This window comes from Grampus griseus (assembly GCF_964374135.1).
Source record: "Grampus griseus genome assembly, chromosome: X".
Classification (NCBI taxonomy): Eukaryota; Metazoa; Chordata; class Mammalia; order Artiodactyla; family Delphinidae; genus Grampus; species Grampus griseus.
In genome coordinates this window covers 82387464-83540896 of record NC_138999.1, presented here as the reverse complement: position 1 = coordinate 83540896, position 1153433 = coordinate 82387464, and the positions used below count along the sequence as shown (strand labels likewise).

At 37.4% G+C, this 1153433-nt stretch overlaps 4 protein-coding genes and 2 pseudogenes across 6 annotated transcripts; all 6 read right to left on the bottom strand.

The window, feature by feature from the left end:
* Positions 1-8965: 8965 nt before the first annotated feature.
* LOC309839651 (large ribosomal subunit protein uL29-like) lies at positions 8966-9324 on the bottom strand (annotated as a pseudogene). The gene has a single exon. The product of its transcript is annotated as a large ribosomal subunit protein uL29-like (transcript).
* A 149096-nt stretch (positions 9325-158420) lies between these two features.
* On the bottom strand, positions 158421-158975 carry LOC309839658 (protein ripply3-like; annotated as a pseudogene). The gene has a single exon. The product of its transcript is annotated as a protein ripply3-like (transcript).
* A 65289-nt stretch (positions 158976-224264) lies between these two features.
* On the bottom strand, positions 224265-852867 carry DIAPH2 (diaphanous related formin 2). The gene is made up of 18 exons (XM_082646850.1): positions 852744-852867; positions 847291-847409; positions 845294-845410; positions 842423-842541; positions 826050-826114; positions 822681-822785; positions 818184-818495; positions 816495-816609; positions 717942-718043; positions 715993-716087; positions 676288-676389; positions 663317-663556; positions 637848-637977; positions 538314-538438; positions 460407-460571; positions 421194-421329; positions 385537-385632; positions 224265-225485 (listed from the first exon to the last, which is right to left on the bottom strand). Exons 1-18 carry the CDS (start codon positions 852843-852845, stop codon positions 225421-225423), a joined length of 2310 nt encoding a protein of 769 aa, XP_082502976.1. The 5' UTR covers positions 852846-852867; the 3' UTR covers positions 224265-225420.
* A 15767-nt stretch (positions 852868-868634) lies between these two features.
* LOC309817562 (protein diaphanous homolog 2-like) lies at positions 868635-904501 on the bottom strand (the record flags this gene model as incomplete). The annotated part of the gene is made up of 7 exons (XM_082646849.1): positions 868635-868700; positions 870758-870866; positions 873511-873647; positions 877887-877956; positions 878035-878109; positions 902578-902717; positions 904487-904501. The coding sequence occupies 7 exons, from the start codon at positions 904499-904501 to the stop codon at positions 868635-868637; spliced, it is 612 nt and encodes a 203-aa protein (XP_082502975.1).
* Positions 900230-901009, bottom strand: RPA4 (replication protein A4; the record flags this gene model as incomplete). Its single annotated transcript, XM_082681988.1, is given in 2 exon segments — positions 900230-900370; positions 900374-901009. Coding segments are annotated over 2 exon segments (777 nt in total).
* Positions 904502-1032930: 128429 nt separating the features above from the next.
* LOC309817561 (protein diaphanous homolog 2-like) lies at positions 1032931-1114721 on the bottom strand (the record flags this gene model as incomplete). The annotated part of the gene is made up of 4 exons (XM_082646848.1): positions 1114431-1114721; positions 1053798-1053830; positions 1051072-1051248; positions 1032931-1033068 (listed from the first exon to the last, which is right to left on the bottom strand). The coding sequence occupies exons 1-4, from the start codon at positions 1114563-1114565 to the stop codon at positions 1032931-1032933; spliced, it is 483 nt and encodes a 160-aa protein (XP_082502974.1). The 5' UTR covers positions 1114566-1114721.
* Positions 1114722-1153433: the final 38712 nt, after the last annotated feature.

Here is a 1153433-nt window from a genome sequence, read left to right as displayed (position 1 = left end):
GTGACTTCTCAATAGCAAGTAGGTAAAGCCTTGGTTCTTTCTAATAAGCTGTGTTATTATACGTGTTTGAAGGGCAACCTGCCTCCTCAAGATAAATTTCTATTTTTTTTCTAATATATAGTATTTCTAATATACTCTGTATATTCTTGATAGTTCTTGATAGTCTATGCTTTATAAACTCTTCACAAAAATATGTTCCTTTTTTCCATAAACTCCTATATGACAGAAATAGGGTATTCCTTTACTCTGTGATTTCCTCCACTATTTCTACTATTGTCTAAAATGTGATATAAGCTGGAAAAGACTGGAATACTTTTGAAGTCACAGATGACTTTTTGACCCTTTCAAAACGTATGAAAGTTCTCAATAACTGAAACAAACATGTGAATCAAAATATCAGAAATGTAACCTATAGCACATGTCCGAAATGTCACCTTCCCATACAGGATTCGTAGGTTGCAATCTCTTAGTAATAATTGAAAAAATATATATATATATATAATATATATTAAATATATATGTATATATACATATATATTTATGTATATATATACATATATATATACATATATATGTATATATACATATATATATGGCAAATAAACCAACATGCTCCTGATTCAAAACTCTCATCTTAAAAAATGAGGGGAGGCGGTGGCCAGAACAGTACACAATGAAAGATTATTTATTAGCTGTTTTCTCTTGTAAGAAAAAAAGAAAAATGACAGCAAAGTCTAAGAAAACTGTTCAACGCAAGTAAACAATACCTGAATGAAGTCAGAACGTTTGTGTTGGTAGTGCTGCTTCTGCAGCCAGTTAGAGAGGTGAACGCTTTTTCCAGAATATGAGTAGTGCTCAGTTTAACCATATATAGTCTTCTGATGTCATGTAATAAATAATAGAATATGTACTGTTAGACAAGATGAAAGAGCATGGATGGTACATCAGGGTTTATGCAAGAAAAACTGGTGTGAGAAAAGACAACTCGTTTAAAGCCAGAGAGGGAAAATGCTTCATGCTTAGAAACATAATTTGAAAGTCACAGAAACCAAAAGTGTTATCCCTGGGAATGGAGATACCATTGATAATCAATCGTATTGGTTTGACACTTCCCAGGACTCAGAAAAGGAACCATTAGTATATAAAAGAGAAAAAAATGTCTGACTGACTTGCCACAACTTCATCTTCAGTTCTGTCATTAATACTGAATGTAGATTTATGAGGACAGAGAAATTAGACTTAGCAAAGCTACAGTGAATGGATTTGTAGGGAAGCCCTGTACTGGATGATTAAGGTAGAATTAAGAGGGGGTTGGCTCTGTATTTCCTAAAGGAAACTAGAAGTTAGCCACGTGGAATTTTCTTTTCTAGAAGTTGCCTTCATTTTGTGACAAAGAATTGTTCTCTGTTTTAAATGCATTTAATATTTTTGAATGAGTGGCAGCCTTAGAAATTGAACAGACTATTCCCCAAAGGTTTTTTTTTTTTTTTTTTTTTTCGCGGTACACGGGCCTCTCACTGCTGCAGCCTCTCCCACTGCGGAGCACAGGCTCCGGACGCACAGGCCCAGCGGCCATGTCTCACGGGCCCAGCCGCTTCGCGGCATGCGGGATCCTCCCGGACCGGGACACGAACCCGTGTCCCCTGCATCGGCAGGCGGACTCTCAACCACTGCGCCACAAGGGAAGCCCTCCCCAAAGGTTTTTTAAAGGAGAATGATAGTTCTCTGCCATACTCCAACAACAAATACATTTTAGTCATTCAATAGAGACCTTGCAATGCTCATGAAATTGCAAGGGAAAACAACAATCCTGCCAAGAACGAACATAAAGGTAAAATGCCAAGCCTCTCTGCAATTCTTTTTTTTTTTTTTTTCCCAAGTGCTAGAAGTGTTGGCAGATGTGTATGTAGGGTCCCAATAATAAGCAAATGAACACGTTTAACCTCTGGGCCAGATGAGCTGTATGGACGAGTCGTGTCAGATTGTGTCATGTCTAGGGAAAGCCACATAAGATGTCAGTACAAGCTAGGCTGGTATCCACCAAATATTAGATTCATCAGCTTCTAGGAAATGCATTCCCGTCCAATTAAGTGACCTTCTAAAAGGAAAAAGAATAAGATAATTCTCCTTCAGTGAGCTATTGCTTTTGGAAAATGTATTTCATGGAAAGCAAAATTATCAAGTTAGAAAAGATTTATAGAGATAATTTAGACAAGGTTGTTTAGACCCAGGGAAGGGAAGTGATTTCCTCTAGGAAGTTGCATAGAAAAGTCAAGAACTACCTGACCAGTGTTGGATCTACATTTGCTGTTAACAAAATGTTCCAACCAGCTTCCCTGAATACCCTTCCAGATTTTCCTCCACTGGAGACTTCCTAATTCTTATTCAAAATACAAAATACTCCCTGACATTTTCACTCGGGGCATTTCATGAGGAAAGCAGAGTGGCTATTATAGGTAATAGTGATAAATACAAAGAGGCTAAGGTCAAATCAGAGGTGATTCAAATTTACCTATGACTTAAACCCAAATTGAAACCATGTGGACCAATATGTTCTTACAATTTGATCATAGGACTGTGATCATCCCCCTTCTGTCTTGAATAAAGCATATTTTGCTCAGTAGAAATATTCCCCTTTAATAGCCCACATGATGAATTAACAGAGTGCTAAATTAAAGGAATTTCATCTGTAACACTACTAGTTATTTCTTCATCATGGAATACGGGTATTCATCACCTGTAGCCTTATTTTAAGCTATGTATTCCATTCTGCTTTCATACTCAAATGCTACTGCACTAAAGTTTGGAAAAGAAACAGCCTTTCTATGGCAAGAAACACCCTTTCTTGCCATAGAAAGAGTACCTCATTCTGCTACTCACTAGCCATACAACTTTGGACCAGATAACTTCTCTGAGTTTTAGTTTTTTCGTGTATGAAACACAGTTCACAGAAAGAGTTAAGATCAGTATGCAAAAGTGCTTGACATGTAGTAGGTGTTGAATATATATACAATAGTTGAATATGAGTGTTTGGGCAAGCATTATCTTCTGTTACCAACCTGGAATTGGTTCATGGAGAATGAAATAGAATTAAAATAGAAAATGTTCTTTTTCAGGCTCATAAGCAACTTTTAAACAATGGAGGAGCATAGTAGTAAAAACATGAAGAAAATAATGTAAACTTCTCTTGTTCCATAGGCCTGGGTTTATCCCTAGATAATTCCTTCTTGCTGTATAAGATTATATGTGAATTAAGTCTCCTAAGCTGGAACAGCCCTGGGTGCTGTATAAATAGCATGAGTATTAGTGGATATTAAAGGCACACATACATACACATAAGTGCAGCACACATATACACACACACATAGGGGCTTGTCATGAGAACCTAGCCTAATGGTATATTTGGTTCAAACTATGAAAGTTTCTTGTTTGTGCCTTTTGATTCTCAACTTACACCCTCTATATCAGAGGCTATCCTGTTTCTCAGTCAGTAATTGTTGTCTTCAAAGAACAGGAATGTATTCAGGCAGCTTAAATAGAATGGAATTTAATAAAAGACTGCAACAAACAATCTCATGGAAATCCAAGGGCATCCAACAAAGCCCAGTCAGGAACCTAGGAACCGGAAATTTACCTGTTAAATCAGAAAACATTGTTCACACTATCTCAAAAATCCTCTCTCCGGTGCTTTGTGACAGCCTGGAGGAGTGGGATAGGGAGGGTGGGAGGGAGGGAGACGCAAGAGGGAAGACATATGGGAACATATGTATATGTATGACTGATTCACTTTGTTATAAAGCAGAAACTAACACACCATTGTAAAGCAATTATACCCCAATAAAGATGTTAAAAAAAAAAAAAAAAGGAACCAGATAGAAAATCTGGAGTTGAAAAGTACAATAAAAAAAAAAAAAAATCCTCTCTCATCTCTGCCCTTCTGCCTCCTCTCTGTCTCTCAGCTCGTTTCCTCTGCTTTCATATGGCACAATTTAGCTAAAGCAGCCATTCAGGTCTATTATCTGCTCATTTTCTAAGTGACTGAAACAATCATTAAAATATGTTGTATCTCAAATATTTTATATGAAAAATATTTTATTGAAGTATAATTTTTAAAAAAGTATAATTACAATAATATATTAGTTTCAGCTGTACAACATAGTGATTTGATATTTTTTATACATTACAAAATGACCACTGCAAAAGTCTAGTTACCATCTGTCACCATACAAAGTTACTGACGTATTATTGACCATATTCCCTATGCTGTGTATTACATCCCCATGAATTATTTATTTTATTATTGAAGTTTGTATCTCAAGCACCTTCACCTATTTCACTCATCCTCCTACCACCCTCCCTTCTAGCAAACACCTATTTCTTCTCCATATCTATGACTCTGTTTCTGTTTTGTTATGTTTGTTCATTTGTTTTGTTTTCTATTTATTTATTTTATTTTTTAATTGAAGTATAGTTGCTGTACAATATTATATGAGTTACAGGTGTACAATATAGTGATTCACAATTTTTAAAGGTTATACTCCATTTATAGTAAATATAGATATTGGCTATATTCCTTGTGTTGTACAGTATATCCTTGTAGCTTATTTATTTTTGCTGAAAAGACAGCTGAGAGTTCCCTTGTACATAACTAGTTGCTTTCCTCTTTCTGCTTTTAAGATTCTCTCTTAATTTTTGCCATTTTAATTATGTGTCTTGATGTGAACCTCTTTGGGTTTGTCTAGTTTGTGTTTCCTTGAACTGGATGTCTAGTTTGTGTTTCCTTGAACTGGATGTCTCTTTCCTTTCCCAGGTTAGGGAATTTTTTAGCTATTATTTCTTCAAATAAGTTCTCTGCCCCTACCTCTCTCTCTTGACTTCTGATATCACTATAACGTGAATGTTAGTACACTTGATGTTGTCCCAGAGGTCTCTTACACTGTCTTCACTTTTTTAAAATCCTTTTTTCTGTTCAGCTTCGATGATTTCCACTACTGTGTCTTTCAGTTTGCTGATCTGTTCCTCTGTATCATCTAACCCAGGGGTCCCCAACCCCGGGGCCGCAGACCGGTACTGGTCCACGGCCTGTTAGGAACCCAGCCACACAGCAGGAGCTGAGCGGCGGGTGAGCGAGTGAAGCTTCATCTGCCACTCCCCATGGCTCCCCATTGCTCACATTACCGCCTGAACCATCACCCCTATGTCCACGGAAAAACTGTCTTCCACAAAACTGGTCCCTGGTGCCAAAAATGTTGGGGACCGCTGATCTAACCTACTGTTGATCCCTTCTAGCATACTTCTTTACTTCAGTTATTGTATTGTTCAGCTTTACTTGGTTCTTCTTTATATTTCCAAACTCTTTGTTAAACTTCTCACTGTGTTCATCCATTCTTCTCCCAAATTCATTGAGCATCTTTATGATCATTACCTTGAACTCTTTATCAGGTAGATCGCCTATCTCCACTTCACTTTGTTCTTCTTCTGGGGTTTTTGTCTTATTCCTTCTTTTGGAACATATTCCTCTGTCTCCTCATTTTGCCTAATTCTCTGTGTTTATTTTAAAATATTAGGTAGGTCAGTTACTTTTCCTGATTTTGGAGAAATAGTCTTATGTAGGAGACATTCTATGGGACCCAACAGTGTATCACCCCCTGGTCACCTGAGTTATATGCTCTAGCGGTTCCCTTTTGTGGGCTGCATGGACCCTTCTGTTGCAGCATGGCTGACTACTGTGGATGCACTGGTAGGCATGGCTGGCCCCTGGCCCAGCCGGCTGCTAGGCCCTTCTTTATGTGATGGCTACCAACCTGCTGGTGGGGGGCTGGGTCCCAGCATGGCTGGCTGCAGGGGTTGGGGTGTCCTGGGGCTGGTGCTGGCCTGCTGGTGGATGAGTAGGCCTTGGACACTAATAGGCTAAAAAGAGACTCCAAAATGGTGTTTGCCAGCACTAGTGTCCTTGTAATAGAACGAGCTCCCCAAAAATGGCTTCCAGCAGCATCTATGTCCTCAAGGAGAGTCCTAATTTCCTCCTGCCTCTCCAGGAGGCTCTCCAAGATCAACAAGTGGGTCTGACCAGGCTTCTTTCAAGTTATTGCCTCTGTGCTGGATCTTGGAATGTGTGAGATTTTGTGTATGCACTTTAAGAGCAGAGTCTCTGTTTGCTATAGCCCTCCACCTCTTGCATACATAAGCCTCACTGGTCTTCAAAGCTACATGTTCTGCAGGCTTATCTTCCCAGTGCATGCCCCCTGGGCTTGGAAGCTTGATGTGTGGCTCAGATCCCTCACTCCTCCGGGAGAACCTCTGCAATTGTGATTATCCTCCCATTTGTGGGTTGCCTCCTCCTGGGATGTGAGTCTTGACTATTCCCCATCTCTGCCCCTCCTACCCATCTTGCTGTGGTTCCTTCTTTTCATCTTTCATTTTATCTTTTCTGCGAGTCTTCTCATAAATAGTTGCTCTGTAAATAGTTGTAATTTTGGTGTGCACTTGGGAGGATTTGTGCTCAGGGTCTTCCTACTCCACCACCTTGGCCATACCTTCCAATTTTTTTTTCTTTTTTTTTTTTGATAACAGGATGATAAGTGGATAGCTTCTCCCTTCTAGGGCCCAGTACATGGATTCCACAATTTTTTTCTACCCTCCAACCTTTTTCTTAAGTATGGTTTGACTTTTGTACTTTTGCACTATCTTACTTACACAAGCCACATCCATAATTTCCAGTTTGGATTCCTTTAAAGTGGAATGAGAACTAAAAAAGACCTATGAGAGGAAGTGATCTGATATCTGTGATTTGCTTCAAAATAATTGTAGCAAAGGATTGGGTGGGTATAGCTAAAACGAGATTGGACATGTATGGATAATTGTTGAAGCTGGGTGATGAGAATATCCTGTTTAATTATACTAGACTCTCTAATTTTAGATATGTTTGAAATTATCCATAAAATAAAGTAAAAAACAAAATATGTGAAGCAATATGAATGTAGAATCTTCTTAATTATTATAATTTCCCCCATCTTTTACTTTTTTCTTACTCACGCCTAATTTGACAGATTTTTTTAGCATCCTGCATTTACTGAGACTTACAAAGGCATTCAGCCTAGATTTCATTGAAGCAACAACTCGCTTTGCATTCATATTTCATCAGTTTACATAATATTTAATTAAATCACATAATTGCATTATTATGTGCAACTGGCATAGATTTGGAACAAACTCAACTAATTTTCAGTAAGCACACAACTCAAACTGTTGAAGCAGAAGTATCTGGGCAAACTAGACTCTTCTAGTCACACTACTTCTAACCACACTACTAACTATAAGCACTTAGCGTACCATGCTTATTGGTCCTGGGTTTCACTGTCAATTAATCCAGCAAAATGATTAAGCAGAAGTTCACTAAGAGAGAATCTACTGTATTTTGTTGTTGTTTATGTACGTGTTCTCCTACAGTTTTCAAACTTTAATTCTGACTTCAGTTAATCTTCTTTCTGATCTCAAACTCAAGACAGTTGAAGATTTTATATTTGCCTCAAATGATCTTCTGGTGTGTAATGGAGCCAGTGGGACTAAATTTTTCATTTACTTATATTTGGCAAGGATGGGGAGGAAGGGTGTTTCATTTCTATATTCTTATTATTGTATTTTTCTGCTTTCTCACAACTCTCTGATTTGCTTGCTTAAAAAGAAATAGAAGTTAGATTGTTTTGTGGACATTGGCTTTGGCGAGAAACCTGATTATACTTGCTAAGCCTCCTAGTAGCAATATTGAGGAATTAGTTAAAATGCTGAGACGAGAGTACAGACCCAGAGAGACAAAGAATGAGTGTGCTAGTAGTCCCCAGCTCTAAGTTTCTGCAATCATTTGTTGAAATACCTTGAGGAAGTAAGTCAGTTTTTATTTCTCTATGCAGGGTGGCAAAAGGTAATATGACGTACCAATCTTTTTATAATAATAAAACTGTAGGGACCAAAATTCCCTCTTTCTCCTCCTCCCTCCATGATACCTCAAAGCTGCTTCCAGAATGAACTAGTCATACTGCCCATTGAGTTTCTTTCATCAAACTCACAGCCGTGGATGTTGGAAGGGACTGCTTTCCCTTTGCTTAACCACTTTAGTATGACTAACTCATGAACACACAGAAGCAAGGCAATTTGCTCCGTCATTTTTCATCTCAGGTATGCAGCAACAGCGTGCATTCTGAGTCACGCAGAGTCCACTCTAAAGAATGTGTGCTGTGAGCTCAGAGGGGCTAATAATCAAATTAGGATACTAACAAAAGGCAATTTATAATGCTGAAACTAATGAGAGGTCAAAGAACAAAACTCTGCAAGGAGTTTTAATTATCCTGTCCTTTGTGACTCCACAAGAACATTTTTTTTTTTTTGCGATACGCGGGCCTCTCACTGCTGTGGCCTCTCCCGTTGCGGAGCACAGGCTCCGGACGTGCAGACTCAGCGGCCATGGCTCACGGGCCCAGTCGCTCTGCGGCATGTGGGATATTCCCGGACGGGGGCACGAACCCGTGTCCCCTGCATCGGCAGGCGGACTCTCAACCACTGTGCCACCAGGGAAGCCCCACAAGAACATTTTTAAAGGAACACTGTCACCAGTATTCAACTGGTACTTTAAGTTCCATTAAGATTTACATAAGCTATTACATAAATGGGAAATACAGACTTTCTTTCCAAGTAGAGTAGGGATCTAAATCCTTCTCTTCAGGGATGGAAAACAAGCACTGTCTTGCTTTGATGTTCAATTTATTGGATCCTTTCCTTCCCATAGCACTGATGGAGAAACATGAAGCCTCTCTTCAAGGGAATCTCTAGATTGGATAGCATATAGAAAGAAAAGAACTGTAACAACCAAAACAACTACAACAGTTTTTCTGTCCTTGTTTCCTGTGCCATTTCATTTTCACTTTTTTTTTTTTTCTAGTTTGTTTGTGTTTTATTGACTCTGTGATGCTCAGGCCTTGACTACGAACTCTGGCAGTGGATACAGCGGTTTCTTCTGCTGCTGCTTCTTGGTATTCAACTTCTCATGCTTGTTGAACCTGCAGCATGTGTTTTCTTGGGCTGCAGATCCAGAGGCTTGTACTTCTTGCCCTTGTAGAATTTCCTGAGGTTCTCTTTCTGAGTCTTATTAACAACAGTGAGAACTCGGGCAATGGATTTATAAACATCTAGGATCTTGGAGAGCTTGGATACCACACTGCTTGTCACTTTGGTGATTTCCAGCTACGATAGCTCCACCTTCAAGTCATCCAGCTGTTTCAGCAGCTCCATCTTTTTGCCAGGAAGATCTCAAGCTTTAATCTTGGCCATGACTGCACAAGCTGCGCCACTGCCTGCTCTTGAGGGAAAGAGTTTTTTTCACTTCTTATTTTCACTTTCCTCTGTCATATATATATCCACACGCACCACCACAACCACCACACCCAGCATTTCTGCAGGTCAAAGTGCCCTTCATCTCTCAGAGCCTAACTTCTTTCTAGGAGGTGTTTGAGATGGGCTTGTATATTTATCTGTTTGTTTGGAGAAGAGTGGCATAATTGATGAACTGAAGAAAGTGCCAATATCAACTGAATGTGGAACCTCTCAGGCAAAAATAAAACCAAAAAGCTGCTACTCTTAAAAGCTAGAGAAAAGTGGAGATGTTAGCAGCAACATACTGTGAACACGGCTGGTCTGGAAAGGCTTTTGCTACCAAGAGGGTTAATTGTCCAAAGGTAATGTCTACCCATCAAGCCAATTTAAGGCCAAAGAATGCATCTTGGCAAGGAGTTTTCTTTTATCAATAACTGTGTCAATAAAACAGCAAATGGAACACAAAAAAATCGAGCACATCCATATCATCAGGGCAGCAAGACAAGTAGCCCAGAGCACTGGAGGGTCTGGGTGTTGAACTAGTTGCCCTTATTACCGAAAAAAAAAACGTTAAAGTATAAAAGCAATTCCAACAAGGAAATTGGGAACAATGCAAATAACAAAACTTTCTTCCTGAAAAGGAAGAAAAGACCTGCAAATTCTTCTGCTAAACTTGTCATCACCACACCCTGCCATGTGACATTTACATTGTTCTTTTAAATAGGCAGTCCATCGTTTTATGAGACAGTGTAGCTTAAGGGCTAAGAGTGTGGGCTCTAGAGTCAAACTAAATCCAGTTCCATCACATCTTAGCCACATAGTCTTGGGCAGGTTACTTTTTTCTTTCTAAGCCTCGGTTTCCTCATGTGTAAAACTGGGATAATAGCAAGGCAGCAAAAGTCCAGGCTTTGGAGTCAAACTGCCTGGTTCCCAGTCCTCTACTCCACCACTTACTGGCAGTGTGACCTTGAGCAAATTGCATAACTTCTCTGTGGCTCAGTTTCCCCTTCAATAAAATGTGCCCAATTGATTGTCAGGATCTCACAGGATCATTTTGAAAATTATATGTATTATAGAACACATGTAAAGCACTTAGTAAGTGCTCCACAGATATAAGTCATTAGTACCTACCTCAGAAGGTTGTAGTAAGGACGAAATGAGACAAAGAATGAAAAGCTTTTAAGCTTGGTATACTCAGTGCTCAATAAATGCTAGCTTTTGTTACGTGTTTGTCTTTTGACTCTCCAACTGGCTTTTAAGCTTCTAGAGGATGTCTTAATTTTTTTTCTTCATACTATAATATCTAGCACTCTGTTATATGTAAATAAAAGTAACTCAACTATAGCCAAAGGAAAGAAAGGAACAAATCCTCATGCAGAAAAAGTAGAAACTCAAATATCAGAACCGTGGACTCACATGCCATGAAAAGATTGGGTTCAGTAAAAATTAATGGTACAGGTCAAACAACATGTCTGATTTTTGGCAAATCATAAATATTATCAAGAGCAAACAATTTGGCATTTGATTTCTTACTTGTGTAGGGGAGTATAAATATTTTTCGCTCTACCCTTCTAGGTTCTTGGCTGAGACCCCCTGTAATAAAAGACAGATTAGGGCTTCCCTGGTGGCGCAGTGGTTGAGAGTCCGCCTGCGATGCAGGGGACGCAGGTTCGTGCCCCGGCCCGGGAGGATCCCACATGCCGCGGAGCGGCTGGGCCTGTGAGCTATGGCCGCAGAGCCTGCGCGTCTGGAGCCTGTGCTCCGCAACGGGAGAGGCCACAACAGTGAGAGGCCCGCGTACCGCAAAAAAAAAAAAAAAAAAAGACAGATTAACAGGAGAAAAACAATTTTAATTATGTACATACTATGTAGTACCGGAGCCCCACAAAGATATGAGGCTCAAAAGGAAGCCAGACAATAGAGGCTTATATACCATCCCGAGGCAAGGAAAGGAATAGGGGTCTGGGGCTTTAAAGCAGGGGAGGCAAGTCATAGGACGATGAGAAGAGAAAATGTGTGGTAAACAAAAGTTGCACTGCCAGGTAGATAAATTTCTCAGGTAAAAAAATGATCTCTGATAAAATCTCTCTTCCTGCTACCAGCCCCCTTTCTAATGTAAATTTCATTTATAAATGTAGCTTTCCCTTACAAAAGGGCAACTTTGTTTTCAGAGCTTCTCCTATGTCTGTAGTTTCTCAAGATGATTCTTAGGCCAAAGAGACATATTTTGGGGTGGCATTTCATTTGAAAATATTGATGACTACAATAGATGACTCAGTTAAAAAAAAAAAATCGCCAAACGAATGATGTTACATAGACACAGCTTAGGAGGTAGTTCTCACGCTTGAGACTTCTGTGAATCACCTTTACAAATTTCATTACTTCAGTATACCACCAAAAACATTCCTTCACAATTTATGCTTTATACACATACCACATTTACTATTATTTTCTTAACAACTTTTTCTTTGAACTAACTTAAATTGTGTTAAAAACAAGACAACAGGCCCAAAATGGAGTCACTTATGCCAAGCCCCATGTCGCCAAGAATTAATTATGGTTTTGGCCTCGCCCAGAAATGGAATCGAAAACCAGTCAATCAGGACTCACCTCGTTAGCGCTAGCGAGGTCATCTGCCTGATAGACACCTGCCATCCCCTAAAGGAAAGTGACCTTGCCATAAACAATCCACTTTTTGCCCAATTAACTTTCTTATTCCCACTCCCTTCTACCTATAAAATTCTGTCATTTTGTACAGCTCCTCAGAGCTCCTTTCTATCTGCTAGAAGGGATGCTGTCCAATTCATGAACTATTGAATAAAGCCAATAAGATCTTTAAAATTTACTCAATTGTACTTAGTTTTTTTTTTTTTTTTTTTTTTTTTTTTTTTGTGGTACGCAGGGCTCTCACTGTTGTGGCCTCTCCCATTGCAGAGCACAGGCTCCAGACGCGCAGGCTCAGCGGCCATGGCTCACGGGCCCATCCGCTCCGCGGCATGTGGGATCTTCCCAGACCGGGACACGAACCCGTGTCCCCTGCATCGGCAGACGGACTCTCAACCACTGCGCCACCAGGGAAGCCCATGTACTTAGATTTTTAACAATTGTTTTTACTAATCGATTTGAAAAGCTGAGTTTATATCATTACATAAAATGGAAACCAGTATCATTTATCATAAATAGAAGGTGAGAGTAAAAGTAAATATAATGAAAACAAAACAGTGTTCTTAAAATCTAGATAAATATTGTTGCCTGGCAGAGGCTCCTGAGTCTGTGGCTTTGAGACCTGCTTTTTCTTTGTTAAAAAGTTTGTTTAGAACACATCAGAAATGTTTAAGACTAACTTTCACCAAAATGAGAACTGAAAAAGAATTTAAAAGGGAAAACTTCCCCACTCTATGACTCAGTATTATTTAATGTCTATATACTCTATGCACCACCTGAAATTATTTTGTGATTTCATGAAACACTGGCCTAGATGATCAATGAAGAATGGTTTCTGGTTCCCCAAATGCCTGTACAATATTGTTCTCAGGGTGTAGCCCCTGAATTACCTGCATCCGAATCACCTATGGGTGCTTGTTTAAAAAGGGGGATGGTAACTAATGAATCACTACTTAATCTGGAGACTGGGACCCGACATATTACATTATTAAGAAACACCCACAGGTGATTTTGATGCACAATAAAGTCTGAAAACCAGGGCTATATTATAGCAATTATTGAAGAAGGTGGAACCATCCCTATAACAGCTCTGTAGATACAGAAAAGCTGAAAGGAAAAGTGAACGGAGAATTTAGCTAAAGGAGGTAATCTGCCCCAGACCTGAACTGTGAGGCTACAGTCTGCGAGATAAGCACTGCATTTAACTGGAGTATTTTAATACCAGAATGAGGTAGAAAGGGAAAAAAAAGAAGAAAGGCATCCAGCAATGAGAGAACAAAAAGATTCAATGAAGAAAGGGATTGATTTACAAGAAAAGATGAAAGGAATTTAAAATGTGGCTTTGCTAAGTGATCACTAAGCAGGGGTGTGATAACAGTTTACATATACTAAAAAGAGGAAGAGGAATTTGTTAAGTAAGAACAAGAAGGGATAGACATTAAGAGAATGTAATTGACCAAATTCTCTTTCCATATAACTCAGCTTAAGCATTCCTGCTCTGCATGTTGTGTCCAACTTCTGCCCTAAGGGATGTGCTCTGATCTTCTCCCCAAAAGAGCCTTGAGCATCACTCTAGTATCTGTGCCTTTGTTCAAGCATACTCCTCTGAAGGGGAGCAGAATATGCCATCCCAAAATATGCCTCTTTGGTGTGAGGATTATTTTGAGCTGATTATTTTTGAGAGGCTGCAAATAGAAGATTCTCTGAAAATAGAATAGAACTTGCCCTTTCCTGAGGGCAAATTACATTTATGAGGGAAACCTCCATTTGTAAGGGTGTTTCCCTCTCTCTACCAGGAAGAGAAAGTTGGCTCTAAATCACAAGAGAATTCTGTCAATGGAGAAGGCACTGACTGAAATCTGCATAACAAGACTTACCCTTGTTTACTGTGCTTTTCCTGATCACCTCTCATAACTGGCTCCCCCACCTAACTTCCAGGTCACTGTGGCTGTCATGACCTTCACATCCCTTCCAAAATTACAGCCTAGACTCTCACTCCACTAGGGCAAAGCCTAAAGGTCTAGTGGCCCTAACAAACACCTTAAGAGCATTATAGGGGAGTCTGCACTAGAGCTTGGGAGACCTCCACTTTGAGGAGCTGAGAAATTGATTGGCAGTAGGGCCAGACTCTGGCAAAACCAACCAGTTGTAAAATTTGTCTTCAGCAGCTTTTTTGTGCCACCCCCAGTTCCAGATTCCCAGACATCTCGGAATATATAAGTAAATGTCCCTCTTGTAAGAGGAGAAAGGGATCAAATAAATACCACTCATACATGGAATGTCTTAATATGTATTGGGCTCCACCCCACAGGCCTGCAAGCCCTGTACTTGCCCTACATCAAGACCAAAGAAAGAGCCCAGCGTCAGCAATAGAGACATCAGTGGTTTAATGGATGGGGGATCTTACACGGCTGAAGCAACACCGTGCGCAGTGGAAGGCAGGCAGGACACAGCAGCAGTCTTGCAGTCTTCACTCCTGGGGTGGAGGTTGCTGGGAAACCAGGTGGAAATGTTCTGACCTAGGATTAGGACAATCACTAGCTGGGTCTGGGGACACGTATGTAGGAAGGTCGGTCATGTGAGTAGGGTGTAGGTGAAGCAGGCGCTGGTCGAGCAGGGGATGTACAGAGAGCAAGAGAACAGCCATCTTGAGTGGTGTGACCATATAATACGTTACCTCTGGGAGCAGGAATGGTAATTACTGTAAAAGAGCACTGTGGGGGGACTTCCCTGGTGGTGCTGTGGTTAAGACTCCGCACTCCCAATGCAGGGGGCTGGGGTTCAATCCTTAGTCAGGGAACTAGATCCCACATGCATGCCACAACTAAGAGTTCACATGCCACAACTAAGGAGCCCGTGAGCTGCAACTAAGGAGCCAGCAAGCCACAACTAAGACCCAGCACAACCAAATAAATAAATAAAATAAATAAATAAACATTAAAAAAAAAGAGCACTGTGGAGAAAGGAAGATGCTTAAATCAAATGCAAAAATTCTAAAATTAGAATTTTAGACACTGAGCATCTGAGTACTGAGCTTTTTGGGGGAAGAGGAATACCAAAAATAGACCTCATTTTACCACATTAGTGATTCTGTAGGGGAGGAAAAATAATTTTCCATTTACCCTTTTGGTTCTTGATTGAGACTCCCTGGTAATCAAAAACAGATTACAAGAGAAAAACAAACGGAAGTCTAATAACATGTATACCTCCTGTATACACGGGAGATACTCAGGAAAACTAACTCCCTGAGATGAGCTGGGCCAAGCCATCGCCTTAAATACTATTTCCATCTAAAAATAAAAGAAGTTGGGGGAGGGAGATGCCAGTTATGGGAGGTAACCAGGAGAAGCACAGTAAACAAGGGTAAGGTTGTTATACAGATGTAAGTCATTGCCTTGTCCATTGATATTGTTGCTGGTGAATTTAAGGTTCTTTCTTCATCGCAAAGGAATTTGGAAACGAAGTGATAGGTAAGAAGTGGATTTATAGAGACAAACACACTCCACAGATAGAGTGTGGGCCATCTTGGAAGGCAAGAGGCAAGAGGCCTCGAAATATGGCATGGTTAGTTTGTATGGGCTGGATAATTTCATAGGCTAATGAGTGGGAAGATTATTCCAACTATTTTGGGGAAGGCTTGGGAATTTCCAGGAATTGGGCCACCACCCACTTTTTGACCTTTCATGGTTGGAGGCAAAACTGTCATGGCGCTGGTGGGTGTGTCACTTAACTTATGCTAATGTATTACAATGAGCATATAATGAGGTTCAAGGTCTACTGGAAGTCGAATCTTCCACCATCTTGGACCTAGTTGGTTCTCACTCGTTTTCATCATGTACTATGGCTATGTCTTCCTTTTAAAGGTTGTGCCTTTCCCCCTTCCCTCCTGTTCCAATATGAGTTTCCAGAAATTTACAGTCATCCTTCTCTTCCTGGTAGAGAGAGGAAGACACCCTTACAAATGGAGATCTCCCTTATAAATATAAATTTGCCTCAGGCAAGGGCAACTTCTACTCTGTTTTCAGAGATTCTCCTGTGTCTGCAGCCTCTCAAAAATAATTAGCCCAAAATAATTCTCAGGCCAAAAAGATATATTTTGGGGTGGCATATTCTGCTCCCCTTCACCACATTAGTGACGCTAAACTGCTGTCCCCAAATTTCAAACTGATCAGTGACACCTGAAAAAACCTGGATATTGAAGCTATGCCCTGCGTTACCCTCTTCTGTCCCCTGACAGTTCAGAAACATTAACTTATTGAGTGACTTTCAGAGCCCACTTACTGAAGGTCTGACATAGCCACATAGCAGTTTGTAACTTTAGATACACTACCAAATGTAAAATAGATAGTTAGTGGGAAGCAGCTGCATAGCACGGGGAGATCAGCTCGGTGCTTTGTGACCACCTAGAGGGGTGGGATAGGAAGGGTGGGAGGGAGACTCAAGAGGGAGGAGATATGGGGATATATGTATACGTAGAGCTGATTCACTTTGTTATACAGCAGCAACCAACACAACACTGTAAAGCAATTATACTCCAATAAAGATGTTAAAAATATATATTTTTCAGATTTACATACGCCTTCACATATACCACCTGTATTTCCTCTCCCAGTCCTTTTATAGTTTCTCAATAGCTCACTTTACTGTGGACTCACATGAGCTTAGAATGCTGTTCAATCAACCAACAATTTCCTGACTGAATGATTAAGAAATGTGGCATAAGTGGCATAATTTGAGACTCAAGCTAGACTAGACTGAGAAGCAGAAATGCAGAGGAAGGGCTTTAAAATACATCACTTGATGGATAGCCTGAATCATCGCTGGGTCTCTTCCATCTATGTATTTTATATAATAAAGTAACACTGTACTTTACAAGGAATTTCACATTACCATAGAAGATTCTCTTTCATTGTATTTTAATTTGGGTTTAATATAGAAAATATTTGAATGTCCTATTCATCAGCTGAAGAGCGTTTCTATCAGAAGTAGATAAAGGCTGTGTTGCTTTTGTCTGTTCAGCACTTTTTTCTCCTTCACTTGGGAGTAGAGCTCTCCTTTCCTCTGGGGAAACACAGTTCATGTGGTTTTACTCCTGCCCTGGCCACTGGGGTGGTCTTATGACCCAGAAGTGTTCTCATGACCCAGATTTGGTTAATCAGAATACCCCATGTCTCTTGCCCCAGTGATTGGTCCAAGGATGATCACAAGATTCAGGTCAGACTAGCCAAGGTGCTTTGGCTGAAATCACTGCATGCAAGTTTGGGGTCATCCTGCCATGCCTGTGCCTCTGTGGAGGGGAGCTGTATGAGAATGAAGACAAGCAGAAGTGATGGATGGAGAGAGAGAGAGTTGGAACTCCTAGATGTAGCTGTGCCTGGAGCTCATTGAAACCCCCCTTCGACTTCACAAGTACATAAGCCATTACATTCTCCTTTTCTGCTTATTTGGGTTCATATTGGGTTTCTGACACTCACAACCAAAATATTTCCACATAACACATTTCCAGGTTTTACTTAGGAAAAATGAATTAAACATAGAAGAATACTTTGCTTTATGTAATTGGTATCTTTTTCAGAAGTTGAAGTTAAATAAATTTTTGTGAATCAAATCATACGAAGGGGGACAGAACATGCCATCCAAACTATGCCCCTTTGGCACAAGGATTATTCTGAGCTATTTTGAAAAGCTGAAGACACAGGAGAAGCTCTGTAAACAGTGGAAATGATTCTTTTGTAAGGTACATTTACATTAGAAAGGGGGCCTGTAGCAGGAAGCTCACTTTTTCACCTGAGAGATCTGCCTGGCAGGGCAAGCTTTGTTTACCAAACATTTTCTTTTCTCACTTTCCTGTGAATTGCCTTCCCTGCTTTGAAGTCCCAGACCCCTATCCCTTTCCTTAGCTCAGGATGATATATAAGACTCTATTGCCTGGCAGATTTTTGAGTTATATCTTTGTGGGGCTCCCATACATACTTATGTGCTATGTAAATTAATTTATTTTTCTTCTGTTCATCTGTCTTTTTGTTGCTGGGGGTGGGGGTGGGGAGGTTTCAGCCAAGAACATAGAAGAGTAGAGGGAAAATTGTATTTCCTCCCATATACATACTACATCAAAAACAGTACATTGTTAAAAGGAGACTTGTTGGGAATCTTTCATAGTACAGGTTTTTGGGGCGGCTTTCTGTTTGTTTGTTTGTTTTTAAGGAAAGGCATTACAAACGTAGAAATGTGCAAGTACATGTTGGCGATTCTGGGAGAGCTACTTGGCCGCTTTCATGATCCCAGAAAGAGAGCAATGACTTTATTGATTTCATTATTTCTCGGGTATTAATTCTCACGCTTGTAGGCTTAGAAATTTGATTTAGTTGGTATACTAAGATAGGATCTATCCCTCAGGGAAGGATTCCCAATGAACAAGCTCACAGAGACTAAAATAGAAAACCAAAATGCCAATTGATTAATGGACAATTACAAAGACAGTCCTCCAATGGACAAGAATCCTTGCATCAGCAGATCATTGCATTTTGTTTTTGAGGGCATAAGTTTCATCCTGATAATCTTGATTCAGTCACATATGCTTTTCATAGGCCTATAGTATAGTACAGGCATACTTCAGAGATACTGGGGGTTGGGTTCACTGCAATAAAGCAAATATCCCAATAAAGTGAGTCACATGATTTTTTTGGTTTCCCAGTGCATATAAGAGTAATGTTTACCCTATACTGAAGTCTATTAAGTGCGCAATAGCAAAAGCAATATATATACCTTAATTTAAAAATACTTGACTGCTAAAAATGCCCATTTATAATAGTTACATCAAAGATCACTGACACAAATCATCATAACAAATATAATAATGATGAAGAAGTTCTAAATATTTTGAGAATCACCGAAATGTGATACATAGACATGAAGCGAGCAAATGCTGTTGGAAAAATAGCACTGATAGACTTCCTCCTTGCAATGTTGTCACACATCTTCAATTTGTAAAAAATGCAGTAACTGTAAAGTGCAATAAAGTGCAATAAAATGAGTTATGCCTGTATATGAAAAAGTTTAGAATTAGATATCAATGTTAACAAATCATGGAACTTCACATAAAAATCTGGATTTACAACTTCTCTTGAAAAATCAAAATACCTACCAACACTAATTTCTCTGATCATGGCAACCATGGCATGGATCTGAGTAGGGCCTGAGCCCTTTATAAGAGACTTGGACTCTCCTATATACTAGAGTCCTCATCAGGCCCATTGTCTTCATTTATATTCCCTTCCTGGCCTATACAGGTATTTGAATTTCATACATTTAGAAATGAAAGTTACATGTGACGTCAATAAGCTCTTTCCTTCCCCCTAGCCACAGAGTTTGATTCAAGAGTGGGAATGTGAGTGAAGCCAATGTAATTAGAGTGAATCTCAGGGGTTTTGCTGGGAATGTTGGGGCAAAGATGCTCGCCGTTTTTTCTGCTGCAAATGAAAAAGGAGGCATGTACGTCTGGGTGTTACTGGCAGCCATCCTGGGACTATAAGGGAAGCAAGTCTTATTGTTAGACCTTCGCGGTCTCCTAGGAGTTTCGACTCGCCCAGGAAACAACAAGAGTCGGAAGGCGATGCAAAACGCAAGAGGTTTATTGAAGGCCGGTGCACCGGGGTTCCTTGGTCCTCACGCAGGAGGTCGAAGAAGGAACCCCTTTTGGGCGCGAATATGTCAGTTTTATAGGTTCCCACTTCCCCGTATGTAAATTATAGATTTGGTTGTGTTTTCCTGCTGATTGGTCCCGGCTTAGGCTCGGACCAGAGAGGGAACTTGTCCCCAGCTTCCTGATTGGTCTTTGACAGATACCTTTTTTACATTTTGTTTATCTCCCTCCTTCTCGGAAGGGGGCCGGACATCCTGGAAATTCACCCATTGTCTAAGAAGCCCCTATTGTCTGGAGAGTTCTTAATCATTAGCTGGAACAATGTCCCTCGAGTCCCACATTTCCTCCTTTTTCTTGTGACTATTGATTCCAATCATGGAATCTCAACCTTCTGTTCGTAAACTTTGGTACTGTTGTCTTAACATTAGAACTTGTACAGTACTGATATGTTTTTTAATAAATGCTATCAAGCGATTTAGAATACATGGTCCAAAAGTTAAAATCAACAATAAAACAATAAGAGGTCCCAGCAGAGTAGAGATTAAGGTGGTAAACCAGGGGGACTTATCAAACCATGATTGAAACCATCCTTTTTTGTTTTTTCTCTCCCTTTGCCTTTTATCTAAGCGTTCCCTTAGTTTATCCATGGTTTTGGTAATGGTTCCTGAATGATCAATATAAAAGCAACATTCTTCTTTTAGAGCGGCGTATAATCCCCCTTCCTTAAGAAACAGCAAATCTAGGCCTCTCCTATTCTGCAACACCATTTCTGAAAGTGAGGTGAGTGATTCCTTTAGTTGAGTTATGGAACTTTTTAATGCTCGAAGGTCGATGTCTACAGCCTGTCTTAAATTTGCATAATACTGGGGTTGTTGTATGAGGGCTGTGGTTCCTGTTCCTATCCCGGCAGATATTCCTAGTCCTAGAAGGACAGCCAATGTGAGGGTTACAGGTTCTCTTTTGTTTTTTGTTTTTCCTACATATTCATCTAAAAAGGATGAGTCTGAATGGTAGATAAGTCTAGGGACTAATTGCACTAACACACAAAAGTCAGCTGAAGTATTAAGAACCTCTAAAGAGACACGAGGGTTGAGCCCCGTGTTACATGTCCACCATCCATCTTGAGGAGGTACAAGATATCCTGAGCCTGAAGGGAGGCTAAAATCATGACAAAGGTGTCTATGGGACTGGGGAAGTGTTCCTATACAAGTACCATTTCCAAAAACCGAGGACAGGGTTAATTTACTGTTCCCTTCTTGCTTCCATCGACATTGGTCTGAGGAGGTAGAATTAGTATAGTTGGAGCTATATCCTATAGCATCATAATAAGGGGGAGGGGCAGCATAGCAAAGCCAACATGATTTTGTAGCCTCTGGGTTTGTAGCATTGAGAACCGTAAAGGCTGCCTGCACCAAAGAAAGCATCCTATCCTGAGGAGTCCCAGGCTTAACTGTGGGTTCTTTGGATCCAGAGGTTTCATTAGTCTCATTTTTTGTTGACGTAGTTGAAGGGGCCGGGGGAAGCAAAGGGGGGTCAAGTACGGGATTTGGGCCTATTGATATAGGAGCAGGAGTCTCAATCTTTAGCTTAAGGGTCATTAATATTCCTAAATCATATCCCCTCATGTAAAATCTAACACCCCAAGAATGACCATTTATCCATTTTTTATCTCTTTTTCCGGGATTACTAAAGGAAATTTTAAGGGGATGACACCATCCTGAACATTTACTCCGGTGTCCGGTATCCTCATTATGAGAATAATTAGCCGTTACAGTAATAAAATCCCAAGTTGAGGTGGGTTTCCAATTAGTATCCCCGGTAGTTTTACATCCCCAGCTTTTGTAATAAAAGTTTTCAGTTCCACCACATTTATAATTCAGAGATCGAGGGCGGTGGAACCCGGGGCATACGTAGAAAGTGAGGATACTAAGCATCATTCTTTTGCCTGCATTTTTGTAACCCGGCCCAAACCAATCAGTTGCCGAAACTTTGGAAGGGGCAGTGTTCATATCATGAGAATCTTCTGTATCCCAATAAGGTGCTCTTATAGCCAATTTACAAACATCAGGAAAAAGATCTGGCCACCAGGTCCAGGGGGGTGCAGTATGACTAATGGACCAGGTTACATCTCCAGTCTGAGAAATTACCTGCCAAGTTAAACGTTGGGGGAGGTAAGGGCTAAAATCACTTACAGTCAGTAAGGGTAGTAAAACCAAAATTATAAGTCTTAGGTTCGTAGAAGCTTGAGTTTGAGCGGGTTGTCGGTCCTTTGGGCCCGCCATCCTGATGATGCCGTCGCTGGTGCAGCCTTCACATGTGAAGCATGGATCTAGGCAGCGATGCCGTCCATTTTTATGGCCGTTGGGGTGGTGAGGAGGACGGTGTATGGTCATTTCCATCGAGGTTCCAACGTCTGGGTTCGATGCCGACGGACGTATACGGAGTCTCCGACTTGGAAAGGATGAGTTTCTCCCGGTGTTCCCGGTTGGTAGGCCTCGGCGAGTTGGGACCATATTTTTTTCTGGACCAATTGGAGTCCCAGTAGCCTAGCATATAAGTCAGTGTTATTTTGACAATCAGGTTTTATTTCTTTTCCTAAAGTGAGGAGGGGAGGCGGGGCACCATATAATATTTCAAAAGGAGTAAGATGGTATCGGGAAGGCGTATTTCTAACCCGGAATAGGGCCAAAGGAAGGAGCACCGTCCAATCGGTACCGCCAGTCTCCAAGGACAATTTAGTTAGGGTCTCTTTTAGAGTCCTATTCATTTTTTCTACCTGACCTGAACTTTGGGGTCTATAGGCACAATGTAATTTCCAATCAGTCCCCAAATATCTGGCCACATCCTGACTTACCTGGGCGACGAAGGCTGGACCATTATCAGATCCTATTACCTTTGGTGCTCCAAATCGAGGAAAAATTTCTTTTAAAATCTTCTTGGCTACTACAGCAGCTGTTTCTTTCTTTGTTGGGAAAGCCTCTATCCATCCTGAAAAAGTGTCTACAAAAACTAAAAGGTATTTATTACCGTACCCTCCAGGACGCACTTTGGTAAAGTCCACCTCCCAGTAAGTTCCTGGGCGGTCCCCCCTGAGTCTCTTTCCAGTTTCAAGTTTCCCTTTGTGAGCATTTACCTGTTGACATGGGACGCATTCCTGCACAATTTGTTCAGCTAATTTTGTCATTCCAGGGGTTTCGTACCCGGCTTTTTGTAACAAGGCTACCATCTTTTTAGTCCCCAAATTTGTCCATCTGTGCATCTGTTGTAACATGGATTCTGCTTGTTGAGGGGACAAAGTTCCTTTTGTTGTGGCCGGGATGATTTCTTCATCGCGGCCTGGTTTTTCAGGAACTTTATCTGACAGTCCTAAAATGACTTTTCCCGATGTTATTTCTCGGGCCACTTGGTCAGCCATATTATTTCCCCTAATTATTGGGGTATTTCTTTTTTGATGTCCAAGGCAGTGGATGATACTGACTTTAGTAGGAAGCATGAGTGCAGTCAACAAAGCCACGATTTCGTCTTTGTTTTTAATTTTTTTGCCACCTGAAGTTAGTAGCCCTCTCTGTTGGTAAATGGCACCGTGGATATGAGCGGTAGCAAACGCATATCTACTGTCTGTGTAGATGTTTACTTTTTTATTCTCTGCCATCTCTAATGCCCTCGTCAGGGCAATTAATTCAGCTCGTTGGGCTGAGGTCCCTTGTGGTAGCGCCGCTGCCCATATGACTTGTTTTCCGTCTACCACGGCTGCCCCAGTTCGACGTTTACCTTCCTCCAGGAAACTGCTCCCATCCGTGAACCAGGTGAAATCAGCATCAGGGAGGGGCAGGTCCATCAGATCTGGCCTACTGCCGTGTGCTGCGGCTAGTACTTCCTGACAATCATGTATGATGGTGGAGCCTTCCAAGTCAGGATCAGGTAGCAAGGTGGCTGGATTGAGTCCTGTGGCTGGAGCAAACTTGATGCGATCTGAGTTTAGCAACAGGGTTTGGTAATGGGTCATCCTGGCATTAGTTAGCCACCTATCCGGTGGTTGACGGACTACATTTTCCAGGGCATGAGGAGCTGTTATCGTTAGATTTTGTCCTAAAGTTAGTTTGTCAGCATCTTTGACTAGAACGGCTACTGCAGCGATTATCTTTAAACAGGTGGGCCATCCTGATGCCACAGGGTCCAATTTTTTTGACAAATAAGCAATTGGGCGATTCCAGGGCCCCAATTTCTGAGTCAATACTCCTTTTGCAATGCCCTTATTTTTGGCCACATATAAATGAAAAGGTTTGGTTACATCTGGCAGTCCTAGGGCTGGAGCTGAAAGTAAAGCTCGTTTGATTTGGTCAAAAGCCCGTTGCTCCTTATCGCCCCAAACGAAAGGAGTGCTGTTTTTGGTTAGGGGGTACAATGGGGCTGCCAGCTCAGCAAACCCTGGAATCCATAGTCTACAGAATCCGGCCATCCCCCAAAATTTTCTAACCTGCCTGGCGTTTTTGGGAGCCGGAATTTGGGCCACCGTATCCTTTCTGCTCTCCGTGAGCCATCTTTGCCCCCCTTTTAATAGATACCCCAGGTAACTGACCTGTTGTTGGCATATTTGTGCTTTCTTGGCTGAGGCTCTATATCCCAGGGTTCCAAGTTCCGTTAACAGTTTTTCAGTACCCTTGATACAATCTTCTTGGGTCTCAGCAGCTAATAAAATATCATCAACGTATTGGAGTAATGTTACCTGGGGATTTGATTCTCTATATAATGCCAAATCCTGATGGAGGGCTTCATCAAAGATGGTCGGGGAGTTCTTAAATCCCTGAGGTAGCCGTGCCCATGTCAGCTGACCAGACATTCCCGATGTTGGATCTTTCCATTCGAAGGCAAAGTAGGGTTGGCTCAGGGGAGAGAGTCTTAAACAGAAAAAAGCATCTTTAAGGTCCAAAACATTATACCACGTATGTTGAGGTGGAAGAGTGCTCAGGAGGTTGTAAGGGTTTGGCACTGTGGGGTGGAGGTCTGCCACCCGTTTGTTTACCTCTCGTAGATCCTGCACCGGCCGATAATCATTTGTTCCTGGTTTCTTTACCGGCAGGAGAGGGGTGTTCCATGCTGATTGACATCTTATTAAGATGCCCAAGTCTAGTAGTCTCTGTATATGGGGACGGATACCGTCTTTGGCTTCTCTACTCATGGGGTATTGACGGACCGTTATTGGGGTGGCAGTTGCCTTGAGTTCCACTAGCACCGGGGGCCGATTTTTGGCCATCCCCATACCGGCAGTTTCTGCCCAGAATTGAGGGAACCGAGTTACCCAATCTGTAACATTAACTCGTGAGGATGAAGGCTGTTCGTATAATTTATATTTATCTTCTAATTTCATAGTCAATATTTGAAGTAACCTTCCCTTATTATCAGTTATGGTGGGACCTTCTGGCTGAAAGTGGATTTGAGCCCCTACTTTGGAGAGTAAATCTTTTCCCAGCAAAGGATAGGGGTATTCCGGAATAATCAAAAATGAATGGGTTACTCGTCCAATCCCAAGATCTACTGTCCTTCGTGTGGTCCATGAATATTGTTTATTCCCAGTGGCTCCTTGTACCCATGACCTTTTAGCTGAGATAGGACCTTTTGAGTGGAGAAGGACGGAGTGCTGGGCTCCGGTATCTACCAAAAATTGAACAGGTTCCCCCTCCACTTTAAGAGTTACCCGGGGCTCGGGGAGAGGGTTCGAGCCCTGACTTTCCTAGTCTTCTTTTTCCAATGTTAAGATTTTGTTTCTGGTTGGCCTTCCTCCATTCTTTTTCTTAGGGCATTCTCTCGCCCAATGTCCTTTTTCTTTACAGAAGGCACATTGGTCCTTGTCTAATGGCCGCCTTCTGTCTGCCGTTCGCCCTTCCTGCCTATTTCTATCCCCTATATTTCTTCCTCCAACCACAGTGGCCAGTATCTTACTTAAATTCCTCTCCTGTCTCTTATTCCGTCTTATTTCACGGGCTTCCTGCTCTTTCTGCTTTCTTTTTTCTTTCTCTTCCTCTGTTTTTCTTTTGTTATATACTTTATCTGCCTCTTTTACTAACTCCTGAAGCGAAAATCCCTGCAAGCCATCTAGCCTCTGTAATTTCTTCTTAATATCAGGGGCCGCTTGATCTATGAAAGCCATTGCTATAGTAGCCCTATGTCCCTCCGAAGTTGGATCATAAGGGGTAAAGCGTCTAAAGGCTTCCATTAAACGTTCCAGGAACACAGTTGGCGATTCCTGGGGCCCCTGAGTTACTTCCCTTACCTTAGCCAAATTAGTGGGCCGTCTGGCCGCTCCATGGAGACCCGCCACCAGAGCCTGGCGATACATTTTCAGGCACTCCCTACCTTCCGGGGCATTGAAATCCCAGTTTGGCCTGACGAGTGGGAAACCAGCATCAATCTCGTTAGGCAGCTGGGTAGGTTGCCCATTGGCGCCTAATACATTTTTTCTGGCTTCTAAAAGAACCCATTGCCTCTCCTCAGTCGTTAGGAGAGTCTGGAGCAGCTGCTGACAATCATCCCATGTGGGCTGGTGGGAGAAAACAAGAGATTCTATTAAAGCGGTAAGGGCCTGTGGATTTTCGGAAAAAGTTGGGTTATGCATTTTTCAATTATAAAGATCTGCAGAGGAAAAGGGCCAATATTGGAGAGGTCTATTCCCTTGGCTGTCGGGGGGGCCATATTCTCTAAGAGGTAGGGCAGTGGAGTCCGGGGAGATAGCCCTCCGGCTCCTAGTGCCCGCTGAGGGACCCCTTTCTTCTTCCATCATGGATGGTTCCCTTGGTGCCGAGGGCAGTGGAGCTGGGGGTCCTCTAGGTGGTAGGGGATTCGGGGCCAGAGGATAAGGGGGTGGGGAATCCAAAAGAAGCAAATCGGACTGCGGGTCAGGATAAATCGCCTTCGGTGGATCCGGGGCATCGGGTAGCTTCTCCATGTTGGGGTTTTTCTTTAAGGCTAATATCTCCGACGCTGCTGATGTATGCGCGGACGTACCTGTTGAGGAAACAAAGGGCCGGACCCACGGAGGTGGGGAGAGAATTAAATCTTCCCAGACCAAGACATATGGTACTTGGTCTGGATGTCCGTGGGGATCTATATTAAATATCTTAGACTTCAGCAGCTTAATCTTGTCTAATAAAAAGGATCCTTCGGGGGGCCATCCTATCTGAAATGTTGGCCATTCAGAGGCACACAAAGTCTGCCACTTTCCTTTCTTTACCTCTACCGAAAAATTATGGGTTCTGGCCCGAACTTCGGTCCAATGGCTTAGGGTAAGGGAAAGAGGAGTCGTCATAGTTTGTCCCATTGTCGTCCGTCAGAGAAGAATAGACCACAATACAGAAACAGTTAAAACTCCACGAAACACATATACGCATGCGCCACCGCGAGCTCGCTTCAAAACCGAAACTTCTTCAGATGGCAGTTATCACCAAGGGAACTGCCGAAACCGAGTGAAGGGGAGACAGACTTTGCCTCTCCTTCCAGATGAGCCACCAGGGCGTCCCCTAGGGCTCATGGATGCCGGCTGTTAGCACGTCTGCCTAGCCAGAGGTCCGATACAGATTCCATAATAAGCCGATTCTTACGGCTTTCCTCCGATAATGGCCCACAAAGAACAAGGGACAAACAGACAATCAAGCTCGAGCTTACCTGGTACCTCCAACTCCCGATGTTCTTGTGGTCCGGGGCGAATGGAATCCCGGACGAGCCCCCAAATGTTAGACCTTCGCGGTCTCCTAGGAGTTTCGACTCGCCCAGGAAACAACAAGAGTCGGAAGGCGATGCAAAACGCAAGAGGTTTATTGAAGGCCGGTGCACCGGGGTTCCTTGGTCCTCACGCAGGAGGTCGAAGAAGGAACCCCTTTTGGGCGCGAATATGTCAGTTTTATAGGTTCCCACTTCCCCGTATGTAAATTATAGATTTGGTTGTGTTTTCCTGCTGATTGGTCCCGGCTTAGGCTCGGACCAGAGAGGGAACTTGTCCCCAGCTTCCTGATTGGTCTTTGACAGATACCTTTTTTACATTTTGTTTATCTCCCTCCTTCTCGGAAGGGGGCCGGACATCCTGGAAATTCACCCATTGTCTAAGAAGCCCCTATTGTCTGGAGAGTTCTTAATCATTAGCTGGAACAATGTCCCTCGAGTCCCACATTATGATGACAAATTACATCAAAGAAGACAGCAGAAACACCAAAAGAAATAGGATCCTTTGGGACTTGAGTGAGCTGCAGGATCAAGCCTTACCTAAAGCTACACTGGAATTTTCAGGTACGTAGGTGTCATTATTTAAACCAGTTTGAGTTGGGTGTGAGGGGAGCAGAATATGCCGCCCCAAAATTTGTTTTTTTAGCATAAAGATTATTTTGGGCTGATTACTTTTGAGAGCTTGCAGACACAAGAGAATATCTGGAAACAGTAAAAGTTACTCTTGTTAGGGAAATTTATGCTTATAAGGGAAATCTCCACTTGAAAGTGTGGCTCCCTCTCTGTACCAGACTATTTAGATGACTAAATCTGTAGGAATTTTTGAATGGAAAAGGCAACCACTCAAATCTGCATAACAACCATACCCTTGTCTACTGTGCTTTTCCTAATAGCTTTCCATAACTGGCCCCCACAACCCTCAACACCTTCTTTGTCTTTAGCTGGATATGGTGTTTAACGTGATGACTTGGGCCATTTCCAGAAGTTACTCAGTTTTTGTGGGTCTCTCCAATATATATAGGAGGTATACATGGTATTAAACTTGTTTGTTTTTCTCCTGTCAATCTGTCTTTTATTACAGGGTGTCTCAGCCAAGAACCTAGAAGGGTAAAGGGAAAATATTTTTTCTTCCTCTACAGGTGATTTGCCACAAAAAGTATTCTGATATGGGAAAGGTACTTTTTTTCTCCAATAGAATGTCTAGCAAAACTATTGTTACTCATGAGAGCATGGCAAATCCCTTAGAAATCCCGAAGCAAAAACAGATTAAGAATTACTACTCTCAACTACAAGATATAATAAAATTAGGGTTCACTTACTGAATTCCAGTTTTAGTCTCACTTTCATGAGGTTGTACTTAATTCACCTGGATTAGACTTTTGGATCTTCCCAGACCCTCTAGTCCTCACAGGCAACTTCTTGCTTTACCCACACACAGCTAGTCACATATCTTTTGATAAAGATTTAACGTTTGAGGTCAATTATATTAACCCAATCTCCAAGGTTTGTGTGAGATAATTTATAGACTTACTCATGTACTGTAAATAAGAGGAACATATATGATTGCACAGCATATAATCTACTTATACAGGATATTTTAAAATTCAGGAATATATCTCTTATCGAAAGAATCATTATATGGCAACTCTAACAATCTGAAATATTGATAAATATCAGGAAGAAACTAAAAGATTTTTCTATGAAGCCCAATTACATATAATGAAATTCTCACAAAAATGAACATTGCTTCAGTCAGAGGACTTCCCCCCCCCCCGCCACCACCACCACCCCACACACCCTCAGGACCTTAGAGCCATTTATTCTTATTTTGTATAGAATTCAAACTAAACTAATTTCTCAAGTCATAAAAGTTTAGAAGTAATGAATCAGAAGTATGTGTGGAGGTGGCATTGTTGAAGTAGGCACTGGAAGGAAGGGAGGGGGATGGAAGAGAGACAAAGAGAGGGACTCGAAAACCACAGCATTATTATTGAGCCAGAGAAGCTGAAGTACAAGAATTGGTTCTGAAAGCAACACAGTATCATGTACAGGGTAGTGTAATTGCTGGCATTTAATTTGATGAACCTGATTAACCTGAAAGTTAAATTATGTCCAATAACTTTTATTTAAGAAGAAATATAACTATGTTATATATTTTAGAAGTATTTCTTCCCAAAGAATTAAGCTGTAGCTTTTAAAGAAATATACTTCAGTTATAACAAATAACACAGTTCTTGGCATATAGTAGGGGATATATATATATATATCAGGTACTTGTAAATCCATTTTGCTTTCCTGTGGATTCCATGTCTACTAATTGACAATTTGAGTGTGTGTGTGTGTGTTTGTAACTGTTGGGGGAAAAAGAAATCATTTATGTGGAATATTACTTACTTATAAATAAAGCTGTGTTAAGCTGACCATATTTTTCAACTATAAATTAGGCCATATAGTTGGAAAATAAAATACTTTTTTCCAATTTGTGAATGTATATGCAAGTCTTACAAAAGCATAGAAACAAAATAATTCCACTTCATTTCAAAGAATAAAATGAGATGAAATTAGGGCTGTCCACCCACAAAAAAAATTTAAATTTGTATGGAAACACAAAAGACCCAAAATAGCCAAAATAATCTTGAGAAAGAAGAACAGAGCTGGAGGCACCGTGCTCCCTGACTTCAGACTATACTACAAAGCTACAGTAATCAGAAAAGTATGTTACTGGCACAAAAATGGATACAGAAATCAATGGACCAGGATAGAAAGCCCAGAAATAAACCCACACACCAATGGTCATTTAATCTATCACAAAGGAGGCAAGAATATACAGTGGAGAAAAGGCAGTCTCTTCAATAACTGGTGCTTGGAAAACTGGACATCTACTTGTAAAAGAATGAAATTAGAACATTCTCTAACACCATTACAAAAATAAACTCAAAATGAATTAAAGACCTAAATATAAGACTGGACACTATAAAACTCCTAGAGGAAAACATAGGCAGAACACTCTTTAACATAAATCGCAACAATATTTTTTGGATCCATCTCCCAGAGTAATGGAAATAAAAACAAAAATGAACAAATGGGACCTAATTAAACTGAAAAGCTTTTGCACAACAAAGGAAGCCATAAACAAGATGAAAAGACAACCTACAGATTGGGAGAAAATATTTGCAAACGATGCTACCAACAAGGGGTCAATTTCCAAAATATACAAACAGCTCATACAGCTTAATATTAAAAAAAAACCCAAACAAAAAAATGGGCAGAAAACCTAAGTAGACATTTCTCCAAAGGAGACATACAGACGACCAACAGGCACATGAAAAGATGCTCAATATCGCTAATTATTAGAGAAATGCAAATTAAAAGTACAATGACCTATCACCTCACACTAGTCAGAATGGCCATCGTCAAAAAGTCTACAAATAATAGGGCTTCCCTGGTGGCGCAGTGGTTGAGAGTCCGCCTGCCGATGCAGGGGACACGGGTTCATGCCCCGGTCCAGGAAGATCCCATATGCCGCGGAGTGGCTGGGCCCGTGAGCCATGGCTACTGAGCCTGCGCGTCTGGAGACTGTGCTCCGCAACGGGAGAGGCCACAACAGTGAGAGGCCCTCATACCGCAAAAAAAAAAAAAAAGTCTACAAATAATAAATGCTGGAGAGGGTGTGGATTAAAAGAACCCTCCTACACTCTTGGTGAGAATGTAAATTGGTGCAGCCACTATGGAGAACAGTATGGAGGTTCCTTAAAAAACTAAAAATAGAGCTACCATATGGTCTTGCAATCCCACTTCTGGGCATATATCTGGAGAAAACTCTAATTTGAAAAGATACATGCACCCCAATGTTCATAGCAGCACTGTTACAATAGCCAAGACATGGAAGCAACATAAATGTCCATAAATAGATGAATGGATAAAGATGTGGTATATATATATATACAATGAAATATTACTCAGCCATAAAAAATAATGAAATAATGCCATTTGGCAGCAACATGGATGGAACTAGAGATTATCATGTTAAGTGAAGTAAGTCAGACAGAGAAATACAAATATCATCTGATATCACTTATATGTGGAATCTAAAAAAAAAAAAAGATACAAATGAACTTATTTACAAAACAGAAATAGACTCACAGACATAGAAAACAAATTTATAGTTACCAAAGGGGAAAGGGGAGGGGGAGGGATAAACTAGGAGTATGGGATTAACAGGTACACACTACTATATATAAAATAGGTAATCAACAAAAAGACCTACTGTATAGCACAGGGAACTATATTCAATATCTTTTAATAACCTATAATGGAACAGAATCTGGAAAAGAATGTATATAAATAAATCACTTTGCTGTACACCTGAAACACAACATTGTAAATTAATTATACTTCAATAAAAAAAAAAGAAGCCTCATGTAGGTATAAAAACTCACCTTACTATTACATCAAAAAAATAATTTGAAGAAGATGCAATATTTATAAATCAGTTTCAAATTTTAAAAAAAACAGAAATTTAAAAAGTAAACACATTCTCTTTGACTACTGATCATTTTCAGTATTAAATGTCAGTTCAACCTTGGGTATTCTAACCTTGGAGAACTTACCTAGATGGTTTAATGAGAACAAAAATCCCTCTCATTTCTCTTATCAAATATATATAACATGATTTTCTAGTCAATTATTAATTTTTGAGGGGCATTTAAAAATAGACCTGGAAATATTAACTAAAGTCATGTGGTTAACTGTACAACTCATTATAAAGAAACTGAGAAAGTTGTTAAATATGCGTTAAGCATCTTCATCATGAGCATAAGCAAAAAATCTTGGTAACTTCATTTGAATATGGTTTATAAAAGCAAGCCAATGTTCAAAAGATTTGAAATAAAGTTGTGATTTTGAAAACAAAAAAAATTAGGGCTGTCCAAAAAAAATATCTGGGATGTGTTCTATATGGAGTATAATCCCTTACCCACCACAAAATTTCCTTAAGTGAAAGTGTATCCTTCAAGAATTTACTTTGGCATAACTTCTACAGCAACAAGGATTTGATTCTGTTGAGGATAATTTAAAAGAAGGGAATGACCACGTGAACGAACACATTGCTATGGCCCCTTCCAGGATTTGGAAGTTGCTCCTGCAAGTGAGGGTCTTGGAGAGTAAGCTTCATTAGCTTCATGGTAAATTTACCTCTGAGGGAGGTAATCCTTCACATGTCCAGAAAGTAAGTAATGATAGATTTAAATTAACTGTACAGAATCGTTTATTATTAAGTGTATATATCCAGAATTAGCCAAACTCTGAGGATTGAGCGCACAGTCCTTCAGACTGCCTAGTCTTCCCAAGACTTCTGACACCAACTGCAAGGAGTTAGTCTAACTACTGTTGAAAAGAAACAGACCCCAAATGGAGTCACTTGTAAGACCCACCTAAATACTTAACCTAATTGCAGTTTCAGCCTCTCCCAGGAGTGGAATTTTAAACCAATCAGTATGGAACCTCCTGATTAGCATAATAAAACTCCTGCCATTTCCTTCCCCACAAAAGAAGATGAAATGGCCTGAAACAATTCTTTTTTTGCTAATAGCCTTCTCATCCTGCCCAGTTTCTGCCTATAAATGCCTTACATTTTGTACTTCTCAGAGTGCCCTCCTGCTTGCTAGGTGAGCTGCTGCATAAAGCCAATTAAGAGTTTCAAATTTACTTGGTTGAATTTTGTTTTTTAACACTACAAATTTGGAGAACACCGTCCCCAAGATTGCCCTTAGTTTTGACACCAATTGCAAGTTCAGGGGAGTTCCCAAAACCTTCCTCAAGTTTGAAAATTCACTACAAAGAATCACAGTACTCCCTGAAGGCTATTATACTCACACTTATGGTTTATTATGGAAAAGAGGCACAGATCCAAAGGAAGAGACTCATAGGGCAGGGTATGGAGGATTCCAAATGCAAGGCCTCCATTGTCTCCAGGATGTATTACCTTCCCAGTGTACATGAGCTTTGTGTTTGAAGATTTTATTGGGGCTTCATTGCATAGGCATGATTGACTGATTGATTGCCCATGTGGTTGAATTCAATTTCCAGCAACCTCCTCCTGTCCCCAGAGATCAGGCTGATACCACATGGTCTGAGGGGCCCATTATAAGTCACCTCATTAGCATGAACTCTCAGATGTAGTTGAGGGGCCCACCATGAATAACAAAGACACTCCTATTACTCTGGAAGTTTCAAGGGCTTAGACATTACCTCCCAGGAACCAGAGACAAAGGTCAGTCCTCTCTTTGGAGGAGGACAAATTCTTTACTACACAGTGTAAAATACCACTGATGTACTCTTTAGTATACTTCTAATTTTATTTTTATGAATCTAAAACTATTCATGTTTTTATAGGTCACCATTGTTCCCCGCCTTTGCTTTATTCTTGCAGGCTTATAAATTCCTCATCTTCTTCATAGTTGCCATGTAGTTTGAGGGGAGATTATTTTGTCAATATGATTTAGGTCATCTCTGTAAAATGTGACAATTTACAACTGTGACAAATGTCAAAACTGGTTAAATTGATTTTATTTTTGTATTAACTATTGCAAATGACAGCAACACATTTAAAAATAAATTTAAGGTAAGAAACGAATTGATTGGCTAGAGTAACTAGAGTATCTTGCAAGGAGTATCTTGCTTTAAGAATAGCTGGAATCAGACTTTTAGAAAGTACTATGAGTTCTTGAATTTCCATTTTATGTATATATATATATATATACATATATATATATATATATTTGCTGTTGTTGTTGGGATTCTAACTCTGATCACTCATTAATGCAATTTCTCTTTTAATTCTTTGAATACATTTGTAATAACACCTTTGAAGCCTTGTCCATTACAGTCAGTGTGTAGACCCATTCTGAAGTATTTTCTATTGACTGCATTTTTTTCCTGAATGTGAGTTACACTCTCCTGTCTCTTCGCATATCTACAATTTTTTAAATTGGACATTGCAGATAATACATTATGATGATTCTGGATTATGTTTTATTCTGAGGATTTTATTGCTATAATAGGAAGTTAATTTGCAAGAATTGAAACTGTAAACTCTGTCTCCTCCACAGAATGTAGCCCTGATATATTTGCTCAGTTCTTAAGGTTTCCTGCTACTGCTATTTTTACCTCAGCTTTCCAGGAGTTTCACCTGCACCTGCATATCTTGGTGACAAGCCAAAGATTTGGGCACAGATAGTGGGGTTCTGTCCTCTGATACCTCAAGCCAGTAACACTTCAGATTTCTGCCCACCTGAGCAGATTGGGGAACACAGTCAGATTTTAACAAAAGAGAAGCAGCAAATTCACAAACCTCTTAGTGCACCTAGTGCAGCTTTTTCAAGAGTAGAAAAACCTCATTGTTTTCTCACCAGATGCCCTGGTATCTCTCTTGCACATGTGTAGTTTAGCAGTAAACCAGCATTAGCACAGAGTTTACGTTCAAGATTTTGTGTCTCACCCATTTTGCAATTCTCTTGCTTCCAGAATTTTCCCCTTAAATTTACAGTTGCTTTTCCAGTTTTGAACTCTTCTCTGCTGTCATAATGCTGATTTTTTTTTGGCTGTCATAGACATGGTAGTAGGGAGAAACCCCAGGAAAGAAAGCCACAAACTTGTAATTCTGCCTCCTTGAACTGCAGTTTTTCAAGAGTAAATTTTTCTCCGTCTTCTGTCTGCTTCTGGACACCTAATATTTTAAACTGTTGGGAATATATATATTCTAGATTTTGTAATTATGAACTGCACAAGGTTTCGCATAACCACTTCACTTTGTTGTCATTAATGGAAGTACTTCAATAAAACATTATTTTGAAAAGAATCTAAAAGGAATTTGTGGGCTCAATGTAGTCATTAAGAATTTTGATAGCAAATTGACAATTGGACTTTTTTCTTCATTTTTACTTGTTGGCATCACATGGACAGAATGTCAAGCCTATGTTTGTTTGTTTGTTTCCACATCCACAGAAATACCCAATTGCTAAACCATTGATTAGATTATGTGATAGACAATCTCATGGATATTAAGAAGGGAGAAATCCCCTATCTCATGAAAAAGAGTTGATCGTATAAAATCAATTAAAATATGATTTGGTAAAGTGTGTATACCAAAAAGCAATTATATGATTCAGCATCTTATTAGCATTTTTGAAAAATATTAACTTGACTAAATTCTTTGGTTAAGATTATAAAGAAATTCTACCAATTTTTGATCTATACATAGAGAAGATTACATACAAATATAATATCCTATTTTAGAAAATAAGGTTAAAAAGAATGATTCTCTCAGAAGTTGAGAGTTGTATTTTATATTTTCCTTTCTTGTAAAAATTTGAATTAATTTAGAATGCTAAAATCTTTTGAGAAAAGATTTTAATTTAGAAGAGCAAATTCCCTTAACTGATCCAGATGTATGTATCAAAGTGAAGTTACTCTTAGAACAGACATTAATTTTAATGTTCATATTTTCCAAAACACATACACATGCATGTGCACACACCACACACAGGGCATCTCTTGATGTTCAACAACTCTGGTTTTCGAAAGTCATTAATTCTGGGGCTTCCCTGGTGGCACAGTGGTTAAGAATCCACCTGTCAATGCAGGGGACAGGGGTTCGAGCCCCGGTCCGGGAAGATCCCACATGCCGTGGAGCAACAAAGCCCATGTACCACAACTACTGAAGCCCACATGCCTAGATCCCATGCTCCACAACAAAAGAAGCCACTGCAATGAGAACCCCATGCACCACAACAAAGAGTAGCCCCTGCTCACCTCAACTAGAGGAAGCCCACACACAGCAATGAAGACCTAACATAGCCAAAAATAAATAAATAAATAAATAAATAAATTTATATTAAAAAAAAAGTCATTGATTCCACTTGTGTCTAAGAGTACTATGAACTAAATAAATAAGCAAGTGCCATCTCTCCAGGTGGGTAGCAATTCAAAGATCATTCTTTAACATTTCAGAAACATAATACTGAGCACCTCTTTACAAAGAATGTCTCCCCACTATTGAAATTTAAGTGCAAATTACAAATAGAGCAACAGTGAAAAAGCATATAGTTCAATGCCTCAACTACTAATAAGAAAGGCAGCTAGTATTACAAAATCAACTTTGTGTAAGGACCAGAATTGTCATTTGTGACCAGACTCTGGGCAGTCAAAAGATCAGACCATATAACCTTCCCTGATCCTAGTGTTTCCTTGGGATTTCTACAAAAAGCACTTTCCCTTTGTGTTGCTTCCTTTTTCAGACTTTTTTCTCCACACAGCCAAAGAATTTTGATAAGAAAGTGACGTAAGGAAAAGTTAGAAGGGAAAACAGTAATAGCTAATATTTTTAAATAGAAAAATAATCTAGATTCTATTTTGCTTTATTTTTCAATAAAGCTTAATTCAATAAAGTAAAATACTTTCTCAAGATTTCCTGCAGTTTATATAGAAATAACAAGACCATGTCCATGTGGAATAATTTTTAAGTAAGCACAAATCATAAGTCACAGTTCCATGATATTTTACAAAGTGAACTTTTGTGCATACCACCCATATACATAAATAGAAAATGCCCAGCTTCACAGAAGCCTCCCATAGCCCCTCCTAATTCCTTCTTCCCTAAAGGTAACTACTGTTATGAGTTCTATCACTATAGGTAAGTTTTGCTTGTTTTTACTTTTATACAAATGAAGTAATAAAATATGTATTTTTGTCTGACATCTCTTTCTCAATATTTGGTTTTGTGACACATTCATGCTGTTGCATGTATAAGTAATATGTTCATTGTCATTGCTGTATAATATTCCATTTTATGACTATGTCAGAATTTATTGATTTTACTGTTGAATATTTTAGATGCACCCAGTTTTGTCTTTTATGAATGGGTGTTGCTGTCAACGTTCTTATACATGTCTCCTGGTGAACATATGTACTAATCTGTAGGATACATACCTGGGAATAAAAGTTCTGAGTCATAGTGTAGTCTCATGTTTGTCTTTAGTAGATATTGTCATTTGGGGCAATTTTGAATGGTTCTTGATAGGTTTTTAGGGAATTATTTGGATCTGATAAATACCATAAAAGTCCTTCAGCAAGACAGCCACAAACATTCTCTGAGATTCAGGGAGCGTGAACAAAGTAGTGAATGTGATTCACGTTCATTCACTCATTCAACAAGCTTTTGGTAAGCAATTTAATATGTCAAACATTGTGTTAGGCATTGGCATTACAGCATTAAACAAATCAGTCTCTGTTCTCACCAAGTAACTTTACAATTCCGTCTATTAAAATCATTTGTATTTAGCCGAAAACATAGAAGAAAATCTTTGTGACCTTGTGTTATGAAATAAATTATCCTTCCACCCATCTCCCCCATTCATATGTCAAAGCCCTAATCCCCAGCATCTCAGAATGTGACTATATTTGGAGATAGGGCCTTTAAAGATGTAATTAAGGTAAAATGAGGTCATACGAGTGGGTGCTAATCTAATATGACTAATGTCCTTATAAGAGTAAGAAGAGGAGATTAGGATATAGACATGTGTATGCACAGAGGAAAGACCATATGAGGACACACTGAGAAGTTACCATTTGTAAGTCAAGCAGAGAGGCCTCAGAAGAAACCCAGACTGCTGACACTTTGATCTTGGATCTCTAGCCTCCAGAGCTGTGAGAAAATAAATTTCTGTTCTTTAAACCACACAGTCTATGATATTTTGTTATGGTAGGCCTAGCAAACTGACACACCTTGGGTTAGGCAAATAATTTTTAGATATGACAGTAAAAGTGTGATGCATAAAAAAAATTCATAAACTAAACTTAATAAAACTTTAAAAAGTTTGCTCTGCAAAACATTGCCAGAAGAATGGAAAACAAGCCACATAATGGGAGAAAATATTTGCAAATTGTATCTCTGATGAAAGAATTATATTAAGTATATATAAAGAATTCTTAAAACTTAATAATGAGAAAACTGAATCCCAATAATGAAATAGGCAAATTCTTTGAAGGGACACTTCAGCAAAGAAGATATACAGATAACATAAAAGCATATGTAAAGATGCCTGACATAATTAGTCATTACGGAAATTCAAATTAAAACCACACCTGTTAGAATGGCTAACATTCAAATGCCTGAGCATACCAAATGTTGATGAGGATGTGGAGGAACTGAAACCCTCATATTGCTGCTGATGGGAATGCAAAACAGTAGAGCCATATTGGAAAACAGTTTGGCGGTTTTCTTATAAACATGCACTTACCGTACAACTGAGCAATTCCACTCCTGGACTTCTGTCCAAGTGAAATGAAAACCTGTGTCCACATAAAAAAATGTATTAGAATGCTCATAGCAGCTTTAGTCATAATTACCCATAACTGGGAACAACCCAAATGTCCTTCACCCGGGGAGAGGATAACAGACTGTGGTATATCCATAAATGGAATACTACTCAACAATAAAAAGGAATGAACTTCTGATACCTGCAACAACATAGGTGTGTCTCAAATTCATTATGCTGAATGATACATATATACTGTGTGATTCCATTTACATGTTATTCTAGAAAAGACAAAACTATAAGAATGTAGAATAGATCAGTGGTTGACAGGCAATAAGAGTTTGACTACAAAGATGACAAGAGATTTTTGAGGGAGCAGGGGAGAAGGCAGTGATGGAACTGTTCTGTATCTTGATTGTAATGGTAGTGGTTACATGACTCATAGAATAGTCAACAAACAGAGTGAATTTTACTGTATATAAATAAAATATAAATGACAAAAAATTGATGGACTCAAATATTCACATACAAACACCATCTTTCCTCCTGAAAAAAATCATTTGCCAAGTTTTCTAAAAGTAGAGATAAGTTCAAGGATGGATAAGAGTGAGGCAAAAGATACCATGGTGTGTATGGAGAAATAGAAACAATGTATTATTGTAAAGGAGTGATGCTGAAGAAGTTGACAGGAATGAATTTATGGAGGGTCTTGTATGTACTGCAAAAGGATTTTGACCTTGTACGGTAGGGATTGGGAGCCATTGAATGATTTTGAGAAAGAGCATGGTATGGTCAGCTTTTACATAAATCAGTCTGGCTGTGATAAACAGATAGGATTTGACTTGTAGAAAGACTGAAAGCACGGAGATCAGTTGGAAGGTGTTTGCTGTAGTCCAAGTGAGATATGAAAAAATCTTGCACTCAGGCAGCTGCAATAGGCACATAAAGTAGAGAGAGGTTTCTGAGCCCCATGGAGTGTGGATACATAAGTTCAAACGAGCTAGAAGGGAAGTAATGACCTAATAAAAGGATCTCTTAACTTTGGAAGGCTTCAGAGTACCTTCTTCTTACTATCTTATTTCAGTCATAAGGGAGAGAATCACTACTGCTTGACCCTATCTAATTTCTGTGATATGAACCCACATGAATCCCAGACAATTTTTTCAATTACATGGTCTCACATGTTTTTTAGATGTTTCAGTGAAATCCAGAAGGCAACCAAGTAACAGTGATTAAATGACCTACAGTTAGGATGACCATATATTCAATTTTGCTAAGAGATAGTCCCTGTTTATTCCTGATCTCCTAGAATAATTATTATAGTGTATTAATAATAGTACCTCCTTTCATTCTCAAAAGCACCCTGGTTTGGATGGTAAAATTTATGATCACCCTAGCCTATAGTAGCTTCCCCATTTGACTATTCTTCAAGGGGAAAAAGGAGGGAACACAAAAATGCCAATACATTCATCTTTTTTTTTTTTTTTTTTGGCCGCACTGCATGTTATGTGGGATCTTAGTTCCCCAACCAGGGATAGAACCCACGTCCTCTGCATCAGAAGAACAGAGTCTTAACCACTGGACAGCCAGGGAAGTGCCAATACATTCATCTTTTGAATATAAACCAAGAGAGATTTTTTTCGTCTTCAAAGGCCTATAGAGCAGTAAAACAGAATGGAAAGCTATGTAATCTGAACACAAAGGTAATCATTTAACTATATATGTATATATACACCCAATTAACAGACTTGATCCTCAAATAGTTATTGAGTTCTTCTCATTTACTTTTAAATTTTGTGTAAAGTTAAAAACCTTACTATCCCTTGGTACTTAAAAATTTCAACAGAGTGTCCCAAGGCCTTGAAGGGAATTAGGAGGTGAGGTCGTGACTGCTTGTGATACCTCTGACTGTTCTCCCTTCAAAGATTCATCCTTCATTCTATCTTCTATAATCCTGTGAGAAGCCAAAGCAAGCTTGCTCAGAAGGGTTCCTTTTGAAATATCAAGAATTCTACACTAAATCATCACCTCACTCGTGCTAGGTCCACATAGGGCAGACAGAAGAGAAAAGAAACATAACAACTTTGCTTCATGGCACACTGTTCTGTCACATCAAGACTGGTTTTTGATACACCCCAAACCCTGTTTTCACACTCTGACCATAATGATAAAATATAATTCTGGCCTGTGTAAGCCAATATGAAAGTGACAAACAAAAAGAGTACTGAGGCAGAGAAGATTGGATTTCTTCCAGAGAAGATTTCAGAGACTGGATTTCTTCCAGAGAAGATTTTAAAATACAAAAAATTGTATTTTATTATTTTATTTACTATTTTATTATTTCTACCCATCCTACTTCCATAAAGGACTTAAAGCAATAAAAACAAATAAGTTGTAATGAATTATAATCATGTTAGCAATAATCAAATGAGGAGTAGTCATTAAATTGCCTTTTTTTTTTTTTTTACTTCTTTTGTTTGATCTTTAGTTTTAAAATGAGAGTCCTGAAAAAACTCTTCACAGGTTCAACAGCTTGAATAAGATACTAACTCAAAAGATTAATACTTGGCTCTTTTATCTTTGTAACAGTCTGATGCCTTCAAGCTTTCTAAAATGAAATTGAATTTGAATAAGGATAGCACTCCTGAGGTCTGTAAATTGTCAGTTCTCAAAAGGTTCCTTGTCTGTATTCCATATTCTCTTTCTAAAGCCTATAGGACAGATAATACAGACTCAATTCTAAGTAGAAGATGTTACATGCATGTCAAAAGTTTTGTTTTTAAAGAAACTGATGTGCTCTTCAAGTCTATTAAATCTGAAAGATATCTGCATAAAATTTATCCACAGAAGATGTTTTGACATGGTCAGCATGGGCTTTTGAAAAGAGGTAAAGAAAAAGGCTCCCTTCATCTTCTCGTACCCCCAGTAGGGCCCAGAATAGGTACTAAATCAGTTACCACCACCATCTGTTCTATTATTTATTATGTTACACTGTAATGTATCTGTTTCTCTATCTATCTCTCCCACTAGACTCCATGAACTGCTTGAGGGTAAGGGTTGTTTCCCATGCATTTTTATTTCTCTGGCACCTAGCATGAAAGGAATTTGGTAACTTGCTGAATAAATGAATAGGATCTCATTTTAATTTTGTTTAATTTTGTTAGAGGCCATATACTTAACACTGTGCCTCTTGCATAATAAGTGTTCCATAAATGTTAACTGTTATTTGCTATAATGGGGTCAAATGGAACTGGGAGCTGCACTGGAGCAGATTCCTACTGGCTATTAAATTTTCAGGAATTCTGCAAGCTGGTTGTTAAATTATTGGTAGAAATAGCCCATGGAGGGAGAATTCATACCCTGGAAATTAGAAAATGCCACAGTTCCACACACAGACACACCCTCCCCCCAAGTCGGCAGTTAAACATTTACCAGCACACCACTGAAGTCAGATAACATACTACCCTGGAGCTTGAATCCCTCTAAATGTTATTAATGTTCATATGATAAAGTGTGCATGTGATATATGTTGAATGTAGGAGAGAGAGAAAAGTGGAGTGAAGTTCCAAATCCAACCTCCCATAACGCTTCACCTCTCTCAGACAATAGCGTTTGCAACAATTTATGATGCAGTGCCTCCTGGTGGACTTAATTTGGGCCAACAAGAAAGAACTGGCTGACGGTCCTAGTTCAATATCAATCATTATCGTGCTTCAGAAAAACTTCAAATGTTGCGACACCAACAGTATAAAGGTTTACTAACCATTGAAGTTCTCCACGATGAAGTAGTTTGCTTTAAAATGTGAGTTTTCTGTGTAAATTAGGAGTGTTCACAGGGAAGCTACATGAAAATCTGCAGAGATACTGCAGAATGAATTTTCACTAGGTGATTCTCTTGCACCATGCTTCTCAAAGTCTCATCTGCAGACTTCTTGGGACCCACCCAAGACCCACTGAATGAGGACCTGCATTTTAATAAGCACCTCAGGTTATTCATATGGAAATTAAAGTTTGAGAAGGCTTTGCCCTAGATCACCTCTAAGGTCACAGCTAACTCTGGGATTCTATGCCTCTACCGTGACTTAATGAAGACACACAAATCACGCTTATAATATTTGGAAGGAAATAAAATGACAGAATGAAACAATTCGACACTAAACTCCAGATACAAGTTCCAAAATAATCTCGACATACTTAATGATAGGCGAAAATCAGCAAGATGAAATTCAAAAGGCAAAGTATGAAATCTACATTTAGAGAAATTCCTAAAACAAGGGAATCAGGCGCATCCACAGGACTAAGTCCTGTCAAAGCATCCGGGTGAGTGACATATAGGCAAATCCTTCTGTCCTAGATTCTGAGCTCTATTCATGTGTTCTCATGGGTTTATATTACTTTGTGAATTTTCTGAAGTCACTGCAGGAATATGCAATGACTTTCTGAACTAGATCGTTTAGTAAGACCCTTAGTTACAACATCTGCTTCTTTTGGGCTCTCCCCATCCCCCACTGGACCTGGAACAGAGCTCTTTACCAAGTGAGTGCCCAAACAATGCTACTGACTGATAATAATTATTAGTAGCATTTTACATAGTACCCTTGTTTCTATTCCTTTCCAGTGACTACAAAATCTTCATAACAGAACAAAATATCTCCATGATAGAAATTATTTTATTGTAAGCAGTATATACGATATAAATTTTAACAAATCAATTAACAAGTGTTAGACTGCTACAATTTCTAAATAATATCCTGCAACTAATATTTTCAGTTTAAACTTTATACTATAAACTTTAAATGTTTCCCCAAAGTGATCAAATCCATTGACCGCTTCTCTGAACCACTGCATTTCTTCCTGATCTCTGTTGGGTAGAACAGAGTTGGCAAATGTGTTGAGAAGCCAGAACTGTTGTATTAAATGAACAATATGCAGATTGTGACCTGCTGAATGAGGAGACACAAGCCACCACACGGGGATGGCAGGGAGCTCCCTCAGCATCTTACCTCCCACTTTGGGAACCTGAAACCTGTGGGGTCGTTTTGACTGAAGGTGCAGTTTCCATCAATACACCCACACAAAGGAAGTCGAATCACAAGATTTATTATTGCTTACAGATCTGGGGTTGAGGGTTGCTGGCAGCACAGTGAGCCAGGGGAAGGGTAGTCCTTCATCCCAGGTCACAAGCCAGCAGGAGATAGAGAGCAGGGCAGTAAGTACTTATTACCTATAAGGTGGTTGGGGCAGAGGTCACTAACTTTACAGGCTTAGCTATAACTGTGGTTATTTTAAAAGGTGTCCCAGGGAAAAGCAAAGCAGGAACTTATGGCGAGCATCCTAAACTCAAGTCCTTATCTAAATGTCCAGACTCTGGATGTGAGTAGGGTTATCATACTATAAAATGCCTAGGCAGGTACTCAGAAAAACAAAGTTGTTTTCCTCAAAAGTTGTTTTTCCCATCACAGCAAACTTTTTGTAAAGGGCCAGACAGTAAATACTTTGACTTTGTGAGTCAGATAGTCTCTGTTGCAACTACTTAAAAGCAGCCATAAACAATAGGTAAACAAAAGAGAGAATGAGTGCTGCTGTGTTCTATTAAAACTTGACCACAGCAGGCAGGCCACAGTTGGCTGAGCCTGAGTTGGAAGATTCTGTATCACAAGAAGCCAAGGTCCCCTCTTGCACTTACTCCAGGGAAAGATTGCTCCAATTCACATGGATTTGCCCTTCTCAACCCAGGAACCCATATGGATCTTGTTTCTTCAGTAGAAACCAAGGAGTATGATCCAGATTCATGTCAACCAAATATTGCACAAATGTCTTTTTTCCCCATTTCTCTTTCTTTCTTCTGTCCTTGTGTCAATACAAGGCTCTATTTTATTCTGCTTGTCTTTTGCAAAGTCGTTCTGGAGAATTCACACACAGAAAATTTTTCTTTCGGTTCTAATAGTAGAGATAGCAGGCCCATGAGCCAAGGCTGAGCTAAGTTGCCTAGAGAAATCTAGGCTGAGAGGGCTGGAGACATTTTGCTCTTCATCCCCTCTACCAGTCATGCCAGAGGAGTGACCAGTCAGATAAAACAGCCCTGCCCTCTGGGGGGTGGGGGAGGGTGTCATAACTAATTCCCCCTAAATCTGTTTAGTTCCAAGTCCATGATACTCCTTCCCATGACACTACTTCCCACACTGATTTATTTCACCAATTTGAAGAGGATTAAGGGCTCAGTTGACACTTACAAACGAGTTTCATGTGGTTGAATGAAAAACATGTTCTGGCAGCTTTGAGCTGTATGTAGCACAATGAGTTGGAATGTCAGAAAAAGGAATCTGGAAATTGGATCCCATTTTGAATTCAAGTCGATATCAGAAAGGCCTTAAAGTTTCCGTTTTAATTTGCAAATTGAGATTTACCAGAGGACAAGAAAGATAAACAGTCTTCATCAAGGCAGCATTTTTGCAAGTTTAATCCACAAGTTCACAGTTTCTTTGACCCTTGTGGTACTCGAGATTACTTTGCTCCTCCCAGAACACGGTGCAATAAAAGGGAGCTGATCAATGGAGAGAGACCTACGTTGCCTGTGAGAAGATAGCCATGGGGGATGATAAAACTGTTTTATTTCATGCTTGAGTATATCTAATATTTTTTTCAATATTTTCAATTCAGAATTTTTACCCTGCTTAAAACAAAACAAGGAGAAAAAAGAAAAAACTATTTTAACTTTTGAAATGTGTTAGAAACAGTGACTTTGGCTTGGCTCCTGAAGAGATTTGGGGGTTAATGTATTTCTTTGAGAAGAGAGACAGTACAGAATCAGATAATCCAGCTGTTATAATTTTGAAGAAAGCATAAATGTGATTTAGAAGCATATTCACCTTGCTATGTGCCTGGTAGTAAAAGATCGTAGTGAAATCCTCAGTAGAGGCACCAATTGCAGTAATCTTAACGAACTGGAGCTTGAAAACCATCAAGAAATAGCCACAACATCTGCAATACAGAGAACAAGCAATAGAGAAGACAATGATAAACAAGGAAAATGTTAATATTCCATTTATTCTTTGCAAGACATGCATCAAATATCCCCCAGCATCTCTCTTTAAACATAGAAATTAATGTAGGCTACTTCCCCTTTCACCAAAATGAATGTTGAACAGAAGCTTCAATCTCATTGACTAATCCAGCTGTTCCTTTAAATTGAATTTTTAAACATATGGGCACACAAGCCAATCTATATGCAGAACAATTCTTTGAACAGCATGCAAACAGTTTGGGATTACATGCTATGTATCACACAAGTGAGTTTTCACAGGACAAAAGAATGAATTCCTTATTGTGACACTTGAGATAACAATGCTAAAGAATTTCAGCTCAACTTTAAATTGCTCCACAACTGCTGTAGTTTTCTTAGTAGGAGTCTAACAGCCTCCTCAGCTTCTGGTTTCTCCTACCAAATAATAACTGCTCAACTCTACTAAAGAATGGGTCATTGATCTTCTCATTTATTCAGTCATTCAACAAACATTTCTTGAGCAACTCACGTCTGGTACTCTCTCTTTTTAAAAAAATATTTTATTTATTTATTTATTTTCTGGTCATTCTTAATTAATTTAAATTAATTAATTAATTTAGTTAGTTAGTTTTGGCTGCGTTGGGTCTTCATTGCTGCGCGCAGGCTTTCTCTAGTTGCGCGAGCAGGGGCTACTCTTCGTTGCGGTGTGTGGGCTTCTCGTTGTGGTGGCTTCTCTTGTTGCGGAGCACGGGCTCTAGGCGTGTGGGCTTCAGTAGTTGTGGCATGTAGGCTCAGTAGTTGTGGCTCGCAGGCTCTAGAGCAGCACAGGCTCAGTAGTTGTGGCACATGGGCTTAGTTGCTCCACGGCATGTGGGATCTTCCTGGACCAGGGCTTGAACCCGTGTCCTCTGTATTGGTAGGCAGATTCTTAACCACTGTGCCACCAGGGAAGTCCCTAGTACTATCTTTTTTTTAATGTGTATTTTTTTTTATTGACGTGTAGTTGATTTACAATGTGTGAATTTCTGCTATACAGCAAAGTGATTCAGTTATACCTATATATACATTCTTTTTTTATATTCTTTTCCATTATAGTTTATCTCAGAATATTGAATATGGTTCCCTGTGCTATACAGTAGGACTTTGTTGTTTATCCTGGTACTATCTTAAACATTGAGAACAGAGAGATAAATATGGAATAAAACCTCTAAAAACTACATTCCTAATAGGTAGGACAGACATATAGAGATGAATTATATGAAAAGGAAGAGAAAGGGAAACACATCCCTACTTTGAGATTTTTATTCCAATTCAACAAATCTCCTTTTCATCACCGTATAACATATTGACCTTATGTTTTAATTTATGTGTGTCCCTAGGAAATTCCTCTTGTCAGTCATCTTTCCTGGAAAAAAATGATTACTTAAACCAGCACCTACTATTGTATGTAGGGCACTGACAACCAGGACAGAGCAGGCTGGAATGTGGAGGCCTGATGCAACCCGTTACCAACGATGTACGAGGATGGAAACAATTCAGCCCTGAGATTTCCACTGACATATTATTGGTACACAGGATTTCAGCTGCTGATTCTGCCCCAGATCAGTTGCCCATTGTTTTGCTGATAAGGGGAACCGATGAAGGGAAAAGGAGACAGGAAAGGAAACATTGTCTTTAAATATTAAGGTATTTTTGTGGTCTAAGCAGGGTTGGTATACAACCTGTATGCACTGGTTAGGCATCTGTTCTTATTGCTCACTATTTTAATATCACCCTGAGTGTAGGTACCAAATTTGCTGTATAAAGTGCACAGAGAATTGAAAGAAAATGTAGTGTATATATACAACGGAATACATTTAGCCTTTAAAAAGAAGGGAATCCTGCCATATGTGGCAACACGGATGAACCTGGAGGACATTATGCTAAGTGAAGTAAGCCAGTCACAGAAAGACAAGTACTATATCATTCCACTTCCACGAGGTATCTAAGATAGTCAAACTCATAGAAACAGAGTGTAGAATAGTGCTTTCCAGGAGTTGGGGAGAGGGGGAAATGGGGAGATACTGCTCAACAGGTGTAAAGTTTGTTACACAAGATGAATGAGTTCTAGAGCTCTATGGTACATCATGTCTATAGTTAACAATACTGTATTGTGCACTTAAAAGTTTGTCAGAAGGGTAGATCTCATGTTAAATGTTCATACCACAATAAAAAATGGAAATATAATCTTGAAGAACTGCCAAAAAAGAGAATTTGAGTCTTTGAAGCCATGTCACCTTTAAGACTAAATTTGGGAGGTGGTGCCACCTGGGATGAGTCTTTAAAGGATAAATAGGAGTTAGGCTTGCAAGGAGAGGACTGGGGACATCCGAGGCAGAGGGAACACACTCATAAATGGGAAACATCATGATGAGTGTAGGTGAAAGTACAAGAATTTTAGCATGAAGAGGAGAGATAACAGAGCAGATATGTACACAGGGTGCAAATTATAACTAGTCTTATATGGCAGGTTATGGAGTTTGGACTTTATCCTAAGAATCATGGGGAGCTATTTAAAGGCTTAAGTAAAGCAAGTGGGGAGGGGAGTCCACCATATGATCAAATTTGCATTTGAAAAGGTTACTCAGGCTGCAGTGTGGGGAATAAATGGGATTGGGCAAGGAAGGGAGTGAGAATAATTTTGAATACCTGAGGATTGCATTTTTGCTGGGCTGATACAGCAGAAGGGACAGGTTACGTGACTTTGGAGAGGCCAGTAAGGGGCAAATAGACTAGAGGAAATTGGAGTACAGTAGTCAAGGTAGTGAATGTCTCACTTATAGGAGAGAGCGGCTGTAATGGGTTTGGGGAACAAATGAGTTGGAAAACTTGGAGGTTATAACCAGATAATGGATTCTTGGAGTGTAAGATTTCTTAGGTGGTGTGGTTTAAAGTAATTGTGATATTGTGATGTATAATAAATATTTTGGTCTTTAGTCCACGATTCCTGGCTTACAGCTTCCCCAAACCCTTGGAATTTCCTGAGCTATAAGAGCGATAGGAGCATCTTTTGTCATAATATTTGGCCTCTTGTCCTCAGTTCCTGAAATCCCTTCAGAGCCATAAAGCCTAAATGGGTGTCTTTGAAGCCGAATATGGCCTCTGTACCTTGACACCGAATTAAATCTTGGAGACAGAGTTTTGAATGAAGTAGAAAAGAATAGCTTTATTGCTTTGCCAGGTAAAAGGGGTCACAGCGGGCTAATGCCCTCAAAACTGTGTGTCCCAACCTGGAGGTGGTAGGTAGTGAGAAGTTTTATAGTAATGGTTCAAAAAGGGCATGATCAACTTCCGGACATTCTTCTGATTAGTTGGTGGTGAGGTAAGCTGTCGTCAGCATCATCAACCTTCCGGTTCCAACCTGTCTGGGGTCTATGTGCTTGTGGGCAGCACACAGTTAACTTCTCCCACCTGGTGGGGGTTTCAGTGTCTGCAAAACAGCTCAAAGATATTGTTATGTGTATCCCTTGAGGGGAAATCAGGCCCCTGCCCCAAGGCTGTACTATTGTGTTTTTTTTTTTTTTTTGACTGTTCCTCCCTTGTCTCTGCATCCCCTCCCTTCCCTGATTAGCAACTGTTTGAACCCGCTTGTTGGAACTCAGGGAAGGTCATAGAGGCTGAATGAAGCCTGTTTCCTGTAATCAAGAAATGGGGACACAGGAAGGCTTTTGTGCCCAGGAACCCCGCAGGGTCCTGCTCGGTATCATCCTGTTATTCATAACAAACCCCTTTGTCAACTGAGTTGATATTAATGAGCTGACTTTGGAAATCCTCTAAAGATGAGGGGGCTGATTGCCAGGGGAACCAACCAGAATTTAAGGGTTGAAACTTTCAGTCCCATCCCCTGATTTCCAATGAGGGGAGAGGGGCTGCAGGTAGAATCAATCACCAATGGTCCATGATTTAATCAATCTTGCCTCTGTAATGAAGCCTCCATAAAAGCACAAAAGGATGAGGTTCAGAGAGCTTCCGGGTTGGTGAACCAGAATGCATCTACATGCTGACCCCAAACTCCACAGGAGCAGAAGCTCGTGTATTCAGGACCTTGCCCTATGTATCTCTTCATGTGGCTGTTGATTTGTATTCTTTAATATCTTTTGTAATAAACTAGTAATCTGGTGAGTCAACTGGTTTTGTGAGTCCTGTGAGCCACTCTAGCAAATTAATTGAACCCACAGAGGGGGTTGTGGGAACCTCAGATTTTTAGCCAGTCAGTCAGTAGCACAGGTAACAACTTGGACTTTAGATGGGCATCTGAAGTGAGGGGCAGTCTTGTGGGACTGACCCCTTAATTTGTGGAATCTGATGCTATCTTTGAGTAGATAGTGTCAGAATTGAGTTGAATTGTAGAACACCCAGCTGGTGTCAGAGAATTGCTTGCGTGGGGAAAAGCCACACATTGGAATTGGGTACAGAATTGTAGTGTAATGAAAGTGTCTACAGTGTAGCCATGATGTTGAACGCAGAGGTAGGAGTAGAAGAAGACAAAACCCAAGGCTGCAAGACAGCTGCAATTCTGATGGTATATCAGAATCGTCTGTGGTGGTTTTACAGGTTACAGAATGTAGGGCCCCCATCCTGACAGATTCTGATATGGTAGGTGGAACTCAGGCATATGCACTTTTTAAAAACTTTTACAGATATTTCTAATGTGCAAGCCAACTTGGGAACCCCTGAACTGAAGTTGGATGGATTGTCCATACAAATCCTAAATCTCCAAATGACAGCAAATTCGGTCAGGATAGAAAGTAAAGTCTTTACCGAGCGTGAGATAGTGAGCCAGTAGTCAGTATGTAAGGAAGAGGAAGAGCAACTGATTGTGGCATAGCCAGAGGCTAAAAACTTGAAAGGAGCAGGGATTTTTACTGGAGGGTGAAGGATTTAACTCAGCATCACAGAGCAAAGGATGAAGGTGTAAACCTCACCTCCCAACAGTGACTTCCTTTAAACTAGATCATACAGCATAAAACTGTTCATCCCCAGTTCACAACTGGCATTTCCAAATTTCTACTTCACTATTCTGAGAAAAGTGACTTTGGAGATGTTCTCATATTCTGAAGTTCTACTTTCCACTTTTCAAAGCTCATTGCCCTGTTTTAGATATTTCCTTCACTTTTAGATAACCACTATGCTTGGAAGGAAGAAATTTTCTTCTACCTTTCTAAGTTCCTCCGACTGCTTAAGAATTAAATTAGCATGAGACAGGTTAACAGGAGAAAATCAAACAAATTTGAAATACATGGGAGAGACCTGGGGAAAGCTGAATAACTCTCCAAAGTGGCCAAAATCCTCACCTTAAATACCATCTTCAGCTAAAGACAAAAGAAGATGTTGGGGGTAGTGGTTTGGGACTTCAAATGGGAGGAAGGCAATTCACATGGAGATGGAAAAGCAAATGTCTGGTAAACAAATATTTGCTGGGCCATGCAGAAAGGAAGGGACACAGAGTGGACTCTGATGTCTAGGTTTTGCTGAGTTTTTCTCTCCACACCTAGCCCATATTCTTTGCAGATATCTGGTGATAGCTCTATTCCAGGAACAGGCCCTTTATCTAAATTCCTGTAGGCAGTTAAGGGAGAGGTAACAAGAAAAAAATCTTGAGTCTTCTGTTTCTTAAAAACAATCAGCCTAAATTAATCTTCATGCCAAAGAGATACATCTTGGGGTGGAAAATTTTGCTCCCTGACAGTAGCCTCTTGGGGGAATGAAGTGAATCCTGTGGACTTGAATCCAGGTAATTTTAAATGAATTATTTTCTACAAGATTCAGAAGCCCACTTCACTTACTTGGTTTTCAAGATATTTGTGTGAAAGAGGATCAGGATAGAGTGTGATTAGGTAATGTAAATTAGATCATTTTTAGAAAAATGGAATTCTATAGAATACATTATGGAGTATTTAGATTGAAGGAAATTCCAAATGACTGTCTCTAGTAACAGTAGTAGTAGTAAGAGTAGTAGTAGTAAGAGTAGTAGTAGTAGTAATTCAGCATTACAAAGAAATGAAGAGCAGCAAGTTTTGTTCACCTAGTATATTTTATTTTTTATCTTTTAAAATGCTTTCATTATAAAAGTAATGCAAGCTCCATATAAAAGTACTGAATAATTCACAGGTATCTAGAGTAAAAGTAAATGTCTTCTTTCCACAACACCACTCCCAACTCCCCTATCCTAGTGTGCATCTTTTTCCAGAAACTTCTCTATGCATTTATAAAATATATACATATATATACATATATAAATGTATTATGCATTTTCGGCAACTTCTCTTTCTGTTAGCAATATATCACAAATATCCTTCTATACTGATATATGGCTGAACCTCATTCCTTTATCATCTGTATAGCATTTCATAGAATGGATGCACAATGTTTTTAAACATACTCTCCTTTTTTGGGTGTTTGTTTCAAATTTCTTTCTTTTATAAAAATAATTATCTCCAAAAAGTTCTTGTACACATATTTTTGTGTGCATGTGCTAATGTTTCTGTAGCATATATTCCTAAAAGGAGAACTTCTAGATCAAAAAATATGCATATTTAAATTGTTGTTAGGTTATTGTCCAAGTGTCCTTCAAAAAAAAACTTACATTTCCACATATATCAAGTGCCTATTTCCCCCACCCTCCTGCCAATTGTGTATACTATAAATCTTTTTCATTTTACAAGTTAGCTTATTGTTTTTATTTACATTTCTTTGATTACAAGTAAGGTTTCTTTGATTTCAAATAAAGCTGAGAGCATCTTTTCCTATTTTATTGGCAACATCTGTTTTCCTTGAATTTCTTCATGTACATTAGCCTTTTCAGCGGGGTGGGGGGTGCCTTCTTAATGATTTGTAGGAGTTCTTTATATATTGTGGATAAAAATGCTTTGTCTATTATGTACATTAAAAATATTTTTTGCCAAATCCAATGCCTGTCTTTTAATTTTGTTTAGGATGCTTTTCATAATACAGAAAGAAAATTTTAATTTTCACATACATCATATCTTTACATAAAGCCATCCTTTATGGCTTTTATGTTATGTTTAAGAAAGACTTTCCTGGGCTTCCCTGGTGGCGCAGTGGTTGAGAGTCCACCTGCCGATGCAGGGGATGCGGGTTCGTGCCCTGGTACAGGAAGATCCCACATGCTGCAGCGTGGCTGGGCCCGTGAGCCATGGCCGCTGAGCCTGCATGTCTGGAGCCTGTGCTCCGCAACCAGAGAGGCCACAGCAGTGAGAGGCCTGCATACCGAAAAAATAAAAAAAAGAAAGACTTTCCCACACAAAATTATTTTCAAGATAAATATTCTTTTACATTTTCTTAGAATGTATTGTTGCAAGTTAAGTTCCACAGTATGAAGAATCTGAAACAAAGTTTAGCCTTTTGGATGTTTCTTAGGGAATGATCTTGGTACCAACACTTGTGGAAAATGGAGGGTAAGGAAGCAGAAGTAGTCAGAGGAAGAAGCTGAACCAATGACCACCTCAACCCACCTCATGGGTACCTCTGGTGCTCAAATGGTGCTTCAAAATTTTTTGAGTTGGGCTGAGACAGCCAGGCCTATATATTCCTTCTTTTTCATCAGTCACTGGATGTGGGCTGCCCTGGGAAGGGGTGTGACCCTGCATGAGGCAGCTCTTTGCAACTGAAGCAATTACTGAAGAGGCCGGCATCTGAAGACTGTCTCCTGACAGCACTCTCAGCAAATGGAGCAGTAAGTCCTTCACTGAAGAGACGTCTGGGCAGTACTTCACAGTGTCTACCACGCATGTGTATGGTTTAGAGTCTTTAATCCATCTGGAATTTATTTCTGTGTATGATACAAGGTAGACAGAGGTTCTGATTTTCCTATTCCAGTGGACAGCCAATTCTTCCAACATTTGCTTGATAGTTCATAATTTCCCATTAATCTTTTTACTCACTTTTTAAAAAAATTCAGTCAAAACATTTATTAATTTGTAATCTACTTGATTGGTATTTATGATAACTCAGATACAATGTGGGTATTTTCTATTACGTTAGAGAAAAATAATTGTCTTAGTTTGGGCTGCTATAACAAAGTACCATAAGCGGTTTATAACAACGGAACTTTAGTTTTTACAGCTCTGGAGGCTAGAAGCCTGAGATCAGGGTGCCAGCATAGTCAGGTTCTGGTGAGAGCCCTCTTCCATGCTTCAGACTATCCCTGACTTCTTGCTGTGCCCTCACATGGCCAAAAGTAAAAGGGCTTGCTCTCTTCCTCCTCATATAAGGACACTAATCCCAGCCTGAGGCTTCCACCCTCATGACTTAATTACTTCCCAAAGGCCCCACCTCCTAATAACATCCTACTGGGGCTTAGGGTTTCAACATGAATTTTGGAGGGAGACACAAACATGCCATCCATAACACTAATCATAAAACAGAAGAATGTGTGAAATCATAGGGCTACAGAAAAGAATTTTCTATCATTGAAGGTTTTTTATCATTAGAGTCATAAATCATCAAAACCAGAAGGGAACATAGTACATATTTTCCAGTCTCATTTCCCAGATGAGAAAATAAGACCTGAAGAGTGGTGGGGGTAGATTAAAAACCAGATCATAAGACTTGATTTCCAGACCAGTGTTACTTCCTCTGTATTGGCAGCTTCTAATATATCATTTTACAATGTAAGCCTTTGAGGCTTTTTAATGCTTTCATTAAAATATTTATTTGTTTACAGTTATTTATACTTTCTAATATGTCCTCTAGTTAAAAATAAGAAAACAGCATTTCATTAAATAATTTTCTCTACTGTAGACTCTTCACAAAGCTCAACTGGCTTCTCCTCTCATCCTCTAATTATTTAGAATTAGTGTAAAATTTTTTGTGCTGGCCGCACTCTCCTAGAAACCATGGAGTAATTAGCAAGTAGAAGGCACATCAAAGGCAGATGATACTATATTGGCTTGTAAGGATAATTGTAAGTTTACTGATAAAAATCAATTTTTATCAGCTCACTTATACTTCATAATAAGGCCACCGTGACACTTCCTGCTCAAGGCACATAAGTGAGAGCTAGTGTGTATTTGATTTTAATAAATACTGTCTGTGGGAAGCCTGGACAGGAATGAACAGATGTTGGAACCATATGATAATAGTGTGACAGGGTAAAAAACCTGTGCATTTATATGGCACACCTGGTGTTTATAATACTTTTGCAACTTTTATAACTACAGCATCTGGCCCTTTGCTGCTGTTCTTTAATTTTCAAATACCCAGGATCTTATGTCTCTTGCAGTGTAGACATGTCCATCAGAAGTAAAAGAAAGGCCATACACATGTCACGATTCATGCAGAAAGAGACTACTGCCTCCCCACAAAGAACTTATATTAAAATTGTTAGTGAAATTTAAAAATATGAGAAAACATTTGGATCGGCTTTTCCCAGCTCTTAAGGGGCCAGAAAAATTCACTCAAGGATTGCCACATCATCCATCTGCACTGCAAACTTTCCAATATTTTTAATTTACAATATAGATAATTTAGGGGAAATATCTGAAATACGTATAGCACTATAGGCTCTAAGTTATGCCAATTGTATTCTATTTGATCCAAGTGGTGTAGGTTGAGTTGGACAAAGAGAGTATAATTTGATGTAACTCAAATTTGATTGAATTTCATGATTTTTCCTCTGAGCTTTAGGGGGTGTTCCATGTGTTAAAAGGATACCAAATGTATATACCTGAACATAACACGATATTGTAAATCAACTGTACTTCAATAAAACTTTTTAAAATAACTTAAAAAGGATATCATATGTAAAATAGTTCTTCTAAATTTTCAGTTATTCTAATGAGTAAATCAGATTAATAGTATAACTCACTCAAGAGATGGTTTTTAAAAACATCACTAGACACCCACACATAGCTTTATACTAAAGCTCATTTAGTAACTCTCTAACTCTTCTGGGGTTTTCTGGACTAGAACTTGGAGGAAACTTCAGAGTAGTGAATATGATCTGAGTTCTATAGCAAAACATGCTCCCTGAAGATGACTCCAATTTTGACAAGACAGATTTTTAAAAAAACACATCCTACTTGGGTTTTTTGTGATGATGAACCTGCTAGGGTTTGTCAGTTATCAAACTTATATTAATTTTTTCATGAATTGATAGATTTCAGTGAGAAAGAAGTCCCTCAGATGGCAACCTGCAACCCCTAAATCAGGGATGGAAAACACTCACTGGTGTAATGGATCATGGATTCTTTCTCATTAAGTACCAGAAACCTTCAACACATGGCCCCAGGAGCCCACTCTCAAGCATTCAGAGTTGGTTTATGGGATAAACCAGGAATGAAAGACAGAGGGCATGAAACAGGGAAAGAAAAGAGAACTATTTCAAGGATGCATTATCAGGTGGCCCACCACTGAGTGCTCAGTCATGTAGGACCATCTAAGTTGCCTCATGAAATGCAACCCAAGACCATCCATGTAAAAGAAAGGGAAAAATGTTTAACCATCAGCTCTGTTTCCCCTTGGCTAAAAGTTGCCCTACAGGATATTAACTTTCCCCACCTCACTTCCAGGTTGCTCCTGCTTGAATGCCAAATGCCTTCTTGGAGCATCCCTGGGCAAGGAATCAGAGAAGCCCTGTTCCCAGAAGTCATTCTAGGCTGACCAGAGACAAAGGACTGTCAATGGCATTGAAGCTGGTCAAGGCCTACTAGGTTGCCCAGGTATGACTGGGTGGGAAATGAAACCAGAGGATTTGAAGTGTTGCACAAGCAATGTTCAATATACCTTATACAGGGCCTGCCAGTGAGAAATTATTGGACTATTCCATACAGTAGTGACAAGCAGAAGATCAGTTTGTTTTTTACAGCTGTTATTTTTAAACTCTCCCCCATAATTTAAGTCTAAACTGTAAAGTTTGTTCCCCTTTCTATTAGTATTAATGAAATAATGCTACTGAGATTGGTTACTATGATTAGCACCATGGAACTGATGAAAAATGGATTTTTCATTGGTATTTTATCCTTATTAGTAAGGAAATTCTACAATCATGCCATTACACATAATTTTGAATAAGCAGCTTCTCATAATTATGAAATATAGAGTTATGGAACCTAATTTAAATAATTCCACTTATTCTCAGGTTTTTAATCACATATTGTGATTTTTTTTGTTTTTGAGACCAAAGATGACAGGTTTACCTTTTGTGAAAGAAGACAATTTACTTATCAACAAAATCTTATTGTATCATAATTACTAACATGTCTATTTCTCTTTCTGGCATTGATTTAAAATATTTTGAAATAATGAAATTGCTGTAACTTAACTTTGTGGATATGCTTCACAATATTCCTACTTAGCCCATTTACTAAAATTACCCAAGCGTATATCCACGAGTATGGAGAATGGGGTGGAGAGTTGAGGGGGGAGTGGAGGAAGTTCATTTTGGAAAGCAGTATTATTAATACCTGCCATTTATTGAACTCTTGAAATGTGCTGTTCACTGTGCTAAGCAAATGCTATTTCTATATCATGTCATTTAATACTCACCAATAGGTGTTTTTATCTGCATTTCATAGATAAGGAACATGAAGGTCAGACAGGCTGAGTAATACGTCCATGGTCACATAGTAGTAACCAATTTAGCCAGGATTCAAACGAGTGTCTTTTATTTCAGCATTCAGGCTGTTATTCAGCACAGTTAGCTGCCTATAATTTAGATGTCTGGAATGACCAGGAGAGGACATATAATTCTTTGTATACTGAGTCCATTAGAAATTGGGTCTCTTGCTAAATGTCTGTAGCCAAGTGTCTGGAAGTATCTGTCACTGCTCACTCCTTTTGCAGCTTAGAGCCACAGATGCCTTGTCCAGCTTGGCTGCCATGTACTGCCCTTTCCCTGTCAGCTGCAGTCAGACCATATTGCTTGGCTTTCTTTTGGTATATTCTCAAAGCATTCCAAGCAGCACATTATTCCCAAGAAAAGTAATGCATAAAAATACAATCACATCTCTATGCATCAATTTTTCATCAAACTTACAGATGTCCATTTGAGAGTTTTTAATGAAGTCTCTAAATATTACAGCTTCAATTGCACTAACAATTTGAAAGCTTTGATGTTGTTTGGGCCTCTCTCACAGGAAAAGTCCACATGGCCTCCCTATTCACTTTAAGTCCATATCACTCCCATATGTATTTTCAAATGTTGAATTAAACAGTATTCATTAAATTCATTAAACTCACCCATTTTTTTTGAACATGTCCAAATAGGGACATGGGTACTTAATGAAATTGTTATTCTTCATTTCTCATCCAGCAGAAATGACCCAGCCTAGGCAAAGTGGGTTAGAGGCAATATTTTGGGTTCTTTATTTCTAGAACATGTGTGACTCAACTTGGAGGAAACCACATTATCTCTGCCCCAGTCTCAGCAAATGTTTCTTTATAATTTGTAATGCTTGACCAAATTAACCTGTATGTCATGAACCAAGACTACTGAAAACCATGAGCTTAATTAATTGGCAGGTAGAATGTCTTTCTACACATCCTAGTTCCTGTTGGAGCAGTGTGTGCTCAAATGGGTCATCACACAAAGACAGAGGTTAAATCTTTCATCTTGTTTTGCTACAAGTTTCCAATTGACATATACCATTTAGTGGTTAGAAGAATGATTAAGGCACCACAAAAAGGGTCTATAGCAATAATTAGCTAACTGTACATCAGAAAGTCAAAAGACACTTAGAAAGTTTGCTTACCTAACTACTAAGCTTTGCTCTGGGGGAGGTCAGAGTTCTTTTGCTTTGGCAGATTAATGTCACTTCCTTGATAGAGCAATGGATATATGATAAGGAGAGTTAAATTACCTACAGAACAATTCCTGAATTGTGGGATCAAGATTCTTTGTGACAGCTCCCAAGAGGGAATAAATGCTTTTCTGAGATAGTCATCACTGTCTCAAATCCTTACATTGATACGGGCCCATAAGAGACTACAATCACCCTATAAGTCAAGGCAGTCTAACTGTTGTAACAAAGAATTCCAGTATCTCAGTGATTACAAAGAATGAAGGTTTAGTTCTCATTCTCCACATAGTCCAATGAGGTGATGAGTGGGAAGCATTCTATAAAGTCATTCAGGACCCCAGACTCCTTCCATGGTGTGGTCTGCCATCCCTAGTGCCTCAGAGTCCTCCACTGGATCCTCCGCTTCTGGCTGTGTGACAAGGAGAGGGAGAGAATATGGAAAAGGTTCACCTGTTTTTAACAGCCTTAGCCAAGCCATGACACCCATGGCCTCCCCTCACATTCCATTGGCAAGAACTAGTCACATGGCCCCACCTAGATGCAGCAAGACTGGGAGATATTCTCTGGTGATATGCCCAAGAAAAGGAAGGAAATGGGTTGCACCTGACACAACCACAGCAATAAATACATTCTAAAAGGATGCACTTTAGTAGCACCTTGTTTGTTTACTTTGTAACACATCACACAATGCCATTACTTTATTTGTTGATTAAGTTGAGGTTTACCCATTGTTTTATTTATCTGTCTCCACAACAAGAATGTACTGAGGACAGTGACTATGTCTGTATTTTCCACTATTGTATTCCCAGCATCTGGCATAGTGTCTGGTACTTTATAGGCACTTAAAGATTTGTTAAATGAATGAATGCCAGTGCTACGGTAACAAAGATGAGGGAATAACTGTAATAGTTCCTTAATTCTAAGATGTACTATCTAACAAGTAACAGATTTTCAGTGGAGTGGGTAAACACCACCATAATAAATATCCATGTTGATGATAAGACACATTCAGATTCCAGAAATATTAATCAGAAAAACATATAAAAATGAATCATAACTCTGCCTGATGGGCTCTGGAAAGATTCACTGAGGACATGTTATTTGAGCTAATGGAAAGATGGCATTGTCAGGTTTAAAAAAGTTGGAAAAAGACATTCTGGACATGGAGGAGAGCATGCACAAAAGCAGTGCAGCTTCCTCCCTTTGGGAAGTCAGTAATTCGGTATAGTTAACTGGAAGAGTGCTTAAAGGGAGAACTGGAGATGGGTCTGGAAAGGCAGGTTCCAGCAATGGGGTGTCATTGACAACTCTGAAGCAAAGAACTGTCATTGTCAGGCTTGTGTTTTACCAACTTCATTCTGGCAGCAGTAGGAAGGGTATAATTAAGGGGGTCTAGAATGGAGCCAAGGAAGCCAGTTATGAGGCTATTGGAAGTGTGGAAGGTACATGGAAGGGTTAGTGTTTGTTCTATACGTCAGTTCCACAAAATGCAGTATGAAAACACACAATATAATCCCTTCTTTACAAAATATAATTAATATAAATTTAAGGAGTAGAAACAGCATTTGTTGTATGGGATTATTTATTGCAGACAATTCTTTATTACCACAGCAAATTAGCTTGAACCACCCAAGAGAAATAGAAATGATTTTGTTAATACAGAACTCTTCTTTATAATGATATTCTTTGTAGTGTCCTGTATTGAAACCCAGTTTTCCTTTCTGTCTCTTTTAGCAATTAAGAACATTCCATCTCCATCATCTATTAAATTATTGTGTATGTGGGGATGGGATATTTTGCCTTCTTTATTCCCATTTCCAGGCCTATCCTTTCTCCTATGTAAATAAGAATTTATTAGTTACATTTCAATGTTTTATTTACAGATTTGAGGCTCTCCTAAAGCACCTCTTGTTCTTAATAGCATTGTGATTGTGGAGCTGAGAAATGTAAACCTTTTGCAGACTACACGTTCTACTAAATATATTGCAAGGATGATCTTGTGCTTTCTAGATATATCCCAGTTTAATGGAAAGAACACAGGCTTTATAGTCGGAACAACCTGGACTGAGTTCCATCTACTTACTAGCTGTGTGACCTTGGGCAGGTCACTTCACCACTGCCCCATGGGTTAGTTGTGAAAAGGAAGAGGAAGTACCTCCCTACTATATGTAAAGGGCCTAGGACATTGCCCCAGGGCTCGACTAACAATAGTCTGATCCAGCCTCCAGGGCCCTAGCCAGCCATCTCCCCACCGCCCAGATTCACCCTTTTTCTTTTCACATCAGCACTACATTTTGGCTGGCATTCAAACAGTATTTTTTTCCCTTTTGTTATATTATTTATAGAAAATGTTTTTGCATAGCATTCCTTGTCTCTTATGTTGCATGTAAAGTTGTTTTCTTCCCTAAGTGGCATGGCAGGCAATTCTGCCCATTTCTCCCCATCAGCTTTTATAGAATTTTCTCCTACAAGATTTTGTTTCTTTAAAGTTTGTTTCCTGGGACTTTCCTTGTGGTCCAGTGGTTAAAACTCTGAGCTTCCAATGCAGGGGGTGTGGGTTCAACCCCTGGTCAGGGAACAAAGATCCCACATGTCGCACAGCCATAAATAAATAAATAGATAAATAGATAAATAGATAAATAGATAGATAGATAAATAAATAAAGGAGCTTAAGCTATAAAAATATATACATAAATAAAGTTTGTTTCCCTATCAGCAGTAGGATTTGTTATAAAAATTAAATCAACAGCAATTATTCCTTAACTGTTCCCTTTAACATATGCTTTGCCTTGTATGTGTCTCCCAATTAAGTAGTAGCCTGGTGGAGTGTCCATATGATCCCCCTTTTATCTTAAAAAATTTTTGTTGTTGTTGTTTTCTGAAAGTTGGAAATACCACTTCTTTTCCAATCTGCAGACGGTTTCAATGAAATCTCCATTTTCTAATTTCCAGTTGAGTGCACACAACTTTATCTTTTTTAGTAGTTTATATTTTGGATCCAGTCTTCTTGCCCTGAACTTTTACTGAGGCGTCAGCATTGTAAAGTCTTTCTTCCACTCCCACACATCTAGTTATTCTTTGTCCTTAATCATTCCATCTGGGGTCTGTCTCTGTTAGTTTTTACTTAACCTGTGCAAACAACCTTGCTTATTCCTCCTACTCAATTGCTTTGTCTATGTAAACTTGATTACACTAAAACAGATTTTATGCAACTTATGACTTTCTTTCTTGGCGGTGGTGATTGTAGGGAATTCCTTTAACGGTTCTTATTTGTTTTAAGAGACTTTTATTTTGTTTATTATACAAGGTGGGCAGGAATCACTGCTTCTGTGCATGCTTCCCTCTATACATTAAAAACAACTTAAGACATGTCAGTCTTGAAATCACTTGGAAAGTGGAAAATGTCTCAGTATCCCTATCAGTGATCTGCAGAATCCGTATTTTCTGCTGACAGAGTTGAAAGGGACATTACAAATAACACCCCCTGCTTCTAGCCTTTAGCAAAGGACCACCTCCCAAACTACTGAATATACTCAGAGAATTGTTGGGGAGGAGGACATCTTCATTTACCCTTCTAAGTTCTTTTGTCTGGTCTAAGAATTAAATTGACATGAGACAGATTTACAGAAGAAAATCAAACAAAAGTTTAATAACATGTATACATGGGAGAGACAGAGGAGAACTGAGTAACTCTCCAAAATGGCCAAAATCCTCACTTTGAATATCATCTTCAGATAAAGACAAAAGAAGATGTTGGGGAGAGTGGTTTGGGACTTCAAAGGGGAGGAAGGCTATTCACGTGGAGATGAAAAAGCAAATGTTTGGTAAAAAAATGTTTGCTGGGCCATATGGAGACAATGGGACACAAAGAGGAATTTTAACAAGCAGACTTTGCTAGGTTCCTCCCACACCTACTATACTTATATAACTATACATACTATAGTTATCTATGGTGATAGCTTCCTTTCTAGAATAGGTCCTCTATCTACATTCTTTTAGAAGTGACCAGAGCAGAAAGCTTTTATACCTTTTAGAAAAAAAAATAATACATTTGTGAAGAATTGACAAGACAAATGGGTTTGGGCTTGGGATAGCAAATGGGGAAGAAGTAACTGTTTGTTTATATTGCCTTCTAGGCCCTAAATTCCCTGTCTCCAGTGGTAAGGATGTCTATCTTCCTGGTACAGGAAGGGTATCTTTCACATGGGAGATTTTTCTTTTTTTTAAATAACTCTTTCTTTTCTTTTTTTAAATTTATTTTTATTCTAATATTTATTTACTTATTCGGCTGCTTTGTTTCTTAGTTGTGGCATGCGGGATCTTCATTGCAGCATGTGGGATCTTTAGTTGCGGCATGCAAACTCTTAGTTGCGGCATGCATGCGGGATCTAGTTCCCTGACCAGGGATTGAACCCAGGCCCCCTGCATTGGGAATGCGGAGTCTTACCCACTGGACCACCAGGGAAGTCTCCTCACATGGGAGATTTATCTCTTGCTTTCAGGAGGACAAAAGAAGACCAGTGTCCTTCTTGTACCAGCTGTTCCCTAGGTATGTTTAATTCAAAATAATCTGTATGCTGAAGGGGCATATTTTGGGGTGGCATATTCTACTACCCTTCACCAAAATGCAGGGAATGGTTTCCAGTCACATATGCTGGAGCTTTTGTTTTGCAACTACATGAGGAAAGAAGAAGGTTTGCTTGGGAGAGGGTACTGAGGGAGACTAGAGTGAAGGCTCAAGGGGATGGAATGAGATCTATCTACATTGGGTCTTTGGCCTGGATTTGGCACCGTTACAAAGATAGTAGGTCAGAGGGAGAAGCTGAGGAACAAAACACAATCTTGCTACCCAGAGACAAGATCCTTGACGTAGACAATGGCCTTATCTTTGTAGAGAAGGAAAAATATTTTTTTATATTTTTTCATGTTTGGGGTGTTATATTTTGCTACCCTTCATCATTATGGTCTATAATAGCAGTGAGGTCCCGCCAGGATATTTTAAAGGCAGTGGATACAAACAAATGGGAGTTGGAGGGGAAGAATACAGAAGATCCTACTCATGAAAGTAGCTGACGAGCTGGTTTTTAGGCTCAGGTGAAGCATTCCTCTGGGAACTCTCGGAAATAACTGGGTAACATTTGCAGGTTGTAACGCTGAGACCCTGTGTCTACGTAGTTGGAAGTTAGCAAGTCAATGAACATCTGGGTTACAGATGGTAATGCTTTCCCATACTAGCATACAAAGCACAAGGTAGAGAGAGCTACAACTCAACATTGTCATGTTCTGGCCTCAAAAAGAATTTAGGGTACTCACTAACCACATCTCCAGAAATGGAAAACTCTCCAGCTTCTCTGTAAGAAACCCCGATCCACCCCGACACTCACCTCAACATATATGCACACACATCTAACCTTGTTTAATTTAAAATTAGCTTGCGTAGTCAGTTTGCCACCCCTTCATACACACCCACCCCCAATCTGCTCTCCCACCTGAGCACATAGCACAGTTGCTCTTCTTCTTCTTTTTTTTTTTTTTTTTTTTCGGTACGCAGGCCTCTCACTGCTGTGGCCTCTCCCGCTGCGGAGCATAGGCTCTGGATGAGCAGGCTCAGCGGCCATGGCTCACGGGCCTAGCCACTCCGCAGCATGTGGGATCTTCCCGGACCGGGGCACGAACCCGTGTCCCCTGAATCGGCAGGAAGACTCGCAACCACTGCGCCACTAGGGAAGCCCACAGTTGCTCTTTTGAAACATCCGGTTTCTGCTACAAAGTTCGACGTTTTCTTCATGGTCTCCTGCTGCCTGCAGGGAGAAAAATCTTTCACCATCCAATTTCTCAGTTTGTTTTTAGCATCCTCCAAAGCCCCGATTTCATCCCTTTCCATTACCACCCCCTCTTCGTTTGTTGTCCTTCCATCTTCTTTCTTTTTTTTTTAATTAAAGAAGATTTTTTTTTGAAATATAGTTGATTTACGTTTCAGGTGTACAGCAAAGTGATTCAGTTATACATATATGTGTGTATGTATGTATATATATATATATATATATATTCTTTTTCAGATTCTTTTCCCTTATAGGTTATTACAAGATATTGAATATAGTTCCTTGTTGCTTACCTATTTTATACATAGTAATGTATATCTGTAACCCCAAACTCCTAATTTATCCCTCCCTCTTCCTTTCCCCTTTGGTAACCATAAGTTTGTTTTCTATGTCTGTGAGTCTATTTCTGTTTTGTAAATAAGTTCATTTGTATCTTTTTTTAGGTTCCACATATAAGTGATATCATATGATATTTGTCTTTCTCTGTCTGACTTACCATCTTCTTTCTACACTCCACCCATCTCCCTGCAAGGAAGTGCCTAGTAACCTACTTTCCCTAGGAACAAAAAGGTTCTTTGCGCTCAATCCCCCAGGGGATTGACATTTGAATAAGGGACAATCCTCCAACCAAATGAAATTAATTACACCTGAGGAAATTGGAAACTTCAGCAAAAGGTCCTGAAAAGTTTGTATGGAAAGTGGGGACTTGCCACAAATCGTACCACTTAACAATTGCATGCTTTAGGGTAGAGTAGGGTCCTTTATTTTGGTATAGCCTTGGGACTTTACCACACACCACACTCTTTCCCTGCATCTTTTCTTTTTTTTTAAATTAATTGATTTACTTATTTATTTATTTTTGGCTGTATTGGGTTTTCATTGCGTGCGCGGGCTTCTCATTGCAGTGACTTCTCTTGTTGCAGAGCACGGGCTCCTGGCACGCGGGCTTCCGTAGTTGTGGTACACGGGCTTCAGTAGCTGTGGCTCGCGGGCTCTAGAGCACAGGCTCAGTAGTTGTGGTGCACGGACTTAGTTGTTCCACGGCATGTGGGACCTTCCTGCACCAGGGATCGAACCTGTGTCCCCTGCACTGGCAGGCAGATTCTTAACCACTGAGCCACCAGGGAAATCCCCCCTGCATCTTATCTTGAATTTCATTTCCTTACACCTTTCTCAAGTTTTTCAGGGAGGGAAGCATTTTGTGATGACAACAATAAAATCTAGATTCTGCTGATCCTAGTTGTTTTCTAGGCAAAGGGAGTAAAAACATAGGTCATGTAAGATAGACAACTGATCTTCTTAGCTAGGGAATTTTCCTTGTCACCTTTATGTAGTTACTAATTTATATCTTCGGTAGCTATATATTCTAGGTTTCCTTTCCTCTGAAGAGTTTGATACCCTTATTGGTCTAAAATTCAAAATAACAATAAAGGTTATTTTGGTAATTAGTGAAAAACTGTCTTAATATGGTCTTGAAACGAGACTAAAATGGCCGGGAAAAGGCCATCAGTGGGAAAGGGATTGTTCATGTTCTAGTTTGCAGTAATGAGGACAGGACCTTAGTGGGTGAGCCTAAATTATGCTGTTTTGTTATTCAGAAGCAGTGGGATGGAGACAGAGCCACAGGAATTGTACGTTTGTAAATAGAAGTAGGTTAAAGTAATTAATCCTATGTCTTGCAGCTCCAACATTCTTTCCCTTAAGAGAAATAACCCAGGGTCCAAGGCAGCTAACAGCAAGGTGCAATGATAAAGTGGTGAAGTTCTCTCTGATTTGGGACCTGTTATTTGTTTCAATGTATGTTGTGTGCAAAGCACATGTTTTAGGCGAAAGAGCAAGTATAAATTTGGTGTAACCTCAGATCCTTCCCAGTCACAGATATGGAAAATGCTTTTAGAAACATAAAGTCACATTTTTAAAAGCAACTCACCGGAACTCTTCAAGAAGCAATTAGATGCCATCCTGAGGGGAAGAAAGCTTCAATAAAATGAATGGGTGATTTCTCTTAGCATTTCTTATATTTCTAGTTTCATGCTTAATGAAATGGAAGCATGAGAAAGAAGCTCTGCCCATTACTGTTGTTTCTTTCTTTTTTTTTTTTTCCTTGGGTAACTTTGAAGTCATTTTTGAAAATTTCACCATTATTTAGGCTCCCAGAAAAATAACCGCATTTAGGAGTCTTACTCCTGTCATGTTAATCCTGGAACTAAGTGCTTCATCCATTGATACAATAGAAAACACCAAAACAACCTTCAGAAATTAATTTACAGAACCCCCCCCAAAAAAAGATGGATCTGCAATCTTAAAGCTTTGCCAGCACAGTAGTATGCATATTCCTTTAGAGCAAACATAGAGTGCTTATTATGTGCCAGGCATGGTTTAAGTGTCATACCTAAGTTAACTCACTAAATACACAAAATCCTCAGACAGAGGAACTGAAACATTCCCATTGTAAATATGGGGCAACTAAGGCTCAAAGAGGTTAAGTGGTTTGCCCCATTAAGTGGTGGAGCTGCTCCAAAATGGGTCCAAAGCCCATGAATATCCACATATTCATCCCAGTATACAGCTTCCCCTGTACACAGCATGCTTCTAAGGCACATAAGTAAAGACATATGCTAGTCTGCGGGCATTAGTGTTAAAACTCCTGGTCTGACACTGATTAGAAAGAGCCCCAGGCAGGTGTGGAAGAGCAGAGTTGAAATATACTGTGCCTGGAAAACAGAGTCTCTTGCTGGCTCAGCAACAGATCGGAAACCCAGGGGCTGTTAGTTCTCCTCAAAGCTTTGTCTGAGCACAGATGTGACCTTGATCTCACTAATGAGCCAGGCTGGCCTCAGTTTTCTCATCCGTGACTTAGAAATGGAGACTTTGAATACTTCAAAACATACCCAGGTGACAGGAAATTTCAAGAACCTAGGCTCTCATACTTGAGGTACAATACATAGTTCTGTATGGAGTTAAGTATATGCTAAATGCAGAAACGTGGACAAAAGACCTATTCCCATTTAGGAAAGAAATAAAAGCCATTTACCAAGTTTTCCCTCTGCTAATAAATGTCACTTTGATGGATATGGCTAAATAGAATATTGAAGGAATGGAAAGGCCTGCCATTTTCAGGAATAAACTTTTTGAATATTCTTTGTTTCTACACTTAGTCAAAGTAATACGGTTTTAATAAACATGGAGCTAATAAAATAGTATTATTTTGAGCTTATGAATTGTTAAGCCTATTTTTATAATGATTAATGATGAACCATTTTATAAAGCTTGGGTGATTCATCAACAGAGCAGCATGGCTTTAAAACAGGTGTTCTGAGAATTTAGAACCTCTGTAACATAAAGTTTTTTTTTTTTATTCTCTAATTTGGGAATTTCCAAATTACCTGCGAATAGGAATAGAAACCAGGAAAATAGGAGATATATACTCTTATCTTTTCATATTACTTCCATCTTCATGGAATCTTAATAAATTCAGCTATAACAAAATGTAGACTACAAGTAGAGTCCAATTTCAAAGGAGATCTAGCTGCATTATCTAAAAAAGACTGTGTAGCTTTTGTATGAGTATTTTTCTTTGAAGTATTTTGTCTCTGCTGTAATCTTAAAGGATTTAAAAAAAAAAAAAAAGGAAGAATAGCAAAGCTATGCCTGCTCCAGAGCTCAGATGTTTTGAAAAATGTGGACAGCTTCCCTGGAATTATTTTTCAGAAGGAAGGGTATAAACTTTATTTTAGATAGAAGATATAAGGTGATATGACAAAGATCATGGAGGAAAAAAAGAAGCTAATAACTTCTCACTGAATTCCACTCCTCTGAACTCATAAAATCATCATTTGGTGGAAAGATAATGATCATAACTATACTTTTGTCTCATGATATTTTTAGCTTATCTGAAAAGAAAGTCAATATAAGTGACCAACAATAAAGAAATGCTTAAATTATGATATACCTATCAGATAGAATATGCTGCAGCCATTATAACAAATGTTTTAAAAGAATATTTAATAACAAATTGTTTAGAACATAAATGAATAAAAATGCCAGAATACAAAACTATAAGAAGAGTATGAACTCAATTTAAAATATATAACTAGAAAAAAAGAAACAATAATGTTAACGAGTATTTCTGGTGGTGGTTTTATTTGATCCTTTATACTTTTCTGTATTTCTCAAGTATCCTACAATTAACATATATTTGTTTTGCTACTAAAAAACAAATAGGCATTTTTAGTCTTAAAGTTTAAAACTTGTACTTCTTTTCAGACGAGTAACATATGTTGACTTATTTTTATTTTTCTAGAAACAAAACAAAAGTTACTGACATAAGGTCAAGACTGACAGAATTTTACTTTTTAGACTCTATCTCTCTCTCTATGTCAAGGTATATGACCCTCATTCTTGAGAGTTCTGTAAACTCAAGCTTGAGAGCTCTCATTTTACATTATGTTTCACTTTCCTCTGTAAAGAAATCCATTGTCTTTATAATTGTCAAGTGTTAATGTTTGTATGATCATTTGTCCATTCATTTATTCACTCAACATTTTCTTTTTGAGGAATATAGGCATAATAATACCTCAGTGTGGGGGGATAGCTTAGAGAAGGAAAACTAAAGATGATGGTAGACCAGTTAGACAAGGAAAGATGCATGCCTAAAACAGGCTAGTTAGTATGAGAATGTGAAGGAAGAAAGTCAAAAGATATCCTGAGACAGAGAAAGACAAATATCATATGATATCACTTATATGTGGAATCTAAACAAAATGATACAAATGAACTTGTTTACAAAACAGAAATAGACTCACAGACATAGAAAACAAATTTATGGTTACCAAAGGGGAAAGGAAGGAGAGGGATAAATTAAGAGTTTGAGATTAACAGATACAAACTACTGTATATATAATAGATAAACAACAAGGACCTATGGCATAACACAGGGAACTATATTCAATATTTTGTAATAACTTATAATGGAAAAGAATCTGAAAAAGAATATACATATGTACACCTGAAACATTGTATACCTGCTGTACACCTGAAACATTGTAAATCAACTATACTTCAAAAAAAAAAAAAAGATATCTTGAGAGTATAAAGAGAATGTGATGACTTTTCATGTGTAGTTATGCCTAACATGTACCAGATAGTGTGGTAATGTAGACTCTATGACAGTAAACAAAACACCTTCTCCTCATTCTTCAAACCTCCAACCCAACATCACTCACTCCCTTTACTCTCAACTGATGTTCTGGGAAAACAGAGCAATCAGAAGAGAACTTAATTACAATTCCACCTCTAAATCTACAATTCTCTACACCCTATGCCATATAGTCTTCCTTTTCTCCTGCTAAAATGGAAGACTTGTTCACCCCTTGATGTATGTCCTGAGTTGCACCCCCTGTCACCTCCACAAGGACATCACTCTTATAATTGCCCAGCTATTCTACATCCTCAAAATTTCCCCCTCTAATGGATCATTTTAATCAACACACAAATATTCTGTTATTCTCTCATCTTAAACAAACAGTCCCTTGAGCTCAACACTCTGCAGCCATCACCCCATTTCTGCTAAAATTAAGACTCTAAAAGCTGGTATGTATTCACATAGTTATATGATTTTGTAAAATTTATTAAGTAAAATACAAATTATTCTGATGTTAAGAAGCAAATTTGAGAAGATGCTTTGGAAAATTTCCATAAAACAAGTGAAAATTTACAGACTCCTTATTTGGCTGAATATGACAAGTACTCTTTCTGTCATCTTTAAATTTATTTATTAAAGCACAGAGAGAAAATTCAGATAAAAAATTAATGAAATGTGAAGCAAAAGTAATAAAGATGAGTGATGAAATCAATAGAAATTATTCTGACATTGAGAAGTGAATTGAAACATTTTTTTCCAGATTATGCCAAAAGCAGTAATTCATTAAGAGGAAGAGATAAATTTTGAATAGAAGTAATGAACAGGCTCTTGGATTGTTTAAGAGTTCAAATAGTGAAGAGAAGTGAATCATATGAATATATCAGGAAAAGATTTAAATTTCTTGCTGATTTGATACAAAATACTGACATTGCTGAAGATAACAAAAACCCATAATAATGTTACTTACAATGAGCACATTGATGCAAAACTAGTTAATGAATGTCATCAATTCAAATAGTATTTAATATTAGTCACTGTACAAGAAAATTGAAGTACTCTGAAATCTTACAGCTCATAAATTAAATAAACTTGATAAAAGTTTCCCAAATTTGACAAAAAACCTTAATCTCTATATGATATTACAAATATATGTTGAAGAGGTGAAAGAAAGTGCAAAAGCTATCAATAAAATAAAATTGATCAACCATGATAGAGATGATTGACTTCTTCTCAAAGAGTTTACAGACAAAAACTGTAGGGAAAAAAAGATAGTATAGCCATGTACCAGACAGTTAATTACTATGAGTATTATGTTATTTTCCTGGATTTGTGTCATGTTTGTGGTCTTTGCCAGGTTTTTTTAAAAAAATAGATGATTTATTGTGATATTATTTCTTGTTATGTAACAACAGTTACTTTCAATTGCTGCAATAACAAATTAGCCCCAAACTTAAGCAATAACAGATATATCATTTCACATCTGTACATCAAGAATTCAAAGGGTCTTAACTTGGTAGTTGTCATTCAAGGTCTTTTATTAGGCTGCAGTTAAGATGTCAGCTGGCACTGTACTTATGTGAAGGCTTGACTGGTGACGGTGTTGCTAAACTTTCCATTCCTATATAACAAGGATCCCCTTTCCTCCAGTTTCTAACATTTCCCATTTTCCTTTAAGCCCACATCTGAGACCTCCTCAAAGCCCATCAGGATTCTATGAACATCTCATCAATGTTAGGCTTAATATAACACCTCATAAAAATCCTTCTACCCTTTGATTACTACCTAGTTTCAAAGTTTCTCCATATTTTATGTTTTTATTATGGTAGCACTCCACTCCTGGCACCAAAATCTGTATTAGGTGTCTTTTCTTGCATAACAAATTAGCCCCAAACTTAGTGTCTTAAAATAATAATCATTTATTACCTCACACAGTTTCTGTGGGTCAGGAATTCAGAAATGGCTTCACTGGGTGGTTCTGGCTCAGGATCTTTTATGACATTGCAGTTAAAATATTTCAGGATGGAGTGAAGATCATGGGGACCATCTTGGAAGCAGACCACAACACACTCAAAATAAATATTTGCCTTTATGTCTTATTTTTATTTGTAATTTTACATTCATTACATGTATAATTTTCCTTTTCCACAACACGTGGATGTCCAGTAAATCAGACTAAAAGTCTTGACTTCTCTCATTGTCTCAGACCACACAGATGGTCTATTAGTACATCCTGTTAGGTCTGCCTTCAAAATATATCCCTAATTCAGTTACATATCACAACCTCCATTGTTACCAAGCTTCCTGCAATGATAATCATCGCTCACTGAGATTTACTATGGTCTTTTCATTGATCTTCCTGCTTCTATCTTTGTCTTCTATCTTTGTCCTCCTCTCATCTATTGCCAACATGGAAAAGTGATTATTTAAAATAATAACCATGTCATGTTACCACTTTTCTCAAATCCTCCAATGACTTACTATCTTACCCCAAGCAAAAGCCAACCTCCTTATATGTTCTATAAGACCCTACACGCCCTGGTCCCTGTCTACCTCTCTGACAGCATAACCACCTCTCTCCTCCTGCTCACTGTGCTCCAACTGGCTTTCATGCTGCTTGTACCTCAAAAACTTTATATTTTCTGTTCTTCTGCCTGAATGCTCTTTCCCCAGATACACCTCTTTTTTATACTTTTTTGAATATAAACATATTACACACTCTACACTCTAAAAAATATTTTGTACTGCCTCTTACCCTCCACTAAAATATAAGCTCTCTGAGGACCAGAGCTTTGTTTTGTACATGGTAATATTCCTAGCACATAGAACAAGGCCTAACACATGATAGATATTCAATCAATATTTATTGAATGAATGAATAGATGAAGGAATGAATGAATAATTGAATTTTTGGAGAGATCACATTAGAGCTAGAACTGTGCAGTGTTAATATGGTCAAGAGGAAAAAGGATAGAGAAAAACAATGATATGATTGTTAAATGCTGTAGAAAGGTAAATGAGACTGGAAATAAGAGAAGGGGGAAAAAAAGATCAAATTTAGAAGATTAGAAGATTATTTGATAGACTAGTAATGCAGTTGTGGAAGCAGAAGTCATTGCCAGAAGTTAATGAGTGAGGTAGGTAGATGCTATGAATATCCTTTTGAGAAAAAGGATAATGAAAAATGGAAAGGAGGGAGAGAAGAAAGGAAGGAGGGTAAAGGGAGGGAGGAGAGAAGGAGGGAGGGAGGGATATAGAAAGAGGGAGAGATGGAGAGAGAAAGAGGGAATGAGAAAAAGAGTACCCAGTGCAGTGGTTAAGATCTTAGGCTTTGGAGTCAGGCAGTTACGCTCAAGTCCCAGCTCCACCACTAAATACTTGCATGATTTGGGGCAAGTTGCTTAAACTCAGGAGCCTCAGTTTTCCCTGTCAATTGAGCATAATATTACCTACCTCATAAGGCAGGTGTGAGGATTAAATGAAATAACTCATGTAAAAGTTGAGTTTGATCCACTTTCTCAAACACAGTAAGAGCTTAGTAAGTGCTAGCTTAAGAATATATACCTTTTAAAAAGTCACAGAGTTGAGAAAGGAAGTTTTGGTGTTTTTTTCAGGTATGGGAAGACTTGATTCTGCTTAAAAGCCAAGGGGAATAAGTTAGTGGAGGGAACAGATTGAAGATGTAAGAAATGATCCAGTGAAATGGAAGTGGACAAGTACTGATAGTCCTGAAAAGAGTGGGACTGAATGAGAAAATCTTCTTTCTGACATTGAAGTAGGGAAGGACAATTGAGTGGGTGACATGGAGAAATTTAAGAAAAGAGGGAGAGCTGACTTGTATTTAATAAAACAGAAGAAAGCAAGGCATCTGCTGGGAGGATGAAGATATTGGGTTTAAAGCTATAAAATGCACTGCCTCGTTCTTCCAAATTTGCCTTCGCTTTTTAAAGGCTCAAACATTATTTATACTCAAATATATTCACCTTTCCACTTTCTCCAGCACAATCAAATACTGTCTTATGCCTGCCTTTGTAAGAGAGAGAACATTGGAAGTTCCTTTTTAAAAGATGTTCACGACCTGGTAGATAACATATATATATCTATAATTTACACTCTGTATATATATATATATATATATATATATATATATATATATATATATGGTATAAATTGCACAGGATGCATCTCAAAAATCATTTTAAGAGGTTTTTGTCTCTCTCCTACTAGGGTGTTGATAAATATATCAAAAACAGGTAGGTAAACCACTGGGCATTGTACTGCATCAATCAATACGGTGATTATGTGACAAACATTTTCTGTTTGCTAAAGCTAGCCAATCTAGTATGTGTTGGTCGTGTTTGTCTGTTTGCTGTTAAAGAAAGGGGTTTCTTCTGGAATGAGATTGGAAGAGGATCAAGAGAAGAGGGGACCCGGTGGGCTGCTCAAATCTTCTACAGTAGGGTAGTCACACTAAAACAATCCCATTGAGTACAACTGGTACTCTACCACTGTGGCAGTGAAGGCTGTTATTGGAGAACAAAACAAAACTTAACAACACTTAGTCCTTCCTGGTGACATCTCGCCAGTGTTTACTAGCTCTGCTTGCATCTCTGAATAAACTGAGGGAGGTAGGAGAGGATGAAGGGGAGAAATGGTGGGTCAGCCTTTGGATTTGAAAATACATTTTGATCAAAAAATACCACCACCACCAAGAATGACAAACATTTGATGAGTATTTAGTACTTGAGAGCAGTTCTAAGGTCAGATGAAAGATTTCTTTTTTTTAAACATCTTTATTGGAGTATAACTGCTTTACAATGGTGTGTTAGTTTCTGTTTTATAACAAAGTGAATCAGCTATACATATACATATCCCCATACCTCTTCACTCTTGCGTTTTCCTCCCTCCCTGTCCCACCCCTCTAGGTGGTCACAAAGCACGGAGATGATCTCCTTGTGCTTTGCAGCTTCTTCCCACTAGCTACCGGTTTTACATTTGGTAGTGTATATATGTCCATGCCACTCTCTCACTTTGTCTTAGCTTACCATTCTCCTCCCCGTGTCCACAAGTCCATTCTACAGTAGGTCTGCATCTTTATTCCCGTCCTGCCCCTAGGTTCTTTATGACCTTTTTTTTTTTTAGATTCCATATATATGTGTTAGCATATGGTATTTGTTTTTTCTCTTTCTCACTTACTTCACTCCGTATGACAGACTCTAGGTCCACCCACCTCACTACAAATAACCCAATTTCATTTCTTTTTATGGCTGAGTAATATTCCATTGTATATATGTGCCACATCTTCTTTATCCATTCATCTGTTGATGGACACTTAGATTGCTTCCATGTCCTGGCTATTGTAAATACAACTGCACTGAAGAGTGTGGTACATGACTCTTTTTGAATTATGGTTTTCTCAGGGTATATGCCCAGTACTGGGATTGCTGGGTCTTATGGTAATTCTATTTTTAGTTTTTTAAGGAACCTCCATACTTTTCTCCATAGTGGCTGAATCAATTTACATTCCCACCAACAGTGCAAGAGGGTTCCATTTTCTCCACACCCTCTCCGGCATTTATTGTTTGTAGATTTTTTGATGATGGCCATTCTGACTGGTGTGAGATGATACCTCATTGTACTTTTGATTTGCATTTCTCTAATGATTAGTGATGTTGAGCATTCTTTCATGTATTTGTTGGCAATCTGTATATCTTCTTTGGAGAAATGTCTATTTAGGTCTTCTGCCCATTTTTGGATTGTTTTTTTTTTAATTTATTTATTTATTTTTGGCTGTGTTGGGTCTTCGTTTCTGTGTGAGGGCTTTCTCTAGTTATGGCAAGTGGGGGCCATTCTTCATCGCAGTGCGCAGGCCTCTCACTGTCGCAGCTTCTCCTGTTGTGGAGCACAGGCTCCAGACACGCAGAGTGCAGTAGTTGTGGCTCACAGGCTTAATCGCTCCGTGGCACGTGGGATCCTCCCAGACCAGGGCTCGAACGCGTGTCCCTTGCATTGGCAGGCAGATTCCCAACCACTGCGCAGCCAGGGAAACCCTATTTGTTTTTTTTGATATTGAGCTGCATTAGCTGCTTGTAAAATTTGAAGACTAATCCTTTGTCAGTTGCTTCATTTGCAAATATTTTCTCGCATTCTGAGGGTTGACTTTTCGTCTCGTTTATGGTTTCCTTTGCTGTAAAAAGCGTTTAAGTTTAATTAGGTCTGATTTGTTTACTTTTGTTTTTATTTCCATTTCTCTAGGAGGTGGGGCAAAAAGGATCTTGCTGTGTTTTATTTCATAGAGTGTTCTGCCTATGCTTTCCTCTAACAGTTTTATAGTGTCTGGCCTTACATTTAGGTCTTTAATCCATTTTGAGTTTATTTTGTGTATAGTGTCAGGGAGTGTTCTAATTTCATTCTTTTACATGTAGCTGTCCAGTTCTCCCAGAACCACAAAGTTCCCAGACTGTCTCTTCTCCATTGTATATTCCTGCTCCTTTATCAAAAATAAGGTGACCATATGTGCGTGGGTTTATCTCTGGGCTTTCTATCCTGTTCCATTGATCTACATTTCTGTTTTTCTGCCAGTACCATACTATCTTGATTACTGTAGCTTTGTAGTATAGTCTGACCTCTGGGAGCCTGGCTCTTCCAGCTCCGTTTTTCTTTCTCAAGATTGCTTGGCTATTCGGAGTCTTTTGTGTCTCCATACAAACTGTGAAATTTTTTGTTCTACTTCTGTGAAAAATGCCATTGATAGTTTGACAGGGATTGCATTGAATCTGTAGATTGCTTTCAGTAGTATACTCATTTTCACAATGTTGATTCTTCCAATCCAAGAACATGGTATATCTCTCCATCTGTTTGTATCATCTGCTAGTATTTTGTCAGTGCCTTATACTTTTCTGCATACAGGTCTTTTGGCCCCTTAGGTAGGTTTATTCCTAGATATTTTATTCTTTTTGTTGCAGTGGTAAATGGGAGTGTTTCCTTAATTTCTCTTTCATATTTTTCATCATTAGTGTATGGGAATGTAAGAGATTTATGTGCATTAATTTTGCATCCTGCTACTTTACCAAATTCATTGGTTAGCTCTAGTAGTTTTCTGGTGGCATCTTTCGGATTCTCTATGTATAGTATCATGTCATCTGTAAACAGTGACAGCTTTACTTCTTCATTTCTGATATGGATGCCTTTTATTTCTTTTTCTTCTCTGATTGCTGTGGCTAAAACTTCCAAAATTATGTTGAATAATAGTGGTGAGAATGGGCAACCTTGTCTCATTCCTGATCTTACAGGAAATGGTTTCAGTTTTTCACCATTGAGGATGATATTGGCAGTGGTTTTGTCATATATGGCCTTTATTATGTTAAGGTAAGTTCCCTCTATGCCTACTTTCTGGAAGATTTTTATCATAAATGGGTGTGGAATTTTTTTTTGAAAGCCTTTTCTGCATCTATTGAGACGATCATATGGTTTTCATCCTTCAGTGTGTTAATATGCTGTATCACATTGATTCATTTGCGTATATTGAAGAATCCTTCCATTACTGTGATAAATCCCACTTGATCATGGTGTATGATCTTTTTAATGTGCTGTTGGATTCTGTTTGCTAGTATTTTATTGAGGATTTTTGCATCTATGTTCTCAGTGATATTGGCCATTAGATTTTTTGTTGTGACATCTTTGTCTGGTTTTGGTATCAGGGTGATGGTGGCCTCATAGAATGAGTTTGGGAGTGTTCCTCGCTCTGCTATATTTTTGAAGAGTTTGAGAAGGATAGGTGTTAGCTCTTCTCTAAATGTTTGATAGAATTCGCCTGTGAAGCCATCTGGTCGTGGGCTTTTGTTTGTTGGAAGATTTTTAATCGCAGTTTCAATTTCAGTGCTTATGATTGGTCTGACTATATTTTCTATTTCTTGCTGGTTCAGTGTCAGACGGTTGTGCTTTTCTAAGAATTTGTCCATTTCTTCCAGGTTGTCCATTTTATTCGCATTTACTACTTGTAGTAATCTCTCATGATCCTTTGTATTTCTGCAGTGTCAGTTGTTACTTCTTTTTCATTTCTAATTCTATTGATTTGAATCTTCTCCTTTTATTTCTTGATGAGTCTGGCTAATGGTTTATAAATTTCTTTTATCTTCTCAAAGAACTAGCTTTTAGTTTTATTGATCTTTGTTATTGTTTCCTTCATTTCTTTTTCATTTATTTCTGATCTGATCTTTATGGTTTCTTTCCTCCTGTTAACTTTGTGGTTTTTTTGTTCTTCTTTCTCTAATTACTTTAGGTGCAAGGTTAGGTTGTTTATTCGAGATGTTTCCTGTTTCTTAAGGTAGGATTGTATTGCTATAAATTTCCCTCTTAGAACTTCTTTTGCTGTATCCCATAGGTTTGGGTTCGTCGTGTTTTCATTGTCATTTGTTTCTAGGTATTTTTTGATTTCCTTTTTGATTTCTTCAGTGATCTCTTGGTTATTTAGTAGTTTATTGTTTAGCCTCCATGTGTTTGTATTTTTTACAGATTTTTTCCTGTAATTGATATCTAGTCTCATAGCACTGTGGTCAGAAAAGATACTTGATACGATTTCAATTTTCTTAAATTTACCAAGGCTTGATTTGTGACCCAAGATATGATCTATCCTGGAGAATGTTCCATGAGCACTTGAGAAGAAAGTTTATTCTGTTGTCTTTGGATGGAATGTACTATAATCAATTAAGTCCATCTTGCTTAATGTGTCATTTAAAGCTTGTGTTTCCTTTTTTATTTTCATTTTGGATGATCTGTCCATTGGTGAACGTGGGGTGTTAAAGTTCCCTACTATGATTGTGTTACTGTTGATTCCCCTTTTATGGCTGTTACCATTTGCCTTATGTATTGAGGTGCTCCTATGTTGGGTGCATAAATATTTACAATTGTTATATTTTCTTCTTGGATTGATCCCTTAATCATTATGTAGTGGCCTTTTTTGTCTCGTGTAATAGTCTTTGTATTAAAGTCTATTTTGTGTGATATGAGAATTGCTACTCTTGCTTTTTTTTTTTTTTTTTTTTTTTGCTGTATTTGGGCCTCTCACCATTATGGCCTCTCCCATTGCGGACCACAGGCTCCGGACGCGCAGGCTCAGCGGCCATGGCTCATGGGCCCAGCCGCTCCGCAGCATGTGGGATCCTACAGACCGGGGCACGAACCCGTGTCTCCTGCATAGGCAGGTGGACTCTCAACCACTGCGCCACCAGGGAAGCCCTTGCTTTCTTTTGATTTCCATTTGCATGGAATATCTCTTTCCATCCCCTCACTTTCAGTCTGTATGTGTCCTTAGATCTGAAGTGGTTCTCTTGTAGAGAGCATATATATGGGCCTTGTTTTTGTAACCATTCAGCTAGTCTATGTCTTTTGGTTGGAGCATTTAATCTGTTTACATTTAAGGTAATTATCGATATCGATGTTCCTATTACCATTTTCTTAATTTTTTTTTTGTTATTGTAGTCTTTTCCTTCTCTTGTGTTTCCTGCCTAGAGAAGTTCCTTTAGCATTTGTTGTAAAGCTGGTTTGGTGTTGCTGAATTCTCTTAGCTTTTGTTTGTCTGTAAATGTTTTAATTTCTCTGTCAAATATAAATGAGATCCTTGCTGGGTAGAGTAATCTTGGTTGTAGGTTTTTCCATTTCATCACTTTAAATATGTCCTGCCACTCCCTTCTGGCTTGCAGAGTTTCTGCTGAAAGATCAGCTGTTAACCTTATGGGGATTCCCTTGTATGTTATTTGTTGTTTTTCGCTTGCTGCTTTGAATATTTTTTCTTTGTATTATAATTTTTGATAGTTTGATTAATATGTGTCTTGGCGTGTTTCTCCTTGGATTTATCCTGTATGGGACTCTCTGTTCTTCCTGGATTTGATTAACTATTTCCTTTCCCTTATTAGGGAAGTTTTCAACTACAATCACTTCAAATATTTTCTCCGTTCCTTTCTTTTCCTCTTCTTCTTCTGGGACCCCTATAATTCGAATGTTGATGCATTTAATGTTGTCCCAGAGGTCTCTGAGACTGACCAAAATACTTTTTATTCTTTTTTCTTTATTCTGCTCTGCAGTAGTTATTTCCACTATTTTATGTTCCAGGTCACTTATCTGTTCTTCTGCCTCAGTTATTCTGCTATTGATTCCTTCTAGAGAATTTTTAATTTTATTTATTGTGTTGTTTATCATTGTTTGTTTGCTCTTCAGTTCTTCTAGGTCCTTGTTACACATTTCTTCTATTTTTTCCATTCTATTTCCAAGATTTTGGATCATCTTTACTATCATTATTCTGAATTCTTTTCATGTAGACTGCCTATTTCCTCTTCATTTGTTAGGTCTGGTGGGTTTTTACATTGCTCCTTCATCTATTGTGTGTTTCTGTCTTCTCATTTTGCTTAACATACTGTGTTTGGGGTCTCCTTTTTGCAGGCTCCTGGTTCGTACTTCCCATTGTTTTTGGTGTCTGCCCCCAGTGGCTAAGATTGGTTCAGTGGGTTGTGTAGGCTTTGTGGTGGAGAGGACTAGTGCCTGTGTTCTGGGGGATGAGGCTGGATCTTGTCTTTCTGGTGGGCATATCCGCGTCTGTTGATGTGTTTTGTGGTGTCTGTGACTGTGTTTTGATTTTAGGCAGCATCTCTGCTAATGGCTGGGATTGTGTTCCTGTCTTGCTAGTCATTTGGCATAGGATATCTAGCACTGTAGCTTGCTCGTTGCTGAGTGGAGCTGGTCTTGGCATTGAGATGGAGATCTCTTGGCGATTTTCACCATTTGATATTACTTGGAGCTCTGAGGTCTCTGTTGTACCAATGTCCTGAACTCAGCTCTCCCACCTCAGAGGCACAAGCCTGATGCCTGGCTGGAGCACCAAGGCCCTGTAAGCCACATGGTTCAGAAGAAAATGGAGAAAAAAAGGAAGAAAGAAAGAAAAAAAAAAGTATAAAGTTATTAAAATAACAAATAATTATTAAAAATTTAAAGAATTTTTAAAAAGTAATAAAAAAAGAAAGAAGAAAGCAACCAAACCAATAACAAATCCACCAATTACAACAAGTGCTAAAAATTATACTAAAAAAAAAAAAATGACAGAACCCTAGGACAAATGGTAAAAGCAAAGCTATAGAGTCAAAATCACACAGAAGCACACACATACAATCTCACAAAAAGAGAAAAAGGGAAAAAATATATATATATCATGGTTCCCAAGGTCCACTGCCTCAGTTTGTGATGATTTTTTGTCTATTCATGTATTCCACAGATGCAGGGTATATCAAGTTGATTGTGGAGATTTAATCTGCTGCTCCTGAGGCTGCTGGGAGAGATTTCCCTTTCTCTTCTTTGTTCACACAGCTCCTGGGGTTCAGCTTTGGATTTGGCCATACATTTGCGTGTAGGTCGCCTGAGGGCATCTGTTCCCCGCTCAGACAGGATGGGGTTAAAGGAGCAGCTGATTAGGGGGCTCTGGCTCACTCAGGCCGGGGGGAGGGAGGGGTACGGAATGTGGGGCTAGTCTGCAGCGGCAGAGGCCAACATGACGTTGCAACAGCCTGAGGCACGCCGTGTGTTCTCCACGGGAAGTTGTCCCTGGATCACAGGACCCTGGCAGTGGCGGGCTGCACAGGCTCCCTGGAGGGGAGGTGTGGATTGTGACCTGTGGTTGCACACAGGCTTCTTGGTGGCTGCAGCAGCAGCCTTAGTGTCTCATGACTGTCTCTGGGGTCCGCGCTGATAGCCATGGCTCGTTCCCGTCTCTGGAGCTCCTTTAGGCAGTGCTCTTAATCCCCTCTCCTCACGCACCCCAAAACAATGGTCTCTTGCCTCTTAGGCAGGTACAGACTTTTTCCCGGACTCCCTCCCAGCTAGCTGTGGTGCACTAACCCTCTTCAGGCTGTGATCATGCCGCCAACCCCAGTCCTCTCCCTGCACTCCGACCAAAGCCAAGCCTCAGTTCCCAGCCCCGCCCGCCCTGGCGGGTGAGCAGACGAGCCTCTCGGGATGGTGAGTGCCCATCGGCGCCGATCCTCTGTGCGGGAATCTCTCCGCTTTGCTCTCCGCACCCCTGTTGCAGTGCTCTCCTCCGCGGCTCCGAAGCTGCCCCCCTCTACCACCTGCAGTCTCCGCCAGTGAAGGGGCTTCCTTGTTTGTGGAAACCTTTCCTTCTTCACCGCTCCCTCACACTGGTGCAGGTCCCATCCCTATTCTTTTGTCTCTTTTCTTTTTTCTTTTGCCGTACTCAGGTACGTGGGGAGTTTCTTGCCTTTTGGGAAGTCTGAGGTCTTCTGCCAGCGTTCAGTAGGTGTTCTGTAGGGGATGTCCACATGTAGATGTATTTCTGATATATTTGTGGGGAGCAAGGTGATCTCCACGTCTTACTCTTCCGCCGTCTTGAAGCTCCTCAGATGAATGATTTTTAAATGTCACAGCTTAGTGTTGGGAGATTTATCAAAAGAAAAAACACATCAGTTGTAAATTACTTGGATGGCTTTTTAAAAGACAGATGGGTTACCTAAACCATTCCCCTCATATGTCTTCTAAATTCTAAGAAGCCAAGAAAATATTATTAATTTAATGTGGCATATGTATTGTATTTTTTCACACCTTGTATTTAGATAGGATTGTGATAGCTGCATTTTTTTATATGATAGTACCTGCTTAATTCATTTTTTAATAGTTTTTAGAAGCGTACAGTGCAGCAAGTGATAAGGATCACATGCATTTTTTTCAATTTCAAAATTTGTCCCTTGAATCTATACCTTAAAGTTACTTACCAGTCTGAGTGCCTTTTTTTTAGATTCATTGAAATGTTATTTCTTTTAAAATTTTTTAAAAATTGAAGTATAGTTGATTTACAATGTTGTGTTAATTTCTGCTGTACAGCAAAGTGATTCATTTATACATAGATATACTTTTTTTATATTCTTTTCCATTATAGCCTGAGTGTCTTGATTGGAATCAGCTGAAAAATCATGCCATCCCCGCCCCCATAGGCAGAAAAGATTCAAGTCCTAGAGGAGTACCGGCTTAAAAGCTCAGGTACTTACTTAGAGATTTGCTTTTGAAACCTGTTGCAGAGAAAATCTCAGGGAGAGAAGCGTGATGCAGGAAAAAAAGAAAAAAGGCTAGAAGAGAGGTTATGTTCCAAATAAATTGCTTTTTAAAAGGAATGGCACTTCAAGATGTTCCAGGAAGAGACTGTTCTGAAACTTTGAAGAAGCTGCTGGCCCTTCTGAATTTCAACAGAGTGGTGAGAAACTAAGTACTAATATTAAACGGGAGTCGTAAGAGAACCTTGAGTGGCTTAGAAGCACCCCTGGGCATGCTCTGTATGGTGAAGTGGTCCCAAGGATTTATGTTACAAGATAACATGAAAATAGAGTATCTGCCTTGTATTTCAGTTTTGCTTCCTTTTTCTTAGCTCTGTATTTTACTGTTGTTTTATTTATTTACTTAGGATGCATGAAGTGAATGATAGAGAACTAGCATAACCAATTCACCAAAAGTTTTAGCAAAGAGAAATATTAGATAGGAGTAGAAATTGGTACAACCTTTTTAAAGGGGATTCACATTGAATTTCAAAGCCCTTAAAAATATTTGTAGCCTTTGACTCAGTAATACCACTTCAAGAAAGCTTAAGGAAATAATCAAATGTGCATAAGGGTTTTGTTTATTTGTTTGTTTTTTCAAATTTAAGTATTATTTATTTGAATCAAGTTAGTCTTTTTTTATAAGGTTTTACACAATAGATTAATCTAGAAGATTAACAATCTTCTCTCTCCTCTCCTCCCTTCCATTATAGATGATTTAGCAACTACAGAAAAACATCATAATAAAAATCACCTGTAATTCCAGTACCCAGAGATAATCACTCTAATTACACTTTTCTTGGTGTTATTTTCTTCCAAACTGTGTTGTTAGGTTTCTCTTTGAGGCCACCATAACAAATTATCAAAAACATAGTGGCTTGAAACAACACAAATTTATTATCTTACAATTCTGTTAAGTCACAAGTCAGATGCAGGTCTTACTGGGCTAAAAATCAAGGTGTCTGTGGGGCAGCATTCCTTTCTGGAAGCTCTAGGTGAAAATTCATTTTCTTTCCTTTTCAAGCTTCTGGAGGCCACCCACATTCCTTGGCTAATGGCCTCCTTTGTCCATCTTCAAAGCCAGCAATGTTATCTCTCTGTGCCTTTCTTCCATAGACATAGCTCTCTCTGACCACAGCAGGGAAAGATTCTCTGCTTTGAAAGACCCATGTTATTAGATTGAGCCCGTTCAAATAATCCAGGATTATCTCCCCATTTCAAGGCCCTTAAACAGAGTCACATGTGCAAAGTTCTTTCTGTAAGGGAACATACTCACAGGTTTTGGAAAGTAGGGCATGTATAGGCATCTTTGGTGAGGAGGGGGCGTTCTGTCTACTACACAAATGTTTTCATGTATATTCAAAAATATATATTTTCTAACATTGGAAACATTAATAATTTTGTATCATGCTTTCCTTCTACTTACACATGGGTAATCAGCTTCCAGATGAAGAAACAGACAATTACCAGCATTCCAGAAGCCCCCCTCATGACACTTTCGAGTCACTACCACCAAAGTAAGCACAATTTTGACTTATAATAGCACAGATTAGTTTTGAATGTTTTTGTAGTTATACAGAATGTATGCATTTGTATCTGGTTTCTTTCATGTGACATTATATTTATAAGATTCATCTGTATTGTTTTATATAGTTGTAGGTTGTTGTTTCTCCTACTCTATAATATTCAGTTGTGTGAGCATATCACATTTCATGTAATCATTCTACACTGGGAAGTTTCTGTTTGGGGGCTGGCAAGCGTATTAACACAGTTTTTTCGTTATTAACCTAGGAGAGGAATTGCTGTGTCATAGAGTATGCATATAAATTAGCATAAGTAGATACTGCCAAACCATTTTCTGAGGTGATTGTGTCCATTTCATTCCCATTAGCAATGAGTGAGAGTTCCACTTGCTGTATACTTTGTCAACACTTGTTATTTTCTATCTTTCTCATTGTAGACATTTTGGTGGGTGGACTCATACATCTTTATATTTATTATCCTCAGTGTAGTTCTACAGTTGCAGCTATGGGTTTTCTTAGTTGATTAAATACAGATCTTCCTCATCTTACCATGGGGTCACATCTCACTAAGCCCATCATAAGTTGAAAATATCATTAAGTCAAAAATGCATTTAAGACACCTAATTTACTGAACATCATAGCTTAACCTAGCCTATCTTCAATGTGCTCAGAACACTTATGTTAACCTACTGTTGTTCAAAATAATCTAGCACAAAGCCTATTTTATAATGAAGTGTTGAATATCTCTGGTAATTTATTCAATACTGTACTGAAAGTGAAAAACAGAACGGTTGTATCGGTTGTAAGTGTATCAGTTGTTTACCCTCATGATCACATGGCTGACTGGAAACTGGGGCTGGCTGCTGCTGCCCAACATCAGAAGAACATATCATACCATATATCGCTAGCCTGGGATAAGATCAAAATATAAAATTTGAAGTATGGTTTCTACTGAATGTGTATTGCTTTTGCACCACTGTAAAGTCAAAAAATCATAAGTCCAACCATTATAAATTAGGGATGGTCTGTAGTTATTTAGGAAAGTTTTTTGGTGTTTTTGTTTGTTTGAAATTATAGCTAGTTGTCTCCTTTAAATTGTTAAATTTTAGTTTTAGCACATTGTGATCAAATAATGTGGTCTTTACTACCTCGGCTATTTGGAATTTGTTTTCTTTTAGAATCTAATGTGTGATAAGTTTTGTAATTGTAAAAAGGATGGTTTAAAGTAATATGTATTCTCTGTAGTCTTTTAAGTTTGTTATGACAGCCTGATTAATGTTTAAACCATTTATTGTTCTTTCTACTTAATCTAAGACAGAAAGGGTGGATTAAAGATTTCCACTTCAGTTATGTTTCTCTCATTTTCTAGGAGGCAGCACATGTAGTGCAGTGGCTCTCAAATTTTAGCATGCATAAGAATCAATTGGAGTACGTGTTAAAATGCAAATTTCAGAGCTCTAGAATATATCTGAGGTGATGCCTGGAGTTTGTGTTTTTAGTAACTGTTCTAATGCAGGTAATGCAAGGACTAAACTTTCAGATACAGTAAGGTAGTGTCTTAGTGTTTCTCAAGTCATAAAGACCTGGGTCCAAATCTCAGTTATGCCCTTAACAGTGAAAACCTTGAACAAGTCATTGAACCTCTCTGTGCTCAGTTTTTTCATCTATAAATTGGGAATAATTACCATGTCTACCACATAGTGTTGTTCTGAACATTAAATTTTAGCTAATCCATGTGCAAATGGTAGTGCAGTATCTGGCCACATTGTTCATTACTGTATAAAGCCATTCATTGACCATATACTATTTTATGTAAAGTGACTCTGCCCCATTTATTAAATTCTACTTTGATTATTATTCATCACCACCTCTGCATTTTATTACATTTTTCTATTATATCTTTGCTCATTTAAAAAATATTTTTAACTTCTATGTCACTTTAGATATCTCTCATATGTTGCAAGTAGTTTTGTTTTGCTTTTGTCAGTTCAGTTTGAAACTCTTTTTATTACAGGAGTTAACTCATTTACATTTGCTTTATCTTCAACAAGCTGCCTTTGCTTTAATATTCTCATTTTTTATGCTGTTTGTTTTGTTTTATATACTATATTTTTCTTCGCTTTTTTGTTTAGATATTTGGAAGAAATTAGCCATCTTTTAAATTTACCTTTGTGTTTAAAATTGTACCTATATTTCTCTTGCCAATGTCAGGTATGAAATGGTATTACTTTTTTATTTCGAGGTGCGGGATTCTTTTTTTTTTATTCAAACAGAAAGTGACAAAAATTGTAATCATCCTCATCAGTTCACTCAGTCCCATGTAATTAACGTTTTTTTCATCTTGATCTTTTGTTAGCACTTTTATGAATTCATCAGTTTTGCACTAGAGTTCTGAAAATGCTTATTCATTTAGTTCAGCAGTATAGTCAGTTACTGGAAACCTGTACTTGTCAGAGTCTTTTCCATGAATTCCTTAAGATGAAACCCTTTTATAGGAACATATTTGCAAAAGCATCAGAGTACACCCAGAACTGTCTGTAAATGACAAAAGACTTAAAAATGACCATGGTTAAAGATGAAAGTTCATAATAATGCAATTGACAAGGAAAATAAGTTATTTCAGAGATATACATTTTAAAGTAATAACTAGAATTATGACTCATAACATTATACCAGAACATATAAGATTTTTTGAAATTTCATGTAATGTCTGAAACATTTATATTAACAGATTTCCATACAAATAACCCAAAGAAAGTTTAGTATTGGTTGTTATTTTTGTTTGTTTGTTTGTTCGTTTATACTGCACATTCTTATTACTCATCAATTTTATACACATCAGTGTATACATGTCAATCCCAATTGCCCAATTCAGCACAACACTATCCTCACCCCACCACGGTTTTCCCCCCGTGCTGTCCATATGTTTGTTCTCTACATCTGTGTCTCAAGTTCCGCCCTGCAAACCAATTCATCTGTACCATTTTGCTAAGTTCCACATACATGTGTTAATATACGATATTTGTTTTTCTCTTTCTGACTTACTTCACTCTGTATGACAGTCTGTAGATCCATCCACGTCTCAACATATGATTCAATTTTGTTCCGTTTTATGGCTGAGTAATATTCCACTGTATATATGTACCACTTCTTCTTTATCCATTCATCTGTCAATGGGCATTTAGGTTACTTCCATGACCTGGCTATTGTAAATAGTGCTGCAATGAACATTGGGGTGCATGTGTCATTTTGAATTATGGTTTTCTCTGGGTGTATGCCCAGTAGTGGGATTGCTGGATCATATGGTAATTCTATTTTTAGTTTTTTGAGGAACCTCCATAATGTTCTCCATAGTGGCTGTATCAATTTACATTCCCACCAACAGTGCAAGAGGGTTCCCTTTTCTCCACACCTTCTCCAGCATTGTTGTTTGTAGATTTTCTGGTGATGCGCATTCTAACTGGTGTGAGGTGATACCTCATTGTAGTTTTGACTTGCATTTCTCTAATGATTAGTGATGTTGAGCAGCTCTTCATGTGCTTCTTGGCCATCTGTATGTCTTCTTTGGAGAAATGTCTATTTAGGTCTTCTGCCCATTTTTGCATTGGGTTGTTTGTTTCTTTAATATTGAGCTGCAAAAGCTGTTTATATATTTTGGAGATTAATCCTTTATCAGTTGATTCGTTTGCAAATACTTTCTCCCATTCTGAGGGTTGGCTTTTCATCTTGTTTATGGTATCCTTTGATGTGCAAAAGCTTTGAAGTTTCATTAGGTCCCATTTGTTTATTTTTATTTCCATTACTCTAGGAGGTGGATCAGAACAGATCTTGCTGTGATTTATGTCAAAGAGTGTTCTTCCTAAGTTTTCCTCTAAGAGTTTTATAGTGTCTGGTCTTACGTTTAGGTCTTGAATCCATTTTGAGTTTATTTTTGTATATGGTGTTAGGGAGTGTTCTAATTTCATTCTTTTATATGTAGCTGTTCAGTTTTCCCATCACCACTTATTAAAGAGACTGTCTTTTCTCCATTGTATATCTTTGCCTCCTTTGTCATAGATTAGTTGACCATAGGTGTGTGGGTTTATCTCTGGGCTTTCTATCTTGTTCCATTGATTGATGTTTCTGTTTTTGTGCCAGTACCATATTGTCTTGATTACTGTAGCTTTGTACTATAGTCCAAAGTCAGGGAGTCTGATTCCTCCAACTCTGTTTTTGTCCCTCAAGACTGCTTTGGCTATTCGGGGTCTTTTGTGTCTCCATACAAATTTTAAGATGATTTGTTCTAGTTCTGTAAAAATTATCATTGGTAATTTGATAGTGATTGCCTTGAATCTGTAGATTGCTTTGGTAGTATAGTCATTTTCACAATATTGATTCTTCCAATCCAACAACATGGTATATCTCTCCATCTGTTTGTATCAACTTTAATTTCTTTCAGCAGTGGCTTATAGTTTTCTGCATACAGGTCTTTTGTCTCCCTATGTAGGTTTATTCCTAGGTATTTTATTTTCTTTCTTACAGTGGTAAATGGGAGTGTTTCCATAATTTCTCTTTCAGATATTTTATCATTAGTGTATAGGAATGCAAGAGACTTCTGTGCATTAATTTTGTATCCTGGAACTTTACCAAATTCATTGATTAGCTCTAGTAGTTTTCTGGTGGCATCTTTAGGATTCTCTATGTACAGTATCATGGCATCTGCAAACAGTGACAGGTATACATCTTCTTTTCCAATTTGTATTCCTTTTATTTCTTTTTCATCTCTGATTGCCGTGGCTACGACTTCCAAAACTATGTTGAATAATAGTGGTAAGAGTGGACATCCTTGTCTCTTTCCTGATCTTAGAAGAAATGCTTTCAGTTTTTCACCATTGAGAATGATGGTTGCTGTGGGTTTGTCGTATATGGCCTTTATTATGTTGAGATAGGTTCCCTCTATGCCCACTTTCTGGAGAGTTTTTATCATAAATGGGTGTTGAATTTTGTCAACAGTTTTTCTGCATCTATTGAGATGATCCTATGGTTTTTATTCTTCAATTTGTTAATATGGTGTATCACATTGATTGATTTGCATATATTGAAGAATCATTGCATCCCTGGGACAAATCCCACTTTATCATGGTGTATGATCCTTTTAATGTGGTGTTGCATTTTGTTTGCTAGTATTTTGTTGAGGATTTTTTCATCTATGTTCATCAGTGATATTGGTCTGTAATTTTCTTTTTAGTATCTTTGTCTGGTTTTGGTATAAGGGTGATGGTGGCCTCATAGAATGAGTTTGGGAGTGTTCCTTCCTCTGGAATTTTTTGGAAGAGTTTGGGAAGGATGGGTGTTAGCTCTTCTCTAAATGTTTGATAGAATTCACCTGTGAAGCCATCTGGTCCTGGACTTTTGTTTGTTGGAAGATTTTAAAACACAGTTTCAATTTCATTACTTGTGATTGGTCTGTTCATATTTTCTATTTCTTCCTCGTTCAGTCTTGGAAGGTTATACCTTTCTAAGAATTTGTCCATTTCTTCCAGGTTGTCCATTTTATTGGCATAGAGTTGCTTGTAGTAGTCTCTTAGGATGCTTTGTGTTTCTGTGGTGTCTGTTGTAACTTCTCCTTTTTCATTTCTAATTTTATTGATTTGAGTCCTCTCCCTCTTTTTCTTGATGAGTCTGGCTAATCGTTTATCAATTTTGTTTATCTTCTCAGAGAACCAGATTTTAGTTTTATTGATCTTTGCTATTGTTTTCTTTGCTTCTATTTCATTTATTTCTGCTCTGATCTTTATGATTTCTTTCCTTCTGCTAACTTTGGGTTTTATTTGTTCTTCTTTCTTTAGTTCCTTTAGGTGTACAGTTGGATTGTTTATTTGAGATTTTTCTCTTTTTTTTGAGTAGGCTTGTATAGCTATAAACTTCCCTCTTAGAACTGCTTTTGCTGCATCCCATTGGTTTTGGATCGTCATGTTTTCATTGTCATTTGTCTCTAAGTATTTTTTTTTTCCTCTTTGATTTCTTCAGTGATCTCTTGGTTATTTAATAACGTATTGTTTAGCCTCCATGTGTTTCTGTTTTTTATGCTTTTTTCCCTGTAATTCATTTCTAATCTCGTAGCGTTGTGGTCAGAAAAGATGCTTGATATGATTTCAATTTTCTTAAATTTACGGAGGCTTGATTTGTGACCCAAGATGTGATCTATCCTGGAGAAGGTTCTGTGCGCAATTGAGAAGAAAGTGTAATCTGCTGTTTTTGGATGGAGTGTCCTATAAATATCAATTAAATCTATCTGGTCTATTGTGTCATTTAAAGTTTCTGTTTCCTTATTAATTTTCTGTTTGGATTATCTGTCCATTGGTGTAAGTGAGGTGTTAAAGTCCCCCACTATTATTGTGTTACTGTCTATTTCCTCTTTTATAGCTGTTAGCAGTTGTCTTATGTATTGAGGTGCTCCTATGTTGGGTGCATATATATTTACAATTGTTATATCTTCTTCTTGGATTGAACCCTTGATCATTAGGTAGTGTCCTTCCTTGTCTCTTGTAACATTTTTTATTTTAAAGTCTATTTTTTCTGAGATGAGAATTGGTATTCTAGCTTTCTTTTGATTTCCATTTGCATGGAATATTGTTTTCGATCCCCTTACTTTCAGTCTGTATGTGTCCCTAGGTCTGAAGTGGGTCTCTTGTAGATAGCATATATATGGGTCTTGTTTTTGTATCCATTCAGCAAGCCTGTGTCTTTTGGTTGGAGCCTTTAATCCATTCAAATTTAAGCTAATTATTGATATGTATGTTCCTATGACCATTTTCTTAATTGTTTTTGGTTTGTTTTTCTAGGTCCTTTTCTTGTCTTTTGTTTCCCACTTAGAGAAGTTTTTTTAGCATTTGTTGTAGAGCTGGTTTGGTGGTGCTGAATTCTCTTAGCTTTTGCTTGTCTGTAAAGCTTTTCATTTCTCCATTGAATCTGCATGAGATCCTTGCCAGGTAGAGTAATCTTGGTTGTAGGTTCTTCCCTTTCATCACTTTAAGCATATCATGCCACTCCCTGCTGGCTTGTCGAGTTTCTGCTGAGAAATTAGCTGTTAACCTTATGGGAGTTCCCTTGTATGTTATTTGTTGTTTTTCCCTTGCTGCTTTCAATAATTTTTCTTGGTTTTTAAATTTTGCCAATTTGATTACTATGTGTCTTGGTGTGTTTCTCCTTGGGTTTATCCTGTATGGGACTCACTGCGCTTCCTGGACTTGGGTGGCTATTTCCTTTCCCATGTTGCGGAAGTTTTCGACTATAATCTCTTCAAATATTTTCTCTGGTACTTTCTCTCTCTCTTCTCCTTCAGGAACCCCTATAATGTGAATGTTGTTGCATTTAATGTTGTCCCAGAGGTCCCTTAAGCTGTCTTCATTTCTTTCCATTCTTTTTTCTTTATTCTGTTCCACAGCTGTGAATTCCACCATTCTGTCTTCCAGGTCACTTATCCATTCTTCTGCCTCAGATATTATGCTACTGATTCCTTCTAGTGTAGTTTTCATTTCAGTTATTGTGTTGTTCATCTCTGTTTTTTGTTCTTTAATTCTTTTAGGTCATTTTTTAACATTTCTTGCATCTTCTCGATCTTTACCTCCTTTCTTTTGTCTAGGTCCTGGATCATCTTCACTATCATTATTCTGAATTCTTTTTCTGGAAGCTTGCCTATCTCCACTTCATTTAGTTGTTTTTCTGGTTTTTTATCTTGTTGCTTCAGCTGGTATATAGCCCTCTGCCTTTTCATCTTGTCTTTCTTTCCATGAATGTGGTTTTTGTTCCACAAGCTGCAGGATTGTAGTTCTTGCTTCTGCTGCCTGCCCTCTGGTGGATAAGGCTATCTAAGAGGTTTGATGGGAGGGACTGGTGATGGGTAGAGTTGACTGTTGCTCTGGTGGGCAGAGATCAGTAAAACTTTAATCCACTTGACTGTTGATGGGTGGGGCTGGGTTCCCTCCCTGTTTGTTGTTTGGCCTGAGGCAACCCAACACTGGAGCCTACCTGGACTCTTTGGTGGGGCTAATGACAGACTCTGGGAAGGCTCACACCAAGGAGTACTTCCCAGAACTTCTGCTGCCAGTGTCCTCGTCCCCACAATGAAACAGAGCCACCCCCCACCTCTGCAGGGCACCCTCCAACACTAGCAGGAAGGTCTGATTCAGTCTCCCCTGGGGTCACTGCTCCTTCCCCTGGGCTCCAATGTGCACACTACTTTGTTTGTGCCCCCCGAGAGTGGAGTCTCCATTTCCCCCAGTCCTGTTGAAGTCCTGCAATCAATTTCCACTAGGCTTCAAAGTCTGATTCTCTAGGAATTCCTCCTCCCGTTGCCAGACCCCCAGCTTGGGAAGCCTGACGTGAGGCTCAGAACCTTCACTCCAGTGGGTGGACTTCTGTAGTATAAGTGTTCCCCAGTCTGTGTGTCACCCACCCACCAATTATGGGATTTGATTTTACTGTGATTGTGCCCCTCCTACTGTCTCATTGTGGCTTCTCCTTTGTCTTTGGATGTGGAGTATCTTTTTTTGATGAGTTCCAGTGTCTTCCTGTTGATGATTGTCCAGCAGCTAGTTGTGATTCTGGTGTTCTTGCAAGAGGGAGTGAAATAGTATTTCTTGATTCTTTCCCTTCTCCTGACACTATCAGTAGTGTAAATACAGTAATGTTTTACATAGTTATTCATAAGTCTTATTGTTAAACTGTGAATTTATCAATAAAAAAATTCAATCAGGAAATGTCTGATCTTGCTTGCCTCATTTAGTTTGTATTATATTGTCACTTTTCAGCTCAAAGTTTTCTTCTAATCTTTGGTTTTTCATTTTATTTAATTTGTTCTTCATGTAATTGGAAAGTTTGGATCTCCTAGATCAGTTCTCCCTATCTTATTTTTTTTTTCATTCTGGACTGTTTTATAAAGGTCTTTTTAGGGTTTGACTCTGACCACTAAACAGCATCAATCCCTCCAATATTATTTCCATATCCCCTACTGTACTCAAAAGGCATTTGCTCAACTCTCACAAACTATATAACTTATCTCTGATGTGGAATAAAAATAAAATAAAATGGAGTTAATTAAACCACAAAAAAGTGACTGAACTATGCTGTTTATAAGAATGAAGTTCTAAATGTCATAAGCCTGCTTTATCATTCTATCCCTCATTGACTGCCTATTTGGTAGAAGAATTCTTTCTACTTGGACTCCCTGAGCTTAGTGTGTGTTGCCAGCAGAGATAAGGCCCCCAAGACTTTGCCTCTGCCTACTTCTCCAGCTTTATCCTCTTCCATTCCATAGTCTTGTTATGCTGAATTTCTTTCACCCTGTCAAATACTCTCAGTCAGGATACTTTTGACTTTGGGTAGAAAACACTGATTCACACTAGCTCAAGTAATGAGAATATTAACTCAAAACTAGAGGTCCAAAGAATGGCATGCTCTAGATAGGATAAAAATCAATTGTTACTCAATTTTTATTATGAAATACTTGAATTTATTTCTGTTTTGTGCTAAGCTCTCCACAGTTTGGTTTCATGTTAAGGCTGGTGTAGCAAGAGGATTGTCAATGGAAATAAGGGTTACAAGCTTTTTTTGATCACATCCAGCAGGAAAGAGAGAAGAAAATCTCTCCTTGAAGCATGGATTAGGTCTCTTCCTTTAAGTTTTACTGGGCTGAACAAATAATAGTCACCAAGGAAATGCCACACACTAATTAGCTTAAACTAATCAAATTCTCCTGTGTATCCAGAGATGGATTCAGATATCTGAACAAAATTGAAATCATATTCTGAGTAAGAAAAGGCTAAATGGATGTTGATGAGGCAATAAATAGTGTCTACAATGGATGCTACGTTCTTTCTCAAATCCTGATCTTTGCACACAGTGTTTCCTCTGCCTATGATACTTATTGCCTCCCTCTTTACCTAGCTTACTTTTACTTAGTAAGTAAAAAGCTCTCATCTTTTTCCCCCATTTTTATTGAGATATAATTGAGATACAGCACTGTATAAGTTTAAGGTATACTACATCATGATTTGACTTACATATATTGTAAAATGATTACTACAATGTTTAGTTAACATCCATCATCTCATATAGATACAAAATTTTTAAAAAGTTTTTTTCTTCTTCTGATGAGAACTCTTAGGATTTACTATCTTAAAAACTTTCATAGGGTTTCCCTGGTGGCACAGTGGGTGAGAGTCCGCCTGCCGGTACAGGGGACATGGGTTCGTGCCCCGGTCTGGGAGGATCCCACATGGCACGGAGCAGCTGGGCCCGTGAGCCATGGCCACTGAGCCTGCACTTCTGGAGCCTGTGCTCTGCAATGGGATGGGCCACAGCAGTGAGAGGTCTGCATACCACACAAAAAAAACACAAAAACTTTCATATATACCATATAGCAGTGTTAACTATAGTCACCATGCTGTACATTACATTGCCAGGACTTATTTATCTTATAACTGGAAGTTTGTACCTTTTGACTGCCTTCATCCAATTCCCCTACCCTCCTACCACCCCCATTTCTGATAACCCACAAGTCTGATCTCTTTTTCTGGGTTTCCTTTTTTTCTCCTTCCTCTTTTTCTTTGTTTTTTAAAGATTCCACATATGAGATCATACAGTATTTGTCATTCTCTGACTTATTTCACTTAGCATAACACCCTCAAGTTCCATCCATGTTGTCACAAATGACAAGATTTCTTCATTTTTTTTTTTTTTTTTTTTTGCGGTACGCAGGCCTCTCACTGTTGTGGCCTCTCCCGTTGCAGAGCACAGACTCCGGACGCGCAGGCTCAGCGGCCATGGCTCACGGACCCAGCCGCTCCGCGGCATGTGGGATCTAACGGATGGGGGCACGAACCCGTGTCCCCCGCATCGGCAGGCGGACTCTCAACCACTGCGCCACCAGGGAAGCCCGAACTTTTCTACTTTTTGTGTCGAGCACTATGCTAGACATGTTACATGCTTTATTTCATTAAATCCTCACAGGAACCTTTGAAAGACTGGGTTCTGAGCCAGAAAAGGTCACGTGTTGTATTATTCCATTTATATGAAATATCCAGGACAAGTAAATCCATAAGAGATAGAAAGCAGATTTGTTGTTGTCTGGAGCTGGGGGATAGGATGGATGGAGAATAATGACTTAATTGGTACGGGATTCCTTTTGAGGTGATTAAAATGTTTTCAAACTAGATAGAGGTCATGGTTGCACAACACCAGAATGTACTAAATGCCGCTGAATTATTCACTTTAAAATGGTTAATTTTGTGTTACATGAATTTCCCCTCAATAAAAAAATGTATTTATGACAAGAACTAATGATTACCACACCTCTCTAAAAATCTGTCATGAGGGAGCTTGTAGGATATTTTGAAATATTTATTTAAGGTACAAAAATACATTTTAGAATATAATGTGATTCTTTGGGAATTGGTTTTTTTAACCATAATCCCCATCTTCCTTTATAGTTCTATGACAATATAAGATATTTTCCTACACACTTACATATTTTAACTTTCTCTCCATGAAGGTCATAATCAGCAAGAAACTTTGACAAAATATCCACTCCCTGAAGATCATTAGGTTTTCCCTTGTCCCTTTTTATAGAGATCAGGTGTGGTTGCCACCTGACTATTTAAGAGTCAAAATTAGCAGAGTATTTGTTATAGTTGTTCAAGAGGAGCCAGCTTTTAGTAGGGGTCAAAATGATCAGAATCCTCAGATCTGTCTCAAAGTGCTTGTTCTGTGTTTTTTAATGATATATTGGCCAGCCCTGAAAAGAATCCATCAAAGTGGCTAAGAAACAAAGAAAGTTAGGTATGCTTGCTAAGGAAAGGAGAACAGGCACGATTACCATTTCAAGCTGCAGAGTTCATGCTATTCAGACCTTAATATGCTTGCTGATTAAGAGCATACTGGTAAAACTCTGATCACTCAAGGTCACTTGGGATTGCACTTTCTGCCCAGAGATGGTTTTGTGGTGTGGTCAAGTCATGAAATTCAAATGTTTTTTACTTGCAAAATAAAATGAAAGGTATTTAAATTGTTAGAGCATGTCAAAATAATTTGTCTAATGGTTCCCCAAACAGTCACTGTCCTTTGTAATCTAAGTCGACACTACTGACAATGGTGTTTTCTATATCAGACTTCTCTACCTCAGCAAGCAATACACAGAGAATCACTCCAGTGGTATGGCCGGTGCAACACCTGCCCTTTCATCTCCGACCAGCCTCATGCACAGCATTATGTATGTTCAAGACCAAGTGGGTCCAAAAGGATATAGATAAAGCAATAGGTTGTGATTTCTTTTTGGTGCAGAACACTAAAGGCATGAGGATAGCTGGGAACAGGCTATGATATCAGAAAAGGGGAGGAAGTGAAAAGAGACAGAAAGGCTAGTCCCAAGAAATTTTTGAAATTTTGAAAATTTTAAAAATGGGGTTAAAATTCTTGTTTCCATTTCTTACTGGCTGTATGACTTGGTCATTTACTTACCTTTTAGTGCCTCAGATTCTTCATCTATAAAATAGAGATAATAATAGTATCTATCTCATTGCATTGTCATGAGGAATAAATGAAGTCAATTCACGTGAAATGCTTAGAACAATGATTCTCAGTCTTGTGGGCATCTCAATCACCTGGAAGGGCTTGCTAAAACAGAGTGCTGGCTCTCACCCCCTGACTTCCTGATTCAGTAGCTCTGGGATGGGTCTGGAGACGTGCCCTTCTAACAAGTTTCCAGATAATTCTGATGCCACTGGTCTGGGGGAACCACACTTTGCAAATCATTGTATTAGAATGATGCTTGGCATGTGGTAAGTTAGGAATTACTGTTTTATAAAATTACAACTACGATTTATTAAGCATTTACTGTTTGCCAGGCACTGTGGAGATTATTTTATGTGTATTGCCTCACTTAAGCATCACCGTAGCTCTCTGGGAAGGTGCGGTTACCAGTAAGTGAGTAAGTGGTAAGAGAGGAAGAATGAACACCCAAAGCGGTTGGGGAAATTGACCAAGGCCCCATAGCTTATAAAGGCAGAGAAGCAAATTAGACTGTCTGACTCCAGAGATTATGCAGGTGACTGCTCGAATCTGGTAGTGCCTTCCAACTCAGTAGTTGACCTTGACCTTGACCCTGCCCCAGGTACTTTTGTGTTGTTCTCTTTGGTGGCACCGAGGAACGACTCTCCTTGCCAGGCTGTACTAAACCTTTCGAAATGGGGTTTATTCTTCTCCATCACCTCCACCCTTATCTTCTGCACCTGTTAACCCCAATCAAGGAACACTTGCCCAGTGATCACAGCTTATATCTGGAATGCCCCCCAACGCAAATGTTTCCTATTTTCTATTTTTCACCAATACCTAGCTCAGATGTCATCTTTAGAAACCCTTCCCTGATCACCTCTCCCTCTTTCTTCCCTCCCCCTCTCTCCCCCCTCCCCCTCTCTCTTTCTCCTCCTCCCCCTTGCTCTTTCTCTCTCTCTCTCTCCACCCTTCTTTCTCAACCCAAAAGAGTTGATCGCACTCTTTTCTGAGAATGTAGTATAGTGGATAAGAGCACAGGACTGGATTTGAATTCTAAACCTACCTCTGCTCCTTACTATCTGTCTGACCTTGAGCAAGTTACTTAACCTCTCTGGGCTCAGTCTCTTCATCTCTAAAATGGTCATAATAATAGTGCCTACCTTAGGATTGTTGAGGACTGAATGAGCTTATCCGTATAAAATACTTAATGCAGTTTAGATGGTATATACTGCAATATACAAAAAAAAAAAAACTCAATAGTAGCTATGATTTTTTTCATGCTACCTTTATAATATAGTCCATACCTAAAGTCTATACCCAATGTTATCTCCTTATCACACTGTATTATAAACCATCTGTTTCCATACTCATGCCCTTTGCTAGGCTAGGAGCTCCCTGAGATTTTTGCCTCTACAGTCTCTATACCAGTTGTTCTCAAACTGTGGTCCCTGCTTGTAATCCACTTCTTGGGTTTGTGGTCTAGGTCATGAACCTGGGTTCACTGCTCACTGAGGCCACATTCCTTTGACTCTAGGCCCTATACTTTCATCAGCTCTCTCAGAACAGTGTGATTCTCTACAAATGCTGTAAAGGGGAAGTTTTGGGTTTGGGGTTTTTTTGGTTTTTTTAACTAGTGATTCTCAGTGTGGTCCTTGGACCAGCAGCATCACCATCACCTGGGAACTTGCTAGATCAGAAACTCTAGGAGAGGGACTTCCCTGGTGGCACAGTGGTTAAGAATCTGCCTGCCAATGTAGGGGACACAGGTTCTATCCCTGGTCCAGGAAAATCCCACATGCCGCAGAGCAGCTAAGCCTGTGTGCCATAACTACTGAGCCTGTGCTCTGGAGCCCATGAGCCACAACTACTGAAGCCCACGCACCTAGAGCCCGTGCTCTGCAACAAGAGAAGCCACTGCAATGAGAAGCCTGCAGTGAAGAGTAGCCCCCGCTTGCCGCAACTAGAGGAAGCCTGCATGCAACAACGAAGACCCAATGCAGCCAAAAATAAAAGAAACTCTAGGAGAGGGGCCCAGCAATCTGTGTTTTCACAAGCCCTGAGCTGAAGTTTGAGAACTGTTCTCCCATTCCCAGCTTAAGAAATGTGTGATTTCCTAAAGGACTACTCTCTATTTGTTTTCTTTTTTATTCACAAGGCATAGTGTCTTTGAGATTTTTCCAGGGACATACACTAGTAACATCCCAGCGAACGAGACTTTACTGGACTTGGAATTCGTATCAAGGTTATGAGGAGAAAAAAACATGGATCTCAATTTTGTATGTAATATTCTTAAACTCACTGAGCGTTGGGCAAGCTGAAATTTTCTAAATCCATGCCATTCCCAGGAGGAAAATATCATTTTTAACCATCCTTATCGCAATTAATAAAGCATCAAAAGACTTAAGGAAAACAAGCCTCTCTCGACAACAACAAAAAACACCCTTCTTTATGCTAAGCTAAGACAATTTCCCATTGATTTCAACATATCTCTTAATCACATATTTAACTCCTCTATTGAATTGTACTGCTTATTTATGCATACACACAATTACTGACAACTGTAGAGAATTTTAACTCCTTGAGAGGGTTCCAGAGGCAAATCCTTAGTGAAAAAACAAAAGTGGCAACTTATCAAAATACTGTAGACTTCATTTCCACACTGCAGTGTATTCAGGACTCTCAATAGTTTCTCAAAATCATTACAACATGCTTTGTTTGCATAGATCTAAGCAAGAGTCTGGGCTGGTGAGGCAACAAAATCTCACTTTCTGGGATACTTCAGAGAACACTGAATGGGGAGTTAGGACACCTGGATTGGAGCCCAGGCCCTTCTGTATACTAACTATGTGACCTTGAGCAAATCACTCCCCCTCTCCATTGTATTTCCCCGTCTATAAAATACAGAGGTTTGGACCGCGTGATGTTTAAAACATATTGCTTCTCTGAAGTTTCCAGATAGCCTGAAGGTCAAGATTTAAAGTGATAGTAAAAAACTGAGCTCATCTTCTTGTAAATGGAACTGTAGGAACACGACTCTAAAGGGGTCTTGCTAGGGGCTGTGTAGAAGTCACTGGAGATCAGCATAGACTGATGAAGATGGATGCTTCCCAAGCTTAACCTACTTCCTGAGTGCAGGTTGAATAAACAGCAGACCCAGGGCCTCCTAGATTCACCCTTTCTGTTAAGGACCATCCAGGCTCATGCTGTTTAATTTCTAAACCCTTTCCAATAAATTCTGATCCCCTCTAGGTGTCTAACACTCTTGGACATCTCTTTTTGGTGTTAGTGACTGTGTCACCAGAGGTTCTGAAAGTAGAATGACCCCCGGTGGGCCCATCTGGTTTTATGTAGGGCTTCCTAAGGAGGCTCTAGGTTTGGCATACAAACTCTCTCTTCACTCTTCAGGCCATTCTGCTTTAGAGCCTGCTGCCATCTCAAAGGCTTATGTGGTGTGGGGATTCAGCTGTGTGTGATACTGAAGCAGGTGCCAGGATGATGTGCTCTTTCTTTTCATATTTTTTGGTGAACTGCAGAACATTCTTTAGAACCTCTTAGGTGTCTAAGAGTGATCCAGGAAATATCTTTGTATGTGGAAAACTTTTAGATCATTGAGTATTTAAAGCGAAACCTTATATTTTTAAGGCATTAACCTATTTGTCTTCCTTGTAACATCCATTCTTAACAAGTTTTTCAGAAGCAGTGACCAAAGTAAGAAAGCTTCTGATTCACTCCCAAGAAAGGTAGTGATACATTAACGCATTCTCCACAAAACTCAGCATTTAAAATCTTTGTATTGATAGTACTGATAAAGCTATGCTAGAGACATGTCAAAAATTACCATGTGCTGCAACATTAATTGGCTCATTGTGTAGAATTTTCTATTTCTACCTTAACTTCTAAATGTTTGTTTGGGTCCACATTTATAAGTTTGATGCCTTCTGATTTTGCCTGCCTGATTTTGGATCATTACCCTTGTTTTACTGTTGGTTTTCATCTTTCGATTCCAAGGATTTTTTTTTTAAGTGAGTAAATACTAAAACAGCTTCAAGACGAACTTAAGCATCTGAGTGCCCAGGGATCTGGCAGTTAGACAAACAAATACAGTCTAAGCAGATGCTTGAACAGCCAGGCGAGGCCTTAGGCAGAACAGAGTACTCAGTACTCTGGGGTGATAGAGCCCAGAGACCATCATTTCCTAGCTTGTAAGCAGCCTAATCCCCCAACATTATGCCTCCAGCTTGGGGAGTTTTATTTCAGGCCTCAAAGTACATTCCAGTAGCTTTCCTTCACTTCTCCCAAACCTCTGCCTGAAATGCCCCATCCCCCAGAGACTTAGGCCAAGAAAACCAAATGGGGAAGCACAAATTCGAAGCAACAGAGATGAAATCCCCGAAGTTCTAAAAACACTTCCTTGAATTTTAAAATAGAGTTAACATTTGTAGAGCACTTCTGATTTACCAGCCACCAAGCCAAGCACTTTACAGGGATTATCTAATTTAATCTCCCACAACAGTCGAGGAAAGGAGACACTATTATTTCCCCCTATGATAGCAACAAGGAAAAACTTGGGCTGAGGAAAGTTAAGGGAGTTTCCCAAGGTCCCAGAGGTAATAAGGGATGGAACTAGAATTTGGAGTCTACAGATCGTTTGCCAAATGCACCTAGCAAAAGTCTCATTAAAAAATCCGGGGCTTCCCTGGTGGCGCAGCGGTTGAGAGTCCGCCTGCCGATGCAGGGGACACGGGTTCGTGCCCCGATCTGGGAAGATCCCACATGCCGCGGAGTGGCTGGGCCCATGAGCCATGGCCGCTGAGCCTGCGCGTCCGGAGTCTGTGCTCCGCAATGGGAGAGGCCACAACAGTGAGAGGCCCGCGTACGGCAAAAAAAAAAAAAAAAGATCCAGCCAACACACTGAGCAGGTGAATAAATGATTGCTAGCAGGTGCACAAAACCATAAAAAAAAAAAAAAATTCTGCTTTTCCTGCACGGTCCCATCCTTGATGGCTGTTCTTGCTGATTCTAGCCTGGCATGCCAAGATTGCTTCAGCGCCTGCTTTTTGAAACACAATTATCCTCCTCAGAGGAGTCTAGAGACTCTGGGTCAGGGAGAGTTCTGCAGGTCACCAAGCTATTCTTCTGGCCAAGGAAGTGATGCAAACAGGAGAGGCTTCCAGAGGCTTGAAGAAAATGCGCCAGGAGGGAGGAGTGGGTCAAATGGGAAAAGAATGCTGCAGAGAACCCAAGGTGATAGTGGCTCCCTAAGAAGGCCCCATGTCTTTTCCTCATGTTCCATATAACACGTTGAACTTTGTCCCACGAGCATTAAAATCTAGTTTACTTTAGTCATGAGCACATGCATTAGTAGTCAGTGGCAAGATGCATATGCATTTTCATCACCCAGGTTGATCCTGTTGTGGCCTCCTGGAGTATCGCCCCGCCATCACTGTGCCCCACACCCCTCAGTTTTTACGTCTGGAGAACTTAGGTACCAAAGCTCGAGTCTCTTTCCTGGATTATCCTGGCTCCCTGCCTTGGATGCTAGCTCTATTCTTGCACTCGTTGAGTGCCCACTCCAAACCAGGCTCTGTAGGAAAGCACCACTAAGGCTACAAAAGATCCTTAGACACAGCCCCGGCCTCAAAGAGGAGAGAGAGCTATAAAGAAACGTTTCCCAAATTTGAATTTTCCCCAGCCTCAGGAACTACAAGTACAGATGAGTCCACTTAATGGCAGTGACTTTGTTCTCCGCAGCTTACTCCCACGTGCTGATGTAGGAACTACAGGCTCTGTGCCAATAATGTTAGCATTTTCAGCAAAAAGGCACTTGTAAGTTTTTACTTATAGCCCAGACCCTGCTCTCCGTAGAGCTTAGACAGGCGCTAAATGGGGAGCTGAACCGGGCACTTACTCCAAGCGACACACCGTAGATGTGAGACACAAGCTCGGGTCTATTTGGTTTCAGGACCTGAAATCAGAATGACTATACTGTTACTGTCTCTATACATTTAGAGTTTTGCTTGCTTGGGAATGTGAACCCTCCAGTGGAAATTCTTCTGTCCTTCCATTTACACATTCCCAACCTGAGTTTGGAGTGTGGGCATAAGGGACACGGAGAAGGCAATAAAAAAAGATGAAAGCCCCATGTCCCTATAAAGCCAAGTTTACAATCTCTCTCAGCTGTGGAAACCAAGAATTGGGCTTTTTACAAAGCATTTCCCCATTTTGAGGGTAGAGAGTTCCCAGAATTTGCCAACAGAAACACTAGACTGACAAGCCAAGCTATAAGCTGCTGAGTACAAAGTAGTCTACAGCCTGTTCTCCACCTTTATTTTTAGATTCTTTTCTGTGTAATTGTGGTAGCTGAGGCTGTCTGCGATCCCTTCTTGGAATATGTTCTGCCCTATTTTTCTCCCCTACGACTATGGTTTCAAATTCACCTAATTACTTCCCTGTGCAGCATTAAATTATGGTGGCTTCAAAATGGAGATGACCCAGTGAGTTTAATTATTCTCTAATGTGCCTCACTGTGGCAAAGGTGTGTTTACTACATAAATAACAATTCTAGAGGACAGCAAGGGTTTTTGTGTTTTGTTTTATAAAGATAGAGTATAAGATTTATCTGGATTTTAAGCCTTGAGTGCAATCATTTTCAAGTAATGGTACACTACGACAAAACTGTTCATATTAACTCAGAATCTTTCTCCTTGTCTTTTTGAAAGAAAGAGACCAAGTCCGATTTTTAAGGAAATTGCATCAGCTATCACCCCAATGATTCTTTTTTTCCGTGGAAATCACTGATGTAGTAATAAACATTGGTGCTACTTTTCTGGGAGTTAAACGGGAACACAGCAATGCATGTGTTAAAATGACAGCAAGACAAATGAAAGTGTAGGAAAAGAAAATTTGTTGGCCTTTTATCCTTTAACTCATGTCTATTGGGAACTTGAAATTTTATTTCTCTTTGGGTCCTTCTCAGTTTCCCTTTAATTTTTTTCCTGCTAAAGCAGAATGCAGCATGGCTTTAAAGAGAACATTCTCAATTCTCTCTAAAATTGAGAACATTCTCAATTCTCTCAATTGAGAACATTCTGAATTCTCTCTATCAGTTAACACCTGATAACTAAAATGGCCATCTCTTGGTTATCAGGTGTTATTTCTACCCCACATTTGGAAATGAATCCACAGATAAAAAGATTTTTTGTTGTCGTTTTTTGTTTTTGTTAACAAATAGACTTTCTGGAAGGACTTTGTATACCTGTTTCATGAGGAAGTGGAACCAGTTGCTCTGAGATTTCTTTGAGTCATGATGTAGCACCAAGCTTTAGTACCCGTTTTAGTTAGACCCCACTTAACTTTACACTACAAAGAGCATGATGAAGAGACTCTAGGGGTCCCCAGAAGGAGGGAGTCAACATTCAAGAAGAATTTTGCTCATTTCATTTTTCATTTATCTAACTTTCAATCCTTGGGAAAACCTATAATCTACTCATACCAAAATTGAGCAGAGCAAAGGAGTTATGTTGACTTGAATCCATTTAAGATCATGGGCCTCCACTGGGACCAAAGAGAACTGGACTCAGGAGAAGGAAGGGCAGTATACAGTAGACCACGTCCATTTGTGCTATCCTCTCTGATCCACACATCACAGGGCCTGGCTACCTCTGCCATTTCATGCCTCTTTCACTAAGATGCCAGAATTTCCCATCTCTGACAAAGTCAACCCAGAGGACACTATGAGACTGGGGGTTCCTACATAGATTAAGAATTTTTACCAGATCAGTTAGAGCCATGGAACAGCATTGTCCTACGAATGGAGATCTGAGTTCTAGGTCAATATTTGTTCATCTCTAACCTGGGGATTTCTGAGCCTCAGCTTCCTCATCCTTAAAATGAGAAGGTTGGATAAAAGATTGTCTCTGTGGTAGCTTTCAGCTCTAGCATTCTGTGATATTTCCCTTCTCCTCCTCCTCTTCCTCTTTTGATTTAAAGCAAACCACTGAGCCCAGGGACTGTCTGGTTCAGTGCCCTTGCCAAAGGACATCTGGGATACATGAGGCACTGGGGTTCTGCACACATGACTAGAGCATACTCATGGCCAGATCCATCTTCATTTCCTAGGCAATAAACCACTCATCAAAACTCTATGTAAATGTATCTATCCTCTGGTATCCAGGGCTATAAGTCATGTTAGGTCATTCTACCATTTTCCTTTATAATCTCTTCTACTTTTTATTTTTTTTTCACTAGGTAATGGTGGTGGTTAAACTTCTTTTTTTCATACACCTTCAATTCTACAAATATTAATTAAATACCTGCCTAGTTCCCACTACTGGACTGGAGGTCATGCTGGATTAAGCATATATATATTATATATAATATATATATATGTGTGTTTTACATTTATATTATTATACACACACACATACACACATTTGGGAGAGATGAGATTACATAGGAACTAGTTGTATAGGGGCCACCATTTGTAAGTGGGATGTTTTGGACTACATCCAAGACAATTAAATGTCATATTATGTAATGGGGCCTGTATGAGCCATGGGCCATCAACAAGGAGAGGGGGCTATAATGATTTAAAGAAGACTTCATCAAGGAAATAGGGTTATAATTGACTCTTGAATGATGGATAGGTGGAAAAGTGGGAAGACCTTACAGGATGAGGTTGCAACCTGAGAAAAGATACTATATTTAAAAAGGTTCTTTTGGTTTCAAGCAACAGAAACCATGTGGAGCTTTGCTACTCAAATGTCACCCCTAAAGTAGTAGCATCGACATCATCTGGGAAATTATTGGAAACAAAGCATCTTGGACCCCACCATAGACCTACTGAATGAGAATGTGCAGTTTAACAGGATCTTCAGGCGAGTCATGTGCACGTTAAACCTTACCTAACATTGGAGTAAGGTAACTATTCTCAGCTTTGAATGCCTGCTGGTGACCAAAATCCAGAAATAGCTAAATTAAAACTACCAAATCAAAAAATAGTATTTAGTAAGAATTTATTATACATATAAGAATAGTTTATGAACTGGGAGCTTTCAAATTCAAAGACTGGTATGAAGCTCAGGGGCATGAAGTTACGGGATGGCTCATAAAGTAAAAATGAGGAAGTTGTTTATCCTTTACAATGATTGGTTATTACACTGGAGGTTTCTAGACAGCAGGGGATTGGTTAAAAGTGATTATCTCTTACAATTTTTAAGATGACTTAAGTTTCTTTTATGATTGTCAGAGGTATTTACAATAAATAACCTAAGTTTCACTTATGTTCATGAAATAAGATAGGTTTAGTTTTGCTTAAGTGGCTTAGATGGTTTGTCAGCTCAGGGAATTCTCAAGTCCGGTCTCCATTTTGTATTTAATTTTAATATTGGGATCACCTGAGGAACTTTAAAAACAAAAAATACTGGGTCTCGCTCCCATTGACCTGAAGCTAGCTTAAATAGTGGGCAGTGAAAGGGTGAGTTTATTGAAATGTCACTAGAATGTTTCTTGGAATTAGTGAAGAACGAACTCAAGGTGGCCAGGAGCTAAGGTAGCTACAGAGAAATATGAGGTGTATTTCGTGAATTTTCCTTCTAGAGCAGTGCTTCTCAATTTTAATATCTACCACTAAACCAGTCAGCTTTGGGCAGAAGAAGACAGAATGACTACTTTGTATCCAAGGTCATTTTCAGAGAAGGGAAAATTCTGAATGAGGCATCTGCCGTACAAAGTGTCTGCTATAACCACAAGGGCAAAAATGAGCATGGAACATGCACTCAAACAAAAACACAGAGAAGGAGTTTGTACCTCCTTTCAGTTGAAAGTTTCTTGGCTTAGATAACCATGATCATATTGATATGTAATTTTATTGCTTCTTTGTTTTGAAGGTGTGGAAAAAAATTTCCTTCACTTCTAGGTTATTTGGCTGGTCTAATAATTAAATTGATATAAGACCAATTAACAGAAAAACAAACACATTTTGTATGTATAGGAGCCCCATAAACATGAGACGCAAAGAGCAGCCAGGCAATTGAGGCTTATATAACATCCCAAGCTAAGGACAGGGGTTGGGGTCTGGGGATACAAAGGGGAGGGAAGCCATTCACAGGAAGACAGAGAAGATGTTCGGGAAACAAAGATTACCCTGTTGTGCAGATAAGTTTCTTAGGTAAAAAGGGAACTCTGGTATATGCTCTCTTCCTGGTACAGGCCCCTTTTCCAATGTTAATTTAGGCAGTTGAGGGGGAGGTAAAGAAGCTTTTCCTGAATCTGCTGCATTTTGCTTGCCTTTAGCTCCAAGTAATCCTCAAGCCAAAGAGACATATTTTGGGATAGCAAAATCTGCTCCCCTTCAGTTTCATTTGTTTCCTTTTAGATAGTTTGTAAATGGTTAACTTTTTTTAAATCTCTAACAGTACAAAACAGTGTACAATGAAAAGTAACTCTGCCTTCCACCCTAGATTATCTATCCCGCAGTCTTTTCAGGTTCCATACACAGAGGACCACCACAGTTAAACCTCTCACACTTGTACTTTGCAAAGACCACAGTTTCTAGCTCTGAGTTTGATGAAATAAGCCAATACCATTGGGAGAGTCTCCATAATCATATTATTACAGAAAGATTTTCCAGGAAATAAATTGTATGTTAACCATTTGAAATGGAAACAAGTAGATCAAATTAACATCCTAATACCACCTTACCCTTGTATCACAAGACTTTAAATTTTACAAAGCACTTTTGTATGCATTATCTCATTTGATCTTTATATTGATTCTGTGAACTTCTGCAGGGCAGGTATTTTCCCCTGGTCTAATTAAATGATTTCTGATGTTCATAAAGGTTATGATTTTTTTTATAATTACGTTTTTCACCAAAATAAATGGACTTCTGAGGGTGTTTTGCATATTTCATGGGTAAAATTGAAGTATAGTCAAATATTTATTTTCAACACGTCTCTTAGGAGGCCTCTTGCCCCTGCCTGAAAAATTCTACCCACTAGGGTAGGGTATCTGACCCCTTTCTCCAATTAAAACATTCTCTAGGTTTTTCCCGGGCCCAGCTATTATGATTAACTAACCAAACTCAGGTAATGAAGATAATACCTTGCCATTAACTAGAATTTTCCAGTTTACCACACAGCTTCCTATTCAGGCAAGCATCAATTCATTCAACAAATATTCTATCCTACTCTGTGTCAGGTACTGTTATAGACACTGGGGACACCAGACAGGCAAGCCCCCCTCCTGGAGATTCCACTGGGGGAAAAGAGACAAAGAAGAAAACAGATGAATACAAATTTTAGACAATCCTGGGTGCTATAAAGAGAAGAAAACAAAATGATGGTGATAATACAGAGAATGACTCATGGAGGGTGCTCACTACTTTAGATTAGAGGAGTCAAGAAGACTGAGGAGGTAACCTTTGAGCTGAGATTTGAATTCTAGTCCTGGAGCTGTGGCATTTGCTAGCTCTGTGAACCTCAGGCATGTTAGTTAACTTCTTTAAGTATTACAGTTGACCCTTGAACAACACAGAGGGTTAATCTGCCTATAACTTAGAGTTGGCCATCCATATCTACCTCTCCTTCACATCTGCAGATTCAACCAACCAACGATCTTGTAGTACTGTAGTGTTTACTGCTGAAAAATATCTGAGTATGAGTGGACCCACACAGTTCAAATCCACCTTGTACAAGGGTCAACTGTACTGTATTTCTTTGTAGAAAATGGGTTATATATAGTAGTATAATAATGATATCTACTTCACGGTATCATTTTGAGGATTTAATTGAAGTAATGTATGCAGCAAATTACTCACAAAGTTCACTACATAGGTAAGTGCCCAACAAAGTTTAGTGTGTGGTTATCCATGATTTCACTTTGTCCATGTAAAGAGCCCATTAAATTGTGTTAAGGAAATTGAGATTTAGAAAGGTGAAGTGATAATGGGTCACTCAATGTGATGATAACTCGCCCAGGTTGTCTATTTGCAGTTAAACAGAGAGTTCTACCAGCAATTCTATCTTTGAGATACTTTGACAGGTTGAAGACCAGGGAGATTTGGAGACAGCTAACCATTTTATGCTGTTCAAATCAGAACAGGGCTTGCTATCCCATTCTGAGACTTCTAGAGGGGTATGAAGCAATCACTTTAATGGTCTCTAGAAAGAAAGCATTATAGGGGATCAGTAATACTAAATACAGTAGGTATAAAGCATCTTCACTAGGTTGGTTGAATGTGTACACCATCACTTGCTCCTGAATAATAAGCAATACTCATTCATTAAAATGAATACTCTCCTGTAAAACTCTAACCTATTTTTTGCTTAGCCCAGTGCATTTTTAATCTAACAGAGTTAGAAAAAAATAATTTGCATGTGCTCAAATCATTACATTTCTATATTCAACAGTGTCTGATATACAGAATCTATAAAACTTGTGTTATTACAAACTGATAGGTTGTGGTGCTGCATGATAAAGTTAAACCAATGTTCACAGGAACGATTCACAACCCTAGGATAAAAAGAGCAAACTTCTTAGTGAAAAAATCTGTTCTAAAAGGGAATGCTAAACATGACTTCCTAGGTCCACCAGAGAGTCAATCACAACATTCCTATTAGGATCCCTAGAATCTTGAATCCCCTTCAGGGCAGAATCTGGGGTCTATTTTCATCCAGGTCTTTAGCAAAATGAACAGGAAGAGGCCTGACTCCTGTCCCAAGTAAGGTCAGAGGCCAATGGGCAGGTGGCTTTGAATTACACTCAACAACAATGATAATCCCCTTTTGTTGTTCCACTTAGTAGTTAACATACAGTTGTGTTGAGAAGCCAGAGCTGTTGTATTGAATGAAGAATATGCAGATTGTGACCTGCTGAATGAGGAGACACAAGCCACCACATGGGGATGGCAGGGAGCTCCCTCAGCATCTTACCTCTGACTTTGGGAACCTGAAACCCATGGGGTCGTTTTGATTGAAGGTGCAGTTTCAATCAATACACCCACACAAAGGAAATTGAATCACAAGATTTATTATTGCTTACAGATCCGGGGTTGGGGGTTGCTGGCAGTGCAGTGAGCCAGGGGAAGGGTAGTCCTTCATCCCAGGTCACAAGCCAGCAGGAGATAGAGAGCAGGGCAGCAAGTACTTATTACCTATAAGGTGGTTGGGGCAGAGGTTACTAGCATTTTGCAGGCTTAACTATATATGGTTATTTTAAAAGGTGTCCCAGGGAAAAGCAAAGCAGGAATTTATGGTGGGCATCCTAAACTCAAGTCCTTATCTAAATGTCCAAACTCTGGGTATGTACAGGGTTATCATACTGTAAAATGCCTGGGCAGCAAGTCAGAAAAACAAAAGTTGTTTTTTCTCAAAAGTTCTTTTTCTCATCACAACAGTGATAACTATGTGCCAACCTTCATTTGGGGCATTCTACATGGATTAACTAATTTAATTCTCACAGCACTCTTACAAGAATAAATACTACGTATTAGTTTGTTAGGGCTGCCATGACAAAATACCACAGAGTGGGTGGCTTAAACAACAGAAATTAATTTTCTTGAAGTTCTGGAGACTGGAAGTCCAAGTTCAAGGTACTGGCGATGTTGGTTTCCTCTGAGGCCTCTCTCCTAGGCTTATAGATGGCCCCCCTCTTGCTGCCTCTCCTCTGTGCATGTGCATCCCTGGTGATTGCTCTTCTTCTTACAAGGACAACAGTCATATTGGATTAGGGCCCTACACTAATGGCCTCATTTTAACTTAATCACCTCTTTAAATATCTTATCTCCAAATATGGTTACATTCTGAGGTACTGGGGGTTAGGACCTCAGCTTATGAATTTTGAGGGAAGGGAGAGACAATTCAGACCAAAACGTAATATTATTATCTTTGCTCTAAAAATGAGGAAACTGAGGCACTAGGAGATGCCATTATTTTGTCCCAGGCAGCACACTTATAAGTGGCAACGCTGAAAATTGAAACCAAGCAATTTGGCTCCTGAGCTAACAAGTTTTTACTCACTACCCGAGAGTACCTTGTGTGACAGGAGGGTGGAGTTCCCTGCCCGCTCCTTTAATACCCCTCAGTAGACTGGTTTCTTTGCACAATTTCTCACTATATGTAGGATGGAGGCAAACTTATGACTGTTAGTACTAACTGAATTATTGTTTTTAATTTGGGAGAAGGGGAGGGCAGGATAGCATTTGTTTACCCAAAGAACAGCCTATATTGAGTGAGCATTCCCTAGAAGAGTATCTCCCTGAAGGACAGTCCCATATTTCTTATATCATTATGCTTCCATCTGGGATGCAACACATTCTGTGAAGAATAGAACCAGGGAACCTTGGTTTCTCTCCCAGGTTCCCAATGTCAAGTTTCCCAAGACCTCTCGGTGACTGGGTATGCTCTGCGTTGGTCTCACTTCCTGTTCTCAATGAGGGAGACAAAGGAAAAAGGTGAGGACCAGCCTTAACAGAGCAGACAGTAAAGGTGGCCTGAACGGCCCAAAACCTCTGCTCTCGAGACGACATCATGGAGATCTGTCTGACTTCTGAACAGGTCACATCCCACCTTGTTTGTTTCAAGTTACTTGAGCTGATGTTGTCAACCATGTCTGCTTTCCTCCTTCCTGAAGAGCTGTTTTCAACGGAATCTTTTTCTTTTCGGAAGCAGGAGTGTGAAGAGCAATTTAGTTCCCAGGAAGAAATTTGCGTGTGCTGTAACTGTAGAAGCCTGCTTTATGCAGGTACTATTCCAGTGCTGTCGAGGTGGTTTTGAGGAATATTTGTCAGTGACTTCTGAGTCACATACTTCCAGGCTTGTGGGATAAATCCATGATCATTAAGTGCTTTGAAAAACAAAGTCCCTTTAGCTTTCTAAATGTCACACCTGAAAAGATTTTAAAATGGCCAAGTTTCTAAACATTGACCTTTTTTGGACAAAGTCAAGAAATTAAGAAATTACCATTAATAAGTTCTACCTGTTGGTTAGCTTCAAAACTGGCTCCTTCTGGATTATGCTTCTCCCTCTGCCATTGACAAGAAATGATCTTGTCAGTCTATTCTTGAATTTTCAAGCTGAAAGAATATCAGAGATTACTTAGCCCAGCTCCCTCACAAAACATGGTGGAATCATTTAATAAGCTTCAGGGGTATGGAGATGGGTTTTCTTTTTCATTGCTCTCTCCAGAGCCTAGCACAATGTTTGGCCTATGATATGTATGCAACAAGTAGTTTAAAATGGGGAAATGATTAGGGACTTCTATGCCTGAAAAAGACCTTAAGAAAGGCCATATGATTATTAATTTCCCTAACTTTCTAAAAGCCATGGTAAATCCTCTATAAAATGCACATTTATCCTGTTGCTGAAGGCTAACAAAGAAAGAAATTTCACAACCTCTGTGGTAAAATATTGCGTATGCCAATGACCTTCGCTGATCAGTAAATTTCTGTCTGATAGATTCTCTGTTCCTCATTTGCACTATTCCCAAGTTGATTGTTTCTTTGAAGACCAACTTTCAGTTGCCCCTCTGTCATCTCTTTCTGTAGCCTGAATAATCTTTACCATTTTGACTTCTTAGTTAACTCCTTAGTTCTCATTTAGGACCTCTAAGTTTTTCTTGTCCCTCTTAAGAACTAAAAGTACTCTGAATGTACAGAGGTCAAATATGTAAGTGATTACAAAAATGTAAATGAGATTTAGATAAAATCTATTTCAAATGCAAATACACACAAAAATGATAAGGATAAGCCTTTTCTCTTTATTTTAATGGTACTTTCCAATGGGAGCTAAGTTTGGCAAGTAGGGAAGAGTCAAGAAGAGATTTATTTTTATAATGTTTTCCTCCATTGTCCCACATGAATTTTTTTCAGTCCCCCTTTCAGTCTGTGCTTGATAATTCTCTAGAGGACTGCTATTTCAAATGTATTGTTGTGCCTGTTAGCTGAGTTGCAAATTGTCACCTATCTCTCTTGGGAGTTCTACCGCCTAGTAAGACTAAAGAAAAATCAAGAAAATCATTTCTAATTACTGCAGTACTGAAGCTGACCAGAAACAATGCAGATCCAACCTTATTTTTCACTGGAGCTGCAGAGTCTCAAAGTTCCTGGCTGCTTTCCTGTTTAGCAACAGTAGTTGATTTTTAAGAATATGCTATGGTTTCCCAGAACGGGATTGTAGATTGTGGGTATGTTAGAAGAGATGATAAAGGAAGTTTCAGACCTTAATGATAAATTATCATGGGGTTTTGTTTATTTATACAGCTTGAATGCTTCAGAAAATTGAATTTTTATTATGTTTTTATACCTTTAGTTCCTAAGCCTCATCTCATTCCTATGGGGGAAAAAATATTGCATAAAGCACAGCTTGCTAGCTGATGCACACACTGAGAAGGCAGAGTGGACACACAGCCTGTTAGTATCGGGTAGTTTCTTGGCATCCTGCTTCTTTTGAAAACATTATTTCCAATGTTTCCCTAGCTCCAGATAATAACATCAAGTGTAAATGAAAATAGGTGTAGTCCTGTGAAGCTGCAAAAATATTGAGAAATTGGTTTTCCACTCTTGTTTATTTCTTTGTCAACATTATACATGCATAAAGATTAGAGTCAAATAATGCAACAGAGTTCTGTAATAATAAAATAATTGTATAATATAATTCTATAATATATGAAAAACAGTGGTCCCTTGACCTACCCTATATCCTATATCTTGCTCCTTGGAGATAACTTTCATTTATTTTTGTGGGTTTTTGTTTGTTTGTTTGTTTTGCTGTTTAATGCCATTAATCTAAATCAGCATTGTCCAGTAGAAATATTAGAACCACATATGTCAATTGTAAATGTTCTAGTAGAAACATTTAAAAAGTAAAAAAAAAAAAAAGTTAAAAATATTTCATTTAACTTAATATGTCCAAAATATTATCTTTGAAGATATATTCTATATAAAAAGATTAATTAGATATTTTACATTTTTTTCCATACTAAGCTTCTGAAATCCAGTATATAGTTTACATTTACAGCACACCTCTATTTGGACGTTAAATTTTCATTAGAAATGTTTGATCTGTGTTTGGATTCCCTATACGTTGAAAAAGGAAATTCACATACCCAAGTTGTTCCAGACACACTTAAAAGCTTTCCAATAACTGAATTGTGTTTAAGATCTTTAAATTTTAATTGTTTAAAATTAAATCAGCTTAAAAATTCAGTTCCTCAATTAGTCTAGCCACACTTCAGGTGCTCCATATCCACATGTGGATGGTGCCTATTTTATTGGACATTGCAGGTCTAAATGATATGATTATATTGTTTCTTTGTTAGTTTTTGATGTAATCTACTAGTATCCCACTGTTGAAAATTAGACTTAACTCTTTTATCATCCCCAACCTCACACAGACATAGAAGCATATTCTCTTCCTATCTTCCCATCCTTTCCTAATTACATCATTTGATTAAATCAAAATTTATAGTTAGTAGTTGTGTTTGTTTTTTTCCCTTAGCTTTCTATATATGTATTCTTTCCCATGTAAAAATCTCCTTTAATACATTTGGATACATCAGGTATTCCATTAATTTCATCTTCTTGGCAAAAATATCTCCTATAGCCTTTAGAGTGGAGTGTGCTGAGTCTGGCTGTCACCATCATTCTGGGAATTGCCTTTGCCTCTCTTCTAAGTTGGAGTCCATGTGACTTTTATTACCAGCCTTCCTCTTTCTTGGTTTACTCCTCCATTTTGGTAGAAGATATGTCCTAGTTACTTTCCGGAAAAGTTTACATGGGAAAGACGGGTATTTTTTTGAGATTTTTCAAGTTTGAAAATGTATTTATTCTACCCTCATACTTGATTAATGGTTTTGTTGTGTATAGCATTCCAGGTTGAAAATATTTTCCTCATAACGTATTGAAAGTTTGTTCTATTGCCGTCTAGTTTCCAGTATTGCAACTGAGAAAATGTTTGCCATTCTGAATCCAGTACATCATCTCTGAAAGCATGTAGGATCTTCTCTTTGTCCCAAGTATCCTGAAATTTCATAGTGATATGCTTTGGTAATGGGCCCCTACAATCTGTGGATTGATGTCTTTTAGAAATGGGAATTTTTCTTGAATTATTGCTTTGATTTCCTTCACTACATTTTCTCTGTTATTTTTCTGGAACTCCTTAATATTCTAATGTTGGACTTCTTATAATGATCCTCTAATTCCATTAACCCTTTCTCTCCCTTTCCTATCATTGTCTTTTTACTCTACATTCTAAAGATTTCCAATGATGTTGTCTTTAAAACAGTCTACTCTTTTGAGTGTTTTTATTTCTGCTATATTTTTTAAATTTCTGAGATATCTTTCTTATTCCCTGAATGGGGTATGTGTGTGCAAAACATGTTATTGTTTCGTGGATCTTTTTTTATATCATATATCTCAATTGCATAGTCTGTTTTTCTCCAGTTTCTTTTGTTCAACTTTTGTATATGTGTTTGTTGTTTTGGTGTCTGTCATTCATATGAGACTTTCCTCATATCCTTAGTCATCCTTTGCTCTCTGTTCATGTTGAAGGATGAGAAATTGAAAAGCCAGTTATAAACTTTGAGCTTGCATGTTTCATTGTAGGGTATTCTGGTTGAGTCATTTCTTTAGAGAATCTCTCATTTCAGTATTTTTAGGTCGTTCTGTTGTGTTGGTTAGATTCACAAAAAAACACTTTAGATTTGCTGCCTCAATAATGATATCATGAGAGATGAGTGGCAAGAGAGCACTGGGGGTCTCAATATTCAACTAATGCTTCTGTTTTCAATACAGTACCCAAATCTCAACTATAACTGTTGGCCCCTGACCAGAGTCTCTATTTTACCCTCTACGGAGTATAAATTCCTAATCTTCTGTCAAGGTATGGGAAGGCTGGTTCTCTAGTGTGTGGAGAAGAAAAGGGAATTTATTAAATCTAATTGTTTCTTAATGTAAAGTTTGACAATGAGAATTGAATTGTTTCTCTTTCCCCATTGTCAGTTTAGGATTAGGCTTTCTTGGGGTTTCTAGATCAGGTACTACTTACCCATATGCTTTCCAGCTTCCAAAAATTTACTGCTCTGGACACCTTTCATGTTTACTTTTTTTTTTTTTTTGCAGTACATGGGCCTCTCACTGTTGTGGCCTCTCCTGTTGCGGAGCACAGGCTCCGTACATGCAGGCTCAGCGGCCACGGCTCACAGGCCCAGCCGCTCTGCAGCATGTGGGATCCTCCCAGACAGGGGCACGAACCCGTGTCCCCTGCATTGGCAGGCAGACTCTCAACTACTGTGCCATCAGGGAAGCCCACATGTTTACTTTTGATTGTAGGTTTATGCCTTTTAAAATATCCCTTTAGTTTTTGGGATAAATCAAAGGCTAGTATTTTTTTAAATCTGCCATCTTTAATTTGAAATCCTATTTGCCATTCTTTTGTGGTTTTTTGGAACATCATTGATTTTTCTGGTACAAATAGTGTATGAAACCCCTCCTTCCCTGAATTGCTAACCCATTGTTCTCTTTTGTGAAAAATTTCTGCAAATCCCAAGCTGCCATTGTAACATCTGCCATCCCATCCCTGTAGTGGTGGTGCACAGTGAGGCAATAATTCCTGGATAAGAAAAGGTGGCCAAACCCTCTGTGCAATAAATGATACTAGACAGAATTAAGTGATTCTCATATTGCATTGAGTTTTTCTCTCTATAAAAAAGAAAAAACACTTTAGTTTGGGAGAGGGAAAGCAATGACAAATGCTAATGTTGCTCTAATGGCATTCTTTTGAAGTCACTTCAAATTTAATTTATTTTTATCTTAAATAATTTTCAAAATGTCACCAACAAGCTATACCTTAACAACTCTCAAGTACTGAACCAGCACTTAGGTACTATGATGGTGGATCAGACCTTTTCTCTTTTGCTTGCCTACTTTAGACTGTAAAGGAATAAATCTGTTAAGAGCCCTATATGTCTTTGCATCTTCACCCATTTGTCTTCTATAATTCCAAATCTTTTTGTTTCTAAAGCAGTAGAATTTTTATTTTCTCATTCTACAGTGGTCTATTTGATGCCTTACCCATAAACTCTGCTTACTAGATCTCCAACCTAGACTATAAGACATAAAACTGAGTCCAGTGTATTATTTGCCACTATACCTTGATATTGTGGATGTTAGGCTGATTGCTTCAATATAGCGTGTAATTAAACACCACGCTGAGCCCCATCTTCTTACATACAACCTAAAATTCAAGGTGAAAAAGATGAACTAGTACTGTCTCTATTTGCCTAAAATTATTGGAGTTGTAAAATAGTATCTAGGAGAGAGTGTGGTTCTCATCAAGAGCTCCAGAAATCAACCATATAATGTCCAACAGGTCTTACAACGAGTAGGTGAAGCCTTAACCTCAGGTAGAAGTAAACTATTTTTCATGGAATGTCTAAAGATCATCTGCAGTATTGGTGGTCTATTTTGAAAGAAATCATGAATGCTATGCTAACCACAGGGGTATAATATTGTACTTGTTTCAAAAGAGTTGTTAGTCTATGTAAGACTTGGAGAATTCACAACAATATTTCCAACACAATTCATTGTGCACTTGGTACCCATCAGCTATTATATTTAGCTCTTTATGTCAGCGTCAACAATAGGTGTGACTTGGGTGTCATATTCATGGATCTATTAAAGGTGTTGGTTGCCATAAGTGAGCTGATATGTAGGAAATCTTTCAAAAGTTTAGTCTTATGTGCTATTTTATCCCCAGGTCTAGGTAGCCATATGAAGAGTTGGAGGTTGGGAGGTTGGTAGTGCTGGGGGTTGGTGAGGGGTACATTTGCTGGAAATAATTCCAACTAGATTCTTGAATTCTATTGCTTATCTTGTTTTCAGCAACAGCCTACGCTGACATTCAAAGATGGCAATTCATGAGATTGGGACAGGTAAGAACATGTTCTATCTATGATCATTTTTTAAAAATAGTTTTTAAAAATTGAATATAACACACCACACAATAATACTTTCTGGTAAAAAAAAAACAAAAGAACTAAGGTTTCCAAAGGTTGATGACTGGAAAACTGTGGTTTAGGCAGGGAGTTCTGCAGCAATTGCTCAGTTGGATTTCCCAAGGTTCACTTTGCTTTGGTCTGATCACCAGAACCCCAGAGACAGAGAACAGTGCCCAGATAACACCTGTCATCCTGCTAAGTGACTTCCTCTGAAACTTATGGATATATTTTCTTTATCACTATAGTATCATCTCTTGCAGAACTACCCATGAAGAACAGATAAATGTCTGGATGGCAGAAGCCATTGCTTTGGGGTAAACTCTCTGTGAAAGGTCCACAGTGTTCAGATCAGTACCAAAACAAATGCACATCACACTATCATGCTGGTCACTATGCCATGCCACAGTGAGAAATGGTCTTTATAACAAATGCCACATCAGGAAAGAGGGATATTTTACATCAATTGCCTGTACAAGATACACAAAAAATGGCCAAAAAAAGAGGGCCAAGAAGTCAAGGCTCCAGAAACATTCGATTCACCCCAGCAGAACTTCCTATGGCCAAATCTAGTGTCCTGAATATGCTACTATATTATACAGTAAAGACTCTGATTCTTCTGGCTCACCTTTGGGGAATCTTTATAACAACATCTGCTCTCTGTCATGGAAAGCTGTAGTGAAAGTACACTGCATGAGGGTTGAAACATGAAGAAGGTTGTGCCTGAGAGGGCATTGTGAACAACAGGAAACCTTTGGCTGAGTTCTGTTGTAACAAAGTAGGCAGCACCTAGCATGGAGACTGGTGGGTACTAATTGCTCAAGAAATAACGGAGAATTGTGGATGGTGATGATGATGATAATGACATTGATAATGGTGATGGTGATGATGATGATTTTAGTCTCACATAAGCCAACCATAAGACTTGGACATATCATGATATAATCAATATAATTTTTTCTACCAATCTATTTTTTTCATTCAGAATGCTCTGTTTTATGTATGAAATAGTGACCTTTTAAAAATTCAGTTTTAGGGCTTCCCTGGTGGTGCAGTGGTTGAGAGTCCGCCTGCCGATGCAGGGGACACGGGTTCGTGCCCCGGTCCGGGAAGATCCCACATGCTGCAGAGCGGCTGGGCCCGTGAGCCATGGCCGCTGAACCTGCGGGAGAGGCCACAACAGTGACAGGCCCACGTACCGCAAAAAAAAAAAAAAAAAATTCAGTTTTAGAAACATCATTCTGGCCACTCTCCTAACTAAACAGCTAAAAGCAAAATCAGAGAACTGTTGTGTAAATCAAGGGACCTGTAGTTTTAATCAAAGCAGTAAAATAGTCTATTAAAGAGATGAAAATACTATCTTATTTTATAAATTCTAACTAATGTGTGTGTGTGTGTGTGTGTGTGTGTGTGTGTATGTGTATATTTCTTCCTTCTTTCCCCATTGGGGGAGAGAGAGAGAGAGAGAATAAATGTTACTGAGGAAATATGGCAAATAGCATTATGGAGAACACAAGCTTTTGCTCCAAATAACAAGGTGCTTTTCTCTTCTTATTCTTTGGGTAGGTTTAGGGGAAAGAAGCAGGGTCTTTATAAGGTGGAGAGACAGAAGGAACTTATTTCAGACTAGCCAGGCAAGGTGGATTGGCTTCCCACTGAAAGACAAAGTACCTCAGAAAGAAGTACCCTGGTCATTTTGACTTCCATTTTGGCCTCCTGGAAGTTGGGGCCAAATGCATAGGATGGCTTTTTGACTGTAATTCAGAATGATATCATAAAATTCAAGGTTAGTAAAACTGACACCAAATTGTACATAGGCATATATTTCTTTGAAAAGAAAAAACTAAAACAAAAGAAAATCTTAAAAGCCAAATTATGTCTTTATGGGTTTAAGCAAAGCTTTTTTTTTTTTTTTAACTTTTTTTTTTCAATAGGTGATGGGAATAGTGTGCTAATCTTTTCCCTAAAACACATGTTTATAGTTTGTGCCTTATCACTTGGACTATATGGTTGTGCCATACTATCACCACCTGGTGGCAGCATACCTAAATTGAGACTTTGCAAGAGTTTTTTTCTTTTTCATTTTAACAATGTGAATATTCCCTTGAAGGACAACACCGTAAAACTAGAACTATGAAGGACAGAAAATATCACCCATACTCATCCAGGTACTTAGAGCCCATTTGTGGGCACTTATTAGTCCACGTCCCTATAGAAATAGACTATTGTGATCCGATTTCTGCCATTTACTTGTACATTTATTTTCTTGGTTGCTAATTTGAGATAATTTAGCCTTGGCACGGGTATTGAATCCTATTTTTTCAAGTACTATACAAATTGCCAAGTGTTGGAGATGAGCTTCTGGGCCTTGTGCGTGTGGCTCATGAACGCTTTGATTAACTTGTTAATGAGACAGGTGGAGTCTCATTATGTGAAAGTTTGTCCTGATGAAAAAATTTTAAGTGTATGATAAAGAGGTTGCACAAACAGGATTTGTCTGGGGCAAAATGATGAGATATGTGAAACTCTTCTTCAGTACCCTGCCTTCTTCCCCCTTTGTCAGTACCTCAGATCTTTTGCAGTAGCCTTCTCTCTCCAGGGACCTGTTGTAGTTCTCTCCTCCCTGTCCAAAATACAGTTGTTCACCCGCCCCTCACCTAGAGCCTGCCCAGGGCTTTCCTGGCCACATTTCCCTAAGCTCTGCAATCAAATGGAAATTGGTCTCTCCTGGATCTTCTCTCAAGCTTTTCAGGATTCTTAACGCAGGGGTTTCCAACCTTCTCTCCACTGCAATGCGTGTGTGTGATGACATTCCCATACATACACTACTCCCATCACATACCAGGATTTCTGCAATTCCTTGTGTCCAATCTGTAATTCTTGCCCACTCAAGAAAACATACCCAAATGGGAAGAAGTAGAAGTGGTGATGTTATAGGGCTATCCTTGAAAGTGTTCTATTTTTATTTTAGTTTTTAAATAAATCTTTTAGTAAACAACAAGGACCCACTGTACAGGACAGAGAGCTATACTCAATATCTTGTAATAACCTATAATGGAAAAGAATCTGAAAAAATATATGTATATATATATATGTATAACTGAATCACTTTGTTGTACACTTCCACACAAAACTGTAAATTAACTATACTTCGATTTTTAAAAATCTTTTAAACTTCAGAAAATTTTATTCCCCCATATTACTTAAGATATCTCACAACTGACTGTGAGACACCAATATGTCAAGACACTTCAATACACTATTCTGGTCATGGTCTGATACAATATGTCAATCATTTTTCCTGAGGATCAAATATTTACTTAAAAATGTCAAGCTGGCTTCCCTCTATACTTCAAAATAAATATGGTAACATGAGAAGGAAGAGAGTAACATTTTGATAGATTATTGGGAGAGAGATTTACACCTAACAAGGCCTTTTACTATCTTTTATTTATTTATTTATTTTGAATTTTATTTTATTTTATTTTTATACAGAAGATTCTTATTAGTTTTCTAATTTATACATAGTAGTGTATACATGTCAATCCCAATCTCCCAATTCATCCCACCACCACCCCACCACCCCCGCGTTCCTGCCTTGGTGTCCATACATTTGTTCTCTACATCTGTGTCTCTGTTTCTGCCTTGCAAACCGGTTCATCTGTACCATTTTTCTAGATTCCACATACATGCGTTAATATATGATATTTGTTTTTCTCTTTCTGACTTACTTCACTCTGTATGACAGTCTCTAGGTCCATCCACATCTCTACAAATGACCCAGTTTCATTCCTTTTTATGGCTAAGTAATATTCCATTGTATATATGTACCACATCTTCTTTATCCATTTGTCTGATGATGGGAATTTAGGTTGTTTCCATGACCTGGCTATTGTAAATAATGCTGCAACGAACATTGGGGTGCGTCTTTTTGAATTATGGTTTTCTCTGAATATATGCCCAGTAGTGGGATTGCTGGGTCATATGGTAATTCTATTTTTAGTTCTTTAGGGAACCTCCATACTGTTCTCCATAGTAACTGTATCAATTTACATTCCCACCAACAGTGAAAGAGGATTCCCTTTTCTCCACACCCTCTCCAGCATTTGTTGTTTATAAATTTTCTGATGATGCCCATTCTAACAGGTATGAGGTGATACCTCATTGTAGTTTTGATTTGCATTTCTCTAATAATTAGTGCTGTTGAGCAGCTTTTCATGTGTCTCTTGGCCATCTGTATGTCTTCTTTGGAGAAATGTCTATTTAGGTCTTCTGCCCATTTTTTGATTGGGTTGTTTGTTTTTTTTAATATTGAGCTGCATGAGCTATTTATATATTTTGGAGATTAATCCTCTGTCCGTTGATTTGTTTGCAAATATTTTCTCCCATTCTGAGGGTTGTCTTTTTGTCTTGTTTGCAGTTTCCTTTGCTGTGCAAAAGCTTTTAAGTTTCATTAGGTCTCAGTTTTTAATTTTTGTTTTTATTTGCATTACTCTAGGAGGTGGGTCAAAAAAGATCTTGCTGTGATTTATGTCAAAGAGTGTTCTTCCTATGTTTTCCTCTAAGAGTTTTAGAGTGTCCGATCTTACATTTAGATCTTTAATCCATTTTGAGTTTTATTTTTGTGTATGGTGTTAGGGAGTGTTCTACTTTCATTCTTTTACATGTACCTGTCCTGTTTTCCCAGCACCACTTATTGAAGAGACTGTCTTTTCTCCACTGTATATCCTTGCCTCCTTTGTCATAGATTAGTTGAACATAGGTGCGTGGGTTTATCTCTGGGCTTTCTATCCTGTTCCATTGATCTATATTTCTGTTTTTGTGCCAATACCATATTGTCTTGATTACTATAGCTTTGTGGTATAGTCTGAAGTAAGAGAGTCTGATTCCCCCAACTCTGTTTTTTTCCCTGAAGATTGATTTGGCTATTCAGGGTCTTTTCTGTCCCCATACAAATTTTAAGATTTTTTGTTCTAGCTCTGTAAAACTGCCATTGGAAATTTGATAGGGATTGCAATGAATCTGTGGATTGCTTTGGGTAGTATAGTCATTTTCACAATATTGATTCTTCCAATACAAGAACATGGTATATCTCTCCATCTGTTTGTGTCATCTTTGATTTCTTTCATCAGTGCCTTATAGTTTTCTGAGTACAGGTCTTTTGTCTCCTTAGGTAGGTTTATTCCTAGGTATTTTATTCTTTTTGTTGTAATGGTGAATGGGATTGTTTCCTTAATTTCTCTTTCAGATATTTGTTGTTAGTGTATAGGAATGCAAGAGATTTCTGTGCATTAATGTTGTATCCTGCAACCTTACCAAATCCATTGATTAGATCTAGTAGTTTTCTGGTGGCATCTTTAGGATTCTCTATATATAATAGCATGTCATCTGCAAACAGTGACAGTTTTATTTTTTCTTTTCCAATTTGTATTCATTTTATTTCTTTTTCTTCTCTGATTGCCATGGCTAGGACTTCCAAAACTATGTTGAGTTATAGTGGTGAGAGTGGACATCCTTGTCTTCTTCCTAATTTTAGAGGAAATGCTTTCAGTTTTTCACCATTGAGAATGATGTTTGCTGTAGGTTTGTCATATATGACCTTTATTATGTTGCAGTAGGTTCCCTCTATGCCCACTTTCTGGGGAGTTTTTATCATAAATAGGTATTGAATTTTGTCAAAAGCTTTTTCTGCATCTATTGAGGTGATCATATGGTTTTTATTCTTCAATTTGTTTATATGGTGTATCACATTGATTAATTTGCATACGTTGAAGAATCCTTGTGTCCCTGGGATAAATCCCACTTGATCATGGTGTATGATCCTGTTAATGTGGTGTTGGATTCTGTTTGCTAGTATTTTGTTGAGGATTTTTGCATCTATATTCATCAATGATACTGGTCTGTAATTTTATTTTTTTGTAGTATCTTTGTCTGCTTTTGGTATCAGGGTGATGCTGGCCTCATAGAATGAGTTTGGGAGTCTTCTTTCCTCTGCAGTTTTTTGGAAGAGTTTGAGAAGGATGGGTGTTAGCTCTTCTCTAAATGTTTGATAGAATTCACCTGTGAAGCTATCTGGTCCTGGACTTTTGTTTGTTGGAAGATTTTTAAACACAGTTTCAATTTCATTACTTGTAATTGGTCTGTTCATATTTTCTGTTTCTTCCTGGTTCATTCTTGGAAGGTTATACCTTTCTAAGAATTTGTCCATTTCTTCCAGGTTGTCCATTTTATTGGCATAGAGTTGCTTGTAGTAGTCTCTTAGGATGCTTTGTATTTCTGTGTTGTCTGTTATAACTTCTCCTTTTTCATTTCTAATTTTATTGATTTGAGTCCTCTCCCTCTTTTTCTTGATGAGCCTGGCTAAAGGTTTATCAATTTTGTTTGTCTTCTCAAGGAACCAGCCTTTAGTTTTATTGATCTTTGCTATTGTTTTCTTTGTTTCTATTTCATTTACTTCTGCTCTGATTTTTATGATTTCTTTCCTTCTGCTAACTTTGGATTTTGTTTGTTCTTCTTTCTCTAGTTTCTTTAGATGTAAGGTTAGATTGTTTATTTGAGATTTTTCTTGTATCTTGAGGTAAGATAATATTGCTGTAAACTTCCCTCTTAGAACTGCTTTTGCGCATCCCATAGGTTTTGGTTTGTCGTGTTTTTGTGGTCATCTCTCTCTAGGTAATTTTTTTTTTTTTTTTTTTTTTTTTGCAGTAAGCGGGCCCTCACTGTTGTGGCCTCTCCTGTTGCGGAGCACAGGCTCCAGACGTGCAGGCTCAGCGTCCATGGCTCACGGGCCCAGCTGCTCCATGGCATGTGGGATCTTCCCAGACCGGGGCACGAACCCGTGTCCCCTGCATTGGCAGGCAGACTCTCAACCACTGCACCACCAGGGAAGCCCTTTTTTATGTTTTTTTCCCTGTACTTGATATCTAGTCTCATAGCACTGTGGTTGGAAAAGGTGCTTGATATGATTTCAATTTTCTTAAATTTGACATGACTTGGTTTGTGACCCAAGATATGATCTGTCCTGGAGAATGTTCCATGAGCACTTGAGAAGAAAGCATAATCTGCTGTTTTTGGATGGACTGTCCTATAACTATCAGTTAAATCTATCTGGCCTACTGTGTCATTTAAAGCTTGTGTTTCCTTATTAATTTTCTGTTTGGATGATCTGTCCATTAGTGTAAGTGAGGTGTTAAAGTCGCCCACTATTATTGTGTTACTGTTCATTTCCCCCTTTATGGCTGTTAACAATTGCCTTTTGTATTGAGGTGCTCCTATGTTGGGTGCATATATATTTATAATTGTTATATCTTCTTCTTGGATTGATCTCTTGATCATTAGGTAGTGTCCTTCCTTGTCTCTTGTAACATTCTTTATTCTAAAGTCTATTTTATCTGATATGAGTATTGGGACTCCAGGTTTCTTTTGATTTCCATTTGAATGGAATATCTTTTTCCATCCCCTCACTTTCAGTCTGTATGTGTCCCTGGGTCTGAAGTGGGTCTCTTATAGACGGCATATATATGGGTCTTGTTTTTGTATCCATTCAGCAAGCCTGTGTCTTTTGGTTGGCGCCTTTAATCCATTCAAATTTAAGCTAATTATCGATATGTATGTTTCTATGACCATTTTCTTAATTGTTTTGTGTCTGTTTTTGTAGGTCCTTTTCTTCTCTTGTGTTTCCCACTTAGAGAAATTCCTTAGCATTTTGTTGTAGAGCTGGTTTGGTGGTGCTGAATTCTCTTAGCTTTAGCTTGTCTGTAAAGATTTTGATTTCTCCATGAAATCTGAATGAGATTCTTGCTGGATAGAGTAATCTTGGTTGTACGTTTTTCCCTTTTATCACTTTAAATATATCGTGCCACTCCCTTCTGGCTTGTAGAGTTTCTGCTGAGAAATCAGCTGTTACCCTTATGAGAATTCCCTTGTATGTTATTTATGGTTTTTTCCTTGTTGCTTTTAATAATTTTTGTTTGTCTTTAATTTTTGTCAATTTGTTTACTATGTGTCTTGGTGTGTTTCTGCTTGGGTTTTTTCTGCCTGGGACTCTATGCATTTCCTGGACTTGGGTGGCTATTTCCTTTCCCATGTTGGGGAAGTTTTTGACTATAATCTCTTCAAATATTTTCTCGGGTCCTTTCTCTCTCTCTTCTTCTGGTACCCCTATAATGCGAATGTTGTTGCATTTAATGTTGTCCCAGAAGTCTCTCATGCTGTCTTCATTTCTTTTCATTCTTTTTTCTTTATTCTGTTCTGCAGCAGTGAATTCCACCATTCTGTCTTCCAGGTCACTTATCCATTCTTCTGCCTCAGTTATTCTGCTCTTGATTCTTTCTAGTGTATTTTTCATTTCAGTTATTGTATTGTTCATCTCTGTTTGCTTGTTCTTTAATTCTTCTAGGTGTTTGTTCTTTAATTCTTCTTGGTCTTTGTTAAACATTTCTTGCGTCTTCTCTATCTTTGCCTCCATTCTTTTTATGAGGTCCTGGATCATCTTTGCTATCATTATTCTGAATTCTTTTTCTGGAAGGTGGCTTATCTCCACTTCATTTAGTTGTTTTTCTGGGGTTTATCTTGTTCCTCCATCTGGTACATACTCCTCTGCATTTTCATTTTTGTCTGTCTTTTTGTGAATGTGCTTCTTGTTCCCCAGGCTGCAGGACTGTAGATTTTCTTGCTTCTGCTGTCTGCCCTCTGATGGATGAGGCTATTTATGAGGCTTGTGGACGCTCCCTAATGTGAGGGACTGGTGGTGGGTAGAGCTGGCTGTTGCTCTGGTGGGCTGAACTCAGTAAAATTTTAATCTGCTTGTCTGCTGATGGGTAGGCCTGAATTCCCTCCCTGTTGGTTGTTTGGTCTGAGGAGACCCAGCACTGGAAGTCACAGGCTTTTTGCCGGGGCTAATGGCAGACTCTGGGAGGGCTCATGCCAAGGAGTACTTCCCAGAACTTCTGCTGCCAGTGTCCTTGTCCCTGTGGTGAGCCACAGCCAGCCCTCACCTCTGCAGGAGACACTCAAACACTAGCAGGTAGGTCTGATTCAGTCTCCTATGGGGTCACTGCTCCTTCCCCTGTGTCCCGATGCACACACTACTTTGTGTGTGCCCTGCAAGTGTGGAATCTCTGTTTCCCCCAGTCCTGTCAAAGTCCTGCAATCAAATCCTGCTAGCCTTCAAAGTCTGATTCTCTAGGAATTCCTCCTCCCGTTGTCAGACCTCGAGGTTGGGAAGTATGACATGGGGCTCAGAACCTTCAATCCAGTTGGTGGACTTCTGTGGTATAAGTGTTCTCCAGTTTGTGAGTCACCCACCCAGCCATTATGGGATTTGATTTTGTTGTGATTGCCCCCCTCCTACCATCTCATTGCGGCTTCTCCTTTGTCTTTGGATGTGGGGTATCTTTTTTGGTGAGTTCCAGTGTCCTCCTGTCAATGATTGCTCAGCAGTTAGTTGTGATTCTGGTGCTCTTGCAAGAGGGAGTGAGCACACATTCTTCTACTCCGTCATCTTGAACCAATCTCTTACTAGCTTTTTAATAGTATCAGGTAGTCAATTTCTTATGCTACCTATGCACAACATCAACCCTTTGTACTTTCCTCCATCTTGGCTTAGTAGGCATCTATTAGATTATTTCCCCAGCACACTTTTTGGAAGGATTGAAACTGTTTGATCTACAAGATTGTAGCTGAAGCTGTCAGAGTGAGACATTGCAACCTCAGCTCCTAGCCAGGCTTCTTATTTACCAAGGATGAGCTGAACCAATTTAGATATGGAGATGACAAGAAAACCAGTTTGTTTTTGGGTGGCTGGACAAGAACATGGAATCCTGAGCACTGAGGTTGCATTGTTTTCTATGATGTGGATAAAAGCAGCAGCAAAGCCTGGACTGCAGAGCAAAATAGAGAAATCTCACATGACATTTAATTTCTCATTTTAGCTTCTTCTTGAAACCCAGTTACATTTCTGTCCATGCGTTCTCTGAAACACTCCTTTATCCTCATTATAATCTCTCTTTTTTTTCTTAAGCTACATTGAGTTGGTATTCCATTACTTTCAAGCAAAGAATTCCTAAGCAAAATATCTAGTAACATAATATTTCATTAAATAAATTTATAGTCTCTTTCTTCAAAGGGAAGGGTCTTTGGGATGTGATTTTAAGAATGTGATAAGTTCTTTTACTGCTCTTTCTCATTTTTTTACTTGACAAAAGGGAAATTAAAAGTATATTACTTATCTGTTTATATTACATTTAAATATAATCTCTTAGAAGGGAAGGACCATGATTTTTTTTGGTATCAAGCCTAAAGTGTCTGGCATGGCATCATATACATGACAGACCCTAATAAATACTTCATCGTAATGTTGCATTTGATTACAAAAGGGAAAAACCTCAATTGACCATGGACTTAGAGAAGAACAAGATAGAGGAAAAGTTGTGATCAAAGGGCATTTAGGAGACTGTATTTTCCAAAGATGACTGCAATGCGAGCTCCCATCCCTCATGCTCTCTAGAAAGTTGCCACTCCTCCATCAAGATGTACAGTCTAGTTCCTCTCCCTCTTAAATCTGGCTAGGTTTGTGACTTGCTTGTAACCAGTAATGAGGCAGAAATAGTGCAGTGGGATTTCTGAAGCTAGGTCTTAGAAGGTTTCTTCCTTGTTTTCTGGAACAATCACTTTTAAAAAAATTTTATTTTATTTTGTTAATTGAATGAAAGAGTTTTTAAATTCTGTGGTGCTTTACAATTTTCAAAAGTTTCACACACAATTTCATATAATTTCATAATAATGCTTTTATTTTTCTCCTACCCCTATATTGCCCCTCCACACTTCCCTCTCCCCACTGGTAAGCACTAGTTCTTTTTATCTGTGAGTCTGCTTCTTTTTGTTATATTCACTAGTTTGTTGTATTTTTTAGATTTCATATATAAGTGACGTCATACAGTATTTGTCTTTCTCTGTCTGACTTACTTCACTTAGCATAATACCCTCCAAGTCCATCCATGTTGCTGCAAATGGCAAAATTTCCTTCTTTTTTATGGCTGAGTAGTATTCCATTGTATATATATACCACATCTTCTTTATCCCGTCATCTGTTGATGGACACTTGGGTTTCTTCCATATCTTGGCCATTGTGAATAATGCTGTTATGAACATTGGGGTGTGTGTATCTTTTTGAATTAACATTTCTGGGATTTTTTGGATATATACCCAGGAGTGGAATGCTGAGTCATTAGACACCCTGTAAGCAGTCTAACAGCCCTGAGACTGCCACACTGTGAAGAAGCCCCAGTTAGCCTAGGCTAGTTCTCCATATGGAGAAGCACTGAAAGTGCAGGAAGAGAGAGATGCCTGGCCAGCCTCCTCTGCTCCAGCCCACCACTATCTGGCTCCAGCCACTGTCTGGCTGCAATTACATGGGAGACTCCAAGCCAGAACCTCCCAGATGAACCCTTCCTGACTTCCTGACCCCTGGAAGCCATGAGAGGTGATAACATAATTGTTGACATTTTCAGCCTTGACATTTTGAAGTGATTTGTTACAAAACAATAGTAACTAGAACAGGAAGAGTAACTTCAAAATCTGCAGAATGGGAGTTCAAATATAAACTGCACAAGTAATCCTGATGAATAGCAGACGTCTAGAGGAATTCTATTTATCCATCTCTCCAATAAGATAGAGAGTTAAGAAAGCATAATTAATAGATTATAGGTGGGAAGCACAGTAGAAAATCCATTCTAACTAGTAGTGGTACTCACAGCCTTCTACAGTCATGTAAGGGTCATTAACAAACAAGCAGAGAAACCACAAAAACATTCGTGGGTCAGAACCTCAAAGCAGAGGGGATGAGAAAATGCATTATTCTTAGCTGTATTTTTTTCTCTTAAAAATAAATAAATCTGGCCTTTCTTTAGAGCAACACCATTTTATTTAGTGCTTTCTATATCTATTGCTCCCATATGTGAAATGTGGTGGTAATGTGACAGATGATGGATTTGGTGGTGAAATTGTTTTGGTTACTCAATGATTGTCAGTCTGTAGTGATGTATAGTCACAAAAAAATGCTTATAGACAATTTAAGGGAAGGAAAAAGAAGAAGAGGAAAATCAGTTTAGGTATAATGGCTTATCCTGCTAATTTACTAACTAAATTAATAGTTACTGTAAGTTCTGATACGCATACGCCCCTTACAAAATAATTGACTCAGATAGCAAATTGCCCATACAGGTCATTGCCATCCCTCTTTGTAGGATACCATGTAACATGCTCTATATAACCAGGGGAAGGTGATTGGCTGGAGAAACACTGACAATGGAATCTGTGGATGAAACTGTGGCTTTGCTGTAAGTGATGTTGAGCAATACTTAAAAGAATTCCCATGCAACCTTCCAACTTTAGGATGAAAAAAAGTTTCTTCCTGATACTTTAGCAATTAAAATGCAGTTACCTACCCTAACCTTAGCACTCAGAGAAAGCTATTTCATCTATGAATTTCCAGGACAGCAATCTAATTTTACCTGTTTGACTCAGCATATCCAAATAGTACATATAAGTTTTACTCAGTATTTTAATTGCTTTTCCCAACTACATATGAGAAGAACTTTGACAGTCTAGGAAAGTGTATTAATTTTCTCTAGGGTCCCAGAACATGGAAACTGTAATTTGCCAAATGGCACCCTTGTGGTCTATAAGTTGATGCAGCTTCTCCAAGTGTCTAACTTTCCCCTGGGGAGGAGTGGAAGCCCTTGGAGAATTTGGCTTTTGAACAATGAAAAGATGTGAGGTTCACTCAACGAATGTGGAGCTGAAGTAAAATATGGCTCTTTTGGGGCAGTTCGAGATTTTGTCTCTGACAATCCCTTTTCACAACTCTCTGATAGACTGTTGAATCCGGGGAGAAAACACCTTATGAGTGAAAGTATGTATGGCAAATATTAATGAATACTAAGTTAGTCCTGCACTACATGGAAATTTAAAATGCAATGGTTCTAGTTAAAATCAATTTCTTCCAGAAAATAAGGATTGGTTCCATCCAAAATAGTACGTGATGGAGAAATGCCCTGACTTAACAGCTATGTATTTAAGTGATAAATATACTCATCTGCAAAGCCTGATGTTTGTGACCATTTCATTATAACTGTCATTATTTTACTGAATTAGCATAGTTTTAAGAACAATCTGGCTAGAAAACAGATGCCCTGGCTCTGATAATATAGAGTTACCATATTCCTAAGCTAGCATGATTTCTTCTTGGGTTCATTTATTTCTTTAGAACATTTTTTGAAACAAGTAGCTTAGCCCTGAATGACAGAAATAGGGAAAAACACTGTGTTTGCCCTCCCTACCATCCTCTCACCTGCCAGAGAGCTCCAGGTAATTGTGTTTATTGAGGTGACATTCACATAGCATAAAACTGACCATTTTAAAGTGTAAAATTGAGTTGCATTTAGTACATTCACAATGTTGTATGACTATCACTTCTATTTAGTTCCAAAACATTTTCATCACTCTAAAAGGAGACTCCATACCTATTAAGCAGTAATTCTCCTCTCCCCTCTCCCTCTAGCCCATAGCAACCACTAACCTGTGTTATGACTCTGTGGATTTACCTATTCTGGATATTTCATATAAATGGAATCATACAACATTTGGTCTTGTATGTCTGGCTTCTTTCACTTAGGATAATGTTTTCAAGGTTCATACACATTGTAGCATGTGTCAATACTTCATTCTTTTTTATGGCTGTATAATCCTCCATTGTATCTTTCTTTCTCCATTCATCTGTTGATGGGCATTTGGAATGTTTCCACCTTTTGACTATTGACAACAGTCATGCTATGAATATTTGTGTACAAGTTTTTGTTTTCTGTTCCTTTGGGTATATAGGAGTGTAATTGCTGGGTGATATGGTATTTCCATGTTTAACATTTTGAGCAACCACTAAACTGTTTTCCAGCATGGCTGAACCATTTTACATTCCTACCAGCAATGTATGAGGGCTCCAATTTCTCCACATCCTCACCAACACTTTTTATTAGTTTTTTTATTCTAGCCATCCTGCTGAGTATGAAATGTTATCTCACTGTGGTTTGGGTTTGCAGTTCCCTAACCACTAATGATGTTGAGCGTCTTTTCATGTGTTTATTAGCCACATGCATATCTTCTTTGGAGAAATATCTATTCAAGTCCTTTGTCCATTTTTTAATGAGTTGTCTTTTTGTTGCTGAGTTGTAAGAGCTCTTTATATCTTCTGGATACTAGCCCTTTATTGGATATATGAGCTCTAGGTAATTTTGAAATGTACTGCCCTAGCTGTAATATTACACATTCCTAGTGACAGATAGTTGGTAGCAATCTTTCATGGAAATTCCTGGACCTTCCTCAAAAGAAGAATGGGATCTAGACCAATGGCTTGACCTTATGTACAGAAAGACCCAAGTGAAAAGATAATTTAGCACTTATGTCTCAGAACCTATAAATATCTGCAGTGGAAGGCAGATTGAATTCCTTGTTTGCCATTTCAGTTCAAAAGCAAATGTCTAACTCTCCTTTTGTCCTGGATACAATGGAATATGTTTGAGGCATGAATTGAATCCTTCTTACCTTGGAAAATTAGTGCAGTGTAACAAGCTAGAGGGAAGGCATTTTCTCATTCATAAGAGAAATGTTTGATGGAACTAGAATTGTCTAGCCTAGAGAGCAAAAAACTCAGGGGATATGATAGCTCTCTACAAATATTTTAAGGGCTGTCATGTGGAAGAGCAATTAGAATTGTTTTACACATGCCCAAAGGGTAAAACCCAGACCAATGGGTGGAAAAACTTCAGGGAGACAGATTTTCAATTCTATTAAAGGATAAAACATTCTAATAGTCAAGACAGTCCAAGGCTGGAATGGGCTGCCATGACAGGAAGTGGGCTTCACATCCCTGGATGCAGGAATGCATAGCTCTTGAGTCAGACAGACAGGTTAGAACCTCAGCTCTGCATACACAGTAGGTGTGTGACCTGGGGCATGACTCAGTCTCTTCAAGCCTCAATTTTCTCATGTATAAAATGGGGCTAATAGTGACTACCTTATAGTAATGCTATGATGACTAGCTGTTCAGCCCGAGGCATATTCCCACTGAGTGCAAAGGTAAGTAAAATCAACAGAACTGTTTTCATGGTGTTTTTCTCTCTTTCTCCCTCTCCTTCTCTTTTCTTCCTTTCCCTCACTCTCACTCTCCCTCCTCACCTCTTTTTTTCCTCTCCTCCATTCTGATCTATGTGCTTATAGTTACATTTGCCTGTGTTAAATATGCATATGGTATAGCTCTTTTCTAATATGATAGATATGAAGTGTTCAGGCAGTAGTTAAATAACTCCTTGTCAGAGATGCTACCTAAGGAACTCAATATTGGGTAGTAAATGAGACTAAATAGTCCCATCCCCACATTCAATGTAGGTTGTGTCGAGTCATATTTAAAAACCAGATCATCTTAACTGTTCAGTTTGTTTGCCTTGGGAAAACAAACAAACCATTCCCCTTCCACTTCCCTTCCCTCTCCTTCCTGAACTATTTAGTCCTAAAGTCATTTGAAGGGTCCAAGCAAGGTAGATGTCCGTACTGTGAGGGACAGGGACAGCTAATGGGCCTAGAGAAGGGTGTCAAAGGCAAAACAGAGTCAGGGAAGCATCCACACATATGGGTGACCAAGTAAGGGGTGCCAGAGCAAACAAAGAGTGAAGAGGGTACACTGTGGAGGGACAGCCCAGAAAGAGGTAGCCTAGGGAGGACTGTCAGAGCCTGAGCCCACATGGGGGATGGATTGGTAAGGTCTGTGGGAAAGCAGGATTAGGAGGAATCCACATTGTGGACAGTGACAGCTGTGTAGCATGGAGTTCAGAGCCTAAGTAGGACAAAAATATTTGCTCAGGGGAGGACATGGCACCAACAATGGGAAGTTAATACATGTAAGAGGATTTATCAAATAATCAATGCATTAAGAATAATGGGAGCAAGGTTTCTCACTATCTGAGAAAAGTTAAAATATGGAAAAGGAAAAAACTAGAATGAACCCTGTGGTGCTGGATTGGAATTTAAGTTATTGGTGTCAACTCATAGTTATCAGTATACATAATTAGATAAAATTAATAGATGTTAACTTGTGTGTATGTATGTATGGTATGTAATACACATGCCCTCTAGTTCTGTTCATGGAGAGGGCCTGGGAACAGTGACAACAATCACATCTACTATTCAGATCTTGATTCATCAATACCCTTCTCCACAAAAAGGAACAATGACTCTTTGCAGAAATGGATGATTTTGGAGCTAGGGCAGGGAAAATACAAAATGATCATAGAATAGCATGTGATAGAAAGTAAGAGGGTACTCAAAGAATAATGAGGACATATCTAAAGGACAGAGGAGCCAGTTTGAATGAGTCTCCCACTAGCCAAATCTGGGACAATGTTAAAAGTAAATACTAAATTTATGCATGACATGATCCTATATGTAAAAAATGCCAATGAACCCAATAAAAAAACCTTCTAGGGCTAATAAAAGAATTCAACAATATTGCCAAATACAAAATCAACACAGCAAAGACAATTGTTTTAATATATAATAGCGATCAATAATCCAAAAAGGAATTTCAGAAAACATTTATATTTACAATAATATCCAAAAGAATAAGCTACCTAGGAATAAATTTAACCAAATAGGAGCAAAAATTGTACATGGAAAACTATACAACATAGTTGAAAAAGATTAAAGAAGACATGAATAAATGGAAATACATTTTGTGTCCATGGATTGGAAAACTTAATATTGCTAAGAAGGCAATATTCCTCAAAGCAATCTATAGATTGAATGTGTTCCCTATCAAATTTCCAAAGGCCTTTCTTTTTCAGAACTGGAAAAGCCTATCTTAAATCTATATGGAATTGCAATAGCCAAAAACACACAAACAAAAATGTAAAAGGAGACCAAAATGAGAGGACTCATATTTCCCAATTTCAAAACTTACTGCAAGCATACAGTTATGAAAATACTGTGGTGCTGGCATTGTGATAGGCATATAGACCAATAGAATAGAATTGAGAGTCCAGCAATAAAACCATACCTTTATGACCAATTGATTTTCAACAACGGCACCAAGACCATTCAGTGGGGTTAAGTATAGTCTTTTCAAGAAATGATGCTGGGACAATTGGATATCCAAATGCAAAGGAATGAAGATGAACCCCTACCTCACACCACATACAAATATTAACCCAAAATGGATCAACACTCTAAATAAAGAACTAAAACTAGAAAACTCTTTGAAGTAAACATAGGTTTAAATCTTCATGACTTTGTGTTTGATAATGGATTCCTAGATATAAAGAATCCATTAGAATTGGATTGGAATTCATCAACATTAAAAATTCATCAAATTGAATTTTTAGGTTGGAATTCATCAAAATTAAAAATATTTTTGCTTCAAAGAACATTATCAAGAAAGTGAAAAGACAACCTACAGAAAAGGGAAAAGTATTTGCAAATCATAATAGCTGTTAAGGGTCTATTATCCAGAATATATGAAGAACTCTCACAGAGTTATCTTATAGAAAATATAAAGAACTCAACCTCAAAACAGACAATCCAATTTGAAAACAGGTAAAAGACTTTAATAGACATTTCTTTAAATAAGATATTCAAATAGTAAACAAGCATAGGCAAAGATGCTCAATATCATTAGTCACTAGGGAAACACACATCAAACTCTCAAAGAGATATCATTTTATACCCACTAGGGTAGCTAGAATCAAATAACAGAAAATAATCAGTGTTGGTGAGGATGTGGAGAAATCAGAACACTTATACATTGCTGGTGGGAGTGGAAAATGGTTCAGCTACTGTAGAAAACAGTACAGGGAGACCTCCAAGATGGCTGAGGATTAAGACGAGGACATCACCTTCCTCCCCACAAATACATCAGAAATACATCTACATGTGGAACAACTCCTACAGAACACCTACTGAATGCTGGCAGAAGACCTCAGACTTAGCAAAAGGCAAGAAACTCCCCATGTACCTGGGTAGGGCAAAGAAAAGAAGAAAAAACAGAGAAAAAAGAATAGTGACAGGACCTGCACCTCTGGGAGAGAGCTGTGAAGGAGGAAAAGTTTCCACACACTACGAAGCCCCTTCACTGGTGGAGAGGGGGGTGGCGGGGGGTAAACTTTGGAGCCATGGAGGAGAGTGCAGCAACAGGGGTGCAGAGGGCAAAGCAGAGAGATTCCCGCACAGAGGATCAGTGCCAACCAGCACTCACCAGCCCCAGAGGCTTGTCTGCTCACCTGGTGGAGTGGGTGGGGGCTGGGAGCTGAGTTTCGGGCTTTGGAGTTCAGATCTCAGGGAGAGGGCAGGGGTTGGCTGCCTGAACACAGCCTGAAGTGGGGTAGTGCGCCACAGCTAGCTGGGAGGGAGTCTGGGAAAAAGTTGGGACCTGCCTAAGAGGCAAGAGGCCATTGTTTCAGGGGGCGCGAGGAGAGGGGATTCAGAGCACTGCCTAAACAAGCTCCAGAGACGGGCATGAGCCGTGGCTATCAGTGCAGACACCAGAGACGGGCATGAAATGCTAAGGCTGCTGCTGCAGCCACCAAGAAGCCTGTGTGCAAGCACAGGTCACTATCCACACCTCCCCTCCCGGGAGCCTGTGCAGCCCGCCACTGCCAGGGTCCTGTGATCCAGGGACAACTACCCCAGGAGAACACACAGCGCACCTCAGGCTGTTGCAAAGTCACACCAGCCTCTGCTGCCGAAGGTTCACACCACATTCTGTACCCCTCCCTCCCCACTGCATAAGCAAGCCAGAGCCACCTAATCAGCTGCTACTTTAACCCCGTCCTGTCTGAGTGAAGAACAGACACCCTCAGGTGACCTACACGTGGAGGCAAGGTCAAATCCAAAGCTGAACCCCAGTAGCTGTGCAAATAAAGAAGGGAAAGGGAAATTTCTCCCAGCAGCCTCAGGAGCAGCGGATTAAATCTCCACAATCAACTTGATGTACCCTGCATCTGTGGAATACCTGAATAGACGACAAATCATCCCAAAATTGAGGCTCTGGACTTTGGGACCAACTATAGACTTGGGGTTTGCTTTCTGCATCCAATTTGTCTCTGGTTTTATGTTTATCTTAGTTTAGTATTTAGAGTTTATTTTCATTGGTAGATTTGTTTATTGATTTTGTTGCTCTCTTCCATTTTTTTAATATATAGATATATATCTTTTTTCTCTTTTTGTGAGTGTTTATGTGTATGCTTCTTTGTGTGATTTTGTCTGTACAGGCTTGCCTTTACCATTTGTCCTAGGATTCTGTCTGTCCGTTATTATTTTTTTTTTTTTAGTATATACTTTTTAACGCTTGTTATCATTGGTGGATTTGTTTTCTGGCTTGGTTGCTCTCTCTTTCATTTTTTAAATTACTTTTCATTTTATAAATTTTTAGTAATTTTTTTATCTTAATAACTTTCTTTTCTTTCCATTTTTTCTTTCTTTCTTTCTTTCTTGTTTTCCTCCCTTTCCTTCTGAGCCGTGTGGCTGACAGGGTCTTGGTGCTTCGGCTGGGTGTCAGGCCTGTGCCTCTGAGGTGGGAGAGCCGAGATCAGGACATTAGTCCACCAGAGACCTCCCGGCTCCAAGTAATATCAAACGGCAAAAGTTCTCCCAGAGATCTCCATCTCAACGCTAAGATCCAGCTCCACTAAATGACCAGCAAGATACAGGGCTGGACACCCTCTGCCAAACAACTAGTAAGAAAGGAACACAACCCCATCCATTAGTAGAGAGGCTGCCTAAAATCATAACAAGGTCACAGACACCGCAAAACACACCACTGGACACGGTCCTGCCCACCATTAAAAGAAAATCCAGCCTCATCCACCAGAACACAGGCATGAGTCCCCTCCACCAGGAAGCCTACACAACCCAGTGAACCAACCTTAGTCACTGGGGGCAGACACCGAAAACAATGGAAACTATGAACCTGAAGCCTGTGAAATGGAGACCACAAACACAGTAGGTTAGGCAAAAGGAGAAGACAGAGAAACAAACAGCAGATGAAGGAGCAAAGTAAAAACACACCAGACCAAACAAATGAAGAGGAAATAGGCAGTCTACCTGAAAAAGAATTCAGAGTAATGATAGTAAAGATGATCCAAAATCTTGGAAATCAAATGGAGAAAATCCAAGAAACGTTTAACAAGGACCTAGAAGAAATAAAGAGCAAATAAACAATAATGAACAACACAATAAATGGATTAAAAATTCTCTAGAAGGAATCAATAGTAGAATAACTGAGGCAGAAGAATGGAAAAGTGACCTGGAAGATAAATTAGTGGAAATAACTACTGCAGAGCAGAATAAAGAAAAAGGAATGAAAAGAATTGAGGACACTCTCAGAAGACCTCTGGGACAACATTAAACAAACCAACATTCAAATTATAGGGGTGCCAGAAGAAGAAGAGAAGGTAAAAAAAGGGACTGAGAAAATATTTGAAGAGATTATAGCTGAAAACCTCCCTAATATGGGAAAGGAAATAGTCAATCAAGTCCAGGAAGCACAGAGAGTCCCATACAGGATAAATCCAAGGAAAAACATGTCAGGACACATACTAAGCAAACTATCAAAAATTAAATACAAGGAAAAAATATTAAAAGCATCAAGGGGAAAACAACAAATAACATACAAGGGAAGCCCCATAGGGTTAACAGCTGATCTTTCAGCAGAAACTCTGCAAACCAGAAGGAAGTGGCAGGACATATTTAAAGTGATGAAAGGGAAATACATAGAACCAACATTACTCTACACAGCAAGGATCTCATTCAGATCTCATGGAGAAATTAAAAACTTTACAGACAAGCAAAAGCTGAGAGAATTCAGCACCACCAAACCAGCATTCCAACAAATGCTAAAGGAACCTCTCTGGGCAGGAAACACAAGAGAAGGAAAAGACCTACAATAACAAACCCAAAACAATTAAGAAAATGGTAATAGGAACATACATATCGATAACAACCTTGAATGTAAATGGATTAAATGCTCCAACCAAAAAATAAAGACTGGCTGAATGGATACAAAAATAAGACCCATATATATGCTGTCTACAAGAGACCCACTTCAGACCTAGGGACACATACAGACTGAAAGTAAGTGGATGGAAAAAGATAATCCATGCAAAAGGAAATCAAAAGAAAGCGGCAGTAGCAATTCTTATATCGGACAAAATAGACTTTAAAATAAGGACTATTACAAGAGACAAAGAAAGACACTACATAATGATCAAGGGATCAATCCAAGAAGAAGATATAACAACTGTAAATATTTATGGACCCAACATAGGAGCACCTCAATACATAAAGCAAATTCTAACAGCCATAAATTGGGAAACAGACAGTAACACAATCATAGTAGGGGACATTAACACCCCACTTTCACCAATGGACAGATCATCCAAAATGAAAATAAATAAGGAAACACAAACTTTAAATGATACATTAAACATGATGGACAAAATTGATATTTCTAGGACATTCCATCCAAAAACAACAGAATACATTTTCTTCTCAAGTGCTCATGGAACATTCTCCAGGATAGATTATGTCTTGGGTAAGAGATCAAGCCTTGGTAAATTTAAGCAAGTTGAAATCATATTAGGTACCTTTCCGACAACAACACTATGAGACTAGATATGAATTGCAGGAAAATGTCTGTAAAAAATACAAACACATGGAGGCTAAACAATACGCTACTAAATAACCAAGAGATCACTGAAGAAATGAAAAAGGAAATCCAAAAATACCTAGAAACAAATGACAATGAAAACACAACAACCCAAAACCTATGGGATGCAGCAAAAGCAGTTCTAAGAGGGAAGTTTATAGCAATAAAATCCTACTTCAAGAAACAAGAAACATCTCAAATAAACAATCTAACCTTACACCTAAAGCAATTACAGAAAGAAGAACAAAAACACTTCAAGTTAGCAGAAAGGAAGAAATCATAAAGATCACATCAGAAATACATGAAAAAGAAATGAAGGAAACAGTAGCAATGATCAATAAAACTAAAAGCTGGTTCTTTGAGAAGATAAAAAAAAAAATTGAAAAACCATTAGCCAGACTCATCAAGAAAAAAAGGGAGAGGACTCAAATCAATAGAATTAAAAGGCAAAAGGAAAAGTAACAACTGACACTGCAGAAATACAGAGGATCATGAGAGATTAGTAAAAGCAGCTATATGCCAATAAATTGGACAACCTGGAAGAAATGGACAAATTCTTAGAAAAGCACACCGTTCTGAGACTGAACCAGGAATAAATAGAAAATATAAACAGACCAATCCCAGGCGATAAAATTGAGACTGTGATTTAAAATCTTCCAACAAACAATAGCCCAGGACCAGATGGCTTAACAGGCAAATTCTATCAAACATTTAGAGATGAGTTAACAACTATCATTCTCAAACTCTTCCAAAATATACCAGAGGGATGAACACTCCCAAACTAATTCTACAAGGCTACTATCACCCTGATACCAAAATCAGAGAAGGATGTCACAAAGAAAGAAAACTACAGGCCAATATCACTGACGAACATAAATGCAAAAATCCTCAACAAAATATTAGCAAAGAGAATCCAACAGCACATTAAAAGGATCATACAACATGATCAAGTGGGGTTTATTCCAGGAATGCAAGGATTCTTCAATATATGCATATCAATCAATGTGATAAACAGTATTAACAAACTGAAGGATAAAAACCATCTGATCATCTCAATAGATGCAGGAAAAGCTTTTGACAAAATTCAACACCGATATGATAAAAACCCTCCAGAAAGTAGGCATAGAGGGAACTTACCTTAACATAATAAAGGCCTTATATGAAAAACCCCCAGCCAACCTTGTCCTCAATGATGAAAAGCTGAAACCATTTCCACTAAGATCAGGAACAAGACAAGGTTGTCCACTCTTACCACTAATATTCAACATAGATTTGGAAGTTTTAGCCACAGCAATCAGAGAAAAAAAAAGAAATAAAAGGAATCCAAATCGGAAAAGAAGAAGTAAAGTTGTCACTGTTTGAAGATGACATGATACTATGCATAGAGAATCCTAAAGATGCTACCAGATAACTACTAGAGCTAATCAATGAATTTGATAAAGTAGCAGGATGCAAAATTAATGCACAGAAATCTCTGGCATTCCCATACACTAATGATGAAAAATCTGAAAGGGAAATTAAGGAAACACTCCCATTTACCACTGCAACAAAAAGAATAAAATACCTAGGAATAAACCTACCTAAGGAGACAAAAGACCTGTATGCACAAAACTATAAGACACTGATGAAAGAAATTAAATATAATACAAACAGATGGAGAGATATACCATGTTCTTGCATTGGAAGAATCAACATTGTGAAAATGACTATACTACTCTAAGCAATCTACAAATTCAATGCAATCCCTATCAAACTACCAATGGCATTTTTCACAGAACTAGAACAAAAAATTTCACAATTTGTATGGAGACACAAAAGACCCTGAATAGCCAAGCAATCCTGAGAAAGAAAAACAGAGCTGGAGGAATCAGGCTAGCAGAGTTCAGACTGTACTACAAAACTACAGTAATCAAGACAGTATGGTACTGGCACAAAAACAGAAAGATAGATCAATGGAACAGGATAGAAAGCCCAGAGATAAACCCACACACATATGGTCACCTTATTTTCGATAAAGGAGGCAAGAATATATAATGGAGAAAAGACAACCTCTTCAATAAGTGGTGCTGGGAAAACTGGACAGCTACCTGTAAAAGAATGAAATCAGAACATTCCCTAACACCATACACAAAAATAAACTCAAAATGGTTTAAAGACCTAAATGTAAGGCCAGACACTATCAAACTCTTAGAGGAAAACAGGCAGAACAGCCTATGACATAAATCACAGCAAGATCCTTTTAGACTCACCTCTGAGAGAAATGGAAATTAAAAACAAAAATAGGGCTTCCCTGGTGGTGCAGTGGTTGAGAGTTCACCTGCCGATGCAGGGGACCACGGGTTCGTGCCCCGGTCCGGAAGGATCCCACATGCCGCGGAGCGGCTGGACCTGTGAGCCATGGCCGCTGAGCCTGCGCGTCCGGAGCCTGTGCTCTGCAGCGGGAGAGGCCACAACAGTGAGAGGCCAGCATACCGCAAAAGAAAAAAATAAATAAATAAACAAAAATAAACTAATGGGACCTAATGAAACTTAAAAGCTTTTGCACAGCAAAGGAAACCATAAACAAGACGAGAAGACAACCCTCAGAATGGGAGGATATATTTGCAAAGGAAGCAACAGACAAAGGACTAATCTCCAAAATTTACAAGCAGCTCATGCAGCTTAATATCAAAAAAACAAACAACCCAATCCAAAAATGGGCAGAGGACCTAAATAGACATTTCTCCAAAGAAGATATACGGACTGCCAACAAACACATGAAAGAATGCTCAACATCACTAATCATTAGAGAAATTCAAATCAAAACTACAATGAGTTATCACCTTACACTGGTCAGAATGGCCATCATCAAAAAATCTACAAATAATAAATGCTGGGAAGGGTGTGGAGGAAAGGGAACCCTCCTGCACTGTTGGTGGGAATGTCAATTGATACAGCCACTATGGAGGACAGTATGGAGGTTCCTTAAAAAACTAAAAATAGGACTACCATATGACCCAGCAATCCCACTACTGGGCATATACCCTGAGAAAACCATAATTCAAAGAGAGTCATGTACCACAATGTTCAGTTCTATTTACAATAGCCAGGAGATGGAAGTAACCTAAGTGTCCATCGACAGATGAATGGATAAAGAAGATGTGGTACATATATAGAATGGAATATTACTCAACCATAAAAAAATGAAATTAGTTATGTGTAGTGAGTTGGATGGACTTAGAGTCTGTCATACAGAGTGAAGTAAGTCAGAAAGGGAAAAACAAATACCGTATGCTAACACATATATATGGAACCTAAAAAAAACAAAAAAGAAAATGGTTCTGAAGAACTTAGGGGCAGGGCAGGAATAAAGATGCAGACGTAGAGAATGGACTTGAGGGCATGTGGAGGGGGAAGGGTAAGCTGGGATGAAGTGAGAGAGTGGCATGGACATATATACACTGCCAAATGTAAAATAGATAGCTAGTGGGAAGCAGCTGCATAGCACAGGGAGGTCAGCTTGGTGCTTTGTGACCACCTAGAGGGGTGGGATAGGGAAGGTGGGAGGGAGACACAAGAGGGAGGGGATATGAGGATATATGTGTATGTATAGCTGATTCGCTTTGTTATACAGCAGAAACTAACACAATATGGTAAAGCAATTATAGTCCAATAAAGATGTTAAGGAAAAAAAAAAGGAGGAGCTATGCCTGATCTATGAAAATGAAAGGAACACACTTCAAGGTATTCCTTAAGAAATTAATTGATATTCAGAAGAAATCAAGGATGATCCCAAATTTTCCCTTTACATCTTGTTTATGACGTTTCTTCCATTGGGAATTCCCTGCTTATCTCTAAATAGGTATTTGATAAGCACTGAATTATTACAGCAAACACAATTCTTTTTCTAGATTATTGTTTTCATTTTTGTAACCTTAGCATTATTATATTTTATTATAATTTTAATGTAGTCTAAAATTTCCTTTTAAGGATCTCCATTATCCTCTATATTTTACATCTATTTGGGGAGAAATGATATATTAAAATCTGTTGCTATATGAAAAAAAAAAACCAGTACAGTATTTTATCTGGGGATTATGGAAATGTTTTGGAAGTACATAAAGATAGTGATTACACAACACTGTGAATGTACTAATTGCCACTGAATTGTTGACTTTAAAATAGTCAAATTTATGTTATATGGATTTCATCTCAATAAAAATCAATAAATAGTTATTGATAGTAATAGATTATTCTCCATTCAATAAAATAGGAAGTCCTGAGCCTGTGATGATATAAATTTTAAAATTGAATAAATTGAAAGCTTAATGAGGAATGAATACCTACATGGCTTCAATGTACCCACTCATAAAATAGTAACATGGTCATTCAAGATGCTTATGTTAGGGGAAAGTAGGTGATGAATACATGAGATTTGCCATACTATATATTTGCTATAAACCTAAAATAATTTAAACTAAAAATAATTTCAAAATATGCTAAAGGAAAAAAGATAAAATTTATAGCAGAGACCTGGCAGACATTAAGTTAATCTAGTTATCAAAGTGAACACCAATAGAACAAATAGAAATTACATGGCACATGATAAAATGTAGTGAGAAGAATGCAGCATCACTTCTGTAATATTCCTGCCAAACGTCTAGAACCTGATTCTCATTAGAATATAACAGAAGACAACCCAGATTGAGGGAGAAATGACAAAGTAACTTCGTCTATAATCTTTGATAGTGTCAAGGTCTAGAAAGTCAAAAACAAACTAAGGTAACTTCCCAGGATCAAGATGGAGAAAGAGTCATGAAAACTAAATGCAACTCCTTATTTTGAACTGAATCCTCTTACTCTAGAAGACATTATTGGGACAACTGGCAAAACTTTAATGGGCTTTTAGGAAGCTGTCAGGAAGAAAGAAATTTTCCTCTACGCTTCTATGTTCTTCTTGCTTGTCTAAGAATTAAATGGACATGAGACAGATTAAACGAGAAAATCAAAGTGTAATAACATGCATACATGGGAAAGACCTAGAGAAACTGAGTAACTTCCATGTCTGCTGTTTCTTAGAAAATAACCAGCTTAAAACATTATGCCAAAAAGACATATTTTAGGGTGGGAAACTATGCTCCTCTACAAAGTGATGGTAGTAATGAATGTCCTGGTTTGGGTGGTAATATTGTGGTTATGTCGGAGAATGTACTTGCTTGTAGGAAATACGCACTAAACTAGTATTATGGGGTGATGGGGCATCAACTGACTTAAATGGTTCAAGGCAAAAACATTCTTTGTCCTGTAATTACAACTTTTCTGTAAGTTTGAGGTTACTAAAAACAAAGAGCAAGAAACCTTAAGCCAGTTTACTAAGGGTGCTATTCTTTGAGCATATAAAATGTCATTCTACACCATCTAACATGTGAGAATAAGATTGCAGTGACTGTTTTGGCTGTGTCTTGAAAAGACCAGTTCTACCATTTATCCTAATCTTTCTTTTCTTGGGATAAGTTACCGATGACATAGCTCATTACCAAGGTGGAGGGTGATTGAAAGGAGAAGCTGGGAAAGCATGACGCTGCCTAAGGAATTGTTACTGAACCAAACTCGGGTTTGCTCACCAACACTTTGTAAAGCCAATCTACTGACACAGGGCTGTGGTGAAGGAAAGTGCAGTGTTTACTGTAAGGTGCCAAGCAAGGAGTCTGGGGCAGCTAGTGTTCAAAAAGCCTGAATTCCCCCTGGGTTTCAGCAAAGTATCAATCTATCATCTATCTATCTATCTATCTATCTATCTATCTATTTATTTTTTGCAAATAGCCAAAGAGCCTCTTTTATATCATCTCCGTGTGGTAGCAGGAGAGAGACAAAGAAGACCTAAACCAGTGGGAGAGGAGGTGAAAGGGGTAAAAGATACACGTGTACTCTTGATCTCCAGTGGCCTTGGCCCACAGTGGCTTGAAGCAGGATTTCAGCTCCCCAGACAGAGATTGAAGTTAGGCCGCAGCAATGAGAGTGCTGAATCTTAGCCACTAGACCCCCAGGGACCAGTAGCCAGTGACAAGGCCCTGGCCTGTCGGCTTTGTAGAAATGAATTTCCACAAAGAGATGGAAAGTAGTGAAGCAAGTAAAGTGTTTATTAGGAGGAGAAGAGGACTTGTGAATAGACTCACCCAGGCAGACTCAGAGAAAGAGTTGCACTTTTGTGGTAGTTTGAATCACTTATATGGGGCATTTCTTCTGGGTCTTCTCTGCCAATCATCTCGTATGCCTGGCTCTGCGTCCATATTTGGTTTATCTCAGGGTCCTCCCCTGTGTGCACATGTATCTCTTAACCAAGATGGATTCTAGCACAGAGGCCTATGGGTAGGTTGACATCACCTACTATGGGGTGGCGCCCCCTCCCTTTTTGGCTCCTGAGGAGAGGGCCCTGTGTATGTGTAGTAGGGAAGGTCTCCTTGACCTCATGAATGAGAAATATGTGGTCTCTTTATCTCTAACCTGGACAGGGCTCAGCTCCTCCTCGCTCCTGCTATTATCTTCATCTTGGAGTATCTGTCCACAGGGGACAAACTCCAACTACTCAGCCCGAGGCCCATCTATCTCCTGCCTCACTCTGATGAGGTATATATCACATCAGCTGCATGTCCCCACTGCCAAGTTCCATTGAAACCCAGCTGATATGTTTTCCTGCCGTCTCAGGAAAAGAATGGATTTGCTGATATGCAACAATCTACTACCACTTCTGCTTAAAGGCACTGGGCACTGAGGTAGCAAAAAATACTCTGGACCCCTTGCAGCGCTGGTGGATGCTTCACTGGCCATCACACACCCAAGAGTAGAGGAGTAGTGAGTAGGTTCTTCCTCAGAGTGTTTATGGTTCATCTTTTAGTGTGAGCAGGATCTGCTGGTGTTGGAGGGTCTCCCAGGGAGGTATGGGGTGGTCGCCACGGTGGCTCACCCCAGGGTCCTAAAAGCTGATGGCGGACATATCGGGAGGTATGCCCATCCATGCGAACTCTGGCTGGAGGCAGACATCTTGCTTGGGTCCCTGGCACTGAGACCTGGCCCAGCAAAGCATTTTTAAAGGCCAGGTGAGGGAGGGGAGTCTCGGGGTATGTGATCAGCTCGTGCACAATTCTCTGATTTGTTGATGGTGAGCTAACATGGCCAGGTCACAGGGGTAAACGTTATCAATCCTCAGGCTCCAGGAGGTCTGGGAGCTATGTGCTCAGGATTATCAAGTAGTTAATGACTTCCTTTTGGTGGGGATTTTAGCATCTGTAAAACAACTCAGGAAATGTGCATCAGATTCTGTTAGCTAGGTACTTCAGAGAGGAGCTAAAGCAGGGGATATGGGGGATGGGTCTGTCTCGGGAAGGCCCCGTAGAGTCCTGCTTGGTTACTGAACTAGTTATGTGGAAGAGGGTACATTAACTCTCCAATCCTAGTTTTGAAGAGGGGCATGATTAGGAGCTGGTGCTTACCACAGCTACCCTCATTGCCTTCTCCCGCCCGCCCCCCGCCCCGGCCAGTGGCTGGATGATTGTCCCATACTTTGAAGACAGCTCTGTTTAACAGCCCTTAATTAATGTGTTGACTCGACTGGAACCCTGGCTATCTTATTAGCAAATCCATCCATTTTCAGGGCCCCAAAGCCTGTTCAGAGTAGACGCATTCCCTTTTTAGTTGAGAAAGAGGGAGCTTAGCTTTATAGTTAACACTGTCAGAATCTTTTATTAGGACATACGGTAAGAGCAGGGGACTTTAACTCAGAAATGTAAGTGAGCCTCATTTCTTAGCATAATGACCAGGGAGCATAAAACAGTCCGGGAGCCACAACATAAAAGTAATGTCTATCAAGTGTGCAGTTAAGCATTACCTAAATATAATAAACTGCAGGCAACAGCATCCACCCAGCCACACACGGTCAGATTACTCCCTTATCCTTTTATATTACAGTATGACAAAACCACTTTCAGAGAGAAATTGGGGCTTCTTCACAGCACTTGTGAAGTTATTACAAGCTTAACCCAAGCCACATGGACTGCATCGACAAACACAGACTCTTTAAAATAAAACTACATTTAAAACTCTCTGCCTTTCTGCTTGACAAACAATCCATGCAGTTGATGGTGGCACACATTGGTTCAAGTTCCCCTCATTTTTTGAACCCATATTTTCTTTCTCATACTATATTAAGAAGCTTTGGAAAAGGTATCTTGTAAAAAGAGAGAACACAGCACCCACTAAAATCTTTCCCAGTTAAGATGCTGGTCCAGGGTTGTTTCTATGAAAATGGCCCTTTAAGCTTAGGTAATTACACCATCCTAGCACAATCACTCACTGTCATTTAAGCCACTCATATGAGTATGACTTGGTACTTAAAGCACCCTTCTTGTAGTAGAGCAAAGCACTTGCTTCTTAACAGGAGGTTCTGCATCTTAACAACTAGGCCATTGCAAATCATTGATTGCTTAAAAAAAAAATCAGTTAAAAATAAGATGTCATTGGTCCAGAGAACCAGAAGCCAGGATTATGGGAATATGGACAATTGACATATTTCCTAATGAGGACTTTGTCCAAGAAGAAGGGTCTTCAAGCTACAGCCCTCAGGCCAAGGCTAGCTTGCTACTTATTTTTGTATTTTATATTATACTGGAACACCACCACACCCGTTCTTTTAGTTACTTTCTATGGCTTCTTTTTCACTATAATCATAGAGTTAAATAGTTACCAGAACAGGCTGTCTGGCCCTCAAAGACTAAAATATTTACCATCTGGCACTTTATAGAAAAAGTGGGCTGACCTCTGTCCTAGACACCTCTGGCATATAGCACAGCTCTTCTAATGCCACTCTGCATCTCTGGCTCCCCACCTAGTCTAGAGATGTCAGTCATATCCTCCTTGCTTATAAAACTTCTTTAGAGAATCTGATCCAGACAGTGGTCAGAAGGGGTAGCTCACGCAGCTCTATCTTTTGATCACAGCTAATATGGCCGAGGCTGGAAACCTGGCCCAACTGCCCATGAAAATTGGCAAGAGAAACTGTTTTACCTGGTATCTATGAAGTTGAATCCAGAGTTATTATTATGGCCAACCAAACTAATGTGCAAGCTTATGAGAAGAGGGAAAAGGGGCTGTAAACTTTGCAATGAAGCTTCCGTCTGCAGAAAGGAAATTGGGAGCAGACAGGCAGCACATATGAGAGACCCCCAAGGCTGCAAAGAGACAGACAGAAACAGACCATCTGTCTCAGCACTTTCTAAGACCCATGTGATCTGGCTGTATTTCCTGTCATTGGGAGCCTGTGGGACTTCCTATATTTCTTAACCTAAATTCCTTTTGCCTAACCTAGTCTAAGTGTATTTGTGGTTCTTGTTTTAAAATAAACAATTGACCTTAGACAAAAATACAGGTAGGTATAATATTTATTGAGTGACTGTTATATTACAAACATTGTTCTAGATGCTCCAAATTTAGTTGTGAAAGATACAAACTAAAATTTCTGCCCTCGTGGAGTTCATATTTTAGTGGGGTGTGTATTTGGCTCAATTTTCTTGCCTTTCTTTTGTCATTATTCCCATTTGGAAAAAGGATGTAAAATAGTACCCATCTCACTCAGGTTATCAAATGATAAAACGAAAACATTTTAGTTTGATGTCCTTTAATTCAAGGGTAAACAATCCATGGATTTGGGGAATATGGTGCCTCATAAGCAGAGGAGCACTCTTCCCAAGGAATGTGGAGCAAGAGTGAGTTTTCTAGAGCATTAGAAGACGCCTCCCAGAAACAGGGTATGATTGGCTAGGAGGTAGAAGATTTCCTTACAAGGCTGACGGGTCCTATTTTCTAGGGTAAGGTAATCCAGCTAAAGCTGAGTTGAAGGATTGTGATTGGTGTTAAGTTTCCTTGACAGTGAGGGGTTTCCTGTGAGTACAGGCTGACCTAGGTTTAGATTTGTGACATGGGCCGGGCAACTGGGGTGGCCTCCATTTTGTGGGTCCCAATACACAAATTAACTTTATCAGGGTTCATTTTATGATTAAGTGGAATATGTACATGTACAGTCCCTAGTTATATATGGTGGTGGTGGTCGTTGAAAAGAGAAGCTGAAAAGAAACAAAGGCCACAGCCAAAAGAAGGCTTGTGAAGGAGGGCAAATATAGACAGGTGTTGGTGCAGGGATTGCAGAAGGATAGAATCCTTTGTATCTTTGACTTTTGTATTCCATAAAGTAATTGTCATTCATCACTATCAGTGTCCCCAGCAACAATCTGCCTTTGGACCCTTCTGACTCATTTATAAGTTTTTGCTCTTTCTTACTCTCCCCAGAAGAAAGGCATGGGGAGAGGAAGAGGGAGCTAGGGTCAATAACTTTCCTCAGTTTCTTTCTGACTATGACAGGGGGTAGTTGTTGCGTTTTGGGCCCCAAATATCCCTGGATGATTTCTACCTGCCCAGCAGTACAAACATTATTATAGCCAACCTCATAACTATTTACAGCAAGAAATGCCAAACAGATGGACCAGAACTGGTTCTAAATAAAATAAGCTTATTTTGAAAAAACCTACAAAGAGTCTTCCTCTTAAGAATTTTCTTTAAAGTATTAATATTTTGCAGAACGGACCAAAGGTGTAGGCAACCACCTAGACCAAAGTGGTCTGTGGATCAGCTGCATTGGAATCACATGAGGGTCCATTTAGAAAGTAGATAGCTGTGGTCCCCCCAAGTAGGTCCATTGAATCAGATTCTCTGTTGACGGGACTTAGGAATCTGTAATGATAGCAAGCTTCCCTGGTGATTGTTAAGCTGGCTAAGCTTGAGAATCACCGACCTGAAATGTCACCATCAAAGATTCTTTGGTTTTATGCTTTGGCCTAAATTGTGACTGTTTCTAGAAAAGAGAATACATTAAGATGTGAATGTAATGAATGTGAGTTAATTTGTATCCAGCTATCTAACATCACAGTTCGCAGAAAGCATGACTGGAATGGGGAGAGAATGAGGGATCAGCAAGGTACTGGCTCCTGGTGGACGTACCACAAGGGGAAGAAGGGGTAGAGAGAGTTTTTCACAGGTCTGTTCTGCCTCCATGTGGTAGTTACGCCATATGTGAAAGCTCTTGGATATAAGGTGTCCTTCCATCAGAAGTTGCTCTTGAGCTTGGGTCACACCTACCTGACAGGCAGCCCTGCTACTGAGGATGATTGTAATCTTTGTGGTGTGTATTGTCGGGGAGGAAGAAAATTTTCCTCTCCCCTTCTAGGTTCTTCTGGGTAGTTAAGAATTCAATTGACATGAGACAGATTAACAGGAGAAAATCAAATTAATTTTCATATGTACAGGAACCCCACATACATGAGAGGGTCAAAGAAATAAAGGGAAAATGAGGTATACAGGCCATCCTGAGCTGAGGAATGGGATAGGGGTCTGGGGCTTCCAAGAACAGGAGGGATATTTACAGGACGATAAGCAGAAGAGTAGATGTTTGGTAATTAGATGTTTGCCCTGCTGTATAGATGGGACCACTTAAATAAACTTTATCTCTGGTAATAACTCTTTTTCTCCAATTTAAATTCTTCTAGAAGTTTCTCTTGAGCCCACAAGGTCTCTATTGTCTTTAGCACAAAAGAATCCATGTGCCAAAGTGGCACATCTTGGGGAGGCCCGTTGTGAACCCCTACAGCATGTAAAAGGGGACATTTCTCGGTAGGGCTGGTCCAACTTGCTCTTGGCTGTATGAATGGGGAGTGGGCTTGGGAACCTTCCTGCTCTCCTTTGCAGGCATTTCTTGGGAGATGGAAGCAGGGATTCACCATGCACAACTCAGAGTTATTCCTTCCCTAGACTGAATAGTGACCGTTACGGAAAAATCCCTAACCCTATTATTGTCCCTGTCTTTCCTATGGCTGAATTAAAAGAAAAAATCATTAGGTGTGTGGGGAGCAAGCTTCCTTTCCTGTTAAATGCTATAAAGCCAAGCCTTGTGGGCAGCTCTGGCTGATTATCAGGATTTTCAAATTGACTCTTCTACTGTGTAGAAGGAACTTAATTCCGTATCTAATTTTAATCTGCATTCCACGGTCAGAAGTGTTGTGTTAAAGCATTTGTTAACATTTAGAGAGGGGGAGCTGATGATATTGATCCTTCTTGTGTAAATTGGCCAAGGTGATCAATTTTGGGTTGTAAACTTTTGATGTTTAAATGCATTACCTTAATACCATTTAAGCACAGTCAATTGTCAACCCCATTAACCCATAGCGTACAGTCTGAACTTGGAATTCAACATTTCCAGAATGGTGACGTGAGGAGGGGAGTTTAGAAGTTTGCACACAGAGTAGATCGGCTGTTCCCTTACATGCCATTTCCTGTGTGTGCTGCTGAAATGCAATCATGGGGTCGTTGGCATAGTCAGAGTATGTTGCCGAGAATCCACTCTTCCTCCCTTATCCCATCCTGACTGCAATCATGAGAGAATGAGCAGATTTGTATTAAGTTAGCATGCAGGCAGTTAGCATATAGGTAGGAAAGGATTAATAGTGGCATCTGTTGTTGCAAACCAACAGATAAACACAAAGACAAAATATTGTCAGTGTGAAGCTGCTGACTGACACCCAGAAGCTAAGGGCACAATGATTTCCACGGCCCAGATGGTTCTTGGACACAGGGCTGCTTTGACCTGGTGACCAGAAAATTGCCAACAAATAATCCCCTTCCAAAGGGCTTTCTCTGCCCTTTGCCCATGCAATACATTTCCTTCTATAAGGAAAGAACTTGATTAAATGCTGTATCAGTTAGGATTAGGTACAGCTGTGAGTGACAGAAACCCCAAATTAACAGTAGTTTAAACACACAAGATTTAACCCTCTTATTTGAGAAATCTAATGTTTGACAATCCAGGGCACGGTTGGCAATTCCATGAAGTTACCAGGACACGGTCTTCTCCCAGCTTTTAGCTCCATCATCTCTAGGCTGTGTCTCTCATGCTTGTAACCCAAGGTGATTGCTTAAACTCTGGCTATTGTATAACTTTTGCAGACAGCAGAAGGGAAGAAGAGGGCAAAGTATAGTGCACCATTTTCCCTTAAGGACACTCTTCAGAAGCCACACGTGATATTTTCATTTACACACCAATGGTCAGAACTTAGCCACGTGACCATACTGAGGTACAAGGGAGGCTGGGGAATATAGTATTAAGCATGTGTCCTGCTAAAACTCAAAATTCTCTTACAAATGGAGAGAATAGATATTGAAGGTCAACCAGCTGTCTCTGTCCCAAGTGCTGTGTATGTTGCAGATGGGGACAGAAAAACTAAATCAAGCTTTTTGATTTTCCCCCAGCCATCATGGATCAACAACTCTCCATTTCCCCTTATCTTGACCAATCTAAAATGTTTACAGCCTCCTAAACAAAATGGAAAAGCATCCAGAAAGATCCAAGAGAAGGGGAAGGGGCATCTCCCTTCCCCCAAGGGAAGGATTTGTATTTCTCCCCCAAGTGATTTCACAGCATTTTGTTTCACTTGATCATTGTATATGGCACAGTCTGGCCATCAGCTCTGTCTCATTTTTACTCTGATAAACTAGGAATGTGATGGGGGCGTGGGGGCAGTGTGTTTGCCACTCTCATTAAAGCACACCAGTGGAACTATTAATCTTTTTAAATAAAGGTAACTCACATGTGATTTTGGATACTCCAGAAGGCACCTACCTACCTACCTACCTACTTATCACACCTACCACACCAGATGTCCCGGTTACCTGTGAGAAGTTTCATGAAAACTTAAAGTCTCAAGGTGTCCCTAAACCATATGCCCAGTGTCCAAGACCCAGTTCTGGGGTCACTAGGTTCTCCTGGGGTGAAACATAGTCCTTTTCTTAGAAATCCTTTCTTAGGAACTAAGAATTCTTATTTGTTTGGGGAGGTTTGTTGCACACATTTTCAAAAATGAAGAAATCTCTAATAAGGATGATTCTCAACTTGTGGATTAACCATGCTTAATGATTCATCCCAGACAGGCTTTGCACAACTATTACATGCTTCTCGACCATCTCTGTGACTGCCCATTTACGTTGGCTGATGGAATGCAAATTTAAGTTTAACAGAAGCCTAAGCAAAATATAATTGAGAAGGTAACTTTCCCTGAAATGATATACAAGGTAAAATAGAAATGATTTCAAAATTATCAGTGTCACATTCATTGATGTGGATAATCAAGAAATGACTATACAGAAAAGTATTATTATTTTGGGCCCCAGTAATTCAGAATTTGTAATTAAATTTCTACCCACTTCCTGTTCAAACTACTATTGCACTATCTCTGAACGAATAGTTAGTTCAGCAACTGTAACAGTGTAAAGAAGATTGCAAAAGGGCGTGTTTCACCTAGGAGGGATTGATCTCTTTTTAAGGGCTTTGACACATTAATTATTTGCATGCAAATGAGTGCTACTTATTTCAAATGAGTCTTATCTTGTCATTAAAACTCTTATAACATGACCTCATTTGGAAACATTTGTTTACCAGTTAGTTTGTTATTAGGTGTTATTGCAAATAATAAAACTACATCTAATCTTTTAAATATGTAACTTAGACCCTTCACAAATTGAGATTAACCCTCCCTGTATTTGGCCTGTATCACTGAGTTTTCCCTGTATGCATGAAGATATATTTAGCTATCCATAGGCTGAACCTAACCCATTTATAGATCAGCAACTATTTCGGCAAATGGGCCAACTAGCCCTTCTGTGTGCAGAAAACATTCAGGATAATTGAAAACTACCTGAAATATTTATAAGCTTTGAACGAGTTCAGTGAAGGCACTGGTCAGACATTCAGACTTTGATTCTAGTCCAATTACATCAAGTCACAGCCAATGATCTCAAATGATTAGAATGGCACTGAAAGTTTTTGTTTTTGTAGATCTAACCAGCTCAGTCACAAATCTGAGTAATTAGATATGTTTAATATGACTAAAACCAACAAAATATCATTTATCATACATTTAATATCTATGGTTTTTGGTAAAGTAGATCATGTAATCCAGCTAGTTGCTTTATTATTAATTAAGTCCCAAGACTTAGTCCCTTGGCTTAGCAAATATGCTCACTAGGGAAGCAGTGTTTCATTTAATTAAGAGCATAAGACAACAGAGTTCAGACTCCAGATTTTCTCCTTCTACCTTAAGCATTCTATTAGTTAGTCTCCTCACTTATAAAATGGGGACTCCAGTCCCTACCTCAAGAGTAAGGGCTTAGCATAGTGCCTGGAAAATATCATTATTATAGCTGTCATTAGGATTAGTGATAATATTTACTGAATTGACATGGAAAGGTAGCAGAACTGAAGAACTTTAAAGGGGACAGACAGTCCTATTGGTGGCTAGTTGCAACAAGCTTAACCAATGAAGCTCCCAGTCATCAGCCATTGATCATTGCACAGTGTTTAGACCTCAGTTAACCTTTTTGTACATTGATACTACTTGAAAACCCATCATGAACCGTGTGTGAGTGTAACTGAAAAGGTCACTGTGGGATCAATAGTACCTTCCAAACTAAGCACATGTGAAGTCTGTCCTCTGATTAGTGAGCATGGCCACTATCCAAATTGCCTGCCACCTAGATTCTTCATATGCCACAACATATTGTATACATGTAAGAAATTCCCAGACTCACGGCATTTCAATAATTTTGAAGACATGTTCATAGATCACGATTGCCCAACAGAAAACCTCCATATAGCATCCGTTGAATAGAACAAAATAACAAGATGAATGAAAGTCTGTCTAGAGTCAGTCACCTAAGCATGTTGTTTGTGGTCTTTTACTGAATGGCACACCTTTCAAAAAGCAGTGTTTATTCCTCCTCAACATCTTAATCTAAGAACACTGTATAAACTATTTGCCAATCTCTAACCCTTGAAAAGTATTTATCGGTACATTACCCACAGGAGCACCCCTAGGTGCATGTGAGGAATTCAAGGAAAGAGATCAGTCCTTGATCAGACTCTAGCCATACAAATTAAGAGGTACAATTTGTCAGAGGAGAAAGAGGGGAACTGGAAGCTTCACTAGCTGGTGTGTATGTCTGTGAGTTGTTTGGTGTATCACAAGGGATTTGATAAAAATCGTATTTAAACTACTGATGTTTGGGTATGATTTAATTATTTCAAAGAGAGTGAAATCAAAGTGATCCTTCTAATGACATCACTTTCATTTACTTACATTCCATTCATGCTGTCTTGAGTAGCAGCTAAATGAGCAGGGTTACACACAGAAAACGGTATTGCATATAACTCTGGGCATATTCAAAGGGAGGTGACTAGACAGCAACAGTCTCTATCCTGTATGTTGCAACTGGGAAATGAAAGGTGGTTAAACCTCAGCTCAGAGTACTGTCTAAGGCACCTGCTGCCACCAGGCTTTGTCTTGCTCAGAGCTCCTCATTCTATGGTGTTTTTCACCCTCCCTCCTATCACCATCCCAACTCTTTCCTGTCTAGAAACCTGACATCTGGACATTACTCTTAGGTTTTATTTATTACTAATCAGAGCATAAAAAATATCATTTAAAAGAAGTCTTCTTTTCTGTCTAGGGCCATGTGTTTTTGGAATGCTCGTGGACCCACAATGAGATGTGGACATGAATTCACATTTGCCTGACAGCTTATATCATGTTGAGGTGAGGAAAGTTTGGGACAAAAAATATATAAGTTTATCTTAGGTAAATCACAGACATATAGGGTGACATCGCCACCTCCCCCAAGGTCACATTATCACCGTGTAATAATGGGGAAGTCTGGCTATAGGAGTCTAATTTTCTCCACTTTTGAGATGGGTTAGGTAACAGTGACCTCCTTTTTTATTGATGGATTCTGAGGGCTATTAAATTAGCACTTCTTAAAGGGGATTAAATAAATACTAACCAGTAGTGTAAACAAATTTCACTTAAAACTATGAATAATGGAATCTGTGCTTCATTTATCGTTTCTGGCAATGCAAATATATCAGAGGAAGCCAGTCATTTCTTCAGCTTTCATGGAAAATTTGCAATTCAGAAATCATTCTTTGGGTTCTTTATGCCTTCCTGCTCAATCTGTCACTGACTGTTGAGATTAGTGCCTGCTTGGTGGTTCTGTTTCTGTTCCCCAGCAATCTGTTAGGAACTAATGGTAAATAAAAGGGTACTCTGATGAACAGTGTGGGCCTGAGGTTGAGAATGCAAGTTAGGCTGGAAAAGGTGAAGGACTGTATGCTGTGAGTTCAGTCTGGAAATGCAATCAGCAGACAGACCCACAATGGGAACTTCTAGGTCTAAGTAAATCCCAATTTAATATTATTCCATTTTTCAGAATATACACTTAATCTTCCATCTGTGTATGCATGTCTAAGGCTCTGATACCCACGCACTAATCACAAACCCAACTTACAGCTTTTCCCGTTGGGGGATGCTCTATTCCTCATGCTTGAATATTATGGCTGGATGGCTGCATTGCAGAATGAGAAAGCACTCTTAAATGAAGGAGTAGATCAGCATCACAAATTCCTTTTCAAAATACTTTGGCCCACACAGTTTGGGTTGGATCATCCCACATTATGGATGTTATATCCATGTGCCCTCTCTAGATGGCTGGCTTGGGCTTCTTCACAGAATGACAGTCTCAGAGTAGTCAAACTTCTTACGTGTAGGCTAGCTTCCCCCAGGGCAAGTGTTCCAAGAGACAGAAAGTGGAGACTGCCATTTTTTAAAGGCCAAGCCTAGGAAGTGGCACATCTTCTTTTGTTCTATTATATTCTATTATTCAGAAAAGTCATACAGGCCACTCAATTTCAACGGAAGGAGAAATAGACCCCACCTCTTGATGAAAGGAGTTTCAAAGAATTTGAGACTGTTTATGATTGGCCACAGGATCCAAACTTATTTCTTTCCATATGGATAACCAATTGACCCACTAAAACCTGCATGGGGTCACTACCAACAAAAGACCACTTTAAACTTAATTTTCAGGGGAGATTTCCAACACCAAGTTTTGAGACAGACGATTTTCTTTAGAATCCCTTGGTGTATGAGGAGGAGTATGTTTATTTCCAGTTTACCTTTGTACTGGGCACATAGCTTTTTGGAATCCTAATTTTATAAGAGAGTGGGTGTCTTATAGTAGATATCCCACCTCGTTGACTCTGGTCTTATTTTTTATTTTTTTGTCTTTCAAAATATTTATGTCAAGTAGAAACTGGGAAGACAACCACATGTAAGACAGTTAAGTAGAAAAAAACTTTGACAAATACACTCATTTGGTCATCAAAATATAAAAAGCTGAAAATGATATTGCATTAGATACTTTGATTGAAAACTGTTATTCTATGTGTATATGTATAACTGATTCACTTCGCTGTACAGCAAAAACCAACACATTTTAAATCAACTATACTCCAATAATTTTTTTTAAGTGTTATTGTATTCAAGTAATAAGCCCAAAGCAGTCCCAAACTAAGAGTTAAAGCTCTTCTATTCACACAGACAGACCTTAGACAAGAATCATATATATTTTTATCCTGAACGTTCCCCCCCAAATCCTTATCTTTTTATTTTTGTTACTCCTATGAAAATTATTCAGTGTTTTGTGTTTTTCATAAATAAATTTTTTTCAGAATGCCACTAAACAACCACATCAACCTTGGACAATATCTAAAATCACTTTTACGAAAGTGGAAATAGCTAAAGAAGAATTCTCAGGTTAAGTGAGAGGCGTGGGTGTGGGTGGGTTATTAATCGACATGGAATAATTTGTTGTTTGATCGGCACAGTGACATTGCTGAACGAGCTTTGAAAGTTGGCCTACCCGATAACAACCCATGTGGACTCAAACCTTTTCTTGGTCCTAGAATCCTTTCTCAAAGGTATAAATGAGGCTCAAAAAATCACCAAGAGAAGGACGAGTAAAAGTTGAGTCCTTGCCAAGAGTGTGGTGCTGGCCAGACAGTCAAGTTCTTGTACACCCAGTGGAAACACAAAGTGTCCTGGCACGGCTGTCCCCAAGGGATGTCCCCCAGGGCACATGTGAGGTGGGTCTGGTGAAGGAGAGACAGGCTTATTTGGATGAGGGGCATGCAGCACCTCTGGAGAGTCAGGGCCGGGTAGCGGACCCTTACCACCGAGGCCACCATGGCCTCCAGGTTGCCGTCCTGGGTTTGTCAGCCTGTCTCTGCCCTTTCCTCCTGGGCCGCCTCCAGCCTTCTGGCACTGAAGGGTTTCTTCCTCTTGCTCCTCAACTGAATCTGACTCATTGCTGCAGAAGTGAATGGTGGCTTGCACAGGGAAACTAGCCAGCACCTTCTCGCATGAACTCTGCAGACACTCTTGACGCTTAGAAATGGGTAAAAAGTCTTAACAGGATGCTGAAACCCAAAGGCCCCCTTCCATCCAAACGTTTGTTGGTCACTCCCAAGCTCAAGCTCGCCTCGAGTTCTGGTGGGCTCAGCATCCTGGGGGTTGGGGGGGGGGGTAGAGGGGTCAGGATCCAAGGTCTCCATGGTGTTTGGCTCTTGGGCCGGAGCAGTGGCGGTGGTACCCGGGGACCATCCTGGTGGCAGTGACTGACGCATCCTTGCGCCTCCTGGGCTCCGGCCGCCGGCTCAGGTCTCATAGTACCGTTGGCGCTCGCGCCCCTCCAGCGGCGCCAGCTATCCGCCACACCTTTAACTGCTCTGGCGAGGGCGCTCTGACTCTGGTCTTTATCTCTAATCCCCTACACCCCACAAGGTCATAAAAAGCTGAAAGCTCAAATTCACGGTTTTGTTAATGTTCTCCGAGCAAAAGCAAGCTTACTTCTCTGGGTTCCTGTTTTTGTTTTTGTTTTTGTTTTGCTTCCCCTGCATATTCCTTACTTTCTTGACAACTCATTTACGCATTTAATACACACGCACACACAAATAACACTGTTTAAAAAAATCAGAAATTAATGAATGCTAGCTTTATGGAAATAAAAAGGGGTGGAGGAGATGAGAGAACAGCCTTGGAAAATCTGTGCTCCAGGAGTGTAGAATTCAGTGGCAGCTGTCATTGCTTCCTTAATCAGTGCAAGACATTGATTTGTTTTGTTTTGTTTTGCATTGATAGTGAGATTTCAATAGCTCACCCCAGGGAGACAGGAGATAGAACGTACTCATCCCATTTGAGTAACATTTCTTAAACTACATTTGTTTTCCAATCATCATTACCAGATAGATGTGAAGATTTGAACCTTGAGAAAGAAAGAAATTGATGAGAATTCATGGCAATTTGAAATGGTGGTATGCCTTTTATTTTTTTATTTTTTTGCGGTACGCAGGCCTCTCACTGTTGTGGCCTCTCCTGTTGCAGAGCACAGGCTCCGGACGCGCAGGCTCAGCGGCCATGGCTCACGGGCACTCCGCGGCATGTGGGATCTTCCCGGACTGGGGCACGAACCCGTGTCCCCTGCATCGGCAGGTGGACTCTCAACTACTGCGCCACCAGGGAAGCCCGGGGGTATTCCATATTTTTCATTGTTGTTGTTGTTCTGTGTTTTACTTGGGGACATTGTTATGTGTCCTAAAAAGAAAATCATTAAATTATGTGCTTTAAAGAAAATTTTATTAGCAAGTAAGCTTTTAAAACAAAACTCTGGGGACTTCCCTGGTGGCGCAGTGGTTATGCATCTGCCTGCCAATGCAGGGGACACAGGTTTGATCTCTGGTCCGGGAAGATCCCACAGGCTGCGGAACAACTAAGCCCGTGCGCCACAGCTACTGAGCCTGCGCTCTAGAGCCTGCGAGCCACAGCTACGTAGCCTACACACTGGAACTACTGAAGCCCATGCACCTAGAGCCCATGCTCCGCAACTAGAGAAGCCACTGCATTGAGAAGCCTGTGCACCGTAACGAAGAGTAGCCCCTGCTCTCCATGACTAGAGAAAGCCTGAATACAGCAACGAAGACCCAATGCAGTCAAAAAATAAATTAAAAAAAAAAAACTTAAAAAAAACCAAACAACTCTGGATCTTCTCCCATGCCTAAATCTAGGATGAGGTGATACAGTATAGCAGTTACTATGATCTGAATGTGTCACCTCAAAATTCATACATTGAAACCCTAACCCCCGAGGGGGCATAGTATTAGGATATGAGGCCTTTGGGAGATGGTTGAGTCATGAGGGTCTCATGACCTTTTATAAGGGCATGAGATTAATGCCCCAGAGGCACCAGAGAGCTCACTTGCCCCTTCCGCCATGTGAGGACACAGATAGAAGGTACTATCTGTGAAAAGGCAGGCCCTCACCAAGCACAAATCTGCTAGCGCCTTGATCTTGGACTTCCCAGCCTCTAGAGCTGTGAGAAATACATTTCTGATGTTTGTAAGCTACCCAGTCTCTGTTATTTTGTTATAGAAGCCCAAACAAAGTAAGTAAGTAGTCAAGAACAAGCTCTCCAATGTTACTTTCTAGCTCCGCCATTTCCTAGATAGATCATTTTTGTCAAGTCATTTCATCCCTCAACCTTAGTTACCGCATTTGCAAATGTGGACAAATGAATGTTAAATGAGATAACATGTGCCAAGTATAAGATCAGTCATGACACTTATTTGCCTGGCACTTAAGCACATAAATGTTAGCTGTAGTTGTTGTTGCTCTTATAATAATTATTAATATGAAATGAGCGAGCCCTAGGAATGATGGTATATGATCAGGGTATTTGTTATAGGTACTACTTGATGGTTAATAGGAAGACAATTAAATTTTTTTACGTATTGGGATGACTATTTGACCTCAGTTAATTTGTTTTTGTTTTTTTTTAAATTGGAGTATAGTTGCTTTACAATGTTGGGTTAGTTTCTGCTGTACAGCAAAGTGAATCAGTTATACATGTACATATATCCTCTCTGTTTTAGATTCCCTTCCCATTTAGGTCACCACAGAGCATTGAGTAGAGTTCCCTGTACTATACAGTAGGTTCTCATTAGTTATCTAATATTTTATACATAGTATATATGTCAATCCCAATCTCCCAATTCATCCGACCCTCCCTCTTCCCCCCTTGGTAACCATAAGTTTGTTTTCTACACCTATGACTCTGACCTAAGTTAGTTTAAAACAATTACACCATCAACTATACTCCAATAAAAAATTAAAAAAATAAAACAATTGCACCAAAATGGCTGTGGCAGATTTCCTGCATCTTTCAATAAGGACCGTAATAAGTCCTTTACCTCTCAAGAGGAAATAGTCTAGTCTTCTATGAATAGTGTGTGTCAACAGGAAAAGTTTCAGTTAACCACGCTCTTCTTACAACCATTACTGTGTTTCACCTAAGATTGAACAGCAGTGTTCACTATTGCAGGGCAAGGCAATAGGAATTAAAGAGAATCTAACATGTTTAAGATTGTTGTATTTTTACTTGATCAAGAAAGTGTTGACTGAGCTGGCTTCTTCAGTGTCCAGTTGTACTTACAGTTTTATTTATTAATGATCACCAATGGTCTTCATAATTTAGATGTAATGATTAAACAATTACCTTTTGCATTTGAACTGAAAAAAGAAGAAAGTCATTTAATTGCTAGTAATTTTTCCTCATTATACAAAAACCTTGCCTTACTTTTTGCTAACATAATAATAATAGCCAGATAAAACAGTGATTTGGCAAACAATAACTCGTTTTCCTCCTTAAAAGCCAAACTATAAATCCCAAATGGCCGCATATAGCATATAAGCCATAGGGCTGAAAAGAGTATATTTTCAAAAAGGGATCTCGGTATGAGTTGAGGATAAGGGAGCTCTTTCTCCTATCCCATTGTGTCTTTGTAATAATGTGGTCAACCACAGCAACACAACTCTATGCACTGATTTAGTCCTCCTTTTCTTTTATCATCACCCCCCTTTCCAGACTTGTACGTTCACCACCCCCCCCCCCCACTTCATACAGGATCTCCTTACTGTACTCTTGGAAGTGACTTGTTGTGATGACAGATTTGGGTGAATAATTCTGTTTTTCTGCATGAAGGAGAAAAAAATATATACGATATGCATTAATCTTGTTCTGTGGTTTGACTCCCAGCTGCTCCCAAGCAGCTCACAGAGGACTAACACGGGTTTGATTAGAGAAATCTGGGGTATCAGGAAGGTCACACAATTTCTGGCAGCTTCCTTGTAAATTAAATCCAAGTAATTTATTCATGATGGTATCTATTTCAATTGTGGAGAGAGAGAGCGAAAGAAAACCTAGTCTGAACAGTGACTTGGAAAACAGAAACTCTTGGGCTTTGCTCCCAGCCTTAATGTCAACTACCTCTGTAGCCTGGGTGTGCACCCAAGAAGGGTACTCCAAGGATTAATTAGCTTCTTAAATACTTTGAATGTGGAAATGTACTGAATAAACATATGACAGATTGAATTCACCAGAGGAAAAGAGAGACCTGAATTGGAGGGTGTGGGGGTGGGAGGAGTGGAGAACAGTTATAGAGTGAGAGATTATTGAATGTTTGTTCATTCTTACTTTGGAACAATAGAAGAAAATATCCTTAAGGAGTATTTTTCTTTATGTAAGCTGAAGGAGGGGGAGAAGAAGGCTAAAAAATCATCAGAAACTAATAGAATACTTTGATCCATAACCAGTGACTAGAAATGGGAGGCTGAGTGAGGACGAGAGTGAACCATATAATAATGTGGAGCAAGGCTCTGTGGCTAGAAAAAAAAAAAAAGCTAATCTTTCAAGAAAGGAAATAGGACACTGATCTTAGGAGGCAGGGAGCATTGTGGTACAGAAAGCAAGAGACAAGACTGGATAATTAGATGGACTTGTCCCAGAGGAAATAAGTCAGGAGGAAGAGGAGGTGAGTAATATTAATGTTGTAGGTAGATGGACACTATAATATACCAAATCAAGCCTGCTGATCTAAAACAAAGGAGTGGAGACATGATGTAGTCAAAACGGCAGGGAAGGATCGAAAATGAGATCGAAAATTTCAGCTGTAAGATAATAAGCTCATCATAAAATGCTGCTTATTGGGTCAAAAAAGAAAACCACTGTGAAATGCTGAGGAGGTGGACAGTGAGACAACATAATGTGATCCAAGATGCAGTTTCGGTCAAGTATTAGAACATGAAAGGAGAGAAATGGAACAATAACACAAAGAAAGAGAGAGGTACTGAAAATTAGATGATACTGAGGGCGAGGGGCAGAACATTATAGGAAAAGATTTGTAGTGTAATAAGACTGAGTGTGGGTCTTAGACATGTGTGCTCTCTAGGATTTCAATAAAGGAAGAGTTCAGAAGCAGGAATAGAACTATTCATATATGTGATTGGCTCATTGAACCCAGTATCTCTTCCCCATAATTACTTAGATGTCCAGTTTGCATTTGCTTCTGCAGAATAAGTGTGTACACCTGGCCAAATCACTCTGCTATCATATTAGCCTGTCATCCAAGAAAATAATCATACCTTGCATTCCAATTAAGAGGTTCAAATGCCATCATTCCCCATTATTTCCTTTCAGGGCAATAATTCCATCCAGCAAGGTTTGCTAGTACTATTACCTGTCCAGACATTTGGGAAATCCACTTCATTGACACCCATCATTTAACTCAAGCTTTAAATTTTTGACTGGAATTTTAAAGTTAAAACCTTGTTATGAGCTTTTCTTTGCTTATCTTTATTTTATACAAAGTTGGCCCCTAAAATGCTTACAGAGCATTTCTTAAAACCCAGATTACAAAATTACTGGTGATTTAGCTAGTTACCCCTTCTGAATTGGCTAGATAAAAGCCATAAACCTTAATTACATAATAAAGTTCCCTTCTAAATATCAAAATCCCTAAGAGAACAATCATTTGCAGTATCCAGATCAAGATTTTGTATGCAAGATCACCAAGCATCCCACATGGGTTTTGGGCACAGGCTGTTACTGCTTCATGGCCTCATTGCCAGCTCAGCTTGACTTGCTTAACCCTCCGCCTGCCCAGCTTTATGTTACCCGAGCTAATTGATCCACAAAAGATAGAGGGGCCTTGGTTTGGAATAAAGTTGCCTCTTTAAGTGTTCTTCAAGCGTTTAATCCTAAACGAGGGCAGTTGCCCCACCCATAGGTTACCTCAATTAGCCGGTCAAGAGTGGCCCATCTACTTATTGCAACAACTTGCTTGATACATTTTTTAAAATTATTACTATTATTCCCAATAACACCTTCAATATGAAAGTTAATAAGTGCTCACTGCAAAAAAAATTAAATATATGGAAAACCACAATGACAAAAACAGAAGTAAAGACCTTGACTAGATAGTGCTCCAAAGAAGGTAGACAAATAGCCAACAAATACATGAAAATATGCTCAACATCACCGATCATCAGGAAAACATGAATCAAAACTGTAATGAGATATCACCTCATGTCTATTAGGATAACCACTATAAAAAAAAAACAGGAAATAATAAGTGTTAGTGAGGATATGGAGAAATTGGAACCCTTGTGCAGTATTGGTGGGAATGTGAAATGGTGTGGTATTATGGAAAATAGTATGAAGTTTCCTCAAAAATTAAAAATGGAATTAACATATGATCTAGCAGTACCATTTCTTGGTATTTATCCAAAAGAATTGAAAGCAGGATCTCAAAGAGATTTTTACACACACATGTTCATTGCAGTGTTATTCACAATAGCCAAGAGGCAGAAGCAACCCAAATGTCCATCAGTGTATGAACAAATAAAGGAAATGTGGTATATACATACAACAAACTACTATTCGGACTTAAAAAAGGAAATCCTGTCCCGTGCTACAACACGGATGAACCTTGAGCGCATTATACTAAGTAAAATAATTCAGTGACAAAAAGACAAATACTGTATGATTTCACTTATATGAAATACCTAAAGTAGTCAAACTCATGGAAACAGAAAAGGGTGGTTACCAGGGGCTGGAAGGAGGGGAAAATGAGGAGTTGTTCAATGGATATAGCAGTTTAGTTTTGCAAAATGAAAAAGTTCTAGAGATCTCTTGCACAAAAAGTTCCAGAGATCTGTGAATGTAGTTGACACTACTGAGCTGTACACATAAAAATGGTTAAGATCATAAATTTTATGTTTTTTTTTTAATCACAATTTATTTAAAGAAAAAAAGAAGCAGCAGCAGCAATAGCTTGAAAAGCACCTGTGCATTAGTACTTATGGACTTGTCAAGCCTGGAACTTTACCAGGATGTGAATGAGCCTGGGCTAGACTACTGGAGGTTACAAGACCACATCTCAGCAGACAGTCAATCAGCCACCAGACAGCTAACCAGTCACCAGCCAACCCAGCAGCCAATCACAGACACATGCATGGGCCACAGCAAAGATCTGCTGAGCCTGACTCAGATCTGCAGAAGCCCCCAGATGAAAACAGCCCTGTATATTTTTGAGCTAAGTAAATCATTGTTATTTGGGGGAAATTTTTAAATAAAACAGAATAAAACAGAAATCACTCAAAATTCTTCCACTTAGAGGGAACCCTTGTGAACTAATATAAGTTTTGTGTATGTGTTTATGCATGTAACAGTATTCTACCAGGTGTTTACACCTTTATTTCTTTAATCCCAATGCATTTAGCTTGTTTTAAAATCTTGTGATATTGAAAATAACACTGAGATGAGCACTTTGTGGATATATTTTGTGTACAACCATGATTATTTTCTTAGGATGAATTCTTAGACATTGGATATCTGGGTGAAAGTTATATAAATTACTCAGGTATCTTAAAAGTATTCACTAAATCCTTTTTAAATGGGGGAGGCAGAGTTTCTTTTCACATCTGGTCACTAAGTTACACTTCAAAAAAATAATCTAGCATTGTTTAACTGTAAAAATAATTTGATTAACTACTTTGGGTGAGCAGACCAAGAAAGAAATCTATAGGCAATGAAAACAGATATTAGTGGGTAAATTCTTAGGACAGTTGAGAGACACACAAATGCAACCCAACTAGAAAAAAAAAAAACAACTTATTGCTGCTGTTCTGATGTCTGCCTGGTCTGTAAGACGTAGCAGATTTTTCAGTGCCTGTGGTGAAATGCAGCACATACTTGAGTGAGAAACCAGGCACTAAGAGCTTTATTTGTTAATAATGCTGTGAGATCCACTAAATTGTTTGTGTATAAATGTGCCCAAAACACTTAGTTTTATTCACACCCCGGAAGAAATAATATAAAGGTCTATCTATTGTTCATCTTCATCTATTTTAAATGCCAGCCAGTGTGTGAATGGTTCATATCAGAAGGCTATTCAGCTAAAGACTATCATTAAAATGGCATAAATCAACATTCTTTTTATTAAGTAAGCCTTCAATCCTAGCTAAATATTTTGGATCTCAAGCAAGGGAAACTCTTGTCCTTTTCAACTAGGAAGTAAATGGATGTCTAGTCCCTCTTATTCCCTGTAATGCAAGTATGACCTGGTTCTTATATATGCATGTTGTTGGGGAAAAAGAGCAGTATTTCCTTAGGCAGACAAGAGTGTTTAGCTTATACCCAACATGGTAAGTATAGACTAGGACATTCAGATAATGTTCAACAACTGGTGATTTTCTGGGTGATGTGGATGAGGAATGTCAAAAATGCCTCCTAAACATTGATCAAATCTATGAGGCACTGCGGACAAAGAATGTCACCTGCCATATCAGTAAACAAAGGATGTTGCAGCCATCAAGCCCTCAGACACTGCAGTCACCCCTAACTGTGCACCCAGAGGGGATTCAGGATGGAGAAAAGCAGGATACTGGCCTTAGATAGCTAAAGTGCATATGAAAAGATTGATTTCAATGAGCACAGGCTCTTGCATCTTCCCATACATAGAAAAGCGCTAAATTCATTAACTTGAGATGTCTGGTTTTCTTTAATTAATAGTAATCATTTGACGTTCTGACTACCTGGTTTTTGTTGCAAAAACTCCTATATATCCCTTCTTCTCCCTTAGCTCTTTGGAGCAGTCCCTCAGAGCTACCTGAGAGGCTGTCTCCCAGGCTTAAATCCTTATAAAGCCCGCCAGAAAAAACATAATTCTCAACTTTTAGGTTGTGCATTTTTCTCCAGTCAACACTGACTAATATTTGGGGTGCATTCTTATAAGCATAGAAGGTTTAGTTGCCATTAATAATGCATTTAATGGAGTTTTGACGTTTCTTGTCAATTCTCTGCACATATTCCTTTGAGAATTGGCAGAACTTTGAATCAGTATGTAGGCAACTAATAATTAGCCCACTTGGTCAATCTCTGGGCCTGAAATCTTACAGGAACTGCTTAGGAAGTAACTATTTCTCTAAAGTTAGGGAAGCTTGGTAGTAAATGACACTATTCTCACACATAATCCTTCTCTTCCTAATTCCCAGAGTGTGTATGTGTGTCGGAGGAGGGTCAGTGTGTGTGACTGGAGAGAATCTCCAATATTCTAACAGTTGGGGTCAACAGTCCCACTGAACCCCAAGAAAATTGTCTTCACTGCTGCTCCATGAACTTCATTCACAAAGCAAATGGTGAGAATGAATCTTACAAAGTTCTAGCAGTGGAGCCAAGTCAGTGTGAAACTGAGCGTTGAGAACAAATTTAAGAAGATGCAGTATTTTGGTAATTGTTAAAATAATTTTATTTCTTTTGGTGGTGGCCATTGGGATCGGGAACCTACTCCCTTCCCCCACCTCCCATCTTGAAATGCAAACAAAGGCTTGTTAAAGTAGTGCTATGAGGAGTGGTTTGATTCTTGAAGAGCAGGAGTGTTAATTTGTTCTCTTTCATTTGCAAAGCATCGTATGGGTTTTGCAGATGGCACTTATAAAAGGAATGGTTCAAATACCTATTTGATCTGGCCCTGACACACACACTTACATGCACATACAACTTCAAGTCAACCTGATTTCCTCCCACTTTAGAAAAATAATTTATAAGAGACATTTATGGTTTTAGCATTTATACGTAAAATATGGTATTTAGCAAGACACAAAAACCTCTCTTGCTAGCACTCTGTTTCTCTCTCTCTCTCTCTCTCTCTCTCTCTCACACACACACACACACACACACACACACACACACACACACACACACCTTTTGGAAAGAAGAGAAACTTAAGAAGCATAAAAGTTTACCTGGTATATAACCTAGAAACGGTACATTTAGGGTATTTTAAATCTAAGATCTATGATTGAATTCTATCTCCCCCACCTCAAAAATATGAGTTAGGTGTTTTCTTTTTAACCAAAGACTAGACTCTCTTATCTTTGAATTTCTCACTTGAAGGATATAGGGCCTGAATATCCCTGAGATATCTGTAGATACAGAAAATAGAGTGAGACTGTGGACAAGCAAAGCAAATCTTTGAAGTACATAAGTGGAAAGTGGAAATAAGATAGCATGGTAATTAACACAGATAAAAATAGTTCATATGCTTCCCTATATTTCTTATGGGTGATAAACTGCCTTAGCTGGAAACTATTTTCAAGCTATAAATCTTCATATGACTAATGACTTCCCTATATCTTGCAATGAAATTAGAGAACAAATATTAAGATGTAGTGTTTATTTATCTGTAAAATTATAATACCAGAGCAACAGCATGAACCTGTACATGAAATTATGGCCACAAATTATTACTTGATGGCCATTTTGCCCCATTAAATTATATGGGTAGCAGTACGTAGATAGAAATGCAGGATAAATAAAGTTCATGGCCTGCATCTTGTCAAGTGGTTAAAAGGTTTCCACTGAAAGGACCAATTCATGTTGGAAATATTTATTTTAATTTGAGTCTCTTTCGTGTATTACAAACTCAGTTGGCTGAAAAGGAAGATCAGAGCTATCTTGCAAACGTCTTTGAAGAGTGCATTTGCCACACCTTAATTGGTATGTCTATTGTAGAATGTCTTTATAAGTGGATATCTCTGGCTTCCCACATGTCACAAGTGCTTCAGCCGATTGTTAAACCGGAGAAAGGTACATCAGAAAAATAATGCTTCTGTTGCCTTCCCTGGGCATCCAGTGTGAGTTGCTTCCTCAGTCTAAAGATTACATGGAAGGTGGTTAAGAATCCACCTTCCAATGCAGGGGATGTGGGTCCGACCCCTGGTCAGGGAACTAACACCCCATGTGGGACAACTAAGGCCACGTGCTGCAACTACTGAGCCCACGTGACACAACTAGAGAGCCCACATGCCACAGCTACAGAGCCCACATGCTCTGGAGCCCCCACGTCACAACCAGAGAGCCCGTGTGCTGCAACTACTGTGCCTGTGCACTCTGGAGCACACGCACCACAACTAGAGAGAAGCCCATGTGCCACAATGAAAGATCCTGGTGCTGCAACTAAGACCCGATGCAGCCAAAAATATAAATAAATAAATATATTTTTTTAATTTAAAAAAGTAAAGATTACCTGGAGGGATTTAGCTAGGAACTTAGAACAGCCCTCAAACATGTACATGAATTTCTGGGCACCATTCACTTTTTTTTTAAGCTGTTTCCATAGTCCATGGGTGAGAACTAACCTAATTCCAACAGAGGTGGGAAAAGACTGGCTTTGATTCACAAGTCAGCAGTTGTTAAAACTTGAGTCTAATTACGTAAGCCACCTCGTAATGTGGAAGAAGTATTTGGAATCAAAGGACATTGATATATTATAGAAAATATAAAAAGTGTAATGCTTTTAATTCTTGGAGTTTAATCAGAGTCTGAATGCCCACCTATCTGGGATGTTGTGAGGTAGATTTCTATATTGGGTGTATCTTCTGAGGTCCATTCCAACTTTCTGATTCCATGACTTGAAGGTAGAATTACTAAATATGAATATTTGGGGCATAGCCTCATCCTGATGATTTTTATAGTTTTACTACATAGACACTTGTGCAAATTCAAAGATGCTCCCTTTGGTAAGGTGAGAAGGTGTAGCCCAGAATCTATAATAAAACACGTGGGTAAACAAACTGAGTGTTAAGTGTTAATGTCCATCAATTTTCCCATTTGATCATTGCTTTATTATAATTCATATGCTATTAAACATCAGTCTGGCAAGTTCTGGTGATGGAAGACTGGCTTATATCAACTAAAACTCCCATACATAACAATTATAAACTCTGGAAAAGAAAACATAAACATAACTGCTATTTGAAGGAACTGGAGAGTAAATAAAGCCTTCAGAATTTGTGGGGTTTTTTGACCCTTGAAGAAAGGAAGTCATACTGTTTGAGGACCACCTTCATACATCTTTTCCCCTGAGACCAATTCCCAGCCTGAGCATCATGGAGGTAGAGGAGAGTTGATAAGCAGATTTGCAAGCTCCACCCATGTATGGTTTCCTCTTTTCAAGATTGCCCCCCTCGCTAGTGTGACACGGCTAGCCGGGAGGGAGTCTGAGAAAAAGTCTGGACCTGCGGAAGAGGCAAGACAATTTTTCTTCCCTCTTTGTTTCCTGGTGCGCGAGGAGAGGGAATTAAGAGCGCTGCTTAAAGGAGCTCCAGAGATGGGCGCGAGCCACGGCTATCAGCGCGGACTCCAGAGACGGGCATGAGACGCTAAGGCTGCTGCTGCTGCCACCAAAAAGCCTGTATGCAAGCACAGGTCACTATCCACACCTCCACTCCCAAGAGCCTGTACAGCCCGCCACTGCCAGGGTCCCGTGATCCAGGGACAACTTCCCTGGGAGAACACACGGCACACATCAGGCTGTTGCAATGTCACGCTGGCCTCTGCCGCCGCAGGCTTGCCCTGCATCCGTACCCCTCCCTCCCCCGGCCTAAGTGAGCCAGAGCCCCTGAATCAGCGGCTCCTTTAACCCCGTCCTGTCTGAGCGAAGAACAGACGCCCTCAGGCAAGCTACACGGAGAGGCGGGGCCAAATCCAAAGCTGAACCCCAGGAGCTGTGTGAACAAAGAAGAGAAAGGGAAATTTCTCCTAGCAGCCTCAGAAGCAGCGGATTAAATCTCCACAATCAACTTGATGTACCCTGCATCTGTGGAATACCTGAATAGACAACGAATCATCCCAAATTGAGGAGGTGGACTTTCGGAGCAAGATATATTATTTTTTCCCCTTTTCCTCTTTTTGTGAGTGTGTATGTGTATGCTTCTCTGTGACATTTTGTCTGTATAGCGTTGCTTTCACCATTTGTCCTAGGGTTCTCTCCATCCTTCTTTTTTCTTTTACTTAAAAAATTTTTTTTTCATAAAATTATATTTTATTTTAATAACTTTATTTTATCTTACTTTATTTTATTTGATCTTTCTTTCTTTCTTTCTTTCTTTCTTTCATTTTTTCTCCCTTTTATTCTGAGCTGTGTGGATGAAAGGCTCTTGGTGCTCCAGCCAGGAGTCAGTGCTGTGCCTCTGAGGTAGGAGAGCCAACTTCAGGACACTGGTCCACAAGAGACCTCCCAGCTCCACGCAATATCAAACGATGAAAATCTCCCAGAGATCTCCATCTCAACACCAAGACCCAGCTTCACTCAACGACCAGCAAGCTACAGTGCTGGACACCCTATGCCAAACAACTAGCAAGACAAGAACACAGGCCCATCCATTAGCAGAGAGGCTGCCTAAAATCATAATAAGGCCACAGACACCCAAAAACAAACCACCAGACGATGACCTGCCCACGAGAAAGACAAGATCCACCCTCATCCACCAGAACACAGGCACTAGTCCTCTCCACCAGGAAGGCTACAGAACCCACTGAACCAACCTTAGCCACTGGGGACAGACACCAAAAACAACGGGAACTACGAACCTGCAGCCTGCAAAAAGGAGACACCAAACACAGTAAGATAAGCAAAATGAAAAGACAGAAAAACACACAGCAGATGAAGGAGCAAGGTAAAAACCCACTAGACCTAACAAATGAAGAGGAAATAGGCAGTTTACCTGAAAAAGAATTCAGAATAATGACAGTAAAGATGATCCCAAACCTTGGAAATAGAATAGAGAAAATGCAAGAAACATTTAACAAGGACCTAGAAGAACTAAAGAGGAAACAAGCAATGGTAAACAACACAATAAATGAAATTAGAAATACTCTAGAAGGGATCAATAGCAGAATAACTGAGGCAGAAGAACAGATAAGTGACTTGGGAGATAAAATAGTGGAAATAACTACTGCAGGGCAGAATAAAGAAAAAAGAATGAAAAGAATTGAGGACAGTATCAGAGACCTCTGGGACAACATTAAACACACCAACATTCGAATTATAGGAGTCCCAGAAGAAGAGAAAAAGAAAGGGACTGAGAAAATATTTGAAGAGATTATAGTTGAAAACTTCCCTAATATGGGAAAGGAAATAGTTAATCAAGTCCAGGAAGCACAAGGAGTCCCATACAGGATAAATCCAAGGAGAAACATGCCAAGACAAATATTAATCAAACTATCAAAAATTGAATACAAAGAAAACATATTAAAAGCAGCAAGGGAAAAAAACCCAAATAACACACAAGGGAATCCCCATATGGTTAACAGCTGATATTTCAGCAGAAACTCTGCAAGCAAGAAGTGAGTGGCAGGATGTATTTAAAATGATGAAGGGGAAAAATCTACAACCAAGATTACTCTAACCAGCAAGGATCTCATTCAGATTTGATGGAGAAATTAAAACCTTTACAGACAAGAAAAAGCTGAGAGAGCTCAGCACCACCACACCAGCTTTACAACAAATGCTAAAGGAATTTCTCTAGGCAAGAAACACAAGAGAAGGAAAAGACCTACAATAACAAACTCAAAACAATTAAAAAAATGGTAATAGGAATATACATATTGATAATTACCTTAAATGTAAATGGATTAAATGCTCCTACCAAAAGACACAGACTGGCTGAATGGATACAAAAAAACAAAACAAAAAAACACCAGTATATATGCTTTCTACAAGAGACCCACTTCAGACCAAGAGACACATACAGACTGAAAATGTGGGGATGGAAAAAGATATTCCATGCAAATGGAAATCAAAAGAAAGCTGGAGTAGCAATTCTCATATCAGACAAAATAGACCTTAAAATAAAGACTATTACAAGAGACAAAAAAGGACACTACATAATGATCAAGGGATCAATCTAAGAAGAAGAAATAACAATTGTAAATATTTATGCACCCAACATAGGAGCACCTCAATACATAAGGCAAATGTTAACAGCCATAAAATGGGAAATCAACAATAACACAATCATACTAGGGGAATTTAACACCCCACTTTCACCAATGGACAGATCATCCAAAATGAAAATAAATAAGGAAACACAAGCTTTAAATGATACATTAAACAAGATGGACTTAATTGATATTTATAGGACACTCCATCCACAAACAACAGAATACACATTTTTCTCAAGTGCTCATGGAACATTCTCCCACATAGATCATATCTTGGGTCACAAATCAAGGCTTGGTAAATTTAAGAAAATTCAAATCATATCAAGTATCTTTTCTGACCAAAACTCTATGAGACTAGATATCAATTACAGGAAAAGATCTGTAAAAAATACAAACACATGGAGGCTAAAGAATACACTACTTAGTAACCAAGAGATCACTGAAGAAATGAAAAAGGAAATTAAAAAATACCTAGAAACAAGTAACAAGGGAGGCACGACGACCCAAATCCTATGGGATGCAGCAAAAGCAGTTCTAAGAGGGAAGTTTATAGCAATACAATCCTACCTTAAGAAACAGGAAACATCTCAAATAAACAACCTAACCTTGAACCTAAAGCAATTAGAGGCAGAAGAACAAAAAACCCCAAAGTTAGGAGAAGTAAAGAAATCATAAAGATCAGATCAGAAATAAATGAAAAAGAAATGAAGGAAACGATAGCAAAGATCAATAAAACTAAAAGCTGGTTCTTTGAGAAGGTAAAGAAAATTGAGAAACCATTAGCCAGACTCATCAAGAAAAAAAGGGAGAAGACTCAAATCAATAGAATTAGAAATGGAAAAGGAGAAGTAACAACTGACACTGCAGAAATACAAAGGATCATGAGAGATTACTACAAGCAACTCTATGCCAATAAAATGGACAACCTGGAAGAAATGGACAAATTCTTAGAAATGCACAACGTTCTGAGACTGAACCAGGAAGAAATAGAAAATATGAACAGACCAATCATAAGCACTGAAGTTGAAACTGTGATTAAAAATCTTCCAACAAACAAAAGCCCAGGACCAGATGGCTTCACAGGCAAATTCTATCAAACATTTAGAGAAGAGCTAACACCTATCCTTCCCAAACTCTTCCAAAATATAGCAGAGGGAGGAACACTCCCAAACTCATTCTACGTGGCCACAATCACCCTGATACCAAAACCAGACAAAGATGTCACAAAGAAAGAAACCCATAGGCCAATATCACTGATGAAAATAGATGCAAAAATCCTCAACAAAATACTAGCAAACAGAATCCAACAGCACATTAAAAGGATCATACAACATGATCAAGTGGGGTTTATCCCAGGAATGCAAGGATTCTTCAATACACACAAATCAATCAACATGATACACCATATTAACAACTTGAAGGAGAAAAACCATATGATCATCTCAATAGATGCAGAGAAAGCTTTCAACAAAATTCAAGACCCATTTATGATAAAAACCCGGCAGAAAGTAGACATAGAGGGAACTTTCCTCAGCATAATAAAGGCCATATATGACAACCCCACAGCCAACCTCGTCCTCAATGATGAAAAGCTGAAACCATTTCCACTCTAAGATCAGGAACAAGACAAGGTTGCCCACTCTCACCACTATTATTCAACATAGTTTTTCAAGTTTTAGGCACAGCAATCAGAGAAGAAAAAGAAATAAAAGTAAACCAAATTGGAAAAGAAGTAAAGCTGTCACTGTTTGCAGATGACATGCTACTATCCATAGAGAATCCTAAAGATGATACCAGAAAACTACAAGAGTTAATCAATGAATTTGGTAAAGTAGCAGAATACAAAATTAACGCACAGAAATCTCTGGCATTCCTATACACTAATGATGAAAAATCTGAAAGTGAAATGAAGAAAACACTCCCATTTACCATTGCAACAAAAAGAATGAAATATCTAGGAATAAACCTACCTAAGGAGACAGAAGACCTGTATGCAGAAAATTATAAGACATTGATGAAAGAAATTAAAGATGATACAAATAGATGGAGAGATATACCATGTTCTTGGCTTGGAAGAATTAACATTGTGAAAATAACTGTATTACACAAAGCAATCTACAGATTCAATGCAATCCCTGTCAAACTACCACTGGCATTTTTTACAGAACTAGAACAAAAAATTTCACAATGTGTATGGAAACACAAAAGGCCCCGAATAGCCAAAGCAATCTTGAGAACGTAAAATGGAGCTGGAGGAATCAGGCTCCCTGACTTCAGACTATACTACAAAGCTACAATAATCAAAACAGTATGGTACTGGCACAAAAACAGTAAGATAAATCAATGGAACAGGATAGAAAACCCAGAGATAAACCCACGCACATATCGTCACCTTATCTTTGATAAAGGAGGCAAGAATATACAGTGGAGAAAAGCCAGCCTCTTCAATAAATGGTGCTGGGAAAACTGGACAGGTACATGTAAAAGTGTGAAATCAGAACACTCCCTAAGACCATAGACAAAAATAAACTCAAAATCGATTAAAGACCTAAATATAGGGCCAGAAACTATCAAGCTCTTAGAGGAAAACATAGGCAGAACACTCTATGACATAAATCACAGCAAGATCCTTTTTGACCCACCTCCTAGAGAAATGAAAATAAAAACAAAAATAAACAAATGGGATATAATGAAACTTCAAAGCTTTTGCACAGCAAAGGAAACCAGAAGCAAGAGCAAAAGACAACCCTCAGAATGGGAGAAAATATTTGCAAATGAAGCAACTGACAAAGGATTCATCTCCAAAATTTACAAGCAGCTCATGCAGCTCAATAACAAAAAAACAAACAACCCAATACAAAAATGGGCAGAAGACCTAAATAGACATTTCTCCAAAGAAGATATACAGATTGCCAACATACACATGAAAGAATGCTCAACATCATTAATCATTAGAGAAATGCAAATCAAAACTACAATGAGATATCATCTCACACTGGACAGAATGTCCATCATCAAAATATCTAGAAACAATAAATGTTGGAGAGGGTGTGGAGAAAAGGGAACCCTCTTGCACTGTTGGTGGGAATGTAAATTGATACAGCCACTATGGAGAACAGTTTGGAAGTTCCTTAAAATCTAAAAATAGAATTACCATACGACCCAGCAATCCCACTACTGGGCATATACCCTGAGAAAACCATAATTCAAAAAGAGTCATGTACCAAAATGCTCATTGAAGCTCTATTTACAATAGCCAGGAGATGGAAGCAACCAAAGTGTCCATCGACAGATGAATGGATAAAGAAGATGTGGCACATATATACAATGGAATATTACTCGGCCATAGAAAGAAACGAAACTGAGTTATTTGTAGTGAGGTGGATAGACCTAGAGTCTGTCATACAGAGTGAAGTAAGTCAGAAAGAGAAAAACAAGTACCATATGCTGACACATATATATGGAATCTAAGAAAAAAAACAGAAAAGTCATGAAGAACCTAGGGGTAAGATGGGAATAAAGACACAGACCTACTAGACAATGGACTTGAAGATAGGGGGAGGGGGAAGGGTAAGCTGTGAGAAAATGAGAGAGTGGCATGGACATATACCCACTACCAAACATAAAATAGATAGCTAGTGGGAAGCAGCTGCATAGCACAGGGAGATCAGCTCAGTGCTTTGTGACCACCTAGAGGGGTGGGATAGGGAGGGTGGGAGGGAGGGAGACGCAAGGGGGAAGAGATATGGGAACATATGTATATGTATAACTTATTCACTTTGTCATAAAGCAGAAACTAACACACCATTGTAAAGCAATTTTACTCCAATAAAGATGTTAAAAAAAAAAAAAAGATTGCCCCCCTCAAATTCCAATCACTATAGCAATCACAAACTCCATCCTTAACACAGGAGACAGGAATGTTTTTGTGTAAAGGACCAGATAGTGCAGTAAATAATTATGTCTTTATAATACAGTCTCTGTTGCACAGTCCTCTTTGTTTTCCTTTTTGCTTTATATAAACTTTTACAAATATAAAAAACATTCTCAGTTCCCATTTTTAGCTAGAGGGCCCTATAAAAACAGGCCAGATTTGTCCAGGAAGCAATAGTTTGCCTATTCCTGATCTAATACCTCAAGCAAATAAAACTGTGCCATCTAACATATATGTATTTGGATTCCCAGAAGGAGAGGACAGATAGAATGGAGCAAAAAAAGCATTTGAAGTCAAAATCCTGAAAATTTACCAAATGTGATGAAAAGCATCAATATACTAATTTAAGAAGATTAAGAAGCTTAGTGAACCCCCAAGAAGTATAAATACATAAAACAAAAACCCAAGGCTCTAGATAATCAAATTTCCCAAAAACAAAGTACATAGAACATCTTGAAAATTACTCTTTTTATATTATTAACTCTAAGTAGACTTTGAAATATTAAGGATACATGTTGTAATTCCTAAAGCACACACTAAAAGTAATACAAAAAGTCAAAGTTAAAAGCTATGAGGAACTTAAATGGAAAACTTAAAAAAATTAATTAACCCAAAAGAAGACAGGAAAGGAGAAATAGAGAAACAAAATCTCAAATGGGAATGATAGAAAACAAATTGAAAAGCAAAATAAACCCAACCATATCAATAAACTATTTTACATATAAGTAGGCTAATCTCTCCAACTGAAAGGCCAAGATTTACCGACTGCTTTTTTTTTTTTTTTTTTTTTTGCGGTACGCGGGCCTCTCACCGTTGTGGCCTCTCCCGTTGCGGAGCACAGGCTCCGGATGCGCAGGCTCAGCAGCCATAACTCACGGGCCCAGCCGCTCCGTGGCATGTGGGATCTTCGCGGACCGGGGCACGAACCGGTATCCCCTGCATCGGCAGGCGGACTCTCAACCCCTGTGCCACCAGGGAAGCCCAGACTGTTTTTTTAAGTGACTTTATCTATGCTATTACAGGCATTGTGTTTTGATATTATGACACAGAGAGGTTGAAAATAAAAGTATAGAAAAAGTTATATGGTACAAACAATAAACATAAGAAAGCTTGTATGTCTTTGTTATTATTAGACTAACAAGTATAATTTGAGATAAAGAGGGAAATTTCATACTGTAAAAGTGTTACTATATAGGAAAGACATGACAACTAAATTTGTTTTTGTAGCTAAAAATATTGCTTCAGCTAAAGCTGACATAACTAAAGGGAGAAATAAACAAATCCACAAAGGGCTGTGTATATGCTCATAAAAGGCCTGAGAAAGCCCTCAGCTCTCCCCTCTGTCTGACTTTCAGGCTCTGTACAAACAGGAAGTGAAAGATAAGGCAGAGTTGTAAATTGCCTGGCTGAGAGTTGAGGGCATATTCCGAAACATACACACACACAGTGCCCATCTGCAAAGACTAGGAGATTTTTTTTACTTCCAGCCCTTAAAGAAATTTTTGTACAATCACTGGTTGACCACTAACCTGAAGGAACAGAGACTTCAGTGGCCATGTACAACAAAGAATACACACTTTACAGAATTAGTTCAGAAAAGTCTCTAACAAACAAACAAACAATTACTACTACAACAAGCAGCACCAACAATCCCTGGGGAGGGAGGAATCTAATTTCTGGAGTTGCCACATTATAATTTTCAAAATGTCCAGTTTTCAACAACAAAAATTATGAGGCATGCAAAGAAACAAGAAAGTATAGCCAATACATAGGGGAAAGGGCAATCAATAGAAACTGTCCTTGAGGAAGCCTAGATATAGGACTTACTACACAAAGACTTTAACTATTTTAAATATGTTTATAGAGCTAAAGGAAATCACATACAAAAAATCTGAAGGAAACTCTGAGAACAACATCTCATGAAATAGAGAATCTCAGTCAAGAGATAGAAATTATAAAGAGAAACATATAGAAATTCTGGGGTTAAATTGTACAATAACTGAAATGAAAAATTCACTAGAGGCACTCACGAGAAAATGTAACCTGACATATGAGTTCAATTGAGGTTATCTAGTCTGAGGAACCAAAAGAAAAAAAAATGAAGAAAAATGAAATAAAAAGAGCCTAAGACAACTGTAGGAAAACACCAACCATACCAACATATGCATAGTGGGAGGCCCAGAAGGAGAGAAAGAAAGGGGCAGAAAGAATATTTGAAGAAATAATGGCTGAAAACTTCCCCAATTTGATGAAAAACATCAATCTACACATCCAAAAAGGTCAATGAACTCCAAGTAGGATAAACCTAACAATATCCACAGTAAGCACATTATAATAAAACTGTCAAAAGCCAAAACCTTAGAGAGATTTTGAAAGCAGCAAGAAAAAAACAACTCATCATGTACAAGTGTTCCTGAATGAGATTAACAGGTAAATTCTCATCAGAAACTATTAAGGCCAGAAACAGTGGGATGACATATTCAAAGTGCTGAAAGAAAAAATCACAATTGTTAACTAAGCATTCTCATCCAGTACAACTATCTTCGTAAAGATAAACCAGAAAACCTAAGCGAGTTTGTCACTAGTAGACATACCTCAAAGACATGCTAAAGGGACTCATTCAGTCTACAATAAGAGGAGACTAGAGAGTAACTTGAATCTACATGAAGAAATAAAGAACACTGGTAAAGCTAACTACACAGGTTAATATAAAAGTCAGTATTAATAATTTTTAAATTTTTTTATTCCTCCTTTTTCTTATTTAAAAGACAACCATGTAAAACAGTCATTATAAATCTACACTGATGGACACAGAAGTTAAAAAATGTAATTTGTAATAACAATAAAGGGGAAGAGAGAGCTATATAGGAGCAAAGTTTTTATATCCTATTGAAATCAAGTTGGTAGTAATCCTAACTAGATTATTATAAATCGTTCACTGTAATTCTCAGAGAAATCACTAAGAAAATAATATTCATAATAGTCAAATGTGGAATCAACCCAAATGGCCATCAGTTGATGAATGAATGAATTGTGGAGTAATCATACAGTGGAATACTGCTCAGCAATAAAAAAGAATAATTAATGCATGGAACGACTTAGTGAATCTCACAAACACTGCGTTGACCAAAAGAAGCCAGACACAAAAGAATAAATACTATATGACTCACTTTATGAAGTTCTAGAACTGACAAAACTAATCTATGCTGATAGAAATCAAAACAGCTGTTTTTAAAGTGGGGTAGAAATATAACTAGAAGGAGGCACAAGAGCACTTTCTGAGATGATGGAAATGCTCTCTCTCTTGATTAGGGTGGTGGTTACCTGAGTGCATAAATTTATCAAGCATCATTGACTTGTCCACTTAAGATTTGTTCATTTTGCTGAATACAAATTTTGTGCCAATTAAAAGTATGGTATATCTTGTGGTTCATGAAATCAGTCTTTTTAGTACAACACCCAAATCTGTAATGTAGTACTGGGGAGAATATTCTTCATCATTTTGTCAGTGAAGAAACAAAATTTTAAAATACTTTAATCTTGAATTTTAAAAAATGGTTCGGGTCATTGATTCTAGGAGCAAATACTGTTTCTCCTTGCAAACACCACTTCCTCCAATGTGCTAAAAAGCAAAATTTGCCATGTGTATAAATTTCTTTGTAAAGATATATTGTCTTCTTGCAAAGTCCACTCTTCCCTCCCCCCCACCAAACAAAACCATGTATTTTGTGTTTTGTAAAATTTTAGGTAATTTTTATGTGGGCACATTCAACCAGGTCTCTGCTAGGTTCACAAAGGGTTCACCTTCTTCATGGAAGTACTGCTACTTAGTAGATGTTCTTTTTTTTAAGATAGAAATACCAGTCAAGATACCTTTGCTTCAGTAGCTGCTAAAAGTTTATTTCAGAAGCCTCTGACAGTGTGAACTTCTATTCAAGGGACAGGGGAGGAATTTTGGCTGCAGTTTGTGCTTCCTTGTCTCTAGTTTATACAGAGTTGGATTATTTGTGTGGTAAAGCATGCAATTTTCTCAGCAGGGAACACCTCTTTGCTTTCTCCAGCAGGATCTTCATTATATTACCTAAAAGTGGTAAGTGCATATTTTGTTGACATTTTTTATAAAATCTTTCAAAAAATCTTTCCAATGAAGGGGTTCCCAAAAGGGTCAAGGGTTGTCAAACACCCTTACTCAAATTCCATTCACCAACATTTCCTTAAGTGAAAGGTCTTATTTTAATTTGAGACATCTTAATAAGTAGACATCATTCATTCTATAAATACTCACTGAGCACCAACTGTATGCAGGATCTGAGGTGGGGAGGAGAACAGCCATGCCTGACCTCAAAATCTCACACTCCAGTAAAGAGATTTCTTAAAAAAATGAGAATGAGTTTGGACCATACAATATTACCATTTTTGTAGGTCAAAAATAGTAGATTAACAGTGATTTCATAGGATCAATTTAGTGTAATCTGGAGGAAAAAGTGTTCAGTCCAATGCAGTCCAGAAGAAAGGAGTGATCACTTTCAGATAGGGTTTTAAGGGGGTGGGAAAGAAGAGAAACAAGAGAAGTTGCTGCCTTTTTGTGACTCATTTCTTTGTTCCTTTTGTGGTCATCACGAAAATTCATTGGCTGCCAATCCAGATTAGATAAATACTTCATTTGTGCTTCAAGGGGGAAGAAATGTAAAAGTAAGAGGGTTGATATATAAAGAGAATGTTGGTATGGAGCCACTCACAATCTGAGCCTGTGAGTAAGGCATTGTGTGACCCTGAAATATCTCTAATTAGAGTGCTTATTACCTGGGGCGGGGTGTGGGGTGCTCTGCATCTGAAAACTGGGGAATCTTTGTGGGGGGGGGGCGGGGATGCATAGAGCTCTTAGAATTGTAAACAAAAGTATATGTGTGTTTGGATTGGGATATTACATGCATTTTTCTGGGGGAGTGGCAGGTGACATGGGAAGAGAGTTTGTAATGTTCATCAGATTCTCAAAAGGTCTGTAACTCAAAATAGGTTAAGAACCGTAAAGGTATGTACACACAGACTTTGAACATGAATTGATATACTTGGAGGAAGACTGAGATCAGCTTCATGATGTCCAGAGGAGGAAAAAGGTCACTTCCAGTGAGAGGGATCAGTGAAAGGTTTGGGAGGGAAGTTTGGCATCCAAGGTTAGTAGATTTTTCTACAGTGGATTTGGTGAGACATAATGAAATGTAGAACAATCGCAGTGTCAGGGAGGATGGAGAGGTGAGAGGCAGTGCAAGAGCTACCGGGATAGAATTAGCGAGATTTGGCAGCTGATTAACTGAGGGGCCCAGAGAGATGGAGGATTTGAAGTTGATGCTAAACTTTTAAGCCTGGGTGAATGGGAAGATCAATTTCCCACTCAAAGAAGTCTTGAGGGGGCTTCCCTGGTGGCACAGTGGTTGAGAGTCTGCCTGCCGATGCAGGGCACACGGGTTCGTGCCCCGGTCCGGGAAGATCCCACATGCCGCGGAGCGGCTGGGCCCGTGAGCCATGGCCGCTGAGCCTGCGCGTCCGGAGCCTGTGCTCCGCAACGGGAGAGGCCACAACAGTGAAGGGCCCGCGTACCGCAAAAAGAAAAAAAAAAAAAAAGAAGTCTTGAGGTGTCAAATATTTCTTTACAAAAATCATGCTTCTGTTTTCTTCTCTTTTTAAAAAAAGCTGGACTGACACTTTAGCTTTTTGACTCTTTATAATGGAAAATTTCAAACATATACAAAGTAGAGATAATAGTATATTGAACTCCCTTGTCTCCATCACCCAACTTCAATAATTATGAATATCCAAAGCCAGGTTTCTGGTTTAGCAACAACATAGCCTAAAATTAAATTCTCCAATAGTCCAGTTCTCCATGGGTAGAGATGCCCTATGATCCCCTAAAAGTGTATATAAAATTGTGTGTGTCTGTGTGTGTTTGAAGATCCACACAGAGAAAGGATCCATAGCTTCTGATAGGTTCTATGACACAGCCCCATCCCATGCCTTCCCACCACCCTCCATTTCATAGGAAGTCCAGCTCACATAAAAAGAGAATTTATTTAAGACATGATCTCTGGAAGCTTGGATACAGGTTAAGCATTACTCTTGAAGAGTTACTCTGATTCTTCAAGACTAGAATATTAAGGAGATAGAGCATCAAATGAGTACATTCTCATTTGAGGCCAGGGAGGTCTGGAAGATGGAATTATGCCCACAGAGGATCTGTCCAGATGGGTGTGGACTATGGACCTCCCTGCAAGCACTGGTTGCTTAGGTATGTGCTGAAGTTGTAGCAAGTTGGAGGAGAAAGATTAACAAGGAAATGGGTGTTGATTATATACAGAGTCTTCATTTGTTCACTTAGCAAGTATTTATGGACTGTATATTAGGTACCAGGCACTGTGCTAGGTCCCAGAGGTACAGAAACAGTCTTGACATGTGTGAAACTTACACTCTAGTTGGGAATACAGATGTCATCCAAATTATCATAAAAATAAGCACATAACAGTACAATATGGTAACTACTAAAAATGAAAGACACAAGGAATAACACGTGCAAATGCCCAGTGTTAGGAATGAGCATGAAACTGTATCTACACCCTAAATCATGGCCGCAATTAGCAGGAACTAAAATCTTAAAAGTAGCTGATGCTCAGATTGTTAGGAAAATCAAGATGCAGGAGGAAATTTGAGGGAGAGGTAGGCACAGGAAACCTGCGGGGTATTGAAGGCCATAGTAAGGAGTTTTGTCTTTGAAAACTATGGGAAGCTTTTAAAGCACAGGCTCTAGAAGGAGGGAAAGTAAGTTGACATGATCAGCTCTGCATTTAGAAAAGATGACTCTGCCTGGTATATGACGATCAGATTTTGAGAGGGGACACAAGTGCATAGTGAGTGACCAGTTTAATGGCTATTGTAGTTTAGATGAGAGATGGTGAGAGATGATGGCTTATGTTAGGGTGGTGGTGATGGAGATGAAGTCAATTGGATGGTGTGGGATATGTTAGTCCACCAAACAATTTTGACACAACCCATTGCCGCGGAAAGTATGAGCCCTCACTCTGGATATAAGTAAAATAGAGTTTCATGGTAGTTCAGGTGTTCAACTAGAGTTAAAGCTCTGGGACATACCAGAAACCACATAGTAAGTGGTCAAGTCAGGCTTTGAGCACAGATACAGGCTCAGGTTGTGTATAGCACAAGATAATAACCACTGATTGATTAATTCTTAAAACACAGTTGATCAAGTGGCCCTGTGTAGTCTTAGCTTCAATCAACACAAGATATCGACTATGCGCTATGTAGAAAACAGAACTATCCCACAAAAGTAGCCTTTAGTGTACAAAGAAATAAGCACCACCTCAATACGTACGATCCACTCAATGAATACATTCTAAACATTGAATAGATACTATTGAACCTAGCACTTGGCTCTGCAAAATTGCCAAGGGCAATTCACAGTGTGGATATGCAGAGAAGTCTGTTTGATAGGGTGATTTCTAACTATCAGGATGCGGATAGGGGGAAAGTCAGTTGTCTTAGGTGTAAGTAAAAGAAGCTTAATGATTCCTTCTCCTAAACCAAAAAAGTAGCAAGTCTGTTGATTTCTCTCTTGTCTCATCTTCTGCAATGGTGTGGTTTTTTTCCCCCTCTCTTTTGGGACCTATATTTGACTGTCATTAATAAAGGGATAGAGGCCCTTTAAGACTAAGCTAGCTGAGTAAGAGAATCCAAAAATGCCATCCTCTAAAGGCCTTTAGTTTCTGGAGGAAGTTTGTGCACAATTGATCTCATGAGCCTCAGTTTACAATAACCCTCTGATTGGTCTGGCTGATCCTGCTCTGCCAACTCTCCAGAATCTCTGGCACCTTGAACGGGCTAGCTGACAGATGGTGCTTACTTCTCAGATCACCACCCAGCTACCTGTCTTCCATCTCCATCCTCTCCTGAATCTTGCCAGCCTCCCATTCACTGTCTGCCATCTTTACCACTGTCCATTTCTGGGTTTACATCATTTCTTAACATGGCCTATTGTCCTTCATGTGGCATCATTGGCAATCCTTGGAAGAACATTCTCAACCGGTGGTTTTCAGTCCTTAGTCGTGTGTCAGAATCACTTAGCAGATCTTTGAAATGGAGATTCCTTGGTCTGCTTTTGTGTTGGACTCTCTGGACAGTGATTCCCAGTTGTATGCATTTTTAGAAAGCTATTTTGGAAGCAACAGACCAGTTTTTGAAATCCCTGCAAACTCTTTGACTTCTGTTCTACTTAGAGGTTTCAGATTCCCAGAGGAGGAAAGATGGGTCAGCGTGTTGCCTCTTAAGAAAGAATTTATAATTTCCTCAAGCATGATACTGAATTAGAATAATAGTACTAACCCCAGTTGATACAGAAAATATATTATTTTCATTCATGATAACAAATCCCATTTATTGAGTTCCTGGTGTGTGTGTGCCACCATGCTAAGTGTTTTTCACAGTTTCTAAAACTTAATCTTTTCTTTAAAATCCCATGAGAATTTACATTAATCAGATGAGAAGAATGGCACTCGGAGGTAAGCAACTTGCCCAGGAGGAAGTGGCCAAGTTAGGATTTGAACCCAGGACTCTCTGACGGCAACATTCATGCTCTTAGTCACATGGCCATCAACTCATAATAAGCAGGTGGCAGAACTGAGAACCAAATGAAGGTCTCCGTCCTCTTCTGGGTTATCTGGTGTTCACTATAATGTGTTCCACAACGTGGACCAGATATCCCCTCTGTGGTTGCTGGGGGAGTTAGGGCAGCTAAGACCCGTAAAGAAGGATTTGATCTTATTGGTGAGTCTCATGAAATGGTTGTGATAACAAACGTGAGGCAAAATCATAAGTGTTTTGTACATCCTGGCTGGTTTTAGATTATTTCAGCCGTACAATTCCAGTTAAAGTCTCAGCCACTTCCTCTATTTTGCCGCGATGCTGTTTACTCACTGTGAAACCCCCAGCCGACTAGAGATTGCCAATACTGCAGGTGAATCTCCGGGCAGCAGCAGTGGTCCCTTGATGCCACTGTCTTCCTGACCACTATAACTCCCGCGGTCTCTTCCCCCTTGGTAGGCAGGACTCTGTGTTCACTAGCACAGCCGGCTGCTTTTGTTCAGACCTAGAAAGAGTGGAAAAAACACAAAAAGGTACCCTCTCCTTCATCGCTGTTAAACTACTGTAATCAAAGCAGAGTGCTCTGCTAGTCACAAGAAGTTGATGGATCTGTGGCAGAGTTCTAAGAAGTGGACAAGAAAGCAAAAGGATTTTGTAACAGATGGGATTCCTGTTGAGTTATTAACATTTGTATCACAGGTTCTATTTCTGCTACATTCACCAGGGACAAATAACACAGTAGCTCTGATCCTGCTATTCAAAAGGAAGTTATAAGGTGATGTAGTACAAAGGCTGCCCGTTATAAAAGTCCCATTGAAATGCAGTATACTCTTAATTGTTCTAAAATTCCTCATAATGAAAATAAACTTATTTTTAAATGCAAAACTGTATTTTAAAAATAACTTGTATATAAGGTTGGCACCAAATACTTATAGTAAAATTTGTTTTTTTGCACTTCCTTTCCCATTGTGCATATACTATTGATACATTTCATCTTAAATTGTGTTACACAGTATTATCATCCCAATAAAGCATATAACAAACACTTACCAGTCAATAGAAAGGACTTACCCATTTCTGATTATCTATGGAGATCAGATTATAATATGGTGCTTCCTGAACAATCATATCTTAAAGTAAGGGGTAAAAGGTACAACACATGCAGACAATGGAGACAGTGCAGTCGGATGGACCATTCAGCCATAGAATGGCCCCATGCAAGGATTAGAGACCTCTCCTTTGCCACCCTCTAAGATGCCTCCTTGATCCAGTTTGTACAAGTAGAGAGATACTGAAATAATCTGACACTGACAAAGTGTCTGTCAACTGTCTGTGGTGACAAATGAGGCGTAAGTGAGTTTTCTTTGTCACATCTTAAGACACAAAAGTGGGAAGGGCAATTTCGGGTTAATCTTTCAGGAGAGTCCAGAGACAGAGGTTGATACATTCCAAGCTGCTTCTGTTCACAGGGTGGCAACTGGGAAAGATGGGACTTTATATCTAGTTGCCCCTCTCAAGAAACACAAGTTTCTGATCCCCCGCTTCCTGCCATCTGAGTACATAGATGGACGTTACTTTGTAAACCGAGTCCGGCTTTAAAAAAAAAAAGTCCTAGAAAGGCAACACCCTGCAAACTTGCCTTTTATTTTCTCCAACATCTGAAAAACAGTTGTCTCAAAAATTTTTCTCGTTGTCTTGGGAGTTAACCATGATTCTTCTCATGACCATATCAGGAAAGCTTCTGGAAATGCTGCCTAACCTACCAGAAGTTTCTTCCCTGAGCTCAATTGTATACCCACAAGAAAATAGGCATTTGGGATTTAGGTGGAGGGATCCACTCACTAAACTTGACTGCAGGCTAAATCCAGACTTCTGACAACTTTCGTTAAGGAAGACATGAGTTCTCAGCACATTATTCAGTTTGAAAAATCTGTATTTTGACTCCTTAGGTTTTTTGGTTTTGCTTTTGTTTTTGTTTTTTTTGGACTCAGAATCATCGCAGGATACCAGGGCTTCAGAGGTAGAAATGATCTCAGTGTAATGACCACAGAGTAACTTTTCAAGGCCACTTTTTATCCTAAGTAGAAGCTATCAACAGGCATGCCAGCCTCCTGGAGAAGGGTAGACTGTCTACATGCACCTTGGTGTGTATTTAAAACAGAGTCCTCCTGAAGCGAGTTAGTGTTTTCTAGAAGCATTTGCCTAATTAGCTCTTTTAACTTATTCTTCACTGAAGAGAACACCGGATACTTGACAAAACTTATGTTTTGTCGAGTGTTAGCATAGGTACCATTTGCAGAATTCTATGACAATTAGTTTCTATTGTTGGTTGTCCAGCTGTCTGGTCTAACGCCAATTCTTCCACCATCTGTTTGGAAATTTCTGACAGGAGAAATTGAACCTGGCAAGGCAAACATTTCCAGCCTGTCTTTGGACAAAAGTATATCTCTTGTGGGGTGGTTTCCTCCTCCTTTTCTCCCCAAGTTTGCACATAACACAGTGCTGGTTTGGAGGGTGGAATCCACCAAAAAATCAGTGACTGGGCTAAAGAAGCAGTATTTAGGACACTGCACACATTCCACAAGACAGAGCTTTAATCGAAGTTAAATGTTACATTATCAGTGGCAATGAAATTTGCTCACAAAGCTGGCCTCATCAGTGTTTCCACTCCCAACTATCTTTTTCCTGTCCCCTCCCTTATATTTTTCCCTTCTCTTGGCTCCTTAGAGCTGCGGTAAATCATGTTGTGAAATAAGATGAGTTTGAATAGCGAAAGCATTGAGATTTCACATTCTGCAGCATAACAATGAACTGCCTTATGTTAGAATTCAAGCTTGTTAGTAAGACTCACAAATATTAACATCTCCTGTGGTGGCAATTTCCTATCTATCCAGGGAAGTGGTTTTGCTACCAGAGCCAACATCAGCCATGCCTTGTGAGCTGCAGATGGGCTCTCTTTGCCACAGTTCCACATTCTGCACTGCACGATGCCCCATTCATACTGGTACGCATGGGTGTCATCATCTGTGATGGATTGTACGGTGGTGTCATATTGATCATATGATGGGAAAGGTAGTTCAAAAGTGCCTTTCTTTTTTTTGGAGAGGCAAAGGCTGTTCCAAAGAAGAGGGCCAGTGCCCAGGCACAAGCCTACCAGGGCTGTGGGCTGTGTGGAAAGCACCAATGCTATGTCCAGGTCTGAAAGCGAGGTGGGCAGACAGGCGAGAGGCCTTTCCAGCTAATCGTGACTCTTTTCAACAGCCTGCCTATTCAGTAGCCTTGGAGATGCCACTTATCTCTAGTAGCTGTGCTCCAGCTCAGCCCTGGGAGTTTGGGGAGAGTGGAGTTGGAGTGTGCATGGTTAATTTCATGGGTAGGAAACACTTGAAAGATGACAGAAAATTCATTCTGAGACTACCAAACAAAGGGATTGCTGTCTTGGAGTGCCATCAATCTCTCCCTCCCTCATCTCCCCTCCTCTCTACCTAGAGGGGCTTAGAGTCTTTGAAAAAGCCAGAGAAGAAATATATTATCCCACTTCCTAACAAATAGGGAGGAGCAGGCCAGATGAGGAATTTTTTATAGGGTAAACTGTCCGTGCTTGGAGTGAAATGCAAAACCATTTTTGTTCCTTTTTTTTTTGCGGTACGCGGGCCTCTCACTGCTGTGGCCTCTCCCGTTGCGGAGCGGCATGTGGGATCTTCCCAGACCGGGGCACGAACCGTGTCCCCTGCATCGGCAGGCGGACTCTCAACCACTGCGCCACGAGGGAAGCCCCTTGTTCCTTTTGTTAATATTAAAGTTCCTAAGACAAAAATGGGTCAGCAATTCAAATATATAGAGAAGGTTAACCCTAAGCAAGGAGATTTTTTTCAGTTGATTATCAGAATTAAACTCTAAATCTCAGAAAGCCTGGAATTTGGCACTTTTCAAATCTTTATTGAGGGCTAATTGCTATGCCTAGTTAGGATATAGATGAAGAAAGGTGTCAAAATTGACAGAGAGATCGGAGAAGAGATTAATATGCTGATGAGAAACATGTTTGCATTCTCCTAACTCAAAAATAGTTTTCTAATTGGGGTTATGAAAGGGACACTTAACCTCTGCGGGGCTCTGGAATGGAAGTAGATATTTTGCTTTCTAATCATCAAGTCTGGCCTTGAATGTAGGCTGACCATGAATTCCTGCTCTTGGAGGAATGAAACCTAAGGTAATACAGGAATGTAAGGAAAAATGTGTTTTCATTTTTCCAAAAAACTTGAATACTAACAACAAGAACAATGCTTTTGAATAGTTTATCCTCTCAGAAGGAGAAAGGAGATTGCTAGGAATAGCTCAGTAGCAGCAAGAATCCTGTCGGGGGGCTCATCTATTCACTCACCACAGGAACTCTGAGAAGGCAAGGAGTATCACCAAAATTGCATCCCTTGGTCCCATGGGAGAGATGACAAAGGCATTTCAGGACTGAGTGGCTTCTGGGAAATTAAGGACAAAGACTCGTGAATTTGAAAATGGTTCCAGTCTGTTTTCTTCCTGTGTTGCCCTAGGATTCATTTCCCCAAGAGAAAGAGTTTGCAGTCAATATAAATTCCATGTCATAGTCAATGAGTAAAAAATCCAAATATTGACTTCGACTCCAGGGGCACTCAGCAGCAGCAACAGCAAAACCTTTCTCTGACGTCTGTTTACTCCCTTCTCAGCCAAATTCCTCACAAGAGTGGTCTAGTCGAGATTTACTGTTTCCATTGGCCTGTCTCCCAGTTCCTTCTCAACCCACTGCATTCTGGTTTTCCTCCCAGCCCCTAAAATCCCACCCCCCAACATAGCCACCCAACTACCATGACTCCCTTGAGTATGTCCTGAGCATGGTAGCCAGTGACCTGCATGTAATAAAATCCTAAGTGCTCTTTTTAGCCTTGTTCTATCTTGTTTGACCTCCCATGTGCAGTTGACGTTTGACCTTCCTCCTTCAAATTCTCCCTTCTATTGGTTTCTGTTACACTGCCTTCTACTTGTTTTACTTCTACTTATCTGACCACTCCTTCTCAGACTTTTTCTAAGCTTCTCTTCTTCTGCCAAGTCCTTAAGACAGGTGTTCCTAAAAGCTATCTTCTAGTTCTTATGCTTTTTTACTCTACATGCTCCTCGTGGCCTAGCTCATATATTCACAAATATAACTTCATTCCTGACTTCTCTTTTGTGCTTCAGTTCCCTATATCTATCTAATTGGCATCTCCACTTGCATGTCTTAAAGATACCTCAGGCTCCAAACTCTTAACACCGAAATCATCTTCTTCCCCAAACCAGCTACTTGTCTTGTATTTTCTACCCTGATAAGTGACACTACTACTGACCCCAGTAAGCTACCCAATCCAGAAATCAGGTGCCATCCTTGATTCTTTCTTTTCCCTGTTTTCCCGTATCTAATTTGAATATATTCTATCTCTCAAATCTGCCCAGTCAGCTCTATCCCCATGCCAGGACCTCAGCTCAGGTCACCAACACCTGTAGCCTGTCCACTACAACAGTAGCCTCTTAACTCTTTTCCCCTCACCCCTCCTTGCCCTGTTCCAATTAGTTCTGCCACACTATAGCCAGAGTGGTCTTTCCAAAGTACAACCCTGTTTCTATCCCATACATGGCTTCCTGTTACTGCATGATAAAGTCTAAAGTTTTTATTTTATTTTTAAAATATTTTATATGATACATTTTTATATGTATATAAAGACTTAAGATACACACATATGATTCTTTTTATTTTTTGTAAATTTATTTATTTATTTATTGTATTTTTTGCTGCATTGGGTCTTTGTTGCTGCGCACGGGCTTTCTCTATTTGCAGCAAGTGGGGGCTACTCTTCGTTGCGGTGCATGGGCTTCTCATTGTGGTGGCTTCTCTTTGTTGCGGAGCACGGGCTCTAGGCACGTGGGCTTCAGTAGTTGTGGCTCATGGGCTCTAGAGAGCAGGCTCAGTAGTTGTGGCGCACGGGCTTAGTTGCTCCACAGCATGTGGGATCTTCCCGGACCAGGGCTCGAACCCTGGTCCCCTGCATTGGCAGGTGGATTCTTAACTGCTGCACCACCAGGGAAGTCCCTAAAGTTTTCAGAATGTGTTCCAAGGTTCCCCATCATATAGACTTTTCCTGTTTACCCAGTCCTATCTCTTACCTCACTTCCCTTTGTGTTCTACATTCCAGTTATGCTTAAGTTTTTTTCAGTCTTTTGTTTTGTTTTGTTTTGTTTTTCAAAACTGCCAGGTTCTCTTTTTCCTCTGGTCTTTCATACTTGCCATTTTCTGAGAACAGTCCCCACCCCTACCTCACCTCTTTTCCTCCTAGCAAATACCTTCCTGATTCATCTGAAGTGCCATTTCCCCAGAGAGGTTTGTTAGGTTCTAGTGCAAAATCTGCTTTCCCCTGCATAACACTTACTGTACTTTTATGCAATTACTTGCTTGTTCTCCTGCTAAACTGTAATCTCTGTGAGGGTAAGAACCTTATATGTCTCATTCATCACTTTATCCCTAGTACTTCGCACAAGTGCTCAACACACATTTGTTGAATGATTGATTGGTATTGTGTGAGGGAGTTTTGGGAAAGGAGGTGGGGGAGGACTACTTACCTGTGCATTATCTTGGGAGAGTGGTTAATGGTCAATGAGAAATGCCAAGAGTTACTCAAATACTTCGTGATACTTTCTGGAGGAAATTGCTCTTAATACTTCAAGAATTATAAACCTGAAGGAGTAAGTCTACTTTGGATTGGGGATACAAAATCATTGTAATGATCATTCAGGACATTTGAAAATGCTATGTCCACGTAGTAGAAAGACTCTCCTCCAGAATCAAGGGTAGCAGAACAAGGGGGCAGGCGGTAGAAGTAGGTCCTGAGTCGGGGAATAAGGGCCCTGGTGAGCGCCTCTGTAACAGGGGGAGGACACCAGCTGTAACAGTAGCAGAGAAATCAATGATGAGCTCAGTTATCATCTAAAGAGGAATTGCAGATGCTAATGTCATTGCAGTAAGCCACTAGGAGCCTTTGGAAAAGGGCTGCTAATTTGGGGCGACTCTTTGCATTTCCCTGGAATGAAAATTTTGTTTTTTGTGTCAGGGACGTAGTGGGAGACTCTTTGCAGTTAGGATTCTTAATTCCATTTGCCAAACAGAAATAGTGACCACTTCCTCTGAGGAACATGGGCAAGCCCTCCTTGCTTGCCTATTCTCTTTTTCTCATTGAGCTATCATGTATATGCCAGATATCACCCACTCCTTTCCCATCCTGTGTTTCCATCTAGAGCTAATACAAGCTTTTCAAAGAGAAATCGCCCAGTCCCTTTCCCCAGACACAGTGATTCCTCAACTGCTGCTTACTTTCTAAACTCCAAATGGAAAAGAAAACAGGAAAAGAACAAAAAACAAACAAACAAAAAAACCAAAAAACCTCCAGGTTGCAAAATAGATCCTGAAAACGGTAAAGATACAGAAGAGAAATCAAACTTGGGACCTACCCATTTCTGACTGAGCAACATACTTTCCCTTTATCTGAAGATATTTGATTTTGGAGCAACAAAGTTCTAGAGAATTCAAAACAGCATATTGAGCATGTGTCATGCCACATTGTCTTCTGTACCTTTACAAAGACATGCTGAGATGTGTTCCTTTGAATGTTCACACATGTGGTTATTTGAATGTATGATTCAAAAGGAAGAGGAAAAAGAAACAGAAGGCAAAAGACCTTGAGGTGATATTAAGCACCATGAAGCAAAATTGATCTCCCCTGACCTAGTTTCTTCCAGGAAGCCGGTGCGCTCAACAACATCACCCAGAGCAGAAGCCAAATCACCTACACTTAATGGTTGGGCTCATCAGCGGCAAAGGGTTTTCCAAAAGTTTCATAAAAAGAGGAAAATGAATTCAAATAATAAAAAAATTTGGGAGGGGGACACATTGTAGTCCTGGAGAATTGTGGTAGCAGCCATTTGAGATTCTACTTTTAGATCCAGTTCAGGAAAAAAGGCTGCCTTACTTTTCAATACTGTATTATGATTCCACCCTTAATTATTAAATATATTAATGATGTATCTGCCTACTTTTAGAATGATAATCAATATCTTCCCTGAAAAGAGCCATTAGTGCATAGCAAAGGTCATAAAGAATGAGCAAATGAGGTGGGTGATGTTCATTTCCTACACATTCAGATCTACCATGGCCATGAACTAGGCTTCTGAGAAAGTATATATGTATATATATATGTATATACATATATACTTTCTCAGAAATATATATATACGTATATATACTTATATATACGTATATATATATTTCTCAGAAGTATATATATGTGTGTATATATATATATATATGGTATATATACCATATATAAAAGCATATATATGGTGTTTTCTTTCACCATGATGCCATGTCAAAACAGCACTGAAAATCCTACAGTATGGGTGATTGTAACTATTTTTGTAATATGGATTTGCATCTCCTTCTCTGTGCCTTTTCTGCTTTCTCTGTCTTCTCAGGATCTCTCTCTGTTAGTATAAATGTGTGTGTGTGTGTGTGTGTGTGTGTGTGTGCATGCGTGTATGTGTGTGTTTCTTTCTCCTCCTTACAGCTGTCTATTTCTGTCTTATTCTAAAAGTTTCTCTTGGACTATGTAACTGTTTGTCTTAGCCTTTCTCTGCCTCTGTTAGTCTCTCATTTGCTAGCCTTGCTAGCCTCTGTGCATTTCTACTCACCCTTTGAAGACTGAAGGATAACTCACCTTCTCTGTAAAGCTTTCCATGACCCATCCTCCCTACTCCTTTCTGACCCCCTCCTTCCTTTAGTTACCTCTCTTGTAGCCCTTTCACATTGGACTATAACCTGCAGTGAGAAGGGACAGTATGGTTGACCAAGTCTGCCCTCAGAGCCAGTCATACATAATATCTAATGTGGTTGAAGAGTTCTGGAAGGGAAATGACTTCTATTTCAGTTCTTCAATACTCATCATTTTCCTGTTGGAGCCTAGGCCTGTTGTTACTAAAATGAGAAGGAAGGTGTGCTTCTCTCTGTCCATGGTCTTGAACAGTGGTTCTAAACCAGTGGTCCATGCAGTGGCATAATATTTTCTCAGGTCACTTGTTGGGTAGAGGCATATACCTTTCCCTGAGTACACCCATCCCCTGCTCCCTGACACTGTACTTATATGCTAGAATGATGTGCCTTAAACTTTGCTGTGCATCAAAATTCCCTGGGGAAGCTTGTTAAAAATACAAATGCCTAGATCCTACCCCAGAATCAAAGTTGAGGCGGGGGATGCTGGGTATTTGTATTTTTAACAAACTCCCCAGGGCATTCTGATGCTCAGTCAAGGTTGAAAATCAATCATTGAGAAGAATTTCTGTAGGTTAAACATTAACCTCTCCCTGGCCCTCATTTAAAGTAAAAATACTTCTCGAAGAGCAACACAGTAAGAAACCAATGCCTTGGTATGAATGAGTTTACTGTGAGGGTTTTCGAGGCATGAAGGAAAGCAATAACATGCATTTAGTGCACACTGTGCTCCATACCATATGGCGTTCAGGAGAGCCCTCCATTCCTATGGCCTTATGGGTACTGCTTCTTCTACTAGAGCAACACACTCCTAAATTTTCTTCCCACGCTTACTTACTTTCATCCCATGGGTAGGGTTGCCAGATAAAATACAGGATGCCCCATTAAATTTGAATTTCAGATAAACAAATTTGAATTTCAGACAATGTTGGGGGAGTAACTATGCCCTGAACACTGTATGGGTCATACTTATACTAAAAGTTATTCATTGTGTATCCGAAATTCAAATTTAACTCTGTGTTCTGTTTTCACATGCTAAATCTGACAATTCTACCCATGTTTGGAGGATTGAATTATCTGAGCAGATCCATTGGCCCCTGTTTTGCAATTGGGTAGAACTAGGAGGACATTCTGTGTAAGTTTGTCTGTTCTGCAGACCCAAATTCTCCTTTAGGTGAACCATCTCAAAGATTAGAGGTGGAGAGGAGAGAACTACTAAGACCATGTGGCTGCATGTCAAAGTTATATCCTTGAGTTCAGTATTATCAATAATAAAGCTGATATTTTTATCTTCATTTGCCCTAAGCCTGTGTCTTATTTCTCATTTGGTTTTGAAATCAGATATTATTTGCTCCCATGACAACCACAATGGTTATATTATTTACTTTAATCTTAACAGTCTCTCTGTGAGGTAGGTGCTGTAATCTCCATTTTACAGTTACAAAATGATGGGACACTGAACTAGGCAATGGAAGAAGCAAAATTCAGATTTCCCAACACATGATTTAGCCTCAGGCATTTGACTGAGGTAGATATTTTCATCCCATTAAAGTGAAACTGACATCTGAATCTGTGTTTGATTTGGCTATTTATAATATACTAGCCTTAAATCATGAGGAAAGAAAAAACCCTTCAGTGCTAATAGTGCCTTTATCCAGTTTGACAAAAGGAAAAGTGAAGTTTTGTCTTTAACTCCCATCCTATGCTTTATGAATGCACAAATAATTTTTTTTTAAATAAACAACAAGGCCACTGACCCAGATAAAAAGCAGCATGCCTAAGGGAAAAAATTCCGCTCCTCAAACATCAATTAGAAACGTTTATTAGTGGTATTCGATTGACAGTTCACATTTATTTCCAAGAAAAGAGAATGAATCCTCTTTAGGCTAGAATGCTTAAAAGACTGCAGGTAGGATGCAGTGCTTCAGAGTAATTGCTAAAGACAAGTGACCTTTGGAATCTAGCATCAGTCAATTTCGGGAAGAGAAAGAGAATGTAGACAAAAGACCTGCTCAAAACTCATCTTTAGATTTATTCAATGGCCCTTTATTTTAAGCCATGAATATATGCATAAGCATTTGCTTTCTACATAAATTAAGGGTAGGTAGGAATAAGTAGTCACTTGAAAAATGATTGCATGTTGACTCTTGAATGTGGATCTGAATATGAGTCTGTAGATCTACATCTGGATCTTTGAGTGAGAATACTGTTGGGTGGGTTTGGATGTTTCTACATGTACCTGCTATGCTTGACCTTGTAGCTTGTGAGCTCGCTCTCTCCCCTCAACAATTATGGTACAAATAAAACAAAGACATCTGATGTCAGGCCTCCCCAGCTGGAGTCACTAATGCAAGGGGTCTGCAGGTTCAGCCTGGCCAAGTTATTAAGGTAGCCCTGACCAGGGCAGAACATATAGAACATTAGAAAATATTAGAAAGTGTTAGCCATACTCTTTGGTGTGAGCTAAAGTTAGTGTTGTTGCCCTAGTACCATTATCTCTTATACCAGCTACAACTCTTAGACATCTGGGTGCTGCTTCCCTACCCCACCCTTCAGATCAGACCACTGTGCTATCAATTCCTGCAGAACGAAGCCCAAGGTCATTACTCCTCCCTGGATATTCTACATTGGAATTTCAGTTATTGTCTTCAGATGTAAGCTCTATGCCCTCCTCTTCCATATCATTTATTTCTTTATCATCTTGTAGCTATTCTTCATTTTCTGTGTATTGAATTATATTCTAGTTCTTACCAGATGATCAATTCTCAATACTAGGCCTGTTGATGCTCATAGCAGAAAGTTCTCACCCTCTCTGCCCACAATTGTACAAACATTAGTCTGTGAAGTATATGAGATTTTTGCCTCAAATACAGAAAGCTCACTCATCACACTTCTATTGCTCTAGCTATTACACAAATCCATGTGATGTAGACATTCTGGCTTGCATGGACACTGACATAGTCTTTGCTGCTGTAACAGGGCTTCCTTTGGTCTGCTGTGGTTTTAAGTAGAAATAAGAATATCTTCTTGGCTAGGGAAATTTTTTCTCCATTCTTCAAATAGCCTTTTGTGTGTTCCTTCTAGCCTTTCCATAGGCTTGGGGGACCCAAGCCATCGTTTTTCTTTACCACTACGTATACAATGTATACAACATGAGTCTTGGGCAAATTGTGAAATATCTTTCTGTGGTGCCATCCACCACTTATGCTCAAAAAAACCTGAATTCCTAGAAGGGTTTCAGCAAAGCATTTTTATTTTTTTAAATGTTTTTAAAAATATTTACTTATTTATTTGGCTGCATTGGGTCTTAGTTGCGGCACGCGAGATCTTCGTTGCAGCATGTGGGATCTTTCATTGTGGCATGCGCACTCTGTGCTGCGGCACGTGGGCTTCTCTAGTAGCAGTGTGCAGGTTTCTCTCTAGTTGCGGCGCACAGGCTCTCTAGTTGTGGTGCACGGGCTCAGTAGTTGAGGTGCGTGGGCTCAGTAGTTGTGGCGTGCAGGCTCTTTAGTTGTGGTGCGCAGGCACTAGAGTGCACCATCTCAGTAGTTGCAGTGCACAGGTTTAGTTGCCCCGCAGCCTGTGGGATCTTAGTTCCCCGACCAGGGATTGAACCTGTGTCCCCTACATTGGAAGACAGATTCTTAGCCACTGGACCACCAGGGAAGTCCCCAGCAAAGCATTTTTAAAGGCCAGGCAAAGGAAGAGCATCACGTGGTACACGGTCAGCTTGTGCACGATTCTCTCATTGGTTGATTTTGAGGTAATAGGGTGGTTAACATGATCGATCCATAGGTGCTCATGATAATCAAGTAGTTAATTTCTTCCATTTGGTGGTGGTTTTTAGCATCTGAAAAACTCAGGAAATATGCATGAAATACAGCTATCTAGGTACTTCAGAGAGGAGCTAAAGCAGATGATATGGGGGAGGGGTCTATCCCAGGAAGGATAGGATCCTGCTCGGCTACATCCCCAGGGCCAGCACAGAGCCTAGCATATAGAAGGTCCCGTAAATTTGTTGAATGAACAAATAAAGTAGGTTCTATTATAAGCCTCCTGTTTTACAAATGAAGGAAATGAGGCGCAGGGAAGTTAAGTGGCTATTCCAATGTCACACAACCGGTAAATGGTAGAGCCAGGACTGTGATAGACCTATCTCATTCCAAAACCTGCATTCTTAGCAACTATTTTATACTGTGTCCCTTTTCAGTAAACCTGTTCCCACCCATTGGGCCCTCAACAGCCCCATGACCTCCACTAGAGAATCCCAGTTGGGCTATCCACCCGAAGCAATGCCCATGCTCCCTTTATGACACCAAAAGGATCTGCATCATGAATGCCATCATCCCTGTCACCTCACTTATACTAAGGAGCTCGTGGATTAACATTCCCGTTTGAACTTTAGGGTTTCGATCTAGTCATTTAAAGAGGTAAATAGGAGTGGCGATTCCAGTCAATATGGCAAGCCACTGAAGAAATATTTCTAGCCCAGGACATTTCAATAGGACATTGAATCACAACTCATGGGTGTCCTGGTATTTAGGGACATTGTGAGGCACAATCACTCTTTCACTACATTTAGCACGTTAGTATAAAAATGTGGTGAATGAATCCCTTAGTGGTGTGAGTAATGTAAGAGGTGATGCACTATAGTAAATTATCACATGTGACAGGACACCATGCAGGGTTCTGTCAGGGGGTGCGGAGGATCATGGTACAAAGCTGGATCAGGCAAGGTCCCTACCCTTCATAAGCTTACAGTTTAGTTTTAGAGCTAAGGCAATTTAAGAGTGAAATCAATTCCATGATACATGAGCTGTCACAAGGCTGTCTGTGATTAACTTCCAAATGAGTAGTCCAGTCAATGAAGGCTGAGCTCAAAGGCATAAGACTTCAGTGTGGACTGGGAAGGCTTAGTTGCCTCCTGGTATTTGGCCCATTATTTTCAAAGCACTTACCATTCAAATGTTATCTTTTCCAAATGGGCTTCAGAATATTTCTTTATTAAAAAAAAAAAGACTATTTCTTTATTCAAAACATTGCTGTGTCTCTGTGACAGAGCAATGGAGTACCCTTCTGCTAATGACTTCCCCGTCTACATTCTATGTCTCTCTATATTAAAATGAGAGTCAAATGCAGCTGTTGCCATACTTGTGGATCAGTTTCACCTACTACAAATACAGATTCCTGGGCCCAGTTCCAAACCCACTGAATCAGAATCCCAGTAATTAGTATTTGAAAGAAAGATCTGTTTTCATTTTGAAATATTTATGGATGAAATGTGCTTCAAAATAATCCAGGGGTTGGTTGGATGAGATATAAATGAAATAAGATTGACTATGGGTGGTTAATTGTGGAAGCTTACTGATGATCATCTGGGAGGTTTTTTTTTTAATATTCTCTCTTTTCTATGTGGTTGAAGTTTTTGTAATAAAAAGTTGAATAAAACTAAAAGCAAAAGAGTCTATATTTATCACAGACCTCCTTCCATTTAGATGGAACCATCAAAGGTAGAGGCAGACACACGAAAAAAACATACTGGCTATTATTCTGCATAGAGCTAAAGTCCAGGATAGAAAGGTTTTTTGTTTTGTTTTGTTTTGTTTTGTTTTGAGGTGGGGGGTAAGTCTTCCAATGAAGGTAACTAATAAGTAAACAGTCAAGAGGCTCCTTTGGAACAGTTAGTAATGGCATCATTCAAATAAGAAACGAAGAGTGATGATGCTAATAGCTTGGAGCATCTTTCTAAATACATCTACATTGGCCATTTGAAGCTAGACTTCACTCATGAGGTAAAAGGGGAGGCTGGATGAGTTGATTTGGGGGAGGCATTTCCAACATTCATATTCTAGGATTCAGGGGGTATGTTGGCATGGCAGGTTTTATCATTCTCATTTTATAAGTGTGGCTACAGAGGTTCAAAGAAGTTGAGTCAAAGTTTCTTTTAAGCTGCTTTGTTTCTTTAGATTAGTTGAACCCACCAGTGTTTTCAAAGCCTTAGAACAGGTTTCACCAGTCTGGACACTTCATAGTATACAAAAACTTTGCTGGGATAGAGGGTTTAGAGTTTGAAAAGTCAGCATCAGACTTTAGATTTCTTTGATTAATATAGGTACAGCTTCTTTGTCCTGGAGTAATAACTGCTAGAAGGTTGAGTATTGGGTTCTATCCCAAGAAGTAAGGGAAATGTTGGCAGTGTCCCCAAGCTTTGGACAGATCTAGCAGAGAGGCAGATTCATCTAGAAAAGGTACATTTGATAAGGTATGAACATACAATTGATGGTTAAAGGCTTCTTTTGAAACATTTGAGCAGAAGTGTTTCCTGTTTAGAAAGATTATGATTTAAGTGTTATCTTGGGTGTGGGTTTTCCTCACCAGGGCTTTAGATGACAACATGGAGCTATTCTTCAACTAATTCCTAGGAGTGTCATTTTGTCTATCAAATACTTTATACATATCAATCTGGAAATTTACCCATCATCTCACAGAATCATTATCAGCCTTTTCTACACACAAGCCAACATCATAGTGTTGATGCAGTTGATAGCAGCAAGTCTGAAGAAGTACATTATCTCAACTGTGACTTATCTTTTCAATTAATTGAGGGCTAAAGCTCTTCTGATAAGGAAGTAAAGTTGATTACCATTACACAGGGAATGAGGAGACCTGTGTTCTTATTTCAGCCTCTGTTTGATCCGCATTGACAGCTGGACTTCAAAAAATTTTAAAAGTTGATCCATGTGTTAGACACAGTCAAGTTACAAAGAATAGTGACATCCTCAACATATCTCAGTTAATGAATGTTTACTGTAAATAAATGAGCCACACATACCTTCTAAAGAACTTGACCATCGTTCCTCATACAACAGTAAGCTCTCCTCTCACAAGGAGTATTCTATTACTCCAACTTCTACTGCTCTGCTGTGAGGTTAGCTCAGCTATTGTGTCTCTGCTGCTACTTATCCCACTACTGACCAATGGACTGAGTCTGAGTCTCAAATTGAGACTCCCCATGAGTAAGGATCTGGTTAGGATTCTTAGGCCAGTCCACCTTGGAGGCTCCCATAAATACTGCCTTTGGGTCTAGCATTGCTCCACAGTCCAGTTATCTACAGTAAAGTAGCTAGGTCATGTAGTAACTCATCATCTGATCTCAGTTATCACCTCATTTTTGGAAATTTTTCATGCATGCTTTCGGTGGAGACTGGGAAAAAAGAGTAGGCAGGGAATAATTATATCTAGTGGACACTTTCCAAACTTTTCACAAATGAATTTTTAGCAAACAGGAGATTATTTTGTACAGAAGATGGTTTTATTGAGAAACTTAAAATTACATATGGAACAAAAACTTTGAGTATCACGAAAGAAGGAAATTTTCCAACAGGCTTCCTAATCATAGAGACTAATGGAAATATGTATAGAGGATGGGCTAAGATTACCTGAAAACCAAAGCACTTTGACAGAATATTTCCTTTTTAAATCTTCAAATTAACTTTACTTTTGGTTGGCTTTTATTTCATTTACCCATTTTCCGGTTGGACTAAAAAGGAAAAGTCATAATACACACACACACACACACTCATTTGAAAAATCATTATATTAAAAATGGCTTTGCAAACACTGCAGAAAGCTACCCAAATTACTCAGAATCTACAGGTCCTGCCAACAGCATCTCAGATGTTGAAGAATGTCCCTTATTGCATCAGTTGACAGAACAGTTAAAATAGCCACAATTACAAACAAACAAACAAACAATAAAACAAATAGCAGAATATTTGAGCAGATAGAGGAATTGTGAGGCCAATCGGTTTTATGCTCTTTCTGCGGCATGCCACTTTTCAGATGGACTACAGGGACAGCATGTGATATTAGAATGCTTGGAGAATTATGACCAATTAGAAAATCACTCAAATTGTCCAGTTGCTCTGTAGTTAAGGTTCTCGCAGACAGAAGCATTAGCACGTCATGCCTCCAGCCAGAGTCATAGGATTCCATGTAGGGTTTCCCTATGCTGGGTGCTAAGGCAATCTACTAACTCAACCTGAGTTTTAAAAAATCTATGTCTTCAATTATCCTCTAGCCTAAAGGTTCTGAATCTTTACTGGTTGATCCATAAGCTTACAGACAAGGAGTTAATATATTTCAACTCTTGGACCTATTTGAGCTGAAGCTTTCCAAGTTGTTAAGGTAGCTCTTCTGTCCAATGTTGGCTCCACTCTTGTGTGAAATTTCGAATGGCATCTGGTGCTAAGAAATGACACATAACACACTACACTAGCCATCCATTCTCCATCACCATCATCAGCAATTTCATGTTACTGCTCCCCCTTAATTTCACTTCAAGAATTATAGTTACATGCATACCAGAAAGAGTGAGATAGATAACTTAATTGAAGTACCATTGTTAAGTGTTTAGTGTAGAGGGCATTTGTTGGCTAAGGTGATTGATGGCTAACAAGATTGAAACATGCTGAACTGCAACTGAACAACTTGAACAGGGATTCCATCATTACCTTCCAATGCCTAGGTGGCTTTTAGGACCATGCTATTTAGTGCAGAAGCCAATAGGCAGGGATATTCAGTGCCATGCTTGTTTGGTTCCCTGGCTGAGGGAACAGGTCTAAAGCTTAAGGATTAAGTGGGTAGGTTTGGAATCCTATTACCTTGATTGGGGTCTTTCCTCTAGGGGAAATTTGAACTCATGTCACTCACACACTCCTACACACAGAGTCAGGATAATGTTAGATTTGGGAGGAAAGTAGAGAAGTTTGGATTGTTATGGTCTGCTCTGGAAGAAACAGAAGGGATTCATCCTGTCCATTGACTTAAATATTTATTAAGTGCTTCCTCTATCTGCTAGTCACTATGCTAGATACTGAGGATAGAGTGATAGGCTTTGGGCCCTCAGGGAGCTTACTGTCTAAAAGATGAGTTGGGCTTTAATCAAACAATTACACAAATGGTAATGCTTGTATAATCACAATGTGAGACAAGTATTCTGAGGAAAAGATACATGATCCTTCGAAAGGATCTAGCAAAGGAAACTGACGCACAGTAGGGAGCTCAGGAGTTTTTCTCTGTGGTGAGACATTTGAGCCAAGATCCAAAAGATGAGTAGGGGTTAACTAAGCATGTATTTGTGTGGGTGTGTGGGGTGCGGAGGGTACAATGGGAAGAGCATTCCATATCCATGGATGAGCATATGCACAGGCTCGGTAGCAGGAGGAGATGGGGTCTGGTCATAGAACTGAAAGAAAGCTAACATGTCTGAAGCACAGAGAGCCAGGGGAGAGGGAAGCAAGATGAGGTTGAAGAAGTAGGCAGGGCCAGATTATGCAGAGCCTTGTAGACTCTGATAAAGAGTTTGGTGTCTATCCTAAGAGCAACAGGAAACCATTGAAAGGTTTTATTTAGGCAGGCAATACAACCAGAATTTTATTTTTTAAAGATCATGAAGGTATCTATGTGGAGAATGGACTACTGGGCAGCAAGAGTGCAAGTAGGGAGACCAGGTAAGAGGCTAGGGCAGTAATCCAAGTGAGAGAAAATGGTAGATGAGGTCCTGAATAGCCTAATCGAGGAACTTGCAGTCAATGAATAAATCAGCAAGGAATTACTCGGCACCTATCTAAATATGCATGGCTAGCTCTACTCATCATCTTGAAGGGAGATTCATCTTCAGCCTCCCACCTCTCTTTTTGGCAGCCCGGCTTCTATCCAATGATCAAGAATTCCAATTTAATGGAGCTGAGTTAATAAGGTGTTACTTTATTAAAATTATTAGCATTTAAGGAAATCTGGAGAAAGAATTGATTCAAGTGCCATTAACTAGTGTTTTCACATAGAACACTATTTCTCAATCTGTGATCCAAGAAAAGTTAATGCCACAGAGTCTCCTGGAGAAGTGGGGAAGGGGAGGCTTTATGAAAAATCAAATTCCTGGGCCCTACCCCAGACCCACAAAATCAGAATTTTGTTGTGGGGCTCAGGAAAGGACATCCTTAATGGGCTCCCCAAGTACCTCTATGAACATTAAAGTTTGAGAACTACTGCATATGGAGGCTAACTTGGAGATTGAGTTTGAACAAGGCAAATACCTGTGACAGAAGAAAGGAGGGGGCATTCCAGGTTGAAGGTAGTCCTGAGAAAGTGTCAAGAAGTAGAATCAGCCAGTTGAGTGCAAGGAAAGAAGTAGTGAGTAGACTGACTTCGCTGGGATGTGGAAGCTTTGATAGGAGCAATGAGAAATCACCTGTAGTAGGAGAAGGGAGAAGAGGAGGGACAGCATGCCTAAGAGAGCCAAGCCTGAGAGACACTAAATGAAGGGATTTCTGTAATCCCAGAGTCACCAGATGAGGGGCCTGTGGGACTGCAAACTTGGAATTTCCCTCTCCCATGAAATGGAGGGAATGTTAACACCACTTACTGGTCACATAGCAACAATAGCCAACCTTACTGAGCTTGTACTGTGTGCCAGGCATTTGGCAAATTATTTTAAGTACATTGCATCATTTAATCCTCACAGCATCCCTATGAGGTAGATACTATAATTATCCCCATTCTACAGATGAAGAGACTGAAGCACAGAGAGGGAAAATAACTTGCTTAAGATCACACATCTGGTAAGTGGTTAAACCAGAATTCTAATCCAAGTCTACCTCTTGAGACTGCATCTTTAGTTACAATGCTGGGTTACTCACATCAATTCTAACTTATGCCCACAAGTGTTCATTGTCCTCTAAATAAGGGTGCCTTTGTCCTTTGGGACATGATAATGATTACGTATGATGGAGACTTGGCCCTGCAGGTCCAAAGACAATTCAGGGCATAAGCAGTCCTGGCTAAGGCCTGGATAAGCACACCATCTCATGCAGAACTCCTTTGCAGGTTGATGATGGTCCACAATCAGGTAAGTGTAGCTGTTGAGAGTGAGCACTTGGAAACCTTACAGCAATTTTACAGAGTGCTTTTATGTCTGTTTATGCTCACCAAAAAATGGGGGTTTTATTTTGCATGCCTTTTTTATTATATTTTTTTTCTAGAAATTTTTATTATATTTTATAAAAGTATCTACAGATTGAAAATCTAAAACAAATCAAGACAAAAGTCATGGTTCTTCATTCCAGATGGTTTGTGATGCATGGGTCTAGTGGATATAAGAAAACTGTAAACAACTAACAATACTAAGGTATTTTCATGCTCAGATGTGGGTGGTAGGCTGACCAGTGGAGCTGATCTGAACCTTTATTTTGACATGGCAGCCTCTTCTACTTTACAGAATCAACCCCCTTGAGAATTATTATGACAGATTACAATGTGAAACCAGCCCTTTTTTTTTAGTAGACATATTCTTAGAGGTCATGCATTCAATTCTGGGCAATTACTGTCAGTTTAAACATTCAAGATGAAAGAAGGAAGTGTATAATTAATCAAGCAGAGGCACATAGATCCTGAGCAGTAAAGATTCCATGGGATCGTAGTTAGAATAGAGGGAATAGGAACTCCTGTCATTTTTCATTGACACTATCCCCAGAGTCGTATGTTAAAGAGTCTTAAAGACTTCTAATTTGTACTTTTGCTAAAAACAGAGCAAGACGGAAGGGAAATGGTGCAGTAGCATTGAAGAAGTCCTCTTCTGGCACTGTTTATTTCTTCATTCATTCAACAAATATTTAATGTGTACCTATGACCTCCCTGTCTCTCTGCTTGGCACTTGTGGATACAAAGATACAAAGATTACATAGCTGTCCTCAAGGAGGTCACAGTCTAGTAGAATAACATGGAGACAGTTATAAAAAACTTGATAAGTAATAAAAGAAAAATGATTCTCAAGGGGCTGTATGTTTCAGAATCAAGATGGGAGAGAAATAGTTTGAAAGGTCATATCAATACTCTATCAATCACCTTAAACGTAGCAGAGAAAAAAATAAGCATATTGGCTTCTTAAGACCGAAAATAAAGATCAGTGAAAGTCTGGCTGCTGGGAGGGATAAGATGATAGTTATCCAAATTAGGAGTCTGGACTCTCACTTGGGTGTGAATGTGTATACCAGTGTCTTTGCAAGGAACAGGGAGAGGGGAGAAGTGGCAGGACATGCAAGATATTTATCCAAAAGGGGCATAGTTTTAAAAACTCAAGAAATGCTTTTGAATTTAGGTATAAAGAGAGACTATGAGAACTATGGAGGCTAATATACTACCTGCGGTTGGAGGAAAGGAGACATATAGAAACGATGCATTTTGAGTCATAAACTTTCAGTAAGGAGTCAGAGTGTAAGAAATAAGAAGTGAGTGAGGCAGGGGAAGGCCCCCTTCTGAAGCACATGGCTATCCCCCTAACCTCCTTGGCAGTTAAAGAACAGCATATGCAACCTACAGCAACAGTGGTGCTGAAAGCTGCTGCCTTTGAGGCATCTGGGATGTAGTGCCATTGGCGCTAGAAGCTCTGGCTTTCAAATGCTACTCTTTCACAAACAGGGCATCATAACCTCCATAGACCTCACAGACCTGTTGTGAGGCTCAAAGAAGATGCTAGATGTTAAAGCGTTTTGTGAACTCCTAGGGAGTATGTGGTTATGTGTTGACTTCCCTGGTCCCCCCAAGCCCCCAAGCGTAAGTGAGATCGTTGGTGTAGAAGGCACTAAGCCACTCAGAAGGAAGTTACTATATGGAAACATGAACAATAATGATCTACATCTGCTTGTTTCTGATAATTCCTTTCTTTTAAGCCTTGACACCAAGAAAGCCCACACACCACGCCCTCTGTTGCTGAAAGCGGGCTGCATTGCCATGTGGTTAGCTGCCAGGCATTCTGTTTCCAAATCAAAAGCAGTGGTTGTTTTTTTCTTGTTTTGTTTTGTTACTTCAATGCTTCTTGCCAAAATCTGGAGACAGAGACTTACATCAACGTCATGTGCATACAATGCTCATCATCTCCTATTGTTTGAGGCCGTATATCCGATATCAGATCATGATGAGCTATTGGTCACATCTGGCAGAGCCCTTTAGGAAACTTTGAGATTGGAATCGCTGGTGGAGCAGAGCTGACTGAAGGCAAAAGATGAAGAGCATAGTTTTTCTAAAAGTGAAATAATGGGATGAAAACTCTCAGCCAAATGTCTGGGAATGCTCGTGGTCCCTTAAAATGCCCACTTCTCTCCTTGATGGGACTGGCTGGGTCAGGCCTGGTTTTGGTCTTCCTCCTCCCTGTACTTCCTGGAGTGGTGTAGGGGTGAGTCCATGACAATTGTTAGCGATGGCAGCCAGCAGGACTGTTCTGAACCATAACCGCGAAGTAAGCAAAGTTGACCTCTGTGTAACTCATCTACCCTCTCCCCATCCTGAGCCCTGTCCTGGCTTTCCCAGCTGTCCAGGCTTCAACCCATCCCCTCCTCTCCTTCCTATTCCCTTGTCCTGTGTCCTGTGCCTGAGTGCCTTCCCCAATTAAGTTCTGGTCTGGTCAATTTATTAGAGCTGAAAAACGAATAGTTGCTAATGGCTTTGCTTCTGAACATGGGCTTTCTATCTTCAAGCAAAGAAGTAAGTAGAGCAGCAATTAGGTGTTGGGGGTAGACTGAGGATCTGCTTCTGGATCTCTCCTTGTCTACTGATGGAAAATGTGGGTGATAGGCTGGCATACAGGGCAGAATTTCCACTCTGATTCAGAGGTACAATATAGAGCATGGTGGTATATTTTGCCTCTACCTCAGACCAAGAGAACTGAGAGAGTTAGACTCTACAATTCAATATACCAAGATTAAAGCAATTATTGTAAGTTAGCTTAACCATTCCTCCATATGCCTTCAGAGGCAGGGTTTCTTTTTCTTTTTTTATCCTATTGTCACGACCAAATAAATGGAGGCTTGCAAATACAGATAAACTTAACTTTTAAAGGGTTATCTGTGCTCAAATGTTCTGATGCTTTTAATTAAAAATTCCCTCATTATATATAGGAAAGTCCCTGTGTTGAGGAAGTGTGAGACACCAGGAAAGCATGAATGAAATATGGGAAGGAAATGATGGCGAAAACGTAGCTGTCTTTTCATTTCACCCACATATATTTTATTCTAAAGATAGCAAGATTTACTCTAAGCATGGCCTCTGACTGACTCTGGAGCTCCTCAAGGCCAGAGAACAGGGAGCAGCTTAAATGATTCCCTCCCTTTCAAGCCATAGGTTTTAGACTTGCGTTTCTGGAACACTCTGCAAGAAATTACTAAGGGAGTACTCCAAAAGATGGAGAGCAGTGCTTTTCAAGCTTTAATGGCACACCAATCACCTGAGAATGTGTTAAAATGCAGATTCTGATTCAGTAGTCTGGAGTGATGTCTGGGATGCTTCATTTCTCACAAGTTCCCTTGTGATGTTGCTTGTCCATGAAACATATTTTGAATAGCAGGAACATTCTAGATATAGAGGCTAGATACTGAGTCCTCTTTGGCTAGCAGCAGTGCAAGGATGAAGAGGCTTGGTGGAAAAGTAGCACCGTTCTATCTGGATCAAGTGAAGGGCAGAGGAAACAAAAGGGAGGCAGATATGAGACTGATTGCACTCATGCTCCCCAGGGGTTCAAATAGATGGGTTTCAAGAAATATGTACCAGAAAGGCAGTTGCTGTCTCAAGTTAAAACAGGAAATATGCCTCATGGTGAAGAACATATGTTCTGAAGTCATATTCTCAGGGTTAAAGTACCACCTCTGTCACTTCCTAACGGAGATCTTGATCATGCCACCTTACCTCCCTGAGCCTGAGTTTACTCTTCTGTAAAATTTGAATAATAGAACCCATCTCAAGGTGGATGTGAGGATTAAATGAAATGAGAGAGTGGCATGGACATATACACACTACCAAATGTAAAATAGCTAGCTAGTGGGAAGCAGCCACATAGCACAGGGTGATCAGCTGGGTGCTTTGTGACCACCTAGAGGGGTGGGATAGGGAGGGTGGGAGGGAGACGCAAGAGGGCGGAGATATGGGGATATATGTATATGTAGCTGATTCACTTTGTTATACAGCAGAAACTAACACACCATTGTAAAGCAGTTACACTCCAATAAAGATGTTAAAAAAAAACAAAAAAGAACATAAAGCCTGAGAATAGCACCTACTATAGAGTTCTTCATAAGTGGTAGCTATTGTCACTCTTTCCATCTTTGAGCTGACCGCATTTAAGTACCACTGGGCTTTATTGAAATGTTAGCCAGCCATGGTAGTGCCATATCTGCTTTTGATGTGACCCTCAAAGCAGCTTTAATTGTTTGAAACTTAAGAAAAGTTAGTGTTTTCGGATTTAAATAAATGGGATTCTAGACAAAAGCATGAAAACAGGAAGAAAAACTCCCTGGCAGGAACTATGCTAATTTTGTGTTTTGACCCTTGTCACTGCTTCTGCCTACAACTTCTCTGGCTTGAGAATCACTTGAATAAAGAAAGAATGATTTAAAAATAAAATGGATTCGAGAAACAAACTGTCTTCTGTTTCTGCAAAAAAGGAAATGCAGAATCTGGCTAATTATCATCCAGCCTGGGGCAGGCCAGGCCCAAGGGAAGAGAAGGGAGGAAAGAAGTCTTGAAGAAAGAGATTTCCAAGTCCATCAACTATACACAGAGTATCACTGAGTTGTAGGTACTGTCCTGGGGGTAAATAAGGGCATCAGACAGAACCCCTGGGTTATGGTCTAGTTGGGAAGATATTGGAGTAAAATACACACATGCATGCATGCACACAGAGATGGATAAACATACATGTCAACCTGTAGCAAAGCTCCAGTGAGGACACCTGTTGGTTAATACAAAGGATGCACCTCTGGGGAGTAAGGATTAGTCTTGCGGGGGAAGAGTGGGTCTGACTGTGAAGGTCCTTGAATATGAAAGGTATCTTGTGGGCAATTAGAAGTCAATAGTGTTTTGATGTGGGTGGGGTACCATATGCAAAAGAGCATTTTAGAAAGAGTAATCTGGTAACAGTTTGAGCAATTCATTTCAACAAACATTTACTGAGTATTATATACAGCACCAGAGTCCAAAACGCAGAGCTATGCAGCGATACAGGAAAAAAAAAATCTATATCCTCTGAGAATTAAAAGCCTTGTCAGGGAGACAGATATACTTTGTGTACTAGTGTGGAACGATTTCTAAGACAGAGTATTACGTACAAAGAGGTAAGGTACAGAACAGTATGTTTAAAACATGCTGCCATGTGTTAGGAAAGAATGCAGGGGAGACATGTATGTTTACACATGTATTTGTATACATATAAGATTTATACGAGATGTATACGTATACGAGTTGTGCAAGGATACACAAAAGTCTGATGACGTTGCTTGCCTCCAGGGGAAGAAATTAGGGTGACTAGTTGGTGGAGGTGTCAATTGTATGCATATCCTTTGGCACTCTCTGAGTTTTGAAACAAATGAATATATTACCTACTTGCATTAAAAAATATACAATAAAATAATGTGTATGGGAGTATGAGAGGGAAAAGATGAATTCCAGTTGGAAAATCTGGGGAGACTTCTGAGAGCATGTGGGCTATGAAGCTGGGTCTTTGGAAGGTAACATTTCTACAGGTGATGGTTTGAGTGGGCGGTGTTTCAAGCAGAGGATAGAGCTTGCCTTGAGCCACAGGGTAGGGGCTAGAGCGCACTGGTCAGTATGGAAGCCACTAGCCACATGTGACTATTGAACACTTGAAATATGGCTAGTGTGTGCAAATTGAGATGTGCTGTAAGTGTAAACTACTCATGGGTTTTTGAAGACATAGTAAGAAAAAAGACATTAATAATTTTTATGTTGATTACATACTAAAAGGATAATACTTTGGATATATTGGGTTAAGTTAAATATATTAAAATTAATGTCACTTGTTTCTATTTACTTTTTTAAATGTATCTACTAGATCATGTAAAATTACATCTGGGACTTGCATTAGATGTCTGCTGAACAGGGCTGATCTAGGTAATGGAGCTTTTCAGAGAGTGTTGAGTTAGGTCGGTATGGCTGCAGCAGGGCGTATATGGATAAAAGTGGGAGGGAAGTTTGGAAAAAGTGGGCCAGGCCAAATTGTGGAGGGCATTGGCTACTCAGCTAAAGAGTTTGGACTTTAATTTTGTATTCACTAGTGAGCCCCTGCAGGGCTTGGAGTGTAGGAATCAGATGATCAAATGGCTGCTTTGGACAGGGGTGAAAGTATGGTCAGGAAGAGCAGTTATGAGAGTAACAAGGAGTGAGGTTAGGGTCTGGGCTTGGGTGGTAGCTTTGAAATCAGAAAGAGATCAATGTAAACTATATTATGAAGGGAGAATTGATAGAACTGAGTGGAGGTATAGATGTCAGAGACAGCATGAAGTTTTATATCCCTGGTGATTAGAAGCATGTCAGTGCCAGTAATAAGCATAATGAAGCCTGGAGAGGGAGGTGGATGGCAGCTGCCTGGGAGAGAAGATAATTTTGATTTTTTTTTTTTTTTTTTTTGCGGTACGTGGGCCTCTCACTGTTGTGGCCTCTCCCGTTGTGGAGCACAGGCTCCGGACGCGCAGGCTCAGCGGCCATGGCTCACGGGCCTAGCCGCTCCACGGCATGTGGGATCCTCCCAGACCGGGCCACGACCCCGCGTCCCCTGCATCGGCAGGCGGACTCTCAACCACTGTGCCACCCGGGAAGCCCCGATTTTGATTTTTGATGTGGTGAGTTTGAGATGGCTGGCTGAAGTGTGGAAGTGAGGGTATGAGAGAAACAGATTTTTGGGTCTTAGTAGAGGTAATCAAATCGGTCAGATAATTATAATAATGATTAGTACTTGTATGGCATTAAAATACACACAGTGCTCTCACAATGATTATTTTACATAATCCCTACAGTAGCCCGAGGCTCAAAGAGTTTAAATTTCTTGGCCAAGATCACACAGCTAGTTAGTGGCCACGGTAGCAGGCCCAAACTTGCTTTCTATCACTGCACTTGAAATAAAATGCTATGGGAAAATGTAGGGAAAATATTAGACTCTAGATTATACAATTTCACTTCCCCCAAGCTGCTGCCTAAATTGAGGGGTGGACCCAACCCTGAGAAAACTATCTTAGATTCCCCTCAGTTGTTTTAAACATCCTTTTCAGAGATGAGGAATCTGTGGCCCTGGAAGTTAAGTAAAATGTCAGAAATGTCTATTAATGAGAGGGGTAGGTGGAACTCAGACACGTGCTGTGGTACATTGCATGGTTGTTTCCAGGTATTAATATTTTCTCCCTGTTAGAGAGAGTGTCTCTGCCTCCTGCCATGAGCCCTACCAAACTGATGTGGGCTTGGTCATAAAACTTGCTTTGGCCCATGGAATGTGGGATAAAGTGACCTCCGCCACCTAGAATCAGAAGCTTTAACAGCCATGACATGGTTCAGCCTCTTTTGCTCCCTTCCCTCTGTGGTTAGAATGGCATGTCCCAAAGAAGGGCTCCTCCTTCAGTTGAGATCCTGGAATAAGGAAGACATACAAAGCAGAGCCACAGATGACCTGTAGCTACTGCAGGGCCTTTTGCTATGGTGATTGAGTTTGAGAGATTGTTTGTAATTTAGTGCAACCTAGCCTAAGCTGACTGACACACTACCCCATTATATGTGCTTTGTTTCCATTACACTGACTGTTCACAAATGCTCACTTTTTACCTGGTTAACTTCTCATCCTTTCGGTCTCCAATTAAATGTCACTTTTTCAGAGAGGCTTTTCTTGACCAGAGTCTAATTTAGGTCCCCCTCCCCACCATACACTCATACACCATTATTTTCTTTTATAGTATCTGCATTCTTTCCTTCTTAGGCACTTAACGCAGTTGTCATCATATAGACAACGTAGACTTGTTTATCATTGGCATGTTCCACTTGACTCTAAGCTCCTGAAGACCTGGATCACATCTATTTTTGCTTGCTATTATATACCACCTGTTACACAGTAGTTGCTCTGTGGATATTTGTGGAATAAGTGATGAACAAATGAATAGCTTATTGTTAACCTGGTTGTTGGATCATAAACTGAGAAGGTGGGGGGATGTAGCAATTAGGGGAGATGATAATGCTCCTAAAGAAGTTCCTGGGTGCAAGGATCAACTACTTTTTTTGTTTTTTGTCCTTCTCTTTCAAGGAAACTTTGAAAGCAGTGGCACTTTTCCAAACCCTTAAAAACAGATTCACTTGCCAACAGGCCTGCGTCCTGGCAGGTTTCCTGCCTAATCCCAGGGAGGCCTGCGGAAGACCACAGACAGACTAGAAGGGCTCCTTTGAAAGAAAAGAGGACCGTTGCCATAGAATGCTTATTTATATAGAGTAAAAGAGTCACCTGCCCTTCCCCTTCTGAGTGGTTGTTGCAATTTAGTGAAAAGTGGAAAGGAGGGGGAGAGAAAGAGACAACTGGGAAATAGAAATTATGGGCTGGGTATAGTGGGTCCTTTTGCAGTCCAAACCAAACAAAAAATCAGGCCTACTCCCCCTCACTTTCACCTGCCAAGAGACCACTTAAGAGGTGGCTCTGGACTGTATCACACCAAGCTGGCAATCAAGAATTTGAAGACTTTGTGCAAAACTGACAGCCTCTTCATGACAGGGACATGCACACATGCTCAGGTGGCAGGAGGGAGGGGGAAGCAACAGTTGTGTATTTTATATCATGAAGTCTCTTGTATTGAGAAACCCACTAGGTCCCACAGCTTGAGTTATGGAAAGCTGCAGTGAAGCCTGAGGTCGAGGCTACGTGTCAGTGGTTGGAGTCAATGACCCTTTCCTCCGGAGATGCTCATTAATCCTGTGACCCTCCAGAACACACAGCCAGGGCAGGTTCCTTTGGCAGGGCAGGAGAGGGGAAGCTTATGGGGATATACTGCACTTTTAAAAAGTAAAATAAACGTAATAAAAAGCAGGCAGCATAATTGCCGTGACTTATATCCCATGACATTTGATAATAACAAGGTTGGTACCTTACAAATAAGTTCCACATTTACAACTCTGCCTTGATATTTACACTTATTAAATTGTTTAGGGAGGTGGTTCCTGGATGCTGGAGGCCCATATATAAAACATATTAGCATAATTGGAGTACAGCCAAATCCCTCAGTGTACATTGCAGATACTTGTTAAAAGCTTGACCTTGGAGGAAAAGCCTTCCTCCTTGTCTTCAGTCAGTCATCAGCTCCTGAAAGAGCTCCTCTGAAATCAACTTCTAGTCATCCACAGTTCGGGAGGCTTGTCCTCAACGCTGACCTTAGGCAGGCCCTCAGATCCCAGGACAATGATGAAGGCTGCGTTCTCACCTGGATGAGAAAATTAGCTATGATTTTCCATTACCTGTACCAAACATTCCTTTTCATTTGTTTAATTCACTGAGAGTTGACACTACACATTAATTCATTGAGCAACTGCTTTGTGTAAAGGCACAGAGATGAATGAGACAGTCATGGCCATCAAGAAACTTACACTTTAGTCAAGGACACAGACAACTAACTCTAGTAGAAGGCAGAATGAAATAAGGGCCATAATAGGAGTATGAACAAATTGCTACAGGAGCCTAGATTACACAATTTATTTTAATGAGGAAAGGAGAATTAAGGAAGGCTTCAGAAAGGCAGCACTGGTCCTTGAAGGATTAATAGGAGAAAAAGGGTGAAGTTAGGCAGTGAGGTCATACCAGTCAGAGTAAAGTGCATGTACATAAAATGGCATGAACGTATATACGTGTTTGGGGATGTAATCATATGTTTGTTTATCACTGGCAGGCTCCAATGACAAATCCAGCACAGCATGGCTGGAGGGATGGCAAAGGGGCTTGGAAGTTATGTTTGAGTCTGCTCCTGGAAACTTTGATGCCTGTACTAGTTTTGTTAATTAAGGGGAACAATCAAAATTTTTGAAGTGGATCAAGAATGGCATTTTAGGAAGCAATCTCTAGCAGTGCGAAGGACGGGTTGAAGAGCTAAAACACCGAAAACAGGGGGACCAACTTCTGTGCCTGACTGGATATTAGGGGAGAAGGAATCATACAAAGATGCTTCTGGTGTTTCTAGCCTTAGAGATTGGGAGAAGTGTAGTGCCCGTAATGACACGGGCAACGTGGAGAGAAGGATCAGCTTGCTGGAGAAGAACATATTTTGTTGGGAGTATACTGAGTTTAGCGTGTGAGCTATCCTTTACAGAGGGAGGGGGGTTCTGGCGCTCTGGCGAGATCTCAGTTACCTGCTCATGGGAAATTGTCAAAGCCATGGATATGGCTACCACGACCCTGATGGTGGGGACAACACAATTGAACACTGGAGATACTGCCTGTATTTAGGGGTCATGTGACCCCCCTAAATATGTGAATATTTACATATTAGTAAATATGTGAAGACAACCACTAATAAATGGGAGTGAAGAATTTTCTGAGTGGTGGGAGAAGACAAGGCTAGGTGTATTTTGTGCCAAACTGGTAAAAAGTAAGCAGGATGAGGATAAAGGGGAATTCGTAGGATTTGGCAATTAGGTGATTAGTGGTAGCCTTGAAGGCGAGAAGATTCACGGGAAGGCTGCTGTTGTTGTTTAATCAGATAGAGGAGACTTGAGGATGCTTGTAGACTGAGAGGAAATGAGCTGATGGAATAATGGATGTGAAAAGTGAAAGTCCTTTCGAAAGTACAAAGTACCACACGATACAAGGTCACAGCAAGTCAGATTTTTATCCCAGATGCTCTAGAGTTGAAAGGTCATTGACATCTAACAGATACTTTGATTTTTATCATTATACTGAGTTCTGCTAAGGAGGCCTTATTCCTGACCTCTTTCATCTCCCTTCCCTCCCTCGTCCAAGCACTACCATAAGTGTTACCAGTCGTTCAGTTGTTCAGCCAGGTAAAATACTCATTATTTGATTTTTGTCAGCAAGTCTAGGTCACTCTGCCATTACATATCACAGGTTGCCAAAAACTGTTTAAAGAGAAAATTCTTAGGATTTGGTTATTTTCAATGTAATTCCCATTGTGATATGCAGGTTTTTGTAGGAAAACAAAGGGACAATAACACAAGGTATTTGTGGGGTGGGGGGGAGATGGAGCAGATTCATAAACCAGGTCCCCTTCCAAAACAAAACAATATTAGCTAAAATAAAGCCATTCAGTGTCACATGTACCCAGCAGTTGAATGTACTGAGGAGGGAAGCCTTATATGGTTGTTAGAGTAGAAAGGTATTTAGCGTAAAGGGAATAGACCTGAGTAGAGTTTGAAAGTCTGAGAGATTCCTGAGAAAACAGTAAAACAGGAGAATTTGCTGTTATTTTAGAGAGTAATGGTTGTTCAAGAACCTCGTAAATGTATGACATAAAATATTAACCAGACACTTAAGAAGTCCTAGCTATGAACTAATTAAAGCTTTTCCCATGAATTATGCTTCATCTAAATGCCTTTCTTTCCTGTCAGTATGGGACCAAAACTGAATCAGTACATTTTAATGTCCACTCAATCTTTGTCAGTTTTTCCTTTCTTTGAACAGCCATTCAGTGTTTTGACTTTCAGTATTATTGAGAAGAAAACAAAAGAGAAGGGACTGGAAAGGGAAAGAGAAAGGGGAAAAGAAGAAAAGGAAAGAAAAAACACAGCCTAGAGAGGTAACCCTGGTCCTTATTACCATAATCACTACAGTATCACTAAATACGCTCTTGTGTGGAATCGTTTTTTCCTGCCTGCTCTATGTCTTCATGACTTGATGCTACTTGTACACGAGGTTTGTTTGAGCCATTCAACAACACAGATAGTAGGACCGTATCAAGTGTCAGAGCTGCAGCTGTACACATCCATGGTATCACTGCAATGATGAGCTCTTCTTCTTGTGTTCAATTTTTTCTGTTGAAAGTAGCCCATGAGTCACTCAGGCCTGAAAGCTTGGCGTCAGATTTGAATCTTTCCTCTCCTCACACCCTCAACACCTAATTGATTTGCCAGTTATTTAGATGCTACTTGGATCTGTCCCACTGATGCTATCCTAGTTCGGGCCTTCATTAATTATCAAAAGTATTATTGCAAAAAAAATATTATTGCAATTGCCTCCAACAAAGTTGGCCTTCTGTGACCTTTCCCATCCGTCTTACACAGAGCTTCCATCACCATCTTCCTTAAGTGCTCCATGTCATTTCTTTCCTCAAAATCCCTCAGTATTCCCCAACATTTATAAAATCAAGCCCAAACCACACAACCACTGCTGCCTTTCATGGAACCTTAAGTTCTAGTCCAACCGAATTGCTCCATATTCCTTGCATATGCACATAAAAGCTTGTACTTCTGCTCATGCCTTCCCTCTCTCCTCAAAAAGACGTTAAGTTCCATGAGACTAGAGCCCACATCTGTCCAGTTCACTGTTATGGTCTCAGAGCCTAGCATTGTGGTTGGCACACAGTAGGTGCTCATTAAATTTTGACTGAATGAATAAAAACTTGACATATCCAAACCTACTTACCCTTTAAATTTCATTTCAAATGCCACCAGTGCCAAAAAATCTATACTGATACCTGCTTTCCACCTCAATACCCACCTCACCTAAGTCAACTGTTTTTTCTGAACTCCCCTAGGCCTTATCTGTACCACTCTTACGACACTGATCATGTGCTTTCCACTTTGAATTACAGTTCTTTTTGTACCTGTGCCATCTCCCATTAGACTGTGAGATCCCTGAAGGCAGGAGCTGTGTTTAATTCATAAAGGTGTCCTGAAAAGTAATGATGTCCACTGAACAGGCACACTGTGATTAGAATAGCCACACTGGAGCCTTTAGCGAAGTAGAGAAGTTGAAGGTTTATTATTAATATTTCTAATAATACAATAAGAGCCCTTGTGCTTTGCTCATACACATCAAAAGGTGAAAATATTTTCTGCACCTTAGCCAAAATATAGGTAAAAATACTGGCTGAACTTCTATTAGCCAAGATATAAGGTCATCATGGCTAAAGTCTGAATGCTGGCTTATCTCCAAGGACTAGGAACAAAGTTGTGATTTGCACAATTCATGAATTTGCAAGTTGTTTTTCCCTGCAGTGGATACTAACTATAATAATATTTTATTTGTGGCTATTGGGACTCTAGACATCTAAATAAATTCAGTCTGTAAATGGGATCTTTGGCTATAGCTTTCTTTTTACTATAAATCAAAACTATACACCCTGTTACATGCATTGCATATATATCAATTTCCAGATTTCCATTTTCCTTTGAGCTCTTGGCATTAAGCTCAAATTCCCCTAGTTGTGGATACTAAGGTTTTCAGACTCCCTACAAAGGAGTTTGCCTACTTGGGTCTCTGGGGGAGAAAAAGCCATTTTTTTTTGATTCCTGGAGCAAACCATTCCAAGGGAAACAATGGTCTTGCCAGGTACTTTGGACCATATCACTTATAGACCTGGTTATTACCTTGTCCAACCCTCCATCTTCAAGTCAGCCCACCTATGATGAGAGATTCTCTTGAAAGCCCTCCAGAGAATAAGTATCTAAAATCCTTTATGACTAATTCCAGAGTTTTACCCCTCTGAGCATTTGAAGCCCATTTACTTTCATTCTATAATCACGGTAGAAAACCCTTTTCTGTAGAAACAGTTTCTCTGGAGAATGTAAATCACCCTTCTGACTTTTCTCGACTTTTAAGTAAGTTGTGCAAACATCTCTCCACTACTCTGGCAAGAAGTGCTGAAGATTACTTAAAGAAAATCTTATGATTCCCACAGGTGGGCGTGTCTTTGAATATATCCCATGATTTCCACCTGACCAGGTCCTTATAGAAATACTTTTGTACTTCTGTTAAGTTGAAACTTCTCCTTCTAGAATGTTCTTCATCAATTTTTTTTTTTACATCTTTATTGGAGTATAATTGCTTTACAGTGGTGTGCTAGTTTCTGCTTTATAACAAAGTGAATCTGTTATACATATACATATGTTCCCATATCTCTTCCCTCTTGCGTCTCCCTCCCTCCCACCCTCCCTCTCCCACCCCTACAGGCGGTCACAAAGCACTGAGCTGATCTCCCTGTGCTATGCGGCTGCTTCCCACTACCTATCTATTTCACGTTTGGTAGTGTATATATGTCCATGCCTCTCTCTCGCTTTGTCACACCTCACCCTTCCCCCTCCCCATATCCTCAAGTCCATTCTCTAGTAGGTCTGTGTCTTTATTCCCGTCTTACCCCTAGGTTCTTCATGACATTTTTTTTTCTTAAATTCCATATATATGTGTTAGCATACGGTATTTATCTTTCTCTAGAATGTTCTTACATTCCGTCTTTATACTTCTTCAGTTTGTGCCTTTTCACCCATTCTTAGTATTAATTATCATAGGCAGCACAACATTTAATGTAACCTTAACTTTATTGAATAAGTAAGTATGCATTACAGATAGATTGCAAGTCATTCTTGGTCCTGCAGAGACAGCTGTTTATGCCGAGGCAAAACGAGAACATGAATCCACAGTTCTACTGCTACTGAAATACTTCTGAGTGTCTTGGTATGGGCACAATCTCCCTCAATATCCATTCAAACAGGTTTTGCTGTCACCTCTCCTTTCAGCTGAGGGATTCACAATATCTAAAATAAACTTGTAAAGAACGCTTCTGTATCAGAGGTAGTTTTATACCTACATTATTAATCATAGAAAACATTTGGCCAAAGACTCCATAAAAGGGGCAGAGAAGATAAACCAGAGCTCAAAGTTGGAACCAATTATTTTTTCAAGCTAATTGGCCACAGTAACAAAAGTATCAACTGAATTTTAGAATAGCCTGTTCAGCCATTTAACATCAAAGCATGCAGTAGCCTGTGCATACAATAGCTCTTAGCGACAACCTTGAATTTGGCTTGAGCACCAAGGATGCATTTCAAAATGTGAAAAGTACATTTATGTGCAATGACTAGTGTTTTGAGCTGAAAGGTGGCTCCCCAAAGATACGTCCATGTCCTAATTCTCAGAACCCGCGACGTTAACTTAGTTGGGAAAAGGGTCTTCACAGATGTCATTAGTTAAGGATCTTGAAATGAGGAGATTATCACTGATAAACCGGTGGGCCTTTAAATGCCTTCACGAGTGTCTTTATAAGCAGGAGGCAGAGGTAGACTAGACATACAGAGGGAAAGGTGATACGAAGACAGAGCAGAAAGAGATTTGGCCACAAGCCGAGGAATGATGACAGTCACAAGAAACTGGGAGGGGCAAGGAACAGGTTTTCTCCTAGTGCCTCCAGAGGGAGTACAGCCCTGCTAATACCTCAATTTACGGCTTCTGGTCTCCAAAACAGTAAGAGAATGAATGCCTGTTGTTTTAAGTGAACATGTTTGGAGTACTCTGTTACAGCAACCACAGCAACAAACTACAGATTTTGGTACCAGGAAGTCAGGGACTGCTGTAACAAATACCTAAAAATGTAGAAGTGGCTTTGGAATTAGATCACGTGTAGAGGCTGGAAGAATTTTGACGTATGTGGTACAAAAATCATGGACTGCCTTAAACAGACTGTCGGGAAGAATAGGAATGTTAAAGGCGCGTTTCATGAGGGCTCAGAAGGAAGTGAGGAACATTTTATTGAAAACTAGAGGAAAGGTGATCCTTTCTATATAGCGGCAAAAAGCTTATCCAAATTGTCTCCAACTGTTGTGTGGAAAGTAGATCTGTAAGTGATGAATTTGGATATTTAGCTGAGGAAATTTGAGAGCAAAGCATTGGAGGTATGGCCTAGATTTTTCTTGAGCTTAGAGTAAAATATAAGAGGAAAGGGATAAATTGAAGAAAGAACTGTTAAGCAGAAAGGACCCAGCACTTGATGATTCAGGAAATTCTGAGCCTATTCAGATTGCAAAACATGCTAAAATGAAGATTCACTGTTAGGATAGTGTGGCTAGTGTGCTCTGGAGATAAAGCCAAGGCTGGATAACCTTTGGCTAGTGCTGTAGAGATTAGGCATTGACTCACTCACTGATCCACTCAATCATCTCAGTAGAAGCCAGGAACAGAGGTGGTGTTATCTGGCAAAGATCTGTGAGGACTCTCTTGTCTCACTAGTAAATCAATATGATATACAGGGGGAGCCTACAAAATTGTTGAGAAAGTTACACCAGCAGAAACAGTTCCAGCTTGGCCTGAAAGGGACAGAGACAGGACAAAATGAGAGAAGGCGGTCAAACTACCAAAACTTTACAGGCAGGAAGTAGGCTGATAAAGCTGCAAAGAGGTGATACCCTTCGATAGAAAAGATCAACCCTAGGGCAGAGCTGCAGGTTTAGAGGCAGAAGTACAAGCCATGGGCACAGAGGCAGAGACTTGATCCATGGGCCAAGAGGCCAGAGCTGCAGGCCTAAAGGATGTAGCCCTGAGACAAGGAGGATTATTGTCAAGTCTTGAAACCTAAGGGGATTCTGCCTGGCCAAATTCTGAAAATCATCAGGACAGGTGACTCCTTTCTATGTTTGTTCCACTTTCTCCCTTTTGGAATAGGAATGTCTATAACTATTATCATATGCCTGTCCCACCACTGTATTCTGGAAACAGGGGCCTTGTTAATGTCTTGTTTCACTGATTCACAGATGCAAAGGAATTTTGCCCCAGGGTTTTCACCTATAGCTGATTTAGATGATCTAGGTGAGCTTTGGAACTTTTGAACTGAAGATGTTTGGATGAGATTTTAGACTTAGGGTTGAGACTTTTAGGAGTGTTGGGATAGGGTGAATATACTTTGCACATGGGACAGACATAAATTTGGGGGGGTCCAGAGGGCAGACTGTCATGGGCTAAAGGTCACCTCCAAAAAGATATGTCCACATCCTAATCCCCAGAACCTATGAATGTTACGTTTTTGGAAGAAGGGTCTTACAGATGTAATTAAGTTTAGGGTCTTCACATGAAATTATCCTGGATTATCTAGGTGGGCCCTAAATTCCAACAAAAGTGTCCTTATAAGAGAGGGGCATAGGGAGATTAAATACATAGAGGAGAAGGTGATGTGAAGATGGAGCAGAGAGAGATGTGGCCGTAACCCAAAGAATGCCAATAGCTACCCGAAGCTGGAAGAGGCAAGGGAAGAGTTTCTTCTAGAGCCTCTGGAGGGAGCATGACCCTTGATTTTGGACATCTGGCCACCACAACCATGAAAGAATAAATTTCTGATATGTTAGGTCACCAAGTTTGTAGTAATTTGTTACAGCAGCCAGAGGAAACTAGTACAACTAGTAAACATTTTAAAGGGTTTTGCAATTTTAAAAAACATTCTGAAGAAAATCTGCATAAATTGGTGCTTCTCACGTGTGGCAGTAATAAACCCAACAAAAGACTTTAGTATAATTTGGTTCTATACTAAAAATGTCACTATGTACTTTTTTCTGGTGATAATTTTCAATCTAAAACAAAACTGCAAATGGCTAGAGCAGGACCATTATAAATCTGGGAAGCAAACCCTTTAATTGAGTTATCAGAACTTCGTGAAAGACCCTGAACGGTCTCATAATGTTTGTGAAAAGCATGTGGAATTATTCTAAATACAAATATATAATTTATCAATAATAGTACTTTTTTTCCCCACAAACTAAAAAATAAGGCAAGTTCACATCTGGAAAAGGTGATATTCATCAGTATGTCCACCTTGACCAGCCTGATAATATGGCATGGCAAATGCCCCTAAATATTAGTCAGGGTGAATATTTCAAAATATCATTTTCCTACAGTCTGAAAAGCTATCAAAAGACTCAAAGAAGCCATACCATGAAGATTTCAGAAAAGACTTTGTGAAGTTAAAAATACGTACATTAAGTATTTACATAAATTAGTAGAACCTAAATCTTTGTTGCTGTTGTTATTGTTAAAAAAACAGTGTATGAAATTGATATGTCCCTTAAACTTGTGTGTGTGCGCATATGTGTGTGTCTTAAGATAGATGATAGGATAAAATTGTAAAATCTCAGATCCTGTTACTGCTTTTGATTTCTCTATTGTAGCAGCTTCAGAGCTTTGTAAAGGATAAGACCCAAGTAAGAATGCACTGGAGGAAAAGGCAGCAATTTGAATCACTGTACGTCTATAAAAAGGAAACTGTGAGCTATTGGTCGCTTGGTTACATTATCTCAGGGAGTGACTTGCCAAGCCGGTCTCTTGTTCTTTCTGAATGTCTATAATGTACTTTGGAGGAAGTAGAAATAGGATTTTCTTTATAAGAAATATACATATAAGAAATCTTTTACAATCATCTGCATGGATTAGTCCAGAGAAGTTATACCACATTATTACAATGCATTTTTAAAAATAATAGACAAGTATAACTTCTCCTCCCTCATCTATTTAAGAAAAATGTAGAGCCTGTTTTTTCCTCCTAGAGTTGTTTCGGCAGCATCATTTGAATTTGTTAATATAAGGTAAATAAGTATGATGATGATTGAGAAGTTCACTTAGTCACTGGGATGTGGAATTATTGTAGCAGGAGATATAAATATATACACATATATACAGATACATACATGTAATTTCTTTTTCTTCTTCAGATCACCACGGAGGAACTGGAAAGGGGACTAGAAAGGCAGATAAAACAACTGACCTTTCGGACAGTTTTCTGCTGCCTCCTGCGGAGAGAAATATTTTTCCCCTCAGATCTCCTAGAACTCTATTCCCTGCCTTCAAGGGGGGTGTGGGAGAAAGAAGCAATAGAGAGAAGAAATAAACCATGGAGAATAGAGAGCAATATTTACCTTTAAAAATCTGAATAAAGGTAACAGAATTTGCAGGTTCAGCCCTAGCATAAACATTAAAATGTGAGGTTTTTCTCAAAAACAGCCATATAAAGTATTTGTATAAAGTAGATATATGTGCATAATTAGAAAATACCTCTTTAAATAAAGTTTAAATCACTTTCTCTAACTGCTTCTGTTAAACTTTCTGGCTTATTTTTAGCAATGATAAGTGCCTGCAATATCATGCTGAAACTCTAGATTAATGATAAGTTTAATTTCAGCCGAAGCAGATGAATCCATCAACTTTCACTTGAGATAAGATTCTAAGTAACTTGACGGGGGGTGAAGCAGTACTTTTTCTGAGTTTCCAAAAGTGGCTTCTTTTATAGAGTGTGCAATATCAGTGCCTTTCCAAACCATTAACAAACACACACATTTTACTGGCCTTTTCCTTTTCTATATAACAGGAATCAGAAGTAGACACTGACTAATTCTTTCTATTCTTTTTCTTCTCTTTTCTTCCTTTCTTTTTGTGGGGGGGGTGACTTCAAATTTGAGTAATAATATTATACATTTTTGACAGACTGAATGGTTTTGAAAGTCTTTGGAACTCTTCAATTTCTTACACTTTTCATCATCACGGTCAGGCCACACACAGTAACAAATAATACACATCTTTACACTAAAAGGGAACGTATTTTATAATCCTGGTAATTGTGTTCGTATTAGTATAACTAACTGTGGGAGGAGTCTTGCAATAACTTTACATATGCACGCTATTGCATCCAGCTCAGCTTGATCTTTGCAGAAATGTACTTATTTCCTCTCCATCCCTTGAGTGCATGTTTTGTTCCTCCCAAAATGTATGATTTTGTTTACTTAAGTATTTTCATATTCTTTGGCATCAGGAATCACTTAGATGAGATAGCTTCATTGTGGCGAGAGCGTGACCTTTCCAAAGGTACTCGTCTGTTATCTGTAAGACAAAGAGAAAAAGAACCAAAAACATGGTGAGCTTTAGATCCCAGCTGTTACGTGATGTCAGGTTGAGAGAGGTTTTCAAACAGTCCTGAAAAATTACTTCAAATGAATATATAAATAACAAGGAGCCAAGATCTGAGGCGTTCATGCTGCAGCTCCCAGGCTGAGTTCAAGAGTTTGAAATCAGCATTAAATGACTTTTCTTGGTAAGTGAAGTCAGAGTGATAAAAGAAATGGAAGAATTCGCTCAAGCACAGTCCCCTTGGAAATAGCAGGCGACAACAAAATTCCTTGGTAAAGATGTTAAATTGAAAGGATCTATGTACAGTGCCTTTTGTTGGAAAGCACTTCAATTCCCCATGAGTTTTCAATCTGTATGTTGGCTATCTCTAGCGCACACCAGCGTGGGCAGAGCAAAAAAGAGTTTTTATTTTTTACAATGATTGCAATATATGGCAATCAAATCAGCTACCAAGTCTTTGCCTGATTATGTGATGTAAACAAATTCAATACATTATATAGTCATTATGGGACTGAATAATGAATAGGTCCCATTCCCCTCACCCGTCACGGGAAAAATAATCACTGTAGAGAGAACTGTTGGCACAAAGCTTGGAAAGCATTGAAAGTTGCTGAAAATAGTTTTAGCTTTAATAGGAAAAAGGTTTACAGCTCTGCATTGTGATGATCACTACTATGTTATTATCACCTCTGTTTTATGCTCAGCTTAAATGCAACTGATGTCGGTGAAAATCCCTTTCTGAAAAAAGCATAATGCACTTAGATTCTCTATTTAGAATGAGACTAGGTCCCTAGAAATAATGACAACTACCAGCACTTACATAAATCCTAACACTTTACACTCGTTAATTTGCTAATTCACACAACATCCCCGGGAGGTAAGCACATTTCATTCTATCCTATTATCTCTGCTTTAGTGATGAAGGTTACACAGCAAATCAATGGTATGACAGGGGCTTATAATGCAAAGTTAATGCCTAAATGTCAGGCCTGCTTTGTTCAGAGGTAGATGTTGGGGCCTCCCAGGCTCCTACTCATTTCCTCCCTAAGAGCATACCCAAGGAGCACATTCTGCCTGTCCCATGGGGAGGATGGACTGTGAGAAATGTTGAGGTTTTGCCATGGGATATTTCTCATCTGTGCTAGTGTTTCTCGAGTGATTCCGGGTAGTCTGTGGTCACTACACAGAGCAAAAGCTAACTGGCCTCCATAACCTTGGCCTCGTTAACACCACAGAATGAGTGCACTGAACCAACCAGCCATAAGTTCAAAGTGCCTTATGATGCAATAATATCACTGAGAGGTGAGAAAGAAAGAGATATTTTCTCTATTCAGAGATGTAGCTGAGTGATAGATTATTTGGGCATCCTTTTAAAGATACCATTAAAAAATCCATTATTTAGTTTGTGATATGGATCACAATTCAGCTAAAAATGTCAAGATAACATTCTTAGATAAAGGGCTTATTACTTAGATGTCACTGGTTTGCAGATTGGTTTGGGACTTCTTAGAAGACATTTACAAATGAGATTATAATATGATGGCTACCATTGCATTGCTAGCATTTAAGTATTCAGTGTTAAAGCTATCAGATATGAGAATGATGGTACCATTCACAGAGGATTGTCCCAGCTCAGAAAAAAGGCTTGTGCCCTGGTGGTCCTACACACTAAGGTCAGCTGGCATCCACACTCACTCCAGGAATGCTATTGGTACCCCATACCACCACTCACTGCCCACTGGATTCAAGAGATGTACCACATACAAAAACCTAGCCTTGCAGCAGTAAATGAAGTGATGACAGGATTCACATCAACCTGTAACTTTCTTGGTAGCATCTGGTGTGAGAAAATAAACTTTCAAGTCAAAATGAACTGGGGAAAGGAGACTGAAGCTTTTGGAAGGCAGGATAAACACTGGTTGATGGCCCAAATCCAGCTCTTGGCATACACAAAAGAGAATTATTCTATATTTCGCCCCTTCCTCTCTCCTTCTCTCCCTCTATCCCTCCCTTCCTTCTCTGTCTCTCTCTCTTTAAAATTTTTTTGGTACCTAATTGGTACCTATGTATATGAGATAATTATAAGTAGAAGCAATCCTGAAAGGCCATCACCTGTATTTTTGAAATGTCAATCTCCAACATTGTTTATGAGAAAATGACACTAGAAACAATGGCAGCAGGGGACCTTCAAGATGGCGGAGGAGTAAGACGTGGAGATCACCTTCCTCCCCACAGATACATCAGAAATACATCTACACGTGGAACAGCTCCTACAGAACACCTACTGAATGCTGGCAGAAGACCTCAGACTTCCCCAAAGGCAAGAAACTCCCCATGTACCTGGGTAGGCAAAAGAAAAAATAAAAAACAGAGACAAAAGAATAGGGACAGAACCTGCACCTCTGGGAGGGAGCTGTGGAGGAGGAAAAGTTTCCACACACTAGGAAGCCCCTTCACTGGCAGAGACAGGGAGTGGCGAAGGGGAAGCTTAGGAACCACGGAGGAGAGTGCAGCAACAGGGGTGCAGAGGGCAAAGCGGAGAGATTGCCACACAGAGGATCATTGCCAATGATCACTCACCAGCCTGAGAGGCTTGTTAGCTCACCCACCAGGGAGGGTGGGGGCTGGGAGCTGAGGCTTGGGCTTCGGAGGTCAGATCCCAGGGAGAGGACTGGGGTTGGATGAGTGAACACAGCCTGAACGGGGCTAGCGCACCACAGTTAACTGGGAGGGAATCTGGGAAAAAGTCTGGAACTGCCTAAGAGGCAAGAAACCATCGTTTTGCGGTGCATGAAGAGAGGAGATCCAGAACACCACCTAAATGAGCTTCAAAGACAGGCGTGAGCCGTGGCTGCGCGGCTATTAGCGCGGACACCAGAGATGGGCATGAGACGCTAAGGCTGCTGCTGCTACCACCAAGAATCCTGTGTGCAAGCACAGCTCACTATCCACACACCCCCACCCCAGAAGCCTGTGCAGCCCGCCAATGTCAGAGTTCCGTGATCCAGGGACAACGTCCCTGGAAGAACACATGGCACGCCTCAGGCTTTTGCAAAGTCACAGCAGCCTCTGTTGCTGCAGGCTGGTCCCGCATTCCAATTATGACTACCATACCCCTCCCTCTCCCTGGTCTGAATGAGCAAGAGCACCCTAATCAGCTGCTGCTGTAAACCCCTCCTGTCTGGGCAGGGAACAGATGCCTGAGGGTGACGTACACGCAGAGATGGTGCCAAAACCAAAGCTGAACCCCCGGAGCTATGCAAACAAAGAAGAGAAAGGGACATTTTCCCTGGCAGTCTCAGAGGCAGCAGATTAAATTCCCATAATCAACTTGATGTATTTGCATATGTGGAATACTTGAATAGACAATGAATTGTCCCAAAATTGAGGCAGTGGACTTCGGGAACAACTGTAGACTTGGGGTTTGCGGTCTGTAACTGATTTGTTTCTGATTTTTATGTTCATCTTAGTTTAGTTTTTAGTGCTTGTTATCATTGGTGGATTTGTTTATTGGTTTGGTTGCTCTCTTCTTTTTTTATTTTAATAATTAAAAGAATTTTTAAATTCTTTTTAATTTTTCTTTCTTTTTCTTTCTTTTTTTTCCTTTTTCTACTAAGCCGTGTGGCTGACAGGGTCTTGGTGCTCTGGCCTGGTGTCAGGCCTGAGCCGCTGAGGTGGGAGAGCCGAGTTCAGGACACTGGACACCAGAAACCTCCTGGCCTCCCATAATATCAATCAGCGAGATATCTCCTAGAGATCTCCGCCTCAACGCTAAGACCCACCTCTACCCAATGGCCAGCAAGCTCCAGTGCTGGATGCCCCATGCCAAACAACTAGCAAGACAGGAACACAAACCCACCCATTAGCAGAGAGGCTACCTAAAATCATACTAAGCTCACAAACACCCCAAAACACACCATGGGATGTGGCCCTGCCCACCAGAAACACAAGATCCAGCCCCACCCACCAGAACACAGGCACCAGTCCCCTCCACCAGGAAGCCTACACAACCCACTGAACCAACCTCACCCATTAGGAGTAGACACCAAAAACAATGGGAACTACGAACCTGCAGCCTGCGCAAAGGAGACCCCAAACACAGTAAGATAAGCAAAATGAGAAGACAGAGAAACACACAGCAGATGACGGAGGATGGTAAAAACCTACTAGACTAAACAAATGAAGAGGAAATAGTCAGTCTACCTGAAAAAGAATTCACAGCAAGGGTAGTAAAGATGATCCAAAATCTTGGAAATAGAATGGAAAAAATAAAAGAAACGTTTAACAAAGACCTAGAAGAACTAAAGACCAAACAAACAATGATGAACAACACAATAAATGAAATTAAAAATTCTCTAGAGGGCTTCCCTGGTGGCACAGTGGATGAGAGTCCGCCTGCCAATGGAGGGGACACGGGTTCGTGTCCCGGTCTTGGAAGATCCCACATGCTGCGGAGCGGCTGGGCCCGTGAGCCATGGCCGCTGAGTCTGCGCGTCCGGAGCCTGTGCTCCGCAACGGGAGAGAGGCCACTACAGCTAGAGACCCGCGTACTGCAAAAAAAAAAAAAAAAAAAAAAAAAAAAAAAATTCTCTAGAAGGAATGAATAGCAGAATGACTGAGGCAGAAGAATGGATAAGTGACCTTGAAGATAAAATAGTGGAAATACGACAGAGCAGAATAAAGAAAAAAGAATGAAAAGATTGAGGACGGGTCTGAGAGACCTCTGGGACAACATTAAACACACCAACATTCAACTTAAAGGGGTATTAGAAGAAGAGAGAAAAAGAAAGAGACAGAAAATATTTGAAGAGATTATAGTTGAAAACTTCCCTAACATGGGAAAGGAAATAATCAAGCCCAGGAAGCACAGAGAGTCCCATACAGGATAAATCCCAGTAGAAACAGGTCAAAACACATATTAAACTATCAAAAATTAAATACAAAGAAAAAATATTAAAAGCAGTAGGAGAAGAACAAGAAATAACATACAAGAGAATCCCCACAAGTTTAAGAGCTGACCTATCAGCTCAAACTCTGCAAGCCAGAAGGGAGTGGCAGGACATAGTTAAAGTGATGAAAGGGAAAAAATTACAACCAAGATTACTCTATTCAGCAAGGATCTCATTCAGGTTTTTTTTTTCTTTTTCTTTTTTTTTTTTTTTTTTTTGCGATATGTGGGCCTCTCACTGTTGTGGCCTCTCCCATTGCGGAGCACAGGCTCCAGACGCGCAGGCTCAGTGGCCATGGCTCATGGGCCGAGCTGCTCCGCGGCATGTGGGATCTTCCCGGACCGGGGCACGAACCCGTGTCCCCTGCATCGGCAAGCGGACTCTCAACCACTGTGCTACCAGGGAAGCCCTGGTTTTGTTTTTTTGCAGTACGCAGGCCTTTCACTGCTGTGGCCTCTCCCATTGCGGAGCACAGGCTCCAGACGTGCAGGCTCAGCGGCCATGGCTAACAGGGCCAGCCGCTCCACGGCATGTTGGATCTTCCTGGACCAGGGCACGAATGCGTGTCCCCTGCATCGGCAGGCGGACTCTCAACCACGGCGCCACCAGGGAAGCCCTCATTCAGGTTTGATGGAGAAATTACAAACTTTACAGACAAGCAAAAGTTAAGAGAATTCAGCACCACCAAACCAGCTTTAAAACAAATGCTAAAGGAACTTTTCTAAGCAGAAAACACAAGAGGAGGAAAAGGCCTACAAAAACAAAACCAAAACAATTAAGACAATGGTAATAGGAACATACATATCAATAACTACCTTAAATGTAAATGGATTAAATGCTCCAACCAAAAGACATAGACTGGCAGAATGGATACAAAAACAAGACCCGTTTATATGCTGTCTACAGACCTAGGGACACATACAGACTGAAAGTGAAGGGATGGAAAAAGGTATTCCATGCAAATGGAAATCAAAGAAAGCTGGAGCAGCAATTCTCATGTCAGACAAAATAGACTTTAAAATAAAGACTATTACAAGAGACAAAGAAGGACACTACATAATGATCAAGGGATCAATCCAAGAAGAAGATACAACAAGTGTAAACATTTATGCACCAAACACAGGAGCACCACAATACATAAGGCAAATGCTAACAGCCATAAAAGGGGAAATTGACAGTAACAAAATCATAGTAGGGGACTTTAACATCCCACTTTCACTAATGGACAGATCATCCAAAATGAAATAAATAAGCAAACACAAGCTTTAAATGCCACATTAAACAAGATGGACTGCATTGATATTTCTAGGGCATTCCATCCAAAAACAACAGAATACACTTTCTTCTCAGGTACTCATGGAACATTCTTCAGGATAGATCATATCTTGGGTCACAGATCAAGCCTTGGTAAATTTAAGAAAATTGAAATCGTATCAAGTACCTTTTCTGACCACAATGCTATGAGACTAGATATGAATTACAGGAAAAGATCTGTAAAAAATACAAACACATGGAGGCTAAACAATATGCTACTAAATAACCAAGTCATCACTGAAGAAATCAAAGAGGAAATCAAAAAATACCTAGAGACAAATGCCAATGAAAACATGATGACTCAAAACCTATGGGATGCAGCAAAAGCAGTTCTAAAAGGGAAGTTTATAGCAACACAATCCTCCTCAAGAAACAAGAAACATTTCAAATAAGTAACCTAACCTTACACCTGAAGCAATTAGAGAAAAAAGAACAAAAAAGCCCCCAACGTTAGCAGATGGAAAGAAATCATAAAGATCACATCAGAAATAAATGAAAAAGAAATGAAAGAAACAAAGGCAAAGACCAATAAAACTAAAAGCTGGTTCTTTGAGAAGTAAACAAAATTGATAAACCATTAGCCAGACTCATCAAGAAGAAAAGGGAGAAGACTCAAATCAACAGAATTTGAAATGAAAAAGGAGAAGTAACAACTGACAGTGTAGAAATACAAAGGGTCATGAGAGATTACTACAAGCAACTATATGCCAATAAAATGGACAACCTGGAAGAAATCGATGAATTCTTAAAAAAGCACAACTTTCTGAGACTGAATCAGGAAGAAATAGAAAATATAAACAGACCAATCACAAGCACTGATGTTGAAACTGTCATTAAGGAGCTTCCAACAAACAAAAGCCCAGGATCAGATGGCTTCACAGGCAAATTGTATCAAACATTTAGAGAAGAGCTAACACCTATCCTTCTCAAACTCTTCCAAAATATAGCAGAGGGAGGAACACTCCCAAACTCATTCTACCAGGCCACCATCACCTAGACACCAAAACCAGACAAAGATGTCACAAAGAAAGAAAACTACAGGCCAACATTACTGATGAACATAGGTGCAAAAGTCTTCAACAAAATACAAGCCAACAGAATCCAAGAGCACATTAAAGGATCATACACCATGATCAAGTGGAGTTTATCCCAGGAATGAAAGAATTCTTCAGTGTATGCAAATCAATCAATGTGATACACCATATTAACAAACTGAAGGATGAAAACCATATGATCATCTCAATAGATGCAGAAAAAGCTTTGACAATATTCAACACCCATTTATGAAACTCTCCAGAAAGTAGGCACAGAGGGAAACTTCCTCAACATAATAAAGTCCATATATGACAAACCCACAGCCAACATCATTCTCAATGGTGAAAAACTGAAACCGTTTCCTCTAAGATCAGGAACAAGGCAAGGTTGCCCACTCTCACCACTATTATTCAACATAGTTTTCGAAATTTTAGCCATGGCAATCAGAGAAGAAAAAGAAATAAAATGAATCCAAATCGGAAAAGAAGAAGTAAAACTGTCACTGTTTGCAGGTGATGATACTATACATAGAGAATCCTAAAGATGCTACCAGAAAACTCCTAGAGCTAATCAATGAATTTGGTAAAGTAGAGGGATACAAAATTAATGCACAGAAATCTCGTGCATTCCTACACACTAACGACGAAAAATCTGAAAGAGAAATTAAGGAAACACTCCCATTTACCATTGCAACAAAAGGAATGAAATACCTCAGAATAAACCTACCTAGGAAGACAAAAGACCTGTATGCACAAAACTATAAGACACTGATGAAAGAAATTAAAGACAATACAAATGGATGAAGAGATATACCATGTTCTTGTATTGGAAGAATCAACATTTTGAAAATATACTACCCAAAGCAATGTACAGATTCAATGCAATCCCTGTCAAACTACCACTGGCATTTTTCACAAAACTAGAACAAAAATTTCACAATTTGTATGGAAACACAAAAGACCCCGAATAGTCAAAGCAATGTTGAGAAAGAAAAATGGAGCTGGAGGAATCAGGCTCCCTGACTTCAGACTATACTACAAAGCTACAGGAATCAAGACAGTATGGTACTGGCACAAAAACAGAAAGATAGATCAATGGAACAGGATAGAAAGCCCAGAGATAAACCCACACACATATGGTCACCTTATTTTCGATAAAGGAGGCAAGAATATACAATGGAGAAAAGACAGCCTCTTCAATAAGTGGTGCTGGGAAAACTGGACAGCTACATGTAAAAGAATGAAATTAGAACACTCCTGAGCACCATACACAAGAATAAACTCAAAATGGATTAAAGACCTAAATGTAAGGCCAGACACTATCAAACTCTTAGAGGAAAACATAGGCAGAACACTCTATGACATAAATCACAGCAAGATCCTTTTTGACCCACCTCCTAGAGAAATGGATATAAAAACAAAAATATACAAATGGGACCTAACGAAACTTAAAAGCTTTTGCACAGCAAAGGAAATCATAAACAAGACTAAAAGACAACACTCAGAATGGGAGAAAATATTTGCAAACAAAGCAACTGACAAAGGATTCATCTCCAAAATATACAAGCAGCTCATGCAGCTTAATATCAAAGAAACAAACAACCCAATCCAAAAATGGGCAGAAGACCAAATAGACATTTCTCCAAAGAAGATATACAGATTGCCAACAAACACATGAAAGGATGTTCAATATCACTAATCATTAGAAAAATGCAAATCAAAACCACAATGAGGTATCACCTCACACTGGTCAGAATGTCCATTCTCAAAAAATCTACAAACAATAAATGCTGGAGAGGATGTGGATGAGATGGAACACTCTTGCACTGTTGGTGGGAATGTAAATGATACAGCCACTATGGAGAACAGTATGGAGGTTCCTTAAAAAACTAAAAATAGGACTACCATACGACCCAGCAATCCCACTACTGGGCGTATACCTTGTGAAAACCATAGTTCAAAATGAGTCATGTACCACAATGTTCATTACAGCTTTATTTACAATAGCCAGGACATGGAAGCAACCTAAGGGTCCAATGACAGATGAATGGATAAAGAAGATATGGCACATATATACAATGGAATATTACTCAGCCATGAAAAGAAATGAAATTGAGTTATGTGTAGTGAGGTGGATGGACCTAGATTCTGTCATACAGAATGAAGTAAGTCAGAAGCAAATACCGTATGCTAACACATATATATGGAATCTAAAAAAATGGTTCTCATGAACCTAGGGGCAGGACAGGATTAAAGATGCAGACGTAAAGAATGGACTTGAGGACACGGGGAGGGGTAAGGGTAAGCTGGGATGAAATGAGAGAGTAGCACTGACATATATACACTACTAAATGTAAAATAGATAGCTAGTGGGAAGCAGCTACATCGCATGGGGAGATTAGCTTGGTGCTTTGTGACCACCTAGAGGGGTGGGATAGGGAGGGTGGGGGGGGGAGATTCAAGAGGGAGGGGATATGGGGATATATGTATACATATAGCTGATTCACTTTGTTATACAGCAGAAACTAACACAACATTGTAAAGCAATTATACTCCAATAAAGATGTTAAAAAGAAGAAAAAAGAAACAATGACAGCAAGACTGCTATGGGTTTTTGTGATTTATTTACGATTCTCTGTAAGTATGTTAAAACTATTTTAGGTACAAAATATATTTATACTCTAAAGCTGTATGGATCAGGTAGAAGTGCAATTTGGACGATAATATGTTATATGTATATATAATATGGATATATATGAATATAAATATTCATCTCTTCTCACAGTCTAATAGCTCACAATCTAATGATAGCAATTTTCATACTTGGATTCATGCCTTCTTTGAGGCAGAGACTGAGAATCACTGAATATTTAAAAATACAACTTCTATATTTATAGTATTAAATACTAATGGGTAAAAAATCAGTGGCCTGACCCTCATAAGGTCGGGACACATGGTTGGCATCAAATTTATGAGGAAAGAGCAAATGCTAGTTACTATTGCTGTTGGGGTGATGGAGTAATTTGGGTGATTGTGAGAGTGATTGCACTTCCTATTTGGAAACATAGGTGACAGAGGCAGGTGCCCATGTGATATGATTTGAGAGCTCCAGGAGCCCCAGATTGAACCAAATCCACTTTTCTACACAGTCTTATTCTCCCAACACTACTGATACTAGAATAGTTTAGATGGAAAAAAATAGGAATCTCTCCTCCAAAAAGTCAATAGTTTAAAAAATATGTATTTACCTGAGGTGATGCAGAGGGCTTTGTTAATAAGTAGTGGCTTCCCTTTCCAATTTGCCTTGTTGTGTTTTTGGAAATGAAAGAGAGGAAGATGGGGGGAGGCATCAGGCTATGTGTGTATACTTGTTGGGGATATTGTGCAATGAGATACAGGAAAATACATTTCATCAGAGGTTGAGGAAACATGATTTGTCATAATGTTCCTCTGTTTCCATTTTCTGAATGCATGAGGTAACACAGTGAATAAGAAAGCCTAGAGAGTCCAATGTATCCTCATGGTCTAAGAATTCACTAAGGGATTCTCTTGTTTGTAAACACAAGGATTAATGCAACAGTAGAGCCTGAGATGTCCATCCCAAGAATCCACCATAGTTGGGCATACATACCCTATCAGATTCTTTTTGGTCACCAAAGCCTTGATGCCCTATGTGAAGGTGAAAAGATTCTGACATTACAGACAGTAACCTGGTCATAGTGTGAAATTGAAGAGAGGGGAATAGTTATATGAAAATGTGCAGTCCATGGAGGAGGGGTGACCAAACCTAAAACAATATGCCAATCTGTCACAAAAAGAGAATATAAATACATGGTTCAGCTTTGACATGATTCTGCACATTGTGAATATTAGGTTAACCAGCTCAAACCACTTTCAAGCCTTTCTCCACTGTCATAAGAGCAAGAAGCTTTATGCTTTTTCTGAGCATAAATTGATTTGGCATTCATCACAAAACCTTCCCAATAGAGTCCTGAGTGAATAGATTAAACCTGTTATTGCATTGCTCTAAAATTCATTCATGTAATCATTTATTCAACAACTATGTACAAAGTACATCATCCATGAAATACCTGAATGTCACAAAATTTCAGATCATACCTAAATCTACACTGCTAATTTCCTTCCTACTGAAAACTCTGTCAAAGTGAGATAACTGAGGAATAAGCATATCATAGATAAAGCTTAAATAAAACGTGGTGTGAGACAGACCAAAGGACTCAAGCTTGTAGAATGTAATCTGGGAACTTTTAATTATTCCTCTAATAAAGTGAGTGTATGCCAAAGGTACAGGGCTGTGTGTTGTATATTGCATGAGTAGGTCAAGTTGAGATTGAAAACATGTGATAAAAAGACCATGTCCATTATTCATTTCCCTCCAGGCTAGGCACCCATCTGTTGTCTATGGAAGAACTGTTTCCTTCCTGGTGCTTCATAGGCACATTAGATGTATCAACATTGACCTAACACAATGCAACTATACCCTCCCAATAGGGTAACATAAAATAAGTGTGCCTGGCATATACTGCATATTGTGCTACAAAACATCCCGTTTTAATGATAATTAGTTGGCTAGAAAACAAAGGAAAAGAAAGCCTCTGCAATTTACTGAGCTTTCTTTTCTCCAAAACTCTTCAAAATGATGGTGTGGCAGATTGACCATCAATGGACAGGCATTGTTTCCAGCAAAAAGAGCAAACAGAGGATGGCGTTTGCGCAGCTCAGGCTAAGAAAACCAAGAAAACTTTAGGTTGCTTTGGGAAATGTCTATTGAGTAGCTATTTGCATGCCAAACATTGATGAAAGATAATTATTTTAGACTGTTATAGTGAAATCATATCATATGAACTTACATCTTTTTTCCCTTCTGTCCCATGATTCCAAAACGGTTTATGTTTTTTTCTGTGCTTTTGGGGATCCTGACTTGATACAGTTTCTCACTCACTAGAAACGACTGGAAGGAAAGTGGCAACAGAATTAGGCTTGGGCCTAACCTTTTGGTGGAGGACAGCCAGTTTGTTGACTAGATTCGCTCTCTTCACTTACCAGAATACTAGATTCGTTCTCTTCACTTACCAGAATAATGTCTTTAAAAAAAAAAAAAAGTTGAGCTCGAACTATATGTTCAAATTGGTGTTCTACTTTTTCATTTAACATTTTATTGTAGAAATTTTCCATTTCATTAAACTTCTGAAACATGATATTGAAAACATGATTTTTAATGGCCACATACTCTTCTTTTTATATAAACATGTCACAATTTGGTTAACCATTTCTCTACTGTTGGACATGTAGGTTGCTTCCAAGTTTTTGCTATTATACTAAGCCTTGCAATGAATATCCTTAATAGTTTATATCTTATTATATACATCATGTGTAGAAGTGGCATTGTTAAGTATGCAAAATTAAGTCCAAATTGTATTCCAGAATACTTGTATTAATTTAAATCCAATTGGCAGTAAGTAAATGAATTTGTCTGTCTTATTGTTGGGTATTAATTTTTTTAAAATGTGCTAATATGAAAAGTGACTAATGGCATCTGATTCTTTTGGCCCTTCTTCAAATCTTAGTAAAGTGGAAATTTTCATATGTTATTATCCATTTATATTTCTTCCTTTAAATGCTGGTCATATCCTTTGCCCAATAAATTGATCGATCTTTTACACTGTGATCCATTCCTTTATTGTTAACCTTAGGAAGTCTTTCTCTAGCCAGAGACATTTGATAAACATTCAACTATATCTCTTCTTATTATTATTTTTTAAAAAATTATTTATTTATTTATTTAATTTTGGCTGTGTTGGGTCTTCATTGCTGCGCATGTGGGCTTTTTCTAGTTGTGGTGAGCAGGGGTTACCCTTCGTTGTGGTGCACGGGCTTCTCATTGCGGTGGCTTCTCTTTGCTGCGGAGCACGGGCTCTAGGTGTGCGGGCTTCAGTAGTTGTGGCTTGCAGGCTCTAGAGCGCAGGCTCAGTAGTTGTGGCACATGGGCTTAGTTGCTCCGCGGCATGTGGGATCCTCCAGGACCAGGGCTCGAACCTGTGTCCCCTGCATTGGCAGGCAGATTCTTAACCACTGCACCACCAGGGAAGTCCCGATATCTCTTCTCCTTTAAGGTTTGATTTTTTCTAACACTTATTTAAATGATCTAGAATTTATTTTGTTGTACAATGGCAGGTAAGTTTCCACATTGCTTGCTTGCTTGCTTTTTTCCTTGCAAAGAGGAAATGGGTTGTTCCAGCATCATCTGTTGAATAATCATGAATTTCTACATTGATTCATGATATTTTTTGTTTTTGTTTTTTAAGATTTGTGTGTGCGTTTTAATACAATTTATTTATTTAATTTATTTATTTTTGGCTGTGTTGAGTCTTTGTTGCTGCACGTGGGCTTTCCCTAGTTGTGGCGAGTGGGGGGCTACTCCTCATTGCGGTGCATGGGCTTCTCATTGCGGTGGCTTCTCTTGTTGCGGAGCATAGGCTCTAGGCGCATGGGCTCAGTAGTTGTGGCACACGGGCTTAGTTGCTCCGCGGCATGTGGGATCTTCCCAGACCAGGGCTTGAACCTGTGTTGCCTGCGTTGGCAGGCGGATTCTTAACCACTGTGCTACCAGGGAAGCCCCATGATATTTCTTTTTTATATATTAAATTATCTATACTAGGGTACATTTCTGTTCCATTGACTTAAGTATTTTTCCAACTATTTTTGTGCCACCTATTTTTGTGACTTCTGATTTCATTATTTGTCTCATAATATGTTTTAATACCTAGTGGAGATAATCCTCTATAATTTATATTTTCATTTCAAACATGTATTTTTAGGGCACATTTTAGAACTCTACATCATGCTATAATCACAAAACAACTTGAAAACAATACAGTTTGACAAACAAACCCAATAGGTACTAACTAGGCTATCCTAGTAAGGCTAGGCAGATGTCTATTTCCTGAGCGCCAATGAGTCAAGTGACTCTAAAGTCCCTAATGATGTTTTTAAGAGTTCTCCTCAGGTTCTTCATTTTCTTAAAGACTTAATAAGCCTCTTTCCCTGTCTTCTGATCACTTTTTTTTTTTTTTTCTGCTGGCTAACCACTTTTCTTCTGAAAATACAGCACAGGCCAGCACTAAGGAAAAGAGCATCACCAATTCTACTTAGAGATTTTATAATACACTTATTCTCATTATTTTTGCTTCGTCAAAATTTTGAATAATTGGAATTAAATGTATAGTTTTGTTGTTGATAAAGTCTAGTGCCTCTAGTTTGTAAACCTTATTTTTTCATATATTTTATATGTTTTACAAATTTGGTTTCCACTAGATACCACAGGTGATAAAATATATTAAATTATTTTATTCCAACAGAATTGTATACATAGGGTGCTGTGCAAAAATGCATGCCTAGAAGCCAACCAATTACCTCTACTTAAATAGTTCTAACCCTATTCTAATCTCAGTGACATTGTAATGTTTTGAAAACTAGAAACAGGCCATGTTATGTAATCTATATCCTTCATTATATGCAAATAAATCCACGCAAAGAAAACAGAAACCCAGATTACCATGGTAGTTCAGGTCAGCAGAAGAGATGAAAGTTATTTTAACGAGGATGGTAATGGAAAGCAATAATGTTAAAGTAGTTCAGAAGCTACTGTGACTGTAGACACACAACTCCCATTAACTGTAATTGGAGTTAAGCACATGTAATGATAACAAAATAGACCCCTAAATATCTGTCCAATTGGAAAATAAGCAAATGTGTTCCAGGAAACAGCATGCCTTTGCGTAGAAAATACAGTATTCTAATTGAGATGCACAAATTATTTTCACATTGATATTGCTCAGGGTATGATGGCATTTTTCCTATGCTTGGGGATGTAGATCTGCTCTAGGTAACATCTGTACAAAGAATGCCTTTCCTTTTCTTAATGCTCAGCATTCGTTATGTTATTAAAGGAAAAGTCTCAATAGTTGCAATGGATTTAGTATTATTAATTCAGTAGCTTGTTATCAGCATGAAACTCTGCTGTGCTGGGGAAAAACAAATTATATTTTACAAAACTGCAGTAGTGAGATTAAATCACTTTTCTGTATTTCACTTTCTTCTTATCCTCCCTGCCAGGTAGTAACTTGACTATCTCTATTATGAACCTCATATTTTGTAAACTATCAAGTCTCGTAGTAATATAAAGGTACATTATCAAACAAACTCAATTATAGCAACTTTAGGAAGATTGAAATACGTGATAAAAGTAAAACCACATAGTACAATAATATTACTTCAAGGCATTAAAAACTTAATCCATGTTAAGCTACAAATGTAGAAAATATGCAACGCTTACTTTCATCTGTCATAAAAATGATATTTTCATAACATGTACAACCAACCTCTTGGGATTTTAAATGACTAGTATTTACCTAATTGATAACTTGAGTATTTCAAGGGATTTTGGAAAAGTATGGCACAGAAAAAGTAAAATCAGTATATTCAGTATTTCAATGGCCACAGACCTTGCCATCGATTATCTTTGGCCTCAATGTCAAAGCTAATGAATAGGATTTTTAAAAATGTCCTTGGTTTTATTTATTGGCCATGCATTATGTTCGTTTCTTCACTAGGAAATGCAATTGGGCCCTAAGACAAATTTTCTACGAGGTTGAAAGTCTGATGACGATGCCGGCCTATCTGGAAAATATGGGAAAGGGTGACAAATAAAAATGTGAATAACGTTAGAGAATAGTTGGAAAAGCTCCCAAGTATATTAGACATGTGAAACTTACATTAAAGAGCAAACCAGCAGAAACTACACAAACTAACAGAACTGCTCAGGTGTCTATCACAGTGGGTTACTCACAGTGGTTTCTCAAAAACTGTCTGTTGATTAAGTAATAATCCAATCATTAGCAATGAATCAGGAACTGGTCCTGCAAATTCACCTTCCACTATACTGCTTACACACAGGGAATATAATTTGCCATTAATATAGGCAAAGGTAAGAAAACGCTCCCTTCCTCCCTTTCATCCACTCACAAATGTTTACTGAATAAAATATCTGCAGAGGGCTTCCCTGGTGGCGCAGTGGTTGAGAGTCCGCCTGCTGATGCAGGGGACACGGGTTCATGCCCCGGTCTGGGAGGATCCCACATGCTGCAGAGCGGCTGGGTCCGTGAGCCATGGCCGCTGAGCCTGCGCATCCGGAGCCTGTGCTCCACAACGAGAGAGGCCACAACAGTGAGAGGCCCACATACCGCAAAAAAATAATAATAATAATAATAAAAATTAAAAAAATAAATAAAATAAAATATCTGCAGAGTACCATAATAAGCACCCTTATAAGTTATTAGGAAGGAAAGGATAAATGTACAAACAACTATAACATGAAACTAACTACATGTCTCTTATAGCATCTCTTACAGTCTACGTACAATGGAGGTTAAGAGAAGAGAAAAATCATATCCTTTGAGTGTAGAAGTTGGAGGGTCAGGGAAAACTTCATCCCAATTAGCCCTTAACAGATAGGTGGGATTTCAACAAGAGGAAACAGAAGTGTAGCTGTTAATTTTTGATTAGAAAAAGTGAGTTCTGGTTCCTTATATTGCTATTTTAATTACCAAATTTTTCCTATTTGGGGGGCATGAAAAGCAATGGATGTATAAAGGGAGAATCAGAATTTCTATACATGTTTAACCATTTTTTTCTAGGACATGGAGGAAAATAATGATAGGGAATGCACCAAACTGGTCAGATTTGTAATGTTTCCGTAAACACGTGATTTTAGTTTTAATGGTATTTAAAAAAACAATCCTGAATGATTTACAGAGAAGACAGCAGTTTTGTTTCAAAACAAACAAACAAACAAACAAACAACCCAGAAAAAGCCCACAACAAAACCACCCAGCAGAAATGAGGTCCTCTGGCATCATCTGGTTAGGTTCTGTTGTTGAAGCCTAGCTAGCACTATTAAGAGTGGCAGCAGAAGAGCTGATCAAGGCAAACATAGATTGCAGTGACCTGGGCCAAGAGTACTTGGTAAGATGAGAGCTTGAGCAACCATTTGGGTTGATGCAGATAAACTAGCTGTTAAATGACAATGTGGATACAGGGTCATTCATTCCTACAACCTGCCATCTCTGTGTCTTTCTATTCCACGTGTGACAGAGATCCCTATGACTAAGGACGTTAGGCATCAGCCATTTCTCTAACTTTGATCATATGATGGACAATCCTCTGTCATTTTCTGTGGCAGTTGTTTGTGATCTGCCTGAGCTTTGTTGCTGATATGCTGACCTAGAATATATTTACCTGTCATCTGCTTTTGTTTCTAAATCATTCTAAGACTCTTTTAGTTTTTAACGTGTGCAACCTATCTCTTGGGTCTGGACTACCTGATTCTTGCTGATGATGGAAATTTGAGAGGAATCAGCCCAACTCCCCAGCTTCAGTAGCCCTGGGTACTCTGGGGTTATGTAAGCTCACTGGTTTCTACAGCAAGGCAGAAATGGCAGGCTTTCCCCTGCATACTTCCATTTCCCAAAGGACAGGATCACAGAACTATCCCACTGGGTATGATTTTGAGGAGAGAAGATATTAAGCTACAACTTACAATCCGTGAGACTATAAACAGGTGCTTCCTATTAGTAGTGTTCCCCATGCTAGCCTGTGCTTAATTACTTAACCAGTTGTATGGACAAAGGCAACCTGTATGGGTAATATCACAGACACTTTAGCAGCTGCCAGTGCCATTGTTTTAAAACATAAACTGTCCCTTAAGGTAGAAGCCAGTCAGCAGTTGTTTTAAAAATGAGCAATTAGGACAGAGTTAAAACACAGCTTCTCAATGTCATATTCATAACTGACAGAAGTGCCTTTGTAATTGTAGTTTCTAAGGCAATCTATTTACAACCCAAGTGCAGGCTGAGCCTTTAGATGATAAAAAATGGTTACTGACTAGCAACTTATCCCTCATACAAGAAGTCTCAAAGAACCCTTCCTGATGTTTAAGTCTACTGGAATAAAGCCAGTCCTCACATTATCAGACAAATATATAAATATGGATGGCTGTACATCAATGTTCTTTGCAACACTGTTTATACTAGCGAAAATCGTAAAAAGTCTATCTGTCCATCATGGGGTTCGATAAATAAAGGATGGGACCCACATACACTAGGATAGAATGCAGCCATTTCTAAATTATCATATAGATCTACACGTACTTGACAGAAAGAGGCCCACACTATAAACTGAAAAGGCAAGTTACAAAAGAGTATATCATATTCTTAGTCCGAAAAAAATATAATTTTTAGAAGTTGGAAGGCTATCTACCAATAAAAACAGTGGTTATCTCTGAATGGTGAGATCATGTTTTCTTTTTTATATTTTTCCATGTCTGAATTTTTGGCATTGAGCATGATTAACTTGGTAAATTAGGGAAGCAACCTAGGTAGGACATAAAATTTTTAGGCTTCAGAGCAAAAGCACATACTGTTCTCAACTTAAAGGGCAGTTTAGGATTCAATAATCTGCATGAATTCTCTGTTGATAACACCATCACTAAGTATACTATAATGGGGGGAAAAAAAAGACCAGTCAGGTACTATTTTCTGCTTTGTTTAAAAAAGGGCCACAGAATGTTCCCTGGTCAGAAAGTAATGACTTACAAGTAGGCTGGTTTTAGAGCACAAATAAATTTGTCTTCATATGCTGTTGTCATTTATAAAAGGATATTATGAATCTTAGATTCTAAATTCTAGAAGTTGGAGTCTTAAGAAGTGAGTGTAGACATTGCCTATCCAAAAAGATAGGTATAAATTCAGAAGGATGAGGAGGTATGTCATGGCATCATCTGGAGAGTTTTACTCCAATGGTAAAGTCAAATGAGACTTAAAAATTCCTTTCAGCAATATGTTACCAGTAAATGACAAATTAAAAATAAAGTCTGTCCTTTGATGGGGGACAACACTGACCCATTTTCAATAAGACATACATACTGGGTTATTCTTCCTGGTTAATGCAGGCAGTGTGAGGTTGGAGAGGGGAGTCTTGGCACAAAGTATTACTATACTCTTTCTTACTACATTTGTACTAGAGCAACAAATGATGATGGGATAAAGTAAAGCTAACTGGTATATGTAGTCTTTGAACTTATTAATGTAGATTACTAGACTCAGTTTTCTAATGAAATGGGCTACCCTCATATTTATGCAACTGCAAAAATGATTCTTCCTAAACATGTCTCCTAATCTGCAAATAACAATAGTACATACATTGTAGGGTGTTAACAGAATGAGATAATCTAGTACTTGGCCCATATTAACCTTCTGATAGATGTCAAACACACACACACACACACACACACACACACACACACACACACAGAGAGAGAGACACACATGAATCAGTCAACAATCAAGCAAAAAGTGGTTTCTACCTTTAACAGTTATTTATAACGTTGTATTACAAAGTCCTCAGTGTATAACCATATGGGTTCAAATCTTTGTTCCATTGCTTAATAGCAATGTTTTCTTAAACTTATTTTCCCATTTGTGAACATGAAAATAATATTTAAATACCTACCTAAGAGGATAGTTACAAGAACTAAATGAGGCAATAACGTAAAAGGACCAGAATGGTACCTGACAGAGCAAAAGCTTAACATTTTCATATTTGATATTGTAAGAGTCACATTCTACAGATTTCAGCATCAAGATCTTATTATACTTTTTAAAGTCTAGACAGCCTCATTATGGAGACTATGACATGTTTTAGCCAGTTTTGGGACAATGGACAAGATGCAAACATATGTTTATAAAAGTCTTTTTCAGATTAGCATATAAAAACAAAGACTAATGAAGATCAGTTAGGAAATCAGAATTTATCAAGGTTCTGACTTTTTATTTATTTCACAAGTCGTCATGAGCGAGGGTATTTCTTATGCCATTGGGAAGCAATGAAAATCTTTTATAGCAATTTATTTATTTTTCTTATTGTCATCCCATGAGTAGAGAAATGTTCCCAGGCTTTCTACTACTTCTCTGCTTTAGGATTCCAGTTGTCTGGACAGATTTGTCCCCTGGAGTAGGAAGAGATTATTTCTAGAGATTCTAGGCTGGCTTGAACGATGCATCTAGTAAAACCAGTTACTCATTTTTTTTTTTTTTTTTTTTTGCGGTACGTGGGCCTCTCACTGTTGTGGCCTCTCCCTCTGTGGAGCACAGGCTCCAGACACGCAGGCTCAGCGGCCATGGCTCACGGGCCCAGCCACTCCGTGGCATGTGGGAGCTTCCCGGATCGGGGCACGAACCCGTGTCCCCTGCATTGGCAGGCGGACTCTCAACCACTGCACCACCAGGGACCCCCAGATTTTTTTTTTTTAACATCTTTATTGGAGTATAATTGCTTTACAATGGTGTGTTAGTTTCTGCTTTATAACAAAGTGAATCAGTTATACATATACATACGTCCACATATCTCTTCCCTCTTGCGTCTCCCTCCCTCACACCCTCCCTATCCCACCCCTCTAGGTGGTCACAAACCACCGAGCTAATCTCCCTGTGCTATGCGGTTGCTTCCCACTAGCTATCTATTTTATGTTTGGTAGTGTATATATGTCCATGCTACTCTCTCACTTTGTCACAGCTTACCCTTCCCCTCCCCGTATCCTCAAGTCCTTTCTCTAGTAGGTCTGTGTCTTTATTTCCGTCTTGTCCCTAGGTTCCTCATGACCACTTTTTTTTGTTTGTTTGCTTTTGTTTTTGTTTTTGTTTCTTGCGGTACGCGGGCCTCTCACTGTTGTGGCCTCTCCCGTTGAAGAGCACAGGCTCTGGACGCGCAGGCTCAGCGGCCATGGCTCACGGGCCCAGCCACTTCGTGGCATGTGGAATCTTCCCGGACCGGGGCACGAACCCGTGTCCCCTGCATTGGCAGGCGGACTCCCAACCACTACGTCACCAGGGAAGCCCATGACCACTTTTTTTTAGATTCCCTATATATGTGTTAGCATACAGTATTTGTTTCTCTCTTTCTGACGTACTTCACTCTGTATGACAGACTCTAGGTCCATCCACCTCTTTACAAATGACGTAATTTCGTTTCTTTATATGGCTGAGTAATACTCCATTGTATATATGTGCCACATCTTCTTTATCCATTCATCTGTGGATGGACACTTAGGTTGCTTCCATCTCCTGGCTATTGTAAATAGAGCTGCAATGAACATTTTGGTACATGACTCTTTTTGAATTATGGTTTTCTCAGGGTATATGCCCAGTAGTGGGATTGCTGGGTCGTATGATAATTCTATTTTTAGTTTTTTAAGGAACCTCCATACTGGCTGTATCAATTTACATTCCCACCAACAGTGCAAGAGGGTTCCCTTTTCTCCACACCCTCTCCAGCATTTGTTGTTTCTAGATTTTTTGATGATGGCCATTCTGTCCGGTGTGAGATGATATCTCATTGTAGTTTTGATTTGCATTTCTCTAATGATTAATGATGTTGAGCATTCTTTCATGCGTTTGTTGGCAATCTGTATATCTTCTTTGGAAAAATGTCTATTTAGGTCTTCTGCCCATTTTTGGATTGGGTTGTTTGTTTTTTTGTTATTGAGCTGCATGAGCTGCTTGTAAATTTTGGAGATGAATCCTTTGTCAGTTGCTTCATTTGCAAATATTTTCTCCCATTCTGAGGGTTGTCTTTTGGTCTTGTTTCTGGTTTCCTTTGCTGTGCAAAAGCTTTGACGTTTCATTAGGTCCCATTTGTTTTTGTTTTTATTTCCATTTCTCTAGGAGGTGGGTCAGAAAGGATCTTGCTGTGATCTATGCCATAGAGTGTTCTGCCTGTTTTCCTCTAAGAGTTTGATAGTGTGTGGCCTTACATTTAGGACTTTAATCTACTTTGAGTTTATTTCTGTGTATGGTGTTAGGGAGTGTTCTAATTTCATACTTTTACATGTACCTGTCTAGTTTTCCCAGCACCACTTATTAAAGAGGCTGTCTTTTCTCCACTGTATATTCTTGCCTCCTTTATCAAAGATAAGTTGACCATATGTGCGTGGGTTTATCTCTGGGCTTTCTATCCTGTTCCATTGAATTGTATTTGTTTTTGTGCCAGTACCATATTGTCTTGATTACTGTGCTTTGTAATATAATCTGAAGTCAGGGAGCCTGATTCCTCCAGCTCCATTTTTCGTTCTCAAGATTGCTTTGGCTATTCAGGGTCTTTTGTGTTTCCATACAAATTGTGAAATTTTTTGTTCTAGTTTTGTGAAAAATGCCTGTGGTAGTTTGACAGGGATTGCATTGAATCTGTAGATTGCTTTGGGTAGTAGAGTCATTTTCACAATGTTGATTCTTCCAATCCAAGAACATGGTATATCTCTCCATCTATTTGTATCATCTTTAATTTCTTTCATCAGTGTCTTATAATTTTCTGCATACAGGTCTTTTGTCTCCTTTGGTAGGTTTATTCCTAGATATTTTATTCTTTTTGTTGCAGTGGTAAATGGGAGTGTTTTCTTGATTTCACTTTCAGATTTTTCATCATTAGTGTATAGGAATGCCAGAGATTTCTGTGCATTAATTTTGTATCCTGCTACTTTACCAAATTCATTGATTAGCTCTAGTAGTTTTCTGGTAGCATCTTTAGGATTCTCTATGTATAGTATGTCATCTGCAAACAGTGACAGTTTTACTTCTTCTTTTCTGATTTGGATTGCTTTTATTTCTTTTTCTTCTCTGATTGCTGTGGCTAAAACTTCCAAAACTATGTTGAATAACAGTGGTGAGAGTGGGCAACCTTGCCTTGTTCCTGATCTTAGTGGAAATGGTTTCAGTTTTTCACCACTGAAGATGATGTTGGCTGTGGGTTTGTCATATATGGCCTTTATTATGTTGAGAAAAGTTCCCTCTATGCCTACTTTCTGCAGGGTTTTTATCATAAATGGGTGTTGAATTTTGTCAAAAGCTTTCTCTGCATCTATTGAGATGATCATATGGTTTTTCTCCTTCAGTTTGTTAATATGGTGTATCACATTGATTGATTTGCATATATTGAAGAATCCTTGCATTCCTGGAATAAACCCCACTTGATCATGGTGTATGATCCTTTTTATGTGCTGTTGGATTCTGTTTGCTAGTATTTTGTTGAGGATTTTTGCATCTATGTTCATCAGTGATATTGGCCTGTGGGTTTCTTTCTTTGTGACATCTTTGTCTGGTTCTGGTATCAGGGTGATGGTGGACTCATAGAATGATTTTGGGAGTGTTCCTCCCTCTGCTATATTTTGGAAGAGTTTGAGAAGGATAGGTGTTAGCTCTTCTCTAAATGTTTGATAGAATTCGCCTGTGAAGCCATCTGGCTCTGGGCTTTTGTTTGTTGGAAGATTTTTCATCACAGTTTCAATTTCAGTGCTTGTGATTGGTCTGTTCATATTTTCTATTTCTTCCTGGTTCAGTCTCGGCAGGTTGTGCATTTCTGAGAATTTGTCCATTTCTTCCAGGTTGTCCATTTTATTGGTATATAGTTGCTGGTAGTAATCTCTCATGATCATTTGTATTTCTGCAGTGTCAGTTGTTACTTCTCCTTTTTCATTTCTAGTTCCGCTGATTTGAGTCTTCTCCCTTTTTTCTTGATGAGTCTGGCTAACGGTTTATCAATTTTGTTTATCTTATTAAAGAACCAGCTTTTAGTTTTATTGATCTTTGCTATCGTTTCCTTCATTTCTTTTTCGTTTATTTCTGATCTGATCTTTATGATTTCTTTCCTTCTGCTAACTTTGGGGTTTTTTTGTTCTTCTTTCTCTAATTGCTTTAGGTGCAAGGTTAGGGTGTTTATTTGAGATGTTTCCTGTTTCTTAAGGTCGGATTGTATTGCTATAAACTTCCCTCTTGGAACTGCTTTTGTTGCATCCCATAGGTTTTGGGTCGTCGTGTTTTCATTGTCATTTGTTTCTCGGTATTTTTTGATTTCCTCTTTGATTTCCTCAGTGATTTCTTGGTTATTAAATAGTGTATTGTTTAGCCTCTATGTGTTTGTATTTTTTACAGATCTGTTCCTGTAATTGATATCTAGTCTCATAGTGTTGTGGTCGGAAAAGATACTTGATACAATTTCAATTTTCATAAATTTACCAAGGCTTAATTTGTGACCCAAGATATGATCGATCCTGGAGAATGTTCCATGAGCACTTGAGAAAAATGTGTATTCTGTTGTTTTTGGATGGAATATGCTATAAGTATCAATTAAGTCCATCTTGTTTATTGTATCATTTAAAGCTTGTGTTTCCTTATTTATTTTCATTTTGGATGATCTGTAGGACCACAATTTTACCAGGCAACCTGCTGACCTTTAATCTGGTTTCCTGAGTAGACCCATTCACTGGAAAGAGGGAGTCTTGCCGTCGTAACCAGGGTCTGTTCCCATGTCAGGTATATTTCCTTATGTCCAATAACTGGCCTGCAATTTATTTCAGCATTCCATTCTCGAACACCGACCACGTGCCTGTCATTGTGTCAGAGAGAAATGAGCCAGCCTCTTCTTTCCAGGCAGGTAGTAGGTAGTGATTGGGGCCTTTGGTTTAAAAATTAGTGTAGTGAGATGTGTTAGGGCTTCTGTAATCTGCTACACAGTTCTCAGTGAGTAAAGTTTAGAGCCTGAATTACATTATATCCCCTGATCCAAAACGAAAAGTCTCAGAGCTTTCCATCAAGATATTCTCACTGAAGTGAGGGTAGCATATAAAGATAATGAGAATACAGTTACACTGAGTATTATGATTAGGGGTATACTCTTCCGGAGCACAGAAAAGGAACACTTAGCCAAGCTTTAGAGGGAAGCATCTGTGGGAAGGCTTTCTAGAGACGGCAATGTTCTAGCTGATTCTTAAAAGATGAGGATGAATTAGCTTGGAGGAAAAATATATTCCAGGTAAAGGAGACACTGTGAGAAAAGGGAGAAAAGACATGAGAAAAAAATGTGTCTGTGTGACTACAAGTAAATCTGTGTTGATTAAAAGAAGGGGACTATGGGCTCTGAAGCTAGAGAAGTAACATCCAGATTAAAGGCTCTTGGACTTTAGATGTGCAATGGGGAGTGAAATTGTTAAGATCAATCCATTTCATTATCATGTAGTGGAGAGGCTTAGATATCATGTAGTGGAGAGGCTTAGTACAAGACAAGAATTAGGGAGTAACTGGACATGGAGGATAGAGAAAGAGTTAAAGATAACTCTAAAATTTCTAGCTTATACATTTGGAAAAAATGGTGGTTCCATTGACTAAGACAGGTATATGAGGAGACGTTGCATTCAAGGAGAAGATTATGAGTTCACTTTGGAATTTTTCAAGTTGGAGATGTCTTTAAGACATCCAGATGGAGCTGTCCAGCAGACAGTTAAATATTACAAGACTGAGGTTCAGGGGAGAGGTCAGGAAAGGGTGTGAGAGACTTGGGATACTTATCATAGATGGTAGTTGAAGCCATCACTCAGGAAAGTATATAGAGTGAGAAAAGCAGTTGGCTGATGATCAACTGCTGGGAAACATTGATATTTAAGAGATGGGCATAGGAAGAGGAGTCCTTGAAGAAAACAAACAGCAAATAATCAGAGAGGTACAGAATGAAACACTGGAGCACATATTATGGAATCCAAGGGAGTAGATATTTTGAAAAATGGAATAAGTAATAATATCAAATGTTGTAGAAAGATGCAGTAAAATAAAGACAGAAAACTATCAGCCTTAGAAATATGAATGTCATTAGACACCTTAATGAGAACAATTTCAGTAAAATAAGGGGAGCAGAAGCCATATTGCAGAAGGCTGAGGAGTAAGTGGAGGCAATGAATACAATTTATACTTGCATTTCCCATGATCCTGAATGCGGTGTGTTCATAGAGCAAAACAGTTATCTCAGGTCACTGTGCCTGACATGCCCAGCACCACTTCTAGCTGAAACTGTCCTGCTCATAGTTTTTTACTTAGGGGAGCAGCACTGAATAGGCTTTCCCCCCACCAACAAAGGCCAATGAATGGACCACAATGGACACTTAGTCCCCTCAAGGGCAGCTAATTCATAGGCTGGCTAGTAACACATGGCATACCTTGTGATGAAGGGTACTACTCAGTAGGGTAATAAATCAGTTGAAAGAGAAATAAAACAGAATGAACAGACGCACCAAAGGAAGTGAAACCCATTTTGTTTCGTAAGATGTCCTGAGTAAGTTTCTGTTCTAAAAGAGCCTAATGCAACAGAAATGGATTACATGATGCAATTCCTAATATTGGGGCCAACTGCATTTAAAAAATAATCAGCGAAGCTCACTAGGCCATTGTTTCTTAAAGCAAGGTATATTGAATGTTTTGGTTTTTTTCATTGTTATGTAAAAATATTGACATATGCATATTCGGTATCACCTTATAAGAAACTAGTGTATTGCTCATGGATATACACATTTGTTTATTTGTGTATTATATAAAAGCCAAGCAACATCATGATGTACTGAACTAAGGAAACTTTCACAATAATATGACTAAAGAAAGTTTTTCAGAGTCGAGTCGTCCCAGAGGGTGATACTATTAAACACCATAGCATAGGAAAGTTGGACATATAAGGTCCTGTGACAAAGAAGTCAGTACCGCCTTCACGGTGTAAGCAGATGTACTTTAAGAATGTAGTCTTTGTGAACCAACTTGCAACTGTTAATTAGCAAGAAACAGAGGGTAAATATGCACTGAATAATTTTTTCTGTTCCTGGTTCCAGCAATAAATGGATTAGATAGCCATATTAGGAAGATTTCACCCCCAACCTTACCGTCTTGTAAGCAAGACAACTTTACAAAATTATCGAGTTGACACCCTATTAAAACTGGAATTTGAGAGTTGCTCAATACCAGAGTTTTCACTCAGTGTGGAGTCCAATGATCCTGAGTTAGATGACAAAGCCTTGATTAATACTATTTTGTTCAGTCTACTTATACAACAGAGATTCTCTGCATTCGTATCAATGAGGTCAAAATATATAACTGGATTCAAAGCTGAATCTTTCAACTATTAAATCTAGAATCAGTAGACACATTAATGTTAATTTTATTTTTATCTGCTTTATAGTTTTATTCAAATTGTTAAAGCATAAGGACTTTATGCCTATTTTTATATTTGTCAATATTTAAGTAACAACATATTAAAAATAGTTTTAGGTCAATTACCAGAGACCCAAAAGAATTAGATTTCCATTAAAATGAATCTACAGATACCTTTTACTTTGACTAAAATTTGAGCAACAGGGTACTAGCTAAACTAATCACTACACCCAGATTGTCATCCATTCAAGTCATCCTCCATCCCCCCTTTCTGAGCAGTCTTCCCAAAGACACCTTACTCCCCAGCTCAAAAGGCTGCTGTGGATTTAAAACAAGACTAACCTGGCTCAACTCTAATTTGAAGTGGTGAAAAAAAAGACAAAACAGCAATAAAAATTATAACAGGTTAACTTCCAAAAGAACTTTGGAGGGCTGATAGATTGAAATTCACTGCAAGATAAGGCATCTGAAGATAAACGTGAACAGTAGCTCAGGAAAATTAGACTATATGTGTAATAAACTTGGCTCTAAACTTTGTGGCAGCTAAAAAGGAGAAATTTATGGATTACACACTTGGTTTTCATGTTCTTTTTTTTTTTTTTTCACAGACCCCACTCTATCCAATCAGATTTTCCCTTATTCTCTGTTATGTACCCTTAAACCTAATTCAGTTGGCTTCTAACTATTCCGTGAACACACCTATACATAGTCCAAATTTTTGCTTGGGTGCCCACCTGCACCTTCTCCATCCCCTCTTTGAAAGCCTACCTATCCTTCAGAGCCCAATTCAAATCCCACCTCCCTAACCTCTCTAGCCTTCCTCTCCTCTGGACTCTAAGAGCATGGACTTTGTACCACACAATTCAACTTTTAATTTTAGACAGTCTCACAGTTTTCACTATCATTTCATGTATTGCCTTTCCAAGATGATAGTTCCATGATAGCCGAGAATGCGTCTCTTCAATCTCTTTATTAGCCTTCTCAATACTATATGGCTATTTAGTATATTCCTGTTCTTTCTCGGAACAAAACTTTTATGAGGATTTATAGACACAAATATGCCATTTGTTCCCACATACACACATTTGTAGGGATGAGAAATAGTTTACAAACTCTACCTTTTCTATACTTTCTTTTACTGTGGGTCTAATTGTGAATGTTTGAAATTGGTTCTGAAGAGGGCTTTGTGTTTTTAGGGAATTGAGGGAAAAGGATAGTATGTATGGTTAGATTGTGAAGTAGTACATAAAATGGCATTAACAGCCCTGAGAGCTCCAATGTTGACCACATGCAAACAGGCAACAACTTGAAGGGAAAGATATTTCCTTAAAAGACTTTCTTCTAACCAACTGCATTACAATCTCATTCTGAGAGGCTCTATTTTATCCTCTTCTGAGCACTAGTCACAAAATACAATAACCATAAATATCAGAATTTCAAGACCAAGGCAGAATTGCTTGTATTGCTTCTAAAAGAGTCTGATCTGTCAGGATTATTTAACTACCTTTTGAAAGATACTCCAATAGTGAAAACTTTCTTATACATTAACTAGATCATGTAGAAAAATACAATTTCTATAAGTATAGAATGTTACACTGTATAAATAAATTCATTCTTTTCTCTAGTAATACAAATAGAGTGAAATTCTATTGAAAATACAGGGCATGTACCATGATGATCATATTTATGAATAGGCCTATTCTGAATCATTATCATATTCCTGCCTTAAGGCTTAGAAATTTTCTTTCAATTTTTATTTTCCTTGACCTCTCTGTAGCACTTGATACTGTTGACAATTATTCTTTCCATGAAAATCTCTCCTTTCTTGGCTTTTATATCACCACTCTTTCTTAATTTTCAAATTACCTCTTTGCCTGATGCTTCCCTGTATCTTTTATAAGCTACCATTCTTTTCCTTGTCCCTTATATGTTAGTAATTTTCAGGGTTTTATTCTTTGCCCTTTCCCATACTACTCTATATATGTTCCATGAGCTACACTCCATGGGTATATTCATCCACTTGCAAAACTTCAACTACTCTACTCTATCTCTTTTAGTCTAATGGATCTCAATTCTACATTTCCTAGGCTCCAGTTTCAGTCACCTTCTAAGCATTTCGCCTGATTGTTCTGAAGCTACCTCACACTCAGTATCCAAACTGAACTGATTTCCTTTCCTTTGATCCTATTCTCTCCTTTCATGTTTCTTTATTTTGGTGAATGGGGCCACGATATGTGTTGAATTGGGTCCCCCCTCCAAATTCTTATGTTGAAGCCCTAAACCCCATTACCTCAGAATGTGGCCTTATTTGGAGATAGGGTCTTTACAGAGGTAATTAACTTAAAAGGAAGTCATTAGAATGGGTTCTAATCCATTACGACTAGTGTCCTTATTAAAAAGGAGAAATTTAGAGACAGACACAAATTTAGAGACAGAAAATGCCATGTGAAGATGAAGGTAGAGATCAGAGTGACACTTCTGCAAGCCAAAGAATGCCAAAGATTGCCAGCAAACCACCAGGAGCTAAGAGAGAGGCCAGGAACAGATCCCTCCCTAGCACCTTCAGAGGGAGCATGGCCCTGCTGACACCCTGACTTTGGACTTCCAGCCTCCATAACTATGAGACAATAAATTTCTTTTGTTTAAGCCACTCAGTCTATGGTTCTTGGTTATAGCAGGCCTGGAAAACTAATATAGCCACCATACATTGTCATAAAAACAAAAACAAAAACACAAAAAACCAACAATTGCCCTAGGCTCCTTCCCTTTTTCCACCTTCATATCCAATTGCTCAACAAGTTCAGTCACGTCTAACTCCTGAATCACTCTTGGATCTGTTCCTTTCTCTTCATCATCTCCATTGCCACCGCTCTAGTGTAGGCCTTCTTCCATTGCCTAGGCTCTTATAATAGACTCCCATTGAATCTCTCCTGCCTCTAGCCTCACCCCGACTCAGTCAACCTTCCACATTGCTAGGAGATTCTGAAAAAGAAGGTAGAAATGACTCCTCATCACCCATGCAATAAAAAATCAAGTTCCTTTAGTATCCAAGGCCTCTCATGACAGTTCATTTCCCTAGCTTCTCATACCTATACTTTAGCAACGTCGAACTACTTGCTCTTCCTTGAGTATATCGTGCTCTCCTATTGCCTCTGTAAATGCTGTTCCTTTTCTTGAGACATGCTTCTCTTCCTTTTTCTGCTCCTTCCTGAGAAACTCCTATGCAGTTGTTAAGATTCAGCTCAAGCTTTCTTTTTTTTTTAAATAATTTTATTTATTTATTTTTTAAATTATTTATTTATTTATTTGGTTGTGCCAGCTCTTACTTGCAGCTCACTGGCTCCCTTGGTTGTGGCACGTGGGTTCCTTAGTTGTGGCAAGCAGGCTCCTTAGTTGTGTCATGCAAACTCTTAGTTGTGGTGTGCATGTGGGATCTAGTTCCCTGACCAGGGATCGAACCCAGGCTCCCTGCATTGGGAGAGCGGAGTCCTAACCACTGTGCCACCAGGGAAGTCCTCCTCAGCTCAAGTTTTCTACTGTGACTGTCCCTGTGTCAACTATTTGTCTCCCCCACTTTCCTGGGAGCTCTGGAAAGGCAGGAACTGCCATTTGCATTTGTTTCCTTGGCACCTGAAAAATAACAGGCACTTAAGAAGTGATGTTTTTGAATAAATACATAGATGAGTATGTTCTTTTGTTTATCCGCAAAGAACGTGAAAATATTAGAGCATAATGTTCATGAGTAAGTTTGTGTGTGTGTATATTAAAACTATTCTTTAGGTAAGTTAATTCAGCTTTGATGGCCTTTTCTGGTAAAGAGGACTGGCCATATCTTTTTCATAGTTGTTCAGGATATACAGCAAATCTTTTAATTTCCCTGTATGCTCTGAAGCCTCCAATGAGAGAGTTCTATTGAAGATCTGTTAGTTCAACGGTCATTATAGGACAGAATTAAATTCATCTTTCCACTCTTTAGAGCTTAAATTTTTTTTTTTAGGTCTGTCAGCTCTCCTTAGATATCTTGTAGAAGAATCAAAAGCAGTCAATTTGCTGCTACAGTCATATAGTGACTTAGGAGAAATGAAAGAGTGCATTACTAAAAAATGCCTAATTGCTCCTTTCTACTGCAATAACTAAAATCATGCTTGATAGCATTTTACTTTATGAAGGGAAAGAATTAAGCAATCCTCATTTCTACCAGGTTACATCGGTTATTTAACAAAACTCTCCCCACTCCACCCCATCCAGTGAGTTCAATCATCTCATATCCTTGCCTCCAGGTGGCAAATGCTTGAGGGCACTTTTATTGTCTTTCGCTGGTAAGAAAACCATTCCCGGTTATACATGTCTCCCTCTTCTCCCTCCCTACGTAGGGACAGGGCAGTGACATACACACGCAGAGCTTCGTTAACACATAACAAAAAACGTATTGCCAAAAATATTCAGCGCCTTCTTGTGAAAACAGTAGCAAGTCCCTTTGGACCACAGCATGGAAAGTGTTCCACTAAACCTTTAACGTGAATTTGCTCAATGGGACTGTGAGTACAGGTGTAGAACAATTATTAGATTTGATATCTGAATGAGCCCCGGTTCCCATTAGAGCCTGACTGCTTCAGTGACCCCATTATTTTGCTTCCACTGCTCCCAGAACTGATCAACTTAATTATTCTGACTAACGAAACATTTAGGACATGAATTTCTGATTTGTTTTAAACCATATGGGACATCTAAAAGTGCTTCACTTAAAAAAATCACAATACAGAAGAAATGACTATGAGGATGTGTAAGATGCCTGGAAGTAGGGCAGGGCCAGGTTCTATGCTGGGACACAGACACTGTCTTTCCTGGAATGGCCCCTCTGTCTAGTTTACTCCTTGGGACCAGTTACATCTTAGCAATTTCGCTCTTCCCTGGAATTTCACTCAAAACAGAAAGCATGAATTTGGCAATGGGGGTAGGGGCATGGGAGTGGCTGAGGTTAAACTTTGCACTTCCTGCTGTAAAACATTCAGTTCCTTAAAACAATTAATGTTCAGAAGCACAAACAACAAAAACAAACAAACAAAAAAACCCCCACTTTGCAGCGCAAGCCTATTACAGTGATTCTTTGGCAAGGAGAATAAAGAACAAGAAATGTCAGAAAACGGGACTAACTTTAGAGTTGATGTGTAAGGAATACGACCTTTTATATATGGAAAGTTAAGGTCAAATTATATTTGTTAATAAAAAAGTATCACCTTTGAAATACTGGATTTTGACATTAACTTTAGCCACAGTGGTACATTACTAGTAGTACGTACCTAGGAAAGAAAAGGATATACTATTTTGATACAGAAATATACTGATTCTGATAAGTCATAGCTGCTTCATAATTGGCATCTTTAAAAGCAAGTCCAACATCACCCATTCTTTCAGTTTATATTAATGACTATTAAAAAGTTATATGTTTACTTACAGGAAGGGGAGGCATAAAAGTATTACCAGTCTCTAAAATTTTACAGATGCCTGTTTATTTCTCATCAGTGAGTGCATCTGTCCTTAAAAAGAATGAAAGTGACATCAAAATGGTTCCCTTTGCCCCTTGCCTCCTTTCACTAATGATATGTAACGGCTGCTGAGCCTGCAATAAATGTGTTTGTGTCCAGTCATATACCCATCATTTTACAATCCAATCTGATTACTTAAAAAAAAGAAAAAAGGAAAGAAAAAAAGCAAAGAAAGCAAGTCACAGGAGATAAGCCCAAGTTCCTGCTTCAAGGCACTGCCTGATATGAGCCTTCACTTCGTACTTCTGCTCGAAGTGCCTGATTTGACAAAGCACACAAAGTCAGCAGACAAGTCGCTTCACCTCCTCTCCAAAACTGTCTGACAGGAGTCAATAATGATTCTTTCACACAGCTATAATCTAACAATTTTAGATGAAAGTCTGAGGGGAAACTTTCTAGCTATTCCTTACAATATTTTATTAAAGAGGAGTGTAGAGATGCATTTGCCTCAGTGGGGCTATTCTCCTCTTCTGGTTCAACTCAATCCATTTTAACAGTTGGCAGTTTCAATAACAGAAGTTACAGGCTGCCATGCACAGACGCTTTGCATGCGACATGAAAGGAAAGGATTCAGAGATGGAAGCAAAAACGGAAAGAAAAAAAAAAGCAGCCTCTCTTCTATAAAAGAATTTCTTTAATAACAGTAACTGGGAAAAAATTCTCTGAGCTTGTGTCCTTCTCCTACTGCTTTATATAAAGTGGCTACCATACTTTTCTTCCTAGGCTACATCTACTGACAGACTGTCAAAAGCAAACAACTTTCCCCCTTATATTGCAATAATCAACTTCTGTATTTTAAATGCAGTCAAAACAAATTATCTTATTATAACATCACAATGACAATCCCCCCTGTATTCCCAATGTAAAATGATATATTTTAAACATGATAATCATAAAAGCAGCCTATCCATAATTACTATTTTTAGGTTAAATAAAAGATCAACATTTTTTATTCATGTTTAGGTGAACATTCGCAATTCAGCTTTTTGCAATATTTAAATGGAATTGAATAACTTATGGGGAATTTTTTTTTTTAAAAGAACAAAAATTAAAACTGCTTCTTTCTTGGCTGGGTTGTCATCCTCACTGCCCACCCACGACCTTCGTCATATAACGTTAAAGAAGACCTTGAAGTTCACCAGATGAGCCCATTATTAACTGTTAGCTATGTCTCTGTGCCCACCAACTGTGACTTACTCAATTTTGAACTTGTACTTAATGATTATTTAGAAAGAATGTCTATTTTTTATACAATGTGCTGTGATTACTAGGATTAATAGATACAACATAATTTACAAGCTTCTGACACACTGAGATTGTAAATTGGTTAGTGTGGAGGAATGGGAGGGATCAGGATCTGTCACTGTATCTTGATACATATAAACTAACTACATATAAACTTGTGCATACAAACTAACTTTGGGTGCAATGATGATGTCTATATCTTTAAATGCCAATTTCCTATAGCTAGGTTTGAGGGTTTTCTCTTAGGAGAAACAGCTCAGAAAAATAAGTAATTAACAAATATATCAGTAAATACATAAAATGCCTGCATGTGGAATTAGGAGAAACAGCTCCAATCTTGTTTTGCACCCTCCTCCTCCTTTTAAAACTCCCTGGCTTTAAATTGCTCTAGAGGGGAGGTTAGCTGATATTTTGTAATAAATGGTTACCTTCGCTAAGAATCTCCAGCTTCTACAACATGTTGTGGAGCACCATTAAGTTATCTACTCCGGGATTTGGTACAGTTTGCTCCTTCTTAGTCTATCCTTTACCAAGAGAGTGAAAACTGGTCACTCTTTAATCATACACCTAAAGACTGATTATCCCTGTGCCTTCTCTTAGGCTAAACATTTCCAAACACATGTATGAATCCCTCATCACAGATTCAAGGAGAGAGGAGTTGTTGATATCACATCAGTTCTCAATTCATGCGGGTCAATAAAGTGTTTTTAAAAAGATAGCTATTTTTAAAAGAGCCTTATGAATTTGTATAATAGTTTGGAGATAATGGAACATAGAATTTTAGAACTGGAAGGAAATTTATTGATTATTTCAGTTCAGTCTAACCCTTCATTTTAGAGATGATGATACTGACCTCCAGAGAAGAGAATCAACTTGTCATAAATACCCTGCAATAAAGATACGAAACCGAGAGGCTTAAAGCAGGGAATGGGATGTAAGGTAATGAACCATGTAATCATAATTGTTCTTTCATTTATTGGATAATAGATGATTATGCTTTTAGAAAATAGATATTCATGAAGAAAGATAGCAATCAAATGATAGAACACGATCTTCTGATGGCCCTGTATAATAAACACTCGAAAGAAGTAATTAGGGAGTAACAATAAGTTTAAAGTTCCTGTAATATTATAATATAACATTCAGTGATACAGCTCTTTGGTAAGAAAAAGTTCACTGGATCCTATATATAAATCCTATAATATTTGTATATATTATATATATATATATATAAATACAGATTATAGGAGATATATATACACATATATGTGTGTGTGTGTGTGTGTGTGTGTGTGTATATATATACATATATATATATATATGAGGCATTAGACTTCTACATAGTTAGGATCGAAAAGTTAAATGCTCTTCAAGCTGTGAATGTAAGTTAGAAAAGTCACTGCATCGCTCTCTCTGGTGATTCCATCATGTTCCCCATTGTTGATGGAACAGGCTCAAAGCTGCTGGTATCACGTCAATGCTCAGTGTCATTGCTTTTGTTAATCTTTGTCCTGACCTCCATGTTACTGACATACAGTATGTGCTTCAGTATTCAAGACACTGTTTTCAGGGTTTTGCTATGAGTTGGGTATTTTAATTTAGGTTGACTGGTAATAAAATATAATTCAAAGCCAACTGTCAGGTGAACAAGTTAAACGAGTGCTCGGTTTCATAAAGTCTCTGTTCCTAATTAGTCTCTGGAATCTGAATGAGCTGTACGTCATCAATAGAAGTATTTAGAACTTGACTAGAAAGCAATACCTTTTTTGCATGCATTCTGTATGCTACTTACTATTGCGTATCTGTTTTAAATGCTAGAAAATGCTGTTCCTTTCACTGACTTCAACTCAAATTCTTTTTCTGAACAATGACCTCCTCATCTTACTCCTGTGAGCCACAAACATGGTGTGACTAGAGCAAAAGGAGATGAATTTTTGTGTATACATGGTTTATGTATATGGATCTCATTACATTAAAGCCACGTATCCTATTTCTAAAATATTTACCTTTCCTCCCAAACTCTCCTTTTCTTCTGTTAAACAAGATAGTTTTTCAATTCATCTTTCTACATGATTCATACCAGCAGCCCCTCCTGCCCCCACCTTAAAATATTGGTGATCATCTGGTATACATTTCCAATCTCAATAATATTCCAGAAGTCACATAGAAGCTAGCATTATAATCATCCCAATGCAGTCTTAATAATGTTATATGATGAGTGAGAAAACGTTCTTATAGTTAATATACTTTATTGTACCAATCACCCCTTGATGCTTCCATTTAGTCCTTCTGGTTTGTTTATGATTTTCCATGGCTTACTTCAAAATTTTCCTTGTTTGCATTATGTGTTGTATTATGTAATGCTACATTAATTTCCTGTTGTAATTGGTCAGCATGCCAACATCATGCACCTCTTTAAATAAAGCTTCAAAATTTTTTATCAGCTTGTAAGTTTTCTTTAATTGAAATCATGAAAGTAGTAGAGAATCTTGCTGCATGCTTGGATTCCACTTAAATTGCTGGTATAATTTTGAATTGCTTTGTATCAAGTTTTGAAATGCCCTTATAAAGAAATTTTATAGCAACTATATACATTTTTTTTAAGTGAGGAAAAGCAGCACACTTCTCCTTTTCTTTGTTTTTAGGAAGATCTTTCTTAAAAATATGCTGCTTTCTAAAAATCTATGTGATACGGGTTCGTGCCCCGGTCCGGGAAGATCCCACATGCCGCAGAGCAGCTAGGCGCGTGAGCCATGGCCACTGAGCCTGCGCGTCCGGAGCCTGTGCTCCGCAAAGGGAGAGGCCACAACAGTGAGAGGTCCGCGTACCGCAAAAAAATAAATAAATAAATAAATAAATAAATAAATAAATAAATAAATAAATAAAAATTAACAAAAATAAAAATCTATGTGATATATTTAAAACTATACTATGAGCCCATAACACACAGTGTACCTTCTTTTTGTTGGAAGCTAGCTACTTCAAAGGTACCATGGCAGAAGAGAAAGAGCACTGTCCTAGGCTCTGAAGAGAACTGCATACTGAACTGATGCCTAGCATGGGGATAATGTTTCAGACCTCAGATGGTTACTACCAAGATCAAGTGAGATCTCACACATATAGAGAACAAATTAGTGGTTACCAATGGGGATGAGGGGGAGGGGCACCATAGGGGTGGTCAGGGGTAGGAGGTACAAACCATTGGGTATAAGATAGACTCAAGGATGCATTGCACAACATGGGGAATATAGCCAATATTTTGAAATAACTGTAAATGGATTGTAACCTTGAAAAATTGTATAAAAAATAAAATAATTTTTTTTCAAAAAAGATCAAGTGAGATCTTCTCTGTAGAGTGCCAGGCAACAACGTTTGGCACATAGTAGGCACTCAGTTCATTCAGTGTGTTAGTTGCATATAAATCTGAACCTTAGCTATGTGTGCTTAATAAACACATCTCAATGTATCAACCTTGGCGGGGGGAAACACAACTATCAACTAACAGGTAGAGTTCAAGAATGAGTTACTGCGGACTTCCCTGGTGGCACAGTGGTTAAGCATCCGTCTGCCAATGCAGTGGACACAGGTTTGATCCCTGGTCTGGGGAGATCCCACTTGCTGCAGAGCAACTAAGCCCGTGTGCCACAACTACTGAGCCTGCGCTTTAGAGCCCACGAGCCACAACTACTGAGCCCGTGTGCTGCAACTACTGAGCCCACGCGCTGCAAATACTGAAGCCCGCGTGCCTAGAGCCCGTGCTCTGCAACAAGAGAAGCCAACGCAATAAGAAGCCCGCACCGCAATGAAGAGTAGCCCCCACTCGCCGCAACTAGAGAAAGCCCGCAGCAGAGACCCAACGCAGCCAAAAAAAAAAAATGAGCTACTGAGTATTGAGAGGATGGTAGCGAGAATCAGCAATAGCAAGCTTATACTTTCTGTATTTATTTTAGGGGAAAGAACTCATGGTGAGTGAGAATTTAAAACGCAGATTGTCAGGATTTATGCGGAGAAGATCTCTTTCCTCATTACTATAATAAACAGTGATCAAAAAATGCCTCATCAGACTTATGGCAGATAACGAAGGGAAATACAACTTTAATTACATCCTTGATTTATAGATAATGTTGCAACATCTCAAACAATGAACATCAAATTTTGTGTATGTGTATGTGTTTTAGGGGTGTGATGGGAAATCATTTTTCATTCCATTCTTTTTAAATTAGAATGCACTTAAATAACTGTTCCAGAAAGAAAATGCAAATGAACATTAAAGTACTTACATTCCCTTAAATTCTTTTCCAGTATGTGTCAACATACACACATTATTATAGATATAATCAGTGTTTATATACTCTCTTGGGATCTAATTCTTTCACTTTACATTGTTTCATGTACACATTTCTATGAGTTGTCGTGCAATGGCACCACCATCAGACTGTACCTGTTTCCCTACAGTTCCTCCCTCACCTCACTTTGTGCTTAGACATTCTAATAGATACACGTTGCTACCTTACTGTTATTTTAATTAGAATTTCTTGCTGGTGAAAATTGTGTTTTTCCATGTGATGATTTATCGTGTATTTTTTTTTTTTACATGTGAACTTTCTCTCTCCACCTTTTACTTTCCTGTATGAACTGCCTTGGGAACCATGTCTAGAGGACCCTTACGCATTTATTCCAATGTCAACGTAACCAAATTTGTTGATTACTCCACTAAACCTATACAACTACATGGGATAGCTATATACCTAATCATCGCCCATCTGCCTATGCTTCAAAACCCAATATCCAAATGGTCTCCAAATCCTCTAATAAATCTCTAAATTATTTCCCAATCTATTGTTCTCTCTCTGAGACTACTTGCCTCTCCTCACAGTTATTTTTAGAAATCGACTTAGAAAGGTAACTAAAATACAAACCCGATTGCATAACTCAGTCTCCAGTTAATAAATCTTTTATTGCTTACAGGATAAAAATAAACTTTTTGAGCATAGCCTAGAAGGCCTTTGCAATGTAGCCTAGTTTCATTTACAGCCCAGCCTCATTTCCCCATTGTTTGCATAAATTCTACATTACGTCTAACTGTTACATCTAAATATGTTACTCATTGTTCCTGAATATCCTTCTTGCTTTTCTTCAACCATCCCTTTGCTCATGTCATTTTGTCCCCCTATTAGGCTCAGGTCCCCTTACTCCCTATTCTACTCCAAATGCCTATGAATATCTTACACATCCTTTAAGTTTCACCTCAAATATGACTGACCTCCTGAAGGTTTTTCTGATATTTCTCAACTGGATATGGCTTCTCCTGTCTGTGAATCCTCAGAGCAGTTTATAGCTTGTTTATTTTCCCAGGTAAGAATTATTTGTATATTTGTTTTATCCCCTTGGAATAGCTTATAAGCTGCTAAGAACAGGGGCTCAACTCACACCTTTCTCCCTGCAAATGCTCTGCACATAGTAGGTGTTCTATACATTTTTCTTGAATTGAATATTCTCCAAGGTCTGAAAATCCCTATAACAGCAAGAACTTTGTCACCTACATGGTTGGATCATCCCAACACTCAACATAAATATGGAATGAATAAAAATTAAAAACATGAATGCTTAAAAGTCATATAATTGGGTAAAAATTAAGAACATGTATATTCTTACCCTCCTAAATCCAAGGCACGCCGCCCCCCCTCCCAGTTATGTCTCAGAAAAAAGGAAGCTTATATTCAAGTCCTTATAAATTCTTTAATTATAAGGAGCTTTATCTAAATTACTGTTTTTTTTTTAATATTAAAGTACTCTTTGGAGAACACACATTAGTCTGGGACAAACTCGATTTGAGCTTTAGGTGATTATGGAGGTAAATTTACAGAATTAGGGGGAGGGATTGGAAACCACAAAATGTAACAAGACCTAAGAATTATTTACAGGGTATGTTCTCAGAGTAAAATGTTGGATATGATGGTTAAAAAACAAAAAACAAAAGCCCTTGAAAGATCACCTAAAATTGCAATTCAGTAAATACCTAAAGACGATAAAAAAATATACATAGTTAGAATGAATGGAATAATCAACTGACCTAGTGTTATGCAAAGGGATGTGTGGCTTGGGATAAAAGTGACAGGGATGCTATCATACACCGATTAAAGTGCTGTATCTCTATCTAACAACTTAGACGGACATGAATGTGATGTGTTCCAGAAAACCGTTAGGTGACTCCAAAATTGGCTCCTGTGCTTATAGAAACACTGATGTCAGAGATATGTGTAAAGAATTTGAACAACACTGTTTTACAAGATGGGATAGTGGGGGGAAAAAGCAATTTTTCTACATGAAGATACTATATTACACCATATGCAAGTTGAATACATCTGTACAATTAAATGAATTTCATATCATAATTAGATATTTTACTATTTCATCTACATTTTTGAGAGGCTATCTATATTCAAAATGGTCAAAAACTTAAAAAAAATTCTATTAGGAAAATGGGGGCACACCTTCGCCATAATATTTGTTACATGCTTTTGAATCCAGGGCGGTATACATGGCTCATTTCGGCCACGATAATAGTAAGAGCAGCCACTTAGCATTTGCTGGGTGTCATGAACTTTGTTAAGTGACTTGCACATGTTATATGTCAATGATTCTTCAAAGAACCCTACAGGGTAGGTATTAGGAAAGCCATTTTACAAATGAGGAGAGTATGCCTCCAAGAAATTAAAACGCTTGCTCAAGATCATGCAGTGAATAACTACTGGATATCCATGGAGTTTCAAAGTCCATAACCTGAAGTGCCACATCGTACGGCCCCCATAAGCACTGAGCCTGAATTTCTAGGTCCATGACTTTGGCAGGATGGTGCTTTATATGAACAATGGTGAAGTCAAAAGTAGGACAAGAACAAGAATTTTTGCAATCCATAAATGCATTACCATTTTCAATACTAACCCTTTTAATACATTTTTTATTTTGAATACATTTTTCAACTAGAAACCTGAAGAATACCACACTCATGATCTGTTTTGCCTCATGATTCTATTTCTGGTGGGCTTCACCAAGGGCTGCTCTATAGAAAGAAATGGTTTGTTCTCCTTTGCTTCCCACCTTCTCTCTGCTAACCATGTGTCTACACAATTCATGGATGAATTGACCCGAGTCACTTTACTTTTCAAAATATGCTAGTTCTCTATACTCAGTATTTTGTAATAACCTATAAGGGAAAAGAATCTGAAAAAGAATATATATATATATATGTATAACTGAATCACTTTGCTGTACACCTGAAACTAACACAACATTGTAAATCAACTATACTTCAATAAAATAAATAAATACGCTCACAACTTCTGGGGTAACTTGTTCCACGAGTCATGTATAGTACTACCCCTTTCCCATTGTTTACTTCTGTAATGTTTCAAGGATATTCCTCAGTTCCAATATTCTCGGCTTTGGTAAACAGGTTTGCACATATCCTACCCAAAGCTTTTATGATTTCATTTGATGGACTCTGAGCATAGCCTCACAGAACCACTATATTTTCCAACAGAAGAGTCCTAATTTTTTCTAGCCTTTCATAACAGGGAATTCTCACTATTTGCCAGTTCATTACAAATGCCTTCTCTGGCCTGATGCAGCAGCAGCAGTATTTTTTTTTTTTTAAAGGAGCAGCCATCAGAATTACCTGCAATATTTCATCAAGTCTGGAGGACCTTAATCGTGTACAAAGGAAGCAGAATGTCTTCTGTTTGGATGCCAATCTTTTTCCAGATGCAGACCAGCAGAAATGTCGACCTTTGTGGCTATGGCAACTTCCCGAGCTCATTTTTTCAGGGGACAGCTACCAGTCACTCCTAGATCCCTTTGCAAGATGGGAACAGAGAAGCTGGAAGCCTGCCAGCCTGTGAATGCAGCCTGGCTTATTTTACTTTCTTTTTTTCTAAATACATTTACCCACACAGAAGCTCATCTGCCACTTCTCGGCCCACTCGTGAACCTCAGGAGAGCTTCCTGAAGTTTACCCCTGGCAGCTTGGCATTTCACTTTCAGTGAACTCAGAACAGCTGAGTGTCAACTGCAAACTCTCTTTCTTCAGTTTCCTTAACTTTTTGACAGAATCAACTACTTCCTTGAAGTAATTAAAGTGATAATGTTTGAAATTGAAGGAGAAATACTAAGTGTAAAATTATCCTCCAATTAAACAAAAATGCTCCACACAGTGATAGTTTTTTTTTTTAATTTCACCGTTCTTCACAGTGATGATGAAAAGTAGATTGTAACAGAAGCCTAGATTTAAGACATGCTACTGGCCTCATATCTCTGAGGGCATAAAAACAAAGGATTAATCTGCCAAATATCCTAAAATGCATTTGCTTTCATTGTCATCAATCCTTCCAGTTGGTCCCCCCCAGGTTGCTTTGTAATTCTACATGCCTCTTACATATTTAAAGAGCTTACTGTTTATCATTACTTCATTTTTAAAACTTTTATTTCCTTCTCTAGGAAGCCTAATTAATTTTTATAAGACTCCCTTTTCAGATTGTAAAATAAATAAAATAGATTTTAGTCTTCTCAGATATGCCTCAATGGTATGAAGGCTTACTATGGATTTTAAAAAATCAATTAGCAGAATTCTAATTTTCCCAGAGACATTTTAACAGAAAATAATGAAGACAAGATTTTAAAATTCTGTTGTAGCTAATTTAGTATGTGAAGAAATAGATTGTGTAATTGCCTTAATATCTACCTTAGTTTTAAGTTTTGACCTGAACACGGGTTGCTGTGTCATTTAAAGTTCCTGAATGGTCCACACAAATCTCACGTTAGAAGTAGACTCAGCATGATATAGTGGAAGGCACACAGAATTTGGACTCAGAGGTCCTAGGCTTACATTTTGCTCAGCCTCATTCAAGCCAGGAAACCAGTAATGAGTCAATCTTTCTAATCCTCAGTCTCTTCACCTGCAAAGTGAGGAGGTCAGTTTATCTTATTATGTTCACATGTATCTTGTGAGGCTCAAATAAGGTATTGTAAAAATTTTTTCAAGTAGTTAATAAACAGTAAAGTTTTATTAAAATTGGCTTTATTAACTGCAAGGCTTATCTAAAAATAAACCCTCTTGCAAATGGGCTACTTTGTATCTTTTCCACTGTTGGCTCTCTATTTTATACCACGATCCCTTGAAAAATAGTCATGGCTTTATGGCTGTGCTCATAATTTAAAAAAAAAATGTAAGTATTTTTCCATGCCATCTGAACAAGCACAGAAGAGCCTTGTTGTTTTAATTTTACCATTTTCTTTTTATTTCAGGTTCTTCAGCACAAGCCACTCTGATGATGTTTAAAACCAAGATATCAAATGACACTGTCATGATCTGGAAATGTCTGCAAAGTCCAATGGGAAGTCTTGGCAAATGTCAGAGTACCTCTAAGGCAAGGCAGATCCTCAGGATAGATAATGATTCAAGAGTTTAGTACTAAAGATACAGCAGGGTGCCAGGGAAAAGCCTGCTTGAGGCTCAAAGGTCAAGCAGCACAAGTTTAATGCTGAGTAAAGTAAAAGGTCACTTAGCATTGTGATTAGTGACGCTGAATGGGTACAGGGTGATGTAACAGATACAGTCAACTAACACTTCCATTTCGGGAGGTGTCAGAATGGATATTTTCATCCATTCCCCTTCCTTTCTGACAAATAATTACTTAGAAAAGCCAACGACTGAAAACACATCCTAGGCAGCAGTCAACTGTTTGGTAGTTAGTAGTCTACTGTGGTTGAGTTGCAGTTAAAAGGCATTATAGAGGAGGATAACTTATAGACTTTAAGGAAAGAGAAATTATCTCTACACATCTGTTAAGAATGGTCCTGGTGTGTCTGTCACTGGCAATTCAATTGTTGATTTTCTTTTACAGCAAAACAAACACACGCATCAAGACAAACAGAAACCTGGAAGGGGAACTGATCCAAGTGGATGATACTAAAACAAAGGATACACATCATCAAATATGGCAGATGCATAGCGATAAGCACTAAAAGAAGGTGACAAAAATCCCCCCAATAGGGCTTCCCTGGTGGTGCAGTGGTTGAGAGTCTGCCTGCCGATGCCGGGGACACGGATTCGTGCCCCAGTCCGGGAAGATCCCACATGCCGCGGAGTGGCTAGGCCTGTGAGCCATGGCCGCTGAGTCTGCATGTCTGGAGCCTGTGCTCCGCAATGGGAGAGGTCACAACAGTGAGAGGCCCGTGTACTGCAAAAAAAAAAAAAAAAAGAAAAGAAAAATCCCCCCCAATAACAATATCACAATACGACCACCACCACCACCAAAATATTCCCAGAAATAAAAAAAATAAAGGTTCCCCACCATCTGCTTTAAATAAGTATAAGGAATGCTGAGATATATGGTAATGTGTGAAAGTGAACCCTACACATTCATAATACAAAGGACTTGTTGCGATGGTTAACATAATAAAATCCTTGTAGGGTGATGGCTCATCCTAGGATATGAAGTATGGATATAATTGGAGTGGAACCTAAGGGTTTTTCATGTGGCATCCACAGGGTCCCAAGAAGAAAGTGAAATCAAAATGACACATTTGAAAAGGAGAATATATATTTTAATCTCATTTTTGATCTAGTCAGAGCATTGAAGGATTTATCCTCACAGCTAACTGGCTACACATATGTATACTGTAGCCCTCTAGGTTTTATACAGGTTAGAACTGTAAGCTACTCAAGGATTTTTGCTACATCTTTGTATCTTTAACACCTAACATGGGACCTGCCACAAAGCTTGTGGCAAACAAAAGTATCTTGAATTAGGGCTTCCCTGGTGGCGCAGTGGTTGAGAGTCCGCCTGCCGATGCAGGGGACGTGGGTTCGTGCTCTGGTCTGGGAAGATCCCACATGCCGTGGAGCGGCTGGGCCCGTGAGCCATGGCCGCTGGGGCTGCACGCCCGGAGCCTGTGCTCCGCAACGGGAGAGGCTGCAATGGTGAGAGGCCCGTGTACCGCAAGTATGTTGAATTAAACTTACAGAAACTTTGCTCTTATGGGCCTTAGAGTCTTGTATATAGATGAGAAAAATAATTAAAAAACAAACGAGTGAAAACGGATGCTAGGAATTATAATGAGAGCTACTCTTTTTCATGTCTGTATCTCTGGCATCTAGTGCTGTTCCTGGCATGTGGGCAACCCTTAGGAAATATTGAGCTATCAGTGTGTCACATAGGGAAGGTGAAATGTGATGTGGATCTTGAGAGGTGGGTAGGATTCCAAGATGTTTATTCACAACCCTTCTTAGCAGCAGTTTCTAATGGAACTGGAGAGGGACATCTCTCCTCTAACCCCATACAAATCTACATGAGTCTCTTCTTTCTTAAAGCAGGACCTCTTTTTGATCTTCTTGGGATAGATATGACGTGATATCTATCCCAATTTTCTGGTAGGTCAGGATTGTATAAATCAGAGCTGGAAGTTGAACTAGAGGACAAATACCAGTGAATATCTGTCTTGCTGTAGAAGAGAGCTACTTTTTTTTTTTTTTTAACATCTTTATTGGAGTATAATTGCTTTACAATGTTGTGTTAGTTTCTGCTGTATAACAAAGTGAATCAGCCATATGCATACGTATATCCCCATATCCCCTCTCTCTCTTGCGAGAGAGCTACTTTTGATTTTAAATCCTTGTGGTTTCATGCTATTTAAGTATGTATTTTGTTGGTGAAATTTTTATTTTGTTCTTGGTGATATTAATTCAGCAGACATATACTGTGTCTACCATGCACGTGGAAACAAAAAGTGAATTCATAAAATAGAGATGTAACACTATAGGTTGAATTGAATTTTTTAATTTAATTTAATTTTTTATTTTTTTATTTTTTTGCAGTACGCGGGCCTCTCACTGTTGTGGCTTCTCCCGTTGCAGAGCACAGGCTCCAGACGCACAGGCTCAGTGGCCATGGCTCATGGGCCCAGCCGCTCCGCGGCATGTGGGATCTTCCTGGATCGGGGCACGAACCAGTGTCCCCTGCATCGGCAGACGGACTCTCAACCACTGCGCCACCAGGGAAGCCCTATTTTTTGATTTAATTTAATTTTTACTGAAGTATAGTTGATTTACAATGTTGTGTTATATATATTCTTTTTCAGATTCTTTTCCCTTATAGGTTATTACAAAACATTGAGTATAGTTCCCTGTGCTATACAGTAGGTCCTTGTTGGTTATCTATTTTATATATAGTAGTGTATATATGTTAATCCCAAACTCCTCATTTATCCCCCAGCATGATTTTTACTTTTTTTTTTTTTTTTTTTTTGCGGTACGCGGGCCTCTCACTGTTGTGGCCTCTCCCGTTGCGGAGCACAGGCTCCGGACGCGCAGGCCCAGTGGCCATGACTCACGGGCCCAGCCGCTCCGCGGCATGTGGGATCTTCCCGGACCGGGGCACGAACCCGTATGCCCTGCATCGGCAGGCGGACTCTCAACCACTGCGCCACCAGGGAAGCCCTGATTTTTACATTTTTAAAAAGTTTTGAATGTCTCTATTTATGGTAAATTATTTGAGCCATTGTGACTGTTTTTAGGGTTTCTTTTCCCCCCAGTATCTGTTCTTTTTTATATTTCTAGATCAGTTCAACTGAAGAATACCCTGACGTGGCAAGGAGAGTTGCTTAAAACATTATTTACAACAACTTATTACTGCAAATCAGAATTGTCTCAATATGGTACAGTAATAAATCAGATGTAATTTTGATGCTGAATCTGATGTAACACAGGAGCTGTAACGTATAATCCCCAATTTTACAGTTTTTAGTTTGAAGCCGTCTGTTTTCACCACCTCCTAGTAAATAAATGTTCTACCTTTGAAAACACACGTTTATTCTAATAAAATACCACTCTTATCTTGGTTAGCTAGAAGATTTTATTTGGAAAAGTTTTCTCTGCATAAAAGAAAAAGTGTTTGAAAACCACTGCTCTAGTCTCTCACTCCAAATGGCTCCCAGAGGTCACTTTCTAAAACCCCAAATTTGATCATGGCCCTCTTCTGCTTAAGACCTGTCAGTGGATCCTACACCATATAAAAGTTCAAACTCCTTTGTATCAGAACCCTTCTTGGCTGCTGTCCAACTCCCCAGCTTCATCTCTCACCTTGCCTCTTCACATCTGTACTTCAAGCCATATACTCTTTTTCCCCCCAAACCATACACTTTTCAGTTTTTGCAGTTCTAGGACCATGGCAAAGCCTCCATTTCTCTCAGCTTTTTTTTTTTTTTTGCGGTACACGGGCCTCTCACCGTTGTGGCCTCTCCCATTGCGGAGCACAGGCTCCAGACACGCAGGCTCAGCGGCCATGGCTCACGGGCCCAGCCGCTCGGCAGCATGTGGGATCTTCCCGGACCGGGGCACGAACCCGTGTCCCCTGCATCGGCAGGCGGACTCTCAACCACTGCGCCACCGGGGAAGCCCTATCTCAGCTTTTTAAACAGCTGTGCCCCAAACCTCAGATACTGACTACCCACTCTGGCCTCCTTGTCTACGAGGAAAACCACTTTTTATCCTTCAAAGTTCAACCTAAATATAAAGCCTTCCCTGATCGCCTGCTTCCCTTCTCCCACTAAGAGTTGAGTCTTTCTTCCATTGCATTCACCCAGCAACCCGTATACACCATTATCCAACTCAACGGATTTTAACGTGATTATTTGTTTCCACCTTAGTCTCTCCCACTAGACTGTCAGTTATATGAGGATAGTGATGTGTCCTGTCATATCTTTGAATCCTTGCTGCTTAGGACAGAATCTGGTTCACAGATGTTACGTAATACAATACTTACTTAAATAAATAAAAAGTGACTAACTCAGAATTCTTCAGTTTCCCAGGGACTAGGGTTGATGTTTACTTTTGTTAAGCAAACTCCTTCCCCATAGATAATCTAAAATTAATAGTATAAATAAGATTATAAGGAGAATATTTAAAATGCTTAAGAGAACAAACTTTTCATATCCCCTCACGTACTTTACAAGCATCAATTTACATACAATTGATATGCTAATTACAATTTAGCCCTATTTGTTCATTAAAACTGGATCCTTTAGGACCTCTACTAATGTTTGAATGACTGAATCTTGTTAACTTAGCTGAAGCTCCTGAACATAGTAGACATAAATAAACATGCATTTCCTTAAAATTATTGCATAATTCCAATAATTTTCACTAAATCAAAATGGCCTTTCTCATTTTGCAAGATGCTTTATTAACTACTGTTTCACTTCATTTTATGATACTACTTAAGTCCATTCATTGTTACTTTAAGGATTAAAAAAAATATCCACAATGGTATTGGTAGAGGCTTTCTATTATATATTATAAAGCCAAATTCTTTGGCATGAAATAGCACCCTTTACCATCTACCACCTGTTCATTCTCTCCTATGTAGCCCAACCGTGTATCCTACCATTCCCTACAACTAACCCTACAGTCCAGTTACAACTCCTTGACTTTCTTGAAGGATGCTGGGTCTTTTCATGACATCATCTTTTTATACATATTGTTGCTTTTTTTCTGTAATGCCCTTTGCATACTCATGACCATGCATTCACTTATTAACTCCAATATCCATTTTCTCATGCCTCAAAAGACAGCTCCATAAGAAAGCTTTTTGGTCACCTAAGACAACGTTAGTCGCCCATTTCTCTGTGCTCCCAGAGCATTTTGTTGAGACGTATGTTATTTATGACAATATATTATATATTTATGTCTACCTCCATTTGAATGAGGTCTTTGAGTGCAGAGACTGCATGCTATTCATCTTTCCATCCCCAGCATCCAGCACTGTATCTGGCACAAAGAAGGCACTGTTGTGAGTTGAATTGTGTCCTCCAAAAAGATACGTTGTAGTCCTAACCTGCGGTACCTGTGAATGTGACCTTACTTGAAAGTAAGTTCTTTGCAGATGGAATCAAATTAAGATGAGGTCATACTGGATTAGGGTGGGCTTTACATCCAATGACTGGCATCCTTATTAGAAGAAAGAGATTTGGCAACACAAAGACTCAGAGGACACACAGAGGGAAGAAGGCCATGTGGCAACAAAGGCAGAAATTAGAGTGATGCAGCTGCAAGCCAAGGAATGCGAAGGATTGCTGGCAACCACCAGATGATACCAGTGAGATATGCAGCAGATTCTTCCCTCAGAGCCCCCCAAAGGAACCAGCCCTGCTGATACCTTGATTTTGTATTTCTAGCCTCTAGAACTGCGAGAGAATAAACCTCTAGTTTTGCCACCCAGTTTGTGGCAATACATTGTGGCAGCCCTGGGAAACTAATATAGCACCCAATATATTTTTATTGAATAAATAAATAAGTGGATGATGAATGACTTAAGAGAGGCGATCCTTTTACTCGGTAGAGGATCTATGTCCAGTGAATTCTCCAAAGCGTCTATTCTTCTCTGCCAGCTAAAGAGTCTCAGTAAGCATATGGAGGGTCCCTTTACAACTTCCATACATGTTTAATTCCAAGATGATTCTGGCTGGAAGGAAGGGAACAGACATAAAACCCATGGAAAATTGACTGCTTCTCTCTACCATCATATCCACTGGGAATAGAGCAGAGATCTCAAAGCCACAGTTGAAATATTTAGGATCATGACTGACCCAATGAAACTGCTTCTCTGTTGTGCGATATTCCCTTTGAAGTTTTGGTTGGTGTTCTGTGCTCTAAAATGGGATACATAGTGCTGGAATGCTCATGTGAAAGTTCCTGAGTCCATGGTAGAATGGTAGAGTCATGAGGATGGTTGCTATTACTGCTGTTGCTCACAAAACCTATTTTAGGAGAAGTTTACAACAAAAATTACAGTAATGCATGCAGTAGATCTACATATAAAACCAGGTAAAATGTTACTTCTCTAGCCATTTCATTAACACGGCCTTTGCTATACAAGCATAACCATCTTCTACAGTCATAGAAAGCTTTATTATTTATGAAATGCTTTGACAGAGTCTTATTTAAAATAAAAATAAAATCACCTTTTATTCATTTTTTTTCATTAAAAAATTCCTTTTCTACCTTACAGTCTTTTTCCTACACTAACACTGACTTCCAGGTTTTTTACCTGAAGTCCTTTTCTTCATCCCTGTTTCTCATTTTCTTAATAAGGTTTTCTCCCACTCACCCTACTTACAACTATAGTCAATCACATTGACTATAATGATGTCTCTGTAAAAATATTTCAACTTCCACCTTGTAGCTAGCTCTCTCTTCTTACCTCTCTCACTTAAAAAACATACAGTGAAATAAAACACGAAATTGAAGGTAAAGGAAAATTGCATTTCATAAAGGTTGCCATATAACTGCTTTCCTGAAGATCTGGTTTGCAGCCAATGGACATGCAACAGTTTCTTTGTTGGTGCTAGAGCTATCATCATACAGAAGTATTAGAACTCAATGAGAACCATATTCTTCCTCTCTTCCAGGGACCAGTTTAAGTCAAAACAGACACAGATGAGTAATGACAGAGTGCAAGCCCAGAAAAGAGACACACACTAATGATGCAGACACTAGAAACACAGACTGTAAAGCATCAAAGAAACACGTACCAAATGTCCCACCAGCCTGTTTTTATAAGCCTCTTCAGGAAGGCCTTGGCTGGGAACAACTTATACTCTTCTGTCTGATGAACCCCAACACAAACGCTGAGAGATATACAGCTGCCTTTTTAGGAGAGCTCTACTAGATTTATAGTGGCTCTTGGTCTGGAAGACCTGTGTGGAACAGACTAGTTTTGGGGCCACTGTTTTAGGTAGCTAGGAGGTGTCAACCATTATTTGATTTTACTTATGTCACATATACTTAGGGTAAGTGCTATCACTTACTTTGTGCCAGGAACTATTTTAAGCATGTTACAAATATACATTTACTTAATTTCAGAACTCTATAAAGTAGATAATCTGATTATCTCCAGATTATAGAGGAGGAAAATGTGGCACAGAGAAGTCTAACAACTCACTCAAGTCGTACAACTATTGAGCTGCAGAGCTAGGATTTGAATCCAGGGAGTCTTTTTCTCTGTAGTCCAAGCAGTAACCACTATCCAACCTGCCGTTCACTAATTTCTTGAGCCTTCTAGACTACTGTGGTTCCAGAGAAGGGACCCGCTTTAGCCTTTCTCAGTTTCTTGGATTATGAGTTAGTTTCACGATCCCATTGGACTTCATGATTTACTCAGTGTTTAAGGTGTGAGAAAGCTTCTAGCAGGTACTTCTGGATTGTATGAGAGAGGGGTGTAGTCTTTGTCTTTCGAGAGCTCGAAAATGAGTTAATCATAAAGGCCACATGTAGACCAAAGAAAAACTTAAGGACCTTTACAAAGCTTTCTATGCATCAAGAGATTGCTCAGGGACTGAGAGGCATGGAAGCAAGGGATTTGGATTCTGTGCCACAATTCTCCTCTAGGTTAGAGGTAGTGTCTGAGGCAATCACTAGATGTCCTGCTATGGATCCTATGTCTGATTACAGAAAGATGTACCATTTGAGACTGATTTCGCCAGCTGACTATGTCTCTGCTAGCTTCCACCGTGAGAGGAGGAGCTCTATAATTATAATTGAGCCTGTAATTGAGCTACATACACCCTAGTAGTATACCAAAGGGAGGGTGGCAAATGTGAAGATGCATTCTAATATTTATGTATTCACATACATAATATGAATAATATATGTGTGTATATATATATACAAGTATACATATACATAGGTACATATACATATATACACATACACCAATATATAAATAGAAATTGTTGAGAATTTACTCTATGTCAGGCTCTGTACTGAATGCTTCATGTGAATTATTCTGTTCATCATCACATCAAGCCTGTAATATAGGTATCATTATTTATCCCCTTTGACAGATGAGAAAACATCTGTACAAAGAAGTAAAGTCAGTTAGTAAGTGGGAATTGTCAGGATACAAACCCAGGCTGCTGGCACCACAGCCATGTAATCTATTGCATATAATTTGAGTTAGGCCTTATGCTTTATCATACTTTCTTAAAACTTTTTTACTTTTACATTTTCCCAACCATTTTTTTTTACCTACTCATTACATAAAGTCTTTTAAAGTCAGCCAGAGAATAGAGTTGCAGATTCAGTAAAATGTCAAAAGTTGCAAAAGTTGTAACTTTTGCACTGGGCCACACTGGACTTGAATATTTTCCCTCTTAATTTTTCTATTTCAGGTTTAAACAACTGCTGCATATATAATATCCCTTGTAAAAAAGTCCATTGTGTTTGTAATTAAGGGAGTCTTAGAAGTTGAAGGCAACAAAATTTATTGTTGCCATGGGAAAAAAAAATCCTTATCAACAAAGAGTATGGTAAAAATGCCTGGTTTATTGGCTGATCTGTGATATGTGAACAACATCCAATTCTCTGTTATGTTTAACAAGGAAAAAAATCAAATGCTATGAAAACGTTGTGAATATATAATTATCTTAATTAGGATGTATTTTGAAGCAGTAAATTTCACATCCTTGGCACATGGTGATAAGCTGATACATGTGCAAGGCAATTATATAATCAAAATTAAAATATATTCAGTGTACAAAACAGTAGTAAGAATAACATAAATCCAGGTCCATTATTTTGGAAAGAAATATAGTATTATGAGCTGAGTTGTGTCCCTCCAAATTCCTGTGTTGAAGCCCTAACCCCTAGTACTGCAGAATGTGACTGTATTTGGAGAGTGGGCCTTTAAAGAAGTAATTAAATTAAAATGGGGCTGTCAGGGTGGGCCCTAATCCAGTATGACTGGTGTCCTTATAAGGAAATTAGGACAGAGGCAACACAAAATAATGACCATGTGAGGACACAGCAAGACGGCAGCCATCTGCAAGCCAAGGAGAGAGGCCACAGAAGAAACCAAACCTGCCAACACGTTGATCTTGGACTTCTATCCTCCAGAACTGTGAGGAAGTAAATTTCCATTGTTTAAGCTGTGGTATTTGTTACAGAAACCCTAGTAAATGAATACACGCAGTAATGATTAAGAAGTCAACAACTATTACTAGTTCTTCAAAATTCCATGATTTAGAAGTTCTAATTTTGGGGGGGTTCTTCAGATAGGAACACATATATTGCTTTTCCATATGGAGTTGTATTATCATTAAAAGAAAAAACTCTAGCCATCTTGAGATTTTCTTTTTACTTTATCTTATGGGAAAGAAATTTATACTTTCAAAAAGAAAACTGTGAAGAGTGAAATGGATTAGATGCTATATTTTGAAGTGATGGTTCCAGAGCATAAAAACCTATTCCTTAAGAGTAGGTATTCTCAAATATAATTTAGCCCTGAATGTTATGATTCCATCCACTGGAAGTCCACTATTTAACTGAGTCTGTATTAATTGCTGATTCAATTTATTATCTATCTATTTATTTACAATGTTGACTTCCTGATTTTTCATGTAAACTTTTCACATTCTCTTCTCTAGATATGTAAAAACAAAATAACTTAGTAAGGTTAAGATGTCTGGCTTTTTCATTCCCATGGAATGCCGTATATAGTAGAAGCTCAATAAATTTGCATCCATAAATGAATGAAATTTTTCCCCCTTAAGTGATTTTTTAAGTTCCTACACTCAAAATTATTGAGTTCATAGCTCGGGAGAAAATGCAAAGATCATCTAGTCCAACAACCTCATTTCATGCAAGGGGAGACTGCTGATGCCTAGACAGCCTTAGTGACCAGATCAAGGTCACACAGTTATGGACTAAAATTAGACTTCTGTAAGTCTTAGTAAGTCTAAGTCTATACACTTGCCATGATCACTAGCTGAGTCAGTGCTACTTTCACAAATCATAAGTCGGAAATGTTTCATACATAGCTGTGGACCATTTGCCTCATTTTCCAGACTTCATGCTATCATTTTTTGGCTTTTACCTTCAAAACGCCATTTCTAGAGAATGGGGAGGTGGAAAATAGGGATTAAAAAAAATGTCTTAGGAAGGAAGTTATATGTAGAATAGGCAGTATGGGAGACTCTATGCTTTGGGAATAACCAGAGTGAGAAATCCACCTAGGGGCTTCTGAAAATAGCCACTGGATTAAACAAATTATGGAGAAAAAAATTAAAAAAAAAAAAAAAACCTACCATGACACACATGTTTTACTGAATCATAACAATGCAAATATTAGTTTCAAAATTCAGACAATCAGACAATAATCAGGAAGTGTTACTGATCTAGTTTATCATCATTTGCAGATGTGACAAACTCGAAACCAGGCTTCGGCTGCATAGATTGGTGTTACCAGGCAAAATTGCAAAGTAGGTGGCGTTCTACCTATTTTTAGGCACTCCTTCCCTGCCTTTTAGTGGATGTACAGGGCCCTCTTGCTACTTATAATTCCCTAGTATAGGGGCCCAAAGAGCCACTCTCACCTCTAACCCTAACCCTTTCACCAAATAACCCTTGCCCTACATTACTTCTCCCATTCTCCCTGCTCCACAACAAAATATTCTATTCACTTACAAACCAGAAAGTAATCAGAGTGGAGTAATTAATATGGAGGTGTAAAATATTGATAGTGATAGATACGCTTACTTGTGTTTTATAGGAAGATCTTATTTAACTAAATGCAGCCTGAATTGGTAGAGGACCTGTGGGAGGTCTTTCTGGGGAGATGAATCTTCCCAATTGCCCTTACCTATCCCTCCTTAGAGGAAAGATTCGGAAGAACTTCATATGCCATTTAGAACTCTTTTCTAGACTTTTGGGCTCAGAGTGAGGTGGTGGTGGCATATGCATGGTAGTGGGAGATGGCTATGAGGCAGAATGTAAGAAACAAAAGTACTCAACAAGCAGCAAAATGTTCTTAGTTTAAAATCCCATGGAAGAAATATTGCTCAACTCAGAATGAACAAGCAATTGTCTGAAACCTGTATATGAAAGATAGATTTTCCTTAACTTATTAAATAATACTTCTTTTTGAAATGGCCATTCTATGTTTAAATTAAAATTTGAGAGTTTGAGTGTTTTCCTTTGACATTCAAAAATAGGTCTTTATTTGAAAACATACTTAGGTATTATTTTGAGTTCTGCTTTTTCTTAGAGGAAATTAAAAAGGAAAATATGCATGTGTACTCTACTGGAGACATGCCATAACTTAAAAAAGTATAATATTTCTGAAGATTACAGGTAAAATAGTTTGTAGAATGTGGATTTGTTTGACGTTTCCTCACAGTTAGAGCCAGGTTATGCATTTTGGGCATGGGAACTGTTCTAGATTAAAGGGGATTAAAAAGACATTATAGAGATTTGCGAAGATGACAGAAGAGTAAGACGTGGAAATCACCTTCGTCCCCACAGATACATCAGAAATACATCTACACGTGGAACAACTACAAAACACCTACTGAACACTGGCAGAAGACCTCAGACCTCCCAAAAGGCAAGAAAGTCCCCACGTACCTGGGTAGGGCAAAAGAAAAAAGAAAAAACAGAGACAAAAGAATAGGGATGGGACCTGCACCAGTGGGAGGCAGCCGTGAAGGAGGAAAGGTTTCCACACACTAGAAGACCCCTCGTGGGCGGAGACTGCGGGTGGCGGAGCGGGGGAGCTTCGAAGCTGCGGAGGAGCGTGCAGCCACAGGGGTGCGGAGGGCAAAGTGGAGAGATTCCTGCACAGAGGATTGGTGCCGAACGGCACTCACCAGCCCGAAAGGCTTGTCTGCTCACCTGCCGGGGCGGGCGGGAGCTGGGAGCTGAGGCTCGGGCTTCGGTTGGATCAATGGAGTCCAGGAAAAAGTCTGGACCTGCTGAAGAGGCAAGAGACTTTTTCTTGCCCTTTTTGCCTGGAGCGCGAGGAGAGGAGATTAAGAGCGCTGCTTAAAGGAGCTCCAGAGACGGGCGCGAGCTGCGGCTAACAGTGCGGATCCCAGAAACGGGCATGAGATGCTAAGGCTGCTGCTGCAGCCACCAAGAAGCCTGTGTGGGAGCACAGGTCACTATCCACACCTTCCCTCCTGGGAGCCTGTGCAGCTCGCCACTGCCAGGGTCCCGTGATCCAGGGACAACTTCCCCGGGAGAATGCACGGCACGCCTCAGGATGGTGCAACGTCACACCAGCCTCTGCCGCTGAAGGCTCGCCCCACATCCGTACCCCTCCCTCCCCCCGGCCTGAGTGAGCCAGAGCCACAAAATCAGCTGCTACTTTAACCCAGTCCTGTCTGAGCGATGAATAGATGCCCTCCGCAACCTACACGCAGAGGCAGGGCCAAATCCAAAGCTGAACCCTGGGAGCTGTGAGAACAAAGAAGAGAAAGGGAAATCTCTCCCAGCAGCCTCAGGAGCAGTGGATTAAATCTCCACAATCAACTTGATGTACTCTGCATCTGTGGAATACCTGAATAGACAACGAATCATCCCAAATTGTGGAGGTGGACTTTGGGAACAAGATATATTATTTTTTCCCCTTTTCCTCTTTTTGTGAGTGTGTATGTGTATGCTTCCATGGGAAATTTTGTCTGTATAGCTTTGCTTTCACCATGTTTCCTAGGGTTCTGTCTGTCGGGGTTTTTTTTTTTCCTTAATTTTTTTCTTAATAATTATTTTTTAATTTTTATTTTAATAACTTTATTTTATTTTATCTTACTTTATTTTATTTTATTTTATTTTATCCTCTTTCTTTCTTTCTTTCTATATTTTCTCCCTTTTATTCTGAGCCGTGTGGATGAAAGGCTCTTGGTGCTGCAGCCAGGACTCAGTGCTGTGCCTCTGAGGTGGGAGAGCCAACTTCAGGACACTGGTCCACAAGAGACCTCCCAGCTCCACGCAATATCAAACGGCGAAAATCTCCCAGATATCTCCATCTCAACGCCAAGACCCAGCTCCACTCAACGACCAGCAAGCTACACTGCAGGACACCCTATACCAAACAACTAGCAAGACAGGAACACAGCCCCATCCATTACCAGAGAGGCTGCGTGAAATCATAATAAGGCCACAGACACCCAAAAACACACCACCAGACGTGGTTTCTGGACCACCAGAAACACAAGATCCACCCTCACCCACCAGAACACAGGCACTAGTCTCCTCCACCAGGAAGCCTACACAACCCACTGAACCAACCTTAGCCACTGGGGACAGACACCAAAAACAAAGGGAACTACGAACCTGCAGCCTGCAAAAAGGAGACACCAAACACAGTAAGATAAGCAAAATGAGAAGACAGAAAAACACACAGCAGATGAAGGCGCAAGGTAAAAACCCACCAGACCTAATAAATGATGAGGAAATAGGCAGTCTACCTGAAAAAGAATTCAGAATAATGATAGTAAAGATGATCCAAAATCTTGGAAATAGAATAGACAAAATCCAAGAAACGTTTAACAAGGACCTAGAAGAACTAAAGATGAAACAAACAACGATGAACAACACAATAAATGAAATTAAAAATACTCTAGATGGGATCCATAGCAGAATAACTGAGGGAGAAGAACAGATAAGTGACCTGGAAGATAAAATAGTGGAAATAACTACGGCAGAGCAGAATAAAGAAAAAAGAATGAAAAGAATTGAGGACAGTCTCAGAGACCTCTGGGACAGCATTAAACGCACCAACATTCGAGTTATAGGGGTTCCAGAAGAAGAAGAGAAAAAGAAAGGGACTGAGAAATTATTTGAAGAGATTATAGTTGAAAACTTCCCTAATATGGGAAAGGAAATAGTTAATCAAGTCCAGGAAGCACAGAGAGTTCCATACAGGATAAATCCAAGGAGAAATACGCCAAGACACATATTAATCAAACTATCAAAAATTAAATACAAAGAAAACATATTAACAGCAGCAAGGGAAAAACAACAAATAACACACAAGGGAATCCCCATATGGTTAACAGCTAATCTTTCAGCAGAAACTCTGCAAGCCAGAAGGGAGTGGCAGGACATATTTAAAGTGATGAAGGAGAAAAACCTACAACCAAGATTACTCTACCCAGCAAGGATCTCATTCAGATTTGATGGAGAAATTAAAACCTTTACAGACAAGCAAAAGCTGAGAGAGTTCAGCACCACCAAACCAGCTTTACAACAAAGGCTAAAGGAACTTCTCTAGGCAAGAAACACAAAAGAAGGAAAAGACCTACAATAACAAACCCAGAACAATTAAGTAAATGGGAATAGGAACATACATATCAATAATTACCTTAACTGTAAATGGATTAAATGCTCTCACCGAAAGACACAGACTGGCTGAATGGATACAAAAACAAGATCCGTATATATGCTGTCTACAAGACACCCACTTCAGACCTAGGGACACATACAGACTGAAAGTAAGGGGATGGAAAAAGATATTGCATGCATATGGAAATCAAAAGAAAGCTGGAGCAGCAATTCTCATATCAGAGAAAATAGACTTTAAAATAAAGACTATTACAAGAGACAAAGAAGGACACTACCTAATGATCAAGGGATCGATCCAAGAAGAAGATATAACAATTGTAAATATTTATGCACCCAACATGGGAGCACCTCAATACATAAGGCGAATACTAACAGCCATAAAAGGGGAAATCAACAGTAAGACAATCATAGTAGGGGACTTTAACACCCCATTTTCACCAACGGACAGATCATCCAAAATGAAAATCAATAAGGAAACACAAGCTTTAAATGATACAATAAACAAGATGGACTTAATTGATATTTATAGGACATTCCATCCAAAAACAACAGAATACAAATTTTTCTCAAGTGCTCATGGAACATTCTCCAGGATAGATCATATCTTGGGTCACAAATCAAGCCGTGGTAAATTTAAGAAAATTGAAATTGTATCAAGTATCTTTTCCGACAACAACGCTATGAGACTAGATATCAATTACAGGAACAGATCTGTAAAAAATACAAACACATGGAGGCTAACAATACACTACTTAATAACGAAGTGATCACTGAAGAAATCAAAGAAGAAATCAAAAAATACCTAGAAACAAATGACAATGAAAGCATGATGAACCAAAACCTATGGGATGCAGCAAAAGCAGTTCCAAGAGGGAAGTTTATAGCAATACAATCCTACCTTAAGAAACAGGAAACATCTCAAATAAACAACCTAACCTTGCACCTAAAGCAATTAGAGAAAGAAAAAAAAAAAGAAACAAAGTAAGCAGAAGGAAAGAAATCATAAAGATCAGATCAGAAATAATGAAAAGAAATGAAGGAAACGATAGCAAAGATCAATAAAACTAAAAGCTGGTTCTTTGAGAAGGTAAACAAAATTGATAAACCATTAGCCAGACTCATCAAGAAAAAAAGGGAGAAGACTCAAATCAATAGAATTAAAAATGAAAAAGGAGAAGGTAACAACTGACACTGCAGAAATACAAAGGATCATGAGAGATTACTACAAGCAACTCTATGCCAATAAAATGGACAACCTAGAAGAAATGGACAAATTCTCAGAAATGCACAACCTGCCGAGACTGAACCAGGAAGAAATAGAAAATATGAACAGACCAATCATAAGCACTGAAATTGAAACTGTGATGAAAAATCTTCCAACAAACAAAAGCCCAGGACAAGATGGCTTCACAGGCCAATTCTGTCAAACATTTAGAGAAGAGCTAACACCTATCCTTCTCAAACTCTTCCAAAATATAGCAGAGGGAGGAACACTCCCAAACTCATTCTACGAGGCCACCATCACCCTGACAGCAAAACCAGACAAGGATGTCACAAAGAAAGAAACCTACAGGCCAATATCACTGACGAACATAGATGCAAAAATCCTCAGCAAAATACTAGCAAACCGAATCCAACAGCACATAAAAAGGATCATACACCATGATCAAGGGGGGTTTATTCCAGGAATGCAAGGATTCTTCAATATACGCAAATCAATCAATGTGATACACCATATTAACTAACTGAAGGAGAAAAACCATATGATCATCTCAATAGATGCAGAGAAAGCTTTCGACAAAATTCAACACCCATTTATGATAAAAACCCTGCAGAAAGTAGGCATAGAGGGAACTTTTCTCAACATAATAAAGGCCATATATGACAAACCCACAGACAACATCGCCCTCAATGGTGAAAAACTGAAACCATTTCCACTAAGATCAGGAACAAGACAAGGTTGCCCACTCTCACCACTGTTATTCAACAGAGTTTTGGAAGTTTTAGGCACAGCAATCAGAGAAGAAGAAGAAAAAGAAATAAAAGCAATCCAAATCGGAAAATAAAAAGTAAAGCTGTCACTGTTTGCAGATGACATACTATACATAGAGAATCCTAAAGATGCTACCAGAAAACTACCAGAGCTAATCAATGAAACTGGTAAAGTAGCAGGATACAAAATTAATGCACAGAAATTTCTGGCATTCCTATACACTAATGATGAAAAATCTGAAAGTGAAATCAGGAAAACACTCCCATTTACCATTGCAACAAGAAGAATGAAATATCTAGGAATAAACCTACCTAAGGAGACAAAAGACCTGTATGCAGAAAATTATAAGACACTGATGAAAGAAATTAAAGATGATACAAATAGATGGAGAGATATACCATGTTCTTGGATTGGAAAAAACAACACTGTGAATATGACACTACTACCCAAAGCAATCTACAGATTCAATGCAATCCCTATCAAACTACCACTGGCATTTTTCACCGAACTAGAACAAAAAATTTCACAATGTGTATGGAAACACAAAAGACCCCGAATAGCCAAAGCCATGTTGAGAACGAAAAATGGAGCTGGAGGAATCAGGCTCCCTGACTTCAGACTATACTACAAAGCTACAGTAATCAAGACAGCATGGTACTGGCACAAAAACAGAAATATAGATCAATGGAACAGGATAGAAAGCCCAGAGATAAACCCATGCACATATGGTCACCTTATCTTTGAAAAAGGAGGCAAGAATATACAGTGGAGAAAAGACAGCCTCTTCAATAAATGGTGCTGGGAAAACTGGACAGGTACATGTAAAAGTATGAAATTGGAACACTCCTTAATACCATACGCAAAAATAAACTCAAAATGGATTAAAGACCTAAATGTAATGCCAGACACTATCAAACTCTTAGAGGAAAACGTAGGCAGAACACTCTATGACATAAATCACAGCAAGATCCTTTTTGACCCACCTCCTAGAGAAACGGAAATAAAAACAAAAAGGAACAATTGGGATCTAATGAAACTTCAAAGCTTTTGCACAGCAGAGGAAACCAGAAGCAAGAGCAAAAGACAACACTCAGAATGGGAGAAAATATTTGCAAATGAAGCAACTGACAAAGGATTCATCTCCAAAATTTACAAGCAGCTCATGCAGCTCAATAACAAAAAAACAAACAACCCAATCCAAAAATGGGCAGAAGACCTAAATAGACATTTCTCCAAAGAAGATATACAGATTGCCAACAAACACATGAAAGAATGCTCAACATCATTAATCATTAGAGAAATGCAAATCAAAACTACAATGAGATATCATCTCACACCAGTCAGAATGGCCATCATCAAAAAATCTACAAACAATAAATGCTGGAGAGGGTGTGGTGAAAAGGGAACACTCTTGTACTGTTGGTGCGAATGTGAATTGTTACAGCCACTACGGAGGACAGTATGGAGGTTCCTCAGAAGACTACAGATAGAATTACCATACGACCCAGCAATCCCACTACTGGGCATATATCCTGAGAAAACCATATTTCAAAAAGAGTCAGGTACCAAAATGTTCATTGCAGCTCTATTTACAATAGCCAGGACATGGAATCCACCTACGTGTCCATCAACAGGTGAATGGATAACGAAGATGTGGCACATATATACAATGGAATATTACTCAGCCATAAAAAGAAACGAAACTGAGTTATTTGTAGAGAGGTGGATGGACCTAGAGTCTGTCATACAGAGTGAAGTAGGTCAGAAAGAGAAAAACAAATACCATATGCTAACACATATATATGGAATCTAAGAAATAAAGAAAAAAAAAAAAGGTCAGGAAGAACCTAGGGGTAAGACGGGAATAAAGACACAGACCTACTAGAGAATGGATTTGAGGATACAGGGAGGGCAAAGGGTAAGCTGTGACAAAGTGGGAGAGTGGCATGGACATATATACACTACCAAACGTAAAACAGATAGCTAGTGGGAAGCAGCCGCATAGCACAGGGAGATCAGCTCCATGCTTTGTGACCACCTAGAAGGGTGGGATAGGGAGGGTGCGAGGGGGAGACGCAAGAGGGAAAAGGTATGGGAACATATGTATATGTATAGCTGATTCACTTTGTTATAAAGCAGAAAGTAACACACCATTGTAAAGCAATTATACTCCAATAAAGATGTTAAAAAAAATGCACAGAATAAAAAAACAAACATTATAACTAAATGCAATGTGTGATCTTGCAGTTTTTTTATTTTGCTATAAAATAGTGAGAGAATTGATGAGATTTGAATAAAGTCTACCAATTATATAGGATTTTATCATTTTGAACTTACTGATGCTGATAAATTTACTGTTACATAAAAAGAATGTTTTAATTTTATACTTAAATACATTTAAGTACTTAGAGGTAAAGGAGCATCATGTTACAATTTACTCCCAAACATTCAGAAAAAACAATGCATGTGTGTATGTCTGTATCTGAAAAGAGAAAGAATGATAAAGCAGATGTGATGAAATATTAATATTTGGGAATCTGGGTGAATGGCATATCAACATCTTTGGACTATTTTTGTATTTTTTGTGACTTTCCTGTAAGCCTAAAATTATTTCAAAATTGAAAACATTTTTTAAGAGGTATAGAGTATTTTGAATGTGTTTATGCACATTAGGTTATTTCCATATTTCCATATACACTTAGGCAAGAAGACCTGAAAGGCAAGTTTTAACCTGAAACTTTAATTTCTAAGATCCACTTTACAGTAAGTTAAACCCAAATACTGAAGCCATTTAGCATGTCAGCCTGTCTACAAATTGGATCATAGGTGAATAAAATCAAACAAATCGAATAAAAAGCAAGTTAAAATCACAAAAAAATGTAAGTGTTTTCAAATTAGTTTCTTTTCTTCTTCTTTTAAAATTTAGATAAAATATTTTCCCAGCACTTGGGAAAATCTCTACCTGTCATTTTACAAATGTGCAGATTTCTCGATGTGAGCTTTCATGTACAAATAACTCAGCAAAATTCCAAAATAGATTCTTTTTAATAACTAACATATGAATTAACTTATTTCAGTTGCAGGTAAGTTAGTGAGCTGCTTGGACATTTTTCAAGTTCTTATTGCGACAAGAAAAAGCTTTCAAAGCAACATAAAAGTTTAGAGTCAACTTGGTCAATTAATTAAATCAAACCATGAGCCAGAAGACCAAGTTACATTAATCTTTTTACAGATATTTTTTTCTTTTCAAGGTGTCATCTTGCACAGAGCATACAAGAAAAATTATGTATGGCATATGCAGAAAACCATTCACAAGAAATGAGCAAAATACTACACATTGCTTTAAAGGCATTGTCAGCTTTGGATAGAAGTGGGCTTGTATTTAATCCCCAATACCCTATCATTGTACATTCGATTAGATTAGAAAACTAGGGCATATCATTGAATAGTGGTGCCTTTTCATGATTAAGAAAAGCAACATGGCTTACAGAGCCATCCTGACATGCCATTCTTTCCTGCCAAAGGCCACCTTTGCTTTTTAGAGCATATTCAAAAAGGAGGCACAGAAATGAGAACTCACAACAAGGGCCCTCAAGGAGAGTCACAGAGAGTGAGTCATACTGTTGTGGGCAGGTTGCAGGGCCAAGTAATCAGAAAAGAAGAGAGGAACAAATTCTCCAGATTAAAAATGATGTAAAATTGTGTGTCCATCAAAAATTGTGTGTGTGTGGGGGGGGCTAGTGATAGAGAGAATATGAATGAATGAATGACTGGGGAAGTTTGGCTTTGGATTGCACAAAGCATTCTGGCATCCTCAGTTCTGCTCCTTTCCCTAGAAGAAAGTGGTTCTGTTGTCAGACGTTGGAGCATGGGTTTGAACTTAGATATATATAGATATGTCTGTATATATATATATATATATATATATATATATATATATATATATATATATATATATATATATATATATATATAAGATTCCTAAATAGGGAGGCAACATGGAACAACGTGAAGACCAAGGATTCCAAATCAGGCAGATCTGGGATCAATTCTAACTATCATTTAGCCATTGTATGACCTTCGGCAGCTTGCTTAACTTCTCTGGGCCTCAGGTGCTTCACCTATAAAATGAGGATAATGATATCTATCCTGTAAAGATTCTTTGAGGATTAGATGAGTGATAGTTCTTGCCCCAGATTGGTACCAAAAATGTTAGTTGTGCGGGAGCAAAGGTTGCAATGCTGGAAACTGAAATGAGGCATGGAAAACCTGAAGCCACCTCAAAGGATATGCTGGAGTTAGAGTGACTTCTAAGAAGAAGGGTTATCAAGCATCTAATCTGAGGCTGATTTTAAAAGCACAGGCTTGGAGAGAAATTCAAAGAACAGCACGTATGCAAAGTAAGAGGCATGCTGGTCATGTTTCAACATCTTTTGAAGCAAAAGCTTAGGGATTTGCTGATAATGCTCAATTACCCACAGGTGATTAACTAGATTTTGGCCTTCATCCCCTGGCTTCTTTCTACTTCTGGTTATACTCACCTTGTTCTGCTTGTTGACATTTATACTTTTCTTGCTCTAGGACTGCAAAAGCTAGAAGAGTAGGTCTGGTCAACTAAACCAGAGAAAACCTTCCATGCCCCAAGCGGAGTTTGAGCTAGAAAAGTAATGTATCTGAGCGAGACAGAAGACAATTTCTTGTAAAGTTCTACCATCGGTCTGATAGGTGATACCACTGATCCCTAGCAAGAGTACGGGAGGCAGGGAGAAAGGATGAGGTGTCCACAGGCATTCAGCTCTTTTTGATTGGGGTCCCCACAGTTTGACCTCATTCTTTCATGTAAAGTATAATGACTGTCATGAACGTGAACCACATCTATATTCAAATGCTCAGTATAGGATTGGAGTTGCAAACAGAAATAATTTGGAGTTGTGTCTGCTAACATTTCCTCTTAACTATATGAAAAAAGTTAACTTTGAGCAAACTGCTGCCTGGTTAAAAAAAAGTGGAAGTGAGTGACACACATGAGGTCATACTACACAGATAGAAATACACTCTCCACCTTATTGCTTCGCTGAGAAAGTGATTGTAATTCTGCACTGCCTAGCAGATGGACATCTTCTATCAGCAGCCTTATGACAGTTAAAGGTACTGCTGGATGGTACATGATGCAACTTGGGTTGGAAAAAAAGAGTGATTGGAGGCGAAAAAAAGCCCCACAACATTGTAAGCCTATTTATCATTGTCTCTCAACCTTTTGTAATTTTAATGAACTTTTAATCTGAGGTCATGTACAGATGTGTAGCTGAAACTAAAAATTAAGAGCTATATTTTATTAGCTTGATGTAAGTTAACATCTCTGGATATACAGGGCAGTTTGGTTTTAGAAACTGAGTTGTGATTTCAATGTGTTAGTATCAGTATGTGACAACAAAATTCGTTTGCAGGGAGGGAGGAGAGGAATGCTTTTGCTTGTAGAATAAACACTATTTAAATCTCATGCAAATCAATTTCTGTGTTATTGTACTGAATTTTCCTTTGATTTCCAGAGGATCACCTTACAGAGTTAGCTATATGGATTGTCCATAAATTAAGGCTCACTGGAATTTGAGAAACCTCTCAAAGTGAATGAAAATAGACTCCTCCCTCCCCACACTGAGAAAGAACTATACCCTTCCATTCTAACTCACTTAAAAAGGGGGGAAAATATTAAAAAGGAAAAAACAGGTTCTGAATTCAATTGATTCTTTTTTTCCTATTAAGGCTAAGTTGAAAATTGGATATCCAATTTACCACGGAGACGGTATTCAAATATTTCTGCTCAATCCCTCATTGCTTCTAAATTCACTCAAAGGCAAGATTGTTAATTCCTCCTGACAGAAAATCAAGATTTAAAGAGCAGCTGACAGCCCTTAGGAATTACTGGGGAAATTTAACACGATAGTTCTGACTAAATAATGTGCTTTTGCATATATGAGAAACACATTATGCAGAGTAATGAACATACAGTAATGTTAGTTTAGCGGTTAAATTTTGGCCAAGTGATTCATTTTACAGGAGTATATATTTTTTATCAAACTTCCAAGAAAAAAAGCTACCTCATCTCCTACACTGTCATGGGGACTATACATTTTGGCAGATGGTCACAAAATTTTCTTGCGTTCACTTTTAATTCAACTAAATAGCTATTTTGCCTCTAAGTGCTAGGTACTGGAGGAGATAGAGCTAAACAGTGTCTCTGCTTTCAGTACTCCACATCTAATGGGTGGTGGAGATAGGATAAAGAGACAACTATAACACAAAGAATTAAGTGCAATGACAGAGGGACAAGGGGAAACAGCATTGGATTTGGGGGCGAGTGGGTGGGAGTGATGTGTGTGTTTTCAGGCAGCAAGTCTTCATGAAGGAATTTGTATTTGAAATGGGCCTTGAAGAGTGGATATGGGGAAAATGGTGGGGAAAGCCATAGAGGTAGGAAAGGTAAGGTATAGTCAGAGAAAAGGGAATCATTCAGTTAGGCTGGAGTAGAGGGTAGGTGACGGGGGAAGTAGTGAAAAAAACATAGGCAGAAAAGGTCTCTTGAAGACTATACCATGGAAAGTCTTGAATACCAAGTTGAGTCCACAATTAAGTGTTCAGTTTGTCTCGCCAACTGGATTCTAAGTACCTCAAGCACAGAGACTGTTTGAATTTGTCTCCACTATTTCCATAGCAGCCAGGGACAGCAAGCTTGGATGCAGAGTAGGTCTGCAATACATACTCAAGAAACTGAATGGGTTGTAAAATTATTTTTCAGTGACTCTTTTTCTTTTACTATTTCTTAAGCCTTCTTTTTTAAACCTCCTTTAAAAGTGGAGTTTAACTTGCCTTTCTAAGATGAAAATATGAATAGAATGTTAGCCCAACGATTCAGACAAGCATTAGAGTCCCAACTAAAAGAATGTGCCACTGCTGGAGCTCAGGTAGTCTGTAGAGCCTGGTGCCCCTTGAACCAAAACTGTTAAAGTAATATCTTGTGGTATATTTTATAGGAAAGCTGACTTCTAGTCAGTAAAAATGACATGGCCTAAGTGATTTTTATATAGGATTTTAGCTTTCAGATAGCCTCCAGAGGGAAATAACATCAAAACTAAAACTGAGGTGGAAAAATGGAGATGCAGAAACACTGCGTCTCGTGCATTGATTTTATTTCTGGTTCCCTCTCTCCTCAGAGGAATACTCTACAACAAACTGAAAAGAAGCTAGTGACAATCCATTTATAAATTTCACTTTGCTGCTGTAATGACAACTGAATCACTTTGGGTTTAGACACTCTACATAATGGTTAACTATCACATTAAATAATATTCATTTAAGTATGCATATTATTGATTTAATATTCTACTAGCTTTCATTTCTTGGGAAGAGGATGTCTTATATGCTTGGAATTCAATTTAAATAAACCTTACTAGTTTTCCCCTTCCCTTCCAACTACAATTTCATGTGATGTGATACTATTTGAATCTCTGGGACAGTAGAAGGGTGACAACCGAAGGAGTTTGATAGGGAAGGGTACTTCTTGTGTTTTTGATGAATATATGAATTAATCTTTTTTCTATCAAAGGTCAGTAATACACTTACAAAGAAAGTTCAACAATTATTATAATAAAGCAGCAAAGAATCAATTTACATCTCAGGCTGCTGATAGATTTGAGAGTGACAGATCAATCATAGTGCCTGACACCAACTGGCATTCAATGCTTTTTGAGTGAATAAAATGTAAATATTTCTCAGTACTATTATCTTTCAATGGATTCAAGAATAATATATGTTGAGACGTTTAAAACATGTTAAATGGAGGCTCTTCAAGGAGTACTTTAAAATGGCGGATATTAAAAATGATTCCACTTAAGAATACACTAGACTTGGCCATGATTTTTTTTTCACAGTCCTTTAAATTCTATCATAGATTAAATATGAACACATATTATGTGCAGCTTCTCCCATCTAGAGGCAGAATCTATTTCCCCCACCCCTTCACTCTGGACTGGCTTTGTGACTTGCTTTGGCTAATAGAATGCAGCATAAGTGACACTGTGTGACTTCGGACCCAGGCTTCCCGAGACTGTGTAGATTCCGTTCTTGACCTCTTGAAACACTGCACAGGCCATATAAGAAGTCTGTACTTCCTTCTGGAGAGGCCATGAGATTGGAAATGCTGGGCTGACATTTCCAACTAACCACCAGGCATGTGAGCGAGTCCACCCTGGACCATCCAGACCCAGCAGAGCCTCCATATAACTGTAGCCGTATGAGTGACCTTAGGTGAGCCTAGCAGGGGAACTGCCCTGTTGAGGCCTGCTCAAATTGCAGCATCATGAATTATTGGTTTAAGCCATTAAATTTGGGGTGGTTTGTTATACAGCAATTGATAATGGATATACCTTCTGATATTAATACTTATCCTCTCTTGAGCCCCTTATTCTTTCTACTCTTGCTTGCTTTTTTCACTTTTCACCTTTATCTCAGACTATTTATTCAGTATATTTCTTGGCTTTTAAAAAATGTCTCCTCCAAAACAACAAAAAAAGTCCCCTCCTGGTCATTTTCTCTACCATATATTGGTTATGTTTTTGCTGCTGAGTTTAGCATGTGTGTTTAAGACCAATAAGCAGAATCGTGTGTTCCAGGATACAGAATGATGCAACCACCACCCAGAGCCCTGGCAGGAAAGGGGATTATGTCTCCCTTGGCTGCAGTGTCATGGCTTTGCAAGAATGTGTGAAAGGGGAACAGGTTAAACTTCAGTTTTGAATCTAAAACACCATCAAGAAAGATCCACTGAGAAGTCCCGTTTCTTCACATTTAGCAGGTAGTAGTGAATCACCATTTTCGGAGCTGATACCCAGAAAGAACTGCCTTTGATAGACCCAAATCAGAATATGAGATTCAATGATCAAACCCATGTCTGTATTTACTTACATATAATACAAGTAATATATCCATAATTTATTTGAGTTCTCCAAACCAACAATTCAGCCTGGTATTCTGGGCCTCTAGAACCCATTACTAGTTACATTCTCATATAAACCTCAGCTAGAGTCTTGTCTTACCCTTATTCGTCCCTCTACTTGAAGCCTGAAACACTTACTAAGGGCCTTCTGACTGGGAGGCTGGCATAACTGGTTACCATATGACTATATGAAAAATTAATCATGCCGTGGCAGCAGCTCCAAGATGCCCAGCAAACCGCTTAATGTCATGCCTATCAGAAAGAAGAAACCATTTTGAATCAGCTCTCATCTGATTCCGCTGAAGTTTTTTAGACCCACATTGTGCTTCCAAGTAGGCTTATGTGCCAAAACCACCAGAAAACTGATCAGCCACCGTCTTTTCAATGCATTCTAGGAGATCTCACTATCTCCCTTTGCAACACTCTTTCACAATCCTTACAGAACAAAACAATGCTTTTAAAGTCCATAATCCTAGCTGGTAATTTAAACATGATGCTTTTTATTTCTCCTAAGAGGAAAAGAAAAACACCTCCTCTTTAGAATTCTAGAACCACATTTATTTTTGTGATTTTTATTTTTGTGATGTTTTTGTGATTATGCTGCCCATCTGCCCTCTTGTCCAGGGCATATAATGGAAAGGAAATTCTAGAATGCAATCAGTGAAGCCAAATTTGTTTTGGCATGTGCACTCAGGTGCGCGCGCGTGCTTGCACATGCGCGCGGGTGCACACACACACACACACACACACAGAGGCATGTATGAACACCGGAAAGAAGAACCGTCACTCTGAGTTTGTCCTTCCCTTGCCAGCTCAAGTGTATCATAGCATAGCAATGTAGAAATATTTGCATTCCCTTCGGATATGGCAGGAATGGATAGAGTCACAAAAGACTTATTTTAGGTCATGATATCTTCCTATTGAGTACTTCAGTAATTGCCTCCCTTTTCATTGCATGTGATACACAGGCAATATTGACCAGAAAGATGACTTGAGAGAAGGAAAGTTTGCTTTCCTCTGTGAGAAGAACTTACCTACCCTCCCCCTGCTTTGGTTACCATATTCAGTACTTCTTGGCGACCTCATAATGATTCCTCTAGTACCTATAAAAATAATTTCATCCCAATTTAAAAAATGCTAAATGCAAATGCCACAGTGAAAAAATGCTGAGTACCCTAGTAAGGATCTAAGTGGATTGGGACCCTTGCGAAATATAATTAACTCTCTTCTCTTCTCCTTATCCTCTTGACTTGAATTTTCTTTAATTTCCTTTGCTTCAGAAACAGAATTCTAGTCTGGCTTTTAATATCTGGGAGGAAATGTCAGGGTGAATTGGGGAGTTAGGTTACCCATGAGGAATGGGCAATTTTTACCACGCCTATAAGTAGTAAGTGGTAGGTAGTTTACTTTTCTTATCTCCCTGCTCATGCCCTCTCTTTCTCACTTTCCCTCTCTCTCCTTCTCTCTCCTTCCTGAGAGCTCAAGAGAGATATATGCATATATCCTGTCTAGAAAATTCAATGTCACTCTATGAACAATTACTAGAAAGTTATAGAATTATTATAAATATAAAATTTTAAGTGTCTATAACTGATGATTAGCAAAGGAACTGAAGGTCACACATCTTCCCTTCTAAAGAAAGTTTCCAACAAGGATGCTAAACCACCGTTTGGCTTCTAGACTATCTTTACAGGTAATTGTTATTTGTCAAGCACTTGCCTTCACAGCTTAAAATTCTGCAGCACCTACCATTTTATACATGATGGATTCGTATATTTATATCTTCTAATCAGTTGCATATTGATGATCAATTCTCTAATAATAACTTGGTGATATTAAGTTATTTATGATTTTCTTTGTATTTTTAATTTAAAACCTTATTTTTAAAAACATGCAAAACAATGCCATATGACTTGAAGTTCATTAAACCATTCTAAAGTTAAGTATTACTTCACTTAGTCTCAGCAAGATTCTAATTATCCCAAAATTCTACTGTAGATTTTGCAATCAATGAAAAAAACATCTGGTTTGCATTTTGTACACAGGGGTAAATTACATAATATTTTATCTTTATCTCTACTCCTGTGAAAGTGTCCATTTCTAGTTGGCATTTCCCACTTGCAGAACTCTTCTTTTTCTCATTAAACACACACATGCCCTTGGGGAGGGAGTGTGAAACAAGACAAAGATAAACAAAACAATAGAAAGCTGTGTCCATTCATCTAAGCCTTTAAAAAAATGTAAAGATTTTTCACTCAGATCTTATCAATGACTCATTGCAGTTCATATATTTCTCTCTTCTGGATCCTGAATTGAGCCATTTTGGGCAAATATTTGCTAATGCCAACAGCATACTGAGTATGAAAAGGATAGAAGACAAGCATTGTCTTTAGGGATCTTTCACTGCTAGAGCAGATGGATAATCATAGGCCAATCGCTTAAATTAATGCCTTTGGAAAGGAAAATACTTTGTATCCAGTAGCATTTCTTTGCTCATATTTCTCATCAGTAAATTCAACATAATCCTAGATAATCTATAACGGAGTAAACATGTAATCCGCTTCCTAATGAATGGGTATTACATGCTTACGGTATGGTGGGGATAGCACATGAGGTATAAATTTATATATATATCTTTCTCTATTTTTTTTTTCTCATTCTCTATGGTACTACCCAGTAGGATAGGGTCTCAAGACAGAATTAAGCTCAATTACAAAAAATCAAGTTACATTTCTTATGTACTCAAATTTGTGGATTTCAGACTTATGCCCATTATATATATGTGTATATCAAAAGTCTAATATTTCTGAGCTCTTTTAAAATTGAGTACCAAAATTAAAGGAATAGATAAATAAAATGATATATCAAAATAAGTTATCATATACATCTGTCCATACCAAGGGAGTCTTTTGTTTTTCTTTTTTAAAGATTTTTTTTTTGATGTGGACCATTTTTAAAGTCTTTATTGAATTTGTTACAATGTTGGTTCTGTTTTGGTTTTCTGGCCTCAAGGCATGTGGGATCTTAGCTCCCGGACCAGGGATTGAACCCACACCCCCTGTATTCGAAGGCGAAGTCTTAACCACTGGACCTCCAGGGAAGTCCCCCAAGGGAGTCTTAAATGCAATTGCCAGGTCATCTGTTTCTCCTTCATAGGCTATTGCTTTGAATCTAAATTATTTTGCTTTCAGAAAATGACACATACTGGTGTCTGGCTCAAACCTAATGAAACTCAAGTGAGTTCTAATTCTGAACCTGCAAATTCTTCTAGGATTTGGCTTTTAAAAACACCAATACATCTGAAGGTCAGTATCAAGAGAGGAGAGGAAGGACTATATTGTTTTAAGTCAGATTTTATTCACCCCTTTTACCCTGTAGAGAACCTTAGACCTTGTGAAGAGACCTCTCTGGAAGATCTACTCTAATTATAATTGAAAATCTATGTTTTTTCAGGGTACAATGCCTCACTGCCATGATTATAGCTAAGGAACCATAGAGAGTGGGAAGGACCAGATTCATTCTAACTGCTGACAAATATTTTTGTCCATGGACAGAATTTTGGGTAACCTTTCAGTATCCAGCTATTTAATCCTTTTGATGGGGTTACAAAACCATTGTTGTAATGCAGTGAGCAAGGTGTTATTAGTTTTTTCCTCTTCTTTCTAAGTATATTTAGCATTCAGAAAATGAAAATGGTCAACGGGTTATAAATGCAAACAAAACCAAAAGCAAAAACTAAAGACAGACTGATTAAATATAGTTCAAAGTAATCTTGTAGAACTAAGGCATAGTGCAGAGTCTGAGTGGAAGCTTGAATGTATGCATAGGTGCAAGTTTCTTCATTCAGTGTTTTAGAGACAGATCTCCTTAGAAATCAACCACAAAGGAAAGTCAATTTAGTTTATCTTCCCTCTTGACTTCATTTGTGAGGGAGTTTCTGCCTAACAGCACCCTTTTCAATTTGTTTCTGTATAATGTGCAGCAGATACACTTGATTAATGAACTGATTAGCAACTTCTTTAATTATTTTCCAGTAGGTTTTTATCCCCCCCCATTATCAAAGTGGCAACAAATCCTCAAAGTTACTGTTCTCTAACTATGGTACTCCAAAAAACTTTAAAAACAAATTTGTTTTCCTTAAAAAGAATAAACAGAAAATATGAGAAGTGTCTAATTTCAAAATAGGTGCTTAGGGGCTTCCCTGGTGGCACAGTGGTTAAAGGATACGCCTGTCAATGCAGGGGACACGGGTTCGATCCCTGGTCCGGGAAGATCCCACATGCCGCAGAGCAACTAAGCCTGTGTGCCACAACTACTGAGCCTGTGCTCTAGAGCCTGTGAGCCACAACTACTGAGCCCGCATGCCACAGCTACTGAAGCCCGCACGCCTAGAGCCCGTGCTCCAAGAGAGAAGCCACCGCAATGAGAAGCCTGCACACTACAACGAAGAGTAGCCCCTGCTAGCCACAACTAGAGAAAGCCCACCCACAGCAACGAAGACCCAACGTAGCCAAAAATAAATAAATAAATAAAATAAATTTATTTAAAAAATGACAACAACAAAAAACACAAAATAAGTTCCTAAGACCTCTCTTACATATAAATCCTGTATCTTTCATTTCTCTAAAAGCTTTACGTATTTTTTTAAAGGTTTTTTTGATGTGGACCATTTTTAAAGTCTTTATTGAATTTGTTACAATACTGCTTCCGGTTTTTCATGTTTTGGTTTTTTGGCCACGAGGCATGTGGGATCTTAGCTCCCCGACCAGGGATCAAACCCGCACCCCCTGCACTGGAAGGCGAAGGCTTAACCACTGGACCTCCAGGGAAGTCCCTCCAACAGCTTTAAATGTCAAGGGATAACAAAGATATTTTTGAATGAGCACTCTACACACAGCACAAACAACTAGAAGTATTACCAGGGGGGAAATACTTCTACAACAAATATAATAGTTAAGATTATACAAAGAAATATGGAGAATATTCTGGATGTTATTAATAATCCAGTAATTTTCAAGCCATATTATGTACAGAAATGACAAAGATGAAATATTTGATAATCTAGCACAATGACAAGACAGGCTAGATATTGAATTTGACCTATTATATGCATTAGTTACCTACTGCTGCCTAACAAATTACCCCCAAATTCAGTGGCTAAAAAATAAACAGTTACGATCTCACAGTTTCTATATGTTAAGAATCTGGGTTTAGTTTGGGTGGTGCCAGCAGCACAAGGTCTTTTATGTGGTTGCAGTCAAGCCATTGTCCAGGGCTTCAATTTTATCTGAAGGCTCAACCAGGGCAGGATAGTCTTCCAAGCTCACTCACATGGTTGCTGGTAGCCACTGACTCCTGAACATGTGAGCCTCTCCTCAGACTGCCTAAGGGTCCTCACAACATGGCAGCTGGTGATCCATGAGAGGGACAGAGAGAGAGCACACAAAATGGAAGCTAGGTCTTTTTGTAACCTAATCTCAGAAATGACATCCCATCAGTTTTTCCATATTCTATTATTAGAAGGGCATGAATACCTGGAGGTTGGGATCATGAAGAACCATCTCAGGGGCTGTTTACCACACATTCTAAGCTGTTAAAATTAAGCTAACTAATTGACTTCCATAAACTTGAGCTTATCATTGCATCACCTAAATGATCTCTGTCCCTTCCATCTATCCTTCATGTGACTGTTCAAAAGATCATTCAAACATCAGGTGTGATCTTGAAATTCTATTGCCCAAGAACATTTAATGGTTTCCCCATTGCATGCAGAATGCTGTTCAAACTCCCGTGTCATCTATTTGACCTCCTGTGATCTGACTTCTTACTCTAGTCACACTGGACTACTTGCAAACACTGTACCTATTTCCACCTTCAGCCTCTCTCTGTCTGAAATGCTTCCATCCCACGCTTACTTCCCCTTCTCCTATTCCATTTTTACCTGTGAAAGCTTAACCCATTAATTTAGGACCCGGTTCAAATACTTTTCCTGCCATGAATGCTTCCAAGAGGTCCCTAGTAAAAGCTAATCCTTCCTTCCTCCATATTTCCATATAGTTTAGTTTTTACCTCTATTATAGAATTATGTACATGTACCATATTAAAATTATTTCCCTCTATACTTGTGTCCTCCAATGAACTGTACGCTCCTTGAAGATAGGGATTATGGTTTATTCAGCTTTAATTTTCAGACTTGACGGCACCTAGCACTGTGCCTTGCTTATAATTCAGCAGTAAGTAAATATATTTTAGACTCAATGACTTGTGTATAATTTTGTGTAATTTTTGTATAATGCAGGTCTCTATTGGATCTCACTCAATCTGATGACATATTCTTTGGCAATAGTATTTTATGAGTTCGCAGGATATATGCTTCTCAATCCAATATTTAAACATACTTGAAAAGAGTGCAACTGGGCTGCTGGATTTATGGAGGCAGAAGGTGTGAAGCCAAAATCCCATTGAAAGAAGAGGTAAATGATCCAGTGTACCTATTCTACAATAGGTATTTCTAGTGTGGGGTATTTGAAGGCCTTGGTAATTTAATATACTCTGGTATAAATACAAAATGGCTATTTGTCTTTTAGGATATTTGTCATACCTCCAAAATATTCTGTTTAAAAATAGCTGATCCAAATGTTGAGGATAATTTTCATGTAGCTATAATGTGTTAAGATCAGACCAATAGAAATTCTTTGAAAATTCAAAAGCTGACTCATACAATATTTTCATTCTAAAGAGCCAGAAATGCTCATGTGACTTCATACGCTCAATAATACAGCCAAGTAATTTGCTAACTGGGGTTCTTATTCACAGCAAAATTTACACTGAGTATTCAAGGTCAAAAATGGTACTAAGTTTTCAAAGGGATTTATTTTGCCTTAGTCCATAAAATGCCACATATTGCAAGAGCTGAGCCTGAGTTTCCATTGATACATTTTAAAACTTATACTCTTTATGATTCACTCATCTGTATTTTCCTCTAATTCTTCATTTAGTAAAGTCCTTGAAATTCTTAGAATTCCTTGGTATTACAAGTGTTTTAGTTGTATGGCATCTCCATGAAGTGTAAAGCAATGATCTCATTTAGATAGTGCTTTCCCTAAGGATGCATAAAAGATTGGAATCAACACTCTATTCTCTGTTGTTGTATAAGTTATGTTCACCTATATTACCATGTACAGGGACCACAGTCTTTTAATCATTTTCTACTATTTTCATGTTTTCTGTAACATAGAGTACTTGAAATACTGATTAATAATAATCAGGGGCTTCCCTGGTGGCGCAGTGGTTGAGAGTCCGCCTGCTGATGCAGGGGACACGGGTTCGTGCCCCGGTCCGGGAAGATCCCACATGCCGTGGAGCGGCTGGGCCCGTGAGCCATGGCCGCTGAGCCTGCACGTCCGGAGCCTGTGCTCCGCAACGGAAGAGGCCACAACAGTGAGAGGCCCGCGTACCGCAAAAAAAAAAAAGCTAGATGATAGTGATCTTGGGCATTATCTATTCTTTATCAAGTATAAAAAAAAAATTATGGTATTTTTTATTTTCAGGAACTTCCTGATTTTAGAATTTCTAACTTTATATCTCATATCAAATATAATATTCCTAAGGCACCTAATTTTTTAATAAATTATTTTAAAATAATTTTAGACTTATAGAAAAATTATATAGTACAGAGTTCTCATATACATCATGCCCACTTTCCTCTATTATTATTATCTTACATTAGTGTGGTACATTTGTCACAACTAATGAACCAACACTGATACATTATCATTAGGTAAAGTTCATACTTTACTCTGATTTCCTTATTTTTTACTTAATGTCCTTTTTCTGTCCCTGGATCTCATCCAGGGTATCACATCACGTTTAGTTATCATATCTCTTTGGGCTCCTCTAGGCTGTGACAGTTTCTCAGACTTTCCTTGTTTTTGATGTCCTTGACAGTTTTTAGGAGTAATGGTCAAATATTTTGCAGGATGTCCCTTAATTTGGGTTTGCCTGGTATTTTCCTCTTGATTAGACTTAGGTTATATGTTTTGGGGGGGAAGACCACAAAGGTAAAATGCCATGTTTATCACATGAAGGGAACATATTATCTACATGTCTTATCACTAATGATGTTGACCATCATCATCTGGCTGAGGTAGCCAATGAACTTAATTTCCATAATTTTTGTTTATCCAAAATGTATCAGAGACTTAAGGAAGTGACTAGAAAGTTGTCAGGTAAATGATTTTTTTCACCTATTTCAATTTACTTATATATAGACACTAAGCAGTTAGGGTTCATGAGGATGTTGAATTTTTTTTTTCATTGAAACACTAAAATTGTTGGCTATTTATGGGGAATGCTAAATAGAAAAGATGAAATTTTTTAATTAAAAAAATTATATTAAAAGTAGGGTTGTTATACAGGACAGAAGTTGACTTTTGTACAGTTAACTAAATATATAAAACATTAGTTAGCAACTCTGATACAAACATTTTATAATAGTGATATAATGCAACTTTAATCTCTTTCATCGTGATGCCTGAAAAGTCTCATCACCAATTTTAGAAAATGGCTAAGAAAACCAAATTTAAAAATTTAAGTACTCCCAACCATAAAGGATTTAGGTAATGTGGAAGGGCAGAAAGAAGGAAGAATAGAAATATATAAATTAGATGAAACATGAATAAATGGATGAGGTGATAATTTGTTAAAGACACAGAAAAGCAAAGGCTGAAAAGTTTGAAAGTACATAAACAAATTCTAAAAAACTAAGGTCGTTGGAAACTACAGAATTCTGCCATTAAATCAATTAAAAATACTTTCATTTTTTCAAGAAGCACTGAAATCATGTTTATATATACCTGGTGTATTGTTTTAGCAGAGTTTACTGTATAACTTGTTGGAGAGCATTTATACATTTATCTTGATTCTAGAGCAAAAATCATTTGATTTTAATTACTGCTCATTTTGAGTTACATTGAATAGACTACTCTGATTCCAGAGAGAACAATTTCCTTTATTAGAACATTGTGGAAGGAAATCAACTGGATTCTTCTGAAAATTATCAGAATAAATTATTGGGTTTTTTTCCCCTGCTCCCAAAGAAATTAACACAAGATGACTCGCAACCATTGTGGCAAAGATTGGTTCAGGCAAGAATCATCAATAGTTGTTAAATCTATGGGGGAAGTTTGATGCAGAGCAATATATTTACACAGTCTTAAAGTGTCTCCCCACAGATTGCTTATTATTTTGAGCAGGAAAAATAATACCTATGAAGTGGAGACACCAGGCAACACATCAACCAGGTGATCAAAATGACAATCACCAACGAGGGATAGAAAGACATGGTGTGCCTCTAGATGGGAAATCCTAAGGAGGACATACTTGGCTCATGTAATACTCCAAACGGAAGTGCCTAACTTGAACCTAATCATCAGAAAAATCAAAACTGAGGAATGTTCTATAAAATAACTGACCAGCATTCTTCATATTTAACAAGGTGATGCAACGTCATGAGGGGCTACAGTAAAGGAGACTAAAAGGACAAGACAACTAAATGCAGTATAGGCCCCTGAAATGGATCCTATATTGGAGGGGAAAATGCTATAAAAGAAATCATCGGGATGATTGACACAACTGGAATACAGACTATGGACTGTTGATTAGATGAAAGTATTATATTATGATAAATTTCCTGAATTTGATAATTATACTATGGTTCCCTAAGAAAATAATCTTCTTCTTAGGAAACAGTCACTGAAATATTAAGGAGTAAAGGGATATACGAAACAAAGGTGGCCAAGTGTTTAAAATGGTGAATCTGAGTAAAGGGTATACAGGAATTTTCAATAGTATTCTTGTAACTTTTCTGTGAATTTGAAATTATTGCAAATAAAAATTAGAAAAAAAAGGATGACTTTGGGGACCCAAGCCAGATGGCTTGTCCACTATGATAAAAATTGACTAATTACTCTACACATTAAATACAGCAGACAAAACCAAACTTTTCCGTCACTCGCAAGTCACTAGGCTAGCTAGCTCACTCTGCTGTTAGTCAAATACCATATCCTCAGGACAGTTACACAGTCTATGGAGAGGTTCTTCCTCCTGATGAGAGGGAACAAATGTCTTAAGATGGATTTTTAAAGAAACTTTATTGAAGTATAGTTGATTTACAATGTTGTGTTAATTTCTTCTGTACAGCAGAGTGATTCAGATATACATAGATATTCTTTTTTATATTCTTTTCTATAATGTTTTATCATATGATATGGAATATATAGTTCCCTGTGCTATATAGTAGGACCTTGCTCTTTATCCATCCAATATATAATAGTTTGCCTCTGCTAATCCCTAACTCCCATGCCTTCCCTCCCCTAACCAACCCCCCCCCCTCCGGCAACCACAAGTCTGTTCTCTATATTAAGATAGATTTTAATTTTATGTTAAGTGAGGGGAAGGAATGTTTAGCAGTTTTTTTCTACAGTATGCTAGTGATTTTTACTTAGGATCAACTGATACATTTCTTCAAACAGGATCACAAGAGAAAAAGAATGCAGAGTGAAAGCTGCCTGTACTTTTGGATTTGGGATTTACTTTTTGGATTTTGTTAACCTATTTCTGACTCTTAGCCATTCTTAATATTTACCTGCTGGCAGGGCTATGTCCTTTGTTTCAAACTGCCCACTTACCCAGTGTGGGGGGAAGAGCCTCTTTCTGGGAATGATACTGGGCAGCAATTCAAGATGGAATCAGATTTAGTGACACTTAAGATTTGGCCTAGACTAGAATGCAAAATGAAATGCAGAAGTTTTACAGCTCACCAAACTGCCTCTGCATTCACCCAGAAAAAAATGTTCCAAAGTATTCAAGCTAGCTTTTCATAAATATTACAGTTGTAAAATCTGTGACACCAGTAATAGTTGTGCCAAGCATGGGTTTTATTTTCTTAAGTTGTTTACCTATGCCAATGTTTAAGTGTACTTCTGTGCAAAAAGATGTGGATAATAGTTCTCTTTATAGAAAAATCAATGCACCCAAATAGCCATAAAATATACCAGTGTGTACATGTACATGCATTATGCAAGTACAAATAGATCTACATCGGGCCAGATGTGATCTAATCATTCTGGAAGTTCTGTTTAGGTATATGATATTAAAAAATGCTGAAAGGGCTTTCTTCCTCAGAGGGAAGCCATACATTTCACGTTACTCCTATCAAATGATATTTGACATGTGATTTTAAAATGAAGTTACTCTAATCTAAAGTAATAGTGCAACAACAGGGATAAGCACTGAAGCTTTTCATAAGACAAAATGGATTTTAGAATTCTAGAAAGTTTTAGTTATAAGTAATTAGAAATGCAATTTAGAACACTTAAAATGTATTTCTTTCAATAGTTAATTACATTAGAACAACTATTGCTCCAAATGGTGATGGACTAATTGTAATAATCACCTCTCTAAAAATTGGATTGCAACGTTTTAAAAAGTAGTCTGTATAACTAGAGAAGCCTATTTTTCCAACTCTGGAAATTTACTTCAGTAAATTACATATATGGTTGCATATAGATATGTGCACATGACAGATAAATAGTATGTGTATATATGAATATACACATTTAATTATAGTCTTGTAAAACATATGGGACTCTAAAAAGCATTTTAATTGTAATGTATGCTATGTCTGTAAAAATTCAGATAGTAGAGTAGATTGTACTAGAATACACATCACTTTTAAAAATCATCTCAGATTTATGATGGCATGGCTTGGGTCTAAGTAGGTCTCTTTGTACACAGGCTCCATCCTCTTAATCTACAAGAGTTATCACTCTTTCCATTATTAGAAACAAAGGACGGAAAGAAAGGAAACAGAAAGAAAGAAATGGAAAGGAAGAGAAAGGTGAGGAAAGGGAAAACAAAGGGTACAAGAGAGAAGTGGAAAAGGAAGCAGAAATGGAAATGTGCAGGGGGTGGGAGGGGGCAAGGAGGGAAATCGCCACGTTCTTGAACGTGTAAAAACTCACTTCCACCAGTACACTGACCACAGGAAGGACAATCATTAGGAAAAGGCACAACCTAAGGTTTTGGTCACACCCAATTTTGCCACCCTACAAATAATGTGAATTATTTTATGTCAAAAGCAAATAGATGATGATGAGAACATGATCATGAATTTGTTAGGATTTTTAATGAAATCTTAATAAACATTTATTATATATTTTTGGAGATTATTTTTCTACTCATATGGTCAGTACTGCACACCCCCTCCATGGGGCACTTTTTATTCCCTGTGCCCCACACAACACACCACACACACATACACAGATGTTTCAATCATTGACTCCATACATCTCATTTAAGACAGTAATTAAAACTAATTCAACTAACACCACCCCAGAAATGATAATAACTTCATGCATCCTTTTCTCTGTGGCAAACTCCTATGCTTCCAGCTCTTTCACATAGTGATTCCTACTATACCCTTTCTTCCATTTAAAAGGCATTCCTTATTTCTGGACCCCCTACTTTGTTTTTAGCTGTATGTCCCTTCCTGTCCTAACTTCCTTCCATCTTCAGCCTAGAGCCCATAGTATATCTGTTGTTTTGTTGCAGATAACAGCAGTTAGCTAACCCAACAACCATTGCCAATTACACTGTCCCTCACCTTGATAGGTAAGTAAACTAAATAGCCACTTTACCAGCATCTTTTGCAGTGACAAATGTAACAGAGTTCTGGCCAGTGAAAGTTTCTGATAGTGAAAGTTTTCCTGATAAAAGAAAATGACAGAATTGGCATTTCCCCCTTTCCCCATTCTGCCTGCCTTGAATGCAGACAGAATGCTTGAAGTTGTGAGAGTTATCTTGTGACCATGAAGGAAAGGTGAAAAGAATGAGATTCTAGCTCTAACACACTCGAGCCACTGAACCAACGGGAGAAGCCACCTACTTCCACACTTGTTATGTGAGAAGAATAAGTGCATACTTGTTTAAACCACTCTAAGTTGGGTTAGCTGTTAGTACTTCCAACCAAAAGCATTCTTATCTTCTCTCTCACTAATTCCTCAATTCCCCTGGCCCACTGTACTTCTCTCAAACTTTGCTGATGAAACTCCAGCTCTGAATCAACCTAATAGTCCAACTGATCCCTAGATTTCTACCCAAGTTGATGAGTATTACTAGAGAAAATTACAGAGCCATATAGATTGATGTCACTATAAACTCATGGACCACAACTTTAAGTCCATCATGCCATCTATGTTTGCACAGTCACTTTCCCTACTCACTTCAAATCTATGACCTTATCATCACCATGGCTTCTATACCCATCACTCCACTGAAACTGTTTGCATCCAAGGTCACCAACAAGCTACTCATAAAATCCAAAGGACTTCTCAATACTTACCCTCCTTGTTACAACATCCAAAGGACGTCTCGGCAGTGTGAGTCACTATCAACTATTCCCTCTTTCCTGAAACAGTCTTCACTAATGTTAATGACACTCTCTTACCTCTTCGACTATTCTTTAATTGTTTAAAGTGGATTCCAGTTCCCTGGTGAAATTCTCCACAATGTCATCTATTTTCTTGAACATGTTAACATAGTAACTTTTTTAATCAGAGTGTTTTAAAAGTCTATGAGAATGCCAATATCTAGATCATTTGTAGGTCTATATCTATTGTCCGATTTTTCCCTTGGTCCAGTTTCTTCCTGTGACTATTAATGTTTGATTGAATGCAGGCATTTTGTATGAAAAAACCCATAGAGGCTCTGAATGGTATCTTCCTTCAGAGAGGATTCACCCTATCATTTGTAGGCAGCTAGAGTAGAGGCAGATCACCTTAATCTAATCAAGGAGTAAAATAACTAGAAGTTGAGTTGCAGGTTCAGTCTACCTCTAGTTCACCCCTATTCCTAGAGGGCAGGTTCTTCAGGGGCCCCAACTGACGTCCTGAGGTGTTTCTTGGGGTCACTCCTCCTTGGACGGTCATGAACATTAATTGCTATTTCTTCAGTAGCTGTGAGACTGGGAAAAACTCTACTCTGTTTTGCAGCCATTTTCTGCTCAACTAGTAAGGCTTTCGCACCATGCATAGCTTACGAATTTGGCACATGCCTAGAGGGAAAAACTACTGAGTGCCAAGCTCACTTCTCTGCTCATCCCTTCTCTTCAAGATTTTGGCCTCTCAAGAGCTGACTGACTGACAGCCCCCCAGCTTTCTTCTCTCCCCATCCCTCTAAGATAGCTGAGATCTCTGGTGACTACTTCGTATCACGCAACCAAGAATTAGCAAATGCCCCAAGCGGAAATCCATATGGCTAACTTCTCTACAGTCTTCCTTACCTAAGATTTTAACTTAAGCCCTGGCTGCCTTGATAGCTTTCCCATGCCTTCAAATAGAATTTTTGTTTTTTACCTGACATTTATAGAGGTTCTTAGTAGAGCCCAATTGAGGTTCAGGTTACTACATCATTGTCAGAAGTGGAAATCCTTCTTTGGCAATTTTTTTTTCAGTCCATCCCCACCCCCCCAGGTCCTCGCCATGTGATTCAGTCTTGAATATGATTTCTTCTGCTAGGAACATTTGCCACTCATCTTTTCTTTTCCTGTTTCACTCCTATCCATCTTTTAGGTATCAGCTTAGAATGCTCTAGGAAGTGTTTGGTAATTACCAAAGTCTGAGTTAGATGACCTTTCTATATATGCCCTTAATACTCCATAGTACTTCCACATTAGCACTTAACACAATTCATTATGATTTCCTATTTAATTCCTACTTCTCTCTACCTGCTCTCTATGTGAGGGCAGAGACAATATCATGCTTACCATTATATCCCCAGTACTTTTTTCCACTGCATCTCCAAGCACTTAGCACAGTAAATATTTGTTGAATGAATATCTGGTAATCACCTGGTGAGCAGCATAGAGAACTATGTGGCTCAAGGTCCTTCCTTGATCACCTTTCTTCTCTTTCTTCAGGGTAATCATGCTATGAGGAGTTCCTCATCTCCTCGTACTTACTGACAGCTCACTTCATCCCATTTTGGGAAATTATCACACCTGTATAACTTGAGCAAAGCCAAGCTACCCCACGGTTCCCTACTGGCATGGAGCTGTACGCAAGTAAAAATCAATCTGAATAAAACATGATTGAAAAACAATGTAAATAGTTACTGAATTCTCTCCAAGGACACCAAAGGAGGATTCCATTTATAATGTGCAACAAAACCGAAAAAAAATTTTTTCTATACCTTTCTCTGACTCAACCTTTCACAACTCAAAGCACCACATTCCCAATTCTTCCTGTTCCATCCTAAGATCTATCCTACACAACTGAAAAAAAAAAGCCAATAAATAATTGTCTCCCTACCTCAGCTCATGCAAGCTCTGCAGTTCACTCTTCCCTCCCTGTATATTATGGCTCAACTTAGGCTCTCTAACATATTTCAACTTTTCTGTCTATTTACATATATATAAAAAATGGCCTGAGAATTGACTAAATAAGCAAGAATTCCTTTTCCTTTGGATGGTAGTGCTTGTGGATGGCTAAAGCATATATGTTATTTATTTTTTTAATCCTTCATATTTGTATATGTCTCCTCTTTCCAAAATTTTCCTCTGGCACCATATTTTCATCCTCCCCCCTTTAACTGATGTCCACTGTAGTACAGTAATCCCAGTATAAAAACCCCTATAACCGGAAAAAAAAAAAAAAAAGGAAGCAAGAGTTCACAAGTTTTAAAATCCAATTAGGCTTGATAAAGAGCACGTGGTGTCATTTAAAGTCTTTAAAAATGCTCATGAATCCTATTCTGAGATTTTACACAGTTTCGATCTACTTCTTCATCCTCTTATAATTAGACCTGTTTTTTCTCAAGTACCACCATTCCAGCGAAAAATATAAAATTCTCATATTCAGTGGTAGTGCTTTTGTTTAAGACTGTATCACAAAAGTGTTTGCTACTGTTCACTGAAAATGTATAGGATTTTGTTGACATTATTGGTATCCTGGGGGGGCCCAACCACCATTTATAACATTGCTTCTGTGGGAAAATGCTTTCTGGATTCCAAACAGCTGACATCCAAGCAAAGTTTTCCCACTTGAGTAATCAGGATTCAAACAATTATATGCCCTACATCTGTCTACAAGCCATTTTTAAGAAGGGGACCGCCTTTATTTGAAAAACACATGTTGGTATGTTGTTCTTAATCAGGGAAAAAGAAATATTAGGATGATGAGGTTTCATGCCTGAATTTTTCTTCCCAGTTTTCAATTACATTCCTCCCTTCTATCAGATTAGACTCATGTAAATCCTAAAGAAAATTCTATCAGGACAACAGATGCTCTATTTTTAATCTTTAGAGAATAATTTTCAACACACAAAACACCAGTTAATCATGCAGGTTACAGAAACCTCTCAATAATTACAGAAATCAGTTTTCCAGAACCAAGGAGATATACTGGGACAGATGTTTTGCTTTCAAATTTTATCTACGAATTAAAAAATTTTCTTTCGCTAACAATGAACCCAATCAACATACTACTGTTGAATGGCATTGCCTACCAGCATGAATTAGTCTGGGCGCAACAGAGGAGGAACCGGATCAATGGCTATTTCTAGGGTTAGGGGTTGTAAAGCCAAAAGCAACTGAAGAATTGGGTAATGAGTAAATTAGGAGTATTCTTGAGTACAGTGCTAAAATGGCTGTTGGTTCATGGTTGGGTAGGGACAAAAATGAGACCAAGAGGGAATGAGACAATGGCTTGTAGAACACCAAATGGAAAAGCATAAGTACAGTGGGTGTGATGGAACAGGAAAGATTGAAGGAGAAGTGGCTGTGTTCAAATAAGAGAATTTTAGAGTACCTAAGATACAACAGTTTCAAGTGATAGAATCTCTATTGGTGATCACTGAATCTAGGGAATCAATGAGAGGCTTGAGTCAAAGTTGACTCCAAGGGTTTGAACCTAGGTGCCTGGGCAAAAGTAGAAAGAGTAACATGCTCTGGAGGGAAATGAAACTCAGCACTGTGCTGGGATAGATACTAATTAAAGATGGTACAAAATCCAATGCCTGTTCTTAGCTTTTTGTTAACAAGTGACAAATGGATACGATGGCATTGGTTTTTATTTTGCATTCCTTCTTCTCAAGTGGCCTGATCACAAAACTTTCCATTCCTATGGATTCAATAAGAGGAGATTCTATTTTAAGACCTCAAAAGCAGTGGCATTTTACCCTTCTGTTTGATGGGTCACTTTAGGACAGCCATTCAAATCCCTCATGTTCAGTGTCACAATCATCTGTATAAAGCAACCTCTGCATGACTGCTTCAAAGACATTTGTGGAGGCTACAATCTGCTCAGGGTAAGAAAAGCTTTCTCAGAGAAAACTACACACTCCTGCTTGAGGTCATTTTTGTTAGGAAACAGGCCTGAGAAGGCTCCACTGATACTAACTCAACCTGCCATGCCAGGGTACAGTTATCTAAAGATGACGAGGAATTTCTCTGGACAGTCAAAATTGTGAAGTGATTGCCAGAGGCCTGGTTTGCTGACATTGATCAAGGTCAGATTTATGTATTTGAAGTAGGAACAAAGAAGCATTTTTCATTTATAGCAGTCATGCAAATTAGGTCTACAGTCAAGGGGCTTACGTGGAGCCAAGCCATGGGCAAAAGAATTTGTCAAAACAATCCAAAGCTCTAGCAGTTTATCGAGGCCCAGATACTTTCTGTAACATCAGTGTCAAAAAGGCCAAGTTGGGGGGCTTCCCTGGTGGCGCAGTGGTTGAGAGTCCGCCTGCCGATGCAGGGGATACTAGTTCGTGCCCAGGTCCAGGAAGATCCCACATGCTACGGAGCGGCTGGGCCCGTGAGCCCTGGCCTCTGGGCCTGCGGGTCCGGAGCCTGTGCTCCGCAATGGTAGAGGCCACAACAGAGAGAGGCCCGCGTACTGCAAAAAAAAAAAAAAAAAAAAAAGAAAGAAAAGGCCAAGTTGGATGAAATGGCCGTTGAACATAGGACTGCATGTTGGCTGGTAGATTACAGCCCTTTCATGTTTTTATTTTTCCTTTCCTTTTTTTTTTTCAAATTGAAGTACAGTTGATTTACAATGTTGTGCTAGTTTCAGGTGTACAGCAAAGTAATTCAGTTATACATACATCCACTCTTTTTTAGATTCTTTCCCATATAGGTCATTGCAGAGTATTGAGTAGAGTTCCCTGTGCTATACAGTAGTTATCTATTTTATATAGATATCTATTTAAATAGATTATTAGTTCTCTATTTATATATAGTTATCTTATTAGTTATCTATTTTATGTATAGTAGTGTGTATATGTTAATCCCAAACTTCTAATTATTTTTCCTAATCAATTTATAAGATTGATAGCTAAAGGAGGAAGAATATAATTTTATATTCTTTGATATCCTAATATCATACCTCAAAGCCACCCTCTGCTGGCTTGTTTGTTCTTTTGTTCATTCATCTATTCATTTATTCAAACATCTCGGAAGGGCCAATTAAATTGCAAGTGACATGCTTAATGCTGGATCTACACACATGAATAAGACATCATGCCCCCAGAGAGCTCACGGTCTAATAGGAGAGACAGTCAGGCAAAGAAACCAGCACAGAGTGGTGTGGGAGTTTGGCGAGGGCAATGTGCTGAAAGCATCAGGGGTGGGCTGAGGAGATATAGGCAGCCCTCCTGGTCGTAGGGCCAAACTGAGTTTGAAAGGATGAGCAATAATAAATCAGGTGAAAAGAATAAGGGAGGGTGGTTGAGGCAGAAGGACACAGTGAGCAAAGTTACAAAAGTATGGGTGAGCAAGATGGTGGACAAGACCAGAAACTGGAATACCATTTTGAAGATTGCTGCACTAAGTCTCGGCAAAGCGTGGTGAGAGATGGAAACTGGGCAGTGGAAGTTAGGATGGCACAAGGGTGACACATTCCAGAAATATACAGGAGTGGAAATAGGCAGGATGTGGAGATCGTGAGATGTGGAGACTTATCATAGAAAAGGAGTCAAGGGTCACGCCCAGTCCCTAGCCAGAGTGACGGGCTGAGTGGTGGGGCTCCCTACGAAGAATCCAAAAAACAAAGAGATTTTAGAGGAAAAAAGCAGAGCGAAGATTCTGACATGTTGAATTGAGGGTGCCTGTGGGGCATCCAGGTAGAAGTGTTCAGTAGGTATTTGGCTATGTAAGTCTGGGAACCATCTGTATGACAGATACGTAAAAGCATGAGGGTGGGAAAAGTCACACTGACAGAGTCTCATGTAGAGCGAGGGCTGAGGGTGGAACCTTGGTCAACAAGAGCATTTAATGTGCAGGGAGAAAAGGAAACATCAATTGAAGGAGAAATAGAAAGGTGTCAGAAGAGTGGCGTCACAGACACAACACTGAAATACAGTTTTGTGGAGAAATTCACAAACGGCTATGGAGATGGCAGAGATTGTAAATTTTTTTCTGCAGTTGTGTTCTAACAGTTACAGCAAGGGTGTGGTATCTGAATTATCTTTGTGTCTCTCTTTCAGGGCTAGTGTCTGGCTCGCTATTTTTAATGAATGTTTATTGAATGACTGACTGAATGAATGTCTGTTAATGTGCAGACTGTATATGTTGTTTGTTTTTGCAAGACTGTATATTTTTAAGTAAAGTATAAAGGTATATAGATGTGGAAAATATACGTCTATAAATATTTGCCAGACACTGTTCTAGGTACTGTGGAGTCTTTGCATAACTAGAAGATTCAAAACTTTTTTCTCTCATGGAGTTTACATGTTGGTAGGGGAGGAAGACCGAGACAATGAACAAATAACTAGATGGTGGGTGGTGATATACACGGAACCAAGCCATGAGCAAAAGAGTTTCTGTCAAAACATTCCAGAGCTCTGGAGAAGAAGTAGTAGGGTAAGGAGAGCTAAGAGAGGGTTACTGGTTTTACATTAAAATCTAGTTATTTCTTATTTCTAACATGAGGGTGATTAGAAACTTTATGAAAAACAATATGCAAAATAAATGTAAGAACCAAATAATTTGGGGGAAATTCTACTACAAGCCATAGTTTTAAATCTTTTTAAGTAATTTAGAAAATAGAAATGAAATAGGTCATAAAAAGCTGCGAAAAGGAAGCAACAGCTGCTATCTATTTCAAGTAATATTTTTAATGGGCAAATCTGGTTTTGAAACTGCTCCAAATTTTCTTGAACGAGTTCTCCCCCCAGATCTTTTTTTTTTTCCTCCCAGATATTGCCCAAAAGGGGAGGGCGGGGGTGGACAAGAGAAATTATGTCAAGACACAGCTTCTACAAAGTGAACCCTGGGAGCTGTAGAAGCAGAAGAAATAATTTCCCTTGGCAGGCTGTATTATTATCAGCACTGGCATCCGGTGGCTACTTGGAATTCTAAAGGACAAGGATAACCACTTAAATAAAATAGGATTATGAACTGGAATTGATACGAATGAGATGTTCAGTCCTTTTAATCTTGGTTATTATCTCAGGCTTGTATCTGAGGTTAGTTTGAATTCTTTCGAATGAATTTCTATACATATTAGGAAGGGAGAGCATTCTGGATAGAACTTAGGGACAAAGGAATCCCCCATCAAACTTTTTGCCTCTATTTGGTCTCAAAAATATGGGGTGGGGGGAGGGTATGGAGGTGCAGAGGGACACAGAGAGGAAAACATTCAAATTTTCCACTAATTTGCTTTGAAAATTTATACGCAATAAGAACAAAAGTCTTATGACATCCTCTTTGCCTCTGGACTGAAATAAATTGCCATTGTTTGTGAAAGTCTTGTGAGACTGAGGTTTTACTCAACTAGCTGCCCTTTTTCTGGGATCTCCCAAGGCATGAAAGGGGATGGCACCACCGTAAATAACAAAGCAAAACAAGCCCTGCCTGAATCAGTTATGTAAAGGGTTAAAAATGCCTTCCATTCTCTGCTAGTGATCACCAGCTTCACTTTCTTGCACTGCACGCTCAGTTCAGGACTGCTGCTGGGGAACTGACAGGCGTCGAGGAAGGCCCTCAAGGAGTGAACATCAAAATCTTCATCTAGACCCTTAAAAAAAGAAAGGTGTAATCATGGGCAGGAGGGAAACAGATTTACTGTTTGTGGTAATGTGGTGACGATGCTCCTTTTCCTAGTAAAAACAAGAGCACACAGAATATTGATAATGAACATAAGGACAAAAAGTCAGGGTTCCATCTGCCTAAAAGGCATCTTGTACCTCAATTATCAGTTAAACCCAGTTCCCAGTTTTGCCTCTCTGAAATACAGAATTAGGCTAATTAAGGTGCTAATGAGAGCAGTCATGACTTTTAACCAAATGGACCTCAAATTAAAAACTATATAGTTCAGAAGTATTTGTTGACGGACTGTATGGATCAAAGACTCATTAATCTGTTAGATAAACAATTTCATTATGAACGTTAAAAACTGAGAATCTACATGATACTCAGGAATATACGTTCTATATAGAGAGGGAAAAGATTATATGAGGCTCGGGTTTGTCACATGTGGGGATGCCACAGCAATTTGAATGCATACCTAATCCTGTGATTCTATGTTGAATAGTCATCAGACGGCGTGAGTTCTAGTGTCCACTTTTCTACTCATGAGGTATGTGAGCCTGCTGCACAAGTCCTTAAACTTTATGTAAAAGGAATGAGTTGGTAAATGTACTTTAAGATCATGTCCATCTTTAAATTTCTATGATTCTAGGACACAGATGCAAATAACTTCCACTGGCAAGATAGGTAAATAGTTATTAATCACAAACTCCTTCTATAAGGTCTGTTTGGTTAAATATTTCTAGGGTTAACATTTCCTGTCCATTTGAAATTGTATATAATTTGAGAAGAGGGAGAGGCACAAAGTTGGTACTTGATACATGCTTGCAAGTAAAATTAAGATTTCATAACTTAGAAATAAATGATTTTTTTCTGGTCCCAGAACTATCACCAGTCACATACATTTGGGGGTGAGGAAAGGCAAGGAAGGGATGTATATGGGGAAAGGGGAATGAGGAGTGGGAAGAGGACTTATTTCAGAATAAATGTTGTTTCCTATAACATCTTGCAAAGTTATTCCACAAATGCAATGATATTTAATTGTGCTTCAAAAGTGAACACAATCAAAGGAAATAAGGAAGTGGCTTGTTGACGAAGCAAATGACCATGAAGAATATTTTGGTACTATCTCTATTTTAGAGGAGATTTTGTATCATCTCTCTCTCTAGTTGGTATCTCAAACTGCTATTGAAGACAATGTTGTTCTTTGTCATTTTAAACTGTCTTTGTTTTCATAATGAGAGCTATAAAATACATCAGGTTTTTCCTTCTGGCTTGGCTTCTAGGAAGCTCGAAGCTAAATTTAATGCTCAATAATAATAACCATTCTTTTTTTTTTCTTTCTTTCTGGTACGCGGGCCTCTCACTGTTGTGGCCTCTCCCGTTGCGGAGCACAGGCTCCGGACACGCAGGCTCAGCAGCCATGGCTCACGGGCCTAGCCGCTCCGCAGCATGTGGGATCTTCCCGGACCGGGGCACGAACCCCTGTCCCCTGCATCGGCAGGCGGACTCTCAACCACTACGCCACCAGGGAAGCCCAATAATAACCATTCTTAATTTAGATATCTGTAAGTAACTGTCTAAAATTTTCCCTCTAATTTTTAATCTTATTTTAATGGCCTTTTGTTGTGAACTATCTGAACTCATTCTGGGAAGTAGATGAGGCATAAATACATGAATGCATACAGAAAAGAAAGGAAAGAGGGAGGGAGGAAGGAAGGAAGGAAGGCCTGCCGGCCAATTTAGATGGAAAGAGGAAGGTTGAATAACTAGCCCTTCCGTATTTAAATCCGGGATAATAACTTGGCAAAATGGACAAAGATACCTATCTGGTTAGGATGCAATCAACATGTATCCATGTTCTATCTAGAGGGGGAAAACATTTCTATACGTGGAAAATAGAGTATATTTTAAAATCATGGTCTGAAAAAAATTCATTAGAAATAAATCAGCTCTGAGTAATTAATTCCATGAAAGCACTGTTATTTGTGGGAAAAGGTATAACTGTTAACTAGATGTGGAATCCTGCGACCAATCTAGAATGTAAAATTCAGTGCCTTCAGCCATCACTGGGACTACACAGAGCAACAGGAAGTTTAAGGAAAAACAAGATGAAACAATTTTGAAAATGCAACATTTGGAAATCCTTTGAAGTTGTACAATTTTAACAGTTTCCCTACAAAAATAGAGTCTCTACGTACATCAAAAATCCTTTTTATTTCAATTGGAAAAGACTAAGAAGAAAAGAAGGTCTAAGGATAGCTAAGATTAAAGTAAAAACTAAATAACATTCTTGTTATCCAGACTGAGGAGGTAAATTTCTTGATTCACTTTTAGAATGGAACATTGGGGAAAGGGGGAGGGTGGATGTAGGGAAAGAAGAAAAACAATCTAAGGGGCTGCAGAAAAATGAATAACAAATAAGCTATTTGACAAAGATTGACAGATGGATATATGGGCCACCATTGAAATAGTAACCTCTGTTGAAAATTACAGGCATCCTTATCAATCACACTCACAAGTATACTTCATCTTCTTAGGTTCATGGAGGGCTATGCACGGACTAGTATTCCTTTAAACATTTACAAACCGTTGTAAAGGCATCTAAGCATTTTTAAAGAAAAGACAGAACATCTACTGGTGAGTGATATGTGGCAATAACTATCTTCTAACCTGTTCTTGCAGATGCAGGTGACTTATGATGTATTTGTGGCAGGAAAGTTATTCATAAATTTGATTTTTTTCTTTAAAACAGAGATGTTTTAAATGCCATCAGGGAAATGACTAACTAAAGTAACCCTACAGTGAATCTCTTTCTAAGTTAAGAGATCCATGAAGGGAAAAATAAAATCACCTTAGCTTATCATTTTTGTAAAATAATATTTTTTCATTTATTGAGTGTGCTTAAATAGAGGCACATCTGTATACCACTGTGAGCAAAAATGAAGTAGCCCAGCCTGGCTTTGTGCATCTGAAATTGCAGCCATTAAAATGTACTATTCAGAATGTTCAATTCTTTTTATAGGTATCAGGTAATATACAGCCAGCTCTCAATTATCTAGGCTAATGGAGAGGAACAGTGGCATAGCTAATTTAAACTAGCAAATAATCCAGAAATTATTTATGTAGATTTGGAAAGCCATTTTCAATCCAAAATTACCTTTGAGGGATGAGTCACTATTCAGGAAGATTAGAAACCAAGCTGGCATCGGGACTCCTGAGGGGGCTGAGCAAACTTTCTTTATGGATTCTCGAGGCTTTATCATTCCAGCTTCTAGAAGTGGAGGTAATAGAAGGTCTGCATCTATTATGTTCAACTAGAGAGAAAGGTTTAAGAATAGGAAGGGCAGGGAGGGTCCTGGAGGATGACAGCCAAAAAGTTTCTTGGAAAATCCCGTATTTTCTCATTTGGGAGTGTCCTAGTTCAGTTAAGGACTGAAGCTGCACTCACTGATGCCCTAATACACAGATTCTAGTTCATGGCTTGAGAAACCACCCAGATTAAGTGGACACTACTGAGAGAAAACTAGAAAAAAATAGACATATATATTTTTAATATATCCTTATATATAAGAACTTAAAAATAACTGGAAGGAATTTTTTTAAAAAGTTTGCAACATGTTTTCCAGCAGGGATTAATAAAATGTCAAGCTGTTCTGGGAAGTCTTCCCCATTCTGACTTTTCAAACATAGTCTTATGCTCTTCCGTTATCTCCTCAAGTTTTAGAACTACATGTAAAGAAACTACTGACTTTAGATCTCTAGGAGAAATAAATATCAACATCGAGAACTCACTGTTTATGTAGGTTTAGTGCATACTTTCAGTTCTGCCTACCCCAAATAAGGTAGAATAGAATGAAACGAAATAAAATTGCCTCCTGGGCACTTAGAACCCATGCCAGGTTCCATGGCAGTGAGCAGTCCTCATGTCCATTTAAAGTTTAGGAAGAGCTTCATAGCTTTCTGGCCCCAAGACTTCTGCTCATTTGATTTGCCATGAAAGATTACATTCCTAGTGCCAGGGCCAGCAGGAATTGGCCCAAGAGTAGAGTGTCATTCATTTTCAGAGCAACCTGATTTTGCAGGTGAGCTGTTCTACCTCCACAGAGTTTTACCTCTGTGGCTAACAGACACCTATTCTGGGGTCTGATGAGTATCAGCATTGGGTGTCTTAACTCAGCATTTGGCTCTATATAACATCATTTTGTTTGTTCTGACATCCGCCATATGTCCAACCTTAGAAAAATTACATTTTTGCCTGTAGGGTTTCCTTTAATAAAAACAGGCCTAGAGAAATGTGGAGATGATGTATGTAAATAGAGTTTTTAAAAATCATAAAAGCTATAGGTTTCTGAAAAACTAAGAATATGTCTGACCAAAGCTTCAGCTGCTCATATATTTATTACCAATATATTTAAATAACAACTTATAAAAATGCTATTGTTCCCCCCCCCAAAATATAGTCTTGTATATAATTTTTTTTTAGAAAAGCTGGGGAAAACTATCATCACTTTATGTAGAAAGATGTCTTTTCTCCCCCTCCCTTTTTGTCCTGTCAATGAATCTCAGCCTTACAGATGAAAGATACATAAATTATACATCATTGCCCTGCTTTGTGAGAATTGTGAGAGAGCTGGTTTGAATTGCTCATTTTTATTGTTTCATTGATAAGAAGAAAACAAGAATCAAGACAGACTGTTGAGGGCTTTTAAGTAATTATTTTTCTTCAAACCATGGAACGAATGTTTATAAAATGAGAACAGAATTAGACTTGCTGCCTGACCACAATGAATGGGTTCAAATGCTGAGTTTACTGAGTTCAAATGCTCTGTAATTATTTATTCCATGTTACTGTGAACTAGCACAGTGAAATGTGTTTGAATGGGGACTCTGGTAGAAGCAGGGTTGAAACAACCTAAAAATTAATTCAAAAGATGTGGAATTGCTTCCAATTCTGGGTTATTATGAACGAGTAGAAGGGAAGACAAAAGAAAAAAAAATCAAGTAGTAAAAAGTTCAAAGGGAAACAGCAGAAGTTTCATTAGAAAAAATCATCTGAAAAGAGATAATGCAATATTTCAAAGATTAACAAACTGTCCTGCCTCCTCTGTGAAGCCAGATTAACAAACTGTCCTGCCTCCTCGGTGAAGCCTTCTTGGAATATTTCAAACTGTAGTAATCTTGTCCCTCCCTGAAGTCCTATTACCATAGAGGCATTTTTTTTTTTTTTGCACTAACAATGTGAACACATGATGTGATACTGAATTGAGACTATTTTGGAAAATCTAGGATATACCAGAACCTATAGAACATTTTAGTACATGTTTATTGTTGTGCATAATTGTTTGATTTTGGTAAGTCTGATTACCCAAGGAAAGGGACCATGCTTTCTACTTTTATACTTCCCACAAATACTAAGCTCATGATATTTCTTCAATAAATACTATTGGTTGAATATCTTCATGGCCTGATGGGTTATTTTATATGCGTGAGTATGATCCTTCAGAAGTAGAGTTCAACAATCTAGTACCTTTCCAGAATGAGAAGTCCCTTCTCTGTTTTGCTACATAAGGGCAACAGTTAGATTTAAATGGGTATCATGAAAGACTGCTTTGCCCAGAGACAAGTCCTGTGTCAAAACTGGATTTAACTGGGCTTCCCTGGTGGTGCAGTGGTTGAGAGTCCGCCTGTTGATGCAGGGGACACGGGTTCGTGCCCCGGTCCGGGAAGATCCCACATGCCTCCGGAGACTGTGCTCCACAACGGGAGAGGCCACAACAGTGAGAGGCCCGCGTACCGCAAACAAACAAAAAAAACACTGGATTTAACAAATGTTGCTTTTCTATCATTACCCAGTATTCTAGCCCCCTTCAAAGGGCAGTTTAAGCTCTGTAAATTATAAACTCTGCTGGGTAGGAGCTATCTGCATTTAGAGAACAAATCCATGGTTTCCTGTGTTTGTTACTTCATAATGTAATGACTTCAGATGTATTAACCATAGATATGAGAGGACGACGGGGTGGGCTGGCGGTGGGGAGCAGTAGGTGCAATTAAAGAGACAGTACACGCAGGTTTGCTGGCATAACTCTCCGCTTTACAGAATTCCTAACAATGCTAATTAGGCAGGTCTATTAAAAATTTTATCCATTCTCTATGCTAGATATGTAATCTCATTAGTCTTGACAAAGGTCAAGAAACTGAAAGTAAATCAGTACATACAGTATTATGCTTCAATTTCCTTCATTTATAATTAAGGGTCTCCATTACTTCATTTTAAACTCTCATTTTGTCAGCTATAAATCTATGCAAGGAATGAGGAATGAGCAGTTCCTTAAAAAAGCAAAGTATTTAGATTCACAGTAGTGCAGTATCTAAGGGAAAGTGTGCAGGATACTGGGAGTAAGGGCTGTGCAGATGAAAGGGCCAATGGAAATAAAGATTTAAAGAAAAGGTCATGTGATTTTTCTTTTTAGATCAGTACCTCGTCTGCTTCTAATTTTGAATATTAAAAGACAAAGGAGAGTATAGGAAATTACTTTGTTACATAGTCCTCTTTACCACCACCATGATCTGCCGGCTCTACCCTTACCATAATCCCACCCTTTCCATTTCCTGTGGCCTTTCACTGGCCCCTTCCTCCCTTCCACTCTCCCCTCAGCACCCTTCAACTCATCCTCAGCATCCAATCATCAGCTTCTAAGGGCTGTGTGCTCTGTTGGAGAATCAGTGGCATCTATGGCCCGACTTTGTAAAAAGCTGCCATAATATTAGTCAACTCTGAGTCACAAGCAAAAGGTTGTCTTTTGTTATGGAGTAAAATGCTTTCATCTGAATTCCCATTCTCCAACACTATGAACTTGGAGAATTCAAGGATGGAGACTCCCTGGAAGACAAACTCATTGTTTTAACTGTCACGTATACAAAATGATCTCTTGTGAAACATCTACCATTTTAGAAAGCTTTCAGAATCAAATATAATTATGATTATCTCCCATAAGGAGGCTCCATAATCAGGACCTCATCAGGAATAAAAGTTACACTAAGATAGGAGACCATTTTATTAAGTACCAGAATAAAAAGTCTTTGACAAGTAAGTAGTGTTTCAGTTTTTTAATCTAAAAACTCCAGGAAAAGAGTCTTAATATAAAGATTAAAAAAATACATTTAATCACATCATATAGAATGTTTGTCTATATTATGTGATATTGGAGGACAGATTCCATGTATGCCTCAGTCATTCACTTCACAAATATTCATTGAGTATGTACTATATGTAAGTAGTGTGAAGATAACAAAGATGGGTTCCTATTCCATGTAAAATAGACCTATAAATAGAATTTAGTTTCCTTGAAAGTAGGGATTTTTGGTCTGCTTTGTTCATTGTTGTGTCCCTAACATCTAGAACAAGGGCTAGCAATCTTTTCCTTGTAAAGGGTCAGAAAGTAAATATTTAAGGTTTTGCTGGTCACATATGGTCTCTATTGCTTATTCTCACGACCCTTTGAAAAATGGAAGATTGCATAAGCAATGGAGAAATAACAAAGATAGCATGGTTGATCCCCTCTAAGAGCTAATGGATAAGGAAAGGAGACAACTGGACAGAAGTATATATAGAACTAGTGATAGGGTATGAAGATTCAGAGAAGGAAACTTGGAATGAACAAGGAATATGACATTTGAGCTGATCTTGGACAGGACTTTTAGTGAAAAAGTGTTCAAATAAGTTTAGTTCCGATGACTTGAATTAGGGGAGCAATTTTGCAACTCATGGATGAATCTATGTAATTATTTCTGCACCTCTCAGAATGGATAAACCAAAATTATGGCACATCCTCCTAGTTTAGCATATGCAAAAAAATGCCAGTGGATATCCAGAAACATTATGCTGAAATCTTTTCTTTGGATGAGGATGATGAATTCAATGGTCTACTTTTGGTAACATACAAATGCCACTGCTATGAGGTGAACCAAGCATCATAGACAAGACAAATCTTGCCAAGCTGCCTGTTAACTATAATCAAAGCAGTATATTCTATAAAAAGAGGGACGATTAGCAGATATACAGAGCCACACCAACTCAACAATCCATTTAGAGTCTGATAAATAAGAAGAACAGGGACAATCCAGAGACCTTGTTAGTGAAACTGCACATCAGTATTTATATACAAATCATTTGACATTTTCAATTTGTTAGTACAGGTGTGGAGTTGGCTTTAAACTGCTGTTCATTTAGGTTATAACAGATGCCTGAGATTTTTTTTAAAGCCCACAACTTCCTGAAAATATAAGTTCTAATGTTCTAGGATTGATGAGTTAAAAACAAAACAAAAAAAGCCCTACCTCATTGCTGCATTATGCTTCAGTGATCACTACAGCAAAATTGACCTTTCTTTATCAAGTGCTGCATATGTTCATTCTTTACATGGCATCCAAATGATTCAAAAGGCAGTGAGGCTATTGGCTCCATTCTGCACACTCCAGGATGCTCATTTACACAAAGGAGGTCGTTCAATTCTTATTTTCCTTCAATCCAGGGCTAATCTATACAATCTAGGATGTTTGTAATCCTACTCAAATGGTTCCTTGCATCCAGCTGTCTTTGCTAACGTTGCTTCTGAATCTTGGGTTTTTCTCCTTAAGTTACATGATGATGGATGCCCTTTCCCTGGGATGTTACAGGGATGTTACTTCTCCCTGTTGAAAATCAACATTGTCAGCAGCATGGCCTAACATGACTAGTGTCATACCCCATAATGATGATGATTCCAAAGCAGACATGACACAGAAAAGAAAAAGCAGCATCAGCCACAGAAGAGGAAGCCTGCTCTGCAATGTAGGCATCACAACCTCCTTAACTGCAAGGACTTTTAAAGACATAATTGTACATCGATGTTTGTACTGAGAATGTTGACCATTTCGTACCTGATCCTCTAGATTTCCCATTAGGAAAGACAATATATGAAAATAGTTTCCTGGCTTTTGATTAAGTGAATCACAATTCTGACCTATGTTTACTACAGCCATGTGATACGTTTTATACTACGTCAGCGTGTCTATTAGCGATTCACTCTTAGAGACCCACATAACAATCTGGTTTAGGTTGTAAGAAAGACTGTGGCAATCTCAAAATCATCCTTTGGGAACACTAATCCTTGAAAAACTTCAAATTAGTGTATTTTTTTCTCTTACTAAATCTTTCTGGGTTTCAACAGAAATGCAATGAATTTGGATTTCTCCTCTCTATTTTACGTGGCATCACTTCCGACACAGAAACTGACCAAGTAATAGTCAATTAGGTTGACTGTTGTCATTGCGCACATGAAAGAAACAGTAAGTGCAAGACCTGCTTCACAAAGGCAGCTCCAGTGAGCAATGACTTATTTATCATGGATATTCATATGGATGCTAGAAAAGGGATCCAGGATGCTTGCCTGGCAGCTGACTTACGTGAAAAGGACATCTGAGAGCCAACGAAAACAGTATAAGCTTCCTTTACTACAATATCAAAAGACTTGTAAGGTAGCAGAAGGTAAAATAATCTATTTACCCGACATGTACTTTCAAAGCATCATTGGGATGAGATGGGCAACAATTGGGCAGGGCAGGCTAACATTGTGACAGGCTATGTATTCCACTTTTCACCAGATAAGGATTAAGGAAAGTAAGAAATTAAAAAAAAAAAAAAACACCTAAGGAAACATCTGGAAAGACAAGTAGGACAACATAGCGTCGTTCTCATTCCAGTAAAATATCTACTCTGTGGCTTAGCTATGTTATGAAGTGCTATGGTGAACTTAAGACGATTTCATAGATAATTACCAGAGATATTATCATAAACATATTCCCCATTTTCTAAGAATTTGAATATAAAATACGGTTAACAGTGAAAGTAGGCTGAACATAATAGAAAATTTTTTTGATGGTTCAGAAGGTACTTTGGGGCATTACACTGCCTCAGGGTCATCATTATGCATATCAGTCATCACTACTCAGCAGCTGTACAAATGTGCCGGGTAACAGAGTTCTGCAGTTTAATGCGTGGGTACCTAACAGAGCTGACTCTATTTATTTTGAAAAAGAAAAATGTTGAAGCAAACTGAATGCATAAAACTAGACCCATGGCATTTTAGACTATTTTTCCATAAAAATAAGTGCTAATGGATAATTATTTCAGTCCTCTTTTCTTTGTAATTTTTTTTTTTTCATTCTTGCCATTGGGTGTCTTTGAATTTTCTCTCTGGTCTTTATTTGCTCCCTCCTTCCTTTTAACCATTTTTTCACCTTGTCTTCCAATTTCTTTACTGACCTCATGAGCATTCTATCCAGGGCTTTTTTTCCTCATTTGGGGAATTTCCTTTTTCCAGAGACTTCTTGTGTCACTGCCTTTATCATTAAAGGGGAGGATGCGGGGAGAGCTTAAAGAAAAAGGTTTGTCAGTGTGGAGGTTCCTTAAAAAACTAAAAATAGAGTTATCATATGATCCAGCAATCCCACTCCTGGGCATATATCTGGAAAAGATGAAAACTCTAATTTGAAAAAAACACGAACCCCAATGTTCATAGCAGCACTATTTACAATAGCCAAGACGTGGAAGCAACCTAAATGTCCATCGACAGATGAATGGATAAAGATGTGGTACATATGTATACAATGGAATATTACTGAGCCATAAAAAAGAACGAGATAATGCCATCTGCAGCAACATGGATGGACCTAGAGATTATCATACTAAGTGAAGTAAGACAGAAAAAGACAAATACCATATGATATCACTTATATGTGGAATCTTGAAAAATGATTCAAATGAGCTTATTTAAAAAACAGAAACAGACTCACAGACATAGGAAACAAACTTACGGTTACCACAGGGGAAATGGGTGGGGGTAATCATGAGTTTGGGATTAAAAGATACACACTACTGTATATAAAATAGATAAACAAGGTCCTACTGTATAGCACAGGTAGCCATATTCATAACCTATAATGGCAAAGAATCTGAAAAAGAATATAAATATATATATATTTATCTACTGAATCACTTTGCTGTACACCTGAAACACTGTAAATCAACTATACTCCAATAAAAAAAAAAGAAAGAAAGAAAAAATAAAAAGATTTGTGTTTGTCTCCTCCAGAAAGACTGGACTGAGAATTAAGAGAGCTGAGTTGTAGTCCGCACTGTCATGAATTCACTGTGTGACCTGGATTAAATTACTTCACCCTCTCTGGGCCTAGATTTCCTCTTCTGGGAAATGAGAGATTTGGACTAGGTGGTCTCTAAGAGTATCTCCAGCTCTATAATTTCCCATCTACAATTTTGTCAGCAATCACAGAGGATGACAGTTACTCAGGGCAGTTCAAATACATGTAGACTTTGCCTGGATACCGCAATCTTTGAGTAGATCTGTCTGTAATATGTCAATTCACTGTGAATTCCTTCAACTGTTGGCCCTTTGGAGTGTTTCTACTCAGTGTTTATACACCATTCTTATATCAAGAAATTATTTTCTTGAGGCAAGGAACCATCCTTTCAGTGTCCCCAGCACTTAGAACAGTGCAGGGTACTTAGTAGCAGTTAATAAAATGGTCCTTCTACTTTGTGTTTCCTCACATCACAGCATTTTTTGTAAATAAATGTTTATGTTACAAAAATTTATCACATTTAACTTAAACTATTCAATGTCTATGGTTTCTGCCTACTTAGTTACCAATAATATCCTCGTTTTGGAATAGAATATTCTCCTATAAAATGGCAGCACTAATGGTAACAACACTATTTTCAGAAAGAGACCGGAAATGGACTCATAAGGGAATCAATGTTTCACCTCCTAAATAACTAACTAAAACTTACTGCTAGGACTCTGAACTGGTATATACTACTTGTGTTACTAGAATTTCAGTTCCCACGTGAAACTGTGACTTTCACAGTAAAAGGCTTAAATTGAAAAGCCATGACTTTTGGAAATACATTTGAAAAGGCAGCTACAGATAAAATAAAAAATTTTAATAACATGTTTCTGTTTCTCAGATTCCAGAAGTAAGCCTACAGTGGTATAATAAAAATTACTGTCACGACTTACACTTAACATCAATAATGGATTTTAGAGAGGGAATGCTATCAAGAGAAGTTCTCAGATTCATACACTGATCTTGTAAAAACAGGAAAAGAAAATCTGTAGACCAGTCACAGATCTCAAATTAAAATACTGGTATCTGTTTGGACCACTTTGTATAAAAAGTATGCTCTCTTTGCATCTTAAATTTTACATTTATAACATTTAACGATGATTAATCGTAAAGGACACATGTAAGACTATAATGCAGCTAAATGATGCATTTGTAATTCATGTGAAACAACATAATTAGTTCTCCAAGGATTCAGCAATATATTATTCTACTAAACAGAATACTTGAAAGTCCCACTTGAGTTTTAAATGCAATATGAAGCCTTTATTTTAAGCATGGCTTCCTCTGTGTAATATTTTCATAATTATTTTCCAGCAACAAGAAATATTAGGTTGATTATTTTTATTCTAGCTGTTAGCCCCTCATGCTGCGAAGAAAACAACTTCATGAATTCATTTATTTCAATACAAAACTGACATATTTGGGCAGTTATGTTTAAAAGAAGAAAATATCTAAGTTCAAAAATCTTAAAAGAGGCAAAAAGTTGAACTGAAATAATTCTTTTAAAAGCCATATTTATTAAAAGCCAGAAAATATTTCTATCATCCGCCCCACCAAAAAACAAAAACCTTTCTGTCACAACCATATGTAAACAAGTAGAGGTCAGCTTTAATTATAAAATTTAATTTATGGAAATAAATTATCATCTTGCAATATATAGTAACATTTTCATATATGATAAGAAGAAAAACAAAAAGCCATCTTCTTCATTTTGGTACATGTCTCTATGTACAAGACAAATTCCTTAATACAAACTTTTCTTTTAAGAATAATATCAGTATATGTTGGCTAAACTTTTAGGTATGAGTTAATGCTAGTCATACAGCTTACACATCTCATGAAAGTTCTTTTTCTTGCAACTACTGTCTGCTAATTGTCTCCAGAAACTCTAAAACTTGAAAAATACATAGTGCTTTTGAAAAGAAGCTGGATGAGGTCATTCAAAGCCTTTTCCTTCTAAACTTCCAGGTAATCTGGTTTTCAGCCACTGTTCTCAGTTTATTTAGAAAATCTACAACCCCAAAGAAGAGTATTCGTCTTTGTACAGTGGCCTGTCAATGTGCCTTGCTCTATAGAAGGAGAACACAAATTAGCAGGCATGAAGCCATGGGGAAGCATTTGCTTAAGTACTGCCGAAAGGACTAATGAGACATTTATTCCTGATGCTAGATTTGGGGAGGGGGCTCAGTGGGGAGTGTGTGCTAAATTAGTTTCAGACAAGAGCAGCCTGCTGCATTTCCTGTGAGTTAGCTGAGGGGTGGAAAATAGAAGACTGGAATAAAAACCAAAGGAAAGGAAGAAATAGAAGAATAGATGCAAGAAGACCCAGCACATGTGCAGGAGTGAAAGGGGAAGATTGAAGAACACATGTTCCAGGCTCCCTAGAAGGCACCTATAAAGACGAAGACTTACCTCCATCACCAAAGGACCAATGCTGGTCATTTAAGTCACTTAGAGTGTATTATGCTAAGTGAAATAAGTCAGACAATAAAAGACAAAGTGGATGATATCACTTATATGTGGAATCGAAACAAATACAACAAACTAGTGAATATAACAAATATAAAGGACAAACTAGTGGGGAGAAGGAAGGGGGAGGGGCAATATAGGGGTAAGAGAGTAAGAGGTACAAACTATTAGGTATAAGATAAGCTACACGGATATATCGTACAACGTGGGGAATATAGCCAATATTGTATAATAACTATAAACGGAGTATAACCTTTAAAAATTGTGAATCGCTATATTATATACTGATATACCTGTAACATATAATATTGTATATCAATTATACTTCAATTTTAAAAAAAGGAGCATTTACCTGTTTGGAAGTGGGGTTGGAAATTGGGCAGAGATGAAAACAGGTACGAGAGGGAGACGTTTTTACTTTATACATTTTTTTCAAATTTATTTTATTGAAGTATAGTTGATTTACAAGTTATATTAGTTTATGGTATACAGCAAAGTGATTCAGTTATACATACATACAAGAGCTTGCATTTGCTAATCCCAAACTCCCAATCCGTCCCCCACTCCGCCTTGGCAGCCATAAGTCTGTTCTCTATGTCTGTGAGTCTGTTTCTGTTTTGTAGATAAGTTCCTTTGTGTCATATTTTAGATCCCACATATAAGTGATATCATATGGTATTTGTCTTTTTCTGTCTTACTTCACTTAGCATGATAATCTCTAGGTCCATCCATGTTGCTGCAAGTGGCATTATTTCATTCTTTTTAATAGCTGAGTAATATTCCATTGTATATATGTACCACATCTTCTTTATCCATTCCTCTGTCGATGGACATTTAGGTTGCTTCCATACCTTGGCTATTGTAAATTCACTTTATACATTTTTATAGTTAATTTTTGCCTCATGTGAGTGATTATTTTCAAAAATGTTCAATAAACAATTCTGTGATTGTTTAAAATAGTCACTTGGAAATTGTTCAATACAGTTAACCCTTGAACAACATGTGGAGGTTAATCCAAATATAACTTACTGTCAGCCCGCAGATTCAACCAACCATGGACTGTATAGTACTATAGTTTTTACTGTTGAAAAGTACCTGCTTATAAGTGTACCTGCACAGTTCAAACCCACCTTGTTCAACAGTCAACTGTACTTCATCCTATTCTGCCCCCCAAAATATCACTGAATGGCCGCTGTAGAATCCAAGTGTATTTATAGACATTGTTACCCTAGTCTCCAATATGTATAACAAATGGTACCGAAATAATAGATAGAAAGGTACTGTGTATGAGAGAGCTTTTTATCATTAAAGCTAAGCTCTTTCTTAGGATATATAAAGTTCAGCCTATCAGGCTAGCCCTTCAAGTGTGCTCTAAGGACAATATGAACACTTGAATGCCTTCTTCCAGAGCATAACTGAGAGTCTAGTTTAGGCTCAGAAACCAAAATGTTCCCCTTATTGAAATTCTCCTTATGAAGTGTCTAGGGCAGTGACACACATAACTAGGTACTTTGCTATCATCCTGAGCCATCTTTCTCTGGTTCATAGTTTCAAAGGAGTCCCCTTGGGGTTGGGCTGGGACCACAGTAGTCTTGAAGTGTGTAGGAAAAGATTAGTTATCTTAGGCGTTGAGGTCTCAGAAGGTGAAAGGGCCCCAAGAGACCAACCTGAAAATCATAGTAGCTGTGACAATAATCCTATGATAGCTGTGGAACCTACGAGTAGTACCCAGAGGTTCAGCAAGAGAGAGTTCTCAGAACACTTTATTTTACCCAACTTTATTTTTTCCAGCATTTTTACCCAACCCTTTTTTACACAAGACATATAGCAATGTCTGATAAAACAAATGTTGAGTAGCAACACATTGGGAAATGTGGTCCTAACCAACAGCTGTCTTACATCTCATAGATACAGACCTGGAGTAAACCTATCCCTGAATGCTGGGACCATCGCCTGGGAGCTCTCTCCTCAGATAACTGCCCAGTTGGCATGAGAGCCAAGGGGAGTCTGGTAAGGACTTTCTTCCATTCCAATCACATTAATGTGGGATTTTGCTCTACTAACTCAGTAGAGACTCAAAGAGAGCCCTGTTGGGCTTCCCTGGTGGCGCAGCGGTTGAGAGTCTGCCTGCTGATGCAGGGGACGCGGGTTCGTGCCCCGGACTGGGAAGATCCCACATGCTGCGGAGCGGCTAGGCCCGTGAGCCATGGCCGCTGAGCCTGTGCGTCCGGAGCCTGTGCTCTGCGGCAGGAGAGGCCACAACAGTGAGAGGCCCACGTACCGCGATAAAAAAAAAAACAACAAAAAAAGAGAGAGCCATGTTGATCCATAATTATGATTAAAGCTATGTTACCTTCCTAATAACAAAAAAGGTGTCAACAGCTAGAGATTATTCATTAACGTATCACAATTGTAAGCTTAACTCTCCCTGGCCATGCTATTTTAGGCACCTTATAGACAAACTACAGCATTTGTTTTATTAAATGACCGTACTTCCAGAGATGTAGTTAATGTCCAAGTAATAAACAAAGAGGTGTTTTAGAAGACAAAAGAAATAACTGAATTGAGTATAAGTGGAGATTTAACAGAAACAGACTTCCCTGATCTATCCATGTCATTTAAAACAATATGGGAACGTGCTCCTCTCTCCCCTTGGATCCACCTTCTGATATTTGTCAGATCCCTGACCCAAACCACACTCTGGATCAGTGACTGGCCTTCTCCTTACTTGCAGACAGATACCAGCTATCTATCCTTCAGACACTACCTTCTAGTCTCCCAGACTTGTGACCTGACCCCCAGCCTTTAGCATTTACCCCACTCTATGCGTCAGGGGGCTCACTCAACCCACTTTGATCCCATGACGATCTCAGATACACGACAGACACCATGTTTCACCATAACGTCTTTGAGACTGGGATACATCTAATAACCAATGGTGTGCTGTGGTTTAATTGGCAGCATTTCTTTCTTTCTTAATGGTATACATAAATTAATGTATATCTTACAATTGATATCATCTTAGATTCAATGATATACGGTAACAGTAAACATTAGTACCTCAAGTCCCTTGATGTGATGGCTCAATACACAAAATATTCTGGGCATGATGCTTCTAGGTTGCACTGCCCTCTTCTGAGATAACTTAGACTGTTCTTCTAAAGAGGTACCTTCTATATAGGCCACAATGCTTGGTATAATATGATACCCGTCACAGTAGATTAGATAATGAGTAAGTGCTCAAGAAAAATATCCATAGGCTACCAGGAGAGCTCTTTCCTGCAGGGACCCTCTGCTCTGAACCAAACCAACCAAACCTTTCTGGGGGGAATCTAATGAGACATATGCAGAAAGGGATACAAATGGTAGGCAGCAGCAGAAGCTAAGAGAGATGTTAAGCAAAAGCAACATGGTGGTAGAAGCCATGAATACACAGACCCCTTGATGTAAAAGGAGAACAGAGAGTTACCTTCATTGTTAGGGAGTACAAAGAAGAATTAGATAGACAGGAAAAAACCAAATGGAGTAGCCGAGTGAGTCACCACAACAGCAAAGCATGAGAGTGGACAGATTAGTAAGCACAAGTGGAAGGAAGACTCCCAGCAGAGTGGTCACTGTGTCACCAGAGCTGCTGTCAGCCTGCCAGAGCTGCTGTTGTAATTGAGACATTCTAGTTTTGATGAGGCATGGCTGGGCAACTACTGTTATTTTTTCCCCAGGTTTCCTTAACACTCTGCCAGGCCTCTGTTCCCTGCAATTGAAAAACCCCTTGATATACTATTAAACAATTGCAAGAAAGCAAAAGAAAAAGTACAGAGAGAATGTGGTAAGGAATAGTGGTAAGAGTTACAAAGTGGTTGAGCCAGAGAAAGGAAGAGGAGGTTAGCAGAGAGGAGCTCAAAAACTTGAGGTGGGGGAGGGGCAGGACAGAGGTAGAGGGCCAACTCCATTCTCTCTCTTCATTTTATCTTCTGGAGGAGCGTTAGCATATATCCCAGTTTCTTCTCAGGGATAGTATTTTATTGGGTCCTGGCCAAATCCTAAAATTTGCCTTTCATTCTGCTCCCCCAGCAATAACAGCTCACCTCCTTTCCTCAAATCACCTTGGACGAATCAAACTCGGACTTCTTTCCAGCCAACAGATCTGACAATATTCCCACGATGATTTAAATGAATTTGGTTAGGCCAAAATTTATTAGGGCCTTGTTTTCCTGTCCAACAGTCCTTCGAGGGGCCCGAGTTCTTCAGACTGAGGACTGAAAGAAACTCTCAACTCAAAGGTGTATCCTTTATTTTGGAATTTTTTAATCGGAAAAAGTACTGGTTTTAAAATTTAATTTGGGGAATATAACATTATGAGAATTATTTTTCTCTCTAAGAGAAAACTATCAAAAGCTTCTCCTAATTCAGGGTCACAAGGGACTACTTACCCATGGAATGTACCAATCTGTATGAGGGTGTTCAAGAGAACTATTTTCATTCATTGTATTACCTCCTGTGAAGATTGCAAACTAAAACGTGCTTATGCTCTCTTTTCTTTTTAACATTTGCACGAATTTAAGCCTCGAAATGGTAGTAATTCAAATCCAATTTGTTACTCTTAATCTTTGTAAAGGTGCAATTCTATTACAGTCTTTAGTATCTGAATTCTAGCAATAACCTTCTGGGATAGTTTCTGCCCCTTAATAAATTCAATGCTTTTCTTGCACTTCTTTGGCTTTGAAAAGACCAGAGCTTGTTTCATTTGGATATCTTTGCTGCTTTTTCTAAGGTTTGACAATACGGAGTGAGCTGTTAATTCTCTTCCATTTTGGCTACCGAATAGGCAATGATTTCCTAACATAACAGAATGACACTCTCCAGGACTGGTCATCACTATGGATTTTACTGTGTAAGGGAAGGGATAAAATGAAACAGAACAGTCATCTTGGCTCTGATATACATTTATCACCAGGACAAGAGTTCAAACTGTATATTTAATACGTGACAACATTCCTTTGAAAACATGCTTTCAAAGATTTTTATCACCTTTCTCTTTCTTTCCCTTTCATCATCTTGAATACATTTTTAGTCACCTTCTAAGATCTCATTTTCCATCAAATTCATGAATAAAACTTAATTGTGGGAATTCCTGTCTCTTATTCTTTAGACTGGTGGCCTGTGGGGAGTGTTTGGTTTTATATTAGGTCCCAAACAGCCTGCAGGGACCCTGTCAGTTACCTGAGCACCACACTTAAACCCTTTTTTTGCTTTAACAGTGCCAGAGTGGAGGGGGGATTCCAGATGGCCTTTTGTAAGTTAGTCATTCAAGGGGAAATGCGCACATCAACCTGCATTAAATTGTATTACTCACCTAAGTAAAGGAAACTGCCCATTTAAACAACACTCTGTTGTTTCTGAGGGGAAAAGAAAGTGACTGCCAACTGACACCGGAGTATCTGAGTAGGCCAGGCTACAAGGTATGTGGATATATATCACTAGAACTGTAAACTCAAGCTCTGCAAATAATTTCCAGGCAATGCTTAGAATGGCCACAAGTAATGTCTCACAAAAAGGCTAGGAAGTTTTCCCCTGGCCTGATTAATTTTATAAGTCAGTTGCAACATATATACTGTTTAGGTGAGCTGTAGGTTGAGTTTGGCTTCATTTTTTATAGCTCTCTCATTTTTTCTAGCTCTAGAGTACAAAAAGGACCCAGAGAACACTGGTGCAAGGAAGGACATATTCAAACCACATGCTACTTTCTTGGTCTTGAGCTACCTCAGAGGATACAGTTTTAGGCAACTAAAACTGTACTGTAAGTTCTATAATTGATCTCAAAAGCTATTTTTCAATAGTCAAAACTACTTATTTGCTTAAGTTAAAGGGTATATAACATTGCAGCAAAATAACTGTCAAAGACATAGCCATTTCCATCAACTTTTTATTTTAAATTACTCAGACTATCTCGTGTATATCTTTTTTTAGAAAAGAAGCACAAATTAGATGCAGTTTATTTTTCTTGAGAAGGAATGCTGACCTCTATTCAGAGCCTGCTAATAGCATGATTTCTCCTCCTCAGTCTGTACATGCAGAGGAAGGGAGGGGAGGGGTATTGGGGGAAGGGAGTGTTATAAAGACCTTTCTGTAGAAGTGGTTTCTTGCACCTTCAATTACCTCATGGCAGGTGCAATGACCACTTTGTGTTCTCTTGAGGACAAAAGTGGCAATTTGTACTTACAAATACCTAACCATATCAGTAAAAATGAGGTCATGCTGAAAATCTGCCCCGAGATGTTTAAAGGACACTGAGTTTTGGCTCAAATTTACGCATAAGTCAATGCCAAACGACAAATTTTAAGCTTCACAAGTTCAGACATTGATCAGGGAATTGGAGCTTCAAAGCCATAAAGCTGAAAGCTTTTGGACCAAGGAATATTCAACAAAAGCTGTATTAAAAATGCATCAATGAAATCTGGTCACCTCAAGTAAAAATCAGCAAGGCACAACAAGGATTTGATGAATGAAGAATTTTAATTTCATCAATTCTTTGGACTTCCCTGGAAAATGAGAATGCAATCACTGTCAAAAGTTGATAACTACATTTTCCAAATGGACTTTCAGTCCATTTGAAAAGGCATAAAGTAATACCTTACATTGATATAGAACTTAACAGTTTACAAATTGTTCCTACATATATTACCATATTTCCTTCTCACTTCAAGGCTCTGAGGTAGGGCAAATATGATTTAACCTCATTTTATACAAGGAGGCGTTGGGGGTAAGAGGTTTGTCTGAGGTAACAGAGTATTATGGACTGTATGCTTGTGTCCCCCCATAAATTCATATGTTGAAGCCTAATCCCCAATGGGATGGTTTTTGGAGGTGGAGCCTTTGGGAGGTAACTAGGTAATAAGGGTAGAGCCCTCATGAAAGGGATTAATGTCCTTATAAGAAGAAACATGAGAGAGATGATCTCTCTCCTTTTCTCTCTGTCTCTGTCTGTTTCTCTCTCTGTCTCTCTTTGTCAGTCATGTGAGAACATGGTGAGAAGGCTGGCTGTCTACAAACCAGGAAGTGAGCCCTTACCAGACACGGGATCTTGGGCACCTTGATCTTGGACTTCCCAGCCCCCAGAATTGTGAGAAATAAATGTTTGTTGTTTAAGCTACCAAGTCTATGTTATTTATTTATTTATTTATTCATTCATTTTTATAGCAGCCTGAACTAAGATACAGAGCTAGGAAGCACTGGCATTAGATATGAAAAAAAATCCAGTGATCTTTTCTCCATTCCATGCTATGAAGATAAAGACTCTCCCTGTTTAGACATGATAATATTTGACTATCTTTGGGTGTGAGATGGGTGGTGCTGCTGGTGTCTACAGTATCACATTGACATCCTAGGCGTTTTTTCCCCCCTCACTCAATAAATTCAGTACCTTAATGCTCTTTAATTATACATTCATAATGAATAAGATGTATAACCAGTTGCCTACATACAGTTAATATTAATAAGGATATTCTACTCTGAGAGTAAGCATGTACCATTATTGTAGTCTAAGATAGTTTTGTTTCCCTATTGGGTAACATGAACTGATGGGTATGACTAATCTTATTAACTCTTTGAGACATGAAAAAGGTACAGTAATATAACCTAAATGGGAAAAGAATTTGAAAAAGAACAGATACATGTATAACTAAATCACTTTGTTGTACACCTGAAACTAACACAGCATTGTTAATCAACTATGCACCAATATAAAATAAAAATTAAAAAAAAAAGAAACTTGGTCAGATAAAGGAACTCTTTAAAAATAAAAGAGACGTTTATTCTTTCATTTAGGACATAATGTGAATCCAATGTCATTTATTTAAAAACATGTTAATTTGGTTAAGAAAAATGCCTTCTACACTGAACAGAATCCATGAATGAGTATAACTGGAGAGAATTAAAATCAGTGATTGTGGCAGAATACTGATTTAGAACACAGCTACTGGATCAACTGGGATCAAGGGGCCACACAGTCCCTTAGACCCATAGGAGTCCTCTGAAGCCTGCTGCTCTTTCCCACATAATAAACTTGAGTGATTATAAAGGGAAGGCACTGGTTACTGGAGGATCCTATAGCTTAAAGGAGAAGCAGTCCTGACTCTTTCAGGATGATTTATGGGCTTTTTTGTTTCTTTGGTTGGTTCATTGATTTTAATCTGTAGCAAAAGAATCATTTTGTTTGTGGATAAATATCATATCAAGCAACATGAGGTCAGCCATACAACAACGAATGAGCTTAAATACTAGTTTAATATAATAAACTAGATCTGAAGCAGACACATGGTTGAAAATTGTCACCTTTGTTATTTTTCCCAAATGCTTTAGCAAATTGCCAAAATCCCATGAAAAGTAAAAGAATAATAAATTCATGATCTGAACGTAGATCTTCTGGAACCTAATCTAGACCTCTAAGTAAGTAAAACTTGCAAAACACTGTTACAACTGCTTTGTTAAAACATTTATGGTATAGATTTTTTTTTTTTTTTTTTTTTGCGGTACGCAGGCCTCTCACTGTTGTGGCCTCTCCCATTGCGGAGCACAGGCTGGACGAGCAGGCTCAGCGGCCATGGCTCACGGGCCCAGCCGCTCCGCGGCATGTGGGATCCTCCCAGACAGGGGCACGAACCCGTGTCCCCTGCATCGGCAGGCGGACTCTCAACCACTGCGCCACCAGGGAAGCCCATATCGTATAGATTTTGATGATGAACAATATTTAACACTTGCAAAGAATAACAAAATTAATATAAAAAGTAAAGTTTTAAAATAGTTGAGTAGGTTACTTGACCTAACCAAGTCTCAGTTGCCCTCCTACTAAAATGGGGTGGAAAGAAACAGAGTTATGTGTGTTACAGCATCTGTTACGATAGCTGGCACAGAGCAGATCACCAATAAGGCTATATTCCCCTCCCTGCCTTTTCCTGTTCTCTCTTCCTTGATCTTTGTATTTCATTCTCATTTCCCCTTTCTTCCTTTTCTTTTGTTTCCTTTGCCAACCTTTATGTTTCTTGCTCTCCTTTTCATGAATTATCGTTTACTTTCAAAGACAATGTGTAGTTTAATACTGTAGAAAAAAAAGGTACTGTACGGGTTAATATAATATTGAAGTAGAACCTTATATTTACTTCAAAGGCAAAATGAACAACTCATAGGAAAGAATCTATTTCTAAATCATAAAAGATAAACAATATCAACAATATGGACTATATGTTGGTATTATAATCACCAGCTACCATGTTAAGTGTTTTATAGTAATTATCATATTTGCTCCTCAGAACCACCTTATTAGGTAATAAGCATTGTTATGAACATATGATGGGTGAGGAAACTGGGTTTTAGAGAGCCCAGGGAATTTACCAAGGTTCACACAGCTAGTAATGGTGAAAAATGGATCAGAATCCAGTTTATCTGATGAAACACTGCTCTTTAACCATTATGTCTCTAGTGTTCAAACTTCAGTAGTACACACAAGAATGATCTGGGGCACTTGTTAAAATGTGATTCCTGGGCACCATATACTGGGATTCAGTAGATCTGGGGTGGGATCCGAGAATCTAAATTTTAATAAGCTCCCCAGGTAACTCTCATGCTGAATTTTTTTTTTTTTTACAGACTTTGAGAAATACCACCATCCATTATACTGACATAGCTAACATTGCTTTCTCCGTATTAATTTCATATGAGTCTTTTTAAAACAAGTCATATATTTGACATTGTTTTCCCTTTTCTAAAACTTACGATGCTCACTGTCTCACTGTAACTGAGAAACTTACCAGGAGAACAGAAATTGTGATGTGATGTGAAGTGAGTGTATTGATATTTGCATAATGACTGCATATGTATGAAACAGTGTTAGTCTGATTCAATGAGGCCAGACAACAACAAGCTTTCTCTGTAGGTTTAAGTAAAGGCAGGTAGATAGGGAATTCAGAGAAGAGGGAAAGGAGAAAGGAAGGTAGAAGGAAAGAGAGGGCAGAAAAGAGAGAATGGGAACACAGTAAAGGAGTGAGCTACTTTTGAACATAAATAACTACATTTCTCTCAAAAGACAAACAGGTTCTGATTAAAATTTGTGTTTTGACAGCTGTGTCTTTTATTTGGTTTTGTTTAGGTCCTCAAATTGATGACAGGGCACACAATCCAATTGGCAGTTGTGATTAAGAGGTCAGGCAGTGAATTCAGTACTTTAAAAAAAATCTGGCTCTCTTTCTAGTCTCCCCTTCAACTGGCACTTTAGTCTCCTAACTTATTCATATCAGCAGGAAGCAGTGGCCGAATACCACCCTCCACACACAAATCTAAGGACAGGCTTCATTATTGCCTTTTGCTTCATGGAAATAAATTCAGTGACGTTTAGATAATCCAGGCACATATATAGCTTTTCAGTCTCAATTATTGTTTTCTTTTTCTCCTTCTGAACTATTAATCTAGTATGAAAAGCTTAAAAAATTAAAAGGCTTTTTAGAAAAGGAATCACTTTTGTCCCCATACAAAAGAACAGCAAAAAAGGCACTCCCAAGGACAGAGTCTGTTAAAAATCAGATTATTTCCACCACGCTCCCCTATTATTCACCTGTCAGTAAAATATTTCCCCTCATTGTCTTGGTTTGAATGCCTATTTTTATCTGACTGGAGCTATATGGTCATTTTTTGTATTTATTACTAAGTTCTTTAGGTTTCCTTCCCATTCTACTCTCCCCACCCCAAAGCATGTTTTTCTGTTCTTAAAAACTGGGCCACATGCCTCTGAGGAGAAAGTAGTGCATTATTTCATTCCCACCTTTTCTTCTTTTTTGGCATCTCTGAGGCCTGCTATGCCCAGAAGTGCTTCCACTCAAGCTGGACCATCAAATCAATTATCACAGCAGTCTGCTTTCTAAATATGAATGGCAGTGAATGACAACAGGCCAGGCAAACTTTCAGCTTTGATTTGTCATTGGTAATGTAATTTTCTTTTTCCTTGCCCCCTCCCCTCCTCCTTTTCCATCTCTCTCAATTTCTCCCAGTCAGTCTCTCCTTTTCCATCTCTCCCTCTCTCACAGATGTTTGAGAGGGTCCAGCCTTTCGGCCAAATTCTTCCCGCTGCTGTCTGCAGCTGCATTGTATCAAATCTTCAAATAAAAGCTTCACCTTTGTGAGTCAAAGTTACAAGAGAAAAATGGTACTGGGAGCCATTATTGCTATAAAATCTCTTCCTGCTAACCTCTAAGCCTGATTATGACTACACCTGAAGAAACAAGACAATGTTGCATCCTTATTCATTTGGGCTGTTTAAAATTCTTGCCGGCTCCAGTGTTTGAAGCTTCAATTGTTTTGTGCTTAATGTTGCTCATTTCATATCAAGTTTTTGGTTATGGGAAATACTTTAATTTTTAAAGTGTTATTATATCCTAGCTGTTTAAAAAGATTGAGGATGCCATAAAGAGAGAGACTAGTTTAAGCAAACTATAACTAGCTTTCCTAATGCTCTATGTGATCATGAATCCATCACTTTGGTGGGGAGGCCTGCAATTTCTAGTAGACTACAGTGCTTTAGTTTCTTTTCTGAAACTAGAAGCAATTCCTTTCATTGGCCAATGATGCCATACTTTTACCAATTATATTATAAATACTGCTTTTAAAAATGACTTCAGAGCAATAACGTAACTTGAAAATAACAGGCAAGAGAATTAATTATGCCAACCACTATTAACCAGAAAATCTGTACCAGGGTCTTAGAAGACAGATTGTCTTGATTTAGTCAAATAATGATGAGTTGTGTAAGGCTATGCCTCGAATCAGTTAATTGCTGAATTAAGTTGTTGATTCTGTCATAATTAGCCCACCATAATTGAAAAATACTTATCGCAACCTATTTTATGACATGCATATACTGCTCTTTGTGTACTGCAGGTGTAGGATAGGGATACAAGAGTATGAATTATAATCCCTATCCTCTAGAACATCTAATTGAAGAGATAAGTCACACAGATATTTAAAAAAAAGAACTATAACAAAGGATACTACTTGCTAATGCCAAGTGACTTACATAGAAAGCATAAATTATGTAATTGTGGGAAGCAGATTATTTCAAAATAGGGTGGTTGATGATGCCTTCAGATGAGATCTGAGCTATACAGAGTGGAAGCATGGATGAGGTTTTCATAGGTAGAGAGTAGGAAAGAGGTTATTCCACATGGGCAAGTAAACAGCTTAAATTGATTTATTCATTGTTCATTCTTTGAAAAAGTATTTCTGAGCTCAAAGATCCTTAGTATCTAAGTGTATAAATGGTTAACTAAAAATGGACACAGAAAACCTGCATAAAGTAGAAAAAGGTATATCAATAAATGGATGAGAACACTACGGCACAGTCTTTCTGCTTCTTACCCTTAGGCTTGTGGGTATGAAATCCTGGGTCAAAGGTGGCTTTCAAGGGACCAGTAATAGCTATAACAAATAGGATTCTAGTTCAGGCTGATTAGAGCTTTTAGATGATTGATAGTTCCTGATCTTTTAAGGAATTCTGAGTTGCCCCCAAAGATATCTTAATGGTCAATTTCCATCTAGATTTATAATGACGTCCTAGGCTGAGGGTGGATGTCCTACAGTGGTCTGGAGCTGTATCCCTTGGGGACTCTTCCTAGACTAGTGTCCAAACCTTCTATATTAGTTTCCTAGGGCTGTTGCAATGAATTACCACAAACCGAGTGGCTTAAAACAACAGAAATATATTCTCTCCTGGCTCTGGAGGGTAGAGTATGAAATAAGGTGCTGGCAAGGTTGGTTCTTACTGGGGGCTCTGAAGGAGAATCTATTCCAGAGCTCTCTCCTAGCTTCTGCTGGGTGCCATCAAACCTTGGCATCCCTTAGCTTGTAGCTGCATCCTTCCAATCTCTGCTTCCATCATCACATGGCATTCTCCCCGTGGGTCTCTGTGTCCATACATGGCCTTCTTATGAGGACAACAGTCATTGGATTTAGGCTCACACTAATTCAGTACAACCTCATCTTAACTTTATTACATCTACAATGATGCTATTTTCAAATAAGATCATGTTTACAGGTACCGGGGAGGTTAGGTCATCAACATATCTTTTTGGGGGGATGCAATTCAATCAACAACCCTTTCGGAGCCAGTTATTAAAGTATTATTCCTCTAAATAGGATTACATGCTCCCATCCCAATGATTTATTTACCACAATTTTTTTTCTTTTGAAACATGCAAGTTCGTATGACATCTACACCTAATAAATAACCTGACTTTCAAATAAAATGGAATGTCTAATTTCTAAACTAGTTTAGTACTTATTAGAGCTGTCTTTAAAATCTATCCTATACTTCACATAGTGGGAGCAAGGTAGTGAACTCAAAGCTACATTAGGCCCTGTGGGGAGATAAAAAATGATAAAAAAAAAAATTGGCTCCTACTCTCATATAGTTTACAGCCTTGAGGTTTCACTACATAGAATGTTCGCAAGGTAAGGGATCATAAAGATCATCTATTCTACACCACTAATTTTAAAGATGAGGCCTTTGAGGCCCAGAGAGGTTAACTTGCCCAGGGCTCACAAAGTTAATTGGGGAAATAGAACATGCAAAAGAAACAAATGAAGGGCACAATTTTAAAGAAACCCCACAACGGCTAGTATTCGGCTTTCATATACGAGGTATACACTGAATGTTGATGATGTGCCATAGAAAGATTTGATCGAAGTTTAGCAGTTGCATGCAATTCTGAAGCAGATGCCAAGGCTCCTCCTCCTCTCCTTTGTGCCAATCTCTGAAGCCTCCCAGAAAGCAAAATGACTCCCTGACCTTTCTTTTCCTGGGGCACAGGTGTAGGTCAAGTTTCAGTCGTCTGGGGAAACAACACCTTTACAGTAGAAAGGTAAGACAGGCTTTCATGACCTTGTTATTCTGCCTGGTGTAATTCTCTGATGACCACAAACGAATCAGGGAGAAGTAGTCCCCAAGGAGGGCAGAGGCTGGGAGGAAGGACTTAGGAATTATAGATCTGTCGCAGATAAGAGAACTGTCATACGGGGTTCACTCTTTCCTGTTTCCAAAAGGAAATACACAGTATTATTAACTGATTCTAAAGGAAAAAACAAAAGGTGCATTGCCTACTTCAGATACAACTAACTGCTGGAATGCTTGCAAGGCACTGTCAGTCACAGCTCTTCTTTTCCTTTCTCCTTTTACAGAAAAAAGTTTGATATTTAAAAAGTGACTACAAAGAACGGAATTAAAAATAACCAATCACTAGCGTTAAAGAACAGTGAGGTCCCATGGCATTCTTATCACAACCTAACTGAAGATTTAACAAACCAAGAAAAAAACTGGAAAAAAATAAGAAAAAATTATAGGAAGGAAGCAAGAATTTGCTTATCTTGTTATTTTTTAACCAGCATTAAATCATCATCAAACGAGCCTAGTTTCTCTGAATTAATGGAACTAGCATTTCATCTGACTTGCCTAATATAGGCACAAGCTTGTCTCTTGCCCATAAAATGTACAGGACTAAAATTAAAGTAGAAAAGCACCACTTTCCAAGCTTACTATTTTGGGATGTATTGAAAAATTAACTATGTTTCCACTAATTTATTCAATATTTCATTCAAAATATCCTTTACATAATTACATTTCTTAGAGCTAACTCTAAGAACTGCAACTTCAAATTAGGTGATTTCCAGTACACCTATATGCCTAGATGGGAATTAACACAAATTTTACCATCATCAACTTGAAAACAGAGCTGCAGAGAAACCAAATAATGTGTTATAGATTAACATAAATGAATTTACATACTCAGAGATTCGGAGACATAGTAGAATGCCACATTTTCTTTGGGATTTTGAAAAAAGAATAAAATTTGACAATTACTACCTCCATGAGTATATAACTGTGGAATAGAATTTTTGACTTTACTAGCAACAAGCCTCACGAATTGAATGCTGTAAGTGTATGCACGTCATGATTCTTTGGGGATAGTTACACACTCGTAACAATACCAAAAGATGAATTCTCATGAAATGTTTTCTCCTGATAAGAAAGTTACGATGCACTCTAACTTTGGAAAACTCCACAAATGATTGACTAACTAGAAGAGTCACTCTTCCACTTATCAGTGACTTATGCCTGGAGAGCTGAGTTTCTGGTCATTTATGATGTAGCTGAGATGAGAAGCTTTTTAGTATTTGTTTCATTAGAAACCTCATGAAGATCTGTAATTGGAAAAAGTACCGATTACCTTGGCATTAAATCTAAATTCTATAATAGCCCCTACACTTTACTTCAGTGGTCAAACACACACACCAAAATCAATGCGAGATTTCAAAAAGACATTGATAGGAAAATATAATTTCACATGACAGTTGAAATCGAAATGTACTTCAATTTGTAATTATTTAATTCACCTTCTGAACACTATAGAAATGATTCACTTGCATAAATTTTTCTTTCTAACACAATGGATTAACCTAAAAAGGATACATATATATATATATATATATATATATATATATGTTTTAACATCTTTATTGGATTATAATTGCTGTACAATGGTGTGTTAGTCTCTGCTGTATAACAAAGTGAATCAGCTATTCGTATACATATATCCCCATATCCTCTGCCTCTTGCGTCTCCCTCGCACCCTCCCTATCCCACCCATCTAGGTGGCCACAAAGCACTGAGCTGATCTCCCTGTGCTATGCGGCTGCTTCCAACTGGGTATCTATTTTACATTTGGCAGTGTATATATGTCCATGCCACTCTCTCACTTTGTCACAGCTTACCCTTCCCCCTCCCCGTGTCCTCAAGTCCATTCTCTACGTCTGCGTCTTTATTCCTGTCCTGCCCCTAGGTTCTTCAGAACCATTTTTTTTTAGATTCCATATATATGTGTTAGCATACGGTATTTGTTTTTCTCTTTCTGACTTACTTCACTCTGTATGAAAGACTCTAGGTCCATCCACCTCACTACAAATAACTCAATTTCATTTCTATTTATGGCTGAGTAATATTCCTTTGTATATATGTGCCACATCTTCTTTATCCATTCATCTGTCAATGGATACTTAGGCTGCTTCCATGTCCTGGCTATTGTAAATAGAGCTGCAATGAACATTGTGGTACATGACTCTTTTCGAATTATGGTTTTTTTTTAAGGGTATATGCCCAGTAGTGGGATTGCTGGGTCATATGTTAGTACTATTTTTAGTTTCTTATAAAGTACTACTCATTCAATCAAAATAAATTAATTCTACAGCCCAGGTTTTTTTGAAGTCATATCTCATAGTACAAGTTCTGTACAAAAGCACCTTTTAAGCCCTTAAATATTGGTTGAATTTCAGAATTTCAGTCCTCAGACCCACGAGACATACAATTTAATTAAGATTAGGCAAGATGCAGGCATCGGCTGTACACAATGGTGACAGAGAGGAACTTTAGCTTAGAGTGTTTACGTGCTCACTATTACATTTCTGTCACAAGCCCAAGCTGAACTTTGCCAGTTTACGCAAATCTTTAGCTCAGGGGAGTGGCTGATGTGTAAATTTACACTTCCACAACACTAATGTGTTAAACCACTACTCCTCTTGACTCCGTGTGAGAAGTACAGCTATAGTTTTTAACCAAATCAAAACACCATAGTAAATTCTGGGTATTTATATATTTCATGACTTAACCCAAAATTCGAACATGACTTTCTCCATCTTTATGTTAATGTGTTGTGACTTATCTCCAGGTAGAATGAAATCAATGAGAAAATATGAACACTTCACTTAGAATGAAAGACTTAAGAACTTCCCTGGTGGCGCAATGGTTAGAATCCGCCTGCCAATGCAGGGGACACGGGTTCGAGTCCTGGTCCGGGAAGATCCCACAGGCCACGGAGCAACTAAGCCCGTGCGCCTCAACTAATGAGCCTGCGCTCTAGAGCCTGCGAGCCACAACTACTGAAGCCCGTGCGCCTAGAGTCCATGCTCCACAACAAGAGTAGCCACTGCAATGAGAAGCCTGCGCACTGCAGTGAGAAGTAGCCCCCTCTCGCAGCAACCAGAGAAAGCCCACGCAGCAACAAAGACCCAACACGGCCAAAAATAAATAAATAAAAATTAAAAGAAAAAGAAAGAAAGACTTAGATGACGGAATTTCTTAAGTATTTACGTACTGGGTTCTAACAACACAAAGTAAAGCTGAAATTGAGCTGAATTTTACATGGAATATGGTGCACGTAGGTGGATTTCTAATGTCTTCCTGATGACTCATGTACAGTGCTTTATTGTTTTAAATGGGTCATGTTGTTCACTCTGGAATACTAATGGTATTTTGTGATCAATTCAGGAAGCCCTACAACCTTTCCCTAAATTACTGGGAGATGCAGCTTGACAACTGTATTTACTTAGCTAGCACAATAATTAGAATCTAAAACTTTCATTTCAAGATGGCATATCACCTACCTATATAGCTCTGTCAATAAGCCATTTTCTTGGCAAAGAACTGATTGATGGTTCATTCTTAACGTGCTTGGAGAAACACATTAATAAGATAACCCATGCCTTTTTTCACTCTTTAATATCTACAGATAATCTCTATTTTAGATGACTCTAAGTAGCTAAACACGAATAAAAAAGAACACATTTCTGGCTCATTAAGGCAAGTGCTCAAGCTGTCATTAGCATTACCTCTCTGCAAATGCAGTATGGGATATGCAGTAGGCCTTGTCTGCTGCAGAAACTAATGGCACAAAGCTACCTTTTGACAGCAAGACTAAATTTACATACTTTACATATTCAGTGAGTAAAGAATAATTTACATTAATCAAATAGGCTATGTTTGGGGGATTCCCCCTCCCCCATTTGAAATATACCTATGCACATCGCAGGCCTAGTCACCCACGACTGCATACTAAACAAATTAATTGTGCCAAAGCCAAAGGGGGCCTTTTCTCCTTATTTAATCCTACTCATTTTCTAGAACGCAATTGTAAACTATGCCTCCAAAGCAAGTCAGGCCTGAAAAGATGAGATGCTCTGGTTTTCATCCTCAGACCTGCTAGGCTGACTACCTGTCAGATAAGGTTGAAGGCAGGATTATGCCTTGAAATGCTGACAAACCATAGATTTTTATCACTAAATCAAACCTGCTGGGTTTAAACTCTGTGAACTTTAATGATTTCATATTTAATTAAAAGAACGAGATTAAACCCAAAGTGGAGGGGTGAGGGTTCTGGCAAAAGAGAATCAGGGAGTTGTTGGGGATAAGACTTCATTTTCACAAATCAAATTTCTCATTTGTAGTAAAGCAAGGTTTCCACATAGAGGAGATTCCAGGAATCACTGGGCTGCACAATACTGGAGGTTATTTAGTCTATCCCAGAATGATAATCATCTACCCTGTTCTTAAAAATCTCCACAGGAAGAGGTTCTGCATGTGTTGAGAAGGTTTCCAGCTGCTAAGGGCACAATGTCAGTTTACTGGAGAGGGAGAAAATAAAAATTGTACTTCAGCAAGTAAAAGGCAAGAATGATCTGTGCTCCAAAGGTTGCTTTTATTGTTTAATGTAAGGTGAGACAACATAATTACCAATCCTTTCAGAGTATCTTGTTTCATAATGGAAGAGTCATAAGATATTGAATTATTTAACCAGTAAGTACTCACTGACGGTCTACTCCAGCACTTGGCACACTTTCTCTGTAAAGGGCCAGGTAGGAAGTACTTTAGGCTTTGTGGGCCATAGGGTCTCTGTCACAACTGTTCATCTCTACTGTTGTAGCCCCAAAGTGGTCATAGCCAATAGATGAATGAATGAACATGGCTATAGCTCAGAAAACTTTATTCTTCTTCTTGTTATTGTTTTCAACCATTTACAAATGTAAAACTCATTCTTATATTTGGGGCCAGATTTGCCCTGTAGGCCAAAGTCTGTCAACTCCTGGTCTAGTCTATATTTAAATTATTATGTAGGGGAGAGAAAATAGTGTCAAACATGGCCACTTTTCATAATGGTTGGAGAAACAAGGATAAAAATATTAAAAGACTGGCTAATAATACAGTAAAGGGCTAAAGCATGTAGGACAGCCCATGTGGGCTAAAAGAACAGGGGTGAGGGGGACATGACTCTGTGACAGTAGAACAGTCAGAATGGGACTCATGTATCGACTAATTGTACCAGAAAGAACGAGCTGGATTAATATAGATGGAGAAGAGAAGAAAAGATAACTCCAGGTGAGGGAAATAAAATGAACCAAGATAGAGGAACATGAATTAGCAGGATTCATTTATGGAGAAGTAGAAGAAAGGCCTAATGAAGTAGTATCAATTGGAGAAATTCATTTGCTCATTCAATAGATAATTTTTGATCACTTCTGTGCCAAGCATTTTGCTAATACTAGAGATACTGTGACAATTTTAAAACTTATGCCAATCCTCAGCATCTCATTCATTTACATTTAAGGTAGAGATCTGTGATTTAAACCATAAAGGGAATCCAAATGCAACATAAAAATCTCTTTGTGACCCATCCAAGGCCTGATCAGTTAAGTGTTCACACTTAACATCCTCTCCTAGAGAAATGGCAAAATCATGGAAACTTCCTATGAGTAATTTCCAGGGACCCTTTGAAGATTATAATTTTCAAAGGGATTATTATTTTATTGGCTTAATTCACTGGAACTGGACATAGTGTCATTAGCCCTAACAATGGAAGCCTTTTCAGCAGTGAAGTAAATTACTATGGAAAAGCCTGAAGTGTTTTTCACCAGAGATCTTTAAGAAAAGGATTTATATCTACCTGCATGAGATGACTCAGGGTCACTAATGCCTAGAGCACAGCATGAATTTTCAACTCTATGATTTGAAAACTCTTATAAGTATTCCAGTGACTATTTCCACAAATTAATCACTCAATTCTTTAAAAATGTAGTGGTGTTACTAGTCTTATTTGAGGCCAGAACTAAAAATTCAGCTACAAGTGTTCCTAGGAGTATGACGGAAGAAAATCTGAGTGATCTCATAAACCTTTTGCATGAGCCCTCAAGTGAAAGGCAACGTTGCAAGGAAATAGCAGAGCGTGTGGTTTGGAATTAGACAAACTAGACAAACTAGACAAATTACAACTGGTGTTCAGATTCGGATTCAACTGCTCACTAGCTGTGACCTTGGCCAAGCTACTTCTCTAATCCTCTATTCCTTCTCCTGTAAACTTGAGAAAATAAAAGCTAACATTCCAGAATGTTGTGAAGATGTAGTGAGATGGTTACTAATACAGTGCCTTTGCAGAAAGAAAAGGGAACTGGGTAGAATGAACAGCTTGTTTTGCCATTTGATTATCTTGAAACGTCACGTTGTACAATCATCCCATCTTGTTTAAAACAGCTCTTAGGCCAGTAGCCGATCTTGGATTAGCTCTTGTTGTGCAAGGATGATTCACCATTGTAGAAAAGAAGAAATATACAAAAAGTCTTTGAAATATGCAAAAAAAAAAAAAAGATAAGTGTTATACTGTTCCTGGAACACTGAATAAGACAAAATGATGAACAGTACATTTATAATACTGGCTCAGGATAAAAATGAGATTATAGATTAGACACAAATCACATTTTTATTTCATTGGTTATTATGCAGTTCATGATGAATGTGTTACACAATAAAGGAACAAACTGGTTATTGCCAGCATTCCATCCCAAGCTGCATTCTTGCTTCTTTCTTTGAAAAGTAGTAAGTTAATGAATAGATGCTATTTTCTATGATACGGATGTCCTTCACTATTAGAATCTATTGAATTCAGCAATGAATGCATATTCATGAATGTGCACTCTTCTCAAAACAGGGATTTAGACAGTCTACTCCATTAAACATAAGTTTATTTTTCTTCCAGGTGTCAGCCAGGGAATCAACATTTTGGTCAGTGGCCTTTACTTGATGTTTGTCCTAATGGATGCCACCTGGAAATAAAATCAACTTATGTTTAGTGGAATAGATTTTCTAACTCTCCGTTCTGAGAAGGCCATTGTTTCAGGAAGAAGTAATTAATTCTAAATATAAGAATTAAAACATAGATTCATAAACATAACTAGCTTAATTTGGTGTTGATTAAAACAAGAGTTAAACAAAAACTATATAATTTGCATTTTATTATTTATTCACATTATATTGATGATGCTAATAATTAGAGCCTGCATGCCATCATCCACTTGTCATTTTCTTAGGTGAACTGTTTATTTTGCTAATCCTACTGGGGTTTCTTGCATATTTGATGAGGCCAACTGTGTCACCCATCAGTCTGTTTGAGTTACAGCAGGTATACACAACAGATTACCTTTGTGTTGATCTAGCGATCAAAACTCCCGATCACCTAAATGGTTAATAAAAATTTTAGCTAATGTGTTAGTGTTAAATAAAATATGTACATAAAACCTAACAAACTGCATATTCAAACTGCATATTCTTGGTTTCCTTTACAAGTAATGATTCAGTTTTAAAAAGCCCTTTGAAGTATTCTATTCATACTCAAGCAATAGATATACCAAAGTCAAACTTAAATAATATAGGCTTGCTAAATAGAAAACAATACACCTTGACGATAGGGATGAAACACAAGAAATAATTTTGCTAAATTTTGTTAGACCAAAAGGAATGGGGAATGGGGTGGTAAAGACCATATATATATATGCTAGATTCACACAATAGTTTCTGTTTTGGGTGTTCAGTTAAGACCAACCAACATCTGAGCACCTTCTGTGTTTCCATTGCTGTGGTAAGATACTGGGGCTAACGGATATGGCATAAGTTCCTATCTCCTTACAGTCTTGTGTACTTTGAGAACCATTCTACTCTATTCACTCTAGGTGACGATGATGATTACAAAGAGGACAGTGGCAGCCATGCTCATAAGCGACCGTGGCCAGAGGCTGACATTTGGAACAGTATAATGGCCTAAGAAAAGAAAGTCTACTCCCTGGTGTGGATAATGTGACGGCCGTAGGGATACAATGTGGAAAAATCCTAAGTGGGAAATTTTTGCTTCTATTTATTGTTTTTAAAAAAGTATTCTCCTGCCAGCTTGATCTGACTGACAGCTCTTACAGACTGACCTAATGAACCTTCAGCCTGGGAGCCTTTGCATATTCCCTGATAAGCAGTGAACTCAGGTTTTACTGTAGGCATCATCTCCTAAGCCCCACTGATCTGACTAAAGTGGCACGGCCTCCAAATACCACCACAAATAGTTAGTGAAGGCCAATCCCAGCAGAAGTGTTGTCAAACTGATTTTTCAGCTTTTCTAGTCCCTCTGCAAATCAGCTCAGATCACATTGTTCCAGGTTTAGATGAAACATCTAATTGTATATCCGCATAGAAAATACATGGTCTCTGCTAGAATTTTCCAAAGGGGTAAATTATGGTATATGAAAACACCAGAGAGACACAAGGATATATGCAACTTATCTGCTTATTCCCCTGTAGACTGTGAAATATATTTTAAAGTTTAAAAAACTCTACCATTTATCTTATAGTTATTTTATTTTTCTGTTTCTTCCGTAGCTATTAGAGCCAGCTTATAAATGTACAACAGGGAAGATGAGGCATAAGGCCAGGACAGGAATGAGTCAGGACTGCGATTAACACCAAAAATGTGTTCTGTACAAAGGGAGTCCCTGGGTCACCTTTAGAAGGAGTCTTCTACACTGCATATCTTAGGTATTAAAGTCTAATTCCACCAGTAAAGTGTGCAAACCAGTATACTACTCTATTAGACAGAAGGAAGACAGTGCATTGGTTTCAGATCTTTGTGCAACAACAACAAAAAGGAATTAGTCCAACTATTAGTAGTTTCCTAGAAATAACGAGTGACTTACCTTGGAATTAAATGAGGATCACGGGACTTTAGGGTATGGAAGCTGTGATTAACATTTCAAACTTCAGAAACCACTTTTATGTTGGACTTTTCCTATGAGTTATTCTTAAATTAAGTAAATTGATTGCTCTAAATCTTAGATAAAGGGTGTGTTCATTGGGATTGTATTTAGATAGAATTCTAATTGTAGCTTTAAAATGGTCATTCATTCCTCTTAGAAATTAGAATGACTAATCTAGACACTCATTTAAAAAAGAGGAAAAGGAAGACATTTTAATCTATAAGAAAAGAGAAAAAATATATACAACACTTTTCTCAAATCACTTTTCACATACAGCATATCTAACCCAATGATTTTGAATTTGTCTGCAGAAAGACATACAAACATATCTACACACATACACACGTGCACACACACATTTAAGCTACACAGCTGTCATGAAAAGACAGTGTCTAAGCACCAAAATGAAACCAGGTCCATCTATTTTGCTGAATTTCAACTACCCCATCTGGAGCTTCTGCCTGTATTTGTAGCACTGATTGTGTTTAACTATGGCAAAACAACAACAAAAAACAACACCTACACACAAGAATTAGTTAAACTGTCTGGTTCAGGAGGAGATCCATGGCAAGGTTTACTCTTCCTTCTTCTCAAAGCTCTAAATTCATCTACTTAGTTTCTTGTGTGTACAAAGCACTTCAATCTATATTTTTCTATGTGGGCATAAGAAAAAGTATACTGATCATGGGTCAGAGTAGCTGACCAAATTATTTTAAGTCTCATAACTGGCTACCTACGGACTGAACTGGGCATTTGTATATACTTTCTTATAATTTTGATACTATAAATAATGTGAATGATTTTTTAAATAACCTCCATGTGTTGGTAAATGAGATCTATCCTCACTAACGTAGTTGCTTTGGGAATTACAGAATCAAGTAATGATGGTGTGAAACATTTGTGAAGTGCCTCTTTGGGATATATTTAGAGCCAGCCTCACATTCTTCTGAATAGTCTCAGCAAATCTTTGATCTTTTGTAGTAGGTTTGAGTTTTGGAAAACAGATGAGTATTTCAGAGTCAAATAGAATAAATAAGCTGGGTAATTAAGCTGTGTAATACTAATGTTTTGTTAAAAGCTAGGTGCGACTATAAAGAAATGATACTGAATTTCTTCTTTAGCTCAAATCATGGCACTTTGAAGAACATTTATTGGGATAAATCAATTCTTGTTGGTTTGGTAATAAAAGCAATATATTCATTAAGATATAATAAATGCATAAATATATAGGTACATGTGCGTGTGCATGTGAGTGGCAGAATTCTAAAGTTAGACAGGATCATTTATCTTACAGATAAGGAAATGGAGGCCCAGCATTTTCTATTCTCCTAGTGAAGTAGCCAGCTTATAGTAAAGTGCTTATTAAATGGTAAAATATTATCTATGCAGCCAAAACAATGTTCTATGGAGAAATACACAGTGTGTTTGAAAACAGCATTAGTGCTAGGATGATGGGTATAGCAAACAGACCATTTGCTTGCCCTTCCTATACTTCTTGAAGAATCTGCTCTTCCAAACAGTCCCTGCAAGAGGCAGCCATCCTATGGACCCTGTGATCTTATCCCTCCCTGGTTGATTGTACATAGGTTGAACACCTGACTCAAGGGGAATAAATCCATAGGCTAGGCTGCGCCAGTTAGGTTCTGTCACAAGAATCTGCACTCAAAGGGACCAATGTCACATAAAGATAGGCACTTGAAGAAAGGGTCACGCTGTATCACAGCTGTTGGCAGTCATCTTCAAACAAAGGAAACCAATGAAGAAAAAGAGGAGACAGAGATGAGTGAGACCATGGGAAGGCCAGAGAAAGCAACTTATATTTCTAACTTGCCAGTTTTGGTTCCAGCCCAAGGCACACTGTGGTCTAACTGTTGTTTCCTGTCCTTGGATGTCCAAAAGGTCACCTACCATATCCTTGGAGAAATCCCCCTTCACTCAAGCTAGCTTTACTAGATTTCTCTTCCTTTTAACTAAGCAAGCCCAGAGACAATGTGTTATTGGGCTACTATTCCCTCTTTTAGCTTTTTAACAAAAAAATTAGAAAAACAATTTTTAAACTGTTCAAGGAATGGCTGAATGCCCAGAAAGATTAAAGTGATTCCCTCCAAGTCATTCACATAGTGACAAGTTAGAAACCAGATCTCCAAACTCACCACACAGTACCTATCAGTAGAGTATGCCATTTCAGAGCATAGACCTGGGAGCTACATGACCTTGGGAATCTTACTTAACCTCTCCTTGCCTCAGTTTCCCCCTCTATAAAAGGGGGTATAATAATAGTACTTAATAAATAGGGTTGATGTGAGAAATTAGTTATCATATGACACAAGTAGTAATAGCTGATTGAACCTGGGTAGGAACCTGACCTAAAGGGCAGCCATCCTAGGCTCTGGTACAGAAAATATAGGAGGGGCTAGGTGCACCAAATAACATTCCTCACACAGGAATGTGGAATTGGGACCCAAGAGTCTTTGTCAGGGTGTAGAAGGGGCAGTTAGACTGGGGTAAGTAAAGTCTCCCCCCAAGCACAGGATAAGCAAAGTACTCCACTCCCCCCCCCCCCCAAAAAAAAGCCCATGAACTCATGCTGTGGAGGACCTGAGAACCACTTTGAATATAAAACAAAGATCCCACTTCTGGGGACCTGGCTCTAGATGTACAACATTTCTTGTCCTCAATTCCCTTGAGCCTCTCTGTATCTCTTCAATAAATACTCAGTTTAAATAGTTTTTTGTTTCTTGAAATCAAAAGAGACAAAATTAAGTAAAATACTTATTAATATTAGCTTACCTTTTAGTATGAACATGAAAAGTAATGACATACACAGGGCATAGGCGGTCAGGGATGGCCCATATGCCTTCCATCTCAAACATGTTTTTCCAGTGTTCTCGCACTGTTTTCCTGCATCGTCAACACAATACCCGCATTTCTCTCTTTCTGGGTAAAAGTGCTTTATCACCATCTTACCACCAGGAACTAAATGGCACAGGTCTTAAGAATGAGTAATTAATTATTCTATATCCATTTAGAGTCATTGGATTCATTTTGTTTAACATGATAGAGAATAGTTTAAGCCTACATTCTTCCAATTAAAATGTGAAAATGTTCCTTACTGAGACCAAACTCTAGCATATGTTCTATAATTAGCACCCTGAAAATAATTTTTAAAACAGCAAACCAGCAACCTGAGCACAAACCAGAAGAAAAACAAGACGACTGCAAATTGTAAACAACTTCAGATGATTTATAGGGAGAGAATTCTACAAAGCTTCCTTAATGTCAGGATATAAACAGTTTTTAGTGCTATTTAGTTAAATGATAATTATAAAACTCATTGAACTGAATGAGAATTAGGATCGTCAGACAAATGCTTGTAAGGGGTTAATTAATTCATATGAACCACACAGCTCAGCTGAAAATGGGCTCATTATTCTAAACCACCAACTTTGTTTCTCAGTACTGTCCTTTCTCTATCAGATTCACCCTGTTACACCCCCATCCCCAGTAGCAAATGTCAGGAGACAGAAATATTTAAAAGGAAATGTGAGCTAAAGGCATTTTACAAGGGTACATCGGGGGGCACAAAGATGTCTGCTGGAACACTGAAATGGAAGGATCATTTATTAGTACACAATGGTTCATAACATCCCAAAGGGTTCAATATTTTCATTACACACACAAACAGACCCCCCTCCTCCTTTTCAAACGCCTCATTACAGCTAAGCCTGGAGCTCTTTTCTTAAAAAGCTTTCCTCTGAAATTATTAATAATTTGAAGTTCCTTACGGGCCAAGAGTATTATTACAGTCAAAATGCATCAATATGTATATATACTTATATATTCTCTTTTATGCTATTTTAAATAACAAAGTATTTAGTGGGAACAGTAAAGAATTTATAAGCTATATACAGAAAAGCCTAGAGGAAGATGGCAATATCCCAGGCTCTAAGGCAACGGCTCTTGAAGCTTATTAGGTGGCTATAGGAGACTATAATAGGATTATGAGTTTTGGTTTAGCCTGTCCATCATTTCAAAATCCCCGTAACTAAAGGGAATATCTTCATAGGGGTCTCAGTTTAATATTGAAGCTGCCTTTTTTAATTCTTCCTATTTTATAACGCTGAGTGCTAATTAGTTCCATCCACTTTCTTCAGGCTTGTCAATAAGGCAACTTGGAAGCCAAGAACCTGCTGAATTATGGATTAACCAGTTCTGTAACAGCGTGTTCAAGCAACCTAGTTAGCTACTCCAAAGCATAATGTTATCATGGGTACAGGAGAGCACAAAACACTCTTTTGTTATTCTCTGCTTAAAAGCAGAAAAATAACTCCTTAGAAGTAAACTGCTTATTTTGGATGTGTTAATGAACATTTTGGATACGTAAACTAAAATAAATAACATTTATTTTCATGTGCGTCTGACATTGCCTATCACATTCACAACATCCACAATGTCTGCTACAGAAAATGACAAACTAGTCTTAAATTTTTTTTTGCACATACCATGCAAACAAATTTGAAAGGCAGCAAAGATTGGGAGATTGAATCTGACTAGCATGAGTTCCCTCGTCTATCCTCACTTTTATTGAACCTTCACGCTAACCTCCCTGAGCCTTCCCATCACTTTCCTACTTTTGGCATTTCAATCGACTCCTTTCTTCTGCAGCTAGACTCTAGAATCAGTCCCTTAGTATCATAAATACTAGAGTGAGAAGGAATGTTAGAGATAAACTGATGTTTATCAGTTTATCAAGGGAATTAACTGAGATCCAAAGGTCAAGTGACTTATTCGAGGGTCATACAAGCTAGGTGATTGTAGAGGTGAAAAATGAACCAAAGTCTCCTGATTCCCTCTTCAATGCTCCTTCACTTCTACATCATAACCATCCCACTCTGGCCTCACTAGGCTACTGAGCTACTCCTCCAATAACCTGGGATCCCCCTCCCCAGACATTCCTTTCCTTAGGTTCCAGGAATCGAGCTATGATAGAGTAAGGACAAAACTCAACTTGGCTGTATCTACTCTGTGCTCCCTGGCTTACGCCCCAAGTGTGTACAAACTCCCCTTGTGTCCACAGGCTTCCAACTCTACCTTCCTTTCCTCATTCCTAAAGGATGATCTTGATTTCTACCTTGTTGTCTGAATGAGTCTGTCTCCCAAACGTTTCACCATCTGCTTTCGCCTAGACATCAATTACCTTCTCTGCTGTCCATCTTCATGGTAGAAACAGCTTTCCTTTTCTTGCCTCCTAAAGGTTAACGCTCCTACACTTATTTCCTTCCTCCTGAGCACCTTCCATCTCTCCTTCTTAACTGCTGCCATTTCTTTAAACCCAAACTAATAAAAATAATTGATAATAATGAATAATGCAGTAATAACAACTAGCTAGTATATACAAAGTGCTTATTATGTACTAGGCATCATTTTAGGTACTTTGCAAGTATTAATTCATTTAGTCCTCATAATAACCTATGAGGTAGGTATTACTATCTTGCTCATTTTATAGATAACAAAACTGAAATACAGAGTGCTTAAGTAACTTGCCCAAGATACACAACTAGGAAGCAGCAATGCTAGGATCTGAACCCAGACAGCTCAGCTCCAGATTCTGTGCTCCAAATCATCACACTGCCTCTTTAGTATGTATCTCATCTATACCATCACTTATTACCTCCATTACGTTGGGCAACTTACTGAACTTCTTGGAGACTCAGTTTCCTTATATGTAAAATGAGAATAATATTGCTACTCTTGTAGGATTGATATGAGAATCAAGTGAACGAGAGAATATATGTAATCCACCATGCCTGGCATATACGAAGCATTCAGTAAATAACAGTTAATTTAATAGTGATGACATTAATAGTAATAAGAACCAAGCCTTGATTTTACTAAAAAAAAATTCAGATATTTCTCCCAGAGGGAGACAAGCTTTATTATGTGTTTAAGAACTGCTTACCTTATAAAGCAGAAACAAACACACCATTGTAAAGCAATTATACTCCAATAAAGATGTTAAAAAAAAAAAAAAGAACTGCTTACCAAGGACTATTCTAAGCACTTGACCAGTGTTAACTCATTTAGTCCTCAAAACAACCATCAGGTGAATCCTACTATCATTTCCATCTTATATATGAGAAAACTGAGACACAGAAGCAATTAACTTCTCCAAGGTCACAAAGCTAGAAAGGGGCAGAACCAAGATTTGGACCCAAGCAGTCTACCTCCAGAGTCTATGATAGGCAGATTTCAATGTAACAGTTTGTTGCAGGAGGGCAAACTTGAGATACCCATGTCCTGGTAGAATAGCATAGACACATACAGCCACCGTAAGTATGTAAAGGTACCATCTAGTGTAGTTCCCCAAACTTTTCAACTCAAGAGAATTACCTGGAGACTAAAAAAAAAAAAAAAAAGAATCATGGACCCCATTCCATACCTACTAAGTCAGACTCTGGGAATGGTGACCAGTAGAAGTTAATAGAGGAGCAAATCAGAATCACTTAGGAAGCTTTTTCAAAATCCCCATGCCTAGAACCCACCCCTGGAGATTCTGCTTCAGCATATTCATGGTGGTTCCCAGACCTCACTTGTTACCTTTGGGGGATGCTAGGGAGCCAACAAACCATTCTGAAAACAAACCATTTGTAAATAAAGGGAAAAACAAGCATTTATCCTGCCTCCTCTGTACAAAATATACTTCGATGTAACCAAATGGCTGATGAGGGGACATTGCTCTCTACAGAAGTATTCCAAATAATAAAAAAGGAGGGAAAGATAGAATATCACTCTTTTGAATTCACGGATCTAGGCAGTGATTGTCAATAGCTGCCAATATAAGAAGAGCCAACCAGCCATCAGGTGCTACATTATAAAATGACACACCTATAACTACAAGGAGGTCTTGCTCAAAATATGGAACCTGAATCTGATCAAGCTTTTATATCTAAGTTTATAGGAAATGTATGGAGTGGGTGGGGTGGGGGGCAGGCAAGGATATATGTAAATGATACCACTGGGATGCAATAAGCAAACTACAAACTCTATCAGATAAATGACCTGGTTGCTTCAGCAAAAACAATTTTGAGAATTATAGTTAAAAAACGTATAATTAAAGTATAATTATACAAATTATAATTAAAGTATAATTATATAAATTATAATTAAATTAAAATTATAATTTTAAAAGAGAGAGAGAAAGAGAAATGTAGTAGCCAGCCTCCAAGACGACTGCCCAATTATCCTCACCCTTTGGTGTTCATGTTCTAGTGTATTTCTCTCCCACATTGTTTCTGGGTTGGTCTGTATGACTAATAGAATATGCCAGAAGTGCTGTTATATCATTTCCAAGGTTAGGATATAGAAAGTACTGCGGCTTCCTCTTTGCTCTCTCTTAGATCACTCACTCTTGGGGAAGCCAGCTGCCATGTTGTGAAGAGACTCAAGATACCCTACAGAGAGGCCCACACGGTGAAGATGTGAGCTTGAAAGCCCGTTCTCCAGCCTCAGTCGAGCCCACAGACTACTGCAGCCCTGGCGAACATCCTGACTGTCACTTAATGAGAGACAATGAGACAGACTAAGCTGCTCTCAAGTTCCTGACACAGAAACTTTGAGATAATAAATATTTGTTATTTTAAGCTGCTAAGTTTTGAGGATAATTTATGTAGCAACTGATAACTAATACAAGAGGGATCTCACAGTTTTTTTTAAAAAAAATAATTTAATTTATATTTTTATACAGCAGGTTCTTATTAGTTATCTATTTTATACATATTAGTGTATATGGGATGAATTGGGGGGATCTCACAGTTTAAAAGAACAATAATAATAAATAGAACTTATTTAGTTCCTGATTCAAACAGGAAAGGGGGGGAGTAGTAGACAATCAACAAAATGTGAAAACTAGACATTTGTTATTAAGGAACCTTTTTTTTTTTTGGATACATGCACCCCAATGTTCATAGCAGCACTATTTACAATAGCCGAGACATGGAAGCAACCTAAGAATCCATCGACAGATGAATGGATAAAGATGTAGTGTATATGTGTGTATGTGTATACACACACACACATACACACACACACACACACACACACACACACACAATGGAATATTACTCAGTCATAAAAAAAGAATGAAATAATGACATTTGCAGCAACATGGATGGACCTAGACATGATCATACTAAGTGAAGTAAGTTAGACAGAGAAAGACAAATATCATGATATCACTTATATGTGGAAACTTAAAAAATGGTACAAATGAACTTATTTACAAAACAGAAACAGACTCAGACATAGACAACAAACTTATGGTTATCAAAGGGGAAAGGGAGGGGGGAGAGATAAAACAGGAGTTTGGGATTAGCAGATATGACTACTATATATAAAATAGATAAACAACAAAGACATACTGTATAGCACAGGGAATTATATTCAACATCTTTTAATAAACCATAACAGAAAAGAATCTGAAAAGAATATATATATGTATATGTATATATATGTATTTCTCTCTCTCTCTCTCTCTATATATATATATACACATATATATATATACAGACACACACACACACACACACACATATATATATATCTGAATCACTTTGCTGTACACCAGAAATTAATACATTGTAAATCAACTATACTTCAATTAAAAAAAAATTAAAGAACACTTTTTTGGGGGATAAGGCATGATAATATTATTTGGTTATGTTAAAAATAATCCTTATATTTTGTGGATAGATATGGAAATGTTTACAGATAAAAATTAAAAAGTAATGTCTAGGATTTGCTTGGGAATATCCAAGAGTGGGAGTATAGATGGAACAAGATTCAAGAGGAACTGATCATTGTTGAAGCTGGGTGCTGAGTTCATTATATTGTTCTATTTGGTACGTATTTGAAAATTTCAAAATAAAGAGTAAGGGGGAAAAATAAGGACTGGCTGGCCATCAAGGCGCCATATCAGATGAAGCAATTCCAGCTAAACCACTCAATATGGAGAGGCAATTTCCCAATCCATACCTTGTACATACATACAGATATATGTGTGTGTGTGTGTGTGTGTGTGTGTGTGTGTGTGTGTGTGTGTGTGTGTGTGTGTGTGGAGGAGGTAAGAGCGGTGAGATGAGGAGCATAATGTGGGCCTTGGGAAGGGGGACTGAGGGAAAATGAGGGAACTTGGAAGACTAGGTCATTTACTAAGATTGACAGGTGTGAGTTTCAGTTTGCAGGATTGGGGAGAGTATAGCAAATCTGAAAAAGCCACCAATGCATGTGACTCAGTGAATAATGAATAAGGAGATTGCTAAGCAATAATGAAGACTCAATTAATGCTACAAGGATACTGCATACATAAAATATGAAGATAGGGCTTCCCTGGTGGCGCAGTGGTTGAGATTCCACCTGCCGATGCAGGGGACACGGGTTCGTGCCCCGGTCTGGGAAGATCCCACATGCCGCGGAGCGGCTGGGCCCGTGAGCCATGGCCGCTGAGCCTGCACGTCCGGAGCCTGTGCTCCGCAACGGGAGAGGCCACAACAGTGAGAGGCCTGCGTACCGCAAAAAAAAAGAAGATAATATTTGAGATTCTTCCACGAGGGTCATGAATTCATTTTTAGTATTTATTTTGTTTTGTTGTTGTTGTTTGATTTGTATCTTTAGGAGGAGAGGATTGAGGAGCAACTGTGCTTCAACTGTAACATGACTAGCAGAGAGATATGATTCTAAATATAAATAAATAATACAGAATAAATAAATATTCTGTATGTTGTATATGTTTTTCCCAGGAAATTTTCCAAATAGCTTGAATAATTTATGGTTTGATTTGAATACTTTGCAATAGTTTGGAAATATGTAAATATTTTGTAAATAAGTAAATATGTAAATATTTTGTCTCTTACTTTGTGAAAGTCTGAGAAAGCAAGGGTCAACCAGCAAAGACAAAATCAAACAGTAAAAACCTCATATTTGAGAAAAGAAGATATGTTTTAATATCTAACTGGGCCATTTACAAAATAATAAAGACAATCACTGAAACATTTGTTCCCATGGCCATCTGAGAATAATCCCTCAATAAATAACTATGGACACTTAGGAAAAAAACCTTAGATATAATAATATTGCATAATTTAATAGGACAAATAGCTGTAGAGCAATTTCATTTTAAAATAGAAAAAAACTAAAATGATATCTCAGCTATCCAGAAACTTCAGAAAATGCGTTGGTCCGGATTGCTGAGGGTTTATAAATTTTAAATAGCAACGTTTTTTTAGCTTAGTTATTTTGTATAGAAATGCTTTGAAGATGTATTATACACTTTGCTGCCTTCACAAAGGGAATCTACTAAAAATACATCTTTGCTGATTCACATAATTATCATGAACATCAAAGACTGTGCTGCTCTCTAAATCCACCAAGGTCCTCAGGGCATACTTGAGGTATGTCTATTTGTTTCTTTAAATACACCAGAATTACTCTGTGTTTAAAGTTCTTTTTCATGTTTAAATTATTATTTTATTAAATCCAATGATATAATCAGCACATGGTCACGACAGAATATTTTGAAAAGTAGAAAGTAAAAATCACCCATAATACCATGACATAGCCACAAAGCCTGTTAATATTTTGACATATTTCATTCTGATTTCTTTTTAGAAACTATATACATATATTTTACTTAGCCGAGATCAATTATAACCAGTTTTGTATCCTGTGCTTCTGCTTTGTAAGATGTTACCTGCTTTGCGAATTAGTTCATCTCCTCTACTGGAGTCAGCATATTAGCTATCATTTCTTATTGCTGCCAGTGGGTCCTAACATAACTGTCCCTCTCCCAATCCTACTACGCTGTTTCCCAATTGCTGGGGGATGAAAAACCAGAAAACCCAATTTCACAGAACTGTGTCTAACAGAAGAATAAATAGATTTGAGCGAGGGACTGGGAAAGCTGTCTTCAGATGAAAGTCCACGTGCTATTGTTTAGGGACTTGATCACATTCCTTCTGCACATTCCTTTTGTTTTTGCTTACTTTCAGGCTTATGGCCATGTTTTGAAGAGACAGACGCCATTTCCAGGTAGGCATGATTGCTGAATAGCTGAATTTCAGAGAAGTGAAGTGTTACTGTACTGTAATGCCAATTAATACCATAAATTGAATGCATGAGTCTGATCTACCATCTTTCTGGTACACAGACAAGAAAGGACCCACTCCAATTCATTCTTGCTGAATAAGCAGCGACAATCTACATCATCTCTCTTCAGAAGAATGAATTGCTTACACATCTGTGTTCCTACACCACCATGTATTCACTTCAATATTAAATCATATTGTATTACACTAGGTGGAAGCAAGTAAAATGAACATTGTTTTGCAGATCAAAAATTGACATTCATATGGCTCAACCTAATGGTTAATTTCATGTGTCTCTCTTGTCCACACTAGATAGTAAGTACCCTTGGGGGAAGGTCCATCTTGGTGCCCTAAAGGTCTGGCTATAATAAATACTTAAAATATTTCTTTAAACAATGTGAAAAACAGGTAGATTGGTCTAGATTTGGATATCTAGATCTATCTAACTATCTATCTACCTATCTATCTAAAAACCAGCAATTACAGGTTTTATGCTGACTTGACCCAGGTAAATGATGCTTTGTACCTGGTAAGTAATAAAGAATTCTCACTTCACTTCGTTTATTTTATTTTTTTAAGATAATGCAGTGGATCAACTTTATTCCCCCTTCTAATTGCTTTTTTATTTTTTCGTCTATTGCTTGGAGATGTTCTTCTCATAAGCCTTCTTTTCCCCCCAGCTTTACTGAGATATAATCAACCTATAACATAACGTATGCTTCAGGTGTACAACACGATGATTTGATATACATATATATTGTGAAATGATCCATCATCTCACGTAGTTATCATTTTGTTGATGTTGTTGACATTTAGGATTTACTCCTTTAGCACCTCTCAAGTATACAATCCAGTATTGTTAACTGTAGTCACCATGCTGCACATTAGATCCCCAGAACTTATTTCACCTTCTATCTGAAAGTTTATACTCTTTGACCAACATCTTATTTCCCACACTCCCCAGCCCCTGGCAACCACTAATCTACACTTTTTTTCTATGAGTTCACCTTTTTAATATTCCACGTGCAAGTGAGATCATACAGTATTTGTCATTCTCTGCCTGACTTATTTCACTTAGCATAATGTCCTCCATTTGGTCTGTAGTGTTATTCAAGTCCACTATTTCCTTAATGATTTTCTGTCTAGATGATCTATCCAATGTTGGAAGTGGGTACTGAAGTTCCCTAACATTACTGCATTGCTGTCTATTTCTCCCTTTAGTTGTTAATATTTGCTTTAAATATTTAGGTGCTCCAACGTTGGGTGCATATATATTCATAATTGTTATATTCTCTTGATGAATTGACACCTTTGTCACTATATAGTGACCTCCTTCATTGCTTGTGACCGATTTGTTTACTTGTTTATCTGTATTCTCTTGAATTTCATTAAGTTTCTTTAAAATAATTATTCTGAATTTTTTTGTCAGGCAATACATGGATCTCCATTTCTTTGAGGTCAGTTACTGGAGCTTTAATTAGCTTCCTCTGGTGATGTCATATTTGCCTGATTTTTAATGATCCATGTAGCCTTGCATTGGTGTCTGTACATTTGAAGGAGCAAATATTCCTTCTAGTTTTTACAGACGGGTTTCAGGAGGTAAACACCTTTTCCTGTTGGTTCTCCAGGCTAAGTGGATTGTCTCTGGAATTGCAGTCCTGACCTGTTGGAGCTGGATCACAAGGCTATCGCTGCATCTGCAGTTGGCAGGTGGGTGTGGATCCTGTGTGATCCCTGGGTGGATGGGATGGCCTCTAGGACCCTGCTCAGTAGGGTGGTGCTGGGACAAGGGTCTGCTTCAGGATCCACAATTGGATCCTCAGACAGTGTGTCTGTCACCAGGTGTATGGATGGGTATGACTTCCACTAGGTCCCTGAGAGGGTTCCTGCCGGGTCACTGGGTGGGTCCCTAGGCAGGCAGGACTGGCTATGGACTAGGGTTGAGAAGTGTTAAAACCAAGTCCCAGGGCAGCTTAAGGGTCCACTGCAAGGACTGAGGTTTGTAGAACTGGCTTTGGAGACTTGGATGGGTGTGTCTTCTGCCAGGTGCTTGGGTCGGCTGGACTGCTCCCTGACCCCAGCAGGGAAGGGTTGGAGCCAGGTACAGGGTGATTTCAGGATCTCAAGAGGTGCAGATGCGAGTGTCTCTGACTGGGTTCCTGGACTGGCAGGACCGCTCACAAACTGCAGCTATGAGGGGTTGGAGCCCAGTTACAGGGCTGTTTCACAATTTCTAGTTGGACCGAGTTTGGCAGCCTTACCTCCAGGGGCTTCAGGACCACAGCTGAGAGAGGCTGGAACTGGTTCACTGGCCACTTCCAGATAAAATAGATAATACATTTATTTAGATAACTTATTCATTCCACAGACCTTTACTGAGGACATATAATGTGCCCAGAACATAAACAATCTTAGCCATTATTTATTATATGGGTGACAGAATACTTCAGAAGTCCATTTCCATTGTGTTTTGCATTTTATCTTTTTGAAAAAGAAACCAAACCATATATTATTTTAGTCAGGTGGTTCTAGAATACTAGCAAGGGGGCACTGGCCAATATGTAATTCTATAAGTGATGTCCTTCTTCATGTGGTATGGTTCCTTTTCACAGTCACATTATTTACCATCAAAATCAAATATAATAAGAGCATAATAACCTCTAGAGAATAAGAGTTTTAAATAAGAATTATATTTGAGGGGACTTCCCTGGTGGCACAGAGGTTGAGAATCTGCCTGCCAATGCAGGAGACATGGGTTCCATCCCTGGTCCGGGAAGATCCCACATGATGCGGAGTAACTAAGACCACGTGCCACAACTACTGAACCTGCGCTCTAGAGCCGGCAAACCACAACTACTGAAGCCTGTGCACCTAAAGCCAGTGTTCCACAACAAGAGAAGCCACCGCAATGAGAAGCTTGCGCACCTCCACGAAGAGCAGCCCCTGCTTGCTGCAAATAGAGAAAGCCCGCACGCAGCAACGAAGACCCAATGCAGCCAAAAATAAAATAAAAAATTTAAAAGAAAAAGGATTATATTTGAGAATAAGAATGCACCCACAGTCATTTCTCAGGATGGCCAAATTCTGGATGACCTCAGCAGGAAATCCTAGTATCACTTTTTACAGCATGCTGAATTTGTCATTTGAAGCCAACCTCTAGACACTGATAGCTTCTGTTCATAGGTTTCATGAAAGCAAGTGGAAAGCTAAAATATTAATATCAATAGTACGTTTCTGCTTCTGACAGAGCTGTGATGGCTATGGCTCCTCTGATCATAAGACTTAAATATATATTTGTCTCCAAGAAGGGACACTTAAATCAGAATAACAATATGAAAATCTTTATGGTGATATTATTATATGTAAACAAGTGATATCTCTTAGATGCATATTTGACTATATTAGCTTCTTTTTTTTGAAAGATATATTACTTTTGTAGTCCAGTTATAACTATAATGTTTGAATATTCAGTGTATCAAAGCAAAATATTTAAAAAAAATTTTTCTAGATTGAAAAATAATCAGGGGAAAAAATGACTATTTTAACTCCTGGAGTTGCTTGTCCTTGATCCAAAATAATTTTTCTTTCAAAAATTTTACTGCACTCGAATAGGTTAGCCAGGAAAATAAAACACTTTCTATATTATAGATGTAGCCACAGAAATGTAAGTCTAAGGTTGAACTATGAAGGCCAGGGTACAGGCAATATTTCCGTTGCTTTGTAAAGTTATAATAGTAGAAACATTAGATATCATTATAATTATTTAGAACCTGGAGTATGGAGAGATGGATACCTTAAAATAAGGTTCGTTCTAATTGTTCCATTTAGAAAATATCACACTTACCCTATATTGAAAGTCTGACAAGCAGTGTAACTGGAAGTTCAATATATTATATTTACTGCGATTAATTAAATACCTCATAAATTCCGGCTTACATTTTATTTGTTCATTACCTTAATCAATTAAAGATATAAATGAAACCAATAACATTTTACCTATTTTCATAATAATGACCAAATAATCATAATAATCTGGCATCACATCTTCTTAACCATCAAATTACTACTCAAATATTACCAAAAGCTCCAGTTTCAGGGATGAATACTGGAAGATCTCTTCACCCAAAACAATGCTCCTCTTTTTAATATGATAACAGTTTTGTAGCTGAGTGCTATATGTCCTCACAGCCTTGAATTATTCAAGAAGAGGCAGGTAATGTAGGTACGAGTCGGATCATACAGAGCCTTTCCAGCCACTGTAAAAATTTTGACTTTTCCTAAGAGTAATGAGAAGCCACTGACATAAATGGTATTGATTTAATATAGTAATGATAGTAACCTTTAAACACTGTAAAGCTTTTTTCAAGCTTTAAATAAATTTACTTTAAAAGTTTCAAAAAATTTCACATCTACCATCTCACTTTAACTTTTTATTAATTTCTATTTGCTTAACTATTTTTAAAAATTTAAGTATAGTTGATTTACAATGTTGTTAGTTTCAAGTATACAGCAAAGTGATTCAGTTATATATATAAATATATAAATATATAAATATATATATATACATATATGTATTCTTTTTCAGATTCTTTCCCCTTATAGGTTATTACAATACATTGAGTATAGTTCTCTGTGCTATACAGTAGGTCCTTGTTGGTTATCTATTTTATATATAGTAGTATGTACATGTTAATCCCAACCCCCTAATTTATCCCCCCCCCTTCCCCTTTGGTAACCATAAGTTTGTTTTGTACGTCTGCTCGTCACTTTATCTTCATAGTCACTGTAGGAAATAAGCAAGGTATCCTCACTTGTGATTAACTTATAGATTAATTTATTAAAGTAGGGAAAATGTGCTATCATTATGAAGATTCCCCAAGTTTCAATGTCGAAACTTCCTCTTTTTTTGAGGGAGAGGGTGTTGAGTGGATTAGCCATGGTAGATTTTCTGAGAGGTTTTAACTTTTTTTTTTAATTACAAATTTTCCCTTCCTTCAAAAAAAAAAAAGTAGACCAGTTTAAAGGAAGCTTATCCTGTGACTTCAGGCTGTCACTCGAATGAGCAGTACATCTTAATGAATGGTGCTAATCGCATTAATATTCTATACTACCACATAAAAGCATAGCACAGAGATATGTTAATAAGAGATACAGGCTGTAGTTATAGCACTTCAGTAAACTGTGGGACATAAGAGTTCCCAGATGCAAAGGGAAGAAAAGAGACAATGTGGTTAAGGGATCAAGGCAGAAGCTGTGGGGAGGCAGGGGCTGCAGAATGAGAAAGTCTCAGACTTGAAATAGCCCAAGGAGAGAGTGGAAAACATGATAGAATGGCACCTAGTTCTTACTAGACACCAAAGGAGTTACATATGTACATGCAGACATACAACATAGCTTGTTTTACCAAGTATGATTTTCAAAGAGGCTTTTATAATTAAAACCCATCCTCCCCAGACCCACATACTTTAAAAGAAACTAACCAAGCTGCTTATCATTCTAAAGCTATTTTTTCAAGAGTGTTATAGGTTAAAAAATTGTACATGTATTAATTCATGGTACGCACAGACAGCCCTTAGTTTTGAACCATTGTAAAAACTAACTATATAACATGATTTTATAATATCTTTGAGGATTTTTACCTTCTGATACCCATGTGCAAATTCCACTAACGTTAAGGTGCAGATGTATATGTGCTCACCAATGGATGTATATATCTAAGTATTATTGAAATAAAAGGGTCCTACAGCCACTATTTATTTCCAGGCAATGTAGAATTTGAAGAATAGCATAAAAGTCTTTTTTTTTTAAAGCCTAATATTTATTTACTACCCTTCATCTAGATGTCACAGCACTCAAGAAACTTGAACTGATGTTCGCACAATACATAATAATCACTTGATCCACCAAAAAAAAAAAAAAAAGCAGCTGCTTTGTAGGCTTAACCATGCTACATAATGCTGAGGACAGAACATGATAAATACCATAGCCAATTGAAATTGTATAAGCAATTTTAGTAAGTAGAATGTAAGACATACAGCACCATTCAATGCCGAGTATTTTCACAAGCAATGGTGAGAGGTTCTAACCCAGGGCATAATGGGTCCCTCTAAAGGGCACCATGGGGGGAGGAGGGGCTCATTCAGATATGGGTCCCCTTATCCTTTGTTCCTCTGACTACAGCTCTCACTCCTTGCTTGTCATCTGAGTGGGGATTTAGGCAGATGAAATTCTCTAGGATTATAATAGGAATTGTTTTGTTAAAAGCCTGGTAACCAATTGAAAATCCTACCTTCTCCCACCCCTCCCCAACAATCTTGCTTTGGAATGACCATCAGTTGTTTCACAAATAAAATACATTTATATTGTGTCAAGTTGTTTACCTGCTAGTTAGCCAGGAAATATTATTTAGTTTTATTACTTTAATTACAAAATCATAAAATAAAATACATATGCAATAAAAACAGATTATGCAACAAATACATGTTTTCAGATTGCCTTGGGACAGCTTATGGAGCAGTTTGGCCCAACACAATGACTAAAACCAGATTTGAATGCTATTTTAAACAGGCATAGGCTTTCCTTACATAACCCATATTTATATTTATCAATAAAAGCTGAGACTTAAGGCTTGCTGTAATAACTTTGTGGAGAAAGCAGGGCAAATTTATTATCTGTGATCCCTTCTTTATCTCCCCCTCTTTATATCTGGGACAACTCTGTAGTACTTAGGTGATATGACTAAATCTTATTAGTGGAGGGCTTTTCTATTTTAAGCACAAATCTGGCATTTAAAAATCCCAATGTAAAACATTTACATAGAAAATGTCAGGAAATTAAGCAAATTAAAAGATACTGTCAGTAGCATGCAGTACTGTCAAAGGACTAATAACCCCAGTTAAATAGTATCAGGAATGGGTAGTAGATTTTTGAAAAGTAGATACCAAGGCAAGAAAGACATTTAATGTCAAAGCATAAAAGATATCTAGAGCACAATAGCTATTATACTGACCATCAGTCCTTTGATTATTATTTTATCATTTGTACAGTTGACACATAGGGGTACAAAGAGCAGTAAAAATCTATGAGGTTTGTAAATTACCAGCTTGCACCAGTGCTAACCATGAATCATAACCAGCTAGAATAAGGAAGATTCATTTCCAGCTTCACGTACTTACATGTTTCAAAACTACCTTATTTAAGAAAATATAAACTACTAAAATTGTTAATACCATCTTTTCAAAGCAGGCTTATTTCTTTTTTTTTTTTTAGGCTTATTTCTTTTTATTCCACAACTTGATTTTTCCTTCCATGAATGTTTAAGCGGCAGGCAGTCAGTAATATAAATTACCCATGTGAATTCTGTTTCAATTAGCCTAAGAAGAATCATAAATGTGAGAAAAAAGAATTTTTAAGTTTGTTAGTTAAGAAAGAAAAAAACATTTTAACCATAACAAAATATTAATTCCCTTGCTCTTCTGATGCAGAATCTTGACATTATCAAAGGAGTTAGAAGAGTAGAACACTTTAGAGTACTTATTGAATTTCTCACTTTAATAATGAAGATATGGTTCCGTGTAATCTACAATTAATTTAAAGGTAGTGAAAAAGAAGTAATATTCTACTATCTCTGTTTTGTTCTCTCCCATTCAAATTTAACAACTGGTAGGAGCTTTCAGAACAGCATGCACAAAAGATTCAAATTAGATGTCAAAGTTGAATGTCAAGTTTGCCTCCTTCTATTATTTGAGTGGGATTTAACTAATTTGTTTGATAACCTATTTTTAAATTTTTTTTAGAAAATTATCATCTTCTCAATAAAACTTAAAGCTCTGGAAAGTGAACTTCAAAAGCAGTGACCATGTCATAAATAGTATGCTATTCACATTGAAAACAAATAAAATGACAAGTGGGTGGGAAAGTGGAGGAATCACATAAAAGAAATGCTTTGGAGGAAGGGGAATAAACAAGGCAACCTTAGCAAAGTTCTCTCATTCTCTGCCCCAAATGCAAGTCAAATGGGACCTTTTCACTTGGCAGCAATGTTGTCCTATGATTGAAGCACCGTGAAAATGTACCAGGGGTTTGTTTTCATTTTAGCTGCATTTCTGACGTTTTATGGGCTGTGGAGATGTTCCCCGTATCACATACATAGGTAATGCAATGTGCGTCATCTCTAAAGATCGTGTTATTATGGCTGCGTTCAGAGAGCTCTTGCTTTGGGTTATTTCTCTAATAGAAAAGATGGATTTATAAGTATTCATTTAGACCCTCTTACCCATAAACCCATATGTCCCCATAATTCCTACAAGCTGCATGGTCAACTGATGTGAAATAAGTTGACAAAGAAACAATGTGCTTTAAAAACGCGACTGAAGTTTTCACATCATTTAGAAGAGGAAAATTCCAGAAATAAAAGAGCGTGGGTCTACCTTAAAGCAGGAATTTCCCCGCAGAGAGAAACAGAAAGAAACGAAGGCACATAATGCCACTGCAGCTGCAATATTTCTTAAGTAGGACACTCAGAAAAGGGCACAAGCTCTTCACGTTTCCAGAAGCATTACGTTTATTTCCTCTGCGAAAGATTTAGCAGCTTAGTGGAAAGCAGCAGCACACGGGGGGCGGGGACCGCCCTGAAAAAGAGTCAGCACTGCAAGGAAATTTGCTTAAACTACTATTAGAAAGAAAATATTTCAGAAATGGTTGCCTCTAGTAATCTCATACCTTAAGGCTAGAATAAAAGGTCATAGCTAATTGGTACAAAAGCAGATTTGGATACACAGTTAGGAAGTGAAATTCTGTGATGAATTCTGCCCAATCACTACCCTTTTTACCTTCAATTATGCCAGGACATGTACCACATGTTATAGAGCTCAGAAAAGACAAAAGAATGGGTACTTCAAAATGGAGCTTCTTTTCCACTAAAAAAAAAAATTGCCACATTTAACTTCTATAGCCAAATCAACGAGGGTAACAAAACCTATTTAATGGTCAAGAATAGAAGTTAAGTAGTAGTTGGATAAATTATGCATAATGCATAACAAAAACGTTTTTGCATGATTTGATGAAAACAATCACGATTGATAAGAGGTGCTACTTTCCAAGGGCCACACTTGGGTTTAGGTAAACAGATAAGCACACACACTGTACAGTCTTTCTTTTACTGGAGTTAGTCCTCAAGTTAAGGAAAAAATTAAATGAATGGAGGCGTACGTTTTCAAGATATTAGAGAAAAAATTTTAACATATTAGCTTATAAGAAAAGTGCTTTTTTAAGAAAGTTTTGTTTTATGTGCCTTAATAATAAAGAAATCTCCTTAGAGTAGAACTTAATTATGACCTGTTCCAGTAAAATCTAATATTTTATTTGAATGAATGTAGAGAGACAAAAATAAAAAAATACTAAACCTGCTAAACTACTCATTGAAATCCCAAACATCTTCCTTTTCATTGAAGACATTCATACCTGTCAAGCTGTAAATAACAGTGCATTGTGATTTGAGGAATTTTTATGAAAAGGTATTTTCGGTTTTCTTTTTAAGAGTGTATACTTTTTGAAAGCAAAAAATCATGTAGTCATTTCACAATTGTCTATACTAATTGGTGAAATAATTTATGTATTATGTAATTTATTAAGGTTTATTGTCTACTTGATGCTTTCCTCACTATCAGGAGTACTTATAAATTTCAGCAGCAGTGACATCATAATTCCAAAACGGTTGGGAGCCAAGAGTCCATCCAGGAACGTTTCCCTGTCCCTTTGAAATGTCCTTCGTTGACCCCTCCCTGCCACCAAGATCAGGAACAATTTGGCATAAAGTAAGAGAGGATTTATTTGGAACAATAAGTATTGTCAGTGGTCTTTGTTTTCATAAAAGAGACAATGCTGAGATTTAAGAGAAATAAAATAGACTTCAAACAATGCTGATATACTTATATTCCCCCATTTCCTCCCCCTAGTTTTTCTTTTCCAAGGCTAGCGTGTGGAAAATCAGATTAGGACAATGGAGGTGGGAAACAGTGTTGTGAGGGAGATAAATTGATAAAACAGGATTCTTCTGAAGCAGCAGAAGGGAAGTGAGGAAAGTGGTGTACCAAAGGCCCCAGGAGCGCAAAGCATGGTAAGTGGGAAAAAAGTTAAGAAACTGGAAGCATAAGGATAATTTATAATGCAAAGAATCTGTGTGGACACCATTCAACTTGACCATAATCCTTTTTCAGTGCTTTGCATCTTCCTCTGCCAGGAAGTTTCAGTTCTAAATGAGCCATGCAAACTGATCAATACTGTTTATGGCAACTGAAAAAAAATATTTAAATTTCTAGATGTGATACTTTTCTTCCCATTTGCCCTTCCCAATCTGCTACCACCCTGAATTCAACATTTAAAATATCCTCTAATAATTTCCTAGAAGTTCATTATGTTGGAACTTCATTTCTAAATTTATTTTCTATCTTGGACCATTACCCCAGTCACTAAGGAAGGCACTTGGTGCCTCCATGTTGTGGGTTTTTAGGACTATTAACTGAACGTGTTTTAATGTTCTCTACATGTGCATGAGAGTTCAATTTGGACCTTAAAATGAAATCTACGTACTAGAAAAGTTCTTTAAAGAGTCTTTTTTCTTTTCAATTCAAAAATGTTTATGTTTGATTCCAATTATCTGTTGATATGATAATAAAATAAAATCTACAAATATTATGCACAAAGCACAGTCATCTCTCATGATCTCTGTCACATAAAATAGTACTGATATAGATGACTGAGATGAAGTCACAAACATAACTAAAATAAACACTGGCCTATCCACACAAAGCCATACCGCTTATCCCTCCTGGTACAAATTTCCCTTCACAGGTTAACTCCAAATATTTGAAGATAATCTATCAGTTTATTAGGAAACACAATAAACATGTACACTTTTGATTAATAGCTATAAGGCTGCTAAAAGTCTAACAGGAATTCTAACTGTGCAAGAAAGATGAAATCCATGCCCAACAGTATTAACTTTCCAAACAACAATATGAAAATCATATCCTTGTTTTTGTGTTTTTTCTTTTCTTTGTGTCCAGGATATGCATTGGCTTTCTGAAACCACTGCAGAGTGGTGAATAATGTATGACATGAAAAAAAAAAAAAAAAAAAAAAACCTGTTCATTGTCCAGAGAGTACTGTATTGCTTGCTGTATACTACATCTATGCAAGACAAACAATAGAACAGACCAGTAACCCCAGAAATCTCAAGCTAAAAGCTTCCCAAGTGGAAAGGGAAAATACCATCCTGGATTCTAGAAAGTCTCTGAAACAAACAGTTCAAATCCCTAGAATACCCCTACGTACTAGATAAAACCCCTTAAATTTCAGAAAGATTGGTCCTCCTGAGTAAATCTGTGAGAAAACTGGAAAAACAATTACTATTTAATGTTATTCTAAAGAGATTCACTAACTCCCGTCCACCTCCCCTGTCTTATAGGACATATTTGCAAAGACTGATGAGAAGATATGTAAAACTTAAAAGGCTGTTGTCAATCTACTTTTCCTGTATTTTCTCTAGTAGTACTTAGGAATTTTGCCCTCTAAGTCATAGGAATAGAACAAACCATGATCTGAGTTGAGAATGACAAAGAGGCAGCAGTCAAATGCAAGTACAATGGATGTAAGAATAAGAGAAATGGCATATAGTTATATTTCGTTTTTATAAAAACTCAGCATTGAGCTTCCCTGGTGGTGCAGTGGTTGAGAGTCCGCCTGCCGATGCAGGGGACACGGGTTCGTGCCCCGGTCCGGGAAGATCCCACATGCCGTGGAGTGGCTAGGCCTGTGAGCCATGGCCGCTGAGCCTGTGCGTCCGGAGCCTGTGCTCCGCAACGGGAGAGGCCACAACAGTGAGAGGCCCGCGTACCGCGAAAAAAAAAACAACAACAAAAAAACTCAGCATTTTTCTTCACTTGTCAAGCCTAAACATTACTGAGTAGAAAAGGTCATGTGAAGGTAACATACATAGGACATTCGAGCTTGCCCATAAAATAAACTCAGATTTAATGGAATTCCATTTACAATGATGTAGAATGGAATTTCTATTTCCTCATCCTCCAAATTTCAAACTTAAGAGATAGCTTTAGGTACAATACATTGAAAAGGCTTTCATGTAGATTCAATGGTTTTTTTTTGATAATTGTGAAGTGTTCAACAAGCAGTTATCAAGAGTATACACTATACTGAGGTATGTGCTAGGTACTAAAATATATATCACAATCTTTTAATAGTGAAATATAGTTATAAACCTTGCCGTATTTTAATACTTTGTATCATCAATATCTTTAAGAGAGTTGACATTGAGCATAACCTTAAAAGGCTTCCTGGAATAGGTGAAGCACAATATTAGGTTCAAGGTATCTGGGCTCATCCTTTCGCAAATGCAAAAAATACCAATGAATAATGGAAGAACTTGAATCTCAGAAGGGTATTATAGAGCCCTAGGTACCCACTGCCTTCTTCCTTCCTTCTCCTTCAGCTCCTCTCATTTTAATGGACACAAGGAAAGAAACTACCAGGAGTAAGGTTCAAATCATAATACACAGGAGAGGTATATCCAAAGATTTCATTAAAACTGGGAGATGGGTGGGGAGTACATTCATTTGCAGGTGAATCTAGCTGCCTTTGGCCATTGGGGCAGCAGATGGAATTCAGCTGGACAGGAAGCAGAGTTTATCATTTCTTATCCCCGTTTAGGAAAATTTTCAATAATATACTACCGAGTCCATATGAGAGAAATAAGCCTATCATTACAACCACCAATTAGAACAATTATTTCCCTTTAGTTTTGAAAGCAATTAGTTTTCTAGAAAATTTAAGATACTTATGACAGTCTGATAAATACCTTGTCATTTAATATAGTTATAGATGCACAGAGTGTCTGCTCATGTTAGAGCGGTATCACGCACCCGACATATAGGGTCCCAACGATTTATTCCTGAACTGAAGGTTTGTAAATAAGCAGGTGGTTATGGGAGCTTAGCTACCAACATTAGCATGTCTGCGAATTCTTGACATGGAATTAAAACTACCAAGAGAAATTTACTGCTGCATAATAATTGCTTGTCCGAACTTATCCCATATTCCAATATCTAAAGGAAGCCTGTTAAATTCATATTCTCATAAAAATCAACTGAAATTGACCTTATCTCTTACTAGCTTGCAGAGATCACCAGTGAAGAAATCTGCAGCAGAGCTGATTATATTGTGTAGGAGAACAGACAAGCAAAGTGATTGAAATTTCTATAGAGAACATCATCAGTGCTTGCTTAGAACAATTTTGCATATAAATAGGGCATAAATGGTCTGTGTTCAATTTGTTCTCTAGTTGTCAAAGAATAATCAAGGATAGACTACATAGCAATCTTGTTTCTAGCCTCCCTAATGCAAACCTATGTCTTATTAATCAATACATGTATGTGTCTGTCCTGAAAGTAAAATTTAATTTCCGTAAAGAAAAAGAAAAAAACAAAAATTAAGTAACTACTACACGTACACACTTCATCATAAGATTCACGTGAAGCGATGAAAATAAAAGACACTAAATTAAGTGGCCTTAAAAACGAATAGCATTTTAGAACTCAAGGCATCTGCCTCACTCTCACCCCCGTCCAAACACACTCTCCTAAAACTGTTTCTGCTAAGGTCACCAAAGAATTCCTAACAGTTAAATCCACTGGATCCTTCCCAATCCTTACTTTATTGGTCCTCCTGGCTACATCTGATGCTATTCAGCACTTACTCTTTGAAAAGCTCTATTCCTTTGGCCTCAGCGATACCACACTAGCTTTTTTCTCCCCACTCCTCCAGAACAAACCCCTTCATGCTATCTTTTATGTGCTTCGGTTTCCGAGCTAGTCCCATAAATTGGTGGTTGTCAACTTTTGTGACACATTAAAATCGCCTGAGTAACTTTTTTTTTAATTGAAGTACAGTTGATTTACAATGTTGTGTTGGTTTGAGATGTAAAGCAAAGTGATTCAATTACACACATATTTCTTCTTTTTCAGATTATTTTCCATTATAGGCTATTATGAGATATTGAATACGGTGCCCTGTGCTATACAGTAGGTGTTTGTTGTTTATCTATTTAATATTTGGTAGTGTATATCTGAATTAATTTTAAAATATACTATTGCTCAGATTCTGACTCCATAGATTTGGATTTGATTGCTTCAGAGAGGAACTGGACATGGGTATTTTTTAGAAGGACCTCAAAGTGATTCCAGTGTGTAGCCAGGGCTGAGAACCAGTGTCACAAATGTTTGTTTTCTCCAGGGTTTTCCCTTTGTCCGCTGCTCTACTCATTTTCCCCGGATTATTTTACCTGCTTTCGTATTTTTAACTGTCACCTAAATGTTGATCATTTCACCAAGATCCTAGAATTCACCCTCTAGTTATTGCCAAGAGGTAACCGAGCTAATGCTCCTGAGAACACTGAGTGGCTGGCCTGAGGATTATTTGATCCTTCTGTCTCCTTCCCCACCTCCACCCCCCACCAGCTAAACTCTCTGTATGAGCCATAAATGTCCTTCATTTTAACTTATGCAAACAGAACTCCGCATTACTAGATGGCTATGAATCACATACACACAACAGATGAGAAAGTGCTTTGTTAACTGTAAAACGCCAAGCATGCTAAAGTATTTTAAGTACATCACATAGTATATGCTCAATAAATACAGTTGAATTAAGAGGGAAAAGTGTCCTATATTTGGAAGGAAAACCAGGCATAATTTATGATTGGCAATGCCATTCAAGACCCTTGAAAGCATCTAGAGTTTCCTGTCAGAATCTCTAGAAGAGATTCAATTTATCTTTTCATTCTCTAACTCCCTTTCTTTCCTTCAAGCGCCAGCACTTAAGGAACAAAAGACATTCTTTGTTCTTTAATCCATTAAATCCTCCCTCTTGGTCCTCACCATTCTACTGAAACTGCTCGGGAAAAGGACAGCTGTTACCTGCTAGCTGACAAACCCACTGGTCTATTTTCAGTCATCATTCTACTTACTTAACTTTCTGCAGGATGTGACCTTGCTGACTTTCTCCATTCTGAAATTCTCTCTAACCTCGGTCTTCCAGGCATCACTTTTTGCTGTTTCTCTTCTTCCCTTTCTGACTATTCTTCTTTTCTCAGTGCCCTTTGTTGATTCCTCTATTTTCCACCTAAATATTGTAATTCCCAAAGGCACTAGTCTTGGCCTTTACCTCTCATTGGACATACTCTTCCTGGGTGATCCCAAGGTTTCTATAATCATATACATGCAAATGTTCCCCAAATTGGTTATCTCCAGTCTCAACCCCGCTTGCTTTCATGTGTGTGTCTGTGTGTGTGTGTGTGTGTGTGTGTGTGTGTGTGTTGGCTTTTTGTTGCAACAAACTTTTCATCATTACCACTGTTCCCTTCCATGTCTCCATTGCATGTATTTGCCACCATTCCCCCTGTTCTCCAGACAACCTACTATTCATCCTTCAAAACAGTTCAAATGCCACTTTCATCATGAAAACTTTGTTGAATTCTCCAGGCAGTTTATTCCTCTTTTAGCACTTTGTACCTACTTATATCATAGCATTTACATTATGTATAATTCTGTCTTTCCCATGAGCCGCTGAGTTCTTGAGGGCAAGACCCATGCTTTATCCATCTTTGACCTCCAGGGTCCTAGCACTGTTGCCTGGCCCCTACTATTTGATCAATAAATAGGGGCTTCCCTGGTGGCAGAGTGGTTGAGAGTCCGCCTGCCGATACAGGGGACATGGGTTCGTGCCCCGGTCCGGGAGGATCCCACATGCCGCGGAGTGGCTGGGTCCGTGAGCCATGGCTGCTGAGCCTGCGCATCCGGAGCCTGTGCTCCGCAACGGGAGAGGCCACAGCAGTGAGAGGCCCGCGTACCACAAAAATATATAATAATAAATAAATAAATAGATAGCTAAATAGTTGGATGAATGCTGTGTGTTTGTTTGCATAATGTCATTTTTTACTAAATTTGAACTGCACATTCCAATCTAATAACTGTAGTATAGACAAAATGGGGTTTAGTTGGCTATTCTAAGATTCTAACACTTAGAAACAGAGACTGAGGAGGCTCAAGTGAAAGAACTCTTCCACAGGGAGAAAGAAGTAAACAGCTTAGAATGAATGACCAGCTTGACCTAGTAAAAATAATAAAAGAAAAACAAACGTAAAACCCCAACAGACCCTGGTCATCAAAACAGGAGGAGGATACTGAATACTACATGGGCTTGTCTTTGGGCCTTGCTGTATGGGGCCAAATCCTATGGAGATCAAGAGGGCTATAACTTAAACCTGAAAGCTGTTTTTCTAAAAATGTCGGTAAGACCTTGATGCTTAAGTAGTATATTATCTTGGTACCTTGGTGGAGTGTCACACTGTACATAGGTGGAGTGTCACACTCAAGGAAGAGAGAGGCATTTCTTCCCACTTTGCCACTGACCTCTCACAGCGGCATCGTGAAGGCAGGAGAGTGTCGGTTGCTATAGCAAACAGCAGGCAGGGAAATGAATGGTATTATAGGTGAAAGTGAAGGAACAGTGGTTACTGTGAGGTAGAGAGGCCCAAGAAAATGTGGATTTTGTTTTGCTACGAAAATACTTTTCCTAATACTTAGAGTTTGGTTTTTTCCTCTGTTGAATATCATTGTTTCTTGTCTCCTCTCTGTTCTCAAATGGTAAATTATACCTTCTCATTCAGACTTTTATCTTGCTGATTCATAAAAGTAGGATCATGTGTCTCCAGAGTTTCTTCTGTTTTTTTCAAATTTAGTTTTCTTGGTTGCCATGAGTGGTTCTAAAACCAAAGTACATTTCTTTTGTTTCCTGCTTTCACTTCTTCATAATGCTTTTCTTGTGTGTGTGTGTTTTTAATGTCTAGAACTATATATCAAAATCTAGTCAGAGCCAAAATAGCTAAGTTAGATATCTATCTATTGCCGAGAAGCCTGTTTATACTTACAGTGGGCAAAGAAGGAAGAGGTGGAGTTGGTTCAAAGAGAAGAAGCATGTTCTAAGTATCTGTAGCTATTCAGAAAGAAAACAGATGTGGCATTGTGTATTAATATTTTAAGTGTGGTTTTTACTCCTGCAAGGTTTTTCGTTATGTGTTTCTTTTTCCTCCAAAGCTTACCTTTGATCTTATAATGACAAAGTCGGGAATACTGATGGGCAATTCTTTACAAAGTAGATTGTAAACATATGGGACTTATTACCTTAAGTGCTAACACAGGCTGTAACAAAGAGGGTCCAGAAAGATTTGGCCAAATTTATAGATGATAAATCCATCCTAGATAATTAAGGAAAACTGAGATGCTCCTTTCGCAAACCAAACTTCTAGAAAGTGTAGTCCATATTCTAGGGAATATAAAGATGAGAGGGGAGGGGATGCGGGGAGTTACCCTATGTCCTGTGCTGCACGAGCACACGATTCCTACCTCATTATGGCACATATAAGATTGCATTGCATTTTTTAATTAAAAAAAATTTTTTTAATTGAAGTATAGTTGATTTGAAATGTTATGTTAGTTTCTTGCACTACACTTGTATCACGTGGATTATATTCATGTTTTCCCAAATGGTACGTGAGCACCTTGAGGCAAGAGTCCTCTTTGGTGTTGCATCCTCAGTACCCAATCCAGCACGTGATGCCCAGGGGGCATCCAATAGAATTGTTTCATTGTTGAATGAATACTATCTACCCCTAGAGCCTCACCATCTACTCACTGCTGAGTCCCTGCATTCTGGATCCCAATTCCATTCCAATATTGAAAAGATGCTCTTAAAATGTCACTAGAAAGCTCCCAAATGGCAAATCATTGGTCTTTATCCTTTTTGATTCCACTGTAGCATATGCCATTATTGAAAATGCCCACTTTTCTGCCTTCCTTTGCTTCTAGAATAATAATGTCTTGATTGGCCTCCTACATACCCAACTGCTCCTGGTCTATCTTCTCTGCTAGTTCTACTTTTAGCCCCAAAGGGGAGGCATTTTCAAGGTTGTGGTTTTGGATCTCTTTTTGCTTAATAATCTCTCTTATAATCTCTTCCATTTCCAAAGTATAACCAGAAATCTCACAAACTCAACCTCTTGTGATGAAATCTACACTCATATTTCCAAGAAAGTTCTGGACATCTTGACCTCAATGCTCTGCTATCACTTTCAGTTTCACTTGCCCAAAACTGAATTTGTCTTCTATCACTATTCCTTTTTCCTGATCTTAATAGTTTTCTCTCATAACCCAACTGTCCTCCCAGCTAATCAAAGTCAAAACCCTAGGATTATCCTTGACTCCTGGCTACTCCCCTTCCCCTAAATTATCTCCTTTTGACTAAGAATTAGTCATATGACTAAGAATATGACTAATTCATCACCTACATTCCTATAGATTAAATGTCCTAATATAGAGCTTTGATCATATTCTTCCACTGCTAAAAACAATATACTCCCATTGCCTAAAGAATGATATGCGAACACCTTAGTCTCTTATTCAAGCACTGTATGATAGGGTAACAACCCACTTTTCCAGAATTATCTCCATACTTTTACACGTTATATAACCTATTTTCTTACTAGCTGTACCATTTGCCATTCTCCCAAAATGCTTTGCACTTTCTAAAGTCTTAATGATGTTTCATTTGACTCAAATGCCCACTATCTCCACCTCCAACTCCTACTGCTGAAATCCATACTCATCCTTCAAAGCCTTTTTCTCCATGATTTTTTTTCTGATAGATCAATATGGTACAATATTTCCCTCCTCAGAACTCACACAGTATGTTATTAACACCTGGTGTATAATGCCCCTTATCATCTGCCTTATCCTGTAGTCTTTCTGTCTTTTTTTATCTTTCCTATAAGACACAAGGGTCTTATAACGAAGGAAAACTTAATTATTTCTGCATCTGCCATCATGTCCAGCATAGTACCTTTCACAGAACAGAGGTCCAATGCATGAATAAATGTTTAGGGGCTCATTTCCTAAGCTTCAAGTTTGACACTAGCACAGCCATAATCTGGGCAATACAGCCAGTAGCAGCCATAGTGGCTACTTATTGCCTGTGCACGTTCTGATTGGCTGGGGCCCATGCTATACCAGTTATTTATATTTTCAATAACACTGCTGATATGATCGTCTCCCTTAAAATGGTTTTGGTGCCCTTAACTGAAATAACACACTCAGCTGAATGGGCTGGAGGCAATATTTGGGAGCTCCTTCTGAGTTAATTAATATGAGTTCTTCTTGGGGAGGGGAACGTCGGCTCACTGTGGAAGATTTGCAATGTCGGTAACTAATCATACCATTTATTAATATTCTGATTTTCTAATGAAGAATACAGACTCACCTGATTTTGTTTAAATATGCAATTGAAAACACTGCAATTAGAAGCACAATTGTAGGCCTCTGTATTTTACATGCCGGGGTGTCCATCTGTAAGCAATGATAATGGGGTTGGCAAGCAGAGCAGTACCTCTTTGCTGTCTGTGGTTCACTCTGATTTCAGATATTTTGACTATTTCCTCTGATACGACTTTACTTGGAGAAAACAGCCTTCTTTATAATTTGATTTTTCTGCTTTTATCTCATCATGGTGAAGTAGAGGTTTCTGGACAGGAGCAAGGATGCTGGGGTTAAACAGGGAAAGTGTAGCAATAGAAAGTCAATGGGATCTTGGAAAGGAACCAAATAAGGTGCCTAGGAAAGTGAAAACAAAAGGAGGCCAGCAGGAAAGGATGATCTTAGCTAAGAGAGGCAGAAACAGCGAGGAAATCTGGAAAAGCCCCCTAGTTCTGTCGTTTTTAGAAAGAGGGAAGCAGACAGGAGAGTTTTTGGCAGACTTGCTAACTCTGTGCCTGTCTTCCCCTCCCCGTCCCTTCAAGTACTTCTACTGATGTCCAAGATGCTTTACCAATCACTGCCACCGTCTGCCTTCTAGTTTCTTCTTACCGCTAGACATTTGCATTGGCTGCTGCCACTTGGAATGACTGCCAGGGATAAGTGCGCTGATATTTTTGACCCTACGTGTTCATGGAGGCCCTCCAACTACAAAGCAAAAGAGGTCCCAATTTAGATTACTTGGAATCAGTACTAAAAAATTATGCAGTTTGTGAATATATTCTTGGTGTTTCACAGTTGACAACACTATATTCCCTTGAGTACCAAACTCACAGAAACCCCATGGAATGATCTCTTTCTCTCAGTACAGTCGTTCTAGAGTCAGTATGAGGTGTGAGACTAGTCAGACAGGGGCCTTAGCAAATGTATTTTAAAAATAAACAGCCTAGAAAGATGATGGCAGTTCTTTTATGGCACAGAATAACATGTTTTTACTTATCAGCTGCTTAACAGAGAACAGAATTGATAGAAAAATTATTTCAGTTTGCTTCCACTGCCTATTAATGCTCTGACTGTTCAAGAAAGAGCAGGGAAGGTTTCTATTTTCCTTAAAAGGTGGCACGGGCCTCTGGTAGCATGATAGAATATTCTCATTTTACAGGTAAAGATTGAGGACAGATTAGTAGTGCTCCTAACATTCTGCCATGCACCATTACTGTAAAAAATATGGACATATAAATATAGATGTTAAGTTTCTTTCCTGCAGTCTTCCACTCTTTCTGTAGGCCATCTGCAATGTTTTCATCCACACAAAGCGGTCTTACACTCCAACCAAAACACTCTTGTCCTCTCAACCAAATCTAACATTCAGGCTAATGTACCCATCGGGATTCACTCAAATATGAAAAAGATGAAATATAACTTATATTGTCTTCCACCATGAATTTCACCATTGCCAAAAGCTTTTCTGGACCATTCTGCTCTGGGCTCCATTTCTTTCACTGGTTTGTTGGAGTACAATGGTTTTGAGAGGTACCAATTACCATTTTAATAAAATGTGATCGTTTCTATTCTAAACACAGGATATTTTTGAATTGTAGGCTATTCATGGCAAATCTTACTAATCTAAATTAAGTAGAGTTTCCACGTTTACTATTAATTTTCCTTTTTTCATTTATGTCTCCGTATAGCTCTACAGCCCATGAAGAGAGCTTTTACAGTCAACACACCTAGTTTCTCCCTCTACTTCAAGAAAGATAGGAATTAAAAATATAAAAATTTCCTTAGAGGAGATGGATAGCTCAGCCTACTTGGATTATTCTGAGAGGAGCTATTATTTACTTCAGTCATAGGGTATGAAGAGAAAAGGCAGACAACTTTCTGGGTCCACTTGAGTGAGTGAGGTTGTGCTGCTTCTTTTATGTTTTTTCTTCCTCCGAGATCGATTTTCATAGTGTGGCTTTGTTACTAATCAAACAAACAAAAAAAGGGGGTTCCAACATTTTGGGACTTTTGGGGATCTTGGATCATCTGTGCCTGTCCTCTCTTTAGTAACATGGAGAATGGACAATGGACTGCAAAGCCAAAATGGCCTCTGGAAAGGAGCATTATCTCAGTTTCCTTACCTGTAAATAGCTAACGTGACATCATTAGGGCTAATTACTTGGAATGATTTAATTACATTTATGGTTTTAAACCATCTTCTACTCAAACCACATGTTCATAAAATCACAATTAAAAATATTTAATATGAAACACAGTAGGAATCCTTGCTTCTAAATTTTTTTTGCAAAGCCTACAGTTATTTGAAGATGCTTTTACCAAGTTGAAACTTGTGATCACGTAGATATAGAAGCCTGCTGAGATTTCACACATGAACTGAGATCAACTGTTTAAAAACATTTTTTTCATGAGAAAGGTTGTTTTCGTCTTTTGGGTTATTTTTGGTACTTGGCTCTGAGCACTTACATTCTATAATACCATGTGAGCTGGAATGGCTCTTACCTGGATTCCTTGGAATCCGCTTTCTGCGGTCTCGGAATGCTGCACCTGATTGCAGGGCTTCTAGAAGATTATCCATCACGCCTGTCTCATCACCCTCTGGAGGAAGGGAGAAATTGGAATTAATCTTGGAGCAATTAAAGTTAAACTACAGGAAAATAAAGGGAAAAACTCCTGTCAGATTTACATAATACCCCTAAATTAAAGACATATATCTGTTTTAACATAATGGATCCTGTCAGTTTCTGGCACCACAGACTACTTTGCTTATTACGCACCATTAAGCAAAATTCATGCCAATCCCACTGTTCTTTCAACTTAAAGACCTTGTCTTTTGTATTATTGATGACATGCTCAGTATGCAAATAAACAGTAGCTGATCAGCTACTGCTGCCTTCCTGTTCAGATTCTTATAAGATATTCCTAAGCAAGAAACCACTGACCCGGCTTAATGCAATCAACGTGCAGGGCGTGATTTGATGAAGCGGAGTTACACAAGGTTAAATACTGATTGTATTAATACCTTAAGCATTCAACCATCATCTGCGGTTATCTTAAAAGACACTATTTGCAAAACACACTTGCATTCAGTTCCTATCTAATCCATATCCTTTACCCATTTTGAAACACTGACATTGCAGAAGGCAAAGGTGACCACATCATCTGAAAGTCCACATTTTACATTTGAGAGACATTAGCCAGAGTCTCATCACCCCTTTTAGAATGCTGTTGTGTTTCTAAACTTTTCCTGTGAGTGGAGTACTCAGAGATGTTCATGGAAATTCCTAACGGAAACGTATATAAAACATTTCACCCTACTCTTATCTTTGACAATTCTGGCTGTTAAAAATACTTTTAAGATTTGCTAGGACAAGGTGTCCATTGCCAGAAACTCTCTGCAAAGCTGTGGATGATCCACAGTGAGCTGAGGACCCTCTTCTCAACAGGCCTCACTGATGAAAAGGACCCTCGCCAGGTGGTTAATTTGAGTGGTAGCTAAGTGTGTGGGTCTGGGGTAGAGGACACTTGTAGGCAGGAGGTTTAAGAAAAGAAAAGGGGGGCAGTGAGGGAGAAGAAATTATTTCTGATGTTACTCCAAAGTGAAATTTAAATCCTACTTTGTTTAAAGAATTGACTGTGGGGTGTCAGATCACAGGGAAAAAAATATTTTCTTATGGGGCAAGAATAAGCTAAAATCTCTTTTGATTATGCTCTTCATTTGACTTGAGATTTCCTCAAAGTTACAATCATTTATTCTTTTTAAAATGAATTCTTTAGGACAGGATATTGAGTGAAAAAATAAAAGGAAACACAGAGGTTCTCAGGTATAATATTTGGTGAAAACGGGAAAAATAAAGGGAAAGTAGAACCTCAGTGACTAAATAGGGAAAGAGGATTGTGCACTTTTAGGAATATTAAGGCTGCAGACACATCTGAACCATGACCTGCTCTTTACAATGGAAAGAAAAGAGGAAATGAAGGAAGTCTGGCGTGGCTGGAATGTATCTGGAAGAATTAAATTTTATGCAGTACGCACTTCACACTGGTTATATCTTTTTTTTTTTTTTGGCTACACCACGTGGCTTGTGGGACCTTAGTTCCTCGACCAGGGATCATACCCGGGCCTACAGCGGTGAAAGCGCTGAGTCTAAACCACTGGACCGCCAGGGAATTCCCATATTGGTTATATCTTATAATCCTCCCAACAGCATATTGAAGCAGGAACTATCTCTGTTTTTCAGCTGGGTATAGTGAAACTTAGAGAGTTTAAGCATCTTGTTCCAGATTGCACAGCTGGCATGTGGAGGAGCCCAGGTAGGAACCCAGATCAATCTTTGCATGACAGCTAGAAGAAGATGAAATGAACTAGGCAAGTGATGGCCAGATGATGAAACATCATAATTCTGTTGTTAAAAAAGAGACAACAGGCCCAAAATGGAGTCACTTGTGCTAAGACTCACATCACCAACCAGAGACTTGATACTTAACCTAACTGCAGTTTCAGTCTTTCCCAGGAATGTAATCTTAACCACTCAATCTGGAATTTCCTGGTCAACACTAGTAAGGAAATCTACCTGATAGACCCCCCACTGTCCCACAAAGGAAGGTAACCTTGTCTGAACAATCCACTCTTTGCTAGAAGAACTTCCTTGTCTTGCTTCCTTCTGCCTATAAAAGTCTTCCATTTTGTACAGCTCTTTGGAGCTCCTTTCTATTTACTAGATGAGATGCTGCACAATTTATGATTCATTGAATAAATCCAATTAGCTCTTTAAAATTTACTCAGTTGAATTTGATTTTTTAACATGATGATATGGGTTTGAGCACTATCTTATAAGCCAGCACTCTCCAACAGATATATAATGCAGGTCACAAATGTGAACCACTTAAATAATTTTAAGTTTTCTAGTAGCCATATTTAAAAACTAAAAAAGAAAGAGGTGAATGCATTTTAATATATTAATATTTAACTCAATATATACAAAAATTATATATTTTACATTCCTTTTATTAGAGCAAGTTTCAGAAACCTAACATGTTTTTATTTCATCCTTCACTTCAGATTAGCTACATTTCAAGCGCTCAACAGCTATACGTGGCTCGTGGCTGCTGTATTGGGCAGTGCAGCCATAAGCAATATAGGAAGTGACTTGATCAGATTTATACTTTAGAAAGACTTGTCAGACAGCACTATGGAGGATGACTCTGGGGATGGCATGACAGAAGGCAGGGAGATGTTTAGGAGTATAGTGTAATTGTCTAAGTAAGAGATAAAGAACTGAACTAAAGGGCTAGCAGAGTGAATAGAGAGGAGGAATATTTTAAAGGTATTAGTACATTCATTAGGACCTGGCTGGAAGGGTGAGATCAACGGGGAGAAAAAGTGTCAAGAGGACAAGGGATAAACAGGTTTGAAAAAAAAAATTTTTTTTGAGGAATATCTAAGTAGAGAAATCCAGTAAGAAGTTGGAAATATGGGGAATTCCCTGGCGGTCCAGTGGTTAGGACTCTGTGCTTCCACTGCCAGGGGCATGGGTTTGATCCCTGGTCCAGGAACTAAGATGGAAATATGAATCTGGAACCCAGGAGTGAAGTCTGGGCTGGAGCTAAAGATGAGGGTGCTGTTGGAAGATCGGTGAGATGACCCTGAGATGTATGAGAAGGAGGGGCATAGGATGCAATTCCTGAGGATCTCAGTTTTTAATAGGCAGTCAGGAGAAGCAGAACTGCAAAGAAGACACGGAAGGATTTTTTAGACACAGAAGTACAACCGGAATAGAACTGCGGTACAACTGAATCTCAGGTATCCTCATAAAAACAGTCATTATGAAGACTATGTAGAAAGATGAATATCTGTATACGAGTGACGAGAACAGAATACCAAAGAGGATTTATGATTTTACATAAATAATATACAAACATGAAAAGAATCTACAACAACATTATGGGTGTCATTTCATTAAAATTCTTTAAAGCTATTATATTTTTTATGGACTAAAGAGATGAAAAGAACAAATATGACATAAAGTAGAGAGGAATTACAAATAAATCCCTTTGCTTAATTTAGTGGTTGCCATCTGAAAACACTTAAAAAAATGTTATGTCAGATCAGTTTCTCAACTTTTTTCTTCCATTATCGTTCCCTCCTCCCTTAACAGAGCCTTGTTAGATATCTTTTTCCTAATCCCCTCCACATTAATATTTACAGATATAACTATATATCTGCTTATGTATTGTGGTCCTTTGGAAGGTCACAAACCATTGTAATATCTAAGATTTTTCTCCTCCCACCTCTCCAAGAACCAATATTGATTCCCTTGGGGGTGATATTGCTCCTGCTGAGAAGGCATATGCTAGATGGTTCTGTTAAAAAAAAAAAAAAATCCAGGTCTTTGTAAACATCAGTAACGCCTTTAAGGAAAGAAATATAAGTTTTAGTCCACCAGTCCACCATTACTTTTTCATTTGCTTCATGATAACTTTCAAAGGGACAGAGAAATTTTCATGAAATGTTTAACCTTAAGGAATAAAGCTTTTATGAATATATTATAGATTTATATTTCAGTTAGTCTTCCTAAAACAAAATGAAAGCAAACAGGATCATTTGAAAGTTATCCTTCATTTCAAATAAGTTTCATTGCAATTTGGTCAGTGATTGAATTGTGTGAGGTTGACAGTTCACTTAGAATTTCCAAGTTCACAGAACCATTAATTCTTACTTAGATGTGATTAGTAGTGAGTAGCTGTTTGGATTTTTCCCCCCCTTTGGTCTATGAGATCAAACTCAGGAAAAAAAAAATCTTTTAAGTGCTTTATTTTTCATTGAAAAAGAGAATAACCTTATTGAATTACATAGAAAAATGCGTCTTCTTAAAACTTACAATACCTATTTTACTGAGTGAAAGAATATCAAGGAGAAATCGGTAATGCTTTTTAGCCACTAAAACAGTAACATATGGGCATGTCTGAGAAGTAACAATTCAGAGGCAACTTTCTAATCTTTCATCCTGAAATTAGATCACAGACAGTATTAAGGAGCTAGAAGGGTTGCGTGCAGTCCAGTGGGCTCTGTGTGAGCTACTCATCTTTGGATAAAATGAAAGGCATGGCTTGTATCTTCTATTTCATATTTCCAACAGTGTTGGTCATTCAGTGGATCCTGATTTCACCTTTCAGCATCAATGCATACCTGGGTTGTGTCGACTTCATTTCTCCAGAAGAGTTTGGAGATGCCACAGATTAAAATTAGCACTAGGTAAATTAATGATCTCTATGACACTTTTATGCAAGACTATTCCCCGATGGCTAGCACAAACTTATATAGAAGGAATTCCCTATGGGTTTCTCACATTTCTGCATATTTTGTGGGCACAGGCATTGATGACCTTTGTTCTGGACTATCCTTTCAAGAATTTTTTATAGTCAACGGCCTTGAAGGCACAGTGTCTCCCTCCAGAACAGAGGGTAGGTTTACTTTGAAGACAGATTATATCTCCCTCTAGGGCAGATGTCAGACAGGTTTGCTTTCAGTCCATTATAAAAGATTTGGGTTCTTTAAGCGTGGGTTCCTCAGACGTAACACAAATCCACTGTGTGCCTAGCATCCACCTGGGCCCACCTTGGTATCACCCTGTGGGAGTTGGAGGGCAAGGGAAAGCAATTTGAACATGAAGCTCACACTGCTTGCTGTGCTGTGGATAACAGTTCTTTGTCTCTGAACCAGGAATCTTGTGTCTTCTGCCGGCATCCCTGAAACTGTGGCAGCTGACTTGCTGGCATGCAAGAAGAGTAAAATCTCTGACCCTTTACAATTTTGAAAATACTCTGAGCTCTTCTTCCTTTTTAATCAAACATTATTAATTAAATATCCCTTATTCCTCTAGGAACCTAAACATCTAGTGCCTTGGACTTTTCCATTAACTAACACCCAACTCTAGCTCATTATTCCTCAAAAATGACTAAAGTAAAACCAATACCATAAAAATCATTCCCTAAGATCCTTACAACCTGGTCATAATGGCTTCATTATTCACTACAATTGCCTCCTTGAATTCTCAATCATATAATTAAGGCTTTCTGGAAAAGCTGAGCCACTCAAAATTGAAGAAGTTGCCATCAACCAATAAAAATGGCCCAAAAGTAAATAAAGGGAACCAAAAGAAGCAAAAGGCTTCTTAATGAGGGCAGGACCCTACCACACAAAATAATACTTAGGTAGATTAAATAATTTAAAAAATAAAACTATGTTCTCCATGGGTTCAAACAGTAGGGGAGGGACTTCCCTGGTGGTTCAGTGGTTAAGAATCCACCTGCCAATGCAAAGGACATGGGTTCGATCCCCAGTCGGGGAAGATCCCACATGCTGCAGAGCAACTAAGCCCGGGCATCACAACTACTGAGCCTGTGCTCTAGAGCCCGTGAGCCACAACTACTGAGCCTGTGCATCATAACTACTGAAGCCTGCATGCCCTAGAGCCTGTGCGCCTCAACTACTGAAGCCTGTGCACTCTAGGGCCCGCATGCCGCAACTACTGAGCCCGCGTTCTGCAACTACTGAAGCCTGTGCACCTACAGCCTGTGCTCCACAATAAGAGAAGCCACCTCAATGAGAAGCCCATGGACCACAACAAAGACCCAACGCAGCCAAAAAAATAAATAAATAAAAATAAATTTTAAAAAGCATAGCCAAAAAAAAAGAGTAGGGAAGGCTCATGGAAGAATTAGGGCTTAAGTTAAGCCCCTGAAAAAAAATTAATATTTAAAACGTTGAATAGTGACCAGTTTAAAGAGAGTAAAATCTAGATTTTTTTAAAAAATTAAAAAACAATTTAATTTATTTAACCATAAGTTTGTTTTCTATGTCTGTGAGTCTACTCCTGTTTTATAAATAAGTTCATTTGTATCTTTTTTTTTTTTTTTAGGTTCTACATATAATCGATATCATATGATATTTGTCTTTCTCTGTCTGGCTTACTTCACTTAGTATGATAATCTCTAGGTCCATCCATGTTGTTGCAAATGGCATTATTTCATTCTTTTTTATGGCTGACTCTTGGCTATTGTAAATAGTGCTGCAACAAACACTGGGGTGCATGTATCTTTTAGAATCTTCTCCAGATATATGCCCAGTAGTGGGATTGCTGGGTCATATAGTAATTCTATTTTTAGTTTTTTAAGGAACCTCCATACTGTTCTCTATAATGGCTGCACCAATTTACATTCCCACCAACAGTGCAGGAGGGTTCCCTTTTCTCCATACCCTCTCCAGCATTTATTATCTGTAGACTTTTTGATGATGGCCATTCTGACTGGTGTGAGGTGGTACCTCATTGCAGTTTTGTAAAGTCTAGATTTATTAACTCCTCGTGTACATGCATATGCTTACTTGCTCACTTCCTCTGTGTGTGTGCATGTGTCTGTGTACAAATTTACAAATATTGTAATGCACAGATCTTGCGTACAGCTTGATGAATTCTGACAAGTACATAAACCCATGTAACCACCACCACAATGAAGATACTGAATGTTTCCATCATCCTCAGAAAGTTGCCTCTCGCCTCCACCAATCAAAGGCAACCTCTGCTCTGATTTCTATCACCATATATTAGTTTTGCCTGTTCATATCATGTAATGTTTAAGAGGGTAAAATGTGTTGAGGTGGTTTTGAATCAGCGTGGCCACCTGAAATCAAATATGCATGGAGTACATGATAAACCATGAGCAGAGCATCAGAGCAAAGTTCTAAAGGGCCTCGGGTATCAAAGTAAGAAGTTTGAATGTGATGAAAGGGCCTCTAAAGGGCCATTGGTAGATCTTCAGCAAGGCAATGACATGATAAAGGTGACATTTAAGATCAGCCTCACAGTATTATGCAAAATAGACCAGAGTGGGTGAGAAATTCTGCAAAGAATACAATTGAATTTGCAGTGACAAATATTTTTCTGTATATAACCCTGGGCAAAGTACAATAGTCAATTTTGGCATTATTGGTAAAAGAACAGTAAAACTGGTTTTGTAAGCAAGGTCATAAGCAGTGGTAAATGGAAGCTGACAGAATAAGAAGGCAGTGACAAGTGGAGGGCAAGAAAAATCAGCGTTAGATTCAATCTCTTTCATGCTACCTATTACGGGCCAGATTAAGACCCTGCTGCAAGATATATGGATTTGTAGATGACACAAAATTAGAAGACTGCTCACTTATCAAAAAAGAGGGAAACAAAATTCCTTCTCTGGGGTCTGAAAAAAATGAAGGCCTGGGGCTGACAAATAGCTCTTATAATTCAACACAATAAGAGGTAAGACATGACAAAAACCTGAACAACTTCTACTGCAGTCCACAAACATCTAGAAAGCCTCTACCTGATGGGAGGTTTTTGTTAGTTTGCAGTTTAATTGGAAGTGAGTGAAGAATGGAGATAATGGTGACTTGACAAACCAACAGATGGTAACTAAGATAATAGTCTATGAAGTAATTTAGGGCCACGAAAAGTGTTTAAAAAAATCAAGATATTATTCCATAGCGATTAAAAGAGGGCATAAATAGAATGTATAAAGTTCTAAGGGAAATAATGAAGGCAGATGCTCCTGTTCAAAAGAAGAAAACTTTCAAGAGGGAAAAGAGGACAGAGGAGCTTAGAAGAAATTACCAGAAACCACAGGATGAGCTAGGGGCAGACTAGTAATAACATTATGCAGCACTTGAAGATTTGCAAAACAAAACAGAAAAACATTATGCTCCCAGGTTGAGGCCTTGCACAGTGGTATGTACCAAAAAGCAAAATTAATCTCAGAGCAATTAAAGTTAAAACTATAGAGGAAAATGTTGGTTAGAGAGTTCATTCATTCTGTTATCGCATCTCCTTGCCAGAACAGATAATGAACAGTTTCCTATAGTGAAGGGAATTATCAGATTCAGATAAACTTCATAGTGAATACTACTATTCCTTACCACTTTTAATTGAAGGTTAATGTTATAGGTACATTTTGTCATGAAATAAATATTGTACTAGAGGGTCACAAGCTAATGGATATTCCACTCCAGAGTGATGAATGGTAAAGGATAAAGTGATTTCTCCCCAAATATCTACATGGTAGGTATCACCTCAAAGTCTGTCACAGTAGCTAAATTGGTGAGTTAACTTTCCCTAATGTATTTGCATTTTAAAGAGTTGCCTGTTGGGCTTCCCTGGTGGCACAGTGGTTGAGAGTCTGCCTGCCGATGCTGGGGACACGGGTTCGTGCCCCGGTCCGGGAAGATCCCACGTGCCGTGGAGCGGCTGGGCCCGTGGGCCATGGCCGCTGAGCCTGCGCATCCAGAGCCTGTGCCTCGCAACGGGAGAAGCCACAACAGTGAGAGGCCCGCGTACCGCAAAAAAAAAAAAAAAAAAAAGAGTTGCCTGTTAACACACTTGAATGGATTTCTACTGGTGGTCTTAGTGAAGGAACTTTTATGGACAGAGGCACCTTTTGGGCAGTCCACCTGCGGTAAGACAGCTTGATAGTAAATGGTAGTTAAAAAGTAATGTTTATGTGTATTCATTTTTTCCCCAGTTACATACCTATATGCTAGAAGATTGGGAGAAGAAAATTACACTCTATAAATAAGCCTGAATAAACCTGAATGTTAACGCTTACCAGAACCACTGTTGATGCCTCTGGTAAAATATCTCACGTTCGATATTTTAAATAATCAATATTTCAAAGATACCTTTGAAATACTGTGTGTCTTATCAGAATCAATCATTTACTAAGGGCATGGAACACTTGTGAAGGGAGAACTAAGCAAAAACAAACGTGGAAAGATAATAAATTCAAAACCATCAGCCAAAGTAAATCTCAGTGACTTTCTGAAAAGATAAAAGAAAGATGTTTTTGGACTTAGGAATAGTAATAATGTCTGTCATTTATTGAGAGCTTACTATATGTCAGGCCCTGTTCTAAGGGATGTTGGATCCCTACGCCAACCTATTTTTCAGGTAACGAAACAGGCATATTTGGGTAAAGTAACTCACTCAAGTTCGCAAGGTTGAGAGGTGACAGAACCAGCCTTAGACCCTCAAGAGTATGTCTCTAGAGCAGGGGTTGGCAAATTATAGCCCCAGTGGTCAAATGCAGCCTAACACCTGTGTTTGTACAGCCCACATGATAAGAATGGTTTTCACATATTAAATGTTTTTTTTTTTAACTAAAAGAAGAATAATCTTCCATGCCTCATGAAAATTTCCCCAAATTCAAATTTCAGTACCTAACTTTTATTGTAACATAGCCATACTCATTCAGGATGTATTGGTCTATGGCTGCTTTCAAGCTACAACAGCAGAGTTGAGTAGTTGTAACGGAGATTTTTGGTCTTCGAGGCCTAAAATATTTACTATCTGGCCCTTTACAGAAAAAGTTTGCTGAACCCTGCTCTAGAGCACACACTGTCAACATCAACATCATGCTACATACAGACACCTGTGGAACTCACAATCTGTCTCTGAGGTGCCGAAGGAGCTTGGCAACCTCCGTGTCAGTGAAACGGGCTCACCATGGGTGGAAGGCGGGAAAGAACGTGCGATGTCGATGTCGGCCTACTTGAAATTGAAATGCTTTCTTTTGGAGCGCCAAAGCCAAGAATGAGACAGAATCATTCATGAAGCAACAATTATACATATACTTCTATGTGGATTTACATTTAAGAATCCTTGAAGTTAGTTCCAAAAGAACAATTACAAAAAGAGAAGAGAGGTGTTTTTTTTTTTTCAAAGACCAGTGGGAGACCTGCTTTCCAAGGTTTGATTTCCTGTCTGAGAACCAGCCTCTGACTGACGTGGAGTAAATTCAGCTCCGTTACAGAAGACCTAGCTCCTTACCTCTGGACTTCAACTGGATGGCCATATCAGAACATGATACCATGCAATGAACCTAATCATTTCATAAGAAATACGAACACAACCCTAGTGGTGGAGAGAAAATGGAGAGTTTGAGCTTCCAGAGCACCATCATGAGGTCAAATGTATACTTTTATCTTCCTTGGTGCCTAGCATAGGCACCAGGTAAGGGAGGGATGGAAGTAACTTTTGAAGAACGGCTGTCATGAGAGTCCTGTCAGGTAGTTTTAACAAATGTCACACACCACAGCTACAGTGGCAGCCTACCACCAGGTATAAAAATGTACGTGAGGGAATTGGTACTCTTAGTTGCTGATGGTTGGAGTACAGGAAACAAGTGGACAATTCATCTGTTGCTAGGCTATCTTTTGAATTCTTCTTCCTGTCTCCAGTCAGAAAGGCAATGACAACTTCACTCCACTTTTGCACAGGAACTTAACTGTTGGTTATATATTTTTAAAGTGCAAGGAATCTTGTGTGTACGTGTGTGTGTGTGTGTGTGTGTGCGTGTGTGTGTGTGTGTCTTTCTGCCCCGAAAGTGAATATTGCTGCAAACTGATCTGTTCTTATTACAACTACCACTTTCAAATTGAGGAGCATATATCTTGTTTTAACATTATATTATACACTTTTGCTTTTTTCAAAAAGCAAAAAGCAGTAAGAAAAAAGGCATGTATAACCAACTAGTTTATTGAACAGTCTCAACTCAGTGAAGAAACAAACATAAAATTCGTTTTCATTTTTTTCAGCATTGTTCCTAGACATACAATGTCAAGTCTCACTTTCATGTCCCTTAATGACATCTTGGGAAGATTCTACAATTTTCTGGTTGTAATTTAAATACTGATTGTATGTTTGCTTCAAGGCGTTTCCTTCCCCCGTTGTTGGTTAGTCTTTTGGACCCAGGGGCCTGAAGGGGAGAATGGGTAGCATAAGCTGCTTGCCCACTCACTCCCCCAGCCTCTCTCATGGAAAAATTTGACCCCCAGTGGGTTGGGGCAGGCAGGAAGAAAAAGGAAGACAGGGAATGTTCTAATCCTCTTGATGAACGTGTTAGATGGGCTTACAAGAGGCAAAGGTGGGGATTTAGTGTAAGGATGTATGCAGAAGTAGAAGGAATAGGAAACAGGCTTCAGCAGCTACGTGGTCAGGTGTGACTCACAAAGAAGTGAAACACCATTCAAGATACAACCTTAAAGGGAAGGCGTGTGGGGGAGGGAAGGATTGGGAGTTTGGGATTAGCAGATGCAAACTATTATATATAGGATGAATAAATAACAAGGTCCTATTGTACAGCACAGGGAACTATATTCAATATCTTGTAATAACTTATATTGGAAAAGAATCTGAAAAAGAATATATATATATGTATAACTGAGTCACTTTGCTGTACAGCAGAAATTAACACAACATTGTAAATCAACTATACTTCAACAAAATTTGAAAAAATATGTAACTTTGACTCTAATCCTCCAGCTACAACAATAGCCCTAGTCATCCATTAATGTTATTACTTCAGTACTTTGATGTCCATTCTCACCTACCATGTGAACCTACTCTTAGTATTTGTTATTATTTTCTCTTCTGCTATTTCTGAACTATTTCTCCATCTTTGTGTCTTTGAGTCCAAACTCCCCAAGAAAAAGAATCAAACTGATTCAACCAGGACGGACCAGCCTTTGCGGGAAGAGTGTTCATGACAGGCTATTTCTTAGGGAATAGAAAAGCCTACAGATGGCTGTCCTTGGGTCAAGAATCAATCTCTGGCCCATTTTGAAGGTAGGGGAGGAATGCGTGGCACAAAGCATGGTCAGCATTGCTTAAGAAGCTGCCGATTGCCACATGCTTCAGAAAAGGAGCTGAAGGTATGCACTTCTGATATGCATTATCATAACCCAATAGTGTAATTTACATTGATGTTTCAAAATGGGAGAGAGAAGGATTTACCTTTAAGCCTTGATCTAAATCCCTCAATAATTCCTTAAGCGGAGTTCAATAATCTGCTCCAGGAGAGAGCCAGACTGACTCTGAGCATGGCTAGCTTCCTTCTCGATCAACTGGAATGTATTTGTACTTCTAGCAATCTCACTCCTGTCTCCTGATGGAATTGAAACAAGTTGGTGAAAAATAATTATTTAGAAAGCAGACTGAAGTGTCACTGGACAGTCTGTGGCCTTTCTTTCTTGGGCTCTGGGAAGTGATCTCAGTTTCAAGGCTTCTAGTTCTCTTCTATGATGGAGATGCCTTAATTCACAACCTCACTATTTACCTGCATTCCCATTTCAAGGATGAACCATTAGCTATGCCCGAACAATGTTATTTATAAAATTTCCTATCATTTCAGACTCAGTGTGTCTCAGACAGATGGAATCACCCACAGATTTCCCCACCTAATCACACCCTTAATGACTTATCCCAATTTTCTCATTTTTGATTATCCTCCAGGCTTAGAACTGTTGAATGGTCTCTAGTATTTTTTATTCATTTCCAAAGTCAAATAGTGACTAAGCTATAGCACATCTTCACAGGCCATACAGAGTCTCCTCCCCTAGTGTAACACTTATCCCTTAACCTGGATAACCTATATGAATCAACTTGCTGAATTTTGTTTCTAGTCTCTCCTATCACTAAACTATAACCTTAATCACATTATCCTCTTTTCCAAGATTCAATGCTCATCTGATCCAATCCAAATTCCAAAGGTCTCACTAATTATTTCCAGATTTTTCTTTGGCTCCTCCAACCACACCAGCCAAGCTACCTCTCCTTATCATTTTCTACAGATCCTAAGTGTTCACACCTATATGTCTTCCCCCATGTTCCTAATTTAAGAAATAAACAATTAATGTAAATTCTAAAGAAAAAAGCAAACAACAACAAAAAAAGATAGATACTTTATACTTTCAAGTTTAAATGGATATAGCTTTTAGGAAGATTATTAAAGTGAATACACTTCAGCTCACCAGATCTATTCCAGGGGTCAAATTCCTAGAGTGAGTGCTTTGGAAACATAAATGGCCTAAATTCAGGTAATTTAGGTAATTTATACAGATACACATTAACAATATCCTGTTCTATTAAATAATTAAAATTTAGATAGACCTTAATTAAATGCTTTACTGAATAAAAGGAAGTTGGCCTCCAATAGAAAAAAATTAATTTCAAAATAAATGAATAAATAACTCCCTAAGGCAGATACTCATAGTAAATTTAACATACTGCTACTACCATTTAATTGAATTCAACCTTTAAATTAAAACGAAGACATATTAAAAGTAATATGGTAATTGTATATTAGGTGGTATTGCCTTTTGGTGTTTCAAACAATCAAGGCAACAGTGATTAACCTCTTCATTACTTTAAAATGTTCATCAGGGAAAAAAATTCCACTCCAAGTTCAAATTTTCTAAAATTGAAACCCACAGAGCTCCTAAGAACACAGGGCAATAAAGCATAGGGTGATTCATTAGAGGAAGTCTATAATTACAGATTACTGAGTAGATAATATGGATGCCATTGAATTACACGGGGGTTGATCAGTTAGTAGAAAATGGCATAAAATTACAAAATTAGGCACCAATACCTCAGAGATATAATTATGTCAATTTCTGAACATTATGTAGTTCTTTTAAAATAAAGTCATAAGGACTTCTCTGGTGGTGCAGTGGTTAAGAATCCACCTGCCAATGCAGAGGACACGGGTTCCAGCCCTGGTCTGGGAAGATCCCACATGCCGCAGAGCAACTAAGCCCGCGCACCACAACTACTGAGCCTGCGCTCTAGAGCCCGCGAGACATAACTACTGAGCCTGCATGCCACAGCTACTGAAGCCCATGCGCCTAGAGCCCGTGCTCCACAACAAGAGAAGCCACCTTAACGAGAAGCCTTCGCACCTCATGGAAGAGTAGCCCCCGCTTGCCGCAACTAGAGAAAGCCCACGCGCAGCAACGAAGACCCAACGCAGCCAAAAATAAATAAATTTATTTTTAAAAAAGGCATAGATGATAATTATGCTTAACTTAAATAACCCACTGCAAGCTGGTAAAACCAGAGAAGACACTGGCATTTAAACATTGTCATTCCTTGGAGCTTAACTTCATAAGCGCTTTATTTTGACATGTCTACTTGATTTTTACTTTTACATTCAAAAACTTCCATGGTTTATATCATATACTATTTTACGAAGTAACTATATCACTATCTAGCTACTGTTGGGTAACTACTGTTTGTAAATATTGTTATATTTTTATTAAAATGTATAGAACTCTGTTCAGAGACAGGACTTGCAAACAGGCGCTAAATTTCTTACTTAGGATTAAGTAGAAAAGGTTTACAATTTCATTGTTTCAGCCATCTCTCTTCTTGGGATAGTAGGCTCCCAAGAAGAAAGCAGGGAGGACTTAGACACAGTATGCTTCAATCATACCCCCAGCACATTCCTTATTTAGCATTTAATTCACTCTTTCAAGCTATCAACACATGACCACTGGGCACTTAGTAGTGGATAGCACTGTACAAAACAGGGAACTGAAATGCATCCTCCTAAGACGCATTTCCGCAAAGAGGTCAATTATGTATTTCTTCTACTATGTAGTCTAATTTGGAAATTAAGAGAATTTTTGGCTAATAAAGAGCCTTGCCGATCTAAGTGAATACAAATGAAATACTCTGAAAATCTCTACTTGTTTAATATATATCTGAAGAACAGAAAGAAAAATACTGTAGATTTTTTGGCTCTTAGAACATTAATTTAATAGAACACCCTAATTTTTACATTATAATTTGGGCATGGCTCAAGTGTTTGCAGAAGCCAAGATTCTACCATTTAGAAAAGCAAGTTATTTTTGTATAGTCTGTGTATTGATAAATTACCTCAGATAAATACGCTATAAAGGGAAGAACTGCTGATTTTATTAAATAAAGGATATTAAAATGACTGTTTATTTTCCCTGTCCACTGAACAGTAATAATTTTTAATATTCTTAATTACTTTCTCTCTTTTAGATAAGTAAAAAAAAATCAAAACCAAATACCTGTTACTCTTCAAAAATGGGGTTAAAAAGTGGTATCTGCCCAAAGGGTAGAGAGTGAGGAAGTCACTAAACACTCCTTGGCAAAGATTTAGGACCAGGTACTATTTTGTTCTTTTTATGATTTGCTCACCTAAACTTATCAGTGAAATCTTTGCATACTATATGATTTCATTTGACTGTTTATTTCCTATTTATAGCCTATATCAAGGGGGAAAATTGCAGTCCACAAAGAAATGATAAGGACTATCTTTTACTCAGCACTTCCATGGCAGCTGGTGATTTTTAGTATAAGGGAAATTTATCCTCATCCTTTAGAAAGAATGTACAACGTATGCTCTTATGATGTATGGAATCCTGGGTCTTAGAGAAGACTAGGATTTTCCACTTCAGGAAAAGGAAGGAAAAAAATGCACCATCATTTCTTTAAAGCAATTACCTGCCTTGTGAGGCTTTAAAAATGCCGTTATATTTGTTTTAGTAACTAAGCATTCACATTAGCACTGTCTTGAACAAATAAGTATACTTAGAGAATCTATTCAGTGCTGAAATCTTATTTCTATCCAGTCTAGAGGAAGCTATTTTAAGGTACATCCTGAACTGGGGAGTAAAGTGAGGAAGAGGTCACTTCCACCTCAGAGTCAAATTGGGAGAAGTCAATATGTGCTGGATGGACTCATCATCCTCATGTAAGAGGTGATTTGGAAATAGGTAGCTAAGGAAACCTTGTCAACATCCATCCAAGAAATGACAATGTCTCTTAATCTCATTAGAATGACAGAGGTTGAGTTTCATACACAACAAAAAGTGGCTAAGTCACCATTGTAAAGCAATTATACTCCAATAAAGATGTTAAAAAACAAAAAAGAGTGGTTAAGTAATAGGAGAATATTACCTTTCTGTTTGGGGAATTGTGTGTTTTTCATTAGTTTGAACCATGTGAGGCTGCCATTTTTATAGGCCAAAAAGTAGTTAAAGAGCAACAGTTTCATATAGTTCAAACTGCTATTTAGGGATACAGTGAAGTCATTTGAATTATTACCAACTCTCTGAAAAAAAATATTTCAAAACAGAAGAGGGAAGATTGTACAATGCAGAAGGCTATGACAATGATGATATGCATTTTAAAATATTTTCTAAAATGCAGAACTTGAAAAGCACAGCCTTTCCAATAGTCCCTATTTTCCATAACTCTAAATTCCATGTTCTAACTCTGTATGAGTCATCAATACAAAATCAAGACAAGCCCGTGCTCGGCACACAGCCAACACGTCCTCTGAGCTATTAGGTTCATGATGGCGACGTTGCTGACATTTCACTGAGGTCAATCATTTGCATTTCTTTCCCTAAAGCTTAGGATGGTTTTGCAAAATCTCCCAGAACTCTGTCCCTTGCCCCTACTCCAGCATTGGGATGCAAGGCAGCTTATCTTGTCATTTTCATGAAACATCTTTGAGGTATGATTTCACTGGGGAGAGATTTAGAAATCAAAGCTTAAATAGGGCTGTGAAAGTAAGTTATCCAGTACTGAGCAAAACACAATCTCTAGAACTCATTTTTTCCCGTGGCAAGCATTAATGAATGTCAAACCTTTATAGATTAGTTAATATACTTAGAGATAGAGAATGCATGTTTGTTTTGCCAAAACCTTGATACAGCCAGTACCTCACTGAGAACTGAATAAATCAATCCACTTGTTATAGTATTTTTCAAGGAAAAGTTCACCAGTATTTGCAAAAAAAGTCAAATTTATTTTTTTCTATTGTAATCACATGAAATAATGACAACTGCCTCAATATTATGTAGAATACCAATATGTCTGCTACATTTGCACTTTCTTATTAATTGTAATTTTATTTTTGTGTATTAGAATTTGTCAGATAGGAAAACTAACCAACCAGCGCAGTTCAACCAAACATCTAATTACATTTTTCATGCTCTTTGTCATTTTAGTGACTTTCTTGTAAGAGAACGCCAGCATGACTTTTATTAATGTCAGAAAATGCATTTTTTCCTTTTGATAAAAGAAGAAAGGACGTTTCACATTCAAAATTCAATTTTTTCTCCTAACATTTCCAATATGACACAAACATATGGTAAATAAAATTATTCTAATAAATATTAGAGCCAGTGGACCAGTGAGAGAAACTCTGAGCCTGCTGTGAATATATTGAATACTAAAGAGCATTTGAAATACAAAAATCATTGAACTTTTAAGAAAAACTGAATAATTCAATATTTTTTCATTAAAAAAGAAAGAAACACACATAACAATAATGATTAACCAGGATATGTCTACATATCAGAAAGGGCTGACAAATGGACAAATGTGATGACAAAGTTTTCAAGATTTTACATGGTGGAATATACTGGTTAGAAGAGTCTGCTTTCCTCCACGAGAATATAATTAAGGTTAGTTTTCGAAATAAAGCACTTTGCCTAAAGTAAGAGAATAAGACACATCAAATAATTTCAATAAAAAGAAAAGAATAATGATTGCATTCAAGAACAATGGAACTTGTGAGGAATATAAGTGCATTGGTGTGCCCCAGACATCCCTCACTATATAAGGATTATTGGTGCTACTACGGTTTCCTTCTCCTGGGACATTTAGAAACATGCTGTCTAACCATTTGTCTTACAGAGTTACATATGGATATACCTTGAGGCAGGGAACTGGCCTGGATAATCTAGAGAGCATCTTCATGTTTTATGAAAACCAAATCACAGAAAACAAATTCAAAGGATGGATATTACTCTAAATGAACTCAGCATCAAGTGCAAACAGACCCAAAGACAATGCTGCAGAATGAAATCCTATGTCTTATTACGTTACTTATATAGAAATGTGGTGTAAACTATCTGTAGATATGATACCTTAAGCCACTGGGGATTTAAAAAAAGAAATAGGAATCTCTTCAGAAAAACATGTGAGAAATTTGAAGCTGTTTACTCAGAGTATATAAAGTATTCATCAGAGGAAAATGTTCAAAGCTACTTTAAGACAGATGAGAACTATTCCTTAATATATCAGAAGAGGGCCAAAGAAGATTGTTTCTTGACAGAAGTTCTCATGGGAAAAGCTCCCTTTTTTATTTGCTACAGAGATCATGCTGGAATTGATGGGAAAAGAAGAGACATTTTGAAATAAATAAAAGAGGTCACTTGCAGGAAAAGGCTTTTTTTTAAAAGGGGATTCTTGTTAAGAGATTCCCACTTTTATTCAAGTTAAAATGTTCATTTTGTTCCATGAACAAAGGCATGTGGATTTTACTTCTTTCATTCACTGTACACTTAGGCAAAACACAGGGGCTTCCTGGGTATGTGACCCGTGCAGTCGCACAGGGTCTTGGGCTCAGAAGGGCCCCATACTTGCTTTAATGCTCTGCTGCTGCCGTCTTGAAATTCTTAATAATCTTTGAACAAGAGGCACAAATTTTCATCTTGCAGTCGGCCCCACAAATTATGTATCCAATGCTGGTAAAAGTAAAACCCATCTGTAACATAATAAACTATTTTGATTGTCCATTTCTCATAAATTTCTTATTAGTATTTGAAAAAGATTACAAGGTCTTCAGAATGATGTAGTACTGACTACTCCTGATAATTTCTTCATGCTATTTTCTTTTTATTTATTTATCTGTCTATTTATTTATTTTTTCTTTTTAAAAATTTATTTATTTATTGTCTGTGTTGGGTCTTCGTTGCTGCGTGCAGGGTTTCTCTAGTTGTGGCAAGCGGGGGCTACTCTTTGCTGCGGTGCACGGGCTTCTCCTTGCAGTGGCTTCTCTTGTTGAGGAGCAGGGTCTCTAGGTGCATGGGCTTCACTGGTTGCAGCACTCGGGCTCAGTAGTTGTGACTCACGGGCTTAGTTGCTCTGTGGCATGTGGGTTCTTCTCAGGCCAGGGCTTGAACCTGTGTCCCCTGCATTGGCAGGCAGACTCTTAACCACTGCGCCACCAGGGAAGTCCCCATGCTATTTTATTTAACATTCATAAAATCACATCAAAGAAAAATTTCCCAGTGGTTGAGTCACTTCCTTTAGAGGCTACACTAACTTTTTCAATCCACTCAAGTGTGGTTTAGTAAGAAAATGGTCTCAATGCTCTGATTATCATTGAAAAGAAATGTTTGGCTGTTGAAAATAAAATCGAAAGCAGAAAAGATTGAAACAGTAGCTTTGTATTTCCTTTCCTCTAAGTTCATATCCATGAGGATATATGGGGCAAAGATGTCAAGCCAAGACAAATGGAAACTCACACGTTTATTTGCTATCTGAATCCATCTATCAAGAGCAAACAAAAGGCTTTAAGTTATGTACAAATAATGATAATTATAGAACAAGTATACTAATACTCAACTAATAAGTAATATAAAGTAAACTTGCTTTTCAATAGATGTGCTCCTAGCTATGTAATTCATTATCTACCTCCTCCCATGACCAAGAAATTCTATTTTAACATATCAGGGACATTGCTACTTAAGAATTTCTTTGGTAATTCACTTTACAAATCAAGTACACACATACATATATGCATACATATATATATATATGTATATACACATACATATATACACACACAATGTAAATGATCATTCCTTAGTAAATCATCAGTTGCTTGAGTTCATTTTGGAATGTTATAGTTGGAAAAACATGGCACTATCCATCCATCAAAGCCATACTGAATAACACAAATACTCTGCCGAGTTCCCTGTAAACTTCCAATGCCAAGGATATCCTCCCACCTCGTCACTGAAAACTACTTGATTCTGACTGATCCTGTCACTTGGCAGAAGGTTCAAAAATGATAGGAATGTAAAGCTTGGAGGACAAGTCTCTCATTTTCACATGTACAATAATCAATCCTGACTAAATTTAAACAATTTAAAACAATTTAAAGGACTAGCACTGTGGAGTAGTACAGCAGAAGGAGCAGTGGATGAGACAGGCTCTACTCCTGGCTCTCCTATTTAGCACTAAACTAGCTTTATGACCTTGAGTGGTGCGCTGAGTGAGGGACCACACTTTGAGAACCACTGGCCTAAGAGAATGCCAAGAATCTGAAGGGCAAGATCTGAACCCACCCACTGTGGGAGAGTTCCTGAGGCACCTGCCAAAGTGTCACAAGATATCAACAGATGATGGCAGTGTTCTTTCGAAGGAAGAAACTCATGCTGAAAGATGGCACTGCATTAGCAACAGGAGCAGGGTTGGGGGGAAGGGGGTGGGTGAACCAGGAGGAAATCAGGAAGTTGTGACCTGAAACTGAGACTAATAAGACTACACAAAGCCCTAAATCAGGAAATAAAGCCAGGTTGAGCCCAAAGCTGGATGAAATACTTTGGCTTGTTGTAAACTAAGGGATGGGAGAAAATGACTGAAACTAATGAGTCAGGACACAGGAGGAGCACTTTTGGTGAGACAGGACTATAGGAAGGAAAACTCCTGTGAGATTAATAAGAAGGCCAAAGGTCCCAAGCTTTGGGGGTAGGGTGGGACAAGGGTTGGGTCTCTCTTGGCCCAGAAAGTTCCTAAAGAGGCTTGGCCCAAACAGTTTGCCATCTTCACTCAAAGGAAATTCTAAAAGATGTATTGCAGGCAGAAAGAGTAATTCCAGGTGTATGGTCTGAAATATAAAAAGGAATGAAGAGCAATATGTGGGTAGTATAAATGAACACTAACTGTTTGAAAATAATTATCATACCGTCTTGCTCTAAGGTGGGTAATGCAAGACCCTGACATCAATACCATATGCCTTTCTGTTTCTTTAAAAAAAAAAATTATTTTTTTGAAGTCTAGTTGATTTACAATGATGTGTTAGTTTCAGGTGTATAGCAAAGTGATTCAGTTATATATATAGTGTTTTTCAGATTCTTTTCCAATATAGGTTATTACAAGATAATGAATATAGTTCCCTGTGCTATACAGTAGGACCTTGTTGTTTACCTATTTTATATACATTAGTGTATATCTGTTAATCCCAAACTCCTAATTTATCCCTCTCCCCCTTCCCCTTTGGTAACCATAGTTTGTTTTCTGCCTGTGCATCTGTTTCTGTTTTGTAAATCAGTTCATTTGTATCATTGTTTTAGATTCCACGTATAAGTGATATCATATGATATTTGTCTTTCTCTTTCTTACTTACTTCACTTAGTATGATAATCTTTAGGTCTATCCATGTTGCTGCAACTGTATGCCCTTCTAATTAGCTTTAAATACTTCAGTGGAACTTGAAAAATAAGCTGTGATAGTCAATTCTATTATTACATAGACACATACAAATAGCCACTTATTTGTGGGAGTCCATGTAATAATGTGCATGTATGTACATATGTATGTATGTATGTATACACACATTATATATACTGTAACCTTTGTTATACTTAAAAGGCATCTTTGCTAAGGAGTTCATCCAGTAAAACCACATCCATATTCACTTTTGAACATATTAAAGTTTCATTGATCTCAAACATATTTTCTTGCTTACCAAAGCCCACAAAACACCTATGTACATGTAATGTCTACAGTCAAGAAGGTCGAAGTTTGATAATTTGCTCTTATCACTCTTTCTAGATAAACACTCCTTTAATATCAGCAAAAATAAAAACATACTGATTGAAGAAGCATCTGTAGTTCCTGAGATGCTCCTAGAAAATTAGTAGTTATTAGCTATTGCTGAATGATACATTCTAGCGTGATAAAAATGTATATGGTAGGAGAGGTCTATTATAACACATGGGGTAGTACATTTCCAAGAAGATTTTGAGTCAACCAAATGTTTTTTGAAATGGAGTGAAAGTGAAAAGAGGCCCTCCTATAGTGCCTAATATAATTGTGAAAACACGATGTAGGGGGAAATGTAAGAAAACAGAAAGAGACTGCTTAATTCCTTTAAAACAGAAACTGAATTGCTGAGGCAGTTCTTACCACCTTATTTATATATTGGATTGCTTGCAAATCATGATGTCACCCACCAGGAAGCAATGCATCGGGAAGAGTGTGACAGTGTCACAATCCCCAAGAAGGGGAGAGAGGTGCAGCCGAATGACAAAAAGGCACCATCAACTCAAAAAAATGCAAAAGGTTTTATGGATAAATATTGTATAAAAGCGTCACGTGGGAGTCAGAAACTAGTTTCAGAAACTGGGTAGAGACCCCCCCACACACACAAAAAAAGATGCTTATAACAAAGGACTCACATTCTGTGAACTGAAACTTGGTATTTCTTGAATACCAGAGATTTAGAGGTGGCCAACTACCATAGTTGTGAGATAATCAACTAGCTTCTTATCCTCCTCGCCCCCCAAGAAGCAAGCAGAATGAAACAAAACCTGGCCCTGTTTTCTATTTAAAGAATACATTTTTTTCTTTAACACATACTACTGTCTGTGGAAATGTTTGTGAGGGAATACAGACTTCCAGTTTTACTTTGGAATGTAACTTCCAATCAGTCCTTAGTTAACTGTTGTCTTTAGAGAGCCTTCTCCTGCAGAAGCAGCATTAACTACTGAAGTCCAAAGCACACAGTAGCTTTTCCTAAGGTTATAATTATCTATGATTTTAAAAGAAAGAACCTGTATATTTCTTTTTTTTTAATTTAATCAATCAATATTTTTTTATTGAAGTATAGTTGATTTACAATATACATTTCTTTATAAAAATGCTTACTTTGTTCTTCTGGGTCTTAAAATGGGAGAGGGGACAGGAAGGAGAGGCTGGAAACTGTACTGCAAACCCCTCACGGCCACCTCCTTTTCCACCCTTGAGGAGAGAGGTATCTTTAGGGGGTTTCATTTACTGTCACGGTTACTCAGGTGAAAGGGGCTAGTTTTCAACATGCCTGGGTCATAGGAGCTTACATGAGATTACTGAAAAGTCCAGGCTGTATGTACTGTGGGGATGGAGCGTGGGTACACTTAAAACTTAATGTAGCCATAGTTCACCTCTATAGCTCAATCTCCATTTCCCCTCAAAATATGATCAGATAGCCCTTCGAACAAAGCTGCATTCACTCTTTGAGATGCAAAGAACAGTATAACAAGGCCTAACAACATAATGGATTCCGGTTATGCCAGAAAGAGTTCTGACTCAGAACCAGTTGCCTCAAACAAGTAAAGCATCTTTTTAAAACACTGGGGAAAGACACAGGGGAGGCAGTTTCATATACCATACTGAAGTGCAGTAGAGCAAGGTCGGTTAAGCACTCTATCCTGAGACACACACCTTTCATTTTCAATTGTTTTCAAATAAAAAGAGAGAAATCCCCTTTTCAAGTTGGATTGTTTAAATGCACCTACAGCTACTCTTGTCTAGCAAAGGCTAGGCAAGCTCTCCCTACTGATGCATTTCAAAAAAGGTTCAATTGGCAAAAGAAAGGAAGTGCAAAGGGTTTTCGACAAAAGAGGACTAGAGGGAACACATTTTCCTTTCACAGAAATACTGTTCTAGAAAATCAGATGAGGTAGCAACTCAAACCAGGAATGTGTATTTATTGGTGAGACAAACAGGGAATTTGGAAAACTTCAACTTCAGACATTCAACTACATAAAATGATTAGCTTAAAAATTGGGGTGGGGGGATAAATTTGGAGTTTGGGATTAACAGATACACACTACTATATATTAAATAGATAAACAAGGACCTACTATATAGCACAGGGAACTACATAGTCCATATCTTGTAATAACCTATAATGGAAAAGAATCTGAAAAAGAACACATATATATGTGTAATTGAATCTCTTTGCTGTACACCTGAAACTAACACAACATTGTAAATCAACTATATTTCAATTAATAAATTAAAAAATAAATTGGGGTCGGAGTTACGTTATAAAAATGGGAGACTAAACGCTTAAACAAAACAAGGTATTCTGATTTTCAGATTACAGCACAGCCTAACCCAGTATGCGGTTCTTCTACCACAGAACCATAAAGGTCTGTAAAGAACCCCTGGGACCCTGTCCCACCCTCAGCAGGGCTATGCCTGCAACTCCCTAGACCTATAGCCACACATCCTGCTTAGCGATGCTCTAAGTAATTCCTAGGCAGCCCTCTCCAGGGCTCAGCAAATGTAAAAGACTAAATCAAAATCAGGACCTCTAAAATATCTCCTCTGATGAAGAGATATTTTATTTTTTATATATAATGTACATTTAGAGTAGATTCCAATACTGGTTCAAACAAATAAAAGCATTATCGTATCCATAGTTAATTGCACATTTAAAAGGATAATTATTTTTTCCTTCCCAAATGAATCATGCCATCATCTTCTGAGCTACTATGAAATAGTATATAAAGCCAATTGTTGATTTAGATGACAATCAGGTATTCTAAGTTTAGGTTATAATGTGTTTCTAATACCATTATAACAAAGGCATAACTGCTTTCTTAAACTAAGATCTTTTTTTCCCATGTTTTTCTAACTAGTCAAGATATCATATACTTTATAGATTGTTCATGTGTGAAGGGAGTGACTGAAGGACTGAGGCTTGATTAGACATAAAGAAGAAAAATAGAATTTTTCATATATTAAAATATGTGAAAAAAATGAAATATACATGCTATATGCTGCACATGGTCCTGTGTGAGTGGATACACACACACACACACATACATACATACATATGCAGCAAGAGCCATTATTTCTTACAGAAAAGACACACACAGAGGCAGAGAGGCTGACGGTTAGTAACCCCTTAAGTAGGCTAATGGTGCTGAGTTAACAGACAACAATACTATGATTAGGGTGTGTCACCCTGCTCAGCACACTGTGGGCAATCAATAAACACTTGCAGAATTAAATTAAAAATCACTGAAAGGTTTTCATCCATAATAAGCCTTTCACACATTTAGCGTAACAATAGATTTTGCCCTGATTCTGAAGCAGCCCTGGGGCTCAGGGATTCAATGTGGGTGGAACAAATATAATATTCAAAGAAAAAGAAGTCATTAGAGACTCAGCTGGGTCCAGTGCAGCTTATTGGTTCTATGAAGCTGTTAGGTGTAATTACTGATGTGAATCTAAATGCATTTGACTGAGAACACAGCCAAGTTAATTGCAATGTTGGTATATAACAGCTGTTATTCATTTGACACTTTTGTAATAAGAATTAGAATACTGAAATATGGAACCCAAGCATGTTTCTAATAAATGATTAGGCCATCTACAATGTGTTTTGGTCATTTCTTATGTAGTCAATTTGATTGTTTTCACCCACCTGCTCCAATATTTTCATGGTTTTCTGGCTAGTGAAGTTACATAAGGCATACACGGCAACAAGCACATACTGTAGAGAAAAGCCAAATTTGTAACTGCCAGCAGTACTCATCTTCTACATAAGAACTGACGAAATCTTGTTAAATGCTCAACACACTGAAGACAGTTCTTAGAGTTTTTGCAAATCGGAGTTTCTGCATTTAGAATGTAAGAACTCTTAATGAGATCTAAAGTGTATTACCTATCTTGTTTTGCATATTTATTTTTGTCTCCCATTTAAAAGAATACTTTTAGTTGGTGTAGAAATTTGTTTTACTGCTAAGGCAGACAGAATCAGAGTTTAGCACTTATTTCCAGTGAACTGATGCCAGAAATGTAATTGTTCTAGCATGAGGTCAGAAAAAAATTACTAGTGATAAGTGGCTCAAATAGACTACTGGAAAAATAACTAGAACTTTCGATTAATCTAGAGTGTATTCTGGAATTAGAACAGATGAAGCCCACTCTCCAACACGTGTTTGCAATGATCACTCATGCCCTGAATACAGGTCCAGAGACAATAACAAAGTTCTATTGATTTACCAATGATCTATATATATATTGTGGGCTGACTGTATGTACAAACCTATATTTAAACCTATATTTAAACACTATGTGTGGCACATTTTCACCTGTGTAAAACGTGAAGCCAAAAATACTGGGGGTTAGGGGAAAGTATTTGGGTAAGTCAGAGGAGGGTTGTGCACTGAGTTCAGAAAGATTATGAATGATAAAGACTGATGCCCAAATGGCTTTCTTATAATTACAAAATCAGATTAGTCAAAACACCTCTTCCCCTAGGCATTTCTAGTCAACTAAGATTTTATTGTAGTGATTATTGCTATTAATCGTTTTCCATGATATGTTCACTGAAATAACTATTATTATTAAGGGGATAACAACATTTAACACTTATTAAGTGCTAACCGTGTACCAAGCAACTGCTAAGAGATTTGTACGTATTGTCTCATTTCATTCTTATGAAAATCCTGGGAGGTGGATGCCATTCTTTCCTCTGTTTTATAGGCAAGGAAGCTGAGGGTCAGAGGGGTTAGGTGAATTGCTCAACACACACACTCACACACCACATGTTTCCACTGAAAAAAACAAACCTAGAGAACAAAGAGAAAAAGTTCTAATTTTGAATAAACAGATTTCTTGAAATGTTTGCTGATATAGGGAGCAAGGCAATTTAAATAAATGGAATATCAACCAGATAGTCTTTTATTTCTTCATAAATAGGGCTTATTAGGTCAATATTTAGTTTTGCATTAGCATCTATGAGCTGCTCACTATCATTTGTAAAATATGCCGGAATGGTGGTACCCATTTTGTCTCAGGAATTTATATAGGGGTAGACAAAAAGTTCGGTCGGGTTTTTCCGTAACATCTTACAGAAAAACCTGACCGAACTTTTTGGCCAACCCAATATTATCGGGGGCGCTTTAATACTACTTGGGATCAATTCCGTTATTTATGGGTATTCAAATCTATACTACTGGCTACCATAATTTAATGCCTGGGGTATGACATTAGGAAACATAATTTTGATCTATTCAGATTAAAATAATGTAATGTGAAATGAATTAATTCACTTATAAGATGTAATTATTTTAAAACTTGGAAAACAGAAAAATAAAATTGCTATTCACCACTAATGACAGAGCTTAAATGTTTAGGTTTATTGGTTAAAATTTGCTTATTCACTCTCAGAAGACTGATTTATCATCAAATCTGACTCAGGTAGCTATCTTTATCATCATACTAGAAGTAAATAGGCAATTCTAATTTCCATATAATCTTATATAAGGAGGAGCAAAACTGTTCCTGATTAAATAATATTTGCATAAGAATCACATTTGGAGTTTCCAATTTCAAAACACCCTTTTTTTTTTTTTTTACATCTTTATTGGAGTATAATTGCTTTACAGTGGTGTGTTAGTTTCTGCTTTATAACAAAGTGAATCAGTTATACATATACATATGTTCCCATATCTCTTCCCTCTTGCGTCTCCCTCCCTCCCACCCTCCCTATCCCACCCCTCCAGGCGGTCACAAAGCACCGAGCTGATCTCCCTGTGCTATGCGGCTGCTTCCCACTAGCTATCTACCTTACATTTGGTAGTGTATACGTGTCCATGCCTCTCTCTCGCTTTGTCACACCTTACCCTTCCCCCTCCCCATATCTCAAAACACCCTTTTTTAAATGCACTTCTTTTTATTGCTTCCTCCAAGTCCTTGCAATTAATTTGCTGACTTCCAGAAACATGAAAAGAGATTTATTCACCAATATTACAAATATTCAGTAAGCTTTCTTACTTTACCTACAGAATTAATTAATTTATTTTTCGTGATCCCTAAGTTAATTATCATCTATATTAATATAATCAAAGGTTGGAGAACATAGATTATGCCAAGTACTTTGCACAGTTTACATACTATTACACACATTTTAGAGTACATTTATTGATTTAGCATACTTTTGCTGCATCTAAATTAGCTTTCTCAATTTTACATTTAAATAAATGGTGTATTACTGTGCATGCTTTAATTATAATTATTTGGGAAATGGTGCAATAAATGTTGGTTGGATGAATGAAATAACCTAATATGTCAAAAAATATTAATACATAGTTATATATTGATGAAACCTTGCTGTTCTTAAAAAAAGTCTAGGCCATCAGTAAATGCACTGCTTCCAACTCCCACTGCCTTTTTTTCCATCTCTTTTATGAAATTTTTCTTTCCTGTTACCACCTTCTTAAACTGCCACAGGTTGAAACTCCTTTGAAGAGAGCATTAGCTATGAGCTAACTCCTTTTTTTTTTTTCTTTTTTCACCTTTCACGGTTCTTTTCCAGCTACATCTACCTTGTGTTCACCTTTCCTTTCTTGTATTGTGTCTCACTACCTGGGTGATCCCTGAACAAATTCCTATAATCAATTTGGCTCTCCTACCTCATCGCATCACAACCTCCCATCTGACTTGGAAGGCTCTTCACAGTCTTTCCAACAGTCTTCCTACTTTTCCAACAGTTTCCCAGTTCAAACCCTCCTCTGCCAACGACGACAACGAGGACAATGACAATATGAGAAAATATTTACTGAACATTGAACTATTCATCAGAGACCAATGACATCAACATGTAATGGATAGACTAGAGTATTAGTAACACCAGTCTCTGTGGGTTACCTCATTTAACCCTCACAATAACAAGGGAACGTTTTACTATTCCATTTTATAGAGCAGGAACTTATGGCACAGAGAGATGAAATACCTTGTCAGAGATTATATGGCTACTCAGTTGTAGATCTGAGACCTGAACTTAGGACCTGTCCTTGTCATCATTTTGATGTACTTCCCTGTGGGTCACTGAACAGATCCTCTGTGAGGCCTGTTGCCTTCCGTGCTGACGTGCACCACTGCTGACGTTAGTCCCATTTACTTGAATAGTCTCGCCCCTGCTTTAGCTAAATATTACCCATCCTTCAGCATCTAGTTCAACGGATACATTCAGAGACCATATTTAGCCTTCTCCACGAAGCCTTACGTCATTTTACCAGATCTCATTGATCTCCCATTTTAGATAGTTCGAAATGATCTCTATTATTTATCGGTACACTGTTTGCTGGTTCAGCTTTATTACATCTGAAGAGTAGCAGAATATGTCACCCAAAGATATGCCACTTTGGCATAAGGATTATTTCGAGCTGAAGGTAAGTGAGAAGAAGCAGATAGCAGAAAAGCTCTCGGCCCTCTAGCTATTTCCTTAAAAGCAGGATATAAATTTGTAAAGGTGTCCCTCTATTACTCTTTACCAGGAATAACAGAAGTTATTCGCCAGAGACTACTCTAGGTAGACTCTTATCCGTCCAGAAATGGCACCAGAGGAACCTACATAACAATTTACTAACTAGCCCTTATCTTCCATTAGTACCCCCATATATTTATCTTCCCACAATTTGCCACACTAGAAACTCAAAGTCCTCTTCCTTTGTCTCATCTAAAAACTTCTCAAAATGTATTATTCTTTTGCTAAGATGCTATATAAGCCCACGTTCTAAGCACCCCTCTGAGTTACTCATCACCGAATGCTGCCAGGTGTATGCACGATGCATGTATTAATAAATCTGTTCATTTTTCTCCTGCTAACCTGTCTTTTGTCAGTGTAGTTTACAGGGCCCCAGCCAATGAACAGTTTCTCTTCCGCTACACATCTCTATGACAAAATTGTAAACTAGAAAGGATGGGGACTATGTCTTGAACTGTCTTGAACTTTTTTCTGATTCTCCAATGAGCACAAAATGACTCTTCCATCAGCAGCAGCAAGAATATTCTAGGCCCTTTGTTATATACTGTACTTAATTATCTCATTTAATCCTCACTAACATGATAGGAGGTAAATGTCATTATCCTCCATTACAGATGAGGTAACTGAGGCATGAAGAGATGAAGGAACAGAACAAGGTCATAAAGTGAGTAGGTGGCAGAGCTAGGACTGATCTCCACTTTTTTAATGTACAGACTTTAATAACTTTTTAGGCATGCCACTTAATGTTTGCAAATGATGGTCTCTTTAATATATAACCATGTCTTTTTTCTCTTTTACAATTAAAAAAATACTATTTCTTATCATGGCCTTTGACTTTGGATCTCTAATTCTTTCAAAATGGAGCCATGAAACATGGCATTTTTTAATGGATTTAACTGAAAAGGTATAACTCTCTGGCTGCTTGGTTTCCATGATCTCTTTACTTAATTCTGAGCTCAGCTGATCACATCTAGATTATAGAAATAATCTTTTGTGGTTGCTTTATCCTATTATTCTTCTGAATAATTAGATTCCAGAATATTTCCTCATGATGAATGCATATAATTTTGCATGCCAGATAAATATATATTGTTGTTGTTACTTATTAGTTATATGGGATCACAGGAGATTTTTTAAAAGGGAGGGGTTGGCAATTTTGCTAAGTTGATATGAAATAGAAACTTTACAGAAAGGGTATTTGTGTTTTCAAAGTTGTTTGTAATTTTCAAGTGGCTTTCTTTACCCAAGAGACTCTTTACTTGACTACCTTTGTTATAGGTCAGATCCCCGGGTTCCAATGGTATGTATCTCTAGTCACATGTGCATGAACAATCTCTACAGTTTAAATTATATGTATCTCACAATGGCAATCAAATGTTCTATATCAGTTCTCTTTCAGTGGAAAGTGGATAACACCATTCTAGTTGGACACATTTCAAAGTTCTCTATGGCACCTCGTTCTCATTTCTAACATGGATTCACCTTTTACGTAGCTCCATCATGCCTCCCCCCAGGCTCTCAGAATATCTGCAACTGACTTCCACCTAGTTAACAACAGCATCTTTTATAAGATACTAAGAAACTCACTGATACTGAGCTCCATCTTGACACCCAATTACCCAACTCTGTTCTTATTCTTTCTTTTCTGCATCTTTTCATCTTCTTAAGACTATACAATTTCAATGGAAGGATCTCTTTTTAAAACATATTTATAAGTACTAACAAACATATACTCTTAAGTGTAAAATAATATTACAATAAAAAACAATAATAATAAGTACTTGTCACATATGGGCCACAAATCAAGAACCTAATGGTGAAGTTTATTATTTAATTGATCTGTAAATAGCGATATGGTAAGAGTATACAAAAGATTAATCCTATTTTAAAGTGTGTCTTTCGCATTCAGATCACTCAGCTAAGCATTTGCATAAAAGACTTATTTGGATCTATATACTATGCCTTCAATGATGTTTGAAGAGGTCATCAATCAAATCTTGGCAAATGAAAATATATACATATTATAGACACAATCAAAATAGGTTCTTTCTTTTTTTCTTTCTATTGTAGGTATGTTTTTAAGGAAATAGTGAAAGCTTGATACATACTTGGGGTGGAGGTCGGGGAGGGGGGCAGTGTGATGTGGGAACAAGATTATGTTCTCGGCACAAAACTGGACAGACTCTGCCTTGACTCCTTCCTCTTTTCACTATTCATCCCGGAGAGTCTCAAAAGTGTAATCTGGGAACTTGTGGAGACCTCTGAGATCATTTCAGATCTGCAAGGTTGAAACTATCTTCATAAGAATACTGACACATTTTTGCCTTTTTCTCTCTCATTCTTTCATGAGTGTATAGTGCTTTCTAGAAGCTACATGATGAACAATATCGCATTAGACCGAATGTAGAATCAGGTATGAGAATCAAGCTGTCTTTCATTAAGCCAGATTTTGAAGAGATTTACAACACTATTTTTTTCTCTTCTTACTAAGTTTTTTGAAGGGGAGATTTTGGAAGATAAAGCTACACTTCATAAAAAAAAAGTTATTTAACACATAATAGTTTATTTTAATAGAATTAATAAATACTTTTAAAATTATTTCTTAAATAATTTTATTTACTATGTCTCCGCTTAAATTCTAATATAATAAATGTCAATACGTATAACCCAAATAAGCAAAAGGTATTGGAGGTCCTCAATAATTTTTAAGAGTGTAAATGGGTTCTGAGACCAAATACTTTCAGAACTTCTGATTTATACTTTACCCTGTGATCTCATTCAAACTCATATGTTATAAGATAAATTGTGTAATTAATTAAGGTGAATTTAAACTAGACTAGGTTGGACCCCTAATCCAATATGACTAGTGTCCTAATAAAAAGAACACCATGTGAAGAGACAGACGTGCACACAGGGAGAATGCCATGTGACCATCGAAGTTATGCTGCCACAAGCCAAGGAACTAACAGAAGCTAGGAGAGAGGCCTGGAACGGGTCCTTCCCTAGTGTCTTCAGAAAGAGCAGGACACTGCCTACACCTTGATTTCAGGCGTCTGTCCTCCAGAACTGTGAGACAATAAATTCCAGTTGTCCTAAGCCATCCAGTTTGTGGTACTTTGTTACAGAAGCCCTAGCAAACTAATATACCCTAACTTTAATCATCAAAAATCAATGATCCCCAAGTCTGTCTGTCTAGTCTAAACCTCTTTCCTGAGTTTCATACACACACACACACACACACACAATGGCTTCTTAGACCTTTCCCATCTTTACAAGGTTTCTGAAAATGAAACAGCTTCAAAATGTCACTAATCATTGTAACCCTCCTGATAAAGTCTGCTCTATTCTTGAACTGTTTTTTCTTTATGAAGAGTACCACCTTCTTTAATGCTTCCTTCAATTAATTCCCACATCTAAAATCATCAGGGTCAGTCAGTTCTACCTTTTAACAACCCTCTGGTGATGGTTAATTTTATGTGTCAGCTTGGCTGGGCCATGGTGTCCAGATATTTGTTTAAACATTACTCCGGATGTTTTTCTGAGGGTGTTTTTGGATGAGATAAACAGTTAAATCAGTGGATTTTGAGTAAAGCAGATTGCCCTCTGTAATGTAGGTGGGCCTCATCTAATCAGCTGAAGGTCTGAATAGATCAAAAAACTGATCTCCCCTGAGCAAGAGGGAATTCTACCAGCAGACTGCCCTTGGACTTGAACTGCAACATTGGTTCTTCCCTGGGTCTCCAGGCTGCCATCCTACCCTGCAGATTTTGGACTTGCCAGCTTCCATAATCATGCAAGCCAATTCCTTAAGATAGACCTGTCTCTGCATATCCACAACCTAGAGAATCTAATACACCTCCTACTGGTGACTTCTGTAACCTCACTACCACTGCATTAGTTCAGGCCACCATCATCTCTTGTCAGGACAATGATAACCTCTTAACCTCTGTTGTCTCAGGCTGTTCCCTTTCCAGTCCATTCTCTATGCTTCTGTCAAAATGATCTTTCTAAGAAAAAAGCATATCACTTTCCCATTTAGAAACATTCAAGGTTTCCCACAGCTCTCAGGGTAAGACCCTTAGCATAGCCAAGTGAATGCACAGTCTGTCCTGTACCTCTTCCAGCCTCTTCTCTCAGTACTCCTTCATGCACGTAAGGGAACTAACATTCAGCACAGTTCTACTGACTCCATCACCTATTAAGCGAGAACTTCCTACAAATACTGTGCTCTAGTACTTTTCCTAATTGAGTGAGATATGTCCCACCCAATCCAAGGAGACAGAAAATAATCAAGTTCGGGGAAAGACCTCGCCTTTAACATGGATTTTATGGCGTGGGCATGAATCAGCAAAGAAACACTGGAGTGAAAAACACCTCAATCTCCACACCTTCAATATTACAGGTGGGTACCTTGAAGTGTGTGTGTATGTGAGTGTATGTGTGAGTGTGTGTGTGTTTGTATTTGCAAGACCCAAATGTTGCACTGAGATTCTGCCTCACTTATAAAATTGGGGATGTCGGCACATCTGTGTAGTGGCTTGCAAGTACTGTCGTGCTCCATTTTCCCCCGAGTAAATCATATCCATTTATTTAAAAAAAAAAATATATATATATATATATATATTCTTTTTCATATTCTTTTCCATTATGGTTTTTAATAGGCTACTGAATATAGCTCCCTGTGCTATACAGTAGGACCTTGTTGTATCCCTTCTATATACTTTTCTCATCTTTTAAAATTATATTTATTTCCTGGGTAAAAAGATAAACTGCAGTCAATTCCTGAAAAATTTTATGTATTTTAGAGATATGAAGAAGAATGGTATAGATATTATTTCAGAAGATTCGCCATTAAGAGACATTACTACAGAGTAACTGACTATGATTAACAATATGTAATAATAATTAATAATTAACTTTGGCCACAGACTGCCTAGGCTCAGATCTTGGTTCTACCTCTTACTATTTTTGTTAACTTGGGCAACTCACTTAACTTCTCTGTGTCTGTTTCCTCATCTAAAAATGAGATAGTAGCACCCTCCTACTAGGGTTTTATGAGGATTAAATATGTTCAAATGCATAAAATTCCTAGAACAGTTCTTAGTACACAGTAAGTACTATATGTTAGCTGTTGCTGTTGTTGTTATTGTTATTATTATTTGACAATGGCATTTATAAGTGCAAAGATTCTATTGCCAGACTACTTAGATTTTAATCTTGCTGCTAATACTTCCATTTGTGTGACCTTGGCAAGTTCCTTAATTTTTATGAGCTTCAGTTTCCTCATCTGTAAAATGAGATAATAATAGTACCTACCTCACAGAGATGTTATGAAGATTAACTTACTTAAAATATGGCACACAGTCAACATTATACAGTGCTTGCAATTTTTAATATCATTATACTTAGAAATAGGTGGTCCATATTAATCATATTATCTTGCATCTTGTTCAGATTTTGTTTTGTTTTTCAATTCTCTAACCCTCAGCGGCAAAGGCTATTCTTTTGCATTCTTAAGTTGCAGCTACCTGGTGCTGATCACTTTCTTTCCTTACCCTCTCTTCTTTAAAAAGAAAACCAAACCAAACCAAACCAAAAAAATCCACCTTTACTATACAGTCATTCTTGCTAACCAAGAAAACAACTTACTTTATACTATGTGGATATATCAGTATTTTGTTTGTAGGCTCACAGCTGGACAAGGTGCTTCTCCCTATTTTTTTTGCAACTTATAACAGTGCTGTCAATATCCATTATGACTTGAAATGTTCAAGCCCCCAAGAGAGGGTGTTAATTATTACTGTACTGTCAACAGACATGTGTCAACAAAATAAAATTAGAGCCATAAGGCTCATCTCCTCAGACCAGTGTTTCTCTTTTCATCTCACTCTCTTCTTCTCTTACCACTGCCTCATCCAGAACATAATATGATTTGGTAAAATAAATGAAGAAAAAAAGAGTGTTGCAACAACATATTACCTTGCATTGATTATCTGAAAGCCTGTGTTCAGTGCAGGATGAAAAGAAATACAGATAATAACATGAAAGACATTTGATACAAGTAACTAATAATATTGTGAATTTCCTACCAAAACCATTATTCACTTTGTAATTCAAAATTATCAATAATTAAGTGCAATTATTTTGCACTTCATACCTCTTTCTTAAAAAACGGAAGCACTTCATACCTTTGTTTATATCAATGAGTTGTTTCTTTTTCTTCTGGCGTTCTAACTTTTCTTGTTCAGCTTTCTCTTTTGCAAGCTTTGCCCTCCTAGTCTTCTCTTCCATTTCTTTTCTCTTGTTGTTTTCTTTCACTGCTTCCTGTACAAATAAACAAAGTTAAACAAAAATTATTCCATTACGTATATATTGGAGGAGTTGTACAACATTAAAATTCTATACACACAAGTGTGGGTGCTCAGAGATGGAAAAGTATTACAGCAGCTTTGAGGTACATTCATATACATTTTTTTTTTTTTTTTTTTTGCGGTACGTGGGCCTCTCACTATTGTGGCCTCTCCCATTGTGGAGCACAGGCTCCAGACGCGCAGGCCCAGCAGCCACGGCTCATGGGCCCAGCCGCTCCGCGGCACGCGGGATCCTCCTGGACCAGGACACGAACCCACGTTCCCTGCATCAGCAGGCGGACTCCCAACCACTGCGCCACCAGGGAAGCCCCCATATACTTTTGAGAGAAAGAAATAATCGTAAGATAATTCTTCTTGAAAAAAAATTATATGTAACTCAGGCTTTAACTGCTATTACCTGGGGTGCTAGAAAATTCGAAACATGAATGTTCACAGATTTTTTAACAATAAATATATTGTCTCTGTGGTTGAAATATGAAATAGTTTTGATATATAAGAAAAAGTTTAGGGCTTCCCTGGTGGCGCAGTGGTTGAGAGTCCGCCTGCCGATGCAGGGGACACGGGTTCGTGCCCCGGTCCGGGAAGATCCCGCATGCCGCAGAGCGGCTGGGCCCGTGAGCCATGGTCGCTGAGCCTGCGTGACCGGAGCCTGTGCTCCGCAACGGGAGAGGCCACAACAGTGAGAGGCCCGCGTACCGCAAAAAAAAAAAAAAAAAAAAAAGAAAAAGTTTAATAGGAAAATATGGCTTAGCAGGTATTGTACCACTCTATTTTACGTTTTCCCCTTATCTGAAAAATGTTTTTTTTTTAACTACGTGATAAGATTTTTGTAAGAAAAATGAGATACATTTATAAAATACTTAGAACACCTTGTCTATGACAATGATAGTGGTGGGTGGGTGTGGTGGAGGTGGTCACCATTCCATCTATATTATTACAGGAAAGAAACACCTGCACGTTTAATAGCTTTTTACATGCCAAGATCTTTAAGAGTGCTGAAGCATATTTCAAGCTATTGCCTATTTTATTTTGGATAGATTATCTGTGGAACTCAAGGTAATCAGTACATTCCAGTAGACCGTATGGGAGAACGCTGGAGTAAATTGTTCTGCTGGACTAATAGTATTTTAGAGAATAGTCATTTTAGAGAAATCACTAATGCAGAGACACACCGACTGCAAGTTCCTTCCATTAAGTTGTTCTGGGTTTTTTTCCTCTTATGATTCATCAGACATACTTCACAGCATGTACCAACTATCTCACAAAAGCTATTTTGTTCCAGAAATCCTAAAGAAAAGGATTCAATAACAAGAATACATCTACAAGCCTTGGCCTGGAGGTATCTATATTGAAATATTTTTTCTTCGTATTAAAAGGTAATAGTAGTTTTTAAAAGCCTTGAAAACACTTTCAAAAAAATTCTCTTGACTTGCAAGAATTATTGGTACCTCCCCCTTCTCCTGCCCCTGTAACACTAGTACATCTAACATTAGGCTAAGAGCACAAAATAATCTGGCTCCTGCAGACAAACTCAAAGACTACCACTTAAAATAAATTTGAATAATAGAGTCATAATTTTAGAACAGGGTTTCTCAGCTTCAGCACTACTGTCATTTGGGGCAAGACAATTCTTTGTTGTGGGAGCACCCTGTGTCTTGTAAGATATTTAGCAACACTCCTGACCTCTACTGACTAGATGCCAGTAGCACCCCTCCCCGGTTCTGACAACCAAAATTGTCTCCAGAGATTGCCAAATGTTACCCAGGTTGAGAACCGCTAACATAGGGGGTTTCATAGAGATTAATTTATTCACCCCAAATTGCAAATCGTCTGCTCTGCTGAATCCAGCTTCTTTTTGCAGATGTGGAAACTGCGTTCTGAATGAGTTTAAATACTTGCCTAAGGTCACACATTTATGTAATTGCAAAGTTGGGAAAATAACTCATGTCTCTCTTCTCAGGGTTTAGTGTTTGTTTTATTCTTCATGGAAGAAAGACAATGTGGATGACACCAAAAGCACAAACAACCAAAGGGAAAAAATAGATAAATAAGACTTCATAAAAACCAAAAACTTTTATCCATCAAAGGACACTGCCAAGGGAATTCCCTGGGGGTCCAGTGGTTAGGACGCGGCACTCTCACTGCCAGAGCCCAGGTTCGATCCCTGGTTGGGGAACTAAGGTCCAGCAAGCTGTGTGGGGTGGCCAAAAGGGAGGAAAAAATAAAAACAAAAAAGAACACTGTCAAGAGAGTGAAGAGATAACCCACAGAATGGGAGAAAATATCAGCAAATCATATATCTGATAAGAATATATAAAAACTCTTACTACTCAACAATAAAATGATAAATAACCCAACTAAAAATGGGCAAACAATTTAAATAGATATTTCTGCAAAGAAGATAAAGAGCCAATAAGTATTTGAAAAGATGTTCAACATCCTTAATCACTAGGGAACTGCAAATCAAAACCACAGTTCACTTCATGAACACTAGGATGGCCATAATAAAAAACAACAAAACAGATCATAATAAATGAAGAATTGGAGAAATTGGAATGCTTTGTATTGCTGGTGTGAATGTAGAATAATGAGTCATCCTGGAAAGCTGTCTGAGTTCCTCAAAATGCTAAACATAGAGTTATAATATGACACAACAATTCCACTCCTAGGTATATATCCAAGACAAAAGAAAGCACGTGTTCACACAAAAACTTGTACAAGAATGTTCATTAGCAGCATCATTTCTAATAGCCAATAAGTGGAAACAACCCAAATGTCCACCAACTGATAAATGGATAAACAAAATGTGGTACATATATATCCATATGATGGAATATTATTCAAGCATAAAAAGAATAAAGTACTGATACATGCCACAACATGGATGAACCTTAAAATATTACGCTCAGTGAAAGAAGACACAAAAGGCCACATATGGTTATGATTCCATTTATATATAATGTCCAGAATAGGTAAATCCATGGAGACAAAGTAGATTAGTGGTTGCCAGGGGAAGGAGGAGGGGGGAATGCAGAGTGACTGCTAATGAGAATGGGGTTTCTTTCTGGGCATGATGAAAATGTTCTGGAATTATGTAGTGGTGATGGTTGCAGAACCTTGTGAACATACTAAAAACCACTGAATTGTATACTGCACAACAGTGAATTTTATGATATGTAAATTATATCTCAATAAAAAATAATACAATTTAAAAAAGTAGATGTTTGAAAAAGGCAGAATTGAAATAAAATTGTAACTTAGAATAAAAAGACAATGTGCAAAGGCAATACATTCAGGCTCTGATATTAACAAGTTGCATGATCTTTGGTAACATGAGAGAAGGTGAGTAGCAGAGGAGAGAAGGGAGGTTGATGCTTGTGTACATTTTATTATCAGTCAAATCTCTGATCTGGTAAACAATCAACCAACATCTGGGTGTGAGGCAGGAGGTAGATGGGCCACCCCCTGCAACCCAGGGAAAGCAATTGGAGATTCGTTCTCTGTGGACCGATACTCCAAGATGAGAATAGCAGGACAATTGAGAGAGGAGGCTGGACCCTGCCCAGCTAGAAGATAGGAGACCACATTTTTCTCATTCTCAAAGTCAAGGAAACCTTCCCAACTAGAAAGCTGCTTGGAGGTCAAAAAGGGAGGGGGCGCCACCCCACAGTAAGTGGTGCCAACTACCCACAGGCCTCTTCGGTAGAATCCATCTTGGCTGAGAGACGCGTGCGCACACAGGGGAGGATCCTGAGCCAAACAGGGACTCTGAACCAGGCAAATCAAAAGAACCGGCCATAGGAAACCCGACCTCAATCTCTGGCCGGGAACCGAAAGCCTGCTTCGAGCCGAGCCGCTGCAGGCTGAGGCCACCTGAGATCAGGTGGACTCTTCCATTATCAGTCTAATGGGCTATTTAACTGCTGAGTGCTGTCATTTATTATGAAGATGGAAAAAACTGGTAACTTGCGTTTGTATTTCTTCCTTGTTCTGATAATAACAGCTAGTGTTTAATGGAAATTTATTATGTGCCAGGTGTTTTAAGTAAATAACTTCAAATATTTATAGAAAACCTAGTATTTGTTCTCATTTTACAGATGCTGATACTTAGGTTGAGGTAGGTTAAGTGAGATGCCCAAGGCTACACAGCTACTTAAGTACCAGAAGCACATATGTTCACTCACATTACCATGATGCCTTCCAAGTAGAGTTGTCAGATAAAAAACAGGACACTCAGTTAAACTTGAATTTAGATAAACCGTGAATCATTTTTTTTAGTGGAAGTATATCCTATTCAATACTTGGCATATACTTATACTAATAAATTTCATGCGATATGTGGGACACATTGATACTAAAAATTATTCATTATCCATACAATACTTGGGATATATTTATGTTAAAAAAATCATGTAATATTTGGGACACATTGCTAACAAAAGATTTTTTCATGGTTTATCTAAATTCATATTTAACTGGGCATTCAGTATTTTTATGTGATAAATTTGGGAATCCTATTCCCAAGACTGTTGATTTTTTATAAGCATCCTTTTATAGACTAAGATTATGTAATGAAGACAGTAGAATAATTATAAAAACACAAGAAAGCCCAAATCTAAACTATATTTTGAGAACAGAAATGTTGATATAGATCACTGATAGGCATTATGTGATTCATGGACCTGAATCATACTATTTCTGTAGCATTCTTCACATTTCATTCCTTTTTCTTTCTTAAAAATAGAGTAAAACTAAAAAAATAGTTTATATAAAAATCTGAACTAATGCAATTCGGGGTAGAGGAAAATCAGTCAACAATATCACTAAATCACTAGTAGAGAAATTTGGCATATGTGAATAGGTTAAATTTCTATATGAAAGGTAGACTTGCAACTGGCACTACTAAAACACCATGAATGTAAATCTATAAACAATGAAACAGACCAAGTAAAAGGTTCATCAGTTCACATCTTAAATGTTTTAGGGATAAATTTAACTACAAAACAGTCACACAATTTGAAATGGCATGTGCAATCCCAAAGAGACCGAAACAGAAGAAGAAAATAATTTCTGTGGTTTGGCATTAATAGAAATGAATGAACGCATCTACAAAGGCATATATTTTTCAAGCAACACAGACTGTGGAGTAAGATTCAGTTCTGATATCACCAATTCTGTCTTCATGAAGAGGCCTCATTAAGGCCTAAAAAGAACATCCTATTCCTCTTGGTGGTTTCACTCTTTGACTCTGGCTTTAGGAAATTAGGGGTGGGAAACACGTGCCTGTTTACTTCTCTCTCCTTAAGAAATAAATTTAAAAAGAGAAAGGGAAATCTTAACTATGGTTTCATATCAACAACCTTTAGTTTTACTAGAGAGCAAGATAGGAAATTTCAAGACTTTGTTTAACTCTCCCAAAAATGTGAAAGCTGATGTGGAGAGAACCCTTTTGAGGGATGGGATGCATTCTTTTCACCCTAATTCCTATAAAACAAAACCCAAATGATTAAAAGAATAAAAGCAACAGGAGCAAATTTGAGCTCAGAATTTTTTTTAAAAAACCTTTAAATAATTGACTGTGGTTAACAACACTGTATATGTGTTAAGCCTCACTAAACATTTTAAAATGCTAACTCCTCTACTTCAACATGATTCTCAAGTAAGCGTCAATCATTATTTCTTAGGGCTGGGAATGCCAGCTGATTAGATTCTGTCAATGTACAGAACTGTGTTCTGCTAAAAGGATGCTGCTAATTGAGAAAGTTTTTTGGTAGTAACCTCATACAAGATAAGAAATGTTTACAGAAAAAAAGTCTTAGTTTTACTGGCATATCTATTTTTCAAGAGTCAGGAAAAAGCACAGAAGGAGCAAAATGTAACAAAAATTGTCTCTAGGATTTACTGCAAAATGTATTCACTAACCTCATTTTAAGTCTCTCACTGATTGTAAGACTCTATTGCCTTACTGAAAAGTATGAATAAATTACAAATCTTATTTCCCTTGTTGTGCATAATTAACAAATGAGACCTATGGACTAAAAATGTCATATGCAAAAAAAAAAAAAAAAAAGCTTATGTAAATGCTAAGACCTCTCATATATTCCAATTAAGCTTTACGAAATGGATGAAACTTTTTTCGAAAATTCCAAGAGGCTCAGATGCCAGCTTCTTTCATGTCAGGTCTACACAAACCCAGCATCTTCTAACCTTGTGATATTTAAAAACAAAAACCACCTCCCACCAAAACCCTTTCCTTACTCCCATTGCCTTCAATGGCTTTTTATCCCAGTGCTGACTTCAGAAGCACTTTGTGAACACTGTGATCTCACTGGAAGCCAAAGTATATTTGAGGGATGGAGAAGTGGAGCAATTAGGAAGAAAAATGGATCTTGGAGTCACCTTAACCTGGTTTCATATCTAAACTCCCATCACTTATCCTAAAAGCTGTGTGACCTTGAACAAGTTAGTTACTCCATTTCTCTGAGCTTTAGTTTCCACATCTGTAGAATGGAGACACTACTACTGAAATCGCTGGGTTGTTAAATAGATTAAGGGAAATAATGTTTATATAAAACACTGAAGACGATGCCTGGTACAGAGAAATGCTCAATACATGATGGCAGTGATTATTATGTGTAAAAGAAACATCTGAAAGTTTAAACAGTAAGCACATGTTACCTCATGTGTTTTCAATAGTTTATTCTGCACAACCCCCTCCCTCTTTTTTGGAAGACATGAGGATGTGACCCAGGACTAGAAATGTAGCACCTTGACACCATCTACCCTCATAAGCATACTGAACATAATTTATAACTGTACCATATTATTGGCACCTAAGGTAATTTTTAAAATCCATATATATCACCATCACTTGGCACTCATGAAAAGAAAAACTTAGAAATGTATTCTTTTCTCTTTTGAGTTTTGGATCATCCTGGGTACCTGTGTGAATACACTTGTCAAGATTGTGATTCATTTCAGTATCGGAAGCTGTGCTAGAAAAGAGTTACATAACCTTAAAAGAATGTATTGGAAATGTCCTGGTGAACAAATTGGCAACATTGGTGCCAGAGGCACACTGTGATCATGCCCCTGAGTGTTTCTTCATACATCAGGGATATTAGAAGGATTCGCAGATGGTACTGAGTCAAATCATTTGGCAACAATATAAAGAAACCTGGTACGTATTATATTGAAAATCTTTTTATACACTAAATGTGAGTCACCGAGAGATAATTCTTTAATGAAAACTCAGTGAAATAGGTGAAATTCTCTCCACACCTTTTATCTTGAACTGTCCTAGGACCTGATCCTCTTTTAGCTTTAATTCAAACAGTGCTTTTGGAGCTCTTTTTTTCTTTTACCTTCTTTCTGTTTTATGCTAACCTCTTTAGAATTTGAAATTGTTTCTTTTAATCACCTCTTTTAAAGTAACATAGAACACTTAAAATTTAAATCAAAGAAGAGCTGACTTGGATACTGTACATTTCTATCTTTCTTAGATAGGTATGATGATTCTACGGCTCCATTTTTTAATGCATCTTTTTGATAAGATTTCTAAAGTTTCCTGACCCAGAAATTTTATTCCCAGAGTAAAAATAATGGGAAAGAGGCCTATTTATTTTGTTCCTCTCAAATCAGGACCCATAATCCAAACACTCTGAGTAGAGCAGCATACCCTTGTGAACACAGGATGGCCTTTAGGAGCTGAGAGATCCGGTTTAAATCCTAGCTGCCTAGCGACCATCATGCTTTATCACTTTGGGTCACTTACTTAACTGTGTTAAGCCTGCTCTGCTGATCTACGAAATAACTGTACTTCACAGTGTTGGTTTGTGATTTAATGTGATATTGCATCGAAAGCAATTAAGCACAGTGCCTGGCACATAGAAGAAGTATGCAGTAAATGGGCTGGTTATTATTATTATACAATTCCACAGTTGGGCAGTACCAATTCAGGATCTGTACTCCATTTCCTCTAGCCCAGGAGCAGGCTCACATATGCTCATGTGCACTGGGGAGAAGGAAGACTCCTTTTTGATATGGAAATCGTGCAATATCAGTTAATACTATGAAGAAATGAAACACACAATCTCTCTCACACCCCAAACCTTTGAACAGATGACAGAAGTTGCCTTCTTGAGCCATGAGAAAAAAGATATAGATAAAATGAACGATAATTTTTGGGGGAAAATTCTGGGGTTTATATACTGTATTTGACAAATCTAAGAAACAAAAACATCATAGAACATTTTGCTATGTAGACTAATAATGAAATACATGGATCGTCTTACTTAAGGTTCAACACACCTTATGAGATTGTGGCAAAAACAGAGGGATGAGGTTTCCTGGGGAAGGCAGTGGATTTTTTTTTTTTTTTTTTTTTTTGCTGTTATTGTTTGTTGTTTAACATCTGGAGTTAGTTCTGTCATCACCCTGAGAAAATGAAGCACATACTCTAATGCCATTTGATGTGGAAATAAGAAGTTTGCTTTTCTTTCTTTTGTGAGTATTTATCTCAGAATGTCATTCACTTGGTCTGCTTAAAGGAGAATTAGTCTACACTCAGTCTTCTACCCCAGGCCTCACGAAACTTTCTTAAACTTTCCCCATCTGACCCATAGGAGGCTGCTGGTCCTACTGGAAAACCATCTACTGGAGGATTTCAAAGAGAAGAGAAGATGAACATTATAACCTTTTTGCTGGTTGGGGTTCTCATTTAATTCCAGGCATAACAGGAGGCAAAAAAGGTAGCGATGGAAAGGTGGTCCAGACCAGTGAACTAGGGTTAGAGCAGCAATGTCCTTTCCTTGTCCCAGAGATGTGCTGAGCATGACGACGAAAAGGAAAGGCAATCCTATGTATGATGCCTTTTCATCATTTTCCAAAAAAATTTTCTTTAACAAAATTCTCCTTCCTTCCCATTTACTCTGCTTCATATAGGTAGATACCTACCACATTCTTTGCTTGAATTGTTCTGGCTGCTAGACATTTCTGCAATTTGCTGCACTTGCCTGTAACCAAGGGTAAGGGTTACTGGGAAACACAGATCCCAATACATGTTACCACTACTGATGTGTAACTTGGGCCGAGGTCCCTATTTGTTAGTACAAGTGAGTGAAAATCCTAAAGAATACCAAAGGTCATAGTAAATCTGGACTCATCTACTCTTCCAGGTCTTTGTCAGTCCCATTTGAGAATGATCATGGCAGGTTACAAATGGGAAGAGACAATGTGAGCCGAGATGAATTTTTCAGTATTTGAACAAAGAACTGAACTACCAGATGATTAGAGAAAAACCTACATAAGATGGTAGCAGTGATTTGGGCACAAATTTGGGCTTTCCATTAAAAAAAAGGAAAGAATCCTACCCTTTAATTAACATCAAACAACTTTAGATGTTCCTTTTCTCTAGTTTCACTGTGTTTAGAGGGCATGTTGGATTGAAGGAGTCATGACAAATGCTCAGGGCAAAGAATTTTCAGCTGCAGCAACCACACTGAGAGTCAGTACGTTTGAAGACTCTATCAGCACCGTAATACTGCTAAACTTTTTTCTTTCCCAGATATTTCCACTTATTATGGTGCAAGCGACCTATAAAATTCCTCTTATGGAAGATCTCATGAATACTTCATCAACCAGTCAACTGTGATTGTAACTGAGAAGTCTAACTTTCTCACTGGGGTAATTGAAACCTTGATTAGCTTGCTCGAGTGCTTAGGTGTCTCAGTAATAGACACCGAACATATGTACTGATACTGTAGTTAGATGGAGATTTAAGTTGTGCTTACTAACCTAAGTAACTATGGTATGAATCACAGAGATATAGGCTACATAACCAAATCAAACAAAATAGATATTTTCTGCCCTCTTAGATTCCAAAGATGCTATGTTCCTTCCTTCCTCGACTACACTGCCCTCTCCCACCCTTAATTTTTACCTTCCCCTAAAGCTCTGTCCTCAGCTCATTCCCCCTCCTTCCTTCCTCCTCCTTTCTCTCAGTCTGTTTGTCAGAGAATCCATCTATTCCTACTCAGAGTTGAAGAAAAAAAGCCCTTCCAACAGCCTACAAGGCCTGACATGATCTGGTCCCCCCACTACTTGTTCTGGGTCATTCTGTTCTATCCCCGCTGGTCAACTTCCCTCAGAGACTTTCCACTTGTGTTCTCTCTGCTCTCAGACAGGGCTACCGAGTCTCTGCTTCAATGTCTCCTAATCAGTGAGGACTTCCCTGACCACCTTACATAAAATAATCCCTAATGAACTTCCTAGCTCCATTCTTCCCTACTGTAGTCTTCCTAACATAAAAGGTCAAAACCTAGTTAAACTTCAGATACGCTTCTCGTTTTCTAAGAACTGGAAGCTGGAGTTTGTCGATTTACATAATAATAGTTTTCAGCCTGGGAATTCTCAAAACATGAAATTACCAAGAACCTCTCTATACATAATTCCCTACACATCTCATATTTCTTTATTGTGGAAAATCTGAGTGGCCTTGAAATAAGCATCATCCACCTTCGAATGGTGGGTTTCTTTCCTAATCATCCAAAGGTTGTGGTTCACTGACCTCTACATTTATTTTCTTAAAAATGCCAATGCTTAGTGTTTCTGAGGGCTGAAATCCATGACATTTGTCACAGGGACATAGCGCCACACTCTGCAGTGAAAGTTCACTTGTGTAGAGATGAGTGTTTACATAGAACCTCCAACGTTAAAAGAAAAAGATGTTTTCTAACTTTGAAAAGGAGATCTTTGCTTTGAATGAGATATTTGCGTGATCCACACACGTTCATAACACACAGCTTTGCCAGTGATCTTTTGGCTTAAGACCAAACCGTCTCAGGTTTGGGAGGAAAGTGTAGATGAAAAGTTCCTTGAGTTTATTTGTATAGATGACTCCCTCTTGGCAGAGGGGAGACTCATAGAAGAAACTGATCTGCTGCAGAAGAGGAAGCCAGTTAAGTGAATTCCAGTACATGTTCACTAAAGCAGCCCTCTCCTGTATTCAGCACAACCAGCTTACTGTTCAGCCTCCTTAGGAAACAAGTAAAAAATTAATGCATCTTTCATATGCTGTACATATCAGGAGGTTTGACAGACAAACAGATCTTTGCACACTAGTGTGGTCGTGAAGAAAATCTCAAAGGTAAATTATTCAAAATGAGAAGAAGGAAGAAAAGAAGACTGTTATGTGCAAATCTCCTTGTATATTAAACTTGCAGTTGGTTACAAAGCGGTCATGCACCGATAATGAAGGCTGGATGTAATCCCCAAGGCCTTCTTTTAAAATTTGCCTTACAACTGCAAAAACATGGGATCTGAAGTTGGAGGAAAAATTGCCTCTCCCGTCACAGTCCATTAGAATGCTGAACTCTGATTAGCTAGAAGTTAATCGACAATCTGGAGCATGGAAGAGGTTTTCAAATGCTGCAAGTTTCTGCAGACATATTTTTCTTAGTAGGTATTGGAGTATCCCTCTTTCCATCTGGGAAAGAAAAACAATTGAGTTTGACATGCCTCTATGGACCTCAACTTGATTAAAATCTACGAAGCGCTTTGGGCGCCTATAGGAAGTTAATCTATAACTTAAAAAAAAATTATTTTGAACCAAAGGAACAAAATAAAATTCTGAAGTGACTGATAAGATATTTTAATGGGAAAGCATCTTGGGGAGGGGTGGGTGGGGGGAAAGGGCAAAACAAGTGGTATGTTACAGCTCTGAGAGCTGAGTTTACAGCCTTATTACTGTCAGCATCTTAGAAGATGCAAGAGGCAGCACAATCAATTAGGTTTTTGATGAGACCAATTTGGGTGGGTTGAAAAGCACCTTGGAGACTTGGAAAAGAATATCAGATTACCTTGACAAGTAGAACTATACACTCAGAACAGGAAAGACCCTCAAGAAATGCTCCAGTCCTCTGCCTGTGAATAGGGTTCCATGACCTCCTGCAGGAATCTATGCTGATACTTAATCACTTCTAAGAGGAAATACTTCCTGATGTCTAATTAAAAGCTGTCAGTTTCTTAAGCCCATATCTTGTCTATTGGCTGCTGAGAAATAGAAACCTGGTCAATATCTTCCTTGAAAAATTCCTCTCTGAGGTATAACGTGTCCCCAGGAAGCACTGTGGTGCCTGAGTCCCACAAAAGTAAAGCTGATCCTCAAATGCAATGTGGGGGAATTTCTGACTTTGTAGGGTAAATGCTGGGAGGAGGGATGGGGTAAGAGAGGACCTTAGGAAAATTAGTTTGGACTCCAAATTAAGCCGCTCAACATCATTTTCTAAAATAACAAGTCTCAGGCTTCCCTGGTGGCGCAGTGGTTGAGAATCTGCCTGCCAATGCAGGGGACACGGGTTCGAGCCCTGGTCTGGGAAGATCTCACATGCCGCGGAGCAACTAGGCCCGTGAGCCACAACTACTGAGCCTGCGCGTCTGGAGCTTGTGCTCCGCAACAAGAGAGGCTGCAGCAGTGAGAGGCCCACGCACCGCAATGAAGAGTGTCCCCCGCTCACCGTAACTAGAGAAAGCCCTTGCACAGAAACGAAGACCCAACACAGCCAAAATAAATAAATAAATAAATAAATTAAATTAAATTAAAAATAAAAAAAAAATAACAAGTCTCTCATACCGAGTCCTCTCTATAAATTTAATAATGTTTAGGTTTTCCCTTGGGTCTTCTCTCCTTGTTGCACATTATTTTTTAAATTATAGGTTTCTCCATCCTCATATGTATGTCTCTCCCACCCCCAAAAATGAACCAAGCTGGGAAAAAAATACCCTAAAAGATGGGCTAACCAATATCTAGAGTAAGGCTATTCCCAGTTTTCCACGCTCTAATTCTCGCAACACATCATAGCATTTGTTTTATAACAGTTTAAGGTGCAACTGTAAACTTGTAAGATTGGTTCCAATATTTCTGTTGAAACCAGGAATCCCATCCTTCAAATGGCCACCTTGGGAAGCCATAAACTTATTTTGGTGAGGACCATTACTCTGTGATTGAAACTTCTCTTTCAGAATTGAGCTCTGAATCAAATAAAATCAGTCTCATTATTTTAGATCTGCAATATTTTTGACCAGAAACTTTGTTACCCAGTTCGATCATACACCTTATTCATAAAACGTGGCTCGATATCACTTTTGGCTGATTTCAAAATCAAATCTACCCTCAAATTGCAAAGATTTAGTACCCCTGAAAAGATCTAAAGCACAGGCCACATAACCCTTAGGACAAATCTAAAACAGGCATTTACAGAATATTTTGGGAAATGTCATTATCTTTTTTTTTTTTAATAAATTTATTTATTTATTTGTTTTTATTTTTGGCTGTGTTGGGTCCTCGTTGCTGTGCGGGGGCTTTCTCTAGTTGCGGCGAGCGGGGGCTACTCTTCATTGCGGTGCGCGGGTTTCTCATTGTCGTGGCTTCTCTTGTTGCAGAGTGTGGGCTCTAGGCACGTGGGCTTCAGTAGTTGTGGCACGTGGGCTCAGCAGTTGTGGCTCGCAGGCTCTAGAGTGCAGGTTCAGTAGTTGTGGCACACAGGCTTAGTTGCTCCGTGGCATCTGGGATCTTCCCAGGCCAGGGATGGAACCCATGTCCCCTGCATTGGCAGGCGGATTCTTAAGCACTGCACCACCAGGGAAGCCCTGTCATTATCTTTCAATTAAGATAACAATGGGGCTAAAATTCCTTTGACTCTACACGTTTCTGGTTTGTCTTTAAAAAATAGTCACACCTCATATACTGCTGATTAACGATTAGTACTCTAAGGATCAAAAACCTTTTTCTAGTGAATTTATGCATGTTCTTGTGTCTATGCTGTCTGCTTGATGCCCTTAATTATTTTCTATTTGACTAATTCCTAACTGAACTTATTTCTGAGGGAAGATACACATCAAAAAAATGTTCATATATATATTAAATTTGCATATACATATTAAAATTTATATATATATATAAATTTTAATGAAGTGTTAGAAATTCCTCTGGACTTACTGCCATTGATAATTTTTCTGTCCTTTTGGTGATGGGAAAGACAGGGAAAGGAAGAAAAGGCCCAAGAAGCAAAAAAGCTAAGGCAAATGGAGCCTTATTTGCACCCAGTGACTTGTACCTTCTCTGAGAAGCAGGAAACTTTCATTGAGTAACTACCATGTAGGGGGATCAGCGAAAGTATCACAGACAAGGCTCTTGTGCTTCTGGCACTTAGGGGTCATCCAAAGAAGCACTAGAGTATTAGTCCTCTTTCAGTCAATCTCCTAGACTGTCAGTTGAAATAGTATTCTAGAGTCTAGAGTCTAGGTCCTATTTTTTTTTTTCAATCATCATTGAGAATAAATGTCACATGGGAGGGAATCAAATTCTTTGCGAATAAAGATTCTGTCTTGGACTAACAAGGCATCGATTCTTTCACAGAAGTAAACAAAAATGGTTTTGCTCAATTTACTTTTCACAAAGCCATCTTGATTGCCAGTCAGAACTCTGTGCTCTTCTAAGAAGAAAGTGATTGTTTGATGAGTTGTTGCCCCACTTTCCAGGATATTGACAGAAAGATGTCCTTCCAGTAATTATGGGGTAGCACCTTTCCCTTTATTGATGTCTGAACAATCAGGATAATTTTCATACATAGAGAAACATATAGAACACTAAACAATGACTGGAAGCCAAGCAACACAGATAAAAAAAGGAAAGCTGATGAGGCACAGAAAAGCATGGCAAGACGGCCCCTAGAGGTCACAGCGGTCCTGCAGTGAACCTGACACTTCCATGCTGTATTGTTGGTAAGGGAAATGTCATTTTCATTAAGTAGAAGAGAGAGAGAATACCTCTAAACCTCTCTTCCCTCAGATTAAATTGGAGACCCCAAGGACTGCTGCCCTAACCATCACATCAAGATGCGCTCATCCTTTTTCATATACGTTAAATATGTAACATGGATTCAGATAACCAAAGATTTCCTTTATGTACATTTGCTTCAGTCTTGGCTTAGTTTAACAGCATCTGAAAGGGCAGGCGCTGTGTTGGTTTAGTTTGCTTCACGTATGATATATTCAGATAAGCACTCAAGTATAAGCCGAACAGAGCATCTAATACAAAGGCGGCATGTAATAAGTATTTCTTAATTAATGAAGACAGTGATGATTAATTTAGTGTAAATACTAGCTTAGCACGTGTGATAACAACATTCTGACTTAGGTTTATCTCTTTTGACAGTTTAGCCTTTTTTAAAGAGCTGTGCTTAATTTATGGGAGGAACAACTCTAAGGGCAGAGGCAGATTCACCATGACGCTAAATGAAGAAAGAGCATCAGTACCCCTCACTTGCATGGGGTGGGGGAGGGGCGCTGGCAACGTGTTCACCTGCCCATGTGTTTTTGTGAAGCTTGCAAAAGAAAAATATTTTCGTATTCTTTTTCCTAAATGGATCATCCCAATTTATATAAACTCAGGCCTCACAAATCTGGATCTTCCTTTGTTTAAAGGATATATAAAAACCTGAGGAGAACTCTAATGAAGAATAAGGGAAATGCTGAAAGTTTGGGAAATGCCAAACCACGAATCAAAAAAAGATGGATAACTAAGCTCAGGGAAGACAGGATTAAGGGATATAACTCTATCCATGGACACGGATATAACTCTATCCATGGAAGTGGATATTTATTTAAAGGACAAAGCTTATCTGATATCTTCCAGATTTCCAGAAGCAGAATAACAGTGCCTGCGTTTGAACTCTAAGAAGAGAAACTCTGTTTGAGAATTAAAAATAATTTTATAGTAAGAATGGCAAAGCAGTGGAACCAAGTCAAATTATCAACCTGCTTTCTCTAAAAACCTATTTGAAGAATAGCTATGTAGCTGCTAAAAGGCTCTGGAAAACATGCCAGGAGCCTGAGTTACGAGATAAACCTACGGGGAATTCCTCACTTTCTATTCTAGGATATTTTGGCTCTAGAAGTATGTATGTCTGAGTCAGTAGTTCATAAAAAAGGAAAAATAACATGAATATCTTGTTATTCAACCCCTTGAATCTGGGGTTGCTACAGCCAGAAAGAGTTGATCTGTGAAAATACCTGAAAATTAAATTAGAGTGTGGATCACTTCACAATTGGGTTTGGATAGGATAGAGGGCAGGACCAGGGTATCCCGCTTTAAGATCCTCTTTTCAAAACTAGAAATAATAAGGACATTGTTATATGGTGGTGATTGTTTTCTGGGAAGCAAGCCATTCCATCTGTATACGCGCAATGCAGCTACATTCCACAATGTAAAACCCATCCCACTTGTGATTATATCCTTGATCATGACCTAGATTTGGCCAAATATCACTGCTTCCTTACTGATGGAAATATCCTTGTCTTACTATGCTAATGATCTACTGCCCTCTCCTTTACCTCCTTCCTCCCTGGATACTATGCCATTATTTATAGAGGAGTTTTCTGGCTTCATCATGAATCTTCTGCTTAAGCTGCCTTATTTATTGGTATAGAGGGATTTTGCCATTAGGCCTGACATGTTGGACAAATAACTTACTAGGGGATTTAGGGAGTTTACAGACACACTGGATTTTATTTCCTGTACAAAACTTTGCAATAATAAACGTTGTGTTTTAGATTTGACTTCTTTCAGTGTGAACTTCTGTATAATGCCTTTCTGACTCACAGATACTCTACTACAATGAAATCTCAATGTTACTTTCTACATATTGTGCATGTTTATGCTTAAGTACTATAAAGGTAAAATACAACACTATGATATACTTAAGAAATTTAATATGACTAAACTTTATCCTGTAAAACTTAACGACTATTTTTCTTCTTTTAAAATGCAGCAACTCCCCTAAATAAAAGTTTTATTCCCTTCAAAGCGTTTTTGAAGATGGCAAGACTTAGAGAAGGTAGAAAGATCAGGTGTATGTTTGAAGAATAGTCCTTCTGTAATGATTTTTACCATAAAGAGAAAAACATCCTAGAGACATAAGCAGGGGAGTAGTTGGCCATGGATAAATAATGAAGATTTAAGGGGTCATAGTCTGTCATAAGGGAACAGTAAATCACAAAGTAATGCTGACAAATGAGAGGCTGGATACTAGAATGTACAAATAAAACAGTAAACGTGAGGTACTTCCTGTGCCTTTGGATAGCTCACTCAAGAGTTATATGTACATGGAAAATATAGGTCACTTTGGGATTTCACAATGATGAGTGATGGGGTGAATGTAGATAAGTTTAAGTACTTCAGTCAAATATTTGCTGAATCAATGTTGATGAAGAGTCAAAAGAATCATTAAAATAATGAAAGGTTTTGGAAAAAATGGCCAAGGAAGGCCAGGGGAAGTGGAAGGAGACAGCTAGAGGGCTTTGAAGCATTTAATACAAAAGACATTTATTATTAGATGTCTAGCACAGAAGGAGCATGATCACCAGTTACAAATATGGTTACGGATCAATAAATATCTGCTGGTGACTATGTGCCACACACTCTGTTGTGTGACAAAAATTCACAGACAGGTGAGATACATTTATTCCAGAGGAACTCACAGCATAAAGGAGAAAGCAGGTCTGCACACCACCAATTATAATGAGCGCCGTGTGACATCACACTAACCACGTGACGGAAACATACAAACTAGGGAGTGATGAATTCTCCTTGGAGTTGAGGAGGAGAGATTAGGAAAGATGTAATGGAGAAAGTCACCACTGAACGGAGTCTTGAAGGAAGAAAATGATTTCACCAGGTGAAAGGACGATGGTGCACATGATGGCATTCTGAGCAGAGGAAAAGAAGAGTAGTTGGGGGCAAATTAGACGGCCAAGGGTTTCCAAATGATAGTTTAGACTTTACTGTCACCCATGGGCGGCCATTAAAGGTCTGAGAAGATGGGTCTCCCAGTGAGACCTAGGTTTTATTATTATTTTTAAAATTTTTAAAATTCAAGTATAGTTGATTTACAGTATTGTGTTAATTACTGCTATACAGCAAAGTGACTCAGTTAAACATATATATACATTCTTTTTTATATTCTTTTCCATTATGCTTTATCACAGGACATTGAATATAGTTTCCTGTGCTATACAGTAGGACCTTGTTGTTTATCCATTCTGTATATACCAGTTTGCATCTGCTAATCCCAAACTCCCACTCCATCCCTCTCCCACCCGCTTCCCCCTTGGCAACCTCCAGTCTTTTTCTATGTCCCTGATTATGTTTCTGTTTCACAGACAGGTTCATTTGTGTCATATTTTAGATTCTACATATAAGTGATATCATATGGCATTTGTCTTTCTCTTTCTGACTTACTTCACTTAGTATGATAATCTCTAATTGCATCCATGTTGCTGCACATGGGAGACCTAGGTTTTAGAAAGGAATATCTTGCAGTGGTATAAAGATGGTTTGGAGGGTACTAAGTCTGAAGTCAGGATGACTGAAAAGATAACTGCAGGGGAGAGACAACAAATACCAAAACTAGGGCAGTTGAAGTGACTGTGATTCAGACAGAATCAACATGAACTTGGGGTTGAATAGATGTTAATGGTGGCGGAGAAGAAGATATCAAGTCGTATAACTAACCAAAACAGAGAATATGTTTATTTAATTAACAGAAGCAGAGAATATGTTTATTTAATTAACCAAAACAGAGAATATGTTCATTAATTAGTTATATAATTAACCAAAACAGGAAATTGGTAATAGATGTAATGAGCTCCATTCTGAATATGCTGAGTTGGAGACAGTTGTGGGAAATCTAGTTGGAGACATCCAACAGACAATAAACTTGAGGCTAGAGCTGAAGAATAAGATCACAACTCAAGAAAGAGTAGAAACCGTGAGAATAGATATGAACTGCTCAGGAAAAATTATGTAGGACAAAGGGTAGACCCTTGGTAATGCTCACATTTAAGACTGAAGGACAGGGATCCAAAGGAATAGACTGTAGAGATATTCCTACTGAAAGTCAAAACTAAGAAATCCTGCCCGTTATGACAAAGGATTGTTCTACCAATCGGGATACGTGTGTATCATAGCATAAGGCAGAGTAGGGGGAAAATCAGGAGTATAAAGCATATATTGTATATCTAATATACTATAGGCACTAAAATGACATAGAAGTACAGTATCTTTTGCCTCCAGGGATACAGAAGTAAGTTCAGGACTATTGGCTAAGCAAGACTTGGGTCTCACTAAGGCTTGGGTCACTCCCAGCAGTATCCTGCTGAGCATGCAAGATGAGGGCAGCAGTTCTGTCTCAGGGGCAATATATAAAGACATGAATGTCACCTGGAAAGGAAAGGGGAAATCAACAGTCTCGCTGATACCACATCTCTTCTAGTGAAACTCCTAATTCCCATCTTCTCTAAAAGCTAACCCCTCTTAAGGAGGGACTGCATTTGAAAGTTAAAACACAAGAGACTGTATCTGTTTTCTGTGATTTTCCTATCAGAATCTCACCTCCATCCCCTTGTTTGCATGTGCTATATTAAGAGTCAGCAAGCTTTTTCTGTAAAGGGCCAGATGGTAAATATTTTCGGCCTTGTGGGTCATATGGACCCTGTCTCAAAGACTCAGCCCCACCATTGCCATCATAGAGTGAAAGCAGCCACAGACAATACAGAAACAAAGGAGCTTGGCTGTAAGCCAACACAACTTTATTTACAAAAGCAGAGGGCAGGCTGGATTTGGCCCCTGGGTCATAGACTGCTGATCCCTGATCTATATCACGGGGGAAGCCAATACCAGGGGATGCCAATCTGAAAAACACAGATCATAGAGCTGGATTATGAGACCAAAACAGACAAGTTGAGTTGTGGAATGTCCTTGATGGGGAGAAAAAAATCTTAGACCTAGAAAGATTAGGCAGCCACTTACATGATGTTCTTTCGGAGGTACAAGAAAGGCTGCCTTTCTCCCCAACATTTCCTCTATCAGCTAGCCATGCTGCAAGAAGTTCTTGACAGCAGAATTGCTCTGCCAGATTAAGGCACTGTCCTGAATTTAAAGGGCATGCATGTAGTGGAGAATTGAGTGACACAGTACTGCATTAGTTTATCAGATCAATTAGCTGACAGCTGGCAGAGAACAAGGACCAGGGCGAAAAGAATCCAAGATGAACTCAATGTCTTTGTAAGTTCCTTAGAATTTTTCACTTTTTTTGGCACTAAAAATATGCTTTTACTGTACTACATGCTTTGCTATACATCCCATCTTTTGTCAGAGCTCCTGTCTGCTTCTAGATAAAGATCTCTGTTTGCATAGCCTCCATATTTCAGATGACAAGGTTATAATTATTTAATTGAAATGATAAAGCCCTTGGGAAGACTCTTTCTCTCAAGGGGGGCAGAATTCATTTTTATTTCTCCTATACCACATAAGGATACACAACTTATGAAATAGTTAGGGTTTGTATTAAAAAAATCATCTAATTGTAACTAGTGAAGTCTTCTAAACAAGAAAACTCAGTGATTCCTATACTTACAGAAAAAGTTATAGTGCTAAAATCTAAGTCTTAATTTAAAATACTGATTGTACAAGGAACTTTAATGCTGAAAGCTGTCAGCCATTGCCATGTGGCTTTCCCATTTGGCACATTTTTTTTTCTTTCCATTGCGTTTATTATGTTGTAACACATAATTTTCCTAATAATAATGTTTATAGTTTATTATCTCACCTTCCCCATTACAAGTCAAATTTCATGAGGGCAGAAATTTTAGTAAACTAAAAAGTGCCAGTAGCTAGAACAGTATCTTTAATTCAGTGGGAACTCAGTAAATATTTGCTGAATGAATGAATGAGAAAAAGCAAGCAAGCAAACTGGAAAAGCAGAGCTGTCTTGTATCAGCATATTCCAGCTAAAGACAGAAAACAAACAAAGAAGGGTACCTTGGAAATAAACAAATAATCTTTTCTATTTAAAGTTCTATTCCCCAAGATTCTTTTTTAAACTATTTAAATGAACCCAAGTGTGCATTTCACAGAAAACATTTCCTTCATTTGTATTTTGCAAATTTGGAACTTTTGGCAATTCAAACAATGCTGAGCAGCAATGTACTTTTGGGTTGTCTATTTTATAGATACTTTCCAGGCACTTACAAAAATGTTCGAGCAACAATATCTACATACGTAAGCAGTTATAGTTACAGTAATAGTTATAAATTAATTTGCCCTATGCATTAAAGCCTGTTGCCTAAAGGATTATCTAAAACATATTTGGCCTAAATAATGCTCAAATGTAATAAAAATATATTTCTATGAAAATATTATATGCTTTAGACTTTTAATATAGTATGAAAGAACAACCACATAATTATGATGTATTAAAGAAGCTTAATCTTAAATTGATGTTTTATTTATAAATTTGTATTTTAAACTAAGGAGCAAGTACTTGGGCAAATACTTTCTTAGAGATGTCATCTGATGAAGGAGAATGGCTTATAACACTAAAAATAATTAATCTTCAAAATAAAGTTTCCAGGTTGTAAGGGACATCAACCCATATCTCCCATCTGGAGATTACAATTGGTCACTACAGTTATATTTATTATTTCAGCCACATTTTAGTTGATCATCTGTCTTGCTCTTCTGAATCACTGTTGCTTTATTTGTCTCTAAGGTACATGAAGCTTGTTTCTTTTTCTTCTAGATCAAAGACAACTGAGCAAAAACAAATTATACACTATTCCAAACTATACTGTCTCCATATAAACAAGTTTGCCTCTTTTATGCACTATTAGTGAAATCTGCAAAAAATAAATGACTTCAACTAAACTATCATAGTGAGTAATCCACTAATTTGAACACAGAATTTATAAGATCTTGAATAATAATAGACTTTGAACATCTTCCAATTCAAAATGCCAGGATTTAAACGAATGACTGGTCTATTCCCTGGCTTTTTGCCTAAAAGTCCTATCAAGAAAATCAGGACATTCTGATTATTGTGAGACCAAACACTTGCAGAAAATAAAATCAAAACAGTTATATGAGCAAAAATACAAACTGTTTCATCATCAGGATTATAACATGTTTTAGATCTTAAAAAAAAAAAAGGGCTTCAAAGACTGTATTCTATGACTTTGAAATTTGATTCAAGAAGAGAATGACAGGAAACAAAAGGAAAACATATATACATATATTTAATATATAAATATATTTATATAAATGTATTTATATAAATATAGATAGATATATTTAGAAGGATATTTGGTCTGACTTCAAATCATACTATTACTTTTGTGAAAGGTTTTTGTGATTTAACAGTTTGCACTTGTTAACTAAAAGACAGCCTAGCTGAGGTAAATAATGGTTCTTAAAATGTACAGCAGAGACAAGTAGCAGAAGGTTTATGAAGCACTAGTGTGAATGGGCCCAACTAGCAATTCACCAATTACCAATTGCCACAGGCAACTTTAATGAGGGTATTATGCAAAAACAAAAAGAGAAAGCAAGATTACACCTGTCTATTTACAGGTAACTTCCAATAGTCAATGATGGCTAGCATGGCATCAAAGACCAGGTACTTTTAAAAAGGCATCATGAAATGAGCTAATTAATATTTTAAATCACAACTGAAGGGATAACCAATGGCACTATACACTAAATGCTGATGATCATATACATACAGGCATAAGCTGCTAGGAAGCACAAGTAAATATACACTTAGGACTTAAACTTTCACAAGACTTTTTATTATTATTATTTTAAGAAAAATATATTCAAAATTTAAATACATATGTACTTGCACAAACAAATGTCTGGAAGAATATATGGCAAGCTATTAATATTATCTCTGGGTAGTAGGATTTCAGTTAATTTTTTTTTTTTTTTTTGCCTATGGTTTCTAATTTTCCTACAATTTACATGCATGATTTACAAATTATACAAGTCATATGAACCAGAGCATCTTTCAATGATATAGAAAATATCAGTAATTAAAACAATACTTTACAGTGATCAAGTCAATAATTGAAATTATTGTTAATATATTAAATTGATGTGACAAATAGATGAATTATTAATTTATCTAGTACAAATTCTGCTTATTAATTTGAGTCACCTCGCATTGTCTTCCAAATGAAAATTAAAAAAAAAAAATCTTTAGCAGATAACCCTAAAGCCGGCTTTCTCAATCTTGGAAAGGATTATTTCTTTGTTGTGAGGAACCATCCTGTACATTGCAGGATATTTAGCGGCATCCCAGGTTTCATACACTAGATGCTAGCAGCACTTCCTCCTTGTTTGTAACAACCAAAAATGTCTCTAGACCTTGCCAAATGTCTCCTGGGAGGCAAGATCATCCCTGGATAAGACCCACTGCCCCAAAGTAACACCAGACAAGTCAGTCTTTAAGTAACTGATTTTGCCCTACATAATCTGCATTGATTAGCCTATTGCTCAGGACGGCTGTCAGTCATAAGAAGTAATTGAAGCTTGGTTACTGCTGTCTAACCATATGATAGATAACCTTCAGATCATAATAATTACCTGAAAGCTGCTTCCCTGGAAATGAAATAGCTGTCTTTCCACTTTGAACTCGGCATGGAAAACTAGGAAATATACATGTTTACCACTATACATAAACACCAAATCAGTTGGGGAAACAAAAAAAGGAAGGACTTCTTTAAATGTGAAAGGCTGCAGTACACATGTCTCTTCTTTGAAGCCTTCCTAAAATCAGACAGAACAAATGCCTCTCTCCTCTGCTCTCTCACAAGCCCTTTGTATATATGTATCATTTTAGTATTAGAATTTGTTCCTTTGACGGCCTTTTCCACTAGAATGTGAGCTCTGGACAGCCAAAATTTTGATATTTTTCATCTTTGGTTGTTTGGTTCATTCATTGTTATATTAATTCATTGAGTTACTATAACTCAATGAGTATATATGTGTGTGTGTGGGGGGTGTGGGGGTGTGGGTGTATACACACACATCACTATGTGTGTGTACACACGCACATATCCTTAGTGACTAGCCTACCCATGGTAGGCTAATTATAGTGCTGGTCACTGAGGATATGGAGATGAACACATTGCAGGGTAAAATATGCTAGCATGGAGGTACGAAAACACCCAGAAGGGATATCTAGGCTAAAGTTGGAGCAGTAGGGAGGGTTTCTTAGATGAAGTGACTTGAACAAGTTGTTAAAGCAACTGGAGAGGAAGTGGGGGGAGGAGAAGAGGGAGGAGACATATTGGGCAAAAGGAGCTCCATGGGCAGGGTTCCAGGGAGAGTCCTGCCTCCTACTGCCTCGCACAGGGACTAGGGCATGTTTTCTGATACACAAATGAGGATGAAGCACAATGAAGAAAAACAGCAAGCTGAGAGGGTGATACCAGGAGCATTAACCTCTGGAATCTTCCTGCTCAGGTTTTAAGAGGCAGGCTTTGATAACAATCAATAGCTTTGGCCAATCTCAGGGCCACAGGAAAAGGTGAGCTCATATATTTTCCCGCTTATCTTATAACTTTCCTGCTAGTGAAACCGAGCAGGACCCTGTGGGATTCCTGGGCATGAAAGCCTTTCTGTGTCCCCTGTTTCTTGTTTGTAGAGAATAAACTCCAGCCTCCGTGACCTTCTCTGAGTTCCAAAGGGCAGATTCAAACAGTTACTAATCAGGAAAGGGAGGAGATGCAGAGACAAAGGAGGGGCAGCCAAGAAACAATAGTGCAGCCTTGGGGCATGGTCCTGGTTCCACCTCAAGGGATACACATAACAATATCTTTGAGCTCTTCTGCAGAACTAAAACTCCCAACAAATGGAAGATGAACTACTTGATGAAGCATTCTTCATTCCAGAGAGAAGGTCATAGTTTGATAACCTCAAGAACCACAGCTCGAGGAGGGGGAAGATGGCAGAAGAGTAAGACGTGGAGATCACCTTCCTCCCCACAGATACATCAGAAATACATCTACACGTGGAACAACTCCTACAGAACACCTACTGAACGCTGGCAGAAGACCTCAGACCTCCCAAAAGGCAAGAAACTCCCCACGTACCTGGGTAGGGCAAAAGAAAAAAAGAAAAAACAGAGACAAAAGAATAGGGCCGGGACCAGCACCAGTGGGAGGGAGCTGTGAATGAGGAAAGATTTCCACACACTAGAAGCCCCTTCATGGGTGGAGACTGTGGGTGGCGGAGTGCGGAAGCTTAGGAGCCACGGAGGAGAGCACAAGAACAGGGGTGCGGAGGGCAAAGCGGAGAGATTCCCGCACAGAGGATCGGTGCTGACTGGCACTCACCAGCCCGAGAGGCTTGTCTGCTCAAACACCAGGGTGGGCGGGGCTGGGAGCTGAGGCTGGGGCTTCAGTCTGAGCGCAGGGAGAGGACTGGCGGGGAGAACACACCCTGCAGGGGGTTAGTGCACCATGGCTAGCTGGGAGGGAGTCTGGGAAAATGTCTGGACCTGCTGAAGAGGCAAGAAACTTTTTCTTCCCTCTTTGTTTCCTGGTGCCCGAGGAGAGGGGATTAAGAGCTCTGCTTAAAGGAGTTCCAGAGATGGGTGCGAACCGCGGCTAACAGCGCGGACCCCAGAGACGGGCATGAGATGCTAAGGCTGCTGCTGCAGCCACCTCTGAAGCCTGTGTGCGAGCACAGGTCACTATCCACACCTCCCTTCCGGGGAGCCTGTGCAGCCCGCCACTGCCAGGGTCCCAGGATCCAGGGACAACTTCCCTGGGAGAACGCACGGCACGCCTCAGGCTGGTGCAACGTCCTGCTAGTCTCTGCCGTCGCAGGCTCGCCCTCATCGTGTCCCTCCCTCCCCCTGGCCTGAGTGAGCCAGAGCCCCAGAATCAGCTGCTCCTTTAACCCTGTGCTGTCTGAGCGAAGAATAGATGCCCTCCAGCAACCTACACGGAGAGGCAGGGCCAAATCCCAAGTTGAGCCCCGGGAGCTGTGCGAACACAGAAAAAAAGGGAAATATCTCCCAGCAGCCTCAGGAGCAGCGGATTAAATCTCCACAGTCAACTTGATGTAGTACCCTGCAGCTGTGGAATACCTGAATAGACAACGAATCATCCCAAACTGAGGAGGTGGACGTTGAGAGCAAGATTTATGATTTTTTCCCCTTTTCCTCTTTTTGTTAGTGTGTATGTGTATGCTTCTGTGTGAGATTTTGTCTGTATAGCTTTGCTTTCACCATTTGTCCTAGGGTTCTATCCATCCGTTTTTTCTTTTTTAAATAATATTTTTTCTTAATAATTATTTTTTATTTTAATAACTTTATTTTATTTTATCTTACTTTATTTTATTTTCTTTTATCCTCTTCCTACCTTCCTTCCTTCCTTTCTTTCTTTCCTTCCTTCCTTCCTTCCTTCTACTTTTTCTCCCTTTTATTCTGAGCCATGTGGATGAAAGGCTCTTGGTGCTCCAGCCAGGAGTCAGTGCTGTGCCTCTGAGGTGGGAGAGCAAACTTCAGGACACTGGTCCACAAGAGACCTCCCAGCTCCACGTAATATCAAACGGTGAAAATCTCCCAGAGATCTCCATCTCAACACCAACACCCAGCTTCACTCAATGACCAGCAAGTTACAGTGCTGGAAACCCTATGCCAAACAACTAGCAAGACAGGAACACAACCCCACCCATTAGCAGAGAGGCTGCCTAAAATGATAATAAGTCCACAGACACCCCCAAACACACCACCAGACGTGGACCTGCCCAGCAGAAAGACAAGATCCAGCCTCATCCACCAGAACACAGGCACTAGTTCCCTCCACCAGGAAGCCTACACAACCCACTGAACAAACTTTAGCCACTTGAGATAGACACCAACAACAACGGGAACTACAAACCGGAAGCCTGTAAAAAGGAGAACCCAAACACAGTAAGATAAGCAAAATGAGAAGACAGAAAAACACACAGCAGATGAAGGAGCAAGATAAAAATCCACCAGACCTAACAAATGAAGAGGAAATAGGCAGTCTACCTGAAAAAGAATTCAGAATAATGATAGTAAGGATAATCCAAAATCTTGGAAATAGAGTAGAGAAAATACAAGAAACATTTAACAAGGACCTACAAGAACTAAAGAGGAAACATGCAACGATAAACAACACAATAAATGAAATTAAAAATACTCTAGAAGGGATCAATAGCAGAATAACTGAGGCAGAAGAGCGGATAAGTGACCTGGAAGATAAAATAGTGGAAACAGCTACTGCAGAGCAGAATAAAGAAAAAAGAATGCAAAGAACTGAGGACAGTCTCAGAGACCTCTGGGACAACATTAAACGCACCAACATTCGAGTTATAGGGGTTCCAGAAGAAGAAGAGAAAAAGAAAGGCACTGAGAAAATATTTGAAGAGATTATAGTTGAAAACTTCCCTAATATGGGAAAGGAAATAGTTAATCAAGTCCAGGAAGCACAGAGAGTCCCATATCGGATAAATCAAAGGAGAAAAACGCCAAGAAACATATTAATCAAACTGTGAAAAATTAAATACAAGGAAAACATAGTAAAAGCAGCAAGGGAAAAACAACAAATAACACACAAGGGAATCCCCATAAGGTTAACAGCTGATCTTTCAGCAGAAACTCAGCAAGCCAGAAGGGACTGGCAGGACATATTTAAAGTGATGAAGGAGAAAAACCGACAAGCAAGATTACTCTACCCAGCAAGGATCTCACACAGATTTGATGGAGAAATTAAAACCTTTACAGACAAGCAAAAGTTGAGAGAGTTCAGCACCACCAAACCAGCTTTACAACCAATGCTACAGGATCTTCTCTAGGCAAGAAACACAAGAGAAGGAAAAGACCTAAAAAAAACAAACCCAGAATAATTAAGAAAATGGGAATAGGAACATACATATTGATAATTACCTTAAATGTAAATGGATTAAATGCTCCTACCAAAAGAAACAGACTGGCTGATTGGATACAAAAACAAGACCCATATATATGCTGTCTACAAGAGACCCACTTCAGACCTAGAGACACATACAGACTGAAAGTGAGGGGATGTAAAAAGATATTCCATGCAAATGGAAACCAAAAGAAAGCTGGAGTAGCAATTCTCAAATCAGACAAAATAGACTTTAAAATAAAGACTATTACATGAGACAGAGAAGGACACTACATAATGATCAAGGAATCGGTCCAAGAAAAAGATATAACAACTGTAAATATTTATGCACCCAACATAGGAGGACCTCAATGCATAAGGCAAATACTAACAGCCATAAAAGGGGAAATCGACAGTAACACATTCATAGTAGGGGACTTTAACACCCCCCTTTCAACAATGGACAGATCATCCAAAATGAAAATAAATAAGGAAACACAAGCTTTAAATGATACAATAAACAAGATGGACTTAATTGATATTTATAGGACATTCCATCCAAAAACAACAGAATACACATTTTTCTCAAGTGCTCATGGAACATTCTCCAGGATAGATCATATCCTGGGTCACAAATCAAGCCATGGTAAATTTAAGAAAACTGAAATTGTATGAAGTATGTTTTCCAACCACAATGCTATGAGACTAGATATCAATGACAGGAAAAGATCTGTAAAAAATACAAACACATGGAGGCTAAGCAATACACTACTTAATAATGAAGTGATCACTGAAGAAATCAAAGAGGAAATCAAAAAATACCTAGAAGCAAATGACAATGGAGACACGATGACCCAAAACCTATGGGATGCAGCAAAAGCAGTTCTAAGAGGGAAGTTTATAGCAATACAATCCGACCTTAAGAAACAGGAAACATCGCGAATAAACAACCTAATCTTGCACCTAAAGCAACTGGAGAAAGAAGAACAAAAGTACCCCAAAGTTAGCAGATGGAAAGAAAGCATAAAGATCAGATCAGAAATAAATGAAAAAGACATGAAGGAAACAATAGCAAAGATCAATAAAACTAAAACCTGGTTCTTTGAGAAGATAAACAAAATTGATAAACCATTAGCCAGACTCATCAAGAAAAAAAGGGAGAAGACTCAAATCAATAGAATTAGAAATGAAAAAGGAGAAGTAACAACTGACACAGCAGAGATACAAAAGATCATGAGAGATTACGACAAGCAACTCTATGCCAATAAAATGGACAACCTGGAAGAAAGGGACAAACTCTCAGAAATGCACAACCTGTTGAGACGGAACCAGGAAGAAATAGAAAATATGAACAGACCAATCACAAGCACTGAAATTGAAACTGTGATTAAAAATCTTCCAACAAACAAAAGCCCAGGACCAGATGGCTTCACAGGCCAATTCTATCAAACATTTAGAGAAGAGCTAACACCTATCCTTCTCAAACTCTTCCAAAATATAGCAGAGGGAGGAACACTCCCAAACTCATTCCACAAGGCTACCATCACCCTGATACCAAAACCAGACAAGGATGTCACAAAGAAAGAAACCTACAGGCCAATATCACTGATGAATATAGATGCAAAAATCCTCAACAAAATACTAGCAAACAGAATCCTACAGCACATTAAAAAGATCATACACCATGATCAAGTGGGGTTTATTCCAGGAATGCCAGGATTCTTCAATATACGCAAATCAATTAATGTGGTACACCATATTAACAAATTGAAGGAGAAAAACCATATGATCATCTCAATAGATGCAGAGAAAGCTTTTGACAAAATTCAAGACCCATTTATGATAAAACCCCTGCAGAAAGTAGGCATAGAGGGAACTTTCCACAACATAATAAAGGCCATATATGACAAGCCCACAGCCAACATCATCCTCAATGGTGAAAAATTGAAAGCATTTCCGCTAAGATCAGGAACAAGACAAGGTTGCCCACTCTCACCACTCTTATTCAACATAGCTTTGCAAGTTTTAGCCACAGCAATCAGAGAAGAAAAGGAAACAAAAGGAATCCAAATCGGAAAAGAAGAAGTAGAGCTGTCACTGTTTGCAGATGACATGATACTATACATAGAGAATCCTAAAGATGCTACCAGAAAACTACTAGAGCTAATCTATGAATTTGGTAAAGTAGCAGGATACAAAATTAATGCACAGAAATCTCTGGCATTCCTATACACTAATGATGAAAAATCTGAAAGTGAAATCAAGAAAACACTCCCATTTACCACTGCAACAAAAAGAATAAAATATCTAGGAATAAACCTACCAAAGGAGACAAAAGACCTGTATGCAGAAAATTATAAGACACTGATGAAAGAAATTAAAGATGATACAAATAGGTGGAGAAATATACCATGTTCTTGGATTGGAAGAATCAGCATTGTGGAAATGACTCTACTACCCAAAGCAATCTACAGATTCAATGCAATCCCTATCAAACTACCACTGGCGTTTTTCACCGAACTAGAACAAAAAATTTCACAATTTGTATGGAAACACAAAAGACTCTGAATAGCCAAAGCAATCTTGAGAACGAAAAATGGAGCTGGAGGAATCAGGCTCCCTGAGTTCAGACTATACTACAAAGCTACAGTAATCAAGACAGTATGGTACTGGCACAAACAGAGAAAGATAGATCAATGGAACAGGATAGAAAGCCCAGAGATAAACCCATGCACATATGGTCACCTTATCTTTGATAAAGGGGGCAGGAATGTACAATGGAGAAAGGACAGCCTCTTCAATAAGTGGTGCTGGGTAAACTGGACAGGTACATGTAAAAGTATGAGATTAGAACACTTCTTAACACCATCCACAAAAATAAGCTCAAAATGGATTAAAGACCTAAATATAGGGCCAGAAACTATCAGACTCTTAGAGGAAAACATAGGCAGAACACTCTATGACATAAATCACAGCAAGATCCTTTTTGACCCATCTCCTAGAGAAATGGAGCTAAAAACAAATATAAACAAATGGGACCCAATGAAACTTCAAAGGTTTTGCACAGCAAAGGAAACCATAAACAAGAGCAAAAGACAACCCTCAGAATGGGAGGAAATATTTGCAAATGAAGCAACTGACAAAGGATTAATCTCCAAAATTTACAAGCAGCTCAATAACAAAAAAACAAACAACCCAATCCAAAAATGGCAGAAGACCTAAATAGACATTTCTCCAAAGAAGATATACAGACTTCCAACAAACACATGAATGCATTCTCAACATCGTTAATCATTAGAGAAATGCAAATCAAAACTACAATGAGATATCATCTCACACCAGTCAGAATGGCCATGATCAATAAATCTAGAAACAATAAATGCTGGAGAGGGTATGAAAAAAGGGAACACTCTTGCACTGCTGGTGGGAATGTGAATTGGTACAGCCACTATGGAGAACAGTATGGAGGTTCCTTAAAAAACTACAAATAGAACTACCATATGACCCAGCAATCCCACTACTGGGCATATACCCTGAGAAAACCATAATTCAAAAAGACTCATGTACCAAAATGTTCATTGCAGCTATATTTACAATAGCCCGGAGATGGAAACAACCTAAGTGTCTATCATCAGATGAATGGATAAAGAAGATGTGGCACATATATACAATGGAATATTACTCAGCCATAAAAAGAAACGAAATTGAGCTGTTTTTAATGAGGTGGATGGACCTAGAGTCTGTCATACAGAGTGAAGTAAGTCAGAAAGAGAAAGACAAATACCGTATGCTAACACATATATATGGAATTTAAGAAAAAAAAAATGTCATGAAGAACCTAGGGGTAAGACAGGAATAAAGACACAGATCTACTAGAGAATGGACTTGAGGATATGGGGAGGGGGAAGGGTAAGCTGTGACAAAGTGAGAGAGTGGCATGGACATATATACACTACCAAACGTAAAATAGATAGGTAGTGGGAAGCAGCCGCATAGCACAGGGAGATCAGCTCGGGGTTTTGTGACCACCTAGAGGGGTGGGATAGGGAGGGTGGGAGGGAGGGAGACACAAGAGTGAAGAGATATGTGAATATATGTATATGTATAACTGATTCACTTTGTTATAAAGCAGAAACTAATACACCATTGTAAAGCAATTATACTCCAATAAAGATGTAAAAAAAAAAAAAGAACCACAGCTCATCGGGAAACCACGGGAGGCCAGATTCAAGGAATGCAGACCCTGCACATACCCTGATACTTACTAGCAACGCTGCCCTTGAACCATTGCTGTTAAAGTCCTCACCAAACTCCTCTAGGATGGGACACACAGTTTTGAGGGGCATGAGCCTGCTGTGTCCCCCTTTGCCTGGCAAAGCAATAAAGCTATTTTTCTCTACTTCACCCAAAACTCTGTCTCCAAAATTCGATCCGGCACCAGTGCACAGAGGCCGAGTTTCAGCATCACTTCCTGTTGTTTGAACATAATTCAATAATAACTTATTATGGGGAACACTTCCTTGAAAAATTCTATGTGAGGTGTTATTGGTAGAACTAAAGATATTGCATTTTGTTTCCTGGTTCTAGTTATTACTAGACTTTAATGAGAAAAGTAGGCATTGAACTGATTTTGTCAATATTTTCAGTGTTAGGTATTATGTTGTCTTAGATTTCTAAAGGGCAATATCCAGCTTGCCATAAACAATTTTGATAACTTTGAGAAATATCTTTAGAAATATTTATGATATCCTAAATTTTTATAATATTAATCTAAAATGTGCACCCATTTAAAAACAATTTATACCAGTAGGCATTTTTCTCATGTTGGGGAATGTGGGTTTTCTTTAAACCATGGATGCCATCATTACATATTCCTTTAGTTACTTATGATATAATATTTAGCTTTTTTATACAAGGAACAATCATCTCAGAAAAATAGGGCATCTACTTCTGGCCCAAAATAAAAACAGTCAAACAGAATACCACAGTTGATAGGTGACATCGTTTTCTAAAGAAGAATTAAATGATGTCTGTATAATACAGTAAAGTCTGCTCTCCGGCACAGCTGGGGAATGAAGTATTCTGGTCAAATATTCTGCTTAATAGAGTTACCATGTATTTTACATGGATTGCCTATTTTCAAAGAGTTGCAATAGCTCAAAATAAACCTAAGGCTATGTAGCCAGGGTGGTCCCATCTGAGCTCAAAGGGAATTATCTGGATGTGTGTGATTAAATAGGGGGAGGTGGTGGGCCCTTAGGGCTCTATCTGCATGAAGGGATTTATGCTGGTACTTCATTTATCCCTGGCTTCTAGGAAAAGCAAGATACCTGCCTAGGTGCCTGAACAAAAGTGAGGAAGAAGAGCAATGGAGGGGATTATGGTTTTAGGATCCCCTTTAGGTCTCTAGGACTTCAAAAAAAACTTTTAAGCCTCCAAGGAGAAAGGGATCAGAAGAGATGAGAAATAAACTTTTTAAGAAGGGTCTCGGGAAGCGTGGCTACGTATGCACTGAGCATAACCCCACACTCAAGTACTGCAAGGATTGATGGCAAAATTGGAGCAGCAGGAGACTGCAACCTTGGCCCGGATGTGGCCATTATCATTGAGGGCAACTCAAGCAGCTTTGCCAGCAAAAGGCATTCAGCAGAGGGGAGCGGGAGCTGCAGGAGGACAGGAAAGGCAGGACTTTGTCTATTTTGTTTAATGCTATATTCTCATCACCCTAGAATAGGAGGCACTCAAATATGTGTGGGCAAATGTCAAGCAGTGACTATAGATAACACATGTTTGAGCCCATATGAGATGACTCCAGATGTACTTGTGGGAGTGGAGACTTTGCAGAGAGCTTGAGTCCTGCCAGTGGGGGTAAAGAAGAGACAATCTGGGATATCTGGATTATTGTTACTAGTGTAAACATCTGAATTCACAGGTGATGAGACAGTTAGCTTACAAATAAAACTATATTATTTCAAGAGGCACATCAGGGTCTTTGCTGTTTCTCAGGGGCATCTTCATAATATTAATTACCATTTTATTGGCAAAGCAAGTATGCATCAACTTTTGAGGCATCTAATAGAGATTTTGGATGATGGAATTCTAGATAATAGAGTTTATATTACTGATTAAGACTTCTTTGCTCAAGAACATATTTGGTTTCTAACATAAGTCCACCATTTTTACAATACTGTACTAAAGTTTCCTTTAAATGTCAAGTGCTTCGTGAATTGAAGGCTTAAAAATGTTTCAAAATAACTTAGTGTTCTTGGATCAGGAATTATATACACAGTCTTTTTATGCAAAAATTCATCCTCATTTCTTTAAAGGCAAATTGCCTTTAATGAATGAATAAAATGTTCTCTATATTATCAATTTAGCCTTTGAGTGCAGATGCAGATGCTCACCTTGCTTTCCAATTATAGTTTAGATTTAGACATGATTGAGTCCTTGTAAAGAGGAAGATGGCTTGAGGAAAATGAGAGCTTCTCAAAATTAAGTATCTCCATAAGCCAAAATGGCTACAAGGAGCTTTCAGATAAGGTTAGATTTTAAAAGAACAATTACTTAAGACAGAAGGAAGAACATCCCTAACTAAGAATTAAGATAAGAGCGACCCTGGTTGTCATAACTCTCCATGCTGCACTAGCTAGGGAGCAATTAACACAAGATGACAATCACACATTTGCCTCCGAGCCTTCATTTACTGAGCCTTGGATACTGTGCTCCCAAAGTTTCTCTCTGTTGTAAGAGGCTCAGGTCCTCTTAGGCACTTACTGCTGTTTTGTTCTGCTGCCTCCACTGTCAATACTTGACTTTTCCCAGTCTGGAAGGAGAGTTCAAGTGATTATGGCTTATTCAGCCAACCTTAGGATGGTCTGGGCTTTAAGTAATCTTAGTTCTTTTGATTTTGTAAACCACATTAATTTTCAACAGTTTAGATTTTATCCTGAGGACACAAGTCATTAAAGAATCATAAGTTAGGAAAGTAACATTATCTTGTTTGTTTGTTTTTTTAACTTTTACTCTGACTATAATGTGGGGAATGGATTAGAAGTTAGAAATGGTAGGAGAAGTAGGCAGAGAGACCAGTCAGGACATCATTGTAATTAATAGTCCAGCTGAGAGATGGCAGGGGCCCAGAACTAAAGTAGCGTCAGTGGGTTTGGAGAGAAATGAGTGAAGTCCAAAAATATTTAGGAGGTAGAAGCAACAAGACTGAACAATGGCATAAAACGCCATGATTTATAGATATCACTTAGCCTCCTAACACTTAGCCATTTTAACGCTCATCTAAGAGCTGTTGAAAAATTGTTAAAGTCTTGATTTTTAAAAAAAAATTCTTAAAGTTTAGTTATCAAATGAACAGTAGCAAACACTTATTTTGTTGAGGGGAAATCTGCTAGCCTGATTAACAGTAATGGTAACATTTTCTTCTTAAGTTAGGCCAATGGATCTAATAATCTTATAAAGCCTTGTTCCTCTATTTCTAGTATATAAGATATAGAATGAGGACGCTCACACAACAAATATTTACTGAGTGCCTGAGTAACAGATTGTTCTTTAAAAAAACAAAACAAAAACACACAGAAGCAGCAGGAAACTGACAGATTTAAAAGAGAAAAGAAATATTTTCTATAATTTATTTGGAGCTATGAAAGTTATTGAAGTATATAGTACTTGCCTCAAACACTTTCCCAACAGCTGAAAATAATTTTTATGCCTAAGCAAGATGCCGCATGGTGGTGAAACACACAAGGTTCACTGATTTTGAACATTCTATTCCAAATATCTTGAAAGAAAAAAGACTGTGCAGTCAACTACTAAATGACTGAAGCATAAAGGAGAATAAGCAAAAGAGATGTTTTGATATTATGTAAATCTGGAATTTTTCTTCTACAAAATATTCAACTTAAATTTAGGGATTATTAATTAACCTTGCTTATATTATAAGCAGTTTTTAAAACTCTCTTGCTCTCAGAGAAGCTAACTAGAAAGAGAATCTTAATTCTGAATTTAGAAATGTTTCCAATTACATATATCTTCATGACAATATATAGGGCATTCAACTGAACATCTTCAATATCCTTATTAGTTGAGTAATATGTAATATGAATGATAATGAATAATTTATAGAGCAGCATCTCATAGAGATTGCCGAATTTTGCTTTCATTCATTTGAATGTGATTATTTTGAAAAAGGTCTTAATCCATAATGTCAACCCTTTTTGTTTATTTACATTTGCCCCATCTTTTAGAGGTTATCTCTTTCAGGAAGATTATTTTGGTATCTGTATTTTGTTTATGCTACACATGCCAAATAGATCCCCCAAGATGAAACTCTGAGCTCATTTGGAAGTAATTTTTGGTAGCACATGAATCAGAACTCTTATTTTCTTCTCAGCACTACTGGTATTTTATTGCTTCCATCTATAGTCCAATATGCTTTTAAGCGCCAAGAACCCTGGGGCCAAACACACAAAGCACTAAGAAAATGGGAACTTGTGGCGATGACAACTTTTGTCTCTCTTTCAAGGTTCTTCCCTCCCCTGGGAGAGTGAAATCACTTTAAGCTCACTATGAAACAGGGACATGGTGAGCATAGATGATTGACTGAAGTTGGTGATGTTGATTTAGGAGTCTTCGGCTTATAGGTCAGGTGTAAAACCCTTAAACCTACTTGTCAAAGTCAGCTTGTCAAAGTCCTATGGATTTTTCCAGACTGTCTAAATGTCACTTTCCCTATGAAGGCTTCTCTGGCCAGCTCAGGCAGGGTTAGGCAGCCCCTCTTTTGTATTACGATAGCACCCTATGGCAGCACTTACCAAACTATATTGCATTTGTCCGTTGCCCTCCACTCATGGATAGAAACCATTCTCTTCCTTTTGTCTCTGGACTAAAGCATTACCAAAATCAAGTTGGTTCTCAATAAGTAATAATTGAATGGACAGGCAGAGAATGGCTAATAATACTCTCCATCTGCACAACATAGGTTATGAGGTGTTTTCACATCGTGGTGAGGAAGCCATGGCAGGAATTATCACTCATATTTTAAAAATGAGGAAACTAACGCCCAGAGAGGTTATGTGACCAACTCAAGTACGAAACAGCTAAAAAGTTGCACACTACTTCTCATGACAGCAATACTAAAATACTAAAATACCAATACTAAAAGTATTGGTAAATAGAAGTGGTAGCAGTAGTATTCTGTAGGACAGGTGGCAATGGCTGGCCAAGACACAGTGTAGGAGCTGGTCACCTGTTTTGAAAGCTCCCAAATTCTTAGCAGGTTCTCAAGAAGTTAACTTAAATGCACACACAACCGGGCTTCAGAATGTCAACTTATTTACAATGAGAATGATTTGTGACAAATAATTTCCCTGTACTCAAGCTACACCCACAGTGAAGCCAGTAGACAAAAAGATATATCCTGTTTATGTATGGAATACAAATGACTCTCTGAAATTCCCACCATGACTCATAGACTCTAAAGAAGTTCTTTGAGATCAGTACTGTAATCCCACCATTTCCTAACTAACTAACTAGCTAACTAGCTAGAAAGACAAATGACTTACCTAATCACATAGCTTGTTTGTGAGAGCACCAGGACATAGAATCAGTTCTTCTTAACAACAATATCCTTACCTTTTTAAAACTAAGCTATGACTGAGAAGTAATACAAGTATAGTTCTTAGCAAGGCTTCTAAGCATCTGGCTAATAGGACTAAACATAGGCTTTCACACAGGAATTATAATTAAACAAATGCTACAACGCGAGAGAAGTACAGCAAATTCTACTCTATGTCCATGTATTGGGGAGGTAGGGGGCACATAATATGACAGGCAGTGTTTTAGGATCCCATTTATGTTAAAAACAAGGTCCTTTTTCATAGAGATTGACAATATTAATTATATTTATTTATCTCTATTAACCCATAGACATTGATGCTACCAAAAAAGAAAATCATTGGATTTATCTTTTCCGTGTCAACTGAAGTGTATTTTCTAGTCCCCGTCCCTTTTCAACATACATTTTTTTTTTCTTTTTGAAAATTATCCAAGTAAGTATAACCTGGGTGTGTTCCTAATGTCTAAGTTTTGAAAAAGCCACTCATTGCCAGTAGAATATATTTTGCTACTTATTGACCAGCTAAAAAGTTAAATATGTGTGTCTATTAAGAGGCAAAGACCTAAGACAAAAATCAGCTAATATTCTCAGCAAAAAATAACACAAATGATCATATTTATGAAAGTTTCTGGTTTAGCTTCTATTTTCAAAGCCAGGGTGTACTCTCGGTTGTCTGTCCTAAATCAGTAGATGAAAGCAAGTGCTTTCCACAAGTATATTTGTATTTCATAGACTGTGCAAATCACACCAAAATCAAATGATTTCATGGAGCAACACCATCAATTAAGAGAGAGAGTCTTATTTAGCGAAGGATTGCTTTGGGGATAGAAACATACCTCTAACTACAATGAATTAGTTTGTTGATTGATCTTCCTGCTGGGGATAATTGCTAGAATTCCTTCTTTAACATAAAGGGACTTTTACCTGTTTGATATCAACTCTTGTGCATATCTTTCTGTTACTATCATAATCGGAGACTGTGCTCTTCTATGCCTTCACTGGATGCAGAGAAATATTCCCACAGCATTTATACAACAAAGCTTTTGCTTCCCTCTAGCATCATAACTGGCACCCTGATGATCGACCTCCGATTAATTCTAACGTTTACCATTATCCTCAAGAGTTACAGTTTGAAAAAGGAGAGCTCACATTCTGAAAGAAACTTTAGGTATTCCAGGTCATTTATTGATATAGAGTCCAATTTAGAATCAGTTTCTCATCTAGACTATGAAAGAAACTTATTCATCAGTCACAGCATTTTAATGTATTGAGTAAAAGATGATTTTAGATGTTAATTTTTAATCTAGGTCAAATTATAATATTATGCTGTATAAAAAATCAGGGTCATTTGAGTACCAATTCATTCATTTTCTATAAAATTTCAGCAGTAAAATTCCCATGTGTTCCTAAAGTTGAAGATAATTCATTTAGGTTCCCATTATACATTAAGCCAGCCAACAATTTTTAATCCATGTCACAGGTATAAAATATCTGTCAATTCCTGTTAAAGGGCTATAACATGAAATCAATATGGTCAGTAGGTATGTAAAATAAAATGCCTATGGAAGAAATTATTTAAAAGCAAAAGCAACAGGCCTTGCAAGGCTTTAAGACGTATTACTTACCAGGAACAAAGTTTGGAAGTTGCTGAGATCACCGAAAAATTCTTCTATGCTCACTGTCTTAGAGTCAAAAATAAAGTATTCTCCAAGATTCTCATAGAGCTTTATCATGTTGTTGTGCATGGTGAGTAGTTTTTCATACTGTTCTCTGGCACTCTTTGTAAAGCTGTAGCTTTCTGTTAAGGAACATGATCCAATAGTACCTCAAAAGCAATCATTAGATGTTAAGACTGAATTATAACATTATTTCTGTAAACACTTCTGCATTACTTTGCTCGGGTTGCCATGACAAAATACCACAGATCAGGTAACTTAAATAATGGAAATTTACTTTCTCACAATTTTGCAGGCTAGCAATACAATATCGAGGTGTCAGCAAATTTGCTTTCTTCTGTGGCCTCTTTCCTTGGCTTGAAGATGGCTGCCTTCTCCCTGTGTCCTTACCTGGTGGTCCCTCTGTCCGTGTTGTCTGTGTCCTAATCTCCACTTCCTATGAGGACACTGGTTATATTGGATTAGGGCCCACCCTAAGGACCTCATTTTAACTTAATTACCTCTCTAAATGTCCTATCTCCAAATACAGTCACATTTTGGAAGTTTTGAGGATTAGGGCTTCAACACATGAATGGGGGGGGGGGACACAATTCAGCCCATAACAACTTGCTGGAGTCATTATATTGGTCAGTGAGCTGTGAAAATCTATAAATGAGGCAGAACTATTTAATGTATAACCATGAAGAACATATTTGCTAAAACATGTTTGATAAATGAAAACACAGAAGTATAAACACCAGAAAACTGCCTCATATCTTTTTAGGAGGGAGATAGGGTAGAAACAAACAGCAATGAAAAACTTAGGGAAAAAGAAGTATGTATTTTCTTTTTTTAATACATATTCTATATAGATGGAGAGGTTACAGTGAATTCTATATATAGGTTATGTATCTATATGTGTGTATATATACATATACACATATATACCACATGAGGAGGGGAAAAAGAAGGAGAGAGAAAAAGAAGGGAGGAGAGGAAGAGCTTTGGAGAGGGAAGGACCGAGAGGGGAGAGAGAGGTGGAGAGAGATTCTGCTGTAGCTCTAGAACCTTAATTGCCCAAAGGGCTTGTTCAAACCCGAATGCTGTTTGCTGAGTCTGAGCCAATGGGCCTGAGGATTACAATTTCTAACAAGTTCCCAGATGATACTGAGGCTGCCAGTCCAGTGTAACCCAGCAGGACCCAATGAGGCCTTCCCATGACAGACCCCTCCTCCATATCTTCTCCTTTAGCTCCTTTCTAAGTGCTTAGATAACAGTATCTGATGCACATTTCCTCAGTTGTTTTACAGATGCTAAAACCCCCACCAAATGGAAGAGGTTAACTACTTGGTGACCTTGAGCACATAGCCCTGCAGGCCTACTGGAGCCTGAGGATTGACAGTGTTAAGCCCTGTGACACCACCCTGTTACCTCACCACCAACCAATCAGAGAACTGTGCACAAGCTGATCACATACCCTGCAACGCCCCTCCCTCACCTGGTCTTTAAAAATTCTTCCCTGAAACCCTCTGGGAGTTTGGAGCTTTTGGTCACAAGCTACCCACACCCACTCTCCTTGTCTGGCGCCTATAATAAATGCTGCACTTTCCTTTACCACAACCTGGTGCCAGTAGATTGGCTTTACTGTGCATGGCCAGAGGACCCAAGTTTGGTTCGGTAACACCAGGACTACACTTTCAGCAGTATACTCCAGAAAATTATTTATCCCAAAATTAATTACATCACTGTTTTAAAATTTTTATCAAAAAAGTGATAACAACTACCACTACTACCAAACAGAAAATGAACCAGGTATGTAAATGTGTCTGACTAAATGTATCTCATTATGTGTAAATTTATAGAAAGAAATTATCAACTTTATTCCTGATTATAGAAGATACAGATATAGAAAATTATCTCTTTAGGTGACTTAGAAATATAAAAACGTAAGTAAACTAAACTTTCCAACAACTCAGTGTTGTGAACTTTTTGGGACATTTCCTTCTGGTCTTTCTTCTATGGCTGAAAGCTTTTGAATGTTAATCGATAAGAATGCTTCAGAAAAAGGGCTTCCCTGGTGGCACAGTGGTTGAAAGTCTGCCTGCCGATGCAGGGGACACGGGTTCATGTCCCAGTCTGGGAAGATCCCACATGCCGCGGAGCGGCTAGGCCCGTGAGCCATGGCCACTGAGCCCGCGTGTCCAGAGGCTGTGCTCTGCAACAGGAGAGGCCACGACAGTGAGAGGCCTGCGTGCCCCCAAAAAAAGAATGCTTCACAAAAAGGTAAGTAGACTAACCATGAAGAATATAAAGGAAAGCAAATCTACCTTTTACAATTAAGTCTATTAAAAATCAATAATGATCACAGAAGTAAAATGTCTTTAAATGTAAAGGTACTAGACTTGGACTTGTTAAAAAAAAGAATAATAGCACAGTTTGGGGTGTGCTACTTTAAGATCTACTACAGTGTATTCACATTTTGTGATAGTATTATTTTATCAGGTACTGATAACTGTGTCTTGAAATGCTGGATTTTATAAAATTTTCTGAATTCTTCAGTGTGTTTTATCATAACCTGGGGCCAAATTTATTTTCCATGGGAACACAGCTCTAGTTTCACAATGGAAGTCAGTGGGGAAATCAGACCATTTCTGGAAAATTACTTTGCAGCTGACACTTACAGGATACAGCAGGATTTTAAAAGGGAGATGCTCCCCTTCACAGGCTCCTTCTTATGCTACTTAAGTATTAGCATTCACATTAGCCACACAACAACCTCTTCCTTGCTAAGGAGTGACATTAAATCTTTCAACCCTCAAGTCCATTTTGCTGTCAATAGACCTGAAAGAATTAATGCATTTCTGACTTATTCTACTTGCTTTTTACAAACAAAAGGGTTGTATGTAATGCTACCTACATATTCTGATTTTACCTCTGAGAATATCATATTTGTTTGATTTTTTAAATTAATTTATTTATTTTTGGCTGCGTTGGGTCTTTGTTGCTGCGCGTGGGCTTTTTCTAGTTGCAGCTAGTGGGGGCTACTCTTTGATGCAGTGTGCGGGATTCTCATTGCAGTGGCTTCTCTTGTTGTGGAGCATGGGCTCTAGGCGCATGGGCTTCAGTAGGTGAGGCTCGCAGGCTCTAGAGCGCAGGTTCAGTAGTTGTGGCACATGGGCTTAGTTGCTCCGTGCCACGTGGGATCTTCCTGGACCAGGGCTCGAACCCGTGTCCCCTGCATTGGAAGGCAAATTCTTAACCACCTGCCACCAGGGAAGTCCCTATTTGTTTGATTTTTAAGTGTGTTGAACATCCTGTTTGAGAGCTGCAGAAATAAGACAATTCTCTTTATTTCTCAGCACAGAATAAAAGTTAGATTTTTGTTTTCTAGTCTCTCTTGCCTAAATAAAACAGGCTCGTGCTAGACTTGCTAAGAATACACGCTTTGCAAAGGTCACTTACTTATATTCTATTTGCAGCAAGGTACTAAACTGTGTATATTTCAGAAGGCTCAACACCTGTACAACACACAGAAAAAGCCAAAGATAAAAAAAAGGCAAAAAAACTGGACATTTACCATTTATCATAACACAATTTTTCACCAGCTAAAATATGCCCATGTGGTGATACACAATTTCATAAATTTGCTCTCCTAGAAGAAAAACTGATTTCAGAAATTCTGTCTGTATACCAAAGTGAGAAAATCTGAAAAATTCTGGGAATGGTTTCGCTTAGAAATAACAAATGGAAAGCATCCCAGTCTCCAAGTCCTTTACTTCTCTTCACAGTGATTACTTTGTAAAAGGGATACAGGGCATGAGTCAGCACTGAAATCTTTCACAACAGCAACCCTGTCACCAAATCCTACTTGGGATTCTGCAGGTGAAAAAGAACTGGACACCATCATTCCTTTCCACCTCTTTATTTCATTTAAGACATTTTTTATTTTCTTTTTTTGAGCAACCACTAAACGCAAGATACTGGTTAGTATTATGCTAAGCATTGTGCTTGATACAATGATCATTAAAGCTTAATCCAGGGCTTCCCTGGTGGCGCAGTGGTTAAGAATCCACCTGCCAATGCAGCAATGCAGGGGACATGGGTTCGAGCCCTGGTCTGGGAAGATCCCACATGCCACGGAGCAACTAAGCCCGTGCACCACAACTACTGAGCCTGCGCTCTAGAGCCAGCGAGCCACAACTACTGAGCCCACATGCCACAACTACTGAAGCCTGCACACCTAGAGCCCATGCTCTGCAACAAGAGAAGCCACCTCAATGAGAAGCCCATGCACTGCAACGAAGAGTAGCCCCCGCTCACCACAACTAGAGAAAGCCCATGCACAGCAAGGAAGACCCATTGCAGCCAAAACATAAATAAATAAATTTATATAAAAAAAAAGCCTAATCCAGACCCTGAAGCAGTTTATAATCTAATATTACAAATAATTCTACTTATTAATTTGCATTTGTACAGGACTTTACCATTTACGATATACTTTTCCTTCCACTATGTTCCATATCCTTCATAACAACCTTGTCAAAAAGGCAGAGAAATACCACTATTCCATTTTTAGAGCTGTGGAAACTAGATAAAAGGCACTCATTTTATCAATAAAACTGTAAACATAATAAATTACATCCTCCCCCCCAAAAAAAACAAAGGCACTCATCGATCTAGGGTTAGAATGTAGTGAAGGTGAGCAGATGTGCCACCCCAAAATATGCTTCTTTGGCATAGATTATTTTGAGCTGATTGAAAAACAGCAGACACAGGAAAAGCTCTGAAAAGAGTAAAAGTTACCCATTTGAAAGGGAAATTTCCATTTATAAAGGAAATCTCCATTTGTAAGGGTGTCTTCCTCTCTGTACCAGGAAAAGAAGGAGGACACCAGAGAATCAAGGGTATCAGGAGTATCACTGGTGAAGTTGCAGATTTAAACCTGCAGAACAAACCTTATCCTTGTGTATGGTGCTTTTCCCTGTAACCCTCTCCCCCATTATGGGTGTCCTCACATCTTTTATTTGTCTTTAGCTGAAGATGGTATTTAAGCTGGTGACTTAGGCTACTTCGGGGAGTTACTCATTTTTCTCTGAGTATCTCCCAGGTACACATGAGGTATTCAAGTTTATTAACTTCTCTCTGGTTTTCTCTTGTTATTCTGTCTCGTATTACGGGGAAGCGGTGGTGGTGGTGGGGTTGGTCCTCAGCCAATTACTCAGTAGGGTACAGAAACAATTATTTTTCCTCCCCTATAGTAGACATCATGATAGACGCCTGCATGATACTAGTCTAACATTCTTTTCACATGGTAGAAGTGTACTATTTATAATGACAATGTACCTTCATGCTGCCAAATCCAACATTCACCCCCTGTCCTCCTTTTGATGTCTCAGCCACATCTGACACATTTAGCCACTCTTCTTAGTTTCTATGACACACACCCTCATGTTTAAAATGTTTTTCCTCTTACCTCCTCTCCTTCTCTGGCAACTTCTATAAAATGTTAGAGTACCCTGAGGGCTTGGTCCTGACTCCTCTGTCTATAGTCTAACTGACCAGAGCAATTCACATGACTTTAAATACCATCTATATTGATGACTCCCAAATTACTTGTAGCTCCAGTCTCTCCCCTGAAATACTTTTATAATCAACTGCCTGCTTGTCATCTCTACTTTTTTTTTTGTTCATGGCATCTATTGGTATATCAAATGTAAATCCTCTCCTGCAAACCCTCTGACAGTTTCCCACAACACTTGGAATAAAATCCAATTTTCTTCTCAGCGTTTATGAGGCTCTACATGATCTGGCCTTTACCCACCGCTGCAACCTAATCTCACCCCATTCTCCTTCTTAAGCACTATGCTGAGCCTCATTAACCTTCTTTCTCTTCCTTGTGCCTAGCAAGCTCTCATATCCAATTCAGGGCCCTTGCACTTGCTCTTCTTTCTGCCTAGAATGTTTCTTTTTCACCAGGCCATTCAACCTCAGCTCAACTGCCACCTCCCCAGAGAGGCTTTCCCCCAACCATCCAGTCTAAAATGTCCACTCCCATCACTATTACTCTGGCCTATTTTATTTCATTCTGAGAACTTATCACTATCTGACATTATCTCTTTTATTTATTTACCTGTTCATTGCCTATGTTTCCTCACTTAAAAATATAGCCCAGGAGAATAGACCTTCCCTGTCTTGTTGACCACTGACTCACTGAAAGCAGCTCTTTTGCCCCTTTCCTGTTTGCCCGTTTCTGTTCCCCTCTAACCTTAAAAGAACCTAATTATAAGAATGAGATCACTAGGTAATTTAACCTAACTCCTAACTTATGCTCTCCTGAATGCACACCACACCTTGCCTGACCTGTTGGTTCTTTTCCTAGAAAAAAAGCAGTAAGAATGAAGAACTAAGTAGTTAAAGAATGACTAGCTCTCTACCCCCAACGGCCCCCTTAGCAATTCTGCAGGCAGATCACACAGGCAAGATACCTTCTGAAGAGAGAGTCAGCCCCTCTGCACACAATGGAGAATGATGCAGAATCCAACCTCCTGCCTTGATGATTCACTGAGATTCTTCCTCCTTTTCCCCTTTAAAAACTGTCATGGCTAAGCAGAATCTTGGGAGTTGGTCATGAGTCCACCTTTTCCCCAGATTGCCAGCTTTTCTGATTAAAGCACCTTTCCTTTCTACTGACACTTGCCTCTTGATCATTGACTTTAGAGTGGTAAGCAGCCGAACCTGAATTTGGTAACATCATCAGCCCCTAAAACACGTAGCAGACATAGTAGCAGTGAAAAAATAACTAAAATCAACAATAATAATAATGATCATTATACCTAATCTTTTATTTATTTATTTTTGTTTTAATTTACTCTGTGGGAGTCATTGTGAACGCTTCCCATGGATTAATGCAATTAATCCTCACAACTGTTTTCTGAGGTAAGAATTTACCCAAGATCAGACAGCTGGTATGTCACAGTAATGGGAACAAACTGAGAATGGGTCCAGAACTCATATTCTTAACAACTATGCTATAGTTTCTCAAGAAATATTTGGTGAAAGAGAAAAGTCTCATTATAACATCACATTGGAAGATGCGCCATGGGTTTGACTTGGGTACTTGGGAAACTAAAACCCTTCTTATACATCTTAAGATAAACCAATTTCACAACAAACCTTATTGATACAGAATATTTTAATAGTGATTTTCTGAATACTTGAGAAAAAAATTTAATCCCCTCATATTTTCATCAATCTTTACATTTTAAATTCATTTTTAAAGGTAGACTTCAATCATACTGATTTTATTTTAAACCTATATATGTAATAGAATATATTTATCAGTAGAATGATGGTCTGTTTAAGTTGTTTGTGTAATTAGACCTAGATGTGGCCCTAGTAGATACTTTAGTAGATAACATTTTAAACTGGGCATTTTATTTATCTCCCATAATAGAGACCTGAAATTGAAAATACATTTTAAAGGAAATAAGTCTTAAAGTTATCTTCTGGGATGCCTGGTAAAGAAATAATTTATTAGAAAATGTATTTTATGAAAGGGTATTTGGTGGCTCATGGGTAGTTTTCATCCTAGAGGCCAAAAGCCACTTTCTTGTCATAGAGATACAAGGCATCCTTATAGCTGCCTACAGAATTCTGTTCTATTTATAATGTAAAGTGCATATAACGGGATTGTGCCTACAGAGAAGAGGGAGAAAGTAGAGATTTGAACTGAGCAGCTGCTTCCTATTTGGGAGTATTTAAAGCTTCATTATAAGAGAGACTTTAGAAAATATGTTGTAGACTCTTGTGATGGACTTCTCTGGGCAAGGCAGCCTGCCCTTAGCTGGGTTGTGAGAGCACGGAATGAGAAGCCAGTGGCCATGTTTAGGGTGAAATAGGAAGGACAGTTATGGGTACACCATGTAACTAATGCTAGAAGCTCTTCTGATGCCTTTCCCTGAAGAACTATTGAAGAGAATGGTGAGAGCAGCAGGAAAAGGCCATTTGCTCCTGGATGCCCAGATTTCTTGGCCTTTAGTGCCACAGGAGATGGTGACAATGGCTGTATTGGTATCAAAGAATAAGGTATTTTGTGGAAGATGATTAGACTATTCTGGGACCAAAATGTAGACTGACCTCTTCCCACCTGCTTAAACAACCTTGGGAGTCCTTGAAGTATTGAGAGAGAAGAACCCTGGAAAACAATGATCTTTCCAAGATGAAGTTCAGAGATAGGGGTAATTCATAGTAATTTATATACTAAAAGAAATAGAAGCTTAAGGTCGTAAAGTGGGCATATCAAATGCATATAAAGTTATCAGTTGTAAGGGGAAAAAAGCAATTGAGAGCAATTTTCCTTTTATTAGTTGACTTTCAGATTCATTTTTCTAGAAAGACAAGCATTTCTGATTTTTCCAGCTTAGAAGTTTTTGAAGATAACTGTGAACTATTGTAAAATTACATCATCTTCTCTCTAAGAGAAGTGTCTGTTGCAGGGTTTATAACCTAAAATGCGGTCAGCATTTTAAAAAGCTAGGAGGTAAAATGTTAACCTTTAAAAAGTACTATTAATTTTAAACCATTTGATCTCAATCATGAATCTGTAAACAATTTATAAAACATACATCATAAGTGCCACAGAGCATTTTTATATTAACTTATTTGAAAATCTGACATAGGGAAGCAGTCTTCACACAATTACTTTGGTATTTACACACTACACAGAATTGTCTAAAGCTTTTATCATCTATGCTTTCATGTGACTATATACAGATTTATAGATTATATTCCTTACTAATACAATAATAGTATGGACTTGAAATTCAACCTGAAATAGCTATAATTCACCCATAGGCATATATTCAAATAGGAAATATTTTTAATACTTTTATATTATTTTATACTTTTATAGTGTATATTTATATACATTATATATAGTTTTAAACTATTTTCAGTAGCTATAATTAGCTGTCTATAAATTGATTGAAGGTAGGTATTGTAACCCTTGTCCTCTAACTGGCACAATAGCTGATGGGGTTCATAACACATTACCCCAAAATATGGCACGGTGACATACTGAATACTTTAAGCTGAAGGAATTTGCGAAAATGGAAGAAGTAGGAACATCAGTGCTCTTCTCCCCTGAAACAGGTCAGAAAACGCCGACGTGAGAGGTAGCTTCCCTATACCCCAAAGAAAAGAACAACCTTATCTCCAAGATGGAGGAAGGACACCAAGAAGTATCTGAATGAACAGGCCTTTCTTAGTTCCCCCCAGTTTACTATACTTCATACTATTTGCCCAATCATATCTTTCTATGACTTTCCACTATTTATCAAACCTAGCATAAAACCACTCAGGTTTAACCATTTCTTTGGGTCTTCAATTCCTAATGAAGGCTTCCATGCCACGTAAAACTTATATTCAATAAATGTGTATGCTTTCCTCCCATTAATCTCTCTTTGTCAATCTTAATTTTCAGATGCAGCCAGGGACCTTATGAGGACCAGGGAAAACTTTTCCCTGCCCTACAATAGCATTGTTGCATCAAATACTAGGCAGAGTACTACTAACACTACTGTTTGTCATTTTACTTAATTTTGATGTGGAGAGTAATTGTTAATACAGAAAACTTGTTCCATTAGAACTGGAATAAGCATTAGCAGAGCACGGGATGAAGGAGTTTATGTACCTCACAGCTAATTGAGTCAAATCCGTTCTTACAACTTCTCACCTTAATAGGCAGTACATTAGTTATGATTTTAATAAAAAACTTGAAATTCGAAATATCATTACTGCTGGATTGTTGAGAACATGGAAAAATCAACTTGAGATCCACTTAACCTTCACACACGATTTAGTTAGCAACATGGCATAATTATCCATTTAAATAAAAGGAAGTCACAAATATAAAATCTATTACAGAATACAGAGAATATTTCCTCTTTCCATAACCTGTCAGAAAAGATGTCTCTAAATGTTAAAAAAAAATATTAATTTTTTTCATTTAATTTGAATATATAATTTTTAGTCAAAAATGATTACTATTTTAAAGAAATTTATCTTTAAAAAATAATACTAAGGCATATTAAAGTAGCCGGAATTTACTTAGAGACCACACATTATGTGATAAATACACACTGATGAATATTTTAAAATGTGAAACATTAATAAGAACAATATAGAATACATATATTAACCTGCAATTGGGTTCAACATAATAGTTTAAAATGGTTCAGGATTTAGACTACAAAATTCTTTTAACAATCAGATTACAAAACTTAGGCATAGGACATTTAAATGACATAACAAAGATAGCATAGCCAACGATAGGAATTCTGAACCAGTCTCCAGTTTTTAACATATAGGAGGCAATTATGTTTCCAGAGAGATGAACCAATTTTGTAATGAGCCCACTTTTTCACAGATGGCCTGAGTCGGCTGGGTATAAAGAAAATGCTTTTAAATCAGTTTCCAGTTAAAGCCACAAATGTGATGATCATTATAGAGGTAAAAGGTACACTCAAGCCCTCCTACTTTTCTCTACCCCATTCATTTCATTATTCACTCACTGTGCCTTTTGTGTACATTTCTTTTTACTCTTCCTTTGAAGACAGACTCTAGCTTTGCATTCTGAGACACCTAACAGAGTGATTTTTCATTTAGTCAAAGATATTTATTAAGTGCCTACTCTGTGCCAGGTATCTTCTAGGTTCTGAAGATACAGCAGTTAATATTGATACAAAGTCACTGGTCACTGCTTTCATGGAGATTACAGATTCATGGGAAAGCATACATTAAACAAGTAGAAAAAATTTTAAATTACAAATTGAAAACTGTGATTGCAAAGCACAGGTTGTTAAAGAGTGTATATTTGGGAGACCTAACTTAGACTTGTGGGAGTACGGGTGGGCCAGGAGTCTGGTAATGCCACTTGAGGGGTGAAATATTAAAACTCAGACCTGAAGGGGCAGAGCCAGGAGGAGCACTGGAGTAGGGTGAGTGAAGGCTCTGAAGGATATTAAATACTGGAGGAACATAAAGGAGAGAGAAAAGTCCTGGACTACTAGAGCCTATGGAGGAAGTGGGAGATAGGACAGAGATGGTTCCTGACGTCCGTAGGGGCCAGATTCTACAGGTCTCTTAAGCATTTTGAAATTTTTCCTGAGACAGATGTAAGTCATTGAAGGGTTTTAAACAGGGAACTGATACCATCCAATTTTTTTTGCTCAAAGGCATAAAAAATGCTAGCTAAATTAACACATACACGTACACTAACAACAATAAGAAAAAACCCTAGGACTAATGCAACATAGAATACTGTCCAAATGATAGTAAGTCTACTTGCTAGTTCCTAACTACTGATAAGAAGAGTATATATTATGTAAACATCCAATTAAAGTGTATCTGATAAATTATTGAGAATTTACATAGTATCAAAGGCAGTTAAAAAATAGCAGGTGTTAGGCAACGCATAACTATTGAGACTGGCATATAAATAGTTGCATTTAGAGTAACATAAGAGTTATGATTAGAAAATTTTGAGATTGATGTGTATATTTTGGAATGTATTATTATTGAATATTCATAGTCTGCACACACAGGTGTTAATTAGATCAAGTACTACCTCCAGCCCTACCTCACGTTCAGCTCTCAGCATCATTTATCATGTGGCAACAATGTATACGAAACTGGGAGATTAAGTAGAGAAACAGGAAGTAAATAAAGTGACCAGACGTGGCTCCTAACCCTCAATGAATTTACAAACTAGTGTTGGGAGACAGATAAATAATAGCAGAGCAACAGTAGCAGGAACAAATGTTTAGTGAACTCTTACAATGAACCAGGTACTGAGCTAAATGCTTTACAAGCGTTGCTTTATTTAATCCTCCCAATGGCCCTCTGATGCATATATGCTATCAGTAACTCCATTTTACACATGATGAAATTTGCCTCAGGGAGGCCTACTGACTTTCTCAGTGCCATCTCCGCAGTAAGTGGTGATTTCAGGATTTGAACCTGGGTACCCTTACCCCCATAGCTCCCCCATAACATAAAAGTATGAATTTAACCAGCATACCATACTGCTTCTCTTGTTTAAAATAAATAAGTAAATAAATAAAAGTGCATGGTAAAATAAACTAAGCTCCACAAAGGAATTCCAGAAAAATATAGAAACACATAGAAAGAAGTGATTCTGAGATTATTAGGTAAGGTTTCAGAAGGAAGTAACTTTCGACTTCCATCTTGAGGTATGGAAAAGATTTTTCTATCCAAAGAGAAGACACCACAGGCAAGGAGAATAGCATGAGCAGAGGTATAACTGTATCTGGAGCTATCAAGAAACTTGGACTATTCCAAGATAATATAGATTGAGAACGCAGGGAGCTGTAGAGGAGGACAGACTGTGATGGGTGGCAGAATAGGCCACCCTAAAATATGCCCATTTGGCATAAGAATTATTTTGAGTTGAAGGCACTTGGGAAAACAGCAAATGCAGGGAGAGGCTTTCTCTGAACTCCCCTTATCTGCATAAAGACAGATCCTCCAAAAGGAACTCAACTGTCATAAACCTCTTCCCTGGGAGTTTCATCAACCAGAGAAGAATGACTCTTATCAAAGGAGAGGAGACTAGAAGTTGGCACCACACCCAGACAAACTTTGCCTCATACTATCATATCTTCCATCTATCCTCCTGAGGTTCCACTCGTCTTTCCTAAAAATCCTTTACTCTCCTCTAAGTGGCCTACGTCCCATCTCCCCTTCCCCTATTAAGATGTTGTATAAGCTCTCAAATCTCACTGCTTGTTGGGTGTTCACTTTTTTTCTCCCTGTTATGTCATAATATTAAATCTTAATAAATTTGTATACCTTATCTTCAGGCTAACCTGTCTAGTGTCAGTTTGTTTCATAGACTCAGCTGTTGAACCCAGGAACATGGAGGGCGAGTCTTTCCTTCCCTACACCTGGAAAGGTATTGAATGAATGTTAAGGTTTTCAAGTCTTCTTTGGAGATAATGGCTAATCGATGGTTTTTACACAGAGGAGCAATATGATCTTACGGTTTGTAGGAATCTCACTCTGGCAACCATGGAAAGGATGGTTTGGAGAGATGAGACATTGAACCCTGGGACATGGTGACTAGACTAGATGTTAGTGGTTAGAGAGAGGGAAGTATTGAGGATACTTGAGTTTTCTTGCCCTAGTAACTCAAAGTGTGTTTTCTGTATACTTGTTTTTTAATACAACTTGGGAGACAAGAAAGAGAACATTATTTAGTGTGGGTGGAGCAGGGAGAGAGGGAGAATAATAAATAGTTTTGAACACACTGAGTTTGAGATAGCTAGGAAACACTGGGATGGTAATATCTAACAGGCAGGTGGAAATAGTGGCCTCCTTGATAACTTGGAGATCAGCTTATATGGCGACAGTGAGAACTGCAAAGCCAAGGCAAATGGAGCAAAGATTTCCCCTTATCCATTCAGATCTAGATCAGGACAGTACCTCAAGACTGTTCCCCAACACTCTTGTGGGTTCAATGAACATACCCTTAGTCTGAATATGTTTGGCCCTGATATGTTCTCCCTAAATAGAAACTATCCTGGGATTATAACTTCAGCTAAAAGAGCAAAATATCAGATTCCGCAGTCTCTGCTAACAGTTTCCAATGATCTTAAAAGATCATTTTACTACAAATGCCAATGAAGCAAAATATGTAGTCAGTGTGAATTTTGCCAAAGGGTATGTCCCTGGGGAATTGAGTTTTATTGTTTTGGGTAGTGACAGAGTCAGGGTGTAAAGGACTTTGAGCCATATTACTACAGACTCAAGAATAACTGTACACAGTTACGAAATTAGTTATAAATGGTGATGCCGAGTATCTGAGAATTCCTATGTTTCTCATCATTACTGCACACCTTTTTGTTTTTAATTTTTTAATTTTTACTATACCAGGTAATTCTGTCATGTCTGCTGCTCTGAAATGAATGTCTAGGTGCTTGGGATTGATCGTTTACTGTAAAATAATTCTGTAAATTCTTTGAGCATTTAATTTTTCTATTTTTCCTACATTTGTTTTCAAGGGCCCCCATTTCAAGTTTGGGGATTAGTATACCGAATTGTAGACAGTTTTCAACCATGCATTTTCAATTCAAGTGGTAGTTTCAAATTCAGCAGATAATGCTTTATCATTTTTTGCTTATCTTTCCTTAATTAAAATCACCGAGGTAAAGAAGTGGTAACGAAAAGGAAAAAGTCTTCTTAAGCAAGTTTACTCATAAAGATAAAAGGCAACTGGGCTTTTGAAAGACCTATGAACTGAGGCAAGAGATTTAATCCCTTTTTTGCATGGACAGGGTCATCTGTAAAATAGAGCAACTGCAAAATAGAGCAACAAGAATAGAAATTCTGTAAAGTTCTTTCCAGCTGTAAAATGCTTGATTCCATAAATATTCAGTAAAAATGGAAGCACTTGAGAAAAAGTGAATACTTTGATTTCTTTAATGGAAATACTTGAATATATTATTTAAGCTAGTTGCTTAATTTTATATTGTCTTCCGATTCTAGTTTGAAGGCAGTTGGCGGTAAAAATATATTTTGCACATCTTTTGTATGTCCTATAATCTCTAAAACAGGGTAAGAACCTTGTAAGTGCAGAGCAATCTCATTCTGAATTTAATCCACAATAAACTATCAAAGACTGATATGTTACTCTAAAATAAAATAATGGCATTTAAACACAACTTTATATTTCTAACCCAATTGCTTATTGACGGCTCATTTCTTTTCAATCTGGGCTGTTTGTCATCCCTGACATTAAACTTCCAACTCCTAGTTCTCTAAGTTTTGAAGATCTATGTTCACTTATCAGAATCTATCCATACCATCACCTTATATAAATTTTTTTTTAGATGATCATGTAACCCTAACCCTAAGCCTAATCTCTTCCTCACTTACTAAAATTTTTTGCAAGGTTGAAAACAAGTTCATTTCAGGATATAAAGCCCATTAATCTAATACCTCTGTCATGGCACCTAAACATTTCAGAATGTTTCCCTGCATTTATTCAATATGGCCAGTTATTCTGGACCAACCCTGGGCCAGACATTCCACTAGGAAAATGTTATTCTTGCTACAATAGAATTTCCTCAGACAAAGCTGTGTTTTTTGCACCACATTTCTTATGCTTTTCAGCAACTCTTCATCCATTTTTTTAAGGTTCCCTAAATATGTATGTATGTGTATGCTCATGTATGGACCTATGTATGTACGTGTATATATACATATATAACAATTGATTAATTTTACTGCATCACTAATGGATGCTGTGTTTTCTCTAGTATCAATGTATGTCTTAAATATGAAATTGTATTATTTAATTCTGAAAGACATTTTTAGATGCTTTCTGTTGGAAGAAGCTATTCAAATACAGTGGCAATACTTCCAAACAACACATCCCTTCTCTTTTCTCTCCTTTGTTGGAAAGATAAAAATGTGCCTGTGAAAGTTTTCTGCTATAGGAAAACAATAACAAAATAGCTTCAGTAGCGTTGTATTTGTGACATGGATATAAACTAGGACTATGAATCTATCTTTCACTGTGTTTGCTGTGTCTAGGTGTCTCTGACATCTCAAAAAATTACATGATCTTAGGAATCATATATATTTCAACGTCAATGTGTTATTCAAAGTCAGCACTTGAACTAAAAAAAAAGAAAAAAGGAAGCATTTCAAAGAGATATTTGCATTCCCATGTTCATTACAGCATCACTCACAATAGCCAAGAGGTGGAAACAATCTAAATGTCTCAGGGCAGATGAATGAATAAAGAAAATGTGGTATATACATACAATGGAATATTATTCAACCATAAAAGAGAAGGAAGTCTGTCATATGCTACAACATGGATGTACCTGGAGGATATTATGCTAAATGAAATAAGCCAGACACAGAAGGACAAATACTACATGATACCATTTATATGAGGTGTCTAATAAAGTAATCAAACTCATAGAAACAGAAAGTATACGGTGGTTGCCAGCGGCTGAGGGGAGGGGAAAACGGGGAGTTGCCATACAATGGGTATAGAATTTCAGTCCTGCAAGATGAAAAATTTCGAGAGACTGTAAGCAGCTCTTTGAAGGAAACAGCCCTCAGTGGGAAGCCCCTTTCCTTGTCATTTCAGCAAAGCTATATGGTAACTAACTTTTAACCAGAAACACCCATGCTCTACTCATCTCCAGCCCAAGCACACCTTTCAGATCTTCTAATCACACAATACCTTGCCTAACTCAGTTCTTTTCAAAGATCAAAGAAGTAGGAATAAAAAATAAATAGATGACCAGATCTCTTCCCTAGCTTCCCGTTCAGTAATCTCACGAACAAGCTGTGTGACCAAACTGTGTGAACAAGATAAAGTCTAGAGGAAGATCACGAGGAGTCAACAAGCCTGCACACGGTGGGGGGTGGCGATGACTCTGACCCCCTATCTAAATGATTCACTGAGATTACTTCCCCCCCTTTCCTTTAAAACTTTCATGGCTGAGCAGAATCTTTGGAGGTGGTTCTTTGGGGACACCGAGTCCACCATCTCCCCAGACTGCCGGCATTCTGATTAAAGACAACTTTCCCCTCTACCAAAGCTTTATGAGTTTGATTTTGTAAGTGGAGAGCAGCAGGGCCTAATTCAATTGGTAACAAGATGTACCACACAACGTTGTACTTAGAGTTAAGAATACTGTATTGTACACTTAAAATGTTGTTAAGAGGGTAGATCTCATTTTATGTATTTTTTACCACAATTTTAAAAAACAGGGCAAACTTCTACTGAGGTCATTAACTGTTCATACGCACACACACACACACACACACACACACACACCCAAACACATAAAATGAACCTGAAATTTTACTTGTACGTCTGAGTAGTCTCACGGTTCTGTGCAAGCTCAAGGTAGAGGGGCCGGTGGCTTTCTCCTCCCCTTCACCTCCTGCCCTGTCAATTTAGTATACAGACTTTGCTTAGGAGCCCAGAGGATGTGTGTGTGTGTGTGTGTGTGTGTGTGTGTGTGTGTGTGTGTGTGTGTGTGTGTGTGTGTCTTGAAATGAAGTGAGGGCAGAAAGAATGCCAGTAGATGTGCCTAGATAAATTTTGAGACTCACATTTTAGAGCTACTTTGTGACAATGCCAAGAGAAGGCTTTTAAGTATTAGGCAGAGTTACCCAGGGAACAGTAAAGAACAATAGAAACATTCTATCATTCTATGATTAAGCTGACTCTAAAAGTAGAGAACCCGGCTGGCTCCCTCTGGTGTGCCCTCCCCTTTATAACACCTGGGTGCCCTGGAAGACCTATTGCTGCCTGAAAATATTGGAAGTAGTCATCGGCTGGTCTAAGGAAATTCAGATACTTCTACAAAAGCTCTGCATAAGCTCTAAACAAGTGATAGAATAGGTTATATATACCAGTGCCCAGTTTAGTGAAAGTCTTGAAAACAAAACAAAAATACTGATTGTTCATGTATGCTTCTTTTGTATATTAATACTTAAATCACTCTCATACATAAGATTTCGTGTTTGTTTGTTTTAAAGTGGGTACTTTCCTTTTAGCATCTCAGTGTATTCTCATTTTAGTGAGGGGAGTAGCTGGGAGTGATTTTCACTCATCTCTATGTACAAACAAAAATATATCTCTTTTATCCACAAATGCCCAGGCTTTGTCAAGACATAAGAGCAAAGTGTGCCAAAACGTTAGGCTGTTAGTATTTTGCATAAAACACACATTTAAACATGTATTAACTGAACAGCAGATGGCAGAGAAAAGAAAATCAGATAGATTGCAGTGTGGGTGAAACAGACCCAGCAAGTTCTATAAAGATGGAAACCTGGGCATAAAAGACACCATATTGAGTAAGCAAATGGAATGTCTAATCTGATTCTTTCATCTTTACTGCTTTTGATTTATCCCATCTCTATAAATACATTATTTTTATCATAATGCCTTAAAGCTACTTTTTGATGGAAGGGGGGGTGGTGGAAAGAATATATTTATATAGTAACACTTCTTGGGAAATACTTAGTCTAGGAATAAAGACTTTTAATGATGTACAATGCTTCCTAATATTCATTAGTGGATGAAAATTAATTTAGATAAAAATACTCATGTACTAGCAAAAAAAATGATGAATGTGGCTATATAGTCTAACACAGCGGGTCCCCAACCTTTTTGGCGCCAGGGACTGGTTTTGTGGAAGACAATTTTTCCATAGATGGGGCGGGGGTGGGGAAGGGGTGATGGTGCAGGCAGTAATGTGAGCGACGGGGATTGGGGATCGATGGGGAGCGGCAGATGAAGCTTTGCTTGCTGGTCCCACCGCTCACCTCCTACCGTGTAGCTCAGTTCCTGACAGGCCGTGGACTAGTACCAATCCGTGGCCCGGGAGTTGGGGATCCCTGGTCTAACATATACGAGAAGCGCCTTGAGCTCATTTTACGAATCAAATTAATAGAATATTTATATATTTTAATATTATTTAGCTTATAAATTACTTTTTTCCCAGTCAAAATAAAAGTAGAAAATGAGGATAAATATCTAAAAAGAACATGTAGAAAAGAAAGAAAATATTTACACATTCACTACTGATTTAGAACTTTCAGCTAATAAAAATGGCATTTTGTTAAAACTGGATTGAAACTTAGGTGCATATAAGCTAAACAAGAGCAATGACAGATTCTAGATCTAGGAAAAAACAATAAGATAACCTAATACTTAAGGAGCTAATAATATATATTTTATACCAAAATAATTATATGATGAAACGAGACGCCCCAATACTATATACCTATATGTTTTGATATTACAAAACAAAAAAACACATGCCCCAAGCTAACAACAACAGGGAAGAAAAGTGATTGCTTCTGGAGGAGCAATTAATTAAGAAGGAATTAATTAAATGGATTATAGGGAAGGGTATGAAAAATGCTATTTAAAAAGGCAATGAAGGGACTTCCCTGGCAGTCCAGTGGTTAAGACTTTGCCTTCCAATGCAGGGCATGTGGGTTCGATCCCTGGTCAGGGAGCTGAGATCCCACATGCCTCGGGGCCAAAAAAACAAAACATAAAACAGAAGCAATATTGTAACAAATTCAATAAAGACTTAAAAAAAAAATTAAAAGGCAATGTAAGTATTAGGGAAATGTCAACTTTGAAAAAGGGTTAAATGCATAACAAAGAAATTTCCTAAGCCTGCAGATACTTGTCCATAAAAATAAAACCTGGTGAACATTCTTATATTTCAGAATGCAAGCATAGAAATTATACTATAACTGTTCCGTCTGTAAGTGGTGGGGATTCTTTCTCAACAAGATTTCAAACTGTCTAATTAAACAACCTCCTCCTGTTTACTTTGTTACTGTTTCCCTCTTCTAGAAATGACCCAGTGAAAATAGCACAGAGACCCCTTCTATGAAAACACAAAAGCGCTACATACATTGCTCCCCCAGGACAGGTGGGCATCAATTACCACAGCAGGCCGTGAGTGAGTCTTTGCTATTGTGATGCTGAGCTTAATATATGCACATTTGCCAAGCAGGAGGATATTAATCAATCACGGAGAGTCATTGAGTGCAGCTCAGCACAACTGTGGACCCCATCTTGCTTTCCTTTGATGCCACTTGGCTGAAACCTTAACTCAAGCAGCAATGTGTCCTTCTGAGACTAGGTTTTGTACCATTCTGGACAAGCTGAAAATGGTATTGTCACAGCCCATTATAATTTTCATAGCAGCCATCTCACAGCCCTAGGAAGCAAGTCTGTTTTGTATGCATAAAAGAAAGTCCCAAGTCTCAGACAGGTGGGTAGGTGGTTATTTCTGGCTGCAATTTTGCTAAGTTTCTAGATCAGTCCTGCTTTAATTAGGAGCTTTTCTTCTGAGTTATTTTGATGTTAATAATATATGGCTGTCGCATTCCTTGTACATGTTCCCAAACAGTGATACAAACATTATTAAATCTAGTCAGTGTTTATGGAGTATTCCATATGCTACCCACTGTGAATCTTTTAAAATGTCATCTTATTGGATAATGCATAAAGAAAGGTTGGTATATACAATGATACGCTTTTGTTCCTGCAGACTGATTTTTATGAAAAATTTTCTACAGATGGTAGTTGCTTTCAGTTTGTATTTGACCATCTTTAAAAAAAGAATCTTTTATTTATTAGACTTCTATATAATGTATATTTAAATTCACAGACTTTCAACTCCAAAGAGTACAATCATTAACTTTCCCTTCACTAAATTAAAGAACAGAAACAATGCTGCAAATGATGTAGATCAAATAAAGAAGATCCTGTTAAAATGAGGCTCCTTAGAAGTATGCATTAAGAAATATTTAGCAAGAATTGAAAACCAGGCACCGTGCCTCAAATACCTAAAGTAACATGAGGAAGAAAACTTACTTTTGCCTAAGACATCTACGTGACTGCCCAGACTGGACTGTTGCTGTGCATTCCAATATAACGTCCTTCCTGCTCACGGTATCAACGATGAACGACTAATACTCAATGTGTCCACTAAAAGTAATTCTAACCAGATGGTCCTATATTTCTGAAGATGTCTATATGTAGTTTCTCTCCTTGAGTAAGGCTATCAAATACATTATGTCTCTAAGAAGCAGGGCTGCAGATGCAGACTCTGTACTAAAAAGACACATTGTCAACCACAGAAGAGCCAGCTCACCACTCACATGCGTGAAGTGGATGCTGTAGCTTGTTCACCTATCTCTTCTATAGCCATGTACACAAACAGCAATCGTCACTAGAGTCACTGTCTTTAAACTCTAAGATAAGTGATATATGTTTAAGAAAAACAATTTGCTTCTATAGCTTTCTAGCATTCTTGGTATAGATGGTTTAAGTCATCACTGCCTGAAGAGAGCATTGAAAGAGCTGATCAGTGGTGTTTTCCTCTGGACATCAATACATTCTTAAGTCTTAAGCTGCACAGGCCTTTTATACTGCACTATTTGTAGGTTCCTCTTGATCTCTCAAACCTTCGTGTTTGAATATAGACTATCAAAATATGTCTGTTAGGTTAGACAGAAAAACAGGAACAAAAATGGAGATGCCATCATTAAAAAATACAAGAGATGAAAAGCAAAAAAAAAATTGTAAGAGACAGATTTTAAAAATTTATTGTTTGACTAGTTGATTATATCCACTGTGAATGTGGGGTTGACTGTTTTGTCATTTTACTGATCTTATCATGCTTTCCTATCACTATGACATTCTCTTCTAAGATGTTATTTAATGCTAGTAAACTATAAAGGAGTTTTTCCTTTTTTTTCTCTCTTTTTGCAAATCTATTCTAAAAAGCACTAGAAGTATGTGATTTCTCTACTGTTTACTTTCATAGTTAAAAGAAGGACGTTCAAAGCCTGGCAGGCAGGTACAGTTTTTTATAGTTAATGAAAGGCATTTTACATGAAATGACAGTACAGTTGCCACCTGAAAATATTAAGTGGTATATCTGACTTTTAGAACATGAGGTATTTATTTGCTCTTTGATTACAGCTTTCTATATAGTGGTAAACAATGCACGCCTTTTCATAAGCCCTCACCAACCCCTGCTGAAGATTTGCCAGAACCATTAGAGAAAGCGGCTTCCCAAGTGGGAATATCATGGAAGTCTTTGAATTACCAGCAAAACACTCGTTTTCTTGAAATATGTTTTATTAAATGCAGAATCATCTTTAGGCACCAAAGAGTAATTGTTTCCCTTAAAGTTGGTTATCTATCAGTAGAGTCAAATTATAGCACTGAGATATTGAATACACGAATTTTAGGTCCAATAAGTTATTTGATTTTTTTTTTACTTCCAAGCCCTGCTCTGCAATACCACATCAGTTCTGAGCACACCATCAGCACCACCAAACCCTTTGCTCCAATAAATATGCTTTAGCTTCACTTGGCCAGGTCAGTATTTTTTTTTTTTTTTCCTATGCTTGCTTTTTAAGGAATGGGAAAAAAATTAAGAGTAAATGTTAAAAGATTTCTATTTGCAAAGGTATATCATAGTTTACAGCAAATCCTAGAGTTGTAAATGACCTTTTGCTATTAACAACCTATTTTTTAGTCAGGAAGAAAATCTCAAAGCGCCATCTCTAACAAATTTTGAGGGGTAGATTTTCAATTGAAAATGTGTTTTCTTTTTCTTCTTCTTGAAAAACTAATCAAAATCAGTAGATTCAGCTGGACTCCCAAACCTCTCCAAAACTGTACATATTAAACCAGTGGCTAAGAGTCAGCAATAGTTTCTGATGTGTTTTCTTTCCATATGCCTTCAGGCACACACATGTAATTTTGTGCTTCAAGGAGTTAGCACTTCATAAAAACAGAGATGAACAGTTATAAAACATATACCAGCACCCTTTGGAAGTAATTAAAAATATGGCCTTTCCCTGTGCTCATTTCCTTTCCTTTTGACATTGCCCCTTCTATAACCTATGTGCAGCTTCTCCTCTAACTCACAAAATACATTTTATTTCTTTTTTGCTTTCCCCAAAGAATCATATGCTTAAACTTACAGAAATGTGCCATGAATAATATTATTAGGCTTCTAAATACATTTTTAATTGCATTAAAACTAATAAGAGTAAACTCAGGGGAACACTGGCTCCAATCCACAAACTATGTAGACTATTCTCTGTCTTGAAAGTACACTTTTACTATCTTCAAAGGGGCCTCCAAAGTGAGAAATACAAACAATGTATTTTCATTAAATACAGTGGGACATATATTTGATGCATACATTAAAATTTACTTGTAGTTAAATGCTCAACTCTACTGCTGTGGGTTTTTGCATTTGGCACTACCATTTGTTAATCCAAATACTTTAATAAAATTGTGTCTTTCTAAAGTATACCACATGCAAATATCTTTCTAAAGGTATAAATTAGCATGTCATTTGTTTGAACATGCATAAAATCAAAACAATTTCCAATCTGATTTTCAACCAAGATTTGAAGGCAACTTTAAAGATCTGGCAAGTGCCCATTTAAAACACACGTATATATCAGTGTATGTGAATAGGACTATAATTATATATAAGTTCATTTAAGTTGTATTACTTATTATGCAATGACAATATTCTAAAAGGAAACAAAACTTAGGAGAAGAAACAGTATACTAATGACAGTTAAACACATTTTGTTGCATGCTCAGGGCTGTGATAATGTCTAGATATCATATGCTATGTGCATTATTTCAGATTTTAACTACACAGTAATGCTATCTTTCACATGACATACTTTGATCTCTGACATATATGAGACAGGCTATGAAGTTCCACTAGACGCTTTATCCTTAAATTTGTTTCCACACCACTGCAAATGTAACCCTAATTTCCTAGTATATAACATGATTCAGAGGTTAATTCTCTACCTAGCCCTCTCTCTTCCAATCTCCAGCTATTGAAGAATTGCTTAATACTATTCTAAATAGTATTCAGCTTAGAAAATGTGCTCCTATTCAGTCATCTTATAAATGATGTCATAAAGGATAACTGAAAATCATAGTGGACTCATAAATATTAAATGAATTAGTAATAAAATCTCTACTAATACCACTTGAAATTAAAGATCTAGCCTTTAATGAAAATACTTTTTATACTCTTCTTTTTACTCTTTCTATGATGACTATAATATTATATATTTCAAGTAAAAGGGAGGATCCTTTGTTGGACTCTCAGGTTTTAAGGTAAAAAATTATCCAAAAGCTCAGATTGACCTACATACACATACAATGTAACCTCAACTTGAGAAATAATTTTGAGGGTGGCCAATTTGTTCCAGTTTTCCTGGGACTTCCCCAGTTTTAGCACCAAGAGTAACACTCAAACATATGGTCCCTTAGGCTGTTTAAATATTTATGGTCTGAATATTCCACAAAAACAAATAAATAGGCTTTGTTGTTGTTGTTAGAAAGTAATGCATTGCTTAGCAGAAACAATAATTTTTAAAGAATATATTTAAATGTGTATCGTCAGGAACAATGATGATGTCTTGAATGCCTACTAAGTCCCGAGTGCTATACTAGGCACTAATTCTTTTTTGAAACTATTTTATGAAAATTTTATGTTAGAGATACTTGAAGGTTCTGATGACCTATAAAAGAGCTAAATCTTTCCAATTAGAGTAGGAAAAATGATGTTTTACCAACCTTGATTTATTACTGCGTTTTGTGTGAATACACCCTAAAATCTCTACATTGCCATGGAGGGGGCAAGGAACAGAGATTAAAACATTTATTGAAGAAGTGGGATAGGAAACATCCAGGATAACTGGAGAGACAAGCAAATTCCTTATCGAGTTCTGTACAACTTTTTTTTTTCTTACTGTAAAACCTGTTTACTCATCAATTTTAGAAAATTCTCAAGATTATGAATGGAAAACAGTCATGCTCAACATTCTAGATTGAAAGAATTATGAAAAAAAAAGAGTGCTTTGAGGAGTGTATCAAAAGGCAAGGTTTTTAATCTGATCTTTTCCTCTGAAGGGAAAAAATTACAGCTACTGTTGTTTTTTTTTTTTTTAATAATTGCTTTTCCTGTCCTTTTCCTGGAGTGTCTATTAGTTTTCTTTTCTTTTTTTAAAATTTATTTATTTATTTTTGGCTGCATTGGGTATTTGTTGCTGCACTCAGACTTTCTCTAGTTTCGGTGAGCGGGGGCACGGGCTCTAGGCGTGTGGGCTCAGTAATTGTGGCTCACGGGCTCTAGAGTGCAGGCTCAGTAGTTGTGGCGCACAGGCTTAGTTGCTCTGTGGCATGTGGGATCTTCCCGGACCAGGGCTCGAACCTGCATCCCCTGCATTGGCAGGCGGATTCTAAACCACTGTGCCACCACGGAAGCCCACAGCTACTGTTGCTTCTTGAAGATCCTTTTGTGTTTGAGTCCTTATGAGAAAGCATTCTATATTTCTGACTCTTAATAGCACAACTGAGAAGGCTTATCTGAGTTGAATGTTTCCGTAGTTTTACCACTATCCTTTCTCCAATGATGGGTGATGTTTAAGACATTGGCGATGATGTGACATGTTAAAAACTGTAATCAGTTACAGTGGAATGATTACAATCACTGACAAGGTCAGGATACACTGGTTCTTAAAGTGGAAAGGGGTGCAGGTAATTACCATTGCCTTCAGTCACATTTATGCATATGAACAGTAGTACCAGAATCTCATTCTTTTGCAAATGCAAAGTGTAATGTTCCCCAGTTCTACTAATTTCCCTCTGGTATTATTAGGCAAAAATATATGTTTACAAAGGTTCAACGTGGTTTGGTGTTAATACCAATATTTCTCCCATCAAATCGATGTACGTGTTTTAACATCTGGCTGATTTAACTTGAATTATCATCAGGTAATAGGAAGTACAAGAGCAACGTCTGTTTATAAACAACTAAAAAATGAACAATCATCCCTAAGAGAGGAAAATGATATTCAAGTCTGAATCTTGCCTTGCGTTCCCTAGGCAAGTGAAGGTGAGGCATTAAAAAAAATGCCCTTGAACCTCTTATTTTAAAGCATTCTTAATATGTTATTTGAGTTTAAAGAAGTTAATCATAAGAACTACTGCCAAACAATGGACACGACTGAAGAACTCACTTTGCAATCAGAAAACTGGTGGTTGGGCTGTAAAACAAATGATGACATTTTAACATTTTCAGTGTTCACCTGTTTTAGTTCATTTCTTACAGATCACACCCAGAATGGACACGCAATCCTTCTGGTTCAAGCTCAACATAAAGCCATCCTGAATTTTCAAAAAATAATAGGAACATCACAAGAGTCATCATGCAATTCATATTCAAGGCAATTTGCTTTCTCATCTTGCCTAGACACCCTGCGCTGGTTTCTATTACCTTTCTGTTTCAATTCGTGCTGTTTCCATTATGGAAGCTAGTGCACATCTAACTTTTTCATTTGGCATGGACCCCAATACGTGAACACATTTGCCCCACGTACACACAACTGTTGCAGATTCTGCTTGAGGCAAATAGAAACCCAGAGGGAAACTAGTCAACTTGTCAAAACATATTTTTTCTCTTAATGTGTAAATAAAGTTTATCTAAATAGGGCTTGAGGTCTAGAAAAAAAGAATTGGACTCTCTTGCCTTCATCAAATTGCCTATGCTCCCTACCCCTAGTCTCCTTGTTTTTTTGGTCTTTATAAATCAGGGGGTTTGAAGGCAAGAAAGTGAGAAAAGAAGGAACAGAGGGGAAAGGGAAAAAGAGGAAAGGAAACAGGAGAGGGACCATCTATGCTTCTCTATGCATCTATATACAATTTATATATTGTGGTATATTTAAGAAATGATAATATTTGCCTGGCACTCCGGGGGAAATGGATGAGGCTGCTCATGTACTGAGGTAACAGGCTCCAGGGCATGGGCTACCCCAAGGGCTAAGGGGTCTCATATCTCATCATAGTGAGGCTAAAATTTGGCGATTCTCTGCTCCAGAGCTCCAAATGCTACACAATTAGAAAGACAATAGATAAACACAACAGAATCAAATGTAATCGAAATGCTTATCTGTTCTGTGGGGATCAGAAACAAATATAAGTAGATAGTTAAATGGATGCCAGCTATGGTTATTTAGGCAAAACCACATGAAGAAACTTAGAATAGACATGAAACCAACAACCATCGGCATAAGAAATATGTGAAGCTGCTTTTTCCAAGTTTTTAAAATAAGACCCATGATATCAAAATAGTTGAATAGAATCCACATTCTTCTAATTCAATAGGAATGTTTGGTCAGCCACTGCAACAGGCGCTGTCTACAAGTCACTCATTTGATCTTGAAAATTGAGAGACTTCTGTAGAGGGCTTATGGTGATGGATGACGTAAGCATCATCTAAGGGCAGAAATGAAATTTTAACCTAGAATTCTCTTATATCAAACCAAATATCATGTTCTTTCTACTAAAGTTGTGGCTTAAAAATAATTGTTTCAATCAAAAGAATGCTTTCATTTCACAAAGCCTTACTTATACAAAAAGATGAAAGAGATAAAAATGGAGCTGTTCTGTGTGAGCGTGTGTGTACGGGGATGGGGGTGGAGGGCAGTAAGGTTCCCATCTCACCAACAGTCTCCGATGCATCTTGAGGGAAATCCCTAGGACACCTTGGCACACACTTTGAGAAACAATTGCATTGAATCATGAAATCACATACATATATGTGACGTATAATTCACATCTACTCACATGCTAATTTCCAGTAAAAACAGGATTTAACATATAAAAGTATCTGTTACAACCACATCATGTCATGTTTCTTGTTTTATTTGTGTTCTTGTTTTATCTCCCTTACTGGGTCTTGAAGGGCAGAGGAAAGAAGGATAAGAGTTTAATAAAAAGAAGGAGAATGATAAATAAAACTAGTCAACAGCCATATATTAAAGGTAGGTTTCCATAATAAGGGTAGAATATTGCTTCTCATCATCCTTTTCTAAGGGAGGAAAATGTTAAAAATGTGGACTAATTTGCTGCTAAGCATTCTTCAACTGAAACATTTCCCAGTGACAAAACCAAGCCTGCCTTCCAACGACTTGGGGCACCACTTATGTTAATACACAACATGTTATCTTGAAAATAGTAGCTTGAACAAACAGCTTTTATGGTTTCTAAATTTGGACACACTGAATGATGCATACAAGTATTCCTCTAAATTCTCTAACACTTTTTCAGTCCAATTCTATTTTTTCCCTTATAAATTCAAATGCAGAAGAAGAAATCAGCCCCCATAATAGACAAAGATATGTATCACAGAGACTGCTAGTCGGGCAAAAAGATAACATCAGGCCACCTGATAGACCCTTACCTTTAACTCGTCTTAGACAAATACTGGGACCCCTTTAAAAAGTATATTATCAGCATTCTTGACAAATAGCTATCAATGTTTGCTAATTTCTGACTTAAATGTAACTCGGCAGTACACATTTTCCACAAAGTTATATTTTGCTGTGATGAACTTGCCTCATATCTTTAATGTACCTAAAGAAAATACATGGTCAAATATTTTACTTTCACTTTTATGGATGTATACAGTATTGCTGGCAAGGCCATTCAAGTCAGGATGCAAAGTTTGTTCAGCTTGGGCTTGTGTGAATCTACCTTCATTGCTTCCTGAGAGCAGACTTAGAAAATGGTAAAACCTTACTCTAGACTGACTCCAAAGTCCTATTTTCCATACTTGATCACAGAACATAAAGACAATCTTTCTAAATTGTATGTACCAACATACACTTAGCCTAGCTGAATCTTAACTGATTTAGAGTGACAGGAGGTCGTGAAAGAATATAATAAAACAGGAAGAAAATGAGCTGCGACAATGAAAGTTGAAAGAGGTGGTATGAGTGTAAGCAAATATTGAAATCACATATTTTCAACCACATTATATAAAAGATACAAGTAACGTTATATCCTTCTAACATGAAGATGACCATGCCGATCCAATATCAATCAGTATAACAGGAAATCTTGATTACTTTTGCCATCAGTGGGCACAGATCTACAACAAATCATGCACCTTATTATCTAGTGTCCAGTTGTGACCACTGGTATACAGCAACAAAATATTTGGTGGAAATTAAACTAATTCAGTGTCTGGGAACAGAAAGCTAACTAGCTCCAGCAGGTATCAAACTAACAGCCTTGGGCTCCCCATCATCTCAATTAATGGCAACTCTATTCTTACCAATTACTTAGGTCAAAAGCCTTGGCATTTTTCCTTGACTCCTCTCCTATCTCATATGTTCATTCTGTCATTCTAGTAAAATTCTTTCCATACTACCTTCAAGATTAGAAAGAACTATATTAGAAGTCATAGATTTCATTGATCAAAAATGGTTACATATTGGCAATTTCATATGGTTCAGACTGATATATCAAGGTATTTGACCACTTTTCACGACCTCTACTAACACTACCCTGGTCAAAGCCACCATTATCTCCAGCCTAGATTACTGCAATAACTTCCTATCTTGTCTCCCTACTTCCAACCTGCCACACTGATCAGTCTGTTCTTTTATTTTACTTATTTATTTTTTTATTTTTATTTTTTTTGTGGTACGCGGGCCTCTCACTGCTGTGGCCTCTCCTGCTGCAGAGCACAGGCTCCAGAAGCGCAGGCTCAGCGGTCATGGCTCACGGGCCCAGCTGCTCCGCGGCATGTGGGATCCTCCCGGACCGGGGCACGAACCCGTGTACCCTGCATCAGCAGGCGGACTCTCAACCACTGCGCCACCTGGGAAGCCCGATCAGTCTGTTCTTAACACAGTAGTCAGAGTGATTTTTATCAATATCTAAGTGGCAGCGCGTCTTTTTTTCTGTTCAAAACCTTTCAATGGCTTCTCATCTTTCTTTCAATAAAAGCTCAAGTCCTTATTAATGACACATGAGGCCCTACCTCACTTGGGTGTACAACTCCCTCCCCTCCTCAGGACTTATCTGACCTTATCTTCTATTCCTCTTTCCCCTCATTTAGTTTGCTCCAGGCACACTGAACTCACTACTTTTCCTGGATCACACCAGGATTTCCCAGTATACTTTTGCCTTAGGGACTTTGCACTTGCACTTGCTCTTGCCTCATGCCTGGAATGCTCTATCTCCATATGTCTGCATGACTTACTTCATTTAGATCCTTATTTCGAACTCACCACATCAAGGAAGCTTTCCTTGGCTACCCTATCTCAAATACCAACATACCCTCAACTCCTTTCTTGCTTTCTTTTTCCTACGGCACTTATCATCTTCTGACATACTCTGTAATTTAAAAAAAAAAAAATTGTTTGTTTCTCCTTACTAGTATATCAGTTCTAGAAAGACAGAGATTTAGCAGGCACTCAATAACTTTTTGCTGAATGAATGAATGAATGGGTCTTAAAAATTAAGCTCATCAGTCAATTTACCTTTTATTCTATTCTATTCTTCAAAACCCATTCATACTGATTCTTTGCAGGCAATTTTGTCCCTTTGCAAATTCAGAGTAAGGAAATCTCATTTGACTCATGAATCACTGTGTTATTCTAGGAGGGGACCAGGTAAAGCAGTATAGGGAGGATTTCTCTAAAGTTCTCTCTGGCATTCTTTAGGAAGAGAATACCGGTCTAGCTTTTTCTTTTCTTTTCCTTTCCTTTCCCTTTTTCACTCCAGGAAGGTCACGATAGCTTGTCCAGCAACTTTGGTTATTACATCAAGATGAGAACTGGCAGGGAAGAAATAGGTTTGTGAATTCACCATGCCTTGGGCCCTAAAACTTTCCTGCTTTTCTTCACTCAAATGGCTCTATCTCTCAAGGACTCAAAGCGATCCTTTAGAAGAGGATATGAAATCTTAGACAGCTTATCCACAGTCTTGTATAATTGATATTTAAAGCTGTCATCTATGAAAATGGTTGAAAACTGACCAGGATCTACACATAGCATTCTTGGGAGACATAAGAAAAGTTGCCGGGAAACATTCTGGCAGCTATAATGAGATTCACAGAAATATTGTTCTCGAAATGTTATTTATAAGGCATTTTCTATAGCAACACTAGTAAAACAAACCATTTAAAAAGTGTGACTACAATTCCTTCAGGTTCTTCTATGACAAAGTTACCTTATTGCTAAAGCCCATGTGGCATTAGAAAACATTACCTTTGGCAGGCACTTCATTATTATTTTAGTCTTGAGAATGCATCAGTGAAAACTGGGGCTAAAAAAAGTAAAATTGAGCAAGCCACTGATAAAATGTTGAATCAAAATCTGCTAGCAGAGGCTTTTTAACACATAAAACCTGTAGGTGGTACAGAAGTTAGGGCAAAGTGGAGGATAGCAAGCAAAGCAAAGGGGCAGGGTCTGAGGATTAGAGCAGCCCTGCCACTTCAGATATGAAGGGCCTTAATAAACATAGTGTGAGAAGACTTCTGACCCGGAAGTGAGTCAAGGTCCGTCTGTAAGATCAGAGTCAGTTAAGCAGTAATGAAATCCTGTTTCATTTAATTAGGAAGGTACGTGATTTAGGCATAGGTCATTCTATTTCTTTTCAACCTTGCCTCAGTCTTTCTTTTTTTTAATTTATTTTTATTCTTTTTATCATTGCTAATATGCATGTCTAACTAACTAGTGTTTAGACAGTAGTGACACTGTTTGAAAATGATTCCTTTTAATATCAAAAACTTATTGAAAAGTAAATGATAATATTATCTCTGAGACTCATAAGGCTAAGTTTGGAGAATCTATATGATCTGCCTTTTAAGCCACTTGGTTCACCAATACTACCCTAGTGCAGGTCGCTGAATGGCAGGTATAAAATTACTAGGTAGAAACAGCCAATCTCTAAGTGAGATTTAGTCATGCCAATCTAGTCTTTGGTAATACTTTCTTACAGCTAATAGCCCTATGTGCTAATAAAATGTATACAGTTAATGCTTTTTCTATTCTCTTTTCAGACCGAATCTTAAATCTATAAAAGCTTAGTAAATATTAAGAAAAGAAAGCCTTTACATGGCTTCATAATCTTTTCAGGCAAAATCGATTGCTTATAAATCACATTTAATTATAGTCTTCTTCCAATCAACTGATCATTCAATTCTCATAAAAGATTACTATCATTCTTTCACCAAAAGGATTTCCTTCCTGACAAAGGGCAAGGCTGTTTCTGACTAGGGTCAAAGACGGTTTGCCAAATAAGACAGAAGGATTAAACCTGAAAGGCAGGCAAATACTACTAGCTTTTGCACAAATGTTCTTTTCACTTTCTTTTCTCTCTATAGTCAGCTATGACTATTTCTTTTTATTTTTTTAATTGAAGTATAGTTGATTAACAATGTTGTGTTAGTTTCAGGTGTACAGCAAAGTGATTCAGTTATACATACGTATATACATATTCTTTTTCAGATTCTTTCCCATTATAGGCTATTACAAAATATTGTATATAGTTCTCTGTGCTATACAGTAGGTCCTTGTTGGTTATCTATTTTATATATAGTAGTTTGTATCTGTTAATCTCAAACTGCTAGTTTATCCCTTGCCCCTTTCCCCTTTGGTAACCATGAGTTTGTTTTCTATGTCTGTGGGTCTATTTCTGTTTTGTATATAAGTTCCTTTGAATCATTTATTTTATTTTTTAGATTCCACATATAAGTGATAGCACATGATATTTGTCTTTCTCTGTCTGGTTTACTTCACTTAGATTTCTATCTTATAGGAATAAACTTCTAGCTTCCCAATGCAAGGAGTCTGTAACTGGCAAGATCATTTTGATGATTCAGTACTGGCCTTTTCTTCATGTCTGCCTCCTCACAGTAGGCTCTACTCAAAAATCTGACTTACACATTTAATAAAAGCTTCTTCCTTAGGCATTCAAGACTCTGAGGGGGCCAGCCTTAATGGACGTTTCCAACCTTATTTCGTACTACATCTCATGCACAATTAATTACCTATCCAATCATCCAATTAAATATAACAGTCCACTGTTACTTAACTGTTAGATTTTCCCACTTCTCAGCCTTTGTTAACTGTGCCTTTGGTAGGGAAAGTCTTTCTTATCCTCATTCCTACTTGAGGTACATAGCTGAAAGTCAATCTCATTGTGGTAGAGGATAAAGTTCCAAAGCAAGTGTTGATGTATCAGAAGTGCTTCCAGGAAGCTATGTTGATAAACACAAAAGTACCATTGGGGAAACAGATTTTTGACTAAGGTTCTCCAAAAAATGAGGCAGTATCCTAACCCTCCAGATGAAAGGATGTTAGAGAGTGTATGCACATGTGGAGTGGGGGCGGGAGTAGTAAACTGATGGCAGGAAGTGGAGAAAGATACTGTTTCAGGATACCTGGCCTTGACTCTTTTTTTCCTCCCTTCAGATGGAGCCCACAGCCTTGGTAATTCTGAATTTGGTTCAGGGATGAGGAAAGCCCAGTGTTCATACACATTCCTTTAAATGAGAATGTAGACATTCTAGAAATACTATACGAATGGTGATGATAAGTGTGTATGAAAAAGAGCAGTGGTACAGCATAAGTTGAACTTTCCCGATCTGGCGACAGCTGACAGTAAGGGGACAAGTAAGCCTATCATTCCCGACCACTACCTCCCCCCACCGCCAATGGCGCCATCCCCTCATGCAACTTGGAACCAAAAGAGCTATGCTGAATTCTGCTGTCTGTACTTCTGCCCTCACTTCCTATAGTGTGGTGCATCCTTGGCTAATTAAGTCGAGAATTTTTTCTAACCTGAGAAAGAAAGAGAGAGGGAAAGAGAGAGAAGGAGACGGAAGCACAGGAGGAGCCAGTCTGTACCTGATTAGAGATGCTTTCAATGGACTAGCACACTGTAAATTAATTACACCAGGTTTCTTGAAACTTCTTTTTTATATACGTTCTATTCAACCTTGTTCAATTTATTTTACAGACAGACCTTTCTGGGGCCAGACATCAATTTAAAAATGCCACTGGGCATGAGGTTGTTAAAAGCATCTCCAGGTGAAAAAAACACTACCCAGCACAACTGGTTGACCTGCCCTAGTGACAGCTCCCTGCCTCCTTGCCTCCCGTTCTTTGACTATTTTCTCAGCCTGGGATCTCTCAGCTCCGAGTCTTGACTATGGCATTACATACTGCCTCAGTTCAGCTTAGGAGAAATGATGCTTATTGACTTTGGATGTTCTCCTCCTGGGACTCCTGCATTGTGGTCAATCTGACGTGCTCTCCCTTACTGCATGCTCATTTTCCCTGGTCTTTGAGTTGTTCTTCTATCAAAGTATGTTCAGTCACACAGTATTGCCTACTTTGCTATTTCTCCTTAAAAGTGTACACTATATAAAAACAAATACAAAATAAAAATAACACTAGGTCCTTTCTTATAACATAACAACAAAACACACTAATCGATCCATTAAAAAAATATAATCCTGCTCTGTTGGTAGCAAAATACTTTACAACGTTGCAATGACTAGTGCAGCATACAGAATGTAATTTCTGAAAAGACAGCTTCCTGTCAGTGTTTATATGCAACAGCATCCTTTATTAAAAAGGAAACAGCTATAATAAACACAAATCATAGTGACAGCAGGAATCATGCTAGCAACATACCCATCAAAATGGAATCAAACATCATGAAACGAATGCCATCAGAGAGATATGTACAAGTGCTTTTCCCATATGGGAGTCTCTGCAACTTCAATTTGAAACTACAGAACTAGGGCAACTGTTTCTGGCAATATATTTATGTGGGTTTTTCTCAGTGTTACTCTGTTCTCAGTAATGGTTCACAGAGGGTTTTATGCTGTAACAGGAGAGTTTTCCATGATAACAGCTTCACTGCAGTCCCATGTTTTTCATATTGCTGTTATAAGTATTCAAGTTCAGCCACTGTGACTTATTTTCAGATCAACTAAAGATATTGTTAAACACCTGGAGAATGTTTTAAGTAACTCACACAGGAAATATGTTTACAAACTGATAATCCTTGGACGGGGTTATGGCATGTTGGTGTAAATGGATCACATGTTCTGAAAGCAACATCTTTCTAATTACTGATAATCGGGCTTGCATTCATGTGTAGCTTTATAACGTTCTAAAGTCCTAGATATAATATAATCCATATTGTTTAGATAGTAGCTAAAAGTATTCTATTCTTTCTTATATCCAACAACAGGGGTATTGCCAATGCATTTTTTAAAGTAATCCTATTTGATTTTTTTCTCCCTCCTCCTGAACATTTCAATGGGATTTCCTATAATCAGGAATCTTTGCCAGTAAGGTCTGCAGCCATTTAAGGTATGGTGTATAATGAAAATTTAACCATTTTCTCCGGGTCCATTTCACTTACATTTTAGGCATACAAGAATAAATAGCTAGACCACCTTTTCCCAAACCACGCACCATGCTTGAGATGTTAAAAGGTATTACACACACACACACACACACACACACACACACAGATGCACACATGGCTAAATAAGTTGGCAAACATTTCCTATCATAGCTCCTCTTAGAAATTTACAACAAAAGTAGCATATTAAGTCAGGAGCAATTCTGCAGTAAATAGACTTGTTGATCTTTGTTTAACCCAGCATATCCACAACTTATTGGCCACAGACAATTTCCCTGACTACCCTCAACCAACTTTTCTTTTTTAAAAAAAAATTTATTTTCACAGCCTATGGAACAATATTCTGTAGAACAGTTTGGGAACACTAAATTAAATAAAAAAAATAATATCCCCCATGTATAATTTAACATAATTTCAATATCTCAAAATAACAACATATCACAACCTTCTTTCTTGAGAATGCAAGTTTATCAAGACTGGTATGTACCATTTTCTGAATGGTATGGGACTACGAAACAGAGGACAACATGGGGAATTTGCAACGTTCTCTGTATATCTTACAATATATGTAAGCTACAGTTGGGTGTCTCCTGTTGGTAACAGAAACAAGATCTAGCCTTCCGGTGTCCATATGGATTTGAAAAGCAAAAGCAATGGCAAAACAGACTATATAATCCATTAGAGGCTAAAGCAAATTACTTCTCGTTACTGATCAAAGACACTAAGTAACAAAAATTCAAACCAATAAGGGCATAAACCTTTTATCTATACCAAAGTTAAAAAAAAAAAGGGACATGCAAATCTGAAAAGCAAAAAGTTAGGTCAAGTACTAAGAGTGTCAAGAGCAGCAAAACAAAACGGAACCGAGATCTTAATCAAGCAAGTCTTCCTCGCATCATTGGGATAGGCAAGGTATAAGGGACAGCTAGTTGTACAAGCCAACGTGCAACTCCCCAGGATCATGTTCATTGCAGCTCTATTTACAATAGCCAGGACATGGAAGCAACCTAAGTGTCCATCGACAGATGAATGGATAAAGAAGATGTGGCACATATATATAATGGGATATTACTCAGTGATAAAAAGAAACGAAATTGAGTTATTTGTAATGAGGTGGATGGATCTAGAGTCTGTCACACAGAGTGAAGTCAGAAAGAGAAAAACAAATACCGTATGCTAACACATATATATGGAATCTAAAACAAAACAAAAAAATGGTTCTGAAGAACCTAGGGGCAGGACAGGAATAAAGATGCAGATATAGAGAATGGACATGAGGATACAGGGAGGGGTAAGGGTAAGCTGGGACGAAATGAGAGAGTGGCATGGACTTATATATACTACCAAATGTAAAATAGATAGCTAGTGGGAAGCAGCCGCATAACACAGGGAGGTCAGCTCAGTGCTTTGTGACCACCTAGAGGGGTGGGATAGGGAGGGTGGGAGGAAGGGAGACTCAAGAGGGAAGAGATATGGGGATATATGTATATGTATAGCTGATTCACTTTGTTATACAGCAGAAACTAACACACCATTGTAAAGCAATTACACTCCAATAAAGATGTTAAAAAGAAAAAATAGGGGGTTTCAAGGTGAGCGCATGCCTTAGAAATCAGAGCTGCACGTAAGGGAAATTCTGCCATTTTTAAAAGTCTTTTGGGTATCAGAAAACCTCCAAAACCAACTCATCTGCAAGTTCCTAAGAATAGCAAAATATGATATCTCTGCAAACAGCACAGAATTGTAAATTACCTATTCAATATTAATCCAATGTGTCAGTCTTACAACACACAATTGGGAAAAGAATTCTTGTTCATCACTTATATCTATAGTTATGCTTTCCTGTTCTATTACCAAGCATAGTTCTCAAGCTTCTATTGTTCTAAAAGAGGTGCAATAAACAAATCTCAACTAGTATTTGAACATAAAGGAAACTGACATGGCTTTTTCAGTCGGAGCATAATTTAGTCTTGATATTTGATTTTGAATGTATTATAAATGTATGACATAAAGAATAAAGTAACTATAAATGGCATTTATTATGCAGCTTTGATGAAAGTGCCTTAATTTAAATTTTAAAAGTCTGTTTACTTTGGTCACTATGGTTACATCATCTCCAATGTATATGTATAATTCTTGATTCTCTAACTGAAATTAAAAATATAAAAATATTTTGCTTTAGAGTGACATTTGGCAATCCCTTTATAATATCCATTCTGGACATTGTTTAAATGAAAAGAGTACTAGGCTATCTTCATGTCAGGTGTCTGAGGTGCAATAGCTTGTTTTGCCACCAACAAATGGTGTGACCTTGGGCAAATCACCCAAACCTTGCAACATTTCAAAAATGGTAGGGGTTGCACTCAGCGATGTTTAAAGCTCCTGAAATTCAATTCTATGATATAGATCTTCCTAAAGTATTTTTCCATCAGTGCATTTTTATAAGGTAAAGTTCAAGCTATATAGTCTGTAACTCAGGATCCTCTGACTTTTCCTTCTAGCCTTTTCTACCAGCACTCTCCAAAATGTAACACTTTATCCAGATGGGTTGATGGTAGTCCTTACTGGGAACGTCATCATATTTAAGCCTTAATTGTTATGTTTTCATGTGTATCTCTTGTCACCTCAAGATATAATAGTATTAATAATACTAATATCAACTATATCAATCAACAATATCAATACTAATATTCAATATCAATATATCAATATATTCAATATCAATACTAATAATCAATACTAATATCAACGTTACTATTATTAATGCTAATGATAATTTAAGGCCCCCAGCGTTATTTAGGTCAAGGCCTTATCAATAATAATAACAACTATTATTACTATAGGACACTATATGCCACATCTATGCTAGGCCCTTTTTATCTGTCTCATTTAGTCTTCACAGCTAGCTCTGGTTACTTTCCCTTTTTATAGCTCCTTTTCTATTCTACCTCAAAAATGTGGCAAACCTCTCAAGAGAGGCAGACCAACAAATTAACATTCTTTGTAGTCTGTGTGATAGGTACAAACCCAGAAAGGGGGAAGAAAAGAACTGAGAGTTCCTTAATAGTAAATGTGAAAATAACATACATCAGACCTATAATTTCATAGATTGTTTAATAACAAATTCTACAACCTGGGCTGTCTAATGATGAATTTCTACATTTCTGATTTATTCAAATGAATTTTGCAAACATGATTTCTTAAATCTTATCATTTCATTTTCATTTTCTTTTAAATGTAACTAAAGTTAAACTATGTTGTATTTATCATATAATAGATTTATTTCCATATTGAAAAAAATAAGGAAACCATAATAAAACTCTGCTGACTCTTCCTTGTTATCAACAATGTCAGGTATCACGTTCAATCCATGTGTCTATTTTATCAGTTAAATAAAATTCATTTATATCATCTTCATTATTTATTCAAATTTCAACTACTTACTAAGTTCTAAATGCCTAGCATCAGGGTATGAGGATAAAATTAATTCAGTTATAACAACCAGAAAGAGTCAAGAAATACAGCATTAGTTATTTTTTTTTTTTAGTTTATAATATATAGCATAAAGTCAAATATTAAATTATTGTGTTAATATTTAATACAAATCATACTAGGAAATATACCATATTGAAATTGGAAGCATCTTGATGCAAACATTACAATAATATATGTAGTTATCATGATGGGATGATATTGTAAACCATGGAGCAGTTGTTAAGAAAGCTCTCCAATGAAATTCTGACTTTATGTAAATGCATGCTTATTTAAAGGTCTCCCCTTTGTCTATAAGCAATGTGAGAAATTAACTTTTAAATTTGTTAGAGGTACATAAAATTTTATCAAGTCATAGGAATATACTTTCTGATACAGCAAATAAACAAAAAAGGAAAGTAATGAAATGGGTAATTTAGAATCTACAGCTAAAAATATCATTTTTTTAAAAACATCTTTATTGGAGTATAATTGCTTTACAATGGTGTGTTAGTTTTACAGCATTAGTTATAATAAGAAACATGTCTTATGTGCTCAAAACCATAAACAGAATTATATACTGCTTATGATTTTGGATTTAACACTTGCTCTTGACCCCTGAGACAACTATGGCTGTGCAGATGTGTTCTATTTTTGTTTGCCCAGAAGATTCACTGATAAACGTGCTAATTCTCACATCAAACTCAATACCTTGGTATCCCTATATTAAGGGGCAGAGGGGAACTGTGGTGTACAAATAAAGAATTTTCCCAAAGTCATGAAATTCACAAGAGAATCAGAAACAGTCCTCAGTTTTCACAATAAAAACTTGATCAAATTCCACCCCATATTTTGTAAGGTGGAAACAAAATAGTAGTAACAGTAATAGCAATGATTATCTTTAGGGGAAAAAGTCACTCCAATGGTAATACTTGGTACCTGTCCATTTATCAAAACAACCCATAGCCATTTTCACTCATACTCTGCTTTGGTCCAACACCACCGAAAAAAACCCCCCAAAAAACCCCAAAAAACGGGGCACTATAAATCACTGAAATAAACTGGCAGAGTAGTTTAGGGAATTGTGCAGGATACTTTGACTCACTAGCTGATGTTTGCCACTAGTGCTATTTTCATGAATAAAAATCTACAGGAAAATTGACAAAAACATATTACTGACAGGTAGTTAGAGCCCCTTTTTCTATATAAATCATATTACACAGGAAAGAAAATAGTGAGTCAGGACAACTTGATTGCTTTCAATCTCTACTGCTATTTTTATATTGTTTTTCACTCTTAAAACAAGCAACTCTGTAGGATCAAGAATTTCATATACGCTGCTAAATGCAGGTCTCAATTTGGATATGCTCTTTAAGAAAATTATTTCCCCAAAGGCCATCTTTTAGTTCTGTTTTCTCTTATGATTTGTCGCTTGTGTAATTTCTACATGTCAGAGTTGGTTAGATCATGGTGCTAATGAGGCCAAGGTCATGAGTCTGATTCCTATAGGAGCCAGTTAGCTTTCTAAAAGGAAAAAAAAAAAAAAAGCCTCTGTAGCCAGTACCTATAACTGCAGCCAGCCAGGATGCAAATTCACATCTTTGGTAAAAACAAGAACCAGAGAAGGTATAGATGAGCACATGTCCTAATGGCAGTGAGTCAAGGGTTTCTTCTTCATATTCAGATCCTGTAAGGTTCACATAAACATTACGGAATTAATGCTGTAAAACCACCATCATGCCAATTACACATTGGAAATATTTTCAAAAGAAATCAACACCACGTGTTTACATGTGAGAGCATTTTAAAGGTCTCAGAGGGAAAATAAGTAATAGAGATGATGGCTATTACATGATCTAGAGGTATACATACATAGGATGATGTATAATATGGATAATTACAAAATCCCATATATAAAAAAAGAAATTACATTTGAGAACATTTTAAAGGGAAAGGAAATTATAAAGATGAAGTTTCTCATATCCAAAGGCAAGATTCACTATGTTAATGGCATAAAATACAATATAAATGTAATATCATATACTTAGAACTCCATAAACATTAGCTGAAATTTTCTTAACTTATAAATATCTACTCTCAATTTTATAATCGAGTGCTATGACCTACACATTTTCTAGAGAAAATAATGTAATGATGATAGTGTATAACAAATCGTTTCAAGGTTCAATAGAGTATGATATATCTAAATTGTTATGTTAATTACTATTAATTTTTTTCTTGTGGTTGCTCTACATTACTATAATTATCTACACAAAATAAGAAAAACTAGTGTCCCTTCTGTAACTATTATACACATACACAACTCAAATAACTCAAAGGAAAATATAATTTCTTTAAAAACTCTACAAAACTCTATAGAAATCGTCTCTATCTTCAGATTTCAATAAAAAGGTTACAAAATGTTATTCAATGCAGACGTAAGTCACCTCTTCTAAGTCTCAGTTTACTTATCCATAAATTAAGACCAATAGACTAGAATATTTCTAAATTACTTTCCATTCCTAATAAGTAAAGATATAATCTTTATAAAAACCTTGCTTGGATAGTCTGGCACTGGGTAGTGAAAGTAAACAAGAGGCTGGCCAGGTGACCATCAGATAATCTATGAGTGACAGTCAGGGACTGTCTGGGACTCGAGAGGTGAACTCCAGGGTAGACAGCAAGGGCTGGTTCGTGACTATGAGTCTACCTAGGATAAGAAGGCAAAGAATCCATTTAGGTATAGTGATGACTAGTGGACTACAGATCGTATCCAGCCAATAAATTCTTCTAAATAGCTTCCTTCAAGCTATTTTTATGGAATCTCTTTTGTACACAGAAGCTTGCTTTCCATTTGGTCTCAGATGCTAAAATTTGACCTTAGATACTTTTAAAATACTATTATCATAAAAGGAATAAGGTAGTTTTTGAAATTCAAGTATTATCTCTTGCAGTAGCCACTCTGAACTGGAATCATTATTTGTGTACAAATTAGGAACAAACTAAAAAAGACAAGAGAATCAAGAAAATGTGAAACCAAAGCTATTAAAAGAATGTTGTTTTTCCCTGGAATGTAATTAAATCTGACTGCTTAAATTACAACAAAGAAACAAACACCTAAAACAATCCAAACATAGAGTCTATAAAACTAATCAAATATTTACAAAATGTACATTTCAAAAATTTAGTTGTTATATCTCCTGTGAAAGACTAGACCTTCCAACATCTAAATCTCTAGCCATGATACACACAAAATAATTAACAATAAAGAAATGTCAAAGAAAGAAGAGCAAAAATAAAAATTATAGGGCCTGAGCATGACAGACTATAAAAAATTGAGAGATGATGGGTAGGACACAAAAGTACTGGAATTTATAGTGATATTATACAATCTCTAGAGTAGAAGATTGGTTGGCCTAAGTCATTTGCAGGTTCACACATGCTTTTTAACTTGCCTGTTATCACTCAATCTTATCTTTTATTTAATTAGTGGATGCTTATCTGACCTGTCAGCTACTTCCTGCTTTAACCAGCTTGAATGGGTAAGTCCCCCATACTATTGCTCAGCCACTTAAACATTCCTTTGTGCTTCTTCTTATTGTTTTGCACAAATCTCCAAATGGTTATTATTTCATTTCTAAGGTAAGGATTTATATCCTGAATGCTTCCAAATGTATTTGAAGTAACATAAAATGTAATATAAGAAAATTGAATATAATGTGAAAATAGCATTGTCAAGGATAGTAACAGTAGACACCGTCTAGAGCGAGTCAAGGGATTGGATGAGCTAATTTTGAAAATTGGGCGCTGAGTTTGAATATAAGTTCCCTGACAGCCAGGTTAAAGAGTGGTGCATGGAACATTTTTTAATGTCTGAGTAAAAGAAAACAGACATCTTGGTACAAAAAAATCTTGCTGATATTCAACTAAAAAATCCATCATGTGGATATTTGTATGTACAAGGAGCTTTGAAAACACTGTGGACAATGTCTTTAACTACAATTTAGTGCAATTCACCAAAAAGTGCAAACGGACAAAAAGATGCTTTAAAAATTGCTTTCATTAACTAGTTCTTAATAATAAAACTAGCAATACGAGTAGAGTAGAAATATCAGTAGTGCGTGCAATGTCAAAAGGGCTGCTTCAAATCCCTTATACATCATCCACTAGTCACATGATTGTTGGCAAGTCACTTAACTATTTCTTTATCTATAAACCAAGGATAATAATATATACCTTGCCTGACAATCAGATTGTTGAAGGATCAAATGACAATAGTGTATATGAAAGTGTTTAAGTGCTATACTAATGGAAGCTATTACTAGTACCATCACTACTATTACCATCATAAGAGTTAAAAATCACAGAAAAAATATGGAGATAGACACACCAGTTTTCATAAAAGCCACTGGTAGTACCTGGTGTCTCAGCTCAACAATCCATTTTTCTGCCTAGCGATCAGAGAAATCTTTATAATGAGCCTTAAGTCACTCCCTTGCCTAAACCTTTCCTGTCTCCCACTATCTTCAGAATTTAACTAAAGTCAGGGCCAGCTCTGAGGGAAGGGACCTGGGCAGTAATGCAGGGCCCCATGCTTAGAAGGGTTCTGTGCTTGGTTTAATGCTCTTCTGCCGCCATCTTAAAATTCTTAATGATTTATGAACAGGGGCTCCACATTGTCACTTTGCACTGACCCCACAAATTATGTATTTGGTCCTAATCAAACCCCTTGAAATGAGATACAAAGTCCTTCAGAATACAGCTCATACTTACCTCTCCAGCTATTCTGAGGCTCCTTCACACTAAACAACCATTAGCTCCCCCAGTGTCTCATCCTCTTTCAAACTCCTTTGTCTCTGCTCAGAGTCTCCTGGCCCTTCTCCCTTTGTATCACAATAACTTGAGTGTAGAGCAAATGGATCTCCTTTAAAATCTTCAAATGCAATCTTACTTCTGGAATCCTGTTGCATTTTGCAGTAGTAAATTTGAGGCAGGTGGAGAAATAGTAAGCTCTGATAACCCATGAATGTGATGGTTTTTAATCACATTTTTTTTAAAAAAAAACTACTGCCAAATGAAGAAAAATAAAAGTGGAAGGGATGAGGTAAAGAACTGGACTTTTGCTGTTTTAACTGCCTCAACCTCACACCGAGCAGAGTGTTCTGAGTGGCACTGGTCAAAGAATAGGAATTATCACCATGGTTCTTGGAGCTACAACTCCCAGAGATTCTGATTTAATTAGTCTGGGATGGTGCCCAGGCATCAGTATTGTTTAAGACTTCCCTAGATGATTCTAATGTGTATCCAGGGCTAAGAACCACTGAGTTACAAGAACTGTAAAGAGCAATAAGTTAAATGAGATGTAGCAGCTCAAGGTGTTGAGGTATAAATAAGCCAAATAATTACCAGAGCCGGACTGCTGGGGAAGCCTATTACATCGACAATGTAAATGAAGACATACCAGACCACTGTTTAAAGCAAATCAAATCGAAAAGATTAGAGACATTACCGCATATGTTGTACTTGTGATTTATCCTGAATATTTCTGAGTTCCTGAACGAATTAACAACGTCCATATATGTTGAAAGGCAAGCGGTGTGAAACTACCATTTCAACACCTGATAAGACTATAGACAAATATCACATAATTATGGACATATCACATTTTAGCATCAACTTAGAAATCAAGATTTTACATCGTGCTAAACGCTCATATTTTTCTCTCAACAATCCTGTATTTGGCTGACAGAGTCCACAATTCATTTGAGTGAAAAGTAATATGTTTACCTACAAAATAACCATGACAGCAGCAGTACCCTGGACAAAAAAATTGGTATGCTCAGAAAATATCTGGGAAGAATTCTCCAATATAAAACATTAGTTAACCAAAAAGATGAAATGATAAAGTTGTTACAAGAGAAGGAATACTGCTCCCAATTGACCTGGAACAAAGAAGAGGATATGATCCAGTTTCAACTGGTTGGCTTTCCAATGCTACAGAGAAGTGCTCCTAGAGTGAAAGATGTTTTTAAAAAGAGACAATAATGGTTTATACGGGAAGAGTATGGTGTAGTGGAAAGAACATAGGCTTTGAAGTCACACAGATCTGGGTTCAAGTTCTGGCTTAGTCACTTGTGAAATAGCCATGGAATCTTGGGCAAAGTGCTTAAACTTTATGAATTTCAGTTTTTTTCACCTGAAAAAGGGATTAATTGGTAAAATAGTAATAATTGTTGAAGCTGAATGACAGGTACACTGGGGTTCATCATGTCATTTTCTCTACTTTTGTATATACTTATTATTTTCCATAATAAGATAAAAATAATATGTATCTTGATGAGTTAGGGTACAAATTAGTAATAAATGTGAAGAGCCCAATCCACTGTAGACCGAAAATAAAGGAAGTGGTTTTCTTTTCCTAATACTGCTTTCATTTTCTTACCTTTCCACTCTAATCCTTGTTTCTTATAGGCATGCTGTTCAACTATATCACAACTCCATTACTGTTCCATTGATAAAATTTACAAAAAATTCAACCATGCTTATGAGGTCTTTGGTGCCTGGCTCACAGACTCATCCTCTACAGTAAATCCTACCAAAAACATTGTGCATCACTTCACTAGCTCTCCTCTCTCTCACTGCCACATATTGGTACTTTGTCATTGCCTGGAGGACAAATGAATGCTTATTCCACCTCTGAAATCTTAAACTCAAAATCCCCCTCTATGACAGCAGTCTCAAGGTCTTCTACCCTCACATACTCTCACTCTCTACAACATCCATTCTTTCACAGAGAAGTTTTCTTATTCACTTCATGTATGTGATGTGACTACCCAGAACTGCACTGCTCTTGAAATCTCCAAGTAAAACATCCCATTTGTGATCCATTGTGATCACAGCCTTTAAGTCCTCTCATTCCCTGCTCTTCACGTGCAGAAATCCTTTTATGTAAGCCATCTATTAGTTGACTCCTGGCCGCCTTCCTTCACCACCCAGTATGGCTCCATGGCTTATCACTTAAACTGTAATCCCTAGCCCTGTCAATTTCCTTCTACCATTTTGCTCCATCATCTGCCAAGGAAAGCTCCAACTCTGGACCAATACTACAAGTACTATCTCTACTCTTATACTGGAGTGACTGCGTGATACTGAAGAAAATCACTTAACTACATAATAGCAACACGCTAGAGGCCAGCGCTCTGATTTCTGGATTGAGACTGTGTTTGCAATTTAAAGAGACTTCAGAGATCTGAAAGCCATGGGGGACTGCCTGTGTTTCCCTCTATGTGCAGGGAAAGATAATCCCCATGGAATAAACATTAAATAGGTAGCAGGAGACACACAATTGCATTCTGACTATTTCCTATGGGATTTGCTTGCTCAACATATGGGCTACGAGTACAAGTTGGAAGATGATAACAATAACCAAGTTTGTAAGATCTATCGCTGACATCTTGATGTAGTATTAAAAATGGTGCAACACAGCCTTTGAAGAGATCATATGGAATATCAGCCTGACCATAAGTGAACCTTACAAGACTTCAGGGAAGCATAATTTGAAAGGTTCATGTCATGATGCACAAAATACAAGAAAGGGGGAAGGGGGAATCATTAATTTAAATAACTGAGGCTGCTTTCAGTTTTTTTCACTGTCAATCTGACTATTATAAATACTTGGTCAGTTGGCTTCACACTTGGTGCATTGAGGACATTGTACTTTTTTTTGTTTTATAGACGAAGAAGTAATCTTACAGCTAGGTTAATGACTCTGGCAAGATTAGGGAGCTTATTTCTTTCACTTATGCCTCTTGATTACCAATAGAGTGGTATTTTATTAGTGGGGTTCAATGCTTTTATTTGTTCAGTAACTCTTGAGCCCCTGCTCTGTGCCAAGTACTGTACTAGGCAGTAGAGACAGAGGTGAGTAAGATACATCCCTTTCCCTCTCTGTAGCCATAGTCTATGGAGACAAGAGAAAGATACACAACTAAGATATGGCTCACTGGACACACACTCTCTCTTTCCATTGCTGTAACTCCAAATAGTCACAGTTTGAGGATTTCCTGGGGGCTGGTGAGAGGAAGAATGGGGCTGGTGCATGCAGTCGGCCTTACTACAAAGGGTCACAGCATGTTCATTCACCTGTCAGGAATCGTGTCACTCTTATGTGTTGAACACAGAAACACCAGTAAGAGATATCCTTATGATGTGACAACCACCACTGTCAATTAGCTTGTCCTGTTGAACACCGTACTGGGCCGATATTCAGCCATTATACATCGGAATGGCCATGCTGGTTATTAAAACGTTTAAAATACTACCATGCGACCTAGCAATTCCATTCCTGGGTATATATCTGAAAAACAAACAAAAACACTAATTCAAAAAGATATATGCATCCCAATGTTCAAGGCAGCATTTTTTACAATAGCTAAGATATGGAAACAACCTAAGTGTCCATCAACAGATGAATGGATAAAGAAGATGTGATACACGCACACACACACACACACACACACACACACACACACACACACACGGGAATACTACTCAGCCATAGAAAAAGAACAAAATGTTGCCATTTCCAGCAACATGGATAGACATGAAGGGCATTATGCTAAGGGAAATAAGTCAGACAGAGAAAGACAAATACTGCATGATATCACTTATATATGGAATCTAAAAAATACAACAAACTAGTGAATAAAACAGAAAAGAAGCAGACTCAGATATACAGAACAAACTAGTGGTTACCAGTGGGAGAGGGAGAGACAATACAGGTGTGGGAGAGTGAGGGGTACAAACTGTTGGGTGTAAGATAGTCTCAAGGATATACAGGTGTGTATCATACAGCAGGGGCAATATGCTATACAAATCGTGACACAAGTCATGAGTTTTTTGTTCTATAATACTGAAAAGAACATTTTTGGTAAGGCAGAAAAAAACAACAAGCATAAATTAATTCAGAGAGCCACTACTATCATGTTAGAACTGTTTCTAACCTCATTTTAGTTACACCATGCCTCTGGTTGAAATTGTTAAAAAGCAAAAATACAAAGTGTATCTATTGAGAGGACAATAAAAGGAAAGGATTAAGCATGAATTCAGTTAAAGAATGTGCTTTTCTTAATTCAATTGGTCTGTTATTTGGATACATTCTTTTAAAAATGCACTGAAAATGGCTACTGGGAATTGCAATTTAGCACTTCTGAGTGTGATTCAGTTGCAGCTGTGACGGCAAAGGCACATTAAGACAAAATACAGGTGCCTTTTTCTATATAAAAGCCCACGAGACTTCATCTAGTTTATTGTTGAACTCCAAGGGCCTAATTTTTTTTTTTTTTTTTTTGGCGGTACATGGGCCTCTCACTGTTGTGGCCTCTCCCATTGCGGAGCACAGGCTCCAGACACGCAGGCTCAGCGGCCATGGCTTACAGGCCCAGCCGCTCTGCGGCATGTGGCATCTTCCCAGTCCGGGGCACGAACTCGTGTCCCCTGCATCGGCAGGCTGACTCTCAACCACTGTGCCACCAGGGAAGCCCTCCAAGGGCCTAATTTGACAAATTAGTTTTCCCACTCCCCAAACTTCACAACCGACACAACTGAGTTCTTAATCAGTAAGTAAAAATTTCATTTTTTTTTCCTTAAAAGCAACTACTGATATGGGTTTTCAATTAAAAAACTCCCCCTTTTCTCAGACTTAACATTAGAAAAGGCTACTCTTTTCAATAAGTGTTTACTGGGTGTCAAAATTGCTTAGTATATTTAATATTAATGCAGACTTTACATTTTGTGGTCTTCTATATCAAGCTAATGAGCCTTCCATTATACATTTTTTTCCAATGACTTCAATGAACTTTGTTGCAAATGTATATGCAATGAATTGCTTTACCTTAACCTTTTTCATAGGTCTTCTATGTAATATGTAAAAGGTATCAGGAGCTTTAAATGATTTCCCCATGAATTTTGGTAAGTTTCAAGAAATCGTTGCAAAGGGCCCAGAGAGATCTGTTCAATCATAAATAGCTACAAATATAGTAAATAGTAAGGATGTTAATCTATTAAAATCAAATTCTGAAGAAGAACTTGTTCCACATGGATTATGCTATTCCAGTGATGTGTTTATACATAAATATATATCACTTTTCTAAGAAATACTTTATCTGCATGTTTTATCCCTTGTGAGACTCAACAGCACTATTAAATATAAAACAATCCTCAAGAAGCATAGAGTTTTACTCTTGTATTTGAGTTTAAAGAAAACGTATCATGATACAGAAAGTAGAAAATCTTTCAATGTAAGAGCAACTTAAACACATTTTTACATTTAATTTCCTTTACTTTGGAAACTACTGAAGGTATACCTGTAAAACAGTCATTTCTCGATTGAAATTAGTGATAGCTGAAAGCTACACAAAAAGAACTGGTGGTTTTAAATTTATTCATCACATCTCTACCTCAGGGACCTGGGGAAATGCAGAGAAGTGTACTGCATATTTATAAGGCCTCTGGGACCCTAACAGGCTTCCAAATGCCTTGTTTGTTGCAATCTGCTTGTCAAACTATTAAAGAAGTAAAATCCACACTTTATCCCCTATTGTATATGCAGAACTTTCTCTGTTAATTAAATCAAGCTCTATGATTCCAAGAATGAGAACTGATGTAACATCTAGCTTATCAACACCTTTTCTAGGTAACCTGAAGATGTAACACTTCTAGTAACCAGACTTTCATTTAGAAAAAAATTTCATCAACTATCATGTTCAACAAATATTTTAACCCTGATTACTCAAAATGTTCACTGAAACTTCAGATTTCACAGATCTGTTATTAAAAAGGTCTCTATTCTAGCCCTTAATTATAGCTACTGTGATATAATTCTAATCTGGTGTAGATCTATTTACCCCTCAGTTCAAAGAGGCTAAACACGAAAAAGGACCGAAACTAAGAAAGCTTGTGATGATTAAGGAAAAAGAAAACTTCAGGATTTTAAAAGATTAGAAAAGGAGGGAGAAAAAAATCCATATCTATCTACATCTACCTTTCTCTCAATGTATTTATGATGTAGAAAATGGGCAATTTTGGTACCCACTTGAACTGCAACCAAGTCAGTGGAAAGGCTAACTCATTCACCTATCTACTTGATGATGAACTTGGTCACAGGTGGTTACAGCGTTACAAGGTTATAAGTGTCGTGGCCTGACTGGGAACAGTGCAGAGACACCCCAGGAAGCATATTCTTTCACTTATTTTCACCCGTTACATTTTGCAATGCTATTATGGATATAAATAAATATTCACTATCCTTTTAAATCTGCTATGATTAGTGGGAACAACCCATCAGTGGTGAAAATGTTATAAAAAGCATTCACCTCCGGGACACTATAGAATTACATGTTTTAGAAATAGAAGCCTGGATGCACATTTTCAATGCAGTCAAAGCTCAGATAAAGAGAAAAGACTCTGTTCCTTTCAATCTCTATTTCTTATTTTTCCCCCCAATTTATGTAATCAGTGGCTGTTAAAAAAGCCACTGATTACATAAAAGATAGGTTCCTACATGAAAAATCAGGAAGCACAGGGTGAAATGAGAGGGAAAAAATGCTAGACCAACTGTAGAGACTAAATTTCTAGTCCAAGCAGTGCCAATAATTTGCTGTATTAGCTCATTGAGATTAGTTAGTTTCCTTGTGCTTTGTTTTCTCACCTTTAAAAAACTAGAGGATGAGACCAGATTATCACATTTCAGAATTTAAAGGACCCTTAGAGTTCATCTTGCACCTACCTTATATTTTCCACATCAGGAAACCAAAGTCCAGAGGGGAGAACTGCACCGTTTAAGGCATTCAATAAGCTACAGAACACAGCCGTGAGCTGCAGATACCTGAAAACCTGTCTTGCATCTTTCTCCTACACATGTTGTTATGTCCAGCAAACCAGTGCTGCAGGTCCCTTCCTTATCTCAGTGGCTGGGATTCTATGGTTGTGACAACAGAATATGCTGCACTGATAAACTGCAACTTGTGCCAGGGGCAAAGCTGAATACGGACATGCCTTGGAACTATTTTCAAAACCTGTGGCTATTTTTAAGCATCCAGACAATGGAATATTATTTAGCAATAAAAAGAAATGAGTCACCAAGCCTTGAAAAGCCATGGACAAACCTTAAATACATATTACTAAGTGTAAGAAGCCAGTGTGAAAAATCTACATACTGCATGATTCCAACTGTATGAGATTCTGGAAAAGGCAAAACTACGGAGACGGAGACAATAAAAAGATCAATGGTTGCTAGAGGTTCTGGGGGAGGGAGGGAAGCAAGGAGGGAGGGATGAATACGGGAAGCACAGGGAATGCTTAGGGCAGTGAAACCATTCTGTATGATAAGGTAATGGTGGATACAAGTCATTATACATTTTTCAGAAACCACAGATGTGCAGCACAAAGAATGAGCCCTAATGTAAACTATGGACTTTAGTTAATAACAGTACGTCAATACTTGTTCATCAATTGCAACAAAAGTACAGCACTGATGCAAGATGTTAATTACACAGGAAACTGTGAGGGGTGAAGAGGGTATATGAGAACTCTGTACTATCTGCTTAGTTTTTCTATAAACCTAAAACTGCTCTAAAACATATATTAATTTTAAAAAAAAAAGCAAGCTTAAAAAAGTTCTTTTCAAGGATTTAGAATGAGGGATGCTAACAACAGAGCAGCATGGCCCTAAATCCATATTTTTGGAGTGGAGTTGTTCAATGCACTACAGTCATTTCTACAAATTGTTCTCAATTGGAGTAATAGCACGGATTTGATCAAAGTCTTCTGACAAGGAACACTCAAACTGAGGAGTAGGGTTGGGAGTAGGGAAGGGAGTGGTAGAGGTAGCTCCAAAATCTAGTGGGAGGGGTGTTAGGAGAGGACACTGGTGGACTAACGCTTGTAACTCAGCTGGGGTCTTTGGGGCATACATGTGGACCTTCCTTATCCTGGCTAAAGCTGCTCTATCCACTCAAACTTTTCCCGATACTCCCTTCCAAAGGTGATCTTTCTCACCTCTGACAGATTCTTCCAGCATTTCACCTAATATTGGAAAGGCACCCATTTGGCCATGCAGTGTCACCCTTTTACATAAAGCACTTAGCTTCTCTTCTGTGCTATAGGCCACTTCGGGCTTGGATTTTCTAGTATGTGATATATATAGCAGGTGCTCAATGGGTATTTCTTGGCTGAACGGATTTTCTTTACTATGTTGAACATGCTAAAGGTTTTTGGTTGGATGACAAACAAGTATCTCAATGAAGACACTACCCCTATGTTTAACTGCATCATTTATTCATTTCTGTGAATGGCTTTCTTTTACTTTACAAGTTTTCTTTAATGGCCTTTAATTCACGCAAGATTCGTGGGAATTTCCAAACTGAAAGAGGAAACAATGTTTAGATTCCCTGTGCAACAGTGGGAGCAGACTCAACCTTCAGAGCTAGAAAGAACTATAAAAATCATCTAGTTCAACTTCTTTACTTGCACAGATGAGGAAACTGATAACCAGAGGGATGAACTGATTTTCAAACAAATTCACAGCTGTTTTGTTTTGTTTCTTTTTTTTGCAGGATCAGGATTTGAATCCATATCTGCTAATTCAGTACTCTAATATCCCACGTGCCTTTTTAGTTGTAGCAGTTTCTTCCCTAGAATATTTTTAATGAATCACATAAGACATCTAACATTGACCAGCAGAAACAGTCAATGGTCAATCATAGATTATGTCATTTAGACATTTCAGTTTCACTTCAATTGTTTTTGTTTTTTTAACTTCAACACCTTAAACATCTAGCCACCTAAATTGCTCTTCTTCTATGGAGTGAACAGAGTACAACTGTATATATTTCAGGCACAATTCTCATATAAATGCTATTTACTATATCTCAATTAATGTATTTATGTCCAAACTACTTAATGTCACACTGAGTCATGACTATAGACGTCCCCCATTCATGAGAAGACATTAAATGGTAAACTCTAGAGGTGATAACAGTGTATATTTCAGCTTACCTGACAACTCAAAGCAACTGGTAAAGACTGCCTAGGATGCTGCACTTGTGAAGGATTCTGAGGTCATTTCTGATAGTGGAAAGAATGCTGATCTAGAAAGGCTAGAAATCTGGATTGTTTTGCTGGCTCTGCCTGCGGAAGGAAGCTCATTTGAAGTACTCCATCTCTCAGAAGTAAAAAAATGAGATGAGGCTGGAATTTTGTAGCTAATGAACAGGTGCCTGGCTTAGTTATCGTAGGAACTCACTGTAGTGGATTAGCAAGGGAAGGCCTGACTTTGTCTCCAACTTTCCCACCACATATAGTCTTAGGATTAAAGACCAAGAAAAGATAACCCTTTGCAAAATGATAAAATCTTTAAAAAACTTGGGCTGAAAAGATGACAGGAGAAAAATACTGCCCTTTATATACTGACATGATTCTACTTATCTTTACCAGCAAGATACATGACTTTGTTATATTTCTTGTAGCCAAAATGGGTTCTAATTATCCAGTCTTCTTGGTTCTTAGAAATGTGTTCCTGATGAGCTAATGAACTCAAAGATGTGTGTTCAGTACCTGTTTAGTTCATGTAGTTTAGATACAGAGAAAATCAAAATTGTTTCCAGGTTCTCTCTCTAAACACACACACATACACACTGATCACTAGTTTTATTTGCTGCGAAAGTTTCAAGTCATTAATTAGAAGGAGGCTGATGATGGCCACTTCTACTTCTTGCTGGTAATGATGTCAAGGCTAAGAGTAAATATGTGGAATTATTGGCATAGCGGAAAAGTTTCCTAAGGCCCAAGTATTCATTAAAATGACCAATGTCAAATTACATGTGAAACACGGTATTGACTCAGTGGAAACCTAAAATAACTATTATCCTGGCCTCCAGGTGGCCTAATTAGTCAAACAGACTTCTGGGGCCATTTTAAATGTGATAATTCCCCCTTGAACATAAGCTTAATGGAAAATACCTGAGCATCACTAAATAGTATGTCATTTAGCTGATGGTAAATGTTTCCAAACCTGTTTTACACACACACACACACACAGACACACAGACACACACACACACACACACACACACACACATTTATGCAATCTTTCAAATTATTATAGGAAGCAGCATAGAAAGATCTGAGTTCAAACTCAGCTCTACCATTAAATGGGTATGAGATCTTGGGAATTTTCATGTCTCTAAGCCTATAAAGTGTGATAAGCTGATGAAAACTAATAATGTATTTAAAGTGCCTAAATACAGTGATTGGCTGATAGTTTACATTCAATAAATGTTAGCTTCTTTACAAGTACTGCCATTCAGATGATATAATTATTATTATTATTATTTTTTGCAGTACGCGGGCCTCTCATTGTTGTGGTCTCTCCCGTTGTGGAGCACAGGCTCCGGATGCACAGGCTCAGCGGCCTTGGCTCACGGGCCCAGCCGCTCTGCGGCATATGGGACCTTCCCGGACCGGGGCATGAACCCATGTCCCCTGCATCAGCAGGCGGACTCTCAACCACTGCGCCAACAGGGAAGCCCGATATAATTATTTTGATCATTTCTAAAATGCACAAAGCTAAATTACTTATGTGTAGAAATATATTCAGAGCCCCAATCACAAACAATAGCTGTTGCTTCCTTTTTGACAATGATATTTATTTATTTTGTTCGCTTATCTATTTTGTATACCCCTTGAATGCAGTGAATATTGCCTTTTATTTGCTGGCGTAGGGGATGACATGTGGCCAATGGAATTCCTGTTACATTTCTGTACCTTATAAATTCTCTGGTCTATTTGAATTATTTCCCTGTCTTCATTGGTATTTTCTGCATCTATTAATTTATTACCCATGAACTTAAAGTGTTGTTTACTCGTACTCCTTACAGATCATTAATGAAAATGTTAATTAATTACAGGCCTAGCACTATCAGAATCTTTAACAATAATAAAAGAACCTCTCCCATTCTATTATATCTTGGGTCTTATCCGAGAGTTATTCCACAGAGGTCCTGTACAATAAATGTTGACATATTCTTACAACGATTTTTAAAAATTATGCTACATTAAATTTCTCGATCAGTTAATTATCAGTACGGTAACACTAATAAAGGCATGATATCAAGGTTATGCCAAGTGAGACAGCAGAAAGGATAATAATTTGTTCACAAATAGGTGCCTGAAGTTTTTTGACATGGGCATGCATCATTGTATTATTTACAGTACGCTGCCACTCATACAACTTTTCACAGACTACAGAACGGAAAAAAAAAAGAGAAAAGAAGTCTTGGATATCCATAGACAGCCCGTCCTCCTTAAAAAGCAGAGCAAACAATAATGTACTGGGATTAAAATCTCATCTGAACTTGACTTCTTGACTGTGTGACGCACTATACAAATGCCAATTGAATGGTCAGAGTACAGATTCCATGTTTTTGCTGCATTTTCCACTATGGTAACAATATTAGCCAGGAAAATAGGCTCCAAAGGAACACCCCACGGTGGTAACCTAGAAAATGACTCTACTGGGCTTACATGGTGGCAGAGAACTTCTCAGATGGTAACAGTGAATCTTTTTAAAGAGAGTTGAGCACTAATCAATACTATTAAAGTCCTATACTTCTGGCTGCTGAATCACCTTGTTGTCTTTCAAACATTTTACTCAGACATTTCTCCTGGGGAAATTTGTTTCTTTAGTGCTATTATTTAACTTGGCAAAATAACAATTTTAAAGAAATCCAAATGGCAAAGTAAAACTGGCTTCCTTATTGTTATTACCACATGTGAATTTCATAAGAATAATTATCTGAAGCACAGCATTAATAAATGCTGTATCGGCTTCCCTGGTGGCGCAGTGGTTGGGAGTCCGCCTGCCGATGCAGGGGACGTGGGTTCGTGCCCCGGTCCGAGAGGATCCCACATGCCGCGGAGCGGCTGGGTCCGTGGGCCATGGCCGCTGGGCCTGCGTGTCCGGAGCCTGTGCTCCGCAACGGGAGAGGCCGTGGCAGTGAGAGCCCCGCATACCGCAAAAAAAAATAAAATAAAATAAATGCTGTATTTCTCTCACTCATTCACTCACTCACTCATTCATTCATTCAAAAACATTTACTGTTCGTTTGCTTCACACAAGGCTTGGTGCTAGGAGCTGTGGGGAATACAAGGCTGGATTAGCGGTCTCTGCCCACAGGTTTGTAATCCAGTGGGGTAATTAAGGCATGCATGCAAGTGCACCTAGGAAGCCACCGCTTATTTCAAACCTTACTTCAATTAGTGCAGACAACAGGTCTATTCCTCAGTTTGTATCTTATATGATAATTACAACATCTTGGGTAGGAACTGAATAGCTCAGTGCAGAGAACTTACTTTGCTATTCAGTCTCTCTCCAGTTGGTAGCACCTGGTACAACATTTTGCACATGGTAAAAACTCTATAAATAAGTGCTAAGTTAAATAATGGAACCTGCGAATTATTCCCAAATACCATTTTCTTTTTAGATCCTGTTGCCCCGCAAATGGAAAAGACAGTGCAGAATTCAAGCAGGAGGCATGGGACATGTTTTCTGATACTTCAACAGTCATCATGTGGAAAGAGGTGTAGAATTAATCTGTGTGATGTCAGAATGCAGACACAGAATCAGTGACTGGAGGTTACAGGAACAGCAGAGTTTGGCTCAAATTCAGAACTCTTTAGTAATAACAGCTGTCCAGAAATGTAGCTAGCTATTTCAACAGGTAGTTATTAGCACCTTGTCATTTCTCTAGGTCCTCAAATAGAGATCAAAATGGCCACGCCAGGATGCCATAGAAGGGATTCGAGCACTGGATTCAAGCATAGATGTCAACTTCTGTGTTAGTGGGTGATGGGGAAGCACTATAGCAAACCTAGTTAAGGGTGCCACCTCTAGAGCCTGACTCTCAGGTTCAAAATCAGCTCCGCCAGTTAGTAGCTCTGTAACCTGGGGCAACTTAGCCCCTCTGTACCAATTTTCTCATAATGTAAAATGAAGTTAATAGCATCTACCTCACTGTGGTTATCAATAGGATCAAACGAGTTACCACTGTAAAACATTTAGAACAGTGTCTTGCATATAGCAAATACTACACAAATGTCTGTTAAAACAAATCAATCACACTGACGGTAAGATTGTGTCTTAGTATTTACAAAGAGTTTTTGAAGGAATTTTCCACACCTATCTTGTTTTATCCTCATTTTTCACCTATTCCCCAGTCCCCTGGTCAGAGGTCACTGCTTCCACTTCCTGCCAGCTATGACACTTTTGTATATATCACTTGTGCCACCGATTCCATCAGGAACTTATCACACTTGCTGTGTGCTTGGGTTTTCCCCCACCATACTGTGGACTCTTTAATATAGGGACCCTGCCTTGCCATCTCTCTCCCCTGTTTGTCTGAACAATGCCTGAGTACACGGCAGGAGGTGCTTGATCATTTCAATTCAATTGACAGTTACTCTACCTGGTGTTAACAATGGGAGAAACATAGGACTTAAACACTTTATCTGCAACTGATATTTACAGCATTGATTATTCTAACCATGTAAGGTTTGGAGAGAGATGCAAAAAACACTACTTTTAAAACTGAGTAGGGACTTCCCTGGTGGTCCAGTGGTAAAGAATCCGCCTTCCAATGCAGGGGACACGGGCTCGATCCCTGGTCAGGGGACTAAGATCCCACATGCCGCGGGGCAACTAAGCCTGTGCGCCACAACTACTGGGTTCATGCGCCTCAACAAGAGAGCCTGTGTGCTGCAAGTTACAGAGCCCATGCGCCCTGGAGCCCATGTGCCACAACTAGAGAGAAGTCCATGTACCACAACTGGAGAGAAGTCCGTGAGCCACAACTAGAGAGAAGCCTGCACACCACAACAAAAGATCCTGCATGCCGCAACTAAGACCCGATGCAGCCAAAAAAGATAAAGAAAATTAATAAATTAAACAAAAATTGAGTAAATTCGAGCAAGGATTGGCAAGTGACTTTCCCAAGGTCACATATTTGGAAGAACTAGGCACATAACTCTAACCTAAGTTTTATATTCTTTCCCAATAGCCCATACCACCTCAAAAGAAGTGATAGTAAACCCTAGGCAAGACATTTTGTTAATACAGTCACTTATAGGCGACCAGAGAAATGCTATAATAATCAACACATCACAGTAGCCCAGTAAATGTGAAATACCGTTGGATGACATAGCTTCTTCAGAATAGGCCTTGGAAAAATACTCAGTTGATTGGAATTAGAAAGATTTAAAAATAAGCCAGTACACACTGCTCCGGAAGTAGGTAGAGTGTAAATAATAAATAAATAGAGTTCTTTGTAAATGAAATGAAATTACTCAAGCATGTATAATAGCACAATTCAAGGGTCAGTAATTTGTTTCATTTTACAAATTAAGAACAACAGGAGGACTAGAAGAGTAGGCGACTCAAAATAACCCAGGGAGCTGCCAAGAGCAGCATTGCATAAACACAGATTGGCTAGAAATCAGAACCAGCATATTTTCTGCTGGAACTCTTTGATTATGGTAAATTGCCAGACTTAACAGTGTTTAACTTATTCAGGCCACGAGGTTCATCTGGTAAATGGCTCTAACTGACTTGCAAGTTCCTTTCATTTAGTGGCCTGAGAGCAGCAAGGCAAGGGGGTGCAAAGAGCTCCCTTTCTCATTAGAGGGAGGAGACCCCGTTGAACCAGACCCTCTCAGATGAGTGAACTATTTGGGGGGTCAAAGTTGGACAGTGTAGCTGTATGTTAAGTCTTTTAAGTCACATGGGTACTATTTCACACACCGAAGTCACAAGGAAATCAATGGGGTCTAGGTGCCCTAAAAGAGTTATGTATGTAAACTGCCTAATTTATACCCCAAGGAGTATCTTATTCACTAAGCAGGAACTGACATGCTGTGACATGAGTTTTCCATTCCACTTAGTGAAAGCAAGTCTCTAAGTTCATTCAATCATGGCTCCTGAGAACAAGCAGTTTCAGAAGCAATATCTCACGGCCAAATGTAGTTCTTGTCTGAGGAGTTAAGAAGTTAATGTGACTTACTACTTGTTAGCAGTGCACCTGGGAGCTTGGCATGCTCTATTTCTAGGGATTGTCATTCTTCATCTTAATGAGGGAACCAAGACAAAAAAAAGTTAAAAAAAAAAAAAAAACCTCAGGATACTGGAAAGGTCAGTGGTCAGAGACTACCTCAAAGGTTTTTTTTTTTTTTTTGCTATAACCGAAGTAGGTTAATGTTTTTTAAGAAAAAAAGATACATTTTAATGGATTAAAATATTATGCAAAAAGAATAGGTGACAGATGGTAATGCTGAGCAACATTTACTACAATATCTCACTCGGATCCAGCTGACACACCCCATTACATTTCACACACAGCATTCTTATTATTGATAACTCGGAACCTCTTTGCAGAGCTTTAATGTGTCCAAATCAGATGGAACAATCGATAATTGGAGAGTTAATTTATATTACAAATCAACTCTATGCACAGTCCAAGTGGCAGCATCCTGTGTAAGAGAATCATTTCTTTTATACGTGCATGTTTCTGGCACAACACCTCATTTCTTGGTTTGATGGCAGATATTAGAAAGCTTATTCTTGTCGATTAGCTATACTTTGCAAGCTCAAAATAAGCAATTTGTTCTATGCCATGGGACTCTTAACCACAGCAAAGAAGGTTTCGAAAAACAAGTTGTGATACACCAGAAAAGCAACAAAAATCACATTTCACGTACACTGTTTTGACTCAAAGAATTAGCCTGTCATTTTTGACAAATACAGCAAAATGCAGTGATTTTTCTTTAAAGGTAAAGCCAAAATAGATTTGGCAATTAAAAGCATGCATGGATAAAAACAATTCCTACCAAGTGTAAAAAAGTAAAAAGTATAATCATATTTTTTTTGTTTGATACTTTACTGAAACAACACAGATTAAGATGTGACATGCTTTACCAGGACAAAGGCTTGATGTGCTATGTTTTTTTCTAAATTTTCACTTTTTCTCCCACTCCACTTTACAAATTAGATTATAGCAGAGGATTACATAAGTGGAGAAGTTATAAGATATCCAACCACCAATGAATCATTTGTTTGGCGGTAGAAGGCATAACTGCTTTATATTAAACATGGTACCAGATGTCCTGGCAGTGTTCCAGTAAGGATGATGACAGTCATTGCACTAATTCTAAGGCACTGTACATAAAGATAATACTGTCCAAACTTAGAGTGAATGAAACTCACAATTTCAAGTCCATCATCAAAATAAATGCTGATGGGAGAAAATAATTTGTTTAAAGCCAAAAAGAAAATAGCCAATACTGGTTCTTCCAAAGTTGTGGGCACAATTCAAAAGAATCTTATTTTTTTAAATCAAATGAATATATTATTTATACTGTAAACTCCTTTGGAAGCAAGTACTATGACATTCTCCATGAGCTCTCTAGCACTGAGCTAGGATTCATCCTAAACACTAACTCATTTGGAGAACTGGCTAGTTAAAACTCAACTCAATAGCAATAATATTATTACCTAACACCTAGATTGGTTCAGTTATGTTCAAACTCCTCATCCTGGTGAACAAGGACTGACATGATCTATTTCCTACTTGTTTCTCAGCTTTCATCTTACATTAATTTCCCCTTCCTTAACCACACACCAACCAAATCGACCTTCTTTCTATTCCTTGAATATACTAAACTCATTTCCATTTTCATAATTTTGAACAAGTTCTTCTCCCAACCCCAAATGCTTTTACCCAGATTTTTGTCTTGGTTCAAATGTCACCGTGACGAAAAGGCTGTTTCTGCCCTCCCAACCTAAAGTAGCACCCCAGCCACTATCACATAACTATTTCATTTCATAGCACTGCATCCCCAACGCAGCCCAACTAAAATTTAAGCTCATGAGAACAGGGACCTTGGACGTCTCATTAAGCCCTCTACCTGAAAGGCCCAGAATAGTGTCTGGCACATAGGAAATATTTGATTTTCTTAACTCATACTGTTTTCAGTCTCAACCATTTCTTCGTCATTGTGCATGCCATTGGCAGATGGAGATTATTAAATACCACTCCTCTCTAGGCCCCAGCTTTCTACCAAGAGAGAAGAGCATGTTTTGAGTGTCTCTCATCTCCACTACCGTCAGTGGCCTCCAGCTTCGATATTCTTACTCTGTACTGATCTGGACTGATGAGGTACTGGAACAAAAATAATGGTAGAATAACTGTTGCAGAAATGAAGAGCCGTAACACAGGTAGTACACACTGACGACAGAGAGTAAAGTCAGTTCTAAAGAGACAGAAGATAGACCATCCCTGAATTCCTAGAGGGTAGAAGGTGAAGAGGACCAACAGAAATATAGCCCTGGAAGCCATGGAACTTCTCCAAAATGTATGTGTGCATTTTGACTGAACAGATTGCCCTGATGGCATCAAAGGCATGGGCATATGTGTGCGCATGTATGTATATGCACAGGCGGGAAATGAAGAGCCAATTTTGCTTCAACACACTGCCCTTAAACAATGCATGGCATGTTCTCTGTGTGTATACGAGTGTGTCTGTGCATAAGTATTTCTGTGAGAAACACATGCATGTAGAGAGACTGAGAAAGAGAAAGATGAGAAAGATATAGACATATATTCACACATTCACGCATGTATTCACACACAAGGGGGTAATCATCTGGGCCTCAAGAACACAAAGGTGATATTTTTAAAGCAAGAAATGAAATAGAGTTTCAGACCTAAGGTAGGATGGACAGATATAATACTGCATCACCGGGACAAATATTTCTAGAGAACTTCACAGGAATTGAGAATCCAAGATCATATGAATAAGGTTAAGTTATAGTTGGAACACAGTTTAGGAAGGCAGATAAGAGTACAGTTACTGTGCCTAATGAGATGCCTAGTGCTCTATATAATAATGAACTTCAGAGGCTGTTCCCTAAAAACCAAAAACTAAAACCCAACCAAAACAACAATAACAAACCCCAAAACGAACAAACAAAAAGGTATAATTCTAGCATTTTACAAAGGGATATATGCTACTGAAATTACAAAATAATTGAGATTTCACTGAAAACTTGTTCAAAGCATTTGATAGCCTTTAATGCAGAGGATTCTAAAAACATGAAATGAATGGCTTATGGCAATTATTTGTGACTTAACTGACAACTTAATGGGGACATTTTGATTGATCTGGAAATATAGAGTCAGGTACAATAGAAGAAAAAACAATCTAACATAACTCTGTGTGTGCTATCTGAACAAATAGAGACATAAATGAAGAAATGCATGATATGAGTCTACATTTTGTCAATAAAATACTGAGAGGGTTCTGAAGTCACTAGCTCCTCTCTGCTGTCTGAGTTCAATGCCTTACACGTATTACTGGTCGAGAGTTTAACTAAACTACTGCGTGATGTTGCTGCCTCAGCATCCATTAAATATGGCCAAGTGGCCTGCAGGGTCCTTGAACTGACACTAGTGAAACCGAGGCCCCCTAAAACCTAGTTTTCCTGTTGAGTTTATGATTAACCTCTCTATCCAAAACTTTATTCTCTTTCTTGTCCTTCCACCTGGTCCCCTCAGGAGAGAGGAGTATCAAAGAAAAGGGGGAACTAAAACCGAGCAGGACCCGCTGGAACCCTCCCAGGTAAAAAGCCCCTCTGTGTCCCTGGTTTCTTGTTTGTAGAAAAAGACTTTGGTCTCCTAGACTTTCCCCGAGTTCCAAAGAGCAGACTCAAACAGTTACTAATTAGGGAAGTGAGGGATGCAGAAGCAAAGGAAAAGCAGTCAAGAAATAACAGTTAAGTGGTAAAACAGAGTCCTAGCTCCTCCTCAAGGGATATATGCAGTTATCTGACACATATCTTTGCCTTGTTCTGCAGGAACTAAGACCCCAGCCAGGTGGAGGATGGTGACTACATGCTGACCACAAGCCCACAGAACCCAGACTTGTTGGAACCAAAAGGCTGATGATTAAGATTCCTGAAACACTACCCTGTTACCTCACCATCAACCAATCAGAAGAAAGTCATGCCCCTGGCAACCCTACCCTAAATGTTGCTTTAAATACGCTTCCCTGAAAACCATCTGGCAATTTGCATTTTCTGAGCAAGAGCCACTTGTACTCCTTGCTTGCTGCCTGCAGTAAACACTGTACTTTCCTTCACCACAACCCTATGTCAGTAAATTGGCTTTGCTGCATGGTGGACGAGCAGACACAAATGTGGTTTGGTAACACTAGTCCTTCCTGAGTAACAGCCCGCAGAGTCACAAGCAAATATAAGTTCCTGATGTGATGTCCCCAGCAGCCCACATGAGCAAGTCTCCCCCACCTCCCAGGGCCTTCCCCTAGTGTATCAGTAGATAAGACCCCTGAAGAGCTTGACAACCTCCCCCCCACATGCTCTTTTTGGTTTGAATTGACCAATCTGGCCGTAGCCCAGGAACCCCAAAGCAGTCCACCCATGGACCCTAACAAAGGCATGTGCCCCAGGTCTTGCCCTCTCCCTCTGCCTGCACCCAGCCTTAACCTCCCCATGGGGCCCCTGGAGGTCTGCTTTGTACTTCCTCCAGATCTTGAGGGTATGAAACTTCCCTTTTGCTGAACTGGCCTGGGGCTCTACTTAACAAATGTTAATTTAACGAAGCCACAGCAATACCTTTTAAATCAATGCATAGAATAAATGGGTCCAGTCAAACAGATCCTTCTTCAAACATTTTTGTTACTTGGTTTCCAGGCCAGTACAGTTTTCTGGTTTCCTCCTACCACACTACCTGTATCTTTTATTTCTACAGTTCTTTTGTTAAAATTCTTCTCATCTTCCTAACTTCTCAATGGTGGAGTAGCCCAGACCTTAGTCCTTGGACCTCTCTTCTCTGTCTGTACTCTCTAGGTAATCTTATATAGTCTAATGGCTTTAAATACCATCTATGTGCTGACGGTTCCTAAATTTTTATCTCCAGTCTGGATCTTTCCCTATAGTTTAGGCTCAAATATTCAAACATTCTAGGCTTTGCATCTCCACTTGGATGCCTAATAGTGTCTCAAACTGAACATCTTGAAGCCAAACTTTTGATTCACCACTGCTACAACCTCCCTTCTACCTCATCCAGTCTTCCTCATCTCTGTAACCATCATTCTTCCTCTTTTCAATCCTCAAATGGCTTTCCATCATACATCAAGGTCTTCCATGATTTTACCTTCACTACCCTTTCTCCCTCCCTCATTGCAAAACAGCCACACTAGCCTTCTTACTATTCCTTGTGGAGGGAAGAAAGTTTTGTCACCCCAAAATATCTCTCTGGCATCTGGATTATTTTGAGCTGAAAACAATCAAGACCCAAAAGACTCAGGAAGAACCTCTGACCTTCCCCCTAACTGCCTTTAGAATGTAGATAGAGGATGTGTTCCAGGCAGGGAGATATCACCATAGATAACTATAGTATGAAGTAGGTGTGTAGACAGGGAGAAACCTAGCAGAGTCTGCTTGTTAAAATTCCTCTCTGTGTCCCACTGTCTCTGCATAGACCAGCAAAGATTTGTTTGCCAAACATTTGCTTTTCCATCTCTATGTCAATTGCCTTCCTCCCCTTTGAAGTCCTAAACCACTACCCTCAACATCCTCTTTTGTCTTTAGCTGAAGATGGTATTTAAGGGTGAGGGTCTCGGTCATTTTGGAGAGTTACTCAGTTTTCCTGGGTCTCTCCCATGAATACATGTTACTAGACTTTTGATTGATTTTCTCCTGTTAATCTGTCTCATGTTAATTTAATTCTTAGGCCAGCCAGAATAAACTAGAAGGGTAGAAGAAAATGTCCTCAGCCTGACACATGCTTCAAGCACACTCATGTGCACACTTTAGAGCCTTAGAACACTAGTTGTCCCCTCTGCATGGAAAGCTCTTCCCTCAGTTATTCACACAAATCATCTCCTCACTTGATTCAAATCTCTGTTTAAATGTCACTCCCTCAAGAGGGGTCCCTCCCTGACGAATTTATCTTTTAAAAAAAGCAACACTATCATTCTTAATCCTTTTGCCCATCTTATTTTTCTTATCACTTATTACTGTCTGGTATTATACTATGAATTTTGTTTTTTGACCATCTACTGCACCAGATTATATGCTCAAAGATTGATATATACATATTTTTAAGTTTCTCATCACTGAAAACAACAGAGCTTGGCATATAGTAGGTATTTGATACATATTTGCTGAATGAACAGATGAATTTGTTATCAGTAAAAACAATGTTATAGCATTATACTATGAATACTGGTAAAATGAATCAGGGAGCAAATTAATTCAACATTTATGCATTTAATGTTTGAGTGGAACAAGGATGGATATACTACACTAGATTGAGAATATAAGAACATTTTAGAGCGGAAAGGGACATTTGATATTATCTAATACAATCCCTTTGTACTTAAAATGTATTTAATTGCATAACTTGGAATTATCATTTCATTTCCCTGATTTTCTGGGTTCAGGCTAATTTATTGAAAGCTGATATTTTTATTTCCTCTAAATAAAATGAGGATTAAAACACTTTATTTTTAAAAATATTAAGATTTAAATGCAAAGCAATGATTTACAGAAGAGGAAAATAGGTAAAAATCATTCATAAGTCCAAAGAGTTTTGGATCAATATTAGTATTATTAACCTAAGCACATCTTGGCATTTTATGTTATGAAAAAGATAAATAACAACATATAAAATATGTGCAGAAAAACAAATAGTGAGGCAATATGTCTCATTTGTAGTGTGACAATGTGTATTTGAGTTAACATAATCTTCTTTTAATTAACATATCAATAATGTTAATCTCATTACTCTTTTGGTATTTCACACACAGGCGCATGCACACACATATGCATGCACGTGCACACACACCAGACACAAATCAAAAGAATTGTCAGGTTTTTATAAACTTGTAATTAAAAGATACGACATTACAATCCAAACTAGATCTTTTGGTATTTAAAAAAACATCATTTTAACACCTAAACTTCCTGTAGGCAGCAAGGTTTCTTCTGTAAGACTAACCCATGGCAGCTGCATTTCATTTTTATTTGAAAAGACTGATCCAGTGTTTTTATAGCTCTCGATTAAGCTGTTTGAATAAAAAAAGCAAATGTTGAAAATGGAAACCATTGTAGTTAAGCTCTATGTAAACAAGTAATGGGAAAATCTCTGGTGGTCTGACAGTTCGGTTTGGATAAATATCTAAATCTATTGGAACCTCTTTAGCTAAAAATTTCCAGCTCCCACAAGGTTAGTAGAGCTTTAGGTTTTCCACTGAATCTGACATAGCTTTTCAAAAATGCTTTTCAAAAACACTCACATTCAATCCTTAACCAATAGTAAAAGCAACTTTGGGGGAAAAAAGTTAAAAGATCTTAAAACATAAAATGTCTTCAGTATTTGGTTCCATTTGAGAGATTTCTAACTCTCCAACTTTAAAACTCCACTAGAAGTACAAATCCAGTAAGACCACGGACAAGAAAACAGATGAATTAGAATTTCAATGAACCAAATCATCATCAAGCTACCAAACTGTCGAATATTTTTAACACCTATAGATAAACAGGCAGAAGTAAAGATTCATCTTCACCTCTTCCCTGACTTCTTATCCATCCTTCACATCTCAGCTGAAGCATCACCTTCTCAAGAGAGATCTCCCTAACTAGGTTGCTGACTGGTATGGCATTATAAATCTCTTCCATGTCACCTGCCATGGTTGCTTGTCCATCTCTTCCATCAGACTAAAACCTCCCTGAGGCTATGTCATGTCTTTTTTGCTCACCACTGTATTCCAAGTATCTAACACAATGCCTGGCACATAGCGAAAATCACTAGGTAAATATTTGTGGAATGAATAACTCCTCATAAACATCGACTAGGTGCAAGACTTAATATAACAGCTTTCATTATGGAACATTTCAGAGGAGACAGGGGAAGATAAAAGAGCTTTTTAAACTGTAAAATACTATACAAATATAAGTTGTTATTGCTGTATTACGAATCCAAGCTACAGTACAGTTAAATTGAAGGTAAAAAAAAAATCCATCTGCCCCATCAGACACACACAAACACAATCTTTCTAATACTGGAAACAATTCTGATTTTAGTCCTTACTTGGATCAATAGCTGGCAGGTAGCGAGTACCACCTCATTCAAGCAAATGCCATGTGGTGGTTGGAAACAGGGAAAGGAGAAGTAAAGTTATTTGCCTTTCAGCCCTTTACAACCCACCAAATACTGTTCAACCTCTTCAGACCACTATTCTTGACCTTTTGGTATTTGATTTTTTATTCGTTTTCATAGTTGTAACTCTCACTACTTTGAGCCAATCATGTATATTTGATATTCTTTCAACACACTTTTGATCTTTACAGATTGAGTCTTTGCTTGTGTCTGGTCTGTAACTCTCCATAAAACCTTCCCCTAAGTTTTCAGTCAGAAGTGATCTGAAATCAGAAATGGTCTGAATTACTAAGATGATGTATGTGAACATGCTACACAGACTGGAAACCTCTATGAATGTACTAGGATTTATTATTTTATAGAACAATTTCCCTATTTTATATTGCATTTATCATACCCACATTGTCTTACAACTGTTTGGGTATATTGTTGATTCTGTTTATAAACTTATATGTTCTGAAATGAAAGGTCCATGTTTTACTCATTTTTATATACCTCACAGACCTGATGCATTGTTCACAAGGCATATTCAGGCATTAAAGAATGACAATACACATGTGGGGAAAAGGGAGATACAATCTTTTGTGTACAAAAGGGAGAGTAGAGGGCAAACTCTCTGGGTAAATTTTGTATTGATATCTGAATTTTTAGACAGATATGTTAAATAAACTAACACATATGCTCATCATATGGTATCTCAATTCCTATAACTAATTATTTTTAACATGAAATATGAATTTAAGCTATTTAATTCTATAATATAGGAATCACTGAACAAAATAAAGTTTAGTAATAAAAAATCCTGTTTGTAAATACAATAAGGCCTATAATGTTTAGTTGATCACTTCAAATCTTAAATTCTGACTCTCCTTCCATCCAATCCTAGAATATCTGCATACAGTCCAGTATGGGTGAGTTCTTGAAATGCAAAATCATTTTCATATTTATCGAATCAGACATAGTTAATGAAGGGCTTTGGGGGGTTTGTTTGAATAGACATTAAATGAATTTCAAAGTCAAACAGAATTACATCTTGGATGACCTATGAGAGGATCTAACAAAATATTTTTAACTACTATCTCTACAAAATACTCCAACATCCTTGAAATGTCAGCAGAGAGTAAATCATGCATTCACTCATTCACCAGACATGTATTGAGGCCTACTGTGTGCCAGGCACTGGGAGTACAAAAGATGATCAACACAAAACCAACACAGTAAACTTCCTGCACACGGAGAGCTAATGTTGTAGCAGGAGTTGAGTCTTATCTCCTCTATGAAGCTGCTCCAAACCCCACAACCTTCCCTACTTGGTGAATTTTTAATGCATTTAAAACCAATGTTGTGACCAAGCAGGACCCTATGGGGCCTTCCTGGGACAGGACCCCACCCCCAACCCCCCACTGGCAATGTCCTCTGCCTGCCTCTTGTTTCTAGAAAAGCTGTAAGTTTCCCAGGCCTCCCCTGAGTCACAAAAGCCTGGCTCAAGAATGAATGATTGGGGGGTGTGTGTGATGAATTGGGGGATTGGGATTGACATATATACACAAATATGTATAAAATAGATAACTAATAAGAACCTGCTGTATAAAAATATAAATTAAATTAAAAGAAAAAAAAAGAATGAATGATTGAAAGGATGTGACCATGCAGCAACAAAAACAGCAATTGAGCCAGGAGAACTGGTAAGAATTTAAACAGTGAATCAGTCATATGGCAGTCACAGACTCTTTAGTTCCTCCCTGAAATATATAGATAACAGTATCTGATGTACATTTCCTGAGTTGTTTTACAGATGTTAAAACCATCATCAAATGGAAGCGGTTAACTACTAGATGACCATAAGCACACAGCCCCCAGACCTACTGGAGCCTGAGGATTGATAATGTTAACCCCTGTGACACCATCCTGTTACCTCACCATCAACCAATAAGAGAATTGTGCACGAGCTGATCACAAACCCTGCAACTCCCCTCCCTCACCTTGCCTTTAAAAATGCTTTCCTGAAACCCATTGCAGAGTTCGGGTTTTTTGAGCATTAGCTGTCCCGACTCCTTGTCTGTTCCTTTACCACAACCCAGGGTCAGTAGATTGGCTTTATTGCATGTGGGCAAGTGGATCCAAGTTGGGTTTGGTAACAATGTCACACAATTAAACTTTATGAAACACCACCATTTGAGTGCCTTATTTCTTATACACATGCTCTTAAGTAAATGTTAGGCTTCCTTAGAGCAAAGAACATTTTGTACTTCATTTTTATGCTTCAGTCCCATGGTACTTAGTATGGTGCTAGGTTCTGCAGTAGCTGCTTAATGAGTAGATGTTGATTGACTGATAAAAACATGGAAAGAAACTTATTTTTGAACCTAGAGAAATTGTTGGTACAGTCAGTTCTTAATTATCTGCGTTGAGGGAGATAGTTGATGCAAAACAAAGACTAATATACAAGTCATTTCCATTTGGCTTTGGAATGCATTTCCATAATTAACTTTTCATTTGGGTCTATTGCTTGGCTAGAGAATACATTTCCAACAAAATAATAAAGTCACCACATTAATTTCCAACTGTGGTCAAAGCTGGAATGCTGTCTCACTATAGACGAAAGAGGGGAAGAAATATTGAAAAGGCCTATTGCATTTTTAGTCTGCACTATACTCATTTACTATGAAATGAGCTTGGATTGTTTGTTGCTATCTTCTCTCTATCACTTTTATCTCCCTGACTACATGCCTTCTTGAAAGCAGGAAACATACCTGCATCTTACTTTATACGTGTCCTAACATTTAGAATATCACCTTTCATGGAGTATACAAGTATCTTCAAATTCTATTAGTTGCTTCTTTCTCTCTTATACCTAAGTGAAAAATGTAGGGATTTGTTTAATCCCAAACATCTGGATACTCCTAGAATAATGAAGTACAAGCCTCCTGCTTCTTCCACAGGCACTTACTACATGAATGTATCTTTTTTCTTTCAGTCTTAAAAAAAAATATGAAAACAACAACAACAAAAAAACAACTTAGATAAAATGAAGTTGGACAAAAGCAGACTGTGGTTGTTTACAAAGAATATTTTCCTTGGGGGAAATAATTTATCTCCCATTTATGAGGTTTAGAGCAGAATGACCAATGACACCTTGTATGTTATTTCTTCATTTTACAAAGCATGTTCAAAGTCATTACTATACCTAGTCCTAATAAAAACATATGTGAGGTGGGCAAGGGAAGTATTTTCATTTCAGTTTTACAAATGAGGAAACAGAGTGTCTTTCCTACGTTTGCAAAGACCAAGGCTAACACTTAGGTCTATTGATACTCATCCACATGTCTTTTCATTCAAATGGATTAATAAAAATGCTTTGCATTTGTACAGAACATTAAAGTTCAAAAGTACTTTTATATATATGAGGCAAATAAAGTGGACAGAGTACTTCTCAACAGTGTGCAAAATGAAATTGGATCTCTTTAGGTTTTGAGTCAGGACCATAATACAGAAATCTGGAGATGAGTAATCAGTGTTGCCATGCACAAAGTCGATAATGCCTTAGCTGATATAAAAAAGCCACTTACTGTTTGCTTTTGATAAGGTAAAGAGGAGTTGGTACCTTCACCCCTTGGAACCATTTTCAACTAAGTTACTCATGACTTTTCTTACCCAGACAACATCAACTGGTGACTAGGTCATATTCTCCTTTTCACTAATGATCTTGGGAAAGCTTTTCTATAGTTTCTTTTTAAATTTTTCATTCATTTTCAATTCTCACCACTGTTGAGTGCCTTAGCTTTAAATGAGTAGATGAGATGTAATCCTCTCAAATTTATTGTAATTTTAAATGCTTGTCTTATGAGGTATGTGTGGATATGTATGTGTATGGATATATATATCCATCACTAAGATTCAACTGAAAAATTTCAGTGATGTTTTTTATGTATTTCTTTCCATTTCTAACTTCAGTAATGAATTGGGACAATGTAGTAGGTAATTATCCTATTTTACCTTTGCAACACAAAGGACAGTATCATTACATGTTTATTAAACATATTGACTTGCTTTCTTGCATTTTTTTGTTTTCACTTCCCATACCTCAAAGTTTAAAACCAGAAGAAAGGAACAGGGAACGTTCAAGGAAAAGCTAAGTTTACTTGCTATAATTTTCAAAAGTTATATCTCAGAGAGCCTAACTAGAAATAATTGAACAGACATCTAATATAGAAAAAGACACTGATGTATTTACCTACATTTCTCAAATAATACCTGATTGAGATTTTGCTGCAAGAGTATATTTACTGACTAGTTATACTAACGTCACCATCATTGCCTATAAACTGTGTGTATTTAACATACAGTGCGTGCCTTCAATAATTGAAAATAAAAGAGTTTTAGTAAATTTGAAATCAAAGCAAAAGGAAACAAACTCATATTCATTGCTACAATATCCAATTTAAGCTCTTGTGAATACCAAAATGGCTTTAAATCATATCTCTATCTATGTATAGATACATGTATATGCTACATGTTTTCTAGTATACATGCATTCACAAAACCATAACCACATTGGGTCATTTAGTTTTTCAAACTTCTTTTTTTACATCATTTCTACTCAGTATGAATAAATCCCATAGAAAGGTTTTTAGTCTCTTAAAACTTAGCTTCTGGTAGGAATGCGAATTTGTAAGGTTGAGGGTACATTAACTCTTTCAGATGACTTATGTCCCGTTTTATGTTCTGAAAAAGATGATTTCTCAGATGAGTCTCTAGTGGCCTGAAAGGGTTTATGTACCCTTTAACCAAGCAGTATGCTCTTCTCTCACCATTAGTATCATGCACAAAATGTCCATCAATTCCCTAAACAAAGTTTGAAAAATGGAGCTCATGGTAATTTCAGGCTGAAGTTCAAACAAGCAAGACTCTTCAAATAAAAAACTTTTGAACTGACTGATCTGAAAAACCATATGCTCCATTGAGACAGTTTCTTAGAATGTGATTTCCAAGAGCCAAAGAGATAATTCTTAATACCTGCATTTAAAATTAAAACATATAAAGGAATAACAGTGGAAACATGTTATATCCCTTTCTTTTGTCAAACTGAAGTTATGCCAGCATCACAAGCTAATGTTTTCTATTTACTTGCCAGAATGTTGTTTTACGTTAATCATTATGCAATGACCTCTAACATATTAAATAAACATTTATTAAGACAACTTTCTGTAAAGCATTGTGCTAGGCTTGTTGTACTCAAAAGATTTTATAACCCAGTGTTCAAAACACACATGCACATAAGCAGAGTACAGGCAAGTCAGCGAGTACAATAATCAAAACATCAAAATGTTATAAGAACACAGGGGACAAGGAAATTATTTTTGATTGCTATGATTAAGGAAGACTTTATGGAAGACATGAGCAGCTAATTTTTAAATTAGTTTACAAACCTTTCAAAAAGAATTTTTTTTTTCTTCTGAAGCAACACATTATTTCACAGTGAACAAATGTGGAATTCATCTCAGATTTACAAAGCTTTCTGACCCTAGAGGCAGCACAATACCATGGTTACAAGCACAAGGCTTGGAGTCTGAAGGACCAAGACTTACTTGAATTCTGGCCCTCATTAACCAGACTTGTAACATACATGATCTCACACATGTGTTTGAACCTTTGAACCTCTATAGCCTCAATTCTCACATATTTGAAATGGGGTTAATCATAGTACTTCCCCTATAGTATTGCATTGGAGATCACTTGAGATTATACAGACACCTATATATTCTTAGCACTGTGACAGGCACATGACATTCACTAAACAGTTGCTATTATTACTATTATATTATCATTTTTATTTTTATTATTATAGATGATCATACCTTCTACTGCAAATCACTGCACAAATAATGGAAGTTAAAAAAAAAAGAAAATTTGCTTTCACTGCAGAGGACCTGGGTTCAATCCCTGGTTGGGGAACTAAGATCCTACAAAGCATGCACAGTGGCCAAAAAAAAAAAAAAAATCTTCCAATACCATTATGAAGAGTGTATATTTCAAAGAATGCTAACAATCTTCCTTTTTTAAAAAAGCAATATTTTCCCCCATGTGATTTTCAAAAACAATTTGCTTTTCAATGTATGCATTTTCTCTATTACTGCTCCCATATGCTCACTGTCTCTTTTCTTCCTTCCCTTTCCTTTCCTTTCCTTCTTTCTCCTCCTTCCCTCCCTTCCTTCCTTCTTTCCCTTTCCTCCTTTCCTTTCCTTTCCTTTCCTTCTTTCCTCTTCCTCCCTCCCTCCTTCCTTCCTTCTTTCCCTTTCCTTTCCTTTCCTTCTTTGTCCTCCCTCCCTCCCTTCCTTCCTTCCTTCAATCCTGGACCCTCTCTCCTTGAGCAGTCTCATTTAAAAATGTTTTGCTTTGAACTTCCTAATTTTCTGAGTTTGAGACCAGCAGGCAATTAAAGGTAATGAGAGAGAGTCCGAGCCACTAAACTTCCCTCCAGTCTAACCTAAACCTCTCGATTTTTCAGCAGCTAGAAAACAGCCTGGATTAGTACATTCATACCAGAGAGGGAAAAAAACCCAAAAAACAAAAAAAACTTGCTCTTGAGGTTTCTGTTTTGTTTTTGTTTTGTCTATTTTTTATATGGCATGTTCTCAAAGGTGATTAATATTACTGAGGTTGAACACTAACCCTGTGAGTTTTTCATCTTTTCAAAAATTATTCACTTAATAAAGAATAGTGGGAGAAAAATCAACGTAATTGCAGTACAGTAGAGACCCCGAATCTGTTCTGAATTGTCTGGTCAGGGCAATGTGCTTCCTCCAGGAACTTGATTTTTAACCACTTCAAATGACTCTCCCTCCCACTATGAGAAACTCCCAGGTGTTGATAGTTAGCTACAGGGTGTTAATGTCATTAACTTTCTGTCAGTTCCTTTTGTCAATGTGTTAATGGTGCCCCTGCTGCTCAGTCCTCCCTGCCCTCCAGTTGGTGAGATGATTTAGCCAGCAGTCAATCAAAAAGCTAAGCTGATTTGCAGCAATAGACAGCTCTGCCACTGACAAAATCTATGTAAGTAAATGTAAGAAATTTGTCAACAGGATATAAGCAGTAAGGTCAACACTGTGGATAATGTGTTTTGTAGACAGTTTAAGATGTTAAGAATGGACCACAACGCATATTCTAAAGTCTAAGAAGCCCTCTTTTAAGAATGTTTTTTCCTGTTGGAAAAAGCAAGGAGCAGTAAGTAAAAGTGATGCTTAGATTTAAAAGAAAGAAAGAAAAACTGTTTCATAGTCACATGATTGGTCAAAAGACAAAAGCTGAAAAAATCAGAATCCACATATAATGTCAAGTCCATGAGAACAAGCCTCAGGGAATTCCCTGGTGGTCCAGTGGTTAGGACTCCTCATTTTCACTGCCTAGGGCCCAGGTTCAATTCCTGGTCAAGGAACTAGGATCCCACAAGCTGCGTGGTGTGGCCAAAACAAAACAAAACAAAACAAGAATGAGCCTCAGGATTGGCACGCAGACCACTCACAGTGTTCCCTCTCACCCTTCCTTAGCACGGGTTATTTTTCTAAACTTTGAAACTGGATGTGATTTTGAACCTCACCCTACCAATTTTTGTAATAGGTGCCAAACACAGACAGAGACTACAGAATTCCTGGTAACCTTAAAAGATAAAAAGAGGTGACCCCTCGAAATTAATGAATTTAAAACAATGGGCCTATGACAAATAACTTTATGGGTTGTTATCCTGAGACAATTTGAGCTCACTACAACGACAAAGGGACAACTGTGATCAATTTCATCACCAGATACGGAAAATACTCTTCATTTAATGAATAGGACCATTTTTTAAAAGCTCAAGTATGTAAAATTAGGCAGTGTCTGATACATAGTAAACATTCAATTAACGAGTGAATATTATCATCATTTTTATAACTTACCAAAAAAGGAATATAGATTCTATTTGAATTCACTGTACAAACAATTGAACTTAAAACTTCCCCAATATTATTATGATGAGCATACTGGCATGAAGAATACAAAGAACTTTGCTTTTAAAAAAAATCAGAATAATAGCAAATTCCCACACATGGTATCCAGATTTTTGAACCATGTGTGTTTCAATATATATGGTGCTATTGTATCCATTATAGACCATCCCCTTTCATCCTAGAACCTCTCTACTATGATTTATGAGAAAATTTTCTCCATTTCTTCCTGTTTTGTAGTCTTACAAAATTAATATTGCTTATTTTACTCTTTCCATTTTTTTTTTTTTTTTTGAGTTGGAACAAGCAACCAGTTTGGGGTAGAGAAAGGGAAGCAGAGGTGACAAGCTTCATTCAAAAGCCACTGACTATTGCTTAGGAGGCAGGAAATAGCCTGGGCCACTCCATTCATAGGAGAGGTATCATTCTCTTTTCTTTGGTTAATTTTTTTTACATTTACTTTTAAAAGGTGTGGATTATCTTTTCTAAAACTGATTACACTTTACATGCTCTGAAAAGGTGATTCAATGTGACTCAAGTTCCTGAGAAAATTTATATGAAGAAAAGTTTTATAACTACAAGCACAGCCTACTACTCTTTCAACAATATCCCCTTTGATGTGTTAAGTCAAAGTAGGATCTTGGACCAGATGATCTCCATTGTCTCTATAGCTATAATATTCTGTGATTCAATATACACTTACTGAGCACCTTCATGTTGCTAGGTGCTGTGCATTGGGATGGGCATATAGAAATTAACACAGTAGACCTGATCTTGGTCACTGGGCCAGCAAGACAGAGAAGTAGGTAAATGCCAGACTGTCAGCAACTTGTGGTCAAATCTTCTATCTCATGCACTGTTGAATTTCCATGGCCTGTCAATGCCGTGCATATTATGAGTTCAATCAATACTGTGAAAGAGTAAGGGTGAACATAGGATGCTATGGGACTTAGCCCAACCTGGAGATTTGGTGAAGATTCAACCTGCATATTCACTTGCCCTTGGCCATCATGCCACTGCTGCTAACTATAGCACTGATGCCCTTCTGAAAGCCCAGAGGAGTGTCACTGCTATTCAGTTTTTGAACTCACAGTCCTTATAGAGAGATTACTGTTTAAGTAGGTAAGGTTACTTTCAAGGGGAAACTACCCCCATACTTGTGCCCATAGTTATTCAATTTAAAAGGCCAGTGCCTGAAGCAAAAGAATTTATTGGCAGGGGACAGAAACATTGGAAAGATCATCCAGTACAAAGAATCCTATACTAGAAATAGGATCATGGCTCTAATTTTAAAACAGAATCAAGTATCCCACAAGAAAATATCCCTCTCTTTTGGAATTGCCAGAAGAGTAGAAAAAACATTAAGAAGGCACCAGAATTCATATATCATAGGATGATTAAACATTTTGTTTGCCATTTTCTAGAAGATACAAACTCTCACTTGGTGCCCAAAGAGTCTCCCGAAGCAAGAATAATTTGAGCCACAGTTCTATCACTGTAATTTATTAATTTGGAGTTTTTAGACAACTCAACACAATAGTCTAACTTTTTCTCTAAAATAAATTGCTGTGTATTTTATTTTGCTTTTTAAAATATGATATGCAAAGTAACAGCCCCATACATTTTAATACAGTTTTCAATCCCCTTGTGGACAAACAGTCACGCTTTAGTGTCACTTAAATGAAGAATAACCATTCATCTGTAACATACAGATACAGAAGGCTCTGGATTTTCATTTTAAAGCGCTTAATTACCTGCATAAAGAGAGAAATAAAATAGAGTCCAGGCCAAGTTCATGAGGGTTTGAAATTACTTTTCTTTTTCTAAATGAGCAACAAAGACCCCTCAATGCTGTATGCTGTCGTGTGGCCACAAGCCAACTGTAGAAGAAAATGTTAAAAAGGACAAGGGAATCAGGAATTAAATTCAAGTATGTGAGGCAAGAATCAAAATCAAAAGTTGAAAAATGTAGGTGGTGCTTCCAGCCACAGGACAATATAACAAATTTGAAAGAAAAATCTAATCAGCAACAAAGTTAAATCTTCACATTAAATATCCTGATGTGGACAGGTACGTAATCCAAGGTTATTTTTGAGTATTTCCTGCCTCCAGTCACCCACAAACTTATGTTCCCAATATTCCTATTTCTATAACTACTCACCATCACTAAAGGACCACACAAAATACAGTATTAATTCATGAACCAAAGAGTGAAAATAAAAATTGTTTTTCACATAAACCTAAATTGCCATTCTCAAGTAATTCAAGCTCAGGACCATAACTTCCAAGTTGGGCAGGAAAGAAAGCATATCAGAGAAGAAAAAGGCAATAGATTTAACCTTGAAACAAGGTGACTGCCATATAGTTGTTGAAGGAATTTACTTATTATCAGATAAAGAATTTACAGTATTTATTCCCTCTTGAGGTATAAAATGGTGAATCAATCTGCAGTTCAAGATATTTATTTAAACCCAGAAGAGTAGGATACGGCTTTAACTTTTGAAAACCAAAATAGAAAAAAAAAAAAAAAATCAGCTCTAATGTAGTTTATCTTTAGACAACAGATTTAACATTAAACAATTCAAGCTAAATATCATTTCTCAAGTTTTCCTTTCATATATTTCTGTAATTTATATGAATATACTATATGTAAAATAGGGATTTAAAAGCATTTAGGTAGCAGGCAATGCCTAACATTATACAGATAGCTATTACAATTTACTTAAATACATAATCTACTGATCAATTAATCTATCTGTCCATGCATGCATCCATTTTTTTCTTCATAACCTTTTAGTCTACTGATACCAGTTATCCTCTGATTGCCCTTGAAAATGCACATATCGCCTCAGAAAATACCTGCACACACACACAAAAAGAAAAAAACCTCTGAGCAAAAAAATTCTTCTGTTGATCATTTCCTTTAAACAATAAGGAGATTCTTTGTTCCGTTTTAGGTCACATCAAGCCTCAAAAGACTTACCTTGCATATCTTGTGGGCCTTCAAATGAAATTTGTCTTTGAGAAATGGCATTTTTTCTTATATAATTGTTCCCTTGCCTACTCTACGATTCAAAACGTCATGAACTAAAATTTATGCTGGTAATATAAAAACAGCCTATATACAAATTCATCCAAACTGTGAATAGAATGGTAAGTTTAGAACTAACCACAAGGTAAATAGGTATATGGACAGACAGACAGAAAAACACACACACAGAAACTAACAAATAAACAAAATGCTTAAATAAATAAAGGATATCGTCAGCTTTTCCACAAACTTATCACGTTGATTTTCTGTTTTGGGAAATAGCTTGATGTCACGTTCCAGATGAACAATTTGTTGTTCCATTGCTGCAAGGTTGCTCTTGAGAATTTGAGCTGAAACTAAAGAACAACGTGCAAAGTGTTTAGAACATTTCTTTTACAACTAAAAGAAAACAGTATCAGTTCAAGTATTTTTTTAATGTGGAGAATAGTTCCATGAACTCAACTCACATTTTTCTGAATTACTACTCATAAAAATTCTACTCTCCATGAAATAAGTGAAAATGTGTAATATAATATACCAAATCATCATGTTTAATATGGCAACGCCATCATTTTATTCAGCCATTAGCTCAAATGAATCCATTTCTATTTAAATTTATTGATAGAATTCCTAATATTTCATTCTTTAAAATCTAATTTGAAGATTAAAGAGAAACTAACATTCAAAGAGATCCTATCTTATTAATGCGTGATGTTGGCTATATAAATGATTTAAAGTTAAATTACATAAAAGGATCAAATATTTTTCTCTTGTTGAAAGATCCTGATTTTTATAAACTAATATCTATGGTAAAAGTTCCTGACTTTAGTACTTTTCATACTCATAGAGAAATGATAAATAACTGTTGATACAGAGAATTTAGAGCAAACCAGAGCAAACATGTGTGTGCATACACACCCACAAAGCTTCAGTGAGCCCTCAAACACTATCGTTAGTTGCTTTAATTACCCCTAACATTCTCTGCACTTTTCTTTTTCTCTCCTCATTGACAACAAATAATCTTAAGTATTGTATTCAAACTACTCTTAAATACATGCACACTTTCCAGATCTCTCACGATTCTTTCTTTTCACAGAGGTACTTTTTTTTTAAGCTTACACTAGTTTATAGATAGCCTATTACTCTATGACCGCCAACTATGTATGAAGACACTTCTATCAATATCAACGGCATTTGGCAGGGTTCTAGTTGAAAAGGCAAGGTAACTACTAGAATTTGATAGGTAGCCCGTGACACTGATTTTTTTTTTTTTTTTTTTTTTTTTTGCGGTACGCAGGCCTCTCACGTTGCGGAGCACAGGCTCCGGACGCGCAGGTTCAGCGGCCATGGCTCACGCGCCCAGCCACTCCGCGGCATGTGGGATCTTCCCGGACCGGGGCACGAACCCGTGTCCCCTGCATCGGCAGGCGGACTCTCAACCACTGCGCCACCAGGGAAGCCCCCATGACATTGATTTTTAAATCCAGGTCTCTGAAACAGTTCTTTTCAGTTAAAGGACCATGAAACAGAAATAGAATAATATTACAATTCTTTTTTTTAAAGTAAATTTCAGTCTCATTCAGAGGCATATCAGAATTACAATGAAAAATTCAAGAGACTGACAAAAATCAATCCCCTGGCAAATTTCAGCCAAAGTTTTCTGATACAAATTCATCACACTGACACGTACACCTTTATAACTCAATGAGGAGAAATCGCTTAAATATACCTGGAAGTTCAAGAGACTGAAAATCAAACACCAACACTAAAGACAAATTATTATTATTTTTCCTATTACTCTGTCAGTTCAAATAGCTATGTCCAATTTAGTTCCATTTGTTTAGATCTGACAAGCTTGGAAATTATTCTTTATCGGAGAAGTCGAAGAGAGTTTTGCCCTGCCATAAATGTGCTAATGGCTCAGCAATCATTGCTTGCTTTATTTAAAGGACGAGTTTGCTGTGGAGGTAACCATTCTCTCTGACTTTAAAGCGGAACTTTTTCTCTTGGGTTTTTCCAGGAGATGCTTGCTAATTATTCAAAGGGTTTCTCCTTTCCCACTTCCTTGACTGAAAAACTGAAGATATGAAGTTGACAAGTTGTTTATGTCATATAGGCTACACAGAAGAAATAAACTCATGACAACTTTCTGCAATAAACAAAATGTGCCCATAGGTGAGGTTTAAGTCACAATAATAATCCTCCTGTGAAAAGCAATAGTAATTCCAGTAGTAAAAAAGGGGGTGATCATGAGGATCCTTCTGATTGTTCAACAGAGTAATAACAGCCTAATCAAGTTGTTATGCACACAAAAGTCTAGATAACTCAAATAACGAGACATTCTTTTTAATCCACTAAAATTGCTTTTACCCTAAAGTTGAATTTTGAATAAAATAATGTTTTCTAGACATCTGTCCTCCTCAGTTCCACCTGTCAAATCCTTAGTCCTCTGTAAATCCCTCTAGAGCTCTAGTCCAAATTCTCTACCATTTAGAGACACTTCTATTTGTTTAAGTGATCTTCCACACACCACCTTCTGCTTTAAGTGAGAATTTTTTTTCATTTTTTGTATATAGAGTCTCTGCTATAAAACCTCCTGCTACTTAATGGTAAGATCCCTACCTAGTACTTGGCTTTTCCCTCAGTACTTATCACACATGGTACTCAATAAATGTTTGTTGAATGAATATGTATATTTCAAGAAATTTTGATTCAGATTTAAATGTTTTCCCACTTCTGCAACTGGATGTGCATGTAGAAGTTAGATACAACCGAAGTGATTGGAAGTTAGCATATCAATTATTATGTGAGTATGAAAGGAAGCAGGAAGTTGAAGGAGATGCTTAGACAAAGGGGAAAGTGAGAAACAGAGATAAGGAAGAGAAGTAAGGGACACCTTTTCTTTTTTTCAGCTTCTCTATTCTCCCTCTCTAATAATTTATTAACATTATGAATGAACGAAAGAAAATAAAGTACTGGAGATGTAAGAAACCAAGGATGTTAGCCCACATGCAAACTTATGGCTGCATTAAAAGTGCCCTGCACTTTGTTTAACGCTTTGTTGCCACCATTTTGAAAGTCTTAGTAATTTTTAAAATGGGGCTCTGCAATTTAATTTTGCACTAGGTCCCCCTAAACATGTAGTCAGTCCTGGTCTCCATGTAAGACAAATAACTCCAACTTGGAAGAGTTGGTTAAAAGGGCTGAGAATTTCACCTGCTGGCTCCTTCTCATTTCTTATTCTCTCACTGGTAGAATTCTATTTCAGGGGGTGTTAATCTACGGTGTTGCATAAACTAGACCCACAACAGGGGTTTCACTCTATCCCTAAGTGGCTTACTTCATTTTTGACAGTTGATATAATTAGAAAAATTTTATTTGCTTATAATCAAAACCAGCCTACTTGAACTCTTCTTACCCATTAGTCCTCATTTTGCCTTAAATCAACACTGCTCAAGTCTACACCCTATTTTACAGGAAAGGTGTCACTTGCATCTTCTTAATCTGCCCAGCTTACAAACACCTGGTTCCTTCAACTAGTCCTCCTAAGGTATAAGGGTTAGTCATTACTTATGCTTCTAAGTAATAACTAACATTTACTGAGTACTTACTATGTGCTAGATATTATTTTAATTAGTTTTATGTATTAACTCTCACAAAAACTCTATGAGGTATATACTACTCTCAAGAAGGGGTATCATATGAGCTAAATGATGTCTTGTCAGGAAATTGTAAATGTAAAGCAGTGTCTCTACTTCTGGAAGGCCAACAACTTGAAATAAAATCTGGGAAAGGAGGTGGGAGGATAGATAAATTAGGAGGTTGGGATTAACATATACACACTACTATATATAAAATAGATCACCAACAAGGACCTACTGTATAGCACAGGGAACTATACTCAGTATCTTGTAATAACCCATAAGGGAAAAGAACCTGAAAAAGTATATATGTGTGTGTGTGTGTGTGTGTGTGTGTGTGTGTGTGTGTGTGTGTGTGTGTAACTGAATCGCTGTGCTCTACACCTGAAACTAACACGATATTGTAAATCAACTATACTTCAATTAAAATTTTTTTTAAAATCTGTACTCATTGGCACAAGGGTATGCCACCTATACTTGGGGACAGGAGTCAGGGTCGACCTAGATTCTAATCTCTACCATATTCACTAATAGTTGGGTTACTTTGAGCCAGTCGCTTAGCCTCTCTGGGTCTTCATTTCCCAATTTGAAAAATAAAGATAATAATACCTTCCTTTAATGGTAGCCATTCAAGTTAAATAATTTGATTAATATAAAGTTTCTATCATTATAACAAGTACATAATAGGTAATCTATAAATATTCGTTTCATATTCTACTATCCTTCCCACTATATTCTACCAACAGACAAATTCCTACTGTAAACATGCCACCAAAAACTAAACAACAATTTAGATGTAATCTGAACAAAAAAAGCAGTCATTCCTTACCTGCTACCTCACTGTGGCCTGATTTAATATCGGTCTTCTTTCTAATCACAGGAACTAAACTTAGATTGGGTTCTCTGTTTGTAGGTTTTACAGGGTACGTGGAATTTTACGTCTGGGAGGCAGTGACAGTTATACTAATGAACAGCCAATTTGTTAGAGATACTAGCAAGTTCCAAATTTAAAGAATATTTCTGGGGAGCTCCCTGGTGGCGCAGTGGTTGAGAGTCTGCCTGCCGATGCAGGGGACACGGGTTCGTGCCCCGGTCCGGGAAGATCCCACATGCCACGGAGCGGCTGGGCCCGTGAGCCATGGCCGCTGAGCCTGCGCGTCCGGAGCCTGTGCTCCGCGGCGGGAGAGGCCACAGCAGTGAGAGGCCTGCGTACCGCAAAAAAGAATATTTCTGGAAATTAAAATCTGTGCAGTAGTATTTCTTTGGGGACATTTACAAGTTAGTTACTTTGATTTTCTAGACATGTCTAAACCATAAGAAATTTTTTGTAAGTGTTATAAAGAATTAACATGTGTTTACCTGCCTGATTATTTGCCTTGAATACATTTGTTTTAATCTTAAGAGTTAGGAGACAATTTGATTATGTAACTAGTTAGATCCTAGCCTACATTTCTTCTAATATGTCTTCAGGGTGTGTGTGTGCGTGCATGCGTGCGTGTGTGTGTGTGAGAGAGGGAGAGAAAGAAAGACAGAAAAAATATATATATATATATATATATATATTTACTAGAGGTGGTAGGGAGATGTAGGGCAGCTGGAGTTCCAAGAACATTTAAACACCAGAGTAGGTTAGAAATGCTTGTCTACTGCATAGCCCCCACCTCAGGGTTTATTTTTGTGCCTGTCATTATATTAGTTCACTAATATAAATTAAGGAGTCTTTAGTGACAGGGCAAACATTTTCTATCTGAGTAAATTTCCACTACAAGCATTTTCAATGACTGATTAGTCAGTCTGGTGGCACTTTAACTTTTTTCACTAATTTCATTTTTTACATCTGCTACTGAATCTGAATTATAACACTAAAAAATTAAATTATAGCTATCAGGTTCTTTATTATAGCTTTCTTTCTTATACTCCATAAATAACCTTTTAAGCTCAGTACACTCTCTTGAGTTATACGTAGGGAGAAACCTTCTCCACGAATCTTATTTATCTGCTTACTTCAGTTGAAAAATATACATATATACATATAGTACTTCTTTGCTGGCTTCAAGCAAATATATGAGAGTGGCCTGATCTTCATTCAAAACACTTGAAATGACAGACTTGCTCTAATTCATAATTTGAAGAAAAGTAAAGTGTAAGAAAAATATTTTAAGTGAGATTTTTATATGGAAAGACTCTTCAATTACATAGTACCTAAGAGAACTGATATGCATTTAAGGAAAAAAAAAAATCACAGTACTCTGGTGACATTCTCTAGACCATGTGCAGAATGTGTAATTTTATGTAAATATAAAAGCTTTTCCAGCAACTTGAGGAATTTTTTTCTCTGAATTAAATATTTCTATTAATTTTACCCATTGACAAAGTAACCCAGCACTTCTTGACATCTTTGCTCTAAGAAAGGCCAGGTAACAATTTACTCTTGCAAGTCTGTATGTGAATAGGCCCCAACCTGATTATAAGCACCCTGTAATTTTCTTTAACTGAATATATTTAGTTGAAGAATTACTGTCAGCCGAGCGGCATAACATTAAAGTGACTCATCCAGAAAGCACATGTATAAAAGAAAAGGACATTACAAGCAGCCCAAACAATAGGCACAGCTGTATTCTTTCTCAAGTACATTTATAAGTTAATAGTTTCGTTTTATATGACTGCTATACATGAAAATGAAGCAAATGTGTTTATACAATAAAAATAGCAAAGGCTCAGTCAGCACTGTGGGCTTCTCAGGCCTTTAAAGAAAATAAGTGATAAATGGCACCCAAATAAGAAATTCCTCTAATTAAAAAAAAATCTGTTAGAGAATGACTCATTCTTAGGAGAAAAAAAAATTGTTAAAAAGTCACCTTAACAGAAAACACAACTTAACTAGAGTCCTTATTAAATGAAATTTAAAAACATATGTCCTCAATGTGTGTTCACAAGAGCCATTCATCACTTGCCCCTGGAACATGTGCCTTTGGTATAAGGTGCAGTTTTTCTCAATCGGATCCATAATACGGCCTGAACTGATGCTGAGAGCAGAGGAACATCCATAACAAAACATGAAAACTACTTTATAAACCATATACATGTTTAACTCGAAAAACTTCACTAAGTATGTTTCACTGTCTGGGTTCATACATTTGTACGAGATCTCAGCCTGTAAACCTCAGTCTGAATGCATTTTTTTTAAAAGAAAGAAGTGGAGCCTTCTAACAAAAAGAAAAGACAAAACAAACAAACAACCTTGCAAATAACTATGGAAGGTATGGTGAAAGGATAGCCGGGGTAAAGGAGGAGAGAAGAAAAGTTTAAAACCCTCTGAATCATGATTTGCAACCCAAAATTCTGTAGCCTGACCACCGACCCACTAGCACTGGACAGCCAAGCTACCTGTGAAGCATCGAGTTCTTTCACCTGCTGTCTCTTCTCCAATTGTTATTCTGCCTGCAGCAAATAGTATGTGTGAGTTTTTAAATCAAAGACTAAAAAAGAAACTAAAATCTCTTACTCTTGTTGACAGTCTTAGCTCAAGGCCAGGATTGGGAAGAACAGGTGCAAGCCGAAGCTTCTATAAAGCAATGCTAGATGTAGTCTTGTTGGAATAGTTTGTTCTCATTATGAAGAATCTTTTTTAAAGCTCATTTGTTTTTCTTATAGTAAAAGATCTCTCACTCATCCACATCTCAAACTGGAATAACTTTAATGGGTCAAGTCATGTCTTTATTTTTTATTTATTTATTTTTTTTGCGGTACGCGGGCCTCTCACTGTTGTGGCCTCTCCCGTTGCGGAGCACAGGCTCCGGACGCACAGGCTCAGCGGCCATGGCTCACGGGCCCAACCGCTCTACGGCATGTGCGATCTTCCCGGACCGGGGCACGAACCCATGTTCCCTGCATCGGCAGGCGGACTCTCAACCACTGCGCCACCAGGGAAGCCCCCAAGTCATGTCTTTATTGAGTTGAGGCTGGGCTATACTGACTTGTTCTCCCTTGGAGATTTTATGTAAGTGGCTGGAATGGTATTCTCCTTAGCAAAAAAGCTTGCCAGAACCTTCAGATATTGATAAATCCTTTATGGCAATCCTATATTAAAGTCTTCACTTGTCAAGTCTATGTAATGCATTCTTCTTTTGCTTGTAATCAGAACACAAGTGGTAAAAAGGACCCTTATGAAAGGAGGCTACTTAATATTACCTATAACAGGAGGCCTTAAAACTAAATTAGTGAAATTATAGAAAAATATGTAAAATGTAGTCTTGTTGACTAAAGACTAGAAAGGACAAAAATCTTACAAAATCTGAAATTACATCTTTGTAAAATTTGGAATTTTGAGTCTATGGTTATGTATGTATTTAGTTTTGAGCTATAATAATTACTGAAAAAAATCACACAGAAAAAACATGTGAAAAACAACTATATTCAATGTTGCCAAAGTTCTGATAAACCAGCTGTGAGAAATGAGCACTGTTTTCTGTTTTTTTTTTTTTTCATGTCGCAACAACTACCAGCTTCTTGAGAAAGCATTCACAAATGTTCTAATCCGAGGAACCATTTAATGGCAACTTTACTAACCCCTTTACTCCTGGTATATTATATCCTTAATAAGGTACGAAAAGATTATATTGATTGATAAACCATTTGAATACTTTCTTCCACGTGTTATTTGGCAAGAATTAAATACATGTAGGTAGTGTCATCATAAAGCTATAATGCGGGACTTCCCTGGTGGTCCAGTGGGTAAGACTCCATGCTCCGAATGCAGGGGGCCCGGGTTCGATCCCTGGTCGGGGAACTAGCTCTCACATGCATGCCACAACTAAATAGTCTGCATGCTGGGCTTCCCTGGTGGCGCAGTGGTTAAGAATCCGCCTGCCAATGCAGGGGACACAGGTTTGCGCCCTGGGCTGGGAAGATCCCACATACCGTGGAGCAACTAAGCCTAGGCACCACAACTACTGAACCTGCACTCTAGAGCGCATAAACTACAACTACCGAGCCCACTCCCCACAGCTACTGAAGCCTGCGCGCCTAGAGCCCGTGCTCCGCAAAAAGAGAAGCCACCGCAATGAGAAGCCCGCACACCACAACAAAGAGTAGCCCCCGCTCACTGCAACTAGAGAAAGCCTGTGTGCAGCAACGAAGACCCAATGCAGCCAAAAATAAATAAATAAAAACAGATTAAAAAAATAAAAAAATAAAGCTATAATGCTATATTAAAAGACTGTTAGCCTTCTTGAGTGTAATTTTTGTGACTATGGCCAAATTATCCAAGAAATGTATTTCTGAACTCATCAGGGAAATCACTGGGACTGTACGATTTTGCAAGGTTATTCTTGCACTTGCCTGGGTTCTCCCAGAACAAGTCTAATGAGTGAAGTCCACAGATATGCACTTATATATAAGCCATCGACTTTCACCCAAACTGAATGCAGGTTGTCATGAGGTCAGTGTCAGTGATGAGGTCATAATGCTGGAGTCATCAGAGTCCCTTCCACATTAGTGCTGCTCGAATTGGCAGCTCTGCTTGGTAGTAGGGTTACAGGTCAGATAAAAGAGGCTTGGGAAGGGTATAGTAAGGTTTGAGTTACGTTTTCCTTCTTCATTAACTGACTGTGGATACTAATAGGATTACTATATACCCCCAGATAAGAGATTGGCAATGCAAACTAAACAAACTAGAGGATATAACTGTAATGATTTTCTAAGTTCCTCACCACTGAAATCAGTCCATAAATAAAGTGGGGCTTTATCTGGGTGTTATCATCTCATAAATCTACTATACCTTAAGTGTTTTTGCCTAATAACCTAACAATGGATTAAAAGAGGAAATGAGGTTTGAGGGGTAGGTGGGGCGTTTTAGGCCATGGTAAGAACTTTAGGTTTCACCCTAAGAGTAATGGGAATGCACTGAAGGGCTTTAAGCAGGGGAGGCTGATGAAAATTACACTTTAAAAAAGATTAAACTCTGGCAGCTATGTGGAAAATGGAGGGAGGGGGTCAAGAATAGAAAAGGGGAGAAGAGTTAAGAAACAATGATTATGGTCTAGACAGGAGGTGATGGTGGCTTGAATTAGGGTGACCAAAGATGGTTGTGGTATGTAATTTAGACACAGAGCTGACTGGGCTTGGGGTGAATAAAATGTGAGCGGTAAGGAAGAAGGAATTGTTAAGAATGATTCCTGGGTTTCCAGCATGAACAAAGGAAACGGAGACATCAGGAGGGAGATTTTGGGGGAATATTCATGGGTTTATTTAGCTTTGGACCAACTAAGTTTCAATTGTATGAAGCATCCAAGTTGAGATTGCAAATAGGAGGTTGGATATATGGATCTGGAGATCAGAAGAGAGGTCTGAGCTGGATACAGGAAATAGGGAGGCATTTGTATACAGATCCAACTTCAGTTACATTGTTTCATTATATAATTTAGTACAGTTAGTTTTCTGGCTGTATAAGTCTAGGTAATAATTCCTCATCCTTGACTCATTCCAAGTACAAACATTTCTAGATGTTGGGTAAGGTCATTCTCCTCTAGGCTATGCTTGTAATTTATTCCTATTTTTCCTCTTTCCTCTACTTTGCTGTGAGTTACTCTGAACTTTCATAGGTACCATGGATATTCCTATTGTCTCCCCCCCACCAAAAGTCTTGCTGTTATACTTCTCTTGAAACAAATGTTGCTAATAACAACCACACAGCTAATTGCATTTGGAGGTGGGGGGGGAGTACACAAAATCTAAAAGCTGCAGGCCTTTAAAGCAGAGTCAAGAAAATATCTGCCCAAATTTCCTTAAAAGAATGAGAAATCTGAAAGACTCGATTGTTTTTCCTTCATAGTGTACATAATTGATACATTAACACTGGTACAAGTGGAAGGGTTAAGGGTGGTTTAGCCAATACAAGACAAAGTAGGTTTCATCCTTCTTTGGTCCCTCTTTCCCACCAGCTCCACTTGAGGTATTCATGGCAAGCATGTCTTCTTCCTGTTTGTAGCTCTACAAACTTCTTTTAGGGTATATACATTTCTAGCTTTCACTGTTGCTTGTTTTTCTTTGAATGGTCATTGCAATTAATTGCAGAGTTTCTTATCAGTGAACTTTTTTTTTTTTAAGGCCAACAGCAGTGATTACCTGTATTTTAATCAGAGTGGAACAATATAATTACCACTCCTGAGTGTACTGAGTAGAAAGGGATGCTGCACACATCTGCTTTAGTTCCCAAGTCAGTAACTCTGTTGCTGCCCTGGACGTGATAAAGTCCTTCTCTCCTTTATTTTTTTTAAAGGATCTATTTATTTATCCCTTTATTTTTATTTCTAAATTTTTAAAATGAATTTCACCTTCCATCAATTTCAAAAGGTCCATCACTGTCCCTCCAGTTAGTCAGCGAGTTACATTTGCCACTGTAATCTCTATCCTTCAGTATTTGAAAATAAATGTTTAACAGTTATGGCCCTTTTACTGAAATTATTTTGCCAATTTATAAAGGATTTGGAGGTCTTCTATGGAGCCAGTAATGGATAAGAAAACTCAAATAAGAATTCCACACAAATGGTCATTACTTTCAACCTCAGACAACTAGAAGTTAACGTTCATTATGTAGGTCTACCAATTTCCCACCAAAATCAAAACCACTATTTCAGTATTAAATATGGTTGGCTGCTGAAAGTTGCAGAATAACATTTTTTAAGCTGTGATCACAGGAAATTCGAAACATGACACACAACCAGATGTCATGCTGGTAATACTTGCTGACAAAAGAGATTTAGCCCTGAACATCATATATGTTCTTCCAAAACAGTTTTTCTAGCAGATCAAACTAGCCAAACATTATAAAACATGTTTCAGCATTAAAATACTGTAGTCAACCACAATTAAACACTAATTTACAGAATGTGGTAAAATACATGTGGTGGAGTGCCCAGGAGGTGCTGACTAGTGTCAGTAGAATTGGGATTGGAATCCAAATTAACAATACATCCAACTAAATAGTCCTCCTAGAATAGAAACACACTTCCAAATTAGTCAACAATGGCATCATAAAATCTGGTTCCACACTATGCCAGACTTATTCTTTAAAAACTAAAGCCTGATTTTGCCACCACAATGCTTAAAATCTTTCAGTATCCAATGGTGTGCTATGCTATGGTGGAGAAAAAAAGCATGGCCTTTGGAGTCAGACACACCTACTTCAAATTCTTTATCCATTACTTACTATGCGATTCTGGGCAAGTTACTTCACCTTTATGAACCTTAGTTTCTTCATCAGTGAAATGGGGAAAACAATTCTAACCTCCTAAGGTTGTCATAGTGATAAAGTGCAATGATGTAGACAGAGCTCTTATCATATAAACTAGTACCTTATAGAATTAGAAAGATGTTATTTCTTTTTGTTCTTCCGTCACATACAGGATCAATATGTATAAGGCCTTTAAATAGATGACTTCCATCTCCTTATCTCTCATTTTCATTTAAGGTCATTCTCCCACACTTAATGCTCCTGAACTGCCATCCTCAACTTCTCTTTCACATCTCCCTCCCTTGGTTCACATTTCTCTGCCTGGAATATCTTTCTGCTACCCTGGACTAATGAACTCCCATTCTTCTTCTTTATAAAGAATATAAGCAACTTTTAATTATTTCTTTGTGGAAGTTTTAAGCATAGTTTTTGTTTTTATGAAAGTTATAAATGTACATAAGTTATAGAGTCAAATCATTCTATAAAACTGGTTACGAAAATAGCACCTGCTGTCTCCTGCCCCCTATTTCCCACTCCCCAGAGGCACTTGCTTCCTTTTACTTGATTAAAAAAAAAAATTTGCCCTCCATAATGGGGGGATAAAAGCAAATGTTACTACTTCTTATTTTATTGTTTGTTTTTGTTTTTCCGTCCCAGTTTTATTGAAATATAATTGACCCATAGCATTGTGTACGTTTAAATATACTGATGTGTTGATTTGACACATTTATATACTGCAAAATTATCACCCCCATAGCTTTAGTTAACACCTCCATCCCGTCACATAATTATCATTTCTTTTTTGTGGTGAGAACATTTAAAATCTACTCTCTTAGCAACATTCAAGTATCTGATACGATATTATTAGTTATAGTCACTATGCTGTATAATAGATCCCCAGAACTTCTTAATCTAATAACTAGAAGTTTGTACCCTTTGACTAATATCTCCCAATTTATCCCACGCCACCCTGGTAACCATCACTCTACTCTTTTTCTCTGGAATTCCCATTCTGCTCGAGGTCAACTCGTCTATGGAGTTTTTCATGACATCTCTAGATGTAGTAACCCCATTCTCAGTGCTCCCATAGTACTTTTGATTCTTTTAAGGTTTTTTCATTGCATTCTAATAGTTTATACGGCTACTTCTCTCAAAAGAATTTTAGTTCCTTGAAAGCACAGTGAGGCTATCAAAAATATTTTCCTATTCTCAGCTTTTAACACTGTACCTGCCATACAGTGAGTGCTTAATAAATTTTGTCTGAACTGAGACACCATGTTTCTTTTACCCAATTAGCAAACATGATTTTTAAAGTGTAGACTACTTTGTACTGCTGAGGGTACAGTTACAGAAACTCTGGAACAATGTAAACCGAAAAAAAAAAATCATAACTTTCCAAAAGAATTAGAGTTAAGTGGCTTATAAATATTCTAACATTTGACACAGTAATACTAGTTGTTGTTAACTGTCTTCAAAAAAAAAAAAAAAGAAAGCCTGAAAGAGAAGCCAGGCTTTTAGCCAAAGAAAGTCATATGATCTTATATAAAATGACAATCTAGATGATCAGAGATAAGGGAATAATTAAGTAAAAACTTTAGTACAATGATATGAATGATAATTATATAGTCAATAATATGAAATTCACAAAAACTTTGTAATACATGTGATTTCTTTCATGTCAATTGAAAAAAAATCATCTTATGAAAGTTTATGTACAGTAGGATCTTAACTGTTTAATGCATTTTGTTTTAATAACCTCTTTGTAAAAGAAAAGACACTCCCTAACTTTGAATGGTACCCCCATATCACTCATGTTCATTCTGAATTTTATAGGAGATAAAATATTGGGACATAGGGTGAATCTGACAGTTAACAAAGAAGGGAAAGAACCTTTTTAAGTGTATAGGGAGGTTCTATGAAGCAATACCTACCCGCCAAAAATCACTGGATATGTCTCAGGTCTTGAAGAAATGAACTACCTTAGAGGCACAAAGGATGTTTTAAATGTCATCTTCCATAAGACCCCCCCAAAATATCTGAACTTTGTCATGAAGAATTTTCAATCTATTCAAATATGTTCCTGAAAAGCCCCTCCACCCCTGCAAAAAGGGACTCATCAAATATACAAGGAAGGGTTACAGATACGTTTGGGTAATTTAAGTAGCAACTAGTTTTGAAAGTCATGCAAAGAAAAGCTGTCAAAAAAACTTCATTCATCTACACAGGTGGGAAAACATTCGGCAAAGTAAAGGTGAATAAAGAGCTCAGAGACTTTGAAGTATTCTGGCAAAAATATCTACAAGCACATACACACACAATCTGGTCAAAGGCCCTTCGGATTTTTCAAATGCCTCATGATCATTTATGAAATCAGGGAAAGGAAAGTGAAAATAATCATGAATACAAGCCCCGCAAGGTAATACCTTACGTATTGTATGTCCTCAAATATATAAATACATGTATAAATTGTTATTCCAGATCAAGAGTTGGCAAACTACTTGCACATAGGCCAAATCTGGCTCACTGCCTGTTTTTATATGGCCTGCAAGGTAAGAATGCTTTTTACATTTATAAGTGGTTGCAAAAAAATGAAAGAATAAAATTTGTGACACATGAAAATTGTATGAAATTCAAATTTAAGTGTCTATAAGTAAAGTTTTATAGGAACACGGCCATTGACACATTGCCTACGGCTGCAGAGCTGAGTCCTTGTGACATGGATACTGTATGGTCAGCAAAGCCCGAAATATTTAACTTCTGATTCTTGACGGTAAAAGTCTGCTGACCTGTGTTCTATTTTTTTTAATTGAGATATGACTGACATATATCTTTGTATTAGTTTTAGGTGTACAATGCACTGATTGGATATATGTATATATTGTGAAATGATGACCACAATAAGTTTAGTTACAAAATTTTTGTGTGTGTAATGAGAAATTTTAAGATCTAGTCTCTTAGCAACTCTCAAATATATAACACAGCATCATAACTACAGTCACTTGCTATCCATGACATACCTCCCTAGAACTTGATTATCTTATAACTGGAAGTCTGTACCTTTTAACCACCTTCACCCATTTTGCTCACCCCTCACCCCTCACCTCTAGCAAACACCGTGAGCTCTAGATGAATAAAAGTACACTCTTGGGAGGGGCAACATTAATTTCCTAGCCCAGATAGCTCATGAGGATATGGAGAAAGAGAGAAATCAAAAGTGATTGTCCATGTATATACAGCCAGGTCTGTGGATTTCTGGTTCCTCTTCCAATCACAATGCACCTGAGTCTCTTTACAACAACTATTTCCATCCTTCTGAGGATAAATGCATACTGTGAATTCCACAAGGTGCAGCTGATTATATAAGCTTATTCTGCCAAATGCATCAACAGAATAATTATTTAACAGCTAAAAAAAAGCATTTTTTATACAGCTAGCATAATACCACAGGCAGATAGGATCAAGGCACCTCTGGCAAAATTTGAAAAATCTTCAAATTAAGTAAAATATAACAGCAATAGGTGCATGCAGAAACTCAAAGCCAGGTCCTGTAAGCCAGCCAATATAAGAGGAAAAATCAGCCATTATAAAGTAATATGAAATGTAATCTCAATGGCCAAATGATCACTTGTCAAAGTAACACAGAGGGATGCAAATCAAATTCTCCAGTATTATATCTCTACCTTATACTTCCTTTCAGACTTTTCTAAAGATCTAATAAATAATTGACCAAGAAGTATACTATATAACTGATCTATTTGTAGTTAACTTGGGCTTTAAAATGATAATCCAGTACATTTTAGGAAGTTGACAAGTTACACATCCCAGTGTTACACACACATGCGTGCACACACACACACACACACACACGCTCATTTTATTCTCATAACCACTCTGGGAAATATATCCTGTTATTATCCCTATTCACATATGAGAAATCTGAGGCAAAGAGAGACTAAATAATTTCCTCAAGGTTATATACGTAGTAAGTGGCAGAACTAGTATATGAAGTTATGTAGTCTAGTCTGTGCTTTTAACCAATATGCTCTACTGGCTCTTAGGAATAAGGAAAGGCAAGTTTTAGTTAAGCAGCATTTCCAAGTATGAGAAATACAAGCGGAACCTGGTATGTGAAGTTCTTTTACGTCCCTAATTCAACACATGGTTATTTAGTGTCTGCTAATGGCACAACATTGTAATAGCAAAGGACAAGGACCTGAGAGAGGAGTAAAGCACAGTCCTGCTATGCTCAGAGGTTGTAATTTTGTAAGGAGGTTAAATCAAGTACATACAAGGATGGATACATTGATGAGAGGTACCAGTCAGATTATAAGCGTTAAAGAGTGAGTAGGCACAGACATAGCAAACAAACTTATGGTTACCAAAGTGGAAAGAGGGGAAGGGATAAATTGGGAGTTTGGGATTAACAGATGTACACTACTATAGATAAAACAGATAAACAACAAGGAACTATTGTATAGCACAGGGAACTATACTAAATATCTTGTAATAACCTATAATGGGAAACAATCTGAAAAATAATATATATATATATATATATACACATATGTATAAATGAATCACCTTGCTGTACACTTGAAACTAACACAATATTGTAAATTAATTATACTTCAATAAAAATAAGTGAGCAGGAAGTAAGAAACTTTGGAAAGAGACGGAGGATGATGTGTTCCTTGAGACATGTAACTGTGAATGAAAGGGGTAGTTTCCATCTTCTCAGTCAAGAAGGAGAAAAGGTGATATTCTAGGCATACAGAGGATGGATGGGGGCTTGAGGAGAACAAACACAGTTTGGAATTGCTGTTGTGGGAGAACAAGAGAGGATTTGAGTTAAACGGAAATCGGTCGCTACTCCATTAGGGGCCCAACGTTAGAAATCATGGGATAGAAGATCCCATCAGGTGGACTGTATGACTTTTGTTATCTATGCAGGACTTGGAATTGGAACAGAGCAATAGGAATAGCCGGGTATGAATGACAGAAGACAAAAGGAGGGGGGCTTGAGGAAAAGTGTGAGATTCCAAAGTGCTGGCAGTGTGTGCTAGAAATGTACAGGTCAGGTGATGTGGTGAGTGCAGCTAGAGGGGAACTGATAGACTGGAAGAAAAGGGAGAGGGTAAGGAAGGGTAAAGGCGAAGTCATAATGAGGCCAACAGACAGGCTTGAGAGGCGAGGGTTGTGTGAGGATGGCTGTGGGAATGAAAGGCACATTTCACAGTGTGGAATCCTGGAGGCAGCCATATTCTACAACAAAGGCTATTGTTTCCATGCTTTTAGGGGAGCTGAAGTGGAGAGAAAAATTCATGGGGATGGAATCCAGGCCAAGGAACTTTGAGGCCAAGTGGTAGAATGGGACTCATTTTCAATGGCAGAGTCATCAACGTTCATCTCTTATTTTCTACTAAAGAGACATATTCATTTTCTTGGTTTTTGTACTGCTTTTGTAGTTCTGTAATTTTCTTTCTTGGAGGACGTTTTTGTTTTGTTTCTTGTTTTGATGGAGTGTTATAGTTAGAAGGGAGTAGGAGAAGAAGTCTGAGGAAGAGGGTATGATTAGCATAAGGTGAAAATCAGATTTTAGCAGAGCAATATTTTATTATCTCTCCAGGGGAATGCAGATTAACAAAAACTGTGTTTTGGTTCATGGAATGACATGCGCACAAACATCTTGAACAATCTTGTTTCCCATATTTTCAAAGCAGATAATATAAATATAATTGGTAATTCTCTCAAAATGAGAATGGAGTGTTGCTGTAAAAATGTTTTTTAGTTATTTAAATTACACTGAATTCATAGTTACATAGATACACTGGGACATTTTTAACATGGTGCTATAAACTTGAGGGCTTTTTCTTTTTTTAAACATTTTTATAATGTGCATAGAGCTACAGTGAATTATTCTTAATTATATACATACTGTTTACTTGCCATATTTTTTTTAAATGGCCACAGTTTTCAGACATGAATACATAATAGTAAAAAAAAAAATAAAACAGTACATCCAGATGTTAAGAGATGAGTGAACTATTCCCTGAGTGCAATCCACATATGTTTCGTAAGCCAATTAACTCATCTGGGCCTCTGGAGGGTACCAATAAGAACCCTTTCAAGAGTAATTTACTCAAGAAGCCTGAAGGAATTAATATGCCTCAAAATGTGTCCCCCAAAGCCCAGTAAACAGTCACTTTTGACCTCTGACCTAATGTATGGAATATTGCCTAAATGGAGTTTTACTCAGTAAAACAGAGAGTAAATTCATAATGTACCTTTAGGATCTGCTTTGATGAAATTCTAGTCTCACTTACAGTAGTCTTCAGGGAAGGTATAATAAATGTGAGGCAGCAGGATAACAACAAAAAGAAAGCTGGTCTACCCGAGTCCCACTTACTTTCCATATGACTGCACAAGACACATAAACCGCTTTGAGTCTTTGTTTTCTCACCTGTAAAACACGAATGATACCACCTGCCTTGCTGGCCTCATAGAGTGGTGATAAAGTTACAAATGAGTTGTGAAAACTCTTTGTAAACTGTGCTTGTGTCATAAAAAACTTGAGTTGATGGTGTTAGAGATGTTGATACAGGGAGATTGTAGTTGGCAGAAGGATGGGGCCAAAACAGCCCCCTAACTCTCTTTTCTATGTATAAAGGTAATATTTAGAAAGCAAGGCACAGTACATGAGATATATTTTTCATAGGAAACATTTCAGGAATATCTCTATTCTATGCCACAGATACTTGTATTCATTAGAATTCCATCAACTCATAAAATGGTTACTTTTAGGCCCAAAGTATATGATATGAAATTTCTAGGTACCTGGAAAAATTATTTGAGGCCACTATTATCATGCTGATTCAACTCCAAATACAAATTCTCTTTCATTCTATAGAGCGATATGACTCTTCTTTCTAACTGTTTCATTTGCTGCCTTCTATGCTTCTTCCTACCATGTAAATGGAAGCATTCCCAACACCCTCTGCTCTTTTCTCTAAAAACTCTTCATCTTAAGGCATTGCTTTCACATCAAGGCTTTCATTATTGTATATAAGCTGAGGATTCCCAAATCTCTATATTCAAGCTCCTACCTCTTATTTGAAGAACAGTCTTCTCTTCTCACTTACCAACTAAACACATCCCATTGGGTGGTCCATGTCCTGGTAAGCAACATATCCAAACCTGGGCAACCACTTTCTGCCAGAAACCAAAATCTATTTCCAATTATCCTGTTTGCCACAATGGTACCACCATTCTTTCAGCTGTCATTTCTTAAAACCAGTGAGTTAGATTTTACTCTTTATCCTTTTTATTAACCACACCCAGCCAATTCTCGTCAATTGTTATTTTTCAAAATGCCTTTTAGCATCCATCTTTGCCCTTCCATGGCAACTGCCACTTTTCTGAGACTCACATCACCCAAAGGTTAGACTATTGCAACTGGTCTCCACACTTTCAATCCATCTCACAAATGCCTCCGGGGGAAAATGTGTTCTTCTTAGAACACTGATGTCACCATCACTCCTTGATTCTATGAGTTAAAATGAAAACCTTCAATTACATTTGAAGTCTCAAAAGCTATCAGAGGTTACCAAATGCAATTAGAAACTAATGAATATGACTAATATCCTGAATACAAATCAAGAGGTTTTTAGGATAGAAGGCATTAAAGTAACACAAATTAATAGAAGATTACTGTGCTATCTCAGAAATAAACAATAGTCACAATATCCATGGTGGACATAAAATGAAATAGCTTCTGTAAACTTCATACACCAGCCTTATTGCCTCTGAGAATTAAAAATGCACTAGTGTCCATCTGACAAGCACATGGACTCTGCTACACATAGATGGACAATGGTGCATCCATGTTATGTTGCTTTTCTGTCTGTGGCGTGGGTTACAAGCTGTGGTTTAAATCAATTCTTTAAATATGCAAATCACATTTCATGCAGAGATCCCTCACTGATCTTGCAAAGACCAGCTCTCAGCTGCATTTTTAGCACGACGTACAGACAGAAATCTCAATTTTGCCAAGATAATCTTGTTTTATTGCATTTCTACAGTTTGCTCTTTGCAAATTGTTACTAGTGTCACTCTTTAATGAGTAGCGAGGTACAGGGATTCTAATTTTATTTGAGACTTTATTCATTTAGGGGGGAAAAGTTCTAATACTTTTCAGAAATAGAAAAACTATGCCTTATTTACATAATTATAAACCACTCATTTTCTTTTCTCCATTAGCAGAATATTGCTGCCTAATAAAGGGTATGATCTTAGAAAGAAAATAGTGATCATACACTAATGAGTAGTACTAGAACAACAAGCCAAGTTGGAAAACACTTTCTTTTTTTCGCTTGTAAAACACTTCTTTTTGTCTTACTATACATCAACAGACTTCATTTTCTATATGAATTCTTTCCTCGTAAAAAAGAGTATTTTCAAATTTTCCACCATAAACACAGAATCCAGCATGTGACCCCAATCATTTTAGGACTCATGACCTCATATTATTTGTAGTCAAAAGTTTAAAATATTAGGCAGCAAAACTATCATTTTCCCCCTAAGATTTGCTTCAGGTACTTGCTGAATTTTCTAATATAAATTCGGGGGAGGACAAAATTTAAGAATATAAATAGGTTAAGGTTTTAAACATTTGCCTAGGAATAACTTGGATGTTAAAAAACTGGATCTCAATTTTGCAGTCAGTTTTATTTAACTATGCCTTATATTCACTAACATGAACGTAGCAAACGGGTTTGACTTTTTGATTATTGCCTCTTCTTATGGGATCTAAAGAAGACTCCTGGTTTCCTTCAGTATTCACTATTGCATGTAAGTTTGACTTTGCAAGAGTTGGAATAAACTAAGAACTGTTTGAAATGTCTTTTAAAAATTTCTCTTAGGACTTCCCTGGTGGCGCAGTGGTTAAGAATCTGCCTGCCAATGCAGGGGACACAGGTTCAAGCCCTGGTCCGGGAAGATCCCACACGCCGTGGAGCAACTAAGCCCGTGAGCCACAACTACTGAGCCTGCACTCTAGAGCCCGCGAGCCACAACTACTGAGCCCACGTGCCACAACTACTAAAGGCTGCACGCCTAGAGCCTGTGCTCCGCAACAAGAGAAGCCACCGAAATGAGAAGCCCTCACACCACAACGAAGAGTAGACCCTGCTCGCCGCAACTAGAGAAAGCCTGCGTCCAGCAACAAAAACCCAATGCACCCAAAAAATAAAGAAATTAAAAAAAAAATTCTCTTAATCAACCTGATTAAATTCTTTGCAATCATTTTATCAGGGAAATTATATTCCAGTCATGTTCTTGAAGGTCAGAGGTACTTTTTGCTCTTCTCACTGGGCCTAACACAGTGCATCGCACATAGTACGACTGAATAAATATTGGGTGAAATGAAAAAAACATGTTACTAACCAATAGTCTAATCATTAGTCAACTAAGAACAAACTACATCAAGTCCTAAATAATAAATGGGCAGAATGGGGAAATAATACCCTTATGTTATTTATGTATCATGTTGACCCACACTGCTTCAATGATTTTGTAAGTCTTATAACTGTGCCCAGAACAATTCAGTGCCATGAATAACTCAGGTATTTTGTTAATGCTGATCAAATTAAGTGAATGAATAAATGTGATATATATTTTAATATTAATATATTTTCTATATTGCTATATAGCATTCTTATACATATTAAATGTGACTATTGGAAATATATATGCATATATATATATAGATATATGCATTTCTACTGATTAATGTCCCCATGGGAATTTTGAGTATAAATGTAATGGCTGAACCAGATGAAACTGCCATTTGTAGGCCAGTATCTCCATTCCAAGGTTTAGATGATGCAACAAGTTCTAATTCCATCCTAAGAAGCAGAATTCTTTTGACTTCATTGACCACCTGAACATTTGCATTACATGCTTTTAAACAAATATTCATTCTTCACCCTTCAGAAACAAGTCTTGTCATGTTTTAAATTATATTAGGTAATTCCTAATATAGTATTTATTTTTGTAGTCTTATGTTTTATCAATTATTCTCCAATTTACAATGGAAAGGATGTTCCATTGATAACACCCAGACTTCCAAGTCTTCCTGAGTCATTCTTTGGTTCAATCATTAGAGATGGATAAACATTCTAGGATTGGTAACATAATTAGACTTTTTACTATCTTTCTCTTAGCTCCTAGAAAATTTATAATCTGCCCTTTACCATCTAGGCATTTCAGTACCTTATACGGCTCTCTAAGTATTTCTTATCTGTAAATCTTATCTCTTCAAAAAGATTTTAAGTTCCTCTAGAGCAGAGGCATCACATTTTTCTTACAGGATGTACCATGGTCAGGCCCCACAAGAAGCCCTCCCTATTTATCTCTGATCTTAGCATTAAGATTGCCAACAAAATTATTCTCAGGCCACCATGAGACTCTCCTCCTCAGATGGTCTGTATGCTATTGGTAACATATTCACACTGGTAATAATATTCACAAGAGAGAGAAAAAAGACAGATGCCTTCCGCTTGTTTGTATGATTTTTAATACCTTAACTGGGTAAAATGACAAAAGCCTATCGAAATTGAGTTTGTCTTGGGGGAAGAAATAAAATCTTCAAGGTATAAACACACATGGCCCATTTATACACTGCAGAAAGGAGAAAAAATGATGGACTTAGAATATGAAGTTAACAGTTCTAGTGAATATGAGTGAGCAGCAATACAGTTTTTAATACACTAGACATGACTAGAAAGACAATTAGAAAATCAGGCAGGGTCAGTTAATCAAAAAGTTCAGTTAAAGTAGGTGTTCTTAAAACATGATATACATCTTAGATATTTTAACAGAAAAAGTATAAATAATATTCATTTGCCAATCTTTTTTTTTTTTTTTTTTTTGCACTACATGGGCCTCTCACTGCTGTGGCCTCCCCCGCCGCGGAGCACAGGTTCTGGATGCGCAGGCCCAGCGGCCATGGCCCACGGACCCAGCTGCTCCGTAGCACGCGGGATCCTCCCGGACCGGGACACGAACCCACGTCCCCTGCATCAGTAGGCAGACTCCCAACCACTGCGCCACCAGGGAAGCCCCATTTGCCAATCTTTTTGATGTAGAGCTAAGGTATTCTATTTGAGTTAGGATCCTCTGATTGGCTCCGTACTGAGGCTTGCTTGCATATAAACCACACACAAAACATACCGTCTCAGCCAGTTTCTAGATTGGTTTCTAGATTTAAGTTGCTAGAATTTAAATATATTCATGGAGCAATCTGAGTACAGAAGGCTTTTGGAATTGGTTCCTATCTTTTAAGTTTTCTTACCCATCCTGATTAGACAGCAAACTTAAAATGACTTTATCAAGCATAAAGCATTTTGCAAAGCATTCGACATAGTTTTCATAAAAATGACATATTTTTAAGCACTATTTCTTGGTTCACATAATATTTAATTGAAAGACATAACTGAGGTGGTGGGATGAGTTGGGAGATTGGGATTGACATATATACACTAATATGTATAAAAGAGATAACTAATAAGAACCTGCTGTATAAAAAATAAATAAATAAGAAAAAAAAGAAAGAACCTTCTGTAAAGTGCAGGGAACTCTACTCAATACTCTGTAATGACCGATGTGGGAATAGAATCTAAAAAAGAGTAGATATATGTGTATGTATAACTGATTTACTTTGCTGTACAGCAGAAACTAACACAATATTATAAATCAACTATACTCCAATAAAATTTAATTTAGAAAATAAAAAAAAAGAAAGACATAATTGAACTAACAAGTACAACTGACATATACAGGAGGTTTGGAGAATAAGCACAATAGACTCATGGCACGCCATGATCTCAAACATTAAGAGTAGAAGTGCCAGGATGTACTTGAGAACAGCCTACTAGCTGCAAGGGCATCAGTCAACACCTTATATCCAGCAAAATCTGAGCATTGATTTCTCAGGCAACGTGGTTACGAGGAGGTGGATTAAGAGAATTTCTACCATAAAGGTGAGAGAATGACAGAGAGCCCAACATGAGACGCCTCCTTTATGAACCCCTCACTGAGATCATTTTCAATTCTTAGAACATTCAAGTATTTTGAATTGGAAATTGTATAAGACAGATATCTGTCTAAAATGAATGACTCGTGTAAAGATTAAGGTGCCACTGATTTTGGAGCTTGTCTAATCTTAGAAAATCTATTCCTCTGTCAAATCTATGCTGAAAAACTGAGAAAGAACACAGCACATTTCCATTAAAAGACATACCAGTTCACCTAGAAATAATTTATTGCTTTGATAAACAGGTACCAAAAGTCAAGGAAGTATAAAAGCAACACATACTCAAAGAATTTCTGTTAAGCCATCGTCCCCTCAAGAATGAAAGAAGGTAATGAGTTTGTTGTTAGATTTGCACACAATTAGAAGTAGGATTATTAGAGGCAGAAAGTAGTTTATTGATGGGACTCATTGTTCTTAGTCCATAAATGAGACCATTTTACTCCTAATGACCATAATCCCCTCCTTAATCTTGACAGTGTTAAATTACAGTTAGATATCTAATGATCTCAATCTTTCCCTTAGTTTATTAAAGCGTAAAAATATTAAGCAGATACTAAGTGACTTGACGATAGTTAAAGAAAGACCATATCGTAATTTTACTGACTAAACTCTAGTGATTAGCAAGACTGGCGTTTGTCACTACGGTCTAATTGAAAATCTTGAAATGTTGAAAACTGCTGTTTTCAGAAACTGACAACTAACCACTGAGGTAACACTACAACCCAAATAAATTAAGCACCATCATGTTTTTATAGTTAATAAGAGTCTAATTTGGTCCGGAAATGGTGGCTTTTCATGAGTACATACAATTCCACTTTATAGTCAAGACTAATCTAATCTTATGTTTTTCATTTGATTTTAAACTAAAAAGGATAACAGTTATAATTAATAATTTACTTTAAAGCTAGACCCACCATCTGTTTTTTGAACAATGACCAAAGAAAAACAACAACCCCCCCCTAAATTTCAGAAATATATAACCACTGCTTCCTGAATTCCTAATGTTGAAATTCTCCCATCCACGCATCTCTGACCCTACAGATCAAATTCCTAAACAACAAGGAGTTGAGTGCTGGCTTAAAGTTGTTGCTCATAAATACGAGGACACTGCTAATTTAAAAAAAAAAAATATTGATCCTAGAGGGGAAGATGGCGGAAGGGTAAGGCACGGAGATCACCTTCCTGCCCACAGATACACCAGAAATACATCTACACGTGGAACAACTCCTACAGAACACCTACTGAACGCTGGCAGAAGACCTCAGACCTCCCAAAAGGCAAGAAAGTCCTCATGTACCTGGGTAGGGCAAAAGAAAAAAGAAAAAAACAGAGACAAAAGGATAGGGACGGGACCTGCACCAGTGGGAGGGAGCTGTGCAGGAGGAAAGGTTTCCACACACTAGGAAGCCCCTTCGCGGGCGGAGACTGCGGGTGGTGGTGGGGGAAGCCTAGGAGCCATGGAGGAGAGCACAGCAACAGGGGTGTGGAGGGAAAAGCAGAGAGATTCCCGCACAGAGGATCGGTGCTGACCAGCACTCACCAGCCCGAGAGGCTTGTCTGCTCAACCACAGGGGCGGGCGGGGCTGGGAGCTGAGGCTCCGGCTTCCCTCAGAGCGCAGGGAGAGGACTGGGGTTGGCGGCCTGAACACAGCCAGCAGGGGGTTAGTGCACCACGGCTAGCCGGGAGGGAGTCCGGGGAAAAGTCTGGACCTGCCGAAGAGGCAAGAGACTTTTTCTTCCCTCTTTGTTTCCTGGTGCGCCAGGAGCGGGGATTAAGAGCACTGCTTAAAGGAGCTCCAGAGACTGGCGCGAGCCGCGGCTAAAAGTGCGGACCCCAGAGATGGGCATGAGATGCTAAGGCTGCTGCTGCTACCAAGAAGCCTGTGTGCGAGCACAGGTCACTATCCACACCCCTCTTCTGGGAAGCCTGTGCAGCCCGCCACTGTCAGGGTCCCGGGATCCAGGGACAACTTCCCCGGGAGAACGCATGGTGGGCCTCAGGCTGGTGCAATGTCATGCTGGCCTCTGCCACCACAGGCTCGCCCCGCATCCGAACCCCTCCCTCCCCCCGGCCTGAGTGAGCCAGAGCCCCCAAAGCAGCTGCTCCTTTAACCCAGTCCTGTCTGAGCGAAGAACAGATGCCCTCCGGTGACCTACACACAGAGGCGGGGCCAAATCCAAAGCTGAGCAAGGGGAGCTGTGACAACAAAGAAAAGAAAGGGAAATCCCTCCCAGCAGCATCAGAAGCAGCGGATTAAAGCTCCACAATCAACTTGATGTACCCTGCATCTGTGGAATACACGAATAGACAACGAATCATCCCAAATTGAGGAAGTGGACTTTGAGAGCAAGATTTATTATTTTTTCCCCTTTTCCTCTTATTGTGAGTGTGTATGCGTATGCTTCTGTGTGAGATTTTGTCTGTATAGCTTTGCTTTCACCATTTGTCCGAGGGTTCTATGCATCAGTTTTTTTTTTTTTTCTTTAAAACAAATTTTTTTTCTTAATATTTTTTATTTTAATAAATTTATTTTATTTTATCTTACTTTATTTTATTTTATCTTCTTTCTTTCTTTCCTTCCTCCCTCCCTCCCCTTCTTCTTTCTTTCTACTTTTTCTCCCTTTTATTCTGAGCTGTGTGGATGAAAGGCTCTTGGTGCTGCAGCCAGGAGTCAGTGCTGTGCCTCTGAGGTGGGAGAGCAAACTTCAGGACACTGGTCCACAAGAGACCTCCCAGCTCCACGTAATATCAAACGGTGAAAATCTCCCAGAGATCTCCATCTCAACACCAACACCCAGCTTCACTCAATGACCAGCAAGTTACAGTGCTGGAAACCCTATGCCAAACAACTAGCAAGACAGGAACACAACCCCACCCATTAGCAGAGAGGCTGCCTAAAATGATAATAAGTCCACAGACACCCCCAAACACACCACCAGACGTGGACCTGCCCAGCAGAAAGACAAGATCCAGCCTCATCCACCAGAACACAGGCACTAGTTCCCTCCACCAGGAAGCCTACACAACCCACTGAACAAACTTTAGCCACTTGAGATAGACACCAACAACAACGGGAACTACAAACCGGAAGCCTGTAAAAAGGAGAACCCAAACACAGTAAGATAAGCAAAATGAGAAGACAGAAAAACACACAGCAGATGAAGGAGCAAGATAAAAATCCACCAGACCTAACAAATGAAGAGGAAATAGGCAGTCTACCTGAAAAAGAATTCAGAATAATGATAGTAAAGATGATCCAAAATCTTGGAAATAAAATAGACAAAATGCAAGAAACATTTAACAAGGACCTAGAAGAACTAAAGATGAAACAAACAACGATGAACAACACAATAAATGAAATTAAAAGTACTCTAGATGGGATCAATAGCAGAATAACTGAGGGAGAAGAACAGATAAGTGACCTGGAAGATAAAATAGTGGAAATAACTACTGCAGAGCAGAATAAAGAAAAAAGAACGAAAAGAACTGAGGACAGTCTCAGAGACCTCTGGGACAACATTAAATACACCAACATTCGAATTATAGGGGTTCCAGAAGAAGAAGAGAAAAAGAAAGGGACTGAGAAAATATTTGAAGAGATTATAGTTGAAAACTTCCCTAATATGGGAAAGGAAATAGTTAATCAAGTCCAGGAAGCACAGAGAGTCTCATACAGGATAAATCCAAGGAGAAATATGCCAAGAGACATATTAATCAAACTGTCAAAAATTAAATACAAAGGAAACATATTAAAAGCAGCAAGGGAAAAACAACAAATAAGACAAAAGGGATTCCCCATAAGGTTAACAGCTGATCTTTCAGCAGAAACTCTGCAAGCCAGAAGGGACTGGCAGGACATATTTAAACTGATGAAGGAGAAAAACCTGTAACAAAGAATACGCTACCCAGCAAGGATCTCATTCAGATTTGATGGAGAAATTTAAAACTTTACAGACAAGCAAAAGCTGAGAGAGTTCAGCACCACCAAACCAGCTTTACAACAAATGCTAAAGGAACTTCTCTAGGCAAGAAACACAAGAGAAGGAAAAGACCTACAATAACAAACCCAAAACAATTAAGAAAATGGGAATAAGAACATACATACCGATTAGTACCTTAAATGTAAATGGACTAAATGCTCCCACCAAAAGACACAGATTGGCTGAATGGATACAAAAACAAGACCCATATATATGCTGTCTACAAGAGACCCACTTCAGACCTAGAGACACATACAGATTGAAAGTAAGGGGATAGAAAAAGATATTCCATGCAAATGGAAACCAAAAGAAAGCTGGAGTAGCAATTCTCATATCAGACAAAATAGACTTTAAAATAAAGACTATTAGGAGAGACAAAGAAGGACACTAGATAATGATCAAGGGATCGATCCAAGAAGAGAATATAACAATTGTAAATATTTATGCACCCAACATAGGAGCACCTCAATACATAAGGCAAATACTAACAGCCATAAAAAGGGAAATCGACAGTAACACATTCATAGTAGGGGACTTTAACACCCCACTTTCACCAATGGAGAGATCATCCAATTTGAAAATAAATAAGGAAACACAAGCTTTAAATGATACATTAAACAAGATGGACTTAATTGATATTTATAGGACATTCCATCCAAAAACAACAGAATACACATTTTTCTCAAGTGCTCATGGAACATTCTCCAGGATAGGTCATATCTTGGGTCATAAATCAAGTCTTGGTAAATTTAAGAAAATTGAAATCGTATCAAGTATCTTTTCCGACCACAATGGTATGAGACTAGATATCAATTACAGGAAAAGATCTGTAAAAAACACAAACACATGGAGGCTAAACAATACACTACTTAATAATGAAGTGATCACTGAAGAAATCAAAGAGGAAACCAAAAAATACCTAGAAACAAATGACAATGGAGACATGACGACCCAAAACCTATGGGATGCAGCAAAAGCAGTTCTAAAAGGGAAGTTTATAGCAATACCAGCCCACCTTAAGAAACAGGAAACACCTCAAATAAACAACCTAACCTTGCACCTAAAGCAATTAGAGAAAGAAGAACAAAAAAAACCCAAAAGTTAGCAGAAGGAAAGAAATCATAAAAATCAGATCAGAAATAAATGAAAAAGAAACGAAAGAAACAATAGCAAAGATCAATAAAACTAAAAGCTGGTTCTTTGAGAAGATAAACAAAATAGATAAACCATTAGCCAGACTCATCAAAAAAAAAAAGGGAGAAGACTCAAATCAATAGAATTAGAAATGAAAAAGGGGAAGTAACAAGTGACACTGCAGAAATACAAAAGGTCATGAGAGATTACTACAAGCAATTCTATGCCAATAAAATGGACAACCTGGAAGAAATGGACAAATTCTTAGAAATGCACAACCTGCCAAGAGTGAATCAGGAAGAAATAGAAAATATGAACAGACCAATCACAAGCACTGAAATTGAAACTGTGATTAAAAATCTTCCAACAAACAAAAGCCCAGGAGCAGATGGCTTCACAGGCGAATTCTATCAAACATTTAGAGGGAAGAGACATGGGGATATACGTATATGTATAACTGATTCACTTTGTTATAAAGCAGAAACTAACACACCATTGTAAAGCAATTATACTCCAATAAAGATGTAAAAAAAATTTATTGAAGTATAACTGATTTACAATATCATGTAAGTTTCAGGTATACAGCGCAGTGATTATATATATATAAATATATATATATATATATATATAATTTTTCAGATTCTTTTACCTTGTAGGTTATTACAAAATATTGAGTATAGTTTTCTGTGCTATACAGTAGGTCCTTGTTGGTAGGACACTACTAATTTATTTCAGTAGAAATATTGGTTTTACTACATATCAGGGAAAGTATATTAAATGTCAGTTACCCTACATGTTTTAGTAATCAGAAAATACACAGTAAAAAATGGAGAAAGGCAGTACAAAAGTTATCAAAAATGACATTGGTAACTTGACCTATATAAAATATTTGTAGAAACATACAAACAAATGAAAACATATCAGAAAATAAATGAGGAATTAACAGTGTTTGAACTTAAAATAATCAAGCCATGGTGACTATAATGATATGGTACAATCTACCATTTTCTATCTCAAAGGCAGTGGGGTAAACATTTTCAAAAAAGCAAAAGCAAACAAATGAAGAAACACACAAGCTCATATAAGTCAGCTGGAATCACGCCCATTTGAGAAAATAAGAAAAACACTATTAGTGGGCTAAAATTTAGAGAAGGAGATTTGGAAACCATCTATAACCAGTAAGAGCACACTAAAATAAACTATCTGAAAATTAGAGTAAAAAACTGAACCATATATATAATAAGAAAATTTCTTCATTTAAAATAGTAGACATAAGAAGAAAAAATCACTTTGGACTGAGAAATAAGAAAAACTCAAGGACAAGAGCAAAACAAGATACTTGTTCCACTTTTAACAAAACTAAAGCCACAAAACAAAGCATAAACCCCAGACAATTCTCTCTCAGAATTCAGGGGTCACATTATACTAGCACTGTGCTTTAATTTAAGCTTGTGAATGAATGAAGTCTAATATTACGACCTTCAGACCTTCCTTTAAATTTTTTCCACAATATCACGTTACAGTGAATTTAAGAGAAATCCAAGAGATGATTCATTTTTAACATGCATTCTTACCATTAAAATCTATTTTAATTTCTGTACATGGGTTAACCTACTTTGGTTGGAAATATTTTGTCATTCATGAACACTTGTTTTTCCTATTTGATAAACTAGACTTTCCCTTTTTTCTTCAAATACCAAAATAAACAACAAAAGGAAGGAATAAGCCTGGATGTGACTCAGACACTTCTCAAAAATGATATATGCTGGGCTTCCCTGGTGGCGCAGTGGTTGAGAGTCCGCCTGCCGATGCAGGGGACACGGGTTCGTGCCCCAGTCTGGGACGATCCCACATGCCGCGGAGCGGTTGGGCCCGTGAGCCATGGCCGCTGAGCCTGCGCGTCTGGAGCCTGTGCTCCACAACGGGAGAGGCCACAACAGTGAGAGGTCCACGTACCACAAAAAAAAAAAAAAAAAAAAAAAAAGATATACGCTACAGTGTAATTAATACTATGAGGTTTGCTACAGACATGTAATTAACACTTCAATACTGTAATAACTTCATCCAAATACAAAACCCAGTTCAACTTTCATCCCAGTTCAAAAAACTAAGCACTTTCAGACTAAAGAGACAGATATTTAATCATCTGTGCACTTTATAGTTCATTCTAATCTAAAAACTGTCTCAGAAAGAAAAAAATAGGGAGCAAAATCATTTTGTTAAATTGTGGGAGAAGTTTAATGCTATTATTTTGGACACAATTTGAAAAAGAAATTCCAGTGACCACCGTAAGAATTAATTCATTTATTTTTAAACACATTTTTTAGCTGCCTCTGTGTTGCAACAAATATATTTATATATAACAGAGTTACGTCTGAGTAGACGTATTAGCAAAAGAAGTTTTGGTTAATAAAATACATTATCAACCAACCTTCTCAGAGCACTTTTATGAAGACAAATCTCAATACCTGGGCAAACTATTTTTAATTGAGCTAGACACTCTGAAGGTTTGTGAAATTATATATCACCTTTATTTAGCTGCAAGATGAAACATACATATACATGGTCTATAATTTGTTTTACTCAAACTGAACAATAAAGAATAAAAAAAATGTACAGATCAGGATGAACCATACCAAATTGCTATTTATAGTTCAAAAATGGTTAAATATCAGCAATTACATGTGGTTTGACCCAATACGATATATTTTTTCTTCAACTGTGCCATATGGGTGAAAACTTCAAATTAATGCACTATGTATATCCTCTAAGGGCATTTTAGGCACTGGAAATGGCGGTAACATTTGCAATGAATGTGTTTTTGCAGAAATATGAGACTGTAGTCACGGACCTATTTCAACTTAAATTAGGCCATTTCCTTTTATTTTTTGAAAGGAAACCAGAATTTCAACTAAAGATGAGACAAGCAAATGCTCACGAGTCCTACAAATGAAGGGAAAAAGAGGAAAAAAAACCCAACCGAACTGTTTTTAACAATATTTGCTCCTGCTATACAAATAGATTGTACAGCAAAGCTATTTATAATCACACACACACACACACACACACACGCACACACTCTCTCTCTATATATATAGAGAGAGAGAGAGAGGGAGAGAAAGAGAGAGTGTGCGTGTGTGTGATTATTAGGAGACCAAGCACAGTGAACAGTTTTTTCCTACATATCAGTAGATTAATTATAACACATATAAGGGTTATTATGGGCTTATATGAAATCATCTGTGTGAAACTTTTGAAAACTGTAAAGCACTACAGAACTTAAAGCATTTTTCAGTTAAAAAGAATAGCATTTAGACAGTGTATGGAAAAGAATGCTTTTATAGGAACTGTTTGCAAAAGGGGAAGCTATATGGTGACAGCAAATGAGTAAAGTTTGAGGCCACAAGCCACAAAGTGGAATTCTTGAAACACTCAGTGATGGACACAGCTTGTCAGCACACTTACCGCTTCCCAGCTACCATCTGCTGGGCACCACCTTCCCCATTCTAACCTCATCCCCATTGTACCACGACCCCTCCTGCTCCTTGCTGTTCTGCCATTCCACTGTCAGTCTGCTACTAGATGAACAGAAATGTTTACCAGTAAACCTACATCTTCAGGCTGTTGCTCTGTTTGCTCTCCTCAAGACCCAAGTTAAATAATGACATTAAAGGTCATCTTAGATTTCTTTTTTTTTTTTCTTCCTTCTAAAATTTGTAATCACTGATAAGGTCATCCTGAAAAAAGAGGACTTGTCAGAATGAAACTTGTGTACATTCAGGTTTTTAAAAACAGAACTTTCACTTCTCTAGCTGGGGAGTACAAAAGTGGCAGAATCCAGGGAATAAGGCCTGAGAGAAACTACTTTCAACAAAAGATAGCAAAAGAAATAACGTTTTGACAGAAGGTGAGGAACATCTGGGGAGGAGGAAAATGCATTGTATAACAAATGTGGATCGACAATAAATACAGGTGTAATTTTCTACTTGCAGCGTTTATTCTGCAAACAATCACAAACAATAAACTGTCCCCCTTTCCCACCATGAAAGGAAAATATCCCTGAGAATTTACTGAATCACTGCTATGATTCTGCATGCCTGTTGAGAGACCTATTTTCAGTTTTAACTTGTCCTTGCCAATCTTCTAACTGGTCTATAATTCTCAACAATGAGTATCTTGCAGACAGTAAATCTAATCATTCTGACATCTATAAAAGATATTCACTTGGTGAGTGAGATGAAAAATGATGGTGCAGAAATATGAAAAGTCTATCTTGGGATAACAATAGGCTACAACTATGGGTAAGCATATACCTTCATCAAGGTAGTTTCTCTTTAGAGCTCTATTTCCATTTCGGTATTATTTATATTCCTGAAAAACAATCACACATAAAGCCTGTATAGATATGTTTGGTCATACTTATTTAGTGGATTTCATTATACAGCTGTGAATCCCTAAGAATAAAAATGTGGCTCTAAAATGTGATTTTAAAAAAATAATAACAACAACAGCACTTATAAGACCTATTGGATTATGGGTACATTTTTCCTTTTTTCATCTTTACATTTCAAACTTTGTGAAGTATCATGGAAGAGAATCTGTTTGCCTTCTTTTACTTCTGTTTTTCCCCAGACTTAATGACAATTAAAAAATCCCAAATTTTATTTCAAAGAATCAATAAGCAAACTATTTACATGTAATATTCCCATTTGGTATCCTATAAGACAAGATAGTTAAATAATATATTATTATATTGCCTATGATAATTGCCTATCATGGAAAACACTAAAATATTAAAAACTATAGCATAGAGTTTTAAATTTTACTATTGAAATAATTATACACCTTTCTCCATGGCTTGCTTTCAGAAGAACCTGCTAAACATAGGAAACAATATTTTTCATGTACAGCTTAACCTAGACCAGACTGCTAATTCCATACATGCAGAACATATTCACTGTATACTCATTATATGAAAGTTTAATAATTTCTCTGAAGACTGCCTACCAGAAGTCTATTTGAAAGAAGCAGAAGATATCCTATTCTGACTTTAATAAATAACATTGTTTTAAGTATGAGTTACAGTAACCCATAGATAAGAAAATTTATTAGAAAATATATTGGGCGTGATTTCTGTTTTCTTGTATTGGAAGGCAGTATTTAATTTGTCCTCCTTGGTCACAAAGCTAAAGCTGATAAAGCCAGTGGAATAAAATACATATACACGTGAGATATTTCAATAACTGAGATCATTAGTCTAATTTATTACATGTGTTTTTCATATCATTATGAAAAGCTCAAATGTCAAACTCACATGAAAAGCTTGCCTTAACTTCTCAAAACATAAATTAAGAGTGCTAGCCTTTGTATTCCTAGAGCATGCCTCAGCTCTAATTTTTTGGAAATCCTAAATTTCTTTTTGCAAAAGTCAAGTGGGCACCATTGAATTAACAACAGAGAAGTATGAATTAAACACCCATGTCAAATTATGATCAAATACTTGATTAGTTAAGGGAAAGCATGAAATGATGGGAAAACATCTCCTTCACTCTGGGTGGGGAGAGAACAGTGGCTTTCAGGAAAGTGGCTGGGGGGTGAGTGTGGTGACAGTGGTGCCTGAGTCAGCGGACACAGAGCAGAACATGGCAGCTGCAAACAGAACAACTTTGGGGTGTGACCATGAGGGTGGCAGCATAAGTGCCCATGAGAAACCCAGGAACAGAGGTGTATTTCCTGCCTTCCAAAGCAGGGGGCCGAAGGAATTAAGTAGGAGCTAGAGTTTGTATGAGAGTGACTTAAACTATTTATCTCTTCCGTGTGGCTTGAGGAAACAAGAATTGGAAGTGAGATGACACGACACCATAGTTTTTAATGTGGTCTTGATCCTCTGTACTGGTAAGTGTGAGTGGTATAGAGAAGGAGATGGGCACGGCTCTGGTGCTTTTTATGGGAGCTTGGAAGGTCTGCATCAAATACATTTCTTTTTATTTGATTTTTGTCCCTAGCCTCTTGGACTTGAACCCATGCTATAGTCTACATTTTCTTGTGTTAAACTGATTAATATTAAACTCAATTCCACACATTCTCATTAAGTGTTTATTATGTGAGGGAAATATTGTGTTAGGTATGGCAGAAGTCTTTGTCTCACGTGTTCCCACTCCCCCCTTTCTGATTTTAGATTCTAATAGTTGAGAACAAGTAATCAAAATACCCTTCAAGGCAGAAAATCATGAGTTCTTTAAAAGAATTACAAGAAAAGTGTTTGTTCAAAGGAAGACACCATTGCCTCCAGAGCAGGTATTGCCACTGATGAGAAAGCATTTGACATGAAGCTCAAAGGACAGTATATTTTATTTGTAACATGGAATTCTTCTCTCAGGGTCATACAGACATCACAACCTGATTCTTCTTTCTTACCTACCCCACTTGTTCTCTTAATCAACATTTGTCGCTTTCTTGAGAAATGTGTTGCATGAGCTAACAATTTTATCTCTAACCCACATGACAGGCCTCTGTATAATTACAAAATATCTTTAACATAGTCAACATCATTTTGAAAGGTGTTTGCTAGAGAGTAGAAAGGTGGTTACCAGGGGCAAGGGGGTGGGGGAATTGGGGAAATGTTGGACAAAGAGTACAAATACCCACATAGAGAAGATGAATAAGTTCTGGGGATTTAATGTACAGTCTTGTGATTATAAGTAACAATACTGTGTTGTATGCTTGAAAATTGCTAAAAGACTAGATATTAAATGTTCTCACCACACACAAACATAAAATGGTAATTATGTGATGTGTTGGAGGTGTTAGTTAACATCTATGGTGGTGATCATATTGCAGTATATAAGTGGATCAAATCAACACATTGTATACCTTAAACTAACACAAATATATGTTAATTACATCTCAATAAAGCTGGAAAAAATAAAAAGTAAAAAAAAAAAATATATAGAGGTTTCCCACAGAAGAGTCATTAATTGAGGTCTTATAGTATCTGCATTGGTATAATGACATTCCTGGCTAAGAAACACTAAATATAACGTTTCACAAGTAAATCCACCAGTTCTTGGGCTGTTCCAAATGTTAGTTAAAAATTCCTTCAACAGATGAGGTCCAGTGAGTAAGTCTCTAATATTATGAGAAAGGGGTTAATCACTACACAATAATACAAAATAGGATAACTTTGGTCTCAAGATTTGATTGTTGAACCTATTAGATCAATTTCATACTTGTATCTTTAGGAACAAAATATTTTAAGCATGTGAACTACAAATGAAAATAAACTACAATTTTTCCTCACTGTCAATAAGATATACATGTTCTATATAAATGTATGAGCCATATGTACATATGCATGTGTATCTATATAAGTAAATATTTTTTTTCCCATTATGGAAATCTAACTTAGTCAGCAGAAGGTAGCAGCTGTTTAATAGCACAAACAAGCAGATAAACCCACATTATATATCTAACAGACTTTAATATAAAATATGGGGTTTCACACATCACCTTGCAGTCCCTTAATGTATAATCTCATGGCTAAAAAGGCACACAAAGGCCTACTGGATGAATGACAGAACACCCAGTGGAGGATTTCTCTCTTTAGCCTTCTTCATCTTCAATGATTATATGGCTGATGGTGAGCTAAGAACTTGATTCCCTTTTCTCTTTTCCACAGGCAGTGATATGATTCACTTCACAGAGCTACCCACAGTTAGAACTAGAAATTAACAGGTTTTTTAACAACTGGAACCTATTTCCCTCTTAGTATACATGAATGACTCATATCACTGTTAGTAACAGTTGAATTCTTGCATGACTGGAAAGAAATATCTACTCAAGGTGGAATGTTGATCCAACTCAGTAAAAGGCTTTTAAAGCAATCAACTGCTGAGATTCAATGAAACAAAACCACCTAATATCCAAGAAAACTATATTACAAGAAACCTGAGAGGAAGACCAGTTGGCCCCTGTCTCTCAGCAGGCAGATTTAATGAGATCATTAAATTTCCTTTATGCAAGTTGTTATTAAAAACAAAACCTAGGGACTTCCCTGGTGGTGCAGTGGTTAAGAATCTGCCTGCCAATGCAGGGGACATGGGGTCGAGCCCTGGCCCAGGAAGATCCCATATGCCCCGGAGCAACTAAGCCCATGTGCCACAACTACTGAGCCCACGTGCCACAACTACTGAAGCCCGCGTGCCTAGAGCCCATGCTCCACAACAAGAGAAGCCACCACAATGAGAAGCCCACGCACCGCCACGAAGAACAGCCCCCTCTCATCGCAACTAGAGAAAGCCCATGCAGTAACGAAGACCCAGTGCAGCCAGAAATAAATAAAAAATAAAAAAACAAAAAAACAAAACCTAAACCTATTCATCTAGATTGCATGCTATATGGAAGTTGCATATCAGAGATTTGTTTTTGAGCAGATTATAATAGGTTAAACCAACTCTGTCATTTTCATGACCAAAAATTTGACCAAGTTAATCATGTCTTATCTAAATTGTCCTTGTTATTATAGAAAGAAACTTGAATAACGCAAGAAAAATAGAAACCCAATACCCAAGTTTATAATAGGCATAAAAATTTAGGATTTTTTTTTAAGAAAGCCGTTTCTAGGAAAATCATAAATATGAAGACATTACAATTTTTAACACCATGCACACACAATAAATACTTTTTGTTTTCACTTTTCAGTGAAAACATGATATATTCAAATTCTACGATTAATATGGTTTGGCCTGTGGAATGTCAGAATAGAAGATTGGCCTTTTAGTTATCAAGTATTGAATAGCATACATTTCATTCTATGCTCCTACAATTAGCTACTCCTTAGTCTCTGGATATTAGATCCTTTCATGACCCCATTTCTCTGCACGTAAAATTCTATGCTCTTATACTCCTTCCTTTTTATGGAGCAATCTCGCACTTGTCCTCTGAGATCAAGATCAAAAGCCAGTTGCTCAGTAAAGCTTTCCTGGACTCCAATAGACAGTTGCTTGTTACGTCTACTGTACTCCAAAGCACTGAGGTTGATATTGGTACAGTATATGTTAACATGCTGTACTGTAATTTACATGCTTAGATTATCTGTTTTTTTTTACAGTGTGGGACTCTGGATGGCAGATGCTACACTGTATTTATCTTTGTATCCTCACAGTTTCTGATATACAGATATTTAATAACTGTTTATTGAATGAATTAGTGAAAATGAAAATATAACCACTTTAACAAAATGCTTCTCTACAGTAAATCAAGAGTGCATTTGCATATTGCCCAAGTAGTACATTCAGCCCTTCACTAATATTTAATATAGTTAAGAGTTACTGGAAACATTTTTAAAGATACAAACCAATATTTGCTGCATCCTAGCACCTGATAATGCAAAGCAAAATTCTAAAACATACCATGTAGTAGTATTTAGATGGCTTTGGTAACTGACAGCAATTTGATAGGAAATGAGAGAACTGACGTAGAAGTTAGTCTTATGATATTAAAACCATAATGCACACAGTGTGCATATTTTAACATTTCAACGAAAATGCTTTTCTTAATCTTGAGAACAAATGAAAACAGAAGCAGTCTTAAGAGAATATGATGACTAGCATAGAAAGAGGGGAAAACAGAAGAAAAAACAATCTTTTCTCCTTTGGTTTGGAGAAATCTAAATGTGATCTGTTTTCAACTGAAGTTAGAGCCTGATATATGTCTATTATTTCATTATTTTAACACATTTTCATCTCATATCTTAGTAAATAGTCTCAGGTTGCCTTCTTAAAGTTCATACACTCCAACAAGAAAAACATGTGCAATCCCTTTCTTGATAATGAAGGTAATTTCTATAGAGAAAATAACATTGACCTATTATCAAAATTTCATGTGAATTCCAATTTTTAAAAATTTCTTGGGGCTTCCCTGGTGGCGCAGTGGTTAAGAATCTGTCTGCCAATGCAGGGGATGCAGGTTCGAGCCCTGGTCCGGGAAGATCCCACATGCTGAGGAGCGGCTGGGCCTGTGAGCCATGGCCGCTGAGCCTGTGCGTCCGGAGCCTGTGCTCCGCAACGGGAGAGGACACAACAGTGAGAGGCCCGCGTACCGCAAAAAAAAAAAAAAAAAAGAAAAGAAAAAAAAATTTCTTAACATCAACAACCCAAACTGCATTTGCTACACATTTCAACCATTCCTTTACAGAATACAGACAAACTTAACCATAATAATGGTTGTATGATGATGAAAATACCCTAGCCTACCTTTCAACTATTTAACCAATGACTTTTTACAAACTTCAAAAGTTATAAAAGGTAATAAATCACAGATGCTCCTGTGTATGCAGTGAACAAAGCACATTTTACGTAGATTATCTCACTTAATTTTAGCAACACCCTCAAAGAAGCAAATATGACAATTATACTTATTTTACTAGGGAAATCTAGTAATGGGAGAAGTTACAAGCACACCTAATACCACACAACTAGTCACTTGCAGAGCAAGGACTCTAACTCTAACTCTAACTTCCATGACTCTAAATCCCGTGGATTCACCCACCTACCAAACACCGCTTTCCTCTTTAATAACCCTAATTAAAAACAAAAACAAAGGGACTTCCCTGGTGGTCTAGTGGTTAAGACTCCACACTCCCAATGCAGGGGACCCAGGTTCCATCTCTGGTCAGGGAACTAGATCCCGCATGCCGCAACTAAAAGATCCCACATGCTGCAACTAAAGATCCTGCACACCGCAATGAAGATCCCACATGCCACAATGAAGATCCCGCTGCTGCAACTAAGACCCGGCACAGACAAATAAATGAATAAATATTTAAAAAACAAAACCAAAACAGAATTCCTATTATTTAATACCACACAGTTTATTTTATTTTGAGAAAGAGGAAAACAGGATCTTGATTGAGGCTACCTTAAAATTAATACAATTTTAAAAACCTAGACTATTTAAATAAGATGATACCAAAATTAGGCCTCCTTAGCCATGCATCTGATGATTTAAGCAAAAACCCAAACCAAAGGTTCTAACATACTTTTTCTTGAATAACCTACAAAATAGTGAGTCAAGATCTTTATCTTTAAATGCCCTAAAATGCAGACTGATGACTTTCATTAAATACTTGTCATACTCTCCACTCATCTTCTGACAATTTTACCTACTCCTAACTAGAGTTCACAATGTTAATTCAAGTGGCATTTTTGAGGCTAATAAGGGATATTTTTTTACTCAGTAGAAGACAGAATAAATATGGGTATACCATATTATTTCAGGTCACATGAATAGCTTATGGATTTTAGAATTAAAATTCATCATTCCATGGAATGGTAGAATCCCAAGATACTATTAAAATACGTATTGAAACAGTCCCAGATTTTCTTTTCTTGCCCTTTTACCAAACATGGAGGTTGACTGATAATCCTTTAGGCCAGTTGTTCTATGTATTTATGGGTCTCTGGTTTGCTATTTTTTCAAGTTAAAGTTATTGTTTTACACTAAAAGACCACTGCTATCCCTATACACAAGGGCAAGTTTTCCAAATTTCAAATTGATTAGGTAGCAAACTGACACGGTTTACAGAGTGAAAAGCTTCAAACCCAAGACACTTTAGGCAACAGTGCACAATATGCTAGATGACACTACTTATTTACAAAATGTTAGATGGCAGAGCAGTTCTCTAATATGCTGCATAAAAACTCAGAGGAAAGCCTGAAGAGCAGAGTTCTACAAATTCTGGCGTTGGGTCAGGGAAACGGTACACAGGGGTGGAACTCCTGTTATGAGGGTGCCGTATGGCAGTGGCTGGGTGGTAGGATGTAAGAATCAGGAAAGAAAAATCAGCTGCTAGATGGTGATCCCAACCCTAAGGAAGCATTCACAACTTGTCCTCCAATGGCCAGCATGATCCAGAGCTGGCCAACATCTTCATTCCTTTCTCACAAAGTGTTTTCAATTTAGTCTATGGGAGGAGTCACCTCCTTTCTCCACCTCTCATTCATACCAACCAATGACCATGCCCCTGACTCTACAATGGAATATAAGGGGGAAATATAATTGTTACAAAGTTGTTTTGTTTTGTCTTATCTGTTCCTAAGATAAGAAAAACAACCATTGAGATAGCCCTTTTACTGAAAATGGATAGAATAAAACACTTACCCTCGGGCTTCCCTGGTGGCGCAGTGGTTGAGAGTCCGCCTGCCGATGCAGGGTACACGGGTTCGTGCCCCGGTCAAGGAAGATCCCACATGCTGCGGAGCGGCTGGGCCTGTGGGCCATGGACGCTGAGCCTGCGCGTCCGGAGCCTGTGCTCCGCAGCGGGAGAGGCCACAACAGTGAGAGGCCCGCGTACCGCAAAAACAAAAACAATAAAACCCTTACCCTCAACTCACCTTGCGTAATCAAGAAATGAGAACATTACTTTTTAAATGAGGCTGGGGAAGAGGAGGACTGTCAGTGTGTTGTTTCATTAAGTAGATATGTTCTGTTTGTCCAAATAAGGCAAAATGGAATTGAAGCAAAATAGAATAATGCCCAATAATACATAAATTTGTAGTCACTCTTTATGCTGATCTACTTTATGTGTGATTTTAATCTCTCTATCCCATGGGCCTATTTTAGCAAAACAATATTTCAGTTTGTCAAAGATAAAGTGCACTGTGCATTGATTTCACTGTCTTGTCCATTTCCTTTGCCAAGAGGGACAGAACAAAATTTTAAGATAAGAGTGCTTCATAACAAGTGCAGCCCAAAGTAGCTCCTGGCCTCATCAGAGCTTAATGAGACATTCAATCTAAGAAATAAATTAAATGACATTTTGGGATCATGCTTAATGAAGCGGGTACCTACAGAAGCTCTAGACCGCAATAGTGTTCTCATAATCTGTGGAGAATAGGGCAGGAAAATGTCATCAATCATTTGAGACAAAATGGCACTCTGTGGAATAGAAACTCTTGAACCTCGGTAGCTCCTGGTCTCAATCATGGCCCGGAACTGGTTTCTTGTTATGTCAGTACCATAAAATAGTTTGCACGTGTCTATGTTAATTCCATAAGTCAGTGTCTCATCATTGTCATAACCACATAAAGTAGACAGTGTCTGTGAAACTCCAAAATGAACAAAGCCAGGACAAATACAATGCTGGAAAGGTAAAGTAGAAAATAGTACAATTTTCCTATAACAGAAATGAAAGTGAGTTAGGTGTAGCATGTCTAAATGAAATACTAAAGAGCTGTCCTAGTTAAGAAGAGATTTTTGTCCAAATCATATCAAAAGGAAGATAATAAGCGGTCCTAACAAAAGGATGCACTTAGCCTATAATAGCAGTTGTGATAGACCTACAAACTCATTTGGCATCTATGATTCCAAATCAACAAGATATTTCACTTAAAAATTAAGTGAAAATAATTTTAAAGTATTTTAGTATTTGCAAATACAAATATACTAAGTCATAGTTACAATTCTTGATAAGATTTTTGAAAATTATAATCATATAATGATAATTAGAGAATGAGGAAACATTTAGAGCGAATACATGTTATGTAAAGAATTCATAGAAAATAAAGAGTAAAATACTTGATCTCAGTCAATAAATGGACAAAGCAGAAAAGAAGTGATAAAGTTAATTTTAAAGATGGGAAAATACTCTCTTTCATTCACAGCCACAGGAATTTAAATTACAACAAAAGAGATTATGACTGTATATTTATTGGCACAATTCTTGAAAAGTTTCATTTTTATTTTTATACTTTTATTGAATTTATTTCTTTTCACAGCTGTCTCAATCTCTCTTTGAAAACAGGAGTAATATAAACAAAATAGATAAAAATTACTGTTTTTGAGGCTGTGGTGAAACTCATATTTATTTATTCCTGATGGTTGATATAATCTTCCTGGAAGATAATTTTTCTAGAAAATTCCAGACCAGAAAAATGTTTACAGATCTTGGCACATTTAAAGGAAATAATCAAATCAAGGAAAGTCATATATAGTTAAAGAGAGAAATTATACAGCTATTTTTAATAGTGAAAACTTAGAAGTCCTTGTGTCTCATAGCATGATACTGATTTAATGAAGTTAAGCACAGCAATTTGAGTCGATTACATAATAAAAATAATTATAAGGAAAATGTAGAAACAAAGAAAGAATATTGTGCTTTAAAAATATTAAGAATAATAAATGCAAATAAAGACCATATAATTCTATAAACATTGTCTATGAACAAAGACTTGGGGGGATGGGACTTAAAAATAGAGACAACAAGAACTGATCAATGTCTTAGATTTTTGAGAGAGGGGATATTAAAAACATCCTTTCGTTTCCTTAATGCTGTTTAAAAAATAAATAAGACAGAAATTAAAATAATGCAAAGGCTTACATAATATTCCACTTAATTCTGGGCCAACAGAATGAGAATCCTACTCAAAGATATTTTTTGTAAGAACATTTGTTAGAATAGTTTATTATCTTTAAACACTCAGAGATGCCACACATTCCTCTCTAAATATATATTTCCACAGAAAATAGACTATTCTGCACATTAAATTGATATAGAATTGTGTTAAACAGTCCTCTTTGGCTAAAGTAGCTAACAGAGAAAAGCAACCCTTATCTAATAGTAACTAATGCATTAATTAGACCCAAACTAATCTGAAAACAGACTGAAACAAATTAAGCAAATTAAATTCAATTTTGAAGGAGAATTTATTCTTACAATCTGAATCACAGAACTGGTCAACTCCTTGAAAGTTAATCTGCCTTCAGGAAGGTGAATATACAATCAACAAAGATAAATGGGTTTCTATTCTCTTCTTGAGTTCGATTAAGTTTTTTGAAAACAGGACCCATGTCTTGTTTACTATTATTTTCCTATCACCTCTGACAGTGTTGGTCGCACAATAAGTTCTGGATGGATGGATGGATAGAAAGAATATTTCTAGTGAAAGACACCAGAATTCTTTTTATTTCCCTGATGATTCACGCTGGTGGCAGAGTTCTTCCTTTCAAAAAGTAAAACAAGAATTTCAGTAGGGAGCAATCACAGCTGCATATGGGTTTTGTCTACTAAATATATGGGTAGTGACTGGTAAGCAACACTTACTGAAAGTATTATCTTTGTGTAGCTCCTTGAACTTTATTAATCAGATACTAAGCAGAAAGTAAGACAACTCTTACTATCTCAATTTGATGACTGAAAAAAATAGGGGTCAAGTTCTGGCTCCTACACTTCCTAGCTTTATAACTTTGGGCATGTTACTGCTCAGTTTTCTCACCCATAAAATGGGACGGTAATGGTTCTAACTTCATAAGGTTGGTGTAAGGATTAAATAAATTCATGTAAAATATTTAGAACAGCTCTGACATATGCTAAAAACTCAATAAATGTGAGCTGTTACCACCATCATCGTTATTACACTGTATCATTATCATTGTTACAAACTTGTCCTAGACAATCTTAAAAGATGTCCATAAGTGCTTGCGGAAAGAGTAGCTTTCACCCTAACTTGGGTTTATATTCTGTTCACAGTGTTAAAGAATTTCAAATGAACCCCGTAGACATTTGTTATATGGCATCTATACTATACAACTGGTAACATTTTTGTACTATATGGATATTTTCTTTATGTGATTAAACATGCAAATATCCGGTTCACCTATTAATTTGATAAGAAACAGCAATAGAGATACTGCTAGCATGATAAAGCATTGGTTAGGAGCAGTGCTAAAACTCAATAAAATGACAGTAGGTTTGTTTCATGCTCCAAGAGATTGGCAGTGGCAAATATCAGGAGGCAATGAGGAGATAATTGCAGGTCGCTATGAGACACTGAGAATAGAATGAGGGAGATGCCAAAATCCAAAATCCAGAGCAAATTTATAAAACATAGTCAAGGTAATTGGTAACAAAGACATAGAAACAGGGTCACAGGCCATTAAAATAACTCTGCCAAATGATATCATTCCTGCCAAGGATGCTTTTAGTGTGTCACGAGTATACATCACACTGAGTGTGCCTGATCCGTAGCATCTTAAAAGCACTGCCTGACCCTTGACAGGAATGACTGTCTTGACGTTTTTTTGGTCAAACATAACTACTTTAAACTCGCCAATTTTTGAAAATCGATTTTAGTATAAGCTCACCTGAGCTTAAAATGAGTCAAATACTAAATATTTATGTTTAATTATTGTTCAGTATCACAGGAGATATAATGACATACAAATATCATAAACTGACCGTTTGAATACATGCATTGTACATGCCTTTATATTTTTTTTGTTTTTTGCGGTACGCGGGCCTCTCACGTTGCGGAGCACAGGCTCCGGACCCGCAGGCCCAGAGGCCATGGCTCACGGGCCCAGCCACTCCGTGGCATGTGGGATCCTCCCGGACCAGGGCACGAACCCGTGTACCCTGCATCGGCAGGCGGACTCTCAACCACTGCGCCACCAGGGAAGCCCTATATGTTTTTAAATGTATGATCCAAGTCTTTCAATGTGCCTGTTTGGGAAAGATTTTATGACACAAGTATTCGTTTTCCCTATTAAACTCCACAGTGAGTATGAAACAGCATTTTAGGACCCCATGATAAATACATTCATAATCACTCCACCATTTAAATAGGTTGGTCTTTTTATAACGTGTCATTTCCAGAAGTAGTCCAGATGAGGCAGAGTTGAAGAATGCTGTTAAAAAGGTATATATTTTATTATACTTGGTCTAGCTCTTTTAAAAGTAGGTAACCTTTAACAAGTACTTAAGTCCAGAAAAGAAATATAAGAGGCCATATATTCAGATTTCTTTATGGCCAAAAAAGTTTCAAATAATTCAATTCCATAGAAATAGGAGTAAAAGCCAAAGCATTAAGTTGCTATTGATATGAACTTGGTGTAAGAAAGCCTCCTTTCTTTACCACCCTCCCCCCAGTCCTGGTTCAAATCAGACCTGAAAACAGCTGTTGGTATGTAAAGGTCCCAGCTTCAATGCTGAGAAGACTAACATTTCAGAAGAACTAGAACATTCTGGGAAATAAAAAAGAAGAAAAAAAAGCACTGCTTCAAAAAAGGGGCAAGGAGGGCTTCCCTGGTGGCGCAGTGGTTGAGAGTCCGCCTGCCGATGCAGGGGACACGGGTTCGTGCCCCGGTCCGGGAAGATCCCACATGCTGCGGAGTGGCTGGGCCCGTGAGCCATGGCCGCTGAGCCTGCGTGTCCGGAGCCTGTGCTCCGCAACGGGAGAGGCCACAACAGTGAGAGGCCCGCATACCCCCCAAAAACAAACAAAAAAAAGGGGCAAGTAGTGTGATGTGAAGGAAGAAATGTCCCTAGAGTGAGCTTTCCATAAATGTTTGCTTGGGAGTCTGGAATGCATAATTATGCCACTCCCTATCTTAGTATATAATATAAATACACATCTATATACATAGATACATGAGTATGTATATATACATATATACATATATTCCATGTGCATATATGGAATAAAAGAAATTTAAATGTATCATGAAAAAGCAAGTTATTCTTATAACCCTCATATTATCAGTTTTTGTGCTGTGATTATATATATATATATAAAATATCTGGATCTATAGATATAAAATCAGCAAAAAACAACCCTATGGGGTGACTGTTGGGATCTAGTGTGATTGATTATTGAAAGGGGAGATTGCAATAATGGGAGGAAAAAAACTCAGTGAGCACCGCCTTCCCATGGAAACGTGCTGATGGCTAGGCTCCCTTCCTCCCACTGGCTACCAACCGGACTCCCCCTTCCCAAGCCACCTTATTCTCCGCTTGTTAATTCTTCTTTCTACATTTACTTCCCCTCACCTTTAATAAAGTTTGACCACAGCCAACATGTCAACCTAATATATTTGAAATACAAAGTATATCTCCTGCTTTCCTTTCTTAACAGAGTATAACGCTGTCAAAGTATGAGAGGGATTTGTGAGCTGTCAGGGATGGAAATATCAAAGGAATGTATCAGGAAATCACTGCAACTTTATGATAAAGGAAGGCCACATTGCTTAAACTACGTAGGTGAAGGTCGATATATGTGATTCAACCTATCAAGTGCTTACTTGTCTATACTCAGCATTGCACTAACAGATAGAAATGTGGCAGCTGGTATGGACTGTTTGCCTGAAGTTTCATGGAATAAAAGATCAAAAGAAACAATATACTTAGGGTATTGTTGATGGTTCCATAAGCTTGTAATAACATGCACATAAGGATATATAATTGCATAATTACATAAAGATATTGATTATAAATGCAAATGTATTAAATATAAAGTCAAATACATTTGTGTCTATATATATGCATAACATACATATTCAAATTAAATACGTTCTAGTTTCATATCCTTAACTTTCTATAGGAAACACTTTTGTGACCTTACACAATATTGGACAATTTTAGCTTAAAAGGGATAGTAAAATATTATATTTCATATATATAGATTGCATTCCTTATATATATATTCATTATATTATATTCCATATATATATATATATATATATGTATGTGTGTGTATATATATATAATACATTTTTTTTCTTTTCTCCCCTCACTGATCTGACCAGCATGTTTTAGGTAGAGCATAGCATCCTTAGGTTTCTTATATAGCTCTCTAGAGCCATCCAATGAGTTTTTTTTTTCCTTTAACATGAGATGAGCTTCTCAACATTCATGACACATGCACCAGAATCATTCATTCCCACTGCCTTTAGAAAGAAACAAATGGTAGGTATTCAGCTGACTGTCATGAATCTGCCAGTCTCTCTGCTTGAGTCCTATAAAGCCCTCTAAGTGATGCACACATAACCGGCTTGCTTTGGAATACTGAATAGTCGTTTCTTTTCTATTTATTTTTATTCAACTAGAAACACACAAGGCATGGGAAATACAAAAAAGAATTAAAATAACTGGTTTTGAAAGAACAATCTGGTGAAATGGCATTAGCAAATATCTAAGTCCTTGACAGTCAACTTGGCTGTGGTCAAGATCATAAAATGACCTGAACACCTCAAACTTAACCCACGGCAAAGGCCCAGCAGTAGCCATCGTTAAGAGGAAGCTACTAATTCTGTAACATGTATGTAAATATCACCCTCCCCTGCCTCTGGTAAACAAAAGAACTGGAACAAATGTCATCAATAGTAGGTGAGGTACTTTAAATGCATTTTTAAAATGCAGATGTAGCTCATTTTCTACTGTAGAATTCTCTTCCCCAAAAGTAAGCTCATTCAATTTCTTATGTATTGAGTCATCTGTTAGATACCTGAAGGAAGTTTATAAGTATAACTTACACTGTAACCTTATAAGAAATGAGTAACCACCCAAATGTTTCTCCTTTTTATGGACCTAGACTGTTCTAATTAGAAGTATTCTTAAAATTAGGCATATATACAAATTGAAACACATAACATTTGATGACTACTTTGAGGGAAGCTTTGAGGAAATATATTTAAAAAAACAATAATGTGTAATTGGAGAAGGAAAATGAAATGGAAGGAAAAGAGGAGGTGACTTCCTGTGCTGCTGCTACTTGGCTGTTTTACTTACCATACCCACCTGCTACTTCTATTTCCACTCATGTGTCAGAAGAAAAATTGCTTTCTACCTAATTCATAAGTGTGTAGTGAGGAGAAATTATATTCCACATGTGATGTGTTCTGAGTTAATAGAAGGTTATCTGCAAACATATACATAGGCCTATACACATATAGACCAAATCACAAATTAGAGAGGATACTTGATAACTGTTATGTGTAACACACACCCTAGAATGTTTCATAGATCGTGATAAATCCATCCACCTGCCTCAGAAATGAAGAATGGAAATAATGGAGTTAATTCACTATATTCAACGGCATGGGTCAAATCTTTTATTACAAACCTTTTCTCATTTGTGTTTTCTGAATGAAAATCATATGTGCACCAGCTTCAAAAACATATTCTCAACATAGAAATCTCCTTTTAAATAACTATACAGTGGTATCTGGCCTATTATCTATATTTTTATCTTGAAAGAAGTTGTTAGTAAAGGGAATAGTGAACATTTTTCCTCTTTCTGTAAGAAACTTCCAGTACTAGCTCATAACTGAAGCATTTCATGTTCTTTCTTTCTTGGTATCTCTACCACTTCTATGTTTATTAACATTTGATGAAAAATCCCTCGTTAGTTTTGTGAATTTCACACCACTAGAACCATATTCTCTTTCAACAAATTTCTGTTAGCATTTGATGATTTCCTAATGCCTACAATCTTCTGTTATATCCGGCTTAGCTTCAAAACAGATAAGAAGGCAGTAACATGGAACTGAATGAAAGAAGGCAAAATATAATACTGAAAATCCCCTTTTTTTATTGTTCTTTCTCCATGCACTGCAATATAACAAAACTACACCCACACACGTGTGTGTGCAGATTTTTCCATGCCTGTGACTATAACTCCAATTCTGAGTTCCAGATCCAGTGATAAGCTACCAACATCTGCTATCCTGTGCTGTTGTCACTGTATGTTTCAGGTGACTGATGGTTTCCTAAGAGATCAGGGGTATGCTCTTTCATATGTTTTTAATTACAAGTAATCAAATCCTGCCAGGATTGCTTTATTTTATTTTGAAAAACAATGACACCATGTAATTGTGTTTTATTTGCATGTGCCGTTTTTATTTGCCTATAAGTTAACTATCCAGTTACAGATATAAGCTCTTCTGCTTATAAACGTACAATATCACTTCCCCATGGATGCCTAGTCCTTTTTAAAAAAAAAAAATATATATATAGTGTATTAGCTTCCCTTCTGTTTCATTAACATGTAGAACATAATATTTCAACACCACAAATTTGCAAAATGGTAGGCTGGTGTGAGCTATCCTAGGGTTTGTACTACTTTCTATTTACCAACAACCTATACGCTTTTAATCATTTCCAGTTTTGCCAATGGCAATTTCTTATAACACACTACAAGGGACTTTGCTGCATTTAAGTTACATTTTAAAAGTAAAGTACAAATTTATCCTGATACCTGTAACTTCTAAACTGTTATACAATATATCTGGGTGTTACATATGTTTCAACTATTTCTCAGAGTATATCATTTGCCTTTTAATTTTGTTCATACCTTCTTTTTTGCATTACAGAGTTTACTCTTTGATACGTATCTAGTAAACTGTACCTGTGTTTTTTACCCAAGCTTTCATGCTTAGCAAGCCCTACTCTATCCTAAGATCAGACAATAGTCACCTACATTTTGTTTTCTTTCTTCTATTGATTTATTTTGTTAACTTTTGCTTTTTAAATCTAGATGGAAGAAATCTATTTTAGGATATAGTGTGAGGTTAGGACCTATACCCTGCATCCAGATAGTTTAACCAATTATCACAGAACTACTGATTAAGTAATCCATCCTTGAGGAAGACAGTTATAGAATTTGAGACGTGATTTTGATGGATCTACAATAAAAATGGACCTTTAGAACCTGAATGTGGACTCTTTCACTTGCTAACATAATTAATATGCTTCTGTATAGTGTTAGGCTATAAAATGGTTCATTTAATCAAGTTTATGATTTTATACTTAATTCAGGTTTAAACTCTAGAACAATACTATTTATTCTTTTCCCTCCCTTCTCATCATGGTGTTTGAAGTAAGTTACTCCAGAAGGTAGAACCACTAAAACAAATTAAACAATTTGAAAACATTTCCAGGATATTAAAATGAGAATGGGATGTCTGATTAAGAATGGTATCACTCTCAGAGAGGGAAGGGGGAAGACATATTTTAAGAACAATATGCCAAGAGAAGCATTAGCATGGATATGAAATACAGAACAAATGCAAGACTTGCAGTCATGTGACCTGAGGTTCCAGTCCTGACTCTGCCATTTACTGGCTAGTTGTGTAGTTTGGGGCACATTGCTTAGATATTTGAGCTTCAGTTTTGTAATCTATAAAATGGGAATAACAGCACCGATGTCCTCCCAGCGTTATTGAGAAAAAGTCTGACAATGTACATAAAAAAATGCACTGAAAACCAAAATAAATATGTTTATATTATATAAAGTTTTGTACAAATATAAATTATTATGAGCATAACAAACTTATTTATAGTCCTGGAATTAGAACCCATCATATATGGATTTAAATTTTCCACCTGGCTTCATATACTAATTCCAGCAGGGAAAACAAACTGACTAGGCATTTTCTTGGGACAGATAATAATTTGTAAGGATGCTAAAATCCTGCTTGATAAACAGCAAAATAAAATAAATGAATGTAACATGTTATTAAATGCATCATACCAGTACCCATTCCATTCAACTCATCAGCATAAACTTTACCAGAAAATGAAATAGCTTTTCCAGCACCAGGAGGCAGCCAAGTAAAATGCTATCAATGCCTTTCTCAAATGATACCAGTGGGAAGACAGCTTAGTCCTAGTACAAGGACAATGGAAGACCTTGAATTTTTGACAAATGTACCTTTAATTCACTTTGATAAAATAAGAAGCAAGTCAATAATTAAAAAGTGCTTGACAAACTAACAACTGCATAATGAAGGTAACCAAATGCAGCACTGGCATATCAAAACGTAGGAGACATGAATCTGGTAAAAGAAGAGAAATAAAAGGGACAAAGTTTAGGTTAATTTAAACATACAACTGAGTTATTTAGGAAAGAGAACAGGTAATTGATTGTTTGACTCAGAGCTCTGGACTAGGAATATGGATGCTTGGATTCTAGTTTCAATTCCATGAGTTCCTGGCAATGAATTATGGGAAACTCTCTTGACTTCTCTAGGCCTTACTTTTCTCAACTGTGGAATAAGGAGATTAAACTAGATCAGCTGTTCCCAGGTGTAAGCATTCCAGACAGCATGCCCCCAAAAGGGGGGAGATTACCTTTCTATATTGCCAAATTAGGCCATTATTTTTAAAGGAAAACTACCATTTATCACTACTACTATCTCATAAAAGTAAGACATTGATCATGAAAAGTAGTGGAAAGAAAATAATCTCAGAACAAAGGAGAAGTTCTTTATATTGAATACGTTTAACTTAACTTTCTGAGTGTATGTATGTGTGTGTGTTTATGCGTGTGTATGTTTGCACGTGCATTTACATTATCATTTAACTACAGGCTGGTGAAAGGTTACAGACTGACACTGGTCCGTGGACCAGTGTTTTATGACCAATGAAGACTAAGGGTACCACCTCGAGCTTTTATATTCTGTGGCTCTACTCTCCTTTTCCCACACTTTTTAGTTTATAAAATCGGTATGTGTATGTACATGTATAAAAAACATGTATTAGGCGTCCTTCTAGTTGCTGGATGGGATGCTGGCCCATTCATGAATCACTGAATAAAGCCAACTGCATCTTAAAAGAAAAAGAACAAAAACATGTATTAGTGTTGGGTGTTAGGGGTGGGGATGGAGAGGACTTCTATTTTTTTTTTTTTTTTTTTTTGCGATACGCGGGCCTCTCACTGTTGTGGCCTCTCCCATTGTGGAGCACAGGCTCTGGACGTGCAGGCTCAGCAGCCATGGCTCACGGGCCCAGCCGCTCCGCGGCATGTGGGATCCTCCCAGACCAGAGCACGAACCCGTGTCCCCTGCATCGGCAGGCGGACTCTCAACCACTGCGCCACCAGGGAAGCCCCTATTTTTTTTTTAAAGTACTCATTTTTCATTGTGCCAGGGCAACATCTCTGGTCAGGGATACATTCTTTTTTGCATGTGGCCATTCTCATATTAGATTCATTGAACATACTAATTATTAGTGTTTCATTCCTTCTTTTGAGATATCTAAATTAGACTCATGTTGATCTTTTTAGCACTGATTTGGAGGACAACTAAGATTTTCCTCTTCTTTACCTTGATCAACCTAAGATTTAACTATAAATTGATGATATTATGGACTCGAAAGTTGAAAGGCCTTAAATATGAAAAGTGTCCTGTTTGTTTTACACTTGGAATCATAAGCATAGAATACTAATGAATGAATAGTAGGTTTCTTAAGGGGTATTCTCCATACTTAGCAAGGTAATTGAACTATTGTGCTAATTCAAATATAGAAATAGAGTTACACTTTGAGCAGCCCATAGCATACACCCTATTTAAAAATTTTATTTTATTGTAGTAAGAACACAACATGAGATCTACCCTCTTGACAAAACATTTAACTGTATATAATACATTGTTGACTATAGATACAAAGCTGCACAGTAGATCTCTAGAGCTTACTCATCTTGCTTAACCAAAACTCTATGCCCATTTATTAGTAACTCCTCATATTCCCCCACCCCAGCAACCACGATCCCACGTTTTGATTCTATGACTATTATGGTATATCAAATAAGTGAAATCATGCAGTATTTGGCTTTCTGTGACTATATGATCCAGCAATCCAACCTCTGAGTATTTATTCAAAGTAACTGAAATCAGGATCTCAAAGAGATATCTACACTCCCATGTTCACTGAAGTTCTAGTCACAATAGTCAAGTTATGGAAACAACCTTTGACTGTCTCTCTTGCTACGGAGCAAGATGGGACAGCATCCCCAGTGAGGCTCACCCCCATGTCACTCATCTGAAGCTGCTTAGATGTGTACTTTGAAAAGTTTCTAAAAGTTACACAAGATGAAGGTTAAACACTACTGGTAGTATTGAGAGTGCTTGGTTTTGAATTCTCACCATTCTCTCGAAAAAAAAGTAGGCCCACAGAAAAACCTTTAAGCCTTTAAAACATTTTTCCAATCAGCACTAGCACAACATTCTAGAATCCCAAATCTCCCCATTTACCCTTGTGATGACTGACGCAGCTATAACTGAAAACCTGTATCCCTCGAGATATGAGTGGTCTGATGACCAGGACATTAGACTGAAACAAAGAACAGGCTACAAATACAAATGCACATGGAATTTGGTTGAAAACCAGAGCACACCACTGGTAGCTAAGCAAGTGACTAGAAACCAAGATTAAACTCGAAATCTGTTTCTGCTACTTCTTTGTTATTTAAGATTGGTAAAGCCATTTTTATACTGCCTATGTGAAACAGGCGTTTTCCAACAGCACTGGAGTTTTTGTCCTGAGCCAAAACACCCATACACATAGCACACAACTAAACAAGCCAACAAAAAGTGCCCAGAGTTGCAGTAGGCAGCCTTTACTGCCCACGTGGTGACAATCTCTGCCTCTGCTTTTACCCTAAGAACTCTGCGATCATCATACCTGCATAGTTAAGCACCTCTCAAGGGCCTTGCCCTACAGAGGCAGGCAACACACACTGCCTGCTAGCTTTAAAGGTTACATTTTCTAACAATGAATCCTACTCACTTTTTGTTTTCTTTCTCTGTTTGGCTAGGCAAAGGGCAGGATTTTTTTTTTTTTAGTTGCTTTCTCATTTTTTTTTTTTTTTTATTCCTTTAGTTGAGACTTAACTTTTGTACTTTGGGCCATTTGAGGCTGATAATTTTTAATGAACCAAATGATTTTCTTTGGTAATAGGTGGGTTTAAGTATCATTTATAATTCACTATCTGTATTCCTGAGATACATCTGGGGATGTAGTGTTTAGCCATTCCTTAGCATTGAAGGAAGGAAAGAATGAAGGAAAGAAGGGAGAGAGGGAGGGAGGGAGAGAGGGAGAGAGGAAGGAATCCTGAAGACAGTAAGGCAAATTTTCAGAGGCCAATCACTTTTGTGTCTTTTCTCAGAGCCTTCTCTCTGGTTAACATGACCCATGGGGCCACATTTTTCTTCTATTCTTCCAAATACTACTGCTGCTAGACCTGTAGTCAACCCTAGTTATTGATTATTCTGGGTTCACATATGGCTTTTTGTTAGTCAACATTTCTCCTGACTTTCTTTCCTCAACAGCCAGAATAATGTTTTCATTCATCTCTTGAACTTGCTTATATACCTGAATTATTTGCCCAGCTTTTCTCTTTCTATATCTACCTAATTGTAAATTACTGCACACCCTTTCCCTCTTTTTTTCAGCTACAATAGCTATCTTGGCACAGGGAAGAAAAGGTAATTTTGCCACCTCTTCTGGCTGTTATTTACCTTTTTCATTTCTTAGCTTTTTACTGGCACCCTGGCTGGCATGTGCTCATATATACCTATGGAATTCAAAACTGGATCACTAGGGAATGTAAATGATGGTGGCAGTTTCAAAGCAAGAACCATGGAAACACAAAAGTTACAATCATTTTGTACCAGTCTACAGACAGAAGGCTTTCTATGTTACATGATGTGGCATAAATGTGCTTCTATTACCATAAAAAAGTTTTAAAATTATTTTTTTAAAGTACGCACATATGAATGTAATTTAAATGCTCTATAGCATTATAAGTCCAAAGTAATTTAGAGAATAACCTTTGTTGCTTTTACTGAAAAACTAATATCTATCTGTTATTGCAGTTATGCAGAGTAAAGAACTCAATTTCATTCCTGTGGTGGTTAAACTATGTACTCATTATTGAACAGTCTGAAGTTAAAATCAATTAAAACAGTAGAGCAAACTTCCAGTAATTTTTCAACAAATAAGTTAAACTTCCCTTTCCCTTTCATTCACAAAACTACTGGATAAACAGGAAGAAGTAATAGTAAAGCCATTTTCTTACTGTCACAGCCATTTATATTTATAATGGATATATTGCTCATGCTTCCTCCACTCCTGGTCATATTACATAAGGGCTTCCAATCTGCCCTTAACATTCTCCTGAACCTATTCTGTGGAAGGTCTCAGATAACTATGTCATCACCAAATATGAATGCCTGACATTAGCTTACACTTTTCTACTTCTTTGGGGAAGTTGATGATGCTGTTTTACTCCCTAATGTTCTTAAACAAACAAACAAACAAAAAATGCTTTCTCTCTTTGGCTCCTGAGATGCAGCATCAGTTTTGTTAATCTTCCCTCTTTCTTAACACTCTCTTGGCAAATTCTTTCCAACCCTCATCCTAAATGTAGGCATTATTCTCCACGATTTTATCTGTAAGCCTTTCCTCTTCTGCTCCAAAGACTCTTCTTTGATCTCACCTGTTATCTTTTTGGCAACGATCCCCAAGTATCTCTCTAGGTAGGAACTTCTAACTGTATGCTTAAAATCACCCAGAGTATGCTAGCATCATTAAAAATCCATCATGATTTTCTTCCTGCTCTCTTCCTCCAGTAGATATAATTCCCAACTGCCTTGTTCCCCAAAAGAGTATCCCTTTTATTCAACCATCTTGGCTCAAAGGCTTCACTTATCTGATTCTTTTTCTCCCTTGTCTCATATTTTATCTATTTCCCAATTCTACTGCTGGACTGTCTATCCATTCCCACCGCTACAAAGTAGTTAAGGTACTCATCACATCTCACATAGAAGACAAGAAATAGCTACTTAACTGGTCTTTAATCCCTAGTCCTTCCTAATTTTCCACATTTCTGCCTGATTAGGTGGCAGTTTATGACCATACTCCCTGGTATTGCAGGATGGTAATCTCCACCATATGAATGCCAAGGTCATCATGTTACTACTATATAAGTTACTATTTTATTGAATGTATATGGGAAAAAGTCATAAAAATGTAGGTAGAGCGGAATCTCACAGACAGAATGAGGTCATTTCTGGTAAGAAATCGTGTAGCGATAAAGCATCCCTTTCGTTCTAGAAACAGGAATTGAGAGAGCGGGCAGATGTGGATGCAGACCAAATTAAGGGGTTAAAGTAAAGCCTCTCTTTTCCATAGGTCTCCATGTGGAATGGGTCAGGCCCTGTAGGTCACATTAGCTAGAGGGGGATTCAAATTCTATACGTTGCAAACCATTTTCTTTAAGATTTCTTATACCTTCCCTGCTTCTCCCTTAGCAAAAGTCTTGGTTAAAGTATCAGTGTTTCTCAGTTGTGTTAAAGAAAATAAAGCAGCCCCAACCCTGCCCCATGTGGGTTTACCAAACAAAAGGTTTTCATGAGCTTACAAAACATGTTGAAAATCAAGAAGTAGCATGGATTATGTAAAATAACTGATGCCAAGTTACTGACAAGGCTTTCTTAGAGAGAAAAAGCAACCGAAAGGCAAAAACAGAGAATATTTTTATTTCATGATGACTCTGGGCAAATTCTCTCCATACCATTGTTAGAAAGGCATATAAGTACCTACAGGATAACAGTACAGGGGGGTAGATTTTAATTTGGTTGAAAAATTAAATTCAAAGCCTATTAATTATTAGATTGATGTCAACCCAGTAGGAGGTTTCTGATCGTTAGTTCCAGGCATTTCTTCTTATTCCTGTCTTTTTCAATATATCAATGGCATAGAAGATGTTTGAAGGTATACTTGCTAAATTTGCAAATGACACACGCCTGAAGAGATTCTAATAAGATAGACGATAGAATCAGGATTCAAAGTTTTTGTAAAAGGAAGCAGTGCTGAACTAAAACTGAACAAAATTAAATTTAACAAGGATAAACACAAATCTTACAGATTGTTAAATAAACCAAAAAAAAAAAAAAATCAATGGCATAGGTCCAGGGTTTGGGATAATCCAATTTGACTGTGGTTTGTACTTTTTTAAGAAATGAGGATTTCAGTTGCCCACAGAGTCAACATGTGTCCACTGCAAGATGCAATTACTATAAAAGCTAAATATCTTGGTCTGTCATTGATAATCTAAGATGGGAACCTATACTCTACGGATTTGATCTTTAAACGTATAATGTGTAAGACATCGTTCAATAGTATTCTGCAAAGATCAGGCTCTATTTAGAGTGCTGGGTTAAATAATCTATGACATTTTAGGAGGGGCATTGACAAATTATAATAAATGAGAAGGGGAGCAACCAACATTCTGGGGAGGTCAATGGTCAAGGGACGGGTGATAAAACTATGCATATAGACCATAGAAAAGTACTTTGGAAAAGTGAACAAAATGGAAAAGAACTTCAAATATTTGAATAGCTATTATGAGGAAGAGGTAAGTCTTGGATCCTATATTGTCCCTCAGGGCAGAACTAAGTGAGAGCTTACAGGAAGACAGATCACAATTCTGTATGAAGAATATATTTTTAGTGGAAAAGGAGCCCACAGAAAGTAAGGTATTCCATGTCATTGGACATTTCTCTCTCAGGTGTGTTAACAGAAACTACAGCTGTGCTGGAAAAAGAGAACAAATTAGATGATCCTCTAAGGTCCCTTCCAACAAACCAGATTTCATTATTCTATGAAACAAGTGTTACTCCATATCATAGGAGAATCACCACCTCAAAGTTTTCTACCATTTTTCAATCTGCTACTCATTCAGAGTATTACACTTTGGATGCTGTGCAAACAGAATTCCCGACTGCCCTAACATTACTAAGATGGTGTTTTGAGTTCATTTGCCAATCATAATGACTGGTCTCACTGAGCCATATATGCTTTAACCCAATCTCCCAAGTTCTAGAGGCATATTTGTAAAATAGCTAGCTGGATTTTGAATTTCAGTTTGTGACTGTGGAGTAGAGATTTTTCTTATGTGAAGCTAAGGAATAAAACCTGCCCCATTAGACTATGAGCTAAACAGTTAAACTTTCTGCCTTTCTGCTTTACAACCTGTCTCTCACTACTCTGTAATATGAATTTATACATGTATTTATATATGCACGGGTATATGTACGTTGTGCATGCCTGTATGTGTAATGTATATGCCATGTGTGTATGTGTAAATGACATGACACAGTAATCATAGAAAAAAGGTGAAGGAAAAGAAGAGAAAAGTGACAACAAAGCCATATGAGATTAAAACACTGTTTGCAACTAAGATGAGCTACTAGCAGGTTTCCAAATTGAAAACTAGAGGAAAGCCCTTGTTTGCCAATGGTGGGGAAAAGGCAAGAAGAGCAGAAGGGGAAAGAGGAAAATAAAAGCTCATGTCCCTGGTGGCAGACAACTCAATCAAGAAATTATAACTGGATCTCCATGAAAGTATGATTTGCTCCAACATAATATATTTTCATGATAATCATATCTCATTATTTGGCCACAATTAGAAATATTGGTCAAATAAAAATCTCTCAAAATGGGTAGTTTCACCTGGTATGGAGTTATAGTGCTACAAATCAACAGAAGCTAGTCAGAAGTGAATTGTGCATCGTCAAATTACATTTTGCTGCTCATTAGCATTTGAAGAATAGTGCATTCAGTTCCATATCAGAGAACCTACAAAATACAAATAATGTCCATTTTCTTTCTCATTTTTTGTTGTTCATGCAGCACATATTTATCTTAGTGAGTACATGGCTTTTTAAAAGATAGCTGTAAAACAAAATAGCACTATTTGCATTTCAGAGTAATCAGTAATATACAGCTTGAATTTTGTCCAGAACTAAAACAGTGCTAAAGAGAATCTGTCTCATGCTGATCAGTTCAAAATCTGAAATTAGAGCTTTAAAAATCTGCTACAAAATGATAAAAATGCTTCTTGCATGTTATATTAAAATGTATAATAGACCCAGTTTAACGCTATGAAAGCAAAAATAAGCAATGTTCACCTTCTGAAAAGACTGCAATCTACACAAACTTGACTTCACTTCATTAATACCCAGGACCTGCTTAACCCCTTCCACCTGATCCCTGTCCTTTCCACTCCTGAAATTTTCCTGACAGCATCAGCACTCTGACCAAGGCCAACAAATTCAACAACTTTTTCATCCTCAACCCACGTATTTTCTCTTGATAATTTTGGATTGTTGATTAACCCTTTCTTCCTGAAATTTTCTCCTCCACAGGCTTTCTAACACTGCTTTTGTATGATTCCCCCACCCAGCTCCTCTAACTTTTCCTTCTCTAGCAACTCTCATTTCTTTACTCAAATGAGGTGTTTGCCAAAGTCCTCTCCTTGGCCTTCTTCCTTTCTTACACTCTTCTCTAGCAACCTCTTTTAATTTCATAATTGCAATCACTTCCTTTGTGGGGATACCTGCAAAAATAGGTCATTATTTATACCCCTGCAAACACCATATGTACATCTCCCTATTAGGCAACTCTAGCTATATACTCAATCTATACTTCAAATCAGAGAAGTTCAAAAACCATTTGTCCCCAAACAGGATCCTTTCTCTGAAATGACAACTCTCTTACTTAAAAAAATGGCATCCCTCTTCAGCAAGTTATTCCGGCTCAGAATTGTCTTTGATTTCTAACCTGTCCACATAAAAAGTCAAGTACTGTTGAACTATTCTTCCAAATGTCGGTTGCATCAATTCTGGTTTGGGTTCTTGCTCGGACTATTGCACTTATCTAATAGTAGTTTCTCCTTCTTCAGTTTTCCCTCCTCCATCTTATTCATATCTCTCAGATCAATCTTCTCAAAACCACCTCTGATAATATTCCTCTGCTACTTAAAATTCTTCAATGGTTCCCCTACTGCCTTATAAATAAAATCTAAATTCCTTAAAAATGGCATTCAGGGCTATTCTTGATAGGGTCTCAAACTTCCTTTTCAGTGGAATTTCTCTCAATACCATACACATATCTTATGATTCAGCAAGATGGAGCACTCACTGCTTCTTAAATTTACTCTGTACTTCCTTCACCTTTTATCTTGGTATAATCTGTTCTTTCTACCTTAAATTCCAACCTCTTCTCTTCCCCCTACCTTGCCTAGCCCGCACAGGCTATACCAAGATCTCAACATACGGGAATCCCAACAAGGAATTCCACCACTTCTATGAAGCCAGGCCCCTAGCCAGAAGCTGCCCATACCTTCTCTGAAGTCCCAAAGTATTTTATGTAGCGTATTTCAGGGTCCATTTTTATCGTTAAGGATACTGACAAATGACAGCAAAGAGTGAGAGGCAAAGTAAATGGTTAATCAATGGCTCACGTCCTTAAAAGAGTGTTTATAAACTTTTCACAATCCTACAGTTTATTACATATTAACATACCATGATCTTTTTATAAAAGCTAAATGTATAGCACATTATTGGTAGCAATTTATATATTACATAAAATGATAAAATAGTTACTTACTTATAAATCTTGTAATCTCATAGAAGACTACCATTGTCACGTTAATTAAAACTAGGATTGAGATAAGGATATGGAATTGAAGCCTTTGTTAAAAAGACAGACTCAGAGCTTGGGATCACCACAAAATTAGAGCCTCCCATTCAACCAACACACATTTAACACATACACATAAGTAACCCCACCTCCACCACTAACACTACTTGACTAGGTGTTTGGTAGAGGTTGGGTTAATTTAAAGCATAGGGTAGTACAATAAGTGCAAAGAGAAATATAACGCTGTCACAGGGTTTTTAAATCATTGTCCTGAAAAGCTATGGATATACTAGTTTTTAAAAATTAATAAAATAACCACCAATACCAAAACAATCACCTTTCTTTTCCATACCTTAAAACATAGTAATACCATCATATATTTTCTATGCACCATTCTCAGAGAAAGCCCTAAACATATCCAGATCTTTAAATTAAATTTGGTTGATAACTGCAGCACAGAGAAAAAGCACTTTATGGGTAGAAAACTGGAGCACAGAGCGTTTATGCCATCAGTCAAGGTAAGAAAAAGCATCAAAGTTTTCTTATTCCCAATCTAGTGTCTTATTCAGTAGACCAGGAAGAAAAGCCAGTTAGCAGGGTGATGTGTGTGTGTGTGTGTGTGTGTGTGTGTGTGTGTGTCTTTAAGTAAGGTTTTCAGAGGTTTAATGAAAAAGTGATGCAGAAAAAAGAAACAAACAGGAAATTCCAAAGGAAAATTATAGATACTTCTATGGTTTCTGAAATGCAGTAATGAAGGAGAAAGGAAGATTTTATAGGGTGGGAGGATGGAAGAAAGGGAGGAAAAAAGGAAACAGAAATGGGGCACAACTGAAAACTTTCATATCAGTGTTCTGCTCGGAGTATGAATTCTGAAGTCAGGTAAGTCACAAAGTTTGGTGAGGAACCTGAAGCCAGCAAAGTATAAAGATATTCAGATGCACACAGTCAAGCCAGTTGGGAGGGAATACTACCAAGTGAACAGAACACTGGAATGCCATGAGATCTAGGTTCTAACCCTACCCGAGCCACTTAATCGCTAGGTAATATTTGACAAGTTGTTGAAACCCTAAGGCCTCAGGTTTCTCATTTGGAAAATAAGGTTGGACAGAACAGCATCTCAAGCCTGTTCCGAACTAACATCAGAAGACACAGGATTCCAAAAGGCAGCATCACACCCAGCTTTGAGAAGGAGGACAGGAAATTGCTCAAAGCCTACAAAGATAGCTGGATTTGGCAGGCTCTCAGATATCAAGGAATAGATGGAATCTGGAATCTAAATTCACTTGTTTTCAACTAATCAAATTTAACACAATAATCACTAAGAAGAGACATTTCTAGAGTATACTGTATGCTAAGAAAAAGGAGGGTGGAAGAGAAGACTGAACATAAAGTAGGGGAAAGAATGAGAAAAGGAACTTTAAAAAGAAAAAAAAGACATTAAAGTAGTTATCATGGGTCCATGTTATCTGGAGCTAAGGCACTTGACAGCCATTCTTAAGAACAACGTGTTTGGAGTAAGAAAAGAGCTTCTTTGTTGATGCTGAATGGTAGTAGTAGCTAGAGAAAGAACCCCTAATTTTTATGGTCACTTTCTAACCCAGATCTTTCCAATTTTACCGTGAAACCCCCTAAGTTTTGGGGCACAGGAAATTCATAGAGCACATAACAACATACAGAAAGTTGTGAGCACTCCATTTGGTGACATCTTCTAAAAACACCTGCGAAAGATAACGCCACCAATTATTCTATAAAGTAGATAAATGAGTCACAAATAAACACCAAAGAAGATAGGTTGTCAGTTAATTTGCATAGTCATCATATACCTGGAAAGTAACTGAGTTTTTATACATCTTTTGTCTTGTAAAAATATTTTTGTTAAGCTGGCACTCACCTTTGCAGTCTTGTCAAATGCTTGAAATGAATTTATCAGAACAAGTAGCACCTGGCTAAACTAATCATAGGCAGTTGTCAGCTATTTTGCTGAAAATCAGCAGTAGAAATGGCCAAACTGGGGGTGGGGGGAGTTTAAAAAGGCAGCGATTCCAACCCAACCAGTAGTTTAATACAAATATCTTAATCTCCACACAGGCTGACATCAGTGCTACAAATAATACTGCTTGCCATTCAGGCCCCAGCGTATTGCTGTTCTGGCTGCCAGAAGAATCAAGAAGGCAGTCAGGGTATTTTACTAACAGAGAATGAAAGAATATGGTCCTTTGAAAAATTTTTAGTTATTCGTGAATTTCCTAAAAGCTGGGCTCAGAAGACCTTTTTATATTTTTTCTCCCCTTTTGATTTCACTGGTCAAATAACACTTTATATTTTCCTATAATGCCAATCAATATAGAGCTATGGCACCACCTATTGTGACATTACTTAAATGCTGATATCAAATGACAACCTATTAAATACTGGAAGACTCGAACAAGACATTTAGTATTCAAGGAAATGTAAATGATTATTTTCTCCAATAGTTCCTTCTGAGACCATAATGATATAAAAGGTGGCTGTGAAATAGATGCCTCAAACCTGTTATAACTTGTTTTTAATCTAGTAGAAATCCGTTCATAATGCAGTGTGTGCCCACAACTATCTTGGGTAGCAGTAGGACTGCAGGTATTAACAACATTCTTTCATCCAAGTGGCCAAAAGCTGGGATAATGGTTACTATAATCTCCTGGCTAGATATCTCTTTCAGAGTATTCAAAATGAATCCCTTTCCTCCCTCCCTCCCTCCTTCCCTTCCTTTCAGAAATACATGCTAGTATAACCGTGTATCCTCACTGATAGAGTCCCCTCTAAGTCACTATTCTCTAAGGAAAGTGTGTGGCTGGGGGCAGTCCCAAGTTAGTGTATGCACGTGTCAGGTCAAAGTGGTTCAGGTACCTCTCCTTAAAAAATGTTTTAAGAGGTTGTTCTGATTTGGAATCTAGAAGGCAGGATCAGTCAAAAATAATTAAAATGACAACGAAATCAAGTATGTGTAGTTTTACTGACAGCTCTTTTAAACAGACACATACTCTTAGAAACTTAACTCTAGGAATTAGGTTTCTAACGAATCCCACTTTGGGGTAATTCATTATTTAAAATGTTAATGTTTCATAGGAAAACAGCTTTAAAAGCATAAAGGGATCAAATTAGTGTATGAAAGCTTTTATAAATACTTTTTTTCCCCATTAATATTTAAGACCACTAGAGATATATTAACTTAACCTTTTTCCATTGGTTAGGAGCCCTTTTCCATTACAAAGTCATAATGCATACACATCAATATTTCTTACTCACAGTAGTGACCTCCTTCCTAACATACATGGGGTGACAATCTTAAAACCCAGGTAAAATTTCTCTTGTTTTCCTTTCTGGATCCTAAGACTCCATTTCAAAACTTTATACTCTGTCTGTGACTATATGTGGGAACTTATGCAGGTCTCCCCAAGTTCCACTTTCTTCATTAGTAAAATAGGGAAAATAATAGCATCTTACCTCATGGACTGTGTGTAACGTATAAAGGAGATAATGCATATGAACAACTTATAATGTGCCATATAATAAATGCTTAATAAATGCTACTATCATTCTACTCCTCACCACTGCTATTTAAGCTACTATTCTACTAAGCTCCTTTTCTCATTTCTTAAAAATACTCGTAAGAGGAATACTTAGGATTTGCGAATACTCAATCCAAAACTCTTATGGTTGCCAAAAAGGTACATAAATATAAATCTACATATGCTAGAGATTTTCAAAAGGAAAACTTACACTTGTGGATTATCTATTGTATACGTCACGCATTATAATAGTGTAACAGAGCAAATCAAGATCCCACACAGGCACAACTATGTTCCAGCACAGGGGTAGCCTCTGGGGATACAGAAATAAATTAAAGATCAATGGAAGAGCCTGTACTTTTAGTTGTGGTATTCAGGGAGGCCTACTTGGAGGAGGTGGCAGCTTAACTGAACCTAAAATGATGGATAAGATTCGATTTTCAAAGTCCTGGATATAGGAAATCTAGGTGGAGAGAATATCATACAGACAAGAGTAAAAAAGTGCAATTGTGAGTGGTGAATAGAAAGTAAATTCAGTTCACCTGGAGTACACAGTCCTGCGTGGCAAGTTTAAGGAGAGAATTTGAACTAGGGGGCTTGATCTTCAAATCACAGTGTTTATAGATTTTGACTGTTAAATAGCAGTAATGGTAAGTTCTATGCATATGTAATAAAAAAGAGTCCCCATCAGGTACATCTCTTAAACTCTTCATTTGAACCCTCTTTTCATCATCTAAAATAATAATTTTTTTAAAAGATTTATTTTCCCCCTGATTTTTCAGACAATGCATTCTTACTGGGAAATAGTCAGAGGCTATATAAAAATGAAAAGAATATTTTATCTTACTAATGCTTTAGTAAATACCATGTTTGAAAAGGAAGGCAAGAGATACAGACGTTTCTGTGAGCAGTGATAATATCCAAGCTATTTGGCCTTTTGAAAATCTAAACTGAGAAACTATTCCTGTCAACTGAGTTACTAAGCAACATCAACATCGGTAAAACACCATCTCCATGGTCCCTTTTGCTGGAAATCACAACAGAAGCTTCAAGAAAATAATTTCTTGATTGACTTACACATTCCTCAAGATAGTAAACAAACTGGAAAACTATAGAGTTCAAGTAGTTCAAGGTCAAGAAAGAGAAAATACGTAAGTTTTGTCTTCAGAAAATTGAATCCTCTCCAAATTGATTTAAAAATATTTTTAAATTCTAGAAATCTATTTCGAACCATGTATTCTGTAAACTATCAGTATAACGAGAATGAAAGTGCCTCACCTACAACACAGGCATATATATATATATATATATATATACATATCCAAATGGAGCTGTGTTGGATTCTGGAATGCATAGAAAGTTTATATTTGCACCTATAAGAATGTGGTATAACAAACATCATGTGACTTATAATTCAGTGAAACATGGAAAATTTCTGATTTAAAAATTGCTATAAATATAAACAACTGTTGCAGATCCCATCCAGATCTTTTCTATGGATGGGACCACTTCCTGCCCCCCTCTCTACTACCCTCTGCTGCAACTCTTCCTATATCCTCTCTTTGTATGACATGGTTTCCAGACCTACCAGCATTAGAGTATTTCACTTTTGGACATGTTCCAGTGGACTAATTGTCTAAACCGTTAAGAATATGTCAGTGAAAGCCTATTTTTACATATTCATATGTTCAATGCAGCGTTCTTCTAAAAGATAATGTTGAAAACTGGAGATAACCTAAATGTCTTAAGATAAAGAGTTTCTTTAACAAAACACAGAGTTTAAGCCATAAAGGGAATAAATGATAAAAATGATTATATTAAATATTTAAAAAATTCTGTTCATTAAAAGGCATGGTTTTAAAAAGTAAAAATAGAAGTCTTAACTGTGATAAGATATTTGCATCACATATAACTGACAATGGATTAGTATCTGCAATATTTAAAGAACTCGTTAATGGAATTAGGAAGAAGATAGCCCAAAAGAAAATGGGAAAAAGACCTAACAGTGTTTTGAATAGCCAGTAAAAATCCTGAGCCTCATTAGTGATCACAGAAATGCAATTTAAAACCACAGCAAGACACCATTTTACACTCACTAGATTGACTAAAATTAAAAAGCTTGACAATCCTTAAAGTTGGCCAGGAGGTATAGCAAAGCAAATACTAATATCCTTCTATTGAAAGTATAAGTTGGTACAACTGCTTTGGAAAAAAATATTTGGTATTATCTAGTAAATTTAAAGAGACATATGCCATCACTTGATAATTCAAATCCTAGATTTATACTGGAGCAGTAGTTCTCAATGTGTGGTCCAGGGACACCACGGGTCTCTGAGGCCTCTTCAGCAAGTCTCTGAGGTGAAAACTACTTTCATAATAATACTAAGACATTATTTGCCTTTTCACTCTCATTTCACAAGAGTGTGCAGTGGAGTTTTCTAGAGTCTAGATGATGTGTAACATCATCATTGCTTTGATAGTTAATGCAATGTGAGCTTGTGTATTCTTCTGTTGTACAACTATCTCACTTTTAATTTCTAATACAACAAATATTGATACATTTAACTCACATAAGCAAAAGCTCTTAGAGTCCTCAATTCTTAAGAATGTAAAAGGGTTCTGAGATTTAGAAGTTTGAGAATAGTTGCCCTAGAAGAAAATCACTGCACACTTGCATCATTGTTCACATGTGCACTGACAGTAGAATAGATAAGTAAATTCTGTAGTATTCATCCAATGGCATGCTATATGACAGGGGAACTGAAATTCAAGTATATATATACCAACATTGGTAAATGTCAGAAACATTATGTCTAGTGAAAAAAAATAATTGCATTAGAATAAAGCAAATTTTATTATTCCATTTATAGAATGGCTTAAAACTGAGCAAAAGTAGATGCCATACTGTTTAGGGATATCTCATGGTAAAACTATAAGGAAAAACAAAGGGATGATAGACACGTAACTGAGGACAGTGGTTACCTCTGGAGTGGAAGAAAGAGGATGGGACCTAAGAGGAGCACACAGGAGGCACTACAAGGGTGTCAACAAAGTTGCGACTGGTAAGTTGGATGGTAAGTTAATGAAATTAAAATCATTTTTTTCTTCTTTATATTTTACATGGTATGTGAATGTGTGTGTTTTTCTATAACCATAAAATATTCTGTAATGGTTTTGAAAATGTTTTTACTAACATTTAAAAAATATGAAAGACAACTGTTTGCATAGATGTTGTTTTCTAGTCTTTTAGAAGGAAGGGAGTGGGTCAGACACTATTCAATAGCCCATGTAGCCTGTATGTGTTTATGCTTTTATTTTTATTTGTTCATCTCTGTATTATATTCTAACTTAATTTCAAAAAGTAGATATACTCATCTCTCAGTCTTTCTTAAACATTTATGTATTGCATCATCTTTAATGCATCAGAATGTTGTCAATCATAACTGACCATTTTATTGACATTATTGTATAAAACAGAATGATATTCAAGGCATTAATAAGCAGTAGGATACATTACACCAAAGGCTCTTTTTTTCCCATAAAACAACGTTTGGCATTGATGTCTTACCTTTTTCCCATATTATATATTTACTCAGTATACAATACCTAAGGCAATAGTCAATTAATACAAATTAAATAGGAATTTTGATAACTGCATAGTTTTATAAGAAAAAGACAAATAAAATATTTAGAATTCAATGAAGAATACTGTTAACATATATTTGGTTATCCTTAAATAACTCATAGTATTAACATCTCTCTTAAAATGTAAGGAGTGATAGTCAAGCAATATGCAAACCGGTTTAATATTCCTAAAGACAGGACAGAGAGAGAGGGGAGAGGTAGGAGGGAAGGAGAAGGGGAGTGGGAGGGGGAGGGGGAGGAGGGAGGAGGGAGGAGGGAGGTTTTATGAGGAGCTGAAGTTTTAATCATGCAGAATACCTTGTACTTGCTGCCTATACTTGTTTGTTCTGAAATTGTATCACTGTATGAAGAATGGATATAAATTGAAATATTCACAAACAAGCACAATCCACAGGTTAAGATGTAAAGAATCTTACTCTGATGATGCTTCTTTGGAAACAATTTTATGCCTCCCACGAAACACTAACCCTGCCAGCAGAAAAGACTGCAACCTCTTTCTAAGCCTTTAGATCCCCATCTAAGTGGCCACTCTTCAGAGAAGCCATCTCTAAGCATACTATCAAAAGTAGCCCTCCTGCTACACCCACCCCACAGTATTACTGTCCATTTTTGCACCCGGTATGTTTCTTTCTTAACATATATCAAAGTCAAATAGTTACGTAATTGTTATTGTCTGTCTCTCCTATGAGACTCTAAGCACCAAGAAGGCAGTGACCACATCTGGCTTGATCACCAATGTATCACCAGTGCCTAGTATAATCCCTGGTATATATTCAGCATTCAATAAATGTTTGTTGAAAGAACGAATGTTCTTCAATGTGTCCTCCTCCTGCTTTATTATTTACCTGGAATATTTCTCTCTTGGTCCTCTGTTGTAGTTTCCATTTTGTTTTCATGATGCCCTGAGGTATCATGAGAACAGATAATATCATGGGGGACCATATAACAAACCCCATGATGTACATATACATATCTTTTATATCAATCACTGTAGAAAATCATAACCCATCATTCATGTTCAGAGAACCTGTAAAATACTATTAGATGAAGGGATAAAGAAGAGAATTTAAATCTATTCTTAAATACCAAAAAGAGTAACAAAATAACAGAGACTTCTAAGAAGCAATTGCCAAGAATGCAAAACAATTATTTAGCACAAGAAAGCTGGTAACAGGCACACATCTAAGAAGTTAAAAGTCACATGTGTTAAAATAGTAAAGCCAATGTGTATGAAGACATACTTTTCTAAATTTGATGCACTGCTCAGAGTTGAACATTTCACTGTATCTATGGCAACTCAGTCTCTCATTTTTGATTAAAAAAAAAAAAAGAGTAGTGTTCACTCAGAACCATAAGCCTGCCTCACTTTTGCTGACAGACAATAAAGTTTGGGGGTAGGGGCATTTTATGTAATTTCTTCTTGGAAAGTAGGAAAGATAGGCATGCCTTGGGCATGTATAAGTACAGTTGTGTAACCTGCCAGTTTAAGGTACTCCAGCCCAGATGACTCTGACCTAGAGGAATATGGAACGGTTGCTTTGCACATTTACTTAGTCCTTTTCATTGTACTTTATTTATTTATTTCTTACTTCCAACTAGACTATAAGTACCTTAAAGATTCAAAACATCTTTGAAATGGAACTAATATAGTAATGACCTTAAAAATGTATTAAAGTAGATTCTCAATAAACCCTTGGTTTTAGTGAATCCTGCTTACTTATCTAAAATCAGAGATCTTAGATATCACGACACACACAAAAAAGGTAATTATTTGAGGGGATGGAGGTGTTAAATACCCTTATTGTAGTAATTATTTTGTAACATATATGTGTATCAAATCATCCCACTGTATACCTTAAACTTACATGTTATATATCAATAATATCTCAATAAATCTGGAAAAGGGGGCTTATGAATCAGTTAATGCATACATTGAGATACTTTACTCATTAAAGAAATATAACTTTGGTAAATTTACATTGTCATTCATTTTTTTTGTGTGTGTGGTACGCGGGCCTCTCACTGTTGTGGCCACTCCCGTTGCAGAGCACAGGCTCCGGACGCGCAGGCCCAGCGGCCATGACTCACGGGCCCAGCCGCTCCGCGGCATGTGGGATCTTCCCGGACCGGGGCACGAACCCGTGTCCCCTGCATTGGCAGGCGGGCTCTCAACCACTGCGCTCCCAGGGAAGCCCTACATTGTCATTCTTGACAATATTCCATCAAACAAAATGGTAGCATAAGCTAATATGAAAGGCTACTACTGCTATTCAAGTTATTCTATATAATATTTAAGGAAAAAACCCAGGTTCAAAATTACGATTGTCAATTTCCCAGGGGCTAGAAACAAAAAAGAAAAAATTCAAAGCCAGAGCTCCGATAAGAAGCTAAAGGATAGACCAAGAGGAAAATGGAACTAAATATAAGCATAAAGACTAGGGATTTAATATCTGCATACAGAAGCAAATTTATGTCACAACCTTCTTGTACATGAGGAGCTGGAACTGAGCTCTCTGAGTAAGAATAGGAGCCTGAAACGGTGGTCCTCTCTGGAAAACCAGGTCTGGAAAACCTTCAACCGCTTGCTAAGGAGTGTGACAGGAAAACAAACTAACCATGTCAAGCTATGGGTAGAAAAGTGGGATACCGTGCCTTACCAACCTGTGTGGGAACCCTGTACTAAAAATCAATATAAAAACTGGTAAAACTTCGCAGAGGCAAAAAAACAGAAACCGTTCCATATGGTACCTCCACAACCCAGAGTAACTGGAACTTTCAAAGAAAACAATTTCTGCTGAAGGTGAGCTCCCAAGTAAAGAAATTACAAATCTTATGAACAAACCAACCACTAGGAGATAGCAGAAATAACAAAATGTGAAATTCATAACTTAAGAACTACAGATACCAGAATAATCAGAAGGAAATTTTAAAATAACTATGGTCAATAATCCAAGATATGAAGAAAAGAATGGACAACATAAAACAAGGAGGAAAAAAGCATGGATAGATTAGAAAAAAGAAACAAGCTGTATATGTAGCTAACTCCCATACTAGATTGTCTTTGGAGGGCAGGGACCCAATCTCACTCATCTTTTTGTCACCTTGCACTATCTAGCATGGAGTATTATGCACAGTAGACAAGGTTTATTTAACTGAACTGTGTTCTGTGCCTATATTTTAATGTTTCCAATCTTAAGAAGAAATAAATGTTCATCAGGAAACCATTTTTTTTAAACTTCCAGCTAGATTGATTAGGAAAAAGTAAACACAAATTAAGAATGAGAGAGGGGACCGCACTTCAGATTCTATAAATATTAAAAGGATAATAAGGGGATATTATAAACAACTTTATGTCAATAAATTCCATAACTTAGATGATATGGACAATTTCCTTGAAAGATTCAAACTACTAAAGCTCAGTCAAGAAGAAATAGATAACTTGAATAGCCCTATATTTACTAAAGAAATTAAATTTGTATAGCTAAAAAATCTTCTCACAAAGAAAACTCCAGGAAACCATTCTTAATGGCAGTCTATTGTATTAGAACATGATAAATGATGTCAAAGATATGGAGGATTTAGTCAAAATAAAACAATGATTTGTGTGCATTGTAAGAATGAATGCTTTTTCTTGCCCACCTCCATAATATTGGACAAGAGTATACATGACAGTGAAGGGTAGCAGCATATGTCACCCCAGAATATGCCACTTTGACATAAGGATTATTTTGAGCTGAAGGCAATTAAAAAGGAGATCTGAGAAAAACTCTCTGCTCCCCGCCCTCCCCTCCCCCCTCCAACACACATACACACAAGGAAAGGCAGGGTGACTTTTAATCACTGGAGATAATTCTAGACTCTCATCAAACCATAAACAGCAACTGAAGAATCAACATAGCAAACCTCACTAACTCACTTTTACCTTCCATTAATTTTCCCCATTCATTTATTTGCCTTCTCACAATTTGCTGTGCCTAGAAGATTAAAGTCCCTTTCCTTTGTCATGTCACTTCTCTACAAAAGGTATTGTTCTTTTGTTAGCATGCTATTAAATTAAACCTCAAGTTCTAACCACCCTTTTGAATTACTCATCACTGAATACTCCCCTGTGTATGCCATTTGCACATGTTTATAAACTTGTTTGTTTTCCTCTTGTTAATCTGTCTTTTATCAGTCTACTTCAGAGGCCCCCAGCCAGAGAACTTAGGAGGGTAGAGCAAATAAAGTTCTTCCTCCCCTACAACAGGTACATTTAATAAAAAGAATTTGGCAGGGAGACTCTGAAATGCCAAATGTTATTAACCAATTTGTAGAAGATTCTTCATACTAGAAAAAATAAATCCACTAGAACAGTATTTAAAGAAAACTTTAACAATTAGAAAAATATGTACTCATTATCTTTTAAATATAAATAATGGCTGCATATTAAACAAAAGGTACTGAGAATAATGCTTGGAAATAATACTTAAAACTTGTGAAGCAACTATTTAAGTAAAGTCAAACAAAGTTGATACATTAGGATTAATTACTGCTAGTAGTAAAGGCATTCATATCTACACACACAGAACGTACGCCCAAAATATGTGCTTGAACTACAGGCCCATGAACTTCTTGTCTGTGCTCCTGTTATAAGAAACACAGAAATTGTTAGTCTGTGACTCAACTTTTCACTAACACCAGTACTATTTCTGTTATAATCCTGTTAAATTTTTGCCTCTTTCTCTCCCTTAATACCAAGACATCTAAGGCATGAATTCTGCTGGTTACTTTAATAGACCTATTTTTACTGGCATAAGTCTGTACAAGGTTTATTTATTAGTTCCATGGAGACTAGGTAACCTTTCGGGAAGAAAGATTTAGTTTTAAAGATTCACCATCTTGAGAAATTTTTACGTGTGAGTCTCACTGTTTTTTTGACCTCTCAGTGATTTGCAGTATTCGTATTACAAATTCTAATCACGAGCTACAGATGAATCAGAAAAAGAAGAAAAGGTGAATCCTGGTAGAGGAAAATACCCATGATGGGCTGCTGAGAGGGAAGTATGGCAGAATGAAAAAGCCAAGAAAAACTGAGCAGCACAAATAGGCAGATTATCTATATGCTTGTGGGTAAATGAGATGGTAAGAAAGGGAGAGGTAAGAAGGATAGGGGCTAAAGAAAAGAAAAAGAGGCACCTAACAAAAATCAGAAGTGAGGCTGACCTCACTTAAAGATCATGATGATAATAATCCAAATTGGAGAGGAAACGTGTATATAACTAAAAAAAAGCCAACATCACTTGACCACAAAAAGCCCTTGGCTGAGAACTCTTCACCTCTAAAGGCCAAAAGAAAGGAAACATGCATATTCATCGAGCACCTCCTCTCTGCCAGGCATGCTGCTGGACACTCAGTTCTACTCTGACCTAGCCCTTGTGTACCTTTCCAGCCTCATCTTATGCCACTCTCCCCTTTCAACACTATTTTCTAGCCACACTTGCTTATCAGGTCCTTTCGGCCTTGGGCTCACTGTCCTTGTTATTTCCTATACCTGGAAATCCTAAATGCCACTTCTTCAGAGAACATTCATCGAGTCATCTGACCTAAAATAGGAAAACCTGCCATTTCCTTTCCTAGCACTTACCACAATTCATAAGTATATATTTATGTATCTGTTTGTTTGTCCTCTGTATCTCCCACTAGACTGTAAGTTCCATGAGGGCAGGGATTATATCTGTTTAGTTCACTATCACATCCCTAAGCACATAACCTGAAGTATATAGTAAATGCTCAATAAATATTAGTTGAATATTAGTTGAATGCTATGAGAAATCTACTAGAGCTAATCAATGAATTTGGTAAAGTTGCAGGATACAAAATTAATGCACAGAAATCTCTTGCATTCTTATACACTAATGATGAAAAATATGAAAGAGAATTTAAGGAAACACACCCATTTACCATTGCAACAAAAAGAATAAAATACCTAGGAATAAACATACCTAGGGAGACAAAAGACCTGTATGCAGAAAACTATAAGGCACTGATGAAAGAAATTAAAGATGATACCAACAGATGGAGAGATACACCATGTTCTTGGATTGGAAAAATCAATATTGTGAAAATGACTATACTACCCAAAGCAATGTACAGATTCAATGCAATCCTATCAAACTACCATGGCAGTTTTTACAGAACTAGAAGAAAAAATCTTAAAATTTGTATGGAGACACAAAAGACTCCGAATAGCCAAAGCAGTCTTGAGGGAAAAGAACGGGGCTGGTGGAATCAGACTCCCTGACTTCAGACTATACTACAAAGCTACAGTAATCAAGAGATTACGGTACTGGCACAAAAACAGAAATATAGATCAATGGAACAGGACAGAAAGCCCAGAGGTAAACCCACACACCTATGATCAACTAATCTATGACAAAGGAGGCAAGGATATACAATGGAGTAAAGACAGCCTCTTCAATAAGTGGTGCTGGGAAAACTGGACAGCTATATGTAAAAGAATGAAATTAGAACACTCCCTAACACCATACACAAAAATAAACTCAAAATGGATTTGAGACCTAAATGTAAGACAGGACACTATAAAACTCTTAGAGGAAAACATAGAAAGAACACTCTCTGACATAAATCACAGAAAGATCTTTTCTGATCCACCTCCTAGAGTAATGGAAATAAAAACAAAAATAAACAAATGGGACCTAATGAAACTTCAAAGCTTTTGCACAGCAAAGGAAACCATAAACAAGACGAAAAGACAACCCTCAGAATGGGAGAAAATATTCGCAAACGAATCAACGGACAAAGGATTAATCTCCAAAATACATAAACAGCTCATGCAGCTCAATATTAAAGAAACAAACAACCCAATCAAAAAATAGGCAGAAGACCTAAATAGACATTTCTCCAAAGAAGATATACAGATGGCCAAGAAGCATATGGAAAGCTGCTCAACATCACTAATTATTAGAGAAATGCAAATCAAAACTACAATGAGGTATCACCTCACACCAGTTAGAATGGGCATCATCAGAAAATCTACAAACAACAAAAGCTGGAGAGGGTGCAGAGAAAAGGGAAGCCTCTTGCACTGTTGGTGGGAATGTACGTGATACAGCCACTATGGAGAACAGTATGGAGGTTCCTTAAAAATCTAAAAAAAGAATTACCATATGATCCAGCAATCCCACTACTGGGCATATACCCAGAGAAAACCGTAATTCAAAAAGACACATGCACCTCAACGTTCATTGCAGCACTATTTACAATAGCCAGGTCATGGAAGCAACTTAAATGCCCATTGACAGATGAATGGATAAAGAAGATGTGGTACATATATACAATGGAATATTACTCAGCCATAAAAAGGAACAAAATTGAGTCATTTGTTGAGATGTGGATGGATCTAGAGTCTGTCATACAGAGTGAAGTAAGTCAGAAAGAGAAAAACAAATATTGTATATTAACGCATGTATGTGGAACCTAGAAAAATGATACAGATGAACCAGTTTGCAGGGCAGAAGTTGAGATACAGATGTAGAGAACAAACGTATGGACACCAAGGGGGAAAAACTGTGGTGAGGTGGGGATGGTGGTGTGCTGAACTGGGCAATTGGCATTGACATGTATACACTGATGTGTATAAAATTGATGTCTAAGAAGAACTTGCAGTATAAAAGAACAAACAAGCAAACAAACAAAACACCTAATACTAAACTTTCTTTAGGTTATTTGTATGGAAATCTGTTAATATAAATGTTTCAGACACTACATGAAATTTCTAAAAACCTTATATGTTCTGGTATAATGTTATAAGTCATAATTCTAGTTATTACTTTAAAAGGTATATCTCAGAAATAACTAAATTTCCTTGTCAGTTGCATTATTATTATTATTATTTTTTTTTTTTTTGCGGTACGCGGGCCTCTCACTGCTGTGGCCTCTCCCGTTGCGGAGCACAGGCTCCGGACGCGCAGGCTCAGCGGCCATGGTTCATGGGCCCAGCTGCTCCGCGGCATGTGGGATCTTCCTGGACCGGGGCACAAACCCGTGTCCCCTGCATCGGCAGGCGGACTCTCAACCACTGTGCCACCAGGGAAACCCGTCAACTGCATTATTATGAACTTTCATCAAATCTTTAACTGTGGTCATTTTTAAGTCTTTTGTCATTTACAGACAGTTTTGGGTGTACTCTGATGCTTTTGTAAATATGTTCCTATAAAAGGGTTTCATCTTCAAGGAATTCTTGGAAAAGTCTCTGACAAGTACAGGTTTCTGGTAACTGACTATACTGCTGAACTGAATGAATAAACATTTTCAGAACTCTAATTGAAAACTGATGAACTCATAAAAGTGCTAACGAAAGATCAAGATGAAAACAAAATTAATTACATGGGACTCAGTGAACTGATGAGGATGATTATAAGTTTTGTGACTTTCTGTTTGAATTAAAAAAAAAAATCCCACGAGGACTCAGAGGCAAAAAATATACAAATCAATTTTCACTGCAAAGTAAAGAAGCTGTTACAGTGGAGGATTACTGGACTGAATGTCAATATTATGACATAGTATGAGTGTGTTTCGTGTTTGGTAATTGCAATCATTGTTGCTTTTGTTGCGGTCATCCATTTACAATGCTTGGTGTCAGTCTATTTATCTCATGTAAAAATAAAACACAGTGTGTGTGTGGAAAAAAATTTGCATAAAAAACCACTTAATGTTTATAACAACACAGCGAGGTAAGTATGATCTACATCTTAAGGAAGAGAAAATAAGGCTCACAAAAGTGGCATACCTTACTTAGAATCACATATAACTAGAAAGCAGACTTGAGATTCAAACTCAGGTCTTTCTGATCACAGAACTCTTTATATTAAATAATATCCTATTCTTATGGCCGATGCCTGCCCCCTCAAAAAAACAAACAAACAAACAAAACCCTTAAAGGGAAAATTGTTATCTGTAACAAAATTTCCTCCTTAACCCACTCCTCAAGTTAATAAGAATTCAAAGGAAATGATCATTCCACTGGTTGCAAATTTATTCATTTTTAAAATTCTTTTCCATTTATACTATAACCATCAATAGCAATCATACCAATAGAATTTAAGTATCTGGTAAGCGTGTCTACGTAATCAATAAATAACAAATTCTTTATTTTAAATACATTTTCCAATCAACAATTATGAATTGTTAGCATTTGAGGATGCAGTAACTAGGGTACTATGAAAATATCTAAAAGTGTACAAGAACAAGATTCTGACCAAACTCTAGTTGTTAAAAGGTTTCAACAGGGCTTCCCTGGTGGCTCAGTGGTTGAGGGTCTGCCTGCCGATGCAGGGGACACCGGTTCGTGTCCCGGTCCGGGAAGATCCCACATGCCACGGAGCGGCTGGGCCCGTGAGCCATGGCCGCTGAGCCTGCGCGTCCGGAGCCTGTGCTCCGCAACGGGAGAAGCCACAGCGGTGAGAGGCCCGCGTACCGCAAAAAAAAAAAAAAAAAAAGGTTTCAACAGATTTTAATTCTAAAGTAAGATTAAATCATTAAACAGATTTCAAAATCTGCAACTATAGGTGCTAAGTTAAATGTCACTCACCCATATAGTGGAATACTGTGCAGCTAGGAAAATTATGCATTAGAAAAATTTTTAATGACAAGTTTGTGTTCTCCTACATAGGAAAAAAAAATCATACTGTGATTCATCTTATGATACCAATTTTACAATATATGTACCTGTGTGTACACATAATATAAAGATTTGAAGGATGTGCACCAACATGTAACCAGTGGTTAACCCTGGTGTGAGGGATTAAGGGTGCTTATTCTTTATTCTTTTCATGTCTTTAATTTTTCTATATTTACTAACTCTTCTGTAATATTTTAGTTTTCCTAAGCAGTGAATTTTATAGCCAGAAAAATGAGATTAATTCAAAAGAAATACATTTCCATTTTCTATAAATCTGTTCAGTGTCTGCATATGTGGCTATGGATATATACAAAATCTCAAACTGTCATTTTAACGTTTCAATCCCCATGCTTCTCACTGATCTCTGAACAGAATTAACCAGTTGCTTGGCTGTAGTGTTGATACATTATGGAGTGCTTTTAGAAGCCATTACTCAATTGGTAACAGGAAGTATTTTGGCTCATGGCTCCGAGACAAGTTCAGAGTTTCTTGGCTACAAGGACTAAATTAGATTGAGAAAAGTTTTCTTTAACTCTGTTAATCAGTTATACTGACAGGGCTAATATCTGTCAGACAGTTTCTATAATTAAGGAGCCACAATATATGATTCCATTAAAATATTTCATAGCATAAAAAGTAGTATATGTTCATTTTAATGTTTACTACATATTTAATCACACTCATACCCATCACTACCACTACAAGTTAGAAATGCATATGCCAACCTTCAGCCCAGGGTGACTTCTAAAGCTGAGTTATGAATCCCAACTGGAAATGCTGACAACCTTAACTATAGTGGCGTGAACAACGCTGACTATAATAAAATTCTTGTTCAGATATAACTCACATAAAAAGTAAAAGCCAAGGGCTGTGAGTAGCTCAGTACATTTAAGCCATTTTTCAACACATTCGAGATCCATATAATTCTGCATTCCTTTCAAAGCAATACCTGATGGCTTTTCAGACTTCTGTGTTTTGTTTCTAAAAATCTGTATACAGTAATATCTCATAAGACTTCCGATGAAACATTCTTCCCCTTTATCTTCGGCTAGTGAGAGTGCTAATGAAACTTTTATGAAATAAATGTTATTTCTGTCTTGTCTTGCTCTGCATGTTCAATTGCAGGGAATGGACCTGTTCGGTGAATTCAGAGATAAAAAGCGCCCAAAAAATTCTGATTTGCAAAGCCTGTTAAAGTGACTCTGCACTAAAATTGTCAGTGTAAAACTAAAGAGGATAATATTGTTCCACAACAGTTTAATTAGCACTTTGCTTTTTTTCCCCCTGAATGTAAAAGGAGGGACTTCTTTTCTCTTTCATGCAAATAATAATAATGATAATAATAATAACAATAATAATAGCAGAGGAAATCAAGTACATGAGTCCAAACCTCTGGCAAAAGCAGCAGTGACAGTCACTGTTTATTTTTTATTTTATTGGGGTATAGTTATTTTACAATGTTGTGTTAGTTTCTACTGTACAGCGAAGTGGAGTTCCCTGTGCTATACAGAAGGTTCTCATTAGTTATCTATTTTATACATATTAGTGTATATATGTCAATCCCAGTCTCCCAATTCATCCCACCCTCCCCTTTCCCCTCTTAGTGTCGATACGTTTGTTCTCTACATCTGTGTCTCTATTTCTGCCTTGCAAACCGGTTCAACTGTACCATTTTTCTAGATTCCACATATATGCGTTAATATACGATATTTGTTTTTCTCTTTCTGACTTACTTCACCCTGTATGACAGTCTCCAGGTGCTACAGTGCTCTGAACACTCACAGCTGCGAGTATCCCACACATGTGGATAGCTGGCTGTGAGCACTTTTGAAGGGAACAATGCTGATTAGCCACAGAGTTGCTGTAGATACTCCCTCAAGTCCAGTTGGCACAAACTTAGAATTTAACGATCTGGAGAATGATGTAGAATTGATTTAGTGTATATTAACTATTTCTAGCAGAATCTGAAAATTCCTTATGGGAGATAGAGCTCTTCGTTTCCTCCAATCTCAGATATTTGCTTATAATTTAAACATTATAGCATTTCAACATGAATATGGTCCTAAACATCATCTTGCAAACAGCCTTATTAATTACAATCATTTCCCATTCTAACGCTATGGAAGACCAGGGTAAGGCACAGAATGAAGATGATCAAATGATTATGGTTGGTAGAGAGGCAAGAAAAAAGCCTGTTTATAGATATACATTTCTTTTCATATATAATAAATCATGAATGTGATTGACTTCATACAAGATTGTATTTAGAGGCAATTCTTCCATGACTAATATCCACAGAAAATTAAATTTTATTTTGCAAACTATTTGAACTTCACAAGCCTTTAACATCACTGTAAGGCTCAGCATATACTTTTATGTGCTAACTACTTTAAATGACAGTAACTCTTAGAGAAATAATTAGTTTTGAGAATGGAAATACAGCTAAAACACAAAATACAAATATGCTAATTGTTTGACCCTGCTATACACTTGTTTTGGAATTTGATCAGACAGACTAAATACTTCTTTTCTTTATACTTCGTTCCAAAGTTAATTGATGATACTAAATCATCAATTCTAGAACTTTTATTTAACTTTGAAGTGTTAGGGATACGACACTGCTGATGCTAGAAGTAAAATCCATTCAGGGAACTGTGTGTTTTGAAAACCAGATACAGGTGATTTCAAATTCTTACATATATTTTTTGGGTACAATATCTGCACACAAATATAATTTCCACTGTTTTTGCAAACTGTCTCCCCATTGGTGGTTTCCTCACATCACATCCCAAATCCAATAGATTTTTAAGTCCTGCAGTTTTTCCAAAATCTCTCCTTTCCTTTCTAGTCTCACTGCTATGACTCCTCAGCTACTAAAAAGTAAGATTCCAGATCATGGAGGACTTGATATTATAATAAAATAAGATTTGACTACATAATGAAAGAGTTCAAATTGTGTTTGTAAATCATTTTAAAAAATCCTCAAGTCTAAGAAATATGTTTCTTTCTGGGTGTTAATTCCATGTCTATTAGTTTACTTATTAAAGATTTGACAATGTGGAAAATTCTGTAGCCTATATTGCTGCTTTTGTAAACCAGTCATTAAGACAGAAAAACTGAAATGTCAGTAATCACTTTTGTACAGTCTTCTCTAGGAGAAGACAACATAAACAGGATAATACCTTCTAGTGCTAGACCAAAGTCAAGATTAGGTGGTTATCTATCACGCAGATGGAGTTTACTAGGTGCATACCTGAATTTCATTTTTCGAGGCTTTATTTTGGTAAATAGTATTTCTCAAGTAAAGCAATTAGTTGGGCTGATGTTGGCTTACTGTTTTCAGGAACAACAGTTGCCTAACTTCATTATTAGCAATGCAAAACCTTTGAAAAAGTGTTGCTCAGTGCCACATGGCAATGGTGTCAGGCCTTGGAAGACACTACTCTAATCATTACCACAAAACCCTTGCTTACTGTCTACTTATCTACCTATGTTTAAACTGCATCCTCCTGTGATAAACCATAATGGAAAAGAATATGAAAAAAGGATATGTATGTATATACGTATAACTGAATCACTTTGCTGTATAGTAGAAATTAACACAACATTGTAAATCAAATATACTTCAATAAAATAAATTAAAAATAAAAATTAAGCTGCATGTATTTCCTGAAATTACCTGCCTGTCAATTCCCCAAATGATTATATTTCAGTGCATGAAAATATAATAAATATACAGACAGACACATCAGTCTTCTCTTTAATGAAATGTTGCTGGTGGGACTTCCCTGGTGGTCCAGTGGTTAAGAATCCGCCTCCCAATGCAGGGGACATGGGTTCGATCCCTATTCGGGGAACTAAGATTCACAACAACTAAGCCCGCGTGCCGCAACTACTGAGCCCGCATGCTCTGGAGCCCGTGCACCACAACTAGAGAAGCCCGCACGCCACAACGAAGATCCCACGTGCCTCAACTAAGACCCAATGCAGCCAAATCAATCAATCAATAAATAAATATTTTTTTTAAAAGTTGCTGGCTACAAGTAGGTATTTTGAGTAGGTGTTGAAGGGATTTTTAATGTTTAAAAATATGGTGAGGAATTGAAACCATAAAACTCTTAGAAGAAAAGATGGGGGAGAGCTCCTTGACATTTGGTCTTGGTGATGAATTTTTGGATTTACCAAAAGCACAAGCAAAAAAATCAAAAATAAACAAGCAGAATTACATCAAACTAAAATGCTTCTGTGCAGGAGAGGAAACAATCAACAAAATGAAAAGACAACTTACAAAATAGGAAAAAATATTTGGAAATATATTCGATAAGGGGTTAGTATCTAAAATATATAAGGAACACATGCATATAAATCAACAGCAAAAAAACAAACAACCCAATTAGAAAATGGGCAAAGGGCATGAAAATGTATTTTTCCAAAGAAGACATACAAATGTCCAACAGGTATATGAAAAGGTGATCAACAGCACTAATCATCAGGGAAATACAAATCAAAACCACAATGAGATTATCACTGTACACCTGTTAGGATGACTATTATAAAAAAGTCAAAAGATAGGAGGCGTTGGTGAGGATGTGAAGAAAAGGAAACCCCTATACACTGTTGTTGGGAACATAAATTGGTACAGCTACTATGGAAAAACAGTATGGAGGTTCTTCAAAAAATTAGAAATAGAACTACTATATGATCCAGTAATCCCACTTCTGGGTATATATCCAAATGACAAGAATCAATATTTTATAGAGATATCTACACCTCCATATTCATTACAGCATTATTCATAGTAGGCAAGACATGGAAAGAACCTAAGTGTCCATTGACAGATGAATGTATAAGGAAAATTTTATATATAAATTACACACACACACACACACACACACAAACACAAACACAGACACACATACACACTCCCTGGTGCCATGAGTTCAATTTTTTTTTTTTTCATTTCACACATAATTGAGATCATGCAATATTTATCTTTCTGTGTCTGGGTTTTTCATTGAGCATAATGTTCTCCAGGTTCATCTATGTTGTTGCAAATGGCAGGATTTCCTTCTCTTTTAAGGCTGAATAATATTCTATTTCACTTATATGTGAAATGAAAAAAATAATGAACTCATAGTACCAGAGAGTAGACTGCTGGTTACCAGAGGCTGGGGGGTGAGTAGTGGGTGGGGGAAAAGGGGAGATTTTGATCAAAGGGTACAAACTTTCAGTTATAAGACGAATAAGCTCTGGAAACCTAATATACAGCATGGTGACTACAGTTAATAATAATGTATACTCAAAATTGTTAAGACAGCAATCTCAAATATTCTCACCACACATACATGTGCGTGCATGCGCACGTGCGCATGCACACTCACACACACACACACAGAAGGTAACTCTGTGAGATGATGAATTGTTAATTAGCTTGTTTTTGGTATTCATTTCATAACACATAAATTTATGAAAACATCACATTGTACAACATAAATATACACCTTTTTAACTTGTCAATCATACCTCAATAAAAAAATACAGTGAGGAATACATATGGTAGAGTCTTAATGCCACCAAAATGGTGTCCATTTTCCTCAATGCTTTTTTTGTAAGAATTTCAATATGCTCAGAGTTCTGATTAGAAGATTCTGTAACCAAAGATTTATAAAATAAATAAAAGCAGTCATACATATTAAAAAATACAAGACTTTCTTGGTGATAAATCTTTGTGCACTTGCAGATCCTCTCAACCCAAGAACACTGCATACTATTTCATGTGTGTTAATCTCTAAATAACTATCTACAGTCCTCCCTTGGTATACACGGGATTGGTTCCAGGATCCCCCAAGGTTACCAAAATCCGTGGATGCTCTTATGTAAAATGGCATGGTACAGTCAGTTTTCCATATCCACGGGCTCTACATCTGTGGATTCAACCAACAGCGGACTGAAATTTGTTGAATCTGTGGACGCAGAACCCGTGGATTTGGAGGGCCAATTGCATGGAGTTTTGTGATGATCAAGAGTTTATCAGGGCTCATACATATCTACGTGTGTTTGCGCACGTGTGTGTGTGTGTGCGTGCGTGTGATTTTCTGTGTGTACGTATTCATGACTACATTAGTATTTTTTTCTTTAAAACAAAGGCTCCTTCATAGGTAATACAAATGATACATTATGTGCAGAACAGAGCAACATCTGGTACACTGGTTTAACAGAGCATATCTAAACATTGTACTTATCATTATTCTTTACAGTTTCAATCAAATTAAATTCTTCTCCATGCTGGAAGGTCCAGAGTCACTTTTATGCCATCTCAAATGGGTGTCCTCCTAATTCACTCAAAAGTACCCTATTGGTTACCTGGATCCCTGGTCCCAGGGTTTGGTATTTCAGCCACTTCTCTTGACTATCCACTCTCACTCTCTTGGTGATCGTATCCACTCACACGGATTTAGCTACTATCTATGTCCTCATCACTTTCAAATGTCTATCTATCTCTAGCCCCAATATCTCCGTGAACTCCAGACTCCCATATCCAACTGCCTACCTGATGTCTCCATTTTGATATCTAATAGGTATTGAAACCTTACTATGACCAAAATTGAACTCCAGATATCCCAAACCCAGTCCTTCTACAGTCTTCTCCACTTTGACTGATGGCAAATCCATCTTATTTCAGTTGCTCTATTCACAGCCTTTGGAGTCATTGTTGAAGAATCATATTGTCATGCTCCTCTTCCTATTTATAAGCAAATTCAGGTGGTTTAATCTTTAGAAAAATAGTAAGTCTACATTTCTCATAAGCTCCACCACCGTTACCCTAATTGACGCTAACATCTTTCCTCCCTTGATCAACTTCAGTGGTCTCCTGATCTCCCACTACTCTTGCCATATTGCAATCCATTTCTCCACTTGGCAGTCTGAATGATTCTTTTAAATATAAGCCAGATCTCATTACTTCCATACTCTCAAACTGCTAATAGTTTCCCATCAGACTCTGAATAAAAGCCAAAGTCCATTCCAGGGCCTACAAGATCTACATGCTTTTGCCCGTGGCTACACCTCCAACCTCTTTTCCTATCACTCTCCCCGACCACTCACTGGCTCCCTTACTCTCCTTCAACTACAATACCACTTAGAAGACTCAGGGAATTTTGCATTTGCTGTTTCCATTGCTTGAAGTATCCTTGACTGAGATATGAACATGGCATGTTACTTCAGTTTAATCAAGTTTCTGGACAAAGGTCACCTCCACAAAGAGGCCTCCCTGACCACTATATGTAGTACTACAGTACCCTCTGTCATTCTCTATTCTCTTATCTTGCTTTATTTTTCTTCATAATACTCATGACTGAAGGGAATTATATTTTTGTCTGTTTTTCCCATGAAAATGAGAACTTTGTTTTATTCATAACTATAGCCCAAGGGTCCAGAATATGGTCAGTGCTCAATAATTACTTGTTCAGGAAATGAGTGAATGAATGAATGAACTGTATGATGAGTTATATCTTAAAATTATTTCATGATTATAAACATAAATACACAGTCGATCCTCATTATTCATGGATTCCATATTTGTGAATTTGCCTACTTGCTGAAATTTATCTGTAACCCAATCAATACTTGCAGTGATTTTGTGGTCATTCAGAGACATGCACACATGCAGAGTGGTGAAAAAATTTGAGTTGTCTTCGGTGCATGTTTCCAACTGAGGTTGAACAAGGGGACGCTGTGACTTCTTGTTTCAGCTCTCACACTGTAAACAAGTGTCCTTTTGCAACCTATTTAGTACCATATTTTTCTCATTTTTGTGCTTCTTTGAGTGGTTTTGCTTTTTAAAATGACCCCCAAGCACAGTGCTGAAGTGCTGTCTGGTGTTCCTAAGTGCAGGAAGGCTGTAATGTGCCTTACAGAGAATATACTTACGTTAAATAGGTTTCATTCGGGCGTGAGTTATAGTGCTGTTGGCTGTGAGTTCAATGTTAATGAATCAATCATATATATTAAATATGGTATCTTTAAACAGAAACATACATAAACAAGGTTATATATTGATTGCTTGATGAAAATTGTATGACCAGAGGCTCGCAGGAACCTAACTCTGTATTTCCCGTAGAAGCAATGATTCAATATTCCCTAATTCAATGTTTACGATGACTTTATAGAACATAACTACTACAAGTAACAAGAATCAATTGTATATACCACACAGAAGACACAGAAAACACAAAAATACTACTGACAACAAATATTACTGTTACGTATATTATGATTAATAAAATTTGGATCTTATTGTCTATTATTTTATTTGAATTTACTATATTATTTGTATTCACCATGTCATTAAAGTTCATCGAAGGCTTCATTTGATTCAAAATATATTACATTATATGTATGTTCTATGATTCATTTTATTATTTATCTTAATTCTTAGCTCTTTTGGATATTTCCAATTATTCACTGTTACAAATAATGTTACAAATGAAATTTTTTTTTTTTTTTTTTTTTTTTTTTTTTTTTTTTTTTTTTTTTTTTTGCGGTACGCGGGCCTCTCACTGTCGTGGCCTCTCCCGTTGCGGAGCACAGGCTCCGGACGCGCAGGCTCAGCAGCCATGGCTTATGGGCCCAGCTGCTCCGCGGCATGTGGGATCTTCCAGGACCGGGGCATGAACCCGTGTCCCCTGCATCGGCAGGCGGACTCTCAAACACTGCGCCACCAGGGAAACCCACAAATGAAATTTTTGTGCATAAATCTTGGTACCCATTTCTGATCATCTTCTTAGGACAAATTAAATGTTTGCAATTAGTTTGAGGCTCTTGATACATTTTCCTTTCCGAAAAATTGAGATTATCTCGAACTTGGACCATTAATGCATATGTATCGCCCCTATACCACCTGCGTCAGTACTGAGTATGTGACAGTTTGTTTTTAAACTTTGTCACTTCAATAGCTGAAAAATTGTATATTATTGTTTTATGTGTATTTCTTCCATTACAGATGAGGTTGAATATTTTTGGTATGTTTGTCTTCTGAGAACATTCTGCCCATGTACCATTTGTCCACATGGATGGCACATGTATTAAAATTGTTTCTAATGAATTTCTAAGTTGGGATATTAACTGAAATAATTAATAGAAGTGTAAGATATAACTCATTTTCCTTTGAAGAACTCCTATTCAGTGTGATTTCTAATAGTAAAAGATACATGAATAAATGCCCAAATTAATTTACAGCATGCCCCACACTTCCATGGAATAGATAGCTGAAGAAAAAGTGATATATTTAAAACAAGGGATACAAATGTGCAACTCAGGGACTGTAAGTCCTTATACTATTAGAATTAAATAAACAAGTGTTTAGTTGGTGACCATATCCCTCAAGAAGGGTGAGCAATAGAGATATTCTTTGTTCATCACCACAGGGTGTGTTACTACTCTCTGTGAAAATGTAGAAGGAAAAATGAATTGAATGAAACCCTAAATTCTGACAATACCATTTTATATATTTATCAGTTTACTGTAGTTTTAAAGTAAAACAATAAGTGTTTGTATTTATACGATTTCATTGGGTGTTTCTAATGGTAATAATTAATTTCCCATTAAAATCCAGAATTTATTAAGGTTTATATTGCCTTCTCAGCTTATCTTAAATTTATGAGTAAAAATTTCATTTTTCATATCTTTTTCAACTATGTTTCTGATATTACTCTCAGTGTTGTTATAATGAAAAGAATAAGTGATATAGAAGTAGCCAAAATCTTAGCTCTTATTAATTGTGTGACCTTGAGCACTTTATTTAATGTTTCTGAGACTCAGTCTCCTTTTCTCTAAAACCAGGCTTACTGCAGTGCCAGGCACTTAGTAAGCCCTTTATAAATGGTAGTGGTTAATATTATCACTAGTATTAGGAAAAAATGCAAAATTAAGTGAAGAAGCAATAGCTAGCATAAACATTAGCCTTGGGTTTTGTGCTACAAATGCAGGCAGAATCCATTCCTTAAAAATGCACGTAAAAGAAATGTTTTATTATCATTTGTATTAGTTATTATAATATTTTAAATTCACACCTTTTTTATGTTCCCCTAAACATTTACTATTAATTATTTAGAACATTCAATTAAAACTATACATTTTTTCTTTTCTTCCATGTTTACACATACTAAGGACAAAGATATCCTATCAGAATAGGATAATGGAAATTTTATGGTCAACTCTTAAATGTGGAATAATAATTCTTCCATCAGAGCTTGGAGATGTCATTCAAAATGAGATGAGCCTATGTGATCACGTTTTTAGAGTCTAATTTCAAAAACACTATGAGATGGAAAAAAGTAAAAGAACATGTAAAGAAAAGAAAATTAATGACATCATATGTTATTTCAGAGTGCTTTATGATTTAACAAGTGAATTTTGACCTTCATTTTTTAAATGGGGCCGAACAAACATAAAAAACCTGATCAAAATCATCTGGAATTAATATCTTTATGCTAGCTTGAATAATAAATCATTATTTATATATAACAGTTTTCTCTTAAGGCATACCCACACTGAATATCTAATTTTATTATCATAATCACCTGAGGGATAAATATGACCATCTATATTTTTCAAATTAAGAAATGTTATGATACAATGAGGAAAAAGGCACTGAGAGGTTAAGTGGCAAAACTATGATCCAACAAGTAGGTACTAAAAAAGTTGAAACTAGAATATATATGTTATGATTCTCATCCTTGGCCATATTATTTCTAGCATGCATCTCTTTCAGATATGACTGTACCAGAATTCTTTGCCACAGAGCTATTAGCTTCCAGTAGGAGTCAGGGTTTTTTTCCCCTCACTATTTCAATGACTCTTCTAATAGAAATGCCAGCTCCATTCTGACTGTTTTACGTGGAAATACTCTAAAGGAGTTTGGGTCATATAAAATTAGCATAAGTCAATATTATACTTGCTATTTACTATAATTTACCTCATCAACTTGTAGAATCCCAATTCCAGAAAAAGACCCAGTTAAATTCAAGAAATCACCCCAGCCACGTAGTCCCCTGTGTTCAAGACACGTTTGAAACGTGTAAAAAATGGAGAATGGGGGCAGCTTATTAGGTAGATCTGATACTGTTCTTTCCTCTTCCAAAATCACCAACCCTAATATCCCTAAACCAGATTCATCCTTATTGATGAATCTATCAAAAGAACTGGTAGTGGTAAAAACTGCAGTGACAGCAACCAAGTTGCTTACCAGATTCTACCAATTTCCCCTGGTGGTACAAGGGAATCTCCACTCAGGACAGGAGCCACCTCTTCCTATGATTCTGCCATGGTGGCAGAGAACTGGTTTTTTCTTCATTTCTTTCACTCTTCCCTCTTCCCTTACTCTCCCCTCTCTACCTTGACATTACTACTTAACATCAGTCCCTAAACCTCTTGCATCAAATATGTCCCTGTGTTTTACTTCAGGAGTCAATCACATTTTAACATTTGCTGTATGAATATTCATTTTTCACCTAACAAGACTGTATCCACAAGGAGATTAAATGAGCAATATTCCCACATATCCTCTTTCCTGACATTGAAGCAAAGACACAATGATAACAATGAGAGCAGTGACAGGTTCTTGGTGAAAATTTTACCTCAGGATGTGCTCAGGACATGTTAGGACTCAATGATATACAAGACAGCATAATATTGACAACAGCTATGGAAAAGAAACATTCACCCTGAATGTTTACATGGCATATAATGTGCTTGGTGATTTTCTTAACTTTTTTTTCCTTTTTAATACTAGAGTGTACCCATCCACTCTCAGACTAAAGGACACTTTGACAAAATCCTTAAGTGACATACAACTTGCTGAAAAACAGTAATTATTTACAGTAACATCAGATCAACTCTGACAGCAGTTATTTATACAATGCATGTGATCATTATAACTAAGCACAGGTAAAAACAAGAGGACCTTTTGAATTAAAACGTAATACCTTTCTCACTTTTCATCATTCATTACACATTTTAAAAATACAAATGACCGCCTATTAAAAAATGCTTTGTTAAAGCATATATCCCTGGTGCACACAGGTGACCAGCTGAATTTTCACAAACTGAACACACCCATGTCACCAGGATCCAGATCAAGAAATAGAATGTGACCAGTACCCCAGAGGCCTTCACATGTTCCCTTCCAGCCATTAACCCACCCCAAAACTAACCATTTATAATGATTTCTAACATCCTATTGACAGATTAGTTTTGCCTTAAACAGCTACTTTTAAAGAAAACATATTGAAGACCTGGGCGCAATGTGTAAGAAGTTGAAATTAAGTATCTGCAGATATATTTTAGCTATTTTAAGTATCCAGAAAGTTTCACTGGGGTTAAATAAAGATGGCAGCTAAGATCAGGTGGAGGTTTCAAAATCATTCACTGAGCTGAATTTACTATGCCAATACTGTGTTAGATGCTCCCTTGAAAAAGCAAACTATGATAACATACATTATTTCCGAAAGCATCATGCCAGGATGCAGCCAGGATGCAAAAGAGTACAGGATATTGTAATGCAAAAGAGTATAGGATCAAGCACCAAACTAAGAAGCTCAAGTAAGTACTATGGTAGAAGAGGGGAAGTGAGAGACGCCTGAAAGCCAAAGCAGTTGGGGAAGGCTTCATAGAGGGCCATCAAAAGATACATACATTAGGCTCAAAAGGGCTGAGAGAAGAGGGGGGAATTTCAGTTTAGAAAAACACAGAAGCCTAGGCTCTGAGACAGGCTGGGCCATGAAGTGGGTGTAAGACAGATGAGCTACGCATACAGTTCTCTAGCAGAAAGAGATTCTGGGTTGCAAAAGCTAAGGTACCCTAACAAATGCCTATAAGTCTATAAAAAATAGCTGATTTATAGTGAAGCATTTTACTCAAGTACAAATGGCCATGGTCTCTGCTTCCTTTCACTGTTCCCTGAAGATACGAATGTTTTCAATAGTTTCCTGTAGAAATGAAAATTAATTATAGGGTTTATATGTTATGAATTAAAAACACTGTTTCGTAATGACTAGATTACTGACCAGTAAGAAAATATGACTCTCTTTCCTAAGTCCTTTTGACATTTCAGGTTGAAAATATATTTTCTATGCATGTGTTGGACCTCTTGTGATTTGTACTATTTTAAAGAAATTCACTTTGTTTAAAAAAAAAAATTGGACCTAAGTGTCCATTGACAGATGAATGGATAAAGAAGACGTGGCACATATATACATGGAATATTATTCAGCCATAAAAAGAAATGAAATTGAGTTATTTGTAGTGAGGTGGATGGACCTAGAGTCTGTCATATAGAGTGAAGTAAGTCAGAAAGAGAAAAACAAATATCGTGTGTTAACACATATATATGGAATCTAAAAAAAAAAAAAAAAAAAAGAATGGTTCTGAAGAACCTAGGGGCAGGACAGGAATAAAGACACAGATGTAGAGAATGGACTTGAGGACACGGGGAGGGGGAAGGGTAAGCTGGGACGAAGTGAGGGAGTAGCATTGACATATATACACTACCAAATGTAAAACAGATATTTAGTGGGAAGCAGCCACATAGCACAGGGAGATCAGTTCGGTGCTGTGTGACCACCTGGAGGGGTGAGATAGGGATGGTGGGAGGGAGGGAGATGCAAGAGGAAGAGGATTACTGTAGCTTTGTAGTATAGTCTGAAGTCAGGGAGCCTGATTCCTCCAGCTCCGTTTTTCGTTCTCAAGATTGCTTTGGCTATTCGGGGTCTTTTGTGTTTCCACACAAATTGTGAAATTTTTTGTTCTAGTTCTGTGAAAAATGCCAGTGGTAGTTTGACAGGGATTGCATTGAATCTGTAGATTGCTTTGGGTAGTAGAGTCATTTTCACAATGTTGATTCTTCCAATCCAAGAACATGGTATATCTCTCCATCTATTTGTATCATCTTTAATTTCTTTCATCAGTGTCTTATAATTTTCTGCATACAGGTCTTTTGTCTCCTTAGGTAGGTTTATTCCTAGATATTTTATTCTTTTTGTTGCAATGGTAAATGGGAGTGTTTTCTTGATTTCACTTTCATATTTTTCATCATTAGTGTATAGGAATGCCAGAGATTTCTGTGCATTAATTTTGTATCCTGCTACTTTACCAAATCAAAAATAAATAAATAAATAAGAGGAAGAGGATATGGGGATATATGTATACATATAGCTGATTCACTTTGTTATACAGCAGAAACTAACACACCATTGTAAAGCAATTATACTCCAATAAAGATGTTAAAAAAAGGAATAATAACAGTACCTGATGAAAATATAGCAAATATTTGAAAAACCATACTGAAAAAGAAACCTCATTTTCATTACTGGAAATGGCTATATCACCAACCCATTACTTTAAAAACTGACAAATAAAGGGAATAAATTGAGCATTTAGCCTAACCTTCCTGTATGAGCTATATTTCAGCAAAGCCAATAGTTGCTGAGGAAAGTCTTTTACAGAACATTTCTAGCCAATAAATGCAGAAAGTATAGTAAAATTAGAAAGTCACCATTCTGCAACCTCTAATAAAATAATGGATCAGGGCAATAATCATCGTAGGTGCTAAGACCACTAGGTGAAATTTGATAAGGAACTTTATAAGAAAGAAATCAGGCTGACACCATCTGAAAGTGGAACATCCAATATTATGTCTCTTCATGTGATACAACAAAAAGTACATAGCACTTGCTTCCAAAAAAAAAAAGAAAGAAAAGAAGAATAAAACAAAGAAACACTGCTCTAATCAAGCCTCCAGTTCTAATTTCTCATGTACAAGAAATAAGGAGGTTAGCAAAAAAGTTAAACACCAGAAGAAACCAATCAACCACATTCAGAATCCAGCACATTCTTCACGATAATTAACTTGGTTTATTCAATAAACAATAGCATTTTTTAACAAAAAAAGGAGAGACAATTATAAATTAAAAGAGTTAAAAATATAAAAACCAAATGCGATGTGCACATTTTGTTTGCACCCTGATTCAAATAAACTAACTCTAAAAAACACTTTTGAAATAATCAAGGAAACTTGGACTGGGTGTTAGATAATGTTAAGAAATTGTTCATTATGTTAGGTATGGTAATGGCATTGATTTGTGTTTAAAAAAAATATGTCCTTATATGTCAGACATATATTATGCATATAATGTGCATAATAAACTAGTAACTCTAGTTAGATGATAGGATAGTTGGGGTTTTCTTTAAAGGCTGAAATATACCTGCAAAAACACTATCACCGTCACCAGTAGCAGTAGTAGTAGTAGTAGTAGTGGTAGTAGCAGTAGGGATGGGAAATAAGACTAACAAAATGTTTTATAATATGGAAACTGAATACTAGGTACACTAGGGTTCATCATATTTTTCTCTGTAATTCTGTTTATATTTGAAAATTTCCATAATAAAAATAATTTAAGCCTCAAAAAAAAATTGGGGTGACCTGGTGAGAGTAAGGAAGAAAGTATATCAAACTGGAAAATGTATGAATTAGACTCCCTAAAACTTAATATTCCTCTCAATTTTTATAAGATTTTTATGGTGTCAATATGATAGAATGTAATTCATTCAGCAAAATTATTTATTTGAAATAGTGTAGGAAAGGTCCAAAAAAAGCTAAACAAACAATTTAACTTTTTTATTAAAATGATATAGTGGTACAATGTATACTCAGTTTTATTCAGACTGCTAACATCTAAGTAAGGTCAATTCTATTGACATTCTGTTAACATTGGTTTATTATCATTCTGTGCTTCTAAAAAGTTAGACCAAAACACAAAGTTGTTTTTTTAAAAAAAAATTTATTGGAGTATAGTTGCTTTACAATGCTGTGTTAGTTTGTACTGTACAGCAAGGTGAATCAGCTATACGTATACATATATCTCCTGTTTTTTGGATTTCCTTCCCCTTTAGGTCACCCCAGAGCACTGAGTAGAGTTCCCTGTACTTTATAGTAGGTTCTCAAAAGTTATCTATTTTATACATAGTATCAATAGTGTATATATGTCAATCCCCATCTCCCAATTCATTCCATCCCCCCCTTCCACCTTGGTATCCATACATTTGTTTTCTATGTCTGTACCTCTATTTCTGCTTTGCAAATAAGATCGTCTATATCATTATTTTAGATTCCACATAATATGCGTTAATATACGATATTTTTCTGACTTACTTCACTCTGTATGACAGTCTTTAGGTCCATCCACGTCTCTACAAATGACCCAATTTTGTTTCTTTTTATGGCTGAGTAATATTCCATTGTGTATATATGTGCCACATCTTCTTTGTCCATTCCTCTGTTGATGGACATTTAGGTTGTTCCATGTCCTGGCTATCGTAAACAGAGCTGCAGTGAACACTGGGGTGCATGTATCTTTTTGAATTATGGTTTCCTCTGGGTATATGCCCAGTAGTGGGATTGCTGGGTCATATGGTAGTTCTATTTTTAGTTTTTTAAGGAACCTCCATACTGTTCTCCATAGTGGCTGTACCAATTTACATTCCCACCAACAGTGCAAGAGGGTTCCCTTTTCTCCAAACCCTCTCCAGCATTTATTGTTCCAAAACAGAAAGTTGAAATCTGCTAGGACATCCTATGGTTTTGTACTTTCTCACATCTTGGGTCCTATGAGTTACTGTACATTGAATGCTCTAAAAACAGTAGGATTTTGTCCCATAACTCAGAAGATTTTTCAATAAAACAGTAGATAGTATAAAAGTAATTTTTTTTGTTCAGTCATTAGAATTAAAGATGTTTCAGCAGTTAGATATTACGTTAAGACAGTTGGCTGCCATTAGTTCCTATGAGACTTTTAATCCTTACTGTTCACCATAAACCTTTATGGTTTGGCAGTCTCCATAAGTTTAGATATTCTCCATTAAGAGCTCGATTGTTTCCAATTTTAACTTTCTCCATGAAAGAAGTAAAATATGGACCAGGAAATATTGTTAAGTCATGGTGTCTTCTTTGTTCTAACTTATCTTGTTTCTCCTCTTGTATTTACAGTAAACAGTAATTTTCAGGTTGCTATTCTCAACTTGTCAACTTCCCATAATGCCTTATTTTGAAATACGCCTGCTGTACTAAAAGGATATACAATGATTCAATGTAGTAAACATTTATTGAGCATTTACTTCTCTCTGAGATGCTGAGCTAGCACTGAGTCTGTTGGGACAAATGGGGCATATTCCTTGCCACTGAGGTACTCAACCTAGGAGGTACAGAGAGAAGCATACAATGAAATAAAAAATGCAAATGTGGCAGGTGCTGTATTACTAATAAAGCTAAAGTACTGCTGTGACTCAGAGAAAGGAAAGGGGATTTCTGTCAAAATGGGGATAGAGAGACTGGAGTACTATATAGAGGAAGTGGCATTCATACTCCAGTAAATCTTTTATTTGGTCAGAGTTGATTTTCTATGTTTTCCAATATGTGAGCATGAATCTCTGTTGTATATTTTAGACCACAAAGGAAGGAAAAGTGGAGCTGAAATGTATGTAATAAAACAACAGACAAAGGTCTGCAAACCTTCATTGACTGTGTGATCGTGGGCAATTCCTTCGTCATTCTGGGCCTCAGTTTTTCAACTGTAAAATGATGAATTTGGACTAAATGCCATCTTGGGTCTCTTTTAGCAGGGACAAGATGATCTCTAAAGCTTCTGCCAGCTCTGGAGTTTCAGAAAATGTTGTTTTGTTTTTTTGCATCCCCCCAACTTTTTTTTAACTCTGCTATGATTTTACTTTTCCTTTATCTCATAGATTTTTCCCTACAATATTTCCTCTAATCTAAACTTTCATCATGATTAATCCTGTGAAGAAGTCAGAGTGGGTAAATAGCTAATCAGAGTTACTAATATAGCATGGAAAGATGGCAGATTATCAAAAGGTATGGTTGGTCATTAAAATTTATAATAGTTGATTTAAATCATAAGAAATTAACACGGCTTATAGAAAACTTAACCAACTTTTATTTTCTAGGATGGCAGTAATTTAACTGAAGTGAAACCCATTTTGGAGGTATGCAAAACCTTAGGATTAATAGTCCCTTCAAATACATTAATATAATTTTCTCCTGCTGAATGGAATAGTTTTAATTAAACTTTACTAACCCTTTTGGTTTAATCCCTGGAGCTGACCTATAAAACACTAGAGGTTTTACATCAAACTGTAAAAATCCTCAAAGCCGAAAGTTAAAGTGATAGCCACAGGGTGGGGAAAAACAATGAAGGATTTACAAACTAGGTCTAGTAAACCAGCAATGCTTTATACAATACAGATCTATATATCTATTATATCTAATTATAAATACATATATAATCTTTAAAATTATTCATTAGGGAAAAGGTAATGGTGGTTTATCAAATAAATTTTCAATATTTTAAAGGCATTAGATTCTCTATAGCAACCACTTTTTTTCTCTCTAAAGACTCATTGGTATGTCAAACAGGAATGAGAGGACCTGCAGATTTATAATTTAACTTGGAAGAAAATGACGAGAGAAATATTATTTTATGAATTCCACTGGTAATAAAATTCCATTGTACTGTTTGATTCTGAACTTCATAAGGGCGGCTTGCCTCCCACACTCCCTGCAATAATAACTAAATAGATAAATAAATAAGTGAAACCAAAGCAAAACCAAACCACTCTCCAATTCTTTAGGCAATGCTTCATAAACGTTTCCCACCCAAGAGCCCCTAATGGAAGAGAAGATTGAACATGCTCCCCAAGGGATCTGCGGCAAGTGTGAAATTTCTTTGAAGTCATCTGTTTTATTTTAAAAATTCATGTGAATTTTGCATTCCACTCCATAATATATATCTGTGTTAATGTAAAATGATGTGTTTTCTCCCAATATCTTTGAGTTACTGAGCTCTAGGAAAATATGCTAAGTTTATACCATAGCTTTGCATCGTCCAAGATGCACACAATTTTAGAAGGTTAGCTTAACAAGGAACGAAGGCAATTTATAAAATACGTTTTCTCATGAATCCCACGTATTTCTTACTTTCAGTTTTCTTTTCACTTCAAGGTAATTTTTTTTTCTTTGTCAGTTAATTTGAGGTCTATAACTTTAGTACTGAGCTGAAATACATTTATTTGCTATAGCAGACAGAAAAGATCCTTATTCTATCAAAATAGGTACTTGGGTTTTAATAATCAAAAAACACAGAAGGGGGGAGGGATACATTAGGTGTATGGGATTAATAGATACACACTATTATATATACAATAGATAGGCAACAGGGATTTACTATATAGCACAGGGAATTATATTCAATAGCTTGCAATAACCTATAATGGAAAAGAATCTGAAAAAAGATATAGGTATATATAACTGAATCACTTTGCTGTACACCTGAAACTAACACAATATAGTTAATCAACTATACTTCAAAAATAAAAATAAAAAATAAAGAGAGAATTTTCAAAGGTATAAGAAAAAAAACAAAAGAAGATATTAGTAATCATACAATTATTCTTGAAATATGAGTTATATAACTGAATTAGTTTCATCTTATCTATATCACTCCAGTTTAAAAAGACAGGTACTTTTTTCTTTTTGTAGGCAATCATTTCACAAGGAGATTGTCCAAAATCATGGAAAATGAATTAATATATAGTGTTGATTTATTTTTATTTTTGCTGGTTGGTTGTGAATATAGATATGCTTGCTATATACACAGTACTGGAGGTGACAGAATGTGATTCAAACAGGACTGAAATCTGTATTAAGCAAAAAAGACTAGTTAGACTTAGACACCAAGGAAAAGTATTTAACTATAAATAAGAAGTTAAGTGGCTTGACCTTTCACACCACATTCTGTTTTTTCTTGCAAACTAAATTCACAAGTATTTTGTTCTAAGGCTTTAGTAGCAAAACATTAAAAAAAAATAAGGAAATGGATTCTGAACAGTGATTTGACAAATAATAGTCAATTGTCTTAGAGGACAGGGCAGGTAAGATTTCCAGGCATATGATGCAGGATGAAATTGTACACAGAGACAGAATTATTAGAAAGGAATAAAAACGGCTCAAGAGAAAATACTTCTGAACACATGAGAACTAGAAGGAAATGAAAGGGGGATGCAAGCAGGCAGAATGTACTTAAGAACTTGTTGAGTTACAAACTCTGAGTCTAAATTTCATAGGGAAATAAAAAGAACTAGTCAAAATAACTTGAGAATGGGGATTGCCGCAGCCCAAACACAAAGATAGGAAGAGGATTTCTGGCAAGTCTTTCGAATACAATGGCAGGAAGACTACACGAAAGCAGAAATAAGCAAAATACAACAGAGAGGTTTTGCTCTTGAAATGGATAGGAAGAAAGAAGTTGGTGATATCGTAAAAGAAAAATATGAAAGGATTTGCCAAAAGCCCAGATGTAGGAAACAAACAAATAGAACTGAGTATAATACATAATTGGCTGAGACTAGAGAAACTATAGGTACCCTTATGATTGTTCTCTTCCAACAAGGCAACAGCAACAACTGTAATATTCATTAAATTAAAGGAATTAAAGAAATTTCATTAACTTCATTAAATTCAAGAAATATGTTGAGGATGTGATCAACAATACCAGACTGGCAGAGATGATCACTGAACAATATTACACAAACGACTTTCTGGGTTTTATAGACACACTTTTTTTCTCCTTCAACGGACACTAACAGGTTTATATGGTTTGTAATAAACTCGGGAAACGTATATGCTTTTGAGTCCTTACTGAAAGTCCTCGGAGTTATAGAGAAGCAGAATTACTATAGTGCAGTTTCAAATATAAGATTTACGGCCTACTCTTCTTATCCAAGAGGAAAAATGTACTTCTCCACATACATCACCTCACTTTCAAAAAATGTTTACTTGACCCTTCCTCCTTTCTTTCACTTTTCAACTTCTTCTAAAAGTAGACAATACTTACTAACCAACAAAGCTAATCTGTTTGAATTAAAGTCTTGGAGACATTTTTGTTCCTCCTCTCCTGTTCTTCACTGGTGCCAGGTTCTGCCCATTCTAGTCCTTCAATGATGCCCTGCCACCTATCTCATCAAGATCAGACTGCTTACCATGACACTGAAGTCTCTGAAATGGCTACCTTACTGCTTCAGCCTGATAGTCAATGACTCTTTCACCATCCTAACGCATTCCACCACTGTGCCTTCTCATATTGTCTGCTCTCTGGACAGCATACCCCTTTTCCATGTCAGTAAAAATCCTATTCTCATGCTTCACCCTGTTGGCCTCCTCTTATCTATCCATTCAAAGTTTCTTTCTCTCTCATCTAAACCACAGTCCATTATCTTTTCCTGTAGCACTTCTCATATTCATCTTTGTTTTATAAAGTATTTGTGTATATGTCTTTTCTTCCCTTCTAGATTTTAAACAAATTCAAGCAAGAACTATCTCACGATCATTTTGATATCACCAACAGCCCCAGAGTATGGTTCCTTTGCAAGTAATATACACTTAAGTATTTATGAAATGAAAAAATATACTATTTGATCAGAGATATGAAAGCTTCAATAACCTAGAGCGCTAAAAAATAAAGTTGGTCAAAAGCAGGTCATTAAAACACACTATGCTGTCAAATATAAGCTAATGGAAACTATCTTCCTGCTTTTCTTATATCAGTAACCAAATAAAAATTACGATTAATGCTTATAGATTATTTAATCCTACTGTTTAAAATATTTACTTAGACAAGATGTAGTCTCAAAGCAGTTACAAATCAATTACCTTTGCTTGCACTTTCCACATGTTCCAGTTCTTCAGGAAATTTCAGGATATCCCGGTATTTTTCCTCACAAATTTCAGCAATAAAATGCAAGAGGGTTGTCTTTTGATCTGCTGATTTTGTATCTCGGATCTGGAATGGAATAACGACAATATTTTTAGTATGTTTTAATAATATATAGAGAGAGACTTTTTTCTTTTTTTTAAATTATTATTACTTATTTATTTATTTTTGGCTGAGTTGGGTCTCTTCGTTGCTGCACGCGGGCTTTCTCTAGTTCTGGCGAGTGGGGCCACTCTTCCCTGCAGTGTGCGGGCCCCTCATTGCGGTGGCCTCTCCCATTGGGGAGCACGGGCTCTGGGCGCACGGGCCTCAGCAGCTGTGGCCCATGGGCTCCAGAGTGCAGGCTCAGTAGTTGCGGCGCACGGGCCCAGTTGCTCCATGGGCATGTGGGATCCTCCCGGAACAGGGATTGAACCCATGTCCCCTGCATTGGCAGGTGGATTCCTAACCACTGCGCCACCAGGGAAGCCCAAGAGACTTTTTCTTAAACAAGAGAAATAAATGAATAAATGAACTCAATTCATTGTAACTAATTAAAATTTTTTTTTAAATGTCTGGGGTAGTTCCTACTGGGGTCTAGTGACAATGCTCTGGATTTTAAAATGAACTCCACATTTTAAAAGAGAGAAAGATGACCGAAAAAAGTAAAAAATTAAACATGAATCCGTATTTCTTAAAATGTCTAGATTATTATGGCAAAATGAACTATTCTTTTCATGAGAAAAGAACATTCACTTAAGTATTGATAATAATAGTCCAAGTGAATGTGTGTTTATGTTATCAGCATTCTGTTCTTTGCTTTATCACAGAAATATATTCTTGAAAGCTTGATTCGTCTGTGAGGTAATATTTATTTCTGGCCATTGCTGATGCAAATGAATGTAAAAGAGCAAGCACATTTTACCCTCGTTTACTTGCATGGGCCATCAAAAAAGAATAACTGAAGGTTTTTTATGCTGATTTATAAACAGAATCTGACCACACAATTGTGATAATATGTCAAATTTTATTTGCCTGCCTACACATTGTATCTTCTTTTCAGAGACACTAGAAAAGGGATGCTGCGGTTAGAATGATAAAAGTCTTTAAAGTATAGGACCAAAAAAATCTATGATGAGAATCTAAGTGTTTTCTTTAATATAACTCTCATACTAGACTAAGCTGCAAATAAAATCAAGGATTTACTTCAAAACAAAGGATAAATATGGTATAAAGTATCAACTTTTCTCATTCTATTGGATGATTTAATTCTATAATCCTTAGATGACGGGTTTGTCCACTGATGTTCATACTGATTTGGGGTTTTCAGCTTTAAGGATTACTGTTTAGAATAAATGAATATTCTTTGCAAATAGGTTTATGAAAAGGCTGTGGAGGATATTTAGGTAATTACAGAGTAATTTAATCCTTATTGTTTTAGTATCTAAGGAAAAAAATCGTATTTAATCAATCAGTCCCATACTTTTTGTGCTACAGCCTTCTAACAACTGTTACGTTCCAATGATATGAGCAACTTAAGAGAAATGTTAGTCTTCAGGCTCAGAACAAACAGCCACAGGAAGCATGATGCTGATAACTGAAGTGGCCACAATGATTTATTTTAGAATTTCTGGGATTCCTATTTATCCCATGTAGGTAAAATATTTAAAATTTTGCATTATTATGCTGATCCACCAAACACTTTTAAGTACTACAAGGTTGAAATGACACAATTCAAGAACGAGCTATAAGAACAAAAACCAACAAAAACCTCAAGGGCAACTTGTCTTAAGTAAGGCTTGCAGCTGTAGAAGAATCAATGGGAGGTTCACTTTCCTAAAGAGAGGCCTTTACCGGAGATTGCAGTGTTATATGTTCACAAAGTGCATCCCCTTCAGAATATGCTGAATATTCCAAGTAATAAGGAAATAAACATTTTCTTTTTTTCTTACAAATTAATTGAATTCCTAAATCCTAAAAAACATTAGGAGCTTAGGGAAACTGAAGGCATATCTTCCTAAAGGAAAGGCAATTGATCTATATTTTGTGAATTCTATGGAAACAAATTATTTACACATACGCATACACACACACACCCCAACTACAAAAACCCACCCAATTTTTTAGGACACTAAATTGTACAAGTATATCATAATTTTTTTTTAAAATGCACATGGCGAATACAAGAAAGGAAAACACAAAAATAGAAAAATAGCACTGTGCTCATATGGCAATCTTCTGGGTGATTTAAAAATTTCCTTTTTGACATGCATGCTTATAAGTGCTTAATTTTCAGAAACTGTATTTGATAAATATTTATCCAGAAGGAGGGCCATAAATTTAATTCCTGTTAAAAAATTTAGTAGAGTCAATGGTTACATTTTTAAAAGATAAACAATACATAACATTTATATCATTAACTATTAAATATCTTTGTCGAAATCAGAAAGAGGGGTAGACAGAGTATGCATGTATTTTTTTAGAATTGTAACATTCCCTTCAAAGCAGGGACAAAGATGGCCAAGTGCCTATCCTGTCAAGCTGAGAAATACCTTGGTATGGTAGACAAACTGCTAAATTTGTATTGCAATATTTATTTTTTACATAACCTTAACACCAGGAGTTCATCTTAAGGTTTCAAACTGGCAGGGAATATGTGGTCTTTCAAATTTTTCTTTATGTGCATGATACTTAAACCAATCATTTAAAAATGAATATATTTATATTATATATATATTTAATGTATATATAAAGGGAATTCCCTGGCAGTCCAGTGGTTAGGACTCGGCACTTTCACTGCTGTGGGCCCGGGTTTGATCCCTGGTCGGGGAACTAAGGTTCTGCAAGCCATGCGGCGTGGTCAAAAACAAATGAATATATAATATTAAAATATAAAGGCAAAGCATTTTTACTTATTAAAGTATATTTACTTTGTATTATCATGTCTTCAGTCTCTCTTACCACATCTACATGATCCACACATTAGCCATCATCTCTCTCAGGACCTATTGTGTGGTTCGATGTCAAGTACAGAAGGCAATTAAGAACATTCACCTTCATCACTTCTAATGGCTAATGGCATTTATGCAGTAATTTGCCCTTCCAAGTGTACTAGCTGGATATAGACATCTCTCGGGTTAGTACAAAGGTAATCTAACCTGAGTATGTTCAGAATCACTTCCAAAGTGTTTGGGTTAGTTTATTAAGAAATAAAATTTTCTTCCCTTCGATATCGGGTTAACTCAAAATTATGTTATTTTTACATTAACATCAAATATTCCAATAATACTTGTCCAGTTTGCCAGAGTCTCACTGGTAGCTATTCCGTAAGTATTTCAAGGTTCACTCCAGCCAGGAGCCAAGTGCCATTTTGCATCGTAGACTGTGCTTTCCCTCTCACCAGCTAGGCAGGGGTATGAGATAGATATAGGACTTCTCTTTATAACATGCAAAAGGATGAACAAAATGGTCACCCTATAATCCTCTATCTTGTATATATTTTCAAACAATAAAAACACAAACAGTAGTTCCAGAAATTGGAATTATTTGAAAAACTAACATTTTATAATATCTTAATAAGGTGAGTTATTAACGAATGATAACAAAAAAAGAGTAGTTCACTATATTCACTGATAAAGTGCCATCAGTTAATAAACCATATAGCAATTTTAATTATAATCCTCTGAACAATAAACGTTACACATAAAGATTAATAACTGAATTTATACTAACTGTATCTACCTAATCTTTAATAACTTTCTGAAATGGTACATGAATACAAAATACCTTTAACAAATTAACACCTATTTCTCTAGCAAATTCTGATCATTTCTTTTTTTCTAATAAACAGGAGTGCTATATTATGAAAGATAATATTTATATGTGATGTGTTCAAATACATTTCCAAAACTTCAGTTAGGCAGATAGCAAAATATCTGAATAACTAATTGCCTTGTAAAAGATTTTTTTTATTTTGAATACTCTCATTCAAGCCTGAAAACCTGCAGTCTCTACCCTGTTTTTGAAATCAGGAGGTTTGAACACACAGAAGCCAGCACACAGCCAGAGAGCCTGAGCAAACAACATTTTAATCACCTACGTCAGTCACACACAATCTTTCTTCGAAGGACCCCTTCTATAGGTAATTTTCCCTTCTACTGAGATCTTAAGCCTATTTCTTCTTGCTCTGTCGTCAGTGGAAACTGAAAATAACTGGTTGCAATCCTCTGTATAACCACCTCTCAGAGAATGAAAGCTCCCTTCTCAGGTGTCCTGTTCTCTTAAACCAAACAATTTCAGTTCATTTAACCTCGCCACACGGGAGTTAGTTTTCAAATGTTTAATTTTGTTAGGATGATTAGAACCCATTCAAAGTTTCCACTGCAAAGTCTCCCTTCAGCTACTAGAAAAGCACACAAACTTCTTGGTTTTACATTTAAGGCCCTTTTAGAGCTGGCCCTTGCCTACCTTTCTAATGTGTCCCCTGCTGCTTCCTGGGGTCTACCCTTCACTTCAGTCTGATTACAACTGCTTGAACATACCATGCAATGTCATACCACTGTGCTTTTGTACATCTTGCTCTCTCTCTAGACCCTCCTTTTTTTTTTTTTTTTTCTATCTGCCAAGTGAATACCTACTCAAATTTCAAGACTACTCAACTACCCCCTCCTTTCTGAAGACTCCTCTAAGGAGTAATTGATGCCTTCCTTTGCCATATTCCTTCACTATAAACATTTCAACACAGTAGTTTCTTCCAGTCAGTATGAGCTCTTTCAAGGGAAGAGACCCTGTTTTACTAATTTTTATTATCCACGGTACCTAGGAGCATGCTAGGACATACCAGGGAGGCAATCAATGTTTTCTGAATGAAGACTTCTCTCCACTTGCGTGGGCTATAGAGCAATACTTCTAAATTCAACTCTACTCTTGTTAAGTATGTGTGTGTACATACATATACATATACATTATATATATATATGTATATATATATATATATATACATATACATATATATATATATATACAGAGAGACTGACCCCAAAGCCCAGACTCTTCCAGGACACCATATTTGTTGAGAGTTATGTGAGAGTGAATGCCAGAATAAAGTTACAACGTGCCCCTTGGGAAATGAAGCACTATACGTTTATAAGGGGAGACAGGAGCAAAGCGATTATGAATGTAGAAGTACATTCGATGATCTACTGTGGGCTGGACACTAGGGATCAGAGATAAACAATGCATGGTACTTTCAAAGCCTCAGGGAACCCAGAATTTAGGAGACAACACAAAATTATACAGAAAGGAGATGACGTAGGAGAGTAATTTGGTGGTAAATGTCAAGGACTGATATAGTTAAAATGATAACTATGGTACATGTAAACAAAGGCAGAAAACAGACAAATTCAAGACACATTGTGAAGACAAACAGGATTAAGTCACTGAAAAGAAATACTTGGGATGAGAGAAAGGGAAAAATCAAAGACTCCAAAAGTTTTTAGTTCTGGTGATTAAAAGAATGGTTGTATTGTGTCAATGATAAGGAAGCAATAACTCTAGAGTAAGCTGGCTTTGGGAAGGAGGTGGCAGTTCATTTTTTCAACATAAGTGGTAGGTAGCTATGTGGAGCTAATCTATGAGAAGGTGGTCATGGCCATTCCATCCTCTCTGCTTCATTTTATCCTATATGATTTCACCTAATAATGCTTCTTAAACATCCGTATGATCACATCACTCTCTTCCTTCAAAAATTCCAATTGTTCTCTACAACTCATATAATAAAGTTCACATTTCTAATCAGAACAGTTATTGAGCACAGCCTTTGGATTCAGACAGAACTGGGTTTGAACCTTGACTCTACCATTCACTAGTTGTGTGACCTTGGGCAAGTGACCTAAACAATCTATGTCTCAGCTTTCTCATCCGTAAAATGGGCATTAGATAACACTTGTAGAATTGAATAAGATAATGTATTATCATGACCATGATCATCATCCAGATTAGAAGTGATGAGAGGCTACTTTAGCTTCCCATCTTCACACAGAGTAAGTCATTACCATAACCTAAAAGTCCCTCTGTGGTCTGGTCCCCCATTACCACTGAGATCTTATTTCTAGCTATTATCCCTCAGCAGCCCCCTTCAACCATGCTGGCCTTCATTCAGCTGCTCCTTGAATTCACTAGGCATGTGTCTTACTCAGTGTCTGTGCATGTGCTTTCTCTCTGCCTGGAAGGTTTCGCTTTTACTCACTTGCATGCCTAGTTCCTTCCCATCTTTCAAGATCTATACTCAAAAGTCACTTTCTCATTATGGTCTTTCCTAGCTACTCTATCTAAAATTGCAGTCCACTCTCAAAACACCTCTTACCTCTTTCCCTCTTTTATTTTTCTCCATAGCGATTATCACAAATATACTATGTACCCTATTTATTTATTTATTGTCTGTCTCTCTCTGCTACAATATCAGCTACACAAGTACAGGGTATTTTTTTCTTTTGTCTGCTTTGTTCACTTTCATACACTCAGCAACTAGAACAACGGCTGGCACATAACAGGCACTTAATACATATTTACTGAATGCACGGATGGATGAAGGTTTCCACCCATTTTCTTATGCTCTTCCTGACCTTAAATGCCTTCTTCCTTCATCAGGTGGTAGTAGCCTGTACCTCCTTTAAGGCGGAGGAGAACAAATATTTTTAACCCATCTGTCATGTGCTTATGGGCCAGACACTTTGATAAGTGTTTTATATGGGTCACCTTTTTAAAAAAATCCTCAAAAGAATTCAGTTACTTAGTTATTAACAAGCCCATTTTATAGGTAAGAGACCAGGTTTAGAGTGCTTAAGTAACTTGACCTAGGTAAACAGATAATAAGACCTCGTGCCAGAACACAACATGGTTAACTTATGTACACTGGGTGTCTAATGCATAGTGGACTGAATTAAGTGTCATGGATGATGAAGGTGATGGGAGTTGGGGGCCAGGTCATTCGGGGAGAGCGAGGCTAATGATCCTCTCTTAACTTTCCTGAACAGAATTAATAAATTCTGTTTTTATTTTCCCATAGTGCCTTATATATACTCTAGTTACAGGGTTTATTCCACAATATATAATTTTGTTTATGCAAGGAGTCTCATCTACCAAATTGTGAACTCCTTAAGAAAGAGGAATACATCAATTTTGTTCAGTAAATGTTTGTTGAATGAATAAATGCTACAGAGAGGCCAAAGATAATGAGGACTGACTTGATGACTAGAGAAATCTTTGGTGACCTTCAAGCACAGTTTCAATACAGTGCCAGGGGTGCAGACTTAAAAACAATGCACAGCCAGAAAGAGGAGGTAACATGTAAGGTAATTTATTGAAAATATTGATTATGGATAACAAATAACTAGATAATAAAGGGGGCAGCAGAGCTGGCAGCTGGAAAATGGTGAGGCTAGTAAGGAAGGTTATTATAATTATTGGTACCGAATACGTTCAGCATAATTAGGCCTGTGGGGATCAGGCAATGGAAGAAATAAGAATTAAAAATCATGAGAAAGGAAAATGGACGGACACCGACTATTTCACTGGTTCTCAAACCGTGGTCCCTGAACCAGCAGTATCAGCATCACCTGTGAACTTGACAGAAATGCAAATTTGGGGGCCACACACCAAATTGACCGAATTAGAAACTCTGAGGGCAGAGTCCATCAATATGTGATTTAATATACTGGCCAAAAAATTCTGATAGCACCTGCAGGTGATTCTGAGGCATGCTAAAGTTTGAGAACCACTAGACTTCTTTGAAGGAAATTTCCAGGCAAGAAAATGCTTGGCAATTGTCCACAGCTTGTTTGGGCCCTCTCATAATTACTTTCACATATAAAAAGTTGAAGTGCCGATATGATTTCAAAGCTTAGTGTCAATTCAAAACTAGAGAGGAACAGGCTAGCAATCTGTGGCATCTGAAGGACAGAATCACTCTGAATGTTCTTAATTTACATTAAAAATGAGACTGATTTGTATCATAATCTACCATCTACTTATGTAAGAGTAGATGACTCAAACAGTATGTCCCATGCTGTGAAGATTCTAAATACATTGTTCATAAGTCTTTTAAACTGTCCCTCATCCTTCACCCAAAACTGTATTGAAAGTACACTCACATGATGTTGCAGTGTGTCTTGTCTACTCTGTATTTTCAGAGGGATGGACTAGGTAACCCAGGAGATCGTTTACCCCTTCCAACTCTAACTCAAGTTGCAAACTCACTTCTTACTGGCAAATCTGAATTAGTGTTTAAATATTTACTCAAGAATTTTTGAATCAGAATAACAAATGTCAGTTGCAGACATCAGGTTTCAATGCTTTCCCTAAAAAGTCTTGCCTTGCAAATGTATTTCACCAGTCCTAATTTCCGGGCTAATGTGTACTGGCTCTAAGTAGACAAACACCGTGACCCATATGTGAAACAGAGTTTCTTCGCATGAACCTACAGAGATCAGACAACAGCGGGTGAATGTAAAGAGAAAGAGGGCAAAAGGGGGGAAGCATCATCCCTGTCCATGACGCAGGCACATTCTGATACTGCATCTCCAATGTCGGCAACAGCATTTGCGGTGGAAGGCCAAGAATGAGAATGTGTTCCTGCGTTACCACAAACTATGTAGGAACAAAGTTGTGGACCGTATGCCCCCAGCTAAAGAAATCTTACATCCAACTTGCAGAGTGGCCCAGAGAATTCTCAGAATGACTAAACAAGCAAATATTCAGCCAGCTGCCAGAGAATATTCTCTTCCAAAAGAAGCAAGAATGTGCAGGATAAACACCAGGTTTTCTTGCATGAATTGCTGTAGAATGAATATCAGAGATGAAACTGATTTTCATGTAAAGATTGTAAGAAATGCCGTGGTAAGGCAGAGTGGACGTTACTTAAGGAAAATTTTCAGGATGCATTTAAGCAGGTCTAAGAGTATTAAAACTTCAATGTGATATAATCTAAAATATACAACAAAGTAGTGAATGTAACAAAAAAGAAGTAGACTCAGATTTAGAGAGTAAACTAGTGGTTATCAGTGGGGAGAGGGAAGGGGGAGGAGGGGCAAGATAGGAGTAGAGGATTAAGAGGTACAAATTGTTATGTATCAAATAAGCTACAAGGATATATTGTACAACACGGGGAATATAGCCAATATTTTATAATAACTATAATGGAGTACGACCATTAATTTTTTTTTTAAATTGTGACTCACTATATTGTACACCTGTAACTTACATAATATTGTACAGCAACTATACTTCAATAAAAATTGAAAAAAACTTCAATGTGAGATAAAAGTCCATGTCTCTAGACTGTATCAGAAGGAAGGCCTTTCTAGACACATCCCCTCCTTTTTCCCCTGGTGTTTATACAAATGGCCACATGAAATTCAGCAAACTTATCAACAGGTCCTTTACTCAGGAAAACCCAGAATTGCCTAATCCCTCTGTGTCAAGAAAGGGGTTCTGACGGATAGCAATGCCACATGATCCACATTTACATCGAATTGTCCTTAGAAGGAAAGGAGACAGTGAAATGCAGTGAAGGAATCTGGTTGAATCATTGGAATAAACCCACCTAGATTATCAATACGATCAGATCATTCAACTTCAGTTCTTTTAGCAAAAATTTTCCCTAATCATGGCTCCTATTTTCCCTATTATATTTGTATATTCATGGAACAGTTAATATTTAAGCAATCAGGAATGCTCCAGTGCATATACCAAAACAACTACTACTGCATGCCAGTCTTGGTACAGCACGTGAATTCTAATGTTTGTCTCCTTTATTTAAACAAAATTAAGTTCTGTGCTCTCTGCCAAGGGTTGTTTACAAATTATTGCTTTCTTCAACACCACCACACGCTGCAATAACATTGAGAAAGATAATGTATTTTTAAGGATTGCAATTACCATAAAGACATTAGCTTTACAGCAGAGACCAGACAGGTTTCATACACGCTTTCCTGGCTTTATTTCTAACTCTCACCCAAAATGCTTTTCTGGGTACTACATGACCAGGGCTGACGCTAATTCAGCCAAATGTAATCTAGGGTAGAAAAATGTCTTAATTCTTTATGTAGGCCTGACTGTCCCGTTTTTATGTTCTTGATTTCGGTATTAAGTGGTATTTCTTATAAAAAGGGAACAGATGATATCAACTGTGTAAAAATCAAGCAGTATAAGAGTTTTACACTTGTTAGCATAATTTATGGCAGCAATCTGTGAAAGGAGGGCTTAAACTTGAAACCATGACAACATGAAAATGGCATAAGGATTCATCTCAATTGCACCTCCAGGCCCAGCAGGACAGTGGCGATGTGAGTTTCCCGGAGAGGCAAATTTTGCTTTCCTGTTCTTCCTGCTTCACCTCTCACCATTTCCCCTTCTAGCCCTACTTACGCATTCAGGGAGAATATCCTGCATATGCGTTAGCCTGAAGTAGCCAGCACCAGTGGCAAATCAACAACCATTTTGTCCTTATTTGAGGAAAGGCCAGAAAGACTTAATGAATTATGTCTATACTTTAAAAAGAAAATCTGGTCTGGCACTTTCAACGGCTCTTAGTTAATCAACTGCCTATAGGAGGCTTACCAAATAGAAGTTCTTCTGAGAATGGTTTCAACAAAATCAAGTTATTCTAAATCGGTATAGAAATAGTTTACAAGCATGAACATCCCTAAGGTCTTCAGTGGTTTCTCTCAGAAATGGTTTAAACATTTAACTAAAACTTGTGACCATTATTGTCATGAGGATTTTACTTAACAAAACTGTTTTATATGCATGAGGTTTGAGAGTGGGTGGAAGAGGTTTTTTGTTTTTTTTTTCTGTACATAGCTTTAAAGATTATCACCACCACCAACTGGGTGTATAGAATTGATCTTGCTATCTATATACAGTGTAAATAAATGACATTTGGAGGTGCAACACTAGTGGTTTTAGCTATTTAAGAATAACCTTTAATAAGGCCCAAGATATGTAATTTTGCTAAAGTATAATTAGAATCTGGCATAATTAGAATCTGAGGAGCGGCTACTTAGGGGTGAGTTACATAATTAGCTATGTCCATTCATTTGTTTTCATGACTGTATATTATTCCACCACATGAAAATAATTAATTTTAGTTACAGTCCCGTGTTGACCATTTCCATTATCTAGTTTCCTTTTTTCGGGGGGTGGGGGAGACATTATTACTGATATTCTTATAGATAATGGTGCCGTGAACATTCTTTTATTATAGTAAAATACACATAAAATAAAATTTACCATTTTAAGCATTTTTAAGTATACAGCAAAGTGGTGTTAAGTACATTCAACACTGTGTGCAACCATCACCACTGTCCATCTCCAGAACTTTTTCCCATACTGAAACTGTACCCATTAAACAGTAATTCCCCATCCCCCTCTCCCCTCCCCACCCCCTAGCAACCACTACTCTACTTTCTGTCTCTATTAATTTGTCTATTCTAGGTACCTCAATTAAGTGGAATTATCAATATTTGTCCTAATGTGTCTGGCTTATTACACTTAGCATAATGTCTTCAAGGTTCATCCATGCTGTAGGATATACCAGAATTTCCTTCTTTTTAAAGGCTGAATAATATCCCTTTGTATGTATATACCACATTTTGCTCATCCATTCATCTGTCAGTGGACACTTAGGTTGCTCACACCTTTGGCTATTGTGAATATAATGCTGCCATGAATACTGGTATACAAATATGTGTTCAAGTCTCTGCTTTCAATTCTTTTACGTGTACATCCAGAAGTGGAATGCTGCATCATACAGTAATTCCATGTTTAATTTTTTGAGTAACTACCATACTATTTTCCACAGGGGCTGGACCATTTAACATTCACACAAGTCAATCCACAAGGGTGCCAATTTCTCCATTTCCTCTCTAACACTTTTGTTTTCTGTTTTTTTAGATAATAGCCATCCTAATGGATATGAAGTGGTATCTCATTGTGGTTTTGATTCACATTGCCCTAATGATTAGTGATGTTGAACATATTTTCATGTGCTCATTGGCCATCTTCTTTAGAAAAATGTCTTAAAATCTTTTGCTCATTTTTGAGTTAGGTTGCTTGTGTTTTGTTGTTGTTGTTGTTCAGTTGTAGGAGTTCTTTATGTATTTTGGATATTAATCCTTTATCAGATATGTGATTTACAAATACTTTCTCCCATTCTATGGGTTGTCTTTTTACTCTATTGATAATGATTATTTCTTTACATGTCTACAGAGTGATTATTCTTGTACATGTCTCCAGAGTCCTTATGTAAGCGCTTATCTAGAGAATATACTAGGAGTTGCATTTCTGGTTATTGTATCTTCAGCATTTCTAAATTTTACCAAATTGTTTTCCAAAATAGAGGTACCAAGTTACATTCTCACCAGTAGTTCCCCTTGACACATATTCTTAGTCATACTTGATATTATCAGAATTTTTAAAATTTTGCCCATCTCACAGGTATGAAATGATATGTCCTTATGGTTTAATTGTAGATGTGAATACAAAATGGTACAGGCATTTTGGAAAACAGTATCTTTTAAAATTAAACCTTACTTTCCATAAGACACAGCACTCCCAGTCCTAGGTATTTACCCAAGATAAAAGAAATTTATGTCCTGTACATGAATATTAAGAGTAGCATTATTTGTAATAGACACAAAGTAGAAACAACCCAAATGTCCATCAACTGATGAATAAAAATGTGGTATATGCATACAGTGGAATATTATTCAGTAATAAAAATGAACTACTGATATATGCCACAATATTATGCTGAGTGAAAGCCACACCAAATACAAAGTAACACAAAAGACTACATTATTGGATGATCTCATTCATATGAAATTCTAGAAAAAAGGTAAAACTATAGTGACCGAAAGCAAATAAGAGGTTGCCTGGAGCTGGGATTGGGGATTGACTGCAAAGGGGCATGAAGAAACTACAGGTTGATAGAACCGTTTCGTGCCTTGATTGCAGTATATACAAATAACAAATTTAATCAGACTGTATACTTAAAAATGAGTCAATTTGACTGTATGTCAATTATATTTTAGTTAAGTTACTTTAAAAAATTACAGGTTAAGTTCAAATCTCTCTTGATTGTGAACATATTTTACTTCTGAAATAATTAACACAACAAACAAACAAAAGACCTACGGAGATGCTTTCAGAAATTGACAAGTACCCAGGCCTTTCTCTATATTTCTCGTATATTTCATGAAAGCTGAAACTTGTAAACATGAAAAGATTTGAATGAACCAGGCTGTGGCTGATGAAAAATCCTTGGAATCATACATCAGCATCTCTCCCCAAATCTTTCAATAGCTTACAACGCTTTTCAACTTCCTTCAGCACAGGTTTCCAAAGTAAAATATTCTGTTTTGATATAAGTATCTAATAAGGAGTTTGCAATTAACATATACACACTACTATATATAAAATAGACAACCGACAAGGACCTACTGTATAGCAGGGGTCCCCAACCCCCGGGCCACAAACTGGTACGGGTCTTTGGCATGTTAGGAACCGGGCCGCACAGCAGGAGATGAGCAGCGGGCTGGCCAGCAAGCAAAGCTTCATCTGCCGCTCCCCAGGGCTCCCTGTCGCTTGCATTACCCCCCGAACCATCCCCCTCACCCCGCCCCCAGTCCGTGGAAAAACTGTCTTCCACGAAACTGGTCCCTGGTGCCAAAAAGTTTGGGGCTGGTGCTATATAGCACAGCGAACTATACTCAGTATTCTGTAATAATATATATGGGAAAAGAATATGAAAAAGAATATATAAACATATACGTATAACTGAATCACTCTTCTGTACACCTGAAACTAATACAACATTGTAAATCAACTATATTTCAATAAAAATTTTAAAAAAGTATCTAGTTATTTGCTTGTATTTTAAGATTCAGTTCCTTTTTCTAAATAGTGAACTTCTGAATAGCTTATATTTCCTCATACTAAGTTGCTTGGATTCCAAAGAGTGATCCCTCACACAGAGCATTAAACAGTGACTTTCTTCATTCTTATTTAATTTATCTGAAAAATCTCAGGACATTCTCTTGTCAAAAGAAATATTACTTGTTTTTTTTTGTCCAATTAGCGAATAAGGAAGGGTAGAGACACATAACAGTCATACAGTGGTACCATTATATTAATGTTTTTGAACAGGTACTGATTAATTTTGTCCAAAATTTTAAAAATAATAAGACCTAATTATAGAAAGCAGGTAGAAACTTATGAAAAGCAGTTTTAAAGATACTTTTACTGTACCATAAAAGGCAAGAGATATTCTGAGAATGCAGATTTAAAAAAAAAAAAAGATGAAAAAAAATGAATGGCAAGTCTGTGTGCTCGTCCCCATGACAGAAGTCAGGAAAAGCAAAATCTAAGCTTTGGTTTGTGGGACAGAAGTAAAGCACATGTTGTAAGTAAGGCTGGTATTGTGCTTTTCCTTTCTAAAGAAGAGGGGGGCAGCTTTATAGTATGGGCTATCATATAAATAACAGAGTACTTTGTTATTTTGTAGTTAGTTAACCAGTATTTATAACAACGTAGATTATTTTTCATGTGTGCTATTATATAAAAGCCATCTCCCCCCTGCTCTCCACCCCATTTTTCCCTATTTTCCTCCCTGTCTCTTGTTTTAGTATTACAATGTTCTGTATTTGGCAACTAGCTCATCAGGCCCTCAAGGACTAAAGACATATGTTTTTGTTTTTGTTTTCTGCGGTACGTGGGCCTCTCACTGCCGTGACCTCTCCCGCCGCGGAGCACAGGCTCTGGACGCACAGGCCCAGCGGCCATGGCCCACTGGCCAAGCCGCTCCGCAGCACATGGGACCCTCCCGGACTGGGGCATGAACCCGCGTCCCCTGCATCGGCAGGCGGACTCTCAACCACTGCGCCACCAGGGAAGCCTGAGACATATGTTTTATTTCTCTTTATCCCTGCAAAGCATCTAGCACAAGGCTCCACAGAAAATAATCAATAAATGTGGCCAACTTGCTGCCCAAATACTAGCTAAAATGTATTTATATGTATATAAATACTTCTTAGATTCCCTAAAATTATTAGGGATAATTGGATATTCAGAGTTTTATTTGAATATTAACTGCTTATAAACCCCCTTCCATGGTCATCAGCCCTCCTTCTTAAAGTTCTGCCATGCCTTCATTAGTATGGTTTCATTGGACAGGAAAATCAGTTTGTAAGATAATCACTCACATTCAGTCACAGTAGCCACATTGTTTTGAACAACAGTCTCATACAGCGTCGAAATCCCCTTTGAACAAAGCTTTTATAGAGTAAAAAGGCATTTGTCTTCAAGCTTCCTAATTATATTCACTAAATGCTGTTCATGTTGTCAACTTTCCCCCACTGTGAGAATTACAAAATCAGTCATAAGATTAAACTCAGAAAATGACTAAAGCAATTCACAGAATACTAAGCCAGCTGGGTTCATTTAAATCCTCTATGGAAACAGTCTTTGTGGTGAACCTAGCAAGACCTACAGCTAGTCCCATAAATCATCATTTTTTTGGTCTGCTCCAGTGCTGAAATTATTTATTGCCACTCCTGATATATGGGAGACTCATCAAGAACCAAAAAAAAAGCTTTTTTATAAACTAGAGAATTATTCATCTCTGCCAGCCATACTATCCAATAGAACAGTTAACTATATCCATTATTGTTTAGTCACAATGACTTCAATGAGTATCTTTATGGCACAGTATTAAGTTGACTGTGTTTTTCATATCAATGTAAGAAGATAAAATGTTAAAAATGAAATAAAATACAGATGTATTCGTTGTTTTCGTTTCCTTGAAATGAGTCTGTATTTAATGAGTCATAAACAAAGCCATACATGAGTCCCCTACTGGAAACAAATTACACCCCTCACTATAGTTCTCTATACAAATATATATTGTTGGCTTTTTAAATAATTATTATTGGCAGAAGATAAGGAGCATAATATGGCAACTCATACTTTGCATTTTTAAAAGCTCTTTACAAGTTTGTCAATTTACATGTAAGAAGTATTTAACTCAATCTTATTTCTCTCTGATCATCCAATTCTGAAAACCATTGCTGAAACTTTCTCACTCCTTCATTCTCTCTCTTATTTTGTCTCTCAATCTCTCTCTCCCACTCTCATTCTCTCTCTACACACACACACACACACACACACACACACTTTTTGACTGGGTCTGGCTTTTAATTCCTTTTTCTCAGTCCTTCCCCTAACATAAAACTTTCAAAAATTGGAATCTCTTCCATATCAAAAAGATCATGTGTTTGCGTAGGGGAGTACAGTAACTAGGCATAACTAGTCCACAAGGCAAGTGTGTATGTATGTACAATATATATTCATGTTACCCCTCATATCAAGTTATCTAGACTAATGGAAGGCAGATTTAACTGTAACACAGAGGAGTTAAAACCAGGGCTAGCAGCATAGGCATCACAATATTAAGAATTACAGTTAAGAGTCTTGGGGGTGTGTGTGTGTGTGTGTGTGTGTGTGTGTGTGTGTGTGTGTGTGTGTGTGTGTGTGTGTGTGTGTGTGTATGTGTTTAGAGGACAGAACATTTTCACATATATAAGTAAAATAGAAAAAAATATTGAGAGGGAAAAAAAATGTTTCCAAAGCAGCCTGTATTGACAAGGAATACTAATCAAGTCTGTATCAGACAAATTACATTTATAAACTACTGTTCTCCAGAGAATTTAATAAACTGAAAATTGGGGGAATATATGTGATAATATCTAAACAGATGCAATCAAATTCTGAGAAAACAAACAAGTGTTACATTTAAAGTATTAGCTGACTAATTTGTAGCAATGAAGGTAAATTAATGAATATTTCAACTTAGAGAAAAATCTTTAAATAAGCTCATGGAAACTCTGTATTTTTAGAGGGAAGCAGGAAAATAAATGTGTGAGTCTGTTTCTTTTCATCAGAGCTCAAGATTTCAAAAAAGGTATTCTCATAGACATATATTTCATAACTATACCAATTTGAAGTACATCTACAAAATAGGTTAATCTCTGTGCCTAACATGATCATATAGTTTTACCCCTGCTGATATAGCAGTCAGTCTTTTCTCCCATCTCAATTCTGTAACATAGGCTACAGAGAATAAGAAAGATACAATGCATCTCCACATTAACATAAATCTGGAAAATGTTGTGACCATTTGGAATAATTGAGATATCTATCTTAGAAGAAAGCACCTCTAAAGACAGAAACACACACTACCTTCATCAAGTTTTCTTTCTACTTAAGGAGTCAATCTGTATGTGCAGACCACTATAGTATAGGGATATAAAGAGACTAGGTACCTTACATCTTAGAAGTGGGAAAAAAAGCTGATTTTCAAACTGAAGGACAATCTTCAAAGCATTTGGTAGCGTATTCACGGGATTACAAAATTAGGGATACGGGCTCACATGTTCCCAACTCTTAGAGGGCTGTATTTTTAAAAAGAGAACCTCAGAAGTAGCCTGTGTTTCCCTCAGATTTTTAAATGGCATGAAGGACACTGGAGGTGAGGACTCTGGATTGGATTTCTGAGCTGGTATCCACACATCTTGATTACTGGAGAAATGAGATGACTGAAGCAATCTTTCAGTATTACCATTTGCCTATGTGCACAAGTCCACATGCACTGATTAATAATATGTGCTTAAGGACATATAATTAATAACATATGGGAATTAAAAGAACTTATGGAGAATTGTTTCTTTAAACAAATAAATTTAGAGTTCTTTACATTTAAACATTTCTGCATTTACTGACTTAAGTAATATTAATGCTTGCTCTTTGAAAATCACAACTTTGGGTATACTGATTTTTGTGAAGAACTACAGGAAACAAAACCCTTGACAGTTATAAAAACTGAATCTAAAATGTCACCACTGACATAGTCACACAAGAGTTGAACATTCATCTTTTCAACACTGAATGGTTCTCATTAAGCACAATACAATACAACACAAAGGATTTAAATAAAGGTCGACAATCAAATAAGCTGAACAAAGAAAACCATTTAACATTAAGAATGATATCCTGTCCTTATGTCATTCTATGGTGCTTAGTTATTTCAGAGGTCAACAATGGTGAATGTTCTTGCTTCAACTTAATATAATGAGGCACAGACAAAGCCTTAACTTGAGATGTTTGTGTCTACTGGTCATGAATTATGAACGAATGATATGGTGTATCACTATTTTATGTGGTGACATTTTAAAATGCAAAGTAACATGAGTGACCACCTCTGTACTTTGCTGTAGCTTTAGATCTTATATCACTGATTATAAGAGGTGAATCATAGAGATCACCAGCTGAAAACTCTGCTGCAAAGAGCCCACAGGAAGGAAGGCTAAAAGGACCCACAGGGAAAAAAAGGAAAGCTTGGTAAGAGGACCTAACATTCCATCCAACCCTGTTCTTGACAGAGAATCTAATCTTCCCTTACACAGAATTGTTCCAGGACAAATTATCTCCCTCAAAGCAATTTTCTTCCTAGCAAATTATCAATCACATCTCCCCCAAATCCAAATAATGCCATACACCGTCTTATAGGAAAAAGCATATTTGAGTGAAGCAAAAGAGATCATCAAATTCTAAAAACTACCTTGAGCCACTGAAATAATTTGAGTCCCAGGAAAAGTGGGATTCTAACTTTGCCTCCAATACTGAGTGATCCTGGGTAAGCCATCTGTCTGGAGAACAGATGTTCATTTGTAGAAAATATGTATTGAGAAGAGCAGCCAACCCTGCCTCCACAAAACTGATATGGTCTGAGAGCCTGTACATACAAAGCAAGTGATTGCTCTATAATTATGCAGATTATTAGGTGTTATTTTATTACAAATATATAGGTTCCATTACCCGGATACATTAAAATCTATTAGAGGAAGACAAACTTTCTATTAATATTCCTCCAATGACTTATAGTTCAATTTGAATAATAAAAAAGAGAGATTCCTCATTTTACAAGCTACTGGAGAGTCAAGAAAGTGCACCTGTGATTTTCCCCATTTTCAGTACTCTGTAAGGGGCAGAGTTGGTTCTGTAATGCTTCCAGGAAATGAGCCACATATGACTAAACCTTCTGTTACAATTTAGCGAGAGGCAGTGTGTTGCAAGGTGTTGGACACAGAAAACCTAGATTTAGGCCCAAACTTGGACATTTACTAGCTTTCTGATCTTGAAAAAAATTGCATAACCTCACTGGGTTTTAGTTTTCTAATTTGTAACATGGCGTTAATAATAATAAACCTCTCTGAATCACAAGGGATACATCTAAACTGTAAAAGCAAAGGCAACCAAGTGTGTAGACTAGTGACCAGGATTTATTGACCTTTGCTAAGGTGCCTTTCAGTATATTCTACAGTGGTTATTTTCAACAATATCTTTGGTTTTAAATTAATAGTCCCATATTTATTTATTAACCCATATTTGAGGGTGAATTTTTGGTTTATATTGATAGCAAATAATACATTTTTATGTTTTTACAACTAAACCATAGCATAGTGTTACACTTACATATTTAATACTTTCACTGGTAAAAATATACACTCTATATCTGTGAGACACTAAATTCACTTAAAAAATGCTAATACTTATATTGAACACTCACAACAAGTCCTTTTATTTAATCAAATTGCCTACCTTTCATTCAATAGTAATCTATTGAGGGCTTCCTATACAATAGACACTGGAGATAAAATGTAGAATAAAATAATAACCACCCTCCATGAGTTCTGAGTCTTTAGAGAGAAAGAGAGATAAAATAATTAAAGTGCAGTGTGAATAGTCCTACAATAATTATACTCACAGTGTGTAGTGGTAACCAGAGAAGTAGAGCTAAAGGGTAAAAACCAGATGAAGAAGAGTAGCAAAGGACATTATAAAAATGCAAAAGGCAAGCTGTTCCAGTTACATGTTTTTAAAAAAAGGGTGAGAGAGAGAAAGCGTAATCAGGAGGCCAAGACTCCACCTCTAGTTTCATAACTAAAGTGACCAACTGTCCCAGTTTGCCTAGGACTGTCCCAATTTTAGTAGTGAAAGTCCTGAATCCCAGGAAAGCTCTTAGTCCTGGGTAAACCAAAACAGTTGGTCGCTATATCCAGCTTTATGAACCTGACTGTCACCTAGTAAGAAGGTGGCTGTCTGCAATTCAGAAAGTAAGTCCTTACCATATAGCAACCAGGCTAGCATCTTGATCTTGAACTTCCAATCTCCAAGACTATGAGAAAATAAATTTCTGTTTTTTTTTTGTTTTTTATGACTTATGTTTTTTTTTAACATCTTTATTGGAGTATAATTGCTTTACAATGGTGTGTTAGTAAATTTCTGTTGTTTAAGCCACCCAGCCTACCGTATTATTTTATGGCAGCACAAGCTGACCAACACACCAACCAAAGTATTTCACTTCTCTAATGGTCAGTTTTCTCATCTGCAGGCTGAAGGGGCTAGATTAGATACTTTCTAATGTTGAGGTTCTAAGTTTAGATAGAGATAATCCACATCATTTCAGCTAAAAACTATTAGATACTGTAAAATTTTTAGAATACTTAGATGTAACTTTTTGCTTAGATCTTCTATAGATTTTTCTCTTGAATTACAAATTTCTAAATTGTGCTTCCATAGACAGCAGTCATTTTCCTTACAAATCACATTTTCTGGTACATTATATTTCACACTGAAACTGAACCTAATTCACTCTACATCTTACAACTTCTCTAGGGGAGATAGATGCCTTCTTTTGTATATTTGGGGAGATATTTGTAATACTCTGCCACTAATACCATGTGATGACCTCTAGGAAATAAGGCCTTTATGTTACATTCACTTTATATAAATGATGAATCTTAGAAAAAAGTAGCAAAATTACATTACTCTATTAACCCTACTAAATTAAAGTTAGATATCTAAAATTTTCTCCACAGTAAAACTAAATGTTTTCTTCAGGTTCTTTGTATGCCATATTTAACATCTGTACAAAAACACATCATTATACCATATCATAATTTGTTATGTCTCTCTGTCCAACTAGAATGACTGGAAAGTCACAGTATGGGTGAAGGAGATATTAACTCAAGGCAGAAAAACAAAGGTTTTTGGCCTTCATAAGTTATAAAATGGGCTGTGAGTGATTAAAAAAAAAAAAAAAGTTACAGAGGCAAGATACTGAAGCTAGGGCTTCCCTGGTGGCGCAGTGGTTGGGAGTCCGCCTGCCGATGCAGGGGACACGGGTTCGTGCCCCGGTCTGGGAAGATCCCACATGCCGCGGAGCGGCTGGGCCCGTGAGCCATGGCCACTGAGCCTGCGCATCCGGAGCCTGTGCTCCACAACGACGGGAGAGGCCACAACAGTGAGGGGCTCGCGTACCGCCAAAAAAAATAAATAAATAAAAAAAGATACTGAAGCTAGTATACAAATTACTCAAAATCTTCTCACAACCTGCCTACCAATGTTATTTGTTTCCAACATACACCCAATATTCCAGGCAGTGTAGTTTTCTAATTCATCTTCAAACACGTCATGATTATTCCTAGTCATATACCATCATTAAAAAGAACTACTACCATTTTTAACACTATAATTCTTCAAAGTACTGTGACAAAGATCGTTTTATTTGACCCTGAAAATAACCCTATGAAAATAAAAAAGGGTCACTGTATATTTCCTCATGTATAGATGAGGAAACAGGTTTGGAGAGAGTAAGTGACTTGGCCATGAAAATTTAGCTAGTGATGGGCAAAATGGAAGCTAAAATGTAAGTTCTAAGGCCAGTGTTCTCCCATCTTGTAAGGTTATGGCTTCTTCCCTTCGTATAACTTAATTATACCTATCCTTCAAGATCCTTCTGTTCTAATTTATGAGTACCACTCACCGCCACGCCCATCACCAAAAATTCCTCCCTCCTGAAGTCCTGCTAATCTGAAAGTAATCTCAATGGCCATTAATTTTTATATTCATTGCTAGAAGTATATTGTGACATTACATAATATTCTGTATGTATATTTCCTGGCTACTCAACTGTATCACAAGCTCCTTGAGCTTTCTGTGTGTCTTCTGTAATGTTTGTATCCCCTGGTATACCGACCATCTGTTTTGTTTTGCCTTTGTTTGTTCAGGCCTGGCTTTTATCCCTTCATCTGCCCCTAACCTTCGGTATCCTCATCCTTGGTAACAGCCTCCTTTAGGGCATGACCAATCATCCATCACAGTAGTCTTGGTAGCACTGTCAATCAAGGTTCTTTGCCCTCCCTTGGACAAAGGGTATTCTGATAATCTACGCCAGGCCAATTGGTCTCTCTTTCTAATTAGAATTTGAATCAAATACAAGGAAAGGAGGAAGAAAATGGAATATACCCCAGAGGCAACTTCCTGGAAAGACTTTCCATTCATTCCTGCTCTCTGCATTCTCAAAGCTGACATAGTTGCTACTCTTTTAAAGGCCAAGTTCTTCAGCCTTTCCTCAGTTTCTGGCTGAGCTCCTTATAAATTCTACTTTTTGCTTAAATCAGGCAGAGTCACTTTCTGTTGCTTGCAAACAAAGATCCTTATCTGATATACCCACAAAGCTTAGTGCCTAGGGAGTGCTAAGTATTTTTAAATGTTTCATTCTTATGTAAATTATATGTTATTACACACTGAAAACATAAACAACAAATGGCCCTGAAGTACAACACTGCTATTGGTTAGAATTTTAATAACCAACAGGCAAGCAGGGGCCAAGCTAACATTGGAAACTCATCTGCATAGAAATGATTTTTATTACAGTTCAGCACCCTGGATTGGTGACTCACAAAGTGATAATACACTGCTGCAAATGAACAAAGTATTTTGTGGTGAGGGTAGTACTTATAGTTATGGTACCCTTTAGTGATATTTGACATTTAAGTTAACCCGTCTGTTTTCCTTTTCTTCCCAAATATTATAGGATCTAATTGTGACCATCTGAATTTTTAATATTACTTTACTACAAGAAACATCTGATAAGTTTAACTGCTTATGTTGTGGTTCCTTTTTAACTAGGTGAATATTTTAACATAATCTATAGCTTCATGTGAAAAGCAGTAGATTACAGTTTTAAATTCACTGAGAAAAGAAATTATCATTAGAATATTAATTAGATAAATGGTATCATTTTAAAAGCATAATCAGTGCCCTGCAAAGAAAGTTATCTCTGCTATTTTTTTTAACAGCAACAACAACAACAACAAAAAACAAACACTGAGAGAAATCAACCAAGTAATCTTTTACAACATAACTGGAATTTAACACCAATTCTGGCTAATCATACATCAGTAGTTAACTCAGTTTCGAACAGTTTATAAACCTAAGCTAACTATTTCTATGTACTTCAGTAAATTTCTGTCATTTTAGACATTTACATCTACTCAGAATCGTTTGTATTCCAGGAGCATCCTTTTAATCCTAGATATTGTGGGAATATCATATATCTATATGATATTTCTTTCTTAATGACAAGTATTTCCCTGAAGATAAAAATCCTACTGAAAAGTGGGAGAGGGCAGAAGATTTTTAAACATTCACTTCTTTCTCTTTTAGAACATCTATTACTACATGCTAGTATTTCCCATAAGATTATTTTTTATTTTATTTGAAGTTGGCAAAAATCTTTGTGCTGAATCCTTTGAGCATACCTCTAAGTGATAGATGTCAGACCAGCGCTGTGTGGAAGAACTTTTATTTGACAGGTAGATGACAGGAAGAAGCCTCTCTCCAAAATACAAGATGCAACTGTATAATCCTTCTGTGAGATTAATATAATTTTTTGTTCCTATGTGTAAATGACGTATTCATTCTTGCCTCAAAAATATCAGTTCATGTAATTAATTTGATTAGTGTGAAATTAAGACACTTAAAAAAGGTACATATTTGTTCAAATTAGGATAATTTGTTTTAAAAGTCTTTTTTATATGAATTAAATGTGAAATAGGTAACAATACAAATTTCCAATGATATTTTCTCTTAATTTATAATATTTTTGTAATCGCCAACCAAGAACACTTTAAGATTCACTCACTGTGCCTATAGTGTATACTCTAAACAAATAGCATCTTGATAAAAGATGCTTTTACTAGTGTTGAGTATATGATGTGCAATAAAATGAAAAAGTCTTAAATATTTAGTTTATCCTACAAATCGGGGTGTAAGTTATTCTAATTTATTACAAGCATAGCCTTATTCTTGTTGGTATTATCAAATAATTGCACATGTCCCCTAATATCATAAGAAGAGGGACCAAAAATATTTTTTTGACAAAAATCTGGCATGCCAGACCATCTTCCCTATCTTCCTTGCTTTCTTTCCTTATACCCCTCAAAAATAAATCGGGAGTAAACAGATACAATTTCATTATGCATCTTAGTATCTACAAATGTTATTCTTTATGTCTGTCCGGGTGAGAACTACCAGGAGCAAATCATTTTTGATACATATTAAAATGCTAGTCCATGTACATGTAATGCACATCTATTTAATGCATGAATAGAAAAGAAATTTATATCCATTCCTAGATTGGGGATTCTTGTAATAATATACTTCAAGAACTAACCAAGGTTCTGTAATGTTTTCAGAGGTGAAAGAAAAAAAAAAAAGTGAAACAATGCTGAGATGTCAAAGATACATCGCTTGTTTTCAGACTTATTTTTGTCTCCAGCTTTCTTACAGGCCTTCCCCTCAGAGTCTGTTCAGTTTTCTTGTGTAACAGACAGATCTTTTCCTTTAATAAGGTGGTTTGCACTAACCTAGAAATGGACATATACCATCACTTTTGCACTTGTCTGTTTCTTTGTTTACTTTTCACAAGAATGAAAGCGTAATCAAAACAATAAAACGATTATCACTTGATTTTTAAAAAAACTTTTAGTTAATGCACTAGATACCTAGTATAAGTTTAATAACACAACGCTATTCAACAATAAAGAGTATTATTTTCTTGGAGGAGAAAAAGCAAAGCATATTCAGAAGGCAATTTCTGGCTATGACCTCATTGAATTTAGCTCCTCAAATACTTTTTGGAGAGACATAAAGTAAGTTTGAAGGGACTGAAATACAAGATTGCATCTACTTTATAAAAGCAATTTTTTTTGGACCTAAAAACTCCAGAAAGATTTGATCAGCAAGAGCTGAGTACTATACTACAAAAGAATTTGCAGTCTTTGAGATTTTACTACAGTAAGGTTTTAAAACATCATTTATCTGTTTTAATTTAGATACAATTCACATGCCATAAAATTCATCCTTTTAAAGGATACTTTTTTGGGCTTACGTACTATTGCTATTTAAAGTGACCCCTCTCGTAGATGAGATTATTGCTGTAAATTGGCATTATAAAGTGTTATCTTACCTTACAGAGAAAGTTGATCTTAAAACCCAAAGACTGGGCATTTCTTGAGCCTGAGTTCATGTAGTTTCCAACCAAAAGAACTAACTCTAAAAGTCTGTTAAAGCTTTCACTTTTCTTCAGTTCTTCACAGGCCAGAGTTACTGCTATGATGCTTGGTTTGATGTTGTTTACGTGTTCTTCAAATGTGAGCTTGAAAAGAATGCTATTGAGACGAGGACGCAACATTTTCACTGAGCTCATCTGTAAGATAAGGAATGCTGTATAAGAATATATATATAAAGCCCGTTATTTTTCTCTCTAGTGGGGATCATTTTAGAGACAATATTGTAAAACTTCTGAATAAAATGAATTCTCTCTGGGTTTTAACAAATATTATTCTACTTTGTTTTAGACATTTCAAAGGAATATTATTTTCAAAGTTTAAAGAAATAGCTGTTCAGTTTTAAAGGAATAAATGAAATCATCCTTACTGCATTAAGAAAATATTATTGAAGCTAAACAGTTGCTGTATGTTAACTGCATAATCATTAGTCATCAATAGCATTTAAACTGCCAAAAATCAGTCCCTGAGGCAAACTACGAAAATGTACAAACATGACATTGAGTTGAGTGAATAGTTGGGCCACATATAAAAAATATACACGATGACAGAAAATGTAAGTGCAACCACATTTCCTAAAAAAAATTTACATATCAGTATGCTGTCTGAAACCAGAAGACTAGCTCTGATTGAGCATTTAATAATTTTAAACCTATGATTTCTATTAATAAAATGTATTAATTATTTATATATGCTCTAAAGAATTTCACCTACTTGACAGAATGTTGATGTTAAATAATTAAGTTATGGTAAAATCACATGAACTTACTTTTAAGTACATTATTCAAGAATTCTATATTGGTTTTCTTCAAAACAGTTCAACTTAGGTTTTAATTAATTGTTTCATAGTATCGGTGCACATTCTCTATTCCCTTTGGTATAGCTCCTACGATAATAATTTCTTTTAGTCTTTAATTCCCCAAAACTCCAAGTCATTTCACTAGTTTTTATTCACCAAAGGAATTCTGGGAGACAGGTGAGGGGAGGGTAGACACATAAGAACATAAGCACACACACAATGAAATTATTAACAATCCTAATTACATTTATTCTTTTTACACATATAGCTTAGTTTTCTTTTTAAATACAAATGCCAGGCACAGTGTAGGCATGAGATATCTGTAGACAACATGAAAAGCATTTGACAGCATAAACAAGAGTCCTTAAGCTACAAAGAACCCTTCAAAAGCAGCAAAATGAGCTGCTGAATAGACCCTATCTGCTCTAATACAAAAGCAAAGCATAATTTATCATTCTAACTCTTTGAAATGAATTTTCACATTAACCATGGGTGTCTGCCTGTCCAAAAATTAACCTTTGCCGTCTGCTAATCCCCCATATGCTTTCATGCTTTTTATAGGCAGATTATGCTGGGAATATCCGCCTGTTACTATATCTACATAAGTCAGATCACTTATCAATAGCTTTTTTTTAATACGATCAGGGTAGTATTCAAAGCATCCTACTGGGACTTCCCTGGCAGCGCAGTGGATAAGACTCCATACTCCCAATGTAGGGGCCCAGGTTCAATCCCTGGTTAGGCAACTAGATCCCACATGGATGTCGCAACTAAGAGTTCGCATGCCACAACTAAGGAGCTCTGGAGCCGCAACTAAGGAGTCCACCTGCCGCAACTAAGACCCGGTGTAACCAAATAAATAACTAAATAAAATCTTTAAAAAAAAAAAAAAGCACCCTACTGTTTCTTCAGTATTCACATGGTAAGTATAAGACACACCATCTACTCACAAAAAGTGTCCAATATAACTCAAAACTCATAACACAATCACTTGAAAACTATAGCTAGCGATAGAACCAGCCCATGATTCTAAATGGGTAAACAGAAATTAAGTGCTGGAGATGTTCACTGAAAGAAGAGAAAACTTTAAACTCTATGACTACAATGTTTAATGAAGGCTACACAGTAGAGGGGATACAAATGGATAAATAGATGAAAATTAAACAAGTAGAGAGAGAGAAAAAAAGCGAGCGAGCAAACACAAACGGGGACCAAAAGGAAGTTGTGAGAAAAGGTTTATAGGTTAGGAATATATGAGGTATATACCTAGGGGCAGAATTTAGATCAAAGTACCTTAAGATTCCATGTAAAGGCCATAAAATTGGAAGCTAACCACACCAAAGTCTACGTCTCCATGAATGTGCAAATCTCCATGTGTATGTTTGTGTGGGAATCTAAGTTTCTATGTCATTTTCCGCCTTCATTTATGCCTCTAGCACTGTCTCCAAATCCCTTCCCACTTAATTTTTCCTTTATTTTCACTGCTAACTGGCTATCATTAGCACAGACGCATGTTTCCTATCATTTTATGTGTTTAGGAAGTAGTGGTTTTTCAGTCTCCCTGATGGTTAAAAAAGCCATAGAACTACTTTGACCAGGTGCTAGTCACCAAATACCTGTCCTTCTGCCCATGCTCTGTAGGACTTGTAGGAACCCTGCTCACCAGGGTGGCCTTGGTCTGATCTCCACAAGGAATTTAAACCCTAGGCTTACATAGATTTTCTTTTAGTCTTGCTTCAGTTCTAATACCACTTGTTTTCATTCATATTTGTATCCTTTCTGGGCTTTGTATTTCAATCCTTGGCCTACAAACCCAAAGAGCAGGGATTTGATCTTTTTTTCAATACCAGCTCCAACCAAAATAATGGTCAAAAGTGTACTTTAGTAATTATAATAACAATAATAATGGCGAATGACATTTATTGAGTACTCTGTGCCAGACATTTTTCTACAGATGTGTTATATACATATATGCAGATTTGATTCTCAAAACAACCCTAGGAAAAGGTTATTAGCCTTAGTCTCATTTTAAAGATGAGGAAAGTGAGACACAGAAATACTAAGGAACTAGCACAGAGTCAAATTGTATGTTGAAGATCTGGAGATTTGAACTCAGGCATTCTGGCTACAGAATCCAGACTCTCAACCACTACACCACGCCGTCTCTTGAGTCATACTGAGAGCAGTATGTATGAGTGGCTGAAGGAGAGATTAGGGGCAGGGATACCATTAGTTAAGTCTTCAAATGGTCTTAGAAACAGGTAATGACCTAGGATGTTGACAGTAGGAAGGGAAAGGAAGCAATAGATACAAGAGGCAGAATTAAGGAAGAAGCAGTGGGACTTAGTAAATGACCAGTTATGGGAGGAGAAAGTCAAAGATGACTCCAAGGTGTAAAGTCCTTTGTGAGGTAAAATGTTGTTGGCATTAATGAAGGCTGAAGGAGATGCTGATTTGATGCAGTTTACTGTTTGTTTTTTTTTGTTTCAGAGAATGAGGATAGATGAATTTGCTTCCCCTGATCTGCTGCCTACACTTCAGTAAGCTAATCAGGGACTAAGGCAGTGGGGGCCGGTAGGGTACAGCTTAGTAGCAAATTCAACCAAAGGACTGAATCTAGAAACTTTTCCATAGTTAGTTAGACTGTGTGAAACTAATCCACCTAATTTTTCTGCTTCAGTTTCCTCATTTGTAAAGTAGGGGAAAGTCCTGTTGAGCAGTCTTGTTTTGATAATTAGGTAGGAGCCAAATAAATGATCCAAATATATTCTTTCTTTCTGTTTTAGTCTTTGCCTCTAGAGTTATGGAAAGGTGAGGTTAACAGTGTGAGATTCAGAAGTGAAAAATATTACTTGGATGTTACCAAGACATTTTTATTAGCATTTAAGTGAACTTGGTTCACCATCCTCTCAGACACCAGTGTATTTTATTATTAACAAAGACACTATTAGATCCCCACTATGAAAACTCCAAATCTTGGAGTCATATTCAAATCCTGGTAAAGACAATGTAATTTAATACCATTCCTTGCCTATATTTTAACCTGAAGAATTTCTTAGAATTGGTTCTTATTTTCAATTCTCACCATTCAAGCTTAAAATTTATGTACTTTAAGGTTGAATTACTAAAACAGACTATTTAAATATGTTCCCTGATCCCTCCAGCCTTCCCCCCTCTAAATCCTCACATGAATAGTAAAATGACACCTCTATAATAGGGAAATAATATTGCTTTCTTGGCATTTTGAGTTTTAGGTATTGTTATGATATCTGACAGCATTTGGAAATTCAGTTCTTGAGTTTAGGAGGAGATAAGTATGAGAGTTGGCAGATTTGGGAGTGACTGGAATAGAGGTTGTGAAAGGCAGGTTGTTGATGAAGAGAGTGTATAGAGAGAAAAATCAAAGACTGCACCTTGTGTAGCACCTAGCATGGGTCCTTGCATTTATTAGACATTCAAATATTTGCTGACTGATTTTAAAAGCACTCCTTAGATGACTAACCATTTTCCGGATCTTCTCCCAAGGAGGACAGGTTGTCTATTGAACAAAATTAACAGCCGACGGTAATGTTTTACTGTCCCCAAAATAATGTCTTCAGCTAAGATGTCAAACCAGAAATGCTAGGGAATTAACTTTGTTGAACTGCTGTTACTGGATATAATCTATCATCAGTCAACCTGATTCAGGGAAGAGGTTGTGCATCATAAGAGGATCAGAGTTGACCTCTGACTTGGCAAAATTTCTTCCTTCATTTACTCACTAGATTAAAGTTTAGTGCAGAGCAGGTGATAAACATCATAGGTGATTTGAAAAAAAAATCCTTGTAAAACAAATGGATGGATGGATGTATTCATTCATATAAACAGAAACTCCAATATCAGCAAAGTGCTGGATTGGGAAGCAGATGCATAGTGTGAAGAGGTATCACAGTAGGCTGATGTGAGGCAGGAGGAGGGTACCCTGCTCCCTATGTAAAGTCATTAGCTACCAAATGTGTCATCCCAACGGTATTGCCCAGGCTCAATCTTAGCCCGAATTCAGAGCCCTGTATAACTATTTTGAAGGGTAGGTTCGAGAGAATTTTCCCCTTAATCCTCAGAGAGGGAGAGAAACCATTCTCTACATTCTCTAGACCTATAAGGTACATTGTAGTGGAAGAAACAGGGACTTTTGAGTTACACAGACATGGACTTGAACTATACTTCTGTTACTTTATAGTTATGATCTAATCCAAGTTACTGAATGTTTCTGAGACTTTATGTCCCCATCAGTAAAATGTATTCCTTAAGTCACTCATGCAAGTTGCAGTAAGACTTAAATGAGATCCTATGTGTAACATTACTGTCATGGTAGCTGACACAATGGAAGCACTCTGAAACAATAGCTATTGTTGTTATTACCCTCTTTACTCATCCTCAGAAATTCCTAAGAAGGTACCATCGTCCCTGACTATTCTCCCAAACCTGAGATAAAGTTTCTCTCATCTACAATTAAGGAATGTGTGTTACCAGGGCTTGGTGAAGAATGTCCCCCATTAACTATTTCACACTTCATAAATATCATGCAGTGCTCCTTTCAGTCCGTTTCAATGCATAATATACATTTATTAATAGAAATGTTAGCACTGAAAATGTGTTACTGTAAATATCAAGAGGATTATGGAGGAAATAATCTCCTTATTAATCTTCAGGGTAGATGAAACTATATGGATGCATCTGTTTACAGGAGCCACAAAACAGTATGCTTTGATGATACTAATAGAATTTGCTGCAATCAGAAGTGTGAATTTTTATGATCAGACCAGGGTAGACTGATAGACAATAGTTGAATCTCCATTAGAGGATTTGAGTGTGTAAGGGAATGTCTTGGATAACTAAGCTTAGAAATCATAGGAAGCACTGAGCGACATCCCCAGCCACAGATATAATTATTAAAAGGTGCATGTCTCATAAAGGCATTTGAATGCACCTAAGTGATTTAAGGAAATATAACAAAAACTTGGCTGAAATGTATGTTTGTTTTTCCTTGTGGTTCCTCGCCGCATTTTAGATGACTGGCATCTTTTGTTTTATAATTCATTCCTTGAAGTGCTGTAGGCTGGTGACCAAGGTGTTGTATTATGTAGGAGATTTTTTTGTGTTACAAGATACTTGTCTGTCAAATCACATCAAGCAGCTATCATTTCTTTAGCTGATCTGCACTATATTAAAAAGAAAAAACTGTACCCTGACGGCTTTAGTGAGAGCAGCTACAAGTGGGTTATTTCCCCAAAGAGTTAGACACAGTTTTGTTTATATAATTTGAATTTTATACACTTCACTACCTATGCACCTGGTGAATACTGATGTTCTGCCATACTACCATAAGAATCCAGAGAGAAAGAGAAAAGACCCAAGTGTAACAATCGTGTGCGAAGAAGGAGGAGGTAGCCACATGCCACTCCTGCAGTCACGTGTCACTCACCTTTAAGGGGATTTCTGTTATCTTTCATTTTGCATTGCTGAGAAACACACCTTCAACTGCCATCATATGTGAACATAACTATGATCTTCTAGTGTCTTCAAAATATGTTAAAAATTCATTGGAATTAACAGATATATTTGTAAGAAATATACATTTGTTACAAGGTGTCCCCTCCATACCTAAATACTATTGGGACCCAATGTATGGATACACTGAATATACAGAATAATTTTGTATCAGTGACTATAATTAAGGTGATGATAACGAAGTGACAATAAAGAAGAGTGGATTTAAGTTAGAAAGCAGGCAGAATTGCCTATAAAAGTTGTGAGATTCAGACTCCACAACTGAGCAGAAGTCTGCCTGGAAGTATGGAAATAAAGCAAGGACATCTGTGATTCTCTGTTAAATAAATCATTTTACTATCCTATTTAGACATAACCCCCTCCAGACTAGGCTCTCTACTGCTCACTGCTGTACTTTCTGCAGTACACCTAGTATTTGGACTGCACAAAATCATCAATACAGGTACATTTGCTGTATGGAGCCAATGGCAAATGTTTGTGTACTAGATATCAGGAGAGATAAGAGCCATGGCTGATCTGTAAAATGAGGCTTTGGAAAAACGGAGTGTTGAAAACTGACTGTACCCCAGAAAAGCAATGATATGCTGATAGAGAATATTTTCCCCAAATAGAATGATATGTGGAAATTATGTATCAACAAACATTTACTCATCTACAGTCTGGAACAGAAAATGGTAACAATGTCGGCCCCAAGAGACACTGGAAACTCAGAAGAATTACACTAAGAATTAGAGCAAGAATTTCAAAACATCCTTCTGAAAACAACTGTCTGAAGCCAAGAACGGCCATCAGAGCATCTGTAATGGTAATGCTATGCTGCTATCTTACGGATTACTGATATATGGAGAAGGAAAAGGGGTTAATTTTTTATTTTTTAAAAATTTAATGAAAAGCAATCAACAGCAAAATTGATTGACATCCCCAGACTTAATCTGAATATTCAGTTTTCAGGTGGTTTTATTTTACCTCATTTTATTGCAAAAGCTGATGGAAATAAGCAATCTTGTCACAAAATGGACTATTATGAGAAGTTAATGAAATGAACAAGAATCTGAATACATGGATTTGAGAACGAGTCATGGCGAGTCTTCTTTTACTTGATCTCACAATTATTAAACCAGCTTTTTTTCAGATAAAATAAATGTACATCTGGAAGTAAGAGCTAGCATTCATATTTACAGAAGGAATGAAAATAGAAACAATCAAGGCATTACATATCAAAACACTGAACACTTTGAATGAAAGCAGATAAAGAAAAATGCAATTTTCCCAATGAATATGCAAACCTGAATAATTTAATATTAATGGAACAGAAAAGCTACAATTTTCCATCCAAACTAATTGCCTTTGATGATATGTAGGAGAAAAAAAAAAAGCTTTTAAGAATTTCCTTTTCACCTGGTTAAGCTATCTTGAATAGAGCTCATAAGCTCTTAGGAGACTTTAAAAAAATTAAAAAGCACACTGACTTTATAGTTGTACTTCCAACAATAGGCATAAATCCACTCCTCCTGCCTTCACATATTTATGTAGAGAAAGAAAAAAGTTAAATGTGCTGTCAGCAGTATCACATAATCTTTGCTTTTCACTATAAATGTTTTTATGCACAAGGCTATCTCAACATCTTTTTATTAGATTATAGCTTTAGAATGTTTTTAATTGAAAAATATGGGTAATTTTTGAGGTCAGAAAAATAAAGTACCAATTACCAAGAGAACTAATTATTGCCTTCTTTTTCTCAGAAGATGTGTTAGTTTAATAGATACACATAGTATGGGTCTCCATCCTCAGTGGAAGACAAGTGGAAGTTTCCGTCACTCTGAGGTTTAAGAACAGCTGAGCTGCAAACACACTCAGAAGAATCTAAAAGCTCCTGCTGGGGGTTCTAACTGGCAGAGCTTTCAAAGATCTGTTCTTTATTCCCAGTAAAGGTACAGCACATAATTACAACAATGTACCAAATTCAATTCTGTGTGAGGCAGGTTGGAGGACAAGTCAGTGGGAAGCTATGCCGCCAATATACCCCCCTAAAGAAAAGGATTATTGATCATAGAAGGTGTGGGAACTAGCATACCCCTCTTCCCAGGAGGTCTGCTTGGGAAGACCTCCTGGGAAGAGGGATATGCTAGTTTTTTTATTTGTTTCTTTTCTCTCTCTCTTGCTCTCGCTCTTTTTTTTTTTTTTTTTTTTTGGCTTCTTTTTAACTTACTACATGTGAATATAAGCAAGCAAACCCAATGATGCTGCTTTGAAAAAAAAAACAAAGAAAACAAAACACCCAAAAAGTTTAGAGAAAGCTTAGCAGCCCAGTCACTGTCTCAGGTAAGTTTATTTCTTTCAAAAAGTCAAAACCAGATTTTTCCCTAGTCTTGCCAATTTTATTCTTTTCTGTTTGATGATGATTTTAATGAATCTTGCAGGAGTAATCACACTTCTGGCCTATGTCTATCCCTAACTGATGAGATTTTGTTTTTATCATCCAGGAAGTTATATACTAATGGAAACTCTATAGGACACTGGCAAGGGTGATAGGTGTAAAACTAGGAAAGAGTATTTATCACTAGAGAAGGCAAAGAAAGAAAAGGACTCTGTAAGGAATCTAAATTCTTCAATGTTATCAAGTGCCATATGGATACAGAATTAGGACTGAAAAGAGCCCACTTGATTTTGCATTCAAGCTAATACATTCAACAAACATTTGGTAAGTATATGTCATGTGAATTAAATCAATATGATACATATACTTAAAGAAGTTGCAATCTAGCAGGGGTTATAGATATGCAATAAATAACCTCGCAATTAAATATTTAATTAAAAACCATGAGAAAGGAAAAGAAAAAAGGTGCTCTGAGAGAGTTTAATAGGGAGACCTAATTTTAATTGATAGGTAAGTGAAGGCATCACGGAGAGAATGAAATTTAAGCAGAAACTCGAAGAGTAAGCAGGAGAGAGGCAGGCAGCGAGTGGGAGTAAGAGGGAGCAATGTGTGTAAGGGTCCAAAGGCAGGAAATAGCATGGTAAATTCAGAAAACAACGCACTGATGCTTTAAGCAGATAGATAAATAATGATGCAACACAAATGTACTCTAGAAATGTCACATTGAGGGCTGTGCCGAGGCTGATTTGGAAAACGGCAAAAGTATAAGTGGAAAAAACAGGCTAAAAGTATATTATAATGGTTAAGGGAAAGATGATGCTGGCTTGGGCTAAAGTGGTGACGGCACAGAAAAAGAGAAGTGAGTAGAACCGATGTATATTTTAGATACAATTAGGAGGTAATTAATGATCCCTTCTAGATCAGTTTCAATGCATTGTTTAAGGCAGAATTCTGATTGCTGTTTGTTAAATAGTAACTAGAGGTAAGGAAGTAGAGAACAAATACACTAATCTTTGAAAAAACTGATGCTAGGTAATGAAGAGAGGGCAGTAGCTATCATGGACCTCAGGGCCAGTGAAGGATTTTTATTCATCCATCCATCCATCCAGCCAGCTATCCATTCATATATTTTTAGGCAGTGAATGACTTAAGAAGATGCTTTTCTTCTGAAGAGAAGGGCAGAGTGGAGACTGATGAACTGAAGAGGCAATAGAATAACAGAACAAGAGTAGGCAGGGGATAATAATGCCTTAAACAGAGATAAGTAAATTAGTATGTAGTAGACTATCTCACACACATGTGGACGTGTACACACGTGCACACACCAGCTCAGTACAGTGGTTAAAATCACAATCCATGATGTCAGATTGCCTGGGATTGAATTCTGTACCTATTACTTACTATGTAACCTTGGACAAGGTCCCCAGCCTTCCTTGGCCTTAGTTTCTTCATCTGTAACATGAAGCTAATAATAGTGCCAATCTCATAGGGCTGTGAGGAATTCATGAGATGGTACATGTAAAAACGCTTAGCATAGAATCAGACACAGTAACACCTCAATACATTCTTATTTCTATCATTAATCATGACAACAATAGTATTAGTGATAATAAAGTGTCCCTTTTTCTAAGGTTTGACAGCGAGGAAGCTAATAAAAGATATGGGTAGAGATAACTGTAGGTAGGAGAGATGTTGGAAGTTCTGAAGCCTAGGTGCTTTCCCTTTTCCCTGGTAAGAGATTAGGTTGTTCGTAGTAAGTGAAAAGAATGGGGAGGGGAGGGAGTGAAGACTTGTGGAAAGCAGGTAAGATACGGTATAGGGTATAGCCGCTATGGAAAAACGAAAGACTACTGAATAGGGACAAGTAAAATAACTGCTGAAATGGCAAAGAAAGTCCCGCCGAGGTAAAAGCTAAAATGTCATAAAGACACCAATTCGCTCAGTTCACCAAAGAGAACAGGGAAGGCATAAAGCCAGAGAGTTAGAAGCAGAATGAGAATGCAAAGGAGCTCAGGTTTTATTCTGTAAACTCTGGAAGACACTGAAGGGTTTTAATACAGAAATCATAAGGTTAATATAGATTTTAAGACGACTACACTAATACTTTTGATGGGGAAAGAAAGCAGAAGTAAGACAACCAGTTTGGAGCCTTTCTCATTAGGGCAGATGATTCTATGCATTTCCAAAGTTGTCCTAAATGTAGGCTGTCAATATATTTTGAAGATTAAAAAGTATTTGGGCGTTTCCAGACAGAAGTGAATTTAATTTCAGCATAGACCTGGAGAAATATATTTGAACATAATTTTTACTTTTAGAGATCTAAACTATGCTATTTTTAATCTCAGGCTCATACTTGGTTTGAATAATTGTCCTATAATTCAATTCAAAAAACACTTATCTACTATCTATTATATACAATATATACATGCTTACATACATAGTTAAAAGACTGAGTCATATCATTATTTCAAGAATCTTTTTGCTAGATATATAGGAGATGACCTAAACTTTATTTGGCACATCCTGATTGATACTGCCTTAGGTAATTTACATAGCATAAACTACTTTGTAATGTCCTTGACTATTTCCCCTACAGACATGTAGCTAAGGATGGGGAGAGTAAATAAGAGGACCAGATGACTTCATGTTCACAGCCCCAGAATTATTTATGGTTATGTGCACAAACAAGAAATCTCTTTCATTTTCTACTTTGCTTTGAGTTCAGAAGTTATATTGCTTTTTATGTCCCCAAACTTCATTTCCTCAGTGTGGTACCAAGGATATTCCTCTTGAAGGATTTGCTTGGCAAACTAATACATCTTCCAAGATAAACTGCATTCAGAAAAAAAATGGCTTCAGAGAAATTGTGTAGTGTACCTACCGTAAAACTTATAACCACCATGGCACAGCTGAATTCTCAGATGGTATATAGCCTTGCTTCAATTATAATATGAATTCAAGTAGCTTAAGTTTCAAGTGTGGACTTTGGTCTAGAAAATTTTACTATTTAATATTGTGTTAAAGTGCTGCTACTTAGTAAATAATATTTTGCCAGTTTAGTTGATTAATTTGCCTAACTAAAAAACGAGAGATATCTCTTCCTCAGGTACCTTTACATGCTCTGTCTCACCCTAAATATACATTCCTGATTTGCTTTTCAAGGATTTGACAGAATCCTTCTACATCAGCATATACAATGCCATATCTGAAAATTAATAAACTCTAAATATGATCAAGCAGTTATTGCATATGTTCAAAAGGAACGTACTCTGTTCCATCTATCACATTTTGATTTTAAACAGGATTTTTAAATTGCAAAGTACCAAATCAGATCAATTCAAATACATTACTATTAAAGAGGTTAAACCTGAATGAACTTTTTGGCCAACCCAATATTTCAGATGAAGCAGACAGTGTTTGACTATTGGGTCCGGCGGTAATTTTAAGAAGTCTTAGTATGCACATGCAAAATGGTCAGAGAGCCAGGGTAAAACTGAAAGCTGTAATAGAACTGTTTGTTCACATGGCAAACAAACTTGTATGGAACACCTAAGTCAAAAATAGCTTTTCTCTAAAAAAGTAAATAAATCATCATGCCCTCTTTCCCACCATCTTTTTTTAAATTTTTCCTATGAAATTTTCTTTCCAGCTGAAGCAGTGTACGTAAAGCTTTCAATCAATTAATGACACTCTATGGGATATCTGAAAATTCTTGTGCTTTTTCTAATACAATATATACCACAGAAAACAGTCTCCAGAACATTACTAATTATCTAGTTCCCACGCTTATTCTTAGCCTAACTCTTTTAGGGCTAAATTCTAGCATCAAGATCTAAATAGAAGAAAAAACAGTCAATACAATAATATGTATTATTTTCATATATTAATATCAGCACTGATATAGAGGAAGGCCCACGAGATGTCTAGAGGTATTTCATAATGTAAAACTTAATTTCTTTAGTTTTCAATAATATTATAAATAATAAACAAGGATTTTTTTTTCCTGACAGCTAATGTTATATTAAGTTATGTAGTTATTATACAGTAGAAAAAAATATCAACGATTGAAATGCCTTTTTTTTCCACTGTTTCTGATAAGTGTTACCTCCAAGCTGAGTTTGTGGGCCCTTAGACTAGATACATACCACAACTCCAAACTGTTCAGGCTCACAAAGGTCATCATATTCATTCTTCAGCTGTGCTAATTCACTGAGTACCTTCTGCTCAGGAAGATGTTTTATAAGGTTCTAAAAAGAAATAAAAGCATAAAAGTTTAGTATTTCATGATTAGGATTATTAAACATGCATTAGCAACTCTAAAAGTGATTAACTAGAAAAGCGGATAAATTTCTGATTGTGGTTCTGCCATAGTACCAGTGTATCTTCCCCTTCTCCCCAAAAACTTAACCAAAAAATGAACGACAATTTAATGTGAATAAATACATAAACATGTTTGGTGTCTATGCACTACAGTACATAAATGTGAAATTAAAAAATCATATGACAATAAATAACAATCCAAAACTGACTAACTTTCTGGGCCTTAAACACATAGCATACTTTTTAAGTTTTATTTCCTGTCCTGGTAATTAGTCAATCTATATAAAAAACAGGAAAATACTATGTAGAATTAACTCATGGGCAATAATAATAATCAACTCTAGTCTTCATAATTGGCAAAATTGGGAATCATCTTCAATCTTATAAACCACACCAAGCCTGTAAAAATTAATATCCCATTATTTACAATATCTGCATTTTTTTTTCTTTTTTTCTATTCTGTTCTTCTATGTGATTCCTAATTTCCAATACAATTATCAAGAAACAAGCCTAGCCTTGGCCCCTAAAGTCCATACATCATTTTCCCAGCTACTTCAGCTTTACCACCTCACAGCTGGCCACATAAGAGTCAAACACTGAGTCTGAGGGACAAGTGTGCAGGCCAACTAAAATATTCAAGCACATTAAAACTACCTTTCAGAACAACTTGAATATATATACAATATCTGTACTTAAATACATAATACATCCCAACTTTAATGGAGAACCAAGAAAAAGTGATGAAGTCTGATGCATGTTCAAGTCTGATGCCTAAGAGAATCAAAATTAATGAATTCTTCTCAACCTAGCTTATCTTGGACTTTGGTACAGTTCTAACTATCATCACATTAACCTGCAACCAATGTTTTGGGGATCTGTATGGAATTTAAAAAGGCATATAAAAGGGAAAAAAGCAGGAAACAAAGATTTAAGAAAGTAGAGTTGATGAAAAATGGCAGAGAAGGAAGCTCCAGAGATTGATCCCTCCATCAAAGCAGCCACTGAGCTGGAAAGAGTGATTTAATAAACTATTTCAGAACTGTGGAACCTGACTGGATAATTCCAACAAGGGAAGTGTTTGATAAAGAGAGACTCTGGTAAGAGAATGACATGCATAAAACAGATACCATATACTATTCCTCAGCACCACTGTGAAGATAGTGCCTGAGTTTCCAAAGGGGACGGCTGATGCCAGGGTGAGCCGTGGGGACCTTGTTCTCCGAAATTTGGAGATCTGAGTTTTGGTTGGTTTGGCAGATGCTTACCTTGGTTTCAACATTCTCTGGTTGCAGCAGCTTTCCCTGATGGCATCTATTGGAAGATTTAAACAGATAGAAACACCTCTCCTGCTTTTTGGAACCAGATATTTAAGGAAATCTTTGTCAGGTCACTGGCTGACAGAAGAGATAATGAAACCAAAACTGCAATGACCACACAGAAGGAATACACACTACCACTCTCAGCAAACAAAAATCAGCAGTCTGTAAGGAGTGGCAGAATCAGATTCCAGAGTTATAGTATATTCAAATGTCTAGTTCTCAAAAAAAAATTACAAAGCACGTGAAGAAACAGGAAACGGGGCCTGTGAAGGGGAAAAAAAAAAAGAATTTGACAGAAACTATCCCTAAAGAAGCTCAGACTTTAAAGTTATTAGTCAAAAATATTAAATCAACTGTCTTAAACATGCTTAATGAGCTAAAGGAAACTATGGACAAATAACTAAAGGAAATCAGGAGGATGATGTTATGAACAGAATGAGAATATCAATAAAGATATAGAAATTACAGAAAGGAATCCAAAAGAAATTCTGGAAGTGAAAAGTACAATAACTGAAATGAAAAATTTACTAGAGGGGTTCCACAGCAAATTTGAGCAGGCAGAAGAAAGGATTGATGAACCTGAAGATAAGGAAATCAAAATGATTCAGTCTGAGGAACAGAAAGATAAAAGAATGAAGAAAAATAAACAGAGCCTGAGGGATCTGTGAGACACCAAGCACACCAACATGTACATCACAGGATTCCCAGAAGAGAAAGGGGCAGAAAAAATATATGAAGAAATAATGGTTGAAAACTTCCTAACTCTGATGAAATACATAAATATTCACATCCAAAAAGCTCATTAACTCCAAGCAGGACATCAAAGAGGTCCACTCTGAGACACTTCCTAATTAAACTGTCAAAATGTAGAAAAAGAATTTTTAAAGCAGCAACAGGGAAGTGAATTGTCACATTTAATAGATCCTCAACAGGATTAATATATTTCTCCCATAGGAGTCAAAAGGTTATATTTAAAGTGCTGAAATAAATGACTATCAATAAGAATTTTATATCCACCAAACCATCCTCCTCCAAGAATGAAAAACTAAGACATTCCCAAATTAACAATAACAACAACAAAAGAGATAATTTATTGCTAGCAAACCTGTCCTGCCAGAAATACTAAAGGAGGTCCTACAAGCAGAAATGAAATGACACCAAAAAGTAACTCAAAGACATAAGAAGAAATAAAGAGCAAGGTAACTACATAGATAAATATAAAAGTCAATGTTACTGTACTTTGGTTTGTAACTCCTCTTTTTTATTCTATATGATTTAAAAGTAAAGTGCAAAAAACAATAATTAGAAATCTTTGTTAATGGGCATATAATGTATAAACATGTAATCTATGACAACAGCAATATAAAGGGAGAAAAATGTACAGGAACACAGTGTTTATATATTATTATTGAAGTTAAGTTTTTATTATTAAGACTAGGTTGTTATAAGTTTAAGATGTTAATTTTAATCCCTAAGGTAATTACTAAGAAAATAACTAAAAATTACACAGAATAAAGAGAAGAATCAAAATAGTAGGCTACAAAAAAAAAAAACACAACTAACTACAAAAATAGATAATAATAGAGAAATTAAGGAACAAAAACATGTAAGACATACAGAAAATGGCAGAAAAAAGCCCTTCCTTATGAATAATTAATTTAAATGTAAATGAATTAAACCCTCCAATTAAAAGAAAGAGTTTTGCAGAACAGATTTAAAAACAAACAAATATTATGTACTCTTGGTGGGAATGTAAATTTGTACAGGCACTATGGAAAACAGTAAGGAGGTTCCTCAAAAAATTTTAAAAAGAACTATCATATAATCCAGCAATTCCACTTCTGGGTATATATCTGAAGAAAATGAAGTGACTATATCAAAGAGATATCAGTATGCCCATGTTCAATGCACTATTATTTACAATTTCCAAGATATGAAAACAACCTGTGTCCATTAATGGATGAATGAATAAAGAAGATGATACAACACACACAAGCATGCACGCATGCGTGCATGCATGCCACAATGGAATACTATTCAGCCCTAAAAAAAGAATGAAATCTTGCCACTTGCAACAACACAGATGGACCTTGAGGGCATTATACTAAGTGAAATAAGTCAGACAGAGAAAGACAACTACCATATGATCTGATTTATATGTGGACTCTCAAGAAACAAAAACAAAACAACAACCAAAAACCAAGTTGATAGATGCAGAGAACAGACTGGTGGTTGCTGGAGTTGGGGGGTGGGGAGCAAAATAGGTGAAGTGGGGTCAAAAGGGACAAACTTCCAGCTATGAAACAAGACATGGGGATGTAACATACGGCATGGTGACTATAGTTATTAATACTGTATTGCATATTTGAGAGTTCTAAGACAGTAGATCTTAAAAGTTCTCATCACAAGAAAAAAAAAAGAAGAAAATTTCTATATGTATGGTGACATATTGTGGTGATCATGTTACAATTATACAAGTACTGAATCGTTATGTTGTACACCTGAAATTGATATGCTATGTGTCAATTATACCTCAATAAAACAAGTAAATAAATAAATAAAAACACATATCTTCTATATGCAGTCTACATGAGACTCACTTTCAATAAAAAGACAAAACGTTGTTGAAAAGGATGGAAAAAGATATTGCATATAAACAGTAACCAAAAAAACAAAAAAGCTGAGGTGTCTATTTTATTGTCAAACTAAATAGACTTTAAATCACAAAATGATAACAAACAAGATATTATATATTAATAAAAGTTTCAACCTATCAAGAAGATATAATTATAAACATATTCACATCTAAGAACAGAGCTCCAAAATATATGAAGTAAAAATTGACAGAATTGAAGGAAGAAACAGACAGTTGTAAAACAATAGTTGGAATGCAGGGGTGATTCAACATACAAAAACCAATCAATATAATATACCACATTAATAGAATGAAGGGAAAAAAAACCCTCACATGATCATTTCAACTAATGCATGAAAAGCGTTTGACAAAATCCAACACACATTTGTGAGAAAAAAATACTCTTTAAACTAGGAGTAAAAGGAAGCTTTCTCAATATGATAAAGGTCGTATATGAAAAAGTCACAGTTAACATCATACTCAATGGTGAAAGACTGAAAGCATATCTGTTAAGAACAAGAACAAGGCAAGGATGCCTGCTTACACCATGTCTATCCATCATAGTACTGGAAGTTCTAACCAGAGAAATTAGGCAAGAAAGAGAAATAAAAGGCATCTAAATTGTAAAAGAAAAAAAAAAAAAAAACTGTCACTGTTTACAGGTGGCATGATTTTATATGCAGAAAACACTAAATAATCCACCAAAAATAATCCACCAAAAATACTGATAGAGCTAATAAATGAATTCAGCAAAGTTTCAAGATACATAATCAGCACACAAAAATCAGTTGTATTTCTATGTACCATCAATAAACAATCTGGAGGCAAATTAAGAAAACAATTCCATTTATAATAGCATTTTTTAAAGCACCCACAATGAGATACCATTTCACGCACACTAGAATAGCTATTGCCAAAAAAATGGGAAATAACAAGTGTTGGTGAGGATGTGTTAAAATAGGAACCCTCATGCATTGCTGGTTGGAATGTAAAATGGCACCAGCACTGTGGAAAACAGTTTGGTGGTTTCTTAGAAATTAAACATAGAACTACCGTATGACCCCACAATTCCACTCCTAGGTATGTATCAAAAACAACTGAAAACAGCGTCTCAAACAGATACCTCTACACAAATGTCCATAGCATCATTATTCAATAGCCAGCAGGTAGAAACAACCTACTTGTCCATCAACAGATGCATTGATAAATGTGGTATGTACATACAACAGAATGTTATTCAGCCAAAAAAGGAAGTTTTGATCCATGCTAAAACATGGATGAATCTTTTTTTTTATTTTTATTTTTTTAATTTTTGCGGTACGCGGGCCTCTCACTGCTGTGGCCTCTCCCGCTGCGGAGCACAGGCTCCGGACGCACAGGCTCAGCGGCCATGGCTCACGGGCCCAGCTGCTCCGCGGCACATGGGATCTTCCCGGACCGGGGCACGAACCCGTGTCCCCTGCATCGGCAGGCAGACCCTCAACCACTGCGCCACCAGGGAAGCCCATAGATGAGTCTTGAAAATATTTCGCTTAGTGAAATAAGATAGACAAAAAAGGACAAATAATGTATGAACCCACTTATGTGTGGTATCTAGAACAGACAAATTCTTAGAGACAGTAGAACAGAGGTTACCAGGGGCTAGGGGCAGAAGGGAATGGGGAGTTACTGCTTAAAAGGTATAGAGTTTCTTTTAGGATGATAAAAAAGTTCTGAAAATAGTGGTGACGTTTGAACAACACTGTAAATATACTTAACACCACTTAAATTGTACAATTAAAATAGGTTAAATGGTACACTGTATATTATTGATGTTTCCAGATCAAAAAAAAAAAAAGAGTAGACAACATATAGCCTTATAAGTCCCACAGGAAACAAGTGTATCATGTCTACTTTAAGTCCTCTTTTGTTCTCTCCATTTATCTTTTCTCTCCTCCCACTAATTCTGTGTTTCCACTAAGCTCTACACCTGCAATGGCACCGACTGTGTAACTGATGAGACCAAAGACTTAAAATATCACGTCCTTTGACTTAAAAGAAATATCGATGTTGATATAACAATATAAACATATAATCAAATGAAATTAAGAACATCTACTATTTTGCTTCATTAATATCATTTTCTTTTATAGAATGAAAAGGTAAGTCAATACCAAGGTGTTATTTCTATTTTTCTAGAATATTTCTGATGTATATAAATTGTTTTTAAAATTTTTTCTCTGTTAATGGGACTTTTTGTGAAGTATGTTATTAAGAAAAACAAAGAATCAGATTGGTAACTTGTATAATTTTCCCAACAGGGAAACTCAATTAGAAAGATTAAGAACATTAATATAATTATTAAAAATATCAATTCTGCATATTTCAAACTCTCCACCTCAATTTTAAGTTTTAACTGTGAAAATAACTATTACAGAATGAATCAAGTCTAAAACAGAATTCTAGCTCTGAATGTGAAAGTTGTTGTTATTTTGCTTCTCTTCCAGCTGTAGATAACCTGTTAAGTCATCTTTACAGCACAGGCTCCACCGTAGGTGACATATCTTTTCTTTCTCTGTTTAGCTATATGAAATATTGAACACATTCGGTGGGCTTAGATGTATTCTGATTCTGGATATGGTCTTCTGACTGAGTTACAAGCTTATATAACTGCCAGTGCTTAGTGGGTTCTATTTGCAAATAAGGCTTAGAGTAACACTCTCCCAATGCGTGGCAGATGCAGACTACTTTATAGGACTTATTGCTTAATGAGCCCACTACCTCTAGAACCCCGTGTTGCAAGTGGCCATCACAGCCAATACATAAAGATACCTGATTTTCTTCCCATACATACTGGACTTTATAGACAAAATGGAGTATAAGATCAGACATTAATAATGTTTTCATGCCCATCAATTCCTGAATAGAAGAGAAAGGAGGATTAGAAGACAGAGGAGAGAGAGACATAGTGGTACTCATTTGCCTCTATCCCCTTCACCTGCTCAATAGCATGTCAAGAGAGAAAACAGATGTTCAAGGCACAGTTTGAGACTAATGTGGACAGTCCTTGGAGTCAGTTGGAAGTCTATTTGTAAGGCCTCCTGGAAGAGAAATGTCCCACCTAACAGAAGGGAAGTGTGTATCATGTAGTCAGGCTGGGCCCAGTAAGAAAGCCTACATTTTGGAAAGGATCAGGGTGATTCTGAGCATAGTACATGTGTTTCTTGAATGTGTATCCAGGCCTGGCCTACCCACCCCCAACAGAGTCATATGTCTGAATGCTGTGGAAAGGGGAGCTGTGTGATGAGCATGGCTTGGGTATCCCCCAGATCAAGGATGTTAAAAAAGGAGACAAGGGAAGAAACACATGTTTCTGTATTTTGCCACAGGACACTCCACACCCTTGGCATCGAGAGGGCTTCAGTGCATACCACCTGTGCCCCGTGAGAACCTCCTCCCCTCTCCCCACATATAGTGGTCCTTAGAAAAGGGTTCAAAGAAGGAAATGAAGAAAATCACCCACAGCAGCTACATGGAAGCTGACAAAATTAGTTCATGAGATGTGGAAGATATTCCCTGAGAGCCATAGAAACATCTAATGTAGGTAGTTTTTAAAAAGAATTAAGGTCCTGCAACAGCAGCTAGGAACAAGAGGAAGCAAAACACATGTGAACAGATGTGGACTGGGCTAGTGTTTAAAAGTCATATTGCCCAAGGACTCTGTACTTAAACAACTGTAAATAGCTTTTGACTTTAGCTGCCCTATTGATACTATCGCTACTTATGATCGGTAAATAAATTGCAAAGATGACTTCAGACACCCTCTATACTGTAAGGGAAAAGCTGTTCATAATAGCAGAAGCTAGGAATTATAAATTTTTAAGTACAACTTAAATTCTGGCAAACTGTGAGTTAATAGGCAAATATCCTGTAAAGTTTCAACCCGTCTAGTTTTCCTTCCTGCTGTTCCTGCTTAATACCGGGCATCTTCTTTCAAATATTGTACGATTTGTGTTTAAAAGATCAATTCTAGGTCAGTATGAAAATTTCATCCTAGAAAATGTCAATGAGCTGAAGTTCACAGAGAAAACAACAAAGGGGAAAGCAGTAATCATGTCACCAAATGAGCAGATTTTTCTTCCTCTTTTACACATCACAAATTCACTTTCTGATGACTGTCACAGTTATCTGAAGGGATTTCTCCTAACAGACCATAGGCTTTTAACTCCTTTTTACATTTCTGCAATTACTCTATAATACTTTCAAAACTTTATTTCCTTTAAATGTTAATTGCATACTTAAAGGTTAGTTAAGTGAAGGTATTGAACCATAATGCCCTTTCCTTCTTGCCAAAACATAACCTTTCTTTTTTAGCTTATATCTCATTAAGTCTTTTTAGCAGTAGGAAAGCCAAGTTAGGTTCACTGTGATTAAGTCTATCATTCCCCACGTAAATGGACTGGGGCCAAAATTTCTTTTTAAAAATGTATTATTTTTTCCTTTTAAAATTATACTATTACAGAGCATATATAAATATATGTTTATTTATATCTATACACAGGATTCTATTTATATATAGGAGATATATATATATATATATATATATATATATATATATATACACATATATATGTGTTATTTTAACTTATGTCATCAAATACTTTATTTTGTAGAAAAACCCAGATAAGAAATGTTTCTCCGAAGTCTTGTATAAATCTCTGTGATATTAACGTAACCCTCCTCCTATTTTGCCTGGTCAAAAAACTCAATCCCTTAACTACTGTAATTTATTGTATGTTTTTCAACACTTTCTCATGGCATGTCTTAAATTGTGTGTGTACTTTCATGTTCTGAAATCACATTCATGTGTTCTTGTTCTTTGCTTTGAGTTAAATGGCACACACTTTGATGCTGGGCCTAGTTCTGTATTTATTTTGTGTTTCATCCATCGTTCAGCTAATATATACTGGCTGCCGACTATGTGCTTACCACCACGTTAACCACTAGAGATTCTGCCCTGACGAAGATTACAGGTCCAGAAGGACTGTGTATACTCCTCTCTACACAGTGAAACCATAATCAACATATGACTGACAGTAATTTGTTGCATTTGACCCTAAATACATTTCTTGTCAGGTGGTCATGCTACAATTCTCTCCTTTTGATTTGAAATTCTTAACATTTCTGTAACCCCTAAAACAGACTCTAAGAGTCTGCTAAAGTATGTTAAAATGTTGATTAAATGGCCTCAAGCATTCAGTGGGAGATTTTCTAGACCTTTTCATGGAGCCACTCCTTTAAAAAAATATTAGTTGATTAAAGAAAATACAAGCATTGAAAACATGATGAGAAAATTCATGACCTTGGAGTATGACATTTACATCTTACAAAGAGGCAGCCTTTTACAGGTTTCCTACCTATTTGATCTTCAACTTGGCCCAGGTAGGAAAACTTTTCAGTAACACCTCAGCGCTAATAACACCAAATGAACAGCTCCAGCCCTCACTACTCCTGTCCATCTCTAAGTTCCATGTTTCTAATTGACAGTCCGTCCCATCTAGATGTCCCATCGTTAACTCAAATTCAACAAATCTAAAGGAGAATCCATCCTCACTCTGACCCCTCATCCCTACCTCTTATCAGCTTCTCCTAAAGGCCCTATTCTACCAACAGGACTGGCATCCTCTCCACCTTCTAAGCTTTCAAACTGGCATTTGTCACTCAGTCACAAGTTCTGATGGTTCTTTCTGTCAAAATCTCTTTTGGGTTCAACCCTTCTTTTACATTGTACAGCCAAAAATCTGGGCTATGGAAATCGTATGTATCTAAACTTTCCTAATTTAACTTCAATTAAATTCCTCAAAGTGTTCTCATTTTGTATTAGATTAATGGAGATCGCAGATATATTTATAACTTCTATAATTATAAAAAGAAAAATTGTGACTACTTTGTATATAAAAATTTCAACTCCCACTAATGTCATGATCCTATTTGCAGATGAAATGTATTGCCTTCTAAAATAATTAACATGATTTACAATTAATCTGAAAGATTATTACTAAAAGCATTCATTCTTTTGATGCTAATTATCTTCTATTTTGTTTATGTCCCACTCTGTACTCAAAAATAAAACTTCGAAATCATATTAAACCTAAAAGGTGATTTTAAGAATTAAACAAAATATAGAACATACAGAATGAATGACTATGAATACTGAATAGCATATGAGGTGGGTATGGCTGTGTCTAAATGTAATATATTCTGCCTAAGTATAATACAAACAATATCCACGTTATTAACATTCCTTTATAAATTATATAGCCCTCATATATTTTAAATTAACATATTTCAAATTAAACATAAAATATCTTCTCATTATAAGAAAACAAACTGATATTCTCAGATATTTAATAGAAGATTTGTATTAGCTAAAATAGGTAACAGGTATACAATATCCTGTTTACGCTACATTCTGCTTTCATTAGATATCCCCTTATCATGGCCATGACAAACTAATGCAAAGATGCATTACTATTAAATATTATATATAGATGTTAACCAAAGCTGAATCCTACCATAACAGTCAAGACACCTATCTACAATTAACTATAGAGTTTGAAGGGTGCTAACATTTCACAGGTCTTGAAATGAGAATAGTGCAATGTACTTTATGTGAAATATCCCAAAGGACAATCTGGAAATTTCACTCAAATATACAGGTGCATGCTAATGCAATATCCAATCATTTCACATTAAGAACTCAGTGTTTCTCCTCCACAATTTTTGTTTGGGCATATGGAACAATGCAAGCCTATGCAGACTATGAAAACTAGCACACTAACAGAATGGCCATATCATTAAATGAATCATGCCACATCAGAATGCTACCACTCCTATGCAAATCCAAAGGTAGAAACACTTCACTGTCTAGGAAGACAATCCACACACAAACGCAAGGTTGCTTCTATTTCGAAGATCATCATAATACCAGTAAATCATTCCAATTAGTTCAAAAAGAGTTGTAATAGAAACATACATGACAAGCTATTGTTAAGTATTTATTTCCCAGTTTTCATATAAGTACTGGTTATAGACACCTGCATCCAAAACAAATGTAGAAGTATATAGTTATGCCTTTGATTAAAGAACCAGACAGTCAATGTGAAGCATCTAATACTCTGGACATTTTTTGACACATCAAGCATCCATGTCAAGCTGAAAAAATGTTTTGTTTTGTTTTTTAATTTATTGATTGATTTTTTTATTTTTGGCTGCATTGGGTCTTTGTTGCTACGTGCAGGCTTTCCCTAGTTGTGGGGAGCGGGGGCTACTCTTCGTTGCGGTGCGCAGGCTTCTCATTGCAGTGGCTTCTCGTTGCAGAGCACGGGCTCTAGGTGTGCGGGCTTCAGTAGTTGTGGCTCACGTGCTCTAAAGCGCAGGCTCAGTAGTTGTGGTGCACGGGCTTAGTTGGTCTGCAGTACATGGGCTCTTCCTGGACCACGGATCGAACCTGCGACCCCTGTATTGGCAGGTGGATTCTTAACCACTGTGCTACCAGGGAAGTACATGTTTTTTAACTAAGCAGAAACAACATTTGGCATCTGTGGAACTTAAAACACATTGACCTGAACATAGTGGCATATTAGCACTATCTAATATGTTTCTCTAAACTTCCCAATAAAAGAGTTGTCGAGATATTTTAGAAAAGACTTCTGTTTCTAGTCGGTTAGTTACCCTAGTCAATTGGGTAGTCAAATTGCCTAGGGACTGTCAATTTACAGAACACCTAAAATTCTTAAAAATACCTTTAGATGAAAAGCTAAGCTATGCAAGAAATTAAGAAATACCTCCCTCCACCTCCCCTCAAAGAAAGAAAACTAAAGGAAAGCATTAATGCAGAGACATAACCAAACACTGAAGGCCAAGACTGCCCTAGGAACATCTACCAGTTTCCAGTGCTCTAGAGTTTTTAGCTTTAATGGGCTTCAAACAGAAGATGGTACACAAAGCCTAGACCTTTCACAAGATATAGGCAAACAGTTCATGATGGAAATCTAAAACCCCAAAAGATAATCTCCCCAGTGAAGGGCTTACTGTAAAGAAAACAAAAACAAAGCCCACCCATAGAGAAAAAGAGTACGGGATCTCGTCTGTTTTTGCCTTGACTGTGGGTTTAGGAGTAAGATGTTACTCCCTGTAAACCTCTAACCACAAGACATCACCCATGCAGGTTTATGGTCAGAATTTAAAATACCTAGTTGTCAAAAAAAATATGCTGAGAATTTAATTTAATGTGATTACATTTTGGCAGTGCTCCCAAATAACTGGCAGTCATTCATGCAAATTTCCAAGGAGGAAAGTACCTTTAAACTTCAGTTTCAAAATATTTCCACAGATAAAGGCTCAGCAGTCATTAGTTCACAATAAAAATACAGATGATACAGAAAGAAGTAAACAAACATTAGTAAGAGTCAGCAAAAACAAACAACAGAATTAGACCTATAAAGACATAAGACAGAATATTCGATAAACAAAGAATCTCTAGATATAAGAAATATAATAAGTGACATTAGAAACTCACTGGATAGGTAAAACAGGTGGTTAGGCAGATATCACAAAAGAATTAGTAAACTGGAAGACAGGCCTGAAAGAAATACTCTGGAGTACAGTATGTAAAGATAAAATACGAAAGAGATGTAAAAATAACCAATCAAAAAAACCCCAAACAGAGTGAGAATGTTCAAAATGTGCTTAATTGGAGTTACAGAAGGCAAGAATAGACAGCATGGGAGAAAGATAATATTCTAAATGAAAATGGCTAATAATTTTCCAGAATTGATGGAGCAGAACAATTTTTAAATTCAAGAAGCCCAATGAATCAAGATAAACAGAAGGATGAAAAAAAGAAATCCACACCAAGACACACCTTAATAAAACTACAGAACACCAAAAACAAAAAGAAAATCAAAAAACAGAATAGAGAGGTTACCTCCAAGGAATGTCAATTTAGACTACAGCTTGCTTAACAATAATCGAAGCCAGAATATGGTGCAATAATTTGTTCATACTGCTGAGAAAAAAAAAATTGCAAGCTAGAATTACATACCCACTGAATATATCTTTTAATAAAAAAAGGTGAAATAAATACAATATCAAACAAATAAAAACTGCTTACTATGTCTAGAATCTCACTAAAGGTACTTTAAAAAGATGTGCTTCAGTAAGAAAGTGATCCTAGAAGGAAGTTATGTCACACGAAAAGGAAGGTAATTCATGTAAGTTAAATATGTGAGTAAATCTAAGCAAACCTGCAAGAGTCAGCAAAAATAATGTCTAACCTGTTAAATTTTAAACATAACCAAAATATGAATCAACAACAGATAAATTAGGAGTGTGAAAAAAGGTTTTTGAAAGTCATGGATAAGTAAGTAAATAGACACACATGCCATGTTCCAGAATAGGAAGAATCATATGTCATATGGGTCTCAATATACCCAAATTTGACCAGAGACTTTATGTAATTCCAGTAAAATACCCAAACAAAGTTTGTGTTGTTGCTGGAGCTTGACAAGCTGATTATAAAATTTATGTGGCAGAATGAAGAGCGAATAATCAATACATTATTGGAAAACAACAAGAACATGGGTTGACTTCCCTCAGCACATATCAAATATTATTACAATTATACAATTAAAGAGTGTGTGATATTAGTACAGGGACATATGTATGGTTCAATGGATCAGAATTCCAAAACTGAAACCCCAGAAACAGAGCCATACATACTTGGAAACATGATATATAACAGAAGCAACATTACAAAAATTAGGGGAAAGATGGATTATTTAATAAATTATGCTGGCACAAGAGTTATTCATATGTAAAAAAACGAAATTAAATCTGTTCCTTACAGTATACACAAAAATCAATTCCAGGTAGATTAAAGATTTAAGGTAAATGACAATCTTCTTAAAACTTTTAGAAGAAAATAGAAGGAGAATACCTACATGACCTTAGATAAGTCAGGAATTTCTTAAATAAGACACAAAAACTAAAAGAAAAGTCTGATGAATTAAACTACATTAAAATTAGCAACAGATGTTCATGAAAAGATACCGTGAAGAAAATGGAAAGAGAAGAAAATGGGAAAATATTTGCAAATACGTAAGCAACAAAAAAATTACTATTCCAAATATATCAAGAACACAGATGAAACAAATAAAAAAAGATAAGCAACACAATAGGATTTTTTAAATGGACAAAAGACTGAATCAAGCATTTTAAAGAAGAGGAAACACAAATGGCCCATAAGTGGTCCACAAATGGTCCCAAAGGGGCTCAATTCATTCATACTCAATAAAATAAAATTTGAATGCAAGAAATAAGATTCTCTATTCACATCTGCCAGGCTGGCAAAAGTACAAAATTCCTACAATATCAAGTGTTCCCCACGGTGTAGAACATTGGTTTTCAATACCATCTTCACGTACAAATAAACCTGGAAGCTTTAAAAGATGGTGTGTGCAGAATGGCCAGAGCAACACGGAGAAAAATGAATAAAGGTGGAATCATCTCACTTCTTGATTTCAAAATATACTACAAAGCTATAGTAAGTAAAGCAGCATGGTACTGACATAAAGACAGACATATGGAAAAAAATTGAGAGCCCATAAATAAATCCATGCAACTGATCTTTGGCAAGGGTTCAAGAATACATGATGGGGAAATTTTAGTGCTGAGAAAACTGGGTATCTACATAACAACAACAACAACAAAAAAGAAACTGGAATTCTATTTTACACTTTACAGAAAAATCAACTCAAAGTAGATTAAACACTTAAACATAAGACCTGAAAACATAGAGGAATCATTGCATCATTTTGGTCTTGGCAATAATTTCATGAATATGACACCAAAAGCAGGGGCAAAAAAAGCAAAAAGAAACAAATGAGACTACATCAAACTAAAGAGCTTCTCTGAACAGCAAAGAAAATAATCAACAGAAAAGGCAACCAAGGGGGAGAAAATATTTGCAAACCATAGATCTGATAAAGAGTTAATTTCTAAAATATACAAGGAATTTCTACAATATAATAGCAAGAAACTAAATAACCCTGTTAAAAAAAAAATGGACAACGGACTTAAACAGACATTTCTCCAAAGACATACAAATCAGGGAAACACAAATCAAAATTACAGTTAGATACCACCTCACACCTGTTAGAATGGCGATTACAAAAAACAAAAGATAACAAGTGTTGGTAAGGGTTGGGGAAAACTGCAAACTTTGTACCCTGTTGGTAGAAATACAAAACAGTGTGGCCACTATGGGAAAAAGTATGGAAGTGCCTCAAAATACTAAAAATAAAATTACCATATGATCCAGCAATCTCACTTCTGGGTATATATCCAAAATAATTGAAATAAGGATCTTGAGGAGATATCTGCACACCCATGTTAACTGCAGCATTATTCACAGTAGCCAAGATATGGAAAAAAACTCAACTGTCCACTGACAGATAAATGGATAAAAAGTGATATGTGTGTGTGTGTGTGTGTGTGTGTGTGTGTGTGTGTATGTGTGTGTATACATACATAAATACACACACTGGAATATTATGCAGCCTTAAAAAAGAAGGAAACCCTACCATCTGAGACAACATGGATGGAGCTAGAAGACATTACGCTAAGTGAAATAAGTTAGTCACAAAAGGACAAACACTGCATTGCTTCATTTAAATGAAGTATGTAAAATAGGCAAACTTATAGACACATAAAACAGAATCATGATTGTCAGGGATGAGAGGAGGGTGAAATGAGGCATTGCTAAATGGTTATAAAGTTACAGTTATACACGATGAGTAAGTTCTAGAGATCTACTGTACAACACTGTGCCTATAACTAACAACATGGTATCGTGCACTTAAAAATTTGTTAAGAAGGTAGATCTTATGTTATGTGTTCATATCACAAAAACAAAAAATTAAATGGACACAGGGAAACTTTTGTAGGTAAAGGACATGTTTATTACTTTGATGTGGTGATGGTTTCATGGGTATATGCATATGTCTAAACTCATCAAATTATATACACTAAATAAGTACAGTTTTTGGAATATCAATTATATCCAAATAGAGCTAAGGGGAAAATGATACCTGGGTCCCATCCCCCCAAATTATGATTGAATTGATCTGGTCAAGGCAATGGTATTTTTCTGTTTCCCTAATGATACTAATGCACAGCTGAGTTTGAGAATTATTCATTTAAAGCAATGAGAATTCTCATACAGTGTTAGTAGGATAAATTAATACAAGCACTCCAGAAATTAATGTGGCATTACTTGGTAAAGCTGAAGAAGCATACACGCCATAACCCAGTAATTATAAGACTAGAATCAAGGCTTCCCTGGTGGCACAGTGGTTAAGAATCCGCCTGCCAATGCAGGGGACATGGGTTCGATCCCTGGTCCGGGAAGACCCCACATGCCGTGGAGCAATTAGGCCCATGTGCCATAACTACTAAGCCTGTGCTCTAGATCCTGTGAGTCACAACTACTGAGCCCACACACCACAACTACTGAAGCCCAAGCGCCTAGAGCCCATGCTCCGCAACAAGAGAAGCCACCGCAATGAGAAGCCCGTGCACCGTAACGAAGAGTAGCCCCCACTCACTCTAACTAGAGAAAGCCTGTGCACGACAACGAAGACCCAACGCAGCCCAAAATACAATAAATAAATAAAAGTAAAAAAAAGACTAGAATCAGTCTCAAACTATAGTGTGCTATGGAATCACGTGGAGGGCTAGTTAAACAAAGATTTCTGGGCCCCACACATTTTGGTTTGATTCAGCAGGTCTGGGTTAGGGGTGGAGATTATCCTTTCCTAACCTGTACACAGATGATGTTGAAGCAGTCACACTTTGAGAACTACTGATCTAGAGGAGCTCTTCAAAATTTGCACTGAGAGACGTGTATAAGAATATTCATGGCAATATTATTTGTACAGGCAGTCTTAATGATAATGGTAACAATAACAACAACAGTAATAAACAAAAACCTAGGAACAATCCAAATGTTCACTGACAGGATAATGGGGAAATGAATCATGGCGTATTCATACTATGGAACACTGTAGCATGGCAAAAATGGAAAAAAATAATAGCTACATACATCAAAATGGATGAATCTCAAAAAAAAAAGTGAGAAATCTAACAATATAACATGTATGCAGAATGAGTCTACTCATCCAAAGTTTTAAAAAAGGCAAAAACTAAGCATATATTTTAGGGATATATATCCATATGTAATAAAAGCATAAAGAAAAGCATGAGATGATGAGCCCAATATTCAGAATAATGGCTTCTTCGGGAGTGAAGGAATAAATAACGGGCTTCACAGATATTGGTGATGTGGGCACATAGGCTTACATTTTATTAATGCTATGCTTTGAAGTGCATACATACAGCCAAATATTAGAAAAGTAATCCCAAATGATTTTTTGTAAAACTTACTTCAATCTTCTGCCCTCAGGTATTCTTGATCATTCTGGGAGAGTTCACATTGTTGCCTTAAAACTTTACAGTTTGGGACTTAGGCTTCTATTCATCTAATTCAATTCAATATTGATTTCTTCTGTTGAGCCAGTCAGGGACATTTTTCAGCTGCTCATCATTATCTAGACAATGACTCTTCACATTTGCAAAATCTAGACTTACTCCTCAGTTTACTTTTCCTCTATGGGCTAAGTAATGATCCCCAAGGCTTTAACTCATCTTGTTCAAACTTTTGATTTTTTTTTTAAGGAAAAATAATTGTTGGCTTTTGGCTGACTCTTTTCAAATATCCCATACATTTTCACATGGAGAACTGTCAACTGAGTTTAAAAAGAATGAGATAAGAGACAATGAGATGATTCTGAACAACTCTTACCCTTAGGCATTCATTTGTACCATAAACTGAGGGGAGCTAATCAAACAAAAATTGAAGAAATCCTATAACAAATCACAAACCTAGTTTTGTTTGAAATATTTCCCCCTTGAAGCAGTATTCAAATTATCTATTGAAAATAACCCATACAGTATTTTTGGCCTGCAGCACTGAGTTTCTAAACCAATAACAGTCTTCACTGTGATCCTCAAAAATTGATTGTTTTCCCAACTAGTGACATGTGTTAAACGTTTATTTATAAACATTCATTGAACCAAGTTTACCCCTACTCTGCCATCAAATGCAAAGCAATGGATTAGACTATATGTAGAGAGGATCTGGAATATATGCCAATGCCAAATTCCACAAAAATAAAATGATTACTCATCATAAATAAGACAATATATCAATATAGGGTGACCAAACATGTTTGTTATCCCATGCCTGGTTTTTTGCTGGTGAGGCAGAGCTTATCACTTTGGGGAATCTTGGCTTCACTTCAGATGCAGTCCTACTGTAAGCAGTCACTCCTACGTGGCTGCTCACTCCATCATCAACTAATTACCCATCCTCTGAAGGTCTGCCCTCTTTATGACACACAACCTATTAGAATCAACATTATGAAAATGACTATACTACCCAAAGCAATCTACAAATTCAATGCAATCCCTATCAAATTACCAATGGCATTTTTTACAGAACTAGAACAAAAAAATCTTAAAATTTGTATGGAGACACAAATAGCCAAAGCAGTCTTGAGGGAAAAAAATGGAGCTGGAGGAATCAGACTCCCTGACTTCAGACTATACTACAAACCTACAGTAATCAAGACTATATGGTACTGGCACAAAAACAGAAATGTAGATCAATGGAACAAGATAGAAAGCCCAGAGATAAACCCACGCACCTATGGTCAACTAATCTATGACAAAGGAGGCAAGGATATACAATGGAGAAAAGACAGTCTCTTCAATAAGTGGTGCTGGGAAAACTGGACAGCTACATGTAAAAGAATGAAATTAGAACACTCCCTAACACCATACACAAAAATAAACTCAGAATGGATTAAAGACCTAAATGTAAGACCGGACACTATAAAACTCTTAGAGGAAAACATAGGAAGAACACTCTGTAACATAAATCACAGAAAGATCTTTTTTGATCCACCTCCTAGAGTAATGGAAATAAAAACAAAAATAAACAAATGGGACCTAATGAAACTTCAAATCTTTTGCACAGCAAAGGAAACCATAAACAAGATGAAAAGACAACCCTCAGAATGGGAGAAACTATTTGCAAATGAAGCAACTGACAAAGGATTAATCTCCAAAATTTACAAGCAGTTCATGCAGCTCAATATTAAAAAAAACAAACAACCCAATCCAAAAATGGGCAGAAGACCTAAATAGACATTTCTCCAAAGAAGACATACAGATGGCCAAGAAGCACATGGAAAGCTGCTCAAGATCACTAATTATCAGAGAAATGCAAATCAAAACTACAGTGAGGTATCACCTCACACCAGTTAGAACGGGCATCATCAGAAAATCTACAAACAATAAATGCTGGAGAGGGTGTGGAGGAAAGGGAACCCTCTTACACGGTTGGTGGGAATGTAAATTGATACAGCCACTATGGAGAACAGTATGGAGGTTCCTTAAAAAAATAAAAATAGAGCTACCATATGATCCAGCAATCCCACTACTGGGCATATACCCAAAGAAAACCATAATTCAAAAAGACACATGCACCCCAATGTTCACTGCAGCCCTATTTACAATAGCCAGGTCATGGAAGCAACCTAAATGCCCATCAACAGACGAATGGATAAAGAAGATGTGGTACATATATACAGTGGAATGTTACTCAGCCATAAAAAGGAATGAAATTGGGTCATTTGTTGAGACGTGGATGGATCTAGAGACTGTCATACAGAGTGAAGTAAGTCAGAAAGAGAAAAACAAATATTGTATATTAACATATATATGTGGAACCTAGAAAAATGGTACAGATGAACCAGTTTGCAGGGCAGAAATTGAGATACAGATGTAGAGAACAAACATATGGACACCAAGGGGGGAAAGTGGCGGGGGGTGGTGGTGGTGGTGTGCTGAATTAGGTGATTGGGATTCACATGTATACACTAATGTGTATAAAACTGATGACTAATAAGAACCTGCTGTATAAAAAAATAAATAAAACAAAATTCAAACAAAGAAACAAAAATTATATACATCATGGAACTTTCACAAACTGAACCTAGTGCTTGCTCCCTTTGGATCTAATGTGCCAAAAACACTGTTTGCAGTGTTTAGATTAATGGAGACCACCAATATCCTTTGGCTGAATGACACTCCCTCCAAATAGCCAGTTGGGGCCCAGGAAAACTGCATAGACTAGGATAGTTTTCACCGCTCAGTGCAAAAGAACTTTCAGAGCAGAGTCATCTATGACAGAAATGTGTAGAAACACCTACTCATGACTCTATATAAGTATTGCTTGACACTGTATGGAATCCTTATGCTTATTTTCATAAAGACCTTTGGTTCAACAAAGGAGTTTGGGATGGTTCTTATAATTCTCGTAAACACTTGAGAGACAACACAGATCTAAACATTCAAGAAGGGGAAATCTGTAAATCTGACACCAATCTTAGCATGGACTGCTCACCCCCTCAATATGGCCCTGCACAGAGGGTCAGTCTAACATTTTGACAATCTCTAATTTAAAATGCCACCAAATGACATGATAACAGAATGTTTATCATATAAACAGAACATAATACCATGTATCTGATTGGTTCTAAAAGAACTAAAAAATATTACTAAAACAGAGAATGCTTGTGACATAGTTCAGAATGTCAGCATCACATGCAAAGATCATTTTCAAAGACCATTACAAAAAACTATGAATACCATAGTACAAATGTGCAGATGAAGAATAAAGACAATGTTCAGTTTGGTATAGAAAGTAAGGAGTATTTCTAGGAGAAGGTGAGTTTTAAGTCATGTTTTGAAAGATATGAAAGACACTTAAAGGATGCAAAGGCATGGAGAAAAGCAAAGACAAGTCATGTACAGATTATTCAAAATCAAGACTGAGAAATTCAACAAATCTTTGAAATTAACTGGAGATCCCCTACAGTATTTAAAACAAGCAACCAACCAGAAACAGATGGCAATCACTGCTGTTGCTTCTTAAGGAAGAAAATGAATTGGTGGAGGAAAAAGAAAATCGAGTTGAATCAAGTTAAGATGCACTGGATTGGAGGCAGCCTAGAGACAAAAAGATTAGCTAGGAAACAAAAGCAATAAAATGACTGAAGTGATGAGAGATAAGCCTAGTCCTGTGGGAATGGGAGGTAAGAGTGGCTCTAATGAATCTTCAGTCAAAGGATCAGTAAGAATGCATGATGAGCTGGGATGAGTCTCAGGCAGAGTCAAAGAAGAGAGAAGGGATGAAAAGAATTCCAGGAGATAAGGAAAGGAGGTCTTTAGTTGGGGTATAGAACAAGAAGATGAGTTCTTTTGGGGAATGCTCTTTCAAGGGATGGTTGAACGTTTAAGTCAAGAGTTAATTATCTTTACTAAATGGCTAGAAAAGGTGAAAGAGTAGGGCTAAGTAGATATCCAAGGGACTTGTCCGTATTTGTGTTCTATTTGTTTAGTGTTTTACCAGTTTACACATACGCTCATATTGAATTGTTATAATAACCCAGTTTTGGAAGTACACACATCCCCCCTTGTATATGCAAGAAATTTAAGGTTAAAAGAAGATAAGTGACTTGTTCAGGGTTGCAAAGGGTTTAAGTGACTAAAACCCAACATAATGCTTTTTTTCCCCACTATACTGAGAGTGGTATTTTAAGAATAAACCACTGAAGAGTAGAAAGTCCGAGGAGATGATGTAGCAATTAGTCACACACTCAAGGAAAATAAGGAGACACTTTATTTACTTTTCCTGAGAAGCAAGTAATTTTTCAACTCTATTCAACTATATACATTTAAGAAAAATTATAAAATGAAGGCCAAAATATTTACTCTTATTTATCTCAGAGAGCTGAAAGACTTCATTTCATTAAAAGGGGCCATCGCTTTGAATCCTTCATATGGGATAAAATAAATGATGGTCTTATTAGTATTTGAACTACACTTTCATTTTACTAAAATGCTGCTTATTAATGCGGAAATGAAATCCTATGCCCCTTATATTGCATTAAGTAAAATTAAGTCTTTATTTCTTGGCACCTAATTATACATTTCACGACACAAACAATAATGAATGTCAATGAAGACATTTATAATGTCTTCTAATACTGGAAGAAAATATTTTCAACAATAATTTAATTTCCACTCTGACTTCCGATGATAGATATTGCATGAACTCTTTAATTAGTAAACTTTTTGTGGCTACTTTTTATTCCTGTCCAACCTCCTCACTCATCTGCATATCACAACAGGGAAAAACACAGACCAAACAACAGGAGAAAAAAAAAAAGAAATCAATGAACTGGGCATCACATGAACTGAGTTGTGATCCCAGATTGGCTGTGCGATATAAACTTCTTTGAGCCTCAGTTTCTCCTTCCATGAAATAAGGGAAATGAATAAGATAATTTATAAAGTTAATTTTAGCATTAACTTGTGATGGTCTCTAATTCCATGATCGAGACACAAAGGCAAAATTAAATTTGAGTACAATGTGTACAGTCTGGAAGACAATGAGGTATTCTAGCAAATACCTTATAGAAGACAGGTTCCACAATTGGAAGAGAAGGAAAAATAAGATATTTTAAACATTCCATCATGTAGAATTCTCTGTATCATATCTGCTCTCACTCATGCTTTCTTACCATTCCTAGGAGGTTATCTTGCTTGCAAACTTTCACGTAAAGCCACAACTCAGCATGTTACACCCATCTAACAAGTCTCCCCTTTCCTTGCTGTCATAAAGCAATCCCACCTTCCTATTTCTGGCCAACCCAAAACTCTTGAGGCCATGCACTGTCATTAGCACTGTCTGTTGGCACTGTCATCTAAGCTTATTTAGCCCTAAACTTTTAATGTCTTTTGTGATTCTTTATTAGAACAAATACTCAAAGTAGCTATTAAATTATAAGCAATTATTTGGAATGTATCACAACATTTCTGATTAACTCTTTAATGTGACAAATTCTTCTACCACCAAAACTTTAAAACAAGGTCATGTTCTCAATTTCAGGTACTTTGATTTTTATAAAATATTGTTTACTAATATTCAAACTAAAATATACAATTTCATTCACAATAGATATTGGTAATTTCATAAAGCCATGATTTCATATATATTGGCATATATTTTAAATGATTCTAAGTATGAAATATATGATTCTAATACTACCCAACGTACTAAAATAAAATACTCCTAAACAAATAAAACACAAATATAAAAATGCCAGGCATTTATCTAAAACATTTTCAGATCATTTGCCCTAAGGACCTCAAATTATGATAGCCTTATCTCATGCTTAAGGATAGTACAAACATTGAAAGCTAAATTTTACTACATGAAGACATGAATAACTTATAATAATATAAATTCAACAACAGTAAAAACTGTGGGAAACAATTGGTGGATAAAATTTTGTTTCATTAATTCAAGTGGAATACTAAAAATCTACAAAACACTTTAAAAATGTTAAAAGGTTTTGATAACATCTGAGAGTCCCCAGTCTCACATCTGCGAGTCCCCCAGTCGGCTCCATCAACCAATTCTATCTTAATTCAAGTATATTTGTCTACTTTAAAGTCTACATTTACCTTTGCAGCATGCAAATGAACAGAACTACAGAATAAGGAATGTGATATAAAGGATCAAAGAGGTTGAAGTGAGGCTTCTGAATTATCCTCTCAAAAATGGTAGACTATTCCTGGAGATTTCCTTTGTCCGTATTTGATGTCTCTGTTTCTGAGATTCCAGACAGTGCACAGTAAGCAAGACGCCCCAGGAGAATTATCACCCTGCTGAGATTCTTTCTATTAACATAGAAAACTAAGCACTGACTATTGAACTAAACGTTTTGCAGGAGGATGTTTGGAATAAAAAGGAAACCTAACTGAACTGATCCCACTCACTTCAAAAGTCATTTGTTGTATCCTTACCTTGTAACCAACACTGCTAAGGGGATTTTCACGTATGTTTAACTTAATCCTAATAACAGACTCATCACCTCTTTAGAGGATAAAGACAACATGCCCAGAGAGGCTAGGTAACTTTCTCAGGTTCACATGGCTGGCAAGTGGCAGAGTTGGGATTCGGACCCAGCTTTTTGACTCCAAACTGAAAGTTGTTATCACTATAGTATTTGCCTTACCTATATGACATATTTTAAACAAAAATAAACATAAGGTTTTTTAAATGGTGTAAAGTGAACTGTTCAACACTATTGAGTTGTTAATGTAAAACAACAACAATCAAAAAACCCATCTAGTACATGATAAAGGAAAAAAAATCAAATCACACTAATAGAATTGTCTGTATTCACCACTGAAAAATAATTAAGGCCTATATTTTAAACAATACTTGATATTTGCAATTTAATGAGAATGTATTCTATCAGAATTTGAACTTAACATGAACACTTTACATTCCTGGGAAAGAGATTTTTTTAAACACATGGAATCAAGTTTTGGTTTTGCCTATAATAATCAAATGTCCAAAATCTCTGTCATGAGGGTTTCCACCGAACATAAAAAATAAAAGCAAATGATTGGAAGCTTATTATATTCTGAAATTTTACTACCTGTATTTCAGAAATAAAAATAATTCTTCAGACAGTTCTAACCAGGGACAATTTTGCCCACTCGGGCACATGGGTCAATGTCTGAGGCATTTTTGGTTGTCACAACTGGTGGGCTGCAACCAGTAGGCAGAGGTTAAGGGTACTGCTCAACATCTGACAATTTACAGGACAGCACTCCACAAAAAAGAATTAAGTCCTGCCTTAAACATATGCTTTCAGCACTTGTCAAATAATTTAAAATTTATTGATTGTGTAATATTTAAGACAAACAAAAATATATACATAATATAATGACTCTATGTGCCTACCACTGAGCTTAAGAAATAAAGAGCATTCAGTCTCTCTTGTGTACTCCTTCCTGACTGCCTCTCAAAAATATTTTGTAAAGAGATTAAAATACCCATCATGTTATATCTATATTACACTGTGTTAAAGTATGCCATAGCATGTTAACTACACTCTATTATGTTAAATTATACTGTAACTATCATATGACTTTACTAGACTTGAAGACTAGGTACCGTTCTTCTTTACATAGGAGATCTAGAATTATAATAGAGCATTGAAAAAAACAATATGGTAAGTAAATATTTATTCCTTGTATACAGAAAAGGATGTTTTGATTACCTACTGAATGCACAAAAGAGGAAGTGGTTTTTATAGATATAATCAATTACAAAAAGGTGTTATACTTCATTAAATATATGACTGGCCAACAATCTTTGGATTCAAAGAAAATTAATACAGTAAAAAAAGAGTAGGAAGATAGTAGGAAAAAACAGTGTAATTGTTCTCCATCTCTGTTAGTTTAATTGAGGGCATTGGCAACTGGGCACTCTGCACTGCAATTCTCTTGGGCTGAGAGACTTCGGCTTTTTGTCCAGAGGTAGCCTTATAGCTACAAGTTAGAGTAGGGGAGGTTGGGTCTAACCTTGCTTCTCATTTCCTAATTCAGGGTTCTGGAAGTTTAAGGAAAATAAGGGCACTTTCCAATTGCAATTGGAATTGCAAGGGAATTCCTAGTCAACCCCAAACATCATCTCACATCAATAGACTCAGTGTATCTGTAGTATGAAAGGGCCAGAATTTTAATGAAGTTCTACCATGGCTTAAAGTCTACAAGGCCACATAAAATATGATCTCTGAGGCCACATTTTGCTCAACGATTAATAAGACCTATGCTTTGTTCAAAGTATAAATAGGCTAATTTTTTTTTGCCTTTTTAAAATATGGTTTGCAGTCTGACTAGTACAAGAAAAATTAATGAATTGTTTAAAGCTACCTCTTCTTTCTTTGGGAAACAGTCTGGTATCAATTGTGGAAAACAGCACAACCAGTAATGGTGACAATTGAAATACTGGTATTAATCAACAATAGACATAGAGGGGATGAAAATAAATAGTCATCACATTTGCTTGGAATAGGTGTGATTTTATCAACATACTGAAAGTAGCAAACAAGGGCCAAAGAAAGCTTCAGTGAAAGAAGGGTAAAGAAAAAAATAAAAATTACTCAACTAACCAGTTAGAAGCAAAAGATGAAAAAGAACAGCAGCTCACAGATACAAGTATTTTAAGATTACAATAGCATGACATAAAGTAACTATTTATTCCTCCATGATGAGAAATGGGAAAGAAATGTTTTGTGATTGTTGCCGTCATTGCTAATGTTTCATTTTCCCTAAAGAACTATGAAAATGAACATGGTGAATACAAGTTGTTATTTCAGACAAAAATGTTTTCAAATTCTACAATACTAATGCCATTATAGCCTTAATTGATATACTTGTAGTCTTCTAAAGTCATCAACCCTTGTAAAGTGCATGTACACACGCAGAATCACAAGCCTGCATAAAATACAGATGGTCGATAACCACGTAAATAGATCAATGATTACAAAGATGGATTGAGGAGACAAAAACGAGCTCTACTATTACACATGCATGAATTTCCTGACTATAAGAATAATTATACTCTAGAACTGGTTAATTGAGAAAGTTGAACAATCTTTTTCCCCCGCAGAATCGATAGATACCCATCTATCTTTGATGACTTAGGAGGAGCATTGCCTGGAATCAGGGGAATGGATTGTATGACCTTTGCTCCACTCTCATCATTTTGTCAGGACCCAACAATAAGTTCTATAAATCATAAAATCTGTTTTGAGACATAAAATAACATTTGAAAACATAATCATGTGGTTACCTGTAGACCCCTACACACTGGGTTCAGAGTTGGATACTTGAATGGGTTTCAGAAAAGTAACAGAGCCAGCATAAATGGAAACTATCTGGGGAAGAAAAAGCCAGCTGGAATATTCCCGTGCATGTGAATGCAGCTCTTTTGTCCCTTTCCTGTTTGTCCATTTCTGTTCCCCTCTAACCTTAAAGGAACCTAATTATAGGAATGAGATCACTAAACTATTGAAACTAACTCCTGACTTACACTCTCCTGAATGCACACCATGCCTTGTCTAACCTGTTGATTCCTTTCCTAAAGAGGAGTAAGAATGTAGAATTAAGCAGGCAGCTCCCTTAGCAATCTTGCAGGCAGATCACGCAGGCAAAATAACATCTGAAGAGAGTCAGCCAGTCTGCATGCAATGGAGAATGATGCAGAACCCAACCTCCTGCCTCGATGATTCACTGAGATTCTCCCCCACTGCCATTTCTCCCTTTAAAAACTGTCATGGTTTAGCAGAATCTTCAGAGTTGGTCTCTGGATACAAGTCCACCTTCTCCCCAGATTGCCAGCTTTTCTGATCAAAGCACCCTTCCTTTCTACCAACACTTGCCTCTCGAATTATTGGCTTATGAGCGGTGAGCAGCTAAACCTGAGCTCAGTAACACATGTATCACAGAAAGACATCTGTGGAGGTATTTCTGTAGTTTCCAGGTAAGAAGGAGATACCCTAGAGCTATATTTCACCAAGGGAGAATTATTTACAATGATTAGGACCCTTTACACAAAAAATAATTTATTTAAATGAAAGAAAAGAAGAAAGGAAAGGGGGGGGAAGAAGGAAAGAAAGAAGGAGGGAAGTGAGACAGAGTAGGAAAAAGGGAGGGAGGGAGGGAGGAAAGGAAGGAAAATTCAGAGAAAACAAAGCAGATGGAAGGGGAGCAGAAAATATTATACTGGACAGTTGCATGCCCAACAGGAATGCATCTGTCCCTTAAAAATAAGGGCAACAGAGACCAACAGACAATAAATAGAACATTTGCTTAAGGAATACAGGTGTCTAGTAAATAGTGTGGATTGTTTGAAGAAAGAACTGCAAGAAAATAACTACTTTAAGTACGACACTACAATTCAGGATATCAAGAGAGGTATCTTTTCCCCTGATATCATTCTCTTATTCATCACTATTCAAAACTCTCTCCTGTGCTAGCTTTTGTGATGCACCAAAGAACATGGCACTCCCTCTGATATGCTGGCTCCCTTTGTTCTGATTTCTCTAACAACATCCATCCCCTCAACCTGTGTGGTCTCCAGAAATGTGGACCTTAACGTTCCAATGGTCACTTTTTTCACTATCAACCTCAAGAATTTCTCTGGTCTTTAAACTAGAACAATCAATTCTTTGCAAATGATTCCCCAAATACTTAATTTCAGTCATCATCTCTATTCTGACTTCCAACACATATTCTCATGCAATGTATCCATAAAAATTTTCTCCTCTACCCTGGAAGTATTTTCTCCCACATGATTTGCCTCTTTTTATTAGTAGTACAACCATTCTCTCTATCACCAAGACTTTTCGATGAATCTTTTCTTTGTAACTTCTTATTCATCCACCTTTCCTCTTTTTTTCTCTACCCACAATGTATTTCAGGGCTTCATTGTACCTTATACTTGTTTTTCTGTTTTTGTTTTTGTTTTTTTTCAGCCATGCCACATGGTTTTGCAGGATCTTAGTTCCCTGACCAGGGATTGCACCCAGGCCCTCAGCAGTGAAAGCATGGAGTCCTAACCACTGGACTGCCAGGAAATTCCCCTATACCTTATACTTGAAATTACAATTATCTCCCTCTCTCTAATCTCTTTTCACAAAGCTATTTGGCATACTGCAGCTACAGAAATCTTCCTAAACACACATGTGAACATGTCCAAATCCAATAGCTTGGCATTCAAATTATCTACCAGGGGTCAAAAAGCCTGATGCTTATAGGGACTAGGAATAAATCAGAGTGGGTAAAATGTAGTGGGGGGTGGTAGGGCCTGTGGCAAATGGGACAGTATGTAACACTCAAATTCTACCATTTAAGCACTACAAAGGCCAAAGAAAACATATTGTGGGTCACTAATTTGTGATCTCTATGCCTCAAGAGTATGACCCCAACAAATCTTTTACATGCTCTTTCTCATTGCCACCCTACATGACTTCTGAGGCATAGCAGAATATAAATATTTTCCTTTAGATGCTCAAGCCTTTGCCCACTATTCCCTTTTCCTAGCCCTCTCTAACTGAGCCCTAATATTGTTGCAAAGTCCAATTTAAGTTACACTTCTCCCAAAAAACCACTGTAACCACAGGCCACCCAAACCTACAGCTCCCCTTCTGTGAGCCTCTGTACTAGTTTCTTTCTTTTTTTATTAGATTTTATTTTTTAGAGCAGTTTTAGTTTTACAGCAAAACTGAGCAGCAAAATACAGAGAATTCCCATGTATTTCCTGCCCTTATACACGTATAGCCTCACCAACTATCAAGACCCTCCCCACTAAAATGCTACATTTGTAACAACTGATGAACGTACACTGACACATCAATATTGCCTAAAGTCCGCAGTTTACATTAGGGTTCACTCTTCCTTTTGTACATTCTATGGGATTTTAACAAATGTATGACATCTATCCACAATTATATTACCACACAGAATAGTTAGTTTCACTGCCCTAAAAATCCTCTGTGCTCTGCGTATTCATCCCTCCCTCCCCACTAATGCCTGGTAACCACTGATCGTTTTACTGTCTTGCAATATTTTTAAGGGAAACTTCTAAGTCATGTAACTGGGAAACATTTTCTTTTTAAAATGTTTTTCCAGTTTTATTAAGATATATAACATTGTGAAAGTTTAAGATGTAAAATGTGATTATTTGATATATGCATATACTGCAAAATGATTATCAGAATAAGATTCCTTTAAACACCCATCACATATACAATGGAATATTACTCAGCCATAAAAAGAAATGAAATTGGGTTATTTGTAATGAGGTGGATGGACTTACAGTCTGTCATACAGAGTGAAGTAAGTCAGAAAGAGAAAAACAAATACAGTATGCTAACACATATATATGCAATCTAAAAAAAAAAATGGTCATGAAGAACCTAGGGGCAGGACGGGAATAAAGACGCAGACCTACTAGAGAGTGGACTTGAGGACACAGGGAGGGGGAAGGGTAAGCTGGGACAAAGTGAGAGAGTGGCATGGACATACATACACTATCAAAGTAAAATAGATAGCTAGTGGGAAGCAGCTGCATAGCACAGGGAAATCAGCTTGGTGCTCTGTGACCACCTAGAGGGGTGGGATAGGGAGGGTGGGAGGGAGGGAGACACAATAGGGAAGAGATATGGGGATATATATATGTGTGTATAGCTGATTTACTTTGCTATAAAGCAGAAACTAACACACCATTGTAAAGCAATTATACTCCAAGAAAGATGTTAAAAAAAACAAAACACCCATCACAACACATAGTCATAATTTTTCTTTATTCTGGCAAGGACTTTTAAGACTTACTTACTCTCTTAGCAACTTTCAAATATACAGTACAGTACTATTAACTATAGTCACCATGGTGTACATTACATCCCCAGAACTTATTCATTTTATAGCTGGGATTTTGTACCCTTGAGCCAGTTTCATCCATTCTCCCCTTCCCTCCACCCTTGGCAAACAAACAACAACCTACTCTGTTCCTATGAGTCTGGTTTGTCTTAATTCCACGTATAGGTGTTACCCCACAGTATTTGTTTTTGCCTGACATATTTCATTTAGCATAATGTCCTCAAAGTCCATCCATGTTGTCACATATCGCAGGATTTCCTTCTTTTTAAAATCTGAATAACATTCCTGTGTGTGTGTGTATGTATACATACATACATACATCACAACTTTATCCACACATCCGTCAATGGACACCTAGGTTGTTTGCATGCTTTAGCTATTGTTAAAAAAAAAATGCTGCAATGAACATGGACATTTGGATCTCTCTTTGATATGGTGATTTTATTTCCTTCAAATATATACACAGAAGTGAGATTTCTGGATCATATAGTAGTTCTATTTTAATTTTTTAAGGAATCTCTGTACCTTTTTCCATAGTGGCTGTACCAACTTACATTCCCTCCAACAGTGCACAAGAGTTCCCTTTTTTTCATATCCTCACCAGCATTATCTGTCTTTTTGATAACAGTCATTCTAACAGGTGTGAGGTGATATCTCATTGTAGTTTTGATTTGCATTTCCCTGATGATTAGTGATACTGAGCACCTTTTCATGTACAGGTTGGCCATTGGAATATCTTCTTTGGAAAATGTCTACTCAAGTCCTTTGCCCTGTTTTTCTTGTAGTGTCCTTATCTGGCTTTAGTATCAGGGTAATGCTGGCCTCAAAAAATGAGCTTGTGAGTGTTCCTTCCTCTTCAATTTTTTGGAAGTGTTTCAAAAGGATCAATGTTAATTCTTTTTTAAAGGTTTGGTAGAATTCACCAGTGAAACAGCCTGATCCCAGACTTCTCTTTGAGACGTTTTTAAATACTGTTTCAATCTCCTTAGTCATTACTGATGTGTTCATATTTTCTATTTCTTCATGATTCATTCTTGGTAAGTTGTATGTCACTAGGCATTTATTCATTTCTTCAATTAGTTGGTATCTAACTGTTTATAATAGTCTCTTATGATCTGTTGTATTTCTTTGATATGGGTTGCAATGTCTCCTCTTTCATTATGATTGTATTTATCTGAGTCTTCTCTCTTTTTTTCTTGGTCTAGCTAATGGTTTGTCAAATTTACCTTTTCAAATAATTACCTCTTAGTTTCATTATCTTTTCTATTGTCTTTTACTCTCATTTATTTCTGCTCTAGTCTTTATTATTTCCTCCCTTCTACTAACTTTGGGATTAGTTTTTGCTTATTTTTCTATTTCCTTGAGGAGAAAAGTTAGGTTGTTTGAGATCTTTCTTTCTTCTTGATGTGTTTATCCCTACAAACTTGCCAGTTAGAATTGCTTATTTTTCCCCATCCAATAACGTCTGGTATGTTGTGTTTCCATTTTGATTTGTCTCAAGGTATTTCTTTATTTCTTCTTTTTTCCTTCTTTGATCCATTAGTTGTTCAGGAGTGTTATGTTTAATTTTCAAATTTCTATGCATTTTCCACCTTTCTTCCTCTTATTGATTTCTAGTTCTATGTCACTGTGGTCAGAAAAGATATGTGATACAATTTCAATCTTCTTAAATTTGCTATCTATTAACTATCATATGATCTATCTTGGAGAATGTTTCATGTGTACTTGAAAAGAATGTAGTCTACCGCTGTTGGATGAAATGTTCTGTATATGTCTGTTAGGTTCATTAAGTCGTAGTGTTGTTCAAATCCACTGTTTACTTATTGATTCTCTGTATGGAGATGATTGTTTAAAGTGGGGTACTAAAGTCCCCATCTATTACTTTATTGTTGTTTATTTCTCCTTTTAGCCCTTGTTTTAGTTCTATTAGTATTTACTTTATATATTTAGATGCTCCGATGTTGGATGCATAAATATTTACAATTGTTACACCTTCTTGATGAACTGACCATTCTGTCATTACATAATGACTGTCTTTGTCTGTTTTGACCATTTTTTTGCTTAATGTCTATTTTGTCTGTTATAAGTATCACAACCCTTGCTTTCTTTTGGTTACTATTTGCTTGAAGTATCTTTTTCCATCCCTTCAATCTCAAGCTATGTGTGTACTTAAAGCTAAAGTGAGTCTCTTATAGACAGCATATCTTTTAATCTTGTTTTTATACATTCAGGCTATTCTATGTCTTCTGATTGGAGATTTTAATACTTTTATCTTTAAAGTAATTGTTGATAGGTAGGAACTTGCTTTTGCCTTTTGTTAATTGTTTTCTGAATGTTTTGTTCCTTGCTTCTTCTAATGTTCTCATCCTTTGAGATTTGAGTACTTTTTGTGGCAGTATGCTTTGACTCCTTTATCATAAACTTTTGTGTATCTACTATAGGCTTTTCCTTTGTGGTTACCATGAGGCTTACATAAAATATATTTATAACATCCTAATTTAAACTGATAACAACTTAATTTCAACAGCATACTAAACTTTATAATTTTACTTCTTGCCCCCCCTCACAGTTTACATTATTTTAGGTTACAATTTACACATTTTATAATGTGTACCTAATAACAGATTATTGAAGTTATGATTATTTTTAATACATTTTGTTTTAACTTTTAAACTAGAATTGTAAGTGAATAATGCAACACCATTATAATATTAGAGAATCTGACTTTGGCTACATATTTACCATCACCAGTGAGTTTTACACATTCACATGTTTTTACAGTTTAAATTAGCATCTTTTCATGTTAGCATGAAAAACACCATTTAGTATTTCTAGTGATGATGAACTCCTTCAGCTTTGTTTGTTTGAGAAAATATTTATCTTTTCTTCATTTCTAAAGGACAGCTTTTCTGGGTAGAGTGGTCTTGGTTGACAGGTGTTTTGTTTGTTTGTTTGTTTGTTTTCTTTCAATATTTTGAATATATCATTCCACATTTTCCTGGCCTGTAATATTTCTTTTGAGAAATTCACTGATAGTCCTGTAGGCTTTCTTCACTCTTTTTCATTCTTTTTCCTTTTTCCTCCTATGACTGGATAATTTCAAATGGCCTACCTTCCAGGTCACTTGTCTCTCTTCTGCTTGATCAAGTGTGATATTGAATCTCTCTATTGAATTTTTCAGTTCAGTCATTGTATTACTCAGCTCTAGGATTTCTGTTTGTTTGTGTGTTTTTTTGATGGTCATTTTTCCTTTGTTCAACTTCTCATTTTGTTTATGCATTGTTTTCCCAATTTTGTTTAGTTGTCTTTCTGTGTACTCCTATAGTCCACTGAACTTCTTTAAGAGGATTATTCTTAATTATTTTTCAGAAAGTTCATAGATCTCCATTTCTTTAGGGTCAGTTATTGGAGTCCTATTAGTTTCCTTTGGTGGTGTCATTTTTACCTGATTCTTTGTGATTCTTGACTCCTTGCATTAGTACCTGCACATTTGAGTAAGTGGTCTTCTTTCCCAGAATTTATGTTTGCTATCACAGGGTAAGACCTTCACTCATCAGCCCAACCTGGGGTACTAGATGAGTCAGCTGGTAGCATTTTTTGGCAATTGGGGCTTGCTATTGGAGTCCCTAGTTGGATGACGCTATTGACCAGTATCTGAGGTCAGAGGGGGTGCCACTGGTTGAGCTCCATCATTGGGCGGAACTGCTGGCTGAGCTCCACATTCAAGCAGGGCTACTGCGTGGATGCTCAGATTGAGTGGGGCTACTGACTGTGCTCTGTGGTCAGGTGGGGTCACTAACTGGGTTCTGTAATCACCTCTGGTCAGGTGAGGTGACAGGCTGTATTCCTCGGGCTGTGCTCCTTGAGTGAATGGCACTGCTGGCTGGACTAAGTTCAGTTGGAGCTGTAGGCTGTGCTCTGTCATCAAGTAGGGCTTCAGACTGTGCCCGAATGTTGCACAGGGCTGCAGGCTGGGCCTCACAACCTGGTAGGCTACTGGCTATGCTCTGACTGGGCTCTCTGGTGGTGAGGGACTTCCAATTGTATCCTGCAGTTGGGTGGGGCTAGGGACTGTGCTCTGTGGTCAGGTACGGTCACTGTCTAGGGTCCCTTATCAGGTGAAGCAACAGGTTATGCTCCACAATTGGGCAGGGTAACTGGCTGGGTTCTCTGCTTGGGTAAGGCTGCAGGCCTGGACAAGGCTAGATGTTCAGCAATCAGGCAGGGTCATAGATTGTACTCTGCTGTTGGGTGGGGTTATAGTCTGGACTCCGTGGCTCAGTGTTACTGTAGATTGGGCTCTGAGACTATCCAGGGTCACTCTTCAAGCTCCCTGGTTATGTGGAGCCAAAGAGTATGCTTAACAGTTGGGCAAGGCTGCTTGCTTGGCTCTCTGACCAAGCAGGGCTATAGCATGGGTTCCACAGTGGCCTGGGTTCTCCGGCTAGGCTACTTGGACAGGTAAGACTAGAGGCTATGCTCAGCAGTTACACAGGGCTGCAAATCTGCTTTCCAGCCCAGGCAGGACAGCACAACAAGCTGCATGGCTAGCACAGCCCATTGACCAGGCACCTAAATCAGGCAGGACTGTCCACTGAACTCTCTAGCCAGATGGGGCCACCAGTTTGGCTCCGAAGATGGGCAAAGCCACTGGCTGGGATCTCTGCTTGGGCACTGCTACAAGCAGAAATGCAGTCTGCCAAGATCTAAGTGCTGTTGCTGTAAGCCCCACCTCAACTTCTCCACCTCTATCTGATCTCCAGTGGTTGAGCCCCACAGATTCCCCCAGTTATCTCTATGCAGTGTGGCCCAAATGGTCCTTCTGGGAAGCGTCCCACAATGCTGGGGGAGCTAGACGTCCACCTAGGGCTCTCTTTTTCCAGTGGAGAAACTATAGGCCCAGGGGGCCCTCTCGGTGCAGTGCTGTGCCAGTCTGGAGAGGGGCAATGTGGTCAGAATGTAGCTGATCCTCTCACCCTTCTAATGTTGTACTTCTTAGTCTGCCATCTCGATTGGCAAACTTTTCTGGACTAGTTTCTATCCTCTTTGTTTTTGCCATGAACTCTTTAACACCAGCTTACGGATCCCTTCTCAGAATAAAGTAAAATACATAAAATTACAAAAGAAACCAATTATATTGAAATAGTTATCAAGATATTTAAGAAAATAAATTGTGATATAATAATAGATGTGCTTCTTGATTAAAGCATTAAAAAATAAGATCTAGTGGCAGCTTTAATAACTAGTGTAATTTTGAAGTAGTAATGACTATAAACAATATTTCAAGATATCTGCCACAAATTTAATGTGATAGGAAAACATTTATTATTTCTATTAGTGACAAAGTTAGAGGTACTGTTAATACTACTTTGGTCTGTTGCCTATATTGTTAATCAGATGAAATACTAAATATTAGTTAGCAGGTAAAGAAAATAAAGAAGCCGTATTTTTCACATCTAAGTTCAGGAGCCCCTGAATTCTCTCCATGGGTCTCCCAGGGGCCTTTGGACCCCTGGTTAAAAACCCCTGCTTTTTACATATCTTTGTAATTATTCTGCAGCAATTTTATACTGCCTTCTATGTTAATCATCTTTTTTCTGCTTAGGCTTTGTGAATATGACCATAATCTCCCTACCAACATGAATTTCCTCAGCATTTAAGAATCATTTGCATGCACTGATGTTCTAAAATAGAATATACTGTTATTTTTCCTTCAACACTTGAATCACTTTTTTAAAACTGCTAATTTCTTTTTCTTTTGGTCAATGTTCTATATGTAAATGTGCCTACAAATATTTCATTTTTACCACTGATGTCCTAAAAACACTGGTCTTAGAGTTTTCTCTCAGTAGATCAAATTAAATTACACTAAAGCAGATTTTCAAAGCTGAAATAATAACTCCAAGAATCACCTAAATTTAGTACACATTATTTGGAACTAACTCATAATTGCATATATTAGAAGCTCCTCAACAATCTCAGGATATGGTGTACTTTTTAAGTGTTTCTATGTGTTCTTGTATTTTAGGACTTTTCAACTTCTTCCATATAGTGAATTTGACTTCTAGCTTCAATTTAGATATTTTGAAATAAAGGAGACATTAATATTTTTATTAATGACCTTAAATTTGGGGCTCTCTTTTGCTGATTAAATTAACATTTGGGGGTTTGTTTTTGTTTTGTTTTGTTTTGTTAGTAAAGGATTTATCCTGACAAATAACTAAAATCTATTAGTTGTCTGGCAGGAAAGAGCTTATTGACCCATACTGGTGTTAATTCAAGTCTCTGGGAAGCAATGTGTCCTTAATTGTTTTTTGTTGTTTTTGTTGTTATGAGGAGACAACCATGCCACATGAGCAATAAACTATGATTATGCATGGATGGAGTTTAGCACTGTAATCAAATAGAACTTACAACAAAGTTAATCTGATGATACATATTTAATGCTATGCATTATCAATGTGCTACATGGTAATTAGTCATAAATGGTAAACAGCTCCTTTGAATGGCAAATTGATGTTACTTTTGCATCACTGAAGCAAACCCTTTCTAGGATGGGAGGGAGAAAGGCAGTGGTGATCTAGTCTTTTCTCTGGCCTGAGGGAAGCAGTCTCCTTTGGGTACTTGAAAATCAAATGACTGTTTCTACCCAGGATCTTCCTCCTTACTAGAAGATACTCAGATATTGGATTTGTCTGCATAAACGCAATATTAACTTTCATAACTCAGATGAGTTATTCACAATTTGTGCCTTGTACCCAAGCAGCACAATTCCAATCATGCATACTATTAAATTACATGTTAAATTGTTTTCTCCTACAAGCAGAAGTAAGAAAATGAGTTTTGATTGAGCAGGGTAAGGAATGAGAAGAAATTTTAGAGTATCTGGCATCGAGGAGGAAGGCAAGCCAGCTTGGAAAAAAGTCTTCAGTGGCCTGCTTTAAACAAAAGGAAAGCACAAAATTGTTGGGGCAAAGGATGCAAGTGATAAAACACACAGAGATGTGAAAAAGAGAAAGATACAGGCTTAGAAAAGGGAATGGATGTCTAGAAAAGAGGAAGAGATGGGACAGAAAAAGGTTAACCCACCCCCAGCAAACAGGAAATGCACGGAAGCAATGGGTATTAACACTCACAGAAGGAAACTGGCAGGATCTACACTTTGTGGTTCTCCTTCACTCACCTTCCGAGATTTAGCATAATAATGTGATTTCACAAGCAGTCCTTTTGACTGCATAGTGGATAAGATTAAACCAACTGAGTTCAGTAATTTAGACATAATTTACTGCCTTCTCCAAATTAAAAGCAATTCCTTCCTCCCAACTGGACCAGGCAATTTAAAGAGAGAAACAAATATGTATCGTTTATGCTACAAAATCAAGTGAAACAGAAAAAAAAAAAAAAATCCCACGTAATACATTTCTATACATACATTTTTAAAGCTTGTTGAATATTAGAGGGCCATTCATAAGTGAGACTCCTTCTGTTTCTTACATTCCCTAAAGAGCTGAAAACATGACTTAAAAAATAATAAATGTTTTTAATGTTACTGGTAAATAAATATCACAGTAGCATTCTGCATATTACACTCTTTTTTATTTACTAAGGCATGTGAAGGAAAAGCTACAGTTTTAATGGGCAAAATAAATGCCTACATTGATTAATTCTTCAAAATATGGTTCTCTTTTACTAAAATCTGCTTATATAGAAAAGACTAGAAAGCTTCAACTACTGAATAGGAGTCAGATGTTTGTTTGCCTTTTTGTACTTTAAAATGAAACTGTCCAACTGGATAAAAAGAGGGAGAACTAAGTCACATTTAGGCTTCTTAACTTGCTCATTCTGACTACTGTGCAAAGAATCACGGGACTAAGGCAGGCAGGACAAATGTGATCAGCTCTCCATTTCAACTCAGAGAACTCTGGACCTGGCTAGCTGGACAAAGAAAACACATTTTTCAAAAAACTTTTCCACAAGGGAATTTCTTAGCACAGTGTAACTTTTGTTGAGGTTAATAAAGTTGTGTCATGATAATAAAGAGCCTACACAAACTCATTAACTCTTAGTCCTACAGGGTAAACTGTAATGCAAGCCTACACTACACAATGGAGAAACTTCTATATAGACACAGCCTGCTCAAATGGCAGACAATGGTGCTCTGAGATTTAGAGACAGTCTAAGGGAGGTATAACAAAATTGCTACAGCATAAACTACTCAGTCTTCTTAAAATCAAAGCAAGCCACGTGGCTCAAAAACAAACAACAAAAAACCTGCAATGACTATGCCCATCCATGAAATATCTTGCAGTTCTTCCTTCCAAAAATTAAACCAGACAGGGTCAAACATATGAAGAATTCTAAGAATTAGATCTAATAGAGTGCTTTATTCTACCAAGCAGTTTATTTGGTGTAATCCTCACAGTGACCTAGTAATGTCAGATGAGAAGATAGGGCTTTAGCAAACTGACACAGTTTGCCCATAGGAGGCAGAATAATAGAATAAAAAGAGCAATGGCTTTAGAGTCTTGATAGGCTTTGTTCTGAGTCTCAGCTCTACTACTCTACCACTTACCAGCTAGGTGACAGTGGGCAATCTCTCTAAGCCTCGGTTTCCTGATGTGTAAATGAGGATAATAGTACTTATCTCATAGGACTGTTGCAGGATTCAATGAGATAAAATATATAAAGAGCACAATCCCCAGCACGTTAAGTGCTTAACAAGGGATAACTTTACCATTCACCCATTGATCCTGAGGAAGCTATTTTAACCTCTTGGCCTGTACACTTTTACGTCCATACAATGGTAATAACAATATCTACTTAAAAGTGTCATTGTGATGATGAAATAGATGCAATTTTATGTACAGAGGATGATGCGTCTACATGTGCACAGAATTAAATTTAAAAGGACACATATCTAATAAATGGCAGACACATACCTAGAACCTAGATCATCTGAGTCCTCTTACTGTCCACACAGCTAGATATTCCTAATTCTATTATCCAAACATAGAAGAACATTTTCACACAACTCCATTGAAAGGACAGCAATCTAGAAATATCTGTGAAAATGAAATTTAAAAGCAAAATATGCAAGTTACCTGAATTAAGGCCTCACTCAACATGTCTTCATTAACCTCCAGAATGACGTTTTTTATATCTTCATATGGCATACGATATGATCCTAGGAAGATAGCTAAAATAAAAATTGATTTTATTAAAAAGAGAGCAGCATCACCATTTTAAAGTCCTAATAAATACCTGATTCCCATTTCATAGACTCAAAATATAAAATTCCTGTCACTAATATTACTCTACAGAATTATGAGCAAACAAAAGTAGCTTCCATTTGATGGACTATACTACTCATCTAGGCAAAATGGCCTATTAGCTCAGGGTCTAATGTTTACAGCTCATGTGTATTTATATATAAGATAAAACTACTAACAGCACTGATGACTACATGCTTATGCATTTTAGATGAAGCTAATACAAAACAACCCATGAAAAGTTAGAAATTTTATCTCAAGTAGGCCTCTTAATTCAACGTAGAATTTACCATGGAGATTGTCAGATGCATCCAATACAGCACTTCTCAAGAATGACAGTAAAGTAACCCGATACTAAGAAAACCATATCAATCTACTTTGCAGTTCTCCCACATAAGAAAAAATTAAACTGTCTGAATCCTCAATGTTCTCTGCATCCCTGATGACATTCATGAGGTGTGCTATTAGTTGCTTTTATGTTGAACCAATGATTTCCCTTGTCAACTTTTTCTTAAATGGATATATATTATGCCATATGGGAATAATTCAACAAATTATACCTAGAAAAGCTTACAGTGACTCAGAAAGCATTATTCAACAATACATTCCACTTTAACCTCCACTGAACATACTTTTTAAAGAACATACATGTGTTCTTACCACCAGAACATAAATATATTCCTCAGAATTTTTTTTTTTTTCATGGAGAGGTCTATATGCCTTCCCTGGTACCTAAAAAGCATCTTCCCCTGTCCAGGCAAATGATTACCTAGACATAAACACCAAATGAGACCTCCATAGTCCAAATAAATAATGTTGACAGATATCAACTAGCAATTAAGATCATACTATGTTTCTTTTTTTTTAAAGTACTGAACATCCACTTTATAAAAAAAAAGGACTGTCGGGTAAGCAATGTACACAGGCAAAACAGCTATTAGGAGACTGCTTTTCTGACAGCAACATTCCTACTGACACAAGAATGAGAATGACGAGTTGTTTACTTTAATCTGATTCTCTATAGCACACTCCTTCACGAAATAAACTCCCAAGGTATTTCTCTGCATATTTAGAAATGTTTGATGTGCTGAAATTTCTCATACATAGTGTTTTAGAATCCTCAGAATATAAACACAGCATACTGTGGTCACACACACACACACACACACACACACACACACACACACAAATGCTGAATTTAATACAGAGTGGAGACTATGTCAAGAAAAACTTAGGACCTGTGTAAATGAAGATGGGTTTAACTGTCCAGCTACTTTAGGAAAAGCGTATTTAATGGTTGACTGCTTTGTTAAAGGCTTTAAGGTTCACTAACCAGTTTTAAAGTACAGTGGTTAACAACTAGCTCACATCACAATTCCTTCAAATATAAAGCAAATAGTAGTAAAAGGATTTGCCCAATGTGACTAGTGAATACTCTAAAACTATCACTCCCAGGCCTAGGCAGAAGGAAAAAAATATATAACACTCTTTTCAACTCTGCCTTTCCTCTCACTGTGGCCTCTAACAATGCTGAATGATCAGTACTTTCCAAAGCTTTATTATTCTTAAATTTCACCTGGCCTAGCCAAGGCTAAATTATGGTAGTCTCTATTATGGCTGAATGACAAAAAGGCAGCCTAAATCATGTTTACACAGAATTTTGTTCCTAGTAGGTGCTAAATATACCTGTTCAAAGAAGTTATAACTTTGTTTTAAATACATCCAACAACCCCTCACCACCACCATCACCACCACTCCCTACTGAGAAAATAATCACATACAAAGATTCTGGGCTGTTTTGGGATCCAAAATTCTCAACTCTTTCACTTTCTTCTTTGTAGGCAGGGTCTTCTTTTCTTCAAAAGCTTCTGCATTCTTTTGAACTGAAAGAAAAATGTTGATTCATAAATAATAACAGTGCTAATCCAAATACACAGAATCACATTAGTAAGGCATATTAACTACATTAATAAAGCTCATGCCCAAATCAATAAATGGGTTTATTTCATTAGTTCAAGGAAGAGGATAAACATAAAAATACAGACCTGTTTAGAGGTTTCCCTACAAATTAAATATCAGCACTTAAGCAGAAAAGATAAGCCAAATAGAACCAAAAATCAATTGCTGCTTCTTACCTAATGTGCAGCATTAATTACTCCTTAACCAGGTTCCTACAGTAATGGAATTAAATATATAGAAAAATCTCCCTAATTTGGACTAATTGAGGAAAAAGGCAGATGTGCATTTATCCTAAAATATGCTAAAATTTAGGCAGGTCTTTAATTCAGTGAAATTGCTTTAAAGATATCTAAGGTAACTTTAACTGCTAAACAGGTTGCCATATAAAAACTCCTGCTGGGACTGCTTTGAAGAATAGACATGAAACATTTGCAAGTTACACAACAGTTAGCACCTATTTGCATACCCATAATTAATAAACCTCAAAGACATGGTCTTTTCAGTTAGTTCCCTTTGTCTCCCTCACCATTTTTTAGTGCTCTTTACTTTCTTTGAACGAAAGATTTATTTATGCTATATTCAGAAGGTAACCCTTGAGTTCCAAACGGTTAAAATGTCCTGAAACCGTGAGGACTGACAGTGCCAAGGAGGGGCTTTAGACCCCCATCACTTCCACCAGCCCTCCCTCCAAACAAGCCATCCCCCAAACCAAAGTGAAAAACAACATCCTGTCTGCTAAGAAAATGAAGATTTATGTCAAATCCCTAAACCCCTCCTACACAGAAATTCTACAGCTACCACTATATTCCTGTGTTGGCAGTTTACCTCTTCTAATATAAAAACAGGGTTGTAGGTAATGGGAAAAAATATGAGAAAAGCAAAGCCAACATTTTTCAGTCAAGTAGAATGATATGCTCTTGGGCCCAAACTCTTGCTGCTAAATTTCATCACTAAATCACATGGCCATCATCATGCTGTTTCTTTATTACTTTTAAAAAATATAATGTCATTTTGAGGCAATCAGTATTTATCTGATCTTTGTTAAGGAGATCACAAATGAGTTACTGATCTTCTTGAGAGGAAAAGTAACCCACGATCACAGTAGATTTTTTGCTAAGCTATGTGTTTACAGATGTGAGCATCTGGAAAACTTTCTAGAAGGCATCAAAATATTGTGGGTCCATTAAGACACCCCCCCCTTTGTTTTACTGGTACAAAATATATGAAAATTAAATGAACTTACTACAAAAATCACAGAAAAAAATAATTACCTGAATAACTAAATTCCTAACAGTTAGTGCTAAGCTCTACAAGTATGACCAATCTAAAGTGATGGAGAGTCCAATCAGGCTAGGTAATTACACTTAACAATCATGATCTTATGGGAGTGCCAAGTAGTTTGCCATGTTTACACAAGATAAGAGAGTTATTGGTCAACTGGAAGAAAAATGACTTTTAAGATATTCTTTTAAAACCACCACAAGTATTCCCCCAAAGGATCTAAGACTACAGTGTCTCTCCAATAAAATAATCAGCATTTTAATTTATCCTAATTTTCAAGCCACTCCCAGCTTAACACAACTCTATATAAAGAAATAACAGTCAAAGAGTCAGTCCTTTTGTCAATAAAAAAATTATCTGAATTTTATTGAAATTACTTCTAGTATCATTCAGAAATGTGTCCTAGTCAAACAGATTAGTCAAGAAAACTGTCCTAATCTTTCAATATGCCTTAAATCCCACTATGGGAGACTAATTAACAAAGTACATATACAATGAAAATGCTATAGTATGAAAGACATATTAAGATTATCCTGCAAACTAACAGACTCCTGACTAACCCAGGCATATATAATGCTCATTTTGTATGACGTCATAGTTTTGCTTTTTTTAAAAGTATATTTCAACCTCTCCCCTTTTCACATGAACAGACTGTTTAAAATCAAGATTAGATCTCTTAAATATCTTGAGTTCACAGTTTTGTTTTTTGAATCCTAGTATATTTTCCTTGTATTATACAATTTGGTTTTATCTCAGGCTCAAGGAATGGTAAGAATTCCATGAGTGGGCACTGCTGTTCTGAGAATCATTAGAGTAAAGCTAGTTTAAAATAACTCCTTAACTAAACAGGCTTTCAGAAACAATAATGTTTTCACCAGGATCAGTAGATACTGACCAGTGGCTATTATCACCTTTGGCTTTCTTGTCTTTAAAAGCATTCTTTAGCAATCACAACCACAGGCTTAGATAAATATAGAATTTGAAGAGAGGCAATGATGTATGAAACTTAACTATATAGTATTGAAGCTTTCCTATATTAAAAAGTTCCTGCTTTCATAATGACTAGAAAATGCCACTTTTCCTAAGATACTTTTATTGCATATATGTTTCTAATACTTACAAAACTTAAATATTCCATAACTTAATTTAAAAAATGGATAATCCCATAATTCAATTAAAACTCAGATATCTCTCTAAGGAAGATATACGGAATGGCCAACAGGCTTATGAAAAGATGTTCAACTGCTAATCACAAAGGAAATGCAAATCAAAACCACAATGAGATATCACCTCACACCTGTTAAGATGACTATTATTTAAAAAAAAAAAAGATAAGTGCTGGTGAGAATACTGAGAAATTGGAACCCCTGTACACTATTGGTAGGAATGTAAAATGGTATAGCCACTAGGGCCACTAGGAAAAACAGTATGGAGATTCCTCAAATAATTAAAATAGAACTACTATACAATCCAGCAATCCCACTTCTGGGTATATATCTAAAAGAATTGAAATTCAAATCTTGAAGAGTTATCTGTACGCCTATGTTTACTGCAGCATTATTCACAATAGCCAAGATATGGAAACAATCTAAATGTCCATCAAAGGATGAATGAATAAAGAAAGTGTGGTATATACATATAATGGAATATTATTTAGCTTTCAAAAAGAAGGAAATCCTCCGAATAGCCAAAGCAATCTTGAGAAAGAAAAACGGAGCTGGAGGAATCAGGCTCCCAGACTTCAGATTATACTACAAAGCTACAGTAATCAAGACTGTATGGTACTGCCACAAAAACAGAAATATAGACCAATGGAACAGGATAGAAAGCCCAGAGATAAACCCATGCACCTATGGTCACCTAATCTATGACAAAGGAGGCAAGAATATACAATGGAGAAAAGACAGCCTCTTCAATAAGTGGTGTTGGGAATACTGTATAACTACATGTAGAAGAATGAAATTAGAACACTCCCTAACACCATACACAAAAATAAACTCAAAATGGATTAAAGAGCTAAATGTAAGGCCAGACACCATCAAACTCTTAGAGAAAAACATAGGCAGAACACTCTTTGACATAAATTGCAGCAAGATCTTTTTTGACCCACCTCCTAGAGTAATGAAAATAAAAACAAAAATAAACAAATGGGACCTAATGAAGCTTAAAAGCTTTTGCCCAGCAAAGGAAACCATAAACAAGATAAAAAGACAACCCTCAGAATGGGAGAAAATATTTGCAAACGAAGTAACGGACAAAGGATTAATCTCCAAAATATACAAGCAGCTTATGCAGCTCAATATCAAAAAAACAAACAGCCCAATCAAAAAATTTGTGGAAGACCTAAATAGACATTTCTCCAAAGAAGACATACAGATGGCCAGCAAACACATGAAAAGCTGCTCAACATCACTAATTATTAGAGAAATACAAATCAAAACTACGAGGTATCACTTCACACTGGTCAGAATGGCTGTCATCAAAAAAAAAATCTACAAACAATAAATGCTGGAGAAGGTGTGGAGAAAAGAGAACCATCTTGCACTGTTGGTGGGAATGTAAATTGATACAGCCACTGTGGAGAACAGTATGTAGGTTCCTTGAAAACCTGAAAATAGAACTACCATATGACCCAGCAAGCCCACGACTGGGCATATAACTAGAGAAAACCATAATTCAAAAAGATGCATGCACCCCAATGTTCACTGCAGCACTATTTACAATAGTCAAGACATGGAAGCAACTTAAATGTCCATCAACAGAGAAATAGATAAAGAAGATGTGGTACATATATACAATGGAATATAACTCAGCTATAAAAATGAACAAAATTGAGTCATTTGTAGAGATGTGGATGGACCTGGAGACTGTCATACAGAGTGAAGTAAGTCAGAAAGAGAAAAACAAATACTGTATATTAATGCATATATGTACAATCTAGAAAAATGGTATAGATGATCTTATTTGCAAAGAAAAAATAGAGACACAGATGTAGAGAACAAACGTAGAGAACAAATGTATGGATACCAAGGGGGAAGGAGAGTGGGATGAATTGGGAGATTGGGATTGACATATATACACTATTTTTTTTTTTTTTTGGCTGCATTGGATCTTAGTTGTGCAACATGGGATCTTTCATTGTACTACGTGGGCTTTTCATTGCAGTGCTCGGGCTTCAGAGCATGCAAGGTCAGTAGTTGTGGCGTGTGAGCTCTCCAGTTGTGGGGCACGGGCTCCAGAGCGTGTGGGCTCTGTAGCTGTGGCACAAGGGCTCTCTAGTTGTGGCGCACAGGCTCAGTAGTTGCAGCATGGGGGCTTAGTTGCCCCGTGGCATGTGGGATCCTAGTTCCCCTACCAGGGATCAAACCCACATCCCCTGCATTGGGAGGTGGATTCTTAACCACTGGACCACCAGGGAAGTCCCTGACATATATACACTATTGATACTATGTATAAAATAGATAACTAATGAGAACCTACTATATAGCTCAGGGAACTCTACTCAATGCTCTGTGGTGACCTAAATGGGAAGGAAATCCAAAAAAGAGGGGATATATGTATAGGTATAGCTGATTCACTTGGCTGTACAGTAGAAACTAACACAACATTGTAAAGCAACTATACTTCAATAAAAATTAATTTAAAAAAAAGAAAGAAAATCACCATCCTAGGGTACACAGAAAAATAAATAAATCAATAAAGAAGGAAATCCTGCCATAGGCAACACCATGGATGAACCTGGAGAACATTATGCTAAGTGAAATAAGCAAATCACAAAAGGGCAAATACTGCAATGATTACACTTATATGAGGCATCTAAAATGTCACACTCATAGAAACAGTGTAGAATGGTGGCTGCCAGGAGCTGGAGGGAGAGGGATATGGGGCATTACTGTTCAGTGTGTTATACAAGTTAAATAAGTTCTACAGATCTGTGGTATAACACTGAGCCTTACAGTTAACAATACTGTATTGTGTACTTAAAAATTTGTTAAGGGGGTAGCTCTCATGTTAAATGTGTTTATAACAACAAAAAAAAACCTTAAATTTATTTTAAAACAAAGTAAATTATAGTGATTCTATAATTATTTCAAATTACTTGAATGAGACTAGAGATGTTTTTTAATTCTCAATACAAAAACTTCAAAAATTGATTTTAGCATCAATGGCCCTATGATCCTCAGGTTCACAATGAGGCCTCCAGTCGTATGTGATCTCTCCCTGTACAAATGAAAACCCATACAGCCACTGGGCTTAAAACCGATGGATTAAATTAATTTGCGTGCTTAAGTTGGCAATGATAATCGACTGAATAATGATGAAACATTATAAAATACTGTCTGTAGGAAGATAATGATGTAATAATAAAGACATTTGTATTATTATTAAAGATATGTTAACATCAAGATACTAATTATCTGACATAAAATGCCCACTGAGTATTCTTATATTTCCTGTAATACATGGATTTTTACATGCAGCTGTACTATAAATTTATTCCTTTACAGCTGAGGGATGATCATCAGCATAAGTAAAGTAAACATGGTTACATTCTTTCCCCAATCTAATTTAGGCAATGTTCAGGAATCCCCTATTAATTTCCACTATCCCAGTGGATACATAGAACATGTGTCAAGATGTTCATAATTTGTAGCAAATATTAAGATAATATAAATGGGTAACACTGAATGATTTACATGGTGATAACTGCCATAAATCATAATAAAATTTTTATAACTAATTTATCTCAAAATTCCTGTGAGAAAGATTGATTCCTAAAGTCGGCATCAATACTATTCATTCATTCACTTATTCATCCAGCAAATACTTGTTGAACACCTACTATGCGTTAGCCTAGCATGAGCATATAATGGTACACAAGACTTAAATGTCTACTCACATGTCTTTAGTAAGTGGTCATAGGAAAATTACTAATTGTGGAAGTATCTCCAAAAGGTATATAACAATTATAATTTCCTTATCCATAATAATATAGCTTGAACGAATACCTGCATAGCACTCAGCAAATCTCCCTTTTGTTATTGGAAGCCATAGTTCCATATTAGATAATATTGTTATCTTCAAATCAGCATCAACTGATGTGTGACATCATAGAATAAGGAATATATGAGAACTTCCCTGGTGGTCCAGTGGTAAAGAATCCGCCTTCCAATGAAGGGGACACAGGTTCAATCCCTGGTTGGGGAACTAAGATCCCACATGCCACGGGGCAACTAAGCCCATGTGCCGCAACTACTGAGCTCGAGCGCCTCAACCACAGAGGCTGCGTGCCTCAAACTACAGATCCCATGTGCCCTGGAGCCTGTGCGCCACAACTAGAGAGAGAAAACCCACATGCTACAACTAGAGAGAAGCCCGCATGCCGGAACAAGAAAAAAAGATCCTGCATGCCTCAACGAAGATCCCGTGTGCTGCAACTAAGACCCAACGCAGCCAAAAAAATAAAGAAAAGAAAAGAAAAGAAATATTTTTTAAAAGAAGGAATATATGGAAAAGTAAAATATGACACCTCCTATTAAGTGCACTATATACAAAGCCAGGGTAAATAAAGCTAATAATAGTAGTGTTCCAAGCCACACTGAAAATTTATATAGCTTCATACATTCATATATGCATGCATATTCAACAATGCCCAACTGTCATTTCAGATATATCATACAAATAAAATAATTGTGACTTCCTGACATATGTACATATTTTGTTCACCTGCATACAATTCCAGAAGTGATTCTAACTATATGGAAATAACTTTTCATGTATTAGTTGAAACATCTGTTATTTTAGCTTCAATTAACAATTGTTCAAATGAGTGCAACTATGACAATGGCAGGCAGGGAAAATCTACTATGCTTTCTGTTTGATAGCTGCAACGATTTTTTCATTTAATTGTTATCTTCCACTCTCTTCAAATCATCTTTATCTTTGCATTTCTGGAAATATTAAACAAACACAACTGAAAAATGCACAAAGGCTTATATACGTATATATACATATATATACACACACGTATATATACATGTATATGTATCTGCATACACACTAAAGAGGTAAGTGTACTAATGGTAATAACTAAAACAATAATAATAGTAGTAGTAGTACTAGAAGTAGTAGTAACTACAACCACAAACATCACAACCCTCACCAAAATCAACTTTTATTAAATATCTGCTCTGTGCCTGGAACTAACTAATTTAATTTTTATATCACCTTATATGATAGGTATTACCAATGTCATTTTACAAAGGAGGAAACTAAGGAAGACAAAAATTGAGTCATTTGCCCAAGGTCGTATGGCAAGTAATAAAAGGATGCTCAACCTCATCAGTAAATCAGGGAAATGCAAATGAAAACAACCAAGGAAACACCATTTCACACTCATCAAATTGGAAATCACAAAAAAAGTCTCACAATACCAAGTATGGATGACAAGGTGGAGAAATAAGGATTTGATTGTGCCAACAGTAGCAATAAAAATCAGGACAACCTTAAAATAAGCATTTATTAATGCCAAATATATTTAAGGTCTGCTTACCCTGAGTATACCCCAATCCTTCCACTTACAGGTCAAACGATCAAGGAGACAAGGATGTTCACTGTAGACATGTGTTTATAACAGTACAAAAATTGGAAACAACCCACATGCCAGGGGTTATGAAATGGGTAAATAAATTGTGGTATATTAATATAATGGAATACAACCCAGCATTTACAGTGACAGTGCTACAACTAAATATTTCAACAAGAAGAGATCCCAAATACAATGCTGAATGGAAAAATAAAAGTGGTGGAAAATGGTGAATGCAGTATATTAGCATTCATCTAAATTAAAAATAAAACACAAATAATCTTCTGTATTATTTGTAGACGAGTATATATATACATACACATGCATGCACGCACGCACACACACACACATATATATATACAGAAAAATTATAAAAACATAGAATAGATACTCAGCAGATTAATGACAGTGTTTGTCTTGGAGGAGGTAAGTGATACTAGAATAAGTAGAACCCTTAAAACCTCAACTTTAATGTTTTATTTCTTACAAAGCAAAGATCTGTAGTAAATAAGACTAAATGTTATTAGCATTTGTTCATTCTGGGAGGCTGCTGCATGGATGTTTGCTATATTGGCCTGTGCAAAGTACCTTTCTTTTCAACATAAAAATAAAGATATGGCTAGATTGATACTTAAATATGTCCATCCTTTTTTACAGTTTACAGACTGTTAGTTAGCCTCAGGAATCCCAAGTACCAAGTGTAAGCAGGAATCAGAAACAATAGAGAAGAGAATGATAAAAAAAAAAACATACTGGTCAAGATTAGTCAGTTTGGAAAGCAAGTACAATTTTGTTTTCGATTGTCTGTGAATCCATTTTGTGAGGAGTAACACATTTGTTTACCAAACCTTGGGAGGAAAGGCTGCTGTAATATGCACTAGGAAATTGCTTCTCTGTCTCTTACAAGAGCCGCATATTGCAGCTGTGAAGCTTCCCCTCTCCACATTGCCTACAGCTGTGCACTAACTACAGCATCCCACAGAAAGGTAGATTTCATCCTGACACCTGCACAGTACCTGAAGCCATAGGAACGGCATTACCAGGGGTGTTCTCGAAGTTTAGAGCACACTGCACAAGACTAATGGTTCTAATGGTGGGAATCACACACACATTGTAATGATTTCCAAATTAAGGAGCAAATCTTACTGGTTGTATTTTAGACAAGAACCCCCCAAATCAGGCAGTACATGTTACTGCAAATTAACATCTGCATAACTAATATACTTGTACACCTGTTCATTAAACCAATTCCTGAACACTGCTAAATGTCACCAGAACACTATGTTTAACAACGTGCATAGCTAATGTTGTATATCTTCAATTGGGCCTCAATAGCTAAGTAGGTAATGGATATTTTAGGAAGGACAAATAAAGTTAGCTTAGAGGTTTTAGGGAGAGTTTCCCTCATTTGAAATGATCATTTAAATGCCAAAACTCAAGTATGGTTTTTACCTCAACCTGGTACTTGACAAATGAGGTGGTGGGAGTTCTTCCTGTTAACCTTTAATCTCTGTGAGTACCTGACTCAAGTTCTAGTTAATCCCTTTACCCGCAGCTTGGCTCTGGCTTTGCTACGTAGGGACTGATGTTTTCTGGCCATCCCATACACTCAGAGGACCTCCTGTTCTGTCAAATTTCCTAATTTCTTGTCACAAATCAGTAAGTCCAGCAAGAAACCCCAAGAGCTAAGTGTGTCAAACAAAGAGGAGTATTGAGAAAACATCACAGTAGGAATTATGATGCTAAAACCCAGTGCCACTGGGCTAATAGGGCATTTCTTGCTGAGAATACAGTTTGGGCATTCATCATGTCCAGGTTTTTCTTTCTTAATGTGGTCCATCTCAGACTGGTACAAGTCCTGCACACAATTCAGTTTAATGCAGAAGGCAATTAACCTTGTTGAGCAAGAGTGAGCAAAATAACACCCTGAGAGAGTTGGAGCCAGAGCCTCAACTTGACAATGTAGGATTTTTCAGTCTGGGTTTCAAGTATACCTGAGCATGTCTAGAAGAACGTCAGTGTTCTAGATCCCACCAGGGACTTATTCAAACGACAGAAACTGGGAGACTATGTATCCTAAAAAGAAACTTCTAATCTCCTGGATATTTCCACTTGGTTGCCCAATAATTGTCTCTAATTTAGCACATCCCAAACCAAACTCCTTGTCTGACTCCCAAATCTGCTTTAGTCTTTTTCTCGACAAATGACAACTTAATTCCAATTGTTCAAGCAAAAAAAAGGTGGAATCATCACTGACTCTTTTCTTTCACAGGCCACATCCCACTCTTCAGCAAATCCAGCATTTGATCACTTCTGATCACCTCCACTTCCTACCCAAGGGTTTTAAGCCACCGTAACTTCTAGCCTAGGTTATTGCAGTAAACTGATTAGCCGTCTCCATCCTATCTTTGCCCTTCTTCACTATATCCTGTCAATTCATTTTATTCCACTGTTCAGAAACCCCCTATGGTTTTCTGTCTCATTCAGAGTAAAAACCAAAGTCTTTACAGTAGCCTAGAATGCCTTGCTTTGTTTTTTATTAAATTTAATTTTTTTATTTTATATTGGAATATAGTTGATTTACAATGTTGTGTAAGTATCAGGTGTACAGTAAAGTGATTCAGTTAAACATATACATAGATCCATTCTTTTTCAGATTCTTTTCCCACATAATTTATTACAGAATATTGAGTAGAGTTCCCTGTGCTATACAGTAGGTGTTGTTGATTATCTATTTTATATATAGTAGTGTCTATATGTTAATCCCAAATTCTTACTTTATCCCCCACCCCACATTTCCCCTTTGGTAACCATAAGTTAGAAGGCCTTACTTTATATTCCATGTCCTCTCCTTAGCTACTGTGACCTCAGCTTCTACTACTTTCCTCTCATTCCTTCTCCTCCAGCCACACTAGCTTCCTTGCTGTTCTTCAAATATACCAGACCAACTCCCACAGCAGAGCCTTTGCACTCGAGGTTATATCATCCCCAGATCTTCCCCCACTTCTTTCAGATCTTTGGTCAATGTCATTTTCTCATAGAGATCTTTCCTGATGATGTGCTTCAAAATCATAACTCCTTCCTCTTGGCACTCCTTTCCCCCTTTGCCTGCTTCATTTTTCTCTATAGCAGTTATCACCATCTGACATAATACATGTCTTCTTTATTTATTGTCTGCTCCTTCCACTTTGATGTCAGCTCCATTTAAAAAAGGTATTTGTGACTGTTTTGTGCACTGTTACATGCTAGCACCTAAATCTGTGCCTGGAAAAGAACAGGCCCTCCAATTATTTGGAATTTATTCATGTATATATATTTTGGAATAATCCATATATATTCACATTTGTGCACAATGATTTATGTCTAAGGTTATATATTCCAGTATTGTTACTAGCAAAAGATTACAAATGTTCATCAATTGGAGACAGATTCAATAAACTATGGTACACTGGGCATTGTTTGTTTTTTTTGGGGGGGGGGTTTGGCCACACCACGCAGCATGTGGGATCCTAGTTCCTGGACTGGGGATCAAACCTATGCCCCCTGCAGTGGAAGCACGGAGTCTCAACCACTGGACCGCCAGGGAAATCACTGGGCATTGTTTTTAATAGCAAAAGGTTTGAAATGACCCAAAAGCTCATCAATAGAAGATTGCCTGATTAAACCATCGTGTGTCCCACTCAACGGACTACTCTGCTGCTATATCCATGACCAAGGAAGCTCTTTATGGAATGATCTTCACAAATATCGTTAAATGAAACAAACAAGGTATACAAGACTGTACAGCACATGCTACCATTTATGGGGAAAACAGAGGAAAAAATATTGATGTGTATTTGCCGGTATATACGTAAATGTTTCCGGGAAGATTTACAAGACATTTATTACATTAGTTACTTCTAGGGAAGCAACTAGGTAGCTGGAGGAACTGATTTCTGTGTAACTTATGAAGAACTAGAGTGAGAGGCTTAGAGATTATATCAGGGACCCAAGGACTCAGAGAAGTCACCAGATTTTTAAAAAATGGTTGTGCGGACTGGAGCAATATACTCATAAGAGGCACAGGCTTGATGAGGAAGCCCAAACCAAAGAACATTAGCTGACGAAGTGTGATCACCGCCACCCCCACAGACTTCTGGCATGAACCAAGAGAACCTTTGAAAAGCAGTTGAGGCAAATTCTAGGAATTGTGTAAGTGGCAGTCCCGGATAGGGCTAGATAGTCAATACTTCAGGCTTTGCAGGCCATACAGTCTCTTGCAATTCTATTCAACTCTCCCATTGTCTCCCGAAGGCAGCCATAGACAATGAGTAACAAACAAGCATGGCGGCTTTCAAATAACACCTATGTATTTACAAAACTAGGTGGCAGTCCGGATTTGCCTTCTGTAGTTTACCAACCCTTGACATAATAAGTGCTCAGTAAGTATCTAGTCCCTCATCCCCTTCCTTTTGTAACTGAGGTCAACTTATTCTTACTTCAACTTTTGAAAATGTGAGTAAATGTTCAACCTCTTCCCTGCAAAATAGCACCTAGAAGTGCCTTACTGTAACTGTTGATTGATAATTTTGTTTTTCAAATAGTGTTCACGTAATCAAACACATTTATACTCCTGATGTTTTTTTAAGTGTGTCAACCCTACGGGGATCAACGATTTAATCCCAGACCATAACTGTCTCTTATTTATTCTCTGTATATTCTCATATGATTTCATCATATGTCTACACGTAAAATGACCATAAAAACAAATTAGCCTTAATAAAATTATAAAATTAGCTTCTACCATCCCATCAATATCTGGGTAGAATGAGAACTCATAAGGAGCTAAAATGTTTGGTAATGTTTCACTTGGGATATACTGGTTTATGAAAAGATGAAATCCAAGTTCTATAAAAAACACACATAAATCAGAACTTTGAATTTCATATAATACAGTTCTCTTACTTTATGTATATAAAAATATTACTGAGTATCTCAATTTGGTTTGTTACTGGCTGAGCTCAATGGGAAACAACCACAGTTACATCGTCTCTGTTTTCCCCTTTTGGATTCCAACTGGTTTCAATTTTATCTTTCAGCAGTAATTTTCTTTAGTTCAGAAACCACATCAGTGTATTTTGTTGAAGGCAATCGAAGCATGTGTAGGAGAGGGGGTATCTGAACTTTTCATTTCTTTCTTTTTTTTTAAGTCAAGTTTGGTTTGTTGGTAATTTTCTATTTCAAAGTAGTAAGCAATATGTGAGATTACTCTGGAAATGTTGGAAAGACATGTTCAGAACAAAATTTGAATAAGCTTAGAGTTATCCTGTTCTTAAGACAAACAGATTCATAAGTCTCTTCTATCCCTACCTATCATCCTGTTATACTATCAAGAATGTCAAATGCTTGACGCCATCTCCTTGTCCTTCCCTACTCTCTCATCTACTTATAATCTGGATTGGAACACACCCATAACTACAGAATCAAAATGTCAAGATCTCTGTACGTAGGGCCTCAGGACCTGTATCTATTAACAACTCCCCAGGTAATTCTGGATATCAACAAGGTTTAGAACAACTGCTTTCTGGCATATAATACAACACTCTGTAATAGCTCAATAATCCCCAGATTGAAAACTGCAAATATCATCAACAGTAACCTATGGAAGTCCTGTTTGTAATTTCTTCTACAGCTCAGAATCTAACACTGAAGGCAACACTTGCTCAACAGCTGGGTACACAGTAGTGACAACTGATGAGATTTTAAAAGAAAGTGAATAATCCTCATGGCACACTCTTTACTTTTATTTTTATTTTTTTCGGCCACGCCACGCGGCATGTGGGATCTTAGTTCCCCGACCAGGGATCGAACCCACACCCCCTGTACTGGAAGCATGGAGTCTTAACCACTGGACTGCCAGGGAAGTCCCTATTTTTAAATCAATTATCAACTAGATATATTCCCTGAGAGCAAGGATCTTGCCATACGTTGCTTGCTATAATCTATCACTCTAAGTACATAGAAGTACATAGAAGTTTTAAGAGTAAATAAGAATGCATTTTGCACATTAATTTAAAATGTGTATATACATAATACATTAATAGATAATACTAAAATTAATATTAGATACCAGGGCCTCCCTTCCCTTTTATAGATGCAGTTATCACCATGCTAGAAGAGAAAGGAAAAAACAATGATTTGTTGTTGAAAGGAAAGTGGAAGATAGTTGAAGACAGATTCATCGTTGTTTGATGTAAACATGCTCCTTTTTTATCACGTCACCGAAAACAACCAGAGCAGGTAAAGCTTGGAATATGCAAAATAGGGAGAGTTAAAATATTTTATTCCATGAAAACTAGAGTTTTCAAAAAAGGGAAAATTCAGTCTAACCAAAATCCACAGTTGAGCTCAACAAAATGACACTGAAGCAAGCACACTGGAGCTTGGTTTCATTGCTTTTGCACACCAGGTAGCCATTTTAAAGACTGTATGCCTTAGACCAATAGATCTCAAGAACCAAACTCTAGTGAAAGTACATAATCCCTAAAGAAAGTACTCTATTTTATGCCAAGGTCAACTTCAGTTATGTTCCTAGCTAGTAGCATGTGGATATCACCTATAAACAATGAGAATAATGATAACCTGAGTTCAGCATGTAAGCTATTCATCAAAATAAATTAAATCAACTTCTATGAAATCTATTCCATAGATGCACTTAGTTTAATATTGAGGCATTGATAGCCATAACTGGCGTCTATGTGTGAGTGTGCACATCACTAAATAGATCATAGTTAGGTGGCTTCTATTTAACAATGACCTTCCATGAGGTACTTTATTCTACTAAATGCCAGAAACAGTTTGGGTTGTAAGCTTTTAAGAACTTAAAAAAAAGTTGTTGGATGAGGGTCCAGCTACAAGAAACTCTGTCTCCTGTAAGAACTATCTTTTAATAATACTATATTCAGTGCTGTAGAGCATTTTTAACATAACTATAAAAGATACAGTATAAAACAAGAATATAAGCTTAATAGTTTATTGTAGAATAATTGGTAATTGCCTTCTGTGTACCTTTTTTTAGTTTTTGAGCCTAAGTTCCTGTATTGTTTATAGAGGCATATATAAGATAAAAGCAATGTTTAAGATTAAATACTAAATCTCAGAGCATAGCAAAACTCAGTGTATCAATACATTGCATCCTCACTGCACTGCTTCCCAAATTCTCTGAAATCTGTAGAATTCAGGTACAGCTATCACCATATAAAGTCAAACACATCTCATAAAGATTAGAATGAAATCTACATTATGTGTAAAAAAAAAAAAAACTCAGAAATCCCTTGAATTGAAGATTTTACCTGAAACATAAAAGAGAAAGTAATAACCCAGGTAAGAAGCAGCTGCTAATAGTCACAGACAGCAAATAAATTTGACTGGATGAGGACAGCAACCTGCTGACTCTTTTTCCTAGCAAACTATTTCAAACCTGCTGTGCTCGCCATTAGGCTGGCCTTTACTTCACCCCAGCCACTTCAGTCCCATCACTGCAGGGGTTCATTGTGGCCTTACTCATGGCTGCCACCAAAGTGTGCCTCTGCTTTCAGCCTGGAATACTTTGAATGTGAACTTAAACACTGGGCATAACTACAGAGAGGGAGCAGGAAGTCAATACATAAAATTTGGAACAGAGGTGTCATAAAGAAATATAATCAGTGACTTCCCTGGTTGTGCAGTGGTAAAGAATTCGCCTGCTGATGTAGGGGACACGGGTTCAAGCCCTGGTCCGGGAAGATCCCACATGCCGCGGAGCAACTAAGCCCGTGCGCCACAGCTACTGAGCCTGTGCTCTACAGCCTGCAAGCCACAATTACTGAGCCTGCATGCTGCAACTACTGAGCCCACGTGCCACAACTACTGAAGCCCACACGCCTAAAGCCCGGGCTCTGCAACAAGAGAAGCCACCACAATGAGAAGCCTGCGCATCGCAACGAGGAGTAGACCCCGCTCACCGCAACTAGAGAAAGCCCGCTCGCAGCAACGAAGACCCAATGCAGCCAAAAATAAATAAAATTAATTAATTAAAAAATAAATATAATCAAATTAAAAGCTTCAAATTGGCTAGTAAGAAATGATAAGACTCCTATTTCTTCCTGGAAAATGCTTCTAAAATATCAGGTGAAAAAAACATAAACTCCAAAGTTGGGTATGACAATCCATGAAGAGGAATGAAAGAAGAGCTAATATATCTAGCTTTCCACTCAGAGCTCATGGAGATAAATCTGAAAAGACACTTAAAAGGTCAGAGATTACATCTGATATCTGGTGTAGTATATTTAAAAGCCAAGGCATACAAGATACAATAGGAGTAAGTAAATATAGAAAGCTAAACAGTTATACTTCTTTAAAATTACCCTTGAAGTTCTGCCTCTAATACATATATATTTTAAATATATTACGGGTATGACATGAGTTATTGTGCATACTGTTATTCTGGGTGTCTAATATAGATGAAAAGATTACAGATTCCAATTTTAAGCAATATTTTGCGTATTGTCTACCTAGGACAAGTCTACCTACAGTCAGAAGAATATGACAGGACTCCCAAAGGACTGCAAAATAATTTGAGCTCACCTCCCTTCACATCTGTGCTGTCAAACCTATATCTATCCATTAAGACCCAAATAAAGTGTCACTTTCTCTATGAAACCTCCAATTATCACTACATGGTTTGCCTCCTACATCACTGATAAGGTACTTCCATATGTTGTCCTACTTAACTAAGGCTCATGTATGCATCTTTCTGCCTTCCCTAAGTTACAAACTCACAACTTTGTGAGGGAAGACAACAGGTTTGGTACAAATTTGTCTCCCACATCCATTCCACCTCCCATGGTATCTAGAAAATGATACTCAAGAAATACTATGTGAATAAAACATGTGAAATATGAGAGTGGAAAATGATGAGGGTGCAGGAAGAGAAATGCGAATTTGATGATCTTGTCTTCAAGATATAACTGAAGCCTAAGCGGAGATTGAACAGTCAGTGAGAAAGAATCTAAGACAGAAGATTAGACCCTGGGGATGATGCCTGAAGTCGTGGACACAGAGATGAACAGCCAATTAAGAGGACAAAAAGAACAAGCAAAACGGTGTGAGAAACAGGAGACCACATTGCCCCCACAGTGAGAAAGGAAAATGTTTCAATAAGAAAAAGTAATCAACAGTGTCAAACATAGCAAGAAGGTCAAGCATAGACTAAGTCCCGAAAAAAAGACCAGAAGAAAATAGTCCATTTCAGACCATATAGAGCAATTTCAAGAGAGCAATGACAACAGAAGCCATATTACAGGATGCAGGGAAGAAGTGAAGGGAAATGGCGTAAAGACCACTCACTTGAGAAGTTAGGAAAAATAACCATCTATAGTATGAAGGAGACAGAAACAAAATGACTGAATCCCAGCTTGGCATAAGTTTGCCTATTACAAGAAGGTATCTGATTGTCAAACTCAAGAACAGTTTTTATGCCCAAAATGATTTCAGAACAAACCCAGCATACAATGATTTACTGGACAAGATCAATAGAAACTGTGCAAAAGAGATTATACTGTTCAGTGATCCATGTTGCATCAATATCTATAATGGAATGAAACAAAGTGATACAATGGCCCAAAGCTTCCTGGAATTGCTCATTAATGAAATCAAGCAGGAAAAGAAAGTCCACATTGACAGTAAGCAAGTACCCCACCCTCTTTTTACTGATGATGAAAGAGCATTTTCCAGGGTCATAGTAAGAGAAAAGTAGTATTTAGCAGTACCACCAGAACTAGATTGGAAATTATTGTTTAGAGAACTAAATGTTTATACAGCAAAGGCCCATAAGGTCCTGTCAACATCTACGGCAAAGAAATACAACTCCATCTATCTGAGTCAACAAATGAACAAAATTGGTATGTTCAAATGGTAAATTCTCCAGAACCTGCAGCCTCTGGCATTTTTATTGAAATACAAAGTTTCTGGATCATAAAGTGCTGATGAAGATTAGAACACTGTAATTCTGTCATAGCAGGGCTAAACTAAAATATGAAGTGTTTATCTACAACATTAGTTGAAGGAAATAAACTGGCTATCACCCAGTTACCAACGGTGTCCTGAAGGTGTGAAATCTGACAATATGCAGACCTAATAGTAGTTTTTAAAGCTGCCCTCTACACCAAGTCCAGATGGACTAGCTAGGTGGCCTACCAACAAGAAAGCAGGTGGCTTTCTCGACTTACTGACTGCATGTATAGTCATATTAACAGAAAATATTCCAATGAAAGAATAAAATTTGCTGGGCCAATTTAGTTACAAAATCATGCTACCTCAAACAATTTCAGTGTGATACAATTAAAGAAATAGTTAAGTTCCTAGTAGGGGGCAAGATGTTACACTAGGAAGGGAAAGAGTTCCATGAAACAGTCACTGACCTTAACAAACCTACGATATCCAACATGCTTGCCAAATTAACATTTTAAAGTTTTATTTAAAAAGTGATTGCCGGGGCTTCCCTGGTGGTGCAGTGGTTGAGAGTCCGCCTGCCGATGCGGGGGACACGGGTTCGTGCCCCGGTCCGGGAGGATCCCGCATGCTGCGGAGCGGCTGGGCCCGTGGGCCATGGCTGCTGGGCCTGCACGTCCGGAGCCTGTGCTCTGCAGCAGGAGAGGCCACAGTGGTGAGAGGCCCGCGTACCGCAAAAAAAAAAAAAAAAAAAAAAGAGTGATTGCCTATACCTTCCCATTTCTCTGTATGCCATGCATGAATTATTTAATTCATGATAGAATTAAAATCAAACATTTAATTTCCTTTCTAATATCCGCTATTATTAATGATATTGATTATTCTATTATTTCCTATCTAATGAGTGCCTTAGGTTATATATCTCTATCCCTTAAATCATAATAACTCTTCAAGGTAAATATTCTGTTTTTACTACAAAAAAACCTAGGCTCAGAGCAGTGAAGTAACTTTGTCCATCCAACAAGTAATAAATCTGGATTTCAAACCCACATCAGTAGAGCTTTCCAGTTCATATTCCTTCCACCACAGCAAGGTGCCTCCCGTAGCGTGTGAACTAACATATGTAAAACATGAAGCAGAGTGACTAGCTCTTAATAGGAAACTTCCTAAATGCTAATTCCCATTCAATGGCCTCCACCAATCACTCTCAAATACTGCACTACATGCTCTCTAACCCAGTGAGCTACAGAAAGAAAAGGGGTTCTGTAAAGTTACAAGTAAGCATACCAGACATCCCAAATTCCATCTCTAAAGATGATAAAGGAAAAACCTGGTTTAATATAAAGAACAGAAATGAATCCATGAGTCTATCCACCGATATATTTAATGGTGATTGAAGCATGACACAATGACTTAACTGTTTCCTAAAGACAAGGATGATTGTTTGCTGGCAGTTTTCTGGGCTTGCCGTCCAGTGCATATGGTCATTATCAGTTTGAAAATACAGAATCTCGGTATGAATTTTGCTTAAGTAATTCCAGTAATTTATAATCCACAGTAAAAATGCACACTCAAAATATAATATAAAACCTAGCCTTCTATACAAAGTGGAATGAAATTTCCCTGGCATAAAATACCTTTGGGAATGAGTTACCTCTTGGCAAAATAAAGAGTATCAAAACAATAACAAAAAACCTGTCAAATACAATAAGAGAGAAGACACTGCATTTTCAGCAGTTATTAAATGCTGGAGTTTACCACCACATAAAGACTCTTACAGCTACATCCTCAATACTTGGCCACATTAAAACCTTTTAAAGCCTGTAATCAATGAAACTGAAATGCATAAACACACATAAAAAAACCAAACAAAACTACTTCAAGCTGATCACTTGAAAAATGAGAGAACCATTCTATTAAATGAGACATAAACCAAGAAGTGTCTGTTCTTTTCTTCTTCACTCCTTCCTAGAAATTGTCTTATTGCTTTAAGGTATGAAATTACATAACACCAGATATGGGTGATCTCACTATCCTCCAAGTCTATATTAATATATGTGTGTTGCATATATATCCATAATATCATATGCATCAATACAGGAAACTACTGAATTACTCCTTATTACTAAAACAGTTCTGGAAACTTTCTCTTCAATGACTTCGAAGACCAAAGACTTCCCTGATAATCAAACCTATGCTTCTGACCAGCCCTTGGTTTTCCACACTGTATTCTCTACCTACTCCTTAAATATTAGTGACCCATGCTTCCAGCTTTTTTTTTTTTTTTTTTTTGCGGTACGCGGGCCTCTCACTGTTGTGGTCTCTCCCGTTGCGGAGCACAGGCTCCGGACGCACAAGCTCAGTGGCTATGGCTCACGGGCCCAGCCACTCTGTGGCATGTGGGATCTTCCTGGACCGGGGCACGAACCCGTGTCTCCTGCATCGGCAGGCGGACTCTCAACCACTGTGCCACCAGGGAAGCCCCAGCTTTTTATTTTATATTTTCACTCTGTGTGATCTGCTCCCCTGACTTTGATCATTAATCTATGTGCTTACGTTTCTTGAATCTTTATCTCCAGCCCAGGCTTTTCCCCTGAGGTACAGACTCATAATCAATTTCTTACTTCTTCCACAGGACATACAGAGAAAGATGCTCCAACATGAACTCAAATCCAGTAAAGTGAAAAGTGGTTTGCCTGTTCCCTATGTGTGTTAAAGGCATCATAACCCAATTATCATACAAGTAAGAAACCATCAAGTTGTCTTTGACCTTTCTCTTCCTAAGCCTACGCTACACCCTGTAAAATTCTGCTTCCCTTTCTACTGTCTTGTTTACAGCCTTCCACAATTATTGCTTAGATCATTCATTCATTAATCTATTTATTCTACAGCTATGCACTGTGGTAGGCAATATGAATGCAAAAACGATTAAAGGACAATCTCTGTCTTAGGAAAGAACAAATGAGTAACTCCAAAAATGTAAGGTGTATGAAAGAGCTATGAATTTAAAGTAGTCTCCTGGATTTTCATTTTGAATTTTTTTCACTCTACTCTGGTTTTTTCTACACATTCATTACTGTGGTTACCTTTGAGAAATATTATGATCCTACTACTTATACATGATTTTTTTCACTACCTTATAGGATAAAGCTTAAGTAATAAGCATGGCATTCAGGGCCTTTCAAAACTTCACTGGTAAGTAAAGTAATAGCCCCCAGATAGCCCAATGAGCCAGCGATACCGGAGTACTCACCATTCTTGGAAAAAGTCAGTAAATTCCAAGCCTATATGTCTTAGCTGAAAGCTCTTTATGTCCCACTCCTTCTGAGCCTGAAAACATTTGGCTGGGCTAAAATATTATCTCCTCCGGGATGTCTTCCTGAACTCTTCCAAGCAGAATTAATTACTCCCTCCTCTGGACCTCTACAGCTTTTTGTTCCTAGCATGGATATAGCACTTAATATACTGCCTTATCATTAGTTTAGATATCCAGCTCCCTAATTAAGTGTGAGCTTCTTAAAGCCATCAGCCATATCTTGACCATATTTGTATCACTGGAAACTAGTACCAACTTGGTACATAACAGGTATTTTTAAAACATGCTTGCAGAATTGGATGAAAGTACTACATGGCCAAACCATAAAATTCCTTAAAATTCTATGCATTAGAAATGAAAACATATTCTAATTTAACAAATTAAAAGCCAGCCTTTCCAGAGTTATTGGACATCAACCCTTATATCCATAATTAAATTACTTTTAAGATGACACAGCTATTCACTGCTGCATATTGCATTTAATAATGGTGATTCGATGATTGATTTGTTTTCTGTTTCCATCACCAGCATGAAACTTAACAGCTGGCATATGTGTTTCCCTGGTAAAACCCATTACTGGTGGCAGATAACAACTAAGACGGATTTTCCCATGGCAAAATCCTAATGTCAAGTCACTCTACCTGATAAGCAGAGCCTCTGTGAGTGCTTCTAGAGCCTGAAGCAACTGCATGCAGGCAGCTTTCACTGAATGCCCTCCAATCCTGAGCTGAAAATTCAGAAACCACACACATATACACAGAAGCACACATGCATTCATTAAGGGCCCGTTAGTACGATACTGTTCTATGTAGACTGAATTGATTATTTTCTTGGTCTTCTCCCCACCTTTTTAAAAAATTTCTTTTGTGAAAGAGGAGGGGGATAATTTTTATGTGAAAGTGGGACTAGAAACTATACCTGTTGACAAAACATAGTCCTTGGAATCACCTCTTAAATCACTGTGATTCTTCAATAGCTTGTTACAATTTTTTTTCCTGTTCTAAAAATGAGCATTAATATGTAACTAAGTTGGATCAGAAAAAGACTGGACACCACAATTTCTGTATTCAAGTATGAATGTCTCAAGTTTAGGAAACTACAAGATAAGAATAAAGTCATTTTGAGGTGTCACGTGTCCACAAAAAATGGGTCACCTGAACTTCTGTTTCTGAAAGTATGGCAGAATATATACCCTGACTTACGCCCCACTGAAAGAACTAAATGTGATGAATCTTTTAAAAATAATCTTAAAAGCATAATCTGGCCAGAAAGTAAGGAATACCTGGAGGCCAAAAAGTAAGTGAAAGAACTCAGAGAGGCAAACATCAGTAGAGCCAGCTTTAGATCTTGAGTGAATTTGCTAAAGCCAGATGAACTTGAGCTTGTTTCCAAGGCATCAAGTATGAGTGAATGGAAACCAAGCCCAGGGCCTGATCAAAGTGGAAAGAGTAATAATAGAACATGGCCCTAAAAGCCCCAGAAGACTACAACTCAGTTTAACAGTAAATTAGAAATGAACTTGCTCATCTCCCAAGGGGCCTAAGAAGAAAACTGCCCACATCAAACCCTGGTGCTAAATGGAGATGGTAAAAATCTTCTCTGAGAATTCCTAATCAAAAGCCAGTCCTCATACAGCCTGAATTCACACTTCCTTGAGTCTTAACTTAAGCCAAAATTTTAACATGATTCTAGGTTGGTAGCAACCTGGCAAAAGCAAATATGAATCTCCTCTGAAGGATATTAACTCTCACATGAGGCCTTAAAATATTCCCACAGATAAATGTACAAGAAATAACATATTTAATATGCTTAAAGAAATAAGAAGGATTGAAATTATTAACAAAGAGCAAGATGCTATTAAAATACTAATACCAATATTCAGCAGATCTGCAAAAGAACAAAATGAAATTCCTTAAAACTAAAAAAAAAAAAAAGTAACAATTAAAATTTTAAAACTCAAGAGGGTTGGTTTACCAACAGATGAAACAGAGATTAAGAGAGATTCATGAAGTGGAAGATACAACTGAAGGAATGTTCTAGAATGTATCACTTAAGCAATAAATACATAGAAAATTTGAGAGGTTAAGAGAAATGCAGCATAGAGTGACAAGGTATAATTTTTATAATTCAATTTCCAGAAGGTCAGAAAAGGGTGAATGGGACAGAGGCAATATTTGAGGAGATAATGGTTGATAATTTTCCAATATTCCAGAAAGATACAAATACACAGATTCAGGAAGCTCAAAAAACTCCCAAGTAGGATAAATAAAAAGAAATCAACACCTAAGCATAGTGATGTAAACTCTAATACCAAAGATAAACACATGATCTTAAGATCAAATACACAGAAAAGACATTACCTTAAAGGTAACAAACATAGAATGAGAGCTAACCTATCAACAACAACAGAAGCCAAAATTGGAGGACTGATGTCTTCAATGTGCTGAGAGAAAATAATAACCCAGAATATCTAGACAAAATATTTTTCAAAATAAGATATTAAAAAGGCATTTTCAAAAAAGCAAAACCTAGAACTCTGCCACCAACAGACCCTCACTAAAAGAAATTATAAAGGACATACTTTAAGGAAGGAAAATGACTCTAGAAGGAAGGTGGAAAATATATGAAGCCGTGTGGAGCAAAGAAAGGGGTAAACATGTGGGCAAATCTAAACAAATAATGATGTCATAAAACAACTGCAACAACAATACAGTTTTGTAGATGATGGTGTGTATATCCCATGACACAGCAATTTCACTCCCAGGAATATACTTTAAAAGAATTTTCACCCAAGACTAGACTGGCATTTCTAAGCCTACTGGATAGTTCCTCCTGGATGCTGAGAACTAGCAACCCAATCTCATGGTTTCCAAGACCCATTCATCACCTTCCTCTGAGACTGTTCTTCCTCTCTCTTTCCCTCCCCTAATTACGTTAAAAGTATTGTCATTTTCCCAGTCACATAGTCTTAAAATTCCAGACTCACCTTTAACTCTTACCTATACCCTATTACACAACAATAATAAGTTCTCTAGTCCTAGAGATTCCAACTTAAAGGGACAATTCTTATTCAGGCCCTCAGGCCCTTTCACCTTAGCGACTCCACTAAATGTCTTTAAAAACAGCTTTGCTCAGGTCAGTCTTCTAAGATCCCTCAATGCTTCCAAATTTCTTATCAGTTAAAGTCAGGATTTCTTAGTCTAGCAATTAAAGGCCCTCATAATCCAGTTCAAACATATCTTTCTAACACCATTTTCTGCCATTTCCTCTGAAGTGCCCCCCTCCTTCCATCTCTAACATGAACTCTACAGTCTAGCCACATGTTAACACACCTGCTGTTGCCTGGGGAAAAGGACATTATAAGCTCCAGGTTTTTCAACATAAAATTTGTTCTGCTGAAATTTGTTTTTTCCTTCTCAGCCACATTACTTAAATACCTGATCTCACTCATCCTTAAAGGCCCAGCTAGCTTACCTCCACTTTCATGACATTTTCCACTATCTCCCCTTCCCTCATTCCCTTAAAACCAGCACCACTTCATCTCAATCTCACCTACACGACTTTGGTATGTTTGGTATATTCTTATTAGCTATGTGAATGTCTCATTCATGAAAATTAAGCTCCTAGATGTAAGGGTCCAAGTCTAACTTAATCATCTTGGTAGATCTCACAATGCTTAGCAAAGTAGCTTTCATGTAGCTCAATAAATATTGTTTGAATTGATCAATAAATTGGCCTTAAAAGCACATATTCAGTAATCACTATATTGATGACCTATAAACTGAATCATGTGCATCCCAAATCCCTGTTGTTCGTCAGTGTTTATTTTTAACCAAAGCAGCTAATGAGGTAAATGATAAAAAATCAGGTTGGCCCAAGTTCTTCACAGGCTATCTCATCTCATGAAATGGGGAAAATGGTTCTTCTTTAGCCTAGGTAGGTGATTTTACTATAGAAATGAGCCGTGGAAATGAAGCTGGCTGCGGTTTTCATTTTCTTTCTTGTAGGTAAACTTTTGAGCTAATTATAGAAATCCCACATTATTCTTGAAAATATATTCAACTACTTAACAGAAATGTCCATCTAATTCAAAGGTTTTGGTAGAAATATCCCCTAAGCTATTAAAATTCCTTTGACGGGCAGGGGCCAAAAAAAAACCAGGGAACAAAGCAAGGCAGTTTTATACCAGCAAGATCACAAAGAAATAGATATTATGAAATGTTAAACTAGAGAACAGATATCTGTGTCTCTTTCTATATATTTGAGAATACTTCAAACTCCAGATTCTGCAAACATCTGCTAAACATACCCCCCAAACCCACAAGCCAGCAGCTGTGTGATCTATTCATATTCCCACTACCACCTGGAAAAATGCAAATTGTATAGCCTTGTTCATAAAAGAAAATAAATAAATGTCTCTGCTGAATTTCTACACTCCTGTATCCCAAAAGTTAACAGCCCTGCCAAGGGAGATTATACAATTAAGAATTAAAATCTTAATGACTTAAATATTCTAATCAGTCTTTGATATCACCTTAATTATATGACAGATGGCCAGAAAGGGAGAAATGTGATGTCCTGTAGAAATTTAAAGTCTCTTTAAATCAATAATAAAAATGAGAGTGAAAGTATATTTAACATTATCCTAGATATACTATAGGACCAGACACTAAATATAGTGTTTTAAGAATTTATGTAAACTGATACTTTAAAAAATCATTCTGTAAACCTACAAACCATGTTACCTCCTTCCTGCCACATGACTGTTAATTCAAGACACAATATTCCACATAATTTGCTTTAAATTTAGCAAGTAACATTACTGAGAGTAATGAATGCATAGATAATCATCGAGACAGTATGAAAAATAAAATAGAAATGCCAAGTTTTCCAAAGACGAGACAAATCAAAGGAGAAAGGACTACAAAAAAATCATAAATCAGATGGACATATTAAATAGGATCCTCAGGCAATGATCTAGTTTAATGTAACACTCAAAGAGCATAACAAAGTTCTTCTGTTCCCTTAAGCTAAGTGAACATCTTTGTATGGTTTCACAAAATTGACACATTTGAATAAAGTCCAAAGACGACTCCAGTTTCAATGTTAGTATTCCCTTTCCAGAGAGGGAAAAAAAACAAACATGGCTCAATTATTTGTAAGTTGTTGATGTCTCATATAGATTGGGTCAATCTAAAAGAAATTCTTTAAATATACTCTCATAATTATGCTACTACTACTTAATGAACCAAGTGAGAATACATAATTATTCATAGAGCAAGAGGCAATAAAAGGAAAAGATGAATCAAAAAGAAGCACTGGTTAAAGAAAAAATACCTCATCTGTACATGTCAGGAAAATGTTTCAAAAAGCAAGCACTTGAATTGTCACTGTCATGTTAAAGGGGGAAACGGTACCCCATCAATTCCAAGATATGTTTTAGAGAAAACTTAATATCTAAAAATATAAGATTTTAGGAAGAAATATATTTGGAGAGAAGAGAGATAAAAAGTATTATCTGTTTTCACTACCAGATATGGCACTGGTAATGAACAGAGAGGGAAAACTTCAAATGTCATTATGTTATAAACTTCAAGCTCTGACCTTATGCCTTAGCAACCTAACGAGTAATGTATCTTACAAGGTGGTCTAATGTGGTTTGGTAGGGAGGGACCATACTCTATTATCAGCTTCACTGGAAACACTAGTAATTCAAACAACTTTTAAAGAAATAGAGTTCCCTGCACAATGCCTTGAATACAGTAAGTGCTCACTTAATGTCTTGAGCATAAAAACATATCTAAGTGTGTTAAATAGGTTTCTGTTGCTGTAGCTCCATGTATGCTTATTTCTAGAAAGGTCAATTATCAAGTGATTCAAGAGTGAAGAGAAAAATGTAAATGCTTAGGAGGAGGAAAGGAATTCAAATAAACAGGGTGATTTCAGAAAATAAAGTAGAACACGGAATGCAGGAGTTTTGAATTGAATTTTGAATTTAATGATTCAATTTATTGAATAGGTAGGAGTTTGTTTCATCAACTGTTATTTCCCAACTACCATAAAGATATGTTCAGAAAAATCAAAGAACTATTTATACACAGAACAAACTCTATGAAACTCCATAACCTGAGAGATTTTTTATGTTGAAAATATAAATTCAAGAAGAGTTTTGTTCATCTGTAGTACTCCATAGTGGATTATTAAAGTTATTGTTTAACTGAAACTTTCTGAGGTGGAAACAGATTCTGTTTTCTCACTAAAATCCCTTGTCTAATTCTGTTTGATATTTCAATTTCTCATTTTATTAACTATGTTACCAAAGCAACTCAAATAGAGTACTAATATATGGCCATTACACAAGTTAGCAGTATTTTCTTTATGTTAGGACAGGTAAGTACTTGCTACTTCCTCACCTTACACACTAATTATTATTTTTTAAAATTAAACTTATTGGGCTTCCCTGGTGGCGCAGTGGTTGAGAGTCCGTCTGCCGATGCAGGGGACGCGGGTTCGTGCCCCGGTCTGGGAGGATCCCACAGGCTGCGGAGCGGCTGGGCCTGTGAGCCATGGCCGCTGAGCCTGCACGTCTGGAGCCTGTGCTCTGCAATGGGAGAGGCCACAGCAGTGAGACGCCCGCGTACCGCAAAAAAAAAAAAAGAAAATTAAACTTATTAATTATAATTAGGCTACCACATATGGGTTTGAGGTTTCATACCTCTGTCACACCAATGGGACATTTGAAAAGTGAAACCCAATGATTTAGGTGAAAATGTCATATCCTAACTACATTTTTAATGCTTTGCCCTCTGTTGATTTAAATTGTTTTTATTTTCCTTCACTCCAGCAACAGTGACCACACACCTAGTATCTAGGTATTGCTCTGTCATATGATTCCCCACTAAAAGGAATCAGATTCCTCAGAGAAATAGCTATCCCAGGGCTATGGAAGAGTAGGTACAAGATGAAACTAAAATATCTTTATATCAGCAAGTAAGGTAGTGCTAAAAGTGTAGGGAGGGGGTAGGTATGTCACAAGGATAGCTTAAGGGGGCTCCCTCTGACCAAATCTGGGAAAAGTTGAGCACCAAAATCATTCAGTAATGCATTATGAACCACTGCAAAAGAGGAATTTATAAGTCCGTAGTGATAACAAATCAATCATAAGTAGATACATCAATATACTGATTGATTGATAGATGAGAAAGGAGAGGTCTTGCTTACAACAGAATGCTGATTACCAACTGTGTGAAGGGAGGTTGGAAAATCATCATTTTACAACCATTATGGAAAATATCGGATAACCGAAGGGAACATTTTGATGAGAAGCAGGAGATCTGCATGGTCTTCAAATGTCTCCCTACAGACTGCTTATTAGTTTCGAAGGAAGAATAGTAATTATACACTGGAGAAATCATATAATATCTCGACCAAGTGATTAAAATGAATGCTATCTATAAGGGACAGACAGAGATTGTGTGCCTCTAGATGTGACACTTGATACAGCATGACCTCTGTATAATTCTGACCAAGAATGCATATCCTAAATCTAATCATGAAGAAACATTAGATATATTCAAGATGAAAAAACATCCTGTTAAAGAAAAGGAGATACATATTGCTCAAAAATATCAATGTTTTAAAAGACAAAGAATGGCTGTGGAAATGTTCCCAGATTCAAGGAGGCTGAAGAAGAAATGGAGCCAGAGATGGAGATGGGGTTGATGGGAGAGGAGTGAGACAGAAAGAGATGGGTGTGGGGGGGAAATGGGGTCAACAGTATATGAATCTGGGTAAAAGATATATACGAGTGTTCTTTGCAATATTCTCACAATTTCTGTCAGTTTGAAATGATTTCCAAATAAAAACTTAAAATATAACTCATCTTTCCTTAGTGTTTCTTAGTTTACTATGTTATGCTATTTTCCTGGTCTTATTTTAAAGATATGCCTATTTAATGATATTTATGATGATTTATATTTAATGATGCCACTTAAATGATATTACAGAATAAGAGGAAAACCTGAGGCATTAAATCACACCATCACTAACAGCTTGGAATCCTGTATCAAGGGGGTACAAATATACATAGCATATATTTATATTTGTCTACACTAAAAGCTAAGATACAATTTTCATAGAAATGTCTCAAATTTATTTTCATAGAATCATAAAACAGAATCAGAGGATCTCTTAAAAATATCTTAACACAATCTCCCCATGTTTCTGTGTGTGGAACTGAGGTCACACAGTCACAGAGAACCAAGACTAAAACACTAGGACTCCCCTTGAGCCTTGTTACCTCCCAAAATATAATCTTGGCTAACCTGACCAATCTAAACTGTTTCAAGTAAGTCCCTTATACACCATTCCTATGAAACAGAGTAGAAAGCACATTTCATCTCTGAAATCATGACTGTCATATGTTATTTTAAAATCATTTGTAATTATATATTTTTCTTTACAACATGCTTTTTTTTAGATAAAGAGGAGTATGTAAACCTAACTGATCAATCTAAGCTTGACAAATTGATTATAAACATAGCTAGCCATCATTAATGTCACTCCACTTAAACTGTCCTCATTAAATGTACCATCCGAACTAGATAAACACAATGGAATCCATTTTCATTGGGCTACCTGTAACAATGCATGAAGTTACCTTCATTCAGTCATCAGTTTATAAGGTAATTTGTTTGCCAATATTTAATTTTCATATTACCCTTGTGAGGTAAATAGGTAGTAGCCAGCATAATCCAGCTACACCATTTTTTCCATTATCTTCAGATCTCTTAGTCTCTCCCCTTCATTTACGGAGGATTTGACCAACTGAGTTCGTTTTTTTGTCCACTCTAAATTCTGTTGTTTTCACTGACTTTATCAGCCACATCCCAAACCTATCTAGTCTCTCAATTTCCTGTGCTTCTTTACATCTATGTTGTACTGAATTCAACCAAAGACATTCAATCTCATGGCTACACCATGGTCACCAAAAATAACTCAACCTCCTAAATCCCAATTCAATCACAATATCTGATGATCTTTTCTCCCATAGTTCCTGCTTAATTGATCAAGTAACCCTGCTGAATCAACCTCTAAGTATCATTGAAACCACCAGTCCTTTGACCCACCATCCATCATTCCTCTCCTGTCCTCAATTCTCTCCCCCTCTAGTTTAAATTCCAAGGCCAAATAAGTATTACTAGGCATTAGTAATCATTTTCTAACATACCATACTCAACACACTTTCCAATTAATGCTTCTACTCTATTTCCTAGGCCTGCATTTGCACAGCTGAGTATTTCTGAAAAAAAAAAAAATGACCTAACTGGGAAGAGTCATATCACTCTAAAGTAATAATCATCAATTTCAAATGAATACTCAATATTGCCCAGCAATGGTGGCAACTCTTTACCAAGAATTATTTCAAATTTCTTCAAATGATCTACTTCTCATCAAATCACACTGTTGCTAAACTGTTAGGTGATAACCCTGATGACTAACCCATGAGAAAATAGAAATCACTAATCAAATGGAAACATTCTAATCATGCCACTAGCAAATAAACCTGCATTTACACCACCTCCTTCTTTCCTATTATAAAGGAGAAAAGGATCCTCCTATCAAAGGTAAGTTCTTCCACATATGGATCTAGTACTCCTCTCTTTTCAGTTTTTTTTTAATCACTCTTCTACATCTTCAACCTTTCTTTCTCAACTCTATTATTCCCAACAGCATTCAAAGATGCTTTAGCATTTCCCATCTGAACAAAAAACTTAAATCCCCTACTAACATACACCCTGCAGATACCACCCTCTCTGTGCTCTTCCAGAACCAAGCCTTGCAAGAGTTATCTAGCCACAGTGCATACACCCCCTCACCTCCTATTTCACTCTTCAACTCACTCCAACATGGCATCTAGGTCAAACTCTATTCTGAAACTTCCTAAGGGCATCAATGACCTCAATGTTGCCAGCTCAATTGATATTTCACAGTCCTTCTCCCTAATCTGTCAGATCATATCTTCCTTCTTGGAACATTTTCTTACCTTGGTTCTCTGACACCATATTATTCCACTTTTTTCTGGCCATACTCTCTTCGATTTCCTTTGCTGAAATCTTCCTCCCTTCTCCAATCTCTAACTGATAGAATACACCAGGGCTTGGTCCCATACTTCCTTTCCTTCTCCATGTACACACTATCAAAAAGTGATTTCATGCAGATGCATTATTTTAATATGATCTGCGTGACAATGATCTTAAATTGATATCTTTAGCTATAATTAATCTTTGGAATTCCAGATTCAAATCCAACTACTTACCTGACATCTTCACTATGATCTCTGTCTAGAAGGTATCTCAAACATAACGTGGCCAAAGCAAAATTCTTCATATCTAACCCTGACCCTACCACTAGCCAAGTCTTCCCTTTCTCAATAAACGGCACCATCATCCAGTTGCTTGGGCCAAACAATTAGGAGTCTTTCTTGATTCCTTTTTGTCTTTTATCCCACACATCCAGTTCATCATCAAATCTTGTTGACTCCAGCCCCAAGACATATCTCAAAAGCAACTAAAACAGTGAACAATACAAACTGAGAAAGAGTGGGCTGGAGAAGAAGGAAACCCAGAGAGTATGGAGTCATGTATAAATGTCCTCTATGAGAGATGGCGTGATCAGCTGTATCAAATGATGCTGAGAGGTTAAAACAATAATTACAAAGCAAACATTGAAGGTCACTGGTGATCTTGACAAGAGTAGACTCTGGAGTGATGGGGATGAAAGTTTAGTTGGAGGGGACTGAAGAAAGAGAGTAAGATGAGAATGCAAAGTCAGCAACTAACAGAGAAATCTTTCAAGGGGTTTTGCTCTCTGGAAAGCATAGAGATTAGTAACAGCTGGAAAGCATAGAGATTAGTAACAGCTGGAGAGGGCGATGAGGTCAAGAGTGGTTCCTTTTTTTTCAAGAGAGGAGATACTAGGGCATGTTAGTATGCTGCTGAAAATGATCCATTTGCGATGAAAAACTAAATATAGCATGGGGAAAGGAGATGAATCACTAAGGAGTGGGAACCACTGCCCAAGTGGACAAGCTATTTTTCCACAGGTGGAGGGATTCTTTTGATCCACAGTCATAGGAAATGGTACACTTATAGATGCAGGGCAATTTGGTAGGTTTCACACGGGGAGATGAAGGAACTCTTAATTGAGTGCTTCTAGATTTGTCAAAGAATTGTGAGGCGGGTGATCAGAGTGTGTGTGTATATCTGTTTGTGTGTATGTGTCTGTGTGGTGTGTGCTTTGGGGATTGAGAACTTGGTCATGAAAGAGGTTAAAGAAGAGAAAAGGTATAAATTAGCTATGTTAAAGAGAAGATACTAGGCAATTTATTAATACAAGGCAGAACTGAGTGTCTATTTGGTCATGTATAAGGTTTTCTAAAATGTTTTTTTTATTGAAGTATAGTTGACTTACAGTGTTGTGCTAATTTCTGCTGTATAGCAAAGTGACTCAGTTATACACATATATACATTCTTTTTTATATTCTTTTCCATTATGGTTTATCCCAGGAGACTGGATATAGTTCCTTGTGCTATACAGTAGGACCTTGTTTATTATGCACTCTATATGTAATAGTTTGCATCTACTAACCCCAAACTCCCAGTCTATCCCTTTCCCTCCCCACTGCCCCTTGGCAACCACAAGTCTGTTCTCTATGTGTGTGAGTCTGTTTCTGTTTTGTAGACAGGTTCATTTGTGCCATATTTTAGATTCCACATATAAGTGATATCATATGGTATTTGTCTTGTGTAAGATTTAACAAAAAAATTTATATAAATATAAAACATATGTCTATTTAGTGGATTTTCTTTTACTGCCAAATTAGAATTTCTTATTATACAGCAAAGTATTTTTGGAAGATAAAACATTACATATTTCCATTGTTGTATGCCCAGACAGAAACTCTGTTATGATGGTTCACAAATGAAATGACATTCTTGTACAAAAAAGTTATTCATTTTCCTTTATACAAGTCTATCTCCGTATAGAGATGTCACAAATTAATTTGAAGATATAGAAGCATACAATTAATATTGCACCGTGGTAAAACTATGCCCACTTCAAACATGTTTCTATTATTCTGTGGTTTACCATTACATGATCAGAAAGCATTATGTCTTAATGTCAAGAGTATTTATTTAAAATTATATCAAGTAAGCAAGTTGTATTTACAATACCAGCAGCACTGGCTGCAACTGTTTGCCTTCCTTTTAGCATTTTAATTTAGAGCTTTCTAAATACAAATTAGGCAAAGAAAGTCTCTGCTCACTAGATGGTAAGTAGTTTTTTTTTTTTTTAATATCTCATCTGTATTAGCTGTGTTATTTTATTGGGAGTATACGTACAGACAGCCTTCATGCATGGCCCTCAAAATAATTTATAAATATTAAAAGCACACCTACAATTCCCTCCTCCAAAATCTCTGCAATGTACCATTAAAATTATCCTCCAGAAAAGGCAAAATATCACTATTTTTACCTAAAGAAGTAAGCTGTTGATTACTTTTTCTTATTGAAACATTTTCCTTTCTCATTGGGGGGACAATGTGGTTTCCTGTTTCTCACTCCTTTTTGATTGTTCTTTTCGTCCTCTTAATTGGCTGGTTGTTCTTCTCTGTGTCCATGACTTTGGCCTTTCAAGTCTCTGCTCCATTTTTATTACAGGGAACTAAAACACTATGGGGCCAAGTAGCAGAGGGAGTTTTCAAAAAGTCATCAAATCCTCTCCCTCTGTCAAGCAAAGATAGCAAAGAATTCAAGAGATAAAGCCTTTTGTGAAAAATGACTCATCTTAAGTTCTCCAAAATTGAAATGCTAAAATTGGTGAAGCTTGTCCACATTCACAAAAAGGAATTCACTCATTTGAAAAAATACCAACATGGAAAACAGTCTAATCCCAGTAATATTTGCAGCCATAAATATATGAACTTTATTATCAAAAATCAATGTCCACTTGATTTTGCCAGCTTTCACTCTGGATAACACAAAAGAAATCTCATTTTAAACATCTAAATAAGTGAATTTGAACTATCAAAACTAATGTCCATGCATTTTAATCTATAGATACTGTCAGACAAGTGTGATTTAAAAATCCAAACTTTAAGGTTGTTTAAAAAATAAAAGCATCTTCATGTGGCACATATATACAATGGAATATTACTCAGCCATAAAAAGAAACGAAGTTGAGTTATTTGTAGTGAGGTGGATGGACCTAGAATCTGTCATACAGAGTGAAGTAAATCAGAAAGAGAAAAATAAATACTGTATGCTAACATGTATATATGGAATCTAAAAAAAAATAAATGGTTCTGAAGAACCTAGGGGCAAGACGGGAATAAAGACGCAGATGTAGAGAATGGACTTGAGGACACGGGGAGGGGAAAGGGTAAGCTGGGACGAAGTGAGAGAGCGGCATGGACATATATACACTACCAAATGTAAAACAGCTAGTGGGAAGCAACCACATAGCACAGGGAGATCAGCTCGGTGCTTTGTGACCACCTAGAGGGGTGGGATAGGGAGGGTGGGAGGGAGATGCAAGAGGGAGGAGATATGGGGATATATGTATATGTATAGCTGATTCACTTTGTTATACAGCAGCAACCAACACAACACTGTAAAGCAAATATACTCCAATAAAGATGTTAAAAAAATAAAAGCATCTTCAATCGAATTTATAGCTACTTAAAAACAGCTGGTTGAAAAACTGATTTATTTTGACCAATTATGGTGAGTTCCAAATTTTAGCAGTGATTTTCAGCATAAACTCGCTTAAATTTTTCCTCAGTGCCAAGTTAAGTAGCAAACAAAATAAACAAGATGATAATAAGCAATAGTTTCTCCAGTTTAGTGATAATTGTTTCATTTCTTTTATTCTTATGGGACTGTCAAAGTTGAACTGACCTCACAAAACAAAAATAAGCACAAATAGGATTTCAGTCCTTTAGGTTAACACACACAGACAATAAAGGCTGATATTATGATAGTAAAACTCAAAGGTCAAGCATTCTTATTTTAAAATGTAATATAGTTAAAAGAATTTTGACTAGACTTTATTTTCAATGACTGACTCAACTATTTTCTGGATTTTATCTTATGACATTAGAAATGGTCCGATAGTCACTCAATGAAAACATAAATCAGAAGCCTGAGAGGGAGAAAATAAAGTACTAGCTTCCCGATTTACATAGAAAGAGAACTGTAGTTCTACACTGAATAGGAAATTTTTCCAAAGCACAGCCATTAGCCATGAAAAGAAAGCTCTCCCATGTTCAATAAACTCGTGTAAGAAACATTAGAAATGTATTCATGGATCAAGAAGAAGTCCAATTTGGTCTATGGCAATATAACCGTCATTATTGTAACAACAAATTACTAGTGACTAATGGCAATGTTTTCCATGTACATTATTCTATTTAATCACACTAACAACCATATGAGAAAGGTATTATTATCATGACTCAGAAAAAACTGAGATTTAGAGAAGGTAAAATATTTGCTCTTGGTTGCATAGCAGCTAAGATTTAAACTCAGATTTCCTGACTTCAAATCATATGCTCTCAATTAAACTCCTGCTAGAACAATAACAACTAACCTCTGCAAGAGCAATAGTCAGCAGATTATGTAAGAATTTGCCAAGAAATTATGGTAACGCCTAGCCTGGAGGCATCACGGCCAGCTAGTCAATGTATAATCTTACAACTAAAAAGAAAAAGAATGATAGAACTAGAAAAGAAAATAAATTAACTTAAATAAGTCTACATTTATACTCCTCATTTCTGCTGATATTTACTTACTTATTATTTATTTATTTATTTGGAATGCTTTGTTCCACTAAAAAAAATGATCCACCCATTCTTTTTTTTTTTTTTTGCGGTACGCGGGCCTCTCACTGTTGTGGCCTCTCCCGTTGCGGAGCACAGGCTCCAGGCGTGCAGGCTCAGTGGCCATGGCTCACAGGCCCAGCCACTTCGCGGCACGTGGGATCCTCCCAGACCAGGGCACAAACCCATGTCCTCTGCATCAGCAGGCGGACTCTCAACCACTGCGCCACCAGGGAAGCCCCCGCCCATTCATTTTTGACCCATTCAGGGAATGTAAATATTAGAATTCTTTCTCACTAACTGATAAACTTATTGCAGAAATTTTACAAGGGGAAATTCATTAAGTGAAGTCAAAATTTCCCATTAACTTATACTTTGCCAGAAGCAAGGAATAATTAGTTCCAAGGAAAAATACTGCTTTTTCTAATGCCTCCACTAACTTCTAATAAGGAAGACATGAAGAAATGTCCATCACAAACAGGAAAATGCCCAGAACGGCCACCAATTAAAACAGCCCCCATACACCATTTCCTTGCAAATAAATGTCTGAAATATAATTGGAACTTAGGGAAACACTTCACAAGCAGAAATCTAAAATCAGTAATCAGTTATTATACCATTTGGTCAGCAAAGCATTTTCCCTTTTAAAGCCTTTTCTCACACATTACCTCATTTCATCACTGGGGTGCATAGGTTGGTGACTTCCTACAGAGTTTCTCGGAGTGTCTTAACACTCAATAAACAAATTTTATTTATTAAGCACTCAATAAATAGTTACTGGAGAAAGGTACAGTCTAAATGAATGAATGAATGAGTAAGCCAAAGAAGTGACTACACCATCATCAAAGGATGAGCCAAATATCAGTACACGTATACAGGATATTATGTGTTTGTCAAAACCTATAGAATGTACAACACAAAGAGTGAACTCTGATGTAAACTATGAACTTTAGTTAATAATAATGTATCAAAACCGGTTCACCGGGCTTCCCTGGTGGTGCAGTTGTTGAGGGTCCTTCTGGTGATGCAGGGGACACGGGTTGGTGCCCCGGTCTGGGAAGATCCCAAGTGCCGCTGAGCGGCTGGTCCCGTGAGCCATGGCCGCTGAGCCTGCGCGTACGGAGCCTGTGCTCCGCAACGGGAGAGGCCACAACAGTGAGAGGCCCGCGTATCGCAAAAACAAAAACAAAAACAAAAAAAATGGTTCACCAATTGTGACCAATGTACCACATTAATGATAAGGGAAAGTCTGTGGGGGGAGGGAAGGGGCATATGAGAACTCTGAACTTTCTGCTTAAATTTCCTGTAAGCCTAAAACTGCTCCAAAAAGAAAGTCTATTAAAAAAAGATGAACAGTATATTTTCAAATTAAGAAATGCCAGACCTGTCTGAAAAGCTAACTTATTATTATTATTTTGAAAACAGGAAAAAGAACAAAAAGCAAGAAGAATAAAAAAAAAGATCTGTTACTAACACTTCCCATGAAAGGTTACAGTCATCAAAAGAAAGGCAACCAAAAGAAAAACAATGAACACCATATGTATTACTTATTATTTTGATTTCTAAAATGTAGCACTGCAAAAGCGCCTCCAGCAACATGTATAAAAATGTGTCAATCTACATATTAAAATGAAAACCCTCAAAAAAACCCAAATACAGACTAATAAAACTGAGATATACATGAAATTCAAAGTACATTCAATGCAACCACAAGTCTCAAATCGCTGGGAAAGATAAACCACGCAGAGGCAGGCTTGCTCAAAGCCCTGACATCTGATGATGTGAGCTACAGTCCTGTCAGGTCAGGAGGGAATAATATATTTCATCTGAGGCCCCAACATATTTCCAGCCTATAACATTCCAAGCTGGGAAATGATGGCTATCCCAAACTGCTGTGAGACCTGTGAGTTAAGTAGTACTCACATGGACTGAGATATGTTTGTTAAGTTATGTAAACTGTGAAAAACAGTTACTTTTGTCTCCCTATGTTAACAAACACGTAAGTGTGTTTAATTAATGCTTTTCATAATAGCACCATAGACAGAACACCACCACAGATACCACATTCTGGAAAAACCCTCAAATGGCTAGGTTATTTGCCAAGTCTCATAGAGTTTTTGACAAGAAAGAATCATGCACTATAGTAGCCTAGCTTCTATTAGATCAAGAAAATATTATACTCCCATATATTATAAGTACAAAGTAAAAGTGCAATGGGATCAATACCAACAAAGTCTCTACAACATAGTGTGGCTGTCCGGGACTCAAGCAAGTTCACCATTTTCCAGTGAAGTCTGCATGCCTGAGAAAGAAAACAAAAGCAGTGTCTCTGGGTTTGACTCATCTGCACAGTGAGATTTTCAGACTTAAGGTCACTTTCAGATTGAATATGCTTTGGTTTGATGACATAGCTATGACCCACTTGAGTCTTAGGAAACTTGAATGTTCTACACGTATGCATATATTGTTCTGCCAATACAAGAGTTCCAAGCCAATATGTGTACAGTGACAGGGAACTCCTCCCAGAGAGCAGGAGAAGCTGGCTCAGCTCCAACCACAAATAGAAACGATAGAAGTGGACTGAAATCCTGCCAAGAGACTGTCACAGATGGAGACTCAGGAAGGGGAATATGAAAATAACAAAGCTTAGCTCCCTCTGAATGGAAGCCAGGGATAATGAATAGCACTACTTGTATAATTTCTCTTGAGTCTATATTACAATCATTATACTCTCCCCTGTGTCCCTGGAGTAACTAAAGTAAAATTTTTCTACCTATATGGGAAATTCTGGTTTAAATGGTTCCACCAGCTTTCCACGAAAACAAACAAAAACACTTTACTTCTTGCTAAAAAAGTTCAACACAAAATTAAAATGCAAATGAAAACTCTAGGGAAAAAACTGCAAACTGCAATAAAGGTGACAAAGGGTTACTATAAACATACAACAAGATCTTTAAAGAAATAAGAAAAATATTATCCCTGTAGTATAAAGTTGAGTAAAAAATATGAACAAATAATGGACAAAGAAACACAAGTGGTCAATATGTATTAAACCTGTTTAACATAATTAGTAAGCAAATAAAACAAATGAAAACAATGAGATACAGTTTTTCAGTCATCAATGACAAATTATTTTTTAATTATGATACTCAGCGTGATGGTTCTAAATGATTGCCACTCATTTACGGCTGGTAGGAATCTAAATTTGAGCAGGTTTTTAGAAACAATTTAGCAATATATAACAAGAGTTGAAGATAACTCATACCTTTCTGTTAGTAATTTCAATAAGAGGTTTACAAAAAGATTAATATATACAAGACTAGTCCATGTGGCATAAGACCAAATAATTGGAAATGATCTAAATATTGAACAACAGGGGAATTACTAAATAAATCAGGGTATATCCTTATGAGGGAGTTTTATACAGCCATTAAAATCACGTATTTGCAAAATATTACTGTTTATGTCCCACGAAGATATTAGGCTCAAAAAGCAGAATATAGTATATACCATATATACAGTAAGATACTATTTTATTAAAAAAAATACAAACAGATTAAAAAAAGAACACAGAAACTATCACTGAAATAATTCATAACAAAATGGTAAGAGTGGCTATCACAATTAGGTGATATAAATTCAAGAGATCTTTTTTAAAAAAATCTCTTCTATGCTTTCTAAATGGTATAAATGGACATGAAAGGGAACATGAAAACAGCCCCCAAGGTAACCCTTAGGGGAAAGAGACACTAGGTGTAGCAACTACAGTGTCAAGACAAAGAGGCCAAATTACAAACATTTGCAAGAGCAAAAGGTATGTGGAAGAAGTAGAAGGGAATACATACATGCCTGAGATCTCAGCAGCAGAAAGCTTAGGATGATTTTCTAACAGCAATATTTCAGTACAGTACACAAAAGATGGAATGAGGTCATCTATTGGCCAGCTAAATCAAAAAGTTGATTCAAGAGAAATTTTCATTCATCTCAATGTTTAATTATATAATTCAACTGTATTGAAGTGGATTCGACGATTGAATTCTGGATTTACATTTAAAAGTTGTATGACTTCAAGCAAAATGCTCATCTTTATAAATTTGTTTCTTCAACTGCAATTTTGAGATTAAAAATTAGTTCCTTTAACTCACAAGGGATCTGCTAGCGTTAAATGAAGAGTCTTAGGTAAACTCATCTAGCACATCATGTAGCACAATCTAAATGCTCAACACTCAGCAAGTATCCTCTGCTATTTTGATGACTGTCATATATCTACTGCACATCCCTAAGTTAACATCCCTAAAGTTAAGTATGTTCACGTAAAATAAAGAGCAGTTTAGTCTGACTCATGACCCACTTTTTGTCAGTCAACTCTCTCCTCAAAAGTGTCCTGACAGTGAAATGAAAAACACCATGTGCTTTTTGACTTGTTCAAAGCTGGGACAGATAGAATGATAATTATTTCTAAATTTATTACTATTCCTATTCTATTTTCATCACCAAAATAGGTGTAACCCCCTGCTCCAGTTATACCCAATGAGTGCATATAAAGGTATGAATTAGTATTGTGGACAACCATGAGAGCACTAGACACGGTAAGCGCCATACAGAGCCTGCTTTTCTGCTAAATGGCACAGAGCACTATGATCCTACATACAAATAATCTGTTTCTTAGAAGAATTCTATAAAATAGATATATGGTTTATGTTAGCTGTTTTTCTTCTAATTTCACATCTCAAAACACTGACTTTTCTTCAAGAATATCGTCTTTGTAGCAGTTTCTAAGATGTTTGTAAACAGAAAGCACATGAAAAATGTTACTGAGGTCAGATATAAAATAAAAAAAAATTAACATTAATTGTGTATTTTACATAAAATCTAGCCATACATTTAAATGAGGAATCTAATGCCAAACTGTTTTGAAGGGGGTGGGAGTGGTAAAAATAATTCCTCAATTTAGAGTCTTTAACAGTTATCAAAAGTAGTTTTAAATTCTAGGTGTTCTTATGCTAAATTATAAACCTTAAATTAAGAATAAAATAGTTTAAATTGAATGAAATGTCTAATTTTCAGACAGCTCTTATACTCCTGAATTTTTTTCAACTGGAGTTAAATCTGTTTTTGAATATTATTCCTCCTACCACTTCTTTGGTTCCCCTTCCCATAAGCCTTAAACTTAAAACAAATTAATTCCATTCTCTCTCTAAATCTTTCCTCAAACTTGATGATTTCTTTGGTAAAGACATTTTATAGCCTCCAAAGAACTGAATCCAAGATTTTCAACACTCTGGCTAGAGGCATATATTCTGGAATATAATGTGCCCAGATCACCTTATTTAAAATATCAAAGTGATAATATCTAGTGCATCTCTATCAAACTACTCATTAATCAATTTAATTGGTTCTATGAAGAATAGCTACTGTTTCCCACCTTGTGTATTTGAGACTTTGAAGAAAATAGGTCCATTTCATTTGATCATACTATTTCATGATATGCAATTTCATTTTTTGTGTGTGTGCTCCAGAAATTGAGACTATGCAGAATCAAAAAGTTAAAATGCTATTTTAAAATTCTTTATACAGCATAATGCCTGAATTTCTCTTCATTAACTTGGCACAAAAATCATTCCCAATAATGAAGGAGTCCCATAGATCAAGACTACTTATATGAATGTATTCATATTTCATGATAATTAGTCCCTGTACACGTAGTCTCTTCCCCTGGTGTGTCCAGTACATGTGTCTCTGTCCTAGATTGCTCATTAAATCTGCTATAGTTCATTTGAGCACTGCATCACTGTGACTGGGTTAGACATTGCAGAATCCAAGACCTATGATTCCTTTCTCCTGTGTATTTCTTACAAAATCTTACAAGCAATGGTCTGGTAGTGTTGTAGAAATGATGCATACAGTAGTCGATATGTTCTGTAAGTCTATAAACAAGGTTATCACAAAGGTAGACTGCTACCCTCAATGCCTCCATTGTGAATGCAGGTAATATGCCCAGTATCTGACAAGGTTTGAGAAGTAGCAATCCTTATTCTTTTTAATGGGGACCTCTGAGACCAACAATGTCTAGAAAAATACCAGGCTCACTGTTATACAGAGACTTTTCCTAGATTACTGGATATCCAGGCCACACACACACATACACACAAGCCCTTTTAAAAAATTAGGTAGCAGAGAGTGTTCAGTAGTTACAATGGTAATATATTCCTGCCTGAACTATAATGTTCTGAATCCAGTTCTTTATAAGTGACAGAAGGAAGTTATGTTAAAATAACACAGTGGTGCAGGGGTCTCAGGTATGGATTAATTTTTAAAACGTTACATGGCGGTAGCTTGATTTCTATATTTTTTGCAGTCCTATGGAGGATGAAGTTTCTGACTTTTCTTTCAGAACCAGTTCTGTACAATCCCAAGGTAAGATATTTTGCAGACTTGACAATTCCAGATTGATTTTCACTTTCCTATTTTTTGGAACCTTAGGCTAACAATACTGAAAAAAAAAATCTGTTCTGTATATACCATACAGATTGTTTTAAAGACCAATTTATATCATGTATGTGTTTCTACTCAGAATATATTTGAAACTGTTAATTATTTACATGTCAATAATACAAGTAGACTGCAATACTTATTGAAATAACTATTTTCTCTTTCTCGTTGACTTTTTAAAATCTAATTTCTATATACAAACGATTCTGACCAAATGCTATCTGGCAATACCTGCACCCTTTTATTTTTCATTTCTAGCAGTAATAAAAGTATTTGCCATTAAGATTAATTCACAAAACAGTATCACAGTCTCAGAAACATATCCACTAAAAATGCCTACTCCACAAAAAGTAACAAAATTAATAACTTCAGATTTGTGTAATTTAAATTTGAAATTCCTGTTAAATTATCAATAACCTTCAATAGAAAGTTTAAGAAATTGACTTAATAAGTCAGAAAGAGAAAAACAAATACTGTATGCTAAGGCACATATATGGAAACTAAAAAAAAAAAAGGGTTCTGAAGAACCTAGGGGCAGGACAGGAATAAAGATGCAGACATAGAGAATGGACTTGAGGACACGGGGAGGGGGAAGGGTAAGCTGGGACGAAGTGAGAGGGTGGCATGGACTTATATATACTACCAATGTAAAATAGATAGCTAGCGGGAAGCAACCACATAGCACAGGGAGATCAGCTAGGTGCTTTGTGACCACCTAGAGGGGTGGGATATGGAGGGCGGGAAAGGAGATGCAAGAGGGAGGAGATATGGGGATATATGTACACATATAGCTGATTCACTTCGTTGTACAGCAGAAATTAACAACATTGTAAAGCAATTATATTCCAATAAAGATATAAAAAAAGAAAGAAAGAAATTGACTTAAGACATTCCCAGCTGAAAGACAGTTCCAGCTGGTAGACCAGTTGCCTTCATGCTAATTACAACTTATATATAAATATAAAGAGTTGTCATCAAAAGAGCAAGTTAGGTTCTGCAGAACCTAGGGGCAGGACAGGAATAAAGATGCAGACAAAGAGAATGGACTTGAGGACACGGGGAGGGGAAGGGTAAGCTGGGACAAAGTGAGAGAGCGGCATGGACATATATACACTACCAAATGTAAAATAGCTAGTGGGAAGCAACCACATAGCACAGGGAGATCAGCTCGGTGCTTTGTGACCACCTAGAGGGGTGGGATAGGGATGGTGGGAGGGAGACACAAGAGGGAAGAGATATGGGGATATATGTATATGTATAGCTGATTCACTTTGTTATAAAGCAGAAACTAACACACCATTGTAAAACAATTATACTCAAATAAAGATGTTAAAAAAAAAGAGTAAGTTAAATCACTTTTACCCTTTACATCTATGTATATTTTCTTTTGGGGGCCTTTGTGCTTAATACCTACTTGTAACGTCATAATCATCAAAATATGGATTTACTCAATATTTATAGTTTATTTTTAAGAGTTTGAAAAGTTACCTTGATCCACTGACTTTTTAAAAAAAATTATTCTTATGTATCACAAAATATCTGACCCTGAGTGAATTTGCTAATCCTTGTGATAGTGACTTTTGTTTTCCAGCTCTTCTCTTTGAAGAAAGTATGTGTTTACTTATGTTGTTATACTACTTAGACATTCTCTATTACTTTATTTTGCTTAAATATAGAGGCTTTAAATAATTTATAAAGTTCTCTATTTAGTTAAAAGTAAGTTATGGTACACCAGCGATCATTTTAAAAAGAAAAGAAGAGAGAGAAAGAGAGGAAAAAACCTCAAGGACAGCAACAGAGGAACTAATGGAGATGACCTTTCAAAATGACATTTACTAGCACTCTAACGCAACTGACTCAGTTTATTAGATCTGGAATCTTTCTACTCTCCAGTGCTATTATCTTACTTCGGAAAATAAGCACATTTCAAATGTGAGGATTCTAAATATTTAACGTTCCTAACTGGTTTTAACTGTTTTCTGATCTTACTCCTAAAAATCTCACATTTTCATTTCTTGACATAGAATGGATATCTGATCTGGAGGCATCTAGGCATACCTAACTATATCTGAAGATCAAATATTCTCAACAAAATTTTTAATAGCCTACTAGGAATTGTTTTTTTATAGTAGAAAAAGAAGAAAAGTTGTTGTGGATGGGTGCAATGGACTTGAGACTTTCAGAATACAGAATCCAGAACCTTTGGGGAGGATACCATACAATGGTTTACATGTGTTCCCTAAGAGCATCATGGTGTCTTATTACATGGGTATTACAGCCCTTCAAATAGAGTAGTCCTTCAGCAAATGACTGTGTGAGATAAACAATTAATCATCCCAACAGAGATGCCAGTAATGGAAATTAAATTATTTTGACCAAAAATAGGTTTACTGCATTATTTGAGAAAAACATAAAACCACCAACGTAGTTAGTTATACAAATCAGACTCTCTTAAATAAGGGGGCTCCATCCCTTTAGGCAAAACTTAAAGGGTACAAATAAAGTTTTTATAATATATTCTTAATAAAATGTTCCAGGAAATATTATATAAGTCTTCAGGTAATTGGGGTAATCTCTTCCAAATTCCTTTTTTTACCCTAAAATTTGTGGACTTGAGTGTTTTTTAAAGTGGAATATGCCAGTAATAGGAGATATAAAGGGGGACAAGAGTGAGAGAGATGCTACACCAGCCCCCAAGAGCTTAAAAGTTAGAGAAATAAGACTGGTAAAAATCCTACACATAATAGCTACTGTTAGCTATCTAGTGGCATAAAACTGAGATTAGTTCAAAGATTTGGGCACTAAATTGCCCAATCACCACTCGAAATCCCAATCAAGATGACAGGGATAACCTCAGGAAACAGAACTATAATTTAATAAATTGAGTAATGTAATATAATAGCCCTTATCATGTTCTAGGAATTAAATTTTATACTTTCTACATCTACAGAATTTGTACCAGCCTTTATTCCCACTACTTTCGTTTGGACGTGTGCAATGTCTTGCTTAGATTTCTATTGCAATAAGCTCCAGACACGTCTCTCTTCCTCAAGTCCAAATGTCCCCTCCATACCTGCAACCATGTCCCAATCACCTCTCCTACCATAATCAGAGTGATCTAATGTTTTAATGTGAAAATGTCAATTCTGTGCTTAAAATTCATATTCCATGTTGCCTTTAGGAAAAAACGTCCAAATTCCTAAATACTGCAGAATAGGTCATTAATGAGTTGACCCCTACTTGCTTCTATACACTTATTTCTTACCACTTTCCCTAGAATTACACTACCCATTCACTATACCAAACAACTTAAGAGTTTTCTGAATACACCTTGATTCCTCATACCGTAACACAGGCCTCAATTTGTACTTCCACTCTGTCTAGAATTCCTTGCTACCGCGATCTCCTTTTTCCATTGACTAATCTTTATTAAGATTTTGAAACTCACACCTGGCATCAACATCCACTCTGAATTCTTACTTCCCTTCAATTCAGTGGTCCTCCAGTACCCTACTTAACCTCTCTTCTGGTGTTTATCACATGTTATGATAATAATCTATTTGCCTATCTTCCCCACTATACTTGAATTGCCTGTGGACAAGTAAGACAGAGTCTTACTTCTGTCTCCCCAGCATTCAGCACAGTGCCTAGAAAGAAGTGGGCACTTAATAAATGTGTATTGACTGAAGAAAACAGAAAGGTGCAACTAGCATTTGCAGTTAAACTGCTATTAACAAGACTGGATACAGGTAGGCAACTCCTATAAGGAAAGATGCTGGGACAAAAATATGGGAATACATTATGTCATAAGGTTTATTGAATTATGGGTTTTTTTTTCCCATTATTTCTCTAACTTTCTGTATAGTGCTATCAGAGTTTTGGCTTTCTTCTCTCCCTTAGGTTCTAATGAAAACATAATAAGGTCATTCCTCAAAATTTTATCATAGGGCATTCTGGTGAAATCTAGTTATGGAGACCTCTTGTGGGGCTCCAGAATCCAGTAGCCTCCATAACTAAATGGCTCCCCTGAGGTAAACTGTAGACATCAGCTTCAGCAAATACTTAATGTCTCCCTACATAGACTGATTCCAACTCACACACTAGAGCTGAGAAATACTGCAAACGATGGTTAATCAGTGGGCCTTGGGAAGCCAGAACAAGTCAAGATGGATGTATAAAGAGGGTAGAAGAAGTAACACCTCTGAGCTGAACAAATATCTTAAAGTCTTGAATAAAGCAATTAGTTAAACTAAATAGGAAATAAAATCAGTGCTCAAAAATATGGCAGAAAAGGCAAGAGGTCTATAAAAGACTTTCTTGTATTAAAATTATGTCTCTACTCACTAAAATTTAAGCCATGAGTTACTTTAGAATCAGTAGCTATACCATCATGGTACAAATGACACTACTATATTTTCACAGTGCCATGAAGAAACACTTCACTAAAATTCTGAAGGGGTTAATATAATTTTCTCTTTAAAAATGAAATCAGTGATATTACTATTTATATACTACGCTATATCTGATTCAGGTGCAGCAAAATTGAATAAGGTGGAAACACATATAGAAAACATGAGGGGAAACACTAAAGTCATTCTGAAGTAAGAGTGTGAAAATATGAGTTCTTTATTCCTGTGATTTGTATATTTCCCCTTGTTGCCAGATAGAGTTTATACCTTATGGGTATGCAAGGTACATATAGGTATAACATTGTAATATTAAATTATCAATACTAAGAAGTATAACAAACCATCAAAAATATTTGCCTCGTGCTTTAGCACTTTCAACTAAAACGAGATTTTATCATCTTGCTCTCAGATATAACTATCTGATTGGTGGAAGAAAAAGGAGGAAGTGGTGGCGATTATGATTTTTGCTAATATATAGCAAAACAACTTGTTTTTTGGTTCTCTCTCAAGTGTTCAATTATTTCTCTAATAGTAATAATCTTGTTCACTCTACCTTTAAAGGATTTCTCAAAAACTTCTCTCCATCTCTGCTACCTCCTCTCTGATTCGCTTCAGGCCTGAGATATATTAACTGGTCAATTTAAATTATTTAATTTAATTTTAAATTCAATTAAATTATTAAATTATTGAATTATTATTGAATTATTTGTCTTACTTCTCCATCTTCCACTCCTCAGCCCACAGAACATTATTAAGTAGGTAGGATTTGGGAATATTTTTCTAAGTAAAGACAATAAGATTATATAAAACCATCAAAGGATGTGATAATGGTAGGTATTTGGTGTGATGGGGACCAGTGAAGAATGTTAAGGAAAAGCCGAAGAAAACCGTGGTCACACACTGGTGGGAAGAAAACCTGATCATCATAAGAAAGCAGAAGGATAAGACAGTATGTATCAAAAAGAAAAAGAAAAAAAGGAGGACTCATACTTGCCAGTTAAAAGCTTACTACAAAGCTATAGTAATCAAGACAGTATGGTACTGACACAAAGATCTAGATCAATGGAATAGAACTGGGAGTCCAGAAATAACTCCTTCTATTTATGGTCAGTGGATTTTAGACAAAGGTGCCAAGAAAATTATGGGGAAGAAAAGTCTCGACAAATTGTGTTGGGACAACTGGATATCTATGTGCAAAAGAATGCAGTTATCTAAAATAATAATACTCTTAGAAGGAAACGTAAGTGCATATCTTTGTGACCTTGGATTAGGTAATGGTTTCTTAAATATGAAATCAAAAGCACAATCAACAAAAGAAAAAGTAAATAAATCAGGCTTAATCAAAGTTAAAATTTTTGTTTCAAAAGACAACTATCAAGAAAATGAAAAGACAGTCCACAGAAGATATTTATAAAAATTCAACCATAAAAAGACAAATAATCCAACTAAAAATGGGCAAAGGATCTGAATAAATACCTGTAAAGAAGATATACAGATAGCTAATAAATACATGAAAAGCTGCCCAACATCAGTAGCCACTGGGGAAATGCAAATCAAAACCACAATCGTGGGCTTCCCTGGTGGCGCAGTGGTTGAGAGTCCGTCTGCCGATGCAGGGGACATGGGTTGGTGCCCCGATCCAGGAAGATCCCACATGCCGCGGAGCGGCTGGGCCCGTGAGCCATGGCCACTGAGCCTGCAAGTCTGGAGCCTGTGCTCTGCAGCGGGAGAGGCCACAACAGTGAGAGGCCTGCGTACCGCAAAAAAAAAAAACAAAAAAAACCCCCAAAAAACCACAATCGTATACCACTTCATACCCTTTATGATGGCTACTATCAAAAGACAAATAATAACAAATGTTAGAGAGGACATGGAAAAACTGGAACTCTCCTACATTACTGGTTGGAATGTGAAATGGTACAACCACTTTGGAAAAGAGTTTGGCAGTTCCTCAAAATATTAAACACAGAATCACCATATGGCTCAGTAATTCCCATTCTGAGGTACAGAGGCCCCAAAATTGAAAGCAGGCATTCAAACAAAATACTTGTACATGAATATCAATAGAAGCACTATTCACAATAGCCAAAAGGTGGAAACAACCTTTGTTTATCTAATGTCTATCACCTGAGGGAAAAATACACAATCCGTGGTAAATCGTACAATAGAATATTATTCAGCCATTAAAAGGAATGAATTACTGATATATACTATGACATGGATGGATCTTGAAAACATATACTAAGTGAAAGAAGTCAGAAGACACAACAGGCCAAAAATGATATAATTCAATTTTTATGAAATGTCCAGAATAGCAAAGTTCATAGAAAGTATCAATAGATTAGTGCTTATAAGTGGCAGAGGATTAAGGATAGGAAATGAGGAGAGACTTCTAAGGGGCTGGAGTTTCTTGCTCAATGATGAAAACGTTCTAAAATCAGATTGTGGCGATGGCTGCACAACTCTGTAAATATACTAAAACCACTGCTTTGTCTAAAAAAGCAAAAGCAAGAGAGAGAGTATGTATCGAGAAGATCCTGTGAAGCATAATATAAGGATGCAGAATGATAAGAAATAGCTAACAGAAAAGTTTGGGAGGTAGTAGCTAGAAGCCAGAGAGAAGGTAGTTTTAATAGAATAGCAAACATGGGCATCATACTGCCAGGAGTCAGTGAAATTGCAGGGAAGCAGGAGAGGTGCCGAATGTGGACATCATTACTGAAGATGATTAGCCATAAAGGAATACAAAAAATATCATTTAGATGCTAGAATAATAAGCACATTGAAAACAGTTCCATGAACATTTTTCAAAGATATTCTATGGAATATTTTGGCATCATTGTTTTTTATAATGCAATTAATTTTCTAATACCTTAAGAAGATTAAAGTAATATTTATGCAAATGACCAAGCATATACGTGACATTGCCACAGCTTTTGACATAATACAGCTTTTGAAATTCAAAATTACAGTTAAAACTTTTTCCATTCTTGTTCTGCATCAATTATTTTTTTCCCCTCAAAATAAAGACCTGGATGTAATTCCATGAAAAGTAAAAAGGAAACATAGGCAGACTCAGTGTTGACAAGCGCCCCTGCTTGGGGGAAGCACTGATGTCTTTTGGCGTCATTGGAATGCTCCTCTTTATGTAGGTCCATTGTGCAGTGATGAATGAAATGGCTACTGATGCTCTCTAAATAAAAGACTCACTCTCCCTCAACAGAAGCAGGTGCTATCGAACAGCTACTGTTTGCACAGTGATTTTCCAGACAAAAACTTTACACAAAAGGAACATACAAATAATTCCTGGGAGGCCTCCTCCGTGAATCTCCTAGACAATAGCCCAGCTGCAGTAATGCCACATGTGTCATTCTTAAGGTCAGTTTGGTATGGGTGCCTTTTTTTTATAGCACTACTACAAGAATATTTATAAGGCATTCTCATCACATAGAATTCGACATTGGGGGTTATATTTCATTACTTAATGAATGTCTTAGTATAAGACCTTTATTGCAAACAATCTTTTGGTTGTTGATGCTTACAGCATTAACACAATTAAGTATTGGCAAGAAATATCTTTATAGCACTGTCTCTATCAGCCATCATAGGTTAGACTAATCTGTTATTACCTTAAAAAGTAACAGTTGCATATACTTGACTTACTTGACAAAAGGAAGAATTAGGTTTGCAGCTTGTAAAAATGTAAAGTGATATTATGATTCATGATAATTCAACAATCCACACTAAGGGCTATGTTATTTCTAATCTACTCTGCACATAATTTGCATAAATGTTTGTATCTCCACACCTTCACGGTCCCAGGCAATTTCGTTAAAATAAACATTTGAATGAATAAAGGGACAGATGAGACTTAGGTTTCCACCTGGAGTTGTACCAATAGGTTTTCATATCCAGTTATTTGGGTACTTCTAAAAACCCTTAGTACCAGATGAGCCCAAAATAAATTATGGGATAAAATAGCAACGCTACTCTGAAAATGAGAAGAAATATGAATAGAATCATCTTTTTTTAAAATAATGCTAGAACACTGGTATACTTTCCAGAAGCATTATCAACACTATAATTGAGATTTAGAAAATCTTCATACAAGACATGCAAAGGAAGACCAGAAGCATTCTAAAGAAAGGCTAAGCAATATGTTTTTAAAAATCAATCTTCTACATGTGAGAAAACAAAGCTATGTTGCTTAAGATCCAATAATAAGACAATTATCAGAAGTTTCAAGAGGAGGTCTGATAATCTGAGTGAAAATGTTTTTCCAAGCAGTTAGAGGACAGGAGGAAGGTAGAGCAACAGTTCTTAACCTAAACGTAGAACTGAAAGATCAAGAGAGCCACCTGCAGTTTAAAGTCCATATGAAAACTCCCCTGACCTCCCATTTAAAAGCATTGCTTCTGGGGATGGTACTCCCTGAGTTCCTAATTAAGTTAGACTTGGTGAGGAAAGCACATCATGATATAACCCAGATATACTATAAAAGTAAATTCATGTTTTAAGTTCCATGATGCTTTCAATATGAATCATTTTTTAAAAACAATTTGATATTAATGCATTAAAACAATCACTTGAAACATATTTATTGAGCACCTACTACACTGTTTACTTCTTATTTCCTAACCAAATGGCAGCTGGACAAGTATTATAAATGATATTTTCCTATCTATGTTAACATATTAGTCCTCATAAGAAGAATCATCGACTTTTGGGGACATTATCAAAAATATAACATTATCCTGTTTTTAAAGTGAAGTTTCCATTTTCAAGTTTGGATTATAATAATTCTCAAATGCTTTTATTCCCTCTACCCCTAGTTGGGTATCATAATGTCCTCATGGCCTGTATCAAATACGCCCTTAATAAATAAATGTACCCCAGTTAACATATAAAATTGTCAGGCAAGAGCTCAGTCTCTTATGAACCATGAATCTGTTGGGGTACTAAAAGATAATACTGTACTTGATGTTGGCACGTAAGTCTCTGCTGGACCCTATCAACATTCAACCAGGGGAACAGGCTATTTCCCATCTTCAGTTTTCACAATGGAGGAGAACCTCCTTCACCTGAGATTTAGGAGAAAGTTGACTGAAATGGTTTATAAGTCTGTTTACTATTTATAAAAATTACCACATGACTTCTAGACTGTTGAAGATGGAACATTGGTTTAGAGATTACTGCATTCTTAATTGACCTCTGGGTAAGTAACTCCTAAGTCTAGAGGTGAATCTATCAGTAGCACATAAAACCTAACATGATAGAACTGTTGCCACCACAAGCAAATGTCCCCCAGATAGCCAGATGCCAGCTTTCTCAGAAGGAACACCACCCCCAATCTAGGATATTAGAAAAATATAGGGAATCAGGTCTAATCAGCAGGAGCCTATTGGCTTTTTAAAGAAGGAGTGGTCAGAGTTGATGAGCTAGCCCATCTTTAGTAGATTAGGTCATTCCCAACTTGAGAAATAATTCAGCTGTTTTGAGCCAGAAATCAAGAAAAATCAGCTCTTATCCAGAGAGCGATAAACCAGCTTTCATCCTGCCCTGGCTAGTTGCTTTGTTTCCTTAACTCTTCTCATCAGATCAGATTCAGGAAAAATAAGTGGAAATATAAGTGAAACTGTTCACATCTGCTACTAGGACAAAGCTCTGGTAAATTTACATTTGAACATAACCCCCACCAAGCACTAACAGGGTTAAGGGAGAGGAGACAAGGCCTTCATTTGGGTGGAGGAGTGAAAATGGCTGACACACAAAGAGAGCTATTCTTGCCTTTCTAGCCTACACAGACCAAAGCATGCCTTTCTCTGGTGTGGGAACAACCTAAACATGCATCTCTTTCAGAGATACTCGCTCTGGTAATATGCGTAGATATGAATACTACTCTTGGGTGTTCGTTTGAAGTTATCGCCAAAGATTTCACAGACACTCAGGGATCTTACAAACCTCTCCATTTCAAAGAGTTTGACAACATTAACTGAAAACATTAAAGGCAATATCATACTTTTAGCACAATCTATGCACAAAGTAGAAATATATTTTTTCTGGGTACAATAGCCTAAATGTAAGAGTGTAAAGATTTCTAATCCACTTTGATTAGTCCCTAAGATCTAAAGAAACAATGTCTATCTTCTCATGTGAGTTGATACATAAGAAAACTCCCAGTATCTCATTGTATTGCAGATGGCTACTATTTCTTCCTAGACTAATACTTATAAATTTTTAGACGGACTATAACTTGCAAGAATGACTAGTGTATATGTGTGTGTCTTTGTGTGCTTGTGAGTGTGTATAAATTTTGTTTTCAAATGCCTGCTTATTGATCGGTACTCATTCCAACTGAAATCTGACTTTGGTAACACTGGACTAGATTTGTCATCTTTAGCTATGTTTTCGTGGAAAATCTTTTATGTGTAGTGTCGCTGCCAAGATAATGAGTTTAAACTGTTCATTTACATGGGTAAAAAGTAAATTGCGAATAAAATACTGAATCTAAAAATCTTACCTATACCAACACGGCATAACCATTTTTTCTTACATGATTACATTCTTAATTACATTCTTAATTGTGATTCTTAATTCTTACATTGATTACATTCTTAATTCTATAGGCATGAATCCAAATCTGCTTCCAATATGTCACCCTCAAAAATATTTAATATTATAAAGGCTAAAATGCATAGATATGTTTGTCATGTAATATCAATAGAAAATAGTAAGTGAAATGCCTGCTTTGGTAAATCTTTTCACTTGATAAAATGTCCTACAAGTCAAGAGGAGCAGTATAATGAAGGAATTAAAGAGTATGAGCCATGGAGCCAGACTGCCTGGGTTCAGACTCCATCTCTCTCACTTACTAGCTGTGTGACCTTGATTAATTAATCTGTGCTTCACTTTTCCCGTTTATAAAATGAGGATATTATCAGCTTTCATTGGGTTATTGTGAGAATTAACTGAGTCAATATGTGTAAAACACCTAGAACAATGCCAGGCACATAAGGAAGCACTAGATATTTGTTGGCTGTTAGAACCTTTAGAATAATCTGAATCAATTAACAGGCACACAGAAAGATACAACAACTATGAAATTTTCAAGAAAATTAAACAGAAGGGAACTATTAGAAATAAGGAAAGAATAAGAAAAATAGCAAGCCTTATAGCACAGGGACCTATATTGAATATCCTGTGATAAACCATAATGGAAAAGAATATGAAAAAGAATATATATAACTAAGTCACTTTGCTGTACAGCAGAAATTAACACAACATTGTAAATTAACTATATTTCAATAATTTTTTTTAAAAAAAAGAAAAATAGGGGCTTCCCTGGTGGCACAGTGGTTGAGAGTCTGTCTGCTGATGCAGGGGACACAGGTTCGTGCCCCGGTCCAGGAAGATCCCACATGCCGCGGAGTGGCTGGGCCTATGAGCCATGGCCGCTGAGCCTGCACGTCCGGAGCCTGTGCTCCGCAACGGGAGAGGCCACAACAGTGAGAGGCCCACATACCGCAAAAAACAAACAAATTATATAATAATAAAAAAATCAAATATTGTAATATGCTGAATAGGAATGAAATTTGTGATTGCCAAAAAGCTAACACATCCATATATCATACATATACATATGTAACATTTTAAGGAACATGTATCTATCTGAAAAGATGGATTTTGAGAATATTATATAAAAGTTAAAAATCATTATGTTGAGCTGCCAGAATTCCAGATGACAGTAATTTTTAATTTATATACTATTGTTTCCAAATTTGCCAATGATTTCTCCAGATTTTCCACAACGAACATTAATTTTAGCATAAAATCACTTTACTAGAAATGAATTGCACTTCCACAGTCTTAAGAACATTATTTTCTAAGAAAAAGCTAACAATGTAAACAACTTTGCATTAAAACAAAATTCACATATATGTACAGACATATACCTAGAGAACAGAGGTTTTCTTCTGACAAAACTCACTAAAGTCTCCTTATTGAACCTTTCCTATTCTACTTCAGAAGGAAAATAATATCACACCATACTCCAAAGGTGTTCAGGACGGACATCACACACTGTCAACAGTAGAAACAATGTATGTGAACATGTATATAGCATTTTATAGGAGAACCATTTCCCCAGTTTCTCATCACCCTAAAAATAATCCTAAAACTAGTTTCATTTACTTTTAATACTAAAACCTAGTACTGTTATTGTACTTTACACTGGAGGAAACGGGTTCAGAGAAGTAAGCTGACTCACTTGAGGTCAGGGCTAGAAAGTTACAGAGCTGGGACTTTAAGCTAGATCCTCTCATTCCCAGACCAGTAATAGATCCTATTCTTGGGTTGTTTTTTGTTTTTTGTTTTTTTGCGGTACGCGAGCCTCTCACTGTTGTGTCCTCTCCCGTTGCGGAGCACAGGCTCCGGATGCGCAGGCCCAGCGGCCATGGCTCACGGGCCCAGCCGCTCCGCGGCACGTGGGGTCTTCCCGGACCGGGGCACGAACCCGTGTCCCCTGCATCGGCAGGCGGACTCTCAACCACTGCGCCACCAGGGATGCCCTAGATCCTATTCTTTATTACATTCCATGTAATCACTGGCCTTTAATAATCTAATTGTAAACACTTACTTCTAGTCAGGCCAACTTAAGTTTTCTTCTCCAGTTTTTTCCCATTGCTCTTACTCTTAGTGCATGCTTTCATTAGACTATCTTACCATACCATAACTGTTTCTTTACAAGCCGCTCTCCCCACTACATGATAAGCTCCCTGATAAGAGTACTCCGCACAAAGGAAATACTCGGTCAATATTTTCTGAATGACTATTCTGCACTTTAAATGCATACAATATATTCTACTTGCCCAGCCTCAGAGTATGTTGCTTTATCAAATGTACTGCTATAGTAACAACTAATTACTAGTAACGACTTCCTTAATTCAGAATCTACTTATTCCTTATATTTCAATATCACTGACCATCATTAATTTCTAGACTTTAACACTGTTTGAATTATATTCTTTGCTCTTTGGAAGATTCCTATGTAACATTTACTCTAAATAGATTGCTCAAGGCTCTCAATATCCATTCATATAACAATAATTTTAAAGACTTTCTCTGCACAAGTCCCTAAGGACACTAAGAGGAATAGAAGACGGCCCCCACCCATGAAGATCTCACCTTCTGGGATGAAGAAAGACTATTTGCTCGTCAAAGAGCTAACGACAGCATCGGAAAGCAAGAGTTATATTCATCTGACCTGCAACTTCCCTTTTGATGGCTCAAATAATCTTCATTGTGTGTAATAACATTTTTTAGGGAGTGATAATGAGTACAACCACAGAATCACTTTGCTACTACAAATACATGTCCAAAACTTGCCTGTTGTTAATTAGAAGGAAGCCCCCTAAGATATAGTTACACATACACATACATGTTTAGAGAGCTCTAAGTAAATTAGGAATTGTGTTCTGGAGTCAGCTCACACAAAGGTTTATTTAAAGTACGCTTCAGGTTGATTCTCACTAGAAAGTGTTTCATATAATAACATTAACCATCCCTTGTTAAAATGTATTGATACTGAAGCTCGTGTTAACTTGATTACCTGAACAGAGAAGTGAATGGGTCAACCACAGCACCACATGGCTGAGAGCTTCCCTTTCCCTCGTTCTTTAGGATTTCTTTTAATCCAGTTGATGTTTCAGTTGAACTGGCATTATTCCCACTAGCTTTAGGGTGCAGGTAGATTTAAAATACAGGAGTCTTGGCATTAACAATTTGACATATTCCCCCAAGGATCTGCTTCTCATAATGATGTGACAATCCTAGTCTTTCCTGATTTTCATAACTTCACTAACAGCCTTAGTTCTTTAGCAGAAGACTCTTTATTTTTATGTCGCCAGTGGAAAATATATCATAAATACTTAGAACAGCATTGAAATGGATAAAATTAATAACAGTTCAAGTAAAAATCTATTAAGGCCTATTGCATATTCGGAGGGTGAAAACTGTTCAAAATCATTTGTTTGATTATTCTTGAGAAGTATGGCCTAAATAACTGATTAACTTTTAAACAATAAAAACACATAGTGAACCATTTTTAAATCTAAACTTAAAGAGTACTGGCCTTGGTTTGGGGGAAGCACAGGACGGACTGGTAATGAGAGGCATGGAGTTAAACAAAAGGTTATTGTCAAGGTCCTAGATTTTGTTTTGGGTGATGAAGTCAGAGGAACTGAGTATATTATCAAAAATAGCTAATTAAACAACGTAATAAATAAATAGTGAGTCACCCACAAATCAATTATAACAGTGGGTTATGAACTAAGGGGGTGTGATTAGTCCAATTCTGTGCACCTGAAGTCCAAAAAAAAAAAAAAAAAAAGGGAAGGATAAAACAGCACCAGCCATACAAAACTAAATATATGATCTAGCAATCAGGCTCCTTGGTATTACACAAATGAGTTGAAAACTTACATTGGCACACAAATGTTTATAGCACATTTATCCATAATTGCTAAAACATGGAAGCAACCAAGATGTCCTTCAGTAGGTGAATAGGTAAACTACAAGGGAATATTATTCAGTGATAAGAAGAAATGAGCTATCAGGCCATGAAAAGACATGGAACAACCTTAAATACGTATTGCTTGGTGAAAAATGTCAATCTGAAAAGGTTAGGCAAAACTATGGAGACAGTAAAATGATCAATGGGTGTCAGGGGTTTTGGGTGGGGGTCAAGGAGGGAAGAATGAATAGACAGAGAACAGAGGATTTTTAGGGTAGTGAAACTATTCTGTATGATACTATAATGGCAGATACATGTCACTAAACATTTGTCAAAACCCATAGACTGTACAACATAGAGTGAACCCTAATGAAAAGGATTTTAGCTAATAATAATGTATCAATATTGGTTCACCAATTGTTACAAATGTACCACAATAATGAAAGATGTTAGTAATAGGAGAAACTGGGAGCAGGGTGAGGGCATACATGGGAACTCTGTACTTTCCACTCAAATTTTTTGTAAACCTGAAGCTGCTCTAAAAATAGTCTGTTAACTAAGACAACAAAAACTAAAATACATCAGCCACTTACGATTGCCTAATTAACCACATGGGTTTATAGTATATTATAAACTAATTTCTTTCTATTAAAGCCAATGTATGGTAAGCATGATACAAAAGTATAATGTATAAAATATGTTGGTATTTTGGTACTGTTGTCATGATAGCAGCAACGTTATTGTAGTACTTCTCATAAAAATAAAACCTAAAAACCAATAATAACAAAATCATGTTTTACCACCTTACTTTGCAATGACAGAAGGATATTTTTTTTAAATCACCCCAAAGCTTCATAAACTAAACATATGTACATACAAATTTTTGTACTAAATTTCTATGATGCTAGCCTCTCCTGTTTCACATATGAATAGGCAAACAAAATTAGAGGCTTGTTAACATGACAAGACAGCTATACTTTATTTTATTTTATTATTTTTAATTGAAGTATAGATGATTTACAATGTTGTGTTAGTCTTAGGTATACAGCAAAGTGATTCAGTTATATATACATATAAATCCTATTTCAGATTCTTTTCCATTATAGGTTATTACAAGATATTGAATATAGTTCCCTGTGCTATACAGTAGGTCCTTGTTGTTTATCTATTTTATATATAGTAGTACATATCCGTTAATCCTAAACTCCTAATTTACCCCCCCTTCCACTTTGGTAACCATAAGTTTATTTTCTATGTGAGTCTATTTCTGTTTTGTAAAGAAGTTCATTTGTATCATTTTTTTTTAGATTCCACATATAAATGATATGATACTTGTCTGACTTACTTCACTTAGTATGATAATCTCTAGGTCCAGCCATGTTGCTGCAAATGGCATTATTTCATCCTTTTTTATGGCCGAGTAGTATTCCATTGTATATAAATACCACATCTTCTTTATCCATTCATCTGTCGATGGACATTTAGGTGACTTCCATGTCTTGGCTATTGTAAATACTGCTGCTATGAACACTGGGGTGCATGTAACTTCTCCAATTAGAGTTTTCTCGTCTTTTCCATACATATGCCCAGGAGTGGGATTGCTGGATCATATGGTAGCTCTATTTTTAGCTTTTTAAGGAACCTCCATACTGTTCCCCATAGTGGCTGCACCAATTTACAACTATATTTTAAATGATCAACTAAAAATATATGAATATATGATGTTGATGGTAAGGGAAACTTCTTCTAGATCTGGTCTTCTGTTTAAAACACAGAAATATATCATAAATGCATTAAGGCAGATTAATAAATGCAAATGCTAAAACATCTTATGCTAATAGCTTCAAACAGGTTTTGCACACAGTAATTTCCTTGCTAACCTAGGCAACTAAGATTCTGCTACATTCATGTGCTTCCCCCAGGTCCTGGCTCTCCACCATGCTATCTTGGCATAATGTACTAAGGTACAATTAATTTACAGCAGGACAGTTCCACTCACATAGCTTTTCCTCCTTCTATTATTTGGGTTTCATGAAGACTGCACCAGTAATCTAGAGAAGAGGCAATCCTGTAATTTTTTTTTTGAGTCACACCACTGTAACGTTTTTAATCTCACCATCACTGAAACATTTGAAAAGTGCTAAAGAAACTCATTAGTAGGAACTACTTGCACCTCCAGCTACCATTAAGCTGCACCATAAGCTCACAGGTGGGGTTAAAAAAATTAAATTACATAAAATTGGAGGGTCATGTTATCAAATTAATTAAAAACCAAAACACTAATTTGAAAAGATACGTGCACCCCAATGTTCATAGTAGCATTATTTACAGTTGCGAAGATATGGAAGCAACCTAAGTGTCTATCAGCATGGAAATGGATAAAGAAGATACACACACACACACACACACACACACACACACACAATGGAATAATACTCAGACATAAAAAAGAACAGAATTTTGCCATTTGTACCAACATGGATAGACTTGAACGGCATTATGCTAAGTGAAATAAGTCAGACGGAGAAATACAAATACTGTATGATATCACTTATATGTGGAATCTAAAAAATACAAAAGATGAGTAAATATAACAAGAAAGAAGCAGACTCACAAATATAGAGAACAAACTAGTGGTTACGGTGAGGTGCAATACAGAGGTGGGAGGTACAAACTACTGGATGTAAGATAGGCACAAGGGTGTATTGTACAACACAGGGAATACAGCCAATATTTTGTAATAACCATAAATGGAAGGTAACCCCTTTAAGAATTGCATGATTTTTTTTAAATTTTAAAAAATAATTTTTTAATAAAACCATATATTTCAATACATCTGTGCTGTCTCAAAAATACACAAAAACAAATCTCCAGTGAAACTTACCTTGAACATATATGACTATAAAATGAACTAAGAAGATCCCAAATGACCCTGAGGGAGACACTTCCTATCCCTTCTTACCCCATTTGAATTATATCCAAATTTGTGTTATTACACAGTGCTTTATCAAAGTTTTACTGTATTTATTACCTCTGACTTAATATGCAATTTATAATCTTTGAAAAATGAGCTTTCTCCCCTCACCACCATTGACCAAAGGGAAAAAAAGGTAAAAACTCTAAAATACTGATGTCCAATAAGTAAAATTCATATACGGAACTGAAAAGACTAGTGGTAACTATTTATAATCCTTTCCTCAAAGGGCCATATTAGAAAGATACAGTGATTATCAAGTTAGTATTAAGAGACACACCTTAAGGGTAAAGTTTTCTGGTAGTTATGTTTGGCAAATACTAAAGTAAGCATGTTCCAATAAATGTACCTAAAAAGTTCCTGCAATTGACCTCAGGCAGCTCCAAGAAAAGTGTTCAAAGCAGAAGTGGTATGCAACTCCATCCCAGCTTCACGATGGGAACTGGTGACTCCCAGTTTTGCCCAGGACAAAAATCAGTCATATTTAAGATTAACCAGTAAAAGTAGATCACCAACAGGTTTCTTCTAGAATCTGATACATTATCTCCTGCTCACTACACAACCCTGAAGAGCTGTAGTGTGAACTAAGGCAACTACAGACAAAGTAGATGGACACAATGATTTAAGGAATACTACAGTTTAGGAGAGTAAAACAAATTACATTGTGATGGACAGCTTGGAAACTATAGAAGCAGTGACAACAGATAAATACGCAGCACCTAAGAATTTGGTGGCACCTTTTGAACAACTTTTTTGGGAAGAGACGGAAGCTACTTGTCAAAGGTATCCATAGCACACATTCTATAAGTAGTGGCTCTAGCCTCAAACTATTAAGAAAAAAGGACTTCTATATCCTGATCGTTAAGAATAAACTAGCTTAGAGACAGCATAAGCTCCATCAGTATGACCAATTCCTTACACAAAAAAAGTAACCCACAAGATACAGCACATCTATGGTTAAAAAGCAAGCTGATTATCTAGGCCTCTTCATTTTCTCTGATTTTTTCTTTTTCTTTTTTATGATTTTTTTCATAAAGACATTCTGATGACACTAAAATTCCCATTCCAAAATAAAAGGTCAAGAATGAGTTAATTTTAATACTTCAAAATATGTTTTCACTTTTTGCCAAATTTTATAAACTCATAGGCTAAGTGAAATGTTCTCTACGACAAATGAGAACAACTTAACCTTAAGAAAAGCCAAGCATCAATTTTTCATGAATTAGTCACTGGTGGGTTTACATTTCATGAAAAGAAAGATTAAATGTCGATTTCACACTTGGTGAACTGCCCCACCTACTGATTCAAATGAAAACAGAAGAAATTCATCACAACATATTGACAGCTTGTGATTTGTTTCAAGACATGCCTTTTTACCAGTATTCTAGTCTGAGGATAATAGATTCCTACGATATGAAGTTAACAGTAGTTCCCGACATAATCTAACTTCTAACAAAAAAGTACTTCTAACAAAAAAGTCGAGTAGCTTTTTAAGACATTCCTAGCAACAGAACCATTTAAACATAATAGCTTTTTAAGACATTCCTAGCAACAGAACCATTTAAACATAATTTGCTCAGAAATAAAGAAAGCATACAGGAATTGATCAATATATAGTTTAAGTGTATAAATATGAAGTTCGATCACTCCAGGTGCAGCTATTAATTTTCTCTTACACAGATCATCTGTTGCCTGCTAGATGAAGAAGCTTTTTTAAAAGAGATTTTTGAGGTACTGTCTGCTTTAACTGAGGAAGGTATGTTACAAAGCCACCCTGCATAAAAAATGCCATGTTAACATGTACATAGATACATATTTGCATGTGAGTCGTGAAGCACAGATTAACGAATTTTTAAATAGAAAGAAAAAAGTAAACTGGACATAAGGTCAGCAGACTGGATGATATTTGTTACTATATGAAGCTTGGACGCATTGCCAGAAGCCGGGTCACTTCAAGAACAAAGAGTGAATGCACGTAGGCAAGACAGTATGGTAGTTATTGCATTCAGTCATTGTTTTATTGTGGATTCATGAAAATCAAAATGAGATCTTCCCTAAAATGAAACACTAGAGGATTTAGGAGGGCAGAGCGTTTACACAATAAAAATAGCATTATCATCAGAGTGCCATTTAAAAAATAATGTTCATTAAAAATGCTTATTGGTTCACTTATAAAAGTTGGTATTAAAGAGTATTTGAAGCTAAATATGGTAAATTTTGGTGTCTCAAAGATACTATACATAGCCGAATTTCTTTTCTGTATAACTGTCATGTTATTTTTATTTTTTGGATAAATAGAAGTGCTACGTTTCCCCATTCTTCCTGAAATACGTTTTTAAATGTGAACACTATCCCATTGTTAAAGAGACTGAATTAAACATCTTATTTTAAAAATAAAATCAATTACTTTGAGGATAAATTTCTCCAATATACAAAAAAATCAAATCAAGTATAAAAGTGGGATATATTACTTCAAGTCTGTATAACAATAAATCAAAATAACAACAAGAAGAAAATATTGGCACCCAACACTCATAACATTTACTATGGAATAGACCACTATTCTAAACCTCGTAATCCTTTGAACCCTCATGAAAACCCTACGAGGTAATATCATCCCTCCTATTTTACAGATGAGTAAGTTGAGATGTAAGAGGTTAGGTAACCTGCTGAAGGTCACTCAGGTAGTAAGTGGCACTCTGCCTTCAGAGTTCATTCCCTGTAAGCACTCACTATGCCGGAGCTGCAGAATCTCCACCCACTGTGAGAAAGCTGATGGTATCTCGGAAGTAGTTTTGAACTGGTAAATGTCTGTAACTAGTTCTCAGAGGAGTAAAAGCTGTGGAATTGATCCGGTTCAAGTTGTTGAAAATGTGGATGCTCAGGATTTATGACAAGATTAGAAAATAAAAAGTTAAAATGATGATGTTTCAGGAGGGATGGTAGGAAATAAGTGTGGGGAGAAATAGAGGCAAAGAAAAGTACACAACAAAAGTGATAAGTCTGGGAATCTGAAACAAAAAGAGAAGGGAATTTTATCAAAAGAAAATAAAATTAAGAAGGAAAGCCAAGAAACAGATCATACTCCATCTTTAAACCCTAACAACCTGGTTTGCAGATATACCACTTGACTGAAACTGCTAGTTTTGCCCATAAATTACCCCTGAATTCTTTTTCATTCTTTTTCTTCCTGAATGATTATCTAACCTTAACTGCTAGCACCATCCCCACTTTTCTACCTCTTTTTCTTCCTTTGCCATTAACCATGGCTACTTCCCCTGGTTCAATGCTAAATTTCTAGTTCCTCTCCTGAGTGACAATCTTAAAAAGCTCACCTTTCAACATCTATATTTTTGGTTGCCGAAAACTCACCTCTAATTATGCATCCCACTGCCTCATGAAAGTAAATACAGTAAAAGCGTGAATAGTATACCACATTACAAAAAGGCTCTTTCCTATTTCTCCATCATCAGGGCCATTCTCTATTTCCTTAGACTTATCAGCCAATTGATCCTTGGGCTCCACAGTCAATGCTCACAGATCCTTTAAGACGTGCCTCTTTCTTGCTATATCCACTCCTATTAGCAGTTTCTCAGCTTTCACTACTTTCCCCCGCTTGGTTGCTAAAACAGTCCCATACCTCATGCCTCTGCCCAAACCTTCTCCTCCTCCAGTGTCCACAGCCAGTTGCCAGATCACTTTGTCTCAAACATCACCCTACAAGATCCACCCTACAAGGCTCCCTAATACCAGCTGGATACAACCTAACCTCCAAAATTTCTTTTTAAAAAATGATTTAAACAGTTCTCCCATCCCTCCCATTTCACCTGCCACCTCTTTAAATGCACTTCTCCCTATTCCTCAACGTGCTAATCCAGTCAAACCGACTAAGTTGTACAATCTCATCCAATATAATTTTTGCAAACTCCCTACCCTGTGCTTTCAAAGGTAAACATCTTAAAATATCAAGACCTTGGGTATTTTGAATAACTAACTGCACCTATTTCTTTATGGAGATGTGGGACTGCAGAAAACTTCACATTCCTTGAATGTCTACCCTAGCAAAGGAACAGTGCTAGGTTAGTCTTCATCACAATAGTGCAAAGTAGGTATTGTTAAACAATTTTCTACCTAAGAACAAGAAGTGATGTTAAACCACTTGTCCAAGTTCACACAGCAGAACCGAAATCCAAAGTTGATGCTGATGACCCTTCCTATTCTTTTCCTCTGCACCTTCTATCTTGGAACCCAATTGGAAGCCACGGGTACTCTTGCTGCCCCTCTGAACTTAGCCAAGTCTCTTCCTTGCTGGTGCCACTGTTTCCCTGCTGATATTGGAGGCTTCCAACAGCCAGGCTAATTTCGTGACATATTATAGAAAAAAAGGTGTTGCAGCCTTTAATTTCTTTAATGCCAGCACTTGGGCCCTGACTACTGAGGTATGGCAGGCACACTGACAGTTGCCCAATGTGACAGCTGACAGTGAAAGAGAAAAAAAATACCTATAAAAAGCAGATACGAAAACTATTAAATGACAGCAGGGTGGGACCATGAGCCTCTCCTGGTATTCGCTCTGTGCATTCCTCTCCCACTGAAAACTGACAAGCAAGAACAGAACAGCTGTCCACCCCCTTTTCTCCATGACTATTTTCTGTTCAATGAACACATGAAGAAAAAGGAGGGTATCTCCCCAGTCCCTTCAGTTTTCTCTGTGTTTATTCCACAACTGCCTCCTTTTCCTTGTAATGATGCCCACATATCAGACCAAGGCAATGATCAGCTCTCAGCAGGTCTGCTAACAAATTTCAAGTGCTTTCCTAAGGAGGCTTCTCAAGGCATCATCCTGTTCTTTCAAACTACTTTTCTGCGGTGAACTCTGAACTCATTCTTCAAGGCCCAGTGCTACTTCTTCTCTGATGCTTTCCCTAAACAGCCCGGGAATGTGTATAAGGAAATGCATGGTCACCCCCGTGAAGCTGGTGGTCTTATCCCTGTTTTATAGCTGAAGCAACAATGATACCACGTTTCCAAGGTCCCAGATCTAGTAAGTTTTGTGTAACTTCAAAGGCCATGTGCTCTGCATTGCCATGTAAGTGCCTGACAGCTTTTTTGACTGTCATGTAAGTGCCTGACATTAAGGTTTTGATTGCTGAGGCATCCACTTCAAAGACACCCATCTCCAATAAACACGTTGCCAACTACCAGACTAGATGAAGAGCCAGGCTGCACCTCTCATGAATTTCCCTCTTTAGAGAGATCTGGTTGACTTAGATAACTGACCATTTGATCTCTTGCCTTTCCCTCCCAGAGTTTTAATTCCCACTCTTGTGTTTTAAATTCACCAGTAAAGAATGAACCTGTGAAACCCTATCTATGTATGACCTCCCTGTGTGGCCCCAGGCATCCCGTGTACCCTCCAGGGCCTATGAGTCATAAACTTTGTTTTTTTCAAAGTTCCCTGATGCTTGTTGCTTGAGGTGCATCTTACAATCATAGTAAGAATCACAAGGGCCAGTCCGGCAACAGCACTGGCTTCACAGAGGAAATGTCCTGGGTGGGGGTGGGGGGGTTAATCTTGGGCCCAGGGAGTGTCCCCAGGCATTTCCAGCCAATAACATCACTATCTATAGGTAGAGACCGGCACAAAACACCAAGAACACAAAGTTTTCTCAAAGGAATTCTATTTGTTATTATTTGAAGATGGTAGATTCAAAAGTCACATAGTGCTTTCTACAGCCTTATTGGTTTATCTTATTAATTATTCGTAATAGCCCTATAAGGCAGTTATTGAGTTTAAACTCAATTTAGAATCCTGAACATCAAAAAAGCTAGACAATTTGTTTAAAGTTATATAGGTAGTAACAAAAATAGGGATTGAACCTATCTTTTGCACTAAATCTGGTGGTTTCCTCACAATTAGAGAGCTGCTTCCAGAACCTTAAAAATATCTCCAGCATAGGATATATAATTTTACTCTATAACTATTTATGAGTTGAACTGCACGACTCCTCGAGTATGAAATTCTCAAGGAGAGAGGATGTGTCGTATTTAATATTTATATTTTTCATTTCCACTGTAATATATGAGATGGCTCATTGCATGGAATGTATGCGTTAAAAAAGGATCTAGAGTCAGATTGACTGGGCTTAAACCCAAGTTCTGCCATTTCCATGAGACTTCTTTAGGGGACTTATTTAACCATTTGGAGCTTCACCTTTAAAACAAACAAAAAAATTGGCTTCAATAATATTCAATAGTATCAACTTCAGAGGGCTGTGAGGGTAAATGAGAGAACACATGTGATGTACTTGGCACAGTGGCTAGCACAGAGCAACCTTTCGATAAATGTTGGTGGATATTATTCTTGCTATTGTTGAGGTCATTTGCCTCAGGAACTACTTCTTTCAGTACTAGAGCTGTCTGCCCTACAAAGCTTTCCCAGACGAGGCACAGTTAGGAATATCTTCCCATGTTCCTGCTGCATCTTAACCCATATTATTACTAAACAAAACGGCTGGTGGTTACCTGGTTTAATGTCTATCTCCCACTGTAAGAAGCATTCCTTCTGGGCAGGAACCATCTTATTCAATCTTGTAACATCATCATCTACAGTGCCTTACATGCATGCAAAAATCTCTTTGCCTGGTAATATCCTTTACTATCTTCTCTTCCTGGAAAATCCCTACTTATTCTTCGGAAACAATTCTTACTTTTAATGTGAGTCCTTCTCAACTGTCTCAGGACAAATTCCAATTCCCAGACCAGTTTTTTCACACCTTGACTATAGTACTTAGCACACTATAGTATAATTTATTTATTCCTCTACACGTCCGTCTCTCTAATTAGACTGTGAACTCTTCCATGTCAAGAATCCCATTTTATTCCTTGGCTAGGCCCAGCCCAAGCAGAATATAACATATGACAGATAATAACTAGTTATTTTGATGGATACCTGATGAACATATGAAGCAAGCAGGAATAAACAATACCTAATACTATTTGTTAAATGGAATTTGAAGTATTATGAAGTAACTAGACCCCAGATCACCATTTATGAACTGTTGCAACAGCTATAATTATTGTAGAGAAGGGTATTTTGAGAGGGATTCACATCTTCACGGGTTATTTCACTTTGAAGGAATTACAGGAAAGTATATGTGTAGGTAGAGACTTGGAGTTAAAGGCAAGTAAGATTTTGCTTCTTGTCTTGAGTTGTTTAGAAAGCAGAACCATTTGACAATTTCAGCATAATCATAAATAATACTCCATGGGGTAGATTTTTTAAGAGATAAAGAGATTATTTCATCCTTGAGTACAGGTTGTAGTATACATTTGTGCAGGAAAGAGCAGAGAAAAGAGAGAAGATAGGGAGAAGGCTGGAAATGGGGAAAGGAAAATGCAGAAACAGAGGTAAACACAGAAAGGGGTGTGGTTTGCATCCAAAAACTAGAATTGGAAAGATCTATATAGGTCATCTTAAGTTTGGACTACAAAGTTGCCTGGCTTTAATCTAACACTGCTCAGCCTGACCTTTTTCACAAGTACTAGATGTATTTTATAACAATGAAAATAACACCTTATAATATCTTCCTTTGAGAAAAATCACTCTCTGCTATTTCCCATTTCCATTTCTTGGTGATTTGGCAGCAAATAAAATGAGAATTAGAAATGTTAAGAAAACTTATAACATAATTTATTTTTATCCCATCTCATAATTATATATTAAAAAGTGATCAGTTTGATACAGTGAGTTAAAAAAATAAGGAAAAGGGGAGGATATTGAGAACTTGAACTAACAATTAACGGTCAAAATCTTCTATGGAATCAATGCAGTCATGCTTTAGGAAAATATCAATGTTATCTGTTGGCTTTATTCACATTAAGAGTTACAAAAAGTTTAAATGAAATTGCAGCTTTGCATTCAGATATTTTGATCATCCTTGCTCCAGTCTGCACAGGGATGGGCCACAGGATACTGAAGTACACGTACATATATGCAATACAAGTTATCACTTTTTTCCATTGGAAAGTAAAGATAATGGATAAAACTTTTAATAATGTACTCAAGCTTAGATATATAAAAACATGTAATGCTTAAATACACAGAGTTAAGCCAATGTGCAAATGAGCAGTTAAGACTATAGATACATGGATTAGATTTGACCTGCTGAGTGACAACAGACTCTCAGCCAGTGAGACTAATACACATTCATGGATTAATGACTTGAATTATCAAGACAGTATCTGTTCATCAGCCTTTCTTTTTACAGAAAAGCTCATTATACCTACATTTTTTTTCTCTCTCTCTGATCTTAGAATGTTCATTCTGATTTCAAGAAAAAAACTAAAGTTACATAAAGTCTTGTACAAAATTTAGAAAATTAACATTCTTCCAAATGTGGAGCTCCTTAAACATGTGGCCAAATAGGACTACCTTTGCCAAGCAAACTGGAAAAAAAAAATCTAGGCTACAGGTACAATCTTCAGTGTCTAACATTTCTAGGGCCTGTTCCCATCTTCAGGGTTAAAAAAATAAAGAATAGGCAAAAAAGAAAAAGACAGTTCAACATTGATACGCTCCATACTAATAAGAAATACATTTGGCTTGGGGTTTTAAAGAGATCATAAATCTCCCCAACTCCTGCATTTGCCTAATTTTCTATTATGTAAGCTAATTTAAAATAAATCTGTATACCCTGAGCATTTCCCCACTGAGGTAGTCAGGAAAGAGCTTGAACTAAACACCCAATGGTGTTGTGAAGGGAATGAAACAAATAGATGACCTGTTTCCTACCCTCAGGAAGCTAGAAACAGGTTGAGGACACCAAAGAGAACATTTAAAAGTAGCTCAAGAGCATTTAGAAAGCAAAATGCACACCTTAATAGCATGCATATTAAGAAAATGAAAAGCTCCACGCAGGCATGCTTAGCTCCCCTCAGTATTCTCAAAGCTGGTATCAGGAATAATTAGAAGTAAACAAGATTGGGAAGGAGGTAAGTACTGTGATTAGTTGAGTCAGAGGCATCGGGCATTTCATTTCGGGAAGTGTCTGTGACAGGGATATGAGCAGACTGTGTCACTCATATGCACAAGTAAGCACAACCAGATTGGCCTGAATGAAGCAAGAGTATGGTTCAAACACACAAAACACTGAGTTTGAAAGCAGTGAGGGTTGGACAAGGAACTGGTAGATAATGATGGCAGATGACAACAGGAACACAGGAGGGATTATTCATTTTTACTGTATTAATCAATAGTACTATAGGTATTTTTCATTTAAAACATATATTATAATGTACAAAATTCATAAAATAGGCATATATTTTAAACGTTTTCTAGAAACTCATGTTTATGGAAACCTGAACCTCTAAGAAGTGAGAAAGAAGAATCAATACTATTGAGCTAAAAGCTGCAAGAATGAATGAATCTTGAAACTTTCAGCAATCTCTGTTTACTGAAGATGGAGGAATTTTCTATTCCTCGGTTGTCAGACCTTTACTTTAAAAGTGAACAATTTGGGGGCTTCGCTGGTGATGCAGTGGTTGAGAGTCTGCCTGCCAATGCAGGGGACACGGGTTCGTGCCCCGGTCCGGGAAGATCCCACATGCCGTGGAGCGGCTGGGCCCGTGAGCCATGGCCGCTGAGCCTGCGTGTCCGGAGCCTGTGCTCCGCAACGGGAGAGGCCACAACAGTGAGAGGCCCGCGTAACGCAAAAAAAAAAAAAAAAAAGTGAACAGTTTGGAAATATTACATCCTACCTTTACTTTGAAAGTGGGCAATTTGTAAATATTATACTCTTATCACTGATTTTTTTTCAAGCCTATGTCTTCTACTCATAATGGTCAAAGCCAATCTCTGAGTCTTATTTGTCTTTTATTTGTCACTAATCATATTGCCCTCCATTCTCAAGTCTAAACTTTTATCACATGTTAGGTACACTTATACACAGTTTCATGATAGGCATCAACAGAAAGATAATTCCATAAACTGCATTTCAGAGTTCACTTTTTTCCCCTGGTTAAAGCCAAAACAACCACACCTGTACTAACAGTTCATACATTTCACACATGGTGCTTAGACTGAAGGAATTCATTATTCAAAAAATGAAGAAAAAGACATGGCCAAACTTAAACCATAAAAAACTAGCACCAAAGAAGCCATCAGAAGAGCTATATTCAAAATCAGACTCTTGGGAATTCCCTGGTGGTGCAGTGGTTAAGAATCCACCTGCCAAGGCAGGGGACATGGGTTCGATCCCTGGTCCAGGAAGATCCCACATGTTGCGGAGCAACTAAGCCTGTGTGCCACAACTACTGAGCCCACACACCACAACTACTGAAGCCTGCGCACCCTAGAGCCCAGGCACCCCAACTACTGAGCCCACGTGCCACAACTACTGAAGCCTGCGCACTCTGGGACCCGTGTGCCACAACTACTGAGCCCGCATGCTGCAACTACTGAAGCCCACGTGCCTAGAGCCCGTGCTCCGCAACAAGAGAAGCCACCGCAATGAGAAGACTGCTCACTGCAACAATGAGTAGACCCCGCTCGCCACAACTAGAGAAAGCCTGCATGTAGCAAAGAAGACCCAACGCAGCCAAAAAAAAGAAACCAAAATCATACACTTCTGGCCCACAGTTTCTTTTTCTACAAAAGAAGATTGCTGTCTGTACCAAGTGCTAGCCAGATCACAGACTCTCCAAGGAAGTTGAACAGGTAGTAGTGGTGTCAAAGGTCTTGACCATATTCTCTGCAAACAGACGACAAAGAATTGACTACACCCCTGGACCAAAAAATACATGCTGCTATAATAAGCGAACATTACTGGTAGAGATAAAAATGATCATAAGAACTACCTCATCTAGTACATGACAAGCACTATTTCAAACGTACATTGACTCAATTGTCACAATAAACCTAAGAGGTAGATACTATTATTATCTCCATTTTATAGATGAAGAGATTGAGATATTAAGTATTACCCATGATCACACCAATTACAGAGTGGTACAAGTGAGTTTTGAAGCTGGCTCTAAAGCCTGCTTTCCTAATTCTGCTTCTCTGACCAACTGTTAGTGGGGCTTTGTTTCTCTTTTTACCATGACCCCCCACTGATGAGCATAAAGTGCCAAAAAAAGCATGTGAAGTTCACTAATTTTTATTCTATCTTTAACGGAAAAATGCATGTAAATCAATGTTTCATTTTTATCATCAAAGACAATTAGAAAATTAATATATGAGTTTGGCTTCACTTAACAACAGTAAAAACTATTACTAATATTAAAGGAATCCAGTTTTCCAAACTCAAAATGATTAACGTATTCCCCATAAACTGAGCATTTGCATTTCTTCCCTCATTTGGGGGGGGGGGGCAAAATCATTAAAATGAGATGATTTTTTCTAATACAACTGTCATTTTTTCCCCCAATCAAAAATCTACTCAGTAAGTTATGGCAAAAAACATGTGAGTAAAATAGATTTTAGGGTTTTTTTTTCCTCCTTGTTTTGTGATAAATGACAGAATATATTCACATATTCTAAACAGAAATGTCACAGAGGTTAAAGGCTAATATATATTAATTACTATATTGAGGTACAGTATAAAAATTTCTTCAGAGTATAACTATCTTTACTGACTGGAAAAATACCCAACTTAAATCACAGGAATTAAAAGCTAAGGATGTCCTTTAAGGAAAAAGCATTTGCTTCCTCTGTAAAATGTTGTCATTTAACTATGAATACAGCCTCCCACAATTTAATCTGATAAAAACTAAGCCGGTCTTAGTGGACAATGACGTTTTATAATAAAAGCATGAATTACACAAATGATAGTTGGTTGCCTACCTTAGACAATTTAGCACTAAATTCACCATTTTACCTTTAATGTTTATGCTATATATTGAAATACCTTTTCAAAGCAGGAATATTAAAAGCATGACATTTAATATAATCAAAATGATCACAACCATCAGATGAAATGAGAAAATCCAACAAAGTACATTAGACATTGAAGATTGTTAAGAAAATAGAGATGATATCAGGATGGGGGTAGGAATACAGCCCTGCCTAGAAAAAGGGCAATGATGGCTCAAGGTCATCTGAAGACCCACGAAACTCACAAACTCTCAGAAAATGAGGAATAGCTATGTTCAGAGCTTTGAGATTCTTAGACACATCTATAATCATTAGTAACCAAAAGAGTGTCATGATTCCTATACGGAATACAAAGTTGAATAGGATTGAACACTTCAGTGAAGATCTTGAAGGGGAAAAAAAAAAAAACCCAAGGTACTAGAGAGCCATAGAGTGTACATCCATTTGCTAAATGTGATTCAAAAATCCAAGTTAAAAGGTCATTTATAACAACAAGGTCCTACTGTATAGTACAGGGAACTATATTCAATATCCTGTGATAAACCATAATGGAAAAGGATATGAAAAAGAATGTATATATATGTATAACTGAATCACTTTACTGTACAGCAGAAATTAACACATTTACTTCAATAAAATTAAAAAAGAATCCTCAAGTCTCCCATTTAGAATCCCTTCACCAAAGATGACATATATCAAGTCAATTAACAAGTGAGAAGGTACCTTCACCCTCAGTTTGTTTGCATTAAACACTGACATTTCCTTGAAAAAAAAAAAAAAAAGGTCATCTGTATCATGGGACAGCAGGCATGGGGGAATATGAGGCCGTATATACCATCCAAGCCTCTCTAACACACTGAGGCCAAAGAATTCTGAGGGATAATTTCACAATACTTACATAATTTCCCAGCTACCACAACCATAGCATCTCCAAGAATGCATGAGTTTAAAATATTTGTCCACATACAGATGGTCCCAAGTTACCATGGTTTAACTTACAATCTTTTGACTTTACGATGCAAAAGCAATACATGTTCAGAAAATCTGTACTTCAAATTGTGAATTTTGATCTTTCCCTGAGCTAGTGATATGCAGTACAATACTCTCTCGTGATGCTGGGCAGTGGCGGTGACTCACAGCTCCCAGTCAGCCCCATAGTCATGAGGGGAAATAACCGATACATACTTACAACCATTCTGTAACCATACAACCATTCTGCTTTCCACTTTCAGTACACTATTCAATAGATTACATGACTTTATTATAAAATAGGCTTTGTGTTAGTTGATTCTACCCAACTGTAGGCTAATGTAAGTGTTCTGAGCCAGTTTAAGATAAGCTAGACTAAGCAATCATGTTGTGTAGGGTAGGTGTATTAAATGCATTTTTGGTTTATGATATTTTCAACTTATGACAGGTTTATCAGGATGTACCCTCAACGTAAGAGGAAGAAGATCTGTACTACATCAATAGGACATATATGTGAATACACCTAAGTATGGATAAACACACATCCACAGAGAGAGAGAAAGGGATCTTACTATACACGTACTCACTGACCTCATTAAAAGAGGTAATCCTGAGATTTGTTGACATTATGCTTATATATCCATAGAAGGGTAGCAGAATATGCCACCCCAGAATATGCCTTGTTGACATAAAGATTATTTTCAATTGATTATTTTTGAGAAGGAACAGATACAAGAGAAGCTCTGAAACCAGAGTAGAAGTTACCCTTCCATAAGAGAAATTTACCTTTATAATGGAAATCTCTATTTATAAGGGCATCTCCCTCTCCGTACCAGGAAGAGAAGGGTGACTAAATCACAGGAGGACCTTGTCAATGGAGAAGGCACTGACTGAAATCTGCATAAAAAGCCTTACTCTTGTCTATTGTGCTTTTCCTGGTCACCTCCCATAACTGGCCTCTCCCCTACCCATTTTTCTTTTAGTCTTTAGCTGAAGATGGTATTTAAGATGGTGGCTTGGACCATGGTTGGGGCTGGTAATCTCCCCAGGTAGGTATGAGGTACATATGTTAATAAACTTCTGTTTATTTTTCTCTTGTTAATCTGTCCTTTATTACAGGAGGTCTCAATCAAGAACCTAGAAATGGTAAAGGGAAAATTATTTTTCCTTGCCTATACCATATACTCATTATATTTCAATATTAGGCCTTCAGAACTCTTGTGTTTATTATAACCATCTCCTTAAAGAGGACCAGGGTTGGGGGGCGGGAAAAACATAGCTATGTAAAAACTGAAACTCTTGTTTAGGAGGTAGGTAACAAATTGGTTCACAAAATACACACTGTACTGACTAGGTGATGGGCAAGTTTTGAATAAGAAAATAAGACAATATTCCAGCTTTTCCTTATTGTTTTTGTTCTGTGACTTTGCTAGTTTAGAGTGTGACTTTGCAGATCAAATTGTGGATGTCTAAATTCAATACTAATATCAAAAATACATTAAGGTCAGCACAATTACCAATGCGCTTGGAATATCCACACAATTACATCTCATCCAAATGCACGCCATATACACATAGTCATTGAGAATGACACAACTATAACATTTAAACTAAATGTATATTAAATGAGAATTGAGACCGTGACCACTAAGTTTTGACACTTAACACACACTCTAATTAAGGCAATATTTAATGAATTAGTGGTTGTTACTAAGAAAAATAATGAGCAAAATCTGGCCTTATCATTAGACAATTTCTTTAAAAATGTGACAGTATTGTCAGTGAGAATTCAACCACCTAGTTAATTTCTGTCAATATTTTACTGACAAAATGTCCTAATAGAATCCTTGACCTTCAATAGAGTTTAAATGTATCAAGCACAAATCATCAACTATTTTTCAAAAGCATATAACAGCAATTTTGACATTTTACAAGATCATTTTTCAGAAGCATAAATGGATAAAGGTTTTATTCTGTAATATCACTAACATAACTTTTATTAAATTGTATAAAATTAAAATTAATAAGGTCAATCATATTCCATGTTTTCTTTACTAGTATCAAAAACTATGTGACAAAAATAATTTAAATCAAAAATCATCATTTCCACATTTCTGATTGTACCACTCTATTGTGAATGAAATAGTCTGCGGGGGGAACTTTTACTAGAGAATTTACTTCCAAAATAGCTATTTGAATTTCAGAGATTCTCAGCTATTTGCCTGACAATATTTTTATCTTTAAGTGAACAGTAGAGATAAATAAGCAGATAACTTAGGATGGCACTACATAAAAATCTGGAGTATAAGTATAGTAGAAACAAATCAGTGATCTATATTCTTAAGTCTTTCTCTTTTTTCAAGGCTAGCTACTTAAATGGGACTATCTGCTTTGATTAGGTTTGGGTTTTAAAAGGATGCTTGATTTTAACGAATTTTTTCATTAACTAAGATCCTAGATTCAGAAAATATACTCTTTAGGTATTAACTGCCTTGACCAATGTAAGAGTGTATTCAAATAATTAGTCTTTAGAGAAGGCTAAGTTAACCCATTTCATTTGTCAATTGTCTCCTTTGCAAACTGCGATGTACATGTGTATAACTGTGATGAATTCTACATTAATAAAAAATGCCAATTTTCCATAATAAATTGGTCCCAATTTTATGTCAGATGTGGCTGGGAGTATCCAGTGAGGCTTCAACTACTGAATAACCTCCCCAATCCTTATCTCCAGGCCAGATTGCTCTTGTGAGTTCCAGATCAGACACTTTCCTAGCTACTGAACATCTCCAGGTGAGTATCATACTTAACAGGATCCACAGTTCATTCCGTCTTTCTCCTACCAAAGCTCATACTCCTTCTGTACTATCACAATGACTGGCACCCCAGATACCTCCAATGATCCTAAACTCCAAAGAATTCCAACCTGGCTTCCATTCATACCAACCCTTAGAAAATATTTATGTTAAGATCACTAATGTTCTTCGTACTGCCATAGCTAAATGCTTTGCTGCCCTCATCTGACTTAACTTCTCAGCAATATTCTACCTGATTAAACCAGCCCTTTCTTGCTTCCTGAAATATTTTCCTCTCTTCGCTTTTATGATGACACATTTTCTTCATTTTGCTACGTCTTTTGTTGGCATTTCATTTGCTGGCTCTCCAGTTCCACTGGCCCTTGAAATGTTGGTGTTCCTCAGGGATTCATGTTGGGCCCTCTTTTTTCTGTCTCTATAATACTTCTTTAGGTAATCTCATCCATTCTCCTAATATTAAATTCCATATACATGTAGATAAACTCCCAATCTCTCTCTCAAACCCAAATATTCTTCTGAGCTCCAATTTTCTACATATAACTGCCTATAGGACACGGCCACTAAACTATCTTATATCTCAAACTTAGAATGTCAGACACCTAACTTTTGTTTTTCCCACTCTTCCTCACCTTGTTAAGTAGCACCGTCACCCACCACATGGGAATCATATTAGAGGTCTCTTTCCTCCTTCTTCCCTGTCTCTCACCTCCCCAAGTTTAATGCCATTAATAACTGTTAATTTCACTTTCTAACATTTAGTTCCCTCTTTATATCCCCACTTCCACTGCCTCAGTTCAAGTCATTAAAATCTCTCAATTAGATTATTAAAAAGCCTGCTAAATGCCTTCCCATCAATCTTTCACTTTCCTACTGAAAGTGATCATTCTAAAATGCAATCTGATCATACATCGCTAACCCCTAATTAAAAATGCATTAAAGGTTAACCATAGGTCATAGTAAAAAGGTCCTTTACTAGTTGACTTCAACCTTCAATCTCCCTCCTGTCCTTCACACCACATTCTCCAACCAAACTTTTTATGTCTCACTCCCTAAGTGTGATGCTTTATCGTATCTGCCCTTGTTCATGTAGTTTCATCTGCCCTGAATACCCTTCTCTTTTTTGGGGAAAAAACAAAAAACAAAAAAAACTACATAAACTTCAAGTCCCAATTCAAATGTTTTTTTTCTCTGAAAACCTCTGAATTCATCTTTAATTATTCGTCAATAATAAGGATAGTATTCTTTCATGGTTCTGTATAGCAGTTATCACATTTTAGTACAGCAATTACTTTATGTATAACAGATACTTTATGTATCTCCCTCTCTTTTGAAAAATAATGAGCTCTTTGAGGAGCCAAACCCTTTCTTCTTCATCTTAACTGCCAAGACCATGGTGGCCTGAAATGTAATATTCTCTCCCAAAGAGCCAAGATATTGGTCTATTGCCCTTCTTTACCAATAAACCCATACTAGGAGGTGCTTCTCCCACCTTAGCACGAAACACCCTCTAGCGGACAACAATCACAGTGTCTTGTCACACTGGTGTGATATCAATTCCGAGGTAAAACGCAGAGGTTTTCTTTGTGGGGTTTTTTTTCCCCAGAGTTTTTATTTTCATAAATACTTTACGAAAGTGTGAATCAGTCATGTTAAAAAATAGATTCCGTGTTTTCTCTGTAATAAAGTCATTCTAACTTGCTCTCATTCCAACATGTCTTTTGAGAGAGAAAGAACACAGTAAAGTTGCTGCTAGCACAGGAATAACTGCACAACACCTTGTATACGACCTTGGAAGCAGTCATGATAGGAACATTGTTCATTACCCGAATTTTGTCAGGCAATGTTCTGCTCGAGATCTTCTTCCCAACATCTTTTCAACTAGGAGTAAATTTCTAGACCTCTTTTCTGATTCCCCACTTAGAGACAGTCCCAGTGTTCTTCCTTTGTACTACCTCCCACATAAATCTTCCTCATTAATTCTACTTGTAGGCATTGGTCATATCACACTACGCAATCCCATTCCCTGAGCTATAACCATTTGTGGCCATCACACGTGGATTACTATGGCTATACAAAATGCAAAGCAAAATCAGATTACTTAATAACACAAAAATACTAATAAAACCTTAAATAAAAGGAACAAGAAAACTACTATTTGGGGAAGTAGCAGGAAAAAGATGGGCAGGTCATTCTGTACCCTGCCTGTGGAGTAAAAGAGAAAGAAACATGGTGGTCTGAGATATAATATGTTTACGGTTATAAAATGTCATCCAGTAGCAGAATTTCATTAGGAAACTTCTGCTCTAGATCTCCTTCCCCAAATACTTTCAGTTTGGAGCAAGTACCAAAGTATCAAAAGGAATATGGTAGACAACACAATTTGTGTTAAAAAGAGAAAGAATAAATCCTTATCCACTATATGCTTTTATTATCTTGGTTATCACTGCTCTTTATCCAGTCACCTTTTGACAGTTCAATTGAGGTTTAATGCCAACTAACCAGTTGAAATACCATCATAAATAATCTTCTTGTTTAATAGGTCCAAATGGATCCAATCTCCCTATACTCATCATATTAACATTCAGGCTAAACAGTGGTCTAGCAGCATGAACATCAAGGATATCCCCATATAGTCGTGAAACATGTATCTATGAACTTTCAATTATTATCACAAACCTCAGGCATTACAAAAATTTAGTTAGGGTGTAGGTCTTCATGTGCTTGACCACCTGGAGAGGCAAATATATATATTCCAGGGGAAAAAAGATGATGAGGGCAACTCTTTGAAAAGATGTTACAGACCAATATTTTCATTACTTCTTTGCTATACTGTAGGTATTTTGGAGTATTTCTTCTTTCTAAAGAAACGTTGATAAGTTGAGGCACAGTAACCACACTTAAGGCACACTGAAGTTTACACCACTAGCTTAGAGACAGAGAAAACAAACTGTTGGTTATATATGTGGTCACATATATACAATAAGCTGGTTCTTCCAGCCATCCATTATGGAAATGGTGCTTTTACAATATACTAACTTCTCAAAACACTACACTGATTAAACAGAAAACCTCTGATAGCTACTGATACGATGCTACTATATCCCCAGTGAATAGCAAGAAAAAATAAGTGACGATTTATTGCAGAGCTTGATGAAATGTTAAAGGGAAAATGATATCAAGGCAATTAGCAAATTCATAAATTACAGCATTAAAAAAATGCCATGAAACAGAATGCCTAGGTTTGAATCATCATCCCCTCATTTTTTAGTATCTGTGTTATCTTGGGCAAGTTCTGTAACTTTTCTGTTCCTTATTTTCTTCATATATAAAATGGGACTAATAATAGTAAAGTCAAGGAGTTTATTGAGAAGATATAATGAGTTAATGCATGTAAGACAATTATAACAATGCTCAGCACAGAGGAAAAGCTATGGAAGTGTGAGCCGTTATTATTATCATTTCCTTCCAAGCCTCCATTTGTGAGTTTATTTAAATTGGATTTTCTTTTTAATGCACAAGACTTCAATCATTCACCCAGGGGTCAGGAAAGTATGAAAATTGCAATTAAGGATGCTGCATTTTGAAGTAAGAGGGTGCTGAGAAAAGAGAGAAAATGCTGAGATACATTCCAGATGCCAGTGATATTGACATAATAATTATAGCAAATATAACTCTCCAGGTCAACATTTGCCTTATTCCCAACAAAGACAAATAATTAAGCACCTTTAGTGGAATTAGCTTCCTGCTAGCAAAGGAAAAGTAAAGAAGAGGAGAGAATGAAGCAGCACAGGGCAGGAAGCACGGCAGGAAACACTCCAAGGGGAGCATGAGGAATGAAGGCCAGTAGTCATGCTCAGTGCTGCCTGGCGTATGAGCAGCATGGGCTGGGCTGCCTCTGGAGGGCTATGACACTACTGCGCAAATCAAAGAAGCTGGATGCAGGCCTGCGGATACACAGCTTGGCAAGTAGAGCTTGCACCAAACTGCAGCCCTAGTCAGACCTGCAGTAGGGCATCCCTGTGCAATAAACAACCATAACAGAAATCCTGGCCCTATGGTACCATGCCCCTAGAAAGAGCCTCTCTGGAATATCGAAATGGAAAAACTGGGATTTTCCAAGCCTGGCACAAATCACTTTTTCTACTGCTTAGCTTTCTACTGTCTCTAGGTTGAAGCTGGCCTTTTCCCTTTGTTAAAGTCCCAGTATGAGGGAAGAATTCCTGAGCAGGCCAGAATCCACTTTAGTCTAGGGCATGCACAAATGACTGAGATTTTATGTAGAAATGTAGACAAGTTATATAAATTTAAAGATAGGCTTATGTGTGCAACTTATATAAGACACTAAAATATGTTGGTTACCCTTCTACATACATATGCACATGCATGACTACACACGCTTTAAAATCCCCATTGTGATAACATTTTTAGAAGACAAAAAACCGATGACTAGAATTGTGTGATCCCTTTTATACATTACTATTTCAAAATGTCAAGTGATAAACAAACACTGGAAACAGAAGAGAGACCAATAACCTAAAAGAGATGCTTTGAAACTTTCTTATATACCTTCCAGAGGCCTTCCAAAAAAATTTCTCTGGAGTTCACTAATCAAATAAACTAAGCTATATTAGATGCAGGTTAGCATATCGCAATTGCAATATGCTTTCCACATGTGCTAGAATGCTGTTTGAAAAGATTATCATACAGAGAATTTGCATTATCTTCCTGAGTTCAATTCTCCCATGCTTTCACAAACGTACCTGTCATACTGGTGCTAAAACACCTCTCTGCTTACATGAAATGAAGTAAAATATCACAAATGATATATATCAATGGTCATGAATAAAGTTGGAAAGCTCAACCAACCCACTGAAGATAAAGATTTGGTGCTAAGTTTTCTGGGTTATAAAGACAAGGAAATAATAATTAACAATCACAGTTGCTTTAGTAATTCCGCTCATTCTGTAGGACTAAGTTATCAGAAAGAGAGCTGCTTAAGCGCGAAGCACCAAGAAATGAGTGAGAAGGCCCTTTAGTATCTATCATAAATAATACAACCACAGGAAGAACACTTTAAAAGTTAACGTGAACATTTTTGTCACATAGGTATAATCCATTTTGGCAATTTCCCAATAATTAATAAACGATAAATTTACTCTCAACTCGTAGAACAAGATGATGCGAAACCTTTTAAAATTTCCTAGATAGAGGGTGTTATTTCTATCTGGAAAGCGGACTTTGGAATCTGGTACTTCAGGCCATTTAGTAAAAGACCCGAAAGAAATGACCTATCTTTCTGAACTCGACAATAGGGTTTTTATCAGTACACTTTCGGTGCCTCTCTGGCACACAAAGAAAGTAAAGATCTTCCTTAGATCACAGATTTAGTTGGAATGAGAATAAAATTCTCTTTTCACCAGAGCAAAACTGTTCATTTTGTAATTAATTCATACTTAGTGCACAATGTGACCTCAGCCTAGCGTAAATCAAAAGAAACACTTAAAGGTGCAATGTTCATTTGACCAATAGTTAAACACAGAGGAAAAAGTAAAGGTTGTCTTTACAGTCAAATCAAAAGAGGCACAAACCCCTAGAGTTGAAGCAAAGGTTAATGCCAAAGAGATACATCTTATTTCCATGCATCAACACTGAACTAATTCAAACTGCACTGTATTTCCTATCTTTGGATATACTAGCATAGTATATCCAAAGATGGTTTTCTCTTGATTATTACATTGTTTTAATCCTCTGACCACTTTTTCTGTCAACACCATCCCTCTCAGCCTTTTCTGATTCTAGTGTGGCTAGAATAGGATATTTATTGTACAATACTTTATTTGGCTCAAGCCCCCAACCTCTGAGTAATCAGATTCCTTGTGTTTTCCTTACCCGCCGGTACCCAACCCATCAACAAATCCTGTTGGCTTCTGCATCTGAAGATATGTGTCTTAAATTCCCCAATATATACGCTTTTAAAATGACTTCCCTTAATTAACCGCCACACTTAATTGTCCACCTAGGGAATTCTCTATCACATCACTATATTATATCATCTTTAGGATACCTAACACCAACTGAAATTCATATTAATTTAATGACATGTTTATTATTATATTGTTTCTGTTAGACTGTAAGTTCTAAGACAAGCAAGATCACATCTACTTTAATTACAGCTATATCCCCTCCCCCCCACCCAAGGATAGCATTTGGTACAGAGTAGGTGCTCAATAATTTTATTTGTTAATATAAGACTGTATAGAAAAATAAACTTACTGATAACTATTAAGGGACTCAGAATTTCTAGAAAGATTGTTTACTATATACTTCTTGAAAATAAAAAAAATACATTTCTGAGAAAATATAAGCAGTTCCCTCAAAAAAAGAAAATCATATTACTGTATTAATTCTGTAAAACAAATGCCATAGTGAGGTGACAAGCATATCATATCACCCCTAACAGTTTTTATCATGAATTTAGTTTTCCTCTTATTGCATATTCTAACTGCTGTCGTTTTCACTCCCGTTTTCAAACCTCAAAATATAGGTTGACCTCGAAGTCCACTGGAACTTTTTGGTCGTATTGTGTTTTAGGAAGCAATGAGAGGACTCAGATAAAAATAGGGCAATGAGAATAACTAAGCAGAAACTTTCTGGAAAATACTGTCTGTCATTGAATACAGTGGTTCAATTAACATGTAACAGGTTAAGCATGTCTAACCAACAACAATGAAATAATTTAGACCCTAGGAAATTCTTGAAGGTAGTAGAAATAGTTATCTTGACTTTAAGTAAGCAAGCAATGCCGCACGTGCAGAAATACAGGGATTCTGTCATGACAAAACAAGACAAACAAAATCCTTTTCCACCACTGGATTCAGTTATCATTCTGTGGGTCACAGGCCTAATGGAGCAATAAACATTCTGAGAAAACTAGTAGTGTATAGCATATAATAGAAATTCAATACATATTTGTTGAACGCGCAAAAAAGACAAGGAAGACGCAGTCTCAATGGCAGCTTGGAGGAATTGCTAGAATAATGCTGTTATCTCATTTCTACAGTAAATTAGTCTCCATGTAGGCCATCATTACTTATTAATACCTACACACGGAAATATAGCTCCCAAGCATCAGTGGATCCAAGATTTGTGAAACATAAATTTGTCACTATGTTGATTATGCAGGTATCTGGGTCCACTGGGAGAGGGGAGATGTGCGTGTCTGAGGGAAATAGGTGAAAAGAGGACTACTTTACAAAGTTTGGTTATACTGAATTTAGACACATTATTATATGCATGGTTTATAAAAAAACTATTTCATCTTTCACTAAAATTTAGTCTCAAAAAGAATCTTCAATCACTGCTCAGTAATGGAGATTAGCAGAGAATATCTCTTGGGAAATGTATTGTCCACAGCCAGCAAATTCTGTACAGTGGTTAGCATATTAATATATTAAGCCTATTAGATGGTATATTTAACTCATAGCTGGTGCCTTCACTAAAAGTTATTAGTACATCAAAATATTGTCTATTCTGACTGGCAAAGAGCTGTCTAATATTATATGTGCCCCAGTTGCCCACCTCTATATGGTAAAGGAAATAGGTTGCTTTAATTCTATAGATTTCAGGGCACACATCCTAAAGAGTGAAGGCATTATTAAAATATTAATTGCTTAGGTAGAAATAGATACACAGATGTAGAGAACAAGCCTATGGACACCAAGGGGGGAAAGCAGCAGGGGGGTGGGGTGGGGCTGTGGGTGTGGGATGAATTGGGAGATTGGGATTGACATATATACAAATACACAAACATGTGTAAAATACATAATTAATAAGAACCTGCTGTATAAAAAATTAAATTAAATTAAAAAACATTAATTGCTTAAGTTTTGTATTTCTATTATTCAGATATACATAATATAAATAATAAAGTAGGGCATACTTTCATTTCCTCTCCAAAGATCACAATGATGAATTTTAATATGATAAGTAAAATACTGATGTTCTACAAGCAGCCATTCCACAGACTCCAATGTCCTGGCAACTCTGTTAGTTTCTGCACGGGAAGTTGCTTGGTTCCAAGGTAAATTTCCTTAATGGCAGTGTTCAGGCTAAAATTTGTTCAGAAATTCTCAAAGCAACCTTATTCTAGGTAAACTGATAGGTTTCATTATTCATAATGTGTAACTATTGATATGTTACAAATGCACATATTAATATCACTAACATATCAAATACCATTTATATAACCTCTTTTGCTGATTCAAATTTCAAATATTTTCTGTAAACCCTCTAATCCGACCTTAATTCAAAATTGGAAAGTGCAGAAAATTTGAAGGGAATGCCCATTGAACACCAAACATTTTAGCAAGTCAGTACTGATGTGCATTCAATAGATGATTCTTATAAATGATCAGGTGCTTTTCATACAAAAGATAAAAATGACATAGCATGATTTCAATTTAATAACTAATTTGACAAAAACTGTTGTAAAATTAAACTTTCCACAATCTTTCAAATGGTTTACACATTTTCAGTAACTTGGCTAAAGCAATCTATTTGAAACAGTATAAAAAATGTTTGTTGATAAGTTGAAATATTGATTCCTTTCAGTCAAAGAAACATGTTATGCCTGCAACTGCTACACACAGTCACCTCCTAGGAGACATTTGGAAATGACCTTGAAACTCAAAACCCCAAACTTCAAAAGACTATTAGGAAAGCATTAATATTTACCTTATACATGTGAAATGTAATTTACGTACCTATATTACAGTATTTCTAGGAGTCAGATGAACTGGAGGCCTCCAGGAAGAGAGAACATTACTGACAGACTCTAACCCCCTCATTTTTAGTAAGGGTAGATAGTAGGGGATAATGATCAATATATAAATACTATATCAAATATAAGACATAGCAATATCTGTTAAGAAGTCTCACTTTTAAGAGAACAGTGAAATAAACTTGAAAAACATTTTAGAGTAATTCCTAATAAAGGAATTCTGAAACCCTTCCTACAGAGCAGTTACAGCAGGAAAGACTTTTTGGTAAGAATTAATACACAGTTGGAGGGCTTAAAACAACAGCAGCAACTGCTGTTAAGAGCTTTTCATGTCCTTATCAAGTTGCAAATGACATTTCAAGATTTGATTCTAAAACAAGGACACTTAGATGCCAAGAATGAATAATATTGTTCAGACACAGAAGCAACTCAGAAATGTGGACAGTCTGGAAATTCTCCCACAGCTAGCGTCTATCACTGAACCAGACTAACTCTCTTTCCTGCTGTCACACCCATTCCGGCTTCCAGATAAACCCCAGACCTGCGTAGGCATGTATCGGGCCAGTGGAAGTGTAATGTGGTTTCTATGATATATACTTCATGAATGAATAAAAGGAACCTAGATTACCGGTTATATGACTGACTGAACCACTTACATAAATGAACTGGAACCTGGCAGTTTGTAGCATAAGTAAGGGCACTGGGTTCAAACTCAACTTTGCTATCTTCTACCCTTGTCACCTTTGGGCAAGTCACTTAATCTTCCTGTGACTCAGTTATTTCATCTATAGAACTGGAGATAAGAACATCATCTCATAGGTTTTCTTTCCTGAGGATTAATGAAATGATTTCATATATATAAAAAGTTCAGAAGAATGTATGGTATGTAACAACAAACACTTTTTGAATCAACTCTTCTCTGTCACTATATCCACATTCTCCCATTAGATAAACACTGAAGTTCTAGTTCATATGTATGTTCCTGGTTGTCAACTGCTGAGTGGCTAAGAAATTCAGAGTACCCTTGGTAACCAGCCAACAGAACACTCACAGACAAAACTGAATCTACCACAGTTCATGAATGAATTTGTTTTACATGTATTTATTGCAATTCTAACCATATCAATCCTGAGGTGTTTGTTGGACCCTTACCAACAATATCACTGTTGCTACAAGAGACAAAAAATGGAGATGGGGGAATTAAGACAATCTACAGAAAGAGAGTCTTACAACTTAAAATAGCACCCTAAACAGGACAAATCCATTGTAATCCTCATGACCATAAAGAAATTCAATAGTAGATACAGTTTTCTATAATGTGCACTGTAGAAGAAACTTAAGGTATGAGACAGGACCAATATGGGTTTTCCAAAGGCCAAGAGCACATTTTTCTCTCTGCTAACAAGGGTTTAAAAATTATCTTTGAAAAGTCTTTAAGCAAGCCCTAGTAGATCTTGCCAAAGGACAGTTGTTTTCACAGCTTCTTTTGTTTCTTACTCCTAATCCAAAAAAACACAAATAGGCCTGAGCTAAAGATACTGAAATGCAAGAAAAAGACCATTATAAAAACATTTAATTGCCTTTACCTTCCAATTATACACCCAACAGTTCCACACATTCATTCTACTTTATTAAAGCAGATAACTGAGAGCTATCACATACATCTCATAAATACTAAATTATATAAAAAAAAAAAAGATTAGCCATTTGTAGTCACTTGTAATATTCATAAAATTCAGAGCAAACTCTTAAGACTACCACTTTATTAGATCCTAACTAAGGTCTGGTCTAAATTAATAAACTTATTTATTGGTAATAACTCCCAAGCAAATATTATGCAATACATAAATGTCAAGGTACAAATATAATCTGCCCACCAAGGAAACTGATAATGGTATTTTGAAAAAATTATTAAATTTAAGAGAATGATTGATAATAATAGCTGATAACAATAAATAATTGCCTCGATGTCTCTGAACATATGAAGAAATGTAGACTATCACTGAAACAAAGCGAAAATGATACCATAATATTAGGATAATGATGAAAAGGCTTTGTACAAGTTACTATCTCTCTCAAAAAAAGCTTAGTTAAAATATATTCAGTTATGTCCCTGAAAATAGCAAAATTAAGAATTAATTGGCTTGCCTCTTTTTTCTACAAGATTAATAATATATGGTTATATCCTTATCTGGTATCTGGTAAGGTACTAAATTTAAAAAGCACTTTCGTAAGTCTTCAATATTAAACAATTCAAGAACGCTACAGTATGAAGCTGTTGTCAGGCACTGCTACTGCAGAAAGCAAACGCTATCAAGTTCATATCTACTATAGAAAAAGCTGTTTAAAATAGTTGACAGTTATGTTTGTCATCATATTGTTTAAATTGGTTATAACACACCAAGATCATGAGTTCAAGGCTTACTGAGTCAGTTACCTTGTTTGTGCACCATGGGCACAAACTCTACCCCTAACCTACTGTCATCATAAATGAGTATCACTGGTCATAAGAAACATTAGGCAAAAATAGGTGAAATGATCAGTTTAAAAACATTCTTACCACTGGAAATCAAAATAGTATCATGCCCTATTAATTATGGTAGTTAGCATCATCTTTTTATATGGATGACAGACAACATTAGTAAACCAAATAACAAGCAGAAAATAATATGAAAAATCTCACTGCTTTCATAGGTTATATATAAGTGAACCTAACAAACACTATGGCTAATTAGAAGTCATCTCAGGAAAGGATAAAAAATTAAATGTTTAAGGAATTTTAAATTTTAAAGGAATCCCTTAGCTAAACTATATCTCCGTTGGAAATAATTTTAAAAGGGTTAGATGTGTCCCCAAATCCTGCTTCAAATCTATGAAATTAATTTCCTATGATTTCACCTTTATATGTATTCAGTTTATGCCCTAAAATGGATTAAGAAGCTGTGTAATGCCAAATGATATTATTTATACAATGAATGTCTATAAAACTATGATACAAGGATTTTAGAACCATATTCTGATCCATCATACAGATATATTAACATTTGATAATACAATAAATTATTAAAATGCTTAAATTGTCAGCATTGAGAAAACTAAAGCGTGTGAAATAGAATAGAAATGCCAATAATTAACAAGAGTGTGATCTGATTGGTACTGAAAGAGCAAATAGTAAGTAAAACCTAGGAGAGGAGTGATGGCATCTTTATTATTGCTGTTAATGGAACAAAAGGTACCTAATCACACTAGCTTCTCTTTTCAAAGACAACTACAAATAGCATCACATGTCAAAGAGTAGTTACTTTTGCTGCCTTCTATTAAAAGCAATTACATGCTAGGAAACTACACTGCTCACACATTGCCAGGAGCGTGTTATCAGTCTATTCTTATCACATGAAGCCAGACACAGTCAACTCTCAGTAAGCCATTCGCATGGAGGGAACACTGATAATTCACAAGAGTTTTATCTGCCATTTGAATGCATCACATAGTTTGCTTAGGCTCCTATAAAATTAATTTAAATTAAAAATATGATCCTTAGGCCAGTGTCAACACATGACAAAGAGCATGAGGTAATGGTGCTGGGGAGGCAGGGAAACATCAGACTAATATTAGTACTGGGCCACTGGATAAACTAAAGGCACACCACACATATGTGGAGAACTTAGCCAAGAGTGGCTAGGAACTTCAATATATTGTCACTCTTTCTAGATTGGTTTTATATTGGGAGCTATGTTTTTCAACACACGTTTTTCAACACACCATATGTACATTTTGTTTGTTTGTTTAGTGGGTAAATTGATTCATTCAGTTCTGTCACTTTATGAGTATAATTTTACTGGGTCGTATTAATAGAAATACATTAATACTCTACATAGGCTAGGTAGCATTAAGTACACAAGAATAAAGTACTTAAAAGGGCAAGATCACATAAATAGTCTATCCTTGTCCTGTGGGACAGACAAGGGGATATTGAATTGAGGTTTTTGATAATAGAGCTTTAATCGGCACAATCATACTACAGAGAGATGCAGTGGTGTTGAAAAGCACAGGCTGTGGATTCAGTCTCCCTCTAATGCACCCTATCTCCATGACTTTGCCCACAGAGTAAGCAAAGCAAAGTGGTGAAGCACATGGGCTGCGGAATCATCCTGCTTGAGCTTGATTTCTACCTCCACTTTGTTCATCTGTAAAATGGCTACAATCATAGTACCTACAGCATAGGATAGATGAAAAAATTAAATGAAATAATCCACGGAAAACACTTAACAAAGAATCTGGCATATAGTAAGTGCACAACAGATATTAACATTTGTAATTGTTAAAATTGTCAGTTTTGTTGAGTCTGTGATATGTATTTATCCTCATTCTCACAAGGCTCCGATTGATGGTTTTTATATTTTACTGATCATTATTCTACTTTATAGTTGTTTAGAGACAATAAGAAACTAAGTAGTTTCCTTAGAATCAAACAACAAATCATGAAATAGACATTCACTTTAGCACACTAAACTTCTGTTTAAGTGGGCCAACCATAAATTTTAAAAATTTATTGACTAAATCAACCACAGGCCTCTATGAAAAAAACCTGGCTTTCATTTTTGAAAATTTCAACAAAAATCTGTGGTAGTACACACACACACACACACACACACACACACACACACACACACACGCACCCCTAAATGAAGTGAATTACTAAATCATAGGAACTTAAATGGCAAAATAACTTTAACAAACTACCACAGCCAGATTCAATTATGTAGATCGCTGGTATCTAATGAGTTACAAGAAGGATTTTCAAAAAACAGGTTCTATTATATATATCACCGAATGAATCATTAAATACACACACACTTCTTACTATATGCCTAAATTTTGGGTTAGCACCCATAGTTTATTTGCTTGGTACTATGAAACTAAGTACACATAACTGTAATTCTCTTGTGTGTTCATCAAACACACTTATACTTGCCAGAAGCTATACTACATACTGGGAAAAAACAGTAAACAAAACGGAAACACTTCTTCCTGCCTGCAAGAAGTTCAGTGTCTGATGGGGAGTCAAATGAATGAAGACAATTATAATATATTATGAAGACTGCATTCTGACAGAAGTGTCATATAAACAGAAGCTAAATGAATTGGTGAAGGTTCAGAGAGAAGTTGCAAAGCCTTGTAAGTGTCTCTGTTCCAGGAACAAAAGAGTCCAGACTGAGTATGTTTTAGGCGTAGGGGAGTGAAGAGGCAAATGACCTTGAAATGCATGAGTTTAGATGTTCCCTAGGAGACAATGGGTGGTCAGTGAAATGTTCCAAGCATAGGAGTGCCATGATAATTTATACTTTAGAAAGACAATTCTGATTAGGTTGTAGAAAACTGATCACAAGGAAAGAGGACTGAAGGCAGAGAGACCACTTAGGATTCTGTTGAAGTCATCAACAAGAGAGATGTCATAGCATTTGTAACTACTGAGAAATCAAATTGTATATATCCATTTGGTAGGCAGCTTCTGAAATGGTTCCCAAATGCTTCCTGCCTCCTGGTATTCATGCCCTTGAGTAAATTTCCTCCCCATGTGTGAAGCCTGGACCTAGTTAATTGCTTCCAATGATGAAATCAGGCTACCAAAGACTGTGACTTCCCTTTTGCTTCTATTCTCTATTCAATTCTTCTGGGTATGCACAATTTGATGAAGCAAACTGCCTTTTGTCAGCTGCATTACTGAGAGGCCCATGAGGCAAGGAACTGAGGGCAGCCTCTGGATAAAAGCCAGCAAAGACGAATGGCGGCCCTCAGTCCAATAGTCCTAGAGGAACGGAATGCCCTGACAACACCTCACATGCAGCCTTGTGACAGACCTTGAGACAGAGGACTCAGCTGAGCTCTGCCATGATCCCAGAAACTGTGAGAAAATAAATGTGTGTTCATTTAAGTTGCTAAATTTGGGGATAATTTGTTATATATCAATAGCTATAGGCAACTAACATTATCTACAACAATAAAATAAAAAGTTAAAATTCTTCCAACTTCCACAAAAATGTGAAGCTGTTTTCAAGTGTAACTGTATTCCTAGGAACCTGTGTTAAAATGGAACTGATATTTTTAAGTTATAATTTTTAATTTCTTGAGTCATCTCCCGTACAGTATCTGGAGGGCACTAAATAACAAAATTTAGCTCACTCAATCAACACACCTACAAGATGTTAAACGTTGTTTTAAAATAATGATATGCTCATAGAAACAGAGATGAGTATTGTGGTTGCCAGAGGCAGGGGATAGGGGGTAGGGGAATTGGGTGAAGATGGACAAAAGGTACAAATGTCCAGTTATAAAATAAGTTTTGGTGATGTAATGTACAGCATGGTGACTATAGTGAACGATATACTGTACTGTATATTTGAAAGTTGCTAAGAGTGAATCTTAAAAGTTCCCATCACAAGGAAAAAAAGTTTCTAACTATGTGAGTTGAGGGATGTTAACTAAACTTATTGTGGTAATCATTTTGCAATATATACATATATCAAATCATTATGTGGTACACCCTAAACTTACCCAATGTTATATGTCAATTATATTGCAATAAAACTGGAAAAAATAAAAACATTAAGCAAATCAAAAACCAATGATATGAATGAAAATTATAATAATGATCCCAAAAAACATAGTTTAAAATTAGTGAAAAGAAGATAACACCAAGATATTACTGAATAACCTATTAAAAATAAAGAATTAAATTTACTCTTACCAACAAGGACTAATTGGCCGAAGAATTACTTATATATAATGCCTCAGAAAAGCTACCAGATTTGCACATCCCTAAATTAAATATATTTCTCTTAAACAAATTAGAGAAACCTCTTGCCCCTACTTCTTATATCATGTAAAATATATAGTCTGGAACTGGTATAACTGCCATCAATATACAATCAGACCAAAACACACCCCATTATAGTTTTATATAGCTGTGAGAAAAAATTCCACAGGATTTCAAATGTAAATAATTTCTATTTGCCAAAATAAAACCAATGTAGCTAGAACAATAATTCTAAATGAGAATGATCATCTGTGTGAGTTGTAAGTGCTATCAACTAAACACCTGTTATTGTGCCTAATCCATACAATGTATATAAGCAAAAATTACTGAAATGGGGAGAGACAGTCTCACTAACTCATAGCTAAAAAGTGTCATATTAAAATAAAACAAGGTGTCTATAATGTTATAAAGCTAACCTCAAAGGAGCCCCATGAAAAACTGATTTCATTACTTTACGTACCCCATGTATATTAATATATACTTACCAAATGCCTAATGACATGAAGACCACATTCCTTCATTCATTATTAGAAGAGACAGACCTTAAGTCATAGCAATGCTTTACAACTGATAGATTCCATTCAAAAAATGCCTTAAAAATTTTAGTCATAAAAAAAAAATAACCTTATTCCCTTCCAAATATACAACTTCCTAGCTTTGGTTTAAGTTCTAAAGAACTGTCTTCAGTGCCAGAATAATAGGATTACACATTTCACAAGATAATATATGTGAAACTATAACTTTAAAGAGGGATCAGTTGGGGCTTCCCTGGTGGCGCAGTGGTTGAGAGTCCGCCTGCCGATGCAGGGGACACGGGTTGGTGCCCCGGTCCAGGAAGATCCCACATGCCGCGGAGTGGCTGGGCCCGTGAGCCATGGCCGCTGAGCCTGCACATCTGGAGCCTGTGCTCCACAACGGGAGAGGCCACAACAGTGAGAGGCCCGCGTACCACAAAAAAAAAAAAAAGGTATCAGTTAACTATGCAACAAAACGCACAAATTACTAAGGGCGTAAAAGCCGTTGTTACAACATGGGGAAGTGATTAAGAACAAACCTGGGTTCCAACCTCAGCTTTGCCACTTACTAGCTACGTAAACAAGCCATAATTCTTAATTCCCATAGCCTGTTTCCTCATCTATAAAACAATAATATAGGTTATCTAGGGCTGGTGTGAGGACTAAATGAGATATGAATTTAAAATGCTTATCACAGCTCTTGGGACATAGTAAATGCTTAATATATGTGCTATTACTGCTATTATTGTTATTATTATGATTGCTATTATTATTGTTATTAGTAGTGATGGTGTAGGTAGTAGTACAGTCACCATAGCATCACCAATATGTAAAGAAAGCTATTTTGAAGCCTACTCATTCAGAAGGCTGAAGATACACTGCCTCAATTTCTCTTTACAATTAGTGACTCTTATAATTAAGTAATGGCATGGACCTCTGGCTCATGAATTCTTTGTTTCCTCTTCCACAAGCCAACTGGAAATGAAAACATGAGTCATCATTAAGTTAAAACACTTAAAATGTTCATAATGAAAAAATCTTTGATAAGGTGATAATATATATATCCAAAGAATTTAGATATAATAAGAATGATGAAATTATATATGGTTTTTAGCTGGCTGCCTGAAAAAATTAAAGCCTTCTCGGTTTGTTCCCTTACATATTAATGCTTACACTAAGAAGCATTTATATTATGTCATTAAGATGACAAATTATTTGTTAAGACACCAGGTCTCTCAGGACACCTTAGCACCATTTATAAGGAGTGTGTGCTAAGAATGACATCTCATTATTTTCAAGTCAATTCCAAGATTTCCTATATTATAAAGACAGAGATAAATTGGATTTTAACACTTTTTTGTTTTTTTTCATTGATTTACTAAATATATAAGACTGTGTTAAGCAACCAAACAAGGGTGGGTATCTTCAAAAGCAACCTGCTGATTCTAAGACTAAGAAACATAATTTAAAATATGATCCTAGAGGAAAAGTGCTTTTACATAAATATATCTTCAGACTCAGTTCCACCATAATTTTGAAGCTAGCCCAATATTTCAAGCATTGCAAAATGATCTTTATATGCATTTGAAATATTTATAACACCTCAATTTTCTGTTATTAAAGCTAAATTACACTACAGAAATATATTATTGAAGAAGCTAAACTTTATTAGCCTTCTATGTTTATTTCTTAAATTTCCTCCAAGTAACATTAAAACCAAAGAAACTGCTTACAACTTGTACACACACTATCTTTGTTCTTCCTGAAGCCTCTAGAGAACCCTAGAAATTCTAATTAGAATTAGCAGTTATAACCTACATATTTTATTATTTATTTCAAGTTTAGTTAATATTAACCATCATTACTTTAATTCTTATATAATATCAATAAATCTATAATTACTATAGATTTTTAAGGAAAATGACATTATTATTATAGCTTTGTTGTTCATATGTCCCCAAATATCATCAATTTGAATAATAAAACTAGAACACATATGCAAATTCCAACAGTTACATGTATGATGCACAGTCCAAAGTATCGGGTGTGTTTGGGTTTTCCGTAAGATCTTACGGACAACAAACTTTTTGGGCAACCCAATACTAAGTCTTTTCCAACTGCCTCTAATATATACACTTTTTGTCATTAATCCAGAGAGCATTTTGAGATCTAGTTTGTCATACAGCATCATTATGGCTTGTAAGAAGACCCTAAATATTATAAGCATGAGGACACAGGATTTGGGAACTAGAAGAAACTGTAGAGATTAAGAACTCACACTGATCAGGATATCGTCACATCTTGTCTAGCCTACTGGTATTGATTCACAATCAATGGTCCATCATCTACCTGTGAATTCCCATTACCTATCCTCCAAAGGCCTGCTCAATGGCTAATCATCAAATTATTGGGCCCCTAGGCTTAAAGAACAAAACCCCATTTCCTGAGTGTGAAATTCACCTCACCACCTTCACTCCAAGTCCCAGCCCAACAGGCTGTGCTTTCAACACAGCATGCACTTCACCCTCTCCATATTTTGCTAATGGTGTTCTCTGCCTAGAATGCCTTCTTTCCTTCTCCCCCTATTGAAATTTTGCTTAAATTTCAAGGCCCAGAACAAATTATACCACCTCTGGGATCTCCATTTGCCCTAGTCAAAATTAACTGTTTCCCTTTTGTGCTCCTTTGGCTTCTTAAAAATATCTAGGCTAACATTTAATAAAAATTGACTAAGTGGAGTATACCTCTTTCTTTCTCCCTGACTAGATGAGTTCCCTGGTACAAAGACAAGACCTTATTCATTTATCTCCCTCCTATTTAGTATAAGACCTTGCACATAGTGGGTACCCAACAAATACAAATTAAATGAAATGAGAGGTCCATTCTCTCCTAAGACAGAAATATTTTGGATTATTATAGGAAATTTAGAATAATTTTCTCTACAACTCCAAGAATAAGTGATTCAAATAGAAAGTATAATTTGATGGTACTTTCCCATATTAAACATTTACACATTTAAATATTATCGGTATCACAACTAGCCTATTTTAAAACTTCTTTCTATTTAGCAATCTGAAGCAACTATAAACTCCTAAGTGAAACGTTTTCTTGAAACACAGACCAGTAATGCTTCACGATGCATTTAGCGAGAAGAGAGACACGAGCTTTCCAAACCCCTTGCAGGAGGAGGAAATTCTCAGAGGTTTTGGAACACTGGGTCTAAGAGCTTTGGAAATAGGTCTTAGAAACGAGTATGTTGCTCCTTCCAGAACACAGCTGCGTGAGTGGCAAACAGCAGCAGAATAGGGAAAAAAGTGGTGCCCTGAAGCTAGGAAAGCCAGGGCAGTGTGGTTTGAGTTGCCTGGAGCCAGAGCCTCCAGCTGGTTTCTTACTGATCCTGCCACCTATTGACCAAATTATGAATCAAGGCACTGCAAGTGACAAGGAACTTCAGCTGTTAGAGTTAAGATCAATCAATACTTATCAAAACAAATGGAAGTTTGTATCATTCAAATTCGTTTTGGCTATGTTATGGAATATGCTATGATGCTTAACTGTTCCTTTAAATGTCCCTTCAGAAATAAATTTTAGTAAAAGTAATGGTACTCAAAGGTGCTCCTGACCTAATTTGGACTCAAATATTCAAAATTAGGAAAGTAGAAGAGGTAGTAGTATCACATAGAAAATTCAGAGAATCAGAGTTAAGAGGAATGGAAATGCAGAATTCTCAGTAGTGAGTACGTGAGAGCCTTTACATGACTTTGGTTTTATTTTGCTTTGATTATGTTTTAGCAGCCAGAGTAAGAATGGTTTCTACTCTGACTAGCTTTGCCAAGTGCTGCTCAAAAGAGCATGGAAGTCTCTTGCTGAATTAACAGTTGTAATAAGTGTCAATAACTAAAACAAAACACACACACAGCATCATGTTAAATGAAAGGGAAAGGAGAATTGATATTTATTGAGTGCCTGCTATATCAAGTACCATGCTGGGTGCTTTAAATATATAACTTTATTTAATTCTCACACTTCTAGTTAAACATTAGTCTTTCTCATTTTATAGATGAGAAAATTCAGTTGCAGAGGTTACTAGTATCACAGCTGAAATACAAGAATGTATGACTTCATTTCCTCTGGGCTTTTCCCACTATACCACACTACCTTGAGAAACTCTCTAATGGATTTTATACTAACCTCCATGTTTCAAATTCCACTTTCTTCATTTGTAAAATAGAGTTTGGCTTAATCACTTCTAAGGTCCAGACAGACCCTGAAATTTTATGAAACCTATAATTCTTATGGGACTCAATACAAATACATCAATAAGTAAAAGAACAAATGCTCAACACGAAATGTGCAAATAACTGGTGGAAGTTGTTCACAGAAAAAGAGGTTAAAATTGCCTTTGAATAGAAGGAAAGCTACTCAACTTCACTCCTAATTTAAGGAGTAAAAATTATAACATGGATGATTTACCATTTCACCTCTGAGATAGGCAAAGTTTGTCGGGAAACAGATGTTCACATGTATTTTAGATGTAACACTATAAATGGACACAAACTCTTTGGAAGGAAATTTGGTAATATCTATCAAAATTATAAATGCAGACAGCATTTTATCCAGGAATTTCACTTCTAAAATTTATCCTACATATAGATCCTATATGCACAAACGTATATGGAGGTACACGTTTGCCGCAGCATTGCTTGAAATAGCAAAAGACTGGAAATAATCTAAATATCCATCAATAGGGGACAGGTTAAATAAATTCAGATAGGCTCATACCACAGAATTCCGTTCAATGTGTAAAAAGAACAAAGTAGATAAACATAAACTACTATGGAATAATATCCAAGTATATAAAGTGAAAACAGAAAGAAGTAAAAAACAAAAAATGATATATACACATATGCTTCTAGAGGCATAGACTATTTCTAGGAGGCAATGTGGGAAATCAGTAAGAGTGGTTTCTCTAGGGAAGAAGCTGTAAGTCTGCGATTGAAGGGATATGCTTACCACGCATCTTTTTATTACTATTATTAATACCTTGATGTGTAAGCAGGTTTTACTTTTTCAATTTAAAAAAAGTGGTTATAATATATAGTAATGTCTGGAGTCCTTGAAGAATCCTTTAAATGTGAAGTCTAGTAGAGCAAATAAGGGAAGCAAAAGACTTTAATGGCAGGAATTTTCTTAAATGTCAAAGCTCTTCAGAATACTCTAATCACCCCAGATTTCTGTATGTGTGTGAGCTTCAATCTACAAGGAACAACAAATATAGTACGAGTACCTCCAGTGCGCAAGATAAGCTAGAAGGGCTGAAAAGGAATAATTTTCACCTCTCTCTCTCTCTCCCTCTCTCTCTCTGAAGCTTCCAAAATTCACATTCTCACATTCTAAGGCATGTTGTGACAAATCAGACAAATGAATGGTAAAGGAGCTAATTCCAAGGGCATGGGTGTGTGGAGTATATCAATTTCTTAGTTGTAAAGACTCACTCAGGCTGAAAAAACTCCTATGCTTAAGTAAGCTATCAATTCTGTGATAATTAGTAAAATAGTAATGTTAAAATGAAATACCAAAAATTCACAAACCACAATGATTAATTATGAGATTGAGAAGTTACCTATATAGTACCAAAATTATGTGTGAAATTCATAAGTGGTTAAGGATCTAATCATAAAGAAGGCACTCAATTATCAAATCTGTAAAATATACTTATTAGGTACCAGATTTTGATATTATTCCAGACAATCTGCTTATAGAAAAAAACTATCAAATTTCCAAAAACAACCAAATGGATTACTACAAATGTAAGACTACATAAGCACGATGGCACCAAATTTACTCAAATTACATTATTTTCTCTTACATGGTGAATCAACAGATTCATCCCCTCTGCTTCTCAGTAAAAATGACAACTTTACAATAGAGGAGTATAAGTTACATATTAAACAATAAAAATAAAACCCATATTTTCAGGTGAATAATAACATTTATGCAAAATAAATTTAATAGGAAAAAAGCTATCCTTCTTTTGCTGCTAGGTAAAATACAGTTAATATGTCAATCTAATTATGTTTGACTCTGCCCAAAAAATTATACATGTACATATTACTAGATTTTTTTAGCAAAGTACTGAATTCAATATATCAGAACAAGAACTCTATATTAAAAAATAAAATATACCTTTTATCTGGGTAGCGAAATTCAGTGCCAATTTTGCAAAGAGATCTGGATTTTCAAACTTCTCCTCCTTAACTTTCAACCAGAAACAGTTCTCAGACAATTCTTTGGGTTCAATCTGAAACAAAAATAACAAAGATAAGTTTTTAAATTATTACTTCATATTTAATTTTTCAAAGAATTCACTTTCACCAGGGTTGAATGATATTACCTTCATTCATCTACCTACTAAATCAATTTTAGGATCTATCAAAACAACACTTCTTAAGTAAACATTCATTGGGAAAGTCACAGACTTCTACTAGTTTACAGAAAAATACACAACAGCAGGCTATGTAGCAAATTACATTTTAAAAAATCTTCTACTGGAAGGAATCTTAAAAATAATTTAGTAAATCCCTCCCCCCAACTTACATACCTTCTTCTTGCTCCTGGATTTTTAACAATGGGGAAACTGAGATTCAGAAAAGTAAATTCCCCATGGTTACAGAAAATAACCATAATAGCTGACACTTACATACCTCCTAAAATGTGTCAGGTACTCTTTTAAGTGATTTCACACATTAACTCATCTCATCTAATCCTCACAATAATCCTTTGAAGTAGGACCTGTTATCATCTCCATGTTAAAGATGAGGAAACCAAGCCCCAGGAAGTCTGAGTGGCTGCCCAAGCTAGTAAATGGCGAAGATGGCTTTCACACCCAGGCAGTGTAGCTCCACAGAATTGTGCTCTCAGCCACTACACTGAAACCCAATATTAGAACTGTGCATTTTCCAGTACATATCATGATGCTTTGTGATATGTAAGTGCCATTACACTATATGCTTAATTGCTAAATTAACATATCATTACATTTACACACACAGATAACTGGGCCAGCAGCTTCTAGGTCCTATAGTTTGGTCGATTGTGCCTAACAAAAAATAACTACATTCCAAAAACATTTATACCTCATTTACTCTTATGAGCAAAGCATAAGTATATGCTTAATTTAAAAAATGATTTAACCATTATTCTGGTCAAACCAATTTAATATGTAGATACTATCAGATATCACTGTAACTATGTTCTTGGAATAGACATTTCCCCAAATGGTGGCCTGGGTAATTGTATTTTCATTAGATTAGTTCCCAGTGAATGCGGACTGTGTCAATCTTGATAATAAGCTTTTTATAAGACATGTTATTTGATAACAATAAAGCAAAATAACATTCAAAGAAAAATCTTTCACACATCATATAAAAAAAGTTTATGTCTCTACTGAATACTGTCAGCGATTCCACACTATCTGAAAGTTTAAAACTAAAAAAAAAACTAATAATTTTCTAAGAAAAAAATAACTAAGATAAAAAGGCCCATTAATACAAAGATTATATTTAAGAATGTTATAGCAATTAAAGTTAACATTGGTAAAAGAATCAAAATTATTTTTCATATACTATTCTCTAAAACCACTTTCACTTTGATTTTCCTTTTGTCTTCTATGTTAATTTCAAGTTGTCTGTGGAGTTTCCAATTCTCCAGCTATGAAAGATGAACATAAGATGGTGAACTCACAAGCAAAAGCAAAAGAATCAGTGGTCATGTTCTCAATTATTATATCATCCTTATAAGTAGCAATACTGTCATTCACACATTAATGAGCAACTATGACTAGACAAAGCCATAAAGCTATAGTCATAGTATTACCTTTGACCAATTGATCCTCTTCATGGACACCTCAGGTTTATATATTTTTTTGTGCTTCATTCCATATGGCAGATCAAGTGCTCCCGGAGGAGGAGGAACTCCTCCAAGGGGAGGTGGTGGAGGAGGTCCCCCAAACAAAGGCAGTGGTGATGCTATTCCATGTACCCCAGGTAAAGGAGGTGGAGGAGGAGGGGGACCTCCTCTGGGTAGAGGTGGCGCTGGTGGAGGTGGGGGCGGGGGTGGCCCAGCACCTGGCAATGGAGGAGGTAGAGGAGGGCCTGGAATTCCTGATGAACCTGAGAGTCCATGTCCCTGAAATATAAAATAACCCAATGCTTATTTAAATGCTTACAGTAAAGTATAGTAGCAAAGAAAACTTATCAGTAGACATTTGTGGTTGGGTTGTTTAAGATTTATTTAATTTAGCAACATCTAAGGGCTTAAGAATACATGAAAAAGACTTGCATAGATTTTTGATAAGCATTCTAAACCCTGGATAAGGAGTAACTCTGCTCATATACTAAGGCTAGGAAAGTTGGCATGCTCAAAGATTTTGTGAAACACTCCTCCAAAATAATGAAAACTTACCTTTCATTATAAGTATATGCAAAGAAGAAGTACTGTATATGGCTTGGGCCTGTTAAGACTAGTTGGTATGAATACGGGATGATTAATACAAAATAACTGATTTAACTTCCTTGGGGCCGATTAGCTTTACACAAAGAGGCTGTCTCATAGCACCAGTAACTTAGCTATCTTCTAATACCAAGAATTAATGCTAAGTAACATCCATTGCATAATAATACAGGTTTATCAATGTTTTTACATCTATTATTTCTTTTCATCCTTATTATAACCCTATAATGTAGGTTGGGTATTTTTATCTCACCACTTATAGATGAGGAAGCTGTAACTGCAAAGAGGTTCAATGACTAACCAAAGGTCGCACAGTCTGAAATATGATTAAGATTTACATGTGGTTCTTCTCATATCTAAGGCAGTCCTCTTTCCACTACAACAGACTAGCTCCTAACGAATGGGTGTCAGTTGCCTTGAGTGGAATTAATTACAGCTTGCAGTATGAGCAGATTATAACTTATTTCTCCCATCAGAAAAGAACTTCAAGCTCATTCTCTAATAATGATGGATGACAGCTGACGGAGATCACTACATTCCATATTGTCCACTTTTTGATTATTAATCTGGACCTGTTACTTTAAACCATTACTGATGACAACGGTTTACTTTCCAAAATGAAAATGAATATAAAAGTGAGTTTGTTAATTATAAACACTCCTAAGGAATGTCCTACAAATGAACATGCATCTTCTGTAATTGAGATACAACATTAGACTAACTGAATGAAAAGTTTAAAACTATTAACATGTCTTGGTATAGTGTTATTTTTATTTGGGGAGAAACTCTTCTAATCTTTACTAATAAGAATTTCCTCCACAGACTACTTAATTGAACTAAACAAACTTAGAATTATCGTTACATAATAAATAAGTGGAAGCTTATTTTTGAAACAATCAACTTAAAGGACTGACCCATTTATAAGAATGTTAAAGATTAACAATCACAGGTAAACAGCATCACAGAAATGTTTCTCCTAATATTCAGTGCACACTGTCCACAAATATTTTATTCACACATATGAATGTTTATGTGTGTATATACATATATACAACTAAAGTGTTTATACACTTAAATGGCAATCCTCTCCTGGAATGCAATCCCCTCCTGAGATTAGGAAGAAGGATAGAATTAAAATATGCAAATTCTTTCTATTTTATTTTTAATGCAGCAAAACTATAGAAAACAGTCTGATTTTTCCAATCTTGATGGAGATAGCAAAGAAATTCTGAGGAAAATTAAAATAATTTTTCTGAAAAGTTCAGTCAATTAGTAATTTACCCTATAAATTTTGTATATAAATGGATTTGTTTAATAATTTGAAAGGTAAAATGTGTATCCCATATTTTGTATTAATTGACAGCAAAATGAAAGTAATACTTGTTTGTAAACATAAAATTTTGCCACTATGAGATCATGTTTATGATATAAAACTTGTGTAACCACAAAAATGCTATTACTTTAAAATAGGACTTTTTACTCAAGTTAAATAGATATTTTACAAATTGAATAAAAGTCTCAAATGCCACCAGCCTTAAAATCAAATCATATCAGCCCTTTTCTTCCCTTCTATGAACAATTAGGAATGGAACAATTAAATGAGACCACAATAGAGTATTGAGAATTGAATACAGCAAATGGACCATTTACTATTTGACACAATTTGGGGTGCACTAGAAAGTACTGTGTGACTCTGCACTTTTCCAGATCCATTGATAATAAATAAGCAACTACACAATTAAATGGTAAGGCCCTGTGCTAGGTGCAGTAGGAACTTTAATAAGAGTAAGCACAGGAAGTAAAGACATTGTCCTCAAAGTGTTTATGCTGCAGGGGAAGGGATAAAGCAGGCACACAACCAAATATGATAGGAGTGGTCTACAAAAGTGATATAAAAGTTCAAAGAAATTCCCAGAGTTTTGGGTGACGCTTTCCAAAGGATGTTATACTGAGCTGATCCTTAAAGGAGATGTTTCATTGGCACAGAGGAGCAAGGGAGGGCGTTTCTGAGAGAGAATAACCTAAGTCAGCATTTCTCAACTAAGTTCCATGAACAAACTCTTCTGCAGGAGATGTTAATAGGTGGTCTGAAATAAAGGGTTCTGTGGCTAAATGAGTTTGAGAAAGCTATAGGAAAAAGAGTTCGACAGGTTTCTTTAATGTAGGCCATCTCAGACCCTTTAGTATGCTAATGAAAATGATGAATCTCCAAGAGGAGAATTTCAAGCATACCAAATTTATTGGACTATGGAATGCTTTCCTCATGAAAAACCTATTAGCACCTCTGTAACTAATGTCTGGGAAATGCTGACCGAAGGAAAAGTGTGGAGACAGTAAATTCTACATGTGAAGGGAGGAGGAAAGGTGACTTAGCTGCAACAGAGGCTGGAGTTAGGGGAGCAGAGACGAGGCTGCAAAGGGGAGATAAGGGAGCCCCAGATAGAAGGCCTTCAAATTCCCAGTAAGGAGATTTTTTCTTCAATCCTGAATGCAACAGGCAACCATTGAACATATTAAAGCCTGGAGTGACAATAATCAGGGCAGTGTTTTAAGAAGATTAATTTGCAACTGACATAAAGCATGAATCTGAAGAGGAAGAGACTATAGGCATGGCAGAAAGTTCGGAAACTATTGTAATATTCCAGGCAGGATGGAATGAGAGAGTGGCCCTGGGGGGTTCAGGGTTTTGATGCAAAGTGAGAAAAAGAGAAAGAACTGACATAATACAGTGACCAACTTAATAATCTGTCATGAGGCAGGGCGGGGAAAAGGCCAGGACAACTCCAGCTTCACAATAAAAAAAAAAAATTGGTGGTAAAATTTAAACAAATAAGAATGGAGACCAAGCTGGTTTGAGGACAGAGAAGTGACCACAAATAATAGGTTTGATTTCAACATGCAGCAGGACTTGCCCATGCGGAGATCTAATCAAGAGCTGGAAATAGACGACAAACCCAGGGGACTTGACACCTACTAAAAGGTGATATTTGAATTTATGATATTGGATGGGATATTAGTGCAAGGACGTACAGAGAAAAAAGAGCAGAGGACAGAACACTGGGGAATGTCATCATTTGGAGGATGAAAACAAAGAGAAACTGAGTTCTGAGATATGTAGAAAACGAAGTCAGATGACACAAAAAAGAGAGATTGAGTGAAAAGAAATTATCAGATATTACAGATAAGTGAAAGAGGCTAAGGGTAGGAAAAGGCCACTGCATTGGGTAATGTGGAGTTCACTGTTGACTTCTGAAGTCACTTTTCAGTAGATTGACAGAAACAGACCTAGTCAATCAACAAACACCCTACTGGGCATCTATGAGGCTAAGAACTAATCTTATGTTTCTTTATATTCATTTAAAAAATGTGTTGTGTTGAGAGTATGTAATCAGCTCTAAAATTCAGACACCATAATTAAGATTTTAAGTGTATATGGGGGGTTTTCATCATAGGGAATGTAGGTGGAAATATAAAGTTTACAGATTTTGAAATTATGGTAGTCGAGATATAAAGAGATCTCAAAAAGCTTTAATGAACATTTCCACATTTCTTTTGAAAGAAAATACTATGCATCTAATTTTTCAAATCATTATGAAAATTTCATCTCAAGAAAGAGTTTTGCTTGTGTAATACATTCCATTAAAAATATTCAGGGCACTTTATGCAATGAATGCCATATTTTTATCCAAACATTAAAATGATTTATTGTCCTGGAAAATCAAATCTGTAGTTATTTCAAGTAAAATGGGAAACTACCAGAAAGTCTGCTTCTGGTCACATTTTTTCCTTCACCTAACAAGATAGTTTTCTACCTTCGAACTCAATGTGACATGACACAAAGTCTGTATCTTGTTTTATTACCTGGGTTCGAAGTTGCTGGATTTCTGTTTCAAGCTCTTTGATTTTTTCTTCTCTTTTTTGAAGCTCAGCTTGAGCTTCCTGTCGAGCTGTGAATTCTTCATCGAACTGCAATGATCACCACCATAAATGTACACTTAATAATACAGTTTTGAGAAAGCTTTAAACAACAATATGCATTAAATAAGTGGAGTGTATTTTGCTCCTTAAATTTCCCAGGCCACTCAGAAAATCAGAGCTCTTGATTATTTTATGGCAATTGAGCACCTCCGTGGGGATGGGGTGGTAGTAAAGAAGAACTATGTCCCCAGCCCAAGGTAAAAACACCATTTTCACTTCTAAAAAAACATACTAAACAAAATTTTAAAAGGGTGGACTAAGGCTCTCTTCATATATAATGGACATTTTTGTGTTTTGTTATTGAAAGTTAGGTTTTAGAATTAATCATGTTTTTTTTTAATGTTTCATCCCATACTTTTAAGTTTAATTAGAAAATGAAACCTAAAAATTAGGAATCAAGCAGTTCAACTCTTTAAAATTATATTTAATCTTGAAAAGAGACTGTACTTTTAGAACGCTCAAACGGACATACATTAATACAAATCAGACTATTTTTATTATAATCTTAATTGTCTAGCATTCAAAAAGTGATGCTCCACAAAATCTGACAGTAGAATGATATATGCTCTAATGGCATTCTCATTCAGCTGGTTAACCAAAACACTTGTATAAAATGTCATAAGAGGGAAAATGAGAGGTTAAATTACAGTGTGCTAAGCCAAAGAGACCATCAGAATGGTGACTATCCATTTACTGCATCCTGCCCGGCACTTACCTCAGTCAGGTGAATACCGCTCATGTCCAGCTATAGAACATTTGCCCTTTATTGTCACTGTCACTTCAAGTTACTTTAGAAGTCTATACATTATTCCAACAATGTTATTTATGTTTTTAAAAGTGATATATCTTACTGCCAAAAACTACCTTTAGAGTTTGTGGAACAAGGAAAAAGTGTGTTTACTGTTAATAAATATTCCTCCTCATAGTAGACTTGACCTTTGGAAATTATAAAATGCCATTCAGATCCAGTCTGAAGAAAGAGTGGGTAAGCAAAGTGGATAACAGTGTTTGAGTCAAACCTGCAATACTACTGAATTAATTCTTTTATTCATCTCTACTTGAGTCCTGGGAAAATGTCCCACAGAGGATGGTCCAAATCGTTTCTAATATTTACATTTCAAACTTACCCTAATCCTTCAGTATCAGCAAATGACCTTGTTTCCTAGGTCACTGAGAAGATGGAGCTTTTTTGACTTCACTAGTATCCATGTTAAGATTGATTTGATTCTGCGACTTCCCTGGTGGCGCAGTGGTTAAGATCCTGTGCTCCCAATGCAGGGGGCCTGGATTCGATCCCTGGTCAGGTAACTAGATTCCACATGCATGTCGCAACTAAGAGTCACATGCCACAACCAAGGAGCCCATGAGCCGCAATTAAGGAGCCTGCCTGCCGCAACAAAAATCTATTCTAGTAACTGCCACAACTAAGGAGCCCACCTACCACAACTAAGACCCAGAGCAACCAAATAAATAAATAAATATTTTTTAAAAATTGATCTGATTCTATACTCCCAGCCTCCTTGCCAGTGTTATCTTCTCCTGTGTGCTTCTCAAGCATGCTGTCCACACAAGTACACTACAATTTTGCTCTACAAATGGTTTATTAGTACACTTGCGGAGAGGCACACAAGGCTTCTGCTTGTAATTTAAAATGATCTTAATCTGTAAACCCATAGAGTAGGAATCAGAGAAGCCTGAGATATGTGAGCTGGAAGACTTCTTACAAGTCCACTAACCTTATTCTCTCCTTTTAAGGATGAAAAAATTAAGATCCAAGGAGAGTAAGTGGCTAAAATCACAGCTAATTAGCAGAAACACTGAGATCAGATCTTACAACTACCGCTTCTCATTCTAGCTGTCTCCCTTCATTTTTCTTTTTTTTCATTTTTTTTTTTTACTACTTAATACTGCCTCTTAGAATCACCCAGAATAAGAGAAGGTACGCAGATACCCACTAGGAGACCATACATGTTTTCATTCTAAATGTTGGTGAGGAGAATAAAGCATCAAACACTGAAACTTCTTTTTTATTATTTCAGGACTCCTTTTCCAATAATAGATGCTTACAGAAATTTTTACCAGATAGATCATCACAATTTGCTCCAGTCTTGTGGTATCTAATCATAGTGCCAGAGAAAAAGAGATCCTAAGATTTTCAAAGGGAATTTTAAATGTGCTATTTAAAACAAGAACATTAGAAATATAAAGGTCTACTAATTGAAGTGTACAGTTTCTTTCACCAATAAAAATGACGGCTTCACACAAACATTTTGTGCTCAAGCTCTTAAAATCTATTCTAGTAACTGAAAGAGCAAAAACATTTCTTCAGATGCCCTGAAGTAACTTCAGTAATACTCTACAATTTCTAGAGTGATAGCAAAAGTGATTATCTAATCTCCAAGGTAAGTCATAACTTTGAAGAGACAGCAATATGTAAGCACTTTACCTTGCTGCCAAAAGACTCAAAACTGTAGAGCTTTTAGACTGGGGCTTCAATCCTTCTCCTTCCACCAAGAGGAGAGAAATACTATACTAATGCTTTATAGGGTCTAAAACCAAACAATGCAACTTCCGGTAGAAGCTCATAAAATTGTAGCTATGCTTTCATGAAATAAGGAAAAGACCATCTGAGATCTAAACAAAATTCAGATATTCATAAAGGTGGCATTTACATAAAGCATTACACAAAGAAAGGGGAACCTCAAATTCCACCAAGACTACATACATGGAGTAGCAGCATCACTTTAAAAATGGTAATTACAAAATTCAAAGAAGATAAGTCTAAGCAGAGAGAGACAAAGAGAAAGAAAATATTGTATCATTCTGTTTCTATCAATAGCACTGATTTAAAGAACATAACAGATAAGACTAGCTAAACATCTCCACAGTTCTCCAAGGAGCTAACTACTATTAAGTGACAGCTGCAGGAGAGCAATGGGGGAATGTGTTTTGGTTGACCATTTCAAACTATATGCTTCCAGCAAACTAATTTTATTTCATTTATCACTTTAGTAGAATATGGTTAGTGTTTTTCTTCCATAATGGATTAAAGGTGATGAGCAGGGAACAGTAGCAACCTTATCTTATTGGGAAAGAAATCAATATTCTGTGGTGGTGTCTGAATCCAGAAACATAAAGAACTATATAACTAAAACAACATTTATAAGACCTCGCACAAGGAAACAAGGTAGAATATGTATTGTGATTACATTTTACATTTCATAATTACGGCTAATATTTGATAAGTCTTACCTTCTTTGAAAATTCTGCTGCTTTTTGTTCACTTTCTTCAACTTTTGCCTTGTTCACACAAGAATCTATTAAGATTGATGAAAAATGATTAGAAATTATTGCATTGGATCACTAGGCAAATGACGGCTACCAGCCTATAATTCTACTATGTAAACTATCATTTTTATGTCAATTGCTGTTAGAGGGAAATTGACCTATACTGCATGTAAAACATAAACTACCAGGTTTCTTTTGTATACTAACTGAATTCAACGATGGTATCGTTGAGGCACAAAACCAAGCATCCAAGAATATATTTGACTCAATCATCATCATTTTAAAGGTATTCCATTATTTACCAACTTTAACAATTATAAAACTCTTTAAAATGTTTTTGTAGTTTATTATGGGAGAAGAACTGCCAAAGAATCTATGCTATGCTTAAGATTATTAAAGATCTGGGACTTCCCTGGTGGTCCAGTGGTAAAGAATCCGCCTTACAAAGCAGGGGACTCGGGTCCAATCCCTCGTCAGGGAACTAAGATCCCACATGCTGCAGGGCAACTAAGCCCGCGCACCACAACTACTGAGCTCCTGTGCCTCAGCTAGAGCCCGCGTGCTGCAAACGACAGAGCCTACGTGCTCTAGAACCCGTGCGCCACAACTAAAGAGCCAACGCACCTTGGAGTCTGCACACCACAACGAGAGAAAAGAAAACCTGCACGCCACAACTCGAGAGAAGCCCACGTGATGCAGCGAAGAGCCCGCGCCACAACGAAGAGCTTGTGCCACAACAAAAGATCCCACATGCCTCAACGAAGATCCCGCATGCCACAACAAAGACCCGATGCAGCCAAAAATTTTTAAAAATAAAATAATTTTTAAAAAAAAATCAACAAGCTCATCCTAAAATATCATATTAAAAAAAAGATTGTTAAGGGTCAAAATGGCCCTTAAAATAAGGCTACAGGGGAAGATACAATAACATTCAATAATTCAGGCTTCCTAAAGAAAGATTTCACTTGAACAACTTCTGAACAGGGGCAGAATATAGTATTATGTAAATAAGAAAACAAACATCAAACTTCTCAGGTCTAATCAAACACTCCAAAATATAAATAAGTGAAGAACCTCTTTGGGGAAATATTCTCAATACTGTATACACAGTTTATTCTGTATACCTATACCTAGCCATCCTATACCTATTTATTTACCTAAAAGAAATGAAAGCATATGTTTATAACCAGAATTGTATGTGAATGCTCATAGCAGCTTTATTTATAATAGCTAAAACCAAGAAATAATCCAAATGTCCATCAACAAGTAAATGTATAAACAGGTTGTGCTACATCGATATACCGTAAAAGTACTCAGTTATGAAAACAAATGATACATGCCACTACCACAACACAAATGAACCTCAAAATAATTATGCTGAATGAAAAAAGCCAGCAAAGAAAGGACATGCTGTATGTTTCCATCTACATAAAATTTTAGAAAATAAAACTAGTCTATACCAAGAGAAGATCAGTGATTGTCTCACGATGGGGAGAAGGGGGAAGCATGGGAAGAAGACTACAAATGCAGAAATTTTAGGGGGTGACAGAGATGCTTATTATCTTTTATTTTGATTTTATTTATTTTCTTATACAGCAGGTGCTTATCAGTTATCCATTTTATACATATTAGTGTATACATGTCAATCCCAATCTCCCAATTCAGAACACCAACACCTCCCCCCGCAAACTTTCCCCAGCTGGTGTCCATACATTTGTCCTCTACATCTGTGTCTCAATTTCTGCCCTGCAAACCAGTTTGTCTGTACCATTTTTCTAGGTTCCACATATATGCGTTAATATACGATATTTGTTTTTCTCTTTCTGACTTACTTCACTCTGTATGACAGTCTCTAGATCCATCCACGTCTCTACAAATGAGCCAATTTCATTCCTTTTTATGGCCAAGTAATATTTCATTGTATATATACATATACCACATTTCTTTAACCTTTCGTCTGTCAATGGGCATTTAGGTTGCTTCCATGACCTGGTTATTGTAAATAGGGCTTCAGCGAACATTGCAGTGCATGTGTATTTTTGAATAATGGTTTTCTCTGGGTATATGCCCAGTAGTGGCATCGCCGGGTCATATGGTAATTCTATTTGTAGTTTTTTAAGGAACCTCCATACTGTTCTCCATAGTGGCTGTATCAATTTACATTCCCACCAACACTGCAAGAGGGTTCTCTTTTCTCCACACCCTCTCCAGCATTTGTTGTTTGTACATTTTCTGATGATGCCCATTCTAACTAGTGTGAGGTGACACCTCATTGTAGTTTTGATTTGCATTTCTCTAATAGTTAGTGATGTTGAGCAGCTTTTCATGTGGTTCTTGGCCATCTGTACGCCTCCTTTGGAGAAATGAGTATTTAAGTCTTCTGCCCATTTTTTGATTGCCTGTTTGTTTTTTTAATATTGAGCTGCATGAACTGTATATATATCTTGGAGATTACTCCGATGTCCACTGATTTGTTTGCAAATATTTTCTCGCATTCTGAGGGTTGACTTTTCATCTTGTCTGTAGTTTCTATTGCTTTGCAAAAGATTTTAAGTTTCATTAGGTCCCATTTGTTTATTTTTGTTTTTATTTCCATTACTCTAGGAGGTGGATCAAAAAAGATCTTGCTGTGATTTATCTCAAAGAGTGTTCTGCCTATGTTTTCCTCTAAGAGTTTGATAGTGTCTGGCTTTACATTTAGGTATTTAATCCATTTTAAGTGTATTTTTGTGTATGGTGTTATGGAGTGTTCTAATTTCATTGTTTTACATGTAGCTGTCCAGTTTTCCCAGCACCACTTACTGAAGAGACTGTGTTTTCTCCATTGTATATCCTTGCCTCCTTTGTCATAGATCAGTAGACCATAGGTGCGTGGGTTTTTCTCTGGGCTTTATATCCTGTTCCATTGATCTACATTAGTGTTTTTGTGCCAGTACCATAATCTCTTGATTACTGTAGCTTTGTAGTATAGTCAGTCTGAAGTCAGGGAGTCTGATTCCTCCAGCTCCGTTATTTTCCCTCAACACTGCTTTGGCTATTCGGGGTCCTTTGTGTCTCCATACAAATTTTAAGATTTTTTCTTCTAGTTCTGTAAAAAATGCCATTGGTAATTTGATAGGGATTGCACTGACTCTGTACATTGCTTTGCGTAGTACAGTCATTTTCACAATATTGATTCTTCTAATCCAAGAACATGGTATATCTCTCCATCTGTTGATATCATTTTAATATCCTTCATCAGTGCCTTATAGTTTTCTGCATACAGGTCTTTTGTCTCCCTAAGTAGGTTTATTCCTAGGTATTTTATTCTTTTTGTTGCAATGGGAAATGGGAGTGTATCCTTAAATTCTCTTTCAGATTTTTCATCATTAGTGTATAGGAATGCAAGACATCTCTGTGCATTAATTTTGTATCCTGCAACTTTACCAAATTCATTGATTAGCTCTAGTAGTTTTCTGGCGGCATCTTTAGGATTCTCTATGTACAGTATCAGGTCATCTGCAAACAGTGACAGCTTTACTTCTTCTTTTCCAATTTGTCTTCCTTTTATTTCTTTTTTTCTCTGATTACCATGGCTAGGACTTCCAAAACTATGTTGCATAATAGTGGCAAGAGTGGACATCCTTGTCTTGTTCCTGATCTTAGAGGAAATGCTTTCAGTTTTTCACCATTGAGAATGATATTAGCTGTGGGTTTGTCATATATGGCCTTTATTATGTTGAGGTAGGTTCCCTCTACACCCACTTTCTGGAGAGTTTTTCTTTTTTTTTTTTTTTTTTGCGGTACGTGGGCCTCTCACCGCTGTGGCCTCTCCCGTTGCAGAGCACAGGCTCCAGACGTGCAGGCTCAGCGGCCACAGCTCACGGGCCCAGCCGCTCCGCGGCATGTGGGATCCTCCCGGACTGGGGCACGAACCCGTGTCCCCTGCATTGGCAGGCAGACTCGCAACCACTGCGCCACCAGGGAAGCCCTCTGGAGAGTTTTTATCAAAAATCGGTGTTGAATTTTGTGAAAAGCATTTTCTGCATCTACTGAGATGATTATATGGTTTTTCTTCTTCAGTTTGTTAATATGGTGTATCACAGTGATTGATCTGCATATATTGAAGAATCCTTGCATCCCTGGGATAAATCCCACTTGATCATGCTGTATGATCCTTTTAAAGTCTTGTTGGATTTTGTTTGCTAGCATTTTGTTGAGGATTTTAGCATCTATATTCATCAGTGATATTGGTCTGTAATTTTCTTTATTTGTAGTGTTTTTGTCTGGTTTTGGTATCAGGGTGATGGTGGCCTTGTAGAATGAGTTTGGGAGTGTTCCTTCCTCTGCAAATTTTTGGAGGAGTTTGAGAAGGATGGGTGTTAGCTCATCTCTAAATGTTTGATAGAATTCACCTGTGAAGCCATCTGGTCCTGGACTTTTGTTTGTTGGAAGATTTTTAATCACAGTTTCAATTTCATTACTTGTGATTGGTCTGTTCATATTTTCTATTTCTTCCTGGTTCAGTCTTGGAAAGTTATACCTTTCTAAGAATTTGTCCATTTCTTCCAGATTGTCCATTTTATTGGCATACAGTTGCTTGTAGTAGTCTCTTAGGATGCTCTGTATTTCTGTGGTGTCTGTTGTAACTTCCCCTTTTTCATTTTTAATTTTATTGATTTGAGTCCTCTCTCTCTTTTTCTTGATAAGTCTGGCTAATGCTTTATGAATTTTGTTTATCTTCTCAAAGAACCAGCTTTTAGTTTTATTGATCTTTGCTATTGTTTTCTTTGTTTCTGTTTCATTTATTTCTGCTCTGATCTTTATGATTTCTTTCCTTCTGCTAACTTTGGGTTTTCTTTGTTCTTCTTTCGATAGTTCCTTTAGGTGTAAGGTTAGATTGTTTACTTGAGATTTTACTTGTTTCTTATGGTAGGCTTGTATTGCTATAAACTTCCCTCATATAACTGATTTTGCTGCATCCCATAGGTTTTGGAGCATCGTATTTTAGTTGTCATTTGTTTCTAGGTATTGTTTGATTTCCCATTTAATTTCTTCAGTGAACTCTTCGTTATTTAGTAACATAATGTTTATCCTCCATGTGTTTGTGTTTTTGACGTTTTTTTCCCTGTGACTGATTTCTAGTCTCATAGCGTTGTGGTCAGAAAAGATGCTTGATATGATTTCAATTTTCTTAAATTTACTAAGGCATGATTTGTGACCCAAGATGTGATCTATCCCGGAAAATGTTCCATGCGCACTTGAGAAGACAGTGTAACCTGCTGTTTTTGGTTGGAATTTCTTATAAATATTAATTAAATCTATCTGATCTACTGTGTCATTTAAAACTTGTGTTTCCTTATTAATTTTCTGTTTGGATGATCTGTCTATTGGTGTGAGGTGTTAAAGTTCCCCACAATTCTTGTGTAGCTGTCGATTTCCTCTTTTATAGCTGTTAGCAATTGCCTTATGCATTGAGATGCTCCTATGTTGGGTGCATATATATTTATAATTGTTATATCTTCTTCTTGGATTGATCCCTTGATTATTATGTAGTGTCCTTCCTTGTTTATTGTAACATTCTTTAAAGTCTATTTTATCTGATATGTGTATTGCTACTCCAGCTTTCTTTTGATTTCCATTTGCATGGAATATCTTTTTCCATCCCCTCACTTTCAGTCTGTATGTGCCCCTAGGTCTGCAGTGGGTCTCCTGTAGACAGCATACATATGGGTCTTGTGTTTGTATCTATTCAGTGAGCCTGAGCCTGGTTGGAGCATTTAATCCATTCATGTTTAAGGTAATTATCGATATGTATGTTCCTATTACCATTTTCTTAATTGTTTCAGGCTTGTTTTTGTAGGTCCTTTTCTTCTCTTGTGTTTCCCACTTAGAGAAGTTCCTTTAGTATTTGTTGTAGAGATAGTTTGGTGGTGCTGAATTCTCTTAGCTTTTGCTTATCTGTAAAGCTTTTGATTTCTCTGTCGAATCTGAATGAGATCCTTGCTGCTTAGAGTAATCTTGGTTGTAGGCCTTCTCTTTCATCACTTTCAATATGTCATGCTATTCTTTTCTGGCTTGTAGAGTTTCTGCTGAGAACGCAGCTGTTAACCTTATGGGAGTTCCCTTGTATGTTATTTTCCCCTTGTTGCTTTCAATAATTTTTCCTTGTCTTTAATTTTTGTCAATTTGATTACTATGTGTCTTGGCGTGTTTCTCCTTGGGTTTATCATGCCCTGGACGCTCTGCACTTTCTGGGTTTGGGTGGCTATTTCCTTTTTTTGTTAGGAAAGTTTTCGACTATAATCTCTTCAAATATTTTCTTGGGTCCTTTCTCTCTTCTCCTTCTGGGACCCCTATAATGCCAATGTTGCTGCATTTAATGTTGTCCCAGAGGTCTCTTAGGCTGTCTTCATTTCTTTTCATTCTTTTTTCTTTATTCTATTCCATGGCAGTGAATTCCACCATTCTGTCTTCCAGGTCACTTAACCGTTCTTCTGCCTCAGTTATTCTGCTACTGATTGCTTCTAGTGTATTTTTCATTTCAGTTATTGTATTGTTCATCTCTGTTTGTTTGTTCTTTAATTCTTCTAGGTGTTTGTTCTTTAATTCTTCTAGGTCTTTGTTAAACATTTCTTGCATCTTCTAGATCTTTGCCCCCATTCTTTTTCTGAGGTCCTGAATCATCTTCACTATCATTATTCTGAATTATATTTCTGGAAGGTTGCCTATCTCAACTTCATCTAGTTGTTCTTCTGGGGTTTTATCTTGTTCCTTCATTTGGTACATAGCCCTCTGCCTTTTCATCTTGTCTATCTTTTTGTGAATGTGCTTCTTGTTCCACAGGCTGCAGGACTGTAGATTTTCTTGCTTCTGCTGTCTGCCCTCTGGTGGATGAGGCTATCTAAGGGGCTGGTGCAAGTTGCCTGATGGGAGGGGCTGGTGGTGGGTAGAGTTGGGGGTTGCTCTGGTGGGCAGAGCTCAGGAAAACTGTAATCGCTTGTCTGCTGATGGGTGGGGCTTGGTTCCCTCCCTGTTAGTTGTTTTGCCTGAGGCGACCCAACACTGGAGCATACTTTGGCTCTTTGTTGGGGCTAATGACAGACTCTGGGAGGGCTCACAGCAAGGAGTACTTCCCAGAACTTCTGCTGTCAGTGTCCTTGTCCTCAGGGCGAGACACAGCCACCCCCTGCCTCTGCAGAAGAGCCTCCAACACTAGCAGGTAGCTCTGGTTCAGTTTCCTATGGGGTCATTGCTCCTTCCCCTGGTTCCCGATGTGCACACTACTTTGTGTATGCCCTCCAAGAGTGGAGTCTCTGTTTCCCCCAACCATATTGAAGTCCTGCAATCAAATCCCGCTAGCCTTCAAAGTCTGGTTCTCTAGGAATTCCTCCTCCTGTTGCTGGACCCCCAGGTTGGGAAGCCTGATGTGGGCCTCAGAACCTTTCCTCCAGTGGGTGGATTTCTGCGATATAAGTGTTCTCCAGTTTGTGAGTCACCCACCAAGCAGTTATGGGATTTGATTTTATTGTGATTCCTCCCATCCTACTGTCTCATTGTGGCTTCTCCTTTGTCTTTGGATGTGGGATATCTTTTCTGGTGAGTTGCAGTGTCTTCCTGTGGATGACTGTTCAGCAGTTAGTTGTGATTCCAGTGCTCTCACAAGAGGGAGTGAGAGCATGTCCTTCTACTCCACCATCTTGAAATGTTTATTATCTTGACTGTGATGATGGTTTTAAACGTAGACACAAATATCAAAATTTATCAAATTTTATAATTTAAATATAGGTCATTTTTCTTATACGACGTACACCGCAATATTTTTTTCTTTGCTCTAAAGAACTTTGTGGCTGAAATAAGGTAACTAAGGAAGAAACTGGGAAATGATGAGATCAAAGCGGCACCAGATCTGTGCAGTACTGGCACTGGTTGGTAATAATTTTGATTAAAATTTCATTGGGAGAGGGACCTTGAAGATGGCTGAGGAGTAAGATGTGGAGATCACCTTCCTCCCGACAAATACATCAAAAATACATCTACATGTGGAACAACTCCTACAGAACATCTACTGAATGTTGGCAGAAAGCCTCAGACTTCCCAGAAGGCAAGAAAATCCCCAGGTAACTGGATAGGGTAAAAGAAAAAAGAAAAAAACACAGACAATAGGGACAGGACATGCACCTTTGGGAGGAAGCTGTGAATGAGAAAAAGTTTCCACCCACTATGAAGCCCCTTCACTGGCGGAGATGGGGGGTGGCGGAGGGAAGCTTCAGAGCCACAGAGGAGAGTGCAGCAACAGGGGTGCAGAGGGCAAGGTGGAGAGATTCCTGCACAGAGGATCAGTGCCGACCAGCACTCACCAGCCTGAGAGGCTTGTCTGATCACCCGTTAGGGCAGGTGTGGGCGGGGAGCTGAGGCTCTGGCTTCAGAGGTCAGATCCCAGGGAGAGGACTTGGGTTGGCTTTGTGAACACAGCTTGAAGGGGGCTAGTGCACCACAGCGAGCTGGAAGGGAGTCTGGATAAAAGTCTGGACCCGCCTAAGAGACAAGAGACCACTGTTTCACAAGGAGAGGGGATTCCTTCCCTGTCTGCCCACAGAAGGCAGAGCACCGCCTAAACGAGCTCCAGAGACAGGAGTGAGCCACAGCTATCAGATCAGACACGAGACATGGGCATGAAACGCTAACACTGCTGCTGCAGCCACCAAGAATCCTGTGTGCAAGCACAGGTCGTTATCCACAGCCCCCCAGGAGCCTGTGCAGCACGCCACCGCCAGGGTCCCGTGATCCAGGACAAGTTCCCCGGGAGAACACAAGGTGCGCCTCAGGCTCCTGCAATGTCACGCTGGCTTCTGCCGCCACAGGCTCGCCCCACATTCCAATTATAACTACCATACCGCTGCCTCCCCCCTGGCCTGAATGAGAAAGAGGCACCTAATCAGCCGATGCTTTACCCCGGCCTGCCTGGGCGGAAACAGATGCCTGAGGGTGACCTACACAGACAAGTAGGGCCAAAAGCAAAGCTGAACACTAGGAAATCTGAGAATAAAGAAGAGAAAGGGAAGTTTCTCAGTGCAGCCTCAGGAGCAGCGGATTAAATCCCCACCATCAACTTGATATATCCTGCTTCTGTGGAATACCTGAATAGAAAACAAACCTTCCCAAAATTGAGGCCATGGACTTTGCGAACAACTGGAGCTTGGGGTTTGCTGTTGTGACGGATTTGCTTCTGATTTTTATGTTTATCTTAGTTTAGCTGTTAGCACTTTTTATCATAGGTGGATTTCTTTATTGGTTTGGCTGCTCACTTCTTTATTCTTTTAGTATTATTATTATTTTTTCTTTCTTTTTTTCTTCCTTTCTTCTGAGCCATGTGGCTGAAAGGGTCTTCATGCTCCGGCCTGGGGTCAGGCCTGAGACTCTGAGGTGGGAGAACAGAGTTCAGGACACTGGACGACCAGAGACCTCCCGGCCCAATGTAGTATCAACTGGAGAGAGCTCTCCCAGAGACCTCCATCTCAATGCTAAGACCCAGCTCCACCCAACGGCCAGCAAGCTCCAGTGCTGGAGCCCCATGCCAAATAACTAGCAAGACAGGAACACAACCCCAGCCATTAGCAGAGAGACTTCCTAAAATCATAATAAATTCACAGACACCCCAAAACACACCACGAGATGCGGCCCTGACCCCAGAAAGACAAAATCCAGCCCCACCCACCAAAACACAGGCAACAGTCCCCTGCACCAGAAAACCTACACAAACTACTGAACCAACCTCACTCACTGGGGTCAGGCACCAAGAACAATGGGAACTACAAACCTGCAGCCTATGAAAAGGAGACCCCAAACACAGTAAGTTAACCAAAATGAGAAGACAAAGAAATACGAAGCAGATTAAGGACAAGGTAAAAACACAAAAGGCCAAACAAATGAAGAGGAAATAGGCAGTCTACCTGAAAAAGAATTCATAGCAAGTATAGTAAAGATGATCCAAAATACTGGAAATAGAATGGAGAAAATACAAGAAACGTTTAACAAGGACCTAGAAGAAATAAAGAACAAACAATGATGAACAACACAATAAATAAAATTTAAAATTCTCTAGAAGTAATCAATAGCAGAATACCTGAGTCAGAAGAACAGATAAATGACCTGGACGATAAAACAGTGGAAATAACTACCACACAGCAGAGTAAAGAAAAAAGAATGACAAGAATTGAGGACAGTCTCAGAGACCTCTGGGACAACATTAAATGCACCAACATTCAAATTACAGGGGTCCCAGAAGAAGAAGAGAAAAAGAAAGGGACTGAGAAATATTTGAAGAGATTATAGTTGAAAACTTCCCTAATATGGGAAAGGAAATAGTCAATCAAGTCCAGGAAGCACAGAGAGTCCCATACAGGATAAATTTAAGAAGAAACATGCCAAGATACATATTAATCAAACTATCAAAAATTAAACACAAAGTAAAACATATTAAAAGCAGCAAGGGAAAAACAACAAATAACATACAAGGGAATCCCCATAAGGTTAAGAGCTGACCTTTCATCAGAAACTCTGCAAGCCAGAAGGGAGTGACAGGACATATTTAAAGTGATGAAAGGGAAAAACCTACAAGAAAGATTACTCTACCCAGCAAGGATCTCATTCAGATTTGACAGACAAAGTAAAACCATTACAGACAAGCAAAAGTTAAGTGAATTCAGCACCACCAAACTAACTTTACAACAAATGCGAAAGGAACTTCTCTAGGCAGGAAACACAAGAGAACAAAAAGACCTACAATAACAAATGCAAAACAATTAAGAAAATGGTAATAGGAACATACATATTGATAATTACCTTAAATGTAAATGGATTAAATGCTCCCACCAAAAGACACAGACTGTCTGAATGGATACAAAAACAAGACCCATATGTATGCTGTCTACAAGAGACCCACTTCAGACCTAGGGACACATACAGACTGAAAGTGACGGGATCGAAAAACATATTCCATGCAAATGGAAATCAAAACAAAGCTGGAGTAGCAATTCTCATATCAGACAAAATAGACTTTAAAATAAAGACTATTACAAAAGAAAAGCAAAACACTACATAAATGGTCAAGGGATCTATCCAAGAAGACGACATAACAGTTGTAAATATTTATGCACCCAACATAGGAGCACCTCAATACATAAGGCAAATGCTAACAGCCATAAAAGGGGAAATCAACAGTAACACAATCATAGTAGGGAACTTTAACACTCCACTTTCACCTATGGACAGATCATCCAAAATGAAAATAAATAAGGAAACACAAGCTTTAAATGACACATTAAGCAAGATGGACTTAATTAATATTTATAGGACATTCCATCCAAAAACAACAGAATACACTTTCTTCTCAAGTGCTCATGGAACATTCCCCAAGATACATCATACCTTGGGTCACAGATCAAGCGTTGGTAAATTTAAGAAAACTGAAATCATATCAATTATCTTTTCCAACCACAACATTATGAGACTAAATATCAATTACAGAAAAAAAACTGTAAAAAATACAAACACATGGAAGATAAAAAATACACTACTAAATAACCAAGAGATCACTGAAGAAATCAAAGAGGAAATCAAAAAATACCTAGAAACAAATGACAATTAAAACGTGATGACCCCAAACCTATGGGATGCAGCAAAAGCTGTTCTAAGAGGGAAGTATATCCCAGTACAAGCCTAACTCAGGAAACAAGGAAAATCTCAAATAAACAATGTAACCTCACACCTAAAGCAATTAGAGAAGGAAGAACAAAAATTCTAAAGTTAGCAGAAGGAAAGAAATCATAAAGATCAGATCAGAAATAAATGAATGATAATCTCAACAGATGAAGAAAAAGCTTTTGAGAAAATTCAACACCCATTTATGATAAAAAACTCTCCTGAAAGTAGGCATAGAGGGAACCTACTTCGACACAATAAAGGTCATATATGACATACTCACAGCTAACATCATTCTCAATGGTGAAAAACTGAAACCATTCCCTCTAAGATCAGGAAGCAGACAAGGTTGCCCACACTCACCACTATTATTCAACATAGTTTTGGAAGTTTTAGCCACAGCAATCAAAGAAGACAAAGACGTAAAAGGAATACAAATTGGAAAAGAAGAAGTAAAACTGTCACTGTTTGCAAGTGACATGATACTATACATAGAGAATCCTAAAGATGCTACCAGAAAACTACTAGAGGTAATCCATGAATTTGGTAAAGTAGCAGGATACAAAATTAATGCACAGAAATCTCTTGCATTCCTATACACTAATGATGAAAAATCTGAAAGAGAAATTAAGGAAACACTCCCATTTACCACTGCAACAAAAAGAATAACATACCTAGGAATAAATCTACCTAAGGAGACAAAAGACCTGTAGGCAGAAAACTATGACACTGATGAAAGAAATTAAAGAGAATACAAACAGATGGAGAGATACACCATGATCTTGGATTGGAAGAATCAACATTGTGAAAATGACTATACTACCCAAAGCAATCCAGTGATTCAATGCAATGAATCAATTCAATGATTCAATCCGTATCAAACTACCAATGGCATTTTTCACAGAACTAGAACAAAAAATCTCACAATTTGTATGGAAACACAAAAGACCCTGAATAGCCTAAGGAATCTTGAGAAAGAAAAATGGAGCTGGAGAAATTAGGCTCCCTGACTTCAGACTATACTACAAAGCTACAGTAATCAAGGCAGTATGATATTGGCACAAAAAGAGAAATATAGCTCAATGGAACAGGATAGAAAGCCCAGAGATAAACCCACACATATATGATCACCTTATCATTGATAAGAGGCAAGAACGTACAATGGAGAAAAGACAGCCTCTTCAATAAGTGGTGCTGGGAAAACTGGACAGCTACATGTAAAAGAATGATACTAGAACACTCCCTAACACCATACATAAAAATAAACTCAAAATGGATTAAAGACTTAAATGTAAGGCCAGACACTATACGACTCTTAGAGGAAAACATAGGCTGAACACTCTATGACATAAATCATAGTAAGACCCTTTGTGACCCACCTCCTAGAGGAATGGAAATAAAAACAAATGGGACCTAATGAAACTTAAAAGCTTTTGCACAGCAAAGGAAACCATAAACAAGACCACAAGACAACCCCCAGAATGGGAGAAAATATTTGCAAATGAAGCAACTGACAAAGGATTAATTTCCAAAATATACAAGCAGCTCATGCAGCTCAGTATCAAAAAAACAAACAACCCAATCCAAAAATGGGCAGAAGACCCAAACTTACATTTCTCTAAAGAAGATATACAGATTTCCAACAAACACATGAAAGGATGCTCAACATCACTAATCATTAGAGAAATGCAAATCAAAACTACTATGAGATATCACCTCACACCAGTCAGAATGGCCATCCTCAAAAAATCTACAAAAAATAAATGCTGGAGAGGTTGTGGAGAAAAGGGAACCATCTTGCACTGTTGGTGGAAATGTAAATTGATACAGCCAGTATGGAGAAGAGTATGGAGGTTCCTTAAAAAACAAAAAATAAAACTACCATATGACCCAGTAATCCCATTACTGGGCATATGCCCTGAGAAAACCATAATTCAAAAAGAGTCATGTACCACAATGTTCATTGCAGCACTATTTACAATAGCCAGATCATGGAAGCAACCTAAGTGTCCATCAACAGATGAATGGATAAAGAAGATGTGAAACATACATACAATGGAATATTACTCAGCCATAAAAAGAAACGAAATTGAGTTATTTGTAGTGAGGTGGATGGACCTAGCTAGAGTTTGTCATACAGAGTGAAGTAAGTCAGAAAGAGAAAAATAAATACCATATGCTAACACATATATATGGAATCTAAAAAAAAAAAAAAAAAAAAAAAAAGGTTCTGACGAACCTAGGGGCAGGATAGGAATCAAGACCCAGAGGTAGAGAATAAGTTGAGCACATGGGGAGGGGGATGAAGTGAGAGAGGTTAAGCTGGGACGAAGTGAGAGAGTAGCATTGACATATACACACTACCAAATGTAAAACAGATAGTGGGAATCAGCCGCATCGCACAGGGAGATCAGCTTGGTGCTTTGTGACCACCTAGAGGGGTGGGATAGGGAGTGTGGGAGGGAGGCACAAGAGGGAGAGGATATGGGGATATATGTATATGTATAGCTGATTCACTTTGTTATACAGCTGAAACTAACACAACATTGTAAAGTAATTACACTCCAATAAAAATGTTAAAAAAATAGAAATTTCAATGGGAAGGCATTGAAGAAATTTAGGTCAGGATATGATCTGATTTATATTAAAAAAGTACTAGACTCACAGACCTGTGAAATCAGAAGAGACTCTATGCTCCTCAAGTCCAGATGATCTTTATTTTAAGAGATCCACTGATTTCCTAGAAGTTCTTCAAGCACCAGCTAATATCTGTGTGTGTGTGTGTGTGTGTGTGTGTGTGTGTTCTAATGAAAGGTTCATAGCCTTCATCAGCTACTCAAGACATCTGAGCATAAAATATTAAGGACCACACATATATTTGACTTATCTGAATTTAGAGTTGAGGAAACTGAAGCCTAGACAAGTTAAATGATTTGTTCACAATCACAGAGATGATACGTGGATGAGGTCATAATGGGTTTTTGGTACTGACTACCCGCTCTCACCTGATCCCTTCACGTCTTCCCACCCCACTGCTCTTGATTAACGGTACACAATCCTAAGTACCTGGCACACAGTACCCAAAACAAATATCCACTGAACACTGAATGAGCTAGCCAAAATCAACAGTAGCATATATGCACCAACTATGGTCCACAATAGATTATAAGCCAATGCACGTATTTGGAAACAGTCCCTTATAACTCTCTCAACAAATATGAAATAAGCTACTGACTTTATTAAGCTCAGGGAAAAATATGCAGTGAGGCCAACATTCACATTAATTGCAGGGGCAGGGTACATTGGCACAAGCTTTCTGAAAAGCATTTGGCCTTTCAAAGTTCACACCCTCAGGGGAATCAATCCTAAGGAAATATTGAGAAGAAGCCAAATATTTATATAAAGGATGTTCACAGTAAATTCATTTATAATTATAAAAACCTGAAAACAATCTGTATGTACAATAAGAAAGGACTGGTCAAGATGATTATGACATTGTATAAAATGGAATATTATATAGACATTCAAAGTCACATTTTGAAGGTTAATATTGAAAAATTCTAATAATATAATGCTCCATGAAAAATCAGCATATAGATATATAGAAGAGGAATACAGGAGGGAGGGAGATAGAGTGAGAGCAAGAGAGAGAGTGATGAAGATGGAGATAACAAGACGTACTGAGCTGAACAGTGAGTAATGGTGAAATGTACTGAGCTTGAAAAGTGTAATTGGTGGTTTATTTTGTCACTTACATAAGTCTCCAGATTGCCTATGATAAGTGAGCATTAGTTTCACAATCAGATGAGAATAATACATGATAAATAACAAGGAATTCATCTTTGAATATTACTGTGAGCCTTCCCTGGGCTATGGAGTGAAGAATAACATATAACTGGCATTCAACAGCTGTTGTTTCCTACCTTTAAAGACAAAGACAAATGAGTTCATGCTTGAATCGTAGCAATAGTGATTTCGATTAGGTATAAATAAAACTGCTTAACTCTAAGGTCATATGGCGTAGTATATTTCACAAGAGAAGTTTCACATCATCCTTCAGAGACTGTTCCAGAAAGTGTAGCTAGCTACCAGTCTCAGATAATATAAGGTCATTTCCACAACAATCCAAGTAGATGAACATGATCATCTCAAATTCTTTCCCAGCTCTAAGCTCTATGAAAATATAAAATGATCTACTTTAATAGAATTAAGAGGTCTTAAGTTACTGAAACCAACCTGTATTTCCTTTCTCAGACCTGAACACTAATAACGTAGCATTACTAATCAGACCCTGCTGTTCACGTGATTTCTACAAAACCACAAATGTACCAGCATAAATTGAATCAATGCATTTCAGAGTCATGTTTCTAAAAAGCAAGGCATTCACCCCTAATATAATGTTTTTAGTTCAGCATTGACTTTAAACTGAATTCAAGAGTGTTGAAACTTAACAAACAGATTAGTATCTCCAATCACAGAGGCAGAACTCTCGTGATCATCATAATTAATAATTATAGCAAATGAGTACCCACAGATACAATGACTTACCAGATATTAATAGAGGAAGTTTAGTGAGAGAGCTACACTTAAAAAGTGTCTATTAGACAGAAGAGAGTAAAACAAAATCAAATGACATTGAGGATTATATCACATACCTATCAGATGAGTGAAATCAATGTCTAATCTTTGTCTGTACTTGAAATCTGGGTCCATACCACTGCAGTGCAGCACTATCTGTGAAACACACTCCTCAACTATTTTGTAATACTGTGGCCTGCAAAAGAGAAGTAATCTTGAATACCTTTTCTACATATACAAATCAATTTTCATAAGAAGTGATTCTACATGATAAAGAAAACTAGGTTATTTTCTAGCAGGCTAAAAAACTCTTTTCTAGCCATTACACTCACTCTAGAGGAATATGCCTAAGCTTAAAGATGGGCTGAACGTTATAGTGCAAAACCCATTGTAATATAATCAGCTGTGAACACTTAGTGACTTAATACTCTAGTTTGCAGGGATTCATGCTTGTGTTCAAAGATACTTATCAACCTTATCTACTTACTTAAGCTATTGTTTCTAAAGTTAATAAAAACAAATGACTCTTTAGTTCTACATCTATGGATACAGAAATGGTTCTAAGCCTCTCCAAGTTCTCAATTTCAATAAGGAATGAGTACCTTGGCATTACATGGCAAACAATGTAATGAATTTACTGCCACACTTTTACTCAAGATAGCTATAACAGCTTTTACAAAACTGGACTCAGCCACTTATGTTACAGACTACTCCAAAGATCTATTTATACACATATTTTAAAAGATCCATTTTGTAGAAGCATACACACTAAATATGCATGGCGATAGCTTCAATTTGTTCAAAGTGTCAAAGGTTTTGAAACATTTCCTAATTCTGTAATCTATCAAGGTAATTCTGGCCTTAAAAATGACCACTTACATACTTCAGAAATTTTTAAAAGGCACTTTTTGCATTAAAATTCGGGGAAAATTTAGTATTTATCAGCAGCTAATAAATTCAACAGAGAAAATTCAGAAAGAAATACTACTATGGACAAGCTATGACATAAACATCCCTAAAATCAGTGTGCTGATAACTAGCCAACCTACTAAAAGTCTGCAAATAAAGCTAAACATATTCTAATTGCTCTTATATGTCTTTTGTCATGGGGCTGATCTCAAGGATAAGAATAAACAGTAATATGTATTACACATCTGAGTCTTTTTCAAGTCATCATCAGATCTAGGGTAAACAATACTGGATTATAATCAATCTAGTCAATGACTCTGGGTAAACAGGGAAAACACAATGGTTCTCTTTCAGGACAAATTAATTATCCATAGGTAGAATAAAAGAATTATCCATAGGTAGAATAAAAGCGCTAGTTGCACATCTACCTCACATGGATGTTCTCAGGATGAAAAGGACGTCATGTTAGAACAACTTCTCGTTTATTCAAAGTTACTGAGAAATGGATGGTTTCACACAAATTATTTCCCCAGGTAACTGTGTACCCATGGGCACAGTATCCCTTTAGTTGCCAGCACTTATTTGAGGAAACAACAATCATTTTGGTTGGATTACTATCTTTCCTGCTTAAAAAAAACCAGCATATTTTAAACATTTTTCTATGTCTCTGTAACATCATGATGCCCATCAGTTACTGCAACTAGCCTGAACTATAAAGGGAACTATAATAGTTCTCTATGGACTTTAGAATTGTCATTTTTGTTGTGACTGTACCCGACCCCATGGTAGCCTTCCTTTGCCCTTTAATCAAGCAAGGTTTGAGAAATCAGATAACCTAGGTTGCTAGAATTTCATGCATATTAGAGTATGAAGAACAACTAAGAGTCTCTTAAACAGTTAAATATAAGATCATGGTCACCAACTTATGGATAATTTCAGTCATTCAGAAACCCTTCTCTAATTTTCTGGTTTTCAGATATATTCCCAGAACTACACTCTGAAATTTCTGACTTTATGGATTATTATATTCATTTATTTAGAAGAATTACATTGCTGTGTATAAAGCTGAAATATTAGTATTATTATTTTCTTAGATAAGATCACACCTATTTTTAGATAATACTATACAAGAGGAATAACAATAGTCTTATTAAAATATAAAAGGACTTAAAATGCTTACTAAATAGCAAATGTTATCATTGCTGTTTTTATTATTATTAAACTTCTGAAGGAGGGCTTCCTTCAGCTACCAGGTTCAAAAAAATATCCACATCCACACACCCTGTGCACACTAAAGTTAAAGCACTTTTACCACATCACAATACAGTGATACTATCTCTATATTCTATTGTCCCTACCACCACATTATATAAATTCATGGGAAGTGTGGCAGATACTGCTAGATGTCCTATGATGTCCACTCTTCTCTTTTTCCTTTACTATTTGAACTTTATGTTTACCTGTGTATATTGCTTGCCAGAATAATATTTCCCATTTCCTTTCACTTATTGCTTCATAAAATCATCTCAGAACTTAGTGGCTCAAAACAATAACATAATCTTATTATCCCTCACATTTTTGTGGGTAAGAAATTCAGGAGGAGCCAATCAAGTCCGTTGGCTCAGATCTTACACATGGCTTCAGCCAGCTAGAGAGAGACCTAGAAGAATAGGGTAGACTGAACATAAAAAAAAAAAAAAAAAGTACGAGGACTTAAAAGTTTTACCATAGACTCTTCAGAGCTTACTCTGTGCCACAAAAAAAATTCATCATAGGGTCAGTAAAATCTGTTGGGTTCATTGCTACTGAAATGGCATACCCCGTTTTTATAAGTATATTCTTCTGGCCCAATTAAAAATAGATTGACACCTTTTTAAAAATGTTATCTAGAGTCGTCAAACTCTTATACTCCATGCATATATATATATATATATATATATATATATATGCATATACTGTCTAGACCCCACTATATTGTTAATTTTCCTTTAAAATCCAATTCAAATTATACAAATTGTACTCTCATAACAGCCTCTTACCTGATATAATAATCATTTCTGATGAGCAAAAAATGTTGTAGAATGGATAATAAGTAATTTTCAGCAGCAGTGTCCTTCAACATATTATACAGAAGATGGTACACTTCATTCATATCAGTGGAAAGTAAGTAAAGGAAAAAAATCAAGGATTCTTGGTAACAGTTTCATTCATAACAAAAGCAGCTTCAGTTTTGAAAACACTGATATATCATTTTGTTTGCATTACTGTTTCTAAACCTTCAACTCCATGTTCCAGTATTTAAAACATTTCCATAAAGAAATTTAATCTATGGATCACTTTAATCTTTCAACAAGTGAAAGAGACTTAGAGTATTTCCAAGACCATTTAACCATTAAACGTTTAAATGATCAGCTGTTCATTATATTTTAAAATTCCAGCTTATAGTTGGTACCATTAGAACAGCAATGCCATTAATGAAAATGTTTTTTTCTTGACCTTCCTGTGGTTGTGATGGGAACCTATATTATGCATGCAAGCCAATACTCCTGTCTTTTCACTGCCCACATAAAATAGTAAGGCAAATAAGCATTGTGTGGGCTGCTAAAAGTTCATAAAAACCAGTTTTATTTTATACAGATGAAACACTTACTACATATGAAATCACTACTGTTTGCATTCATTTGTATGTCAGTATTTGATAAGGAACTTGAAACATATTTTTCTTAGGATATAAAAAGAGTGGTAGAAGTTTAAATGCTTTTAGTAAACTAGAAAACAGATTTAAAAAATGGATTCACTTTTATAAGAAAAGCGAGCACCTAGAAAAATTGATGGAAAAGAAAAGGAGAAGAGGAGATGTAATCCAGCATCTTAAAAATAACCTGAAATGTCAACGTTTTCTCTGAAATAGAATTAAGTATATGATGGATTACTTCTTAGACCCCATGTAAGAGTGTTGTGTTAAAGTCACATAAGGTCCTTTCGATGGCTACGGAATAGATCCAAAAATAGCTTTCTGATGAAGAGAAATTTATATAAAGCAAGATATTTATTAATTGATATAAAAAGCATTTAATATTATGGAGACCACTGTAGACTAGAGTCACTGATGAAGGATAAGAAATTACTAGAAATTATCTCTCATAATAACAAAATTGTTATTCATTGCACTTATTCAGTACTCATGTGTAAGACGCTTTGATAGGAACATTGGAGGAAAAAGTTGAAACACTTGTGCCCTCCATCTCATAGGCACAAAGAAGTGTATATAAATAAGGCAGATGCAAGCAAAGCACTGTAGAGTGAGGAGAAAGATGGAAGAAGACGTTATAGAGAAAAAGTCCAGCTCAAAGGTCATTTTCGTTCTGAAGTATTTCCCAATTTCCCCAGAACCCATAAGTAAGAAATTTAATGGGTGTGAAACAAATGGCCAGCAATGCTATGACAACCATCTTTTAGATCTAAAATCATTTTGTATAAAATCGTTGCCATAGGAAGATTATATGCTAGTTGTATTTGACTCAAATGCTTCTACTCTAGCATCCTTGTTATAGTCAGACCCTATCACATCTAAACTTTTTTCCCCCCGCTAAGGAACCAAAATATTTGGATTGAGAATAAGACATCTATTTGAATTGAATGATATCTCTAAATCACTGGAGTACCATTTAATAAACTGAAAAAGTATATTACCTATAGTCACATATGAACTCACGGAACTTTCCCCCCCAAAAATCCTTATCCATGAGGAATACTGCCTTAGGCTCTTGTCTATTCAAGACCGTTGAGCAGAGTAAACCTATAATGCAGCAAGCCACTGTGTGGATTTCAATACAGTCTGTGTAAAACATCAGGACAGTCTGACAATTCTTCAACATGAATCTCAAGGACAGCATCATCGTGAAGTTCTAATATAAATAAATGGATATAAATTGGGCCGGCAGACAAGAATTCTAATAATGGTTCACAAAATCACCCACAAATCCCTTTTTCACAGTACATGCAAAATGATTTCTGTGGTTCGTCAAAAGGATATTCCATTTCTGCTCGAATGTCATTGAGACGGTGTGATAATTCAGTTAGGTCGTCCTCTTTGTTCTCATCAAATACTTTCAACTGAATATCAAGCTCGTCGTTCTCTTTTTCTTTCAGGTCCTAATATATAAACAGAAAACTTAACAGACGAATAACAATTTGACAACCCCGTACTTTGGCAATAAAGGCCTGACACTATTATTCATCTACGTACACAGAAGCAATTTCAAATATTGACCCAGGCACTTGGTTTCCTGAAAGAAAGTAAACGTACTCTGTTTTTCTATTTTAAAATGAAAGAACCTCATTGCATTCACCTCATTTCTTTTCATGCTCCAAATTTTGACGACTCACATTAAAAAATTAACGATCACTTTCGCAAGGGAAAAAAACTAATTGCTACAAACCCACATTAAATGCTGTCGTTTTGACTAAACACACTAATCAAAGATCGCAAAAGAACTCATGCAGTTAGAATATTCACATATGCCTCTGGCAAAAAATGCGAATATAGATCAATTGTATTAATGAAGAACAAATGCAAGGATATATTCAAGGACAACAGTCCCAAGTATGGCGTGGAAAGTTGTAAAAACAAATTTACTTTAAATGACATTTTGTGATTTTAAAGCAAAAAGGCGTCAGGACTTTTTAATCAAGATGCACAACTAGCCTCCTCCCCCACCTTTTATTTTTGCTTAGCCGAATCACAAAATACCAACTTGGGCATCAAAGAGACCTGTTTTTGTAATACATTATAAGCACATGCATTACAAACCTCTGATAATTTTCAAAATCATAGTATAAACAAAATCTTTGGAAGCATGCCACACTAGAGATTGTTGGGCTTAATATATATCACCTGGAATATCTTTTAATATGTGTCCATTAAGTTGCCGCTTTCAAAACCCAAATCGATAATCACAACTGTGGATGCTCAAGGGTGATACCGAAAGAGAGACTAGGATGTTCAGAGCTGAGCTTGAACTCTAAAAGGAAATGCAAGCACGGTGTACTTCAAATTAGGTCGATTAAACAAACTCGGATCCATTTTTTTGTTTCTATTTTTGTTCAATAGGACGATTTTAAATGGAGATGCAACCGCTATTACTGAAGCCAAACACAAATTTATGCAATTTCTAGGTGTTCTTTTTCTAACGTTCACATACATAATAATTTACCTACAGAGCATATGAAAATATTAATATGTTTCTATATAATTGCATATAAAATACATAACAAATACATGTATTTAAACTTAGTTTCCTCTTGAGTAATAATCTGTTTTAGGTCTAACTTTCCACTTTGAAAGGGAATGAAGAAATTTATTGGAATTAAAGTTATCTAACATTGGTGAGTTATATTATCAGGTGATTTCTGAACTCAATTCAGAAAAGAGCAGGAGCCAGACACACCCAATATGCTGGTCATTGCAGAAAAAACCTTTAATACGTGGGATAGGAAGGGTGGGAGGGAGGGAGACGCAAGAGGGAAGAGATATGGGAACATATGTATATGTATAGCTGATTCACTTTGTTATAAAGCAGAAACTAACACACCATTGTAAAGCAATTATACTCCAATAAAGATGTTAAAAAAAAAAAACTTCATGGGTAATGTAAGGAGCTGATAAGAATACACTTTCAATCTCTCAAAAAAAAAACCTTTAATACATTTTATAATATGGATTTTTTCCTTATTCTTATGTCATAAGATATTCTTTCTTAGATGTTCACTATCAGACTTTAACACATTCAAATATGTTTGAAAAATAGAAAAAACAAGTTAATTAAATACTGTCATTTAATCAGCATCAGAACTTTACAAAACATGGACTCAACCTTCATGATTAAAATATTTTCAGTGAAAATAACTGGTTAAATATTTATTTCAGTTTTTAATTAGGACAACACATTATTTATATAAGATATATAGTATGTGAACATGTACAGCACAATATAAAAATATAGATATGTATAAATGAAATATCTCATAGTGTTCATTAATAATGCTCCGTTAAAATATATATGATCTACATACACACACATATATAAAAAACTTCCTTTCATTCAAATGTCAAACCTTGAAAGGTATATTCAAAAATTTTGATAAAATAAACATTTAATGAATTAATAAAAGTTTCATATAGCACAAATGTGACAGATACCCCATTGAAAAAAGGGAAATGCATCACTGAAGTTTGTATTTTAAATGAAGAATGGCATAAAATTACTGAATTACACTACTAATAATTACGTGAAATACTGTAAATATGTTTCAGTTATTTTTTAAACAGATTTGCTGTACAGATACGGAATATTTTCAGCAGATTCTCTAAAACATATAATTAAGTCTCTATAATATGGTGTACTTCAAAGGAAATCAAAGTCCATTACCAGCACATGACTGATTACCAGTCAAGCAATCAAAATTGATTCTTCAAAAGAGTAAGAAAGGGTTTGTCGGTCTTTTAAAAGAAGTTTAGAATGCCTGCTGCCTACAGACACAATTTCTTACTATCTTGTTCCTTCACATATCTGACTTATCTAATATTTTCTTAATTTATTTAACTAACTAAAAGGCAGATGGAGAAAACTTCACAAGAAATCAATGTAAGTTAACTACAGAGAAAATACTATTTTAAAAATCACTATATAGTGTTTAATAACTCATTTGTCCCAAATTACTAAAGCAAATTTATAAAAAGTAAATTTTCCATGTAAGTGAAATATAAACTCTCTTTAAACATCATAATTTATCTATAGAGACAGGGCAAATTTTGAAAATAAATTTCTACAGAATGTAATTAAAATAACTGTCCTTGTCTTGAGGATTCTAATAATTATATGAAACAAAAGTTTCACTCTACTACAATGATGGTCTCATGGATTACTGAAATACTAAGAACTATTAAGAACTATTCTTCCCCAACACCTAATGATTCCAGATATTTATAATTTTTGATCCATGTACCAACAATTTATATTAGCCCTAGCCACGTCTAATTTGCTGCTTTGAATATGATATATTCCAGAAAATTAGGAAGCTCCTCCTGTTAGAACAATGTATAAAATAAGAGTAAATAGGATAAAAGCCAGGATATTAAAGACTCATCTATGAATATATTATTAGGCTCCCATGCATGTGTAAAAGATGTTTGATATTACTATAAATTCTAGTGGTTGAAATGTAAATATTTAGTAAATTAGATAGCTAGACAGCAGTTGACATGTTATGTACATCTAGTATACATTAAAGCATGACCATTCTGACTTTTGCTCCAAATTGTGATAATAAAACTACAAGGACAACAGCAACAGTAGTGAAATGTATGGTATTAAGGGAAGGACCTCTAATCTCAGGGTCTATCTGCCTAGATTCTGATTCTCATATTGTATATCAGAAATACCTGGGGAGGATTATTTTCTTTCAAACCAAACATCTCTGCCCTACCCCCAATAAGATAGACTCTCTATAGGGGGATATGCCCAACTTCTTGAGAACCAGAGCCCTATTTAGCCATATTTCACTCCATTGTCACAGGAAGAAAAAGAAATTGAGAATCCTTGTAGGTTCTATTCCAAAACTTTAAGAGGCAGAAACATGACACTTCTCACTTTCCTCTTGCTGAAGGATCCCTGAGATCTAAGAATCAGGGCATACTGAAGAGATGTGATAGTTAAAGAAAAATCTAGCTGGAAGCATAAGTTAAGAGGTACAGGGTACTGCAAGGGGCTTTATATACAGCTATAGGGCCAATGCGAAAGTGTAGCTAAGAAACACTGATGCAAAATCTTAGCTGTCAATGTAACCAAAGGAAAAATACCATGAGACCACTGAACCCAGCAGAAATGAGCACACCCTGGCAAATGTGCAAAAGGTAAGGACAAGAGCTACTGTGCATACCCTTTCTGAAAAGATGAGGACTTAAATAAATTGAAAGTCACAGTTTTCTTGACCAGCCATTCAGTAGCATACGGTAGAAAACGAATGTTTAATTATAAATAGACATAGGGAAATGAAAGCTGGAATAGACAGCAATAACTAAGGCAGAAAAACATGGCATATTAGTAAATGAGTAGAGGATCTTCAGGAGCCCCTGAGGCCAACAAGTGTCCAAAGACATGATTACTCTCCCAGAAACAGAGGACCAGCTCCAAGAGGACAAGGATGGAAACACTGAGTAGGCAATTCAAAAGCACACTAGAATGAGGACTGTAATATTACCTCTAGCTACATAAGACCACAGACTTTTCATGAGGAGAGATTTGTGACAAAAAAAAGAATGTGTGTTACATACACTATAACTAGTGAATGTGCCTAAGTTAACTGCATATTGAACCTCTATTCGGGTCACTTACGATGATGCTTTGATTCACTGCAACCAATTCCTTGCTTTTTAAAGTCATGGATGAAAGAACCATTCAAAGTGGAATTGACATAGAAATTTCTAAAACCTCACAGACCCAATCATATATCTTATTAAAATGGGTTTCAATAGACCCAATTGTATATTTTATGATGATGAGTTTCAACCACTTGCAGTTAAGACTATCAGAAGACAAGTTACAGATGCATGCTACACACTAGTCCCTCACCAGGAAATACCCCTGATTTTGCTATTTCTAATACCCTAGGAATACCTTATATACACGCTCATTGACATTTGTTTTATTTTGTTTTTTCTTTCCTCAGTCCTTTTATTCCCCACCCCTACATTTACTTCTTGTTTATCAGGTATGGTCTAAGTAGTTTAAATAAAGAAACTAGTGAGATTTTACTTGTCTCCTTTAAAAATGCCATGGTCTTGAACAAAATCCTTCTTTAGTTAACATACTAAGTAAAGTATAAAGTCATGGTAGTTGTATTTCTATTTATAAAATAAGTGTGCTCATTTATCTTAGAACAAGTCTATAACGTTATTTCAAAAATGTTTTTAACAGTATCACAATTAGTGCAGATATCCACACTCAATTTAAGAAATAAAATTGTTCTTCTTTAGAAAAGATGCTACGGATTTATAACAAGAATACCATCCTTATGTTATGTGTCTAGAATATACTAATCAAAATTTTATGCATACTTATGCTGAATATAAAGGAAATCAATCTAAGTTATCAAAGAGGAAAGCAAAAAATTTTAATGAAAAATTGAAATGGCAAAAAAATAGGAGTCTTTTATGTTCTCAGTATTCAAAGTCAAAGAAAAGTTCCCTTTCGACTTCAAGAAGACCAAAAAAGCCATCACTTCTGGACATACCATTAGCTGAATTCCGAATCATCAGTTTTATGTAGAGACTAACACTACTGCAATATCAAAAAGCTTACAAAATGTCCAGTGCTTTACAAAAGGAAACGGCAAGGCACATTTATTTACTTTGCTGAAAGTACTTTTGTCTAAAGAGAGAAAAACATTAAAGTTCATAAGCATAATAAATGTGCACATTCCACTTACTGGTAACATTGTTTTTAGTCCTGAACGAAGGAATTCATTCCTTAAATGTATTCGAAAATCAAGCTCATAAGGAGATGTGACAAGGGCATTTATAAACTGCATGCAGGCCACCTGCAATTAGAAAGTAAACTTTGTTAAAAAAAAGTTTTTTTTTAAATTAAAGAAATAATGCATTTAGAAATTTTTTTCCATTTACTAAAGGAATACATACATATATTATGAAATACATCAAGAAATGCAAATGTTTATATAAGTATAATGATTATGACTTTACAGTAGAAACAAAAAAAATAACAATAGAGTTTCTAATGTCCAGAGAAATTCTAACGAAGATATGATGGTTGGTCAAGTACTGCCATGCTTTGCTAAACAATATGAAGGAATATTAAACTTTCTCTGAGAAACTCCAAGTTCCAACAGTGTGGATACAGAGCCCTTTAAAAAGATCATGAAATGTATCTTTCATATCCAGCTGTCCTCAGAGGGTGCTTGGCCTCAATTCTATATGGTTATAAACACTTTTCTAAAATAACTCAAACAAAGCTATAAAAGTACCCTGATGTTAAACAGGGAACAGTGATAACTTAGAGATATTATTACACTGAGTTACACTCTCTCCATTCTATTATTGGATAGATTTGCACAAAATAAAGAGTAGTAAACTATATGAATAAGATGAATTAATTTACTATATAAAAAAATAAATGCAAGTGAATTAAGATCAACTAGAAGGCACTATGACACAAATACTAATGTGCATTGCATGGTAAAGTAAATATAAGAGCTTGTTTTCAAGTAAAGGTGATTCATTACTTAGACTGATGCTGGAAAATGGGTTTTGGTTTTCTTCTGTTATTGAGGTTCCCTATTATAAAAGACGAGGGAGTTATTTTCCGGTAATTGCAAGCTAGGAGAGTGTCAACCAAATGCTAACTGCCAAGTGTTCCAAAGATTATTCCTCATTTTTGGAAAATGTTGCTCACGTCTAAGGCAATTGGCTAATAGTTTAAGAGCTGCACACTGAAATTTATTATTTTTAAAGTACGCAATGAGTCTAGTAGTGTTCAAAGAGCTGACTGCAAGGGGACCACTGTAAAATACCAGATTTAGTAAATATGTTAAGTATATATAGAAAGGGGCACAAATAAATCAATAGTTAGTATGGAAAAACACATCAGCAAAAGAAAAATATTTCAAATGTATTTTGACTTGACCACATCCAGACCTGTTATTATGATAGTGATTTTTTTCAAGTAGAGACAAATATTAAAAGCTATATTGCTTTTATTGTTATATCTTTATCTTATGCATTTAAGCTGTTTTGGGGGAGATTAGCCTATCTAGCTCACATCCAGGTTCAAAAATCAAAAGTTGCATGCATTAAAAGGGATTATTGAGGCTGTCTCTAACATTACTAGCTATCTAAATGATAATTGAACAATTCAGTCCAATTCTTATGAATGCTCAAATGTCAAGCTAAATCACTTAGACATCTGACTAAATATTTGCCATTGACTTGGCATTACCTCAAAAGTCATATCAGATAAGTTATTATGATGCTTATGCCTTAATGGGTTACTTAACCTTCCTGTTTACAGTAAGAAAATGTTTAAGTCTTCATATAGTTTCAGTAGGCTGGAATATAAATTTGCATACTGTATGAGTCCATAGGTATATTATGACTGTATTTGCATGAATGATTCTTGTTATGCTACAACTCTGACCTGACCGAACAAGCCAAAATACATGTCCAATCCAAAATTAATAGAGAGAAAAGTTGCCATCTGCTAGGATTGTTTTTGCCAGAAGAAATTCTAGCTTAATGGCTTGTATTAATACCCTACAAGCAAAGAGAACATTTCCATAAGAAACAAGTTAATGAGTCTTGGAATTGTACCTTTATATAATAAAAGTATTTGGATCAGGAAATTATAAAAATAGTCAAAGCCAAAAAAATTAATGAATGTAACATCAAAATAATTTTACATTTAATAATATAAATGTTGCAATGCTTTTAAATACTCACTTAACACACAATGTATGATATATAACTAAATGCTAAAAAAAGAAGTTACATCCATTGACTATAGTAAAAAATAGCACACACTTTGAAGTCAGTAGTTTAAACAGGTAACAGCACTGGTTTATCAATGTACTATTTACTGTTTATCAAATTCTTAAAGATATTTAATTATTTACAAATAGCATAAGATGAATATTCATACTATCATGTCATTTTCCAACATAATCTGCTAAAGCAATGCTCTTTAATAGGAATATTTACATTGTATGAATGTGGAGAACGAAAAAACTCATCTTAATTATTTCCATTCCTTTATACTACTACACAATTACTGCCCTTTTCAGAGGATAGGAACAAAATCAATCCAATTGTCACTATTTACAAAGTTAAAATTTTAAAATGTAATTAGTTTATAGGGCAGAGTATATTATTACTTAATTATAAATATGAAATACCCATTGTGTGGATTCTGAATTCATAGCTAAATACAAACCTCCAAACTATTATCATCATTAATATATTGTATTAGTTTTTGTTACCAACTTAGGAGCTTTACATAATTCACCATCTAATCTCACCCTCACAAAAACCATGAGATAAGTGTTACTATTATCCTTATTTCACAGATGATGAAGCTGAGGCTCAAAGCAGATAAATAACTTATACAAGGTGACACAGCAAGGAGGAAATTCATGATTCTAAACATATCACTTTACTCCAAATACAGTATAATTTCCAGCACATTCCAGATGCCTCATAGAATCCATTCCTAGATTAACACAACAAAATATTTTAAGGATGGGTAAGATAATAAAATTTAACTAGTGCATCATGTTTAAAATATTGGGAATACCTAACTTTGAAACTATAGGTTAATTAGAAAAACATATAATTATTTTAATATGCTGTCTAGTATATAAAATGGTTATCTTATGGTTATCAAGTATACCTCAATAAAAATAAAGTGGTTATCATAATACATAATGGAATGTGAAAGGAAGAAAGAAAGAAAGAAAGAAAGAAAGAAAGAAAGAAAGAAAGAAAGAAAGAAAGAAAGAAAGAAAGAAAGAAAGAAAGAAAAGAAAGAAAGAAAGAAAAGGAAGAGAGAGGGAGAGAGGGAGGGGGGAAGGGAGGAAGGGAGATAGAAAATGGTTTCTGGAATGTGTTACATTCCACTTTATATATATCCTGAACAGTGACCTATGGACAGCATCCCATCATCCAAAACAATGGCCTCTCACTCTCCTTTACTTCCTGCCACCCTACTCCCTCAACTCCCTATTCAGCATAGATGTGCACACAAATACACACATCACATACACACACACACACACACATGAGCATGCTGTTCAATACAGAGCCACTGACTACAATTTAAATTTAGCTTAATTATAATTAAATAAAATTTAAAATGCTGTTGCTCAGTTTCATTAGTTACAGTTCAAGTGTTGAACAGCCACATGTGGCTAGTGGCTCCCATATTGGACAGCACGGATATAGGAGACTGCAGAAAGTTTGACTCAATAGCACTGCACTGGACACTTTAAAAAGGATTCTGGCCTAATATCTAAAACCTAAGCTCTAAAGCAGTATAAAACTCATTTCTGAATAGTGGAACTTTCAAAATTGGCATTGTTCGACTTCCAAGTATATAAATCTTTAAGAGCATGATTGAACGATATTGTCCTCTTACAATGAAAAATCAATCTACTTTCAAAAAACAAAACTCCAACTCCAGAGATAGAAAATAAAGGATTACAGGATTTGAAAGCTAGAAAGAACATAAAATACTCTGGTCCGATATCCTCGTTTAAAGATAAGGAAACTGAAAACCTAGGAAGATTAGATGATTTGCCCAAGACTGTATAGCTAATAATAAAACACAAAGATTGGATTTGAACTCAGGCCTCATGACTTTTAGTCTTTTAGGTAGAATCTTTTAGGTAGAATCTTTTAGGTAGAGTCTTTCTACCACACTATAATGCACAAATCAGGCATTGCTGAATAGCATTTTTCCCTGTACTGGAAAGAAAACAAGTACCTTTAAATAGAAATCACAGAGTCCACTAGCCAGATTTCATCTGTTGCTTAGTTTCTTTATAATGTATCTAAGGTTCAAAATGATCTGCCATATTTATTTGATTTAAATTTAGCTTCCATGAGAACTAAAATTCAAAAATAATAGGAAGTCTGAATTTTCTCCATTATTGATAAACATACTAGGCTAGAACTATGATTATGATTTTTAACCAGTAAAAAAAGTTTCTGTATTTGCAATGTTATTAAATGATCTCCCTATATTATATGGAGATTTTTACATGATATCTATATAACCCATTTAACAAATGCATAAACATGTAGATAAAAACCACCAACTTTGCACATATAAGAAAGCATCCAATAATTTCTGCCATGCATAACTATACTAAACTGAATTACTATCAATTTTTCTATAACATTATAATCCTTCTTTTACCATAATAGGATACATTCTTTGTATAATAATCACCTACATTCTTTAGTCACAGGGTTCTATTGTCTTCATCCTGGGGTGTGGGGTGTGGTATAGAGAGTGAAATATCACAAAATAAATTTCAAGCTTCCTCAAGGTATGGCTCTGTATTTGCTTAGGGTTTTCTTTGTAACCCCTAACTGTTGCCAATAAAATGTTTAAAATACAATGGGTGAATAGTCATTAAATGTTTCAAATTTTATTGACGAGATATACTACTACAAAAAGAAATTGCATTCAGTTTCTTAAGTGATAGAGGGGAAAATATTTAAACATAAAATATCTTCACAAAATTCCTGGGAAAATGCTAGAACCTTTTATTTACTGTAACTCATCAGCTTTGAAAACTATACAAACATCTATCTGTTTGATCACAATTCACAGAGCTATATAGTACAATAACTGCCAACTCTAGGACATTCTCAGACACATTATCCATATTGCCATTAGCTGTGACAAATTATGCTTTTAAAATGTTATTGACACTGTCACACATTGACCTTATTAAGTACTTTCTTGACACTAACAAGGTCTTGCTTTATCCCAACCCAGCAGGAGTTAGGAAAAAAGATGGTTTGAGTCAAAATACGTACCAACGAAGAAAGATACAAACATACAGAAAAAGTTAATAAGTCATAAAATGGAGGATTCCAGGCATGGCATTGCCAAGTACAAAGGTATGGAGGCAGAGAGATGAAATAGCATAAAATGTTCAGGGAACTGGGTACAGTATGACTGGATCAAAAACTATATGTAGAAGAGTGACGGAATATGAGGTTAGAGACAAAGCCACAGTTAGATGATGAAGTATTGATATTTTGTGTGGACTAGCATTAGACTTTACTCCTAGTGGCTATGGGAAGATGTAACAGGATTTTAAGCAGCGATATAACAAGAATGACATTTCAGAAGTATAACTTTGTAGAAAATGATTTAAAAGGGGCTGGAATGAAGGGCAGAAGATATTTAAGAGTCCAGGGAAATTACAAAACATTGAGATGTGACAACGCCCTGAAACAAAGAAGTAGCAGGGGCGGGAGGTAGATACTATTATACTAAGGAAGGAAAGTACAGCACTAAGGCAGTATAATTGGTAGGATTTGGTGACTGAGGGAATGGTGGATGGAGAAAGAGTATATTCAAAAATGACTTATGTTTCTCATTTATGCTACTTGGTGGACAATGCTAAGGTTAACCAGGAATGGGCAAACAAGAAAGGCAGGCCTGGAAGACCACCAAGATGGTGGAGGAGTAAGACGTGGAGATCACCTTCCTCCCCACAAATACATCAGAAATACATCTACATGTGGAACATCTCCTACAGAACACCTACTGAATGCTGGCAGAAGACCTCAGACCTACTAAAAGGCAAGAAACTCCCCACATACCTGGGTAGGGCAAAAGAAAAAAGAAAAAACAGAGACAAAAGAATAGGGATGGGCCCTGCACCACTGGGAGGGAGCTGTGAAGGAGGAAAAGTTTCCATACACTAGGAAGCCCCTTCGTGGGGGGAGACTGTGGGTGGCGGAGGGGGAAGCTTCGGAGCCGCGGAGGAGAGCACAGCAACAGGGGTGTGGAGGGCAAAGTGGAGAGATTCCTGCACAGAGGATCAGTGCCGACCAGCACTCACCAGCCCGAGGCTTGTCTGCTCACCCCACGGGGCGGGCGGGGGCTGGGAGCTAAGGCTCGGGCTTCGGAGCTTAGATTTCAGAGAGAGGACTGGGGTTGGCTGCGTGAACACAGCCTGAAGGGGGCTAGTGCGCCACAGCTAGCTGGGAGGGAGTCCGGGAAAAAGTCTGGACCTGCTGAAGAGGCAAGAGACCATTGTTTCGGGGTGAACAAGGAGAGGTGATTCAGAGCAGTGCCTAAACGACCTCCAGAGATGGGTGTGAGCCGCAGCTATCAGCACAGACCCCACAGACGGACATGAAGTGCTAAGGCTGCTGCTGTAGCCACCAAGAAACCTGTGTGCAAGCACAGGTCACTATCTACACCTCCCCTCCTGGGAGCCTGTTGCAGCCCGCCACTGCCAGGGTCCCGTGATCCAGGAACAACTTCCCCGGGAGAACACATGGCACGCCTCACGCTGGTGCAATGTCACGGAGGCCTCTGCCGCCACAGGCTTGCCCCGCATTCTGTACCCCTCCCTCCCACCGGCCTGAGTGAGCCAGAGCCCCCTAATCGGCTGCTACTTTAACCCCGTCCTGTCTGGGTGGGGAACAGATGGCCTCAGGCGACCTACACACAGAGGCGGGGCCAAATCCAAAGCTGAACCCCAGGAGCTGTGCGAACAAAGAAGAGAAAGGGAAATCTCTCCATGCAGGTTCAGGAGCAGCGAGTTAAATCCCCACAATCAACTTCATATACCCATCATCTCTGGAATACATGAATAGACGATGAATCATCCCAAAATTGAGGCAGTGGACTTTGGGAGCAACTATAGACTTGGGGCTTGCTTCCTGCATCTAATTTATTCCTGGCTTTATGTTTATCTTAGTTTAGTATATACAGTTAATTATTATTGGTAGATTTGTTTATTGATTTTGCTACTCTCTTCCTATTTCTTTTTTTTATATATAGATTTTTTTTCCTTTTTCTCTTTTTGTGACTGTGTATGTGTATACTTCTTTCTGTAATTTTGTCTGTAAAGCTCTGCTTTTACCATTTGTGCTAGGGTTCTGTCTGTTGGGTTTTTTTTTTGTGTGTATAATTTTTGGTGCTTAATATCATTGGTGGATTTGTTTGTTAGTTTGCTTGCTCTCTTCTTTCCTTCTTTTTTTTCCTTTTTAATTTTTATATTTTTAATAATGCTTTTTTATTTTTAAGTTTATTTTATTTATTTCATGCTTCTTTTGTCCCTTTTCTTCTGAGCCGTGTGGCTGACAGGGTCTTCGTGCCCTGACCAGGTATCAGGCCTGTGCCTCTGAGGTGGGAGAGCCAAGTACAGACACTGGTCCACCAGAGACCTCCTGGCTCCACCTAATATCAAATGGTGAAAGCCCTCCCAGAGATCTCCGTCTCAACACTAAGACCCAGCTCCACTTGATGACCAGCAAGCTACATTTCTGGACATCCTATGCCAAACAACTAGCAAGACAGGAACACAACCGCATCCATTAGCAGAGTGGCTGCCTAAAATCATTATAAGGTCACAGACACCCCAAAACACACCACTGGACACAGTCCTACCCAGCAGAAAGACAAGATCCAGCCTCATCCACCAGAACACAGGCATCAGTCCCCTCCACGAGGAAGCCTACACAATGCACTGAACCAACATTACCCACTGGGGGCAAATACCAAAAACAATGGGAAATATGAACCTGCAGCCTGTGAAAAGGAGACACCAAACACAGTAAGTTAAGCAAAATGAGAAGACATAGAAACACACAGCAGATGAAGGAGCAAGGTAAAAACCCACCAGACCAAACAAATGAAGAGGACATAGGCAATCCACCTGAAAAGGAATTCAGAGTAATGATAGTAAAGATGATCCAAAATCATGGAAATAGAAATGAGAAAATACAAGAAACATTTAAAAAGGACCTAGAAGAACTGAAGAGCAAACAAACAATGATGAACAACAAAATAAATAAAATTAAAAATTATCTAGAAGGAATCAATAGCAGAATAACTGAGGTAGAAGAACGGATAAGTGACCTGGAAGATAAAATAGTGGAAATAACTACTGCAGAGCAGAATAAAGAAAAAAGAATGAAAAGAATTGAGGACAGTCTCAGAGACCTCTGGGACAACACTAAACACACCAACATTCAAATTATAGGGGTCCCAGGAGAAGAAAAGAAAAAGAAAGGGACTGAGAAAATATTTGAACAGATTATAGTAGAAAACTTCCCTAATATGGGAAAGGAAATAATCAAGTCCAGTAAGCACAGAGAGTCCCATACAGGATAAATACAAGGAGAAACATGCCAACACGTATTAATCAAACTAACAAAAATTAAATACCAAGAAAAAATATTAAAAGCAGCAAGGGAAAATCAACAAATAACATACAAGGGAATCCCCATAAGGTTAAGAGCTGAACTTTCAGCAGAAACTCTGCAAGCCAGAAGGGAGTGGCAGGACATATTTAAAGTGATGAAAAGGAAAAACCTACAACCAAGATTACTCTACACAGCAAGGATATCATTCACATTCAATGGAGAAAGTAAAACCTTGACAGACAAGCAAAAGCTAAGAGAATTCAGCACCACCAAACCAGCTTTACAACAAATCCAACTTCTCTAGGCATGAAACACAAATGAAGGAAAAGACCTACAATAACAAACCCAAAACAGTTAAGAAAATGGTAATACGAACATACATATTGATAATTACCTTAAATGTAAATGGATTAAATGCTCCAACCAAAAGACACAGACTGGCTGAATGGATACAAAAATAAGACCCATATATATGCTGCCTACAGGAGACCCACTTCAGACCTAGGGACACATACAGACTGAAAGTGAGGGGATGGAAAAAGATATTCCATGCAAATGGAAATCAAAAGAAAACTGGAGTAGCAATTCTCATATCAGACAAAAGAGACTTTAAAGACTATTACAAGAGACAAAGAAGAACACTACATAATGATCTAGGGATCAATCCAAGAAGAAGATATAACAATTGTAAATATTCATACACCCAACATAGGAGCACCTCAATACATAAGGCAAATGCTAACAGTCATAAAAGGGGAAATTGACAGTAATACAATCATAGTAGGGGACTTTAACACCCCACTTTCACTGATGGACAGATCATCCAAAATGAAAATAAATAAGGAAACAAAAGCTTTAAATGACACATTAAACAAGATGGACTTAATTGATATTTTTAGGACATTCCAACCAAAAACAGAATACACTTTCTTCTCAAGTGCTCATGGAACATTCTCCAGGATAGATCATATCTTGGGTCACAAATGAAGCCTTGGTAAATTTAAGAAAATTGAAATCGTATCAAGTATCATTTCTGACCACAAGGCTATGAGACTAGATATCAATTACAAGAAAAAAACTGTAAAAAATACAAACACTTGGAGGCTAAACAATATGTTACTAAATAACCAAGAGGTCACTGAAGAAATCTAAGAGGAAATCGAAAAATACCTAGAAACAAATGACAATGAAAACACAAAGACCCAAAACCTATGGGATGCAGCAAAAGAAGTTCTAAGAGGGAAATTTATAGCAATACAGTCCTACCTCAAGTAAAAAGAAACATCTCAAGTAAACAACCTAACTTTACACAAAAAGAAATTAGAGAAAGAAGAACAAAAAAAAAACCCCAAAGTTAGCAGACGGAAAGAAATCATAAAAATCAGATCAGAAATAAATGAAAAAGAAATGAAGGAAACAATAGCAAAGATGAATATAACTAAAAGCTGGTTCTTTGAGAAGATAAACAAAATTGATAAAACATTAGCCAGACTCATCAAGAAAAAAAGGGAGAAGACTCAAATCAACAGAACTAGAAATGAAAAAGGAGAAGTAACAACTGACATTGCAGAAATACAAAGAATCATGAGAGATTACTACAAACAACTCTATGCCAATAAAATGGACAACCTGGAAGAAATGGACAAATTCTTAGAAAAGCACAACCTTCTGAGACTGAACCAGGAAGAAATAGATATTATAAAGAGGCCAATCACAAGCACTGAAATTGAAACTCTGATTAAAAATCTTCCCACAAACAGAAGCCCAGGACCAGATGGCTTCACAGGTGAATTCTATCAAACATTTACAGAAGAGCTAACACCTATCCTTCTCAAACTCTTCCAAAATATATAGCAGAGGGAGGGACACTCCCTAACTCATTCTACGAGGCCACCATCACCCTGATACCAAAACCAGACAACGATGTCACAAAGAAAGAGAACTATAGGCCAATATCAGTGATGAACATAGATGCAAAAATCCTCAACAAAATACTAGCAAACAGAATCCAACAGCACATTAAAAGGGTCACACACCATGATCAAGTGGGGTTTATCCCAGGAATGTGAGGATTCTTCAATATATGCAAGTAAATCAATATGATACATAATATTAACAAATTAAAGGAGAAAACCTGTATGATCATCTCAATAGATGCAGAAAAAGCTTTCAACAAAATTCAACACCCATTTATGATAAAAACCCTCCAGAAAGTAGGCATAGAGGGAACTTACCTCAACATAATAAAGGCCATATATGACAAACCCACAGCCAACATCATTCTCAATGGTGAAAAACTGAAACCATTTCCACTAAGATCAGGAACAAGACAGGGTTATCTACTCTCACCACTATTATTGAACATAGTTTTGGAAGTTTTAGCCACAGCAATCAAGGAAGAAAAAGAAATAAAAGGAATATAAATTGGAAAAGAAGAAGTAAAACTTTCACTGTTTGCATATGATACTATACATAGAGAATCCTAAAGATGTCACCAGAAAACTACTAGAGCTAATCAATGAATTTGGTAAAGTAGCAGGATACAAAATTAATGCACAGAAACCTGTTGGATTACTATACACTAACAACGAAAGAATATCTCTTTGAAAAAAATGGTTCTGAAGAACCTAGGGGCGGGACAGGAATAAAGACACAGCTGTAGAGAATGGACTTGAGGACACAGGGAGGGGGAAGTGTAAGCTGGGAGGAAGTGATAGAGTTGGCATGGACATATATACACTACCAAATATAAAATAGCTAGCTAGTGGGAAGCAGCCACATAGCACAGGGAGGTCAGCTGGGTGCTTTGTGACTACCTAGAGCAGTGGGATAGGGAGGGTGGGAGGGAGACACAAGAGGAAGGAGATATGGGTATATATGTATATGTATAGCTGATTCACTTTGTTATAAAGCAGAAAGTAACACACCATTGTAAAGCAATTATACTCTAATAAAGATGTTAAAAAAAGAGAGAAAGGCAGGTTAAGGTTGGAGAGTGGATTGGAGTCGGAAGGAGAGGATGAAGATAAGGAAGAAAAGTACAGTTAAGGACAATACTGAATTTGAAATCCAGTCAGAAGGCAGCTGAATATATGGAATCTGTGAGTCAGGATGTATTTGGAATAGAAGAGTTCAGAGAGATTCATCACATAGAAGTGCTGGTGGAAGTCATAAGGATGGATAATGCTGCCAAGGACAATGTACAGAATGAGCAAAGGACCAGAGCAAAGGATCAAAGGACTATGGATCAACCTCTAGGAATAAGTATATTTTAAGGCCAAGCATAGAGACAGGAGATTTTAAGTGTAACAAAGAGGTAAAATAAAAATGAGGAGAGCTTAGTATCATAGAAGTTGAGGGAAGAGAGAGCTTTGTTCAAGAGTGACCAATAGCATTGAATGGTGCTGTGGAAACCAATATGATGACTTCCAAAGTGTCTGTTGCTTTTTATATTACAAAGGTCACTAGTGATTCCCCGTTACCAAAAATGATCGATTTGGCAATTATTCAACTTTGAAACAGGTTTAAAATAAAAGACAGCCTTCTTTAACTCCGAAGTTATTTTTGTACTTGAAACATGACTACATATTGTAAATATTTCTATACAACCCCCCCATTGTACTAATTCTAGTTTTTAAATGGTAGTAGTATAAAATTGTCAATAAATAGTTATTTAGCTTCCTAAGTAGTATCAGACATTCCTTCAACACAATATTTAACACACTCATTTACTTTTCCACAAATTTCCTCCTTATCCATAGCTGCAGTGCCTTGTTTTATTATAAATGTACCTCTACTGACAAATAATAAATGATTTATCCAAAGCTACTTTCTCATATGTGATGGTACGAGTGCACTAATAGCTAATTTATAAGTATGCTTAGAGTAAAATCTCAACACTTGAGAACCACTGTGGAAAGAATCGCGCTACAGAGAATCAGTCCATATGCCTGAGGGTTTGTCTATTTAAGCAAGAACATCTGTTTTTGCATGGAACTCTTTCTGAAGAGAATTCCTGAATTCCCACATTCTTAAAATATCCTAGGTATAATTTGTTATTTTATTTTTTTGCTGACTCAGGGGCATGATTAAATATGTGAGTTAGTGAGAGATGATGGAACACATACATGCCCTCAGGAGCTATTGAGAGATACAGGGCTATTTGCTCTGACGCCAAATGAAACCAAATGTTATAATTTTTGAATTCCAGTTCCACTCTTTTATTATGTTTCTATCTCCTTCTCCCTTGCTTTCATTGTGTCAGTTGTTGCTTCTTCATCATCTCAGTGCACAAGTCTGGAAAAAATTGTCTTCCAACCTCCCAACTCGTGCTTCTAGTCTGCTATGGATGGAAAACAGAAAATCGGGCCATTAAGATAACATAGGAAGAAAGAGTTAATAGGCTCTGATTAAAGGCCAAAAGGTCTTTGTCATCATGAGGCTTACTTGATGGATTTGGTGACATTTTGTAGGCTACTCAGATTATTTTCTTTTTTTCTTGTTCTGAGTTATATTCCAAAATGATAAATCTCTCAAATAGGTGAGGTCTGGATAAGTGAACCAACTGTATATTTACTTCTATGTTTTTGTGTACCATATCTAATTATAACATGCACAATTTTTTAAATTATTTTCAGCATGTTAGACAACATTTTTTAGATGTATTAAATCATGCTAAAATAAAAGCACTTCTGCACACAGCTCCTGAAATACTTTAAGACATTGCAACTTTCAGACTAATAGCAGCCTGTGAAGACTGGGGCTGGTTTTTATAATACATCATTGGAGGTTAACTCTATGACCTTCTCCTTCCATAAACAACTATTATTGGGAGGGACAAATTAGGAGTTTGGGATTAACATATACATACTACCATATATAAAATAGATCACCAACAAAGACCTACTGTTATAGCACAGGGAACTATATTCAATATCTTGTAATAACCTATAATGGAAGAGAATGTAAAATATATATATACACACATTCATAGGTATACAGTCATACATATATATGTATATGTATAGCTGAATCACTTTGCTGTACACCTGAAACTAACACAACACTGTAAATCAACCATACTTCAATTAAAATTTTTTTTTTTAAATAATAAAAGTTAAAGGGGAAAAAAAACAACTATTACTAATGCTCAGTGTACCCTAGCTTTTCCTGATGGGCTACGTAGAAATCAGTTTCAACTACATGTTGGTATTACCTCACTCTGTCTTTTGTGAAGGGGCTGGCAGACTACTCTGGTCTCTATTTTTTGTGTGTGCGTGTGGTACGTGGGCCTCTCACTGCTGTGGCCTCTCGCACAGGCTCCGGACGCACAGGCCCAGCGGCCATGGCTCACGGGCCCAGCCGCTCCGCGGCATGTGGGATCCTCCCAAACCGGGGCACGACCCCTGTCCCCTGCATCGGCAGGTGGACTCTCAACCACTGTGCCACCAGGGAAGCCCTCTGGCCTCTATTTTTACCTACTGGAAGCCGTTCTCTTGCCTTCCACCCTACCAGAGTACTGGTTTTCTATCAGTAAAGATAATTTTCTGGAAAATTTCTATTGACCCTTCAAGACGCAGTTAAAGCATCACCTCATCACTGAAGCCTTCCTTGACTTATGCAGGACATACCTAAATTTGCCTTCCTTTGTGTCCTCATTAAACCTTACCAAGAGGAAAGGGACGTAGCTGGGGAAGCATTGCTATTCCAAGCAAAGTGTTCTGCATGATAAAATGTTTGAGGGCATTTAAAAGGCTACAGCATATTTGGGAAACACCAGGTTTAATATGGCTAAAACATATGGTACATTTGGGAGTGTGACAGGCTGTAAGGCCAGAATGTTAGATTGGGACCACATTGAGAAAGGTCATTCATCATGCTTATGCTTTTCACTTTTATCAAGCAATGGGTCATGAGCATAGATAGGTTTCTAGGAATGCTACTATGTTAGAATCAGATTTATTTTTAAAGGATAACCAACAGTATTACAAAACATTTGTCTGTTTTGGGGAAGAATGTATCAGTTTGGGGTACTAATTAGGAAATTGTTGGAATTATATTGCTGGGAGAAGATAAAGACAGTGGAGACAGACAGACTGGGATAGATTCATAGTCTTTTGTAAGACTTGATGATTAATTGGATGCAGGGAACAAAGAAGAATGAAGTCTTGAGGAAAATCAAAGATCAGGAAGAAAATGATACCTCTCTATTATCTAAAATGAGAAAGGCAGGAAGAAGAGTAGACTTCTTTTAGGGGGGTAATCATGCTAAGGGAAAGAGAAAATGAGCTCATTTTACTAAGAGGAGGTACCATATAGTGGTTAAGAGCAAGTACTCTGAAGACATACTCTAGGGTCTAAAGTGAGCTTTACTTCCTATTTACTATGTGACCCTAGAAAAGTTATCTAACCTCTATGAGCCTCAGCTTACTCATCTATAAAATGAGGATACTACTACTATCTCTCTCAGAGAATTGCTGTGAGGTTTAAAATGAGGTAACATATTAAAGTATTTAGAACATTGGCACATGGCTTATAAATGCTATTTTTAATTTTGAATTTTTATGACGCTTCTAAAACATCCAGTTAGCTATTTGGACAGGTAGGATTGAATACCGATATAAGCCAGACTTAAAAGCTGGGGAATCACTAGAACATAGTTGGACGTTAAAGCTAGAGAAGCAATTGAGAGCATTCACATATGTGTGTATCAATACATATAGATGTATATGTATATGAGCTTATATACGTGTGTATATGTGTGTCCATATGTATGTATAAACAAAAATGATGACAGAATGGGACCAAGAAAAGAACATAAAGAATAAAATAGCCAAGAAGTAAGAAGAAACGCACGAAGAAGATAGAGAAAGAACAGTTAGAGGTATTCAGTAAGCAAGGAGAGGATGGTGCCTAGAAAGCCAAAGGCAGGAAAATTTTCAAGGAGGGAGTGACCAATAGAGCCAAGCAATCAGGATTGGAAAGAAGCCACTGGACTTTGAAATTCAAAGATCATTGTCAACCTTTTGAAGAACTCTGAAAAAGTTGAGTTGTGAAAGGTAATTTAGGAAACAGAGAAAACAAGTATGGATGATTCTTTTAGAGACTTAGACTATAAAATGAAAAAGAAAGATGAGAAGCTACTTTGAAGGATAACTAGGATCAAAAGAAGGCACTGTAGTATGGGGGAGACTTGAGAAGGCTACTCAGCTGAAGGAAAGTCAATGAACAGAGAACATATGAAGATATATGATTTATTGTCTATTTCTTGAACTACTGAAGATAATAAAACTCCTATCACAGGTACAAAATATATGAGCTAGAAAACTTCTGTGAGAACTTAATAACCTCTTTTGGAATCCAAAAAGCAGGGGGGTGGGGGGGTATGTAGTTATTATTTAAAAATATAATTAGTCCTGTATTTTAACAGAATTACTTCCTGAGACTGTAATAACATTTTGAGAAGTCTCAGGATACTACAGAAATAGAAAAGTAATTCTGTTAAAATACGGCACTCATTTCATTCTTTAAACAACAGATTTTAAACTTTTGTTTTTCATTCTGTATTCTGAATATAGTTTTGAACTTTTAGATATTTTTTTCATCCACGTGAAATAATCCAAATAAACAAACCCACTTCACAATTCTTCTGAGAGTACCAGGCTCTGTATATAACAAATCACTAACTTTCGTACCTCATTAAAATAGGAAATTTCAAATTGTGATTTGCATATGTTTGCATCTATAATCAGTATTCAACAATTTCTTGAATACCTAGCAAGACGTCTATGATCCTTCCATGTTACTTGTTAAAAACTTGCCACTTTTATCATTCCATTCAGTCCAGCTTCGTGAAGGCTAGCAAATGTCATTCCCACCTCATTGTGTGGGCTGAACTATTCTATGGCAGGGGTGTCATTTAAAGGTCAGACAATACAGTATATACATGTTGGCATCACATAGACCTGGCTTCAAATCATAGCTCTACCTCTCAACAGCTGTGTGATTTTGAGTGAGTGAGTGATCTGAGTGAGGAATGAAAACTTTGAATATAGATAAAACACTTAATTCCTCCTAAGCAAACTTTGCAAGACAAGTACAAACTCCTACATACAACTGAAAGTCAATGAGATTTAGTTAGGTAAGCCCAAGCACAGGAACAAGAACAAAGAGTTCAAGAAGTCATCTTAAAAAAGACAGTTTCCAAACCTTTCAGTAGAGATGTTAAATTTTATTGAAATAAATTGTATAATAAGAAGTATATTTAAAAAAGGAAACACTGAAAGGAAATCCCCCAAGCATTAAAAAATGTAATACACTGGCCATAAAAGGCACACCATAAAACTCTATCTGAAATGTTCATCATAGCTGGAGTAGAAGTAACAATTAACAAATTTCTTCAAGTATTTGGAAAGGGATTATAGTTTTGTAACACTACAGTATTTTCTTTGGACAAGCCAAATTATCTATCTGCTGTAGTTTGAATCTCTGGTGAAAACAGGTAACTACACTTAACAATAAAATTAAAAAGGGGAAAAGAAACTGTTTTTATATCAGATAAGAAATTTTAATATTTAAACACTCACTACTAAATAATTTCATAAAATAAACGTGGACCCATGTTCTCTTTGTTGAATGACACTACAAGGGTTTAAAAAATATTTCAGAAAGTGTTTCCCATGGTACATTAAATGCTAAACACTGTCTAAAAGAAAGAGATGGGCACCACAGACTAACAAACCTGGCATCGAATTTGACTGTCCCACTTACAAGCTGTGGCACCTTAGACAAGTTATTTAATCTCAGCCTATTTGTCTCATAAGCAAAATGGAGATAATAATAGTACCTACATAGCCGAATTGTGAGAATTAAACTAGATAGTATATGTAAATTCAAATGTTTAGTCCAGAATCTCACACGATAAGTACAGTCAATAAATAAGAGTTCTCATCACTAAAGAACAATGTTATCTTTCATAAAATGGCTCATTTCCTGAAACCATCTAAGAAAAGATAGGAAATTTTGTCGTTTTCTAAAGAAGACATATAGGCTGGGTCTACACAGGACTATGAGACAGACCATGACCTAAGAGTTGCAATTCAATCCTCCCTATTCTGGGCAGTGAAACTTCTGAATGCTGTGTGAATGGCACAAAAAAAGAGATGTGTTTAGTTTTCTTAAATTTCTACAACGAGCCCACACAGACTTCATTAACCCTCAGGATAACGGCAGTGGCTGAACTGTTTGCCCTCTTGCCCTGATTAATGCTAAGGCTTTAATTTCCATGGCTTATTACAATAATTACTAAATTTCTATCCAAATATTTATGATCATCATATTTATAATAATTCAAAGTACTTTTCCTAATTTTAAACAAATTGTCATTTTCACAGACAAAACCATAGCTTCTATGAATGACCAAGCAACAGGAAGAATTTCATTTTTATGTTCCCTTCTATTTAAATGCTAGCTAAAATGGAGTTGGTGTCATACAAAACCAGTACTCTAAATATAACCCCGGAAACTAACTCACCTGTAATTGCAAAGCTTCATGGTTTTCTAATCCTTCCACAATTGGTGAAAATCGTTCTCTGTTATTTCGTTCTGCTGCTGTAGTTATAGCTCCTAAAAGTTTATCTAGACTATAGAAAAAAAAATAGAAATGAGAAATACATCTTACACATACTATATGAATATGGGTTATCCCTTATACAGTCTTCCCTGTTTTCTTTCTGGTGCTTGATGTTTTCACATAGACCACTACAATTTAAGAATTGTGTTCTTGTCCACATATTTCTGCAAGTCAAATGTTGATAGAGTTAAATAACTTTAGGGCACCAAAATGAAAATTCAATTTGAAAGTCTTGAGGAAAATAATTTTTCTGGGTGACATTTAAAAAAGAATACTTAATTGATAAACATTAAAATTTTAAGTTTCAGGTTTTGATATTTCATGTGTTAACATAGATATTAATGTCACTTAAATGTGATATGGCATTTACAATTATTCAAAGTTTATTCAAGTGTAAACGGACTGTAATTTTATAATAAAGTGCTGAAAAGCATAAATATTTTTTAAAGAACTTAAAAAAAAAACCCAGGATTCTTTGAAAATGGAACAAGGAAAAAAACCTAAAAGAGAAAGCCCAGTAAATTAGAGAAGCATCTATAATTACCAAGCACAAGAAACTTATTCACCTGAACAAAAATACTGGAAACTATCTCTGTACAGTGTCTGAATCAAATTAACCTCTATGTAGTATACTACTATTATCAAACTATATCTGAAATTATAATTAACTCATAAAATATACCAGGGTAGGGTACATTATATGAATTAAGTACTGAAAACCTAACAGACTAGAAAAATATTTCTTAGTTGTGTATAAACTGATTTTTCTATAAAACCTAAGGAAGGAAGCCTATCTGCATAAGTTATTTCATGCTCAGTTTGTTCTCACTGAGATAAGACTTAATGTTGTGTGATAATATTTTTGTTCAGTGTTTGTCTTTTGGTTTCAAAGGATGAACCAGCACTAAGCAACATCTCATTTTATTCCAAGAGGTATGAGAAAGTCAACATATTAGAAGAATCCTAAATCTTTGCCTGCCCCATTATAATTCAAACTGAGATGATTACTGCCACATAGAGTGTTCAGAAGAAATATTTTAGTTCATGTCCGTAGCAGGTATTACATTCTTTATCTCAATGGTTTCTTACCAACTGGATATCAAATCTTTAATTTTGCTTCTAACTTAATATTATTTCCATAAGAAGAAATGATCTATGCATAGTCAGCAACAACTTGCTGAAATTGGCACTTATGTGCACTCTGAGTAGTTACCAACAGCCTTTTGTTCTTTCCAACCAGTTAATTTAATTCCATTAATATTGCTTCATCTTTTCACTTACCATAGGCAGAAAGGATGCTCAACATCACTAATCATTAGAGAAATGCAAATCAAAACTACAATGAGGTATCACCTCACACCAGTCAGAATGGCCATCATCAAGAAATCTACAAACAATAAACGCTGGAGATGGTGTGGAGAAGAGGGAACCCTCGTGCACTGTTGGTGGGAATGTCAATTGATACAGCCACTATGGAGAAGAGTATGGGGATTCCTTAAAAAACTAAAAATAGAACTACCATATAAACCAGCAATCCCACTACTGGGCATATACCCTGAGAAAACCATAATTCAAAAAGAGTCATGTACCACAATGATCATTGCAGCTCTATTTACAACTGCCAGGACATGGAAGCAACCTAAGTGTCCATCGACAGATGAATGGATAAAGAAGATGTGGCACATATATACAATGGGATATTACTCAGCCATAAAAAGAAACAAAAATGAGTTATTTGTACTGAGGTGGATGGACCTAGAGTCTGTCATACAGAGTGAAGTAAGTCAGAAAGAGAAAAACAAATACTGTATGCTAACACATACATATGGAATCTAAAAAAAAAAAAAAAATTGGTTCTGAAGAACCTAGGGGCAGGACAGGAATAATGATGCAGACATAGAGAATGGACTTGAGGACACGGGGAGGGGAAGGGTAAGCTGGGACAAAGTAAGAGAGTGTCATGACTAATATATACTACCAAATGTAAAATAGATAGCTAGTGGGAAGCAGCCACATAGCACAGGGAGATCAGCTGGGTGCTTTGTGACCACCTAGAGGGGTGGGATAAGGAGGGTGGGAGGGAGACACAAGAGGGAGGAGATATGGGGATATATGTATATGTATGGCTGATTCACTTTGTTATACAGCAGAAACTAACAGAACATTGTAAAGCAATTATATTCCAATAAAGATGTTAAAAAAATAAAATAAAATTATAGTACAAAATAAAGCATCTAGTTAATTCAGTTAAGGAAGTCAAATTTTGTGATGAGCATGTGTGAGGGTGTATGTTGTGTAGGGTATGTATATGTGTGTGCCTGTGTGTGTGTTTAGCCAAAATTACTCCCTAACTGACCTTTTCCCATTTTTCTAATAATTGCTTTACCTTCAACTAGACAAAATTCTATTCATTAACTTTGAATATCCAACTTTGAAGAACTCTCCATTAGGAGTCTATCTTTTTAAACCTATTTTTCAAAGAATCAAAAAAAGGCTAATATCCAAATAGATAAGGTAAAAATATCAGTATTTTTTTCTAAAATTTAATAGTATTTTCATGCAAGTTATCAAAAGAAACAGCACAAAAGTAGGACTTGTTAATTTCTCAAGTGTCATTTTCTATACAGTTAATATAATAATAGAGCAATACGTACATGTTCTCTTCTCCAACAATACAAATAGCAGAAAGTATTTTTACTATTTCAGTCATCATGTTGGGTTGTTTGGGGTCAACTGCTCTTGCCAACAGTAAAAGGCTTCTTTCATCCCCTAGAATCCTTTTCAATCCAAACTGAAAAAAATTTTTTAAAATGAACTTTCATTCAAAATGTTCTTGGAACACATTTTTAATTTTAAAAAGCAACTAAACAATGATTTTCTAAAAACCAATACCTCCACAGTGAGGTTCTACTTAATTAGATGAATGTTCTTCAAATGCAGTTGTTTGTTTTTTATCTGAAATGACTGCATCTTGGAGTTTTGTCCTTTGGTCAGATATGATCTCCATTAGCCTGCCTAAAACTTCCATAAAAATTTGGAAGAAATATGGGAACCACCAATATTTTCTCAACAAAGAAGAATATGTAAAGAACATACTGATATGATTTTCTAAAGCAGTTCTACTTATGTCACTGGGTCTCCCTGGAGATGTCTGGAACTCATGGTTAAATTCTCCAATATGTTTGCATGGAAAACTAAGTTGAACAAAAAGGGTAAAACATTGAAAAGCTCTTTTGTATACTACATGCCAGTTAAAGAAGCAGTAGACCTCTGTATGGATTTTCCCATACCTTCTCTCTCTTAGCCTCCCTCTTTCAAGCAGTTGTGCTGCATTACAAAAGTTATGAACAGAAAGAAATGGAGCCTGGGTTTTACTAAGTGTCACAGTCAACTAGGCAGAGAAGCCAGACACCATTTTCATTTATTTTCTAGGCTTGAATATATGCATGCAAATGTGCATCATAAGAATGACTAGGTAAAAAAATGAAGAAAGCCCAAAACTCAGGCTTTCACTACATGAAGAAGGTAATATTTTCTTTGATCTTTGTCCCACAAATTATTTCTCAGATTTCTTATGAAATATGTTTGCTTCTTGTTACAGTTTAACAGTGAAATCCAACAACATTTCATTGGAGCAAAATTGCCATTTCAAGCTATCCTTTAGTTAAACACCACACATTTGAATATTTTCATGGTTCCTAATTTATCTTCTAAAAGAATTCAGGACTTAAAAAAACATAGCTAAAGCTCTTAAATATGACTTTACTCGAGGTCATAACAAATAAGGAAATTTACAGAGACAAGACAAAAAAAGGAAATGGAAGAGACGAGATTAAAAAGAAGCAAAGAAAAACAGAAGGACTATGTAAGTATAAAGGTAGCTGGTAAATAATAAGTAGTAAGGAAAACAAGTGATGTGGAAAACTGAGAGAGATGTTTACCATGCAATTACCAAACTTAAAATAACTTTAAAAATCAGTTAGACTGAGAGTGAAATCATTTAATTTTTCAAATTTCCATTTTATTATTAAAAGTAGTTTGTAACGTATAGGGACATACTCAAAATAAAAATGAAGATATGAGAAATGATGGAAAACCATCAATCTAAACATCAGAGCAATATTACAGCAATGGAAGTTAAGGGACAATGGGTTGCTTTTTATGATCCTATTATTACATGCATTGTATAAGCAAAAAGAGTTTTTGAAGTAGGTAATCAAAACTCCTCAGGGCCAGCAAATTTGATGTATGAGTCATTTCAGATGAAAGTTTCATTCTTTGATTATGACAATTCATTCCAACATGAAATGGATATATTACTGTATATTTTTTTTTATTTTGAATGTGTACTTTATGCCCATTGTTTCACACGCCTATAATTTAAAAGACCTACCATTTACTCATGTTCCTAGGACCTATGTGCAAGACATTAACATGCTCTAACTAAAGCCTAATCTTAATATAGAATAATCTAAGTTAAACTATCGTGTTTTACAATGTTATTGGGAATGTAAATTGGTACAACCACTATGGAGCACAGTATGGAGGTTCCTTAAAAAACTAAAAATAGGGGCTTCCCTGGTGGCACAGTGGTTGAGAGTCCGCCTGCCTATGCAGGGGACACGGGTTCGTGCCCTGGTCCAGGAAGATCCCACATGCCACGGAGCAGCTGGGCCCGTGAGTCATGGCCAGTGAGCCTGCGTGTCTGGAGTCTGTGCTCCACAATGGGAGAGGCCACAACACTGAGAGGCCCACATACCGCAAAAAAGAAAAAAAAAAAAAAAAAAAAAACTAAAAATAGAACTACCACATTCCCCAGCAATCCCACTCCTAGGCATATATCCAGAGAAAACCATAACCCAAAAGGATACATGCACCCCAATGTTCATTGCAGCACTATTTACAATAGCCAAGACATAGAAGCAACCTAAATGTCCATTGACAGAGGAACGGATAAAGAAGATGTGGTACATACATAAAACGGAATATTACTCAGCCATTAAAAAAATGAAATAATGCCATGTGCAGCAACACGGATGGACCTAGAGATTGTCATACTGAGTGAAGTACGTCAGACAAAGACAAATATCATATATCACTCATATGTGGAATCTAACTTAAAGAAAAGAAACAAATGAACTTATTTACGAAACAGAAACAGACTTACAGGTATGGAAAACAAACTTATGGTTACCAAAGGGGAAACATGGGAGGGGAGGGATAAATCAGAAGCTTGGGATGAACACACACAGAAGACTACTTTACATATAAGACAGATAACCAACAAGGACCTACTGCATAGCATAGGGAATGCTACACTGAATTCTTTTCGAAGATAAATTAGGAACCATGAAAATATTCAAATGTGTGGTGTTTAACTAAAGGTTAGCTTGAAATGGCAATTTTGTTCCAATGAAATGCTGTCAGATTTCACTGTTAATACAGAGTAGTACTAACCCATATGAGAAAAGAATCTAAAAAAGAATAGATACATGTATACGTATAACTGAATCACTTTGCTGTAAAACTAATGCAACACTGTAAATCAACTCTACTCTAATAAAAAAAAAAATCATGTTCTTCAAAACTGCCAAACTCTTAAGTAATAAATAATTACATATGAACATATCAATTTCTGTCTCGTGGGAAAAGGCTCTACAGGAAATGTCACTTTCTCTAGTAACTATACTGATTACAGTTATATCCTGGAAAGCTGTAAGAGTTGACTACTCAAGTCAGTAAGAATTTAGATCAGAGTCCTAATTTTACAGGTGAGGGGACTGATTGGCAGAGAGGTCAAATGATTTTCTAAAGGCCACACAACTTAGTGGCAAATCATGGACTATATTTCCTGATTTCTAGTACAGTGTTGTCTTTCCTTTATTTCTTTGTTTCCCTCAATTAAAAAAGAGATCCATCTTGAGCTGTGGAGAAGCAATGTTCATTAACTGCTTTCTTGTTAGGTATCAGATTCTGCATAACTTTGTCACCAAAGACTAAGAGCTCAGAAGTTCAGAAATTCTGTACTAGTACTGATGGAAATCTTTCTGGAAGAAACTTCCAAGAACAGCACAAATAGTATATTCTATACGGGAGACTCACGTCAATTGGCAAGCATCCATCTGTTCCACATGCCAAAAAATTCTTTGCTGATACATGTGTGTATAATATACACATAATTATACATAATCCCACACACTTAAGAAAGACTGCAGATCACTTAAGTAGATAATCTTACTGCATTGGCTATTAATAGCTATATTTTACTTCTGGCAAGTTTTGGGTTATTGTTATAATTAGTTATTTTTAATAAATATTTTGAGATTATTAAAATACCATATAAAGGGAATTATTCAATTAGTGAATTAGTCAGTGGTATTTTACCTATAGGAATATAGCACAAATCATGTATAAGAGAGTAACAAAACAAGTTTATAGAAAAAATGACTTTAACTTCATAACCTGAGCAAAGACTACTTTTAGAAGGAAAACCCTTGTCTGGCATTCCTAGAGTCCCTCATAATGCAACTGGTATCACACAGGTACAAAAAAAAACCCTGGTATGTGCCAGAAATGTCTTTTATGTATGTTAACTCACTGACATTAATTGAACATAAAAAGAAAGAAAAATCTTAACCTTATAACGTTCTCAGCAAAAAAAAAAAAAAAAAAAAAATCAAATCATAGCTTTGAATTGTCCTTTACATTAGAATAAAAACTCTCTGTAAGGAAATGGTATTCAACCTATCCCATTTAAATTTTCCTACTACCATGGAAAAAAAAGAGTATTAAAGAGTATTATTTGATTTGGGAACAAGACTTGTATGTTTGCATGATTGCAAAAACCTGCCAATAAATATTTTGTGAAGCAAAGTATATTTTAAATAATATTTAAATGAAACTCATGATGATTTGCATTATAAAGACCCTTTTGAAAACTGAGTAAGCATCCACTATTTTGCCTGTTTCATGGTGTCTGTCGGGCAAGTTCTCACCTTTTGCGACAGAGGCAGAAATAAATACTACTTACCTTATTGTTCATAAATGCTTTGAGGCACTGAATAAGTTTATACTGATTCTTCTTGTCAATATTTTCTTGCCTGAATAAAAGGAAAAAACATATTATGCTGTGCTTAAAAATGTCCCCCATGGTGATTTTTTTTCATGTTTATTCTTACTGTTTCTTGTCCAGAATCTTTTCCAGCACATCCAACAAGAGTCCAAGACCTTCATGGCCAAAGTTGTTAACCCAGCTATTAAATAAACAAGAAAAAAAAGTATAAATAAGTTTATATAATTAAAACATTAAATATCCCAAATTAAATTTTGATTTTCAGATCTGTTAATGCTGTCTTTATATCGCGTGTCCTTCTTTTTTCCACTCCCATTGCTTTGAGTATTGACTCTATGGGGATGACTCAGAGATCTTTACCTCAATCCCAGACTTCTCTTCACATTTTAGATTGCCCATTCTACAGCACTGCCTTGGTTGTTTCACCAGTGTCGAATACTTAAGCCTGAATTTACAAAGCCAAATTTCTCTTCTCCTATGTCTCTGTTCTCCTAAATCAACTCCTCTTCCATATTCTGATAATACTACTACTATCCCTTGCATCCTTCAGACTTGAAATACTGGCATAATTTCTTGATCCGCCACCTCTTTCACCTTTGCATTTATTCTGTTCATTCATTTAACAAATAGTTACTGAGTTCCCACTAAGTACCAGGCATGTTCTAGGTGATAGAGATATAACTGGCAACAAACTAAGCCCCTACCCTCATGTAGCTTACCATCTACTAAAAGGGAGACAGAGCATAAATAACTAACTATATAATAAAATGTCAATGCTTTGGTACTATGAAGAGAAATAAACCTTGGCAAATGGAATAAGGAGAGCCAGGATGTTATTTTTAATGTGTAGTCAGAGAAAGATTATTTGATAAGGTGATATTTGAGCAGAGCCTTGAAGGAAATAAGGACTTTCCTAATAGAGGGAATAAAAGCAAATAGGGTGCTGAGGTGGTAGCTAGTGTGCTTGGAATGTTCCAGGATCTGTGAGGAGACCTGTGTGGTCACAGCTGAACAAGCAGGCTTGGAAGCAAGAATGGCAGGAGATGAAGTCCCATGTGTGACAAAAGACTTGAAGACTGATCACGGAGAACTTGATTTGACTTATTGTCATGACCCTACTCTACTACTACTCTACTTCTAGAATGACTCCCTTTCATTGTCTACCATTCTAATTTAGCCCTAGTTACCTTTCCTTTAATATGGCAGAAGCCTCCCAACTAGGGTCTCTGAGGCATCATTCTTTTCTTTTATTCATTTTATAAAATGCCAGATTACCACAGTCTTCTGTCCAAAAATTTTCTCTGGACTATTTAACACATTTCAAGTCCTGATTCTGATCAAGCCTCAACCTACCTTTCTAGCCTCAGGCCTTAGACCACATGTTCCAATAAAAATCAGACATATTCTCTTTCCTGGAGTCTTCCCTGCATTTCCCTGCTTGACCTCACTTCCCAGAAGGTAACTCCAACTCCGTCTCTCCCAACCCATCAAGGCTCAACTTGACTGTCAATTCCTCCATTAATGTTTTCTTCCTGTAAGTCCCCATCCAAATGCATTATTTTCTCTTTGAATGCCCGTGTTTGTGCATCTCTTACTACTTGACATTATGATTCATACCACAAGTGTCTTCACCCACCTTTCTGGATTATAAATTCTCTGAAGACTGTTATATGATCTCACTCATCTTTCTGTCTCCCATAATGCTTAGCAGAATGGATTACATATAGTCAACACTAAATATTTTCTAATTAAAATTTAATTAAATTTACTGACTTGTGTGGTTAAGAGAATCAGCAGAATCATATTGTCCAAGAACTTTACAAACGTAAATTAACATACAGCAGGATGCCTGTGAAGCAGTAATTAAAATCTATACTCGACATATTTAAACTATGACTATAGATCAATTCCACAGGTTTTAAATCACATTTCATATCTACCTAAGGTAAAGAAGAGACCTAAATTTCTAAGAGACTATCAGTAAGAAATAAGAGATCACTGAAGAAAATACATTTAAAAATAGCTCAAATATTTGGAACCAATCACATCCACAATATATATGGAAACTCATTTTAAACAAATTCTGCTTTAATTCCCACAGAGGAAATGAGAAAAAATCAATACGGCATTGTAATGATAATTGGCAGCAAGCTACTATTCAATTGAGGCATGTAATCAACCAGTACAATGAGCTATTTTCTCTAAAGACTTGATAATCAGTGGGGTGGTAGGAGAAGGAGAAAAGGACATCAGCTCTCTAAACATAAAATACTGTATTTAATCTATCACAGACAGAAATCAGCAGATATCCTAACAGCAGAAAATACCCTACAGCAACCTTAAAATAACAGAAATTCTGAACAAATTTATATATACAGCCCTCAGTATCTGCTTTGGCATCTGGAAAGATGAAATAATCTATGATTTCCTTAAATTTAACACTCACAAATTCTTTAAAGATTCTAAATTTTACCTGTTTCTTTTTATACCTAGTGCTATTAAAGTTATTAGGATTATTTGCTTCTTGGTCTAGGGAAGTGTTTGATACCAGACCATGATTTCTATTTGTTCACTTGAAATCAGTCACCCACACATCCCAGACTGTTTCAATTTGGGCAGCTGATGGTACTTTGGTTTCATTCAGTGAAAATTATTATCGGAGTGAAAAAAAAAAAGGATACAATCATGAAACCTAAGTGTGAGGAGGCTGGGCCTATTTATTACAAAGTAGGAAGTGAAAAGTCTTAACTGAGAATATGTTAGGGCAATGCACAGAGGAGGACTGGGTAAGAGTCCTCAGAGCTTTTAAAGTAGAGAGAATGGGAGTACAAAAGGAGCCTTTAGCTAGAATAAAATAATTATGATATAGTAGGATGACACTCAAGAGGTGAAGAGGAAGGGGTACAGCTAGACATACCTTTTTTTCCCTTTGTCTTGCCATTTCTCTGTCTTTAAGCATCAAATACTTTGTAGCCTCTAGCCAAATGCTTACTGTCTGTCAGTCTCTCTCTATATACATATATACATATATATATATATATATAGTCTATATATAAATATACATATATTTAGGTTTTACCCAGTACAAAAGTGGCCATGAAATGATTAAGTGGTTTATAAACAAAATGTTGGCTACTGTATGTAGGCAGGAATTTTGATACTGCAACACCAGAGTAAGTATAAATCGGTGGTTCTCAAGGTGTGTGTCCCAAACCAGGGGCATCAACAGCATTTGGAAATTTGTTAGAAATACAAAATTCTTGGGTCCCACCCCAGGCCTACTGACTCAGTAACTCTGTGGGTGGAACCCAGAAATGTGTTTTAATTACTCCTCCAGGTGATTCTGATGTTCACTCAAGTTTGAGAACCCCTGGCATAGAACAATGGTTTGCTGAGAAGTGGAGGAAGCCTTTCTCAAGCAGGACTCCAGGCTCAAAATTCAAGATTGCTCTAAATACCCTCCCAACCATACTATACATTCCCACTGCCACAGAACAGAGATGAGGAATCCAGTCAAAGCAAGTATATTTGGTATATTTTACAGAGTCTGCCAATTCCAGCTCTGAGTTATGCAGTACTAACTGGAATATCTAGAAGTATAAAAATACAGTTGATCACTCCGTTTAAAATCTGACTCAGATTGCAGAAAAAGATAAAGACATCAATTTTCTGTAGTATCTCAGCTTTGAAATAAGAAATTGCAATTTATCATGGACCCCAAAGTTATAAGAGACACAGAAGCAACAGAGGATAATGAAGAACCAAGCAGCAGAAAAAATGGGCGAGGAAGATGATCTCTTATAATTTCCATAACCACTCTGAACACAAGGTTTTTTTCCCTTTCTTTTTATTGGGATATGATTTACATACAGTAAAGTTCATCATTTTGACAAAATATAGTCATGCAACCTCTAACACAAACAAGATTTGGAACATTTCCACCACACCAAAATATTCCCTCATTCCCCTTTTGTAGTCAATCCCTTTTCCTTACTCCCAGTTGCCTGGCAACCACTTACCTGGTTTGTGTCCCTATAGTTTTGCTTTTTCCAGAATGTCATTAGAAATGGAATCATACTGTATACAGCTTTCAGTGTCTGGTTCCTTTCATTTAACATAAATATTATGATATTCAACTATGTTATTGCATGTATCAGTAGTCCATTCCTTTTTATCGTATGGATATAACACAATTTGTTTATCCATTCATCAATTGATGAATATCTGGGTTGTTTCCAGGTTTTGATGAGTATGAATAGAGCTGCTATAAACATTCACATGTACGTATTTGTGTAAGCATATATTTTCATTTCTCTTGGGAAAATAACTAGGGGTAGAATTACTGGGTCTTATGATAAGTGCATGTTTAAATTTTTAAAAACTGCTTTCCAAAGTGGCTATACCATTTGGGACTCCTTCAGCAAAGTGTAACAGCTCTAATTGCTCCAGATCCTTCAAACACTTCATATTGTCAATTTTTTTGACTTTAGCCATTCCCAAAAGTGTTTTCACATAAAGAAACTGAGAAGCAAAGTAGCTAAGTAACTTGCAAAACATCATTCAACAAGTATCAGTTCTAGGACTCACACCCCCACACCTAGGTCTGACTCCAAAGCCCATGTTTATTTCAATCATACCATTAGAAATTACTAACAGGACCAGTACATGGTTTCCTGTAACATCTGGCTCATGGCTCTAGCAATAACTCATTGAAGAAGAATTAGTGGTTGTTCCAGAACTATATTGGGCTTAAACCTACAAATCTATGTCTAGACACAGAATTACATGTTTTGTATTATTTAACAGCTTACTTCATTCATTTAGGTGTGATAGGTAATTTTCAACCCACGTTTTTCTTGTCTTTCAAAGTCCTAACCTTCATAAGAAATCTACCAAATACTGTCAAAGAAAGACATCTGGAGACTCCAACTAAAACTTCCAATCAAGTTTAGGTACGGCAGCTTATTGGAAAGAACAGAGCCAGATGTAGCTTATACATTTTTTTTTTTAAGATGGGCTATAGCCCATAATCTCATTTCTTGGTATTAACATATTGGTGATTTTATGTTATCAAGTTACCTACGTTAAAGAGTTGTCTTCACATGCTACAAATACATGGTGATATTTGTAACCATGACTTGACAGGGGACCAGGTGGAACAAATGAATCACCCAAACAAAAACAATAGAAAGATCAGTGAGGACAGTTAACATACGAGTGAGCAAGAGTCCAAGATTAGATCTGAACACTGAAAAACAAGCCAGGAAAATTTTCTAGGGAAGAAGAGGACTGACCCAAAATGAGACAGTATTTTCTGACCTTAGGTATAAAAGGTGTGGCTATATCTATAAGGCAGTCCAACATCCCTATATTGCTCAAGAAGTTAAAAATCGGGCTTTCCTGGTGGCGCAGTGGTTGAGAGTCCGCCTGCCGATGCAGGGGATACAGGTTCGTGCGCCGGTCCGGGAAGATGCCACATGCCGCGGAGCGGCTAGGCTCGTGAGCCATGGCCCCTGAGCCTGCGCGTCCGGAGCCTGTTGCTCCGCAACGGGAGAGGCAAAAGCAGTGAGAGGCCCGCGTAGCGCAAAAAAAAAAAAAAAAAAGAAAGAAAATTAGAGATCTTTTCCCACCTTTACTCAAAGGTCAGAAAAATAAGCCTCCATTCATCAATGGACTATCTCTGTGAGATTGCAGAGTGACATGGTTAAGTGCATAAGCTTTAGAAGAAGATAGATCTAGGTTCCAATCCCATCTCTGTCATATTCTAGCTGTGTTATTTTTGATCGGTTACTTAAAACTTCTAAGCTTTAAAATAGGGAGGAGAATAGTACCTGTACCCCAGAAGGCCTTTGTGACTATTAAATGAAATCGTGCACAGTGAACTTGTATTAAGATATTTCTGAAAATATTAAAAATCAAAACCTTGAATGCTCTTTAAATCTTCTTGTCCAAAATACAGTATGATTTTAGGCATAAATTAAAGACTCCTTTTCAAAAATATTAACACTTAATAACATTTCATCCATTCATTTATTGATAAGTATCTTAATTGTATGAAATATGCAAAAGAATCTAAATAGACACTAAACTTCTACTGATTGATTTTTTGGAAAAGATTTAATAATTTAAATATTTGGCACTCATATCACATCATGTGCTTTCTTTAACTTATTGCTATTATTCAACTTTGTGTATATTCATTACTATATTAATGCTGGCCAATTCACATTGAAATAGACATAGAAATTACAATGGTGGGGGAAGGGGGATACGCAGAGAGAGAGAAGTCTATTTATAGTTCATGCATAATTCTGACAGAAAGATATCTAAATATATCAAGGTTTTAAAACAGAAATCTACCCCAGGCTTTCAGAACTTCTGAGGTCATTATTTTTAAAGGGCCCACTTACACTGATTGGCATGATCAAAGGAAAGAAAATCTTATATTTAAATGAAAGTATCAGAGGATCTGTTGAACACTAAGTCCACGAGAAAGCAAGATTCTCCCCTCTCTAGCTCTCCAGGGCAAAACAAAGTGAGGAAAACTCTATAAATGTGCCTATTTTACGAGGAAATGATGTTCTGCTCCCTCACACATAAATGTAAAGGAAAATCCTTCACAGATTCCAAAAACTTCAACCTTTTATCCGTAAGTTGGACATTCAGACTCTGAATTATTTAATTACAGTTCATGTAAATATAACTTAAAATCAGATTAGTGGACGGATGAGTTCAGTATACTATACGCAATACAGATATAACAGGAAGTAGTGACTACATGCACATTTATAATTAGACTGTCCAGATTCACGTCTTTCTTTCAAAAGGCTTAAAGATAAAATTAGGAAGTTCTATCATGAGTCCCATAAGCAGTAAAGGCAATTGGTCTCATGTGCCGAAGTCCAATATTAGTCATGTCATCCCTTTATCACTGTTTGTACAGTGCTAAAGGCTAGTATAGAGGGTTATGTGTTTTGTACAAAGAATTTTATTTCTCTCTAATGGTGTTCTATTCCCATGTGTAATCTCATACTACAACCCAAATCACTGGAACATCAAATAAAATGAAGGACAGTCCAGAGTTTCTTGGGGGAATTGATAAAATTGGTAAAATTATAAGACATGAAACAACTAATTCAAAGGGTTGAGGAGACTTTAAAGATGATTGCAAATGGTGTTTACATATTTTAATACCAGGGAAACATCTCATTTTAATACCAATGTTGCCAATGTAATGTTTTCAGTGAAATTAAAACCAAACCTTAGTTATAGGTCCTTATGGAAAGAAAAAGGGTGCTGGGTGATTAAAACTAATGCACAACCCAATGCAAACAGTATCATACCTTCAGTCCATATATCAACATCTCCAAACAGTAGCCAAGAAAAACCTAGTATTTTCAGCCTTTTTAAAGGATAATTTGTTCAGCCAAATCAACTTCATAGATAATTCCACTATCAATAACATACATCCGTGAAAAAGATAAATGTTAACAACAAAAACAACATGGATTTGTATATGCTGTGACTGCCTTGGTCTTAACCAGATAAAAAAATATATATCCACTCAGGTTTGTCTCCATGAAAGTAAATACAATACCCTTGGGCATTTCAATGTCCTTCAAAACTATTCATCATGGTAGATTAGTACATGAACTATTTCTGACCAATTTAGAATATCTATTATTTGTAACACTGCCATTTCCAGACATTTGTACAAATCCCTTTGAAGCATGATATTCACTGACCACTTATTTCACCTGATTCATAAAAAGGTTGAATATGTCAATTTTCCAGCTCTCAGTGGTTTTGACTTCACTATTGAAACAGGTTACAATTTCCTTAGAAAACACCAAAGAAGACATTCCATCTTTCCCTATATCCTCTGCTTTTTGCTTAAGAGGGTTTTACCTGGCTGCATTTATTCTCCCCATCAGGTCTCATTGGAAAAATCCTGCTCTGTTTCATGCTACTCACACATTTTTTTAAGAGTTGCTCACAACAAATTGTAAATGCCTGAGTTACATATAAAAATCTCCTGAGGGCAATAGTTTAAGTAAAATTCTCCCTCAAAGGATAAAAGTTTCTTATTTATTAAAATCAATTTCTTAAGCTCTCAAAATTATCAATACTTTGGAGACAGTCATAATGGCTTAAGTCCAAATCTGTTAAAATGCCCAAAAGGCTATCGAGCAAAGAATATTTTCCTCCCCACCCTTCTTTAAAAAGTATTCTTAGAAAAATATAAGAGACAGTCTTAGCCTAATGTAATGATGAAAACAAAATGTACCAAAAATGTGAATGAAATTAAAAATAGAGTCTTTAATCTATAGTAAATAGAGGGGAAGCAGGGAGAAAGACCATTCCAAACATTCAAGCAAAAGCCAGTCATGTTTTAAATTTTCTTCGTATGTTTGAAATTGTGAATATAATTATGTTAGCATACTTAAGTCATCTTCTTAGTGATATAACCAGTCAAACTTATAATAAAATGTTAACTTCCACAAGAAAAATGTATTTTCCTAAGCTAAGTAATAAAGTTAAAATTCTATCACACACTCCACAGGACGTCCAATTTCTTTTAGTAGTGGAATTTTGTTAAAATGAACTTACTCCAGGAAATCACATTCCTAATTTATACACCCTGGAAATGAAAGAGAGCTGACACCAAGTTTATTGTGAATAAGGTTAGAAGTTCTTTGAATGCAAGGAGGAAAGCAGAGAGGTATTAGCAGGTACCGCCACACATTTCATTTTTTCCTACACCAATCTGCATGTTATACTAACTGGCTCTGGTGGGCAGCAGAGAAGGTCAGTGAATGCTCTTTCATGGTAACAGGGGTAAGGAGAGTTGAAAGATAATTGCTATTTGATGACTGAACAACAGAAATGCAACAGTCCTTCTCACCTACCAGGTGCAGTTCCAAAAACATATAATTAAAGACTCATTATAGAGTGTGATAGCTATGTAGACAAAGATCAAAGAAATTTAATGTTCCTGAATATTTTTAGCACAGGATAACTGCAACCAAACCACAAAGAACCATTTCTTTGGGTCCTCATGGTGGATGTCAAAAAATCTCAGCAAGTTCAAATGTTTTATTGTCTCAGAATGTGATCCGTAATGGTAAATTTCTGGTCTTTTCTAGTTTATCTTTATATAATATTTTAAAACCCCCTTCCCCTAAAACTGATAAAGATACTATGGAAATTATGTGTGTACCTGTATGTACATATGTGCACTCTTAAATATAGTTAAACATCTTAATATATCCAACTTTAATAAATTTTTTCAAAACATAATCATTGAATAATGAACAGTCAAAATCTTTAATAACCCCACATTAAACACCATGAGAATTGTTAAGGCTTATCTAACACAAATTAAACCAAAAAACTCACTATTTTTCTCTTCCACAGTGATATAAATCATCTAAAACAATGACAACAAAACAATAATAATAAACTGTATATGACATACAGATAAAATCTTTATAGGATTACAATGCAGTATAATAAAGTCCCTAAGAAAGAAATATTAGCCTTCTACCATATTCAACCTGCCTTGCACTCACTTTCAGAAAAATCTAGAAACATAGCTACTCCTAAAGTTACAATATTTGATAAGTCTTTGAAAACATACGAATGCTTTTTAAAGAAAGCATAATGCTTTAACTGCTTAAGTAACTTTGACCTCCTTCAAAAATGCAAGGACCGGGCTTCCCTGGTGGCTCAGTGGTTGAGAGTCCACCTGCTGATGCAGGGGACACGGGTTCGTGCCCCGGTCCAGGAAGATCCCACATGCCGCGGAGCGGCTGCGCCCGTGAGCCATGGCTGCTGAGCCTGCGCGTCCGGAGTCTGTGCTCCACAACGGCAGAGGCCACAACAGTGAGAGGCCCGCGTACCGCAAAAAAAAAAAAAAAAAAAAATGCAAGGACTTTCTTTTCAATTGGAACAGTTAAAAACCGAAACAGACACAACTTAAATTAACAACAAGGTTTTATCTTCATTTATAAACAAACCTCTATGAAAGAACATGCACTCACAAGAGTAGCTTTACTGGTTGTGAAATTAAACTGTTACTCCATATTGGCTCCTTCATTTTACAGATGAAGAAAATAAAAGAATTTTATTGACTTGTTTTAGATCACAGAGCTTGTTAATGGCAAAACCATGATTGGAATCAATCATTCCTCAGTCCTTACATACCTCCCATTCAACTGTATTATCAACAATTAACAAATATATCACCAATTAGTGGTTACAAGTTTTTTGGTTATTTTCCTTTCATGAAGGAATATTGGATAAAAGTTAAAATATATTCAAATATCATCAATGTGTATATTTAGATGTGAAAGCAATACCAGTGAGGAATTTTTTAAAATTATTTATTACGGATTCTATCAAGAAGCAAGGGAAACTTTAGACAATAAACACATAGGGGATATTCAAAAATATACTTTCTTTCTTCTTCCCATATACCAATAAATAAAATAGTTAACTTGCTCAGCACAGATGCAGAGCCCTGCCATATTGCAATTCATTATTATAGATTGTAGACATACCAGTGAAGCACAGATCTGTAAACATCCACTTCAAAAAATGTAGCAATTGTTAGTTGATATTTAGCCTGACACAATAATCAAGTATTAGGAAGCACCTGGAAAAAATGGAGCCATTCAACTTTAATTTGGGAATAATAGTTCTTGGTTAGCCTTACTTGCTTCCTTACCCAGCACTAATGAAGTGGTCAGCCATCGGATTGCTTCCGATGGAGTTCAGAACACAACACCCCAAAATATGGCACCCTGGCATAATGAATATCTTAAGCTGAAGGAGTCTGAGAAAAGGGCAGAACCAAGAAGGTCACTCTGACCTCACTGCTCCCCAACCCAGCCCCTTCTCCCATGAAAGCAGGAGATAAATCTCCCATGTAAAAGTCACCCATCCTGCCTGTATGTACCACGTGAAGGAAACGCATTCTTATCATCCGAGGCACGGAATTGAGGGCGCAGAAGGCTGTATAAAAAAACTTTGTTAAACTAACCCTTATCATCCTAGTTACTTCTTCACCATTTACTACCCCTAGCCCAAATCCCTTTGTCTTGTCAATTTCTCACAAATTTGTTGTTCCTTTGTCTAAAAGGTATAAAAGCTTCTGGCTTTGTTCAGTTCTCTGGGTCTTCATCCTCTTGTGAAGGCTCCTATGTATATGTAAAAATTCAGTAAAATTTGTATGCCTTTCTCCTGTTAATCTTTGTCAGTTTAATTTTCAGTCACAGCCAGGAACCCTAAGAGGGTCGAGTAAAACTTTTTCCTCCCCTACACTTCCTGCTAACCTCCTTAACTTCTCTATCCCTCTGTGCTTTGCCTTGCTCACTTTGGCTATAACAAACAAACCCAGTGAACAGTGAACTCTTTGCTGGACAATCAGTTCCTCTGTCAATTCCTGTCTGCAAAGGGAATGAGGCCTGAACTAGAGTATTGACAATAGAAACGTAAAAACTATGCAAGAGATATTGCAAATAAGAAAATGGGCAAGTGTGATGAACAAGGAGTCTCAAAGATGATACCAAATCATACACACAGGGCTCAGAGCCAAATCCTTGAATAGATGGACGAGTGCTCTAAGTCCAGAATCATGCTTACCTAAGCTCCACAGTATGTGTTCAGCATGGTGCTTGTATCTCCACAGCACTATTTGATAATTCATATTTATCTAGCATCCCTCCTATCAATGTTTCAGAAATTTCCAGCCACATATTTGAAAAATCCATATGCATGTATAATTTGTTCTTGCCCCTCGAAATTAACTCCTCTATGGCTGTCTCTTCTTAACTTTTATTACTCCAATTTTCCAAGATCATTTGAAAGAGTTGAGAAATGCATGAAGGTGAATGCTTGCATCAAACTACTGTCATCAGCAAACACATGATTCCAACATGTAAAATAAATTCTGTCATTTATAAACAATACTAAATAATAGCAGAAACCAAAATTAATGAAAAGCTCACATGATAACACAGCACAGTGTATCCTGCATTCTATTCCTGGGAGAAAGTAATGATGAGGAAATAAACTGACAGAAGTTTTTTTCAAGATACAAAACATGTCATAAGGTCAGAGAATATCCCTAGGGCAATGTCCCATACCACTTACAATTAAAATATTTTGCCATTTTAATTGATGCTTATAATGTTGACCTCAACAACATTACAAAATTCTTAAACATTTTCTATATCAAAGAAAAATGCTTAATATAGTTTTAGTGCTGGATTCATTTCAGGGTATTCTTATTCTTTGACAAATGTTAATTCACATACGGAAATTTATGATAACTCAATTTTTAAAAATCCATTTAACACTCCAGTTTAGCACTTAGTCTTTAATACTTTTTGATGAATGAATGCTGAATGTACCAATTTAAAAAATGATATCTAGGTAACTCTCTTGGAAGCTGGTGTCAAGGGTGGTATGGTACCATAGCCTTGCCCTAAAAAAACCTATAGCAATACTCAGTATTCAGGCAGCACCCTCCAAAATAGAATTAGACCAAATCTGCGTATTTTCAGTAATGCTGGGTGCTGCAGAACAGACCTAACAAATAGGAGTGGGTTGATTCTGAGCATATGAAGGTTTGAGATTCACATTCATATGGCAGACTACTAAGCTAGCTATCTCACTTGAAGCTGATTTACCTTTTCAAAGTACACTACAATGTTATACTGGCTTCTATGTTCTCCCTTCATGGATTCCATCTCAACAGAAGATTTTCAGGTTTAAACTGCCCGATGTGAGAGGCCATACACCTGCAGCTTTACTGACCAGGTGGGAAATCTCCCCAAATTAGCTGCCCATTATCTAACACCGATCAAACAGCTGGGGTCATAGAGCAAACACTGTTATCTAGTGCACATGGATCTTCTTTCAATCGACTACACAGAATACCTGTGCTCCAGGTGCTAGCTGGCATCTTTCTTTTTTTTTTTTTTTTGTGGTACGCGGGCCTCTCACTATTGTGGCCTCTCCCTTTGCGGAGTACAGGCCCTGGCCGCACAGGCTCAGTGGCCATGGCTCACGGGTCCAGCCACTCTGCGGCATGTGGGATCTTCCCGGACCGGGGCACGAACCCGCGTCCCCTGCATCGGCAGGCAGACTCTCAACCACTGCGCCACCAGGGAAGCCCTAGCTGGCATCTTAATTGTGAATTGTCAGCTATCCAGCTCCTATCAAACGTCCAGCAGAGATGATAGATATTCCAGAGGGAGAGCCTCAGGGACACTACTCAAGTACACCTTGGTAGCAGCTTGGATTATGGGGAAGCTGTATACCAGTACTATTACTCTGGGTCTTTGTAGAAATATCATGACTTTGTGGGTTTTTTTTTTTTTTTTAACTCAAGGCCCCATGGAGGAAATGGACATTCAGAGAAATCCTCTGTACTTTATGGAAAACTATCAAAGACTCACTCTACTGTGGTGTTCAATACCCCTCGTTTAAAGAAAAACAAAATAAAATTCTCTGAGTTTAAAATCAGAAAGAATGTCCTTCCCTGAAAAATAAATGCACTGTCATTCATCAGATAACAGCTATGTCTGTCAATACTCTGCCTTTTTTTCCCCTTGGCTATGGGGAAAATTGGAACTATTTTATACTCAAATCACTACCTGACATTGTCCTAGACTTTTTGAAAACTACCACATTCCCACCTTACTTGGAGCTTGTATTTTTACCCTCATCTTAATGGTATTGGGATATCTGCATCTCTTATTGAAAGCTGCAATTGCTTTAGTAATAGTCCCATAATAATAAGTATATAAAACCCTAGTATGTGTCCAAGACCTTTAGTTAAATTAATTCATATAAAGCAAAATAAAAATATCTCAAACAACGCATACTTATAAGCTTTTTCTTCCCAAGGCTAGTTTTGAATATACAGAAAATACAATAAAATGCATATAAGATATTTTTAAATGGAAAGAAGTTCACCTTCTATTTAGAAATCCATTTAACTATCGTGCTTAGACTCTGCTGCTAGATTTTATATACCTTTATAATTACATGTCCAGTTACAAGTCTCTAATTATTTTAGACAATTATTATATATACATATTGGTTTTCAAATTTAAAACACATCATTTAAATGAGAAAATGCATTGCCTTGGTGGAGCTTCCTATATAATAATAAAATAAATACCAACATAGGAGCCATCATTTATTCTACTTTAATGTCTCTAACATTTTCTCCAACTGAAACAATATTGCAGAAACCCAAGTCAGTATTTGCTGTTCCTATGTTTTTCTTTTTGAAAATAATATAGGACACATAGATCTAGTTTGGTTGTATTATGAGATATAATATTGGATCTGCATTAAGTTAAAATTCTGTTTTGAAGCTAATATTATATAATTAAAATTCAATGTCACTGAATATTTGTGGGACAAACTTAGCTAAATGAGCCAACATGGTTGCTGTTAATACAAATTGTTGACCAAGATTTTAAAAGAAAGCATACAATTTGACATAACTACTCTGAATTTACTATTTTCTAGTCTATGTAAAACTGTACTAGGGTCTTCTAAAACGGTTTATGCATTTGAAAGTTAAAGTAAACAAATTTAAAATACAACTCTGCTTTCGCAGTACTGCACATAATGCTGCCTTATGAGATGTGCTCACAATTTTAAGTCCTCTTCCCATTTCTGCACCATAAAAAATTGTCCTCATTATTCTGCTTTTCATAAGTAGTCCAGTGCAAAATGTTCTTAGAGTATTGATCTGCATCTAACGTTATATTAACTTTCTAAGTACTGTCAGCTGCTTTGCCAAGCTTTTAATGCATTTAATATAGGCTGTTCAAATAGTTATTAACACCCATAATTCAGAAAGTACTTTCTACTCCTAATTTGTATTACTGTCAAGAGTCAGCTATTTTCATTACGATGATTATATTAAAATGCATATTAATGTGCTAGAAAAATATGTTTAAATCTAAAGGGAAGTTCGAAAATATCAAGTAAAAACAAATATGCCAGAGGTAATGCAAATAACCACACCTACAGAAACTCTAAAAGATATTTTATCTGTTTTCACCTGCTTGAAAAGATTGGCTGAGGAAGCTATCGTCACAGAAAGGGAATATACACACTATGCCATGAGTTTGGCAGATAACTAAGATTCAAAGCAAAACAGAAAAAAACAGTTTCCTAGTGGGGTAACATACCCTTCAAGCTATAAGGCAATTTCAGCAACAACTCTGAAAGAATTCTACACAATCACAACTCTCATACTATTCTTCAAACCAGTATTTCTTGTTTTTGTCATGTGTTGAGAAAGCTTACTGACAATGATTTATTGCTACACATTTCTTTGGATCTTCATAAAATGTATTGCCAAGTACCTATGCATCCTGTAATGGGTTGGCTGGGAATAAAATCGTCCCAACTCATTGGTCATTTCTCAGCAGGCACTGCTTCCTTTCATAAACTTTAGTAGAGGAATATGAACAAAAATCTGTAAATAACATAGTTGTCATTCTGAAACAGACAGACCATGGTATGTGCAAAGTCTAATACGATTTGTGGTGGCAGATTGGGATTTATTTTATAGTCAAAACTCATGGATTTTTAGGGTGTTAAATAGAGTTGTAAACATTCAGTTTCATTAACTCACCATACAACCATAAAAAGACCATCGTGGAAAGCATGCTACGTTGTCTGTAGCTGATGAATATGGTTCAAATCAAACCAACAGGTTTCACTCTTGTATGGAGGAAGCTTGCTTCATTCTTTTTCTCCGATTACATCTTAAAATGCATGGCCACAAAATAGAGCCAGATTAATGCAAATTTATTCTCATGGCTGGAGAAGCATAGGTTTTTACTGATGGTGGGTCAACATCTACATCAAATCACACATTATTGTATATAAATTACACCGTAACTGCCATCATGAAACAAATAAGAGGGCAAGAGGTTCCCTTCCCTAGAGGAGTCTAAAATAGAAATGAGAAAAGCAGACATACATGCATGAAATTATTACACAGCATAAGCAGGTGCAGGTGAATGTGTACAGTACAAAATAAATGTTGAAGGAATGTATAGTAATGGAGTGATTTGGGATATGGCCAGTTAATGATGGCTTATAAAAGGAATTTTTAAATATTTGCCATTAGCAGAAAAATAATATAAAGAAATTACTTTCTTAGAGCCTTTATCATCTAAGTGAATAAATACTATATGAATTTGAAAATCATGACTCTGTTTAATATTCTGAAATGACTGTGCTTTGAAAATGTTTAGTAAAGCTATTAGTGTGTGTATGAGTGTCTATATATTTATTATTTTACTAGGGGCTGAACAAAAAGAAATCAGTTAAAACTGGTACAGAAGCAAATCAGCCATGAAGAGGGCAAATGCCCATATTCCAATGAATATCAGCTTTGGAAAATAGTTATGTAACAGAGACACAGAAACTGCTTCCTTCAATATTTTAAAGGAAACTAAATACCTTTAAAAAAAATAAAATAAAACTAAATACCTGTCCAGAGTTGGTTAAATATATTTACAAATGCAAGAAAATAACAGATTGCTAGGAAATCTTTTAGTCTTAATAGAGGAACATTTTTCTCACTCTTCAAAATAATTTCTTAATAATCTAGTTCCTATAGCAAAAGTAAGAGGATTGGAACTAAGCAAAAGAGAACACAGAACATAGAAGTTTAGAGCTGGACGGCTCCAATCTCATTTACATATGGAAAAACTGAGGCCCAAAGAGTGCACTGATTGGACTAAGGTCATAGAGAGTGAGAAATCAAGGCCTGGAAATCAGATATCATGACTGGCATTCTAGTGGTACTCTATCATATAACGTGCTCTCTCTCATACTAGTATCCAGAAAAATTTTCTTTATAAAGAGAACAAGGCTAACAAAATTTAATTTCATTAATGATAGTTCTACATAAGGAAGAATAATATTAAATGATTACTGTTCAATTTCAAGGATTCTTTTACTGTTATATAACAAATAAGACATGATGCATTCAAGGTGATTTTTCCCTCTACACGCTATTTTTTCTTTGTTTTCTGTATAATTTACTTATTATTATACAAATTATTCTCTTCCTTGGGTTTATTCTTACATTGATTTCCTCTTCTTTTTTTTTTTTTTTTTTTTTTTTTGCGGTACGCGGGCCTCTCACTGTTGTGGCCTCTCCAGTTGCGGAGCACAGGCTCCAGACGCGCAGGCTCAGCAGCCATGGCTCTCGGGCCCAGCCGCTCCGCGGCATGTGGGATCTTCCCAGACTGGGGCACGACCCGTGTCCCCTGCATCGGCAGGCGGACTCTCAACCACTGCGCCACCAGGGAAGCCCCTCCTCCTTTTCTTAGGGCAACACTCTCCAGAGACACTTTCTGAGATGGACAAATTCTGGACATCACCTTGCCTCCCTTTCCCTTCCCAAGGACACGACTGACTCGATTAGGGACGGTCACCTGACCAGAGGTGTGGCCAGCACGTAGGTGGGCCTGTAGGCTGAGGTGGTCCGGCATGAAAAGCTTGCCAGAGCAGAAACAAATGGGGACCAGCATCTCCCCATTAAGAATTCTAAATGAGGAATACAGCAAAGGCCAGGCAGTTAATATCAAGAAAAGAAGCAGACTCATATAGAATCCATGTTCACAATGAACAAATCAGGGACAGGCACCATGAATTTCTGCTGCTGAGTTGAAGACTCATGACAAAAATAATCAGGCTCTAGGACTACCTTGGGATGTCAAGTGACCTTCCATATCGGCCTCCACAAAGCACAGCTATACGGCTGTCTCTAGAATTCCTGTGAAATTTCTAGCTCCTTCACTGCAACATGTTACATGGTCTCCCTGCTTCTACCCAGAGTTATCCTTTAAAAACCTAGGTCAGGTCAGGCCATTACTCTCCTCAAAACCCTCTTACAGCTTCCCAGCTCACTCACAGTAAAAGCCAAAGTCCTACCAATGGCTCACAATTCTGCCTCCAGCCACACTGGCCTCTTTGACATTCCTGGAACAGACATTTGCTGCTGCTGCTGCTGCTGCTGCTTCCTGTTTCCAACAATGTTCTTCCTCCAGTGGACAACACAGCTCACTCTCACACTTCCTTTAGATCTCTGCTCACATGTCACTAAAGTCAGGGAGGCCTTCACTGACTATGTGATATGAAATAGCAACATTCCCTCCCCAGGACAGATCACAACCTGACATTTTATGTATGTATGTATGTATGTATGTATGTATGTATGTATGTATGTATGTATGTATGTATGTGTGTGTGTGTGTGTGTGTATATATATATATATTTTTTTTTTTTTTTAAATTGTCTGACTTCTCTTACTAGAATGTAAGCTCCATATGCAGGCCCCATATGGACAAGGGGAATTTGTTATTCCTTTCTGGGATATCCATCTGCTATATAAAAACAAACTACATAATATTAAGTGCTATTCATTGAACTGCTCAAACCTAAGGTATTACCAAAAAAAAAGAAAAATAGTAATTCTCAATAGTAAAAGTAAAAAGCTTTCTTGATTTATAATATATATATAATATATATTATATATATATAATATTATATATATAATATATATAATATATATATAATATATATATATATAATGGTAAATAGGAATAATATATGGATGGCATTTGAATTACTAGAGGTATCATCCAAAATGTATAGAGCAAAGGAGTCCCAAATTTCTCTACAAAGAGCCATGAGATCATAAGAATACTACTTTTCAATGCAATGATATATATTCTTAAGATAGTACACTTCAAAAAATAAATGCATTGGTTTATAGAAGATGTAGACTTTCAGATGATTTTTTAATCAGTGTAAATGCAGGCTCAAAGGATGTTATAGTGTCATTAAACATTAATGAGTTATATGGCTAAGTTCTCTACAACTATAATAAAAATAAATTTTGTTTCTTAAACTGGTAATGAATACAGAGGTGTTTTTATATTCTCCTCTATACTTGTTGCTGAAATATTTCATAGTGTTTTTTTAAAAATTCAAGTCAGGCAAATTTTAATGAAAGGAATAAAGTCAAAATATTTAGTATGTGACAAGAATGAAAGGAGGATATTTTAAAAGACTTTCCTTATTGTGAGGTAGTACAAAGAAGTGGATAAGGACCCAGGATTGGAACCTTAGCTCTGACACTTACTAGCCATGTAACATTAAAATAGAGCAAATTACTTAACCTTTCTGAGCCTCAAGTTCCTCATCTATAAAATGAGAACAATATTAATACTAATCATAATGATTCCCCGGTTGTATGTATTTCAAGTTCTTAGAACATTTCCTGGGGGATAAAAAATGGTATATATGTTAAGTGTTCCTTGCTATTATTTTTTAATGTTTTAAAGATGTCTGTAGGGCATCTGGGAAGACATTTGGAGATGGGGTCTGAACTTCAAGAGAAAGGTCTGAGCTGGAAATATAAGCCGAGGCACAGGGACCTCGATTATAAATCACAGGGACACACACATACACATTCTCTCTCTCTCTTAGAACAGTGCCTAGCAGATAATAAGTACTATATAAATGTTAAAATATTAACTATTATTATTTTTGATAAGTATTTCGTAAGTCAATTAAATTTAAGCTTATTAAAATGAAAGTTAACTCCTATTGCATATAGTAGTTGCTCACTAACGGTTTAATGACTAAAGAATTCTCAGTGGTTACCTTTTTTCATTCATTATAAGTGAATGGAAATTGTAAAAATACAATTTATAATTTACTCAAAATATAAATCTAAATTTAGTAGGTAAAATAAAACAAGTACTAACAATTGTGATGACAGTATTAGCTTTGACTTGAAAACATTTTCAAATTTATTTATTCCGTTCATTTAGAATCAACTTCAATATAAATGCATACATTTCTTATGCCTATGAGCCATAGAAAAACAACCCCCAGTGGCTTATAATTATCAATTATCATGTTCCTCAGAGTTAAATGTCCCTGCTGAAAATAGTCAATGGTATTTCCCCAGGATTTCTGTCTTATACTCAAAGATTTGGCTCACATACAGGGCAGAACTGGAGAGGAAGGGGAGCACTGGCCAAGTTTATTCACCATCTAAACAAAATTGAAAAAGAAGTCTGCATACCAAGTGGATGGTTTAAAATGAATTTGAAAAATCTGCTACCCCTAACATGCACTAAATATGCATGTACGGCAATCTAGCAATTGTTTCTGCCTCAAAATGTTTGATTTTCTTTCACATTATAGCTAGACCTACTTAGTATTCTTCCATCGCAGTCCCTTACCTGCAGCAGAAACCCAGTAAAGCACAAGAAGAATGGGGGGGGGGGTGCTAGGGTAATTAACAAAGCTAAAAAGTACCCCAAGTCACAAAGATAGAGGACAGTCCCCCTCAAAGGATGGGGCAGGAAGTGGGGGTGGTCCCTGGCCTTAAATTCGGGTATACATATAGCATCAGTTCCCAGGCAACAAAGACAGCCAAAAAAAGCTTTTTTGGCTCTAGGAATATTCCTAGAGTGAGGGGAAAGGTGACTACCCAGCCAACCGCCAATTGAATCAACTTGACAATTAGGAAAGTGACCTATGAAGTCATAAATATCAGATTTTAATCTCAGGCTTCCAGCATTTGTATAAGTGATACCACAAAAGAATATTACGTCTCTTAGACTATTTCTTTCCGCACTGACATCTTGAGGAAGAAATATGCCCCTCATCTGTCTCTCCTTCAGTATGATTTTCCCAGGGCAGGCAACCTTTTTGACAAAGAGTAGTTCAGAATTTCTTATGTTTATGAAGACTAGAATTTGGAAAGATGTCTGCTAATTTAAATAACAAACACGTTCATAGTATGTTAACCATTTGTGGTTTTCAAAAGAGTGTCATTTATGACTTCCTTGCTTTTGAAGGGAAGAAAAGTTAAATTTATGCCTCAGGAAGCTTAAGCAAGAACTGTTGATAAGTTTTCCTAAGAACTGGCAAAAAGAGGCCACATTCTAACAGTATGGATTGTTGGCTTTTAAGAGATTTTCTGTTTTTGCACCTTCTTTTTGTGATTGAGACAAGTAATGCTTTTCTCTTCTACCTATATGAATGTATATATTTTTTCTTTCCACTAATGTAACAGAGATAGTAACTTGAAAGATACCATCTTCAGTGTATGTACAACTGAGTGCTTAGTGTGTTCAATTATTTAAAAGCCTCACATAAGTCATATAACCTATACTAAAATGTATTATTACAAATAGGATGTATGTTATTGATATCATATAGAGAAGAGAAAAAATTATTCTGGATAATTACAATATTAATATTCAAAAACAAAACTATAGGCTTTTCAAATGAATTTAGAAAAATAACACACAGGGAGGTAAAGATTTGCAAAAGTGCTTTAATAAAACGTTTAAATAAATTTTGGTTAAACTTGCAAAGTTTAATAAAATTCCTATTATTACTTTTTGTTTGTCTACCCTACAAGAATAAAAGCTTCTTATACATAAAACAGAGCATTTAGTACTATAAATAATACATCAGAGCATGAAACTTACAAAAAGTCTGGTATCTGTACTATGCAACTGCAAGAGATTGTAATTTAATCCAAATATCTCCATATTGTATTTGAAACAATCATTAATCATATTTTAAGAAAAAAGTCAAAGCTGACCCTCCCATTTAAACATAGTATAATCTTATCTTTTAAAAAAACATAAACCTACAGTGTAAGAGCAAATCACTAAATGAACATTTGAACTGAGTGCCTGAATTCATAAACTGCTATCTTTAGCACATCTGAATTAATCAACTACTATATTTAGCAAGAGATACTAATATGACTATAATATGCTAAATCCAAACATAGAAAATAAGTCTAATGTAAAAACAACAGAATATTTTTTTGTCTCTTAACTGGCTCCTTGACTGCATCTACTTTCTCCTAATATGTAGGTATTACAGAAGAAGCTCCCATGCAACTAATAATTTTCAACTTTTTCTATACCTTTTCTCCTCCAAAATCATCTGTCCAAGAGTGTTTTCATTTGCTTGCTGGTAAACTCTACAAAAAGGCCAGTCAATTTATCCATCGCCATCTCCCTCTGAGCTTCAAATATAGTTAGAAAAATAGAAAAGTTCAAAGCAGTTGGAAAAGCAGTGAAGTTCCAAAAGGATGCCAGTTCCAATCTTTTGTTTAAAGAAATCTACTTCCTAAAAGTCAAACAGTCAAACTCAGTCACAACTGGAGGCAGCGTCTTCAGAAAATGAAAGAAGTTTTCACTGCTTCAATCAGCAGATTTAAAACGCTCCCCATCCACAGTGGGGTAGATGTGGCCCTTGACGGTCAGATACTCAATGGCTTGATTGATGGTCCCGATGCTCAGGTTGCTAAGCTCGGTCTGGAGCTCACGAACACTCTTGCCTTCCTATCGAGGATACTCCTGAATCAAACGCAGCACCTCCTTCCGGATGAAGTCGGGGTGGTAATCGCTGTGCATCTGGGCCTCATCCATTTCTGAGGGAACAACAGGGACACTTTGCCCAGAGGCCGCTTTATCCAGCATCATGTGCTCGTTAACCGTTTCTAGAATATGTGTGGTGAACTCGTTCGTGTCCTCCAGGACACGGATTTTCAACACCTCAAGGCTCTTCACCTCCGCAGAAGATTTGAGGATACCTAACACTTTGGCGTATACTCTCACTGGAAGGAGAGTTATCCCCTGCTTTGCTCTATCTCTGCCGACCCACTGGCGGACGTTGATAGGCTTGGTGGTCATATCATCAATCTTGTAAAGAACGTAATTTGTAGCCGTCTCTGCCTGCCTGATTATCCCCACGATAGCGACTAGGGAAACCTCGATTCCCCTAATCATGAAGACATCATCAATCACAGTGGAGGTGAGCAGCTGGTTTACACAGCAAGGTATAATATCCTGGATTCGGGACCTGTATCGTATGGACTTAAAAGCAAGAGCTACCCTGCCCTGAGACGGTGGGTCATTGCTTCCGATGGCTCCGCCTGCAGCAGAGATGCCGGCATAGCTCCCAAACCCATTCTTACTCATTTTAAGTGCAGCTCCGGCAGACGAGGGGGTGGGGTTTGGCTCCTGTCAGCAAGTTCCGCGAGTTCCACAGGCAGGCTACAACGGAATGCTGGGATTGTGACGACACAAGCAGCCCCATGCAACTGTGGAGCCAATCACCTGCCAGGATGCAGCTGTCTCTAACCAATCAAGACCTGCCATCTTCTCACTTCGCCCCACAATTCTTTGGAGCTGTCGGGTAGTGGCTCCCCTACATCTTAAAGGACCTGCGTGTAATTTCAGACCGTTCCCGGTATCTTTATAAAAATGCATTTTTACCAGGTTCCCCCCACCCCTGCTTCATTCCTAAATGTAACAACTTCTGTAGTCACTTCTAAAAGCCTCATTTATTCAACTCACTCAACCACTCAACAGCAATTTTCAGAGCAATAAGTTCAGTATACTTTGTGTGTGGAGGCGGCAGAGGCGGCAGTGGGGGAGGGGGGTATGGGGGACGACACACCGCGTTTACTGTCCACCAGTAAACTTTTGCAAATCATTAAAACCAGAAGCATTCTGGAAAAAATGTCGAGACAGCCACCTCTGAATAATTATCGTATTCAAACGCAAGTCATATCTTACCATTACCTTTTTAAATTTTTTATTGTAGAATTACACTTTTCCAGTTATTCTGCCAAATGCATTATCGGTAAAAATAAATAGTATATTTCAATTTATACATAAATTCAAATGAAACAACTGAGCTCTAAATTATTTTCAAGGCTCTGTGGATAGGTCAGGGAAGTACAAATCCCATCATATATTAGGAAAAACAAGAATAAAATCAAAATAGGGTTTCTATATACTCTTATCCAGTAATTTCTGAACTTAATATTTTAGTAATTGTGTAAGCAGATCCCAGAATATTTTCATATTACACTGAAAATCTATTTTTCCCTATAAAAACATTTTATTTGGGGTGTAATTAACTGAAAGGCTTTTTATAGTTAATAAAAGAACATCAGTTATTGGAATCCACCATTGGCAAGAACTTCTTCCTTAAAAATCCTTTGTACCTAGGTAATAGCCTAAATGTGTAGATTTTTGAGGAGTTTATTAATATTTTCTTATTTATTTTATTGGTTAAAATTAACTAATCTTGCTATCCCAGATTACATAAATGTGTGAATGACATATCTAAAACTTGTAGAATACAAAACTATATTTACTTCTCAAGTTAAAAAGGAAAAATATCATAGAGCCAATGTACTTAATTTATTTTATAAATAAATATATAATAATTGTTATCCGAGTACAGATTTTCATATAAATGTGGATGTTTAACTTCTGGACCCATATTTTACATAATCAAAGAGGACCTAACCATCCGACTAATATTTGTATTCTTAAAATTGCTTGTTATTAGAGATCAGATTAGCTATATATTTTTAAATGTTTACAAACTCATAATTAGACATTGTTTTATTAACTAACATCAGACTTCTGGTCAGGAAAACGTGAGGTTAAAATGACGTAAGTGATTATATTCCCAACAATTATATACAGTACAAATTGTACGAATCATACCAAAACAGTAAAAAAGCACCTACCTGACAGGATTGCTGGTTAAAGAAACCCTCAGAGATTCTAGGCAATTAAGAAGTTTCTCATCTGAAATACCAGATCGTAATTCATGAACATATTCTTGTGAAGACAGAGTGCATTCATGTTTGCTGTTTTTCAGCCCTCCCTATTAAAAAAAAAAAAAAAGATATTATTTTAGACAAACAACAGGTTTTTTTTGTAACTTTTAAAATACAATAATGCATAGAATATGCAAATATTTTACCGTATAAAAATGTGTACAGAGTGCCAGGTGCTTAAAAACTTTTGGTCATAAAACTCACGTGGTAAAATCATGCTGTATATATCTCAACACTCTCCTCAGCCTCATTTAAAGGAAAATTACACTGATGGTACTCATAACCTGAAGAGAATATGGACTTCAGTAGCATAAAGTATCACTGACAGGGATGCTTAAATTTACAATCCAGGCATTAGGATTAACATTAGCTGGTCCTCCTTAACCCACAGGATGAACATTTAGAAGTCATCTTATTAATTTTCCTAGTTATTTATATTCTATTCTACAGTGAACAAAATTTAATGCAAAACATTATACATAACCCAAATCTACTGAAATATGTCACAATATCACCCTATCTGAAAACCAAGTGAAAATGTTTATTAAAATGCAAAACAATATAGTCTCCAATTAGTATGTTAGTTAACAAATTAGTGTAAAGCATTCACCAATTCCTAACTATTCTTTCCTAACTATGTTAATCCCATGCCGTAGTAATCTTAAAAAGCCATTAAATGCATTTATCTGATAGCGACTAGTTTTTAGCTTAATTTCCAATATTCATGGGGTTATTTCTAGAACTCATTATCTCATCACAGCTCCTTAGCTTCATCACCTTGCCATAACTATGTAAGTTGTTTGGGGAAAAGGCTGGGAGGAAAACATCATCAACACATTCATTGTACTAATAACTCATAGTTTCACATTCCAGATCTACATAATCATAACTGCCCCTTTCCAGTATTACAAATGTATCCGCCTGAATTAAAACCCTAGCTTGAGTCCAATTTTGTAAATTCATATGAATTACACTCAGTTTCTGCTAAGTATCTAAGTTAGAAGAAGGAAAGCAATTGTTTTCCAATTTGATAGAAGTTATATCATTAGAGGACATAGAGTTTAAAAAAAAAACAATATGTTAATAATGAGAAATGGATTCCCTAGGGTTTCATACTATTTGGCTTTTTATTGAGAATGCCTCCTGATATAGAAATTGTCAATCATTCTTAATGTCTGAATTTTTAAAAATTCCATTTAACAGTAAATGTTTAAAGTCTGATAAAGTCTTCTGTACAGGAACTGTGACACTATCACTACTATAGCACTTAAGACATTGGGGCAGAGGTCATTATGTGTGTCTCTTTCTCTTCCAGACTGGGAACTCCATGCCAAGTATCTAACACAGTGATGGGGTTTAGTGAGCCTCCACAAAAATGTGCTGTTATTGAATCTGTCCATAAAAATTACAGAATAAGGAATACAATTTCATACTTTTTGCTCCCATATATTGTGTAATGGCCACAGACTTGATTTTTCTTGCTTTAGTAGGATATACAGTAGATGTTCAGGAAGTCTACTGAATGAATCACCACACAGATGGCACAGTAAGTAAAACCATCATCGTGAAATCATTTCCACATTTCTATAACTTATTTACCCATCTCAAGGCTACAGATCCACAAGGAATAAAAAACATTTATAGTATAAAATTTTGCAGATCTGCTGTCACTTTCACTTTCATATGATCCTCAAACTTATTTTCTTAATTAATGGATGACAAGGCCATACTGACTCCCCTAGAGGCTTATATATAGGGCTTATTCCTGTAGAATGACCTTTGTATTTGCTGTTTTCTCTGCCTGTAAGACTCTTACCTCTGACCTCTCCATTGCTTGTTCTCATCATTTAAGTCTCAGCCCAACAGTCTTATATAAATTTATGACGTTTACCACTTTACTTGTTTACTGTGTCCTCCTCATTAAAAAATAGGTTCCACAAATCAGGAAACTTGCCTATCTTGTTCACTACTGTATCTCCAGATCTTAACACAGTGCCTGGCACACAGTTAAGTACTCAGTATATATTTCTTGAATGAATGATGGATCTATGAATGGTGAATAACCAAAGAGGTGAATGACTGATGAGCTTCAACATGCCAAAGCTTCCAAATTCAGTTTAGTTTCACTTCAGAATATTACAGTCCTGAGACATTCCATTATAATATATTCAGATATTCTTGTATAGAACAGGTAAACTTAGACAGTATATGGTATGCTGGGGATGGCTCAAACTGCCACTGGGTATGAATCATGGCCCTTCACCCACCTTCTAGGTAATCTTTGATCAGCTGACTGAACGGATTTCTATAAACCTGTTTGCTCATCCATGACACAGGGGTAATAAACACTGACCCTTCATATTTGTTATGAGGCTTAAGTAAAACAATGCATACCAAGTGCCAAAAACAGGCATTTCATATGTGTTGTCTCATAGACAGAGTAAGATGCTCAGAAAATGTTAGATCCTTTCTTCTACATGGTTGTGCGTGAGATATTCTTTATGGAACAATTGGGCCAGCCTATCACCTTGGGACTCACCCCTCATCCAAGCCTTAGAAACTGGTTTAAATTACATAATTGAGGATACTCTACAGTTATAAGGAATGGAAGCAACAATGTAATGGAGCAAGACAGAAGATATATAACTTTAGAGAACAAATGCCTTTTATCAAGCTTAGGAGGACTTTGGGGTTTTAACATAACCTCATATTTGAAAATTATGAAAACATGATAGCATGGAAAGGCTGGACTGGCCCTAAAAGACCAGCTGTTCTAATGTTCTCATTACATAAATAGAGAATCAAGTTGATTTCCCAAGTTCACGTAATTAGTGAGGTTGCAAGAATAAAACACTAACATTCTGGTCCTTGGGTTACTTCTTTTTTTTTTTACTGTATGTCACCTTTTCTCAATACTGAGTAAAAAATTAAAGCAACAAGTATTTAATTCTGAAATCTCTATTACAAAATGTCAAAGTATCTTCAGCAAAATCAATATGGTGCAACATAATATTAAAGAAATCACCTAAAAACAAAAGAGTGCAATAGATTAAACTAATTCTCACTGTACTTAATAGGGCTGCAATACAACAATGGCTTATCATTAACATCCTGTTCTGATACTGAACAAAGGAAACAACTAGATAATGGGTGGATAATAATGGAAATTTTAATTTGCTGCTCTGTATGAGATTAATGAAAATAACCACTGTGTCCATTTGATCTTTAAAAAAAATGCAGACAAAGTTAGCAATTAGCATACATCATGCTATTGCAAAGCTAGGTGAACAAAGAGCTTTCATAATTTGAAACGATTCCTTAATTTGAAAATCATTAGAATGGAGATACTTGCCAGTGTGACTGTGTTTGTACTATTCTAAAACACTACACAAAGAACCAAAAGAAACTTCGGTCAGTTTAATAATCACAACCACCCTACACTGATATGACATGTTAGTATCAAAACCAAACATGCTCGAGATTGGTTCAAGACGGTGGAGTAGAAGGACTGCTCTCACTCCCTCTTGAAAGAGCAACAGAATCACAAATAACTGCTGAACGATCATCGACAGGAAGACACTGGAACTCACCAAAAAAGATACCCCACATCCAAAGACAAAGAAGCCAAAATGAGATGGTAGGAGGGGCGCAATCACAATAAAATCAAAACCCATAACTACTGGTGGGTGACTCACAAACTGGAGAACACTTATACCACAGAAGTCCACCCACTGGAGTGAAGGTTCTGAGGCCGATGTCAGGCTTCCCAACCTGGGGGTCCGGCAATGGGAGGAGGAATTCCTAGAGAATCAGAGGTTGAAGGCTAGCGGGATTTGATTGCAGGACTTCAACATGATTGGGGGAAACAGACTCCACTCTTGGAGGGCACACAAAAAGTAGTGTACGCATCGGAACCCAGAGGAAGGAGCAGTGACCCCATAGCAGACAGAACCAGACTTACCTGCTTGTGTTGGAGGGTCTCCTGCAGAGACAGGGGTTGGCTGTGGCTCACCGTGAGAACAAGGAAACTGGCAGCAGAAATTCTGGAAAGTACTCCTTGGTGTGAGGCCTCCCAGAGTCCGCCATTAGCCCCACAAAAAGAGCCTGGGTAGGCTCCAGTGTTGGGTGACCTCAGGCCAAACAACCAATAGGGAGGGAACCCAGCCCCACGAATCAGCAGAGAAGTGGATTAAAGTTTTACTGAGCTCTGCCCACCAGAGCAACAGCCAGCTCTACCCTCCACCAGTCCCTCCCAACAGTAAACTTGCTCCAGCCTCTTAGACAGGCTCATCCACCAGAGGGCAGACAGCAGAAGCAAGAAAAACTACAATTGTGCAGCCTGTGGAACAAAAACCACATTCACAGAAAGACAGATAAGATGAAATGGCAAAGGGCTACGTACCAGATGAAGAAACAAAATAAAACCCCAGAAAAACAACTAGATGAAATGGAGATAGGCAACCTTCCAGAAAAAGAATTCAGAATGATAGTGAAGATGATCCAGGATGGCAGAAAAAGATTGGAGGCAAAGATAGAGAAGATGCAAGAAATGTTTAACAAAGACCCAGAAGAATTAAAGAACATACAAACAGAGATGAATAATACAATAACTGAAATGAAAAATAAAATAGAAGGAATCAATAGCAGAATAACTGAGGCAGAAGAACAGAGAAGTGACCTGGAAGACAGAATGGTGGAACTCACTGCTGTGGAACAGAATAAAGAAAAAGGAATGAAAAGAAATGAAGACAGCCTAAGAGACCTCTGGGACAATATTAAACATAATAACATTCACATTATAGAGGTCCCGGAAGGAGGAGAGAGAGAGAAACGACCCGAGAAAATATTTGAAGAGATTATAGTCAAAAAGTTCCCTACCACAGGAAAGGAAAGAGCCACCAGAGTCCAGGAAGCGCAAAGAGTCCCACACAGGATAAACCCAAGGAGAAACACACCAAGATACATAGTAATCAAACTGGCAAAAATTAAAGACAAAGAAAAATTACTGAAAGCAGCAAGGGAAAAACAACAAATAACATACAAGGGAATTCCCATAAGGTTAACAGCTGATTTCTCAGCAGAAACTCTACAAGCCAGAAGGGAGTGGCATGACATATTTAAAGTGATGAAAGGGAAGAACCTATAACCAAGATTACTCTACCTGGCATGGATCTCATCCAGATTCGATGGAGAAATCAAAAGCTTTACAGACAAGAAAAAGCTAAGAGAATTCAGCACCACCGAACCAGCTCTACAACAAATGCTAAAGGAACTTCTCTAAGTGGGAAACACAAAAGAAGAAAAGGACCTAGAAAACCAAACCCAAAACAATTAAGAAAATGGTAACAGAAACTTGCATATCAATCATCACCTTAAAAGTGAATGGATTAAATGCTCCAACCAAAAGACACAGGCTTGCTGAATGGATACAAAAATAAGACCCATATATATGCTGTCTACAAGAGACCCACTTCAGACCTAGGAACAACATATACACTGAAAGTGAGTGGATGGAAAAAGATATTACATGCAAATGTAAATCAAAAGAAAGCTGTAGTAGCAATACTTATATCAGATAAAATAGACTTTAAACTAAAGGATGTTACAAGAGACAAGGAAGGACACTACATAATAATCAAGGGATCAATCCAAGAAGAAGATATAACAATAATAAATACATATCCTCCCAACATAGGAGCACCTCTATACATAAGGCAACTGCTAACAGCTATAAGAGAGGAAAACGACAGTAACACAACAATACTGGGGTACTTTAACACCTCTCTTACACCAATGGACAGATCATCCAAACAGGAAATGAATAAGGAAACACAAGCTATAAATGACACAATAGACCAGAGAGATTTAATTGATATTTATAGGACATTCCATCCAAAAACAGCAGATTACACTTTCTTCACAAGTGCACATGGAACATTCTCCAAGATAGATCACATCTTGGGTCACAAATCAAGCCTCTGTAAATTTAAGATAATTGAAATCATATCAAGCATCTTTTCTGACCACAACGCTATGAGATTAGAAATCAATTACAGGGAAAAAAACATCAAAAACAGAACACATGGAGGCTAAACAATATGTTACTAAATAACCAAGAGATCACTGAATAAATCAAAGAGGAAATTGAAAAATACCTAGAAACAAGTGACAATGAAAACACGACAATCCAAAACCTATGGGACTCAGCAAAAGCAGTTGTAAGAGGGACGTTTATAGCAATACAAGCCTACCTCAGGAAACAAGAAAAATCTCAAATAAACAATCTAACACTACAACTAAAGTAACTAGAGAAAGAAAAAAAAAACCCAAAGTTAGTAGAAGGAAAGAAATCATAAAGATCAGAGCAGAAATAAATGAAATAGAAACAAAGAAAACAATAGCAAAGATCAATAAAACTAAAAGCTGGTTCTCTGAGAAGATAAAAAAAAAATTGCTAAACCATTAGCCAGACTCATCAAGAAAAAGAGGGAGAGGGCTTCCCTGCTGGCACAGTGGTTGAGAGTCCGCCTGCCGATGCAGGGGACACGGGTTCATGCCCCAGTCCGGGAAGATCCCACATGCTGCGGAGAGGCTAGGCCCATGAGCCATGGCCACTGAGCCTGTGCGTCCGGAGCCCATGCTCCACAATGGGAGAGGCCACAACAGTGAGAGGCCCATGTACTGCAAAAAAAAAAAAAAAAAAAAAAAAAAAAGGAGAGGACTCAAATCAACAGAATTCGAAATGAAAAAGGAGAAGTTACATCAGGCACCGCAGAAATACAAAGCATACTAAGAGACTATTACAAGCAACTCTATGCCAATAAAATGGACAACTTGGAAGAAATGGACAAATTCTTAGAAAGGTATAACCTTCCAAGACTGGACCAGGAAGAAATAGAAAATATGAACAAACCCATCACAAGTAATGAAATTAAAACTGTAATTAAAAATCTTCCAACAAACAAAAGTCCAGGACCAGATGCCTTCACAGGTGAATGCTACCAAACATTTAGAGAAGAGCTAACACTAATCCTTCTCAAACTCTTCCCAAAAATTGCAGAGGAAGGAACACTCCCAAACTCATTCTATGAGGCCACCATCACCCTGATACCAAAACCAGACAAAGATACTACAAAACAATAAAATTACAGGCCAATATCACTGATGAATATAGATGCAAAAATCCTCAACAAAATACTAGCAAAGAGAATCCAACAACATATTAAAAGGATCATACACCATGATCAAGTGGGATTTATCCCAGGGATGAAAGGATTCTTCAATATATGCAAATCAATCACTGTGATACACCATATTAACAAACTGAAGAAGAAAAACCATATGATCATCTCAATAGAGGCAGAAAAAGCTTTTGACAAAATTCAACACCCATTTATGATAAAAACTCTCCAGAAAGTGGGCATAGAGGGAACCTACCTCAAAATAATAAAGGCCATATATGACAAACCCACAGCAAACATCATTCTCAATGGTGAAAAACTGAAAGCATTTCCTCTAGATCTGGAACAAGACAAGGATGCTAACTCTCACCACTATTATTCAACATAGTTTTGGAAGTCCTAGCTACAGCAATCAGAGAAGAAAAAGAAATAAAAGGAATACAAATTGGAAAAGAAGAACTAAAACTGTCACTGTTTGCAGAAGACATGATACTATACATAGAGAATCCTAAAGATGCCACCAGAAAACTACTAGAGCTAATCAATGAATTTGGTAAAGTTGTGGGATACAAAATTAATGCACAGAAATCTCTTGCATTCCTGTACACTAATGATGAAAAATCTGAAAGAGAAATTAAGAAAACACTTAATTTTACCATTACCATTTTACCAAATTTTACCAAATTTACCAAAACACTTAATTTTACCATTTACCATTTTACCAAATTTTACCAAATTTTACCAAATTTACCATTTACCATTGCAACAAAAAGAATAAAATACCTAGGAATAAGCCTACCTAGGGAGACAAAAGACCTGTATGCAGAAAACTATAAGACACTGATGAAAGAAATTAAAGATGATACAAACAGATGGAGAGATATACCATGTTCTTGGATTGGAAGAAACAATATTGTGAAAATCACTATACTACAAAAAGCAATATACAGATTCAATGCAATCCCTATCAAATTACCGATGGCATTTTTTACAGAATTAGAAGAAGAAATCTTAAAATTTGAATGTAGACACAAAAGACCCCACATAGCCAAAGCAGTCTTGTGGGAAAAAAATGGAGCATGAGGAATCAGTCTCCCTGACTTCAGACTATAGTACAAAGCTACAGCAATCAAAACAATATGGTACTGGCACAGAAACAGAGATATAGATCAATGGAACAGGATATAAAGCGCAGAGAAAAACCCACGCACCTATGGTCAACTAATCTATGACAAAGGAGGCAAAGATATTCAATGGAGAAAAGACAGTCTCTTCAATAAGTGGTGCTGGAAAAACTGGACAGCTACATGTAAAAGAATGAAATTAGAACACTTCCTAACACCATACACAAAAATAAACTCCAAATGGATTCGAGACCTAAACATAAGAACAGGCACTATAAAACTCTTAGACGAAAACATAGGAAGAACACACTTTGACGTAAATCACAGCAAGATCTTTTTTGATCCACCTCCTAGAGTAATGGAAATAAAAACAAAAATAAACAAATGGGACCTAATGAAACTTAAAGCTTTTGCAAAGCAAAGGATACTACAAACAAGACGAACAGATAACCCTCAGAATGGGAGAAGATATTGGGAAATGAATCAACAGACAAATGATTAATCTCCAAAATATATAAACAGCTCATGAAGCTCAGTGTTAAAAAAAAGAAAACAACCCAATCCAAAAATGAGCAGGAGACCTAAACAGACATTTCTCCAAAGAAGACATACAGATGGTCAAGAAGCACATGAAAAGCTGCTCAACATCATTCATTATTAGAGAAATGCAAATCAAAACTACAATTAGGTATTACCTCACACCAGTCAGAATGGGCATCATCAGAAAATCTGCAAACAGCAAATGCTGGAGAGGGTGTGGAGAAAAGGGAACCCTCTTACACTGTTGGTGGGAATGTAAATTGATACAACCACTATGGAGAACAGTATGGAGTTTCCTTAAAAATCTAAAAATAGGGCTTCCCTGGTGGCACAGTGGTTGAGAGTCCACCTGCCGATGCAGAGGACACGGGTTCGTGCCCTGTTCAGGGAAGATCCCACATGCCGCGGAGCAGCTGGGCCCATGAGCCATGGCCGCTGAGCCTGTGCATCCAGAGCCTGTGCTCCGCAACGGGAGAGGCCACAGCAATGAGAGACCCACATACCGCAAAAAAAAAAAAAAAAAAAACTAAAAATAGAATTACCATATGACCCAGCAATCCCACTACTGGGCATATACCTAGAGAAAACCATAATCCAAAAAGACACATGGATCCCAGTGTTCACTGCAACACTATTTACAATAACTAGGTCATGGAAGCAACCTAAATGCCCATCAACAGACGAATGGATAAGCAAGATGTGGTACATATAGACAATGGAATATTACTCAGCCATAAAAAGGAACGAAATTGGGTCATTTGTAAAGATGCGGATGAATCTAGAGACTGTCATACAGAGTGAATTAAGTCAGAAAGAGAAAAACAAATATCGTATATTAACGCTTATATGTGGAACTTAGAAAAATGGTACAGATGAACCAGTTTTCAGGGCAGAAATTGAGACACAGATGTAGAGAACAGACGTATGGACACCAAGAAGCGAAAGCAGTGGAGGAGGGTGGTGGTGCTGTGATGAATTGGGAGATTGGGATTGACATATACACACTAATATGTATAGAATGGATAACTAATAAAACCTGCTGTACAAAAAAATAAATAAAATGAAATTCAAAAAAATATACTAGTGTCAATAAAAAATTGTTAGTATCATGAAGGGAAAAGAACAAAGATCTCAAATCAACAACCTACGTTTACAACTAAGGAAATAGAAAAAAATATAGAAAGTTAAACCTACAGCAAGCAGAATAAAGTAAGTAATAAAGATTAGAAAGGAGAGAAGCAAAATGGAAAATAGAATTATCTATTATTTTCATAGAGATTATCAATGAAATTAAAAGTTGGTTCTTAGAAAAGATCAAAATTTACAAACGTTTAGCTAGAATTACTAAGAAAAAAAAAGAGAGAAGACTTAAACAACTGACATCAGAAATGGAAGTGGGGACATAAAAACTGACCTTACATGAGTAAAAAACATTGTAAGAGAATACTGGGAATAACTGCATGCCAAAAAATGGGATAACCTAGATGAAATGGAAAACTCCTAGAAACATACAAATTACCAAAACTGGCTTAAGAGGAAATAGAAAATCTCAGCAGACCATCAATAAGTAAAAAGATTACATCAGTAATTTTAAAAAATTCCCAATAAAGAAAAGTCCCGAACAAGATGATTTCAATAGTGAATTCTGGGCTTCCCTGGTGGCACAGTGATTGAGAGTCCGCCTGCCGATGCAGGGGACACAAGTTCATGCCCCAGTCTGGGAAGATCCCACATGCCGTGGAGCGGCTAGGCCCGTGAGCCATGGCCACTGAGCCTGCGCGTCCAGAGCCTGTGCTCCACAACGGGAGAGGCCACAACAGTGAGAGGCCCACATACCACAAAAAAAAAAATAGTGAATTCTATGAAACTCTAAGGAAGAATTAATACCAATTCTTCTCAAACTCTTCCAAGAAACAGAAGAGGAGGGAACACTTCCTCACTCATTCAACAGAGCCAGTATTACCTTGATGACAAAGACATCACAGGAAAGAAAACTATAGACCAGTATATAAATATAGATATAAAAACTCTCAACAAAATAGTAGCAAACTGAATTCAACAGCATATTTAATAAGGACTATACACCATGACCAAGTGGGGATTGGCTTTTTCACTCAGCATAGTTCCTTGGAGATTCATCCCAGTTGTCAAATCGATGACTCTTTCCTTTTTATTGCTGAGTAGTATTCTGTGGCATCGACGTACCACTGTTTGTTTAACCATTTATCCATTGAATGACAGTTGTTTCTATTTTTTTAGTTATTATGAACAAAGTTGTTATCAATATTCATGTTCAGTTTTTGTATGTCTTCAAGTCTCTTGGATAAGTGCCCAAGACTGCAATTCCTGAGTCAAAAAAAAAAAAAAAACACCAAACATGCAATATTCTAAAAAGAATATTTTAAGTTTGCAGTGGAGATACCACTTCTGATTTTAAATTGACTTGGTCTGTGTATGACCTGTCATTCTTTAATGTAAATACAGATTTATTTATAAATTGAGGAAAGGCTTCACAGTTCTAGGCTCTAAAGGTGTCTTGCTGCAGACACTTGGAAAAACTATTGATTGTACACAGGTCTTTTTAACTACAGTGTGCACAAAATAACGATTACTATCAGTGGTATGATCTTCAAATAGGAAGGACAATATTATTGTCATGAAAACAGTAATGCCATTACTGTTATCGACCATGATTTATAAACCCTAATGTAGTCAGGTTTCTTTGGCTACTTTAATCAAGTGAGTGTGTTATTGTTCACTACAGTTTTCTGAAAAAGCAATGCTATATAAATGGAATCTAAAAAAATGGTACTGATGAACCAAGTGGCAGGGCAGGAATAAAGAGGCAGACGTAGAGAATGGACTTGAGGACACGGCGGGGAAGGGGAAGCTGGGAAGAAACGAGAGGGTAGCACTGACATATATACACTACCAAATGTAAAATGGATGGCTAGTGGGAAGCTCCTGCATAGCACAGGGAGATCAGCTCCATGCTTTGTGATGACTTAGAGGGGTGGGATAAGGAGGGTGGGAGGGAGGCTCAAGCGGGAGGGGATATGGGGATATATGTATAACATATATATATATATGTTATACATATATACATTCACTGTGTTTTACAGCAGAAACTAACACAACATTGTAAAGCAATTATACTCCAATAAAGATATTTTTTTTAAAAAAGCAATGTTATAGATTAACAAATTTGGAATTATATCTACAAAGGTTCACAGTGTGCTTTTGAGAGGCTCCTATAAGTTTAAAAGCATAAGAAATCAAAAAGCCAATTTCTCGTCATAAGTCCCATGAATTCCAGTAGAAAAAGGAAACAAAAAACAAGTGCCTGACAGAAGTTGATCTACCTATTTTTTCTAAGAATGATGTATTCGGTGGGTTATACAAAGCTGAATATATTGCTAAACCTTTAGATGGCTTCTCTCCTATTATATAAGAAAAACACCTTGTAAAGGGAAGTTATTAGAGGTAAGTAATTAATTTCCCCAAAATATAAAAGGTACTTTAAAATAAATATATTAATTATAACAATGTTTCAAATAATTTTATATGCAATTTGCACTGAAAATTGATTTTAATTTCATGAAAAATATAGTATAAAGTATATTAATATTATCAACTCAAGGTCTGTAAGATAAAAACCTATACAGAACAGTAGTATCATGAGATAAATTCATATATTGTCATTTCCCATTGCAGGATACATAGTTTATAATTAAGACCTTTTTCAGGGGCCAAAAGTAATACTCAGAACATATTCTAACATCAAGTGGAATAACATTCATATTACAGAGGTCCCAGAAGGAGAAGAAACAAGGGGCCAGAAAAATTATTTGAGGAAATAATGGTTGAAAACTTCCTGAATCTGTGGAAGGAAACAGATATCCAGGTCCAGGAAGCCCAGAGAATTCCAAATAATATGAATGCAAAGAGAAAATACACTGAGATGCATTATAATTAATGTGGTAAAAGTAAAGGATAAAGAGAGAATCTTAAAAGGAGAAAGAGAAAAGCAATTTATTACATACAAAAGAAACTCCATAATGCTATCAGCAGATTTTTTGCAGAAACTTACAGGCCAAAAGGGAGTGGCAAGATATATTAATAATGCTGAAAGAAAAAAATCGCCAACCAAGAATTCTCTACACAACGAGGTATTCATTCACAATTGAAGGAGAAGTTAAGAGGTTTCCAGATAAGCAAAAGCAAAAGGAATTCATCACCACTAAACCAGCCTTACAAGAAATGTTAAAGGGACTTTGGTAAGCTAAAAAGGAAAGGAACTAATTAATAATAAGAAAACATAAATAGGTAAAAGTCTCACTGGAAAACATGAATAAATAATAAGGGTAGTGGAGCAATCACTTATAAAGCAAGTATGAAAGGTAAAAGACAAAAGAAGTAAAACTATTTGAAAAACCAGTAATTAGTTAAGGGATGTATGAAATAAAAAGATGTAAACTGTGTCAGTAAAAACATAAAATATGAGGGGGGTAAAAATATAAAGTTTTGGAATGTGTTCCAAATTAAGTTACTATTAACTTAAAAGACTATGTTATACACTTAGGATGTCATATGTGAACCTCACAGTAACCACACACACAAAAATTATAATAAATACAAAAAAGAAAATGGGAAACGAATCTAAACATAACAATCAAACCACAAGGGAAGAGAGAGAGAAGAAAAAAGAGAGAACTACAAAAATTGCCAAAAAACAACTAACAAAATTACAATAATTATATAGCTATCAATAATTACTCTAAATGGAATAAATGCTCTAATCAAAAGACATAGTATAACTGAATAGATTTTTTTAAAAAAGACCTTTCTATATGCTGCCTACAAGAGACTCACATCAAACCTAAAGAAACTCACAGACTGAAAATGAGGGGATGGAAAAAGATATACAATGCAAATGGAAATAAAAAGATAGCTTTGGTAGCAATACTTGTATCAGATAAAATAGAGTTTAAAACAAAGACTGTAACAAAAGTCAAAGAAGGCATTACAGAGAGAAGGCGGAAGATGGCGGAAGAGTAAGACGCGGAGATCACCTTCCTCCCCACAGATACACCAGAAATACATCTACACGTGGAACAACTCCTACAGAACACCTACTGAAGGCTGGCAGAAGACCTCAGACCTCCCAAAAGGCAAGAAACTCCCCACGTACCTGGGTAGGGCAAAAGAAAAAACAGAGACAAAAGAATAGGGACGGCACCTGCACCAGTGGGAGGGAGCTGTGAAGGAGGAAAAGTTTCCACACTCTAGGAAGCCCCTTCGCGGGCGGAGACTGCGGGAGGCGGAGGGGGGAGCTTCGAAGCTGCGGAGTGCACAGCAACGGGTGCGGAGGGCAAAGCGGGGAGATTCCCGCACAGAGGATCGGTGCCGACCGGCACTCACCAGCCCGAGAGGCTTGTCTGCTCACCCGCCGGGGCGGGCGGGGCTGAGAGCTGAGGCCGGAGCGCAGGGAGAGGACTGGGGTTGGCGGCTTGAACATAGCCTGAAGGGGTTAGTGCACCACAGCTAGCCGGGAGGGAGTCCGGGGAAAAGCCTGCACCAGCAGAAGAGGCAGGAGACTTTTCCTTCCCTCTTTGTTTCCTGGGGCGTGAGGAGAGGGGTTTAAGAACGCTGCTTAAAGGAACTCCAGAGACGGGCGCGAGCCGGGGCTAAAAGCGCGAACCCCAGAGACGGGCGCGAGCCGCGGCTGAAAGCGCGGAATCCAGAGACGGGCGCGAGCCGCGGCTGAAAGCGCGGAATCCAGAGACGGGCGCGAGCCGCGGCTGAAAGCGCGGAATCCAGAGACGGGCGCGAGCCGCGGCTGAAAGCGCGGAATCCAGAGACGGGCGCGAGCCGTGGCTGAGGGCGCGGACTCCAGAGACGGGCGCAAGCCGCGGCTAAAAGCGCGGACCCCAGAGGCGGGCGGGAGACGTTAAGGCTGCTGCTGCCGCCACCAAGGGGCCTGTGTGCGAGCACAGGTCACTCTCCACACCCCTCTTCCGCGGAGCCTGTGCAGCCCGCCACTGCCGGGTTCCCGGGATCCAGGGACAACTTCCCCGGGAGAGCGCACAGCGCGCCTCAGGCTGGTGCAAAGTCACGCCGGCCTTTGCCACCGCAGGCCCGCCCCGCACTCTGTGCCCCTCCGTCCCCGCCGGCCTGAGTGCGCCAGAGCCCCCAATCAGCGGCTCTTTTAACCCCATCCTGACTGAGCAAAAAACAGACGCCCTCCAGCGATCTACACGCAGTGGCAGGGCCAAATCCAAAGCTTAGCCCTGGGAGCTGTGAGAACAAAGAAGAGAAAGGGAAATCCCTCCCAGCAGCCTCAGAAGCAGCGGATTAAAGCTCCACAATCAACTTGATGTACCCTGCATCTGTGGAATACCTGAATAGACAACCAATCATCCCCAATTAAGGAAGTGGACTTTAGGAGCAAGATCTATGATTTTTTCCCCTTTCCTCTTTTTGTGAATGTGTATGTGTATGCTTCTGTGTGAGATCTTGTCTGTATAGTCTTGCTTCCACCATTTGTCCTAGGGTTCTATCCGTCCATGTTTTTTTTTTTAATTTTTTTTCTTAATAATTAATTTTAATAACCTTATTATACTTTACCTTCGTTCTTTCTTTCTTTCTTTCCGTCCTTCCTTCCCTCCTTTAGACAACGAATCATCCCAAATTGAGGAGGTGGTCTCTGACAGCAAGATTTAGGATTTTTCCCCATTTACCTCTTTTAGTGAGGGTGTATGTGTATGCTTCTGTGTAAGATTTTGTCTGTATAGCTTTGCTTCCAACATTTGTCCTAGGTTCTTTCCGTCCCTTTTTTTTTTTTTTTTCTAAATAAGAAGTTTTTAATTCAATAACTTTATTATACTGTATTTTATTTTTACTGTATCTTCTTTCTTTCTGTCTTTTTTCCTTCTTTCCCTCCTTCCTTCCTTCCTCCCTCCCTCCCTCCCTCCTTTCTTTCCTTCTTGCCTTCTTTCCTTCTTTGCTTCTTTCTTTCTTTCTTCCTTCCTTCCTACCCTCCTTTCCTTCTTTCTTTCCTCATACTTCTACTAATTCCCTCTACTTTTTCTCCCTTTTATCCTGAGCCTGTGGATGAAAAGCTTTTGGTGCTCCAGCCAGGAGGCAGGGCTCTGCCTCTGAGGTAGGACAGCCAACTTCAGGACACTGATCAACAAGAGACCTCCCAGCTCCACATAATATCAAACGGCGAAAATCTCCCAGAGACCTCCATCTTAACACCAGCACTCAGCTTCACTCAACGACCAGCAAGCCACAGTGCTGGAAAACCTATGCCAAACAACTAGCAAAACAGGAACACAACCCCACCCATTAGCAGAGAGGCTGCCTAAAATCATAATAAGGCCACAGACACCCCAAAACACACCACCAGACGTGAACCTGCCCACTAGAGAGACAAGATCCAGCCTCATCCACCACAACACAGGCACTAGCCCCCTCCACCAGGAAGCCTACACAACCCACTGAACCAACCTTAGCCACTAGAGACAGACATCAAAAACAGGAGGAACCACAAACCTGCAGCCTGCAAAAAGGAGACCCCAAACACAGTAAGATAAGCAAAATGAGAAGACAGAAAAACACACAGCAGATAAAGGAGCAAGATAAAAATGCACCAGACCTAACAAATGAAGAGGAAATAGGCAGTCTACCTGAAAGAGAATTCAGAATAATGATAGTAAGGTTGATCCGAAATCTTGGAGATAGAATGGACAATAGATTGGACAAAATGCAAGAATCAGTTAACAAGGACCTAGAAGAACTAAAGATGAAACAAGCAACGATGAACAACACAATAAATGAAATTAAAAGTACTCTAGATGGGATCAATAGCAGAATAACTGAGGCAGAAGAACGGATAAGTGACCTGGAAGATAAAATAGTGGAAATAACTACTGCAGAGCAGAATAAAGAAAAAAGAATGAAAAGAACTGAGGACAGTCTCAGAGACCTCTGGGACAACATTAAACGCACCAACATTCGAATTATAGGGGTTCCAGAAGAAGAAGAGAAAAAGAAAGGGACTGAGAAAATATTTGAAGAGATTATAGTTGAAAACTTCCCTAATATGGGAAAGGAAATAGTTAATCAAGTCCAGGAAGCACAGAGAGTCCCATACAAGATAAATACAAGGAGAAATACGCCAAGACACATATTAATCAAACTGTCAAAAATTAAATACAAAGAAAGCATATTAAAAGCAGCAAGGGAAAAACAACAAATAACACATAAGGGAATCCCCATAAGGTTAACAGCTGATCTCTCAGCAGAAACCCTACAAGCCAGAAGGGAGTGGCAGGACATACTGAAAGTGATGAAGGAGAAAAACCTGCAGCCAAGACTACTCTACCCAGCAAGGATCTCATTCAGATTTGATGGAGAAATTAAAACCTTTACAGACAAGCAAAAGCTGAGAGAGTTCAGCACCACCAAACCAGCTTTACAACAAATGCTAAAGGATCTTCTCTAGGCAAGAAACACAAGAGAAGGAAAAGACCTATAATAACGAACCCAAAACAATTTAGAAAATGGGAATAGGAACATACATATCGATAATTACCTTAAATGTAAATGGACTAAATGCTCCCACCAAAAGACACAGATTAGCTGAATGGATACAAAAACAAGACCCTTATATATGCTGTCTACAAGAGACCCACTTCACACCTAGAGACACATACAGACTGAAAGTAAGGGGATGGAAAAAGATATTCCATGCAAATGGAAGCCAAAAGAAAGCTGGAGTAGCAATTCTCATATCAGACAAAATAGACTTTAAAATAAGGACTATTAAAAGAGACAAAGAAGGACACTACATAATGATCAAGGGATCGATCCAAGAAGAAGATATAACAATTGTAAATATTTATGCACCCAACATAGGAGCACCTCAATACATAAGGCAAATACTAACAGCCATAAAAGGGGAAATCGACAGTAACACATTCATAGTAGGGGACTTAAACACCCCACTTTCACCCATGGACAGATCATCCAAAATGAAAATAAATAAGGAAACACAAGCTTTAAATGATACATTAAACAAGATGGACTTAATTGATATTTATAGGACACTCCATCCAAAAACAACAGAATACACATTTTTCTCAAGTGCTCATGGAACATTCTCCAGGATAGATCATATCTTAGGTCACAAATCAAGCCTTGGGAAATTTAAGAAAATTGAAATTGTATCAAGTATCTTTTCTGACCACAACGCCATGAGACTAGATATCAATTAGAGGAAAAGATCTGTAAAAAATACAAACACATGGAGGCTAAACAATACACTACTTAATAATGAAGAGATCACTGAAGAAATCAAAGAGGAAATCAAAAAATACCTAGAAACAAATGACAATGGAGACACAACGACCCAAAACCTGTGGGATGCAGCAAAAGCAGTTCTAAGGGGGAAGTTTATAGCAATACAAGCCCACCTTAAGAAGCAGGAAACATCTCGAATAAACAACCTAACCTTGCACCTCAAGCAATTAGAGAAAGAAGAACAAAAAAACCCCAAAGCTAGCAGAAGGAAAGAAATCATAAAAATCAGATCAGAAATAAATGAAAAAGAAATGAAGGAAACAATAGCAAAGATCAATAAAACTAAAAGCTGGTTCTTTGAGAAGATAAACAAAATAGATAAACCACTAGCCAGACTCATCAAGAAAAAAAGGGAGAAGACTCAAATCAATAGAATTAGAAATGAAAAAGGAGAGGTAACAACTGACACTGCAGAGATAAAAGAGATCATGAGAGATTACTACAAGCAACTCTATGCCAATAAAATGGACAATCTGGAAGAAATGGACAAATTCTTAGAAATGCACAACCTGCCAAGACTGAATCAGGAAGAAATAGAAAATATGAACAGACCAATCACAAGCACTGAAATTGAAACTGTGATTAAAAATCTTCCAACAAAGAAAAGCCCAGGACCAGATGGCTTCACAGGCGAATTCTATCAAACATTTAGAGAAGAGCTAACACCTATCCTTCTCAAACTCTTCCAAAATATAGCAGAGGGAGGACCACTCCCTAACTCCTTCTACGAGGCCACCATCACCTTGATACCAAAACCAGACAAGGATGTCACAAAGAAAGAAAACTACAGGCCAATATCACTGATGAACATAGATGCAAAAATCCTCAACAAAATACTAGCAAACAGAATCCAACAGCACATTAAAAGGATCATACACCATGATCAAGTGGGGTTTATTCCAGGAATGCGAGGATTCTTCAATATACGCAAATCTATCAATGTGATAAACCATATTAACAAATTGAAGGAGAAAAACCATATGATCATCTCAATAGATGCAGAGAAAGCTTTTGACAAAATTCAACACCCATTTATGATAAAAACCCTGCAGAAAGTAGGCATAGAGGGAACTTTCCTCAACATAATAAAGGCCATATATGACAAGCCCACAGCAAACATCATCCTCAATGGTGAAAAACTGAAAGCATTTCCACTAAGATCAGGAACAAGACAAGGTTGCCCACTCTCACCACTATTATTCAACATTGTTTTGGAAGTTTTAGCCACAGCAATCAGAGAAGAAAAGGAAATAAAAGGAATCCAAATTGGAAAAGAAGAAGTAAAGCTGTCACTGTTTGCAGATGACATGATCCTATACATAGAGAACCCTAAAGATGCTACCAGAAAACTACTAGAGCTAATCAATGAATTTGGTAAAGTGGCAGGATACAAAATTAATGCACAGAAATCTCTGGCATTCCTATATACTAATGATGAAAAATCTGAAAGTGAAATCAAGAAAACACTCCCATTTACCATTGCAACAAAAAGAATAAAATATCTAGGAATAAACCTACCTAAGGAGACAAAAGACCTGTATGCAGAAAATTATAAGACACTGATGAAAGAAATTAAAGATGATATAAATAGATGGAGAGATATACCATGTTCTTGGATTGGAAGAATCAACATTGTGAAAATGACTCTACTACCCAAAGCAATCTATAGATTCAATGCAATCCCTATCAAACTACCACTGGCATTTTTCACAGAACTAGAACAAAAACTTTCACAATTTGTATGGAAACACAAAAGACCCCGAATAGCCAAAGCAATCTTGAGAACGAAAGAAGGAACTGGAGGAATCAGGCTCCCTGACTTCAGACTATACTACAAAGCTACAGTCATCAAGACAGTATGGTACTGGCACAAAAACAGAAAGATAGATCAATGGAACAGGATAGAAAGCCCAGAGATAAACCCATGCACATATGGACACCTTATCTTTGATAAAGGTGGCAGTAATGTACAATGGAGAAAGGACACCCTCTTCAATAAGTGGTGCTGGGAAAACTGGACAGGTACATGTAAAAGTATGAGATTAGATCACTCCCTAACACCATACACAAAAATAAGCTCAAAATGGATTAAAGACCTAAATGTAAGGCCAGAAACTATCAAACTCTTAGAGGAAAACATAGGCAGAACACTCTATGACATAAATCAAAGCAAGATCCTTTCTGACCCACCTCCTAGAGTAATGGAAATAAAAACAAAAATAAACAAATGGGACCTAATGAAACTTCAAAGCTTTTGCACAGCAAAGGAAACCGTAAACAAGACCAAAAGACAACCCTCAGAATGGGAGAAAATATTTGCAGATGAAGCAACCGACAAAGGATTAATCTCCAAAATTTACAAGCAGCTCATGCAGCTCAATAACAAGAAAACAAACAACCCAATCCAAAAATGGGCAGAAGACCTAAATAGACATTTCTCCAAAGAAGATATACAGACTGCCAACAAACACATGAAAGAATGCTCAACATCACTAATCATTAGAGAAATGCAAATCAAAACTACAATGAGGTATCATCTCACACCAGTCAGAATGGCCATCATCAAAAAATCTAGAAACAATAAATGCTGGAGAGGGTGTGGAGAAAAGGGAACACTCTTGCACTGCTGGTGGGAATGTGAATTGGTTCAGCCACTATGGAGAACAGTATGGAGGTTCCTTAAAAAACTACAAATAGAACTACCATATGACCCAGCAATCCCACTACTGGGCATATACCCTGAGAAAACCAAAATTCAAAAAGAGTCATGTACCAAAATGTTCATTGCAGCTCTATTTACAATAGCCCGGAGATGGAAACAACCTAAGTGCCCGTCATCGGATGAATGGATAAAGAAGATGTGGCACATATATACAATGGAATATTACTCAGCCATAAAAAGAAACGAAATTGAGCTATTTGTAATGAGGTGGATAGACCTAGAGTCTGTCATACAGAGTGAAGTAAGTCAGAAAGAAAAAGACAAATACCGTATGCTAACACATATATATGGAATTTAAGAAAAAAATGTCATGAAGAACCTAGGGGTAAAGCAGGAATAAAGATGCAGACCTCCTAGAGAACGGACTTGAGGTTATGGGGAGGGGGAAGGGTGAGCTGTGACAGGGCGAGAGAGAGTCATGGGCATATACACACTAACAAACGCAGTAAGGTAGATAGCTAGTGGGAAGCAGCCGCATGGCACAGGGATATTGGCTCGGTGCTTTGTGACAGCCTGGAGGGGTGGGATGGGGAGGGTGGGAGGGAGGGAGACGCAACAGGGAAGACATATGGGAACATATGTTTATGTATGACTGATTCACTTTGTTATAAAGCAGAAACTAACACACCATTGTAAAGCAATTATACCCCAATAAAGATGTTAAAAAAAAAAAAAGAAGGCATTACATAATAATAAAAGAGTCAATCCAACAAGAAGATATAACATTTACAACATTTATGCACCAGACAAAGAAGCACCTAAATATACAAAGCAAATATTAACAGAGGTAAGGGAAGAAAGAGATAATACAATAAGAGTGCAGGACTTTAATACCCCTACCCTCCTTATATCAATAGATAGATCATCCAGATAGAAAATCAGTAAGGAAGCATTAGCCTTAAACAACACTTTAGACAAGATGAACTTAATATATATACAGAACACTGCATCTAAAAACAGCAGAATACACATTGTTTTCAAGTGCACATGGAACATTCTCCAGTTTAGATCATATGTAAGGTAACAAAACAAGTCTCAATAAATTTAAGAAGACTGAAATCATATCAAGCATCTTTTGCGACCACAAGTGTATAAAATTAGAAATCAATCGCAAGCAAAAAAACTGGAAAAAAAACAAATGCGTGGAGACTAAACAACGTGCTATTAAACAACCAATGGGTCAACGAAGAAATCAAAGAAGAAAGCAAAAAATAACTTGAAACAAATAAAAATGCAAACAGAACATTCCAAAATCTTTGGGACACAGGAAAAGCAGTTCTAAGAGTAAAACTCATAGAAATACAGGCCTATCCCAAGAAACAAACAAACAAATCTAACTTTACATTTAAAGGAGCTAGAAAAATAAGAAGAAAATAAACCCAAAGTTGGTAGAAGGAAGGAAATACTAAAGATCAAAGAGGAAATAAATAAAATAGAAACTGAAATTTTAAATAGATCAATAAAACAAAGAGCTGGTTCTCTGAAAACATAAACAAAACTGATACACCTTTAGTCAGACTCATCAAAAAAAAAAGAGGGGGCCCAAATAAAATCAGAAATGAAAGAGAAGGTACAAGTAACACCACAAAAATGCAAAGGATCGTAAGATTACTATGAACAATTATATGCCAACAAATTAAACAAAATAAATGGATAAATTCCTAGAAACACACAACCTTCCCAGACTCAGTCATGAAGAAAGAGAAAATCTGAATAGATGGATTACTAGTATAAATGTAATATTACTCAGTTATAAAAAGAATGAACTCTTGCCACTGCCACAAAATGGTTGGTCCTACAGGATATTATGCTAAGTGAAACAAGTCAGACAGAGAAAGAAAAATACTGTATGATTTCACTTGTATGTGGAATCTAAAAAACAAAACAAACAAACATACAAAACAAAATAGAAATAGACTCATGGATACAAAAAGCAAAGTGGTGGTTGTCATGTGGGGGTGGGTAGGAGATGGGCAAAATAGGTGAAGGGGATTAAGAGGTACAGTGTAAAAGCATCATCGTTCTTCAGATTATACATACCATTTGTCTCAAAAGAATTTGACTAAGTTTATTTAAGTATAATTAGCTAAAATGTTTTAAGTGTAAGGTTTTCTATGAGAAAACATTTATTGTTTACTTATTGAAGCTTCTATATATTAAATACCAGATTAAGCATTTCACCCCCAAATTACAGAATCTAAAACCATCACAAAATGAATACTTAAATCATTCTTTCAGCACATGTACTATTAGAAATGTCAAGTACACAAGGAAACCCGAAACACTTATTTAAATTCTGTGGCCTTATTGTTATTTCTTTTGTTGTGAAACACATAATTTATGGAGTATGGAAGAAAATACTTCATAATGATACCAAATAATTACTCAGTTAAACACACAATAAATTTTAATTTTTATCATTGACTGAAATAAACGGGTGATATTTTAATAAGTAGAATGTTGATCCCCAAACACTAAACTTCTTTCTTGTAAAACAACAGGCTTATCTGATCTAGACACTCTTAGAGACATTAACAATGAGAAGCTAAACCACCAATAAATGATTTCTTAGAGAAAGCTAATTAAAATATTTAATGATATTCAAAATTAGTCAATCTGTATAATTAGCAATCAGTCTGACATGTTTCTTTTTCGTATCAAACACAATAAACATGTGGTCTACTCCATACTTAAAATCTATCCAGGGACTTCCCTGGTGGCGCTGTGGTCAAGAATCCACCTGCCAATGCAGGGGACACGAGTTCGATCCCTGGTCCGGGAAGATCCCACATGCCGCGGAGCAACTAAGCCCGTGTGCCACAACTACTGAGCCCGTGCTCTAGAGCCCACAAGCCACAACTACTGAGCCCGTGTGCCACAACTACTGAAGACCACACACCCTAGAGCCCACGTGCACAACTACTGAGCCCATGCCCCGCAACTACTGAAGCCCACACTCTGCAACAAGAGAAGTCACTGAACTGAGAAGCCCATGCACCGCAACGAAGAGTAGCCCCTGCTCTCCACAACTACAGAAAGCCTGCACACAGCAACGAATACCCAACACAGCCAAAAGAAAAAAATTAAAAATCTATCCATACTTGCCTTTTAAAACTAGTATTTAGCAATTATAATGAACAACGTGCATGTGAGTGAATGGACACCCAGTAAATCTTTAAAACTGTAAAGTGTGTGCCTACTAGCATTTTTTATGAGATCTTATCATCACCCACTGTACTTGATTAAGAGAAAGCTTAAGCATTATGTTTATCTTTTATTTGACAGAGGCCCTAGAGATATATCAGATAATGAAATGTAAACAGATAGAAAGTAACCCAGGGGCTTCTTAACCCTGGGTCCCAATTCAGGGAGTATGCAAACTTGGAAGGGGAAAACTGACATCTTTATTTTCAGTAACTGCTGATTTGAATTTAGCATCTCTTTCAATTAGGAATGTAGGCAACAGACCACAGTGTATAAGCAGCACCTACCACTTGGCCACTGTGACTAACAGAAGTCACAGATATTTTCCTATCACACCACACACCACATTTCTGGTGATATATTAAAATATCAGGGGCTTCCCTGGTGGAGCAGTTGTTAAGAATCCACCTACCAATGCAGGGGACACGGGTTCAAGCCCTGATCCAGGAAGATCCCACATGCCGCGTGGAACAACTAAGCCCGTGCACCGCAACTACTGAGCCTGCGCTCTAGAGCCCTTGAGCCACAACTACTAAGCCCGCGTGCCACAACTACTGAAGCCCACGCACCTAGAGCCTGTGCTCCACAACAAGAGAAGCCACTGCAATGAGAAGTCCTCGCACCGCAACGAAGAGTAGCCCCCGCTCACCGCACCTAGAGAAAGCCCATGCACAGCAACAAAGATCCAATGCAGCCAAAAATTAATTTTTTTTAAAGAGTAAAATATCATCATTTCTCAAAAATTTCACTAGTTATACGAGCTGCCACTTTGTCTTGTTATTTAAAAAATCTTGTAAAGGGGCTTCCCTGGTGGCGCAGTGGTTGGGAGTCCGCCTGCCGATGCAGGGGACGCGGGTTCGTGCCCCGGTCCGGGAGGATCCCACATGCCGCGGAGTGGCTGGGCCGCAAAAAAAAAAAAAAGCTTGTAAAGAAGCCCATTACTGTCTCAATTTTTTAATTAAACTTTCTATTTTGAGATAATTGTAAATATGTACCCAGTTATAAAAGAAATGCAGAGAAACCCTTGTTTTCACCCAGTGGTAATGTCTTACAAAACTATATTACAATATCACAACTGGGATACTGATATTGAGAAAACCCACCTATCCTGAGAGTTCCTTAGTTTTACTTGCACTTATTTGTGTGTGTGTGTGTGTGTGTGTGTGTGTGTGTGTGTGTGTTTATTTAAGTTCTTTGCAATTTGATCATCTGTAGATTCTTGTATCCAACCACCAAAATCAAGATACAGAACACTCCCACGGCCACAAGGATGCTTCATGTTACCTTTCACAACCACACTCAAATCCCTCCCACAACCCTCCACCCCTGGCAACCACTAATCCATTCTCCATTTCTATAATTTTGTCAATGTCATATAAAGGCAATCATACAATAGTAACCTTTTGGCATGGGCTTTTTCACTCAGCATAATGCCCTGGAGATTCATACAAATAATCGCACATATCAATAGTTTGTTCCTGTTTATTGCCGAGTAGTAGCCCATGGGTTGATTCCAGTTTTTGTCAATTATGAACAAAACTGCTATAAACATCTGTCCTCAGGTTTTTGTGCAAACGTAAGTTTCTATTTCTCTGGAATGTGTCATAAGTTTAAAAAATAGTTCGATAAGTATATTTTAATATAATTAGTTTCCTTGTTAATCCTATGTAGCTTGTGCTTTACGTTTAAAAACATGATTCTGAGAAGGTGCCCATAGGTTCACCAGACTGCCAAAGGGGCTCACGGTACAAAACAAGCTAAGAACCCTTACAGGCATCTGTTTTCTCTATTTTGTACTGGAACTATATTCACTCTATCCTCTGCCCTATGAAGGGAGAAAATGTACGCTACCCTTTCAAACAGAGAAAGCTCACCTATGCAAAAGACAACAAGAAAATGGACAGAATTTGACCAATGATAATGTCCAATAGGATAATCAATCTATTTGCATAGCCAGTTTCTTCACGTACCATTTAAAGATAAGAACAATAGGGAAAGCTTCATCAGCATTTGTTATGTTGAGCAAAGACCATAAGGATATTTAAGAATAAGATATTTAGATATTTAAGCTATACAGAAAACAAATTTATGGTTACCAAAGAGGAAGGGGGGAAGGGATAAATTGGAAATTTGGGATTAACAGATACACATTACTATATATAAAATAGATAAACAAGGACCTACTACTGTATAGCACAGGGAACTATATTTGATATCTTATAACATAATGGAAAAGAATCTGAAAAAGGAGATAGATAGATAGACAAATAGAACTGAATCACTTTGCTGTATACCTGAAACACTGTAAATCAACTATACTTCAATTAAAATTTTTTAATTTAAAAAAAGATATTTAAGTATAATGTTTTCCCTCCCTGCTTTACCATTTTTAGACCTAATTCTAAGAGTAACTTTAGACACTGTAACAAAGCTAGTTTAATAATACTTTTGCAGATTATAAATGTTTCCTATAGCCCAGATAGAAACTACATCTTAAGGAGGTAATGAAGCTATAAATCGTAAATGAAATAAAGAAAAATTCCTTCCACAAAACAAAAAATTTCCCTATTATTTTTAGACCCCTAGCCTTGTAAACATTTTACTAAGTGCTAGCAGCCAAAATGAACACACTGAACTTTATTCAGTTCCTTGCCTACCTTTATCAATGGTGCATCAATAGTAAAATATCCAAAGCATAGAAAAACAAAGTAAAAGATCTATGACTGATTGACATGTAAATAAATGGATGTGTGTCATCGGCACTGAATGAGATTCATAGCTTTAGACATCAAAAAGGCCTTATATTTCTATAGCACAAACAGCTTTCAGAACTTTTCCTATATACTCTTGCATCTGAATCTAACACCGGGGGAAGATACTGCTAAAACCATTTTTCTTTTCTGCAGCTGTGAAAATTGAGCCATGGGGAAGTCACGACGTGCCTGAGACTGTCTAACTAGCAAATAATTGTCAGAAACCGGCTAGAATCTAAAATAGAGAGTTCCTTTCGGAAGACAGGGCAGAACTATTTTCAAGGGAGTACAATTTGCTTTCGATGTCGGATTATAACAAAAAGAGGAAAAGTGGGCAAAAGTTTCAGAAATATTCCTTCCCCTCAAAAGCTGTGTGAATTTAATCAAGTTATTACTTGTCCTCCTGGGCCTCAGGTTCCTTATCTGCAAAATGGGAATAATATTGTATCTACCCTCAGAGTTGTTATAAGGATGAAATAAGAATCCAGGTAAAATACAATAATGTCTGGTATATAATAAGTACTCAATTAATGTTTGCTGCCATTATATATTATTTTATCATTAATCTAATGAGAAATGTCTTTTAAAATTGCCTAATAAAAGAAATACTGGTAGTATGAAATGAGTAGTTTCTGGTCACCTTGTTCAGGTGATGCTGAGTCGGGCTGCTTATCTTTCTGAAATGCTCAGGAAAGGATTTCTACCTTAGGCAGATAAGGTGATTATTTTCAAACTGTATTCTAAGGGCCCACAGAATTCCTTAAGTTGTTTTCGGGGCTGCTTTGGGGGCTGAAGAGGGGATGCGTACAGAGGAGGGCTCATCGGGGAGTGTCCATATCTTCTCTCCCCCAAGAATAAGGACATTTGCACATTTGCCTGCTTTATATATTCCTATTCCACATGTGATTTCTTATGGATAAACTGCTTTGATGTTAAATAAAGTTTAAACCCACTGAGCTAGATGATCTTGAAGGTCCTGCCCTTTTGAATCTATGACTCAGAATATGCCTCCATTTGTGTACTAAAGCACAAGCTTTTCTTTTTTAAATATAAAATTTTAATTGACTGCCATATTCTCTGCACACACACATGATTAGTCAGGTTTTCAGTTTCTTCACAAAATAATCTATCTCTTTTGCATACGGTGTCTTTTTCATATTAGAATAGTCCCACTCAACATTTATTGAGTTCCCATGAGGTTCCAGGAACTGGGAGTACAGATACAAGCCAAGACATACCCTTGCCATCAAAGAGCTTACACTTTGGGTGAGGGTGAGGGGCAATAAGCAGACTTATTAAACAATGTGATAAGTGCCGTGACAGAAGTAGACATGGGGAGGTACGGGAATTTGAAGGATAGATGGTCTGATTTTATTTGGGGGAAGATGGTCAGGCAAGCTGTAAAAGGTGAGTGCATGTTCACCCAAGGCAGATAAAGTTATTTTAGTAAGAAGTCAGAATAAACACTGAGGCACAATGTTTGCCAACTTGCTAGTAGATCAATAAAACTGGAGCTCAGGGGTAATGTTTCTCAAACTGGGATCCTCAAACATATTCCTAATGGCCTCTGACTTGTATAAGATAACTTAAAATTCTGCAGTTTCATTTCATCAGATAATGTGATAAAACTCTGCATTAACTGGATTATCGGGATAAGCATGTTACCCCCAAGTCCTGCCACCTAATCTCAGCATCCACATTTGCATTTAGGTTCACACTGTTACTGGGAAGGATGACTTTCATTATCTCAGACTAATGAGAACAGAGATGGTCTCAGTATGAAAACAATGTATTTGTACCAAATAAAAAGCAAATGACATTGCAGCTTGCTAGACTAGTCAAAATTTAACCACAGATGGAGTAAACGGATGGTACAATTGGGTCATCCTATGGCACTCTAGTCACAGAGAATGAAAAAAATGCCTTCCTGTACTGTAGTAGCTTCACATTGTAAACAGCAATTTAGGTTCAGAACATCATTTATCACTTAAAATAATGTTAATTTAAATTTTATTGTTTTTTGTATTTTTCTTTAACACGTATATTTGTTTTATAAAGTGTGTAAGACTTATTGGCAGAGTGTAAATCTTATTCTGTATTGGCACACATTTAAACAGTTTAATTAAAATATTTTAAGTCAACACTGGGGTCTTTGAGAAGGCTTTTCCTTTAAAAGGGGGCTATATCTTGGTCAAATCTGAGAAATTGCCATAGGTGAGAGAAAAGCACTGGAAGGATTTAGGCTGTGGAATGACAAATATATCTGTATTGTAAATGATGGCTTGAGCTGGGCAGTGTGTAGAAAAGAAGTTGGGGGAGAGAATGGAGCAGTAGATTTGTTTAGGGAAGAATATGATGAAGTGATAGCTATAAACATTGCAGTTAAAAAGACAAGACTGGATTAGAGGGTTGTTTAGGACCTAGACTTACTTCACCTAGCTTAGTGAATGGGGATGCCGGGCCAGGTAAGATGGACGAATTAACATGCTTCCCAGATTTAGGCAGCCCCTCTGAGCTAAGTGATAATGTTATCTGCATTTTTACAGATCAAGAAACTTAGGTTTCAGGAACTTGGACAAGGTCACATTACTAGTAAGAACCTGAATTTGATCCCAAATCCTGACACTGAGGCCTGTGTGCTTAAACATGGAACAACACTGCCTCCGTATTAGTAGTGATAAAGTTTGGTTCAAGATTCCCACAGAAAATATAGAAAGTGAGAAAACAAGGTCAAGTAAGAAAATCTGATTAGTGCTTACATTTAGAAACAGACAGCAAGAAGTACAGAATAGAATCTTTTATAAATCGACAAGAATATGTGAAAGGGAGGGGACATTTTAATTTGCACATATGGAACTGAATACTCAATTTTCCATTTTTGTGACCTGGTCTCTAAAAAACCGACTGCAACATTAAAAATGACAATTTATTTACAATGAAATCAGCTACTCCATAAATGTTCAGTTTAATTAAAGAAACTGATGTCTTTGGGATCAAATAGTATTTTAGGAGGACAGTCTTCTGGTTAGTGTTTAAAAGAGGAATGATTTGTTTAGGTTTGTATATGTAAACTCTAAGAATACCTGGAAGCTGATCTTTTTTGGTTTCATTTCAAAAGACTGAGTTTACCTAACAAAGTTAAACATTTGTTTGTATTTTCTACAGTAGTGATGAATTTACAAGTTATTCAAGACATTTGGTGATAAATAATTCATCTCTGCAGCATGAGAACCAATTCTAGTTCTCAAATCATATACAATGAATATCACAAAACACTGTTTGTTCAAAGCCCTAGCCTAACTTGAAAGAACACCCTGATAAGAATATCGAGCTAGTACTAGAGCATGTAGTCTTCGTAGAGTTTTTTATAAAAGCACAAACAATGTTCTGGCTCATAAGCGCTACATAATATATCATGTTACAGTTTGAGGTTATGCCAATAGAAGCAGCAGGATCAAATTACCCAATATGATGGCATTACTTTCATAGATTACCAACCATCTGTTTCAGCTGGTAGCATTCTTACCTCTAAAGACCTAAGTTGAGAATTTGATTATAAGAGAACCCACATTCCTGTTTCATCAAAATAATTATTCTAAAAATAACATTTCTTCACGGTCCACCTACAATGGTTTATTATTTTAGTGTGTCATTTACTTCTCAGAGAGAAAATGAATATAGTCTAACAACCCAACATATACACACATCTCGAAAAGCCTTCATTTCCTTCTTCTCCTACCCAAAGTAAAACATTGATGTTAAATCTCTTCAATAGTTTAGACAAGCAGTAATGTCCTTCTAAACTTCTTCACAAAATGAATGAGCCTTTCAACTTCTCTAATATATTTAGTGAGGGTTTTGTACAGCAAAGAATAAAAAGTACACCGCGTGATTTCTTAAAGTGCATGTTTACTCTCCAAACACAGCAATTTACACTACCCAAATCTGACACCAGTCTGAGGGCTCTGCTGCCAATTCTGTATTCCTTTAAACAAAACAAGAGGAGGCAAAACAACCCAAAAAAGCCAGCCATATGGAGCTCAGTAGGTTAATGCACTATTCTGACAGTTCCAACTAGTACAATTGAGGGCAAAACATTTTCAAAAGAAGAGGCTGCTATATGATGTATGTCTTTGAGAAAAAATAAATCTTGCAAAAACAAAAAACCTGAAGATTCCTTAGGTTTCTTCAAAAGTTGTGGCATGTCGTTGGCAAGTATTCATATTGTTATGCAGATCCACTTAGTTAAAAAACACAGTGAGAGTATTTCTAGAGGGAACAAGACATTATCCTAAGCAGTGAGAGGAATGTCAACGGGTATTAAAGTTCCTGTGGGGGCAAGAGATATTCATGTAACATCAGAGATTAATTTCATCTCTAAAAGCATGTATATAGTCACAAAGTGCATTTACATACAAAACCAACCAACACATTATAATTGCTTTACTCCCTTAATATAGTGGGAGGAAACTGACTTTGGAATCATGGAGATTTGATTTTGAATCCAATATCTGCTACTTAGGAATGTTTAAATGTGTGTAACCATTTTTCTGAGTTTCATTATATATTACAGAATTGCTTTGAACATTTAAATATAAATAAATGTAAGGTATCCAGCACTATGCCTAACACATAGTTAGGTATGCAATGGATATTTATTGCTTAGCATTATCATCAACATCCAACGTCTTGAGCGTACTATGCTCCAGTCACTGTACTAACTCACTTAACATTTATTATCCTAATCCTTGTAAACAATCCTAAAGAGGAATAATTATCCCCAATTCACAAATGAGAAAACTGAAGCTCACAGAAGTTACGAAACTTATCTGAAGTCACACACACAGTTCGTAAGTAGTAGACGTACAAACTCTGGTCCATTTGAACTCCTTGCTGAGGTCCACAAAGCCCTGTGTAATTTTGCCCCTACCTGTCTCTATAACTTCATCTGATTCCATCCCATCCCTATCCACTACTTCCCAACCACAGCGGTCTGTTATCTGGCACTCAAACAGCTCAAGCCCATTCCCACACTAGAGCCTCTACACATGTTCTTCCCTCAGCTGGGAAAGCCCTTTTCCTGAATGTGTGCATGGTTATCTTCTTCCCATTATTCAAATACCATCTCCTCACACAGGCTTTCTCTGGCCATCCTACATGACGTAGCCCACCATCAAAATAGCAACCTAAAAAACTCACATCACTCTTTTAGGGGCTCTTATTACTACTTGGTATATTCTTTGTTTATTACTATTTGCCATATTCTTTGTTTATTCATCTGTTGATTACCTGTCCGTCTTCACTGAAATATAAATCCCATGGCATCAAGGGCTTTGTTTCTCTTCTTTTGGGCTGTATCTCCAGTCCATAGCATAGTGCTCAGAACACAGGAGATAATGGATGGATGGATACACAACAAGAGCTTTCAACTACGCTGCTTAATACACAAAAATATACATACACATAAACACAGATGTACACCAGATCTGGAAAGTAGATTAGTTACAGGTGATTTTTCATGAGACACAAATTTGATAGAATTTGTGGCATGTTTTCCTAAAATGCTGCCTAGTATATATATATATCCGATATACTCATTAACCTGCAATGAGAACAAACTTCTCACCTTCAGTCAGACTCCCTTACTTTTAGAAAGCTATATCTTCTGTTACTCCTGGAAACAAATCTCTAGATTCCTGATCTTACGCAAACGTCCTTTGTGTAAGGATCACAAAGATCAACTCTCCTTTTTCATCACACTGGGATCTATAAATCAGTCCATTTGATCCGACCAGTTGACAACCCACGTGTCATTTTAGATGAGCAGAATGTGGTGCAAGAGACTGTGCTAGTCTAAGTTGCCAATTAAAACACAACACCAGTAATACTAAGGAGGCAGTATGCTAAAGAGGGCAACTTACTGGAGTGGAAGTCATGACACTTAGATTTTAAACCTGGCTCAGCCATCATTTGCTTTGTGCCGTGAGACATACACAGATTCTCCGGGCCAATCTGTTTCTTCCTCTTATGAAAATGAGGGGCTAGAATATGATCTCTAATGTCATGTGCAGCTTGAACATTCCACAGTTCTGGGACAAAATAAGGATTAAAGATATTGCCTGGGGCCTGTGAGAGAGAGTGGCCACTATCAAGACCAAAAATGGGGTAGAAGCACACACACCCCTGAGAGCATAAGTCTCTCCCCAAAAGTGATATTCCATCGAGATCCTGAGTCCCATATGACTTGCCAAAATTTTAATTTATTCTCTGTCCAGAGGTAAACATATTACTTACTCCCGAGTTTACGTACTGCCCCATTATTATTCTCAATAATTCTTTCCTTCATCCACCAGCCACTATAAGTTTTATTTATTCAGCAGACTTCCCCAAGGGCAGTGACTTTTTTGTAATGGTTTATGTAATTCTTCAGGAATATATCTATCATTCAATGTGTGATATATATTTTACATTACTAGAACTCTACAAAATCCTAGGGTTGAGGGAGGAGGCTTCTTTCCTCCACTATATTTTTTTCATTTATTGAAGCACACAAATCTGCATGCAGGGTGGAGGGAAGCATTTTTATGAGAAATATCATATACACTAATAAATGTATTGATGTAGATATCACAACTAATTTGTGACAATTCAAAAAAATGGTACGTGCCATTACCACTAAATATGGCCCCCCAAATTAAAACCAGTTTGAAACATTACCGACATTCCAAAGCATTCAAAAACAGAGTTTCCCTTGGAATACTGAAAATTGCTACAGACTCACTATCAAACTGGCTAAGTCCCCGAAAGCAAAACTAAAACAAGTATTAAAGAGCAAAAGTGCTACTCTTCTCCCAGATAATAATAACTTGTATGGCTTTACACAAAGTATGAGCTCTTGGTGGTCAAAATAGAACCAATCTGAAATATCCTCACCCAGCATAGTTTCCACATTAGAAATGTGAATTTTAAAGAGTGGTAAATGCTTTGAATTCTAGAAAAGTATGGTACATGTGTGGAATGTTATTTTTATCTAAGATATTATTTCAAAGAACATTTTAGCTCCTACTGCATATTATTTTTCTTGGAAGCAGATGACCTTTATGCATTACTTTTATATCTTATCTCAACCCGCAGATTAATTTCCTCATTAAACATTTACTAAGTACCACTATATGCTAGGCACTGGCTATACAAAGATGTCTAAGGCAACGTCCCCTGTCCTCAAGGAGCTCTAAGTCAGGTTGAATAGCATTTTCTTTACCAGGCGAGTTTTTAATGAAAATTTCTAAATGAGGCTTAGGGATTATTCAAATTTGTCACCTAACTCTTCTACTCATCCCAAGGTTTCTACTATTTTTAGAAAATACTTATTCTAGATTAGAAAAAAGGAGATCAATTTACAGACAGAACTTTGCCAAATTCAGAAAAAAACACTGACTCAAGCAATGAGGATAAAGAAATTATTTTTCATGCCACTGTTTCATAGACCATTTCTTAAATAAAAATATCATAAACTAGTAAAGCAAAATACTTGTCTACTGTTGTTAGACTCACCAGATTAACTCATGTGGGTTTTTTAAAGAATTGATTCTCCTTCTTTCATTTTAATGTAATATATGATAAATACAGAAGAACATATGTAAAATGATGTAAGTTTTAAAGTGGAAACTAACTGTTCATAAACCCAGTATCACTTTTTGCCACATTTGGGGAAATACTGCAGTCAATCTATACTTTGTATAAATAACCAATAAAGGCTTTAAGTTAACAAACTAAACTAGGGATATAAAAGTTTGAAAGTATAAAAATTAACTTCTACTTTCAAATTTTACATTGATCTTAGTTTTTGATCTCTAATGTTAGAATTCTCTTTGAAGAACACAAATGTATTAGAAAAAATATATTGCATTAACCTCTCTAGCATCCCTGTAAGGTGAGACGTATTATCCCTGTTTTACAGATTGGGCAAGTTCTTTCATCAAATTTGGCCATGATACACAATGAAAAATGGAACTGGGAATAGAACCTAGGGCATCTGATTTCTAGTCCAGTGTTCTATCCATTAGTCTTTCTCTCTTATGCCTTTGGCACTTCTCATTGTCCTAAAATTCTGTCCAGGATCACTGACTCTTCAAAGTCCTGGCTCAGTTGTCAAAGCCACAAAGATACTGAACTTAGAAAAAAATTAATTGCTTTAGTGTGGGATTTAACAGAGTAGTACAATATCACAGAGTAATAACTCAGCACAAAAAAAGATTCCAAGTGTAGAAAAAACATAACAGGTGACTACTGCCTTCAAAATACATTGTGTAAGATTCAAATGTGTTCGTAAAATAACATACTTTGTTTAATGGATTCACTTGATGATTCAGTACACACAGCTATACAGAAATTATGCACTTATTGACACAGAATACAATTAAAGCAACTAAAAAGCCTGTCCATCCCCCCTCCCCAAAAAAAGCCCTGCCCATGGGGTGAGATAGAAATTCTTTCACAATGCTGATAGCAAGATGAAGGCTTGGCATAATCTTCCTAGAAAGCCATCTGGTAAGAAGAACCAAGAGCCACAAGAAAAAGTATGCATTCTCTTTGACCTAGTAATGCTGCTTCTAGGAACCTATCATCAGAAATAATCTGAACTGTAGACCAAGCTTTATGCTCTAAGATATTCAAGACATCATTTTTTTGAAAAGGAAACTTGTAAACACTTTAAGAGATCAAATGTAGGGAAATGAAGAGGTAAACTACGGCATCTACTTAAAATGGAATACTATGCAGCCATTAAAATGTTTTCATGATGGGGAAATATATCTTTGAGTCACTGTTATGTGAAATGAGAAACAAAACTCTTTGTACAGTATGATTTCAATTATGTAAAAATGTTTCTATCATTCAAATGGTAATCTATGGTAATGTTAATTATCCCCAAGTAATAGAATCTTAGATGTATATTTTCCTCTTCAAAACTTGTTGTGCTTCCAGATTTTCTAAATTTAAGATGATTACTTTTGTAATTAAAATCTATTAAATATTTTTAAAAGAAAGCTCTACCATCTGCTTTGGTTGAATTTACTCATATACATAGGTATAAGGCTTGAGTAAACAAAAGGTGAGAATAAAAGAGATAAGAGGTGAAAGAAAACAATAATAATAAAGGAGAGACACAAAACAATACAGAAAAAAAAAGAAAGGAATAAAGAAATTTGAGGACACAAAAGAAAACCCTTCCTTCACAAAGCAGGAACAATCTCTCTTGCTTCGACCAAAGATTTGTACACTTTCAACCTCAATCACTAAGAGGATGTTTATTCAAATATGTATCACCTTCTGTTTGTTAAAATAGGCTTCAAGACACATCTCTATAGGCAGACATTTATAAGTAAAACACATTGATGAGGGGAGGAAGAGGTGAAGGAATATAGATTACATGTCACCTGAAGTTCTATGATCAAGCAAAAAAGAAAGAAAAAAGAAAAAAGAACCTTCCCCATAAAGGGTTTCCCACACATATTTCCTTCAGTTAAAAATTCTTCCTCAAATCCTAATGCGCTCTCACTGATTACACAGTGAATGATTAGGACAAGCCCTGGACTTTGCCTTAAAAGTTACAGAGCAACCCAGGATCCCCTGCAAGATCAACACAAAAACAGCCACAGTAAAACAAATCAACAACCTAACAATGAGAAGAGAATTTTGACTATTTGTAGGGTGAGGGCATCATTTTAATGGTCACTAAGTAGTATAAGTGAATATGAAACCAGTCTTCTACCTTTAAATATTGTATGTTGACATGATATACATACAGGCACACATACATAAATATACAGAGAAATCTAGCTAAAGTTCAAATTCCAGACATGGTCAAGATCAACTAATTAACACTAGCATTAGTTGGAACTTTCTAGCTAGTGTTCAATCTTGGGAACTCAAGGTAATTATCCACTGAGTGTCTACCATGTATAAGTCACTATGTTAGGTTCCATAGGTAAAACAGAGACAAATGAGACAGTCTTTGCCTTCAAGGAACTTAAAGAAGGGAAGAATGCTTATTAACCTCAGTGAGATGTCACCATTACAATGATTCATTCATTCAAATGCTGAGTTATTCATTCATTTCAAACCATTATTGAAGATGCACTGTGTATGGCATTTGTGCTTGGTGTTAACAAACTGATGATTAAGAAGACGGTGCTCAAATTGGAAGTTGAAAATACAAATCTTAAGGAGTTTACAATATTCACTAGGTAAAAACCAGAGAGACTCATTCAATGGATACATATTGAGCAGCTCCTATGGGCCCAATCTGCTGAAACTGAGGATCTGGGAGTAAACCAAGTAGACAATGAGCTCTACAAGGGTGGTCCTTACTTTCTAGTAATATGAGTAGAAAGGGGGTAGCATAGGGTTGTATGAGAACACAGAAGGACAGGATCCAGATGTCCAGAAAGGCTTCATGGAGGATGGAATAAAAGATGACTATTCTAATTGTGCTTTCCTGTCACAGCCCTTCAATGATTTGGAGACAAGTATACCCCGCCAAAACCTTCTCTTTTTCAGCTTCCTCTCATTTCAGAATGAGAGAATGCATGCAAAACACTTAAAGTGGTTCCTGGTCCACAGAACATGATCAATACAAGTTGTCGAGCAGCACAGTTTAGCATTCCCAATGTTATTCTTAGAAGTCTGTGCCATTTTTATTTTCTCTACACCCCCTTAAAAATAAGTTTGGCAAGGAGAATGTAAAAAAAAAAAAACATTAAAAATCCCACCATACCAGACACTAGTTTTTACACTGTCATCTAATCTTTGATCATAGGCTTACTAAAATGTAATAGCTGAAAGCATACATCACACCACTCATGTAATTTCTTTTAACCATTGTATCAGATGAATGCTTTCATTTTTCTACACAGCCTATATAAGTCATTTTAGTACCTAGACAATATTCTCCTAAGGGTCTGGCCCATAATTTAGGCATTCCCTTCTTCTTGGAATTAAGGTTTCCACCCACCTTGATTTTCCATCAGTATGAACAATCCTGCAAGGAATCTCTTTTTCCTTCTTTTGGATAGTTTCCTCAGGATAAATTCTCTGAAGTACTATATAACAGGGGTCAAAGGGTATAAGCATTTTGTATATTCTGTCCAATTGCTTTTCAAACGGATTTAATTCTACCAGCACAATACAGTAAGGTACAAATTTCACCGTATTAGGTAATGTCAATCTTATTGCTCCAATTGAATAGGTGGAAAATGATACCTCATTTTCAAAATTTGCATTTCTCAGTTGGTATGGTAAAATTTTCCCCATTTTCCTGATTTTATTTCCACTTATGTGAATTATCTATTTCTTTTACAGATTTATCTATCCAAAACTAAATGTCTCCATCACGCTCTATGCAGTACTTAGATACTAACAACATTGATCCCTTGTGTGATAAACTTGTAAATATTTCTTCAGTGTTTTATTTTTTATATTTTCCATACAGTTTAGCTTTTATTTATTCAAAGGAGTAAACCTTTTCTTTTGTAACTTCAATTACTTCAAAGCTTACAAAGTTTTCACTTTGCTGTTTACTTTTAATCTCTCTCTGATTTTGGTATACAATATGACTTATGGACCTATTTTTTCCCTGAGACTTATAGGCAGATTAATGAACGGTGTTGGGATGCCTATCTCCTCTCCTTATATTATACCCTTACAAAACACTTTCTCTTCCTTTATCTCTCTCTCTCTCTCTCTCTCTCTCTCTCTCTCTCTTTTTCTTCTCCTCTACCACCAAAATATTGTCCCTGGTTCTCAAAACGGTATTTTACATTCTTGCCAGTTTCTTTTTCCATATATATAACAATCTTGTCATATTCAATTCAGTTAAAATGTCAGTTTTTATTTCATTATAATTAGGTTAAATGTATAAATTTAAAAAGAGAAATTTTTATCTTTATGGTCTTTATTCATCCCGTCTCAAATTGTATTGTCTTTACATGTATTCTCATCTTTTTCTATAGCTCTCCAAGTGATGTAGATTTATTTATGTAGATTATATACATCTATTAAGTTCATTCAAGTCATCTTATACTTTATTACTATTTTGAATGAGATTTTTTCATTGTGTTCTTTTTTAAAAATTGTGGTTAAATACACATAACATAAAAAATTTACCATCTTAACCATTTCATTGTGTTCTTTAACTGGTTATTATTGTCATAAAGAAATGCTATTGAAGCAAATCACTTTACTAAATATCAAACTGAGAATTTAATATTTAATTTAGGTACATAGTCAGCAAATTACTCTCTTGCTCCTCCTGACCCTCAAAATTCTAGCCTTCAGGGGCTTCCCTGGCGCAGTGGTTGAGAGTCCGCCTGCCGATGCGGGGGACACGGGTTCGTGCCCCGGTCCGGGAAGATCCCACATGCTGCGGAGCGGCTGGGCCCGTGAGCCATGGCCGCTGGGCCTGCGCGTCCGGAGCCTGTGCTCCGCAACGGGAGAGGCCACAATGGTGAGAGGCCCGCATACAGCAAAAAAAAAAAAAAAAAAAAAAAAAAATTCTAGCCTTCAGCTGGAAGATGAGACAAAAACACCTGTGACTCTAGCCTCTTTGATTTCTAGTCCAGGGTTCTATTGTCTTTAGGGGTAGTTTTCAAGTTTTTCAATACCCTTATAAATCAACAAAAGCAGAGAGAAGTAAACATATCTGTAATGTTGCAGATGTATGTTTCATGGTGCTAGTGTGTTCTATCAGGTTTATATTGGCTACTTCCAAGCACTGACTCCTTCAATCTGCAGGCTCGGTTATGACCAAGGAAACTCGAAGTATTTAGGATCCTCATCACTGCCTATAAGTGGTGTCGAGATTTACCTTTGCTGTCCTGAGTCTAAAGCCCAATATACTTAGGGTAAACATCCCCTGCTGGGATAGGAACTTGCCCTGAACCCTAGCTAACTTGACATCATGCTAACCTTTTCCCCTAGGAATCGAAGACAGCACCCTACATTATGAACCCCAAAATTTGGCAAGTGTTTTTCCTCCGAACCACTGATCACCTTGAACCACAATGCTGCCAAAGTCTGTCTAGAAGATCAAGTAGCTGCATCCTAACTACCACATCAGAAGACTCCTTGGATATTGTCAATGCGCCAGATCAAATGCCACTTTCCCACATCTCTTTGAACCTTGATTTCATCTATAGCCACCCCACATGGAATTCAACCAAGTTCCAAAACTTTGACTCATGGCTGTCAATTTACTCCCTTTTCACCATGGGCCATTACATTGGTGGTCACAGTAGCCTCAAGGCTGAAATGGGCCAATACATAGCAGAAATAACTTGTATACACTGTGAATCACTTTCTCTAGTAGCCTGGAATACAAAATTAAAGCTATCTATATATGTGCGTCAAAAGAATCAAACGAACATTGTCATTTTACTTCACATACTACTAAATACCTTTGTATCCATCAAAGATTTTATCATTGGTATATCAGCAAAAAAGAATTCTTATAGGTATATACTTTGCTTCAAACATTTACTGTGACATAATAATAAATCATTTTAACAGGAAGAGAAATTCAGATTTGTTGTTTTATAGCACGCATAGGGTTAACTTCCTCTACTGGATAAAAACACTTATAGCTTAGCTTCCTTATAATAAGTGTACTTGACATTACATAGCAAGTTATAACTTACAAACATTTTCACATATATTATGCCATTTAATCCTCATAACAACCACGTGTGATATTCAGGGCAGATAAGAACAGAACAAAGAAAACAATGTCCAAGCAAGCTGAGTGTGATGCTGAACTCACGCAACTTATCCCTGGAAACAACAGATCCCAACTGTTTCGGCTACTCTTGGTCAGTGTTTTCTTCTACATCATGTAGAAAAGCATTTTTAAAGAAAAATTGGGATGTCTGAATGGGAAGAAACGTCTAACTACAAAATAAAATCAGCATAAGTTTCAATAACTATGTGAAACACAATTAAGATTACTTGGTGTGGTACCTTTAAAAGATGGATTTTTCTATGGGCATTTAACATATAATTGCAGGAAAATTTTTAGAAATCTGTATTTAAGTGGATTTTAAGTGTTTCCTTGAGATATGGACAGTAGCTTTAGAAATAGGAGTTTGGAACCTTCACTGCTATGATAAATCATTCTGTTAAAGTAATAATTTGCAATTTCTGAACATTTTTAAAAATAGGTAACTATTATTCTTGAGTGTATTTTTCACTCTTTCCTATACAAATGGAAAGAATGCACACCTGCGGATGATGTAAATAAACTTGCAGAAAGTTCCAACAAGTGCTGTAACGTGTATACTCAAAGAGCATTCACATTATATTCACGTAAAATACATCAGAAATGAAATACTAAGGTATTTTCAATCTCTCCCTAACATAAAAACAAAACAAAACAAAACCAACCCTGAATTCAGAAGGATACTTGTTGTTTCCATCTCATGGTCTGATGAGAATGTGCATATCTTTCATTTCACTGGTTATACTGAAAACTCCTCAAGGGAAAAGACCATGTTTTTTCTTTCTTAAGGCTATCCCTTCAATACCATACACCAGAAACATTCAATAAATACTTGCTGAAAGAGTGAATGAGTTGGTACAGGCAGCTTTGAATTATCAGAAAGTTTCTTGTGTTTTCCCCTCTCTGCCTCTGAACAAGTTTTTTTTTTTTTTTCCTTTTTAAAAAAATCTTAGAACAAATAAACATTCAACTCTTTTGAAGTATACAAATCTAACTAATTAGGACGTGCTACTGAAAAACAACACAAATTTGAAAGACAGTGTCACCACAGTAAGAGTGCATCACACACACACACAAACTTGAATTCTATTTTTAAATCTTCTCTTAACTCACCTGACAGCCATACAACTTATTTAACTTTGTGAGAACTGGGGCGTATGAAGGCAGCTAATAAGACACCTTTTATCACCCAGGGGGCCCAAGCATACAGTTACCTAGAACAGAAACACTGAAATTTGTTGTTGGATGAAAATTATCTAGCAAACACTTCAATTATGAGTTACTTGGGTCAAAAGGTCAGACACCCAGTCGTGGGTAGTCTGGTTAATAAATGACATGGAGAATTCGGTATCACACTGGCTTCTTATAAGGATCTTTCATGTTTGAATCTATCCTCCCCCTCCATTCCACACACACATATGTTAATGGATTAGTTTTTGTTAAGTGTTTGTTTTTCCACATTTTGTTCCTTTTTTTTTTTTAACATCTTTATTAGAGTATAATTGCTTTACAGTGGTGTGTCAGTTTCTGCTCCGAAGCTTCCCCCCTCCGCCACCCGCAGTCTGGGCAGTCTCAGCCCGAGAAGGGGCTTCCTAGTGTGTGGAAACCTTTCCTTCTTCACAGCTCCCTCCCACGGGTGCAGGTCCCGTCCCTATTCTTCGCCTCTGTTTTTTTCTTTTTTTCTTTTGCCCTACCCAGGTACGTGGGGAGTTTCTTGCCTTTTGGGAGGTCTGAGGTCTTCCTGCCAGCATTCAGTGGGTGTAGGAGGTGTTCCACATGTAGATGTATTTCTGATGTATTTGTGGGAAGGAAGGTGATCTCCGCGTCTTACTCTTCCACCATCTTGAAGCTCCTCCCCACATTTTGTTCTTAAAGTAGCCACTGAGGGACTTCCCTGGTGGTCCAGTGGTTAAGAATCCGACTTCCAATGCAGGGGACGCGGGCTCGATCCCGGGTTGGGGAACTAAGATCCTACACGCCGTGGGGCAACTAACCCACGTGCCACAACTACTGAGCCCACCCGCTCTGGAGCCCGCACAGCACACCTACAGAAGCCCCCACGCCACAACAAAGAAGAACCCACGCGCCACAATGAAGACCCAGCACAGCCAAAAAACAAAGTAGCCATTGACATTTGGCTGACTGCTAGATTTCCTTCCTAATACTCCAGTTACAGGCAATTGAACCAAAGTGTGGCCTAGAGCTTCATTCAAAATAAAATCTAGATTCAGTAAGATTAATCGTCAGCAAGGTTCTAACATTAGCATATTTTTTAATTTCCATGCTGTTGTAGAGCTCACAATGTTTAAACAGCTTAAATTTTTAGCTTTAATTATCCTCCATCTCTGATTCTATCTATATAATTTTTTTAAATATTAGACTTTAACTTGCCCACATTGAAAAATGTTCTTACCTTCTTTGTTTGTCTAATCCTAATTCATCATTAAAGATTCAGCTTAAATATCAATTCCTCAGGGAAGTTTTCCCTGTGTTCCCAAACTAGGTTCCTTTAATCTCCTGGATGTCTCCTTTGAGCACTTAGGATAATTAAAATGAATATCGGTTTTATATCTGTCTCCCCTGTCTTCATGAGGATAGGGACTATGCTGTACTTGTCTACTGCTGCATCTGCTTGCACAGTATTCAATGGAAAAATGTATATTTAATAAATGAATATACAACAAAACATATTCCTTTCTCAATATGGATCATATTTATTTAGAAACCAGAAGGCTACATAAACCTTGCTTTCATAAGCTACATACATAATAAACCCAGTCCTAATTTGAAGGGTATTACAGTAAGGGTTAGAAATGTTTGGGGTTTTAATGCCAAAGCTAGAACCTCAGCTCTCAGTTCTAATTTGGGTAAAATACGTTTAAACATAAATTTAATCATACTATAGTGTCTCTAATTGATTAAATGAAAAACCATCTGACTGTACCAACAGTTCAGAGAAATTCTGAGTAGGTATAAATTTCTAATTACCTTAGAGAGATATTCTAAAAAACAGAAAGAGGGAATAATCATAAAATATAAAATTGAAATTTAAGAAATTTAAAGTGTAGAATGTAGCACAAATTAGATTAAGAATTTTAGAGTTAAGAAGGAAGCCGAGATTTAAAAAACAGATAGCTGCTATAAAATATTCACTCAATACCTCAATTTTCAATTCAGATGCCTCTGAGACATACCTAAAATACAAAGATTATGTTTTGAGCCTGCCACTTGGTTAGTACTTCTGATTTTTTGTTTTTTAACTAATGGCATTTCATTTCAAAGTATGTTCATATAAAACCCATAATAGAACAAGCTATGCTCGGCAAGGAAAATAAGGTTTGCATGTTTTTTATCCTGCATGTCACTACTTTGCATTTTCGTTTGTCTCCTTTAACTACTGCAAAGATAAACGAGGCCATTTGTATTTTTGTTAAGTTTCGACATAAATTTGTGTACACTATTATTAGTCTCTCTCATTGTGATGTAAAGGACATATCTAGTACCAGTAGAAAGACTTAGCTTTGGATTAAATCGAATAAGATATACAGGGGGAGGGCTTCCCTGGTGGCGCAGTGGTTGGGAGTCCGCCTGCCAATGCAGGGGACACGGGTTCGTGCCCAGGTCCGGGAAGATCCCGCATGCCACGGAGCGGCTGGGTCCGTGAGCCATGGCGGCTGAGCCTGCGCGTCCGGAGCCTGTGCTCCGCAACGGGAGAGGCCACAACAGTGAGAGGCCCACGTACCGCCAAAAAAAAAAAAAAAAAAGATACACGGGGAAAAAAAATTTCACCAATACCATAGTACCTAATATTTTCATACATTATATAAGGTGACACCAGTAATGTATTAGTGCTGGTACACTATGATACAAACTGAAGCTACCCACAAAAATTTTAAAAGCACGATTCTTCAATTTCAAAAATAAATCTAGATCTAGTATATAGATCTTCTTTACCGAGTTGTCAAAAGCAAGCACTAAACATTTAAATCTAGTATATGCACAACAACACATGTGACTGACTTATCCTCCATTAAACTAGGAAACATAAAGCAGCTTTCAAAAAAATAAAACCAATAAAATGCTATAGTCTTGAAGGGCAATTAACCCATTTTAGAAGCTATAACTAATGACAGATATAGTAAATAGTAAATGTTTTAAGATGGGTTCAGAAATACTTTCATAATGCTTAAGAAAGTTTTACAGCTATTTCTGAAAAGTAAAGTCCTAAAATAGGGAACAGTAAGACACAGTGGCGAATCTATTTAGCAGTATAGGTATCTTTGAAGTGAATGTATTTAAATATATTAATGGGAAATGGGAATTTCTCTTTAATGTGAGAACCAACAGAACCTCTTTCTGTCTTAAGATAAATAGGAGTCTTAAACGGGAAAACGCTGTGTGATCCTGCCAAGTCTGAAAACTTGAAAAGGGCATCTAGAATAGGGCTGTGAGCTAGTAAAATCCAAGGATTAGCACTTAGTATTATCTAATGCTGTCATATACAAAAATAACATTCTACTAATATTGTTTAAACTAATAGTATACAAGTTAATTTGTGTCTATAAAAATAACTGTCTAAAACTTCTTGGAATAATTCCTTATAAGACAGATTTACTAAGCACAAGTATACAGAAATGTGTCATCAATTAAGCAAACTATAGTACTCTTTCACCCCTCATCCTCCATTCCCCCAACCCCTAGCCTCAGAAATCTAAAATTAAAATTATCTATACCAAGTGTGTGTCTTCAGAATGGCTTAATAGGAAAAAACACTAACTGGCCTTATAAGCCACAACACCAGAATCAAGTCCCGATGCCTCCATTTTCATTGCCTTTTGAGGGCAAATCACTCAGCCTCTCTGAACCTTCAAGTATTAAGTAGGGATATTAAACAGGGATAATAATCCTTGCACTCCTCAGTGGGTTGTTTTGAGATTCAGATTTAGTTAAGGCAATTTTTGACCTGAAACTTGCTATAGGTAATATCATTATCTTGCATTTGCATTTGGGATCCCTTTGACAGCAGGGGCTCTAGATAAATCACAGAAAAGCCTATTTGCCAAATGTCAATTCCCAGAAAGATCAATTAGCAGAATTTACAAGGTGTATTGGAAATGTTTTTCTGAATTATTTTTAAAGTTTCAAATGAGTCACATTGGATTGGCAGAACAAAAGAAAACTGGGGAGTCAGAGCTCTAGGTTTTGGAGACCTCAGACTCTTTAACTCTTCCACCTGAGACAGAAGGGGAAGGGACAGGACACAAACACTAGATAATGAAGAAGGGGCTCAGCTATTGTGATCCATTAAGACTGGCTAGAAACAGCTGAAACCAAGGCGGCTTTGAGAATAGTCCAGTCACTGGCCTTTAGTTCATTATACCTTCACTGTAATACTAAAAATCACTACCCCTTACGCCATGGCAATTTCCAGGAGGACCATAAAAGGCCAAAAAGTGGGCAGCAGCCCAATTCCTGGGAAATCCCACCCTTCCCGAAATAGCAAGAATATTCCTCCCACTCGTTAGCCTATGAAATTACTTAGCCCATAAAAACCATCGACCCCACGACCTGGCACTGCTCTCGCCTTCTGAGAAGGACAGCATTCTGTCTGTGGAATGTGTATCTCTAATAAACTTGCTTTCCCCTTACTCTGGCTCACTCTTGAATTCTTTTCTGTGAGGAGCCAAGGACTCTCACTTGGTGGTCCGTCCTAAGGACTCCTGCAGGTCCCAGGACAAGACATCTCCCTCTCTTGCAACACACCCAATCTCCTCCCTCACTCTGGTCCTCAGACTCCATGTTCTTAAGGATTACCAATCCAGGCTCATATGTCAACTTGCCTTTGTATCTTTCCCTCTGCAGAGAGTCCCCCTCGGCACCCCAGCTCCCTCTAGTTCTAGCAGCAAGGAGCTGGGTAGAAACAAATATTCCTCAAAATGCTGTTACAAAGACAACATGAAAATGAGACAAGTAAAATCTCCGAGAACTATGAACACCTACCAAAAAGCACTGCATTCACTTTAAGTGCTGTTAAACCGGACATGAATACATTCAAAAGAAGAACAGTCATTTAATAATCTTAAGAAGAATTTTCCTTAAAACTAAGTTTTGGTAAATTGGATCAATTTGACCAACAAGATACTTGAAAAAGCTTAGAAGCACGGGAACCATTTCATAATGATCTTTGAAATGTTCAGTGTCTAGCACATTCAAAAGATGTTCGGCTGAATTGGAATGAAATAAAAGAGAAATCTGATGTCTATTTTATTTCAACCTGTTAAATTTTAATTAAAATCAATTACCATTTCAGGTTTAAAATATGAAATGGACTAAGATAGCTGACATTCTAAAATAAGAAGAGGTTTTACAGATAGGTAATATATATTTTGAACTCCTACTTACTTTGAACTAAGTAGGAATCTGAATTAAAAAGCTTTAATTACCATACCAAACAAAATATCATCATCAGTCTGCCCTGTGACTCAACTACAGTGGAATTCGTACAGCACATGTACAATTACTTCTCTTTCAAAACCCAAATACTGATTAACCAGAATGACTGTTTGGCATGAATGATGGTATGTTGTAGTAAATTTAACTTTCACTTTAAACTTTTCATGACTGCACTACCTTTTTTGGTTATTGTTATTTAAACCCATGCTGATTAAAATACTTCTGAAAAAGAAGCATCCACATTCCTGCTTCCAAAAGTACATTCTAGGGAACAAAGATCTTGATGCCTTCTCAGGGTTATCATTATGAATAGTAATTATCACTGTACCTCACTGCAGAATGGGGGTGGGGAGATAAGATCTAGGCAAAATCTTTGCTCATCTTATTACCTAATCTCAGAATTGAGATACCATGCAAACCAAACATTATTTTCTTTATTAATTTCTATTTCAATTGCTATTTAAACCAGCGTTTATAAATGTAGAAAATCAATATGTTTGAAAATAACTTCAAGTGCTGCATGCCTCAGAGAATGAAGCAATTATCATGATTAAAATCATAAGACATAATAATAGTTTTTACTGACTTCAGACAGTTCATACAGAGGCGGACACTAGGGGATGGAATAAACAGGCAAAAATGAAGAGCTTCTACTTTTCCCCTTTCTATGCTTTCTCCATGAATGAAGGCCAATTGAAAATGAAATAGGGAAAAAGCAGGAAGCATGGTAGCCTCTTAAAGTATCTACCAGCTGCATAACATAATAGTTAAGAGAATAGATCCTTGAGTCAAATTACCTGGGTGGATTCACTTAACTAGCTACATATTCTTGGGAAAGTTACTTAACCTCTCCGTGCCTCAGTTTAGGCCTCTATAAAATGGAATAAAAATATTACTTACTTCATTGGGATGTGGTGATAAAACTAAGCAGGACCCTGTGGGGCCCTCCCGGGCACAAATCCTTTCCATGTCCCCCATGTTCCCCGTTTCTTGTTTGTAGGAAATAGGCTTCATTCAGCCTCCTAGATTCAAACAATTGCTAATCTAGGAAGGTAGGGGATGCAGAGACAAGGGAGGAGCAGTCAAGAAACAATAGTGCAGTGAAGGGGCAGGGTCCCGGTTCCTCCACAAGGAATATACATAACAAAATACCTTTGAGTTCTTCTTCAGGAACTAAGGCCCCCTGGCCCCCCACCAGGTGGAGGAGGTAACTTCAGGCTGAGCATAAGATTCCTGGAGCACTGCCCTGTTATCTCACCACCAACCAATCAGAAGAAAGCCACACCCCCTGCAGCCCTCACCCACAATTTTGCCTATAAAAACTTCTCCCCCAAAACCATCAAGGAGTTCAGGGTTTTTGAGCACAAACCATCCATTCTCCTTGCATGGCCCTGCAATAAACCTTTCTCTGCACCAAACTCTGACCTTTTGGTTTGTTTGGCCTCTTTGTGGGTGGGGCACACAACAATGTTTGGCACACAGTAAGGATTACATACTGTTATTATTATTATCTCACCAGGCAATCTCTCTCTGGATTGTGTCTATACTTAATAAGAAATACTTTTTTTTAGATACGAGCTCAATTTGATGCAAATTCACCATGTTATATTGTGACAGTTAACACTATAAGGATCTGATCCAATGGAATTTAGTATTTACTGTACCAGGAGGAGCTTGTTGAAATAACTGAACCCTAAGGACAGAAATATCACAAGGTGTCAAGGAATAATTTTTCCCAGGTTTTTTATTAGAACAGAAGTAGAAATGATGGGAAAGCACCAAGTGTGAATCCCTTTAGTGCTACAATAAAAAAACAATAGAAGCTTTTCTGATTATTCTGCTACACTTTAAGGAAGTATTCTGCATTTGTAGAGGCACTAAAAGGTTATTGAGCTATTAAGCAATATAAAGGTTACTGAACTCTTCTGAACGACTGTTTTACATATGTGCTAAGTGAATAGAAAATGCATTGGTTCATTATTCATTCACAGATAGTTTTTGCAATATTTTACCGTGTAATTATTTTCAATCCAAAAGTATTCCAAATTTCTGGTAACTTTCATCATTCATGAGGAAAGATTTTTATCAGGTATCACCACCTGACAAATGACAGTTGAGAAAAAGGAGCCAATGTTTAAATCAGATTAGGTAACAAAAAATATCTTTAATAGAAATCAGGAAAAAACAGTATCATTAATTCTTGGCCCTATGCAAACAATGGGCATCCCTGGGGAAAGAAGCACCTCAAAGTGAGGCAAACTTTGAAAACAATGTTCATGCTTTACATACTAGATTCAAAGAAATTTTAAAAAAATGCCTGAAAAGTATATAACATAAAATCAGAAACCCATTATCCCAATGCTACTGTCATAAATTGATAATGTTCTAGATAATAATTCTGATGACCAAAGAAAAGACAAGTGACAGTTTTGTTGGCATTTAATGAAGTTAAGGTTTAGGATATAATTCTCTCTTACCTTGATCCCCAAAACTCTTATGGAAAAAATCATCACCACTCCTGTCACTATCTTTTATCACTTAAGAACCTCCGAGCTAAGAGGCTTTTAAGATTCTCTTCAAAATGGCAGCTAAAAGTGAATGCATTTTACCATGATCCTCCTCAATTTCCTACTTTTTCCCAAAAATATTATCAGCAATGCAGACATGAAAATTACTTTAAGAATTTAATGTTGACTGATTTTGAGCAAACGGTCAATTTACTTACAACAGGCTGAAATGCATGAAATTGCCCAAAAGCTCAACCCCTGTATCCACGTATTCAACAAAAACATTGACCATTGTTTGCTGTGGAACACACACATTGTTGGGCACGGCAGAAATAGACTTGGGGGGAATTCCATGGTGGTCCAGAGGTTAGGACTCCATGTTTCCATTACAGGGGACACAGGTTCGATCCCTGGTCAGGCAACTAATATCCCACATGCTGTGATGCAGCCAAAAAAAAATAAATTTAAATTTAAAAAAAAAAAAGAAAGACTTGGAATATGCTCTGAAGATCTACATGAACTATAGCTCCAGATTAGATTAGTGGGGGAAGAAAAAAAAAAAAAGAGTAGTGGTTGACATAGCCATAAAAAAAATCATCATCATAATAAAATGTTCCTGCCTGACAACATACATTTTCACTTAAAATGCTGGGGGGAGCGGGGTGGGTCTGGAGAGCAAGGCATAATCCTGTTTTCTCTCCATTAACTACTGACCTAGTTACCATACCATAGAGAGAGAAGGGTAGTGCTCAGTGCCAGGCAACCACATATCTTTAACAGTGATATAGGATCATATCAGCAAGGTAGATGGGACAACACAAATGATCAAATTTATTTCACTACCTTGCGCAATTCTTCAACATCAGTTTTAAAGAGTAACCTTGGATCACTCATAAAATGAATAAAACAGTAACAACAGCAACTACCATTCATTGAGTACCTATTACATGCCAGGCACAATGCTAAGGAGCTTTACACACACCATCTCTTTTTTTTTTTTTTTTTTTTTTTGCGGTATGCGGGCCTCTCACTGTTGTGGCCTTTCCCATTGCGGAGCACAGGCTCCGGACCAGCAGGTCCAGCGGCCATGGCTCACGGGCCCAGCCGCTCCGCGGCATGCAGGATCTTCCCGGACCGGGGCACGAACCCGCGTCCCCTGCATCGGCAGGCAGACTCCCAACCACTGCACCACCAGGGAAGCCCAACACACACCATCTCTTAACCTTTATATCAACCTGCAAGGTAAGCCCTATCTCCCACATTAGACATAAAGAAACTAAGGTTCTGTCACTCAGTGACTTGCTTATGGCCACACAGCTGTTAAGATGTAGAGCCAAAATTGGAATACAGATCTGTCTGATTCCAAAGCTCACACATTCTTTCCATTATCGTTCACTGCCTTGTCAACAGTGCATTCAGTATCCCTTAAGGCAGACATTCCACATCTGGGCATCTTGAGTTATCAATCACTTAGTTCTTTTATTAATACGAAACATGCCTCACAGTAACGTATTCCTTGGTTCTACTTATTCCTTTTGGGCCTACAGAGAACAAGTCTGCTGCTGCTTCTACACCACACTTCTTTAGATACTGGAAATTGCTATAAGGCTCTGCTACAAGTTTCTTCTTATATTTTGTCTTTTCACCCACAGAGGCAGCAGCAAAGGATGAGGGCCATAGGGGTGGGAATGGGAACAAAGGACTGGTAGCAACTAAAACGACAACAAGTCAGTAATAAAAGGCAATGCATATATATATAAGGAATGTATCTAAGCCAGGATATCCTCTCTCAAGAAACACTTATTAACACAGTTATTGATTCCACTAGGTCTGAATGGTCCAGCAGTTGCAGTGGCTATACCATTAAAATAGGTACAATGTAGAACTCAAGTTAGGCATTCCAAAAGCAATTGAGATTTCAGACAGAATTCCTACTGTACTTTGAAACATGGGACCAAAATCTCTGCCAGATTCTCTTAAAAACAAACAAACAAACAAACCTATCTTTTACATAACACTTTAGACTTTACAAAAATACTATTAAAGAACACTAAATATATAATTAGAAAAATATTTGCACTATTGATTCATTCAGCCAGAAGATTCTGCAGAGTTTCAAATGCAAATTATAATACTCAAGATATGCATATTTTAACTTTCCTTGCTTTGTTAATGTGTTAAATTAGAAACTGGACTCAATGAATATGAATATAATTGGATACATTTATACGTTTGCTTTAGTTCAAAGTTTAACTCTGTTAAATTGCAGGTTTCACAGTTGAGGGAACTCAAATAAACATATATAAAATATAGTGCTATCATGGAGATCCATAGAAATGCACTGCTTGAAGTAAATCCTTTTTCTTTCTACCACTGCCAGGACTTTTCACACTCAACTGTAAATGGTGCTTTTGCTTTAACTTATACTTTATATTAGGTGAAATTAGAAAAACTAAAGGTGAAATACAAAAATATTCTTGCTATATGCAAATCTGTGTCAAGAGCTTCACTGAATAAAATTCATCCTAAATAATAATTGTAAATGCACAGTTTCCCTGCTTCCCTTCATGGAATAATTATTTGTTAATCTGGCTTAACAGAAACAGAAACAGGCAAAATTATTAATCATCTCATTAAAGAAATGTCTTTTGAACATGGAAATGGTGCCTCATCAATAAATCGACTTCTTAAATCGACATACTTAAAGGGAGAGCCCATCAAGATGGTAATGTTCTTTAATTTATTGATGGCTTGTTCTTTTCCCTAGCAGTTAGCCTTGGTTTGGGCTAATAGGATTAATGTCATTTTAATCAGGTAGTCACCCTAATGTCTGTGTGAAAAGTAGTCAGTTGAAGGGGAGCAGAATCTCCACCCCAAAATATGTCACTTTGGCATGAGGATCATTTTGAGATAAAGGCAATCAAAACCCAGAAGATTCAGGAAAAGCTCTTTACCTCTCCCCCTCCCCCTCAACTGCCTAAATTTACATTGGAAGGAAGGCCTGTACCTAGAAGAGAGCTTTGACCAGAGATACCTTTTTACCTAAGAAGCTTATCTGCATAGCAAGACAACCCTTTAGTTTTCCAAACATCTCCTCTCTTCTTCCTGTGAACGGCCTTCCTCTCCTTTGTATCCCCCAGACCCCTATCCCTTTCCTTAGCTCAGGATGTTATATAGGTCTCAATTACCTGACTGCCTTTGGGTCTCACATTTATGGGACTCCCTTACATCCAAAATTAAATTTGTTTTTCGCTTGTTCATCTGTCTTATGTCCATTTGATTATTAGACCAACCGAAGAACCTAGAAGGGTAGAAGGAAATTTTCCCCTCCCCTACACAGTGTATATTTGCAAAGGGTTGAATACCTATCTCTGAATAACTATCTCTGAAGAGACCAGTCATCAACTAGTAAACAACACGCCACTTACTAAGAAGAACAGGTGATATTAGACAGCTATTATTTTAATTTGGCAGAAAAACTGCAATGCTTCCTTAAGATATTTACAGCATTTTCTAACTTAAAAATCCAGGAAGAAAAATGAGAAATTTATGACAGGAAGACAAAAATCTTTTTATAAGGAGAGGTTTTTGCCACTAAAAATGTTTAATGATTAACTGCCTCCAGGATAAGTGGGACCAGTCTATACGTAAAGTCAGGATTAATGATGGGGAAAGAAGAAATGTGTTTTCCTTACCAAAGTGTCTTCAAATAAATCTTAAAATATTATTTTTCATATTTCATAACCACAACTGAATTATAAGGAGACTGTTAAAGCTTGCTAGATTTTAAGAGTTCTGGCTTGAGTAATGAATGGTGTGATCAGTGTTTTCAATGAATGGGGGTTCAGAGAGGGTTAGTATATTGATGTGAAATAGCACTTCCTCTGCAATATGTTAGATATCCCTGAAAAATCTGTGTGTCCACATAAATCTCCTAGACTCACTGGGGTTACTGTTATCCACAAAACCATATGACACAGAGATATCACCATATACTATGGTGGGTTAGGAAATTTGATTACCAAAAACAATTTAGCATTTAGATCTTCAGAGTTTATATATAAATCAATGACAATTTTACTATTGACATTAAAAGGATGGGATTTATTTTACGTTATCTTCTTTCGGCTGAAGCTGAAAGAAAAAAATTTGACTTTCCAAAAAGTAAAGGAAAAGTGAAATAAATGACTTAGTGAAAAATATTAATATCATTTAAAAGGTGTGACAGAGTGACTATTACCTTCAAATTGTACGTTTAAGCAAGTATGTTTAATGAAAAATAAGCCACTTAACCTATGTAAAGCTTATGCATAACTGAAAAGAAGGAATTGATTGATGGCAGTTTAAACGGTTACAATATGTTTTCATTTAGCATATGTAGTCAAGAATTACGAATGTAGATTTTAGATGCCTATTGATAGAGCAATTTTGAAATTCATCTTTGTACTACTTATGAAATATGTTTGCTAATAAAATTAATGGAGTAAGAGTACAGAAAGAATACTGAAATTAGTTATTGGCATATTTGAAAGGGCGTGTGCTTGGGGGTAGCTGGAAAATATATATATTTGAATGCTACTCCACCACTTACTCACTTTGTAATTTAAGCAAATGCTTTAACCTCTTCAAACCTCAATTTACAAATCTCGGGTTACCGACCGCATAGGGCCATATGAGGACTGCATAAATTATGCCACTCGACTAATGCTACTTTTCTACCTCTTCCCAAAATACTTCTAAAGCCCCTACTTATTGACAAATAATTGATATGCTAATTACTAATTACATTCAGTAAATCAGGTTTCCTAAGGTCCTCTATTGGACAATGCTGTTAACCTACTCCCAATCATTATATTTCTTTCAAAGAAAAATTCGGTAATTCAAACTTTTTACTAATTTAGAAGAGTCCTTCTACAGCCATCTTTTACTAACTTACATTTCACATAAGTACATTACCAATAATAACCCTTCCAAAGTTTAGTATACATCAACATAGGGAAACAGGAACATAAGCAACTTAATTAAACTAGTGCACCTTGGGTAAGAGTTATCAGGTCGAAATGCCTGCATCATCATGCTTGACTCAGTTGATCTAGTTAGCCAAGCTTTTACCTCCTACCACCTCCAAAGTTTCTTTCTTTACCCTAAGTCTGTACTTTCAAATCTAAGGAGGCAACCTTCAGTCACACCTGGATTCAGAGCCTAGCTCTGCCATTTACTGGGTTCATGATTTGAGTAATTAGTTGACTTCATTTAGCTTCAGTTTCCTCATCTTTAAAATGTGGAAACTCTACCAACCGCACAGGGTTATTGCCAATACTAAATGAAATTATATGTATAAAGCACCTACTAGGCATTTAATACATGTCAGTTTCCTCCCCATATGGAACTGTTCAGTTAGGACTCCAAAAGGAGTTCTAATGGATTTTAAAAGCTGTAAACAACATAAAACTCCACAAATATTTACTACATCACTACTATATTCTACGTCGGTGCTGGGATTGCAGATATAAATTAAAAATACCTAGCATAGGGCCTGGAACCTAGATGCTCAATAAATGCCAGTTGTGTTTCTTTCCAGCCCAAGGAGTTTACTATGAAACAAAAGAGACATAAAACTCCCATACAATATTAAAAGCAAGAAACCTGCGAAAAGAAATGTGTTATGAGAATGCCAAAAAAAAGAATAATTCCAATGGATGGGAGGGACATTATGTAAAACAGTGACCTTTACAGTGGCTTGAGGGAGGAGGGCATTCTGTGTATGAGGAATATCACAAACAGAAGCAAGAATGTTTGCAATGCACTGGGAAATATAAAGAGTTAGGCCAGAGTGCTGAATGTTCAGGTTTGTGGGGGATGGAGAGTGGGGAGGAAGGGATTGACAGGCAGTGTGGATGGAAAGCCAGGCAGCTAAGGAGACTGCCTGTCACACTGAGCTGGACCATTGCTAGACAACAAGGAACAATATGATTCGATTTATTTTTTGAATAATAATTCTGGAGGCACTTTCAAGGGGTAAGAGCATACAACCTGGGAGGCTCTCTTAAAACTCCTGGCCTAAAAACATGGAAGTGGAGAGGGAATAAAAAGAAGAAGGTGATTTTTCAAGAGACAGTTCATTGGAGAGAGTGTGAAACACAGATGAATGGAACACAGTGAGCCAGCTTCATCTACTTCCTGAGTTCTTCTTGTGTTTGTCCTCCTTTTCTCAATTCTAAATTTCTCAATTCCCAGTAAGCTATCACATGATGGGCTTTGCATGACCTTATTTGGTAAGAGGGTACCACCACCATGAAGGTGAAGGGAAGAGGAGACCCTACAAATGCTTAGAAGAGCCCAAGGAACCATGCAAACAGGTAACTCGTTTCCCTCTGATAAAGAAGAAAGTATGGAGAGTGCAAGCCCATCTACACACATAGGACAATCCTACCAGATGGCACACAAAGCAGGGTAAAGAATAAAGAAAAAGAGGTTGCACAAAGAATAATGATTAAGTATGAGTCTGGAGTCTGATTCCCTGAATGTGACCCACCAGCCTCACCACTCAGTGGTCGTATGAATTTGAGCAAGTCATTTCAACTCTCTGAGCTTCAATTTCTTCACTTCAAAAAAGAGAGAGAACAAGAGAAACTACCTTCTTTGGTTGTTATAAAGATTATGTTTAAAAAAGATTAAAAGTTTTAAAAAGTTTTTAACAAAAATTATGTGAGATGATTCAGGCAAAGGGCTTGGAAGAACACTAAGCACATGATCAGTAACTGTTATCTTGGTGGTAGTAGTGTAGTAGAAATACACTTTCAAAAGGAACAAAAAGACACTACCAGTTAATAACGGGGAGGAGAGATGTTTTTCAAAGCAGAGAATAGATTGGCAATTTATTTTGAAAATGCTAAGCAATTAGTTCTGATTTGTTGGATCTACAACAGGGTGTGACTTAAATAACAGGTAGAGATTGAAAGAGAATAGAGGCAATGGACATTTAAAAAGAAAAGTAGCATCCGGAGAACCATCATTAGTGAAATGTGATGTCTCCATTCCATTAGATATCCAGATTGGAGCAGAAGGAAAACAGATTTATGCCAAAAAGCGAACAAACAAACATGGGGAAAGGCAACCGCAGGATAGAAAGAAATCTGAGACTGCCAACCTTATCCCAGGACATAGGCCCTGGAATGAATCTGGACCTCATTTCCTCATGGGTAAGATAAGGAGATCAAGTAAGATCAATGATTCTCAGTGGAGAAGGTGGCTCCCCTACTTCAGGTGGGATACTCATCAGATCATGTGAAATGCACTGCCCCTCCCCCACCACAAAAATACAGAAGACAGCTCCTGTCACCCGGATTTTCTTATAATGCCTTACCAGGGAGGTATGTCCTACTTGGTAAGCCATTAGCACTACTCTCATATGCCATATCATCAGGGACATTTGGATGGAAAAAAAATTGACACTCCAGATCTGCACTGTCCAATACAGTAGCCACAAGTCATGTGTGGCAACCGATCACTTGAAATGTGGTTAGGTGGAATTGAAATGTGCTTTACATGTAAAATACACACCAGAGTTTGAAGAGTTTGTACCCCCAAAATGTAATATATGTCATTAATAACTTTTTATTGATTACATATTAAAATGATAATGTTCTGAATATGTTGGATCAAATAAAATATATTATTAAAATGAGTTTCACCTGTTTCTTTTACTTTTTAAATGTGGCTACTAGAATATTTTAAATTACATGTGTGTCTCACATTATATTTCTTCGAGACAGCTCTGCTCTAGTTGAAATTTTTACATGCCTTCTGGTGCAATAATTCTATGCTATCATGACTCCACTGTTAAAAGGGTAAAATAAAAAGTATAACTAGTTCTTGCATCTTTGTGGGGAATAACACAAAAATGTTTTAAAAGTTCCAAACATAAAAGACTGACACTAAATACCACTATGTACAAAAGAACATTATAAGCACCAACATTAATTTTAAGAAAATGAAATTTAAGTTTATTGCTTAAAAGCATTCGCACACTGACAGTAGAAAAAGAAAAGTTCATGCCCAAGGTAAAATATTCTTTTGTTTCAATTAAACTCTTAAATTAATGTTGAACATAATTTGACAAAAATTAGATATTTAATTGTTTTAGGAACGTAATTGTTTTAGAAGCTGCTCATTGGTGTAGGAAAAACATTAAGTCTCTTAAAATTAAAAATGACGCTGTACCATTTTTCTAAGAAGTAATTAAATCATGGTTGGCAATTTAACATAGTCAAAAATATTCTCTACAATATTTTATTTCCTGAATACAGGCAGGACCTTTGAGTTGTAGAAGGTAAGAACATTAAACTTTATTATACATGATGACGGAAAGATGAGTACTACAGAGAAAAAGGACATGGGCAAAAAAGGATCTATGCAACGAGGGGAGCAGTGTAAGCACTTAGGGGAATGACATTTTTAAACTTCTCTGACCATGAATAAAAGCTTTGGTTTGGGAGTCAGACAGACTAGGCTTAAATCTACTCTACCTAACTCCAAATCCCAATGTCTTAAGCATTTCATGTATCTTCATGTGTGTGTGTGTGTATATATATATATATATACATATATATATGATTATATGATATATATATGATTATGATTCTGAATTTGTATATAAACACAGACACCTGCTCTTCACCCCTTGGCCAAACTTCTTGAATAAATAATTGACAACTGCTTCCTTATGAAATACTCCTCAGCACATATTTGCCAAGATGTATTTATCCACAACATTTTGGCCTGCTAACATTTTTTCCTTATAAATCCTTTCATTATAATTTCTCTAAAATACTTCTCCTAGCTGCGTACATCCTATGAAATCTGACACTCTATGTGATGTAGATGTGGTTTTGGATTTCAGTTTTTCCCCTGTAATTAACAAATGAGAATTATATGCAGCTATGAAGATTCAAATATATGACTCAAAATTTGATGAGAAACATTAGAATCCAAATTTTCTGGCAGGAGGACTACCTTCTCTGGTAGCACATTTAAATACTGACTTAGGGAAATTCATTATAATTCTGTATAGGCTTAGTTCCAATATTAGAAATATGCCTCTAGGCTCATTTGTACAAGAATTTCTTATTCAGCATCTCAGTTGCACAGGTTTCCACACAGAAATGAGCAGGTAAAAATGGTTGGAGCTTCATAATGAGTCAACATTAACATAATTACTTTCCACTTCATCTATTGTGGTACACTGTTTGACTCTCTCATTTCTTTTCATTTCAATCATTCCTTTAGAACACCCACAAAGCCCTGTTAAAGAAATGAGACTTTAGAGGCTCTGCTATAGAAACTGAGGTGAACTAAACACTTTTGAAATTTTCCTTTAGAAATGATCAAATGTTCCACACTACCATAAACGATATAATTTTGTACTCTAATATAATATTTCTTTACATCTCTTAAAACAATGTATACAATTAGATAATGGCGTGAAAATGATTTACTTTGGCATCACAAAGCGTGACTATAAAATACCTATCCTGTTTCGTTTTTTAACAAACAGAACTTAATCTTCCAAATGTGAACTGCCTATCACAGTTATCTCAGGGGCTAGATATGCACTATAATTATGCTGCCACTGCTGAAAACATCTCTGAACATCCTTTTTGGATGAAGGAATTACCTTCAGGGACAGTTTACCCCCCAAAACAATAAAACATGTCTCATTGCTTTATATTTTAAGGCTAGGATTTGATTAATTTAGTCACCCATCTTATTCATCAAATTTAAGGCATAAAATGTCAGATGTTTCTAAAGATTACTTCCACTCTCAGAAGAAGAAGATTTACTACCAGCAAGGATGGATATTCAAGAGAAAAAGCACTTGAGTTCAAATAAAAGCCTCGGTGCTTACTATCAAGCAAATGATTGGGCAGCTTGCTGAAATTCTGAGTCAGAATATCTGGTAAATAAGATGACATCTGTAAAAGTACCAGCATGGGTGCCTAATAAGAAGTAAGGGATCAATAGATGAACACACTGTATTTACACTGTGGAAAATAAATTCTAGAAGCCACACATGAAAAACCTTAGTAAAATAGTTCTGATGTGTTTCCTGCTCCATTTTAATTACAGAATTATCCTATTTGATACCATACACACGTCCCTGAAGGTAGCATAAATATTTTTATAACCAAAATCCAAGTCTCCTTTTTACTTACAAAAATACAATCAAAACTTTTGACCACCTACTATTTCTAGGCACTATTCTAGGCACCAAAGGAGAAAAAGAAACCACAATGCCCTTAAAAAGTAAAATTGGGGCTTCCCTGGTGGCACAGTGGTTGAGAGTCCGCCTGCTGATGCAGGGGACACAGGTTCGTGCCTCGGTCCGGGAAGATCCCACATGCCGCGGAGCGGCTGGGCCCGTGAGCCATGGCCGCTGAGCCTGCACTCCGCAATGGGAGAGGCCACAACAGTGAGAGGCCCACTTACCACAAAACAAAAACAAAAACAAAAAAGTTAAATTGACTAGTTACTTTACTTTGACTTGATCAATCGGGGAGGCTACACTACCTCACCTTGAAGTTCATTGGCTGCTCCCACAGCTACACATACACACACACCCACACTCTTACACAGTAAGCTGCTAGTAAGATGCAAACATGTTCATCCATGAAGCTATTTATACAGTTCCCTTGGGAACTGGTCATTACCTAATGTGACATATAGTTCAGATTTTTATAACCATACTTCACAAAACACCCTTACCTAATATATAATAACTGATAACTAAAATACGAGTGCTTGGCTTCCCAGTGACATCATTTTTCTTTAAAGCACAAAAGAAAAGGAATACATTGCATGTGAATTTTATTTTACCACTCTTTAGGCTAGAATGTCTCTATTCCTTATATTAAGTATACCTGTACTGCTGTAAAATGAAATTAATCAAGTGCCTTAAGATTGGAAGTTGAGAAAAATAGAGTCATCATGCAAAATAATATTTTACAGCTATTTTTTTTTCTATTCTGTAATGAGTATAAATAATTGGTCTAGGTCAGCCTGATTACTTAGCCTATCAGAGGAAAGAAGAATAGTTAGTCATTAATTATATCATTAAATTATGCAAAATCCAAGACTGTTTTGCTAATAAACTAGAGTATAACTAGCTATATAATTATATGGAAATCAATATGCCTTTGAGAACAGTCATTTATCATGAGAAAAATTCATTCCAGAACCAAACAGCCTTTTATGAGTACCTTAAACTCTGGACAACAAAAGTTCTCTAAATCATTTAGATTATATAATCCTATAAGGCAAGGACTCTGGGTACAAATTCTTGTCTAGCTTTCAAGGCCGTGAACACCACTGTAGTTAAGACTCCATGCTTAACCACAGTGGTGCAATTGTAAAAACTAGGCCAATGTCAAATGTGACACTCAGACACTACCCTCCCAGTAGAGGAGAAAGAACTTACTGTATTAGAGTTAAGTAGATAACTGTATTTATAACTAAATAACATTCTTTTGGATAAAAGTAAGTAGCTTAAATTTTTAAAATCTTTTAAACATAAAATCTAAAACAAAACCTGGTAAGACAATATACTTCCAAAGCAATGAGTATTTAAAATCTTAATAAAATTAATTTTAATTTAGTAATTAAATAAAATATATTTAATTTTAATAAAATATAGAAATATCTTCCTTCTATTTTGGCATTAGCCCCGGTGGGGTAGGAGACGGTGAAAGGTGATTAGAAAAGTCTTTGGCTCCCTTCTCTTTTAGAAAAGTCTTTAAAATCACCAAACATGGGTGGTGATTGGGTTTTCCATGTAACCCAAGAATCTTTAGGTGGTTTTACTGCCCCTCTGGGATCAGCCCAGGTGGCCATGGGGGAAGGGAGAGATCTCTTTCACCTCTATTTGGCAGGGGGCAGGTAGAGGATAGAAGGCAGGGCCCATGCTCTGGCTACACAGTAACAGCGGAAACTGAGGAACCTTGCTAGAGCTTGCCCTTGCCCTTCCTCTCTCTCAATTCTCAGAGGCTTTTTAACATTCAGTGGATTCACTACACTGGCTACATTGGCTTGGTTTTACCACTCCGTACTAATTTACACAAAGGCAGCACAGCATAAAGATTAGATAGAGTATGATCTCCAAAGCGAGACTTCAAACACTGGTTCCACCACTTACTACATGTGGAACTCTGAGCAAGCAAGCTCTCTGGACCTCAGTTTCCCCACTTGTAAAATGGGAATAATAACTGTACCTACCTCATGTTGTTGTGATGGTGAAATTATTTCATGTAGTAAAAGCACTCATAACAATGCTCAACACATAGTAAGTGTCCAATTAATATTAGCTATTTTTATTGCTGCTGTTGTCATTATTATTATATTATTTCCTTACTTCCTAGCACACGCCTTCTTTTTGGATTGAACCAGCTTCCTCCTTACCATTTTTAAAATTCCATTTTTGTTATTCCTCTCCCAGTAACATCCTTTAAAATCCAATTCAACTGTCATCTACTCCACGAAGTCTTTCCTGCTATGGAAGAGGCAATTTAACATAGTAATAAAAATGCCTCTGGAATCACAAGGCTCTCTCTCAGTTCTGCCCTGACCAGCTATAATTCCTTGGACAAATTATTTAACCTCGCTCAGAAGATCAAACAAGAAAATTTTAACTTCCTTGAAATCAAGGTATTTTATACTTTCTTCCTATATCCTCCACACCTAATTATAGTGTTGAGTAAATAATAGGAACTCAATAAACAACAGTTAATTGAACAGTAGGCCTGTCTTCTCTGTTTCTTTCCAGCATGCTCTACAATAGAGTATGGAAGAAAAGTTGACTATTTATGACCTAACATGTTTTCGTTTCCATTAAGAATTATTTTTTTGAAAATATGATCAAAAGATAAAAGTAATATTTACCAAATATTCCTTGTTTTCCTAATGTAGCATACTACTAAAATTTAAATGAGGGCTTCCATCTGTATCAGATATAGAAAGGATCTGCAAGCTTGTATATTACATGTTCCTGTGTTTTACCATATTGCTTTTAATATCCATTTTGAATATCATATCTGGTCATTTTCTTAAATGTATTAATTACGCATACATAACTACTAAAGGGAAAAGCTTAGAGTTACTAGAAATTTAAGGAAAGGAAGCACATGACACCTACTTCAAAATACTTCTTCAAGATGTATCTCAAACTGTTGAGCAGAATACTAGTCTCACTAGTTGATACAGACCACCAGCCAAGAAGTACATGGTGAATGGTGCAATCTACATGCAGCAGATTTAAAGAAACAATATTTACATTGAAACATTCCTTGACAGACTAGATGCTCAGTAATGTTGAGGAAATCTTGTTGTCTTCAATATGATCATGTAAGAGTATAAAGCACATAAAGTACTGCTTTCACGCATATTGCTGGATGGTAATAAACCCCTTTGAAAAGTCAACAGGTTGAGTAAGTGAAAGATCTACAGACACATCTGAGTTTTCTGGACTCACTCTTATATAGTGATATATATATATATATATATATATTTTTTTTAATACCTGAATCTAATCCTTTAAATTTTTTGACCAGTCTTGGAGAGGACTGTGTTTACCTTCCTATGTAAAATGTAAGTACTACACTACTCATTTTAACACAAGGCTATGAAAACAGGACCAAAATACATATTTAAAATATACTTAATCATAATTTTTGACCTTAACTATAGCTTTAAATACTAATTAAAATAAAAATATAACACCAGTTTTACAAACACATTACAAAGAGCAATTAAGTATAATAGAAAATCTTCCTTCAAATTTCCTCACAGTGTTTTCTGTATATAAATCTCTTATGACACTCTGTAAATTATTCAATAATTTTTTAATTTCAAAAGTCCTTCAACTTACCACTATATCTACTTTACAAGCTAAATTCATGCCTCCATACAGAACTTCCATGATTTGCGTCTCCCCCTCAAAAAGTACGCATTTCCAAAAAATGTCCCAAAAAGGTAAACAACAGGGGAAATAATTAGGCATATAATCTACCCAAGTCGTTACAAATTACAAAAAATCTAAACAGAAGTGATTTTTACCTGAAATCAATGCTTCCTCGATTGTCTGCAAATCATACACAGGTGTATCTTCTCATGTATTACTTTCTAAGAAGTATGAAAGTTAGGAATTTTCAAGCTGGGAAAAGCCCTGGAACGATTGCCAACAGCAATTTTAAGAGATCAGAAATATATCACCTCCCTGTGTCATGTTTCTAACCAAGTGAAAAGTGATATAAAAATCTTTTTGTGGTCTGCCCCTGCTTCCCTGGCTCATACCTACCCAGAAGACTAGTAAGCTTGGAAATTTTACCATGCAAACTCCCTCCACCAGATAGTTTATAGAACTTTAGTACTGCCACTGGTCCTTAAAGAACCCATTCTATACTTCTCTACGCAGAAAATCATCTATTTACTCCTTTTTCTTTCCTCATTGCTAAATCAGTTTCCTTCTCCGTGAGATGTACAATATGGCATCCCATATTGACTCAATTTTAATAACATTTGTCATGGCACATTGTCAAAGTATAGATGAGGGGAAGCTGAGAGACAATTTTTTTAGTCATGAAAGTAACACATGTGCACATTGAAAAATATATCAAACAGTACATAAAGGTGTGATGTGAAAAGTAAATATCCCACTTCCCAGAGCAGACCACTGTTAAGAGTTTTTTGTGGATCATTCCACACATTTTTATAATATAAATCCAAGAACTTTACACACAGACACACACACACACACACACACACACACACACACACATATCTTTGAAAAGATAGGCTCTTACCATACCTGCTCTTTTGTCCCTTTTTTCTCAATTATATTCCCATTACTAATGACTGATCACGGATATTTCAAGTTCTCTTTAGAGTAAAATAATAGGATTGTACTTTCCTAGCCCTTGAAGTTAGATGTGACTATCTGACTTATTTTGGCTGATGCAATGTAAGTAGAGTGAAGGATGGTACATCTTCTACTTCCTTTTGTAATATGGCAGAGCCAGAATCCTGAGTAAGAATAACATGGGACAGAGACCCTCAGTGACATGTGACGGACATGGAGCATGAGTAAGAAGCCTTTGCTGTTTAAAGACTGAGGTTAAATTCTCAAGTTAACATCTCAGTGTAACTAGCCTATCCTCACTAACATCACATCTTGAAGTCCATTCATATATAAACACACAGATCTACCTCATTCACTGAAATGGTTTCATAATATTCTTTTTTTATGATTCTTTTTTAAAATCCTTTTAAAATTGAAGTATTATTAATTTACAATGTTTCAGATATATTATAATATTCTTTTGCATGAATGAATGATAATTTAATTCACTTGATCAACAAGTATTTTGTGAGTATCTGCCATGTCTCAAATACTGCTTGAAATGTTAAAGTTCATTTAATTCTCACAGCAAGTCTATGAGGTAGATTCTATCCTCGCCCACAGTTTTGCAGGTGATGAAAGTGAAATACATCAAGATTAAGTTAAAATTGTCCTCAAGTGCCCACAGATAGTAAATGGTAGAGCCAGAATTTGAACTCAGCTGTGGCTCCAGAGTCAATGCTTTCAATCAACAAGTTATATACTGCCTTTACCTATTCTGGGGAAACAGATAATACAAAAATATGCAAGAAAATATCAAATACTAGTAGCTACTATGATGAAAATAATACATAGTAATACGATGAGGAGAAGGAGTGACTTTATGGTAGGTAGTTAGGAAAGGCTTCTTTGAGGAGTGATAATTAAACGGAGATCTAATTGACAAGAAAGAGTAGGTCATGTAAAAAATCTGGGGAAAAAGCTTTCAAAGTGGAGGGACTAGCTAATGCAGAGGCCCTGAAGTGGAAATGACTGCCTGTATTCAAGAAACAGCAAGGCTAGTGTGGTTGGAGTGCACCGAGCCAGGGAAAGAGTGATGGCAGATTATTTTACCAATCCTCCCCTGATAGACACGTTGCCTCCGATATTCTTGTACATGCATCTTTTTATGTCTATATAGGATTAAGCGTAGGATAAATCCCAACTGGAATTGCTCAGACAAATTTTGATAGACATCATGAAATTTCACTTCTAAAAGATGACAGGGAAAAGACTGGTGCCAAGAGTAGAAGAAAGGTCTTCCCTGGTGGCGCAGTGGTTGAGAGTCCGCCTGCCAATGCAGGGGACGCGGGTTTGTGCCCCGGTCCGGGAGGATCCCACATGCCGCGGAGCGGCTAGGCCCGTGAGCCATGGCCACTGAGCCTGCATGTCTGGGGCCTGTGCTCCACAACGGGAGGGGCCGCAACAGTGAGAGGCCCGCGTACCGCAAAAAAAAAAAAAAAAAAGAGTAGAAGAAAGTGCTTGTTTACCATACAAGCTCTTACACTACTGTCATATTATCAGACGTTTTAACCCTTGCTAATTTAATTTGCTACATTTTTTAAATGTTATGCCACTGCTAGTTTAATCTACATTTATTTAATTCTGTTTAAAGTACCTTTTATATATTTATTGGTTATTTGTATTTCTTTAGCTGTAAACTGCCCACTTAAGGGTTTTGCCATTTTTAAAAAATATTTATTTATTTATTTGGCTACGCGGGGTCTTAGTTTTGTGGCACGCAGGATCTTTAGTTGTGGCATGCAGGCTCTTAGTTGTGGCATGTGGGATCTAGTTCCCTGACCAGGGATCAAACCCAGGCCCCCTACACTGGGAGCATGGAGTCTTAATCACTGGACCACCAACGAAGTCCCGGGTTTTGCCATTTTTAAATTGGGATTTTAGTTTGCTTGTACTTATTTTGTAAAGTCTTTGTATATTAAGAGCATGAGGCCTTTGTCACACGTGTTGCAAATATATTTTTTCACATTTTAATGTGAAAGAGCAGAGGAGGGGAAGCTAACATGGGTAATAAGGAAAACTGACAGAATCTATATTAGATATATTGAGTATAAGGTGCCAGTGGAACACTGAAGTATAGCATAAAGTAATCATCATTACGGGCTAGCTAATACAACATGTTCTCTTGTAACAAAAGAAAACTGATAAATTTGATCTAAGAGAATAGTATAGTTATCTAGATTTCTACTAGACCTGCTTACATAGCAAGAAATAGCTCGTTTCTAGTTTTGTGATTTAGCATAATTTTCTACCCAAATAAACACAGCCAATAAAAAAAACTCCACCTAAAAACCTCCATGAAGATATAACTGACAATATTTTTTCCCTCTCCATTCATATTGTTTTATTTTTCATTTATTGCTTTTTTCTTTTCCACCATGGTTTATTACAGGATATTGAATATAGTTCCCTATGCTATACAGTAGGACCTTGTTTATCCATCCTATATATACTAGTTTGCATCTGCTAGCCCCAAACTCCCAATCCAACCCTACCCCCTCCCCCTCCCCCTCCCCCTTGGCGACCACAAGTCTGTTCTCTATATAACTGACAATATTCTTTAGCAAAATAGTTTTTTTAACGAAAGAAAGAAAATAAATGTAGTAATCAATTTACATCAAAATTTTGAAGTTTTTCAAAATGAAAGCTTTATCTGATTAGAAAAGTATTTAATACTTGTGAGGGAGAGAAAAGCTTATTTAGTTACATATAAACAACCACTTACCAAAGGATTAAATGTCTCACTTTAAGAGATATGCCTAAGCAAAGCGATTGTCTTTGCTAATATGCATTTGCTAATATGCAGCACAGGTTTGTAATATGTGGTATATGTTCAATTTAAACCTTTACATAAATAATCAGGGGATAAAATCATATGGTCCATGGACCCAATTGTTTGCATATGCAAATTAACTGACATTTTCTTAAATAGCTCATGAGATTGGTCTTTCAAGAACACATCAAAAACACTTTGAGGGAAAAGCATCCTGATGAACATCTGTAGGTAAATTAAACTAGTATATTTGTCCCTTACAGTGATGCACAATGTTATCATCTCTTTCTGAATACCTTATCTAAAACTGAAATTGCGAAGCATTTATTCGTTTGTTTTTCAAGAGCTTATTGCCATGAGTGTGGACCATGGGACTTTTACTTGTAATACAGACAGCACATGGGAAGATGTTACCAAATATCAGACTTGTTTTTATTTTACTCTTCACATCTGTACCAGAGCATTTCAGTCCCAATAAGTTGATAATTTAAGGACATACAATTTCCCCCATGTGTGCTCTTCAAATCTGGATGTCTGGTGCTCAGTTAAATTTCATCTGTTTGCAATTTTTTCCCTTACAAGGCATTATTTTTAGCTTCCCAGTCTATTAACAAAACAAAAAACTTGGCTACAAATCTATTTCTAAATGTTAACTCCCATTAAATCCATTGTCATTATAGTCTCACCAAATATAAAACCCCCTAAATGTGGTCAAAATAAATTACTAATATGATGCCTTGTCTAAAAGTAAAATCCAGATATGATCAGAAGGTCAGGGTTTGGAAGGAAAGGTGGAGATATTTACGTATCTGTTTTCTTGTTTTCCCTTAGTCAGATCAACAGGACATATGATGTATTTGTCTTTTTTAATATCTAAAAGAAATGGTAGGTAAAAGAATTGCTGTGGGTTCCTTCATCCTCTGCCCTCACATCATAAAAAAAATCAGAAAATATATTTTCATTCTTTATAAATAAAATGAAATTTAAATAATATTTCTTCTTGCTAAACTCTGAGTTGATAAACAAGGCAGATACAAAGAGTTTATTAATGCTATCAATGAATGCTACACTGTGAACACTGAGAATACAAATAATGTAATCCAACTTCTTCTTGATCATTTTTTCCTTTTGTCTCATTCCAAAACTAACACAGACTCGTTGGAAATTTGTAAAATAAAGTTAACATAAAAGAAGAAAATAAAAATCACCACCATTTCTCATTTAGTGAGAACTATTAACATTTTAACACATAGTTTTGTTTTTTTTTCCTGTGTACAATATAGTCTTAAACAAAACTGAGGTCATACTATATGTTGTATATACATTTCATATCCTGCTTTTACCACTTAATATGTCATGAATATCTTTTCATATAATTAAATATATAGAAGATTAGTTTTAATTACCATGTAATAATTACTTAACAAACTCTTATTACTGGGCATCTATGCTGTAAATTTTCACTATTAGAAATAATGCTGAAGTGAACATCCATGTACAGATATCTTCTTTATACATCTGCTTCATTAGGACATTCCATCCAGAATTAGAACTGCTGGATGTCATTATAAACATTTTTATTACTTATGTTTCATTCTGCTAAACTGCCTTCCAGGAGGGCTGTACTATTTTATAAATCAACCATCAAGAAATGAAAGTACATGCTTCTCAGCACCCTCACTGATCAGATAATTATGTTATATCTTTTTTATTAAATTGCACAATTCTTTTAATAGGCATTTCTTTTACCACTAGTAAGGCTGAACATATACACACCCAATGCACAGCCATACATGCCCATACACACGCACATTAAGCCCACCTGTACATACCATACATACCACGTACATTATATATGTAACTTATGCTATGTCAATATCATGTTCATTACCTTTGCTCATGTTTCTATTAAGATATTTTTCTTTTTGCTGAGTAAGAACACATACAGAAAAGTATTAATCCATTATCAAAATTTTATAAAGTTGTTCTAAATTCATTATTTGCATTTTACTAATGCATACTGTGTTCTTGACTTACAAAAGTTCCTAATTTGTGTACAGTCAAAAATATTTTTTCTTTTCTGTCTTCTATATAATTACACCTAATTCTTTAGGTGTTCTGAATTTTATTTTGATGTATGGTGTGAGGTAGGGGATCAATTTATATTTTCCATTCAATAATTTGTCAGTTGCTCCAGCAACACTTTCCCCTTCTGATTTGGAGTATCCAACGTAACTTCTCAAACTAGAAAAGGATTCTTGCCATAACTCTTCCTCTATCTGTCACATTTCATTCTTAGAAATATACCAGTAGCAACAACTGTGAATACTAGCTACCTAACTATCTGATTAAACATTTAAATAATATGTGCTCAAGGGTATCAAAACCACCCTTGATTTAACACTATCCCTTTCATTCAAACAATACTAGGGGACCATTCACGTATTCAAGCTCCCTTTAGTTTCATGCACAATCCAACAGCAAGCCAGTGGGTACTGGGAAGGTAGGGAAGAGAGGAACACAATATTCAGGAAACCAAACACAATATTCCTTTGTTTTAAAGTTGTATCATTATATAATAATTTTTTTGATATTCATGAAATAAATTGACAATACAAGGAAATAGAGTTTAATGTGAATTTGACAGTTTCTTATACTCAGAAGGTCTAAAAGACCATTGTTCATGAGATTTAACCGCACTTTATAATATATATGTAACCTAGGAAAGAGTAGTATAGAAACTTTCAAAAAGTCAAGACAAAAAAAACCACAACGTAGCTAGAATGACTTTTGATGTTTTAAAAGCAGCCAAAACAATGTATTCTACAGGAAAATCTAAAGCAGATATATAGAATTTTGCCTGTTGTGAGCCTTGTATGTGGGAGACTTGTGTTATGTAAATGTCTTATATAAATGGATTATACAGCTTTAGAAAAAAAGCTCAATGCATCTTTAAAGTGTTTCCAAGGTGAAAATAACTTTCTTAAGAGCTAAAAGTAAGACTCAATACCTGTATTAGTGACAGCAAACTATCAGAGTTACAGTCAGTCTCTTACTTTCAAAGGCAATAAAAGCTATATAATAGAGCCAAATAAAAACCCCAGTCTTAAAATTATGGGAGGGTATTTGATGCTAGATTTAAGATTGAAAACTTGCACTTTGGCCAAAAGGTAACTTAAAAGAACAAAAAATACTATTTTAAAAGCTGTCGATATATTCTTTAGAGAATCGACTTTAATTCCAATTTTTTTTTCACAAGTTCAAAATTGTTAAATGTTTGATGCATTCACCTGGGAGATGTAGACATGACCATCATTGATCACCTACCCATCCAGCTATTCAAAAGCTCTCTTCTCCTGCCTTCATTGTCCCAGCTCAAGGGCTGTCACAACTCCCTCTGTGTGCACATATGCAAGGAAGTCAATGATTGAAATCTAGAGTAAAGCAAAAAGTCAATGGGTTCTGCTGTTTAGCCAAAAGGAAAAAAGAGCCAAGGAGAATATAAAACAAATAAGTTAAAATGAAAGACTGGAACATGAGTTTGCCTGTGTTGACTAAGTGAAGCCTAAATTATTATGACTTCCTTCTGGCTTATAAGCAGCTGGAAAGTTCTCAGGGCTACTCAGGAAGTGTTTTTATTTTAAAGATAGAAAGCTGTTTCACTCAGTTGGTACACATAAACAACTATACTTGATCTGGCCCCTGCTTCCCTGTGTGCTCCCTTCCCATATCCCTTGGCCCTCACACTACTTCACAGCAAAACTGACTTTCTTCCTGTTTTTCCACCATGCCGAGTTTTCCAACATTAAGGTTTTTGTATTAGCTGCTCCCTTAGCATGGAAGGGCATTTGGCTTGATGGTCCCATGGCTGGTTTCTTCATATCATTAAGGATTCAGAATACAAATCACTACTTTAGAAAAGGCTTCTTTCAAAATGAGAACTATAGCCCAGGAGACAGCATTTCAGATAGCTCTGAGAAAGTGCTCCAAAGAGGTGGCGGGGTGGGGGGGAGGTCAGTATATATGAGATTTTGGTGAAGAGGGAGTACATGTAATCAAGCACACATTTTTTGCAGAAGGTCTTGTGAGGGTTATGAGTCACAAGAAGCAGACATCACCATGAAGAAATTTAGTGCTTTTCTAGATATGAGGAGATGCAAGAATTGGGCTCATAAAAAAAAGAAAAGAAAAGAAAAGAAAGAAAAGCCTTCCTTGAATATCAAGTTAAAAGATCCACTCTGGGAGTTCAGGGGTTTTTGAGCACAAGCCACCTGTTCTCTTTCTTTGGCCCTGCAATAAACCTTTCTCTGCTCCAAAAAAAAAAAAAAAAAGTCACTCTGTCACTATCATACCTCTCCACTTTGTCTCCATATCATTTATGATTGTCTTGTTTTCTTAATCAATTATTTGTTCACTTGGTCACTAATCTTCACTGCAAGCTCCATGAGGGCAGGGATTTTTGTTTCTTTTATTCACTCTTCTATCCGTAGCACCTAGAACACTGTTACATGCTACGTGTCCAATGGATATTTTTTCAGCAAATACATTTAACTGGTTTGCATTTTTATTTTTAAAACCAATCACCTATGAATGATTCTGATTACCTCTAAGAATAGATTAGATCTCAAAGAGTATGTCTTCAACTATGTCTTAGTTGAAACATAAACCCCCTCCCAGAATATTTTAGGATCAACTAACTATATTTCTAATCAGCTCTCTCTTGCCCATATTCCTCAATACAATGAGGTTGAACAAGAGTCCATGCCTCTGCCTCCAGTTGGATCTGGCCTACTTGTCTCTTTTATTGCCACAGCAAACAAGGCCATGGTTCTCAACCAGAAAATGAAGCAACTTTGGTGTATGTGAGGAGAAGGCACGAAGAGACAATCTTTCCCATTAATCATCTCAATAATTAAGAGTTTACTGAACTGGCATTGAAGTTTAGTCTCAATAAAATGTAAGTTCTTTGAGGGAAGGAACTTTTTGTCTCTTTGGTTCACTGCTGTTTCTCCAGCACCTAGAAGAGAGCTCAGTGCACAGCAGGCATCCACTAAATGTTTCTTGAATGAATCAATGAATGAAAGAGTAAATGAATGATTATATAGTAAGTTTCAAATACTGACTTAGAAACAAACATACTTAATTGCACAGGTTTGTTCTGCTTCTGAAGCCATATGGAGAAACACAGACTACAGTTAGATTTTATATTCCTACTTCTAAGGAATTCTATACCATGTGCTATTGATCATAAGGTAATTGAGCAAGAAAGAGCTTACAGACAGTTTAGAAAACGTATCATTGATACTAGAAATGCCTCTAATGGTAAAATGACTCAAATATCAAATGCCCTAGAAAAATGGGCAGCCTAGGATATTGATCAATTACATGAATTTTGTAAAAATATTTGAACAGTTATAAATCACTAATGTTTACTTATACTTTGCTTTGTCCTTATGGAATTTGAAGTGTCTTGCAAGATTATGAAAACAGCTAAAAATAGAAAACAGGAATAGGAAAAAATGTAAATCAGAACAGGTCAAGATTAAGAAAAATGTTACAAAAAAGATTTAACTGTATTTTCTGGTGGCCAAATCAAAAAAAAAAAAAAAAAGAAAGAAAGAAAGAAAATACAGTTAGTTACTTTTCAAGGAAGCAAAGTTTTTTCTAGCATTTACACTTGAAAAAAATGGTGCATGTGGGTTTTCATAAAATGCACCCAATGATATAGTGAACCATATCTACAATAGCATTGCTATATTAAAAGTATTAACAGATTTTTAGATGAGTAGTTCTTGTAATATTCCTCAGGGTAATCTAAAAACAAACAACAAATCAGTAAAAAACAATTCTTCTGGAACACAGGGGATAAGCAAGAAAATGGATCCAAGTACATAACTCATTTATGGGTATGGATTGATCCACGGTTATACACAGGATATGGAAAATTGATTTCATCTTGCATACCAAATTGGGTTGATTTGTAGTCAATGTCTTTCATGGTAAATTGTCTGTAGTACTGTGTTAAAAATAATACTCATAATCATAAATATTTTAGGCTTTACAAGGCATACAGCCTCTGTAGCAACTACTCAACTCTGTCACTGTAGCACGAAAACCGTCATAGAAGATATGTAAAGAAACGGACATAGTTAGGGTTAAATAAAATTTTATTTAGAAAAGCAGGTGGCAGGCCAGATTTGGCCCACAGTCCACAATTTGCTGATCCTTGATTTAGAAGGATGGATGGACTACTATTCCTTCAAATAGGCTCCCAGAAAGATAGTATTACTTGATAGGGCTTTTGATAAAATTTGGATACTTGGCAGATTAAAATTACATCCTCTTTCCAGAGCCCATAGTTCATATTTTCTAGGCTGTTCAGTAAGGGCAGATACGTTTTTGAAAGGATAAACAAGCAAATAGCAAGACTGACATTTTAAATTACTAATAAGTATCAAAACTGAGTAAGTTTAATTTATACTAGCACTATACACTAGAAATTTCTATGATGATAAAAAATGTTTTATTCTATATGTTTCCTGTCTGATAACAGTAGTCTCTAGCCACTTGTGGCTACCAGTACTTGAAATGTGGCTAATGTGACTGAGGAACTAAATATCTAACTTTATTTAATTTAAATTAATTGAAATTTAAATAGTCGTATGTGAATCAGGGCTATTTTATACTTAAACATACCATTCAGCATTTACCTAGCTGTAGACAATAAAAAAGGAGTGCCTTGATTCAAAATGTTAGTGGTTATTATTCCCTTTATCCCAAAAGGGTTTCCTTGATAACACAGGTTTGAGAAATATTGTTTTTTTAAAAAGTTAAACAACAGACTTTTTACAGCTTTTAATATACTAGCACACTTCACTAATTTTCAAGGGAATACGGTATTCAACATTCCTTTGTTACAAAAATAGCCCCCAATATGTCAAAAGCTAATGTCTTTGTTTGCATTTAAATATGGTATATTTATCTGATGATTTGGAAATTTACAAAAATAAATAGTAAAAGCACCATTATTCTCCATCTTCAATTAATTTCCTATCACTTCACACACTGATAAAAAAGACAGCCATATAAGGGAACAATGTCAGCAAGATGGTAAACTATGAAGCCTCAGACTCCTCTTCCTCCCACAGAGACACTGATTCAACAACAACACCTGGACCAATTTTCTTGGTCAGAAATCCAGAAACCAGTTAAGAGGCTTTGCACTCCAGGTGAGTACCGTAGACACACACACACCCATCCCCCACACAGAGCCATGCAGTTTGGAGGAAATGCCTGGCTCCTGGCTTCTCCCTGGGGAGGGTAAGAGAAGACTGGACCATATATCCAATGTTCTGACTTTTTGGGTGAGGCAGCCCAAGGGAGTGGGGCCTGACTTAGAGAACTGATGAGACGTGGAATACTCTAGGTAGCTGGGGGCCATTGAGAACAAAAAAAGAGCTGAGCGACATGCTGCTGCTTCACAGAACCCACGGAACAGCAGACAGATATCAGAGGGAGTAAGAGATTAAAAGTTCCTGGAAAAAAAAAACGGAGAAGTCCCTCAATTAAAAATCTACACACACAAGTCCAGAAAATACATGTCTAGAAAAAAGGTTTGAGAGGCCCCCAGAATCTCTAGCAAGGCTGATTGGTGAAGGCCTTTCCCAGTTTCTAAAAACTTGAAGACTTGGTTTTTTTTTTTTTTCAAATGCACAGATAACAACACAAAGTTCAATGAACACACACACATACACACAAACCAAGGAAAAATGGCCCAAAGGAACAAAAATCTACAGAAACTTACTCTAAAAAGAAAGTGATATATGAATTTACTGACAAAGGATTCAAAATAGCTATCAAAAATATGCTCAACAAGCTCAGAAAAGTGACCAAATTGAGAATTTCAACAAAGAAGTAGAAAATATAAAAAAGAACCAAACAGAAATTTGGGACCTGAAGAATGCAACAGTTGAACTAAAAATTCATTACAGGTGTTTAACAACAGAGTTGATCAAGCAAAAGAAGGAATAGCATATTCGAAGACAAGTCATTTGAAATTACCCAATCAAAGGAACAAAAAGAAAAAAGAATAAAAAAGGGTGAAGAAAGCCTAAGGGACCTAAGGGATATAAATGAGAAGACTAATAAATGTATTAAAGCAGTCCCAAGGGGTAAGAGAGAGAAAAAAGGGCAGAAACTTACTTAAAGAAATAATAGGCCCTTCCCATCAGCACACTTCCCTCTCATCACCCAAGTATTTGCAAATGATATGTCCAATAAGGGGTTAATATCAAAAATACATAAACAGCTCATACAACTCAACATCAAAAAAGCAAAAAACCTGATTTAAAAATGGGCAGAAGAACTGAATAGACATTTGTCCAAAGAAGAAATGAAAATGGCCAACAGGCACATGAAAAGATGCTCAACATCACTAATCATCTGGAAAATGCAAATCAAAACCACAATGAGAGACAGAGACAGAGAGAGAGATGGAGATCTTGTTTACATCAAATACCCAAAGGACACCACGGAATATCAGGAAACATCATTTGTGTCTGGGTGTCCAAAAACTTAATAATTTACTCTTTTATTTGATATAACAATCAATGAAATATGCAATAAGCAATTAATAACATCTTTACCAAGCATATCTTTAAGTACTTTTAAAACACACAAATAGGGCTTCCCGGGTGGCGCAATGGTTGAGAGTCTGCCTGCCGATGCAGGGGACACGGGTTCGTGCCCCAGTCCGGGAAGATCCCACATGCCGTGGAACGGCAGGGCCCGTGAGCCATGGCTGCTGAGTCTGCGCGTCCGGAGCCTGTGCTCCGCAATGCGAGAGGCCACAACAGGGAGAGGCCCGCATACCGCAAAAAAAAAAAAAAAAATACATGATACTGTTCAAGGTAGTGTAAGAAGCCACTTTTAAGTGATGAAAGAGGATAAAGTGAAGATCCCTGGCATTGTGTAATTTAAAACAATCATCAATAGAAGAAAATTTAAGAGAAAATGGTAAGATACCTTTAAAGGGTGATATCCTTAAATAGTCACAAAATCAAACTGTATACTAATCTTATAGTCCAATGGTAACGATCATTTTTTGGTGTTATTTGGATTTCCGTTAAAGAATTTTTTCCTCAATGTGGTGTTTCAAATGTATTTCTATGGACATTCCTGACACAGTAGTAGTTGAAAAACATCTACACTAATGCTTGCTGTGCCAGCCCTCCTCTGTTGAATAAATGGCTTAATAAAAATGTTTGGAGTTAGGAAATCGTTCATGTTGAAAATGTGAAATGTCTTCTTTAATGGACAATTAGGCATTACCATGTCTATGTGAAGCACATACATTTTTTTACTGTAAACTTTTGAGCAAGATTTAAACCAGCCTTGCACATACATTCAAAATAGGAGGTGTAGGGACTTCCCTGGTAGCAGAGTGGTTAAGAGGCCGCCTGCCAATGCAGGGGACATGTGTTTGAGCCCTGGTCCGGGAAGATCCCACATGCTGCAGAGCAACTACGCTGGTGAGGCACAACTACTGAGCCTGCACTCTAGAACCCACAAGCCACAACTAGTGAGCCTGCGTGCCACAACTACTGAAGCCGGCGCACCTAGAGCCCATGCTCCACAACAAGAGCAGCCACCGCAATGAGAAGCCTGCGCACCACAACGAAGAGTAGACCCCTGCTCGCCGCAACTAGGGAAAGCCCGTGCATAGCAACAAAGATCCAATGCAGCCAAAGAGAAAGAAAGCATGAAAGCAAGCAAGAAAGAAAATATTAAAAAAAAATAGGAGGTGGGATGAGGAAAGAATGCACATTCATTTTTTTTTTCTTTTGCCTAATAGAAAATCTTTTGTCACTATAAATGCAGAACAATGATTAGTCTTTAGAGTAATACAGGTACTGGTGCAATTGATGGCATTTTGTAAATTTTATAATTCTATTCTTTATTCCATATCCACACCTCCTTTGAGTTACCAATCAATGCTGGTGGGATTTTTGCCTATCTATTGAGTATTTGTTAAATCAGCCCCATTGTGAAGATAGGAGAGAGTGGGAAGGATGGCATCTTTATTAAAGTATCTAGGAATGAGAGTGATATGTAATACAAAAGGTCAAGAAACTAAATCTTCCCAATTAAGAGTGGGCAAAAAACTATACAATTTTTAAACCGATTGTGCTTTGAGATACGTTATTTTTAATTTACATGAAACATGAACCTCATAAAGGGCTCACATATTTTTTAAGGTCCACAAGGAGATTTTCTTGTTTTTCTGCAACACCAAATCTCACCTGTGGTGGACAGTAGATCTAGGAGCGGCCTCCTTCCCAATCTGAGCTTCGTGGACCAGAGTCCCTCTAAGTGTCCTTTCTGCACTGATATGCTTCTCAGCAGAAAAGCTCATGGTCTATAAAACCTTTAGCTCCATATCAAGTTTTATGAATTCCTGGTATCCTCTTTCCTTTGTCGAGCATATCTGACATCTATTTAGGACTTTTTTCTTAGCCCAGATGCTGTTCCTGGGTCCCAGACTCTGGTTCTCAATTTCCTAGACTATCAATGATTCCTCTTCAACACTGAAATCTAGGTGCCTAAACCAACGACATTTACCTATACTCCCTTCCTTACTTAAAGTTGCCCACTGGCCCAGCTGGATTATTATTGACCTGGTTCCTTCACTAATGAGTCCAGGATGTCAATACCTCTCCTTCCTTGTTGCGGGAGTTAAATATATACAATCAGCTAAACAAACATATGACATTTAGCATTTAATGTTCAAGTGGCAATTCCAGTTTAACAGAAACCAGAAGCCAGGCAACTAAGTGAAGGTACATTGGATCATACATAGTTAGAACCTATAAAATTAATAGCTAATCCTTAATTTTTCAAATTACAAGCCCTGTGTGTTCTCACTTTAATATGAGTGATACGTTGCCGTAATGGAAAACTGAAGATTTATCTATAAAACTACATAAAAGTAGAAGGAAAATTCCCCAAACAGATTCTAGAATTCTGAATACTGAGTTGGAAAGTCAGGATACAACTATTAGGTTTCTGTGTAGAATAATCACCAAACATCCTGGAAAACAACACCTCTATTTATTCCAATGATACTTAGCAGTAACATAACAAACTAAGAGCCATCTATTCAGAGTTCACTTTCTAGATATTCCAGGTTTCTCAATTACAGTGATGGTGAATAATGGGGAAAGTCAGCAACCAGAGCAGATGCTACATAACTGGAATAGGTAATTTCCTATACTGTGTGATTTGAGGACTACTTTTAGGTCTTATCTGCCTTCACCTTTACCAGAAATTCAGCATTATTTCACTCAGCAGATAATAACATCGGAAGAATTATTTCCAAACAATCACTGTTACAATGGCTTCACATTACGTAGGCGTTTCCAGTAAACTTTCTGGCATTCCATCTCATTGGATATTTAGATTAGAAAATCTGCACTCCAAAAGAACAAGGTTCAGGGTCTGAGGTGATGTTCCAATCTAAGTCAATTTCATCAGGCGAGGAAACATTACAGTGACATACCTACCCTCAGTGACGACTGTGGGCAGCATGGAACCCCAGAGAGCACACTGACAGTAAAACGAAAGTCTAGGCAGACCACTTCCCCAGAGTAAACTATGTTTTCCCTAGCATGGTTCCCTTATGTTATCAAAGGCAGAAAATGTCACTGTATCATGTTTTACTTCAGTTTTGATCTACTAACTAATTTAGGCACCAAATCCTTTCAGGAATGAAGTGAGAAGTAAATTAAAAACCTACTAGATAAACACTGTATCAGGTGTTTGTTTGGCTCACTCCCTTACCTTGTTCTCATCTTCACTCAAATATCACAACAACGCCTATCCTGACCATCCTACTTCAAATTGTAAACCTCACCCCTGGTACTCTCTACCCTGGTCTATTTCCATTCTTTTCACCACAGCATTTACACCTGGGATTTTATCTATCTATCTGTCTATCTATCTATCTATATGCGTGTGTACATATATGCATGTGTATGTACATGAACATACATGTGTGTATTTTTTTTTCTCTTTGTCCTTACAAGCTGCTACAATAATGCCTGCATCATAGCAGGCACCCAAATATATGTTATTTTACCTATGTTAGTTTACCAGCAAATTCACCTAAGTACCCTACATGTTGGCAGTATATCAAGAATATTAAAGACTTTCAGTGACTCTCCCCATTCCCTATGAGATTAAGGGCTTCCACATTTGGAAATGACACCCTTATGAATTATATGCTTTTCTCAAAAGTTTTAAACTAATTCCATTTAGATTCAGAGAATATTAGTGCCTCACTGGAAAGACATGCTTTTTCTTAACCACCCAGAAGCAATCCCTTTTTTAAGATGATAGTTATCACTTATTTATGCTGAATAAATTATTTTTAAATTTTAGCATATATTTATAATTTTATTTTTGGAACAGTAGAGAGAACTGAACTATGATCATTGTTCAATTAGAATGATCTAGCACTACTCTTATACTATTTTCCAAAATTAACTTGCTTAATTACCCCAAACTGTGGCTGTAAAATGAGTTATATTTGATGAACAAATATCCAAGTTAACAGTACTTCATATCATTTTGAATAAGTTATAAATTTCTTTCCTAATACGAGTTTTATAAAATGTGTCATTCCTTCCCTTTCCTTTCATTTAACCAAATAAGAAATTGTTCTATTCCTTCCTAGTTATCAAAGCCTAATAAAACACTTCTATCTACTCTGTGTTTGTTAAATGGAGTAAAGAGGAAGTTGGGACTTTGGGGGGAAGGAGAAAAGAGAAAATAAATGGTGAATATTATGAGTTTCACTTTAGATATTTAAATTTGAGAAGATGAGATGAAATAATCATACCTTCTAGGTATCTGGAAATATAAGACCAGAAGGCAGGTGAGAAGTCTGGATCAAAGATGTAAATTTAAGGGCATACACATAGGGCTTCCCTGGTGGCGCAGTGGTTAAGACCTGACCATGCAGGGGACCAGGGTTCGAGCCCTGGTCTGGGAAGATCCCACGTGCCGCGGAGCAACTAAGCCCATGTGCCACAACTACTGAGCCTGTGCTCTAGAGCCCACGCGCCACAACTACTGAAGCCCGCATGCCTAGAGCCCGTGCTCTGCAACAAGAGAAGACACTGCAATGAGAAGCCCACAAACCCCAACGAAGAGTAGCCCCTGCTCGCCGCAACTAGAGAAAGCCCACGCACAGCAACGAACACCCAACGCAGCCAAAAATAAATAAATAAATTTTTTAAAAGGGCATACACATAAGGATGATAATATGAACTCATCACAGCAGGCAAATTTCAGCAGGAGAATAAAGGCCTTGAACAAAAACCCAGGAACTAGGCAAAATTATTGAGGCAGGAAAATGGGAAGCTAGGAAATAGAAACAGGGTACAGATAGGTAGAAAGCACCAGAGAGTCAAGAAAGAATGGATAGTAGTTGATACCAAATGCCAAAAAAGAATTTCAAGAAGATGACATTTGAGAAAAGGACTTTGGATTTAGACTCTAAGTTAAAGGTCATAGATAACCTCAGAAAAGGCTATTAATAGAGTACACGTGCAGAAATTATGTTATCTAGGATTGACGTATTCTCCTTTGTTCTGCATGGCCACACTAATGCTACCATGAGATAATTGTTGAGAATAAAAGTCAGTTCAATCAGTTCAATACATAATTTACACAATGTATGCTGTGTCGCTCCTTTAGCATATGAGGATTAAGGAAAATAAGTGGTTAAATGAGAGGCTAACATATTATGCAAAATTTTCTATATGGACTTTTGTGATTAGATAATATAAGTTGATACATGGAGTCTCTAATGTTTTAATTTTTTAATGAAAATATCATCATGTATTATGTATAACTTAATTTAGTAAGGAAAATATCTCTTAAAAAGACTGACAATAACAACTGATGATGAGTGTAACTACCGGTAGGAGTGTAAATTAATCCACCACTTTGGAAAACCATTTGGCATTACTATTGATGTTGAACCTAGGTATGTAACCTTTGAGGAGGCAACTCTATATACAAAACAGAAATGCATGCACATGTATACAAAAACACATGTATGACAGTATTCATTGCCAAAACACAAAGGTCTGTCAATATTTGAATGGGTAAGTTAATTTTGATATATTTATATAATGGAATACTGTACAGCAGGGGTTGGCAAACTATGGCCCATGGGCAAAATCAGGCCTGCAGCCTATTTTTGTAAATAAAGTTTTATTGGAATACAACCAAATTCATTTGTATACTGTCTATGGCTACTTTTGTATTACAACAGTCAAACTGAGCAGTTGTGACAGGGACTACAATCATACACAAAGTCTAAAATATTTACCGTCTGGCCCTTTACAGAAAATGTTTGCCAACCTGGGCTATAGAACAAAAAAATGAAAAACCACAGTTACATTCAAGACTGTGAATGAGTCTCACAAACAAGGGGTTGAGTGAAAGAACCCAGAATCAGAAAAAGAGATACTCTATGATTCAATTCATATAAAGTTCAAAAATAGGCAGTACTAGGGACTTCCCTGGTGGTCCAGTGGTTAAGACTCCATGCTTCCACTACACGGATTGTGGGTTCGATCCCTGGTCGGGGAACTAAGATCCCGCAGGCCATGCAGCGGCCAAAAAACAAAAGAGGCAGTACTAAACTATAGTGCTTCCAGTCAAATTAGTAGTTATCTTTGGGGAGGAGGAAGGCAACAGGAATTGGGAAGAACTGGCAATGTTCTACTTCTTGAATTGGGTGTTGGTTATGAGGGTGAATTGCCTTTGAGATAATTCATTGAACTGCTTGCTTATAATTTGTGCACTTTTATGTGTATTCCTTCAATAAATGTGTTTTTTTAAAGATATGCAGAAAGATTATACACCAAATTATTAACAGTAGTTACCCCTAGAGTATAGGATGGGAAGAATGAGAGATTTTATTTTTAGTGGGTATACTTCCATATTTTTTAACTTTTTAAATAAGTCTATTGTTTTAGAAAAATGAAAATGAAGTAATAAAATGACATATATTATTACATATCTTCAACATGATGTGGTTTTATATTTTTATCGACAAGACTTAATACATTGTGGGCACTCACAAGTGGCAACAGGAGGTCAGAAACTAAATGTTTAAATCACTCAACAACTCTAAGTTTTGTGAACCAACAATAGAAAATACATCTTAAACCTGTTACTCTTTATGTTTTATCTAAAAGTTTCATAATCTTATGAAACCTTCTCACATGTTTTTAAAATACTATCTTAATTATCTTTGTCAGATTATAGCTGTTATACATCCCCTATCTTTAGTAATACTGTGCGTTAACATGATGGTCTTAACCATCCCCATAAGCTAATTCTGTTCCTTTTCAGAGATAAAAGACTTCAGGAATTGAAAGTGACATTAAAAAAATGGTGCTGGCAACTACCAATTGTTGCTTAAAGTAAAGATTTAAGAAAGAAATATTTCTGCATGATTTAATGATTGCTCGCTGTAGCAAAGTTCTTTTGTCTGGTCTCTAATATAACTCCCTAGAGTGTCTTGTTCAATATGCAACAAAACAATGATGTAGAGATTTTGACAAAGAGCCCATCTCCCTATTGAGGTGGCATTACAGGATAATAGCTGCCTAAGCTATATAATTCAATGAGATATATTTTAGTATTAAAATATCTGTTAATCAGTTTTTAAAGCTGTGATGTTCAAAACTCAGAACAATATGTAAAACATTCTTTTACCAAAGGGAATGACTAATCTTCTGTACAGCTTTGATAAGTTACAAGAAATAGGTTTATCTCAGAAGACTGGTTATGATTAATATGCAGTTCATAAAGCTCCTTAGCTCTGTATGGTCTCTCTCTAACTGAATCTAATAAAGATAGGTCACGCATTTTTCATATTCCTTTTTCACCCATGACAGATCTCTAATAGGATTTATATGCATTTGATATTAATTGTATCGGAGACTGCACCAACTGCAATAATCCTTCATTTCTTTGCCTTTTTAAAGCTATACATAAATTACAAAGTTTCCATTTTTGTTTGACTGAGGCTCTCACTGATGATCAACCACGTTAATGATACAGAGGTAGAAAAAGATTAAGAAACACCTCACCTAGTTCACTGAAATACCAAATGATACCGAAGGCTATAAACCCAGGTTTGAGAGCTGTTTTCGCTCCCCTCTCCCTTGTGTCAGAAGAACTCAAGCATATAACCTCAGTGAAAATCTTGCACTCTGAATTGGAGAGGAAAGGACATGCTTTTAATAACCATCTCACAGAGGGGTGCTGGCAGGAACCCTTCGTTTTGATGAAGTATTGCTTTTCTAACCATCTACAGAGACAACACAGGAAATGTAAAAATGAGATAGTGCTACCTAGAATGAAAAACCGAGTGTCCTGGGGACTCAATCGAAAACAGTCCTTAATTTTTGCTCTGAGCTCAAAAGAGGCTTCACTTATGTCTGGGGGAAAAGAAATGTATCTTGTGAGACTATTCAAATTGTAATTGCAGTTAAGAGAAGTGGACAATTATATTTTCATATTCTATATTCTGTACTATGACATAAATAGTGAAAAATGTCATTCTGCAAGAGAACACAGCAAAGGATTTGAGAAACTAGTAAAATGTTGCTTTACACTCTATCAAAACACTTGGCTATTAGTGAATAAAATACAATGGAAAAAAGTAGGTCACAATTGTAATAACTTTCTTTAGTTGAAACAGACTACATACAAATTCAGCATATAAATGTCTCTCATACATACAAGAATTCTAAAAACAACCCACAAACAAGTCTGTACGACTAATTAAACTTAGACAGCTACCTCATGGTTTTATATAGATATTTATGTATATAAAATTTTGCCCTTGAATTAAGAAAGGTTACTTTTTAAATGCAACACCCAAGAAAAAAATGAACACAAATTCAAAAGTCTATTAACTAAAGAATGGCAACCAAATACCCCTCATCCATCTATAAAAGCTGTATTAGGGAATTCTTTTGCTTCTGGCCATAAAGGAGTAACTGGTACTAGACTAGCCCTCCATCTGTAAACAACTAGGGAACTACACAAAATATATGAAACAACTGTTTTCAGACATTGGACAACAGGCAGCACAGGGCTGTGATCCCTGAGACAAAGAAAACAAAGTGAGCCCTATAGTCATACCAGTTTTGTGTGTGGAGGCACATTCCCCATTAAAGTTCAGGGAGGGGGAAATTATGCAGAGTACTGTAGTCTTACAGAGCTGAAGAGAGAGAGATGCAAGATCAGGGAGGCTGAGGCAGTTTCGATTTATGGGGTACAGTATCAGAGAAGAGAAAGCCCCACAGAAAAATAGTTCCAGACATCCATAGTGGAGTCTCCTTGAGTTTTTGGCTGAATACTAATCTGAACAAGGGTAAGGGAGACTTGATGAGGATGGGCAGAGAACACTACTGTACTAGAGAAGGAATGACTACCAAAAAAGAATAAACATAACACCTGCTGGAGATCACACAGGGCTGGGAGACATTCTGATCAGCCAGAGTGAAAAGACTTCATTGAGTATTCAGAGACCAGAAAAAGTCCACACTTTAGAAGTAGAGCCAAACTAGCCCTATAGGAAATGCTACTTTAGATACATACAAAGTTTAAAAACAAGTCTTGAAATGATCAAGCTGATCTACATATAAATTAACAGCCAGAACAAAGCCTCACACGCTTTAAGATAACCAAATTACAATATTCAACAATGTCACATTCTAATATCTAGAATCCAGTCAAAAATTCTCAGATAATCAAAGAAGCAGGGAAATATGACAAAGACACAAGGAAAATCACCCAATAGAAACAAATACAGAAGTGACAGAGATGGCAGAAAAAGCTGGCAAAGATTTTAAAACAGATATTATTAGTATATTCAAGATTTAAAGAAAACATGAACACCATGAGAATAGAAATGGAACTATAAAAAAAAGAACCAAATAGGACTCTAGAGTTGAAAACTACAATATCTGAAATGAAAATTTCACTGTATGGGCTAATAGCAGATTAGACACTGCAATAAAAAAAAAAAAGATGAGTGAAATAGAAATAATGTCAATAAGAACTACCAATCTGAAGCACAGAAAGGAAAAATAAAATGGTTAAAAAATTATCAGAGAGCTTCAATGACATATGGGACAATATAATGTGATATAATACAGAAGAAACTCCCAAAATGGTGAAGGGATAAATCAAAAGAAATATGTGAATGAATGAAGACCCACAATTTTCCAAATTTGATGAAAAATATCAACTTACAATGTAAGAATCTCAATGAATTCCAAACAAAATAAACATAAAATAACCCCAAGGTACATTATAATCATATTGTTGAAAACCAATGATAAAGGAAAAAACCTTAATAGTAGCCAGAGAGAAAAGCATGTTACATAGAGGGGATCAGAGTTTAAAATGATTGCTGACTTCTCATCAGAAACAGTTCAAGCCATATGAGAAGAGATGACATCTTTAAAGTGCTAAAAAAAAAAGAAAACCGAAGGAGTGGAGGGGACCTATCATTTTAGAATTCTGTATCCCATGAAAATATCCTTCAAAAATGAAGGTAAAATAAAGATGTTACTAGACAAACATAATCTGAAACAATCAAGTTGAAGAGAACCTGCACTACAAGAAATATTTAAAGGAAGTTCTTTAGGTTAAAGGAAATCGATACCAGATAGAAACTCAGATCTACATAAAGGAATGAAGAGTGGCAGAACTGTCTGTGAAATAGAGAATGAGAATAGATAAGACATTGTTTCTAGTTTATTTTCCTTAAAATATAATTGATTATTTGAAGAAAAAAATAATACAATGTAAGGTCAGATCTATAACATATGTAGAAGTAAAATGTATGACAACAATAAAACAAAAGATGAGAGGGAAGAATGTAAGTATGCTATTGTAAGGTTCTTACCTTATACAGAAATATATACAATATCATTTTAAGCTAGACTGTCACAAGTTAAAGATGCATACTGTAAACCCTATAGCAACCACTGAAAACTAAAATAAAGAAGTTTATCTAATAAGCTAATACATGAGATAAAATGGAATTGTAAAAAAAAAAATACTTAATCCAAAGGAAGGCAGGAAAAGAGATTAAAGGAACAAAGGACAGATGAAACAGAAAACAAATAAGACTATAGACATAAACACAGCGATATTAATAATTATATTAAATGTAAATGCATTGACCATACAGATTAATAGGCAGAGATTATCAGACAGCATAAAAAATATATATACCCAAATATATGCTTTCTACCAGGAACACACTTTAAATATAAAGATACAGATGGGTTAAATGTAAAAGGATAGAAAATGATATATCATGCAAATAGTAATCATACAAAAGTTGGAGTAGCTAAATAAATATCACACAAGGTAGACTTTAGGACAAGGAATATCACCAAAGATAAAGAAAGATATTCCATTATTATGAAATGGTCAATTAATAGAGAAGACAATCCTAAATGTGTATATAATTAATAATAGAGTTCCAAAATACATGAAGCAAAAACCGACATAACTAAAGAAGAAATGGACAAATCCATAATTAGAGTTGGTGATTTCAGCATGCCTCTTTCAGTAACTGATAAAATAAGTCGACAGAAAATCATTAAGAATATAGAAGACTCGAACAACCCTATGAACTGACTTGATCTAAATGATGTTTATAGAACACTTTAACCAAGCTCAGAATATATCTTCTCTTTCAAGTGCACCAGGAACATTCAATAAAATAGACTATATGCCAGATCATAAAACTAGCCTTAATAAATTTAAAAGTAATGCAATAAAGCCATAATCACTCTTCTCTCTAGTTTTCAATTATTGACGTGGTAATGAAATAACCTGCCATGTATCAGGAACTACTAGAAGACCAGAACAAACAGCATGGAAGTTAGGCTTAGTTTCAGTACAAATACTACTGCTCTAAACCTCTGTTGAAATGGTAAGTTGAATGGTGGCCCCAAAAAAGATATGTCCACATTCTAACCCTAAGAACCTGTGAATGTGACCTTATTTGGAAAAAGCATTCTTATTAATATAATTAAGTTAAGGATCTTGATGTGAGATCATTCTGGATTATCCAGATGGGTACTCAATCCAATGAAAAGTGTCCTTATAAAAGACACACAGGGCTTCCCTGGTGGCGCAGTGGTGGAGGGTCCGCCTGCCGATGCAGGGGACACGGGTTCGTGCCCCGGTCCGGGAAGATCCCACATGCCCCAGAGTGGCTGGGCCCGTGAGCCACGGCCGCTAAGCCTGCACATCCGGAGCCTGTGCTCCGCAACGGGAGAGGCCACAACAGTGAGAGGCCCGCGTACCGCAAAAAAAAAAAAAAAAGAAGACACACAGAGGAGAGTCACACTGGGAAAAGGAGAAGACTATGTGAAGTCAGAAGAAGAGACTGGAGGAATGCAGCCACAAGCCAAAGAATATATGGAGCTATCTGAAGCAGAAGAGGCAAGGAAGAAATCTCCCCTAGAGCTTTTGTAGAGAGTATGGCCCTACCAACACCTTGATTTCACATTTCTGGCCTCCAGAACTGAGACAGTAAGTTTCTGTTGTTTTAAGCCACCAAAGTTGTGGTAATTTGTTATGGAAGCCCTAGGAAGTTAATACAATCGCATAGGTGAGAGTTTCTCTAGCGTCTATATATTAAAGGAGATTTTTTTTATGTCATAAGATATATAATACTTATCTTCAACTTGAATTGATGCTGCCAATTTACACGCTAACATGACTGTACCTATTTACAACACCTATGAGCAGAAAATGAGAGTTTCCAGTACCTGATATTATCAGACTATTGGTGGTGGGGGGGTAGCAATTTAATGAGTGTGAAATGGTATTTGGTTATTTTAATGTTCCAAGTAGATTTGAACTAGTTTGGGAAACTAGACCACTTGACTTCTAAAGTCCCGGCCCACTCAAAAGTCTATTTCCATGATTTTTCATTTATCCATTGATAAATGAGTATTATTTATTGAGTACCTACTTTGTGTCAGCCAGGCACTGTGATCAGCACTAAGGAGACACATATGAACAACATATTGTCTCTGTCTTTCTACCTCAACAGCTTTCCTCTACTCTATCTCCCCACGACACTTAAATATTGACTGTGTACTATACTATTTTTTTACATATTGTCTTATATTATTTAAGTTCTTATGAAAATAACACACACACACACACACACACACACACACACACACATATATATATCTACGCATGTATAGTTTTTCTCTGAACTAGACTGTAAGTTTGATGTGAATGAGATTCCATTTCTATCATACTACTCTTGCAGTGGCTAGTCCAGTGTTTTGCACATGAAAGTTCAATATGTCCTTTCTGAAATTAGCCCAATGCACAAAATGACCCCACAATTTTTTTTTTTTTTACCTCAAGCCATATGCCCCTAATCAGGTGATAGGATGGTATTTTATGCTCTGCATTATCTCCTTTCTTATATATTTATCTTTCTGACAAAGAAGATAACTTATGGTATGACTGGTAAAGACTGATGTTTCTGGTCAAAGAACAGTGATGATCTCAATAAGATATTAAATGGTTCATGTCAGGAACAGGGTGGAGGTAGAGAAAAATAAAATCCAGGGACATTCATTTCAATTACTATCATGTCCTCAGTCCCAATAACCCATTCTTTAGCAAAACTCAGCTTGATGATTAGAGAAATGTGAAAGAAGAATAAAAAAGATGCATCTTGACACAGTGGAAAGACCAGGAACTTTGGTATCAGACCTGGATTTGACTCCTGATTCTATTCCACAAATTTCATGACTTTAGGCAAGTTACTTTATCACTCTAAGCTTCAGTTTCTTCATCTCTAAGAGAACAAGAATTCCATCTACCTCACAGAATTGTGAGGATTAAATGAGGTAAGAGTAAATGCCTAGTGCACAGTAAGTACTCAAATACTAAAGATCTTTCCTAACCTCCCTAATAAAAATGGAACATAAAAGATATAAGTGAGGGTTGACAATTTAGTAACAACTATCAAAAGTCTTCAAATAGGAGTATTCCCTGACCCAGAAATTCTACTTCTTGTATCTAAAGACAAAAAAATTAAATAATTCTTCAAGGTTGCAAAAATAAGGATGCTCACTTTAGAATTATCATGGTTAAAAATTGAAAATAATCCAAATGTCTTTCAACAGTGGAATGGTATGAGATATGCTTCCAAAGAGGGGAGGAGACTTTCACTCTGCTCTCTGGAAGGGAACAGTATTAGGAAGAAGACTTAGAATACTCCTGTCCAAGCCCTCGCTTCCTTCTTCCCCTGGAAGGGCAGATTTATCTAATTAATGCAATTGCTGGGACTCTGTCACTCATTAAGCTTCCATTCTCCATGGACAGAGTTATTCAGTTAGAGTTCACTGCTTATGCACTGACCCATACCTTGTTTCTTTCTCCTATTGACTTGGACCTACATGCCCTCTGTAACTCTATGTTTCCACCTCTGCTTTCTTTCCCCCAGGTAAGCCCAAGAGCATCTCCCTCCACCCCAAATGGTCTGCTGTTTGTTGGAGGATGGGGAATCCACCAAATCTCCGACATAAAAGAATACTATGGAGTCATTCAAAATTATGTAGCTTTATATATTTTGACATGGAAAGATAACCATACTATCTTGTTGAGTAAAACTAAAAAATAAAACAAACACTAACACCGCTTTGCTCAAGATAGTAAAATTAAGACGCATTGTGGGTGGGGAGGGGAGTCTGGTTTCTTGACTAACTTTTCTACAAGATAGTTGTACTATTTGTATAAAATTATTTTTTTAAGTGTGGAAATAGAATACAAAGAAAAGAGTACAATAAGAAAGATCAGTAATAAAGTACACAATAGAGAGTGAAATCAAAAAGATAAGCTAGAGTGATCTCTTTCATCATTCTCCAATGGTTATATAAGATTCTGGAACCAGGTTCCAAGTATGCGTTCCTCAAACAAAAGTTCTAATATGGTAGAATCTGCACTCCAATATCCCAAAATAGCAGACCTTTTAATATGTTAAAGTCCTACTGCTCGTGAAACTATCACTGTATATAGTAAAATCATGATATAGCAAAATTAGTCCTCATTAACAGGTAGTGTACCCTGTAACGGCAGCATTACAAAGAGAGTTTACTGCAGTTTCATTATGTGTATTCATTGACAAGTATAATTTTTTCCAAAGCACCAAACTCGTTACTAATAATTTAACTAACACCTCCTTGGAGCCTATTTTAAAGTAACTTTCATTTCCAAATGTAATGATATTGAAATAAAAAAACATTACCAGGCCTACACAAACAAACCTATTTTAAAATATCTAAAATTTAAATAAATTAATATTGAAATGAACAAAGCAACTCTGTCTCCAAAGTTACATTAAATTTACATACTATTGAAATTATGCTTTTATAGCAACTGAAGTGTTAAACTAACTGCAGCATACACAATTTCCTATATATCACAGGATTCAAACTGGAATATTCAATCTAATCTGATAGAAAAACTATCCCCAACCCTATCTGTGTTATAGAAGCAGTCCCAATTTACAAGTGGGTTGTATTCTAAAGACAGTGTGCAAATCATTTGGCAAAAAATGCTGGGACATATTTAATAAGAAAAACAAGTTTAAATAAAAGGATCAAGTTCCAAGGCTATCCTGAAAAACACGGTCAACACATAAAATAATGTGTTATTGTAATAACAGAAGTTCTAAGCCCTGAACTCCCTTGCAACAAGGGATGGGGTCCAGAAGAAGCCCTGAAAACTGGCAGGGAGGAGAACAGCACTGCCTTCATTTTTCTTTGGCCTTGCCACCCGGCTTACAGGATCTTAGTTTAGCATCAGGCACAACCAACCTTCGGTGGGTTAGTCTTCTCTGAATCAGCCTCTTCCTAAACTGGAGATAAAAATAATGACCACCCCATAGGGTTATAGAGGATTAAATGAGGTTATCCATGAAAACCATTTATCACGGTGCCTGGTCCACACTGCAAGTGGTCAGTAAATGTTACTATATAGAAAGATACCTAGCAGAGATACTGGGGCTGGGGTGGACCTTTATATAACCAACTGGCATAAGTCCTCTCCCAGTTGATAAGTAAAACTGCCAGCCTGCCAAAGAACTGCATTCCTTAAGTCTGAAAAGTGGGAGGATTTTTCCTCCCCACGAGATGGCACGAAGGTTCAAGTATCTTTTATCCTATTTCTAGGCTTAATTGTCTTCCCTCTCCCCACCAAGTTTAAGACTTCTTTGCCTCATTGAGAACAGGAAACATCTTTGAAAAACAATATGTTTTATTTGTGACCAATTGTTTTCTTTGAATATCAATCTCAGAAATATTAATGTGAGCAAGGAGGAAAACATGCAAAATGCATTCCACATTTTACCAGGTATTTCTGGATACTTCCCTCTTGCACTTGGTGTGTTGCTTCTGTAGTTATAGCCATAACCTTTTAAATTATATTATTGAATAAGGCACAGATATGCATTTGTCCCACAAGCTTTTCATAAGAAGAACAAAATACGAGTCCTTTATCCAGCACAATCAGTGATCTATGAATGTGTGCTGTATAGGTACTTGAAAGATATCTCTTTAAGTGTAACAACTAAAGGGGGAGAGGGGAGGAAGCTAACCATTCCTGATGGAAACTTGCTGAAAATATATTATGCCTAGACTGCACTGATGAAGAGTACATTCAATCTCCCCTTGATGACTCCTCATCAAGATCAATTTCTATTCTGTGCAATAATACAGAGTTGCCCTCTGAAACCACTGAAGAGCAGCGGGCTGTTTTTCTCTCTGTGAAATAACCAAAGACTGCTATATTTTTATAGTTCCTCTTTCTGCTGTTAGCTGTCACATCTCACTGTCAATAGCACCTTTCATTTTTTTTTCTTTTCAAAACACAAGATTAACTGGGTGAGAGCCTGAGGTGACACCACAATTCTCTAAGACACACAAGAGTCTTTTTTTTCCCCTCTTAATTTGCAGAAATGCAGGCCATACTGCAAATAGTTGAGATCAGCCAGAATACTGAGTTTCTGATCAGGCTACCTCTGTTGAATACAAAACTGCCATAATTGTATTCCAAAAAGCAGGAAGGTAAAGCCCAATTGATGGAAACCTTTAAAATCAGAAAACATGTTATCACAGAAAACTACATAAAGCAGTAATCAAAGGTGATTTTCTATCAATCACCATGGAGATGCCATCTATCAGGGATTCATCTAAACAGCTCAGAAATTAAGCTTTGAACACTTTAAGACGTGATACTACAACAATATGCCCAGATTTTTTGGAATCCTCACTTTTTCCTTTGTTTTATTGCTCTCTTAGCTCCTATCTTATGAATATCCTAACCCAACAACCAAAATAAAGAAAATTAAACACTCAGAATAGAAGCTGTTATAATATTATGTGGGTTTATAACAACTATCTGTAACCAGGAATCAACAGAGAGTATGGCCTAGTTGACTGTATTTGCAAGAGGACATGGAGTATAAGCAATTGTACTTGTAGCAAGCTCTGTTGTGGGGATGGGGAAGACAGGTAAAGCTCCAGAAGGGAATTTAGCAACAACCCAAGCTGATGAACAGGCATTTAAACCACCAAGGTATTAAAGGCACCCCTAATAAGGAACAGAAACCTTAATCTCCCTAACGAATTAAGAATAAGACTATTATGAAGTCATAAGAAGAAATGCCATCCAGGTTCCTTCTCCTACCCAAAGTGGTATTCATACAAATCCACGCCATGTAGAAAAGCATTAACATAGCAGGTCTAAGATCAAAGCTTTCTAGCAAGGTTTACCTTTGGCTGGTGTCTGGGAACTTGGCTTTGTGGCGAGTTCCCACTGCTCCTTAACTGATAAGGATGGTTTACTGTGCCTGCTTGTACAAATAATTTGGATTATACTGAGTGCTTGCTTTACTTTAGGGCATCTGGAATTTTGGTACATGCTAAACATAGCGCCTGCATGACTAGCCCCCAGTAAAAATCTTGGGCTCTCACTCCCTAATGGGCTTCCCTGGGTGGAAATATTGCAGATATATTGTTTCATTTTCACTGTTGAGGGAAGAGAACACTGTATGTGACCCCTTATGAAAGAGAGAGAGAAAGAGCATAAGGAAGCCTGCCCATGGATTCCTCCAGAATTCACCTGTACTTCGCCCCTTATGATCTGGTGGTGTATCCTCACTATGTCACTGTGGCAAATCTTAGCTGTTAGTAGAACTATATTCTGAGTCCTGTGAGTCCTTCTAGTGTATCTCTGAATGTGGGAGTGGTCTTGGGAACCTCCAACTATACATGTGGAACTGTTTTGAATGTGGGACAGAGGAGAATTTAAAAATGACTAATACTTGGGTCCCACCCTCAAACTCCTTATCATTTAGTGGGAGAGCTGGGAGGGTATGCTGGCAGTAAACCAGGAAACCCTGATCATTCATTCAGAATTTTAATGAGCATCATCAATTGCATCACTGGCAATGTTAGGTAATAGGCTTAATAGGAATACAAAAATTAAACACAGCCTTTGTGTAAAGGACACAGTCACAAACAGTCCTCTTGAAAATGACACTGCCTGAAATATTAGAAACAAAAAGATGTTAACTACTCCATCATAGGCATTCCAATTTTCTCTGACCCATAATTTGACTTGCACAAGTTATATGCTTCCTTGGGTAATACTAGGGCCGTTAGTTAATTTTCCTCAAAATATTTTGAAAAGGCAGGGTTGTGGGCCCCTAAGTTTCGCCAGACCCTTTAAATGTTAGTTGTCAGCACCTTCCTAGAGTTTATCAGCTATCAACTAAGTATCAAGCACTATGCAAGATTTGTTGCAATAGAAACATAAACATGTCCCAACCCTCCAGGATCCCATAATCTCCTGAAAGAGAGAAGTAAACAAATTATTAGAATTCCAGGTTAGAGGTCTATGAAGTTTGCAGGAAGTGATGTAGCAGTGTCAACGAAGAGCAAACTTATGATCTCTACCATTACACACCATTATTATTAGAAAACAAATGTGTGAAAAGGAGCTAACAATTATAACACCTGAGTGGCAGAGTCTGAAAATTAACTGAGTCTTACTACTAACTACACTTTAAAATAGTTCTAAATTTTCCTTCAAGTTCTAAACTTAGAAAAATATTTTATCAAGATATCATTTTTCCTGATAACATCATTTAGTATAAAATATCCAAGAGTGATCACACCATCCTTATCAACAACGGTATTGGTGAATAAATGACATCAGGCCCTGTGCTGGTCCTCACCAACAAACAATTTTGCCTTCCTCCCACTAAAAATAGTTCCCAGTGTTGAAAGGTATGTTCCATCCTATTTGGCATTATGTTGAAAAGGAACCTAATTTTTTAACCAATTTCCTTTAAGCCACGAAAAACAATTTTTATAAAGGGCAAAAAAATCTTGATATTACTTTTAATCACGTCGTTAAATTTAAACCTCTTGGGACTTCCCTGGTGGTGCAGTGGTTGGGAATCCCCCTGCCAATGCAGGGGACAAGGGCGTGTGAGCCCTGGTCTGGGAAGATCCCACATGCCACAGACCAACTATGCCCGTGCACCACAACTACTGAGCCTGTGCTCTAGAGCCCGCGAGACAAAACTACTGATCCTGTGAGCCAAAACTACTGAGCCCGTGCGCCTAGAGCCCATGCTCTGCAACAAGAGAAGCCACCGCAATGAGGAGCCCACACACCTCAACGAAGAGTAGCCCCCGCTCGCCGCAGCTAGAGAAAGCCCGTGTGCAGCAACGAAGACCCAACACAGCCAAAAATAAATTAATTACTTTAAAAAAAATTTAAACCTCTTTACCTTAAAAAAATCACCAACTTATTTTTCTTTACACAGAATATTACAATCCCCTCTCTTTGAAGACTTCAAAAATATATTAGTTCAAAATCCATTTCTTGGCTCCCACTGAGATTTAAATTACCTGAAACTAATAGCCTCACTGCAAGAGTTCTATTCCATGGTTTGTAAGTTGAATTCACCAGCATGACATCTATGTTTTATATATGTAAATTCCACAGGTTTACTGTAAATTCATGACATCAACAACACTGGTTGCTGAAAAGATTGGTACTATGACTGAAGCAAATATATAAAATGAGACAGGAAGTAGCCATAATTTTTCCTGCTTGCCTATTTTATTACCGTAACCATAGAAAAAAATGGAGATAGTCTAGAACACAAAAACTAAGATAGCAGCTGAAAGCAATGTAAACTATAAGAATAAGAAACATTTGCATATAAATCAAAGCAAGCAATAAGGTTTACATCACAGTACATAACATACAATTATTTTATTACAGAAGCTACTGCTTGCGTACTAAGTTCAATTATTACATTTTCTAAAATTTGGAAAACACTATACTAAAAGAAAATTTACTAGCAATACCATACACAGTATTGACCAGGACTATCCTTTACCTTCTGAATTCTTCCTAATACTGTAGTGAGTCTAGTCCACAAAACAAAACATTAAATTGTTACTGAAGTAAAGTAAAAGGATGAGTGTTGTCATCACTGGAAGTCAAGCAGGATGAGATGCTTCAGTTTGAGGCTCTCTCCTTTATTTACTATAAGTATTTCTTCCTTCTGTTAGATAGCTATGCAAGTAACATTGTCAGTGCTCATCAAACTGGAATCAATAGTTTGTACTTTTTTTAAACACAAACAGAAACTGATCTAAATACATCTGTTATCTTTTCTGTAATAGGAATTACATTTTGCATAACTAAATTGTAGAGTGGCCCTCTGTACCTGCAGGTTCCATATCCGCAGATTCAACCAACAGTGGAGCCAAAATATTCAGGGAAAACAAGAATTCCAGAAACTTCCAAAAAGCAAAACCTGAATTTGCCAGGCACCAGCAACTATTTACATAGCATTTACATTGTAGTAGGTATTTTAAGTAATTTAGAGATGATTTAAAGTATACAGGAGGTTGTGCATAGGTTATACACAAATATTATGCCAATTTATATAAGGGACTTCAGCATTCTCTGGATTTTGGTACCCACAGCCAGAGTGGGGTGGGGGGAGGGGGAGGGAGAGCATGTTGTCCCAGAACCAATCCCCAGTGGACATGAAGGGATGACGATATTTGTTACCATACTTAATACTCTCCCCAAACCTGCTTACAATCCCAGCTACTCACAACAGACCTGACTAATTCCAAGTTCTAATTACCTGAAGCCCCGTTCTCCACAGCACCTTAATTACTCCCTGGTAATCAGGTGAGCGCTTACAGTAGGCTACTAACTTCTTCAGAGGTTATCAAGGGGCTGTTTAGTTCATTTGGGCTGCCAAATTCTTGATTACTACTGCACTAAATAACTTTTTTTTTTTTTTTTCTTTGCGGTACGCGGGCCTCTCATTGTTGTGGCGTCTCCCGTTGCTGAGCACAGGCTCTGGACGCGCAGGCTCAGCGGCCATGGCTCAAGGGCCCAGCTGCTCCGCGGCATGTGGGATCTTCCCGGACTGTGTGCCCTGCATCGGCAGGTGGACTCTCAACCACTGCGCCACCAGGGAAGCCCCTAAATAACTTTTATGCTACACAATGGTGTAAAGTTTCACCAACGGTGACAGGGGACTTATAGTACCTTTCTGTGGCAAAGGGCCTGTGGGTACAATCATATTTTGGATTAACTCCCTTGGTTTCTTCAAACATAAACAGGTTTCCTCCACCTTGTGAAAGTCTCACTTGACTTTGCTCACCTCCCTGCTAACGTCTATTCCTCAAGGATACATCCTCCTCTGCTCTTGTATTTGTGCCATTAGCTCCAGCTCATCCTTCTGCTCAGTAAACATGAGCACTTCCCTGCATACACTTTTTGTCCCCCAACTCTTTTCTGTCCACTCTCTCCCCCTCAGGGAGCCCATGTTTTCTAAGGTTTGGACTATAGCTCCTATATGAAGACCCACAGAGTAACAACTCTTTCTCTCCCCCACTACCTAATTTCTATTCAGCTTCTCCAGCAGCTAATCAGATATTTCCACTTATATTTGACTACTTCTACAAGCCGAATTCATCTTTTCTGTCCAAAACCATATCCATTTCACTCCCCTAGTAATGACAACCATCACAGTGGCTAACATTTAATTCTCACAACATAGCTTGGAAGTAGATTCTATTTTTTGTCATCACCATTTTACGGATGAGAAAACCAAGCTTACACAGCCTGCCAGGATTCAAACCTAGGCAGACTGACTCCAGGGGCTGCCTTTGTAACCACCGTTGCTCACCATATCTTTGATTATCTGACTATGATTTAGCCAACCTTCCAGAAATGGCTACTTTCCAAATTGCATTCAAAGTCCAGCCAACATTTCTAAGGTCTCCATTCTGTATTGATGATTTCCTCCACAATAATCCAATATCTAGACAGTTCAAATAGACTCCACTGAAGCCCAGCTTTATCATCCAGGCCCTGATGCTACTCACTGCCCTCTAAACTCATGGACCATATACCATCACATCTTCCTGTCTCTAATTAAGCAAGTCCTCTACATAGTGCAGTGATATGTAACCACCTCCACACTAATTTTTTCAAACTGCACACCTTTTATAAACCCTGATAGTCAAACTGATGAATTTAATTACACCCATTTAATTGTGGATGCTTATATTTACACTACTGTTTTTACATATACTTAAGATGGGTTTTAGTGTTTGGAGGAGCCGCCTCCTAATATACCAAAGTTAGAAGGACTGGATTATATTTCAATCAATATTGCCAATCCCATACATGTATAACTACAAGAAATCAAAAGCCAGAATACGTTTCTTGATTCAAACCAATGGACCATGAAAAAAACCAGTTAAATGAAGTCTGAATATGGATCTTAATATTTTAATAAAAATAAATGGCTTATTCGTTAAGATGATACACACACTCATTCTATTCCAGTATTATTTTTAGCCATATGAGAGAATTCTGTATCTGTAATTATGTAATCTGGCTGTGTCATTATTCACAAAGAAAACCAGTGCACCTATGTGGAATATTGAAATCCCAAATAGCCGGAAAGCGGATCAATAAAGCAAAATGCCTCCTGACCTACAATACGTAGGGAATGAGACATTCTAGGAAAAAAATATTCCAGGGAAATGAAAGTTTCCATTCCAATGCATCTATTTTAAGTTTTTCGGTTGAAATTTGTCTCTATCGACATTGACTATACTTCCCAGTGATCCGAACACATTACAATATACTACCCATAAAATTGGGATATTCAGATGCAGATGGATGGTACCTTGGGCCAAAAGACTGATCAGTGTGTGTCATGGGTTCCACATTCACACAATACCTTTCAGAGTTATTAAGGTACCAGCAGGATTTTTTTGGACAGACATAAAACACACAGAATAGAGGAGTGATTCCCACAGGGGAAAGGGAGGGAACTTTTTCTAGTTGCAAGTGTCCGTTCTCAGAATCAAGGGTAGGAGGAGGGAGAGTAGTTCTCAAACTGCTGACATTCCTCATCTATAGTTGAGAATTACCACAGAGGCCATGCCTTGTGACTTAGTCTAAAAGCCTCTTTGCTCCTTGACCTGCTGCTATACAGAGCTCTTCTACACACACGTGTCTTTATTACGTCTCTCACCAGCCAGCTACCTCAATCACTCCTTCTAAAGTCCACTGGAAAATTGTTACCATCATCTCTAGTTTGCCTCTGTCTCAGTGACTTGCGGATGTTAACATCCACAAGCCACTAAATGCTGATGCTATTGCTGATCGCCTCCACTCTCTCTCACTTTTCAGTTTCTCTTTTTAGCTTCTGTGCAAGAAGGCTAGGCTTTTCTAGTAAGTTACCAGGCAAACAGAACATGCCTTTTTCTCTTGCCATCAAACCAAGGACTTAATGTGTAAAATGAATCCCTAAGTCTTCTTTGGCTATAGCTCTGGCCCTGCCTGGTGCACTCTTGTGTTTCTCTCTTTCTCTCTGTCTCTTTCTCTCTCCCTGCCGCCTCTCATTTTAGTCATAACTCAGATATTCTGGGCTTTTCTCCCCTCCATGGCAGATCCCCACCCCACCCCTTACTTGCAGAGTGTTATTTGTTCTGATTGTTTCACGAGTATCAAAAGATCTAGCCTTCGCTTACTACTAAGATTTCACTGTGGTCTGATTTAATGCACTCGATGGTTAATGTTAAATAAACCCTTGTAGGGAAAGAAAATACTTTATGAGAGGCTAATAGCAACTGTGTTTTATAAAATAAAATGATCAATTTACACACTAGAAAATGTGACCTCTGCTCCCCTTAGAGTGAAGACATTGAGACTTACCAAAGAAACATATTGTTTCAGTGATCTACTCTAAATAACACTAGCCCAACTAGACTTTAAGTTCTAAGGAACTTTCTTCCTGTATTGTTTTTCTTCCCTCAGTACCTAGAAAAATACCTGGTACATTCAATAAATATTTTATAAATAAATAAGAAATATTGAGGATAAAGAATAGGGCTTATATAACATTAAATAGCAGGATAAAAGTCATAGATTTCACACCTTTGAATTTAAAAGCACTATAGGATCATTTTTACACCTCTGTTTTCAATAGTATGAATTTTATTTCTTAAAATTGACATCGGTAAGATAAGGTACTTAAATTTATAAATATATGTGTTTTAACATATTTTAGTGTTAGTTCATTCTCTCACTATTTACATGTAACACTTATCTGGGTATAACGTTTTACCTAAGCTATTCTCCAGTCATTATAAAGTAATATAAACAGGATTTTAAAGAATTAATTTATTAAGAGCTGTTCCTTACATAAGGAAATTACCCCATGTTCTACCTTCATCCATAAAATGCTTATGTATATTTATGTAGTCTTTCTTATTTATAGGACATAATATTTCTAGGAAAATAGTTTTGAGTGTAGAACCAAAGGATAATTTTGGCAATTAGGAATATGCTTTTTTCCCTAACCAGACAGCAAGTAATGCTTATATAATGAAATTTCACAAATCACTTATCCTGTTACCAAACGGGAGGGGGGTGGGGGAGGGATAAATTAGGAGTTTGGGAGTAGTATATAAAACAGAGAAACAACAAGCTCCTACTACTGTATAACACATGTAACTATATTCAATATCCTGTAGTAAACTATAATGGAAAAGGATATGAAAAAGAATATATATACAAAAAACTGAATCAGTTTGCTGTATACCAGAAATTAACACAACATTGTAAATCAACTATACTTCAATAAAATAATAAAAATTTTTAAAAGAAGTCACTTATCCTAATTACTCAAAGAGACTAATTGGAAGGGCAGAAATCAAGATACAGATATAAACTGAACAGTAGAATATGGTAGAGGTAATAAGGAGAACCTGGAAATAGATTATGAAGGGCCACAAAACTTTTGGCTAAACTTCACCTTGATCTTATGGGCAATACAAACTCCAGTGTCAGCTCTAAAATACAGTAATGCCATGAGATTGCTGCCCCCCTCATAGTTCCTTGACCATTTTGCCACAATCTGTTTTTCAGCCATACAGATTTACAGGTAAGTGTGACTGCTGTTTTTCACAACCCCTCGATCCAGACCGCTAAAAGGATTCTTGTTTTTACTTAAGAGCAGCACGAATTCCTAATTTCCACCCTTTATTTTATTAGGATCAAGGAGAGCTAATTGTAAAGTCCTAATTCAATGTTCCATGAAAGGAAATACACTTAAAATTCATACAAACATATATACTTTAAATAATGGGTCTCCTAAATTTACATATTGAAATGGATATTTTCTCTAAGACTGGTAGTTTACAAACTTTTTTGCAAAGACTAACCTTTTTTCCATGTATATTAAAATAGTATTCCATTAGTGGGAATTGATAGGTCAATCAAGAAGAACAATGAGACTATTTGGATAAACAGAAACATCTAACATCAGGCATTTTATAAAAGAGCTATAGTTCTATTAAGCAAAGCATATAAATGATTTACACATTTCATTTTAGTTGTATTATATGAAGAAAACCCACATTTTCACAAATAAATATCTATACATGTTAAGAGTTTTAAAATAGCATCTCTTGCAATCTTAGAATACTTTATCATTGAAGATGCCAAGAGATGGGACTTTCCTGGTGGCGCAGTGGTTAAGGATCCACCTGCCAATAAAAGGGACACAGGTTCAAGCCCTGGTCTGAGAAGACCCCACATGCCGCAGAGCAACTAAGCCTGTGTGCCACAACTACTGAGCCTGTGCTCTAGAGCCCGTGAGCCACAACTGCTGAGCCCACGTGCCACAACTACTGAAGCCCGCGTGCCTAGAGCCTATGCTCTGCAACAAGAGAAGCCACTGCGATAAAAAGCCCACGCACAGCAGCAAAGACCCAATGCAGCCAAAAGGAAATAAATAAACAAATTAAAGATGCTAAGAGAAGCTACATTCTGAAGTGTACACAAAAATGAATGCATCTGGCCTTATAAATTACTTATCTGAATATCTTTGAACATGGGTGTTATTTTTTTAACCTTTTAAAATAAGTAAACCTCTCTTTTTAAACGGAACTGGGGAAAAAACCTGCAGAAATCATGAAGCACCTCTACCAAAGCCTCGGGTGAAGAGCATGCAAGGGAGACAGTTTGAAAAGCATTGCTCTGGATGATCAAACATTATGGCAACCCACATTCCTATATGCAAATGCCTTTATTTTTCCAGAAAACACATTTGTGGGTGTTTATAGATTCATGCTTGATAACAGCTGAAGGTAAACTGTCATGACTTTGTAAAGACCCTGGAACTCTGAAAATAAAGATGTCTAAAGGCATTCTGATTCAAATAGCAATCTGATATAAGCTTTCTTATGTCTGATAAGATACAAAAGTAGATTTTAATGTTTAGAATATTCAGAAGGAATATGCAGCAATGAAACTAAGTAGGGCCCAAATATAGCAATTGCAGTGAATAAATGGATCATGTCAGACATTTCATTACTTCAGATTCCACTATACTTGTCTAATGTTTTCTTCTGGAATGCTGGGGTGAGGGGAACAGAACTGCTCCTGGATGAGAGTTAATAAACTAGTATGTGTATAATTACCTCATAAAGTTCAAACAAAACAGATAATAACTGCTTATTTTTATTTGTTATTTTCAGTAAGTAATTAAAAGGTTTTAACAGAGTTTCTACCAATAAGCTAAGGCAGTGAACAGAATTTAAATAATGAATCCATTATTCCATAATAATATTTCTTTAAAAATTAAAAGGGGAAGGGGAAACAAGGGAAGTTCTACTTTAAAGAAGAATGCTAAAAAAAACAGGGTACAAATGAACTTATTTACAAAGCAGAAGTAGAATCACGAATGTAGAAAACAAACTTAGGGTCACCAGGGGATGGGGGGGAGGAAGGGATAAGTTGGGAGATTGGGACAGACATATACACACTACTACATATAAAACAGATAACTAATAAGAACCTGCTGTATAGCACAGGGAACTCTACTCAATACTCTGTAATGGCCTATATGGGGAAAGAATCTAAAAAAAAAAGAAGAGTGGATATATGTATATGTACAACTGATTCACTTTGCTGTACCCCTGAAACTAACACAACATTGTAAATCAACTATACTCCAATAAATTTTTTTAAAAAATAGAAGAATGCTAGATGATAAATGTAGAAGGAATGATAAAATTAGAAATCACCGTTTTATAAAAACCCCAGTTACAATTTGATTCAGACAAGAATCATCAACCAATGTTAAAACTATGTGAAATGATGCTGGGGAACAGGTTATTTAAGTGATCTCAAAGTATAACCCCATGTATCATTTGTTAATTGCAAAGAAAAATATGGAAGATACCTTCTCGACCAAACTACCACCCTTAACATCACCAATAATGGGGCAAATTGATATCCACGTGCCCTAGGAAGTGATACACTGAGGACAAACATCACCCACATAGCATCCTTGAAAATATGTTTACCCTGAATCTAATTATAGGGAAACAGTTAGACAAATGCAAATTGAGAAACATAATGTAAAACAACTGCCCTCATCAAAACATTAATGAAATGAAATGAAAAAAACTTTTAAAGTCTAGAAACTGCTCTTGATTAAAGAAGACTAGAAAGATATGACAAATAAATGTAACATGTGATCACTGAATGGATTCTAGAGAAAAGAAGTTATAAAAGACATTCCCAAAGGGATAGTTGGGGAAACTTGAATATGGGCTGTATATTAGATAATAGTATTGTATCAGTGATAAATCCCCTGCGTTTTAAAATTATACTGTGCTTATACAGGAGAAGGTCCTTGTTCTTAAGAGATACACACAGAAGAGGACAACCTTCAAGATGGTGGAGGACTAAGATGTGGAGATCACCTTCCTCCCCACAAATACATCAGAAATATGTCTACATGTGGAACAACTCCTACAGAACACCTACTCAACGCTGGCAGAAGACCTCAGACCTCCCAAAAGGCAAGAAACTCCCCACGTGCCTGGGTAAGGCAAAAGAAAAAACAGAGACAAAAGAATAGGGACAGGACCTGCACCAGCGGGAGGGAGCTGTGAAGGAGGAAAGGTTTCCACACACTAGGAAGACCCTTCGCGGGGGGAGACTGTGGGTGGCGGGGGGGAAGCTTCAGAGCCACGGAGGAGAGCACAGCAACAGGGGTACAGAGGGCAAAGCAGAGAGATTCCCGCACAGAGGATCGCTGCTGACCAGCACTCACCAGCCCGAGAGGCTTGTCTGCTCACCCGCCGGGGTGGGCAGAGCTGGGAGCTGAGACTTGGGCTTTGGAGGTCAGATCCCAGGGAGAAGACTGGGGTTGGCTGCGTGAACACAGCCTGAAGGGGGATAGTGCACCACAGCTAGCTGGGAGAGAGTCCGGGAAAAAGTCTGGACCTGCCTAAGGGGCAAGAGACCATTGTTTTGGGGTACACAAGGGGAGGAGATTCAGAGCACCACCTAAACAAGTTCAAAAGATGGGCATGAGCCACAGCTATCAGCGTGGATATGAGAGACGGGCATGAAACACTAACGCTGCTGCTGCAGTGACCAAGAATCCTATGTGCAAGCACAGGTCACTATCCACACCTCCCCTCCTGGAAGCCTGTGCAGCCCACCACTGCCAGGTCCCGTGATCCAGGGACAACTTCTCTGGAAGAACACACAGCGTGCCCCAGGCTATTGCAACATCACTCTGGGCTCTGCCGCCGCGGGCTTGCCCCACATGCCATACCCCTCCCTCGCCCGGCCTGAGTGAGCCAGAACCCCCTAATCGGCCGCTCCTTTAACCCCCTCCTCTCTGGGCGAAGAACAGATGCCACAGGGCAACCTACAGGCAGAGGCGGGGCCAAATCCAAAGCTGAACCCCAGGAGCTGTGCGAACAAAGAAGAGAAAGGGAAATTTCTCTGTGCAGCCTCAGGAGCAGCAGATTAAATTTCCACAATCAACTTGATGTACCCTGCATCTGTGGAATACCTGAATAGACAACGAATCATCCCAAAACTTACATGGTGGACTTCAGGAGCAACTGTAGACTTGGGGTTTGCTGTACGTGACTGACTAGTTCCTGACTTACATATTTACCTTAGTTTAGTTTTTAGCGCTTCTTATCATTGGTGGATTTATTTACTGGTTTCTTTGCACTCTTCTTTTTCTTTATATTATTTTTCTTATTTTTTATTTTAATAATATTTTTAAAAAATATTTATTTTAACTATTTTATTTTATTTAATTTTTGCCTTTCTTTCTTTTATTTATCCCTTCTTTTCTAAGCCATGTGACAGACAGGGTCTTGGTGCTCCGACCGGTGTCAGGCCTGAGCCTCAGAGATGGTAGAGCTGAGCTCAGGACACTGGAATACCAGAGACCTCCCGGCCCCAGCTAATATCAATCAGCGAGAGCTCTCCCAGAGACCTCCATCTTGACGCTAAGACCCAGCTCCACTCAACGATGAGCAAGCTCCAAAGTGGGATACCCCATGCCAAACAACTAGCAAGACAGGAACATAACACCACCCATTAGTGGATAGGCTGCCTAAACTCATAATAAGTTCACAGAAATACCGAAACACACCACTGGACATGGTCCTGCCCAGCAGAAAGACAACATCCATCCTCACCCACCAGAACACAGGCACAAGTTCCCTCCACCAGGAAGCCTACACAACCCACTGAACCAACCATACCCACTGTGGGCAGACACCAAAAAAAATGGGAACTACGAACCTGCAGCCTGCGAAAAGGAGACCCGAAACACAGTAAGTTAAGCAAAATGAGAGACAAAAATACGCAGCAGATGATGGAGCAAGGTTAAAAACCCACCAGACCAAACAAATGAAGAGGAAATAAGCAGTTGACCTGAAAAACAATTCAGAGTAATGGTAGTAAAGATGATCCAAAATCCTGGAAATACAATGGAGAAAATAAAAGAAAAGTTTGACAAGGACCTAGAAGAACTAAAGAGCAAACAAACAATGATGACCAACACAATAAATGAATTTAAAAATTTTCTAGAAGGAAACACAAGAGAAGGAAAAGACCTACAATAACAAACCCAAAACAATTAAGAAAATGGTAATAGGAACATACATATCAATAACTACCTTAAATGTAAATGGATTAAATGCTCCAACCAAAAGACATAGACTGACTGAATAGATACAAAAACAAGACCTGTACATATGCTGTCTACAAGAGACCCACTTCAGACCTAGGGACACACACAGACTGAAAGTGAGGAGATGGAAAAAGATATTCCATTCAAATGGAAATCAAAAGAAAGCTGGAATAGCAATTCTCATATCAGACAAAATAGACTTTAAAGACTATTACAAGAGACAAAGAAGCACACTGCAAAATAATCAAGGGATCAATGCAAAAATAAGAGATAAGAATTGTAATTTATGCACCAAAAATAGAAGCACCTCAATACATAAGGAAACTACTAACAGCCATAAAAGGGGAAATCGATAGTAACACAATAATAGTAGGGGACTTTAACATCCCACTCTCACCAATGGACATATCAACCAAAATGAAAATAAATAAGGAAACACAGCTTTAAATGACACATAAAACAAGATGGACTTAATTGATATTTCTAGGACATTCCATCTAAAAACAACAGAATACACTTTCTTCTCAAGTGCTCATGGAACACTCTCCAGGACAGATCATATCTTGGATGACAAATGAAGCCTTGGTAAATTTAAGAAAATTGAAATTGTATCAAGTATCTTTTCTGACCACAAAAAAGCAATTCTAAGAGGGAAGTTTACAGCAATACAATCCTACCTCAAGAAACAAGAAAAATCTCAAATAAACAACCTAATCTTACACCTAAAGCAATTAGAGAAAGAAGAACAAAAAAACCCCCAAAGTTAGCAGAATGAAAGAAATCATAAAGATACGATCAGAAGTACATGAAAAGGATATGAAGGAACCAGTAGCAAACATCAGTAAAACGAAAACCTGGTTCTTTGAGAAGAAAAACAAAATTGATAAACCATTAGCCAGACACATCAAGAAAATAAGGGAGAAGACTCAAATCAACAGAATTAGAAATGAGAAAGGAGAAGTAACAACTGACACTGTAGAAATACAAAGGATCATGAGAGATTGCTACAAGCAGCCATATGCCAATAAATTGGACAACCTGGAAGAAACAGACAAATTCTCAGAAAAGCACAACCTTCTGAGACTGAACGAGGAAGAAATAGAAAACAAACAGGCCAATCACAAGCTCTGAAATTGACACTGTGATTAAAAATCTTCCAACAAATAAAAGCCCAGGAACAGATAGCTTCACAGGCGAATTCTATCAAACATTTAGAGAAGAGCTAACACCTATCCTTCTCAAACTCTTCGAAAATATAGCAGAGGGAGGAACACTCCCAAACTCATTCTATGAGGCCACAATCACCCTGACACCAAAACCAGACAAAGATGTCACACAAAAAAGAAAACTATAGGCCAATTATCACTGATGAACATAGATGCAATAATCCTCAACAAAATACTAGCAAACAAAATCCAGCAGCACAATAAAAGGATCATACACCATGATCAAGTGTGGTTTATCCCAGGAATGCAAGGATTCTTCAATATACGCAAATCAATCAACGTGATACACCATGTTAACAAATTGAAGGAGAAAAACCATATGATCATCTCAAAAGATGCAGAAAAAGCTTTGGACAAAATTCAACACCCATTTAGGATAAAAACCCTCCAGAAAGTAGGCATAGAGGGAACTTACCTCAACATAATAAAGGCCATATATGACAAACCCACAGCCAACATTGTTCTCAACGGTGAAATACTGAAACCATTTCTACTAAGGTCAGGAAGAAGACAAGGTTGCCCACTCTCAGCACTATTATTCAACATAGTTTTGGAAGCCCTAGCCACAGCAATCAGAGATGAAAAAGAAATAAAAGGAACCCAAATTGGAAAAGAAGAAGTAAAACTGTCACTGTTTGCAGGTGACATGATACTATACATAGAAAATCCTAAAGGCTCTACCAGAAAACTACTAGAGCTAATCTCTGAATTTGGTAAAGTAGCAGGATACAAAACTAATGCACAGAAATCTCTTGCATTCCTATACACGAATGAAGAAAAATCTGAAAGAGAAATTAAGGAAACACTCCCATTTACCATTGCAACAAAACTAATAAAATACCTAGGAATAAACCTACCTAAGGACACAGAAGACCTGTATGCAGAAAACTATAAGATACTGATGAAAGAAATTAAAGATGATACAAACAAATGGAGAGATATACCATGGTCTTGGACTGGAAAAATCAACATTGTGAAAATGACTCTACTACCCAAAGCAATCTAGATATTCAATGCAATCCCTATCAAACTACCAATGGCATTTTTCACAGAAGTAGAACAAAAAATTTCACAATTTGTATGGATACACAAAAGACCCCGAATAGCCTAAGGAATCTTCAGAAAGAAAAACGGAGCTGAAGGAATCAGGCTCCCTGACTTTATAGTATACGACAAAGCTACAGTAATCAAGACAGTATGGTACTGGCACAAAAACAGAAATATAGGTCAATAGAACAGGATAGAAAGCCCAGAGACAAACCCACACACATATGGTCATCTTATCTTTGATATAGGAGGCAAGAATACACAATGGAGAAAAGACACCCTCTTCAATAAGTGGTGCTGGGAAAACTGGACAGCTACATGTAAAAGAATGAAATTAGAACACTCCCTAACACCATACACAAAAATAAACTCAAAATGGATTAAAGACCTAAATGTAAGGCCAGTCACTATAAAACTCTTAGAGGAAAACATAGCAGAACACTCTGACATAAATCACAGCAAGATCGTTTTGACCCATCTCCTAGAGAAATGGAAATAAAAACGAACATAAACAAATGGGACCTAATGAAACTTAAAACCTTTTGCACAGCAAAGGAAACAATAAACAAGGAGAAAAGAAAACCCTCAGAATGGGAGAAAATATTTGCAAATGAAGCAATGGACAAAGGCTTAATCTCCAAAATATATAAGCAGTTAATGCAGCTCAATATTAAAAAAACAAACAACCCCATCCAAAAATGGGCAGAATACCTAAATAGACATTTCTCCAAAGAAGATACACAGATTGCCAACAAACACATGAGAGGATGCTCAACATCACTAATCATTAGAGAAATGCAAATCAAAACTACAATGAGGGGCTTCCCTGGTGGCACAGTGGTTGAGAGTCTGCCTGCCGATGCAGGGGACGCGGGTTCGTGCCCCAGTCCGGGAAGATCCCACATGCCACGGAACGGCTGGGCCTGTGAGCCACGGCCACTGAGCCTGTGCGTCCGGAGCCTGTGCTCTGCAATGGGAGAGGCCACAACAGTGAGAGGCCCACGTACCACAAAAAATATATATAAATAAAAAAAAAAATACAGTGAGGTATCACCTCACATCAGTCAGAATGGCCATCATCAAATATCTACAAACGATAAATGCTGGAGAGGGTGTAGAGAAGAGGGAACCCTGTTGTACTGTTGGTGGGAATGTAAATTGATACAGCCACTATGAAGAACAGTATGGAGATTCCTTAAAAAACTAAAACTAGAACTACCATATGACCCAGCAATCCCACTACTGGGCATATACCCTGAGAAAGCCATAATTCAAAAAGAGTCATGTACCACAATGTTCATTGTAGCACTATTTACAATAGCTGGGACATGGAAGCAACCTAAGTGTCAATCAACAGATGAATGGATAAAGAAGATGTGGCCCATATATACAATGGAGTATTACTCAGCCATAAAAAGAAATGAAATTGAGTTATTTATAGTGAGGTGGATGGACCTAGAGTCTGTCATACAGAGTGAAGTAAGTCAGAAAGAGAAAAACAAATATTGTATGCTAACACATATATATGGAACCTAAAAATGAAAATGTTTCTGAAGAATCTAGGGGCAGGACAGGAATAAAGATGCAGTCGTAGAGAATGGACTTGAGGACATGGTGGGGGGAAGGGTAAGCTGGGACAAAGTGAGAGAGTGGCATGGACATATATATACTACCAAATGTAAAATAGTTAATGGGAAGCAGCTGCATAGCACAGGGAGATCAGCTCAGTGCTTTGTGACCACCTAGTGGGGTGGGATGGGGAGGGTGGGAGGGAGACACAAGAGGGAGGGTATATGGGGATATATGTATACATATAGCTGATTGGCTTTGTTATACAGAAGAAACTAACACAAAAACGTAAAGCAATTATACTCCAATAAAGATGTTAAAAAAAAAAAAGAGAGATACACACTGAAGTATTTAGGGGTAGAGTTATTTATCAGCAACTAAGACTCAGAAAAGAATAAAAAGGAGAAAAAGAAAAAGAGAATGTAGCAAATATGTGAAAACATTAGAGAATCATGGTGACGGGTGTGAATATTCATTGTAATATTCTTTAATGATTCTGCAGATTTGAAACTTCAGAATAAGAAATTAAAGCAAATAATAAAATGTGGTAGTGAATTCCTTGCTACAAAAGACAAAATAGGTAACTATAAAGTAATTGATCTGTTCCTTTAATAAAGGTACTGATTGCCAAACTTTCAATCTTGCTTTAACTTAGTGGCAATGGTTAATTTGCTATATAGAAAAAGCTTATCAAATATTTTGGGTGATTTTAATCAATTTCTTAAAATGTGATAACTCAGAAATAAAATTAAAATTATGCACTTGTATACTCACACACAATCTGATGTGACATTGTATAATTGGACTACATTAAAAACAAAAGCATGAAATAGTTTTTGCAGCTACTTCAGCCTTGTCATCTGTTTAATACAAGTAATCTTTCCAAAGGGTCTTGCTTCATTTGCAACAGTAATTCAACCACACCCCCAAAAGTAATGAATATAGAGGTTTACACAATTTCATGAGACTCACTGATACACTTTTCTGCTACTTAATATCCACTCAACACCTCTAGATTCTTCTCCAAATTATTCATATCTCATAAATAAGAAAAATGTATTATAAATAGTTACCTGAGAAAATTGAGATTTAGTGTTGTTTCATATCTTGATGGCAATCTGTATATTATGTTCATCCAATAATGGAATAGATAGATCATGGACATTTTTCATTAGGTTTTTTTAAGCTACCCAGGAAAACACGTAAAAATGGCCTATTACGGTCCACATACTCAAACATTACTAAATATAAAATCATGCCATAACCGTACAAGGCATCAAATGCCTCTAGATACTGTGTTTACAGTAACCAGAATGTAATTAAATGAAGTGAGAGTGCCAGGATTGGTTAAAATACGACTTTGCTATCAGAAGGTACAATTTACCAAAACTCATCTGTATCAGTTTACCTCATCATAAAATAGAGATACATTTCTGAAGAAGTATAGCTACAAAGAATGATAGAAATCATGTTAAAAATAAAACTACACAGCAGAGAAATGACTGGCTATCAGTACCAAATTACTAACAGTGGTTTATGTTATAACAGGGTTATGAGGGTATGGTCTTTTTTTTTTTTTTCTTTTTTAATTCCCTCTCCTTAACTCCATTATCCAATTTTCTGAAACATGTTGTATTACTCTTAGAATGAAAATAACAAACTTGAAAAGCATTTGCTTTCAGTCATATATTTGGTTTAAAACATATTTAAAGGAAACATGGCCTTTTGTACGTAAACATTTGGCATTACTTAAAAAAAAAAAAAAAGCCCAAATTCTTAAGTACTACTACAATATCAAAATACTACTCCAGAAACTTTCCCACCTCTGAGTTCATGTGACTTTAGTTTAGAAGTTGCTGAATCCCTAATTTGTAGAGTATATACAATATTCAGCTGAAGAAAAGAGTTCAAATGAAATGAGAAAATGAGACCATGGCCATGCAGTTTCAAATGCAGACATTTTAATATTTAGATGGAAGACTGGGGATAATTCTCATGGTTGCTTGTGCCTTTTAATTAAAAGGGTGACTTTTAAATGTAGTCTGTGGCCCGGGGAGCCTTCTTGGAAGACCTGAGCTTTTACAACAATTATAACTACAACTGGTTTCGAAACTGACCCTGAGGAATGAAGGAATGAATGCCTGCGTGCATGTGTCACTGTAAGCAGTAGTTGTGCTTTAGCGCTTTCTTCCAAAAAATGTGTATTAGGAACTACCGTGAGAATCATTTCTTTCATGAGTACCATAATAATGATTTCTATGTGCAGTGTGTTTTGCAGTTTACCAAGTACTTCATAATTCTATTAGGATGGCAGGAGAGCTACAGATAAAGAGACTTGGGCTCAGAAAATGTTGAGTGCTTCACCCCAAATCACTTAGCCATTAAGAGACAGAGCCATAAGCCAAACCCCAGGTCTTCTGAGTCCAAATGCAGTAATTTCTACTATGTTATAATTTACGCTCTAAGCATCCATTTTGTGTGGTGGCTTACGGATGGGTATGATTTACTTTGTACACCAAGCTGCGAGCAAACAATTCGAGAAAGACTCCAGATGAAACATCCAGGATGTTTCTAGTTCATGTGATGAGGAGCTATTTTTGGAGTTTCTTACATAATGAGAAAAGAATGGAGGGGGAACAGTTCTCGGTCTTTAATTTTAGTCACATCTGTATATAAAAATCAATCGCTATCAACAGTGTCACCACTAAAACTCAGAAACTACACACACTGAGTACAATGAGAATGAGATCATTTAAACTGGGTGTATTATCAAGTGGCACTTACACTTCTGAAGCCCTAAACTGTACAGTCCAAAAGCAATTAAAAAGAAGGCAGCACGATATGGAAAAGTTAAAGCAAGTGAGAGAAGAGGAAACTGCGGGGCCACTTAAATCTACAAGGTCCTAAGAGAGGTTGCGTGGGTGATGATGAACAACGGTCCTCAGCGGAAGTAGGAAATGTATCAAGAGGAAAGGGGCCTGAACTTCAATAGGAGAAATTTAGTTTGTTCTTGAAAAAAATTAGATTTTAAGATGCTAGGCTGCATTTCCAATGGAAGAGGACTTCTGTTCTTGAAAAGCATTATGAAAGCACCTTTCTTATTTCAGTTTTTATACAGTTCAGTGTCAGAGGCATTGTAAATATGCAGAGATTGAACAAAAGGATGTTTAATTATTTTATTGCTGTTATAGCCTAATGTATTTTAAAATGTCTAAGGGGTATTAAGACACAGTCCTTGCCCTTTGGGAGCTTATAAGCATTTTAATTACACAATCTTAATTAAACAAAACTAATGTTTAATTGAAATTAATTATAAAAGGAAATAATGCATAAGAAAGGTGAACAATGATGATATGAAACTTGAAGAAGCACAATGTCTAATGTAATTTAGACACAGGGAAAAGGGCTTTAAGAAATTAAAGGCAATACCTAATAATGGGATTATTTCTAATATTTATGTTTGGTTTACAAAGGAGCAGTATCTCTTTCCTCACATTTATGTTGCTCAGTACATTCTGTTCATCTGAGGTAATGTTACCTGTTTTTTAATATCTGCTATGAAAGCACAAAGACCATGTCTACTCAGTCATTTTTGGCCCATAGAGCAACATTTGTATAGAGGCACTTAATTCTCTGTGATAGGGAGGGCTCTCTCTGTGTTGTTGGTGTGATTAGAAGCATTCTCCAGCTGGTGGAAGATAATCCCCTATTTGCAATCTGTGAAGGACTAAATAATAATGTTAGAAATAAAAAATACTGGAGAGGGTGTGGAGAAAAGGGGAACCTCCTATACTGTTGGTGGGAATGCAAATTGGTACAGGCACTATGGAGAACAGTATGGAGGTTCCTTAAAAAAACTAAAACTAGAACTACCATATGACCCAGCAATCCCACTCCTGGGCATATATCCAGACAAAACTATAACTCGAAAAGATACATGCACCCCAATGTTCATAGCACCACTATTACAATAGCCAAGACGTGGCAACAACCTAAATGCACATCAACAGAAGAATGGATAAAGAAGATGTGAGATAGATAGATATAGATATAGATATACACACAATAGAATACTACTCAGCTACAAAAAAGAATGAAATTTTGCCATTTGTGACAACATGGACAGACTTGGAGCACATTATGCTAGGTGATATAAGTCAGACAGAGAGAAACAAGTACTGTATTATATAATTTATATGGAGAATCTAAAAAATACAACAAACTAGTTCTTTTCTTGACCTAAATGGTGATTAAGAGTGTTTGTCCTACTTCAAAAAATTAAAAATAGAACTACCATATGATCCAGCAATTCCACTTCTGGATATTTATCTGAAGGAAACAAACAAACAAACAAAAAACTAACAGTAAAAGGTCTATGCACCATGATGTTCACTGCAGCATTATTTGCAATAGCTGAGACATGGAAGCAACCTAAGTGTTCATCAATGGATGAATGGATAAAGAAAATGTGGTACATATGCATAGTGTGAAATATTATTCAACCATATAAAAGAAGGAAATCCTGCTATTTGTGACAACATGGATGGACTTTGAGGGCATTATGCTAAGTGAGATAAGACAGACAGAGAAAGACAAATACTGAAATATCTCACTTATATGTGGGATTTAAAAAACAAAAACAAAAAGCCAAACTCAGAGATACAGAGAAGACATTAGTGGTTGCCGGAGGTAGGCCGGGGCAGGGAGGGGTGGGGTGCAAAAATGGGTGAAGGGGGTCAAAAGGGACAAATATCCAGTTATAAAATAAATAAGTCCTGGGGATGTAATATACAGCATGGTGAGTATAGTTAATAACACTGTATTGTATATTTGAAAGTTGTTTAGAGTAGATGAAAACTTTGTAACTATGTGGGGTGATGGATGTTAACTAGACTTATTGTGGTGATCATTTTACAATATATACATAAATCGAATCAGTATGTTGTATACCTGAAACTAATAGGATGTTATATGTCAATTATATCTCAATAAAAATATTTGTTGAGTATTTTAAAAAAAAGTGTTTGTCCTAAACTATAAATCAAAAAGATACATGTACCCCTATGTTCATAGCAGCACTATTTATAATAACCAAGACATGGAAGCAACCTAAATGTCCATCGACAGATGAATGGATCAAGAAGATGTGGCATACATATACAATGGAATACTACTCACCCATAAAAAATGAAATAATGCCATTTGCAGCAACATGGATGGACCTAGAGATTATCATACTAAGGGAAGTAAGTCAGAGAGACAAAGACAAATACCATACCATATCACTTATATGTGGAATCTAAAATATGACACAAATGAACTTATCCATGGAACAGACTCACAGACACAGAGAACAGACTTGTGGTTGCCAAGGGGGAGAGGGATGAGGGAGGGATAGACTGGGAGTTTGGGATTAGCAGATGCAAACTATTATATATCGAATGGATAAACAACAAAGTCCTACTGTATAGCACAGAGAACTATACTCAGTATCCTGTGATAAACCATAATAGAAAAGAATATGAAAAAGAATATATATGTAGAACTGACTCGCTTTGCTGTGCAGCAGAAATTAACACAACATTGTAAATCAACTATACTTCAACAAAATAAATTTTTAAAATAATAATAATGTTAGTGAAAGTAAGCACCCATGGTGATGACCATTATCCATAACTGCCTGGAATCCACCAAATTCTTACTCAGGTTTTGGTTAAGAGGCCAAGCTCTGGACTCAGTCTGACTGGAGTCAAGTCCTGGTTCTCCTACCTACTTGCTGTGCAACCCCAGATAATGTACTTGCTTTCCTAAGCTTCACTTTCCTCATCCAAACAATGGGGGTGATAATTGTTATGAGGATTAAATTGGTTTTTACATGAAACTTACTAAGCGTAGTCCCTGGCACTCAGTGCCCTCTAAAGGTTAGCTATTATTACGTGTTGAATACAACAGAATGAATATTATATACTGTATTAGTTTGCTAGGGCTGTCATAACAAAAAAAAAAAAAAAGAAGAAGAAGAAGATGAGAAAAGCAAAACTACAGAGCAGGTGGCTTAAACAACCAAAATTTATTTCCTCACAGTCTGTGGCTAGAATTCCAAGATCAGGGTGTCAGCAGGGTTGGTTTCCTCTTGAGGCCGCTCTCCTTGGCTGACATATGGCCACATTCTCTCTGTGTCCTCACATGGTGTTTCCTCTGTGCATACCTCTGGTGTTTCTTTGTCCAAATTTCCTCTTATAAGTACACCAGTTAGATTGCATTAGGGTATACCCTAACAGCCTCATTTTAATTTAATAAACTCTTTAAAGGCCCTATCTCTAAATAGTCACATTCTCAGGTACTGGGGGTTAGGGCTTCAACATAGGACTTATGGGAGGCACAATTCACCCTATAACATATACTTACCTCACTCTACGCGAAAACATTCCACACAATAAGAAAATCTGAAATAATTCTGAGGAAAAGTCTCAGTTCTCATAACTTCTCAGCTTTCGAACATAGAGAGAACCTATGTGACCTCATTTAACTCTGAGAGGATAGACAGATAGATGGATATACAGATACACAGACACATACGCACACACACACTCTATCTACCTAGTATACGGGTGCCAATCACACTTTGTAAAACAGCTCTCTGGATGCAAACCACTCTGCCAAAAAAGCATCATCATCAATGAAAATAAATGACTCACCTAAAGTATACATAGTAGTTACTACACTCAAAGCACAAGAATTACACTGCATGAGCAATTATGTTCTCCTTAGATCACAAATTCATTGAAGAAAGGAACCATGACAGGTTAGTAAAAATTTACAAACAGATCAGCATAAAAAATGAGCTTGGAAAGTTTTTTGTACCTTTGATTGACGCTCTTAAAATTCATTTTTGTTTTCAATATTGTTTTGATAGGCAATTGTGGTCTCAACTAGAATAGCACATGCAATGAATGCAGTAATCCAGTATCTGAATTATGGTGACCACAGTAAAAAAAATTACCTTAAATGTTACTAGTCACATGACCATTATTTAGCGATGCAGGCCCACAAAGCATTAGGCTCAAAAAGCATTTCATACAAGCATATAAACTGGATACTAATTCACGTTATGAATATCTGTTGACCACCGACAAAATACCCTGGACAGTATATACCACTCAAAAAAACTCCATGGAAAATGGCCAGACCCCAGGAATCTGGAGATGGAGGCAATGTCTTCCTGAAAAAATGATGCACAGACCTACAGAAATACATATAGTATGTAGCTTAAATGAGAAAATGTGTGAAAGGGCTTTAAAAACTCTAAAGCACTTTATAAATCTAAGGTGGCATTTTTAAGATGATCTTATTCTGCCCTTATCCCATTCAAAGGAGCTAATTATGATTCAACCAGTCTTTTCCTAACAGATAAGCAAGAACATGAAATCTGATTAACTGAAATGGGAAATTGAATCAGACATGTGAGAAAAAGGCCAAAATTTGATATACAGTAAGTTAAGGTAACTCTTTAATATTGATCATCATCTTAGAGTGTCTAATTTTTCCCCTGCTGACAACACTACCTGGATCAAGAAAGCATTGTCTCGTAAGAAATATCCCTGTGTCATGCCACTTGTTTTATAATGGTAACAGTAAATTTTACACAGAGCTTTTAAAGGATATGTGGTATAGAGACCATACTATTTAACAACCAAAACAAACATTAAAAAACACTTCTCATGTAATTATCTCATGTTCTATGGCTGATCAAAATTGTTGCCATAATTGAAAAGAAAAATTAAATAATAAATTTAAAAAACTGTTGCCATAAATGAAAAATAAAATAAAATAAATAAAAATTTAAAAAAATATGAAATAATAACTACACGAGTGTTAAATGTCTTATACCAAGCATCAGATTTTAAATGTATTCTTTTTACCTGATGATATACACAGAGAAAGAAGCTCAACTGATATTTTAAACGTGATCACAAGCAAAATACACAGAAAATAAACTTGCAGTGCAGAATCCTACATGAAAAGGATATCTTTTTGTTTCTAATATCAGGACACACTATAAAACATAACTACTCCATACTCATAAATATTAATGCATCAATTTACAAAATATATGTCTAAACGAAAGTCAATATTCATACTGTCTTTTCGATGTTTCCAAATGCCCAAGGTAAGATGACTTGCTAATATTTTATAATCGACATTATCTTAGCATTCCTTAAACAATGAATTTAATCTGGCATGATGAAATAATGTAATTTATGACTGGAAGGGAAGGGACTGATAAGAAATTGTTCTAAAAATGAATGGAGGTTTAAATAACAAAACCTTTCAAAACATATGCAGATATTCCTATCCAAAACAAGTATAATACACAAGCCAGCTTGCAGTATCAAAACATAAGGAAATGGGAAGGAAGCTACTCATTGCACATAATGAATGTGAAATTAGAAAAGACCAAAAGTGGAATTTTAATATTGCTTGTGCTATTTTTAAAAGATCACTTATAAAATATACCTTCATTAAACAGTCTTAGGTCTTATTTTCACCTGATTACCAAATGAGCTTTTCTACTTTATATATACTAGTTAAAAATAATTGCACTGATTATTTTTATTCTGATTGAATTTAGATTTTTAACAAAATTGTCACCACCATAAAACTAAATATTTTGCAGTAGCAACTATCCTACAATTTCTAAACCTATAACAAGAGAAAGAGGAACAAAAAACAATCAAATTGGCATACAAAAAAGCCATGTTTTATCAAGAAGCAGCTACTTCAAACTCCAATAATCAATGTTTTGTCTCCCCCTTCTGGACCATACAATTATTTTTTAAAAAAAGAAACAGCAAAGTAAGATTTGATCTTTTTTTCACAGGATATATTCAAATAATTGGTCTGACACAAGTGTAATGTTACACGAAGTAATCATGATGATACTATTAGATCAGTAAACTAATAAAACTTCAATTTAATAATGCAATAGCAGCTTAACAGCCCACAAATACATACTGCCACGCTTAGTGGTATTTTATGGCTATTATAATTAGTAGGTCGCTTGTAGTAAGAAACACATCAATAGCATTTTGAATTTATTACTTTGAGCCTGGCTATAAGTTTACTGTTAACAGGAACCTTCTTTCAGCATGAACTTCTTCAACAGCCTAGGGAAACAAATTCATTTGGCTCTATTTTGAGAAAAAGTTCCTATAATATTCACTCAATCGTGCCCAAAATTGCCATGCCCCAATTAGGACAAAGAAACATACATGTGTACCTACCCTTCACCTATGATGGGGCTGTCCTTTTGACTCAGATTATTTAGAAACACTGCAAAACGTACAAATGTGACATCCTAATTACATAAAATGGCTTATCTAGTAAGCAATACTACAGGCCACCAAAATGATTAGCTCTTTTCTATCCAGGTCCACTGAGTCAACAAGAAACACACATGACCTTCATTGCCTAGTACAGGAAATGAGGCTGTGGTTTATAAACAGGTAAGTGTTATTAGAATGATAAACAACATATGTTCAGCAGCATGTGCAGAGAATATATTTACAATAGTTAAAGTAGGTGTTTGAAACAGAAAACCTAATTATAAAAATTCTACTCTATGCTACGAGTGCTGAAGAAATGGTCTTGCGTGGCAATAACTTTATTCTTATTTCTGTGATTTTACTAATTTCTCCTTGATTAACATGTCTAAACTGAACTCATCCTGTTTTACTCCAAACGTAGTCTTGCTCCTGACTTCTCCATGAAGGCTCAAGTCACCATCACTTCAGTCACCCATGCTTGCAAATTCACTCATTATTGAGTCACACATCTCCTCTGCCCTTTTTCATCATTTGCTGAGGCTGATATATTCTACTTCTGCAATCTCTCTCTCTCATCTATCACCTCCATTTAGTTCTTACTAACCACTCTCCATTCCAGGGTCTTATTACTTCAAGTACAGCAACAACCCCCAGCTTGATCTCCCTGCCCCAGTCTCTAACCTCTCCAATTTCCACTGCTCCATTAATCTTCCCCAAATATAACTCAGATTTTGTCATTCCATTGCTCAAAACCTTGATTCCTCACTGACTATTAAAGTACCATCTCCTTGGCATATCCCTCCTAAAATGACCTTAACCTACCTTTACACATTTACAACCCCCTGATATACTTAACCTATGTTTTTAGTCACCTTAACAAAAACACCCCCGTACTTCCCCTTGGTTCACTCCACTCCATCCACAGTGGCCTCTTTGCAATTCTTCAAATACTCAAGGCACACTCCTGCCTCAAAGCCAGGGCACTTGATACTCTCTCTGCCTGTAAAGCTCTTCTCTAGATATTTGCATTGGCTCTCCCCAGTTTCACTCATGTCTCTGTTCAAATGTCATTTGCTCAGAGAGCTCACCTATCTAAAACAGCACAACCCTGATCACACTCGGCTTTCTCATCTTGCTTTTTTTCCTTCATAGCTCTTACCACTACCTGCCGTTATATTTGATATGCGTCTTATTGTCTGCCTCCCCAAGTAGAAATATAAGCTCCATGAGGAATTTATCTGTAATGGTTCATCACCCAAGCACCTAGAATAGTGTCTGGCACATAATAGGTGGGCAGTAACTTTTTAACCAAAAAAGAAAAGAATCTGTGGCTAGAGAGATTAACCAGATCTAGAGAATGAATGAGTGCTGAATCAGGATTTAAGTTCAGGTCTTTATGATGCCAAAATAAACACTATCCCAAAAGACACCCTACTGCTTGCCCTAGGCGCTCAATTATTTCTGTCATTAAGTTACTTTATATTTAACATTGTTAGGTCTGGTCATTATAATTCTATTTTCCAATTATCATATGTAATCATGTCAATTTTTACCCTTTTTTCCCACAGAAGAATGGTTCTTCTTCCTCCTGTGGATACATTATTCCTGGTTTGCAGTGAAATCAAATTAGTCATTTTAGCTGATTCCTAAACCTGTTTCATGCAATGTGTTACTAAATAATAAAAACAATTTATTTTCTTTCAAAAAGTTTACACTTACCTATAACTAGAAGCCATTGAAAAAGTCATTCAGTTCTTTCTATCTCTATCCCACTCTAAGTTCTCTTTTGCTATCTTAAGATATTGATAAGAAGATATTCTATCCTTTCTTAGATAGCATCTATAACAAATCTTCAACTATCTTATTAAATCTTTAAAATAACCTTGTCAATATTATCTTGAGACCATATATGAATTTTTATTTTTTTTCAAAGCCCAGCAATAATCTATACCACATAACACATAGCTTCCAATAAACAGGCAAAACATTCTTTCTTCCATCCAGGCAAATCCTTCCCACCATTCTTGACCCAGAATAAATCACTCTATTAAATAGCACACATCTTGAATACTTAGCAAAAAAAAAAAAAGAGGCAGCTCAAAGTCTCATCTTGTTTTACCATGTTATCTTCATGTTTTATGTCTGTTATACCAAGCATTTCATAAAATTTAATACATTTAACCAAAAAATGTAATTTAGACCTGCTATTTGCAAGGTTCTTAATATAATAAATATATTAAATATAAACAATAAACTTCAAAACCATCCTGAATTGAGTATTATTATCCTCATTGTGTTAATAGGGAGACTGAGGTTCAGAGACATTAAGTAAATTATTTAAGGTCACACAGTTAGTACGTAGCAGAGTTGGAATCTGAGCTCAGGTCTATTTGCCTCTGAATCCGTGACCTCTACTAAAATTTGTATCCCTTCATAGGGTCTATATTGTGGACATAAAAAGACAGACCTGCACGGTAACAGAAAGTATTATTCAAGGACATACATTATTATAAACTAAAGTAATATAGGTGTATTATAAAAAAGGCCCTTAAAGAACATATAATGTAATAGAAACTATAAAATAGAGTAGAAAGTGATTCCAAAAGAAAGTTAAAAATAAAGTGCTATAGAAGTTCAGGGAAATTATTAGGAGGAAATCAGGAGGTGGGGGAATGGGGGGGAAGGTCATCGGGATAGACTTCATGGAAGAGCTGAGGATGGGGAGGATGTTGACACAGGAAGGAAAATATTCGAAGCAAAAAAAAAAAAAATGATCCAATGAGCCAAGTCAGAAGCAAGACTGCTTGAGGCTGAGTGGATGGTTATGTTCAGGTAACAGCCTGATTTGTAAAGTAAATTTCTGAAAGAGAATAGTGAAAACTAAGGCTAATGGTAGTCTGACATCAGGAGGACCTCAAATGCCTCCAATTCTGCTTCTAATCAACACTGGAGAGATAAAAGGAAGACAGGGACATGAAGACCTGGTTCATTACATATTCCATCTTTCCAGTTTCAGTCTGACTTCTACATCACTCATTTTTTGACCAACATATGTAGTCTTTAGGCAACCAGAATACTTAAAGTGGCTATTCTAGGATTTCTTCTCTGTTGAACACTTATGAAATTCTTACCTGTCCATTTTATCAACAAACACTTCCCATCTTTTGTAGATTAGTGAGACCACGAAAAATAAGCCCTTTTGTACCTGACTTTCAACTGGTGATTTTAAATATTTTTCTTCACTCCTCTCTCTAGTCTCAACAAACAACAAAAAACCTTCCTCCTGAAGGCACCCTTCTCACCTAAACTCTAGAATTAATCCCCTCATCACTTCCTCTAGAAGCTGGTCGATCCCTAGAGTATCCTCCCCTTATTGCAGGATTTGCAAACTCCAACGTAAGAAGCAGCTCACAGATAAAACAACGGGTATGAAATCATTTCTATTGTAGATCAATCATAACATCTTTCTCATAGTGTCTTTCAAAACACTCTCAGACAAGATGAAACTGTTCGCTAAACCATAAGCAGCCACTTTGCAACCTTTCCTATATTACATCTTCAGGCCCTATCTTATATTCTGTTTTCCTGTCTACCTTCCCCATTAGACCTAGTATTTTGAGAGCACCAGCTATGTTCATTGGGGAAGAAAAACATATAATTTATCATAATAAAATGTGCTAAATATTACAATTGAGCTATATACACGGTGCTATGGAAAGGAAGGTGTTATCTAAGATGGCTTTTCCTTCAAAGACTGACATGAAGCTTAATTTTGATGGATATTTAGGAGCTTGCTGGGCACACTCAAGAAGAAAAGGGCATTCTGGCTCAAAGAAGCAGACTGTGCTTGATTTAGAGGGATTAAAGAATAGGATGTTAAGGAATTGCCAAGTGTTCCTGTACAGACAGAGGACAGGCACATGTAAGAATGCAGCTGGAGGTGAAATTAGAAAAGGAAGCGGGGATAAGATCACAAAAGGAATAGGGAGCCATTTGAAAGTTTTGATGGGGTAGCAGCAGCATCTCTTGTAACCATGTAGAGCATGTGTGGGTGGGGTGTGAGAGCCAAGACTAGGAGAGTATTGAGGAGACTGGGGCAGCCACAGGTGTGTTAAATCATGGGTCTGAGATTAGGGGAGAGAGCTGAGAGTTATTTAGGAGAAAGAACTTGGTAACTGGATGTGGAGAAATCAGTAATCTTTCAGTAGCTTCTAGCATAGGCCATTGGATTGCTTATGGTACCAAGACCAGAAATATAGGCTGGCTCTGGCCCACATTAAAATGAGCTCCAGATTCCTTCATTGCCCCAAACTCTGTTATTTAACCCCACCCTTATACACTTAAGCCTCCAGTTTAATGCAGGTCCTCACTGACTCACACATGTCTCCTAGGTAGCACCCCAAACAAGTCGCTCTATCCTAATCCAGTATTTCTCAAAGTCAGCTCTTGAGCCTACCTTATCAGAATCTCCTGTGGTGCTTGATAAAAAGGCAGAGTTCTTGGCCCTATCCCAGACCCCATGAAGGGCAAAACCTGCATTTTGATACTTTCAACTTTGGGAACCACTAGCCTGATCCAGCCTACCTACTACTATCAAATTTATTTTTCTTAAACCCTGCTTCCCTCATGTCACTTGCTTGCTCCAACTAATTTCTAATCTTCTACCCAGACTTCAAGATCCTCTTTCAACTTGATTTTTGAATCTTTCCAATTTACTTTTTTGTTCTTTGTTCCAACAAAGTCAACCTCATCTCTCATTTCCCTCTTCTCCCCCCACCCCCTCCCAAACACAGTTTGGTTCTTTCTCCAAGCCTTTGCATTCAATATTACTTCCACAATCTGCGAGCTTCTCTATCATCTCTCCTCCCCAGTCAAATCCCAGCCACCAGATCCTGAAAGTCTAGAAATGTGCATGGAGTTTTCTCTAATTACTCTAATCCTACTTCTCTCTCCTGCTCATGTATTCCTATTACACTTACAATCAGCCGGCACAATTTAAGGTTTGATTATTTCAACATATATTATTGAAACTATAAGGTCTTATCTCATTCTTATTTTCCAGTCATCAGTGTGCCTAGCACAGTTCTTGGCACATAATAAGCACTGAAGAAATATTTGTTGATTTTTGAAATCATCCCAAAAGATGAATGGCTTTGTTTTCCCTTAAATGTCACGTGAATTCAAAAAGAAAAAAAAAAGAGGACTTCAATTTTTAAAAGCAAAACAAATGTAAATATATTTACTATTCTAGATACCACGGTACCTGATGATGCTAAAGATAATGTTTCCTGGCCTGTTTTTGAAATGCAGACTGCTTAATCATGAAGGCAAGGTAATTACAAATAGCTCTTAATCACAATACAGGCCACTTTTGGTGTATTGGTATAATAGTGTATCATGTAATTGTGGCACTGAAATGCAGTGTCTGTAGTAAAAGAACCTTTAGAAGACAGCAACAGAAAGAACCTTAAAAGATAACGCAAGCCAATCACTTCAATTTATCCACTTAATAACTGAACCTCAGAGAAACTACATGACTTGCCCAAAGTCACAGAGCTGATGAGTGGCACCCAACAAAGACAAGCACGCAGGTCTCCTGACTGAACATCAAAGGTTGCTCTCGTTACACTATGTGCTTAGGGATACTAAAGTCAAAGTCAGATACTTCAATAAGAATTCCTGTTAGCATAAACCAACCTTTTATGAGTCTCTGCCTGCCATCCTGAAAAACTGAGGTAAAACACACAGTTTTATCAGAATCATAAAGACTGACACGGGCACAATTACGAAAAAAAAAGAAAAAAATTTTAAAAAGAAGTAAAACTTTCTAAGACAGAATATACAAGCATATTCTACTTCTAAAGCATTTCCCAAAGCCACAGGAAAAATACTTACCATAGCTAAATTCTATTCACCTGATCTTAATATTCACCTCACTGTTTTGGTAAAATATACACCAAAAGAAGAGCCCAACATATAAAATACTATAAGCAAAAATCACTCAATCCCCAAAAGCACAAATTCACTACTAAGGGTAAAACACATCTTTTGTACTCACCATAACTTTACTTCCAACTATCTGCATGCAGTGGTCAACGGAGAGTGGTTATGGTGTAAAAAAAAACAAACAGCAACAGTATTAGTAATCAGAAGCTTTTCACAGAAGTTAAGTGTTTAGTAAATTAGTAAATAGCTACCCCCATGTATACTTTTAATACTTTAGATCTAGAGGCTAACACAAGTAAATCAGTATTGATTTCTACCATATTTCAAAAATGTGTAAAGTCTGCAGAATAAAGATTCCCACATAAAAGATTATTACAACTTAAGGATTTTTTTTTTAATTTTCTGTAATGGGCTTCTCAGCTAGTGCAGTGTAAACATCAAGTAATGCAAGATTAAGTATAATCGGGCATCAGATATTTTATCAGCCCACAACCCCTCAAAAAAATTATCACAAGAAAATCGAATTTTTTCCAAATATTGCTTTTTTCTCTTTCCTTATTTTAACAGGTATACTATTAAGGTTGAAATTATGTATTTTAGAATATAAATGTTGCATTTAAAGTCATGCATTAAGTTAATAAATAAACTTTAGGTTGAAAACTGGAATATTTTATATTGTTATGAATTTAAGGTTTAAAATATTGTTTTATATTATACTTGAAAATTACAAAGCAGATAGATTGCTTATGATTCTAGTTTTCTAGATCATCCTAGAATTTCTATTATAAGAGCACAGTTTTGTATATAATGCAAAGACAAAGAAGTAGTTTGTATTTAAACATAGTTATTCATAAGGAGGAAACAGTTCAAAAATTACAACCTCGACTGAGCTTTTCTAACGGTTAAGAGAAAAGAGAATTTCTGAGAATTTGTGTTTAAGAAAGCAAGAAGTAAAATCATAGTCCTAAAACATAATTTTATACTAAAATCCAATCCAAATCATTGTTATCAGTTTCCTACACTTGAATATCAAGCAATGTTCAAAAAAGACCTAATCCACAATTGAAAACCATTAATCTGATAGCAGTTTTATTATCACTATGTGCTGTTTTTCAGCTAGTACTTTAAAAATAAAAATCAAATATAATTGAAATCCCAATAAGAATTCTAAGTTTAACAGGATACTGCAAGATACAAAAAGATAATGACAGTTTCCCAGTAAATTATTTCAGAGGAATCCATGAATCTCCAAATAGAGAAGTAGCTTTCTTAAATATTCATTCAACAGACTATTTACAGGCAGTGATTATTTAGTTGAATAAAAGCTTCTGTGGTGCCATTAACCACCTTCTGAATTGAAAGATATGCTACTGACCGAAATTATTTCCTCCCACCAAAAAGACAGAGATCTTATTTGTCTCTTGTTTATTTAGCACAGACATGAAGCTAAAAAAATGAATGCAAGCCTTCTTAACAATTAAGGCAGGTCTATACTCGGTGAAACATTTAGCTAAAGCACATACAGCAAAGAGATTAGATGAGACAAGGAAAGCTAAAAGAAACTGGTTTGGTCATGTTTGGGTTCAATTGTTTCACCATATCTAGGTGATGCCTCGAAAAGATCTGAGAAAGAAAATATCTGATAATGGCAAAGGCAAAACCATTAATATATGTATATGCACATACAAGTAGATATACTACAGCTCTCAAATGCTTATTATATGGGTCAATCTAAAAAAATTTAGAGATGTATTTGGTATCACTATTTTGAATTATTTCCTATTGAGAGTTTTTTAAATCAATGATACCTTTCAATGTATCTTCATGAAAATATAATTTTACATATTTTTAAATCTCAACTTCAAAAATTGCTATTTAAGTTAGAAATAAACTAGTTTCTTAATATTCTCATAAGGACATTGACATCTGGCAAACTAATGTTAGGATTTCAGTGACTAATTTTTCCTCATATATAGGAAAAATTATAGGCTGTCAAAAAATAACATGCAACATTCCCTCTAAGTCACTGATTTCTTGTGCCTCTCAGGATTATGAATTGATATGACAATGTTGCAATATTAACAAAGCTTGGTTTTCCATTTCTGAAAACATATGTTGGTGTTTTGAAAACAAAGGCTCTTCCAGATTATCTGTGGCCAAATTATCTACACATACTAACTACCCTAGATCAGGTCCATAACCGCACTTGCTACAATGAGCAAATGAGTACAGCTCCAGCAGAGAAGAGGCTCTTTTCCACTCCCTTAAAGTCCACTCATCACTGACAGAGTTACTCAAGCTACTTTTTCCTTCGCATTCACACAACTTAACATTCTCTACTAAGGAACTTGAAAAGGAAAAAAACTAAGCAATAGTTTTCATCATTATCTTTCAATTTCCTTTATATTCTCTTATTTCAGGCTAATTTTGGCATAGTCAATTACACAATAAAAGACTCTCCTTTGCTTTAGAAACAGGTTTTGAGCCCAAACCTGTGTATTAGTTTCATGTTGCTTTACGGTCCTTACCCAGAAACCCAGGAGAATGACCCACGTCTCTTACTGAGCTCATATTTTATTTGTTTTTCAATTCCACACAAAATGACTAATGCAGGTGTTAAAGGTGGAAATGTACAATTTATGTTTAAATTTAACTGTAATTTTCACACATTTTACATATGACTACAAGACATTTTTCCACCATGGACTGTAGTCCTTAACTTTGCTTTTACTTCAAGATGAAAGTTTTGGCCACTTGTAAAGCATTTTCATAAAGAAGTGGTTACAATCATATCTACTTTAAAAGTGGAAACATTTTTAATCAGTGTATCAATATAATGAAAAAGTAAGCATAAAAAGGTATGACAAGCAAAGCATATCTAAAGCCTAATAAAAAACAGCAGGATGGAAACCTTGGTTACACATAGGTAAATGGGCATAGGTTAGGTTATAATTTATGCAAATGTTATTGTCATGATCACGAAGAGGTCAAAAGATGAGAGGATGGTTTGTCACTGAATGGCATCCCTATTACCTTCAAAAGGAAATCACATATGCAATTTCCTTTGTTTTCGTCACAGAAAACACAGCACTAATGAATGTCTCCCCAAAGTGAGAAAGCTTTAAAGCATGCTTATCAACAGGCTTTCTTTCATCATAATATTTGGTCCATGAAAAATATTTGCAAATAAAATGTATAACCTTAGAGCTCTAATGAAAGTTCTGTACACACATCAGGTGCTCCTATGTGTGCTAAAGGAAGCAAATAAGGATCACATACTAAATAGTTATAGTACTGATTTTGAGCCTAACATCTTAAATATAGTATTTTCATGTCTTTTGAGAAACATTCAATTTCCATGTTTCAAATAAAGCAATTGTAGAGAGCTCATCCAATGTTTACCCAAAGTTTAGCATTTTAATCTTAAAAATGAGTCTATAAATTAAAAGTGTGCATCTCTCTGGTCAGTTGAAGAGGAAACAATAGGATAAGTGAAAACAAGCTCTACATAGAGATAGAGTCAATATCAAAAGGTTAAGGAGTAAGAGCTTCATACAATCTTGATTATATTCAGTCCCACTTACACAAACAAAAACAACAAATGAGCCAGAAACACTAACAAAATCTTACCATTAAAAACACCACATAATTATTCATGTATTATTATCTGTACTTTGCACTCAGATTTAGCTATATAGATTTACTAGTGTATTTGCCTTTAGGTATTTGAAAAATAACATTGAATGTACACCCTGCACTTCCTAAAGCATTTTACTGTGAACAATAAGCTGACTACAAAAATGAGGAGATTCATCAGAATTTCAAAGCAAAACCTATGCCTCACCTAATTCTATTGAAAACGATGCTCATGGCAAATTTCACTTATCACTTGAAACATATTTCTGCCCTTGGATACCAGAAGCAAATTAAAAAACATGCCGTTGCTCTGCTCTGGCAGAGCTGCAATGCGTTATGTTTAAATAGTTCAGCATTCAGATTTAGCTTGCTTGAAGTACAATATGGAATCAATACAATTGTAGAATTCAGGGCAAAATGCATCAGTAATTGCCACTGCAATTACTGTACTGAAATAGCATTAATAGGATAGCCAAATAACTTTAGAACATATTTTTCCACTGAAGAGCTATTTTATTCACTGGTCAAGTTTTTACATTTAAAATATGTATGTCTTAAATGTAAATGTGTTTGTGTGTGATATACATATTACACAAACATAAAATCACTGTGTGATACATACATACATACACACATGTATATAATATATAACAAATATAGTGATGTTATGAACTCTAAATGTGAAAAGCTTCTTCTTCACAGAAATGTAAAAGATATATTTCACCATTTCAAAAAATACATTTTTTCTTACAAAAATAAATCAAACCTGAAGACTATTTTTGGAAGCACCTTAGGAAATGAACAAAGCAACACATTCCATTAAAACACAAAGATTTTCCTGCTGAAGACAAGTCTTTTCAATGAACCCTACTTTCAAGTCTTTTGAGACTCGCACAGATTTCATTAAAGCTCCTATTAAAAACCCTTCTTTATGTTAAATTTAGCTGTATAATAACAATTATGAGGTCGTTTACATAGTTAGCATCACAGAAAATAATGAAAAAAACCAAAACTGCTTATTAAAAACATTGCTAAAAATTTCATGCAAGCAGATACCGGACATATAGCTTTAATGTAAACTTAGTTAAATCTTGTGACTAGGCTATGTTTGTATCTTCTCCCTCAAAATCTGAAATGTTCATGTAACAAACTGTGTATTAAGTGGAATACCTGCAAACTGCTGTCATTTGTTAGTAAGTGCACAAAAACTCAGCCCCAAAACTTACTGGATTAACTCAGAGCCCTCTATCCTTAGTCTGTCTTGTTTATAAGAATGGAAGTCTCTCTAATTAAGAACAGTTTTGAAATATATACAAAATGTATTAAAGTACATGTATATGCTTCTTTTATGAAGTCTATATAAGTACATTGAGGCAAGAACTTGGAGAGCCAAGATTTGTTTCTTTTTAAGCAGATAACGCTAAGCTCATTATGTGGGTGCCAGGAGATTCTCACTACTTACAGATTTGGCAGTAGCAGAAATATACTGGACGACCATCTCACGCTTGGTGGTAAAATCTTTGTTTCGTAAAGGAGCTTTTCGTTCTTCATTAAGGTTCATGTCCTCCTGTTAAAAAGAACATTTATTGTGAGCATTAGCAAATTTCTGCTTACGAGTTTCAAAAGTGATTAGTAAATATTAAACAACAAGGTCCTACCATATAGCACAGGGAACTATACTCAATATCCTATAATAAACCATAATGGAAAAGAATATGAAAAAGAATATATATATATGTATGACTGAATCACTTTGTTGTACAGCACAAATTAACACACCATTATAAATCAACTAGACCTCAATAAAATAAATTTTAAAAAAAGAAAAAGAAAAAAAATAATATTTTTTATCTTAAAATAGTAAGTCATGCTATGACTAACAACAACCGTCATTTTTCTGGCTCCTTCACTATTATTTTTCACTCTATATACCATAATCTTGTATGAACTTTACCATATAATCATGGTTCATATCACTACCTACTCAATAAATGAGCAGAAAGAAAAAAAACTTTTAACTATTTCATAGAATAAACTGGCAATTTATAGTATAGATATACATCATACCTTAGCAAAGCTATTTATTTACACTGATAGCAAAAATAAACAGATAAACAAACACTTTACTATTTGGCATATGTTCTCATAGGATCATTATTATCTAGAAGAGCAAATATGATTTGTAAATTAATAGGAAATATATAGCTACAATATGTCACTGAAGAAAGATTCATGAGAAGTTGCTGAATTTGGAAAAAAGAAAATCAGAAACATAGTTACCCGTATAGGGATAACAAAAACTACTCACTGTAGAGAAAAATATTGTTACGACAACACATTGTTTTGAGGTTCAATAAGCTTTAATTTGGTTGGAAATCTTCCTTTATATTGTGATACACACACATGTATAACATTTTCACTAGACAAATTATTTTTCTTCATTTTGAAACTCATGTTAACCCCTGCAACACATTAAGACAGGGGCCCCCAAACCCCAGGCCATGGCCTGTTAGAAACTGGGCCACACAGTAGGAGGTGAGCGGCAGGTGAGCAAAGCTTCATCTGCCGCTCCCCATCGCTCGCATTACAGCCTGAACCATCCCCCACTTCCCTGTCCTTGGAAAAATTGTCTTTCACTAAACCAGTCCCTGGTGCCAAAAAGGTTGGGGACCGCTATATTAAGACACCCTTGAAGGGTCACAAAATCAAGTTGGAAAGGACTATGCTTCAAAAAGTAACATCAAATGAAAAGACAACCTACAGAATGGTTGAAAATGTTTACAAGTCATATGTCTGATAAGGGGCTTGTATATAAATTATAAAAAGAAGCCTTACAAGACAACAATAAAAAGACAAATAACCCAAATACAAGTGGACAAAGGATTTGAATAGACATTTCTCTAAAGAAGATATACAAATGGCCAATAAGCACATGATGTTCAACATCATTATTCATCAGGGAAATGCAAATCAAAATCACAGTGAGGGCTTCCCTGGTGGCACAGTGGTTGAGAGTCCGCCTGCCGATGCAGGGGACACGGGTTTGTGCCCCGGTCCGGGAAGATCCCACATGCCGTGGAGCGGCTGGGCCCGTGAGCCACGGCTGCTGAGTCTGCGCGTCCGGAGCCTGTGCTCCGCAATGTGAGAGGCCACAACAGTGAGAGGCCCACGTACCACAAAAAAAAAAAAAAAAAAAAAAAAATCAGTGAGATAACATTTCACTCCCACCAGGATGGCTATGACAAGAAAGGTAATAACAATTGTTGGTGACGATGTGGAGAAATTGGAACCCTCACACACTTCTGGTGAGAATGTGAAATGATGCAGCCACTTTGGAAAACAGTCTAGCAGTTCCTCAAAAAGTTATACTTAGAGTTACCACATGACTCAGCTTATACCCAAGAGAAATGAAAACATCTGTTCACATAAAAACTTGTACATGGGGACTTCTCTGGCAGTCCAGCGGTTAAGACTTTGCCTTCCAGTGCAGGGAGTACAGGTTTGACCCCTGTACTGGTCAGGGAGCTAAGATCCCACATGCCTCAGGGCCAGAAAAACAAAAAACATAAAACAGAAGAAATATTGTAACAAATTCAATAAAGACTTTAAAAATGGTCCACATCAAAAAATCTTTAAAAAAAAAAAGAAACTTGTACATGAATGTTCATAGCAGCAGCAGCATCAGAGTGGAAACAATCCAAATGTCCATCAAGTGATGAATGGATAAACAAATGTCATATGTCCATGCAACTGAATATTATTCAGCCACAAAGAGGAATGAAGTACTGATACATGCTATGGCATGGATGAACCTTGAAATCACATTATGCTAAATGAAAGAAGCCAGTCACAAAAGGCCATATATTGTAAGATCCCATTTATATTAAATATCCAGAACAGGCAAATCTATAGAGACAGAAAGTGGATTAGAGGTTGTCAGGGGCAGGGTAAGGTGGGGATGGGAGAATTGGGGTGTGACTGCCAACATATACGGTGTTTCTTTTGGGGGTGATAAAAATGTTCTGAAAGTGATTGTTGTGATGGTTGCACAGCTATTTGAATATATGAAAAAAACACATTGAACTGTATACTTTAATAGAGTGAATTTTATTGCATCTGAATGGTACCTCAATTTTTTAAAAACAGAAAAAGAAATCAGTATTTTTATCCCTTTACTTGCTTAGTAATTCTAACCATTACTATTCTTTAATCAAGTAAACTAATAGGCCAACAAAGAAAAATACTAAAATTATTTTAAAGATTCGTATGTGAGAATGTGGGGGAAAAAACAAAGGATACAAAGGAAAAAACAAAGGAAAAAACAAAGGATAAAAAGTAATCAAACTGCATCAATTGAATAGTAACTTCAGTGACAGCAAGAATCTCATGATCTATAGTTGCACCCACTGCAGTGACTCCTATGATGATTAATTCACAATCAATACTTATAAATTTCGTGTATATATACCTATCCCCTTTGATAGGCAGATGAAGGAAGGAAAGGACTTCCACGTCCTTCACCTTGAAATACTATACCTCTATTAATTCAGCTTCAGATTTTATGGCTTTATTGGCAAGTACATCATTCTGCTGACTCATATTGTGTTTGTTTCCATCAAAACCCCCTAAATACTGCTCATGTATAATGGACTATGTCCCTACCATCTCATAACATTCTGGTTAAATTATAGTCTCCTGCAAATGTAGTTAGCATGAATCTGCATCCCCAAGTAGAATCGACTCTGGAACGGTGACAAGATTGTATTTGTACATGTCACAGCCAGGCTTAACAGTGTCACCTTTGGCAGTCTCTAGGTAGAGAGTTTGCTCTCCTTCCAGTGACATTTCTATGTTACCATGTACCTCTAATCCAATTTTTAATGGCACACACTGCTAAGATCATGCTATCAGACTAGAGTCATGGAGGCAGGCAGGACATTAAGGGGAATATGGAGAATACAGACCTCAGAGGAATGTCAAGATTAATTGTGATCATGAACCCAAGCCTCGTGTATATTAACTAGCCATCAAAGAATGCTAGCTATTAGTGTTATTATCACTTCCCTGGTCTCATTTCTTTTTTTTCCTGTAAATGGCCTAGACCCTTCTTTTTTTTGTTTTATTTTTGTTGGAGTATAGTTGACTTACAATATTGTATTAGCCTCAGGTTTACAGCAAAGTGAAGCAGTTACACATATACATATATGCACTCTTTTTTTTTAGATTCTTTTCCCATATAGGCCATTACAGAGTATTGAGTAGAGTTCCCAGTGCTATATAGCAGGTTCTTATTAGTTATCTATTTTCTATATAGTAGTGTGCATATGTCAATCCCAATCTCCCAATTTATCCCTCCCTGCACCCATACCCCCTGGTAACCATAAGCCTGTCTTCCACATCCATGACTCTACTTATGCTTTGTAAATAAGTTCATTTGTACCCTTTTTTTCTTTTTTACCACTTTTCATCTTACCCCTTAGGTTTGAATGATACAAGCTTGTTTGCAGTTTTTCTACATACACTATGCTGTTACACACTTCCATTACTTTGTTCATGATGCTGTTCTCTCTGCCTAGAATGCTGTCAACTTCAGCACCCTCTTCATCTATTAACCCCCATCTTATCCCACCTCACCGCACCCCACCACACCCAAATCCATATCGGGCTAACTCATGTACTTCTGCTAATTCTTCAGATTTCCCCCAAAGCATCTCATTTAGAAATGACTATCTTCATTCTATTCTTCCATATTAATTTCCTATATTGTATCAATATAAGCTAACTGAGGGAAGAAACTGGGTTCTTTTTTTCTTTGTATTTCCAAGCAAAGAGTATGCGTTCCTGGAATGCACCAGGCATTTAATAAATATCTGTTGAACCAATGTGATACTTAGGAGCTTTTCTCTAAATATTTTAATTTGCTTTACCACAAACACAAAATCCACAAAACCCATTAATTTATAATTTAAAATCCATTAATTTATAATCTTAAAATAATCAAAGATAACTATAATTGCTGTTCATGCTAGGGTATATTTTTAGGTACTAGGGTATCATTAGTTTATTCTCTTCAGGGGTACAGGTCCCCTCGAGATAGAAGTTAAAGAATACTTGAATAATTACTATTGAGAAGCAGAAGGAAGAGGGCAAGCATTAGATGGTGAAGTGAAGTTCAGATTTAAAAACAGCGAGTGGAAAATCCAGCCTTAAACTGGGATCAATGCATGTTGCAGAAACAGAAACAGTTACTTTATAGAAAATATATAGACATTTTTAGCAACTGTATAGAAAGAAGGAGCAAGTATTACTTCTTACAGAGGAGGAAAAGATGTAAAAACATAAAGGGTTGACATTTACCTTTCATAAAACAAGTGAGGAATTTTAAAAAGAAATGTTCTAGCCTTTCTAGTTTTAGTAGAGGAATTATCTATAGAGCAAAGCCACAAACATTTTTTATACCTATAAATCTGCTGCATAGGTTGATTGGGACTAGGTACCATTCACATGAACAATGACTCATCTTATTTTTACAGAAAGAAGCAGCATACTACTAATTAGGCAGCTAATACTTCCAAATCATTAACTCCAGCTTTATAATACAATCATAAAACTAAATAGAGCAATACTCATAATTCAATATTAATTCTAAAAAATGTAATTGAATATGAAACTACTAAACATACTGAGTATTTTTCTTTTTAATTGAAATATAGTTGATTTACAATGTTAAGTTTCAGGTGTACAGTAAAGTGATTCAGTTATATATATATATATATATACACACACACACACACACACACACATAAATATTCTTTTTCAGATTCTTTTCCATTATAGGTTATTATAAGATATTGAGTAGAGTTCCCTGTGCTATACAGTAGGTCCTTATTGGTCATCTATTTTATATATAGTAGTGTTAAACACACTGAGTTCTTATAGTACTCAAAACACAAAAGCAAGCTTTTAGTGTATTTAACATTTAGTTAGTACTTCCACAATACATGAGAAGAATGTGGTATTTTGTAATTTAAGAAATGCTGAAGTAAATAACTGACCACTTATAATATTTGTATCAAGCCATGTTTGTAAACACTAAACCATTTTATCTCCTACCACTTATGCCATGATGCAATTTTCCTATTATAGACAAACTCCTTCACTTCTTCAGCAAATACACATTGTATTCTTAAAGTTATAACTGAGGAGCCGTATAAGAATAGAGTCAAATGAGAAGGTTAAAAGTTGAACCAGCTGCCTATTCATTCATTTGTACTCTCTTTCATTCATTCATTCTCATTCTCTCTCTCTTTCTCCCTCTCACCGCCCAGTAAATCTTTAAACAGGTGACAGTACAATTTTTTAAACTTTCTCGTGTCCTAACATCATTTTCTATTTTCCTAACCCTTCCACTGTTTTCCTCACTTGTTTTATGAAAGGTAAATGTCAACCCTTTATGTTTTTACATCTTTTCCTCCTCTATAAGAAGTAATACTTTCTCCTTCTTTCTATGCAGTTGCTAAAAATGTCTATATATTTTCTATAAAGTAACTGTTTCTGTTTCTGCAACATGCATTGATCCCAGTTTAAGGCTGGATTTTCCACTCGCTGTTTTTAAATCTGAACTTCACTTCACCATCTAATGCTTGCCCTCTTCCTTCTGCTTCTCAATAGTAATTATTCAAGTATTCTTTAACTTCTATCTCGAGGGGACCTGTACCCCTGAAGAGAATAAACTAATGATACCCTAGTACCTAAAAATATACCCTAGCATGAACAGCAATTATAGTTATCTTTGATTATTTTAAGATTATAAATTAATGGATTTTTACATTTATTTCTTTATTCTTTTCTAAAGAAACGTTCATATAAAGATATGCTCTATAGATAATTCCTCTACTAGAACTAGAAAGGACAGAACATTTCTTTTTAAAATTCCAATAAAAGCATCAGGAATTTTCTACATAAGTAAATAAATGGCCAATTGTACCTGGTATTAATTAACTACCTCATGTCGTCAAATGATCCAGTTAAGTTTACCTATACAGAATGTAGCAGCATAACATATAGAAGTTTACATGGAAAACAAAGTTAAAGGGGAAAAAAATTGTCCAAATACATTATCCCTACAAATGGTATGGAGCCAAAAGCCGGGGCAAGCAAGCATGAAATTAAGTGAATGTTACTGAGTACTGCACAAAAAGTCTTCAGCTATTTCTACTTTCAGGGCCAATTGGAGGAAACTACAACTATGAACACCTACATATACCTCTTCACCATCAATAAGGTAAATTCAGAACATCTATTTAGCTATTAGGAAACCCAAATATTATTTTTACTCTCCCATAATCCTTAATCCTGAGCTCAACATGGAACCAGTGTCCAGAATCCAAAGATTACTTAAAGGATCCACTGCGGTTTGTGAAATATTGATGTTTATTCAAAATACAAGAAAATAAGCTTCAATATTTAACATGAGAATAACACTGAAGCCCTCACTGGATCCGTAGGTCCAAATGGTACATGAGGTATCTCAAGGGAAGAGTGGGGTATTCACAATGCATATTTTTTCACTGTCAGTGTACTGCAACGTACTGCAGTTTACAAGTACCTGGTTAAGTGGACTTACAGACTATTTTACCAAGTTTTAACTAAGTCAACCCTCAAAACAACAACAACAAAATAGAAAAGTAACTTTAAAAGATTCTTGCAAAGACAACAGATTGAGGATAATAATACCAATAATGCAAGTACAGAAGAACAAGAAAATACTAGACTGTTATATCTCCTACTCATAGGTCTGAGCCTTTCATCAGTCATATCATATGATAAAAGTAATAAAAATATAAGGCTGATAAGAAGCTGGTCCCACAAGATTAAAAATTAGTAAGGTAACTATCTGAAATATGCATGTATATCAATTATCACTGATGACTCTCATTTTATGTGCATATCGCACCTTAAAAATATTAGCTAATGATAGTATAAAGCTACCTCAAACTTGCAGACCATTTAAAATCCAAACATCTAGACCATGAGGAAAGCTTTTTCGACTTTCTCAGCAATAATTAGAATCATGTGATACGCAATCCAGTACTTAGTGAAAATTTGTAAACTTAATGACACATGTTTAGAAGACTCTTTTGAATGTTTTCTTTCTTTAATAGCAAAAGACAAAAGGTCCCATGACACTGGGGGAACACTTGGTAGAAGCAGCTGAAATAATACATGCAAAACAACATGGCAATAAACTAAAACACATTCCTTTGTCAGCAAATACTGTCAGAAGACACATAGAAATCATTGCTGAAAATTTGCTAAAACAAGTATTAGAAAAATTACTCAGTGTGGGAGGTTTATCATACAGCTGAATGAAAATACAGCTGTTTTTTCTTTTAAACAACTCAGCTTATATTATTTGCTAGATTGTTCCAATAATGAAATATAAAAACTACTTTTCTTTGAGTTGCTAATGGAACAATGTAACAGAGAAAACATATTGCCAAAATAAATGATTTATTTAATAAAAGGATGTTTCATGAAAAAACTGTAAGTGGGAAACATTCCTGAGTAAGGAAGGTTAGCCCACATATAAAATTTAAACCATTGCAAGAAAGAAGTTGAAATCAAAATACACACAGTGGTATGCAGAGTCAAGAATGTAGGTGTTTTTTGTTGTTTTTTATAAAAGCAAGATATTTCAAATACTGTAAATACTTACAATATTTTAAAATGAGACAGGAAGTGAGCATGAAAACATGTATCTTACAGAGAGATTTCCAGCTATTTCATGACAAAGTATTTTAAAACTTCTGAAATTTCACATGACTTGGGCATTTTTCATTCACAAAAGGACAAGTAATCCCTTAAGAGTTAACAACTGGTGAGAAAGTAACTGCTTTTCAAATGAACTTCACTGAAAAAGCCACACACTGGCAGACACAACTTCCAGGTGGGTCTCCTTCACCCTTGCATGACTCACCTCTTCTTTCTTCTTCCGGGTATTAGGTACAATGTCTGCAGCGGACACGAGTAGACAAACATGGGGGCGGGGGTCTACACATTAAGTACGTGGAAGGAAAAATGCAAAAAGCCCATGTCCCTGATGACATCTAGTGAAGCCCGTTTTTTAAAGCCCATTTTGAACCAATTTATTCACAAATATAAAAACGCAACACTTCAGATTAGTTCCAAGAACAACTGACCGTCATCAAGGGAGATGGAAATTTACTAGCCGTGGTTCAGCAGGAAACTTTTGCTTGATTCATGGATTGGACTGAGCAAAGTTAATACTATGATTTAATAAGTGTTGCTAATGATGTTCTCATTCCACTTGGACCTATGCATCGTTGTCAGATTTATGTTTCAACTATAACAGACATTAAACCAAATATCAAAATAAAATGGACTCGGAACTAAACCTTCTAATTAGTCTCTTTTTTAAAACAAGACATAAAAAATAATGACACACTGACATTGCTCTCACTAAAAAGTTATTAATCGCGACAGCAAAGGCTTTTGCACCATTAATAAATAAAATAAACTCATTTTAAATCATTTTAAAATCTTGTTCATTGCATGTTTTTCTCATTCTTTTCTATGTCTGTACTTTATACATAGTATTAGTACATACATATATGTGTATATTTTATAAATAAAACATATTGGTGTTACTTGCTCAAATATATTTTTTTTTTCTAACGGGATAGGAAATTAGAAAGTTTAGAGACTACTACACTAGTCCAGATGTTGACACTTTTACTATAAAGGGCCAGACATTAAATGTTTTAGGCTTTGCGGGTCACAGGGTCTTTGTCACAACTACCCAACTCTGCAGTTACAGTGTAAAAGGAACTATCAACAATATGTAAACAAATGGCTGTGGCTGCATTCAACAAAATTGCATTTATGAACACTGAATTTCAGATTTTCATGTGCCCTGAAACAGTCTTCTTTTGATTTTCTGCAACCATTTAAAAATATAAAAGCTATTCTTACCTTGGGAGTCATACAAAATAAAAACCTAGAGGCAGGGATAGTGTCTTTGCCATCTTTATGCTCCCCTGCACCTAACAAAGTATCTGGCATTCAGTAGAGAGTTGTCAAATAAACTTCTCCATGATACAGAAATATGTCTTTGCTTTTCCTTTTTTTTTCCCCACAATTACACCTTACGTTCTGCCATATCACCTCTACCCTTGACAGCAAGGATTTTCCTTGAGTTGCTCGCTCTCGCGCTCGCTCGCGCTCTCTCTCTCTCTCTCTCTCTCTCTCTCTCTCTCTCTCTCTCCCTCCCTCCTCAGAACTTAGAACAGTACCTGGCATATAGAAGGCATTGGACCTTGATGAACTAAGTCATTCAAACTCTGAGAACACTTTAATGTCAAAAAAATAAAGACTGAAAATTCAGAAGTGACACTGGGTTTCATAGTATATTCAGATCTTCTCTTTTTCCTCCCTGAGCCCCTGTGCTGGCTTAAGTACTCACAGTAGCCTATTCACAGCTGTCCTATTACCATGGAAATCCTGTGTTTACTTGCTTGCCTCCCTGACTAAATTCTGAGCTCTCCGGGGGCAAGGGAGGAACTGGATTTATCTGTGTACCTGCAGCATGTAGCACACGACCTGGCACACTGCACATATCAATACACGGTCGTGAAAATTCCTTCATGGCAAAAAACACTAGTGGAACTTTTCAAACAGAAAAAATACCTTAGGAAACATTTCTATGTACAAATCAAGAACAGAATCAGTGAATTGTGAAGTTTATCAGCTACAATCAGAGTAAATTTACAAACCTAGTTCCCTTAATTCCTCTTCCTGGGACTTCTATCCTACTACTCCCTTATTTGTGAACTTTTGGTGAGAATTATATTTCGGAAGGAAATTTAAAAGTGACCCAGATTTAGCTAACTTTGAGACCTGTTTACAGGGTAAGTTTTGCTCCTCCTTTATATGCTTTACTTGGGAATGTGTGTAAGAAAATAAAATGACTAGAAATGATGCTGGCGTTCTCTCAGTCCAATGATACAGAGTAAGGATATTGGAAATATAAATGTAAAAAATGGAAAGTAGGCTATCTAGATAATTTCTAAGGATCTAGCCATTCCTGAAAATTATTTCCATGCCTTATTATAGATTTTAAGACCTATGTTACCAATAACTTATTTTACAGTAACTTAACCTTTAATTAAAATTACTTATGCTGAGAGCACTAAAAGGTTCTCATCCAAGCTAACCAACTCCTAAAAGACTGCTGTTGGGTGAGAAAGAAACCCATGACAGCAGTCAGGGGAAAACAAGGACAGCACCTGGGGTCCAAAGTCAAACAGGCTCTCAAAACTGATGAAAGGCAAAAGTGAGAGAACAAAATGAAAAGCTTTGGGATTATTTATGAGTTCTACCAGATGGAATATGGGACAGATAATTTAATATTTATTGCATATGACTGTACAATCATTAAATTATGCCCAAAATGCAAAATATATTAATGTAAATTGCTGAACAGAAACAAAGTATAAAACATCACATTTGCATGTGGAATCATATATTAAACATTGCCTTTAATAACGGAAGTTGAAATGAAGTGTGCCTAGAAATTAATCATAAATCATTAATCATCACTAGCCTCATCTTTTGTATACAATTAAACTATTTAATTACCTATATTAAAACACAGTCCTTATTGACATATCTGTAGGACTCTAATGTGACCAACACCAGCTGGACTTCCACTCAATAGATCCTGTACTAGGTAAAAGAAATTAAATTCCAACTTGAACTTCCAAGACATCTCTGTATATTTATTTTTTTAAGCTTAAAATGGAAATCCCCTATCCCCTAAGCAAAAAAAAAAAAAAAAAAAAAAAAAACAGTTTTAGAACAGTTGCATACAAAAGGGAAATAATATTCAAAAGGAAATGGACAGAGGGGGAAGGGTGAGCTGTGGCAAAGCGAGAGAGAGGCATGGACATATATACACTACCAAACATAAGGTAGATAGCTAGTGGGAAGCAGCCGCATAGCACAGGGAGATCAGCTCGGTGCTTTGTGACCGCCTGGAGGGGTGGGATAGGGAGGGTGGGAGGGAGGAAGACGCAAGAGGGAAGAGATATGGGAACATATGTATATGTATAACTGATTCACTTTGTTATAAAGCAGAAACTAACACACCATTGTAAAGCAATTATACCCCAATAAAGAAGTTAAAAAAAAAAAAAGGAAATGGACAGTGTCCAGACACATTTCTCTCCTTGCTCTGATTGCATTATTCAAAAATGAGCTATCGCTATTAAACATTTAATAGTCCTTAAGCAGTACTCTCAATGTACAAAGACCAGTTCAGTTATTCTCAGCAAGCTCAAAGGCTATGATACCTTAACATGTTGAATAGTTATTCAATTACAGCATTATTAATTTCCGTATATTTAAAGTGTAAGGGAGAAGATATTTCACCAGTCCTAATTAGAGACAATACAAAATGTCTCTGATTAACATGAAAAAGATGATAAATATGAACCTCATTCAAATTTGAATTGGGGGTTAAAGGTGATATGTAATATTACAATAGTTCAGTCATCTTTTAAAATTACCCTCCCAAAAATGTGGAAGCAGTATTGTTGTCTTGGTCCTACTACCTTTACCCACTTGTGGAAGATTTGAAAACACGACTGGGCAGAAAAGGGGAACAGGAATCTTAAAGAGCAAGTATAATTTATCCCATGCAGGTAAATATAAAAATCATATAAAAACGAGTGAGGGTATTTTTTTCCACTCCTGGAAGTTTTAATAAAAGAACCACTTTCTAATTTTCAATTAATAGGCAATGACCACTCTCCAAGTACAAAATCCAGTTTTACAAACTACTGAACACATGCTGATAATAAATAGTGTGTGCTCCATGAAAAAAGCAGTCATCTAAAAGTTTCAAATTTAGAGCTTTACATCCATCAGCAATAGCCATGGATACCCTTACTCAGAAGATCTGTCTATACTTGTTTCCTTGAGCAGCCACAAGATGAAAAGTGGCATATCAATGCGTAGAACAGATGTCATTGTCAATGGAACGTTAGTAATCTACTAACTCACTAGTAAAGTAAAATCTAACCATTCAGATCTTTCAGTTAACTGGACTCATTCCAGGATTTTACTTGACTATAAAGTGTCAAGTGGTGTTTAAAATGAGCTATTAGTAGTTAAATACAAGTTACAGTAATCAAATAAAAGAATTAACACTTTTTTAAAAATCTGTAGTAATTTCAGATTGAGCCCAACATTGCCCTATTATCTACATCTACAAACCTGTACAGGGAGAACTTCTGTTGACAAATATGATCCTCAGACATAACAAGAGTTTCAATTATCAGAGTAATAGAGGATTTATTTGAATATTGCCTTTCATTACTTAAGCCTTTCACCAAAAGTTTCACCAAAATATATCATCCCCCAGAAATTCCAAATAATAAATTATATTAGCAATTTTAATGTAATATATTTCTTGTCAAGCGTCTCATACTCTGTTACTGTCTATAATGTGCTATTTTATGTAATTATTTTAAATGTTTCACTCCTCAAGGTATGCTATCCTAAAACACATACAAGGTGTTTAGGCCCAATGGTCTAAACATTTGTAGTACTCTAAAGTGTAAAAAGTCTGAAAACAGGAATAGCACAATGAAGGATGAGAATCAAGAGAGACAAGATTGTCATAATAGCCATCAAGTAGGACAAGTACATCTATTACATTATTTGCACATGGAAGGACACCTACAAAGAATGAAATAAAAAAGGAAAATTTCATATCTGGAAATCTACTTCTGACGACTTAAGTGTCTTCTCCCAATCAACTTTGAAGATGGCATTTTAACAGTTTTCCAAAACTAAATTGTGGGCCTCTTTCTTTTCAATCGATGCTCTGGAAAAAGACAACCTTCTGTCATCAATAGGAAACATTCCTCCATCTCGCTTTACCTGCGAGGCAATGTATCTCAGAGTTGCCTTCTACTTCCACTTAGTATGCGTGCAAAGAAAGTGTATTAATTTTACATTTAGCTTAAATGAAATATTATTAAAGATAGAGATTATCAAAATGCCAATTTTTTAGATTTTTATGTACCTAAATTTAAGTTTGAGCTCAGCCCCGTATTAGCTAAGGCAAGTTACAGAACCAATTTCTTTAGCCTCTCTCTAAGCTTTAATTTCCTTATCTGAAAAATGCAGTATAACTATGTTGCCTTCTTTGCAGCACTGTCACAAAGATCAGCTGAAACAATACATGTAAACTGCTCAGTTACATGCTGGGCCCAAGGGTGCACAGTAAATGAAAGCTGTGAAAATTCATAAAATAAGTTGTTCACTTAACCTGATTACAGACAAACTGAAGATAATAAAGAAAATGCAAAATGTTCAATGTACAAGTAGACTTCTCTCAAAGAAGAGATACAACCCTTAAAAAGTTTTTTATTGATCTTTTGTTGTTACTTTTAAGCAAATCATAATTGTCTGATTTCCTTTTCCAACATTCCCATGGAAGGAAAAATTCTCATTAGGGAAAATGTGGCACCAAGTTGTACCTTTCTTTAAGTCACATTTATGAATCCACAAACAAATCTTTTTAAAAACATAACATATTTAAAGAGGAAAGTGGTAATTTGTTGATGAAACATTAGAATTAAAATTCAAACCACAAAACGGAAATATTGTAAAAGGTTTGAAAACATAGTAAATGCTGTACACAAATTGAAAAAATTTATAAGTGCCAGGAATCATTTTTGCTTACAGCTATCATCATGTAAAAGGCATGTGTGTGTCACTGAAGCAAATGAAGAGGGTAGTAGAGGAAGATATCGAAGAGGTAAAGTGGGGATCAGATCATACAGGGCCTTACAGGCTCTTATAAGGATACTGGCTTTTGTACCCTGAGGGAAACAAGAAGCCATAGTAGAGATTTGAGAACCCAAGTGACATGACATTGTTCAGGTTTTAAAAGGGTAATGTTTCTGTGTTGAGAATATACTGCAGAGGGTCATGGTGGAAGCAGGGAGACCAATGAGGAACTGTGTTAATCCTAATAGTTCTACCACTATTGTAGCAGCCTAGGTGAGGCTTCAACTAGTATGGGACCAGTGAAGGCGGTAAGAAATGGTCAGCTCTTGTAAGTACCGTACTTTGAAGGAAGAGTGCATGGGTTTCCTAGTCAATTGAATGTGGAATGTGAGAAAGAGAGAGTAGACAAAGACAATTCCAAAGTTTTAGGCCTGAGTAACTGGACAGATGGATATACCATCAACTTAGAAGGGGGAGACACTGGGAGGAGCAGGTTTGGAGGGGAATATCAACAGTTTGGTTTTGGATATGTTACTTTTGAGAAGTCTACTGACCAATCAGAGAGAGATGTCAATTATGAAGTTTGATTATGAGAGTCTAGAGTTCAGACACGAGGACTAAGCTGTAGATAAATTTGAGAATTGTGAGAATAACAGTGGAATGTAAAGCCACAGTACTGGTTGCAATCACAAAAGAAGATAGTGTAGATAGAGAAGAGAACATGTCCAAGGATGGATCCCTGGGCCTCTCCAACATTTAAAGGTTGAGGACATGAAAAGGAATCCACAAAGAAGATTAAAAAGCAGCAGCCAAAGAGATAGGAGGAAAGCCAAATAAAGGGGGAGCAGGGGGCGATTTATGGCCAAATGCATCACCTGCTGCTGATAGGTCAGTTAAGATGAGAACTGAAAACTGAACATGGGACTCAGCAGCATAAAGATCTCTGGTGACACTGATAAGAGCCATTTTGATGGAATGGTGGGATGGAAGCCTGGCTAGAGTGAGTTTAAGACAGAAAGTAAGACGAGAGAAATGAGAAGCAGTGAATATAAACAAAATTATTAGGAGGTGTCTTCCTTCAAAGGAGAGTAAAAATACAGTGGTAACAGGCAAGGGAGATAAGGTCATGAAAAAGTTGTAAAGTGAGATAGCACATTTGTATGCTGCTGGGAAGGGCAGAAGAGAGAGGAAAAAATGATTGGAGCAATGTCCTTCAGTAAGTAGGTCTAAAGGAATGGAACCTTGTACACAAATGGAGGGACTGGAAGATGACATCTATGGTGGTGATAGGTAGCAAGACTGCAGATACTCAAACTTAGGTAGATGTGGTAGTGAGAGTCTGTGGAAGTTCTCTTCTGATCACTTCAGTTTACTCAGTAAATTATGCAGCAAGCTCATCAGCAGAGCATAAAGATGGGTAAGAGTTCTGAGGACTGAGCAGCAAAGTAAAGGTGTGAAATAGTCATCTAGAAGCACAGTGGAGGGAATGGAGTAGGGACATAGAAGATGACTGTGTGAAAACAGAAGGGCCTACTTGGGGCTTTGGAAAAGGAATCTGTTTCAGAATCATGAATAGAGCACCACTGGATTAGAACAGGCAAAACCTGGAGGACAGGAGGAAGACCAGATAGGAGGCTACTTTCGCAGCCCATGAGAAAAAGCCAGAGAGGGATACTGCCTAAAGCAGGGCAAGAGCATCTGGAGGACAACTGAGGAAACAGACGTAAAAGTCATTGCAAAAGCAGAACCAATGGGATTTGGAAAGCAATTAGACATGACTGAGAAAATGAATGGCGTGGAAGAAGGCCCGTAAGTGTTGAGCTAAAGTGAACTGGAGGGTGGCAATGCCATGATAAACTAAAAGAACTATTTCACTACTGCAAAAATTAGTAACCGATTGGTTAGCTGATTAAAGGAGTAAGTATCATTTGAGTGAAGTTTGAGTAAAGAGAAGAAGAGTTGAAAATAAGATTTAAAAGTTTGATTAATGTCAAAGAATGTTTGTTTCTGTCGTTGTTGGTTTGGGGTGATTAATATAAGACAACCGAGTTGCAAATTGAGGGGAAACTGAAGAAAGAACAGAGCTTTATTTGCTAAAAGAAGGAAATGCAACAAACATTTATAAAATTATTTTTATAGAAAGTTTTATGCCAGGCACTATTCTAGAAATATCATCTCATCCTAAAAATAACCATATGAGGTAGACCCTCTTATACCTTTGTTACAGTTATGGAAAATAAAGTGTAGAGAGGATGTATCACCTTCACAGGGTAATGTGATTAATGGCAGAGGCAGAACTCAGCCTCAAGGCTGAATGACCCCAAAGTCCAAGCTCTTAACCACTACACAAACATGCCCTGTAAAATTAAGGGCCTGGAAAAGGTAATATAGGTCGTTTAGCTTCCGAGAAGAGTTTCAGAGCTAAAGATCTCAGAGGTGGAATCATTCCAAAGAGTGACACAGTCCAAGGTGTAGTCATGTCTATAATTAGCTAAATACATGGATGCAAAGGTCAGAATTCAGGAAACCAAGGAACTAAGGGCAACAATGTGATGGCAAGGTTATCAATGTAATAGCTGAAATCACCAAAACGAATAGCAAGGGAAGGGTCAAAAGGATAGCCAGATGCTATCATCATCATGGCTGGTCAGCAGATAATAGAGTTTACAAGAGAAAGGGTTGTTGAAAGATGTTCAAAGAATTTGACATAGAAGGAGCAGCCGGAAAGAGGGTGTACCATAGGACTAGGAGGAAAGGCTGAAGAGAGTGGGAATGTCAGGACTTGTGACAAGGGAAAAGCTGGATGTCAGCTCTGGCTAGACAGAAGGAACATTAAAGGAAAAGTTTAAAGATAAAGGGAATTTGTATTCATTCAACAACTTTCAATTACAAGTGGGGTTGGGGGCGGGGTGGTAACAAGATGTTCCATAATGGGCAGAGTAGAAGGGTCTAGATTTCCAGTATTCTTAACCTCTTCTTTTGGTATGGGTAAGGAGACCTTTGAAACTCTTGTGGACCTTAACTCAAAATGAATAGAGATTCACAAAAAAAATTTGCCATGATAAGTGGGACAGAATTAGAAATTAATGAATCATGAATCAGGATCTCCACTTCTCTGATCAAGGAAACCAATCCAAGATGGCCCGATGCCTCATCTCTCCCCTCTCTTGGTATAAACTGCTGAATATCAAAGTATTATATTTATTATCTAATATAAGAAATAATCTAGATCACAAGCTATAAAATATAAGAAGTATGCTAGAAAATATAGATGGTATGACTGTTGATAATAGAACAAACTTGGAGGAATTCATTCTTCTGTCCCCTCTACTGTTTTGTTTTGTTTTGTTTTTTTACACTCTGTCCTCCCAACTCTATTTCATATACCTAACAAGATACCTTATATTGTTTTCAGAAAAGTGGACTTAGACCTGTTTTGCTTTATAGAAACAGAAACACAAGTTAGGTAGTTAAAAAATTGATTCAGTGTGCCACAGACTACTGAATACTAGAGAACAAGAACAAGTAAGACAGCCCCCCCTTTTAGGAGCTCATAGTGGAAGAGACAGACATATTATAGCTCAAAACGACAGATGCTTTCGAAAACAGTTCTGTTGTATCAACAAGTTTCTGGTCTCTCCTTTATGTGATATAAACACAGTCCATACAAACAGCCCTACTTAGAACCCAGTGCTACTCTGGGCACATGCATTTTAAAATTACAACAAAATCAGGGGGTCTAACTTACCATCATTTTTTCAAAGAGATCCAGTACTTCCTTTTCGGACAAATTCAAAGATCGTTCATCATATAATGGCTGAGCCGCTGGAAACTCACTCATCGCAACTTGAGAATCAATAGGATGTTGGATAAGAGGTTTTTCTTTTTTGACAGTAGATTTCCTAAAACTTGTAATTCGGTCACGCTGCAAACAGAAAAAACAAGAAGCCCTAAGGAAGAGATCAAGAATCACGAACAAACATGAAGAACTGAAACATCAAAATAGCACTTAGGAATCATTATTGTCTTTTGACAAAATGTTATTTTAAGCAGCAAGCTCCAGTTAGAGATTGTACTATTTTGAAACCTTGAAGTAGCTCTGCAGCCGCAGAAATCTAGGGAGTGAAAAGTATTCCTCAAAAGTAAAACTTAGTCCCTTGTCATTTCTGTTCTGCACAGTAACTAGGTCAGAAAAGTTCGGCCTCAAAGTCGTGTGGTGGTTTGAGAGAGAACGTGTCTTTGGCGGCAACTTTCAAACTATGAGGAAAAAAAACAAAGAAAAGAAAAGAATATCCAATTCTAAGGGGGAAATTATAGTAATGTTTCTCTTCTTCAAAGCACCAAAATAATTGTGACAAGTATCTATGAATACTTTGGCAGTGTAGTAGTAGAATACAATGGTTAAGAGCATGGACTCTGGAGCCAGACTACCTAGATTTGAATCTGCAATTTACTAGGTCAGTTACCCTGTGCAAATTACCTGGTCTCTCTATGACTGTTTCCTCATCTCTAAAATAGGGATAAGTTAATGTATGTAGGAGGAAGGAAGGAGGGAAGGAAGGAAGGGAGGGAAGGAGGAAGGGGAGACAGAGAAAGCAACAAAGAAACAGTTATTGTGAAATTTAAATAAGTTATATGTTTAGTGTACTTAGCTACTCTTTATTACTATTGTTGTTGTTACTATTACTATTATTATTATTACACACACCTTTTTCTTCCCTAAAACGTGGGACCAACAAGGAAGCACAACAAAATTAAAAACATTACCTTTTTGCTCTGGAAATATAACATAAACAGAAATATCTTATTCCTACAAATACTACTATGAAGAACTTGCTATTTTATGGATATTGACTTGGAACCATTGATTCCACGTACAATCTCTAATAATTAGCTTGCGATTTCACATAAAGTGAGTTAATGACTCCACTTGCATGTAAATAGGCCATTCTGTTTTAAACCACAGAACACTGGACATCAAAAATTAGTAATAACCATAAAACTGAATACAACTCAGTTTTATTCTGGTTTCTGTTAGGAAGCACATGCATGCATACTGTCAGCTCACGTTAAACAAGCAGATATGTTAGGTATCAGGACAGTGCCTCGTCACTGCCACATTACCAAGTCCTTATAAATCACTTCAACAGTATAAAAAGCATACAGAAGTTCTTACCACAATTATGTTGACTTCTGTTGACCCCCATTAAAAGAACATACTTTTTTTTTGATTCAAAGAACACTTTTTTTTTCTAAAAGGTGTACTTTGAAAGAAATATGAGCAGTTTTAAGCAGCTTATTTAGGATTCCAAAAATGATCTTAGTACATGGTTGCTTACAAAGAGATTATGTAAATCATAATATTTTAGAGCTGGGAAGAAACTTGAAAAATCATCTAGGCCGACTCTCTCACTTCACAGAAAAAGTGACTCGCTAAATTCACGAGTCCCTGGTTCCTAGCCCAGTGTTCACATAAAGATTCATTTCTTCGAATCACCTTCTATATTTTCATATTTTCTTTTAAATTTGAATGTTTTTGAGGAAAATTAAGTTAGATTAGATATGTAATAACCAACTCAAACAACTCAAGAAAAAACATTAAGCAATCCCAAATAAGCTGAGTACATAACCAAGAGTCAAATTTCACTAAAAGATATGGTGGACACAAAAGCATTTAAATATGCAATTGACCATTAAATCAACATATCTCTGTTCCTTTCCCTTCATATCACTTAATATTTACTTTTGCAGTGCTGGCTTTTTTACTGAGTAGCATTATTTACATATATATTTGATCTTCCACTATGCTCTTCACTTTGATCTAGAAAACTGGCTTTTGCTTTCAGCTATATCTTGATAAGAAAATAAAGTTAAGCCACATACTTTCACTTCCTTAAATCATGAACGATATTCTACATTATTTGTAGACAGGTAATTTCACAAAGAAAACATACTTAAAATACCACATTTTAAAAGCTTAGCTATAAAAGGGCACATTTAAATTTTAAGCCCATAACTTTTAATAAGTTTTACTACGATAGACTCAGATCAAAAATATTTGAGGATTTTAAATATAATACCACATTTCTAACATAATGTACTTAACTTCCTTTCCATTTTAAATTAATTTCCTTTACTGTTAATATTAATGCTTAACATATTCAGAGTCAATTTACATGGCTATTGAGAAAGGAAACATTTGTGTTTTCCAGAGTTAGATTTATACTGATTTTTTTTAATTAGCTAAGGTATATATCAGGATGGTAATATCAAAATTATTTTGAGAACACATACAATTGCTTATGTTTATATCAAAAAAAGAAAAGCCACTCTATTGACAATTCTTCCATCTACTGTACTTTGTAAACATCTAGACTTTTTATATCTTTACATATATCAATGCTTTAATGTCCACCCACTTTAATAAAAAGGCAACATGCATAAGTAAATGATAACACGCTAAGTCCACCTTACCACATCATCTGCCAAAGTTTTTATTTGAATGTTCTATTAAAACCAAAAAGGAAAAAAAAAAATACCTGTCAGATAAGAGAAATTCACAGATCAAACAAGAAAATAATTGAATGATTCTCATTTTTTATTTTATCAACTATAATTCTTCAAAGAGAATTAGAAACTTTAAATCGATAAACACATTCTTTACAAAAGAAAAAAACAACTTATTAAGGATTAAAAATGAAGGTTTGGTGAAGGGAGTGTCTCTTCGTTTTTGAAGATGACTCCCAAGTTCCCAAAGTCAGATTTGGAACAGACATCACTACCACAGTGCTCAAACGTGAGAACAGATATAAAAAAGTCATAAGCCCTTTCAAGATTTTTCAAAGTTTTAGAATGAATAATCATATTTTTGAGATACATAAAACTTTTAAAAACATGAACAACAGGAAAAATGTCACATTTAATAGTAATGACATATAATGAAACAGCTCAGTCTAGAACTCAGTTGCATCTGATAGATAATTTAACGAACACCTTTATAAATATTCTAGATAACATTGAACTTACTGATTCTGTAATATATGCCCATTTCTCAAAAACTCCAACACTTTCTTTTTTTTTTGCATGTGGTTTTCTACTTCTAATGTTGAGAATCATTGGAAATGGTATACTCTAGTTAATAAAATACAGTGGTTAATAAAAACTACCACATAGAGTACAAACAATACTGGAGTAATAAAGCAATATTAAAGTAAGCAAAGTAACAGCTAACAATTTAGTAATCTTCCAGGATTCAGAAGATACTTCAAGATCTTACAATAACATACAATCAGCACAAAAGCAGTTATTATTATATTATAAATATGTTGAAATATGTTGTAGTGCTAGTTAAGAGATGTGATTAGGAAAGAACCATATTTTTTAAATCACCTGTTAGGAACTGAAATTAACCCTTCTGCCACAACCTGTATACTTATTTCCTACAACAAAACAGAAGCTGAATGATGTACATCATGCATGCTCACATCCCTTTTAACTAAGAAAAATATGGTCGTATCACTGGTGGGGAGAATTCCATTAAGAGTTATAAGTGAGAATTATTTCGTCACAGGATCTCATAAAACTGTCTTCAAATATCACCAACTAAATGCTGTTAAAGATCATCCTCCCCTCCAGTAGTTGGGACAAATATACTATTATATGTGTAGTTCTTTTTCTACTTTTAATACATCTATTCCCTCAGGGATCTACACTTCTATGTCTTTGTACTATGTCTTCATCACATCCTGCTGACACAAACCCCAATCAATCTTTACTGCCTAGAAAAAAGAAAAGAAGGGGGATTACTTTTATCAGAACTGAAGCCTTTTTAAGAGAGATCAGTTCACCCTAGGACTATCTCTACCTGGTATTTTCTCTTTAATTTTCCCTGTGGGGTACAGAAAACTGTTCTATGCACAGTGACAAGCTTCATGATTTCCTGTCATGTAAAATCAGAGTGAGAAATGTCAAAGTCTCAAAAGTGCCTCAACTACCCTGCTACCATCCAGATATGTACCTGTCCACCTGTGTTATTTATTAGACAGATTATACAGTTCTTCAAGCAACCCCTGCTTTTCTTTTCTTCCCATCCTTTGAGGTTATAAACTCAAGATTGGAAACATATAAATCTTCAAAATCAATATGTAAATTCGGGGAAAATAAGATTTTAGTCAAATTCTCTAAGTTAAGGTACACATATGTCTCTAATGCCTTAAGTCTGTATCTCAATTGAATATATGTTGATAGTTCAATCATGGGGGACAGAAACAACAACAACGAAAAAGCATTGCTAGCAATAGTCCCACCTTGTCTTATGGGAAGAGACTTGAGTTTTCTCCTCTTCTCCCACCTCCACTCTCTTTTTTTTTTGAAATTAACATTATTTTTGTCCATATTAAATTCCACAGTATGGAGTTAGACACTATTAAATTGGATGAAATTTGAGATAATCTGGTCAAAACCTCTCAATTTACAAATGGTGAAACTGAAGCTTGAAGAGGCTAAGTGACTCGCCCATGGACCACAGATCTGGTTGTCACTAGATACTAACTCTTCGTCAACATATGGCCTCTTCAGGTGGTATAATTAGGCTGTAGGATATTAGGGTTGAACTACTGAATTGAAACAGTTCATGGTAACCTCAAATTCACAGATATGCCCCAAGCCCCATCAGTTTCATTTTCCTTTGGGTAACTGCCTTTTGCCATCATTACCAGGGGGTCAAGTATCATCCCAAAGAGCATTCCCCTGGCAACCAAAGTCCTTCCCTAACACGTCTTATGTGTCACCTGCTAAATTCATTTTGACCAATATACACTAATGTTCTTCCAGTGGCTGGTTATTTTTCATATACAAACTATATACAAATTTAGATTCTTTGGTCTTTCATAATTCTTCATTCCTAATTATATCTTACTACTGCCACAACTGTAAGAATCAGAGCTGTTCTCTCAGCTCTCTAGGTGGGTAATAGGAGGGAAAATAGAGTAGGAAAAAGTGGGTATATAATTAATAACCCAGTGGAAACACTACATGAGCACCAAGGGTTGTCACAGAGGGTTAGGACAGACTTACAAAAATAGGGTCATGTTTATGGTAATGGTTACCATCCAATTTTAAGACTTCCATGTCACCTTGGTCTCCTCCCTCTCTTCAATCCCTACAGCCAAAACAGTTGTCAAGTTCCACGGTGATCTTTCTGCAGTTTCTTCTTCATTTCCGCACAAACCATCCCAGTTTAGAGTCTAATCACTGGCAGTAGCCTCCTAATAATTACCTCTGCCACCATTCTCTCCTCATTGCCAAAGTCATCTTCTTCAAGCAAAGACATGGTTCAAGTCACCATCACATCACCTCTTCCCTAGATTTCTGTAAGAACCTCCTAACCTATCTCCCTTTTTCCACCTTTACCCTGCTATAGTTCATTCTGAACACATTGAGGAAGTGACAGTATTAAAACCCAAGTCAGTTTGCAGCCAATTAAACCAACTATGCTCTTTTCCCTGTGGGGGCCAGGTGTGCAATGGCTGCAAACAGCAGCCTCCTCAGTAGTGTATGCAGCCTGTTGCCTGTATGTGTTGCCCTAAGGGACCCTGGAGACAGCACTTTCCAGTGGACATTCGTGACTGGCATGCTGCCCCCAATCTAGTCTCCAGACAGGTATACGCTCTGCCTTTGGAAAGCCCCAGGGCACAGTGGCCAGGGTCCACATTGGCCACGTCATAATGTCCATCCACACCAAGCTGCAGAGCGAGGAGCACGTGTTTGAGGCCCTGTGCAGGGCCAAGTTCAAGTTCCCTGGCTGCCAGAAGATCCACATCTCCAAGAAGTGGGGATTTACTAAGTTTAATGCAGGTGAATCTGAAAACATGGCGGCAGATAGGCGGCTCCTCCCGGGTGGCTGTGGGGTCAAATACATCCCTAATCGTGGCCCCCTGGACACATGGCGGGCCCTGCACTCATGAGAGCCTTGAGGCTGTCCCCTCTTTACTCACGTGCACCAATAAATCCTAATTTCCTGTCAAAAAAAAAAAAAAAAAAACAAAGAAAAGGAAAAGCTAAAGAAATCTGAATAAACCATGGATTTTAGTCAGAAAAAAAAAAAAAAAACAAGTCAGATCATGTCACTCCTCTGCTCAAAACTTTTCAATGGCACCCTATTTTCACCCCCAGTGAAAGTCAAAATCGTTACAATAACCTGCAAGGCCCTATGGAGCTGCATACTCTTCATATCCCTCTGACCTCATCTCCTATTACAGTTCCTTTCATTCACTCAGCTCTAGTCACAGCAACCACCTCACTGTTCCCCATAAGGCAATAAGCCACATACACTGTCTCTTCCCTCTGCCTGGAATGCTCTTTTCTGTTATCCATATGCTTTCCTCCATCACTCCTCCCCCTTTCAAGTTCTTGCTCAGGGAGACCTACTCTGTCCATCCTATTTAAATGAAAACACCCACCTCCTCCACACTCTCCTGACCTGCTTTAGCATGCTCTGATTTCCTTTTTTCAATAAAACTTACGACATTCTCACATAGTCTATAATTTATTTCTGTCTGTTTCTCCCACTAAAAATGTGAGCTCCATAAGAACCAAGGTTTTCATCTGTTTGTTTCAGGGATGTACCCCAATGCCTAGATCAGTGTTTGGCACACAGAACTCAATAAAAAATTATAAATGACTATTACTTGCCCATCTGTATTCAGTGGCTCCTGATGACCTACAGAATAAAGACTAATACCCTTAATACGGCATTCAAAGCCCTATATTATTCAGCCCTAGGCTACCTTCTACGTCTTCCCTCAATGATCTGTGCGCTATGGAAAAATGGAAATCCTTTTCCCACCGCATGCCTCATTATGTCCTGTTTGTGCACCCACTCTTCCCTCTACTGGAATGTCAATCTGGCTAGGTACCTTTCTATTTCTAGAGCTTCCCCTGAGTTTAAAGTTTGGTTATTCATAAACCAAATGTGGACCCATGGTCAAAAATGGAGGAGAACTATGCTTTGTTTAGTGTCTTCTTAAAGACTATTTTTTCCTAAAAGGCATCTTTAAGAATGATAGAGCACCTTAAGACAAAGAGGAAATTATATTCACGTAAAAAATTATCCCAATTACTTGTAATAGAGAACCATAAAGAAAAACACTCTGCTTATGATTTCTTGATTTACAAGTTTCATTCAACTACAGACTGGATATCCTATATAACTACGTACATTTGACTGATATGGATATTTTTCTCATAGATTTCCCTCATGTAAAACTCTGCTGTCATAAATATCTTCTTGAGACCATTACTTAGAACTCTACAACTATTCAGAAAAGAGAGACAAATGTGGTCTATTGAAAAGAAAAATCTTTAAGGACATTTGAAGAGTTTGAGTTTAGGAGGGGGCCATTTTTGGCCACTGCACATTAAAAATACATTGAAATTATTGTATAAATTACACTTAAGTTATCTGCAATAGAAAATAAATTATTTCTGCTGCACAACTGTTTTTATACATTAGTCAAAAAAAGAGAAAGTTACAAAAGGAGAACAATAACAAAAACACCACCAACATGAAAAAAGTTCAGAGAGCTGTAAAGAGCTATCTCTTTGACAAGATTCAATCGCAGTCATTTTTATGTGAATTGACCTGTAAAACATTTTTAAATGGTTGTATTAAGATACAGTCTCATTTATAACGATGTTCTACAGGGACAAGCTCTCAAATTTTATCTGAATGTAATTTATATAGGTGCATGCACCTCTCTCTCTCACACCACTGGCAAGCAGACATTATGGATTTTACTCCTGTGTAAAAACTATAGAGCTACTATGGAGTTAAAACAACAACAAAAAATGACCAAAAAAATGTTTATCAGAGTCACACCCCTGAATTAAAAGCACTGATTAAAGTCATTTTAGTAAGTTTTTATTGCAAATCTAAATCTATAATGGTCATTAGGATGAGGGCATATTACACCAATAAGTATAGTGACCATATATTTTCATTAAAATCAACTCTAGAAAAGCAATACGCTTGTGAATTAGTCAAGCAATTAGAGTTTATTAAACTTCATTTATGAACAGTTATATTAAATATAACTTACTACAGTACTCTATGAGTACTGCATAATTATAAAAGTTTCACTCCAGAGTCTCAACCCCTTAAGAATAAGAGAAATGGATGATTTACTTACAAACTCTAATACTGAAGTTCTGATTGAAATGCAGGAGCCATTATTGCAAGAAAATTAAGTTTTAATTTTCTCAATCAGGCAGAAATTAACAAAAACAGCAAGATGTAAAGATTCGACTCTCTTATGGCTAATGTTACATGGTAATACAATGTTTTATAAACATCTTGAAATTACTCCAGTACCACAGAAATTGGACAACTGAATTGCATACAATTCAAAAGTCTCACCACCAACTCAAAAACTTGGCCACACTTCTTCAACTTTGACTATTTTCTTCTCTTTTAGAGAAAGTAAGTTGGCCATCACAATAAAGATGAAGGGTCAATTATTTACCCAGCTTAAATTTCTTAATCTCTGAGTAGGGCAAGGCAATATAATATAGAAAAGCATGTTCAATTCAATTGAACAAATATTTGAGCATCTACTATGCACCTGTTCAGTGCTGGGCACTAGGAATACAACCATAAACAAGATAAGCATGCACCTTACGGAAGCTGTAGTCTAGTCAAAGATCAAATGAATGAAAGAACAATCACAACAGAGGAATTCTGAGAGCACTGTTCGGGTGGTACTCTATCATAACCTCCATATACTTTCCAAGTAAGAAGGGCCTTTAAGAAAGGTCATCCATCTCAACCAATGATCCAGGGTTTGAAATCTCTAGATGACATCCCTGACCAATACTGATTCAGATCAGCAGCAGTCACAGAAGGAAGTAATTATTCTTCAAAGTGCTGCCTTTCAACTTTTCAGATCCTGGATTCACCCTGAACTTTACAAATCAGTAAGACCAATCAAGACAATTCAAGGCTATTTAACCATCTGGCAACCAAGCTGAACATTCTGTTCAGCTATTCAAATCCCTTTACTATGAAGATTGTTTTAGTTGAGTACCTCTCCGTTGTGTTTCACCAACAAAGGTATATATAATCTGATTTTTAGAACTGAGATCAACGTAGATAGAGGTTTGATTCTAAGAAGACAGGAGGAAAAGAAAAATTGGCTTTCAAACCCATTGAACTATTACTGCTTGTATTTAAAATTACTCTAAAACATTTTTTCATCTCCTTTCTAACAGTAAGGGGCATTTTCAGACACCCACATGTCCTCTTAGGCACTGCATTCTTCCATCACCATTAGCACTTCCGAATAGATGATAGATCAGCTGGCAGTGTGCGAGGCACTGGGATTTAAAGAGACATGGCCCTGACCTCAAAGGGCAAAAGCCTAGTAGTTGAGAAGATGAAGTTACAGGCATTAAGCTCCAATTCTCCACCTTACTTTGCTACTGTGAGCATCTCAAACTGTCCATTTCATCATTTTAATAGAGCAATACTTTTCTATACTTTTCTATTTTTGTAACCAAAAGGACACCATCTCAGAAGCACTGTCAAATCAAAAGCCTCAAATGTGAACCCACCTGAGCTCTTGGCTACTACAAATCATAATTCTTTCTACCATTTTTACAACAAGAAAAAAATTCCTTTTCGGATTTGCTTCTCAAGATACTCTTTCAATATAAAGAACAAAATGTGTATCTACCAGAAATCAAATATGACATCACAGTATAGGGCTTCAGTTTTCTTCATGAAGCAAAAGACCATGTTAGTTCACTGGATAAGTTTCAGAAATCTGTCACAACAAGTTCTTCTCAAGCTTAAATTAATTGTCTTGCCACGAACTTCAATATTTAACTGCCAAGAGGGGTGTCTATGATATGGAAATCCAGCAGTCTCTTCTGTGTAACAAGAATGTTCAGCTTGGGCTTCCCTGGTGGCACAGCGGTTGAGAGTCTGCCTGCTGATGCAGGGGACACGGGTTCGTGCCCCGGTCCAGGAAGATCCCACATGCTGCGGAACGGCTGGGCCCGTTAGCCATGGCCGCTGAGCCTGCACGTCCGGAGCCTGTGCTCCGCAACGGGAGAGGCCACAAGAGTGAGAGGCCCATGTACCACAGAAAAAAAAAAAAAAAGAATGTTCAGCTTAAGGACTAGGGGTGAAGCGCTCAAGAAACATACGTTTTAGAAAACAAATTTATGGTTACCAAAGGGGAAAGGTACGGGGTGGGGGAGATAAATTAGGAGTTTGGGGTTAACAAATACAAACTACTATACATAAAATAGATAAGCAACAAGGACCTACTGTACAGCAGAGGGAACTATATTCACTATCTTGTAATAATCTATGCAGGAAAAGAATCTGGAAATGAATACATATATGTATGTATGTATAACTGAATCAGCACAACATTGTAAAGCAGCTATACTCCAATAAAAATTAATTAAAAGGAGAGGAAAAAAAACTGAATCACTTTGCTGTACACCAGAAACTAATGCAACACTGTAAATCAACTATACCTCAATCAAAAGAAATTAATAGAGAAATAAAAATAAAATTTTTAAAGAAATGTATGTTTGCCACTTAGGTCTTAAAAAACGTTCATGCTAATGAATTAGAGGAAGTCACTTAGTACCTGAATTAATCAGAAACAATTGCATGAATAATCCAGGTTTTTCAAGTAGTAACTTCTTCTGTAGGTACTAAACCATTTCAAATGGGAAAACTGTTGGGATGTGAAAGTTCTTTATAACTCTACGAATAAAAAGCAACAGAAATGAAAAGAAAGCCAGCTTTGCCCAGCAATTGTACATAATAGATACTCTTAGATCAATGAGTTAGCCAAGTGGGGCTCAATATTTAATAAATTTTTACCTTCTCTGTTTTAAAAAAAAGACAGATGTCTCCACCAAACATTAATGTTTCAGAACCCATCACAGGCTCAGCACTTTGTGGCAAAGAGAAGTTTAAGACGCGATTCTGCCCTTAAGGCATTAATCTAACCAGGGAATGAAAACTAACCACAGAGGAGATTCTGAGGTATGTTCCTGCTCTTCCTCCCTGGGCACTATCACATGTCCTGTCTTACTATTTTCATAGCAGAACCACTACCTGAAATTATCTGTCCACTTACCTATTTACTTACTTATGTTCTAGCTTCTAGAAAACAAGTTCCCTAATAGCAGAGCCCTTAATTTTCCTGTCTTAATCACTTTTGGATCTCTAACATTTAGAGCAGTAGCTGGCACATCATACCTGCTCAAATATTTGGTGAATAAATTAAGTACAAGAGGAATTCAGAGAAGAAATAAATATAGCTTCATTAAGAAACTATAAAGAATTGTGCCCTAATTGCTGGGTAGGATTTGAATAGCCAGAAAGAGGAAGAAAAGAAAGTGAGACAGGGAGCAGTGTTAACATTTTACTTTAGGGAAGCAGCCTTAGGAAACAAAGGGTTCAAGTTAGAGGGTATTAAATTTCGAACATGTAGGGTGGTGGGGCTGAAAAATGTCGCCTGCCATATCAGTAAACAAAGGATGTTGCAGCCATCAAGCCCTCAGCCACTGCAGCCACCCCTAACTGTGCACCCTGACGGGATTCAGGATGGAGAAAAGCAGGTACTGGCCCTAGATTGTTAAGGTGCATATCGAAGGAATGATTTCAACGAGCCCACACTCTTGCATCTTCCCATACCTAGAGGAGCGCTAAATTCATTAACTTGAGATATCAGGTTTTCTTTAATTCACAGTAATCTTTTGATGTTCTGTTTTTGTTGCAAAAACTCCTATGTATCCTGGCTCCTCCCTTACCTCTTTGGAGCACTCCCTCAGGGCGATCTGAGAGGCTGTCTTCCGGGCTTAAGTCCCTAGAAACTCTGCCCAATAGAACATAATTCTCAACTTTTAGGTTGTACATTTTTTTCAGTTGACAGTGGGGACAGATTAGAGACAGTCTTGAAAATCACAAGGCGTAGTCTAGACTATGTCTGACAACCATCGAGGGTCCTTATGAGTTCCTGATTCAGAGACAGACATGGAGAAGGTGGAATTTTAGAAAGATGACTTCGGGAGGTACAGGTCCACAATCTCTTATCTGAAACCCTTGAAGCCAGATGTGTTTTGGAATTCAGAGTGCTTCACATTTTAGAAAGAACTATGGTATGTGTACCATATATTACAAAACACACCCAGTGCGATCTGGGCTGGCACCCTAAATCAAATGCATTCAAGGTTAGCAGGGAAACATGAATACTCCACAAGACAGGATAAGTAAAGATTATATACAGCCTCAAGCCAGGCTGGGTTTCGGGACCAAATGATAAAATTCTGTTTTCAGAACTTTCAGATTTTAGCATTTCAGAGAAGGGTTGTAGGCTGTAATATTCAGGATAGACTGAGGAAGGAATCAAAGGCTAAAAAGGCAGCTTGCAGAGATCAGCAAGTTGGATCTATTCTACCTAAATACTAGCCACCATTTACTGAGCATTTATTATATGCCGGGCACTATGCTAAGAGCTTTACATGCATTGCCTCATTTAAATACTCACAGCAATCCTATGATATAGGAATTTATTGTCCTATTTGGCAGATCAGGGAATCAAGGTTTGCAGGCATTAAGTTACTTGCCTAAATGCACAAAGATAATTAATTACTCAGTTGGAATTAGCATTTAGGTCTGAGTAGAACCCAAGCTCTAAAACCTCTATCTATATTCTGAAATCTGTCTTCATCATATATAACACATATATGATGAAGTGTCTTCATCTTATATAACACATATATGATGAAGTGTCTTCATCATATATAACAATACTGGTTAGAGTGCAAGTTCTCTTTCAATCTCAGCCTTTCCATGTAGACTTTGCTCTGCTTCAGGCGCTCACCCCTCACCTGCTCCTTCATCTGCCCATCTCCTACTCACCCTTTCTGGTCTCAGTTGAGCTGAAGTTGGTCCTGTTATCATCTCCCATGGTTCCTGACTTCTTTTACCCCAATTATCAAATTATAATTCCCTATCAATGCCAGTCTTCTGGCTATACTGTAAACTCAGTGTAGTAAGGACTAGGTCTCTCTTGGTCCCCACTGTGTCCTCAGTTTTTTGCACTGTTTCTAGCACAGAGCTGCACTCAAACCTGTCATGATTTACTGAATTGGAGATGCAAACAGAGAAGAGAGATAGAGAGAGATTCAATTGTGAGGTGATAAGTGCTTAGACTATGATAGTAGCAATAGGAATAGAGAGAAGGCAGTTACTATATATAATTTTGTTTAAAATTATGCATGTTTTTGAGGCAACTATACCCAGACATATGATTGCTGCTTGTATTAAATGGAGTAATTTAATATCTGTTGTTGTGATTACTATCTTTATAACACACAAATAACCTCTAAATGGCTATGATTATCACTCTGGAGATATTTCACCTCATCTATCTACTTCAAGTACCTTTTATAAATAACCACATCATTTAATTTTCTGACGTAGCTGCAAAATTAATCTGACAAAACAAAATAATTCACTCCTCTATAAAGATTCAAGAGTATGAATTGCCTAAAGCTGAAAATTATACCTGAGTTGTGAATAAGGTATTATTACAACATACTTTTTGTACATTGTAATAATACATATAATAACATAATATCTTAACATGACATCATAATAATAATAACATAATAATAACATATATATGTTTAGGAAAAGATAACTAAAGTGAACCAATGATTTAATTTCACAATTAGTACTTTTAATTAATATTCTTGAATTTGCAAACAATTCCCAATTCAGGAACAGGTTGTGGTCTAAAAGTTCAGTTGTGTGGCAGTTGTTTAGCTCCTGGAACACAGGTTTCCAAAGGTGCAACTAGTAAAACTGGCTTCCAAAGTGAAAGTGGACAACCTTCTCCCCACAGAAAACAAAACAGTTTATTCGGACTCATACAGGAAGGATGTTTAAAATAACGAATTATAACAAATATTTAACACTTAAAAACTTAAGCAAAACATAATTATATGATAGACAAAAATGATTTAAAATTTCAGAAAACTTCAAAAGGATCTTTCGAAGAATTTAGGATTAGCAAAAAATTATCAAATTTGGTAACCTTCCATTTTTTCCCCATTGGCTTAAGATTCTATGCTGATTACTTATAACTCCCTTTAAAACTTCTGTCCTATAGCGTTCCTTAAATGGTTTTTTACTTAGTTTCCATTTAGATGAGGAATTCCATCTTGAGATAGTGACAGAAATTCTGTCAAAATAACACATTGCAGAAAAATTTCATTTATGTCACTGTTTTACAAATAGTATCATAACAAACTAACAGGTAGTTTTAAATTCTTGACTGTTTTTGTGATTTTAGGCAAAGCATCAATTGTATTAATGTTTATTCTGATAAACCTCAAATTTCTTCCACTCTAACAGTGTTTTTCACAATGGACTCTTCACGTTTTGAATTAACTGAGGCGGAGTTAGGAACTACAACTATTAAACAACAAGGTCCCACTGTATAGCACAAGGAACTATATTCAATATCCTGTGATAAACCATAATGGAAAAGAATATATATGTATGTATGTATGTATGTATCTATATAGTAAGTTCCCTACATATAAACCTTCAAGTTGCGAACTTTCAAAGATGCGAACATGCGTTTGCATGTCCAATCACATAAGTTAGACCATATGTCTGACGTACACTGTCACATGTGTGCATCCTCTACAAGTGGTTGTGCTTTTGTGTACTTTACTGTACAGTACTGTATAGATACAGTAGTATGGTATCTTTATTTCAAGCCCAGGATGTCTGGAAGCAAGTGTAAAAGCAGCGGTATATGGCCAATTGTGTTAGTTGGGTACAAAGGCTAACTTGGTTGGACTTACAAACAAATTGGACTTACAGACGCTCACCTAGAACGGAGCTTGTTTGTATGTAGGGGACTTATATAAGTTTAGATTCATAGTTGTAGTTTTTTTTTAATTTTATTGACGTATACTTGATTTGCAATGTTCTGTTAATTTCTGCTGTACAGCAAAGTGACTCAGATATATATATATTAAAAAAAAAACTACAACTATAAAACTAAACTAAACCAGCAACTATACTTAGCCTCTGAAGCCTTGTATGTAACGTGTAACCAATTTACCAATTACAAGATAAAATAAAGATTAACTGTACGTCCTTTTGCCTGAAAAAGTATAGGCAACTCAAGAACTACCATAATGGCCCTTACACATGAACAGGTCAAAGCAGATGATTCAAACTTTCTTTTTTTTTTTTAATTTGGATTATTTTTTAATTTTATTTTATTTATTTTTTTATACAGCAGGTTCTTATTAGTCATCCATTTTATATACATCAGTGTAAACATGTCAATCCCAATTGCCTAATTCATCACACCACCATCCCGACCCCGCCCTCAGCTTTCCCCCCTTGGTGTCCATATGTTTCTTCTCTACATCTGTGTCTCAACTTCTGCCCTGCAAACCGGTTCACCTATACCATTTTTCTAGGTTCCACAAACATGCGCTAATATACGATACCTGTTTCTCTCTTTCTGACTTATTTCACTCTGTATGACAGTCTCTAGATACATCCACGTCTCAACAAATCACCCAATTTCATTCCTTTTTATGGCTGACTAATATTCCATTGTATATATGTACCACTTCTTCTTTATCCATGCATCTGGCAATGGGCATTTAGGTTGCTTCCATGACCAGGCTACTGTAAATAGTGCTTCAATGAACATTGGGGTGCATGTGTCTTTTTGAATTATGGTTTTCTCTGGGTATATGCCCAGGAGTGGGATTGCTGGATCATATGGTAATTCTATTTTTAGTTTTCTAAGGAAATTCCATACTGTTCTCCATAGTGGCTGTATCAATTTACATTCCCACCAATAGTGCAAGAGGGTTCCCTTTTCTCCACACCCTCTCCAGCATTTGTTGTCTGTAGATTTCCTGATGATGCCCATTCTAACTGGTGTGAGGTGATACCTCATTGTAGTTTTCATTTGCATTTCTCTAATAATTAGTGATGTTGAGCACCTTTTCATGTGCTTCTTGGCCATCCGTATGTCTTCCTTGGAGAAATGTCTATTTAGGCCCTCTGCCCATTTTTGGATTGGGTTGATTGTTTCTTTAATATTGAGCTTCATGAGCTGTTTATATATTTTGGAGATTAATCCTTTGTCCGTTGATTCCTTTGCAAATATTTTCTCCCACTCTGAGGGTTGTCTTTTCGTCTTGTTTATGCTTTCCTTTGGTGTGCAAAAGCTTTCAAGCTTCATTAGGTCCCATTTGTTTATTTTTGTTTTCATTTCTATTACTCTAGGAGGTGGATCAAAAAAGATCTTGCTGTGATTTATGTCAAACAGTGTTCTTCCTATGTTTTCCTCTAAGAGTTTTATACTGTCCAGTCTTACATTTAGGTCTCGAATCTATTTTGAGTTTATTTTTGCGTATGGTGTTAGGGAGTGTCCTAATTTCATTCTTTTACATGTAGCTGTCCAGTTTTCCCAGCACCACTTACTGAAGAGAATGTCTTTTCTCCATTGTATATCCTTGCCTCCTTTGTCATAGATTAGTTGACCATAGGTGCGTGCGTTTATCTCTGGGCTTTCTATCTTCATTCATTGATCTATGTTTCTGTTTTTGTGCCACTACCATATTGTCTTCATTACTTCATTACTGTAGCTTTGTAGTATAGTCTGAAGTCAGGGAGTCTGATTCCTCCAACTCCATTTTTTTCCCTGAAGACTGCTTTGGCTATTCGGGGTCTTTTGTGTCTCCATACAAATTTTAAGATTTTTTGTTCTAGTTCTGTAAAAAATGCCATTGGTAATTTGATAGGGATTTCATTGAATATGTACATTGCTTTGGGTAGTATAGTCATTTAAACAATATTGATTCTTCCAATCCAAGAACATGGTATATCTCTCCATCTGTCTGTATCACCTTTAATTTCTTTCATCAGTGTCTTATAGTTTTCTGCAAACACGTCTTTTGTCTCCTTAGGTAGGTTTATTATTTAGATACTTTATTCTTTTTGTTGCAATGGTAAATGGGAGTGTTTCCTTAATTTCTTTTTCAGATGTTTCATCATTAGTGTATAGGAATGCAAGAGATTTCTGTGCATTAATTTTGTACCCTGCAACTTTAGCAAATTCATTGATTAGCTCTAGTAGTTTTCTGGTGGCATTTTTAGGATACTCTATGTATAGTATCATGTCTTCTGCAAACAGTGACAGTTTTACTTCTTCTTTTCCAAATTGTATTCCTTTTATTTCTTTTTCTTCTCTGACTGCTGAGGCTAGGACTTCCAAAACTATGTTGAATAATAGTGGTGAGAGTGGACATTCTTGTCTTATTCCTGATCTTAGAGGAAATGCTTTCAGTTTTTCACCATTGTGAATGATGTTTGCTGTGGGTTTGTCATATATGGCCTTTATTATGTTGAGGTACGTTCCCTCTATGCCCACTTTCTGGAGAGTTTTTATCATAAATGGGTGTTGAATTTTGTCCAAAGCTTTTTCTGCATCTATTGAGATGATCATATGGTTTTTCTTCTTCAATTTGTTAATATGGTGTATCACATTGATTGATTTGCATATATTGAAGAATCCTTGCATCCCTGGGATAAATCCCACTTGATGATGGTGTATGATCCTTTTAATGTGTTGTTGGATTCTGTTTGCTAGTATTTGGTTGAGGATTTTTGCATCTATATTCATCAGTGATATTGGTCTATAATTTTCTTTTTTTGTAGTATCTTTGCCTGCTTTTGGTATCAGGGTGATGGTGGCCTCATAGAATGAGTTTGGGAGTGTTCCTTCCTCTGCAATTTTTTGGAAGAGTTTGAGAAGGATGAGTTTTAGCATTTCTCTAAATGTTTTATAGAATTTACCTGTGAAATCATCTGCTCCTGGACTTCTGTTTGTTGGAAGATTTTTAATTACAGTTTCAATTTCATTACTTGTGATTCACCTGTTCATATTTTCTATGTCTTCCTGGTTCAGTCTTGGAAGGTTATACCTTTCTAAGAATTTGTCCATTTCTTCCAGATTGTCCATTTTATTGGCATAGAGTTGCTTGAAGTAGTCTCTTAGGATACTTTGTATTTCTGCAGTGTCTGTTGTAACTTCTCCTTTTTCATTTCTAATTTTATTGATTTGAGTCCTCTCCCTCATTTTCTTGATGAGTCTGGCTAATGGTTTTTCAATTTTGTTTATCTTCTCAAAGAACCACCTTTTAGTTTTATTGATCTTTGCTATTGTTTTCTTTGTTTCTGTTTCATTTACTTCCGCTCTTTATGATTTCTTTCCTTCTGCTAACTTTGGGTTTTGCCTGTTCCTCTTTCTCTAGTTCCTTTAGGTGTAAGTTTAGATTGTTTATTTGAGATTTTTCTTGTTTCTTGAGGTAGGCTTCGATAGCTATAAAATTCCCTCTTAGAACTGCTTTTGCTGCATCCCATAGGTTTTGGATTGTCCTGTTTTCATTGTCATTTGTCTCTAGGTATTTTTTGATTTCCTCTTTGATTTCTTCAGTGATCCCTTGGTTATTTAGTAACATATTGTTTAGCCTCCATGTGTTTGTGTTCCTTACGTTTTTTTCCCTGTAACTGATTTCTAATCTCACAACGTTGTGGTCAGAAAAGATGCTTGATATGATTTCAATTTTCTTAAATTTACTGAGGCTTGATTTGTGACCCAAGATGTGATCTATACTGGAGAATGTTGCGTGCGCACATGAGAAGAATATATAATCTGCCGTTTTTGGATGGGATGTCCTATAAATATCAATTAACTCTATCTGGTCTATTGTGTCATTTAATGCTTCGTTTCCTTATTTATTTTCATTTTGGATGATCTGTCCATTGGTGTAAGTGAGGTGTTAAAGTCCCCCACTATTAATGTGTTACTGTCGATTTCCTCTTTTATAGCTGTTAGTAGTTGCCTTATTTATCAAGGTGTTCCTATGTTGGATGCATATATATTTGTAATTGTTATATCTTCTTCTTGGAATGACCCCTTGAACATTATGTAGTGTTCTTCCTTGTCTCTTGTAACATTCTTTATTTTAAAGTCTATTTTATTGGATATGAGAATGTCTACTCCAGCTTTCCTTTGATTTCCCTTTTCATGGAATATCTTTTTCCATCCCCTCACTTTCAGTCAGAATGTGTCCCCAGGTCTGAAGTGGGTCTCCTGTAGACAGCATATATATGGGTCTTGTTTTTGTATCCATTCAGCAAGCCTGTGTCTTTTGGTTGGAACATTTAATCCATTCACGTTTAAGCTAATTATCGATACGTATGTTCCTATGACCATTTTCTTAATTGTTTTGGGTTTGTTTTTGTAGGTCCTTTTCTTCTCTTTTGTTTCCCACTTAGAGAAACTCCTTTAGCATTTGTTGTAGAGCTGGTTTGGTGGTGCTGAATTCTCTTAGCTTTTGCTTGTCTGTAAAGCTTTTGATTTCTCCATCAAATCTGAATAAGATCCTTTCCGGGTAGAGTAATCTTGGTTGTAGGTTCTTCCCTTTCATCACTTTAAGTATATCATGCCACTCCCTTCTGGCTTGTAGAGTTTCTGCTGAGAAATCAGCTGTTAACCTTATGGGAGTTCCCTTGTATGTTATTTGTCATTTTTCCCTTGCTGCTTTCAACAAATTTTCTTTGTCTTTATTTTTTGCCAGTTTGATTACTATGTGTCTTGGCGTGTTTCTCCTTGGGTTTATCCTGTATGGGACTTGCTGCACTTCCTGGACCTGGGTGGCTATTTCCTTTCCCATGGTAGGGAAGTTTTCGACTATAATCTCTTCAAATATTTTCTCTGGTCCTTTCTCTCTCTCTTCTCCTTCTGGGAACCCTACAATGCAAATGTTGTTGCATTTAATGTTGTCCCAGAGGTCTCTTAGGTTGTGTTCATTTCTTTTCATTCTTTTTTCTTTATTCTGTTCCACAGCAGTGAATTCCAGCATTCTGTCTTCCAGGTCACTTATCCGTTCTTCTGCCTCAGTTATTCTGCTATTGATTCCTTCTAGTGTAGTTTTCATTTCATTTATTGTATTGTTCATCTCTGTTTGTTTGTTCTTTAATTCTTCTAGGTCTTTGTTAAACATTTCTTGCATCTTCTCGATCTTTTCTTCCATTCTTTTTCCGCTGTCCTGGATCATGTTCACTATCATTATTCTGAATTCTTTTTCTGGAAGGTTGCCTATCTCCACTTCATTTAGTTGTTTTTCTGGGGTTTTACCTTGTTCCTTCATCTGGTTCATAGCCCTCTGCCTTTTCATCTTGTCTGTCTTTCTGTGAATGTGGTTTTTGATCCACAGGCTGCTTCTGCTGTCTGCCCTCTGGTGGATGAGGCTATCTAAGAGGCTTGTGTAGGTTTCCTGATGGGAGGGACTGGTGGCGGGTAAGGCTGACTGTTGCTCTGGTGGGCAGAGCTCAGTAAAACTTTAATCTGCTTGACTGCTGATGGGTGGGGCTGGGTTCCCTCCCTATTGGTTGTTTGGCCTGAGGCAACCCAACACTGGAGCCTACCTGGGCTCTTTGGTGGGGCTAATGACAGACCCTGCGAGGGCTAAAGCCAAGGAGTACTTCCCAGAACTTCTGTTGCCAGGGTCCTTGTCCTCAAGGTGAGCCACAGCCACCCCCCCCACCCGCCTCTGCAGGAGACCCTCCAACACTAGCAGGTAGGTCGGGTTCAGTCTCCCCTGGGGTCACTGCTCCTTCCCCTGGGTCCCGATGAGCACACTACTTTGTGTGTGCCCTCCAAGAGTGGAGTCTCTGTTTCCCCCAGTCCTGTTGAAGTCCTGCAATCAAATCCCACTAGGCTTCATAGTCTGATTATCTAGGAATTCCTCTTCCCGTTGCTGGACCTCCAGGTTGGGAAGCCTGGCGTGGGGCTCAGAACCTTCACTCCAGTGGCTGGACTTCTGTGGTATAAGTGTTCTCCAGTCTGTGAGTCACCCACCCAGCTGTTATGGGATTTGATTTTACTGTGATTGCGCCCCTCTTACTGTCTCATTGTGGCTTCTCCTTTGTCTTTGGATGTGGGGTATCTTTCTTGGTGAGTTTCAGTGTCTTCCTGTCGATGATTGTCCAGCAGCTAGTTATGATTCTGGTGTTCTCACAAGAGGGAGTCTCTTTTTTTTTTAATATTGCAAAATCACAGATACTTTTCAGTCAAACAATTTTGATGTGAAAAACCGTTCTTGGGGGGCTTCCCTGGTAGTGCAGTGATTAAGAATCCACCTGCCAGGCTTTCCTGGTGGTGCAGTGGTTGAGAGTCTGCCTGCTGATGCAGGGGACACGGGTTCGTGCCCCAGTCCAGGAAGATCCCACATGCCGAGGAACGTCTGGGCCCATGAGCCATGGCCGCTGAGCCTGCACGTCCAGAGCCTGTGCTCCGCAACGGGAGAGGCCACAACAGTGAGAGGCCCCCGTACCGAAGAAGAAAAAAAGAGAATCCGCCTGCCAATGCACTGGACACGGGTTCAAGCCCGGGCCAGGGAAGATCCCACGTGCCACGGAGCAACTAAACTCGTGAGCCACAACTACTGAGCCCATTCTCAGCAACAAAAGAAGCCACCGCAATGAGAAGCCCGCACACTGCAACGAAGAGTAGCCCCCACTCGCCACAACTAGAGAAAAGCCCGCGTGCAGCAACAAAGACCCAGTGCAGCCAAAACTAAAAATAAATAAAATAAATAAATTTAAAAAACAAGAAGAAGTTCTTGGGGCTTCCCTGGTGGCGCAGTGGTTAAGAATCCACCTGCCAATGCAGGGGACACAGGTTCGAGCCCTGGTCCAGGAAGATCCCACATGCCGCGGAGCAACTAAGCCCGTGAGCCACAACTACTGAAGCCTGTGCGCCTAGAGCCCATGCTCTGCAACAAGAGAAGCCACTGCAATGAGAAGCCCACGCATCACAACGAAGAGTAGCGCCCGCTCGCTGCAAGTAGAGAAAGCCCGTGCGTAGCAACGAAGACCCAACACAGCCAAAAATAAATAAATAAATTTATTTTAAAAAAAAGAATTCTTTTTTTCCCTTTTCACCTAGACTTTAAGACAACAGTGGTGTCTCCTATCCATCAATATATAGATCACATGTTACACAAAGCTGGAAAATATGATGGGGCTTCTGCATCTTGTTTGACCAACAAAGGCTGCTGACCAGCAGAATCAAGTTCTTTGCTGGGGGTGCCTAAAAACCAGTAAGAGATACATATACATCTCTGCTCATAATACTCCAGCCATGTTAAACTTGCCAATAACACTCAGATATCAATGAGAGGTGCTCTTTGATAAAACAGAGAAAGTCTAAGTTATAAAGGGTAATTTGAGAAGTTCTGAACTTATTTTAATAACATTTGTTCAAATTTCTATTTTCCTCACTGCTGAGTAATTTGGCTTTATAACAGGTTAGTCAATTAGAGATTGGGAAGTTTGAAAAACGTTGCTATGCAACTGATGGAAAGATTTATAATCAGTAGATCACTGAAGTACAAATATAGGTGTGCTTTAAGATTTATAGAATTTCTCTTACTGTACTGTCATGAATTCTAGCCCCAAATGAATGAGCCAGCATCAAAACCATAGCCAGGTTTTTTACAAAATTCCTTGAGTTCTCTTCAAGTATCATTCTATTTGCGAACAGTGTTATACTTATTTTTAACAAAATTACTTATTTAACCACCATGTCATCAATAATATTGAAGTCTTGGCCAAACAGGGGCCCTTTATAGCCCTGAAGCAACATATAGACTCAGTTCTGCTACTATATTTTGCTACAGAGACAAAGTTCTCAATGATGGTTGAATTCCCAACTCAGTTTACAAACTCTTATTTCATCTATAATACATTTTCAGATTAGCACTAGTAGTAGTATTCCAACTGCATCCTCCTTTGAAACACTTTCTGTAGAAAATATATATTCTAACCCAGGATGTGAAAAACTTGGTTTTCCCTTTCTGCAGGCAGGGCTAGCTACCCTAGCAATGGTACTTAAGGGGATAGAAGAGAGACAACTGGCCACTTACTTCAGTATAAGGGTTTAGAGAGTAACACAGGAGGGGTTGAAGCTCCTGGAGTATCTTAACTGGGAAACCGAGGGCAATATGCACCCCTTCCATTAAAAAAAAAAAAATTGTCCCGGGACCTAACTCTCTTCATAAGGGCTACCTCTAGAGTACTTACAGTGAATCTGTTCAAGTACAAACTTGACCTACCAAGTTGAAGTCTCTCCATTTTCAGATATCCACTGAGTTCTTAATATCTCAAATTTCACAAACTATGCACAAGTGCCTTCCTAGGTGAGTTCTTAAACAGTAACCATTTATTTTAGGAAGGTACTAGAATGACCTCCTCCCTTTCTAGTAATAACATAATATAATGTGCCAAGAGAGGCGTTTTCTTTTACATAAAATGCAGAAATGAAACTTTATGTAGGCCCAAAGCTACAGTGACTAAACATGAACATGTAAGCCATAGACATTAAAAGGGAGGCAAAGTTGTAAAACTCAAAAGTCAATGAAGCATGGTGTCTGCCAACGATGTTGAGTGCTTGCCTCAGCGAGAGTATGCTTTAAAGAACCTGGAAACATCACAAAAGTGGCATCTTTTTTTTTTCTTTTTAAATTCCTAGAGGGTATCATTCTTGATGTCACTCCCAAGGTCTTAGGTCAAACCTTGATTATAGCATTTTATCAAAGTATGCAATTTCCCACTAGAGAGTATGAATTTCCTAAGGTAGGGACTGGCTCTTAAATAGTTTGGGGTATGTGATATAAATGGGTAAAAGATGGCCTCTGTATATTGGCCCTATGTTGTCTACCTCTTTACAGCAGCTAATACCCATTAAAAGTCCACAAGTACCAAATGCAAATTTCTACACATCCAATTGTTTTTTTTTGTTTTGTTTTGTTTTTTGTTTTAGCGATACGCGGGCCTCTCACTGTTGTGGCCTCTCCCGTTGCGGAGCACAGGCTTCCAGACACGCAGGCTCAGTGGCCATTGCTCACGGGCCCAGCCGCTCTGCGGCATGTGGGATCTTCCCGGACCGGGGCACGAACCCGTGTCCCCTGCATCGGCAGGCGGACTCTTAACCACTGCGCCACCAGGGAAGCCCCACCCAATTGTTTTAAATATCACCCCAATAAGCAGATTTTTCAGCCATTAGAACCTGCCTGGTTTGCATACACTGTGAAACTACACCCAACATCTGCTGGCCAAAGATAAAATAATCCCTGTAGCTATAAAAAACCGCAATCACTGCTGTCCTCTGGAGCTCTCTGACCCAAAGATTCCCCATTGTGCTGCTGAGGGACATCATCTACACACATATGCTCCCTCTCTGATCCTCCTCACCCCAAGGTGTTCCCTTGCCCTCCCCCCCTTCTGGGTAGTGAATGACCCCCCTGCTGTTGTCTCTGGAAGGTCTCAGGCTATGAGGGGGCTTCCCCCACTGCAAATCTGCCAAAGCATCACCCAAATAAAGCTCACTGTGTACTACTGTCATCTTGTGGTCATATCTATTTTCCTTGATCAGCCCCCAAATCCCTCAAATTCACTATACGATACCTAGCTAATGGCCCTTGGAGCAGCTACACATTTCTTAAAATGAATTACTGGAAGCTGGTAATTTCTCAATTTAAATAGGATCTCTCTCAGGTTTGATAATAGCCCTTCCCACCACTGGAACTGTCCATCACATAAAGAACCTCTGAGACAGAACACTGGTTGTCACAAAGCTGAAATGGTAAGAGAGGAGAAGTGATAGGAAGCTATAATATGGATGCCAACAACAAAAGCATAATTATAATTATCATTTATTGAGGGGTAACTATGTTCCAAGTACCATACTAAGCATTTTTACATATATTTGAAGATTTAATTTATGCAACAACCCTTAACGTACATTCCATTATTTATCCCCATTTTACAAATGGGGAACCCAAGGCTTATAGATATAATTTAACTTAATCATGGCTCGCAGATGTTAAAAGATGGATGCAAGATAATCCAGACTTGTTATTCTCCAAAGTCAATGCTCTTAAACAATATATCAGAGAAATCACATATTTCTCTGATCACATATCAGAGAAATAGAGCACCTAAGAACTCAATGACAGCTAAGGAAATATCAGTAGCCAAAGAAAAAACAGGGCTGACCTTAGAAAAGAGAGCATATAATAGGCATTTAGGGCCACCACAGCCAACTCAGCTAGAGGGAAAGAGGGTGGGGGGTTAGGAAGTTAGTAATCAAAGAGAACAATATAGAAGAATTTTAAAACCAAGAAAATAAATCTACAGAGAAAAATCCAGACGAGCAAAGAATTACCAGCACCCTAAAAAACATGAAATTAACATTTAACCTTCAAAACATAGTCATTACATTCACTTAAACATATCCTAAGAAATATCTGTAATCTCTATGGTTTCCACTGACCAACCAGACTAGCTGATTAAGTTTACCCACATCCCTACCTATGAGGCCAACAAAAAGTGTGTGTGTGTGTTGATGGGCAAGGGGATCATTCAGGAAGGAATTATTATATATACACACCTCTGGAAGTTACATATTCAGAAACCCTGGGGGGGTGGTTGTTGGAAGGTGACCTCCCCCCTCACCCTAGTTACCTGGTTGCTTGTTAGGTGGGGGAATAAAATAACAAGAAACAAATAGGAAGTTTATTTTAAAAATCAGTGTTTAAATACATTGCAAAATTTAATCTGAATTTTATAAAAACATAAATTAGAAACCAAAGAAAGGGACATCTGGGTCTCTTTTCCTCTTCTGGATATATGGCTTCAAATTCTATCTTCTAATCAAACTGCTACAGTTCAAAGTGCAGTATTTACATCTGAGTCTATTACTACTGCTTCAGCTAGACAGCAACAAGTACAAGAAATGCAATGGAGGGAAGCAGGGAGGGAGGGAAAGTGGGAAGGAGGGGGAAAAAATGAGAAGGAGAGGGAGGGGCAGGGAGAGGGAGGAAAGGATAGAAATGAATGAGACTCTCTTTAACTGCCAAATTGTAGAGGTGACCATTTAACAAGGAATGGTGTTAATTAATCATGTGTATACAAAAAGAAAGAAAAGCTAGACCTAAAGAGAGACAGACCATCACTACTCTTAGTGCTACTAATTAAGATTCACTGAGAACCTACTATGTGCCAGGCACTATTCTTAGTGCTTTAGTTTAATTAATTAATCCCCATAACAAACCTGTAATGTAGATATTAGTATTATCCCCATTTTACTGATTAGAAACCCGAGGGACACAGAACTTAAACAAAACCATTTTATAATATTCTCTGACCTGTATGCAGTATTGCCACGCCAGCTAACAATATACCTTCACAAAGTAATTAGCAAACATAGAACTAGGGATGGTGTGATCCATCACAGTACAGATGGCAGCACCTTACCATCTTCGATAGTTGAAAACCAAGGGAAGTTTTTAAACTGATATCTTAGGTCATTTACATAGTTTACTTTCAGAATTCGAGCAGAGAGCTATGGAGCACAAAGGTCACATGCCTCCCTGATCACTCACATGAACTCAGCCGATATGACTCAGCTTGTGTATAAAAGCTATTGAATTTATTTTCTGACACCAATAACACACAGACCTTTTCAGGCGTTCATTGGTCAGCACTTGACTAACCAACTGTAAAATACAAAATAGTCAGTATGTGACAAAAATGCACTGATGAGCACATATGAGAAGATCTTCCCATGGTGTCTGCATTTAAAAAATACAGAAGGAAAACTTCACGAAATAAATGTTAATGATCTCTATAAAATGAATTCTCAGTTTGGATTTGCATTAAAAAATGTTTACTCTCTTCATTTAAATTATGTAGAAAAAGAATTAGGTACTCCCATCTAACATAAGAAGCCCTACAACAGAGATTAAAAACCTTCCCAGTTTCTGCTTTCATCCCCCTAAATTTAGTTTCAGCAACATACAAGATGAATATTTTAACTTAATCCCTCAAGGACTTGACAATTGGAATATAAATTTAGGAGACGGTCAACAATGAAGAATTCATTCCCTTTGTCCTAGCTTTGTCAAACAGAAGCTTCCCTTGAATTCCAGGAAGAAGGTAGAACCACAAACTTAACAGTCTTACTAAATGGAAACAGGAGGGGGAAAACCAGTACAAAATGAGATCATGTATTTAATATGCTTCTAGTCTCTACATCCAATATGTTTTAAATAAATCATTATAGGGTACAGTTTCAAGGGAGGGGGAAAAACCTGGAACTGAAAATGAATTAGAAAGGATTACTTCAGAAATATCCATTTATAACTGAGTGGTTTGTTGCAAGCCCTCTAGAAGTACATTTATCACGAATAAAATCTGTCAAATTGATGGGAAATTTTCTGCCAAAATCCATGTTGATGTGATCACACAGGACAAATGCAACATTTGTTCTTAGTGAACAGTGACTTGGATTTTCTTCCGCCTTCTCTTCTCCCTGTCAACAGGACCAATGAGAATGTTCCAGCTTAAAGAATACGCGAGGTTATACTAATAAAATAATCCCTAAATTATATTATGTATTTAAAGCATTCTAAAAAGGTTATATCTGAATGTTTACAATAATCAAGGATGGTGACTTCCCTGGTGGTCCAGTGGCTAAGACTCCACGCTCCCAGTGCAGGGGGCCCAGGTTCGATCCCTGGTCAGAGAACTAGATCCCACATGCTGCAACTAAGACCCAACGCAGCCAAATAAATAAATAAATAAATATTTAAAAAAAAAATCAAGGACGAAAATATCTTAAATATTGTGTGACCAGGCAAAACATCAATGGCAGCTTACTAGAAAGACTGAGAAGTACACTCTCAATCTCCTTACGTATAAGTGATAAATTGCAAGGTTCTCCTTAGCACTAAAATTCTGTTTCTGTTTTAAGTTTCTAGTAAAAATATGATACATGCTTCAGCTGGAGACATTGATATGTGAGCCCAGAAGGATAAAATTTTGACCAAGGCTGGAAAGGTTGCAATAACCAGAAAGGAACAGATGTATCACATGACCAAGAAGAGAACAGTTAGGAGGAAAAAAATTGGAAACTGGGACAAGCTTTATGTATGCAATTTCTCTGAACTAACCCAGCTCAGTAAAGGAAGGAATTGCCAAACAACTATTGACCATAATAAAAGGAGACTGCCAGACTGAGGTAAAGTTAATTGTTGGGTAGGCAGTTTTGACCTAAATCCAAGAGATTATACCTGGAGACTAAGTAAAAAAGTTGCAAGGAGTTAGCTAACATTCAGCCAAGACTGACCAGGTGCTGGGGTGGGGCAAGAGGTAGCGAAAAAGAGAACCATAAAAATCTCGATCACTTTAATTAGCTATGTCAAACCGGTTTGTTTTTTTTCAATGTGTCTAGGACTTCCAGTTCTGCCTAGACTTACCATCCTGCCTGAAACAACCAAAAAATAAAAGACAGACATAAATATTTCAAACAATGGTTTTCAAGACACTAGACATCAGGCAAGAAGGTCCAGTGATCCCCCAAAGACAGTAAGAAAAAATGAGGCAAGCCCTACAACTGCTCCCACATACTGCTTTGAGAGAGTGGGCAGGTCGTGGCTCAGGGGAGGGACCCAGGCAAAGCTCTACAGACCAACCACCTGAGTTGAGGAACTGAGAATCCAGGGATACTAGACTGCTGGAGTTCACAAGGCAGTGTGTCAGAAAGGAGAAAGCTACACAGAGACAAAACTTAGCTGACCTGTGGAGGTCCACCCCGCATGTTCAGCAGAGTGCTGAATGGTGCATGTATGTAAGAAAACCACCTGAGGATGGGAAAAGAAAGAACCATCCAAGAAGCTCAGAGAGAGGACATTGCCTGGCACTCACACAGAGCCGGGAAGAAAACCTGTTTTTACCAGCCAGACTGGAAAACCTCATAATTAATGAGGCATTGCATAGAGCTCTCAGAAGGCTCTTGTTCAGTAGTAAGAGAATAATTAGCCCTAGACTAAACCTTGCTCTGGCCTTGCCAAACAAATCTTAAAAGCAGGACCCAAAAGGATCAACCTGTTTCCAAGTAACTTAACTGCATCCCAGAACAACACTCTAGAATAATTACAGCAATACAAAAATATCCACACTCCAACAAGGTAAAATTCACAAAATCTGGCATCCAATCAAATACTGCCAGGCAGGCAAAAAAGCAGGAATATATGACCTATAATGAAGACAAAAAGAAAACTGACCCAGAACTGACACAGCTGTTAAAATTAACATATAAGGGCACTAAAAGTTATTTTTTAACTTGTATTCCATATGTTTTAAAAGTTAAGTAGAGATATGGCAGATATAAAAAAGACTCAAATTGAACTTGTAGAGATGAAGATTGCAATGTCTGAGCAGAAAAATTCACTAGATAGGATTAATGGCAAATTAGACATTGCAGTAGGAAAGATAGGTGCACTTGAAGACATATGCTGTAGAAATGAAACATATGCTATCCAAAATGAAAAACAGAGAAAAAAGAAACAAAACAAATAAAAATGAAAAGAGCATCAGTAACATGAGGGACAATTTCAAGTAATCAAATATATGTGTAATTGAAATCCCAAAGGAAAAGAGGGTGGGTGAATAACAAATATTTAAAGATAATAATGGTTAAAAATGTTACAGATATGTTTTTAAAAAAACTATAAACCCACTGATCCAAAGAGCTCAATGAACCCCAGCACAAGAAACATGAAGAAACTACACTAAGGCACATCTTAATCAAATTACTGAAAACTAGTGATAAAGAGAAAATATTAAAAGCAGCTAAGAGGAGGAAAGAAAGACATGTTACATAAAAGAATGGAAGAAGATAAACCATGCTAACACAAGTCAAAAGAAGGCTAGAGTAGCTATATTTTTAATATCAAAGTGGAGTTCACAGCAAAAACATATTACCAGGGATAAAAAGGTCATTTCATAATGATAAAGGGGTCAATGAATCAGAAGGATATAAAATTCAAATGTTTATGCCTGTAATAACAGAACTTCAAAATACATGAAGTAGAAACTGATAGAAATGCGAGGAGAAACAGACAAATCTATAATTCTAGTCAGAGATTTCAATATCCCTCTCTCAATAATTGGTAGAACAAGTTGACAGAAAATCAGCAAGAATATGGAGGAGTTGAACAACACTATCAATCAACATGATCAGATTGACATTTTTAGAACATTCCACCCAACAACAGAATACACATTCTTCTCAAGTACACATGGTACATTTACCACAAAGTCTCTATAAACTTGAAAGTATTCAAGTCATTCAAAGTATATTCTCTGACCACAGTACAATTACATTAGAAATCAAAACCAAAGATTTCTGGAAATTCTCCAAATATTTGGAATGAAATACACTTCTAAATAACAGATGAGTCAAAGAAGAAAGCAAAAGAGAAATTAGAAAGTATTTTGAACTAAAGAAAAAGAAAATCACAACATATCAGAATTTGTGGGATGCTACAAAAGCAAGAACTAGGGGGAACTCTATAACAAAAACAACATTTATATTAGAAAATAAGAGAGTTCTCAAATGAATGACCTTAGCTGCTGCTTTAAACGAATAGAAAAAGAAGAGCAACTGAAACCCAAAGCAAGCAGAAGAAAGGAAATCATAAAAGTCAAAATGGAAATCAATAAAATAGAAAAACAATATAGAAAAATCAATAAAACCAAAAGTTGTTTAAGAAGATCCATAAAACTGATTTTTTAAAAAAGAGAGAGGAGACCCACCACACGATGGCTTCACTGGTGTATTCTACCAAAATCAATTATACAGAAATGCTTTCAGAAAACTGAAAGAAAATGCAAACCAATTCTTGGTTTGGGACGAAGGGGAAAGGGAGGGACTCACAAGGGCATGACCCCTTTGTGGGAAGGGGTGGATACATGTTCACTATCTTTTTTTTTTTTTTGGAAAGGTTGAGATTCTTTTATTATTATTATTATTATATTTTATTTGTGGCTGTGTTGGGTCTTTGTTGCTGTGCACAGGCTTTCTCTAGTTGCAGAGAGCAGGGTCTACTCTTCTCATTGCAGTAGCTTCTCTTGTTGGGGAGCACGGGCTCTAGGCACGCGGGCTTCAGCAGTTGTGGCTCGTGGGCTCTAGAGTGCACGATCAGTAGTTGTGGCGCATGGGCTTAGCCGCTCCGCAGCATGTGGGATCTTCCCAGACCAGGGATCGAACCCGTGTCCCCTGTGTTGGCAGGCAGATTCTTAACCACTGCGCCACCAGGGAAGACCCACATGTTCACTATCTTGATTGAGGTGATGGCTTCACAGTGTGCACATACGCAAAACTTGGCAAGCTGTACACTTTAAATATGTCTGGTTTGTTGTATGTCAATTACACTTCAATAAAGCTATTTAAATAGATTGATAGACAGAATAGACAGATAGATAAATGACTATAAGTGACCAACTTACCTCCATTTACAAGGTATGAAAAAAATAACAGGACTGAATTTATTCTTTAATATACTAGAATGTACATATTCAAATCACCTGTTCCCTTTCAAATATCATAAAATCTGATTACCAATGCAAGTACTCAAACATATGCCAGACTCAAAGTAAAATGTGACCTTGAATGTGGCTTTCTATGTCTCTTATAAACTGGTTCTGAATATAGTTCCCAAACATTCCAAAAGGCCTTCTGAGAAAATGGTAGCAGCATCATTACAAAATAAAAACAAAACCCCTATCACCCAGGGTGACCACACTGAGGGACAACAATTGAACGTATTTACAAGGATTTGTGGACTTTAATCTATTATAGCCTTAGTCTATCATCTGTAATCTGAGATTTTTTTTAACACTTTGACAGAACAGGTTTTACACCCTAACCAGATGACTGAAAGAGTTTTATGGTTGACTCAGTTCAAAAGAAAGGTACCCAAAATACATAAAAGGGTCTAGGTTGTGCCTTTTGTGTTGGAGCCATGTCAGAAGACATTTAAAAAAAAAAGAAAAAAGATAGTCCAAAAGTAAAGGAGACAATGGAGGAATGTTATGTTTATGAAGTCATTTCTGTGATAAGATTCCTACTTTTGGCTATGTTTAAATATACACTGAGTAGCAGTCACTCCCTCAAACCCTCATCTTTTCTCATCAATAATCAAACATGAAGACACTTATTTTAATTATGTATCAAACTTCTCGAAAAATACTCTGGCTTAGGTCATGGAAGCTTAAAATAGAAATAAACATGAGGCAAAGCATCACATTACATCTTACACATGTCCCACTTCCTCTTAACTATGACTGCTTAATTCCAATGATGACAGAGAATCAATCTTCACTGTTTAATCGATATTGCCGTGTGGAAGCATATATAATCCAGCCAAAACAAGTGAAGTTTTGCAATCAGTGACCTAGAGTGTGACTTTCAATGAGATTTGGCTCCACTAATAGCTTGCATCATTATTCAATAATTGTTGCCCTGAATTGAAAATCTTTGTTCTGAAATTCACTTTCAACTGCAAGGATATTGTGGTGCACAAAAGTGAATGATTCGAATGGATGCTTTGCTCCATAGATATTTTTTTTCAGGTTAAAATATAATCAAATGATTATCAAAAATAAACTACATACAAGTCTTAAGATTTAAAGTATATGTACTTTTTATTGTGCAATATACATTTATCCTGTAAGAATGCAAGCTAAATTTTATTTTTTTAATATGTATTTATTTATTTGGGCTGCACCAGGTCTTAGTTGTGGCATGCAGGACCTTCGTTGCAGCATGTTTACTTGTGGCCTCTGGACTTCTTAGTTGCAGCAATGTGTACTCTTAGTTGCAGCATGCAAACTCTTAGTTGCGGCATGCATGTGGAATCTAGTTCCCTGACCAGGGATCGAACCCGGGGCCACTGCATTGGGAGTGCGAAGTCTTACCCACTGGATCACCAGGGAAGTCCCAAGAATGCAAGCAAAGTTTTAATATAGTGATTTTTATAAAACACACAGAAATTTCCACTTCATGATTTAACCATTCATGGCACTCAAGAGAAGTCAGGAATTCTCTCTTGTTTAATAACGACACACTTCTCCAAAAGAATCACCTAATGGGCTTCCCTGGTGGTGCAGTGGTTGAGAGTCTGCCTGCTGATGCAGGGGACACGGGTTCGTGCCCCAGTCCGGGAAGATCTCACATGCCGTGGAGCGGCTGGGCCCGTGAGCCATGGCCGCTGAGGCTGTGCGTCCGGAGCCTGTGCTCCGCAACGGGAGAGGCCACAACAGTGAGAGGCCCACGTACCGCAAAAAGAAAAAAAAAAGAATTACCTAATAATTTTCTTTGCTTGGTCAACAGCCATCACAAATTGATTAATTCGCTTGAAAACATGCTATTTTTAGTGCTTAAAAATACACATACACAAGTATGTGTACCTATGTGTGGATAAACACAGAGACAGACTTTGAAGTTTAGAGAACTTTTGTGGCTCATCTCTTCTGACCTGAAGTTTCAAATGGTTTTGCCTATTTTTTCTGCAGTCTTCTAGGTAAAATTCTTCAAGCAAAATAAACTTGCCAAATCAAAGCATAATTATCAATCATCATGGAAAAAGAACATTGATTCAATTTATTTACTTATTCATTCATTCATTCATTCAATATATACTTAAGAAATACTTGCTAAAATGCCAGACACTGTGCTAGGTGCTAAAGATAAATTGGTGAGCAAATAATCAAACAGGATCCATGCTTCCATACAGCTTACAAACTTGTGGGAAAGACAGACATTAAAGAATCACACGCACAAACTTCCCATATGATAAGTGCTATAAAGGAGAGATACATGTGCTGTGACAGCATGCAATGGGAAGAAATTACTGAGTCAATGAGGTGATAAGAGAGAACTGAGCTGAGGTCTTAAGGAAGAGTAGAGGTTAACTAGAAAATAAGTGGGGGCTGTAGGAACGGCCCATGCAAAATTCTTGATATAGCCACTTTAGAAGATAGTTTGGCAGTTTCTTATAAAACTAAACATAGCTAAACATACTCTTACCACTCCTTGGTATTTACCCAAAGGAGTTGACACTTACATCCATACAAAAATCCACACACAGATGTTTTTAGTAGCTTTTTTCATAATTGCCAAAACTTGGAAGCAACCACAACATCCCTAAGTAAGTGAATGGATAAACAAACTCTGGTACATCCGGACAATGGAATATTATTTAGCATTAAAAAGAAATGAGCTATCAAGCCATGAGAAGACATGGAGGAAATATAAATGCATATTACTTAGTGAAAGAAGCCAATCTGAAAAGGCGGCATGCTCTATGATTCCAGCTACATGACATTGTGGAAAAGGCAAAACTATGGAGACCGTAAAAAGATCATGGTTGCCGGGTGTTAGGGTGGAGGGAGGGATGAATGGGCAGAGCACAGACAATTTTTAGGGCAGTGAAACTATTCTGTATGACACTATAATGGTCAATACATATCATTATACATTTGTCAAAACCCATGGAATGTACACCAAGAGTGAAGCTAATGTAAACTGTGGACTTTGGGTGATAAAGATGTGTCAATATAGGTTTCTCATTTGTAATAAATATACCACCCTGGTGCAGGAGGTTGATAGAAGGGGAGGCTGTACATGTATGGAGGTAGAGGGTATATGGGAACTCTCCACACTTTCTGCTCAATTTTGCTGTGAATCTAAATCTGCTTTAAAAAAATAATAATAAAGTCTATTTTAAAATCAAATAAACACGCACTATCCTTGAGGCAGGAATGAGCCTGACACTGCTGCCAAGACCACTGATTGCAAAAACTAAGAAGGACATGCTCTCAGAGCAAAGGAAATAAAAACAAAATTAGGAGAGAATGTGTGCATTGAAACAAACTCAAGTTCAGGCTGTGAATTACTCCAGCTCGTCTTTATTATCTCTTCTCACATGCATGAACTTTGAAATATGTACTGGGGTGTGCACGTGCACACACACAAGAATGTGAACAGTAACACACACACACAGCCATACCACTCTTCATGGTAAGCAGCCAAACCAATTCAAAGATAAATGATCAGAAAGGGACCAAAAGAGAATCTATGCATAAAATTTACAAAAAATCCAGATGGACTTCAAATGTTGTTCTTCATGGTCTCAAATAAATCACATGTGATCATGTAAAAAGAGATCAAAGAAGGTATACTCTTAAACCAGAAGAACTAAAAACAGTGAGAGCAGTATTGTGATGATAGGCATGGAATGGTGAGGGGTGGCATGAGCTCAATCCTCTTCTATCATAGCAAGAAGTCAATAGATAGTAACTAAGATAGATAAGGTAAGACACAGCAGTATAAGCATACTACTTGGAGATAAGGAGCAAACTACCAGACAAAACAGTTAAAAGGGGTTGCCACTGGTGAACAACACTAGGGATGGAAAGAGATGGGGCATGAGAGGTTACTATTTATTACAAGCCTTTCTGTACCACTGACCTTAATTATATACATATACTGTTTTGATAAAACTAAAATCCTTTTAAGAAAAAAAAATTTAAGAAAATAAAATCCTTTTAAGAAAAAAAAATGATGAAAGAGAAGGAGGAAGTAAAAACCATGCTGGGAGAGTTCTAGAAAGAAAAGATATAAAATCCACAAAGGAGGCAACAACAATAAAGAGGATAAGACATTTGAAACACAAAGTTAGGAACAAGGTTGATAGGCTTAAGGGAGTCAAATAAAACAAAATTGCAACAAACAATATATCATGATTATAGAGAAGATGACAGATATAGAGAACAAAGGAGAGCCAGAATAGTGAAGTAATGTGGCCAAAGTCACAGAAGTTTCAAGGTTGTTACCCTCACAGCAGCTTTGTAATAAACCCGCTTATTTAGCAGAGTTCAAAATTCTAAGAATTCAATACCTAGCCAGATAATCACTTCTGTTTGTCAAGAATGCTGTCCATTTAGAAGTTTGGGGGTTTTAATTTTGTTTTTACTACAGACTTGTTTTCTATAAAAAGCCCACCTTGATTATATGCAGGAACAGAAAATGCTAGCAAATATTATGACATTTGAGTAGACTGCTGCATCTAAAACTGACTTAGATAAACACAGCAGTAGTAAACTAAAAGAAAAAGTTCTTTCTGAAAAGGAAAAAATTGAGAATTTTTTTTAAAACTGAGACCCATTCTTCTCTACTTCATACAATTTCTCTGATATTTCACCCATTTAAGTATCCAGCTAGCACGGTAACACATAAGCATTCAATCATTTTGAATCAACAAATATTTACCATATACACAAACTATAAAACTACTTTCCCAACCAGTGGCTAATTTTCTCTCATCCTACAGTGGGGAAGTTGAGGAGAGGAATCATGGGGGTGTTATATGTTATCCAAAGATTCACTAGCACTAGCCCTTCAAATCCAGGGCACTAATCCACACAAAGGAACAAGAGAAAAATGGAAATTTCTTTTTTGCTCATCAAAAGCAATCAACTCAAATTTTTAAATATCAGGAAGAACATGGCAGACAGGATGGTGAAGGAGCAATTTGCAGTAAAAATTGTGATATGGTATTCTCCTCTGCATATGAATTCTAACCACGTGACTATTATACATTCTAACATTAAAAAGACATAAAGGATCCTTGGTTAAGTATGTTATTTTTTCAATACAGTAGGGACAAAAGTCAATCCAGCAAACTCCTTGGGACAAACTGCTTTATTCATCCTCCCTTGAAGGCTGAGTCAGATCAGAGTAAGCCTAGGTAGTTGAATGACTGAAAAGAACCGTTAGGATATGGGAAAGGTTCCAGAGTCCCCCTATCAGATCTCACTCATAAATGACACTTAGCAACCTCCCTACTAAAAATCCTACCAAAAATGCAGAATACTGTGATAAATGTCAATGTACAAATATATAGAATCCCTTAAGACTACCTAAGAAGACCACAAAAGTTCCAGGAAGTCTACCCCTGGATAAATTCTTGAAAAAATTCTGTAATTAGACAAGAACTCGATCACTATATATTAAAATCACTGCCTACTTTTTCATTTCCACAAAATAAAATTTCCACATTCAAAAAATGCCTTCATCTCTCATGGAAAGGAAGTCATAATAAATTAATTTGTGATCAGTCAATTTTGAAAAATGAGAATACAATCTGCTTGACTACCGTGGTCATTCAATAAGCAATTTGAAGGCATGTTGGTCCCTCACTATGCCCAGAAATGACAAAGAAGTGACATGCTAACTAGAATTTCATTTCAGAGCATGGAAGATGAGCCTTTACTGTATAGTATTGTACAGACATGATAAGGTCCAGTGGGTGGTTACTTTTTAAAAGTTGATTAAAGTGAGGAATCATTAAAAGTAAAAATTATCTTCAACATTTTATTGTAACTTACAGCATGAAATATACCTCATTCATTAATCTTCTGACGTAGAACGAAGGCCTTTTCTTTTAATATAGGCTCCTTAGCGAGAGTTCAGAGCAGTTTTCCTTTCATAAACCGCACCCTAAATGCATTCCCTACTATTTGCATTTTCTTTAGAAGAGAGAACTTAAAGATAGCTGCAAAGCCATAGGAATCCTTTTAGATTTTTGTTATTTTTCCCTAGACTTTCAGTTGCCTCTGAAAGTAGACTTTCTGTGCTTAATACAACGGGCAATCTTTTTAGCTGCTTTATTAACTCATGCAAAACACTTCTACTTAATTTTCATAGGAATATCTCTTTTTTCTCACACTCACAGTTCATCAATTTCATGATGTTTAAGTAAATCATATAATTACAATAGCAATTACAGCTGGCAGTATAGGTTTGCGAACAAACAAAGCGACCCTTTGGTAAGCATACAACTCAACAGATAAGAACAGAAGGCAGTTTATAAATTATTAGAAACCAATGCTTTTAATACTATCCATCATTTGCCTCAATAATCAAATTGAGCTTAGAAATTGCATTTCACCATTTGTGGGTAAGAAATATGAAACAATTTTTTATTAGTTAATTGTTGCTTATATTAAGCCATCTTGGAATATACCCTTCACTCAAAAGGTCGTATAAGCAGTCTCAAACTTAGAAGAGTCACTCTTCTGGCCCTGTTTACCTACCCTCAACTCCAGAAGCCTCTCTGCTGCTCTCATGGAAGCAGTCATGAATACAGAGAAGCTCTGAGAGAGATAGGCTCATAAGTGAAGAGGCAAGACTTCCTCTTTCTCAAAAGGAGAAAGAACTTAGAGGTAATTATTCCCAAGTGAAAATATTAAATCAGGGCTGCTGATATAACGACCCACTCTCCTAAAACATTCTTTCATTATCTAACTTTATTCACTTTCCCGTGCTACCTGCTGGATATTTTACCGAGCAATTAATTTTTGTTAACAACCGTCTTTTAAAAATAACAATAACATTGCACCAGCAGAAATGATTTTAGCATAACTTAGTTCATTCTGATACTTAGGAGAGAGAAGCTATACGACAGAAATGAGGAGTTTAGGAAGAAGGGGTAATGAATTTTGGAATACTGAGGAACATGGAAGATCTGCGAGGCGGGGATCACAGAAGGAGGGGTGTCATCTGAAGGGAGGGGCACTATTGTATAGAAAAGGGGTACACAAAGGGATTTGGGGAATCCCAAAGATAAAATTCACTAATTTCAAAATATTGCCAACGGTCAGCCCGGTACCTAGAAAAGAGACAGGAAGGATCATTGTTCCTACACTATATGGTACATGATTGCTCCCAGAGTCCAGACTCATACTATTAATAAAACAGGTCATGTGAAATGTACATTAAGTCAGATTTGAAAAGGGGGAGCTACCCTGGGAACCTAACCTCCCTACATAACATGTTCCCAAAGAAACAATGTTTTCAGAGATATAAAAAAAGAAAAATGTCTTACAAACACTTTTTGGAATACAGCGTGTTCCTAGTGTCCACAGTACTAAAGAATACTCACAAAGCAAAACTAAAAATGTAGAAGAGATCAAGGAAAGTTACCATTTGCAAGAAAGCAGTGGTTGTCATTAAATCACTGTCATCCTGATATGCTACAGCAATGTGTCAACCTTTGCTAACCTTTGATGCTTTAGATAAAAATCTCTCACACTCAAGGGACTTGGATACACCTCTGTCAAGGGATTCTTTGTTCAGTGCCTCCTCCGGGGTTAGGTTAAGGTGACGATGTGCTATTTTCTGTCTATTCCTGCTAGTCACAATTTTGTAGATTTTTTTTTCAGCTTGCATTAGGAAAGCAGGCAGGTTTTTTAATATGCTTTTTCAATCAAAACACATAGATCCAGGACATTTTTATATGCTCCTCTCAGAGTCATCCTCTCCTCTAACACAGTAGGGAGGGTCTCTGCTCCCTAACAAGCTATACCTCAGTACCTAGCAACGATGTCCCACAATCACCTAAAGTTACTGTGTCCAAAACCAAACTCCTCTTCCCACCTACTTCCCTCTCTCCCTACTCCACCATGCCTGTTCTTCCTTCTCCCTTCCAGATCCAACCACAATTCAGTCAGTCACCAAGGTTGGCAGCTTCTACATAACTAAACTTCCTCCTTTTCTCCACCAGTCTTACCAATGTCTTAGTTCAGCAGTTCATTTCTTATCTCTACTATTGTAATAAATTCTCTGGTCTCCCAGCCTCCAATTTCACCTCTTTCCAATCACTTTTCCTCACTATTTTTTAACTTTTGGATTCAGAGTCAAAAACTCAAATGCATACAGATTCTAAGCAGGGGATATAACTGGGTGATGCAGCTCAACTGTAGGAAAGTAAATGTCACCTAACACTAGACCCCAGGATGAAATGCGGTTAAGGGTGGACTGTGGTTAATCTGGGAATACCTAGCCCATTCAAATGGGTACAGTGGACTGCTGAGAGTCACATGGGAACATGGGTTCAGTATTATAAAATTACACTGATGTTTCAAGGGAAGCCAGAAATTTGGATTTAAATGTGTAAAATCCCAATTTTTCAGAGCTGGCAAACAAATCAAATTTTCAAAACCATACTGCCAAGACCGCAAGCCAAACTAAACAAATCTGTGGGCCGGATGTGACTTGCAGGGCTGCCATTTTGCAAACTGTGCATGAGATTATTGGTTCTCCAACTTTAGGGTACAGAATCATCTGGGCAGCTTATCAGTGCAGATTCGCAGGGCCCACACCAAAAGGATTCTCATTCGGTTGGTTCACTGGGGCTCCAGAATCTATGTTTTTTAGCAAGCTTTTCTGGTGGCCTTCAGGCAAGTGGTCCTAAAATCACTTTTTCCACGAATCTGTATGAAAGGGAATCTAGAGGATTAGAGGGAATGAGAAGAATAGAAGAATGGAAACTGTATTTCTAATGCATTTAAAAGACTTTAAATACTCTCATTTGCTGTCCCAGGGAAATACAACTTAGTATCATACTTGTTTCAACTTTGAACAATAGTGCTCATTCATAAACACATTTTCAAGTAACATATGAAACCAGTTAGACTTATCAAGAAATTACTTTTTTCAATGTACTGGGCATCTCTCATTAATAGTATGGCAATGGTTATAATTTGCATTAAAATATAAAGTGGTCTTCTAAAAAAATCAGGAACATTTTGTTTACTAAAAAAATCAACTTTAAAAGTTTTATTTGGTTTTTATTATAACTTTTTTTTTTTTTTTTGGCTGTACCGCGCGGCATGCGGGATCTGTTTTGAATTCTGAATGCATTTTCCCCATGAGGAATGTGGGGGGAGGGAGGAAGAAGTACCTAGTGAGTCAGTTCCTAGTGTATTTCAACCCAAATTATTAATCTTTCCTGTCTCTAAATCCCAGTCATTCATATGGCACTAATCAAATACTGACATGTATACAAGTCATATTCTCCTTATAATATTGTAAGACCCTCGATAACAAGCACCTATATTTCACAACTCTATGTCCTTCAGCATTAAACAGAATATTAGGAAACGGAACTGTACTACAATATTTATCAAATAAGGGAAAACTGTCTAAGGGAAAATGCATCCCCCACTATTAGGCAAGGAGTGGGGAGGGGCAAGTAGCAAAGGAAGAAGTTCAGGCCTCTCATCAGCCCCTACATTTAGGCAATAAAGTCAGATGGTAGGGCGAGTGGGAGAGAGACTTGAGAAGTAAATTGTTTCCAGTGCCACCACATTTATGGAGGTCACTGAGAAAGAAAGAAAACAGAGACTTATTCCTACTCAGGATTGGGTCACCAAGTCCCAAGGCAACATCACTGGGAAGGAGAGGCAAAAAGCCAGGCAATATTTTTGGCTCTCACGTACCAAGGGAGCCCCTGCTCAAGCGCCTTTCATACGGCCATGTATTTATAACTCAGAGAATTCTTGTCCTCAGCTTTGGTAGTAATACTCTTCGCACTTCGAGGCTCAAAAGGGATTCTGCAAGAACCACAAATCTCTCATGAGAAAGTTGTCTAGCAAAGGATGATTCATTTCCTACAGACCGATGTCTTTTTAGAATAATTTTGTAATGCAACAAGGAGCTTGAAAAATTTCCCAGCCTATACCTTGCAAAATGATGTCCTGTTTCTATAGCTACAAACCACTGCACAAAAAATAATCATTTGCTTTCAGTAAAACAAATGCTAGGTAACATCTCTAAACTCAAGAAAGAGAAAATAACCACAAAACATTCCATTTTGGCCTAAGTATCGATAGCTTTACCCTCAACTAAATGAAAACACTGAATAACAGTTACGTATATAACAGAAAGAGAGTTTACTTTTACTTTTAAGGGAGCAGCTAAACCTCAAAACCCTATACATATTTTTTAAATTTTATGTTCAAATCAACATAATAATAAAAACAATGATAATAGATACTATTTCAGTCACATGTTACAAAACCAGTTTTGTGCAAAAACTAGATTTGAACACAGATTAACACATACTTTGATATCCTGGATATGTGAAATCCTTTGCATATGGACAAATTTCCATTCCTCTGGTTCTTATCTCAAATTCATTTGGGCCTCTGCAGTAATAAAAGCTTTAAAAGCTGTAGTAATAAAACTAAGTTGACAGTGTCTTTTAATACAAAGCTCACCTGTTTAAGTGAATTATCCTAAGTAGGGGACTTGAGTTCAAATTATAGCCCTTAGACGACTTTGCCATAGTTGGCAGCAATGCATCTCTTCTTACACTGTCCTAGGAGATTCATACGTGAAAATGGAAATAAACAACCAAATCATGACAACACTTCAGTGAGGGTAATTTTACCTAGTTTTGTGCATCATAAATCTTGCAGCTTCTCTGAGATTATTCTGGGGACTATAATTCAGCCCAGAACAGAACACATCAGTCTGACAGCAGCAGCGTTGTATGTAAGCTACCTGACCTTTACAGCAATATCAATTTGCAAAAAACAAAACAAAAACAAACAAACAAAAACAAAAAAGCAAATAAAAAACAAAACACGGTATACTTAGAGGCACTGATCTACAGAAGAAGGTGGGAGCGAGGGCCAATTAGGTCGCTACAAAACTGTAAGTTATCAAAGTGCCCTATTTACAGTACATGTTTAATTTCACTAGTTCAAAGCTATCAAATAAAAGCATGCCAGAAGGTATCAGAATTAATAGATGCCTTTCTATTTACACTACAAACAGGCCAATTACCACGGAGTCTTGACAAAAGATTTTAGACTTTGTGATACTTTGAATTATAAAAAGTCTAAAGGAAGGTCTGATTGTAAGGCCTATCACCTCACTCCCCTGCTTAGATACTCTTCCAGGGTTACAGAATGGGGTCCAAACTGTTTAGAGAAGCATCTGGCCTCATGGTGATGGAGCGGCTCTCTCCCTGCCCACCATTCTCACTTGTACAACTGGGTCTCCCTGGCCTAAAACTCTTAAGGCCTCAAACTTGCCCAAACTCCTTAGCCTCCTGGCAGTGGTGCATACTGTTCTCACTACAGGGAATGCCCCCTCTCCACTCTCCACAATTGTTTGTTTAAGAAGGACTCACTGTACTTTAAGACTCTCTTCTATTGCCAATCTTTCCATGAAGTCGGCACTACATTTGCAGCGCGTTTTGCCTGTGCAGTAGCAGTTACCACATTCCCCCCGCAACCCCGCCACCCCGCCACCCTAGGTCTGTGTTCCTAGCAGGCCAGGACTATTGATTTTAGTACCTTAATAATGCTTAGCACAGTCCTGGGGTGGGTTTCTCTGAAACACTTATTAAATTAGATTAAGCCTTGAACAAGACTTTCAGAGCTAGAACTTTTCCACCTGAGTAGCCTGCCAAATCCTCAGTGGTAAAACGAACCATATTCAGCTCTAAATTAGATGTCTGTGGACAACTCCCAGCCAGGTCCTCAAGCTCTATTCTTTCTCAGCTAACTTAGTCTAACAATGAGGAAATGTGATAAGATACATTTATTAGACTCTTAGTAAGGTTTGTGATAGGAGGAAAAATAAAATATAAAAATACAAAATACGAAGTTGATTTTCATAAAGTAGAAAAATATTATAGTTCATTTCTAAATTTTAAATATAATCTGTTACTTCTGAGAAGGCAGCATGTTATCGTAAAAGAGTGTGTATTTTGGAATCAGAATTAACCTCTCTGAGACTCATTTCCCTTTTTTTTAAAATGTGGGAAATAACTACACTTCCCATATACATTTAGCATAAAAATTAAGTCAGGTGGTAACATAAAGCTCCCAAAACAATGCCTGGAATGCTGTAGGTGCTCAGTGACTGTTAGTTCCCTCTCTCCACCTCACTTACGAGTTGGTGAAAAAATGCTTCATATGATCACCCATATTGGGTTACAAAGCAAGTTTTCACAGCCTTCCTTCCCTCCCAGATCTTGACATTTTCAAATCAACGACTCTTAAAAACAAAAACCTGCTTTTCCATAACTCTTAACGGCTGTACATGATGATCCCTCTATTGAGAACGTCCTCCCTTTTAAACTTACCAAACTAGTCTTCATTCTCCAGGACTCAGATTCCAGTATGGCCTCTGCAAAGTCTCTCCCCTCCCTGCCAGGCTCAGCATGTGACATTCCCAAGAGCACTATGCCCACACCTGTGTATCATAGGACTTACTACTTGAGACTCACCTGTCCCTCTTTTCTCGCTAGGCCACAGGCTCCTCAAGAGTAAGACCTATGTGTAGTTGTGTTTATCCCCTCAGTATGGTGCCTCGTACGTAATGAGGATTTGATGTGTGGAATGATCATACACCATAACATCCATTTATAATGAGCACAACCGTGAACATGGCCACGCGTGTAGCAGAAAGAACTGGTTCTCTATGGGAAATTGCAAGTTGAAGGGGAAGAAGTTGACCATAACACTTTCAATCAGGCAGTTAAGATTTTAAGAATTTATGAAAAAATGGAAGGAAAGTACGTAGATTCACTGTGAAGAGAAAAAAGGATAAGAGGTCATTTCAGGCAGATGGACCAACACAGCTAATGGCTTCACTTAAATAAATGTGCAAACATAAAAAGGAAGATAAGAAGATAAAACTAGGTAACTTAACAGTAACCCTAAATATGAACATAAGCCTGGTCCTGATGAGTTGGGTGAGAAGTAGTCACTGACTTTCACTGGTGAAAAAGGGAAGTTAACCTTGATCCCAAATGGAACAGAAATCGTAAAGGTCAGTCAGTGACTAATATTATAGTAATACAGTCTGGTGATAAGTGAGGCAAGAGTAAACTTCATTGTGAATAAGTAAGCTTAATAAATACCATGTGTGTGTGTGTGTGTGTGTGTGTGTGTGTGTGTGTGTGTGTGTGTGTGTGTGTGTGTGTGTGTGTGTGTGTGTGTGTGTGTGTGTCTGCCTGTCTGTTAAAGGGGTAGGGGTGTCAAGTTAATTTTTACTTTCCCTGAAAAGAGGAAGAATATTAAAACCACTGCCATAAAGTATTTCAGGTTTCAGATGGGTCTCAGATAAACGAATCAACAACTATATGCTGTTTTTAGGAGCAGCGCACCATAGTTAAGAGATGTCTTCCAGCACACAATAACTTAGTATTGAACTAAGAGTCAGAGTAACTAGAAAGGCTTGGCATCAACTGCATTCAGGTAGCACTGGAAGGGGCATATGATTGCCTGCAACTGGACGTGGAAAAGAGCAGAAAATTTTTTGAGGTGGGAGGCAAGGAAAGCTGTTACATTTGGCAGTCAACCGATTCAGAGGCAGAAGCTGCCAGAGAAGACTGGACCATGGAATCTAAAATCCGTATAGATGATGACTTAAAAGTGACCAGTGTTGGGGCTTCCCTGGTGGCGCAGTGGTTGAGAGTCCGCCTGCCGATGCAGGGGACACAGGTTCGTGCCCTGGTCCGGGAAGATCCCACATGCCACGGAGCGGCTGGGCCTGTGAGCAATGGCCGCTGAGCTTGCGCGTCCGGAGCCTGTGCTCCGCAACGGGAGAGGCCACAACAGTGAAAGGCCCGCATACCGCAAAAAAAAAAAAAAAAAAAGTGACAAGTGTCAAAAGTTGTTGACGTATCAAGGAATCAGCAGATGGAAAAACAGCCTTTTAAATGCATTAGGATGAGAATGAGTATTTTTCTTAGAGGTCAGAAATGAGATAAACGGTAAGAGGCATCGTTTACAGCTACGAAGTTATAAACACTCCCGCCCAGCAGATATCCAGTAATGGAAAGGAAAGAAATGAAAATAAAATTGGTGGGAGTCAATGAAATAAACGATGCTTCCTTGAAGACATCTTCCTTGAAGATCTGGCCCTGTCTCAATACAGAGGAAAGGACAGAATGAAGAGTAAAGAATGGCTAAGGAGCCACAAGCATTTTTCAGGCTAGGTAGACAAAAAGTCATAGGTTCCACAGAGGGGTTTCTCAACCTTGGCACTACTGGCATTTTGGGTGGGGTAATTCTTTGTCATGGGGGGCTGTCTTGCACACTATAGAATGTTCAGCAGCATCCCTGGCCTCTATTCACTAGATACCAGTAGCATCCTCCTCCCCTATTTGTGACAATCAAAAATGTCTGGACATTTGACAATCAAATATTACCAAGTGTCCCCTGGGGGGTAAAATTGTACCTCACTGAGAACCACTGGTGTAAAGAAAAAGAACCTACTTTGGGGGACAGAGGAATGCTACACCCTTCCTTAAATATTTGTCCAAAATACAAAGCTCTTTGTGTTAGATGAGGTCAAAAACCAAAGAAGGACATCAGCAACCACTACTATATTTGGAGGAAACATGAATTTGTAAGAAGAGATAGGAGGGATATTTGAAAAACAAAAATTTTTTAAATACTCAGTCTGCTTAATTATCTGCTGTCCCAGTTCTGTTTATATCATCATGTGAGCTTAAGACAGCCTTTACCTCCTAGTTCATACATAGTTGTATGAAAACAATGGTACATAGTTCTATGGTACATACTGATGGTACATAGTTCCATGAAAAGAACCAACCTAGAAATTTCAGCTCATTAAGATTAGTGATCATAAGTGTGAAATAGCCTGATTCCAGGCATATACTGGTGTATTCATGATCTATTTTACTCATCACATTTTGTTTGAAGGTTCCCTTTTCCTTCGGGGAGGAATGATGGTTAAGGCTGAGGAACTAGGCCACAAATCACATTATGAACTTCCATATCACTTGGCACCTAAGCCCATAGTTTAGAACGCTATTACTTGTCAACATGTTAACGCAAAAATAGTTTGTCACAACACTTTGAGCAGCCTAATTAAAAAAGATAGCACTTGGCTGAATATGCCACACGTTTTTAGCAGCCAATCTTTAGGCAAAGCAGGAAGGAGAAGGAAGCAGCAGGAGAAGGTAGGTGGTTCTTGGCACTACCCTCAACAAGGAACAATTCATGTCGTGTACTTGTATAATAGGAGATAGCATTAGCTTTTCCAAAGCAGTTTTACTTCACTCAGAATTTCACAAACAGAAGGAGAGTGGGGAAGGGAGGAGAGATAGAAACTACAAGATGAAGCAGGCAGGATGGCTTGCAAAGTAACCAGTTCAGAAGCTACGCTCTTCATGGCTAACAAAAAACAGACCAAAAAAAAAAAAAGAGAGAGAGAGAGAATCATATGGAATATGCAACAGTAGTAAAGTACAGGAGGCCTTATGTTGAACATGACATTATTTGATAGAAGCCAGACTGGTATTTTTAAGAATTACATTCATGCATCCTTAAAATCCACAGCCTCATCACTTTCATTCTCATGGCTCTTTTCTAGTAAGTAAGTGGTCACATATCTGACCCACTATTTCATGGCAGTGATTCAAAGACTCTTAACTTTTGATTACCAGTGGCACTAAAATGAATGGCCCCTGAACTCTCCCTTCCAAATTAGACATAAGCATAATGCAAATCTAGAGCAGGTCCAACCATCACCAGTCTAGAGAACCATTAGGTCTTCAGGTCACTTTACAGCTACTCTGAAGTTTACGGTCTTAGGCAATAGATGCAAAATCTTGGTTAAAAACATGAATTTTTATAGGCACACTGGTCTTGAATTCCAAATTCACCACTACATATCCTCGGGCAAGTTACTGATTGGCTCTGAGCCTTTTCTCCACACCTACAAAGTAAATGCTGTAGCACATTAAAAGGATTATACACCATGATCAAGTGGGGTTTATTCCAGGAATGCAAGGATTCTTCAATATATGCAAATCAATCAATGTGATACACCATATTAACAAATTGAAGGAGAAAAACCATATGATCATCTCAATAGATGCAGAGAAAGCTTTTGACAAAATTCAACACCCATTTATGATAAAAACCCTGCAGAAAGTAGGAACAGAGGGAACTTTCCGCAACGTAATAAAGGCCATATATGACAAACCCACAGCCAACATCGTCCTCAATGGTGAAAAACTGAAAGCATTTCCACTAAGGTCAGGAACAAGACAAGGTTGCCCACTCTCACCACTCTTATTCAACACAGTTTTGGAAGTTTTAGCCACAGCGATCAGAGAAGAAAAGGAAATAAAAGGAATCCAAATTGGAAAAGAAGAAGTAAAGCTGTCACTGTTTGCAGATGACATGATACTATACATAGAGAATCCTAAAGATGCTACCAGAAAACTACTAGAGCCAATCAAGGAATCTGGTAAAGTAGCAGGATACAAAATTAATGCACAGAAATCTCTGGCATTCCTATATACTAATGATGAAAAATCTGAAAGTGAAATCAAGAAAACGCTCCTATTTACCATTGCAACAAAAAGAATAAAATATCTAGGAATAAACCTACCTAAGGAGACAAAAGACCTGTATGCAGAAAATTATAAGACACTGATGAAAGAAATTAAAGATGATACAAATAGATGGAGAGATATACCATGTTCTTGGATTGGAAGAATCAACATTGTGAAAATGACTCTACTACCCAAAGCAATCTACAGATTCAATGCAATCCCTATCAAACTACCACTGGCATTTTTCACAGAACTAGAACAAAAAATTTCACAATTTGTATGGAAACACAAAAGACCCCGAATTGCCAAAGCAATCTTGAGAACGAAAAACGGAGCTGGAGGAATCAGGCTCCCTGACTTCAGGCTATGCTACAAAGCTACAGTAATCAAGACAGTATGGTACTGGCACAAAAACAGAAATATAGATCAATGGAACAGCATAGAAAGCCCAGGGATAAACCCACGCACATATGGTCACCTTATCTTTGATAAAGGAGGCAGGAATGTACAGTGGAGAAAGGACAGCCTCTTCAATAAGTGGTGCGGGAAAACTGGACAGGTACATGTAAAAATATGAGATTAGATCACTCCCTAACACCATACACAAAAATAAGCTCAAAATGGATTAAAGACCTAAATGTAAGGCCAGACACTATAAAACTCTTAGAGGAAAACATAGGCAGAACACTCTATGACATAAATCACAGCAAGATCCTTTCTGACCCACCTCCTAGAGACATGGAAATAAAAACAAAAATAAACAAATGGGACCTAATGAAACTTCAAAGCTTTTGCACAGCAAAGGAAACCATAAACAAGACCAAAGGACAACCCTCAGAATAGGAGAAAATATTTGCAAATGAAGCAACTGACAAAGGATTAATCTCCAAAATTTACAAGCAGCTCATGCAGCTCAATAACAAAAAAACAAACAACCCAATCCAAAAATGGGCAGAAGACCTAAATAGCCATTTCTCCAAAGAAGATATACAGACTACCAACAAACACATGAAAGAATGCTCAACATCATTAATCATTAGAGAAATGCAAATCAAAACTACAATGAGATATCATCTCACACCAGTCAGAATGGCCATCATCAAAAAATCTAGAAACAATAAATGCTGGAGAGGGTGTAGAGAAAAGGGAACACTCTTGCACTGCTGGTGGGAATGTGAATTGGTACAGCCACTATGGAGAACAGTATGGAGGTTCCTTAAAAAACTACAAATAGAACTACCACATGACCCAGCAATCCCACTACTGGGCATATACCCTGAGAAAACCATAATTCAAAAAGAGTCATGTACCAAAATGTTCATTGCAGCTCTATTTACAATAACCAGGAGATGGAAACAACCTAAGTGTTCACTATCAGATGAATGGATAAAGAAGATGTGGCACATATATATATAATGGAATATTACTCAGCCATAAAAAGAAACGAAATTGAGCTATTTGTAATGAGATGGATGGACCTAGAGTCTGTCATACAGAGTGAAGTAAGTCAGAAAGAGAAAGACAAATACCGTATGCTAACACCTATGTATGGAATTTAAGAAAAAAAATGTCACGAAGAAACTAGGGGTAAGACAGGAATAAAGACACAGACCTACTGGAGAACGGACTTGAGGATATGGGGAGGGGGAAGGGTGAGCTGTGACAGGGCGAGAGAGAGGCATGGACATATACACACTAACAAACGTAAGGTAGATAGCTAATGGGAAGCAGCCGCATAGCACAGGGAGATCAGCTTGGTGCTTTGTGACCGCCTGGAGGGGTGGGAGGGAGGGAGACGCAAGAGGGAAGAGAGATGGGAACATATGTATATGTATAACTGATTCTCTTTGTTATAAAGCAGAAACTAGCACACCATTGTTAAGCAATTGTACTCCAATAAAGAGGTAAAAAAAAAAAAAAAAAACTGTTGTGAGCATCAAATGTATTACTATTGATGGGGGGAGGATATCCGCCATCAATACCCAAGCATCCCTGCACATTCTTGCTGGGTTTGCCAAGGCTGAAAGGCCCGACAACACTTCAGCCAGGCCATTTCCCAAGGTTGTGTTTGTAGCAAGTGACCGATATGATGAGGTACTAATATCAACCCTCCCCAAAGAGCAGGCTTGCTTCTGCTTACCATAAAAGTGGCAAGTCGGGCTTCCCTGGTGGCGCAGTGGTTGAGAGTCCACCTGCCGATGCAGGGGATACGGGTTCATGCCCCGGTCCGGGAGGATCCCACATGCCACGGAGCGGCTGGGCCCATTAAGCCATGGCCACTGAGGCTGTGCATCCGGAGCCTGCGCTCCAGAACAGGAGAGACCACAACAGTGAGAGGCCCGCGTAACGCAAAAAAAAAAAGTGGGACGTCCACCAAGCTCAGTGTTCCTCTCCTGTAGTGCAACTGACTGCCTGGGTAGGCATCCGTCCTGGGCTACCTCATGGGACTTAGGACTGTAGTGAACCAGCATGTCATGCTGACATTCTGGTTACTGGTTTTGTAATGAATAAGAAAGCATCTTTTGTTGCTGACCCAGGAGTCTTGAGTCCTCTGTAATCATCCGGGAAACAGCAACAGATCGGTAAGCAGGATAAAACCCCAGACCCTGCACGGGTCTTGACAATTATTGGGTTGGCCAAAAGGTTCATTCGGTTTTTCCTGTAAGATGGCTCTAGTAGCACTTAGTTGTCTTTAACTTCATTCAAAATAATTCTGTTAGATTGTACATGACAGCTGTCATATCAGCATGCATTTAAAAAAAGACATTAAAATTGGTGAATTTTTGTGTAGCCATTTTAGTATTAAAGATGGAAGAAAAAAAGCAACATTTTCAGCATATTATGCTTTATTATTTCAAGAAAGATAAAAACACAACCGAAATGCAAAAAAAACGATTTATGTAGTGTATGGAGAAGGTGCTGTGAATGATCGAACATGTCAAAAGTGGTTTGCGAAGTTTCGTTCTGGAGATTTCTCATTGGACAATGCTCCACGGTCAGGTAGACCAGTTAAAGTTGATAGCGATCAAATTGAGACATTAATTGAGAACAATCAACGTTATACCACGCAGGAGATAGCCATCATACTCAAAATACCCAAATCAGGCGCTGAAAATCATTTGCACCAGCTTGGTTATGTGAATAGCTTTGATGTTTGGGTTCCACAGAAGTTAAGGAAAAAAAACCTCCTTGACTGTATTTCCTCATGCAATTCTCTACTTAAACGTAATGAAAACGTTCTGTTTTTAAAACAAATTGTGACGGGCGATGGAAAGTGGATACTGTATAATAACGTGGAATGGAAGAGATCATGGGGCAAGCGAAATGAACCACCACCAACCACACCAAAGGCCGGTCTTCATCCAAAGAAGGTGACGTGTATATGGTGGGATTGGAAGGGAGTCCTCGATCAATGAGCTCCTTCCAGAAAACCAAACGATTAATTACAACAAGTATTACTCCCAATTAGACCAACTGAAAGCAGCACTTGACGAAAAGCATCCAGAATTAGTCAACAGAAAACACATAATCATCCATCAGGGTAACGCCAGACTGCATGTTTCTTTGATGACCAGGCAAAAACTGTTACAGCTTGGCTGGGAAGTTCTGATTCATCCGCCCTATTCACCAGACATTGTACCTTCGGATTTCCATTTATTTCGTTCTTTACAAAATTCTCTTAAGGGAAAAACTTTCAATTCCCTGGAAGACTGTAAAAGGCGCCTGGAACAGTTCTCTGCTCAAAAAGATAAAAAGTTTTGGGAAGATGGAATTATGAAGTTGCCTGAAAAATGGCAGAAAGTAGTGGAACAAAAGCGTGAATACATTGTTCAATAAAGTTCTTGGTAAAAATGAAAAATGTGTCTTTTATTTTTACTTAAAAACTGAAGGCACTTTTTAGCCAACCCAATACATGCAAGGTACTTAGGGTAACAACTGGCACGTATGATCTTACTGGTTACTGAGAATCAGTTCTGGGCAGGCTTGAGTACTGCACTTGGTCAGTGAACCAAGGCTACCACCCAAGGATGAGGATGACCCAGAGGAGAGCCAGCAGGGCCCTGCACACAATGCATGGTTAAAACCATGTTGACGTTACCTTCACTGAACTAGGCTAACTCAGACTCCAGAAACAGGACAGTAAAGTTAACTTGTATTTTCATCCTTAGCATTCAGCCTTAAACAGTCATCTTTCATGACTGCCAACTTTTTTTCTAACTAGAACCCAGATGTCATGTATTTACGTTAGGGCAGATTCATTACAGCTCTCAATAACCTTTGACTCCCAGAATGTCAGAGCTGAATGGAACCTTGAAGACTTTATTTCAACTCCCTTATTTTACAGAATAAACTGACACCCAGAGAGAAAAGAGATAAGTGACTTGCCCAGCGTTACATTTTAAGAAGTAGTTAGCTTACTCTCTATATAACCTTTTTAAATTGCCAAGAAGCTCTTAAAAAAATACAACTTAATAGGATCAGTTATATATCCTATTTAGCTTATTTCAACTCTGTATAGCATGATTCTATAAAATAAGATGCACCTTGAAAACACGAAGCGGTGGTACTAAGATCAAAATGAAGTTTCTACTAGTTTATGGCAACATGGTTGATGACAGGTGTAGATAGGAAATGCTTTTAAATAAATCTTTCACATTCAGTCATTGATTTCCTATCCATTGGCCACCCATCTGTATGTTACTTCTGATTTTGTAATGCCATAGGATACACCATTAATAATATTTGCAGAAACAAGTGAAAATGATGGTGATGACCTTCAGGGTTGGAAACATGCAAGTGATAATAGATTACTTAAAGGGAGGGCTGAAAGCAGGGGTTTGTAATGTAACATTCTGATCCACAATTAGCTACAACAGAGCTGGTAGAAAGAGCATGGAGCCCTGCACAATTCCTACTTTACGGTATAGGTAATGCCTCAATTCCATTTTACACAGAGATATGGCCACTTAAAGCTTCGTATTTGGTCTCAGACCTACTCGGCTTATATAAAAATGGAGGATTTGGAGCTCTCAGAAATTCACAAGACCATCTGAAAACGGTCTGATGAAGCAAGCATAGGATATACGCAGCAAGCCTGAGAATTTAGAGATCAGAGAACATGAGTTAGCGCTGCTTTAGTAAAACAAATACATGAAAAGCCAAACCACCAGCATGGATAAAATCCAGGCTACTTTTATTTTTTTGCATTGTAAGATTATTCTTCCCTTTAATAGCTTGTTTAAAGACCATTAGCTACTCAACCAAAGGGGGAGAAAAATGCAAGCTAATGCACTGCCAATGAAAAACAAGCTGTGAGGTCAGCCCAAGAAAAGATTATTTCTACTCACAAACGTTCTGTGTACACACTGACTCTTCTGGAACACATTGATTTTGTAATGCAAGGTATTAGACTGCAGAGCATATTATTAGAGGAAATGCTTCTGCCAAATTTATTTTAACCCATCTTAACTTTCCATAAGTTCTTGCCTTGAATCGTGGGCAATGTAAGTGAAGAGAAATTGGAGTTATGACACAAACTTCAAAAAAATGCAGTCTTACCTGTACAATCTGTAACCATGTGAAGCACTGCGGGACAAGAAAGTCAAGAAAATGACTAGGAGGAGGGCAGAAAGGGAGGAGCCTTAGGTCAGAGAAAGTAATCAACGTATTGAACCTGTAGCCTAGATCTTCAAAGACACAGCTCTCTACATTTGAGGGCTGCAATCATTCACAAGCAGGTTTAGGACAACATAGTACATACATGGACACCTTATACTGTTTTCTCCGAATCAATGACAAATGGAAAACACCTATGATAAATGAGACATTAAACTAAGTTCTGTGCCTTGCTGAATTTCTCATCTGGTGTGAGAATAAAATCCAACTGGTCTTAACTGCAGTAGCTAGCCCGTATGGCACCTCTGTGTGAACTAGGAAAAGTGGTCCCCGGAAGTCACAGTCCTGTGAATAGGCAAATGATTTGGTAAGTGATGTGACCTCTGTGGCCTCACACCCGTGAGCGGGGCCCAACCATACACAGCGGCCCTGGTCTCGATTACACATTTAAGTTCAAAATGTCAGTGTGCAGTCTACACAAGGTCTTGCTTTCTCCACATAGAATCTTCCTTAAGCAGCTTCAGCCAGCATAATATGCTGTTAAGCCTTTGAGATTTTATCAGTGATTGATCTTGAAGCACATAAAACACCACCTCCAGAGTTGTCCCTCCCTCGACCAAAACGAAAGGTGAAAAACGCCACCTGTCCAGCCCCAACAATTATCACTCATCTCCTGTTTTGAGGAAAAATCACCCACCTGATTGGGTCAGTAAATGGTTAGCTTAGAAGTTGCAGGGTGGAGATGGGTTGCCAGCCTAAAGCTACCTGAGTCCGCAAAGCTCAAGAAATTATATGCCTATTGCCACGCAGCACAATAACAGCACTAAATTGCTGTCTGGAAAGCAGTGGTTACACAATTTCTTTAGTAAATCTGCGTGGAGTGTAGGCCTTTTGCCCAAGTCGATTTCTCATACTTACCCACTCCACCCATCCCCAGTTCTATTACCTCATTAGTGTAGCCTGGTTTTTCAATTTTAACCCCACAAAGGTCTAAATAAGGAAACTTAATAGTTCAGACTTCTTTGTAAAGTTTTGCTCACCCAATTATCCATATGCGGCAACTTAGAGTGTATTAAAAAGGCTAAAAAACAAAGACAGACACTTCAAGTACCAAATTGGCCTGTGTATGGAAATTGAAACTAGAGCTAGTAACATAAACTTAGTTATATGCGTGTGTATCAAAGAATTACATGAACCCTTTACTGACAGAACTCAAGAAGACGGTCCTTTGCCCAACTGTCTACAATTTCCCTGGGAGGGAAATTCTTGCATATAACCCCACTCCACAAATTGCAAAATGAAGAATGAGTGATTACCCAATTAGTGAGTGGAGCCAAAAATCTTAATTTGGTCTCTTTTCTCAACACAGTAGCTGTTCTAAGGAGCCTCTCCACACTTGTACATTCAAACTTTCCAGATAGTTCTACAGAATTAAAGACACAAGTGAACTTAACTGGAGCTGTACTTTATGATAGCACTTTATGTGGAGCAACTTTGAACGACATTTTACCATTAATTTAAAGCTGTATTTGTTTAAAGAGCTCGATGACATGTACATTAATTAGGCAAACATGAGATTAAAAATCTGTTTTTTGAGGCAACTGGGGATATTTGATTATGAATTGAGTGTTAGATGATACCAAGGAATATGTTAATTTTTAAAGATGTGACAAAGTCAGTAATTTTTATAGAGATGCACACTGAAGTACGCAGGAGTAAAATGACGATATCTGGGATTTGCATTAAAGTACTTTAGCACGGAAAAAAATAAAGGATGGATGAAGCAAATGTTGAAAATCAAAATAACTACTATACATAGTTAATGGTATAATACCCAATGGTGGTTCATTATACTATCCTCTCTACTTTTTAGTATGTTGAAATTTTTCATACCTTTTATTTTAAAAGCCTTATTAACTAGCCCATATTATAACTAAAGTGAAAACTCTATTTTAGCTCTTTTATTGATACTTTTAGCTAGGGGAAAGACCAACAAATTAAAGGTAGAGAAAAATTCCTCATAATTTTGAGCAGATCTTTACAAAAGCATGTGGATATCTATCACAGAAGAACAAATAGAGGTGTTTTTTTTAAGGATTTTACCCAACATCTTTTCTCCCTTGGACGAACACCAGAATTGCCAGGTGATTGAATCAATAACGTTTGTGAAATCATTCATTCCTAATGAAGTCGTAGATTCCTACCTAGGCCTGCCTGAATAGCCAGCTGAGAAACTTCTCACTTGCACTAGGCACCACGACATAGAGCCTAGCAGACGGAGAGACTGGAGGCCGATTTGCTGTTCTGTATCTGGTAGCAATGTAGCTGACTCTCGCTAAAGCAATACAGCAAAACCTTCATTAAACCAAAGCCTGTGTAAGTGGTGATTAGTAAGATTTTGCTTTCTACATTCTTTCATGAGAAAGGCACCAATACCCTTTTCCCCAGGCCACCTCACATAAAGCAAGCAAGGATCAAGATTCAGCTGAATGTCTGTTCAAGCTACAGCCCAAGTAAATCATTTAGACTGAAACGGATTCAGCGTGATCAGGTAAATAAGTTTTAAATTAGTGTGAATTGATTTATTTCTACTACATTCATAATAAATAGCTATGTGAAAATGTATCTCAGCCTCCCTTTACATGCATCATTTTTGAGCTGTCTTCCACTTGAGTATCTTCTACAAGATGCCCACTTGGATATCAAGTATATAACTGTATTTCAAGTCATCTGTCCATCATCTTAGTTTCTTCAGTCATGAGACAAAAGAAAATATCAAACAGCCAAAATCTGACAGAAGGAATTGGTCTCTTCTGCATGGCAGACGGAATATAGGACCAGGAGAAAGTTGGGTCTTCAATAATCATCCCGATGGTGCTACTGATATCCAGTGCTATTTAGTCAAATGTGCTTATTCATGTAAATTAGCATATATTATGTATGTACTATTTTCAGAGCATCCTGTTATTTACAGTGTTCTTTGAGACCAGGTTGGAAAAGAATATGATTTTACTTCAATGACATGTTGCTATTGCCAGAGCTCTTGACACTCAGAGTGAAATCTAGGTGGATTACAATGATAATTGTTCCAAAAAAGGAACAAAAAAAGAGATTGAATAATTTTTCACTTGCAGAGTGCCTGAAACATAATGACTCAGTGCTATAGCTAACTTTGACAAGAGAACTGAGAGCTTTTAAACTTATCTCTAGGTCAGACTCCTTAACACATCAGTGACTCAGTTTTCTTATTTGTACAACAGCAGTAAGCTGCCTGACAAGACAGAATTGTCATAGGTATCTAGTGAAGCTTTCTTAACAGAAATTTTAAATGCCTCAAATTGACACATGGAAAGAAAAGGATAGCCTGATTCTTTTTTTAAAAAAATTACAGTGAAAAATAAAAGTTAAACTCACATCTTGTATTCATTAAACACAAAGAATTATTAGCGGAAGGACAGAATGTATAATCTTTCAAATGGACAAATGGAATTGGAGAGAGAATAAGCAATCAATCAGCATGCAGCCATATTATGGCACTTCATACAATAATAATCTTAGAACTATCAAATTGCAAGAAAGCCATTAAACTATCCAACCACAATACATTTGATTCAGGTAATGCAAGGGGTTAACAATAATGCTCTATACTTGCATAGCAATATAGAATTTCCCATATGCTTTCTCATTCATTACTGTGTTTTATCTAAACCACCTTGTAAAGCAAATCAGGGAAGCGTTTATCGCTGACTGGCAGATGTTAATCAAGGGCTCAAACCTCTGGTATTAAACAGCTCATCAGAGATCACAAGCAACTAAAAGATAGAATAAATACTGGAACCCAGGTCCTTTGGTCCTCCATTCAGTATTCTTTAGCCAATAATCTGATATCTCCTATTAATACCAATAAAATATTACTTGGGTCATCATCAGTTGTTTTTTTTTAAATTTTTATGGGAGTATAGTTGATTTGCAAGGTTGTGTTAGTTTCTACTGTACAGCAAAGTGAATCAGTTATACATATACATATATCCACTCTTCTTTAGATTCTTGTCCCATATAGGTCATTACAGAGTATTGAGAAGAGTTCCCCGTGCTATACAGTAGGTTCTTATTAGTTATCTATTTTATATATAATACTGTGTATATGTCAATCTCTATCTCCCAATTTATCCCACCTTCCCCAACTTCCCCCTTTCTTCTATGGTAGCCATAAGTTTGTTTTCTACATCTCTGACTCTATTTCTGTTCTGTAAATACTTTCATTTGTACCTTTTTTTTTTTTTTTTGATACTGGTTCCCCACATGGAAGTTCAGGCTGTGACATCACAAGAACCCAACCAAACAAACGAGGCAGTAAGGGATGAGATCGTCCAGCCAAGAAGTTTCTCGACTTTCAAAATTAGAGAAAGGACACAGAAGAATGTACAGATAGGTTCATTTGATGAAGCATATATTCTAAGAGAAAAAATGGCACATTTCTTTTTCAAAAAGCCTCTTTTCAACAATTTACATTCTCAAAATGTCTGGCCTATAGGGAAAGAATCCCCAGCTAATAATCATTTGTTGAGTAGCTCTGCACACCAGCACTGGTCTGCAAGGTTTTCAAGAATAGGCATAAAGCAGGACCCTTGCCCAGAAGCAGTTTAAAATCTTTTGGAGGTATGAGATCAGCATATAACATTCAGACCCACGATAGGAATTCAGAATAAGGAAGAGCCTTCAGTAAGCTGAAGTTTAATGGAAGAATGAGAGAATTATGAGGCACCAGCTGGACTGTGAGAGGCGGGTTAGATTTATAAAGGAGAAATATGGTGGACATTTCCAATTTGGTGAAGATGTTCAGGGTGGGTAGCAGGAAGGAGAGGCAATGGATCGGCAGGAGGAAACCGAGATGTAGAGAAATATGCCGAGTAAATGGATGAGCTAGGAAATGGATGAATGGATGCACTGCAATTGGAATCCAGGTCTCTAACCCTAAACATCAAACTCTTATGCCATTCTGCTCCTCCTAACTGGTCTTCCTGCCTCCATTCTGGCATCCTTGTCCAAGAAATTCTCCATTGTATTAAGTTTCTTTCTGAAACACAATTCTGATCAGCTCAGTCTCCTCCTTAGCATTTTTTCAATGACTTAGTATGGCTTTCAGAAAGAAGCTGAAACTCTAACATGGCATACAAATACCCATCATGAACTGGACTCACTCTCTTTTCTAACGGGTCTACCATATGGAACCTTTGTTTCAGCCACTAACATCTATCCACAGCTTCTTTACTGGACATGCTACCACGTCTCTCTACCTTTGTATTCGTTGTTCTTTCACTCTTAAATGCCTTTCCCTCCCCTTCTTCAATTAATGCCTTATTCTTCAAGCCTTGGTGCAAATGTCACCTACTGTGGTAAGCCTTTCCTTACCACACTCAAGCATCCAATTAGATTCAGATGCCTCTCCACGTTTCTATTATCACCCTGCTAATACATATTCCCATTGTTCCTTATCACACCACTCTGTAGTCATTAATTAACTTCCCTGTCTCCCTCACTAGACAATGGCACCTTTGTATCACCAATCTTCGGAATAATGCCTAGAACATAGTACATGCTCAGTAAGTGTGTGTCATACAGGAACACACTGTGCTCAGCCTTTATCAATTAAAATCAAAACATGATTTATCCAACTAAAAACAAATAACCAAATACTCAGGAAGTTATGTAAGAACCAGAACATTAACTTCTGTTATTTCAAGTTACTAATGTGACTCTACTATCTAAACAACCAAAGCCTTCAGGAATTATACAGAAACACAAAGTCAAAATGCAAAAACATCAAAGAATGTTAAGCCACTCTACACCATGGTATGTGTGTGAGGACTGCTGGTTCTACCTTAACACTAGCCTCTATTAATGGTTAAGTCACTGCCTTAAAAACGTGGGATTTAGGATGTCCCCTTCATGACACTTCTAGAGCTCTCTGTACTACTTGAGTTGACAAAATACATTCCATGGTTGACATCAAATTACTAATTAAGATTCATGCTGTTTGATGACATGCTACAATCTGGGCCTAACCAGATAGTTACATAAAATACAAAGCTCTACTACTAAGGCATTATCCAAACTGTGATGAGTCCTAAACAAGGTTGCCTTCATTAAAAAGAACCAAAATAAAAGGGTCATTATGAGGATGCACAGATGAAGAAAATGGAAGTAAGCTTTGTCAAATTGATTTAATTAATCTCAAGCAGAAGTCGTTAAGAGTCCTGAAATGTCGCTCTGAAAAAATTCTAATACCCATCAAAAGGTTGAGGATATAAATGAAAGTAGTTCCTCTCTATAGAAAACATGCCTTCCTTCTTCAGTTTCCCAGAACAATGAGAAACTAAATGAAAACAACTGAATCACAAGCCTTATACTGTACGCATCCACTATACCATAGCTATCAATTTAAATTTTGTATGCAGTAAAAACTTTCATTTTAGCTAATACTATATAGGTGTGTGTAATTAACCGCTTACTCCCAGACGCACTATCTTCAATATCTACCACTCGTGTGGTCAGTGTTATTTCCCTTCTCCCTTGTCGGTGACCTCCTCCTCTCCCCAGTCTCTTCAAGTGGAATCAACCGGCATTTCCTTTACTCTCTCTCTGGTAACCCAAAAGTTCTTATTCTTCTATAGGAGACATATGCCTTTGAGAAACTGATGAAAACTATGAGGCCCAGAAAACTGAATGTACCTACATACACTCAAATTTTTTCATATGACTTCAGTTTAAGAACCCTTATCCCCCATAATCACCTACACAAATAATTTCTACTACCATATGGTTCTCTTTTACAATCCCCCACAACTCCTTTACACACACACACAAACACAATTAAGGACTACTACAGTGGTTAACAACATAATACTCAAAATAATAAAATTTAGTCTAGGTAAAGCTTTATTTTACCAGCAATATTTATTAAGAATCCCAGATGAACCCCTCTCTACATGGCCTTAGAACATGTTGAGCACTTCAATAAGACAACTCAAAATAAGGAGTAAGGCATTTACTTTAAAAGTTTTCCAAGTCTTATTATTTGGTCAACTTTCTTGCCTTAAAATGTGCTGAAATGTCTTCCTAAATTTATGTTTATAAACTCTGACATATCTGCTTGTAAAATCAGGTAAGGCTCAAAAATTATTTTGAGTACAAAAGCAATTTCCCATTGATATTCACAAACTCTTGGATTCAAATACTTGTTCTACTATATCAAGCTATACTCAACACCGAATAGTGTTAGCTAGGAACTGAAAGTGATACCATCTCATAACTTTCTAGTTACCTTGTCAAAGCATAAAAGATGAAACAGGACAAATGACCGAAAGGATGGGAAGAATAGAATCAAGGTGTTATTACTAACAGACAGAGATAAGTGCTTTTTCTTGAGCTCACACATCCTAAAAGTGGAAGGCTCTTGCTAGATGTACCAAACTCTTTGTGGAAACTATCAGTTCGCTTTTACTTTTGCTTAAACTTTTAATCACTGTTTAAACCAGTTTTGTACTGGATCCAAAAAGAAAAAAGAAAGAAAGAAACATGATCACTCTTTTACCGCAAACTGATAAAATTTCAACATCAGGATTTTTAAATACATTAAACTTTGGTAATACACTCGCAAAACTTTTCTAAGTTTTATAACAGGGGCACCCATTAATCCCATTAACCCCCTGCCAGTATAGACAATTCACAAAGAGCTTGTGACTCAGTTCCTTCACTTGTAAATACTTGGGAGGGGGGGAATATGAGGACACATCAAGTAATTCTTACTTTGCCTCAAGTTAGGGTGGAATTGATGAGACTTTAGACTGGTTGTTTTATTCTACCCCACTAGGTCCCTTTCCACATAATGGAAGGCTACATATTTCCTGTAACGATAACACTTCGGTCACTGTTTTCCAATCTGGACAGTTCATAATTGAAAGGCAAACAGCAGGCAAGGGAGAGAAGCACAACAGGTACATACCAAATGGCCAGATACCCTAAGAAAAGGCTATAGTTATACGTCACTGCCTCCTTCCTTATTATAATCAAGTTGCTGGTTAAAACAGAAAACTAGATATGCAACATGGGGCTTGTGCTCCAGACCTAAACGAAGAAACTTCAGACAGAGTATTTGCTGAATTTGTGCTAGAAAACCATATCCCCTCTGCCACCCAAATTAGAAAGTTTATTGATAAATGTCTGCCTAACATTTGACAGTGTTGGCAAAAATAGTCTTTGGCCAATATACTGTAAGAATTTGACCTGCTTTTAAGTTTCACTATTATTAAACCATTTTCCTATAAGCTGAAGGAGAAAAAAAAAAAGAGGAACCGTTTTAACTGATGAGTTGAAGACACTCCAGTATTTCTCAATCTAATACCAGGCCCCATAGATTTCATTCCTCTGCACATGAAGTCAGGGGCAGGAAATGGACTGCTCCCCACTGGGGCACACACTCTCAGGACGGGGAGATTTGTGCGGTCTGCCTACTGCTTTTGAGCGTTCTTAATCAACTAACTGGAAGTACTGGACGACTCTGACGATTACACACACGACAGTCGGTGGTACCTCAGCCAGCCTCTAACTCCCACGCTCCCCCCACTCTTCCAAATAAATGTTTCTCGGAAGAGCACATGGAGAGGCAAGGGGAAAAAAATCATGTAGGCGCCTCTTCCTTAGATATCTGGTCAAGTAGAAAGACTGGGGGCCTACGTTGTGTGTTTTTTGTTGTTGTTTTGGGAATTTTTTTGTTCGGTTGGTTAATTGGTTGTTTTGGGGTTTTTCTGTAAGTCTGTGGGTGGGCTCCCAAGTAGTGGGACTGAAAAAAAGAGCTAGGTTCCCCTGCCCGAACCCTAAGCTTTAAGAGGCAAAAACCCAGCAACTGACAAGGGTGGGAGGGGAATGGAATCGCGCAAAGAAGGTTCGCGCCCACAAGTTAGACAAACAACAGCCCCTACCCGGTACTCGGGGTCTCCCCAAGTTGGGGTGGGGCCTTTCTCCTTCCCGCACCGCCTCCCGGGCTGCCAAGAGGGAGAAAGGGGTTAAGTGGAGAAGGGGGTGCTCTTCCGCCCCCACGCCGTCTCCGCGCCTCGGCGTGGCCGCTGCTTTAGCGGCTCCCGGAGTTGTACAGCGAGGTCGCGGTCACCCTTGGGAGGGGGCCCCGGGTCCCCCCGTGTTCAACGGCAGGAGGATCCCGGGGCTCTCGCTGTCCCCAAGGCCGGCGGGGGCTGCGGGAGCACTCACCAATTTAGGTTTGTTTTTCGTTTCCTCTTCGTTGGCGGCCCGGTTCCCCGCGCTCCGCTTGTTGCTTCGGCCCCCACCGGGTTCCTCGCCGCAGCCTCCGGCGCCCGACGCCGCCGCCGCCCCGGGCTGCTCCATCTTTCTCCGGCCCTGTCACCTGTGCCCTGGAACCCCACCTCTCCTCCACTGAGGAAGCCCCTCGGGGCGGTCCCGCTGCCCCGCGTGGATTTGGCAGCACCTCCTCCTGAGAGGGGGAGAGAGTGGGTCTGCCGAGTTCACGTCCCCGGGGCTCCCGACGCGACAAGCCGTTGCCACTACTCTGCGCTGGGGCAAGCCCTGCCCCCGAGCGGCTGCAATTACCACGGTCGCCGCCGCCGCCGCCCTCAGGGTGGTGTTTAGGGTGGAGGGAAAGTAGGTGCCTATCTCTTTAAGAGGGCCTCCGCACACGTGATTCATCAAAGTGCCCGCAGTCCGCCGCCCGGGCGCGGAAAGCTGCTTCCTACTCCTGCTGCCGAGCCGGCCGGGCTACTGAGCATGCCCGGCACGGCGACAGCTGCCAAACTAAAGGACTTTAAGCTTCGGTTAAGCACTGATTTCCCTTCCTAGGGGCCTAGCGTGAAATGGGAGGGAACTAGCCAAGAGAGAGGAGGTGTAGCCCATTTTACAGATGGGGACACTGAGGCCCGGCAGGATTCACGTGTGAGTTTTACCTGAGTCTCCGCTTCCACTCGTGTAGGCCAGAGCACCTTTCCCGGCTGGCCGAGGCCTCGCTGGGGGTGTGGTTGTGCTCCCCTCCGTGGGAGGGGTTGATTGGCAAGGCAACTAGCATCCTGTAGGAAAACCCCCAAGGGGAGCGCTGATTAATTGCCTAGACAGACTGTACGGGTGAAAGTGTAAGGAGTGGGTGCTTTCTGTTGCCATGATTGCGTTGCGACCAAAGAAATACAGTCGTTCCTTTATTCCCAGGCTGCCAGGTAGTAGAAGCAGCAGGCGCCCACTGCCTAATCCCAAGGAAGTGTAAGGCTCTTTAGCCAAAGCACCTATGGAGAGCTAACAATTGGATTGAGTGCTATTTTCAGTTTCCTGAGCTACTTTGGGTTTATAGTTGTTGTGGGGAGCGAATAAGATCATGTGTGTCAAAGCTTTGTTAAAAATGTAAATCTCTAGACAAATGCTAGGTGATTTGGTGCAGCGGCAGCAACAGGGCACCGCTGGTATTCGTAATCTTTCCTCCTGCAGTTGTCAGGAAGAGGCCCACGCCGCTTTAAAAATAAAGTTCACATTGAGAACATTAGCGGGGCCGGGAAGAACTTGAATGAACCACCATCATACAATCTAGAGAAGCTACCTGAAATGTAAATTTAGATACCAGGTCTACAAACATGCTCATGTGCCTGTTATTCAGGTATCTTCAGGCTATGACCCTTTTGCCCTTCTCCCCTTCAACCTAACTTCTGCTATGCCGAAGCTAATATGTTTATGAACATATTTTTTGAGAGTGCATTAGGATAAATTTGACCATGCTGTAGGTGTGATTGTGATGAGGCAATTAACTTGGAAAGTAGAATAAAAAGAATGTTAGACATCTGAAAGCGGTCTTAATCCTGGCTTTGCCATTGTCATTAACTTTCTTTTTAATCATGCAGATGGTAAACTACCCAAGGACAGCAGAGAAGAGGGAATACATGCTCCCAGACAGGATGGGCAAGGAGCCCTAAGGTAAATTTGCTTTGTTGAAGTTTCTGTTTGACTTAAAATTTGATGTATATTCTGAATTTAACTCACTACACACACACACACACACACACACACACACGTGTGATTTGAATTACTTAAATGCCCCCCCTCCTGAAAAATGGCATAGAAGTGGTTGCTGCAGTAAGATGTGACCTGGTTATCCACTGCTTTCACGTAATTCCTGTTTGAGAGATGTGGGTGTGAGCCATAGCTGAGTAACCCCCAAGCTCAAATGTTGCTTAATAATCTGCCCAGTAGATCTTTATTGAGCTCCTTAGAGTATACCAGGTGATATCCAGAGTGCTGTGGGTTAGGAGGATGAAGCTCACAGTCCTGCCCTTTAGAACCTCCTAGTCTACTGGGAGAGGCCAGTTGTTAATGACTGTGCTTCATTGCAACACATAGGAACAGGGAGCCCACGGAGCACATGAGGGGGGTCACCACCGGAGTGCCAGAGACTCTGGGACACCTTACCAAAGAGGATGATGTTTGAGCTGAGCCTTAAGGGTCTGACTGAAGACACTAAGTATTTGTTGACAGCCTACTAAGTGTTTGATACCCTGCTAGGCATTGAGGGTCCAGTGGTGAACAAGACGGATGTGGCTTGCTCTTGTGGAACTTTCTGGCTATCGGGAAGGATATTAAACAAAAAAGTATTGAGCAATTACAAGGCAAAAAAGGAGAGTGAAGAGCATCCCAGGCAAAGGAAATGACCATAGCATGTGCAGAGACTCTGTGGTTAAGAAATTGGAGGTGACGGATAGGGGCTGCTCTTGGCAAGAGAAGCAGAACAGATGAGCGGCTTCCAGATCATGAAGGTCCCCACTTGTAGATCTCATTGGTCTGGTTTTAAAAGCGGTGAAGGCGTTGTAATACAAGTGACTTCTGTTTTGAGTGTGTGAATATTTGAAAATGGATCAACATTATTTTGAGTGTAAGGCTGGGTTTCACCATCCTCAGGCCAGGTGAAGCTACATTTGAAGTCAAATGAGAGGTACATGTAAAAGATGTATAATCTGTACTGCAAAAAGTGAGAAAGTTTGTCCCTGAGATGGCTTACATTTGACTTTATTGTGGTTATCTCAGCCCCATCTTAATTCTGGCTGTTTTCTTTTCAGCATTTTGTTCCAGTTAATGTAAACAGTCATTACAAACAAACAAACCAACCCCCTTCCTTCAAATACCAGGGCCTCTCTTGGAAGCTAACACACAAAAGGAGCCACTGGTCCCCTGCAAGGACACTTTGTCCACTGATTATGAACCAGGCACCTCACCAAGTGCAGTCCTAGGGCTGATCCCACTACATTTCTTTATTTTTACCTTCCTGGGACACACAAATAGGCCGGTGGATGGAGAGACATCTTTTCTCTGATGCTGCAGAAAGAAGAAGGCTACTACCATCAGTTGGGACTTCAAAAGTGTGTGTTAGACCCGCTGACCTTGTAGTCTCTCCCTCTGGCCTCTCATGAGTTTAGCACCCGGTTAACATTAAAAGCCAGCCCTGGGAAAAAAGAAAGATAAAAGGCTGCTAGGCTCTTTCTTCAAACTGATCTTAGAGCCATCCATTACCCCAGAGGTTTCTTTTTATTTTTTCAATTGGGGTAGAGTTGTTTTACTATGTTGTGCTAGTTTCTACTGTACAGCTAAGTGGAGCAGAGTTCCCTGTGCTATACAGCAGGTTCTCATTATTTATCTATTTTATACACATTAGTGTGCGTATGTTAGTCCCAATTCATCCTGGCTTTCTGTGTCTCCCTTCTGCTACGTGTTCTCCTCTAAATAATCTGGGCCATTAATAGAGAAATTAAAGCCAACATGGATTAGACAAAAGTAAGAAATAAACACCTCCAAGGTTATGGAAAAATATTTATGAATTAAAGGTTGCCTGAGAATAAACAAGTATTTATTAAGCACATACTACATGGGCAACACCAAACTAGATGTCGTGCGAATAAAAAAGTACCAGATGTTCTGCGCTAAAGGCATACATGTCTTCTTCCTGAAGAATCTCCTGTTCTGCAGAATTGCACACTAAAAATAACAGGGCTTCTGGGGAAAACGTGGTTAGGGAAGGTCACTTAAACCCAATGCAAATTTGTAATCAGAGCACTAATGTAAACAATAACCATTCTAATAAAAACACTCAGGAGGTTGAATCTCCACTGGCATCTGCACCCAGCATCACAGCCATCAATGCTTGGTAGCCTTCACGCTTCCTCTTTCCCCAACGTGAATCCTCAAGGGCATTTACTTTTAATAGACGCCATTTTCATCAGAATTAAAAATCTAATTGAGGAGTAACCAACTTTTTAGAATCACACAGTGAAAGGTCTTCACAGCTTCATTATCAGTACTCACAGCTTCACCAGCTAGTTTAATGTGATGGGAAATTTAGAGGTTGTTGAAATCACTAAACCAGTCACAAAAAAGGGGCAGTTTTGTGCAGGATTCTTCTTTTTTTCTGAAAGTCTTCATATTGTGAAGGCTTCTCTTTAATTGTGAGAAAGCTGGCTCCTGATCACGTCAAAACTTAAAGTGCTAAAACACTTCACACGTGAACCAGTTGGCCTTCCACCTAATTTTAATGACACCATTCTCCTATTTACCAATCACTAATGTGCTATTTGTGGTACACAAACCCTTGTAATGGAACAGAGTGTAAAATATAAATTCTTTGCCATCAAAGGTATAAAATCTGCTTGAGAAAACAAACAAGGAAACGAATGTGTGGAACAGTAAGAGCAAATTGGCTGCCTAATTCGGAGGTCCTGACCCAAAATTCAGGATAATGTGGTGAAGGGGTGAGATTTGTCAGGCCTAGAATAGAAGTTTTCAAGGAGAACTTGAACTGCCAAGGGCTGAAGCAGAAATCATACTTGAATAGGCAAAGCAAAGAAAGGAAGTAAGGAAAAGACAACATATGGAATGGCCTGGAAACAATACTGACCAATAATGTAGAGGGGCCAGTGGGGCTTGAGTAGAATGGTGAGAACATAGATGTTGAATAATAGTAGGAAACATGGTTCTCCCCATAGCGTTTGCCCAGTATGTAAACAGATTTAAATATAAGACATAATAGTAGTGACTGATAAGGATATTTAGCAGGAATGTTATAAAATAAAGGAATATTTTAAGGAGCTGGTCTGGCAGTGGTATGCAGAATAACTGGACACTGATTCTCCAACTTATTTTTCTCTCAGTGCAGAATTGTTTTTCACCCAAACAAAACCTTTACAGAAGCTCAGTATGTACAACAGATACAAATCTAGCTGACCTGTTTGAAGTTACTGTGGGAATGGAGATTGCAGTCCTCATGACCGCTTGGCTTCTCTCTTATCCTCTGAGGCGACCCTTTGAGGCACCAGTGCTGAGCTCTAGCTAAAACTAGATAGAGTCCTGCTGGATAAAGTCATGAGGATCAGAGCTAGAGTAGCCCCAGAGGAAATAAAGAGAAAGGAACGAATCCAAGAGATGTTTAAAGGAACACACTGTTCCTCTCCACAGATTACATACAGGAAACAAAGGGAATGAAAAAGTAAACAAGAATTACTAAAACGTTGGCCCAAGGCAATAAAAACCTAGTAGTAAACTGGGAGATAGTATCTTAACAGGTACTTGTCGTTGGCAGGCAGAGCCAGACCAAGGAGCCTGATACCCAGACACTAAAGAGACTCATTAGGTCAGGACAGGAAAGCTAACAAGGTTCCTGTAGTCACCAACAGAAAGAGTCTGGAAAGGCTGGTAAAGCAGAAGGTTGTGTAACAGTAGGCAAGAAGGCAGACAGCTAAACTCTGGAAGTCTAACGATGGATGTCCTGTCAGGCAGGCAGAGAATAGAATCCAGTCTGGTGGCAGGCACTAGGCAGAGAATGAAGCAAGCAGTACGTAGTAGGAATCCAGTCAGGGGGTTTGGGATTAAGAAACAAATGAACAATCCCTTAAGAGGTCTGGAAAAACAGTGCTAAACAAGGCAGCGCACCAAGCCTAAATGAATCGGCATGTCAGGTGAAGTCCACGAGAAAAGGCAGAGACAGGCGAATAAAAATGGCACCCAAGAGACCCAGTTACTTCAACTGGTCTGTGAGATCTAAGTAGGACCAGAAGCAATAGGCCCACTGGATGCTAAGCCACCAAACTACTGAAATACTGCTCCTTAAATCCTTTCTGAGTAGAAGCAGGATTGGTCCCAGTAGAAGAAAAGTGGACAACGAGAAAAGGCCTGGAAACAGTAATGACCAATAGTAGTCACTTACCTGGATGTAAAGGTTAATGTGTTGAGTTGTGATGATTACAGGGTTTGGTGTAGCTAAGACATAGCCCAACAAAAATCAGCCTAAGAGATAATAGTGCCAATGTCTCCTTTTGGGGAAAATGTTGAGACTGCTAGAGACTGAGAATTCCCAGATTCGTGCTATCTATGGTTTTATACAGTATGCTGAAAAGCAACCCTTTGAATTTTATCTGGAAAATATGCTTCTAACAAAGAACAGACTTCCTGTTCTACATTAACCAAAGCCCCCAGAGTGCTTTTCAAGAGTGGCTTAACAGATCATAAATGGCAATTGTCCAATCTATAAGTTACTAGGACATAAATGTAGTAATAAACAGTGAGAGAAAAACGTTCGGTTTGCTTGCTAAATTATGTGGATCACAGAAGCACACATTGGTGGTTATAGGGATGCTATCTATTTAATGAAATTGAGGTTTTTTTTAAATCAGTATAAACAGTCTCTTGAAGATGAGTATAGTTCAAAATTGAGACTACAATTATGCAAATAAAATTGATTGTCTCTTTTACTTTGTGGTTTGTGTTTATTTTCTGACCTTTTCAAAATATAATTAACTACATGAAAATTAAGGAATATATGTTTGACATCTGTAAACAATAAAAACATTTTCATATCTGGGCATCAGTAGTTAGGCAAGTCTTAGAAATAGGTTTATTTTTGTTTTACATATTCTCCCACATAAATTTTAACAGCTTTATTGAGATATAATGCACATAACATACAATTCACCTTTTTAAATGTACAATTCAGTGGTTTTTAGTATATTCCCAGAATTGTACAACCGTCACTGCAATCAATTTTAGAATTTTTTCATTGCACCAAAAAGGATCCCTTCCTTAGCCATCTTCCCTCCCCAGTCCTCCCAAACCACTCCTCAGACCCCCACCTCAACCCCCAGCCCAAGGCAACCACTAATTTACTTTATGTCTCTGTAGATTTGCCTATTCTGGACATTTCACATAAATAGAGTCATACAATATATGGCGTTTTGTGACTGGCTTCTTTCTCTGAGAATAATACTTTCAAGGTTCAAGCATCCCACATCAGTTTTTATTTGTTCATTATTACCTATTTTTTTCTTGGATGCAAATACAGATCACTTGTTTAAGCCACCTCCCCTGTTATACAAACAGTGACATATACCTACTTAAAATTCCAAAGAGTTGACATTTTCACACAAACACCAACCTTGCCCCTCCTTTCCTGGCAAAACCAGGAGATCTGGGGTTTGATTTTCCTATACAGCGATATAACAGAAGAATTTATTTCTGACCCAGGGCCTAATGTTTTATGGAAATGACCACAAGCACCATACTTAATCAAGTATACATTATGTACCAGAATAACTCTTAGAAGTTTACATAAATGAATTCAACAGAGAAACCCAGAAACCAATTACATTAAATTGTGTTTTAACTAATACAGTAGCAGAGAATATATAGGTCTTTACTTTCAAGTGTTCCATTATAACATTTTAGAAACTAAAATGTACATCAGATTCATTCAGGAGGTCTTCTTTGAGATTTGCACATGAATTTTTAAGAAAATTTTTGGGAAAGACTTTTCATCATTGGATGATTAATTGAAAACTAGATTCTAGGATATCTATTTTGCTGCTACTTTTATTGTATTTATTTATTTTCTCAAGTAGCCCTGTATCATTGGCTTTCTGCTGCCTTCAAAACAGAAAGGCTAATGTGAGCTGCCGTCTCATCAGTACTAGCAGCTTCACCTCACACCCTGACATTATACAAGGGCAGACCTGCCTCTAAACTCTATGAACCAACCCTGATTTGCGTCAGAATTTCCATCCTTTAATCCCTCACCATGTTGTTGCTTTACACCATCAAAATGCCTCAAAGCCTTGGCTTTGATAGTGGCCAAATTCAAAGACACACAGGGCCAAGCTTGATCCTAAATCTACAGAATAAATCTTTTCCATCACAGGCACAGCCCTGTGATAATATATAACTGTTATTAAAAGATTGCTTTTTTCCCTTTTATACTATTTTCGATTATTAAAACTGTAAAGTAATTAGATTTTATTTTAGCTAGTATATTAGAACTTATACATATAATTTTAATTAAATAATATATTAACACATATTGAGTAGTAACTATATCTAGGGCATGGTGCTAAGGATAAGTGACATACACTATGAATGATCTCAACGGGCTTAGGATGTAGTCAAGGCAACTGACAAGTAAGTATACATTTAACTGCAAAAGAATGTTACAGAAGCATATAGGAGGAAGAGAATAGGGGAAGTTTCATGGAAAAGCTGGACCTTTAAGTAGTATCCCAAAAGTTGAAAATTAGAGAAAAGGGCATTTGAGAAAGAGGGAACAGCATGACCTACAGCATAGAGAAAGGAAAATGTGGGCTGAGTTTGGAAACTGACTAGTCATCTAATGGGGCTGGAGGGTAGGTTTTGTAATTGTATAGTGGGAGATAAAGCTGGGAAAGCACAATGAGACCAAGGTGGGAAGTCTTGGAATGCCATTCTGAACTCTGAATTTATTATTTAAGCTGTGGAGAGTCATGAGAGATACATGAACAGGAAAAACACATGAGTAACCCTATGTTTTAGGGAAATGCTCTGGCATTGGTATGTAGGATGGTTGTAAGATGAGAAACTAGAGGTGGGGGATATTAGGATACCACTTTCAAAAGCCATTCTCTCATTGGGGAATAAGTATGTTAGCTCAACCTGAGTGCCAGCAATAGGAACCTGACATCATGTAGGTATCCAAGGTAGTCCAGAGAAGGAGGAGCTAGAAGGATGAGCCAAGGCAAAATCTGCTAAGAATAACCAATGAGTCAAAAATAAATAGGGAATTCCTTGGTGGCCTAGTGGTTAGGATTCCAGGCTTTCACTGCTGTGGCCCAGGTTCTATCCCTGGTCGGGGAACTGAGAGCCGGTGTGGCAATCAATCAGTCAATTAATTAATGTAAAAATGCACAGGACTGGGACTTCCCTGGTGGCACAGTGGTTAAGAATCCACCTGCCAATGCAGGGGACACTGGTTCAATCCCTGGTCCGGGAAGATCCCACATGCCGCAGAGCAACTAAGCCCGTACTCCACAACTACTGAGCCTGCACTCTAGAGCCCGTGAGCCACAGCTGCTGAGCCTGTGTGCCACAACTACTGAAGCCTGTACACCCTAGAGCCCGCGTGCCACAACTACTGAGCCCACGTGCCACAACTACTGAAGCCTGTGCACCCTAGGGCCCGCGTGCCACAACTACTGAGCCCACGTGCCACAACTACTGAAGCCCACGCGCCTAGAGCCTGTACTCTGCAACAAGAGAAGCCAATGCAATGAGAAGCCTGTGCACTACAATGAAGAGTAGCCCCCCCACTCACCACAACTAGAGAAAGCCCGCATGCAGCAACGAAGACCCAACACAACCAAAAATAAAAAATATAATAAAATAAATTTTAAAAAATTAAAAGAAAATGCACAGGACTAAAGTCTCCATTAGACTTGGCTTGTAGACCCAAGAGTTTGTAAGGTAAAGTCAGGATCGTAGGGAGAAGGTGTCTTAAGAAACAAAAGAGAATCAGTAGTAAACAGCCTGGAGGCATCCATAGCTTAACTTTATTGCTTGGTGGATATGAGATGCATGGATGTGTTGGGCTGGTTCAAGCGACCAGGGGCAGTTAGTTAGATATTTCGATGATAGTCTCACGATAATAAGACCATGAATTAGGGCAGTAGAAAAGAGAATGGAAAGATGGGAACAGATCTCACAGGTAATAGTTCCAGGATTTGATGACCTGTTATAGGCAATGGGGGAATGGGAAAAGTAGAAGATAATTCTGAGGTTTCAATACTGAATAACAGGGAGAATGATAATATTGCAATGCAGATTAGGAATCTAGGAGGAGAAGTACACTTGGAAAATATAATACTGAGTTATGTATGAAAGAAACCACATTTCAGGTGCCTGCAGAAGGAAATGGCATTAGACATTAGGTCTGGTGTTTTTGAGAGGGTTTGGAGACAGACATGAAGATTTACAGTCATTTACATAACTACTAGGTGAAGATGTGGCAGTAGGTAAGATAACCAGGGAAGAGAGTATAGAGGGTTATGGGAAGCAAAGAAAGAAGTTTGTTGGAAGCTCATTTTTAAGTGTGGACAGAGGGAAAGAAATCATCCAAGAATATCACTTAACAAAGTTTACTACTCCTGGTAGGTTCTTTGATTTCAGTACTGAGTGACAGGGAGGGTCGTGATAGCAGGATACTAGAATGAAGATTGGGAATCTGGGAAAAAAAACATTTTTGATATTGGATGGTGGGATGCTAAAAAAACATTCGGACAGGTAGGATGGGATCCAGGAAAGTACAATGACACAGAGGCCAGACATTAAAGAGATGGTAGCCAGCAGAAAAATCAGAAAGGATGAAGCCTTTGGTGATAATAAATACAGAAATTGGGAAACTGATGAGCAGATTTCTTCTTGGAAACAATACCCACTTGGAAGACTATACACACGTTAAATTAAAGCTAATGTTGCTCAGAACTCCACCCTTGAGATGGCTTTCAGAGACAGTTCATCAACCAAACAATAAAAACAGTCTAGTTTCTTCAGAGAATGCTCACTCTTGACATACACATGCGTCTCTTTTGGCTTCTTTCTCTCTTGAATCCTCTCTTTTCTCTCTTCCCTCCTTTCTCTCCTTTATTCAGCTTAGTTCATTATCTTCCCCCTCCTGCCAGATGTAGTAGTTCTAACCCCCTCACTGCTCCATGAAAGTCTCTGCTGGAGTTGGCTTGTGACCAGACACAGGGTAGAGGGGCTATGTAAGGTGGAGGCTAGATCCAAGGAGTCAAGTTGAAGCTAATAGCCAGGGGGAGCAGTACTCAGAATGTATCAGAAAGGAGACTGCCTGCCATATTTTATTTGTGTGCTGGAAGCCTGCTCTAAGTGCTAGAGGTTTATATCATGTAAATTACATTAAGTTAAAAAATGCCTAGATGTATCTTTATATATTAAAAAACATACACAAAGCACACAAATAGATAGACACATAGGTAATCCTTAATTTGTCCTGTTAATGTATACACATGCAAACATATCCAAATTAATAATGACAGAGAGAATGAGTATGAATATGAGAGACCACATTCCTTTTGGTTATTCAGGAGTAGGTTGCACCTCATTTTCTAAATTTATTCTTCCTCTCAGTTACTTCTAGAAAGCTGAACTAGCTTAATTTGGACAGCAAGCTACATTTTAGAAATACGTTTCAGAAGCTTTAGCATATAAATCTTAACATCTTGATTCTGAGTTCTTACCTCTAGAGAGCACAGTGAGTTTCTACCTTTAGAGTAACCCAAGATCAGGGGCTCTGATTTAAAGACTTGCCTCTGGGTGATGGTGGCATATCCAGAGAGTTTACCATGTGTGCCTCAGAGGTCAGGATTCTTAGCCACACCTGCCAGCTTTGCACATCAAGGCAGTTCACAAGAAAGGGCCTAGTGGACAAGCCATAGAGATAGAACAGTGATCTGTATGAACAGTGTTGATCTAGAACAGTGGTTCTCAAAGTATAGTCCCCAGAGCAACAGCATCAACATCACCTGGAAGCTTGTTAGAACTAAAAATTCTCAAGCACCAACCCAGACCTACTGGATCAGAAGCTGTATGGTGTAATCCAGCAATTCGTGTTTAACGAGCCCTCCAGGTGATTCTGATGCATGCTCAAGTTTGAGAACCACTGGGGTAAAAGAAAACAAATCATGAACCGGAGGGTTATGGGACAGAGGAGAGAGAACAACAAGGTACCAGCAAGGGAGATGGAATTGAATGAAGGAGGGGGAATCCTGAATTGTACCTCTCCGACTGCCATCCCAAGAACAACACTTCCATTCAGATGTTTTCAAAGTGCTAAACTGCATGTTTAAAATATAGCAATAAATGGAATGGAATGAGAGACCAAATGTTGAACGAAGGGTGAGAACAGAGTCAGGAGTAAATGGTAGAAGAAAAGGATCAAATCCAAACCAGCAGGAGCTGTCAGGAGTAGAGCAAAGCACAGCAGTGGTAGATGAGCAAAAGAGGCAAATTGGTTGCTTCTAATAGTTTAGGAAAACTCTGATGCCCCTGACACTCAACATTGTACTACCAGAGAGAACAAGCAGCTCCAGGGGTGGCAATGGGATCAAGGAGATGGGATATATTTATATTCAAAAATTATCTGAGTTCACACATGAAGGAAACAAGACATTACTGTAATCCAGGCCCTTGATATTTCAGCAGGGAGTATGGCTTATGAAACCATCTTATTCCACATTAACAGCTCTCAGCTGTGCATGGAATTTCTAATGTGAACAGAAATCAATGGATCTGTAAGAAAAGAGATACATTTAAATCTGAGTAAGATGGTTTGTGACCTAGTCTTTGTCATAACTTGGATATACTCTGCTAGGAGGCTTTATGGTTATCAGTAACACAAGTCTGTAAGGAGAGGAAACTAACTAGGAGTGGTAGAGACCCAGGTATTTAAGGTCAAGGATCTGGGAGAACCAATTTATCTGTACAGGGTGGTGGGGAAGGGCAAGGAGGCAGTCAGTCAGGTAGTAAGGCTTGGCAGGCTCCACTGTAATGCAAGCTGTAGTCAGTACCTGAGTATCTACTCAGACAGGTGGACCAAAGCAGTGAGGGATCCACACAACAAACGACTGTGTTCAGCATCAGGCAAAGAGTGACCTGTCTGATCAGGCAAGTATCAGATCCATCTGCATGTTGGTCCACAGATCCAACTTCTTAACAGAGTAGTTCTCAACCTATTTTATCCTGGGATTCACCTGATGGATGAAGATCCTTCGTTCAAATCTCCGCTCCTCCACTACTTACTATATAATTTGGAGCATGTTGCTTCATTCCACTGTGCCAGTTTCCTCCTCTGTAAATCAGTACCAACTTCATAGTGCTGATGAGGCTGAAATGAGATAGTGCATGTCAAATGATTGACTCAGGGTCTGCTACATGCAGTGCTGAATACATTTCAGCTATCATCATGAGAGGAAGTACACATTATAGTTTACTCCTCATTTTATGAGACATTATGACCTTGGCCAAGTAATTTAACTTTACTATGCCTTAGTATCCTCATAAGTAAAATGGGGTTAAGAATAATACTTCCATCATAGGTTGCTTTCAGAATGAGATTAATTAATGCATAGAAAATGCTTAGTGCAGTACTTGGCACAAAGTAAGTAGTCATTAACTGTTAACTACAATTATTACTTCTCGCAGTTATGTGCAATTCCCTGGACTTTTTTTAAATAAATTCTATTTTTTTTATTTTTCAGTTTTATTTATTTATTTATTATTTTTGGCCGTGTTGGGTCTTTGTTTCTGTGCGAGGGCTTTCTCTAGTTGTGGCGAGCGGGGGCCACTCTTCATTGCGGTGCGCAGGCCTCTCACTGTCGCGGCCTCTCTTATTGCGGAGCACAGGCTCCAGACGCGCAGGCTCAGTAGTTGTGGCTCACGGGCCCAGTTGCTCCGTGACATGTGGGATCTTCCCAGACCAGGGCTCGAACCCGTGTCCCCTGCATTGGCAGGCAGATTCTCAACCACTGCTCCACCAGAGAAGCCCCCCTGAACTCTTTATTGAGGTGTAATTGACAGACAACAAACTACACATATTAAAGTGTATGAGTTGATAAAATTTGTATCCAAAATAGTCAAATTCATAGACATGAAGAATAGAATGGTGGTTGCCAGGGGTTAGGGCAGGGAGGAAAAGGGGAATTGCTAATCAACAGATATAATTCAGTTATGCAAGATGAATAGGCTCTAGAGATCTGCTGTACAAAGTCATGCCTATAGATAATACTGTATTGTACACTTGAAAATCTGTTAAGAGGGTAGATCTCCTGTTAAATGTTCTTACCACAATAAAATACTTTTAAAAAGACATATGTATATAACCTTGTGCAATTATCAGCTCAGTCAAGAACATGAACGTATCCATCGGCCCAAAAGAGTTTCCTCCTGCCCCTGTGTAGCCCTCCTTCACACTCCAAGCTTGTCCCCAGGCAAACGATGATCTGCTTTCTGTCACTGTAGAGTTGTGACAGAAAAAAAAAAAAAAAAACCTGCATTTTTATACAGTTTCGCATAAATGCAATCATAGTATATACTCATTTTTCCTCTGGCTTATTTCACTCGGCATCTTTATTTTGAGATTCAGCCAAGCTGTTGGATTCTTATTGCTGAGTAGTATTCCACTGTATGGATATACCACAGTTTGTGTATTCAAGTATGTCTTCACGTATACATAGGCTTTCATTTCTTTCAAGAAAATACCTAGGTGTGGAATTGGCTGGGTCATATGGTAGCTGTATATCTAACTTGTTAAAAAACTGCCATGATTAGGACGCATCCATACAGTAGAATGACTGAGCAATAAGAGGATGAACAATTGATATGAAAAAAAAGATATGTCTCAAAATAATTATACCAAGTGAAAAAGAAAATAGTGCATAGTATATGATTTCATTTTCATTATATAGTATTCTTGGGAATGCAAAATAATCTATAATGACAGAAAGGAATCAGTGGTTGCCTGGGCATCAGGGGAGGGAGACTGTAGGGGCAAGAGGGACAGATTAGAGAGGGACTTAGGAATCTTCTGGGGCTGAGGTGTGTGTTAATAATCTTGATCATGGTGGTGATTTCATGAGGATATGAATATGTCAGAGGTATCAAACTGTACTTTTGGATATAGACAATTTATTTTATATCAGTGATGCCTCAGTAGAGCTGTTAAAAATGTGTCACAAATAAAAATTTTCTTTAGATATCCAAAAAAAGATGTACAACATGATTAATATAATTAACACTGCTGTATGTTATATACAAAAGTTGTTAAGAGAATAAATCCTAAGAGTTCGCATCACAAGGAAAAGATACTTTTCTCTTTTTATTTTATATCTGTACAAGATGATGGATGATCATTAAACTTATAGTGGTAATGATTTCATGATGTATGTAAGTCAAGTCATTATGCTATATACCATGAATTTATACAGCACTGTATGTCAATTATATCTCAATAAAACTGGATTAAAAAAAAAGAAAAAAGAAACTGCTGAAGTGTTTTCCAAGGAAATGGTATAATTTTACATTCCCAACAGCAATGAATTAGAGTTCCAGTTGTCCTGTGTCCTTGGCATTACTTGTTAATGCCATTGTCTTTTAATTTAGCCAGTCTGATAGATACATGGTGGTTTCTCGTGGCTTTAATTTGTATTTCTCTCATGACTAGTAACATTGAGCATCCTTTCACTGTTTATTTGCTATCTAAATGTCTGAAGTATCTGCTCCAATATTTATTTTTAATTGGGTTGATGGTTTTCTCAGTACTGAGTTTTGACACTCTTGTATTCTCAGTAAGAGTCTTATATCAGATATATGCTTTGCAAATATTTTCTTCCAAATCTGTGGCTTGTTTTCTCATTCTATTAACAGTGTCTTTTGAAAAGCAGATGTTTTAATTTTGATGAAATTACAATTTACTGATTTTTATTTTATTGACTGTACACTGGGTATGATATCTAAAAAATCTTTGCATAACCCAAGTTCACGAAATTTTTCTCCTATGTTTTCTTCTAGAAATTTTATAGTTTTAGATGTTACATTTAGATCTATGATCCATCCTCTGAGTTAAATTTTGTAATGGTGCAAGGGATTGAAATTCTTGTTTTATTTTTGCTTTTGTACATGGACATCCAATTGTTCCACTATCATTTGAAAAACCATCTTCTATCCACCTTGCACTTTTCTCACACCTTTGTAAAAGATCAGTTGTCTATATATGTGTGTGTTTATTTCTGGACCGTTTATATTCTATTCATCTATTTGTCTATCTTAGGTCAATACCACATTGTTTTGATTGCTGTAGTTCTATAATATATTTTGAAATTAGATAGCATTAACCCTCTAACTTTGCTCTTCTCTTTCAAAGTTGCTTGCATTTCTATATGAATTTTAGAATCAGCTTGTAAATTTCTTTTTTTAAAAAGCCTTCTGGGTCTTTGTAGGAATGCATTGATTCTATAGATATATTTGGGAAGAATTGGCATCCTTACAAAATTTAGTCCTTCAATCCATGAAAAAGGTATCTCTCTCCATTTATTTAGGTCTTTTTAAATTTCTCTCAGTAATGGTTTCTGTTTTCAGTTCAAAGATTTCACTTCTTTTGTCAGATCTGTTCCTAAATGTTTTATAGTTTTTGGTCTACTATAAATGGTACTTTTAAATATTTTAGCTTCCTATAGGTCATTGCAAGTATATAAAAATACAATTGATTTTTATATACTGGTCTTATATCTTGCAACTTGGCTAAACTCACTTATGAATTCTAGTAGCTTTTTTGTAAATTCTATTGAATTTTCAATATAAACAATCATGTCTTCTGCATATAAAGACAGTTTTACTTAATCCTTTGCAATCTGGATGTATTTAATTTCTCTTTCATGCTGGGTAGCACAAGCTAAAACCACTAGTAATAATGTTGAATAGAAGTGTTTAGAGAGGGCATTCCCTGGCAGTCCAGCAGTTAGGACTCTGCATTTTCACTGCCAAGGGTGGGCGTTCAATCCCTGGTAGAGGAACTAAAATCCCATAGGCCCCACAGTTCAGCCAAAAAGAAAAAAAAAACAAGTGGCTAGACAGTGTTGGATTTTGTCAACTTCCTGATTTCAAAATTTAGTAGAAAGCTATAGTATTCAAGACTGTGTAGTAGTCTTATAAAAATAAATCAGAAATAAACCAATCACTTATGGTTAATTGATTTTTTCTTATTGGCCATGCCTCATGGCTTGCAGGATCTTAGTTCCCTGACCAGGGATCGAACCTGGTCCCCCCAGCAGTGAAAGCACTGATTCCCATCCACTGAACTGCCAGGGAATTCCCTGGTCAATTGATTTTATTTATGTATTTATTTATTTATTTTAACATCTTTATTGGAGGATAATTGCTTTACAATGGTGTGTTAGTTTCTGCTTTATAACAAAGTGAATCAGTTATATATATACATATGTTCCCATATCTCTTCCCTCTTGCATCTTCCTCCCTCCCACCCTCCCTATCCCATCCCTCTTGGTGGTCACAAACCACCCAGCTGATCTCCCTGTGATATGTGGCTGTTTCCCACTAGCTACCTGTTTTATGTTTCATAGTGTATATATGTCCATGCCACTCTCTCACTTTGTCACAGCTTACCATTCCCCCTCCCCATATCCTCAAGTCCATTCTCTAGTAGGTCTGTGTCTTTATTCTCGTCTTACCCCTAGGTTCTTTATGACCTTTCTTTTTTTCCTTAGATTCCATATATATGTGTTAGCATACGGTATTTGTTTTCCTCTTTCTGACTTACTTCACTCTGTATGACAAACTCTAGGTCCATCCACCTCACTACAAATAACTCAATTTCGTTTCTTTTTATGGCTGAGTAATATTCCACTGTATATATGTGCCACATCTTCTTTATCCATTCATCTGTTGAGGAAAATTAGGTTGCTTCCATGACCTAGCTATTGTAAATAGAGCTGCAATGAACATTTTGGTACATGACTCTTTTTGAATTATGGTTTTCTCAGGGTATATGCCCAGTAGTGGGATTGCTGGGTCATATGGTAGTTCTATTTGTAGTTTTTTAAAGAACCTCCATGCTGTTCTCCATAGTGGCTGTATCAATTTACATTCCCACCAGCAGTGCAAGAGTGTTCCCTTTTCTCCACACCCTCTCCAGCATTTATTATTTCTAGATTTTTTGATGATGGCCATTCTGACCAGTGTAAGATGATATCTCATTGTAGTTTTGATTTGCATTTCTCTAATGATTAGTGATGTTGACCATTCTTTCATGTGTTTGTTGGCAATCTGTATATCTTCTTTGGCGAAATGTCTATTTAGGTCTTCTGCCCATTTTTGGATTGGGTTGTTTCTTTGTTTGTTATTGGGCTGCCTGAGCTGCTTGTAAATTTTGGAGATTACTCCTTTGTCAGTTGCTTCATTTGCAAATATTTTCTCCCATTCTGAGGGTTGTTTTTTGGTCTTGTTTATGGTTTCCTTTGATGTGCAAAAGTTTTGAAATTTCATTAGATCCCATTTGTTTATTTTTGTTTTTATTTCCATTTCTCTAGGAGGTGGGTCAAAAAGGATCTTGCTGTGATTTATGTCATAGAGTGTTCTGCCTATGTTTTCCTCTAAGAGTTGGATAGTTTCTGGCCTTACATTTAGGTCTTTAATCCATTTTGAATTTATTTTTGTGTATGGTGTTAGGGAGTGTTCTAATTTCATACTTTTACATGTACCTGTCCAGTTTTCCCAGCACCACTTATTGAAGAGGCTGTCCTTTCTCCACTGTACATTCCTGCCTCCTTTATCAAAGATAAGGTGACCATATGTGTGTGGGTTTATCTCTGGGCTGTCTATGCTGTTCCATTGATCTATATTTCTGTTTCTGTGCCAGTACCATACTCTCTTGATTACTGTAGCTTTGTAGTATAGTCTGAAGTCAGGGAGCCTGATTCTTCCAGCTCCATTTTTAGTTCTCAAGATTGCTTTGGCTATTCGGGGTCTTTTGTGTTTCCATACAAATTGTGAAATTTTTTGTTCTAGTTCTGTGAAAAATGCCATTGGTAGTTTGATAGGGATTGCACTGAATCTATAGATTGCTTTGGGTAGTAGAGTCATTTTCACAATGTTGATTCTTCCAATCCAAGAACATGGTATATCTCTCCATCTATTTGTATCATCTTTAATTTCTTTCATCAGTGTCTTATAATTTTCTGCATACAGGTCTTTTGTCTCCTTAGGTAGGTTTATTCTAGATATTTTATTCTTTTTGTTGCAGTGGTAAATGGGAGTGTTTTCTTAATTTCACTTTCAGATTTTTCATCATTAGTGTATAGGAATGCCAGAGATTTCTGTGCATTAATTTTGTATCCTGCTACTTTACCAGATTCCTTGATTGGCTCTAGTAGTTTTCTGGTAGCATCTTTAGGATTCTCTATGTATAGTATCATGTCATCTGCAAACAGTGACAGTTTTACTTCTTCTTTTCCGATTTGGATTCCTTTTATTTCTTTTTCTTCTCTGATCACTGTGGCTAAAACGTCCAAAACTATGTTGAATAGTAGTGGTGAGAGTGGGCAACCTTGTCTTGTTCCTGATCTTAGTGGAAATGGTTTCAGTTTTTCACCATTGAGGAGGATGTTGGCTGTGGGTTTGTCATATATGGCCTTTATTATGTTGAGGAAAGCTCCCTCTATTCCTACTTTCTGCAGGGTTTTTATCATAAATGGGTATTGAATTTTGTCAAAAGCTTTCTCTGCATCTATTGAAATGATCATATGGTTCTTCTCCTTCAATTTGTTAATATGGTATATAATGTTGATTGATTTGCATATATTGAATAATCCTTGCATTCCTAGAATAAACCCCACCTGATCATGGTGTATAATTCTTTTAATGTGCTGTTGGATTCTGTTTGCTAGTATTTTGTTGAGGATTTTTGCATTATGTTCATCAGTGATATTGGCCTGTAGTTTTCTTTCTTTGTGACCTCCTTGTCTGGTTTTGGTGTCAGGGTGATGGTGGCCTCATAGAATGAGTTTGGGAGTGTTCGTCCCTCTGCTATATTATGGAAGAGTTTGAGAAGGATAGGTGTTAGCTCTTCTCTAAATGTTTGATAGAATTTGCCTGTGAAGCCATCTTGTCCTGGGCTTTTGTTTGTTGGAAGATTTTTCATCACAGTTTCAATTTCAGTGCTTGTGATTGGTCTGTTTATATTTTTTATTTCTTCATGGTTCAGTCTTGGCAGGTTGTGCATTTCTAAGAATTTGTCCATTTCTTCCAGGTTGTCCATTTTATTGGCATAGAGTTGTTTGTAGTAATCTCTCATGATCCTTTGTATTTCTGCAGTGTCAGTTGTTACTTCTCCTTTTTCATTTCTAATTCTATTGATTTGAGTCTTCCCCCTATTTTTCTTGATGAATCTGGCTAATGGTTTATCAATTTTGTTTATCTTCTCAAAGAACCAGCTTTTAGTTTTATTGATCTCTGCTATCGTTTCCTTCATTTCTTTTTCATTTATTTCTGATCTGATCTGTAAGATTTCTTTCCTTCTGCTAACTTTGGGGGGGGGGGTTTGTTCTTCTTTCTCTACTTGCTTTAGCTGCAAGGTTAGGTTTTTTATTTGAGATATTTCCTGTTTCTTAAGGTAGGATTGTATTGCTATAAACTTCCCTCTTAGAACTGCTTTTGCTGCATACCATAGGTTTTGGGTCGTCACGTCTCCATTGTCATTTGTTTCTAGGTATTTTTTGATTTCCTCAGTGATCACTTCGTTATTAAGTAGTGTATTGTTTAGCCTCCATGTGTTCGTATTTCTTACAGATTTTTTACTATAATTGATATCTACTCTCATAGCATTGTGGTCGGAAAAGATACTTGATACGATTTCACATTTATTACATTTACCAAGGCTTGATTTGTGACTGAAGATATGATATATCCTGGAGAATGTTCCATGATCACTTGAGAAGAATGTGTATTCTCTTATTTTTGGATGGAATGTCCTATAAATATCAATTAAGTCCATCTTGTTTAATGTATCATTTAAAGCTTGTGTTTCCTTATTTATTTTCATTTTGGAAGACCTGTCTATTGGTGAAAGTGGGGTGTTAAAGTCCTCTACTATGATTGTGTTACTGTCAATTTCCCCTTTTATGGCTGTTAGTATTTGCCTTATGTATTGAGGTGCTCCTATTTTGGGTGCATAAATATTTACAATTGTTATATCTTCTTCTTGGTGGTCAACTGATTTTTGACAAGAGAACTTTGCAATGGAAAATAGTTTTTTCAACAAATAGCACTGAGTCAACTGGGTATACACATGTAAAAGAAAGAAGTTGGATCCCCACTTCACATCATGTACAAAAATTAATTCAAAATGGACTGAAGACCTAAGTGGAGAAACTAAATCTATAAAACTTTTCGAAGAAAACATAGGTGTAAATATTTCTGACTTTGGTTCCTTATGTATAATAAAATGAAACAAAACAAAAAATGGAACTTCATTAAAATTAAACACTTCTGTGCTTCAGAGGACACCATCAAGAAAGTTTTGCAAATCATATATCTGATAAGGATCTAGTATCTAGAATATATAAAAAACTCTTACAACTCCACAATAAAAAGGCAATCCAATGTAAAAAAGGACAAAGCGTTCAAATAAACATTTCTCAGAAGATATGAAAATGGCCAATAAGCACATGAAAAGCTGCTCAATATCATTAGCCATTAAGGAAATGAAAATAATAACCACTATGAGATACCACTTCACACTCACTATGATGGCTATAATCAAGAAGACAGAAAATAACAAGTGTTGGCAAGGATGTGGAGAAATTGGAACCCTCATACATAGCTGGTAGGAATATAAAATGGTACAGCTGGGGCTTCCCTGGTGGCGCAGTGGTTGGGAGTCCGCCTGCCGATGCGGGGGATGAGGGTTCGTGCCCCGGTCCAGGGGGATCCCGCATGCCGCGGAGTGGCTGGGCCCATGAGCCATGGCCACTGGGCCTGCGTGTCCGGAGCCTGTGCTCCGCAGTGGGAGAGGCCGCGATGGTGAGAGGCCCGCATACCGCAAAAACAAAAACAAAACAAAACAAAAAACAAAAAAACAAAAGAAATGGTACAGCTGCTTTAGAAAACAGTTTGGCAGTTTCTAAAGGAGTTGAACATAGAGTTGCCATGTGACACTACAATTTCACTCTTAGTTGTATACTCAAGAAAGTTAAAAATATATGTCCTCACAAAAACTGGTACGTGAATATTTGTGCCACTATTATTCATAATAGTCAAAAGATGGAAACACCCCAAATACCCATCAGCTTATGAGTGATGTAAGCTATAACAAAATGTGTTATATCCATACAATAGCTATTAGTTAGCCATAAAAAATGAAGAGCTGTTTCATGATATAACATGTATAAACCTTGAAGACATTATGCTAAGTGAAAGAAGCCTGTCACAAAAAGGTTACGTATTGTATGATTCCATTTATATGAAGTGTCCAGAATAGGCAAATCTAGAGACAAAAGTGCATTGGTGGTTGGGGGAGGGGGATGGGGAGTGACTGGTTGTACAACTTTGTGAATATAGTCATAACCACTCAATTGTACAGTTTGAAGGGTTACGGTATGTGAATTATATCTCAATTTTTTAAAAAAGAATTTTTGTATAGTGAATAGCCATGGAAAAGAGTGAGTGTTTTCCTCCTGAGATGACTACCCATTATAAGGTGACAAATTCAGGATTCCTCTCTTAAGATACACCCTATTGCATGAGCAGGTATCTTTCCAGCCCTCTCTTCATCACCCTGTGGGAAATGGTGCTCAGGGACCTGGTACAAGTGCAGATACTGTAGCAAATGCTATTGTTGGTGTTAATAAACTGTCCTTTGTCTCTGACCCCAGCGTCTTTTGCCAGCATCTATGAAACTGTGCCAAACTTGTTAACTTGTACATAGGGTAAAATCTCAGACTCTTCAAAGTTCTTGACAAGGACCGTAAAATTAATTTAGTTCAACTTTCTCATTTTACATATTTCAAAGCTACATCACATAGCTATGTATTTTATTTCAAGAAAGCCAAGGAAGAAGAGATCAATAGGAAGAAAAAATTGGTTTCTTTACGGAATGCATTTATCAACCTTTGACAACTTCGTCCTTAATTTGTTAGCATTTGTCATGCCATATTTCTTTTTATTTGTTAGACTCATATTAAAGTACCATTTTAAATACATGACTCCAAAGAGGATTCTCTGACCTTTTTTTAGTGGTATTTGCTGACCTAAAACCTTCTTCTTCCACTTGTAATAGTATCTTTGAAGGACTAAAGAGAAAAGAGATCTATAACAAAGATTCACTGGTATATGTAGAGATCTGTGATCAGTTTATCCTTGGTTATCAGGAAAATGGTGGTATTATGAAAAATAATTTAGACACCATTGGATGTTTCTTGAAGTGTATCATAACTTCAGGATAACTTTTATAAAATAGGTATCTGCTAAGTGATACAGTGCTTGATAATAAATCGGGTTATTTCACTACTTCTGTACCCTGGTTCTTTTTTTTTATATATAACTATTTTATTTTTATTTTTGGCTGTGTTGGGTCTTCGTTGCTGCGTGGGCTTTCTCTAGTTGCGGCAAGTGGGGGCTACTCTTCGTTGCGGTGCACAGGCTTCTCATTGCAGTGGCTTCTCTTGTTGTGGAACACGGGCTTTAGGTATGTGAGGTATGTGAGCTGTGGCTCATGGGCTCTAGAGCACAGGCTCAGTAGTTGTGGCACACGGGCTTAGTTGCTCTGCAGCATGTGGGATCTTCCCAGACCAGGGCTCGAACCCGTGTCCCCTGCATTGGCAGCCGGATTCTTAACCACTGCGCCACTAGGGAAGCTCCTGTACCCTGGTTCTTATATATCATTAGGGATTGTTCTAGTTCTTGGCAAACAATTCATGTATAGTTTGTTTATTTTTTTAAAAACTGTCCTTGAATTTCAGAGTTCTTACATATATCCTTGTGTTCAGTGGTGGCTTAGCTTATAATATCTTATCAAAATAGATTTTTAGTTTGTGTAACACACTCTGCAAGGTCATGATCATCATATTATGACAAAACGTGAACATATTTCTGCTGAGGTTTTGCTACAAATATAAACAGCACTTTACAAAGTTTTTATTAAAAAATATCTACATGGGTCTTAAGACTTTAGGCAAAAATTAAATAGATGAATAAATTTTCTTGAAAATAATAAGCTCTAATACTTTATGCAATAGTATTAATTAGGCAGTATTCTAGAGCTTAATATATTCCTTTATCTTGGTTGGGTCACCATGGGTCTAGCTGAATTTTCTCCTTCAACATTGCATCTCCTCTGTAATAATATTTAGCACATTTTATTGTACTTGCTTGTTTATATTGATTCCCCTCCTCCAGACGGCAAACTCCTCAAGAACAAGAAATGTGTTTGTCTTTCCAGCTCTAGGACCTATGCCAGTGCCTGGAACAGAGTAGGCATCCAGAAATGAACATCGATCCCCCAGGCAGATCATACCTTTAGAAAGGTAACTCACAGTCAACTAGATTTTGCCAAAAATCCAATTTTTAAATTTATATTAGATGATATATATTTACAGGGACCTTTCTTTGTATTAATATGTGTGGAAACCTGAAATAATAACTGTTAATGGGCTGAATTGCTTATCCTCCCAAAATTCATATATTGAAGTCTTTTTTTTTAATTGAAGTATAGTTGTTTTATAATGGTGTGTTAGTTTCTCGTGTACAGCAAAGTGATTCAGTTATACATACATATACATATTCTTTTTCATGTTATTTTCCATTATGGTTTATTATAGGATATTGAATATAGTTCCCTGTGCTATACAGTAGGACCTTTTTATCTATTTTATATATAGTAGTTTGTATCTGCTAATCCCAACCTTCTAATTTATCCCTCTCCCACTCCCTTTCCCCTTTGGTAACCGTAAGTTTGCTTTCTATGTCTGTGAGTCTGTTTCTGTTTCGTAAATAAGTTCATTTGTGTCATCATGTATTTAAGTCTTAACCCCTGGTATCTCAGACTATAACTGTATTTGAAGATAGGGTCTTTATAAAGGCAGATAAAATGAAATGAAGTCATTAGGGTGCACCCTGATCCAATATGACCCATGCTCTTATAAAAAGAGATTAGGACAGAGAGACACACAGAGGGAAGACCATGTGAACACAGAGAGAAGATGGTTATATTCCAGCTGAGGAGAGAGGCCTGAGAAGAAACCGACCTTACCGATGCTTTCATCTCAGATTTCTAGCCTCCAGAATTGTGAGAAAATAAATTTCCTTTTAATCCACCAGTCAGTGGCACTTGGTTAAGACAGCCCTAGCAACTAATACAATAGCTAGCAAACTAATGCAGTAACTAAAAGATTGGTTTGGTAAGTATAGAATTTTAAAAAAGAAAGAAATCTCATGGTTCTGTGGGAATATTTTATATACACTACATTAGAGCTTCTTCTCCTCTACAGAACATATACCTTTATAGTAACCCAGTATTTATTTATTTTCTCTAGTATCTTTCCTTTATATAAATTTGCACACACACACTCACAATTCCTTATTCTCTCTCTAGGTTTCATGGTTCTTTTTTTAACAACATAATCCCTCAGTTCCTGGGTGGAATCACAGTAGAAGTAAAAGTTTATTTCCCCATCACACCTCTTATAGTCTCTAAAGCATCTTCTAACTTCTGTGTAACCAGGGGCTGTCATCTGCTACTCCTGCCTTACTGACTTACTAGCACAGTATGTGAGCCAGGATATGTATCTTAGAAAACTATGAATGATAAATGAAATTAGTGGATCAATAAAGAGAAAAGTTAGTTCTCTTATGAAATCTTATTATTCTTCAGGTTTAATTTCAGAACGAGAATTGACTTAATTTTATCACAGGAAAGGGCCTTGTATAGTAGTCTTTTCAAAGGAGGCAATTGTTTTATGATGTGATTTGTTTCCTAGAAAAATTACAAGGAATGAATAGAAATAGTCACAGCTTTCCTCAAAACAAAGTAATATGTTACAATCTTTTGAAGTTAAAGTGTGTTTCCAGCAAGATATACCCAACTCTGGAGACCCATGTAGATAGCGGCTTTGACAAAATACAAAACCTATTAGCCAATTTCTCAGAAGAATAATATTCTAGCCATAGCAGAATATTCATAGGCCATCAAATTTAGTTTGAGAGTACATCCCTGGGATTCCATAAAGACACAAATTAATTCTCAAGAGTAATCTATTTCACAATGAACTTCAAATTGTGTGTTTCCAAACATATAGTTATCTTTTTTATGGAGACATAGATAGAAATATTTTCTGATTGAACAGTAGACAATGGATTGACTTGAGATTTCCTCTTTTCAGGATAAAAATTATGGGAAACATGGGAATTTTTATTCCTGGAATTACTGATCAAATGAAAAACTAAACATTTAGTGACTTCAGGTAAGAGGAATTCACTAGGAAGAGCTGAGTATAAAGTGCCAGGTAACCAGTAAAATGTGAAAACAAAATCAGGGGAATTCATGAGTGTGTTGTTTTTGTTGGCTGTTGTTATTGTGTTGAGGACCACATTCAATCAGCCAAATCAATTGTTGATTTCTTTTTCATCAGGGTGCCTGTATTTGACTTAGGACCAGCTCAGAGGAAAACTGCTTTCCTCTTAGTCTTATCTGGCTCATTTTTCCTTTCTAATGACGGAAAACAGATGGTGTCATTATACTTTTGCAAAATCTCCCTATTCCCCATTTTCCCACTAGGCCTTCCTGCTAAAACTGGCAAGAAGAGAGTAGCAACTTGAAGATCACAATTCTTTGATTTCATCATCCCCAAAGCCTTTTCTCTCCATTCCACTTTAGCCAAATGTTCCCATGGTCACAACCTAGTTTGTACAAAATTTAGCACACTACTTTAGCATCTACTTCAGAATCACTTATAGAGAACTGGTTTAAAATGTGGATTCCTCATGCACCCCACTCCAATGATTCTGATTCAGTAGGTCTAAGGTGGAACCCAATAATATTCAATTTGATAAAGCCCCTCTGTGATTCTTGTGCAAGTGAATTGTTGACCACACTTAGAGGAACACAACTCTAGACAGGTGTGTATCATAGTGGGAGATAGTTGAGAGAACCCTCATTTGAAGTCCTCTGTTTTCCTTGTAAAATAGGTGAGTTTATCTTCTTTCCTGACCTTCATCCCATTAGCACACTTCTATACATCCATCAATATCCAAACCAAAGTAAAACCTTTTTAACTTCTCCCTACCCAGTTGATCAATCTTATTTTGAGTCATTAGGGTATCTCATGCATATGTTTATTATGGTTCTTATCATACATGGTAACAACTGCTTCTGTCTCCTTAAATCTTAGTGTTCCTTAGGGTTTTGTTGTTTGTCTTCCTCTTTCCTTACTCTTCACATTCCTTGGGCAATACCATCTGTGCCCATGGATTCAACTATCACCCCTTAAACTAATGACTTTCAAATCAGTAACTCTAGCTCATGTATCTCTCTGAATCTCCAGATCCATACTTCCATTGGTCTACTGGGCATCTTTACTTGATTGTTTATAGATATCCCATGTCTCAGTATCAAAAACTGAATTAGTTTTCTTCCTGTGTCCCCAACCTCTTCCCCAAACCTCTTCCTCCTCTTCTATTCTTCTGAATGGCACCACCATGTACTTAGTTGTTGAAGGCAGAAATTAAGCAATCATTAATTTAAGGAAGCAATCATTCTTCCCCCACTCCTTCCCTCATTTAATACTGTCAGACCTTTTTCTGAGATATTTCTCGAATCTCTATTCTCCACTCCCTCACTGCTACTACATTGGATAAAAGATAGTTTATTATAGTATATGGTAGTTTATGGTAGAGCCAAGAGTAAATAAAGATGTTACTTGGTAAAAAGCAAGTAAGTATATGTATATGGATTCTTCAAAAAAAATCTTTCATATTTATTCCATTCCTAAAGGTGTTGAAAAGATAATTAGATAGAGGGAAGTACAGAGTAATATGTTAGCCAAATCCTCGTCTTTCATAGCATGGAGTAGATAAATAGTGTCTAAGATCGATAAATTAGGAAATGGCAGAGCAATACGTTAAAAATAGCACAAGAATACAATGAGCCAAGTCCAGAATGTGGGAGATTCCTTAGCACAAGTGACCTGGATTATTAAGAAAAATTAAATGGCATGGGAAAATGGGATAAGGGAACTATTATAGATTATTAGAGACTTAAGAAACATACCAACATAATGCAATATGCTGATTTTGTTTAGATACTAATTTAAATAAACAAAAAGATATTTTAGGGATAGTTGGGAAAATTTGAACACAGATTGGGTACTGGATGTTATTAAGTAATTATGATAAAGGTATTGGGATTATGTTTTTAAAAATTCTCCTCAATCTTGTAGAGATACATACCAAAGTATTTATGGGTGAAAAGATACAATGTCAAATATTTGCTTTAAAATACTCCAGGTCAAACCATATACAAAAATTAGCTCAAAATGGATCATAGACCTAAATGTGAAAGTCTAAAACTATAAAAATGCTAGAAGAAAACATAGGAAAAATATTTTAAATCTTGGCTTTGGCAAAGATTTCTTAGCTATGATACCCCAAACACAATACATAAAACAACAAACTGATAAATTGGACTTCATCAACATTAAAAATTCATGCTATTCAAATGATACTGTTAGGAGGATAAAAGGACAAACCAAGCACTGGGAGAAAATCTTTGCAAAGCATATATTTGATTAACGATTGTATACAGAATATATAAAGAACTCCTAAAATTCAATAATAAGTAAACAACCTGATAATAAAATGGGTGTGAGAAAAGAGTTAGCATAGCAGGTCTTATTACTCACTCCTCACACATCTCCAGGAGAACTTGGAGCCGTTACTGAATATTGGACACCCTTTGCGAATGTGGTATCTGGATGGTTCTTTATGTTAACGATTAAGGAGTTTATTGTGTATACCGAAACAGTGGACCATGTCATACTATCTTGTCCGGATTGCTTTGCACAAACATCAAGTTGATTACGTACAACTGACTTCATTGTTCCGTCCTGAGTTCTGGTTGCCATAGCTGGTTGCGTAGCAGGATGTATCCATGTGCCCAGCCGTCAATAAAAGCCTTGGACTCTGCGACTTCAATGGGCTTCCCTGCACAGATGTCCCTATAGTTCACAGCCAGAGAAAAAGTATGTCCTCTGGGACTCCAGATGGGAAAGAACTTGGAAAGCCTGTGCCTAACCACTCTGGACTCCACCCAGTAGATATCTTGTTCCTATTGCTTGTGCTCTATAAACTTGTTCTGTAACAGATGTTAGCCACGAGTAAAACCTGTTGCTGAGTCTTGTGAGTCCTTCTAGTAAATTAGCAAATGTGAGGGTGGTCTTGAGACACTTGAGACGATAGGAAAATAATTTGAACAGAAGCTTCACCAAAGAAGATATGAGTGGCTAAGTACATTCAGAGCTGCATAATAATATTAGTCATCTGGAAAATGCAAAATAAACCACAATGAGATATTGTTTTGTACCTTTTGGAATGATTAAAACTAGAAAGATTGATAATAATAAGTACAAGGAGGTAGAGGAATTGAAACTCTCATACACTGAACGTATAAATATGAAATGGTACAACCATTTTGGGAAAACAGTTTGGCAGTTTCTTGAAGTTCTGCACATGCCTACCACACAATTCAGCCATCCCACTCCCATATATTTACCCAAGGGAAAAGAAAGCATGTGTTTGTACAAAGGCTTCATACATGTTCATAACAGCTTTATTTGTAATATGTCAAAACTGCAAACAATCCAAATGTCCTTCTAGAAGTGAATAGATAAACTAATTGTTGTATATTCATCTATCAATGGATAACTACTCAGCAACCAAAATAAAAGAACTATGGATCCACACAATGTGGATGAATCTCAAAATAATTATACTTAGTGAAAGAAGCCAGACAAAAAGAGTACATATCGTATGATTCCATTTATTTAGAACTCTAGAAAATGTCAACTATAGTGTCAAAAGCAGATCAGTGGTTTCCAGATTGAGGAAGGGGTGTGGGGAGAGGCAGAGGATATGAGAAAACATTTTGGGGTAAGGGATATATTCCTTACTTTGTGGCGATGGTTTCATGGCTGTATACATATTTAGGAAGTTGCGAAATTGTACACTTTTTCTTTTCAGAATCATGGTGGTTGTAATGTAGCTTTATTTATTTATTTGGCTGCATTGGGTCTTAGTTGAGGCACGGGGGAATCTTTGTTGCAGCATGCGGGATCTTTTTGTTGTGGTGCACGGGCTTCTCTCTAATTGTGGCACGTGGGCTCCGGAGTGTGCCGGCTCAGTAGTTGCAGAGCATGGGCTTAGTTGCCCCATGGCATGTGGGATCTTAGTTCCCCGACCAGGGATCGAACCCAAGTCCGTTGCATTGGTAGGTGGATTCTTAACCACTGGACCACCAGGGAAGTCCCTGTACATGTTTAAATATGTGCAATTCATTGTATGTCAATTATATAAAAAACATAAAACTAACAAATGCCATTTAGGAAAACCGTAGCCCAGTGTTACAAATTCCACCGTATCTCCTGTGTTCCCAGCAACCTAAATTGTTTCCTTTGCAAACAACAGAACAAAGGCATAGTGTTTCTAGGCATTGAGCAAGGAAGAGAGGAGCTGAATATTGGAGCTAAAAGTTACACTTGACTCCTGCCCCAAGGACGGGTTAGCTAAGGAGATAAAACCTGAAACTATAAGAAGCTCTAGGAAAAAAAGAGAAAGAAGGGTCTAGATGAAGCAATATTGGCAAAATGTTCATAATTTGTGTAGCTGAATGATGGGTATATGGTATTTTTAAAATAGAAAATGTGTTACTAGCTTTAGCATATGAGTTAACAGAAGAACTGAAACCCCAAACATTCAAAAATGGTTGCCTATCAGTAATGGAACTGTGGGAAAAGGGGCAGCCATTGTTTACTGATTAAATTTGTACCTACTTTGTATATTGCTTTGTTAAAAATAAAAAGTTTTGCAAAAAGTCAACATCAGACCTGTGTAAAAAAAGTGTTCTTCCCTTATGCGAAGTCACTAATTTGTTTAACTCAGTTAATGATTCATGCAGTAAATTTAGCCATTTTGATGATCACTTGATTTTTGAAAGCTGAAGTTTTTTAAAAGTTCTGATTTATTCTTATTTGTACAGTTTTGGTAGAAGAAAAGGATTCTAAAACTGGAGGTTATAAGTACTCAGATATTTGAAAGCCGTTAGGTTTTATTTAAGAATATATAATTTTGGTAAGGCTTTATGAGATGAAAAGAATTATTGACATGCTGCTTATACTTATATATATCAAATATCTTGTACTTCCAGTTGAGAGGTATTTTTATTATATTCTACATCACTATTATCCTTCTTTGCATAATGGAGAGAAAAATTTCAGGAACAGGGGAGAATTCAAGAAAGGAAAAAGAATATCTTTATGCTTCCTCCCCTCATCACTTTGGGGGAATCTTTGACCACCATAAAGGAAAATTTTGAAAAATATGTATTTTTTACATATTTTATCATATGTTAAAAAGTCTATAAATTTGAGAAATTTGGGGTTCTGAGGATTCAGAAAAATGGTTCTGAATTCATAGTGAATTAGAAACAATTGCTCCTAATGGTATCCTAACTGACGAAAGGAATTAGTTGCTGGTAAACCTAAGAAGGTAAGAACATAGGAAATGCCTTATTGGATCAAATCAGTGACTCTCTCCAAGATACCAAGGGATATTTTGGTGGAAGTACCCTGTGCTTTCATTACAAAGCAATAACCTCAAAATGTTTTTCAAAACACCCTGTATATCCTAAAATGTCCTTTCATATCTCATTAGGGATCTACAATCAGTGAATTTCCTAAACCTTCCTTAGGTCTATTTGTAGTAGAGTCTGTGCAGCCGAGTTAAGGGTACAAACTGCAGTCAAACAAACCTGGGTTGGAATCTTAGATCTTGGACAAGTAATTTCTCTGAGCCTCATTCTCCTCATCTGTAAAATGCAGGTAACTAAAGCAGCTACTTGACAAGGTTTTTGGGAGTATTCTGTGAGAAAATTCATGTAAATCATTGAGCATAGGGCCTGACAATTAGTACATAGTAAGTCCTTGTTATTTTGTATTTTCAGCCTGTACATTTTCTTGGTGTTAGTTATCAGGTCCATTCTACTAATTAAAAGTGAAAACCTTTTTTACAATAAAGGTTGGGCTTTAAAAAGGTGAAATAGTCAATCATCTACATGGTTTGATTTTAAGAGTATCAGGAAGATTCCAACCCCTTCATTTCCCCTCCCCCCACATAAATACAGCATACTCTACTACTCACTTTCATTCCATCAATAAAGCTCCATTTCCTTATTGACTTTGATCAAAATTCAAGTCAAAATTCAGATGTCACCAGGGTGGGTACTTCTGACTCAAGCCATAGATTGAAGACAGGTGAAATTTTAAAAAGTTAAAAAAAAAATAGATGTCCACTGAAAAAAAAAAGATTGAATGAAGAATCTAAGAGTTCTTTCAATTCTCTGGGGAGAGACTAGGACAGGCACTGAATGGAGGAGAGTGGAGCAAGGGGTGCTAGGAGCTACCAGGGAAATGGAACTCTCCTCGACCTTATGGCTAGGGAAGCTATTTAGTGGAGTGCACTTTTTCCCAAAATAAGAATCACCTGGGTCATTCATTAGACAAACGGACTCACAGGCCCTTGCCCTGGAATTTGGTAAATGTAGGGTGGGGTTAAGGAATCTGAAGGGTTAATGACCACTCAGGGGATTCTTAAAACCTGACAAGTTTGAAAAAAACTAGAGCGCTTAAGAGCCCAGGCTTTGGAATCAGACAACACCTGGGTTCAAATCCTAGCTCTCCTCCTTAAGGATGACTGATCATGAAGTTAATTAACCACCCTCAACCTTGGTTTCCATCTCCATAAAATGTTTGGGGATTAAATAAATTAATGTGTACAAGACATTGTCTCACATTAGACACTGAAAAAAAGAATTGACATTATTATTATCAAGTGTCTTTTGTTTCAATTCTTTCATACTTATATATGAATCCTTAGAGTCTCCTGGGCAAGGTGCCAAAGAGGTCAATGATTTTCTAGAACTTTTTGTTTGCTTTCTGACATGTCCTTATCTTTGAAGGCAGAGTTAGAGAAATTAGCACTGTTATTGTGATTAGCTGTTGTGGGCCACCTTTTATATCTTAATGCCTTATCATGTAAATTAGGCATTCAGAATGTCTGAGGATTTCTATTCAGACCCTTTTCCATAGGCCCTGATGTCACCTGTCCCTGAAAAGTTGATTTGCCTCGGAGTTACAGGGTTTTCAGACTTTAGTCTTCCGTCTGAGTTCCAACTTGAAAAGACCCAATAACACTCGACTTTGAGTTACAGTTTAAGCGAGGCTTTGAAAGCGCTTCAGAGATTGACTTCCAGGTTAGAAGGGGGCAGGGTGTCAGAGAAACAGAAATGAACAGAGGAAGACAATGCAGGGAAAAGTTAAAGACACATCAACAGTAAAAAGGAAATGACCATGAAAAAAGAGACAGAAAGGCAGGTTGACAGTGCCAGATAGAGGAAGGGGAAGGGTGGAGAGACACAGAGAGAGACAAAGATAGAGAAAGCAGCAGAGACGGAGCTAGACCTGAGGACAGAGACAGACAAGTACAGACAGAGAAAGAGATCAAGGCATGGGCTGGAAGGAAAGCTTCTCTATTATTAATAAAAGTAGGTTTCTATGGAAATCTCCCTAGAAGTTGAAAAAGGGGAAACTCATTCATTTAACACAATTTTAAAGTAATTACTATGGGAAAGGCACTGCTCGGAATTGTGGTGGAAATACAAGCATTTCAGCCCCTGGGTGGGGGAAGGGTGTGTAAGGCAGAAGGTAATGAGCAGCATGAAGAAATAAAGTGCTTCTTAGTTCAGAGAAGGGAAGAATGCATTCAGTTGGAGGCTGGAGGAGGTAGCTTTGGAGCTGGACCCTGAAGGATGAATAAGGGTTTTAACAGATGGAGGGGGGAAGACATTTTCAAACAATGGGAAGGGCACTGGTAAACAAGAGATGTGTTCAGGAAAAGAGGAATGGTATGATTTGGCTAAAGTTCAAATTACAAGTAGAGGAGTAGTGGGAGAAAGCTAAAAAATCATTTTCTATACAGGAAGAGGGGTTGAAGGTAAGACTGGTGAGCAACTGAGGGTTTGTGGACAGGGGAGTAACAAGTCTGTGAGTGGGAAGCATTAGGAGGACAGAAACCGGAAACCGGAAGCCGGGTAGTGAAGACGTGAAGGATACTGTTGCTATTGTGCGTTCCAAGAGGTGAGTCCTATCAGCTATCTCTTAAACCTCCCTTCCTCTCTGTTTTGCAGTGTCCTAGTCATTACTGCTTGGATCAGTAACGGTCCAAAGTCTTGATTGAAGGTAGAGGATAAAGTCAAGGGAGAAACTGAAGACGACCTGTAGGTTTCTAATTGGAAGGATGGTAATGTCATTACCAGAAATGGTTTGGAGGAGATAGGTTTAGTTTTTGATATGCAGTGTTAGTGTGGATGAAAAATGTCACCTGCCATATCAGTAAACAAAGGATGTTGCAGCCATGAAGCCCTCAGCCACTGCAGCTGTCCCAGCTGTGCACCCAGAGGGTATTAGGATGAAGAAAAGCAGGATACTGGCCCTAGACAGTTAAGGTACATATGGAAGTAATGATTTCGATGAGCCCAGACTCTTGCATCTTCCCATACATACATAGAAAAGTGCTAAATTCATTAACTTGAGATGTGTGTTTTTCTTTAATTCACAGTAATCTTTTGATGTTCCAACTACCTGTTTTTGTTGCAAAACTCCTATGTATCCTGGCTCCTCCCTTACCTCTTTGGAGCACTCCCTCAGAGCAATCTGATAGGGTGTCTTCTGGGCTTAAGTCCTCAGAAACTCTGCTGAATAAAACATAATTCTCAAGTTTTAGGTTCTGCATTTTTTTTCAGTCGACATTAGAGATGCTAGTGCAGCATTTGGATGATATCCAGGAGGTGATTGGATTATGGATCTAGACATTTGGAAAGAGTTTGGTGCTCTAAAGCCTGGAGGTAGACTATGATGTGTTCCAGGAGATGGACTAAAATAGGCTCTGTGGGAAGAGTTCTTATATGCTTCCTTTTAACCCTGAGTTCCTTTTCAGTTAGACCCTGGAACCCTGTGTTAAGGGATCATGACTCTCAGTAGTAGATTTAAATCAGTTTCGCCCTTCTACTTGATTGTCACCTCTACTCCTAAGACATCCTTGCAGACCCAGAGGAAAAAGAGAGAGGGAATTAATAGACAGTCATAAGCTATAGGCAGTGGAATGGGATGAAGTGTTCTCTTTTTCCAGCTGAGCACAGCACCTACCAGCTAGATGGGTTACTCCAGCTGATGAGCACAGAGTAACAGCAAATGGTATGAGAATACAGGTGGCAAAATGAGATGGCTCTGTGTCTATTCATGCTGTCCTACTTTGCTCCTCCAGCTAGGGAGAGGGTATTCTGCTGAGTTTTACAGAACTGATAGGACTAGCTCAAATGGCTGAGGAGAGAACCCTACTATCTCCATGTGGGTGCTTGCTTCTTCCTTAAGGACTCAGCCCTCAGCCCTTCATGATGCAGGGTGGGAGGGTGATTTGCTGTGAATAAAAAGGGAGTGAGGCCAGATGAAGAAACACTTGGCTATCTCAGGACCTGTCATCACCTACCTCTCACTGTACCACTTTTAATTCCCTCATTTCTTCCATAGTATTGCAAACCTTTGCTTCCCTCCATCCCCAAAACCTGCAGTGCTTACTCCAACCACATTCAGTGTAAAGTATCCCTTAAGCACTTAAATGTGTGTAGCTTTGTCCTTTAAAACAAGTATATTCCAATAATGAGGAACGGGTGCTTGGGCCTTCTGTGAGTAACCTCTTTCACTCTGCCAGCTGCTGGACACCTTGAAGCAATTGATCTAGTGCAGTGGATCTCAACTGATGAAATATATCTGAATAACCTAGGGGAGCCCTTTAAACATACAGATGTCCAAGCCCATCTTGTGATTATAACTCCTTTGGTTTTGGAGGTAGGACCCAGAACTATGTATGTTTAACAAGCTTCTTGAGTGATCCTCATTCACATGAAATGTGTTATCAGCAAATTGAATTATTTCCATCTTGGCCATTGACTACAGTAGTTGGGTCTTACAGGCTTTAGGTCCTATTCCCTAGTTGTATTAGCATCCTCAATTTAGTGAGCATGAGTTTCACAAAGGGGAACATGTGAAAAAACGTATGCTCAGTCCCCATTCCATAGCTACTTGATCAGAATCTCTGAGAAAAGGGTGCTGGAATCGGCATTTTTACAAACACCATAGTTAGTTATAGTGCACTAGTCTGCAAACCACACTTTGAAAAATACTGAACTAAGTCTGGGAAGTGAAAGTTGGCAGGAGCGATGCAGTTTGGGGCACAGTAGAAAGAAGAGGTAGATCAGATGAGCTGTTGAGTCACTGCAGCTCAGTAGACCAAAAAGGTCATGGTTGGAGTCTCCGCTTCAGTAATGTACTGGCCTGTGGTTACAGCCTAGGTAAATGAGGCCAGATGACAGCTAGAGAAGACTGCTAACTAATTAAACTTGGTCTAAGGTCAGGCCACCAATTGGCAGACACAACTTCTTTTTTAAGTTGGAGAATATGGATGAGCAGTATAGGAGAGACCTGAAATATAAGAACTTTTCCTTTGACTTCTCAAACCCATTTTCTTATTTATTTCTCTCAGGGCTTAACTAGTTTCCTCTGTAACAGTATCAGCATTGACTCATAAATTATTATTCATTGTTAAATTATGTTAGGAATGCATTTGAAATGCAAGAACAAGGTGTACAATGTAGACACTATTTGACAAGGCACTTAGACTTTCTTTCTTAAGTGAGGGAGGAATATTTTTTCTGTGATATTTGAAAAATGAAGGAAATGTTTGTATTTGTCATACAGTATATTTTGCGAAATCATCTGATTTCCTATTAAGTGTCCTTCTTCTATGAAAAGCCATGTAAGGTAGGGCTGGTTGCTTTTCTGTTAGTGGGAGGCACAGAGGGTATAACTCCTACTGGCAGTTAAACTGAGTTTGAGATTTCACATGTACTGTGATTTTCTGTTGTGATTTAAGCTTTTGACTGTTAACATATTACTCAGACTTCTGTCTCCTCTTCCAGTCAACTAGATGGTAAGCTTCCTGAAGGCAAGCATCTTGTCTCAGACTTCTTTATAGTCCTCTATCTAGCACAGGACCATGCTCGTAGTGGTCTCTCAATAAAGGCTGAAAATTTTTAATGGCTAAGTAGTATTCTAGTGTGTGTGTGTGTGTGTGTGTGTGTGTGTGTGTGTGTATCACATCTTCTTTATCCATTCATCTGTTGATGGACATTTAGGCTGTTGCTGACATTTGCAGCAACATGGGTGGACTTGGAGGACATTATGCTAAATGAAATTATTCAGAGAGAGAAAGACAAATACTGTATGATATCACTTACATGTGGAATCTAAAAAATACAACAAACTAGTGAATATAACAAAAAAAGAAGCAGACTCACAGATATAGAGAACAAACGAGTTTTTACCAGTGGAGGGTGTGGTGAAGGGGCAATATGGGGTAGGGGATTAAGAGTATTATATATTAGGTATAAAATAAGCTACAAGGATATATTGTACAACATGGGGAATATAGCCAATATTTTATAATAACCATAAATGGAGTATAACCTTTAAAAATTGTGGATCACATTATTATATACCTGTAGCTTATATAATATTGTCCATCAACTATACTTCAATAAAAAGCAATTGAACTTACATGAGAGTACTGAGATGGGAATGACAGGATTGTGCACGTCCACTCCACTTGTGCTAAGTTGTAGTTCTAAGACACAGAGCAGCATGAGATAAGGGATGGTACGATTTTGGCAAATCTGCCCCAGCACTTGCTATTTATATTATGCACCCTTAAGCTGTGATATTTAGAGTTGATGATAGCTGAACCATTTTTAGCAAAATGGGTAGAAGACTAAGAAAATTAGCAGGTCTCATTCACAAGAGTTGAAGAGAAGGACTCGTCCTTCTGCTTTGTGATAATGAAACTAGTGACTATAGGCCCTAATGTATGAGTCATAGAAACTTGAATGAATCTGCCCACTTCCACAATATTTGTGCAGACATGAATTATCTGCTACTTACCTCTATACATATTATTTCAGGTGAATCTGTGTATAAGTACACCAGGAGTAAGGAGGAATTGGCCCCTATGTAGACAACTGGGCATAGAGGTAGAACCATTCTTTGTAAAGGAAAGGATTCAACTTTACATACAGTGATATTTCATAAAAAGCAGATATGCTAGGTTTTTTTTGCCTTCTTCCTGACACCTCCACTTAACTAATAATTGCCATGAGAAAACAAGATAACTCTGTTGTGAAAAACACTAAACTTACAGTGTCCTGCAGCTACAACCATAAATCTGAAATAGAAAGGTTGATGTTAACCACCACTTATATGAAAAAGAAAATGCAGTTGTTGACTTCCTAAGACTTTTAAAAAAATTTTTTATTGGAGTATAGTTGTTTTACAATGTTGTGTTAGTTTCTGCTGTACAGCAAAGTGAATCAGTTATACGCATACATATATCCACTCTTTTTTAGATTCTTTTCCCGTACAGGTCATTACAGAGTATTGAGTAGAGTTCCCTGTGCTATACAGTAGGTCCTTATTAGTTATTTATTTTATATATAGTAGTGTGTATATGTCAATCCCAATCTCCCAGTTCATCTCACCCCCCTTCCGCCCTTGGAAACCATGTTTATTTTCTACATCTGTGACTCTACTTCTGCTTTGCAAATAAGTTCATCTGTACCATTTTTCTAGATTCCACATATAAGCAATATTCCTAAGACTTTTAAGAAACAGAAAACATTATGCGAATTAGTTGAGACAATTAGGTATTTAATAAAGAGTTTGGTTTCATTCAACTATGTGAATATTTCTCAGAATTCTTATCAAATATCTGCTTCCCTTTTTGATTCCAGGTCTTCTCTGATAAAGTGCTTCTTAGGTGAACCCAGCCCCACTACAAGTGTCAGAACCAGCCTTTGGTTGAACTGACAGAATGGGCCAGAGAGGGGAAGGATGGGGCTGAGAACCTAGATAGACTTACAGGTGTCAAGCAGCCAGAGAGGCAGGCAATCTGGAAAGTTCCAAGCAGCAGTCA

Bases quoted from the DNA above. Each gene is read 5' to 3' on its own strand.
- DIAPH2 (XM_082646850.1), bottom strand. From the start codon at position 852,845: ATGCAGTTTATAAATGCCCTTGTCACATCTCCTTATGAGCTTGATTTT. The intron at 822,786-826,049 runs GTAAGACTTATC...TGATCATTGCAG, and splicing joins CAGCAGAATTTTCAAAGAAG to TTCGATGAAGAATTCACAGC. The intron at 421,330-460,406 runs GTAAGTAATACG...TTATTTGTACAG, and splicing joins ACTTCCAAACTTTGTTCCTG to GAAGCAGTGAAAGAAAACAA.